Here is a 1,153,433-nt window from a genome sequence, read left to right on the forward strand (position 1 = left end):
CTTCATCAGAAGCATAATGATGTCCCCACAGATCGTCTTTCACTATCGGGAACAGATGGAAGTCAGACGGTGCTAAATCTGGACTGTATGGAGGGTCCCATACGGTGGTGAGACTGTCTCTGAAGTTCTGCTTTGGTAGCACCTGAAGTGTATGGTTTGGCATTGTCAAGCTGCAGGAACACATTTCCCTTTTCCTTTCCGATCCTTCTTATCTGCCATCCAGAATCAATTTGTCAACATTTTACTTGTGAAACTCGGTGGTTGCTGTCACAGGACGTCCTACTCTTTGTTTGTGACGCAGGTCAGATGTTCCCGCCTCAGCATCTTTAAATTTACACGCCCAACGACGCACAGTACTCACAACAACACAATCACCATAAACTGCTTTCATTCTCTGATTAATCTTTTTTGGGGCGACACCTTCTGCTGTCAAGAATTCAATGGTTGCACGTTGCTTAAATCGCGCTGACCGACCGTCTGTTACTTTACACTGTAACAACACAACTGTTCGCTGCTAAGGCTTCCCGCCAAATGGAACTATAGAGAAGAGGCTACAGAACAAGCCAGTACCTGCCGCACACCAATGTTGCCAACTGTTGAAGAGTTATGAAGACTTCGACCATAGACATTAATAGACTGGCCTTGCTGTGCAGAAGCTATAGGGCTGGTGTGGCTCCAACATAAACCACGTGACTGTTGGCAAAACGTGGCGGGATTTCAAATCAGCGGTCTGCCATCCTATGTTTGTATCGTATTTTCCCCACATTTCTCAATTGACTGCCAAACGCTTCCAACAAAAATTACTTTTTTATTTGCGAAAAATTATGCCAGAACTACATTTGACCTGGATTTGTTCACAGTACTATTTATAAAATTTAACAAATACATCGAACGCCACTCTGGTGGGCAGCGGGACGAAATTACTATAATCTATCAATTAAAGCAAAATGTCGTTAAAACTGTTTTAAACAGTAAGAGTGGGCTCGTGTCAAAACTTTAAACATTGGATTCGCCGCGTTTTGAGCTCTAGTTACTTACAAAAGAAAATGGGATATGGAAATCATGTCAACTGTAGGTGCCAAAACTGCCAACTTTACGAGCAGGTCCATTTTAGAGTATCAATTTTATGTGCACTTCAAAGGTTCATTTCCCACTATTTTTACAAAAGTTTAAACTATCAGTTTAAAAAAAATGATATTTTAGATGAAAGGTGAGACTTTGAAGTTTCAGAAATTAATTTTGGAGCCTACATTTATTTAATAGTATTAGAAGGTAGAAAAAAATTCTCTTCATGTGTCGACTATAGGCGCTCTTACCTTATTATAATCTCACTTGTATATACAAATCCTTGGTACCTGTGGGCTATTAAGTGCCTCAAAATGAATAATGCATGTACCAAAGTGAATATTGTGCACCGTAGTAAAAGCTGTCAATTATGACTCAAGAAACACCTATAAAATTTCAACTGAAACAGACGTTACAGCTCTCATTTTAACCAGGACAGGGCATAAATTAAAAGTTCCAAGAGGCTATGCAATGATCTTAATTTTTTACAGGTATTTATTCACAGTTGATGTAAACAATCTCAAGGAAAACTCTTTTCAAGGTTAAAACACTGTTGTCAACTTCTGTCTTAAGATAGTCATTCTGTGGGGAAACAAACTGCAAAATAATTCCCAGAATGAACCTTGACAGTACATAATTTTTTAAGAAAACTATCTAAGGGACACTTTCCACTCCTAATATTGCAAAACTGTATTGACCATCTTCCAGATTAAGAGGTATTTTCCAGGGCACAAACAGCTCAGAGCTCATCTGCCAAAACAAAAACGGTCTGCTTGCTTTTGGCAGTCTCTCAGTACAATAAGAATAGGGGCTCTTATTTCAGAAAAATAATGCCTGTAGAGTGATCTGCTTTTGTTCTGACACTGTGTAGGGTCATGAGGAAATTTTTCCTTACCTCTGCATAATAAATCATGTGAGCACAAATTAAATAAAAATCCCCTTTAATTACATATTAATGTTTATCATTGCAGTTTGTGAACAATTTGAATAGCTTACTACAAATGGAGCAGAAGACAATTAGTCAACCTAGAGCTTAAAAACTCACTTTTTTAACAGAAATTTTAGGCTTACCTGAGGAGTAACCTTTAAAGATAGAAAAAGTTGTTCTTACACTGAAAAGTGAGGCCTGTTTTCTGCAGTGTTCATAAACTGCCAATGCCATGCACAATCTCACATTTTCGTTAAGTTTTGTACCAAATTTTGGGAACTGTTGCATATGAATGAAATATACATACCTGTACTTGCTTCACTCAAACAGCATTCTGAATTTTTTATTGCAAGCTCATGTGACAAATCCTTAGTACCTGGTGTCTGTAGTGGATGTATTTTATCAGAGGTGAACACTATCCATTGCAGTAACAACTGAGGTAATATAAATACTTTTGTGCTTGACACTCCAATGATATTTACAAACATGCACTGCCAACACCATGCACAATCTCACATTTTCACTAATATCAGTAGCAAATTTTGAAAGCTGTTGCATATGAATGAAATACAAGTACCTGTACATGCTTCACTCAGAGCGTACTGAATTTTGTGTTACAATCTCATCTGACAAATCCTTACTACCTGGTGGCTATTAGGTATTTATAGCAGACACATTTTACCAAAGTGAACACTATTCATTGCACCAACTACAGTTGACTAGGAATCAAGAAACTGGTTTAAACTTTTATGTGAAACAACTTTTGGGGGTTTCAGTTTCTATAGATAACAAGAAAAGAAATACATGTTGATTCTTTCAAGTGCTTTTCTCATTTTAAATTTATTACACATTTTTCTCAGTTGTTGCAAGTATTCAAAGAAAATTAACATCTCTTGGGAAAAATTAGATATTCAGAAAAAAATTAACTCAATACTTTATTTCACAACATTATTTTATTTTTTACAAATTTTATTTCACAATTTCTTCCTTACAACACAATATTTTCCAACAGATTTATTTCTTAAGCCCATATTCTAAGAGGGCAGACAATGTTTAAGAGATAAAAAGATATAGAAGACACTGACAAGAGAATAAATCTAGTAAAAATATAAAGGCCCAAACAAATTAAAAACACAACATACAGACCTAGATGAAACAAAAAATAAAAAAAAGACAGTACATAAATATATATTCTGTTAAGAGAAAAAGAATATCTAGGTTTACGTAAAACAAATGGATCCAATAGGTCTGAAAACGGAAGTAAAGTCCAAACATATATTGAAAAAGGCTTTGTGGATGCTGTATGGGCACTTAGAAAGGCTACGAACTCCAGATACCTCTGTACTTTGTGTAGACATCAAGGTTCAAATATCACCTTGCCAATTATTAAATCTAATGCAATAGGGATCAGGCATAGAATATTTAATGTCCCTTAAACAACATATTTTTTGTTTATAAACTCCTCACACAACCTTTCTGGAATGTTTCTGTCACAGTATTTCCAAAATGGTGATGTCTAATTTTAAAATACTCAAATAAAATTGATTTAATTAGAGCATTTCTGTGATTTTCTGTGGGCTCAAAGTCCACAATATGTTTGTTGATGGATTGAAAAACACTACAATCAACATCTGCCATAGCACATGAAACAAGAACAAGCATAACATTTTTCTTTTGCTACAGTCCCTTCGCCTGTTGCAACCGGTAAGCTTGCTCTGCTGCTTTGCAAATTTTAATAACGTCGGCAGAAGGCGTAACTAAACCTCCCACATTCTTTCTTATGATTAGCCTAATGTCACTGTCCACTGCCCCACATAAGGAATTTGCACTTTATAGACAATGTACTGACTTAGTCAATTTATGCACAATGAATCCTGCTATGTATGCAACAACATTCCGTACATAATTCGACAGCTGTTGAAATGAGACAGCAGGAATGCTGTATCAGTGATCATGAGAGACTGATGCAACATCTAGGCCTAACTTTTCTGAATTACAATTGATAACTGATGTAAACGGTTTATATTGCGTCACATCCAGTCCAGAAGATACACTGAGAGTGGAACAATCTGCAGTATCCAAAGTAGATCCAAATTCTGACCCTCTTACCTGTTGATGGATAAGCAATGGTTTGTAGGCTGCTTTGAATTGAGCTGCTGTGGGATTGTTGTTATCACCACTAATATCTTCTGACTGAGCTGAAAAATGTCTCTATGTAGTCCTGTAGCAATTTATATGTAACCAAAAAATTTGGTTTTGGTTGAGAGCTGTTTATGAGAGAAACATATAGTTATCTTAGGCTCTGTATACATACAAGAAAGCCAAGGTAACCAGTCTTTCTGTTAGTATACTAAATAGATGGCCCATTAGCCTCAAGTCTCAGATCCTGAATATATTTTTCCACTTCATCAAGAAATGGTAAAATATGGCCAGCTGTCTTCATTGACTGAGGTGATTTATACCATTTGGACAGGAGATTCCTACTATTGAAACAATCAAAAGGGTTGTTCATTGTCCTTATAAATTTAAATGTATGTTCACAGCCTTTAAAGTCAACTAGCTGCAAATCTTTGCAAGGAATTCTAGAGCATTAGCTGCACTACCACTAAATGTTTGCACAGCAATCCTTACATTCATTTTATGACGATACCACTCAACGTGTTTTGTTCTTACTTTTGTAGCAGCCAGAAGTTTCTCCACTTTTTGCAGCTCATGTAATTTTAATACATAATCCCATTTTATTTGATTTATATTTCCATCAAAAATGACACCTTTACCAGCTAATGTATTGAGTATCAACTTCAACATGTCACATAGATCAAGGAATATGCAAACATAATCCTTACATAGTGGGTGATTAAAAAAAAATTTCATTCTGCACGTTGAAAGACAGGCTACCATTGTACTGTTTACGTGAGCACCATCAAAAGTAACAGAAATTACTTCTACTCCAGCATCATATGTAAATTTCAATGCCTCCTTAAGTAGGTTTTCAACAGCACCTAGGCCATTGACTAAAAAGTATCCAACTGGAATTTTCCATGAACCATTAAAAGCAGTCAACATGAATGTTAATGCCTCATTTGCAACAGGCAGATTGCCATTGTCAAGATCTATACCATAATCTATGTAACCAATAAACTTGTTTCACGAAATTCAACATGCTTCCTTATGGCAATCTCATCAAATGATAGGGCACAAAGCAATTTCTTACCTTTGCTAATGAGTTCCCGACTCTTTATTCTAAGCGCTACTGCTGCTTATTTACTGAAACCATAATCCCCATTAACAACACTGTACCACTTTCTTAATGTTCGTGGATGTGGCAGTGATGTTTTAAAATTTTTCCTTGCATAGCCATATGCCTTGCTACTATAAAAATTTAGTGTTATAGCAGAGGTCTGAAGAGCTGCTGGATACATATTTGCTTCTTTACCTTTACTGACACGTTGGAGCAACTCTGAAGTACCAGGTGGCAGCATCTGATAGCAAAAAGCCACAACCATTGAAAGGGTACAGTACCTCCCGACACTGAAAATAGGTACAAAATACTTCATTATTTTTGTCAGAACAACACATTTTTTTGTAAAATAACTCAATTTCAATTAATACAGCGAAGCCCGATACCAGTGTGGGAAAGAATGAAAATTTATTTATTTAATTGATCACATGTGCACTCCCACAAAGTAAATCCCTACATCCAGTTTGGTGAGATCTGCGAAATGAATGAATGTATGGTCGTCTGCTAACCGCATATAGTGAATGTGAATATATGATCATCTTTGAGTCGATCTTTGGCCACCTTTGGTGAGACCAAAGAGATGAAATTTACCTGAGCTTTGAGCGCCTGAAATGTGGCTGACCAATACGATAGCAAGGTGCTTCCCCCACCTCAACAGAGATGGGAGATGACCTGGAGAATGGCCATGTTTCAGGACTCTGCCGCTGGATCTTGTGCTGTTAAGACCAGTTTTAGTTGTGCTCCGTAATGACGAAAGAGTGGAGACATGGTATGCATGTGGAATATTTAAGAGTAGTTTGAAATAATAATTTCTCTATTTCAGGAACTTTTTGGTGGGGAGAATTAAATGCCAGGCAGGTAATATTAATGGGATTGTAGTATTCTTCAGAAGTGACCAACGGTCACAATGAAACCACGTGTAGCAATAAGTAGAAATACTTCCGTGTGCTTAAGTTAAGCTGAATTACTAGCGTGTGTACAATAAGTTGAAATATTTAAGAAATAGCATGTGTACCATAAGTTGAAATATTTAAGAAATGGTGTGTGCAGGACTTGAAATTAGAGACGAGTACTTCCACGTAGTGAGTACTGTGTGAGTCTCAAACTGAGTATGAGACAAAAGATAAAGAGAAGTACTCGTCCATGGTATCAGTTGAGGACTCGCGTGTGTGATGAGTACGTTCTTAATATTACTTTGCGTGATATGATTCCGTGTGACGCTAGATTCAAACTCTGAGAGAAAAGCAAGGTGAGTCAGTCGTCTATCCCGCAACGCCACTTGGCTTGCACTGCACAGGAAGACGTGCAAATATCTCCAGAGTTCATAGTAGGAAAGTAGAATTACGAAGTGGGGCAGTGTCGTGTGAAACTGGGGTAAATATTACTTGAAGTGGGAAAGCTGAAAGTGATAGTGTTGTGACTATTTAGTGTAGTATTTCATGTTGCAGTGTGATGTATGTCATGTAATTTGGGTATGTTTGGTTTGCATGGGAGAGTAGCAAGGTGGTTTCAAAAGATTAGTGGGTTATGCTTGTTCCTTCTGTATCGATCGATCTGGAGGAAAGTTTCGTGATGATACTGTGAGAGTCGAAGTGTGAGATATAATAAAATATCCACCATCCTATCCAGAAAGTGCACTGTAACGTTAAATAATTACGAGACCATTAATATAGAGATTCACCAATGTAAAGCCATGCCCACTGGGCGGAATTTCTCATGTGTTATTGTTGTAGGTTATAGAATTTGTGTGTTTAGGTTAGAGAATTTATCGGAATAAATAAGATAGTGAAAAGAAAAAGATTGGTGGACTTTTCCTTCGAATTGTATGTTGTCATAATGTCCCGAATTTATAATGTGTGCGCCATTCATATTCAGTGCGGTGGCCACGTGTTGACAAAAGCCGTTAAATAAAATAAGAAAGAAAATGTGGTATTGCCAGTGCGTAGTGAACAGTCAGAGTTCTGTAAATCACTGATAGTCAGATGCGTGTTTCCGTTGCGTATTATTCATACAGGAGGATAATTTGTAACTTAATTGTGAGTACGAGAGTTCATGTTACTCGCTAAATTAAGAATGAATCCACTCGCTTGGTAGACCACTCATCTTGCAAACACTCGGAATGGGCTGAATTGTTCAGTGGACCACTGCAAGGTGATCCTTCGAGCGGCGGGCTTTGTTCACAATCGGGGGCTTTTCCCGACGACGCGGGCGAGCCGGGACTAGGTCAGGTATGCAGTGAAAGTGCAGCTACCCTTAGCGAAGCTACGGTTTCTCAGGCGAACGAGGTGAGCCCACCGAAAGTAGCGAATGACAGTGTGCTACTGCAGTTTTTACAGAGGATGGATAGAGATAATAAGGAAAGATTGGAAGCGATAGATAAAGAAAATAAGGAAAGATTGGAAGCGATAGATAAAGAAAATAAGGAAAGATTGGAAGCGATGGATAGAGATAATAAGGAGAGAGATAGGGAGTTTAAGGAAATATTGGACACGATGGATAGAGATAATAAGGAAAGATTGGAAGTGATGGATAGAGATAATAAGGAGAGAGATAGGGAGACTAAGGAAAGATTGGATGCAAATAAGGAAAGATTGGAGGCAATGGATAAGGGAAATAAAGAGGCAAAGAGGAAGCTACACACAGTTATCGATAAGCGTCTGCCCGCAGTTAATAATCGGTTAGATGAGGGGGAGAAGAATCTGGGTGCGTTGAAGCAAGTGTGTGGCCCTGTGAAAGAAAAGCCAATAATTTGGAGGTACGAATAATTGCAATAGAGAGTGATATTACAGAACGTAGGGACGTGTTGCCGGACGAGCGAATCAAAGAGGTAGTGGTCAGAATGAATACGATTAGTGCAGATGTAGAATAGCTCATTATAAGAGGTGAGACAGGCTCTGACAGTACGCAGCGAGAGGTTTATGCCAACCAGGGGGAGATACAATCACTATTACAACTTAAAAAGGCGCAATTAGAAATAAGTAGGAAACACAGGGAAGAACTAGCACAGTTGCAATTAGCGTGCAGTAGCGAAGGTGACACACCACCAGGTAGATTGCAGAGGGAGAGTGAGATAATTTCAAAAAACGAAAATAGGCAGAAAGCGGAAGACGAACTCAGAGAGTTAGAAGAACGGTTGTGTCGGATAAAACAGGTGGCAAACCCAACTGGGTATAGTCCAAGGTCGGAAAACATAAATGCGGAAGAAGAATGTAGGAGGCACTTCGTGTCGGTACAAACATACACTTGTTTTCCGGATCCTGATAATTACCAACATCCATGCCTGTGGCTGTCTCAGTTTCAAGATTCATTACCTTCATCGTGGGGACTGCTCCTCAAAATGAAGTTTGTGTGTAACCATTTGAGGTACGAGGCTAGAGCGAAAATGCAGGAAGTTATTAAAGACTGTAGTAACTATTTAAATGAATTCTGGTCGAAAAGTAAGCAGGACCAGGTTACGCAAAGCATATTGATGATGCTAAATTGTAACGAAGGTGGTATAAGAGATCCAGTGGCGTGCTATCAGGAAATGCTCAGACGAAACAGGTATTTGGATGTGACATACGAACCTGGGGAGCACATTAGGATCTGTATAGCGAAGTTGCCAGTGAAATTGCGCAGAGAAATAGCGATAGCAGGCAGAGGCTTAGACGATTCTGCGTCATTTCAGCACTTGTTACAAGAATTGGGTAATGAGAGCAATATCGTGAACGGAGACACGACTCATAGGTCAGACAGAGTCGAGGATAGGAACGGCAGAAACTATGAGAATGACAGGAGAGCATGGAATCCTGGCATTTCATTCTTGTCATAATGGATTGAAGGATAGGAGAAACTAATCCAACATATCAGCCCTTAGCATCTTGCCTTAAAAAAACATGCAGCTGGCACTGAAAATTGTCTATGTAGCAGACATACTCTACTAATATGTAAGAATGCAAATACCATAGTTCTGATCAGAGAATAAAACACCAGTAATGGCATCTGTTAGGCTGGTCTCTCAGAGCAAAATTTGCAAAGTTTTATTTGGAACACTAAAGTAAAAGGAATGTTTCCTCGAAAAAACCAGTTGCTAAAAATGTTAGGTTAATGCCAATGAGTCCAGTTTAATTAGTGTGATTTGACTATTGCATGTACTTAACACGTAATGTAAAAAAGTCAACATTGTGGTCAGTATGGAATAGGGTACGTTAATACTGCTGTTACAGGTAACATCTGTAATGTGATCGAAGTTTTTTTTAAATTAGATGCCATCTGATGTCATTGTCGTGGTGACAGTTATAATGAGGTGCTGTGTATGGTTGTTCGGAATCTGGTGTTAGTGAAAGAGGCCACTAGCACCAAAGTTTCTAACACTTGGGCTGTCCCATTTCTCCCAGCTTGTATATTCTCTGCACACATTTAATTTTCATGTAAGCTTAGATTCCTAACTAGCAATTTCTTTACTGTGTATAGTGGAACATTCAGAGTGAGGCGGATTGTCCAGGAATATGCTGTACTGATTGAGACGATCAAGGGAAAACAATCTCGTGGGCTTCATCACATTTCTAATACCAAATTATGGAAAATTTAAGGAGAGATTGAAAGTAGGCAATTTATGGTAGATAGTCAGTGTATTTATTTGTGGGGTGTAATGTTGTGCAGGGGCAAATCGAACATAAGAATTTTCAGGCGGGATGTCAGGAAGTATGACGGAATAGACTGGTCGAATGAGTCATGAACAGGGGTTGACAGTGTGGTGTATGTACGTATTTTTTTGTCATACGAATAAGGATCAAGCAGAAACGACGTGATGATTAATGAGTGGATAAAGATGGTAGATAGAGAAGCGACGTGATAAATAGTAGTGGACAAAGGTGATATTTAAGGAGAGAAGCGACGAGAAGCAGTGTGATTAATAAAGAGAGATTCGACGTGATGAAACAGTGGTAAATAAAGGTGAGTAGAATTAATAGTGTGGAGATGTCTTAGATGTACGTTACAGAGAGGCCTGTGTATGCTGCAATAGAGATTGATGCCAATGGCGAAGGAAGACCAGGAAATGATGGAGTAATGGACGGACGGAGAGCCGAAATACGAATGAAGAGATGAGGACAACTGCACAATGTGAAAGGACATAAAGGGAGTATGAGATCCAGATGGTGAACGTTGTGGAATACTGACGTAGGATGTAATATAAGTGTAAAATCTAATTCTTACCGTAAGATTTGCATTTTGGGAAAAATAATTTTTTGTTGTTGTTGAAGCCTGGTACCAGTATAACTAATCAAAACGGTACGAAGAATGTGTACGGTTAATTTGCAGGATGAATAATTTGTGTATTTTTTGTTCTTAGATGAAATGTCGCAATTCTAAGTTGATATTTAACAGGATGAATAATCGGTGAAGTGAATGCAGAGGTAAGCCGATGGAGAGAGGTGCCAGAGTGAAAGGACGAATTCGGAGACTGGAAAGCTATCTCAGAAACAGCTTCATGTGTTATGTGGTTGAGTATAAGGGAGCAAAGGTATGGTATGTTGTCGTGAGTGTGGTGGTGTTATGAGTATAAGGGGGCAAAGGTATGGTATGTTGTCGTGAGTGTGGTGGTGTTAAGGTTAGCTGACTTCTAGCCCTATTCTGTTAGTGTATTAATGGATTGAATGAGAAGGAAAATGTGATGTCTGGTGAGTGAGAGTCGTAGAATTTAGTGTGATCAATGCGCACACTCCTGTAAAGGGGATGCCACCGATCCATAACTAAAACACTATTGTGTTATTGTTTGATTTGGATGAACCTCGATGGCAGGTCAGGATCTGACATGTGGATGGTACATACGTGTCCTAGAAATGTTGTTATATATAATAAAATGTAAAATATAAAAAAGAGATACTAATTTCAGTCTGTCACAAGCACAAAGGTGCATTGTATGTTGTAGATTTAGAGTCACCAGTTTCTAAAATGTTTATTGTGTTAGGATGTTAAAGTAGTTTACTATTTAATAACATGTGGTAGATAATTGTGAGCTGTGTAGATTATTTCTTATTTTTTGTTAGAACACTATAAAGGGGTATTAATTTCAGTCTGTCACAACCACAAAGGTTCACTGTATATTGTAGTTTTAGAATAAACAGTTTCTAATATATTTTCACTGTGATAGGATGTTAGAGTAGTCTACTATTTGATATTGTAATTATGAGCAGTATAGATTGCTTATTATTCCTTTTGTTTTTTTTTACACTTTCATGTTTTGTATGAGGGACGACAGGTACAATCAATAGCACAAGTGTGGCCTGTAAATAGAAAAGAGAGAAATGTTGATGTTGTATGTGTAGAAAACTAGGGTGTATAATTTTATGTTTTTAGAACAAAGATTCTTTTATTACCAATGTATCTAATAGATCATACATGTAATCAATGAGTATTTTAATAATGTAAGAATATCCTTTTGTCTGTAATGTTGCGAGATGCACGGAAGGGTCTGACTGATTGGGTGTCGTAACGCCCATACCGCTAGCGGGCCGAGCTGACGTCGCCATGGCGACGGGCGACAGAGCCGCGGCACTCCCCACTCCACTGCCGGTCGGGGTACACTCCATGCGCCCACTACAGCAGGTCAACGGCCTGGGGCGATTCGCACGTACCACTGACCATTCATAAGTTCCGCCACCCTTACGACTGGGGAAAGTATCCCGCTGAGGCAACAGCGGGTGGTTTCTTCTGCTCAACGGCATGCGCAGCGGCGCCACGGCAGAATGGACGGCGCGCGGCAGAACCCGGCGGGCATTTGTTACCAGCAACTATTAACTAGCACTGGACTGTGGAGCCGTGAAACAAGATGACTGCTCGTATGTCTCCATAAGGTGGAAAGTGAAGTACTGGTGTTTCCACGTTGTGAGTGGTGGAAAAGATTTTTGTCTTTAGCAGACAGGACGATCGATTTGTTTTGTCTTGACCACTGAACGGTGGGATCCATAAACTTTTGGCAGTGACTTGTTAAGTGTGCTTTGTGAACTGCATGTGGGACGCTTGGTATTCTTGAAGAGGACAGTTGTCGTTTGGTGACTAATTATTGTATGAACGCAATAAACTAGAGTGGGACATTTGACATTTGCGTCTGTAGTAGGAGACATTTCTTGAATTGGTGCAGGAATAAGTGCTGTTTGTTGGAACTTACGACTTTTAATTACACCATGAACTGAAAGGACAGAACCGTGGGTAACAGTACCAGTAGGGCCATTTTTGGACGACCAGATACGTGTGGATGGTACTCTGAGAGTGACTATGACATTTGTGTTTAATGTGAGATACAGTTTACTGTTCAGTGCATGTTCAAAATGCCGATTTGAGTGACTTAAAGACTCTCGTCTGGGTAACCGTGGGAGAGCTTTGACACCGAGACAGTGTTTCTAGGGAACCTGTCAGCAACTTTTTAGACCCCCAAGAAAATCACAGAATGAAATGATTCCGTGTGACTCGCAAGGCAGGGAATAATGTATTTGTAATTGTGTAAATGTTTTTTTTATATGTTTCATTCCTGATGGGACAGCAAGTGTAATTGTATTTCATTAACATTTGTGTTTAGAATAGTTAGTGTTTGTTTTTTGTTTGTTCTGGGTTATCAAGTTCACGTAGCATGTTTATTAGAAATGCTTTAATTATTAGCCAGTGGCGTAATACTAACGTAGCGGCTCTTGTAGCATTGATCAGTAAGGTTGTCACAGGGGACAAGGGTTTGCATTGCACAACAAATATCGGAATTAACTGTGCATTTTGATGTCGTGGACAGTAATGATCTTATTGGTGTTGACTGAAGCCACTTATTTGCATTATCACAGTGGTGATATTTCACATTAAAGTGTAACGAAGGCTAGTCGAAATGCAAGTTCTTGTCGTCCAAATGTGTAACAACAGAGAAATGAGCAGTAGAGTAAGATACGAGAGCTACTGGTGGATTCAAGCACTTATTGCTAGCTATTTATTGCGTGTATTGATATGGAGCCTGACTTCTACGTGTAACTAGTGTACGCAATTTTTTTTTCTTTTAGTTGATTTTGTTTTGTATTTAGACATTGCCGTGTAAAGATTATTACAACGCAATTTATGAATGTCACATTACTTGTTCTGTGTTTGGACGGTGAGCTATTTAAAATTTCACGAATACAATTAGTATTTTCTTTTATTTGTTATAGAATTAGTGAAGTTTGGATTACACATAAAAATAACAGAGATCCCGGTAACTAAGCAATTTTTTATCTCACCATTATTTTTTATTTGTATGATGTAATGTTTTATTTGTCATGTGGATTGTTGTAAATTTGTATGTGCACGTTACTCCGCATTGTGGAGAGTACAATAATGCAACAACTGTGTCAATAATTTGGTAAAGTAACAACATATGGTCGTCAATTTGAGGTCACCAGGGGCTAAGGTCTCCTCCTGGTTATTTTGATGACTTGCTAAGTTTGTTCTAATACAGCTTTCTCAAAAAAATGTTCGGAACTACCCTCGCATTGCAAGGATAGTACTGTGCCACTTTTTTCTGCATCGGTAGCCAGTGGTGAAAGGGTACAGTACCGCCCGACATTGAAGATAGGTACAAAATACTTCATTATTTTTGTCAGAACAACACATTTCTTTGTAAAATAACTCAATTTCAATTAATACAGTGAAGCCGGATACCAGTGTGGGAAAGAATGACAATTTATTTATTTAATTGATCACATGTGCACTCCCACAAAGTAAATCCCTACATCCAGTTTGGTGAGATCTGTGAAATGAATGAACGTATGGTCGTCTGCTAACCGCAGATAGCGAATGTGAATATATGATCATCTTTGAGTCGATCCTTTGGCCACCTTTGGTGAGACCAAAGAGATGAAATTTACCTGAGCTTTGAGCGCCTGAAATGTGGCTGACCAATACAATAGCAAGGTGCTTCCCCCACCTCGACAGAGATGGGAGATGACCTGGAGAACGGCCATGTTTCAGCACTCTGCCGCTGGATCTTGTGCTGTTAAGACCTGTTTTAGTTGTGCTCCGTAATGACGAAAGAGTGGAGACATGGTATGCATGTGGAATATTTAAGAGTAGTTTGAAATAATAATTTCTCTATTTCAGGAACTTTTTGGTGGGGAGAATTAAATGCCAGGCAGGTAATATTAATGGGATTGTAGTATTCTTCAGAAGTGACCAACGGTCACAATGAAACCACGTGTAGCAATAAGTAGAAATACTTCCGTGTGCTTAAGTTAAGCTGAATTACTAGCGTGTGTACAATAAGTTGAAATATTTAAGAAATAGCATGTGTACCATAAGTTGAAATATTTAAGAAATGGTGTGTGCAGGACTTGAAATTAGAGACGAGTACTTCCACGTAGTGAGTACTGTGTGAGTCTCAAACTGAGTATGAGACAAAAGATAAAGAGAAGTACTCGTCCATGGTATCAGTTGAGGACTCGCGTGTGTGATGAGTACGTTCTTAATATTACTTTGCGTGATATGATTCCGTGTGACGCTAGATTCAAACTCTGAGAGAGAAGCAAGGTGAGTCAGCCGTCTATCCAGCAACGCCACTTGGCTTGCACTGCACAGGAAGACGTGCAAATATCTCCAGAGTTCATAGTAGGAAAGTATAATTACGAAGTGGGGCAGTGTCGTGTGAAACTGGGGTAAATATTAATTGAAGTGGGAAAGCTGAAAGTGATAGTGTTGTGACTATTTAGTGTAGTATTTCATGTTGCAGTGTGATGTATGTCATGTAATTTGGGTATGTTTGGTTTGCATGGGAGAGTAGCAAGGTGGTTTCAAAAGATTAGTGGGTTATGCTTGTTCCTTCTGTATCGATCGATCTGGAGGAAAGTTTCGTGATGATATTGTGAGAGTCGAAGTGTGAGATATAATAAAATATCCACCATCCTATCCAGAAAGTGCACTGTAGCGTTAAATAATTACGAGACCATTAATATAGAGATTCACCAATGTAAAGCCATGCCCACTGGGCGGAATTTCTCATGTGTTATTGTTGTAGGTTATAGAATTTGTGTGTTTAGGTTAGAGAATTCATCGGAATAAATAAGATAGTGAAAAGAAAAAGATTGGTGGACTTTTCCTTCGAATTGTATGTTGTCATAATGTCCCGAATTTATAATGTGTGCGCCATTCATATTCAGTGCGGTGGCCACGTGTTGACAAAAGCCGTTAAATAAAATAAGAAAGAAAATGTGGTATTGCCAGTGCGTAGTGAACAGTCAGAGTTCTGTAAATCACTGATAGTCAGATGCGTGTTTCCGTTGCGTATTATTCATACAGGAGGATAATTTGTAACTTAATTGTGAGTACGAGAGTTCATGTTACTCGATAAATTAAGAATGAATCCACTCGCTTGGCAGACCACTCATCTTGCAGGCCTGAATGCATGAGCAAGGCATGTGGGTGCCTCTCACCATTTAAGCACAAATATTCCAACCTGCATTCAGTCATACGTTTTAAAAATGACAGGCATTCTAAATAAATTTGCCTTTAGTAAATTAGCCAGGGATTCATTTGTAACACGATTATTTTCGAGATTACTTATCAAAGATTTCAAAGACAAGACTTTCTTCTTCATCCCACGACATGACCACTGCAAGTTCTTTAACTTTCTGGGTTTGATGCTAATCTGCCGTCTTGCCACATCTACCACTTTTTCTGCAATGCGAGGAGTACACAAATCGCTCTAAGAAAAGTCCCCACTATACCTGAAACTTCTGTTTTTCGCCGGCCGGAGTGGCCTTGCGGTTCTAGGCGCTACAGTCTGGAACCGCGTGATCGCAACGGTCGCAGGTTCGAATCCTGCCTCGGGCATGGATGTGTGTGATGTCCTTAGGTTAGTTAGGTTTAAGTAGTTCTCAGTTCTAGGGGGCTGATGACCTCAGAAGTTAAGTCCCATAGTGCTCAGAGTCATCTGAACCATTTTTTTGTTTTTCGGGGTGTTCGTTTCCATATCGCATAACGTCACTGTAAACAAAACAAAAATGCGTGTTTTGAGGTATAATTTGTGGGCGAAGCCTGTCCGAAATGGCACTTAACGTTACGTGCTACAGTTCTATTCTAATACAATATTTTAATAACTCGCAGTTATCACACACATCCTAACAACATTCAGACTTACAGGCATTGGAAGCACAGAATTCAGAAGACGAGGCATCATCTAACGAACACCTTCTAGTGTGTGATTTACGGAGCTTACGCCTCTTCGATTTCATATGCTCCGGAAAATCAAAAGTGTCGGGATAGCATCACCACTTAGCCAATTCCCTCCAGTCTTAGCCCTATACAAACATCAGGTTTAAAAATGACAGACACCGTAAATATAAATTATAAATATACATTGTAAATAATAACTAACCTATCAAAACACTTCTCCCCGAAGTGCTTCGAGCAAAGGCGCGTATGTGCAGATGGCTTAAAAGCTTTTCCGTTTCAGGGCCTGTATTCAAAGGTGCCTTCGGTTTTCATCCTTAGGGAACCTATGAGTAGGAACGAGAAACAGTTATACTTGCTTCTGTAACCGAATTATCACAGATACTTTCCAAAATGTATTATGAGTCTGACTTTACAGGCATCACTTTCAACACTTTAATTAACGTGATACTCTATTTCAAGTGTAAAAAACATATAAAAGTCACTTCAGCAGATTTCAATAAACGCATCTGCACTATCATAGAAACACTTACACGTGAAATGCAATGCCATTTCCCCCGACAAAACGCTGAGTACAGCCATAAGCACAACACGAAACAACCATGTTTTGCCAACATTCACGTGACATTTGACCAGAGATGTTGGAGCCACGAAAATGATGTCAGGGCCAGTCTATTATATTTATAGTCAAAGTACGAAGGGCCGCGCGGGATTAGCAGAGCGATCTGAGGCGCTGCAGTCATGGACTGTGCGGCTGGTCCCGGCGTAGGTTCGAGTCCTCCCTCGGGCGTGGTTGTGTGTGGTTGTCCTTAGGATAATTTAGGTTAAGTAGAGTGTAAGCTTAGGGACTAATAACCTTAGCAGTTAAGTCCTATAAGTTTTCACACACACTTCTGAGTTACGAAGGTGGAGGCATTACTATTCAGTCAACGCTCGTAGATAGCTCGCCAGGCCACATAGCTCGTGCGCAAGTATTTCCCGCGTACCCTTACGTCTAGCGGCAGTGCTGCACGGCAGGAAGGTTGAGTACTATCTATCTATCTATCGCTTGCACCTTTGTCCCGCATTTTCCGAGGGGTTGGCGTGGTTAAATCAGATTTGGCATGTTAATTTGAAGGGGTGGCCGGATGCCCATCTTGCCGCCACCCCGTACTCCCTGGGACGGAATCAGAGTACTCCATCTGTCTGCGTCTAGTGGAAAGCATGGAAAAGTGCGGATGTGTTTCAAATGTCTGTGAGTCGTGTAACGGAGGCGGGACGTGGGGACCAGCCCTGTATTCACCTAGAGGAATGTGGAAACCGCCTAAAAACCACATCCAGGCTGGCCGGCACACCGGCCCTCGTCGTTAATCCGGCGGGCGGATTCGATCCGTGGCCGGCACACTTGGCCGAGTCCAGGAAGCAGCGCATTAGCGCCCTCGGCTAACCTGGCGGGTCAGGAAGGTTGAGCACCGTCTGGCATAATTATTACTGCAGCTCACGCCGCGGAACTGGCAGCCACGGCCAGCGCGTGAGCGAAATACGTCGGAAAACAATACAACACAGCACATTTAGACTTATCACACGACAATCCATCAGCATCGAAAAGAATAAACTGGATAAATTTAAAGGTACTTTGCAGTGACGTTAAATGTACCACTTCATAACAGATGTTTATATTGAACATCAGTGGCAGTGTAGTTACGTGTGTGTATTCCGAGATACATTTTCACTGCGTGTTTGCAACCTGCGGTAACCTGTCAACAGCTCCGGTGCAGTGTAGTAACAGTGTTTCTGCTTGGGGCTGGTAGCGGACGGTGTCTGCCCAACCCGCCCTGCCCCGAAATCATGGAGCAGCCTACAATGACACTTCGGTCGACACAGCAGCCATGTAACTACCTGACATAGCAAACTGTTACAAATCGGTAACTTCAAGAACAGCTTCGAGCCAAAGGCCCTGCAGAGCACCATTTGTGGTATCCAGGATATGTGTTTATGATCTCTAGGTGAAGTTTAGACAAGGTTTTCACACCTGCAATATATTTGGATCACGAACTGTGCATATAGATGGTTATGATTTTATTTTTATTTTCTTTCCTTCTCTCTTTCTTTGGGCCTTCATTCCGCTTCAACGTTGGGTCGGTATTGTTATTACGGATTTGTCAGTGTTAGTTGCAGAGGGTGGCCGGATGCCCTTCCTGCCACCACCCCAAACTCTCTGGTTCAAATGGCTCTGAGCACTATGGGACTTATAAGGTCATCAGTCCCCTAGAACGTAGAACTACTGAAACCTAACTAACCTAAGGACATCACAAACATCCATGCCCGAGGTAGGATTCGAACCTGCGACTGTAGCGGTCACGCGGTTCCAGACTGTAGAGCCTTTAACCGCTTGGCCACCCCGGCCGGCCAAACTCTCTGGGACGTAATTAGTGTACCCTAGCTGTCTGCGCCTAATGTAAGCCATGAGATAGTTTGAACGTGTTCACATGTCTGTGAGTGTAACTGAGGCAGAACCACATCCAGGCTGGCCGTCATACCGGCCCTCGTTAATCTGCCAGGTGGATACGATCTGGGGCTGACGCGCCTCCCCCAGTCTTGGAAGCAGAGCATTAGCGCTCTCGGCTACACTGGTCGGTCTATGATTTTCTTTTTATGGTCAGTATATAATAAAGGCATCCCCCCCCCCCCCAGGATAACAGTTGCACCTTCCACACCGACAGCAAAGCTTTTTCTGCTAGTTTGCAAGGGTGCATGAACTCCATGATGCCACAGTTTTGAGCACCCTCTGGTGGCAGTATTGTGAAAGAGAGGTCCTTCCACATCCAGAAATACACACACACAAACATACACACACACAAACACACACACACACACACATACACACACAAGTGGTACCGAGAAAATGGGGGGAAGCGGCGGGATTGTGAATTCTTCTTCCAACAAAATAACACCGGCATCTTCCGAAAATGAGCTATTCCATATCCTTCCACAGCACAGACTGAGCATTTCCACCAATTTCCAAAGGGAGCGATTGAAAATGGGGATAGGGAGTAGTATTATGAATGAGGCCGGTCGACTACAATTCACGTCTCAGCCAGAATTCCACACTATTACATAAATAGCCCTGCAGGTCGGAAGTGGCAGCTGGCCTTTGTCAGGCAGGGTGAGAGGGGAAACATATTACGTCACAGTTTGTGGTCCTGGTATTGACGTCAATGTGAACAGGCCAGTCAGCCCCGCATGTCAAGGCAGGTACTTGTGACAAGAAAGAAACATGAGAGCGGGTGGACGGTGGAAAGTCGGAGCAGGGGCTAATATTGTGAATTTTTCTTCCTATAGGATACAAACTGTCTGACACTTCACTCCTTTTCTCTTTTGTCAGAAGTCAGCAGAAACACACTTTGAGTACATTAACGTCTATAGAATAAATGATTGGGGTAGGGAGTGTACCCTTATTTCTATGACAGAGCACAATGGCATTTAAGCAGTAAACAAATTAGTTTTAATCCTGAAATTTTTATAAAAGAAATACACGAATTTAAGAGTTTGCAACGTCACAATGTTAGGACGGTTGTCAAGATAATGCATCTCGTCCTGAGTAATCGAAATAACTCGAAACACAACAATATCAAATTTTACCCAGAAGTTTCTTTACAAAATTATTAATGAAATTGGCCAATATTACGATAAATCATCCAATTCTGGTTCTAAGTTTGGTACTATTTACGGTGACAATCAAGTCTACAGAGAATGTTTAGTTTTTGTGACAAGCTGAGCAAACGATTACCAAAGGTTGCTCGAGTTCACAGTGGTTGCAAGGTGGTGAACCAACAAGTTACACCACTGTTCGCGGTATTTACCTTAGCTGCAATGAGCTTTTGTCTGTATGGCTGCTCTCGTCCTCTGAAATTCCTATAAAACCTAATCAAAACCTTTGCCAATTTTATCAGCAGAATCCCTCCTATGTTTCTCGTTAGGCGAGAAAACATGCCCTCATCCCTAGTCTTGAAATATGGCGATATGTACGCGCATGGCTCGAACAGTGTGCATGTAGAATGCCATCTCAGTTCTCACAAGAACAATTAACTGAGTGGCGACTTCGTTTCACCACAGCTGGAGCTCAACGATGTTAGAGCTAATATCTAGCTGGATGTCAGCCACAGTGAACGCAGTGTTCATACAGATTTTCTCCTCTGCATCGTACAGAGCGTTATGCGTCCCGTTCTGCACTTGCTGTCAGTTCAGAGGAGAGTATCCCGAAATTTTCGGTCTTGTCTTTCTTGTAGCAAAACTGTCCTCATCTGAGTCCTCTTGTGCTCCACGTCATGGCTTTTTCCAACCAATAGGTTCATTCCTCTTTTTTGTGGAATCTCCCTCCGCCAATCGCAAAGGCCTAACCATCAAACTGCATCGAAATCTCAGCACTTTACTCCTTCCCAGTTCGTCTCCGCCAATCGGACATTTTGTGCCCACTCCATATGACTAAAAGTTACATGTCTACATCATGTGCGTATCACACGCTGTTCACATGATCAACTGCATCACTGGTTTGTTCGTATCCATCTGGAAATTTCGAAACGCATTTTTCTAAGGCTACTTTCTGTGACACTCTGGTGGTCAGCTAGTTGACTTCCTTGCATGAGTCACCTGGGCCGTTCGTTGACTTTCGCCGTGGGACGCCCCTTAGAGCTTTCCATTGTACTGCCCCTGGCGCGCCTTTCTATCCTGCTCTCGCCTGCTTCTAAACGAAACGCTTCCTCTAGCTGTTTTTTTTTTTCCTTTTGCTCATTGACACGCAGTATACAGGATCGGTGGGTTAATACCGTCGATTGAGTGTCATCCCTTTACTTTGCATACCGTACATTTGTATAGGCAAAACTGCTCTTTTTCGCCGAAGTAAGTCTGGTATCTTATTCACCTTTCTGTTACAATGTACAAAAACTGTCATGTAAGGTGCGAAATTGACCTTCATTCACCTTACATATCCTCCTCCTTATGTGTTCAATTTTGTGCTGGGTCAATCAATGGTTGAGAAACTGATTGAAGTCAGTGCAAAACTATTTGTAGTTGCTGACTGTAGCAATTGACATAATTACTGACCAACCTCTTCTTTTAATATTTTGCATAAATAAACAGTCGTTTGGTCTAGCCTCCTTATCGTTCTTTTACATTGTAATTGATCACATGTTTACAGATTTAAGCATTAAAGTAATATTCTTCCAAAATTTGAGATGTTCATTCTAATTTTCTGATTTAATACGATTATTTAAGATATTTTATGGTCTTTTTTTCTTTGTGGTTGTCTACGTTTTAATTTTTAATTTAAATTCAAACAAATCAGAACTTTTCTACAAATTTGTATCATTCTTAAATTTATTTTTTCAGACTGATCTGTTTTTGACAATACGACTTATTTTGAATGATGATGGATGTGTACTGAAGATAAGAAAACCTTCATTTAACATTATCCTCTCCTTTTTCAATATGTTTCGCGTTTTCTTAACCTTTAACATCAATTACAATATAAGAAAGTTTCATTTCTTACAATAATTTTTTTTATCTATGTTAAACTTAACCGCATCATTCTCATGACTTTAGCGGCATAAACCTATTCATAAACATATTTATTGTTGTTGTTGTTGTGGTCTCCAGTCCTGAGACTGGTTTGATGCAGCTCTCCATGCTACTCTATCCTGTGCAAGCTTCTTCATCTCCCAGTACCTACTGCAACCTACATCCTTCTGAATCTGCTTAGTGTATTCATCTCTTGGTCTCCCTCTACGATTTTTACCCTCCACGCTGCCCTCCAATGCTAAATTTGTGATCCCTTGATGCCTCAAAACATGTCCTACCAACCGATCCCTTCTTCTAGTCAAGTTGTGCCACAAACTTCTCTTCTCCCCAATCCTATTCAATACCTCCTCATTAGTTGCGTGATCTACCCACCCTATCTTCAGCATTCTTCTGTAGCACCACATTTCGAAAGCTTCTATTCTCTTCTTGTCCAAACTGGTTATCGTCCATGTTTCACTTCCATACATGGCTACACTCCATACAAATACTTTCAGAAACGACTTCCTGACACTTAAATCTATACTAGATGTTAACAAATTTCTCTTCTTCAGAAACAATTTCCTTGCCATTGCCAGTCTACATTTTATATCCTCTCTACTTCGACCATCATCAGTTATTTTACTCCCTAAATAGCAAAACTCCTTTACCACTTTAAGTGTCTCATTTCCTAATCTAATCCCCTCAGCATCACCCGATTTAATTTGACTACATTCCATTATCCTCGTTTTGCTTTTGTTGATGTTCATCTTATATCCCCATTTCAAGACACTGTCCATTCCGTTCAACTGCTCTTCCAAGTCCTTTGCTGTCTCTGACAGAATTACAATGTCATCGGCGAACCTCAAAGTTTTTACTTCTTCTCCATGAATTTTAATACCTACTCCGAATTTTTCTTTTGTTTCCTTTACTGCTTGCTCAATATACAGATTGAATAACATTGGGGAGAGGCTACAACCCTGTCTCACTCCTTTCCCAACCACTGCTTCCCTTTCATGCCCCTCGACTCTTATAACTGCCATCTGGTTTCTGTATAAATTGTAAATAGCCTTTCGTTCCTTGTATTTTACCCCTGCCACCTTCAGAATTTGAAAGAGAGTATTTATAACACCCAAAAATCTTAAATTTATACGTTATAACTTTACAAAAAAATTTAAATTTAACTTTTAGAAATATATTAAATTTCTAATCCTACTAATAACTTTGCAAATATTAAATTGACGTGATGGAATAGCTAAACCCATTCATATTTATATGCCCTATATTCTTAACAAACACATCACATATTAAAATCTTAATCTCACAAGAAAATGTTAACATTTGGTTTTCTTAACTTAGACATGTGGCAAAATATGAAATAGAAGGTAATATTATTGATATGTCTTGCTGTCTTCTCACTTGTGTTTCGTTCTCCTCTGGACCAGGAATTTGGATTGAAGAACTGCTTAACCTCATTATCGTTTAATCCGTTCTTATGGTGTCTCCTTTCAAACTGTTGTGTATTCTTTATTGTATCAAGTTGTTCATCCAGATAGATTGGACAGCCTTCCATCGTTTTCTTGCTTAGTCCCATGAGTGCTCAGGGACTGCTTCGCAGTGGTTGAATTCCGTGTAGTATGATAACAGTTTCAGCTATTCTGAACACTGAGTTACAAAAAATGGCTCTGAGCACTATGGGACTTAACTTCTAAGGTCATCAGTCCCATAGAACTTAGAACTACTTAAACCTAACTAACCTAAGGACATCACACACATCCATGCCCGAGGCAGGATTCGAACCTGCGACCGTAGTGACTGTAACGCCTAGAACCGCTCGGCCACCCCAGCCGGCAACATTGAGTTACTGAAATATGTCTCTTCTTCAAGTGAATTTAAACACCAGCTTGTCCTTGATGCAATATGTCCGCCTGGACATCCATCATCTCTCCTTATTCTGCTCTAAACAGTTCACGATAGAAGTGCCAAGTATCTAACACTTTCGCAAAATCGTTGTTATAACGCTTATATGTGGCTTTCATGTGAATAAAGCTCATGTCATGGTACATGTTGGTCGTATCCAGGATGCGTTGTAGATCTCCAAACTTTTCTGCAGAGGTGTTATCCTCTTGGACCATTGCTTCCACCAAGGCCTCTTCTTTCGTCATCTCGTAAGTTGACGTACCAGACACTCACACTCAGTGTCCATTCCTCTCACGCCTAACCGCTCTCCTGATGTCTGCTGTCGATCTGGCCACAATGATGCTGCATCATGTTTGATGAATTCATATCTAATACAATATTTGTCCCAATTTTTTGTTTATCTTACCTTTCTTACATCCTCACCTATTCTCTAATTTACATGATGTCATTATCTATTTTATTATAACCCTTATCCCCTTAAATTACGCTAAAAGCTTTACAAACATTAAATTCTTAATAAATTTTACAAAAAGTTATTATTTAAGCAATACAGAATCTTTTTCTTGTCACCGTTTTTATTAGTCATCTCTTAACCCCATTCTATGTAATGTTTCTTGGTATAAAGGCCCTGGCTTCCTCATCTTTATCAAGATGGATAGTAAGAGTGAAATTGATGGTGATGAAGGTTAGTGAGCTCCTTTCTCCCTCTTCTTTTTCTTTCTAACTATAGGTGAATCATATTATCATGAAAACTTCGCACCTTGACTCCGACTCCAGCGTCTTTTTCTCTGCAATATCTTCTTTTCGGCATTAGCTGTAATAGAACTTCGAAATACAATGTATCTCTCCTCTTTGCTTTTCCTTTTCAAAAACTTTCTCTGTTATTCTATTGCATTGTTTTAGAGTTTATTTTTTTCTCCTTTTTCTAGATAGTAAACTTTTATATTCCTTTCTTCCCCCATCATACTCTTCCTTATTGAAATCCTTTCTGGGTTAAACTTACCTCCCTCTATCTACTTCCTTGCATGAAATAATATGTTTCTTGCTTAGGTTAATAAGTCAATTCTCTCTCTTAATTCTTACCTCCTAACGCCCTCTTATATTTATTTCCCTCATATCTCTATTTTCATATCACCTTTTGGTACCTTCCACAAATCATATATGCTTCTTATATTCCCCCAAAATATCTTCTTTACTATATGTTCACTGTCCTCGACAGAACAAATTAGAAATGACTATCTCCTTACCTAATTCTTTACTTCCTTCCTACTTCTTTACTTCCTTTCGTCCACTAAAATCAACTTCCTCCTACTTTACACTACGTCTTTAAGAGATAATCTACTACTATTCCGTCAAACTATCCACATGCAGACCTCTATCTTCCTCCTCGTTTTCTACTCTTTCCCCAGAATACGTTTCGTTTGCAGAAGAGTTACTTTTGTTCTTACTTTACTGTTTTTCCTTCACAATTATTCGCTTACCTTATGACGAAATTTGCTTTATTTATTCAAATGAGATACGTAAAAGTTAAAAAGTCTTATCTGTGTGCATTTTGTTACCTTTCCTACTCTTTGATTTCTGGATATTTAATACAAACAAATTTTCTTGTGGAGTTACCCTTTTACTTTGCTTTTACCCTTTATACAATTTCAAATGATTCACATGGTGCAAACCCAATGACTTTTCTGTTTTTAGATTAGTCAATTCAACTGCAATATCATTGACTACTTTACTCGCTTCCATGGGGCCTTTGTATACTGAAAAGAACTTGCTTCAACGCCATAACCTCCCTGTTGCTTAGTGCTAGTTTTACTTGATGTTGATGTTTTACTTTGGGTACTGGTGGGACTTTACTTCTAACTTTGGTATCACTATTGGTGTTGTCAATGGAGCATTATCCTATTAACATACCATTTCTCTCTCAGTTTCGTACAAATGAAGTATATCTTTCACAAGTTGGTCATCATCAGTTTTTGCGCTGCTGTGTATATTAACTGTTAACAACTCCTGTTCCTCATCATCGGTCGATTCCCAGTCAATAGTCTCCCAGCATGCTGGTGTTTGTATCCGATCACCCCCTAAATCTACTTCAGAATCTTGCTGGTCAAAACTAAGTCTATTTACATGTTTAATTATAAAATTAAATTCATTTGGCGACTGAATCACTTGTGACTGGTCTTCGTACCGTTTGGTGGCCTCAACTCGACTTCCTGCAGCGGTTCATTTCGTGTGTTTTGTCCTGCTGAAGTCTGATTTTCCCAAACTTTCTGCGTTCTAGGCATCCCAGTTCTACCTGAATAATTTGGGTGTTGTTGTGGAAAAACCTCTAAACCTTCCTGCTTCGTTTGCACAGTGATTATACCTCGGATCATAGTTACCACTGTAGTTTCTGGGACCAAATCCATTATTGTAATTCCATGGTTCACCAAAACCATAGTTATTGTTTGACCTCTGTGAGTTTCCAAAACCATAGATATTGTTATTATCCCATGGGCGATTACTATTCTTTCCAAAACGATTACCTTTTCCCACGTTATTATTGTCACTGTAACCATTATTAAAGCCCATTCAGTTGCTACTATTCCCCCTACCATTGTTTCCTCTCACTGCGTGTTGTTTCTTCGTGTCATCTTCACTGAAGATCAGTTCAAGTTCTCTAAACCTCTCTTTAAATGCGTGTATATTATCTCCTGCCCTACCAACCAACGATTGCTGATAACGCAACGGTAGCTTCATTGTGCACATACGTATCAGTTCCCCATCACTGTATGGATTATCTAAACACTGATTCTTTTTTTCATTTTTTTCGAAAAATCTAACTGGTTTCTTCTCTCTTGAATTTTCGAATGACTCTTACTGTAACAATTCTTATTTTATTCTATTTTGTGCTTCCGTGGGCCAGTAGTTGTTCATACGATTGACAGTTTGCAGCAACCCTTTGCATGGTTTCTGCTATTGCGCCGTCCATGTGCCCGCAAATGAAGTCAAGTTTATGGCTAACTGGCCAATGCTCTGGTAAACCAATCTGGAATTGATGTATAAAAGTGCGGGGGTGTAAGCCGTTCTCGCTTTCTTTGTAATGTTGGAATTTTCTGAGTCTCAAAAAGTGATCATCGTCAAATTTTTCTATTCCACCATAAAGCGTTGTTTTTTTCGCAACATTTTCTGTTCCCTTCAATTGTGTCATGTTTCTCTTCATTTTTTATACCACATTAGGGTCGTGAGATGACATTTTTGAGTTCCACGTAGCCTCGCATCTACGCAGTGGTGTGCAATTATCTAAACCGTACCGTTCCTCGTGTATCGGATTGAAAGATCCGTTTACTTTTCCCGTTACTGGATCAGGAACTTGAGAATTTGTTAAATGTGTAGTCGTAACTTGCTCAGTTCTCACAACCTCGCATACGTTCGGAGGGTCGGTTGGCGCTCTGATGGAATGCGCGCAGTTACCGTTTCTCGCACCATTGTCTGCTGTGAACGCACATTACCTGCTTCGCTCACCTGTGTTAACTGTTGTCTTCCCGTTCGAATCTGTTTCGTATCGGAAATTACTGACGCAACCTCTGGTGGATATATAAGTGGAATCTCATGACTTTTCTGATTTTCCGCTACTGCCACGGATGCTTGCATAACTGATTTGTTTACCTCTGGATTTCTCTCTACCACTATGTCGGATGATACTACCGATTCCGTCGCCTCACTACTACTTTACTACTTTCTGTGCGGTTCTCGATACACTGTCTCAGTTCTGTACGAAGCTGTTCATACTGTTGCTGATTTTTTCGAGACGATATTTTCAATGCGTGTATCGAATCATTTTAATGCGGCTCGCGTGACACGTTTTCTGAAACTGAGCCCTTCCACGACCCGTTGCGCCTTACCAGACGTCTTACGTGCTAACTTATCAACTCTTTGGTTAACATTAGACACTGTACCCTGCACCTGGTCAACGTCAGAACGCATCTCTTTCTGTTCAGACATTAGCAATTGAATAAGCTCGCTCGAGTCTCTCACCTCTCTCCGGATTTCAGTAAACTGTTCATTAACTTCCGTTCGCAACTTTTGCTGCGCTTCGCGGACTTTTTCGAACCCAGCGTAGGTTTCAAATCTGAGACCATTTAAGGCCGCATTTGTCTCTGTTTTTAGATTTCCTAACGTAGATTTCCTTCCGTATTTTAGTCTGCTAACCCTGAATTTGTTTCTGTTTTTAAATTCGTCTATTAACCTTGCATTTGTTGTTTCCCTCGTTTGCTTTACGACAATAGTGGGTTGCTTCAACACACTATCAGATTCTACGCCATCGTCACCTGCGCCATTTGCTGTAAAATTTGTCTTTCGCCTCTTTCCCGTGACGTCTGACCGACTTCCGCAAATAGTGCGGACGCACTTACACACTTACACACATTCTGTTGGCAACTGTCCCGTTTGTTTCAGAATTACTACATTTAGATCCGTCATTTGTTCGTTTTTGTGCATTCTCAGACTGTGATACCGATCGCGAAACTGCCACCACTCACTCTGCACTATCACTTCGTTCGGTTCCGTGACTCACACTCGATACTTTTGGTTGAACATCAATCTCTATCCTGTCAAATTCTTCACTTTTCCCTATATGCGATATCCTCCGTCCTTCCGCCATCTCCGATTGTCTAACTAACCTCCGTCATTCTCGAATTGCGAGAGACTGAGCTCTCGTCATCATCAAGTTACATGATCTTACACATCTCCAAAATATCACAGAAAGTTTCTTAGCCTAAGCATACATCATTAGCAACGCCGTTAACTGTTTGTGAATATTCAAACCAACTCAACAACGCCACGAATAACTTCGAGCGTGCCAGCAGGGTCAAGCATCAGCTACTTTTACACAAAAACAAGCTTTATCTTACTTGTTAATACAATTTTTTTATTTTGTGGATCACACATTTACTGTATTCTGAGCACTATGCATAAACATACATTGAGTAACCCTGTCACAAAAACAAAAAGCAAGAATTTTTTTGCTTCAATACTAAACTTTAATTTCTCTTCTAACTTCACTAATTGCCATCCTGGCAGATCAGTTGCCATCCTGGCAGGGTCACCATTCTCTGACACTTCACTCCTTTTCTCTTTCGTCAGAAGTCAGCAGAAACACTCTTTGAGTGCATTAACATCTATAGAATAAATGACTGGTGTAAGGGGTGGACCCTTATTCTATGAAAGAGCATAACGGCGTTTAAGCTGTAAACAAATTGGTTTTAATAATGAAATTTTTATCAAAGAAATACACGAATTTAAACAGTTTGCAACATCGCAATGTTAGGACAGTTGTCAAGATAACGCATCTCGTCCTGAGTAATCGAAATAACTCTAAACATAACAATAACAAATTTTACACAGAAGTTTCTTTACAAAATTATTCTTACTACTACCTCATGAAGTTGGCCAATATTTCGATAAATCATCCAATTCTGGTTCTAAGTTTGGTACCATTTAGGATGACAATCAAGTCTACAGAGTTTTTGTGACAAGATGAGCAAAAGATTATCTAAAGTTACTCGAGTTCACAGTGGTCGCAAGCTGGTGAACCAACAACCACATCACTGTTCGCGGTGTTTACCTTAGCTACAATCCGCTGTTGTCTGCATGGCTGCTCTCGTCCTCTGAAATTCCTATAAGACCTAATCAAAACCTTTGCTGAATTTTATCAGCAGAAACTCTCCAATGATTCTCGTTAGGCGAGCAAACATGCCCTCATCCCTAGTCTTGAAATATGGCGATATGCACGCGCATGGCTCGAACAGTGTGCATGTTAGAATGCCCTCTCAGTTCTCACAAGAACAATTAACTAAGTGGCTGCTTCGTTTCACCACAGTTGGAGCTCAACGACGCTACAGCTAATATCTGGATGTCAGCCACATTGAACGCAGTGTTCACACAAATTTCACCTCTGTGTCGTACAGAGCATTATGCGCCCCACCCTGCACTTGGCGCTAGTTCATAGAAGAGTGTACCGAAATTTTCGGTCTTCTCTTTCTTGTAGCAAAACTGTCCCCCACCTGAGTCCTTTCGTGCTTCACATCATGGTTTTTTCCGACCAATAGGAGCATTCCTCTTATTTTGTGGAAACTCCCTCTGCCAATCGCAAAGGCCTAACCATCAAACTGCATCGAAATCTCAGCACTTTACTCCTTCCCAGTTCGTTTCCGCCAATCGGACATTTTGTGCCCGCTCCAGAAGCCTAAAAGTTACATGCCTACGTCATGAGCGTACCACACGCTGCTCACATGATCAACTGCGTCACTAGTTTGTTCGTATCCATTTGGACATTTCGAAACGCAGTTTTCTAAGGCTACTTTCTGTCCCACTCTGGTGGCCAGCTAGTTTCCTTCCTGCATGAGTCACCTGGCCCGTTCGTTGACTTTCGCCGTGGGACGCCCCTTAGAGCTTTCCATTGTACTGCCCCTAGCGCGCCTTTCTCCCCTGCTCTCGCCTACTTCCAAACGAAAGGCTTCCTCTAGCTGTTTGTTTCACCTTTTGCTCATTGACACGCAGTATATAGGGTCGGTGGGTTAATACCGTCAATTGAGTGTCATCCCTTTGCATTGCACACTGTACATTTTTATAGGCAAATCTGCTCTTTTTCGCTGAAGTATGTCAGGTGTCATATTCACCTTCCTGTTACGATGTACAAAAACTCTCATGTAAGGTGCGAAATTGTCCTTCATTTATTCTGCCGTCTTACAACTACCCTTCCCCAGAAATTATGAAATAAAGAAAATGCCAACCTATGTTCTTCCACGTTGTCATATCAGTACAACTGAGCTTTTCCCATCAATTACCAGGTGGGGGAAGCGAGCTGAGGGGGGTGGGGATGGGTGGGAGGAATCCATGATGTCCCAGTTTCGAGAGCCTTGTGATGACAGTATTGTGAACTAGGTCTGTCAGTCTACGTTCTTGGAAGAGGAAATATCATTGGAACCGTGAGTGCTTGCCTGCAGGAAGAACCATTATTAGTTCAACGTATTAGTACGATCGCGTGCTGTCCACCACACACTGTAGAATCTACACTGACGTGCCAAAGAAACTGGTTATAGGTATGTGTATTCAAATATGCATATATGAAAATAGGCAGAATATGGCGCTGCGGTCAGCAACGCCTAAATAAGTCGAGTGTCTGGCACAGTTTTTAGATCGGTTACTATCACTACACTGGAAGGTTATCGAGATTTAAACGAGTTTGAACATATTGTTATAGTGAGCGCACGAGCGATGGGACACAGCATCTCCAGGGTAGCGATTAAGTGGGTATTTTTCCATGCCACTATTTCACAAGCATACTGTGAATATCAGGAAACCAGTAAAACATCAAATCTCCAATGTCGCTGTGGCTGGAAGAAGATCCTGCGCCGGCCGCGGTGGTCTAGCGGTTCTGGCGCTGCAGTCCGGAACCGCGGGACTGCTACGGTCGCAGGTTCGAATCCTGCCTCGGGCATGGGTGTGTGTGATGTCCTTAGGTTAGTTAGGTTTAAGTAGTTCTAAGTTCTAGGGGACTTATGACCTAAGATGTTGAGTCCCATAGTGCTCAGAGCCATTTGAACCATTTTGAAGATCCTGCAAGAACGGGACCAATGACGACTGAAGAGAATCGTTCAACGTGACAGATGTACAACCCTTCCGCAAATTGCTGCAGATTTCAGTGCTGGGCCATCAAGAAGCGTCAGCGTGCAAACCATTCAATGAAACGTCATCGGTATGGGCTTTTGGAGTTGAAGGCCCACTTGTGTACCCTTGGTGACAGCACGAAACAAGCTTTACACTTTGCTTGTACCCATCAACACTGAAATTGGACTGTTGATGACTGGAAACATGTTGCCTCGTTGGACGAGTCTCGTTTCAAATTATATCAAAAAAATGGTTCAAATGGCTCTGAGCACTATGGGACTCAACATCTTAGGTCATAAGTTCCCTAGAACTTAGAACTACTTAAACTTAACTAACCTAAGGACATCACACACACCCATGCCCGAGGCAGGATTCGAACCTGCGACCGTAGCAGTCCCGCGGTTCCGGACCAAATTATATCGATCGGATGGACAGGTAGAGGTATGAAGACAACCTCATGACCCATGGACCCTGCATGTCATCAGGAGACTGTCCAAGCTTGTAGAGGCTCTGTAATGGTGTGGAGCGCGTGCAGTTGTATTGATATGGGACCCCTGATACGTCTACATACGACTCTGACAGGTGACACGTACATAAGCATCCTGTCTGGTCACAAGCATCCATTCATGTCCATTGTGCATTCCGACGGACTAGGGCAATCCCAGCAGGAATATGCGACACCTCACACGTGGAGAATTGCTGGAGAGTGGCTCCAGGAACACTCTTCTCAGTTTAAACACTTTCGCTGGCCACCAAACTCCCCATTATTGAGCATATCTGGGATGTCTTGCAATGTGCTGTTCAGAAGAGATCTGCACCCCGTCGTATTCTTACGGATTTATGGACAGCCCTGCAGGATTCAAGGTGTCATTTCCCTCCAGCAGTAATTCAGACATTAGTCGAGTCCAAGCCACGTCGTGTTGTGACATTTCTGCTTGCTCACAGGGGCCGTACACGTTATTTGGCTGGTGTACCAGTTTCTTCGGCTCTTCGGTGTAAGAGTAATATTACCTACCTGCCGGATAAGTGGCTCAAATGGTTGGTTCAAATGGCTCTAAGCACTATGGGACTTAACATCTGAGGTCAGCAGTCCCCTAGACTTATAACTACTGAAACCTAACTAACCTAAGGACATCACACACATCCATGCCCGAGTTTGTATTCGAACCTGCGACTATAGCAGCACCGCGGTTCCGCACTGAAGCACCTAGAACCGCTCGGCCACAACGTCTGGCGATAAGTGGCAGTTGCCTCTTGCGCCACCAGAGCCCTGGCGGTTGCTGCATGCAGCGAGTATCTTTGCAATAACCGGTCAGTGGTCCCGAGATAGTGCAGTAATGGTGTTTCTGCTCAGAGCAGTCAGCGGTCGTAGCGTTCAGTGCAGTGCAGTGGCCGTGTTTTCTAGCACTGTGCATATGCTTGGAGCTGTTAGTCGACGGTGCAGGTATCATTATACTCCATTTGCAGTGCTTGTTAGGTAGCATTCTTTGATCTTCATTAGTGACATTTTATATCTTTACAGACGCGGCTTTTTGCGATATATTATTCCCGCAATCTGTAGTAGTGTAATTAGGGCAGGGCATGATTGCAATCTGTAGCTGTGTAATTATGCGCAGTGGATGTTTTATGTACCTGTGCTGCCGTTTTTGGCGATATATGTGGTTTATCATAAATTTTTTTGTGTAATTAGAGCAGGACAGCTCCCCAACAGTTTTGAAACACTTTCCGTTGAGATAACAACACTTGTGATACTGTGTACTGAATTATATGATTGATTATGTGTAATTAGGGCATAGATGAGTGTTTCCCGCCAAAAATTTGAATTTAGTGCGGTATTACGAACTAGGTCACACATCTAGGCTGCAGACTAACTACCAATTCTATTTCCAACCTAAATTTTTAATTTACCAGCAATTTTAGCCCTGGAAATGATGAAGTAAGGAAATTTTTCCACCAGGGTAACACCCAAAATAAAGAAAATAAACTACACTTTTTGCTTCCACATCAACAGCTCAGGACATACTTAGTGAACTTTTCCATCAATTTACAAGTATCGGAGGGGAGTAGAGGTGGGGAATAGTAGGGGAAGTGAGGGAGGAAAATGCAATCGAACATCCAGTGATGTCTTTAGTGAGACACTGCCACATCTACACCAGGGACAGCAGTGGGGTGAGGCTGAGGATTTCTTAGAGGTGGAGTGGATTAATTTAATTAACTAATTAATTAATTAATTATTTTGATATCAAAAGTTTGATGTTATCAGTGTGACATTACCACATCTACACTGGGGGCAGGGGGGCCAGGGGGTGGTATGGGGGCAGGGTCTGCCTTCTTGAATAAATTAGGCAACAATGCAGACTGCACCTGCTTCCGCTTTACTTCACTATTGGTGTTATTCTCTTAACCTAAGTGCAGAGTAGTGTTATCATTAAAGCATTGTCATTCTCTACAGCTAAACTCATTGTCACACTGCAGTGGTGGTTTCTGCTGAGATTCAGATGAAAGATGTTGGGTTATATATCTGTTTCGAAAGGTGAATAAGGCAAAAGGAGGAGATGTACTCCACGCCAACATAACAATCTGATTGAATAGCCTGGGAAGACAAGAATCTTTAGGGACTGTGAGTGAAAGTAGTACTGCAGTTTGGAAAATCCCTAATTCGATCCAGCTCTTGAATATTCTCGGATTCTCGGACAGACCTTTTCTTTTAAATTTTACTGGTATTCCTCGACTACAGCTATTGTTGAGGAATGATGGTAGACGTATTGAGCATTTCCTGTAAAGAACATCATCTTTGTTTTGTCTTACTTTGTTATGATAATTATTGATATTCTGATCAGATGAAGCGCCATCTGTCGGACATCTTTTGAACGCTTGTATTTTTCTGGTTCTAATAAAACCCCATGTCATTCCAAGCACGCGTGTCAATTTTTACCTCTCTATCTACATTATTCCGTGGTTTTCAGACGAATGTTCCTCTAAAGCAACTGGTCAGAAACCTTTGAAGACCTTCGATGATTTGCTTGGATAGAGAGGAAACCTGATGACTCATCAACGGAACTAATATCATCAACAGACTCTGGAGGCTGCCAAGCACTTTCTTCTTCATTTTCATCATCTTGAACGATAGCCGCTAACCAGCTTAGCTCACAAAGACACACTGAGGTTAAAGAGAACCGAGAAGAGTGGCGTCGATTTGTGAGCTGAATTTCGGTACCTCAGTTGACAGAGCACTGGTCCGCGAAATGCAAAGGTCCCGAGTTCGCGTCTCGGTTAGAAACACGGTTTTAATGTACCAGGAAGTTTCGTATCAGCACACTCTCTGCTGCAGACTGAAATCTGGAACTCTTCCAGTGCCTCACATATAAGCAAAACCACAGAAAACAAACTCATTGACGTATACAAAGAAGAATTAAAGACGAAATTTTATCCAGAATTAGAGAAGCAAATTTTTTTTCCAGTATGCTTGGCAAAACCTCCGACATTTCTCACTTTAAATAGCTCAGTTTATCTGCCTGTTACCTTCACGAAAGAAATTGAAGGGAGGATTTTATTAAATTTTGTGATACTTATGAGAATAATCGTCTATAAAATGCAAATGAAGAGTTACAGTCTAACTGGATTCGCTCTTGGCGAAATAGTTAAAGATCTTCCCAAGTAATTTAATGTTAATAAGAAAATTTTTATTGAGAGTTATCACTGACAGCTTTTCAGTTATGGTTTCTGAATTAAAGGGTACCATTCGGGAGCTCACAAACATCCATCAATGCCAAATACTGCACTTGTAGAAATCTTTTACTGAACAACTGTCTCGAAAATTCTTCCGAGGTCACTATTTGTCCGAACGCATCAGCAGCAATGAAGAAGATAGTAGCATTTGATAATGCCTCTGCGAAGAGACATAATGTCTTTAAAAAAGCGCTTGGCGGACTTGCAATGCAGGAAATCCGCAAGACGCGTTGAGTGGAGAGGCCTGTCGGTCGTCTGTAGTTTCAAGGTGACGATTTGCTAAAATACGCAATGCCCCCTACAAGATTTAACGGTGGCGCGACGGTGCAATCCCTTTCGAAACCCAATGTCTTCGGCAGGATTTACGAAGTCGTCAGTTTATTCTCGCAGCTGTCTGCTTGGTCAATTTGCGAGTATTACGTAAGTTGTGAAATATACTCATGTTTTTAACTTTTCTTTCTCTCACCTATTAGAGCTCAAATTATTATCTTTGTTATTTTCTTAAGTTCTTCACGTTTGTTTTCTGATTCATTTGCAGGGATAACTGTAACGCTCAGCAGATTCCTTCGTCAGTTACTGTACATTTAAAGAGAGCAATCGATAAGCGAAGGCTACCAAGATGTGGGTTCAGTTTACCGTCAGTTTGTTCTTTGAAGCTCAAGAAGTCGCTGAGCGCTTGGATGTGGATATGAAAGCACCACGTATTGTTTCTTGACAGGTCCTCCGAAGAATTCTTTCGAAGACCCTTGTACATCCCGTTGTTAGAGAACATCATATCGGATCAGAAGGAGAGACACTACCCAGGTGTGATGAATCTGTATCATGTACATGATACAGTGAAGAAGACACTGTAATTGTGAAAGAACCAAAGGAGATGTGGAAGTACCTTCTGGGTACTTCTGTTTCATTTGTAGTACAAGAGCTGAAATTATGGGTGGCTAGGTGAAAGCGCTACGTGGAGACTGGTTTTAAAATTCCGCGATATCTTCTTGATATAATCGAGATGTATGACAGATTAATTGTATCCTTTCATTTGCATGATTATAAAAGTGTCAGCCACTCCACCAGTTAGTGTAGCAACATCTGAAAGTAGTTCTCGACCCTTTGTCGTCCGAAGACTTGGCTTACAATAGCTGCGGGCGACGAATGACTCTCTGATCTAGCTTTATTGTATATTCACTGTAATATTGATTTTAGATTGATTTAGTTGTTACTAGATCTGCAAAAGTAAAGAAGAGGCTTGTTGGGTTCGTCCTGTGAGTTTTTTAATGCAGTAAACATTACAGTTAACATTACAGTCCTATGCAGTAGTTATTACTAGATCTGCAAAAGTTAAAAAGAGGCTTCTTGGGTTCGTCTTGTGAGTTCTTTTTAATGCAGTAAACATTACAGTTAACATTACAGTCCTACGCAGCTATGACAAGCCATACAGTATTTATACAGGGAAGTGGGAGGGGTGGGGGAACGGAGCATAGGTAATTTACAATAAAAGTATGAAAGTAACCTACACACTAAAATGGCGTTACTTTCATTCCCTCACACCCCTCTTTTGCTTCAAAAGAGATGTCAGTGGTAAAACATTTTAAAAATCATTCTAGATCACGAACAGTTTGATGTAATAGCAACGAAAAATAAATGCCAAATTCCGATCTTATTCTATGTCGTCGTTCAACTTTCTGAATGCTAATAATAAATATTCTTTAAAAAGAATATGCAAACAATAAAAGATATAAGAGTGTGTAACCCATATTACAAGAAGTGTGATATTAACAGGTTGTTAGTTCTCTGTCACATAAACCAAGGCACATCACAACCACATCTACTGATCATACATGTAATTTAAATAAATATTGCTCCTCCATGTTTCTAAGCTGCATCCATTCTCGCTATCACATTTATTTCGAGTGACTGAAAGTTTGAAAACAAATAATTTTGTTCTTGATCCTTTTGTTAATTATTAATTTCATTGACAATGTTTACTCAGATCTATGATTTGAATATACGAAAATGAGGCTTAGGCATAGGTCCTTACAGATCAGCTTTTTTTTAATCACTGTACATTTGTGTTCTAGCTTGATCAATTGATTCGGTGTTAGCTAAAATGGTTTCCACATAGAAACTATCAAAATATGAGAATGTTTTCTTATGTTTCAAATTTTACCTTAAAATTTCGTTATTTTTGTTGTCATGATGCAGTTAAAATAATGTACCTCATTGACTATTTATTTCATTCAATTAATTAGCTTGTTAGTTAAGATAAGGAACCAGTCGTTTTGCATTCACATCACAAATTACTTTCTAAATATAACTACACATGGAACATAAACAAGACTTTTAATATTTCATTTTCATTAATTTTTTGGAATATGTGAATGAGAAATAGTAATTTCTCTTTACCTTGTCTTACATGTTATATCAGTAGAACTACTTCTATGAAATGGAAAGAACTGTCAAGGTAAACCTCTTCTGTTTTGTTTTCAAATTTTACTTTGCTGCCGGTCAGACATTTTATATCACTGGATAAGTTACAAAAAATTTTTGTAGTGATATTGTCCACCACTTTTTGTGCTAAAAACAAACTTAATATGGAGTAATGACTGTCATTTTTCCTTCTGGTATTGTAAATATGCTTATCGTTCTTCCTTTTGAACTGCAATCTGATTATTTACAACAAATTTCATGAGGGTATAAATATACAGTGAAGTAGTAGTCAGAATGCCCTAGTCCTCAACAGATGCCTATAAGATGATTATGTGCGAGCACCATATATTATTTTTACAGCACATTTTTGAGCTTTGAAAACATTCTTTCTTAAAGATGAGTTAGCTGAGAACATTTTTCCATAATATATTAGTCACTGAAGCTATGCAAAATACATGGCCTTACTGGTTTGTGTCTCCCCAAGATTTGTAATGACTCCAAGTAATGACTCCAAGTGCAAATGTGGTTGAATTTGTGTTACATTCTGTAATGAAGTCAGACTAATGTCCTGTTTGTATCATTATGAGGCATAAATGAATCTGGGCGAAGGGTATCTGTCTAAAAACAGTTGAAATATAATAAAATAAGAATGCAAATACGTGACTTTTACCAGCCATTGCAGCAGCTGTCTTTCACCAATCACGAGTTAGATATTGTTCTTAGATGTGAGTAATTGCGCGTACCTGCGTTTTACATCTGTTTTAGCGTAATTTTAAGAATCATAAACAAAATCCGCTTCCCACAAATTTTGTTGTACAGGCGAATTCGAAGGCGCAATGAATTTGTCTTGTCAACACAACGTCTTTGTGGTACTTACTTTTAATGTTGCTTGTCTGTAATCACAATTCTGCAGTTCACACGTGGCAATTAACAGGAGGTCCTGGAGCTGCAATTGGCTCAACTTCCCTAGGCTTTGGGTGAATGCACCTGTTGTACCTATCACTGCTCCATAGATTTTCATCCTATTCAAAACCTTGTCCAGATTAACAACAGCCATATATTAAAGAGCACCACTAAAGTCAAAGCACAGAATGAGTACAGACTTTCATAATTGAATATACTTGTAATGAAGGTCATACATTCTCTTGAATGCCTTTTTCCTGTCTCTAACAACACCTTGTGTAACAGAGGTGAAAGAATAAAACATGCTCTGTTGGCCAAGAAATAGTACCTTGCTTTTGACTTAAAAAGTGTTCCAGTTTCATCTGTGGGCCTCTGTCTAATATCAGTTAAAATTTTCTCAAATTATACCATTGTATGAGAAACGAGAGAAAACTGACTATTCCAATATTATCTGCATTTTCAAAAATTTCCTAATACTATGTTTCCATAAGATTACAAAGCTTTTTGAGCTCCAACAGCATTATAATATCTTCTAAATACGTTTTTCACAAAAACAGGTCAACCATAAATGCACTGTATGAATTTTAAAAATGTGCTCAGGTCTAATCGATCATAAAAAGCCTGTTCTCAGTATATTACTTAACCAATCCAAATCTTTTAATATTGTCAACCATAAGCTGCTCCTTGCAAAATTTGAGAAATTTGGAATTAGGGGTACAACCCACAGTTGGTTCAGTAGTTATGTAAGTGAAAAGATACAATATATAGGAATCAGATACACTAAATGTATCTTGAGATGTCTCACAGGGGTCTGTTCTTAGCCCAGTCCTTTTCACTTTGTTTATCAATGACCTCCTAGAAAACACCCCTAATGCTAATTCTTTTTTGTATGCTTATGACACAAACATTTTAATTTCCAATGGAGAAGAAGCGCTTCAAGAAACAGTCAATGAAACTACCAGACACATAAAACCTTGGTTTGAGGCAAACAGACTGCTAATAAACACTTAGAAAACTGTAAGCGTGAACTTACACACAAGGCAGAACATTACCAGCTTCAGTGCAGACATACATATTAGGAAATATGGAACTTTCAGTGTGTAGGACACCAAATTCCTTGGACTAACTGGCAGTGGTATACTAAACTGGAAATTGCATGGCTGGCTGGTGTGGCCAAGCAGTTTTAGGCGCTTCAGTCTGGAACCACGAGACCGCTATGGTTGCAGGTTCGAATCTTGCCTTGGGCATGGATGTGTGTGATATCATTAGGTTAGTTAGGTTTAAGTAGTTCTAAGTTCTAGGGGACTGATGACCTCAGATGTTAAGTCCCATAGTGCTCAGAGCCATTTTCTTGAAACTGCATGCAGAGACAATTATAAAGAAGCTCAGCAAAATGTGCTACCTACAATAACAGATGCAGCCAACACTGACAGTTTGAAGCTCATGAACCAAACCAAATAGGAGTTTTGGTCTAATTTTCTGGTGAAATAATTCTGAATCCAATATCATTTTCACATTATAAAAGCAAGCAAGTGATCAGAATAATGGCATCAGAAAACAGTAGTGAACACTGTAAACCACTGCTTAAAGCATTAAAAATCCTGACAATGCCATGCCCTCATACAATGGAATTGGTTTGTTTTGTAACTTACTATTTAGGAAATCCACACATAAATACAGACTGCCACACACATAACACTAGAAACAAATCTCAGTTAATAATTATAACACACAGATGGGTTTCAATAAAAATTTACAACCATCTCCCATCAGAGGTCAAGAATATCAATAATCTGAACGACATGAGAATAAAACTGAAACATATTTTTTTAAATACGGTTTTTACTCCATTACTGTATTTCTACACAAAATTCTAGTTTCTTCTTCTTATATACAACGTAACTCTCTTTAAATTGTTATGAATTTGTAATACAGAAGTGAGTTTGTCCTTTGTAATGTATTTTTAATATATGCTTTTAAATTCCCATATTATTTGTTCTGTCCATGATCTTCACTTTGTATGTAAACCCAAACGCTTTAATACAGAAGTGTGACAACTTCACTGTTTTGCTTTAGTAACGAATTTTTAAATGTATATGCTACTTTTGCATTTCTATTTTATTTGCTTATATATTTCCTTCCCTTAATAATGCGAACTTAGAAATATTAGGCAATTCAGAATTTTTCACAAGATATCCACCTATATATTTTTCTGTTTCTTGGCATTACATACATATCATATGGACATTTGTATCATTATAATATCACTGTCATAATCATTTTAAGTATGTATCATCTCATCTTCATTTTTGACTTGTTCTATGTCATCATGTGCTTCTCTGCACACAAAGTATGATCTACAAGATAAATAAAATTACAAGTTACAAATCACATGAACTCTTTCAGAGTGCCTTGATCAGGTACAGCTAAATATTCATTAAGGTAATTGATATATTATCAAGAGAAATAGTGGTAGTATAACTGATAGAAGCTTTTTAAACATTATTATTATTTGTATTATATATATTTGACTGCAACTTTTTTCTTCAACTTTTAGAACTAACAGGAAATCTGTAGTGACTTACAACATAATTATGTAAGCTCACTAGTTCTTAGATGTACTATACAGGGGTACATTCTGTGTTTGAGGGAAACTAAAGTACTATAATTTAGTGACCACATAAGAAACAGAAGGAGGGATCGGTTGGTAGGACATGTTCTGAGGCATCAAGGGATCACCAATTTAGTATTGGAGGGCAGCGTGGAGGGTAAAAATGGTAGAGGGAGACAAATAGATGAATACAGTAAGCAGATTCACAGGGATGTAGGCCACAGTATGTACTGAGAGATGAAGAAGCTTGCACAGGATAGGGTAGATGGAGAGCTGCATCAAACCAGTCTCAGGACTGAAGACCTCAACAACAACAAAAGAAACAGCTAATATCACTTTACTCATTCCAAGAACGTTTATATCATTCAGTGAATAAAAATTTAATTCTAAAAATCAGTCTCCTAGCTGATTATTCCATTGTGTGGAATTTCATATTATCAGTAGGCCTGCATAATACATTATTTTAATGTCAAATAACAAGAGTAGTGCTCTGGTAATGGTATGTCATTGTACTGATGTTCTTGTTTTGTAAATAAAACCGGTTTTTCCTGCTGCCACTTAATTTATTTTTCCCAGGCAGGTTTCTTCTTTTCCTTGTTCTAAGGCGCCATCAGTGGGACGATTTGCTGTGATCTGTATTTCCTCTCATCTGGTTTGGAGGTCACACTACCACTTTAGTTAGGATACATAAGCACAATTTTGAATTCCGACCTTTTTCACACTGATTACCATGTTTCTCCTTCTTTTTTGTTGTGTACTATTGTTCGTTTAACGTTATTAAAAGCAGTGCCCGAAGAAATAGTTATAACGAATGCCAAAACAATTATTTCTGTACTTTCTGTGGAGGATGGCCACGCAAACAAACTTGTACTGATGTTCTGTTGTTTCTGTAAGCCACTTCTGCTAAATGGCTGGACAGTTCATTTAGAAATGCTATCTCAGTTTTGTTCATCTGAGAATGTACACCTTACATAGCAACAAGCAGTCTGTAAGCTTTTAATTTCTATCTATCAATATGTATCTCCTATTACTAATATTTTTCAACTTTAACTTCTTCTCTGTGAATAGCAGAGGCAGTTAAGAGCGACTTTTCTCAGTATGTTGTTCTATATTACTTATGCTGCTATAAGAAGAGAGATGCATACCAATGATCAAGAAATCATCAAGAACTATACTCTCTCAAACTGGCAATGGTCTGAGGAGTATATTTTTTATACATAAATGTTATGCACAAATGAGTGAGTTTTGTTGTGAGAATTAACAAAAAACTGTAGATCAGGAAACCCCTTTAATTATTAAGATCTGCAAATGCAGAAAGGAAATTTATTTGCAATACTTCCACATAAAAATTTAAGGAAAGTAAATTATGAACATATACTAAGAAGTTTATAAAGGAAAAAAACTACTGGCAGCTGAGAGGTGCTTTGGAATGGTTTTTTTTATCCCTGGGAAAGCATTAGCACAAGTTGTGAAGAAATGGAGACAATGTACACACAACATGTCTTCATTGTGATCTCCACTGCTAAGTATGATTGATGAAGCTCGTTATCCAAGTCTGCTCTCTGCAATTTTGTTCTTCTCTGTGTAACTGCTAAGACCTACACCAACATGAACACCTCTATTGAAATCAAGCCTTGGTCTCTCTCAACAATTATAATTTGGACTAACTTCCCCTTGTTACCAGACAAGTTATTCCATGTAACTTCTAGACATGTCTTATCGATATATATTACAGTGAAATTCATGCTAGAAGAAACCAAAAATAATTTTATATTTAACTTTAATTATTTACAAGAATTAGAAAATGTAATGTAAGTGACATTCTTTCCAAATTCAAACAAAACAACAAATTGTTAAACTATTATCTGAGAAAATAAAGATCAATGTACAGTTTCAAGTACAGAAATTGTTGCATACAATAAAATGCTCATAAAAATGAACACAGAAGAAACAAATGATGAAAACATACCTTATAAAAATACTGCTGACACATATTTTTATTTATTCTGGTCTGCATAAAAGAAACATACGCATTCAATTCTTAGGAATATATAAAACTAACATTTGAAACAAATAACTACAAAAGTTTAAATACACATTTCTCTGTTATGGGGCAATACTTTTCATCAAATCACTACCAGTATAAGAGGGAAATGTTCTGTTTGAATAATGTTATTACATTGATAACCATTATTGTTGAAATTGTTTTTAACATAATTTTTTGCAATTAATGAAAATAGATTATGGTTTATTTTCCTGGTGATGATGCTGTCATTAGTGATGGAGCATAGGCTGCATTTGGACATAGCTGAGGTAGGGAATGGGTCATGTTCATTTAGAAGAAATATTCGCCTTAAAGGATTCATGTGTAGTTCATTAACATAACATAACATAAATCTGTGTAGCTAAATGAGAATTTTAATCCACTCTTCACAAATGTCAATGCTGTGTCTCAACAACTGCAACACCCTGCTTGGTTACAATGGAGGAGACGTGTTTTTTTTCATGTGGTACATATTTTTTTGATAAAAAATCTGAAAGAGGTAACAGATTCGAAAAACATGATGAGCATAAACTGAACAATAACATATTTTCACATTAATTTACTCGTCTTAGGAAGAAAGAAAAAAGTAATAAGGAACATAGGGGTAAAAATTTGGAAACCAGAATTAGATAAAGTTATAAAGAGAAAAAACAATATGTTTAAATATCTGAATCAAACAATAGAGAAGAATCATCAAATTTACGAAGAAGAGAGTAATGCAGCAAATTGAGAAGTGAAACAAGCTCATCAAATATCTTGTGACGAGTTTATAAGCAAATGACAGGTTACAAGACAATGAAAATGCTCAGCCAAACAGAAAAAAAAGTTACTCAAACAAATAACATCCAACAAGCAAAATGGATAGAACATTCTGAGAACTTGGTGTATGAAGAAATATGCACCACAGAGACTAAAGAGGATAAAACTGAAATAAAATGTGAAGACAATTTACATGTGGATGAATTAAGAGAAGTTGTCAATTCTACAAAGAATAGAAAAGTTACTAGTACGCCGAATTGATAAGATATGGATGCATGCGAGTGTGAAAGAGATTACTACATTTATATGCTGGAGAAATTAAGTTATTCCAGAAGCACTTACATGGACAAAGATGATATGACTGTTCAAAAAGGGAGATCATTACAACTGCGAGAACTTTAGAGGAACCGGGTTACTGGACCTGCATACAAAGTTTATGGAAGAATAGTGAACAAGAAGTTGAAGATTATAGCTAAGAATTCATTGGGCGAAGAACAAATGGGATTTCAGAGGGCAGCTCGACAACAGATTCAGCATTTACAACTGAACAAATAATCGAAGAACACGTGGAGTATGGCAGGGAAACCAGCTTAGCATTTATTGATTTATTAAGGCATACGATTATGTTGGCAGGAAGAAACTGTGGGCAATTATGACGAAAAGAATATATCCACAACAACTATAACGTTTTGAAAATCTGCACAAACACACAGTTGTAATTTCAGATATAAATGGTACAGACTATAGCTGCAAACGAAAGTGTTAGATAAAGGTGCAGCATTTCACCCACACATTTTAATACACATTTTAAGATTTATTTTGTTGGTGAATTTGGGAATTGCGTTTTATGTGCAAACGATGCCACACTGCTAGTTGAGAATGAAGATGATCTAGAAAGGCGAATAAAATTATTAGTAATAATGGTGAAGAAAACCATTTGACTATTTCAGAAAAGAAACAAAATCAATGACGTTCAAAGGAAAACATTCTTTAGAGAGAAAAACAGAACAAAACAACACATTGAATATTAGCTATTTAGGATATGGCGTAACATATGATTATGAGGAAGACATAGAAAAGAAATTAGCAAAGCTTGGGAATATATGTGGAGCAATAAACAGATATCTAGAAAATGAAGCGAGGAAAGCAACAAGGCTGAAATTATCTCAGGGTTATAAGTAAACGTGAAGAAAGTCACATACAAGCAGCAGAGATGTGGTTTCTAAGAAAAGTAAAATGGTGCACAAGAACTGACAGATTTAGAAATTCAGAAATTAAGGAAAAACTGAACATATTCAACATTTCTAATAAAATGCAAAAAAATAAGAGAAACTCGAATGAAGGCCCCGAAAGGATGAGTTGAGAAAGATTACCTCTCCAGATCAGAAGATTTAAGCAATTTTGGAGAAGAAATCAAGGAAGACGGAAGAACGATGGCTACTGTAATAGGCGAACCAATAAAGGGCCTAATGCTTGAAATGAAGGTGATGATGATGAAATTAATCGCGAAAATTAATCCTACCTTAATCATATCAGATGTTGCAAGGAAAATCATCAACAGTAACATGCAAGTTGCCATGCACTAGATACCTGCATGATAATGAAGCTCATATATACATTTGTTTGACCTGTAATATGCGTGCAGAACATTGTTAATCTAAGTACAGCATTCACATCACTTTTTCTGAAAACTTCTGTAAGTAGAAATAGTCTCCTCGATTTTTGTATATTTTCAAAAAAACGTCAATGATGAAGGAAAGATGGTGCTCTGATATCCCCTTTGGATGTTTAAGGAAACGAAGAGCCTCCGTTTTTTTACTTGTATTTCATGAACAAACCTTATTTCTGAATACAATGTGCCGATTTCCGATTGAAGGCATCCAAACCAAATTCTCACTCATTACTCAGCCATTATTTATGGAATGAAAAGTAATATTTCAGAAGAAATGAACATGTTCAGAATACGGAATACGAAATGGATACCTTCATGTGTAGTTGACGAACATGCTATTTGTTGATTTCGCTGATATGAACACCATCTAGGACCCATTAAATGCACTCATCCGATATAAATACATTTCCCGCTTGCGAACCTTTGTGTTCGTTCAATTAAGTTGACACTTACTGTAGAACTGTTTATAATTAGTTTGTATTAAATATATTAAGTGGTCTATGAACTAATTCTGTGCATGCCACCACGTCATATTTTACTAATTACTGATAAACCAGACATAATGTCACTTATAAACAGACAGCGATATCTCAGACAATCCGTGGTACTGAATAAAGACAAAGTGTAACGTGACTCTGGGCGGTACAGCGGATTACATTCAGCAGCTGAGGCTTCAGGTGCTTTGGTGGAAACATAGGAACTCTAAGGAAATATTTTCTACATTTATATGGGTGAAACGAGGTTTTTTGTGGCAGACATCATGCGAGGTGGCCATGGCCTTTATGACCGAAGCATAGACTCCGTGTCAAGGATGAGGTGAAGCACGGCGCCTGCACCTTGCCATGCAGGTCTGGCAGGCTCTTGTTTTCTGAGCGATATCTCTGACCGACGATGCGATTCACGTCAGTGAGCAGCGACACCAGGTCCTTGGATCTGCCGTGGGCTTCAAGTTGAGAACACAGTGTCTCAACGTACCACGAGCCCTTTGTTGGATTGCGGAAGGAGTATAGACCTGCAACATCATAGAAAGCTCCCAGGAATGGCAGAAGCACAGTTCGTCCAAGTCAGGCTCTGTCCATGGAAGAAATAGTTACTCCAAAAAATATAAGAAAGGTGGTTCCAAGACAAGTTGTGAAAAATGCACAGTCATGCAGGGTAAATAGCAAAGCTCTGAAAGAATAGTCTGAATAATTCCAAACATGGAGTACATGTAAAACTATGAATTAATAGTAGTTTACTACTACAGCGCAGAGTTCCTTGCAAATGAGTGTTGCATTCGTGCTCACATCCTTTGTCCATCCCGAGAGTAAATTCATATTTCGAAGATTTCGTAGATATAACTGCTTGAATTTAGACATTTACACTAAGGTGACAAAAGCCATGGGACAGCGATATGCACAGGCACAGATGGCGGTAGCATCGCGTACACAAGGTATTGTATTGTATTGTATATTAACTGGGGACCTAGAAACGACAGAGAGGCTCCGTCCCCGTCGCAGCCGCAGTGGTCCACAACCCCACGACGGCTACCACAGTCCACTTCACCCCTCCGTCGCCCCACAACGAACCCAGGGGTATTGTGCGGTTCGGCCCCCGGTGGACCCCCCAGGGAACGTCTCACACCAGACGAGTGTAACCCCTATGTTTGCGTGGTAGAGTAATGGTGGTGTACGCGTACGTGGAGGACTTGTTTGCGTAGCAATCGCCGACATAGTGTAACCGAGGCGGAATAAGGTGAACCAGCCTGCATTGGCCGGTTCACCGGACCTCAACACAAATCCGCCAGGCGGATTCGTGCCGGTGACCAGGCGCTCTTTCCTGCGCGGAAAGCCGTGCGTTAGACTGCACGGCCAACCGGGCAGGTCACACAAGGTATTCACTGATCAGTCCGAGCATTATGACCACCGATCTACGATCGATATAAACCGGTCCGGGTGATATCAGCATCACCTGACGAGGAATGAGTGCTACTCAGACACAAGCTCGATGGGTGTAGTATCAGTGAACGTGCTGTCTATGTGTAGAATGGGGAAGGCGCGCGATCTATCTGAGCCTCACCGAGCCTCGGCAAGAGGATTTCGAAAACTACACGACTTGTCGGGTGTTCGAGAAGTGTCTTTAACACGTGGCGAAACCAAGGTGAAACTACGACCAGACGTCCTGGGGTTGGGCAGCCACTCCTCATTACAGATGTCGGACGTCTTTGGCTGTGCACACTGGTAAAACAGGACAGGCGGCGAACTGTGGGGGAACTAAGACCAGACTTTAATGCTGGGCAGAGTACAATCGTACTGAAGACGCAATGCACCGACGCTCCTAACGATGGGCCTCCACAGCCGACGACCTATGCGTGTCCCTGTATTATCACAACGATATCAGGAACTACTATTGGAATGGGCACTTGAGCATCGGCACTGGAGGTTGGCGTAGTGGCAGAGGGTCGCACGTTATGATGAATCGCGACACCTTCTTCATAGTGCCGATGAGAGGACGCGAATCCAGCGCCTTCCACGGGAACAGCTCCTTGACATCTGTACTGCGGGACAGAAAGAAGCTGGCGGGGGCTCCCTTATGCTCTAGGGAACATTCACGTGGGCATCCTTGGTCCAGAGGAGCTCGTGCAAGGCACTTTGCCGGCCAAGGTGTATCGGCACTGATTGCAAACCTCGTACACCCCTTCACGACGAACATCTTCCCCAATGGCAGTGGCATTTTTCAACAAGATAATGCGCCATGTCACAAGGCCAGGAGTGTGATGGGATGGTTCGAGGAACACAGTGGCAAGTTCCAGTTATTGTGCTGCCCCTCACCCCCCTCCCACTCGCAAGATCTAAGTCTGATCGAATACACTTGGAGTTTGATTGAACATGGCGTCAGAGCTCATTGCCCCCTTTCCAGAAATTTACGAGATTAAGGTGACTTGTGATCAGTTGTCATGCCAGCTCCCTCCAGTGACCTACCAAGACCTCATTCCTCCCGTGCCATGACGTGTCGCCGCCGGCCGTGGTGGCCGAGCGGTTCTAGGCGCTACAGTCTGGAACCGCGCGACTGCTACGGTCGCAGGTTCGAATCCTGCCTCGGGCATGGATGTGTGTGATGTCCTTAGGTTAGTTAGGTTTAAGTAGTTCTAAGTTCTAGGGGACTGATGACCTGAGATGTTAAGTCCCATAGTGCTCAGAGCCATTTGAACCATTTTGACGTGTCGCCACTGTTACCTGTGCCAAAGGTGGGCATATGGGCTATTAGGTAGGTGGTCACAATGTTCTGGCTGGTCAGTGTGAAATGGCAGTGGACTGGCGGAGCTGTCATTTGTACTCAGATGAGTCATATAGGAAGGTTCAAATGGCTCCAAGCACTGTGGGACTTAACATCTGAGGTCATCAGTCTCCTAGACTTAGAACTACTTAAAACTAACTAACCTAAGGACATCACACACATCCATCCCCAAGGCAGGATTCGAACCTGCGACCGTAGCAGCTGCGCAGTTCCGGACTGAAGCACCTAGAACCGCTCGGCCACAGCGGCCGGCTATAGAAAGGTATCCGACGTGATTATGGCCGCACGATGGAAATTTACAGACTTTGAACGCGGAATGGTAGGTGGAGCTAGACGCATGAGACATTCCGTTTCGGAAAGCGTTAAGGAAATCAATATTGCGTGATCCACAGCGTCAAGAGTGTGCGGAGAGTACCACATTTGAGGCACTGTCTCTCACCATGGACAACGCAGTGTTCGATGGCCTTCGCTTAATGACCGTGAGCAGCGGCGTTTGCGTGCAGTTATCAGTGCTAACAGACAAGGAACCTGCGTGAAATAACCGCAGAAATCTCTATAGGTACTACGATGAACGTATCCGTTAGGACAGTGCCGCGAAATGTGACGTTAATGAGCTATGGAAGCAGACGACCGACGCGACTGCCTTTGCTAACAGTACGACAGCGCCTCCGGCGCATCTCCTGGACTCGTGACCGTATCGGTTGAACCCTAGAGAACTGGAAACCGTGGTCTGGTCAGGTAAGTCAAGATTTCAGGTGGTAACAGTTGATGCTTGCGTTCGAGTGTGGTGTGGACACCACAAAGCCGTGGATCCATGTTGTCAACGAGGCACTGTGCAAACTGGTGATGCTCCGATATTGTGTGGACTGTGTTTACATGGAATGGACTTGGTGATCTGGTCAAACTGAACCGACCATTGACTGCAAATGGTTATGCTCGGCTACTTGGAGACCATTTGCAGCTACTCATGGACTTCATGTTTCCAAATATCGGTGGAATTTTAATTGGTGACAATGCACCAGGTCTCCAGGCCACAGCTGTTCGTGATTGGTTTGAAGCACATTCTGGACAACCTGAGAGAATGATTTGGCCACCCAGATTCCCGATTTGAATCCCATCGAACATTTATGGGATATAATCGAGTGATCAGTTCACGCAGAAAGACCTGCAGCGGCAACACTTTCGCACTTATGGACGGTTATGTAGGGAGTATGGCTGAGTGTTTCTGCAGGAGGCCTCCAACGACATGTCAAATCGCTGCACTACGCCATGCAAAAGGAGGTCCAACATGATGTTAGGGGATACCCCTTGACTTTTGTCATCTCATTTTGTAATGCATACCATATATGGGGGAAAGAAATACAGTAGAAGAAGAATGGGTAGCTTTGAGCAATGAAATAGTGAAGGCAGCAGAGGATCGAGTAGGTAAAAAGACGACGGCTAGTAGAAATCCTTGGGTAACAGAAGAGATACTGAATTTAATTGATGAAAGGAGAAAATACAAAAATGCACTAAGTGAAGCAGGCAAAAAGGAATACAAACGTCTCAAAAATGAGATCGACAGGAAGTGCAAAATGGATAAGCAGGGATGGCTAGAGGACAAATGTAAGGGTGTAGAGGCTTATCTCACGAGTGGTAAGATAGATACTGCCTACAGGAAAATTAATGAGACCTTTGGAGAAAAGAAAACCACTTGCATCAATATCAAGAGCTCAGATGGAAACCCAGTTCTAAGCAAAGAAGGGAAAGCAGAAAGGTGGAAGAAGTATATAGAGGGTCTATACAGGGACGATGTTCTTGAGGACAATATTATGGAAATGGAAGAGGATGTAGATGAAGATGAAATGGGAGATACGATACTGCGTGAAGAGTTTGACAGAGCACTGAAACACCTGAGTCGAAACAAGGCCCTGGGAGTAGACAACATTCCACTAGAACTACTGACAGCCTTGGGAGAGCCAGTCCTGACAAAACGCTACCATCTGGTGAGCAAGATGTATGAGACAGGCGAAATACCCTCAGGCTTCAAGAAGAATATACTAATTCCAATCCCAAAGAAAGCAGGTGTTGACAGATGTGAAAATTACCGAACTATCAGTTTAATAAGTCACAGCTGCAAAATACTAATTCGAATTCTTTACAGACGATTGGAAAAACTGGTAGAAGCCGACCTCGGTGAAGATCAGCTTGGATTCCGTAGAAATGTTGGAACACGTGAGGCAATACTGACCCTACGACTTACCTTCGAAGAAAGATTAAGGAAAGGCAAACCTACGCTTCTAGCATTTGTAAACATAGAGAAAGCTTTTGACAATGTTGACTGGAATACTCTCTTTCAAATTTTGAAGGTGGCAGGGGTAAAATACAGGGAGCGAAATGCTATTTACAATTTGTACAGAAACCACATGGCAGTTATAAGAGTCGAGGGACATGAAAGGGAAGCAGTGGTTGGGAACGGAGTGAGGCAGGGTTGTAGCCTCTCCCCGATGTTATTCAATCTGTATATTGAGCAAGCAGTAAAGGAAACAATAGACAAATTCGGAGAAGGTATTAAAATCCATTGAGAAGAAATAAAAACTTTGAGGTTCGCCGATGACATTGTAATTCTGTCAGAGACAGCAAAGGACTTGGAAGAGCAATTGAACTGAATGGACTGTGTCTTGAAATGAGGGTATAAGATGAACATCAACAAAAGCAAAACGAGGATAATGGAATGTAGCCGAATTAAGTCGGGTGATGCTGAAGGAATTAGATTAGGAAATGAGACACTTAAAGTAGTAAAGGACTTTTGCTATTTGGGGAGCAAAATAACTAATGATGGTCGAAGTAGAGAGGATATAAAATGTAGACTGGCAATGGCAAGGAAAGCGTTTCTGAAGAAGAGAAATTTGTTAACATCGAGTATAGATTTAACTGTCAGGAAGTCGTTTCTGAAAGTATTTGTATGGAGTGTAGCCATGTATGGAAGTGAAACATGGACGATAAATAGTTTAGACAAGAAGAGAATAGAAGCTTTCGAAATGTGGTGCTACAGAAGAATGCTGAAGATTAGATGGGTAGATCGCATAACTAATGAGGAGGTATTGAATGGAATTGGGGAGAAGAGGTGTTTGTGGCACAACTTGACTAGAAGAAGGGATCGGTTGGTAGGACATGTTCTAAGGCATCAAGGGATCACCAATTTTGTACTGGAGGGCAGCGTGGAGGGTAAAAATCGTAGAGGGAGACCAAGAGATGAATACGCTAAGCAGATTCAGAAGGACGTATGCTGCAGTAGGTACTGGGAAATGAAGAAGCTTGCACAGGATAGAGTAGCATGGCTAGCAGGCATCAAACCAGTCTCTGGACTGAAGACCACAACAACAAAAACCATATATTGGATATATTAACTTTTTTTCATAGGAATTCTGCTAATAGTGGAGAACGTGAGAAACTTGGCGAATGTTGTTAGTCTGTAAACTATATTGCAAGCTCAGTCATCCTAGCTAGTCACAGTAGCTGTCGGCAGAAGTTAATATTTCTTGTGCCAATAAATTTAAATAAAAAGGGTCCTTTTGTTACCAAGCGATGCTGTCCCCTATACAATGAAGGCAGGGAAAGCAATTACAATATTTTATCCTAACCCAAGCACTTCACATGTTTAGCCTATGCGCTGCATCATGCAACTGAACGAGTACACCTAAAATATGACAATGTGAATACGCTGATATCCTCCACAAACAAGGTAAATAGTCATACAAAATACAAGGGTTTGATGATTCTGACAGCATTAATTAAATCATATCCCGACTATTTTTATATTGGACATATTCTTGAAAGCAACTTTCCGTGCAGCCGCATTTAGAGACATCCTGCCAGACTTAGCTTTGTGGTCATAGCTTATTTTAACCAGGTGGGGTGTCTGGATAAACGCTGCCATCTTTTCCTTTGCTAATTTTCATGAAGCCAAGTCGGTAACAGACCATAAATGCCCGCAAATTTATTGAAATTAACACCTGTTTACTTCACTCGATTCAAAAGCCTCATAATTGCGTTTTCTTTTTTTCATTTTTAGATTGTGGAAATGAAATTCAAAGTAACAGATTTGAAGCAAAACCTGATGTACATTAAATCAACTAGGAAGCCACATGTAACTGGTGGAAGCTCCGACAGTTATTGGAAAGGGTGAAAAACATTTTCAATCATCCTATAGAGCAATTGGTTCTGTACCTTTTAAGATAAATAAAATCATCAGTTAAAATCCTTATTTTAAGTTTACGAAGTTATTAGAATTTATTTTGTGGTAAAAATGTAAAATACTTTCAACGTGGTCTGACTTTGTGCGAAATTTCTTCGCTTTCACGCTTGTGACATAGAAAGATAATTTTTTATGTACAAAAAGTTCTGTCTGATAAGTTTAAGTAAGGAAAATTTGAAAAAATTGTTTGTTTTGTACTATTTTAGAAGGAAACAGAAATATATACGGAACTGAATATTACTACAGCACATTTTCTTAGTCTTTTTTTTTTTTTTTTGTTTTGTTTTGCTGCCTCATTGTGCATGTTGCAATGATATGATACTTCATGAATGCATGCGTGTTTTGCGGTTTGATAGTGCATGAAAATCCACGCTATAATTATTTCGTTTGCAGAAAGGTGGTAGCGCTATATGTATTGGTTCAGAAATGCCTTCCCTTTTGCGACTGGAGAGTCGCAATGCCTCACACACCCAATGCCCGCTAAACGGGTAGAAACTTGGAAACAAATGCAATGATGCTGTGGCGATGTCAAGGAGCTCAATGTAAGCATCTGAATGAGTGCTAATAGGATAGAAATGATTTTATCGGAAGTAATTTGTCATGGCATAACATGTAGGACAGTATATTGAATGGTACTGTGAAATCAATTTGTTGATAGGTGCCATACACTTTGATGAGTGTATGGAGCACAAGAGATTGTCACAACACATGAAGAGCATGACAGTGGTCGCAAGGCTTAAAGACTGAATTTCGCAGTGACGATTCTATTTTTGAGAACTACAGAGCACCTGGACCAGCCTGCGTGGAGTGTTTGACACCATCTGTTATGGTTTGGGTTGGTTACACTTAAGTCATTGAACCGACTTTCATTGTCCAGAAACCACAACAGCTCTTAATGTAAGAGTACGTCCTCGACATTGAAGATTTGTTTAGTGGTAATATACAGTATTTGTGCACGTGACTCGACTCAGCGCGCAATGGCGAGAGTGTGCTGTCATGGTGAGCACAATTGGCCAGTCTGCATTTTTGAGCTATGTAGTGAACAGACGACAAAGGTGACAAAAAAGAAACTGTATCTGTCGGCCGCAAAAAGCTCTGATGTTGACGCCATAGCCTATTAGAAGACAAATTGCAAAACATTGAAGGTAAAATGCATTACGAGAAAAAAATTTCATGTAAAGTAAAAAAATAAAGATAATGTGAGACAATGAAGTAGGAGACTGGTTGAAGCAGAAAAGAGGAGGTGACAGCGTTAAGAATAACTGATAAAAGGGTGACAGGTGTGTGCAGAGCTGCAAAGCTTTTAGCAAACATTTCATAACTGTTACTGAAAAGGTTGTCAGACTCAATAGAAGCTGCCCTGGAGTATCTCAGACCAGCCATTACAATTTACTTCAGCTACATTTTTAGTACGACTATCACTAAAAGAGTAGAAGCACTGTTCGGCATAAAATCCAAAAAATCTAATAGTTACACTAAAAAGGCAAAAAATTTAATTAAAGAATTTTCTACGGAGTTTAGTAAAATATTACTTTGCATAGCCAGTTATTTATCAATGGAAAATACCCCGATTTGTTGAAATATGTTAAAGTGAAGACATTTATGAGACAGGAGATAAGGAAATACCATAAAATTTCCGTCTAATTTCACTTTTATCATCACACAGGAAAATTTTATGAAAGGAAATATACTGATAACTTCTTAATCATGTGAATACAATTAATATATTGCTAAACTCACAGTTCATATTTTGATAGGGTTCTGAAATAGAGAAGGTTATTGACACATATAGTGAGAATTTACTTGTTCCTTGAACAATAAACTAACGGCTACTGCTACATTTTATGATCCGCCAAAGGCACTTCACTGTGTAAATCGTAACATCATTTAAGTAAAATGTTGTGGTGTAACAGGGAATTTTGCAAAATGGTTCAAATCAAATCTCTCTGACAGGAAATAAATGGCTTCAATAGGAAAGAATTTTGTGATAAGCTACTGGGTTTCATCCAACTGGGAACTGAAAACATGTGGCATTCCACAAGTTTCCATCTTAGGGCCGTTAATCTTCATGTGTATATCAATGACCTTTCATCAATAACATTAATGGATTACATATTTGTTGTACTTGCAGATGATACAAACATTGCAATAAACAGCAAAGCAAGTATAATTTTAAAAAGGTCACTTAATGAAATTTTTATGGGCACCAACAAATGTTTCCTAGCCAATTCTTTGTCACTAATCCTTAAAAAAAATAAATAAACAAATAAAAACGCACACTACGTGCAGTTCAGAATCGGTAAGAGATTTCTGTAGAACAGGCTGACAGTGTTAAATTCTTGGGATTACATCTTGATAATCAACTCGCCTGGTTCACAGAACTGTTGAAGCATCTAAATAAGTCTTTACTCGCAATGCGTATACAGGGTGAGTCACCTAACGTTACTGCTGGATATATTTCGTAAACCACATCAAATACTGACGAACCGATTCCACAGACCGAACGTGAGGAGAGGGGCTAGTGTAATTGGTTAATACAAACCATAAAAAAATGCACGGAAGTATGTTTTTAACACAAACCTACGTTTCTTTAAATGGAACCCCGTTAGTTTTGTTAGCACATCTGAACATATAAACAAATACGTAATCAGTGCCGTTTGTTGCATTGTAAAATGTTAATTACATCCGGAGATATTGTAACCTAAAGTTGACTCTTGAAACCTCCGACGTTCAGTTGCGTGTTGTAACAAACACGGGCCACGGTCGGCGAGCAGAATCTGCAGGGACATGTTTACGATGACGACCGTGTTTACGAGTGTGGCTGTAGTGCACTGTTGTGGTTTGGTCTAGCTGTCGCAGTGTCCGCATGTAGCGCTTGCTGCTATTATTATTCTGCATTCGTCTCCGCACGCAGACCAACTGTAGTACACCGTGTTACCAGACGTCTGTGATAGTGTAGTGTTGTAGGAACTGTGACCATGGTGTACTCGAACTCTAAAAAGGCGGAGATGATACTCATCTATGGCGAGTGTCGACGAAATGCAGCTGAAACCTGCAGTGTGTATGCAGAATGGTACCCGGACAGAGAGCATCCAACGTGCCGCACATTGCAAAACATCTACCGCCAACTGTATGCAACAGGTATGGTCGTAGCACGCAAACGGGTCCGTAACAGGCCCGTCACAGGAGAAGTGGGTGCAGTTGGTGTGTTAGCTGCTGTTGCCATGAACCCACACATGAGTACACGGGACATTGCGAGAGCCGGTGGACTGAGTCAAAGTAGTGTCATGCGCATACTGCATCGTCACCGCTACCACCCGTTTCATGTGTCGCTACATCAACAATTACATGGTGATGACTTTAATCATCGAGTGCAATTCTGTCAATGGGCATTAACAGAGAATGCGTTGCAGTTCTACCTGTTTACCGATGAAGCGGGTTTCACAAACCACGGGGCAGTGAATCTACGGAACATGCATTACTGGTCCGTGGACAATCCTCGCTGGCTCAGATAGGTAGAGCGACAGCGACCGTGGACTGTAAATGTATGGTGCGAAATCATTGGCGACCACCTCATTGGTCCTCACTTCATTGCAGGGGCCCAAACAGCTGCAACATACATCGCGTTTCTACAGAATGATCTGCCAACGTTGCTCGAAAATGTCCCACTGGAAACGCGTCGACGTATGTGGTATCAGCATGATGGTGCACCTGCACATTCCGCAATTAACACTAGGCTGACCCTTGACAGGATGTTCGACGGGTGTTTCATAGGACGTGGAGGACGCATAAATTGGCCAGCCCGTTCTCCTGATCTTACACCTCTGGACTTCTTTCTGTGGGGCACGTTAAAGGAGAATGTGTACCGTGATGTGCCTACAACCCCAGAGGATATGAAACAAAGTATTGTGGCAGCCTGCGGCGACATTACACCAGATGTACTGCGGCGTGTACGACATTCATTACGATAGAGATTGCAATTGTGTGCAGCAAATGATGGCCACCACATTGAACATCTATTGGCCTGACATGTCGGGACACACTCTATTCCACTCCGTAATTGAAAACGGAAACCACGTGTGTACGAGTACCTCACCCCTCATGGTAATTTATATGTGCGTCAGTGAAAAAGACCAATAAAAAGGAAGAGCAGATGGACGTAATGTGCTGTTCCAGTCTCTTCTGTACCTAAGGTCCATCGCCGTTCCCTTTGGATCCCTACGTAATTCGGTGCTCTCCGATACACACGATCGAACAGCGGAGGAGTGGTACTCAACCGTCAACTTTAGGTTACAATATCTCCGGATGTAATTAACATTTTACAATGCAACAGACGGCACTGATTACGTATTTGTTTATATGTTCAGATGTGCTAACAAAACTAACGGGGTTCCATTTAAAAAAACGTAGGTTTGTGTTAAAAAACATACTTCCGTGCATTTTTTATGGTTTGTATTAACCAATTACACTAGCCCCTCTCTTCACGTTCGGTCTGCGGAATCGATTCGTCAGTATTTGATCTGATTTACGAAATATATCCAGCGGTAAAGTTAGGTGACTCACCCTGTATTGTCAGACATAAGAGGTGTGAAAGTAAAAAAAGTGCCATAATTAACTTACTTTCACACCAAAATGTGATGTGGCATCATTTTTTGGAGCAATTCGTCTAGCCAAGCTAAAGTTTTCCAAGTGCAAAAGCGTGTAACAGGAATTATTTTCGGTGTGAACTAAAGAACGTCCGCCAGAAGCCTTGTCGAGGAGCTGAGGGTACTAACAACTGCATCACAAATATATTTACTGCTAACGAAATTTGTCATAAATAATATATCTCTTTTTCAAACCAACAGTTCAGTTCATGGAAAAAAACTGTAAATAAAAATAGTCTGCACAAAGATTTAATGTCACTTGCAGCGTCTGTAAAAAGTGTCTATTTTCAGGAACACACGTTGTCAATAACTTGCCAGCAGTCAGGCAAAGTTTAATTTTTAATAAATTTAGGTTTAAGACCATCCTAAAGGATTTATAGTTGGCTATGTCCTACTCCACTAACGAATTTATTAGTATTACCGACTGATGCACAACTGTTATTAATAAAATCAAATTCATTGTGTCAAATATGACTGCCTGATATCGTCACTGCAGGAATGAGATGAATGTAAATAAATGTTTTAAGCTGATTTTCTGTTCGATAATACGTGGCTACAGTAACCTAAGCCTTATATCGTTAGAGTGTTGTACGATACAGATTTCGTCAGAAGTTTGTAATTATCTGAGAAACAAAAATATATGTATTTAAGATTTTTTCACTTTCTGATATGGTGTTTATCCTTGAGGATCTCCTCATTAAGAATCTATGGAACAAAAAGTACATATAATATAATCTAATTTCTTGTGTGACATGAGATGCAACAAGCGATCTCGACTTCTTCATGTTGAGGAAGGACAGTAGGACAACAAGTGCCACTTTCGGGATGTATTATTGAAAACTGCTGCAAAAGGGACTTGATTTAATAGGATCTCGTCGGGATGGGTGCTGCAAGATTTGTAGATTGGTTTCAGGTACTTTACATTTCTTTTTTCAAAGAATGTGAAGGCGAGAGAGCTCCCATAGGAGATAACTTATCATGAAACTTGAATATTGACGTTATCAGATATCGCAAAAAAACACAGAATCTGTTTTTCTGCCACCTAATTCAACGCACTTGCCCCAGCCATTAAACGGAACGTTGGAGAAGTGGTCTGGGAGAATGGAAGTTGGGAGCAGGTTTTGTGAAAACATCAACAGACACGCAATGCATCCCTATCACTTTGTTAAGTTAGTGACAAACTCCATGGAAGATGTAGATCCGATGGAAACGTCCGATCCGATTTCGCAATACAGCGCTCTAGTCGTTTGATGCAAATCAGGCTTTAAGTGTTCTTGTGAAGGTAACACCCACAGCCAGCCCGGATCTAGGAGGGGGGGGGGGGGGCAAATTAAATATGAAATATGTGTGAAATCTTATGGGACTTAACTGCTAAGGTCATCAGTCGCTAAGCTTACACACTATTTAACGTAAATTATCCTAAGGACAAACACACACACCCATGCCCGAGGGAGGAAGCGAACCTCCGCCGGGACAAGCCGCACGGGGGAGGGGGGGGGGCAAACCGGGGTATCTGCCCCAGGCGTCAATTGCAGGAGATACCAAATTCCAAATTCATATTCTTGAAAAAGAAAAAAAAAACTTATTTCACAAAGCGCCTATCATCCAGGAGATGTTGGTCTGTCGATTATTCGTATGATTTTGAAATGCATCACTGTTGGCTTTTGAACATTTTTGAACACTTTCTAAGTTGATCTCTGAACGAATAATAAGTCGACTTTAGAATCTGTACATAATGTGCGTGATATCTCTGCCAGGGAAATCCCCGTCTCATCTAGAAACAAAAAATTTTCTCGTAGAGAAAAGGGGTTAGGGCTATACGAGCTGAGCCGAATAAACCCGAACGGATGAATGCCAATCGCTGTTTGTTTATGTGGTTGATTGGGTGTGTGAATGATCAGCGTTGTTATAATTATTAGCGAAATCCATATACTCCGACTACCAGAGTGGAAATAAATGACTTACAGGAATAACAGGTAACAAAGATTACATATTAATCTTCTCGGTGTATCCAAGAAAATGAAATTTTGACAGAAAATTTTTGCCATATGCCTACAGAACTAAGGGCCAGTTCTACAGCCACCAGTTAGAAGCCTCTAAGTTTCATTCTCGGAATTGCGCGCAAAACGCGTTGTAGGAACACGTAATAATGCCTAACCGTAGAATAAACGAGGCAAACGAAACTGGTGATTCCGGCCGGGTTAGTGAAGTTAACCGGAGAACAGAATTTCACAATGGTAGGAATAGTTACAGAATTTGTGATGACAAGATTTGTTAGAACGAGGAAGGAGAAGAAACGGTGACATCATACAGATTATATGGAAGAATATGACGATTCCAAATTTATATAAAAATTTCGTACTACCACTTTTCAGTCTCTTGCTTGAGAATCTGGAGCGTATGAATGTATTTCCAAACATGAAAGTGTTAGCTTATAGTAGGCATAATAGGCATTTGATATTGGTACTTCGTGAATTACATTCTGCCGTGTTATTTATGTAAATTAGTTAGATAAAAATGACCATTTGTGCCAAAATAGTCTCCCCTATTTGGAGTGTGTTACAATTGCTGCAATATTAAAAAGGCGCGTTCCGTTTTACCTATAGAGAGTGGCAAAATAGACGTAATCAAATCTAGAAACCACACATTTGGGTACGTTTCATATTAACAGCTTTTTCAGTATAAGACAACGACATTTTGATTTTTCATGTAGCAAAACGATTAACGAACTCTGATGGCGTAATAGATTTGTCCCGCAGAAAGTAAAGCACGCCGTGTAAAGCTGTAGCAAGATTATAGAGAAAAAAATGCTGGAACCTAATGACTGAAGAAATGAGTACTGTCTTGCTAAAAATGAAAATATCGCGTGACTAGGGCCTCCCGTCAGGTAGACCGTTCGTCAGGTGCAAGTCTTTCGGTTTGACGCCACTTCGCCGACTTGCGCTTCGATGGGGATGAAATAATGATGATTAGTACAACGCAACACCTAGTCCCTGAGCGGTGAAAATCTCCGACCCAGCCGGGAATCGAACCCGGGCCCTTAGAATTAACATTCTGACGCGCTGACCACTTTTTTTATTTTAATCTCATTTTGTTCGTTTTCGTTCATTGCATCTGCTCGTGACGGACGTCGTAAGACACCCGTTTCAGTTCGTCGTTGATCCATTAACTCAGTTTCTTTTTTTTTTATTATTATTATTACAGAGGACAGCTAACCCTCTGACCGAACATGCTGAGTTACCGTGCCGGCGCACATATCCATCCCAGCCAGGAATCGAACCTGGGCCTGCTGCATGGGAGGCAAGCACGAGCACGTTACCATGCAGCCAAGCAGGCGGACACTACTCAGCTAGCAGGGGCAGACACTGTCTTGCTTGTCTCTTGCCTTTACTGGTTTTAAGTTTCCTATATTTAATTTTATGTCACACAAAAGAGAAAATTATTAGGTAATAGGCAATAAAGCGTGCAAATTTACTGAATAGTTCTTATTGTCCCAATTACAAATAATCCCACTCAGTATTAACTGGTTTTTTTGTAAGGGGGGCGAGGGTAGGATGTCAAACCAGGCGACAGGAGAAATACCACAGGACATTTCAGTTTCCACTATCCTGACTATAGGTTTGATGGCTACCATTACAAAATACACTCGTTTGAATTCCTCAGAGCGAAATACAATGACATGCGATAGAAGAATGCTGTGTAAAGAGGTGTGGCACTGTACTGTGGCGCATTTAAGACCTTCCTGGAAATATATATTTTACATATCATACACTTCAGAAAGATGTGCTAGAAAATGCATATATTTTTGAAAAATCTATTTTTTAAAATTTTTGACGTCCTATCTCAAATGCTCGGCGGGGTGCGACACTATAAAGCACTTTCCCAGGTTCGGTTGCCCACAATAACGAACAAAATAAAACAGTAATTTAACACAGTTTAACTAAATTTCCCTATGATACGCGTTCTGGAAACGGGCGCTCACAATCAGTTAGCCTCATACAAAGAAAAAAAGAGTGGATTTCCACCGTCTGATGAAGATTCTGACACTAGAACAACATCAGGAGATTCAATGTACGCATTGGATGGTTAAGATTACCTGGATCTTAATAATACTCGCTACTCTAAGGTCTCAAGAGCCCTAAGCTTTGTTCTTACGCAACAGTATATCATATTTCACCTGATTCATGTCTCTGGGAATATGCAAGCCTTCCCTGAAGAATGTCTAGTACCACTAATACTCTAAACTGACCGTTCACCTGTCATATTTTCCATTTATTATTTAGAACGGGGTTAGTTTGCCATATACTGACGGTGGTCATTCGCTGCTGATGTTTTGTAGACTCGTATACCCGTCGGGAAGGGAGACAATCCCCGTGGAAACAGTCCAATCCTTCTTGAATGCATGCCATAAAGTTTATACATGGTCACCGCGGCACAATACCTAGTGCCAAAGGTCACAGGTAATGAACGGATCTGTAATCGTAACAACGTGTGTGTTTCCATGTGCTGCCAAAGAGATTGCGACCCTCAAACTTCATTTGGCCATGTTCTTCCGGAGTTGAAATTTTTAAGGACACTAGTGTACTACTTACAGTCATGCATATCTCAAGTAATGAGTTCGTGAATACTCCTCCTCCTTAGGGTAGTAGCCCGCTATCTATCTTTACTTCGCAAGTCACCTTATGGTGTGTCGCACATAGTACTGTGCGCACCACTTGTGATATACACTCAAGAGCCAAGGAAACCGGTACACCTGCCTAATATCGTGCAGGACCCCCGGGAGCACGCAGAAGCGTCCCAACACCACGTGGCACGGTCTCGACTCTTCTCTGAAGTAGTGCTGGCGGGAACTCACACCACGAATCCTGCACATCTGTCCATAAATTCGTAAGAGTACGAGGTGTTGGAGATCTCTTCTGCTTAACAATGTTCATGTCTGGGGCGTTTGGGGCCCATCGGAAGTGTTTAAACTCCGAAGAGCGTTTCTGGAGCCACTCTTTAGCAATTTTGGACGTGTACGATGTCGCATTGTCCTGTTGGAATTGCCAAATTCCGTAGGAATTCACAATGGACATGAATGGATGCAGGTGATCAGACAGGATGCTTACGTACGTGTCACCTGTCAGAGTCGTTTCTAGACGTGTCAGGGATCCCATATCACTCCAACTGCACATGTCCCACACCATTACAGAGCCGCCACAACCTTGAACAGTCCCCTGCTTACATGCAGGGTCCATGGATTCATGAGGCTGTCTCCCTACCCGTACATGTCCATCCGCTAGATACAATTTGTAACGAGACTCTCCCGACCAGCCAACATGTTTCTAGTTATCAACAGTCCAATGTCGGTGTTGGCGGGCCCAGGCGAGGCGGAAAATTTTGAGTCGTGCAGTCATCAAGGGTACGCGTGTGGATCTTCGGCTTCGAAAGCCCATATCGATGATCTTTCGTTGAGTGGTTCGCACGCTGACGTTTGCTGATGGCTCAGCATTGAAATCAGTAGCAGTTTTCGGAAGGCTTGCACTTCTGTCACGTTGAACGGTTCTCTTGAGCCGTCGTTGGTTCCGTTCTTGAAGGATCTTCCTCCGCCCGCAGCGATGTCGGAGATTTGATGTTTTACCTGATTCCTGATATTCACGGTACACTCGTGAAATGGTCGTACAGGAAAATCCCCACTTCATCGCTACCTCTGAGATGCTGTGTCCCATTACTCATACGGCGACTATAACAGCACGTTCAAATTCAGTTAAATCTTGATAAAGTGCCTATATAAGACAACAAGTGTCTGGCGCAGGTGTTAGATCGGATACTGCTGCTAAAGTGGCAGGTTACCAAAATTTAAGTGACTTTGTACGTGGTGTTACAGTCGGTGCACGAGCGATGGGACACAACACCTCCGAGGTAGCGATGAGTGGCGATTTTCCCGTACGACCATTTCACGAGGGTAGCGTGAGTATCAGGAATCCCATAAAATATCAAATCTCTGATATAGCTGAGGCCGGGAAAAGATCCTTGCAAGAAATGGATCTAAGACGACTGAAGAGAATCGTTCAACGTGACAGAAGTGCAACCCTTCCGCAAATTGCTGCAAATTTCAGTGCTGAGCCATCAAAAAGTGTCAGCGCGCGAACCAATCAACTAAGCATCATCGATATGGACTTTCAGAGCCGTGGCCCACTCGTGTATCCTTGATGACTGCACGACACAAAGTTTTAAGCCTCGCCTGGGCCCGTAAACACCGACATTGGACTGTTGGTAACTCGAAACATGTTGGCTGGTCGGACGAGTGTCGTTTCAAATTGTATCGAGCGGATGGACGTGTACGGGTAGGGAGACAACCTCATGAATCCATAGACCATGTATGTCAGCAGGGACTATTCAAGGATGTGGAGGCTCTGTAATGGTGTGGGACGTGTGCAGTTGGAGTTGTAAGGAACCCCTGATACATCTAGATACGACTCTGACAGGTGACATGTGCGTAAGCATCCTGTCTGATCACCTGCATCCATTCGTGTCCATTGTGCATTCCGACGGACTTCGGCAATTTCAGCAGGACAATACGACACCCCACAGGTCCAAAATTGTTACATAGTGGCTCCAGAAACACTCTTAGGAGTTTAAACACTTCCACTAGCCACCAAACTCCCCAGACATGAACATTATTGAGCATATCTAAGATGCCTTGCAACGTGCTGTTCAGAAGAGCTCTACACCTCTCGTACTCTTACGGATTTATGGACAACGCTGCAGGGTTCATGGTGTCCATAACCTCCAGCACTACTTCAGACATTAGTCGAGTCTATGCCACGTCGTGTTGCGTCACTTCTGCTTGCTCGCAGGGCCCCTACACTGTATTAGGCAGGTGTTCCAGTTTCTTTGGCTCTTCAGTGTACAGCGAGAACCTGTTGTCATTTATCATGAGCGCACCTGCGCAAGAATACTGGCTTATTTATTTATGGACAAACCTTGATTTATAATTATTGTAAATTATCTGAGGTTTGCAGAAAGTTTATAAGACTTCTGTATTTAAATACTGTTATAATATATTAGTTTAGTGTGGGAAAGTGGTTAAGTGAGTCAAATTATGTCTGTAGAGCTTGAAAACGATGTGTTCTTGCTGGGGGTGGCCTTCAGCCAATGAGAGTTGGACTGTGGTGGAATACTGCAGGAGTCAAGTGGAAACTGGGACTTCCCGAGTGAGGAGCTCAAGGAAGCTGGAAGAAGTTAGAGCTGCTTGTGGAAACGTGCGTGATTCTGACGTATAGGTGGTAGATTCTTGGCGGTGAACAGTCGCTATGAGACTATAACTTTCGGAGACCCTTTTACTGGAGTGCTGGAAGAAGAAGACTGATATAGTGATGTGCGTGATTCAGTGATGGATGATTCTAGACGAACTGCCGCTACAATACCCAACTTTTCAAGTGACTCTAACTAACGAAAGATCTAAGCGTGCTACGCTTATATCACGGAACTGTTGACAGGTAGAGTGTGGGTTATTATTCTCGGTATGGCTCATGTTAATTTGTGAATCATCCTGTTAAATTCTGAACTGTTTTGAGCTGATGAATACTTTATATGCTGTGATCCCTCCAGTTCTGGCGGCAGCCAGGCGAAACTCGTTCAAGGTCACCCGCCTTTCGTAGCCATTCCAAGGTGAGACCACGACGTTTGGAACGCAGATTTACTGCAGACTTCATGCACTCGTAGTACTCCATGAGGACAACAAAATGTGTAAGCAGTCGCGCGTACTTCTCAAGCGTTATTGAGAAAATCGCAAGATGATTTCGGTCGTCAAATATATACCTGGGCGTGGACATTTTTACCACGAAGCGGCAGCAGCCGAGGATGCCGGCACGGTAGCTCAGCATGTTCGGTCAGAGAGCTGTTTTGTCTCTGTAATAAAAAAAAATAAAAAATAAAAAAGCTGAATGGAAGGATCAACAAACAAACTTTAACGGATGTCATGCGACGTCTGCAACGACCAAACCCAACGATCAACAACGAGAGAGAGAGAGACAGAGACAGAGACAGAGAGAGAAAGTGGATAGTGATCAAGACGCGTAATCGGTGGATCGAGTCCCGTTCGTCAGTTTTTCTTATTTTCAACACAATCATTTTCTTTACTATTTATATTAAAATTTATATAATGGGAAAAATATGTGTAATCGGATGAACTCTTATTAAATTTATAATGTTATTTGGCAGTCTACAAATTTTTACTATCGCAAATAATATAATATTCATAACTATCGACTAGTAAACGACCAATCGCATAAAGTGATACTGAAAATGTGTGCTTTTCCGTGTCTTCAAAACTGTTAGTCTTTAATCGAAAGAGAACGAGAAAGTTCTTCTCGTGAAGACACTATTAAAATACACTCGATACTGCATGACCAATTATCAGCGCCGGTATTTAAGAAAGTACTGCGTTATGCATGGTTTGCTTCCAAATTATCAGCTGAAAGAGAGGTTTTTGAAAATGTTAACGAGGCTTGTTTTTCCACAGAAAAACTCAAAAGACCTTGCGTATGCGGAAACATAGCATTTATTCAATGCAGTTGGTGCCGTTTAACTTTGTTTCCCATGTTTTTACGAAAAATACCATCCTGCAACTTGTACTCGTAATGTCGAAACCGACGATTAGTTGTACATCTTTCGAAAGCCGTCTGTGCCTGTCAAAACTTGCAGGTAACAAGTAGTTTCTGGCTCCATCTAGGTATAAGGGATTCCTCAAATCACGGACGAGCATACATTTTCAGTATCGCTTTATGCGGTTGGTCGTTTGCTAGTCGATAGTTATGAATATTATATTATTTGTAATAATAAAAATTTGTAGACTGCCAAATAACATCGTAAATTTAATAAAAGTTCATCCGATTACACGTATTTTCCCATTATATCAATTGTAATATAAATAGTAAAGCAAATGACTGTGTTGAAAATTAAAAAGAAAACTGACAAACAGGACTCGATTCAGCGACTACGGGGCTTGAACGCTAACCACTTTTTTTCTTTTTTTTTTTCGTTTTGTTCGTTGTTCACCGTTGTGTTTGGTCGTTGCGGACGCCACATGACATCCGTTCAAATTCGTTTGGTGATCCTTCCATTCAGTTTTTTTTTATTACAGAGACCAAACAGCTCTCTGGCCGAACACGCTGAGCTACAGTGCCGATATCCCCGGCTGCTGCCGCTTCGTGGTAAAAATGTCCATGTACAGGAACATATTTGACGACCGAAATCATCTTGCGATTTTCTCAATAACGCGTGAGAAGTACGCGCTACTGCTTACACACTTTGTTGTCCTCATGGAGTACTACGAGTGTACGAAGTTTGCAGTAAATCCGCGTTCCAAACGTCGTGGCCTCCCCTTGTTAGTTTTCACGAGTCCTTGATGACGGTTTAGTTTGGGGATATTTCTACCATTCTCGTAACGCTCTCGACGTAACTTTACTGCATTTGATTAGAGTATTATCTGTCTGTATTTTAACAGAATATCGTAGGACCATTTCTCGTTTATTCGAGATGTCCTTTCTTGAATAAACCTTATTCAGCATAATCCTCTGTCGCCTACATCAATTACAAACGTTATAATAGAAATCTTGTTGTTAGATTATTCGGTTTAAATTTTACTTTGTATTCTGTGTATTTTATTAACTCGCAATTCTATCCAATGCATAGACTATTTGACTTTAAGATCACAGCTAGAGTTTATTTTTTGCAACGAATTACCTGAGGGGCATGAAAGGAGACGTGCTCGGTTTGACCCTATGACTACATCTAGATATTATTTTTTTAACAGAGCCGTGCATAGCCCAAGTAAACAAGTACGAGTAATCGGAGGTAAAGAAGCAACTGGTTTGCACGTATGGGATGCTGTTTAGGAAGAGAAACTACTCAGCAGTAGCCGCTAGGTACAGTCGCAATTGACATATTAGTGTGTGTGTGTGTGTGGAAAACAGAGTGGACTGGAAAACCAGAAGACTTGTAAATTCATTATATCTTAATCAAAAAGTTTCAATTAAAGTGAGAGGAGAAAGTACAAACTGGATCGGACTAGGAAAAGGAGTAAGACAAGAATGCTGTCTATCACCTACTCTTTTCAACCTCTACTTGGAAAATATGATTGACCAATGCTCATTAGATGACAAAGGCGTAGAAATTGGAGGAAGAAGAGTACGGTGTTTGAGGTTTGCTGATGACACAGTCCTTCTAGCCACAGAGGAAAAAGAATTACAGGATTTGGTGGACACCATTGAAACTAACGGAAAAAATATGGAATGAAAATTAACACAAATAAAACAAAAATATTGGCACTAGGAGGAAATAAGGAAATAAAAATTATTCTGAATGGAGAAATACTAGAACAGGTGCAAAATTTTAAGTATCTTGGAAGCAGGATAAACGCCGACTGGAGGTGCACCACAGAAATTAAAACAAGGATAGCAATGGCAAAAGAGGCGTTTTATAAGAAAAGGAGAATTTTATGCAGCGGTCTGGACAGAGAACTCAGGAAGAGACTCATAAAATGTCTTGTGTGGAGTGTTCTTCGATATGGCGCTGAAACATGGACTATGAGGAAGAAAGACAGAGAAAGGCTGGAGGCTTTTGACATCTGGACATGGCGGAGGATGGAAAGAATAAGTTGGACGGACAGAGTAAAAAATGTGAGAAGAGTGGGAGAGAAAAGACAGTTACTAGATGTAATAAAGAGAAGAAAAAGAAACTGGATTGGGCATATATTAAGAAAGAATGACGGACTGATCAAAACAGTTTTAGAAGGTTATGTAGAAGGGAAAAGGAAGCGAGGAAGGAAGAGATTCCAGATACTGGATGACATGATGGACAGTACAACATACAGCAGCCTTAAGAAGAAAGCAATGGATCGCACAAAATAGAGGGGCAAAGGACCTGCTAATATAGCAGATAACTGATGATAATGTGTGTGTGTGGGTGTCACGTTTATATAAATTTGTTATATAATTAATGGGTATATGCAAAAAACTTTGATAAATTTTCTAAATTTTTTGTTAGCAGTTACAGTGCACAAACATTTTTGCCCGCAGCGTCTCTCAGAATAAGGAAAGAATTTGAAACGTAGGCAACCTTTAAGTCGAACATATGGAAATTGTCGAGGCCGTACCTTCGAATGTCGAGTATGAAACGATGATGTCGGCGTAAGAAGGCACTGGGTAAGTGAGCTCCTCGGCGCGGCCATTGTCGGGCGCGTCTGCAGTGAGGTCGCTCACCGTCACGCCGGCATCGGTACCTGTTCCCTTACACGCCTGCAACACAAAGAGAGCGCTCCAGCCGGGATTCATAACAGAAACACATGAGGGTGGTAGTGAAGTTTCAGCCAGGTCGGTGGGTTACTGGAGCCCCTTGCATCATGATCCACTGCAACAGAGAATTGTTTTCCAATTTTGTGTGGCTGTAAGAAGTAAGCTCAGTGGAACACGTATTTATCACTGCCTGCAAACACTACAGTAGTGGCTGTGTAACGTTGTATACAGGGTATTACAAAAAGGTACGGCCAAACTTTCAGGAAACGTTCCTCACACACAAATAAAGAAAAGATGTTATGTGGACATGTGTCCGGAAACGCTTATTTCCATGTTAGAGCTCATTTTAGTTTCGTCAGTATGTACTGTACTTCCTCGATTCAGCGCCAGTTGGCCCAGTTGAAGGAAGGTAATGTTGACTTCGGTGCTTGTGTTGACATGCGACTCATTGCTTTACAGTGCGAGCATCAAGCACATCAGTACGTAGCATCAACAGGTTAGTGTTCATCACGAACGTGGTTTTGCAGTCAGTGCACTGTTCACAAATGCGGAGTTGGCAGATGTCCATTTCATGTATGGATTAGCACGGGGCAATAGCCGTGACTCGGTACGTTTGTATCGAGACAGATTTCCAGAACGAAGGTGTCCCGACAGGAAGACGCTCGAAGCAATTGATCGGCGTCTTAGGGAGCACGGAACATTCCAGCCTATGACTCGCGACTGGGGAAGACCTAGAACGACGAGGACACCTGCAATGGACGAGGCAATTCTTCGTGCAGTTGACGATAACTGTAATGTCAGCGTCAGAGAAGTTGCTGCTGTACCAGGTAACGTTGACCACGTCAGTGTATGGAGAGTGCTACGGGGGAACCAGTTGTTTCCGTACCATGTACAGCGTGTGCAGGCACTATCAGCAGCCGATTGGCCTCCACGGGTACACTTCTGCGAATGGTTCATCCAACAATGTGTCAATCCTCTGTTGCTGTGTGTTTTCATTCCATGATTAATGTGATTTGAAGAGAACTAATAAAATGAGCTCTAACATGGAAAGTAAGCGTTTCCGGACACATGTCCACATAACATATTCTCTTTCGTTGTGTGTGAGGAATGTTTCCTGAAAGTTTGGCCGTACCTTTTTGTAACACCCTGTATACTGCAGAATGGGTACCGCGAGACATGATCCTGCACCGCTGACACAAGTGACACAATGTCTGTTAAAGAAGAGGTGTGGCTGTGCCAATCGCTCTTTGTCAACCGAGAACAGTAAAATGCGTTTACGCCGGCCGGTGTGGCCGAGCGGTTCTAGGCGCTTCAGTCTGGAACCGCGCGACCGCTACGGTCGCAGGTTCGAATCATGCCTCGGGCATGGATGTGTGTGATGTCCTTAGGTTAGTTAGGTTTAAGTAGTTCTAAGTTCTAGGGGACTGATGACCACAGATATTGAGTCCCATAGTGCTCAGAGCCATTTGAACCAAATTGTGTTTACGTGGTCACTATGGTATAGAGGTAGTGTCTTTCACTCGTGATCAGAATTTCCTGGTGCCGGGTTGAGTCCTAGTAATTATCGGTATTGGTGCAAGAAGTCACCCTCGTTATTTCTACAGTGTGGTCAAAATGGACGGAGCAGCTGAGAGAGATTCAGACAACTTTTGACCTTGGAGGGGGTAATTGTCCCTAAAAGGTGCAATAATCAGCAATTACCGACGGCATGAGAATGTAGAAGGCAACACAAATCACTGCACGTATCTACAACACTTACGGCCTGCGAGTGAAAAGTTGCATGATAATCTCTCCATTATCTAACCGTTCCCTATTAGTTAAGCAATCGGATCTGTGGGAAGGAAGTGCAAAGTGAGAGATGTCTATAAGAAAAAGACTGAATAACAAAACAGAGTTTGTCGCAAGATGGCGTCAGTCGTCGAGCAGCTGTACGAGCAACAGCAAGGAGCCACAGAGATGTCGCGTTATAACATGAGGAGGAGGCGTTCACGCCACACAGTTTATAAAGCTGTAGACAACATTGATATTAATGTCAATAGTGTTAATGGGCAGGTGTTTTTGCACGGCCCTGCTGTTTTTTGTGGTTGTTGTTGTTGTTGTGGTCTTCAGTCCTGAGACTGGTTTGATGCAGCTCTCCATGCTACTCTATCCTGTGCAAGCTTCTTCATCTCCCAGTACCTACTGCAACCTACATCCTTCTGAATCTGCTTAGTGTATTTATCTCTTGGTCTCCCCCTACGATTTTTACCCTCCACGCTGCCCTCCAATACTAAATTGGTGATCCCTTGATGCCTCAGAACATGTCCTACCAACCGATCCCTTCTTCTGGTCAAGTTGTGCCACAAACTCCTCTTCTCCCCAATCCTATTCAGTACCTCCTCATTAGTTATGTGATCTACCCATCTAATCTTCAGCATTCTTCTGTAGCACCACATTTCGAAAGCTTCAATTCTCTTCTTGTCCAAACTATTTACCGTCCATGTTTCACTTCCATATATGGCTACACTCCATACAAATACTTTCAGAAATGACTTCCTGACACTTAAATCTATACTCGATGTTAACAAATTTCTCTTGTTCAGAAACGCTTTCCTTGCCATTGCCAGTCTACATTTTATATCCTCTCTACTTCGACCATCATCAGTTATTTTGCTCCCCAAACAGCAAAACTGCTTTACTACTTTAAGTGTCTCATTTCCTAATCTAATACCCTCAGCATCACCCGACTTACTTCGACTACATTCCATTATCCTCGTTTTGCTTTTGTTGATGTTCATCTTATATCCTCCCTTCAAGACACCATCCATTCCGTTCAACTGCTCTTCCAAGTCCTTTGCTGTCTCTGACAGAATTACAATGTCATCGGCGAACCTCAAAATTTTTATTTCTTCTCCATGGATTTTAATACCTACTCCGAATTTTTCTTTTGTTTCCTTTACTGATTGCTCAATATACAGATTGAATAACATCGGGGAGAGGCTACAACCCTGTCTTACTCCCTTCCCAACCACTGCTTCCCTTTCATGTCCCTCGACTCTTATAACTGCCATATGGTTTCTGTACAAATTGTAAATCTGCATGTGGCAGGGAAGAAATAAAATTTGAAAATGGAAATACAATAGTTCCGTCCATATATAGTGCAGGACCATGAAATGAAATGGAATGAAGATGATGATTTATGATCAGACGAATATAAGATAATATCAACAGTAGCAGCAAATAGTGTTGCGTGAGTAGGCTTTATAACGAATAAGGAAGTAGGCCATAGAATAGGTTACTGTTAACATTTCGGGGATAATATTATTTTCATCAGAATCAGCAGCAAACCAACAACAACATTTCAGGTAAGTCACAAGATGAAGATGAAAAGGCAGAGATGATGTGTTATGATATTGAAAGAGTATTCAGTAAGTAAAGGGATATGAAAATCACTATTGTGGGTTATTTGAACGCTGTAGCAAATGGTTCAAATGGCTCTGAGCATTATGGGACCTAACTTCTGAGGTCATCAGTCCCCTAGAACGTAGAACTACTTAAACCTAACTAACCTAAGGGCATCACACACATCCATGCCCGAGGCAGGATTCGAACCTGTGACCGTAGCGGTCGCGCGGTTCCAGGCTAGAACCGCTTGGCCACTCCGGCCGGCGAACGCAGTAGCAGGTACGGGGGGCGAGGGGGTGTTGGTGGGGTGGGGGGGGGGGCGGGTACAGACGTACAGGACAACAGGCTACCGGTAGTCGGAATGACGGAAGAAAGAGACTAAGTCAGTTCAGCTATAAATTTCAACAAGTAACTGTGAATATGCGGTTAAAAAATGACAAGAGGAGGATGTATACTTGCAAATAGCCTGGACACATGGGGAGATTCCAAATACGTTACGCCATGGTAAGGCAGAGATTCCGAAGTTAGATGTTGGATTGTAAGGCGCTCTCTGGAGTAGATATAGACTCATATCACAATTTAGTAATGATGAAAAATAGGCTGTAGGTTAACACACGCGTCCGGAAGAATCGATGTGGAAAGAACTGGAATGACGAAGTGCTTTTGAAGTTCTCTAACGATGGAAAATCCGACAATAATGAATACTACAATACGTAGTTCAGTTGAAGAGGGTGGTCATCTCTAAAGGCGATAATAACTGAAGTTGACCAGACAAATATAGGTACGAGGAAGTTATTTGCGAACAAACCTCGCGTAAGGGAGGAAAAATTCCATTTAACCGTCGAAACAAAGAGGTACAAAACTGTTCAAGAAAGAACAGGAACACAACAATGTAAGTCACTTATGAATGAAATAAATAAGTACAGGGAAGTCAAGGCAAAAACGACTACAGAAAAACTTTGAAAAAAATCGAGAAAGATATAGTCGCCCGAAGGACCGTTTCAGCACATGAAAAACTGAAACTAACCACCAAGGAAATTAAAATCTAAAGCATTATTATTAAGGGGGGTAGGACGTCAAACGGGACGACTTGGAGCAGGAGAGACACCACAGGAATTTTTAACTTCCACTGTCTATACTTTTAAAAATAAATTCATAGAACTTTGTCAGAATGACCAGAAAGGATTCAGGATTTACACTTATAGTGGTGGAAGTTCAAAAATATAAGAAAATAATTTATTTTTTTACATTTGTATTTCACCTTTTTTCACTTACCATTGGCTGCATTTGTTGCTATAGGTACACTTTTCTTCATAAGTAAGGGAGATTATTCGATTAATTTTGCACAGCATACAAACCATACTTACAGGTGTATGAAGCTCTAGACTTTTCCAAATATATTAAAAACTGTGGTAAAAATTGAGATAATTAACGGTAATATTTGAGTTTTTTCTAAACATAAAGTTTAAAATGTAACAGTACATTCATTTTTTCATAAATTAAATAATGTCTAGAGTTTCATACACCTGTAAGTATGGTTTGAATGCTGTGCAAAATTCATGGAGGAATCTCTCTTACTTATGAAGAAACTTGTACCTATAGCAACAAACGCAGCCAATAGAAGTGAAAAAATGATGAACATTCACATGTAAAAAAAATTATTTTGTTATTTTTTTTGAACTTCCACTGCTATAATTTTAAATCCGGAATCCTTCCTGGGCATGCTACCAAAGTTTTATGAATTTATTCGAAAAAGTATAGACAGTGGAAATTAAAATGTCCTGTGGTGTCTGTCCTGCTCCAAGACGGCCCGTTTGACGTCCTACCCCCCTTAAGAGTGCAAGAGGAATTCCACTCTGATGAAACTCAGAGTTTCTTAATTTAAGAACCTCGCGGTACCCCATTCTTGATTGTTTCTCAGTTTGAGAAATCACCAGTTTTTTTACATATTATGTGAACTGCTTATTTCAACTTTCTGCACTCTTCCAGTTACGTATGATTTAAACCATTTGAACGCTGTCCCATTCATACCACAATACTTGAGCTTATCTAGAAGAATTTCATGATTTGCTCAATCAAAAGCCTTTGAGAGATCACAAAAAAACCCAACGGGTGACATCCTGTTACTCAGATCATTTAATATTTCATTAGTGAAAGTATATATAGCATTTTCCGTTGAAAAACCTTTCTGGAAACCAAACTGACATTTTGTTAAAATTTTGTTTTTACAATGGTGTGAAGCTACTGTACAGTACATTACTTTTTCAAGAATTTTGGATGAGGCAGTCAGAAGAGAGATTGGGTGGTAGTTGTTGACATCAGACATATCCCCTTTTTTATGCAGTGGTTTAACAATGGCATACTTCAGTCTATCTGGGTAATACCCTGCTTCAGGGAGCTATTACATATGTTCTAAGAATCACACTTATCTCTTGGGAACAAGCTTTTATTATCCTGCTGGATATGCCATCAATTCCATGTGAGCTTTTTTTCTGGAGAGAGTTTATTATCTTCCTAATTTCGGAAGGAGAGGTGGGTGGAATTACCAGTTGTATCAAATTGTGTGGGTAAGGCCTCTTCCATTAACTGCCTTGCTTCTTCTAATGAACATTTAGATCCTATTTTCTCTACAACATTTCAAAAATGGTTACTCAAAATGTTTTCGGCTTCCGGCTTGTTTTTTGTCAAGTTTCCATTCGATTTGATGGTAATGCCGTCATCCTCTATGCACTATGTGCACTAGTTCCTGGAACATGTACTTGTTGTAGTACTCGCGCTTCCACATTAGGAGCCTCGTGATGACTGGGTGTTGTGTGCTGTCCTTAGGTTAGTTAGGTTTAAGTAGTTCTAAGTTCTAGAGGACTGATGACCATAGTTGTTAAGTCCCATAGTGCTCAGAGCCATTTGAACCATTTTTGAACCACATTAGGAGTAAACGTGGTGCGAGGACTCCCATGATTCACTTTTGTTGGAGCTAAGGAGCCAGAGTCTGCTAGTTACTGGAAAAGACAGCCGAATAATAGTGCAGATACTGCACTGTTTTCTGGTATTTTTCAGCATACACGACACGGACTTGACGGTTAGTTCCATTTGCCAGACCATAAGATAGTGTTTGCAATTTTCCGTGTGTAATATTAGGTTTCCACTATGCTGGTATGTAAAAAGATAAAACTACAATGGAATTCATTTCACAAGCTTATCAAACACCAAATAGTTCCAATAGAATTAATGTAGGCACTGCATGTACCCATAACCGTTAATACAGTTCACACTAACAACACTAACAGAAGTTTACTGCATACTAAATCCATGAACAATACCAGAGGAGTGTGTCCTCGTTTATATACTGTGGTGTGTAGGATGTTCGTAATATCAAAGAGCCTGCAGTAAAAGTGATGCGTTTCACGATAGGGAAGGTGGACAAGTGCTCATAGCTCTTAAGGCACGCATTTTAGAATCTATGTTTACAGGGCACTTTTATTTTGTTTTGGTTCACGCTACGTTTCTTAACACCCTGTTTTAGATCTCTGGTGCGACTTTCACAAAGAAGTTTCATTAAATATGAATATTATTTTTTTTTAAATTAAATTGATCGATTTCAATTTGAAATTGTTTTTAAACCAGTATTGCATAAATTTATTGCAACATAAACAATGAAATTATTTCTCTGTAAATTAATAAAATGAAAATTTGAATAAAATAAAGCAAAAACTGAGAATGGGTTTGATAAGAAATCAGGAGCAAGAAATGTGTAAGTAATATACTTAAGTTGCGAATATCAGCAAAAGCACCAAAAAATAAAGCAAGATGGTTTAAGATCTTGTAGTAAATCTAAAGAAACATAGAGCACAGAGGAATTTGGAAGAGAAATAGAAATAGTACAGTCTGCTTAAAAGAAATGCATAAATGCAGAAGCTTAAAAGCATTATGATCAGCAGTGGCAATAAAGGGAGATGGCTTAAGACTTTCAGTCAATTTAAGGAAAACGAGAGTCTTAAGGAATTTGGTAGAAAGTCAGGGAAAGTAAGATATGCCTATGAAAAGTGGATAAATCTAGATGTTCTAGAACAAAACCGACTTGGACTACAGTAAAATAATTTTAAAGCACGTTGTAAATGTGAAGAGAGAAAGAGTGTAAAGAAATTTACAAGAAAAATTAGCAAACCCAATATCTGTTTGTAAAGAATGTGTAGTTATTGATTTAAAATAAATATTTAAGTAGGCCTGTAAATATAATTACTTAAATTTGAACCGTATGTATTCAGTACTGTGGAACATTCTACTGTCACATATTATGCATTAATCGTAACTTTCATTAATAATCACGTCTGTCCACAGAGGTGTCATTGCTGCTGTACTACGTGTTTAGTGCTTTTGTAATAAAGTTTGTGTACGGCAAAAAAATATCGTGTGTTTCGCCGCTGGCGCACTAAAGATCCACAGGAAATGCACTTTTTTTTTTTTGAGAGAGATACGAATATGTTAAAATAAAATGACAGTATGCAGAACATTCCATTATGGTATCATCTAGATTGCACTGTGAGTTGAATGGAACAATTCTGTACATTGGCTGCTCTGTTCCGTAGTGGCTCTGTGGGTAAATGCAGCACTACAAAACTCAAGGTCTGGGGTTCAGTCATCAGTCACAGTGAACTTTTATCTTTCCGTTAATTATCGTTTGTCTACTCTCTCAAGTGATAGATAACAGCTTTACACTTCTTTGTGTGTATAAACTGTTCATGTTGATGTAAATTTGACAATTGTAAGAAATAGTCACGCTTAGGAATAATGTAAGAAATAGGTGTAAAAGCCAGTGTGCTATTGTTTGAAACGAAAGTGGCTCTGGGGAGTGGAAAAGGTGGTAAGGGCGAATTGGCGCGCTACCTAGAGCAAGAGCAGGAAAAATTTGCACAAAATGCCTAGGATGAAGACTGCAAACGGCGTACTGCATAGCTGCGTGTTGTTGGGCTACTGTATATAAAATTGAACGACGCCAAGAAGAGAAATTTAGCCCATACAACAAAGTAGTTGTAGGCCATACTGTGGGTAGTGCAGCCGTCATAACTGTTCGCCATACCCAAGCCTACAACAAACAAGTTAATATTTATTTGTATTTTACGCTTGCACAGCGTAAACCATTAATTTAAACTGTGATTTTAATAATAATTCTTGATTAATCCGAGTGTCCTCTTTTACAGACTTATGAAGTACCAAGTTAATATAAGAAGGCACCATTTCAGTTGTTTTGTGTAAATAATGAGAAAGTTTTCTTAACTAGTGCAAAGTGTTATAGTAAAAGTTTGCTTACGTAAATTTCAGTCAGAGTGAAGCAAAATTCCTAGAATCTGTTAAATGACTATACAGAGTTAGTTCAAAGAGTAACAGCTGAGCGGAGTGGCCGCGTGGTTTGAGGCGCCATGGCACGGATTCCACGGCCCCTCCCGCCGGAGGTTCGAGTCCTCCCTTGGGCATAGGTGTGTGTGTTGTTGTTAGCATAAGATAGTTTAAGTTAGTTTAAGTAGTGTAAGTCTAGGAACCGATGACCTCATCAGTTTGGTCCCTTAGGAATTCACATACATTTGAACATTTTTTCAAAGAGTAACAGCTTTTGAAAGTAAATTCTAGTAAGAAAGAGTTTTTTAAATAAAATGTTCAGTATAAAAGGTGTGTGCTTTAGTATCTAAGTATTTCTGTATTTAAGTATATTGATTAGGAAAAATGCTTTTCTTAAGGTCCTCCGTGGCCAAACTTTTTTAGCTTTCTTGAAGTTATCTACTGGGCGTTTTCTCTTTTAAAAACGTAATTTATAAGGGTGTAGTCCAACATTGTTTAAGTGTAGTAATATTTATTTGAAAAACCAAATATAACAGTAGCAAGAAAGTAGGCAAAATTCATAGTTCCGCTTTTCCAATAATTCATTGTTTCACTTCCTGGATAGGCTGTCGACCATTAGCACATGTTTTAAACCACTAAATGAAGTTGGAACTGAGTTGTCCTAGCTTCAATATAATATTATTCATATTGCGTTTCTATCTAAACGCTGCGTAAGATCTTAGGAAAAGAAGTGAATAGTCTCATTTACTTTTCCATTAGCCACAACACACGGTCTAATCCTGTAAAACGGGTAACTCTATTGATTAGCTTGTCCTATAAAGACAAAGTGTACTTTATATGGAAACTAAACTAAATTTTAGTAGGAGGGTTATACGTGGCAACATAGAGACAGGTTTTCTGTTATTTAGTTAAAAGTGTACTAAATTACAATAGTAATGGTAGGATTATAAAAGGAGATAAGAACGTGTAACCTCCAGTCCCCCCTGCAGGCACACTATTTGTAAGTCGGATTTTGAAACTTTCTTATGTAATGAATCTGTTGTAACATCAAGTATAGACGTTAGTGATCTGCCAAAATAGTAGTAATCTCTGTTCTGGTAACGAAAGAATCCAGATGTGCCTGGCATGCGTAATTAGAGTCCATGTCGCACTTCCTTTTTAGGTCGCTGCATTAGGAGAATTACATAACCTTCTGATGCCTTATTCTTATGACTGTAAGAGGAAGAACTGGCAAAGTTACATATCTCTTATTTACAATAATAAATCAACAATAATTAGTGAGTGTATTACAGACCAACATTCTGTTATTGTTTCCGCCTCCTACACAAATATTGCAATGCGTAATATATTTGCATGTCTATTTGACATTGCAACTAACGGAGACGTTCATCGCACAGTGTCTTTCGACGTCTTTTCGAACCTGCATCTTCGCGATTTCTTTCCTAAGATTCATTTTTTAACATGGTATACAACTAAACCGTCCTACCTTAATACCATAAGTCGTCAGATACATGAGCAAATAATTAGAATTTATTTGCAATACACGAAACACTGTGTATCAGATCCGGACTCCGATGTAGATTCTTTAGTTCCATCACCAATACTTTTATTGATTGAGCCATACAAGCTCCATCCGTGACAAACCTTCTCGAGTTCAGTTATGCCAGTACCCATCTCCTGCAATCAAAACTTCACAGTACCCGTCATGCATAGCCTGCTGGACAAATACTCCTTGATATTGTGGAGGAATGTATTAGCCACAGCCTGTTACTGACAGGCAGCTTCATTCATGAAACGACAGGCGGGTTGTGGTTATACCATTTCTCTACAATAACCTCTCTTCCAGAAGAGATACTCCAGCAGAACTAGACAGAGACCATCTGCGAAGTTTGGAAACTGAGGCAGAACTCAGGCACTGAACGCAGGTTATTGAGATCCGTGACTGGACAGCTTAGTCGGTAAGAGCACTATCCACGAGAGACAAGAGTATAGCCTCCTGAGACCTGATGTCCATTATAAGGGACATAAGAGTTTCTCCCTCCCACTATCACAGATTCTGCATTTCCCATCGTAATACCTGTCGTCCACTTGAATGGACAGCATAGTACAGCGACCCGGTGTGAGAGACGGTCCCTGCGATCACTTGGCGCCAACTAGCAGCTTTATATATATATATATATATATATATATATATATATATATATATATATATATATATATATACACATACATATATATATATATATACAGGGTGTTTCAAAAATGACCGGTATATTTGAAACGGCAATACAAACTAAACGAGCAGCGATAGAAATACACCGTTTGTTGCAATATGCTTGGGACAACAGTACATTTTCAGGCAGACAAACTTTCGAAATTACAGTAGTTACAATTTTCAACAACAGATGGCGCTGCGGTCTGGGAAACTCTATAGTACGATATTTTCCACATATCCACCATGCGTAGCAATAATATGGCGTAGTCTCTGAATGAAATTACACGAAACCTTTGACAACGTGTCTGGCGGAATGGCTTCACATGCAGATGAGATGTACTGCTTCAGCTGTTCAATTGTTTCTGAATTCTGGCGGTACACCTGGTCTTTCAAGTGTCCCCACAGAAAGAAGTCACAGGGGTTCATGTCTGGCGAATAGGGAGGCCAATCCACGCCGCCTCCTGTATGTTTCGGATAGCCCAAAGCAATCACACGATCATCGAAATATTCATTCAGGAAATTAAAGACGTCGGCCGTGCGATGTGGCCGGGCACCATCTTGCATAAACCACGAGGTGTTCGCAGTGTCGTCTAAGGCAGTTTGTACCGCCACAAATTCACGAAGAATGTCCAGATAGCGTGATGCAGTAATCGTTTCGGATCTGAAAAATGGGCCAATGATTCCCTTGGAAGAAATGGCGGCCCAGACCAGTACTTTTTGAGGATGCAGGGACGATGGGACTGCAACATGGGGCTTTTCGGTTCCCCATATGCGCCAGTTCTGTGTTATTGACGAAGCCGTCCAGGTAAAAATAAGCTTCGTCAGTAAACCAAATGCTGCCCACATGCATATCGCCGTCATCAATCCTGTGCACTATATCGTTAGCGAATGTCTCTCGTGCAGCAATGGTAGCGGCGCTGAGGGGTTGCCGCGTTTGAATTTTGTATGGATAGAGGTGTAAACTCTGGCGCATGAGACGATACGTGGACGTTGGCGTCATTTGGACCGCAGCTGCAACACGGCGAACGGAAACCCAAGGCCGCTGTTGGATCACCTGCTGCACTAGCTGCGCGTTGCCCTCTGTGGTTGCCGTATGCGGTCGCCCTACCTTTCAAGCACGTTCATCCGTCACGTTCCCAGTCCGTTGAAATTTTTCAAACAGATCCTTTATTGTATCGCTTTTCGGTCCTTTGGTTACATTAAACCTCCGTTGAAAACTTCGTCTTGTTGCAACAACACTGTGTTCTAGGCGGTGGAATTCCAACACCAGAAAAATCCTCTGTTCTAAGGAATAAACCATGTTGTCCACAGCACACTTGCACGTTGTGAACAGCACACGCTTACAGCAGAAAGACGACGTACAGAATGGCGCACCCACAGACTGCGTTGTCGTCTATATCTTTCACATCACTTGCAGCGCCATCTGTTGTTGAAAATTGTAACTACTGTAATTTCGAAAGTTTGTCCGCCTGAAAATTTACTGTTGTCCCAAGCTTATTGCAACAAACGGTGTATTTCTATCGCTGCTCGTTTAGTTTTTATTGCCGTTTCAAATATACCGGTCATTTTTGAAACACCCTGTATATTTTACCATTAGAGAGCGACAGTTATATGTACAGACTTGAAGAGTCTGTATCTTCTTCTCAGCACCATTTGGTGTTTGGGACATCAACGTTGCTCCCACCCGGATATCCGACTATGGGGCTATTACTCCGGAAAATTTAACATTAATGTCACACAACATAACTCGAAGGTGAGAAGCATAATCGCCACGCTTGCTTCAGAACGGATTGGCGATATAATTTCCAGGCCGCCCCTGACATGGGGTACAGACGCCTTTGGTAGGCCGCTCCACTAGAGTAAAGACGCCACCACGCTGCTAGTTTTGGTCCACCCTGGGTATTTCATTTCCCCGGTGCCACCCATATCTGGGAGGCTTTCCCCTATCCGCCACCTGGGGAAGCGCCCGATGGGGGACTAGCAACCCCACACGGTGGCCACGTCGCAAGAAGAAAAGACAACAGATGGACGAAGCTAGTACTGGAGTGGAGTCCGAGGGAGCACCGGAGGCCTAGAGGAAGACCACCAGACAGATGGGACAAAGACATCAAGAAGATCGCTGGTAACACCTGGCAGAGAACTGCCCAAGACCGTTCCACTTGGAGAAGACTGCTGAAAGCCTACCTGAATCCACGACTCGAAGAGGCCACATCATTTAATGATTGAATTGGCTGATGATGATGATGATGATGATGATGATATTTTACCATGGCTGGTGTGTGCTTCTTCATTATTGTGGGTTCTTCTAAGCTTACTTAATGAAAAATATACCTATTGTAGACGTCATGTATCGTTTATATAGCTTCACTGTGAAGTAAGTTTCAGTAGTCCTGCACGCTTCTTTAATTACAGTTTCAAAAAAGTAATATCCACTGTAATGGGCACTGGGACTTTGTGCCACATTTTCGAGCTCTCGTTACTAGACATCAGTGGTGGGTATCTTCGCTAATTTCCAATACATTTCCTGTTGTGATTGTTGCCAAATGACATTATCTGATACATTATTATTATTTCACCATAGTAGGTAGTATCTTCCGTCCATGAATCATAGACCTTGCCATTGGTGGGGAGGCTTGCGAGCCTCAGCGATACAGATAGCCGTACCGTAGGTGCAAACAGAACGGAGGGGTATTTGTTGAGAGGCCAGACAAACGTGTGGTTCCTGACGGAGGGGGGGGGGGGGGGGGCAGCAGCCTTTCAGTAGTTGCAGAGCCAACGGTCTGGATGATTGACTGATCTGGTGTTGTAACATCAACCAAACCAGCATTGCTGTGCTGGTACTGCGAACGGCAGAAAGCAAGCAGAAGCTACAGCCGAAATCTTTACCGTTCGCATCCATCTCTACTGTATGGTTAAATGATGATGGCATTCTCTTGGGTAAAGTATTCTGTTGGTAAAATAGTCCCCCATTCGAATATTCGGAAGGTGACAACTAAGGAGGATGTCGTTGTCAGGGGAAACTAAACTGGCGTTCTACAGACCGCACCGTGGAATGTTAGATCCCTTAATTTGGCATGGAGGTAGAAAATATGGATAAGGTTAAAAAGGTTCAAATGGCTCTAAGCACTATGGGACATAACATGTCAGGTCATCAGTCCCCTAGACCTAGAACTACTTAAACCTAAGTAACCTAAGGACATCACACACATCCATGCCCGAGGCAGGATTCGAATCTGCGACAGTAGAAGCAGCGCAGTTCCAGACTGAAGCGCCTAGAACGGCTCGGTCACAGCGCCCGGCTTTTGGAAAGGGAAATAGATAAGTTAGGTGTAGTGCGAGTTGGTGGAGTTCGCTGGCAGGTGGAACAGGACCTCTGGTCGGCAGAGTAAAACGTTATAAATTCGAAATCAGATAGCTTGTAATGCATGAGTAACTTTAATAATGAATAAAAAATAAGAACGCTGAAAAGCTACTATGAACAGCATAGTGAACGCTTTATTGTAGCCAAGGTAGACACGAGGCCACATCCACCACAGCAGTATAAGTTTATATGCCAAATTGCCATGCAGGTGATGAAGAGATTGAAGAAATGTATGATGAGATAAAAGAAATTGATCAGATAGTTAAAGAAGACGAAAATTTAGTGGTTTTGGGTGACTGGAATTCGATAGTAGGTAAAGGAAGAGAATGGAAAATAGTAGGCTAATAAGGACTCAGGGAAAGGAATGGAGGAAAAAGCCGCATGGTAGAATTTTTCACAGAGCATAATTTATCATAGTTAACCCTTGGTTTAAGAACATGAGAGAAGGTTGTATCCGTGGAAGAGACCTGCAGACATCGGAAGGTTTCTGGTGGTAAGACAGAGATTTCGGAACCATATTTTAAATTATATGTCATTCCCAGGAACATATTTACACTCTGATCACAATTTACTATATTGGTTATGGACAGTAGATTAACACTGAAGAAACTGCAAAAAGTTATGAATTAAAGGAGATGGGACCTGGATAACCTCAAAGAACCAAGTGTTGTAGAGGTCTAAGAGGGAGTATTAAGGAACGATTGACAAGAAAAGGGTAAAGGAATACAGTAGAAGAAGACTGGGTAGCTTTGAGAGATGGAATAGTGAATCCAGCAGAGGATCAAGTAGGTAAGAAGACGATGGCTGGTAGATATCCCTCGGTAACACAAGAGATACTGAATTTAACTGATGAAACAAGAAAATATAAAAATACACTAAATGAAACAAGCGAACCGGATATAAACGTCTAAAATATCCGATTGACAGAAAGTGCAAAATGGCTAAGCAGGTATGGCTAGAGGATTATAAGGATTGAGAAGCGTATATTACTAGGGCAACATAAATGTTGCCTACAGGAAAATTAAAGAGAGCTTTAGAGAAAAGACAACTACCTGTATGAATATCAAGAGCTCAGACAAAAAACCAGTCGTAAGTAAAGAAGGGAAAACCGGAAGGTGAAAGGAGTATATAGAGAGTCTGTACAAGGGAGATGAAATTGCAGGCAATATTATAGAAACAGAAGAGGAAATAAATGAAGATGAGATGGAAGTCATGGTACTGGGAGAAGAATTTTACAGAGCACTGAAAGACCTAAGTCGAAACAAGGTCCCGGCAGTAGACAACATTCCACTAGAACTACTGATAGCCTTGGGGGAACCAGCCACGACAGTACCCTTCCATCTTGTCTGCAAGATGTATGAGACAGGAGAAATACCCTTAGACCTCCAGAAGAATATAATAATTCCAATTCCGAATAAAGCAGATGCAGACAAGTTCAAAATGTTTCAAATGGCTCTAAGATCTGTGGGACTTTAAATCTGAGGTCATCAGTCCCCTAGACCTAGAACTACTTAAACCTAACTAACCTAAGGACATCACATACATACATGCCCGAGGCAGGATTCGAACCTGCGACCGCAGCAGCAGGGCTGTCCCAGACTGAAGCGCCTAGAACCACTCGGCCACAGCGGCCGGCAGATAAGTCTGAACACTACCGAAATATCAGTTTAATAAGTCATGGTAGCAAAATAATAACACGAACTCTTTACAGAAGAATGGGAAAGATAGTAAAAATCGACTTTGTGGAAGATCAGTTTGGATTCCGGAGAAATATAGGAACACATGAGGCAATATTAACCTCACAGCTTCTCTTAGAAGGTAGGTTAAGGAAAGGCAAATCTACCTTTATAGCGTTTGTAGACTTAGATAAAGCCTTTGACAGCATTGACTGTAACATTCTCTTTGAAATTTTGAAGGCAGCAGGGGTAAAATACACAGAGCAAAGGGCTGTTTACAGTTTGTACAGAAATCAGATGTCGGTTATAAGAGTCAGAGCCATGAAAGGGAAGCAGTGGTTGAGAGGGGAGAGAGACATGGATGTAGCCTGTCCCCGATGTTACTCAATCTGTATATTGAGCAAGCAGTAAAGGAAACCGTAGAAAAGTTTTTAGTAGGAATTACTGTCCAGAGAGAAGACATAAAAACATCGAAGTTTGCCGATGACATTGTAATTCTGTCAGAGGTAGCAAAGGACTTGGAAAAGCAGTTGAACAGAATGGACAGAGTCTTGAAAGGAGGACATAAGATGAACACCAACAAAACAAATCCAAGGATAATGGAATTTAGTCGAATTAAATCAGGTGGTGCTGAGGAAATTAGATTAGGAAACGAGAAACTTAAAGTACTAGATGACATTTGCTGTATGAGTAGCAAAATAACAAATGCTGGTTGAAGTAGAAATGATATAAAATGTAGATTGGCAATGGCAATAAAAGCGTTCCTGAAGAAGAGAAAATTGTTAACGTCGAGTATAGATTAAGGTGTCAGGAGGTCTTTTCTGAAAGTATTTGTATGGTATGTAACCATGTATGCAAGTGAAGCGTGGACGATAAATAGTTTAGACAACAAGAGAATAGAAGCTTTTAAAAAGTGGTACTGCAGAAGAAGGATGAAGATTAGGTGGGCAGATCACGTAACTAATGAGCAGGTACTGAACAGAACTGGGGAGAAAATAAGTTTATGGCCTAACCTGACTAAAAGAAAGGATCGGTTGGTAGCATACATTCTGAGCATCAAGGATGATCAATTTACTGTAGGGAAGCGCGGGCGGTAAAAATCGTAGAAGGAGAGCAAGAGATGAATATGCTAAGCAGATTCAGAAGGATGTAAGTTGCAGTAGTTATTCGGAGATGAAGAGGCTTGCACAGGTGAGAGCTGCATCAAACCAGTCTTCGGACTGAAGGTTACTACAACAGCAGGTAGTACGTCAATACATCCATTTTCTGAAACAACAATAAAGTTAAAAATACCCAAAGTGGTCCACCTGACAGCAGACTATATTATTGAGTATCAAGGACGTGGACCTGTTTACCAGAGCGTGAGCGAAGAGAAACTAATTTCTATTGTAAAACTGTATGACTAAAAGCCAGTCATTACTGCAACAGCGAAGTTTGGGAAGCAGCCTACTGATAAATGTAAAAGATGGTCAAGGAAAGATGGGTGATACATTCAGGTACCGTGTGCAGCAGTAATCGGCTGCTACTGTAAAAGTTTTGGTAGTATAGACCTAATTGATCGGAGAATGAGTTTCTAGAGGCTCTACACCAGAACTAGAAAGTGGAGTGTAAGAACCATTTTTCATTTCATAGATCTGAGAACTGGAAATCACTGGATTCAGTACATGAATAACCGAATGAAGAATGATGAGCCAAAGAAAAATATCCTGCAGTATCTTGATTTCAAACCCAGAACTGCAGAGCATTTGTTTAGTTGCTAAGAGGAACAACATTCTGAAGAAGAAGAAGATGGTTGGTTGGTTGGTTTGGGGAAGGAGACCAGACAGCGTGGTCATCGGTCTCATCGGATTAGGGAAGGACTGGGAAGGAAGTCGGCCGTGCCCTTTCAGAGGAACCATCCCGGCATTTGCCTGAAGTGGTTTAGGGAAATCACGGAAAACCTAAATCAGGATGGCCGGACGCGGGATTGAACCGTCGTCCTCCCGTATAGAAGAAGATGATTGAACTCCAAAATGTGACGACTATCGACCTCGCGATCGCTCACCTACTATAGTTCGTTTGGCTAAGATGACTGAGTGGAGAAATATGAGTAGCATGAGGTATAAGAACATTGGCTACAAGATGAAACCCAAAATAAAGTGCCAACTTTGTTAAGTTTCTCTCTGTCCAACGTCACAAAACAATTGTTTCTCTGAGTATCATCCGAATGCCTTTATTTTCAGATTTATTATCTGTGTACGATACATGCGATTTATGTCAAATACGACTGTCTTTTTCTTCATATTTTTCACTTTCTTTTCCTTCTTAGTTATATATCACAAAGACCCCATGTCCACTGTAGCGAACACTCCGAAAAATCATGAATTCTTTTTAAAATCTAAAATTTTATATGAATTGCCTTTCACCATCTTCTGTAGGGGCAGGGGAAAGAAGGGTAAAGAGGCCAGTCTGGGAAAAGTGGCCACTGCTTATCTGATGTCTTCAGCAATACTGCTTCCTATCGAGAACTGGCCAGACTAGGTGTAATCGACACCATTAGTGTCGTTGGCGAAGGAAGCCTGTTCCGTCAACTTTCCGTGAAAGCGTTTAGATTTTTCGATCGCTTGGTGTAAGGCAAGTCACTCATATTACTTTAGATGCTTCACTTTTATGTAGAACTATAGGATATTGCGGAGACATGGCTTAGCCACAGCCTGGGGGATGTTTCCAGAATGAGATTTTCACTCTGCAGCGGAGTGTGCGCTGATATGAAACTTCCTGGCAGATTAAAACTGTGTGCCCGACCGAGACTCGAACTCGGGACCTTTGCCTTTCGCGGGCAAGTGCTCTTCCAACTGAGCTACCGAAGCACGACTTTCTTTCAGGAGTGCTAGTTCTGCAGGTTCGCAGGAGAGCTTCTGTAAAGTTTCGAAGGTAGGAGACGAGGTACTGGCAGAAGTAAAGCTGTGAGTACCGGGCGTGAGTCGTGCTTCGGTAGCTCGCGTGAGTCGTGCTTCGGTAGCTCAGTTGGTAGAGCACTTGCCCGCGAAAGGCAAAGGTCCCGAGTTCGAGTCTCGGTCCGGCACACAGTTTTAATCTGCCAGGAAGTTTCATATCAGCGCACACTCCGCTGCAGAGTGAAAATCTCATACTGGAAAAGTCGCTCTCGTTTCCTTCGGTTGTACTGTCCCGCGCGTGAATCACTGATACAGTCATGGTGTCCGATTGCGTAAGATGGCCACGCTATACGTCGGCAAAAGTGGTCCGACGGATAGCCGCTGTTCCCGACAGTTCGTTTTCAGTCTGTTTACCCCAATGAGAATTAGCTAATTCCATATTTATGCACAGTATAACAATTAAAACTAAAACATTACAAATCATTTTATACACAAAACTAATATCCGTTACTCTGTTCTTCTGGAAGGGTTTGCAAGAGCTTCAGGTCGCCAAGAAAATACATTCGGGAAACATAGCAACAAAGATAAGATCTTGTTGCGATGCAAACGGCAACTGAAGCAGTGAAGAATGAGAACCTGGCTTTTTCAGCAGCAGCAGAACAATTCAATTTTCCGCATAATACGCTAAAAAAAATTCTAGGGAGAAAATGAGATGCAGTTGGTACTAAAAAGGTCATGGGTATCTTAAGGGGAGTGTTCAGTGAAAAAGAGCAAGAAATCCTTGATTACATTTTTGAAGTGGAAAAGCGATTTTATGGAATTGCAGTGAATGACCTTAGGCGATTAGCATTCCAGTTGGCAGAGAGTAACAAATTACACACGGTTCCAACAAAGAGTTTGAAATGGCTGGCAAAGATTGGGTGTTATGCTTTATATAACGGCATCCTAACATCAGTCTTAGGAAGCCAGAATCTCTCTCTATAGCTAGAGCACAAGTTTTTAACAATGTTATTTGATATCCTTAAAACATTGCAAGATAAACAGTTTCATCCTGCTCAACGTATTTATATCGTAGATGAAAGCGGTCTTCTGACAGTTCAGTCCAAGAAAAGCAAAGAGTTTGCACTCAAAGATGGAAAACAAGTCGGAGTCGCTACTTCAGTTGAGAGAGGTTTGCTGTCGACGTTTGTAATGTACACGTCTGCACGAGGAAAGTTCATTCCCGCTTTTGTAATCTTTCTTAGACGAAGAATGAAGGTTAAAATTAAAAATGGTGCTCCTCCAGGAACTGCATCTGCGTGCCACACTAACAGGTGGACGAAGAGCGAACGTTTTTTTGATTCGTTTGAGCATTTCCTTAAAAGATGCAAAACCAACCGTTCAAGATCCGGGTCTACTAATCTTAGATGGTCACTCCATCCATACTAAGAACATAGGTTTCATTGATAAGGCCAGAGAAAATCACAAAACTGTTGTATACTTGCCCCACACTATAACCCTTCAGGCACACTTGGAGGAAGCAAGCAAGAAATTGATAAGCATCCAGGGATATTGGGGAGAGGAGGGTGGTTGGGAACTGGCAGCTGGTAGGAGGATTGGAAGAAAGAGAATGCGATCTGAGAGTTTTATCATCAACACCAAAAACAGGTCTCTACCACTGCTGGAGTTAGTGGAGAAGAGCCTCAGGTAGAATGAGGAGCAGAAAATGTGCAGCACATTTCAACTGAGGCCAAGAAGCTTAGGAGTGTACAAAGTGTTAGGAAGAAGAAAGTGCTGCTGCTAGGTAGTAGCCATGGGCGAGGTGAAGGACCTCAGTTACAGGAAAATTTAGGGGCAGCGCATCAGGCCACCAGTATCTTCAAGCCAAATGCAGGGCTAAGTCATGTGATAGAGGACCTGTGGTCTTTATGTAAGGACTTTACAAAATAGGACCATGTAGTGATAGTGAGTGGGATGGGAAACAGCTTGGACAGGGGTGGGGCATGTGATGTAGGCGGTGACCTGGACAGGATAGCTTCCCTGACTCATGGCACTAAGGTACACTTTGTTGAGCTGTTCCGGGGTCATGATCGGCCACACTTTGACGGAGCTGTGAGGCGAATGAATGTGGGGTTAGGGATCGCTCTGAGGGCAGCCACCTTTGCTCTTGTTTCTCTGGTGCCTGTTGTGACTATCAACATATGGGGTTTCACTAGGTATGGCCTAGACCTAAACAGGACTGGGAAGGGAAGATTGGTACAGCTGATTCATGAAAGTGTAGGGGGATAGATCACGAGACACACATGGTCAAATACCTGTTGTTCAAATGATTCAAATGGCTCTGAGCACTATGAGACTTAACGTCTGAGGTCATCAGTCCCCTGGAACTTACAACTACTTAAACCTAACTAACCTAAGGACATCACACACATCCATGCGCGAGGCAGGATTCGAACCTGCGACCGTAGCGGTCGCGCGGTTCCAGATTGTAGCGCCTAGAACCGCTCGGCCACTCCGGCCGGCCAAATACCTGTTGTCATGGGTAGGAAAATAAGTCTTTTTTAGGATAAATCCAGACAACAGGTTCCCCTACCTAAAGATTATCTCCAGTACTTTAAAAAATACTGAAACAATCACTCAGAAGACAGATTTTAACACTCCAAATATTACTCATACCAGACGTCACAAAGAAAAACGAACAATTGGAAAGAGTAACATGAGGCATTTCACAGACTTAACAATCCTCCACTAAAACATGCAATCAATAAAAAATAAAATACAACTATTAGAAGTTGAGCTCCAGTCTTTGAACTGCACAGTAGTTTGTGTTACTGGCACTAGTGTTGACACTGAAATCCAACATGTAGTGTTATCATCTTATGATAGGGCAAACTCTTACTGCAGAACTGCTTCAAGGGGTGGAGCATCATGCATTTATATCAAAAGAGGATCACAGTTAAAATCAAGACACGACCTCAGTACAGCATGTGAAGAGAAACACCTTGAAATATCAGTTATTGAATTAACAGGGCTTGATATCACAAAGAAATTAATCATTTTAAGTGTGTACTGATCTCCCAGTGGTAGTGTGGACACTTTTTTCAATAAAGTAACAGAAGTTCTAGATAAAGTCTCAAGTACAAAGGTCAACATAATTCTGTGTGGGGACATTAACATCAATACTAACATCATAAAAGAATCCAGCAGCACCCTCATAAATATCCTTCAAAGTTTTGGTGTGTCCCTATCTGTCAATAGTGCAACAAGGGTTACTACAATGACTGCAGCAGTAATTGACCATGTGGCCACAAAAATGAACAGGGAAAAATGTGATGTAGCTGTAATAGATCTCGGACTATCAGGCCATCTCTGTCAAATAGCAACAGTAAAAGCAGGCATCAAATCATTCCCTAAACTACAAGCCTACAAAGGACATTTATCACAAATCAAAATAAAAGATTTTTCAAATGAACTTGCAAAACAAAGCTGGGATGAAGTGTATAAGGAAACCAATGTGAATATGAAATTCTCTAAATTCTCCTCATTATTTAAATTGAACTTTGAAAATTCATTTCCAGAAGTATGCATGTCTGTTTCAACATTTCACAAAAACAGATGGATAACAGCATGTATTAAGAAGTCCTCCCAAACACTTCAGTAACTCAGTTCCATCAAAAAGAGTCACAATGATCCAGAATACTTAAATTTCTATCACAGACACAAAAAGATCTATAGGCAGATGCTGATTGTTGCAAAAAAGGAATTTAATGACAAAATAATATATAATGCAGAGAATAAAAGCAAAGCAGTATGGGATATTACAAAAAAGGAAACTGAGAGAGGCAAAGAAACACAGAATAACATACTGCAAAGGGAGAGGGATAAGGTAATAGATGATCCACAACACTTAGCAAACTATGTAAATGAGCATCTTTAAAGTATTTCAGAGACGTTACAGCAAAAATTCCCCACAACAAATATAACATCTGCAAATAATGTTGCACTAAATACAATGATGTTACTTCCAACCACAGACGATGAAGTTAATCAAACTGTTCAAAGAATAAAAAATAAAAAGTCAGTAGGTTTAGATGAAGTACCAATATGTGTACTGAAACAATGCATAGAGATTATACAGGGCTTCTTAACAAATATAATAAATGTAACCTTCACATCAGGGACATTTCCAGAGCAGTTAAAACAGGCAAGAGTCGTACGTACCTTTGCTTAAGAAAGCTAATGCAGAAGACATAGAAAATTACTGGCCCGTTTCCCTGCTGCAACAATTCTCAAAAATAATAGAATCCATTATGAAAGACAGATTAATGAATTACCTGAATAAATACAACCTTTTGAGCGATTCACAGTTTGGTTTCCAAAGTGGCAAAAATATGGCGTAGCTGATGCTCTTGACAAAGAGCATATTTTTTGAACTTTCTAAGGCCTTTGATACAGTTGATCACAAGATTATATTAAATAAATTATAAGCATTAGGAATAAGAGGGCTACTTAATGACTAGTTTCGACCATACCTAGCAGATAGAGTACAAAGAGTAGAGACAACACAAACTTCAAATAGACCTAAACATTTAGTAAAACACTTAGCAGAACCAAAATGCATTAATATAGGGGTTCCACAAGGTAGTGTATTAGGACCAATGCATAGAGATTATACAGGGCTTCTTAACAAATATAATAAATGTAACCTTCACATCAGGGACATTTCCAGAGCAGTTAAAACAGGCAAGAGTCATACGTACCTTTGCTTAAGAAAGCTAATGCAGAAGACATAGAAAATTACTGGCCCATTTCCCTGCTGCAACCATTCTCAAAAATAATAGAATCCATACTTTAATACAAAAATAATAGAATCCATACTTTTAAATGACTTTCCGAATAGTGTTACTCGTAGTGGAAAAATTCTCTTTGCGGATGACGGAAATGTTAAAGTCTCTGAGAAAACAAGAGAACTCCTTGCAGAGAAAACAAAGGAAACTCTCAAGCAAGTTTATGATTGGTCAATAAACAATAAAGTGACATTGAACACAAAGAAAACTAATGCCATGAATTTCAGCTTGAAGAGGAAAAATGAAAATGTTAAGTAATTAAATGTAAATGGGACCTCTATAGACTGTGTAACAAATGTAAAATTTCTAGGAACGAATATTGAGTCTCAGTTGAGGAGGTGTGAACACACAAAGGTACTTGCAAACAGAATGCCATCAGCATGTTATGCCCTTAGAATCCTATCATCAGTGTGTAACATGCAGTGTCTTTTAGTTACATACTGTTCACATGTACACTTAATTCTTAGCTATGGCATTCGTTTTTGCGGAATAAACGCACAAAATATGAACACAATTTTCAAAATCCAGGAAAGAGCCAGAAGAATAATAACCAAAAATAGTAGTCGTGCTCATTGTTAGGATCTCTCCAAAACACTGGGGATTTTAACTGCTCTGTGTGAATACATTTACCAATCAGTTGTACACATCAAAAATAACATTGGCAATTACTGCAAAGCAGCTCTGTCCTTGACCATGGAACAAGAGCTAGACTCAATTTACATTTACCAAGAAAAAATAAACATAAAACTCAAAACAGCATTTTTTTACCAAGGAATAAAACTGTACAATAAATTATCAAACGAGATGAAAGAAATAGCAAAAATACACTTATTTTAAAAGACAGCTAAAAAGTATCTGTTATGCGATACATTTTATACATTGAAGGATTACTTAGGTAAAACAGAGTAAGGGTTTGGTAAAAATTGTTATACAAATAAATAATAATAATGATTATAAAACATCCAACATTCCACATAACACCTTCACACTGTTTTTTTCCTTCTTTTTTCTTTTTCTAGAAAAACTTAGCCACAAGCTAAGCATTGCACAATACTAACACCTCTTCCTCTTTCTGAGCTAAACATCTCACTTATTATAGAGGGATGCTGACCAGTTTTTCAGGATACCAAATGGGAAGCTGTGGTACAGGAAATGACCCAGTGTGTGTGTGTGTGTGTGTGTGTGTGTGTGTGTGTGTGTGTGTGTAGTGAGTGATGTGTTACGAAACAATGAGTGTATAGTGTGTGCAGTAACTGACACTGAGATATGAGTGAACAGTGTGGCAGTACATTATTTAACAAGTTATTTGTAAAAAAAAAGAACATTGTATACCAGGAGTAAATCTAATGATTGTCACTAACCAGAAATCTGTAAATGTATGTGTATACGAATTACCTTACTTTAAATTGGTCTAAACTTGTAAATACTTTTCCATGTCTTATATCCTTGTAAAAAGATATCTACAGATGGATAAAGCTACTACTACTACTACTACTATTAGTCACAAACTCCAGCTTTTTGATGTGGCACTCATGTCTTCTTTTAAAACATCTACACACAAGCTAGTGAAATTTTGTTTCGCAATAATCCACGACGAATTATTAGGCAGTTTCAGTTAAGTGCATGCTTGGGTGAAGCGTTTCTTTGTACAGCCGTCTTAGTGTCAGCAATCAATGGCTTTAGAAAGTGTGCAATTTTTCCTCTAGACCCTAATGTGTTTACCGATGAAGACTATGCTGCAGCTGAGATTACTGATATTCCTTTGGAAAGGAACAGTAACATTGTGCCTTGTTCAAATATTTGTTCTTCTCATTGCGAAACTGCTGAGTCTTCTGCACGTACAGGTCCCCCTGGACGCTTACTGCTGTGTCTTCTTCAGGTAGGTCTACTGGCTTATTTCCAGATTCAACTTGTGACCTGTCCTCAAGTGCAGGCTGTCGTCAGATTATAACTGATAAGACTTCTCCAAGAGAAGGTTCCCCTTAGCGTGAGATCACTGAAGAACGTACCTCTTAGTATCCAACAGGTGGGTTCCACATTAGCCCAAAGGATGTAAAACACTGCCCAAGAAACAAAGTATGAATCAAAGACAAATTAGGAGTAAAGAAAGAAAACCTACCATAATCACTTCAATCTCTTGTAAAAATGTGTTTGTTGAAAGTAAAAGAGAGAAACAAATAGAGCTTTTAATGAAAAAAAAAGGAATTCCGAAGAAAAACAACAGATAAGGCCAATATTCAACAATGTAATGCAACACAGAAACAAGGTAAGAAGATAAAAGTGGGAGCAAACACTAAGAGAGTTTCTGCTAAAAAGAAGCTTTCTGAAGAAGAAATGGAAGAAGAAAATTCCACTGGTGAGGACAGTGACACAAACTGCTTTTACTGCAAGGAAGCGTTTTCTAGATCTAAAGAAAATGAAGAATACATAAGATGTCAGAGGTGTAAACGCTGGGCTCATGAAGTGTGCACCGGATATGATAGGACGACAACTAGATGTGTGAATTTTGTACATGACTTAATATTGTTTCTGAATGGATAAATTGAGAAAGAGTTAGACTGAAAAAGTAACCCATAGTTAGTTGTTGATTTCTTTATTTACACCGTTAGGAATAATTAATACATTTCATTTGTTGTCCTTTTTGAATCAACAATGTATTGAAACAAGTTTCCTTCTCATTTGCTTTATTGTTCTCCCAATAATAATCAGTGGTGAAATAAAAACTATTAGCCAAACCATTTTTTTCACGAAGCAGTCTATTTGGGAATGGTGGCAAAGGACTGGCCATTTTACACCATCAGGTAAGGAAAAGTGGCCACTTTACAGGGTGATTCACGAAGATATGCAAATATTTTAATATGTTATTCTGCAAGAGAAACTAAAGAAAAAACTTTATATAAACATAGATACGTAAATGTTTATTTATGGAGATACGGCTAATAAAAGTTTTTACCTATAAATTAGCAACTTCGGTAATATGAAGCCATCGCAAAACTGTACGACATTAAAGTAAAGCACGATTTCCATTGATTTCTACATCTACACCTACGATTACTCTGCAATTCACATTTAAGTGCTTGGCAGAGGGTTCATGGAACCACAATCATACTACCTCCCTACCATTCCACTCCCGAACAGCACGCGGGAAAAACCAATACCAAAACCTTTCTGTTCGAGCTCTGATTTCTCTTATTTTATTTTGATGATCATTCCTACCTATGTAGGTTGGGCTCAACAAAATATTTTCGCATTCGGAAGAGAAAGTTGGTGACTGAAATTTCGTAAATAGATCTCGCCGCGACGAAAAAGTCTTTGCTTTAAATACTTCCATCCCAACTCGCGTATCATATCTGCCACACTCTCTCCCCTATTACGTGTTAATACAAAACGAGCTGCCCTTTTTTTGCACCCTTTCGATGTCCTCCGTCAATCCCACCTGGTAAGGATCCCACACCGCGCAGCAATATTCTAACAGAGGACGAACGAGTGTAGTGTAAGCTATCTCTTTAGTGGACTTGTTGCATCTTCTAAGTGTCCTGCCAATGAAACGCAACCTTTGGTTCGCCTTCCCCACAATATTATCTATGTGGTCTTTCCAACTCAAATTGTTCGGAATTTTAACACCCAGGTACTTACTTGAATTGATAGCCTTGAGAATTGCACTATTTATCGAGTAATCGAATTCCAACGGATTTCTTTTGGAATTCATGTGGATCACCTCACACTTTTCGTTATTTTGCGTCAACTGTCACCTGCCACACCATACACCAATCTTTTCTAAATCGCTTTGCAACTGATACTGGTCTTCGGATGACCTTACTAGACGGTAAATTACAGCATCATCTGCGAACAACCTAAGAGAACTGCTCAGATTGCCACCCAGGGGAAGTTTTACTCGATGATTTACCGTCTATTACTACGAACTGCGACCTTCCTGACAGGAAATCATGAATCCAGTCGCACAACAGAGACGATACCCCATAGGCCCGCAGCTTGATTAGAAATCCCTTGTGAGGAACGGTGTCAAAAGCTTTCCGGAAATCTAGAAATACGGAATCAACTTGAGATACCCTGTCGATAGCGGCCATTACTTCGTGCGAATAAAGAGCTAGATGCGTTGCACAAGAACGATGTACTCTGAAACCATGCTGATTACGTATCAATTGATCATTCCCTTCGAGTTGATTCATAATGTTTGAATACAGTATATGCTCCAAAACCCTACTGCAAACCGACGTCAATGATGTAGGCCTGTAGTTCGATGGATAACTCCTACTACCCTTCTTAAACACTGGTGCGACCTGCGCAATTTTCCAATCTGTAGGCACAGATCTATTGGTGGGCGAGCGGTTGTATATGATTGCTAAGTAGGGAGCTATTGTATCAGCGTAATCTGAAAGGAACCTAATCGGTATACAATCTGGACCTGAAGACTTGCCCGTATCAAGCGATTTGAGTTGCTTCGCAACCCCTAAGGTATCTACTTCTAAGAAACTCATGCTAGCATCTGTTCGTGTTTTAAATTCTGGAATATTCCATTCCTCTTCCCTGGTGAAGGAACTTCGGAAAACTGCGTTTGTTGTTATTGATCTGGTTAATCTAATAAGACATGTCCCACATGTGTATCTGCATCAGTTTTCCAGAACATCCAGAGAAGCAAAGATTATTATACAAGTAAATTTGTTTACTCTCCATTGAGAATGTGGAAACGTTTATGTCATTGTTGGCAACCGTTAGTGAGTTTCAGTCGTTTCCTAACTTTCAATCGAGTTTGTTTTCTGTATTTTTCAGCGAAAGAACATAATAACAACAGTGTACTTAAGTTCAAATGGTTCAAATGGCTCTGAGCACTATGGGACTCAACATCTTAGGTCAGAAGTCCCCTAGAACTTAGAACTACTTAAACCTAACTAACCTAAGGACATGACACACACCCATGCCCGAGGCAGGATTCGAACCTGCGACCGTAGCAGTCCCGCGGTTCCGGACTGCAGCGCCAGAACCGCTAGACCACCGCGGCCGGGTGTACTTAAGTGAAACCACATAATAACTGTTGTAGTTTGTAGGTTATTTATGAAATAGGGATGCCTTTCAAATTTACGACAGAGGAATACGCCGATATGAATTTTTATTCATGGCAAATGTGATAGTAATGCTATGGCTGCAGTTAACGAATATCGCGTACGTTATCCAACTCGCAGGATTCCGAAGGCACGAACCATTAGTGAATTATTTCGAATGTTATGCCAGATAGGGTATCTACCTAGCGTTCATAATTAGTAGGAGCGATCGATACGTGAGGCCGATGATGAGAATATTATGGATGCTGTTCAACGTAGCCCGTGTACTAGTACACGACGCGTCTGTCAACGATTAAGCATTTCACAATCCAAGGTATGGCGCACACTGGAGTACAATAATCTGTATCCTTACCATAAATAAAAAGTGCATCATTTACATCCGGGAGATCCTGCCCTTCGCTTGGAGTAGTGCAACTGGTAAAATACTGATCGACAGTTACAGAAATACATTTTATTCACTGATGAGGCACAGTTTACTCGAGATGGTATAAACGATTTACATAACGAGCACGTATGGTCTGAAGCAAACCCACATGCAACAGTGCAACGCAATTTCCAGCAGCGATTTAGCATAAATGTGTGGTGTGATACAATCAACACACAATTTATTGGATCATTCATTTTCCCAGCACGTCTAACTGGCGAGACGTACTTAACAATTCCTTCTAGAAAAAATTCTCCGCTTGCTCGAATATGATCCACTTGCTACGCGATTGCAAAAGTATTTTCAATATGGCGGCGCGCCTCCACATTTCACCAACGCCGTTACAAGACATTTAAATGAACATTTTCCCCAGAAATGAACGATCAGTACACGTGAGGCATCACGTGCTTGCATTATGAATGCAGTAGGCGAAATTAAGAACAATCATACGAAGCTGAAACAAGCAACAAGTGCAGCTAAATTCATTGGACTCGGTAGAGGAATTTTTGAACATTTATTGTGAATTTATTGTGAAATTGTATGTACATTGTACAACTTCCTTAACACTGAGCTTTGTTTTCTTCGGTTTAACATGAATTCACGTCCGCTATGGTATTAATAAAAGGAGATTATCTGACACATTCATACAGCTTCAGTTAACGTTATTACCATTATTTTTTCAAAATTTAACTCTCTAAAACTTCTGCTGAAAACTTAATTTTGGAAAACTACTGCAGATACGCGTCTGGCACACGTTTTATTAGATTCACCAGAACAACAACAACAAAATAAATGGAAATCGTGCTTTACATTAACATCATACAGTTTTGCGAAGACTTCATATCAGCGAAGTCGCTAAATTTCAGGCAAAATCTTTTATTAGCCGTAACTCCGTAAGTAAACCTTTGCGGACCTATGTTTATATGAACCTTTTTGTATATATTAAGCATGCGCACATCTTCGTGAATCATCGTGTATAAGCATTCAGGAAAACGTTTATATGTCACATAAAATATACTTTTACCTTAGCTATAAATATTTGGTATCATACCTGAAGTTTTTACATTACGGGCCATTAAGTTTGCTACACCAAGAAGAAATGCAGATGATAAACGGGTATTCATTGAACTAGAACTGACATGTGATTACATTTTCACGCAATTTTGGTGCATAGATCCTGAGAAATCAGTACCCAGAACAACCACCTCTGGCAGTAATAACGGCCTCGACAAGCCTGGTCATTGAGTCAAAGAGCTTGGATGGCGTGTACAGGTACAGCTGCCCATGCAGCTTCAACACGATACCGCAGTTCATCAAGAGTAGTGACTGGCGTATTGTGACGAGCCAGTTGCTCGGCCACAACCGACCAGACGTTGTCAATTGGTCAGAGATCTGGAGAATGTGCTAGCCAGGGCAGCAGTCGAACATTTTCTGTATCCAGAAAGGCCCGTACAGGACCTGCACCATGCGGTCGTGCTTTATCCCGCTGAAACGTAGTTTTTTCGCAGGGATCGAATGAAGGGTAGAGCCACGGGTCGTAACATATCTCAAATGTAACGTCCACTGTTCAAAGTGCCGTCAATGCGAACAAGAGGTGACCGAGAAGAGTAGCCAATGGCACCCCATACCATCATGCCGGGTGATACGCCAGTACGACGATGACGAATACACGCTCCCAATGTGCGTTCACCGCGATGTCGCCAAACACGGATGCGACCATCATGATGCTGTAAACAGAACCTGGATTCATCCGAAAAAATTACTTTTTGCCATTCGTGCACCCAGGTTCGTCGTTGAGTGCACCATCGCAGGCGCTCCTTTCTGTGATGCAGTGTGAAGTGTAACCACAGCCATGGTCTCCAAGCTGATAGTCCATGCTGCTGCAAACGTCGTAGTACTGTTCCTGCAGATGGCTGTTGTCTTGCGAATGTCCCCATCTGTTGACTCAGGGATCGAGACGTGGCTGCCCGATCCGTTACAGCCATGCGGATAAGATGCCTGTCATCTCGACTGCTAGTTGGGATCCAGCACGGCGTTCCGTATTACCCTCCTGAACCCACCGATTCCATATTCTGCTAACAGTCATTGGATCTCGACCAACGCAAGCAGCAATGTCGCGATACGATAAACCGCAATCGCGATAGTCTACAACCAGACCTTTATCAAAGTCGGAAACGTGATGGTACGCATTTCTCCTCCTTACACGAGGCATCCCAACAACGTTTCACCAGGAAACGCCGGTCAACTACACTGTTTGTGTATGAGAAATCGGTTGGAAACTTTCCTCATGTCAGCACGTTGTAGGTGTCGCCACCGGCGCCAGCCTTGTGTGAATGCTCTGAAAAGCTAATCATTTGCATATCACAGAATCTTCTTCCTGTCGGTTAAATTTCGCGTCTGTAGCACGTCATCTTCGTCGTGTAGCAATTTTAATGGCCAGTAGTGTAGATTCGAGTAGTGTATGCCACAAGGTTCTATTAAGAGCCATGACTTCATGAAAATGCGATTTCACTTAGAGTGGCTAATTTACCCCATCTTCCCCTACATAAAATCTGTGACACATAAATTGATTGCAAGTTCATTACAACTGTCCCTACATTGCAGACTGCAAGAACAGTTGTGTTATATCTCAATTTGTGGAACAAGCTGTTATGATTCAAAGTGATATCATAGCGCTGACCAAAAGCTTACTGAAAACAGAAATAGGAAAAAAAAAATCGGCGGAATCCGTTTCGACCCGTTGGGGCTGCGTACCTGTATGAAGAAGAGCTTGGGTTTGCCGGCGAGAGTGGGGCACAGCCTGGCTGTGAACGGTTCCCACAGCTCGCTGACGTTGTACTCGCGGTCCCTGGCGTCCAGCTGGCCGTTCCTCTCACCGTGCGTGAGCACCGCCACTGCGACGCAGTCACGGTTGCTGTGGTTCTGATCGGCCACTGAAAACATAGGTTACAATACTGTCTTAGGATTTAAAGGTTGGCTACAGCGCGCAAACACAAGCTCTGGAATCTAAGATATTGTTGTCGCTCTTCGCAGCGCACGGATTAATTTAGTGGCAGTTTGGAAGCCAGTGTAGGAGCCCGCCTGCTGTGGTGCGCACGTGTGTCAGGCGAGGGGTCGTCGCCGAGCTGCTGTACTGCCGTGTCCGCCAGCAGCGACACAGGATTTGGTATTGAGTCGATATTTTTTATAATTTGCAGCGTGCTTATTAATTTAAACAAAAGGGTTTGTGCATGTGCGTAGCAGCAGACGGTAATTTTGATAATGATAGGAGTTGAATTCTTAAGGGAAACCATTGTTGGGCGAATAGATTAAGTATTGATTTTTGTCATTGATTTCTTTTGTAATTGTCAGGGAATTGTTTCACTATGTATTTAAATGAGAAGTATTTTAGTCTGTCTCAAGAGTTTGATTAATTTCTAATATTGCTTTAATGCCACTGGAGGCAGATCTACATACGAAGCGATTGTTCAAAGAGCTTCTAGCGTTTTGTTAATTAAATGAGAAAGAATCGCTTTCAGAATATAGTTTTTGAAAAAAGGAATTACTTGTTTGGGTTGTCATTTATCGAGTTTAGATTTGACCAAACACTTTCTCTTGAATTATATGTAGTTGTAGTAAGCAGTAGCAGCCGCAGCAACAGCAGGAGCCGCCATACAGACCATGCATGGCACTCAGCATAATAGGTTTTTTATGTTTTTGTTAAATAATGGAATGCAGCAGATCAAGCAGTGGCAGCAGAAAGACCAAGTAAGTTATTTGTTGCGCACAGGACTAATTAAAAAAAATAAAGCTCAGGCGAACTCTGTAATAATAAAGTTAACAAGAGTACAAGCACGAGATTTTCAGTAGAAAACACAAGATAAGAAGATAGAGCTTATTTATTTTTGTACCATGATACACTGATGAGCCAAAGAAACTGGTACACCTGACCAATATCGTGTAGGGCCCCCGCGAGCACGCAGAAGTGCCGCAGCACGACTTGGCGTGGACTCGACGAATATCTGAAGTAGCGCTGGAGGGAACTGACACCATGAATCCTGCAGGGCTGGCCATAAATCCGTAAGAGTACGAGAGGAGTGAGCTCTTCTGAACAGCACGTTGCAAGGCAACCCAAATATGCTCAATAATGTTCATGTCTGGGGAGCCTCGTGGCCAGCGGAAGTGTTTAAAATCAGAAGACTGATCCCGGAGCCACTCTGTAGCAGTTCCGGACGTGTGGGGTGTCACATTGTCCTACTGGAATTGGCCAAGTCCATCGAAATGCACAATGGACATGAATGTATGCAGGTGACCAGACAGGCGGCTGACGTACTTGTAACCTGTCAGAGTCGTATCTAGAAATATCAGGGGTCCCATATCACTCTAAGCGCACACGCCCCACACCGCTACAGAGCCTCCACAAGCTTGAACAGTCCCCTGCTGACAGGCATGGTCCATGGATTCTTGATGTTGTCTCCATACCCGTACACGTCCATCCGCTCGATACAATTTGAAACGAGACTCGTCCGACCAGGCAACATGTTTCCAGTCATCAACAATCCAGTGTCGGTGTTGACGGGCCCAGGCGAGGCCTAAAGCTTTGTGTCGTGCAGTCACCAAGGATACACGAGTGGGCCTTTGGCTCCAAAAGCCCATATCGATGATGTTTCGTTGAATGGTTCGCACAGTGACACTTGCAGACGGCCCAGCATTGCAATCTGCAACAATTTGCAGAAGGGTTGGACTTCTCTGTCACGTTGAACGATTCTCTTCAATCGTCGTTGGTCCCGTTCTTGCACGATCTTCTTCCGGCCGCAGCGAAATCGGAGATTTCACGTTTTACTGGATTCCTGATATTCACGGTACACTCGTGAAATGGTCGTACGGTAAAATCCTCACTTCATCGCATACCTCGGAGTTGCTGTGTCCAGTCGCTCGTGCGCCTACTATAACACCACGTTCAAACTCACTTAAACCTTGATAACCTGTCATTGTAGCAGCAGTAACCGATCTAACAACTGCGCGACAGGTGTTGTCTTATATAGCCGTTGCCGAACGCAGCGCCGTATTCTGCCTGTTTACGTATATCCGTATTTGAATGCGCATGCCTATACAACTGTTTTTGGCGTTTCAGTGTATTTCCGAAAAATAGAATGTTAAGGAATCATCTGAAAAATCAAATTACTAATTTATTCATATAAAACACATTTAATCAAATTGTCTACTTCGCGGTCGAAAATAGAAATTCAGATTTAACGAGTCATACGCCACTTGGTACATGCATAGACAATGAAAAGCGAACTTCGAAATAACATTGAATAATTGAGCTACAAAGCCTGGTTAGAATGTGCCTGAACACGTTTCGAAATCTTGGTTGTCGTGACGCCTGTTCGGTAATGTAGTCCGAGGTCTATGTCAAGTTGGAAAGTGACAATGTGTAAGATGGTGCAGCCGTGAAAGTCGAAGACCGTGGAAACACATTAATTTTTGGCATAGGTCCAGGTCTGCATTCGCTTCTCACACAGCGCAGGCAACTAAAAATGATTCAAATGTCTCTGAGCACTATGGGACTCAACTTCTGAGGTCATAAGTCCCCTAGAACTTAGAACTACTTAAACCTAACTAACCTAAGGACATCACACACATCCATGCCCGAGGCAGATACGAACCTGCGACCGTAGCGGTCGCGCGGTTCCGGACTGTAGCACCTAGAACCGCTCGGTCACCCAGGCCGGCGCAGGCAACTAAGAGAGACTACTGAAAATATATCCAGAACGATTAAATATATCGGAGTTATAGTAGATAAGTGGCGAATTTTCCGACTTACGCAAGTAATTTCAAACTTTTATGCGTGCCGAATTATGACCCCACCTATTTTAACAACGGAATATCACGTTTCTCTCCTAAGGTTCGTCAGGCGTATCTTTTCTGGTGTTTTCGGCAGATATTTTCAATTTCATTTCTGCACTGTCTAGTGGGAGCCAGCCCAAATAATTACTGCTAGACACGTCTTTCAGGCGACGCCCGGTGTCAATTCAAAGCGTCGGTTCGTTTCCGAGTACTGGTAACTTGGCGGGCCTGTTCCCCGGATTTGACCCCTGTAGACTTTTTTCTGTGGGCAAAGTTGAAAGACGCTATGTCTGATGACATGGAACGACGTATAGCTACAGCCTGCTCGGACATCTCCGCTGAAATGCTAGCACGTGTGCAGCAGTCGTTCCATACCAGACTGAAGGCGTATATTGCTGCTGCCGGTGGTCATTTTGAACACAACCTGTGGTGTCCAGTTGTCTTGTTTTTGATCAGAGTCCACATAACCAGTACATGCACTTGTGGTGTTCTTTAGTGTGCGCTGCCACAGGTATTGTACAAGTGTCGCTGTGAGAACTTTTCAAAATGCGATATCTCGGTACTGCAACAAACACCGCTGACGTTCTAATTTACCCTACTTTTAGTCTGTTAACGTCAACAGGCATCGTTCCATTAAAAAATGTGTACGTTTGCACAAAAAATATACTTTATAAGTATTATTACAATCTGTTGATTGGCTACCAATTCGAGCCCCTGAATACCAACCCACTCTGTGGAAACCGCACATCAATGGCACTTTCCATTTCCGCAATATTAGAGTTGCAAGTTTTAGGTGATTCACGCTGTATATACAGGGTGTTCACAACTCATATTACACGCATCTAGAAGTTGTCGAGAGGCTTAGTAGATCAAGTTTTACATTGGAACCCCGTGTTAAGAAACGTCATCCATCGAAGCTACATAAATTATAAAGATTAAAATGCAGTATGCAACGTCCCCAGTTAAAAATTTTCTTTTGGCTAAATGAGCGTCTGACATTAAAAACATATGCTGATATACTATATGTGAAATTAGGACTCATACTTGAAATCCATAAAAAGCGCAAATACTATACAATACAGCCCTTAGCCTGGTTAGGTAACATACAACCTTTTATCAAAGCCAGATTAAAAAAAAATACTTCTATCCTAAGAGATCAGTTAACAGTGAACGTGATCATAATACAATTAATAAATTAGTGACCCTTAATTAAAAATAGAAAATCTATAATCGATATAACATTAGAGTGCCGTATCAATAGCGAATATGTCGGGGCTTCTCTGCATGACTTCCTTGTTTTCCTGTGGCTGAGCTAGCGGAGGACGGCCCAGTGTCCTCGTCGCCGGCGGCCGGCACACGCCAATCCCCTGGGGTGCTCCACGCTATTCAAACTAGTAGGTCTCTGAATATATCAAAGTAAGCATTCAGGTTAAACTCGTTCTGTTCATTCAGCAGTAATCCCGGTTGTTGTTTTCTGTGCACATAAAACTCCGTTTCTTCGGGCAGGTTCGTTAACTGTACCTTCGACGCCCTATCCAACACTTTCATGTTACTGTCTATATCAGGGACGACCAAGAACGCGGCAAAATCGAAATAAACCTTTCGCACACGTATGTCGATCCAAACACTGATATAACTTTTGCAGCTTCATTGTGGAGACGGGGAAACTCTTCCCGAGGAAAACCATCGAAAATTCCTGGACAGTTTCTACGTAAAAAAAAATTGTCCTTTGAACGGGAATTACTCTGCAGATCGATCAATTCAATTTGCAAATGCACTGGAGTACTTTCAACTGAAACGGCAAAGGGTCTAGAAAATAGTTCAAAAACAGATGTCAGACTGGCAGTGTCCCGGAAACGTTTAGAAAATTGTGCCTGTAGTTCCTCCAACACAATAATTTTGTACAAGCATTTACGTCCCCCACATACAACCCAGCTCAATAGAACATAGTAATTCCTTTTCCCACAGATATTGATAATCAGTGAACAATTAAACGTACTAAATTACGCATACATGTAGTCAAATAAGCAAATACTTTTACCTACATACACACCTCTCTCACCGAGGATAGGGCCTAACACTGAATGATTTTAAATAAAGGACAGCCACAACACAAGGAAACTAGAAGAGCCTGGTGGCGTTGTGGCGACTTTCCAAACTACCCCCATCTACATGATTACTCTGCACTTCACATTTAAGTGCTTGGCAGAGGGTTCATCGAACCACAATCATACTATCTCTCTACCATTCCACTCCCGAACAGCGCGCGGCAAAAAACGAACACCTAAACCTTTCTGTTCGAGCTCTGATTTCTCTTATTTTATTTTAATGATCATTCCTACCTATTTAGGTTGGGCTCAACAAAATATTTTCGCATTCGGAAGAGAAAGTTGGCGTCTGCAATTTCGTAAATAGATCTCGCCGCGACGAAAAACGTCTTTGCTTTAATGACTTCCATCCCAACTCGCGTATCATATCTGCCACACTCTCTCCCCTATTACGTGATAATACAAAACCAGCTGCCCTTTTTGCACCCTTTCGATATCCTCCGTCAATCCCAAGTGGTAAGGATCCCACACCGCGCAGCAATATTGTAACAGAGGACGAACGAGTGTAGTGTAAGCTGTTTCTTTAGTGGACTTGTTGCATCTTCTAAGTGTCCTGCCAATGAAACGCAACCTTTGGCTCGCCTTCCTCACAATATTATCTATGTGGTCTTTCCAACTGAAATTTTTCGTAATTTTAACACCCAGGTACTTAGTTTAATTGACAGCCTTGAGAATTGTACTATTTATCTAGTAATCGAATTCCAACGGATTTCTTTTGGAACTCATGTGGATCACCTCACACTTTTCGTTATTTTGCGTCAACTGCCACCTGCCACACCATACACCAATCTTTTCTAAATCGCTTTGCAACTGATACTAGTCTTCGGATGACCTTACTAGACGGTAAATTACAGCATCATCTGCGAACAACCTAAGAGAACTGCTCAGATTGTCACCCAGGTCATTTATATAGATCAGGAACAGCAGAGGTCCCAGGACGCTTCCCTGGGGAACGCCTGATATCACTTCAGTTTTACTCGATGATTTTCCGTCTATTACTACGAACTGTGACCTTCCTGACAGGAAATCACGACTCCAGTCGTACAACTGAGACGATACCACATAGGCCCGCAGCTTGATTAGAAGTTGCTTTTGAGGAACGGTGTCAAAAGCTTTCCGGAAATCTAGAAATACGTAATCAACTTGAGATCCCCTGTCGATAGCGGCCTTTACTTCGTGCGAATAAAGAGCTAGCTGCGTTGCACAAGAACGATGTACTCTGAAACCATGCTGATTACGTATCGATAGATGGTTCCCTTCGAGGTGATTCATAATGTTTGAATACAGTATATGCACCAAAACCCTACTGCAAACCGACGTCAATGATATAGGTCTGTAGTTCGATGGATTACTCCCACTACCCTTCTTAAACACTGGTGCGACCTGCGCAATTTTCCAATCTGTAGGTACAGATCTATCGGTGAGCGAGCGGTTGTATATGATTGCTAAGTAGGGAGCTATTGTATCAGCGTAATCTGAAAGGAACCTAATCGGTATACAATCTGGACCTGAAGACTTGCCCGTATCAAGCGATTTGAGTTGCTTCGCAACCCCTAAGGTATCTACTTCTAAGAAACTCGTGCTAGCAGCTGTTCGTGTTTCAAATTCTGGAATATTCCATTCGTCTTCCCTGGTGTACTTTACATACGCCCAGAATTTCTTCGGATTTTCTGCCAAATTTCGAGACAATGTTTCGCTGTGAAACCTATTAAAGGCATCTCGCATTGAAGTCCGTGCCAAATTTCGCGCGTCTGTAAATTTTAGCCAATCTTCGGGATTTCGCGTTCTTCTGAACTTTGCATGCTTTTTCCGTTGCCTCTGCAACAGCGTTCGGACCTGTTTTGAGTACCATGGGGGATCAGTTCCATCTCTTACCAATTTATGAGGTATGAATCTCTCAATTGCTGTTGGTACTATATCTTTGAATTTGAGCCACATCTCGTCTACATTTGCATAGTCAGTTCGGAAGGAATGGAGATTGTCTCTTAGGAAGGCTTCTAGTGACACTTTATCCGCTTTTTTAAATAAAATTATTTTGCATTTGTTTCTGGTGGATTTGGAAGAAACGGTATTGAGCCTAGCTACAACGACCTTGTGATCACTAATCCCTGTATCAGTCTTGATGCTCTCTATTAGCTCTGGGTTGTTTGTGCCTAAGAGGTCAAGTGTGTTTTTGCAACCATTTACAATTCGCGTGGGTTCGTGGACTAACTGCTCGAAATAATTTTCGGAGAAAGCATTTAGGACAATCTCGGAAGATGTTTTCTGCCTACCACCGGTTTTGAACAAGTATTTTTGCCAACATATCGAGGGAAGGTTGAAGTCCCCACCAACTATAACCGTATGCGTGGAGTATTTATTTGTTACGAGACTCAAATTTTCTCTGAACTGTTCAGCAACTATATCATCGGAGTCTGGGGGTCGGTAGAAGGAGCCAATTATTAACTTAGTTCGGCTGTTAAGTATAACCTCCACCCATACCAATTCGCACAGAGTATCTACTTCGACTTCACTACAAGATAAATCACTACTTACAGACACAAATACTCCACCACCAATTCTGCCTAATCTATCTTTCCTGAACACCGTCTGAGACGTCGTAAAAATTTCTGCATAACTTATTTCAGGCTTTAGCCAGCTTTCTGTAGCTATAACGATTGAAAGGTGGCTACACTGAGTCACATCGCCAGCGATTGCGCCAAAGAGCTTTATTCCGCCGCCTCCACTGGCAGTGCTTGTTCAGAAGTTGTGGTGGTTAGTGCTTTGCTGAGAGGATGTTGATAGCTGTATTATTTGAGGCCATGTCGTATGCAGTTGTTTTGATGGGCTAGACAGCAGATGTTGTTCGAATGGAGATGTTGTAATGATCATGTATTAGACTGTAATTCGGGTTTCTATGTGCAATTATAGTATTTCAGTTTTTTCTAATTAATTCAGTGTAAATGGTATTTAAAATATCTTGTCTTATTGAGGAAGAACCGTGCCAGATGTGTACGTTGAATCACACTTCCACACACAGAACAGTTACACTTGTGCTTTGTTGTTTCGTAGTTTTTATTTCGTAGCTTTTATAGTTGCTGGGGACTTAATTAATTAATTGTGTTAACGGAAATTTCCTTTCATTCTTTGGTGTTATTCTATGCAGTCAGATTGCGGAGTAATACTAGTCAGGGCCAACCGGTTACGAGACTGCGTAACCGGACAGACAGCTACTATAATTAAATATATTTGCATTTTATTTAATTAAGCCCCCATGCACGTGGCATCCGCTGCTTCGGATCGTCCTTTGGAATTCTTTTGATAGTAAAATAGCAGACAGTAGTATTGTTGAAGTAATTTGTAGTTTAGTAATTGTAGTCAATATTGCATGTGTAGATTTGGTAATTGAACAGTTGTAGTTGTCTTGTCTTTCTTCTAAAGGTATTTTTGCAGAATTTAATTTTTGATGTCTTGTATACAGGTTTGACAATTTTGTGCAATTGTGAAGGTTTTAATTGTTCGTTAGGCGTGTTTGTCGGGAAGCATTTCGTGTGAATGGTATTGTTGGTGATAAAGTGTTATATTGTGTGTAATTTTCGTATAGTGACGAGTTTTGTATGTTTTGTAAATGATTACGCGATCGATGGAAAAGGCAAAAATGATGGATAGTGAGAATGACGAAATTGTTAACATGGCGAACTCGCCAACACAGGAGAACAGTATGACGAATAATGAGGTAGAAAATAATTTAATAAGCAGGGAAAATAGTCCGGAACCAGTTCAAAACTTTTCACAATCAAAAAATTTTCAGAATACGAGATTAACGACAGAAGATCCTGGAATAGTATCGAACACAGATAGCTTTACAGCTATGACGAAGGAAGCTGGTTTTGCGGGAAATGTTAGGGGCGAAAAGAATTTCGAACCAGTTAATATGGAGCAGTTGATGAGTGCAATATTAAATTTGGGATCACGGATGGGAACAATGGAAGCACGGCTAGACTCACTGGGATCACAGTTAGGATCTGAATTAAAAACAATGGAAACACGGTTAGACTCACGAATAGGGACATGTTTCAAAAATATGAAAGATGAATTAAAGAAAGAAATTAGAGAAGAAGTACAACCGATTATGAATGCTCACAATAATAGATTAATTTCAATAGAAATTAGACAAAAGGAACATGATAGACAACAGGAAGAAAGAGATCGCGTGCTAGTACAAAAATTTCACAGATAGCAGACGGCTTTGAAGAAAATAATTTATTTCATTTACGAGATGCAAGAAGGGAGCGCCAGGCGCGCGAACTTGACAATAATCGACATTCGGACTGGGACAGACGCGGTAGGTCTTTGTCGCCACGAGGCGAAAACTTTGACTATAAACACTTTTTAACTGTTCGGAAATTTAAAATCTTTCGCAATTCTAAGAATGACATACATCCATGTTCATGGTTAGATCAATTTATGTAGCCACTTCTACCAAATTGGCCACTAAGTCACAAACTGGAATTTATGTGCGGCTATTTATGTCCTCAGGGGATTCACTACACTAAGTGAATATGTGCCGTAGCGTGCACAGGGCCCCGAGCTGTAGTGGTGCTATTTCCCTTTTAGTTTTCTGCACCGCTGCCTACTCTTTTACTATTCTTTGTATCTATCAAAACAATTCTTCTACTATCAATCTATCTAGAGAGTCGGTAAAGAATAACCGGATATGACTATTTTACCCAAAAGTGATTTCGGAAATTACCGTTTGGACTTACTGTATCTTCAGCAGCATTCATTCGTAGTTTAAACAAAATTTTACCTGTTTATCTTCGTGACAATATTACTTCATATATTGAGGATATTCTTATTGCTAAACGTTCTTGGAGTGAGCATAACAAAATTTTGGATTCATTATTACGTATTTTTGCAAGAGTTGGCATTACAGTGAACTTGCAAAAATCTGAATTTGGTCGTTCTCAGGTGAAATTTCTTGGTCATATTATTTCTACAGAAGGTATTCTTCCTGATCCAGAGAAACTAGACGCTATTCGTAATTATGCTGTTCCTACTACAAAACGTGATGTCCGTAGTTTCCTTGGTGTCTGTAATTTTCTTAGACACTTTGTTAGATTGGACGATTTGGCCACATCTCGTTTATGTGAACTATCTGGAAAGAATTCTAATTGGTGTTGGGATGAGGAAGCTCAATCAGAATTTGAACAACTTCGTGATGCTTTCTTTCACATCCGGATTTATCTAAAGATTTTTGTTTGGCGACGGACTCATCATACAAAGGCCTAGGTGCACATTTATTTCAAGAGATAGAAGAAAACGGCGTTGTAGTACGGAAAACTATTGCATTCGGAAGTCGTGTTCTCTCTAAATCAGAAAAGAATTATTCGATTACGGAACTTGAAGCTTGGCTGTTGTATGGGCTTTCACAAAATTTCGCATATTTTTGTATGGCAGACATACTAAGGTTTACACCGATCATCGAGCTCTGGAATTTCTTATGTCAACAAAATTAACTCATGGAATATTGTCACGATGGGCGCTGTATCTACAGGAATTTGACTTTAGTATTGTTTACATACAGGGTTCTTCAAATATTATTGCTGATGCTTTATCACGTGCACCTATGGGTTTGAAACAAAGTGCTGAAGACGACTGCAAAGAAAACAATTATTGTTTGATGTATATTCAAGGTGTTGCGTTTGAAAATTTTGTTTCGTCTTCGCTCCAGGACATCGCTATGGAGCAAAATAAGGATCCAATCTGGAAGGACATTAAGGAGAAGTGGAGGAGAAAGGAAAGCGTAGCGATTAGACAGTATTATTTAGTTCGCAATGATATTCTTTTTAAACGAAAATCGGTCGACAACTCTGTTTGGTTAGTTTGTATTCCTGATGAGTGGGTTAATAAATTGATTTGGTATACACATTTCAGTTATGCACACTTTGGTCCCAGAAAATGCTTTCATAAATTACGATAAAATTGCGACTTCAGTAATATGGAAAAACATATTCGATCTGTTCTTGCCAAATGCAAATTATGTCAAAAGGCTAAACCGCCAACTATTTCTGACAGAGCATCCTTGTTTCCTATCATTCCAGCGAAATTAAAGGAGACGGCTGCAGTCGATTTGTTCGGTCCAGTGGTTCGTTCTACTAATGGTTTTGCGTACATTTTGGTAGCAGTGGAATTGACATCAAAATATGTGTGTTTTACACCTTTACGCAAAGCAACAGCTCGTTCAGTATCTAACGCTTTCATCAAACATTTTCTGAAAGAAGTTGGTCATGTTGATAAGGTTATATTAGATAATGGATCACAGTTCCGCTCTAAAATTTGGCTTCGTACTCTATTGCGTCGTAAGATTAAACCAATTTTAGTTTCACTTTTTCACCCTCAATCTAACGCTTCAGAGAGATGGATGAAGGAAATCAATAAATTGTGTCGACTTTATTGTCATCAGAAGCACAGAACTTGGGATCAGTATCTTCATATTTTTCAAAACATTCTGAATGAACTCCCTAATGATTCAACTTCTTTACCGCCTATATTGATATTAAAAAATAAAGCACCGACAAATCGCATTTCTGAAATCGTTCCTTTTCCGCCTTCGCGGAAACTGCGGCATTCTGAAGTTGTCAACCTGGCTCTACAAAATATTGCATCTGCGGCTGCTAGAAGAGAGAAATCAGCTAAACGTCACGGTCGTTTAAAAACCTTGTCAGTTGGTCAAAAGGTGTTAATTAAGTCTCACCGTTTGTCTCACAAAGGAAAAGGCTTGTGTCACAAATTTTTTCTGCTTTATAACGGTCCATAAAGGGTTCGCAAAATCTTTCATGATAACACTGTCGAAGTAGAAACTCTTAAATCTCGGCGCTCTAAGGGAATACATCATATATCTAACGTTAAAATTTTTGTGGAATGACAGACTTTTGAGAAACTAACAGTTATACGTAAACATGCAGAGAATACAAGGATACCGCGCCATGTTCTGGCGGCGGCACATACTCAAAGCAACAGTCAAGTCTGCGCGGCGCACAAGGCAGTCGTTGACCGCAAACAATTACTTCCTACGTCACGCGTACCTACAGCTGATCGAGCGCTCAGTGCGAATGCACTGACAGCCGTAAACAAATACACAGTCTAATTTCTCTGATTAAATTCAGTATAAAGCTATAGTGACTTGATAAATTATGTTATTAACGTTCAGTATTTTTCAGGATACGGTTGTATAAAATATTTAAGAACTTCAGGTAAATTCTGTGTGTGTCCGACGTTAAGAGGACTTGCTATCGAGAAAATTTCAGGAAGAATGCAATTTCGAAGAAGAAAGTAATAAACTAAAAAGGTAACTATTAATTGAGTTTATTTTTCAGGTAACATATTTCCACTTGGTACGTACTTTAAACGTAATTTGCTGCTCGCGATTACATGATTTATACTTTGTTTTAACTGATATTGACAATGATTGATTAATGAACAGGGTTGTTACTTATGTATATTATGCATCGCTTGGCTGCACTGCTTTTTCACTGATGTCATATTTTTTTATTATGTGCCTGCTGTGCTTATTTATTTAAATTATAATTGTCACCTGATTAATTGTGCTGACTGTGGTTATGTATGTAAGTTATACCTTGTGATTTATCTGCTTGCGCCTTCATCTTTACTTATTAAGATTACATATGAACATTTATTTGCTTATGCTGATATGATGCTAATGACCTGTTTATTATGTAAGATACATATTTGCTGCTTTGCGTATGGATTGCATATTTATACATTTCTGTTTGTTGGCATAACTACTCTTTAATTTGGTATATAGAAATGCTGATATGCGGTGTACGAACATGGAGTTTAGGTCACACTATGGTATTAATTATAAATTGTTCGCTTGGCAGAGCCTCGTGGTAGGAATTGTGCTGCATCCACTTGTTGACATTATGTTCTCTACTGGTATATTGTCTCGCTATCGCATGTTTTGCTTACGCTCAGTGCTTTATATTTTAAGATAAGAAAATGAACTGCTATAATTCTACGAACGACATTGGTACAAGAAACTTCATTGAAGTCACATGAGTTGGAGGTTTTATGGAAGCTTTATAAAGTTACGCTAATAGGAAGGAAGCGAATGACATGACATACAAACAGTAGGTTTAGACCATTGACAGTAATTACACTGCATTCTTCGTGAGCAATTGTGTCAAGTGACACTTGACACAAGAAATACTCCACATGTTTGCTTCTGTTTTGCCATGATTCTTGAAGTGGTGTACACACTGTGAAATATTAAGATCATTCACATTCCGTACTCGTACTTACTTACTGAAAGTTATTCAAACTAAAGGCTGTTAGAGGTCATGTATGCATTTCTTTTATTTAATGATGGACAAGGTAACCAAGATGTATTTTATGATTCATAATGAGTAGAAGATTTGGGTCAGATGGATTACACAGAGGTTGTGTGTGGACATTGTGTCTTTGGATTGTATGGGATGATGAAGTTTGCACTAGGATTTTATCTGTACTTGTTCGAGGAGACTGACTAGAGGAAAGAGTTGTTATGGAAGTGAAATGATATTGGTGATAAGGTTTATATGTATCGACGTATTGAAGAGGTATTATTGAAGTATTAAGATTATGTGATGCTGATGGTTATTGGAGTTTTGGTGGATAAGAGGTAAGGTAAATGATATTGATGATAAGGTTTATATGTATTGACGTAAGAGGTATTATTTATTGAGATTATGTGATGCTGATGGTTATTGGAGTTTTGGTGGATAAGAGGTAAAGTAAGTGAGAAACATAGTTTTTTTTTTTTTGGTTGGTTTATATGGAACAAGGAGGATGAAGATGGCAGACTAGAACACTCAAGTGGAAGGAAGATTGTCTACACACACTTTGTTAAATCACTAAGCAGTATATACTTTTTTTTTTTTGGAGAGAGGAAGCATTTGCATACTTTGGCACACTGACAGTTGTTCAGAAACCGTACATTTTGATTTGCCTTGGCAAACATTGGTCTTGACATGATGAATATGACGTTGACTAACTATTATTGACTCTTATACACTGTTGCCACTACTACTTGATACACATGTTGAACATCAAATTTTGACAGAATTGCATTTACACAGTTAACACTATTCAATTACACAGTAGAACTTAATGTGTGGATGAAAGATGAGTGAGTGGGTTTTGTTTGTTTTCCTTTCCTAATCCCAAATAATTGGTACCGACCTATCTCCTAAATATTATTTTACTTGTTTGTTGTGGCTTGCACTGACACCCAAAAATATTATAGGTTTACTGTTATTTGTGTATTGTAATAGTTAATATGACAATTATCTGATATCATTTGTGTGTTTGATATAATTTGTATGTTTAGTGTAAGAGCATTGAGAATAATTTTGTAAAAGCAATTGTGTGTGCATTCAAACTGTTGTTCCTGCTTGCACCTGTTCAACCTTGATGGGTGCCACTTACAATGTTTAATTTATGCTGATGAACTCTGATGAACTGTCTGATTAGTGATAGAGAATATTATGGACTGTTACTTGCACTTGTTCAACATTGTTGGGTGCCACTGTTGGAACTGCTCAACCAGTGATGAGATGTCACTTATTGCTGTCTGCACCTTTCAACATTACTGGGTGTCACTAATGGAACTGCTTCTACTGAAATGATGTTACTTGTTGCTGTCTGCACCTGCTCAACATTGCTGGGTGCCACTGTTGGAAATGCTCAACCAGTGATGAGATGTCACTTGTTGCTGTCTGCACCTGTCAACATTACTGGGTGTCACTAATGGAACTGCTTCTACTGAAATAATGTCACTTGTTGGTGTCTGCACCTGCTCAACATTGCTGGGTGCCATTGATGGAACTGCTTCTACTGAAATGATGTCACTTGTTGGTGTCTGCACCTGTTCAACATTGCTGGGTGCCACTGATGGAACTGCTTCTACTGAAATGATGTCACTTGTTGGTGTCTGCACCTGCTCAACATTGCTGGGTGCCACTGATGGAACTGTCTCTACTGACATAATGTCACTTGTTGGTGTCTGCACCTGCTCAACATTGCTGGGTGCCACTGATGGAACTGCTTCTACTGAAATGATGTCACTTGTTGGTGTCTGCACCTGTTCAACATTTCTGGGTGCCACTGATGGAACTGCTTCTACTGAAATGATGTCACTTGTTGGTGTCTGCACCTGCTCAACATTGCTGGGTGCCACTGATGGAACTGTTTCTACTGAAATGGTGTCACTTGTTGCTGTCTGCACCTCTTCAACATTGCTGGTTGCCACTGATGGAACTGCTTCTACTGAAATGATGTTACTTGTTGGTGTCTGCACCTGTTCAACATTGCTGGGTGCCACTGATGGAACTGCTTCTACTGAAATAATGTCACTTGTTTGTGTCTGCACCCGTCAACATTACTGGATGTCACTAATGGAACTGCTTCTACTGAGATAATGTCACTTGTTGGTGTCTGCACCTGCTCGCCATTTTTGGATGCCACTGTTGGAGCTGTTTAAATACTGCTGATGAAATATTATGAGACTCTTATTTGCACCTGTTGTCCATTGCTGGGTGCTACTGCTGGAACTGTCAACTACTCTAAGGAGTGCTACTTGTTTATTGAACTATTGAAAGGATTTTATGTGGATATTTGTATAAACTGATTTTTTGTGTATTTACTGTTTATGAAATGTTATGAGTCTCTTACGTACACCTATTCGTCATTGCTGGTGCCATTGATTGAATGATACTTGTGTAAGCTATTATGTAAAATCACATGTATTCCTTACTGTATTTTATATATTAGGTTATTGAAGGGTCAGTGCAAAGCCAAATTTTATCTAGTTATGTGATATATACTTATTAATATTATCTTTTATTTTTGTCTGTATTTTTTTGAACGAATTTGGTGGTATTTTCACCACCAATGCTGGCAAAAATACCATCAAATTCTAGCCCGTGGAGGAGGGGCATATGAAAGGTGGGTACACTGAGTCACAGCGCCAGAGATTGCGCCAAAGAGTTTTATTCCGCCGCCTCCACTGGCAGTGCTTGTTCAGAAGTTGTGGTGGTTAGTGCTTTGCTTAGAGGATGTTGATAGCTGTATTATTTGAGGCCATGTCGTGTGCAGTTGTTTTGATGGGCTAGACAGCAGATGTTGTTCGAATGGAGATGTTGTAATGATCAGAGTGTATTTTTAGTCAATATATATGAAGGTAAAAACCATTTTTTTATTTTATTTAAATTTCCTAACTAACAATGCCTCTTGGTCACAGGTTCAGTCAACAAAGCATCTGGCTTGTGTTCATGTATTAGACTGTAATTCGGGTTTCTATGTGCAATTATAGAATTTCAGTTTTTTTCTAATTAATTCAGTGTAAATGGTATTTAAAATATCTTGTCTTATTGAGGAAGAACCGTGCCAGATGTGTACGTTGAATCACACTTCCACACACAGAACAGTTACACTTGTGCTTTTTTGTTTCGTAGTTTTTGTTTCGTAGCTTTTATAGTTGCTGGGGACTTAATTAATTAATTGTGTTAACGGAAATTTCCTTTCATTCTTTGTTGTTATTCTATGCAGTCAGATTGCGGAGTAAAACTAGTCAGGGCCAACCGGTTACGAGACAGCGTAACCGAACAGACAGCTATTAAATCAAAAAATTAAAATTATTTGCATTATATTTAATTAAGCCCCCATGCTCGATTTCAGCTTCTGTGCTTTCTATTAGCGCTTGAAGCTCAGGGACTTTCCCAGCACAACTACAACAATTTACAACTACAATTCCGACTGTTCCTTAATCCAAGCACGTCCTGTATATGCCATGCACCCTTTAAGACTGCAGCTCACCCCGTACTTTCCCGAGGCCTTCTAACCTAAAAAACCGCCCAGTCCACGCCACACAGCCTCCGCCACCCGTGTAGCCGCCAGCTGAGTGTAGTGAACTCCTGACCTATTCAGCGGAACCCGAAACCGCACCACACTATGGCGCAAGTCAAGGAATCTGCAGCCAACACGGTCGCAATACCGTCTGATCCTCTGATTCGGACCCTCCACCCGGCTCTGCACCAAAGGTCCACAGTCGGTTCTGTCAACGATGTTGAGGATAGTGAGCTCTGCCTTCATCTCGTAAGCAAGACCGGCAGCCTTCACCAAATCAGATAGCCGCTGGAATCCAGAGAGAATTTCCTCAGATCCAAAGCGACACATGTCATTAGTGCCGACATGTGCCACCACCTGCAGCTGGCTGCAACCTGTGCTCTTCATGGCATCCGGAAGGACCCTTGCCACATCAGGGATGACTCCACCCAGAATGCACACGGAGTGCACACTGGATTTCTTCCCCTCCTTAGCCGCCATATCCCTAAGGGGCCCCATTATGTGCCTAACATTGGAGCTCCCAACTATCAATAAGCCCACCCTTTGCAATTGCCCGCACCTTGAAGGCTGAGAATCATCCTCTGAAACAGGACAGGCAGCTGCATCTGGCTCAGCCAGAGACAGTACCTGAAACCTGTTTGTCAGACGCACTGGGGAGGCTTTCTGATCAGCCTCCGGGGACGTCTTTCGCTGCCTGCCACACCTGGGCAGCAACCGGGGTAACCACAGCGGCAGACCGATCTGGGGACAGACGGGACGAGGTTGACATCCCCGTGATACCAAAGTCCGGCTCCCCAAAGTGGTGCCCATTGGCCACAGCCTCAAGCTGCGCGACCGAAGTCAGCGCCGCCTGCAGCTGTGAGCAAAGGGATGCCAACTCAGCCCTCATCCGAACACAGCAATCACAGTCCCTGTCCGTTCTAATCGATGTTGAACAAAAGTTACTGAAACAAGAGTCCATGCCTAGATAACGCAAGGAAAACACGCAAAGAATGTATGAACTAACCTGTACAAATGCCTAATGGCTGCGCTACAATCTGCCAGAATTTGCGATTACAGTAACTAAAACTCGAAATTACACCTCCTATACGAAACTCACACGCAATTTAAGTAAGAATCTACGAAGTGAACACAGAAAAGAAGCTATATGCGCATCTTTCTGCACTGTCGATGTGCACTAACTGGGAGCTCAGGCCCCCCCGAAAGTGATTGACGGCCTCTACATTTAAACTCATATGTCGCAATGACCCAATAGTTGATAACTCTGCCTTCCATCCCTAGTGATTGTTCATTTTGCACATAAGTACGGGATCACCGTTTTCCGTGCTAGCAACCCCAGAAGTTGCGGTCCATCAACCAAAATTTGTTCCCCAAGTCATACAAGCATTGTCACGCAATCATTATGTGGTACCCAACGCACGGCCGGTATGGATAGTACACCATGGATCTACTGTAATATTAACCATCACAACTGATATCGCAAAAAATTTTACAGCAAGTCCAACACTGGCCAATCATGTGACAGCATGTTTTCCTAATTTCAGTATCATAGCTAAACCATACCTCGTCTACTTTGCAAGTATCATTGCGAGCATTGATAGGTGACTGCTCAGTACATCCATTCACACTTAATTCTCGAACACATAAAAACGATCCAAGTATACCAGACCATGCTATACATATTTCTGAGACCTCACGCATAGTACTCGATCAATCTCTGCTTATGGCGGTCACAGAGCAATCTTGCCCCCCTACTTTAAGAGATCATCCTCACCTCGGCATTGACCAGCCTACCCCGCAATATCGCTACCCAATTAATCCTCAACCGAGCAGACAAATATAGCTATTCTTCACCTCTCTTGACTGAATAGAGCTTCCTAGTCCTAACCCCTCCAAGTGAACCACATTTCTCGAGATGTAACCAAGTATTGGAGCTTAACCCACCATATCGAGCTATAGCAACAGATCTCAAACTGCCTTAATTTAATAGCATACAGTTAAGAAGAACAAGAACGGAGTGATATTTATACGCAACGTAGTTGGGCACATTAATTGTAGAGTAGGACAAGTTGCTGAATATCGATTTTTTTTCCAGCATTCTATTTGGATGCTTTAGTCATGTGATATAGTCTGCATTCTAGTCGTATGCAGCTGCAGTACTTTACACATGATACGTTGGATGATTTAGGTAAAAATGTGTGCCATATGTCTCGATTACAGGTAATCGATTGTCACTTCGTTGGTACAAAGTCGACCGCTATATCTTGTCTAGTTTTAATCCTTCTTCTTTTCTATTAAAGTTATTTCCGCTACAGCTGATTACAGTTCCTTTTGTGTTATGTTAGGTGGGTATTAATGGAGTGAATCAATACTTAGTATGTGTTGGATAGCTTTCGTGATAGTATGGAAATTTGAGACTGAATATGGAGGTGTGTTTGTGCTGGACCGTTATTCTCTCCCATGTAAATTGTTCGGTTGACTGCTGCTGCACATTTCGCGCCTGTATTTAGTTGACAGAAAATCGATTGTGGTGTCTGCATCTAGCATGTGGAAGAGACGTTTACTGGATCTCTAGACATGAGAAACACCTTAGTTGACCTTGTAAATTGTAGGGATGATTTGGGATCTGCTACATCACCGGCACCGGTATGCGCAAGTGAAATATCAGTTTTCTCTATTTTTCTCGAGTTTTCGCGTAAGTTTCTAGTTAGCCAGCTGTTTACAGCACACCCCACCTAGTTTCGTGTTTTTTAGAGAAATAATTTCCAGTTTGTGTCTTCGGAATTATGTTGTGCGTGCGATTGGTACAATACTGCTGTGTGCTTGATATCGAGAGGTACCGCGAAAACAGTATAATATTATGGCAACCCATGCGAAAATACATGTGTTCTTGTAATCCCCGGGACTGATATGGGTGTAGAAAAGCGAGCAAGCAAGCAGGTCTCGATTAGAAGCAGTAACTTGTTTGTGCCGAGGGGAAAGGAGTCTGAATTTGTAGAACAGTTCTGAGAGTGACTCCAGTCCGCTGAGTGCGCTCTGGTCGCCTGTCGGGGGTCAATGACAGCCGCCCTTGCATGGAAATATCCAGTGCTGCGAGGAGTATATATGGTGCTGTCTGTCTTCGTGGTATATGCACAAATTATGTAAAAGAGATGATTTTGTATGGTGCAGGATAGGAAATGTATGTTTACTACATCGATACAGTATGTGGTGATATATTGCTAGGTTGGAGATCTGTTTTGCACTCTAATATTCAAGCTCCTGCCCTCAGTGGGAGAGCAGTGTAATTGAGTAGGAGTCTTCCTGTATTTTACGATATGTAGGGCACGTTGCAGGGTTTAATTGTCGATGCAATATGGTGATCTGAACAAAATACAATCATAATGCTCTATTCATTCACAAGACATCCATTGTGCCGGGGCATAGGAGCATCTACAAACTGATTCGAAAAAGATGGAGACAAGGTATGTACAGAAAGTTCAGAGGAAGCAAGTGTTCAAAGACGAGATGAAGCTGACCATCCATCTCCGGCGAGGATGCCGTCACTCATCCGCCACTGTGGCATTAGGACATCTCCAGACCTGTAGCTGTAGGATACCGAAAATTCCGTCCATTTTTTTCTCTTCTGTTTGACAGTGCTTCGAATTCTGTTTGTGTAACTGTTCTGATTTCCCCCGTCTGTGCTTAGAGAGTGCTCTCTTTCCAAACAAAAAGAATGCTTTTATGATTAACGGTGTTTTCGCGAGCGTGCACAGGCTTTTAGCGGTGAGAACGTTTGCTTATGTTGAAAGCAGGAAGGGTAACACGTTATTCTGTGCTATTTTCGTAAACAGGTTCTGTTGGGGCAAGAATTTCCGTGCATACAAGCCGAGACATAATGGAAACTCTTACAAAAGTGCACGTTAAGTATTTCTGGAACATTATGCAATCTGCGAGAGTTCGCTAGTGATACTGAGATTCGTTCCAGAACCACAGCCGTCAAGAGAGATTACCTGTACATCGATCAGTGTCAGATTGTAGCAGCAATCGTAATATTCAACTGTAGTTACACTGGTAAATATTATCATGGCTTCCAATATTCTCGTGAGTCTTGTATTTATTTGACGATCTGTAGACACTTTTGCTGTGTTTAATTACCAGTACAATCCAGCGATCTGTGCAAAATAATTTTACTGCTGAAAGTGTCGTCTTCAGAAAACAATGGCGAAAGGATCGCTAGGAACAATGCACTCTGTGCCACTCTGGAAAGCATTGAAACATCTCTCTCGGTGCTGGACCATACCACAGCTATGCGTCATCACATATGAGACCAGCGTGAGCACGCCTTGGAGTTCTGTATAACCAACCAATAGGATGCTGCGAATTAAGAAAAACTGCCCCATACATGTGAAGAATACCGATTTAATTAATTTGCATAAATTGTTTATGTCAATGCAGTGTTAGTGGTACAGTAGTTAATGGTGGGAGTGCGTGAGTGGGTAACATGGGGCAGAATAGCAGGTTATATGCAGAACACAACGTTAATTTGCATAATTTTTATGCAAAACGCAGTACAATAGTTTAAGGGGGTGGGTGAAAAAGAAGAATGCCCCAGAAATGGCGTTGAAAAACATGTGATGTTCGAAAAGTGTACTAGAAAATGGTGAGAGGACATAACTGATTACTTAATTTGGTATCAAAGGCGGCACAATAGTTTAAGGAAATGGGGGTGTCATGGAAAACCAGTTAATGGAACAATAGGTTAAGTGCCGACAAAGGCCCAAACATTAAGTTAAGACACACAGAGTACAGTACTGAACCTTAGGTTATGCAGCATGTTTGACCCATGTAATTGCTTTTTGAAAGACCTACATGTCTGAAAAAGCAGAGAATGATGAGCAAGATAAATCCAATCCACCAAAAACTGAATGTTTTATAAATAAACAATTTAGCCTTGAATTTCCTGTTATGAGATCCTTCCCGTCCACCAATTTCCATATATCTCACAAAATGCCTTGAATCCTCTAAATTGTTTAAATAAACAATATTCCACACAATGTCTAAATTGTTTAAACAATATTCCATACACTACAACCGATTGCCCTCCAAATGATCGATCAACTGAGTCTTTTTTCCGCCAATTCCTAGGAAGAGGTGGCGGTTGGATGACTTAGGTTAGTGGAGGTGCCCTTTATTCCCACCACTTTCTAAGATTAGTAGAGGTTGCATTGTCGTAATGGAATTTGAACTTCCCACCAGGGGGATATGGCAGGGGGCGTGGCACTTTCCCACCAGAGAGGTTAACTAATTGATCAATTTAGTTAAATAGTCAATGAAATTGATATGAGTGAGAAGGGGACCTATTCCAAGAACTCAGACCTGAAAGTGTACCTGTAGCAGCGAGGGGGGAGGGAATTGGAGGAGGGGCTGGTGGTGGGGGAACAATAGGTTAAGTGCCTGTCAATGAGAAGGAAATGGGGGTGACATGGAAAAGCACTTAACAGAACAATAGGTTAAGTACTTGTCAATCAAAGGTGAACATTAGGTTTGCTCCTGAATGCATACCTGCCCCTGATGTAGGCCACCCATTAAGATGGTTCAGAATCTTTCTTGCCCCTCTACTCACCCCATGACACATAGTACTTTTCTCCAAGTTCCGAAAGCTTCTCACTACATGGTAGAAGTAGATAAATACGGGATGCAGGTATGCCTGTCTCGAAACTGCACATGAATTTATTGGGATATTTGTGTCCTATCAATTATGAAAGGGTTAACTTCTTCCTCAAAAGATGTGAAGAAGGTTTCATTCCAGGGGTGAGACACTCCATGAATTTTTTAGTGTAACTATAAATTGCAAATTTTGAGTCTGTCTTATTCAGTTTCCAAAAGGGCTTCTCCACTGATCATGCCTCAAAGCATGTCACTTACCATGTGTCAAAACAAGCCTAATGACAAAATTTCACCTACCAGACCCTGGTTTTGTCTATCACTATGCGGCATTCAACTGTGAAAATCACAACATTGTTTTGAAGAGGCTTTAAATTTATTACTTACAAGGTAGGAAGAGTCAGTGTTCCAGCAGCGGTTTAATTGATAGTATTCAGTAAGTTTTCATGCTGAGTTTTTTTCTGAATGGGGAAAAAATTTCCTACTGGTGCTCCGCAAGATCGAATAGTGGGAGTGTTCCTATTCTTTCTGTATACAAAAGTCCTCTCTTCCTCCATAAGCAGAAACATAACGCTTTGCTAATGATGCAAACATGATAATAAACGACATTATAGGTGTAACAATAAATAGAATATTCAAAATATTTATGTATTAGATTTTGGTAAATGATATGTTTATCAATCCTGCAGTTGTTTCCAAATTGTGACTGGCTGTTCATAACAAACTTCATAACAGAGCTATTCCGCTATGTTGCTGTTCTTTATAAAGTGACTACGTAAGGCTTGCAGATGGACACCAGATATTACTCTTACGCCATTAATGTTGGAAGAATGTAAAATAGTTTTCTAAAGCTTTCATGGCCAAAATAAGCAATTAGACGTAAAGCAAATGCTACTGAACTTAACTGTTTGAAAAAGTAAGCAGTATGTAATTTCCAATTAAAATTTTGATCAGTATTCATACCCAGGAATTTTTAACATTCAGCTTTAGATATTTTGTTTCATCCGTGTTCTATCATTAGCGGTGACAATATTCCCTGTGTGATTTTAGATTATCCCGGCGTCGGGAAATCTTGAATGTTTCTCGGGTATTCAGCAGGTGGTGTCGTTCAAAAGGCGTGATACTTCTGGCGTTCCTGGAGACTGACTGACGGATGCCGACTCTGTATAGTGTTTATTCCTCTTCTGCACCCTCCATCTCGGTGCCATAGCGCAGTACGCGGAAGGTGGTGGGGGAAGCTCGGCGCAGGGTGGTGGGGGAAGCGCGACGCCCATCGACATAATAAGAACTGCAGTCCTTCCGCGGTCGTGGCCACATGCATATTTCAGTCCCTGTGGAGAAAACTCGTCTTCTTCTTCTTCTTCTTCTTCTTCTTTTTCTTTTTCTTCAGATGTCCTGACCGGAGCGGATTCCGTTGTAGACTGCAGATATAATTTGATGATACTCAAGGCTGCATCCCGGGCCTTCCTAAACTGAAAGCCGCTGTCCTTACTTGTTATCTCGTCAAGTAGTCGGATCTCCACTGTATCAATCCCAGAAGGTGTTCGATTGCTGCAACACGTTTGTGCCATCATAGTTCATGTCACGCCAGTTGGAGATGCAGTACTCTGCCAAGACGCACTTTGTCGGCTGTACGTTGTCTGTGTGAAGTTTACGTTCGGTGCGTCTCTCCTGTAACGTCCGAATGGTCTGGTCCACATAATACATTTCCCCACACTGGCAAGGCATGGGGTAAATTACACTACTGGCCATTAAAACTGCTACACCACGAAGATGAAGTGCTACAGACGCGAAATTTGATCGACAGGAAGAAGATGCTGTGATATGCAAATGATTAGGTTTTCAGTGCATTCACACAAGGCTGGCGCCGGTGGCGACACCTACAACATGCTGACATGGGGAACGTTTCCAACCGATTTCTCATACACAAACAGCAATTGACAGGCGTTGCCTGGTGAAACGTTGTTGGGATGCATCGTGTAAGGAGGAGAAATGCGTACCATCACGCTTCAGACTTTGAAAAAGGTCGGATTGTAGCCTATCGCGATTGCAGTTTATCGTATCGCGACATTGCTGCTCCCGTTGGTCGAGATCCAATGACTGTTAGCAGAATATGGATTCGGTGGGTTCAGGAGGGTAATACGGAACGCCGTGCTGGATCCCAACGGCTTCGTATCACTATCAGTCGAGATGACAGACATCTCCTCCGCATGGCTGTAACGGATCGTGCAGCCACGTCTCGATCCCTGAGTCAACAGATGGGGACATTGGCAAGACAACAACCATCTGCACGAACAGTTCGACGAAGTTTGCAGCAGCATGGACTATCAGCTCGGAGACCATGGCTGCGGTTACCCTGGACGCTGCATCACAGATGGGAGCGCCTGCGATAGTGTACTAAACGACGAACCTGGGAGCACGAATGGCAAAACGTCATTTTTTCGGATGAATCCAGGTTCTGTTTACAGCATCATGATGGTCGCATCCGTGTTTGGCGACATCACGGTGAACGTACTTTGGAAGCGTGTATTCGTCATCGCCATACTGGTGTATCACCCGGCGTGATGGTATGGGGTGCCATTGGTTACACGTCTCTGTCACCTCTTGTTCGCACTGACCGCATTTTGAACAGTGGACATTACATTTCAGATGTGTTACGACCTATGGCTCTACCCTTCATTCGATCCCTGGGAAACCCTACATTTCAGCAGGACAGTTCCCGACCGAATGTTGCAGGTCCTGTACGGGCCTTTCTGGATACAGAAAATGTTCGACTGCTGCCCTGGCCAGCACATTCTCCAGATCTCTCACCAATTGAAAAGGTCTGGTCAATGGTGGTCGAGCAACTGGCTCGTCACAATACGCCAGTCACTACTCTTGATGAACTGTGATATCGTGTTGAAGTTGCAAGGGCAGCTGTACCTGTACACGCCATCCAAGCTCTGTTTGACTCAATGCCCAGGCGTATCAAGGCCGTTATTACGGCCAGAGGTGGTTGTTGTGGGTACTCATTTCTCAGGATCTATGCACCCAAGTTGCATGAAAATGTAATCACATGTCAGTTCTAGTATAATATATTTGTCGAATGAATACCCGTTTACAATCTGCATTTCTTCATGGTGTAGCAATTTTAACTGCCAGTAGTGTACGTTTTTCCGGAGTCCTAAGTCGTCTTGGCTGATCCTAATGAGATTTTCGTCTTGCATGGAGGGCGAAATACGCACTTGACATTGTATTTTCGGAGCATTCTGCCGATCTTTGCCGATGTGTTCCGGACGTACAGTAAAATCGGTGTCGCAGCCGATCTGTTTTCGTCCTCGGCAGGCTGCGATCTCGGCTTCTTCGGTCTCAGTGCACGTTTTATGTGGAGGTTATTGTAACGTTCGTGCGGAACACGGCCTGTAAGTGCTGCATTTCATCTGCTAAGCTGCCATGGTCCGAGAATTCGCGTGCTCTGTGCACCGGTGTGCTCGGGCCATCTTCTCGCTGGGAAGGAACATGACCGCTGGAGGCATGCAGGTACCAACCCGCATGTGTCAGTTTGCGATACATACTGTGTCCTAGTGATCCATGTGGTCTTCGCTTGATGAGCACTTCCAGAAATGGGAGCAGGTGGATTTTTCTACCTCCATCGTGAACTTGGTATTCTGGTGGCAGCGATTTCATGTGCTGCAGGAAGCCTTGTAGGCAATGCCGTCCATTGCGAATTCATCGTCTACATGTCGAAAAAATCAAATGGGTTTGGAGACTGCCGACTGCAGGGCTTCTTCTTCAAAAGCCTCCGTGAAAATATTGTCCACTATTGGTGACAGTGGGCAGCCCATCGCTACTGCATCATATAGTGGTAGTGGTTCCCACTGAACAGGAAGTACGATGACGTAAGCACGAATTCGAACTCTTTCGTTAGCAATGGTCCGAACATTTCTCCTGTGAGGCTTAACGACTCTCTTAGGGCTACCCTAGTAAAGAGGGATACCACGTCAGAGCTTAAGATGAACTCGTCGTAGCCCAGTCGGATGTTCTGCACCTGCTGGACGAAGTACGCCGAATTTCTTATGTGCTGCAGACATTCGCCCGCAAACGGACTGAGCATTAACGGCAGGTGTTTTGCTAATTCATATGTTGGTGCTCCATTGTTGGTCTCGGGGTGTTGTTTTGGGGGAAGAGACCAAACAGCGAGTTCATCGGTCTCATCGGATTAGGGAAGGACGGGGAAGGAAGTCGGTCGTGCCCTTTCAGAGGAACCATCCCGGCATTTGCCTGGAGCGATTTAGGGAAATCACAGAAAACCTAAATCAGGATGGCAGGGCGGAGATGCATTCGTTCCATGTTGACTTTAGGTAGTTAGTAAAGTCTGGAAGGGGTAGCTGCTCGTGGACGAAGATTCTTCCTCCTATTCTTATCTGGAAAGGTGTGCTGGAGAAGCTCAATGGTCTTCCTTTTCACTCGGTTGGTAGGCTCGTCCTCAGTTCTCCTATAGGCGTCGCCTTCCAATGGGTCGTCAGTTTTTCCTTATATAAGTTACGTGGTAGCAGGACTGTTCAATTTCCCTTTGTTGCTGGGAGGATGAGGGATGACATTCTCGACATCTTCACGGTGCCGTTTCAGTGCTTTTCTCTCTCCCTTTGAGATGTTTGGCTTCGGGAGGGGGGGGGGGTTCGCTCTGGTAATTTCACAGCATGTTTTCCGTCCTATTTCCTCTGAAGCATCACGTGGAAGTGCAAGAGAGGTCAGTTCCACTGCGTTATTGAATTGCGCTGTTGGTATTGTTGTCGGTATCGGTGCGAAATTTAGTCCCTTTCCAAGTACAGATAATTTAGCATCGTCAGTTATTTTCTCTATACAGTTTATGACAGTTCTCTGAGGTTCTCCTTTCGGTGGTTTGCCTACAAGCCATTCGTATTTAGCAGTTTCCTGGTGGCTGATTGCCATGACCTGTTGGCTTGAGACCAGCTAACTGCATCCATCCACTCACAAAACCAAACAGCACTCAATAGTTTCGGTGCTGCAAGAAAAAAAGGAAATCCTACGAAAGTGGTTATTTTGTGAAGCACTTCCAAGAAACTGATCGCTTGTTCATTTGATTCCACTAGACATGTCACAACCATTACCTTAGAAATCAGAGAATAGAGAAACAGTTGAATGCTCATGATGTACAATAATTTGTTTGTCACAAGTATCAACTATATCAGGAAAACCTACCGAAAACGTCGCATCATTCTTCATCATGACAAAAAATGGTTCAAATGGCTCTGAGCACTATGGGACTCAACTGCTGAGGTCATTAGTCCCCTAGAACTTAGAACTAGTTAAACCTAACTAACCTAAGGACATCACAAACATCCATGCCCGAGGCAGGATTCGAACCTGCGACCGTAGCGGTCTTGCGGTTCCAGACTGCAGCGCCTTTAACCGCACGGCCACTTCGGCCGGCTTCATCATGACAGTTCCAGCTGTCAGGCAATATACAGTTAATTATTTCACGTCAAAAGACATAAAATTAATCACAAACTATTATTTCTAATATAAATTTCGCGATACACAAAGAGAAAGGAGGTCAAATTTCATTTTTGGTTGTACAGGTAGTTAAAGAACTCAACGAACTTCAGGGTGGAAAGTTTACAGAATGCCCACTCTTACGGACAGATACCTTCAGAGAAATTTCAGTCACAATCGCGAGCAGGAAAAGGAGTGATAAAAACGTTGACGGACCGAACTGAAAGGATATGTGAACCACAGTACTTGGAGCTCGATCATTTAAAAATTGCCTTCAAAAGAAACGGCTACCCAGACAAAGAGATAAGCAGGACACTACGCCATAAAAGTTCTGGTGCTTTTAATGTAAACGAAACAACTAATGCGGAAGTTTACTTCCCATTCGTAAAAACAGTTACAGATCGCTTCAGCAGCGTGTCCAGAAGGCACGATATTGACGCAGTGTTTAAACCAATATGAAAAGCGCGCGTATATTTTTGAACATTACAGGGGACCTACGCTCGGCGCTTGCTACAGTGTAAGTATAAAAAGCCCTTTGCACATACGGTTAAGGGTATATAGGAGATGAACAACTGTCGTCTTTGCAACATGGATAAAATGGTATTAGCAGATTATGCAGAGAAACTAGGGAACACCAAAATTTGTTTCTCTGGCTCAAATGGCTCTGAGCACTATGCGACTTAACTGCTGAGGTCATCAGTCGCCTAGAACTTAGAACGAATTAAACCTAACTAACCTAAAGACATCACACACATCCATGCCCGAGGCAGGATTCGAACCTGCGACCGTAGCGGTCGCTCGGCTCCAGACTGCAGCGCCTAGAACCGCACGGCCACTCCGGCCGGCTTTGTTTCTCTGACACTATGTTTTCATCAAGATCCAACCATTACTACGCTAGGATGTATAGAAAGGACATTGAAATTCAGAAGCAAGAAACTACTTTAACAGAAATGAAGCAGGACTGTAGATAAGTTGTTTGCCCTAATGAAGAAAAAAAAAAAAAAAGCTAACAGCGCCAAATATTTCTCACCACAAATTTTTCAATGTTTGACAACTGTCTGATGACGTCACTGATCCACCATTGTGTGGATTCTCATCACCATTTCAATACTTTGAGTACATTTGTTTATGAGTTACCATTCTTAGAACAGAAAATACTTTTCCGTTATTTGTTCTCACGCATGCAAAAGGTTATTAATTTTAGTGGTGAATATTTTGGGAAACAGTAAAACGATTTGTACTAAGGAAGCGTTTTTTGCTGGTTTCGTAAACACGTAAAAGACTGCCCTCGTACTTAGCCATTTCTATGTTGAATTAAATGTGCTTGCAAACAGTAGAAACAATTTTAAATCGAACTGCAGTTATTTCTCCTCTCCCCTTGACTATTACTTACCCCGTCTCAGCTCATTCCTTATTTGGTAGTGGCATAGATCGTCGAAACAGAGTACTCCGAAGCCAAGACTTCTGAACATATCACGAAGAGCGTCTCTGTCGACTTTTGTGCCAAGCCTATCTTTTGGTCGGTAGTTCCCATCTGCATACTGACGAACGTCAAATACCTCGTGGCTGAAGATGAGGGCTACACCGCGCTCCCGGTTGCCCATGAAGTACTCCTCAGCTTCGCGGGAGACACCAGGGTTTGGCAGAACGTTAGAGGAAGTTGGTATCGACTCCGCCTGTGTCCGCCTGAAACCAAACAACTATTACTTGGTGCTTATCGCAACATACGGTAGCTCTGAACTCGTACCACCTTGCAGCATATTATAGCAGTCTGCAAATTATCCATTCATCTGCGAATCTAATGAATCAAACAAACTGGTATGGGATTAAAGCGGACTGTGAGGCAACGCAGAGTTGAACAGTTTGTAGTTCGCGCTAGTCTAGCAGTTCGTAGTTCATCCAAGGCATTAATTATTGAGAAAACAGTTGGCTGTAACTGAGAGACAAGCTGAAAGGGTGGAAGTTGGCATCTGACAGTAGCTACCTTATTCTCGTCACTACCGCTAATGAAGCACCACTCATGTAGCTTGACAAAGGGCCTTGTCGTCATTTAAAGTTTACGCAGCTGCTGCTAGCGCAACAAATTGTCTGTCTCATACTCAGACAGCGCAAAAATACGGAACCCACGATATTGTCTAATATGACGAATGTGGGCTGTGTCAGTGAAGAGAAGACGGAGATCAAAAGCAAGACTCCCTTCTGAAGGGTTAAAATATTCAGCTGGAAGAGTAAATAATTCAGACAACGAAAGGACGCGTTGACAGTTGAACAGACAGAGTAAACACATGGTTAAGACAAATATTGTAAAATATGTAAATGAGAAGTCTTCGCAATTGTATGTACTTAATTTAAGTGACGGTTAATCTAGAACTTAAGGATAGATTAAAAAGCATTCACAGATACAGGGTGTTTCAAAAATGACCGGTATATTTGAAACGGCAATAAAAACTAAACGAGCAGCGATAGAAATACACCGTTTGTTGCGATATGCTTGGGACAACAGTACATTTTCAGGCGGACAAACTTTCGAAATTACAGTAGTTACAATTTTCAACAACAGATGGCGCTGCAAGTGTTGTGAAAGATATAGAAGACAACGCAGTCTGTGGGTGCGCCATTCTGTACGTCGTCTTTCTGCTGTAAGCGTGTGCTGTTCACAACGTTGCAAGTGTGCTGTGGACAACATGGTTTATTCCTTAGAACAGAGGATTTTTCTGGTGTTGGAATTCAACCGCCTAGAACACAGTGTTGTTGCAACAAGAGGTTTAATGTAACCAAAGGATCGAAAAGCGATACAATAAAGGATCTGTTTGAAAAATTTCAACGGACTGGGAACGTGACGGATGAACGTGCTGGAAAGGTAGGGCGACCGCGTACGGCAACCACAGAGGGCAACGCGCAGCTTGTGCAGCAGGTGATCCAACAGCGGCCTCGGGTTTCCGTTCGCCGTGTTGCAGCTGCGGTCCAAATGACGCCAACGTCCACGTATCGTCTCATGCGCCAGAGTTTACACCTCTATCCATACAAAATTCAAACGCGGCAACCCCACAGCGCCGCTACCATTGCTGCACGAGAGACATTCGCTAACGATATAGTGCACAGGATTGATGACGGCGATATGCATGTGGGCAGCATTTGGTTTACTGACGAAGCTTATTTTTACCTGGACGGCTTCGTCAATAAACAGAACTGGCGCATATGGGGAACCGAAAAGCCCCATGTTGCAGTCCCATCGTCCCTGCATCCTCAAAAAGTACTGGTCTGGGCCGCCATGTCTTCCAAAGGAATCATTGGCCCATTTTTCAGATCCGAAACGATTACTGCATCACGCTATCTGGACATTCTTCGTGAATTTGTGGCGGTACAAACTGCCTTAGACGACACTGCGAACACCTCGTGGTTTATGCAAGATGGTGCCCGGCCACATCGCACGGCCGACGTCTTTAATTTCCTGAATGAATATTTCGATGATCGTGTGATTGCTTTGGGCTATCCGAAACATACAGGAGGCGGCGTGGATTGGCCTCCCTATTCGCCAGACATGAACCCCTGTGACTTCTTTCTGTGGGGACACTTGAAAGACCAGGTGTACCGCCAGAATCCAGAAACAATTGAACAGCTGAAGCAGTACATCTCATCTGCATGTGAAGCCATTCCGCCAGACACGTTGACAAAGGTTTCGGGTAATTTCATTCAGAGACTACGCCATATTATTGCTACGCATGGTGGATATGTGGAAAATATCGTACTATAGAGTTTCCCAGACCGCAGCGCCATCTGTTGTTGAAAGTTGTAACTACTGTAATTTCGAAAGTTTGTCTGCCTGAAAATGTACTGTTCTCCCAAGCATATTGCAACAGACGGTGTATTTCTATCGCTGCTCGTTTAGTTTTTATTGCCGTTTCAAATATACCGGTCATTTTTGAAACACCCTGTATGAGAAGGACTGCCAACCAATGGGAAAGCTTTATCTCGGCCAGGGTGCAAGGCCTGCGAGATACGCACAACACAGGTGAAATCGCGACGCAACTTGGCAACTCGGGTAGGGGTAGCGCGGTAGGAGACTTTCGCTGAGAGTAGAGCATCCAGTGTCTCAGTATTATTTAATCAAGGCAAATTTATTCACTATGCTGTATTTGTAGAAAGCTGGGAAATCCCGTTTAGATCCAGCAGCTGGTATTGTATATTTAGCCGTTACAAGTCGCGCTGGCTGGGATGCACCACGTGGAGGCTAGTGTACTTTGCATCGAGGCGGTGAATAACATCGTATCCACTTTAAAATTTCCAGTATTGAAATTATAAACCTCTATAAGCCTCCAGTCCAAGCTTGAAATGACAACACAGTGCGGGATATCCAACACCCTGCAGTCATCATGGGAGACAACTATCGCAGCACTGAATGGGGATACAACTATACCAAACAAGGTGGCGAAGAAGTATCCAGATGGGCAGAGACACAGAATACTTTTCTAATATATGACCCCAAATACAGGAGCACATTTCACTCTGCTAGATGGGGTAGAGACTACTGCCCAGATGTACAAAATGCACCTTTACTATGCAACAAGAATTTCCCTCGCAGCCAACATAGGCTTGTTCGGCTCAACGTGGGGACACAAATTCCTGCCATCAGATCGATTCCTAAACCCCGATGGAATTTTGGTAAATCTAACTGGGAGAACTATACTTCTGAGCTAGAGTTTAACATTCAATAGATTCCTCCAAAAGCAGAAAATTTGTGGGTGATTTGTGGGCCTGCTTATATTCATCGCCGGAAATTACGTCCCCAGGGGCTATCGGAAAATATACATTTCTGGATGGAGCCGGGAATGCACTGACCTCTATAACGAATACCTGAAGAATGCCGACCCTGATGTCGCTGACGAGCTTTCGCAATGTTTGGACTCAGCTCGCCAAGAGAAATAGCACATATTATTGAATGAAATGAGTTCCGAACATTCCATTAGAAAGGCGTGGCACTTACTGTCAAGACTGGGTGCGACTTCAATGAAAACGTTACACAATACTGACTATATAAGACCCAATGATGTTACCAACAGAATTTCGAAACTTACGAGTAGAACGCCAGAGACAGAGAAGAGAAAACCAGAGAAATCATAGCAGAACTGAACTGCGTCAAAGGAAGAACACGTGACCCTGACACCTCAAAGAATTTTGAGACATCCGAGATCTCCAAGGCCATTAAGTACAGAAAAACAGGGAGAGTTGCAGACATCGACGGCGTATACCCAGAATTTCTTAAGCGTAGCGGCCCCACTGCTCAACGATGGATGACAGAATTCTTCAACGACATATTACAGACTGGAAGACTACCAGCCCCTTTTAAGAAAACCGGGAAAGACAGGAAAACATCCTGAACTCTATACACGATGATGATGTTTGGTTTGTGAGGCGCTAAATTGAAGACTACAGACCCATAGTTCCCCTGAGCGTCTGCTATAAATTGCTCGAGAGGCTCATTCTCAACAGAATAAAACCCACTGTTGAGGGGAAGATACCAGTTGAACAGGCTGGCTTTAGATATAAGAGGAGCTGCAGCGACCAGGTACTAGCAGCAACCACACATATCGAAAGGGGCTTTGAAGAAAAGAAAAAATCCACAGCTCTATTTATTGATCTATCGTCTGGGTATGACACAGTATGGAGACAATGAATGCTACTGAAATTCCTATGCATCGTATCTCGTAAAAAACTGGCCACACTACTTAACAACATGCTGGCAAATAGACACATCGAAGTACACCTCAATGGCAAGAAAAGCCGCAATTACCAACTGAACGACGGCCTTTCCCAGGGATCAGTTCTTTCTCCTGTGCTCTTCAATGTGTACGTATCTGAGCTACCAAACTCCAACTCAAAAGTTCATTTACGCCGACCACATATGTATATTAGCCAGTCTGTCGACTTCGAGACATCAGGAATTACTCTTGAAAACGACCTGAAAAAGATGGATACATATTTTCAAGTTGTTGTTGCTGTGGTCTTCAGTCCAGTGAGTGGTTTGATGCAGCTCTCCATGCTACTCTATCCTGTGCAAGCTTCTTCATCTCCCAGTACCTACTGCAGCCTACATCCTTCTGCATCTGCTTAGTGTACTCATCTCTTGGTCTGCCTCTACGATTTTTATCCTCCACCCTGCCCTCCAGTACTAAATTGGTGAACCCTTGATGCCTCAGAACATGTCCTACCAACCGATCCCTTCTTCTTGTCAAGTTGTGTCACAAACTCCTCTTCTCCCCAATTCTATTCAATACCTCCTCATTAGTTATGTGATCTACCCATCTAATCTTCAGCATTCTTCTGTAGCACCACATTTCGAAAGCTTCTATTCTCTTCTTGTCTAAACTATGCTTTACTGTATGGAATTAATACATCATCTATTATTTTATTCTATATGAATTGATATTGTATACATTCGTCGTTATCGGTATTTTATCATATAATCAATATTATACATATATATATTATTATACATATATACATACATATATCATATATCTCATATATATATCATCTATCTCAAAATGCGCCAGATGTAATCTGATGCTGTATTACTGATGTAATCTGACGCTGCATTCAAAGCCATAGGAAGTAAAAAAATAAAAGAATGCAACTCTGAGAAAATTGGACCACAATGTATCAGACACCGTTCTCACCTAAAACGTGTGTGCGTAATATGACTACGCAGCGTACGATTAGCTTTTTGGGGAACTTATTAGGTCTAACTTTATAGCAGTGTTTGTTACTGATTATGGATTTGTCACGACAAGTTGCCATAGAATGCTATGTCAAGGTCCTGATATAATGACAGAGGTCTCATCTTCAAGGTTAAATGGATTAATGCGCCCAGTTAAGCTACCTACACTTGAAAATTGTCAACAACAGCTTCACTTTTCGTTATAATTGATTGTCTTTGTTCAATTTAAGTAATAGACAGTGAAGTAAGTTGTCTGTTTAGTTTTTGTTCAGTTATATACAGGGGATGTATCCTAATCAATGGCTTAATCGCATACAGTTGCAAGTACACTGTACCAGAAGCAAAAAAAAAAAAAAAAAAAAAAAAAAAGTCTCGATAACAAGGGCTCTCAATCGCATACCTTAAGAGCGTCCTCATAGTCCTCATAGCTCTTAAGGTAAGCAATTTAGAGCCTATGCTTACCTGACGTCTCTTTCATTATTCAGCTCCACACTGCCACCTCTGAAAATATGGAAAGCCGAGAGTTTGCAGCAGAAGAGATTTGGTTCATAGTGTCGAAGATGAAGAAGTGTTCATAGCTCTTAAGGTACGCGTTTTAGAGTCCATTTTTGCTCATACTTTTTTACTTCTAGTATTGTGACTTTCAACTGTACGCGTTGACGCCCTTAATTATGATGCACTCTGTATAATCAGTTTTGTTAAGACGAAAGGTTTTGTGGATCAGGAAAATATTATTATTTTCCTGATCCACAAATTAACTTATTATTAAGTTCATTGCATAACTTTACGCTTTTCTTGTTACTGAAATGGTTCTTTTATTATTCATTTTTGTTGACACGTTGCTTCCTAAATATGGCAACTTCACTAACCGAATTCCCATCTTGCGATACTAATGAATTAACATGAGAGAAATTTGCAGGGAATGGCAATTGAATCTCAATGTAGACAAGTTTACTGTGCTGCGAATACATAGAAAGACAGATCCCTTATCATTTAGCTACAGTACAGCAGGTCAGCAAATGGAAGCAGTTAATTCCATAAATTATCTGGGAGTACGCATTAGGAGTGATTTAAAATGGAATGATCATATAAAGTTGATCGTCGGTAAATCGGATTCCAGACTGAGATTCATTGGAAGAGTCCTAAGGAAATGCAATCCGAAAACAAAGGAAGTAGGTTACAGTACGCTTGTTCGCCCACTGCTTGAATACTGCTCACCAGTGTGGGATCCGTACCAGATAGGGTTGATAGAAGAGATAGAGAAGATCCAACGGAGAGCAGCGCGCTTCATTACAGGATCATTTGGTAATCGCGAAAGCATTTTGGAAATGACAGATAAACTCCAGTGGAAGACTCTACAGGAGAGACGCTCAGTAGTAGCTCAGTACGGGCTTTTGTTGAAGTTTCGAGAACATACCTTCACCGAGGAGTCAAGCAGAAAATTGCTCCCTCCTACGTATATCTCGCGAAAAGACCATGAGGATAAAATCAGAGAGATTAGAGCTCACACAGAGGCATATCGACAATCCTTCTTTCCATGAACAATACGAGACTGGAACAGAAGGGAGAACCGATGGAGGTACTCAAGGTACCCTCCGCCACACACTGTCAGGTGGCTTGCGGAGTATGGATGTAGATGTAGATGTAGATGTAGATGTAGAAATGTCCAATGTGTAGCTCTAGGTTAAGCTACAACGGTACTAGACAATGTAGCTACTGTTTAAAGTGTGTCTCATTTCTTGAACATGTTAATAATATACAAAATAATAAAAACAATTCGACGTTCAATCTGCTACCCCACTAATGAATGCAGTACAGTCCTCAAGAAACGAGACACATTTTTAACTGTAAGTACTTTTGCGTTTCACTTTCAAACTTTTATGTCAAGTGTTTTAGATCCAAATCAATAAGTGTAAACCAACACCAGGTAACATTTCAAAACACCCACTGAATATGCCTTTTTAATTAAGGCGAAACACATTTCGGTGATTAAGAACATTCTTTAGAAGCATTAAAAAGGCGCTTTTATTGACACATGTTATTTAGCTTCTACGGAAAGTAGTCACTTGTTTCCTGTATACAGTGGTATCAACGACGATCAGCTACACAGAACCTCCGACATTTACCACCAAAAGATTTATATAGACAGTATCATTCATAAGTACTTCTATGGTTTCAGAAGATAAATGTGTCAAAACTGCCAGACCTACAGAAAATAACACATATCACAGGATAGAGCATCTCGAAAGTTTTGATTCTTCATCAACACCATGCCATAGATGCAGATGGAGAGAAGCAGGCGCGTCACAATATGCAGACATTCCCCTAATCCACTCCGTATTGTCGAACTGAATTACAGAAGTCAACACCCGCAGGCAGGCAAACCAGTGAACAGATTTCCAAAGTGGACTGCTGTTTTACCAGCCTCATGCAAATCGCAAGCACATACTGTTCCGGTGTAACGGCAACCGCCGACACGAAGATCAAGAACGTAACCTCAGAGAAGGCTATGAGACGACATCAGCCAATAGAAGGCTGCTAGGAGCTCACCACGACAGGAGCGGCCCCTATCCGAAGAGAATATAAGCGCCGTTCCTGCCAGGCTCGGCCGGACAGTGGAAGGCGCGCACTAGCGGAGGCACCAGCAGACCTGAACTAGAAACCGCGCACCAGAATGGCCATGATTACTGACCCATATGAACTTGTGTGAGTTACTCGCATAGACATTGTATACCATGAAGAACATTGATTATATGCATGTCGCCAATTGCTTGCGACCCAAAGTTAAGTATTGTCAATCTACACTACTGGCCATTAGAATTGCTACACCAAAAAGAAACGCAGATGATAAACGGGTATACATTGGACAAATATATTATACTACAACTGACATGTGATTACATTTTCACACAATTTGGTTGCATAGATCCTAAGAAATCAGTACCCAGAACAAACACCTCTGGCCGTAATAACGGCCTTGATACGCCTGGGCATTGAGTTAAACAGAGCTTGGATGGCGTGTACAGGTCCAGCTGCCCATGCAGCTTCAACACGATACCACAGTTTATCAACAGTATTGACTGGCGCATTGTGACGAGCCAGTTGCTCGGCCACCATTGACTAGACGTTTTCAATTGGTGAGAGATCTGGAGAATGTCCTGGCCAGGGCAGCAGTAGAACATTTTCTGTATCCAGAAAGGCCCGTACAGGACCTGCAACATGCGGTCGGGCATTATTCTGCTGAAATGTAGGGCTTCGCAGGGATCGAATGAAGGGTAGAACCACGGGGCGTTACACATCTGAAATGTAACGTCCACTGTCCAAAGTGCCGTCAATGGGAACAAGAGGTGACCGAGACGTGTAACCAATGACATCCCATACCATCATGCCGGGTGATACACTAGTATGACGATGACGAAAACCCAATGTACGTTCACCACGATGTCGCCAAACGCGGATGAGATCATCATGATGCTGTAAACAGAATCTGGATTCATCCGAAAAAATGACGTTTTGCCATTCGTGCTCCCAGGTTCATTGTTGAGTACACCATCGCAGGCGCTCCTGTCTGTGATGCAGCGTCAAGGGTAACCGCAACCATGGTCTCCGAGCTGATAGTCCGTGCTCCTGCAAACGTCGTCGAACTGTTGGTGCAAATGGTTGTTGTCTTGCAAACGTCCCCGTGTGTTGACTCAGGGATCGAGACGTGGCTGCACGAACCGTTACAGCCATGCCTGTCATCTCGACTGCTAGTGATACGAGGCCGTTGGGATCCAGCACGGCGTTCCGTATTACCCTCCTGAACCCACCGATTCCATATTCTGCTAACAGTCATTGGATCTCGACCAACGCGAACAGCAATGTCGCGATACGATAAACCGCAATCGAGATAGGCTACAATCCAACCTTTATGAAAGTCGGAAACGTGATGGTACGCATTTCTCCTCCTTGCACGATGCATCCCAACAACGTTTCACCAGGCAACGCCGGTCAACTGCTGTTTGTGTATGAGAAATCGGTTGGAAACTTTCCTCATGTCAGCACATTGTAGGTGTCGCCACCGGCGCCAACCTTTTGCGAATGCTCTGAAAAGCTACTCATTTGCATTTCACAGCATCTTCTTCCTGTAGGTTAAATTTCTCGTCTGTAACACGTCATCTTCGTGGTGTAGAAATTTTAATGGCAAGTAGTGTACTTCATCGTAATAATAACCATTTTTATGATTTGCTTGTATGTTGTCTACCTATCCGAGAACAGCTTCCTAGCCACCGTATAAGACACGTTTGGGCAGGATCGCATACACACTGATGCCTGCTGCATCAAAAAAAGGCACCTGTAATGCAACTGAAAAGCTAGGAGTGTGCTCTAGTGAGCAGCAATGGCCCTGTAACCCTCACTTGGGTACGCCTGAAGTTACTTACACATCTGAAGATTTGCATTTTTAGAACAACGTGATTGTTTCAAAGTACTAAGGAGTCCTGAATCCACTTACAAACCTGATGCGATATTCCATAAATTAGTATTTTTTCAATAAGCAACAGCGCAGAATTTTACCAAATGCCTTCCCACAGTCAACGAACACACCTTCAATTAGGACACTGTGTAAAATTTCCTTTTGGATCTTATGGACGAGGAGAACTTAGTTTCACTCGATCACTGCTCATATATGGTGCTATTAACAGTGGGGATTTACGGCCTTCATAGGCCAAATGTTCCATTACTAAAATCAGCGGTATAGTCCTGTAACACATCTGTCCGACTGCTCTTCTTGAAAACAGGAATGGGCTTCATCTATTCGCAATGGATCGCTTCGTTACTCCAGTGAGGTTCAATACAATGCTGTTAGAAGGAGAATGGATCGTGGTACTAATGTGTTTCTGGGCGGTTGGTTCATAAATTCGTAGTCTGATAAGTGTTTTCTTGGTTATTTCAGTGATTTCCTCGCTTACCTGTACTCACCGACAGTGTTGGGTGCTTTAGTTCAAGCTTCTATGTAATAACAGTAACGTAAGCCAAACATATGTACCTCAAAATAGTCATCAACCGTCATGAAAGACTCTGCCCTCGTGCACCCTCAAATATACGTCGTCAACAGTACACCTCAAGAGAGGTCTATTACATTTCTCTCTAGCTGACTAGAAGCTGCGCTGGACGTTTGTGACAAATTTTGAACTAGCTGCACAGGTTAGTGCATGATCTCGTCTAGATACACTTCGAACTTCCTAGAAGTTACGTGAGGCTACTGCACGTAAATGGATACGGAACGTTGCTCGTTTTTGGTACCATACCTTGCAACCACTATATACTGACGACAAGTCATCTTAATTTAAACACCTAAACTAAGAACTGTTTATTGTAATCTTACTAAGTATTTTACGTAAATGACCTCCCGTCTTATCTTGAGAAAGTGTTGTAATCCATTTGAATGAGAAATGAAGCTAGGTGGATGGAAGGTAGAGTTAAGTTCGTTGTTGGATCTCTTAAGACAGGTAAAGATCTAGACGCTGACTTAATGAAAAATGGGAGCGTATTAGAAATCAAACAGTAGCAGTACGAACTCATATGGCTGGAAATGTAACTGTTGGAGAAATTTGTGCGTGACATTTATCTAGCAGTGCATGTCTAACGGCTATTAATGGTCACGATGCTGATTATTGTAATTACGTGTAGTACAAGTGTGCTAACATTTTACCATCAGGCACACGTGTGTTCCAAGGACACATCTAACACCACTACCTCATCTCTTACACACAGGTGACGTCCCAAGTCTCCCTCCTCCCTTATCTCGTGTAACTACTCAAGTACCCTGGCGTCGTCTTCTGTTCTGCCGTCAGTTACACCTTTTACTCAGAGAGTCCCACCCCGAGAGTCCCACCATCTTCCACTCACCAGTTTATCTCCTAGCATAACCAATGGTTTCTCTAGATCACCCCTGCAATATACTCTGGCAACAATTATAGCAACAAGTAACCCTTGCACTTTGCCCCCGAGGCCCTCATCTACCAATTTTCCTTACGAAACACTAAAATTCCTAAGGATAACACTCGATCAAAATCTGATATTGAATCCCCATCTACCAAACATCCACATCACAATCTACTAAACGTACTAAACACACAAGACCGTTGCCTGGCAGATCCTCAGTTATGCAAATGTAGGCCGTCTTCCTAGCCCCAAATACTACCACTTCCGCTGATACTACGAATTACATGGGCTCTGCTTACTTTCAACCTACACCTACTTTGTCCCACCTTGTACCAACTCATACCTCCTCACACACATAGAACACCATGGAACATCATGCATCTGTTGTAAACTAGAGTCTAAACACGGCTTTGTGTACGCCATACTTGAGAAGTCTATCCTGCTACCACAACTAAGTATCCAATCCCTCGGCTTCCTACTTAACTGATGTGCAATCTATCTCCTAATTCCTACACCGGTACTATAAAAACTATCAGATCCCTCACCCCCACCTACACACATCCGCCCACATATACCCAATTTACAGCACGTGGTACATCATATTTCATACAGCATTCCCCCACCTACACACATCCACCCACACATACCCAATTTACAGCACATGGTACATCATATTCCATACAGCATTCCCTTCAGCACGTTTTCCAACCAAATTCTTCGCTTGCAGTGAACTAAAAATGACTGCATCACCAGCATAGTCACTAACACTAAAGTCATTCATCATCATCGTATTATGATTTCATAGTTGTTTTATTTTACTAAAACTTATTTTTATGAACCAAATATCGGGGACTGATATATTTCACGTCTCTTATTAACTTGCTGTGGACCTGAACTGGAATGAAGACTTTTGACAAGAATTTTTGCTATGCTTCTAACAACTGAACTGTTTTCATCACTTTTTGCATTACCTCAGTCCATGTTTCGTCACTATTTCATAAATTCAAGGTGTAAGGTCGACATAACAAGAAATAACGGTTAATGAAACCTTCACTGTTTCTTGAAATAGTCACGTAGAGAAAAGCTTGGGGCGGGGCCAAGTAGAAAATGCATTTTGAGAATTATTGTTCTATGTACTGAGATGGGTATTACAGTTTTCCTTAGCTAGTTTGTTACATCAACTTTTAATTTTTATTTAGTTCCTGATTTTGGTAGTTGTAACAGAAAATTAAATCGCGTTCCATACTTATATTCGTTACCATAATCAGCATGTTATATGCTATATAACATCGTCCAACCACCATCTAACACATCACTGTCACGTCCTTTACGTGCCTTCTCTAACCCACCAAAGAATTTGCTTGGTCATCTGCCACCTATTCACTCTACTACATGTCCCGTCCATGTTCAGTTCATTTACTCTGCAGCCATTATTGCGTCTTCCACTCCAGTTTGTTCCTTGATCAATTCACAAGTTTTCTGCCGCACCTGGCACTTCCTAACATAGAAACTGCCCGCTGAGCAACCCTCAGTTTTATCGAACATTTGTAATGAAAAGTCCGCAGCTCATTGTCGTAAGACAGTAACAGCATAAACTCTCTCCTTTCCAAGCGTAACAGAAGCGTAGCTTTGAAAACATTGTTTAGTTTACCGAAAGCACTCACGTCATTCTTGCTCTTCTGGTAGTTTCTTTGGCGTCTGTTTAGTTTCTTACCTCAGCTGCCCTAAAGACAGTCCACTGAGTCTCATTTTAGTTTCAGTACAATTGATTTTCAGGCACACTTACAAAATTGTTGTCTTACGTCTTTCCGTTTCAGCCAAGAGGGCGTAAGAAGCATATGCCTAATACACGCACGAAGAAGATAAAGCTCTTTCGTCTGTTGTTTAAGTACATCTTCATTAGCTGCAAACTTCAAGATCAATTTTTTTCTTCACGCTGGGTACCACAACCACAGAGAATTTGTTGAAGGCTAAACCGGTGATTCCACGGACACTGTTAATATTTTTGTCAAAATTAAACCTTATTGACGATTCGCTGCAGATCTATTTCGGATTTTAATGAAAAATGGGAGCGTATTAGAGATCAAACAGTAGCAGTACGAATTCATATAGCTGGAAATGTAACTGTTGGCGAAATTTGTGCGTGACATTTATCCAGCAGTGTATGTCTAACGGCTATTAATGGTCACGATGCTGATTATTGTAATGACGTGTAATACAAGTGAGCTAGCATTTTACCACCGGGCACAGGTGTGTTCCAAGGACACATCTAACACCACTACCTCATCTCTTACACACAGTTGACGTCCCAAGTCTTCCTCCTCCCTTATCTCGTGTAACTACTCCAGTACCCTGGCGTCGTCTTCTGTTCTGCCGTCAGTTACACCTTTTACTCAGAGAGTCCCACCCCGAGAGTCCCACCATCTTACACTCACCAGTTTATCTCCTAGCGTAACCTATGGTTTCTCTAGATAACCCCTTCAACATACTCTGGCAACACTTATAGCAACAAGTAACCCTTGCACTTTGCCCCCGAGGCCTTCATCTACCATTTTTCCTTACAAAACACTAACATACCTAAGGATAACACTCGAACAAATGGCTTCAAAGCAACGTATAGTGCCGTATTTGAGGCCCCAAGACGCTAACAGACTATTGATCGCGATTGCTTCTTGTTGTTAATTTCTGTCGTGTGCACTCAACGGATGTTTTAAAAAATAAGTGTTACAGTGATTTCATGAATACGAACAGCACAGTGTCAGGAAGGTATTTTTAGACGTTTTTCTGGTCTTAAAGGCATATTTGGTCTAGTTAGACGATTGATTTAGCGTCGTAAATGTAAACAACAAGAGAAGTATGTAATATAACAAGGTTGTTCGTAATCCACTATTGTCCTCGATATGGACTAACCCCTGTTCTCTTCCCGAAGACGTTGTGAACATATTTTACGATGTTTGGTCTGTTTAAAATCTTTCCTTCTCATTGCATTGGAGTGGAGAGCTTTTGGAGTTGGACTGATAGGAAATCTAAAGTCGAACGACTGAAATACGACCACTACGTAAAAGTGATCACCACAACTAAAATTCGTGTATGTGAAAGAAAATATCGTTTGAACGAGTCAATAACGAATGAAATGTAATTCCTTTGCTTTTATGGCTATAATCAGAATCATCAGGTTGGTTGTCTTGATCAAAACACATCCACTAGAAGCAAATGTTTACGAAAAATGACATGGCGGATGTCGCTTTCAAGTCATGACAGTTCCCCTTATTATGCCTTCACGGTTTTTTTTATTCTTCAGATTGGTCAGAGAATGTAACGATTAATTCCGCTTACGTAGTAACGCAGGTGTATCACTTTGTGTGTGCGGACACTTACCTAATGACCAAGGGGGTGAAACTCATATAGGGACTTCCTGTAAGATCTTGGTTCGATGCCAGGCCACTTGGAGCGCTGGAAAGTTATCAATCCTTTCTCATGTCATTTTCTTATTGAGTGAATTAACGTCTTCCATATTAATTTTGTTTCGTTGTGAGCAGAAGATGGTTTCATAACATGGTGTTTCTAATTGCGACTCTTTGTTCGTGTTGCACTCTTTGAATTGCATCATAAACATACTGTTCGCATTCTGCTTGATTTTTGCTCGCATCCATAATAAAACGTGTGGTAAGTGATTCATTATTTGTTTAAGTTTCCTGGAAAATGGAAGGTTTCTTTACATAGTGTTCTGTGGACTCACGTACATTTGTTCCTACTTACGAATCAGTGTGTGATCTGCTCGATTTGACTGTGTTGTACTTTATTTTCGCTTACATCCGATTTTCGTACGTTTTCGTATTTAAAGGAAAAATTTTGACGGAACTGGTATTCAACTTTATTACATCTTGACACGGAGTGAGTACATAATACTGCTTTGAATGGAGTTGCTTCCTGCCACGATGTCACTTACAAAATTTTACTTGACTGTGAACCACAACTACGAGAAGTTAACCTTAATTTTTGATTCTGGTTTCTCGAATCTCTTACTTTTCATGGTCACAAAAAAGTTTCGTGGCACGCACTTTACCAAGAGACTATGGGGACCACCCTCAAAGTACAAATGAAAACCTTTACCGTCTCGTATCTCACAGTATTCGCTAACTACAGAGACCATTCCACCGTACTGGTGCTATCTTTGACTCGATGTGGCACACGCAGTGTTCTCTATACTACCTGCATGTCGAACTGCCTGAGCGCACCGGTCAACGATGCTCGTAATTCGTTTCTTGCCTAACTACAACATGGCTGCCTCGAAATATCATCAGAACATAAAATGAAAATGCTTCTTGATTATGTTCCGACATCAGCCTACTACATCGCACGTTGATATGAAGTTGATAGTCTACCATAAGTAAACAATTCTGTATCACATACAGATCGTTAGAAATTTTTTTGCCTAACTGTAACGTGGCATACTGTGCACATGACAAGAAACTGTGTTCACTCCGAAGTGGCATGCTCCGAGAGAAGAATGCTACGTTTAGGTAGTATGAAGATCACTGGGCAGGTAATGATGCATCAGTGGTATAAGCTTTCAGGAGATACTGTGATAACTAAGACAATACTTCTATAAAAATGATAGCAAAAGTACGCTGTCATGGATTATAGAGTCAAAAGAAGGTTTTTGATCATTCCTATAATCACTTTTAGCATCCAAAATCAAATTCACATTCTGGATGTATTACGGTAATGGAATTTCTTTTGCCGGCCGCTGTGGCCCAGCGGTTCTAGGCGCTTCAGTCTGGAACCGCGCGACTGCTACGGTCGCAGGCTCGAATCCTGCCTCGAGCATGGATGTGTGTGATGTCCTTAGGTTAGTTAGGTTTAAGCAGTTCTAAGTTCTAAGGGACTGATGGCCTCAGATGTTAAGACCCATAGTGCTCAGAGCCATTTGAACCATTTTTTGAATTTCTATTAGTTGGATTTCTGTAATCTTAACGTGTATAAAAGCCACTGATAATTTGAAACGTCTTTTAGCCCACAGCGACCTTTTTGCTTATATTCTTTGTATTTTCTTATGACTTCTCTCAGCCTGTTTTTCAATGCCTTGTAACTATGATCAATGTAAGAGTTTACGGTACTAGCACTTCCGGAAACAAAAATTGTGCGCCTTTAGTATGTTGCCCTGTGCATGCTTACACCGTGGTTGGAACCTCCATTGCATTTGCTATTTTCATCTCAGTATAGATTTATTCGAAGTTCACACAGGTTGATACTTGTTCATTCTTTCAGTATATAAGTTAGTCCACGAGAGGGGGCATTTCTCCTTACGCGAGGCATCACAACTACGTTTCACCAGGCAACGCCGGTCAACTGCTGCTTGTGTATGAGAAATCGGTTGGAAACTTTCCTCATGTCAGCACGTTGTAGGTGTTGCCACCGGCGCCAACCTCGCGTGAATGCTCTGTAAAGCTAATCATTTGGATATCACAGCATCTTCTTCCTGTCGGTTAAATTTCACATCTATAGCACGTCATCTTCGTGGTGCAGCAATTTTAATGGTCAGTAGTATAGTTCTAAGTTCTAGGGGACTCATGACCTCAGAAGTTTAGTACCATAGTGCTCAGAGCCACGTCAGGGCTGTAACAGGAATTGTTAATATACAAAAGTCATGGGACGCAACAAGCAGTAAAGGTGGTGTCCATTTTTCAATAAGTTGATTTGCTGGTTATCAGTGAGAAGTATTAGCATAAAAACACTAAAGCTTCATTCGTCAGTCAGAGATTAACCGTGATTAAAAGTACCAATGCCTCACTTTGCCTGTCTTTTATGTACTTCATATATAAAGTCTTTGCTCATGCATGTGACGTACATACAATGAAGCGCCAAAGAAACTGGTGTAGCCATACGTATTAAAATACAGAGATATTTAAACAGGCAGAATAGGGCGCTGCGGTCGGCAAAGCCTATATAAGACAACATGTGTCTGGCGCATTTGTTAGTTCGGTTACTGCTGCTACTATGGTAGGTTATCAAGATTTAAGTAATTTTGAACGTGATGTTATAGCCGGCGCACGAGCGATGGGATCCAGCATCTCCAAGGCAGCGGTGAAGTGGGGATTTTCCCATACCACTATTTCACGAGGGTACCGTGAATATCAAGAATCCAGTAAAACATGAAATCTCTGACATCGATGCGGCCGGAAAGAAGATCCTGCAAGAAAGGGACCAAAGACGACTGAAGAGAATAGTTTAATGTGACAGAAGTCCAACCATTCCCAAAAGTGCTGCAGATTTCAATGCTGAGACATCAACAAGTGTCAGCGTGCGAATTATTCAATGAAACATCATCGATATTGGCTTTCGGAGCCAAGGCCCACTCGTGTACCCTTGATGACTGCACACCACAAAGCTTTAGGCCTCGCCTGGGCCCGGCAACAGCAATATTGGATTGTTGATGACTGGAAACATGTTGCCTGCTCGGACGAGTCCCGTTTCAAATAGTATCGAGCGGATGGACGTGTACGGGTATCGAGATAACCTCATGAATCCATAGACCCTGCATGTCAGCAGGGAACTGTTCAAGCTGTGGTGGACGCTCTAATAATGGTGTGGGGCGTCTGCAGTTGGAGTAATATGGGACCCCAGACACGACTCTGACAGGTGACACATAGGTAAGCATCCTGTCTGATCACCTGCATCCATTCAAGCCCATTGTGCATTCCGACGGACTCGGGCAATTCCAGGACAATCCCCACAGGTCCAGAATTGCTACAGAGTCGCTCCAGGAACACTTTTCTGAGTTTACACACTTTCGCTGGCCACGAAACTCCCCAGACACGAATATTATTGAGCATGTCTGGGATACCTTGCAACGTGCTGTTCAGAAGAGACTCCACTCCTTCATGTTCTTACGGATTTCTGAACAGCGCTGCAGGATTAGCGGTGTCAGTTCCCTCCAGCACTACTTCAGACGCTAAGTCGAGTCCATGCGACGTCGTGTTGCGGCAGTTCCGTTTGGTCACGGGGACCCTACACGATATTAGGCAGGTGTACCAGTTTCTTTGGCTCTTCATTGTCTCTGAGATGCAAGTATCACTTGACAGTAGCTTAACATCCGAATAAAATACACTCTGGAAATGGAAAAAAGAACACATTGATACCGGTGTGTCAGACCCACCATACTTGCTCCGGACACTGCGAGAGGGCTGTACAAGCAATGATCACACGCACGGCACAGCGGACACACCAGGAACCGCGGTGTTGGCCGTCGAATGGCGCTAGCTGCGCAGCATTTGTGCACCGCCGCCGTCAGTGTCAGCCAGTTTGCCGTGGCATACGGAGCTCCATCGCAGTCTTTAACACGGGTAGCATGCCGCGACAGCGTGGACGTGAACCGTATGTGCAGCTGACGGACTTTGAGCGAGGGCGTATAGTGGGCATGCGGGAGGCCGGGTGGACGTACCGCCGAATTGCTCAACACGTGGGGCGTGAGGTCTCCACAGTACATCGATGTTGTCGCCAGTGGTCGGCGGAAGGTGCACGTGCCCGTCGACCTGGGACCGGACCGCAGCGACACACGGATGCACGCCAAGACCGTAGGATCCTACGCAGTGCCGTAGGGGACTGCACCGCCACTTCCCAGCAAATTAGGGACACTGTTGCTCCTGGGGTATCGGCGAGGACCATTCGCAACCGTCTCCATGAAGCTGGGCTACGGTCCCGCACACCGTTAGGCCGTCTTCCGCTCACGCCCCAACATCGTGCAGCCCGCCTTCAGTGGTGTCGCGACAGGCGTGAATGGAGGGACGAATGGAGACGTGTCGTCTTCAGCGATGAGAGTCGCTTCTGCCTTGGTGCCAATGATGGTCGTATGCGTGTTTGGCGCCGTGCAGGTGAGCGCCACAATCAGGACTGCATACGACCGAGGCACACAGGGCCAACACCCGGCATCATGGTGTGGGGAGCGATCTCCTACACTGGCCATACACCACTGGTGATCGTCGAGGGGACACTGAATAGTGCACGGTACATCCAAACCGTCATCGAACCCATCGTTCTACCATTCCTAGACCGGCAAGGGAACTTGCTGTTCCAACAGGACAATACACGTCCGCATGTATCCCGTGCCACCCAACGTGCTCTAGAAGGTGTAAGTCAACTACCCTGGCCAGCAAGATCTCCGGATCTGTCCCCCATTGAGCATGTTTGGGACTGGATGAAGCGTCGTCTCACGCGGTCTGCACGTCCAGCACGAACGCTGGTCCAACTGAGGCGCCAGGTGGAAATGGCATGGCAAGCCGTTCCACAGGACTACATCCAGCATCTCTACGATCGTCTCCATGGGAGAATAGCAGCCTGCATTGCTGCGAAAGGTGGATATACACTGTACTAGTGCCGACATTGTGCATGCTCTGTTGCCTGTGTCTATGTGCCTGTGGTTCTGTCAGTGTGATCATGTGATGTATCTGACCCCAGGAATGTGTCAATAAAGTTTCCCCTTCCTGAGACAATGAATTCACGGTGTTCTTATTTCAATTTCCAGGAGTGTATATAGCGAATGTCAATAAATTTTAATTTTGAGAAAAAGTTTGCAGCCCAGATGGATTTAATCTGGAACAATTTCGAATGAGTAAATTTTTTGTAGCCGTTGTATTCTGTAACATTAAGTATTCATTGGTAAAAAGATAATGAGAGTTGATTAACGATGATTTCATCAATCGTGTGGACAGCTGTTGAAGCAACTATGCAGGATGATCCATTGATAATAACCGGGACAAATATCTCACGAAATAAGCATCAAACGAAAAAACTACAAAGAGCGAAACTCGTCTAGCTTGAAGGGGGAAACCAGATGCCGCTATTGATGGTCCGCTAGATGGCGCTGCCATAGGTCAAACGGTTATCAACAACGTTTTTTTTTTAAATGGGAACCCCCATTTTTTATTACATATTCGTGTAGTACGTAAAGAAATATGAATGTTTTAGTGGGACCACTTTTTTCGCTTTGTGATAGATGGCACTGTAATAGTCACAAACGTATAGGTACGTGGTATCAAGTAACATTCCGCCAGTGTGGACGGTATTTGCTTCGTGATACATTACCTGCGTTAAAATGGACCGTTTACCAATTGCGTAAAAGGTAGATATCGTGTTGATGTATGGCTATTGTGATCAAAATGCCCAACGGGCGTGTGTTATATGTGCTGCTCGGTATCCAAGTGTCCGGACTGTTCGCCGGATAGTTACGTTATTTAAGGAAACAGGAAGTGTTCAGCCACATGTGAAACGTCAACCACGACCTGCAACAAATGATGATGCCCAAGTAGGTGTTTTAGCTGCTGTCACGGCTAATCCGCACATCAGTAGCAGACAAATTCCGCGAGAATCGGGAATCTCAAAAACGTCGGTGTTGAGAATGCTACAGCAACATCGATTGCACCCGTACCATATTTCTATGCACCAGGAATTGCATCGCGAAGACTTTGATCGTCGTGTACAGTTCTGTCACTGGGTACAAGAGAAATTACGGGACGGTGACAGATGTTTTGCACGCGTTCTATTTAGCGGCGAAGCGTCAGTCACCAACAGCGGTAACGTAAACCGGCGTAATATGCGCTGTTGGGCAACGGAAAATCCATGATGGCCGCGACAAGTGGAACATCAGCGACCTAGGCTGGTTAATGTCTGGTGCGGCATTATGGGAGGAAGGGTAATTGGCCCCATTTTGTCGATGACAATCTAAATGGTGCAATGTATGCCGATTTCCTATGTAATGTTCTACCGATGTTACTACAAGATGTTTCACTGCATGACAAAATGTCGATGTACTTCCAACATAATGGATGTCAGGCACATAGCTCGCGTGCGGTTGAAGCGGTATTGAATAGCATATTTCATGACAGGTGTATTGGTCGTCGAAGCACCATACCATTGCCCGGATTTCTTTCTGTGGGGAAAGTCAAAGGATATTTGCCATCGTGATCCACCGACAAGGCCTGACAACATGCGTCACCGCACTGTCAATGCATGTGCGAACATTACGGAAGGCGAACTAGTCGCTGTTGAGAGGAATGTCGTTACATGTACAGCCAAATGCATTGAAGTTGACGGACATCATTTTGAGCATTTGTTGCATTAATGTGGTATTTACAGGTAATCACGCTGCAACAGCATACGTTCTCAGAAATGATAAATTCACAAAGGTGCATGTATCACATTGGAACAACCGAAATAAAATGTTCAAACGTACTTACGTTTGGTATTTTAATTTAAAAAACCTACCTGTTACCAGCTGTAGGTCTAAAATTGTGAGCGATATGTTTGTGCCGGCCGAAGTGGCCGCGCGGTTCTGGCGCTGCAGTCTGGAACCGCGAGACCGCTACGGTCGCAGGTTCGAATCCTGCCTCGGGCATGGATGTGTGTGATGTCCTTAGGTTAGTTAGGTTTAACTAGTTCTAAGTTCTAGGGGACTAATGACCTCAGCAGTTGAGTCCCATAGTGCTCTGAGCCATTTTTTGATATGTTTGTGACTATTACAACGCCATCTACCACAAAGCGAAAAATGTGGTCCAACTAAAACATTCATATTTCTTTACGTACTACACGAATATTTAATAAAAAAATGGGGGTTCCTATCTAAAAAAACGCAGTTGATATCCGTTATCTGGTTTCCCCCTTCAAGCTAGACAAGTTTCGTTCTTTGTAGTTTTTTTCGTTTGACGCTTGTTTCGTGAGATATTTGGCCCGGTCACGATCAATTGACCACCCTGTATATGTTAACAGTAGTTTGACAACACTTTTTGCTTTCTTATGAAATTCCTTATTAACGACGGGTCGGAACCTGAATTCTGCTGCAATTCCCGTAATTTTATCCCTAAGGAAGAAGAGTTAGCACTGTCATAAAAAGTGACAAATTAGATTAGTATAAGGCTGTGACCTAGGTGAATTAGAGTTGTTGAGAATAACAAAACCGTATTAAAAAACTTAGCAATGATTTGTAATTCATAAATGAATATCAGAACACGTAACGCTGGTATGTTTTCATCACACCTCAGTGCTTGTTTACCTACCTACCGCTGGCGTTTCCACCGGGTTTGGCGTCCACAGCGTCGTCAGCGATGTTTTGGTTGGGCTGGCGGGCGATGTCTACTTCGTCCATGACTCCTCGACCGTTAGAACCGTAGCGATCCATACTTCTCCTAACAGAACCTTCTTTCTTCTTTAATGGCAGTTATATTCTGCAAGAAATGAAAGAAATACAGAAAAACGAGTCCGCGGTTTTACATCTATTCGAGGAACAACGTCCTACAAGGATCCTGTAAAGTGAATGCCTGAGGGTACTTTTCGTTTTACCGTCTGACTGGGTTCCCTCTTACTCGAGTCATAGATGGAACATGGAATGAATGTTAAATGCCTCTTTGTGTGTTGTTAATCATGTCATATCTTCAGCCGGCCGAAGTGGCCGAGAGGTTCTAGGCGCTGCAGTCTGGAACCGCGTGACTGCTACGGTCGCAGGTTCGAATCCTGCCTCGGGCATGGATGTGTGTGATGTCCTTAGGTTAGTTAGCTTTAAGTAGTTCTAAGTTCTAGGGGACTGATGACCTCAGAAGTTAAGTCCCATAGTGCTCAGAGCCATTTGAAGCATTTGAATCTTATCTTCACAGTTACTGTGGTAACTTTATGTAAGAAAACGCTGGACATTCATGGATTCTGTGTTGACCACGGTTTACACTATTTTTTGGGTTAGATTATAGCAATATATAAGTTGTGTTTCATTGTCCGACGACTGAGCTCTTTATATTAAATGTACTTCTTCAGCGAGGCAAACTTTCTCAGTTTGTTTGACTGATGTTACGTTTTTGGAATTTTAGCCCTGATGACTAACCCAGGTTAAACACAATATTTCGGCGACTGAGCTAGTCATTCTCTTCAAGATGTAGGGCCTGCTTTGCAATCTTAAGCACAATATAGACCTGGTGAACATCACATTCCTTGTAAATATGGTACGACTTTCGTCGTATAGCGCGCGGAGAGAACGAACACCTGTATCTTTCCGTGCGAGCTCTGATTTTCCTTATTTTATTATGATGATGTAGGTCGGTGTCAACAAAATATTTTCGCATTCGGAGGAGAAAGTTGGTGATAGGAATTTTGTGAAAGATCACGTCGCAACGAAAAACGCCTTTCTTTTAATGATGTCCAGCCCGAATCCTGTATCATTTCTGTGACACTCTCTCCCATATTTATCGATAATACAAAACGTGCTACCCTTCTTTGAACTTTCTCGATATACTCCGTCAATACTACCTGGTAAGGGTCCCACACGCCGCAACAGTATTCTAAAAGAGGACGGACAAGGGTAGTGTAGGCAGTCTCTTTAGTAGATCTGTTACGTTTTGTAAGTGTCCTGCTAATAAAACGCAGTCCTTGGTTAGCCTTCCCCACAATATTTTCCATGTGTTCCTTCCAATTTAAGTTGTTCCTAGTTGTAATTCCTAGTTATTTAATAGAATTTACAGCCTTTAGATTTGACTCATTTATCGTGAAACTGCAGTTTAACGGATTCCTTTTAGCACTCATGTGGGTAACCTCAGACTTTTTTCACCATACAGTTATCTTTTCTGAATCGTTTTGCAATTTTTGTTTCGATCTTCTGATGACTTTACTAGCCGATATACGACAGCGCCATCTGGAAACAACCTAAAAGGGCTGCTCAGATTGTGTCTTAAATCGTTTACATATTATAGATAACGAACAGCAAAGATCCTGTAACATTACCTTGGGGAACGCGAGAAATCACGTCTGTTTTACTCGACGACTTTCCGTCAGTTACTACGAACTGTGACATCTCTGACAGGAAATCATGAATCCAGTCACGTATCTGAGACAATATTCCAAAAGCACACAATTTTACTACAAGCCACTTGTGTGGTACAGTATCAAAACCTTCTGGATATCTAAAATACAGAATCAGTTTCAAATCCCTTGTCAATAGCACTCAACATCTGAGTAAAGAACTAGCTGTGTTTAACACCCAACGATGTTTTCTAAAATTCTGTTGACTGTGTGTCAATAGACAATTCTCTTCGTGGGAATTCCTAATGTTCGAACACAATATATGTTCCAAAATCCTGCTGCTTATGGACGTTTTGATATGGACCTGTCATTTAGTGGATTACTCTTACTACCTTTCTTGAATATTAGTGTGACCTGTGCAACTTTCCGGTCTTTGGGTACGGATCTTGCGTCGAGCGAACGGTTATATATGGAGCTATGGAGCTATTGTATTAGCATACTCCGAAATGGACCTAACTGGCATATAGCCTGGACCGAAAGATTTGCTTTTATTAAGTGATTTGAGATTCTTCACTACTCCGAGGATATCTACTTGTACATTACTCATGTTGGCAGTCTTTGGTGAAGGAATTTCCAAAGGCTGTGTTTAGTAATTCTGTTGTGACAGCACTGTCGTTTAAAGTATTTCCACTGCTACCGCGCAGAGAGGGCATTCATTGTGTCTTGCCGCTAACATACTTCACAAACATACGACCAGAATATCTTTGGGTTCTGCCAGGTCTTGGAACAAAGTATCGTTATGGAAACTATTATAAGCGTCTCGCATTGTAGTCTGCGCTAAATTTCGAGCTTGTGTAAAAGATCGCCAATCTTAGAGATTATGCGTCCGTTTAAATTTGGCATGTTTTTCTTTGTTGTTTCTGCAAGAGTGTTCTGATCAGTTTTGTGTGCCAAGGAGTCGTTTGTTAATATATTTGGTATAAATCTCTCAGTTGCCCTGCCGATACTGTTTCTTTGAATTCAAGCCACATCTGGTCTACACTTACTTTGTTAATTTGGAAAGAGTGGGATTGTCTCTCAGAATGGCATGAAGTGAATTTTTATCTGCTTTTTTGAAGAGGTATATTTTTCGCTTATTTTTCGAGGATTTGGGGATTCCAATATTCAATCTCGCTACGACAACCCTGTGTTCACTAATCCCTGAATCGGTTTTGATGCTCGTTATTAACACAGGATTATTTATTTCTAAGAGGTCAAGTGTGTTTTCACAACCGTTTACTCTTCACGTGGGCTTATGAACTAACTGCTCGAAATAATTTTCAGAGAATGCGTTTAGCACAATTTCGGATTATGTTTTACGCGTACGTCCGGATTTAAACAGATATTTTCGCCAACCTGTCGACGGGAAATTAAAGTCACCGCCCACTATAACTATATGAGTCAAGTACGTGTTTGAAATTTAATTCAAGTTTTCTTTGAACCTTTCAGCTACTGTATCATCCGAGTTGGGAGGTCGGTAAAAGGATCCAATTATTATTTTAATCCGGTCGCCAAGAATGACATCTGCCCACACAAACTCACAAGAACTTTATACTTCAATTTTGCGATAAGATAAACTTCTTCTAACAGTAAGAAACAGGCCACCGCCAACTGAGTTTAGCCTATCCTTTCGGAACACTGTCAGATATTTTGCGAAAATTTCGACTGAACTTATTTCCGGCTTCAGCCAGCTTTCAGTGCCTATAACGATTTGAGCATCAGTGCTTTCTATTAGCGCTTGGAGCTCTGGTATTTTCCCAACACAGCTACGATAATTTACAACTTTTATTCCGATGGTTTCTGTACCTACGTTCTTCCTGTGTTCGGCCTACACCCTTTGCGACTGAAGCCCCTTTCGTGTTTTCCACGAGACCCTCTAACCCAAAAAACCGCCCATTCCACGCCACACAGCCCCTGCTACCCGCGCAGCCGCCTCCTGCGTGTAGTGGACTCCTGACCGCCCTATGGCCTAAGTCGTGGAATCTGCAGCCTACACGGCCGCAGAGCCATATGAGCCTCTGATTCAGACCCTCCACTCGGCTCAGTACCAGAAGTCCACAATCAGTTCTGTCGACTATGCTGCACATGGTGAGCTATGCTTTCATCTTGCAAGCTAGACTGGCAGCCTTTACCACTTCTGTTAGCCGCTCGACCCCGGAGAGAATCTCTTCCAATTCAAAATGATACAGATCATTGGTACTGACGTGAGCCGCCACTCGCACTTGGCTGCAGCCTGCGCTCTTCATGGCTAGATGGACCTTCAGTGTTTTGTGGTTGCAGACTTAATTTCAGCATCGACTTGAATGACACATTTTCACATGGTAATGGCTGGTTAACAGTTGTCATTGTACGAGGTGGTACAGGAGTTCCAAGTGTATCTGGATTGGAAAGCTTCGTGGACAGAGACATCATTGCCTACAAAACCTACCATGTTACGGAGAATGCAAATAAAGACTTTGGCAAATCAACATATATGTCTCCCTCACCCTTTGTCCTGTATACTCGTAATAGACGTAAGATTAATGTAAACGAAAGTGTATTCATTTGGTGTAAAGGAAAAGGAGTTTGTGAATACGTTAAATTTGTTGGAGATTGTACACTGTATTTTCATAAATAAAGTGATCTGTAGCGTAGCCCTGAATACGAGGTTAGGTTGGGTGTTTTTTTTTGGCAGGGGGGGTCAGGGGGGGGCGCAGCCCCCCTGCAGCGCATGGAGTTAGGCGCATGTAGCGCGCGCGCAAGATGGCGGCGTCGCGCGGTGGCAGCGAGCACGGCCCTTAAAATTACTAGGGCCGTGCCGCCGAGTTCGCCATGTAGTTATAACATGGAGATAACACAGGCCGTCCCCAGCACTGGCGCTGAGTCTGTAGCGGAGCCGATTTGTTACAGAACGAAGCGGCGGGAACGTTATATAAGCGAGCGATAAGAGGCCACCGCCTTAGTCGCGCTGCTGCTGTCGCACAGGCAACTGCATTGAACGCTGCCAACATGCGCTGTAGAAGGCTGCGACGTTGTGCGAGGCAGACTATATATAAAACAATAGAAGATGTAGAAATGTCAACATCGGCAGCTGACAAGAAGAAGAACACAATCAAATCAGTTGCTGCACACGCCTTGCTAGATGGACCTTCAGTGTTTTGTGGTTGCAGACTTAATTTCAGCATCGACTTGAATGACACATTTTCACATGGTAATGGCTGGTTAACAGTTGTCATTGTACGAGGTGGTACAGGAGTTCCAAGTGTATCTGGATTGGAAAGCTTCGTGGACAGAGACATCATTGCCTACAAAACCTACCATGTTACGGAGAATGCAAATAAAGACTTTGGCAAATCAACATATATGTCTCCCTCACCCTTTGTCCTGTATACTCGTAATAGACGTAAGATTAATGTAAACGAAAGTGTATTCATTTGGTGTAAAGGAAAAGGAGTTTGTGAATACGTTAAATTTGTTGGAGATTGTACACTGTATTTTCATAAATAAAGTGATCTGTAGCGTAGCCCTGAATACGAGGTTAGGTTGGGTGTTTTTTTTTTGGCAGGGGGGGTCAGGGGGGGGCGCAGCCCCCCTGCAGCGCATGGAGTTAGGCGCATGTAGTGCGCGCGCAAGATGGCGGCGTCGCGCGGTGGCAGCGAGCACGGCCCTTAAAATTACTAGGGCCGTGCCGCCGAGTTCGCCATGTAGTTATAACATGGAGATAACACAGGCCGTCCCCAGCACTGGCGCTGAGTCTGTAGCGAAGCCGATTTGTTACAGAACGAAGCGGCGGGAACGTTATATAAGCGAGCGATAAGAGGCCACCGCCTTAGTCGCACTGCTGCTGTCGCACAGGCAACTGCATTGAACGCTGCCAACATGCGCTGTAGAAGGCTGCGACGTTGTGCGAGGCAGACTATATATAAAACAATAGAAGATGTAGAAATGTCAACATCGGCAGCTGACAAGAAGAAGAACACAATCAAATCAGTTGCTGCACACGCCTTGCTAGATGGACCTTCAGTGTTTTGTGGTTGCAGACTTAATTTCAGCATCGACTTGAATGACACATTTTCACATGGTAATGGCTGGTTAACAGTTGCCATTGTACGAGGTGGTACAGGAGTTCCAAGTGTATCTGGATTGGAAAGCTTCGTGGACAGAGACATCATTGCCTACAAAACCTACCATGTTATGGAGAATGCAAATAAAGACTTTGGCAAATCAACATATATGTCTCCCTCACCCTTTGTCCTGTATACTCGTAATAGACGTAAGATTAATGTAAACGAAAGTGTATTCATTTGGTGTAAAGGAAAAGGAGTTTGTGAATACGTTAAATTTGTTGGAGATTGTACACTGTATTTTCATAAATAAAGTGATCTGTAGCGTAGCCCTGAATACGAGGTTAGGTTGGGTGTTTTTTTTTTTGGCAGGGGGGGTCAGGGGGGGGGCGCAGCCCCCCTGCAGCGCATGGAGTTAGGCGCATGTAGCGCGCGCGCAAGATGGCGGCGTCGCGCGGTGGCAGCGAGCACGGCCCTTAAAATTACTAGGGCCGTGCCGCCGAGTTCGCCATGTAGTTATAACATGGAGATAACACAGGCCGTCCCCAGCACTGGCGCTGAGTCTGTAGCGGAGCCGATTTGTTACAGAACGAAGCGGCGGGAACGTTATATAAGCGAGCGATAAGAGGCCACCGCCTTAGTCGCGCTGCTGCTGTCGCACAGGCAACTGCATTGAACGCTGCCAACATGCGCTGTAGAAGGCTGCGACGTTGTGCGAGGCAGACTATATATAAAACAATAGAAGATGTAGAAATGTCAACATCGGCAGCTGACAAGAAGAAGAACACAATCAAATCAGTTGCTGCACACGCCTTGCTAGATGGACCTTCAGTGTTTTGTGGTTGCAGACTTAATTTCAGCATCGACTTGAATGACACATTTTCACATGGTAATGGCTGGTTAACAGTTGTCATTGTACGAGGTGGTACAGGAGTTCCAAGTGTATCTGGATTGGAAAGCTTCGTGGACAGAGACATCATTGCCTACAAAACCTACCATGTTACGGAGAATGCAAATAAAGACTTTGGCAAATCAACATATATGTCTCCCTCACCCTTTGTCTTGTATACTCGTAATAGACGTAAGATTAATGTAAACGAAAGTGTATTCATTTACAAAAAATTTGTGTATCTGGGAGACATATGACCGGAAAGACGTTTTTCCACAGACTAGGTGTGCTAGAATACAGATGATCTCTGCAGCACACAGGGTGTCTGACTGAGGATTCAGAATGCTACGAATCTCAGTAGATTTACAAATATGATAACTTGTCTGTGTGAAAACACGACTATATGTTGGCCCTAAATCGATTTTTTAAATCTTGATCTACAACATAATTTGATATCTGTAGCTCAACAACACGTATTGTCTAATTACAAATTCATCTATGAAGCAAAAGAAATGATGTAGAAATTATTTCATTTTATTTTAAAGATTTCGCTATCTGCCAAGACTATTAATTCACAAGGGAGTCTGTCAAAAAATTTTATAGGTGCTTACGTTCCTGCTTTCTGTGCACCAGTAAAGCTAATACCCAAAACTCCAGATGTCAGATACTTAGATCGGTACCAAACATTTTACGCCGGTAGAGTACCACCCAAAACTCCGATTTAGTTCGTACTATATGCTGTCGTCCAGCAGGATGGACGTAAACGTAAATTAAAAGTAACACCAGATTTACGGAGTACAGAAAAGCATGACTGTGAGTAAATCATGCGTACGAATGCTGTGGGGAAGTTGGTAGAGCGGTGGATCAGCGTGCAAGGGGTGCTGGGTTCAAACCCCAATGACGATTTTTCTTACTGTATTATACGTGAAGGTGTTATATACGAAAAAATGTTTATGACATTATATAAAAGGGCTGTTTGGAGTTTACAGCAATGACCTCTCCGCAGTCTGCTATCGGTTTGTTTCTTTGAAAGTAGTTGTAGTTTCACAGAATATACAACCAGAAGAGAAAAATAATGAAACGGTCGCATTACACATGCACACGTAATAATAACAATAATAATAATAATTAATAAAACTAATAGTAGTAATAAAAACAAAATAATAAGATCGTTAATAAGTACATAACGTTCAGCTAAGGAAGCGAAAGCAGCCAAAAAAACTTTGCTACAAGCTCTGAAAAGTCCTTTTACATGTCAGGTAAATGTTATTCCATATAGAAGTTGTCAACAGTTTAAAAAAATCGGTCAACAGGGGGTTTGAATGCGAGACCTTCGATTCGATGTCTGCAAGCTCTATCAACTAACCCAGGCGAGTTTTTCTCATCTGTTACTGACAGATACGGTTTTCTCGCGCTCCGTAATTGTGGTCTTACTTTTAGTCACCGTTTCTGCATGTTCTAGTTGACGACAGTACATATCACGAACTAAATCGGTGGTTTGATTGATACTCTATCGACGTCCAACGTTTGGTACCGAGCTGAGTGTCTGATATCTGGAGCTTTGGGTGTAAGTTTGGCTATTTTTGTTCCTAGTGCAATATTTCTGAATGCAAATATTATTTTCAGTTTGTAGCTAATTCCTCAAAAGAAACTTCATAAGAAACTAAATATATTGTGAGACAGTTGCTGGTAGGCCCCTTTTTGAAACAGTTGCGTACATGAATTTCGAGGATGGGGACCAGACATTATCATTCTTAAACTACGTTTCTGTGCACTTAATACTCTGTGTCCGTGTGTAATTGCCTCAGAAAATTATTCCGTATGGCATCAAGATCATCAAAATCAGCAATTACACGAATAGCCAATGTTTATGAAGTCATTCGTTTGAGAAGATGAATGACACATGATTTCTGATTAAAATTATGATCAACATGCATGTCTAGGAATTTTGAACCATCAGTTTTATATATTTTCCATCCCCCTGTGCATTATTGTTATTGATGACGACGTACCTTGCTTCTATAAAAAAGAAATTATTGTACGGACTTATTGGCTGGGAGAACGCATCTAGGGTACGAACACTTCGACTGAAATGTGCAGGAGCTCCATCGTGCATGAACCACATGTTGTGTCGTACTTGTAAAGGCACATGTTCTACCAGCACAGGTAGAGTATCCCGTATGAAATCATGATAACGTGCTCCATTGAGCGTAGGTGGAAGAACATGGGGCCCAATCAAGACATCACCAACAAAGCCTGCCCAAACGTTCACAGAAAATCTGTGTTGATGACGTGACTGCACAATTGCGTGCGGATTCTCGTCAGCCCACACATGTTGATTGTGAAAATTTACAATTTGATCACGTTGGAATGAAGCCTCATCCGTAAAGAGAACATTTGCACTGAAATGACACATTGTTGGATGAACCATTCGCAGAAGTGTACCCGTGGAGGCCAATCAGCTGCTGATAGTGCCTGCACACGCTGTACATGGTACGGAAACAACTGGTTCTCCCGTAGCACTCTCCATACAGTGACGTGGCCAACGTTACCTTGTACAGCAGCAACTTCTCTGACGCTGACATTAGGGTTATCGTCAATTGCACGAAGAATTGCCTCGTCCATTGCAGGTGTCCTCGTCGATCTAGGTCTTCCCCAGTCGCGAGTCATAGGCTGGAATGTTCCGTGCTCCCTAAGACGCCGATCAATTGCTTCGAACGTCTTCCTGTCGGGACACCTTCGTTCTGGAAGTCTGACTCAATACAAACGTACCGCGCCACGGCTATTGCCCCGTGCTAATCCATACATCAAATGGGCATCTGCCAACTCCGCATTTGTAAACATTGCACTGACTGCAAAACCACGTTCGTGATGAACACTAACCTGTTGATGCTACGTACTGATGTGCTTGATGCTAGTACTGTAGAGCAATGAGTCGCATGTCAACACAAGCACCGAAGTCAACATTACCTTCCTTCAATTGGGCCGCCGGCCGAAGTGGCCGTGCGGTTAAAGGCGCTGCAGTCTGGAACCGCAGGACCGCTACGGTCGCAGGTTCGAATCCTGCCTCGGGCATGGATGTTTGTGATGTCCTTAGATTAGTTAGGTTTAACTAGTTCTAAGTTCTAGGGGACTAATGACCTCAGCAGTTGAGTCCCATAGTGCTCAGAGCCATTTGAACCATCAATTGGGCCAACTGGCGGTGAATCGAGGAAGTACAGTACATACTGACGAAACTAAAATGAGCTTTAACATGGAAATTAAGCGTTTCCGGACACATGTCCACATAACATCTTTTCTTTATTTGTGTGTGAGAAATGTTTCCTGAAAGTTTGGCCGTACCTTTTTCTAACACCCTGTATACAGCAGTTAGATCAGCTGTCCCTTAATGGAACCCTGTGGAACACCAGTAGTAAATTGTCCATATCAGAAGAAGATTCATCATGAGAGCTTTATGAGCTATGTAACATGACTCTTAGCTTGCTTTCAGTTAAATATGAAGTGAACGACTTACTCATTGTACCTTGAAAGCGATAAGCTTTAAATTTCTCCAGCAGAATGTAGTTTGCACAGTCAGACGCCTTAGACAGCTCATGAAAATTCTCAGTAGAAGATATATTGTCATTCAGATATGTTAAATACAACAGACTATGTAATTCATTCTTAAACACATTAGCCATAAGACATTTAATGCACCCTGACAAGTGCTTGAATACAGATTTACCAATGATCCGACACATTTCTGTGATAATAAAAAGGTAGTTTTTGGTCCCGTACTAAATTCATGGATTGCACAGCTTCTGGAGACAAGAGAAATATTGCTGACTAAAAAGAGCATTAATAAATATATGTATTCTGAAAGAGTTTCCATAATTCTAAGCTATTGGAAGAGATGTGTGCAGGACGATATAATTCTTATACTCTGACTGTACGCTCTGAAAATATTGTCCCTGTAAGTTATGTGCCCTCATACCCAATTCTGTAACACATTAGTAACTGGCAATATGTAGAAGAAACTAGTTTGCTAGACTGCAAAGCAGCTATAGAAGAACTAATGCTTACTGCAAATGTAGTTGAACTAAAAAAAATTCTTAATTCTGAAATGATTATGTTCCAGTTAAGTTATAAAAACTTAACGGCATGTATTACTTTTATCTCATTTATTGAGAAGATTATTTTTATAGCAAAAAGATTTTTACAGGAAATACTGTGTTGGGTGTACAGAGTATCATCCAAATTTTATGTCAATCCGCTAGCCTTGGAGCATTTGTGACACATTCAAATATTCAGTCAGCTATTTCTTCGTACATCAGAAACAACCGAGGAATCAATATAGAAGCCTGTGACTGGTAGCTTTAAATTCTGAATTCCCTCTTTCTATGAGATCAATGTGATACTAATACAGTACAGATAAGTGAGGTTTTGCTTTTGACAACTTTCAGAATAGTACCAATGGTAATCCGTTACTGCTGATTTGTCCTTTTTTTTAAACTGGCTTGACGACAGCTTATTTCATTTCGTTTGAGAAAATACTGCGGCGCGGCACGTTACTTTTTACCGCCCTGCCAGTGTCCAGCAATATTCATTTGTCTAGCTAAAAGCTGTAGTAGAAAATACTAGACCACTACTGTCGATTTCAGGTCGCAACATACATAGAATTGTCCGGTAAACGGGATGTGGCTATCTACTGAAATGAAAGTTCTAACTTGGCAATGTAAATTTTCAGGTGTGTTTTTACGATAAAGATCACAGTTAATACTGCCAAGTCCGTACTAAGTGGCAACACAATGTAAAGTTCACACGCACACCACAATCACACACGAAACCAGGTTACGGTATTTAAACCAGTTACCGAAGTTAATAGAGTTCACCGGTTGGTTTAGTTATGAAAATGCTCGCTCAAATGTTGTGTACTCTGCTCTACACGTCATACCTGTTCCAGTCTTAGATCGCACAACACGCCACGCGGTTTTAACTAACAGTCAAAAGCAATAATTTTGATATTCCGTCCGAAATTCCACACGACTTCCACTATGCCGTTCACTTAAATACGCTTTGTACTACTTCGTGAACTCGTAATTAGCATTTTTCCGCGATTTTACAGTACTTTTGTTGGAGCTGCTTTCAATGAGATATTACTCGTTCGAACCCTCAGCCCCAACCCCCCTAGATCACACCAAAGGCTTTGTTCCCAGCATAGATTAGCGTGATCCTGCAGTTTTCCGATTGGCTGATATCACAAACAGCAAATCAGGTTGCAGTACTATCCCGCGCTAACCCGCGCTTTACTTCAATGACCAATCATAGTAAACATTTCTTTCTATGGAAATTCCTAAATAAATAAATTTAGAAAAGTATCAAATATAAAATTACTCCTTCTGAAATTACCGATTAATTTGTGCCCTACTCACGATTTATTAGTACCATAAACTGACTGCACATTTAATTATAGTAAATCCCCTGTATAGTTTAACTGGTACTTCGTGAATAAACAAAACAACTTTCATTTACTTCTGTTCTTCTTCACTCATACAACACTCACACTGCTAATTACTACACATATAAAACAATTATAATTATGCAAATACATTAAATATTAATCAAACATAACTTTACAACATTGTTTTGACTACGACTGCTAGCACTGTCCGTCAACTGCTGACCTCTGCCACCTACTAGTACAACCACGTGCAGCTCTGTAACTCAGGTCCATGTCAGCTGGTGACATCTGTCCATGACTCATGCCTATAACGATATCGTCCTAACAAGTGACAGGAGCGATGCGAAGGCGCTACGCCTCAGTACCACTGTGTAAAGAATCCTTATATAAAAAACTTGATATATTACAAAATTCAGCTGAACTTTTGTATTGTAACCACTTATTTATAAGCGTGCTGGCAGTCTTAAAAACATCTTTCGAAAATATAGGATCTATATTACCAAACGACTAACTTAATGCACAGTGAATTGCAGGTTACATATCCAGGAGAAACGAAACTTGGTTTTCAATATTTCACATTGTTATTGACCGAATTTAAAATTTAAAATGGTGTCATAATTTACTCATTAAGGACTATAATGTGATGTTGAAGGTTTAACACATTAAGTTAAGTGTTGCAGCTGGAAACCGTATATATGTGTTCGCCCAGTGTAAGTCATGGCGTGTAAATTACCCAGACGACATTCATCTAGTATTTGAGAATGAGAGGACTTACAATTTTCCAATACGTTTTGCACATAACTCCAAAACTTTACGAGTATATTTCTCGCTGACACACCTCACTCGCTGTTAATACTGTACATCTGCAGCATCGGGCAAGAGATTTCAATTTTTTCCTTCTTTACTACTAACTCCATTCGCAACATATTTTGTAGGTAGTATCTACACATACCACTGCATGTTCCTGCAAAATTATATCGTTGCACGACTCATAGTTCGGGAGACGTGATGTTTTACACATGGGAACTCGATTCTTTAAAGAATCGGAGGTGGCGGTTTACTGGTGTAGTTAGATTTCATCAAACCTCTTTCGTAATGCTCTTACTAGAAGCTGTAGCCTATCCGTTAAAAGTATTCAGGCAGGTAGCAGAAATGTCCGGTGACTTTTATCTGGTGAGGCTGCAGGACAGCTTAACACTCAGAAGTAAGTTGCAGATACCTCACAGCTAGGGTGCAGGCATTGTCATGCTGGAAAATAGAATGTTAAGTGGTCTAAGTAAGAGGCAATGCCTGTGACTCTGATAGATTCCTGATGTAACGGCTGGTACTTCAGTCGTCTACATGTCTACATCTACGTCTGTACTCCACAAGACACATCACAGTTTGTGGCGGAGGGTATTTTGTGTACCAGTGCCAATTCCCGACTTTTTCCACTTCAAGTCGCGAATGGCTCGCTGGTAAGTTTCTGTCGGCTCGAATCTCTTTAAGTTTATTTTAACGGCCTTTTCGCGAGATATACGTAAAAGAAAGCAGTATATTGACTGTCTCTTCTAGAAACATACACTCTTCGAAGTTAAATAGCAGGCCATATAGTGATGCAGAACGCCTCTCCTGCAGCGTCTGTTACTGGAGTTACCTGAGTATCCCAATGGCGCTTTCCTGTTTAGTAAAATATCCTGTAATGAAAAGTGTTGCTCTCTTTTGCGTCTTCTCTATGTCCACTATCAATCCTGTATGATGCGGATCCCAGACTGACGAGTAATAGTCAAGTATTATACGAACGAATGTTTCGTAAAGCTACTCCCTTTGCTGATGGAAGACATTTCCTGAGTGTTCTTCCAATGTATCCCAGACTGGCATCTGCCTTACCTGCGACTAATTTTATTGTGGTCGTTTAACTTCAGATCGCTCCTAGATATTTTATGGAAGTAATTGTTTCCAGTGATTATTATGCCGTCATGTTATCATACAGTAAAAGGTCTTTCTTTCTACTTGCTTTTCCATTTCAGTGTAGCAGTGTGCCTGAAGAGTAGTTAACACCATTCATTTGCGCATGTGCTCTCTTCAGGTGTCTGCACTTCGCGTTTTGGTGTTGAGTGTCTTCGAATTGTATTTTATTTCAGACAAATAAGCAGTGAATCTTGAAGTAGTGCGTTTTGTATCAGAATATCACATTCAAACATCAACATCGATTAATTATGTTGATGTACTAGCTGCGTAAACCTAGAGTGTAATCTAATTTCATCGTTTATCCGGAGCTAGTGCTTGTGATCATCGAGAGACAAAACGAGTGCTCATAAGCAGATATTATAGAAAGTAGTATTTACTGCTTTCTGGTACACAACAGTCTAATCAAAAACGTGACAGAATTGGTAGACTAATTTGTAAATAAGTGGGATAATAGGTTGGCAGCAACATTTTGAGTCTACCTAACATTTCACATTCATGGACGTCATACTATCGTGTTTGCGTCAAATCTGAATACCTTGAGGGCAGAAAATTACGCTTCTGCAAGTGATGTCACATAGTTATCAGTTACTGTGGAAATACCACATACTAACCATTTGAAAAAGTGCTTCCGTTTGCCTCGATGATAACGTGCTGGGTGAGTTTGATCATGGGCGAAATTCATTCTTGATTCAACTGCAAGGGAGTGAAAATAAGTACCACTACACTGAGATTTACATAAGATAATAACCTTGCTCCTGAAGCACCGTATTACGACTCTGTGGCTTTGTTGTATAGCAAAGCCACAACATAGTTATGACAGAAATATCTAGACAGCAGCGTAGCCAAATCTCGCTCACTTGGATAGAATAGTCGTATAGGATGACGCGTGAAAAAAAAAATAAAAAATAAAAAATACAGAGGTAGCGAATTTTGCAGCGCCTTAGGTCAAATACTGTTGGCACAATCTTAACAATAGTATCATCAGCCAACAGCAGTTCTATTTTAGGAAGACTAGGTGTCAGTGTTTGTCTCAGGTTTTTCCCACTTCCAGGTCTTCACAGCATTCTTCTTCAGACGCAACTGAATCTTTTCCCACAGACCTGCAATAACACTACCTACTAAAATTTGCGAATCTTGTAACAATGACACGACTATGGGAGAGGTGTAACGGAACTTGTAACGGAAATATACATAATTTGTTAAATAAAGGCAGATCACGTCTGACGGATCTAGGAACGATGATCTGAGGGTGGCTTTTCTTCAGTCTCCTTAGAAAATTTTATTTGGGTAACTCTAATCATGTTAGCAGACGCGTGGTTACAAGTGAAATAACAGTTTATGATTTACCTAAACCTGGCGCGTGCAACAATAAATTTGTCGGCTAAGCGGCTTACTATTGAGCCACGGACAGGAGCCATTGTTCGTGGGAAAATCCGTAGATGCCGTTATAAAGAATGATTTTCTCTTAAGGGCCGATTATTTGTCATTTTTGGAAGATATAGTTAACCTCAGGGGCGGTGGCAAGGTGGGGGGGGGGGGGGTTGCTATGGGGGCTATAGCCCCCCCCCCCCCCAATGGAGTATCTTATTACACTGGAAAAAATGACTTCATAAATCAGCGAATATATTACTTCGACAGATTCAATCTTTTTTTTTTTATAATGATGTAGCAGTATAGGTTGCAATGTATTTCAAACATATTTTAGCAAAAGAATAAGAGCGGCATGTAGCTTACTATTTAAACCAATAACTATCATTTAACTTAAAATGGGCGTCGTATTATTTATTAATGTACACTGGATGTAAATTATGGTAAGAGTACCACTTACAATAATCAGGAAAGCTAAATATGCCGGATATGCCTACCAACACTTAAATTGCTGATCCACGACAAAAACATCGAAATCGCCGGACATCTGAGTCAAATCTTATTATTTTCTCGGGCACACGCATTCTGTAGACACGTTTTTACCCTGAACTCCTAAACGGTTACCGGAAACTACTTTAAGCAACACCAAATTCTACCAATTTGTCGGTGGAGGGCCCCAACTCTCCTTTTGTTAAGCGATATTCATATTCCCCAAACCTGGGGTGACCAAACGTCCCGGAAAACCGGGATTGTTCCGATTTTCATCCCTGTGTTCCGGCGTCCCGAAAATTTGTTTCGGGACGCTCAAAAGTCCCGGAATTCAGTTTGTAAATACATTTCGTGAAACTTTCTCAAATTTTTGGGATTTCGCTATATTAAAGGAAATACGAGAAATCAATATATTTTAGCTTATTTGTCTAAAACCTCCATTGTCCCATACTAGTAATCACAGTGTCAGTATTGATACACTCAGGCAATAATTTACTTTGAGCGGTACTTTGGCCAACAAGTAGTAAGTTGTATTATTGTAACAGAGCTATGAAACCGTCCGATTGTCGCGCCACTTACTCACACACTCATTATCAGAGCAGCGTAGTAGTTGATGTTTTGTCAGACAAACTCCAATAGTTTTTTCTCATATTAGTGGTATTATTGCTGCAGTACTGTGAAACGCAATGCCGAAACGTGCCTGCAAGTTCAGCGACTGTTATTCCAAGGATTGGAATTTCATTAAGAAAGGTCGTTTTGATTACGAAGCAGAGTGTTCTGTATGTAACTGTTTTATTAGTATAAGTCATGGTGGACGTTCCGACATAGTTGATCACATCAGGTCAAGTGAAGAGACGAAAGTTCGAGCAGCCGAGTTTTTTTTAAAAGCTGTGTCTGTCTTCAGCATTACTCTGATTTGGTAATAATTGCAAGTTATTTATTTGCAATCCCAGCCCATAATGCCAATGTGGAAAGAATATTTTCGTTCATGAATATCCATTGGACTGATGAAAGAAACGGAATGGAGGTGGACTCTCTTGAAACAATCCTGCAGATCCTGTACAACTACAAAATGGATTGTACCGAGTTTTATCACTGTGTCTCAAAGAACAAAGACCCGATGGAGAAGGCTCGAGGCAGTGAAAAATACCCTTTTCCCAAGGACAGTCAATTCCATCTACAAGTGCTCACTAATATTAAAGCTCATGTTAATATTAATTGATTAAAAGTTGAATGGCTGTAAAATTTTGTAAAATCCTCATACATTTCTTTATTACTCTATACGCTTATTAAATGTCATTAATTATACAGATAATATACATTATATCAGTCTTTTGTATCCTCTTATTAGTTATAATAGTCGGGTTAACAAAATGTACCAACAAAACATTAATATTTCAAATTAAGAAACCTGGGTACATGTGGAATGAGGTGTTCATTGGCACCCGGGTGAATGTGTCCCGGTTTTCACCGAAAATAATTTGGTCACCCTACCCGAAACCCCTCTCCCTCCAGCCATTAGCCCCCCCCCCCCCCTTGACCGTCTTCTAGAACAGCCCCTGGTTAACCTTAACTGCATTCCGAAATGGAATTTATTTGTACTGTGAGGTTATTTGTACTGTTCCGCGAACAGATAAAAACGAGGAAAAGTAGTCTGATAAGATAACCCTCACGTTGCAGTAGTCTCCCGAAGTATCCGTTGCAAGCAGTTTCAAATTACGGATAACAGAAACACGCCGACTTTTTTCCTTTATGAACACACACACTACACCTTTGTACACGCCCTACACAACGTACATACGCAATACACATTCACATAATTTTTATTTTAGTCTGGGACAATGGACAACATTATCCCGGAAATAAATTGAAATAGTTCCAAATCCCCGATATCGATCTAGGTTCTGGAAGGTTTTCAGCCGTTGTCAGGTGAATGACAGACTGGTAAGCTCGTCGCATTTATTCCGTATTGGGAACCTTTCTGTTCATTCGTCAGGTAATTGGTTTAAAATAACCGTGACTTTGTAATGGATCGGATCTTAAAAAGCCCGCTCTACTCTTGCTTGGGCCGGCCGCGGTGGTCTAGCGGTTCTAGGCGCTCAGTCCGGAGCCGCGCGACCGCTACGGTCGCAGGTTCGAATCCTGCCTCGGGCATGGATGTGTGTGATGTCCTTAGGTTAGTTAGGTTTAAGTAGTTCTAAGTTCTAGGGGACTAATGACCACAGATGTTGAGTCCCATAGTGCTCAGAGCCATTTGAACCATTTTGAACCTACTCTTGCTTGGATTGAAAATGAAAAGTGAAAAAAAAACAATCATCAAGAAAAATTCGACACCGCTTCGCTGTGTATCATTCGGTTGTATCTAAACAGCGTTGTGTCTGTGTGTGAACGAGCTTTTCATTGAGCAGAACAATCATATAAAGCTGAAAAAGCCATTCAGGCTTAAAAAGAATGGCGTTTAGAGTAATGAGTGAAATAACTTGCTGGAAATCTAGGTGAGGCGCGTGATATATGATTTCGAACCGAGAAAACGTACTAGAGAAAGAAACCTGATCGTTTCCGTAATAATGAAAAGAAATATTTAGGTACATTCCAAGTATTTGTGAATCCAGAGGAAGACACTGAAAATGCTGAGAGGAGTAATAGTTTCATCGTCGTGATCCAAGTGCACACAAAATACCGAGAAAGAGTTCCATGGATTAGACATTGGTTTAAAAAAGATGTTAAGTGCTGATCAAAGCTACGCAGTAGTTGAACATATGCAGCATAAGAAAGATAAATTTGTTTCATTGCTCTCTTTGCATATTGACTTTAGAGCGAAATTTTTATCGCATATTAGCTGTGAACCGTTCATTACAAAATAAAACTTACTACAGCGTTACAAGCGGCGTCTCTATCTGCAGCTGCATTAACTTACTCATACGTTTTTCTCCTTTGCTATGACGAAAGTGTTCTAACTGGAATTAAATGAAATTCTACACAGACCCCGTTTAACAGAGTGACATATTTCTCATTCATAACCTCAAAACAAGGCTAGGATGCAAAAATTCATCGTTGAACGAAAAGGCTCTCTTCGCTGTACTGGACTAGAAGAGAGTGTTCTTCCTTGGAACCCTTTTTACACTTCCGCCTGTAGTGGAAAGAGAGTAACAGAAAACTAGGGTTTTTCCAAATGTGAAAAACTGTTCCAAATAGAACGAGTCAGTATGCCTAGGAAGAAATATTTTATTCAAATATAAGATGGGTACGATTAAGAAAATCTAGTAAATACTGTATTTTATTGTCTACTAATTAAGTTCCTATTCCACCACACAATAATTAGGAAATGAAAATAAATTAAAAAGAAGTGTTATTAAAAACCAATTGCAACTTAAAAATATTTTGAAATAGTAGCTATTGACAACTAACGCAGATTTCCATTTTCGAGAAACGGAAAATTGTTGAGAGATTAGAGAAACTCAGTTGATTTACAAATATCACTTGTTCCATGGTATGAAGATCTTCCGTTTCACGGTATAGCATAGTCCCTGGCTTACGAAGTATGACTTTACCGCGCACACGTTACATAATTGGTTTTTAAAATATGTTGAATGTTACTCGCCATAAAACGGTGTTACTGTGGAATTAACAGCATCCTCAAAACGGCTTTTAATGCATTATACGACAGTAAAATATGCTGAACTCGTTATATTTCCAAAAGCTGCACGAAACGCAGCTTCACGTCTCAGAACAACAGAAAACAATAGAAAATACCAGGAACTACTAGCGCAGGCTCCTTCATGTGATTCTAAACTCGGTCTCAAGATTGAAAGACTGCCCGGGAAATATGTGCTGTGATGCACTATCCCCCAGGTACAACACTCCTATCAAATTCACACAATTGTGTACAAATTCCTTCACAGAGGGAACAAAATAATTCGTTTCCCACTGGACCAAATGCATTGAAGCTATATTAAAATATTATACGAGTACATAAAAAGGTTAGTATGGTTTTTTTTTTCGTCATACGCAACAGTTTAGGCCGTATCCTAGAAAGACCAGCTGTTCAACACTTTACTATTCCTCTCGAAGTACCCGTATGACGATATCGTTTTTGATTAATTTTATGACAGCTATTGCATCTTTAAGACTTTGATTCCCTGTATATTTTGCAGAGCGACCTGCACAATTTGCTAGTGACTGTAGCAGTTCCACAAAATAAAGAGCAGACGCTTACAAACGCTTGCAAACGAGTCTCACACGGGCAGCTGTACTCGCCTGCACAGTCAGAGACGTCTTCGTCTCCTTCACTGGCTTCCTCAACACTGCAGACAAGAAAGTCTGGCTGTTTGATGTACAGATCTGACGAACGTCAGCGACCGCACGATACGCTGATAACAGAACTCGCCAATCAGGACCTTGAAACCTTAGGGGTCACGATCTCTGCTTTGCCGGTTTGGGCGAGCACTGCAGAACATAACATTATTTATTTTTCAGTCAGTCTTTTTTTACCATTTACTTCTTGCTCAAAGAAGACCTCGTTCCAGCTTCAGCTCTTCCTCGTTCTTGGTTAAAGAGCTGTGTACCTCAATCGGTAAAAACAGAACTCTTACACTATCCCTTTGTTCTTCATCTGCCTGCCTGACTGTTAAGGCCGCTCTTTCTCAGAAAGGATAGAGGTATCAAGCTGAAATTTATTTTAAATACTAAGGTGCACGGTCCCTTGAGCGTGTAACAAAGTTAAGCTTCTAAGTCAATGCAATCAAATGATATGGCTATTTACTAGTATGTCACATATTTTGATGCTCACAAACGCACTCTTCAAAACCTATAGGGTACCGTCTGTTAAAAGAGAATCATAAAATTCGGCAAGAAGCTAGGGTTCATATTAAAAATAAAGGAAAATTCCGAAAATACTTCAATTTTTATCTAAAATGCGTAAAAACATTATTTTTCCATTTTTTTGTCCGGCTGTCTGTCTCTCCGGCTGTTAACACCCCTTTTCCTCAGGAACAGACATAAGTTGAAATTTACGTCAAATAATAAGGGCTACGGTCCCTGGCGTAAAAACCTTATGCTTCCAAGTCAATGCAATCAAAGGAAACGTCCTTTCATGTCATTATTTTCATACTAGCAAGCTCACCCATAAAAACGTATAGGGCACTTTCCGTTGACCAAGAATCTTGAAATTTGGCAAGAAGCAAGGTTTCACAACAGAAGTAAAGGAAAAATTCTTAAAATTGTTAATTTGTAAACATACTACATAAAATCAATCTTTTGCCATTTTTTGTCTGCATGCCTGTCTGTCAATTTATTAAGACCTTTTTTCTCTGGCTGGATGCAGTTATCAAGCTGAAATCTATGTCAAATACTAAATTCTTTACACCAATCACAAATCCTGTCCAAGTCATCTTGTATCCTCCTACAGTCACTCAATGACGACACCTTCCCGTACACCACAGCATCATCAGCAACAGCCGCACATTGCTATCCACTCTATCCAAAAGATCCTTTATGTAGATAGAAAACAACAGCGGACCTTCCCGTAACTACAGCATCATCAGCAAACAGCCGCACATTGCTATCCACCCTATCCAAAAGATCATTTATGTAGACAGAAAACAACAGCGGACCTACCACATTTCCCTGGGGCACTCCAGATGGTACCCTCACCTCCGATGAACACTCACCATCGAGGACAACGTACTGGGTTCTATTACTTAAGAAGTCTTCGAGCCACTCACATATTTGGGAACCAATCCCATATGCTTGTACCTTAGTTAGGAGTCTGCAGTGGGGCACCGAGTCAAACGCTTTCCGGAAGTCAAGGAATATGGCATCCGTCTGATACCCTTCAACCATGGTTCACAAGATATCATGTGAGAAAAGGGCGAGTTGCGTTTCGCAGGAGCGATGCTTTCTAAAGGCGTGCTGATGGATGTACAGCAACTTCTCTGTCTCAAGGAAATTCATTATATTCGAACTGAGAATATGTTCGAGAATCCTGCAACAAACCGATGTTAAAGATATTGGCCTGTAATTTTGAGGATCCGTCCTTATACCCTTCTTATATACAGGCGTCAGCCGCGTTTTTTTCCTGTCGCCCGGGACTTTACGTTGGGCAAGAGATTCGCGATAAATGCAAGCTAAGTAAGGAGCCAATGCAGTAGAGCACTCTCTGTAAAACCGAATTGGAATCCCATCAGGACCTGGCGATTTATTTATTTTCAACCAATTCAGCTGCTTCATAACCCCAGGGATGTCTATCACTATGTCCTCCATACGGGAATCTGTGCGAGACTCAAACGGCGGTATGTTTGTACGATCCTCGTGCATGAAAGATTTCTCAAATGCTAAATTTAAAATTTCAGCTTTCGTTTTGCTGTCTTCCGTTGCCAGGCCAGACTTATCAGTGAGTGACTGGATGGAAGCCTTCGACCCGCTTACCGATTTTACGTAAGACCAGACTTTCCTTGGGTTTTCAGCAAGATCTTTTTCTAAGGTATGACGGTGGTAGTGGTTGTATGCTTCGCACATCGCTCTTTTTACAGCAGCACGAATCTCTACTAACTTTTGCCTGTCCTCATTCTCCCGATCTTTCTTGTACCGCGAGTGCAACTGTCTTTGCTTCCTGAGCATTCTCTGAATTGCGCTGTTAAGCCACAGTGGGTCTTTTCCATCCGTAACCCACTTTTTCGGCACATACTTCTCCAATGCGTGATTTACAATCTGTTTAAAATTTGCCCATAATTCTTCCACGTCCATCGTACCGGAAGTAAATGAAGTCGATTCATTTACTAAGTGGGATGCTAACAACTGCTTATCTGCTCTTTCTAGTTAGGATACTCTCCTAGCCTTCTTGACCGATTTTTTAACTTTCGTAACCATAGTCGTAACGACAACATCATAATCACCAATCCCTGTCTCAACACTGACACCGTCGATGAGGTCTGGTTTGTTCGTGGCTACCAGATGTTAAGTATTACCATTACGCGTTGGCTGTCGATTTAGCTGCTCAAGACAGTTTTCGGATAATGTGTTCAAAAGTAATTCACACGACGGCTTGTCTGTACCACCTGTAATGAATACATAGACATCCCAGTCTATAATAGGTAGTATGAAGTCGCCTCCGACCAATATAGCATGAAACGGGTACTTCTACAATACAGAGTGCAGACTCCCTTTGAATGATTCTAGAACTGTCACAGTGGAACCTGGTGGCCGGTAATAACACCCAACAGTTAATTTTATTTCTCCTAGACCTGTTAAACGTGTCCAGATAACTTCGCAATCACACTCTACTTCGACCTCAGTAGACACAATATTTGTATATGTTGGCAGATTTTTTTGTAGTTCTAATTTTATTGCCATCTTTTATCTCTGTGTGGCTGTGATTTTCAGTCCAAATAATGGACTGCTGTAGCTTTCCACGTTAGACTATTCTGTGAAGGTCCCATCATCTCTGCATAGCTACTGCAATTTGCATTCCCTTAACCTGTTCACTGTAGCCAAACTTCGATCCCACTCCACAAATTTTCAACACCCGTCCTCCCGACACACACACACACACACACACACACACACACACACACACACACACACACACACACTTCACTCCATTAGCTAACCGACGACTTGTAGATGCCTCGGGATATGTCCTATAAACTGGTCCCTTCTTTCACTCATGATTTCCTTCATTACCTATCCGATCTGTGCACTTAGCCTTCAGTTTTCTTCTGCGACAACACATTTGAAAGGCTTCTGTTGTCTTTTTGTCTGAACTGTTTATAATTTCACGTTTCACTTCCGTATAAGGCTACACTCCAGACGGCTTCCTTGCCCTTTAAACTATACTGCGACGGACTCACACTCATTTATTTTACGATGATTCCTAGTCCTCACTACAAATGGAATATTAGACGTGTAATAGGACCGACCCACGTCCCAGTTGTACACCTCGCATACTTGAATCGTGCGATAAGCAATAATATCTCTGTTATTGAAAGCCTCCAGTCCTGCAACATTCTTCACTTTATCTCCTGGATACCGCACAATAGCAGCAGTCACCATCCATCACCATGTTGATTTGCATCTGTATTCTTCACTGTAAAGAACACATCCGACAAACACGGATGACCCTTGAGGAACAACTGTTCAAGATCACTACTATATTGTCAATAACCCTATAGACAGTCAGGCGTGAACGCCTATATCTCCTCCCGTAGCGTGGCACCTGGGTTCGGCGTCCCGTACTGTTGCACATGCAACTGCACGACGACTGACGCCGTCGTTCCAGATGGACCACTCACATAGCTGCCGCTTGTCTCTAAGCGCACCTTCCGCTGCTCGCGTCCTATCACTTCCGGTATTCGGTATTTTTTGACCCTACCCTGCCTAGGAAAACTAGGACACGGCGTGGCAGCCAACATAGGCAGCTGCGGGACTCACAGAAGTGCCTCACACAGATAGCATTCCGGGGTGACCGAGAAGAATCGCTTCTCGGCTTTGGGCAGGATCAACGTGTAGTTTTTGTAGTGACCTTGAGTAGTTATGTTGGAGCGTATGTTGTTCTTCAAGTGCCTTCGGTGTTTGTCGAATGGAGAATACCGATGCAAATCAACATGGTTATGGATGGATGACAGCAGCTATTGTGCGGTATCCAGTAGATAAAGTGAAGGACGTTACAAGACCGGAGGCTTTCAATAGCAGAGGTATTATTATTGCTTATCACACTATTCAATCTATATATTGAGCAAGCCGTAAAGGAAACAAAAAAAATTTGGAGTAGGAATTAAAATATACGGCGAAGAAATAAAAACTTCGAGGTTCGCCAATGACATTATAATTCTGTCCAAGACAGCAAAGGACCTGGAAGAGTAGCTGAACGGAATGGAAAGTGTCTTGAAAGGGGGATATAAGATCAACATAAACAAAAACAAAACGAGAATAATGGAATGTAGTCGAATTAAATCGGGTGATGATGCGGGAATTAGATTAGGAAATGAGACACTTAAAGTAGTAAATGAGTATTGCTATTTTGGGAGCAAAATAACTGATGATGGTCGAAGTAGAGAGAATATAAAACGTAGACTGGCAATGGCAAGGAAAGCGTTTCTGAAGAAGAGAAATTTAACATCTAGTATAGATTTGAGTGTCAGGAAGTCGTTTCTGAAAGTATTTGTATGGAGTGTAGCCATGCATGGAAGCGATACATGGACGATAAATAGTTTGGACAAGAAGAGAATAGAAGCTTTCGAAATGTGGTGCTACAGAAGAATGCTGAAGACTGGATGGGTGGATCACATAACTAATTAGAAGGTACTGAATAGGACTGGGGAGGAGTTTGCGGCACAACTTGACTAGAAGAAGGGATCGGTTGATAGGACATGTTCTGAGGCATCAGGGGATCATCAATTTAGTACTGGAGGGCAGCGTGGAGGGTAAAAATCGTAGAGGGAGACCAAGAGATGAATACACTAAGCAGATTCAGAAGGATGTAGGCTGCAGTAGGTACTGGGAGATTTAAGAAGCTTGCACAGGATAGAGTAGCATGGAGATCTGCATCAAACTAGTCTCAGGACTGAAGACCACAACAAGAACAATTTTCTCCAAGAAAAATCTGTGTCTACAGGGGAAACTTTTATACAATCTTAGCGGGGGGGAGAAAGGGGGAGGGTGTCCAGTTAAATAGAAGCTGACGTCGGAAGTGATCAAATTTTGTTGAAATACTTTCAGATAGAAAAAAAAAGTCGCGGTGCGAATGTCGCTTTATTTTCTAATAACCGCGTTTGTTAGCAATACTTAGTGGGGAAAACTGGCCCATGCACTCCGACGTATGTAGTAGTTCTATTCCATGAATAAAGATTATCTGTGGTGTCTGAAATCAAAATAAGACCAGGCTTATGATTTTACCCCCAGTTAACTTAAGTAAAGAAAGAGTAATAAAAGCATAAAGAAAAAAGAAAATTCTTGCTTTAAAGAAAAACAAAAAATCAATATAAGAAAACTACTTTGTACTGAAGAAAAAAAGTACAGTTTTATTCTTCATCATTTTACATTTAGATATTACGTAGATAAGCTATATTTCAGGCAGTCAATTTAATTTTGATAAAATATTCTTACAAGGAAAAAAAAACATTCCAAAGATATTAGAGGGTTATTAAAAATGTTAAGAGTGCGTCAGTAATTTGATATTGAGAGTTTCAATTTTCCTTACACTGGCCACATGAACCGCAACCGGTCCTTGGCCTCACTCAGTCTAGCCTTGCACACCTTCCTGTCAACTGCATCTTCATCTCCCAGACCCATATCTGCATGTCTCCCTTGTTATTATCCATTCATCTCGCTCTCAGACGTCCTAGTGGTCTCCTTCCTTCGGCTTCTCCATCCACTTCTGCCTTTATTAACGTGTTGTCCCCTCTCCTCCTCAAATGTCCGTACCACCTGAGACTTTTAGTTCTCACACTCACTACGATGTCATGTAGTGTGCATAACTGAGTTCTCCATTTTTCCTTATTCTCTACTGTTCATTTTCTTTCACTGGTCCGTATATTTTTCTCAGTACTTTATTTTCAAAAGTGACAAGTTTTATCTCCGTTTTTTCTCTCTCTTTTTTCAGGGACTATGTCTTGCTTGCGAAGCACACTATTGGTTACATGATGACCTGATATTATATTGTTATTTTTGCCTGTATGAATACTAACTTAGATCTAGTTCCTGTGCTGTCTCCTTTATAACTGTTGTTATCTTGTTCCGTTTTGTATTGATATCTTCACCTCCTTTCCTATTGCTTTCGTTCTCTAATTCTGTGAATCTATTTCTAAGCATAATCTTAAACTTTTTTCACCTCCTCTTCTTTTAGCCTATTCACATCTACTCTTTTTGTTTTTTTCCACTGTTTCTCGTACATGATTGTTTTGGTAACGATTGTTTCATCTTTATTAGCACAAGAGAATAATCTGATCCCACCTCAGCCCCTCTCATTGTACTGACATCTGTTACTACGTACCTTCTTATGTTATTTCTCTACCAACATGAGGTCTGTTTAGTGCCTAGGTAGCCCATACAGTGAAGTCCATGTTGCTTCACGTATGTCTTTATGAGGAAATAATGTACTGACTATTTACATGTTTCTAGCTGTGGCGAAGTTGATGAACCTTATACCATTAACATTGAGTCAGTGTGCAAAATAAACATATCTATATGTGGTTTCCGTTGGTGTAATTGTCTTATTTCGGCAATTAAGTTCCATAGCTCAATTTTGATGTCGTAATGAGCTAATCTGGAGCACATCTTGTTTAAGTGTCATAGAATTCGTCTTTTATGTCTTCCTCCTTGTCCTCAGTTGGGGCATGGACACTTACTAATCAGAGGTTTCTACACTCCTGGAAATAGAAATAAGAACACCGTGAATTCATTGTCCCAGGAAGGGGAAACTTTATTGACACATTCCTGGGGTCAGATACATCACATGATCACACTGACAGAACCACAGGCACATAGACACAGGCAACAGAGCATGCACAATGTCGGCACTAGTACAGTGTATATCCACCTTTCGCAGCAATGCAGGCTGCTATTCTCCCATGGAGACGATCGTAGAGATGCTGGATGTAGTCCTGTGGAACGGCTTGCCATGCCATTTCCACCTTGCGCCTCAGTTGGACCAGCGTTCGTGCTGGACGTGCAGACCGCGTGAGACGACGCTTCATCCAGTCCCAAACATGCTCAATGGGGGACAGATCCGGAGATCTTGCTGGCCAGGGTAGTTGACTTACACCTTCTAGAGCACGTTGGGTGGCACGGGATACATGCGGACGTGCATTGTCCTGTTGGAACAGCAAGTTCCCTTGCCGGTCTAGGAATGGTAGAACGATGGGTTCGATGACGGTTTGGATGTACCGTGCACTATTCAGTGTCCCCTCGACGATCACCAGTGGTGTACGGCCAGTGTAGGAGATCGCTCCCCACACCATGATGCCGGGTGTTGGCCCTGTGTGCCTCGGTCGTATGCAGTCCTGATTGTGGCGCTCACCTGCACGGCGCCAAACACGCATACGACCATCATTGGCACCAAGGCAGAAGCGACTCTCATCGCTGAAGACGACACGTCTCCATTCGTCCCTCCATTCACGCCTGTCGCGACACCACTGGAGGCGGGCTGCACGATGTTGGGGCGTGAGCGGAAGACGGCCTAACGGTGTGCGGGACCGTAGCCCAGCTTCATGGAGACGGTTGCGAATGGTCCTCGCCGATACCCCAGGAGCAACAGTGTTCCTAATTTGCTGGGAAGTGGCGGTGCGGTCCCCTACGGCACTGCGTACGATCCTACGGTCTTGGCGTGCATCCGTGCGTCGCTGCGGTCCGGTCCCAGGTCGACGGGCACGTGCACCTTCCGCCGACCACTGGCGACAACATCGATGTACTGTGGAGACCTCACGCCCCACGTGTTGAGCAATTCGGCGGTACGTCCACCCGGCCTCCCGCATGCCCACTATACGCCCTCGCTCAAAGTCCGTCAACTGCACATACGGTTCACGTCCACGCTGTCGCGGCATGCTACCAGTGTTAAAGACTGCGATGGAGCTCCGTATGCCACGGCAAACCGGCTGACACTGACGGCGGCGGTGCACAAATGCTGCGCAGCTAGCGCCATTCGACGGCCAACACCGCGGTTCCTGGTGTGTCCGCTGTGCCGTGCGTGTGATCATTGCTTGTACAGCCCTCTCGCAGTGTCCGGAGCAAGTATGGTGGGTCTGACACACCGGTGTCAATGTGTTCTTTTTTCCATTTCCAGGAGTGTATATTTACCTTTGATTCTGATATGGCATATGTATGCCTTACTCAGGCCATCTTGCACTCCGTTAGTTCAACATCAAGTATCTTTTGCTGGCCTTCAGCTTACAGTGTTCTTACATTCCACGTTTGTATTCGTAATTCTGTCTTCGTAAGCCTGGTTCGTTTTCCGTAACTTCCATTCCAATGCAAGAAAGGGTGTGAATGTATAGAAACCCTCCAGTTTTTTACGATGTTGAACGGTTAGTCCAATGATTAACTCTCCCACTTTATCCGGGATTGAGACTGGCTGGAAGGCTGTCTTGCTCCCAGGCGTGGTTGGTTGCTTGAGAGCTTTAAGGCAAAATCGCTGAGACTATTTAGTTTATGCCAAAGTCATGAGTGCTTGATAAGTAAAAGAAACTGAAAAGGAATGTTCATAACCGAAAGCAACAGAAAGAAAAATCATAAATAAAGGAATAATTTAATAAGCTAACAAATTATTAACGGTTATATCGCTGAAGCTAGTCTTTGTTGGCTTCATTTGCTAAATAACTTTGAATACGATTAACACAGGCAGCGAAATAAAATTGTACTTGGATAAAAATATCCTGAAATATGTAGTAATGTAATTTATTTGGCTGCCGAAGACATTGCGTATCAGGATGCGATGAGAGTACAATTGTGTTTTCCTTTATGCAGTCAGCGATATCATCGTTCTCTGTGTATTGAAGGCAGCTTTATACTAAACTGATACAATTTAAAAAGGTGCTTGAAGTAATACCAAAGAGAGTATCGTTTTTTGCGTTAAATTTTGCAGTTAGGTGAGCCATAACTAGACAAGAAGGAAACTTACGAGAACAAACAAACTTTGATTTAGTAATAAAATCAGTGAATCATATGTTATGGTAATATTAGCAGTCTTATCACCGAGGAACGCTTACTGAATACTGCACTAGGTAACTACACATTGTTACCTATTTATAAAAGAAGGCACTCGTATTCACTAGATTATAATAACTTAAGTTTGAAGTCATTTATTGAGTACGAGTAGCTGTAGAGAATGATTCCCTTCGTTAAGTTTCTAAGCATAGCTTCTAACACAGAATAGAGTATACAGAAATGAAAGCCGAGTAAACATGAAGCGATAGCTGTTTACTACTATTACTTGAAATGGACATCCTTGCGAAACGGAACTAATCCAAACTTACCCGAAAGGAAACGCTAATGGAACAAGGTGTGATAAATGTTAAGTTGCAAACTTATCAGATGGTAAATGGAAATGTCGTGTGGCTAGGGCCTCCCGTCGGGTAGACCGTTCGCCTGGTGCAGGTCTTTCGATTTGACGCCACTTCGGCGACCTGCGCGTCGATGGGGATGAAATGATGATGATTAGGACAACACAACACCCAGTCCCTGAGCGGAGAAAATCTCCGACCCAGCCGGGAATCGAACCCGGGCCCTTAGGATTGGCAGTCTGTCACGCTGAACACTCAGCTACCGGGGCGTACATCAGATGGTGCAAATGGCTCTGAGCACTATAGGACTTAACATCCGAGGTCATCAGTCCCCTAGAACTTAGAACTACTTAAACCTATCTAATCTAAGGACATCAGACACACCTACCCCCGAGGCGGGATTCGAACCTGCGACCGTAGCGGTTGTGCGTTTCCAGAATGAAGCGCCTAGAACCGCTCGGCCACACAGGCCGGCAAAAACTTATCAGATAAGCTTTTAAATTAATTACTGTTCAAATGTGCAAGCTGTAAACTGCCTCTGCTTTCAGATTCAGATGACAGTGAAACTACTTTGGTTTGTAAATATTGGTTCTTTACTTGCAGCGTTTTTATTTTACTCATCAATTTTTTTTCTTTTCTGGAACCGAACTAATACATCAGCTCCGCTTCCAAGAGAAACAGCTGTTGTGGAACACCCTACAGGAGTTTCAAGGTATGCTTCAGTGCTAGAATTTTCATTCATTCTTTTAAGTGGAAAGTAGAATAAAGAAATTACTTTAAATGAAGCTAGTAAGTTGATTAAAATCTTATTGTTGTTGTGGTCTTCAGTTCTGAGACTGGTTTGATGCAGCTTTCCATGCTACTCTATCCTGTGCAAGCTTCTTCATCTCCCAGTACTTACTGCAACCTACATCCTTCTGAATCTGCTTAGTGCATTCATCTCTTGGTCTCCCTCTGCGATTTTTACCCTCCACGCTGCCCTCAAATACTACGTAAATTGGTGATCCTTTGATGCCTCAGAACATGTCCTACCAACCGATCCCTTCTACTAGTCAACTTGACCCACAAACTTCTCTTCTCCCCAATCGTATTCAATACCTTCTCATTAGTTATATGATCTACCCATCTAATCTTCAGCATTATTTTGTAGCACCACATTTCGAAAGCTTCTATTCTCTTCTTGTCCAAACTATTTATCGTCCATGTTTCATTTCCATACATGGCTACATTTCATACAAATACTTTCAGAAACGACTTCCTGACACTTAAATCTATACTCGATGTTAACAAATTTCTCTTCTTCAGAAACGCTTTCCTTGCCATTGCCAGTCTACATTTTATATCCTCTCTACTTCAACCATCATCAGTTATTTTGCTCCCTAAATAGCAAAACTCCTTTACTACCTTAAGTGTCTCATTTCCTAATCTAATTCCCTCAGCATCACCCGACTTAATTTGACTACATTCCATTATCCTCGTTTTGCTTTTGTTGATGTTCATTTTATATCCGCCTTTCAAGACACTGTCCATTCCATTTAACTGCTCTTCCAGAATGTTTGCTGTCTCTGACAGAATTACAATGTCATCGGCGAACCTCAAAGTTTTTATTTCTTCCCCATGGATATTAATACCTACTCCGAATTTTTCTTTTGTTTCCTTTACTGCTTGCTCAATATGCAGATTGAATAACATCGGGGAGAGACTACAACCCTATCTCACTCCCTTCCCAACCACTGCATCTCTTTCACGCCCCTCGACTCTTATAACTGCCATCTGCTTTCTGTACAAATTGTAAATAGCCTTTCGCTCCCTATATTTTACTCCTGCCACCTTTAGAATTTGAAAGAGAGTATTCCAGTCAACATTGTCAAAAGCTCTCTCTACGTGTACAACAGCTAGAAACGTAGGTTTGCCTTTCCTTAATCTATTTTCTAAGATAAGTCGTAGGGTCAGTATTGCCTCACGTCTTCAAACATTTCTACGCAATCCAAACCGATATCGCCGAGGTTGGCTTCTACCAGTTTTTCCATTTGTCTGAAAAGAATTCGCGTTAGTATTTTGCAGCTATGACTTATTAAACTGATAGTTCGGTAATTTTCACATCTGTCAACACCTGCTTTCTTTGGGATTAGAATTATTATGTTCTTCTTCAAGTCTGAGGGTATTTCGCTTGTCTCATACCTCTTGCTCACCAGATGGTAGAGTTTTGTCAGGACTGGCTCTCCCAAGGCCGTCAGTAGTTCTAATGGAATGTTGTCTACTCCCTTGGCCTTGTTTCGACTGAAGTCTGTCAAACTCTTCACGCAGTATCATATATCCCATTTCATCTTCATCTACATCCTCTTCCATTTCCATAATATTGTCCTCAAGTACATCGCCCTTGTATAGACCCTCTGTATATTCCTTCCACCTTTCTGCTTTCCCTTCTTTGCTTAGAACTGGGTTTCCATCTGAGCTCTTGATATTCATTCAAGTGGTTCTCTTTTCTCCAAAGGTCTCTTTAATTTTCTTGTAGGCAGTATCTATCTTATCCCTAGAGAGATAAGCCTCTACATCCTTACATTTGTCCTCTAACCATCCCTACTTAGCCATTTTGCACTTAATTGTAATGTAATTTACACAAATGTTTTAAATTAGGCGCATATCTATAAGTTCACTCTAACATATTACTAATATGAATCACATTTGTTTAGTAAATGACGTTTGATGAGTGTCGTACAGAAACTTTTGTCCAACTTTGCCCTATATGTGTTTAGCATTTCCAGTATATAAATGTTGGTGTAGAATGTCTTTCCCTTTATCATCTTCTTCCAGCAATAAGTACTACAATAAATCACGATCACCAGGTTCAGAAAAGTGCATTTATTTCCACAAACTGTTCACGACTGTTTTTACGTTACGTATGACCCCAGAAAGTGTAAAACATCAGCTGTAAAGTAATGAAAGTATCCAATTTTACATACGAAATTCTCGTGTACAGCTTACAACTGCCTCCTGATAAATTATCTGCAATTACAAAGTTTTGTTTGCCTTTCCTTTTCGTGCCTTTTCTGAAAGTATTAATAAATACGATATATTAAATATTATTTCTGTTTATCTGGCTTACGAGTTGTGTTACCACAAATGGCTCACCCCTCGCCCGAGCCACGCCACAAATGCTGCTTTCCTTTAAACGCCTGGCCATCTTGCGTTCCGACATCTGTCCCTTTTATTTTTGGCCCAGCCCTTCATATACCATAAATGTCGACGAAATGAGAGACGACGAGAAAGCGCGGTCCCCTTGTAAGTTGCAGTCTATTGGTGCTTCGCGCGCACAGGCAGCTCGCTCAAAGGAAATACTCTGACTTCTGTTTTCTCTACACTGAGTGAGCCTGGCCTTCCTGCACACCTCAAATACAATTAAGAATCGTTAGCTACATTACGTATACAGCAAGGTGCACTTACCATGAACCAAATGTAAAGCAGCCAGCGACCACATCTTTAACTGCAGACCTTTCAACTTTTGTGTTACAGTGTACTTGGAGATTGTCACAGTAACTATCACGATAACGAAAAAATAGACGCTTCATCATCAAGTTGTGATATGAGACTGTAAGACATGAAAGAAAGACATTTTATGTGCCAATTATTTTCCTCAGGATAGAATGAGATATACACTACTGGCCATTAAAATTGCTACACCACGAAGATGACGTGTTACAGACGCGAAATTTAACCGACAGGAAGAAGATGCTGTGATATGCAAATGATTAGCTTTTCAGAGCATTCACACAAGGTTGGAGCCGGTGGCGATACCTACAACGTGCCAACATGAGGAAAGTTTCCAACCGGTTTCTCATACACAAACAGCAGTTGACCGGCATTGCCGGCGTTGATGGCTCGTGTAAGGAGGAGAAATGCGAACCATCACGTTTCCGACTTTGAAAATGGTCGGATTGTAGCCTATTGTGGATGCGGTTTATCGTATCGCGACATTGCTGCTCGCGTTGGTCTAGATCCAATGACTGTTAGCAGAATATGGAATCGGTGGGTTCAGGAGGGTAATATGAAACGCCGTGCTGGATCCCAATGGCCTCGTATCACAGGCATCTCATCCGCATGGCTGTAACAGATCGTGCAGCCACGTCTCGATCCCCGAGTCAACAGATGGGGATGTTTGCAAGACAACACCCATCTGCACGAACAGTTCGACGTCGTTTGCTGCAGCATGGACTATCAGCTCGGAGACCATGGTTGCGGTAACCCTTGACGCTGCATCACAGACAGGAGCGCCTGCGATGGTGTACCCAACGACGAACCTGGGTGCACGAATGGCAAAAGTCATTTTTTCGGATGAATCCAGGTTATGTTTACAACATCATGATGGTCGCATCCGCGCTTGGCGACATCGCGGTGAACGCACATTGGAAGCGTGTATTCGTCATCGCCTTACTGGCGTATCACTCTGCGTGATGGTATAGGGTGCCATTGTTTACACGTCTCGGTGACCTCTTGTTCGCATTGACGGCACTTTGAACAGTGGACGTTACATTTCAGATGTGTTTAGACCCGTGGCTCTACCTTTCATTCGATCCCTGCGAAACACTACATTTCAGCAGCATAATGCACGACCGCATATTCGACTGCTGCCCTGGCCAGCACATTCTGCAGATCTCTTACCAACTGAAAACGTCTGGTCAATGGTGGCCGAGCAACTGGCTCGTCACAATACGCCAGTCACTACTCTTGATGAACTGTGGTACCGTGTTGAAGCTGCATGGGCAGCTGTACCTGTACATGCCATCCAAGCTCTGTTTGACTCAATGCCCAGGCGTATCAAGGCCGTTATTACGGCCAGAGGTGATTGTTCTGGGTACTATTTCTCAGGATCTATACACCCAAATTGCGTGAAAATGTAATCACATGTCAGTTCTAGTATAATATATTTGTCGAATGAATACTCGTTTATCATCTGCATTTTTTCTTGGTGTAGCAATTTTAATGGCCAGTAGTGTATTATACACAGAAATGAAGAAGACGCAAGTCGTTTTTAATTTATTATAGGAAAAGCAGAAACTCTACTGAAAAACTAACCACAGGAATTGATGCAGCTTTGCTTCATTTACATTCAGTTTAATGAGTTTTTATTGCTTGTAGCAAGAAAATCGGAAAGCTCATTTTTCTCATGTAGGCTACCGCTATCACTCACTTGTTGGGAATCGCTTTTTACTTTCCTGTGCTGTCTTTTCTCTTACTGCTCCCCATTATGTTGAATCCTGCCTAGTCGTCGAATATGCGGGGTCTAGGAAACCTGCTTTCCTGGATCGCTAGACACACAGTTCAATCAAATCGTATTAATAGGAATACCCGTTTATCATCTGAATTTCTTCTTGGTGTAGCAATTTTAATGGCCAGTAGTGTATTATACACAGAAATGAAGAAGACGCAAGTCGTTTTTAATTCATTATAGGAAAAAGAGAAACTGTACTGAAAAACTAATCACAGGAATTGCAGCTTTGCTTCATTTACATACAGTTTAATGAGTTTTTATTTCTTACAGCAAGAAAATCGGAAAGCTCCTTTTTCTCGTGTAGGCTACCGCTATCAGCCACTTGTTGGGAATCGCTTTTTACTTTCCTGTGCGGTCTTTTCTCTTACTACTGTCCATTATGTTGAATCCTGCCTAGTCGTCGAATATGAGGTGTCTAGGAAACCTGTTTTCTCGGATCGCTAGACACACAATTCAATCGAATCGAATTAATGGGTTTTATTACGAAAAGTGATTGACAATACTTAACTTTGCATTAAACAGATGCGTCACAAGCGAAAGGCGACAGGCAAAATAAATTGTCTCTTCAGTATATGCAATTCTTGGGTCGCTGGTCTTGAAGCGCCTAATGTTGATGCTGCACTAGAGAGGCCGCGATCAGCCGGGCGGGGCGCTTATGTCCTCTTCGCATAGAGGCCGTTGCTGTCGCGTTGTCGTCCTGGAGAGGGCTCCGTCAACGTGCTGTTGGTTGACGTCGTCTTCACAGCCCCCTGTGCTCTGACGCTCCCGACTGGCATGTCGGCGCTTGACTTTACGCCGTAACACATTATGTGTTTCTAACTTTTACAGTGCACGAAACAACTGTTTACTTGAAGGCTAACCCAGCAGGTAACATGCACAATAAATAAAATAAGCAAAACGTATCAGCTGTTTACTCGGTTTCAATACGACAGACATTGCCCAGATGCACTAAATTTTGGCGCGTGGGTTTCAGTTGAGTTTTCATACTGTACCGTCTCTATTCTGTGCTTTTTGTTTTAGACTGAAGTAAAGACATCGCTCGGTGGGCGAAGTTGGTTGTTTGTGAAATAAGTGTATTTATGACACTCTAAAAATATAGTATAAAGGAGTGCATACTTAGAATGTAAACTACACGCTTATAAGATAATATAAACTAGTTTCATTTTGCACGAGCCATGTTTAAAACTAGCCGACACACCCGAAACTGGTTTGTTCTGAACAGTTTAAACAATAATCGGATAGTGATACCTAAACAAAGTAGACACGTTCATCAGTCTAGTGTCAACCAATGCTATGTATTTGTGCTGGGATGTGGGGTCCCAGTGCAGTCGAGCAGAGCCAATGATCTGCGAAACGTCGGAAACAGAGTAGTTAGTCAACCCCTAGTGAGCCTTCATTGTTGAATTACTTACGCATTTATCGGCACCTAGAAGGTATCCGACGACTTCCTTATATTAAAAGTATAACTATTGACTAATCCCACCTGTCATTTCACAGTATGTTCACCATTTGAAGTAGAAAGGAAGGCATCTTATGGTTTTCATGACACATAATTTTATATTTATGTGACTTCACAACAATCAACCAAAATCGCTTAACTCATGTAGAGAAAGTTTATATGATTAGCTCGTTTCTCTTAATGAAGATCACTAAAGATTTTAACTTTAATTTTCACATTCATCTATTCATATTACTTAATGGTACAAAAAATTATTCTCTGAGGGGCAAAAAACAAAAAAAAGAGCAAGGCACTGAATATCCTGTGATTATCTTGATTAAGATTATCTGATGTTTCTCTCTTCAGAAATACTGTTCACTCTTGTTCACATCAGTATCTAAATGGACTATTATGGCTGAGAAGCCAAGCAGCAATACTTTGTCTTGACAATTCTGACACCAGTTCCTATCTATTACTATTTATTATGTCATAAGTTTTTTCTGTGAACATCAGTTAAGAATTACCTTTAGTTGCATGTATTATGTATAACATACCCCAGCAATAAGTATTGAAATGGGTTTACATAACCGAAATATGACATCGAAAATATTATTGTTGGAATGTATCAGTTGGCTCTAACAATATATAAATTTGTAAATTTAAAAGTTTTGTATAAATAAATACATTATATGCTGATATTCTAACAAAAACCTATTGAACAACACAGAAGATGTGCACTTATCTATACAAATTAAGAGAAAAGTGTGGCTGAATGCTTAAATATAAGAGCAAGAGGGAAGAGGCTGCCATGTGTGTCCTTAATGAAGACAAAAGAATTATTGGAATCTAAATTTTCCATGACAACGGATGGAATTAGAAATTTAATAGTTTTTCATAAAAGCGAAGATGAAAATATTAGCTATCCTGCAAGGTTTAATAGCCAAAACTGTGTCTAAAACAACGGAATGTACTCATCGAAAAAATCACACAATTTTAAAAAGCTTTTGCATTTAAAACAAAAATTCCTTACCGGTATGAAAGCACAATGTTATACAGCTTTTTTTCCAAAGTTAAAAAATAATCATAGCAACAGAGGCGTAGGCAAATATAATGAACAAAGCTGTAGAGAAATGAGTAAACTATATTATTTATTTACTGTACAACCCATCAGAAAAAAATATGCACTAATTCTTTTCTTAAGAGACCACAAACTTTGGTGTCAAATCCATACACACGCAATCAAAATTTAGATTTTTATAATGTAAAAATATCAGCGAATTAACTCAAGTTCACTAAAATAATTTTTTATTAACATTACTGTAAAAATCTAGTGTTTTCATTTGTTTGTTGAACATCTACCAAGACCCAGCACAGTGCCTTGTTGAGATAGATCGAAAATATTAATTATTTCACACAATCTAAGTACACGTTCTTAGTACAAATTAATAAATTAGTAACAAAATTCGCAAATATGGGTAATATAAATTGATAACTAATATAATCCTGTATTAGAGGATTTGCTAAGATTTAGCACATTAAAACATGCAGTGGATTTATGTCATATATTATGAAGGAAATCGGTGATGCTAAAGAAGAAACCACAGAATAACATAGTAATTCTCATATGCAAAACATGTCTATGGGAAAAGTGATAGATGTTCATCAGACCTCTACTAAAGGTGCAGTCCTTTTTACTCAAGGCAGAAAATCCAAATCATTGCTACTGAATGCTTTCCCCAATTAGTATATTAGCCCCAATGCCCGATTCTGCGGTGTTTTCCAAGAAACTTCAATGATGAGCAACGGATATTAGCATATATGACACTGCCGTATTGTTTTGATGTATGCAGCAAGAAAATATTGGCATATAATTACCATCAGCTGAGAAAGTATTTAAAGTAACATATCGATGTTTCATTTGTCATGCATCTTGTTTGGGAATTAAAAACGGTGGATTTCAATTAAAGTAAGACATGTGAATATATTTATTTCTGATAAACCTGGTTTCATCTATCACAAACTGGAAAAACAATGCTCCAAGCTCAATACAGACATGTAAAGTATAGAATTCGTCTTAATAAATGGCAGCTCTCATTTGGAAAACTAAAACTTCTGCGTGTGGATTTCATTGATAATAGCACCACCTAGGAGGAAACACAGACCCCCACATAATGCCCACTATATGTGTGAACACATTTGTTAATTTTTAACTTTTTTACGTTATTCACAAAAAGGAGAGTCTAAGCATTTGAGATGTATTGTTATAAAAGGATGCTGAAAAACTTGCTGAGTGATGGGATAATGAATGACGAGGTTGTCAGTAGGTCAGTAGGATAGCAGAGGAAAAGAATGTGTGGAAAACACTAACAGCAATAAGGAATATGACGTGAAATTTGTTGAGATATCGGAAAATAGCTTGTAAGGTACTGGATGGAACTGCAGACATAAAAAATTGTAAATAGGAAGATATACATTAAATAATAGAGCACAACGGAGGTACATGCTACTCTGAGATAAAGAGATTTACTTAGGAGAGGAAATCGATATGGGAAACATAAAATTAGTCAGAAGCGAGATGATGCAAAACTAAAGCAGAGTTAAACATCTCACAAAGTACGTTCCTCTATAAATAGTCATCCTACAGATATCTTTAAATAATAAATAAGTATCTTGTAAATCATTTTAGTCTATATTGTTATACTGTATCATACACATGGTTCGTAAAAAATTGAGTTACATAAGAAACTTAAAAAATTAAATAAACTGAATTAAGTAAAAAACTGAAAAATTAGATAAATTGTAGTGTCTTAAGTTCCACAGAAGGAGCTAAATTCAATCAGAAATAGCAAGTAATCTATCAAACAGTGTGAGATATTTGACGATGATTTTGCGGAGACTGTCCTCCGTGATATGACAGACTCCATCTGTTGCGGCGAGTCGAGGGCAGTGACGGCTAGGATGGCCACCCTACCGGAAGCGGAGGCGCCGCGTCAGAGACGACGTGAAGGATGGAGCCTGCACCATGCCCTGCAGGCGTGGCTCCGACTTGTTCTTGACACGGAACTCCTGACCCACTACGCGATTCACTTCAGTGAGCAACGACATGAGGTCCATGGTTTTGCCGTGCTCTTTCAGATGGGAGCATAGTGTCTGTACGTACCATGAGCCGTTTTTTGTGTTGAGGTAGGAGTACAAACCTGCAACATCATAAAAATACCTTTTTGTGAAACCACATACTTCTGTTCTAAGTGAAACATTTACCCAAAAAGCTCTAGAAAAGGGTAAGACGAGTCGAAAACATACATTAACTAGTGAACCCGGCATTGCTGCGCAACTGCTGAATATGTTTTGGAATTGCATATACAGGATGTCCGAAAAGACTTTCACTGATTACATAAATTGATAACTCAGGCTAGACGTAAGATACAAATATGAAACTTGTGTTGAATTGTTTACAACTATCAAAGTTTTTTTCTGTTTTAGGTTCGCAGTACGTAAGTAGTGGATGAGGTGCAGTGCTCAAGAAGCCATGTTAACCAATCAGGAGAAGGCACAGAGTGTCCTGTGGTACCATGAGACAAGATCACCAACCACAGTGCAGAGACACTCCCACAAACATTTGGAAGGAATCCACCTGATGTCAAGAGTATTAAAGCCTGGTATGAGAAGTTCAAGAACACAGGATCGGTTGCTCACCTTCCGAGGTCTGGTCGACCAAGAACCTCAGCAGACAGGGTGGAAGCTGTAAGGCAGTCTTTTCTGCGAAGTCCGAAGAAATCGGTGCGCAGGGCCTCACGTGAATTACAGATACCAAAAAACTCTCACCATGACATTTTACACAAACGTTTATTGGTTTGTTGGGTTTGTGGGAACAGACCAAACTGCGAGGTCATCTGTCTCGTCGGATCAGGGAAGGACGGGGAAGGAAGTCGGCCGTGCCCTTTCAGATGAACCATCCCGGCATTTACCTGGAGCGATTTAGGGAAATCACGGAAAACCTAAATCAGGATGGCCGGACGCGGGATTGAACCGTCGTCCTCCCGAATGCGAGTCCAGTGTGCTAACCACTGCGCCACCTCGCTCGGTCACAAACGTTTATTGTTTCGTGCATACAAAGTGCAAATCGTTCAGACCTTGTTGCCCAATGACAGTACACGTCGATATGACTTTGCGGTCGAAATGCTATCACGTATTGAGGACGATGATGGTTATCTCAGAAGAATTGCCTTTTCCGACGTAGCGACCTTTTTTGTCAGTGGAGTAGTGAATCGCCATAATGTGCGCATTTGGGGTTCACAACCTCCTGGCGAGGTCATGGAGTGCACGAGAGGCAGTCCAAAGGTGAATGTTTGGTGTGCGCTATCGCATGATTGAATTATCGGACCATTCTTCTTCGCTGAGGCTACCATCACATTTGCAGTGTATCTAGACATGTTGCAACTGTATGCTGTTCCTCAGCTGCTTCACTATCACCCCGATGTCTTGTTTCAGCAAGACGGTGCACCGCCTAATTGGGGTTTGAACGTCCGTGCCTATCTCGATATGACCTTTCCTGGGCGATGGATTGGTCGTGATGGGCCAACGGTTTGGCCTCCACGCTCTCCTGACATAACCCCATTAGACTTCTTTTTATGGGGTTATGTCAAGGACGAGGTCTACAGAACACATGTACCAGATCTTGAAACCCTGCGCGCAACGGATAACCACAGTCGTTGAATCGATCCCTCCAGTGATGTTGGCTAATGTGTGGACGGAAATTGAATATCTCCTAGATGTGCTACGTGCTACCAAGAGTGCTCATGTGGAAGTTTACTGATGTGTGAAAAAAAATTTGATAGTTTGTAAACAATTAGACACCAGTTTCACATTTGTATCTTACTTCTAGCCTGAGTTTTCAATTTATGCAATCAGGGAAACACAGCCTAAAATTTACAGCCTAAAATTTCAGCCTAAAATTTCTTGCGCCCCTTCTCTCTGCTCATTTTGTCACCCTTACCTCACTCTCCGTATACCTCACCCCCCTTCCCTTCCCCGTCTTCCTGTGAGTAATCTCCTCCCCCCTCCCTCTGTATCCAACTCCTCTTCCCTCTTTCCAGTGCCCACTTTAGTCTGAATATTCAGTAGAGTATCGTGTAAAAATTTGAAGTAAATCGGTCAAGAACTTTTCGAGATTTGTGGTAACTACGCTTGCCCCTTATGTATTATATACATACGTATAAATTAAATGTTTTACAAAAATATGTAGCCTATGTCCGTCCGAACGTTCATAAGAGCGTCGTGTAAAATTTTTTAGTAGATCGGTCTAGAACTCCTAGAGATTTGCGATACCAATTTTTCCTCTACATAAAAAAATGGTTCAGATGGCTCCAAGCACTATGGGACTTAACATCTGAGGTCATCAGTCCCATAGACTTAGAACTACTTAAACCTAACTAACCTAAGGACATCACACACATTCATGCAAAAGGCAGGATTCGAACCTGCGACCGTAGCTGCAATGCGGTTCCGAACTGCAGCGCCTAGAACTGCGCGCCCACCGCGGCCGTCTTTCCCCTACATATATCACACACACACACACACACACACACACACACACACACACACACACACACACATATATATATATATATATATATATATATATATATATATATATATATATATATAAAATAAAAACACATAAACTATCAGTTTCATAACTCACGGCTGCAAAATACTAACACGAATCATTTACAGAGGAATGGAAAAACTCCTGGAAGCCGACCTCGGGCAAGATCAGTTTGGATTCCGGAGAAATGCAGAAACAAAAATGGTTCAAATGGCTCTGAGCACTATGGGACTTAACATCTATGGTCATCAGCCCCCTAGAACTACTTAAACCTAACTAACCTAAGGACAGCACACAACACCCATCCATCAAGAGGCAGAGAAAATCCCTGACCCCGCCGGGAATCGAACCCGGGAACCCGGACGTGGGGAGCGAGAACGCTACCGCACGACCACGAGATGCGGGCAAATGCAGAAACACACAAGACACTTTTTGACCCTAAGACTTCTCACACAAGATAGGTCAAGGAAAGGCAAACCTACGTTTATAGCATTTGCAAACTTACAGAAACCTTTTGATAATGTTGACTGGAATGCTCTCTCAAATTTAAAAGGTGACAGGTGTAAAATACAGAGAGCAAAAGGCTATTTACAATTTGTACAGAAACAGATGGCAGTTATAAGAGTCGAGGGACATGAAACGGAAGCAGTGGTTGAGAAGGGAGTGAGAGAGGATTGTAGCCTACCCCTGCTATAATTCAATCTGAATATCGAGTAAGCAGTTAAGGAAATGAAAGAAAAATTTCATTAGGAATTAAAGTCCACGGAGAAGAAATAAAATCTTTGAGATTTGCCGATGACAATGCAATTTTGGCAGAGACAGTAAAGGACGTGGAAGAGAGGTTGAACGGAAAGGACACTGTCTTGAAAGGAGGATATAAGATGAACATCAACAAAAGGAAAACGAGGATAATGGAATGTAGTCAAATTAAATCGGGTGATGCTGAGGGAATTAGATTAGGAAATGAGACATTTAAAGTAGTCACTGAGGGAATAGAGTCTTTCGAAATGTGGTGCTGCAGAATAATGCTGAAGATTAGATGGATAGATCTCGTAACTAACGAGGAGGTAATAGAATTGGGGAGAAAAGGAATTTGTGGCACAACTTGATTAGAAGAAGGGATCGATTGGTAGGACATCAAAGGATCACCAAGTTAGCACTGGAGGGCAGCGTGGAGGGTAAGCATCGTAGAGGAAGACCAAGAGACGAATACACTAAGCAGATTCAGAAGTAGTTAGAGATGAAGAAGTTTGCACAGGATAGAGTAGCATGGAGAGCTGCATGAAACCAATCTCTGGACTGCAGACCACAACGACAACATTTTAATGAGAAGTCGCAAAGTGGCTGTGAGGCTTTTGTGTACACACGAGTATAATGTACAGAGTGGTTATGATTAAACTTACGCTACTATGCTGTCTGGGTACCCAGCTGTGCGCCACAGGATTTGCGTTATTGGTAGTGTTAGTATCATGTCTTGCCGTTAGGAGCCGGTACTGGCGCTGCGCCGTAGGATTGAAGCAAAAGCATCAGTGTGCATTACATAGGTGTGGACAAGGTCAGAATGGCTTTACTCGGAAAGCTGTTTTATCAAAACAATAGCAACAGTGCTGCTGCTCTTCGCCACTATCGACGCATTTAAGAAATACGGAGAGGTCCTCTTTCCGCACCAGAGTTGAAGAACATGATTCGCTGATCCATTTAACTGGCGATTTGGGAATTGCTCCTGGGTGAGGCCGACAGCCGACTGCACCACAGATGGTTGAAGAAGTTACTATTGCCTTGGCGGAGAATGCCAGAGGCGATGCGCGAACTTCAAAAAGAGCACGAGTTGTGTCACGACACGTGAACATTCCACGCTCCCCCGATCGAAAAGAGCTGAGAACAACTGTGAAATTTTATCCAATTGAACTCTGCATTACTCACCAATGCGTGCCCAACAACTTGTGCCATCTGACGCAGGCACTGACGAGGGAACCTCCCCATGACACCCCTCTCAGATTTAGTTATAAGTTGGCACAGTGGATAGGCCTTGAAAAACTGAACGCAGATCAATAGAGAAAACAGGAAGAAGTTGTGTGGAACTATGAAAAAAATAAGCAAAATATACAAACTGAGTAGTCCATGTGCAAGATAGGCAACATCAGGGCAGTGTGACGTAAGGAGTGCCGTGGTCCCGTGGTTAGCATGAGTAGCTGCGGTACGAGAGATTCTTGGTTCAAGTCTTCCCTCTAGTCTAAATTTTACTTTCTTTATTTTCGCTAAGTTATGAACTGTCGTTCGTTCATTGACGTCTCTGTTCACTGTAATAAGTTTAGTGTCTGTGTTTTGCGACCGCACCGCAAAACCGTGCGATTAGTAGACGAAAGGACGTGCCTCTCCAATGGGAACCGAAAACATTTGATCGCAAGGTCATAGGTCAACCGATTCCTCCACAGGAAAACACGTCTGATATATTCTATACGACACTGGTGACGGCATGTGCGTCATATGACAGGAATATGTTGTCGACCCACCTAACTTGTACACTTGGCGAATGGGTAAAAAGATTCTTCTACCTTGCCCGACTTAGGTTTTCTCGTGGATGTGATAATCACTCCCAAAAAACTGATGAAAACATAAGAGTTTTTCACATAAACTGCAACAAATGAATGCAACAGTTTCACAGTCGAACAGTTTTCTCTGTGCTCTGTCAAAACATGTTTTTAACGTTTTCAAATTTTTCCGTGTGTAGACCGTCAAATCCTGCATATGTCCAAGCAAATCTGAACGTGACCTGGAATTTTCGAGAGCGAAGTTGATTATGTGTGAGTGCTTGAACTTTGATAATTGTCTGAAAATAAAAAAAATAAACTTTTAACTCGAGGAAAGACTTGAACCAAGGACTTCTCAGTCTGCAGTTGCTCACGCTAACCACCGGACCACGGTGGTCCTAAACTCATATTATCCTTGATGTTGCTTATGTTGCGCATGGACTACTCAGTTTGTATATTTTGCTTATTTTTTTCGTAGTTCCACACAACTTCTTCCTATTTTCTCGATTGATGTGTGTTCAGTTTTTCAAGGCCTATCCACTGTGCGAACTTATAACTAAATCTGAGGGGGGTGCGATGGGGAGGTTCCCTTGTGAGTATAATTTTCTCTTACGTTTCTTGCAGGGGTTGATGACGTATGGCCTGGAACATTTTGTGGAGTGATGAAGCACGCTTCAAGGTCATTGGGCAATGAACACTCACAATTGTCGCATTTATGGATTGTCAAGGCCAGCTAACGTTCCTGAGGGCCCCGCGCATAGTGAGCGCGTCATTGTGTGGTGTTACTTCACGCCATAGTTTATGATTGGTCCATTTTCCTTTGAGGAACTCGGAACCTAAGGACCAAGGTTATGCAGCGTCATCGGCACCGTTACTGTGATTTGTTTCGCCAACATGTAATCCCTGCTCTACATGAGGCCGCTGCTTTGGACACAGCCGTTTTGACGCACGATGGAGGATGGTCTCGCATTGCTCGTGAGGTCACTCGGTTACTCGTGTAACACATTTGGAGAAAATGAATCATTGGCAGATCCTTCCGAACCGCGTGGCCACCAAGGGCACAAGATTTAAGCCGCTGTGACTGCTGTCTGTGGAATTACCTGAAGGATAGGGTTTAGCCGGCCGCGGTAGTCTCGCGGTTCTAGGCGCACAGTCCGGAACCGCGTGACAGCTACGGTCGCAGGTTCGAATCCTGCCTCGGGCATGGATGTGTGTGATGTCCTTAGGTTAGTTAGGTTTAAGTAGTTCTAAGTTCTAGGGGACTGATGACCGCAGATGTTAAGTCCCATAGTGCTCAGAGCCATTTGAACCATTTGAAGGATAGGGTTCATCAGCTGGACACTAGCACACGTTCGAGGTTAAAGATAAGCATAGCAAGGGAGGTAGACAGCATCCCACCTGAGCAATAGAGCAATCTTTAGTGCGGTTGTAGGCTGTCGTGGACGCAGATGGTCGTCACCATGAACAACGTTTGTAACATGGAACGTAAACATGTCACGTGTTACCGTCTCATGTTATTTCTCTTCCAGATGTCGTTATACAAGTTTCTACGAAGTTTCACTGTCCTACGATCATTCATTTGTCATGGGGGCCCTCTCAAGTGGGGTGTTAATTATAACCATCGTGAATGTAATTGTCTTTATGATTGAATGGTAGCTATTTTGTAAACAGTCAACTTGAATAAGCAGGCATCAGGTCGTATAAGACCTAAAAAGGACAGAAAGGTCTTTTCTAGTAGTCGTTTGTTTGCAGTCTTTTATAGTGATTGGCTGTTGAGTTGGATTGTGTAGTCAGAGAGCCGCGAGGATCGAGTTAGCGTTCGTTGGACACGGAATATTTCTTGTGACCGTGAGTTGAACACTACAAAATATCTTGGGACAGAATAATCTCGTGAGAGAAAGTTCTGAAAATTTAAATTGTGACGGGACTTAGAAATATTTGTATGGCTTTCAGTAACATTTTGGTGCGACTGCGCAAATTTTAACACTGATCAGTGGAAGGCAGCTTATAACTATAATAGTTCGTTGCATGTGTTATTTATTGTAGCGTCACTAACTTGATAGTTGTTTTATGGCGATACTGATTGAGGTGAACACATTTTAGATTCCCTAGCAACTGTTGGTGATATTTTCGGCCTGCCGCACTTACTGATTTCCTGCCGATTTTTGTCAATGCGCTGTTGTGTGGACTTCCTTCGCGCATGCTAGTGTGTTTCTATGCTCTTCTCATACCACATGTACTACGTTTTGCGCTGCTTAGTGATTTATTGTTCAACTGAATTACCTCATTTAAGACAACCTTCTGCATTTGTGTGCGCATTTACTGAATAAATATTCTTTGAAAATGAACACTAAACTATTTGTTATATGCTTCATTATTATCCTCTTGGATGCGTGCGAGTCAGCTGACTAATTTTTAGTGATTTCGCTTACTCTTTTTACTACAATGGAGTGGTTTATCGAGTGTTTATTTGTTAAAGATTTGGGCTTGAAGCGAGCCATATTAACACAGTTTTAAGTCGTGCATTTACCCACTTCAGTCTGTTGGTAGAGTCGTAACTGAATCGCTTGTCCGATGATGAAGGAATCTTCGTAGCTTCTGTCTCCTTTTAATCGTCAGTCAGTAACACCATTTTTTCTCCTCTATGTACGATACTTCTTTTTAACACTTTCCTCTTTCTCTTCTTCTCGCCGTCAATCAGTAACGCAACTTTCTTCTCCACTACCTACAGTATTTATTTTTTCAGCTCGTCCTCTTTCTCTTCCATAATATGTCCTTATTATTGTATGTGCCGTCAATAAACACAAATTCTTTTTTTCTGCACTATTTATGTCATAGTAATTTACAAATGTTGGATACTATATTAGATGTAATTAATAACATGCTTGTCATAAGAAATATAACTTTTAAAAAAATGTAGCTTGCGTAGTTAGATGTAAGAGAGGGCTACTGCTCCTGATCATGACAAATCAACACAGTGTCCTTTGCCAGCCACTGTTGAGAACAGTGGGTGAAGTCGGCTGCAAATTGTAGCTCATGTCGGTGGGAACGACGGCTGCCACCTGGGTTCAGGCGCCATACTCTGTTGCTACAAGCACCTGGATGCTTTGGTGAAGACAGCTAGCTTCTCTCGCGGGCTGGAAGCAAAACTAGCTAGCGTTTTGCAACAAATTTCCCAGAAAAGATCACGGTCCTTCGGTCTGGAGGCGAAAGGAAGCATTAAAACAGAGAATCAAACGATTCTGTGACGATCTTGGATACGGATTTTTCGGTCTCCAGTATCGGGTGAAGAACTGTAGGCCCCTGTTATATATACAGGATGGTCCATTGATAGTGACCGTGTCAAATATCTCACGAAATAAGCATCAAACGAAAAAACTAAAAAGAACAAAAGTCGTCTAGCTCGAAGGGGTTAAACAGATGGCGCTATGGTTGGCCGGCGAGATGGCGCTGCAGGGGTCGAACGGATATCAACTGCGTTTTTTAAAATAGGAACCCCCATTTTTATTACATATTCGTGTAGTACGTAGAGAAATATGAATGTTTTTGTTGGACCACTTTTTTCGCTTTGTGATAGATGGCGCTGTAATACAATCATATGGCTCACAATTTTAGACGAACCGTTGGTAACAGGTAGTTTTTTTAAATTAAAATACAGAACGTAGGTACGTTTGAACATTTTATTTCGGTTGTTCCAGCTCGAAGGGGTTAAACAGATGGCGCTATGGTTGGCCCGCGAGATGGCGCTGCAGGGGTCGAACGGATATCAACTGCGTTTTTTTAAATAGGAACCCCCATTTTTATTACATATTCGTGTAGTACGTAGAGAAATATGAATGTTTTTGTTGGACCACTTTCTTCGCTTTGTGATAGATGCCGCTGTAATACAATCATATGGCTCACAATTTTAGACGAACCGTTGGTAACAGGTAGGTTTTTTAAATTAAAATACAGAACGTAGGCACGTTTGAACATTTTATTTCGGTTGTTCCAATGTGATACATGTACCTTTGTGAACTTATCATTTCTGAGAACGCATGCTGTTACAGCGTGATTACCTGTAAATACCACATTAATGCAATAAATGCTCAAAATGATGTCCGTCAACCTCAATGCATATGGCAATACGTGTAACGACATTCCTCTCAACAGCGAGTAGTTCGCATTCCGTAATATAGAAAGAAATCCGAGGGCGTCAGATCCGGTAAACGTGCGGGCCATGGTATGGTGCTTCGACGACCAATCCACCTGTCATGAAATATGCTATTCAATACCGCTTCAACCACACGCGAGCTGTGTGTCGGACATCCATCATGTTGGAAGTACATCGCTATTCTGCCATGCATTGAAACATCTTGTAGTAACATCGGTAGAACATTACGTAGGAAATCTGCATACATTGCACCATTTAGATTGCCATCGATAAAATGGGGGCCAATTATCCTTCCTACCATAATGCCGCACCATACATTAAACCGTCAAGGTCGCCGATATTCCACTCGTCGCAGCCATAGTGGATTTTCCGTTGCTCAGTAGTGCATATTATGCCTGTTTACGTTACCGCTATTGGTGAATGACGCTTCGTCGCTAAATAGAACGCGTGCAAAAAATCTGTAATCGTCCCGTAATTTCTCTTGTGCCCCCAGTGGCAGAACTGTACACGACGTTCAAAGTCGTCGCTATGCAATTCCTGGTGCACAGAAATATGGTACGGGTGCAATCGATGTTGATGTAGTATTCTCAACACCGACGTTTTTGAGATTCCCGATTCTCGCGCAATTTGTCTGCTACTGATGTGCGGATTAGTCGCGACAGCAGCTAAAACACCTACTTGGGCATCATTTGTTGCAGGTCGTGGTTGAAGTTTCACATGTGGCTGAACACTTCCTGTTTCCTTAAATAACGTAACTATCCGGCGAACGGTCCGGACACTTGGATGATGTCGTCCAGGATACCGAGCAGTATACATAGCACACGCCCGTTGGGGATTTTGATCACAATAGCCATACATCAACATGATATCGACCTTTTCCGCAACTGATAAGCGGTCTATTTTAACGCGGGTAATGTATCACGAAGCAAATACCGTCCGCACTGACGTGTTACGTGATACCATGTACTTATACGTTTGTGACTATTACAGCGCCATCTATGATAAAGTGAAAGAAATGGTAGAACTAAAACATTCGTATTTCTTTACGTACTACACGAATATGTAATAAAATGGGTTTTTTATTTAAAAAAAACGAAGTTGATAATTGTTTGACCTATGGCAGCGTCATCTAGCGGGCCAACCATAACGTCATCAGGTTTCTCCGTTCAAGGTATGAAAGTTTCGTCGTGAGATATTTGGCCCGGTGACGATCAATGGACCACCATATATATATATATATATATATATATATATATATATATATATATATATATATAGCTATTACAAATGATTGAAGCGATTTCGTAAATTCACTGTAACTCCATTCATTGACATATGGTCACGACACACTACAGATACGTAGAAAAACTCATAAAGTTTTGTTCGGCTGAAGCCGCACTTCAGGTTCCTGTCGCCAGAGCGCTCGAGAGCGCTGTGAGACAAAATGGAGACAGGAGCCGAGAAAGCGTATGTCGTGCTTGAAATGCACTCACATCAGTCAGTCATAACAGTGCAGCGACACTTCAGGACGAAGTTCAACAAAGATCCGCCAACTGCTAACGCCACTCGGCGATGGTATGCGCAGTTTAAAGCGTCTGGATGCCTCTGTAAGGGGAAATCAACGGGTCGGCCTGCAGGGAGCGAAGAAACGGTTGAACGCGTGCGGGCAAGTTTCACGTGTAGCCCGCGGAAGTCGACGAATAAAGCAAGCAGGGAGCTAAACGTACCACAGCCGACGGTTTGGAAAATCTTACGGAAAAGGCTAAAGCAGAAGCCTTACCGTTTACAATTGCTAGAAGCCCTGACACCCGATGACAAAGTCAAACGCTTTGAATTTTCGGCGCGGTTGCAACAGCTCATGGAAGAGGATGCGTTCAGTGCGAAACTTGTTTTCAGTGATGAAGCAACATTTTTTCTTAATGGTGAAGTGAACAGACACAATGTGCCAATATGGGCGGTAGAGAATCCTCACGCATTCGTGCAGCAAATTCGCAATTCACCAAAAGTTAACGTGTTTTGTGCAATCTCACGGTTTAAAGTTTACGACCCCTTTTTCTTCTGCGTAAAAAACGTTACAGGACACGTGTATCTGGACATGCTGGAAAATTGGCTCATGCCACAACTGGAGACCGACAGCGCCGACTTCATCTTTCAACAGCATGGTGCTCCACCGCACTTCCATCATGACGTTCGGCATTTCTTAAACAGGAGATTGGAAAACCGATGGATCGGTCGTGGTGGAGATTATGATCAGCAATTTATGTCATGGCCTCCATGCTCTCCCGACTTAACCCCATGCGATTTCTTTCTGTGGCGTTATGTGAAAGATTCAGTGTTTAAACCTCCTCTACCAAGAAACGTGCCAGAACTGCGAGCTCGCATCAACGATGCTTTCGAACTCATTGATGGGGACATGCTGTGCCGAGTGCTTGATTATCGGCTTGATGTCTGCCGAATCACTAAAGGGGCACATACCGAACATTTGTGAATGCCTAAAAAAACTTTTTGAGTTTTTGTATGTGTGTTCAAAGCATTGTGAAAATATCTCAAATAATAAAGTTATTGTAGAGCTGTGAAATCGCTTCAATCATTTGTAATAACCATATAGCTGAAAACAGTACAACAGAATCTAGTGAAGTTTGTACAGATTCCAAACACTAAATAAATTACAGGAAAATAAGTGTGAAAAATTAATGAATATGATCATCGGATGTTTTTATAGGACCTTCCCCCCCCCCCACCCCCATCCCTCCCTCCCTCTTGCTGAGCAGTAGTAACGTTGGAACTTTTGAGGCAAAACTTGAAGAACGTTCAGCGTAGAATTTCCCTGTCAGTTTATAGTATTAGGGGGAGATTTCAACTTTACAGCTACAGACTTGGAGAATCAAGTGAGTAGGTCAGTATTACAGCATGCTTTATCCTTAAAGTACATTGAAAACATACAGAGGATCAACTCACAAATATTGCATCTTAGATCTCCTGCTCATGAACGGACACGAACTTTCGGATTCAGCGTAGAAGAGGGAGTCAGTGGTCTTAAGGCCGTTATAGCATTAATGACTAAGGGTATAATTAGGAATCTAAAGAAAGGTAAGAAGTGATTTCCACTTAGTAAGTGCAACAACAAACAGATTCAGATTAACTTATCAGTCAGCACGAAACATTCATCACTGAGATTGTTAATATTTACTGCAACTAGAAAAAACGAGCGGGTATCATACAATTCGCCTTAGACAGGTACATGAGCATAGTCGTGAGATATGAGGAAGATCCGCACCCCCTTCAGATTTAGTTATAAGTTGGAACAGTGGATAGGCCTTGAGAAACTGAACACAGATCAGTCGAGAAAACAGGAAGAAGTTGTGTGGAACTATGAAAAAATAAACAATATATACAAACTGCTTCCCTTTCATGTCCCTCGACTCTTATAACTGCCATCTGGTTTCTGCTCAAATTGTAAATAGCCTTTCGCTCCCTGTATTTTCCCCCGGCCACCTTTAGAATTTGAATGAAAGTATTCCAGTCAACATTGTCAAAGGCTTTCTCTAAATCTACAAATGCTAGAAACGTAGGTTTGCCATTGCTTAATCTTTCTTCTAAGATAGGGCATAAGGTCAGTATTGCCTCACCTGTTCCAACATTTCTACGGAATCCAAACTGATCTTCCCCGAGGTCGACTTCTACTACTTTTTCCATTCATCTGTAAAGAATTCGCGTTAGTATTTTGCAGCTGTGACTTATTAAACTGATAGTTCGGTAATTTTCACATATGTCAACACCTGCTTTCTTTGGGATTGGAATTATTATATTCTTCTTGGAGTCTGAGGGTATTTCACCTGTCTCATACATCTTGCTCACCAGATGATAGAGTTTTGTCAAGACTGGCTCTCCCAAGGCCGTCAGTAGTTCTAATGGTATGTTGTCTACTTAGGAGGCCTTGTTTCGACTCAGGTCTTTCAGTGCTCTGTCAAACTCTTCACGCAGTATCGTATCTCCCATTTCATCTTCATCTACATCCTCTTCAATTTCCATAATATTGTCCTCAAGTACATCGTACTTGTATAGACCCTCTATATACTCCTTCCACCTTTCTGCTTTCCCTTCTTTGCTTAGAACTGGGTTTCCATCTGAACTATTGATATTCATACAAGTGGTTCTCTTTTCTCCAAAGGTCTCTTTAATTTTCCTGTAGTCAGTATCTATCTTACCCCTAGTGAGATAGGCCTCTACATCCTTACATTTGTCCTCTAGCCATCCCTGCTTAGCAGTTTTGCACTTCCTGTCGATCTTATTTTTGAGACGTTTGTAATCCTTTTTGCCTGCTTCATTTACTGCATTTTTATATTTTCTCCTTTCATCAATTAAATTCAATATTTCTTCTGTTACCCAAGGATTTCTATTAGCCCTCGTCTTTTTACCTACTTGATCCTCTGCTGCATTCACTACTTCATCCCTCAAAGCTACCCATTCTTCTTCTACTGTATTTCTTTCCCCCATTCCTGTCAATTGTTCCCTTATGCAATCCCTGAAACTCTGTACAACCTCCGGTTCTTTCAGTTTATCCAGGTCCCATCTCCTTAAATTCCCACCTTTTTGCAGTTTCTTCAGTTTTAATCTACAGTTAATAACCAATAGATTGTCGTCAGGGTCCACATCTGCCCCTGGAAATGTCTTACAATTTAAAACCTGGTTCCTAAATCTCTGTCTTACCATTATATAATCTATCTGATACCTTTTAGTATCTCCAGGGTTCTTCCATGTATACAACCTTCTTTCATGATTCCTGAACCAAGTGTTAGCTATGATTGATTTATGCTCTGTGAATAATTCTGCCAGAGGGCTTCCTCTTTCATTTCTTACCCCCAATCGGTATTCACCTACTATATTTCTTTCTCTCCCTTTTCCTACTCTCGAATTCCAGTCACCTATGACTATTAAATTTTCTTCTCCCTTCACTACCTGAATAATTTCTTTTATCTCATCATACATTTCATTAATTTCTTCATCATCTGCAGAGCTAGTTGACGTATAAACTAGTACTACTGTAGTAGGCGTGGGCTTCGTGTCTATCTTGGCCACAATAATGCGTTCATTATGCTGTTTGTAGTAGGTTACCCGTACTCCTATTTTTTTATTCATTATTAAACCTAGTCCTGCATTACCCCTATTTGATTTTGTATTTATAACCCTGTATTCACCTGACCAAAAGTCTTGTTCCTCCTGCCACCGAACTTCACTAATTCCCACTATATCTAACTTTAACCTATCCATTTCCCTTTTTAAATTTTCTAATCTACCTGTCCGATTAAGGGATCTGACATTCCACGCTCAGATCCGTAGAACGCCAGTTTTCTTTTTCATGATAACGACGTCCGCCTGAGTAGTCCCCGCCCGGAAATCCGAATGGGGGACTATTTTACTTCCGGAATATTTTACCGAAGATGACGCCATCATCATTTAACCATACAGTAAAGCTGCATGCCCTCGGGAAAAATTACGGCTGTAGTTTCCCCTTGCTTTCAGCCGTTCGCAGTACCAGCACAGCAAGGCTGTTTTGGTTAGTGTTACAAGGCCAGATCAGTCAATCATCCAGACTGTTTCCCCGGCAACTACTAAAAAGGCTGCTTCCCCTCTTCAGGAACCACACGTTTGTCTGGCCTCTCAACAGATACCCCTCCGTTGTGGTTGCACCTACGGTACGGCCATCTGTATCGCTGAGGCACGCAAGCCTCCCCACCAACGGCAAGGTCCATGCTTCAGGGGTGGGGGGGGGGGGGGGGATGTATATATATCATACAATATCATGCAGAATATTTGATAATTTTTGTAACGTGGTTTATGTTCAAGATGTCTAAAAAGATGTTCCATTTTTACCTCATCTTCTTAAGGGCAAACTTTTGTTTTCTTTTTACTTTCTTTCTAAAGCAGCCTATGATCTTTCACAGGTTTCAAGTTATCTCCGTATCACATGTCGTCGATATCGATTAAGCTGTTTAGTCGTGAAAACATAACCGACCGAGCTACTTTCCAATTTAATAATGCAAGTATGGAAGCATGAATTAACCGCACTGAGGATTGTATGGGCATTGTGTTCAAGCTGTTACCCGTGGAAGTGCTTGATTACCAATAAGATGAAATGATATATGCGCATGGATTTATTGGATGGGAGACACCACTCAGGATGTTCAGCCACTTAGTGCAATGTTTTGTACTTGATGCCATTTTGGTGACTTGCACGTCGATGATGATACAGCGATGACGAGGACAGCGCACGCAACCAGTCCTGGGCAGTGAAAATCCGACTCATTCAGGAGTCGAACTCAGGACCCCGTGATGGATGGCCAGCGACACTATCCACAAGACTATGAGCTGTCATGCCAGCAGTTTTGTTACTATGAGTGATGGTGACGGAGCGGAAATAAAATGTCGACTTTCTAAAATTATTAAATAGTGTAATACTGCCGAATAGTAATTTGAAGTTCGGTGTAGCACAAATCTTATAATATTTGTACATGTAATAATGTTAGCTTGTCTTACATAACCACTTGTTATGTAAAGCTGTGCTCGCATATTACAGTTAAAAGCAACCTCTCTAAATGTTTCTCACTTTGTACATGTAAAGGCATGGCATCTCTCTGTTTGCCGTACAGCATTGAAAAGGCGCCATTATTGTGAGCTTTCAAGGATCTCAGAAGCTGTAAAAGATATGTTAAGGCTCAGCAGCTAAAATGCGACACGCTTGTGACTAATTTTATTAGGGAAGTATGAATTAAACACTTTGAGGATTGTATAAGAATGCCTTCATCACGTTGAATCGTATTATGTAGGACACATCAAACAATAAAGGCATTTTCATAAACATGATACAGTTCAAAGTCAAAGAGCAAATTGCTTTTTTAAAGGGAAATTATTGTTCCGTATTTCCAGTTATATTCTTAAAATCAATAAATACATCGTACTGGACTTTTCTACGCAGCAGCCTGTGTTCTTCCTCAGCATTCAAGTTACCTCCATACCAAAATTCAGAAAAATCGGTTCAGGGGTTTAGTCCCGGAAGCTTAACAGGAAGAGATACATTTCCATTTATAATGTTAGTATGGATGTAAAGATTTCGAGTAGAAAACACACATGGCACTGCCCTCATAGCTTAATTGTTCTGTAATATTAAAAAGGTTCATATGGTTCGCATATTAGCAGTACTAGTGCCGAAACGAACGACTGTTTTTCACAACCGATCATCAACCCTTCTTCCGATCAGTCGTTTCTTTTTTTCAGCCGAATGAAACAAAAAAAAAACTAAACTAGTCTCTGCGACGATGTCAGCATATGTCTGGGTTTGAGTGGTTCTACTCTTTGTGAGACAACTGAATGACAAAAGTCGGTGACGGTTGCATGAGTTATATGAACGTTTTACACAGTCTGTGTTTGAGTGATCTCATTTACATACCTTTTCAGCCTTGTAGGTTATACGTCAACCATGATTAGGGTTTCCAACTTTTTAGGGTCAAATACCGTATCTAATTTGAAGGAGAGGTGAATAATAACCTTTTTACTAAAAATGAAGTATTTTCAAAATGTATGTATTTATTTACTGAAATATTCCGATTGTTTTGTACTTATGGCTCCAAGTATGGACTTTCGGATGGTTTTATTTAAATTTATTGAAGCTCTGTCACTGTCTCCCCACTGGTTTGTACCCTTCACTGATATCATATTTGTCTTTCGGTAAATGCTGAGGTTACGATAACAGAAATAATATAAGATACAATATTTTCACTTGTTTGGTGACTTAATGGCTTCTTTTTAATCGTATACTGTCATTAGTCGGAAGTATTTTCTTTTTTCAAGAAATATTTGTCATCATTCATTAATTTTCTTTGAATTTCTTTAATTAATATAATTTTAAAATATGAATTATCCGTCTGAATACTGTACATCGCATGGAATTTATCTTGAGGATCACTTTGATCCAGTTATATTATTTCTTCCATTCTCACGCTACTGAGAGTTTCGGAATTTTGATCCAGACACAAACGTCGATTCATAAACATGAATGGTACGCTGACCTAAAAGCTATTTATTGGCACTCAATAAGAACGAAACACTGGAACGACAGTAATAGTGACAACAGATGATAACAGAGTGCAGTCAACAATAACACTAGTCAACACTCATTTTCTTGCCAAGGATATTTGAGTGACTTTAGGATGGGTTAGTGGTGCTGAGGGCGAATATAGCAACCATTTATGCAGTTTGGCTCTAGTTTTTGAGATAATGCATGATTTATTCAAAAAATTAGAAAAAATTGCTAATACTGAACTCGAGCGCTACAAACTACAATGAAAAAAGAAAATAATCTTTATAAATAGCTTCTATGAAAACCTGATAGGCATTTGTCCACGTATAAAACATAATTGAAAAGTTTATCTATATCATTTTCCGTCCATGACGAACCGCTTCCTGCACGCTTTCCTTTTATAGGTCTCTTCAGAACAGTCACGTTGCAGATTCCAGCAATAATCTGCCATCATATGCCTGTCCCATCTTCCTTTATATCTTTCCTCTATTCCTTTCATATCTTGATGGAACCGCTCTCCTTGTTCCTCACTGAAATCACCTAGATTACGAGGAAATCGATACAAGTGGCTGTGAAGGAAGTGCAATTTTATGCTCATGTTAGCTCCTAAGTTTTGAAAGTTAGTGAGCATGTTTTTGACCAGTTCCTCGTAATTGGGAGCTTTATGATTGCCCAAAAAACATTTTACAACAGCGACAAAACTGTTCCAGGCCGATGCTTCAGTGAAAGTCATGACACTTGTAAAATTGGTATCGTTGATGAGCCTGCGAATTTGAGGACCATCAAATATTCCTGCCTTAAGTTTTTCACTACTGAGTCCAGGGAACGTATTGCAGATGTATGTGAAGCAATTACCATTTCTGTCTAAAGCTTTGGTGAATTGCTTCATTAGTCCTAACTTAATATGTAATGGTGGAAGAACAATCCTGTCCCTACTAACCAGAGGTTCATTAATGTTGTTTGCTTCACCAACAGCCATATGTTCCCTTGGAGGCCATGTTTTCTGCTTCCAATGTTCGTGCTTTGCCCTACTATCCCACATGCAGATAAAACATGGGTGCTTTGTGTATCCACTTTGTTGTCCAAGCAAGAAGTTCACCATTTTCAAATCAACACAAATCAACCACTGGTGCTGCATATACTGAATTTTCTGCAGAACCATCTTGATGTTAGCATATGCTTCACAAAGTTTTGTTGAGTGGGCAATTGGAATAGATGCGTAACGATTGCCATTGTGTAGGAGAACACATTTTAAACTTCTAATGGAACTGTCTATGAAGAGACGCCAGTCCTCTGGTCTATATTCCGGCAGCACCAATTCAAGTAAAAGTCCAGGTATATTGCTGCAATACACTATAACCTCTTCTTGGTTGAAGTATGGAAGAAGGTTTTCTTCCCTCGTCCGGTAAGCTGTTATTTTAACACTTGGATGAAGACAGTTCTTTTCCTTAAGCCTGGATGCTAAGAGTTCTGATGCTTGCTTTGAAAGATTGAGTTCTCGTATCAAGTCACTGAGCTCCTTCTGGTCGAACTGCTGGGGTTGTGTCTCACGTCCTTCGTATTCCGAACCACTACTTGTACATTCCTCGCCGTGCACATCGTCATCTGATGATGTTAGCGTGGGTAATGTTGTGAAGGTTGGTACAGGAACATCGTTGCTGGGCACCACAGGTCTTCTTGCTGACTCCAAATCGGGATATTCCCACTTTCGTTTTTTGAACCTATTAAAACCTTTCACATTAACAATGCAAAAATAGCAATCATCTGTATGGTTCTTCTGCTCTCGCCATACCATAGGCACTCCGAAGTTTAAGCTTTTCCTTTTTCGTTTTGTCCACTGCCGTAAGCACTCCACACAGCATTTACAAACTTTATGGGGTGCCCACGCCTTGTCTTGATCTCCAAGTTTAATTCCGAAATATGCCAGATACGCTTCCTTCACAAAATGAGTGATATTCTTCCTGTTCTTTTGAAGAACGTATTCACCACAAATGTAGCAGAACTCATCTGGATGGTTCACGCAAAGACGGCGTGAAGAACTCATGTTTTCCTAAAACAAAATTGCACAAATACTACATATTATGCAGAACTTTCTTGTATTTGCATGTCAATCACATCCAACAAACATCATTAATTGTGTTGTGTGAAATGAATACTCACCTCTTATTTGCTACGTCACGATGAAAAGGTTCTATCTCCTTGAAGCTGCACTGCACATGTGTGTGACTTTCGACCATCGCCATTTTTCTTGTTTACACTGAACGCTACCTATCGGCTGTTGCGGGGATTACCTCGGCCAACAAATGAATGTCGAGTACCGCCGTATTCAAATCTGCACAACCCTCAATATCTTCAACACACGCACCGCACAACAGGACTGAACACATGCTGACAGTGTGATGTTTGCATGATGTAATCCTCAACCACACAGATGCACTCCCTGAGCACAATTGTTTAATAAAGATAGTACAATATCACTAATTAAAAAACAGGTAGCAAATACATTACACCACATATGGACCCTGCAGTCGATATTATCCACATGAAACTCTCATTTCCACAAATAACCTATATCTCAAAAACCAGAGCCAATTTGGAAAAAGTACAAATATACTCGGAATGAGTATCATAACAATATCCCATTTTCGTTCAAACTTCCCTGGCAACGAAAAAAAAATTTTATTTTGTAGAGCTGTGTAATGATTTAAGAGTGCCAAAACGATCAAATGTTTCTGTTCTGGCTATCAGATGACTGCGTCAACTATTTTCATTTGACTGCTCCCACAGACTGGTTATACAAAAAAAAAAAAAAAAGAAATTGCGCGAGTAATTCAACTGATATACACAGCTACAAACAAATGAGTCAGTTGTTTTCCAACAAGCATCTGAATCGATTGTTTTCCTTTGGTTGTCTCATCACGAAGCACTGCAGGGTGAGCTGCACTTTTCTCGATTTTTACCATGTTTCTATTGGGATTTGGTCTGTCCCTAGGGCCTTCCAATTTTTCATTTTCTTCATCGCGTTTTCGACTTCTCCCCTACTTGTGCTTTGGGTCATTCCTTCATTTATATCTCCATTCTCGTACTTCTCTCGTACATTTTCTTCATTCAATAGCCATTCAAAGTACTCCCACCACCTATTCAGGATTTTCTCAAAGTCGTGTAATACTACACCTGATTCATCCTTTATCTGCCTGATTGATGTTATGTCTTTGGTCGCCTTAGGTCTTGCTTTAGCAGTGTGTAGGAGTTTCCTGCCGTTCTGTCTTCTTCCCAGCTCTTCATATGCCTCTTCCATTGCCTCAGCCTCTGCTTCTGCCACTGCTCTTTTTTCCATCTTTTTTGTAGTCTTGTAGGCTTCCCTATCCTCCTGCCTTCCTATTAAGTCCCATTGGTTTTTTGCATCTTTCTTCACTTTTATTGCTTTCTGAACTTCCTCATTCCACCACCATGCCTCCTTATCTTCTGGTGGTCCCTTTCCTGTTGTTAAACCCAGCACCTCTTTTCCAGCTTTTGTAATTACATTGCTATTGTAGCTCCAACACTCCTGTACATCCTCTGGTAATTTCACTTTTCTTAATACTGTTTCCCTGAATTTTTCTCGCAACACCCCTTCTTTCAGTTTTCACCACTTTATTCTTTGTTCTACTCGCTTGATACATTTACGTCTTTTCTCCACTACCATTTCATAATCGGCCACTACGAGTTTGTGTTGCGCTGCCACACATTCACTGTATATGACCTTGGTATTCTTTATTTCCTTTACGTGTTTCCTTCTGTACAAGTTGTCTAACGCTCCTGTACGTTATAAGTTGTTCTCTTCTACGATTAAGTAGGTACTGGCGATCATTACGTCAAAAGATACTGCGTATTCTGCAATCTTGCGCCCTGCTGCATTTCTTTCTCCATAACTCCATCCACCACGATTTCTGTCTTCCCCACTCCTCCTCTCACCAACATGTCCATTTAAATCTCCCCCAACTATCACCCTTTCACTGTCTGGTATTTCCATTATTACTCCATCTACGAGTTTTCACAATTCGTCCTTCACTTCCTCCTCTTACATTGGACCTGTCATATGTGCTGGTGCTTAGTTCAAACCTCTCTGGAGCAACGAAACCGCTGCGTCGTCCATGATTCTATCAGTGACATTAAACTCGGTGCGTCGACATAGTGCATTTCCTTCATACGGTCGGGCTTCGAAGCGAGTATACTTCGACATTTGGAGAACATTAGCTTGTTGCTTAGGCCAGTCAGCTAGCGCCCAGGAAGCGCTATCTTCCCACTCCCAGGATACAGCTGAGGTCTTTAGGTCCAGTGATAGACTTGGCAGACATGCCGAACCGTGCAAGAGCTTTGTGTTGAACACCATCGTCATACAGGCCTGAGGCAACCCAATAAATCGGCAGTAGCGGGGTATTGCCTGAACACGGGGCATCGCGTGTCTTACGAGGAGACTGCAGTTGTATCCACTGTGTCGTCTTTTTGGAACGTAAGAAGGCCATGCGTGTCTGTACGGCGGACAATCTTATCAACAGGGATACAGATTTTCAGTTAAGAGCCGCCTCGCATCCAGTAATGGCTGCCATTAAATTGATCCGTAGTGAGGAGGTCCTCCAGGATGTAGAACATGTCAGAAAAACAATAATCCATGACAAATATTTACAACTGAAACAAATAAGCTAATGTACCTTCCTCAGGTCACAAGTGGAATGATCGTCATATTTTTTTTAATTTATATGGTAATAAACATGTAATAGAACTACTATAATACACTACTGGCCATTAAAATTGCTACACCACGAAGATGACGTGCTACAGTCGCGAAATTTAACCGACAGGAAGAAGACGCCGTGATACGCAAATGATTAGCTTTTCAGAGCATTCACACAAGGTTGGTGCCGGTGGCGACACCTACAACGTGCTGACATGAGGAAAGTTTCCAACCGATTTCTCATACACAAACAACAGTTGACCGGCGTTGCCTGGTGAAACGTTGTTGTGATGCCTCGTGCAAGGAGGAGAAATGCGTACCACCACGTTTCCGACTTTGATAAAGCTCAGATTGTAGCCTATCGCGATTGCGGTTTATCGTATCGCGACATTGCCGCTCGCATTGGTCGAGATCCAATGACTGTTAGCAGAATATGGACTCGGTGGGTTCAGTAGGGTAATACGGAATGCCGTGCTGGATCCCAACGGCCTCGTATCACTAGCAGTCGAGATGACAGGCATCTTTTCCGCATGACTGTAATGGATCGTGCAGCCACGTCTCGATTCCTGAGTCAACGCATGGGGACGTTTGCAAGACAACAACCATCTGCATGAACAGTTCGACGACGTTTGCAGCAGCATGGACTATCTGATCGGAGACCATGGCTGCGGTTACCGTTGACACTGCATCACAGACAAGAGCGCCTGCGATGGTGAACTCAACGACGAACCTGGGTGCACGAATGGCAAAACGTCATTTTTCGGATGACTCCACGTTCTGTTTACAGCATCATGATGGTCGCATCCGTGTTTGGCGACATCGCGCTGAACGCACATTGGAAGCGTGTATTCGTCATCGCCATACTGGCGTATTACCCGGCGTGATGGTATGGGGTGCCATTGGTTACACGTCTCGGTCACCTCTTGTTCGCATTGACCGCATTTTGAACAGTCGACGGTACATTTCAAATGTGTTACGACCCGTGGCTCTACCTTTCATTCGATCCCTGCGAAACTCTACATTTCAGCAGGATAATGCACGACCGCATGTTGTAGGTCATGTACGGGCCTTTCTGGTTACAGAACATGTTAGACTGCTGCCTTGGCCAGCACATTCTCCAGATCTCTCACCAATTGAAAACGTCTGGTCAATGATGGCCGAGCAACTGGCTCGTCACAATACGCCAGTCACTACTTTTTTGAACTGTGGTATCGTGTTGAAGCTGCATGGGCAGCTGTACCTGTACACGCCATCTAAGCTCTGTTTGACTCAATGCCCAGCTCGTATCAAGGCCGTTATTACGGCCAGAGGTGGTTGTTCTGGTTACTGATTTCTCAGGATCTATGCAGCCAAATAGCGTGAAAATGTAATCACATGTCAGTTCTAGTATAATGTATTTGTCCAATGCATACCCGTTTGTCATCTGCATTTCTTGTTGGTGTAGCAATTTTAATGGTCAGTAGTGTACTTATTTACAATGAACACATTACTGCACTTATATATATATATATATATATATATATATATATATATATATATATATATATATATATATATATATATATATATACAAACAATTGAGTTGGTTCTACTGAGAAATTCATCAATGGAGTAGAAGGAGTTGTTAAGTTTTTTATGGCTGCTGTAAAGTTATTTAAAATGTGTGTTCCTGAATAATGCACACCTTTTTGTACAAGAGTAAGTGACTTTAAATCCTAGTGAAGATTATTCTTATTTCTAGTATTGATTCTATGAATTGAGCTGTTGGTTTGAAAAAGTGATATATTTTTAATGACCAATTTCATTAAGGAATAAATATTTTGGGTAGCAGTAGTTAGTATCCCTAGTTCCCTAAACAGGCTTCTGCAGGAAGAAATTTCGACGCCTCCGTGCGATTATCATCAGTCACGTCTTGCAGCAGAAAGAACAGAAACCATCACCACCTGAAGATGTCGAACACTTGTATCGATGACGTGTTGTGGGATTTACACAATAAGATGCGGTGGCAAATCCGGTAAGTGTATTTGCAGCAGACGCGTCGAGAAAGCCTGAAAAGTAACACGACTATCGTTCGGCCAATCCTGGTAACAACTTTGCCATCAGTGTCCGAATACTAGTGCTATTTTCGGATTTCATCCATGATACAGCTCAGAATCAGCCAGTAGTCATTAATCTTGAAATCAAGGAAATGAAAATTTTTAAGGTTGTACCTTCGAATGTTGAGTAGGAGACGAGGATATCGGCATAAGAAGGCACTGGATAGCTGAATCCAACAGGCGAACTGTCCGCAACATCTCGTAGAGTGCTGCTGACGTTGACGCCCTGGTCGAGGCCATCTCCTTTGCACGCCTGCAACAGAAAGGTGGTATCTCATTCAAGATTTGTTGCATAAACAGATAATGATCAATTTTTGCATTAGAACTGCAGAACAGCGAGGTAAATGGTGCCTTTATGGGTACCTGGAATAGCTTTTCATTAACCACAGCAAACGCAAGCCACGCATGTGATGCTTGAGATACTTAATTCTTAGCAGGTTTCATTCATTGCCACCTCTCACTATAATTTGGAACCAGTCATTCAAATACAGTATATTGGAGACCACGTAGAATCCCGATTACGCACTGCTGTCCAACAACTACTTTATGCTTCAGTGAGAAGTTAATGCAGAAAATGACGCGATAAATGGGAGAAAGAAGTTGCCTTTTTTGATATTTTATCTCCAGAATATGATACTAATCGTAACGCAAAAGTTCCAACGCTTAGATGTTTGAAACCATCATTAACATGTGGCTTTTAGTTCAAGTTTTTATTGACATTAACACTTCAGAATTTGGAATATTTAGTGTCAATTGTTGATTTACCGCCATGCATTATTTCTAAAGCTGTGGTTAGACCTTATTTAGTTCACAGTTGCGAGTGCTGTGTTTTATCTAAGTTTAATCAAACCTCATTTGCGGAGAAATAGCCATTAATTTTTAAGGAAGTTTTATATAAACATTTTAGTGTTGAAATTATGCCATTTAGTCCTATTATCATACGAGTATCTTCACCAAAGAAAATTACTTCTATTTCTTGAATATGGGGAACACTTCATTTACATCCGACAAGAACGAGAGTGTACCTGATGTCGATTCCCACAGTACACCTGCTATGATGGGTCCCCATTCTGAAGAATCTGTTTCTTTATTTAAGCTCCCAGTGTTCCCTAATGACCCAATATGCATATTTTTGGTATGCCTGCATGAAAAGCAGTGGAGTATGTCATTCTACTCCCCGGAATGTGCCGACAATTCCAGCACCGACGGGCACAGGAAGGAGTGAACACAAAACGCGGGGAATCGGCGCAGGGGGTGTGTCAAAGCATTCAGCGTTTTTAACATGATGTTTTTCTCGACAGTGAGCATATTCCTTATAAACCGCAGATGCTCGCAGATTTTGAGACAGAGCCCAAACATGAGAAATTTCCACCCCGCACAGGGAGGTGTGGCTATCTGTCATTGGGCTGCGTTGAAAATTTTGGCCACCAATGGTAATGCCGAAAGGAAGAATATTTCGAAGATTGAGTTGAGCTGAGAGATGAGGGAGAAGCGATATGGGGAGTCGTGGAGACACTGCGGTAGCGAGAGAACGTGGGCGCTCTTCCACCGATCGCCAACATCCGCCTTGTGACACCGTGATAGCGTAGCTTCAGCCACGAGACTGACAACTGTCAGGCAACTCGGAGATCGTACCTGGGCCCCGCCGCAAAGTAGCAACTGCTGATGAGTGCCAGACATTTGCCACGCCGGACATTTGCCACGCCGGACATTTGCCACACCGGACGTTTGCCACGCCGGACGTTTGCCACGCCGGACGTTTGCCACACCGGACGTTTGCCACGCCGGAGTTTTGCCACGCCGGACGTTGCCACGCCGGACTTTTGCCACGCCGGACTTTTGCCACGCCGGACTTTTGCCACGCCGGACTTTTGCCACGCCGGACTTTTGCCACGCCGGACTTTTGCCACGCCGGACATTTGCCACGCCGGACATTTGCCACGCCGGACTTTTGCCACGCCGGACTTTTGCCACGCCAGACATTTGCCACGCCGGACATTTGCCACGCCGGACATTTGCCACGCCGGACATTTGCCACACTTGCCCCTTCTCCCAGTAGCTTGAGAAGCGATCCCTCAGGTAAGGGACGCCCATCCTCGTACATCTTCTGTCCGCTTTCAAACTGCCGTCTCCACCTCTTACTCGATACAACCAGTATGTAAGGGACCTTCTTCTTTGATATCTTCTGGCGAAATACAGAGCTTCTTTACCGAAATCGAAATATTTATAACTTCTGGGAAACGAAAGCAATAACCACGATTATGTCAGTATGTAATTAGTTCTGCCAAGTATAGATATAGATCCCTCTGTCTGTACGGTAGCTTCCTTTCACGCTTACTGATTGCGATAGAAACAGTCCATCGCCATGGGAACAAGAAAGGAACGATGTAAAGAGAATGCGAATGTACGCTAATCTTTTCTTTTTGATCACTGCATTTGTGGCTACTTTAATTACTACAATTGCATGCCCAGAAGATAATAAGGAACGAAGAAATGGGTATGTGTTTTGTGTTGGCAGAAGAGCCAACAATGTGTTACTAGTGGAGGCCGAAATGCACGCGTTTTAGCTCACGCAGGCTGGCGTGAAGAGGGAAGAACTATACTGACGTGAGGTCTGGAACATGACAAGGAATGAGAATTCAGAAAGCGGACGTAATTAGTTTGATACTTAACTTTAATCCATTAATGATGAACGTCGCTCTTGTCGGTACATGATTCACAATATTATCTGTTCAGAATACATTGTTGATGTAATTATAGTAACTGAATATGGCGCCTTGCTAGGTCGTAGCAAATGACGTAGCTGAAGGCTATACTAAACTGTCGTCTCTGCAAATGAGAGCGTATGTAGACAGTGAACCATCGCTAGCAAAGTCGGCTGTACAACTGGGACGAGTGCTAGGGAGTCTCTCTAGACTAGACCTGCCGTGTGGCGGCGCTCGGTCTGCAATCACTGATAGTGACGACACGCGGGTCCGACGTATACTAACGGACCGCGGCCGATTTAAAGGCTACCACCTAGCAAGTGTGGTGTCTGGCGGTGACACCACAATGTGAATGTTTGGAAAGAAGAATGACATACTCCATATTAATTTACTCTCTAAAATCCGATATCCCTTGCGGCGAAACATTAGTTAATAAAGTGTAGCGGGACAATGTTCAAAACATGACTGAAAATACTTTCACATTTATAATTGATGTGTCATCTAAAGTCGACGTACAATTTTAAAATGTTAGAAATAAGGAAATGAAGAAATACAGAATGCTACGCTTGTAACATACGTTGTTCTTCTACATTGCTTAGCTCTGGTATTTACAGGGTCACAGAGAAAGCATTCTAGGTTTTGGAGGGAAAAGCCGTAATTGTGATGATCTGCACTACAACAGAAACAAGAAGCACAACTTAAGGAAAAATAATGTAATGTGTGTTTCAGTTCACAAGTGACATCGAAGCAGATGGTTCCTGTGACTTAGTATGGGCAGAGGTTATATTCAACAACCGGAATAAATCAATAATTGGTTCCTTTTACCGACCCCCTGTCTCAGATGAAACAGTTGCTGAACAGTTCAAAGAAAACCTGAGTCTCATCACAAATAGGTACCCTACTCATACAATTATAGTTGGCAGTGACTTCAATCTATCTTCCATACGTTGGCAAAAATACATTTTCAGACCCTATTGTAGCTAGAAAACAACTTCCATAATTGTTTTACATGCTTTTTTAAATTGTTTTGAAGAATTAATTCACGAGGCCATTCGAATTGTTAATGGTTACGAAAACACACTTGAACTCTTAGCCACAAATAATACTGAGCATCACGACGGATACAGGGGTTAGTGAACACACAAAGAAATTCACCAAAACTAAATGCGAAATACATTTGTTTTTATAAGCAGCTAAAAATTCGGATGACGTCTTTCTAAGAGACAGTCTCCAATCCTTCCAAACTATGACCATATGTGGCTTAAGCTCAAAGAAATAGTATCAACAGCACTGGAGAGATTCATACCAAATAAATTAATAAGACACGGAACTGATCCCCCAAGATACACAAAACACAACAGAAAGCTGCTGCAGGAGCACCGAAAAATGCACGTATAATTTAGATGAACGTAAAATCTCCCAGATTGGCGAAGTTTTACTGAGGCTCGAAATTTGGTGCAGATTTCAATGCGAGATGCATTTATTAGTTTCCTCAAAGAAACTCTCTATAGAAATGTTACGAAAAATCCAAAGAGACCCTGGACCTATGTTAAGTAAACCGGCGGAAAGGCTCAGTAAGTACCTTTACAGAGCGACAGCGATGTTGATGTTAATGGGTGAGGAGAAGGAGGGGGAGACAAGGGACGTAGCCCTTCGGAGCAGGTAAAATCGTGGCAGATGTCCGGCGTGGAAAATGTCCCCACACCACTGCTGATGAGGGCAGCCAACCCGTACAGCACAACTCAGAGGCGATGCGCCGAACCGACGCAGCGCCTGCCTCCGACAGCAGTACAAAAAATGGTTCAGATGACTCTGAGCACTATGGGACTTGAAATGATAATTAAATGAACACCCTAGCTGCAAGCAGGCGTTGATACACTTCGTTGGGGACATGTTGAAAATGTGTGCCCCGACCGGGACTCGAACCCGGGATCTCCTGCTTACATGGCAGACGCCCTATCCATCTGAGCCACCGCGGGCACAGAGGATAGTGTGTCTGCAGGGACTTATCCCTTGCACGCTCCCCGTGAGATCCACATTCCCAACATGTCCACAACACTACATTCGTAGTGCGCCTATTAGATGTTTGCCCATCATACTCATTACTCGTGGCAGATTAATCTACCAAGTCCCGTACGAGTTCGGGCATAGCGTGTGCGTTCGCACACAAGAAGGTCAAAGGCCGGGAACCCATATTTATTTTAACTATATATGACCATGCAGCTTTGCTAGAATTGAAATGATAATTAAATGAACACCCTAGCTGCAAGCAGGCGTTGATACACTTCGTTGGGGACATGTTGAAAATGTGTGCCCCGACCGGGACTCGAACCCGGGATCTCCTGCTTACATGGCAGACGCCCTATCCATCTGAGCCACCGCGGGCACAGAGGATAGTGTGTCTGCAGGGACTTATCCCTTGCACGCTCCCCGTGAGATCCACATTCCCAACATGTCCACAACACTACATTCGTAGTGCGCCTATTAGATGTTTGCCCATCATACTCATTACTCGTGGCAGATTAATCTACCAAGTCCCGTACGAGTTCGGGCATAGCGTGTGCGTTCGCACACAAGAAGGTCAAAGGCCGGGAACCCATATTTATTTTAACTATATATGACCATGCAGCTTTGCTAGAATTGAAATGATAATTAAATGAACACCCTAGCTGCAAGCAGGCGTTGATACACTTCGTTGGGGACATGTTGAAAATGTGTGCCCCGACCGGGACTCGAACCCGGGATCTCCTGCTTACATGGCAGACGCCCTATCCATCTGAGCCACCGCGGGCACAGAGGATAGTGTGTCTGCAGGGACTTATCCCTTGCACGCTCCCCGTGAGATCCACATTCCCAACATGTCCACAACACTACATTCGTAGTGCGCCTATTAGATGTTTGCCCATCATACTCATTACTCGTGGCAGATTAATCTACCAAGTCCCGTACGAGTTCGGGCATAGCGTGTGCGTTCGCACACAAGAAGGTCAAAGGCCGGGAACCCATATTTATTTTAACTATATATGACCATGCAGCTTTGCTAGAATTGAAATGATAATTAAATGAACACCCTAGCTGCAAGCAGGCGTTGATACACTTCGTTGGGGACATGTTGAAAATGTGTGCCCCGACCGGGACTCGAACCCGGGATCTCCTGCTTACATGGCAGACGCCCTATCCATCTGAGCCACCGCGGGCACAGAGGATAGTGTGTCTGCAGGGACTTATCCCTTGCACGCTCCCCGTGAGATCCACATTCCCAACATGTCCACAACACTACATTCGTAGTGCGCCTATTAGATGTTTGCCCATCATACTCATTACTCGTGGCAGATTAATCTACCAAGTCCCGTACGAGTTCGGGCATAGCGTGTGCGTTCGCACACAAGAAGGTCAAAGGCCGGGAACCCATATTTATTTTAACTATATATGACCATGCAGCTTTGCTAGAATTGAAATGATAATTAAATGAACACCCTAGCTGCAAGCAGGCGTTGATACACTTCGTTGGGGACATGTTGAAAATGTGTGCCCCGACCGGGACTCGAACCCGGGATCTCCTGCTTACATGGCAGACGCCCTATCCATCTGAGCCACCGCGGGCACAGAGGATAGTGTGTCTGCAGGGACTTATCCCTTGCACGCTCCCCGTGAGATTAATCTGCCACGAGTAATGAGTATGATGGGCAAACATCTAATAGGCGCACTACGAATGTAGTGTTGTGGACATGTTGGGAATGTGGATCTCACGGGGAGCGTGCAAGGGATAAGTCCCTGCAGACACACTATCCTCTGTGCCCGCGGTGGCTCAGATGGATAGGGCGTCTGCCATGTAAGCAGGAGATCCCGGGTTCGAGTCCCGGTCGGGGCACACATTTTCAACATGTCCCCAACGAAGTGTATCAACGCCTGCTTGCAGCTAGGGTGTTCATTTAATTATCATTTCAATTCTAGCAAAGCTGCATGGTCATATATAGTTAAAATAAATATGGGTTCCCGGCCTTTGACCTTCTTGTGTGCGAACGCACACGCTATGCCCGAACTCGTACGGGACTTGGTAGATTAATCTGCCACGAGTAATGAGTATGATGGGCAAACATCTAATAGGCGCACTACGAATGTAGTGTTGTGGACATGTTGGGAATGTGGATCTCACGGGGAGCGTGCAAGGGATAAGTCCCTGCAGACACACTATCCTCTGTGCCCGCGGTGGCTCAGATGGATAGGGCGTCTGCCATGTAAGCAGGAGATCCCGGGTTCGAGTCCCGGTCGGGGCACACATTTTCAACATGTCCCCAACGAAGTGTATCAACGCCTGCTTGCAGCTAGGGTGTTCATTTAATTATCATTTCAATTCTAGCAAAGCTGCATGGTCATATATAGTTAAAATAAATATGGGTTCCCGGCCTTTGACCTTCTTGTGTGCGAACGCACACGCTATGCCCGAACTCGTACGGGACTTGGTAGATTAATCTGCCACGAGTAATGAGTATGATGGGCAAACATCTAATAGGCGCACTACGAATGTAGTGTTGTGGACATGTTGGGAATGTGGATCTCACGGGGAGCGTGCAAGGGATAAGTCCCTGCAGACACACTATCCTCTGTGCCCGCGGTGGCTCAGATGGATAGGGCGTCTGCCATGTAAGCAGGAGATCCCGGGTTCGAGTCCCGGTCGGGGCACACATTTTCAACATGTCCCCAACGAAGTGTATCAACGCCTGCTTGCAGCTAGGGTGTTCATTTAATTATCATTTCAATTCTAGCAAAGCTGCATGGTCATATATAGTTAAAATAAATATGGGTTCCCGGCCTTTGACCTTCTTGTGTGCGAACGCACACGCTATGCCCGAACTCGTACGGGACTTGGTAGATTAATCTGCCACGAGTAATGAGTATGATGGGCAAACATCTAATAGGCGCACTACGAATGTAGTGTTGTGGACATGTTGGGAATGTGGATCTCACGGGGAGCGTGCAAGGGATAAGTCCCTGCAGACACACTATCCTCTGTGCCCGCGGTGGCTCAGATGGATAGGGCGTCTGCCATGTAAGCAGGAGATCCCGGGTTCGAGTCCCGGTCGGGGCACACATTTTCAACATGTCCCCAACGAAGTGTATCAACGCCTGCTTGCAGCTAGGGTGTTCATTTAATTATCATTTCAATTCTAGCAAAGCTGCATGGTCATATATAGTTAAAATAAATATGGGTTCCCGGCCTTTGACCTTCTTGTGTGCGAACGCACACGCTATGCCCGAACTCGTACGGGACTTGGTAGATTAATCTGCCACGAGTAATGAGTATGATGGGCAAACATCTAATAGGCGCACTACGAATGTAGTGTTGTGGACATGTTGGGAATGTGGATCTCACGGGGAGCGTGCAAGGGATAAGTCCCTGCAGACACACTATCCTCTGTGCCCGCGGTGGCTCAGATGGATAGGGCGTCTGCCATGTAAGCAGGAGATCCCGGGTTCGAGTCCCGGTCGGGGCACACATTTTCAACATGTCCCCAACGAAGTGTATCAACGCCTGCTTGCAGCTAGGGTGTTCATTTAATTATCATTTCAATTCTAGCAAAGCTGCATGGTCATATATAGTTAAAATAAATATGGGTTCCCGGCCTTTGACCTTCTTGTGTGCGAACGCACACGCTATGCCCGAACTCGTACGGGACTTGGTAGATTAATCTGCCACGAGTAATGAGTATGATGGGCAAACATCTAATAGGCGCACTACGAATGTAGTGTTGTGGACATGTTGGGAATGTGGATCTCACGGGGAGCGTGCAAGGGATAAGTCCCTGCAGACACACTATCCTCTGTGCCCGCGGTGGCTCAGATGGATAGGGCGTCTGCCATGTAAGCAGGAGATCCCGGGTTCGAGTCCCGGTCGGGGCACACATTTTCAACATGTCCCCAACGAAGTGTATCAACGCCTGCTTGCAGCTAGGGTGTTCATTTAATTATCATTTCAATTCTAGCAAAGCTGCATGGTCATATATAGTTAAAATAAATATGGGTTCCCGGCCTTTGACCTTCTTGTGTGCGAACGCACACGCTATGCCCGAACTCGTACGGGACTTGGTAGATTAATCTGCCACGAGTAATGAGTATGATGGGCAAACATCTAATAGGCGCACTACGAATGTAGTGTTGTGGACATGTTGGGAATGTGGATCTCACGGGGAGCGTGCAAGGGATAAGTCCCTGCAGACACACTATCCTCTGTGCCCGCGGTGGCTCAGATGGATAGGGCGTCTGCCATGTAAGCAGGAGATCCCGGGTTCGAGTCCCGGTCGGGGCACACATTTTCAACATGTCCCCAACGAAGTGTATCAACGCCTGCTTGCAGCTAGGGTGTTCATTTAATTATCATTTCAATTCTAGCAAAGCTGCATGGTCATATATAGTTAAAATAAATATGGGTTCCCGGCCTTTGACCTTCTTGTGTGCGAACGCACACGCTATGCCCGAACTCGTACGGGACTTGGTAGATTAATCTGCCACGAGTAATGAGTATGATGGGCAAACATCTAATAGGCGCACTACGAATGTAGTGTTGTGGACATGTTGGGAATGTGGATCTCACGGGGAGCGTGCAAGGGATAAGTCCCTGCAGACACACTATCCTCTGTGCCCGCGGTGGCTCAGATGGATAGGGCGTCTGCCATGTAAGCAGGAGATCCCGGGTTCGAGTCCCGGTCGGGGCACACATTTTCAACATGTCCCCAACGAAGTGTATCAACGCCTGCTTGCAGCTAGGGTGTTCATTTAATTATCATTTCAATTCTAGCAAAGCTGCATGGTCATATATAGTTAAAATAACTATGGGACTTAACTGCTGAGGTCATCAGTCCCCTAGAACTTAGAACTACTTAAACCTATCTAACCTAAGGACATCACACACATCCATGCCCGAGGCAGGATTCGTACCTGCGACCGTAGCGGTAGCGCGGTTCAAGACTGTAGCGCCTAGAACCGCTCGGCCACTCCGGCCGGCGACAGCAGTACACAACGAACGATGACGAATAATGGTGACACGATTCGTCCCCCCTTCCTTCCCCCTAATAACTGAGTCGTGTCTACGCCCAGTCAAATCAGCCCTGAGGTTCATAATTTTGTTTTGGTCTGTGTAAGCAGCTCGAAAAAGAACACATTTCCTTCACGTTTTCTTCATACAGTATAACATCGTTAGCGCGAACTCGCATAAGACGAACTCACGGTTAACGCGAAAAAAATATTGGTCCCACCAGGAATACATTAGTTCCTATGGTATGTTTTATCGGTTAACACGAATTTCGGTTAAGGCGGATTACGAACTCTGTTTCAGTTCCTACCGTAATTAAATTTCACTGTAACACAAACTTCCGACCTTAGAGTATTCTAAAGCGTAATTTTTTTCCGAAATGAATGTACGAAACGTAGCTACAAAGGTAATTATACTTATTGTTGGCTCGTTTTTAACGTATTGTAGGCCGGTAGACGCGATTATCACCTCAACAATCAGCGCATGCTGTACATTGTAAGACATTCAATAATGTGTGCAGAAGCATTTAGGAGCGTACTCAGTGCCAGATTTGATAGGTGTTCTGTTAGTCGTAGCCGTATCGATTTGGAATACTGAATAAAATCTACAGTTACAACCGATACCATAGCACGCGAAAATGGCAAAGAGGAAACAGACAGCTCTAAATGTACACTTAAAGCTTAAGATTCTAGATGAAGCTGATCGTGGTACCAAGAAAACAGCAATTGCAGAGCAGTTTGGAATACCTAAATCTACTTTATCTACGATTATTAAAAAAAATGTCAAATGTGTGTGAAATCTTATGGGACTTAACTGCTAAGGTCATCAACCCTATGCTTACACACTATTTGACCTAAATTATCCTAAGGACAAACACACACGCCCATGCCCGAGGGAGGACTCGAACCTCCGCCGGGACCAACCGCCCAGTCCATGACTGTAGCGCCCTGGACCGCTCGGCTAATCCCGCGCGGCGATTATTAAGAATCGAGAAAAAATTATTAATGCTGCGGCATCAGGTTCTGCAAACAAATCCAAACGACTTCGTACCGCCAAGTATGAAGACATCGAGACGTTACTGCTACAATGGTTCAGTCGTATGCGTGCATCTAACATACCTTTAACGGGCCCTGTTGTAACGTCTAGTAAGAAACAAAAACAACATATTATGTAGTAATTAGAAAATTAGGTGTATCATATTGTGTCATTGTATAAAATTATGTATTTTTTTTTATTATTTATTTTTGAGAACGTCTGCGTCGGCGAGTAATAAAACCGACACAGAAGATAAATGTTAAACAGAGATTAAAAAAGGAACTAGTATATAATACGTGATGAATATGAATGTCTTTGTCTTCTTAATTTGGAAGTTGTGCGAGTAAGATCGCCTGTGTTGTCGTAGAGAACGCTAATGTAGCATTCTTTTGTCGAGACTAAGCAATGTACGCCATTACGTGTGAATTCACAAAGGTCTGTAATCACTGAGATATTTAAATGTTTTAATAGAGTTGTTTAAATGAAAACTTGTATTATTAATTGTTAAAGCTTGCTTGCCTATTATCCCATCCTGTTGAGACATTTTTCAGTTATATAAATATTATCTGTGGTGCTGAGCTGCGTGGAGAACGAAGAGCCGCTGCCGCGGCGTATTTAAACGACTTACAATATAGTCGAGCATACCGCAAGGAAGCGGTAAAATAATAGTAAAATAATATTATTTCTTTTAGCTCCCAGACTGGCAGTGCAGATCAGCAGATTTTATGATGTGTTGCAGGTTGACGCGGGCTGCTGATAGGATATAGTACCAAGTACAAATAAGTTAATGTACCTTCAGAATCTGATAGGAATCTTGCTGTGCTCCGTTCTGGTCTGGCAAACTTTATAGTGACAACGTATTTTTTTTTAATGAGAGTCTCATGTTCTTGGGCTAGGCGTGGTATGAAATAGTATTTTACCGAGAAATGAAATCCACTGCAAACTTGTGTTTTTGAACGATCATACGAACTGTAACATCAGTGTTCATAACAAAGTAATTTCAATTTTCAATAACTATGAAGTAGGGAAGATATATTGATTCTTAGCATGAGTTACAGTTACAGAAAAAACGTTCCTTTAATTATAGGCCAGATACAGAACAATAAGACTTCTATATATATATATTTTATTTTGCTAAAAGGTAATGATGATAAAGAAATTCAAAGCACAGCAACGCAAAAAGTATTTCACGTAACTCTTTTCATATATGCGTTGGTACGCTAATAATAATAATAATAAAAATAAATAAACAAAAGAGCAACAATTTACAATTCACGAGTACGTGAAACTGTCGCCCAAAAACGCGGGGCCCGAATTTGCAGTGGCCACAAACATAAAATTTTATGTATTTTTCTTTCAGTGTCTATTGTTATGTATGTATATATATATATATGTATTTAGTGATAAATGTATGTATGTATATCATGATCAATGCCATGTATTAATGAATGTGCAAACACTCTTTCATGACAAAACGTACTACTGCAAGCGAGTCTGAGAAGACGATCCTGATAGTACTGAGAAACTGTAACGACTACGTAATCCGGGGGCAGCCGAACCCCGAGATCAGATAAACTAAAGGTAAGACTACAGTGTAGTTGTCCTGTTTGTAGAAGTGGAGCTCCAGTGAAGTGATCTCATTTCGCTAGTGGTGTGCATATTGTGCGTAGTTTGATGTTAGTGTTTGTGACAGGACAAAGTTGATGGTAGATAGTAATTTTTAGTGTGCAGTGTAGGGTAGCTAAATTAACGTATTTTGTGTGCAAGGGGCAAAACTGTCAGATTTTGTGTTTTAGTAAGCAATTTAGGAATATGGTTAAGTTGCGTAGTCAGCGTCCGAGCAATATGGATACTGAGGAACAACAATTAGTTAGTGCAGGAAATGTAGAACCGGGTACCTTAAGCAGTACAAGTACTCTCTTTGAGGATATAACATGTGAGAATGTGGGGGCAGGGGCACAGGAAGTGGTGCCACCGCCCACTAGTGCTCAAGGAGATGTAGATAAAGAAATTGTACCACCACCAGAAAAGTAGGAACCAGAGAGTGGTAATCTGCCTGGTGGGTATTCACTTCAGGCTATCTTAGAGCGTGTGTTAGATTACCAGGCAAAATTTGCGCAACAACAAGCTGAAAGGGACGAGAAAATTGAGATTTTTCTCGCACAGCAAGCTGAGCGAGATCGCCAACAAGCCGAGCGAGATCGCCAGCAGGCTGAGAGGGATCGCCAGCAAGTTGAGCGAGATCGCCAGTTAGCAGAAAATTTACTTGCCCAGCAAGCTGAGCGAGATCGCCAATTAACAGAAAATTTACTTGCCCAGCAAGCTGAGCGGGACCAGCAACTTGTGCAATCTTTAGAAATTATGAAAAAGGACATTGCCTGTATGAAACAAGAGTTATGAGTCGATACCTAAGGCCGTGCAGGAGTTGACGGAACAGGTCAACAACCTGCAAGTAGCAAACACTAACATGGTAGATGAAATAGGTGTATTAGCCAACCGAGTAGAAAAGCTGGAAATAGATTCCACACAGCTTGTAGAGCAGAAGTGGAACGAACAAGCAACTAAAATCGAAACCGAATTCAACTCATGGCTAGAAGTGAAGGAGAGTGAGATTGACAAAAATATTAATTCTAAAGTACAAGTAGCCATAGCAAATAGAGATTCCGAATCGTTCAGTACCGCAGTAAATAGTCAGGTACAGAACGACGTGCAAACCATCAAACAAATACTCAGTGAGGATATTCCGCAGTGGCAAGTGAATATGAACAAAAGGATATCCGACCTGGAGAAGGGTTTAGCACAAAGCAGAAAGCATTTGGACCAGGAACCTATGTCGCCAACAGCCCATGGTTTTGGCAACGCACAAATTTATACGCGATACAACAATGGGGAATCTGTAGTCGATAATGCGAAGAGCTGTAGCTTCGGTTCGGAGCACACAGCATATGTCCCAGGAGCAAACCCATGTAGTTCAAAAATATTAGTTGAAGAAAGTTTAATCAAAAATAGGCAATTTCAAACATTTACTACTGAACGGAAATCAGTACACCCAGTAGTATTCATAAAAAGCTTTAAAAATATCTTGCCCAGTGTGTGGAACGAAACACAGAAAATTCAATACGTAATGTCATACATTCAAGGTGACGCAGCGTTGTGGGCTACAGAAGTAGCAGACAGCTGCCGGACATACGAACAGTTCGAAAGGGCATTTCTGTCGAAATATTGGTCGCCTTGTATACAAGAGCGGCTAAGAAAAGAAGTATATAATCCCGAACCGTACTCACCCCGTCTTGGGAATTTGAGGCGGTATTTTGAAAAGTATATAAACAAAACGCGCTACTGGGACGAGCCTATATCACCAAGAGACATAATAAGACTACTAAAATCACATTTACCCATTCATATCAAAGAGAAATTAATACATGTACCAGAAAGCGACATGGAAAACTTCCTGTCTGTTCTAGATTCAATAGACTTGATCCAGGAAGACGCAAAATCAGCGTGCGATCACTCGCGGAATAATGGGTCAGGATGTAAACACGACAGAAATAGTAGTGCACAAAACCACAACCATGGAAATGGTGGGGGTGGTAACAAGCGGCAAGAACATTCGCAAAATGGTAGTAATGGTAGAGGCCAGAACGGGTATGGACAACCAACTTATAACAAAAAGCGTCGATTTGACGACCGGTACGAATCCGGAATGTCAGGGACCAACCGCTGGAAAAATGCGCGAGGTCAGTGGCAGAGCAATTATAGTGATAGTAATCGAAATTGGCAGCAGAATCAGCGAAGAAGCCCAGAGCGACAGGGGAATGACCGGTATGACAACAATAGACCACCACCGCAAAACGCGCCTATTGCGCAGCCGTGGCGGCCTACAAATCAGAGTGTACATATAGTGGAGGTCGCGGACAATAGCCGTCCAAGTACCTCACAAGTAAACAATCCAACAAACTAGAATCGGCCTCGATATGCTCTCCATCGATGGCCGAGGGATGGAGTGAGAGCAACACGAGTCATAATAATATACCTGGGATACGTATGCTGCGATACAACGACGGTGTCAGTATGGATAAAGATCTACTGAACGAACCGCACGAATGTAAGAAGGATAATAACGAAAATGTGCAAGCTATTATCGAAGCGAAAATCAATGATGTTGCAGTGAATATAATCATCGACACAGGTGCCTCAGTAAGTGTAATGAGTATGGAGTTATTTAAAGCACTGGGAAAAGGACATAGCATTCCGACTTTCCCGGTTAATAATTGTAAGGTGTCTGGAGCCATTAGTGCACAGAGCCAATTAGTTAAGTACCAGGTGCAGGTGGAGATTTGTAAGGAGGGCGAAGCCATAGTGAGCTCGTTCCTCGTTGTTAAAGGATTAAAGGTGGCCTGCATTCTGGGAGTAGATTTTCTCCGTGAGAGGGACGCATTGATCGACCTCTCCTTGGGGAAATTAAGCATAGTTAATAGGGGTAGGAGGATTGAGTTATCTATGATGAAATCGAAGGAGGTACTTGTGCCGTGTTGTAATCGAATCAATATCAAAGGTAGGAACCCTTGGGTACTACACCTCGATGATTTTTCACATGCAGCAGACCTCTATTACCCGAATTTAGAGGATCGAAATTATGAAACAAATGTTGAGGCATTTCAAACCAAAGTGCAGGAATCTGAAGGTTTAAGCGATACACAAAAGCAACAGTTGACGCAGCTGCTATCGGAATATACTATGGTATTTACCGACCGACCAGGAATAGTAAAAGGGTACCACTATCACATAGAGGTGATGCCCCACAAAACATACTGTCGCGCAACTTACTCCATCCCTTGGTCGAGGAGAGAAGTAGTGGCCAAAGAAAAAAAGAGGTACGATCGAGGTGTAACTAACGAACAGAAATATAATGTAGGAGACCTAGTACTTATTCGTAACCACCCTAAATCTTCAGCCACCTTAAAACAGAATAGTAAGTGGCAATTGCTATATTCAGGGCCCTTTGAGGTAATAAGCGTGCCCCACGAATGTAGCTATTTGTTAGCACATCCCCATACGGGGAAGATCAAAGGATTGTATCCACGTAAAGATGTGAAGTTATTTATTCAGTGACATATCACATATAAAGAGTAATAGTTGTAAGAAGATTTTAATTATGTTTTAGAGTATAAGTATGTTAGTATTAAGGAAGAAATTTGTGTGTAATGAAACTTGGAGGAAGTGGAATCAGAAAGTGAACAATAGCTTACACAGGAAAGATTTTGTTTACAGACAATTAGAGCCATTAAAATATTATATGCTCATTAAGCAACGAACAATCTTCTTGTTGATAAAGTGAGGATTAATTTCTTGAACCATTTTACAAAGGATTAATTTCTTGAACCATTTTCTATGTGTAGTATGTAAGTGCAATTAACGATGCAATCTTATATAGTAAGGTAACTGTTGTAATTGTATTAGAATAAGGAACCCTGAGAGAGAGAGTCTCTACTAGCCAAACATTGACTTTGTAATATGCAACAATTATGTGATGTGATGTTTGCTGCCAGTAGTGATTTGAGAACGACACTGGAGCCGAAGCTAATTAAAAACAAGCCCGTTCCGTGGAAACTCCGCTTTGTATGTAGCAATGCTTCAATTGAAGCCTGTGTACTTGGTACACGCCCTTGAATATTCATTACGCGATACGCGAATTAAGTCAACCAATGCGGAACCTACACTGTAGTCATGTAGGAAAAATCATTAAAAATAATGCTAGTGCTAAATGAAGTATTTATTGAGCAATATGCCCAAGTCAAGCTGTCATGCACATGGTAAAATCTGTTTGCTAGATGGGTGATAACCAGGCAAGCTACACTGAAAGGAGGAAAGGAAAACTATGTAAAAAAAAAAAAAATCACACACCTTTAAAAAATTTACAAAAGGGCCATATACGCCTAGTAACAATATGAAAACTGTGTTGTGATAAGGTAAAAACAAATAGACGCCATGTAGATGAGAGTGATTATGCAAAGAACAGTTAAAAGGTATTAAAAAATAAACTGTGTGCATAAACAATTGAGGAAAGGACGGAATATTGTGTGTAGTAGGGACAGAAAATGACTGTTGTATCTGCACCAATATATACGTCGATAAGTCTAGTGTTGAGTGATAGACTGTCCTAGTGCAGTGCTCAACGAACAATAGACAGTGTATAAAAACAGTAGTTATTGATCCGTTCGGAGTCGATTCAAACAAACATCGCTCGACGGAGACATTTAGTATGTGTGTAACGAAACATTTTCGCGTGTTGAAAGACGCTCTGGCAGTGTATCAACCGTGGGAGTGAGTGAAAATGTGTAGTACAATGTGCGTGTGACGAACCCTGAATACCAGTGTCACAATGCCACAAGAAACCTGTTATCACGCCAAAACATCCTGTGCATACCAGTGAAGCGAAGGCTTACTGAACAATAAACGCTTTTAACAAGTTGCATCTTCTTCCACAGCTAGTAATCTGTGTCCTTAAAGACAGTACACCGTTGTGGAATGTTTGTTCCATGCGCTACGACGGGGAGCCATGCGGAGAAGCAGAGACGAGTGCCGTGCCGCCAGCCAGCCGGTCGCGGTAAACCACTGCAACTCGCCGACATCGGCGAATGGTTCGCCGCGGTTCGCGACTGCTTGGGCGCCACGTCAGCACGACGTCGCTGTTACTGAGAGCCGGTCGTCGAACCCAGCGGCCGTCGGCACGCGGCGTCCCAGACGACGCTACTCAACAATTGCTTCGCGCCGCCAGCTCCGTACAACATTGTTGTCATTCAAATGAACTATCAACTATGTGTTTAATGTACTAATGAATAGGGTTTATTGGACACGAAATGACGTGACAAACATTTGTCTTTTTTCTTGAGTTACTCAATACAGACTCAAAATATTCATTGGTTCAGTGATGTATAGATATAATATGTTTTCGTCATGTTAATGAAGTATACCCGCACGAATGCTAGAACATTTTAAAACAATTGTCGTGAGTAAGTGCAGAGACGATTCATTATACTACTGTAAAAATGTGTAATAAGTGACTTTCATTACAATCCAGAACACAAATATGAAAAAGGGGTAGAAAGTATATTGGTAACTAAGAGACTAAAAGTTTAACATGCTCTCACAAATAGCCTTTGTTATATGTGAACATTGGATAGAGTCTGAACTTTTTGTGATCAAACTGGGTATTAAAACAAACCAGGCGAGATGACCATGGCTCCGGCGCAGTTTTCCCAGGTTTTCTGATCGCACGTAGCCCGAATGGGGGAGCCAAATAAATGTAATGACCCTGGGACTAGGTTTACGGTCACCTCGCAAAGTGTAAGAACAGTATAAAAAGTGTAATTAAACCTACAGTGTAAAAGAACTAAGAAGTGTAAAGTGAATGTTCCAACCAAGGTAACAGACCATAACCAAACAGACGTTAGTGGCAGCATATTGCCGAACATTTTCAACGTTAGTCAATTGCTGCCAGGGGGCATTGTAACGTCTAGTAAGAAACAAAAACAACATATTATGTAGTAATTAGAAAATTAGGTGTATCATATTGTGTCATTGTATAAAATTATGTATTTTTTTTTATTATTTATTTTTGAGAACGTCTGCGTCGGCGAGTAATAAAACCGACACAGAAGATAAATGTTAAACAGGGATTAAAAAAGGAACTAGTATATAATACGTGATGAATATGAATGTCTTTGTCTTCTTAATTTGGAAGTTGTGCGAGTAAGATCGCCTGTGTTGTCGTAGAGAACGCTAATGTAGCATTCTTTTGTCGAGACTAAGCAATGTACGCCATTACGTGTGAATTCACAAAGGTCTGTAATCACTGAGATATTTAAATGTTTTAATAGAGTTGTTTAAATGAAAACTTGTATTATTAATTGTTAAAGCTTGCTTGCCTATTATCCCATCCTGTTGAGACATTTTTCAGTTATATAAATATTATCTGTGGTGCTGAGCTGCGTGGAGAACGAAGAGCCGCTGCCGCGGCGTATTTAAACGACTTACAATATAGTCGAGCATACCGCAAGGAAGCGGTAAAATAATAGTAAAATAATATTATTTCTTTTAGCTCCCAGACTGGCAGTGCAGATCAGCAGATTTTATGATGTGTTGCAGGTTGACGCGGGCTGCTGATAGGATATAGTACCAAGTACAAATAAGTTAATGTACCTTCAGAATCTGATAGGAATCTTGCTGTGCTCCGTTCTGGTCTGGCAAACTTTATAGTGACAACGTATTTTTTTTTAATGAGAGTCTCATGTTCTTGGGCTAGGCGTGGTATGAAATAGTATTTTACCGAGAAATAAAATCCACTGCAAACTTGTGTTTTTGAACGATCATACGAACTGTAACATCAGTGTTCATAACAAAGTAATTTCAATTTTCAATAACTATGAAGTAGGGAAGATATATTGATTCTTAGCATGAGTTACAGTTACAGAAAAAACGTTCCTTTAATTATAGGCCAGATACAGAACAATAAGACTTCAATATATATATATATATATATATATATATATATATATATATATATATATATATATTATTTTGCTAAAAGGTAATGATGATAAAGAAATTCAAAGCACAGCAACGCAAAAAGTATTTCACGTAACTCTTTTCATATATGTGTTGGTACGCTAATAATAATAATAATAAAAATAAATGAACAAAAGAGCAACAATTTACAATTCATGAGTTACGTGAAACTGTGATTAAGTCAAAAGCAAATGATATTGCTAAAGATATGGGCATCGAAGACTTCCGTTGTTCTGCTGGTTGGTTGTATCGGTTCCAAAAGATAAATTCAATTTCATCTTTACAAATTTGTGGTGAAGCAAATAAAGTTGATGAAGAAAGTGCGAACAGCTGGTTGTACGAATTCAACCGAGTGAGAGAAAAGTATGCCTCGTGTGATGCGTTTAACATGGATGAAACTGGATTTTTCTACAATCTTTTTCCAAATCACACCCTGGGGATAAAAGATGATAAGTGTCACGGTGGAGCACGAAACAAACAACGTGTGACTGTTGTACTGTGCCGGCCGCGGTGGTCTAGCGGTTCTAGGCGCTCAGTCCGGAACCGCGCGACTGCTACGGTCGCAGGTTCGAATCCTGCCTCGGGCATGGATGTGTGTGATGTCCTTAGGTTAGTTAGGTTTAAGTAGTTCTAAGTTCTAGGGGACTGATGACCACAGATGTTAAGTCTCATAGTGCTCAGAGCCATTTGAACCACTGTTGTACTGTGCTGTAATGCTGACTGCAGTGAGAAGTTTCGTCCCTGGGTTATCGGTAAATCCGAGAAAGCACGTTGTTTTAAAAACATAAATATGGACATTTACCTTGCATCAATTCTCACCACAAGAAAGCTTGGATCGATGGCACATCATTTCGCAAGTGGATTCTTTGTTTCAACAGTTGAGTGGTTGGTCAAAATAGACATGTTCTTCTTACATTGGTCAGATGTACTGCCCATAACGTTCATGATCTGAACCTATCCAACATAAAGTTTCAGTTTTTTCCACCCAACGCCACAAGCCCCCTTCAGCCTTTGGGCCAAGACATAACCTCTCTCATAAAGAGAGCTTATCGTAAGCGACTTGTAAAAGCTGCAATTCGTGCTGCTGAAAACAATAGTGCAACCCAAAGTTGGAATCTTCTTGACGCGATAAAAGCCGTCGCAGCAGCCTGGAACTCAGTATCGCCACACCATATAGGGAAGTGCTTTAACAGAGCTTGGAGACACAGCAACACTGAAGATGTCCACAGGTTAGAAGATGCCACTTCACCTGATGGATGGACAGTCCTGCAGGACGTTGCGAACCCTGGGATTAGTTTCGAAGAATTCATTAGTGTAGATGACGATGTTGTCGTATGTGCTTCTGTGGAATGGGATGTGCCAAAAGCTGTGAACGAGGTGCAAGAAGGGCCATCAGAAGTAAGTGAAGAGGAAGAGAATACAGATACAATCCCACCTAGCCGTCAGGAGATGTTTACAGCCTTGGACTGTTTAGAACGGTTTCTCTTCAACATCCGATGTCACTGCTGGGTTTACGGACGCTATAATTACAATTGGTTGTGAAATTACAAAATATTATCGTTCCCAAGAACGTCCGCGAACCATGACCGAATTTTTTCCAAGAAAGTAACGTACATAATTTGTGAGTACTTGTAATTTTACAATCACTTTATAGTGTTATAAGTCTACAATAACGTGATTGATAGTGTAGTGTATTACACATTAGTCTACTGCTGTACACGTATACTTATTAGAATCTGTGTTTTTCACTTAACAAGACTTTTTTTAACACGAACTCCTGATTTTTTGGTCCCTTCTGATTCGTGTTAACGAAGTTTTACTGTATAAGCAATCTTTACCATTCATACGTGAACCCCTTAATTACGTACCATTTGTGTTTGATTTCACTTCATTATTGACTTCAACTAATTCTTGGCTCCTAATATGGGGCAATCTGATCTGATCGTCATTTCATGTCCGACAGCAGACAGAAGAATTCTCAGTTCACTATAATAAATTTATGCCTTTTTCCTATTATATGATGAAACACTGAGGACGTCAGTAGTGATAAAATATTTACTTACCATGGCTAATTAACATCACATTTACCTTGTAGTGCAGCACATCTGGAACGTGCTGCGGCATAAACTTTCTCTCTCTCAGTTATCGACAGTTGCTTTAGATGACGCACCTGTGATACTAGAAATAGTGCAGCTAATGCACTGAGTTTATTTGCATTTTTTCGCTTGAGAGGTTTCGAGCGCTTGCTTTTAGTAGAGCTGCTTCCCTCAAATGTTTGACAATACCGAGACACACCGTCTTCTTTAAACACAATCTCTTATCCGGCTATGGGCGTTTAAATCATTTAGCCAAAATATAAATTTCATTTATAAAAGGTTCATTTTAAACGTACGGGAGTGTTTACCTTACTGTCCGCCACATTTTCACCGCAGCGTTCCTGTAGCTGGTACACCCATGGTACAAGCAACTGCAACGTCAAATCACTGTCAACTTCCATAACCCCCTTGAAATACCCGAGAAAAGAATCAGCAACGATCAATGTCATGAGGATGCAGAAGGCAATGGAAACCACTGCATTCAAGACACATGACGTGTATCCACAGGACATGTGGCCTGTAAATGATGATTTCTCGATTGGCAAAAGATTCCGGAACAGTCCTCCATTTCGATCTCGGGGCGTGGGATGTCAGAATCCTGAATGTGGTAGGGAAGCTGGAAAATCTGTAAAGGGAAATGCAAATGCTCAATCTAGATATAATAGGGGTCGGTGAAGTGAAATGGAAAGAAGACAAGAATTTCTGGTCGGATGAGTATAGGGTAATAACAGCAGCAGAAAATGGTATAACGGGAGTAGATTCGTTATAGATAGGTCAAAGAGTGAGTTACTGTGAACAGTTCAGTGATGGGGGTTGTTCTTATCAGAATCGACAGCAGACCAACATCGACAACGACAGTTCAGATATACATGCCGACGTCGCAAGCTGAAGATGAAGAGATAGAGAAAGTATACGAGGATATTTAAAGGGTAACACAGTACAAGGGAGATGAAAAGCTAATAGTCATGGGGGACTGGAATGCAGTTGTAGGGAAAAGAGTAGAAGAAGAGGTTACCGTGAAATATGGGTTTTGGACGAAGAATGAGAGAGGAGAAAGACTAATTGAGTTTTGTAATCAATTTCAGCTAGTAACAGCGAATGCTCTGTTCAAGACTCACAAGAGGAGGAGGTATACTTGGAAAAGACCTAGTGATAGAGGAAGATTTCAGTTTTTACATCACGGTCAGACAAAGATTCCGAAATCAGATGCTAGATTGTAACGCGTACCCAACAGCAGATTACGATGTAGTAGTGATGAAGAGTAGGCTAAAGTTTAACAGATTATTCAGGAAGAATCAATACCCACAGAAGTGGGATAAACTAATGCTAAGGGATGAGACACGCTTGAGGTTCCCTAAGGCTATGGATACAGCAATAAGCAATATCTCAGTAGGCAGTATAGTTAAAGAAGAAACGACATCTCCAAATAGGGCAATCACAAAAATGGGAAAGAAAAACTTAGGTACAAAGAAGGTAACTGTGAAGAAACGATGGGTAACAAAAATACTTGAGTTGATCAATTAAAGTATAAAAATGTTCAGGGAAATTCAGGAATACAGACATACAAGTTGTTGAGGAATGAAATAAATAGGAAGTGCAGGGAAGCTAAGACGAAATGGCAGAATCAAAAATGTGAAGAAATCGAAAAAGAAATGATTGTCGGAAGAACTGACTCAACATACAGGAAAGTCAAAACAACTTTCGGTGAAATTAAAAGCAAGGGTGCTAACATTTAGAATGCAACGGGAATTCCACTGTTAAATGCAGAGGAGACAGCGGAATGGTGGAAAGAGTACATAGAAGATCTCTATGAGGGGGACGATTTGTCTGATGTGATAGAAGAAGAAACAGGAGTCGATTTAGAAGAGATAGGGGATCCAGTATTAGAATCAGAATTTAAGAGAGCTTTGGAGGACTTAAGATCAAATAAGGCAGAAGGGATAGATAACATTTCACCAGAATTTCTAAAATCATTGGTAGAAGTGACAACATAACGACTATTCGTGTTGGTGTGTGCAACGTATGAATCTGAAAATATACCTTTTTGACTTAAGAACGAAGTGCTCTGATGAAAAAGGGTATAAGACAGGGACGTAGTCTTTCGCCCCCACTCTTCAGTCTGTACATAGAATAAGCAATGATGGAAACAAAAGAAAGATTCAGGAGTGAAACCAAATTCAAGGTGAAAGGATATCAGTGATACGATTCGCTGATGATATTGCTATCCTGAGTAAAAGTGGAGAAGAATTACATGATATTCTGAATGGAATGAACAGTCTAATGAGTACACAATATGGATTGAGAGTAAATCGAAGAAAGATTAAAGTGATGAGAAGTAGCAAAATGAGAACAGCGAGAGACTTCAGAATTAATGGTGACGAAGTAGGTGAAGTTAAGGAATTCTGCCTCCTAGGCAGGAAATGACGGACGGAGCAAGTAGGACATCAAAAACAGGATAGCCCTGGCAAAAAGGGCATTCTGGCCAAGAGAAGTCTATTAGTATCGGACATAAGCCTTAATTTGAGGTAGAAATTTCTGAGAATGTACGTCTGGACCATAGCATTGTATGGCAGTAAAACACTGACTGTCGGAAGACCGGAACGGAAGAGAATCGAAGCATTTGAGATGTGGTGCTACAGGCGAATGTCGAAAATCAGGTGGACTGATAAGGTAAGGAATGAGGAGGTTCTGCATAGAACCGGAGAGGAAAACAATATGTGCGAAACACTGACAAGGAGAAGGGACAGGATGATAGGACATCTGTTAAAAGGCATCAGGGAATGACTTCCATGGTGCACGAGGGAGCTGTAGAGGGCAAAAACTGTAGAGGAAGACAGAGATTGGAATACATCCAGCAAATAATTGAGGACGTAGATTGCAAGTGTTTCCCTGAGATGAAGAGGTTGGTAAAGGAGAGGAATTCGTGGCGGGCCGCATCAAATTAATCAGAAGACTGACGATCCCCTTCCCCCCACCTCCCAAAAAAAAAAAAAAAAAAGAAAAAGGCATGGGAACCAGTACTGGCGGAATTAAGGCACTGTCAGGCACATACGAACGAATCCAAGTCTACACAGACCACAGACGGGACTGTCCGGACACTTAAACTGGACACCTACACCCTGCCATCACGCGCGCTGGGCCGCGATTTGCAGCTGTGGATTTCCAACGTCGCGTATGCAAAGACCGTGGCCCGTTTCTCCGGCGGGGGCATTGGATGTCACCGTGCTCTATGATTCATCTACAATGACGCTTTTCTAGCGAGCCAGCGCATATATTGACGAGTCACCGCAGCGGCGCCTCTATGTTGTTGTTGTTGTGGTCTTCAGTCCTGAGACTGGTTTGATCCGGCTCTCCATGCTACTCTATCCTGTGCAAGCTGCTTCTTCTCCCAGTACCTACTGCAACCTACATCCTTCTGAATCTACTTGGTGTATTCATCTCTTGGTCTCCCTCTACGATTTTTAGCCTCCACGCTGCCCTCCAATGCTAAATTTGTGATCCCTCGATGCCTCAAAACATGTCCTACCAACCGATCCCTACTTCTAGTCAAGTTGTGCCACAAACTTCTCTTCTCCCCAATCCAATTCAACAACTCCTCATTAGTTAAGTGATCTACCCATCTAATCTTCAGCATTATTCTGTAGCACCACATTTCGAAAGCTTCTATTCTCTTCTTGTCTAAACTCTTTATCGTCCATGTTTCATTTCCATACATGGCTACACTCCATACAAATACTTTCAGAAACGACTTCCTGACACTTAAATCTATACTCAATGTTAACAAATTTCTCTTCTTCAGAAACGCTTTCCTTCCCATTGCCAGTCTACATTTCATACCCTCTCTACTTTGACCATCATCAGTTATTTTGCTCCCCAAATAGCAAAACTCTTTTACTACTTTAAGTGTCTCATTTCCTAATCTAATTCCCTCAGCGTCACCCAACTTAATTCGACTACATTCCATTATCCTCGTTTTGCTTTTGTTGATGTTCGTCTTATATCCTCCCTTCAAGACACTATCCATTCCGTTCAACTGCTCTTCCAAGTCCTTTGCTGTCTCTGACGTAATTACAATGTCATCGGCGAACCTCAAAGTTTTTATTTCTTCTCCGTGGATTTTAATACCTACTCCGAACTTTTCTTTTGTTTCCTTCACTGCTTGCTCAATATACAGATTGAACAACATCGGGGAGAGGCTACAACCCTGTCTCAGTCCCTTCCCAACCACTGCTTCCCTTTCATGCCCCTCAACTCTTATAACTGCCATTTGGTTTCTATACAAATTGTAAATAGCCTTTCGCTCCCTATATTTTACCCCTGCCACCTTCAGAATTTGAAAGAGAGTATTCCAGTCAGCATTGTCAAAAGCTTTCTGTAAGTCTACAAATGTAAGCATCTGTCACAACATTTTTATCCGACGCGACAGCCGTGAACCAATGAAGAAGTTACATCGGGAAAATATCAGACAGCAGATCTACCATGTTTTCTACGTTTCTGTTTAGTTTAATCTTACTAGCCAGCATTAACGTGGAATCCTTGGTCTTATTGCTGCACTATTTACAGAGATCCTTTCTCTCTTCACATCCACATACGCAGAACAAATGAACACATGAAGACAGACATAAACACACACACACACAAATCTCAGATGCAACTCAACCACTCAAGTATATACACTTTCATTGAAGCACACAACTGAGTCGTGGTAAAATTTGCTGTTTTGAAGAGCGCGCCGCAGCGCGTAGAGTAAAGCAGTCGCCTTCCGTTTCTGACGGTGGCACTGCTGTGGCAATCGCAGCTTCGGTGTCTCCCTCTGGTGTGAAAGGGGAAAGGTAGCCTGTTGACGTGCATTTACGGGGCGCTATGAGCTCGCTAGGCGGCGAGTCTGGTCAGTTGGTCAGCCGGGTCAGTGTGGGGCAGTCAGTGTCTGTCTGTCGTCCGGAGTGCTAGTACGTGTTAGGCCGCCAGGCTGCTCGAGTTTGTCCAGGCAATGGTCATTGGCGGTTGGATCGATCGGTTGGTCGGTCGCGCACTGGGACACAAGATGACTTGTCCGTCTTGAGCGTCGGCGCATGTGAGGTCGCCACGTCAGTCCAGGGGGCCGCGCCGTATAGCGAGGGGTAGTGGCTTCGCGGCCGACACGACAGCAACAAGAGTCAACCCACGACATCGGTCTGGCCGACGCGAGCTGCGACGCCGTGAGACGGGAGATCGGCGCGCCTTCCTGCGTCCGTTGAAGCGGCTGGTAGCGGACGGTTCGAGAGAGCGTTTTGGGGGTGCTGCGCCAGGTCTTCGCCAGACATCGCAGTTTATTATAAGTAGAGTGATTCGTGATATGCTGTTTCATTTACTTGTTTTCTTTGTCAGCCTCTCGTCCCCAGCTTGCTCGTCTTTCTCCCGTCCGCATTTGTTAGGCAGTTAGTGTCTGTCTGTCGGTCTGCCATACGTTAATAGCTGCCTCTGTTATGTTTGTCGGATTCGGTGTTAACAAATTTATTGCTTGATGTGTAACGGCCGAATTCCTGAAATATGTTTTTATCTTGCCTATTATCTTGAGAGGCGGTATATGTGTAATGTAGAGCATATTTGTATATTTTATGTAAGACTGCATTTCATGGGTTTTTATTTAAATGGCCATTTTAGTATATAAAATTGCCGCCCTTCCACCGTAAGAGGTTTTTTTTTAAAAAAAATCAAGTTGCACCTTCGGTGGCAAGTTAATTTTTTTTAATGTTAGTGTTTTGCACCATTTCCATCGCTCCTACGGGGTGCATAGTTTATGTGCTTGAGTGAGTTGTTAAAATTTTTAGTTTAAAGTAATCTGGTGTGTTGAAGATTTGCACCAGTGTAGTCTTTCAGAGGTTGTTGTGAGCGGTCGTGACTACGGCCGTGTCAAAAGGCAGCGGCAAGGTTCTCAGCCCGAACGCTCATACTGTCAATATTTGTTCCTTCTGCCTCTGAATAAAATTGTAACTTGATATTTTGAGTCTGCTTTCTGATTATAATTTTAAATCTGTTTCAACAAAAAAAGGGGGGGGGGCTTTTAGGAATAAAATTTCCATTTGTTGAAAGAAATTTAATTTGTTTTCATCAGTTACCCACTGACAACTACTTCCACGCTCACATAGTGTGATTATATGTGTTAATGTTCCTGATGAATCGATAGCAAATAAAGTAAATGCTTAACAAAAGGTTTTGAAAGTAAATTCACGGTTCAATAACCATAACCACTTACAGTCGTAAGTCTAGACACCTACTGCTCCGGCACAGGTTTGTTTCCTTATAAATCAACGACCAGTAGTATACAATGAGGTGACAAAAGTCGTGGGATAGCAATATGCACATATACAGATGGTGGCAGTGGGGTGCGGCACGCTACTTTTTACCACCCTGCCAGCGTCCAGCAATGTTGATTTGTCTAGCTGAAAGCTGTAGAAGAAAATACTAGACCACTACTGTCTATTGCAGGTCGCAACATACATAGAATTGTCAGGTAAACGGAATGTGGCTAGGTACTGAAATAAAAGTTTTAACTTGGCAATGTAAATTTTCAGGTGTATTTTTTTTACGATAAAGATCACAGTTAATACTGCCAAGTCCATACTAAGTGACAACACAATGTAAAGTTCACACACACACCACAATCACACACGTGGCCAGTTTACGGTATTTACACCCGTTACCGAAGTTAATAGAGTTCACCGGATCGTTTAGTTATGAAAATGCTCGCTCAAATGTTGTGCACTCTGCTCTAAACGTAATACCTGTTCCAGTCTTAGATCGCACAACACGCCACGTGGTTTTAACTAACAGTCAAAAGCAACCGTTCACTTAAATACACTTTGTACTACTTCGTGAACTCGTAATTAGCATTTTTCCGCGATTTTACAGTACTTTCGTTGGAGCTGCTTTCAATGACATGCTACTAGTTCGAACCCTCAGCCCCGAACCCCCTAGATCACACCAAAGGCTTTGTTCCCAGCATAGAGTAGCGTGAGCCTGCATTTTTATGATTGGCTGATATCACAAACAGCAAGTCAGGTTGCAGTATTATCCCGCGCTAACCCGCGCTTTACTTCAATGACAAATCATAGTAAAACATTTCTTTCTATGGCAATTGCCAAACAAAATAAATTTAGAAAAGTATCAAATATAAAATTACTGCTTCTTAAATTACCGATTAATTTGTGTTCTACTCTCGATTTATTAGTACCATAAACCGACTGCACATTTAATTATTGTAAATCCCCTGTATAGTTTAACTGGTGCTTCGTGATTAAACAAAACAATTTTCATTTACTTCTGTTCTTCTTCACTCATACAACACTCAAACTGCTAATTACTACACATATAAAACAATTATAATTATGCAAATACATTGAATATTAATCAAACATAACTGTACAACATTGTTTTGACTACGACTACTAGCACTGTCCGTCAACTGCTGACCTCTGCCGCCTACTAGTGCAACTACGTGCATCTCTGTAACCCACAAGGGAACCTCCCCATCGCACCCCCTCAGATTTAGTTATAAGTTGGCACAGTGGATAGGCCTTGATAAACTGAACACAGATCAATTGAGAAAACAGGAAGAAGTTGTGTGGAACTGTGAAAAAATAAGCAAAATATACAAACTGAGTAGTCCATGGACCACATAGGCAACATCATGACAGTGTGAGCTCAGGAGCGGCGTGATCCAGTGGTAGCGTAAGCAGCTGCAGAACGAGAGGTCCTTGGTTCAAGTCTTCCCTCGAGTGAAAATTTTACTTTCTTTATTTTTGCATAGTTATTATCTGTCCGTTCGTTCACTGACGTCTCTGTTCACTGTAATAAGTTTAGTGTCTTTGTTTTGCGACCGCATCGCAAAACCGTGCGATTAGTAGACGAAAGGACGTACCTCTCCAATGGGAACCGAAAACATTTGATCGCAAGGTCATAGGTCAACCGATTCCTCCACAGGAAAACATGTCTGATATATTCTATACGACACTGGCGACGGCATGTGCGTCACATGACAGGAATATGTTGTCGACCCACCTAACTTGTACACTTGGCGAATGGGTAAAAAGGTTCTTCTACCTTGCCCGATTTAGGTTTTCTTGTGGATGTGATAATCACTCCCAAAAAAGTGATGAAAACATAAGAGTTTGTCACATAAACTGAAAATAAAAAATTAAAATTTTCACTCGATGGAAGATTTGAACCAAGGACCTTTCATACAATGTAAACTTTCACGGCCGGTGTTGACTTCCCTTAAAACTTCCGGGCTGATAGGCCGTGGTCTAAGTATAAAACTGTCTCCTAACGTTTCGTCTCCGACTGCGGGAGACATCATCGGAGGTAAAGCGGCGAACTGCGAAGAGGACTCGAGGAGGCGCTGACCTACTAGGAAAATAAAAGAATTCTTAAGGTCGGCAAAAGATGCACGGCACCCTTTGGCTACACCGGGGGTATATAAAATTCCTTGTAGTTGTGGACAGGTTTACATCGGTACCACAAAGAGAAGTGTGAACACCCGTCTTGTCGAACATAAGAGGAATTGCCGCCTAGGTCACACGGATAAAGCGGCCGTAGCGGAACATGTTTACCAGGAAGGTGATCATGAAATAAAATTCAGCGAGACGAGCGTCATATCAAAAACCTCGCATTATTATGCACGCTTGTATAGAGAGGCTATAGAGATTGATAAACATCGTAATAATTTTAACAGGAAAGACGAAGGTGTTAAACTGGATAAAATTTGGATGTCAGCGTTGCACCGCAAGCGTGACGATCGATTACTTTCAATCGAGAATGTTGGCATTACCAGAGACAATCTCATAGCCGACGCCACGTGATCGACAGTGGCGCCCTCTGTACTGCCTATATAATCAGCGCCTCCTCGAGTCCTCTTCGCAGTTCGCCGCTTTACCTCCGATGATGTCTCCCGCAGTCGGAGACGAAACGTTAGGAGACAGTTTTATACTTCGACCAAGGCCTATCAGCCGGGAAGTTTTAAGTGAAGTCAAGGACCTTTCGTTCCGCAGCTGCTCACGTTACCACGAGACCATAGCGCTCCTGCGTTCCTAATGTCCTTGATATTGCATATCTTCCCATGAACTACTCAGTTTGTATAATTTGCTTATTTTTTCACAGTTCCACACAACTTCTTCCTGTTTTCTCAATTGATCTGTGTTCAGTTTTTCGAGGCCTATCCACTGTGCCAACTTATAACTAAATCTGAGGGGGGTGCGTGGGGAGGTTCCCTTGTCAGGTCCATGTCAGCGGGTGACATCTGTCGATGACTCATGCCTATAATGATAATATCCTACCAAGTGACAGGAGCGATGCGAAGGGGCTACGCCTCAGCAGTAACGCGTACACATGGTGTAAAAGGGAAGTGCACCAGCAGAGCTGCCACTTGTACTGAGGTGATTGATGTGGAAAGATCTCCGACGTGGTTATGACCGTACGACGAGAATTGACAGACTATGAACGCGGAATGGTGGTTAGAGCTGGAAGCCATTCAGTTTCGGAAACAGGGAATTCAATATTCCGAGCTCCACAGTGTCAAGAGTGTGACGAGAATACCAAATTTCAGGCACTGCCTGTCACTACGGACAATGCAGCGACAGAGAGCAACGACGTTTGCTTAGAGTCGTCAGTGCTAACCTTCGACCATAGACACTAGTAGACTGGCCTTGCTGTGCAGAAGCTATAGGGCTGGTGTGGCTCCAACATAAACCACGTGACTGTTGGCAAAACGTGGCGGGATTTCAAATCAGCGGTGTGCCATCCTATGTTTGTATCGGATTTTACCCACATTTCTCAATTGACTGCCAAACGCTTCCAACAAAAATTACTTTTTTATTTGCGAAAAATTATGTCAGAACTACATTTGACCTGGATTTGTTCACAGTACCATTTATAAAATCTAACAAATACATCGAACGCCCCTCTGGTGGGCAGCGGGACGAAATTACTATAAAGTATCAATTAAAGTAAAATGTCGTTAAAATTCTTTTAAACAGTAAGAGTGGGCTCGTGTCAAAACTTTGAATATTGGATTCGCCGCGTTTTGAGCTCTATTCACTAATAAAAGAAAATGAGATGTGGGAATTATGTCAACTATAGGTACCAAAATTGTCGACTTTAGGAGCAGGTCCATTTTAGAGTATCAATTTTAGGTGCACTTCAAAGGTTCAGTTCTTACTATTTTTACAAAAGTTTAAACTATCAGTTTTTAAAAAAATGATATTTTAGATGAAAGGTGAGACTTTGAAGTTTCAGAAAATAGTTTTGGAGCGTACATTTATTTAATAGGATTAGAAGGTAGAAAAACAATTCTCTTCATGTGTCGACTATAGGTGCTCTTACCTTATTATAATCTCACTTGTATATACAAAAAGGCGCTTATGTGCAGATGGCTTAAAGTTTTTCCGTTTCAGGGCCTGTATCCAAAGCTGCCTTCGGTTTTCATCCTTAGTGAACCTATGAGTAGGAGCGAGAAACAATTACACTTACTTCTGTAACCGAATTATCACAGATACTTTCCAAAATGTAATATGAGTCTGACTTTACAAGCATCACTTTCAACACTTTAATTTACGTGATACTCCGTTTCAAGTGTAAAAAACATATAAAAGTCACTTCAGCAGATTTCAATAAACGCATCTGCGCTATCATAGAAACACACGTGAAATGTAACGCCATTTCCGCCGACAAAACGCAGAGTACAGCCATAACCGCAACACGAAACAACCATGTTTTGCCAACATTCACGTGACTTTAGCCCAGAGATGTTGGAGCCACGAAAATGACGTCAGGGCCAGTCTATTATATTTATCGTCGAAGGTGCTAACAGACAAGTAACAACGCGTGAAGTAGCCGCAGAAATCAATGTGGGAAGTGCAACCGACGTATCCGTTTGGATAGCGCGGCAAAATTTGGCGTTAATGTGCTACGGCAGCAGACGACCGACGCGAGTGCCTTTGCTAACAACACGACATCGCCTGCATTGCCTGTCCTGGGTTCGTAACCATATCGGTTCGACCCTAGACGACTGGGAAACCGTGGGCTGGTTAGATGAGTTCAGATTTCAGCTGATGGTAGCGTTCGGGTGTGGCACAGGTCCCACGAAGTCGTGGACCCCGTTTGTCAACAAGGCACTGTGCAAACTGGTGATAGTTCCATAATGGCGTGGACTGTGTTTACGTGGATTGGACTGGATTGGTTCAAATGGCTCTGAGCGCTATGGGACTTAACTTCGGAGGTCATCAGTCCCCTAGAACTTAGAACTACTTAAACCTAACTAACCTAAGGACAGGACACACATCCATGCCCGAGGCAGGATTCGAACCTGCGACCGTAGCGGTCGCGCGGTTCCAGACTGTAGCGCCTAGAACCGTTCGGCCGGCGATTGGACTAGGTCCTCTGGTCCAACTAAACCAATCGTTGACCAGAAATGGTTATGTTCGTCTACTAGGAGGTGAATTGCAGCTATTCATTGACTTCATATTCCTAAGCAATGATGTCATGTCACCGGACCACAGTTGTTCGCGATTGGTTTGAAGAAGATACTGGACAATTCGAGCGAATAATTTGGCCACTCGGTTCACCGGACATGAATCTCATAGAACAACTATAGGACGTAATCGAGAGATCAGTTTGTGCACAACATACTGCACTAGCACAATTATGGACGACTATACAGGCAACATCGCTCTGTATTTCTGCCATCGACTTGCAGAGTCCACGCCACGCCGAGTTGCTGCACTAAGCCGGGCAAATCGAGGTCCGACACGATATTAGGAGGAACCCCATGACTTCTGTTACCTCAGTGTACAGCATAGGGATGGCGGTTAGCGCTGAAACAACTTGTTTTCTTTATTCTCTTTTTTTACCTTTTGCCCCGCCATTTTTACTTGACTGTTAAAACCGTTCAAAATAAAACGTTTCTAAAAGAACCGATTTTCGGTTTTTTATTCCCGTTCTTCCTGTAATAAGCGGAGAAATCGGCAAACACTGAAAAACTTGTCTCTCTGTTTCAAGATACATAGACGTAAAATATTCAATTAAATATACAAAGAAAACTTAGCCCACCCACCCTTTCCTACTTGTGTCGAAAAGTCGTAAGTGGCTGCAAACTACAAAGAAACATCGCTATTTTCCTCTTGATTCCAATTTTTTCAAACTCTGCTGCCGGCCGGGGTTGCCGAGCGGTTCTAGGCGCTACAGTCTGCCCGGCTGATTATTGTCGAGGTCCGGTGTGCCGGTCAGCCTGTGGATGGTTTTTAAGGCGGTTTTCCATCTGCCTCGGCGAATGCGGGCTGGTTCCCCTTGTTCCGCCTCAGTTACACTATGTCGGTAATTGCTGCACAAACACTGTCTCCACATATGCGTACACCATGCAAACATTTGAGGATACGCTGGAGTCCAAACAGCGCAATAAGCCTAGGTTCGGTGTGGTGCGGCAGTGGGGTGGGTGGACTGTTGTGACCTGTTGTGGAGTTGTGAAGCTCTGGGGGATACGGTGGGACGAAGGCTCTCTGTCGTTTCTAGGTGCCCGGTTTAATACATACTACACAACCATTCTTCTGCCCATATCTTAATTGAATAGCAGGAAAGGAACTTAAATACAAGGTCCAATGGGAAGTACCCACTCTCACGCGCTTCACACTGGTTTGCAGAGTTAGGTGTAGATGCAGAGTCTATTAAGCGTGGTCAAAGTGGGAGCAAGGAATATAAAGCAGTGGATATAACCTTTCAATTGAATATACATTACCTGAAAAAATATGCAAAGCAGCCAGTCAGACCGCGCGACCGCTACGGTCGCAGGTTCGAATCCTGCTTCGGGCATGGATGTGTGTGATATCCTTAGGTTCGTTAGGTTTAAGTAGTTCTAAGTTCTAGAGGACTGATGACCTCAGACATTAAGTCCCATAGTGCCCAGAGCCATTTGAACCATTTTTTAACTCTGCTAAAAATGATATCGTAATCGGGAAACATACCACTATTTGGGCATTACGAATAATCAGAGCTGACGGGTGAAAAGTGACTATTTTTCCTGTTAATTTGTCCGTTTTCAAGAGCTACAGGCAGATAAGCCCATATTATGTAGGCACAAGCAACAGATCAGCTACTTAGTATTTTTGTTGTCTTACTATGAATGAATTGCTGTTAGGTTTTCAGTTTATTCCTGTTAACATAATTTCTTTCCTCTTTTACTATTTCGCAGAAGTGGCACACAAATCTTTAAAGTTTTGAAGCAAATGAAGTGTTGTACTTCTTAAAACGTGTTGTACTCCTTAAAAATATAGGGATGGTGCAATTCTGCAAAACAACGGGTGTTCAACAACGACAGCGACGGGGCAAGTATTGCGCACTGCATGTACATGCATACCGTAATCCACGCCCCATGGTAACAATGACATCCATGTCCCAACAATGCTTTCCCAATTGTTATCCCATGTGTCTGTGCTAGTTTCTGTCGGCACTGTCATTAAAACAGCGCTGATCGCTTTTCCCATTTCCTACAATAACGCAATATTTCAAACGACTGCAAATTTAAGCAGTAAAATGTTTATAGAAAAATAAAAATTTTAGTACTGATTTGCTGGCGCTAGTTGATATTTCGGTCGTTATACCCCATACCAATTACCGAAAAATACCAGTTAATCAGAACTAAAATACCGGTATTTTTGAAGGTTTCGTCCATTAATTTAATACCTACACGAAATACACTACTGGCCATTAAAATTGCTACACCTCGAAGATGACGTGCTACAGACGCGAAATTTAACCGACAGGAATAAGATGCTGTGATATGCAAATGATTAGCTTTTCAGAGAATTCACACAATAGTTGGCGCCGGTGGCGACATATACTACGTGCTGACATGAGGAAAGTTCCCAACCGATTTCTTATACACAAACAGCAGTTGACCGGCGTTGCCTGGTGAAACGTTGATGTGATGCCTCGTGTAAAGAGGAGAAATGCTTACAACCATCTGCACGAACAGTTCGACTACGTTTGCAGTAGCATGGACTATCAGCTCGGAGACCACGGCTGCGGTTACCCTTGACGCTGCATCACATCAGGTGCGCCTGTGACGGTGTACTCAACAACGAATCTGGGTGCACGAATGGCAAAACGTCATTTTTTCGGATGAATCCAGGTTATGTATACAGCATCATGATGGTCGCATCCGTGTTTGGCGACATCGCGGTGAACGCACATTGGAAGCGTGTATTCGTCATCACCATACTGGCGTATCACCCAGCGTGATGGTATGGGGTGCCATTGGTTACATGTCTCGGTCACCTCTTGTTCGCATTGACGGCACTTTGAACAGTGGGCGTTACATTTCAGACGTGTTACGACCCGTGGGTCTACCCTTCATTCGATCCCTGTGAAACCCTACATTTCAGCAGGATAATGCACGACCGCATGTTGCAGGTCCTGTACGGGCCTTTCTGGATACAGCAAATGTTCGACTGCTGCCCTGGCCAGCACATTCTCCAGATCTCTCACCAACTGAAAACGTCTGGTCAGTGTTGGCCGAGCAATTGGCTCGTCACAGTACGCCAGTCACTACTCTTTATGAACTGTGGTATCGTGTTGAAGCTGCATTGACAGCTGTACCTGTACACGCCATCCAAGCTCTGTTTGACTCAATGACCAGGCGTATCAAGGCCGTTATTACGGCCAGAGGGGGTTGTTCTGGGTACTGATTTCTCAGGATGTGTGCACCCAAATTGCGTGAAAATGTAATCACATGTTAGTTCTAGTATAATATATTTGTCCAATGAATACCCGTTTATCATCTGCATTTCTTCGTGTTGTAGCAATTTTAATGGCCAGTAGTGTAGTAACAACATGCACAAACAAATGCTTGGTTGGCACTAAACGAATATATTTCACAGATTAGAAGTATGAAAATATCATCACGCTGTGGCCAAGATACCTGTATAAAGAAGAGTTTCGGCTTCCCGGCGAGAGTGGGGCACTGCCTGGCTGTGAACGGCTCCCACAGCTCGCTGACGTAGTAGTCCCGGTCTCTGGCGTGCAGCTTTCCGTCCCTCTCACCGTGAGTGAGCACCGCCACTGCGACGCAGTCGTAGTTTCTGTGGTCCTGGTGAGCCACTGCAGTCACAGAATAAATACCCGAACTGCTCAGAACCACTCACTGTAATTATTTTCATTATTTATTTACTTTTTCTCAAGAAGGTGCTCAAATAATCGATGTGAAATTGCTAAACTATATGGCGAAAGTGAATTACGAATTACTTCACATCCAAGACGTTTAAGAAAGTGTGTATCAACGAACTTAACACAGACTCATAGTTGAGAAATGTAGTGCGGACTAGGTACAGGAACAAACAAATCGAGTCAAAAGCGAACTCTGTAATAAACCTTATATGCCTCAACTACTATGTTCAATGAATTTATGAAGATGTTTAGCTTTTCGTTTATTTTACGTTGAGCACATAATTAGAAACGAATGTTGTGCTGTTCAACTGGACAGCAACTCAGAGAGGGAATTAATTAACTTTGTTTATAGTCAAGTTGCCTGCACTTAATCTAATAAAGGTGACAATCCCATCTACTTGACACCAGCTAGGTGGTTGGTCCTCTTGAACACCCAAGTAGCCAAGTAACAAGTCTCTGTGAGTCTTCAACACTCGTTGCGTTGCGTTCATCATTATTCATCCAGCTCTCTCTCTCTCTCTCTCTCTCTCTCTCTCTCTCTCTCTCTCTCTCTCTCACACACACACACACACACATGTGTACACACACCCCATTATCTTATCTTAATGCCAATTCAGATTGTTTGGAAGACTTTCTCGGGACTCAGATAGTGTTGTATCATTCCAGGAATGTGTGGATGTAAAGTAATACACAAAGGTTGTCCACAAATGATTGAATGTGAGCTTATCTTTTGTGATACTGAGGTGGGCCCATTGCCGGAGACCACACAGTAAGACGTTGCTGCTCTGGGAGGGATAGTATGCCGTAATGACGTACCTAACGTAGAAAGCCTCTTCGGATTTGCTGCTGGATCCTAAAATCAACTCGATTCAATATATCGGCGATCCAACTGTTCGCCATCTTCAGGAGAAGCTGCTTCTGACGATGAGTCCTGCTGAGAACTGATGCCAGGCTGAATTTTTTTTTCTTTATTGTGTTTCGATTCCCCCCAAAGGGGGCCGGCTGGCAGTAGCTTAGTACCCCGCTCTTCAGCCTATAGAATTTGTTTTAAAAAGATGAAGATAATAAATAATAAAAGCAGGCGATAAAATCGGCGACTTAAATGGTAAAATGGCGGAAAAATGTGGAACTTAAAACATAAAACAAAGGGTTGATGATGCTAATAAAATACACTTGAATCAAACACGTAAAATAATATACAGACAATTAAAAAAACACAGCGACAGTCTGATTTCTGTTCGCAAGAGATATAAAATTCACACCCAGCGACAGCATGATTTCCGTCTGCAACACTTTGGGAAGACGCACAACATTGAACATTCACTTGAACACTGCACTAAAAAGTTGGCACAAATATGACATACCACAGCCGAGGGCAGACAGGCGGAACCTGGGCAGATGATGGGAAAGAAAAGGGGGGAAGGAGAGGAAAACCGAAGTGGGGGGAGGGAGGAAAGGAGCCGATGGAGGATGAGGACTCATAAGAGGGGGGAGGAGGACGGGCAGATGCGACAGGGAGTGGAGAAAGGCAGAGGAGGGGAATACAACAGGACTCGGGGGATGGGGGGGGGAGAAGGGAGGCAGAGAGAGGTTAGGCGAGGAGAAAACAGGATGGATGGAAGGGGGGAAGAGGGAGTCTGGGGAAAGGACAGAGGAAAGGAAGGGGGGGGGGGTGAGGATCAGAGTTGACAGGAGGGATAAATGGAGGGAGAGAGGGCATGATCCAGGAGGGGGAGTTGACGGAAGCCACCTTGGGAAAGGAGATGAAGGGTGTAGAGATGGAGGGTTGGGGGGACATAACAGTGAAGGCGCGGCAGAGGTTGGGGGTTGGAGAGGAGAGGAGCAACCAGAGGATGAGGGGGATCAAGGCGGCGGGAGGTGTAGAGTATGCGGATATGTTCGAGGAATAGGAGCAGATGGGGGAAAGGAATGAGGTCGTAGAGGGGACGGGGATGCCAGGCTGCAAATCGACGTCCTTATATAGGCGTCCGTACGGTACATGGCGCATGCCCCGCCCTTCATAATTCATGACAGGTGCGTGGAACATCGCCGTCATACGAGGCTACAACAGCCGGAAAAATCGGCGGTAGCAGAACATTGCTTAAAGGTGGGACACGTTATGAAACTGTGGTACTTGCCAATGTCTATAAAGAAGCAAATGAAATTAGGTTGGCGGATAATTTAATTAATAGAGACAAGGCGTTTCCTCTTAGCAGGACATGGAAACCTGTACTATCCTGCATCCAAACAGAACTTTCTTCGGTGCAGTCAGTCTGAGTGCTCGAAAATCGTCTCTGAGTGCGATATATCATTGTCTCCGGTGTTCTACTAAGGGCGACACCATCTGCCCAATCTTGGAGAGCAGCAACTGTGATGGGCTGCACATGAACCGTGTACGGTACAGAGGTATATATAGGACGTCGATTTGCTGCCTGGCTACGCCCTTCGTGTCAACTACATCCGTCTGATGGCCTCCTTCCTCTCCCGTCGCCCCTCCTATGTTACCATCCATAATGCCAATTCCCACACCTTCTACACCTTTGCAGGTGTGCCCCAGAGCTCTGTCCTCTCCCCTCTCCTCTACCTCTTGTACACGGCAGCTATGCCCCCCCCCCCCTCCTTCAGTACACCTCTTGCAGTATGCCGATGACACCACATTCCTTGCCCTCGCTCCTACCCTACAACGGTCCCAACGCCTTCTCCAGACTCACCTTCACCTTTTTGTAGCATGGTGTAACCAGTGGCTCCTGAAAATCAATACTTCCAAGACCCAGGCAATCATCGTGCTCCCTGCCGCCGTTGGATAAGCAGCTGCAGCAGCAAGTCGTATACTCCTAGCTCACTCATTTCTTACATAGTTTAATTCTTAATTTCTTTGAGTGTTTTTGGTACTTGCATTGTTTGATACATAAATTTCGGGCGTATTATAGTATTTGAGAGTTGTAGCATCGCGTTTTAGTACCTGAATAGTGTAAATTCGCGTAGTCGTTTGTCTTTATTTTGAACGGCCAGTGTCGGTTGGTCACAGTCAGTGTGCTCCCTGCCGCCGTTGGATAAGCAGCTGCAGCAGCAAGTCGTATACTCCTAGCTCACTCATTTCTTACATAGTTTAATTCTTAATTTCTTTGAGTGTTTTTGGTACTTGCATTGTTTGATACATAAATTTCGGGCGTATTATAGTATTTGCGAGTTGTAGCATCGCGTTTTAGTACCTGAATAGTATAAAATCGCGTAGTCTCCTTCCGCTGCCGAGCAGTGTGTCAGCAGTGCGTTAGTAGCAGCATTACTGCATTTACTAGGCAATCTTGTATTTTAATAACCGTTTAAATTTTGTCGATTTGTTTGCGCTCTCTGTAGATTAGTTCAGACGTTCTTTGCAAAACAGTTTTTAGCATGGATAGGGACTGCAACTGCTGTGTTCGGATGCAGGCTGAGTTGGCATCCCTTCGCTCCCAGCTTCAGGCAGTGTTGGCTTCGGTCACACAGCTTGAGGCTGTTGCCAATGGGCATCACTGTGGGGGTCCGGATGGGGGTTTGTCGGGGACGGCCAGCTCGTCCCACGCATCCCCCGATCGGACTAAGACTGTGGTTGCCCGGGATACTGCCCGCATTGAGGCTGATCCCTCACCTGTGGTAGAGTGGGAGGTAGTCTCAAGGTGTGGCAGGGGGCGAAAGACATTCCGGAGGGCTGAACGGAAGGCCTCTCCAGTTTGTCTGACGAACCGGTTTCAGGTTCTGTCTCAGGCTGATACTGATCTTCGGCCTGACATGGCTGCTTGTCCTGTTCCAGAGGTTGCCCCTCAGTCTGCAAGATCCGGGCGGTCGCAGAGGGTGGGCTTACTGGTAGTTGGGAGCTCCAACGTCAGGCGCGTAATGGGGCCCCTTAGAGAAATGGCAGCAAGAGAGGGGAAGAAAACCAATGTGCACTCCGTGTGCATACCGGGGGGAGTCATTCCAGATGTGGAAAGGGTCCTTCCGGATGCCATGAAGGGTACAGGGTGCACCCATCTGCAGGTGGTCGCTCATGTCGGCACCAATGATGTGTGTCGCTATGGATCGGAGGAAATCCTCTCTGGCTTCCGACGGCTATCTGATTTGGTGAAGACTGCCAGTCTCGCTAGCGGGATGAAAGCAGAGCTCACCATCTGCAGCATCGTCGACAGGACTGACTGCGGACCTTTGGTACAGAGCCGAGTGGAGGGTGTGAATCAGAGGCTGAGACGGTTCTGCGACAGTGTGGGCTGCAGATTCCTCGACTTGCGCCATAGGGTGGTGGGGTTTCGGGTTCCGCTGGATAGGTCAGGAGTCCACTACACGCAGCAAGCGGCTACACGGGTAGCAGGGGTTGTGTGGCGTGGACTGGGCGGTTTTTTAGGTTAGATGGCCTCGGGCAAGTACAGAAAGGGCAACAGCCTCAAAGGGTGCGGAGCAAAGTCAGGACATGCGGGGACCAAGCAGCAATCGGTATTGTAATTGTAAACTGTCGAAGCTGCGTTGGTAAAGTACCGGAACTTCAAGCGCTGATAGAAAGCACCGAAGCTGAAATCGTTATAGGTACAGAGAGCTGGCTTAAGCCAGAGATAAATTCTGCCGAAATTTTTACAGAGGTACAGACGGTGTTTAGGAAGGATAGATTGCATGCAACCGGTGGTGGAGTGTTTGTCGCTGTTAGTAGTAGTTTATCCTGTAGTGAAGTAGAAGTGGATAGTTCCTGTGAATTATTATGGGTGGAGGTTACACTCAACAACCGAGCTGGGTTAATAATTGGCTCCTTTTACCGACCTCCCGACTCAGCAGCGTTAGTGGCAGAACAACTGAGAGAAAATTTGGAATACATTTCGCATAAATTTCCTCAGCATGTTATAGTCTTAGGTGGAGATTTCAATTTACCAGATATAGACTGGGACACTCAGATGTTTAGGACGGGTGGCAGGGACAGAGCATCGAGTGACATTATACTGAGTGCACTATCCGAAAATTACCTCGAGCAATTAAACAGAGAACCGACTCGTGGAGATAACATCTTGGACCTACTGATAACAAACAGACCCGAACTTCTCGACTCTGTAAGTGCAGAACAGGGAATCAGTGATCATAAGGCCGTTGTAGCATCCCTGTATATGGAAGTTAATAGGAATATAAAAAAAGGGAGGAAGGTTTATCTGTTTAGCAAGAGTAATAGAACGCAGATTTCAGACCACCTAACAGATCAAAACGAAAATTTCTGTTCCGACACTGATAATGTTGAGTGTTTATGGAAAAAGTTCAAGGCAATCGTAAAATGCGGTTTAGACAGGTACGTGCCGAGTAAAACTGTGAGGGACGGGAAAAACCCACCGTGGTACAACAACAAAGTTAGGAAACTACTGCGAAAGCAAAGAGAGCTTCACTCCAAGTTTAAACGCAGCCAAAACCTCTCAGACAAACAGAAGCTAAGCGATGTCAAAGTTAGCGTAAGGAGGGCTATGCGAGAAGCGTTCAGTGAATTCGAAAGTAAAATTCTATGTACAGACTTGACAGAAAATCCTAGGAAGTTCTGGTCTTACGTTAAATCAGTAAGTGGCTCGAAACAGCATATCCAGACACTCCGGGATGATGATGGCATTGAAACAGAGGATGACACGCGTAAAGCTGAAATACTAAACACCTTTTTCCAAAGCTGTTTCACAGAGGAAGACCGCACTGCAGTCCCTTCTCTAAATCCTCGCACAAACGAAAAAATGGCTGACATCGAAATAAGTGTCCAAGGAATAGAAAAGCAACTGGAATCACTCAACAGAGGAAAGTCCACTGGACCTGACGGGATACCAATTCGACTCTACACAGAGTACGCGAAAGAACTTGCCCCCCTTCTAACAGCCGTGTACCGCAAGTCTCTAGAGGAACGGAGGGTTCCAAATGATTGGAAAAGAGCACAGGTAGTCCCAGTCTTCAAGAAGGGTCGTCGAGCAGATGCGCGAAACTATAGACCTATATCTCTGACGTCGATCTGTTGTAGAATTTTAGAACATGTTTTTTGCTCGAGTATCATGTCGTTTTTGGAAACCCAGAATCTACTATGTAGGAATCAACATGGATTCCGGAAACAGCGATCGTGTGAGACCCAACTCGCGTTATTTGTTCATGAGACCCAGAAAATATTAGATACAGGCTCCCAGGTAGATGCTATTTTTCTTGACTTCCGGAAGGCGTTCGATACAGTTCCGCACTGTCGCCTGATAAACAAAGTAAGAGCCTACGGAATATCAGACCAGCTGTGTGGCTGGATTGAAGATTTTTTAGCAAACAGAACACAGCATGTTGTTATCAATGGAGAGACGTCTACAGACGTTAAGGTAACCTCTGGCGTGCCACAGGGAAGTGTTATGGGACCATTGCTTTTCACAATATATATAAATGACCTAGTAGATAGTGTCGGAAGTTCCATGCGGCTTTTCGCGGATGATGCTGTAGTATACAGAGAAGTTGCAGCATTAGAAAATTGTAGCGAAATGCAGGAAGATCTGCAGCGGATAGGCACTTGGTGCAGGGAGTGGCAACTGTCCCTTAACATAGACAAATGTAATGTATTGCGAATACATAGAAAGAAGGATCCTTTATTGTATGATTATATGATAGCGGAACAAACACTGGTAGCAGTTACTTCTGTAAAATATCTGGGAGTATGCGTGCGGAACGATTTGAAGTGGAATGATCATATAAAATTAATTGTTGGTAAGGCGGGTACCAGGTTGAGATTCATTGGGAGAGTGCTTAGAAAATGTAGTCCAGCAACAAAGGAGGTGGCTTACAAAACACTCGTTCGACCTATACTTGAGTATTGCTCATCAGTGTGGGATCCGTACCAGATCGGGTTGACGGAGGAGATAGAGAAGATCCAAAGAAGAGCGGCGCGTTTCGTCACAGGGTTATTTGGTACCCGTGATAGCGTTACGGAGATGTTTAATAAACTCAAGTGGCAGACTCTGCAAGAGAGGTGCTCTGCATCGCGGTGTAGCTTGCTCGCCAGGTTTCGAGAGGGTGCGTTTCTGGATGAGGTATCGAGTATATTGCTTCCCCCTACTTATACCTCCCGAGGAGATCACGAATGTAAAATTAGAGAGATTAGAGCGCGCACGGAGGCTTTCAGACAGTCGTTCTTCCCGCGAACCATACGCGACTGGAACAGGAAAGGGAGGTAATGACAGTGGCACGTAAAGTGCCCTCCGCCACACACCGTTGGGTGGCTTGCGGAGTATGAATGTAGATGTAGATGTAGATCGTAGGTCGTACCACTCGCTCCGTCTGGCTCCTGGATTTCTCCCTTACCAGCTGCGTCCGTCCTGTCCACCTCTCCCCCACCCTCACCTACCTTGGCCTCACCATTGACCGTTACCTCACCTGGATGCCTCATCTCCTCTCCATCCAATCCAAAGCCCACAACCGCCTCTGACTCCTAAAACTCCTCTCTGGCGGGACATGGGGGTTGGACCCCTCTACCATCCTCCACACCTACAAATCCTTAATCCGTTCCATCCTCTGTTTTGCCAGTCCCGCCTGGATATCCGCCACCCCCACCCCCCCAAATTCTATAAGTCCCTCCAGATCCTTGAGCATCATGCAATACGCATCGCCTTCCGTATATGACTCCCATCCCCCACACGGATCCTCTATGACCTCATTTCTTTCCCCCATCTGCTCCTATTCCTCGAACATATCTGCATACTCTACACATCCCGCCGCCTTGATCCCCCTCACCCCCTGGTTGCTCCTCTCCTCTCCCATTCCCGTCCCCTGCCACGCCTTCACTGTTGTGTCCCCCCTACCCTCCATCTCTACACCCCTCATCTCCTTTCCCAAAGTGGCTTGCATCAACTCCCCCTCCCGAATGATGCCCTCCCTCCCTCTATTTTCCCTCCTATCAACTCTCATCCTCACACGCCCTACTTTCCTCTGTCCTTTCCCTGGGCTCCCTCTTCCCCCCCTTCCATCCTGTTTACTCCCCACCTAACCTCTCCCTACCTCCCCCCCCCCCCGAGTCCTTTTGTATTTCCCTCCCCACTTCCTGTCGCGTCTGCCCAGTACCACCCCCCACCCCCCCTCTTATGGGTCCTCATCCTCCATCGGCTCCATTCCTCCATACCCCCCTTCGTTTTTCCTCTCCTTCCCCCCTTTTATTTTCCCATCATCTGTCCAGTTTCCCCCCCCCCCCCTGCCCTCGGCTGTGGTATATCGTATTTGCCAACTTTTTAGTGCAGTGTTCAAGTGAATGCTCAGTGTTGCTCGTCTTTCCAAAGTGTTGTGAACAGAAATCATGCTGTCGCTGGGTGTGAATTTTATGCCTTTTGCGAACAGAAACCAGACTGTCGCCGTGTTTTTCAATTGTCTGTCTACTATTTCACCAGTCTGCTTCATATGTATTTTATTAGCGTCATCATCCCTTTGTTCTATGTTTTAAGTTCCACGATTTTTCCGCCATGTTACCATTTAAGTCTCCGGTTTTGTCGCCTGTTTTTATTATTTATCATCTTCATCTTTTTAAAACAAATTCTGTAGGCTGAAGAGCGGCATACTAAGCTGCTGCCAGCCCGCCCCCTTCGGGGGGAATCGAAACTCAATAAAGAAAAGAAAAAAAAAAAAAACGCTGCCTGGCATCAGTTCTCAGCGGGATTCATCAGCAGAAGCAGCGTTCTCCTGAAGATGGCGAACAGTTGGATCACCGAAATATTAAATAGAGTTGATTTTCGCCAACCTGAAGAACTTTTCAAGATGTATATGAAGATAGTATCTGTTCCCGAATGAGCAGATACCATTGATGACCGTGCAGCTTCTCTACAATGAAATGATAATTAAATCGACATCCTAGCAGCAAACAGGCGTTGATAAACATCATTGGGGACATGTTGAAAATGTGTTCCCCGACCGGGACTGGAACCCGGGATCTCCTGTTTACATGGCAGACACTCTATCCATCTGAGCCACTTTCTTGTGCGAACGCACACGCTATGCCGCAACTCGTACGGGACTTGGTAGATAAATCTGGCACGAGTAATGAGTGTGATGGGCAAACATCTATTAGGCGCACTACGAATGTAGGCGCACTTCCTCTGTACCTTCTGTGGCTCAGAAGGATAGAGCGCCTAGCGCCTGCTATGAAAGGAGGAGATTCTGGGTTCGAGTCCCGGTCGGGGCACACATTTTTAACATGTCCCCAATGATGTATATCAACGCCTGTTTGCAGCTATGGTGTCCATTTAATTATCATTTCAGGTTTTCAAGACTTATACGCCGGGAAAGCCTACGATGTCACACGTACCTACTCTAGTTTGGTCGATGACAGCAACTGCATGGGGACCACAAAAGAGTAAAGTAGTTTGTGGAAATAAAGTTGTAAAGTGTTACATGGCCACAAAACTGGCATTTCACTTAGATCAGCTTAACTTAAGTTAAGCGGATATTTACAGCGTAATCTACATATGAATATCCGAGAATAGCCCACATTTAGACAAACTGAAAATATATAGTTCAGGATTCACCAGAAGAAAAACGTCAGGTTAGTAGACTTGAAAACATAACGTTATATTTGTGTTCAGTTTTCTTACAAATATTGGACCAAAACATTATGATCTTCCACCTACTGATGCAAAACTGAATTGCAAAAGTTCACTTCTTCGGCAGCGAACAATGACTGCAGGCTAACAGACTGAAACTCGTGAAAGGTGCCATGGCAGTGGGAAGAGTTGTGGGCAGAGCGTTGGTAAGGGCGGGGATACGAGTGGTACCGTCGTCAACCGGCCGTCTGAAACCCCCACAAATGGAACTGATGTGACTGCTGATGGTGCTGTTGCGCCAAGCGTGTTAGTTTCCGGCGATAATGAAACTGTTGTTGAGTGAATTAGTTGTTACTATTGTTGTAAAGCAACTGCCCAGTGTAATGTTTTATAGGAATATGGATATGAATATGAATTATTGACTCAGTCGCAGATAAAGCAACTGACAGGCTTCATTCCATCGGTAGCATACTGGGTGAATGCAATGAGTCTGCAAAGGAACTTGCTGCAAAATGGATCAGTGTCTGGATGACCTGGGATACCATGACCCAATAGGTTTCTTTTTTGCTGTAGTCTAATATTGATTTAATATTTTTTTTCATTAAATGAAACAATAAGTTCACTGTTACCAGTCACCGTTTTATTTATTTCCACGACGCGTTTCGAAGGTTTAAACCTCCATCATCGGGTGGATTTACATTAGTAAGTATTACATTTGTGTGTGTGTTGTGTTACGATTTTTGGAGGAACTTGTGGCACTGCCTAGTAGAGAAACGAGACACTATTTCAGAATATGGTTTAGGATAACTTTTGACGAAAAATTAAACTGATATCTAATGGTAAATATTAAATAAGTAAACTACAGTACCTTCAGTGATCACAGGTTCCTTTTGCTGTCGTAACACATCACATGTATACTGCCACATTTGTAAACAAATATGGCGTCTGGAATCAGCTGGGTGCAAAGTTCGTATAACAGAAGTGAAGACATACTCGCAAAGTGCAAAGAATATACATCATAACAATATTATTACAGAATAATTGCTTTAAGCATTTGGCGGTGTTTGTTTTGAGGGGTCAAATATATGTGTGTGTACTTCAGGTCGTATATAAATCCAATTCTGACAAGTTAGAACAGCAAACATTCGTACTCGTTTATACAATCAGGTGAAATGTTAAAATGGCTTAAACTTCATTCTTATTGATAACAATTAGGTGAAATGTTACAGACTATAATTACAATGATAATATTGGCTACAACAGTAAAATCATACATACATTACATTCTTTGATTGGGGTTAATAGACAGATGTGAAGTGAGGGGCTAGAGGCAGAAGGAGAGGTAGAGAGAGAAAAAGTGTGTGTGTGTGTGTGTGTGTGTGTGTGTGTGTGAGTGAAAGGGAGAGGGAGAGGGGGGGAGAGGGAGAGAGAGAGAGAGAGAGAGAGAGACAGAGAGAGAGGAAAAAGTGATTATTGAGAGGAAACATTTACATGGCAAGGAGTCTTAAGATTGCATGTTGCATATAGTAGCTGCCTAAAGGTTGGAGTAATACATTGGTTAATGCTATGAAATATGCAGATAGATATACATTTGTGCCAGTAGTTGATGTACATACAGTTTTAAGCTGACAAGGGGTACAAGCTGTTGGTGTGATGAATTATCTGTGAATGAGGTCAATCTCGTGTACTCTTGGCAGCTGTCAATATTTATGGTAAATATTAGGTGTGTGTGTGTGTGTGTGTGTGTGTGTGTGTGTGTGTAAGTGTGTGTGTGTGCATTTTATGAGTGTAGGCAGTCGCTGAAAATGGAGATGATACTATTGTAAATATTGTCATTTTTGTCATTTAAGATAGATTCTGGTTGTTTCATTTGATGTTTGTATATTTGGAGTGTTTCAAGGATGTCTAGTTTTCTGCCTTTTGGTTGGATGTGTAGGATGCTAATACTTGTGTTGTTAACATGGTGTTTTGTTTCATGCAAGTGTGTAGCTATTGCTGATGTGTGATATTTTTTGTTTTTTAGTGCTGCCATGTGTTCCTTGAACCTAATGTCAAATGATCTGCCTGTCTGGCCTATGTAGAAGCAGTCACAGTCCAAACATTCAATTTTGTACACACCTGTGTGATGAAGTGGGTTTCGTGTGCCGATGTTGTGGGGTAACTTCTGTCCAATCTTGTTGTCCGTTGTAAAGGATATGCTTATGCCTTTCCGTTTGAAGACATTGGCAATCTGGTATGAAATGTTACCCAGAAAGGGGATTGTATCCTTTCTGCCTTTCTGCCCTCCAATACTAAATTTGTGACCCCTTGATGCCTCAGAACATGTCCTACCAACCGGCCCCTTCTTCTTGTCAAGTTGTGCCACAAACTCCTCTTCTCCCCAATTCTATTCAATACCTCCTCATTAGTTATGTGATCTACCCATCTTATCTTCAGCATTATTTTGTAGCACCACATTTCTAAAGCTTCTATTCTCTTCTTGTCCAAACTATTTATCGTCCATGTTTCACTTCCATACATGGCTACACTCCATACAAACACTTTCAGAAAAGACTTCCTGACACTTAAATCTACACTTGATGTTAACAAATTTCTCTTCTTCGGAAACGCTTTCCTTGCCATTGCCAGTCTACATTTTATATCCTCTCTACTTCGACCATCATCAGTTATTTTGCTCCCCAAATAGCAAAATTCCTTTACTACTTTAAGTGTCTCATTTCCTAATCTAATTCCCTCAGCATCACCCGACTTAATTCGACTACATTCCATTATCCTCGTTTTGCTTTTGTTGATTTTCATTTTATACCCTCCTTTCAAGACACTATCCGTTCCATTCAACTGCTCTTCCAAGTCCTTTGCTGTCTCTGACAGAATTACAATGTCATCGGCGAACCTCAAAGTTTTTATTTCTTCTCCATGGATTTTAATACCGACTCCGAATTTTTCTTTTGTTTCCTTCACTGCTTGCTCAATATACAGATTGAATAACATCGGGGAGAGACTACAACCCTGTCTCAATCCCTTCCCCACCACTGCTTTCCTTTCATGCCCCTCGACTCTTTTAACTGCCATCTGGTTTCTGTACAAATTGTAAATAGCCTTTAGCTCCCTGTATTTTACCCCTGCCACCTTCAGAATTTGAAAGCGCGTATTCCAGTCAACATTGTCAAAAGCTTTCTCCAAGTCTACAAATGCTAGAAACGTAGGTTTTTTTCTTTTCTTAATCTAGCTTCTAAGATAAGTCGTAGGATCAGTATTGCCTCACGTGTTCCAACATTTCAACGGAATCCAAACTGATCTTCCCCAAGGGCGGCTTCTACTAGTTTTTCCATTCGTCTGTAAAGAATCCACATTAGTATTTTGCAGCTGTGGCTTATTAAACTGACAGTTCGGTAATTTTCACACCTGTCAACACCTGCTTTCTTTTGGATTGGAATTATTATATTCTTCTTGAAGTCTGAGGGTATTTCGCCTGTCTCATACATCTTGCTCACCAGATGGTAGAGTTTCGTCAGGACTGGCTCTCCCAAGGCTGTCAGTAGTTCTAATGGAATGTTGTCTACTCCCGAGGCCTTGTTTCGACTCAGGTCTTTCAGTGCTCTGTCAAACTCTTCACGCAGTATCTTATCTCCCATTTCATCTTCATCTACATCCTCTTCCATTTCCAGAATATTGTCCTCAAGTACATCGCCCTTGTATAGACCCTCTATATACTCCTTCCACGTTTCTGCTTTCCCTTCTTTGCTTAAAACTGGGTTTCCATCTGAGCTTTTGATATTCATACAAGTGGTTCTCTTTTCTCCGAAGGTCTCTTTAATTTTCCTGTAGGCTGTATCTATCTTACCCCTAGTGAGATAAGCCTCTACATACTTACATTTGTCCTCTAGCCATGCCTGCTTAGCCATTTTGCACTTCCGCTTTAATATTATACAAGATATATTTCTTTAGCTCGAATATTATAAATAAATGTAAATGTCGTGTGACTAGGGCCTCCCGTCGAGGAGACCTTGCGCCGGGTGCAAGTCTTTCGATTTGACGCCACTTCGGCGATTTGCGCGTCGATAGGGATGAAACGATGATAATTAGTACAACACAACACCCATTCCCTGAGAGGAGAAAATCTCCGACCCAGCGGGGAATCGAACCCAGGCCGTTAGGATTGACAATCTGTCGCGCTGGCCACTCAGCTACCGGGGACTGACAGTTAAACTATTATAAAAAGTCAAGACGGTCACACTCAATCACTTTCACAAGCTATGTTTCCACACAGATTAAAATAAGCCAGAGTTGGACATCACCTTCGGTAATGTATTAGGACATATGTTAATATCTCCCGACCACATTTATTGTCACCTTTCTCCTTAAAAGTTTTAGAAAAGATAATGTATTTAAGAAGTGCTGATCAAATCTGAAAATATAAGATTCATTTCGGATAATTTCTATATTAGTGTTATTGTACAGTACCTTCTTTCAAGGATCTGCTTAAAAAACTAGACGTACTGACAACATCGTCAGTACACATTTGCCGTTATTGTTAGGAAACAGTCACAATTCTGAAAACAGTATTAACATTAATAAATATAACATTAGAATCAAAAGTAGCCTTCAATGACTACAGTTCATCGTTATTGTTGAACAAAAACTTGCAATGCTTGTAGCTTTAAAAACATTTAATCCTGTAGTCAGTGTATGGAAGGTGTCGGCAGATAATGAAAACATTGTTAAAAACCAATTGGTATCATTACTTCTTCACTATTCTTACCACGTTATAAATGAACTTTTCGACAGAAAACATTTGTATGAGGTTGAACTACATTTCTTAAATTTTATCGTAGAATTTTATCGTATTCAGGTTATGGGGATATCGACCCCTATGCAACACCCGAACGTCTCTGGCCAGGGAGAGCAGAGGATCTTTGGAGAGAAGTAGGAGGAAGACAGTGCATTCTCGACCAGCGTTCAGTGTAGACCTATTGTATAGTTTCCCATCCGAAACAAGTGTGCTACGTAAACCGTGTCGCATATCCTTGCGACCTGTTCCTACGACATCACGGTCCACGCGTCCTACTCTGGTAATCCCGCACCTGTCGTGAGACGCACCTTAAATTCGCCTCTCCACGTTAACCAGGTTCGGTGTGTAACGTCGCGACAGTGTTGTCATTACAACACGCGTCATCCATCTCGCCGACCCGGATTTTGGTGCCCAAAGGACTACAGGGCACAATGTGTAAATACGTTGGTGGAAACCGAGTAGATCTACAGCACGCACCTCGTACCTACGGACAACGCCGACCTAACCACATCTCAATAGTGGCGGCCAACAACGAATCTGCTCTTGGACTTTGAGTACAATTCTACCACAGACAGTTTTCTTAACCAGCAAAGATTGCAACAGAACTGTAAGTACACTTTCGCGTCTTCCACGCCACGAAACCGATACAAGCAATCATTTAACTTGTCGCCACAACCAATGGGGCGTCACAAACAATCGACAGCCATGTTGCCTTTTGCGCCTCAGAGGTACAACTCGCACCTCCAACTACCCCCTCACCCAGATTAATGGCTCGCGATGGTGCGCTGCAGACCGGCCGATGTGGCCGAGCGGTTCTAGGCGCTTCAATCCGGAACCACGCGGCTGCTACGGTCGCAGGTTCGAATCCTGCCTCGGGCATGGATGTGTGTGATGTCCTTAGCTTAGATAGGTTTAAGTAGTTCTAAGTCTAGGGGACTGATGACCCCAGATGTTTAAGTCCCATAGTGCTTAGAGCCATTTGAACCTTCTTTTTTTTGTGCGCTGCATTTTCGAAGCAACCGGCATTTTAGACGATGATTCAATGTATGTCACCCAACTCTGTCACTGGCAGGACAAGTTGAACTAATCAGTGACATTATCCTGTCGCCATCACACAGCCGGCCGGTGTGGCCGAGCGGTTCTAGGCGCTTCAGTCTGGAACCGCGCGACCGCTACGGTCGCAGGCTCGAATCCTGCCTCGGGCATGGATGTGTGTGATATCCTTAGGTTAGTTAGGTTTAAGTAGTTCTAAGTTCTAGGGGACTGATGACCTCAGATGTTAAGTCCAATAGTGCTCAGAGCCATTCGAACCATTTGCCACCACACGTAAACAAGTACAACACAGCTAAGAGCGCGCTCTTGCACAGACTTGCGCGGAATTAGCCGAGCGGTCTAGGGCGCTGCACGCTCTGAGCACTATGGGACTTAACATCTATGGTCATCAGTCCCCTAGAACTACTTAAACCTAACTAACCTAAGGACAGCACACAACACCCAGTCATCACGAGGCAGAGAAAATAGGGCGCTGCAGTCATGGACTGTGCGGCTGGTCCCGGCGGAGGTTCGAGTCCTCCCTCGGGCATGGGTGTGTGTGTTGGCCTTAGGATAATTTAGGTTACGTAGTGTGAAAGCTTAGGGACTGATGACCTTAGCAGTTAAGTCCCATGAGATTTCACACACATTTGAACATTTTTGAACACAGACTTCCTTGAACCCTGGATCAAAAGCTACAGCAGGCTATCTACGAACAGCAACTCCACGACAACATGCCCTCACAACTTTGGCGTTGCCTCCGCACAACTATTGATAGTACTTTCATGACAGATACAACTTTATAGACCGTATGGATTCTCAAATTAGCGGCCGACTTGCAACTAAAGTGCGCGTCATTTATGACGGCGGTCGAGTTTAGGTTCGTTCTGCGCATCTGACGTCACAAAACACAGTCAGCCAATGAACAGAGAACGACGTTGCCAGAGCTCGACTGCAGTGCAGATCACGGACGAGTGTCTTCAGTTTTAGAAACGTTCAGCCATAAATAATGTAATTGAACAAAAGCAATGTCTTGATAGCAGACTTTCTTTTATAGGAAGTTTGGAAAAAGCATTCTTTATACCAATTGCTTCATATTCTATTAATTAATTAAACCAAACAAGCAATAAGCCTCCTAATTCAGGCAATAGCAAGGAAAGGTGTTTGTATCATTCTCACTAACCGCTTTTTCGCAATAAAGAACAGCAGTAATTATTCATTTCCTGTTGTACTTCGACGAAACGTGAGTAATTCATAATCATACCAACAGTGTTTGTGGTATTTTGCGTGATATTTTAAGGTCCTCCGGGAGTTAAATTGACTGACGAGCTGCGTTAGCGTAATGGTTAAAGTGTATAGCTACTAAGCGAAAGGTTCTGAGTTCAACCCTTGATCGGTTCTTAATGTTTTCTTTATTTAAAAACAATATCGAAGTGTCTTACTTCATGAATTTTATTCGTTTGAATGTAATTTTTTGAAATTTCTAGTGGCAACTAAAATCGACCATACGGAAAGTGTACGCTATGGACGTACTCTGCAAACTCTTCAAAATTTCGTGCAATGGTTTACTACATCTAATGCTGCACAATAACTGCGTTGAACATGGAAACAAAATTAAGTCATTTATGGGGGGAAGGTACCAGTCAAGAAGATGTGTAAATATCAAATTTTTGGGCCAAATATTTTTTGTGAAATCGAATGATAAAGTGTGTCAAAGCAGTCGAAACACCATGTATCTGCACAGGCGAGCAGTGCAATGATGACAAAATCGCGCACATCGCGGAATGCGGGGAGCACGTCTCTGTAGCAGCGAAAGGGTTAATGCGGCCGTGGTGGCTTTACTTCATAAACTGCGCGCTCCCCCCTAAACGTAAGTTTGCGAACTATAGTATGGCGCTGCTGCTCTTGGCGCGTACAACTGGCAACGCAGCAATCTCCCGCATCTGGGCGGGCATGCGCGAACCGCCAAGATAAAAGAATTGAACTATAGCGATTGTTTGTACACGAGTCCGAGCCTGTAGGAAAACGACTCCTGGTAGCGGATCGCATATTCTCGGTGATAACGCCACCTGCAGATAGTAAACAGACTAACGGACGCCACCCGTTGCTACGCTGCGCCAATGAACAACGTCTCCCGCGCCGGCTACGAGGTGCATTCAAGTTCTAAGGCCTCCGATTTTTTTTCTAATTAACTACTCACCCGAAATCGATGAAACTGGCGTTACTTCTCGACGTAATCGCCCTGCAGACGTACACATTTTTCACAATGCTGACGCCATGATTCCATGGCAGCGGCGAAGGCTTCTTTAGGAGTCTGTTTTGACCACTGGAAAATCGCTGAGGCAATAGCAGCACGGCTGGTGAATGTGCGGCCACGGAGAGTGTCTTTCATTGTTGGAAAAAGCCAAAAGTCACTAGGAGCCAGGTCAGGTGAGTAAGGAGCATGAGGAATCACTTAAAAGTTATCACGAAGAAACTGTTGCATAACGTTAGCTCGATGTGCGGGTGCGTTGTCTTGGTGAAACAGCACACGCGCAGTGCAGGAAGGAATTTGTTCTTCAAAACATTTTCGTAGGATGCACCTGTTACCGTAGTGCCCTTTGAAACGTAATGGGTAAGGATTACGCCCTCGCTGTCCCAGAACGTGGACACCATCATTTTTTCAGCACTTGCGGTTACCCGAAATTTTTTTGGTGGCAGTGAATCTGTGTGCTTCCATTGAGCTGACTGGCGCTTTGTTTCTGGATTGAAAAATGGCATCCACGTCTCATCCATTGTCCCAACTGACGAAAAGAAAGTTCCATTCCTGCTGTCATTGCGCGGCAACATTGCTTGGCAACGTGCCACACGGGCAGCCGTGTGGTCGTCGGTCAGCATTCGTGGCACCCACCTGGATGATACTTTGTGCATTTTCAGGTGGTCATGCACGATTGTGTGCACAGAACCCACAGAAATGCCAACTCTGGAGGCGATCTGTTCAACTCATTCGGCGATCCCCCAAAACAATTCTCTCCACTTTCTCGATCGTGTCGTCAGACCGGCTTGTGCAAGCCCGAGGTTGTTTCGGTTTTTTGTCACACGATGTTCTGCCTTCATTCAACTGTCGCACCCACCAACGCACTTTCGACACATCCATAACTCCATCACCACATGTCTCCTTCAACTGTCGATGAATTTCAATTGGTTTCACACCACGCAAATTCAGAAAACGAATGATTGCACGCTGTTCAAGTAAGGAAAACGTCGCCATTTTAAGTATTTAAAACAGTTCTCATTCTCGCCACTGGCGGTAAAATTCCATCTGCCATACGGTGCTGCCATCTCTGGGACATATTGACAATGAACGCGGCCTAATTTTAAAACAATGTGCATGTTTCTATCTCTTTCCAGTCCGGAGAAAAAAAATCTGACGCCTTAGAACTTGAATGCACCTTGTACTACGACGCAACAGGAGGGTGACGTCACGCCACCTCGACAGCCGGTGCCACGCCATAACACGACCAATTTGTCTGCACCATCTGGCAGCGACGTAACAGCCGGCCCACGGCCGTCGGTCTGATGGTTTCACAAGTATTTCGGACGCGCCACTAGTAAATGTCCCGCTCCCTGTGAGCACCCAGACGACGTCAACAGACCATAGTAGGGGTTTTGACCTGCCACAATGGGCAAAGTCGCCCATCCCATCGACGTATAGCGCAAACTCACGTTACAATGACGACGCCCCCGCAAGGACGCCTCTTGATGCCTGATCCCAACACACAACAGAGCTTTTTAGTGGGACATAGGGTCTGACGTCAGCTCCTTGTCGCAGAGCAGCACGCCAACCTTCGAACTAACACTGGCACTCCTACTTCATTCGTTGAACAACTAGGAGGTACCAGCCTAAGGCACCACTACTCGCATTGTTCACCTGGCTATGAACCTTCAGTGCACCTGGACCTTTCATGTAGTACAAACGGCACTAATGCACCGTCCTACGGGCGATCTTATCGAGGGAATTTTTGCCCTACTTACTCGTTCCCATTCGTCTGAACATCTCTCTATCAACGACTCCTTCTCCGAAACCCTTCGCGAGTGCGTCGTACTGATGACGATATTTTCGTTAGTCACCAATGATACGTCGACTGCAACGCCCAATCACAGGTACTACGCATCGGAAACACAGATCTCCAGCGTCGCATTAAGGAGACAGGGGCAGCACTCGCGTCGGCACATGAGCACTCACGCATCGTAAGCTCTCAACAGCCAGCAGGAGCGCACAGCGTGCCACTTTCGACCACGCCCCCTCTTCTCAGTCACTTCCTGCACACAACAGTCATCTCGTCGCAGCGCCTGCAGACGTCAGCCGGCAACAATAACAACAACGCACAGTGTTTGTACACAGTGAAATAGACCACCTCCCATGCATCGGCACGCATATGAGAAGAGCGAGATGGAACTACGCAACAAATTGTGACTACTGATGTTCCTCCCATAGACCCTACTGTTTGTACCTTGAAGACATACAGACTCCTAAAGATGAAATTCGTAAATTTTTGGAAGCGGGTATTATCCATCCCTCAGACAGACCATGGACTCCCCACATTAAGCCCGGGCCCAAGAAAGGTGGTTCAAATGGTTCTGAGCACTATGGGACTTAACATCTGAGGTCATCAGTCCCATAGAACTTAGAACTACTTAAACCTAACCAACCTAAGGACATCACACACATCCATGCCCGAGGCAGGATTCGAACCTTCGACCGTAGCGGTCGCGCGGTTCCAGACTGAAACGCCTAGAACCGCTCGACCAAAACGGCCGGCCAGGAAAGATGGTTCACTCAGACTTTGTGTTGACTATAGGGCACTCAACTCCAGAACCGTAGGCGATAATTACCCTGTACCCAAATCCAGAACTGTATGTGACAACTCGCTGGCTCTATGGTATTCAGCGTAATCGATCGTAAGAGGGCATCTTTACAAATCCAGAACTGTATGTGACAACTCGCTGGCTCTATGGTATTCAGCGTAATCGATCGTAAGAGGGCATCTTTACAAATTCAATGCATTCTGACACTATCCAGAAATCGGTGATCGTCACCCCATCTAAACTGTACAAATATGTCTTCCTGCCATACGGCCTCATAGGACCGTAGCAACCTTTTATTTATGGACTACTACTATTTCTGCACTGCTATACCTGTCCTGATGATATACTCCATGTCCCCAACACTCACTACGAACATTCCAGCCACCTAGAAAATGTTCTAGCCCACTAAAACATGGTGGTATTGAGCTGTGGTGGCTCGCTCTGAGTCAATTTCCACATAAAGGATAATCTTTGGTCGGCTGTCAGTTGAGGAAGGTAGGTAGTGCTCAGCCAAAGCAAGGTTAGCTGGGTCATGGAGAGAAAGGTGGTCGGGAGTCAGTGCAGTGGAGTCAATTCCGCACAGGGCAGATTGGGAAGGCACATGCTTTACCGTGCAGAGTGGCGATTGCAACTGTTTTCCTGTGGAGCTGATAGTGGACTGGAATGGTCGCGATCTTCATCTTGCTACCGTGGATTTGTCATACGTTGCCATGCCTGCTAGTGTCTTAGTTTCTTCTCATCTTTCCAGATGCTTGTTTTTGGGCAGACTTGAGTGTGTAGATTTCTGCTACACTACTGGCCATTAAAACTGCTACACCACGAAGATGATGTGCTACACACGAGAAGTTTAGCCGACAGCAAGAAGATTCTGTGATATGCAAATGATTAGCTTTTCAGAGCATTCACACAAGGTCGGCGCCGGTGGCGACACCTACAACGAGCTGACATGAGGAAAGTTTCCAACCGATTTCTCATACACAAACAGCAGTTGACAAGCGTTACCTGGTGAAACGTTGTTGTGATGCCTCGTGTAAGGAGGAGAAATGCGTACCATCACGTTTCCGAATTTGATAAAGGTCGGATTGTAGGCTACCGCGATTGCGGTATATCGTATCGCGACATTGCTGCTCGCGTTGGTCGAGATCCAATAACTGTTAGCATAATATGGAATTGGTGGGTTCAGGAGGGTAATACGGAACGCTGTGCCGGATCCCAACGGCCTCCTATTACTAGCAGTCGAGATGACAGGTATCTAATCCGCATGGCTGTAGCGGATCGTGCAGCCACGTCTCGATCCCTGAGTCAACAGACGGGGACGTTCGCAAGACAACAACCATTTACACGAACAGTTCGACGACGTTTGCAGCAGAATGGACTATCAACTCGGAGACCATGGCTGCGGTTACCCTTGACGCTGCATCATAGACAGGAGCGCCTGCGATGGTGTACTCAACGACGAACCTGGGTGCACGAATGGCAAAACGTCATTTTTCGGATGAATCCAGGTTCTGTTTACAGCATCATGATGGTCGCATTCGTGTTTGGCGTCATCGCGGTGAACGCACATTGGAAGCGTGTATTCGTCATCGCCATACTGGCGTATCACCCGGCGTGATGGTATGGGGTGCCACTGATTACACGTCTTGGTCTCCTCTTGTTCACATTGACGGCATTTTGAACAGTGGACTTTACATTTCAGATGTGTTACGAACCCTGGCTCTACCCTTCAATCCATCCCTGAAAAATCCTACATTTCAGCAGGATAATGAACGACCGGATGTTGCAGGTCCTGTACGGGATTTCTGGATACAGAAAATGTTCGACTGCTGCCCTGGCCGGGACATTCTCCAGATCTCTCACCAATTGACAACGTCTGCTCAATGGTGGCCGAGCAACTGGATCGTCAGAATACGCCAGTCACTATTCCTGATGAACTGTGGTATCGTGTTGAAGCTGCATTGGCAGCTGTTCCTGTACACGCCATACAAGCTTTGTTTGACCCAATGCCCAGGCGTATCAAGGCCGTTATTACAGCCAGAGGTGGTTGTTCTGGGTACTGATTTCTCAGGATCTATGCACCCGAATTGCGTGAAAATGTAATCACATGTCAGTTCTAGTATAATATATTTGTCCAATGAATACCTGTTTATCATCTGCATTTCTTTTTGGTGTAGCAATTTTAGTGTCCAGTAGTGTACTTGGAAACCGCAGGAAATCTACGAACACTTCCTCCCCCCCGCCCCCCCCCCCCCCAAGAGAGTCTAGGCTGGAGGACTGTTTCGAATGTGGTGATGGGGAACATTTTTTAAGTGAGTTTCTTATAAAGCGTGGGCCAGAGGCAAGCAGCTGATGCCATCAGAAACATGCAATATGGTGTACCCGGCACCGCTGAGACAATGTGCTCTTTTTAGTGTGGTAACAGGTCAGTTTCTCCTCTGTGTTAGTGCTGAACTTAGCCAGGAACGCATTTGATTTGGGTAGCACCATCTCCCTGCTGAATTACAGTTGGTATCTCCAGTTTAGAGAATTGTGTAAGACGCCACTTTTGCGCGCCTCATCTCAGAGATGCAAAGCTGTCAATGGACAGATGTGCCTCTGGTAGATGAACTGCGCAGGAAGCTTAGAATTTCCGACTTCTCGTGGCCTACTAATGTATATTAAGAACTCATGTGTCAACGTTCTTTTGGGTTGTGACTTCATACAGCGCACTGACCTGGTTCTTGATTATACTAATAGACCAACCTTTTCTAAATGCCCAGCATTATTTTCCTGTCAACGTTTCCCAGGGGGGGAAAGTGTTCAGCTCAGCACTCGGGTTTCGTGGTTAGTCGCCTGGGACCAGTTGACGCTGGTCAGCTTTTGGAGATTCTTGGTCATTTCCCTGACATGCTTACTAATAAATTGAGAAATCCGCCTAACGGATGAGATCCCATTGCTGTAAGCTCTGTATAGGCTTCGGCCTCCAAAGATGAAGAATTTACATGAATGGGTGAATGTCATGACCTGTGATGTAGTGATTAGACCCCCCCCCCCATATTTCTGGTGCATAAAGGGCAAGGAGGGCTGGATTACCAAATGGTCGTGGACTATAGGGTATTAAAAGATTGTTCCACTGCCCATTCCTCTTCCTGACCTCTAAATTGTTTTATGTGCCTTGGAGGCGTTTTTTTCTTTACCATGCTTGACCTCGAACGAGTTTATTGCCATATTCCGTTGACTGAGGACACTGAACACTTTATTGTCTTTTGCACAGACTGGAATCTGCATGAGTTCAACTGGGTTGTTTTCAGGCTGTCGCTCGGAGCTGCTGTTTTGTCGCACATCTGGGATAATGTGTTGGGTGACCTGAAGTTTAAGTCAGTCTATAATTGCTTGGATGATGTTGTTGTCTATAGTGCCACATTTTCCAGACACCTTCAGTATTTGGAAGAAGTCCTGCTTCATCTTAGACGAGCTGGGATCACTGTTAAACCATCTAAAATCATATTGGTTTGGTGGCAATTAGGATAGACCAAGAGGTGATTCGGGGCTTACGAAAATTTCTTCCCGATAAGAATAAAAAAATGTGGCCAGGTTCATTGGCATGGCTAATTTTCTTTGTAAATTCGTTCCCAACTTCACAAAATTCGATTTTCTTCTTAATAACTTCAATAAAAAGGGTAATATTTTTTACTGTGATGGAAGTCTTTAGGCCTCCTTTGAAGCCATTAAGACAGCTCTCAACAATCCTCCTGTACTGGAGATTTCCAATTTTGAGTTCCCATTCATTGTTCAAACCGATGTCTCTAATTCTGGGCTTGGGCCATTCTCTTGCAAGAGCATCAAGGTGAGTGCTATTCGGTCACTTGTGCATCGGGGGGACTATCCCCTGTGGAGCTTAAATACTCAATGTGTGAGTGAGAATCTCTAGAAGTTCTTTTCTCTTTGGAAAAGTTCATGTTTTTTCTAGAGTACAAGGAGTTTGTAATGGAGACCGGCAGCCTCATCCTGGGCTACGTCTTAGCACGCTCCAGGAAGGTAGTCAGGATTCCGCGATGGGCAGTACATATCTGCACATTCCGTTTCAAGGTTAGGCATGTTAGAGGTCCAGATAACCTGACTGTTGACGCCTTGAGTCATGTTTGAAGAAAACCATCATAAGCGGGAAGGCCACAAAGCCCAGCAGGTTGCTTGGAAGTGTAGGGTGCTGAGTGAGGTACCATAATTCTTTGGAGATCTCAAAAAAAAAAAAAAAAAAAAAAAAAAAAAAAAAAAAAAACTCGTTTAGGGCTTCTTAAATCTGTCCATCAAACATAGGTTACTTAGTGGGGAGTTTGTGACAGTGTACTCCTTAAATAGTCATTGTTTGTCATAGGAATTTGAGGCGACGAATCCTTTAAAATTTGTTTACCTAAGGAGCTGCTACCTCTGATACCCCATTATTTTCATTATTACTTGCTGGGTGGGCACTTTGATCATTTTAAAACTACTGCCAAAATAAAAGAACATGTGACATGGCCTTCCCAACATAGGGATATTCAGCATTTACTGTGAGAATGTGAGCTGTGTAAGACAGTTAAGCCCAACTCCAACCCACGTAAGGGTTTTTGCAGTCAACCCAGGAGGGCCATGCAATGTATAAAAATTTTTATTGCATATGTGAGTCCCCTTTCTCTTAGTCGAGGTGGGAATCGTTACATTCTTGTTGCAGCTGGCGCCTTTTCTCAGTTTACCTGACAGTTGAGGGGTGATGGCAACCTTGTCTATATACCATTTGTCTAAAATGGGAGGTCATGGCAGCCTTATCTACAGGGTAAAAAATATTTAAACCGGCAAACTCTGGGAGGTTGTAGGGGACACCAAAACAAATATATCATTTTTTCCTATGAGGGTTATTTAAACAGGTAGAGGCCGTATTACGCTCTTCAGTTGTTAAAGGCCGTATTACGATCTTCAGTTGTTAGAGGCCGTATTACGCTCTTCAGTTGTAGGCAACTGCTGTCCACCAGTGTAGTAGTGCATTGTCTCTGTTTACTAATGGAGCGATACAAAAAAATGGTTCAAATGGCTCTGAGCACTATGGGACTTAACATCTGTGGTCATCAGTCCCCTAGAACTTAGAAGTACTTAAACCTAACTAACCTAAGTACATCACACACATCCATGCCCGAGGCAGGATTCGAACCTGCGACCGTAGCAGTCGCGCGGTTCCGGACTGTGCGCCTAGAACCGCTAGACCACCGCGGCCGGCAGGAGCGATAAACCTGGAGTGAGTACACTGATATGGTTGGTGCTTACTACGTAGCACACCACAATGGACGAGCTGCACAGCGGGTTTATCAACAACAATATCCTAATCGCCGTATCCCGCATCATACGACCTTTGCTGCTGTGTACCAATGTCTGCGTGAGACCGGGTCATTTAGCAAATTACCTGGACAGGGACGCTGTCGCACGGTAAGAACGCTGCAATTTGAGGAAGCTGTCTTGCAGCATGTGGAGCGAGATCCTTCAATCAGCACTCGTGCAATTGCACTTAACATGGGAGACGAATCAGACGAATGTAAGAACAGTCCTTCGAGAGCATTTGTTACGTCCATTCCACTTACAGCGTGTCGATAACCTGGAACCAGTTGATTATCCACCCAGAGCACAGTTTTTGCAGTGGTACCTGGAACATTATGAAATGTATCCTACATTTCCATCCTCTGTGTTGTTTACAGGTGAAGGAACTTTCGGGCGTGCTGGAGTCTTCAACATGCACAATTCGCACGTTTGAAGCGAGAATAACCCACATGCCACAGTTACTAGCGCTCATCAAGTGCGGTTCTTCGTTAATGTGTGGGTCAGTGTTGTTGGGGACTGTTTAAATGGGCCGTATCTGCTACCTAGGCCATTAAATGGCAGGCACTATTACAATTTTCACGCTAGAGCATTGCTAGGCCCGCTCCCTACAAGACAACGTATGACGGGGCGCCGGCTCATTTCAGTCGTCGTGTGCGTCGATTCCTGGACCAACGGTTCCCAGAAATGTGGAATGGCAGAGGTGGTCCTGTACCATGGCCTGCTCGATCCCCAGATATGTCCCCTCTGGAATTTTTTGTGTGGGAAGAGATGCGCAACCTTGTTTACGCAACTCCTGTTGCATCAGAAGAGGATCTAGTTGCCCGGATTGTAGCAGCAGCAGAAACGATTCAGGATACTCCTGGGGTTTTTGCCCGTGTCAGACAAAACATGATCCGACGGTGTAACCTTTGTTTACGTGTCAATGGAGGAATTTTCTAAAATCTACTGTAATTGAAATTAGGTTGTGTTAATTTGTTGTCTCTTGGTCATAAAAAAATGGAAAAGTGTTTGTGGTTTAATTAATTTGCCGCCAGAGAAATCTTCCTCTACCAGTTTAAATACTCCTGAAAGGAAACAATGACATTAGGGAAAAATATTTGTTTTGATGTCCCCTACAACCTCCCAGAGTTTATCGGTTTAAATACTTTTCACTCTGTATATACCATTTGCCCAAAATATTTTCCACCTCTGGTCAGCGAAGTCATTTATGAGAAATAATGCTACCACATGTACTTCTAGAGAGTTTAAAAGATTTTGTTTTGTAAACACCATTGGGCACCTCACCACTGCACCTTATTACACTCAGCCTTCCTTTGTGGAAAGGGTAAACCAGAACCTGAAGTAAGCGCTGATAAAATTCCATGCTAGGTCCAAGAAAAAGTGGGACGTAGTGTTTCCTTGATTAAATTTCGCTTTCAGTTCCGGCCAGCATGAGGCTATCAAGGCAATTCCTGCCTTCGTAATGTTCACCTACTCCCTCAGTTCCCAGTTGGCCATTAATTAGAGATGGGGCCCCTCCACGCCCGCACCAACGTGGTGACCAAACCAAAAGTTCTACTGTCACCTCCGTAAAACATGTTAGTTATCTAGTAAGTGGATCACAGGATGCTGGGCTGTGATGTTGTCCGTGCGTCTGGGTAAGACTACGCATTAACACGGTCCATCAGGTGATAGATAGTGGACGAAACGCGAGTGAGGGTAGCGATTTGAAGAGCAGAGGGAAAAAAGTGCCATGGCTCGTGCCGTGGGAAAAAAACCTCTGCGACAGTGGGATGGGTAGTAAGAGCAGTAGTGGCTTACTAGCTGCGATAGCTCATGCAAGGTTGGATTTGTTAGTATGGGTATCATGCATCATTACCGTGACAAGCGATGGCGATGTGTCCCAGTGGCTGCAGCTGCTACATTCCTGGAACAATCAAGAACGTTATACAGTAGTGGGAGATCGGCCATAGATCGTCTCACTGTGTGGGGGATGTGTGGAGCTTGTTTGCATGCAGTGTACGGTACGGCTTCCCTGTGTGGTGCCAGTTATTCGGCAGTATATTTCAGCTGGATATCCAGTAATGGCGTCTGATTAACAGGGGCTCGCCTGTGCCGTTATGTTTGCGTATGCTTGGCCATAGATGTTATGCCCTTACAAGTATGTCTTTTGGTCTTTTATGTTTCCATCTATGGTTGCGGTCGTAGTTCCCCAGATTCAGAATAAACGGGTTCTGCGAATGTCTGGAGTTTCTGTATAGTCTTGTGGTGAGTTTGTGGATTACCTCCGTGAGAGTCTCAAGTCGGTATTCCCGGTGAAGGTCCGCGATGCGTGGGTATCGTGGAGCATTGCTTATGATTTTGAGTACTTTGTTTTGTATGAGCTGCAGACGGCGCAGGCGTGTAGGCGCAGCGTATCCCCAGACAGGAGCTGCGTACGTCATCAGGGGTCGGATAAGTGTCATGTACATGGACCTCGACACCCTTCTGTTCAGTGTGCTACGCCTGTTGAGCATAGGATAGAGCTGTTTGAGCCTCGCGCTAGCTCGGTTGGTCATGTGTTGTATGTGGTCCCCCCAGAGTAATTTCCGGTCCAGCCAGACACCGAGGTATTTGACTTTCTCGCGGAAACGTATTGGACGTGCATGTAGGGTTGTTGGTCTGCAGTAGCGGTGTTTGCGCAGTTGCTTCGGTCTTCTAGTGAACAGAACGGCTTCGCACTTGTCGACGTTTACTCTAACACGCCATTTCTCCAACCAAGGCTCGGCCACTCTGAGTGCAGTCTGTAGGCGTGACGTAATGTTTGATGGTTTCCAATCTTGCGCAAGGATGGCTGTGTCATCCGCGTAGATTGCCATCATTGTGTTGTGTGTGGTTGGGAGATCGTTTATGTAGAGGTTAAACAGTAGGGGCCCTAGGATGCTTCCCTGGGGTACTCCCGCGTGTATACCGTGTCGTGTTGATTTTTTTCCCTGCACGTCAGTGTTGAAACTCCTGTCTGTGAGGTATGAGTGTATTAGACGCAGCAGCCCGTCGGGGAATCCCGCGTCGCTGAGTTTGCGGATGAGGCCGTTGTGCCATAGACGGTCGAAAGCCTTTTCGATGTCCAGGAACACTGCCCCTGTAGCTTTGTTTATGTTGAAGCCATGTGTTATATGTTCAACGACCCGTAGGAGTTGTTGTGTTGTGGACTGGTGATTCCTGAAGCCGAATTCTCCGGTCTCAGGATGTCATTTGTTATGCAGTGCCTAGTGATGCGTTTGAGAATCACCTTCTCAACAATCTTACTGAGCGAGCTCAGAAGCCCAACTTATGGTCGGTAAATGAGCTCGTTCCTGAGAAGAAAACGCCCTTCCTTTTTCCGAGAGGGGATGTTGTGTTTTTGGTGGGGGTAGTGTAGCCGTGGTGGCTCACTCCAAGTCGATTTCCGCGTTAAGGATAATCTTTGGTCAAGTATCGAACGAGGAAGCTAGGTGGCGCTCAGCTGAAGCAAGGTGAGCTAGGTCACGGAGAGATACGTGGCTGGCAGTTCGTCGAATCCAGTTAGGTCGACACAAGGCAGATTGGGAATGCGCGTGTATGGTAACTACACCTGTGTTTTGCTGTAGGGGTGGCAGTGGATTGGATTGGTAGCAGTTTTAATCTTGATGCCGTGGATTTGTCGCACACTGCCTTACCGCGCGTGTCTTAATTTCTCTAAAGCTTTCTGGATGGTTGTATTTGGGCATATTTGAAGCAGATTTCTGTTATTTGGAAACTGTAGTTTTATACGTGGGTATTTTCTCACTCCGCGCTTTGTCATCGTTTCTGCTTGCCTGGTGACTTGCCGGTTGTGTGGGAAAGTATTATTGTGGAGGGTCTTAACCCCGACATATTTATAATTATATTGCTTCTTAAGCAGCTTGTTTGACTGCTTAAAGGACTTTTGCTTTACGCAAGCAACAGCTCCGTGTCACATTGAATGTCAATTCCGTGCACTAGCTTGCCTAATGTTCCATTTTAGTGTGTTTTAGGGTTGCCGCCGGCCGCGGTGGTCTCGCGGTTCTAGGCGCGCAGTCCGGAACCATGGGACTGCTACGGTCGCAGGTTCGAATCCTGCCTCGGGCATGGATGTGTGTGATGTCCTTAGGTTAGTTAGGTTTAAGTAGTTCTAAGTTCTAGGGGACTGATAACCACAGCAGTTGAGTCCCATAGTGCTCAGAGCCATTTGAACCATTTTTTTAGTGTTGCCTACCGAGCTCCGGTAAGACTAACAAGGGGAGGCCGCCAATTGTGAAATTCGGATTCGATTCATACTGCGCATAATAAAAGCTCATGGCCAGAGGTGTAATGTGACAAAGCACCAAGATGCACTTCTCAGCCGTTGTCGAGAAAATCGACAGTTAAAAGAAACCGTTGCGGTGAAATACTCTCTACGATTAGCAATTTTCTACAGCGTCGTGGTGCAGCGGTAAGCGCTGGGGTTCGTAATCCGAAGGTCGCCGGATCGAATCTCGCGCCATTCAAACTTTTTTTATTTAGTATTTGTTTTTTGTAATTCAAATGTGTGTATATATATATATATATATAAAATTCAAATGTGTGTACACACACACACACACACACACACACACACACACACACACACACACACACACACACACACATATATATATATATATATATATATATATATATATATATATATATATATATGTGTGTGTGTGTGTGTGTGTGTGTGTATACACATTTGAATTTTATATATATATATATATATATATATATATATATATATATATATATATATATATATAATTCCGGGCAATCAGTTGCAACAATTATGCATATAATAAGTTGTTGAAAGTCGTTTGTCGTGGAAAAACTGGCGACTTCGAACATCATTATGTTTTCCGCAAACAAAGTTGTATTTCACAAATATTATTAATTGTCTTCATAATGTTAACCACGTATAGTTAACGGAGGACGTAGAAACGATATTCCGAAAAGAATACGTATAGCGTAAGTCAAACGTTCGAATTAGAATAGAGACCCCACGAACACAAACTTGCTGTGGCAGGTATGAAATATAAAGTCCGTTACTCGCTCGTTACACTTGAAGGACAGATGTTGAATGGGCCGAAACGAGCCGCCGCATAACAGCGTAGTTGCGTGCTAACTTCGAAAGAAGGTAGAAGCGATCCCTAGCGCAACTTATAACATCGTCGAAAATCAGTGCGGACGGGAGAGCTTTGGTACACCCTGTTAAACAAACGGAAAAATGGAGGCGGTACGATTGGAGAGCGATCCGCCTTCACCAACATGCATAAGCAATTCATTAATGAATTACAAAAAAATAACAATAAAAGAAAATTGCATGACGCGAGATTCGATACGGCGACCTTCGGATTACGAACTCCAGCGCTTACCGCTGCGCCACGACGCTGTAGAAAATCATTAATCGTAGAGAGTATTTCACCGCAACGGTTTCTTTTAACTGTCGATTTTCTCGACAACGGCTGAGAAGTGCATCTTGGTGCTTTGCCACATTACACCTCTGGCCATGAGCTTTTATTATGCGCAGTATGAATCGAATCTGAATTTCACAATTGGCGGCCTCCCCTTGTAAGTGTGTACTGCGTCATTGTGTGGTTGCGCCAGTTGATGTCCTGGACGTGTTATTTTGCCTGTCTGTGCGGTGGCGGGAGCGGAGCAAACTACAAGTTAGAGGCACATCTGTTACTTCTTCAAGTACTTAAATTTTAATGAATTTCAGTTTGCAATATATGCCCCCTCAGGGCTCTGAGCTGTTTGTAGTTTGAAGATTTTACGAAGTTGCTTTTAATTCCTAATTGCTAGGAAACGTGCTTATTTGAAATTGCCGTTTATGCTTTTCTGTGCTCTTCAGGCGAGAAATGTCCAAGAGATGTTGTTGTTGTTCTGTGTATGTTAGTCGATACGTGCCACTAAAGTCCCTAAATTGAAGACGAACTTGTACTTAGGCCTATTTGTTTGCCATCCTTGTTAGGCCCGTCATAAGGATTATGCACGAAATGATGTTTCAGCGTCACACTAGATAGACAGTAGCTGTGAAATCTGTATCTTCGCTTCCTGCTTCTTGTTTGGGCACTTGTTCGTAGTCAGAATTTGGCACATCGGCTACTGAATACGTCAGGTGAGCACGTGATATTTCTGCTTCAACTAATAAGCCCGTATGTACTCCAGGTGCGCTAGCCATACTTGTTACTCGAAGGACTTGGTTAAGTCTTAACGGCCACCTGTTTGGGACGGCTGGACGTTGCAGCCGGTTGAGCAAGCACGATTGCCTTCCAGTGTGAGTGGTCGGTTACAGCAGCACCTTGATGTCTGAACGGGCAATCCACACATCAGAAGCGTCAGCCGTTTTTGTGACGGTGGCAAGGGTCCCACTTTCTGTAATTAAATCCTGATGCTTCCAAATTCGCCGCCTTTACAGAGAAGTTAAGTTTCATTAAACTGAAAACTGGGCTAATTGTATGATCCGTGTGTTCACGTTAATCAGCCTTGGACTTTGAAAGCCTGGCGGAGATTAGCATTGGTGGCAAACATTATTTTTATGTTCTTTTACTCTGTATATCGGGTAATCTCATGTAACAAATATTGTATTCTGTTATACCTCACAGAAGAAGAAAGCACAAGTGATCTCACTCACGAGTTTAGAGCAGTAATTTTCTTTTGTTAACGACTGAAAAAAATTTCAAATTCTTGACTTAATTCCAATTAGTGTAACGAATTCATGCTTCTGGCTTTAGTTTGAAGGAGAGCGGTATTTCTTCAGAATGTTTAGATGCTTTTAGCGCTTTCTTTATTACCAAGTGGGGCCCAGATAGGACCCTTTTAAAATTATTTTAATTATTTAATCTGTCTAATTTATTTCTGCAATTTGTTTGTTAGTGTACAAAGTTCTACATGTATTTTTATAAAACGATGAATGTTGTTGAGACACATCCCCTGGGGTCCAGTTGTTCCATTTTGGTCCTTTCCTGAAGTTCCTGTGGCTATGAATTTCCCGTTTCCACAAATGAACCAACGTCACAAGTTCGACAAACGAAAGTGGCGTTCTTAGGCCATACGCTCAATGCATAATGCATCAAATGGACAGTGGAATGCATGGAGATGGTAAAAACTTCCCACTTTGAGAAAATTTCCATGACCTGTGTTGATTCCTTCGATTCCTTAACTTATTTATAATCAATATGTAAGGTATTAAAGCGACAGTGCAATGCATGGAGATGGCAAAAAAATTTCCACTTCCAGAATTTTTCCATGGCTTGCGTCAATTCCTTAGACCTTAACTTCTACCAGTGACACTTCCCTCATACAGGCACGTTACAGTGGCCTCTCATGAAAGAATAAGCAGGCAAAGATAAACACGGCAAAAAGAACGTCGCATGATCTGTGCAGAAGACAGAAGCATTCCATCGAGCTTTGTAATAACTGCCTAGCACATTACTTTGACAGACCCCAACCACAAAGTACAGCTCACACTCACAACTGACGCAAGTGACACTGCGGTGGAGGCTGTGCTTCATCAGGTGGTAGATGGGATGCCTCAACTGCTTTGACTTTTCTCGAGGAAACTATCCCCCTCAGAGTCAACATGGTCAGCTTTCGACTATGAGATTCTCATGGTATATGCACTGTCACGTACTTCTGCAATGATATAGAAAGCCATAAAGTGACCATGTTCTCAGATTACAAACATCTGCTGGTCGCTATCAGAAACCCATCTCAGGATGCCAGTGCATGACGTCTCAGCCATTCAGATCTTATGGCACCGTTTAACACCAACATACGTCACGTCCATTGTGCTGTCAGTATGTTTCAGGACTACCATTCAAGAATCTATGCAGTTTCTCTCCAGTACAACTATGAGCACATGGCAGCCAAACAAACCAATGACCCATGCATCGATAACCCGTACAACGACCATGATACAAACATCGGTCTCTTCCCATGTCTCACCCAACTCTGCTCTGTGACATTCCACAAAACAGACCACGACCGCTAGTTCCACAATGTGCCACGAAATATCCGAGTGGTTTTACAAACTGAGTCACCCTGGCATCAATACAATACTGTGTCTAGTGACAGACTGGTTCATGGGTGAATATTAAATGATACTGTCACCTTGGGCGCAAAGCTGTCTCATATACCAACACAGTAAGACAGGCAGTCACGTACAGCCTCAACTCATATGCTTACCCACCTTGAAGACTCATTTACAGCAAGTCCATGTTGACATCATTGCACCCCAACTGGAATTTAAAGAATTTTCATATCTCCTATCTGTGATAGACAGGTCATCACAGTGAGTAGAAGCCATACCCACAGCCGAAACAACCACACTTGCATCTGCCGAGATATGTTTCACCCACTTGGGCACTCCCAAAACTGGTTACTGGTTACCATCAATCAGGGCCGTCAATTGAACTGGTCCTCTTCAACGCCCTCTGTTAATAACCTACACGTGGACTATTGCATATCACCTGAACAGTAATGGTAAGGTGATACAGGAATAAGAAGGCAGTTTTGACGTGCCACAACATTTCCTGGACTGAGATGCTCCCGTGGATCTTGCTTAGCATCCACTCAGCGTACAAGGACTACCTACGGGCGTCTCTAGCAGAGACGATCTACAATGAGCCACTTGTCCTGGTTGCAGACTTGCCTACACTAGTGCATTATGTTCAGAAACACATTTGGAATACACACATTTCGCCCCTCAACTCATTCGACCCTAAAAGTGTTTCTACGCAAGACCCTCGCCCCTTGCGACTGTGTCATGTTGCGAGACGACGCAGTGCGATCAGCTCTGCAGCCCCCTTACTCAGATCCACACAGGATGCTCAATGTGGTCCACAGGCAGCACGGAAAACCTATGACCATCTCACTCAGCCCAGGACGACTCCACTCCAACACACCCGAACACTGACATGCCGGACACTGAGGACGACGACCAGCACAGAACGCCTACGTCACTTCCACACTCGTATTTGATGCGAGTTGGGCGGAAATTCGACGAGCTTCTGCCGTCAGCTTCTCCATCCATCCAACTGAGTGAGTCACGATATGGCCATGTCAGAGACCCACCGCAATATATGGCACAGTACCATATGTACTCGTACAACAACAGCATATCACACACTACCACGAGCAATGGTCTGGTCGTGCCTACACAGCACTAGCCACGAAACGACCAGTCATGCTCATCTTTCTCGCCGATATCCACTGACCATTACGTCCCACAGTACTCCACACTCCTCGCGGGAGCTCTGTTCGATATTGATTCCCAAACGTCTCTGTCTGGAGAAAGAGGAGGATCTTTGGAGAGAGGGAGAAGAAACACAGTGCGTTCTCGACCAGCATTCGATGTTGATCAGTTGTATAGTTACTCTTCCCATTTGACGTCTGTTTGGCTCAAATGGCTCTGAGCACTATGGGACTTAACTGCTGAGGTCATCAGTCCCCTAGAACTTAGAACTACTTAAACCTAACTAACCTAAGGACACAAAATTGTTGAGGCTTTCGTGGCCACTTGTTGACAAACTGCCTATTGGCTTCTGTCTCGGGTTCTTCGGCCGACGTTCATCTAATGATTTTTCTGACGTTTCGCCAGCACGAGTGGCTGGCATTGTCAAAGCTTCACCCTCCATTGCCGGTGGTGAACTGGAGCCGAGCTCGCGGGCGCAGGCTATATGTACCTGGCGCGCCAACGTCCGAGGGCTTCTCCGCGGTCATTTCCGGTGCGGTTCTCCTCTTGCTACCTGCGACGGTCGTTCGCTGCAGTACGGGAAGCCAGGATCCGTTGACCTTAAGGCTTTCCTCTTTCTTGTTCAAACTGTTCGCGTGTTTTTGTATTTCTACAGCTTCTCTGAACAAGCGCGTGTGATAGTGCTTCTCTACAGCCAGAACTTCCGTGTAGAAACAGATAAAATGAAATACAAAAAACATATTCAGGCGACAATTCGTAAGTTTAAATAAAGAAAATCAACAGTGTAGCACTGGAGTTTGCTTAATTTTTCAGCTCTTCCAGGAGCTCCTCGACAGAATAGAAGGAGTGAGCCATGAGGAAACTCTTCAGTTTAGACTTAAAAGCGTTTGGGCTACTGCTAAGATTTTTGAGTTCTTGTGGTAGCTTACTGAAAATGGATGCAGCAGAATAGTGCACTCCTTTCTGCACAAGAGTCGAGGAAGTGCATTCCACATACAGATTTGATTTTTGCCTAGTATTAACTGAGTGAAAGCTGCTAACTCTTGGGAATAAGCTAATATTGCTAACAACAAACGACATTAAAGAAAATATATACTGTGAGCGCAATGTCAAAATTCCCAGACTATTGAATAGGGGACGACAAGAGATTCTCGAACTTACACCACATATAGCTCGAACAGCCCGTTTTTGAGCCAAAAATACCCTTTTTGAATCAGAAGAATTACCCCAAAAAATAATACCATATGACATAAGCATATGAAAACATGCGAAGTAGACTACTTTTCGTGTTGAACTGTCACTTATTTCAGATACTGTTCTAATGGTAAATAAAGCAGCATTTAGTTTCTGAACAAGATCCTGAACATGGGCTTTCCACAACAGCTTACTATCTATCCGAACGCCGAGGAACTTGAACTGTTCCGTCTCGCTTATAATATGCCCATTCTGTCTGATCAAAATATCAGTTCTTGTTGAATTGTGAGTTAGAAACTGTAAAAACTGAGTCTTACTGTGATTTAGCAACAAATTATTTTCCACAAGCCACGAACTTATTTCATGAACTACATTATTTGATAATGTTTCAATATTACACACAAGATCCTTCACTACCAAGCTGGTGTCATCAGCAAACAGAAATATTTTTGAATCACCTGTAATACTAGAAGGCATATCATTTATATAAATAAGAAACAGGAGTGGCCCCAGCACCGACCCTTGGGGAACACCCCACTTAACAATGCCCCTTTGGGACTGAACATCACTACCGCTCTCAATATTGCGGAAAATTATCTTCTGCTCAAATGGCTCTGAGCACTATGCGACTCAACTGCTGAGGTCATCAGTCGCCTAGAACTTAGAACTAATTAAACCTAACTAACCTAAGGACATCACACACATCCATGCCCGAGGCAGGATTCGAACCTGCGACCGTAGCGGTCACGCGGTTCCAGACTGAAGCGCCTTTAACCGCACGGCCACACCGGCCGGCTATCTTCTGCTTTCTGTTCTTAAAGTAAGAGGCGAACCAATTGTAAGCTACTCCCCTTATTCCATAATGGTCCAACTTCTGCAGTAATATCTTACGGTCAACACAATCAAAAGCCTTCGTCAAAAAAAAAAAAAAAAAAAAAAAACAACCTAGCGTTCCCAACCTTTTATTTAATCCGTCCAAAACCTCACAGAGAAAAGAGAATATAGCATTTTCAGTTGTTAAACCATTTCTAAAACCAAACTGTACATTTGACAGCAAATTATGTGAATTTAAGTGCTCCAGTAACCTTGTATATACAACCCTCTCGATAACTTTAACAAACACCGATGGCATAGAAATAGGTATATAATTGTCAACATTATCCCTGCCTCCCTTTTTATAAAGTGGCTTCACTATCGAGTACTGTAATCGGTCAGGAAACCGACCACTCCTAAAGGAAAAGTTACAGATATGGCTAAGTACTGGGCTAACTTACATAGAACAATACTTCAGTATTCTGCTAGATACCCCGTCATATCCGCGAGAGTTCTTGGTCTTTAGTGATTTAATTATTAACTCAATCTCCCTCTTGTCAGTATCATGGAGGAGCATTTCAGGTAACAGTCTCGGAACACTTTTCTCTACGAGCGCTATATGATTCCCTGTTGAGACTTGGTATAACAGCTGCGGATTCTGCGTGGTGTCTGTTCTCTCACGTATGTCCGAAAGGACATACGCCATACATTCATATAATACGGCCAAATGGCTCAAGTAATTCGTTGTGTACATATTGAGTATTCAGAAGTCACAGTAGAGGAATCATCTGCTGACTTCAATCTGTTGTATGCGAAATCAGCTAATGAAATTACACAACACGTTTGTGACAAGTTGCAAGGAGATGGTCTATAAGTGGAGTACTGCTATGGAGAAGGATATTATAATACTGTGACCGTAGCTGGACACATTAGTGGTGTTCAGGGATGTATTTAGGATGTAAATCTCTAAGCAGTGTTTGTTTCATGTTCAGTCACTCACTCAATCTTGCTGGAGTACATGCAGCTACTGTTGGCGCAAAATAGGGGAGATTTTTTGGCTCATTTTTCTCAAGCTGTACACGTAGTTATGATTTTCCTAAACACCACGTTCCAGTTACTGTGAAACGATTCTGTGGCACAAAATGGAGTTAAAAGTATGAATCTCTACATGTGCACGCTGATCGATCACGAAAGCAGGTGAGAGAAAAATGGAGACACGCAGTATGTCTGATATTTCAACAGAAAGAAGAATCGGAAGACGAAAGAAAATGTCTGGTGAGAAAAGTATCAACTCTAGCTTAAATTTAGTTCAGGAATCTCGTTGGTAATAGCTTGAGACGGTAGATAAACTAACACCAGAATTTTAAAAAATACGTTACAAATGAATATACTTCACGAGCTATTTAATTTCGTTCAAATTCAAATACTATTCGATGCAGAAAAAGATTAATTCATTGTTCAAAACATTCATGATTTGTGTGACAAACATTCCGAATTGAATGCTTCAACTATGATTGCTGAAGTACATTGTATTAGACGCCACATTCCTTTATTTTAAGACATTCATCTTGAAGAGAATATTTTTGCATGAATATCTTTAGAATTATTAAGCTGGATAATTAAGTGGAAGATGCTAAAGAGTTAAAAAACATTTTTGGAGCACTAAAAATTTTTTTAGCAATCACTGTTTCATATGCTACTTGTGAAGAAGTTTTTCCAAATTAAGATAGACTATGATCAAAGAATAGTTGAGTAACCTTGCAATTTTATCAACTGAAAGAAAGATAAATGTAATTTTCAACCATGTAATAGAACAACTTGCAAAAACAATATCCAGAAGATTTAAAATAAATGCCTTAAGAACAAAAATTGGCAGGAAGTACGCAAAATCTATTGTATCTTCATCTAGTGACAGATAACCACTCAATGCGTACTGTTTATTTTTTTCTGTTTCCCTATTTTGGTAGAACTTTATTGGTACCTATAAACTATTGCAATTTCGAAGTACACATTTATGAATTTAGAGAAGTAATTTGATTTTATGATTTCAGTTATAGGTTTAGAAAATAAATAGCTTTTAAAACTTGGATTTTTAATATCTTATGGGGGGGGGGGTGAAGTATTTTAAATTACCCCCCTGCACTTAAACACAATGGTACGCCATTGAGGAGAGAGCAAGATTCTACATTTCTCATTCTGATGTCGTTAATTCGGTAGGTGTGAGAAACTATCTTCCCTTAAGAACAAAAATTGGCAGGAAGTACGCAAAACCTATTGTATCTCCATCTAGTGACAGATATCATCTCAATGTTTTTAAGGTAGTTCACTTCATCACCTAAATGCTACGCATATTTCATTATATGTGCAATGAATATAATTTTATATCATTAATATCAATGTGAAAGCCACCATTTTAATATTGTTGTTGTTGTGGTCTTCAGTCCAGAGACTGGTATGATGCAGCTCTCCATGCTACCCTATTGTGTGCAAGCTTCTTCATCTCGAACTACCTACTGCAACCTACATCCTTCTGAATCTGCTTAGTGTATTCATCTCTTGGTCGTCTTCCCTCCAATACTAAACTGGTGATCTCTTGATGCCTCAGAACATGTCCTACCAACCGATTCCTTCTTCTAGTCAAGTTGTGCCACAAATTCCTCTTCCCCCCAATTCTATTCAGTACCTTCTCATTAGTTACGTCATCAATCCATCTAATCTTCAGCATTCGTCTGTAGTACCACATTTCGAAAGCCTCTGTCCTTTTCTTGTCTGAACTGTTTATCGTCCATGTTTCACTTCCATGCATGTCTACACTCCATACAAATACTTTCAGAAAGGTCTTCCTGACACTTCAATCTGTACTTGATGTTAACAAATTTCATTTCTTCAGAAAAGCTTTCTTGTCATTGCCAGTCTACATTTTACATCCCCATCGTCAGTTATTTGCTCCCCAAATAGCAATACTCATTTAATACTTTAAGCATCTCATTTCCTAATCTAATTCCCTCAGCATCACCTGATTTAATTCGACTACATTCCATTATCCTCGATTTGCTTTTTTTTATGTACGTCTTATATCCTCCTTTCAAGACACTGTCCATTGCGTTCAACTGCTCTTCCAGGTACTATGCGGCCTCTAATAGAATTACAATGTCATCGGCAAACCACAAAGTTTTTATTTCTTCTCCATGGATTTTAATTCCTGCTCCAAATTTTTCTTTTGTTTCCTTTACTGCTTGCTCAATACACAGATTGAATAGCATCGCGGATAGGCTACAACCCTGTCTCACTACCTTCCCAATCACTGCTTCCCTTTCATGCACCTCGACTCTTATAACTGCCATCTGGTTTCTGGACAAATTGTAAATAGCCTTTCGCTCGCTGTATTTGACACCTACCACCTTCAGAATTTGAAAGAGAATAGTCCAGTCAACACTGTTAAAAGCTTTCTCTAGGTCTACAAATGCTGGAAACGTAGGTTCGCCTTTCCTTAATCTATCTTCTAAGATACGTCGTAGGGTCAGTATTGCCTCACGTGTTCCAATATTTCTACAGAATCCAAACTGATCTTCCACGAGGTACGCTTCTACCAGTTTTTCCATTCGTCTGTAAAGAATTCGCGTTATTATTTTGCAGCTGTGACTTATTAAACTGATAGTTCAGTAATTTTCACACCTGTCAACTCCTGTTTTCTTTGGGATTAGAATCAAATGGTTCAAATGGCTCTGAGCACTATGGGACTCAACTGCTGTGGTCATAAGTCCCCTAGAACTTAGAACTACTTAAACCTAACTAACCTAAGGACAGCACACAACACCCAGCCATCACGAGGCAGAGAAAATCCCTGACCCCGCCGGTAATCGAACCCGGGAACCCGGGCGTGGGAAGCGAGAACGCTACCGCACGACCACGAGATGCGGGCAGATTAGAATCATTATATTCTTCTTGAAGTCTGGGGGTATTTCGCCTGTCTCATACATCTTGCTCAACAGATGGTGGAGTTTTGTCATGGCTGGCTCACCTAAGGTTAACAGTGCTCCTAATGGAATGTTGTCTACCATTGGGCGGTTCGAGGCGCTACAGTCTGGAACCACGCGACCGCTACGGTCGCTGGTTCTAATCCTGCCACGGGCATGGGTGGGTGTGATGTCCTTAGGTTTGTTAGGTTTAATTAGTTCTAAGTTCTAGGGGACTGATGACCTCAGAAATTTTATTCGTGTACCAATAATGTTAGCTTACCCTTAAACAGTAAAACGTAGAACAGAAAAATCAAAAAATGGAATGATTACGTTGGATTACTTGCATTGAGAGTCAGTGTGGAATAGTTCAGCTTCCTGGAGCAAGCCTTTCTGTTCGATGAATTAACGGAGACTTGCACGTCGATGAAGATAAGACGTAATTATTAGCATTACCATACAGTGTTTTTCAGTATTATGTCACCCGTTACACTGTTTTATCTTACGATATTCTGTATGTTATATTACATGTGTTTCTGGAGGAGGGTGGGCTGGAGGGGGGCGCAAATGAAGTGTAGTGTCGAACCCCGGGCCCCGAGGAGGGGCGCCAGTGAGTGTTGTCACCGGTCGCTGATTGGGGTGGTTGGGGGGGGGGGGGGGGGGCACGGTGCGCCAATAAAATGTCGTGCCACCAGCGCCAGTTACGTTCGCTAGCCACTGTCTGGTACAGTGTGTATTACGTGTAGGGTTCAAATGGTTCAAATGGCTCTGAGCACTATGGGACTCAACTGCTGAGGTCATTAGTCCCCTAGAACTTAGAACTAGTTAAACCTAACTAACCTAAGGACATCACAAACATCCATGCCCGATGCAGGATTCGAACCTGCGACCGTAGCGGTCTTGCGGTTCCAGACTGCAGCGCCTTTAACCGCACGGCCACTTCGGCCGGCTTACGTGTAGGGCTTTGTGTCTTAGGTCCAATGGTATTTTAAGAAATCAATAACTGTTACGAGCGATGTTTTGTGGAAATGAGAAGAAACTGTTAAAATGAAAGCAGTCTTTGATCCGCATTTGTTGATTTGTTAATCTTCGTCCATTAGAGACCTTTCGTGAATCGGGTAGAACATGATCCTACCATCAATGAAAGTTTGTGATTTCTTTCCCTATGCAGACCGCGCATTAGGAGGAGGATAAGAATCTTATCTACCGAGTAGGTAATAGACAAACTTCCACCGTGTAATCATCGACATTCGCTTGCAGTTGCTCTCCCTTTGTCTGAACTGTTTGATGCCCATGTTTCTTCTCTAGAACATGTTACACTCCCAATAAAATACCTTCTGCGAACCCTTGCAAGCATTTAAATTTGTATTCAGTGTAAAGAAATTTTCAGAAATGCTTTCCTTGCTATTATCAGTCTAAATATTATATTCTATGTCTTTCGGCATCAACACTTACTTTGCTGCTCAAATAGTTAAACTCATCTACCACTTTGAGTGTCATATTTACTTATCTGGTTCCTTCGTCAACGTATGATGTAATTCGGTAAATTCCACTACCTCCTAATGTGAAACTCCCTGGCACATTAAAACTGTGTGCCGTACCGAGACTCGAACTCGGGACCTTTGCCTTTCGCGGGCAAGTGTTCTACTTACACTTGCCCGCGAAAGGCAAAGGTCCCGAGTTCGAGTCTCGGTCCGGCACAAAGTTTTAATCTGCCAGGAAGTTTCATATCAGCGCACACTTCGCTGCAGAGTGAAAATCTCATTCTGGAACCTTCTAATGTCCTTTCAAGGTACTATCCATTCCGTTCATCTGAACTTCCAAGTCGCTTATCGTCTCTCTGAACTTCAATTCCCATTCCACAGTTCTCCTTTGTGTTCTTTACTGCCTGTTCGTTGTACAGATTGAATAACATGGGGTATAAGCTACAATCTTAGCCTCTTCTTTCTCAGAAACTGTTCACCGTTCATGCACTTCGACTCTTACAATTGCAGTCTGAGTTCAAATGGCTCTGAGCACTATGCGACTTAACTTCTGAGGTCATCAGTCGCCTAGAACTTAGAACTAGTTAAACCTAACTAACCTAAGGACATCACACACATCCATGCCCGAGGCAGGATTCGAACCTGCGACCGTAGCGGTCGCTCGGTTCCAGACTGTAGCGCCCAGAACCGCACGGCCACTACGGCCGGCCGCAGTCTGAGTTCTGTAGATGTTGTAGACAGCCTTATGCTCCCTGTAATTTATCCCTTCAGAAATTCAAATCCCTTCAGAAATTCAAAGAGTGTAGTCCAGTAACCATTGTCAAAAGGATCCTCTAAATCTAAAAATTCTGTAAACGTTTACTTTCTTCAACACGTCTTCTAAGATAAGTGGTAGGGTCTGTACTGTCTCGTGCTTTCCTACATTTATCCGGAATCAAAACTGATCTTCTTTGATACTGGATTCTATTTCTTCCTCCTTCTGTAAATAATTCGTGTCATTATATTGCCACCACAATTAATATACTGATGTTTTCGTAATATTCACACCTGCCACCAGTTGCCTTCTTTGGAATTGGATTTATTACATTTCTCATGAAGTCTGAGCGTATTTCACCTTTGTCAAATATCTTGCATGAAAGTTGAAAGAGTTTTGACATGGTTAGCTGGCCCAGAGGATCTCAGTAATTCTGAGGGAATGTCGTTTACTCCAAGAGCCTTCTTTCGAACCTAGGTCTTTCAATGCTGTGTCAAATTCTTCTCCTAGTATCATAGCTCCCATCTCATCTTCCCTACTTCCTCTTTCTGTTCTACAATATTGCCTTCAGGTTCGTTGCCTTGTATATTCCTTCCACATTTCAGCCTTCTTTGTTTAATATTGCCTCACCTAGTTGTTCATGCTTCTACAGCGTTCATTTCTCCTGTAACCATTCCTTTTTTACCATTAAGCACCTAACAATCTCACATTTACTTTTGCGTGTTTCTTTGCTCTAGTTTTATATTTTTTTTCCTGTCATAGGTCAAATTCAATATCTCGAGTGTTACCTACGGACTTCTATGGCCCCCTGTGTTTTGGGTTACTTGATCCTCCGCTGCCTCCAGTATTCCATCTCTGACAGCTACGTATTTGTCTTCTATTGCATTCCTTTCCACGTTTCAGTCAATCGTTGTCTAGCGCTCCATTTGAAACGCTCAACAAAATCAGGTTTCTTTTTTCAGTTTATACATGTCCCGCCTCTTTAATTTTGGAACGTCCTGCAGTTTCTCTAGTTTTAATCTTCAGTTCATAGCTAATATATTATGGTCGTAGTACACATATTCACCTGGATATGTTTTGCAGTTTAAAATCCAGTTTTAAAATATTTATTTACTGTTATGTAAATAAATTTTCATTGTTTCCAAGTCTCTTCCATGTATACAACTTCCTTTCATGATTCTTAAACGAAGTGTTGGCAGCGACTATAAAGTGCTTTATGCGGAAGTCTGACAAGTGGCTTTCCCCTTGTCTCATTTTCCCCAGTCCTTCTTCTCCTATTATTGGATCATTTCTTCCTTCCCCTTGGCTAGTATGTTGTCAAAAATCAATTTTTTTGTGAACCTACTGACAAATTCCTCATCATATCCAGTTTTCGCATCTATGACCAGTGAGCACAGCTAACGAGAACGTAATGATGAATTACCCAAGTCTCTCGGAAACTGCTACAAGAAATATGCTGATCCTTGTATGCAGATTTTTGTTACATTACAGCGATCAAACGTTTCAAGGCAATTAACGAACTAACGCGACAGCCACACTATAGTACCATACGCTAGGTGATGCCGAGCATAGATTTAGATTAGAAGGAGATTCGTTGTTCTGTGGGGCAAAGAGACATTTACTTACCCCCTCTGAGTTCGTTATTTATTTGGTAATAACACAGATCGTCGAAACAGCGGACATCGAAGCCAAGGTATTCGAAAGTGTGGCGGAGTGCGTTTCTGTCGATCTGTGTACCCTTCCTATCCGGAAGTTGGTGTAGCTCGTCGTCGTATGCTCTAGGGTCGAAGTTCTCATGGCTGAAGATCATGGCCACACCGCGTTTCTGTCTGCACATGGAATACTCCTCACCGTCGCGGGACACACCAGGGTTTGGCAGAATGTTGGCGGAAGATGTCGGTGTCGGTGTAGGTGTAGGTTTCGGCATCGACTGAGTTTTTCTGAAAACAAAACGAGCATTAAATGGTGCTTATCTCTACATATAGTAGCTTTCAGAGTGCACCAACATCCTGGACTCCCTTCAGCCACACAATTCACATCTGAATCAAGTGAACGCGACCATCTGTACCAGCCAAGAAGTTCTGAGGCTATACAGGGTTGAACAAAGTGCTGTACATCCGTGGGCTACCATTTCACAGTTGAGGCAGGGCTAATCTGTCACTGGGAAGATGAGTGTCTCGATGTGGGCGACATGTTATTGTTAATGAAGTATTCTATTTGAACCCGGCATATTGCTAAAATCGTCCCATTTGTGGAGCCTAAAGGATTCGTGGAAGTTGGCGCAATCTAAATAAGGTTTTCGTTTTTACCGATTGAGGTACAGATTCCTAAAGCCAGACAAGTGGGAGTAGAGCTCTCACGCTGAGAGTTCCGTACAAACTTTATTATGTATATAGATAATAATTATTATAATTTCTTGTGGCTCAATGGTGTGATGCAAGTCTTTCTATTGGAGGCCACTTCAGTGACTTGCGTGTCCCTAACGTTCCCCAGTTATCCAACTGTGGAAAAAGGACCTACAGTTTAACGTGTAATCTGAACCACATGCTGTTTCTTGCGACTGCTCACATCGTTGAGAGGTGAGGGATGGGTTAAAACAATGACTGAAACGTCCGTGGTCCGACCGAGATTCGATTCAGCTACCATTCAGTTTCCAGACACGCACCTTAAAGCTAGACCACACGGACTGTCGTATATGCAGGTTGATTCAGCCACCCCCACCAGCGTCGTTTTATGCAACCCCACATGACAGAACAATGTTGTTGACCAGTTCGCTTTGAGATGTGAAGCACATTGTCAAATGTCACAGAATAATTGGTGAAGTATACGAAGATATCTTAGACCAAGTGTACAAATATTGTTTATGAAACTACTTTTGAACGTTAACAATATTAATCTTTTCATTGCCATATATACCAGAAATGTGTTACTTCCATACCTTCCATTCAGACCTCGTCTTAGTTTCGTTGTTTTCGGTGGTGAGAGACACAATGTAAGAGAACAGTTCTGTACCATTTAAGTAAGATTAAGTATTATAAACAGAATAACCTTACCATTCTTTCTGAATGTGGTATACACCGCATAAACAACTTTTCGGAATCATTTACGGAACATTAAGTATTATAAACGTAATAAATTGACAGATACATCCAAAACCTGAATGACTATACCGCTAATTACACAAAGGAAGACGGGAGACACTTGCATAGGTATGGCAGACTTAAACTGTATCTTGGTCCAAGAATATCTTGTAACTCTGACCAATCCTCGTATTTTTTTATAGTTCAAATGGCTCTGAGTACTATGGGACTTAACATCTGAGATCATCAGTCCCATAGAACTTAGAATTACTAAAACCTAACTAACCTAAGGACATCACACACATCCATGCCCGAGGCAGGATTCGAACCTGTCACCTATCTGGATACCGTTCGTGATACAAACCTAGTGTGTATTGTGTAATACGATATTGTTAGGGGCAACAGACTCACCCTAGATAAGTTATTCATTTATAGGTTTTTATGAGTGCGTTTACGAGTATCAAAATATGTTGCTAAATGTGTCGTGTCTGTTCTACCAGACAAGTCCGACAGAACAGCCATCACATGTATAATAGTAAATATGTATCTCTATGGTAATGATAACTTCAGTGGTGTTGCACACTACGTCCGAACACCTGCGCGGAAATCAGGTAAAGCTGTGCGCAGTGAAGATAATGGATGGTGGACGCTACATGTGCAGTGTGTGACAAGTTGGGACTTTGGCTTGCATGGGAAGCATTTGAGGATAGCTGAAGTGGTTAAGGTGCTCACTAGCGTAAAGCAAGAAATTTTGGTTAGACTTCTGGTCCGGCATAAAGTTTAGCTTTTTGCCACTGAATTTAATTCAGTGCCCAATTGCGGCTGAGATCCGTATTTATGTTGAATCAGTCAAAATACGTGACATATATGACTGTCTTTTCATTGCATTAACTTAGAAGCCTGTCATAAATTTTAAACCGATACCGTTACCCGTTCACGATGAAGAGGGAACTTAACAGACGGACGAACAAACAAGTGGGCAACATATGGAAGAAAACCTTTTATGTGTGATATAATTACAAATTAACAATTTGCGGATTTTTTCTTTACTTGAACTGTGAAACTTCGCTTCTTATCATATTACACGATATTTGTCAATAGGAAGTACCCTACAGATTCTGATAAGTGAGTTTGCGAGTATCGAAATATGTGCCATAAATGGGTGTATCTTTTGATCGCATTGACTTAGAAGCTTAAATGTTACACACAGCCAAGGGAACTTAGAGCTCAGTTCTAGAGTAAAAGGTGTCTTAACAGTATGACAGACAGAAAAACAAGCAGACAAACTGACAAAAAAGTGATCCTACAAGGGTTCCGTTTTTTAAGATTGAGGTCAGAATCCTGAGAATGTTGAGATAAAAAGTAACTCTCCGATCATGCTCACAGAACCACATGAACGTAGCGACCACCGTATCAACTTTTACTAAATGGCGCCATTCGGATGGGATTTGGTGGATCATGAAGTTATGACACTGTTCTTACAGGAGTTGTCAGTTTCCCAAACATTGGAGCTGTTACTTCTATTTAAAGTAGTTCTTCATTTGGTCTTGCGAGGCTAAGTGCATCAACTTTCAATCTTCCCAGTTAGGAAAGATCCTTATACTACTGTTAAATGAACCCAGATACACTGCATAACAGAAAGAGACGATGACCACTTTTTTCCCTTACTCTACACCTTCAGATGCAGACATACTTATTCTATGCGCCAGATTCAATCGAGTGCCACTTACTTGATGAGAAGAGGTCTGATCTTAAGCGCTGGTCCAAATATCAGCTCTTGATGAGGTGAGAAGGGTACAATAGTTCGCTTTGTTGCAGAGTCTACACTGACGAGCAAAAACGTTATGGCTACTGTCCACAACGACAATAAATGCTACATGTTGGTGTTGCGGGCACGTCACATGGCAAGGTAATCATACAGGGCGAAAATTAACAAAGCCGACAAACTGTAGGGACGGATTCCGGACTGCAAATGAAGGAAGAAAGGCCCTATGAACGTGTGTCCGGAAACGCATCTTTGCTGCAGTAAATGGCGCTGAAGAATGAAAGTTTCTCAGAGTACATACCGTGTGTTCCTCGTGTGTTGACTGACGCAGCCACCTGTAAGATGCAAAATGGTCTAGTATCCATGTCGGGAACAAGCCGAGAGTGTGTTTGTTGACGGCCAAGCGTTTAGAAACAGTCGAGAGGCAGCACGGCTGTACCAAATTAAGTACCCACACAGACACCAGCCACATCACATAACATTTCAAGCCTTTTCTGGGCGTTTGTGTGCTCGCGGGTCCTTTAAGACCGACGAACGTGCAGGAGGCGGCGGACTGAGCGTACACGAAATTTGGAGAAGCGGGTTCGACAGGATACAGAGGAGGCGAATCCTAGTATAAGTTCCAGAAAGTGGCTCGGCAACATGGTGTAAACCAAAGTACGATTATGTGTATCCTGCATGGCAGCCTCTACTATCTCTATCAAAGTATTATCGACAGCGGATTTCCCTCAACGGGAAGGATTTTGTTGATGGTTTTTGACCCAGACCATCACAATTATGGGATTTCTGTCATCAGTCTTCTTTACCGACAAAGCAATCTTTATCAGAACTGACATCATCAATTTGCATAATCATCATCTGTGGGCTTCAGCCAATCCTCAGGGAATGCCAATCTGTTCAGCATCAAAATGTGGGTAGGGATTCTTGGCGTCCACATTCCTGAACCAGTTATTCTACAACGCCTCGACGGAAGAACATACTTGGACTTCATGCCGAATACTCTTCCAGGGCTGCATGAGAATGTGCCTTTGGCAGTCCGACGAGTTATGTGATTTCTGCATGATGGAGCATCACCCCATTTCCGCTTTAGAATTTGCCGACATCTCAAGAACATCTTCCCTAAATGTTGGATAGTACACGGAGGCCCTGTACCATGACCTGCTAGATCACCGGGCTTAAACACCCTGGATTTTTACCTCTTGGTATCTGAAAACGTCGTGTATGCTGAAACAGTTTCTGATGTGCAGACCTTTCAACAGCGTGTACAAGACGCCTGTGATGCTATTCGGAGATAGGTCTGAACCTGCGAGACTGCGGCAATCCATGATGCGACGTGTGAACGAGTGCATGGCATCCCATAGAGGCCACTATGGACCTCTGTTGTGACGTGTGGTCGATGCAGCTTTATACTGTATTCCTTGACGATTCGTTGTTGTTGCATGCACACTGTCCATTTCTGCACACATGTTTATAGGACTTTTTCCTCCATTTCCAGTGAGGAATCCGTCCTGCATTTTGTCGGTTTTCACCCTGTTCACCCTGTGTAAGCGGAGCAGGGAAGAGTGGGGGATCATTTTAGGGCAGAAATAAATAAAAATAATAATAAGTCACAGCTGCAAAATACTAACGCTAATTATTTACAGACGAATGGAAAAACTGGTAGAAACCGACCTCGGGGAAGATCAGTTTAGATTCCGTAGAAATGTTGGAACACGTGAGGCGATACTGACTTCACGACTTATCTTAGAAGAAAGATTAAGGAAAGGTAAACCTACGTTTCTAGCATTTATAGACTTAGAGAAAGCTTTTGACAATATTGGCTGGAATACTCTCTTTCAAATTCTAAAGGTGGCAGGGATAAAATACAGGGAGCGAAATGCTATTTACAATTTGTACAGAAAAGAGATGGCAGTTATGAGTCGAGGGACATGAAAGGGAAGCAGTGGTTGGGAAGTGAGTGAGACAGGGTAGTAGCCTATCCCCGATGTTATTCAATCTGTATATTGAGCAAGCAGTAAAGGAAACAAGACAAAAATTTGGAGTAGGTATTAAAATCCAGGGAGGAGAAATAAAAACTTTGAGGTTCGCCGATGACATTGTAATTCTGTCAGAAACAGCAAAGGACTTGGAAGAGCAGTTGAACGGAATGGACAGAGTCTTGAAAGGAGGATATAAGATGAACATCAACAAAAGCAAAACAAGGATAATGGAATGTAGTCGAATTAAGTCGGGTGATGCTGAGGGAATTAGATCAGGAAATGAGACACTTAAAGTAGTAAAGGAGTTTTGCTACTTGGGGAGCAAAATAACTGATGATGGTCGAAGTAGAGAGGATATAAAATGTAGACTGGCAATGGCAAGGAAAGCGTTTCTGCAGAAGAGGAATTTGTTAACATCGAGTATAGATTTAAGTGTCAGGAAGTCGTTTCTGAAAGTATTTGTATGGAGTGTAGCCATGTATCGAAGTGAAACATGGAGAATAAGTAGTTTGGACAAGAAGAGAATAGAAGCTTTCGAAATGTGGAGCTACAGAAGAATGTTGAAGATTAGGTGGGTAGATCACGTAACTAATGAGGAGGTATTTAACACTATTGGGGAGAAGAGAAGTTTGTGGCACAACTTGATTAGAAGAAGGGATCGGTTGGTAGGACATGTCCTGAGGCATCAAGGGATCACAAATTTAGCATTGAAGGGCAGCGTGGATGGTAAAAATCGTAGAGGGAGACCAAGAGATGAATACACTAAGCAGATTCAGAAGGATGTAGGTTGCAGTAGGTACTGGGAGATGAAGGAGCTTGCACAGGATAGATTAGCATGGAGAGCTGCATCAAACCAGTGTCAGGACTGAAGACCACAACAACAACAACAAGGCGAGAAAATTGAGAAAACCACTCAAATATGCAGTTCCTAGAAGGAGCAAATTCTTGTGACCCGGCGTCTGCGAGTGAGAATTTCGGAAATGGCGGAGCTGGTCGACTGTTCGCGGATGTTGTCGTGAGAGTCTATGGAAATTACGACGGTGAAACCAGGAGTAGACAAGACCTCGTCACAGAACTTCGATGTCGGGAAGAAGCCCTCTCTGTAAAGTAAGATGTGGCGATCCGTGGTAGGTCTGACGACAGGGAAGATTGCCGCAACAGGGTCCATTGTTTCGGAGCACACAGGTCAGAGCATGTTAGTGAACATAAAGCTCGGTAGCCGACGAGCTGTACGTGTTCCCAAGTTGACGCAATGACATCGTCTGTTACTATAACACTGGGTATAAGATCATGAAGATTAGGCCGCAAATTACTGGAAACATGACGCCTGGTCGACTAAATCACATTTCTTGTTACACCAATCGTGTCCGGACAGGCTGTCGCCTCAGCGAACGGCTGCTCGAAACACGCACCGCGCCACGAAAACAGAATGGTGGTGGTACCATTACGCCAGCGGTTCCCAACCCTGAGTGGCACTGAAACGTGAACACTGATAGAGAGTCGAAGACATAGAATTATCGGAACTTCAGGAGCTGCATTCGTCAGTCAGCATCAGCGAGTACAGAATGAAATAAGAGTTGAAATGCCCTGTCGCTATTCTATATAGTGTTTTTCCAAGTTTTGAAAACTACGGATATTGTGTGCTGCCATGCGTCTAGAAACGTACATCCCTACAGACTGCGCTATGGGGCTGGCCCACAGTCTCAGCTACGGCTGGCTGCTCATGACGTGACCATATGACATGAAACAGCCCGATCGTAATTTGTCGCTTTGTTGTTTCTTGGACACAGTTGTTCACAAGAACGATCGGCATGTATTTGCTCGTTTAATATCCATACGTAACACGAAGGAAGGAAGGAAGATTGGTATTTGACGCCCGGTCCATACCTGAGGTTATCAGAGACAGGGCTCTGCTCGGATTTGTTACTGCTAGAGGTAAAGGAAGAGGCCATGACCCTTTTAACGGACCATTGCGTCATTTGCTTGAATTGATTTGGCTAACCCCACAAAACCGATACCTGCTTGGCCAAGAACGAGAATAGAACCCAGGTCTCTGAGATGCGAGTTGAGGGCATTAACCACTGCTGTCGTTGTTGTGGTCTTCAATCCAGATACTGGTTTGATGCAGCTCTTCATGCTACTCTATCCTGTGCAAGCTTCTTCATCTCCCAGTACCTACTGCAACCTACATCCTTCTGAATCTGCTTAGTGTATTCATCACTTGGTCTCCCTCTACGATTTTTACCCTCCACGCTGCCCTCCAATACTAAATTGGAGATCCCTTGATGCCTCAGAATATGTCCTACCAACCGGTCCCTTCTTCTTGTCAAGTTGTGCCACAAACTCCTCTTCTCCCCAATTCTGTTCAATACCTCCTCATTAGTTATGTGATCTACCCATCTAATTTTCAGCATTCTTCTCTAGCACCACATTTCGAAAGCTTCTATTCTCTTCTTGTCCAAATTATTTATCGTCCATGTTTCACTTCCATACATGGCTACACTCTATACAAATACATTCAGAAATGACTTCCTGACACTTAAATCTATACTCAGTGTTAACAAATTTCTCTTCTTCAGAAACGCTTTCCTTGCCATTGCCAGTCTATATTTTATATCCTCTCTACTTCGACCATCATCAGTTATTTTGCACCTAAATAGCAAAACTCCTTTACTACTTTAAGTGTCTCATTTCCTAATTTAATTCCCTCAGCATCACCCGACTTAATTAGACTACATTCCATTATCCTCGTTTTGCTTTTGTTGATGTTCATCTTATATCCTCCTTTCAAGACACTTTCCATTCCGTTCAACTGCTCTTCCAAGTCCTTTGCTGTCTCTGACAGTATTACAATGTCGTCGGCGAACCTCGAAGATTTTATTTCTTCTCCATGGATTTTAATACCTACGCCGAACTTTTCTTTTGTTTCCATCACTGCTTGCTCAATATACAGATTGAATAACATCGGGGATAGGCTACAACCCTGTCTCACTCCCTTCCCAACCACTGCTTCCCTTTCATGTCCCTCGCCTCTTATAACTGCCATCTGGTTTCTGTACAAATTGTAAATAACCTGTCGCTCCCTGTATTTTACCCCTGCCATCTTCAGAATTTGGAAGAGAGTATTCCAGTCAACATTGTCAAATGCTTTCTCTAAGTCTACAAATCCTAGAAACGTAGGTTCGCCTTTCCTTTATCTTTCTTCTAGGATAAGTCGTAGGGTCAATATTGCCTCGCGTGTTCCAACATTTCTATGGAATCCAAACTGATCTTCCCCGAGGTCGGCTTCTACCAGTTTTACCATTCGTCTGTAAAGAATTCGCCTTACTATTTTGCAGCTGTGACTTATTAAACTGATAGTTCGGTAATTTTCACATCTGTCAACACCTGCTTTCTTTGGGATTGGAATTATTATATTCTTCTTGAAGTCTGAGGGAATTTCGCCTATCTCATACATCTTACTCACCAGATGTTAGAGTTTTGTCAGGACTGGCTCTGCCCCTGGAAATGTCTTACAATTTAAAATCTGGTTCCTAAATCTCTGTCTTACCATTATATAATCTATCTGAAACCTTCTAGTATCTCCAGGGATCTTCTATGTATACAACCACTACACCACCATAAAAACTGATTGACTCAGTTGGCATATTTGGCGGATATTTTCGGTGCCCTCAACGCCTTTAACTTAACTCTACAGTGTAAGAATGTTCATAAGTCCTTTTTTATGTAAGACAGAGTAAAAGCAATGACAATTAACATGCGACTTTGGGTTCAAATATTGAAACAGGATTCCTTCGACGTATTTCCCGGCTTATATGATTTCTGGAAACCAAGGAAGTCGAAGTCGGTAGAATAACAGCTACATCCATAAAAGATCATCTCAAATCTTTGACCTCCATCCTCAGCAATTTAAATTTACTTATTTTCCTAAATTCTATGCAAATACTGTAATAGGCCTAATTGTAAACAGTAATGTTCTTCAAACATTAACGTTATTCAAAACAGTTTTCAAACATTATGGTTTTTAAAATTAATATTTATCTTATATGGTGATTATGCATTTTATTTTTCATTCTCATTAATGAGAAATCTACTAACTATACTTACCAGTGCAATAGCTAAGCCTTTTCATAATTGTTTTAGGAACTAATTCCCTGAAGTTAAGGGAGAAATTCAATGGCTCAGAAATTCCTTTAAAGAAGACTGCTTAAAAAAGTTGAAAATGTTATCAAGTGAAGAAGATTCGCTAACTAAACTATCACGTGACCAGACTATAAAATTGGTTTTCGAAACAAAACCACTGGTCTCGTTCTGTTCAGCAAGAATATGCAGAAATTGCCAAAATTGCAGTAAGAGTTTCGACAACCTATGTCAAAAAATAATACCAAAATCTCATTGAGTTCTTTTTAAGACTGACCACTCAATTTTATGTTTTCAAATACTTGTGTCAGCTAAGCGAATACAATAAAAACCTTTCCTTTACAAAAATTTAAAATATTTTTCAATCCTTCTTGTACTGTACAGTTTACTAATTAGGGCTACTGATTTGGTCTTCCTTGGGATCTGTTGTAGTAATTGAAGGAAAGTTGACAGCTGTTCACGTAGAACATTATTGCGAACTACGGGCATCCCTTCTTGCTTGATCTTTTCAGTGACGGCAGTGGCATGTTCCAGCAGGATAATTGTTCATGTCACACGGCGAGAATCGTGCATTTGTTTGAGCAGAGTGGCACTGAACTCACGTTGATGTCTTGGGCAGTAAATTTGCCTGGGACGATACAGGGCACCAGCCACGCACCCATAAATCACGTGCCAGTTATTTACAGGAACTGCGTGACCTATGCGTAAACACCTCATGCCACATACCTTTGCAATCCTACCAGGGATTTGTTGGATCCATTCCATGCAGAACTGCTGTTGCACTGCGTTCCAAAAGTGGATCAACAGGCCTTTAAGCAGGCAGGCACACAGTTTTGGCTCCTCTGTGTAGACCTACACACATATGGGAACGGCGGGTATTGTGGGCCATTTAATGAAAAATTACATTACAAAATATATTTGAGCTTAACTTAGTTACGAGCGAAAAAATCATATTTTCAACTTCTTTCCTCTAAGTAATAAAAATATATTTAGGATTATATGAAGGGAACAATACACAAAATGTAATTAGAATTAACCTTGCATTTTGGGCATTTTAAAAATTGGTGGGTAGTATGGGCCACACCAATATGATTATGTTTATAAATTAAAAAATTGCTTTCAATGAAAGTTTTGTTGTTTAATACTATGCACAGTGTATTACATATTATAGCTCATTTACCCTAAGAATTATTTAGCTTACAGAGATCACAAAATTAAAAAAGTAAGTCCTCAACGTCCACACAGAGCTCATGTGCCCAGCCTTCATACTTGTTGCACTGAATCCAGTTTTCCTAATAGCTTTCTCCACACACAATATACGAGGGTGAGTAAAATGAAAACCGTAAATATTTTTTAAATATTATTTATTGGTACAAAGCTGTATCGCTTTTCTGCATAATCTCCCCCACGCTCAATGCAAGTCCTCCAGCGCTTACAAAGTGCATAAATTCCTTTAGAAAAAAATTCTTTTGGTAGTCTACGCAACCACTCACGCACCGCATGGCGTACCTCTTCATCAGAACGGAACTTCTTTCCTGCCATTGTGTCTCTGACTGGTCCAAACATACGGAAATCACTTGGGGCAAGGTATGGTGAGTATGGTGCATGAGGAAGACACTCAAAATGCAGGTCTGTGATTGTTGCAACTGTTGTACGGCCAGTGTGGGGCCTTGCATTGTCATGTTGCAAAAGGACATCTGCTGACAGCAAACCACGTCGCCTTGATTTGACTGCAGGCCGCAGATGATTTTTTAGGAGATCTGTGTATGATGCACTGGTGACAGTGGTCCCTCTAGGGATGTAAGGCTCCAAAATGACGCCTTTTTCGTCCCAAAAGAGAGTCGGCATAACCTTCCCTGCTGATGGTTCTGTTCGAAACTTCTTTAGTTTTGGTGATGAGGAATGGCGTCATTCCTTGCTCGCTCTCTTCCTTTCCGGTTGGTGGAAGTGAACCCAGGTTTCGTCCCCAGTAACGATTCTTGCAAGGAAGCCATCACCTTCTCGTTCAAAGGGACGAAGAGGTTCTTCACGAGCATCAACACGCTACCGTGCACTTTGTGCAACTGGAGCACATAATGCACAGTGTGGTGTGCTGACCCATGACTAATCTGTAAACAAGCTGCAATGTCATTCAGTGTCACTCAACAGTTTTCCTTCACTATGGCTTCAACTGCTGCAATGTTCTGTGGAGTCACAACTCGTTGTGCCTGACCTGCACGAGGAGCATCTTCCACAAAAGTCACGCCATTTACGAACTTCCTACTCCATTCGCAGACTTGCTGCTGTGACAGACATGAATAACCGTACTGAACCTTCATTCGTCGATGAATTTCAATAGGTTTCTCACCTTCACTACGCAAAAACCGAATAACAGAACACTGTTCTTCCCTGGTGCAAGTCGCAAGTGGGGCGGCCATCTTTATACTGATACTGCGACGGTATGTGTGCATCTGCACTGTGCTGCCACCTGCAGGCCATTCTGCACGCTTTTTGTAGCACGCTTACCAGCTTACAGGATAACGGCGCGAAATTTCTATTTGTTATTACAAATTTATTGTTTTCATTTGACTCACCCTCGTATTTTACATCTACAACGTCTTGAGAAGTGGTTGGTGTAGGACTGTCATTACGAAAAATGTTGATTTGTTTATTTTTCTTTTTCTTATTGATCATCGTTTGTTCTTGTTTTGAAAATTTCATTTGTCTTTTTTCTGTCGTGCTTTTTCCTGTTGCTCTTCTGAATCTTTCTTATCTGCCAGCATATTTTTTGTTGGAGTTGATGTCAATAGAAGTGGTGGTCTCTCCAGAAGTGATTGTAGATTCTGCCTGGGAAGCAAGCTGAGGGGGTGGGGGGGGGGGGAGGCTATCAGAGCTGCTGAGCTGCTGGTGAAGTCGATGTGGGTGTCCTATATATAGTAACAACAGCCCCATCAGACTTCATGTCGGGAGAGGTTCCTGTACAATGTTGGTAGTATAACTGCCCATAAAGTCCAAGTCAGTACATATGTCTGGGTTTGTCGGGTAAATGCCAGTGCATCTAAATACATTGTCAGCAATATATAGTCGACACACTTGCTTGTAGGCATCATCTACAAATTTTGTAACATCAAATTCATTAATTATTGACCCGGAATTATCCCTCATCCGCAAACTGCAAGCAGTGTTGTAGCAGTTTTTGAAAGGTTTCATGAACGTCCTATCCAGAGGCTGCAACTTATGAGAAGTGTGTGGGGGTAAACTTAACATACGACATGGTTTTCCCGAGCATGCATGATGACCTCTAAGTCCTAGTAACTGGTATACCCATCTACAATCATCAAGACTGGATCTCCTACTGAGGGGTTTGTGAAGGAAACAAAGTGTTAAAGTCACTTTAAAAAGCCTCAGCTGTCATCCAACCACTGTACGTTGCAAAACTAATGCTTTTGGTTGGAGCACCAATCATGAGGCGGTCATTCATTCGTTTTCTTCGGAAAATAAAAAGCGGAGAAATAAATTGCCCAGTTGCACTCATGCAAAATAGAAGTGTAACATTACGTCCCCTCTCTCCAGAAGCAATTTTCCACACTTTACTTTTTCCGTTCACTGTAATGACCTTGTCATTTTCATGCACACACGATACGCCAGTCTCGTCCTCATTAAAAATTCGTGATGGACGAAAGGAATGCTTTTTAAAGAGAATTTCAAACCGGCTGAAGAACATTTCGACCTGTGGCTTATTAAACCCTACACACCACGTCAGACTAGTTGATTGTGGTTTTCTGTAGGTCAGATTTGGGTGCTTCTTCATAAAACTGGCATAAAAATTCTTTCCAGTAATTTTTGTCCTTTTGTTGAATCTGACTCAAATTGAATTTTTCTGCCAGGTCATAGGCCAGTTTCAAAACCTCTGCTTTGGACAGGGCATTAGTCTCGAATCTAAATCCATCAAATGAGCTACTAATAGCTTTTCACAACTTTCATCAAAGGTTGCCTTAAAAGACCCCATTTGTGGTTTCATATCAGTTGGCTCATTATTTACTGTAGCTTTTAACTTTGTTTTCAGAGAGCTTCTAGGCACATGGTATCGGTCAGACGCGGCTCTTTCGAAAAGTTTGTTCGCCAGTACACTTGCAACAGAATTTTTCAATTCATTCTCTGACCATTCTCCCCGACCTTTACCTTCTTGTTTTCTTAAATGTTGGCATAGTATCCTAAAAAAAAGAAAAAAGAAAAAAAGGCAATTATTTCCTTGGCCCATAACACCCGAATGTCCCATGGACTATACTACCCGATTCACACTGATATGAAAACATGGTAGGAAACGAAACATTGTTAGAGCAAACGAAATGCAATTGTCACTGTCTTATGTTAATAGAGTAAACTAAATAAAAGCTCCCATTTCACAAGTATATTCTGTCCACCTCGATGGCTGAGTGGTCGGCGCGGCAGAACACCGTGCAAGGGGATCTGGGTTCGATTCCCGGCTGAGTTAGGGATTTAGTCTTCTCAGAGACTGGGTGTTGTGTTGTGGTCATCGCGGCAGAGTACCATGAAAGGGGACCTGGATTCGATTCCCGGCTGGGTTAGGGATTTTCTTTGCTCAGAGACTGGGTGTTCTGTTGTCTTCATCCTCATATCATCTCCATCGACACGCAAGTCGTTGAAGTGGTTCAACTACAAAGACTTGCACCAGGCGACAGGTTTACCCGACGGGAGGCCCTAGCCACACGACATTTCATTTTTTTTTCATATTTTCTTACATGTAATGATTCAGAGTGATGTTAAAAATCATTCGGCGCAACAACTTGTAGGAGCACAAACAATTCATAGACGATACGACACTGGGAATCAAACACACTCTCTGCACATGGCGTAATGGCACTGGCGGCAAAGATAACACTGTGTACCGTGGTGCTACGTAGTAGTGATTAGCTGAAATACCAACTGACCCATACTACCCATCGTTCCCCTACTGCATAAGCCATTATGGGTGTATTACAGAGACCGAGTACCTCAATCACTTTGTATATTGCTGTTCTGATCGTCAGTTTAACGGAAGAATGCCTCTATACTCGCTGGGACTTCACATTAACAAAATTATTCTGAGAAGTGTTAGAGGAAGTTTCCAGATTCCGAACCTAGGGAGCCGTAATGAAACGTATCTGATTCACCTTAGATTTGCTTATTACTCTCTGTAATGTTCGTCTCTACTTCAAATAAAGTTCGAAAACGAATGTAAGGGACCAGCAGAATAAGTTTGAAAATAATCCTCCTGATAGTCCATTACAGTAAGAGCAAAGAAAAATGCGAAGAAGAGAAGCACAAGTTGACAATAAAACCAAATGGTTCAAATGGCTCTGAGCACTATGGGACTCAACTGCTGAGGTCATTAGTCCCCTAGAACTTAGAACTAGTTAAACCTAACTAACCTAAGGACATCACAAACATCCATGCCCGAGGCAGGATTCGAACCTGCGACCGTAGCGGTCTTGCGGTTCCTGACTGCAGCGCCTTTAACCGCACGGCCACTTCGGCCGGCCAATAAAGCCAATAAATTACTTGATTATGTTATGTGTTTATGTCAACTGAGGACAATAATTAGATGGAGAACAGAAAAAATAGAAATAGTTGTATAGGTATTTACTACCTGGTAACCAGTTCCAGTTTATGCCGCTAGGTTGCAGCAGATTAGCGACGTTGCAGTCGCTTTGCACAGGAAATTCAAAACATCGAAGATGGCGGCCAGCAGGAAATTCACAAAAATTGACGGGAAATTAATTGTCCTGCGTATAGAATGCCGGAGTGCTTAAAACAATTAACGGGAAATTTTTAAAAAATCGAAAATGGTTGATGATGAATTTTTTTAAAAAAAGGTCAAGGATGGCGTTGATGAGAAATTTAAAAATCTCAACCCTGCTTTATGCCCCAACTCCCTCCCTTCTCTTCTATTAACCAATCACAGCAAGGTATTAAAAGAAGGCATCCAATCAAGATAAAATAAATTTTAAGAAAATGAAATAGCCCAGTTGTGTTTCACACCACTCTCCTCCCTACCTCTCCTTATCTCCACCCAATCATAGCACAGTATAAAAAATGAAACAATCGACGAAATAAATCCAGCGTGGCGGAAAAAGTCCAAGATGGTAGTCTGATTCGGAAGAAGGTCTTTTGGCCGAAATAACTTGTTTGACAGTCTTTTTGTTGTGCCTATATGCTACTCTAGATCTTTGCTACATGGCAAGTAGCAGTCTAACATTTTCATAACATCGTCGTATATGAAACACAATGAATAACAATATCATAAATTATTCATGAGTTAATCTGTTTTGGCAACATACAAGAGCAGATTATGAATGTTTTAATAAATTGTGGTCATAATGGCGAAGTGCAGAGACTGTGAAATAATGGTTCAAATGGCTCTGAGCACTGTGGGACTTAACATCTATGGTCATCAGTCCCCTAGAACTCAGAACTACTTAAACCTAACTAACCCAAGGACAGCACACAACACTCAGTCATCACGAGGCAGAGAAAATCCCTGACCCCGCCGGGAATCGAACCCGGGAACCCGGGCGTGGGAAGCGAGAACGCTACCGCACGACCACGAGCTGCGGACTGTGAAATAATAAACTGTTACCAGTCACATTCATATTTATTTTATGTTTAACTTAACATAGCGTTACAAATGTTCTGCTAGTCCTCAGGAGTGTAACCGTAAAACATATAAGACTTTAAAAGATAAACTAACGTAACTCATCTAAATTAACACATAAATACTAATGCTACAATTTTGTGCACCATTCTGTGAGGGAGGCGGTGTAGTGGCGGCTAGGACTCGATATCTGCTGCTGTTATTTTGTTATGGAGCTCAGCAAGATGTCTCTTATTGCCTACTGAGTTGGACCATACAGCCTGTGCAGGTTGCATGAATATAGCTTACAAAAGTACCTACAACCAATACAACAAAAATTATATCGGCCGGACTGGCAGAAATTTCAGCACTCGATCTGAAGAACAGACAGACTGATACCGACTGGAAAAACGTAGAAATGAACATTAACGACGGATATTAAAGATACAGGTCGCCCTTTCAAAATCGAAGACAAAGCCATAAAAAATTCAAGAGCAGATATTGTGGACAAAGTGGTAATAAACAAAAAAATTATGTTCATAATAAGATAACTGAGCTTAAAAACTCGAAACAATTTAGTAATTTTAAACAATTCTAATGAAACAGATTCTAGACGCACCAATGAGAAAGAAATGATTACGTTACTGTTATATCACGATTAACAAAGTGAATGAAGGGATAGTCGATAACCAGCAATACGCAGCAAGACCACCATATTGTTATATGTGTTTAATGATTATACCCATACAAAAATGTGCTGTACAATGGAATTTATCGAAGCCAGTGTCACTGCTACAAGGTGATGTTATACAACAGTGCCGCCAGTGTACCAAAAGGAAATACAGTGCAAAAAAAATTATTGAGCGCCGAAGCTGTGACAGATTGACTGAGATATGACGGTAATCCCAAAAGTAAGGTCTCCTATTTTTTATAAGTACGGAACTCTGTTTGTGTGGCAGTTGATCATACTGTTATGAAGAGTGCTTCACGCGCTGTGTGTAAATACGCGCACGCCGCGCTGAGGCTCTCAGTCTTGGCTTGGGAGCCGTTGAGAATGGAGCTCCCGTTGGATGTTACCGCCAAGTGCGAGTTGCTCGCAGTTATTCGGTTTTTGAACGCAAAGGGGAACTGCGCCGATTGAAATCCATCGCCAATTGACGGAAGTGTATGGTGAGTCGTGCATGGATGTCAAAAACGTTCGTAAGTGGTGTAGAGAGTTTGCAGCTGGTCGGACCGAAATTCTCGACGAACAAAAGAGCAGGAGACCGTCAATTTCTTAGGAGACAGTGTTGAAGGTTGAGCAAAGCGTGCGTGAAGAACGGCGGATCACCCTGGACGATCTGTGCACGTTGGTTCCTGAGATTTCCCGAGGCACCGCTCACAGAATTTTAACGGAAACATTGAACTACCGGAAGGTGTGCGCAAGATGCGTGCCACGCATGCTGACTCAGGACCACATGCGGCAACGAGTTGAGGCTTCCAGCACCGCATTGCAGCCGAACAGAACAACTTTCTGTACTCAATTGTCACGGGTGACGAAACCTGGGCATACCACCTTACACCTGAGACCAAGCAACATTCACGCCAGTGGTGGCATCCTTCTTCGCAGAATGGCGGCGAGCTGGTATGACATGGGCATACAAAAACTGCCACAGAGTCTAGAAAAATGCATCGACAGAAATGGTGGTTATGCCGAAAAATAGTTAACCGTTCTAGAAATAAATCCGTCTATGTACTGTACATACAAAAAAATTGGAGATTTTACTTTTGGGATTTAAGATTGAGTAAGAAGCACGAAAAAAAAACAATGTACTTGTTATTCAATCTTAAATAAGGATTTATTCTACCAAGAAATAACGGAACATTACGTAAATGAGATTAAGTGACATTTTGAAAGTGTACCACACCAATAAGCAGCTGACGCTAAAATATCTGCGCCGGCCTGTGTGGCCGTGCGGTTCTAGGCGCTTCAGTCTGGAACCGCGTGACCGCTACGGTCGTAGGTTCGAATCCTGCCTCGGGCATGGATGTGTGTGATGTCCTTAGGTTAGTTAGGTTTATGTAGTTCTAAGTTCTAGGGGACTGATGACCACAGATGTTGAGTCCCATAGTGTTCAGAGCCATTTTTAAACTGTCTGCATGCATCCCTCGCAGGGTGTGTTGTTCAACTCAACAAGCAATGTAAGACATCTAACTGAACTCCACGACAATGTAATAACACCAACAGATGTCACTGGATGTCGACTTCTACCTCCCCCTCCCACCCTCCTCCCCCATCTACCCCCGCGCCGTTCATCATTCACCGTATCTCACAATAGCCACACCAGCAAGATAGTGTACAAAAATTGTGGCTTTATTATTTCTGTGTAAATTTAGGTTATTTAATATAGTACGTTAAAACCTGTGTATCTGTTTGCGAAGATGTATATAACTTGCTCGAAATGTTCAGTAAAACATAAAATAAATGTAAATGTGATTAGCAGCAGTTCATCACACAAATAATTATAAGTGTTTTGGACAACGTTCCTGGTGAATTAAAGGTGCCGTATTATGACACAACAAGAAGAACTTTTTAAAAATTGAAATTACGAGGTCGTGTTGTTGTTGTGGTCTTCAGTCCTGAGACTGGTTTGATGCAGCTCTCCATGCTACTCTATCCTGTGCAAGCTTCTTCATCTCCCAGTACTTACTGCAACCTACATCCTTCTGAAACTGCTTAGTGTATTCATCTATTGGTCTCTCTCTACGATTTTTACCCTCCACGCTGCCCTCCAATGCTAAATTTGTGATCCCTTGATGCCTCAGAACATACCCTACCAACCAGTCCCTTCTTCTTGTCAAGTTGTGCCACAAACTCCTCTCCTCGTTAGTTATGCGATCTACCCATCTAATCTTCAGCATTCTTCTGTAGCACCACAATTCGAAAGCTTCTATTCTCTTCTTGTCCAAACTATTTAACGTCCACGTTTCACTTCCATACATAGCCACACTCCATACAAATACTTTCAGAAACGACTTCCTGACGTTTAAATCTATACTCGATGTTAACAAATTCCTCTTCTTCAGAAACGCTTTGCTTGCCATTGCCAGTCTACATTTTATATCCTCTCTACTTCGACCATCATCAGTTATTTTGCTCCCCAAATAGCAAAACTCCTTTACTACATTAAGTGTCTCATTTCCTAATCTAATTCCCTTACCATCACCCGACTTAATTCGACTACATTCCATTATCCTCGTTTTGCTTTTGTTGATGTTCATCTTATAGCCTCCTTTCAAGACACTGTCCATTCCATTCAACTGCTCTTCCAAGTCCTTTGCTGTCTCTGACAGAATTACAATGTCATCGGCGAACCTCAAAGTTTTTATTTCTTCTCTATGGATTTTAATACCTACTCCGAACTTTTCTTTTGTTTCCTTTACTGCTTGCTCAATATACAGATTGAATAACATCGGGGAGAGGCTACAACCCTGTCTCACTCCCTTCCCCCCCCCCCCCCCATTGCTTCCCTTTCATGCCCCTCGACTCTTATAACTGCCATCTGGTTTCTGTACAAATTGTAAATAGCATTTCGCACCCTGTATTTTATCCCTGCCACCTTTAGAATTTGAAAGAGAGTATTCTAGTCAACATTGTCAAAAGCTTTGTATAAGTCTACAAATGCTAGAAACGTAGGTTTGCCTTTCCTTAATCTTTCTTCTAAGATAAGGCGTAAGGTCAGTATTGCCTCACGTGTTCTAACATTTCTACGGAATCCAAACTGATCTTCCCCGAGGTCGGCTTCTACCAGTTTTTCCATTCGTCTGTAAATAATTAGCGTTAGTATTTTGCAGCTGTGACTTATTAAACTGATAGTTCGGTGATTTTCACATCTGTCAACACCTGCCTTCTTTGGGACTGGAATTATTATATTCTTCTTGAAGTCTGAGGGTATTTCGCCTGTCTCATACATCTTGCTCACTATATGGTAGAGACTGGATCTCCCAAGGCCGTCAGTAGTTCTAATGGAATGTTGTCTACTCCCGGGGCCTTGTTTCGACTCAGGTCTTTCAGTGCTCTGTCAAGCTCTTCACGCAGTATCATATCTCCCATTTCATCTTCATCTATATCCTCTTCCATTTCCATAATATTGTCCTCAAGTACGTTGCCCTTGTATAGACCCTCTATATACTACTTCCACCTTTCTGCTTTCCGTTCTTTGCTTAGAACTGGGTTTCCATCTGAGCTCTTGATATTCATACGAGGTCGTACTGAAATGTAATTCCTCCGTTTCTTTTATGCTGTTCTCAATGTCGGCTGAGCTATTACTTGTCATGTATATTCCTCGCCGGCAACCGAAGAGACTCATGAGAATGGGGTTGATGAACTCACTTAAGAAAATCGTCAGATAACACGGACACAGCATTCAGGTAGCTTAAGTGTTCCGTATCACGAGGGCTTGTACAGGTCGTCATTGTTGAACTGCAGTTCGGTGGGCGCTTCGAATGCTCGCTCGTAACGTGAAAGAGAGGAGATTGGACATCTACCGACAATTTCTGTTACATGTTGAGCATGAGGGTGATGGATTCTTTATCAACACTGCGACAGATCATGAACGCTGGGATCACCATTCTACTCCGAAAACCAGAGAGTATGAGTGAATGGAGTTCCACCAAAAAGGATCACCGACGCCATGAAGATTCAGAACCATACCATCAAGTCATATTCACAGTTTTCGGGGATGTTCGAGCTGTGGTGCATCTTCACTGTCATCGATCATCCTCCATACAACCCGACTTGGCCCCATCCGATTTTCAACTGTTTCCAAAACTTAACGAACAACTTCGAGGACTTCACTTAGATGGCGATAGTGCAAGCAGAGGCGAGGTTGTGGCTCCGTCAACGAAGTCAAGCATTCTGCAGTGACGGTATCATCAAACTGGTCCCTCACAGGGAGAAATGTGTTCGTTGGTTGGTTGATTTGTGAGAGAGGACCAAACAGCGATATCATCTGTCCCATCGGATTACTGAAGGATGGGGAAGGAAGTCGGCCGTGCCCTTTCAAAGGAACCATCCCGGATTTTGCCTGAAGCGATTTAGAGAAACCGCGGACAACCTAAATCAGGATGGCCGGACGCAGGTTTGAACCGTCGTCCTCCCAAATGCGAGTCCAGTGTGCTAACCACTGCGCCACCTCGCTCGGTAAATGTATTCCGCATCAGGGTGACAATGCTGAGAAACAAATATGTAGATATGAAGAATAAAGATGAAGAATGTTAAAAAAATGTTTTGTTTATAAAGCTTTAAGAGTTTTCACATAAAAAGGCGGAGGAATTACTTTTCAGCACGCGTTCATAGTTTTCCTACACAACAGTTGCTAATTCATAGAAAAATTTCTATTTTCATGATATTTGTGTGTGTGTGTGTGTGTGTGTGTGTGTGTGTGTGTGCGTTTAGAACCATTAATATGACTTCATAATCTTGGTACCTACCCAGGGACGAAGACTCCTGCAGGCATGGCGTCCACGACGTCGGAAGGCCCATCGCCTATCGATTTGCGAGCGGTCTCCACTTGGTCGGAAGATTCATTGTGATCCTCACTTTTCTTGCGCTGGCCTTGTTTCTTGTCAGCAGAGGGTTTTGATTTGAACCTGGTGAAAAACAGTGGAATGAATCCTGCAGAATTATATCTACTACAACAATACAGCTCTGCAAAACACAGTAAACTAAATGGGAAAAAGATACTTATTGTTGTTCTGTTTGATAAGGCTCTCTCGTGTTTTTGATAAGGCTCTCTCCTGTTTCGATGATTGATAGAAAGTTGGCTAAATGACTGTAAAATGTCTCTGCTTTTGCCATTATTGCTGTTGACACCGACAGTTTCTGCCAGATATGTGTCTGCAGATCAAAAATGATTAAATGGCTCTAAGCACTATGGGAATTAACATCTGAGGTCATCAGTCCCCTAGACTTAGAACTACTTAAACCTAACTAACCTAAGGACATCACACACATCCATGCCCGAGGCAGGATTCGAACCTGCGACCGTAGCAGCAGCGCGGTGTCTGTAGGAATCTGATGCATATTCGAGGATTCGTGATATGGGAGAAACAAGGGTGCATCAGGGGTGCGATGGGAGAGGGATAGTGGCAAAAGAGCCGAAGTCAGCTAAAGCATAGCAGCGTCAGCAGCACTCCGTCTTCAGGCCAAAAGTGGCACATCGGGACCATCCGACCGCCGTGTCCTCCTCAGCTGAGGATGCAGCTGGGGGGAGGGGGGGGGGCGTCTTGTCAGCACACCGCTCTCCCAGTCGTTATGATGGTTTTCTGTGACCGGAGCCGCTACTATTCCGTCGAGTAGATCCTCAGTTGGCATCACGAGGCTGAGTGCACCCCGAATAATGGGAACAGTATATGTCAGCCCATATGGTCACCCATCCAAGTGCCGCCCACGCTCGACAGCGCTTTACTTCGGTGATCTGACGGGAACCGGTGTATCCACTGCGGAAAGGCCGTTGCCAGATAAGACATAGGGCACCAACAAAAGATCACGATCTAGTTGGAGTTTAGGAGGCGAGCTCGCATGACTTAACGTTGGTGTCTAATAGCACAGTCGACGCAGAACTTCCATAGATGTCGATGTAAGTGGGGACATTAAACAGCGAGGGCGAAGTGCGATGCACCGCAGGCACTTGTCGCCGTTAACAGTGGCAAAACTGGGCGAGCAGCAGAGCGCGACTCAAAGGAGCGAGCAAAGTGACGTCGTCGTGTGTTGACCATTCAATGCTCGCGGCCGGGCCAGCAACCGCGGCCGACTCGCCAGCCGGGGGGTTTGCCGTGCGGGCTGCCCCTTCAGCCGCTCAACGCACGGAGGAAACGGCGTATGAGACACCCGACTACCAGACGTATCCTGGTTAGGATTCATCCAACGAAGGCAGCATAGGGGTAGAACAACATATCTGCGACTCCAAGAGGAGTACTGTATAAAATCGCTAAGGGGATCTAAGGCTTCCATTCTGTTCCTTGTTGACCAGTCTGAGGTGGCAGTTGAATGTAGCAAAACGAAAGCCGGAATTTTAAGTTCTGCTTTCAGGAAATCGTTCACGCAGGAGAATCGTACATACATGCTGTCATTTGACTATCGGACAGTATGGAGTAGAGAAACAACTGAAAGATTTGAAAGCAAATAAGGGACCAGTTTCAGATGGAATCCCAGTTCTGGTTTAGAAAGAGTCCTCTACGCCATTGGCCCTTTATCTAACTGGGATTTATCGTAAATCTCTCGCCCAGCAAACACGTCCCAAGTGACTGTTATAAAGCGCAGTTGACTCCTATATATAAGAGGGGTAGGAGAACGGACCCACAAAATAACAGATCAATATCCCTAACTTCGGTTCTGCAGAATCCTTGAACATATTCTCAGTTCGAACATAATAAATTTTCTTGAGCCTGAGAAGCTTATGTCCACGAATCACCATGGTTTTAGAAATCATTTCTCGCGCTACATCTACATCTGCATCTACATCTACATCTACATCTACATCCATACTCCGCAAGCCACCTGACGGTGTGTGGCGGAGGGTACCTTGAGTACCTCTATCGGTTCTCCCTTCTATTCCAGTCTCGTATTGTTCGTGGAAAGAAGGATTGTCGGTATGCCTCTGTGTGGGCTCTAATCTCTCTGATTTTATCCTCATGGTCTCTTCGCGAGATATACGTAGGAGGGAGCAATATACTGCTTGACTCCTCGGTGAAGGTATGTTCTCGAAACATCAACAAAAGCCCGTACCGAGCTACTGAGCGTCGCTCCTGCAGAGTCTTCCACTGGAGTTTATCTATCATCTCCGTAACGCTTCCGCGATTACTAAATGATCCTGTAACGAAGCGCGCTGCTCTCCGTTGGATCTTCTCTATCTCTTCTATCCACCCTATCTGGTACGGATCCCACACTGCTGAGCAGTATTCAAGCAGTGGGCGAACAAGTGTACTGTAACCTACTTCCTTTGTTTTCGGATTGCATTTCCTTAGGATTCTTCCAATGAATCTCAGTCTGGCATCTGCTTTACCGACGATCAACTTTATATGATCATTCCATTTTAAATCACTCCTAATGCGTACTCCCAGATAATTTATGGAATTAACTGCTTCCAGTTGCTGACCTGGTATATTGTAGTTAAATGATAAGGGATCTATCTTTCTATGTATTCGCAGCACATTACACTTGTCTACATTGAGATTCAATTGCCATTCCCTGCCCCATGCGTCAATTCGCTGCGGATCCTCCTGCACTTCAGTGCAATTTTCCGTTGTTAAAAACTCTAAATATACCATAGCATCATCCGCAAAAAGCCTCAGTGAACTTCCGATGTCATCCACAAGGTCATTTATGTATATGCCCTTTTCTCACATGATATGCTGAGAACTATGGATGAAGGGCAACAGGCAGATTACATATTTCTAGATTTCCGAAAAGCATTTGACACGACGAACCAATGCAGGCTGTTAACGAAGGTACGAGCATATGGAATACGTTCACAGATACGTGAGGTGCTTGAAGACTTCTTCAGTAATATAATACATTGTGTTCTCCTCGGCGGAAAGTGTTCATCAGAGACAAGGGTAACGTCAGGAATGCCCCAGTGAAGTGAGATAGGTCAGCTGTTGTTCTCCATATACATAGATGATTCAGCGGATAGGGTCGGCAGCAATCTGCGGTTGTTTGCTGATGATGATGTGGTGTACGGTAAGGTGTCGCAGTTGAGTGACTGTAGAAAGATACAATTTCTAGTTGGTGTGATGAGCGGCAGCTAGCCCTGAATGTGAAAAATGTAAGTTAATGCGGATGAATAGGAAATACAAACCGTAATGTCGGGATACAGCATTAGTAGTCTACTGCTTGACACAACCACGTCGTTGAAATGAGCGGGTGTAACGTTGCAAAGCGATATGAAACGGAACAAGCATGTTAGAATTGTGGTAGGGAAGGCGAACGTTCGACTTCTGTTTTTTGGGAAAATTTTACAAAGTGTGGTTCCTCTGCCAAGAAGACCGCATACTGGACGCCGGTGCGACCTATTCTTGAATACTGCTCAAACGTTTGGGATCCGCACCAACTCGGATTGAAGGTGGACATCGAAGCAATTCAGAGGTGGGCTGCTAGATTTGTTACCGGTAAGTTCGAAGAACACACAAATGTTACGGAGAAGCTTTGGGAACTCAAATGGGGTTCTCTGGAGAGGAACACTACTGGGAAAATTTAGGGAACCGCATTTGAAGCCGAATGCCGAACGATCTACTGACACCAACATACATTGCGCGTAAGGACCATGAAAATAAGGTATGAGAAATTCTAATACGCAGGCATATAGACAGTCGACTTTCCCTCGCTCGGTTTGAGAGTGGAACAGGAAAGGCTAGTAATGTTCCAGGGTACACTCTGCCATGCACCATACGGTGGCTGACGGAGTACCTATGTAGATGCAGATGTAGAAACGTTCGAAGTATCCGCCATACGTAGGTGAAGTGATGTAGCATTGATGAAACCGGCAGGGATGAAGCAAAATAGAATGACAAAAGCGAGGCTAGCACCTGTAGCACTACACTACACACAAATAATTCTTTCAACACCCTATGGGGCTAAGAAGCAACTGAAGAAGACGCCAGTGCTGAACAACAGCAGCAGTAACAACAACGGCACATGATACCGCCTGTAGTGACGCAATACTCACACAACTACAAGAATCTGAACTTATAGTCAGACAAGAAGTGCGCCGGATATTACACCGCCAAGCAAGCTGGCGGTGATAAGTCGAAGCTTATGCTTATCAACACCGACGATTATACCAAACTTACCGTTATGGTGGAAGCTGAACAGATTCCATCTACGTGTTCCCCACAGTGAAACCCAAGTGGGTTAAGGTTGTCCTCACAGGCATCCACATGACTCGAAGTCACGCCGACGTGAAAGAAAAAACACTTCGTCTTCAGGCCACAAGTGGCCCATCGAGACCATCCGGTGAGGATGCGGATAGGAGGGGCGTGTGGTCAGCACACCGCTCTCCCGGTCGTTATGATGGTTTTTTTTGACCGGAGACGCTACTATTCGGTCGAGTAGCTCCTCAATTGGCATCACGAGGCTGAGAGCACCCCAAAAAATGGCAACAGCGCATGGCGGCTGGTAAGGTTTTACATCCTTGTTGCCTCCGCTGAAAAATTGTGTTCTAACAGAGACCCAGTACAATGTTACAACTGCCATAAACTTTATCATGTGGCATATCATTGTACACATATCCTTAATATCGGCACCGGTATGCAGCAGAATTATTGAGCCTATTCAGAGTTCATATGTAACAAATTTCCTTGAGACAGGAGAGATTTTGTCCACAAATCAACATGGATTTAAAAAGCTTGGCTCATGTGACAGTTTGCTCTCCTCTCGCATGGTATCCTGCGAGCAACGGATGATGGGTAAATGGGGTACTCCATATTCGTATATGTATTTCCAGAAAGCGTTTCACGCGGTGTCCCACTGGAAACTGTTAATGAAGGGCCGAGCATATGGAATAAGTTCCCAGATATGTGAATGTCTCGAAAACTACTTAAGTAATAGAATTCTACGCTGTCCTTGACGTTGTTGTTGTGGTTGTCTTCAGTCCTGAGACTGGTTTGATGCAGCTCTCCATGCTACCCTATCCTGTGCAAGCTTCTTCATCTCCCAGTACATACTGCAGCCTACATCCTTCTGAATCTGCTTAGTGTATTCATCTCTTGGTCTCCCTCTACGATTTTTACCCTCCACGCTGCCCTCCAAAGCTAAATTTGTGATTCCTTGATGCTTCAGGACACGTCCTACCAACCGATCCCTTCTTCTTGTCAAGTTGTGCCACAAGCTCCTCTTCTCCCCAATTCTATTCAATACCTCCTCATTAGTTATGTGATTTACCCATCTCATCTTCAGCATTCTTCTATAGCACCACATTTCTAAAGCTTCTATTCTCTTCTTGTCCGAACTATTTATCGTCCATGTTTCACTTCCATACATGGCTACACTCCATACAAATACTTTCAGAAATGACTTCCTGACACTTAAATCTATACTCGATGTTAACAAATTTCTCTTCTTCAGAAACGCTTTGCTTGCCATTGCCAGTCTACATTTTATATCCTCTCTACTTCGACCATCATCAGTTATTTTGCTCCCCAAATAGCAAAACTCCTTTACTACTTTAAGTGTCACATTTCCTAATCTAATTCCCTCAGCATCACCCGACTTAATTCGACTACATTCCACTATCCTCGTTTTGCTTTTGTTGATGATCATCTTATATCCTCCTTTCAAGACTCTGTCCATTCCGTTCAACTGCTCTTCCAAGTCCTTTGCTGTCTCTGACGGAATTACAATGTCATCGGCGAACCTCAAAGTTTTTATTTCTTCTCCATGGAGAATTTTTCTTTTGTTTCCTTTACTGCTTGTTCAATATACAGATTGAATAACATCGGGGACAGGCTACAACCCTGTCTCACTCCCTTCCCAACCGCTGCTTCCCTTTCATTATAACTGCCATCTGCTTTCTGTACAAATTGTAAATATCATTTCGCTCTCTGTATTTTACCCCTGCCACCTTTAGAATTTGAAAGAGAGTATTCCAGTCAACATTGTCAAAAGCTTTCTCTAAGTCTACAAATGCTAGAAATGTAGGTTTGCCTTTCCTTAATGTATTTTCTAAGGTAAGGCGTAGTGTCAGTATTGCCTCACGTGTTCCAACATTTCTGCGGAATCCAAAATGATCTTCGCCGAGGTCTGCTTCTACCACTTCTTCCATTCGCCTGTAAAGAATATGCGTTAGTATTTTGCAGCTGTGACTTATTAAACTGATAGTTCGGTAATTTTCACATCTGTCAACACCTGGTTTCTTTGGGATTTGAATTATTATATTCTTCCTGAAGTCTGAGGGTATTTCGCCTGTCTCATACATCTTGCTCACTAGATGGTAGAGTTTTGCCAGGACTGGCTCTCCCAAGGCCGTCAGTAGTTCTAATGGAATGTTGTCTACTCCAAGGGCCTTGTTTCGACTCCGGTCTTTCAGTGCTCTGTCAAACTCTTCACGCAGTATCGTATCTCCCATTTCATCTTCATCTACATCCTCTTCCATTTCCATAATATTGTCCTCAAGTACATCACCCTTGTATAGACCCTCTATATACTCCTTCCACCTTTCTGCTTTCCCTTAGAGACAAGTGAATCGTGAGCAGTGTCTCAGGGAAGTATGATAAGCCTGATCTTCTTCTCTGTGTACGTAAATGGTATGGTGTCTAGGATGAGCACCAATCTGCGACTATTTGTTGATGACACTGTAGTACACGGGAAAATGTGGTCGTTGAATGACTGTGGAATATTGGAGGACAGGAAGAATTTCTGTTTCCTGTGATGAAAGCAGCTTGCTCTAAATATAGAAAAATACGGATGAGTACGTAAAACAGTTTCCCAGGATATCATTTTTAGGAATAATACCGTTCCTGATATGCATCAATGACTTTCCAAGTAAGTTCAGTCTGGGGAAAAAGTTTCTCTATGCTGATGAGAGCAATATTATTGTCACTGAGATAACAAGATAGCTCGTTACTAAGAAAGGGAATGAAACCCTCAGGGAAATTTACAATTGATCGATATGCAATAAATGGACATTGAACGTACAGAAAACAAATGCAATGGATTTGAGTTCCAAGAAGGAAAATCACACTGTTACATTAAATGCAGATGGTACCTCTAACAAATGCAAAATTTCTAGGAATGGATATTGATTCTCAGTTGAAGTAGTATGCAAAGGGAAGAGAATCAGCAGGTCCTTAGATTCCTGTGGCCTGTGTGTAACAGCTAGTGTCTCTTAGTTTCATACTATTCATATGAACACTCATTTCTTAGCTATGGTATTCTTTTCTGTGGAATAAATGCAAAAAAGGACTATTCAAAGTAGTGGGGATTTAACAGCACCGTGTGAATACATTTACCAGTCAGTTTCAGCCATCAAAAATAACATTGATAGTTACTGCACAAACAACTCTGTCCATGTCTATGGAACAAGATCTAGTCTGAACTTATATTTACCAAGAAAGTATAAACATGACACTCAAAATAGAATTTTCTACCAAGTTATAAAACTGCTCAATAAATCAGCAAAGGAGATTAAAGATATTGCTAAAACAAATTTGTTTCAAAGGCACTTAAAAAGTACCTGTCCAGCAATAAGTTCTATACATTGAAGGGTAGCTTAGACAACAGTGAGTAGTGGTTTGGTAAGAAAAGAAAACAAAGAAATAATAATAATGATAATAAAACATATAACATTTCACATAACAATTTTTTTCCTTTTCTGAAGAAACTTAGTTTCAGAGCTATGCTGTTGTAATGTAACACCTTATTTTCTTTCTGATCTCAGCATCTAATTCGTCGTGTTGGGATGCTGACTCAGTTTTTCAGGCTATTAAAAGTTGTGTTGCACAAAATGGTCCTGATGCCAGCTGAAAGAGTGTGTTGTGTTGTGAAAAAATGTGTCTATAGTGTGTGTAGTGTGTGCAGTGACTGGGAGTGAGATATGAATGAGAATTGTAGTATTATCCTCTTTCATAATGAAATAGCTTTGTTGTAAAACAGTATTGTACACTACGGACAAACCACATGAGGTAGTACTGGCTTGAACAGAGTGGCCTTGTATTCGGGAGGCTTAATTCAGCCATTATGATATAGGTTTTCCGTGGTTCCCCTAAATTACTACAGGCAACTGCCGGGATGTTTCTAAATAGAAGGCCACGGTCGACTACCTATCCCATCTTTGACATACTAGAGTAAGAAATGTAAGTCTGTAAATATCTGTATATGCGAATTACTTTATTTTTGTTGAAACGTCCCCTTAGAAAAATTATAAATGACTGTGCTTAAACTGACACACAATATTTTTTTAGCGCAACGCAATCTGACTTTTAATAATCCCTACAAAAGAATGGCCCTGACTAACAATAACCTATACCTTTCATGAATCACTTACCTCACAAAAATCTTCATTACTCGAACTACTGCAATACAGTGAGCGCCAATACTGCCAGCTAAATAAAAGATTGTAACTACTGAAGTCACTAACTAACTACTGATAGCATAGTTAGCAAATGAAAGATTTTGATAAAGAACAAATAATGCATTTATCTTAATAGTGTTCAAAAGTCATATATATATATATATATATATATATATATATATATATATATATATATATATATTATATCAGTTCATGACATCCAGTCTTACAAATTTACTGTCTCTGATGGACATACGTCCAGATCATCCGCTCTCAAAACTCCGCCATCTCTCTCCCCACATCCACCACTGCTGGCAGGTCACCTCCAACTGCGCAACGCTACGCGCTGTTAACAGCCAACTGCCCAACGCTACAATGGCGAGTATTACAACAATGCCAACCAGCCACAGACTGCACGCAGCACAGCCAGTGATTTTCATACAGAGCGCTACGTGGCGTTACCAATATAAAAACCTAAACAGCCTACTTACATTGTTGTTCTTAAATTGTAATATCAAGGCATGTCCAATGTCTTTGTAAAAGAGATCTACGAATGCATAAAACTCGTACACAAGTTCCATTTTGGCCTACAGAACAATTTTCTTTTCAAACTAACCAGCGCTCGACACTCGTGGACGACGCATACAGTATGAAAGCAGCGTTGTCCCCCTTTTACACAAGCATCACAGCAGTGAAAAACATTATTTCCTACTTCTCCAATGTGAAGCATTTCTTTCGTTGGGCATGAAATCACGAACTTCCGCATAAGACAGCAATCTGTTTCATGTTCAAAGCAGATAAATCATAAGATATATATAATGTAATTTCTTCTAAACTAGTAACCAGATTTTCAAGACTGAAACCCCTTTTAATTAGTCTCTTTTAGAACCAAGTTCCTAGCAGCGGATATTACTACAGTTCCAATTGAAAAAGGAACGAAGTTGATACCTTTATCTCTGTAGTTAATATAGTTATTAAAAGAGAATATACGTCGTTTAGTAAGAACTTTCTCACAATGAATCTCGGTGAAGACAGCACTACAGCATTTTAAACAGTCTCGAACGTGTAAACAGCTTTGCTGAATCACGCTTATAGATGCATTCGCAAAAGTGCGTTGCATCACTATTTACGACAACGTTAAACCACAAAAATTCAGTTTAAATATATTAGATAGACCATCTCACACTCAACAATTTTACAAATCACATACGAGTAACACGGGTTCTCAACTAACAAGTAGGCACGTTGCTTTGTAAAAATTTTAAATAACCTGCTAAGTAATTATAAGTATAATTAACTGGGCAGTGTCACAGTTCAAATTAATCGGCCAGACAAATAGCACTGACGAATTGCAAAATAACCTAATCTATCTACAATAGTTGCATGTTAGGCTTAAAATATTCTTTCGTTGTACTTCAGAAAAATCCTTATTTTTGGAAGATGGCAAAGCGTACTGTACAGTTAGTTGTACTGTAGAAGATGAACAACCATATCAACAACAGTATGTGCTATGTATATATTATTGTTAAAAACAACTGACTACCACCATCAACTTCTTCACTTCATGGAGTAAACCTGTTACAAAAACCTTCTTGGCCTCAAGACCTCCGACACTTCATTGTGCAGTGGGCTTGTAATTCATGGCGATTCTAAATTGGTACACCAGTTAACGTCATCTGCATATATATAAATCAGTTGCCGCACTTATGAAAGATTGTCAACTGAGAACGGTTTGACCGATCTGTTTTATTCTTTTTTTGTGTTTGTTATTATCAGGACCATGTGTGTATTAAATAAAATTTTTGACAATCACCAAAACGTCGTAAATAGAAATCAGTTTGGAAAGATCACATCACCTGAGAACGGCTCAAGCCGTTTGGTTGACTTTCTTTTTTGTGCGTCGCTGTAGACGGTTAATGGTATTTTTTCTATGGAAAAGAATATTTAAAAAATGCGTTCCATTTAACTGTTTTGCTGTCACATATCCCCATAACAAAAGAAATCAGTTTGACAGCTATGTATCTATATAAATAGAAATGTAAATGTTCGCTTGTTCAAAATCGTGTATCTCCAAAAGTTTTTGACTGACTGCTTTGACATTTTGACACAACATTGCACACTAATACAGTCGTGTTTTATGTACCTATTTTCTGTAACAACGTTTCCTATTGGTAAATTTATAAAAAAATATATGTTTCATATGTTTAAAAAATAGGTACTTTAAAACACAGTCCTAATCCAATGCAACTTTGTGTCAAAATTTCAAAGAAATATTTCAAAAACTTTTAGAGATTTGCGACAAAGAACATCTACATTTTCTCTACAAATACAAACATAGATAAGTTGTTGACAGTGAGTTGCAACCAATCACAAATTACAGCAACCAGCCAAAAATTGATTTTAAGTTACTTTATTCAAAAAGTACCGTTAGCGGTTTCGAATTTTTCACAGTTCATCGTCAGTTTTTTCATGCTTTCATTAAAACAAATTACACGTGGGTTTCCAGTGAATTGCCCTAGGATAAACAGTAACTCACAATCACAAACGTACAACCAAAATGGATGCGCAACAGGTAACATTCCAACACAAATCTATAGGGCAACCGTTTTTGCTACACTTTTGTAATTGTGAATTATTGCTTATCTTAATGCAACTCACTGGAAACCAATATATAATTTGTTTTGATGAAAGCGTGAAAAAACCGTCCAATGATGAATTGTGGAAAATTCGAAACTGGTAAGGGTACTTTTTGAATAAGATAATCTAAAACCAATTTGTGGCTGATTGTTGTACACCATCAACAATTTATTTCATTTAACGGCCACAGCTTCTAACCGAGACTTTATTTGAAAAAACTGAGTAAACATAGAATCCCGTTTCTTCAAAATCTCATATCTCTGAAAGTTCTTCTTCAACTGCTTTCAAATTTTGACACAACTTCACATTCGAATATCCAAGTGTTTTTATGTATCTACTGGAAAGCCATCTTGTATATAAATAATAAAAGCGGATTGTTATAAAAATGTAAATGTTGGTTTATTCAAACTCGTTAATCTCTTTAGTTTTTAGGTACCTAATTCTTTAACATATGAATATTTTCATATATATGATATGTAAATATATATGTAATATACAAAGAGAAAATATAGTTACGGAAAATCTCAAGGTATACCTTTCCAATTTACTTAAAATTTCTACACATTACAGTAATAAACGTATGAACACATTTAAGTTATATACTTTTCAATATATATACACATATGTGGAGAGTAGGAAGGTTGTAGTTACGACTTATTGGTTTGTGATTGGAATACTGTTGCAGAAACTGAATTTGCAATAACAATAAACAAAGCTCAAGAGCAGAGAGAAGGGGGAAGGGAAATGGAAATGTACAAAGAAAATGGGAAGGGGTAGATAGAGAGGGGGGCAGAAGGAGATGGAGGGAGAGAGGGAGAGGAGAAGATGCACAGAGAGATGGGAGGAGGAGATAGACAGAGAGAGGGGAAAGGAGGAGGAGACAAAGAAAGGGGGAGGGGGAGGTGGACAGAGACAGTTGATAGACAGAGATGAGGACACATATCCAATTCCCATACCTATTAGAAACATTTGCTTTCTCTTTTCTTACTTTTCTGTTTATGAAGACTGAGCCACTACAAAGTGTGGTGGGGTACAGCTAGTACTTTATAATTTTTATTCCCAAACTTAAAATCTGCTGATCTTGTCTTACTTCTGTTTTTCGTATTTTGTCCGTCAATGTGCAGCCTTTTTTAGGCTGACCTGTGAAATTTCATTTCACCTGCAGTAATTTTTCTTCTGCCTTTCTGTAGGAGTACCCACGTCTCACTTCCCTATTATACTAGTGGAACCACCATTGTTTCATGAAACTTCAATTCAGTTTCTGTTTGGGTTTTATATTTCCTAGTTCTATAAATTGTTCCACATATATAGTTAAATTTACGAACTGTGTTTCCATGTCGTAATCTGCTTTTGGGGATATTTCACTTCGAAGACAGTTAAAGGTAGAGTATCTGCTGCAATATTTTATCATTTATCTCAATTTTGGATCTTATCATGTTTTTCTCTAGAAATGCCATTACTGTTGATTCATGTGGAGATATTATCAGTCCACATTCTTCCACTACATTTCTTAGTATGTGAAGCCCCCTTTGTAAATTATCTTCTGTTTTTTGCACAATGACAACATCGTCTGCATGTGGAATACCACTTAAATTATACAGCGGCGAGACTGTTAGATCACACTTGAATTTTTTTTCATCTTATTATGACTTGCGCATATAAATATTAACAAGTGTTGGTAAGAGACAGCAACCTCTTCTAACCCCTTTATTTCTTTCAACTGCTGGTGTTAGCTGCTTACCCCTGTCTATAAACAAAGGGAAATTTAATCTGTATATAAATACCTCAATTCAAAATTTATTTGCAATCTTGTGTTACATTTACTTCGTGTTCGACGGAAGAAAAGGGTGTTCATATCTGCAAGAGTACTTCGACCAACATCCATTGGAACGTGGTTTCTGTGATCAAACCTTGGTCGCCCTTTACAATTTTTACCACCCACACTTCCGTCCATCATTAAATTCGTACTAACTGATGTAGACAACTGGAACATCTCCTAACAAACTAAAGGAGTGCAACTGTCGTTCGTACAAACAGGCGGGAGAACACGAACCATACCAAAACTATTCATCTTTCATTTCCACAGACACTACTATTTATACGAACTACTGTTTATATTATCTAATGTAGACAACTGAAAAATCTCCTAACAAACTGAAGGAGTGCAACTGTCGTCCGTACAAACAGGCGGGAGAACACGAACCAGACCAAAAAATATTCATCTTTCATTTCCACAGACACGACCATTTATACAAACTACTATTTATACTATCTAATGTAGATAACCGGAACATCTCCTAACAAACTGAAGGAGTGCAACTGTCGTTCGTACAAACAGACGGGAGAACACGAACCAGACCAAAACTATTCATCTTTCATTTCCACAGACACTGCTATTTATACGAAATCCATATGGGTGTTTTGCAACTGTTATCTTATCTGACTTCCTGCTACTATGGGTTGATGTTGTACGAAACGTGTTTGACATTGAATTCAACAATTCTTTTTACTTTGGCATGGCATTCTTTTATTCTGGACAAGTACTTGTGACACAATTCTGTACTTCTCTATTCTTTTCATTGGTCTAAGGTCGAATGCAGTCTTTGGATCCCTCATGTTATCGACGGCTTCAAACAGAAAGCTCATTGTTTATCTTAAGCTGAATTTTTACGTTTGAAATTGAAACACTTTCGCCTATGACATTAATTTTCTTAGAATTACCCATCTCGTTGCATACCATTCAGTTTTCTTTATTCACTATGCAGGTGATTTAAGTTTTCGATTTTGGTTTCTTCTTTTTAATTTATATATAACATTAAAATCTGTTAAAAATCGGAACCACCTTCGTATTAAGTTTCGTAGGGAATAGCTTAAGTGAATGAATTCCATCAAACATACGAAAACACTGTTCGCCTGAACTTTTGGTATCTTTAAAAAAACGTATTGAGTCAGTTGAGGTATTTCACTCTAAGAGAGGGTCAAAGTACCTGTATCCTGATAACTATTTTCCCCTAAAATACATCATTTTTAATATTCATTAATTAAAACAACTATAAATATAAATAAATAACTTTTCAAATATTTTCCAATTTCAGAATCGTATTCCTCTAATCGGAAGCAATAACTTCATACAAATAATAAAAACCATTTTATTGTGGAATATTTTTAGTGCCTGTTTTTTTCTTAGTACCTTTATCGTCATTTCAAACCAGCTTAGTGAACATTACATAAAATGTGATTTGGATGCGATCAGAACAGAAAATCTGTGATCATATCCCAGTTTTACTTTGATGTAATGAGTAAGGTATAAAATTGTCCTTTAGCTCAAATAAAATTTTTATAAATAATAATTTGTCATGATTATGATATCTAGCTTGGTTGACGACACAATAATGAGTACACAAGCTAACTTTTCAAAAGAAGGTGCCTCAGATAAATGTGGCAGTCGTTGGGCTGACAAGGAGACCACCCCCCCTGCGGGTCCGGGGTAAGAATAGGCCCGAGGTATTCCTGCCTGTCGTAAGAGGCGACTAAAAGGAGTCCCTCCCCCTCAAGGGGGTAGTTAGCGCCTGCGTCCGGAGACGGACGGTTCCACGACCTCTATTTGCGGTCATTTTGCTTTTTCACTTCTCGTTTCTTCCTTTCTTTGGTTGGTTCCTTTCTTTGCTCTTCTCCACCTCACTGTCTTCCTTACTCTTTCCCCTGCATAATCTCCTTGCCTTCTCATTGCCTTCTTCTCCTTGCCTTCTCATTGCCTTCTTCTCCTTGCCTTCTCATTGCCTTCTTCTCCTTGCCTTCTCCTTGCCTTCTCATTGCCTTCTTCTCCTTGCCTTCTCATTGCCTTCTTCTCCTTGCCTTCTCATTGCCTTCTTCTCCTTGCCTTCTCCTTGCCTTCTCTGGTCTCCGCCTCGGCGTTTGAGACACTGTCCTCTCTCTCTCTCTCTCTCTCTCTCTCTCTCTCTCTCTATCTCCTTTTTCCTCTTCTTCCTTCCTCCCTGTGCGCGCCTGAAGGCCGACCCACGCGTTCGCACGCGTAGCCGGTGACGGGGTAACGCGTAATTCCCCGCCCTGGGTAGACATGTAAGGCACGCGCGTACCCCCTGGTAAAGGCCAGGCCCGGGGAGGGGTGATTGCCTGAGCTGATACCTTCTGACCATGCCGATTGATCCCTCCGTCTGTTTCTCGGGAGGTGTGACCTGAGGTGTAAACATTCACCTAAGGCGGGAGTGCCCTCTGAGAGGGTCCCCACAAGGAAGGAGCGCGCCATCGGAGACGCTGGCAATCATGGGGGATTTCTCCGCAATGGATTTCACTCCATCTCTCTCGACTTCTGCCCAAAAATGGAAACGTGACCAGCTACCAGTGACAAAAGTACTACCGCCTGCCCCACAGTTCCTCGTCGTTTCTCGATCTGAGGACGGAAAAGATTTTTCCTCTGTCAACCCTTTCGTTATCCAGAAGGGCGTCGATGCCATAGCCGGATCTGTCAAATCCTGTACCAGGTTGCGTAACGGTACCTTATTACTCGAAACTGAGAGCGCCTTTCAGGCACAAAAACTGCTTCGGGCCACACTCCTGTACACATTCCCTGTCCGGGTGGAGGCTCACCGAACTTTGAATTCGTCTCGTGGTGTGGTCTACACTAGATCCCTCGACGGTTTGACTGACGAGGAGATTCAATCTTTCCTCGCTGAGCAGGGCGTGACGGCTGTCCATAGGGTCATGAAAAAGGTCAACAATGACCTTGTACCGACCCGGACACTTTTTTTGACCTTCGATAGTGTTCAGCTGCCATCGCGCATCAAAGCGGGCTACGAGGTTATTTCTGTTCGCCCCTATGTCCCGACACCTACGCGCTGCTACCAGTGTCAGCGTTTCAATCACACTCGCCAATCTTGTTCCAATGCGGCTAAATGTGTCACTTGTGGCAGGGATGCCCATGAGGGTGACTGTCCACCTCCGTCTCCTCGTTGTGTGAACTGTCAGGGTGACCATGCTGCATCCTCCCGTGACTGTCCTGTCTATAAGGAAGAACGCTGTATCCAAGAAATTCGGGTCAAAGAGAAAGTGTCCACCTCGGCTGCTCGCAAGCTATTGGCTAGTAGGAAGCCCACGCTGCTCCCAGCGGGGAAATACAGCACTGTCCTCGCCTCTCCTCGGACTACCAGGGAGGTGGCAACCCAGACCTGCGATCTGACCTTCAGCACCACGGTCGTCCGTTCGGCCAGTGCTAAGATCGCGCGGTCGACGTCTCCTCTTCGTCCCATCACCCCACAGACACCAGCCCCTTCATCAGCTTCTGCTAAGACGAAGACCCAGAAGTCAGATGCACGGGCCTTCAAGAAGGAACCGTCCCGTGCAGACTTCCTACGTACCTCGACCTCCCAGCCTTCGTCCGGTACTTCCACCAAACGACCATCCAAGAAGGCTAATAGGAAGCACAGTTCTCCTTCTCCGCCACGGCGCATTTCTTCTCCTGCGCCACCCAGCGGTTGCCGCCCCAGGCCGTCATCCCTTTCGCCTGGCCGCACCGCTGGTAGCCGAACATCTGGCCGTTCACCGGCGGAGGAAGCTCCCCCTCCCGGCCATCTTCCCAAGATGGCCGATGAACCTATAGACCCAATGGACGATGACTGTCCGTCTACTGATAGCGGCGGCAGTGCTCGCTCGAAGCCAGGCCCTCAGCGGCCTTCGAGGTGACCCCTTCTTTCATCTTCCTTTTTTCTTACGATGGCACTTATTCACTGGAATATTCGCAGCATTCGCTCCAACCGAGAGGACTTGCAGTTGCTGCTCCGCTTGCACCGTCCGCTCGTCGTAGCCCTCCAGGAAACGAAGCTACGCCCATGCGATCAAATTGCCTTGGCACACTACACCTCTGTGCGTTTTGACCTACCCCCTGTGGTAGGTATCCCAGCTCATGGAGGGGTTATGTTGCTGGTCCGGGATGATATTTACTACGATCCCATCACGTTGCACACCGGCCTGCAGGCAGTTGCCATCCGCATTACTCTCCCCACTTTTACATTTTCCATTTGTACCGTTTACACTCCATCGTCGTCTGCCGTTACCAGGGCAGACATGAAGCAACTTATTGCTCAGCTATCTGCACCATTTTTATTAACTGGAGACTTCAATGCCCACCATCCCCTTTGGGGCTCTCCAGCATCCTGCCCGAGGGGCTCCCTGTTAGCAGACCTTTTCAACCAGCTCAATCTCGTCTGCCTCAATACTGGCGCCCCTACTTTTCTTTCGGATACATCTCACACCTATTCCCATTTAGATCTCTCTATATGTACTCCCCAACTTGCACGCCGGTTCGAGTGGTATGCTCTTTCTGATACATATTCGAGCGACCACTTCCCGTGTGTTATCCATCTCCTGCAGCATACCCCCTCTCCGTGCTCATCTAGTTGGAACATCTCCAAAGCAGACTGGGGGCTCTTCTCTTCAAGGGCGACCTTTCAGGATCAAACATTCCCAAGCTGCGATAGTCAGGTCGCACACCTCACGGAAGTCATTCTCTCTGCTGCTGAATATTCCATCCCTCACCCTACTTCTTCTCCACGTCGCGTACCGGTCCCCTGGTGGACCGCAGCATGTAGAGACGCTCTACGTGCTCGTCGACGTGCTTTACGCGCCTTTAAACGCCACCCTACAGTGGCGAATTGTGTCAATTATAAACGATTACGTGCACAGTGTCGTCGTATTATTAAAGAAAGCAAGAAAGCCAGCTGGGCTGCTTTCACAAGCACCTTCAACAGTTTTACTCCTTCTTCTGTTGTCTGGGGTAGCCTGCGCCGGCTATCTGGCACTAAGGTCCACTCACCAGTTTCTGGCTTGACGGTCGCGAATGACGTCCTTGTGGCCCCTGAGGCTGTCTCCAATGCCTTCGGCCGCTTTTTCGCAGAGGTTTCGAGCTCCGCTCATTACCACCCTGCCTTCCTCCCCCGCAAACAGGCAGAGGAGGCTAGGCCACCTAACTTCCGCTCCTCGAATCGTGAAAGTTATAATGCCCCATTCACCATGCGGGAACTCGAAACCGCACTTGGCCGATCACGGTCCTCCGCTCCAGGGCCTGATTCTATTCATATTCAGATGCTGAAGAACCTTTCTCCTGCGGGTAAAGGTTTTCTTCTTCGTACTTACAATCGCATCTGGATTGAGGGACATGTTCCCGCATGCTGGCGCGAGTCTATTGTTGTCCCGATTCCTAAGCCGGGGAAGGACAAGCACTTGCCCTCCAGTTATCGACCCATCTCGCTTACCAGCTGTGTCTGTAAAGTGATGGAGCGAATGGTTAACTCTCGATTGGTTTGGCTGCTCGAGTCTCGACGCCTACTTACCAATGTACAATGTGGATTTCGTAGGCGCCGGTCTGCTGTTGACCATCTGGTTACCTTGTCGACCTTCATTATGAATAACTTCTTGCGGAAGCGCCCGACCGCGGCTGTGTTCTTTGATTTGGAGAAGGCTTACGACACCTGTTGGAGGGCGGGCATTCTCCGCACCATGCATACATGGGGTCTTCGCGGTCGCCTCCCTCTTTTTATTCGTTCCTTTTTAATGGATCGACAGTTCAGGGTACGTGTGGGTTCTGTCCTGTCAGACACCTTTCGCCAGGAGAATGGGGTGCCACAGGGCTCAGTTTTGAGCGTCGCTCTCTTCGCCATAGCGATCAATCCAATAATGGATTGCCTCCCAGCTGATGTATCAGGCTCCCTTTTCGTGGACGATTTTACCATCTATTGCAGCGCGCAGCGTACGTGTTTCCTGGAGCGCTGTCTTCAGCGTTCTCTTGACCGTCTTTACTCGTGGAGCGTCGCCAATGGCTTCCGTTTTTCTGCCGAGAAGACGGTCTGTATTAACTTCTGGCGCTACAAAGAATTTCTCCCACCGTCTTTACGACTTGGTCCCGTTGCTCTCCCATTCGTGGAGACAACAAAATTTTTAGGTCTTATATTTGACAGGAAACTTAGTTGGTCTCCACATGTGTCTTATTTGGCTGCCCGTTGTACCCGTTCTCTCAATGTCCTCCGTGTTCTCAGTGGTATGTCGTGGGGAGCGGATCGAACCGTCCTCCTTCGCCTATATCGGTCGATCGTCCGCTCCAAGCTGGATTATGGGAGCTTCGTATACTCCTCTGCACGGCCATCCATCTTACGCCGCCTCAACTCCATACAACATCGGGGTTTACGACTTGCGATCGGAGCGTTTTATACTAGTCCCGTCGAGAGTCTTCATGCTGACGCTGGTGAGTTGCCACTCACCTACCGGCGCGATATACTGCTTTGTCGGTATGCCTGTCGGCTACTGGCAATGCCTGACCACCCATCTTATCGTTCCTTTTTTGATGACTCTCTCGACAGTCAATACGGGTTGTATGTCTCCGCCCTGCTACCCCCTGGAGTTCGCTTTCGTCGCCTCCTTCAACACCTTCATTTTTCACTCCCTGCCACCTTTCGAGTGGGCGAGAGCCACACGCCACCTTGGCTCCAGGCTCAGGTTCGCGTCCACCTTGACCTCTGCTCGCTCCCGAAGGAGGTTACCCCCGATTCAGTCTACCACTCCCGTTTTGTCGAACTTCGTTCGAAGTTCATTAATACGACCTTCATTTATACAGAGTGCTCTAAGACCAATGACGGGGTCGGGTGTTCTTTTATTGTCGGGGCACAAAGTTTCCAATATCGGCTCCATGGCCATTGTTCGGTCTTCACAGCTGAGCTCTTTGCCCTCTACCAGGCTGTCCTTTACATCTGCCGCCACCGACATTCTGCATATGTCATCTGCTCCGATTCCCTGAGCGCTATCCAGAGCCTCGGTGATCCGTACCCGGTTCACCCTTTCGTGCACCGGATCCAACGCTCTCTTCAGCAGCTGGTGGACGTCGGTTCTCCGGTTAGCTTTATGTGGATTCCTGGCCATGTCGGTATCCCTGGGAACGAAGCTGCAGATGCCGCGGCCAAGGCTGCGGTCCTCCAACCTCGGACAGCTTCTTGTGGTGTCCCTTCGTCAGATTGTAGCAGGGTAATTTGTCGGCGCATTGTCTCGCTGTGGCATGCCGATTGGGCTGCACTTTCAGACAACAAGCTTCGGGCCTTGAAAGCTCTACCCGTGGCTTGGACGTCCTCCTCACGCCCTTCTCGGCGGGAGGAGGTAGTTTTGGCCCGGTTGCGAATTGGCCACTGCCGGTTCAGCCATCGCCATCTGCTGACGGCTGCGCCGGCGCCGTTCTGCCCATGTGGGCAATTGCTGACGGTCCGCCACATTTTAACGTCGTGTCCGAATTTTAACACCCTACGTCTCGATATTGGCCTGCCATGTACTGTAGAAGCCATTTTAGCGGATGACCCACGAGCAGCTGCTCGCGTTCTTCATTTTATCAATTTGACAACCCTCTCAAAGGACATTTGATTATGCTGTTTTCTTTTTTAATCCTATGCCTGTGAGTATGTCTTTCATCGTGTTCTCCGTTTTGTTGCTGTTTTAAACTTGTGACTCGCGGTGCATTCCTAAAGTAGTCTGGGCGCTAATGACCGTTGACGTTGTGCGCCCTAAAACCACAAAAAAAAAAAAAAAAAAAACAAAAAAAAGGAGACCACCCAGAAATACGATTTTTGTAATTTTTTATATTTATGTTCAGAACTCAAATATCATTCTGCCAAAGCAAGTCGCTAAATCTCTAAAAAATTCTCGAGAAAATCGACTTTGAAGTCTTCTGAGGACCGGTAATTAACTAAAATTAAGGCAATTTTTTACCACACATATCGGATACAAAACTCCAGTTTTCACTGCAAATACAAATTCTTTACTATCGATATTTTATAAAAGATCGATAATAAATGAAGAGCACAAGGCAAAAATGATGACAGTCAATTTTTTCCCATTTTCAGGTTATGACAGGAATTTGTAGCTCAAATACGGCTGAATTTGTAGGGGGATGTACACAGCAAGAATACTGGTACTTACTAAGTTGCCATTTTATTTTTGTTGTGCACGGTAAAACCGATGAATGTCATATGTGTTCTCGACACATATGATGAGTCATTTCATAAGGTTGGCAAAACCTGCTTGATCAGGAGTTCGACATGTTGTCCTCATTCTTTTTTTTAACTTGTGTTTGTGATTAGAAAGTTGCCAAAGGTTATACCTTGTTTTCTTGGTAGTAGTTTCTGTGAAAATGAATGAATTAAATGAGTCAGGTGTGGATGAAGATTGTGAAAACGTCAGTAAACCTAGCACAAAGAAGAGAAAATCCAATGGAAGGGTAAGAGATGTGATGAAAAAACTTAAAGTGTGTACTTACGTAACTGGGCCCGATTGCAGATGTAAAAGACTACAGTGTTTTGATAGAGTTTGAGAAGGTGAAAGAAAAAGATTAATTTCTCATTTTAATAGTTTAGAATCTAATGACGCTCAGTCCAGATACTTGGCTGGGCTTATCAATGTTTATGACGTAAAAAATTGCAGACCAAGAAAGCCTGAAAATGAATCACGTTTTAATGATAAGAGCTACACCTACAAAGTAAGAATAAAGGATGGTGATAATTTTATTGACATCCCTGTGTGTTATAAAGCATTTTTGTCTATTTTTGGTGTAACTGGGAGAAGGGTTCAAACTATTCAAACGAGTCTGAAAGAAACAGGTGAACCCTCAACATACAAGAGAGGAAAGTATGACCACAAACACTGTAGGACCTCAGAAGAAGCTAAGCAAAGTGTCATTGATCACATTGCATTGGTTAAGGGCCATACAAGCCATTATAGTTTTGATAAAACTAAAAAAAACATACTTGCCAGACACTTGAAAAAAATGTACACGTTGTACAAGACAGGTAGGCCTAGTGGTAAGAGTGGCCAGATATTCGTATCTAACTTTAACATAGCTTTCGGATATCCCAGAAGCGACACCCGCAGTGCATGTGACAGGTACCAAGCAGAAATGAAAGCTGGAACAGACTAATGATGACAAGGAAAAAGCAAATATTTTAAGCAGCATTAAGACAAAACAATGTATGAATCAACTACACTTGAGGAAAGCTAACATGTTTAATGACACAAAGAGAAAATGTAGGAAAATTCCAAGGAAAAGGGAGGATACTGAGGCACTTACCATTGATTTTCAAACAAAAATTTAAGCTTACCTAATTTGACCACAAATGACGTTTACTACTGCCGTCAATTTTCATTGTATTTGTTCAATGTCCACAGCCTGTCTCGGGAAATGCAACTTTTTTTGCTTACCCAGAAACAGAAGGAGGTAAAGGTTTAGACGAAGTAGTATCGATGTTGCACTATTATATCTTCACCATGTTACAGTCCAATGTCAAAAACTTGTACATATTTTGCGATTATTGTAGCGGACAGAACAAGAACTACACCATGATTCGCTTCTGTCGTTATATGGTACGAATCCTAAAAAATCTAGACTGCATAACAGTCATATTCCCTATTCGTGGCCACTCTTACCTAGAATGCGATAGAGATATGGCCCTGATAAACGGCAAATTTCCTGCAGAGATACCAGAACATTGGGTGAATGAAATAAAGAATCCAAAGTAAAGCCTTCGCCTTTCACTGTGATTGAAGCTGACGAAAACCTATTTATAAAATGGACTGCTTTTTTGGAAAAGCACTATCACAAGAAATGCATATTTGCTACATGACCAATTCGTGAAATAAAATTTTCAAAAGACCATTGTAGGTTAGTTGAACACAGATCATCTTACACTGGGTACTTTCGTATGTCACCGATCCTAACACAACACCAACTTACTAAGCTCTCAAGAGAGACAGAAGACCCTGGTGATAATACGTCCTTCTCTTTACCACCAATTCTGCGTGAAGGTAAGAGAATATGACTCAACAATTTACCTTTGCTTTCACATATCAATAATCTATAGACCTATAATGAGTTATAGAATAATACCTCATAACAATAGTGTAACCTTGAAAGTAATGAAAACTCGTCAGTACAGGAAATATTTTTGCCGTTATAGCAACAGATATTTAGTTAGGTTATTAATTAAATTCATAATACGCTATGTAAGTAGGTATATTACTATTTTATGACAAAAACCACCAGCAGGTTCCCTTGTTTTAGCCCAAAAGTTTGCTTATTTCCAGATCTGATTAAACTAAAACCTGGAAAGTACCAAGACCTGCAGCACCTAAAGCAGTTTTGCAGTCCATCTGCTCAAAAGTACTTTGAAGAACTTCCTCATTGACAAAACATAAGTTGTAAGTAACAGTATTAAAATAAAATCTGTATGGGCCTAATGTGTTAAAATCTATAATATTATAAATCTTATAAAATAAACAGTAAACAGAATCTGTTTACAGGTTACAAGATCCACTGAACAAGCACAGAAAGATAGTGGACATTCATAGTTTTTACCATGTTTTTATGACTACCATCACTTTTACCATGTTTATTGTGTACCTATTTAAGTTTTCAATTAATAAAGTACCTTAAAATTGAAAATGTGTTTATTGCATTACATTTATTACCTAAACAAATAGGTATAGAACAATAAAAATGTAGTTGTAATAGTTATACGGTGAACGTTTATGATATACGAGAGACTAGTGCAGAAAATTCGTCGTCCTGAAAAGTTACAAAAAAGTGACTATCATCATTTTTGCCTTGTGCTCTTCAAATTTGCAGTTTTTTTTTTAAATTTAAACGATCGGTAATAATAATCTTTTATAAAATATTGATAATTAAGAATTTATATTTATAACGTACGTGAAATTTAAGTCGAAAAAAGAAGACATGTATTTTTCATAAATAAAGATGTTCAGACATATGCATATTTACGAGTTTTATATATAAATGTCCAGTTATTCGAACTGAAACAAGAACAAAAAAGAAAAACGACAACAAGATTCGAACCACTACTGTGTGAACTACGCCAACCGCCGTGAAAATTGCTTTAACACTGACAAATTAAATTGCATCGATAATCTTGAAAGTCGATTTTCTGCGAATTTTTAGGAGTTATATTGATCAACATTTGGTCTCTGAACTTCAAGTACCAAAAATAAAAAAATAACAAAAGTCTGACTGCTGGGTGGTTCTGTTGTGAAGGCAACATGGGCGCTCGATATATATGCCAAGCACCTCTTCAAATGTTGTGTGATTCAGTTATATGTTTTTATTTGTGCATCATGCATGATAACAAGGTAAACTGAAATCTCGCAAAGGTTTTCTTGGAAATTCAATTCAAAAAATCACCTCAGATGTCAAATGGTGCTGTGGCCCTGTAACTCTGGGTAAAACCTCAGTAAAGTGGTGCACCTCCAAGCGAGTTGCGGATCTGATATGTGCAATGCACAAAAGAAATAAAGGATCACTTTCTTGAAACCCCGTAACTGTCTCTCATTGCGACGAAAAAGTACGAAATTTGGCTCAGCGGTGCCTACAGCCTTCCTATGTAATTTGGCATTAGCGTGGCATCCTGTATGGTCTCCCATGGGGATGGCATTGCTGCAGACAGAAAAGTGTTGACACATGCAAATAAAAGATCAGAGCTCAGAAGTTCATGTGACCTGTAAGATGGGTTAATGAAGCCGCACTGACAACAAATTACACCACAATTCTGCCTGATGCCACAATGGAGGTATCAGATGAGGGAAGGTCATTACCCCCTCACCCCATCTTTTGATGCCTCTGTCATGGAAGTTAGAACCGCGGCGGCTAGCGTGGAAACTATGCAGCTTTCTTATGGGTAGCTGAGGGAAATATTTCTAAGACACCGCTGCTCGCAATCGACATGAGAAAGCTTCAGGAGGTGGCGTAAAGTGCATCAGCGGAACCACCCCTTCCCTAGGGACGTTTATTTTCAAACCTTTCGCACTCAGAAACGAAATGTTGCAGTGCACTGCACGGCAAGACGACGTCCTTGACAAATTTTGCCACTGCTGATACCTCCCGGACGATTCAAGCCGTTTCTAAGAACATCAAGGTGCTGCAACCTCACTGAACGTGTTATCAATCCTTCGGACTGTAGTTTAATTGAAACTTTTGCTTTGGTATACACGGTGGAACTACTAGGGACCTTTCAAAACCATTCGACGAAATTTCAACATGATCCAAAGCGGAAAAGGTTGCTTATGCTTTTTGATCTTTCCTTTCTGCCCCCTCCGCCTTTCCCTGCCCCCTCCGCCTTTCCCTGCCCCCCTCCTCCCCCCACTCCCTGCGAGGTGTGCTCAGGGGGGGGGGGGGGACATGATATTAACATTCACGTGGCTGCAACGCCGTATGATACCTCTAAGGTCTCCTAGTGTGGTAACAACATTGTTGTTGCCATCCGAGTACTTTTGTCGGGCACTTTAAACATTTCCCTGTATAGTTATATTCGACTCGTTCACCGATCCCTACTCAATGGCCGGACAAGAAACCAGCTCCACAGTAGCGCCTGCTAGCTGTGTGTGAAATCAAAAAGATGTCTAAAGGGTTGCCTACCTCTCCAGAGTATAGATAGATAGATGGATGTCTCTGTATTGAGATACTTTCAGTGCCCAACAAAAGTGCGTAGGTGGCACTGATGGTGTTGCCGAATTGTGGGCTCTTAGAGGGAGCCTTTGTCGTTTTAGTCACGTGTGTTTCAGCGTCGCATCCACCCATACACACGCCACGGGAGGGTGCGAAAAGGGAGAGATGAAAAATCATGGACACTCTTTCCTTCTTCGGATCACGTTCGAATGGTTTTGGACGGTCCTTAATGGATCCATCCTGTAAACTAAAGCAAAACATGCAGTCACGCTACACTAAAAATGGTTGAATTCATGTTCATTGGGGTTGCAACCCCACGATGTCCTTAGAAAAGTGTTGAATCGTCCAGGGGGTGTCAACAGTAGCAAAATTTGTCAATAGCGTCATCCTGCTGTACATTGCACTCCTAAATGTCGTGAAAATTAACGCCAACAGGTAAGGAGTGGTTTCAGTGACGGTCTTTATGTCATCTCCTGAGGCCTTTTGGTGTCGCTTCTGAGTGTCTGTGTGTTCTAAATGTTTTCATCAGCCACCTATAAGAAACCTACGTGATTTCCACGCTAGGCGCCGCGGTTCTGACCTCCATTACTGAGGCATCAAAAGAAGGGCTGAAATGTGGGTAAGAGGGTGTGTAATGGCCTTCCCTCCGTGTGGCATGTCCGCAATGGCGTTAGGTAAAATTGTAGTGAAGTTTAGTAGGCACCTCTGAGCCAAATTTCAAACTCTGGGCTTCCAGAAAAGTGATCCTCAAATTGTATTGCGTAGTGTACTGATTAGAGCTTGGTTTGGTGCCGAAAATAAGTATAGGTGGACCTCACAGGTAGGGCACTATTCATAGTGGCACATGTTTGGTATCTGATGATTAGACTATATTGTCTTGAAAGCGACTGTACATCAGCTGTGGGTTACAATAAATCGTTTGACACAGCTATATGGAGATACTGACTTTCTTACAGATAGATGTCTGCGGCTCTCTAAAAAGAGAAATAGGGAAGAATGTTGTTCCTGTAGGATAAATACCTAGGAACACATGATGTTCGATTGTTATAATCACATGAAGGAACCAACGCTAGAGACCGCCATAAGCAGTTTCCTCCATGTTCTACTGTTTTCGTTGTTTGGATACAAAAGGTTGTGTTTTGTGCGGTGTTTGTAAATACTCGTACTACGAGTTCTACATATCTAAGTGCTGTAAAATCCATTGAAGTTAAATAGAGGATAGAGTTAATTCTTCAGTTACAGAGTTTAATGGTGCATAAAATGCTGTATATTTTATAAATTAGTTACATAACATGTGGACGATCAAGTCACGTTTCGTCCGTCGTGCACCGTCTTGCACCGTGAAACAGAAACCCTCTTTACCATGGAACACGTGATATTTGCTAATGAAATGAGATTCTTTAATATGTTAACAATTTTCTCGGTCTCAAAAATGGAAATATATGTCAGTTGTCAATAGCTTCTATTTCAAAATGTTGTTAACTTGTGTTTCTTTTTTATATAATACGCCTCCTTAATTTGATTTCGGTTACTCATTATTGGTATGTAGCAGAGTAATGATGTAACACATAGCCCACTAAATATGGTATTAATAAAATTTTCTCGATTGCAACACTTTTAAATTTGAACAGAATGTTTTGTTCCCAGATGCATACCATAGTGTATCTGTGCACACTTACTAACATTTGGAGAAACCTTTCTTTTCCGGAGTAATTTATGTAATTTTTCTTATTTGAAAAACCTTACTTTTCCGGAGAAATTTTTGCAGTTTCAGAAAAAGTCCGCAGCACAAATATAGTGAATGCTACCATTTCAAAATGAAATAAGAAAATCCATTAAACTTCCATTACAGGGTTCATTAGAGGTGAGTGTCTGAATAAGTATTCCAAGGTACAACACCCCACCCCTACTAATTACTTTGGAATGCTAATGTCTGTGCTACATTAAATAAAGACGGAACCTGTCTGCTAAAAATAACACAATTATTTGTTTAAAGTTTTTCTGCGATCTCATTTGGAAATTGCGCAGCCGTAAGCATGCTTCACCACTGACGCAAGAATCCAAGACAAGCAACACACAATGCTCTGCTTTAAACTCACGTCTATCGGTAAAGTCGTCTCCAAAGCTATAAACAGCGAATCTGGAACCTACATTCGAGTGCAAAATGGCGCATAAAAGAAATCTTTGTCTTAATAATCAATTATTTGATATTTGGGACAAAATTACGGTAGAGTGCTGTCTGATTTTGGAATTTGTAGGTACGATGTGATTGGTAATGCTTTCCTCGAAGAGATACGAAGGAGGAAAAGCGGTCTGATAAGATAATTGTAAACACTCCAATACAAACTCTCTTGCATTGTCTGAATCGTCCAAGTTCCCGATAAGTATAAAAGTCAAAAGCACTTTAGAATTTATCGGCAGCTCGGTAACAAAACGTGGTTTCACTGTGAGTAAACAATCATTGCTTAGGAGAAGCCGATCACTTCACGTTTATCAAAACAGTCATTCACTCTCAAACCTCAAACAAAGAGCAGTGAGAATTATGAGACGAATTACCCGGATGGCGTCTGAGGGAGACATGCGGTACACGATTTCAAAACAAAATAAGGGACCAGAGAATAAAGTCAGATTATGCGCTTGGTAATAAAAGGAAATATTTAGGATATTGCACTAGCATTTGTGAAATTTTTAAATGTTGGGAAAGATAAGAAGTTTATAGTCATGAGGCGTGTGCTCCTAATTTAAGGAGGAACATGTTTAGAACATTGCTTTCAAAACGAACCATGGTGATTTTACATATTAAGCACCTTTTTCTTGCTGCAGCTACATCTATTCCCTGCAAACCACTATAAAGCCCTTTGCAAATGGTATTTCCAGTTGCACGAGCTATTAAGGCTTTCGTGTAATAGTTTGCGTCTATCTTCAAGCGTCAGATTTTCTAGCCTCTCCGTGACGCTCTCTGGCGTCTCAAACAAATCTGTGAAATTTCATGCTGCCCTTCTCTGTAAGCGTTAATTATTCCACGTTAGTTCTATTTCGTTAGGTTCCCACACATCTGAGTCATATTTTAGGCTTGGCCCATTTTCCTAGTATTCTACCGTCTGCTTTGTGATTTTTCGATTTCGCATACCTATAAATTGTTACACCCACGTATTTGTAAAAGTTGACTGATAACAAATGAGACTTATGCCTATTTTTCTCATTGGGTATTACGTTGTTTTCTTTTGTTTCAGTAATGTTTAATTTTACGTGGTTAGGCTTTTATACTAAAAAGGTCTTCATTTTTCTGGAATGATAAATGCTTTCTTTTTTACACACCTTAGTTACAGATTTGAAGCAGATCATACCTCACTTTTTACATAAGGAAACTAACGCAACTTATAGTTACCTTTTGTATGTCTTGACTATTGCTGTTTTTTCTCTGAAGTGGTCACACGTTAATAGGCTCACACTCACTTCGCCTGAGGAACTAAGAAACATGCTCGCGTCTAAATGTTAGTTTTTCTTGTTTATCAGACTTTTTGTGTATACCGTGTTATGTGATACTTTACACTAGCAATCTGTCAATAATTTGAGATGTATAACATTAAAACTGTTGAAAATTTTCCCTGGAAGAATTGTTGTTTGCTTGTCGTCTGTCATCTTGTAAGGTTCTGTATATAATATGGAGCTGAATTAGCTCCCATTTCAGTCAAAATCCCGTAAACAGAAAAGTGTGCACACTGATTGGAAGAAAGCACACATCTGCAAGAAAAGTAGCAGAAGTGATCCACAAAACTACCGTCCAATCCCTTTAACGTCCGTCTGTTGTACGATCCTTCGCGCATACATAATGAGGTATGTCGAACAAAACAACCTTTGCCCAGCCAGTCAGCACCGATCACGAAAACACCAGTCACATGTATCTCGAGCTGTACTTTTCTCACATGATACCCTGGAAACCACGGACCAGATAAATCATGTGTGGGCAGTTTTTCTTGAATTTCGAAAGCCAGTTTGCTCATTGCCATTGCAACATTTATTAGCGAAACAAGCGCTATATGGGAGATAAAATAAGATTTCTGACTATACTAATGATTTCTTGGAAGGAAGGAAGCGGAATGTGATTTTGAATGGAGAAAGATCGACCGATACTTCGTATTCATTTTGTGTATTAATGAGCTGGCAGGCAAAAGTGATAGTAACTTCAGACTTCTTGCACATGACGCAGTTAGCTTATGTATAGTGACGTGCGAGCACTGTTCGAAAACAGCTGCTTAATTATCCAATAAGTTTTCAAAGAAGTACTAACACTGGCAATTTAATTTAAACGTTCAGAAATGTGAAATTTCACAGAAAAATAATATCCTATGCGTACAACATCAGTCACTATTGCAATCAGTCTTCTCACACGAATATCTGGAAAAACAGTTTTTATGGACATGAAGTGGAATGATACATAGGCTCCACTGTACGTACGTGACATACTTCAAGCGCTATCTACATTGTTAGACAAATGCGTCTGTTATCTCTGTGTCTGCTAAAATGTAGATTTATTCTCCTTCTTTGACTTGCGGATAGCTGTAAGATTATTACTTATATCTACAGTGAGTTGTTTCTTTTTATTTTTTATTTTTTGTGTTTTTCTTGAAAAATTGATGTACGAAAGGCGTATTGATAAGGAGAAGTTCGACGTAAAGTGTAAAGCTACCTTTTCACTTACTGCACATGTTGCAGCAAATTACCTACAGACAGGGACACTATAGGTTTCTGTAACGTGCAAATCAGATTATGTTTGCACTGTGCCATATACTGTCCTACTTCCCCTTGTACCACTCATAACTGCAATTTGGGAAAACCTGCTACTACTTTGCTTCCGTACGAGTAATTATATAAAGAGGACTTGCACAACCTCAGCTTCCTTCTATAATCGGATACCTTAATTTTTTAATAATATTTTAGCAGGAAAAAAATGTTTACCATTTTACTTTCTTCATCGTTCCAGCGACACGACTTCCTCGGTGAAGCAAACGAGTATCCCTCTTTCTTCGTCACGCTTTCAGGCTTCCAAGATACCTGGAATCAGTTTAGAGAAAAAATATTAGACTTGATGTACAGTGGCTAGCTCATTAATTGCAATGAATTTGAGAAGAAGCTATATCATTGACACAGTGAGTGATAAAGATAACCTTTTTTGGCAGAAAAACGGTTTTTGTGGAACCTACTACTTTTAATCTGATGATGTGGTATAGCGCGTAAGACGCTAGGTTCACCTTCCTGGATGGGGTATAAAGAGTGAAGGGAAGTGTCATTTTCCGGCCGATCGTCTTCTCTCATTGATCTTCAGGTTTCTGTTTTTGTATCCTACAATATTTCGACACTTTTCGTAGTTGTCTTCCTGGGGTGTGAGAAGCATAGTCTACAGTTACTCGAACCCTAATCAAACTGTGGTCTGGGCAGCAAGAATTCACCAGAGTTCTGCCCCACAAATCCTTGGAATATACATTGACGAGAAGCGTCACGTAGGCTGTAGATGGTTCCTTCAGTATGCCCTCTTGTCGATATACTGCCTTTCTAAAGGGAAATATTGGGAAAAACATGTGATAATGAAGAGACTCCCATTATCGATATGGCTAGTGGACTTTTTCACGTGTACAGAAGTTTGAATATCACCGAGCCAAGAGTTTAGAGAGTCACCCCTGTCAAATACCAACAGATGCCTATAACAAAATGGAACTACCGGTGGAAGCCGACCTAGAGGACAATCAATTTAGGTTCCAGAGAAATGTAGCAACACACAAGGTAATGTTGACCGTTTGAATTTCCTTCGGAGACAGATAGAAGAATGATAAGCCTACAGCTATAGCCTTTGTAGAATGAGTAAAAGTTTTGGTAATGTTGACTGAAATACCTTCTCTCAAGTTCTGAAATTATCGGAGATAACACACAGAAGGGAAGATTATCTACAACTTGTACATAAACCAGAATGCAGTTATGACAGCTTAAGCACATGAAAAGGGAGTAGCTGAGATTAGAGGCAGGGTTGTAGCCTATCCCATGTGCTATTCGAACACAGAACAGGCAGGAAAAGAATCCATCTGTTCATGGCAGAAACACTGTAGTCACTGAGAAAAATAAGAGAACTGCTTGCAAAACAAGAAAATTCAAAACTGTTCAACATGCAATAGATTTGCACTGAACATAAAGATAACAAAAGTCTTGAATTTCAGTTAGAAGAAGAAAAGTGATATTTGTGCAATTAAGTGGTATGAAAACAAGATACACTTGCAAACGGAATCTCATAAACGTGTTATGCCCTTACAGTCTTGTCATCAGTCTATAACAGCCAGTGCCTTTTAGTTTCATACTGTTCACAAATATATTAAGCTATTAGGTATGTAATTCCAATCTAGAGGAAGAATGCATACAACATGAGCAACGTTTCCAAACTGCAGAAAAGAGCAATAAGAATGATAATGAAAAATAATAATCAGACTCTTTGTAAAGACCTGTTTAAGATATTGGGGATTTTAATCACATTTTTTAAACACTTTAACGATCGCCCGGATAGCCGAGCGCAAGTCACTTCCGGGATACGGGTTAAGACGAGGGCTGGTGCGATGGCCAGCTTGGATGTAGTTTCCAGCAGGTTTCCAGCATCCAACTAGGTAATAATGGGCTGTTACCCATTTTGGCTGCGGCTCTTGAGGAAATTATTCAGACATCCCATTGAAAGTGTCTCCATCGGAGTTGAAACTGTCATTAGGGGAAAAAATGCAACACTTGGTACTATAGTGCATTAATAGCTGCCCGATTACTTCCGATCAAATAGTGTATTTCTGTTAGCTTTCATTACTGATATTCAACAAGAACAGAGAGGAAATTCCTTAACACTGTGTTAACAAGACTGATATTCCTTAAATTCCACATACCCATTATATACACATATACATTATACACCGAAGCGCCAAAGAAACTGCGTATCCAAATACAGAGATATGCAAACAGGCAGAATACGGCGCTGCGGTCAGCAACGCCTATATAAGATGACAAGTGTCCGGCGCAATTGTTGGATCGGTTACTGCTGCGTCAGTTGCAGGTTATCAAGTTTTAATTGAGTTTGAACGAATTGTTACTGTCGACGCACGAGCGATGGGACACAACATCTCCCAGGTAGCAATGAAGTGGGGATTTTCCCATACGACTATTCCACGAGAGTACCGTGGATATCAGGAAAACGGGAAAACATCAAAACTCCGACATCGCTGCGGCCGGAAAAAGGTCCTGCAAGAGGAGGATCAAACAAGACTGAAGATAATCGTCCAACGTGACAGAAGTGCAGCCCTTCCGCAAATTGCTGCAGATTTCAATGCTGGGCCATCAACAAGTGTCAGCGTGCGAAGCATTCAACGACTCATCATCGATATTAGCTATCAATGCCGAAGCCCCACTTATGTACTCTTGATGACTTCACGACACAAAGCTTTACGCCTCGCCTGGGCCCGTCGACACCGACATTGGACTGTTGATGACGGGAAACACATTGCCTGGTCGGACGAGTCTCATTTCAAATTGTATCGAGCGGATGGATGTGTACGGGTATGGAGACAACCTCTTGAATCCACGGACTCTGCATGTCGGCAGGGGACTGTTCAAGCTGGTAACGGCTCTGTAATGGTGTGGGACGTGTGCAGTTGGAGTGTTATGGAACCGCTGATACGTCTAGATACAACCTTAACAGGTGACACGTGCGTAAGCATCCTGTCTGATCACCTGCATCCATTCATGTGCATTGTGCATTCCGACGGACTTGGGCAATTCCAACAGGACAATGCGACACCCCATACATCCAAAATTGCCGCAGCGTGGCTCCAGGAACACTCTTCTGAGTTAAAACACTTCCGCTGGCACCAAACTCCACAGACATGAACATTATTGGGCAAATCTGGGATGCCTTGCAATGTGCTGTTCGGAAGAGATTTTCACCGCCTCGTACTCTTACGCATTTATGGACAGCCCTGCAGGATTCATGGTGTCAGTTCCCTCCAGCACTACTTCATCGAGTCTATGCCACGTCGTATTGTGGCACTTCCGCATGTTCTCGGGGTCCCTAGACGATATTAAGCAGGTGTACCAGTTTCTTAGGCTCTTCCGTGTATATACATATAAAGAATTTGTAACTGGCCTATGTCTGCGCATAGGAGATACTTAAGAAAACTTAATATGAGATGTATTTATAACAGCAATAGATTCAGGTGGACCAAGTTGCGGACAAAAGCTAGTGCATAATATTGTTCTTGTAGTGTACCAATTGTAGTGTTGACTAACTCTTATTGGTTAGATGTAAGAGAGGTCTGGAAGGCTTTAACCTTTGCAGGTGAAATAAATGGATAAAGAAGTAATTAAAACAAATCAAATGAAAAAGACCAGTTCTAGATTTTCCAACCTTTCAATTGCTTTGGAGGCAGCCTGGTGCAGTTGACTCACTGATCCAGGCAATCCTGGACGATATGTGGCATCTTTTGCTCTGTCTCCCTGGGGTCGCGGTTTTAAGCGTCCCTCGCCATCCCCAGCTGCTATGAATAGCAGATGCTCTGCCTGCTCCACATGGGATGATTGGAGCTAACAAGATTGATAGTAGGGTTTTCGCCTTTGTAAAAGCTTAGCTGATATGGTGATGGCCACTGAGATTTCCAGGGAGCTACGGATCATTGCGATTCTCCACTCGTGGTTGACGAGATTTCAGTCGGATTATAGAACCTTGTTGTACATCGTAACCGAGAAAGAGTTTGTATTCCTATCAGCTGTGGAGTTATGTTGCTTAGAAGCGGGAGCATAAGAGATACAATGCGCAAAGCTGAACATCCAATAGGTGGGTGAAGAGACTTTTAAGCCTTCCGGCTGAAGAGCACTCATCTGATGAATAAACCGGGGCCAATGTTGTCGTTCTCACGGGTCTGCGTAAACACCAACAATGGTTCAGTTTCCCTTTGGAAAAAATTATTGAGGTTTTTCATTTTTGCAGCTGTTTTCCGAAGATGATATCGGTTGGCTAGTGATCTATCCAGAGTGACCTCCGGTTACTTAGGACTGCTGTTGCTTCGTAAAATATTATTCCTGAATATTCTTTCAAACACTAGTTTTCATCCTCGGTGATTTTTATTTTATCGACATCAGTTATTAGTTTGAGACGTATATCTGTGCGCGAGGTTACGTCTACTCCTGCGGGAGGCATTCTCAGAGATTATAGAGCCATCGTTAGTTAATTTTCGAACTTGAACAAGTTCCGAAATTGTTCACGATAACAGGCCAAGAATGAAACGAATTTTTACTTGTCCTCTACAAAACTGATATGCTAGAAAAAGACAACAAAGCAACATAGGGACAAGTTTCGAGAGTGAAGCAAAATTACGTATGAAACCATGAGAACAGCAGAAGCACGTGAACAACACGTGGGGAATGAGTGAGATGGGGGACGCGAGAACGAAGAATAGAAGAGAAACTACTTGGCACATGCTTGACATAAACAACAGGAGAAGTGACTGAGAATCACGACGTAGTTACAGATACCAACTCGACTATAGAGACGATACACACTGGAGAAATAAAGGGAGGAGACGCTGGAACAACCGAAATGACGGATGAGGACAAAATTATGAGGACAAACAGGAGCGTAGTTGCATGAATATAGTGTGACACTACACAGTCAGGTGTAGTCCCGAATCGCTGCCCGAAGTACGGAAGGGTGCAAAACAAATACAGTTCAAATATTACGATATAACAATAGGGAACAAATCGAAGAGGAATTGAGAACAGAACACGCAAGTGCATAACCCAAGAGGCTAAGCAATGAGCTATTAATTTCAATGTCAACGGAATAAAGGTCATGGTTGCTAGGAATAAAGATACTCATTTAAATATTATTTTTGTAGATTTATTCGGAAAACTAAGCAAATAGAAGGAAGTATTGACTGTGCAAATGAGTACCGTAAAATTAATCGGAACTGTTGAACAGAGGACGAAACCAGTTAATTTACAGGCTGGAATACAATAAGATTTAAATATTAAGAGAGTGGACCATTCCCTTTTTATGGTTGGAGATTTGTTAGTCGCCTAGATTTTCAGAACTGATGGCAATGATCAGTTCTCGGTAAGAAAGTTAATGATGTATATTAAAGACGTTCTTAAGATTTATAAATACTAGTTCTGATAAGACTGATAATTTTCTACCAACTAGGGGAAATTCTGTAAAGCGGCCTGTTCTGAGGTATGATTGGTTCTGAAAACGAATTCATTTAAATTTCGATCCGTATCCAACACTCAGAACGTTTCGCAGAAGCACAAGAAGATGGTTATCATACAGTGATAAAACACTTTTAACTGAAAAGTCTAGACTTACGAAACATACAAAACGAGCTGATGGGAACCACCATCAATAGATCAGTACCTAGATCATTTATCAAGATACGGGACACAAATGAACATAATCACTTTCGTTATGGACACCGTGTAACGTAACAACGCTATTTATCCCACCCAAGCGGATTACAAAACTCATCTTATATTTTTGAGTGCTATTTAGAATTTTGGTCTTGTGGTATGTTGTCAATGACTATAAATACACTACTGGCCATTGAAATTGCTACACCAAGAAGAAATGCAGATGATAAACGGGTATTCATTGGACAAATATACTATACAAGAACTGACATGTGATTACATTTTCACGCAATTTGGGTGCATAGATCCTGAGAAATCCGTACCCAGAACAACCATCTCTGGCCATAATAATGGCCTTGATACGCCTGGGCATTGAGTCAAACAGAGCTTGGATGGCGTGTACCGGTACATCTGCCCATGCAGCTTCAACACGATACCACAGTTCACCAAGAATAGCGACTGGCGTATTGTGACGAGCCAGTTGCTCGGCCACCATTGTTCAGAGGTTTTCAATTGGTGAGAGATCTCGAGAATGTGCTGGCCAGGGCAGCAGTCGAACGTTTTCTGTATCCAGAAAGGCAACATGCGATCGTGTATTATCCTGCTGAAATGTAGGGTTTCGCAGGGATCGAATGAAGGGTAGAGCCACGGGTCGTAACACATCTGAAATGTAACGTCCACTGTTCAAAGTGCCGTCAATGCGAACAAGAGGTGACCGAGACGTGTAACCAATGGAACCCTATATCATGACGCCGGGTTATACGCCAGTATGGCGATGACGAATACACGCTTCCAATGTGCGTTCACCACGATGTCGTCAAACACGGATGCGACCATTATGATGCTGTAAACAGAACTTGGATTCATCCGAAAAAATGACGTTTTGCCATTCGTGCACCCAGGTTCGTCGTTGAGTACACCATCGCAGGCGCTCCTCTCTGTGATGCAGCGTCAAGGGTAGCCGCACCCATGGTCTCCGAGCTGATAGTTCATGCTGCCGCAAACGTTGCCGAACTGTTCGTGCAGATGGTTGTTGTCTTGCAAAGATCCCCATCTGTTGACTCAGGGATCGAGACGTGGTTGCACCATCCGTCACAGCCATGCGGATAAGATGCCTGTCATCTCGACTGCTAGTGATACGAGGCCGTTGGGATCCAGTACGGCGTTCCGTATTACCCTCCTGAAGCCACCGATTCCATATTCTGCTAGAAGTCATTGTATCTCGACCAACGCGAGCAGCAATGTCGCGATACGATAAACCACAATCGCGATTGGCTACAATCCGACCTTTATCAAAGTCGGAAACGTGATGGTACGCATTTCTCCTCCTTACACGAGGCATCACAACAATGTTTCACCAGGCAACGCCGGTCAACTGCTGTTTGTATATGAGAAATCGGTTGGAAACTTTCCTCATGTCAGCTCGTTGTAGGTGTCACCACTGGCGCGAACCTTGTGTGAATGCTCTGAAAAGCTAATAATTTGCATATCACAGCATCTTCTTCCTGTCGGATAAATTTCGCGTCTGTAGCACGTCATCTTCGTGGTGTAGCAATTTTAATGGCCAGTAGTGTAACATTTTTGCATTATGATATTTTATTGGAATTTCTTTCATTTTTGTTAACGTTTGTGTGTAGATTAATAATCTGTGTGGAAGATATTTTAAAAGACGTAACTTTATTATCTCACGCTAGATAATATATTACTTTGTAGGTATGTGAACTTTAACTTTTACCGCGAGTTAAGAGACTCCATGTAAGCAGGTGCGCTGCGGTTGATGAGCGCACAAGCACATGTGTAAACAGTATAGAACAGGCAGTGAACATGTGTAGACACAGCCAGTATGTATTGGTGTGCGAACCAGACCAGTGTAGAACAAAGGAATACTTCTCGTATACATATACGGGCTTCTTCCTAAATAAATGTCGTGTGACTAGGGTCTCCCGTCGGTTAGACCGTTTGCCGGGTGCGAGTCTCGGTTTGACGCTACTTCGGCGACTTCCGCGTCGATGGGGATGGAATTATGATGATTAGGACAACTCAACACCCAACACCGAGCCAGCCGGTAATCGAACCCAGGCCCGTAGGATTGACATTCTGTCGCGCTGACCACTCAACTACCGGGGGCGGACGGCTTCTTCCTTAAAAGCTGTGATACCCTAAGAGACGAATATTACGAACGGTACCAGCAAGAGCTTTCAGAGGTGGAAGCAAACTACGAGGCCAATTAGAGTGAATTCGTATTAGCCGATGTTTACTGGACACTCGTCACAGAAGCCAACAGCTTTATAGAAGTAGTGTCCAAAGAGATTGGACGTCTGTGACTTTCGTCCAAAGAGCAACTGCGAGGTCAATACAAACATATCAATTTTAAGGGGAATTCTGTAACGATGAAATGGTTATCCTTGCGTTTTATTGAATAATTCCAGTCTCAACATTCTCTAAGACGTGATTTGACTAGTCTTAATTGAATATCATGAGTCTAAGTCGGCTTATGAAGAAACTGATACCATGATAGTAATGGAATCGTATGACTCCTGACCGAAAAGATACGACAAAGGTCATTTCAAAATCATCTTTGGACAAGCAGAAGCTTGATTTGAAGAATTTCTGGCGTCGTTACACTTTTGTAGACGAATCGTAGCTCCAACATTACATCCCAAGTACAAAGCTATAGTCATATTAGTAGATCTGTGAAAGTGAAAACACAATCAGGAAAGTGAAATCTGTTTTGTCGGAAGGAAAAATGATCTCCATCATTTCTGGGATTCAGAGTAACCTCATGATTGAGTATTTCATATCACAAAAAATATTAAATCGATATCCATACCAATACTATAAATGCGAAAGTAACTCTGTCTGTTACGCTTTCACGACTAAAACGCTGAGCCGATTTTGGAAAAATGGAGATAGCTTGAACGCTCAAGAAGCACATAGGCTGCTTTAGAAAGCGTATAGCACAACATTTTTACTGATTTGAAGAATATAACGCGAAATATGGAACAATAATTACTTTTTGAAAAAGCTATTTGCTCTTTGACTTTTGAACTTTATAATAATTGTGGAAAGGCTTTTATTGTTTGATATGCTATACATAATACCATTCAACGTAATGAATACAATGTTTACACAATCATCTACGTGTTTAATCCATACTTCCATACTAATATCAGTCACAAACCCGTCACATTTTAGCCGTTAAGCGTCATGCAACTGTTATAACTTCTTTGTTACGTTCAAATTGGCGTGAACAGCTCGGGGTCATGCGGTTAGTGTTTCCGTTTCAAGACCATCGTTCCCGTATTCAGTTCTCGAGCGGTACGGTTTTCTTCTGCTCGCGTCCGGGTGAGTGCGTTATCCTCGTAATCATTTTATCATCATCGACGTGCAAGTCACCGGAGTGGAGTCAAATAAAAAGACTTGCACTAAGCTCCCGAATATCCCAACCGTAGCCTCCCGCCCAATAAAGTCAAATGCACATTTCATTTCTTTTTACTGATACGCGAGCGTAGTTGTGGGTAACAGCTAGAAAACAACGCTTACACAATGCTCAACGTATTTAATACATACTACCACTGTAACACCCGTACTATTAATTGCAAAAGTTACTCAATCTGTTACGTTTTCACGACTCTACTGCTGATCCGATTCCGATGGTGTTTGGGACGGAGATAGCTTGGACACTCGGGAAGACCATAGGCTGCGTTAGAAAGTTGTATCTTTTCGATTATTTTTTGACATTTTTAAATATGGTATACGTGAGTGGTATGCAGACGACGTTGACGAGATGCCAACGACTCTTGGTGTCTACGTTTTTAATACACACTTCCATGCTAATATCAGTCACAAACCCGTCACATTTTAGCCGTTAAGCGTCATGCAAATATTATAACTTCTTTGTTGCGTTAAAATTTGCGTGGACAGCTCGGGGTCATGCGGTTAGTGTTAGATCATTTGTTCGCGTGTTCAAATCCCGCGCGGTACGGTTTTCTTCTGCTCGCGTCTGGGTAAAAGTGCAAATACAGTGTTACCGTGTGCATGGTTTATGATATTGAGTTACAACACCCCCGTGACATAGCTGGAGAGTTTTGGTGGACATAACAACAAAATCGGACGGTAAGCCCGAGAACCATATTTAAAACCATTATTATAAGCCTCGCAAACGTATGATTCAGTGCTTAATTCTAAGAGAGCTCAAGCTGCGATAGTTACTCGAATCCAACAAACCTCTGAGCAGTCTCATGTCTGCCGGAACTTGGATGAAGAGCGTCAAACGGCTAAAAAATATGTTCAAATGTGTTTGAATTCCTAAGGGACCAAACTGCTGAGGTCATCGGTTCCGAGGCTTACACACTATTTAAACTAACTTATGCTAAGAATAACACACGCACCCATGCCCGAGGAAGGACTCGAAGCTCTGGCGGGAGGGACCGCACAATCCGTGTCATGGTGCCTCAAACCGCGTGACCACTCTGCGCGGCGATTATTAGTCAGACCTGTCTTATATTATGGCAGCTTAGACATTCACCGTTCGGTGGCAAAAGCTTGTAATCTGGACTACGAAATAGTTCCACAGCGGCTATATGTCCCAGAGTTAGCTAAATGTACTTATTTTTCATTCGTAACAGCAAACGATGGCTAGGATAGGGTAAATATTCGTTGAATGTTAAGCTTGCCTTTGCTGTAAATGCTTATTGTACCGAGTTAGAAACCAATTTCTTTCCTGAGGGGATAACAGAAATTGTTTCTCGCTGGACCTAACTCATTGAAGCTATTGCAAATTATGATGAGATGGCAAAAAATGTCATTAACTATACCAAACGTAATAATTTGCTTACGTAACACTGATTCCTAAAGTATTTAACATTGATCCATCAGTGTCTCGTATTAAACTATGGTTTTAGCTCATATTCCAAAAAGGGGCGGATCTCTAAAATACAAATTCTCCATATATTTTTATATGGTGCTACGGTTTCCACATTTAAGCAGAAGAGACTTGCCAAACAAAACTATAACCGTAATTTAAGAATGACTACAAACGACTCTCCAACCTGCAACTATACCCACCAGTAGTACCCGCGTCGTCCCTAGCTCCGTCACTACTCACTAAACGTTGCCGCTAAGAGCATCTTGGCTCCTGATAAATAAATCTCATTAACGTCACCGATAGCGACATACTGATAGCGGAGATACCCGTCAGAAAATTAGAGATTCAAGTGCCACAACCTCTTATTTTCTTGGTTGTAATCTGCCATGAAACATTTAGCTTTATCTCACTTCTTTTTATTTATTTCCTTGTTGGTAAACGAGGGTCACATTCCAACTTATTAGGACATTAAAGCATGTACTTTTTAGTTAACATTGGACAATTTAATACTTGCAGCATACATGTCCCCATGTGTTATTGGGAAATTTTGGTAAATCATTTTTGCTGCCTTATTATCTGTGTGTTAGCCATAAAAATAGATTATTGATTTGTGGTGATTTTAATGCAAATTTCTGAAACGAACCTGACGAGAAAACTGATCGAGAAATACCATTAACCACTTACAATCATGTATCAGTCAGACATTTCCCTATTGGAGTAGCTCAAACTAGTAGAATACTATTGGGTAATGTATTCACAAATAGAGCAGGAGTTAAGCAAATACATGCCTTTCTGCGGTAAATTGGTTTTCATACCATGATCCGCAATTACTCACATTGTATAATTCTGCTACATGCAGAAATATCAAGAAAGACAGCGAGCACGATTAATGAACAAACATGAAAGATTTCATGGAAAGGTTAAAAATTATTAATTGGAGTGAATCTTACTATTAACCTAATGCAGTCTCTAAATTAAACGTATTGCTCAATAACTCTAGCAGTTGCTGAGAACAGTTTAAAAATATTTTAAAAAATCAGTGCCAGAAAATCTTCAAAGAACTTTCGATCACAACAAGTATTCGAATACCTTCAGAATTAAAAAGCGAAATCTACTACGAGCTAGAAGAAGCAAGGATCTTAACTACTTATAAACAGTACTGTAACATTACAAGCAAAGTTATAAAACTCCCAGGAGTAGGCACATGCTGTCACAGATTAATAGACAATAAAATAAAATCAGTATTGTGTGTTATTAAAGCGGTCACGAGCTGAAAACCCACAGAAATTAACACTCTTCCTATTAAAAGCCATCGGAGCATCATAAGAGACTGTTCATGTCAAGCGGATGTTTTTAATAATTACCGGTTACAGTTGGTGACAAAATTGCTTCAGTCAGCTCAGAATAGAAAGCAAAAGAGTGTAGTGAAGAAGCACAGACGAAAATTTGCCACACATTCTCATTTGAAGCAAGTAAAAACATCACTACACTTAAAAGTAAAAGCGCGCACGAAGTAGTTAATGAGATCTCCAATACGACACTAAAAAGTTGAGGCCCAGTAAGTAAACTGGAAACCGTATAGCGGACCTAATAAATTTAGGTTCACTTAAGTTTCAGCTTTGAGAGCATAGAAACCAGTAAGCCAGCATATTTTGGGTAATTCAATTCACTACTCTCTTACATGCTAAACAGCGTTGTACACAACAACCATTATGTAATTCTTTTATTGGCAAGCGCTACCTCAGTATACATTTGAAAGCAGGATACCGCTATATGCAGTAATTTATGTATGAGTCATTGAGACAGAAGTAAACCAGGATTCTCAGTTCATTTGAGCAATGCGCGATTTATTTCCAATCATGAACGGGACAGTGTGGTTTGGCTTCCCTATCCAGCATGCCAAGATCTCTCGAAGGTCTACCTCAAGCTTAGACCCTGCGAGCATTGTCACTATACGGTAGCGTGAATTGTGAGCCACATTAGTGTACACTACAGCCACGTCATTCGAACCACTTTCTTGAAACACAAAATATTAAATATCAGCAGCGTAGTACACCACCTGCTCAAAAGTAACCGGATGACTGTTATCTGTCCACGCTTAGCGGTTATGATTGCTCGAACTCTGTGTCTAATTGTCTGCAGTATTTTCTTCCTCAAGACCTGAAACCAGAGAAGACAGTGATATTGGACGCTGATGACTGCAGCAAAGTCAACATCCAAATTAATTCCAAAGGTGCTACATTGGATTCAGATCGGCCAGACTATTCCAGCAGTGTTGCTGCCCAAACGCCGTTGCCTCGCAGTTACTGCTTTATGACGGGGTGCATTGTCATGCTGATACAATTATCGTCTCTGAAGCGTTCCTCTACTGCACGCAGTACACCACGCTGTAAAATGTGCTCATATCATTCTGCATTTAGCTCTCGCTTAGGGGTATAACTCCTTGTACCCCTAAGGGGTACAAGGAGTACAACCGTGGAAACCAGCCCCATATCATAACACCATCTCCTCTGCACTCCACTGTTGGCATTACACATGATGGCAGATCAATAAACTCCAGACATTCGCCAAACCCCCCCCCCCAATTGGATTGCCACAGGGCATCCAGTGATTCAGTAGTCCAAATCACTCGTTTCCGTCATCCATGGCGTCGCGATATGTATGTGTATATCGTGAATCTGAGGAAAGTGGAACTAATTTGTTGTTGTCTACCATTCAAGTATTCTTTCACATCCTCAAAACATTCATGTGTTCTTCAGTCTGCTCTTACTCCTTTTTTTTAATTTTTTCTATACTCTCTTTCACATTCTGAAGATGGCAAGGGTAAAATACAGGGAGCAAAAGGCTATTTACAATTTCTACAGAAGCCAGATGGCAGTTATAAGAGTTGAGGGACATGAAAGGGAAGCAGTGGTTGGGAAGGGAGTGAGACAAGGTTGTAGCCTATCCCCGATGTCACTCAATCTGTATATTGAGCAAGTAGTAAAGGAAACAAAAGAAAAAATCGGAGTAGGAATTAAAATCCATGGAGAAGAAATAAAAACTTTGAGGTTTGCCGATGACATTGTAATTCTGTCAGAGACAGCAAAGGACCTGGAAGAGCAGCTGAACGGAATGGACAGTGTCTTGAAAGGGGGATATAAGATGAACATCAACAAAAGCAAAACCATGATAATGGAATGTAGTCGAATTAAATTGGGTGATGCTGAGGGTATAATATTAGGAAATGAGACGCTTAAAGTAATAAATGAGTTTTGGTATTTGGGGAGCAAAATAACTGATGATGGTCGAAGTAGAGAAGATATAAAATGTAGACTGGCAATGGCAAGGAAAGCTTTTCTGAAGTATAGATTTAAGTGTCAGGAAGTCGTTTCTGAAAGTATTTGTATGGAGTGTAGCCATGTATGGAAGTGAAACCTGGACGATAAGTAGTTCAGACAAAAAGAGAATAGAAGTTTTCGAAATGTGGTGCTACAGAAGAATGCTGAAGATTAGATGGGTAGATCACATAACTAATGAGGAGGTATTGACTAGAATTGGGGAGAAGAGAAATTTGTGGCACAACGTGACTAGAAGAAGGGATCGGTTCGTAGGACATATTCTGAGACATCAAGGGATCACCAATTTAGTATTGGAGGGCAGCGCGGAGGGTAAAAGTCGTAGAGGGGGACCAAGAGATGAATACACTAAGCAGATTCAGAAGGAAGTAGGTTGCAGTAGGTACTGGGAGATGAAGAAGCCTGCACAGGATAGAGTAGCATGGAGAGCTTCATCAAACCAGTCTCTGGACTGAAGACCACAACAAACAGCAACAATATTTGTTTACCAAAACACTTTTATCCGTTGTTTCCGAATCGTTGCAGAGCTTTCTCTTTACTGTAATCGAAGCTACGAATCATTTCTTTTTATAAAAGTATGGAAATTTAATTAGTTAATAGGTTCTCATTTTGAAAATATGCATAAAAATGCCAAATTTTGCTTCGTTATTAGCTCTGATATTTTCATACTTGTTATTTCCACATCATCTTTTGTCAGTATAACACCTAAGAAGGACATTTCATAAATAACGCACACTAATTTTTTTACTTACTCGTTTATTTTTTTCAGCATCTCTTTACAGTCCTTCTGTATAGTCTCTCTGCTTCTCTATGACTGAACCCCAACGTCTCGCAAGCTTATTATTCCATTCCAGGAGACCACTTCTGTTCATCTGTCGAATGGCTCGGGTAACGGTGGCAGAAAGCTCTTCCAGAGAAAGACAACGACGTCCACCCACTGTGTTTTTTCAACTTCGGGAACAAGTCGAAGTCTGGTAGACTGACGTCCGGGCTGTAGGGAGGATGCAGCAGCATTTTTCATCCGTATTCGCGCAGTTTTTGGGCACAACGTTGGTGATATGTAGGCGACCGTTGTCGTGAAGAATAGGTGGCTCAGCCTCGAGAAGCTGAGGTCGGCTTTTGTGCATTTTTCTCCGCAGGTTTTGCAAGAAGTTTCGATGATACACTGCTATGACAGTTGTTTCATATTGGACTCTATCTGTCATGATCATACCTTGCTGATCATAAGCAAAAGCCATCATTTGCTTGAGCTTTGATTGTGCACGTATAAATTTTTTTGGACGTGGAGCAACTGAAGCTCTCAGCTCACTGGACTATGATTTCAACTCCGGTTCGAAATCTCTAATCCACGTTTCATCAATAGCGACAATTCGACACAAGACTCCTTGACCTTCACTGTCGAATCGTTGTTTGAGATCGGTTGCATTGCCCAGGCGTTTCTGCTTCTCTTCAGCAGTCACACAGTGTGGGACCCATCGTGCAGAAATTTTCTTTTCTTCAGATCAGATATCAGAATACGAAGTACTGATGTTGGAGGAATTTCCGTGGCTTCAGAGGGTTCCTCACAAATTGCACTGCGATCTTCTTCAAGAGCCTCTACCACGAGGTTCACACGTTGTTGATCTGTTGACGTTTTTTGCTTTCCCGATATTGGATTATTGTCTATGCTCATACGAGCACCACGAAAAAAACTAACCCGACGCGAAGCTGTACTACAGTCCAGTCTAAACCGACCACAAACTTTACTTAACACACGGGTTTTTATCGTGTAAAGTTTCGATCTTGATGCAGTACCTCTGCTCTTGAGCAGTCACAGTACCCGAAAAGAGTACATGAAAGGAGCCTTCCCGAAGATTGCGACTGACAAAAGCAACCGGGCGTACCCTGGGCATCAAGAAATGACGATTGATCCTTTCACACCACAAACATCCATATACAAGCCCTTTTTACGGCCACAGCGGAGCATTATCTCAATCAGTATAGAAGAAATAACATTAGCCAAAGAAGAACTGCTACAAAAACTTTGCAGACAGCGCCAGTGTCATGTACTGTGTATGCAGGAAACACGTTGAGGCTGCGACATATGTAGATCGAAGATAAACGGAATGTGCCTCTCCATCGAAAGAGCAAATCATAAATACGAAAGCGCTATCTTCGTTAATCCAGACAAAAAAATGGTTCAAATGGCTCTGAGCACTATGGGACTCAACTGCTGAGGTCATTAGTCCCCTAGAACTTAGAACTACTTAAACCTAACTAACCTAAGGACATCACAAACATCCATGCCCGAGGCAGGATTCGAACCTGCGACCGTAGCGGTCTTGCGGTTCCAGACTGCAGCGCCTTTAACCGCACGGCCACTTCGGCCGGCTAATCCAGACATCCAAATTCTATCCACAGTACTCACAGAGGAAAGTAACATCGAAATCCTTACTATAAAAACAGCTAATTACACCATTTCGTCTCTCAACAAACCACCCGGTGAAGGATTCACAGTTAATAAAACAACAAATTACCAAATAAGCACGCGCAGACTGTGACTGGCGATTTCAACAGCCGTAGTGACATTTGGGTCTGTGCTAATGAAGATGAAAATGGAGCAGCAGACTAGAGAGAGCAGAAATGAATCACCTTATCCTAATCCACGACGCAAAACTGTGTGCATCAGATGGGGGGGAGGGGGGGGGGTGTACAATCCCGACCTCATATTCACCGCCAACAGCGTTAGCCAACAGTGTATAAAGTATGTCTCTTCTCAGATATAAAATTCACAACATAGACCAATAACCTGCCAAATACGTATTTGCTACTGCTAGACCTCAAAATGGCTCTGAGCACCATGGGACTTAACATCTGAGGTCATCAGTCCCCTGGAACTTAGAACTACTTAAACCTAACTAACATAAGGACGTCACACACATCCATGCCCGAGGCAGGATTCGAACCTGCGACCGTAGCGGTCGCGCGGTTCCAGACTGAAGGGCCTGGAACCGCTCGGCCAACCCGGCCGCGCTAGACCTCAAAAAATCACATTTCGGAGGAAGTTTAACTTTAGAAATTCTGATTGGTCGAGATTTGCAGATGTACTGGATGCCGAAATGTCTTCTATAGAACCAACACCAGAACGGTACAACACTTTCACCACGGCCGTAAACAGATGTTCCAAAATATCTGTCCCTCCTGGCTGTCGAACATCTAACATCCCTGGGCTCAAATGAGATCAGGCAGCCTTATCTGCAGAACATAGCAACTTATTAAGCGAAAACCCTTTTAGTGAAACAACTATACAAACAGGCAAACTCGTTTCCTCTATAAGAGAGTCAAAAAGGGGAAATGGATTAAAACAACAGAAATACTGGATCTGAAAAGAGACAGTCATAACGCTTGGAGACTTCTGTGACGGCCGGCCGAAGTGGCCGTGCGGTTCTAGGCGCTGCAGTCTGGAACCGTGAGGCCGCTACGGTTGCAGGTTCGAATCCTGCCTCGGGCATGGATCTGTGTGATGTCCTTAGGTTAGTTAGGTTTAACTAGTTCTAAGTTCTAGGGGACTAATGACCTCAGAAGTTGAGTCCCATAGTGCTCAGAGCCATTTTTGAACTTCTGTGACGCCGGTGCAATCATCCTACGAAGACCGCTACATACCAAAATATAACCGCCAACCAAATGGCACACCAGCTACTGATAAATGGGAAGACCAGCCATAAAAGCAAACAACCAAAACTACGAAGTATAGAGGAAGAGGAGAATAATACTTTTCACTCCCATTGGCGACGGATGAATTACAGAAGGCGAGTAAAACTGGTAAGTCAGCTAGCTTGGACGACGTACGAACTGAGTAGATTAAGCACTTTGGATTGGCGACGAAGGAGTGGATTCTCCAACTCTTCAATAAATGTATTGACAGATGTCAAACTCCAAAGATATGGTGGAAGAGTCGAGTAATTGCTATACTGAACCTGGTAAGGAAGGCAACATTCCAAAGAATTTTATACCTATTGCACTACTGTATCAGCTTTACAGACGGCTAGAGAGAATGATTTTAAATCGTCTTCTTTCACATGTTACTGATCCCTTGCAAGCCGGATCCCACCCTGGTAAAAGCTGCACAGGACGGTTTCTCAGTCTACACAGTTTATAGACGATAGTTTTGAAGCCGTTAGGGTGACATGAGTGCTATTCGTGGACGTGACAGCAGCGTACGACACCGCCAACTACCAGTTACTATTAAACAAGGTCTACAACCTAACCAAGGATCTCAGCAGAACGGAAGATTCTTCGTCGACCAAGGACAGCGTAGGCGATGGGGACTACAGAAAAATGGCCTTCCCCAGCAAAGTGTGTTAGCTCCAGTTCTGTTCAGTATGTATACTAACGACCAACCCATAGTCCCCAACTGCAGGAATTTCTTGTATGCTGATGATCTCGCTCTGGCAACACAAAGCACAAACTTTGATCCAATAGAAATCACCCTAAAGAGTGCTCTTAAAGATTTGTCAAAATACTACAGAATAAACCAGCTTAAAATAAACCCATCAAAGAAACAAATGTCTGCTTTCCATCTGAGAAATAGGGAAACCACCCGCAAGTTGAAGATAGAATGGTCAGGGGTTAAATTGGAACAGCTTGGCACTCCAAAAGACCTAGGAATAACACTTGAGAGATCTCTAACTTTCAGGTAACACTGCATGAATTTCAGTTCTAGAGTCTCCACCAGGAACAGCCCACTGAGAAAACTGGCCGGATCACAGTGGGGCAGTCAAGCTGAAACCATCCCAACTTCTGCAATGACATTATGCCACTCCACTGCAGAGTATGTCTGTCGTGTTTGGTGTAAGTCAACACATGCCAAATAGGGTATATTGCCCCAAACGACACATGATGATTATAACAGGCTGCTTGAAGTCAGCTCCAGTCGAATGGCCCTACCACCTTGCAGGAATTACACCACCTCCTGTTCGAAGAGATACAGCAGCAAACAGGGAAAGAACGAAACTGGAGTAGGGAAAACGGACCCATGCATGGGCAACAACGCTACCCACAGCGAGTTTCCTCAGAACATCGAAGAAACTAACAACCACCGATGAAGAAGCCAGGCTTCAGCTATGGAGGGCTGCGACATACCACCCTCCTGGTTTGAAAAGATTTTCAGATTATTTACCCCCTGATCATGATGAGAATAGGCCAGTCTGGAAGTTCCTGAATAGGCTGAGGTCAAGAGTGAGCGGATCACGGGTTAATACGAAAAAATGGGAGCCAGCCGTTGTGGCCGAGCGGTTCTAGGCGCTTCAGTCCGGAACCGCGCGACTACTACGGTCGCAGGTTCGAATCCTTCCTCGGGCATGGATGTGTGTGATATCCTTAGGTTAGTTAGGTTTAACTAGGGGACTGATGACCTCAGATGTTAAGTCCCATAGTGCTCAGAGCCATTTGAACCATATAGAAAAATGGGGATACATTGAAGAAAAGAAAACCCAATGTGACTACGGCGAAAAACAGACTGTTCAACATATGCCTCAGTATAAACTGTGTCCAGCCACCTACATGGAAGATGACTATAGACTGGGTTTAATAATAATACTAATAATTATATTAAGCGTATCCGGGACCCCTGCAGGGTCAATTTCTACCTCTCGCCAATTGCAGTACACAGAGAAAAAAACAAAAACACGTGCTTCTTCCTCAAACTCCCATCTACATCTGGCATAATTTTCATTGTTGCTGCATCAAACAGTCCACAGCAATACCAGCTTGCGCATTATTTATGAAATGTCCCTCGTATTACTTCTCTTTTGTTATTCTTTTTATCGGCTCTTATCTGCACGGTATTAAGTTCACTGCTAAATATTGGCTTAAACGTAAACGTTCGGGCAATTACTGTCTTACTTCTCAAAAATTTGTCTTACAGTTTCGGTTTTTTCTCCTCTTCTGACAAGTGCGACAATATGACATTGTCCACAAACAGACTGCAACGAGACTTCGATGGACAGGACACGTTACCTGCCAAACTGAATGCATCCGAGTCACAAGTGTCATGAAAAAGCCCAAGGGAACACGAACACTTTGCAGATCCAAGAACAGAAGAGTGAAAGAAGACCTATGACATGCTACTGCAGAAGAAAACTTGGTTTAAAAAGGCTATAGAGCGCAGTTAAGTGACGCACAACGCGAAGGCGACACATGATTGCCAGAGTCAATAAACGCCGAGATGTGAAATCTTTTGGCATGTATTTGACATTTGTCATGATTTTTCCCCTCAGAACAAGATCTTAGATCAGCTCTGCAGCTGATTTATGTGAAGGAATTATTTGATATCCCAAAACCATCTGCAATTACTCGCCAGTTTAATTCCATTCAATTTACTTGCTTAAAAATTACAGAATTACATTAGTGTAGAGGAATTAGTGTTGAAATCAATGTGCCTTTTACTTAAAACATATTGAAGAACGATCGCAGCTCGTGTTTCTTGATAAGGATAAGGTAATGCCGCATGAAGTGTTGGGCTTAAGCATAGAATCCGTCTGAAAAGCTGAACCAGCTTAACATCCCGAGCATCCACCAATGATTCGAAAGATTTTGCGTATTGCCAGTGAATTAATATGGATGGACAAGCTGGTATTACAGTTCATTTGTACAGCACTTAATTCTATGGGTTGGACAAATTAACTCGACCATCCACTCAGTGTGGTGAAGGGTACCATTTATTTTCCATAGCATTGTCTTCACCTTCGTTCCCTTTGTAATACTTCTCCCTTCTCCAAAGGTCACTTTAAGTCCCCTACAGGCAGAATCTACACTACTGACCATTAAAATTGGTACACCACGAAGATGACGTGCTACAGACGCGAAATTTAACCGACAGGAAGAAGATGCTGTGATATGCAAATGATTAGCTTTTCAAAGCATTCACACAAGGTTGGCGCTGACATGAGGAAAGTTTCCAAACGATTTCTCATACACAAACAGCAGTTGACCGGCGTTGTCTGGTGAAACGTTGATGTGATGCCTCGTGTAAGGAGGAGAAATGCGTACCATCACGTTTCCGACAATGATAAAGGTCGGATTGTAGCCTATCGCGATTGCGGTTTATCGTATAGCGACATTGCTGCTCGCGTTGGTCGCGATCCGATGGCTGTTAGTAGAATATGGAATCGGTGGGTTCAGGAGGGCAATACGGAACGCCGTTCTGGATCCGAACGGCCTCGTATCACTAGCAGTCGAGATGACAGGCATCTTATCCGCATGGCTGTAACGGATCTTGCAGCCACGTTTCGATCCCTGAGTCAACAGATGGGGACGTTTGCAAGACAACAACCATCTGCATGAACAGTTCGACGACGTTTGCGGCAGCTTTGACTATCAACTCGGAGACTATGGCTGCGGGCACGCTTGACGCTGCATCACAGAGAGGAGCGCCTGCGATGGTGTACTCGACGACGAACCTGGGTGCACGAATGGCAAAACGTCATTTTTTCGGATGAATCCAGCTTCTGTTTACAGCATCATGATGGTCGCATCCGTGTTTGGAGACATCGCAGTGAATGCACATTGGAAGCGTGCATTCGTCATCGCCATACTGGCGTATCACCCGGCGTGATGGTATGAGGTGCCATTGGTTACAAGTCTCGGTCACCTCTTGTTCGCATTGACGGCCTTTGAACAGTGGACGTTACATTTCAGAAGTGTTACGACCCGTGGCTCTAACCTTCATTCGATCCCTGCGAAACGCTACATTTCAGCAGGATAATGCACGACCGCATGTTGTAGGTCCTGTACGGGCCTTTCTGGACACAGAAAATGTTCGACTGCTGCCCTGGCCAGCACATTCTCCAGATCTCTCACCAATTCAAAACGTTTGGTCAATGGTGGCCGAGCAACTGGCCCATCACAATACGCCAGTCACTACTCTTGATGAACTGTAATATCGTGTTGAAGCTGCATGGGCAGGTGTACCTGTACACGCGATCCAAGCTCTGTTTGACTCAATGCCCCGGCGTATCAAGGCCGTTATTACGGTCAGAGGTGGTGGTTCTTGGTACTGATTTCTCAAGATTTATGCACCCAAATTGCGTGAAAATGTGATCACATGTCAGTTCTAGTATAATATATCTGTCCAGTGAATACCCGTTTATCATCTGCATTTCTTCTTGGTGAAGCAATTTTAATGGCCAGTAGTGTATCTTCCCCATTTTGAATGTACACAGGTGTGCAGAACCTAGGGACGAAAGCAGCTTTCGCATGATGTCTCACTACCAAGCAACAAGGAGTACAGTGACACAATAAAGTTGATCAGTACGTCCTATGCATCCCAATATCGGAACACGTGGACCACCAAACCGACCTTGTTCGACAATGACTGGCGCACCCTCATATGAGGCGAGGTGGAGATAGGTAATGCACCCACGAATATTGTCGATCATGATCGTTTTGGTGGTCCAGGTCTTGTTTTGTTGGGAGGCATAATTTTTGATAACGATACACTCACTGGTCAACGCTATTGTCACTTCAGTGGGATTATTGTCTTTGAACAAAACTGTAATTTCTGTGTGTCTCGTTGCGTATTTCTTTCTGTTACTTTCCGTATTCCGATGCAGCAATTGTGTCTAAGTGTGGACCAAGTTTCATCGATCTATGTAACTCGGCAGTGACAAATCACGCAAAAACTGCTTTCGTCCTGAAGGTTCGCACACCAGTGTACCTCAGCGGCTCGTCAGTTGAGGTCAGTCGAGCTGTAAGATCGTTAACTGACGATGTTGCTGTTTGCAAGGAAGTATCGCCGTTGGAAGTAACGTCGTTGAACGATCGAAAGGAAATGCAGAATCGTTTGGACCAAACTTCTGCTTGGTGTAATCATTGCTAGATATTTCCAGAATGAGATTTTCACTCTGCAGCGGAGTGTGCGCTGATATGAAACTTCCTGGCAGATTAAAACTGTGTGCCCGACCGAGACTCGAACTCGGGACCTTTGCCTTTCGCGGGCAAGTGCTCTACCAAGTTTGGAAGGTAGGAGACGAGGTACTGGCAGAAGTAAAGCTGTGAGTACCGGGCATGAGTCGTGCTTCTGTAGCTCAGTTGGTAGAGCACTTGCCCGCGAAAGGTAAAGGTCCCGAGTTCGAGTCTCGGTCGGGCACACAGTTTTAATCTGCCAGGAAGTTTCATTGCTAGATATCTTTAAATCACAAAATAATGGTCAAAACTAAGAGACGGAAGATAGTGGTTAGTAGCTAACATCTGCAACACGTGTCATGAAAAAAAAAAAAGTTAATAGGAAGAAGTGATACGAAATGTGATGAACACGTAAAATCAGAGTTAATGGAGGAAAATAGCGAGACATGACTTTGCTAAAACGATCCTGGGAAGGTGCGGTGCACCTGTAAAGCAAATCGAATACAGAATCATACTGGAAACAATTCTAGAGCACTGTTCCAATGTTTGCAGTCTTTATCAAATAGTCCTGATTACAGAAATCGAGCGAAATCAGAGACGCACTGATAGCATCATAAAATATCGGTATAGTCCATGAGAAAGTGTAGAGGAAATCCTCGGAGTACGTACGACAACTGTAACCTTTCCAGTAAAGGCGATATCGTTCTCAGAAACACTTCTCCGCAAACTTAAAATCTAGATAACTTGTATTTCGCAGTCGCCATCGAATAAATGCGCGTGGAATGCGATACGAAAAGATTAGATTGCATACAGAGGCATGTAACCAATATATTTTCCTTCCCCTGCATGCCGGAGAAGATAAGGAAGCAGTTCGCTAATAAAGGTACGAAGTTCAAAAAAATGGTTCAAATGGCTCAGAACACTATGGGACTTAACTTCTGAGGCCATCAGCGGTCACACGGTTCCAGACTGAAGCGCCTAGAAACGCAAGGCCACACCGGCCGGCCTGGGAGATAAGATACTGCGTGAAGAGTTTGACAGAGCACTGAAAGACCTGAGTCGCCGGGAGTAGACAACATTCCATTACAACTACTGACGGCCTTGGGAGAGCCAGTCATAATAAAACTCTACCATCTGGTGAGCAAGATGTATGAGACAGGCGAAATACCCTCAGACTGCAAGAAGAATATGATAATTCCAATCCCAAAGAAAGCAGGTGTTGACAGATGTGAAAATTACCGAACTATCAGTTTAATAAGTCACAGCTGCAAAATACTAACGCGAATTCTTTACAGACGAATGGAAAAACTGATAGAAGCCGACCTCGGGGAAGATCAGTTTGGATTCCGTATAAATGTTGGAACACGTGAGGCAATACTTACCTTACGACTTATCTTAGAAGGGAGATTAAGAAAAGGCAAACCTACGTTTCTAGCATTTGTAGACTTAGAGAAAGCTTTTAACAATATTAAGTGGAATACTCTCTTTCAAATTCTGAAGGTGGCAGGGGTAAAATACAGGGAGCGAAAGGCTATTTACAATTTGTACGGAAACCAGATGGCAGTTATAAGAGTCGAGGGACATGAAAGGGAAGCAGTGGTTGGGAAGGGAGTAAGACAGGGTTGTAGCCTCTCCCCGATGTTATTCAATCTGTATATTGAGCAAGCAGTAAAGGAAACAAAAGAAAAATTCGGGGTAGGTATTAAAATTCATGGAGAAGAAATAAAAACTTTGAGGTTCGCCGATGACAGTGTAATTCTGTCAGAGACAGCAAAGGACTTGGAAGAGCAGTTGAACGGATTGGACAGTGTCTTGAAAGGAGGATATAAGATGAACATCAACAAAAGCAAAACTAGGATAATGGAATGTAGTCAAATTAAATCGGGTGATGCTGAGGGAATTAGACTAGGAAATGAGACACTTAAAGTAGTAAAGGAGTTTTGCTATTTAGGGAGTAAAATAACTGATGATGGTCGAAGTAGAGAGGATATAAAATGTAGACTGGCTATGGCAAGGAAATCGTTTCTGAGGAAGAGAAATTTGTTAACATCGAGTATAGATTTAAGTGTCAGGAAGTCGTTTCTGAAAGTATTTGTATGGAGTGTAGCCATGTATGGAAGTGAAACATGGACGATAAATAGTTTGGACAAGAAGAGAATAGAAGCTTTCGAATTGTGGTGCTACACAAGAATGCTGAAGATTAGATGGGTAGATCACATAACTAATGAGGAGGTATTGAATAGAATTGGGGAGAAGAGGAGTTTGTGGCACAACTTGACAAGAAGAAGGGACCGGTTGGTAGGACATGTTTTGAGGTATCAAGGGATCACAAATTTAGCATTGGAGGGCAGCGTGGAGGGTAAAAATCGTAGAGGGAGGCCAAGAGATGAATACATTAAGCAGATTCAGAAGGATGTAGGTTGCAGTAAGTACTGGGAGATGAAGAAGCTTGCACAGGATAGAGTAGCATGGAGAGCTGCATCAAACCAGTCTCAGGACTGAAGACCACAACAACAACAACAACAACATTACGTACTGTGACCTTTCTGACAGGAAATCACGAATCCAGACATACAACTGAGAAGATAGTCCATAGGCACGCAGTTTAATTAGAAGTCGCTTGTGAGGAAAGGTGTGAAAAGCCTTCTGGAAATTTAAAAAAAAAGGAATCAATTTGACGTCCCCTGGCGATAGCAGTCATTAATTAATGAGAATAAAGAGGTAGTTGTGTTTCACACGAACGATGTTTTCTGAATCCTTGTTGGCTATTTGTCAGTAAATTGTATTCTTCGAGGTGACTCGTAGTGATCGAGCACAGTGTGTGTCCCACAATCCTACTGTAAATCGACGTTAGTGATATGGGTCTGTAATTCAGCGGATTACTTCTGTTTTCTTTCTTGGGTATTGGTGTGACCTGTGCAACATTCCAGTCTCTGGGTTGCTACGAGGGTGAGTCAAACGGAAACCTTAAATATTTTTTTAAAATATTATTTATCGTGCAGAAGTGGTACAAAGCGGTACCACTTTTCAACATAATCTCCCCCACTCTCAATGCAACTCATCCAACACTTACAAAGTGCATAAATTCCTTTAGAGATAAATTCTTTTGGTAATCCGCGCAACCAGTCATGCACCGAATGGCGTACCTCTTCATCAGAACGGAACTTCTTTCCTCCCATTGTGTCTCTGAGTGGTCCAAACATATGGAAATCACTTGGGGCAAGGTCTGGTGAGTATGGTGCATGAGGAAGACACTCAAGATGCAGGTCTGTGATTGTTGCAACTGTTGTACGGGCAGTGTTGGGCCTTACGTTGTCATGTTGCAAAAGGACATCTGCTGACAGCAATCCACGTTGCTTTGATTTGATTGCAGGCCGCAGATGATTTTTTAGGGGATCGGTGTATGATGTACTGCTGACAGTGGTCCCTAAAGGCATGTAATGCTCCAAAATGACGTCTTTTTCGTCCCAAAAGATAGATTAACCTTCCCTGCTGATGGTTCTGTTCGAAACTTCTTTGGTTTTGGTGATGAGGAATGGCGCCATTCCTTGCTCGCTCTCTTCGTTTCCGGTTGGTGGCAGTGAACCCAGGTTTCGTCCCCAGTAACGATTCTTGCAAGGAAGCCATCACTTTCTCGTTCAAAGCGCAGAAGAAGTTCTTCACAAGCATCAACACGTCGTTCTCTCATTTTAGTAGTCAGCTGCCGTGGCTCCCATCTTGCAGACACTTTGTGAAACTGGAGCACGTCATGCACAATGTGGTGTGCTGACCCATGACTAATCTGTAAACATGCTGCAATGTCATTCAGTGTCACTCGGTGCTTTTCCTTCACTATGGCTTCAACTGCTGCAATGTTCTGTGGAGTCACAACTCGTTGTGCCCAACCTGCACGAGGAGCATCTTCCACTGAAGTCACACCATTTACGAAATTCCGACTCCATTCGTAGACTTGCTGCTGTGACAAACATGTATCACCGCACTGAACCTTCATTCGACGATGAATTTCAATAGGTTTCACACCTTCACTACGCAAAAACCGAATAACAGAACGCTGTTCGTCTCTGGTGCAAGTCGCAAGTGGGGTGGCCATCTTTATACTGATACTGCGACGGTATGTGTGCATCTGAACTGTGCTGCCACCTACAGGCCATTCTGCATGCTGTTTGTAGCACGCTTACCACCTTACAGGATAAAGGCGTGAAATTTCGATTTGTTATTACAAATTTAAGGTTTTCATTTGACTCACCCTCGTATAATGGATCGTTGCTTTGGGTAGGCATGGGCGAGTGGATCTCCGTTGGAGGTGGGTGAAGTTTCAGATGATGTAGGCAGCCAGTCTGTTGCCAAAACTATTAACCGTTACCTTCCCAAGTCATTTTTTGTCACACACTGTCCGAGGTGCTGTGTGACATACCGCTGTATTTAAATAGCCATCAAAATTGCATTCAGCAATTTCATTTAGATCGATCAGTTTTTATGTAAAAGGTTACATTAACACCACAAATAAAATATATTCAAATAAATTTTAAAGTTTATTTTTGCGAAAAAACGCATTCGAACAGAAAACTGCACAAAATGAACACAATATTACATGATTATGCTAATGCCATGGACGCTCAAATACCCTCTATTCTAAATTTTACTTTTCGCTGCATTTCTATTGTTTATTGTACATGTAATAATAAAAGCATGAAAAACTCCCATAAAACAACCAAAAAATGAAAATTACACTAGTAATTTTCACATTTTGATTTTTCTTCTCAGAGGTGTTCTTTAAACTAGCTGGAAATTTTTGCAGAGTGTTCAAGTTAGATTGGCTTCTTGAAACAATGGCAAATGCAAGGCTTTTTCTCTTCTTTTTTCGGTCACAGGTGCAGCAAGTTTCGCGTTTTTGCAGTCTTTCTCTAGCAACTTCTGCTCTTGGTTCTGCTACACCCAAAAATATGGTGCGGATGATGGAAGTTCACGGACTATGTGATAGTTGTCGACTCGCTTTTTATCTGTGGTGCCACCAAAGATTGTGCAAGCCTCTTCAAAAAATTAAAGCGGCTCACTGGGGTATCGTTTTGGTAGGAACTGGTGAAGGACAAACACATTCCTCCCACTCATGTCCAACATGCGGAAAAATAATTCTATTGTCCAGCGTTGCAACAGGCTTCGTCGACCAGCTATGTTTGTTTCGACCAAATATATTTCTGACAGGAGTTTTCGATAGAGATTGAGTCTGTACACTTCCGTATTCATCACTATGATCAATTGTTTCATCCAAGGATTTCACAGGTGACCAAACAAATTCGTATTCACTTTTGAATTGTTCGTATTCCTAATTACCTTCGTTTTCAATTTAGTTGGCACTATCTGAAACATCACTTCCTAAGCTGTCCTCAAACCATTTTAGAACAGTATTCTCAAAGGCAGGGTCCGTAACACGAACAGTAGACGAATACCTGGCTGCTGAGTCCGTGACACAAAGTGCCAGGTGCGGTCTCAGGGACCGCTACCATGAAAGAAGAAGTAACAGTACAGGTCCACGTCGCATTCAAGTGGCTACTGACAAAGGGAGCCACGGCAGCTTCATCAAAGATCAACTAGACAGCGCTGTAATCTCCCATCCTGTCCCTAAGCATTAAAAACAGAGTAACAATCTTCGACCATAGACACTAGTAGACTGGCCTTGCTGTGCAGAAGCTATAGGGCTGGTGTGGCTCCAACATAAACCACGTGACTGTTGGCAAAACGTGGCGGGATTTCAAATCAGCGGTGTGCTATCCTATGTTTGTATCGTATTTTACCCACATTTCTCAATTGACTGCCAAACGCTTCCAACAAAAATTACTTTTTTATTTGCGAAAAATTATGTCAGAACTGCATTTGACCTGGATTTGTTCACAGTACCATTTATAAAATCTAACAAATACATCGAACGCCCCTCTGGTGGGCAGCGGGACGAAATTACTATTGTTGAGTGGTACTTAAGATAGGTAAATAAATTAGTGAAAGCAATGTGAAGTAGAAATTAGAAAATAAATGAAGAACTTAGTTTAGTTTAGAAGAATTACACACTGGGAAACAGCGGACAAAGCAGCAGTGGCAACGGCCGGCGCTTGCAAGTCAGCATAGCACGTTCAGGAGAAGCCATCGCCCTCCCCACATATGCGGAAGCTGTCGATTCATCCGTCAGGGCATCGCCCGACCGGCTCACGTGTTTCTCAATTGTCACATGTGTTCAAAGGCCCTCGCCTACATTCCAAGAGCCAATGACCGACGTTAAGAAGATTCTTCGAGAAGCTTTTCAACGTGACAGAAGAAGCAATGACAGTGAAGTCGTTCACCTCCAGTGAACTGAAGTGAATAAATACGCGAGACGCAGTGGGCCCGACAAGGGTAGCAATAGTTTTCAGTTCAGTTTGGGTGCTGAAGACCGTCATGCAAGAAGAGACTACATCATACACAGGTGCACCAAGTCCGCCGCTGTAATGGAATAGCAAGCAGCAGCCTCGGCGCCAGAAGACAGAAGTTAAAAGGTATTTGAAGTCTGATTTTTACGTACCCGGGTGACTCGTGAGGACGGGAAGGAGACGGCCTCACATCAGCAGTCACCTGTGAGCTGGGATGGAGATCTGACAGCCGAAGACTGCCAAGCGGGAGTCCGTGGTTCGAGTCCGGTACACTGGCCTTCCCCCGCCGCACCGCTCCGCTGGCCGACGCACAACATTGACACACGCGGCCGCTTAGAGAAGACGCCACATCCAAGGTATCACCATCCGATTCACGACTTCGTTCTCAATAATTAAACGGGCCACAGCACGATGCGCGTCTCCAGTCAACTTGGCGAGACGGCGACACGAGATACACACCGCCACGCGTTATCAGACGCCGCCGCTGCCGCAGCAGAAGGCCTCGCAAACGACACAGCTGCCGCTCTCCGAGCCAGAACATCCAGTAAGGAAACAGTTGTACAAAACTTTCAATAAAAGTTATCTTATGTAAAAATTCTGTTTCATTCTACCTCATACCCGAGCCAAGGAAGAACCCACCCTGCCCACATGTTGTTAAGAGAGAAACATTAATTTAATTAGTATTTACACCCTGACATAATGCTTTAAAATCAAATGCCCTTTGCAGTAATGCTCATCGTGACAATTGACTAGCATCAAAAGAGAACACCCAGTTACATTTAGTGTCAGAAGTCTTACAGTATAAACTATCAATTAAAGTAAAATATCGTTAAAATTCTTTTCAACAGTAAGAGTGGGCTCGTGTCAAAACTTTAAATATTGGATTAGCCGCGTTTTGAGCTCTAGTCACTTATAAAAGAAAATCGGATATGGGAATTATGTCAACTGTAGGTGCCAAAATTGTCGACTTTAGGAGCAGGTCCATTTTAGAGTATTAATTTTAGGTGCACTTCAAAGGTTCAGTTCCTACTATTTTTACAAAAGTTTAATCTATCAGTTTTAAAAAAAAGATATTTTAGATGAAAGGTGAGACTTTGAAGTTTCAGAAAATAATTTTGGAGCCCACATTTATTTACTAGTATTAGAAGGTAGAAAAAAATTCTCTTTGTGTTTCGACTATAGGTGCTCTTACCTTATTACGAGGGCTATCCACAAAGTACATTACGTTTTGGAATTAAAAATAAATAAAGCATTGGAATTTTTTTTATTATATGCAGATGAAAGCCACACTTAAATAATACTTTTCTACATAGTTGCCATTTAAATTAAGGCACTTACCGTAGCGATGGACGAGCTTGGAAATTCCTTCGTCGTAAAATTCGGCCGCCTGCGCCTTCAACCACGTGGCGACTGTCTTTTGAGACAGAAAAGGTGTGATTTTTGTGGATTTCCTGGAAAGAGGCACTACAATAAACTCTCAAAGGTATTGCCAAACTCTGCAAAACCTCAGAATAGCAATACAAAACAAACGCAGGGGAAAGTTGGGCTCAAAGACCTTGCTGATTCACGACAACGCACGGGCCCACAAGGCAAATGCCACTCGTGAAGTTCTCGAATCTTTTAAGTGGGAGTTGTTTCCTCATCCACCGTACAGTCCCGACCTGGCACCGAGCGACTTCCACTTATTCCCAGCAATTAAGAAGTGGTTGGCTATGCAGCGTTTTGATGACGACGCACAGCTTCAAGAAGAGGTAACCACGTGGTTGAAGGCGCAGGCGGCCGAATTTTACGACGAAGGAATTTCCAAGCTCGTCCATCGCTACGATAAGTGCCTTAATTTAAATGGCAACTATGTAGAAAAGTAGTATTTAAGTGTGGCTTTCATCTGTATATAATAAAAAAAATTCCAATACTTTATTTATTTTTAATTCCTATACGTAATGTACTTTGTGGATAGCCCTCGTATAATCTCACTTGTGCTTATGTGCAGATAGCTTAAAGTTTTTTCCGTTTCAGGGCCTGTATCCAAAGCTGGCTTCGGTTTTCATCCTTGAGGAACCTATGAGTAGGAACGAGAAACAGTTATACTTACTTCTGTAACCGAATTATCACAGATACTTTCCAAAACGTAATATGAGTCTGACTTTACAAGCATCACTTTCAACACTTTAATTTGCGTGATACTCTATTTCAAGTGTAAAAAACATATAAAACTCACTTCAGCAGATTTCAATAAACGCATCTGCACTATCATAGAAACACACGTGAAATGTAATGCCATTTCCCCCGACAAAACACTGAGTACAGCCATAAGCGCAACACGAAACAACCATGCTTTGCCAACATTCACGTGACTTTATCCCAGAGATGTTGGAGCCACGAAAATGACGTCAGGGCCAGTCTATTATATTTATGGTCGAAGGTAACAATAGACGCTAGTGATCTGTGAGACCGCACCTGGGACTCTAAGGGTTAACTTAGATCAGTGAATCTGCAGCAGGCAGACATCAGACGGAAGGCAGTGACGAGCCAGGTGGTAGCCAGGGCTAGGCAGCCGAGGCTAGCAGGACTAACCGGGTGGTGAACACGGAACAGCTGCTGAAGAGCGGCGGCGGGCAGCGGCCGTTGCTGGGCTTGCAGAACTCGCGGCTCTGCCTGGACCCTGGAGGCGACAACAAGTGCTGGCGGTCCTAGCTCAGCCAGTCAGACGGCTGTCGCTCTTGGCACAGCCTGGAGACGGAAAACGAAGTTGCGTCATAAGTACGGCGACTATTGACACGGGTTGGACCCCATGGTAGGACCAAGCGGTGACGATGGCGATAGGCCGTACTTGGGGGTTTAAATGCAGCGGCCCAGCATTTAATTTGCGGTAAATCTGTCCATCTGTGGAAACTTCTGGAGCGGATGCCGATGACCGGGATGCGACTGTTAAGACGGGAGTCAGTCAAACTGACGAAGCTTACAAAAGGCAGTTCCACCCTCAGGTCGTTGCCATCCGAGTGCGGCAGTACGGAAGTGGCGACGTCTGCTGACCTGTAGTATCAGCGGGTGCGTTTGTAACCTAGCAAATTATTCCGTGTGTAACGCCGGAAATGCATATCCTCCTATTTCCATCTATTGTACTATAATTTTTTTCCTTATTTTGTTACCTGAAGATATGACATTTCTGTGTCTTTATATATTGTAATTGTTTTACTATTTGTATATATATATTTATGCATTTATGTCGATGTATAATTGGTTTCTTCTGTAAATATTATTTGTATTTTTACGCTGAGTCTGGCTGGAGTAGGGCGGTGGAGCAGGTGTGTTGAGTGACGCTCCCGCGAGTTGCCGCGCTTTCGGGGTTTGGCAGCATGTAATTGCGCTCGACTTGCTATGATAGTTTCTGGCACGCTGTCGCGGACGGGAAACATTAACTGGTGCACATCAAGAGCCCGTTTCGCCTGGTGACCGTGTCGAGAAGAAGGCGCGCCAATATCCAGCTTCTGCAACAGCGACGGCCGACAATGAGTGACTGTCGCCACCTCCTTGATCGACGACTTCAAACCTTCAATCAACCAACAAGGAGACTTAAAGCACGTAAAGTTTTAGAACTGTATGGCAGACCTCAGCTTTTCAAAATTGTTCCATTTGCCTGGCAAAATTACAACAACTTAGCATGAACCTTTGTTGCTCATTGTCCCAATTGCATTACCAAGCAGGGTCCCTTCCTTTTCCGAAATGTACCCGAGTGTCGTTGAAATTCAAACGCCAGCATTAAAGCAATATCATTCCATTTCACTGCTTTAATTTCAAAGTTCAGTTAAAGTATTCATAGCTGGCTGCAATATTTAGATTACACAAGCATAAATTAAGAGTGCGAGTCTTGTTACCATATTTTAGCTTACCTGTGACTGCAGCTCAGCTTGATACGTACTAAATTTTACTATTGTTAATTGTTCAGAATCATTTAATTCAAGTTCAAAGTTAAATCTCTTATTTTTAAATTGCGTAGATTCAAGTAGCTTTTGAAATGATTGTTGAAGTAGCCCAAGACTAACCTTATTTTATTGAATTTCGTAGTGCTTCAGAAACAAAGTTCACTATTAATTTCAGTCACTAAATTAACTTTCAATTTTCCGGTTTTATTAATTATTTTGCTAAATTAAGTCGGAGTGTAGCGAAATTTATTACTTCTGACAAACATTCAGTTTTCACACAACACCTGCCAACATTCAGTTGCCACGCTTTTAGTGCTAAATATATGTGCATTAATCTTTCATTTTCAGTTAGTATAGTAGTTGTCCGTGGGACTGGCGACCGTAACTTTCTCCAAATCTGAAATATCTAACTAACGCCAATTAATTGTTAACGTAACGACCGCACATTTACTTTATTTATTATCTTTACCCCTTTTCCAAATTAATTTCCACCAATTTCATTTGCATTTTTCCTTTCATTTAGATGTAACCCTTTCCTCCCTCTTTACCGACAGATTAACTTCGGTGACGATTGCTTTTCCCAAATTTCAGATGAGTATCGGGTAATATCAACACCAGCAGAAAATGGTATAGCAGGTTTAGGATTCGTTATGAATAGGAAGGTAGGGCAGAGAGTGTGTTACTGTGAACAGTTCAGTGACCGGGTTGTTCTAATCAGAATCGACAGCAGACCAACACCGACAACGATAGTTCAGGTATACATGCCGACGTCGCAAGCTGAAGATGAACAGATAGAGAAAGTGTATGAGGATATTGAAAGGGTAATGCAGTATGTAAAGGGGGACGAAAATCTAATAGTCATGGGCGACTGGAATGCAGTTGTAGGAGAAGGAGTAGAAGAAAAGGTTACAGGAGAATATGGGCTTGGGACAAGGAATGAAAGAGGAGAAAGACTAATTGAGTTCTGTAAAAAGTTTCAGCTAGTAATAGCGAATACCCTGTTCAAGAATCACAAGAGGAGGAGGTATACTTGGAAAAGGCCGGGAGATACGGGAAGATTACAATTAGACAGAGATTCCGAAATCAGATACTGGATTGTAAGGCGTACGCAGGAGCAGATATAGACTCAGATCACAATATAGTAGTTTTGAAGAGTAGGCTGAAGTTCAAGACATTAGTCAGGAAGAATCAATACGCAAAGAAGTGGGATACGGAGGTACTAAGGAATGACGAGATACGTTTGAAGTTCTCTAACGCTATAGATACAGCAATAAGGAATAGCGCAGTAGGCAGTACAGTTGAAGAGGAATGGACATCTCTAAAAAGGGCCGTCAAAGAAGTTGGGAAGGAAAACATAGGTACAAAGAAGGTAGCTGCGAAGAAACCATGGGTAACAAAAGAAATACTTCAGTTGATTGATGAAAGGAGGAAGCACAAACATGTTCCGGGAAAATCAGGAATACAGAAATACAAGTCGCTGAGGAATGAAATAAATAGGAAGTGCAGGGAAGCTAAGACGAAATGGCTGCAGGAAAAATGGGAAGACATCGAAAAAGATATGATTGTCGGAAGGACAGACTCAGCATACAGGAAAGTCAAAACAACCTAAGGTGATATTAAAAGCAACGGTGATAACATTAAGAGTGCAACGGGAATTCCAAGGTTAAATGCAGAGGAGAGAGCAGATAGGTGGAAAGAATACATTGAAAGCCTCTATGAGGGTGAAGATTTGTCTGATGTGATAGAAGAAGAAACAGGAGTCGATTTAGAAGAGATAGGGGATCCAGTATTAGAATCGGAATTTAAAAGAGATTTGGAGGACTTACGGTCAAATAAGGCAGAAGGGATAGATAACATTCCATCAGAATTTCTAAAATCATTGGGGGAAGTGGCAACAAAACGACTATTCACGTTGGTGTGTAGAATATATGAGCCTGGCGATATACCATCTGACTTTCGGAAAAGCATCATCCACACAATTCCGAAGACGGCAAGAGCTGACAAGTGCGAGAATTATCGCACAATCAGCTTAACAGCTCATGCATCGAAGCTGCTTACAAGAATAATATACAGAAGAATGGAAAAGAAAATTGAGAATGCGCTAGGTGACGATCAGTTTGGCTTTAGGAAAAGTAAAGGGACGAGAGAGGCAATTCTGACGTTACGGCTAATAATGGAAGCAAGGCTAAAGAAAAATCAGGACACTTTCATAGGATTTGTCGACCTGGAAAAAGCGTTCGACAATATAAAATGGTGCAAGCTGTTCGAGATTCTGAAAAAAGTAGGGGTAAGCTATAGGGAGAGACGGGTCATATACAATATGTACAACAACCAAGAGGGAATAATAAGAGTGGACGATCAAGAACGAAGTGCTCGTATTAAGAAGGGTGTAAGACAAGGCTGTAGCCTTTCGCCCCTACTCTTCAATCTGTACATCGAGGAAGCAATGGTGGAAATAAATGAAAGGTTCAGGAGTGGAATTAAAATACAAGGTGAAAGGATATCAATGATACGATTCGCTGATGACATTGCTATCCTGAGTGAAAGTGAAGAAGAATTAAATGATCTGCTGAACGGAATGAACAGTCTAATGAGAACACAGTATGGTTTGGGAGTAAATCGGAGAAAGACGAAGGTAATGAGAAGTAGTAGAAATGAGAACAGCGAGAAACTTAACTTCAGGATTGATGGCCACGAAGTCAATGAAGTTAAGGAATTCTGCTACCTAGGTAGTAAAATAACCAATGACGGACGGAGCAAGGAGGACATCAAAAGCAGACTCGCTATGGCAAAAAAGGCATTTCTGGCCAAGAGAAGTCTACTAATATCAAATACCGGCCTTAATTTGAGGAAGAAATTTCAGAGGATGTACGTCTGGAGTACAGCATTGTATGGTAGTGAAACATGGACTGTGGGAAAACCGGAACAGAAGAGAATCGAAGCATTTGAGATGTGGTGCTATAGACGAATGTTGAAAATTAGGTGGACTGATAAGGTAAGGAATGAGGAGGTTCTACGCAGAATCGGAGAGGAAAGGAATATGTGGAAAACACTGATAAGGAGAAGGGACAGGATGATAGGACATCTGCTAAGACATGAGGGAATGACTTCCATGGTATTAGAGGGAGCTGTAGAGGGCAGAAACTGTAGAGGAAGACAGAGATTGGAATACGTCAAGCAAATAGTTGAGGACGTAGGTTGCAAGTGCTACTCTGAGATGAAGAGGTTAGCACAGGAAAGGAATTCGTGGCGGGCCGCATGAAACCAGTCAGTAGACTGATGACAAAAAAAAAAAAAAAAAAAAAAAAAAGACACGCGGTTTAATTTTTCACTGTTATTAAGATTGATAAGTGAGGGGGAGGTTACTCGTGCTAGGCGCAGTGAGATATGGAAACTTGGGCGCCTCCGATCCATTAGCTGCCGCCTGTGACAGTGTCTAAGCCTGACAGTAGAACGCTACGAATATTTACACTGCCTATGAATCTAAATAAACTACACTAGTTATTCTCCCACTTCGTTCAAACATTGCACATGGTTTTTTGTCACTGCTAAAATGATGTCGTCAAAATTTCGTTACTTATCATAGTTTCGAAAACAGAAAAATTTACCTAAAAACCACAAAAACCTTTATGGTATGTCAAAACTGATCTAGTAACGGCAACTGATTAACTTTCAGCATCATATGGAGCTATTATGAAAAGTTCAGCTCATAAAAAATCAATTAAATTTATTTGACGTAATATTGAAACGTTTTAAATTAATATTCAGTTATATTTTGTTATGTGAGTGCGTGGGAGTGCTTGAGAGAGTGAATGACGAACATATCAAAATTCGAAATATGGAGATCTGTATGAAGTCAAAACGGTGCGAAAATTCCTGGGAAGAGCCACGAGTCATATGACATATGTCTGAGTGAGCACGCTTTTGGAAAAGGTAGCGAGAAAAGCAGTCAGGAAGGGAATAAGTGACTCCTTTAATTTTGGAATTATTTCCCATTTTATTTGGTTTATAATTAAATGTATTTGAAGTTTTGCTTACAAAATTACTTTCTTAATTGTGATTGTGTAAGAGAGCCGCGAAAATCATCTAGAAAGACTATTCTGATTGGTCAGCCAGATAACAGACAATCAGAACTGGGAGCTTTCGGCGCGCAGTGGGGGGTTCGATTTGTACGAAGACGCTGCCCAGGAGAGTCGCTTCCGAACCATTATGCCGAACGTATCGCGTTAGATTGCTCTTCTCAAATACAACGTAAAACGAAGAATTAGAGACGTAAATTCGGTTCGGTTATCGCTAACAGAAAGCAGCTTAAGTGGGAAGCATTTTAGTGAACGTTTAGTAATTTTTTGTGCTTCTGTGTGAAAGATACTAAACTCCGCCCGAACAGGCTATGAAGGCCCAACGGTACCCACCAGCCGCCGTGTCATCCTTAGCCCACAGGTGTCACTGGATGCGGATATGGAGGGGCATGTGGTCAGCACACCGCTCTCCCGGCCGAATGTCAGTTTAAGAGACCGGAGCCGCTCCTTCTCAATCAAGTAGTTCCTCTGTTTGCCTCACCGGGCTGATTGCACCCCGCTTGCCAACAGCGCTCGGCAGACCGCATGGTCACCCATCCAAGTGCTAGGCCAGATCGATAGCGCTTAATTTCTGTGAGCTAATGGGAACCGGTGTTACCACTGCGGCAAGGCCGTTGGCATCTGTGAAAGATGACTACGTGTTAAATATTCTGGTCGAACTTTGAAGATCCGCGTGGCATGTTTTGCAATCGTGGCATAATAGTATAGCGAGCACTTCTGTAAATGCAGACAACTGAATCAACCGAATGTTTACCTCGCGTAAAGTTGTGAATCAGTGACTGTTTAGAAAATGAATTATTTCAGGTCGAACGGGCAAAATTCTGCCTGCTTTCGTGTGACTATATGTAGCACATCTTCATAACTATAAACCTGCAGAGATAATGTTAGTGCAGACGTAATTTCATGAGTCTTAGTGGCAATAAATAGTCAACAGAACTTCAGACATCTTGCTACTAGAAGATAGAACACGAACGCTCGATATTTATCATAAACGTTTGGAAACTGATTTTTAACTAGAGTTGTACGGCCTCTATCGGCAAGGTATTTGGTGGTGATTTCCTTAAGGCTGCTTTGCACCAACTAGATAGCACCTGCTAAAACAGAGTGAAGGAACAACGAGCAGACAAAAAGCTTATCGAGGTAGTTGATTGAACTGTGTGAATGTGATATACTATGTGATCTAAAGTATCCGGTCACCTGGCTGAAAATGACTTACAAGTCCGTGGCGCGCTCCATCAGTAATGTTGGAATTCAATATGGCGTTGGCCCACCCTTACCACTGATGACAGCTTCCACTCTCGCAGGCATACTTTCAATAAGATGCTGGATGGTTTCTTCGGGAATGGCAGCCCATTCTTCACGGAGTGTTGCACTGAGGAAGGGTATCGATGTCGGTCGGTGAGGCCTAGCACGAAGTCGACGTTCCAAAACATCCCAAAGGTGTTCTATAGAATTCAGGTCAGGATTCTGTGCGGGCCAGTCCATTACAGGGATGTTATTGTCGCGTAACCACTCTGCCACAGGCCGTGCATTACGAACAAGTGCTCGATCGTGTTGAAAGAGGCAGTCGCCATCCTCGAATTGCTCTTCAACAGTGGGAAGCAAGAAGGTGCTTAAGACATCAATGTATTCCTGTGCTGCTATAGTGCCATGCAAAACAAGGAGTGCAAGCCCCCTCCATGAAAAACACAACCACACCATAACACCACCGCCTCCAAATTTTACTATTGGCACTACACCCGCTGGCAGATGACATTCACCGGGCATTCGCCATACCTACACCCTGCTATCGGATCGTAACATTCTGTACCGTGATCCATCACTCCAGACAACGTTTTTCCACTTCTCAATCGTCCAATGTTTACGCTCCTTACACCAAGCGAGGCGTCGTGTGGCTTTTACGGACGTGACGTGTGGCTTATGAGCAGCCGCTCGACCATGAAATCCAAGTTTTCTCACTTCCCGCCTAAGTGTCATAGTAGTTGCAGTGGATCCTAATGCAGTTTGGAATTCCTGTTGATGGTCTGGATAGATGTCTGCTTATTACACATTACGATCCTCTTCAACTGTCGGTGGTCTCTGTCAGTCAACAGACGAGGTCAACTTGTACGCTTTTCTGCTGTACGTGTCCCTTCACGTTTCCACTACCCTATTACATCGGAAACGATGGACCTAGGGATGTTAGGGAATGTGGAACTCTCGCGTAGAGAGGTATGACACAAGTGACACCCAGTCACCTGCCCACGTCCGAAGTCCGTGAGTTCCGCGGAACGCTCCATCCTGCTCTCTCACGATATCTAATGACTATTGAGGTCGCTGATATGGAGTACGTGGCAGTAGGTGGCAGCACAATGCACTTAATATGAAAAACGCATTTTTTGGGGGGTGTCCGGATACTTTTGACCACATAGTGTAGCAATACGAAGAGACTCGAACCACGTCCCGCCGCACGTTGTTTGCCAGACGGACTCTGATTGCGGCCTGGTGATTCAGGGTGTCTCAAAAGAAAGTTTGTATTTAATGTGTCAAAAAAAAAAATAGAGGTTGAAGACTATCGACACAATCTTTGGTTATTATTGAAATGTGTCTTTCAGGAACTTACTTCTTAAAAATAAAATCATTTAAATGCAATCCAGCACACCTACGGCACTCATTTAAACATGAACAAAACTTTCCACGGAGGCTCGGCGTGTAGACACTGGGATGGCTGCCATTTCGCGACGGATATTTTCTTTAAATTGCTCCAGAGAAGTCTAATTATTGACATACACTGTAGATTTGGCATATCCCCATAAGAAAACATCAATGGAGTTCAAATCTTCACTGCGTTGGGGCCAGTTTACGTCACCCCTCCTTGAGATCAATTTGCCTGGAAAAATTTCAAGAACTCGCAGCAACTGGACGTGTGTGCTGTGGCTCTGTTCTGCTGAAACCACTTTCTTTGGTTCCAACAAGAAAATTTTTGCATTTAAGGAGCCAAAATGTCAGGTAACAACGTCACGCAACGTTCATAATTCAGTGAAACCGCACGACCGCTCTGTCCTCGAAAAAGCGGGACCAATTATTCCTCGAGCCGACTTCGCAGCCCATACACTAACTTCAGACGAATGCAATAGTTTCTCATGCTACTGTTCAGGATCCGTTGCACTCCAGTAGCGTTAATTTTGCTTATTAACGTGACCGTAAGGTGAAAATGAGCCTCGTCAGAAAACAAGATGTTGTTAAACGAAGGGTACACAGTCACGAACCGCAACCTATGTCTAGCATACTGAGGCCTTAATTCTTGCACCAATTGGATTTTGTAAGCGTGAAGTTGAAGGTCTTTTTGCAGAGTTCGGTGCAGTGATGATCTATCCACAGCGCTCTCCTCCGATTTGTTGCATATGCAGAGGAAGCTCTTCAAATATAAACTTTCCTTTGAGACACCCCGTATGTGTAGGCTGCTTTCCATGCTGCTAGAGTTTTAGATCGCTGCAAAAGTCATATTTGCGGAGGAGAGTGTAGGACGAAGTACGGTAAAGAGAATGTGATAAAGTAAAGCTATTTTGGAAGATTTATCATTACAATGAAGAGGGTTGTTGCAGACAGTAATGTAAATATGTTAGTAGTTAGCGACAAACTACAAACAGACATGTCACTTAGCCGGCCGCGGTGGCCGAGCGGTTCTAGGCGCTTCAGTCTGGAACCGCGCGGCTGCTATGGTCGCAGGTTCGAATCCTGCCTCGGGCATGGATGTGTGTAATGTCCTCAGGTTAGTTACGTTTAAGTAGTTGTAAGTTCTAGGGGACTGATGACCTCCGATGTTAAGTCCCATAGTGCTCAGAGCCATCTTGTACATGTCACTTACGTGGAAATTTATTATTCAAAGGTTGTTGAATGTACCCAGGAAGAAGAGAAGTCGATTGGAAGGAAGAAGAAGGAGCAATGATGAAGATTTGCAAGAGGGAAGTGAAGACCAGCGGAGATAGAGAATCGCTCCTCAGCAAATTTTTGTTCGACATTTTTATTTGCATCTACTGCAAGATTATCAAACTGTTCAGTTAGTGACACTACTTCTTCCTCTACAGCCTATGTCCGGCTTGTATATTTTCTAATTGCATGGACAAGCACTGTACCAATTCTGGTAAACCTTTGCCCGTCCTTTTCATTTCTGTATATCCATCCTTCATTTCTTTCGCTTCAGTGATCAATTTCCTATCATGTTCTATCTCACGTTCTGCTTGTAAGCGACTGCGTTCTTTGTCACGTTCTTCTAACTTAGAAGCTCAGCGAAAGGATCTGATATAGGCTAACAGAGAGGCCTGTTCTGCGACGATCCCTTTCCCTTTCTACAGCTTGTCTTATCGGTGTCTCAGCACCTGTGTCTTCCATCGTATTACTTTCTATAAAAGACGGTGCACCCAGTTCAGTAATTATCCCAGTTTCATAGCGAGTATCGGCTTTAGTATGTCCTGTTAGGTTATCTACTTCAGTGTCTGTTTCTGGTGTAGACGAGCCGTTCTTTCTGTTTCCTAGGTCTAACCATGATTCGTCACACGAAATGCAGCACAATAAATCTCTACACGAGAAGTAACAACACACAAGTAAATGATTCAGTGCTGAAATATTACAAGCAACACCAGGTGGCGCACGCAAGTTGTCGTCTGTAGTTTCATATTTCCCGCACACGTTAGTGCAAGCAGGGTTGCCTCGTCACTGCTGTCCAAAGGGGGGTGCACGTACAAGCGAACCTTAACCGAGCTGTGCTGCCATCTGCCTGCGTTTTCCTCCTGGTTCCGCTCTGACAAGGTCGCGTGGCTATCTGTTCTTCGAGTCAGGCCGCACATTCAGACAGGTAACAGCTGTAATGTACTCCGGCGAAGACTACAGCAATATGATACTGATCCATGGGGAGATGCACCTCGGTTGCAGCTGAGGCCCGAAGGCCGTATTCACATCTTCCAACGCGACGTCTACCTTTCGCGCATACTTTTAGACGTACAGAGATACGTTTAAGAACCACCCGCCAGGGTAGCCGAGAGCGCTAACGCGCTGCTTCCTGGACTCGGGCAGGCGCGCCGCCCGGCGGATTAACGACGACGGCCGGTATGCCGGCCAGCCTGGATGTGGTTTTTAGGCGGTTTTCCACATCCTACTTGGTGAATACTGGGCTGGTCCCCATGTCAAACCTCAGTTACACGACTCGCAGACATTTGAAACACATCCACACTATTTCACGATTTACACTAGATGCAGACAGCTGGGGTACACTACTTCCATCCCAGGGAGTATGGGGTGGCGGCAGAAAGGGCATCTGGCCACCCCTTAAAATTAACCATGCCAATTCCGTGCTTAACACTGCTGACCCTGTGCACAATGCGGGGAAAAGGCGGTAGCAAAAGAAGAAGAAGAAAGATACATTTAAGAACCCGAGGGAGATTTCCATGTACAATGTGTTGTGGAAATACCAATCCGCGACGCACCCGATGTTGCCCAGAACATTACTGAGTATTTTGGAGCACATCCCATGCCCTATAAGCATAGCTTAAATGGAAATAGCGCTTAGGTAGAATGTAGTATAAACAAATGTGTTATCGTACTATTGCATTTAGGTTCCAGTATTATTTGTACCTATAATAATAATAATAATAAAATAATAACAAGTAATAGTAATGCTATTATGGTCATTATTATTAAAATATGAAAATCACTTGATCTCACCAAGTAATACCTATTTCTTGTCTTAATTAGGATAAAGAAGAGCTGCCGTGAACCTCGGGGATATCGAGGTCTTCGGTACGAAGGATTCTGGAGGAACGAAAATAGCATCCATTTCAGCTGCATCTACACCAACAGCTATATGGAAACGATTTCCAAAATCGGGTATCGTTCTGCAGATGTCTCGTGTATAAAACAGCCTTAAATCTGGATTTCACCAGGCAGAGTTTATGGAGAGATGAACGCTGTTTCGCCAATGAACACCACTGTCAATAGACACAATCATCATTACTGGGCTGCTGCAAATCCTCACTGGTTATGACCACATCACATACAAGCGCACTGGGATCTTAAAATATGGTGTGGCATTCTAGGAGGTCACATCAATAGACGAGTTTATTTGGCTCCCAGACTGACCGTCGGCTGCATTTGCAATTCCTACTGAGTGAGCTGAATCTGGGACATCTCCTAGAAAATATCCCACTTCACTCAGCTGTGTGGCACTGGTTTCAGCACGATGGCGCACCACCCCATTATTGTACAGATCTCTCAAAAATGTGTACCCGGAATGGTGGAGAGGTCGTTCTGGTTGCATTCGATGGCCAGCAAGGTCGCCCGCAGAAATGTTAGGAGATGCCCATGCTAATACCGAGAGACTTGCATCTATGCTTCCAACAAGCCGGACATGCATTTGAATATTTGTATTATGATTAATGCAATTACAAAAAGCTGTTAGTTTATAATATACGAGGGTAATCCAAAAAGTAAAGTCTCCTATTTTTTTATAAGTACAGAACTCTGTTTGTGCGGCAGTTGGTCACACTGTTCTGAAGAGTGCTTCACGCGCTGTGTGTAAACATAAGCACGCCGCGCTGAGGCGCTCAGTCTTGGCTTGGGAGCCGTTGAGAATGGAGTTCCCGTTGGGTGTTACCGCCAAGTGCGAATTGCGCACAGTTATTCGGTTTTTGAACACAAAGGGGCACTGCGCCGATTGAAATCCATCGCCAATTGACGGAAGTGTATGGTGAGTCGTGCATGGATGTCAAAAATGTTCGTAAGTGGTGTAGAGAGTTTGCAGCTGGTCGGACCGAAATTCGCGAGCGGGAGACCGTCAATATCTTAGGAGTCAGTGTTGAAGGTTGAGCAAAGCATGCGTGAAGATCGGCGGATCACCCTGGATGATGTCTGACAGGTACTGTGAGATTCTGAAAAAATTCAAACGGGTAATTCAGAACCGGAGAAGAGGAATGTTGAGCAAGAGCGTACACAATCTCCATGACAACGCTGGCCCCCACATCGCTCGGCAAACCGTTGCTCTCCTGCAACAGTTACAGTGGAACATAATCACCCACCCACCCTATACTCCTGACTTAGTACCCAGTGACTATCACCTGTTCCCTAAGTTAAAAGAACATCTGTCCGGAAAGCGATTTAGCTCCGACGACGAGGTGAAAGAAGCGTGGCGGCGAGCTGGTATGACATGGGCATACAAAAACTGCCACAGCGTCTACAAAAAGGCATCGACAGAAATGGTGATTATGCCGAAAAATAGATGTCAACTGATGTAAACCATTATAGAAATAAACAGGTCTATGTACTTATAAAAAATAGACCTTACTTTTGGGATTACCCCCGCAGATTTAAAGGAACATCATTTACGATATTGATTAAATTCATTGTTTTTTACTGCAATCAAAGATACTGCCAATTGTGAAGCACAAATTGGTGAATTATGTGTTGTTAATAAATTAGCTGTCATATGTTGCTACACCTTCAAACAGATAATTAATATGCCTTGGTCCTTGCGCGTATTGTTTTGGATTGGGACAATCATTCTTCTACACAGACAAATTTCTCGCACCCATGAAGCGAATCCGGTACCTCTCCTGCAGCAAATAAATTTTCTAGTGATAAGCTATAGGGCCAGTTATATCCGTCAAGTGTTCGTTTTCAAGCGCTAGTCTTACGTTTAGCAAGGTCTCCTCTCTGTTGGTGTGGAGTCCCCTTTACTGTTCTGCTTAGGCAAACCTTTCTTCGTCTATGGTATCCGGGATTAACTAACATCAATGGAGACCCGCGTGCGTGGGCTATCTGATAAATTTCTGGCCCCACAAGTGAAACACGCTAATTTAATGGTGCCTCGAGGTTGAAAATTATTTTTGTTTTTATAATTAAATGCTTTTATGGTTTTCTCTGAATAAATCCAAATGTTGTTTGGAAATTAGCTGGTAAAATATTGCATGGTTACTGAGTCCAACACTTTCGTTAGCGATGTAGATCAAAGGGCAATGCTGTTACAAGCAATGGCCAAGAAAAAAACAATCTCATGACGATAAGCATCCGTATCTACGTCTTCGCACCAGAAAATACACTCCTGGAAATGGAAAAAAGAACACATTGACACCGGTGTGTCAGACCCACCATACTTGCTCCGGACACTGCGAGAGGGCTGTACAAGCAATGATCACACGCACGGCACAGCGGACACACCAGGAACCGCGGTGTTGGCCGTCGAATGGCGCTAGCTGCGCAGTATTTGTGCACCGCCGCCGTCCGTGTCAGCCAGTTTGCCGTGGCATACGGAGCTCCATCGCAGTCTATAACACTGGTAGCATGCCGCGACAGCGTGGACGTGAACCGTATGTGCAGTTGACGGACTTTGAGCGAGGGCGTATAGTGGGCATGCGGGAGGCCGGGTGGACGTACCGCCGAATTGCTCAACACGTGGGGCGTGAGGTCTCCACAGTACATCGATGTTGTCGCCAGTGGTCGGCGGAAGGTGCACGTGCCCGTCGACCTGGGACCGGACCGCAGCGACGCACGGATGCACGCCAAGACCGTAGGATCCTACGCAGTGCCGTAGGGGACCGCACCGCCACTTCCCAGCAAATTAGGAACACTGTTGCTCCTGGGGTATCGGCGAGGACCATTCGCAACCGTCTCCATGAAGCTGGGCTACGGTCCCGCACACCGTTAGGCCGTCTTCTGCTCACGCCCCAACATCGTGCAGCCCGCCTCCAGTGGTGTCGCGACAGGCGTGAATGGAGGGACGAATGGAGACGTGTCGTCTTCAGCGATGAGAGTCGCTTCTGCCTTGGTGCCAATGATGGTCGTATGCGTGTTTGGCGCCGTGCAGGTGAGCGCCACAATCAGGACTGCATACAACCGAGGCACATAGGGCCAACACCCGGCATCATGGTGTGGGGAGCGATCTCCTACACTGGCCGTACACCACTGGTGATCGTCGAGGGGACACTGAATAGTGCACGGTACATCCAAACCGTCATCGAACCCATCGTTCTACCATTCCTAGACCGGCAAGGGAACTTGCTGTTCCAACAGGAATGCACGTCCGCATGTATCCCGTGCCACCCAACGTGCTCTAGAAGGTGTAAGTCACCTACCCTGGCCAGCAAGATCTCCGGATCTGTCCCCCATTGAGCATGTTTGGGACTGGATGAAGCGTCGTCTCACGCGGTCTGCACGTCCAGCACGAACGCTGGTCCAACTGAGGCGCCAGGTGGAAATGGCATGGCAAGCCGTTCCACAGGACTACATCCAGCATCTCTACGATCGTCTCCATGGGAGAATAGCAGCCTGCATTGCTGCGAAAGGTGGATATACACTGTACTAGTGCCGACATTGTGCATGCTCTGTTGCCTGTGTCTATGTGCCTGTGGTTCTGTCAGTGTGATCATGTGATGTATCTGACCCCAGGAATGTGTTAATAAAGTTTCCCCTTCCTGGGACAATGAATTCAAGGTGTTCTTATTTCAATTTCCAGGAGTGTATACTGTCCGTCAGTAAATTACTATCGTTGTAAATACAATAAAGTGCCAAAACTGTTACACCTGCCTAATATCGTGTAGGGCCTCCGCGAGGACGCAGAAGTGGCGCAACGCGATGCGTGGACTCACATAATGTCTGAAGTAGTGCTGGAGAGAACTGACACCGTGAATACTGCAGGGCTGTCCATTTATCCATAAGAGTACGACGGGGTGGAGAGCTCTTCAGAACAGGACTTTGCAAGGCACCCCAGACATAATCAATATGCCCGCATCTCGTGGTCGTGCGGTAGCGTTCTCGCTTCCCACGCCCGGGTTCCCGGGTTCGATTCCCGGCGGGGTCAGGGATTTTCTCTGCCTCGTGATGGCTGGGTGTTGTGTGCTGTCCTTAGGTTAGTTAGGTTTAAGTAGTTCTAAGTTCTAGGGGACTTATGACCACAGCAGTTGAGTCCCATAGTGCTCCGAGCCATTTGAACCATTTGAACATAATCAATAATGTTCATGCCTGGGGAGTTTGGTGGCCAGCGATGGTGTTTAAGCTCAGAAGAGTGTTCCTGGAGCCACTCTGTAGCAATTATGGACGTGTAGGATGTCATATTTTCCTGCTGGAATTGTCCAGGTCCGTCAAAATGCACAATGGACATGAATGGATGCAGGTGATCAGACAGGATGCTTACGTACGTGTCACCCATCAGAGTCGTATCAGGACATATCAGGGGTCACATATCACTCCAACTGCAGACTCCCCACACCATTACAGAGTCTCCACCAGCTTGAACAGTCCCCGCTGACATGCAGTGTCTATGGATTTATGAGGTTGCCTCCATACTCGTACACGTCCATCCACTCGATACAATTTGAAACGAGACTTGTCCGACCAGGTAACATGTTCCCAGTCATCAACAATCCAATGTCAGTGTTGACGGTGCCAGGGGAGGCGTCACGAGTGGGCCTTCAGCTCCGAAAGCCCTTATCGACGATATTTGTTTGAATGGTTCGCACGCTGACACTTGTTGATGGCCCAGCATTGAAATCTGCAGCAATTTGCGGAAGAGTTGGACTTCTGTTATGTTGAACAATTCTCTTCAGTCGTCGTTGGTCCCATTCTTGCAGGATCTTTTACCGGTCGCAGCGATGTCGGAAATTTGACGTTCTACAAGATTCCGGATATTCACAGTACATTTGTGAAACGGTTATACGGGAAAATCCCCACTTCATCACTACCTCGGAGATGCTGTGTCCCATCGCTCGTGGGCCGACTACAATACCACTTTCAAACTCACTTAAATCTTGATAACCTGCCATTGTAGCAGCAGTAACCGATCTAATAACTGCGCCAGACACTTGCTGTCTTATAGGCGTTGCCGACAGCAGTGCCGTATTCTGCCAGTTTACATATATTTGAATACGAGTTCCTATACCAGTTTCTTTGGCTCTTCAGTGTAGAAGGCATCGCTCGTGTGGAACTCAGCTTGCCCTTTTCTCACTTGATATACTGGGAAGTGTGGATGAAGGGCAACAGGTAGATTCCATATTTTTAGATTTCTGAAAAGCATTTGACAACAGTGTCCCACTGGAGACTGTTAAAGAAGGTACGAACATATGGAATAGGTTCCCGAATATGTGAGTGACTTTAAAACTCCGTAAGTAGCAGAACCCAGTACATTGCCCTCGATGGCTAGTGTTCACCAGAGACAATATGCCCCAGGGGAGTGTGTTAGGAGCGCTGTTATTGTCCACACACATATATGATATGGCAGACAGAATTCGCACCAATCTGTTGTTGTTTGCTGATGGTACTGTGGTGTTCAGAAAGGTATCGAAGTTGAGTGATTATAGGAGGAAAAATTTCTAGTTGGTGTGATGAGTGGCAGCTAGCTCCAAATGTAGAAAAAGTGTACGTCAATGCGGATGATTAGGAAACTCAAACCCTTAGTTTTCAGATACAGCATTAGCATTAGTAATGTCCTGCTTGACTCAAACATGTCGTTTAAATATCACAGCATAGCGTTGCAAAATGATATGAAATGGAACAAACGTGTGAGGCTTGTGCTAGGAAATGCGAGTAGTCGACTTCAGTCTACTGGGAGAATTTTGGGAAAGTGTGGTTCATCTGTAAAAGAGACCGCATGTAGGACGCTAGTGGGATCTATTCTTGAGTACGCTCGAGTGTTTGGTATCTGCACCAGGTCAGAGTAAAAGAAGACATCGAAGCATTTCAGAGGTGGGCTGCTGGATTTGTTGCCAGTAGGTGCGAGCAACATGTAGATATTACAGAGATGCTTCAGGAACTGAAATGGGAAGGCGATATCCTTTCGAGGAACAATATTGAGAAAATTTAGGAAACTGGCATTTAAACTTGATGCAGAACGATTGAACTGCCAACAATACATAAGGATCATGAAGATAAGATATGACAAATTAGGGCTCATATGGAAGCATATAGACAGTCGTTTTTCCCTCGCTTTATTTTCGAATGGAACAGGAAAGCCAACGACTGTTAGTGGTACAGGGAACCCTCTAGCCTCCGCGGTATGGTGGCTTGCGGAGCGTGTATGTAGATGTAGATGTAGAAATGAATGAGTGTAACATGACAACAGGCAATAAGGAGTTTGCAACGAATGTAAGATAGGAGAAAGAGAACAGCATCTGGTATGTACGCCAGAGAGGAAGAGGGATTTTATGTCAAACACTTCCTTTCTGTATGTAAATTCAAGATGTACAAGGACAATGGAAATTCGCTTCATCCAAAGGCATGGATATCTCAGTTTAATATGCCATTGCCACCATCGCCGCCACTACTCCTTGTGTGTACATCTACAAGGTGGCATGACGGTAAAGAGCCAGCGCTCTTCCCGTCAGATCACCGAAGTCAAGCGCTGTCGGTGAGGGCTAGCACTTGGATGGGTGATCATCCGGTCTGCCAAGCGCTGTTGGCAAGCGGGATGCACCCAGCCCTTGTGAGGCAAACTGAGGAGCTACTTGATTGAGAAGTAGCGGCTCCGGTCTCGGAAACTGACCGGTGGTGTGCTGACCACATGCCCCTCCATATCCACACCCTGTGACGCCTGTGGGACGACACGGCGGCCAGTCGGTACCTTTGGGCCTTCATGGACTGTACGGGAGGAGGTGGCGGTAAAAATGAGTTCACACTAACCTGCACGTCTTACAGGGAGTTTAGAGAGGCGTTTCTTGTTCTTTATTGGTGAAGAGAAAGAGATAGCAATATGCAGAGATTTGGAAGCGTCAGGACAGACGAGCAGTTTTGTTACACATTACTGCGAAAGCACCTGTGTCTAGATGAGCTCTTTAGCGCTAGGGAAATCATCAGATTCTGCTACACATACTAGCCAGTTAGATAGCTACAAGTATTCGCGGGTAAATGCGGCGATTATCTGGGAGCGTTTAAGAATGTGTTGTGTGATTTAGAATTTACATTTGACAAGAGTCTAGCACACAAGAATAGGAGATAACAAGAGAATAATAATTATCACAATAACTTTTGTGGACCACCGTGATGGGATAACAACAGAAGGTACAAAAGGAATAGACTGCCAGGAGGGGTGTTCCATTTAATCCTTAACCATCTAACAGAGGAGCAGGGAATTCCTACCAGCCAAACAATCAGTAACTGTTTGTAACAAAATCGCAAGAGGCAGACCGGAATAGGTATCAGGTGAAAATTGTGTAGACCATACCACCAAATCCAAGGGATAACAGTCATGTGGGACAAAAATGGTTCAAATGGCTCTGAGCACTATGGGACTTAACATCTGAGGTCATCAGTCCCCTAGAAGTTAGAACCACTTAAACCTAACTAACCTAAGGACATCACACACATCCATGCCCGAGGCAGAACTCGAACCTGCGACCGTAGCGGTCGCGCGATTCCAGACTGAAGCGTCTAGAACCGCTCGGTCACACCAGCCGGCTCATGTAGGACATCAGACACAGGAATGACTGGCGACAGATGCGGGAACATCTGTAAGAACACGCACAGAAGGAACTGGACTGAGCTATGCTGACGTACTAGGACTTAGATGAAGTCGTTGAGGTGCGTAATGAAAATAGTAGTGATGTAGAAGACAAGCAAATTGGTGAATATGAAGAGAGTCATTTCTGCATGCCAGTTTACATAGCAGAGTGGGCAGTGAGCCGTTAGCAAAGTTACATGGAAGGTCATGGTGCGAAGGATAAGAACGGCAGTGATTGGGAGTCCTCCCCAAGCGAAGAAACTAAGGAAGTGGAAGCACCAATCTTACATCATTGCAGGCATTTGTACGAAGCTGAATAATGAAAAGTCTAGAATATAGGAGACAAGGAAAGAGATAGAAATCAAATTGATATAGAAGTGGCTGGTAACTATTTTGTGTATGTGGGTAGGAATGTTAGGAATAAGGTGATACCAATTTTAACGAGTGCTTAGTTGTGGGATACCAGTATATTTTTGTTTTTTTTTTACATCGAACTTCGTAATAAGATAAAAATTATATGTACAGACTTCTTTATAACAGTGTCAAGCCGGCCGCAGTGGCCGAGCGGTTCTAGGCGCTTCAGTCCGGAACCGCGCAACTGCTATGGTCGCAGGTTCGAATCCTGCCTGGGGTATGGATGTTTGTGATGTCCTTAGGCTAGTTAGGTTTAAGTAGTTCTAAGTTCTAGGGGACTGATGACCTCAGATGTTAAGTCCCATAGTGCTCAGAGCCATTTGAACCATTTTTGAACCATTTGAACAGTGTCAAGTAACGATTAATTTTGTTTTTCTGTAAAAATCCTTTGTCATGTCATAGCGTTAGTTATGTGGGAGGTTATGACTGGTTTTCTCTCCAAAAACAGCTGATCTCGATTTTAAGAACGGTGATGAGAATGAAGGAAGTGGTAGTGGATTTGTTGCAATGTAAGGGCGCGAACGCGGACCGTAAAAGGGACATACACATATGTATTACGGAGATTCCACAATGGAAGCGCGAGTCCGAAGGATAACTGAGAAGTCATAGTGTGTTAAGAAAACTGGCACCTCTTAAAGAGAATAGTATACGACGTGGGAAAGTTTCTGCTGCTCAAGGTATCATGAGTTCTGCACAGTCCAAGTTTTATTCGTTGGTCGTAGATGGTAGGAAACATGGAATAATTTAGTGTAGAGCATTTGACATCCACACCATGGAGCGTCTGAATGAAGGTGATTAAGGAGGGGCTATGAACCTATTTAGGGTATAAGCATGGTATACCTGCACTGATACAGAGTGCTTGGTGTCTATGCCATGGAAGCATTTGGACGGCGGGTTTTTGAGGAAGGCAAATGTGTATTTTTGTCAAGGCCAAGGGCGAGAGGACTATAAAATTGGGTAATGATGTTTGTATTTAGGGTGTTCACCGCGGGATACCTACATCCATACTAGCAGGAAGTTGGGGACATTCAGTTCACATTTTTGTTTAAGGAGCACGGAAGGTGCAGGAAGGTGGGGATCTGAAGGTTCAACCTGAAACGGCGATTGCGTGAAGTGAACACCTGAGAGTTGGACGCCCACCAGTCGACAACCACAGTTCAAAGACACGGAACGTTAATTTAGCTAAGGTGCCACTTTCTTAATACATGTTTCGTTTATACAGTGTTATGCTGAAGGCGTTCGATACAGTTCCCCACAGTCGTTTAATGAACAAAGTAAGAGCATATGGACTATCAGACCATTTGTGTGATTGGATTGAAGAGTTCCTAGATAACAGAACGTAGCATGTCATTCTCAATGGAGAGAAGTCTTCCGAAGTAAGGGTGATTTCAGGTGTGCCGCAGGGGAGTGTCATAGGACCGTTGCTATTCACAATATACATAAATGACCTTGTGGATGACATCGGAAGTTCACTGAGGTTTTTTGCAGATGATGCTGTGGTGTATCGAGAGGTTGTAACAACGGAAAATTGTACTAAAATGCAGGAGGATCTGCAACGAATTGACGCATGGTGCAGGGAATGGCAATTGAATCTCAATGTAGACAAGTGTAATGTGCTGCGAATACATAGAAAGATAGATCCCTTATCATTTAGCTACAATATAGCAGGTGAGCAACTGGAAGCAGTTAATTCCATAAATTATCTGGGAGTACGCATTAGGAGTGATTTAAAATGGAATGATCATATAAAGTTAATCGTCGGTAAAGCAGATGCTAGACTGAGATTCATTGGAAGAATCCTAAGGAAATGCAATCCGAAAACAAAGGAAGTAGGTTACAGTAAGCTTGTTCTCCCACTGCTTGAATACTGCTCAGCAGTGTGGGATCCGCACCAGATAGGGTTGATAGAAGAGATAGAGGAGATCCAACGGAGAGCAGCGCGCTTCGTTACAGGATCATTTAGTAATCGCGAAAGCGTTACGGCGATGATAGATAAACTCCAGTGGAAGACTCTGCAGGAGAGACGCTCAGTAGCTCGGTACGGGCTTTTGTTAAAGTTTCGAGAACATACCTTCACCGAAGAGTCAAGCAGTATATTGCTCCCTCCTACGTATATCTCGCGAAGAGACCATAAAGATAAAATCAGAGAGATTAGAGCCCACACAGAAGCATACCGACAATCCTTCTTTCCACGAACAATACGAGACTGGAACAGAAGGGAGAGCCGATAGAGGTACTCAGGGTACCCTCCGCCACACACCGTCTGGTGGCTTGCGGAGTATGGATGTAGATGTAGATGTAGATGACGCCAGTATGAGTGAAGGAGGACTAATTCAAAGAGATTAAGGACACGACAAGGAGGATACATCAAGAAGGACACCGTTAGAAGGGATTCAAACTCATTCTAACGAATCACGAAACTCAATCACGCAAGTGCATGGACAAGTTATGAAGATTTATATCAATCTGAGGCTAAGTAAATATTTTGGTAGACACATTTGATAACAATGACTACACGTTAAATATGTACGTTTTCTTTTGTTTTTGTTTTTGGAATGGTCGTCCACAGATTCGAACGATGTAAAGGTGCAGGGTAAGGCCAGAAACGTGAATGTTTCATAGGACTGTGATAACTGGCTGAAAGTTTGTATGACTGATGAGAAATCGATGATTCATAAGATGAGAGGAGAAAACAAAGAAAGACACAGTAAATAGTGTGCACGGCACAGTGGAGGTTTACTGTTCTTGTACTTGACTAGATTTACGATAATTAGTATTACATCCAGGGCTGTAGTATTATTTTTCCCGAGGGCATGCAGCTTTACTGTATGGTTAAATGATGATGGCGTCCTCTTGGGTAAAATATTCCGGAGGTAAAATAGTCCCCCATTCGGATCTCCGAGCGGGGACTACTCAGGAGGACGTCGTTATCAGGAGAAAGAAAACTGGCGTTCTACGGATCGGAGCGTGGAATGTCAGATCTCTTAATCGGGCAGGTAGGTTAGAAAATTAAAAAAGGGACATGGATAGGTTAACGTTAGATATAGTGGGAATTAGTGAAGTCTGGTGGCAGGAGGAACAAGACTTCTGGTCAGGTGAATACAGGGTTATAAATACAAATCAAATAGGGGTAATGCTGGAGTAGGTTTAATAATGAATAATAAAACAGGAGTGCGGGTAAGCTACTACAAACAGCACAGTGAACGCATAATTGTGGCCAACATAGACACGAAGCCCACGCCTATCACAGTAGAACAAGTTTATATGTCAACTAGCCGTGCAGATGACGAAGAGATTGATGAAAAGTATGATGAGATAAAAGAAATTATTCAGATAGTGAAGGGAGAAGAAAACTTAATAGTTATGGGTGACAGGAATTCGACAGTAGGAAAAGGAAGAGAAGGAAACGTATTAGGTGAATATGGAATGGGGGTAAGAAATGAAAGAGGAGCCCGTCTCCTAGAATTTTGCACAGAGCATAACATAATCATAGTTAACACTTGGTTCAAGAGTCATGAAAGAAGGTTGGAGATACTGGAGATAATGGAAGGTTTCAGATAGATTATATAATAGTAAGACAGAGATTTAGGAACCAGGTTTTACTCTAAGACATTTCCTGGGGCAGATGTGGATTCTGACCACAATCTCTTGGTATGAACTGTAGATTAAAACTGAAGGAACTGCAAAAAGGTGGGAATTTAAGGAGATGGGACCTGGATAAACTGACAAAACCAGAGGTTGTAGAGAGTTTCAGGGAGAGCATAAGGGAACGATTGACAGGTATGGGGAAAGAAACACAATAGAGGAAGAATGGGTAGCTTCGAGGAATGAAGTAGTGAAGGCAGCAGAGGATCAAGTAGGTAAAAAGACGAGTGCCATTAGAAATCCTTGGGTTACAGGAAGAGAACCACTTGTATGAATATCAAGAGCTCTGATGGAAACCCATTTCTAAGCAAAGAAGGGAAAGCAGAAAAGTGGAAGGAGTATATAGAGGGTCTATACAATGGCGATGTAGTTGAGGAGAATATTATGGAAATGGAAGAGGATATAGATGAAGATGAAATGGGAGATATGATACTGCCTGAGGAGTTTGACAGAGCACTGAAAGACCTAAGTCAAACAGGGCCTTGAGAGAGCCAGGTCTAACAAAACTCTACCATCTAGTGAGCAAGATGTATGAGACAGGCGAAATACCCTCAGACTTCAAAAAGAATATAATAATTCCAATACCTAAGAATGCAGGTGTTGACAGATGTGAAAATTATCGAACTATCAGTTTAGTAAGTCAGGCTGCAAAATACTAACGCGAATTCTTTACAGACGAATGGAAAGCCGACCTTGTAGAAGATCAGTTTGGATTCCGTAGAAATGTTGGAACACGTAAGGCAATACTGACCCTACGACTTATCTCAGAAGATAGATTAAGGAAAGGCAAACCCACATTTCTAAGATTTGTAGACTTAGAGAAATCTTTTGACAATGTTGGCTGGAATACTCTCTTTCAAACGCCACAGATGGCACTGTAATCGGAGGAATAGAAATGGGTACACAATCGTAATACACGACATGCTACTCAACAGCCCTTGAATATCTAATGACACGTTGGACCCCACCTTCATGATGCGAGGGCAGGACAGACCAGCATTTCAAAAGTTCTAATTGGATACCCCATTTGCAACGTTGTATTCCTCTGACATATTGAACAAGGGTATATTGACGCACCACTGTGGCAATTGCTCAGACGTAGTACCGCCAATTTCAATACACTTAGTGATCCGCTTTTCAAATAACCGTACACGGGACAGAAGCATATCTGTAGGAATATCAGCACGGGCGTTTCCAGATGTGGCCAACGATGTCTTTACGTCCTGTTGGCACTTCCTTGTAGACCATATATTTTAAATACCCCACAGAAAAAAAATCTGTCAACGTCAAATCCGGAGACCTAGCGGGCCAGTTAATAGGGCCACCTCTGCTGATCCACCGACCACAGTAAACACGGTCTAATACCTCCAGTGCTTCAGTTGCATAATGCGCTGGGCAGCCATCACGCTGAGACCACATACTTTGTCACACGTCCAAGGCAACATCTTGCAGTAGTGCTTATCAGAAAAAGAGTACTCCTGTTCCAAAAACGTTCGTTATTTGAGTCGATTCAACGTACCGTCGATAAAGTATGGACCAATGAGTTTGTTCCCCATGGTACCACACTATACGTTAACCGACCAAGTAGGGATTGTCTACACTGCAGTAATGCATGTTACAACAGCTGGCGCTACCTTTGTTTGTGAATGTAGACTCATTAGAAAATAGTACCTCGGCAAAGAACGTGGGGGTCGTTTGCATTTGTTGACGTGCCCACTCACAAAACACTACTCGATTATGGAACTCGGTTCTTGATCAAGTGACACGTGGAATGGATGATACTTACGTCGATGCACTATTGTGGCAATGCCACCTACAGACATTGCATGGGGGCTTAATTAAAATATAATGAAAATAATTTTTAAATTTTTAGTAGCTGTTTGTCCGATTACGAGGCTCGTAAACGGTTGGCCCTGACTGTTATTATTACGCAATCTGACTGCTTAGAACAATAACAAAGAATGAAATGGAAATTTTCATTAACACAATTAATTAATTAAGTCCCCAGCAACTATAAAAACCTACGAAACCAAGCACAAGTGTAACTGTTCTGTGTGTGGAAGTATGACTCAACGTACGCATCTGGCACGGTTCTTCTTCAACAACACAAGAAATTTTAAATATCATTTATACTGAATTAATTAAAGAAAATAAAAATACCATAATTACTCAAGAGAACCACAATTACACTCTAATCCAAGAACACAAGCCAGATGCTTTGTTGACTGAACCTGTAATGACGCATTATTTAAAACATGGAAATAATGAAAAATAAATCAAGTTTCGTTACCTTCATATATTGACCAAAATCACTCTAATCATTACAATATATCTCCACACCGACTCGCTATTACCACATCTCAACAAGAACTTTTCAGTATCACATCTCAGCAAGCACTCCCTACTAGCACATCTCAACACGAACTGACTACTACGAGTCCTCGACAAGCACTGCCCACTACGACATCTCAATAATCACTGCCCACTACGACATCTCAATAATCACTGCCAGTGGAGGCGGCGGAACAATGCTCTCTAGCGATCTCTGGCGCTGTAGCTCAGTGTAGCCACCTTTCATATGCCCTTCCTCCACGGCTAGAATTTGATGGTATTTTTGCCAGCATTGGTGGTGAAAATACCACCAAATTCGTCAAAAAAATACAGACAAAAATAAAAGATAATATTAATACGTAAATATCATATAACTAGATAAAATTTTGGCTTTGCACTGACCTTTCAATAACCTAATATATAAAATACAGTAAGCAATACAAATTCTTTCATACATGTGACTTTACATAACAGTTTACACAAGTATTATGTGGTTAAACAGTTCAATCAATAGCGTCAGCAATGACGAATATGTGCAGGTAAGAGTCTCATAACTTTTCACAAACAGTAATACACAAAGAATCAGTTTATACAAATATTCACATAAACGCTTTCCATAGCCCAAGAAACAAGTAGTTGACAGTTCCAGCAGTAGCACCCAGCAATGGTCAACAGGTGCAAAAACCAACAAATGACATTTTTTCAGTAGAAACAGTCCATCAGTGGCACCCAGTAATGTTGAATAGGTGCAGACACCAACAAGTAACACCATTTCAGTGTAAGCAGTTCCATTAGTGGCACCAGCAATGTTGAGCAGGTGCACACAGCAACAGGTGACATCTTTTCAATAGAAGCAATCCATCAGTGGCACCCAGCAATGTTAAACAGGTGCAGACACCAACAGGTGACATCTTTTCAGTAGAAACAGTCCATCAGTGGCACCCAGCAATGTTGAGCAGGTGCAGACATCAATAAGTAACACCATTTCAGTAGAAGCAGTCCATCAGTGGCACCCAGTAATGTTGAATAGGTGCAGACACCAACAAGTAACACCATTTCAGTATAAGCAGTTCCATTAGTGGCACCAGCAATGTTGAGCAGGTGCACACAGCAACAGGTGACATCTTTTCAGTAGAAGCAGTCCATCAGTGGCACCCAGTAATGTTGAATAGGTGCAGACACCAACAAGTAACACCATTTCAGTATAAGCAGTTCCATTAGTGGCACCAGCAATGTTGAGCAGGTGCACACAGCAACAGGTGACATCTTTTCAGTAGAAGCAGTCCATCAGTGGCACCCAGTAATGTTGAATAGGTGCAGACACCAACAAGTAACACCATTTCAGTATAAGCAGTTCCATTAGTGGCACCCAGCAATGTTGAGCAGGTGCACACAGCAACAGGTGACATCTTTTCGGTAGAAGCAGTCCATCATTGGCACCCAGCAATGTTGAGCAGGTACACACAGCAACAAGTCACATTTCTCAGCAGAAGCAGTTCCATTAAATTCACTTTCACTGGTCACACTGTTCATCAGAGTTTATAAGCAGAAATTAAACATGTCCTAGTGGCACCAATCATGTAGAAAAGGTACAAGTAACAGTCCATAATTTTTACAATCACTGATCACACAGTTCATCAGCAGAAATTAAACATGACTAAATGTCACACATCATGTTGAAAAGTGCAGCACCATCACTAATCAGACAGTTCAGGCATGAACAATAGTTTGAATACACATACAATGCTTTTACACTAAACATACAAATCATAACAAACACACAAATGATATCAGATAATTTTCCTATTAACTATTACAATACACAAATACCAGTAAACCTATAACATTTATGGGTGTCAGTGCAAGCCACTACCAACAAATAAAATAATATTTAGGAGATAGGTGGGTAGGATTAGGAAAGGAAAACACACAAAACACACTCACTCATCTTTCATCCACATTAAGTACTACTGTGTAATTGAATAGTGTTAACTGTGTAAATGTAGCTCTGTCCAAGATTTGATGTTCATCATGTGTACCAAGTAGTAGTGGCAGCAATGTATAACAGTCAATAATAGTTAAGTCAACGTCATAGTCATCATGTCAAGACCAATGTTTGCCAAGCCAGATCAAAATGTACGGTTGCTGAACAACTGTCAGTGTACCAAGATATGCAAATGCTTCCTCTCTCAAAAAAAAGTATATACTGCTTAGTGATTTGACAAAGTGTGTGTGTAGACAATCTTCCTTCTACTTGAGTGTTCTAGTCTGCCATCTTCATCCTCCTTGTTCCATATGGACCAACAAAAAAAATATGCTCCTCGCTTACTTTACCTCTTATCCATCAAAACTCCAATAATCATCTGCATAATCTCAATACTTCACTAATACCTCTTCAATACGTCGATACATATAAACCTTATCATCAATATCATTTACCTTACCTCTTGTCCACGAAAACTCCAATAATCATCACTTAATCTTAATACTTCAATAATACCTCTTCACTACGTCGATATATATAAACCTCAGCACCAATATCATTTCACTTCCATAACAACTCTTTCCTCTAGTCAGTCTCCTCGAACAAGTACAGACAAAATCCTAGTGCAACTTCAATTCATCATCCCATACAATCCGAAGACACAGTGTCTACACACAACCTCTGTGTAATCTATCTGACCCAAATTTTCTACTCATTATAAATTATAAGATACATTTTGGTTCCTTGTCCATCATTAAATAAAAGAAATGCATACATGACCTCTAACAGCCTTTAGTTTGAATAACTTTCAGTAATTAAGTACGATTACGGAGTGTGAATGATCATAATATTTCACAGTGTGTACACCACTTCAAAAATTATGGCAAACAGAAGCAAACATATGGAGTATTTCTTGTGTCAAGTGTCACTTCCTATTTCAATTGCTCACGAAGAATGCAGTGTAATAACTGTTAATGGTCTAACCTAGCGTTGGTATGTCATGTCGTTAGCTTCCTTCCTATTAGCATAAATTTATACAGCTTCCATAAAACCTCCAGCTCATGTGACTTCTATGCAGTTTCTTGTACCAATGTCGTTCGTCGAATTACTGCAGTTCATTTTCTTATCTTAAAAATATCAGGCACTGAGCGTAAGCAAAACATGCAATAGCGAGTAAATATACCAGTAGCGAACAGAATGTCAACAAGTGGATGCAGCACAATTCCTATAACGAGGCTCTGCCAAGCGAACAATCTACAATTAATACCATAGTGTAACCTAATCTCCATGTTTGTACACTGTACATCAGCATTGCTATATTCTAAATTGAAGAGTAGTTATGACAACAAAACAGAAACGTGTAAATATGCAATCCATACGCACAGCAGCAAACATATGTCTTACACAATAAACAGGTCATTAGCATCACATCAGCATAAGCAAATAAATGTTCATATGTAATCTTTATAAGTAAACATGAAGGCGCAAGCAGATAAATCACAAAGTATAACTTACATACCTAACCACATCAGCACAATTAATCAGGTGACAATTATAATTTAAATAAATAAGCACAACAGGCACATAATAAAAAAATATGACATCAGTGAAAAAGCAGTGCAGCCAAGCGATGCATAATATATACAAATAACAACCCTGTTCATTAATAAAACATTGACAAAAATCAGCAAATGTACGCAAGCACGTCGCTTCACAAGTAAATTCATAGAACATGAAATTAGCAAAAAGTATGAATCACGTAATCGCGAGCAGCAAATTACGTCTAAAGTACGTACCTAAGTGGAAATATGTTACCTGAAAAATAAACTCAATTAATAGTTACCCTTTTTAGTTTATTACTTTTTTTTTTTTTTGAAATTACATTCTTCCTGAAATTTTCTCCATAGTAAGTCGTCTTAACGTCGGACATGCACAGAATTTACCTGAAGGTCTTAAATATTTTACACAACCGTATCCTGAAAAATACTGAACGTTAATAACATAATTTTTGAAGTCGCCATAGCTTTATACAGAATTTAGTCGGAGAAATTAAACTGTGTATTTGTTTACGGCTGTCAGTGCATTCGCACTGAGCGCTCGATCAGCTGTAGGCGCGTGACGTAGGAAGTGATTGTTTGCGGTCAACGACTGACTTGTGCGGCGCGCAGACTGACTGTTGCTTTGAGTATCTGCCGCCGCCGGAACACGGCGCGGTATCCTTGCATTCTCCACATGTTTACGTATAACTGTTGGTTTCTCAAAAGTATGTCATTCCACAAAAATTCTTACGTTCGATATGTGATGTATTCCCTTGGAGCGTCGAGGTTTAAGAGTTTCTACTTCGACAGTGTTATCATGAATGATTTTGCGAACCCTATATGGACCGTTATAAAGCAGAAAAAATTTGCGACACAAGCCTTTTCCTTTATGAGACAAACGATGAGACTTAACACCTTTTGACCAACTGACAAAATTTTTAAACGACCAGGACGTTTAGCTGATTTCTCTCTTCTAGCAGCCGCAGATGCAATATTTCGTAGAGCCAGATTCACAACTTCAGAATGCCGCAGTTTCCGTGAAGGCGGAAAAGGAACGATTTCAGAAATGCGATTTGTTGGTACTTTATTTTTTAATATCAATAGAGGCGGTAAAGAAGTTGAGTCATTAGGAAGTTCATTCATAATGTTTTGAAAAATATGAAGATACTGATCCCAAGTTCTGTGATTCTGATGACAATAAAGACGACACAATTTATTGATTTCCTTCATCCATCTCTCTGAAGCATTAGATTGAGGGTGAAAAAGTGAAATAAAAATTGGTTTAATCTTACGACGCCGTAGAGTACGAAGCCAAATTTTAGAACGAAACTGTGATCCATTATCTGATATAACCTTATCAACATGACCAACTTCTTTAAGAAAATGTTTGATGAAAGCATTAGATACTGAACGAGCTGTTGCCTTGCGTAAAGGTGTAAAACACACATATTTTGATGTCAATTCCACTGCTACGAAAACGTACGCAAAACCATTAGTAGAACGAACCACTGGACCGAACAAATCGACTGCAGCCATGTCCTTTAATTTCGCTGAAATGATAGGAAACAACGGTGCTCTGTGAGAAACAGTTGGCGGCTTAGCCTGTTGACATAATTTGCATTTGGCAAGAACAGATCGAATACGTTTTTCCATATTACTGAAGTAGCAATTTTCTCGCAATTTATGAAAGCATTTTCTGGGACCAAAGTGCGCATAACTGAAATGTGTAAACGAGGTGTGGCCAAATCATCCAATCTAACAAAGCGTCTAAGAAAATTACAGACACCAAGGAAACTACGAACATCACTTTTTGTGGAAGGAACAGCATAATTACGAATAGCGTCTAGTTTTTCTGGATCAGGAAGAATACCTTCTGTAGAAATAATGTGACCGAGAAATTTCACCTGTGAACGACCAAATTCAGATTTTTCCAAGTTCACTGTAATGCCAACTCTTGCACAAATACGTAATAATGAATCCAAAATTTTGTTGTGCTCACTCCAAGAACGTTTAACAATACGAATATCGTCAACATATGAAGTAATATTGTCACGAAGATAATCAGGTAAAATTTCGTTTAAACTACGAATGAATGCTGCAGAAAATATAGTAAGTCCAAACGGTAATTTCCAAAGTCACTTTTGGGTAAAACAGTCAAATCTGGTTATTGTTTACCTACTGTCTAGATAGATGGATAGTAGAAGAATTGTTTTTTTATAGATGCAAAGAATAGTGAAAGAGTAGGCAGCGGTGCAGAAAACTAAAAGGGAAATAGCACCACTACAGCTCGGAACCCTGTGATCGCTACGGCACATATTCACTTAGTATAGTGAATCCCCTGAGGACATTAATAGCTGCACATAAATTTCAGTTTGTGACTTAGAGGCAAATTTGGCGGAAGTGCGTACATAAATTGATCTAACCATGCACATGGATGTATGTCATTCTTAGAATTGCGAAAGATCTTAAATTTCTGAACTGTCAAAAAGTGTTTATAGTCAAAGTTTTCGCCTCGTGGCGACAAAGACCTACCGCGTCTGTCCCAGTCCCAGTGTTGATTATTGTCAAATTCGCGCGTCTGGCGCTCTCTTGTTGCATCCCGTAAATGAAACAAATTACCTTCTTCAAACCCCCCTGGTATCTGTGATTCTAAATTTCTTTTGCTGTCTTTTCCTACGATTTCGCCTTCAATTTGTTTGACTTGCATTCGTAATGCCTCAAATTCCTTTTTAACGCGTTCATTAAATTTTCCCTGATTTTCAACATGTTTATTTATGTTCTGGTACTCTTCGGTTTCTGAAAATGGTAATGGAGCTGTATCATCCGAATCTCTGTCCCCATGTAAACTAAGATTTGTCAATTTATCTGAAATTTCCTCAACTCTTTCCGATAAATCACCTATTTGTTCTTTCTGTCTATTTTCGTCTTCCGTAAGTGTCGCGACTCGGGTTTCAGTATTAACACATTTGGTAGTTAACTGTTCATATTGTTGTGTTAGATTATTTATTCTGTCATTTGGTACGGATTCCTCGATTCTCTCAAATATTTCTTCCTTATCGTGTGCACGTTGTAAATTTAACTCTGAAAATTTCTGTACTATCACGCGATCTCTCTCCTCCTGTTCTCTATCCTGTTCCCTTTGTCTAATCTCTACTGCAATTAATCTATTATTGTGAGCATTCAAAATCGGTTGTACTTCTTCTCTGATTTCTTTCTTTAATTCATCTTTCATATTTTTGAAACACGTGCCTATTTGTGAATCTAACCGTGTTTCCATTGTTTCCATCTCTGTTTTAATTTCAGATCGTAACTGTGATCCCACTGTTTTTAATTCAGATCCTAACTGTGATCCCAGTGAGTCTAACCGTGTTTCCATTGTTCCCCTATCTGTTTTTAATTCAGATCGTAACTGTGATCCCACTGAGTCTAACCGTGATTCCATTGTTCCCATCCGTGTTTCCATTGTTCCCATCTGTGTTTTTAATTCAGATCCAAACCGTGTTTCCATTTTTAATATAGCACTCATCAACTGCCCCATAGTAACTGATTCGAAACTCCTTTCGCCCCTAACATTTCCCGCAAAACCAGTTTCCTTCGTCATAGCTGTAAAGCTATCTGTGTTCGATACTATTTCAGAATCTTCTATCGTTAATCTCGTATTCTGTGAATTTTCTGATTGAGAAAAATTTTGAAATGGTTCCGGACTATTTTCCCGACTTATTACATTGTTTTCCACTTCATTATTCATCACACTGTTTTCCTCTGTTGGCGAGTTCGCCATGTTAACAATTTCGTCTTTCTCACTATTCATCATTTTTGTCTTTTTCATTGATCGCGTAATCATTTACAAAACATACAAAACTCGTCACTGTACGGAAATTACACACAATTGCACATCAAATTACACACAATTACACATCAACAATACCATTCACTCGAAATGTTTCCCTCAAACACGATTAACGAACAATTGAAATAATTGCACTAAATCGTCAAACGCGTATACAAGACAACAAATCAATTTCAGAGAAAAAAATACCATTATAAGAATGACAATTACCAAATCTACACATGCAAAACAGACTCTAATTACTAAACTACAAATTACTACAACAATGCTACTGTCTACTATTTTTACAATCAGAAGATTCCAAGGGACGATCCGAAGCAGTGGTCGCCACGTGCATGGGGGCTTAATTAAAATATAATGAAAATAATTTTTAAATTTTTAGTAGCTGTTTGTCCGATTACGAGGCTCGTAAACGGTTGGCCCTGACTGTTATTATTACGCAATCTGACTGCTTAGAACAATAACAAAGAATGAAATGGAAATTTTCATTAACACAATTAATTAATTAAGTCCCCAGCAACTATAAAAACCTACGAAACCAAGCACAAGTGTAACTGTTCTGTGTGTGGAAGTATGACTCAACGTACGCATCTGGCACGGTTCTTCTTCAACAACACAAGAAATTTTAAATATCATTTATACTGAATTAATTAAAGAAAATAAAAATACCATAATTACTCAAGAGAACCACAATTACACTCTAATCCAAGAACACAAGCCAGATGCTTTGTTGACTGAACCTGTAATGACGCATTATTTAAAACATGGAAATAATGAAAAATAAATCAAGTTTCGTTACCTTCATATATTGACCAAAATCACTCTAATCATTACAATATATCTCCACACCGACTCGCTATTACCACATCTCAACAAGATCTTTTCAGTATCACATCTCAGCAAGCACTCCCTACTAGCACATCTCAACACGAACTGACTACTACGAGTCCTCGACAAGCACTGCCCACTACGACATCTCAATAATCACTGCCCACTACGACATCTCAATAATCACTGCCAGTGGAGGCGGCGGAACAATGCTCTCTAGCGATCTCTGGCGCTGTAGCTCAGTGTAGCCACCTTTCAACATACCGGAATCGCAGTGTAACTGCCGGACGCTGATCTGTGGGGTGTGGTGCACTACCGCTAATACAGTTATTTCATTAGCTTCTCCTGTGAAACGTTTACTTCGTTTCTGATTATTAGATCACGGGAAACTTCCCTATCAGAGCCCTAAAGTCCCGGCAGATTTCAGTGTGAGGTGCACTCGTTTGATGGTCTGGCCAAACCAATCTGACTCACAGGCACGACGATGCATGCTGGAATTGTCAAACACCAGACGACTGACACAGGACTAATGGTTCACTCTCATGACACACGATATGTCCGAGATGATATTCAGTTCCACTGTCAATACAGTTGGAACCTGCCACTGGCTCTTAGTTCCCCACAAGTTGAAGACCACAAGTCTCACTCACTAGTGAATGACCTGACGTTCTCCACCAGGGGAAGACCAGAAGATGAAGAAAGGCAAATAATCACAATCACTTTCCACCAAACTTCGGTATGGGAGCCAAATTAGCAAAAACAACCGCCTCCACATTGTACAACTCAATCGAACTGTCCTCTACTCATTGAATCTCCCCTATTGACTGTTCTGTTGGCCTGGTAGCCAATCCAGACACAGCACCGGGGTTCCCACGCTGGGGGAGCAAGCCTTTGTTTCGTATGTCCTGAGAGGAGCCAACCAGGGACAAAAATCTCTCTTGTCTGAAGAAGAAGGTTTTTGATTAGGAAGGCGTCGTTCTCACAGTAAGCATGGCCATGTTTCAGAAAAAAAAGTCTGCCTAGATGGGACCTCAGTTCCTTATTTATCAAGAGATCTATTATTTCCAGGCCAACCGTTTGCAGTTTCTGAAAAAAGGCTGTCAAGCTTCGAAACTGTCGTGCCCATGAAATATATGTTTTCTCCGCTGGCTAAAAGAACCTGGCGACGTCCTGGCATCACGGGAATGACAGTCTTACCTCCACTAAACACATGCTCCAGCCACTCTGTCTGTACCATCCCAGCTTCTAACATGAGAATGCTTGGAGTTTTATGACCGTCCCACCATTTGCACTAAAGCTCAGATTGCAGCTGTTTCTCTTAAATAGATTCCTCCTACCACTTTCTGCCAACTGGCCGCCTTCGTGTGGTCTGTCGCCATCCCAGGTAAAATGTTTTGTGAACTGGCGCCCTCCTACTCCGGCCCTAAGTAAGAAGGCGTAAGTGCCACGGCCCAAAATCCGTCTGCTTCCCACAATCACTCGCACAGCCAGGTCCCTAGAAACAGTACTTATGGGCCACAATCCATCCTTATTCCTGTTCTCCGTCGCCTCCACTATGGCCCCTCAGGTACAAGTTCTCCACAGACTATACATGCAGTTATATGAACATCCTGCAAACAGTTTCCTCACGCAGAAAGTCATAAACCACATACCGAATGTAGTACTGGGGAACACCGAGATCATGATCTAAAATATGAATATGAATCTGACAGCCAGTGTTGTTTAAGTGAGAGAGTCGCATGCCACCTCTCAGTCTCATTAGGGCAACAAGTTAATAATATATGGTGATCGCCAAATTATCACTTTCTACTGCGAGTGCGAAGTCGTCCACGTATGTGTTCCTGCATATATAAGAGGTGTCATGGTGGGAAATAATGTCTTACACCTGTTGGCATGTTCTCTCACAAGGAGAAGGCCTCAGACACGGCCAACCGATTCGGCTCAAGTTTGGCAGGTCACTTGTGTATTACCTAAAACAAAAGACTCTAAGATATTTTGGGTCAACACCCCCGCAATTTTGATAAAATCACCTCTAAAGGTTATGACGAGCAATCGACTCAAAATTGGAGGGATCGATAGATAATTGTACATAGATGACGAGCAATCGACTCAAAATTGGAGGGATCGATAGATAATTGTAAATAGAGAATTTTTCATCATCAGGTATGGGGTCCGCAAAAGCAAAATTTTCCAGAAATCAAGGAAAGAAACTTTTACAACTGCCGCTTCTCTACTCACATGGTAAACGCCTTTCGCCGACAGCGCCGATAGCGGAAGGCCAAGGTAATTGGCTGGAAATCGGAAAACCCGGGTTCTAATCTCGAAGAAACGTAGCGGATGTTATTCTTTTCGTTTGTATTTTTCCATATATCAATTGATAGGGATAGGAGGGTTAATAAGGTAAGTATATCAATAAAGAATGATAGTGATACTGACCTTATTAACCCTCCTATCCCTATCGACTGAGATATCGAAAAATACAAACGAAAAGAAGAACATACGCGAGGTTTCTTCGAGATTCGAACCCGGGTTCTCAGAGTCCCAGCCAATTACCTTGGCCGTTGCGCTATCTGTGCTGTCGGCGAAAAGCGTTTACCATCTGGGTACAGAAGCGGCAGTTGTAAAAGTTTCTTACCTCGATTTCTGAAAAAGTATGCATTTTCGGACCCTATATCTGATGATGAAAAATGCTCTATTTACAAGTATCTATCGATCCCGCCAATTTGGAGTCGATTGCTCGTCGTAACCTTTAAGGGTGATTTTCTCACCCAAAATATCCTAGATTCCTTCGTTTTAGGTTATACACAAGCGACCTGACAAATTTGAGCTGAATCGGTTGGCCGTGTCTGAGGCCTCCCCCTTGTCAGAGCTGCAGAGGGTAGAAATGGGCTGCAAGTCAGGCCGAAATGGAGTCTCGTGAAGTGGTAGTATATTATTTCGTTCGTCATTTGAAAATCTCCCGTTTTGTTCTAGTTAGTTCTGAACCAAAAGAATCTGGTCAAGTCTTTGCTTTATTCATCCACGACCAGTTGAAGAAACGCCTGTAAACTTTTTCACAGACTATAGCAGTAAAATGTAGTCTGAATCATAGTAAAATCTCTACGATTTCAGCTAGAGATTCAGTCCTACCTCTAGTACCTCATTCAGAGAAGGGTAACAGCAGTCATGGTCTCCGAGCTGATAGTCCATGCTGCTGCAAACGTCGTCGAACCGTTAGAGACTCTCCTCTATTTAGTCTCCCCATTTTTATCTTTCGTCACTGTATGATGATGGAGGTAAAACAACGACTTCCCTGAGAGCTGAGTAGGAACTTCCTCTACTTTCCGCATCATAATGTAGTCTAGCATGAGTCTTAGTACTTTTGCTTAAAGTTTTCTTGACGTCGAAATCTGCAGTCAGTCTGTTACTTGGAAGAGTTTTATCCTGTCTTTTGGGAACTGGGACCACGGCTCGTTGGTCCTTCATACAGAAAGAAGCTCTGAATTCCTCAAGAAGCATCATTCTTTTTGCTCACGTATCTATCTTGATTGGTAGTAATCCCTCTAGTCTGTAAGTCCCAATAGCGTTTGAAGTCGTTACCTGAGGCAGAGGAGATGAGTCAGAATCAGAATGAACAAAATTTATCACAGTTGCGTACACAATGACTCCTGACTTGTTCCCACTAAGTATCCTGGAAAATATGGAAGGAACTAACACAAAGGATTCAGAAATGCATATTGCTGAACCGCCTTTCACTATTTTCCAATCCTCCTATGAGGATCTCCAGGGAATATCTTCCATTGAGTTGGTTTCAGGATCTGCTAGCACAATCTTTTGGGCATACGATAAACTCTTTACATATTGTGGAGTAGGTGGATGGTGTGAATTCATATGAAGACTTTCAAAAGCAATGGGTGGCATCGAAGAATGTTTCCTAAACCCCTTCATACACTACTGGCCATTAAAATTGCTACACCAAGAAGAAATGCAGATGATAAACGGGTATTCACTGGACAAATATATTATACCAGAACTGACATGTGATTACATTTTCACGCTATTTGGGTGCATAGATCCTGAGTAATCAGTACCCAGAACAACCACCTCTGGCCGTAATAACGGCCTTGATACGCCTGGGCATTGAGTCAAAAAGAGCTTGGATGGCGTGTCAGGTACAGCTGCCCATGCAGCTTCAACACGATACCACAGTTCATCAAGAGTAGTGACTGGCGTATTGTGATGAGCCAGTTGCTTGGCCACCATTGACAGACGTTTTCAAATCGTGAGAGATTTGAAGAATGTGCTGGCCAGGGCAGCAGTCGAACATTTTCTGTATCCAGAAAGGCCCGTACAGGACCAGAAACATGCGGTCGTGCATTATCCTGCTGAAATGTAGGGTTCCGCAGGGATCGAATGAAGGGTAGAGCCATTGGTCGTACCACTTCTAAAATGTAACGTCCACCCTTCAAAGTGCCGTCAATGCGGACAAGAGGTGACAAAGACGTGTAACCCTGGCACCCCATACCATCACGTCGGGTGATACGCTAGTATGGCGATGACGAATACACGCTTCCAATGTGCGTTCACCGCGATGTCGCCAAACACGGATGCGACCATCATGACGCTGTAAATAGAACCTGGATTCATCCGAAAAAATGACGTTTTGCCATTCTTGCACTCAGGTTCGTCGTTGAGTACACCATCGCAGGCACTCCTGTCTGTGACGCAGCGTCAAGGGTAACAGCAGTCATGGTCTCCGAGCTGATAGTCCATGCTGCTGCAAACGTCGTCGAACCGTTCGTGCAGATGGTTGTTGTCTTGCAAACGTCCCCATCTGTTGACTCAGGGATCGAGATGTGGCTGCACGATCCGTTACAGCCATGCGGATAAGATGCCTGTCATCTTGACTGCTAGTGATACGGGGCCGTTGGGATCCAGCACGGCTTCCGTATTACCCTCCTGAAGCCAGCGATTCCATATTCTGCTTAACAGTCATTGGTTCTCGACCAACGTGAGCAGTAATGTTGCGATACGATAAACCGCAATCGCGATAGGCTACAAACCGACCATTATCAAAGTTGGAAATGTACACGAGGCGTCACAACAACGTTTCACCAGGCAATGCCAGTCAACTGCTGTTTGTGTATGAGAAATCAGTTGGTAACTTTTCTCATGCCAGCACGTTGTAGGTGTCGCCACTGGCGCCAACCTTGTGTGAAGGCTCTGTAAAGCTAATCATTTGCATATCACAGCATCTTCTTCCTGTCGGTTAAATTTCGCGTCCCTATCACGTCATATTCGTGGTGTAGCAATGTTAATGGCCAGTAGTGTATTAAACTGAACAAGTCTGCAGTGGCGTGAGGGTGTAGCCTTTAATTTAAATGTACAAATAGTTAATTCTCGTCGGTCTATAGTCTGGAGTTTCAAATCGTCAGTCAGCGATTTCTGTGTGAAGCTTTATTGACTTCCCGCATCCAGCACATGTCGAAGTGTCCTACTCAATCCTGTAGGCCCTGAGAAACATACTTGCGCCATCTGGAAGTACGTGAACCTGTGGGGAGTAACAGTACTTTTCCCACCGAAATAATTTTGCCTGAGCCGCATGAGTATTAGTACCCCTTCCTTCATCACAAATTAATTTACGATCAGTTGTCTGGACATCGCACATCGAGCATTTTGCTTCTTCCTATAATCTGAAACTATATGCCTACGTTTAAGACAAAGAAAACATTTGTTTGCCAGCTTCAGTTTATCTATTTGATCACTGACACATGTGTTGTTGATACAGTCCTGCGCCCACTTACTGCGAGATTCACAAAAGACGCATAATGGTTCTTGCACTCTGGTGCCTTCTTGGATTGGTCTTTTAGATTTTGCGTGCACCAACGTGCGGCAATGCGTTTCACAGCGCCAATATACTCTTCCCATTTTCAAACGTCGGGCTTGTATTCGTCATCGTCTAACAGGTCATGGATCCCCTCACCTAGTTTGGTGAGCCCAATAAAACGTCTTTCTTTTCTTTATTGTGATTTCATTCCCCTGCCCCATATGGGCAGGGGAGTGCTGTCAGCGGCACAATCCGCCTCTCTTCAGCCGTGTGACATGACAGCTAATACAAGAAGAAAATGTTGCATATAAGACGATAAAAGAGAGTGACATAAAACTGAGTAATGGGAGAAAATGGAGGTAAAAATAGACTGACTTGGAGACGTTCATAGGGGAAAGTTGAAAAAGTCAACAGGAAGTTAAAAAAAAAAAAGTTGGCGATTCTTAAAACACAGAGAAGACACTGAATGGACATGCACAGGTTAAAAGTCGCCCACAGTATTAAAAACACTCCAGAACACACACACGACGAAGAATAAGTCTTGTAGTCTCTCTTTATAGTACGGTACTTAAATCCGCGAGTTCCGCAGTGTCTGACAACCTTACAACTTTAGCGACGAAGCGCATAAAGTTAGCTCTTTCTCTCATAAGTTTCCTCTTTAGGCCATGTAATTGTGCTTCCCAACTGTTATCTGCATCTCCAATCCCTCACGTTATTTCAAAGATTATTGCAGTGACGGCTCGTGATCAGCCGTTTCTCAATAGGCAATGCCTGAAGATCGCTAGCCTGAGTAGTACAATGAACAACCATCTGATGGCAGCACTATTTATATGCGCTTCGCAGTAGCATTTTTGAATAGCGCTTATTACCGTTTCGAGCGAAACAACGTTTATTCTGAAACAGCTACGGCAGCACGCAAACGATATGCCGTATCAAACTTACATTCTGAGCATCAAAGTACTTTACTACTGCCGTAGAGCCTGCATAATACTCTGAAACTATTACGATGTTGTTGTTGTATTTTTCTGCGTTGCAGGATAGATGCGTGCCTTTCTTTGTCATCCAGCTCATCTTTGTGGTTCTGTCCTTCCCTTTCGGCTAGCTCTGTCTCAGGTTTCGGCACCAAAAAATGTTCTGTCGTGGAAATATAGTAATGACGGACACAATAAACTTTATTTCTCGTCACGGTACTACATATCAACAAAAATCAGTAAGTCAGAGATGTTTCTCCAAAGAATAAACAGATAGTTTCTCACTCGTGACAAGTATCTAGTTCCACAAAAACATGATAGGAACATTTTCCATCTAGTAATCTCCATGATGTAAGCAACTTGATAAAAAACACTACTGACGAATTGATTTTTACGAATTTCGATGCTAAAAGCTAAAAGCCGTATAAAACTTTATTTTGCAATGTGAGAGGAACGAATTAATATGGAATTCCGTGATGTCAGTCTGTATAAACCGGCAAGGTTTTGATTGTCCTGTGAATATGAACGTCCTATCTCTAGTCGTTCGAGGTGATCTGTTTCTTCTGAACATGAGTGTATATCGATTATCTTCGCAATCGTGAGAGAATCAAACTGGGACAATACTCACAGATTTTCCTTTGTAAAGGACCATTTGAAATTAGAGTTCACCATTCCTGATTTGGAACTGTTATACTCAATTTCAGCTCTGTGTCATTCAAGGGAGTCTGTTCACTAACTTTGATGCCCCTGATTGCCTTTGCAAATTTCCAGAATTTCTTCGGGTTTTGTGGAGGATCTTTCGATAAGATTTTGCTACGACAGTCATTGAAGGCTTCACACACTGCTCTCTTCACGGTCAGTGTATTTCATTTAGAATTTCTCTACCTATAGTCCCATGCTGATTTCCGCCTATTAAAAGTTTCGTTTCAGAGCAAGACTCTCTACATGCTGCTGTCAAGAATTAAAAGTTACGGTACTGCCTCTTGATCTTGTTAACTGAATATATAAAACTTTCTACTTCTTTTAGTTGCCCTTTATACTCTGGTAATATGTCTGCTTAATTTGTCTTATGGTCACAGATACCAGTTACAGTCTGGACATCATCACTGAGGTACCGGTAGGGTCTATTTTTCCAGTAAATCAAATGTACTTTCATTATGAATGAGCTTCCGAAGTATCTGTTCTAGGAAGTGACTTGTCACGCTCAACACTTGCAAAACTGTAATCATCCCAGTTGATTGTTGGATGATTAAAGTGTCTTCTGATGAGGAAAGAATGTTGAATAACGTATGTATTAGTGAATTAGAGTTTCCTCTAAAGTTTTTAGTTACATCCATGAGTAAGTACGGTGGTCGATAGAAAGACAATTATATGTTTACGCCTAACTTTGATACTGAGTCTTGGCCGAACATACTCGCAAGCCGCTTCTATCTAATTTGAATTTCTTATCTACCGTGAGACATACACTGTTTTCCATTGGATTATCCTGTCGATATACACTAAGGTTTACCCCAAAAACTTCAGTACTATAAATTTCAGGTTGCTAACTTTCGGTGCCTAGTATTGTGTGAGCTCCATACTTTTGCGAAGGACTTCATGCTCTGGTATTTTCTTGTGAATGCTTCGGCAGTTTACACTAGGTTTTTTATTTAAAAAAAAATTAACCCTTTTGTGCGACCCACACTCAGTCAGCTATCTGGATAGTAGTCTTCAGTGATTAGAGCACATATGAGCCATATAGGGGAACCGTGCAGTTCTCAATCCTATAGTACAAGTCCTGGAACTTGTTGCCAAGCTTGTCACAAAATCTTCAAAGTCACTGTTTCAAGTAGTCCACTCTATTCTTAAACATGAGACTACGATCAGTCGAGTGAGACTGCTGAAGATTGTGAGCTTCGCTGAAATTCCGTGAGCAAGGAAGGTTTTCTCAAAATTGTCTGCTAGGCTCTGGAATGATCCAAGTATTACGTCAGCCCCACACGACAGGCATCATTAATTGTCCCAACATGCACCACAATCTGCATTTGATTCCACCCTGTTCCCTCGGTGGCTGCAGGGAATAGCTTGCACTATCTGATCCATCTCTTCCATTACTCTTATTTCTCTGGGGGATACCATTATTCGCCGTACAATTGACGATTAATAGACCCTTATTCTGTTTGCCTCCTGTGGCGAAATAAATAAAAAAATTAAATTTATTGATTTTTTGAAAAGAGGAAAAAATTATGGATATGGAACTGTAACATTAGAATTTTTGAAAGGCTTTTTTTACGGACTGTACTGACCGGCTTGAATGCGGGCAAATTCAGTGCTGCGTGAAATTTGCCTGTAATATAATTTACCATTCCGATTAATTACATTTTTTAATTCTATGTCATTGTTGATTTATTCAGAGTTCTCACCTTAGACGTAGAATTCGTCCTTCTGCCACAATATGAATTCATTAGTCGCCATCCATGTTCTTCTCTTTGTTGACCGTATGTATCTTCCTGAGTCGGCATCGGTTCACTTCACGAAGACGGTGGAAACCAAGGAATACAATGCTACGTCGCTTTAAATAATTCTCGTAAAACTTAGATACATCTCACTATTTTTTATTCACAACACAATAAGACTTGCTCTGCTCGTCGCACAAACCATAAATACTAACAAGATGGCTGCCTTTCCGCACACACCAAAAATTACGTCCATCCTCTACAAGGTAACATCTAAAGTGTCTCTTAACTCCTTCTTGGAGTATGAAACAAAAGAGAATCCAATATGAACATTACAGAGATTATATTCTACATCCTTCTCAATTTAATCTTTGGCGCAGCCTTTAAGGTATCGTATGTCTCTGCGTCGGAATGTGTCATTACACTCCTATTCAAGGGCAAGCAGCAGATTTGTCAACAAGTGAAGTGTGTCTCAATAGTTCAATTTCTGTGGAATATAGCGCCTCAAACTTGTTGGTTAGGAGGATGGTTGTTTAATGATACAATGAAGGCTTTCACGACCAGATGGCCGGCCGAGGTGGCCGAGCGGTTCTAGGCGCTACAGTCTGGAACCGCGCGACCGCTACAGTCGCAGGTTCGAATCCTGCCTCGGGCATGGATGTGTGTGATGTCTTTAGGTTAGTTAGGTTTAAGTAGTTCTAAGTTCTAGGGGACTGGTGACCTCAGAAGTTAAGTCCCATAGTTCTCAGAGCCATTTGAACCACGACCAGATTTTTCAGCTGCCGAGAATTCTTCCGGGTTGTATGGTCGTAGTCCATGGAACTCTTCTACCCTGACGTTTCGTCCAAAGCTACGTTGGACATCTTCGGAGAAGCTCCAGGTTGTGCTGAGTCGGCAACAAAGTATAAAATCTGTCTGGTATACATCAGACACACTTATTGTTACTGAACAGAAGCAAATTACGCCTCTAGCTGTTTTCAGTCTGTGTTGCACTGTACGTAACGTCAATAGTTTCTTCCCAGTCTTCGTAAATATTCAAATATAACATATATCAGCTTGTGTATAGTCGCCGGCTGAATGCTGTATCATACATGGTGCTTGGTGTTCAGAACAGAAAACATCTTCATTCACCAAGTCTTTATTGATTCACTGCAATAGCTTTTTTCAGCAGTTTTATGAACACAATTCTTGCAGATTCACGTGCTTACGAACGGATTTGACGTTATTATCAGTACGCCTGTGAAGTTTTGATTCAGTTTGTTAGTACCTCCTTCTGTGTACGAGGTCTGTTCAAAAAATTCCGGAACCTTCGTAATTTCGCGCCAATGATGTGCTCGAGCAAAATGCGGTTGGCATCCCTGCACATGCCTGTGTTTAATGTGTAACTGCCGGAAGTTTCATTGTTGTATATCTGTTAGTTATTGTTCTGTGCTGTAATGAGTAGAACGTTATGTCGCACAGTTTGCGAATTTCGACATGGCAGAGTTCGAGGAGTAACGCTTCTGCACTAAATTTTGAATGAAACCCAAGAAAACCTTTACAGAGACTCGCCAAATAATGCAGGAAGCCTACGGTGACGAGTGCTTAAGTCGTACTGGGTTTTACGAACGGTTCACATGGTTTAAAAATGGGCGGATGGAAGTGAAAGACGACCCTCGTTTAGGACGCCCTTCGAAATTTACCGACGACGCTGATGTCAGGAATATCGACGAAATTGTGCATCCCAATCGAAGACTGACTGTCCGAGCGATTGCAGAGAAGTGTATAATTTCATTTGGATCGCTTCATGAAATTGTGTGAAAAGGAAATGGGCTGAAATGGGGCGAGACAATTCACGGCTCTTGCATCACGATAACGTACCTGCTCATTCGTCGCTGATGGTGCGTGACTATTGCATACAAAACGAAATCACTGTGCTGCCTAACCCTCCGTACTCTCCAGACCTGGCCCCTGCGGACATTTCTGTATTTCAAAAGTTAAAAACTCCGTTGAAAGGTCGAAGATTTGCAACGATACACGAGATAAAAGGAAACTCGCAAACGGCGCTTCGCGCCATCCAGCAAGAGACGTACCAAGGCTGCTTCCGGAAGTGGAAACGGCGTTGGGAGCGATGTGGAGGAGAGTATTTCGGAGTAGATCATGCACAATAAGTAAAGGAAATGCACGGAAAAAATTTGTGGGCGAACTTCCGAATTCTTTTGGACAGACCTCTACATCACGTACCGTAGTGCTGTTATCCGTGTATATTCACCAATACGATTCTGCAAACAATACTATTGTTCGCTCAATATTCTGAAACACTGTATTACGGTTATCCCGTGCGTGTGTTTCTCACTCATTTTACAATATAAGAGGAAAAACCCTCTCTAAATCAATTTTGTCGCATGTTAAATATGGCATGTTAAGCGTTGGAACTCTGACCACAAAATTCAGAGAAATTTTGTAGTTAAAACGGGGAATCAAATCAGTATGTCTTAAGTGGTAAAAAGATATCTAACTGCGAGAAGTTGCGGATGCGGAAATTATTTGTACAGATAGAATAAGCGACGCTGCTTAACACGAGTTATTTCTTGGAACGGTAGAACAGATTAGCGCAGCATACTATGCTTCCACATACAACACAAATGCGCGATATTTGAGATTACATCCCGTATCGATCATATTTCAACGTACAGTGCAACACTTCCGAGAACTCGGATTACTCAACATCGCGCAAATGCCACCTGCGCGGCGACGGAACACAGCTGACGACTGTGACCGAGGTCACATAGGCTGACGTGAACTGCGCATGCTCTTTCCCAGCGTGCCTTGCTCGCGAAACAGCAGACTACGCCTGGACAGCAGCGATATCTGGTGAGTATACGGAGCAACTGTAACTTCAAAGCGTTTCGTGCATTTAATACGTGCAATACGCATGCGAAAGGATGTGTGTTTTCAGTGAATGCAAGCGAATGTGTGCATAGAGGCTGCAGCAGAATCGTAATAAGCCAAATTAAATACTGTGTTCTTCTTAAGCAGCTTAATTCTTGTCAATTGCGAGTGAGTGGTTTTAAGAGGAACAATAGATAACGGGGCCAGTGATGTACAAAGTAGGTTAATTTGGCACTTTTGCCACTATAAGCGATTTTATAGTCAGGATTTTATTTAAAAAAGTACACAACAAGAGATTCATGTGTCATGCGTATCACAACAAGGAATTTTGCTCAACTTTTAACGTTAATGTGGTATGGAGCGGTCACTGCCCATAGATTTTTGACTGTTGAAATGACTATGAACTATTTCGCGTTGGTGACGCAATAGATCGAATTAGACAACATTGATTCTAGTTTGTAACGTATAAAATATTTGTTTAATGTGGACAACAACAAAACTTGGATCTACGAAAGTACCGGTAACTCTCTTGCGTAATACATTGGTTTGACGTCTCGAGGTAGCGTCCAAGCTCATAACAGCGTCAGGAGTTAATTTTTGATTTCACATATGCAGTTCATATTCGGCGAGTATGTACTTATGATGATGGTGTTGATCGAAAGGGAAATTTATATGTTGTTCTCAATTTTTTAAATCACGTTTTACATGTTTAATGAAGTCATAGTCTTACACTGGAATGAATTAAATAAGTTTTAAAAGACGAAGCTAACATTATATGTGTAGCCTAAACACGCAGCTGTCGAAGCAGCACAGAGTAACAATATTGATTTGAAATACAGACGTACAATGTCCACGGAAAAATGAGTACAATGTTACCAAGGGCGCCCCAACGATAGTTTGTACGGGGCCTAGACATTGGGGTATGAGTGTTTTTAATATATTGGAAGACGAATGGCGACTTGTAAGTAGTCGTAAAAAACGTTCCATTTCCGACCCTGTTTAAAACCTACTTAATACCGACTTATAAGTCATTTTCTTGGAAGAAAAACGCCCGATTAGAAAATATTTTTCTATGAGTTTGAACATGGCTACGCTTCAGCAGATGTGCAAGCAAGAGCTTTAGTGGATTGGAAATAACAGCTAACCAGTTCAAAATATAGGTTTATGGTTTCGACAGTTTAGAACTGTATTTTTCAGAAGATACAGTACACAGAATCACATATTATATATATTCAGTTGGAGTCGTTGATTCTGTCTAGTGTGCGTGTCATCCAGAGTCAATGGCTCCCATTGTATATAGATGATTCTACATAAAGTACAGTCTGAAGAAGACAGTTTTAAAAATGTCGAAACCAAGTTCAAGGATTAATAAACCTGTATTTTGCAACTGGTTGGCCATTCTTTGCAATCCACTGACGCAATACTTTTTTCCTTTTCCTGAGAGCTGAGGGGTCTTGCAGTCTTGTGTGGAGGTATGAGCAGACTGCTACTAGCACGGTACACTCCCTGCGCTGCAACGCTGCACGTAAATGCAGCGTTACTCACGAGGAATCATTTACGTCCTAACTTTTGGTTTACTAACGTTATTCTGTCTGGATGATTTCATACTACCAAATTTTTATTGTGATGGGACAACCTACTGGTTTTAACAACAGACTGGCCATTCTGTAGTTGTTTCTTGAGTGGAATGAAAGTGAAACTAGTCTTTTCCGTCAAGTTAGTTTTGTGAATGTTTTTCAGTCACACTAACGGTTTGAGTGGTTTCATTCACATGCTTTTTCGGTTATAAATGATACGTGACAAGGACTGCCAGCTTTGTTAGAGACAAATAAAGTATTAACAGAATCTTCCGTCGGTTCTTAGTAGAACAACATTATAATAAATGAAACGCACCAGTCTGCCTTTGTTCTACAATATTATTTTTATTGTTAACCGGTTTTCGGCTTACTAGGCCATCTTCAGACATTTTCTGAGTATTATCACCAAAGAAGTTAAATGTTAGCAAACAACGTTGGAAGAGAAGTAAACACATCTAGAATAACATATAGTAAGTAACATCTTAGCAATGAAAAAGTAAAAACTGAACAGTACATAAATAACAGTGGAGTAGACAGGAAAACCTTTAGCACAAAATAGGAATAGCATGCTTACATAACAGTTTCTATTAATAAACAAAACTAATAAAATAAAATAGACAAGGCTGCATCTGGAGGTATGAAACATGGAGAGTGACGCACAACCAATTAAAGAGACAGTTATCAATGCAACTACAGAATACATAAGGAACTTAAGCAATATAAATAAGATAAACAGAAATAAATGGAGGAAATAGGAAAATGGAGGTGTTTGAGGGAATCTACATATTGAGAGTGTGGTGGTACTGCATTTTAACATTAACATTGTAATCAAAGCAGTGGTTGTGTAACAGCTTTCATTAAATAAATGAGCGAAGTAAAATATGAACAGAATTTGTTGAGCTAAATACAAGGGGTGTTAAACATGGACAGTAATACAAGTACCAGATAAAAGAAAGCCTTAACTATTGAAACTACAGTATATGTGGAATACAAAGACAACTTCAACAAAACAAAACAACTTAATAAATACAGGAAAATGGGAATATGTTGGAAGAGAGACTGTGGGAAGTAATGGACAACAAAGATGATTATATGAAGTTTAGGAGAGGGGAAGTGTTGAGCTGCGTCTGGTCATTTAGGATGAGATCTGCACTTCATTTATTACAAATAAAGTATCTCATTTCAAGGAGAGGTGGATGAAACGTATATTTCTAAAAGTAGTAGTTTGCTGGGGAAAGCATCATTTTACTTGTTTCACATTAAGGAACTGTCAGTAGATCATTACTGGACACTGTTCGAGCTGTGAACGCCAACAGAAGTCCCGAGAGCCACTTTATATGAGCGGAAGGCTACAACTTATAAATTAATTAACTCGCCCCAGTCATCCGCGTCCTTCTCCGGTAACTTGCATGCTTGCTGCGCAGAACGTACGTAGGTAGCGCAGCAAGACTTCCATCGACCAGGTGAGCAGTCGAATGCAAGAGGTAGCGAGCCACCTGTTCCTGTAGGTCGTATCACACTTGTCGGCCGCTGGGTAGCCACTTTTAACATTAAAAACAGCTGCCGTGTAAACGACGCGCTAGCTGGTGCTGAGAATACCTGGCAGGCTGTACCGTCAGCAGCACTCAGGATAATCGCACATGTTCAAGTAGGTATTCCTAGTTTGACACAGAACTGACCAGGCCACGGTTTTCCAGTCGCCTAGGCCGCTAGGGTCAAATTGTCACGATCCCAGGAGAGGCGCTGCAGGCGATGTCGTGCTGTTAGCAAAGGCACCCGCTTCGTTCGTCTGCTACCACAGCCTATTAACCCCAAATTTCGCCACACTGCCCTAACGGATACATTCGTCATACGCCCCACATTGATTTCTGTGGTTATTTCACACAGTGTTGCTTGTCTGTTGCACTGAAAATTTTACTCAAAATCTGCTGCTCATGATCGTTAAGTGGAGGCTGTCAGCTATTGCGTTGTCCGTGGTGAGAGGTAATGCCTGACATATGGTATTCTCGGCAGGTTCTTGACACGGTGGATCTCGGAATATTGAATTCCCTAACGATTCATGAAACAGAATGCCCCATGCGTCCAGCTCCAACTACCATTCCGCGTTCGAAGTCTGTTAATTCCCGTCGTGCATAATCACATCGGAAACCTTTCCACATGAATTCCTAGGGTCCAAATGACAGCTCCACCAATGCCCTGCCCCTTTATACCTTGTGTACGCGTCACTTCCGCCATTTGTATATTATGTTCACATCGCTATCCCGTGACTTTTGTCACCTCAGTGTATTATCATTTGAAAGATACTTAAGAACCAAAGACGTATGTACACTCCTGGAAATGGAAAACAGAACACATTGACGCCGGTGTGTCAGACCCACCATACTTGCTCCGGACACTGCGAGAGGGCTGTACAAGCAATGATCACACGCACGGCACAGCGGACACACCAGGAACCGCGGTGTTGGCCGTCGAATGGCGCTAGCTGCGCAGCATTTGTGCACCGCCGCCGTCAGTGTCAGCCAGTTTGCCGTGGCATACGGAGCTCCATCGCAGTCTTTAACACTGGTAGCATGCCGCGACAGCGTGGACGTGAACCGTATGTGCAGTTAACGGACTTTGAGCGAGGGCGTATAGTGGGCATGCGGGAGGCCGGGTGGACGTACCGCCGAATTGCTCAACACGTGGGGCGTGAGGTCTCCACAGTACATCGATGTTGTCGCCAGTGGTCGGCGGAAGGTGCACGTGCCCGTCGACCTGGGACCGGACCGCAGCGACGCACGGATGCACGCCAAGACCGTAGGATCCTACGCAGTGCCGTAGGGGACCGCACCGCCACTTCCCAGCAAATTAGGGACACTGTTGCTCCTGGGGTATCGGCGAGGACCATTCGCAACCGTCTCCATGAAGCTGGGATACGGTCCCGCACACCGTTAGGCCGTCTTCCGCTCACGCCCCAACATCGTGCAGCCCGCCTCCAGTGGTGTCGCGACAGGCGTGAATGGAGGGACGAATGGAGACGTGTCGTCTTCAGCGGTGAGAGTCGCTTCTGCCTTGGTGCCAATGATGGTCGTATGCGTGTTTGGCGCCGTGCAGGTGAGCGCCACAATCAGGACTGCATACGACCGAGGCACACAGGGCCAACACCCGGCATCATGGTGTGGGGAGCGATCTCCTACACTGGCCGTACACCACTGGTGATCGTCGAGGGGACACTGAATAGTGCATGGTACATCCAAACCGTCACCGAACCCATCGTTCTACCATTCCTAGACCGGCAAGGGAACTTGCTGTTCCAACAGGACAATGCACGTCCGCATGTATCCCGTGCCACCCAACGTGCTCTAGAAGGTGTAAGTCAACTACCCTGGCCAGCAAGATCTCCGGATCTGTCCCCCATTGAGCATGTTTGGGACTGGATGAAGCGTCGTCTCACGCGGTCTGCACGTCCAGCACGAACGCTGGTCCAACTGAGGCGCCAGGTGGAAATGGCATGGCAAGCCGTTCCACAGGACTACATCCAGCATCTCTACGATCGTCTCCATGGGAGAATAGCAGCCTGCATTGCTGCGAAAGGTGGATATACACTGTACTAGTGCCGACATTGTGCATGCTCTGTTGCCTGTGTCTATGTGCCTGTGGTTCTGTCAGTGTGATCATGTGATGTATCTGACCCCAGGAATGTGTCAATAAAGTTTCCCCTTCCTGGGACAATGAATTCACGGTGTTCTTATTTCAATTTCCAGGAGTGTATTAATGTACAATGTTGTAACTGACAAAAATCTCAAATGCAAAATAGCATTTAAGAATAAACGTTAAATATTTAATTTACAAATTGAATTAATTGATGAGACTAAGGAGTATTCTGATACAGTATGGGATCGCAACGGAACTGTAAGTTATGGTGCTTGTTACCCGGTAATGAATGGTATCCATGGGATGTTCTAGGATGAGAAGACACATATTTATTGGCTTTTTTGCGTCCTTTTTTTCATTTCGGAAATGATTTGTAGCACTCCCAGCTGCAGTTTCACTACTTCGTCGTCGTCACAACCGTCTCAGGACGGAATTATCCGACTGAAGAACGACGTATACCGATCTGGCTTTTGCGTCAAGCTACTAATTGGTTCGAGTTCAACTGGATCTGGTATCCGTGCTTTCGTTTCAAGTAATATTGATTTGTTAAATGTTTCAACGTACACCATTATAAAAAACAACAATAATTTCACGGAAAAGAAAACAGAAGTAATATCCGGCGTTCCCCAAGGAGGTGTTATAGGCCCTCTATTGTTCCTGATCTATATTAACGACATAGGAGACAATCTGGGTAGCCGTCTTAGATTGTTTTCAGATGATGCTGTGCATGGTGCGAAAAGTGGCAATTGACCCTGAAAAAGGAAAAATGTGAATTTATTCACATGAGTATTAAAAGAAATCAACTAAATTTCGATTAGGCGATAAGTCACACAAATCTGAAGGCTGTAAATTCACCTAAATACTTCGGGATTACAATTACAACTAACCTAAATTGGAACGATCATATAGATAATATTGTGAGTAGAGCAAACCAAAGACTGCGATTTATTGGCAGAACACTTAGAACGTGCAACAGGTCTACTAAAGGGACTCCTTACATCACGCTTGTCCGCCCTATTCTGGAGTATTGGTGTGCGATGTGGGATCCGCATCAGGTGGGACTGACGGATGACATCGAAAAAGTACAAAGAAAGGCAGCTGGTTTTGTATTATCGCGAAATAGGGGAGATAGTGGCACAGGCATGATACGTGAATTGGAGTGGCAATCATTAAAACAAAGGCGTTTTTCGTTGCGACGGGATCTTCTCATGAAATTCCAATCACCGGTTTTCTCCTCCGATTGCGAAAACATTCTGTTGCCACCCACCTACATAGGGAGAAATGATCATCACGATAAAATAAGAGAAATCAGGGGTCGCACAGAAAAATTTAAGTGCTCTTTTTTCCCGCGTGCCGTTCGAGAGTGGAACGGTAGACAGACAGCTTGAAGGTGGTTCATTGAACCCTCTGCCAGGCACTTTATTGTGAATGGCAGAGTAATCACATAGATAGATGTAGATGAAAATCTTTGGAGAATACAACAATAAACACCAAATACCTCCAGATGTGAAAGCCAGTAATGCCCCGTAGCCGCTGTTCCGGTGGCTAGCTTGGTTAGCCGTCAACGTCAGCCTGCTGTAGCAGTGGGGACCACTTTTAGCCGGCGCTGGGCACGTATAAAATCTCTCATACGAGGTAACTACCGACAACCGTGTGCCGGCGCCGTTTACACGGCAGCCGGGCAGCGGACGACGATATCCGCCATGTCCCCGCTGCTCCTGCTGCCACAGGCTGCAGCGCAGGCGACATGGCACGTAACACTTCGCTCACCATAAATGGGCCCGGGAGCAACACAGACCAAAAAGATATCACAGAATATTCTCAGTGATAGTAATTGACATTCGTAATAACAGAAGGGATTAGGAATAACGATAATACCATTAATTTAGCGCATTCTTTAGAAATGGAAGGGATAATGAAAGAGAAGACTGGCATGACAATAACAATGGCTGTTAAGATAATAACAGAATATGTAGTAATTCAAAGAAGACTTCGCTTTGTTGAAAGTTTCTGCTGTTCTGTTCGGAAGGCAGCGCAAGAGTTGAAATGAATCAGTGGCAGATACAGAAAAACCTCAAGGAGGGGGCACTAAAGACGTCTTAAGCTACCTTTACTTTTACTGTAATAAAAAAATAATCAAGTCACTTGCAAAGTTAAAGCAACCAATTATACACATATACAACACAGTGCCATCTTATGATATAAAAAAGTTACAATTGTACAAGGGTCACTCCAAAAGAAATGCACACTATTCTTTTTTAACTCCATATTTTATTCTACATGTCTGAAAGTTTTACAGTGTGTAGATACATCCTTTAGGAACAATATTTTCATTTCTCCATATTATTTCCATCCCTCTCAACTGTCTTACGCCATCTTGGAACCAGCACCTGTATACCCGCATGGTGAAATTCTGGACCAACCTGTTGGAGCCACTGTTTGGCAGCGTGCAGAAGGGAGTCATCATCTTCAAACCTTGTTCCACGAAGAGAGTCTTTCAACTTCCCAAAGAGATGATAGTCACATGGAGCCAGATCAGGAGTGTAAGGCGGGTGTTTCAGTGTTGTCCATCCGAGTTTTGTGATCGCTTCCATGATTTTTTGACTGACATGTGGCCGTGCATTGTCGTGCAACAGCAAAACATCCTGCTTTTGCCGATGTGGTCGAACACAACTCAGTCGAGCTTGAGGTTTCTTCAGTGTCGTCACATATTCATTAGAATTTATGGTGGTTCCACTTGCCATGATGTCCACAAGAAAGAGTTCTTCGGAATCGAAAAACACCGTAGCCATAACTTTTCCAGTTGGAGGTGTGGTTTTGAATTTTTTTTCTTGGGCGAATTTGCATGATGCCACTCCATTGATTGCCTCTTCGTCTCTGGTGAAAAATGATGGAGCCATGTGTCATCACCTGTCACAATTCTTCCAAGAAATTCATGTCCACCATTCTCGTACTGTTCCAAAAGTTCGCTGCGTACCGTTTTTCTTGTTTCTTTGTGAGCCACTGTCAACATCCTGGGAACCCACCTGGCACAAACCTTTTTTAACGCCAGCACTTTCAGTATTCTGCAAACACTTCCTTCCCCTATCCCAACGTAGCGTGACAATTCGTTCACTGTGATGCGCCTGTCAGCAGTCACCAATTCGTTAACTCTCTGCACAATTTCTGGAGTGTGTGTAGTACGAGGCCTGCCGCTGCGAGGACAATCCTCAATATTGCCGTGCCCGCTTTCATCATGTAACCTGCTTGCCCACCGACTAACTGTACTGCGATCGACAGCAGCATCTCCATACACCTTTTTCAACCTCTTGTGAATGTTTCCCACTGGCTCGTTTTCACAGCACAGGAATTCTATGACAGCACGTTGCTTCTGACGAACGTCAAGTGTAGCAGCCACCTTGAAGACATGCTGTGAAGGCGCCCGGGAACAGGTTGAACTAAATTTGAAAACAAGCGGGAAGGATGTATATACACACTGTAAAACTTTCACACATGCAGAATGAAAACTGTATTTCTACAAAAATAGTGTGCATTTCTTTTGGAGTGAGCCTCATAGATCTATTCCTTAAATGATGATTTCTATGCGCCTATTCTTCCTGGCAAATTGGTTAACTACATCGTCAATAGGACACTCAATGTCAGGGAGAGTGTTCAACAGAGCTACGCCATTGAGGCGATCCTCCTTCATTGTCGACTTCGAACATGTGCTAGCTATGCATGTGCCATACAGAAAAGCATAAAATACGATGACGCTGACTCGCGTCATAAGGAAAGTACATCTACTCGATAATTCGATTCAGTCGCATCGACTGTCGAAAGAAACGAACGAATAGCATGCGGGCTGACTGGCGGGATCTCCAAGACGAGGGGGGGGGGGGACGCCCCGCGCGCCTTCCATTTGTATCCGCCACTGATATAAATAAGAGGGAATGCAAATATTAAGAAAACGATACAGCGAACACAGGGTATGATAGTCTCTTTGCTTATCGGCACGTATTTATACACTCCTGGAAATGGAAAAAAGAACACATTGACACCGGTGTGTCAGACGCACCATACTTGCTCCGGACACTGCGAGAGGGCTGTACAAGCAATGATCACACGCACGGCACAGCGGACACACCAGGAACCGCGGTGTTGGCCGTCGAATGGCGCTAGCTGCGCAGCATTTGTGCACCGCCGCCGTCAGTGTCAGCCAGTTTGCCGTGGCATACGGAGCTCCATCGCAGTCTTTAACACTGGTAGCATGCCGCGACAGCGTGGACGTGAACCGTATGTGCAGTTGACGGACTTTGAGCGAGGGCGTATAGTGGGCATGCGGGAGGCCGGGTGGACGTACCGCCGAATTGCTCAACACGTGGGGCGTGAGGTCTCCACAGTACATCGATGTTGTCGCCAGTGGTCGGCGGAAGGTGCACGTGCCCGTCGACCTGGGACCGGACCGCAGCGACGCACGGATGCACGCCAAGACCGTAGGATCCTACGCAGTGCCGTAGGGGACCGCACCGCCACTTCCCAGCAAATTAGGGACACTGTTGCTCCTGGGGTATCGGCGAGGACCATTCGCAACCGTCTCCATTAAGCTGGGCTACGGTCCCGCACACCGTTAGGCCGTCTTCCGCTCACGCCCCAACATCGTGCAGCCCGCCTCCAGTGGTGTCGCGACAGGCGTGAATGGAGGGACGAATGGAGACGTGTCGTCTTCAGCGATGAGAGTCGCTTCTGCCTTGGTGTCAATGATGGTCGTATGCGTGTTTGGCGCCGTGCAGGTGAGCGCCACAATCAGGACTGCATACGACCGAGGCACACAGGGCCAACACCCGGCATCATGGTGTGGGGAGCGATCTCCTACACTGGCCGTACACCACTGGTGATCGTCGAGGGGACACTGAATAGTGCACGGTACATCCAAACCGTCATCGAACCCATCGTTCTACCATTCCTAGACCGGCAAGGGAACTTGCTATTCCAACAGGGCACGTCCGCATGTATCCCGTGCCACCCAACGTGCTCTAGAAGGTGTAAGTCAACTACCCTGGCCAGCAAGATCTCCGGATCTGTCCCCCATTGAGCATGTTTGGGACTGGATGAAGCGTCGTCTCACGCGGTCTGCACGTCCAGCACGAACGCTGGTCCAGCTGAGGCGCCAGGTGGAAATGGCATGGCAAGCCGTTCCACAGGACTACATCCAGCATCTCTACGATCGTCTCCATGGGAGAATAGCAGCCTGCAGTGCTGCGAAAGGTGGATATACACTGTACTAGTGCCGACATTGTGCATGCTCTGTTGCCTGTGTCTATGTGCCTGTGGTTCTGTCAGTGTGATCATGTGATGTATCTGACCCCAGGAATGTGTCAATAAAGTTTCCCCTTCCTGGGACAATGAATTCACGGTGTTCTTATTTCAATTTCCAGGAGTGTATATAGGCGGGAGTGATATTCTCAAAATAGTGCACCCATGAGTGTATTGCACACAATCGTTCATCCACAGGCCCAGCCGACATAAGCTTTCATACGAAAGTCCTTGGATCAGCATAATCAAGTATAGGCAGTATTAGTATTTCTACATGTTTCTTTTTAAGCTTAGGAGAAAATACTTCTTTTTATATTTCTCTAGTGAATGGAGTGACGATGTCACCTTCTTAGAGACTGAAGATGTTTGTTCAATCCATTCTAAGTGATGATTCAGAATTATCCGCAATTTTTTTTTGCAGAAGAAGAAAAAGTTATTTCTGTACCATTTAGGATTAAGGTCTCTCAACTGAGAGATTAAAAGCTTTTGTGAACATATAAGATTACTTGCATTTTAGATGGGTTAATGTCCAAACCTATCTTCTGCACCAACTCTGATAAGGCAAGTAAGTTAGCATTTACATGGTGGATGAATGTGCACAGGTTTGTTGGTCGCACATGGGTATGTATAACTGAAAACCGTCAGTGTGTAAGTGATATCTGCAGTGCGAAAGAATAGTTAATACATCACTAACATATGATGAGAAAAGTAATAGACCCAATTTTGATCCTTGTGGGACGCTTGATACTACATTCTGCTATTGTGACCTTTTCGTTTCGATGGTTACACGCCATTGGCGGGGTGTAAGTTATAAATGGCACCTTTATACAGCACTAGAAGAAACATTTTGACTTCTGAGTTTAGGAAGTTGAATGTCAAAATGGACAGTGTCTAAAGCTTTGTTGAAATGTAAAAAGCACGTAATAGTAGCCTCTTGTTTGTCCACAGCCTGTTTCAATTCTTCAGTTACTTTTATAAGAGCTCCGACTTTTCCGGAAACCTGACTGTAATTGACCTAAAGGGTTATTTGAGGTTAAGTAATTAGTTAGCTGATCGTGAACTATATAATGTAAAGCCGTTGATAATTGTGGTAGAATGCAATTCGGCCTGTACCCACAGGGTCTTTTGTAGATTACTTTTTGGATAATGGTTTTATGGTTCCCTAATTCCGGGCTGTTGGGTAGATGCTGGAGGTAAGAGAATGGTCAAAAGTTCCGTTATTTTGGGTAGTAGTGGATGGAGTAGCTAACTGATCGTTTGCGCTGTAATATTATCGTATCCTGGAGCCCCGTATTAAAGGTTACCGGATGCATAAAAACGTTTCGTTTCCACCAACCACCGATTCTTTAAGGGAATCGACGGTTTTCGCCCTTGTGAGTTGATCAAGTAAAGATATCGATGAGGCGCAATACTGACTTAGATCCAAGTTCATCTGTAGATTTAGGTATGCCTACTCTTTGCCCTCGTAGATTTTTCCGAAAGGCAGCTGATCATACTTGAGTTTTGTATTTCTAAAAGACTAACTAACTCGGGTGCGTAGTGGTTTGTAGGTGCAAAGATTATCAGCGGTTGGGTGCTATTTATACACTGCTCTACAAAACTTAAGGACGAGATAGATAAGGTAATATAACATACTAAATACTCGGCGCAAATGACTGAAAGTGCGGGAGCATCTTGCCAAAGGTCTTCCAGTCGCGCACAGGAAGTTGGACGTCACGTGACCAGAGGTCAGCATGGTTATAGCGCTGTAATTCAGCGGGTTACTCCTATTTTATTTCTTGGACAACTTTGCAGTCATAGGATTCGGATCTATCTACGAGGGAGCTGTTGTATATGATTGTTAAGTATGGACCTATTGTATCAGAACACTCTGAAAGGAACCTGACTTGTATAAATCTAGACCAGAAGCCTTGCCTTTCTGAAATGTTTTCAACTGCCTAGCTACATGCAGAGTATCCACTTCTAAGTTACACGTGTTGGCAGCTGTTCTTGATTCGAATTCTGGAAGATTTATTCGTCTTATTTTGTAAAGGGATTTCGGAAAATCATGTTTAGTAACTACTTTAGTGACACTGTCAACAGTAACGTCGCCACTGTTATTACACAATGAAGATATTGGTTGTGTCTTGTCACTAGTGTAATTTCCATACGATCAGAATCTCTTTGGGGTTTCTGCCAGACTTCGACACAGAATTTCGGTGGGTAAACTATTAAAAGCATCTGGCATTGAATTAGGCGCTACATTTCGAGTTTCTGTTAAACGTCCCTAATCTAGGAGATTTTGCGTGTTTTAAAATTTGCCATACTTTTTTCTTTGCTTCTCACTTGTTATGTGTATCATCTATATCTACATCTACATCTACATCTACATGGATGCTCTGCAAATCACATTTAAGTGCCTGGCAGAGGGTACATCGAACCACCTTCACAATTCTCTATTATTCCAAACTCGTATAGCGCGCGGAAAGAATGAACACCTTTATCCTTCCGTACGAGCTCTGATTTCCCTTATTTTATCTTGGTGATCGTTCCTCCCTATGTATGTCGGTGTCAACAAATTATTTTCGCATACGGAGGAGAAAGTTGTTGATTGGAATTTCGTGAGAAGATTCCGTCGCAACGAAAAACGCCTTTCTTTTAATGATGTCCCGCGCAAATCCTGTATCATTTCTGCAACACTCTCTACCATATTTCGCGATAATACAAAACGTGCTGCCTTTCTTTGAACTTTTTCGATGTACTCCGTCAGTCATATGTGGTAAGGATCCCACACCGCACAGCAGTCAGTAGTGTAGGCAGTCTCCTTAGTAGGTCTGTTAAATTTTCTAAGTGTACTACCAATAAAACGCAGTCTTTGGTTAGCCTTCCCCACAACATTTTCTATGTGTTCCTTCCAGTTTAAGTAGTTTGTTATTGTAATACCAAGGTATTTAGATGAAATACGGCTTTTAGATTAGACTGATTTATCGTGTAACCGAAGTTTAATGAGTTCCTGTTAGCACTCATGTGGATGACCTCACACTTTTCCTTATTTAGGGTCAACTGCCACTTTTCGCACCATTCAGATATCATTTCGAAATCGTTTTGCAGTTTGCTTTGGTCTTCTGATTACTTTTAATAGACGATAAACGACAGCGTCATCTGCAAACAACCTAAGACGGCTGCTCAGATTGTCTCCAAAATCATTTATATACACTAGTGGCCATTAAAATTGCTGCACCAAGAAGAAATGCAGATGATAAACGGGTATTCATTGGACAAACACATTATACTAGAACTGACGTGTGGTTACATTTTCACGCAATTTGGGTGCATAGATCCTGAGAAATCAGTAGCAAGAACAACTACCTCTGGCCGTAATAAAGGCCTTCATACGCCTGGGCATTGAGTCAAACAGAGTTTGGAAGGTGTGTACAGGTACAGCTGCCCATGCAGCTTCAACACGATACCACAGTTCATCAAGAGTAGTGACTGGTGTATTGTGACGAGCCAGTTGCTCGGCCACCATTGACCAGACGTTTTCAGTTGGTGAGAGATCTGGAGAATCTGCTGGCCAAGGCAGCAGTCGAACATTTTCTGTATCCAGAAAGGCCCGTACAGTACCTGCAACATGCGGTCGTGCATTATCCTGTTGAAATGTAGGGTTTCGCAGGGATCGAATGAAGGGTAGAGCCACGGGTCGTAAAACATCTGAAATGTAACGTCCACTGTTCAAAGTGACGTCAATGCCAACAAGAGGTGACCAATGGCACCCCATACCATCACGCCGAGTGATACGCCAGCATGGCGCTGTCGAATACACGCTTCCAATGTGTGTTCACCACGATGTCGCCAAACACGGATGCGACCATCATGATGCTGTAAACAGAACCTGGATTCATCCGAAAAAATGACGTTTTGCCATTCGTGCACCCAGGATCGTCGTTGAGTACACCATCCCAGGCGCTCCTATCTGTGATGCAGCGTCAAGGGTAACCGCAGCCATCGTCTCCGAGCTGATAGTCGATGCTGCTGCAAACGTCGTCTACTGTTTGTGCAGGTGGTTGTTGTCTTGCAGAGGTCCCCATTTGTTGACTCAGGGATCGATACGTGGCTGCTCGATCCGTTACAGCCATGCGGATAAGATGCCTTGTCATCTCGACTGCTAGTGATACGAGGCCGTTGGGATCCAGCACGGCGTTCCGTATTACCCTCCTGAACCCACCGATTCCATATTCTGCTAACAGTCATTGGATCTCGACCAACGCGAGCAGCAATGTCGCGATAAGATAAACCGCAATCGCGATAGGCTACAATCCGATCTTTATCAAAGTCGGAAACGTGATGGTACGCATTTCTCCTCCTTACACGATGCATCACAACAACGTTTCACCAGGCAACGCCGGTCAACTGCTGTTTGTGTATGAGAAATCGGTTGGAAACTTTCCTCATGTCAGCACGTTGTAGGTGTCGCCACCTGCACCAACCTTGTGTCAATGCTCTGAAAAGCTAATCATTTGCATATCACAGCATCTTTTTCCTGTCGGTTAAATTTCGCGTCTGTAGTACGTCATCTAGTGGTGTAGCAATTTTAATGGCCAGTAGTGTAGATAAGGAACAGAAAAGGGTCTATATCACTACCTTGGGTAACGCCAGAAATCACATCTGTTTTACCCGACGACTTTCCGTCAGTTTCTACGAACTGTGACCTCTCTGACAGAAAATCACAAATCGAGTCACATAACTGAGACGATATTCCATAAGCACGCAGTTCCACTACGAGCCACTTGTGTGATACATGCTACGGTCGCAGGTTCGAATCCTGCCTCGGGCATGGATGTGTGTGATGTCCTTAGGTTAGTTAGGTTTAAGTAGTTCTAAGTTCTAGGGGACTTATGACCACAGCAGTTGAGTCCCATAGTGCTCAGAGCCATTTGAACCATTTTTCTGTGTGATACAGTGTCAAAAGCCTTCATGGAGGATCAGCACCATCTCTTATTAATTCACTAGCTGGGGTACCCGTCTTCATTCAGGGAGCTGATATGAGATTGTGTGGTAGTCGAAATAAAAGGAAAAACTTTAAGGTATAAGGGGTAAAAAACTTTTGTTGAAAACATGTTCTAACTATGTACAATACTTGTTTATAAACATCATTTTTCATTTCGTTATCCGTGGCATATATGCACAAATTTGTCGAATGTACTACTCAAGATCAAACTACCAACAGTTTATCGTGAGAGAAGCAGGAGTCACTGAGGTCGATGCGGCAATATTTTAAAGTTTGTCTTTGCGCTTTGTTAATTGTAAAACTGTAGGCTAATTTAATTGGAGATTGCAGTCTTCTAAGGTGGAATAACAGTTTAGTAGAGATCAGTGGTGTTCTGGCGATAAATAGTGTGTGTTCTTGGTACTTTCTAGACATAAGTTCGGCTTCCACGATGTTATTCGGTAACTGTTTGACAATCATCCTTGTTCCCTTACATAGTTTTGGTGAATTGAGATTTCTGAGTAGTATGAGCGGAGATCCAATTTTAAGTCTAGGGTACTCCTGGTACTTGCAAACAGTTTTGAAATTTTGTTGGTAAATTCACACTTTATTCAACGTTTACCATAGTGTTGATCGATTTGTATATTCTCTCGTCGTTGGGAATTTTCTTTTTAATATTAAAGTTAATATCGTCGACAATATTATTTTTAGTTATAAGAATTGCCCTTCCAAATAGCCAATCCGGATTGATGTAGTTATGAACAATGTTTGGATAAGTCTGATCTATGAGTTCGTTTCGAGCAGTGACTGTGTTACAGAAATCACTCTTGGGTTGTATGATGTGGAATATACGCCTTCACCTATTTGTGAAAGTTGTTGATGAAAATGTTGTAAGGTGTCAGGCAAATCCAAAGCCTTCCATGAAAACCCTTACATGATAGCAAATCCGGCAGTATGTCACATAGCTCCGAATAAATCCTGACATTAAATTAACCAAAGTAATACGATCAACGAGTGAGCAAATGGAATACCACAGACTAACACAAGAACGCCTAAATGCATGTCATACCTTCCCACCGTGAAACAGACGCAGTTCCGAGGGAAGAAACGAGAACAGAAGCCGAGAGCAGAACCGTGTTAAGCTAGAAGGCCCTACCATAAGGGACGGCCGACCGCCAAGACCACCCCCCAGCCCATGTTAAAAGATAGAGCCCTCCAGAAGAACAGTATAGATCTTACGATAACACTAAAAGGGCCACACCAGCTGCAAGTTTTAGCGTGAGACTTCTTCGCGTCTCTGTTACGTTGCAAACGTTAAAAACATTGCCCCACCATGAAAAGTATAACGTTTCTCATTGGATAGACAGAATTTTTGTAGGTGGAGCTTAAGGTTAACATTCAGACCCTGATTGGTCAGTTGAAAACACAACCAGATAGCTTTTCTTAAACCAACTTCGGTAAATTGTAGTAAGGAGAAGTTAGAAAGAGTTGCTTCCGAGATGGAGAGTTGTGTGGAGCTGCGCCGCCCGCCGCCCCCTAACACTGACTAACCAACGACAAGGTAATGAACGCACGCGATGCCGCATAAGAGCGCATAACGCTTCACTCAGAACTGCAGAAGTCTCATCTGTTGCATCCCCTTTTTGCGTAATACTAGTGTCGATCGTCAATTAAAGCTCATGGTATTCACATTGGCTACTTGAAGTTAAAATCTGAAATGCGATGATTTTTCTGTTATATAATTATTGAGAAGCCACATCAGCCACTGTAATTTCCGACAAGTTAAACAAGTAATTAAAGATAATTGAGTGTCACTGTAGACCATTTTGATAGTTTTCTCTTTTATGAAACTTAACTTAAACCTAGATTATAGATGTGATATGGCATAGATCATTCTTCGATCCATTGTAGAACTTGGAAACCCATTCAGGGAATATTCGTTCACATTGTTGTTGGACGCTGTTGGTTTTTATCATTCTGTATTAAAATATTTCCTTTTATCAATAGTGCAATTTATAAACAATGTTTTGTGAGTAGAATAAAAATCCAATGGTAAACTTAACTGCTTTTTCGACGTTATTTTACCAGCTAACTAAAAAATAGGAAAGCCTTGAACCCCTTCCACTAAATTTAGTTAGTATTAAGATTCTTTTACAGGGAGTGCAGTGGAGCTGACGCTGAAATCATTAAGTATTTGATTATATCATCGCTAGTCTCACTGAACTCTACATGTCATGTGTGGTCTGGCGTCTCCTTACCAGCAACAGGTCCCAGGTTCAAACTAGTCAATTCCCTAAAAACATGCTCAGAGTGTCGTTGCGCGAAAGTGGTAGGGAGACACGACTTAGACCAACAGAAACCACGCAGAATGTTAGAATGTGCTGTTCAACTGTCATATTTTTTTGCTAGTAACAGTATTTGTATGTTTGGCCAGAGATGTGATTTTTTAGAGTATGCACTGATCTCTGGTGGCCATTGATTTAGGGATTACTGGAAGTGTTTGTCGAAAATCTCCTCAGAGTATGAATAGAGCTCTTCCCATCACTTAAGAGTTTCTCCGCAAGTTTTGTAATGTTATGTCCATGTCTTCGAGTGATTTTTTATGTGCCATTGTGCGTTTGTACCAGAAGATAATTTTAGCTTGCCTTAGAAGTTCACCCCGTCTATATGATCTTCAGATTCTACATACTGGGAATTGTTCATCGGATGTATTCAACGCTAGTTGTAGGGCGAAATGGGCAATTCGTCTTCCTTCCATAAGTGTTGCCGGATGATGCCAGTGCTGATGTTGTTTAGCACGTATTTCCGCCAACAAAACACTTGTTAGAAACGTTTTCCCGGTGCCGCCTAATGCGTCCAAGTAAATAATTCGGCCAGTGTTGCTGTCTATTCAGTCCATGATAACGTTCTAAATTTCCTTTTCATTGTCGCTAAGAAGTGGTCTGTTGTGAGCAATTTTTTGAAATAGTTCGTTGATGTCCTGGCTTTTTCCTTTGTAATTGCGAAGTTTAGCACACTGATAGTATCTTTTCGTGGTGCTTGCATCCCAAGTTGTACTAAAGCTTGATTGTTTATTGCTAAACATTTATCTTCTGGACGAATGAGTGTTTCACTGAAGTTGTCGTTGAATTCGATTGTTAGTTCAGGATGAGCGTGTCGGATTTGGTACTCTCTTTGAAGAAGTCCCATAGATGTTTTGGACTCGATGGGTTACATGCTGTTAGAATTATGGCGAACAAGTCTCCCAGATGTTCAGCTGAGGGTGTGAGTGAGGCTTCTTGTAGTGTTAATTCCCAGTGGTTGTCGTTTACTTGTAGTCCTAAGCGCTGACATGCTTCTCTGTACGTCTGGCGTAGCTAACCGTCAACAGTCTTGAGATTCGTGGAACGTGTGGGTCTGTGTATTTCGTGTAGCAGCTTGTGAAGATAGCAACATTCGACGCTGTTCAGTTGTACGATGTATAGTCGGCTTAGTGCGCCAGTTTTCATGATTCCTGGGTGATCTTCTGATGGAATTACTTGTTTTCGTAATATTTTTCTGTCTGTATCTTTTATGAATTAAGCTCCCTATCCTTTCTCCAAATGTACTGCTAGATGCTGCACAGCTGGTTCGCATTCGTGTATGGGTAAACTGAAAATCTACCTCGCTGCTTCATTAAAGTTGATGTATCTTTCGGTTTGGTACTTGAGGATCTCGTCGGGTATTGTTCCCTGTCTGCACCTATGTGAAATACACCCGTGCCACTGCCTTGTTCATATACTTACAGGCATATTTGATAGGTTTAACTGAACTGCAGTATTCTACTTTTATGTGTGCTTGGAACATTTTGGAAAGTAGTGTGTTATGCGGTGCTACACACTGATTACATTTTCCAGTTCGTTGCTGCCTTGTAATCGTATTTTTTCCGTGAATCCACTGTTTTTCGGTGATCGTCTTCTGTATTTGGGGTAGCCATCAACTCCGGTTTGTATGTTGTCCAAGTATGGTTCTGGGTATTTATCTGTACATTTTCCATCACTCATACATGGCGAATTGGGGTTTAATGGCCCACATGGTCTGTGAATCATGTTTTTCACTACTATATCGTACAGCTCCGGATCTTTTTGTCGATTGGAAAGTTCATCTTGAATAGTTTTGTCAATATCTATGGAATGTACTCTCGGGTAGTCATATGAGATTGTGTGAGTGAGGCCACCGCCAGTTTTGCCATTCGATTGTGTAAACCCAGCATCTAATGATTCGGAAGATGTGGTATTTTGTGATGACTTCAGTAAATCTCATTTGTTTTTGTCAGAAAACTCGGGCTATTATGTCGTGTCGATGCATGGGTCTTGTCCGTATCTTATGTAGGAGCAACTTCTGACACCGAATGTAACAGCAACACCAAATGTAACGGGAAGAGGTAGAAGACACCATATGAAGACTCATCCGAGCTTTCCAAGTGATTTATTGTTTCCAAAAACAGTGCCGCATTCCCCTCGGTCTCTGTCACCAGGTCCCGCAATGCTGAGGACACCACATTGCTCACTGTGAAACTGCTTGGCGTGGAATGGCTGCCTCAGCGACCCGTGCACGCACTGCTGTGTGTCAGCCTTGTACGGCCGCGAAGTCAGGATGTGCCAACAGTTGACTCAGCGGCCTTTCCCTGCTGCCTCAGCGCCACTCGCTGGGAGCCGCAGATGGCTCGCTGCACGCTTCTTCGCTGTCATGCTTCAGATCGCAGGCAACAACAAGCGCTTGCAAACTGACATTCGAATCTGCGGCCCTCGCCTCGGGATGCCTCAGGCGTGTGTTGGGAGCCATTAAGTCTGCCCACCATAGCGAGCTGCGGCGTGGCCCGCCACTGGCGGGCTGCGGACCCTGCGTTGGCCTCAGAGGGTCGAACCAGCAACCCGCCGTGGACTGGAAGTCTGGAGCCCCATCTGCTGCTGCGTGTAGCCTGTGGTGTGACACGCCCCGCCATCCAGGAGAGCTGTCACATTTGAATGCTGTTTTTTTAAACGTTCCACTGCGTGTCGTGTACTCATAACATTTATGTTTGCCAGTGAGCCCCTTCTGCGTGTTACATGCACCATGCAAGCTGCTGCGTGTGCTTTTTCCGGCAGTTCTATGCCCCTGTGGCCTCTATTTTATTTCGCAACTGCTGGTGAGCATAACTCAGTGTAAACAGGCCTGCGCTGGCTGTAACTTGCGTGCTCAGAAATATTTCACCAAAACTGACTTTTTCTGTCCCAAACAGTAGTGCTGCTACACTTAGTTGTTCTTTGATTTCTGGCCATGACGAGTTGCATGTGAATGTTGTGAGGTTAGGTGGTCCATATTTTCTTATGTACATCGTGGCATCTTGAGTGTATTGGTAATGTGTATTGGACTTCCTATGTATGGTGAGGGTAATATTACCATTGTTCCAATGTCATTGATGTTTCCATCATATATGATTGCGTCTCAAAGGTGGATGTATTATTTGTGGGTAGTTTCTTCTGATTCAGTCTTATGTAAAGCATCCATTCCACTTTTATTTCTGCATACGTATCTACCAGGATTTGTTGGAATAGATGGCGACTGTTAAGAATGTGATTATATGTTTCATTGCCTCTGATCATTAAGCAGCGAACTCCTTCAAAGTGACCTTTCTGTTTGTTTCTACGCATGTTTCAGGTTGCATTTGTTTCACATTAAAATGATATCCGTCTTCTCCGTGCAGAGATATTAATAGATATTGGAGGGCATCATATGAACGGTGTTTCTCTGCAATGCATTGTAGTCCTCTTCTTCTTCTTCTTCTTGTACAATTATATCACGGCTTGTGTTATCATTGTCCTCAATTGCGATGGCGACTTCGTCTATCTGACGTGCATTAAATTGACGTTCATGTTTTCCATGTGGTCTTTTGTCGGCTCGAATTATAACTTTATAGTCACCAGAAATCATTTGGCCTAGTACTGTTTTGAATATATGAATCAGTTGATTGTATTCGTGTAAGATCCTCTGTATACCTCAGGCTACTCCCGTTTTCAATCTGCCGATATTTGTGCATCATTAATCAATTTCTTTTTCTTCATTTCCGATTAAATATACCTGCAGAAATGTATAGTCTTCGTTGGGTAATGGTAGTAATGATTCCATGTTGTGATAGATTCGTCCCTGGACGGAAAAAAAAACATAATCGATTTCATCTCTGTTAGTGTTGATCAGAGTGACATGGAAAGAAGTCGTTTGGAAGCAGGTGTTATACGCTTTTATATTTTGAAGAAAGTGTTTTGATTCTGGCGTTTCCCATCATGTAATAGAAAAATTCCTGAGGAGGTGCTTCCAGTGGTGGTAATCGAATTTTTCAGTTAGTGTAACAGAACCCGGTCTATCTCAACCGAATTTTTTGGCGTTGCAAAATTATCAGATGTTAATTTTTCTATTACGACGTGTTTGTGTTTGTTGTATTCTTTCGTCGGGTCATTGTGGAATGCTTCATTTGTTAACCTGTATTTTTTACTTGTCCGCGTCCTCGCTTCTTGTAGGGTATTTCGTGGCTGGCTTCAGTTTGCAATCTTTTATTACAAGACCGTGACACAGTCCTAGATTCTTCAATCCGTTCGTTTTCTTGTTCTTCGGTTTCTCTGCTTCTCAAGGTGCTCATTCTCGTTCGTTGGGAACTTAAACGTGCTTCGCGCTCTTCGTCTGTTTCGTTTCGTTTGTTCGCTGTTCTTTTTGTTTACGCTGTTTCGCTTCAGAACTGGCAAGACTTCCTCCTCTTTTTACGTTTAGGCATTGTCTAAAATATAAATTAAATCATCTTTTTCTAGCAAATACACTAAATACACTTTACACACTTTATTTTCGATTTACATTCAGTCAATGTACCACTCTGACTACCCACACTTCACAGTTTGTTTTTATTCACTCACTGCAGTACTCTTTCGGTTCCTCCCTTCGTCAATGATAAGAAACTGACGTTCGAACCCATGACTGTTCCAGCTTTATATTCCCCCTACCAATAGTTAGCCCCATCAGTGGCAAATTCTGGAACATACCAAAAAGGCTTCGAATGGACCACAATGTTCCAGAACATTGCACAACATTCGAGAGTGTTCTGGAATGTTCCACTATGATCTGTGATGTTCCGGGATGTTCCCGAAGATGCTGGAATCTTCCAGAATGTCCCGACTATTCCCGATTATTTCAGAACATCGCGGGCCATTGTGGAACATTCCGGAAGATTCTGGTATGTTGTGGAATGTTGTCGAAGACTCTAGAATGTTCTCGAATACCCTAGAAAGTTATGTCATGTTCTAGAAATTTCTAGAGGACGAAACTTCCCAGCCCTTATATCTTCAAGAGCACCCCCTTCAGATAAAAACGAGAACCTTCTTCATGGATGGAGATAGAGGGCTATGACACCATGTAACTCCCTTGATCGTCCTGGGACTCGTTTCTGTGTTTTAGCGGTATGCACATTGTACACATACTTTTATAATATACATTGATTTCGTGTATTCCTCTTAAATGCAGTCGATTCTGTTTGTTTGAATTTAAACCACATCTGGTCTGCGTTTACATAATCAGATTGGAAGGAGTGGGGACTGTCTCTTAGGGAGGCGTCAGATGATCTCCTTTTTTAAATACAGGGTTATTCTAAATGATGGACCCATTTTCGAAACTTGGTATTTATTCAAGTACAAATCCAAAATGAATAAGCTTTATACCAACGAAAAGAGGAAGTTTCAAAATTTCTTTTCGTAATATTTGATATCAATTTAATAATTTGTAATAATTTGTCATTAATTAGTTTTTAATAATTATTGAATAATAATGAATGTGATAAACGTTAAATGTGGCCACCGTTGGCAACACGGCAAACATTGACGCGGTAGCCAAACTCGTCCGACACACGCGAAAGCATATCTGCTGTTACTGAGTGCACGACAGCAGTGATCCGGTTCTGCAGATCGTTCAGAGTGGTTAGTAGAGGCGGGATGTAAACAGCTTCCTTCACATAACCCCATAAGAATTAGTTGCAGGGTGTGAGATCAGGAGATCTCCGTGGCCAGGTCCTCAAGTCCCCTGTGACCGATCGAGCACTGAGGAATGGAGTCATTCAAAAAGCCGTGTACATCACGGTGCCAATGGGGTGGAGCTCCATCCTCTTGGAAATTAAGTCCTGGGAATCTTCCATAACTTAAGGGAACAGACATTCTTCCAACATTTCCAGGTATATAATTCCTGTTACAGTACTTTCCACAAAGAAAAATGGTTCATAAACCTTTGTACAGCAATACGGTCTTCAGTGAGTGTCTTTCATATTGCAATGGTGAATGTGGATTTTCCAAACCCCGTATGTGAACATTGTGTCTGTTGACTTTTCCACTAAGGTGGAAAAAATTACACGCTGTAGAAATGCATCATCCTCCATCTTTGCTAGCACATAATCACAAAATGCGAGACGCTTCTCTTTTTGTCATTGGGGTTGAGAGCCTGCACAAGTTGTAATCGGTAGGGCTTGTACAGCAAACGTCGTCTCAGGACATTCAATACAGTTGGTTGGAGTGTTCCAAGTTCTCGACTGGCTCTATTGGTAGACTTACTGGGACTGTGCACAAAACTTTCTCGAATCCATTGGACATCTTACTCTGACACACGCAGTCGGCCTGTGCTTTTTCCTCTGCACACACTCCCAGTCTGTTTAAATTGCTCAAACCAACGGCTAACGCTTTGAATACCGAATTTGGTACGAAACGCCCGCTGCACTGCAATCTGCGACTCACTTTTCGCGACCTCAAGAACGTAGAAAATCTTGTGCTCCACAGTCGCCATCTCACTCACAACTGAAAGTGAAACGGAACGACAGCCCTATTGCCGCGCCAACTCCACTGGCCACTTCTAAGAACATCAGCGCCCGCCCACTGCTGCCCACCAAAATTTTGAAACTCACTCTTTTTATTGGTACAAAGTTTATTCATTTTGGATTTGTACTTGAATACTTCCGGCATTTTGAAAATTGATCCATCATTTAGAATAACCCTGTATATTCCTAGTCGTAATTTAAAGCCAGTTCTTGTAACTTTGTTAACAAATTTTCTCGGTATGTTTTACGACCGTCTTCTAGAGACTTTCAGTTCAGTTCCTTCGGTATCTCTGTAACACTCTCCCACGGATTGAACACACCTGAGAACATTCGTGTTGCCCTTCTCTGTATACGTTCAATATACCCTGTTAGGCCTATTTGGTATGGGTGGTACAACACTTGAACAGTATTCTAGGATAGGTCACACGAGTGATTTGTAAGCAGTTTCCTTTGTAGACTGATAGCACTTCCCCAGTAAAGTGGTGTAAAATAAATAATTATTTTTAAATAGAACCACAACTCAAATGGAATACCGTTTATAGCAAAAGGTTGAAGTACAGTTGTTCCCATCAGCCACAGCAGCGATTGTCAGTGTAGTCTGCGCGAACCCAAGTACTTTCCCCGTGTTCTACTACTAAGAGCTACAAGACAACGCAATTTTTCATGGTAGTGAGAAGTTTGCTACGTGATTTTTCTAAAAGAGACACTAATTTTTTTTTACATATTGTTCGTAACAAATATAAAAGTTTTCATTTGACTTGTTCGTATCAAAATCTAATGCCCTGTTTTAGGTCCATTTCCGTATTTACTTACACGTCATCAGCTCCAGCTGTTATTTGCAAACACTATTACTCGCCTGAGAATTTGTTTCCATACACCCTGACAAAATTTTTTATGATACTGGATTTATTCACATCTAAGGAGAACTTGTAACCTCCCCCTCGCTTATCGACCTTAATGACAGTGAAAAATTAAACCGTGTGTACCTAATGGAAATTTGGGAAAAGCAATCGTCACCGAAGTTAATCTGTTGGTAAAGAGGGAGGAAAGGGTTACATCTAAATGAAAGGAAAAATGCAAATGAAACTGGTGGAAATTAATTTTGAAAAGGGGTAAAGTTAATAAAGAAAGTAAATGTGCGGTCGTCACGTTAACAATTAATTGGCGCTAATTATATACTTGAGATTTGGGGGAAATTACGGTCGCCAGTCCTAAGGACAATTACTATAGTAACTGAAAAAGAAAGGTTATTACACATATAATTAGCACTAGAAGCGTGGCAACTGAAGGTTGACACGTGTAGTGTGAAAACTGAAAGTTTGTCAGAAGTAATAAATTTCTCTACACTCTGACTTAATTTAGCAAAAGAATTAATAAAACCGGAAAATCGAAAGTTAATTTAGTGACTAAAGTTAATAGTGAGCTTTCTTTCTGAAGCACATCGAAATTCAGTAAGATACGGTTAGTCTTGGACTACCTCAACAATCATTTCAAAAGCTACTTGAATCTACGCAATTTAGAAATAAGAGATTTAACTTTGAACTTGAATTAAATGATTCTGAACAATTAACAATAGTAAAATTTAGTACGTACCAAGCTGATCTGCAGTCACAGGTAAGCTAAAATACGGTAACAAAACTCACACTCTTAATTTATGCTTGTGTAATCTAAATATTGTATCCAGCTATGAATACCTTAACTGAACTTTGAAATTAAAGCAGTGAAATCGAATGATTCTGGCGTTTGAATTTCAACAACACTCGGGTTCATTCCGGAAAAGGAAGGGACCCTGCTTGATAATGCAATTGGGACAATGAGCAACAAAGGTTCATGCTATGTCGCTGTAATTTTGTGATTTGAACAGTTTGAAAAGCTGAGGTCTGCCATACAGTTCTAAAACTTTACGTGCTTCCAGTCTTCCTTGTTGGGTGATTGAAGGTTTGAAGCCGTCGATCGAGGAGGTGGCGACAATCACTCATTGTCGGCCATCGCTGTTGCAGAAGCTGGATGTTGGCGCGCCTTCTTCTCGACACGGTCACCAGGCGAAACGGGCTCTTGATGTGCGCCAGCTAATGCTTCCCGTCCGCGGCACCGTGTCAGAAACTATCATAGCAAGTCGAGCGCAATTACATGCTGCCCAACCCCGAAAGCGCGGCAACTCGCGGGAGCGTCACACAACACACCTGCTCCACTGCACTACCCCAGCCAGACTCTCTCTGCTCTGCCCGCGCTCCACGCGGTAGAGTTAACACTACCAAAGATCCTAAACACTTGGGTTCTCCACACGACCTATCGATGTATTCGTTCGATAGCATAGTTTTCCCTAGGCCAGACCCAGCGTATAAATACAAATAATATTCACAAAACAAACCAATTATAAATCGACATAAATGCACAAATATATACAAATAGTAAAACAATTACAATATACAAAGACACAGAAATGTTATATCTTCAGGTAACAAAATAAGGAAAAAAATTGCAGTGCAATAGATGGAAATAGGAGGATATGCATTTCCGGCGTTACAAACTGTCATTCAGTAAGACAACTGGAAGTACAGTATGGCATTCTCCATTTCCAGTCATTCAAAGACGATACCTTCCAGTGGATAATAACATAGTTAGCGAACATTCTATGCTAGATGGGAATACGAACGTGTCTTTCACCAGGTCAGACTATGGAAACTGTCTTCTGTTTCACATACAGCCCTTATTAAACTAAGCTTGCTCTGTCAGAAAATGTAACGTCCTTCTTTGTAAGGCGAGTGTCAAAATTTCTGTTTTCCCAAATTTCTCAGGAGTATTTCACAATTTTAACATACCACTTATAATGTGGTCTTTAGGGTCTCTGAATCGTACTGGTACCCTTTAACATCTTTTCATAGTTTATGTGATATTTATTTATCTCAACTTTTGACTTTTAAGTAAGAAATTAAGGATTGACTTTTACTTCAACAAACACAAATAATTTCCTAGCTTTATCGCTTTCTGACTTGAGTGACCATCTTCGCTACAGACACATTTTGGTCGCCAATTTTTTTTCTTCTTTGATGTCGCTCTTTGAAAGGTTGCGTTTGTTTGTAGCGAGGAGAGGCAAAAGAGGTGGTCGACACATTTTATCTCTTGGCGTTGTTCAGGTGTCTCGGAATTCTAACTCTGACATCTCTGTACATACACTCCATCTTTGTATTTGTTGCTGAGAAAACTGACTCATTCAGAAGAATCTCGACCTTTCATTCAGTGAACTCTAGACGGAAAAACAATTTGCATGTTGATAACACTTCCTTCAACATTGTGAGGAAAGGTGTGCACTCTTCAGCAAGTTTCATTTTCAGTATCCTTGCAACAGAACTGAAAAAAATGATTGTATACCCCATTTCTTCAAATCTAAATTGGAATACTTCATAGTGACATGTTCCTGTTTTGTACAAGAACTCTTCGCAGTAGTTGAGAACTTACTTTTCTCTGTAATGTATTATTTATTCGCATACTCTCTCAACTTTTTTTCTTGACTTATTAATTCTTTAGTTTATTTTTTTTTAATACAATTTCTAGTCAGCATTCAGTAAAAAATCTACTGATACGTTTCATGACCTAGTAACTTTGGCCTCCATGGGCTCACGGAACCTGATAAATAAATAATAAAAAAAGACGCCCTGTGTTATTTCACAATACTGTTTGTTTTTACTATCGGTAATACATATACAGTTTCCCCACTCAATACAAGATAACTCAGAATTATCTTCAGCTATTGTCATATGATCTCCGTATTTCATGCTATCGGTTTAGAAAGTTTGTAATCAATCTACGACTGGTAGGTCTATGTCCCAATCAGACGGGCTGTGGAAACACTTATGATTTTTAATTGTGCGTGAAAGCTTGCAGTCAAATTCACTTTTGACTGCACTAGATCCAATACTTCTGCCTGGTATTAAAAGCAGTCCATCTCCTCAGTAATCTAATCTGTCAGTCATATAATTTCCACATGTTGTCGAAATTCTCCCTGCTTTCTACCTTTGGTTTCAGTGTCAGCTCCGAGTACTATTATGTGAAGGTGACTGTTTTCATTTGGCGAATGATAAGTCTGTGACTTTGGCGCGAACACTTCGGCTGTGAGCTATTATTATTTTAATATTTTTGCTGTCCGTTATTGCTGTACTGTCTTATAGAATTATTACTTTCTCACAGATATGTATTAATTTGATAAACTCGAAATTATACGTTCCCAAATAAAAAATAATTGAAAGAGTATATGCATTCCACGTATAATGGGCCAGCCAACGTACATTTACATTGTATAGTGCAGACTTGGTCTACCCAGAGCACAACTAAAAGTTTCTGTCCTGTAACCCATGTAAGGAATTCGTCACCCAACTTTGTCACCAATGAAGCGTCTTCAGCCCTTCGAGCCGAATCCGGACCAGATGGTCCCAGTCATCTCTTGGCTGTAGATCTCACGAGTAAAACTGTCTGATTTGACCATTACCACTAACTCTCAGAAGGTGCCAGAATTGTCCCACGCAGCAGATGATGGTGGTCATTGGTACCAATACGAGCAACAATCCACCACTAAGTGCATCCCACACTCTCAGTTGCCCCCGGTATGACATCTTCCGTCTAACGAACGATATCTACCAGGATACATAGCTTGTGTGTTGGATACCTTGCCCCATTTTGATGCTGTTTGCCTCCGAGCTGTCATCAAATTTCTCGTACTGGAATTTCCTACTCCAAACAATCCTTTCTTTCCATTTTATGGCTGTCCGGATCTTGATAACGGAGAATCAGCAGAAGGTAATGTCTCAGAACTATTCCTTCGTTTACTTTCCATGTAAAACTCATTCTCAAGTTCATATCTTAGAACAACCTGCCAAACAACATCCCCGAATACTGGCTTGTTTAAACAATAATTCCGCTGTTCACAGCAATGCTGCTCGTATTGTACGATATGAAGCTGGAAACGATTTTGTAGCGCAGTCGAAGAAAAACAGTTTTTGCCAAACGAAAGTCATCAACAAAATGTATAGCTACCCTTGATTATGTACCATAGCAACGTTGCGATATTGTTCTTGTCTTAAAGTGGAGTTCCACCTGGATTTTCTTGTACCAAAATGACTGAAAGCCCAATGGTTCCTGAACGTTAGTTGTAATCAGTGTCACTATAATCATCATCATTTATCGGGCTATTTGTATATAAATGTACACACCTCCCCCTTTCGCTGAGTGATGCAACGTACATGCTACCTTCGCGCTACGGTATGTCCTCTGTCAGAGACGTGAATGGCACAGTGAGAGTGAAGTGTCGTGTGCATGAGCAACACGAGTGGCGAAGACCTAACGGCAAATATCGGCCGTATCTTTGTTAATGCAGTCAGTGGGCCAGTATTGGCAGTTCATGCTAAATATATTACACCTCTCTTGTGTGTGAACGAAAGTTTAGTGTAAAATATTCAACAATGACTTCTTATCGTTAGTTGGAAAGTGAATCAAAATTTTACTTGTGTAGGTAAATACGCAGAACTCTCGATAGCTGGTGTTCCGAAACTGTTATATCACATGCAGATACAGGAAACACGCAACAGGAAGCTGGATAATTATTACATTATTTAAGAATAAAGACACCGTTGTTATGACGAAATTTTAAGTGAGATTGTGAAGATCTGTGACCATGCGAGGTGCGACAATAAAGTAATCAGGCTGATTCTCTTCCACCCTAGGATGAGAACCCCACAGCCTGCTTCCGCAGGCAGTGTGTGACCTTGGTCTTTCCTCACCATAATCGCAAGTGGCGCGCGCTTAACAATGCTTCAATCAGGAGTACCAACTTGAAGAGCTGGAATTATTACGCTTCTCTTTATGAGGCACTAGCAACGTTAAACAACAAGTTGTGGACAGAAGTTATTTTCTTTCATTTAACAAAAGTATGGTTCAAATGGCTCTGAGCACTATGGGACTCAACTGCTGAGGTCATTAGTCCCCTAGAACTTAGAACTAGTTAAACCTAACTAACCTAAGGACATCACAAACATCCATGCCCGAGGCAGGATTCGAACCTGCGACCGTAGCGGCCTTGCGGTTCCAGACTGCAGCGCCTTTAACCGCACGGCCACTTCGGCCGGCTAACAAAAGTATTGTTCTGGATGCAGATACAAGGGAATGGAGGATCGGATACAACCAAGAGTTTGAGGAACTATACCAGCAGCCCAACATAGCAGGAACTGTCAAAGCCAAACGAATGCAGTGGGCCGGCCATGTGGCCCGGATGGAGGATCACAGATGGCCTCGAAAGCTCCTGGATTTCACACTTACAGGAAAGAGACCGCCAGGGAGACCCAAGAAGCGTTGGAGGGATGGACTCCATGAAGATTTAAACCAAGTGTCAATAGATGTGAACGGATGGCGGATAGCAGCAATGGACAGAATACAGTGGAGGAGGAAACTTGTAGATGCGTGCGGTCCACTGGGCCTGAGCGTGCCGTAGTAGTAGCAGTAGTAGTAGTATTTGATTGTGTGGTGGTGGTTGTTGGGATGTGTAAGGGGGACTAAACAGCGAAGGTCATCAGTCCCCCAATTTGATTGTGTGACCCATGGGTTCTTGTGAATGTATTGAAACATTGTGAGACTAGAGGACGCTCAACAATGGTTCACTTCATCTCTGGAATGTAGAACGCAGAATGTTATATTATAATTTCAGCGAATAGGGAAGATTTTTATGTGAGGGGCGTCATGTAAAGTGGGGAGTGCCACAGGGTTCTGTTGTGAGACTGCTGCTTTTTTCATATAAATATATCAATGATCTGCTATTAAATATGACAGATGACTAAAAAAAATTTCTTTTAGCAAATGCTGTAAATGTTATTGTGAAATATGTGGAATGTAACATAAATTATGTAGCTAGCAAGATAGTCACCAACATCAGCATGTGACTTTTAGGCAACGAATTAATGCCTAACTGCATACAGTTTGTGACACAGAACTCTTGTAGAGGCAAAAATTTACTGTCTCACATGGTCAGTCAGTCAGGTCGACCATTTTAAATTCTTAGGACTCAGTATAAAAGCAAGGCTTACAATATCGTGGGCGGAAACTGAGAAAAAATAAGATGCACCACAAAGAAATTATGTGAATGGGACGGAATCGCTAGATGTGACGTACCTCTACAGACAAACAAATGATTACAGTTTCAGAAAAAAATGGATGATTTATTCAAGAGAAAGAGATTTACAAACTGAACGAGTCAATAACACATTGGTCCACCTCTGAGCCCTATGCATGCAGTTATTCGGCTAGGCATTGATTGATAGAGTTGTTGGGTATCCTCCTGGGGATTATAGTACCAAATCCTGTCCAACTGGCACGTTAGCTCGTCAAAAACCCGAGCTAGTTGTATAGCCCTGCGTGATAACAATGGAGATACTATCGAAGACAGTGCTGCCAAAGCAGATTTACTAAACACAGCCTTCCGAAATGCCTTCACAAAAGAAGACGAAGTAAATATTCCAGAATTCGAATCGAGAACAGCTGCCAACATGAGTAACGTAGAAGTAAATATCCTCGGAGTAGTGAAGCAACTCAAATCACTTAATAAAAGCAAGACTTCTGGTACAGACTGTATACCAATTAGGTTCCTTTCGGAGTATGCTGATGCATTAGCTCAATACTTAACAATCATATACAACCGTTCGCTCGACGAAATATCCGTACTCAAAGACTGGACAGTTGCACAGGTCACACCAATATTCAAGAAAGGTAGTAGGAGTAATCCACTAAATTACAGGCCCATAACGTTAACGTCGATATGCAGCAGGATTTTAGAACATATATTGTGTTCGAACATTATGAATTACTTCGAAGGAAACGGTCTATTGACACACAGTCAACAGGGGTTTAGAAAACATCGTTCCTGTGAAACACAACTACCTCTTTATTCACATGAAGTTGTGAGTGCTATTGGCAAGGGATTTCAGATCGATTCCGTATTCCTGGATTTCCAGAAGGCTTTTGACACTGTACCACACAAGCGGCTCGTAGTAAAATTGCGTGCTTATGGAATATCGTCTCAGTTAAATGACTGGATTTGCGATTTCCTGCCAGAGAGGTCACAGTTCGTAGTAATTGACGGAAAGTCATAGAGTAAAACAGAAGTGATTTCAGGCGTTCCCCAAGATAGTGTTATAGGCCCTTTGCTGTTCCTTATCTATATAAACTATTTGGGAGACAATCTGAGCAGCCGTCTTGGGTTGTTTGGAGATGACGCTGTCGTTTATCGACTAATAAAGTCATCAGAAGTGACCCTAAATAACGAAAAATGTGAGGTCATCCACATGAGTGCTAAAAGGAACTCGTTAAACTTCGGTTACACGATAAATCAGTCTTATCTAAAAGCCGTAAATTCAACTAAATATCTAGGTATTACAATTACGAACAACTGAAATTGGAAAGAACACATACAAAATTTTGTGGGGAAAGCTAACCAAAGGCTGCGTTTTATTGGCAGGACACTTAGAAAATCTAACAGACCTACTAGGGAGACTGCCTACACTACTCTTGTCCGTCCTCTTTTAGAATACTGCTGCGCGGTGTGGGATCCTTACTAGGTAGGACTGACGGAGTACATCGAAAAAGTTCAAAGAAAGGCAGCACGTTTTGTATTATCGCTAAATATGGGAGAGAGCGTCACAGAAATGATACAGGATCTGGGCTGGCAATCATTAAAAGAAAGGCGATTTTCGTTGCGACGGAATCTTCTCACGAAATTCCAATCACCGACTTTCTCCTGCGAATGCGACAATATTTTGTTGAAACCGACCTACATAAGGGAAATCAGAGCTCGTACGGAAAGATATAGGTGTTCATTCTTTCCGAGCGCTATACAAGATTGAAATAATAGAGAATTGTGAAGGTGGTTCGGTGAACCCTCTGCCAGCCACTTAATGTGATTTGCAGAGTATCCATGTAGATGTAGATGTAGATAATGCTCCAAACGTTCTCAGTTGGGGAGAGATCTGGTGACCCAGCTAATCAAGGAAATGTTTGGCAAGCACGCATACAATCGGTAGAAACTCTCGCCATGTGTGGTAGGAGGGGGGGGGGATTAACTTGCTAAAATGAAAGCCAAAGCTAAGGATGGCTTGCCATGAAGGGCAACGTAATGGGGCATAGAATATCATCGACGTACTCTTTGCTGTAACGGTGCCACGGATGACATCCAAAGGGGTCCTGGTGTGAAAATAAATGGCACCCCGGACTGTCACTTCTGGTAGTGGGCGACAGACAGCTTGGTATTCCACTGCTGTCCGGAGCGCCTCCAGACACGTCTTCGCTGGTTGTTAGGGCTCATTTTGAAGTGGGACTCATCACTGAAGACAATCCTACTCTAACAAATGAGATTCCAGGCCGAAGACGTGTCTGGAGACGGTGGTGGGATACCAACCTGACTATCGCCCATCAGACGACCCGTCAATCAGGAGTGATGGTCTGGGGTGCAATCTCTTTTCATAGCAGGACCCCTCTGATTTTCATCCGCAGCAACTACATCAGAGCGGTATGTTGACAGTATTCTATACACCGTTTTGTTGTCCTTCATGGCATGCCATCCTGGGTTTCGATTTCAGCACAAGGTAATACCAGCCCACACAGGGCTTGCCAAACCCTAACTTGCCAACAAGGTCGTCGGATCTCTCCCCATCTGAGAACGTTTGGAGCATTATGGGCAGGACCTTGCGACCAGCTCGAGATTTTGATAATCTAACCCGCCAGTTGGACAGAATTTGTCACTACCTCTCTCTGCAGGATATCGAGCAACTTTATCAATCAATGCCAAGCACAAGGGTCAGAAGTAGACCAATGCATTATTGACTTGCTCAGCTTGTGCAGCTCTTTCTCTTGGATAAGTCATCCAATTTCTCTGAAATTGTAATAATTTGTTTGTCTGTATATGCACATCACATCCACCGATTTCCGTCCTATTCGGATAATTCCTTCTCAGTGCGCCTTTTTTATTTTTTATTTATTTATTTATTTTAATGATGCATAAGAGAGGTCTCCGCCGTCTGTGACACTGAAACACGAAATCATGTTTACTTTGCTTGCTTCCACTCTCTTATCTCGTGCGCTGTTATATTTTGGGGCCACTCTGTGCACTCGCCTAGAATGACCTCAGCCCAGAAAAGGGCTGTTAGACTGATCTGCAGTGTCAGTCCGCGAACTTCGTATAGGCCTTTGATTAGGAGTCTCGTACTTCTAAAAGTCTGCCATTGCTGTGCGTATATTTCATCATAGCCTTTGTCGTTGACAGTACTGATTCGTTCGGAAGAAATTGACTGCAGCATTAATTCAGTGACCAGTAGACAGAAAGACGATATGCACTTAGATACCAATTCGTCAAGTATTGCACAGAAAGACGTATATGTTCAGCAGGCTTCGTTTTCTGTAGGCTCCCAGCAGAACTGACAAAAAATTGAGTGCTAAGCCCCAACTATTCAAATCCAAGACGAAAACTTTCTTTGTGACACGCTCCTTTTATTCTGTACAGGAACTTGTCGCTGTAGCTGAGTACTTTTCTCTGTATTGTGATATGTATTCGTAAATCCCTTCGCAACTGTTTTCGTATTTTATTAATCCTTTAATTCCTTCGTTTTTATAAATTTTCTAATGATCATTGCAATTGTGCGATTAAGGCAGTTTCCGGTGACATCGTAAGTGTTGTAATCAAACAGTAATGGATTTTTCCACCTATTTAAGCGCAATACGCTGCCCAGAATTGAGAGCATATCTGAGCCAGTATGGGGCATCTTGTCTTTTGAGCCTGTGACCGGTCTTTTTACGAAGTCCAAACAAGAGTGGAGAGTGGGTGTACTGGTGATTGGACCTCCAACATTAAGTCGATGATCAAGCCCCTCAGAGAAATAGCAGACAGATTGTGAATGAAAATCAGTGAGTACTCAGGGGTTGTGGAGGGGCTCTGCCGGCAGATATTGGGTGCAGTGGCTACAACCGGCTGCAAATTCTAGCTCATATCTGCATGAATGACTTCTGCCACCTGGGTTCTGAGGCCACTCTCGGTTCCTTTAGACGACTGATTGAATTGGGGAAGAGAACTAGTCTCTCACGCAGTATAGAAACATAGTTTGCGAATGGCAGAATCGAACTGTAATGGGACATAGTGATAGATACTTTATGCACTGTTCAATATTGCCCAAGATAGCTTTTCGCTATACTACCCGATCGGCATTACATAGAACATGTATGTAATGAAATATCTTTTGCTTCATAATTTATGATCAGATGCTAATCCATATATTGTGTACACAATGTAGTATAAGTAATTAAACTCACGTTCAGAAAAAAACAGAACACCTAGAACGACTAGGGACAGGACGTTCATATTCACAGGACATGTACACTATTATGTTCTGCAGAAATGATTAGCATATCAGTCACCTCGGTTCAGCATGTGTCCTGCTGCCCAGTAGGCTCATGATCCGCCATAGGCTCTGATAACTTGTTCTGTGCGTGATGGCATCAAAGTGATAAGGCACGAACGGCGTCCTTGATAAAGCCATCCGTGCTGTATTTACCTGGTTCCAAAGTTCAGCTGTGGTGGTTGGCATCAGTCACAGTACACCACCCTCGTATCACCATATCCCACACATTTTTGATTGGCGACAAGTTGGTGATCTGGAGGGCCAGGGCAAAAGGCAGACATCCTGTGACATCAAGAAGTGTTCGTGCAGCAACATGCGGTCTTGCATTGTCTTGTTGAAAAGCGGCATCTCGGGTGTTCTGCAGAAAGGTTATGGCTACGTATCGCAGGATGTCATTCATGTAAGTCACACTGGTCACAGTGACCTGGTCACGCACCAACTGTGATTTTTGTTTGTACCCAATAGCCCCCCCCCCCCCCCCCCCCACACACACACACACCATAAGGCCTTCATTGGGCGCTGTAAGTCTTCTGCAAATGCAGGCACTATGATGCCGCTCCCCCTGTCTAAGGTGAAAGAAAATGCGGCCATTATTTTCAAACAGACAGAACCTGGTTCGTCCGGAAAAACTATCACATGCTATTCCTGTCCTAAGTGACGTCGTTGCATATACAGAGTATTACAAAAAGGTACGGCCAAACTTTCCATGTTAGAGCTCATTTTATTACTTCTCTTCAAATCACATTAATCATGGAATGGAAACACACAGCAACAGAACGTACCAGCGTGACTTCAAACACTTTGCTACAGGAAGTGTTCAAAATGTCCTCCGTTTGCGAGGATACATGCATCCACCCTCCGTCGCATGGGATCCCTGATGCGCTGATGCAGCCCTGGAGAATGGCGTATTGTATCACAGCCGTCCACAATACGAGCACGAAGAGTCTCTACATTTGGTACCGGGGTTGCGTAGACAAGAGCTTTCAAATGCCCCCATAAATGAAAGTCAAGAGGGTTGAGGTCACGAGAGCGTGGAGGCCATGGAATTGGTCCGCCTCTACCAATCCATCGGTCACCGAATCTGTTGTTGAGAAGCGTACGAACACTTCGACTGAAATGTGCAGGAGCTCCATCGTGCATGAACCACATGTTGTGTCGTACTTGTAAAGGCACATGTTCTAGCAGCACAGGTAGAGTATCCCGTATGAAATCATGATAACGTGCTCCATTGAGCGTAGGTGGAAGAACATGGAGCCCAATCGAGACATCACCAACAATGCCTGCCCAAACGTTCACAGAAAATCTGCGTTGATGACGTGATTGCACAATTGCGTGCAGATTCTCGTCAGCCCACACATGTTGATTGTGAAAATGTACAATTTGATCACGTTGGAATGAAGCCTCATCCGTAAAGAGAACATTTGCACTGAAATGAGGATTGACACATTGTTGGATGAACCATTCGCAGAAGTGTACCCGTGGAGGCCAATCAGCTGCTGATAGTGCCTGCACACGCTGTACATGGTACGGAAACAACTGGTTCTCCAGTAGCACTCTCCATACAGTGACGTGGTCAACGTTACCTTGTACAGTAGCAAATTTTCTGACGCTGACATTAGGGTTATCGTCAACTGCACGAAGAATTGCCTCGTCCATTGCAGGTGTCCTCGTCATTGTAGGTCTTCCCCAGTCGCGAGTCATAGGCTGGAATGTTCCGTGCTTCCTAAGACGCCGATCAATTGCTTCGAACGTCTTCCTGTCGGGACATCTTCGTTCTGGAAATCTGTCTCACTACAAACGTACCGCGCCACGGTTATTGCCCCGTGGTAATCCATACATCAAATGGGCATCTGCCAACTCCGCATTTGTAAACATTGCACTGACTGCAAAACCACGTTCGTGATGAACACTAACCTGTTGATGCTACGTACTGATGTGCTTGATGCTAGTACTGTAGAGCAATGAGTCGCATGTCAACACAAGCACCGAAGTCAACATTACCTTCCTTCAATTGGGCCAACTGGCGGTGAATCGAGGAAGTACAGTACAAACTGACGACACTAAAATGAGCTCTAACATGGAAATTAAGCGTTTTCGGACACATGTCCACATAACATCTTTTCTTTATTTGTGTGTGAGGAATGTTTCCTGAAAGTTTGGCCCTACGTGTTTGTAACACCCTGTAGTATTGCCATCTGTCATGTTTCTGCATCTGCACGTTCGTCAGAGGCAGGCAGAGAAGTGGACGATGCGCACGTAACCTATGCCATAATAAATGGCGTAGAACGTCACATTAATGATATTCATGTGTCAGAGAGAAAAGCTAGAATCATGTTATTTGCTGATGATACTAGTTTAATAGTTAGTGATATGAAGCAGTCATTGCACAGTACTGTGGATCATGTCATACAAGATATACAAAAATGGTGTAGTGCAAACAAGCTAACACTGAATGCAAAAAAAAAAAAAAAAAAAAAAAATTACGTGCAATATGGAAAAATAAGCGAACATTACGACCTAAATCCCACCATGGAGGGTAAACAACTTGAAAGAGTACAGTGTGCAAAATTCCTGGGTATGCACATTGGTGAGAAAAGAAACTGGAAGGACCATGTGGTAAGCTTAGCACTAAAACTAAATTCAGCATATTTTGTACGTAGAACAATTTCAAGAGTTTGTAGTAATGACTGTACCAGATCAGTATATTTTGGCTATTTTCAGTTCATTGCATCCTATAGGATAGTATTCTGGGGTAAAACAAATTGTCGTCTAAATGAGAGTTTCAAATTACAAAAGCGCGCTATTCGGATAATGACCCAGAGCCCACCTCAAATACATTGTAGGCCCCTTTTTAAAGCATTGAAAATTTTAACAATTCCATCATTATACATTCTGAAATGTCTGTTAGTGATCAAATGAAATCAGGAAAAAATGAAAACCAGTACAGACTACCTTAATTACGATACACAGCAATGTAAAGATCTCTGTAACAAGGACCTGAAGTCAGAAACATGTATGTAATCAAGGCATCAAACTTTTTGATGCACTACCAAAACCCATCAAAGAGCTGGAAAATAGTGATAAATTTGAGACTGTTATAAAGAATCACATGCTTGACAAATGTTATTACAGTGTAAGTGAATTTCTATGCTCAACTGTATTAGAATATAAAGAACCCCATGGTTGACAAATGTTATTACAGCATAAGTGAATATCTCTGCGCAACTGTACAAGAATATGTGTTTAAATTAATGTGACAAATGAAATTACACGAATCAATATGTCTGTCAAGCACATAAGAAGATTAAGAACCACATGCTTAACAAATGTCACTACAGTATAAGTGAATAGCTCTGCTCAACTGTATAAGAATATACGATATCATAAATGTGACAAATGAAATCACAACATCAAGAAATAGGTCTGCGAAGCACATAAGAAATTATGTTATAAAAACACTTATTAGTTGTATATTGTATTAAACATAAGAAAGATTCGTATGAATTCAGCATAGAAAATTTTTTTGTAAAGCTATTATATAGTTACTGAAATGTATCCTGACAAATCCTATGTCACAAATGTGATCACTGGAATGATAATAAATAAATAAATAAATAAGTAAATAAAAGTGCCGCAACACGACGTGACATGGACTCTACGAATGTCTGAAGTATAATAAATAAATAAATAAAAGTGCCACAACACGATGTGACATGGACTCTACGAATATCTGAAGTAGTACTGAAGAGAACTGACACCACGAATCGTGCACGGCTGTCCATAAGTCCGTAAGAGTATGAGGGGAGCCGGCCGAAGTGGCCGTGCGGTTAAAGGCGCTGCAGTCTGGAACCGCAAGACCGCTACGGTCGCAGGTTCGAATCCTGCCTCGGGCATGGATGTTTGTGATGTCCTTAGGTTAGTTCGGTTTAACTAGTTCTAAGTTCTAGGGGACTAATGACCTATGCAGTTGAGTCCCATAGTGCTCAGAGCCATTTGAACCATTAGTATGAGGGGATGGAGATCTCTTCTCAACAGCACGTTGCAGATATGCTCAGTAATGTTCATGTCTGTGGAGTATGGTAGCCAGCGGAAGTGTTTAAACTCAGAAGAGAGTTCCTGGAGATGTTCCGTAACAATTCTGGACGTGTGGGGAGTCACATTGTCCTGCTGGAATTGCCCAAGTCCGTTGGAACGCATAATGGACATGGATGGAGGTAGCTGATCAGACAGGATGCTTACGTACATGTCACCAGTCAGAGTCGTATCTAGATGTATCAGAGGTCTCATATCAATCCACGCCCGACACCATTACAGAGCCTCCTCCAGCTTGACCAGTCCCCTGCTGACATGCCGTGGATTCATGAGGTTGTCTCGATACCCGTACACGACCATCTGCCCAATACAATTTTGAACGAGACTCGTCTGACCTGGAAATATGTTTCCAGTCATCAACAGTCCAATGTCGGTGTTGACAGGCCGAAATGAGTCGTAAAGCTTTGTGTCATGCAGTCATGAAGGGTACACGAGTGGGCTTTCGGCTCCGAGAGCCCAATCGATGATGTCTCGTTTAATGGTTCACAAACTGACACTTGTTGATGGCCCAGCATTGAAATCTGCAGAAATTTACTGAAGGGTTGCTTTTCTGTCACGTTGAACGATTGTCTTCAGTCGCTGTTGGCCCCATTCTTGTATGATCTTTTTCTGGCCGCAGCGATGTCAGAGATTTGATGTGTTACCGGATTTCTGATATTCACAGTACACTCGTGAAATGGTTGTATGGGAAACTCCCCACTTCATCGCTACCTCAGTGATGTTGTGTCTCATCGCTCATGCGCCGACTATAACACCACGCTGAAACTCACTTAAATCTTGATAACCTCCCATTATAGCAGCAGTAACCAACCTAACAACTGCCCCAGACACTTGTCTTATATAGGCGTTGCCGACTGCAGAGCTGTATTCTACCTGTTTACATTTCTCTGTATGTAAATACGCATGCCTTTACCAGTTTTTTAGCGCTTCATTGTAGCTTGGATTGTGATGTTTTTATTTATAAAGTTAAACTGTCAAAATTATTGAATTTTTATTGTATATCTCAGCGTCATTCACTCAAGTGTTATCGTACCGGTTTTGTCACTTTATTGTGTAACATATTCAGATCATCTGTTGTTGAGTTGATGGTGGGCCAAAACTGGTAAAGTTATCACTTGTGTGACCAGAGACTCAAATATACAATAAAAAAGTTTCACAAAACGGCCACTACGGTTCGCTAAGGTGTTCCTAGTCAGTCAATAACTATGAACTGAAACACTCACCATATATTTGTAAGCGATTTCAAAAGTGCTTGAAAGGAGTGTCAGGTAGGCATTGTCGTTGTATACGAATAATGATTGTTGGTGCCACGGAACGCAGCAGGAGGGGAATACGGTAGTTCCAATCGTCAACAAGAAGATACGAGTATATAGGCGACATTTGGTGAGTCGAATGCTGTGATTATGCGGTCGCGCGGCTTTTCGTAACGCCAATAGTCTCGCGGGGTGTTGCTAACACCCCAAATAAAAGTGGCTATAATGACATTGTTGTGCAGCATATCACTGATATGAATATCTTTACTTCACAAATGCCTATTTAGAATGTTATCTCCCAGTAAATTATCGTTTTATTTAATATTACTTTAGCATTAAATTGGATTATTTGAAACATATGCAATAATTCTCATTTTATTACAATATTTTGTTCAATTATTTATTTCTGTTATTCTTCATACTGTATTATTGGTTTAAGACATTATACATATAATTAAACATTTGTTCAGTCAACTCATACAAACATTTTATGAAATCAAGTCACTATCACTATCTGCAAGGGGTGCGTTATCGTAACACCTTTAACACACATTTCTCATGTGCTTCATACACGTAACTTTCAGACATCGAGCACATTGAGATTTAACTTTTATGTCTTTACTCCGAGGACAAACTGTGCAACGCCTGGGCTTAAGTATTCTTTGTTCAGAAGGTGGTGCATTGTTGATGTCTTCAGTTTCCGCCATTTTTACGGCTTTCTGTCTAACTTGTTTAGGCAGGGAGTGAATGGCTGCTCTCTTGCACACTATGGGATTTACTAATGACCTTCCGACATCACGTGAAAACATTCTTCGAGATATCCTCTCATTGTTATTATTTGCATATATGATGAAGGCGTTAATGCAAGCAGTGTCAATCATTCGGAAAAATAGGGCAAGTGGCCAGAGCCTAGTTTTTCATGACGTTGAATAAGTAGTGCACATTTCATATGTTGTGTCCACACCTGTTTTGGTGTTATTGTGCATTGTTATAAGTTCTGGTTTATTTTCCTCCGCACTATTGGTGTCAATGGTACCGTCATGATGCAAAGATGAAAGGAGAATAACGTTTTTGCCCTTCTTTGGCAAACTATGGTGATATCCTTTCTTAATCCAAAAATGCTGCTTCTAAGTTCACGACCTCTCGTGCGAACAAAGTCTGGAGGCAGCTCCCTCGTATTCTTTCTAAGAGTTCCTACTACTGCAAGTTTCTTTTTCAGGAGCTCTTCAGCCAGTGGTATGGAACAAAACCAGTTGTCTAGTGTCACATTGCGTCCTGTACCTTCGATAGGCTGTACAAGTCTGTTTACTATCTCCTTAGGCAAGTTTGACAGTGCAAAGGGGCCCTCTGGCCATTTCCCAACATAGATTTCCATCCCCAAAGTATACAATGTTCTTGCGTCACATAAGGTGAAAATTTTCAAACCATACTTCGCAGACCTGCTTGGTATATACTGTAGGAAACTGCATTTGCGTCTAAAATGCAACCAGTTGTTCATCCATTGTCGTATATTCAAACACAGTATAATTACTGACACAGTTTGACACGAATAATTCAAATACTTCTCTGAACGCAGCTGTGATCTGTCTCGAATATCATCGAATCTCAATCAATGCAATAAGACACGAAAGCGCTGTCAACTCATTGTTGCATGAAATACTGCAATTCCAAAACCATTTGTGTCCCATAAGTCTTTCAGGTTTTGGTGTCCTGCTTGTAATGCCCAGCCAATATCAACAGACCCAGAAGAGATTCGATTTCATCCTCATTTATTGGTTTGGCATCAAGGTCTCTTGTGAAATTTGATGCAATGTGTTGGATGTAAATATCTGTGCACGATGTAATCGTTCTAATTATTATGTCATTTATAAATATCGAAAAACAGTCCACAGCAGTTTTCGCAGATTTTGGGGAGATGAATAATGAGGTCTACACTTCTAGTTCTTACGTTACGAATAGGACAACTTTTCTTCCATTTTGTAACCATATCCTTTCCAATAAAAAAAAAAATCATGCTTGCTTTCATTATCTGCTGCACTTACTTGCGGTTCCAGTTCCAGATTGTCTTCATCTTCCTTTTCCGTGTCACTGTGATGAGAGAGAACTTCACAACTGTCTGTTTTATCCTCTTCCTCTTCACCTCTTTCAAAATTTTCGTCTAGTACCTTTTCCAGAAGCTTCTGCACTCTTTCTTGTTCTATTTCGTAACGATCCATAGCTGTTTTAACTGTAACAAGCGACAAAATACAAGCAGCTGCTACGGAACACAACTGTACGCTTTCTCGCAACATAAAGAGTCGCGCGGGGTGCCTACAACACCCCAAGGCACATTGTTGCGTATTTTCGTGGAACTTGCGTTTCCATTGTAGATTCTATTGTCATTCAAAGCTTTCATATTACATCCTAGAAAGGTACGAAAGAATAAGACGTTATACTCCTATACAGTATGTAATGATTCACCGATAAGGATGATTGGAGTGTTCTGAACACCCCGCGCGACCGCTTAAGGTAACGATGTCGAAGCCAATACTAAATAACATCAAGGATGTCTGAATAGGCGGTGACTTACTCATAATAATGGGATTAGGGTTGTCGACTGCAACTCTTTCATGACTTCTGCATTGTAAATGTAAATGTAAGTGTGATTTATTAGTCTCATTACATACATTGTACAGATCATATGAACTGTTGTACAGGAGACACGTCAAGTTTAGCAAAAATATAATGTATAATGATTTACAGAAATTCTTTTTACACTATTTTCAGAATAATGCCAATAAATACTACACTACAATATTTACTGTAAAATAACAGTTTACCAATTTCCTTTGTTGTATACAGACGACACTGCAATATTAGCTATGGATTTTTATTGTTCAAAGTGTCAGACTGTCTTCCATGAATTCTTCAGTGGTGTAGTAACATTTCTCCATTAAAATATTTTGGAGTAAACTTTTCAGCGAACCAAGGTACATTGTTAATATGTTTCTTGCTTTTAATTTGTTTTATATTTTTAGCCTCATGTACAGTGGTGTCTGAGCATAAAGCTTTAAGTGATGTGAGGGAAATTTGAAGATTTCATTGTGACGATTACCATAGCTAAGCTTAAAACGGAACTTTTCGAGATTAAGTTGATTATTATATACAAAAATCAAAATTTCAAAAATGAAGTAATTGTTAGTATTTTTAATTTCTTGAACAATTGTTGACATGACTCATTTTTGTGGGGAGCACACATGTTTATAATGATTTTCGTCTGAAGAATTAGTAGCCTTGTACTGCTTCTAGAGTTAACCCAGAAAATTATCCCATACCGAATAACAGATTCAAAATAACTGTGGTAGACTGTCTTTCTTGTGTCCATACTAGCATTAGTAACACGTAGGCAGTAGAAGCAATTGCAGATGCGGTAGAGCCCAACTTTTTTGTGAAAGTGAACCACTCGATTGGAATCAATCTTCCTGTATAATACAGTTGATATTCATTTGAAACTACGTCTTTGATCGTGTCACTTTGTACTTGTCGATTAAAATCATGTCTTCGTTACTCAGTAACGGTGTAGCTATTGTCATTAGCAATCCAGCTGTGCAGCTTGTTTGAAATGTTTTGCATGAAGCTGTTGGCCTCTACTTGCACAATAATGACGATCTACACACATCAAAAAAAGTTTTCCATCAGCTCGGTTCCGGAACCTGTACAGAAAACTGGAATAGAGATCAACATAAACATCATTTCCGACCTTTTAATTGCTCATGAAAACCACTCATTGCATGTTGTACCACCACACAGCGTGGTTGTTTACGTCTTTGGGCGGGTATAGTGAAATCTCTGAACAGTCAAAGAGACTGTGTCTATGATACAATATCCACAGTCAACGTCTGTCTTCAGGAGTCCTGGGTACCGGAGTGATGTAAAACTCTTTATGATGTGTGTACGAGAGGTGTTTGAGAAGTCCGTGCAAAAATAAAAACCACTTACGTGTTTGAGGTGAACCTTTTTAATTTTTCGACATAGTCTCCTTTTAGACTTATACACTTTGTCAAATGCTGTTCTAATTTGTTTATCCCTTCCGAATAATAGGAATTGTCTAAGTCTGCAAAACAGCTATTAGTTGCTGCAATCACCTCCTCATTTGAATAAAATCTTTGCCCTGCCAGCCATTTCTTCAAATAGGGGAACAAATAGTAGTCCGAGGGAGCCAAGTCTGGAGAATACGGGGGATGTGAAACGAGTTGGAATCCTATTTACATTAATTTTGCAACCAAAACTGCTGAGGTGTGTGCTGGTGCATTGTCGTGATGGAGAAGGACGTTTTCGCGATCCAATCACTGGCGTTTTTCTTGCAGCTCGGTTTTCAAACAGTCCAATAACGATGAATAATATGCACCTGTAATAGTTTTACCTTTTTCCAGAAAGTCGATGAGGATTATCCCTTGCAGATCCCAAAAGACAGTCGCCATAACCTTTCCGGCTGAAGGACTGGTTTTCGCCTTGTTTGGTGCAGATTCTCCCTAGGTAATCCATTGTTTAGACTGTTGTTTGGTCTCAGGAGTATAGTAATGTATTCATGTTTCATTCACAGTGACGAAACGACGCTTAAAGTCCTGCGGATTCTTCCTTAACAGCTGCAAACCATCCTTGCAACACTTCACAAAATTCCGTTTTTGGTCAAGCGTGAATCGCGGAACCCATCTTGCGGAATCTCACACACATTAACTCTTCTGTCATCCATCACCATATCATGGATTTTATCAGTGATTTCTGGAGTCATAACCTCCACAGGGGGTCCAGAACGTTCAGTATAACTTGTGCCCATATGGCCACTCCGAAAATTTTGAAACCACTTATAAACTGTTCTAATCGAAGGTGCATGGCACCATAATGTTTATCAAGCTTCTCTTTAGGCTCCTGAGGCGTTTTGTCTTTTATAAAGTAATGTTTAATCACCACACGAAATTTTCTTCGTCCATTTTTTGACAATCACTCGACTTCCTTGATTCACACGAATGCCAAACGCAAAGATGTAGACCAATATGGCTGAAACTTGATGTGCATTCTTTCCAAAGATGCTACTAACTAAACATGACCTCGATACGCGCCGGTGGTTCCATCTCTCGGACTTTGCACGGACTTTCCAAACGCCCCTCATATTTATTTATTTATTTTTATTCATTCACAGAGGATGTTCCATAAATCCTATCATGAAGGACAACCTTCAGGGTTGTGGAACGAGCCATGTTACATGTGAGTAGGCACAAGCAGCCATAGCTGGCTGCTTCTGTAGGCTACAATATGATAACGACAAAGACTGGAGCTAATCTACTCACCCTGCTATTTCTGTACTGCTACATCTACATCCATAAGCCTACGCTGGGAATCACTGTGATGTACATAACAGTGAGTACTTTGTATTGTGGTTTGTGTTTAAAAGATGTATCATTATGTACCAGTAACCATTTTATCACTTGTAGATTAACTTGAGTGGCAATGGAAAGAATTAAGCAGTCAGCATCTTAAATATACATCAGATTAATTACACATGTCTGCAATATAAAAATTGTTTCAAATTTCTTAAGTGATTTTTATAGTGTTTTCAGTGCTGATGTAGAGGAAAATAGTGAAAAAATTCCATCACGTACAGTTATTTCACAAACTGCTTGTCTATTTTCAGCTTTTTTTCGATATTTCAGCACTCTAGTGAGTTTGAAGTTTGGTTTTTGAGATCTCCTTAAATGTTATTTAGCCATTTTTATACCAGATATAAGTAAAATAAGGAGTAATTAGGAGAAACCAGCAGTATTTTCATGCCAGTGCCTGTCTGTCGCACTGCCCCTTCCCCCGCCATCACCAAGCAGTGAGATTCTGCTATTGTCCTTCAGTTCACAGTACCTTTTCACTCTGTGCAGTTCACGTGTTTTTGTTGCGGTTGCTTTAAAGTAGTGACAGTTTTCTTGTGTTGTGGAGTTGTTTTACGGACAATGGACAATGGCTACCAGAGGATGTATAAACTCGCCAGATTGCTTCTGGTTTTAAGCAAACTCTGCTATTCAGACCACAAATGGACACTATGTGGTGATTTAAAAGTGTTTTCAATGCTGCTTGGCCAACAAAATGGCTATACGAAATACCCTTGCTTTCTCTGTGAACGGGACAGTAGATACAGAAAGTAACATTACATAAAAAAAAGCTTGGCCCTTGAGAAAAACCTTACAGGTAGGGGTTAAAAATGTTGAGAGGAAAGCCTTGTAGATCGTAAAAAAGTTTTACTTCCACAAGTTCACAATAAGGTGGGGCTGATGAAACAATTTGTTAAGACTTTGCCAAAAGAAGGGGAGTGTTTCAGATATCCTTGTGGACAGTTTCCTGGTTTATCTGAGGCAAAGCTAAAGGAAGGAATCTTTGTCAGACTAGACATTAGAAAACTAATGACGGATCCCAACTTTGTGGACAAAATGGAGATAAAAGAAAAAGCAGCATGGACATCTCTTAAATGAGCTGTTACCGGTTTCCTAGGAAACAAAAGAGATTCGAACTGCAAGACAATTGTCGCAGACATGCTTGACAACTTTAAGAAGCTGGGCTGTAACATGAGCATTAAAGTTCATTTTTTCCACTCACATCTTGACTACTTCTGTGCAAACCTTGTGAAGAGCAGGGCGAAAGATTCCATCAAGACATCAAAGGAATGGAAAGAAGATATCAAGGCAGATGGAACATCAACATAATAGCGGACTACTGCTGGATGATAAAAAGAGATGATCCTCAACGAGTCCACAGCCAGAAAAGCAATAAAAGAAGCTTCGACAGAAAGCGAAAGCATTATTATAAGGACTTATGAGCTTACAGAGAAATGGAAGTGTACTGCAAATGCAGTTTAGAACATGATTTATAAATAAAATAAAATTTTATAACGTTGGAAAAAAATGTGATAAACTGCTGAAATTTTGTTATTATACCCAAAAAATACTCCCTTTTTTTGTGAGAAAACCTGACGTCATAGAAAAAAATGGATTGCATTTTTGAAATCAGCGCTGAAAAGTGCATAAAAGTCAGTTATCAAATTTCAAACAAGTTTCAAAAATATTTTTTTGCAGACCTGTGTTATTACAACAGGATTTTTTGAGGTTAGATAGACAAATACTGGTATATTTTGCTTAGTGCTAGTGTGCACATGTGATTTTTTTTCACAATGACAAAAAGTTTCTATCAGTGCCATGTCACCTCTTAATAGTTATGTACGCTTATGAAGGATGACAGTAACTCCATTTTTTTTGTTGTGGATATCATTTGTCAACATGGATTTTGAAGAGACTGTGATAATTATTTGCAAACCCATGAGATGTAAAAGAAAATATCATAAAAATGAATAGTAGGAGTGACAGGCTAATATGTGGAAAGATTTCCACAATGTTTCGTAACTTTGATAATAACCAAAGAAATTTTTTCAGTGTTTTCAAATGAGTGTTGGAAGTTTTGGTAAACAACTTCACATTTTACCTGCATTAACATACAAAAACAGGAGCAGCACTGCTGCAAGAAAGGAGCAGCTACACAGTGAGCTAATTATGAGCTGCATCCTCAGCATCACTTTTTGTGTCGAACTTCTTGGACACTGAGGTGGCTAGTAATAAACCAGTTAATTAGAATGTTCTGAATAAGTAATACTTTATTAATTGCAACAAAACTTATCTCTGCTCACCAGACTCGGCTATAGCTATGAAATGGCACATGTGGATTTGTGGTTCAGAACACACGAAGTGAACCACAACTACTGAGTGCCAAATTTTTACTAGCTCAGAATGGTTGTACTGTGGCTTTACTACAGTCACTAGGAAACACACAAGTTTGTAGACACTTGTTGACACAGTTATGATAGCGTTGCTACATAGGCAGATGGAAGTCTCTTCTCTCGCTGACAACTGACACTGGCTGTGTCACAGTGAATAGGCAGCACAACAATGTTACTCTGAAAGGAACTTCCTGGAAGTGGGCAGGATCTGACCCCAAACAGAACTGTTCTCCTGGCCTCTGGTGATGCTGTTTCAGGGTAGAGGTATGGCAGTGGTGCCTCAAAACTAAAGGAGGCACGGCTTCTTCCCAACATCTCATTAATGCCTCTCGATACCACTTTGCTGGGCAGTACCTATGTAGTCGTCAATATTCTTGCGCCACTGTCAATACTCAACAACACTGCATCTCCAATTTGATTTAGTACCTCTTTATTAGTTATTTAATAAACCCATTTAATCTTCAGCATCGTTACATAGCAACACATTTCAAAAGTTTGTATTCTCTTCTTGTCCTATCTGTTTGTTGTCCATGTTTCACATCCACACATGACTACACTCTGTACAAATACTTTCAGATAAAACTTCCTAACACTTAGATATGTATTCAGAGTTAACATATTTCTCTTTTTCAGAAATGTTTTTCTTGTCATTGCCTGTAATAATTTTGTATACTCTCTACATCAGTCATCATCAGTTATTTTATTGCTCAAACGGTAAAACTCATCTCCTGCTTTAAATTTCTTAATCTGATTCCCTCAGTATCACCTGATTTAATTTGACTACATTAAATTATCCTTGTTTTGCTTTTGTTGATATTCATCTTATGCCCATCTTTTAAGACAATGTCCGTTCTGCTCAACTGCTCTTCCAAGTCCTTTTCTGTATCTGACACAGTTACATTGTAACTGCTAAACCTCAAAGTTTTTATTTCTTATCCCTGAACTTTACTTCCTTCTCCACATTTTTCTTTGGTTTCCTTTACTGCTTGCTCAATGTACAAATTGAATAACATCAGGGATAGGCTACAAGCTTGTCTCACTTCCTTTTCAATCACAGCTTCATTTCCGTGCACTTCGACTCTTATAAGTACCATCTGGTTTCAGCACAAGCTGTAAATAGCCTTTCACTCACTGTATTTTACTTCTGCTGCCTCCAGAATTTCAAAGAGAGTATTCCAGGCTATGATGTGGAAAGCTTTCTCTAAGTCTAAATCTTAGGTTTGCCTTTCCTTAAACTATCTTCTAAGATAGGTTGTAATGTCTGTATTGCCTCATGTTTGCCAACATTTCTACAGAATCCAAACTGATCTTCCCTGAGGTTGGATTCTATCAGTTTTTCCATTCTTTTGTAAAGAACTGGTGTTAGTATTGTGCACCTATGAATTATTAAACTGATAGTTCAATAATATTCACACCTGCCAGCACCTGCTTTGCTTGGAATTGTGATTACTACATTCTTCTTGAAGTTTGAGGGTATTTCAACTGTCTCAAATATCATGCACACTAGATGGCTGGCTTTCCCAAGGATGTCAATAGGTCTGACAGAGTGTTTTGGGGCCTTGTTTCCACTTAGGTGTTTCAGTGCTTTGTCAAATTCTTCTCGCACTATCATGTCTCCCATCTCCTCTTTGTGTATGTCCTCTTCCATTTCTATAATACTGCCTGCAATTCATTTCCCTTGTATATACCCTCTGTATACTCATTCCACCTTTAAGCTTTCCCTTCTTTGCTTAGGACTGGTTTTCCATCTGAGCTTTTAATATTCGTATACGTACTACTCTTTTCCCCAAATTTTGCTTTAATTGTCCTTTAGGCAGTATCTATTTTTCTGCTAGTGATATATGCTTCTACATCCTTACATTTGTCCTCTAGCCATTCCTGATTAGCCATTTTGCACTTCCTATAAATGTCATTTTTTAGATATTTGTGTTCCCTTTTCCTGCTTCATTTGGTGCATTTTTATATTTTCTCCTTTCATCAGTTAAATTCAATGTACATGTGTGTGTGTGTGTGTGTGTGTGTGTGTGTGTGTGTGTTGCCTGCTCTTTTAGACATGTCTGAAAGGACAGACACAATTCTTTATCTAGCAGCCATTATGAATTAAGACACAAAGGACTTAGAGACATTGGCTGCAAGCAGACATTGACTGAAATCAGTGGGAGGAAAGTCGAAAACTTGTGCCAGGGCAGGCTTCAAACCCAAGTTTCCTGCTTACTGGCAGGTTACTGAACCATGTGGACACAGTGGTCATTGTAGCTATGTGGGCTACCCTAGCACAACTCCTGCCGGATCCAAATTCTCAATTTATTCACACACTGTTAATTATATATATAACTGAGATGAGATGGTCAATGATCTCTTCAGTGCAGATGTGCATCATTCTTGAACTCCTTCAGGAATTGGTGAAATGCTGCAGGTAATGAAGATAATGGACAAGGGGAACTATGTTAGTGCTGTGTGAATAAGTTGACAATTTATGTCAGACAGGAGTCACGCAAGAGCTACCTACACCACGAAAATCAATCGGAAACGATTCGACCACGTCATTGGTTTCCGAATCAATGAACATGCAAGCAAGTTCGGAGGAATCGAATGCCCTGTCCTCAGCAACAGGCAAATGGGACAATGCATCGGCGTTTCCGTGCTTAGCAGTGGACCGATACAAGGTATCATAGCAGTACTGTGAGAGGAAAATAGTTCAGCAAATGAGTTTCTGCACTGTTCGTGGAAGAACAGGCTTATTCGGATGAAAAAGCGATATCAAAGGTTTGTGGTCTGTGATTATGGTAAAGTGACGACCATACAAGAAGTCATGAAACTTTGTAACACCAAATACGAGAGCCAGTGCTTCTTTCTCGATCTGTGAACAATTTCTTTGCACAGATGAGAGCAATTTGGACGCAAAGGGAATAGGGCGATTGTGCGAGCCATCTTTGTCCACAAGCACAGCACCGATCCCGAAATCCGATGCATCCACCATCAACAAAAGGGGCTTCTAGGGGTCGAATGGTGTAAGGCAAGTATTGGAAAACAACGCCGATTTCAACCGGTGAAAGGTGCCTTCGCATTCCGTCGTCCAGATGAACGGAGCACCTTTACGGCGTAAGTGATGAAATGGAGCTGAAGTGGAAGAGGCATGCGGCACATATCTGTGATAATAGTTGATTTTTCCCAGCACACTCTGTAGCTGCTTCAAATTCTGCAGCGAAGGCAAGTCTTGTATGGCACGGAGGTGCGTGTGACTGGGATGTATGCCTTGGGCATTGAGTACATGGCCCAGGTATGGCAAGTCACGAGCAAAAAACACACATTTGTCCTTCCGTAAGCGAAGACCATTTTGTCGCAAGACCTGAAATAATGTTTGAGATTGGCAAATGTTCTTCTTCCATCTTTCCGGAGATCACAATATCGTCCTGGTAGTTTGCTGCAGTAGGGACCGACGCACAAACAGTTTGTAGATATTGCTGAAACAGTGCAGGGGCGTATACACACCCGAATGGCAGTCATTTGAATTGATACAAACCAAGATGCGTGTTAACCACCAAAATGCGCTGGGATTCTTCGTCCACCGGTATTTGCAGGTACGCTTCTGCTAGGTCCAACTTCGAAAAATTTGTGCCTGGGCACAGTTTGTCAAAAAGATCTTCCTGGCGGGGTAAAAGAAAAGTTGCAATCACGAGTTGTGGATTCACTGTTGCCTTGAAGTCTCAATTTTCCCGAAGGTTTCGGCAAAATCACGAAGGGTGATGCCCAGAGAGAAGCCTGCACACGCTCAATTACACCTTATGATTCCCAATCGTGTAATGTTTTTGCAACCTCGTCACGCAATGCATGGGGAACATTGCGCACTCTGAAAAATTTTGGTTGTGCGTTTACTTTCAGTTCCAAATGTGCTTTATAATTCTTAGCGCAACCGAGGTCCGGTGCAAAAATTATTCACATAGACGAGGAAAACATTGTCTGAAGGCACAGTCTGGTTCACTGATAGGACCTGATTTACTATAAACAAGTTAAACAACTGAAATGAATCGAAACCAAACAAGTTCACTGCAGAAGAAGAACAAAGGACGTAAAATGACACAAGTTTTGCTTGTCCTTTGTATGTTGCAAGAAGGCTGCACTGTCCTAACACAGGGATCTCTTGACCTGAATAGCTAGTTAACGTAACATTTGTGGCATGCAACGGAGGTGTGCCCAGCTGTTTGTAAGTGTCTTGATTGATCAGTGAAACTGCAGCTCCGGTATCGAGCTGGAATGGTATCACTTTGCCGTTAATGTCCAAGTCTACAAAAAGTTTATTGTCCTGCTGACGACAAGAGCGACTATCTCGTGCAACATGAACTGACACTGGTACAAAATCACTTGTGATGTGATGGGAGTTCCGGTGATGTCGACGCACACTATTTGTGGGACAAACACAGTCACTGTTAGAGAGAGTGGCACTGGGTGGAGTGGAATGAATGACATGAATTTCCATGGGCGAAGTTTCGTGAGCCTGAATATCCTGGGTTTGATTCCGATTCTGGCCGTGAAGCAAAGGGCCTGGAATGGTTTTGAGTTTCCGATCTTTGCTTTTTCTGGCAAACCCTCTGAACATGTCCTTTTTTATTACAGTGAAAGCAAATAGGTCGGCGTGACGGGCAATTCTCACGAGAATGTTTAGTAGCGCACCGCGGGCATGATTTGAAGACTGCATTTGCTTGCCGGCGCGGCACACGTGGCTGAGAGCCTAGCGGCAGCGGCACGGCTGGGTGCGAGGGCTGTTTACTGCTCCGTGCAGCTTGCCCGGCGGGCCGGTTAACCTGACACACAGCTGGCGAAGTTTCAAATGATTCCTGAGCAAACTCAAGCGTGTCCTGCTGATCCAATATGTCCATTATTTGTTGAAGGGAGGGATTGACTAGGTTCAAAATCTGTTCCCTTATATTAACGTCAGAAACGTTCTGTGCAATTGCATCACGTACCATAGTATCTGAATATGGGAGTCCACATTGACACTCAAAAGCACAATCCCTAGTAAGGCCATGCAAGTTTGCAACCCACTCCCGATTAGTCTGACCTGCCGTACGTTTTGTACAAAAGTAGGTATACTGTTTTGCAACTACATTGACTGATTGAAATATGCATCTAATGCAGACAAAATTTCTTCGTAGGACAGAGTTACTACATCTCATCGGGGAAATAATTTGACTATCAGACGGTAGGTTTGCACACCGAATTGAATTGTGTAGGCGGCGAGATGGAATCCAAATCAGTGTGACCACTCAGTCCAGCTTTCCAGTGCAGCATCAAAAGGTCTGAAGGTTGGTGCAACTGCATGTTGTGGCTGCGTTAGTGCTGGAGCAGCGGCTGCCGCATCATTTTCCATTGCACGTTGACCCCAGACGAGTTGTCCAAGGGCATCCAGTAATGCCTGCATCTGCTGATTCTGTAAGTGATAAAATTTGGACAGTACATCTGGAGATTGTGGCGAAGCCACTACACAACGAAATCAGGGCAGTCTCAATGACATATGTCAGTATAGTTAAGAACACCATTGTTACTGCTCATCGCCAATTTTGTGTTAGCTGAAGAGCCAACACCGTGTTACGAGTGGAGGCTGAAATGCGTTTTAGCTCAAGCAGGCTAGTGTGAGGAGGGAAGAAATATACTGACGTGATGTCTGGAACATGACAAGGAATGAGAATTCAGAAAGCAGACGTAATTAGTTTGATAGTTAACTTTAATCCATTAATGATGAACGTCGCTCTTGATGGTACATGGTTCACAATATTATCTGTTCAGAATACATTCTTGAAGTAATTATAGTAACTGAATATGGTGCCTTGCTAGGTCGTAGCAAATGATGTAGCTGAAGTCTATGCTAAACTGTCGTCTCTGCAATTGAGAGCATCTGTAGACAGTGAACCATCGCTAGCAAAGTCAGCTGTACAACTGGGGTGAGTGCTAGGGAGTCTCTCTAGACTAAACTTGCCGCATGGCGGTGCTCAGTCAGCAATAACTGATAGTGGCAACACATGGGTCCGGCGTATACTAACAGACCGCGGCCGATTTAAAGGCTACCACCTAGCAAGTGTGGTGTCTGGCAGTGACACCACATTACACTTCCAAATTTTTATGAAGTTCTCATTTCCTTTCAATGAGGAGTTTTCCTTTGCACATCGAATGTGAAATTTTGTATCTCACTTTGCACACAGTATCACTTTTATGTTTCCCATATTTTTTGCAGATGCAATCACATTTGTTTCCACAGGTCTATATTAGGCCTATCAATATCTAATACCACATCACTGTTTCTTTTATTTTCACATTTACTGTTTTGTTGTTTGAGTTCATCACATTTATAATTTAAAGCTTGTAACACTTCTAAAAGTGTGGCAATAATTTTGACTTTGCAGTCCTTCTTCTTTATCATTTTGCCAGGATCTTATTCATAACATCTTACACAATAGCATATTTTTTGTCTTTGCTTCTCATCTGCACATGTGAAATGATATACAGTATTACAATTTATGCTCATCATGCCTTTTACTGCATGCATAATGCAGCAGCATAATTCTGATGTCAGCTCTCAAGATTTAAACAACAATGTACTTGCTCCATTTGGGATTTCATTTATGCAATTTTCTGTCTGTCCAATTCCTCCCTCAGAAACTTTTTTGACAATAAAGCATGCCATACACATATCATCATGACATAAATCAATTTTTTTTACACATTACGCATTCTTTATTATTTGTGATGCATTTATTACAGAACTAACATACTCGCAATTTACACTCAGCATCATCTTGCCTTGTAAGTGCTTCTAATTCCCAAATGTCATGTCACCATCACTAGCAAACAAAAACGCTTTCATGCAATTCTCTAAGCATGATATGTTTACCATTTGTCACAGAAACAACTAACAAGCATTTCTGTCAGAAATGTTACTGCTTTGTGAAAAATAGCCCCATATGTAGCAAGATCACAGTGGCAGGGCCTAAAAATTAAGATGATAACATACACAGATTTTAGAATACTTTCAATCTAATTGAAGGGATTGAAATACTGGAAAATCAGTACTTTCCAAACATTCTGCCTTATGACAAATTGGAAACAGCATTTTAATTGTATATAAATGTCACTGTAATTTTGGAGTGTATATGTTATTTTTTACTATTTTTCAGTGTGAGCTTCATGCATATGGCAGCTGTTTTTTTATAAATTTCACTGTTTTTGCTTAGGAAGCTGCCTCTGCAAAAAAGAGAAAATGGATTGGCAGGCGCAATGTGACAGAGACCTGGCATCAGCAGTCTATCATGGAAATGTTGATGTGAGTAACAAGATATTTTTGTGGTTTGGATGAGATGCCTTTATTTGTATATACATTAAGAGAGGTACTGTGGCTGTTCTCCTTTCAAAGCCGTACTTTGGATGTAACACATGCGTGGTGGCATACTGGAACTTGTTAAGAACATATTTGGTGTGTTGTATATTGTAACCACATTATAACTTATGTTTTATAAAAAATGTTCCAAAAAACTAGCATGCTCAGGCTCTCTCATAAACGTACAATTTATTGATATTAAATGTTAGATAATGAGTTATTGGCATTTAAAGGTTTCATGAGATGTATGCCACAGGACAAAGTTACAAGCTTAACCCCCTCGATAGTGGGTGAGGAAGTTGAATTGCAAGTGCAGCAAATAAGGTTTGTGCCCTGCCACCTGCAAAAATTTTATTATTCACCTTCATGTTTTCTGAGAGCTTTTAGGACTTGTCATTGTCAATAATTTACAAATTAAGCATGAAACATGGAAATGTGAGTGAATATTCAAAACACGTTGATTATCTGATAAGAAAAAACTACCACTCGTTACCAGAACAAGAAACATGAAAAAATACAGGCACTTGGGAGAAAACATTAAAAGGTGACTTAGTTGCACTGTCAGCTGCCTATAAAAGAAAATTTACAAGCTAGTGTTTTGAAAGACTTGTTTTCCAACCAAGAACATCCTCAGATTGACAAATGCAGATGTAATATTTTCCGGTACTCGTGCACATGTATTTCTGCAGGTGTTTTTTCTAGTTGTTTCAGTTACTTTCAAGAGCAAAGGAAGAAGTTTACTTTCCTGGCAGCAAAATTGTAATTTTTTGGACAAATTAGGACATAATTCACACAACCAGCACATTCATTTGCCATTGGGGCAGTTTCCGCAGAAGTACTTTTTGTAATACATACCACTACATAAATAACTACTATGTAGTTGACAAGTCCTGACTTTCAAAGAAAGAAAATATAGCAGTAGTTGCAATTTTTCACACAAATTAGAACACCTTTCACACGACCAGCACACTTATTCATATTACATATCACTATGTAAATATTGAGTATGAAGGCAGGTTGCCCCTTTGAAAGGAAGAAAAGACAGAAATAGTTTCCAAATTTGCAATAAATGAACTAGCTGGACTTATAAAGAGCTTCTGCTTTAATTCATCTGCTACACTGGCTGCTGCAGTCATGATGACACCCCAACAACAGAGGCATTTATTGATGCCTTCAGGAGAGCCAAAGTATATCTTTGAAAGGAGCACAGCCACAGTACCACTTGTGACATATATACAAATAAAGGCACATGTTTTGATGTCACATAAATAGCTATTGTGCTTGTTTGCTACATTAGAATTATGAAATCACAAACAATAAGCAGTCATGCTTAGATAAATGATGCTTACCATTTCAGTAATTGAAATAGCATTGTTTCTAACCTAATTGTATGCTGGCAGAACTCCCCCCCCCCCCCCCTCTTTCCTGGACTCCCCCCCCCCTCCCACACACACACACATACACACACACACATCCAGTAAATGAAAATGCATACTACATCCTTGGCAAAACTGTCACATAGCAGTTTGTCTACAGTAATTCATTCACACAGTGTTCCATAAACACTATCATGAAGGAGCCTTTTGAGATGTGGATGAGTCAGTTTACTTCCATAGAGAATACTAACAACAAATTAAAATGTATGTTATTAATTATGTAAATGCAAGTACTACTCAGTTCTTTGTAAACGTGTCAGGCAACCCATGTTGATACACCAACAAAATAGGCAAGCTCATTCATGGTGTGGTCATGTGCATTTTATCATGTCCACAAGTGGACCCATCATCCTGCACTGCACATCTGCACATACACACTACTTCACTGCCATCATGTCTGCAGTTGAAGGCTATATGAGACCATATAAATTACTCCAAAGTGACCACTGTGCTCTTTTGAGGGGGTGACTAATGTGTTGTCCATTGATATTATCTTGTTACAGCATTCTGCATATATTGCAGATGGTTAAAATCAAGTGCATCTTCTGGGAATGTTTCCCTGCTGCCTTATCACCTACTTTCTGTTGGGGCTTTTACAACTTTACTTTGAGGGTGTCTCTGTGTCAACATACAGATATGTACACTATTGCTGCTTGCTAAACAATTATTCTTTAATTTTTCATTTCCCTGGCCACAAGCACCCACAGAATTTATATATACCCAGACTTTTATTCAGCCACTTAATATTCACAAACTGAAGGTTTTAGGTTATTTACTTCTTCTACATTGATAAATTCGTTAACTATTCCTTCAGATGAACAAATTCTGTACAAATAGACATGTTTGCAATCATTACATCATCCAAAAGCAACAATTTTACACTGTTAATGGCACTGTTTTTGCTGTTCGTTGTTCCAGTCACATTTATAGTGCAGCACTGGCCACATTTCCAGTCATGAAAAACTGATTGCTTCCCTTCATAGGGGGATCATTTTTAGTGCAGTGAAAATGAAATCTGGCAATACATTTTATACATTAAATGCAGTTTCACCTCTTTTTGCATAATTAATATAATTTTCATTAGCCACAGTGAAAACACCAATGTGTTTGATATGTTTTTCAGGGTGTTGGTTTTCTTACAGCAGTGATACACACCTGTTCACTGAAGTGTATTTACATTTCAAAGTTTTATATAATAACTTTACTATGACATGAATTTTGCTGCTGGTATGTCCAGTTTTGGGTCCAAACCTAAAAAAGCATTTCCTTCAAAACTAGTTTTTTTGGTTGGAACTGGGATTTACACAGTTTTAAATATTCACAGTTTTATGCTTCATACACACAATGTCTTTAACAGTCCACAATACTGCAGATGATACTCCCCAAACTAATGTGAAATTCATGTAACTCTTAGCATCTTGTGGCAAATCTGGCTGAAGTACTCAGTGAAGTATGTAAAGGCAGAGCCTACACTGTCACTTAAGAGGAAGTGATGTTACATATGGGTGCGATTTTAATATCTTAGTTGTACCATGATGTCTGCACTCGTTGTTTGGCTTCTTTATACCATTTTTGTACAAGCACTGTGAACCACATAACCACAGCATTTTGCTGCATGTATCTTACTGCTGTCACAAATAATGTAATAGGTATAACCTTCTGAAGGACACTAAGTGCCCAAAACGCTATGACATATGAGTGTGATTGATGAATTGACTCTGATTTATTCTTTCAGCATGGAATTTAGATTAAATTAGATTACTTATGTAGTTTATTCATTGCATACAAAGTCGGGAGATCCTTACTGGTGTGGAAGATAGTAGAAACAATGAGTATACAGATACATATTTTACACAAAATTTAATCCGTTTACATTTAGTGCTTATTTTATGTATCTTTAATGTAGTAATCAAGAATGTATAACATAGATCTTTAAGGGTGTGGAGCATGGTAAAAATAATAAGCATACGGATGCCTATTTTACACAAAAGTTAATTTGTTTACATTTAATGTTCATTTTATGTATCCTTAGTGATTTAGCCAAGAATGCAGAACATATAAAGAAATTAACCTTCCATTTTATTTCCAGGGAAATACAATAGCTGTTATAGACATATAAAGACACCTACAGACATTAAGTAAAAATACTGATGGCAGAAACAATTGAAACACTAAAAAATAATTAATGTAGAGTTAAGAAATTTCAGGGCTACATTTGTCTAGGTAACATATTCTTCAATGACTGCTTCACAGCATCTGCCATCTGGATCCTTCCTACCAACACCAACTTTTCTGAATTTCACATGTGGGAACTCTCCCTGCAATATATCCTGCATTCCTATAACCGTCCTGGCCACATCCTTCATAAGTCATTGTCCTTTAGCCACCTGTCCCCTTCCCTGTTCCCATTTAAGCACCACAGGCTACACAGCCATCTATTCCACCAATACACCTACAGTCTTTCTGCTTCTCTCCTTTTCCACACTCCCCCCCCCCTCCCCCTCCCCCTCCCCCAATTGCTTTAATGAATAAAAATGTGTGTGTTTTCTTTTCTAAAGAATGCTTTGGCCAATAGCCAAAGTGTAAGTATCTTTTCATTTTGCCTGTCTGCATCTTAACGTGTCATCTTTACGGTGAGTATCAATCTATCTTTTTCGTATATTGTTGATATTCCGACTTGGATTTTCTATTGTTTAAATTGGAAGCATCTAGAAGAGAATGACATACTGTGTTTTGTGTGCTGGCCTCATAAACACAAGGTTGGATGGCAGTCAAGCCATTAATGCCTTCCAGTATTTCAAGGACAACCTGTGAATTGATTCAGCAAGAAACCCAAGAAGATTTTATTGAATTAACAAACTGAAAGCAATCTTCATGTGCACAAGCCACATTGAATTCATTTGCCACCAGTTGCAGTGATTATTTTAGCACTGTGGCTGAAAAATTGAACCTTCTGCTAAACACTCAAAGATAGATACTATAGATATACTGAAAAAATACAAGAAAACAGAACAGTTGGCCAGTAATTATGTTTTGCCACCAGAAACATTTAACAATAAAAAAGTCTGTCTTTTGGATCTGCAAGGTTAGGAAGGAGAAGTAGACCACTCAAACCTTCTACTGCTCCTTAGTCCTTCCTCTTAATGTTTGTTCCCAGTGGCCTCGCCGGCCATGGTGGTCGAGCAGTTCTAGGCGCTTCAGTCCGGAACGGCGCTGCTGCTACGGTCGCAGGTTCGAATCCTGCCTCGGGCATGGATGTGTGTGATGTTCTTAGGTTAGTTAGGTTTAAGCAGTTCTAAGTCTAGGGGGCTGATGACCTCAGATGTTAAGTCCCGTAGTGCTTAGAACTATTTGAACCATTCAAACCCAGTGGCCTCACAACAGGTGGATCCATGACTACCTTAGGACTGACTGACATGCACCTCCTTCTCAATCTTCCCAAACCTATCCCTGCAATCTATTTGAGGGAGAAAGTAATAGTTCAAGTTGATTTCTATTGAATATAACAACTAGCACTAATTGAATTTTGCTTTCTGAAGATAAGTGGTGGCAAGTTATATTAACATTCTCATGACCTCACAACATGGTTTCAGAAAGGGTAAATCTACAGAATCAGCAATTGTCAGTCCAACAGAATACATTTTACAGTCCTTAGATGAGAAAAAGGTTGTCTCTGCAATGTTTCTGGATCTTTCAAAGGCATTTGACACCATTGACCATGAAATGCTGATACAAAAATTGAGCAACTATGGCATTCGGGGGCAACCAGGTGAATGGATAAAATCATACTTGTGCAACCGCAAGTAGTATGTATAATTAGGAAACTCGTACCAATCAGAAACCAAATCCATCAAATATGGAGTGCCGCAGGGTTCGGTAATGGGGCCATTGTTATTTAATGTATTTGTTAATGATATAGGTGTTGAGGAGGAAGAAAAGAAAATATTGTATGCTGATGACATGACAATACTAAATAGTGACCAAAATATGGAACAGCTTGAGAGAAGAGCATACATATCTGCAAATGTCACAGTTCAATGGCTGTTGGAAAATGAACTGGTTATAAATCTAAAAAAGACTATGTATGCAGTGTTTAAAAACAAGGAAAAGGCTGTAGACATGGATTTAGAGGTTGATGGAACAAGGCTGGAAGAAGTAGAATCTACTAGATTCTTAGGTATTCTTGTGGATAATGAACTGAAATGGAAAAAACATATTAACAATGTCTGTAAGAAACTGAGCTCTGTCATATTCTTAATGATGCAGCTATCACAATATTCAGACAAGAACCTTCTGTGTACAGTGTATCATGGACTTTTCGAACCATACTTACAGTATGGAGTGACGGTGTGGGGAAACTCAAACAAACAAGAGACAAAACGAGTGTTCACATTACAAAAAAAAGCAATTAGGACCATTTTAAGAAGAAAGACCTCTGAAACATGCAGAAACTGTTTCAAGAATTTAGGTATCTTAACTTTTTCATCATTGTATATATACAAAACAATAGTGTACATCACAAAAGGTAGTGAGGACTGGATTACAAATGCTAGTGTACACACCCACAATACAAGAAAGAAGAATGAAGTACGGAGCATACCCCACCGACTGGCAATGCTAGAAAAAGGACCCCAGTACTCTGGTATCAGACTACTAAGAAGTCTGCCCAAAACCCTGCAAGATAGTGTACTTCACAATGACTTTACAAAGAAACTTAAAGAGTATCTCATTGGAAAAGAGTTTTACAGTGTTGCAGAATACTTATGCCATTAAATTTGTATATATTGTTACTCGTTATCGGTGATGTAAAAATGTAAGCTAAAGGTGTAGAAAAGTAAGTGATAAAGAATTTTAATACTTTGAAATGTCCTATATTACACGTACATTTACTGTACACAATGTAATCTTACAGGATCAAATAAAAATTCAGTTCAATTCAATTCAATTCAATTCAATCTTGCGGTATTTTTACAGTTTTTCTAGTGGGTTCTCCTTTTCATACAGTTTTGATTAAGTTCCTGAAAGCTGACCATTTGAAAATGATTCAGAAAATCATGTCCATAGGGACTAGTCATTCTCTTGACTATGGTAGAGCATTAACCCCTTAACATAAAGCCCTTAATCATCTTGTTTTTATTCTTTGACAGAAACTTAAAATCTCAAGTATACTCGGAAAACTTAAGACTATACTTTCGAAAAAAATAAAAGCCTGCCTGTATCCATTTCAGCACTGGTAGTTAAGTGTTCAGCCACCAGAGAGCACCTGATACTACATTTGTTGCATGGCTGTTGAGTTTTGGCGTAGGTGGTTGCCACTAGGTATTATCTTTCCTGTGTGCAACTTTGGGTACTCAACAACAAAATGTAAATTTTCAGCCTATCAAATGTATTTTTGTTTAGGCAGTGCTTTCAAAATAGATAACTGTAATGATCCTGAGTTTGACATTGAATTTAGCGGTCCAGAAAGTGAAAGTGACTGTGATGTTACTTTGTTAGAGACTGAAAGTGTCAACAGTTCACCAGTTGAGTAACAATAACACACACTGTGCTTCAGCCAGTTCCTCCAAGATTTATGTCCACAGAAAACCATTGTGAAATGCATGGTTAGTCGGGATATTTTAGTCAAAGTCCAGTGTACGAGTATACTCAGAATTTTATTATTTGTGAACTTCAAAATTTTGTAACTCATTGTTTTGAGATTTAAATGCTATCTTGATTAATATTCACAGGAAACCGTTGTAAAATACATAGTAAGAAATCATAGCTACACAGAAACTAAAATATGACTTCAAGTTTCAGGATATTTTAATCGAAATCCAGTGCACAAGTATACTCGTGATTTTATTATTTGTGATCTTCAAAATTTTATGTCATTATTTTGAGCTTTAAAAGCTATCTATATATGTCTTTATGTAATGTCATTCATTACAGAATGTTTTCATTTATAAAAATGTATTATTTTTGTATCATAATTTGAAAAGAAAAGAAAAAAACATCGTTATGTTAAAAGGTTAATAACTTATGTTGGGATGTGAGCCTCTCCATAATCAGCCAATGGCTTGAGCATATTTTCCTTGGTGATCTAAATTACCTGTACTGAAACCAGTTTATAGAAATAGAGATAATAAAATCACCTCTAATTACAGACCAAGTTCAGACATTCCATCAGTTAAAAATGTTAGAATCTGTTTAGTTTACTGTCTCATTTTTCTCAGCATGACTTGCTACTTTCCTCTCTATTTTTATCTGTTAAGAGCTTTCTACAGAGAAAGCAATGCATGATCTCACAAATGAATTAGTGGAAGAATTAAACAACAGGAACTGTTATGTTTGCGTATTTGCAGTCACTTTGCCAAGGCCTTTGAGTATGTCAGCCATAAAATTCTACTTTGAGGCTAAAAATTTATGCCATTAGTGGCATCTGTCTTTCATGTATGGAAATTTGTGCTCATAACAAAAATGAAAAGTCAGAATGGCATCTATATTGCATGTTTAAAATTAAACACATAACGGGTGAACGTAAGATGAGGAAAAACATAAGGCCCAATACTGGGTCTGCTCTTTTTACTAACTTACTACTTGGCTTACAAAACACTCATTCGACCTATACTTGAGTATTGCTCATCAGTGTGGGTTCCATATCAGATCGGGTTGACGGAGGAGATAGAGAAGATCCAAAGAAGAGTGGCGCGTTTTGTCACAGGGTTATTTGGTAACCGTGATAGCATTACGGAGATGTTTAGCAAACTCAAGTGGCAGACTCTGCAAGGGACGCGCTGTGCATCGCGGTGTAGCTTGCTCGCCAGGTTTCGAGAGGGTGCGTTTCTGGATGAGGTATCGAATAGATTGCTTCCCCTTACTTATACCACCTGAGGAGATCACAAATGTAAAATTAGAGAGATTCGAGCGCGCACAGAGGCTTTCAGACAGTCGTTCTTCCCACGAACCATACACGACTGTAACAGAAAAGGGAGGTAATGACAGTGGCACGTAAAGTGCCCTCCGCCACACACCGTTGGGTGGCTTGCGGAGTATAAATGTAAATGTAAAAGAATCTTTCAGCTACTTAAAAGGGATATTGTGACTGAGTGGCACACAACATAAGAACTTCCTTAAGGAACAGAATTCTTTCACTCTATGTTATCTTACAGAATTATCCTCTGAGGGAATGCAGCCAAAGTAGAGAAAATATTCTATTAGCAAAAGAGAGCAGTAATAATACTACCCTCCCACAGTAGGGTCAAGTCCTCCCTCATGCATGGGTGTGTGTGTGTGTTGTTCTTAGCATAAGTTAGTGTAAGTAGTGTGTAACTCGAGGGACCAATGACCTCAGCAGTTTGGTCCTTTAAGAATTCACACACATTTGAACATTTTTATAATAATACTATTTAAATCAGATGGCAGTATATCTTGCAGGTGCCTTTTCAAAGATTATGTGGTTTTTACGAGAACAGTAATGCTCTCATTTAGGTGTGTTTTCTGCTTAAGGGTGTTTTTTGCTAATATTAAAAATTAGTCCAGATGAAATGTGATTTACATAGTCTTTATAAAAGACAGAACGTTTTCTATATAGACTTTGATTCATTAGCTCAAGTTTAGAGTAGGATTCTATATTTTGGTAAAGATACCTTCAGGAACTTCCAGAAAATCAGAATCCTTTAAATTCAAAATAAAATTTAAAACTTTACAAATTGGCAACTTCTGCTTCAAAATACATGGACAGAACATGTGAGAATTTTGGCAAAGAAGCTATCCTCAGCATGTTATAGCCTGTGAATCTTTGCACCTGTGTACAGCATTTCATGCCTCAAAGTTGCCTACTTTGGATATATGTATTCAATCCTCAGTTATGGGCAAATGTTTTGGAGAATAAGTGCTGGGAATATACAAACTTTTTTCAAGCTACAGAAAACAGCTGTACGATTAGTAACAAATAGCTGTAACAGGGCACACTGTAAAGGTTTATTCAAAAAGCTAGAAATTTGACAGTTCCGTGTGAATAAATCTATCAAAACATCATGTACATAAGAAAAATCTTAATCTGTACACCACAAATAGCATGTGGCTCCTCTGGCGTAGTGTGCCATATCTTTGACTGTATAATCTTTGGACAATTTTTGTTCTATGTTCTCTCTCCATGTGCAACATGTGTTCAACCATGTTTTGTTCTTCTTGCTTCATGACTAATAAATGCATTTATGATATTTAAAATGTGTTATTACCAACCTACAACACGTGATAACCACAGTGGTGACGCCAACATCATCATCGTATGTTTGTGTGTTAGTTTCTGCTTCTCTTCATCATTAAAAAAAATGACTTTGTGTGCCAGCCCACATTGTCTTCGGAACAATGGATCTACCAGTTTTTTTTGGCACTAGTGCTATGCTTCCTATTAACTGTGCTTGTGACCACGATTGTTCAAGTGTACCTAATATGCATTTGGTTAAAAGTGAACAACTATCTACGCCCGGCAATGCCGGTGGACACTTAACCTTAACTGGCTCACCATCAAGTGCGACTATGCACCAATGGCCACTACATGGACAGTGCATGCCACCTTGTGACATCGTGGCCGATAACCCTGTGAAGGATGTTTTGGTTTACCCCTCAGCTATGCAGATGCCTTTGATTTGGTTTGATATGCTGACAACGTTCAAGAACTGTGATTCAAACATTCCTATGCATGGGTTTGCACATTCTTATATGCCTAGTGTCACAATACCCCTCCAGCACGCCATCTCAGCAATGCCAGTCGCCTCAACCGTGCCATTTTCCACAGCCAGCACTCCATTTTTACACCACAATCACCTTCTGCCCCCTTTCATAATTGCACCAGCCATTCCACCTGTGCCAGTTACTGGGTCAACCTCCCTGTGTCTGCGTCGCGACCGCCTTCCACCCGTGGTTGCAGCGGCACTGGCTGTTCATCATCAGGCCTGCAGTTGGGACACACTGTGTCACCTTTTGCACCTGTTCACTCCTGTGCAACTGACCCCCCACGCAGACCTCAGGCGATGCACCATCCACCGCTGCTACACTTCAGGTGTCAGAGGTGTCCTGCTCTGCTCGCTCAAATCTTTGTCTGCTGGTGCTGCCTCAACATGTGTTACCCGGCAGGTTTCGTAAGCTGCCTGCTTTGCAAAAAGATAAAGAGTAGGTTCGCATAACTGGATTACCTACTGGATATCCATGGTATTTCGGACGATGATGCACATTTTGTCTGCCTGGTGGGTCACGACCGTGCTCATCGAGACCTCATCAATGACCTTCTCCTCTCACTCCCCGCCTCACACAAATATTCGACGGTGAAAGCACTGCTTATCAAGCACCTTTCTTGCACCCTGGCAGAGGCTATCCACCACATTATTCACAACAAGCACCTCAATGAGCACACACCTTCGTAGCTTTGGTGGCACCTATGTGTTTTAAATGATGCTCATGTATTACCTGATGCCATACTTTGGACATTGTCGATGGTCAAAATGCCTTTGGATCTACAGATTCATCTGATGTCTCATGTTGCTGACCCACTCAAGGTTCATTTACGCATGGCTGATTGAGCTTACACTATCATTCATCACCTACACTAACTGTCACGCACAACATCTCCATCACCATCAGTTGGCATGCCTGCACCTTCAGTTCCACGCCTGGCCTGCAGAGGCCAGTGTGTTCGCCTCAGCTCCTCAGCTGCCTGCCAGGAACTGCCACCTAGTGGCTTACACGAGGTACTGCCTGCAGCCTCCAGACGGCAGCCAACCTTGCCCGAACAACAGCCCAAGCGGCCACCAGAATTGACGCAACCAGCTGCGGCGCACTTCCACTCCACACCACTTCATCTCCAAGCCTACCTGCTATGCTGGTACCAAGCTGCACACAGGGACACCTCATGCAACTGTCGCACGCCTTGCACCTACCCAAAGAATTCCAGCAGGCACGTTTAGGTGCTGCCTTTTCTCACCGTGCTCCTGGCACGTTTAGGTGTTGCCTTTTCTCACCGTGCTCCTTCACGGTGCCTACCGTCCGACACCACACCACTCGCTCCAGTGGCACGACACCTCTATGCTACTGGCTTGTCATCGGGCACCCTCTTTCTCGTTGACACTGGTGATGACTTCAGCATTATCCTGGCCAAACACCCCGGCAACGTGCTTTCCCCTGCCGACCTCGCTTTTATTGCTGCAAATCACTCTCCTATTATGGTCCTTGGCTCCAGCAAGATGTCACTTTGCCTCTCACCAGTCCACACCTTCCCTTGGACTCTCCATGTCACTGATGTGGATGAACCTGTGATTGGGTTGGACTTCCTACACCATTATGAACTTTCACCTGACCTGCAGGCCGCTGCACTCCGCCACGCATCTGATTCTACTGTTCCGTGCTCAAATGAGTTCAGCATGACTTTATTCTCCACTTCCTTGGCAATGCTTTCCACTTGTGCATCTCTGCTTGAGCGCATTACTACACTGCTCTCTGACTGTTGGATGCATGATCACAAATTGACAAACTCTGCACCCAGCATGATGCGTTACGCACCTGCATTGCCTCTGCTGAATTGTCACACACATGGCGTACGACACATCGCCTATCTGCAGAACTGCAATGAGGTGACCCAACACACATATCTACTGTGTCTTCTCACAACATTGCTCCTGTGTCGAGCATTCCACTGACTGCTGCCATTTCCACATCGTTGTAGGTGAATCTGGAAGACACGCCTATTCATGCTACTTGGGATTCATCGCATTGCATGTCTTTTGTGACATGCCTTCCTTCATCGACTACAGCTGACACCCCGACCACACCGCCCCAACCCAGCGAGGTCAATGAACCCTCTTTGCATCTGGACCTCCTTTTGCCTCCTCACTGGTCTCCCATCATGGGTATTGGCCATCAGTAATGGCATTTGTCATAGGACTCACCCTACAGACGGTCCACCTGTACGTTATAAGGCTAGGTGCCTTAATGCTTCCAAACTTCTGCATCCAAAAGAAATCATTCAGGATTTGTTGGCTTCAGGTATGATCTGCCCCTTTGATAGTAGCTGGTCTGCACCTACCCACCTTGTTCCTAAAAAGGACAGCTCATTACACATGTGAGGGGACTGCGGGTTCCTTAATGGTCTCACAATTATTAACAACTATACCATTCCTCATATTCAGGGTTTCACGCAATTACTACATGGTTCTAAGTTCTTCTCTGTCTTAGATTGTTCGAAGGGGTACCATCAAACCCCTATGCACCTGCCTGATATTCTGAAGATGGCCATCATCACACCTTTTGACCTATTTGAGTACTGTTACATGCCTTATGGATTGAAAAATGTTGCACAGACATGGCAGCGGTTTATTAATTCGACTTGGCTACCCCTGCCATTTGCTTACGCTTACATAGATGACATACTGATCTTTGCCCTCTCTGCTGAGGAGCATCAAGTCCACATCAATGCAGTCCATTCGGCCCTAGCTGCCAATGGCATGGTGATCAACCATAATAAATTTCAACTCTGTTCCACATAAGCTACGTTCCTAGACCATACTGTCTCTGCTGACGACCTCTGACTGACGGATTCTCCTATCAAATCATCTACACTTGACCTCACACTTCCTGAAGATTATGCTCAACTCCATTGTTTTCTGGGTAAGGCAAAATTTTCACTGCCACCATATACCTCAGGCTGCCTCTATCCAATTGGCCCTCACTGACGCCCTCTCTGGTAGAAACACCACGGGGAAACACAAGTTGGACTGGGCCAAACCCAATGCTCAACACATTTGGTAATCTTCAAACTGCCCTCGCCAAAGTCATCACACTCACCCACCCTTACCCTGAGGTCCGTGTTTTGACCAGGACTGATGCCAGGGACTCAGACGTTGGTGCTGTTTTACAACATCATACCGCCGACTCCACCCAACTGCTGTTCTTCTTTTCCAAGAAACTGACTAAGAGCTAGTGTAAGTGTGTAAGTGGTTGACTTTCGACCGTGAGCTTCTCGCAGTGTATGAGGTGACTAAACACTTCCATTCCATAGTGACCTCGAGGGGCAACCTTCATGATCTACTCAGATCACAAGCCTCTCATGGACGCTATTTGTAACCTGGCTAAGGACCTTCCACCAAGACGTTTCCGCCACATGGACTGTATCTGTCAGCACTCTTCCGACGCTTGATATATTCATGGCATGGAGAATGTTGTGACAGACTACCTATTTCACATCTGTGTGCTAACCACTCCGTTGAACTAGGATGAGCTTGCCCAACTTCAGACCGAAGACATCGATATACAGTGATTAGGGTCGGACAATGAGTCATCTCTCGCTGTTCAACCTCATGTCCTGCAAGGGTTGAAAACCCCAGTCCTTTGTGACCTCTACGGGCACTCATCACGCCTTGGTATCCTCCACTCTTTGGCCTGGGGACTTTGATGCTTTGCACAACTTGGCCCAAACTGGAATGTGGGTCACGACAAGGCTGGTTACTGAACACTTCATCTGGCCCAGCATGAAGCATGACTGTCGCATTTGGACCCGTGTTTGCATCCCATGCCAGCGTAGCAAGCTCGACAGGCATGCTCAACCTCCATTAGGCAAGTTCAATGTTCCAAGAGGTTGCCTTCGGCACGTCCACTTCCGAGGAGTACAGATACGTATTATCAATCGTCGACCGCATAACCCGCTGGGTTGAGGCAGTCCCTCTCATCGACATTACAGCCGAGACCATCACTCACTCTTTCGTATCCATGTGGATCGCGAGGTTCGGCTGTCCTCTTTCCCTCATGACTGATCAGAGATGACAGTTCAAATCCGTGCTCTTTGCTTGACTGTGTGAGTGAGCTCTGTGGTGTCGCTAAATTCCACACCATGGCATACCACTCACAGGCGAATGGCCTTGGTCGAATGGTGGCACAAAACCCTCAAGGCCGTGCTTATGTGCCATGGTGGTTTATGGTCCAAGGCCCTGCCTTGGGTCTTGCTTGCCATCTGCTTGGCCCATAAAGAGGACTTGAATGCTTTGCAGGCTGAGACTCTGTACAGAGAACTCTTCCTCCTCCCAGCAGAGTTCATGGAGGATGCACCGTCAGCTGATACTACAGATCTTTCAGCCCTTGTTGAACAGGTTCATGCACATGTTGCTCTCCTGTGCACCCTCCTGCCATGCCCACGTTCCACGCCACCAGTGCTCGTCCACAAGGACCTTGCATCATGTGCATTTGTGATGCTGCGTGATAACTCCTTGTGGCCTTGAAACCAACTTATTCGAGCCCTCACCACATATTGTGTTGCGACATGAATACATTCATAATTCATCTAAATGGACAACCACAGACAGTGTCCGTTAACTACTTGAAATCGGTGTGGTCCCTCTCTGACCTGCATTCTGAGGCCTCCAAACTGCCTGACGTCACTGCCGCTCCACCTCCCGACATCACACCCCTGACATCAAGCGACGTTCCGCCACCTATGCAGCAGTTGGCCACACAGGACTGTTGGAGTGTGGTTTCTGACATGCCTACTTCTCATGCTGGCAGCTGTCTTCAACCACCGTGCTGGCATGATGATTATGAGTTCAAGTGAGGAGGCTTCCCTCTGCTGTGCTCTGCACTGACAGTTTTGTTCTATATTCTCTCTTGGTGCACAACTTGTGTTCGGGCATGTTTTGTTCTTCTTGCTTCGTGACTAATAAAAGCATTTATGATATTTAAAGTGTGTTATTACTGACTACACAGCTCTACAAAATAAAATTTTTTTTCGTTGCCAGAGAAGTTTGAACGAAAATGGGATATTGTTATGATACTCATTCCGAGTATATTTGTACTTTTTCCAAATTGGCTCTGGTTTTTGAGATATAGGTTATTTGTGGAAATGAGAGTTTCATGTGGATAATATCGACTGCAGGGTCCATATATGGTGTAATGTATTTGCTACCTGTTTTTTAATTAGTGATATTGTACTATCTTTATTAAACAATTGTGCTCAGGGAGTGCATCTGTGTGGTTGAGGATTACATCATGCAAACATCACACTGTCAGCATGTGTTAAGTCCTGTTGTGCGGTGCGTGTGTTGAAGATATTGAGGGTTGTGCAGATTTGAATTCGGCGGTACTCGACATTCATTTGTTGGCCGAGGTAATCCCCGCAACAGCCGATAGGTAGCGTTCAGTGTAAACAAGAAAAATGGCGATGGTCGAAAGTCACACACATGTGCAGTGCAGCTTCAAGGAGATAGAACCTTTTCATCGTGACGTAGCAAATAAGAGGTGAGTATTCATTTCACACAAAACAATTAATGATGTTTGTTGGATGTGATTGACATGCAAATACAAGAAAGTTCTGCATAATATGTAGTATTTGTGCAATTTTGTTTTAGGAAAACATTAGTTCTTCACGCCGTCTTTGCGTGAACCATCCAGATGAGTTCTGCTACATTTGTGGTGAATACGTTCTTCAAAAGAACAGGAAGAATATCACTCATTTTGTGAAGGAAGCGTATCTGGCATATTTCGGAATTAAACTTGGAGATCAAGACAAGGCGTGGGCACCCCATAAAGTTTGTAAATGCTGTGTGGAGTGCTTACGACAGTGGACAAAACGAAAAAGGAAAAGCTTAAACTTCGGAGTGCCTATGGTATGGCGAGAGCAGAAGAACCATACAGATGATTGCTATTTTTGCATTGTTAATGTGAAAGGTTTTAATAGGTTCAAAAAACGAAAGTGGGAATATCCCGATTTGGAGTCAGCAAGAAGACTGGTGGTGCACAGCAACGATGTTCCTGTACCAACCTTCACAACATTACCCACGCTAACATCATCAGATGACGATGTGCATGGCGAGGAATGTACAAGTAGTGGTTCGGAATACGAAGGACGTGAGACACAACCCCAGCAGTTCGACCAGAAGGAGCTCAGTGACTTGATACGAGAACTCAATCTTTCAAAGCAAGCATCAGAACTCTTAGCATCCAGGCTTAAGGAAAAGAACTGTCTTCATCCAAGTGTTAAAATAACAGCTTACCGGACGAGAGAAGAAAACCTTCTTCCATACTTCAACCAAGAAGAGGTTATAGTGTATTGCAGCAATATACCTGGACTTTTACTTGAATTGGGGCTGCCGGAATATAGACCAGAGGACTGGCATCTCTTCATAGACAGTTCCACTAGAAGTTTAAAATGTGTTCTCCTACACAATGGCAATCGTTACGCATCTATTCCAATTGCCCACTCAACAAAACTTTGTGAAGCATATGCTAACATCAAGATGGTTCTGCAGAAAATTCAGTATATGCAGCACCAGTGGTTGATTTGTGTTGATTTGAAAATGGTGAACTTCTTGCTTGGACAACAAAGTGGATACACAAAGCACCCATGTTTTATCTGCATGTGGGACAGTAGGGCAAAGCACGAACATTGGAAGCAGAAAACATGGCCTCCAAGGAAACATATGGCTGTTGGTGAAGCAAACATCATTAATGAACCTCTGGTTAGTAGGGACAAGATTGTTCTTCCACCATTACATATTAAGTTAGGACTAATGAAGCAATTCACCAAAACTTTAGACAGAAATGTTAATTGCTTCACATACATCTGCAATACGTTCCCTGGACTCAGTAGTGAAAAACTTAAGGCAGGAATATTTGATGGTCCTCAAATTCGCAGGCTCATCAACGATACCAATTTTACAAGTGTCATGACTGTTACTGAAGCATCGGCCTGGAACAGTTTTGTCGCTGTTGTAAAATGTTTTTTGGGCAATCATAAAGCTCCCAATTACGAGGAACTGGTCAAAAACATGCTCACTAACTTTCAAAACTTAGGAGCTAACATGAACATAAAATTGCACTTCCTTCACAGCCACTTGGATCGATTTCCTCGTAATCTAGGTGATTTCAGTGAGGAACAAGGAGAGCGGTTCCATCAAGATATGAAAGGAATAGAGGAAAGATATAAAGGAAGATGGGACAGGCATATGATGGCAGATTATTGCTGGAATCTGCAACATGACTGTTCTGAAGAGACCTATAAAAGGAAAGCGTGCAGGAAGCGGTTCGTCATGGACGGAAAATGATATACTTATAGAGAAACTTTTCAATTATGTTTTATACGTGGACAAATGCCTATCAGGTTTTCATAGAAGCTATTTATAAAGATTATTTTCTTTTTTCATTGTAGTTTGTAGCGCTCGAGTTCAGTATTAGCAATTTTTTCTAATTTTTTGAATAAATCATGCATTATCTAAAAAACTAGAGCCAAACTGCATAAATGGTTGCTATATTCGTCCTCAGCACCACTAACCCATCCTAAAGCCACTCAAATATCCTTGGCAAGAAAATGAGTGTTGACCAGTGCTATTATATGTGATAACCACAAGCACAATACACGATCATGGAACCAAATCCACACAGTATTTACATCCAAACAGAAGAAATAAATCAGAAAATAAAAATATTCTATTATACTGTGGTATAATATTGTACAACAGACGGCTACAAGAAATAAAAGATGCAAATGGTCCACACACCTTTAGCCAAAGCCTTAAAAAGTATTTACTAAATAATAGCTACTACACTGCAATTGAATATTTAAAATAATTGCAGATTGTAACTTAATGTTCACAAACATTGCGCTATGCAACAATTTTGTGATATGATTAGAAAAGTAGAACTAACTAAAATACTATAAGAGGAATGTTTATATTAATAATAAATATTGTACAAACATTTGACAACATCCATACAATGTACATTGTTCTATGGATGAAAAATAAGTAAATAAATCAATGCTTATCTAGATTCAAGTCTTTAAGTTTCCTAGTAATTGCATGACTAGTAGCAGTGCTATAGTAAACAGACATCTATTCTAATAGCGCATATATAACTGTTGCTCTGTCTTAAGTATATGAGCAGCCATGTGGATATTAAATAGCAGCAGGAAATAAGCAGTGATATTGATTGCAACTGAAGGAGCTACAGCTTTTTCAGAGCAGTATCCTTCCATTTAATGTTACTATATAAAATTTAGTATTGATGAGAACAAATAATTTATAGAAGTTTAACACCAATTAAATATTTATGCACATACCAACAGTTGTTTTACCTTCTATGTATATGCCTAACTTTGTCTATGTCTTTGAACAATTTGAAGGTTCATATTTTGTGTATTACTTTAGAACTATAACCACCTATTTAAATGTTTGCAACTTGACTTGTGTTTCAGGCCATATTTACAAACTAAACTCAGTTAATTCCCCCATTCTTGAACCTTGCTCAATTAGTTGACTTCCAGTTGACAATAAAATTTCAATGAGGAAATTGAGAATAATATTCATTGTTTCTTATTATTATCACCATGAAGCTTAAATCAGCTCTGCTTGGTGCATGAGTTCTTACAGAAGAGAACTAACTGAAAAATCATCACATTAAAATTACTTTCAGTTAAAGTCATCATAACATCTTCTTTTGCCTATTCTTTCAAAGTTTGCATCTGGCCACCTGTCAGCAAGGTGGCACCTGCAGCCCACACTGGTTGTCCAAACTGGGCATGTGAGAACCACCAGATACAGACCACTGCCCCTTGATTTAAGGAAACTGTGGAACTCACAGCATAATGGAATCAACATTAATAATAATAAATCATTGGAATTTAGGATTTCATATCTCATTCAGTAAAAGTGGAACCCTAATAAGATTATGATTGAAGCAGATGAAATGAATTAAAATTTGTGCTGTAGCCAGGACTCGAACCCGGGTCTTTTTTGCTTGCTAGGCAGAAATGCTAACCATTACACCACCGCAGTATGATGGTCAACATTGCTGCATGAACTACCTAAGCTGAGTGCATTTCTACCTAGCAAGCAAGAAGACCTGGTTGCAGCACAAATTTTAATTCATTTTGTCTGCTTTGGTTATTGTCATAGATAATAAAAAGGGACTTAAATATCTCAGGGGAACACTTAATTATAAGACCTAATAAGATTGCTTTGTTGTCTGTCTGTTAAGACCCATTTTCTCTAGGAACAAGTAGAGGTATCAAGTTCAAATTTATTTTAAGTTCTAAGGTCTGTGATCCCTTGGTGATGCCAAACATTTAAGTTTCTAAGTCAGTGTAGTCAAAAGATATGGCCATTTATGCAATGTATTTTGGTACTTGCACATCCACTCATTAGAACCTATATATGAATGATCTATATACATAATTAAGTTGGAATCCTCAGAATGTGAGTCCTACTTGCACTTGTCCATTTGCATATGTATATTGTAGAAAAGTTCTTCTAGAATGCAGATACTTTTAGATTAAAGGAGACCACTCACCAAAAAGAGTCGATAGGCAAGAACAAAAGAAAGAAACCTTGAAGGTTTTTTTTGGAGTTACCCTTCTAGAAACTAGAATGAAACACACACGCGCACACACACACACACACACACACACACACACACACACACACACACACACACACGCACCTGTCACCCTAAATGATGCTAAGGGTTCATATCCTTACAAAGTCCACCTTCATGTAGGATCTGTGGAACAAATTCATGATTAATCATTTGTCAATTGCAGTCTTGTTTCATGAACCACCAGGAATGTATATTATTTGTGTATTATATTACTAACTTCTAAGTAGAAAGGACTTAGTTACTTAGATGTTTTGTGCTTCCTTTGTAGTTTAATTTTTTAAATACCTTACATTTGGAGTATTTAAGAGGCAAAATTCTCATGTTTTAGTAACTTTGTACTGTAGATGTATGCCATCTGTATCACCTCTATCATTTGATAAAATTATTTAATTGAAAAGATAAAAAATCTACTCGCCTAGCAGCTGCAGAACACACACATAAAAGACTGTTCTGATTGGCAAGCTTTTAGAGCCAGTGGCACCTTCTTCAGGCAGAAGGGTTGAACGGGAAGAAGAAGAGTGAAGGAAAAGAACTGGAGAGGTCTAGGAAAAGGGGTAGATTTTGGAAAAGTCACACAGAACCTCAGGTCAGGTGAGACTTACTCTACGGGATGAGAAGGCAAGACTGATTGTTGGGAATTGCATTTGATGAGATTTGAAAACCTGAGAGCTTAAAGGTGGAAGACAGGCTAATATGCAACATGGAGATTACTACTAAAACATCACACACAGGTTAATAAGAGTGAGAAGCTGAATGCATTATACGTAACAGAGGTGGTCGGGGGTGTTGAAAAATAGACGGGAAAGACAATGAAAGGTGTAGAAAACTAAAATGAAGTGAAGCAAAAAGTAGCTACAGTGAAGAGAAGCTGAGACAGAAGAAATTAACATAAACTAAGGGCAGGTGGGTGGCAAAATCCAAGCACATGTTGTAGTGCAAGTTCCCACTTGTGGAGTTCTGAGAAACTGGTGTCTGGGGAAGAATCCAGATGGCGCACGTGGTGAAACAGGTGCCGAGGTCACGAGTGTCATGTTGCTCTGCAACACGATATTGCAAGTTGCCAGTATATACCTTCTGCCTATGCCTATGCATCCTAATTGATAATTTGGTGGTAGTCATGCCAATGTAGAAGGCTGAACAGTGTTTGTATAATAGCTGGTATATGACGTGTCGTTTCACTTGTGGCTCTTCCTTTGATACTATATGTTTTGCCAGTTATAGGGCTATTATAGGTGGTGGTTGTAAGGTGCAAAGGCCAAGTCTTGCAGCGGGGACAGTCACAGTGGTAGGAGCCATAGGGTAGAGAGATGGGTGCAGAAGGAGCATAGGGTCTGACAGGAATATTGTGGAGATTGGGAGGCCAGTGGAAATCTATTCTAGGTGTGATGGGCAAAATTTCAGACAGAATTGATCTCATTTCAGAGCATTATTTTTGGAAGTCACAGCCCTGTTGATGTAGTTGATTAACATATTCCAGATCAGGATCATACTGAGTCATCAATGGTGTGCTCTGAAGCTGTTGTGTGGAGGGATCAGCAGTACCAGGATTGGATGTCATGGCCTGGGAAACCTGCTTTTTAACTAGGCTGGTGGGGTAATTACATGCAGTGAAGGCTGAGGTGAGAATGGTGGTGTATTGCTGTAAAGAGTCTGCATTTCAACAAATTTATTTGCCTCAGATGGCAAGGCTGTATGGGAGGGAAAGTTTGGCATGGAAAGGATGGCAACAGTCAAAATGTAAGTACTTTTGTTTGTTGGTAGGTTTAATGTGGACAGAAGTGTGTAGGTGACCTTTGGTGAGGATGAGATCAACATCATGGAAAGTGGCATGGGATGTGGAATAGGACTGTGTGAAATTTAATTGGGAAAAAGATATTCAGAGATTCCAGGAATTTTAGCAGGTCAGCCTCACCATGAGTCCATATTGTAAAGATGTGATCAGTGTGTCTAAACCAGGGGCTGAAGACTTATGGATCCCAGGAAAGTCCCTTCCAAGTGACCCATTAAACGTTTGGCATAGGTAGGAGCCATCCTGATTCCCAATGCCATACCCCTGATCAGTTTATATGTCTGCCCCTCAAAGGTGAAGTGGCTGTTGGTAAGTACAAAATTGATTAAGTTGAGTAGGAAGGATTTCATAGGTTTGGAATCAGGTGGACACTGACTGACATGTACATGGGGGGATGCTGGTATAGAGGGAGGTGGCATCAGTGGTGATAAGAGCGAGGTGTGTGGTGTGAGTGGGACAGGCATGGATTTCAGATGATCTAGGAAATGGTTGGTACCTTTGATGTAGGATGAGATTTTTTATAGTACGTGTTGCAGGTGTTGATCAATTAAGGCAGATATACATTCGGTGGGTGCCTTGAAGCCAGCAACTATAGGATGGGCTGGATGATTGGGTTTGTGGATCTTAGGAAGAAGGTAAAAGATGGGCATGCTTGGTTTGGGTGGGGTGAGAAGTTCAATGGATTGAGGTGTTAGTCCTTGTGAGGAGCTTGAGGTTTTAAGGACAGACAGCATTTCGGTTTGAATCACAGGGATGGAATCTTGAGAAAGGGTTGTGAGGCAATGCTGGATGTAAGGAATTCTTGGAAGGTTTGTATGGGATGATTTTGAGGCAGTGATGGTGGATCAAGTTCGGACCAAGGTCTGAACTGTTCAAGGCTGGTTCAATTTCTGGTTTGCTGTTGGAAAGGTTTCGGGGCTGGCAACTCACATAAATCTCCATTACATATAGCTCTCTAAAACTCAGTATCATCCTCCGTTCACTTAGATACCACTTTGGCATCTATTTCTCCTTAATAATTTCAATAAATACACAAAAATGCTTCTACACTTCATAACTTCTCTACCCATAACTACTCTATTATATAAAACATCCCTACACTTCTTATTATTCATATAAACAAGTAGCTCTCCATCTATATGCAATTTTCATGTTTTACCTATTTGTCACAACCATCAGCTGCTATCTTTTTTACTTTCATTACTGCTCCTCTGCCCTTTCATGACTCATGAAACAAATTTACAAATTTATATAATTCTCTACTGATACTAATAAGCTTTCCTCAAAATTTGGGTAGATGTTTCCTTCAGATCTGGCATTTACCTCTATTCTTTCTGGCACTACTGTTCTTATAGTCTGATTTTGAACAATTACACAAATTATGGACTCTTTGCTATCTCAATTACAAACTTAACATTGACTTCATGATAGTATGATGAAGGTACTACATGTTTTGCTAAACTGTTCACAAATGAAATCTTTGGACAACCATTGCTTAGTCTACTTAATAATTTCCACAATTTTCTTAAATCTGAGGATAGGAAAGTTGGGAAAGTAGTGAAAGCTAAAACAGGAAGTAAAATCTCACCTGGCTGGGATAGTACCAGTTGCCACCTGCTATACCACCAAAAGAGTTGCTGATTCCCTATGACTATTCTGAATCTACTTCATCAGCTGTCACCATTATCTTAATGTGGATAGTACCTTTTTACATTTTCTTCATGTTGCACTCCTTACATTAGTTTCATTCCTATTTCTGCAACCTATTGTCTGTTCTCTGCTATCCCTCATGAATCAGTTGATAGTCTTGATAATGCATCAGGTATTACATTGGTTTTACTGGGTGTGTATAGCACTTCAAAGTCATAGTCTTGTAACACCAGTGCCCACTTTGTTAATCAACTCTGTCTCAGTTTTCTGGTGGTTAAAAATGCCAGGGCTTTGTGGCCAGTAACTACCTTCACATGTCCTCCTGCCAAATAGTAACTGCATTGTTTGAAGCCCCATAGAATTGCTAGTGTTTCCCATTCAGTAATAGAATATTTCCTTTCTCATGCATTTAAACCTCTGCTACCAATGGCTAGGGTTTTCATCACTTTGGTTTCCCTATCTTTCTCCACTTGATACAGCTGCATGCCAAATCCATAATCTGATCTATCTGCACCTAAACAGAAGCCTTTAGTAAAATCAAGATGGTACAGTATCACCATACTACACAAGGTTTCCTTAATCTTTTCAAATGCCTCTTGGCATTCTTTGCCCCAGTTCCAGGTCATCTTTGTCTTTGTTGGCTTCCTCAAGGTTGAGGCACTGAGTACAGGATCCTTGATGAATTTTCTATAGAATTCACAGACACCAAAAAACGCCCTGCATTGCCTCTTACTATTTGGCGTAGGAAATTGCCTAATAGCCCCCAACTTACTCAGATCTGGGTAAATACCTTCATCTTAAATTATGTGACCTAGGAATTTTATTAGTGATTTATCAGATTCTGTTTATCCAGATTTGCCAGCACCCCTGTCTTCTCAAATGCTTCTAGGATTACATCTAGTTTCTGCAAATGTTCATCCCATGACTTGCTTGCAGTTGGTATATCATCCATGACAGTGAATTTCTTAAGCATTCTTCACCTATAATCCAGTGCTCTGAGAAACTCAAAGATGGACACAGTAAGGCCAAATGGCAGAACCTTGAAATGGTAACTCTTGCTGGCATATGTAAAGGCAGTCTACCGGCAAGATTCTGGGGCAAGAGGTATTTGCCAATATCCAACAGTGAAGTCAGTACTACAGAATATTTTTGCTCACTGAAATTTTTAAACCAATTCTTCTATTATCTCTGCTCTGTCCCACACTAATTCAAAGGTTCTGTTCACCATGCATGCATCCAACACCATCCTTACTGTACCAACCTTTTTATCCACTACAAAAGGGGGACTGTTATACTGACTTTTGGATCTTTTTATAAACCTAAGGTCCATCATCCTCTGTACTTCTTCTTCAACTGCTTCCTTTTTTCCTGGGGAGTAGAATATTGTTTAATATTGAATGGCTCATGGTCCTTAATCTTCAGTCCTCTCATGACGTCTGGCTTCTGAGGGAAAACATTACAATGCTTTTGTAATGCTGTAGCTAATTTCCTCCAAACCTCTTCATCCAAGTATGCCATCCCTTCCACTTTCTTGCCTATCGTATCTTTCCTATGTAGATCTTTTTGCACCAACCCCTCATAGATATCAGCACACCTTCTTCCTCCAGCTCTTTATCTTGTTCTACTGTGGACTCCCTTTCAGAACATAAGCTCACCCACTTAAATCCTTCCCCTTCTTCTGCTTCATCTTCTCCCATAAAAGCTAACTTCATCTTTTCTTTTCTTCTCCATTTTACTTCATCAGTGCCCTCATCAAAACTTAGGAGTGCTTCCACTTCATTCAACCAGTCTATACCCAAAACAACTGACATGTTCATATTGTGCACTACTAAAATGGTTGCCTCATATTCTTCTCTCTCTACTTTAAAGGTAACCAACACTTGCTCTTTAATGGGTTTGCAATTGGCACCTACAATATTCACAACTCTCACACCATTCCTGGAAAACTTAATAAACTGATATTTGCATTCAGTATTTGTTCATATTGCTTGTGGGTTAGAGGACATGCTTCACTTTCTTTGTCTACTAGGGCATCAATATTCATTTTGATTTCACCCATAGGCAATATGGTTTCTTTGGACATTTGCTCATTTTGCTCCATTAGATCTTCTAGTAGGTTTCATTCCCAACCAGGCTGCATCTAGAGTTCTGTTTAGTTTCCTGTACTCCAAACATCTTCAATTTTTACCTCATGATCTATTTGTCTGTCTTCTCTCCTCCCATAATTTCTTGAATCATTCTGTCTCTAGTGATCATTGTCAAATTGACAGCCATTACCATGGTTCCTGTATCCATGACCACTGCCCCTTCCCTGAAACTTACTGGGATGTTAAATTGATTTCATTGGCTTTATCTGTTTGTTTGGTTGTTTTTCTTTAATTGAATGGATTGTAACTGCTCCAATACGTCCATCAATGTATCTCCATTCTTAATCAGGCTCCCTGACAGGTTTTCTTGTATACTTTGGCTCAACTGCTCCTTATTGCAGATATCATTATGTCATCATTTAATGGTTGCTCCAACATCTTGTTCAGCTCCCATAAATGCTCAGCAAATTCCCTCAAGGTACGCCCCTATGTATGAAGAGATATGCGATGTAGTAAATCTTCAACACTGCCCACTGATTTCTCTTGGGACAGTACTTCTTCAGGAATTCTCCCACAAATTTGTCATAATTACTAACTTCTTCTTTCTTCTCAACCCCTCAAGTGAAAGCTTCATCCTTAATTTCACCTATCTGCAAACTGAATTTAATCTTCATCTCTAAAATGTACTGGGAAAACCCTTCTTAATCCTTGGGTGCAATGTCCCCTCTGATTTATACTTCAACCCTTAGTTAGTTTGATTATGCCTGTTATCACTGTTTACCTGTGTAATAGTACCTTCTATCACCATCTTCTTACTGATCTCTTCAGTTTTACCCTCCAGATGGTGAATGTCGTCCTGCAACTGCTTAATATCATCTTCAACTTTATAATTGCCTTCTTGCCTTTACACTTCTACCCCCTTTTTAAATTTATTGCCAGGTCCTTTTTGTCTGTTTTCTAGCTCATCAATGACCATATGACATTGTTGTAGCATCTGTTTTACTTCTCTGATCTTTTGATCATGATGCGTCTGTACTTCTTGGATCTTCCCCTGTAATTCAATTTTAACTCCCTTAATACCTTGCTCCACCTTTCCTGCTGTGTCTTCTCTCATCTTGCTCATATTTTTGTTGAGTTGATCTATGTCAGGTGCATTTTGCTATCTCTTTCTCCTAAGCCCCTTTTCGCTTTTTCATTAAATTCCTGTAACCCTCTCCTCAGGTCTCCCTGTTCTCACAATTTCTGCTCTATGTTATCTTTGGTTTCTTTGTTTTCCTGTGCCCCCTTCTCTGCACTTTCTCCTAACATCTTCTCCATGATGTCTTTCTTTTCTCATGGCCTCTTATCTTCTTTCTCATGACCCCTCTCTTCTCTTTCTTCTGATGTCCTTGTGTTTTCTTGTAATATCCTTGTGTTTTCTTGAGAAATCTGGATCATAAATCTCTTCAATATTGATTGTAAATGTTCCTCATTCAGATCTGGCTTAAGTCATGCTGGTTTCATTGGTGTTTTAGGGAATCATATAAACATACCATCATTTGACCATGGAACAGACTCCCATAAGTATGACATAGTAATAAGCATTCCCAGCACAGAGAAACAACTGAAAGAGTTGAAAACAAATCAGTCACGAGGTCCAGGTAGGATCCCATTTCAATTTTTCAGAGAATGCTCAACAGCATTGGCCACTTACTTAGCTTGCATTTATCAGAATCTCTCACCCAGCACAAAGTTCCAAGCCACTGGAATAAAGTGCAGGTGACTCCCGTATATAAGAAGGGCAAACAAACAGGATTACAAAATACAGACCAATATCTCTAACATTGGTTTTCTGCAGAATCCTTGATTGCATTCTCAGTTTGAATATAAAAAAAATTTTCTTGAGGCCGAGAATCTTATGTCAATCAATTGGCATGGATTTAGAAAACATTGCTTGTGTGAAACTGAGCTTGCCCTTTTCTCACCTGATATAGTGTGAACTATGGTGACAGACGGATTCCATATTTCTGTATTTCTGATAATTGTTTGACACAGTGCCCGATGGTAGGTTGTTAAGTAAGGTATGAGCACATGGAATTGGTTCACAGATCACAGATCTGTCAGTGGCTTGAAGACCCCTTAAGCAACAGGACCCAGTATGTTGTCCTCAATGGTGAGTGTTCATCAGAGACAAGGGTTATCATCAGGAGTGCTCCAGCGAAGTGCCATCTGTGGTTGTTTGCTAATCCTTGAATCATCTCCTCCTCCCAGCACTCAATGCATTTTCCTGGGTAATACATCCCCAGCCTCTTTCTCTGGGTCAGAAGTTATTGTAATTAATTACAATCCACTGACAGTTACCATTAATGAACCTTTGGTAACCCAAACTCTTCCTAATTAGCAATAAGTTAAATATTAATTAACTGCTTCACTCCAATTAACTCAAATTGACAAAAAATTGTCATCATTAAATACAGTAAGAAATACAAGCCTACCAAAATAAAACACTGACTTCATCTATCAAAATGCAGCATAAAACTTGAGATAAGATACTCAGCATAACTTAATAAAACATATGAACCTGTAACTTTACACTTATTGCTATAGCACATCTGAACTGCAGCTGCTAGCTATTCATCTATTGCTGTAAATGTGCATTTACCAGCGTACTATAATTCAGAGCAAAATTTTGAAAAATATTGAAAATGATGTTCAAAGTTTTCTGTGTTAAAGCAGAGTGTAATATGAAGTCACTTATACGATCTGAAGATAGCATAATTTATTTTACTATTGTGTCAGCAGATCATCTTCACTCACCTACTGATGGTAGCACAAGTTGCAATATTTGACCTTTAATGTGGTTACGTGTCTTTGTTTACAACTCATCTGGTGTGCTGCTAGCTGGCTGCTGTAGGGCCTTGTGCAACACCCGATGCTGTGTGTGTTGGTCAGCACACTGCTCACAGCTGGATGGTTGGGTGTCGAGTGGAGTTGTGGTGGTTGTTGTTCACCGAGCTGTGGCCAGGTGGTGCCACTGTGTGTGTTTGAGGTTTAACCAGTAGATGTCAAGATCAGTGCCACCATTGCTCTCAACTTGCTCCATGAGGTCACTTTAGTCAACATTCAGCGTGGTTCTTTTATACTGTCCAACTTCCTTGCATGTTTTGCTGAAGTGGTGTGTGGATTCACCTTACCACTCACTACTCTTTGATGTGGCTGCTCCATCTCTGTTCTTGGCATGCCTGCATGCCATCACTCAACAGCTGCTTCTTGTTGGAACTCATGTACAGATCATAGTTGATGGGCCCGCATAAAATCATCTAATTTAACCATTTAAAAAGCAGTTTCAGACATAAAATCACAAGAATACACTTCTCTAAAAGATTCATGATTAAATTTTTGGCTTGTGTTATGGCAGTAATGTTCACACATAACTTCCTTTAGCACTTGAATTTCACAGCATTTCATGCAGATTTTTGCATTTACACTTTAAGACACTGATCTTTGACACTGTTTCTACTGCTTGATTTTGAGAAAATAATGTATAATTGCACTCTACTGTCAAAATTACATTGTTCCTTTCTGCAATTTTTGATTGTGCAAATTATGTTCATTACTCTTACACTAGGGCGAGGATGAACCTGCCTCTATGGCAAAGGTCGCTAATGCAGGCTTGTGTGATGGTGCTCAACCCTGGGGTAAGCCGCTTCAAATCCTGGTGATAAGGGGTGCAGAGGGGGTGGCATAAGGTTCCTGATTACCATACTTTGTGTCAACATACTGGTTTAAATACCAAATCTTGCTACAGTGCCTCCTGAAGTGGGGGCATGTGACATTGTTGATGCTGATTCATCTATCAGATGGGGACAGTAAGCTTGGCAGCCACCTTGGTGCTATTTGCAAGGAGTAGACTATGTACTGGCACCAGGTTTCACCCTCTCCCAATTGATGATAGGCCAAATCAATTGTCAAGTACTGCTGAAGTGTCAAGAGTGTTTGAGTTTGGAAACCATTGAGTCTGTGCAAAACCATGAGATACACATTGTGCCATACTGGCAGAATGAGTCCCCACCACTGTGGGTTGACCATCAGCGAAACATTACTGATTTGTGACAAATGATATTTCTGACAAGTGTTTTACGAGTTTACAGTGTGCCATATTTTCACTTTCATGTCAATCATGCTGGTCACCCATTGGATTGCAATGAGGATTGTGTGCTTCAACCCATGTTACAGCATGTAACACAGTACCAAGAATTCTGATATGTGATGAGATTAAGCATAATTAGAAGTGTGAGACAAAAGTAGTGTCTGCCTCAAAAGGGTGTTTAATCAGAATATATCAGTCAAACAGTGTAAAACATCTTGGCATTAGTTATTGCAAAAGCTCTTTTATCATTTGTTGAACATTTTTGAGCAGCCACACACTGGTTAGGAATGACTCCCAAAGCAGCTAAATCCAATTAGCTTTTTACTTATTAGGCCAAGGTGACATCAAAATTAAACTTAGGCTGCTGGTTTGGTTTGTAACAAATGACATCATACCAACTGAGAGTCTTTCATCATGGCATACTGCAAAAGGACAATTATAATCTTTTGTGAAAAACAGACTACAGGATACAGTATTTCGTCTATACTCCAAATTCCTTGATAGTTGACATCTGTCACTTGCCACTACAGCGTTGCTACATCAGCTGCCAGCTACTGCTTAGTTATAGGTGACACACAAGCGCAGTGGACCACTTTGCAAATGCTTTTAATGTGTAAGGTGAAGCAGTGTTGGAAGTGGCTGCCGCAATGTGTTAGGAATATGAAATGCCCTGATGACAGCTGCTTTTAAATGTCCAGTGACTGAAATGCATCAGACGAAACATTTTATTGCCCTGAATTTAAACTCATGTCTTCCAAGAAAATAGTGCTCAACAACCTGAGGCAGAACTAAAATCCTGATTGCTTTGTTCATGGTGATTAAAGCTAACGTCTACAAGCAAACAAAATGGAAAAAATTCAGTTTCAGTGCTAAAAGCAAATTGTAATTTCTTGCTATCAATCACACCATGTTGTGCGAAGCTTATCTAATGTAAGTGGGTTTCTGTGATTGTAACTGTATATGTGACTCTGAATCACATCTTGCGTGGAAGTATCCAGTAGTGTTTGATTAGTGTTGTGTGGGAAACAAGGGTATTTCATTAGTATTATTGTGTGTGTGTGTGTGTGTGTGTGTGTGTGTGTGTGTGACTCAGGATCCAAACATGTCAAGAAAGAATGTTGAACAAGGAATTGAAAGTTAACTGACCAATTGTCTTGGCAGTTCGGCAGCAGCAAAAAATTTGACCATGGTGTTGAGCACTCTGATTGGAGGAAACCATCTCCAACAGATGAAGTATCAACTCTCAAGTAATTGTAATCAGACTATAGTTGCTGAGTTTCATCTTATTGACATCTGAAATGCCAACTGCAAGCTCTGGGTAAACCGTAATAATTTGGCACAGTAATGTTTAATCTTGGCTACTGTACCTAGGTTTGTTTTCGGATTGAACAATAATCAATACTAAATTGTGAAAGGTTTGATTTTTGGTGAGTAATGTACTGCAGAACATGATACTTCATTTAATTGCCGTATTTCATCTTGGCCCTTTTGTTTGTTTATTTACAACATGCTCCATTACACAGTGTGATGATGATGATGATGATGATGATGATGATGATTGGGTAAGGTATCGTGCACCCCTCAGAGCTTTGTAACATTGTACCCAAAGTTGATTGAGGTCCTTTAGTTTGAAGCCATTCGGAGGGTCTCATCTAGAAGTTCCTTTTATTCTGTAATGGGCTTGGCTGCAGACTTCTGGACCTGTTTTATGAGGTGGAGAATTGTAGGACTCCCCTTGATAGGTTAAGGGTACACTACACAGAGGAAGCACCTACTTGGGATGGTCTCATCTGTGGAAAATTGTGGGACTACCCTTGATAGGTTTGGGGTACACGACACAGAGGAAGCACCTACTCAGGCAGCAGAGTTCTTGTGGACTGCACTAGGAGTTTTTTGGACTAGGTGATAGTTTGAAGTTCTTTGATGAAGACTTGCCATTCGATGTGCAGATAGTGAAATCAGATTGTGTATGAAGTAAAGACACTTTGAATGTCAAAATTTCAACAGTAAATTGCTGAAGTATTTCTAACAAAGCTGTCACACATGAATTAATTCGGAATAGAAAGCTGGATGAAACCTGAAGCAAGTAGCTCAGAAATATTTGCTGAGGTATGGAACATACATTGAAAAGGCAGGTTAGATGACATAGAAGGAGGAATGTTTATTGAAAATTTTGTCTGTAGAGGTTGAAACTGAGCCTGCAAAGTTATCTGTATGTGAATAATAAGCCTGGCACAACTCATGTAAATCATCAGATGTTTTTAATGGCCACCTGTTTCTGCTGAAACAGTTGTTAAATTATTCAAAGAAAGTCTATGCTCAGTAATGTGGGAATACCCTGATCATGCAGTATTAGTTGAAGGAGACTGTGCCCAACTGGGTATAGACTGGGATGTCTATGGATTTACTGCAGGTGGTATAGACGGAAAGTGTTGTGAAGTAGTTCTGAACACATTTTCCGAAAACTGTCATGAGCATCTTGTTCAACAACCCATACAGAGTGGAAATATTTTAGACCTTGCAGCTACAAATAAACCTGTTGTTATCAACATAGTCAGTATAGAGAAAGGTATTAGTCATCATGATGTCATCATAGTGACAATGGTTGCTGAAGTTAATAAATCCATCAAGTAGGCTAGGAGAGGTTTTAGGCTGAAAATGGCAGTCAAGCAGTTGTTAGTATCCTACTCAGACAATGTATGCACATAATTTAGTTCCAGTATGTTGGAAGCAAAGGATTTATGGTCAGGTATACTGATTGTAAATCACACTCTGGAAAGTGTGTGCAGCGTAAATGGATTAACATTGGAAAAGACCCACTGTGGTTTAATAACCAATTTCAGAAAATTCTGAGGAAGCAGAGAGTGTTGCACTTTTGGTTCAAAAAAGAACATGGAAGTGTTGACAGGCAAAAATTAGTAGAACTTTATGCATCTATAAAAAGATCAATGTCTGAAGCATACATCTACTTCCACAATCATAGCTTAGCAAAAGATCTTACTGAGAATCCAAGAAAATTCTGCCCTACTTAAAAACACTAAGCAGACTGAAGGCAATCAACCAGTCTGGTATGGCAATAGAAGGCAGCTGATGTTTAAATTTCATGTAAAAAAAGAAAAAGAAAAGAAATCATTCATCCAGGAGGATAGTAGGCTACAGGCTCACCACCATTTGATTCGCACAGACTCCCATATGAGAGACATAGAAATAGGCATCTCTGGAATTAAGAAGCAATGAAAGAGTTGAAAACAAGTAAATCATGAGGTGTGAATGGAGTCTCAGTTTGTTTTTACAGAAAGTATTCTTCAATATTGCATCTATCATGAATCTCATGACCAGCACAATGTCTCAAGTGAATGGAAAAAACTCCTGCTGATGTGAACAGAACAGACCCTCAAAAATACAGACCAATATTCTTAACTTCAGTTTTCTGCAGAATTCTTGAGGACATTGTGAGTTCAGGTATAATAAACTACCTTGATATAGGAAAACTTCTGTCCATAAATCAGCATGGATTTAGAAAACATTGATCATTTGAAACTGTCCTTGCCATATACTCACACGATAGCCTGTGAACCATGGAGGGAGGGTAGCAGGCAGATTCCATATTCCTAGTGAAGTATTCTTCACTCAGAATACTTCCAAAAGATCACAAGTAGATATAATTAATCTTTGTTTATTCGAACAAGTAAACTTCAAACACTAACAGTCTGCTGTTTCTGACGCAGTAAAACAAAAGAAAATAAATGTTTTCCAGAAATTCTTCTTAGTAAGGAGTGGAGGAAAAGTTTGTCACAAGTAGTTGTTCTTCAACGAAATGGAGATAGATTCTTGATAGCATAGATTATATTATCTTGACCATTGAAAAGTCTCTCTTCAAAACAAAGTACATAATCAGAGTTCTATCTCATAAGCAGCATGACTTTTCCATAGCACAGAACACTAAGGCTAAGAGCACTGATCACTGGAGTACAGCTGTGATGTCCAAATGGTGAGGAAACATCAGTTGCTGGCTGTAATTGACAGAACTGGTTCTAGTTGGCTCCATGTGGATGAAAATACTCACATGGTGGAAGGTTAGAATTTTGCTATTGGCTACTGAAATAGAATGAGTATGAAAGGTCAGTAGTAGAGAAGGTGAATGGTGGATTACAGTTTATTGGGATGATTCTAGGAAAGTATAACTCACCCATAAGGAAGACTGTATAGAACACTAGAGTGACCCATTCCTGAGTACCACTTGAGTGTTTGGGATTCCCGTTTGGTTGTATTAAAGAAAGACTACAAAGCAGTTCAGAAACTGCTGCTAGATTTGTTAGTGATAGGTTCAGTCCACATGCAAGTATTATGTAGAAGCTTTGTGAACTCAAATGGGAATCGTTGGAGGGGAGACATGTTTCTTTTCACAGTATACTATTGAGAAAGATTGTAGAACTGGCATTTGCTGCTAACTGCAGAATGATTCTGTTGCCACCAACATACATTTTGTGTAAGGACCATGAAGACAAGATAAGAGAAATTAGGGCTCCTACAGAGGTGTATGGATGGTCATTTCTCCCTCACTCCATTGCAAGTGGAACAGAAATGAGAATGACTAGTAGTGGTGCAAGGCACCCTCCACCATGCACAATGTACTGCTTGCAGAGATGCAAATCAGTTATTGAAATACCCTTCAATAAATCCATTTAATTTACAAAAAAAAAAAAAAAAAAAAATCGGTTTTATGTAATTCTATCTATGTAAACTCAGTTCTGTTGTATATTTTTTCAAAGAAATTTCTGACTAACATTTACATACAGTTCATGTAATGGATTTTTTACTTGCTTTATTTTTTATGCACAGGCACTGAAAGAACTCATATCAAAAGGTGGCAATCCAAATGCAAAGGGCTATAATAATGAGCCACTGCTGTTACATGCAGCTGGCTGTAATAAAGTGGAAGTTGTCAGATATCTTCTGAATGATCTCCATATTCCAATTGAAATCCGTGACAAACATGGACATACGGCTCTTTTGACTGCAGCATCACACGGAGCCTTGGAAGTGAGTTGCATCAATAATGTTGTACATCATAGTCTGTTAAAGCTCTCTGTTTCTTACTTTAATATTTTCAGCAGCCACATTTTGTTGGTCACCAGAACTGTATATACAAGATAATTTAAATTTTGTGGGCAAAAATATTGCTAACTAAAATAAATCACTATTTTTTAAATTTGCTGTATTGAACATGTAGTTATAAGAGTGTTAACAGTAATGTTTTATTTATCCAGTACCAGTTTTCACTACCATGTTAAATATGTCATTTTAATATAAAGATCCTAGTTTATTGATGAATTGAGCCTTGCATGAGACCAAGTAAATGTCTCATATTTCATTTATTTGGTCCATTTGATTCATTAAATAGTGTATTGAATATAAGAGAAGTCAAATTTGAGAAAGAAGAAGGCAGAGAGAGAGAGGGGGGGGGGGGGGGAGGGAGGGAGAGGGAGAGAGAGAAAAGGGGAGAGAGGGGGAGAGAGAGAGAGAGAACACAATCTGAATTTAACCATAATTACATATTCCATTTACAAGGCTGCCATTTATAATTTAATTTCTTTTTTTTTACTGAGTAAAAACACTGTTTTATTGATGAATTGAGCCTTGCATGAGACCAAGTAAATGTCTCATATTTCATTTATTTGGTTCATTTGATTCATTAAATAGTGTATTGAATATAAGAGAAGTCAAATTTGAGAAAGAAGAAGGCAGAGAGAGAGAGAGAGAGAGAGAGAGAGAGAGAGAGAGAGAGGGAGGGAGAGGGAGAGAGATAAAAGGGGAGAGAGAGAGTGTGTGTGTGTGTGAGAGAGAGAACACAATCTGAATTTAACCATAATTACATATTCAATTTACAAGGCTGCTATTTATAATTTAATTTCTTTTTTTTACTGAGTAAAAACACTGTTCCACCAGAAATGACTTAAGGTTAAATTTAAACATACTCTTATGTTCAGCTCACTAGATAAGCTGTTGAATAATTCAACTGTTATATGTGAAACACTTTCCTGATACAAAACTGTTTGACACTGAGACACTTGGATATTACTGATGTTTCTTGTGTTGTGGCTATGGATATACTTATTTTGTTTTATATGTTCATTACTGTTTAAAAGATATTCATTGCCAAACAGAAGACACTCATAAATATAAAGGCTTAGCAGGCTCATTATTTTCAGCTGTATGAAATGTGGTCTACATGTTTCCAGTTTCTTGCAGGTTGCAGATAGCACTGACTGCTTTTTTCTGCACCCTGAAGATTTTTATGCTTGGTGGCTGAGTTTTCCCAGAAGATTAGCACATACCAGAGTAATGAATGGAAGTATGCCTAATATGCCTGAATGACTGTTGACCTGCTTGCACTTTGGCTTAACACATGACGAGCACAGCAAGCCTTTGAAATCTTTTTTCCAAGTTCTTTTACATGACAGTTGCATTATAAATTGTCTTGTACCCAAATCCCTAGACCTTCAGCTTCAGCAGCTGCTTTCAGCAATGTGTTGTCAAAGTACAATATTGTATCAAGTTCTTGTACAAGTGGAGAAGAGTGGAAATTCATAAAGACAGTTTTTTCATTATTTATTATTATCTAATTTTTTTATACCAACTAGTAACTAGGGACATCAAAGTATTTATTGCTACTTTCATAGAAATATTGTCAGCAGCTGTTATTAACATCATCAGCAAATAAAATTTGTTTTTTCACTTTAATAAAGTTATTTAAATCATTAATATAAAAGAGGTACAGTAGAGGTCCTGTGACAGAGCCTTGTGGGACTCGATACTATATTGATATTTATTGGGTAGATGTGTTTTCTTTCATGCCCTAAAATGACCACTAGCTGCCTGTCTTATAGGCAAGGTCTTATCCACTGATTTGGGATCCCTCTGACTCCTTTTTGAGCTAATTTGTGAATAAGAAAGTCATGGTCAATTATTTCAAGTGCTTTTAAGAGATCAAGGAAAATACCAGTAGAATGTTCTTTATCATCCAATGCATTACAAAGAGCCTTCAATTACTCATACTTCTCTTCTTTTTAATTGGAAAAGCTATATGAAAATAATGCAGACACACATTATGGGTACTGTTCAATATACCACTTATTTCAATTTTACTGAAGACATCCTCCCACATTTCTGATGACAGTATAAAATTAAACACACTAATGTGATCATCACTGAACTCTCTCTCTTCAATTATTTTAGTTTTTGGTTTCCATTTACTCCTAGTGTTTAGTTCAATAGACAGGAGCTGTGCTTCACAATCACTGTAACCCATACTTAAAACATTGGTGCTGTAGTTAAGCTCACATAGTCTTATAAAAATTTATTCAACAGCAGTTTTACTTTTGGCAGTAATTCTAGTTCGAAAATTTACTGTTTGAGTTAAACCAAAACTACTGACTATTTAACAACTCGTTTCTACAATTTGAATCTTGTAAAGAGTCTGCATTTAAATCTCCACAGACAACTGCTTCCTTTCTCTCTTAGATCAGATTAGATTAGATTCCATTTTCATTTCATAGACCCTAAAATGAGATGATTCTCATTGGTGTGGAACATGTCAGAAAGTAAACATAAAAAGCATAAAACATTTTATATAATACTCACTACCCAGATCATTTACCAGGATATTCTCAAGATAAGTGAATACATTCCAGTAAACTGGAATTGCTGATATTTACAGAATTAAAACACTGTCAGAGTGAAACATAGTTATGCACTTTCAATAAATTTATCATACACAACATAGCTAATCTTGACTGTTGTGACCAAGTGCTGTCAGAGCTGAAATCTAACAGATATTTTTACTTAAGCTGGTCTAACAGTCCCTGTTAAGACATTCATCTATAAAGTAGAAGGAGTTGCTTATCAAAAAGACTTTCAAACTCTGTTTTACACTGTGCTTTACCTGAAACCAAGTTTTTAATGGTTGCTGGCAATTCATTTAAAACGTATGTTCCTGAATACTTTTCTGCCAAGGTAAGTGATTTTAGGTTTTTATGTAGATTGTTCTTATTCCTAGTATTGATGCTATGTATTGAGCTATTGGGTGGAAATAGAGATATGTTACTTGCAACAAATTTCATTAAGGAATAAATATAATAAGAAGCAGCGATCGGAATACAAAGTTCCTTGAACATGTTTCTACATGATCTTGAATTTACAACACCTGGCATATGGTCTACCGACAGGAGGCCCTAGTCACACAACATTTACATCTACCACAAGTGATTCTTATTATGCACCTTTAAATGCCAAAACATTTCTCTCGTTTTGATGATTTACTGCAGAATACGATCCATGTTTAAAATCTTGAGATCCTGTATGACATAATAGAATGAAAGTAAGCAAAGTATGCAAATCTTTTTATATTTATGTCTTGTACATCTGACATCACTCGCACTGCAAATACAGACATGTTTAGGCAGTTCAGCAATTCTGTCATATGCCCTTCCCAACTGAATTTATTATAGAGTTGTAATCATAGAAATTTTAACACTTTTAAGCTCTTCGATCTGCTTGTCTTCATATGTTGTACACATGCTGGAAGGAAATCTTGTATAGGTTCTGAACTGCACACAGGGATCTTTTCAAAGTTTAATGAGACCAAATTAGCTTTAAACCATTTATTAATACCAGTGAAAATTCGATTAGCAGCCATTTCTAAATCTGTACTTGACTTGCTACTTATTGTTATGTTTGTATCATCTGCATACAAAACAAACTTAGCATCTATCAATGTAACAAACATGAGGTCAGTAATGTACACAAGAAAAAGCAACAGACGCAAGATGGAACCTTGAAGAACACTACTTGTAATTAATGCCATTCAGATGAAGACTGACTGCCCACTCCACATGTATTTTGAACAACACCCTTTGTTTCCTGTTAGTTAGGTAAGACTCAAACCATTTTGAAGCACTGCTGGTGAAACCATAATGATTTAATTTACTTAAGAGAATGCTGTGATTTATACAGTCAAAAGCTATCGACAGGCACAGAAAATGCCAGTAGCCTCTAATTTGTTATTAAAAGAATTGGGTATATTTTGCACAGTACGTGTAAATAGCTTTCTCTATATCAGAAACCAAACTGTGACTTGGACAATATATTATTTACAGTCAGATGCTTAAGGAGACGCTTGAACACAACATTCTCAAATATTTTTGAAAAAGCCGGCAAAAGTGAAATTTGTCAATAGTTTGATAGTATCTCTTTATCTCCCTTCTTGTAAAGAGGCTCTCACATTTTACATTATTCAGCAACCTTTCGAAATTTTTAATGAGAATTTTCAGTTCCAGAATCTATAGTGTGTTACAACTAAGATATTATCTGTCAGATCAACTGTGTGTAGTTCAAAGTCTTTGCATCATGCCACGTTTTGACACTTTTGTGTTGCTGTAAATTTTAAATTATTGTTTACTGTTCCAGCACATACATATTCTACAATATTAACTAGCAAGTTTGTTCCCAGGAATCACAATTGACACAATCTGGTCTTTGTCGAACCAGTGTTCAATTACACATTTAAGATCCACTAATTCAAACTGCAGTAAAAATATTATGAAAAGGAAAGTTGCTACTCATCATATAGCGGAGATGCTGAGTCGCAGATAGTCACAACAAGAAGATTGTCTCAATCAAAGCTTTCAGCCATTAAGGCCTTTGTCAACAATAGACGACAGACACAAACACACACACACACACACACACACACACACACACACACACACACACACACACAATCACTCACACGACTGCAGTCTCAGGCAAGTGTGGTTTCAGGTGCCTGAGACTGCAGTTGTTAGTGTGTCTGTCGTCTACTGTTGACAAAGGCCTTAATGGCTGAAAGCTTTTTTTGTGACAGTCTTTTTGTTATGCTGATCTGCGACTCAGCATCTCCACTATATTGTGAGTAGCAACTTCCCTTTTCATAATATTATTACATTCCATCCTGGATTTTCCATTGTTCAAACTTTAGTAACATATTTTCCAGAGATTGGACATTACGGTGTAGTGGTTCTGACACATTGGAATACTTATTTGCAAATATAATTTTATCATTATTTCTATTTTTTTATGATGGAACACTTTCACTAAAAAGGTCTTCTTACATTTTTTGACTGCCAAATCACCAGACCCAGATAGCACAGTAAGCCGGTTCCAAACTTGTTTCCAGATGTAAAGTTCAAGTATATAAGCTTGATCAAAGCTGGAATATTCAGGCCTGTTAGTTGGATTCAAGCTTGAAACAAACATCAAAGTTGGCAGAGTTCAAGCTATATTTCAAGCTTGACTTATCAAGTTTGGCTCCAGCTGTATCTACACATGTGGAACACAGCCTGGTATTTACTGCTTGTTTTAAGCTATATAATTATTAATCTGAATTTATTGAACCTGATTAATTAAATAAATATCAGAATGGAAATGGTGTGAAAAAAATTATCAAGACATGTATGTTTAAATTTTTTTTATTTTCAAAGTGTTTAAAATTGTTTTATTTTAAAATTTAATTATTCTGAAGCCCCTCCGGCCCCAGCACACAGACCAGAGCAGGATCAAATATTGCTGACTTCTGCCGGTATAATGCTCCTGTAACAGATAAAAGAAAATGTTAGCCATACCTAAACATAAAAAATGTAAAAAGTTGAAACTGATCAACCTAAATATAATTTATGCCCCAGATTAGCAAAATAACTTCAAACTCACTGATGTAGTAAGAATCATTAACTAGTATAAACGTCACTGAGTAAGCAGCTGCTTCTGGTGGCTTCATTCCAAAGAGTTTTAAAGTAATTTGAAATAACTTTTTGTTTGAAATTTTTAAAGTAAAGATGACATTTGGGTAATTTTGTGATGACTTCATGAAGAAGCCACACATCACTATTTCTAACAGTTTCAGGGCCATTTAATCTGAATTATAAAGAAACAATTACTTGAAATCATATACACCTCATACTGTAAGCTTATAAGGAATCTACTGTTTAGAAAAATGTAGACATTTATTCTATCCACAATTATTTCTTGGTGAGTAAAACTGAATCAAAATGAAATAAAAGATGAAATCGAAATGAACTTAAGAAATTACCAGTTCAGTAGAACTGAAACGTAAAAGAACAAAAAAAGGCGAGATTTTAAAAAGATAAAATAACATTAAATTTTAATTTATTGGTGCCATGTACTAGAGAGCTTGTTTAAAATGACCTCTTTTTGCTGAACAACTTGTAATATGTATTCTTAGCTGGTAATCCAGTTCATTTTCATCCAGGCTCAATTTTTCTACGTAAAAGAATATGATATTTCTTTATGTTATGTAATAATATTTAACATTTGTAATATTAATGTACCACTAGAGAAAAATGCACCAACATACCTGTAATACACTATACAGGGTGAGTCACCTAACATTACCGCTGGATATATTTCGTAAACCACATCAAATACTGACGAACCGATTCCACAGACCGAACGTGAGGAGAGGGGCTAGTGTAATTGTTTAATACAAACCATAGAAAAATGCACGGATGTATGTTTTTTAATACAAACCTACGTTTTTTTAAATGGAACTACGTTAGTTTTGTTAGCACATCTGAACATATAAACAAATACGTAATCAGTGCCGTTTGTTGCATTGTAAAATGTTAATTACATCCGGAGATATTGTAACCTAAAGTTGACGCTTGAAACCTCAGACGTTCAGTTGCGTGTTGTAACAAACACGGGCCACGGTCGGCGAGCAGCATCTGCAGGGACATGTTTACGATGTCGACCGTGTTTACGAGTGTGGCTGTAGTGCACTGTTGTGGTTTGGTCTAGCTGTCACAGTGTCTGCATGTAGCGCTTGCTGCTATTGTTATTCTGCATTCGTCTCCGCACGCAGACCAACTGTAGTACACCGTGTTACCAGATGTCTGTGATAGTGTAGTGTTGTAGGAACTGTGACCATGGTGTATTCGAACTCTGAAAAGGCGGAGATGATACTCATCTATGGCGAGTGTCGACGAAATGCAGCTGAAGCCTGCAGGGTGTATGCAGAACGGTACCCGGACAGAGAGCACATAGCAAAACATCTACCGCCAACTGTATGCAACAGGTATGGTCGTAGCACGCAAACGGGTCCGTAACAGGCCCATCACAGGAGAAGCGGGTGCAGCTGGTGTGTTAGCTGCTGTTGCCATGAACCCTCACATGAGTACACGGGACATTGCGAGAGCCGGTGGACTGAGTCAAAGTAGTGTCATGCGCATACTGCATCGTCACCGCTTTCACCCGTTTCATGTGTCACTACATCAGCAATTACATGGTGATGACTTTAATCATCGAGTGCAATTCTGTCAATGGGCATTAACAGAGAATGCGTTGCAGTTCTACCTGTTTACCGATGAAGCGGGTTTCACAAACCACGGGGCAGTGAATCTATGGAACATGCATTACTGGTCCATGGACAATCCTCGCTAGCTCAGACAGGTAGAGCGACAGCGACCGTGGACTGTAAATCTATGGTGCGGAATCATTGGCGACCACCTCATTGGTCCTCACTTCATTGCAGGGCCCTAAACAGCTGCAACATACATCGCGTTTCTACAGAATGATCTGCCAACATTGCTCGAAAATGTCCCACTGGAAACGCGTCGACGTATGTGGTATCAGCATGATGGTGCACCTGCACATTCCGCAATTAACACTAGGCTGAGCCCTGACAGGATGTTCGACGGGCGTTTCATAGGACGTGGAGGACGCATAACTTGGCCAGCCCGTCCTCCTGATCTTACACCTCTGGACTTCTTTCTGTGGGGTACATTAAAGGAGAATGTGTACCGTGATGTGCCTACAACCCCAGAGGATATGAAACAACGTATTGTAGCAGCGTGTGGCGACATTACACCACATGTACTGCGGCGTGTACGACATTCATTACGCCAGAGATTGCAATTGTGTGCGGCAAATGATGGCCACAACATTGAACATCTATTGGCCTGACATGTCGGGACACACTCTATTCCACTCCGTAATTGAAAACGGAAACCACGTGTGTACGTGTACCTCACCCCTCATGGTAATGTACATGTGCATCAGTGAAAATGACCAATAAAAAGGTGTTAGCATGTGGTTGTAATGTGCTGTTCCAGTCTCTTCTGTACCTAAGGTCCATCACCGTTCCCTTTGGATCCCTACATAATTCGGTGCTCTCCGATACACACGATCGAACAGCAGAGGAGTGGTAATCAAGCGTCAACTTTAGGTTACAATATCTCCGGATGTAATTAACATTTTACAATGCAACAAACGGCACTGATTACTTATTTGTTTATATGTTCAGATGTGCTAACAAAACTAACGGGGATCCATTTAGAAAAACGTAGGTTTGTGTTAAAAAACATACTTCCGTGCATTTTTCTATGGTTTGTATTAACCAATTACACTAGCCCCTCTCCTCACATTCAGTCTGTGGAATCGATTCGTCAGTATTTGATGTGGTTTACGAAATATATCCAGCGGTAATGTTAGGTGACTCGCCCTGTATATCCTCTTCAGACCCGGTGTAGCAGTAAGGCAGGAGACGCCACACACTTACCGAACTATTTTCCAGTATAAAACAAACTTCACAACAGTCAACAATCATTAACGTGCGTCACAAAGGTAAAATGGCCATAAACCTAGCAGAGTCAGTGCAAGGCTTATAAACGCTTGTGGCGCTTCCTGTGGACGTCTATGGAAGCTATGCTGCGTGCGCATCTGCTGTACAGCCTTCCAGGGAAATTACAGTTTATTTCAAGCTTGGGAAAATTATTTTAATTCAAGCTAAATTTTTGCAGCTTGATGTAAACTGTGTAACAGGTTGATTTTTCAATCTTGAATTTTCAACTGAACCTAAACTCAATATCCACCTTGAAATAAGCTGTGTAACAGGTTGATTTTTCAATCTTGAATTTTCAACTGAACCTAAACTCAATATCCACCTTGAAATAAGCTTGAGTGCTAGCTGGGGAAGATTTGGTAGAAGATGATACAGCATTTTTTTTTTTTTTTTTTTTTTTTTGCTTCTAATGCATTTGACATGTAACAGTTGCATACTTTTTCTGTTATTAATTGGCCATTCAAGGAAAGGCCATGTCAGGTATGGAACCTTCAACCAACACCACTAATATCCAGAACATTAATGTTTGAAAACTATTTGAATATAGTCAAGGGCTGTTCATTTACAGTTCTACTCTCTCTGTTCACACATGACCATGGCATTAATTTGGAATGATGTGGAATGTTTAAATATATAACATTTGTGTGTCCTAGACAGTGCAAGCACTCCATTAGTTCTTGGCAAGCTACTGATGTTTCATTCCAGTACACATCATTTGAGCCACCAAACAGTATAATGAAATCCTTCAATGACAACGTACTGATTTCCTCTTAGGGATGCACCAAACTAGACAAAATATGTTGCCCTCACAGTTTCTGCTGCTTCATTAACATGAGAAGTGATCTAACACCCCTTGACTGTTGGCAAGAATCATGAGCTTTCTCAGGTGACTACAGTCTGAATCATGTTGGTGGATACTTTCAGGTGCAGGAAGAGCACCATGTGAAATTTCAATGTCATCACACTGAGGTTTACAAGTAGCAATGTTTCCAAGAAGTGTTTCTGCAACACACATTATTTGTGTATGCTCACTACAATCTACAGAGCTATTGTCATGACTAAGCACTTCAAACTGTTTGTTAGTGGAATATTGTGGGTCTGTTTAATATTTCAGTACACATATTACACTTCCATATTTTTGTGAAGATCTCATTTCCCTTTTCGGGGTGCACTCAGCCTCATAATGCCAATTGAGGAGCTACTCGACCGAATAGTAGCGGCTCCGGTAACAGAAAACCATCATAATGACTGGGTGAGCAGTGTGCTGACCATACGCCCCTCCTGTCTGCATCCTTAGTTGAGGATGACACGGCAGTCAGATGGTCCCGATGGGCCACTTGTGGCCTGAAGACGGAGTGCTTTCATTTCCTTTCAATGAGGAGTTTGCCTTTGCACATTGAAAGTGAAATTTTGCCTCACACTTTGCACACACAGTACCACTTTTAGCGATTTTCCTGCATTTTCACCAGATCACTGCTTCTTTTCTTTTCACATTTACTGTTTTGTTGTTTGAATTTGTTGCATTTATAATTTCAAGCATGTAACTCTTCTAAAAGTGTTACATGAATTTCAACTTTGCAGTCCTTCTTCTTTAATGTTTTGCCAAGACCATTTTCATTACATCTTTCAGAACACAATAGTTTTTGTCTTGACTTTACACTTTAACATGTACACAGTATTTCAATTTATGTACATTACTCACATTACACCATGCATCTTGTGGTTGCAAAGTTCTGATGTCAGCTCTTGCAACTTATACAGTGATGTACTTGTCCCATGTGTTATTTCATTTTCACAATTTTCACAGGTTATTCCTTACATTCTTTATTTAAATGTTTGTATTTCTTGTTAAATGCAATTAGAAAGATACTGATCCTTTATCAAGGAGAGATCTGCAACTTTATGTTTCCTTTTTTGTAGGTTGAATATAGTTTGCACATATTCTGCATCTGATCCACAAAAATTCTTCCATAGTCAGCTATTGAATGTACATATCAAAAAGTGTTGAACATTGCACTATAATGATAGAATGACAGTGAAGTGACATGCTAAGGAAATTTTCTGCAGTAAAGCCAGAGTATAGAGCAGTGTTCATTCCATTCTGACAGTCAACATTCATCCCCAAAAAGTTTGTGTTTGTGACATATTGTATGAAACTATTATCTAAATTCATTTTAAAACATTGTTTATCCTCTTTTCAGTGAAATATATGGTGTTGACTGGTACTTAAGCATGTGCTGACTAAATGTAAATGGGCTCTAGTCTTTTTTTTGTTTTCTCCCACACAAGTGTTGCTGTTTTGTCAGTGACTATAAGATTTATATAATCATAAAAGAAAATGTTTTGCCTGTGTCTAATGTTCTATTGAGAGTTACTGATTTATTAATGTACATCAGTAACTTTCTGTACATTAATATAACAGCAACTCTCTGGATAAAGTGAGAAAACTCTTTCTTTGCTGATTGGCTCTAAGGTGCCAAATTTTGAAATTGATTGATTTTGGACTTGATAAATGTTTTGCTAAAAATCATATTTTATCATTTGTATTTCTTTATATTACATTAACTTTAAGTGGGATCAGATTAAAACTTTTAATGTTACATCATGGAATCACTGTAACAAATATGTGTGGAAAGACCTTGCACATGATTGTAGTTTGGGGGATTTTCTTGGGGGTGAGGGGTGCTTGGTGTTCAGATCCTGTTTGAGCTAGGAACATGGAGTAAAAAGTTTATGGTTTAGCCTGGACCAGCAGCAATTTGTATAGCTATTTGAACATCTGTCCTACTGTAGCTATGTTACAGTACAGTAAGCTAGGTTTGAACAATGAATTGCCCCCAACACCCAGGTAAACTGTGCATATCAGTTAACTCCTTTTGCAAAAGATTTTAATTGGGCTGAAGTTAATGCTCAGCTAATGGCACCATTGTGTGTGCACCATTTGGGTTTTACATGCTAAAACAATCACCCATTTTCAGATTTTATGTGCAAAAACAGTCACACTTAAATAACTCCAGACTAAAGAAAGACTGATGGTTCAGCTTTAGTCCACTGGTTTCTCTGACCTTGGTCTAAGATAACTTTTAACTGTTTGAAGAAAATCTTATTTTGTTTCAATTTTCTGGGAGATTTATGGAGCACACCATGCATATACTGTAATCATGTATGTATAAGGTCAGACTTTGCATGAAGGTAGACAAATGGATAAACTCAAAATGAAATTATTTTATCCATAATATTTATCCATTGTCAGATGTAGAGATGATGTTTTGAAACATATTCTTGTCACTTAGGTGCTGCAGTTCCTGATCTCAGCTGGTGCCAATATTCTGGCTACAAATGCCTTGGAGGAGACAGCACTGCATCTCTCTGCGCGCACTGAGTCAGTGGAGACCTTCAAGTTCCTCCAGCAGTCAGGAATTCCCATGGATGCTGTGGATATTCGAGGCAGAACTTTTCTCCATCATGCAGCTGAATTTTCATATCCAAAGATGGTGGAATGCATCTTACAAGGGGGCTGGCTGCCTGTTGACTGCCTAGACAAGAATGGACAAACACCACTGATGTTGACAGCAGACTACCCACGGAATGAGGTACATTGCTATTGTTATCCATCTGCAGTAAATCACTGTGTATATACATTTCACTAATAGTGATGTGTGTGTTATGTTTACTTTGTAATACATTTTATTTTACTCTCATAATGCCATGTTTGATATTTCTAGGGTTTCTCCCACTTTGTCGTTCAAATAATTGAATCTAGAAATGCATAGGTGTACTTTCATTGTGAGTTTTTGCTGATTGATGAGATCTGTCTATTGTAACTAATCGAATAATAATTCATGCTCTTATTTCTGCTAAGATTTACTCTAGAGTAAAATGTATTGAATCTTTTCATCTTTTTTCCTTTCAGTCCAGAGAAAGTACTCTCTTGTAGACTTCTATTTCATGCATGTCTTTCTGCTAATAATATTAATAATAATATGAATATAATAGAGGGAAACATTCCACATGTGAAAAATATATCTAAAAACAAAGATGATCCAACTTACCAAACGAAAGCATTGGTATGTTGATAGAGACACTAACAAACACAAACGCACACACAAAATTCAAGCTTTCGCAACCCACAGAGAGGGAAAGACGAAAGGATATGGGTTTTAAGGGAGAGAGTAAGGAGTCATTCCAATCCCGGGAGCAGAAAGACTTACCTTAGGGGAAAAAAGGGCCAGGTATACACTCGCAAACACACACATATCCATCCGTACATATACAGACACAAGCAGACATATGTAAAGGCAAATAATAATAATAATAATAATAAAATTTTCAGTTATTTATTTATTTGATAGTAAATCATTAATTAAGTAAACTTACTTTCTTAACACATATGTAGAAGTGATTGTGTCAGAATGAAAATTCACTCAAGAAAACTAACACATTACAAGACTAAACTGCCGGCCAGTACCTGCCTTCAAGAGGCAAAAAATGTAATAGATTTGAAAACTAGGTTAATATTGTCACTTCTGTAATTGTTTTTAGCAGTGCTACATATTTTGCTTCCACATTATAGTCATTCATTTTGAGGTGATCAGCAACATGTAACTGTTTGCCAGAGGAAACTATTCAGCTTAAGTCACTTAAGGCATACCATCTTTTTTCTTTCATAAGCAGTTTGAGATATCAAAATGATGTTTTCAGCAAATGATAATAACCTAAGGGGCAGGTACTTTTGTTGTGTGATAAAGAATGTTAACTCTTGTATTCATTGAGATATTGAAGCATGTATGATTTTTTAAATAGAATGACATACTTTTTTTAATGACATCCTTGAATATACACTTGTTAATTTTAACCTTGAAACTCTTCACAAAAGAATCCAAGAAATATTCCAAAATTGAAAGGCAAAGAAACTCACACCAGGTCAAGTCATTGTATCAAGCCTTTGAGCTATTTACTTATCTGCACTGCAAAACTAGCAGAACCTGTGTTGACTTTTGGCAGGTCATTTCATCTTCAACTTTCCTTGCACACAGACAGTACACCAATAAGGAGAAGTTAGATATGTTGTTTTTATATGACAAATGTCAAATAAATGCTGGAAAAACTGGATGGCAGTAGGAGGATGTGCATCCTGATCATTGCTGTCCATCATCTCTGCACAAACAAAAATCAAAGTGCACTCAGTGGAAAATTATGTACATGTTAACTACCTAAACATTTTACATGAATATCATTTATCTGATTGTGAGGAAGAGGTGGAACAACTGTTACACTACAGATCCCCCACTCACAATGATCAAAGATGTCATGTAAAATAACTTACTTAACTAATTATAATCCCTCTATAACCTTCAACTTTTGATTAATTATTATCATTACCAAAATTAATGTCTCATGACATTGAATTCAGTTTCATTTCTCTACACAACATAATGTGTACCATCATACATGTTAAGACAGTCATTTTTAATTAATTATCACCTGGTTTACCAAGGGTAAGTATCATAGTTTCCTTTTCCATTTTTGAATAATTGTTTATCATACTAAGTTTGATTTACAAAAAAAAGTATCACATCCCTTTAATAGGAGGCTTGAAAGAAAAGTAATGCCTCCACTTTCATTAATTGGGTTTGGATGGGAAAATTTTAATAAATCAAATGCAGAAATAATCCTTAGAATATGATCTATAATTAGCAATATTCACTTTTCCACATAATCACCAGCCAATTTGATACATTTTTGCCAACGATAAACCAGTTTTCTGAAGCCGTCACGGAAATAGTCAACACTGTTTCCGCAACCACAATCTCATAGTTCTCTCAGTTTCTTCATCAGAAGTATAATGATGTCCCTGCAGATTGTCTTTCATTATCAAGACAGACTGAAGTCAGATAGTGCTAAATCTGGACTGTATGGAGGGTGCTGTACAATGGTGAAATTCAGTCTCTGAAGTCCTTCTGTGGTCGCACGTGAAGTGTGTGGTTTGGCATTGTCATGCTGCAGAAAAATATTTCCCCTTTCCTTTTGGATGCCACATGATGCCACCATTCTATGCCAACTCATTCTTGGACTATCTGGAGCAATTCTTCCCAATCAGCCAGACTCCCAAATCCCTCTCATGGTTCAGATTCATTGAAGACATCTTCATGGACTGGACCAACGGTGAGGATACCCTATCCAATTTCCCCCATAACCTCAACATCTTCTTCCCCATTTGTTCACCTGATCCTTCTCAGACCAGTATGGCACCTTCCTCAATGCTGATCTGCATCTTGAGTATGGCTCCATCAGTACCTCTCTTTGCATCAAGCCTACCAACTACAAGCAGTACATCCACTTCTACAGCAGCCACCCATTCCACACCAAGAAGTACCTACCATAGAGCCTATCCACCCATGGTTGTCACATCTGCAGTGATGAGTAGTCTCTCTCCAAATACATCAAGGCTCTCATTAGCCTCCCCCCCAGAAACAGATTGTGTGTGTCATATTTCCCCAGTCATCTATCACCACCCACACATTCACTGCACAGCCACAAAGAAGCATCCCTTATGGCTCAGTACCACCTACCACTGATGCAACTAAATCTTTCTATGCTAGAGTTTTGAATACCTTTGGTTGTGGTATGAAATGATGAATTGAGAAATATCCTCACCACCATCCTCACCACAGTAGTATTCTGTCATCCAACCTAAACTCTGTCCAAACAGGTCTTTGAAGACCTAATGGCACTGACAGACCATCTTGTCATCCGCAGCCTACAGGCTTCACTAGATCAAGATATGGAAGAGTGCGAGGACAGCACACCACTCTTGCAGCTGTTGTCAGTTTTCGTGACCAGAGCTGCTATTTCTCAATCAGGTAACACCTCCATTTGGCTCACAAGGGATGAGTGGACCTCGCTTGCCAACTGTGCTCAGCAGACCACACGTTCACCCATTCAAGTACAGTGCTTAACTTTGGTGGCAGGAACCAGTGTACCACTGTGGCAAGGCCATTGGCGTCTGTCATCCACCCAACCTACACATCTTCTGTTCCATCAAATGCAGTCACCTTATAATTCTCACCCTCCAACCAAGAAGCAGAGTTACATTGGTAAGGGAAATTATTTGAGAACGTAGATATGTGGACTCAATTGTCCACTGCCAGGATAACAGGCACACAATTACTAATTCACAACTCTGTAAATATAGTTATTATGGCCCATTAAATTTTATTCACACTAGGGCATCAGATTTTTAATGAAATAATAGCTGCAGGCTCAGAAAAAATTTGTTACAATTAGTAGCTACCTGGATGAGATGCATAAAATGGTTGATAATTGTCCATCAGCAAGCCATTAGTCTGAAGAGCATTACAAGTACTTACAGAAACTGGTAGCTTTGATTGGTCAACTGTGAAAATGGTAATTATTACTTTTAAAATAACACACGTAACCATTTCCAATTAATGTAATTATTATTAACTAAGCATTAAAAAATGCTTACACAAGCAGTGACCAAGGCAGAAGAGAGTGAAAATAGCTGCAAAAGAAGAAGAAAGGAATGTCTCACATCAAGTGATGAACAACTTGCAAATATTCAGAGATAAAATTTTGTTTATATCACAGTTACTGATGAATGAAAGGTCATTTACTTACGGATTCCTAATACCATTCATAATAATAATAATAAAAAAAAACACTCATGTTCAGAAAAAAACAGTACATTTTGAATGATGAGAGACAGGATGTTGATATTCACAAGATGTGTACATTAGTATGTTCTGCAGAAATGATTAGAATTTCAGTCACCTTGGTTCAGCATATGCCCTGTTGCCAATAGGCACATGAACCACCATGGGCCCTGATGATTTGTTCCATGCATGATGGCACTGGCTAGTATAAGGTGTGAATGGTTTTCTGTGGTGTAGTCATTCATGCTCCATTCACCTTGATCCAAATCTCATCTGTGATGGTTGGCATTGAGTCACAGCACTGCACCTGTCATTTCACCATATCTCACACATTTTTGATTGGTGACAAGTCTGTGATCTGGCATGCCAGAGCAAAAGGCTGACATCCTGTGAAACCAAGAACGTGTGTGTTCATATAGCTACATGTGGTGGTGCATTGTCTTCCTGAGAAATGGTGTCTGGGGTGTTGTGCATAAAGAGAGTGGCTGCAGGTCACAGGATGCCATTCATGTAGGTCACACAGTCCACAGTTCCCTGGACATCCACCAACTGTGATTTGAGGTTGTATCCAATAGCACCCCACATTGTAAGGCCTTCAGTTGGTGCTGTATGCCTTGTGCAAATGCAGTCACTGTGATAACATCCCCCTAGCTGCAGTAAACCAAAATCCAGCCATCATTTTCAAAGAAATGGAACCTGGATTCATACAAAAACACTATCTGTTGCCATTCCTGTTCACAGTGACATCATTCCATACACCAATGCCATCTAGCATGTTTCTGCACATTTGTCAAAGGTAGGCAGAGAAGTGGATAGTTTACACGTAACACATGCCATAATAAACAGTGATGGACTGTCACCCGTGATAGCATACAATGTGGTTCATTGTTGTGCCAAAGTTAAGGAGGATGCAGATCTGTCATACAATGCCATTCGGATGAGGTGTCGCTCTTCTCTGGGGGAGGTCTGGGTAGTGCGACGTACCCATCTCATCGTGTTCTACAGCCTTCCTTGAACAACTCTACACACATCCATTGTACTGCCAAAAGACTTCATCCCACATGATCAGCATTTCCCCAGATGGATGCATCACATTCTCTCATGCCAATAATGCACCCTCTTTCAAACTCTCTGATATGATAGTACAGTTCACACATGCATCTGCGAAGCATCCTGCATGTCTGCTCATGTCACATTGATCCTGTACCTTTAGTTTATTGTGACAACAAGAGCTGTAGGCACATTTTATAGTAGGTGGTGTTGCAGCACGATATTGATGTTGAACTTGAACCAACGGGTCGACATGGTTCAAATGCCAATCATTTCTGCAGAATGTACTAATGTACGTGTTCTGTTAATATGAACATCCTATCTCTAGTCATTCACGGTGTATATAGGTTGATGCATTATTTCAACCTGTGAAAGCAGTCATGCAATTTACCAACTTATCTGTCACTAATGTGTTGCCTTCTATATGAGCATAACCATTAACAAGCTATCTGTCTGCTGCCAAAATGTGGCCAGGAGACAACTGGACCTCCCACTTGTCAAATAAGCTGCCCAACACAATGTGCTGGAACAGTTTGTCAAGGTTGCTTCACCCCCAGTGCCATCTGGATTCTTCCCCCTAAAACCAGCTTTTCTGAACTGCACATGTGGGAACACTTCCTACAACAAACCCTTTTTTCCTGCAGTTCCCGCAGCCTCAACCTTTACTAGTCTTTGTCCTCCACCTGGACATCCCCTTCCATGCTCTCACTCCGTCCCTACACATGCCTTCTAAAATGCTATAGCATCTGCATAGTCCTTTCCCCTTCTCTACTTGTCTCCTCTCACCTCCCCTCCCCCCTTTACACACACACACACACACACACACACACACACATTACCCCTCCAGCACAGCAACTCAATGCTTCAACTAGCAACCCATTTTTTCCCCTACCATGTCTCTACACACTCCCACATGCTGCACATGCATCTTCCCCCCACCCCTAACCTACTATCCTTCCCTCTTCCCAATCCACACCACTTCCACACCCTCATCAACCGCTGCAGCAGACATCATTACTCCCTTCAGAGATGGTTGCTGTCACTCTTAATGCCTGGAGAAGAGAGTGATGTTGTGTGTGTGTGTGTGTGTGTGTGTGTGTGTGTGTGTGTGTGTGTGTCAGTGAGTGAGAGAGAGAGAGAGAGAGCTATGGATGTTTGAATCTGTCTGTGTTTTATTTCATAATAGCTGATGAAGGACTTAGTCTGGTAGCTTATAATAGTTACTGGTCTGTTTCCCATTTGTCTGTCTCCCACTCAGTGCCTCCTCTATGTGATGAGTAGAAATATGTTCTTTTTATATTATTGATAATTGTTAATATTATTTATTTAAAACAGACTACAAAAGATTTACAATGCTTAGTTTATCAGAGATACACTCAGTGCAACATAGTACCAACCACATTTAGTTTTAGCAGTCCTTAGATTCCATTGCACTTGCATAACAATGATATAAAATTCACAATATAGGAGTATGACAATTCACTTTGTATTTTTCTTTCCTCCAAAGAAAAATATAAAACTGGGTATTGAATTACACATGGATTTAATCTTCTGCACTTCAGTTTTTTCAAGCAGCATCTCAAGTTGGACCCTCTCCCATGACTTGGTTAGCAAATTAGCTCACCGGTTGGAGGTATTAAAGTGCTCTAATACAAGGTCCCCATCCAAAAATGTTTCCCTGACGTAGAATTGACAGACTTCTATATCCTTCGATTTTGAATGATATGTTGGGTTTTTAAGACAGCTTAATTGTAGTTGCATTGTCAACATAGAGTGTATGAAGACTGACTTGTTTCTAAATTCCAATCAGTTGATACAACAACATTTTTGGCCAGATGAACTCTTTTGCTCTTTGACTTGCTGATACTATTTCTGCTTCCATAGAGCATGTTGTCACTGTCACCTGATACAGCTTTATGGCTAAGAGTTGCAATGACGTCTGTCATTAAATGTCTTCTGTCCTTATCAAAAGCATGATTGGCATGAACAAACCTTTAAACCTTCTTTTTTCTTGTAAGTAATTCCATAATCCATCGTATTCTTCAAGGGGTCAGCCTTGTTGCTATGGATTTGGCAATGTTAGTGTCAGAGGGTGGCCAGATGCCCTTCCTGTCACCACCTCATAACCTCCGCCCCGGGATGGAATTAGTGTACCCCAGCTGTTGAAATAACGTGAACATTTTTAAAATGTCTGCAAGTTGTGTAACTGAAGTGGGACATGGGGACCAGCCCAGTATTCACCTAGTGGGACGTGAAAACCACATCCAGGCTGGCCGGCACACCAGCTCTCGTCATTAAACCACCAGGTGGATTTGATCCAGGACTGCCGCGCCTACCCGAGTCTAGGAAGCAGCATGTTAATGCCCTCAGCTAACCTGACAGGTCTAAGCTTTCATCATTAAATCTATGAACTATTTGTCCCAAAAATGTGGTGCTGTTTGAGACCATACAGACAAAATTCAGTAAACATACACATCCAGTATCTTCTTCAATATCTTCAGGTTGTTCCATGATTACATCTTCTTCAAGTGTATCATTTAGAAAAGCTCTTTTGATATCAAACTGCTTGAACATAAAGTTCTCTGGTGCAGCCAATGCCAACAGGGTTCAAATAGTATTATAAATTGCAACACAGTGAATATTTCTTCAGATTCAGTTCCCTGCTTCTGTATGAGTCCTTTGGCCGTAAGTCTACCCTTGAAGTGAACTTTCCCATTTGCTGCAGTTTCCTTGTGTAAGATTCATCAATTCTGCAAACTCTGTGCACCACTTGGATGCTCAACTAATACCCAAGTGTTATTCTCTTCAGGGGCTTCACTTCTTATGAATGTCCTCCAGCCACTGATTTTCAGTGCTAGACCACAAAATATCTGTATCCGAGTTGGATCCTTGTCCCTGATGAGTTCCAGACATGTACATACAATTTCCACTGGTCAACCATTCTGGTTTCTTCTTTTTGGGTTTCATTTTTCATTCCTTACTTAAATCTTGACTACCTCCAGAACTTGGTGTCATATAACTATCATCTTCCTCTTCACTTATCCTTTTGTCCCCTTGTCATGGCTGACATTTTCTTCTCCATTTTCCCTTCAGAAGTCTGATTAGATTTACTCTGTCAAACAGTTTCACCATGAGCAGATTCAAATTCAGTAATGCTGGTGTGCAGATTGCATTCAACTTCAGCCTTAATTTTACATTGTGATTTAGTACAACTTTCCTCTGATACAGAATCCAGACTCCATACCCAACCAGTAGTCAAACATTGAACACAAATTCTTGTTCACATGCTCATAACATGCTGTTCCAAAGATTCTTTGGTGACTCAGGTTGATCACAGTTTTCAATAGAGGCTTTCCCAATGTGATTCAATAGGTATATAAGAGTATTGCATGCTTCTACCCACAGTTCTCTTGGCAATTTTCTAGGGTTCAAACTATAATGAGCACACTGCACAACAGTGCATTTTTCTCCTTCTGCAATACATTTTTTGTTGTGGTGTGTAGGATGAAGTAATGCAATGATCTATGCCTCTGTTTACCAACTATTCCAATACTTTCTTGTTATCCGTCTTCTTTCCTCTTTCACACATAAATTGTTTGATACCATTACTGTCATAGCCTCATTTAAGAACTGTTGCAGAATGGTCTTGTCTTCACTCTTCTGCTTCAGAAAGAAAATGTTTCAAAACTTGCTGAAATCATCTTTAAATCATACACAGTAGCGAGCTTTCATGAGAGACTCTGTAGACATAGATCCACTTATGTAGGCATGGATTTGTATACCAGTAACCATTAGTTGAGTCATTCAATTCCTGAAAGGTAACCAATGAATTTTTCCCAGTGCATATCCATTGCATAATTCTTCCTTGCACCTATTCACATGATATTTATCTGCTTAAAATGCTTTTCATGTTGTTGAGAACTAATTCTCTCATGATAAACTTGTATCATGACTGATAATGTCACCAAATTCACTTGAACTGGTTGTGCTTGTTTAGTGACACATATGTCTAGAAGACAAAGACCACTGCTGACTTTACTAGTTATCATTATTTCCAGTCACTTTGTCTTCAGTTTTGTTATCAAGTCGCATGGAAATATTTTCTTGTGCAGCCACTTTTTTGGAGAACAAGTGAGCACTTGCTTCAGGAACATAAAGCACATCTTTCAATTTGATATTTTTTCTGGCATTTGAATTTCACAGTTCCCTGTCCATGAGTCAACATGCTTTTACAGCTTTTCCCAAATTAAACCTTATCAGGAACAATGAATTTTGTACATCATACAAAATATTGTTTATTCTCAGTGATATGCTTTGTGACACCACTGCCACAGTGCCAAATGCTGACTTCTACACAGTTATTGGCTGAGTTACTAAAAACATGACAAAAATGCAACGTTCTTTTCAGACTAATTGATGTGAATGGTATTAACAGTCTGTTGCCCAATGGCCTACATGCCCACATTTATGACTAGGGAATTTTCATTTTGAATTTTCAAGATTTGCAAGATGTGGACACATAGGACGTTGCTGGATGAACAAATAGACCAAAAAATCAATGTTTCAAGAACTCATGGAGGAGACAAGGTTGTCCAGTACTGGCTTCCAGTGATTACTGCAGTTCTTTGGTCATATAGTTCAACAATGGAGGATAACGTGGAGAAGATGATCATGCAAGGCAATGTGGAAGGGAAAAGGTTGCAGGGAAGACCACTGAGATGATGGATAGACCATAAAAAGGAGAAGACACACAAACATGAGGCCAGCTGCTCTAAGATACAGAATATCAAGAAAAATTGAGTCACACTGGTAAGAGGATTGTGTGACAGGTCACCAACTTTATATGAATTAGCTGAATTTTCTTCTTAGAGACACTGCATGCAACAATTGTAGTTCATTCAAATGTATTTTGGTTACATAATCCAGTTGTGCCCAATTTTTCAATCAAATGGTTCACACTTTGATTTTTGGTTTGAATAATGACCCATTGGTCTTTAAACTTGTCATATTCTTCATCTAGTCTGTGTAAAATTCAACCATTTCAAATTAATTTTAGTGTGGATAAAATTCAAAAATTTAGAATTCTTTTGGACAAAACATTTTTCTCATGCTTCTGCAATTCATTGTTCAAATCCATGAAAAGCTTCTGCAAGATCAGAATGTGTGTGCTGATGCCCCTCTGTCATCATTTTGAATTTATTCATCATGTTTGATCATCGTGCATTGCTGCATTCAAATTGTGCATGTAACTTACCTCAAATTTCTCTTTTGTGGGTGCATGTCAACATGAGCTCAGCAACAGATTTTCCTAGTGCACTTGCTGCTAAAATTGCCACTTTTGACTTGCTTTTCAAACCATTGCTGATGTGCCACTGTTACTTCTGTGATTGCACCTTCCACCAATTCAGAACACTTGTACATACCATTAAGAATGTCTTGAAGTGCACACACTTGCAACAGCATCCACACATGCCATTTCCATTTTGCCCAGTCTTCAAGTGTTTGAGTTTATCCACCTGTACTTTGTAGTCACCAACACTGGCTGTCATTTTCATCAAACTCAAAAACAATGGACAATTAAATGTTATTTTACAAAAATTTATTCACGAGCAAAGGTAAATACTTTGCAGCTGTTCACATGAGGCTTGAGCCCATAACCTGCTATGATTATTTATTAGAAACAGAGTACAAAAGATCTACAAAGATTATTTCCTGAGAGTCACACTCATGACAACACAATACCACAGTTTAACACATACAGTCATAACACTCACTGCTGTAAAAGTTGTTACCTTTAGAGATGGAGCAACTCCAGCACCTGTAGCAGTGAGAAAGCCAGCCTTAAGATTAATGTTTGTTTTTAATTATTATTATACTTAGTTAACAAAATAGTTATTATATTTTTTCATTCCAAGCATTAGTAAATGACCAAGAAACATGAATGGTCACAAAATAAATGTAAAAACAGCAAAATCTCACTGATTTAGTGACATAAGCAACAACTTATACACTATGTGATCAAAAGTACCTGGACATCCCCAAAAACATTTGTTTTTCATATTAGGTCCATTGCGCTGCCACCTACTGCCACATACTCCATATCAGGGACTTCAGTAGTCATTAGACACTGTGAGAGAGCACAATGGGGCACTCTGCAAAACTCATGGATTTTGAACGTGGCCGGGTGATTGGGTGTCACTTGTCTCCTATATCTGTGGGTGAGATTTCCACACTCCCAAACGTCCACAGTTTCTGATGTGATAGTCAAGTGGAAACATGAAGGGACATGTACAGCACAAAAGCCTATAGGCTGACCTTGTCTGTTGACTGACAAACATCTATCCCAACCACCACACAGGAATTGATGAAATAAAACAGTAAATGATGAAATAAAACACACAGACATTCATACATCCATAACTCTCTCTCTCTCTCTCTCTCTCTCTCTCTTTCTCTTTCCCACACTCACACACTCACACACACACACACACACACACACACACACACACAAACACACCACCACCACCACCACCACTCTCTTCTCCAGGCATTAAGAGTGACAGCAACCATCTCTGAAGGAAGTAATGATGTCTGCTGCAGCGGTTGGTGAGGGTGTGGAAGTGGTCTGGATTGGGAAGAGGGAAGGATAGTAGGTTAGGAGTGGGGGGAAGATGCATGTGCAGCATGTGGGAGACAAGTAGAGAAGGGGAAAGGACTATGCAGATGTTCTAGCATGTTAGAAGGCATGTGTAGGGATGGAGTGAGAGCATGGAAGGGGATGTCCAGGTGGAGGACAAGGACTAGTAATGGTTGAGGCTGAGGGAACTGCAGGAACAAAGGGTTTGTTGTAGGAAGTGTTCCCACATGTGCAGTTCAGAAAAGCTGGTTTTAGGGGGAAGAATCCAGATGGCACAGGGTGTGAAGCAACCTTGACAAACTGCTCCAGCACATTGTGTTGGGCAGCATATTTGACAAGTGGGAGGTCCAGTTGTCTCCTGGCCACTTTTTGGCAGTGTCCCTTCGTGCAGACAGACATCTTGTTAGTGGTTATGCTCATATAGAAGGCAACACATTAGTCACAGCTAAGTTGGTAAATCGCATGACTACTTTCACAGGTTGAAATAATGCATCAACCTATATACACCTTGAATGACTAGACATAGGATGTTTATATTAACAGAACACGTACATCAGTACGTTTTGCAGAAATGATTGGCATTTGAACTGTGTCGACTCATTGGTTCAAGGTCAACATCAATATTGTGCTGCAACACCACCTACTATAAAATGTGCCTACAGCTCTTGTTGTCACAATAAACTAAAGGTACAGGATCAATGTGACATGAGCAGACATGCAGGATGCTTCGCAGATGCATGTGTGAACTGTACTATCATATTAGTGAGTTTGAAAGAGGGTGCATTATTGGCATGAGAGAATGTGATGCATCCATCTGGGGAAATGCTGATCGTGTGGGATGAAGTCTTTTGGCAGTACAATGGAAGCGTGCAGAGTGGTTCAAGGAAAGCTGTAGAACACGATGAGATGGGTACGTCGCACTACCCAGACCTCCCCCAGAGAAGAGCGACACCTCATCCGAATGGCATTGTATGACAGATCTGTATCCTTCTTAACTTTGGCACAACAGTGTACCACGTTGTATGCTATCAGGGGTGACAGTCCATCACTGTTTATTATGGCATGTGTTACGTGTAAACTATCCACTTCTCTGCCTACCTTTGACAAATGTGCAGAAACATGCTAGATGGCATTGGTGTATGGAATGATGTCCCTGTGGACAGGAATGGCAACAGATAGTGCTTTTGTATGAATCCAGGTTCTATTTCTTTGAAAATGATGGCTGTATTTTGGTTTACTGCAGCTAGGGGGATGTTATCACAGTGACTGCATTTGCACAAGGCATACAGCACCAACTGAAGGCCTTACAATGTGGGGTGCTATTGGATACAACCTCAAATCACAGTTGGTGGATGTCCAGGGAACTGTGGACTGTGTGACCTACATGAATGGCATCCTGTGACCTGCAGCCACTCTCTTTATGCACAACACCCCAGACACCATTTCTCAGGAAGACAATGCACCACCACATGTAGCTATATGAACACACACGTTCTTGGTTTCACAGGATGTCAGCCTTTTGCTCTGGCATGCCAGATCACAGACTTGTCACCAATCAAAAATGTGTGAGATATGGTGAAATGACAGGTGCAGTGCTGTGACTCAATGCCAACCATCACAGATGAGATTTGGATCAAGGTGAATGGAGCATGAATGACTACACCACAGGAAACCATTCACACCTTATACTAGCCAGTGCCATCATGCATGGAACAAATCATCAGGGCCCATGGTGGTTCATGTGCCTATTGGCAACAGGGCATATGCTGAACCAAGGTGACTGAAATTCTAATCATTTCTGCAGAACATACTAATGTACACATCTTGTGAATATGAACATCCTGTCTCTCGTCATTCAAAATGTACTGTTTTTTTCTGAACATGAGTGTTTTTTTTATTATGAATGGTATTAGGAATCCATAAGTAAATGACCTTTTATACATCAGTAACTGTGATAAAAATAAACAAAATGTTATCTCTGAATATTAGTAAGTTGTTTGTCGCTTGATGTGAAACATTCTTTTCTTCTTCTTTTGCAGCTAGTTTTTCTCTCTTCTGCCTTGTGCATTGCTTATGTAAGCATTTTTAATGCTTAGTTAATAATAATTACATTAATTGGAAATGGTTACGTGTGTTATTTTAAAAGTAATAATTACCATTTTCACAGTTGACCAAGCAAAGCTACCAGTTTCTGTAAGTACTTGTAATGCTCTCCAGACTAATGGCTTGCTGATGGACAATTATCAACCATTTTATGCATCTCATCCAGGTAGCTACTAATTGTAACAAATTTTTTCTGAGCCTGCAGCTATTATTTCATTAAAAATCTGATGCCCAAGTGTGAATAAAATTTAATGGGCCATAATAACTATATTTACAGAGTTGTGAATTAGTAATTGTGTGCCTGTTATCCTGGCAGTGGACAATTGAGTCCACATATCTACGTTCTCAAATAATTTCCCTTACCAATGTAACTCTTCTTCTTGGTTGGGGGGTGAGAATTATAAGGTGACCCTACCTTTGATGGAAAAAGAAATGTGTAGGTTGGGTGGATGACAGAAGCCAATGGCCTTGTCACAGTGGTTCACCAGTTCCTGCCACCAAAGTTAAGCACTTTACTTGGATGGGTGAATTTGTGGTCTGCTGAGCACTGTTGGCAAGTGAGGTCCACTCATCTCTTGTGAGCCAAATGAAGGAGTTACTTGATTGAGAAGTAGCAGCTATGGTCACGAAAACTGACAACAGCTGCAAGAGTGGTGTGCTGACCTCACACCCTTCTGTATCTGGATCCAGTGATGCCTGTAGGCTGAGGATGACAAGGTGGTCTGTCAGTGCCATTAGGTCTTCAAGACCTGTTTGGACAGAGTTTAGGTTGGATGACAGAATACTACTGTGGTGAGGATGGTGGTGAGGATATTTCTCAATTCGTCATTTCATAGCACAACCAAAGGTATTCAAAACTCTAACATAGAAAGTGATTTAGTTGCATCAGTGCTAAGTGGTACTGAGCCACAAGGGGTGTTTCTTTGTGGCTGTGCAGTGACTGTGTGGGTGGTGATAGATGACTGGGGAAACATGACACAGACAATCTGTTTCTGGAGGGGAGGCTTATGAGAACCTTGATGTATTTGGAGAGTGACTACTCATCACTGCAGATGTGACAACCATGGGTGGACAGGCTGTAGGGTAGCTACTTGTTGGTGTGGAATGGGTGGCTGCTGTAGAAGTGGAGGTATTGCCTGTAGTTGGTAGGTTTGATGCAAAGAGAGGTACTGATGCAGCCACTCTCAAGATGCAGATCAGCAGTGAGGAAGGTGCCATACTGGGCTGAGTTGGATCTGGTGAAGAAAATGGGGAAGAAGATGCTGAGGTTATGGGGGAAAGTGGATAGGGTACCCTCACCATTGGTCCAGTCCATGAAGATGTCCTCAATGAATCTGAACCATGAGAGGGATTTGGGAGTCTGGCAGATGGGGAAAAATTGCTCTAGATAGTCCATGAATGAGTTGATATTGGATGGTGCCATGTGTGTGCCCCCCCAGTAAGGCCATGGGCATTGAGGATGCTAGTGTAGAAGAAGCTGACATCAACAGTGACAAGCAGGGTGTCAGGTGGTAAAGGAACATGAACTCTGAATAATTGGTAGATGAAACAGTTAGTGTCTTTTATATTGGAGGGTACATTATGGGTAAGAGGCTGCAGGTGTTGGTCCACAAGGACAAAGAGTCTCTTTGTGGGGTGCAGCAATCAGTCACAATGGGTCGTACCGGACTGTTGGGTTTATGTACTTGTGGAAGCAAGTAGAAGGGAGAAGGGAGTGATGGGGGTTGAGGAAGGAAACTGACTCATGGGAGAAGTTCTGTGACAAACCTGTTGATTTGTGGAAGGACTGGAGATCTTGCTAGATTTCTAAAATTGGCCTCCTGTGGCAGGGCTTGTAAATGGACATGTCTGACAGCTGGTTGAGTCCCTCCTCCAGGTAATCCTGCAGTTAATAACCATAGTGTTGGAACATTTGTTGGCAGATAGGATTTTAAGGTCTAGATCAGGTTTCTGGTCGTAGATTGTGGTTCTTTCTGTGGATGTGAACTTTGTTCCAACATTGAGGTGTTTGGGAAGTGATGGAGAGTTAAGTTTGAGATTAAGAGATTCTGAATATCAAATAGAGGATATTTTGAGGGCATTGGGGATGGATCATGGTTAAATGGAGGAATAAACTGAGGAAGGTAATGTTCAGCATTGGGTTTGATAAAGTCAGCTAGGCACAGTTGAATGGGTTGATAGGTGGTGAAAAGTGTTTCCTCTGTAGGGTCTGCTAGAAGGAGAGAAGATCTTAAACAAATCCAACATAATGGAATTTGAGAATTTAGCAAATGGTAAGCCCTTTGGAAAGGACTCATATATCTGTGGAATTGAGGCTGTTAGAGGACATTTCATAACTCCATTGTGTTTCTGTTTGGCACCCAGTCTGTAGTGTCACAGGAGAGAGTTTCCAAGGGTGTGATAAATGTAGTAGGCCTGCATGGGAGGGTTTGGTGGCTATGAGGGGATGCAGGGGAGATTTAAAGAAAGCTCATATATTCATGATTGATAGAGGTAGTCCAAGGCAGGATCATAGATTGGATTGCTTTTTGGGGTGGGATTGTGCATGCCACTGTATTTGCTGGAGGGCAAGGATTTCAGTATGGAGTCAGGATGCAGGAATTTTGGATTATGGAGCAAAAGGATTTTACAGATAGAGCACAGATAGTGCAAGGAAGTTTGGACCTGATTTATGTGGTTCTGCAGGCCTAGGCTGGTGAAGGATATGGACTGACACAATTTGAAAAGAAAAACTTCATTGTGGAAGGACAGGTTGCAACCAGTGATGATGGTCAGGAAGGGGTATCAAGGGACTGCTACTGTTGGTTGGGGGGGTGCATGATGGGGCAGTTCCATGAGCTAGGCAACAATGCTGGAACCCTATGTGGCACTGGGTTCCAGCTAGGGATAGGAAAACTTTTCTATATCATTGTAGATAGATGGAGCAAGGATCCATAGTGGAGGATAAAAATGCTTGTAAGCTTGTCATAAAGACAGAAGAATTTTATAAAAAAAAGTACAAATGAGATGAAACAGATGAGGTGTGTTGAAAAAATGTGAAACCCCGTCACATGGTCCAGATTCACAGATGATAATTTCATGATCTGGACGGAGGATAAGGACATCTTATCCACACTCCTCCAGAAACCCAACCCCCTCTCCCCCATTTGCTTCATGTGGTCATCCATAGCCAATCAACAACCTTCCTCACTGTCAACCTATATTTCAAGGATGGCTACATTAGTACCCTTGTCTACATCAAATCTACCTACTCACAATACCTACACTTCAAGAGAAGCCACCCATTCCACTCCAAGAAGTTCCTTCTATACAGCCTAGCTCCCTGTGGTCATCACACTTGCAGTGACAAGCTCTCCCTCTCCAGATACACCAAGTGTCTCTCTATGGCCTTCACAGATTGAAATAATCCTCCCTCCCCTCCAGCAACAGATCTCCTGTGTCATGTTTCCCCAGTCACCTACCATCCCCCCACATAACCACTGTATGGCCACAAAGGAACACCTCCCTCTTGAATCAGTACCATCTGCCAGGGTTTCAAGTATTATGTCTCATCACATCCTGAAACTAGAAATTTACTCCTCACTACCCTCTCCATTTTATTCCATTTTTCACCCAACCTACACAATATCTTTGTCTGTTTGTGTTCCATCTCTGCTCCCTATCCCTTGCCCCATGGATCATATCACTGCAATAGACATAAATGCAAGATTTGTCTCATACATTCTCCCACTACCACCCAATCCAGTCACGTAACAGGCATCTCCTACCCCACCAAAGGCAGGGCCATCTGTGAAAGCAGTCATGTTGTCTACCAACTTAGCTGCAGTCATTGGGATACACTGTATGTGGGCATGACTACTAATAAGGTGTTTCTCCACCTGAGGGGCCACTAACAAATGATGGCCAAGAGGCAGCTGGACCTCCCAGTTGCTGAGTATTCCACCCAACATGACAGGCATGACTTTAACAACCAATTCACAACCTGGGATGTAAGGAATCTTCCCATTAACACCAGCTATACTGAATTACGCAGGTGGAACTCTGCCAGCAACATATCCTTTGCTAAACATTTTCAATATGTTGCATCTTGCAGCTCTCAAATATTGGAGAAAAGACATTTTCAAATGTATAACAGAAAAGCTGCTATTTATTAACTGGCTGACTAGTTTCAGGCTTTGTCCATTTTCACAAGCCATGCACATCACATCATGCTGGATAATGAAGATCTGAGATACATTTAAGTGTAGTGACACAAGTAGAAATGTCCACACCAAACATAGCCGAAATACAATATATGTGGCATGGATAATGGGCAATGTCTGAAACTAGTCAGCCAGTAAATAACAGCTTTGCTTATAAACATTCAAAAATGTAAAAATGGTTTTTCTTCAATATCCTTTATTCTCATAATCCCCCTGGCCTCAGCCTTCACTAGTCCTTGTCTCCACCTTGCTATCCATTTCCTTGCTGCCATTCCATCCCTACATATGCCTTCTAACCTACCACTGTAACTGTATAATACTTTCCCCATCTTTACTTCTCTCCTCTTCCTTTGTCTTTTCTCCACCCACTCCATTTCCTCCTGCACAGCCTCCCAGTGCTGCGCCCTGCATCTTCCCCTACCATTAAATTGCTACAGCACCAACCACCCCCCTCCCCCTCTCACCCATCACCTCATTTGAATCCCTACCACACACATCAGCAAAAATTGCTGCTTGTCTAAGATGCAGAGCTGGAAGTGTCATGAAAAGCGGTGAAGCTCACATAATACTAGTACAAAAAGCTGGTTGAAATCTAAAATTGATATCAGTGAGATTTTTGGCAAAAATCTGAGTGTATATTGTAAGGATAGGTAAATGGGAAATGGAGGTGGTGTATTTGTCGCAGTAGAAAAGAAACTCAAATCAATTGAGATAACAATTGAAGCTGCATATGAGATAGTTTTGACAAGACTCAGTATCAGGGGTGGGCATTAAATGATAACTGAATCCTTATATTGCCCACCAGACTCATCTCCTGGTGTAACCAAACTTCAGAGAAAACCTCACTTCACTTGTACGTAAGTTCCCCAATCATATTGTAAAGATCAGTGGAGGCTTTCATCATCCAAAAATTAATTGGGAAAGTTACAGTTTTGTTAGTGGTGGGCATGATAAGACAGCCTGTGAAACATTAGTAAATGTCTTGTCTGGAAACTACCTAGAACAGATAGTTAGAAATCCCACTCATGATGACAATATCTTTGATCTATTGGCAACAAATAGACCTGACCTCTTTCAGGATGTCCACATTGAAATTGGTATCAGTGATCATAATGTGGCTGTGGCAACAATGATTAACAAAGTACAAATGAAAACTAAAACAAGCAGAAAGATATATACATTTAGTAAACTAGTTCAAAAATCAGTAGTGTCATATTTTAATGAGGAACTTGAAACTTTCAGCACAGGGCAGGAGTATGTAGAGCAACTATGGTTCGAGTTTAGAAGAATAGTTGATAATGCACTGTGCAGACATGTACCCAGTAGAACAGTTTGTAATAGGAGGGAACCTCCATGTTATACATTCACTGTAGAGAAACTTCTAAGTAAACAGAGATTACTACATAATACGTGTAAAACAAAGCATAGAGCTATAGATAGAGAGATGCTGAATGAAATGCATTTGGCCTTTGATGACTACTGTTGCGGAATATTGTGAAATGATATTTCACAAAACCCAAAGAAATTCTGGTCGTATGTACATGCTGCTAGTGGCACCAAAGTTAGTTCCAGTCCCTAGCAAATGAGAGAGGGACTGATATTCAGGGGAGAAAAGCAAAAGTTCAAATGCTTAGCTCCATTTTCAAATGTTCCTTTACAAAGCAAAACCCAGCAGTATTAGTGTCAGTGGTGTTGAGAAACAGTGGAAATCATTAAAATTTTAGAAATCTCCAGGTCCTGATGGAATCTCTATCAGATTCTATACTGAATTTGTTGTTAGCCCTCTTCCTACTATAATCTAGTGTAGATCCCTCACACAAAAAGCTGTGAACATGTCTTGGAAAAAAGCATAGGTCACACCCATATACAGGAAGAACCCCAGGTCAGAGGAGACTTATCGGATGGTAAGTTTAGAAGAATCACCTAGAACCCCAGGTCAGGGGAGACTTACTGGATGATAGGTCTCCCATGACCCTGGGGTTTAGGGTGATTTTGCTAAACTGTACCCCTTTTCCTAAACCTCTCAAGTCCTTTTCCTTCACTCCTGTTCCTCCCCCTCAACTCTTCTGCCAGAAGAAGGAGTCACTGGCTCTGAAAGCTTGTAAAAGTTAAATCCCACCACCACTTGGTGAGTAGATTTTTTATCTGTCCATTTAAATTATCTTTTCATATTGTTGTTATTCTGTTCCTCATTTTTCAGTGATTAATGTTAGTAAATAATTATCATCAGAGAAAGGTTGCATTTGATACTGGGTGTAAATGCCACTAAAGTATAAATGCACTGGGAAGTGAGAGTAAGAATTCTGAAGAGGACCCTGCAAGGATTGAATTGCTGTTGTCCATATTTCAAGTTATTCTTATTGCTTACTTGTTATTAAGAAATACTGTTTTTACTAAAATGACTACAGAATATATTTTTTGATAAGTTACAATTATTTTCTTTCAGAGAGATCCTGTCATACATAGCAGCTGGTTCAGTTGTGAAGATTATGTCAACCAGGTAAGAGTGAAAACAGTTATGTTAATTTTAATTACATTATTAGAGGAACTGTAGACCTTATGCTACTCTTTCTTACTCTTTTTGACAAGTGGAACCCCTTTAATGTCTACTTTTATTTTTGAACTCCTAATTTGTTCCCATAGTACATTTTTAATGCAACATTCTGTAAACAAATTATTTGCCACAAAAAAGGCAATTGTTTCAAATAACAATTGTTTGCTTCAGAAAGTAATTTCAGAATTAATCCAAACTTTCTTAAAATAACTTTAATTAAAAATGACTTAATCAAATAAGACTTTTAAATTTAAGTTATAGTGAGATGAATGGTACTGAATCTTATTTTCACAAATATACTTATTATTAGGCTTCATGCATGAAAGTTGAATTCTCAGTTGTTCAGTGTCAAATACAGGGTGTATGTAAAGTCCGGGAACACTTTCAATTATTTATTGCACAAGAACTGAACATTTTACAGATATCATACGTATGTCATTTTGAAGAGAAAACCTGTAAGTTTTTTTCATGTATACCGCCACAGCGTAGTTTGGTAATTTGCCGATAGTCAGCGCTAGTCACAAACATGGCGAGTTCAGGTGCAGAGCAAGCCTTCTAAAAAACAAGGGTGCTACAGCTGATAATGGATGTTTAGAACCAAGTACAACAAGAAGCTACCAACAAGGAATGCCATTTACCACTGGCACAACAAATTCATTACAATGGGTTGCTTGTGCCTGGCAAAGAGAAGCGGACATCCCAATGTAATTGAAGTGAATGTGGAGCATGTACGAGAGACATTCATATGGAGTCCAAAGAAAGTGTGCATCCTGTGAACACAAAATGGCTCCAATGACAGTGTGGGAAGTCCTGTGATAGAAGCTGTCTGTGAAACCATTCAAATTGGAACCAGTGCAGAAGCTCAATGATGAAGACAAAGACAAGTGTTTCGAGTTTTGTTTGCAGTTGCAACAATTGAATGAGGATGGGGATGGCATTGTTGATCGCTTAATTTTTAGCGATGAAGCCACTTTCCACACTAATGGGAAAGTGAACAGGCATAATTGTCGAATCTTGGGTACAAAGCATCCACACGAATGCATTGAAATTGAGCTTGATTCCCCAAAGGTAAATTTTTTTGTGCCTTGTCATGTCAAAAACTGAGTGCGCCATTCTTTTTCACTGAGAGCACTGTCACTGGATATTCCTACTTGAACTTGCAATGGCTGATGCCTCAAATGCTATTGGACTCTCTGTTCATCTTTCAGAAGGATGGGGCTCCATCCCAGTTTCATTGTGAAGTTTTTGGGTACCTGAACACAGAGATGCTGCATTGATGGATTGACCGTGCTATGGAAGGTGACAGCTGTTTCATGAAATGGCATCCCCGATCACCAGATCTCACTCCGTGTGACTTTTTTCTGTGTGGACACATTAAAGATCTGGTGTATGTATCGCCTCTACTGTGTGTTGTAGCAGAGCTCTGAGCGAGAATATGGGAAGTGACTGCCACAGTCAACGATGCCATGCTGGGACAGTGTAGCAGTTCTACCTGATTTATTTCCTCATTTGTTGTCCTCCATGTTGACATACTGCGTTGCTACACTGGCTGAAACATGGGGTTCATAATTTGGACACTGGCTACTGTAAATAATGTAGCCGACAGGTACGCATATGTGTTTCACCATAGTTTACTTTCACCTTGCACAACCCCCCCCCCCCCCCCCCCAATAACACACAGTTATATATGTATGGCCAGTGCACTATTGCTTAAACTTTCCATAAGCCTCATTAATAGTTTGCAGGTGAACCTCCACATACTGCTACAATAGTTTACTGTTGAACATCTACGAGCAGTAATAACATAACCACATAGTTCACAGTCCTTCAAATAAACTGAACAGTCACTGTCATTGCTTTAACACTTGGCCTGTTGGTGTAACACTTATTTCACTGTTAAGTCGATGCATTGTTGTTGTTCTCGTCTGAAACCCGGTCATGGACTGACTGTCTCATGACCAAAAATATATCCTCGCATTAATAGATGCTGAAACTACACATTGTTCAAAGTTTAATTTACAGAAATTACAATTAAAAGTTAACTCATTAAATTAACTGAATACATAAAAAATTGCATCTTTTTAACAGTTTTTTTGACTACAAAAGTTTGGCCGAATTATTTGTTTAAATCATGAAATTAACAAATATCATTACACAAACAATACCTTTGACAAAACTGTTAATTGTTTTGGAATTAATTATGGGCTGGCTTTGCTAACATGGTTTCGAATAGAACCAAACAAATACTTTAAGATTACTACCATTTCGCCTTCCAGATGTTTACAATTATTACAGAATTTACATTTGTTCATATGTCAGCAATAGAATTTAACTTACGAAACAATTACCTATTTTGCCCTATAATGAAAGATATTAACCAGTAACAGTCAAAATAAATTAGAAAATCAATTACATACATAAAACTAAGGACAAAATTGGGTTTGGTGTTATATTCTTTAAAATTAAGAGCCAATCTTTCTCTTTTATGAAAATACAGCTTATACCCATGTATGTTAATGATAATTAAGTCCAAATGAAAAAAAAATTAATTTTAAGGAGGCAAATGACAAAACAAGATGGGAATCAAAATTATCCCAGCTTGCTTCATCACAACGTATGCCAAGAATTCGATTACCATATTGACGTCTGCCAGGTTGCTCGTGGTTCGCATATCAAATGTTCATAAAAAAAACTTTCAGAGTTTCTCTTCAAAATACAATATGTATGGCATCTGTACAATGTTTAGTTCTTCTGCAATAAATAATTGAAAGTGTTCCCAGACTTTATGTATACCCTGCATATTGTAATTATTTCTTGTTGACATGTAAGCTCAGAACTGTATTTCACATAAATACACTCCCGGAAATTGAAATAAGAACACCGTGAATTCATTGTCCCAGGAAGGGGAAACTTTATTGACACATTCCTGGGGTCAGATACATCACATGATCACACTGACAGAACCACAGGCACATAGACACAGGCAACAGAGCATGCACAATGTCGGCACTAGTACAGTGTATATCCACCTTTCGCAGCAATGCAGGCTGCTATTCTCCCATGGAGACGATCGTAGAGATGCTGGATGTAGTCCTGTGGAACGGCTTGCCATGCCATTTCCACCTGGCGCCTCAGTTGGACCAGCGTTCGTGCTGGACGTGTAGACCGCGTGAGACGACGCTTCATCCAGTCCCAAACATGCTCAATGGGGGACAGATCCAGAGATCTTGCTGGCCAGGGTAGTTGACTTACACCTTCTAGAGCACGTTGGGTGGCACGGGATACATGCGGACGTGCATTGTCCTGTTGGAACAGCAAGTTCCCTTGCCGGTCTAGGAATGGTAGAACGATGGGTTCGATGACGGTTTGGATGTACCGTGCACTATTCAGTGTCCCCTCGACGATCACCAGTGGTGTACGGCCAGTGTAGGAGATCGCTCCCCACACCATGATGCCGGGTGTTGGCCCTGTGTGCCTCGGTCATATGCAGTCCTGATTGTGGCGCTCACCTGCACGGCACCAAACACACATACGACCATCATTGGCACCAAGGCAGAAGCGACTGTCATCGCTGAAGATGACACGTCTCCAGTCGTCTCTCCATTCACGCCTGTCGCGACACCACTGGAGGCGGGCTGCACGATGTTGGGGCGTGAGTGGAAGACGGCCTAACGGTGTGCGGGACCGTAGCCCAGCTTCATGGAGACGGTTGCGAATGGTGCTCGCCGATACCCCAGGAGCAACAGTGTCCCTAATTTGCTGGGAAGTGGCGGTGCGGTCCCCTACGGCACTGTGTAGGATCCTACGGTCTTGGCGTGCATCCGTGCATCGCTGCGGTCCGGTCCCAGGTCGACGGGCACGTGCACCTTCCGCCGACCACTGGCGACAACATCGATGTACTGTGGAGACCTCACGCCCCACGTGTTGAGCAATTCGGCGGTACGTCCACCCGGCCTCCCACATGCCCACTATACGCCCTCGCTCAAAGTCCGTCAACTGCACATACGGTTCAGGTCCACGCTGTCGCGGCATGCTACCAGTGTTAAAGACTGTGATGGAGCTCCGTATGCCACGGCAAACTGGCTGCCACTGACGGCGGCGGTGCACAAATGCTGCACAGCTAGCGCCATTCGACGTCCAACACCGCGGTTCCTGGTGTGTCCGCTGTGCCGTGCGTGTGATCATTGCTTGTACAGCCCTCTCGCAGTGTCCGGAGCAAGTATGGTGGGTCTGACACACCGGTGTCAATGTGTTCTTTTTTCCATTTCCAGGAGTGTATATAGCTTCAAATAGCAGAAATACCATCACAACCTTTTGTAGGCTTACCATACATCCAGAATTAGCCTGGACAGTCCTGGTGTTGTAGTGCTGTTCAGGGTACTGTCCAGGGTGGCAGAAATGTCCAGGGTTTGAAAATTTTATGACTGGTTAGGATTATCTTAAAATTTTAGGCCAATGCATTCAGCATAGCATTCTGTAATGTTCTCTTATGGCTGTGTCTCTGTCAGCTGACCTTGGACCAAGTACTAACATCGACGGTGAGGCACGGCTACCAGTTCCGCTACAAATTTTCACTTACTATTAGTCATTTGGCACACAATGGTGGCAATGTGTACATGGTGTTTTGATGTGTAAAGTAACTCATCTACACATCTTTGATCAATTTCTCTCTATTCGTTTCTTGGTTCATTGTTTAGCAGTGGGCAAAAGAATGTGGTTCAATGTTAACCTGCAATAGGAATACATTTTTATTAGTCTATCCAATGACACTAACAATGAAAATGTTTATTGCACACTGTGTACTGGAGAATTTTCTGTGGGAAGGCTGATATTAAAGAGTAGGTGAAAACAAACATAGGAGTGCTATTATTGCTACTACTTCACCAAACATAAGATATAATTTTCAAGTCATAGATGGGAATTATCATCTGGAGTGTGTTGCTAAAGAGGCTGCATTTTCATATCCACACTATTAGACATTCACTTGGTTTTGAAACATCAGACTGCACATCTAAACTTATGGAAAAGTTATATGACCCAAATTTTTCATCTGCTAGAACCAAAACCAAGACTGTTATTGTTAACATTATTTCACCATTTATATTTGATAATGTGTGATGTTCTTTGGAAAAAAATTAATTATCTCACAGTTACAGTGGGTAGCTGAAAAGAAGTGAAGTCAGACTTGTTGTGTGTGTTCTAAGATTTTCAGTATGGAGGAGGGAATTCAAGTTAAACTTCTAAAGTTTGATGAAGTGTCAAGTGGAACAGTTCAAATTTCGATTCAGTAGCTTTTGGACCACATAAAAAAATACAAACTTGAAGAAAAGTTGGTTTGTTATACTGATAATAACAGTCTAAGTAGTTTTGGTGGTGTGAAGAGGAAGGGGGATGAAAATGTGTTGAGAAAAGTTTAAAGTGTAGATAGATTTATTTTAGAAAGTGGTTGTTCAGCCTACATTGTTCATGAACCATTTCTGAAAAGAGTCATATCTAATGAAAAAACAAGTCAATAAATAAAGTTTAATGTTTCAGTAAACTAGCAAGACTTTTGAGTAATTTAAAAAAAATGTCTTGGGTTGGACATTTTAAAAAATGATAGTTTATCCCGGGTTGGACACACCAAAACATGCTAAGCCTAACTTTTGTTAAACTGCACCAGAATTCCACTCATGGTACTTAAGTTTTTCATCCAATGGTAGAGTAGGTGCCAGTTCAGTGATGTTGAAGTGCCCGAAGGTTGTGCATTGATAATAAATGGAGTTTTAAATCAACAATTCATTTTGATATTTAATCTGCTTTTCAGTTGAAAAATAGTAATTAAAAGCTTCATTGAGATTTTTTTTGGAGCTGAATAATTTCAACAGATTTCCCTAATAATGGAAATTCTGTGATGGAGCGACAACAATATGAATTAGAACAATTTTGCTACTCACCACATAAAACAGGCTTTGAATAGCAGACAGGCACGTTTAAAAGTAGATTTTAGGATATTATTAAGCTATCAGACTGACATTTGCCAGAATTAGACACACACACACACACACACACACACACACACACACACACACAAATATACATGGCCACTGCCACCCCAAGCATAGATGCTGGCAGTAATAATTGCTCTCTCTCTCTCCCTCTCTCTGTGTGTGTGTGACATCTATCCTACTTCATACTATTGACAGAAATCTCTCCTACTTCGACCACAATCTCTCCTAAAAAGCCTTTTATTGTTGGGAACCATCACTGATTGGAGCATGTACCAAAATGTCTCTTACGTAATTTGAAGCAGTCTGCTTCTGTTACATAACTGACCATTCATTTTGAAACTGTCTTTGAGAAAGAAATCACACAGCTTGTCCCTCAGCTCAGGGACGTGGTGTAATATCTTTCCTCAAGATAACAATCAGAAGTCAGTATGTAAAAGAAGAGATGTATGTACACTTCCCACATCCTTACTTATTATTTTGAGTAAATTATTATTTAGTGGCCTAGATTTTATGAAATTGATGGTTTTGTGATCTGTCAAAAGCATTCTTATGACTATGTCAACTTTTAATGTTACAAAGCATAATGTGGCTCAAATTTCTGATGATAGAAAACAGAGTTATATTATTGGATATGGGTGCACTGTGAGACAGACAACTGTGATTATTTGAAGGGCATGCTACACTCAAGCCTTATGTAGTCATTCCCTCATTGTTGAATTTCTCCTCTGCAAAGTTACAATATTGTCACTGATAAATACAGCCTTATTTACATTTGGTGTTGCATTCATACAGAGTGTCCAAATTAGTAAGTGAAAGTGAGAGTTGATTGTTATTCTATTTTTTAATTTCATGGACATGTACATTTTTTTATTTTAAGTTACTTAGCTTAATATTATGAAAGAAGGGCTTGTGCGTTTTGTGAAACCCTTCAGTGCTTTCCACAGTGCCCCAGGGTTCCATAGAACACAATTTAATAAATGGTGTGGTGATTATTAAGTCTAAGTTGGCTAGCTGACTTGTATTGAAGATACACCAATCAGAATGAAGAAGTACTTCGTTTTAGGAATTGTACATTTTTGAAACTAGTGAATGCTGTTTTTGGTACATTCTGCCTCTCCCAACCACAGCTCTGTGTGAACTATCATCGTCTTCTTCTTCTTCTTTTTGTGTGTGTGTGTGTGTGTGTGTGTGTGTGTCACACACACACACAGAACAGGTGTAAGGAAATATAATCAGTATTGTAGGATATTGCACAGTAATGTCTGTGATACACATGATCTGCTATTTGCTATTTGTGTTAGACTGTCACTGTTTAAGTGTTAGCTTTGTGAAAGTAGTTTTGTATGTCATCATTTGTGGCTATTTTGTTTCAAACAAGATCAGCATTGACTCACTAGTCTTCAAGCCAGGAACAACTAGAGTGTACATCACAGACACACTAATTTAAAATTTAGAATTACTGCTTAATCACAAACTTTGAGAATTTAATATTAAAAAGGAAAAACACTTCCTAGTTTTCTGTGAAGCACCAACAGAAAATTCAGTAAATGTTCCTTTTGGAATATATTAAAATTGCTTCATCTCGGTAAGGGGAAGGAAAGAGAAAGTCATTTTACAGTAGAAACCATGTCCACAGAATTAATACAAAGCAACAATGGGTTATTTTCTTACATTCTAGGACAAAAGTGTGTACACATCCTCTTTCATGTATTTGAAATGTAATGAGTAGTGTGTAGAAACTCATTTTATTTGTTGCCATCTTAACTTCAGTAAGGCTACACTTGAGTTCACTGCAGGTAGAATTTATTTCCACTCTTTCTGAAGCATGATGAATAATTGTAATCAGGTTTTAGGAGAAATTTTCCATGCAAATGATGCTCGAGTGTGTCCAGACAGATTCTTTGATGAGTTTCCAGTTCAGGCTTTGAGCAGCTTGTTTGCACAAGTCACCCTGGTTTTCTTTGAATCAAAATAAAATTGAATCAAAATAAAGTTTCTTGGACAATAGGGTTATTGTGCTGACAGAGAAAATATCTAATTTCCAAATGGTTGCCTCAGAAATTGAAGTCTGCTATTATCCAAAATCTTTTTATAAACACCCGCCTTTATTTTTTCCCTTGACTAAAAGTAGTGGTCTGATTCCAAAATATGGAATTAAATCCCACACCACTGGAACACATTTATTGAATTTCATATATGTCATTTTACACTACAGTTAATAAGATTTCCTAGTCATTTACTACGTCCACATAATTCTTCTGAGGGCCACATCATGTGCCTTGACTTATCAATGAATACAACATCTTTAGTTTCTCAGCACACAAATTACCACTCTAATAATGATAAATATTACTTAAAAATTAATTGTAGGAATAGGTACTTAATTTTAATTTGCTTACTATTTCTCAGACACTATGTGTTACTGCCTCCACCCAATGAACCATGGGCCTTGTCATCAGTGGGATGACTTGCATGCCTCAGCAACACAGATTGCCATACCATAGGTACAATCACAATGGAGAGGTATCTATTGAGAGACTAAATAAATGTATGGTCCCTGAAGAGGAGCAGCAGCCTTTTCAGTATTTGCCAGGATGATAGTCTGGATGATTGACTGATTTGGCCTTGTGACATCAACCAAAATGGCCTTGCCGTGCTGGTAATGTGAACAGCTGAAAGCAAGGTGAAACTACAGCTGTAATTTTTCCCAAGAGCATATATACTCCATTCACCAAAACAAGAAACTTACTGTAAACACGGCAAGGCGCATGACCACAGCGCAGCTGTCGAGGGGTGTACAAGGCAGGGGCGTCAGAAATTAAAAAATGAAAGTCAGGTTTTTTTTATAATTTGGCACCTGAACATGATAAAGTGATCCAAGAACTACCTTCTGACACCTTTTTTTACATTACATAAAAATTTATTGTCACCGAAAAAGAGAAATATCTAAGCTTTCAGGAAAAGTTGTTTTTTCACGTTACTCTATATTTATCACGCCATATCTCCTAAACTGTGTGTCACACAGTAAAATAATTTTATAATTGCCTTCAGTACTATATGTTGATGACGTCTGCAAATTTCTGCCCAATAGAGTCAGCAATAGTGAAGTAATAAATTAAAATCTCACATCTGATGCAGAACTTTTACCAAATCGTCATCCAAAATATAGTCAGTGACAAACTTTTCCCCTTTAAATTTTTTTTGTGGGGTGTAAGCAAGAAAAGTTTCAGAAAGGTTAGAATTTAATTTTGTAGTTTGTTTGAATGTGATGGGTGCAACTGTTTGTCCTTTATGAGTGATGCATTGTGCGGTTCACAGGCGTGGCACTCAGTTAGTGTGGCCGTTGTACAGTGGCGATTTTAGGATATCTTAAGTTCATCTGTAAAGATGCTCGAAAGACTAGTTGTTGATTATTGGAGTAAGTATATGTGTTTGCAGTCATGCTGAGCATTCAATGTTTATGTGCGCATCCAATAGCATCGCATGGTTTCTTATTTTATATATTCACTTATTTCATTAGCATCACATACGGCTGTCCTCATTATGTCATCCACGCATTCAGCAAGCGAGGTCGATGTGTCAGTTCTGAGTCCACCAAAGAAGCGAGCAAAGAAGAAATCATTAAGTTCTTCTGAGAAGCACATGGTGCTTAATGTGCGTAAAACGGAACTGGTACACCCAGAGCAGTTGATGAGTGACATTGTTTCGAAAACAGCTGCAGCTACATGTGTTGGACGTTCTTCAGTGTATCATGTGATAAGTGAGTACAAGGCCAAACACTGTTTGAAGTCCCCCAAGAAAGGAAAATTACGACAGAAACTTTCTGAAAGTGTTGATGACTTCGATAGAAATGCAATACGAAGGAAAGCACATGATTTTTTTTTCTTTTTTTTTTTTTTTTTAATGAATTGCCAACTATTGACAAAGTGCTTACAGTCATGAACGTAGATGCAGAGATGGGCAATTTTTGGAGAATTACATTTTATAAGTTATTGAGAGAAATGAATTTCAAATATGTCTGGCATGGGCGCAATAGCATGCTAATAGACAGGGATGACAAAATTTTATGGAAGCGGCATTATCTTCGAACCATTAAACTGTTGAGAGATGAAGGCAGACCCATTTACTATTTGGACAAGACGTGGGTGAATGCAGGAAATACCCGAAGTTACGTCTGGGTAGATGACACTATAAATTCCTCAAAACAAGCGTTTCTGTCCAGATTATCCACCAGAAGCAAGGGCCCATCAGGTAAAGGGAAATGTCTGATTATTGCACACATTGGCAGCAAAGCAGGGTTCAAAAGTGGTTCAAATGGCTCTGAGCACTATGGGACTTAACATCTGAGGTCATCAGTCCCCTAGAGCTTAGAACTACTTAAACCTAATGAACCTAATGACACACAAATCCACACCTGAGGCAGGATTTGAACTTGCGACCGTAGCGGTCACGCGGTTCCAGACTAAAGTGCCTACAACCACACGGCCACACCAGCTGGCAAAGCAGGGTTCACTGAAGGATGTTTGTGGACTTTCAAATCCAAGAAAATTGGAGATTATCATGAGGAGATGTGCGCCGAAACCTTCGAGAAGTGGTTTCAAGATGTTCTTCCTCGGCTTCAGGAAAACGCAGTTATTGTTCTTGATAATGCGCCATACCATCCTCGGAGAAAAGAAAAAGTTCCCTATGCAAATTCCAATAAGCACAAAATATCAGAGTGGCTAAAATCTAAAAACATTGATTTCGAAGACGGTATGTTGAAAAAAGAATTTTTAGATATAGTTAAAAATCAGAGAACGGCGCACAACAAATACACAATAGATGAAATGGCGAAGAGTGCAGGGAAATCTGTTCTCAGAATTCCTCTGTATCGCTATGAATTAAAAGCCATCAAGTTAGTGTGGGCCAGAATCAAAGGCTATGTTACAGCGAAAAACAAAACATACAAAATGCCGGAAGTTAAAGTACTGCTAGAAGAAGCAGTAAGAACAGTGACTGCAGAGGATTGGAACAAGCGCATCCTCCATGTCATAGAAAAAGTGGAAACTCAAATGTGGAAATTAGACTGCATTATAGAGGAGAGAGAGGAGTGGTTTGTTATAAAACTCAATGAAAACAGTTCAAGTTCAACAGAGTGAACCTTGATTCGTCCTTTATCATTATTATTACTGGTATTGTTATTAAAATTAACAATTAATTGTGTTTGAATGGAGCGTTTTGTTAGCAACCTGAATGAAAATAAATCTGCTTCAACAGAATGAACTCAGTTTAACATTATTTTAACATTATTGTTAAATTTATTTTGTACATTGTTGACCAGGTTTCTCACAGTCCACTGTGACAGCTCGGCAGCCAGCCGAATGCCACCAGCTGCAAAGCGTGCACCAAGGATTTTCCACACCCCTATGTATCACGTGAACACTGAATACTTTCTCTGGAAACGAGTGTAGTTGCTCATGTGACACTGTTTATGTTTCGTCCCGGCTCTTGGTGAATAGACTTCAACTCTACTGTATGGTTAAATGATAACATTGTCCTCTCTGGTAAAATATTCCACAGGTAAAATACTCACCCATTTGAGTATCTGGATTGGGACTACTCAAGATGATATCATCATCAGCAGCAGAAACAAACCTGGCATTCTATAGGTTGTCGCATGGAATGTTAGATCCATTAATTGGGCAGGTAGGTTAGAAAATTTAAAAAGAGAAGTTGATAGGTTACTGGTAGATAAAGTGGAAATTAGTGAAGTTCAGTGCAGGTCAAACACAAAGGTGAAGACAGTGTTATAAATACAAAGTCAAGTATGGGTAATGTGGGAGTTGGTTTAATAACGAATAAGAAAATAGGAATACAGGTAACTACTATGAACAGGACAGTGAATGCATTATCATAGCCAAGGTAGACATGAAGCCCACAACTACCAAAGTAAGACAACTTCATATGCCAGCAGCCTCTGCGGATGATGAAGAGATTGAAGAAATGTGTGATGTGATAGAAGAAATTATTGAGATAGTTAAGGGAGACAAAAACTGAATTGTGATGGAAATTGATAGTAGGAAAAGGAATAAAAGGAAAAATATTAGGTGAATATGGATGGCAGCTGTGAATGGTAAAGGAATGAAAGAGTGTGACATTTGCGTGCTTTATTCCTTCTTCAATAGTCCTCTGGGTTGATATTCTGCATTATTATACTGGCTTAAAAATGGGGGGTGGAAGTTCAGCACTGACTACTGTAAATGATGTAGCCAACAGTTGCATAGTTGCACTTCACAGTTCTTTACTTTCACTGTTCACAACCCTCCCCCCCCCTCCCCCACAAATATTACACAGTTATATGGCCATTTCACTATTTGTAAATGTTGATAAGCATCATTAATAGGTTGCAGGCAGACATCACCATATTGCTACAATAGTTTGCTTTGGAACATCTATGAACAGTTAAAGCCTAACCACACAGTTCACAGTTCTTACAGAATAATAAGGTACATGTGACACTATTTCTCGAATAACTTGAATTGTCATTACTTGATCCAACACACGACCGATTTGTGTTACACTAATTCCACTGTTAAGTTGATGCATTGTTGTTACATACTTTCTGTCTGAAAATTGGCTGTGGACTGACTGTCTTGCGACCAAAAATCTGTCCTTTATATATCCTCACAATAACAGGCACAGAAACTATACATTATTCGATGTTTAAGTTACAGAAATTATAATTAAAACTTAACTTATTCAATTAACTGAATACATCAAAAAACTCCTTTTTTAATAGTTTTTTCTACCACAAAGGTTAGGCCAAATTATTTGTTTAAATAATGAAGTTAACAGATATAGTTATACAAACAATACTTTTGACAAACCTGGTAATTATTTTGGAATTAAGGGCTGGCTTTGCTAATATGTTTTTTAATAAAGCCAAATAAATACTTTAAGAGTCCTAATAGTTCTTTTTCCAAATGTTTGTAATTATTACTGAATTCCTATTTGTTTATAAGCCAACAATAGAATCTAAGTCATGAAACAATTACTGATTTCATCCTATGACAAAGGTATTAAGTAGAAATAGTGAAAATAAATTAGACCTGGTACTGTATTCCTTAAGACTGAAAGCCAATCTTTCTCTTTTATGGAAATGCAGATTATACTCATGCATGTTAATGGTAATTAGGCAAAAAATAAAATAAAATGAACTTAAGGAGGCAGATGGCAAAACAAGAGAGAAAGTAAAGAGATCGCAGCTTGCTTCCTTACAAGAGCATAATTCAATTATTGCTAACACATGGTTTAAGAATCATGAAAGAAGATCATATACATGGAAGAGACTGGGAGACACTGGAAGGTTGAAGATTGATTATATAACACTAATAAATATATTTTGGAACCAGATTTTAAACTGGCATTTGAAACAAAATGAAAAATGTTTTGAACTGAAAACAACGAACAAATATGATCTGCTAGATAAAAATGAAGATACAGTCAACCAGGGAAATAAGAAAAATGATTTCACATCTCCAAGAAGTACCTCGAAGAAGTCAAAAAATACTAAACATTCAAGAAATCTTTCGCCAAGTGTGAGAAAAATAAGAAAGGTGATGTTTAGATATTTCCAACTAGCCACAGAAAAGTTTTAGCAGGTATTATGGCCACTATGCAAACTAAACTGAAAGTAACTCTGTGAGAAAGCAAGCTGTGATATTTTTACTTCCCCTCTTGGTTTGCCATCTGCTTCTTTAAATTAATTTTCACACTTTTAACTAATTACCATTAACATATGTGAGTATAATCTGCATTTTCATATAAGAAAAAGGTTGGCCCTCAGTTTTAAACAATTTAACACCTGATCTAATTTTGTGCTTAGTTTTACATATTTAATTGATTTTCTAATTTATTTTGACTATTCCTAGTTAGTATATATTGTTATATATTATGAAATTCATGACACTGCAGCAGTGAATGAGAGCTTAACAGAAAGAGCAGTATTTTAGTGAGGTGCAAGTTATATAATGCTGCATCGTGAGATCTACAGGTTACCTGAAAACTTATATTTGTGTTCTGAGGAATGATGAGATTGAGGTGGTAATACTGGAATGAATAATTTTGCTGATTAACTGGTAACTGTGCTGCTAGAGTGATGTGAATATTCTGACAGGTCATCTATTTGGTACCATTTTGTGATTTTGTGAGGATTTAATTTTCTGGTTGAATGAGAGTAGTGCTCAGAGTTGAGTAGAGAAACACGGAAATGATTTGGTACAACTTCCATCCCCGTAATCTTGATTTGAATAGTAATTAAGTTATGTGATAGTGACTATTTTTTTCATAACATAACAGTTAGTACTTCCCCCCATGAACCATAGACCTTGCCCTTGGTGGGGAGGCTTGCGTGCCTCAGCGATACAGATAGCCATACCTTAGGTGCAACCACAAAGGAGGGAAATCTGTTGAGAGGCCAGACAAACGTATGGTTCCTGAAGAGGGGCAGCAGCCTTTTCAGTAGCTGCAGGGGCAACAGTCTGATGATTGACTGATCTGGCCTTGTAACACTAACCAAAACGGCCTTGCTGAGCTGGTACTGCGAACGGCTGAAAGCGAGGGGAAACTATGGCCATAATTTTTCCTGAGGGTATGCAGCTTTACTGTATGGATAAATGATGGAGGCGTCCTCTTGGGTAAAATATTCCGGAGGTAAAATAGTCCCCCATTCGGATCTTTGGGCGGGGACTACTCAGGACGACATCGTTATCAGGAGAAAGAAAACTGGCTTTCTACAGATCAGAGCGTGGAATGTCAGATCCCTTAATCAGGCAGGTAGGTTAGAAAATTTAAAAAAGGAAATGGATAGGTTAAAGTTGGATATAGTGTGAATTAGTGAAGTTCGGTGGCAGGAGGAACAAGACTTTTGGTCAGGTGAATACAGGGTTATAAATATAAAATCAAATAGGGGTAATGCAGGAGTAGGTTTAATAATGAATAAAAAAATAGGAGTGTGGGTAAGCTACAACAAACAGCATAGCACATGCATTATCATGGCCAAGATAGACATGAAGCCCATGCCTACTACAGTAGTAGTACAAGTTTATATGCCAACTAGCTCTGCAGATGACGAAGAAATAGAAGAAATGTATGATGAAATAAAAGAAATTATTCAGGTAGTGAAGGGAGACGAAAATTTAATAGTCATGGGTGACTGGAATTTGGTAGTAGGAAAAGGGAGAGAAGGAAACATAGTAGGTGAATATGGATTGGGGGTAAGAAATGAAAGAGGAAGCCGTCTGGTAGAATTTTGCACAGAGCATAACTTAATCATAGCTAACACTTGATTCAAGAATCGTAGAAGAAGGTTATTTACATTGAAGAATCCCGGAGATACTAGAAGATATCAGATAGATTATATAATAGTAAGACAGAGATTTAGGGACCAGGTTTTAAATTGTAAGACATTTCCAGGGGCAGATGTGGACTACGACCACAATCTACTGGATATGAACTGTAGATTAAAACTGAAGAAACGGCAAAAAGATGGGAATTTAAGGAATGGGTCCTGGATAAACTGACTAAACCAGAGGTTGTACAGAGTTTCAGGGAGAGCATAAGGGAACAACTGTCATGAATGCGGGAAAGAAATACAGTAAAAGAAGAATGAGTAGCTCTGAGGGATGAAGTAGTGAAAGCAGCAGCGGATCAAGTAGGTAAAAAGGCAAGGGCTAGTAGAAATTCATGAGTAACAGAAGAAATATTGAATTTAATTGATGAAAGGAGAAAATATAGAAATGCAGTAGATGAAGCAGGCAAAAGGAATACAAACGTCTCAAAAATGAGATCGACAGGAAGTGCAAAATGGCTAAGCAGGGATGGCTAGAGGACAAATGTAAGGATGTAGTGGCTTGTCTCACTAGGGGTAAGATAGATACTGCCTACAGGAAAATTAAAGAGACCTTTGGAGAGAAGAGAACCACTTGTATGAATATCAAGAGCTCAGATGGCAACCCAGTTCTAAGCAAAGAAGGGAAGGCAGAAAGGTGGAAGGAGTATATAGAGGGTTTATACAAGGGCGATGTACTTGAGGACAATATTATGGAAATGGAAGAGGATGTAGATGAAGATGAAATGGGAGATAAGATACTGCATGAAGAGTTTGACAGAGCACTGAAAGACCTGAGTCGAAACAAGGCCCCGGGAGTAGACAACATTCCATTAGAACTACTGATGGCCTTGGGAGAGCCAGTCATAACAAAACTCTACCATCTGGTGAGCAAGATATATGAGACAGGCAAAATACCCACAGACTTCAAGAAGAATATAATAATTCCAATCCCAAAGAAAGCAGGTGTTGACAGATGTGAAAATTACCGCACTACCAGTTTAATAAGTCACAGCTGCAAAATACTAACGTGAATTCTTTACAGACGAATGGAAAAACTTGTAGTAGTTGACCTTGGGGAAGATCAGTTTGGATTCCGTAGAAATATTGGAACACGTGAGGCAATACTGACCCTACGACTTATCGTAGAAAATAAGTTAAGGAAAGGCAAACCTATGTTTCTAGCATTTGTATTCTTAGAGAAAGCTTTTGGCAATGTTGACTGGAATACTCTCTTTCAAATTCTGAAGGTGGCAGGGGTGAAATACCGAGAGCGAAAGGCTGTTTACAATTTGTACAGAAACAAGATGGCAGTTATAAGAGTCGAGGGACATGATAGGGAAGCAGTGGTTGGGAAGGGAGTGAGACAGGGTTGTAGCCTCTCCCCAATGTTATTCAATCTGTATATTGAGCTAGCAGTAAAGGAAACAAAAGAAAAATTCGTAATAGGTATTAAAATCCATGGAGAAGAAATAAAAACTTTAAGGTTCGCCGATGACATTGTAATTCTGTCAGAGACAACAAAGGACTTGGAAGAGCAGCTGAATGGAATGGACAGTGTCTTGAAAAGAGGATATTAGATGAACATCAACAAAAGCAAAACAAGGATAATGGACTGTATTCGAATTAAGTCGGGTGATGCTGAGGAAATTAGATTATGAAATGAGACAGTTAAAGTAGTAAAGGAGGTTTGCTATTTGGGGAGCAAAATAACTAATGATGCTCAAAGTAGAGAGGATATAAAATGTAGACTGTCATTGGCAAGGAAAGCGTTTCTGAAGAAGAGAAATTTTTTAACATCGAGTATAGACTTAAGAGTCAGGAATTCGTTTCTGAAAGTATTTGTACAGAGTGTGGCCATGTATGGAAGTGCAACATGGACAATAAATAGTTTGGACAAGAAGAGAATAGAAGCTTTTGAAATGTGGTGCTACAGAAGAATGCTGAAGATTAGATGGGTAGATCACGTAACTAATGAGGAAGTACTGAATAGGATTGGGGAGAGGAGGAGTTTGTGGCACAACTTGACTAGAAGAAGGGATTGGTTGGTAGGACATGTTCTGAGGCATCAAGGGATTACCAATTTAGTATTGGAGGGCAGTGCAGAGGGTAAAAATCGTAGAGGGAGACCAAGAGATGAATACACTAAGCAGATTCCAAAGGATGTAGGCTGCAGTAGGTCCTGGGAGATGAAGAAGCTTGCACAGGATAGAGTAGCATGGAGAGCTGCATCAAACCAGTCTCAGGACTGAAGACCACAACAGCAACGATTAGTAAATCTATGCTACTGCACATCTTGAGTTTTTACTATTTTGCAAATGGAAAAGAAACCCAAATCTTTCAAATTTAACCAGTTTCAGATAGTTATGACTTAAAGGTAATGTTTTGTGGTGTAATGTATACTGGATTTCAAATTTTTTAATCATCACCTTTCATACTACAGTCAATGTCAGTGCTAATTATTAGAATGTTATAAGAACTATGAAATGTATTTATTTTGATGTAATGACTATCATGTGACATTAGTGTTAAACATATTTGTTGTTAGACTTAAGTTAGAAGTAAAAGTAAGCGTACTAAAGTAGGATGTTTTGTCTGATTTTTTCGTGTGCTGTGGTGGAGGAGTACCACCTCCAAGATAGCAGTGCATTTCCTTACTAACTGCCACTTGGACCTGTTGATGGCATGGATAACTTGTGAGAAAGTGTGTAAAAGCTCATTAAAAGTGTGAAAGTGCTTGTGAAAAATAATAAACATTGAGCAAGTGAAATTTTCTGTCTGTTGCAACCCATGAGGATGTATTGTTTGAAGCAAGACAGGACTTGTATCAAATTGTTTGTATCTTTAAATGTAATCTTCGCTTACCCAGAACGGACATCACAAATGATGAAGATGCCTAATTTTTTGTTAGAAGTATAACTTGTGGATATTTTGTGCAAATGTACAATACACTGTATGTAAATATTTTAACTGGGAGTTTTCATATGACCAGTTCATATAAGTAGAAATTTGAAAAAAAAAAAAAAAATATGTACTGTAGTTTTTGATAAGATTGCTTATGTAATATTTTTTGTTTGTAGATTTTTAACCCACTGTCTGGGGTCACTTGTGGTCATTGAACTGCCCAGTTAGCTATTTGCAATATCTATCTGGTCAATCCAATGCGAGGGTGATGTGACAAAACAAGCTGGGTTATCTTTACTTCCCCTCTTGCTCTGCCATCTGCCTCCTTAAATTCACTTTTGCACTTTTAACTAATTATCATTAACATACGTGAATATAATCTGCATTTTCATATAAGAGAAAGGTTGGCCCTTAGTTTTAAAGAATTTAACACCTGATCTAACTTTGCACTTAGTTTTAGGTATGTAATTGGTTTTCTAATTTATTTAGACTATTCCTAATTAGTATCTATAGTTATAGGGTGAAATCAGAAATTGTTTTGTAACTTAAATTCTATTGTTGACTTGTCAACAAATATAAATCCTGTAATAATTGTAAACATTTGGAAGATGAAATGCTAGTAATCTTAAAGTATCTATTTGGCTCTATTCGAAAACATGTTAGCAAAGCCAGCCCTTAATTAATTCCAAAGTAACTAACGGTTTTGTCAAAAGTATTGTTTGCATAACTATATATGATAATTTCTTGATTTAAACAAATAATTCGTCCTAATTCTTGCAGTAGAAGAAACTGTTAAAAAGAACTACTGTTTCAATGTACTCAGCTAATTTAATGAACTAAGTTTTAATTGTAATTCCTGTGAATTTAAACAGTGTGTAGTTTTGGCACCTATTATTGTGAGGATATATAAGTGCCCGATTTTTGGTCCTGAGGCATTCAGTCCATGGCCGAGTTTCAAAAGAGGAACCTGTGTTGTTTAGAATGACAACAATGCATCAACTTAACAGTGAAATAAGTGTTACACCAATAGGCTGTGTGTTAAACCAATGACAGTGTCTGTTCCAAGCATACCTGATTATTCCGAAAGAAGTGTGAATTATGTGCTTATGTTTTTATTGCTCGTTGATGTTCCACACGAAACTATTGTAGCAGTATGTGAATGTTTGCCTGCTAACTATTAATGAGGCTTATGATAAGTGAGAAAATAGGGCACTGGGCACATATAACATGTAATATTGGGATGGTTGTGAACAGTGAAAGTAAAAGACCGTGAAACACAACTGTGCTTCTGTCGGCTACATCATTTACAGTAGACAGTAGTTGCACTTCCACCCCCTTAATTTTTCAGCCAGTACATTGACACCGAGAACAATCAACGAAGAGATAAAGCAGGGAACATCATCACAACTTGTTTTACCCATCTTGGTACACCTCTACATGAAGTTCTAGAACTCTGAGAGACAACAGTAACAAAAGGTTCCAAATGTGTTATTATTGGGGGAGGAAATGATGTACACAAGAAAGAAAGTGTAAATGCAAGTGGGGCTCTAAGAGAATCTTTATAGTGGTATAGGTCTATGTATCTGTTCTTGTGTGCTGCTAATTTTTTTTCAAAATTTCTTTGCACAGAATTTGTTTACCAAGGTTGTTTCTGTCCAGGCCATGCTGTGTGCAAAAGCCTAAGCTCAGCAACGTTTGCCTTAAGAATAACTTCAGACACTAGGGAAATGAGCACAATGAAAACTGCATATTTTGGCAATTTTCATCAACTTATGGATTATGGTATAATATTTTGGGGAAATCAACCAATAGCAAGAAAAGTGTTCCATGCACAGAAGCGAGCAATAAGAATTATGTGTGGAGTACATCCTAGGCACTCATGCAGGGATCTGTTTAGAGCTCTACAAATCCTTACAACACCTGCCCATTATATTTTTTCCCTGATGTGCTTTGTTTAAAAAAATAGCAGCTTATTCAAAGTCAACAGCTCATACCACAGTTATAACATCCGAAGGAAAGCTCCATTATGAGCTAAAAACGAAAAGCATGGTCCAAAAGTGGGTTTTATACAGTGGCACCAACATTTTAATGCCCTCCCACCGCACATTAAAGAACTGGTTGGAAACATGCCAAAGTTTAAAGAAAATCTGAAGCAGTTCCTTTTAGATGAATCTTGTTACAGTATTGATGAATTTCTTAGCAAAAATGCATAGAATCTCTTGTTTGTGCTTAAAGCTTACTGTGTGACCTCTACAATTAATTAATCATATTCTGTAAGTACAGTGTAACTTAATACAATACCCAAATTTATTCATGTCTGTATATGACGCCTGTATAACTTAAGAACAATACCCAAATTTATGTATGACTGTATATTCTTTCAGATGTCCTGTATCTTAACTAATATGTAAGGTTATGTGCTAACTTCACAGTTTCTTTAATTTAATAATAAGATCAATGTATCTGTACACAAAACAATAATGTGTAAAAAACCTTGACTCGTTCTATATCCAGGGATATGTTCCCATATGTTTCTATGGAACACGAAATAAATAAATAAATAAATGTGAAATATTCTCTCAATGAGCTTGTTGCTTCAAAAAATGTACCATTAGAGAAAATGCTACATATATTCCAAAATTTTCTGTTTGTGTTGATGATTTCTCTGTTGACACATGAAGCAACTATCAGGTCATGCCTGTGTGGAATGCTTACGACATATACAACAGAATGTACAAGTTTTCCTAAAGACTCTCTTTAGCACTGGTTGCATTTACACTTTCATTCTTATATACGTCATTTCTTCACCCAGTAGTAACACATTTGGAACCTTTTGTTACTGTTGTTTCACAGTCTTTTAGAACTTCATGAAGGGGTGTGCCAGGATGGGTAAAACAAGTTACTTTTAGTTTAGTTTGCATAGTGGCCATAATACCTGCTAAACCTTTTCTATAGCTACTTGAAAATATGTCTGCTTGTGAGATGTCTGCTTGTGTGTGTATATGTGTGGATGGATATGTGTGTGTGTGTGCGAGTGTATACCTGTCCTTTTTTCCCCCTAAGGTAAGTCTTTCCGCTCCCGGGATTGGAATGACTCCTTACCCTCTCCCTTAATTCCCACATCCTTTCGTCTTTCCCTCTCCTTCCCTCTTTCCTGATGAGGCAACAGTTTGTTGCGAAAGCTTGAATTTTGTGTGTATGTTTGTGTTTGTTTGTGTGTCTATCGACGTGCCAGCGCTTTCATTTGGTAAGTCACATCATCTTTGTTTTTAGATATTTTTTCCCCACGTGGAATGTTTCCCTCTATTATATTAACTATCACTTTATATAGACGAATGTCTTTAGTACACAAGATGGTAGCCCATACTCAGCAATGTCTTCAGAAAGCCCAACTGTTCATGGTCAAATTTGGGGCACATAAATAAGATTTGGTTGACATCAGCTTCCGACTCAGGATCACACTCACATGCTAGTGAACTGTAAACGTTGATCCGATGTAGATGTTGTGGGAAAGAGGCATGATTGGTGCAGAGTCTTATGATGGTAGAAATCATGGATCGGTCCAGATGTGTCCTCATGATCCACAGCTTGTGTCTGTGTATGTGCGGATGGATATGTGTGTGTGCGAGTGTATACCTGTCCTTTTTTCCCCCTAAGGTAAGTCTTTCCGCTTCCAGGATTGGAATGACTCCTTACCCTCTGCCTTAAAACCCACATCCTTTCGTCTTTCCCTCTTTCCTGATGAAGCAACCGTTTGTTGTGAAAGCTTGAATTTTGTGTGTATGTTTGTGTTTGTTTGTGTGTCTATCGACCTGCCAGCACTTTCGTTTGGTAAGTCACATCATCTTTGTTTTTAGATATATTTTTCCCACGTGGAATGTTTCCCTCTATTACATTCATATCATTAATTTGAACCCAACAATTACGTTTGTTATTGTCACTGTTGCATTTTGAAATCTTTTCTGTCATCTTACTTTCTCTTTCTGTTTGTGCAAGTAGTTTCACTTTGTATTCACTTTCTCCTTTTTACCATAATCCACCATATAAAAAATTCTTTGCCTTTACATATGTCTGCTTGTATCTGTATATGTGCGGATGGATATGTGTGTGTGCACGAGTGTATACCTGTCCTTTTTTCCCCCTAAGGTAAGTCTTTCCACTCCCGGAATTGGAATGACTCCTTACCCTCTCCCTTAAAACCCACATCCTTTCGCCGTTCCCCTCCTTCCCTCTTTCTTGATGAAGCTACTGTTGGTTGCGAAAGCTTGAATTTTGTGTGTGTGTTTGTGTGTCTATCAACATACCAACACTTTAGTCTTTTCTGAAGGTACTTGTGTCTGGAGTATAGCTATGTATGGAAATGAAACACTGGCTATAAACAGTTTAGTCAAGAAGAGAATTGAAGCTTTTGAAATGTGTTGCTACAGAAGTATGCTGAAGATTATATAGTTACGTCATGTAACTAATGACATGATACTAAATAGAATTGTGGATACAAGACATTTATGTGCAAATTGACTAAAAGAAGGAATTGGTTAGTAGGATACATCCTAAGATATCAAAGGATCACCAATTTAGTATTGGAGTTGAGTGGTGGGTAAAAATCATAGAGGGAGACAAAGAGCTGAATACGGTAAACAGATTCAGAAGTATGTAGGTTGCAATTGTTATTCAGAGATGAAGAGACTTGCACATGATAGAACGGCATGGAGTACTGCACCAAATCAGTCTTTGGACTGAAGACAAAATAACAGCGACAACAATAACATGTATTACCACATCTTTATTTTCATATGGCTCTCAACACTTACTGATAAATATAGATTATAAAAATATATATCTACTTACTCTCACTTGTCTTTACTCATTCTAAATATAACAGTATCCTCATTTTGACCTGTCCAATATCAATTGTATTGTTGGTGCTTTGTGATGAAACTGGAGCAATAAAAAATCAGTCACTCAGAAATGCTTATGGTCAACAACACTATCATGGAAATTGACTACTACTGCTTCTTGATGCACCATTCTGTCACTATAACCAATTAATACTGTTGAGGTCAATGTTCAGGTTGATTACACCAAACAACACCTATTTAGCAGTAGTTCATTTATTCACCTAAACACGTGCAAGGCTCACAATGAACTGAACATGGCGGAACCGCTCAAAGACAATGCTCAGATTCCAAAGACGATGCTCAGAGTTCAAAGACGAATGCATATCGATGCTGGTGTTGACCTCATCGGTGCCACATAGCCCCCCCCCCCCCCCCCACACACACACCCCTTCCCCCACTCCCCACCCCCACAGTACGGAGTACTCTTGACAGGCCAGGAGCCGGACCATGGTCAGCTTGACAGTGTTGTCACGGAGCTGTGTGGGTAGATGTCATGAAGGAAGGTTCGGCCAACAAACCTGGAAGTCATTGAAGCGAGCCGAACATCGTACTGGGCATGCTGGTCGTGCGGTGACAGGTAGGCCAGCGGTTTGCGGGTGGAACGGAGCCATGACGAAGATGTCTCCGGTGGGCGTGGCAAACACATGAAGCATGTCCAGGTCAACGTTGGGTGGGAGGGGACCACATTTTACCAGGTGGCAGGGAATGGTGGAGGTTTTGTCATGAACACTGGGTGAAGAGAAACACACAACAAACAGTGTATAATCGTGCATTATTATTGAGATGTCATGGATTATGTCCAGGGGGACAGACACAAACACCTCGAGCGAGGGCACATTCAAGATGTGGGGGGCGTGAGAAACCTCAACAGAGCGAGGCACGTGACGGTGGAGAGGTTGAAGGGATCGGCGAAGGGCCCAGCAGTGAGGGCGTGATCATAGGTAAGCTCGACGTGGTCATTCGATGGGTTGCGTGAGACAGGAGTAGAGGGCGAGCTCAGAGAAGAGCTCGATGATTGGAGCTGGAAGTCACTCGATCGAGTGTGTAAGTCCAACGTGGAGGGAGTGGTTGGAGCGTCGTGAGCCACGACAGTGAGTCGCGTGGTCGTGGCCTAAAGGTGGGTAGAAGAAGGCTCAACATTAGCAGGCTCAAGTCTGTTGAGAGAAGCTGTAACAGCTGAATTTTTCATCTGGATGTCATAGGTGTTGACTGAGCGCCGGAGAACTCTGTACGGGCCGGTATATGGAGGTTGGAGGGGAGCACAGACAGTGTCATCTCAGAGCATGACATACAATTCTCCAGAGGTTTTGGGACGTGAACCTTAGGGCAGGAATGGCTGGCGGGTGGAGGGATATGGAGGTTGATGAAGTGGCGTCTGACATGGTCCACGAAGGAAGGTAAGTCAGACTGAGGGAGAGAAGTGGAAGGGCTCACTAGTTCGCCAGGGAGAACAATGTTCTGGCCTTATATGAACTCGGCTATTGTGCCTTTGAGGTCTTCCTTATAGATCTCACGAATGCCAAGAAGCACAGGGGGAAGAGCCTCCATCCATAGAGAGTCGTGGCATCGAAGAGCCACCTTGAAAGTGCAGTGCCAGTACTCGACTAGTCCATTACTTTGCGGGTGATATGCTGTGGTATGGATGTGCCAGATGGCGCAAATATTACAAATATCATTGAACAGGGCCGACTCAAATTGTCTGCCTTGGTCAGTCGTGATGATAGCTGGACATCCAAAACGCGATACCCATGACTCGACGAAAGCTCGAGCAACAGTTTCTGCCGTAATATTGGGGAGGGGGACAGCCTTGACCAAGCGAGTTGTTCGGTCGATAGACGAGAGAACATAATGAAAGCTGTAAGAGGGGAAGAGAGGGCCGACAATGTCAATATGAATATGCTGGAATGCCCAGGAGGGATCTAAAAGGGACCGAAAGGGGGTGAAGTGTGCTTGTGTACTTCCCAGTCCATTGTTGGCAGTCCTTGTTGACATTTCTCCACACAAAGCACTCCGCTTCAAGGCAGGCAGTTGCACGAACTCCGGGGTTGGCTAAATTATGCAATGTGTTGAAGACAGCTCGATGGAGCATGGTTGGGATGAAGGGGCGTAATGTGCCCATACTGTCGTTGCACCAGATCTCACCAGAAATGCCAGGGAAGGTGGTGCAGATGAAGTGCAGTGAAGAAGTAGAATCTGAAATCAGGTTTCGTGTTACCTCATCGGTGGGTTGGAGGTTAAGCAGTTCAGAGAGGTCTAACAGCGAATGGATGGCATCGATATGTGAAAAGAAATCAGCATCTATATTGTCAGCACCCTTTATGTGTCTGACATGGGTGGTGAACTGAGATATGAAGTCCATGTATCTGAAGCGGTGAGGAGGCGGGTCAGCTGGCAGGTTTGTAATGGCCACAGACAGGGGTTTGTGGTCCATTAACACATAGAAAGGACGTCCTTCAACATCAGTCTTAAAATGCTTGATCGCTTCATAGACCGCGAGCAACTCCTTGTCAAACGCGGAATATTTCCGTTGTGCATTGGTGAGCTTGCGCGAGAAGAACTTCAGAGGCAAAGTTGGCTGTCGATTGTCTGGCTAAGGACAGCGCCGATGACAGTATCACTCGCATCTGTGGTGATGAAAAGCTGCGCAATGGGATGAGGATGTGTGATGGTGCAGGCCTCGGCAAGAAGATTTTAGAGGGCAGTGAAAGAGTCAGTCATAGCAGGGGTCCATGGAGCGGGCCAAGATCCAGAAGTGATGGTGCCTTCCAAGGCATCTGTCAGTTGAGCCTGAATCTCCACAGCCTGAGGTAGATGTCGACGATAATAATTAACCGTTCCCAGAAAGCGCCAGAGCCCTTTGAGTGATGAAGGCCTGGGTAGTTTTAGTATTGTTTGTACTTTCTCAGGGGGTGGTGAATGCTGTCGGCAGAGACCCAAAAACCAAGAAAAGTGACAGCGGATTGATGTAGCTGCAATTTGTCCTGGTTGGTCACGATGCCTGCTGCCGCGAGAGTGTTCATAACAGTTCACACATGTCGGATGTTGTCCTTTACAGAGGAGCTGAACACAAGAATTTTATCAATATAAGCAAAGCAGAATTTTAGTTCGAATAGCACTTCATTGATGAAGCGTTGCCAGGTCTGGGTTGCGTTTTTCAGACCGAAGGGCATGAATCAAAACTGAAATAACCCGATTAGGGTGGTGATTGCTGTCTTCTCGATGTCTTCAGATGCCATGGGGATCTGGTGGTAGGCCCGTTTGCAATCAGTGACAGGGAACGTGATCACACCTGCGAGGGAACTAGTGAAGTCGGCAATGTTGGGTATGGGGTAGGTGTCCATAATTGTTCATGCGTTTAGTCGACGGTAGTCTCCGCACATGTGCCAGGACCCGTCTTTCTTGCATGTCATATGTATGGGTGTAGACCAGCTACTGGCAGAGGGTTCAATGACGCCAGAGCTTAGTAGTTCAGAAATCTGCTTTTTAAGGTCGGAGAGGCGCTCGGGACAAAGTCGACGTGGTTTACTGGAGATCGGGGGCCTGGTATGAGGCAAAGCTTGTGAACCGTGCCGTTGGTGACAACAGAAATGTTGCCATCGAATCTGGATGCGGTTTGTTTACAATGTGTAGCAGGCGGGGCGGGCGAGGCGTGGTCGTGGTGTTCGGAGCCACTCGGCGGATCCAACGGGAGCCGAGGTGGTGAAATGTCTCAGAAGTCAACACGACAAGATGGCCGCTGGCCCAAAGCAGTGGCACCATGGTCAGGTGAGCTCGGTAGAGCTCATGAGCCGTTAGTAATCCATTGTCCGAGGGCGCGGCTGTGTCAGCACAGTCGCGGGCGAAACGCTTGCCATGAGTGCACTGTTTTTGTTGTCAGTGGCGCTTGCACGGTAGCATGCAGGAGCCAAAGTTGCATAGTTTGAGGTGCTGTCCACGAGGGGCGGGGTAGGAGCCGTCAGTTCGGGAACACATGACGCTCGTCACGCATGCGCACTTGTGTCCGGCCGTGTGTCAAATGCTGCCGTGTTAGGAGGGCATGGCCCTGCAGAACTGTCAGTACACATTATGGCAGTCTTGATAGCACAGTTGCGAGGGGTAGTGGGAGGTAAACACAGGGACGCTCGATTGCTGGGCTTGCAAGCAGATTCGGCGCACTTACTGACCTTCTTTGTCCTTGCTGTAGAGTCTGTAATTCCTTCACTGCATCAGAGAGCTGGAGCCGTGTTTCGTGGAGCCGGAGGGGGGGCTCGAAGTTTTCCTTGTGTAGGTGAGCAACGTGTTCAAGCTTGACGAGGCACTTGTGTGTGGTTTCTTGTAATGTCGTCGACAGAAACGAGCATGTACAGATGAGATGAGCCCGGACCGATGTGGCATGGAGGGGGGGTTGCTCGATGGAGCACAGGGGAAGTGAGTCTTGGAAGGATGATGAAACATGGTGTTTTGCACTAGGTCCAGTGAAAGTTTGTGGTGTCGCAAGAAGTTATGTCTAGTATAGGTTTGTAAATTTCACACACTAAAAAAGTCCACTCGAGTTTGCAGATTGCGGAGAGTGAGACGATGTGGGAAGTTGAACCCGAGCATTGTAGTTTAGTTGAATTCATGGCTTGCAGTGAAGTATGATGACGGCAGATGTTCGACGATGCTAAGGACGTATGCATCAGCGAGACATCAGTGCCTGTGTCCACTTGGAAAAGGTATCCCGAAGAAATGTCTTTAATGTACAGTCGTCCACAATTATCCAGTCATTCCCAGACAGAATGTAGCACTGTGGGGTGCCTGTCATGTTGTGCGCAGGAAGCGGCACCCGGACCTACCTGCATTGGCGTTTGGGAAGCAGCAGGGTGGTCTGCAGTTCCGTGCCGCCTCACCAAACCGTGTGTGGAAGTAACAGTACGGGAAGTGTGGTTGCATTTCCTGTGGAAAGTTCGTTGCCAGTGGTGGTGGCCAAGGTTCGGTCGCCGCAGCAGGTTCAGTTGCAGGAGGGGACGTGACTGTGGGCAGAGCTGGTGATGTCCCAGTTGCTTGTTTACTGCTTCCCGTAGCGAGCGGAACGGTCGGCACAGTACAGCCCCGCCGTGTCCCACCGCAGGGCAGTGAGCCGGAACCTGAGACTTGTCAGGTAGGCAGTGGCCGGCGAAATAGAGCAGTGATGCATCATGTAGCTTGTCAGCAATTGTCATTCTTTGCTCAACAGGTTCAGGAGACCTTTGAGCCAGAGCAAAGCGGATGTAAGGAGATAGTTTATCTGATGAGATGGTGAGGAGAGCTATGTCAGAGAATAGATCGGCGCTGGCCAGAGCATGTAGCAGTCTCCAGAGCTAGGAAGGTTTGTCGTTGCCTAGTTGCTCGATGTGGAGCACTTGCCATATTGCTGCCTCAGTTGAGCATGCAAGCCGATGTAGAACTGTGTTTTTGGCTAGAGTGTACCGGGTAGATGAGTCCGGGGTGTCGACCAGGTCAGCAACCAAGTCCTCCTGGTCGTGCAAGTGGGTGATGAGGCACAGAAACCTGGTTGACTCATTGAGTTTGTAATGGTCGAACACTTTGTCCACAATTTTGAACCAGGTTGTTGCTCTGTCAGGATTAAACGGCGGCAGTGTCAGTAAGCATTGTAGAATGTTTGGAAGAACAGGTTGAGTTGAGTTCGTTGGGGCACTGCCTGAATTGAGCTGCTATTGCTGTAGTATTCCAGGAGAGTGTGCCTCCAGGGGATGTGGCAACGATGGCTGTTCGGGTGGAAGCGTGAAGGTGACAAGTTTTGGTTAAGCGCAATCCGTCACGACACGGTAGGCCTATGTGGATGAGACACCATAATGTGTCGATTTCGGTTGTGGAAGCTCAACACGTTGCGGGTGTGTTCGGATTGATGCATCACAGAAGACCGACATGGATGAAGCACCTAGATGTGCAAAGAATGGTAGCAGAAGCTCAACTGGAGCTGGTGCAGGGGCGACAGGTGAGAAAAAGTTCAAAGTTTGAGAATGCATGTTAGTCCGCGGAAAGCTCGACGTATGATCAGAGCTGGGGCCACCTGTGTTGCAGGAAGGCTGCGGAGGTGTGGGCTGTCCAGAAGCACAGTGTGGGAAATGATGTTGAACGTGGGACAAAATGTGTGAATGTTCACTGTTCATAGTCACTCCACTCAAAATGGTGTGCAGATAAGGTGAATGTCATGGCACAAAACACTGAGGTGTTGCAGTGGGACAGAGGTGGAGGTCAGGCACAGGTAACCAGTTATGGTTCCTGTTCCAGGCTGAGGTATCGAAGTAGGAAGGCATGTGCTGATGCTGAACCGAGGCAGGCACAGGTGTGGTCGGATGCTGAGGAGGTAGACCTGTGAACGAAGCAGTTCCAGCCATGTGGCGGGTATCCGCATGGTACTGCACGGATTGCGGGGTGGCAAATCGTTGTCCTGGCAGCAGTAGGTTGTCCGACGAAGCATTTGCAGAAATCGGCATTGGTCCTGCACTGCATGGAGATCTGTGAGAGGTAACTGCACAGTCGATGAGGGAGGGCACATGTGGCAGGAACAAAGGCATTTGATAGCCAGAGTCATGCGCACTCCTAACCACACTTATTGTTGTAGGCTCAAAAACGTCTGGCGAAATCGGTGGAATCAACGAGTGAGAGGCATCGTGTTGCAGTCCTGGCAGGTGTACATCGCCCGCAACTCGATGCATGTCGATCACAAAATCTGGCATTAGGCGCTGGGCCGAAGTCATTGTTCAAATGCTGTGTCAATGTAATACATGTGAAAATAATAGACACGGAGTTTGCGGACACAGTAAAACAACGAAAATGGAAGACGTTACAACTCAGGGTCACCAGTGAGGCGAATGTTCGGCTTGGTTACATCAAACAACACCCATTTAGCAGCATTTCATTTATTCACCTAAAAAACTGCAAGGCTCACAAAGAGCTGAACATGGCGGAACCGCCCAAAGACAATGCTCAGAGTCCAAAGACGATGCTCAGAGTTCAAAGACGAACGCATATCAATGCTGGTGTTGACCTCATCAGTGCCACACTGTATTACAGATGTTTCCAGTCTACAGTAACATCAGTAACAGCTGATGAGACCGCCTGTAACTACTGAAAAATTTCTTTGATAGAATTCCAGTATTTGTGAATTTATTCATGAATTCATTTACACATTGTGTTCCATAAATTAAATAGTGGAGGAGGAGTTTCAATAATATGAAACAATACAGCATTGTTGTTTATGCAGTTTTCTTGTAAATTTTCTTTTCCTTTCCCATAGTTGATGGAGATGATGTATTACAGTAATTTTGTCATTGGAGTCAGACAAGCCATTTAGTACAGCACCTGTATCTATTCCATGAAAGTTAGTTGTGTTTCAGAAATAAATGAGCAATCTCTGTTGTCCTCTTATTCTTGTTGGGAACTGTGGGGAACAAACAAAGCCGTATACCAGCAACTCAAGGTGTCACTGATCAGCATTAATCAGGATGAAACAAATACTGAAATATACACAATTTGCAATAATGCTCTAGTTAATTTTTTAGTCTTATTAGTACTCTCTCGGATTTCACAAGGGGGTTCAAAACCCTTGCTATTGGCTGCTTTACATTGTCAAAACCTCTATGTTGTGTGTCTGTTACTGAAGCACAGTACTGAAAGAATTTGGTACCCATTTAGTTTCTTGGCCTGTGACTTCAGAAACATTCTGACTTAGACCACATCATTTGTGTTGTGATTGTACAAGGAGTGATGCATCTATAACACTCATACACGATTTGCTACAGACTGTGCCCCAGTGCTCCAGTCTGTTGAGCATCGCCATTGCCCTTGTTAGTTGGGTAGTTGAGCGTTGGGGTTAGGGTCCAGCTTGTAACTACTACTGCTGAGTCCCCCCCCCCCCCTTCCCCCCAATCCCAGAGGTAACATTATTGAGTCCATGCACTTGGCTTAAAAATACTATGTTCCCAAGACTATCTCTAAGCTGGAGGATCTTCTTGGTCCTTTTTAACCTTATAACTATTTTTAACCTTAACTTGCACTTTTTTCCTCATTTACAATCACAATATGCTGCAAAATAAAGGAATTATCTTTAAAATTGTCACACTATTCAGTCAGCAGCAGTGAAGCTTGTTTATTTTGCTTACTTTCATCCACTGATTTCATGTGGAGTACTATTTTGAAGCAACAAGCTTTTAGACAGAAAGGCTATTTTTGGGACAGGATAGAATCATCCTAGCTGTATACTATGCAATTTCTTAAAGCTTATATAGGCCTATGCATCTCAAAAGTACAGTTACTCTTCATGTCACCCCAACAAAACATTATGATTAGATATAGAAATATTACCAGAAAGCTATAAAAATAAAATGTCAATCTCTGTAGGGTCTTCTCTTCCTAAAGAAAAATATGACATTATCTGACTATGCTAAGGTCAGCTATCTTGCAATGAGATGGGTATCACTATTAGAACTTGGATTGTATCTATTCACTTACAACATTTATGGGAGGCAACGTGAACAGATTTGAAAGGAATAACAATACCTGTACATTGAACACATACAGTGAACAAATGATCTTTATTTTGTGAATATGTCACTAGCCACCATCCAGAAAAGTGTACAGCACTTTTCAACATTCACTATATGTTTATAAAAGATTCGTGATGAAGCATTTATCTGTATTGGATGGAAATCAGTCAGTATTAGCAACATGTACAGACAAACAAATGATTACTGTTTCCTGAAAATTGGATGATTTATTCAAGAGAATGAGCTTCACAAATTGAACAAGTCAATAACATGTTGGCCCACCTCTGGCCCGTATGCAAGCAGTTATTGGGGATAATATTGATTGACTGAATTTAGGATGTCCTTCTAAGGATATCATGCCAGATTCTGTCCGTTTGGTGTGTTATATCATCAAAATTCCAAGCTGTTTGGAGGGTCCTGCCCATAATGCTCCAAATGTTCTCAATTGGAGATATGTCCAGCGTCCTTGCTAGCCAAGATAGGGTTTGACAAGCACAAAGACAACCAATAGAAACTCTTGCCATGTTTGGGCGGGTGTTAACTTTAAGGAATGTAAGCCTAGGGTGGGTTGCCATGAAGGGAATGGAACCGACTGTAGAACACCATTGATGAGTCAGGCAGCAACAGTTGGCCAAGACAGACGCAACTGTATACCAGTTAGGTTACTTTCACAGTATGCTGATGAAATAGTTCCATACTTAACAATCATATACAACCGTTCATTCACTGCAAGATCCATACCCAAAGACTGGAAAGTTACACAGGTCACATCAATATTCAAGAAAGGTAGTAGGAGTAATCCTCTAAATTACAGGCCCACATCATTAATGTCGACATTCAGTAGGATTTTGGAACATATATTGGGTTTGAACATTATGAATTACCTTGAAGTAATGCAATGTTGACACACAGTCAACATGGATTTAGAAAACATTGTTCTTGTGAAATACAACTAGCTCTTTACTCACATGAGGTGTTGAGTGTTGTTGACAAGGGATTTCTGATTGATTCTATATTTCTTTATTTCCGGAAGGCGTTTGACACTGTACCACACAAGCAGCTTGCAGTGAAATTGCATTCTTATGGAATATAGTCTCAGTTATGTGACTGGATTCGTGATTTCCTGTGAGAGAGATCACAGTTTGTAGTAATTGATGAAAAGTCATAGAGTGAAACACGAGTGATTTCTGACATTCCCCAAGGTAGTGTTATAGGCCCATTGCTGTTCTTTATTTATATAAATGGTTTGGGAGACAATCTGAGCAGCTGTCTTAGGTTGTTTGCAGATGATGCTGTCGTTTATTGACTAATAAGCACATGAGAAGAGCAAAACAAATTTCAAAACCATTTAGAAAAGATATCTGTAATGTGCAAAAATTGGCAATTGACCATAAATAATGAAAAGTGTAAGGTCATCCACATGAGTGCTGAAAGGAATCCATTAAACTTTGGCTACATGATAAATCAAGCAAATCTAAAGGGTGTTAATTCAACTAAATACCTATGAATTACAATTATGAACAACTTAAATTGGAAGGAGCACATAGAAAATGTTGTAGGGAAGGCTTGCCAAAGACTGTATTTTATTGGCAGGACACTTAGAAAAGATAACAGATCTACTAAGGAGACTGCCTACACTATCTACATCTACATCTACATTTATACTCCGCAAGCCACCCAACGGTGTGTGGCGGAGGGCACTTTACGTGCCACTGTCATTACCTCCCTTTCCTGTTCCAGTCGTGTATGGTTCGCGGGAAGAACGACTGTCTGAAAGCCTCCGTGCACGCTCTAATCTCTCTAATTTTACATTCGTGATCTCCTCGGGAGGTATAAGTAGGGGGAAGCAATATATTCGATACCTCATCCAGAAACGCACCCTCTCGAAACCTGGCGAGCAAGCTACACCGCGATGCAGAGCGCCTCTTTTGCAGAGTCTGCCACTTGAGTGTATTAAACATCTCCGTAACGCTATCACGGTTACCAAATAACCCTGTGACGAAACGCACTGCTCTTCTTTGGATCTTCTCTATCTCCTCCGTCAACCCGATCTGGTACGGATCCCACACTGATGAGCAATACTCAAGTATAGGTCGAACGAGTGTTTATTAAGCCACCTCCTTTGTTGATGGACTACATTTTCTAAGCACTCTCCCAATGAATCTCAACCTGGTACCCGCCTTACCAACAATTAATTTTATATGATCATTCCACTTCAAATCGTTCCGCACGCATACTCCCAGATATTTTACAGAAGTAACTGCTACCAGTGTTTGTTCCGCTATCATATAATCATACAATAAAGGATCCTTCTTTCTATGTATTCGCAATACATTACATTTGTCTATGTTGAGGGACAGTTACCACTCCCTGCACCAAGTGCCTATCCGCTGCAGATCTTCCTGCATTTCGCATTAGAAGGGGGGCAAGTTCTTTCGCGTACTCTGTGTAGAGTCGAATTGGTATCCCATCAGGTCCAGTGGACTTTCCTCTGTTGAGTGATTCCAGTTGCTTTTCTATTCCTTGGACACTTATTTCAATGTCAGCCATTTTTTCGTTTGTGCGAGGATTTAGAGAAGGAACTGCAGTGCGGTCTTCCTCTGTGAAAGAGCTTTGGAAAAAGGTGTTTAGTATTTCAGCTTTACGTGTGTCATCCTCTTTTTCAATGCCATCATCATCCCGGAGTGTCTGGATATGCTGTTTCCAGCCACTTACTGATTTAACGTAAGACCAGAACTTCCTAGGATTTTCTGTCAAGTCGGTACATAGAATTTTACTTTCGAATTCACTGAACGCTTCACGCATAGCCCTCCTTACGCTAACTTTGACATCGTTTAGCTTCTGTTTGTCTGAGAGGTTTTGGCTGCGTTTAAACTTGGAGTGAAGCTCTCTTTGCTTTCGCAGTAGTTTCCTAACTTTGTTGTTGTACCACGGTGGGTTTTTCCCGTCCCTCACAGTTTTACTCGGCACGTACCTGTCTAAAACGCATTTTACGATTGCCTTGAACTTTTTCCATAAACACTCAACATTGTCAGTGTCAGAACAGAAATTTTCGTTTTGATCTGTTAGGTAGTCTGAAATCTGCCTTCTATTACTCTTGCTAAACAGATAAACCTTCCTCCCTTTTTTTTATATTCCTATTAACTTCCATATTCAGGGATGCTGAAACGGCCTTATGATCACTGATTCCCTGTTCTGCACATACAGAGTCGAAAAGTTCGGGTCTGTTTGTTATCAGTAGGTCCAAGATGTTATCTCCACGAGTCGGTTCTCTGTTTAATTGCTCGAGGTAATTTTCGGGTAGTGCACTCAGTATAATGTCACTCGATGCTCTGTCCCTACCACCCGTCCTAAACATCTGAGTGTCCCAGTCTATATCTGGTAAATTGAAATCTCCACCTAAGACTGCTGAGAAAATTTATGTGAAATGTATTCCATCCTCATTTAGAATACTGCTTGAAGGTGTGGGTTCCTTATGAGATATGATTGTTGGAGTACATCGAAAAAGTTCAAAGAAAGGCAGCACATTTTGTATTATTGTGAAACAGGGGAGAGAGTGTCACTGAAATGATACAGGATTTGGGATGGACATAATTAAAACAAAGGCATTCTTCGTTGTGGCGGAATCTTCTTTCGAAATCCCAATCACCAACTTTGTCCTCCGAATGTGACAATATTTTGTTGACACAGACCTACATAGGGAGAAACGGTCACCATGATATAATAAGGGAAATTAGAGCTAGTACGCTAGTGTTTGTTCTGTCCGTGCACTATACGAGATTGGTACAATAGAGAATTGTGAAGGTGGTTTGATGAACCCCCTGTCAGGCACTTAAATTTGATTTGCAGAGTATCCATATTGATACAGATGTGGATGTTCCACTGTGGTGTAAGGGTGTCACAGATGATAACGAGAGGGGTTCTGTTGTGAAATGAAATGGCATCTCAGGCTGTCACTCATGGATATCACGCTGTATGGTGAATGACTGTCAGGGTGGTATCTTACCGTTGTCTAAGGTGTCTCCAGACATGTGTTTTCTGGTCATCAGGGCTCAATTCAAAGCAGGACTCATCAGTGATAATATTGTTATTAATGACAAGAAACTGTTAATTGCAGCAACAGAACTAGGTAAATACAGTTTTGTCAGAAACTACCCTTATGATGGAATTACATATGTTAATTTTCATTGTTTAACATTTTTACTATTTTGCAAGTGTTTAAATATGCTCCATAATATTTACACTTAAAATTATTGATACTGTATTTTAGAACAACATTAACATAAATTTTCTGGTCACTGAATTGTGCATGTCCTTCCCTTAATAAAATAACATCTAACTGAGCTAAAAATTCGAGTGTTGTAGTTGGAAATCCTAGTAGAATTTTGCGGTGAACAAAGCTCCTGACTCTGATGGGATCTCTGTCAGTTTCTGCGCTGAATTTTTTGATGAGTTAACACCTCTTCTAACTATAATCTATTATAGCTCCCTCAAACAAAAACTGTGCCCAGTTCTTGGAAGAAGGCACAGGTCACCCCCGTCTACAAGAAAGATGAAAGAAGTGATCCACAGAACTACCATCCATATCCTTGACATCAGTTTTGTTGTAGAATCATAGTACATATTCTGGGCTCAAACATAGTGAGGTATTTTGAACAGAATGACCTCCTCAGTGCCAGCCATCATGGATTTAGAAGACATCAATCATGTGAAATGCAACTCTCACTTTTCTGCATGACATACTAAAAGCTTTGGATCAAGACAACCAGGAAGATGCAATGTTTCTTGATTTTCAAAACACATTAGGCTCAGTGCCACACCTACATTTATTGTCAAAAGTACAATCACATGTGGTATCATGTGAAATTTGTGACTGGATTGAGGACTATTTGGTGGGGAGGAACAACATGTTATCTCTGATGGAGAGTCATTGTCGATGTAGAAGTAACTTCAGGTGTCCCTTTGGAAGTGTGTTGGGACCTTTGTTATTCATATTGCATATTAATGATCTTGCAGACAATATTAATAGTAAAATCAAGCTTTTTGCAGATGATACAGTTATCTATAATGAAGTACCATCTGAAAGCAGCTGCATAAATATTCAGTCAGATCTTGATGAGATTTCAAAGTAGAGCAGAGATTGGCAGCTTGATCTAAATGTTGAGAAATGTAAAATTTTGCGCTTCTCCAAATTAAAAAAAAAAACCTAGCGTTCTATGATTATAAAATGAATGAGTCACTGTTGGAATTGGCCAACTCGTACAAATAACTGGGTGTAACACTTTGTATTGATATGAAATGGAAAGATCACATACGTTCCATCATGGGTAAAGCAGGTGGCAGACTTCAGTTTATTGATAGAATACTGGGGAAGTGCAATCAGTCTACAAAGGAGATTGCTTACAAATCACTTGTGAGACCAGTTCTAGAATATTGCTCAAGTGTGTGGGACCCATACCAGATAGTACTAACAGGGGATGCTGAATGTTTATAGAGAGGAGCATCACAAATGGTCACAGGTTTGTTTAATCCATAGGAGAGTATCACAGAGATACTGAAGGGACTAAAGGGGCAGACTCTTGAAGATACACATAAACTATCCTGAGAAGGTCAATTAATAAAGTTTCAAGAACCAGTTTTAAATGAATACTCTAGAAATATACTTCAAATGGTTCAAATGGCTCTGAGCACTATGCGACTTAACTTCTGAGGTCATCAGTCACCTAGAACTTAAAACTAATTAAACCTAACTAACCTAAGGACATCACACACATCCATGCCCGGGGCAGGATTCGAACCTGCGACCGTAGCGGTCATGCGGTTCTAGACTGAAGCGCCTTTAACCGCACGGCCACACCGGCCGGCAAATATACTTCAACCACCTATGTATTGCTCACATAGGGATCATGAGGATTAGAATAGTTACTGCATGCACAGAGATATTCAATCTATCTTTCTGCATTCCATATGCAAATGGAACAGGAAGAAACCCTAATAACTGGTACAGTGGTATGTACTCTCTGCCATGAATCTCATGGTTGTTTGCAGAGTATAGATGTAGATATAGATATCAAGGGCCTTTGATAGATCTAAAAATCTGCCTGTGTCACATTTTTATTTGTCTAGTGCAATAAACCCTAGTTTTTTAAAATGTTCTATGTTTGACATTGACTTTAAATGTATATTATGAGTTGCTACCAGGGATGTTTGAGATTCTTGTAAGTAGTGCTATATGTGGTTGTTTATTTTGTTTGTTTTTAATGCAGTGTGAATTAAATTAAATCAATATATCTACTTTTTGCAGGTTATAAAGCTTCTTCTTAGTGCTGGAGCTGATCTTTCAAGAAAGGATGTGCTTGGAAGGACTGCACTTCACAGAACACTTGGCAATAGAGAAAATTTTGAATTCTTATGGAAAAAATGTAAAGATTTCACACATTCTGTTGATAAGAAAGGACAGACACCAATACATAGAGCACTCTCAGCTTTCCGCTTTCATTGGGACATGCATCACATAATGCGACTCTTGCTGGAAGCTGGTGCAGATGCCAAATCACGTGATTCAGAAGGAAGAACAGCTTTGTACATTGCATTAGAGAAGCAATGTTCTTATGTAAGTGTTTTGTTTTTCTTAGTATGTCCACTATTCCTCAAGTGTCACATTTCAAAACAAGTGTTTGTGTGATTGATTGATTTTTATTTTATCCCATGTGACCATATATGTTCAGAGAGACGGGACAACTTAAATTAATTAGGCTATATATTACAATAAAATTCCAAATTGGTAAAATTGATAGTTGTTTTTTATTCATTTGTCTCTAGATTTGTATTCAAGTCTGTAAGTTACTTAAAAACTTTGTACCTCAGGTGACTACAGTGCAGATATATGAAAACATATGGTACATTTATCTGTAGTTTTGTATTCAGGCCTTAACATCATTTTCATACATTATTTCACAAAGGTAACTATAATATACACTCCTGGAAATTGAAATAAGAACACCGTGAATTCATTGTCCCAGGAAGGGGAAACTTTATTGACACATTCCTGGGGTCAGATACATCACATGATCACACTGACAGAACCACAGGCACATAGACACAGGCAACAGAGCATGCACAATGTCGGCACTAGTACAGTGTATATCCACCTTTCGCAGCAATGCAGGCTGCTATTCTCCCATGGAGACGATCGTAGAGATGCTGGATGTAGCCCTGTGGAACGGCTTGCCATGCCATTTCCACCTGGCGCCTCAGTTGGACCAGCGTTCGTGCTGGACGTGCAGACCGCGTGAGACGACGCTTCATCCAGTCCCAAACATGCTCAATGGGGGACAGATCCGGAGATCTTGCTGGCCAGGTTAGTTGACTTACACCTTCTAGAGCACGTTGGGTGGCACGGGATACATGCGGACGTGCATTGTCCTGTTGGAACAGCAAGTTCCCTTGCCGGTCTAGGACTGGTAGAACGATGGGTTCGATGACGGTTTGGATGTACCGTGCACTATTCAGTGTCCCCTCGACGATCACCAGTGGTGTACGGCCAGTGTAGGAGATCGCTCCCCACACCATGATGCCGGGTGTTGGCCCTGTGTGCTTTGGTCGTATGCAGTCCTGATTGTGGCGCTCACCTGCACGGCGCCAAACATGCATACGACCATCACTGGCACCAAGGCAGAAGCGACTCTCATCGCTGAAGACGACACGTCTCCATTCGTCCCCCCATTCACACCTGTCGCGACACCACTGGAGGCGGGCTGCACGATGTTGGGGCGTGAGCGGAAGACGGCCTAACGGTGTGTGGGACCGTAGCCCAGCTTCATGGAGACGGTTGCGAATGGTCCTCGCCGATACCCCAGGAGCAACAGTGTCCCTAATTTGCTGGGAAGTGGCGGTGCGGTCCCCTACGGCACTGCGTAGACTCCTACGGTCTTGGCGTGCATCCGTGCGTCACTGCGGTCCGGTCCCAGGTCGACGGGCACGTGCACCTTCCGCCGACCACTGGCGACAACATCGATGTACTGTGGAGACCTCACACCCCACGTGTTGAGCAATTCGGCGGTACGTCCACCCGGCCTCCCGCATGCCCACTATACGCCCTCGCTCAAAGTCCGTCAACTGCACATACGGTTCACGTCCACGCTGTCGCGGCATGCTACCAGTGTTAAAGGCTGCGATGGAGCTCCGTATGCCACGGCAAACTGGCTGACACTGACGGCGGCGGTGCACAAATGCTGCGCAGCTAGCGCCATTCGACGGCCAACACCGCGGTTCCTGGTGTGTCCGCTGTGCCGTGCGTGTGATCATTGCTTGTACAGCCCTCTCGCAGTGTCCGGAGCAAGTATGGTGGGTCTGACACACCGGTGTCAATGTGTTCTTTTTTCCATTTCCAGGAGTGTATGTTATTGTTGTTGTTTTGCTGTTGTGGTCTTCAGTCCAGAGACTGGTTTGATGCAGCTCTCCATGCTTCTATATCCTGTACAAGCTTCTTCATCTATGAGTAAGTACTGCAACCTACATCCTTCTGAATCTGCTTAGGGTATTCAACTCTTGGTCTCCCTCACACCTCCATTTAGTACTAAACTGGTAATTGAACCGATCCCTTCTTCTAGTCAACTCATTCCACAAATTCCTCTTCTCCCAAATTCTATTCAATACCTTCTCATTAGTTATGTGATCTACCCATGTAATCATCAGTAGTCTTCTGTAGCACCACATTCTGAAAGCTTCTATTCTCTTCTTGTCTAAACTGTTTATCATCCATGTTTCACTTCCATACATGTGTACGCTCCATTCAAATACTTTCAGAAAAGACTTCCTGGTAGTTAAATCTGTATTCATTGTTAACAAATTTCTCTTCTTCAGAAATGCCTTCTTGCCATTGCCAGTCTACATTTTATATCCTCTTTACTTTGACCATCATGAGTTATTTTGTTTCCCAAATAGCAAAACTCACCTACTACTTTAAGTGTCTCATTTCCTAAACTAATTTTCTCAGCATCATGAGATTTAATTCGACTACATTCCATTATCCTTGTTTTGCTTTTGTTGATGCTCATCTTATACCTTTCTTTCAAGACACTTTCCATTCCATTCAACTGCTCTTCCAGGTCCTTTGCTGTCTCTGACAGCATTACAGTGTCATCAGCCTACCTTGTAGTTTTTATTCCTTCTCCATGGATTTTAATTCTTACTCCAAATTTTTCTTTTGTTTCCTTTACTTCTTGCTCAATATACAGATTGAATAACATCGGGGACAGGCTACAACCCTGTCTCACTCCCTTCTGAACCACTGCTTACTTTTTCATGCCCTTCAACTCTTGTAACTGCCATCTGGTTTCTGTACAAATTGTAAATAGCCTATTGTTCCCTGTATTTGACCCCTTCCACCTTCAGAATTTGAAAGAGAGTATTCCATTCAACATTGTTAAAATCTTTCTCTTTGTATACAAGTGCTAGAAATGTAGGTTTGTCTTTTGTTAATCTATCTTCTAAGATAAGTTGTAGGGTCAGTATTGCCTCATGTGTTCCATTATTTCTACAGAATCCAAACTATTTTGCAACTGTGACTTATTAAGCTGAGAGTTTGATAATTTTCACACATGTCAGCACCTGCTTTTTTGGAATTGCAGTTATTATATTGTTCTTGAAGTCTGAGGGTATTTTGCCTGTCTCATACATCTTGCGCACCAGATGGTAGAGTTTTGTCATGGCTGACTCTCGCAAGGGTATCAGTGGTTCTAACGGAATGTTGTTAGAGACAGCAAAGGACTAGGAAGAGCAGTTGAATGGAATGGACAGTGTCTTGAAAGGAGGGTATAAGATGAACATCAACAAAAGCAAAACGAGGATAATGGAATGTTGTCGAATTAAATCGGGTGATGCTGAGGGAATTAGATTAGGAAATGAGCCACTTAAAGTAGTAAAGGAGCTTTGCTATTTGGGGAACAAAATAACTGATGATGGTCGAAGTAGAGAGGATATAAAATGTAGACTGGCAATGGTAAGGAAAGCATTTCTGAAGAAGAGAAATTTGTTAACATTGAGTGTAGATTTAAGTGTCAGGAAGTTGTTTCTGAAAGTATTTGTATGGAGTGTAGCCTTGTATGGAAGTGAAACATGGACAATAAATAGTTTAGACAAGAAGAGAATAGAAGCTTTCGAAATGTGGTGCTACAGAAGAATGCTGAAGATTAGATGGGTAGATCACATAAATAATGATGAGGTATTGAATAGAATTGGGGAGAAGAGGAGTTTGTGGCACAACTTGACTAGAAGAAGGCATCGGTTGGTAGGACATGTTCTGAGGCATCAAGGGATCACCAATTTGGTACTGGAGGGCAGCATGGAGGGTAAAAATCGAAGAGGGAGACCAAGAGATGAATACACTAAGCAGATTCCGAAGTATGTAGGCTGCAGTAGGTACTGGGAGATGAAGAAGCTTGCACAGGATAGAGTAGCATTGAGAGCTGCATCAAACCAGTCTCAGGACTGAAGACCACAACAACAACAACAGCAATGGAATATAGTCTACTCCCGGGCCCTTGTTTCTACTTAGGTCTTTCAGTGCTCTGTCAAATTCTTCACACAATATTGTATCTCCCATTTCATCTTCATCTTCTTCTCCATCCTCTTCTATTTCTAGAATATTGCCCTCAAGTACATTGCCCTTGCATAGACCCTCTATATACTCCTTCCATCTTTCTGGTTCCCTTCTTTGCTTAGGACTGATTTTCCATCTGAGCTCCTGATATTCGTACTGGTGGTTTTCTTTTCTCCATAGGCCTCATTAATTTTCCTATCAGCAGTATCTATCTTACTCCTAGTGATATGTGCCTCTACACTGTTACATTTGTCCTCTAGCCATTCCTGCTTAGCCATTTTGCACTTCCTGTCAATCTCATTTTTGTGGAGTTTGTATTCCTTTTCACCTGCTTCAGTTACTACATTTTTATGTATAGTCATTTCATGAATTAAATTCAGTATATCTTCTGTTACCCAAGGATTTATACTCGCCCTTGTCTCTTTACCTACTTGATTTCTGTGCTGCCTTCATTATTTCATCTCTCAAAGCTACTTCTTCTATTGTATTTCTTCCCTCTGTTCTTGTCAATTCGTCCCTAATGCTCTCTCTGAAACTCTCTACAACCTCTGGTTCTTTCAGTTTATCCAGGTCCTATCTCCTTAAATTCCAACCTTTTTGCAGTATCTTCAGATCTAATCTACTGTTCATAACCAATAAATTGTGGTTGGAGTTCACATCTACACCTGGAAATGTCTTACAATTTGAAAGCTGGTTCCTAAATTTCTATCTTACCATCATATAATCTATCTTAAACCTTCCAGTGTCTCCATGCCTTTTCCACATATGTAACCTTCTTTCATGATTCTTAAATCAAGTGTTAGATATGCTTATGTTATGCTCTGTGTGATATTCTACCAGGCAGCTTACTCTTTCATTCCTTACCCCTAGTCAATATTCACCTACTACTTTCCCTTCTCTTCCTTATCATACTATTGAATTCCAGTCTCCCATGACTATTAACTTTTTGTCTCCCTTCACTACTTGTATAATTTCTTTTACCACACCATAAATTTTTTCAATCTCTTCATTATCTGTGCAGCTAGTTGGCATGTAAACTTGTACTACTGTGATAGGCATGGGCTCCATATCTATCTTGGCAACAATAATGTGTTCACTATGCTGTTTATAGTAGCTTATCTGTGGTACTATTTTTTTATTCATTATTAAACCAACTCCTGCATTGCCCCTATTTGATTTTGTATTTATAACCCTGTATTCATCTGACCAGAAGTCTTGTTCCTCCTTCCACCGAACTTCATTAATTCTCACTATATTTAGCTTCAGCCTATCCATTTCCGTTTTTAAATTTTCTAACCTACCTGCCCAATTAAGGGATCTGATGTTCCAGGTTATGATCTGTAGAATGCCAGTTTTGCTTCTCCTGATAATGATGTCGTCCCCACCCTGAGATCCAAATGGGAGACTATTTTACTTCCAGAATATTTTACCCAAGAGGGTGCCATCATCAGTTAACTATACAGTAAAGCTGCATGCCCTTGCAAAAAATTATGGCTGTAGTTTTCCCTTGCTTTCAGCCCTCATTCACAGTACCACCACAGCAGAGCTCTTTTGGTTAGTGTTACAAGGCCAGATCAGTCAATCATCCAGACTGTTGACACTGCAACTACGGTACTGAAAAGGCTGTGCCCCTCTTCATGAACCACATGTTTGTTTGGCCTCTCAACAGATACCCCTCCCTTGTGGCAGCAGCTACAGTACAGCTATCTGTATTGCTGAGGCACGCAAATCTCCCACCACCATCCGCTGAGAAATAATTATTAAGAAAAAATTCAATGTGTTGCACTGCTTCCCAGTTGATTAACATTGAAGTTAGACAGACAGGTTCATGGTTGAGAGTGGCACAAAAAGAGGATGAGGAAATGTGAGAGGGAAGAAGGTGATAAGATGAGGGGTGGAAAGTGTTGGGTAGAAGGCTTGGGGGCAGCATGTTACTGTAGTTTGAGGCTGGGATAATTTTGGGAGTGGAGAATGTATTTTAAGGATAACTACCATCTGCACAGTTCAGAAAAGCTGGTGGTGGATAGGAATTTCCAGAAGACCTGGGTTTTGAAGCAGCCATTATATTGCACAGCACGTTGTGCTACAGGGTGCTGTATCTTGCTTTTGGCCACAGTTTGCAGGTGGTCGTTCATCATGGTGGACAGATGGTTGATAGTCATACCAATATAAATAGCTGTGCAATGGTTGCAGCAGTTCTGGTACAAAACATGACTGCTTTCGCAGGTGGTCAGGCCTTTGATGCAGTTAGAGAAGCCTGTGACAGGACCAGAATATGAGATGCTGGGTGGGGGATTTGACAGGTCTTGCGCCTAGGTCTTCCATAGAGATATGATTACCGTGCAAGGGTTTGGGTTTGGGAGTGGCTTAAGGATGGACCAGGATGTTGTGGAGGCTGGGTGGGTGTTGGAACGCAACTTTAGGAGGGGTGGAAAGGCTCCTGATTGGGATGTCCCTCATTTTAGGCCATGATGAAAGATAATCAGAGCCCTGATGAAGGACATGGTTCAGTTGTTTCAGTCCAGGGTGGTACTGGGTGATGAATGGAGCACACTTGTGTACATGCCTCTTGGTAGTGATAGGAGGATTGGGGGCATGTGGCGGAATGGAACAAGAAATGTTTTTGTGAACTAGTTCTGAGGGGTAGGCCTTGGTGATAACGGGAAGGGAAGTGCTTGTCACTGCAGATACACCATTCCCAGGTAGCATGGCTGCATGGGAGTGACTTTTTGATGTGGAAGGAGTGGCAGCTGTCGTAATGTAGGTACTATTGGTGGGTGGTGGGTTTAACATGGACAGAGGTGTGGATGGAGCGATCAGAAAAATGGTTCAAATGGCTCTAAGCACTATGGGACTTAACATCTGAGGTCATCAGTCCCCTAGACTTAGAACTACTTAAACCTAAGTAACCTATGGACATCACACACATCCATGTCCGAGGCAGTATTCGAACCTGCAAGCATAGCAGTAGCGTAGTTCCGGACTTAAGCGCCTACAACTGCTCAGCCACAGCAGCTGGTGAACCATCAGAGAAGAGGAGATCAACATCTAGGGAGATGGCATGCTTGGTTGGGGCACACCAGATGAGGTGGATGGGAGAGAAGGTGTTGAGGTTGTGAAGGAAAGAGGATAGAGTTTCTTGGTCTGGAGTCCAGATCTGAATATATCAACAATGAACCTAAACCAAGCCAAAGGTTTTGGGGTCTGGGAGGCTAGGAAGGTTACATCTAGATGGCCCATAAACAAGTTGGTATAGGACAGTGCCATGCACATGCCCATGGCTGTGCTGTGGATTTGTTTGTACACTTTCCCTTCAAAGGAAAAGCAGTTATGTGTTAGGATAAAGTGAGTTAGGAAAATGACTTCCAAGCCCTTCCGTATCAGTGATCTTGTCCATGCACAACGCATTGCTATGTGATCACTTGGACATCCTACCCAAGATCCTTCCCACTCCTCCTAAAGTGGTGTTCCATCATCCACCAAGCCTTCCCCCCACCCTAATCCATCCCTATGCCTCTCCCAATCCCAATCCCTTGCCACAGTGATCATAGCCTTGTGGAGGACCTAGGTGCAAGACCTGTCCAACTGGCCCACCCAGCACTTCATATTCCAGTTCTGCCACAGACTTATCTTACGCCATTTAAGGCTGGGACACCTGTGAAAGCAGTCATGTTGCTTACCAGCTCATTTGCAACCATTGCACAGCTTGTATATTGGTATGGCTACCAACCAGCTGTCCACCAGGATGAACAGCCACCGCGAAACTGTGGTCAAAAACAAATTCGATCATCTTGTGACACAACATGCTGCAGAACATAACATGCTTGATTTCAATGGGTACTTCACAACCCAGGCCATCTGGATTTACCCCTCCACCACTAGCTGTTGTGAACTGCACAGGTGGCAGTTATCTTTACAATACATTCTCCACTTACAAAATTATCCCAGTCTCAACCTATGGTAACCTACTACCACCACACCCTCCACCCAACAGTATGCTCCCTCTCATCCTATTCCCTCCTACCCTCTTATATTTCCTCATACTCTTTGTATACCACCCTCTGCTAATGTACCTGTCTCTCCTTTCCCTTCCCTGCTCCCCTCCTTTTCCATTCCTCTCCTTTTCCACACCTCTCCTTTTCCACCCTCCTCCTCTCTTCTTCATTTCCAGTCTCCTCCTTTTCCCATCTCCTTTTCTGCTCTCCTCCTTTTCCTCTCCTCTCCTTTTCCACTTTCTTCCTTTTTTTCTCACTTTTTTTTCACCACACCCCACCCCCTGAAGCAGCATCTGGCAGTCTTTAGTCCCTGCAAGCCTGCCAGACAGTGCTCTTCTCCCCCCCCCCCCTCCCCCCCACACCCATATCCTGCTATTCCTCCCCCTTCCCTGCCCCACTTCAGATAGCTATTCACTTGACACATGCATTCTGGTCAGAGCTGCCAGTGTCTGTGGTTGAGTGTGCAAGAAGTGTGCTTGCTCCTGTGAATGTATGTATGTTTCCTTTTGTGGTGAAGACTTTGGCCAGTAGTTGCATGTGTATCAGTCTTTTGCTGTGCCTGTCAGCAATGCAATACTTCATCTTTGCGAAGAACAGCAGTCTATGCTATTCCATATATTTTGTTTCCACGTAGATATGAATTTATAATTGCTTTATGATCAAGTTTTTTACTTTCAGTTCATCATTTCACATCTATTGCCATTGAAACAAAAATTGCATGTTATTCCCAAAATTGATTTTGCAATTTGTTTATCCTAGAATTGGTAGATGAATGATATTCAATACAGCAGCAGGTTTCAGTATAAATTTTAGCTTGAAAATTGATTTTGTAAGTAAAGATAAATTTAATATTTTTTTAAATTAGTTGCTAACACATTGGATGGAATTTTATACAGAAAATCATGTTGATCTACAGTTTAAAGCATATAAATGGAATTTCCATTTGGGGTAGGACATTTTTCAGTTCCTTATGTAATAGTACAATTTTTAATTTTAAGTGTAATATTGTTTAAGAATTAACAATGCATGGAACACATCTCAGTTGTTTTGTGACATAAATAAGCCTGTGGTAGAGGCTACCGTAACTAGTATTTGGCAGTCTTCTTCCAGACTTTGTATTGCTCATTATCAGTTGCAACCATGTTTGCTTTATTCAAGATGTTAGTACCAGTCTGCATGAAAGTTGGTACAAAGTTATTTTTATATTACTGGAGCAGTTAAAAGAATAAAATACAGTTTTACATGGCAATATTCATCTTGTTATTACATATCTAAGATCACATGATGTGGTTCAGAATCAATGAGTCAAAATGTGCAGATTAAGATTGTACACAACAACCAAGGTATAGAAGAAGTTGACTCAGGCAAATTCTTAGGATTAAATGTAGATAAAAATTGGAGCCAGCAGGCACACATTGAATACCTGACAAACAAACTGAGCAGCTTTGCATTTGCAATGCAAATATTGTCAACTTCAACTGACATGGACACATGAAAAGTAGCATATACAAGCTACTTCGAATCCATTATTAGGTATGCTATTGCTTTTTGGGGTATATCTACAAAAATAGTGCGGATACTACAAAAACAGAAAAAAATCATACAAAATATGTGCACTGCAAATCACAAAGAACCATGTCGACCATTATTTAGAAAACTTAAAATATTAACTCTGCCATCCTTATACATATACATTATTATGTTTTTGTTCACCAGACATGAATTATTTGAGGGAAACCATTTTGTCCATTCACATGATACCAGAAGCAAAGAAAATTTTATGCTCCCCACCCACCGCCTCAGACTGTATGCCCAGGGACCTCAATACATGGGAATGAAAATTTGTAATAAATTAAAAGGGAACAAGTTGATGCAGATGAATTTAGGTTCACTTAAAAGAAAGCTATATGAGGTACTGACACTGAAGTGTTATTACTCAGTGAATAACCAAATGGATTGCAAATGTATGTCATGAGATGAATAAAACACAATACACAATTCACAAAATTCACAACTTAATTACAAATTGATCACCCAGGCAGAGCTAAGGTACAGTTCCCTAAAGAAAGTATTCACTCAAATATTGATTTAGATGTACATCACCATTCAGTGCTTATGGCTATCAATGAGGTACATTGGAAATGTTTTCCAATAAAATCATCTGTAATATTTTTAAATTTGACACAAATTTAAATGATTTTTCCTATAGCAATGAATGGTAATATCACAAAGTGAAAAAATCTCGGTATTCTAGAAAAACAATAATTTCATAATGAGAGTTTCATTCTGCAGCACAGTGTGCACTGATATGAAACTTCCTGGTAGATTAAAACTGTGTGCCAGACTGAGACTCGAAATCGGGACCTTAGCCTTTCATAGGCAAGTACTCTACCGCCCACGAAAGGCAAAGGTCCCATGTTCAAGTCTCGGTCCGGCACACAGTTTTAATCTCCCAGGAAGTTACAATAACTTCACATTAATAACTCTTCAGAAAATACAAGCCCAAGTTTGCCAATGAAAACAGTACAATAGTCACAAAATATTTCTTTGAGACAGGTCATATCTTGCTGCAGCAACTACCATAACCATCTGAAGTTGCGAAACAGTTCATTCAAAGATATGTTGTAAGAATTATGTATTATTATTCAGTGGCAAACCCACAAAGTCTTGCTTGTAATAGATCTGCCAGAAAGCATGAAAGACAATAACTCTCATATTCAGTCATCATCATCATGCTACTCAGATGTCCAGCACCTTCAGTATGATTACATATCATAGGTAATTAAGTTATAAATTACATTTTTTTTTTAAGTTGACTAAAAAATAGGAAATTTGAGAGCAAGGCTTGTGAGCTCTTTATGCTTTTTAAGTTTGTGGGACCATGATGTGGTTCCAAAGTTTGCCAGATTAGTACATTTTATAAAGTCATCTATTGTGAGCAGAATTTCAAGAAAATCTGGTGCTTGTATTGTTATAGAGAAGATCTGCTTCATCCAACAGAAATTGTACTTTGTTTCTTTATAACTGTTACTTGTGTAACTAGATTGATGGTCCCACTTGGCCAAAAGCTTCTTGTGTCCATGGTGTAACTACAATTATACAGACTGCAAAGTTTGGTAGTCTTGTGGCTACATCTCAATAAGGGACAGTTACCTCATGTTCTGTTATTCATTTGACAAATAAAGAGTTAAATGAAGCTACATGCTATGCGGATAGTATTTTTGCACAGAGCATAATTTAGTCATTGCTGCAACTTAGTTTAAGAATCATGAAAGAAGAATGTATATGTGGAAGAGACATAGGGACAATGGAAGGTTTCAGATTGATTATATAATAGCTAGACAGAGATTTTGGAACCAGATTTTAAACTGTAAGACATTTCATTGGGCAGATATGGGACTCTGACCATAATGTGTTGGGTATAAACTGCAGACCGAAACTGAAGAAATTACAAAAAGGTAGGAAATAATAAAAGATGACATTGACTCCCATGATACACAAAATAGGTCAGGACACTGTTTCAGAAGCAACAAAAAAGCAAGCCAAATTTAAAATTTTCTGCAAAATTGGTAATATTTTACTGAAGCTCAGAACTTAGCAAGCCTTTCAGTTCAGAATGCCTTTAAATAGCCTACATACTGAAATTCTGTCTTGACATCTGGCAGAAAATTCAGGGAGATTATGGTCATATGCAAAGTACACCAGTGGCAAGACACAGTCAATACCTCCACTGCTTGATACAGTGGTAATGTTAATGATGACATGCACAGCTACTGAACATAGGTTTTTGAAATTCCTTCATCAAAGAAGATGAAGTAAATATTCTATAATTTGAATCAAGAACAGATGTCAACATGAGTAATTTAAAATTAGATATGCTTAGTGTAGCAGAGCAGCTTAAAACACTTAACAAAGGCAAGTCTTCCACTCAAGATTTATATGCCAACTAGGTTTCTTTCAGAGTAAGCTGATACAATAACTCCATATTTAGCCATCACACACAACCATTCATTTGACAAAAGATCTGTATCAACAGACAAGAAAGTTGCAGATATCACACCAATACTCAAGAAAGGAAATGGGAATAATCTGATGAATTGCTAAACTGTATCACTGATGTTTTTGCAGAGTGATTTTGGAGGATGTACTGTGTTTGAACATTATGAATTACCTCAAAGATAATGGTCTATTGACACATAGTCAGCACAGATTCAGAAAATACCCTTCTTGTGTAATGCAACTAGCCCTTTATTTGCACAAAGTAGTGAGTACTGTCGATGGGGGATGCAAACACTTATAAGGGAAGCAAACTTGAGAACAGTGTTATAGAAAGAGAAGAGGAAGTAGATGAAGGCGAGGTAGGAAATATGATGTGTGAAGAATTTGACAGAGCACTGAAAGACCTAAGCAGAGACAAGACCTCTGGAATAGCTGACATTCCCTCAGAATTACTGAGACCCTTGGGAGAGCCCTCCATGACAAAATTACTCCACTTGGTGTGCAAGATATATGAGACAGGTGGAATACCTTAAGGCTTCAGGAATAATGTATTAATTGCAATTTAACCCTTAACCCAAAACACTGGCCTCTCAGATCAAGTGGAGTAGCACTGGAACAAATTGTAGGCTCCTTGACTAGTGAAGAAATTGCTTTGTTGTAAGAAGAGCCTGGTGTGATCTGTACCACACATAATTCCCCACTACAAATACAGTATTTTTATGGCACAAATAACTGCAAGTGGGAAAGTTGTGAGACTGTCAGAAAAACATCATAGCACAACATTTTGAAAGGAGGAATGGCTGAACTAACAGGTAAAAGTAGAAATGTGGGACACATGCCTACTACATCTCAAATATGTGAGAGTTTATTTGATGACAACATGTTAGATCAAATAGTTTTACATACAAATGTGGAACTGAGTATAATAATAGTACAGTTGCAGACAGCTGTTAATCGGTCCATTTATGGAGATACTGACAAAAATGAAATCAAAGCTTTCATAGGCATTCTGATGAAGACAATAGTATTCAAATCATCTCATGAAGATTTGTTATTTCTTGTGATTCTTGAGTTTCTCCCGGTGTATTTGATAATCAAAATATCCACAGATCTACTGCCGGTCTACAGTGTCCAACGGGCACGATATTTCGGTGATCATACATGTCGCCATCATCAGGTGAAATGACGGACTGAGCTCCTGTGAATGTGCCGTCACGGAGATCTGTACGCTATGGCTGCTCAGAGGGAACTGGGTTCAGTCGCGGTGGCGGCCGATTTAAATACCCTCCGCCCACGGCACGCTCCCTCCGCTGCCCGCACCCTGCACCACGGTCGCGTGGTGGAACAGATTGCGACGGCGTCTGAGATGAAGTCGGAGTGATGGCTCTGTCCGCTGTGGCACGACTATATGTTTGCTCAATTTACTCTTGATTAATCCAATCGCTGGTTCCCAAGCCTTGCTAAGATTATAGCCACAGTCACGGTTTATGACGTTGTCATTGGTGTGAATTTTGATGGCCTCTCTAACAACACTGTCCCAGTATCTCGACATCTGTACCAGAACACTCTTGTGTTCATACTCCATAGCATGATTTTCCGACAAACAATGTTCAGTGACTGCCAACTTGCTCAGATACATCAGTCGAGTGTGCCTCTGGTGTACATGGCATCGATCCTCGATGGTACGCATCGTCTGATCAATATACGACTTGCCACATTGACATGGAATCTGGTACATGCCGGTCTTCCTCAAACCGAGGTCATCTTTGGCGCTCCCCACCAGAGCACGAGTTTTATTCGGAGGACAAAACACAGTTCTGACCCAGTGTTTCTTCAAAATGTGGGCGATTTTTCCCGAGAGTGCACCTGTATATGGAATAAACGCAGTGCCTACCTCCTCCCTCGTGATTTCATCCATCTCCACAGGTTGTGCTGTAGTGGTTGGGTGGAGAGCACATTGGATCTGCCACTCTGAGTAGCCATTTTTTTGAAATACAGTTCTCACATGTTCCAATTCCTGGGGTAGACTCTCTGCGTCAGAGATAGTACGCGCCCTATGTACTAGAGTTTTAAGTACCCCATTCCTCTGTGAAGGGTGGTGGCAGCTGTCTGCTTGCAAATACAGATCAGTGTTCGTTGTCTTCCGCTACACCCTATGACCTAGGGTGCCGTCAGCCCTTCTCTTGACCAAGACGTCAAGGAAAGGTAATTTACCCTCCATTTCAGTCTCCATAGTGAATTTGATGTTGGGGTGTATGGAGTTCAGATGTGTAAGGAAGTCAAGGAGTTTATCCATACCATGTGGCCAGATGATGCACGTGTCATCCACGTAACAGAAAAAGCAAGTAGGTTTCCATTCGAATGACGACAGGGCTTCCTCCTCGAAGTTCTCCATGTACAAATTCGCTACCATCAGTGAGAATGGGCTACCCATGGCGACTCCCTCCGTTTGTTTGTAGTATTCTCCATTAAAAAGAAAATACGTGGAAGTCAAGACATGCCTAAAAAGTTCAGTGGTCTTCTCGTCAAACTTCTGACCAATCAATTATAGTGACTCTCGCAGGGGTACCCTCGTAAACAAGGAAACGACGTCAAAACTCACCATGATATCTGACTCATCCAACCTGAAGCTATCAAGGCATTTAACAAAATCCACGGAATTACGGATGTGATGAGGGCATTTACCCACATAAGGACTTAATATTCCCGTCAGGTATTTGGCCCACAAATATGTAGGTGCCCTGATGTTGCTGACAATGGGGCATAATGGTACCCCCTCTTTGTGAACCTTCGGGAGTCCAAATAGTCTAGGCGGTACCGGACCTTGGGGTAACAATTTCTTAGTGTCACCCTCCGGTAAATCTGCATCCTTGAGAAGCAACCTTGTCTTGTTCTCCACCTTCTTTGTAGGGTCAACGCTGATCTTCTGGTAGGAATCATCATTTAGCAGGCTCAGCACCTTATCAGTGTAGTCCTTATGGGAGACAACAACTGTAGCATTGCCTTTGTCAGCCGGTAAGACAACAATTTCAGAGCACTTCCTCAGATCACGAATGGCCGCCCTCTCTTTACTGGTGATATTTGACTTCATCGGATTGGATTTCGTCCACGCACGACAAGTTTCATGACGTATTTCCTCAGCTGATTCAGGCGGAAGCTGAGGTGCAACCTGTTCAACAGCACTAACAATTTCTGCGACCGGAGTGAACTTGGGGGTGGGAGTGAAGTTGAGACCTTTCTGCAAAACCGAGACCGCATCATCACTCAACACCACGCCACTCAAATTGATGACAGTCTTGCACAGAACCTGCAGTGATGGTTTGTCAAGGAGACGTGAGAACTTAGCTGTTTGACGTCCCGTTGCCTTCTTATGGGCCGAATCAGTTGCAACCCAGGTGACACCATCAATCCAATCCCAGGAAAAAGAAGTGAAATTACTAGCCAGTTGCAAATGTAGTTTGAGTAATTCCTGTGAGATAAACTCAAGACTCCGGCGGGTTAATTGCACTCTCTCTTGTACCAATGCGAGGCTGGCTCATTTCTTGATTCTCTTAGCTGCTGCAGAATCGATGTGATGCATAACCTTAGCAAAATTTGGAACAACATTCTCCGAATGACATCTCTTTAGAAAGGCAAGAGTACTTAGCAAACGACATCTATGGTGGCGCAACTTTTCAAATTTCTTCATGCCGCAGTACATCTCCTCCCCGTAAAGGTATATGATGTGATTCTTGAGTTTCTCCCGGCATATTTGATAGTCAAAATACCCATTTGTACATGGAGAACTTCGAGGAGGAAGCCCTGTCATCATCTGAATGGAAACCTACTTGCTTTGGAGAAGCTGTCCAATTAAGGCATGAAGAAAATGTGCCTAGCAGATAGAGCCTGGCAGTGATAATCTCTTCAATGCTTGCATACACACTAGGTAAGTGCATAATGGATGTGGCCTGACAGAAGAAGATAAACAGCTTGTCAAAATTACTCAGACTGTTACATGTTTGTACAAGCCAACAGAAACATTACTGCTGACAACTGATGTACATCTATAGAAGTAATTGGTGAAAAAAGAAAGAGGGGACTGACCTGTGTGAGAGCAGTCAAAAAGAACAAGTAAGAAAGTTCCCCAAAACGTTTGGCTGATAAAAGTAGACCAGTTGGATCAGCATGTTATGGCTTCTCTGATAACACAAGCCTTGTTTCATTTGTTCCTAAGAGAAAAAGACAATGATTCTTCATGTTCTTCAATGCATCATTCAATTGAAACTGAAGCCATAAAAAATAAGCTGGAAATTATTTTCTACTAAAATTCCATGAAATCTGGTGTAGATTTGCTCAACATGAAATGTGCCAACTATTCATCACAGGTGTACTTGATATTGGCTGAACATAGTCTTTTACACACAATAAACATCAGGTGTATGAATAGCTTTTTCTTTATTTGAGCTACAGAGGAAAGCCATGCTGACTCATCTCAAATTCACCAAGAGTCTCACAATGGAACTGCTAAAGTGGAGATGAGTGCAAATTCAATATTTATAAGAGATATCATGGAAGTGATCCATAAAGCTCTGAGAGGCAATCAGGAATAAACTGAAAACAAACCAGGTGATAGAATGTAAAAGAGGAAGGCCTGTATGAAGGGCCAAGAAATGGAAAACAGCAGGTAGTAAATGCATCAAATGTGATCAGCCATTTACCTGGAATGTAGTAGAAAGCCGTGTGTTGACTGTGCAAAAGTGCTGTGGTTTTTATTGTTCCCCTGTTTATTACCTTTGTTTACATTTTCTGCAATCTTTCAGTTATATTCATGAATATCATGACTGATGTAACAATATTTAGAATCATTTCAAAACTAACACTAAATTACTGCACATATTCATGATATTTCATGTTCATTTTAAATAGTGTAAACAGGCAGAATAGTCTTAAGTTTACTTACAGTATAAATTAGCTACATGATATAAACACTATGAGGACTAAGAGACGAGGTGCTGACAAGGGTGACTACTACAGAACTACAAGTTTAATAAGTCATGATTGCAAAATATTGATGTAAATTACTTATAGAAAAATGGAAGCACTGATAGAAGCTGACCTTAGAGAAAATCAGTTTATGTTCTGGACATGCAAGAGCTTACTGACCCTATGACTTGTCCTAGAAGACAGGTTGAAGAAAGGCAAATGTTGTTTCTAGCATTTGTAGATTAAGAATAAGCTTTTGATAATGTGTACTGGAATACACTCTTTGAAATTTTATGGTAACAGGGATAAAATACAGGAACCAAAAGTTTATTTGCAACTCATATAGAATTTAGATTGCAGTTAATAAGTTTCAAATGACATGAAAGGTATATCTGAGAAGGGAGTCAGACAGGGTTGTAGCCTATCCCTAATGTTATTCAAACTGTACATTGAGCAAGCAGTAAAGGAAACAAAGGAGAAATTTCAAAAGGGAATTAAAGTTCATGGAGAAGAAATAAAAACTTTAAAGTTTGCTGATGATGCTGTAATTCTGTCTGAGATGGTAAAAGAATGGAGTGGACAGTGTCTTAGAAGAGATCATAAGATGAAAATCAACAGAATTAATCGAGTCTATTTCAGTTACTTGAGGTGATGCTGAGGAATATAAATTAGGAAATAAAAAATTAAAAATAATAGTTCTGTTTTGCTATTTGGGCAGTGAAATAACTGATGATGGGCAAAGTAGAGAGGATATAAACTATGAACTGACAACAGCAAGAAAAATAATTCTGAAAAAAATGAGGAATTTGTTAACATCCAGTATAAATTTAAGTGTTACACTGCCTTTTCTGAAGTTATTTGTCTTGAGTATAGCCTTGTACAGAAGTGGAATGTGGACAATAACAGTTCTGACAAGAGGAGATTAGAAGCTTTTGGAATGTGGTGTTATAAAAGAATGCTGAAGATTAAATAGGTGGGTAAATAACAAATGAGTAAGTACTAATTCAAACTGTGAAAAAAAGGAAATTTACGACAAAATTTGACTAAAGGAAGGGAGCTGTTGATAGGACACATCCTGAGGCAACAAGGAATTGTCAATTTGGTAATGGCAGGAAGTGAAGGCAGTAAAAATTGTAGAGGGAGATCAAGGCTGGAATAGAGTATGCAGGTTGAGCTAGATGTACCGTAAGCTACAGTAATTATACAGACATGAAGAGGCTCAGACAGGACAGACTATCATGGAGAATTGCATCAAATGAGTCATAAGACTGAAGACCTCAACAACAACAACAACAACAAAAGTGTTAAACTTTACATGCTCTCTAAGAAGTGTGCATATATCAGATGCAATCAGTACCATGGAAGAAACTGTGATGTCCCTTTCTAGTGTTTCAGGAGGTCTAATAAAGCAAGTAACTTGTCAGATTATTATTACCAAGTCTGGCCTACAAAAAAGTTATATCTTTGGTATAGAGATTGTGGCACTGAACATGTCATTAGAATGCTGACGTGGTTGTTATCCATGTCAATAAAGGTAATGCTACCTGTTAATATTCCATGAAGTCTACAGTTCCAAAGTGTACAGTCTGTTGGATGTTTCCACATTTCGTACCAACTCATTAGTTCATGGAACTACTTACCTCCTGAATACACCCACCTTACGTAAATAAGTTTTGAGCAGATTAAAATCACAGGGTATGGTTCCACCAAGATTATGTGGGCTTGCTAAAGTCTACAAGAAGAATGTGCCTCTGAAACCTATGCTGGGTTTCTTACATATTATGTGGCTAAGAATTTGGCCTCACCCTTGACACATCTTGTTGGAAGTGTCCCTGCCAAATCTGAAATTCTGCAGATTTTATCAGAAATCTGCAGACTCTGATGCTCAGCATCTCAAATTTGCAAGTTAATTTTGATGCTACATCATTATTTTTCAAAGATCCACTTGTAGAGGCCTTATCATTGATTGCACAACATTTTAATAAACAGCTTATAAACTTGTTTCAGAGTGTGCTCTCCTCACCAGATATTTTACTTAATAACAAATTTTATGAGGAAACTGACACAATTGAGATGGGAAGTTCCTTATTTCTGAAGTGGCCAAATGTTTCATGGAGAGTTTGAGGAGATGGCGTTGAACTGTGTAAGTCTTAAACCCGTCATCTTTTGGAGGAATGTGGGTCATGAGATCATGTAATTGCCCTCAAGTTCTTTGACCACTTAAATTCTATTCATGATGAAGTGCAAACACTGTCATATTTACTTAACTTTGAGGGTGCAGTTGATCACGGATGGTGGATGTACATCAGTTATTCCAAAATCAGTTTGCTGTTTAATAGAATTTGTTGTTTGTTGTTCTTTACTGCAGCACCTCAAAAGCTTTTTCTTTGTAGCCAGACTAACTATGAAATAAACAACTTGACACATTTTATTGAAATTATCCAATATATTCTTCAATTAAGTGGGTACAAACTAGGACAAGTGTGACCTAAAAAAACTTTTACAAAACTGACTCACAATATCTGAAGCAAGACTGAGTCATATATACATATGAGTTATTTTTAATTTTGTTCTTTGTCTGTAGTAGCAGTCTTTATTTCTTGTATTATAGGCATGCATATCAGAGCACTTTGTTGCTTTGTTTTGATGTGTCACAAAAAATATAATTAATTTGTAAAGATACAGTGAGTAGACTGTGAGGTATTTATGATGAACAAAGATTTCCCTGCATGAATCTCTATACCCTAATCCATTGATAATTCTGATTGCTCTTTTCTGTAGGGTTAATATTCTGTTCATATGTATGTCGGCAGCACAACCCCATATCTCTATCCCGTAATTAATCTGTGCAAAAATTGTTCCATAATAAATTGTTTTTAATGTCTGATGTGGGACTACTTTTGATAACTGGCTGATTAGATGTAATGAACTACTGATTTTATTGCATAAAAATTTGATATGGTTTACCCATCTTAGATTTTCATCTAGGTGAATACCTTGAAATCTGCAGCCTTCTGTGTCCACTACTTCAATTCCACCTATGTTACTGATAGAGGTTAGGTGTGAGTTTGTAAGTTTAAATGGCAATAACTGAGATTTACTGATATTAACTTTCAAACCTTGGTCTTGGAAATAAGTAGTTATTTGACCTAGTCCCTCAGTTGCTACCAACGTTAACTCATCATTTTGTTTACCAAGAAATAACAGTGAGGTATCATCTGCATAGGTTACCAATTGAGAGTTGAAAGGTTGCTCTATATCATTTATGTACACTAGGAAAAGGAAAGGGCCCGAAATTGAGCCCTGGGGTACACCTTGTGTGACTGTCTCATATTTGAACTGGAAATTAATGATCTGATTATTGATTTTGTAAGTCAGCTTTGTACACTGCTTGCAGTTAAATAAATATGTAGCCAGCAATTGCATGGATGCAGGATTTACATTGTATGACTCAAGTTTACTTAAAAGTAACTCATGGTTTACCAGTCAAAGGCTTTAGTAAGGTCTAGAAATATGCCAGTTGTTTGCATTCCTTGATCAAGGGCACCATACGTTTTGTGAAGAAATTCTGTAATTGCTGTGATAGTACTATGATCTTTTCGGAATCCATGTTGTGTCTCTGTTAGGAACTTATTTTTCGAGAAATAGTCACTAAGTTGTGTCAGCAGCACAACTTCAAATACTTTGCTGAAGATAGGTATTAATGATATGGGCCTGAAATTTGGAACCTCTTCCTTGGATCCTTTTTTATGCACTGGTTTAACTGTGCTCCATTTCAATATGTTTGGAAATGTATGTTCTCTAATACTGCAGTTTACCAGGTGGGTGATTATTTTAACTAATTCCTTATTACATTTTTTAATCACGATACTACTGAAACCATCCCATCCAGATGAGAAATTATTCTTTAGGTTATTTATTATCCTGCCTATTTCTTTCACTTACTTGTTTGAATTCAAAAGGTGGCTCTTCAAAGGGGCAGAGCTTTACCTCACTACTCACAATTGTGTTATTAACTGGACTAACAGCTGCAGATATAAAGTATTTATTGAAAACATTGCAGACTTTATTAGGATCTTTAATTGTGTTTCCTTCATGTCTTATATTTACAATTTCAGTTTCTGACTTCGGTGTGGCTTTGCGAAATTGATTTACAATTCTCCATGAGGTCTTGGCTATATTGTCTTCTTAGATTTGAAAGCTCTTTCTTAAATATTTTCTTGGCTTCATTGTACTTGGCCTTAAAAACCTGCAGGTTTGTTGACTTGTGTAACACATCCAGGTCCTGGATGTTTTGCCTGAGTTTTATCATATTTGCTGGCAGTATCAGTCTGTTGGTTTTTCACTTTGGTTATGGGTGAACACTCTTCATATTTTCTTAACAGGGCAGCATCTGTCAAAATGTCTTAGCATAGTATCATAGAATTTGGCCCCTTTGTTTTCAGATCCTTCAGTCTGGTAAACCAGATCCCAGTCCTCTATAGCTAATTTATTTCTTAGTGCAAGGATGTTACCCTCTTTTAGGATTCTTTTATTTTCGATAACTTTTGTCATTTTTGGGATGCTTGTGTTTACATACGCTACAAGAAGCTGGCATTTGTGGTCAGAGTAGTGAAAATCCATATTCCAGCACCTAACACTGTCTTTGTTTACATAATATAACGTAATCAATTCTGCTAGATGTGGACTTTGTTACCCTGGTATCACTATTATATATGGGTTAAGAGTATCTATTAACTTCATATTACACAAACTGGAAGATTTTGCCTCAATATTCAGATCACCAAGTATAGTTAGGTCACTGGGACCACAACGTCCCACTACTCTACTAAATATGTCTATGAAGCTAACTACATCAGCCTTTGGTGGATGATAAATCCCAATAACTTTATGTTTTCTCATAACCTCTCTACACTCTTTGGTGTGGACTTCAATGCCTGTCACTTCAATCAAGCCTTCTTTGTTGTACTGGTCTAAATAGTTTATTTTCTTGTACTCAAGATTCTCACTAATGTAAACTGCCACACCACCATCCTTATGTTGCTGTCTACAATAACTATTTGCTCTCATGGTAAGTATAATAAGCTACTTGAGTATTGAGTATTCCAGTATTGAGTGTTCATTTATTGAGTATTCCAGAATTGTCAGCTATAGTGTATAGTGTGTGTGCTCCCACTCTAATACAAAAGGGAGCCTGTTTTTTCCCCTGTCATCAGTATTCTGACTGGTTTCACACAGCCCACCACAAATTCCTCTCCTGAGTCGACCTCTTCAGCACAGAGTAGCACTTGTAACCTACATCCTCAATTATTTGCTGGATGTATTCCAGGCTCTGTCTTCCTCTACGGTTTTTACCCTCAGCAACTTCCTCTGATACCATGGAAGTTATTCTCTGATGTCTTAACAGATGTCCTACCATCTTGTCCCTTCTTCTTGTCAGTGTTTTCCATATATTCCTTTCCTCTTTGGTTCTGTGCAGAACCCTCTCATTCCTTACTTTTCAACATTTGTCTGTAGCACCACATCTCAAATGCTTCGATTCTCTTCTGTTCTGGTTTCCCCACAGTCCTTGTTTCGCTCTTTACAATGCTGTTCTCCATATGAACATTCTCAAAAATGTCTTCCTCAAATTAAGGCCTATGTTTGATACTAGTAGACTTCTCTTGCCCAGGAGTGCCCATTTTCACCATTTTAGTCTGCTTTTGATGTCCTCCTTGCTCCATCCGTAATTGGGTATCTTGCTTCTAGGTAGCAGAATTCCTTAACTTCATCTACTTCATAATCACCAGTCTTGATGTTAATTTTCTCACTGTTCTCATTTCTGCTGCTTCTAATTACTTTTGTCTTTCTTTGATTTACTCTCAATCTCTATTCTGTGCTCATTATACTCTTCATTCCATTCAGCAGATGATGTAATTATTCTTCACTTTCACTGAGGATAGCAATCCCATCAGTGAACTGTATCATTGATATCCTTCCACCTCGAATTTTAATTCCTCTCTTGAACCTATCTTTTATTTGCGTCATTGGTTTTTCGATGTAGAGATTGAACAGTAGGGGCAATAGACTTTATCCCTGTTGTACACTCTTTTTAATCTGAGCACTTCATTCTTGGTCTTGCACTCTTATTATTCCCTCTTGGCTCTTTTATATGTTGTTTATTACCCATCTCTCCCTATAGCTTACCACTATTTTCCTCAGAATTTTGAACATCTTGCACCATTTGACATTATCGAATATTTTTTCCAGGGTAACAAATCCTATGAATGTTTCTGGACTTTTTTTAGTCTTGCTTCCATCATCAACCATGGCATCAGAATTGCCTCTGTGGTGCATTTGCCTTTCCTAAAACCAAACTGTTTGTGATCTAACACATCCTCAATTTTCTTTTCCATTCTTTTGTGTATCATTGTTGTCAGCAACTTAGATGCATGAGCTGTTAAGCTGTGTGTGATAATTCTTGCATTTGTCAGCTCTGCAGCCTTTGGAATGGTACTGATGATATTGTACCAAATGTCTGATGGCATATTGCCAGCTTCAAACATTCTACACACCAAAGTGAATAGTCTTTTGTTGCCACTTCCCCCAATGATTTTAGAAATTCTGATGGAATGGTATCTATCCCTTCTGCCCTATTTGATCTTAAGTTCTCCAAAGCACTCTTAAATTCTGATTCTAATAATGGATCCTCTGCTTCTTCTAAATCAATTCCTGTTTCTTCTTCTATCAGATCAGACAAATATTCCACTTTATAGAGGTATTCAATGTCCTCTTTCAACCTATCCACTCTCTCCTCTGCATTTAACAGTGGATTTCCTGTTGCACTCTTAGCGTTACCATCCATGCTTTTGATTCCAACAAAAGTTGTTTTTACTTTTTTATATACTGAGTCAGTCCTTCCAACAGTCATTTCATTTTTGACTTCTTCACATTTTTCATGCAGCCATTTTGCCTTAGCTTCCCTGCGCTTTCTGTTTATTTCATCACTAAGTGACCAGTATCCATGAATTTCCCTGAACATTTTTGTACTTCTGTTTTTCATCCATCAGCTGAAGAATTTCTTCTGTTATCCATGGTTTCTTTGCAGCTAACTTCTTTGTATCTATTTTTTCTTTCCAATTTCTGTGACTGCTCATTTTAGAGATGTCCATTCCTCTTCAACTGAACTGCCTTCTGATCTCTTCCTTACCTTAATATCTGTAGCCTCCAAGAACATCCTGCATATTTCTTTATTCTTTAGTACTTGCATATCCCATTTCCTTGCACACAGATTCTTCCTTACTTGTTTCTTAAACTTCAGTCTATTCTTTATCCCTACTTACTTGTGACCTGAGTTTATATCTACTCCTGTGCACACTTTACAACCCACTATATAATTTTGGAAACTCAGCCTGACCATGATTTAATCTAACTGAAATCTTCCTGAATCTCCTGACCTTTTCCAGGTATACCTCCTTCTGTTTTGATTCTTGAATGAGTATTTGCAATTACTATCTGAACTCAATTAGTCATTCTCCTCTTTCATTCATAGTAGCAGGCCCATATTCTCCCGTAGCCCTTTGTTCTACTCCTTCCTTTACAACCACATTCCAATCCCGCATGATAATTCAATTTTCATCTCCATTTATGTACTGAACTACCTGTTCAGTATCTTCATATACTTCCTCTATCTCCTCATCTTCGACATGTGACATCAGCGTGTATATGTGAACTATTGTCAATTTTGCTTTGCTGTCGATTTAGATGAGAACAAGCCTATCACTGAACTTTTCACAGTAACTCATTCTCTGCCCTACCTTCCTATTCATGATGAATCCTACCCAATTTATACCATGTCCTGCTGCTGGTGATATTACCCTATACTCATATGGCCAGAAATCCTTGTCATCTTTCCATTTCACTTCACTGAACCTAACTACATCTAGAGTGAGCATTAGCATTTTCCTTTTCAGATGTTCTAGATTCCTCTCCATGTTCAGACTTCTGACATTCCATGCTCCAAGTCATAGAATGTTATACTTTCATTGGTTATTTAATCTTTTTCTCATGGTATGATCCCCCTTGGCAGTCCCCTCCCATAGACCCAAATGGGGGACTAGACCAGATCTTTTGCCAGTGGAGAGATCATCATGGCACTCCCCCCCCCAAGTGCAAGAGTGCAAGACAGTGCCCTGAAACTCTGTCTGCTCCTTTGCCCTCTCTGACAAGGCTGTAGGCTAAATGAAATGAGGTTATTTGCTGTTGCCAGAATTCTTCGGCCACCATTAGTGATAATTTTTATTCAAATTTTAAGTGGTGCTGGGGTTCAAACCCAGGACCAAGGGCATACTAGATCATGGACACAAATTTTCACATTAATTCCCTTAATTTTACTAAGCATTTTTATGAGGATTGTTGTATTTTCATTAAAATTGCCTTTCTGTTTCACTGTTCATTTCTGTAGTATGGGCATTTTAAAATACTCTCACATCCTCCTCACTATGACAGCAGGGAACTGAAACTTTGAGATAAATTTGTGTTGTGTTTCTGCAACTTTTTGTCTCTCACATTGCTACAAAGTAACTCTAGGATTAGGGTTTTCTTCTCAAGGCTTGAAAATACCTGGAGGCACCAGTCTAATGCTGATAACTAATAACACACACACACCAGGGTTCTCCCATAAGGAGCTGCTGTCCTGTAAGCATAAATTGAGCTTCTAGACATCTGTGAAGATGTTGTCTCTCCTAAATAAAGATGACAAAACATACACAAATTCATTGTCATAATTTTACTAACCTTTGAGCTCAATTAGAAGCACCACTAAGGGGAACTATGTTATACAAATATCATAAACAACTAATTGATATAGTTATTTGAACACAATTGATTGAACATTGAAAGCCCTTTACATTTTGTATATTATTTTAGATTTGTATATTATTTAGATTTTGTATGTTATTTAGTTATCCGTCTTCCAATTGACCTTATCTCAGGAACTTGGGACCATTACTCAAATCTATTGTTGTATTAGTATGGTTCATCAACAACAACACATGGAAAAATATCCAGCATAACATTTTCTGAAATGTAATACCTCCATTAGATTCCATAACTAAGAATGAATAATGCAATGCAACACATGATATACTTGTACAGTATATTACTTGCTTTAACTCAGTCTGCACAAAAACTGTTTAAGATTATCTGAAAGTTTCTATGCACTCGTGCGTACAATGGTAACACACATGCAATCTACGAATATTTCCTTTCTTGTTAAAATTGTATGTGTTATTCAGTTCTTTGCAATTTGTTCCAGGAAGTGCAGGCATTAATAAAATCAGGAGCTGAAACATCATGCCTGGAGAAAGACAGTCTCACTAAGATTCTCCACATTGTAGTCAGGAATGATGACTATGAGGTAATTGTAAGTTAAATAAAGTTATCCCCAATCTGAAGGTTGGTTTTAACACCACATGGCTTATCTAGGCGTGGTCTTATTGGTGATGGTATGTTCTTGCCTTCATTCAAATCTTGGACTGACTTGTCTGACCAAATAAGGCCGAACATGCCATTAAATGTGACCTTTGAATTAATGCTTAAATTGCCATTTTTCACACTAACAAATCATTACCACACATGCTGGAAACAATTAGTGACAGAAGTAATTCCATGAACAACTGTGTATCAAGTCCTTGGCCTTTCACTTTGTAGTCAGGCGCCTACCTACTGAACCACCAAGCCAAAGGATTTCTCAGTAATCGTTGACACAATTTTTTTACGCCCTGTTTGTCATATGACACATAAATTATCTTTTTATCATCCTGGCAGCATGTTAAGATTTTTTGAAAATCTGCTCTCCAACTGATCCTATATGTTTTTTTAAAGAATTGGTGTACCGCCCAAGGGAGGTATGCATGTTTATATTGTAATTTCTCACATCGAGATCACTTAGTAATTACAAAGTTCACTTTGCTAGCTCTGCCAATGGACTACCATCTTCAGATCTTATGAATCAGTTAACAATGTTATCATTGTTGACTTTAAATGTTTATGTTGACATTTGAGTGAAACCTCCCAGCAGTGCAGTTGCTTATATCTGTATGCAATTTAAGCAATGCCTTTTGTTGTCTCAAATTCCTATTCTAAGAATTGCTTTGGAGATGTGCTTTATTAATCTAAGTAAAGCATAATGTGCCTATTTCTTTGAATTTCTACAATAGTGTATGTTCCTTTCAAAGAATGAAATTGAATACCATAATTTTGCATCTTGTGATGCCAGAAAGGGTTTACACATGTTGTTTGATTTATTTGATTCATATTGTATGTGATCAGTTGCCCAGCATGTTCTAGTGTGGAATTTCTGTAGCTGTAAATCTGAACTGTTTTACAAGGCTGCAATGGATTTCTGTGGTACTGCAACTGAAAACTGAACCATATGAAAATTTACAGGAAGAAACTTATTACATACATCAGAAGGGCTATACACAATATGTATTGATGATATACAAAAAACCAATGGCTTTGTCGGCAGTTGCTATAACAACACAAATAGATGCATTTAATTCAGGGCTATGAGAAGCTGGATGTACCTTCTGTGATATTGCAGGAAGACTTGCCATGAATGTAGTCACTATATGTGACTGTGTGACTCCTGGCATTGGTGGTCATGAGAATGTACAGTTGCAAGTACACCAGGCTCTGTGCTGCCATATGTCAGTACCTAGAGGGCAACTTTTGTATTCAGTGTGGGGATGTGGCACATTATAATGGAACTGCAGAGCAATTTGAGCAGAGGTTGTGACCACAGTGACACAATAAACTGTTACAAACTGGTTACTTCAAGGGCAGCTCCAAGGCAGATGCCCTGTAGTGTGCATTCCATTGAACCCAAACCACTGCCATTTGTGACTTCAGTGGTGTCAAGTGAGAGCTCATTGGAGGGCATCATTGAGATCTGTTGTGTTTTCTGACGAAAACTGTTTCTTCCTCAGAGCCAGTGATTATTGTATGTTGGTTAGAAGAAGACCAGTTGAGGGCCAGCAACCAACTTGTCTGCATGCTAGACACATTGGACTGACACCTGGAGTTATGATCTGTGGTGTGATTCTGTATGACAGCAGGAGCACTGTTGTGGTTACCCCATGCACCCTGACTGCAAAACTGTACATCAGTCTGATGATTCGATCTGCTATGCTGCCATATATGAACAGCATTCCAGGAGGTATTTTCCAACAGGATAATGCTCACTCACATACCACTGTTGTAACCCAACGTGGTCTACAGAGTTTTGGTATTTTGCCTTGGCTTGCTCAATCACCAGATCTGTGTCCAATTGAGCACATATTGGACATCATGGGACGTCAATTCCAGCATCATCCACAAACAGCGTTACCCGTCCCTGTATTGTCTGACCAAGTGCAACAGGCATAGAACTTCATCCCACAAACGTACGTCTGGTACCACAGACAGACATCTGGCATGTGTACACCACAGTCCATACACAGTTGTTTGATTGCATTCAACATTCTGGCAGTTAAATCAGTTATTAATGATCCAGCATTTCACTTTTGCAATAGCTTATGTCATGCTTACATCAGCCGGTGATCTTGCGATGTTAATCACTTCAATATGTTACCTAAACAAATGTATTCCCAAAATTTAATTACTCTGGATTAATTGTTTTTGATGTTGTGATTTTTTTCCCATCAGTGCTTGTCACAAACAGTTGTTGTTGTTGTGGTGTTCAGTCCAGAGATTGGTTCGCTGCAGCTCTCCATGATGCTCTATCCTGTGCAAGCTTCTTCACCTCCCAGTACCTACTGCAACCTACATCCTTCTTAATCTGTTTAGTGCATTCATCTCTTGGTCTTCCTCTACAATTTTTACCCTCCACACTGCCCTCCAGTACTAAATTGGTGATCCCTTGATGCCTCCGAACATGTACTACCAACTGATCCCTTCTTAGTCTAGCTATACCACAAATTTCTCTTCTCCCCAATTCTATTCAATACCTCCTCATTAGTTATGTGATCTACCCATCTAATCTTCAGCATTCTTCTGTATCACCACATTCGAAAGCTTCTATTCTCTTCTTGTCTAAACTATTTATCATCCACATTTCACTTCCATTCAAGGTTACACTCCATACAAATACTTTCAGAAACAACTTCCTGACACTTAAATAATACTCGAGGTTAACAAACTTCTCTTCTTCAGAAACGCTTTCCTTGCCATTGCCAGTCTACATTTTATATCCTCTCTACTTCGACCATCATCAGTTATTTTACTCCCTAAATAGCAAAACTCCTTTACTACTTTAAGTGTCTCATTTCCTAATCTAATTCCCTCAGCATCACCTGACTTAATTCGACTACATTCCATTATAGTCGTTTTGCTTTTGTTGATGTTCATCTTACATCCTCCTTTCAAGACACTGTCCATTATGTTCAACTGCTCTTCCAAGTCCTTTGCTGTCTGTGACAGAATTACAATGTCATCAGCAAACCTCAAAGTTTTATTTCTTCTCCGTGGATTTTAATTCCCACTCCAAATTTTTCTTTTATTTCCTTTACTGCTTGCTCAATATACAGATTGAATAACATTGGGGATAGGCTACAACCCTGTCTCAATCCCTTCCCAACCACTGCTTCCCTTTCATGCCCCTCAACTCTTATAACTGCTGTCTGGTTTTTGTACAAATTGTAAATAGCCTTTTGCTCCCTGTATTTTACCCCTGCCTCCTTATGAATTTGAAAGAATTTCACAAACAGTATCAATCCTATTACACATCCCTAGGGCATGGCAGATACTTCTCAGTGTCTCCAGATGACTCTCCAACAAATACAACATGCTAAATTCTGCCTGTCAGAAAATTTTTATTCATTTGCAAACCTCATCAGATATATTATGGAAATATTGTAGAACTTCCTGGGAGTCTAGAAGCACCTAATCACTCTGGCTACCCCTTTCATTGATAGTGACGTCGTCATGTGTGGAGATTGTAGGACAAGATAATTACATTGATGCCTAATCTCATTTTTCTGTATTGTACTCATAATTGAAAGTTATTTACTGATGTTCAGCAATGCATTACACCTTGTCTAACAAATTCCTTTGTGATAATACAGAAAAGTATGGAATGTTTGCCACTTAAGTTTGACAAAGAATTCTCTGTAGGATTAAATAAAAAGTTAATATATTAATAATGAATTTTGTTTATGATTTACGTCATTTTCTAGCAAACAAATAGAATGATTGCTGAAGGTGCAGATGTAAATGGCAGACAGAGTTTTAACAGAGACTCGCCATCAACAGAAAAAGGCCACACTATAAGATGTTTGGTAAGTTCATCTTCTGAGTATTGTATAACCAGTCTATTTGATAACATTAGAATGTAGTACTTTAGTACTGTGTTTATCTTTTCTTGCAGGGGTGCTATGAAGCAGGCGGACCTGTATATTATGAATTGTCGGGGGAATCTCCTTTGTTTGAGGCACTTAGGTCTCCAAAGGTAAGCAAATTTGTAATAGGCAGTATAAAAAATTAAATATAGGAAGACAATAAATGTGTAATGAACACATCTAATAGGAAGCAGCAAGAATCCATAAAGCTAAATAATTGCTATAGTTTTTATGTAAGTACCTGAAGACAATAACTGGACTGACAGGAAAAGAAATCAAGATCAAAGGGGAAATGGCTTGGAATGAATTTGTTAAACTACACTGCGTGATATAAAAAAAGTGAAGCATCCAGAAGGGAAGGAGAAAATGAAATGTAACATCGTGGGTTGAGAGGATGTGTGATGCCACTTCACTGATTACAATATTGAGTGTAATTTACAAAGAGCTTGGCAGTATGAGCCCACTTACAGGTGTGATGCTGCACCTCCTCTGGTCTAGGTGCATTTAGTTGGTAAGGGTGTGATAATGCTGTTGTATCCTCCCCTGAGGCAAGCTGGTCTACAACTGTTGTAACTGGTCTTTGATATCCTAACTGTTGACACTAGAAAGGAGTTGACATCCAAGATCCAAGGTAGTCCCACCAATGTTCTAGTCGGGACAGATCTGTGGAGCTTACTGGCCAAGGGACTACCTCAGCACCATGGAGATAGTTCATAGAGACATGTGCCATGTGTGGGTAATATGGTCCTGTTGAAAACTGTCACCACGATACTGGTGCATGAGAGGTAACACTTAAGGATGGAGGATGTCCATGACTTACTATTGTGGCAACAGAGTTCTATCAGTCACTACCAGTTCTGACATGAAGTCATCTTGATGTCTCCCCATACCATGATGTTAGGAACAACACTACTGTGCCTCTTCAAAACATTAAAGGAATGAGATCTCTGCTCAGGTTGCTGCCATACTCACAGGTTATGCCCATTCAGTATATTACAGAACTGTAATTCATTGCTGAACACAGTACAAGACACTGAGTGAGGTGGTGCAGTGGTTAGCATACTGGACTCTCACTCAGGAGGATGACAGTTCAAACCCGTGTCCAGCCATTTTGAATTAGGTTTTCCATGATTTCCCTGAAATCACTTCAGGCAAATGCCAGGATGGTTCCTTTGAAAGGGCATGTCTAACTTCCTTCCTCATCCTTCCCTAATCCAATGGGACCAATGATCCCGCTGTTTGGTCCCTTCCCCCAAATCAACCAACCAACCAACTAACAATGCAACACCATTCATCAGCAGTCCATGCTTCCTGGTCACAGCACCACCCAGATACAGTGATTTGTGTTTTGGTATTAACAGCAGACTACACTGGCTGCTGCTAGTGTCCAACCAGTGGTATGAGTTGACAAGTAATCTTCCTGGTAGTTCAGTACTTGTTATCAGGTTTAGACACAAAGGTGTTGCAAAGCAATGTTTGGTGCAAAATATGATGATTCTCCTTTGTAGTGGTCAAATATAGTTATCCAGAAACTTGAAAACAAATACGCCTACCATCACATTTCCAAATGGCCCAAAACTAGGCTACTGTCACATCCAAATGCCTCCAAATATGGATGTTGCATGATCTGATTAGCAGGCCAAATGGAGGCCCCCAATGAGCTCCCTTTAAAAATCTATGGGGTGCTGATTATGCTATCTCACATAAGCATGCAGCATCTCCATGTACTTCACAGAGGTCACTCAACATCTGATGTTGTTCATGCCCCTTAAATACCCTACCAGGCCTAGTAAAAACACTAAACATGACCAACTCTAATACACTCTCGTGGCTGATTTACTTGTCATGGGTCATTCCAGCTGTAATCATTTAGAGACTCACTGATGTTATGTATGTCTACAAACTTACATCGATATTCAGCTATGTATTTAGGGTGCTTCATGTTTTTGTTGGCATTGTAAATAGAGCTTTCAAAGTGTAACCTCTGATGTTTCAAAAAAGGAAATTTTTTTATCAGTGTGTGTTATCACTGTTGACTTACGGCAGTAAGGGGTTGACATTTCATGTGTAAACCATTCAAAAACTAGTAACTGCACAGTGAACAATATAGAGGTCCATGCTAGAAATTTGATACTAGCTGAGACAGGAAAACTAACAAATAGATCAGGGAACAAACATGAGTGGGAGGGTGCTTATGACTGTAATGAAAATAAAATAGAGATGAGAGTGATATGTGACCAGGGGAATCCAGGGGAATGGATACTAGATGGACCAATGGTGTTGTTTGTTAGATTCCAAGAAATAAGACAATAAGTTGACGTGTGGGAGCCCCATGAATTTATATTGTTGAAGATTGTAAGTCTTATAATAGTCTATAGAAGGCCTTCAACTAACAGTGGATGTCTACTGGCTGGTGATTAGTAATGGTGATTGACTCAGATGAGTAAGATGAGTGCCAACCAATAGCTGACAGGTTCTTCACATTTACAGTTTGGAATTCCAATGGGTATTTGTTTACAGATTAGTGTCATTGTTGTCTTCAGTCCAAAGATTGGTGTGATGTTGCTGTCATTGATTAGATTAGCTTTACTTTCATTCCAATTTATCCATAGTGTGGAGGTCCTTCAGGATGTAGAACATATCAGAAAAACAATAATACATGACAAATATTTACAACTCAGACAGATAAGCTAATTAAAGTACCTTCCACAGGTCCCAAGTGGAATGATCTTCATTTTTTTTAATTTTTTTTTATTTTTTAACATTATATGAAAGAATCATTTTACAACACTCATTTACTAAGATTGCATTAATGCACTGAATTTAAAATTAAAAAATGTGTTTTTATTTACAAGGTAATAAATATATAATAGAACTATTACAATACTTATTTACAATGAACACATTACTGCATTGAAATGGTGAAGAAGTTAGAGTTTAACAATGTTAGATAAGGAAACTTGCTAAAACACAGAAGCACACACAAAAATTTCAAGCTTTTGCAACCCAAGGTTGTTTCATCAGGAAATAGGGCAGGAGAGGGAAAGACAAAAGGATGTGGGTTTTAAGGGAGAGGGTAAGGAGTCATTCCAATCCTGGGAGCGGAAAGACTTACCTTAGGGGGAAAAAAGGACAGGTATACACACACACACACACACACACACACACACACACACACACACACACTTATATCCATCCGCACATATACATACGCAAGCAGACATATGTAAATACAAAGAGGTTGGGCAGAGATCTCAGACGAGGCGGAAGTATAGAGGCAAAGATGTTGTTGATTGACAGGTGAGGTATGAGGGGCGGCAACTTGAAATTAGCGGAGTTTGAGGCCTGGTGGGTAACGGGAAGAGAGAATATATTGAAGGGCAAGTTCGCATCTCTGGAGTTCTGATAGGTTGGCGTCACTGGGAAGTATCCAGATAACCCGGACAGTGTCACACTGTGCCAAGATGTGCTGGCCGTGCACCAAGGCATGTTTAGCCACAGGGTGATCCTCATTCCCAGCAAACACTGTCTGCCTGTGTCCATTCATGTGAATGGACAGTTTGTTGCTGGTCATTCCCACATAGAAGGCTTCACAGTGTAGGCATGTCAGTTGGTAAATCACGTGGGTGCTTTCACACGTGGCTCTGCCTTTGATTGTGTACACCTTCCGGGTTACAGGACTGGAGTAGGTGGTGGTGGGAGGGTGCATGGGACAGGTTTTACACCGGGGGCGGTTACAAGGGTAGGAGCCAGAGGGTAGGGAAGGTGGTTTGGGGATTTCATAGGGATGAACCAAGAGGTTACGAAGGTTAGGTGGATGCTGGAAAGACACTCTAGGTGGAGTGAGGAGGATTTCATGAAGGATGGATCTCATTTCAGGGCAGGATTTGAGGAAGTCGTATCCCTGCTGGAGAGCCACATTCAAAGTCTGATCCAGTCCTGGAAAGTATCCTGTCACAAGAGGGGCACTTTTGGGGTTTTTCTGTGGGAGGTTGTGGGTGTGAGGGAATGAGGAAGTGGCTCTGGTTATTTGCTTCTGTACCAGGTCGGGAGGGTAGTTGTGGAATGCAAAAGCTGTTTTCGGGTTATTGGTGTAATGGTTCAGGGATTCAGGACTGGAGCAGATTCGTTTGCCACGAAGACCTAAGCTGTAGGGAAGTGTAACCTCCAATGTTTCAAAAAAGGAAGAACCCCAAAAGTGCCCCACTTGTGTCAGGACTTATGATAAACATAATAGTTTCTTAAGAATAAGTCAGTTAAATGATAAACGTGAGAATATGATTCCACAAAATTGGCCTATATGTAAACAAAAACAACAGTACAAAGTTTATGAAACAACCACTAAAACTTTATGCTACTTTCCAGAAATGTGAGTTAAATAATGAAGAGGTGTGCTACAGTTAAATTGCTGGAGAAAGCAAAAAACAATTAAATGAAATTCTATAGATTTGCTGCAGCAAAATGCAAACAGAAAATACGGCTATAACTCAACTGTATGATCTTTTCACATTTTCTGCTACACTCCTGGAAATGGAAAAAAGAACACATTGACACCGGTGTGTCAGACCCACCATACTTGCTCCGGACACTGCGAGAGGGCTGTACAAGCAATGATCACACGCACGGCACAGCGGACACACCAGGAACCGCGGTGTTGGCCGTCGAATGGCGCTAGCTGCGCAGCATTTGTGCACCGCCGCCGTCAGTGTCAGCCAGTTTGCCGTGGCATACGGAGCTCCATCGCAGTCTTTAACACTGGTAGCATGCCGCGACAGCGTGGACGTGAACCGTATGTGCAGTTGACGGACTTTGAGCGAGGGCGTATAGTGGGCATGCGGGAGGCCGGGTGGACGTACCGCCGAATTGCTCAACACGTGGGGCGTGAGGTCTCCACAGTACATCGATGTTGTCGCCAGTGGTCGGCGGAAGGTGCACGTGCCCGTCGACCTGGGACCGGACCGCAGCGACGCACGGATGCACGCCAAGACCGTAGGATCCTACGCAGTGCCGTAGGGGACCGCACCACCACTTCCCAGCAAATTAGGGACACTGTTGCTCCTGGGGTATCGGCGAGGACCATTCGCAACCGTCTCCATGAAGCTGGGCTACGGTCCCGCACACCGTTAGGCCGTCTTCCGCTCACGCCCCAACATCGTGCAGCCCGCCTCCAGTGGTGTCGCGACAGGCGTGAATGGAGGGACGAATGGAGACGTGTCGTCTTCAGCGATGAGAGTCGCTTCTGCCTTGGTGCCAATGATGGTCGTATGCGTGTTTGGCGCCGTGCAGGTGAGTGCCACAATCAGGACTGCATACGACCGAGGCACACAGGGCCAACACCTGGCATCATGGTGTGGGGAGCGATCTCCTACACTGGCCGTACATCACTGGTGATCGTCGAGGGGACACTGAATAGTGCACGGTACATCCAAACCGTCATCGAACCCATCGTTCTACCATTCCTAGACCGGCAAGGGAACTTGCTGTTCCAACAGGACAATGCACGTCCGCATGTATCCCGTGCCACCCAACGTGCTCTAGAAGGTGTAAGTCAACTACCCTGGCCAGCAAGATCTCCGGATCTGTCCCCCATTGAGCATGTTTGGGACTGGATGAAGCGTCGTCTCACGCGGTCTGCACGTCCAGCACGAACGCTGGTCCAACTGAGGCGCCAGGTGGAAATGGCATGGCAAGCCGTTCCACAGGACTACATCCAGCATCTCTACGATCGTCTCCATGGGAGAATAGCAGCCTGCATTGCTGCGAAAGGTGGATATACACTGTACTAGTGCCGACATTGTGCATGCTCTGTTGCCTGTGTCTATGTGCCTGTGGTTCTGTCAGTGTGATCATGTGATGTATCTGACCCCAGGAATGTGTCAATAAAGTTTCCCCTTCCTGGGACAATGAATTCACGGTGTTCTTATTTCAATTTCCAGGAGTGTATATTACTTAAAGAAAATTGAAGCCCTTAATGGTACACTTAAAAAGCACACTAATGCATCTGTTTACCATGTAATCAGTAGTAAACTAAATGTTATTAAAATCTAAAATGACCTATCTTTACGAGAACACCAAAACTTGCGCTAGTCGCCTGGCTGCAGGGCTGCCAGCTCCTCTTGCTAGTCCATCCAGTGCAAATGTCTTCATCTCTGCATTGCAACCTACATCCATATGAAATATGAACTGGCTTGCTGCCCCCCCCCCCCCCTTTCCAGCTGAAACTTCTTAGTCAACTTGTGCCATAAATTTATTTTTTTCCCTGATACCAGTAAGTACCTTTCCATTAATTATCAAATCTAACCATACAATATTCTGTATTCTACTGTAGCACAAAATTTCAAAAATTTCCATTTTCATCTTGTCTATAGTGCTTGTTGCACACATTTCCCATGTGTTGAAAGCTACAATCCAAACAAATTCTTTCATAAAAAAATTGGTAGCACTTAAATTTATATTTCGTATTAGCATATTTCTCTTTTGCAGGAAACCTTTTCTTGTTATTGCCAGCTGACATTTTAACTCATCTCTCCTTCAGTATTGTCAGTTATCTTGCTACTGAAATAGGAACACTCATCTACCACTCTCAGTGTCTCATTTTCAAATCCAATTCCCACATGACCACTTGATTTGATTTGACTATATTCCATTACCTATGCTAATATTCATCTAATTACCTCTCTTCAAGACATTGTAAGTTCCTTTTAACTGATCCTTCAAGTCTTTTCTGTATGTGATAGAATAACAGTGTCACTGTAAAACCTCACAGTTTGTTACTTTTTTATTCCCAGCACCTTATGTCTGGTTCCAAATCACTTCTTGGTTTCCTTCACTGATTTGTCAGTATACGTTTTGAATATTATCAGGGATATTATTCAGTCTGTACACATAGGAAGCAGTTACTTTGGTAGCAGAGTACTGGTGGAGTACAGATGGGGGTTTTAAAGGATAGGCAATAGTTTTGAGTTTTTGTGATGAACATTTACCAGTCAAAGTGCAGAGAGTGAAGTCAGACATTTTCTCTACTGTCAAAATTTTAACATTAAGTTTCTGAAGCATTTGTAGCAAAATTTGTGAATTTAATGTCATCCAAGGAAGTTGTTGTTGTTCTCAAATTTGTCTCAGAACCAGAAGAACTCCCTTCCCAGTGTGCTAAAGATCTCACAAAGCTCTTAAGAGACAGCACTATCCCCCCTGCCATATCCCCATACACCTCCAGTCGTCCCACCACCCCTTAGAACCAGCTGCGAAGTAGCGTCCCAGTTGTCACCCAATATCACCCTGGACTGGGACAACTGAGCCTGTCTGTCAGAGCTTTGATTATCTATCACAATATCCTGAAATGTGGGACATCTTACTGAAGATCCTTCCCACCCATCCATATCCTCGTGGAAGACCCAAGTGCAAGACCTACCCAATCCACCCATCCGGCACTTCCTTTTCCAGTCCTGTCACAGGCTCATCCTTCCAAATCAGAGTCCAAGCCACCTGTGAAATCAGCCATATCATTTACCTGCTCTGCTTCAGTCATTGTGACAGCCTTTTGTATTGGCATGACTACCAACCAGGTGACCACTGGGATGAATGGCCAAGAATAAAGTGGACCACACTGTGGCACAACATGCAGCTGAACATAATATATTTTATTTCAATGGGTACTTCACAACCTGGGCTGTTTGGATCTTCTCCTCCAACATGAGTTTTCTGCACTGTGCAGATGGGAGCTATCCTTACAACACATTCTCTGCTTCCAAAATTACCCCAGCCTTAGCCTACAATAACCTGCTGTTCTCACACCCTCCACCCAATGATTTGCACCCTCTTTACCATATCAGCTCCTCCCAGTTCACATGCCCTCACCCTCACTGTGTGCCACTCTCTGCCAGTGCACCCATCAAATGTCCCATTCTCTGCTTCTGCCTTTTTCCACTCCCCTGTCCCACTCCCCTCCCAACTCTCATTCTCCTCAGCCTCCCATCATTGCACTTGGCAGCCTTGTCCATTCATCATCTAGTCTGTGCACATTCTGCAAGACAGCACTCTTCTCTCTCCCAACCATACCTACTTCCCCTCCCACGTCCATGCCCCATTCTGGATTGCTGCTTTCGCTAAAAGTGACAGTTGCATTGTGGCAGGGGTTGCTAGAGATAGCGGTCAGGTGTGGGTGAGGTGTGCTTGCATGTATGAATTTGTGTGTGTTTTCTTTTATTTCTTGAAGAAGACACTGGCCAAAAGCTCAATGTGTGACTATTTAGACATCCAGTTCTTGTAGCTGACTGCACAATGATTCTACTGCTGCCAATGTATAAATTGTACAAGGGCCATGAAGACAATATAAGAGAAATTAGGGCTTGTGGAGAGGGATACAGACAGTTGTTTTTCCTTTATTCCATTTGCAAATAGAACAGAAAAGGAAATGACTAGTAATGGTACAAGAAGCCATGCACCATATAGTTGTTTGCAGAGTTTATATGCAAATGTAGATGTAGATTTTATCCCTGCTAGCTCCAGAATTTCAAAGAAAACATTCCAGGCAGATTTTTAATAAGCTATCCCTAAATATATAAATGCTAGAAACATAGGTTTGTCTCTTCGGTCTGTCTTGCAAGATAACTCATGGAGTCAATATTGTCTGATGTGTTCTCTAGAATCCTAACTGACCTTGCTCACTGCATATCTTATCTGTCTTGCATTCCAGGTGGAATACTTATGTCACAATATATACTCCCTAGGATCTCAGTAATTCTGAGGGACTGTCATCTACCCCACAATTCTTGTTTCAACTTAGGTCTTACTGTTTTCTGTGAAATTCTTGCATTATCACATTTTGCATTTCATCTGTCTCTACTTCTCCTTCCTTTTCAGAATATTGTTTTTAAGATAATTTGATTTGTGTAGCACATCTGTATTTTCCATCCAACTTTCATCCTTCCCATCTTTGCTTAGTTTCATTCAATATGAGCTCTTGATATTCATGCATTGCTTCTCTTTCCTCCAAAGATCTTTTTTTTATGTGGCAGCTACTTTCACCACAGTTATGCATGTTTTTACAGCTTTGCATTTATCCTGTAGAGATTTCTCATTAGCCGTTTTGCCCATTTTGTCGTCTCATTTTCCGATGTTTGTATTTACTTTTGCCTGATTCATTTGCTGTATTTTTAGGCCTTCTTCTTTTATCAATATAATACTTTTGTGTTATCCAAGGATTTCTACTATGACAGCCTCCTGAGTTGTCTCTGCCTGGAGTACCAAATGTGAAAATATGCCCAAAATGTTGTTATAATTAGTAAAGCATATAGTAGAGCTGCCTGTCCTCACGAAATATAATGGCTGTAGTTTCTTGTTGCTTTCAGCTATTCACAGCAGCAGCATAGCAAGGTCATGTTTGCTAATGTTATAAGGCTAGATCAACTAGTCACACATAGTGTTGACCTTGAAGCTACTGACTATTTCACTACCCCTATTCAGATGTGAAATGTTAGTCTGGCCTCTCTTCTACAGAAACCTCATTGACGTGGTTGCACCTATGGTACAGCTATCTGTGTCTCTGCTGCAAGCAAGCCACACTGCTGCTGCAAGGTCTCTGGTTCATGGGGACAGATGGGCAAGCTATTGTCTGTCTGTAAAGATTTGGGAAAAGTATCAGTATATTCGGGTAACTCTTGCTTTCCAATGCAGATGCACTACTTAGGGTGGCTAAGGCTCTATGGTAGGTATTACTTGTAGTTAGTGTGTTCGATATGGAAAGATTTTTTATAAGTCTATCAAACAGATATTAATCAGTATTTAGTAAGTTGAATCAGTATTTAGTAAGTTGGTCCACTGAGCTGAGAATGGCCAGGTGAAAAAGATTTGAAAATAGCTATTGAGGTTCTGGAAGAAAGAGAAGTGAGTATCCTTGCCACAAGTATGAATCATAGAGAGAGGATCAAGATACATGTACGAGGCAAGTTTTTTAAATTGTTGAGTGGGTAGAATAGGACCCTCTACATGACCCATAAACAAGGAAATGACATACATGTTTCCATGGCAGCTACATATTTTTGTGTGTGTATACATTCACCTTGCAGCAGAAATGCCGCATAAATAAAATCTGTGAAGTGAGATGAGAACAATACAGTTTTAATAGATGAACCACTACAACTTAATTAAGAAATATAAGTGAGATCTGTCATGTATCTACTTTGTTCCAACAAATAGACATTATTTTTCTGTATTAGCAGGATTTGTGCAGTTTTTTCATTGTTGTGTGGGTAAACATGACTAAAGTGTAGTTGTACATTGTTAGCCACATCAAATGTTTAGTCTGTTGTCACCTGTGTAAAAGACTACTTGTATGTTGTTGGTATTGGCTATTATTTATGTTGCGTTAAATGGATCAGAAACATAATTACATTTTGCTACAAGAACGGAATAAAGTGCATCGAAGAGATATGAGTGAACAATGTGCCATTACATTGTTTAATAAGTTATTTGTAAAAAAAGTATTGTATACCAGGAGTAAATCTAATGATTGTCTCTAACTAGAAGTCTGTAAATATATGTGTATATGAATTAGCTTATTTTAAATTGATCTAAATTTGTTAATATATCTAAAAACAAAGATGATGTGACTTACCAAATGAAAGTGCTGGCAGGTCGACAGACACACAAACACACACACAAAATTCAAGCTTTCGCAACAAACTGTTGCCTCATCAGGAAAGAGGGAAGGAGAGGGAAAGACGAAAGGATGTGGGTTTTAAGGGAGAGGGTAAGGAGTCATTCCAATCCCGGGAGCGGAAAGACTTACCTTAGGGGGAAAAAAGGATGGGTATACACTCGCACACACACACACACATATCCATCCACACATATACAGACACAAGCAGACATATTTAGAGACAAAGAGTTTGTCTCTAAATATGTCTGCTTGTGTCTGTATATGTGTGGATGGATATGTGTGTGTGTGCGAGTGTATACCTGTCCTTTTTTCCCCCTAAGGTAAGTCTTTCCGCTCCCGGGATTGGAATGACTCCTTACCCTCTCCCTTAAAACCCACATCCTTTCGTCTTTCCCTCTCCTTCCCTCTTTCCTGATGAGGCAACAGTTTGTTGCGAAAGCTTGAATTTTGTGTGTATGTTTGTGTTTGTTTGTGTGTCTGTCGACCTGCCAGCACTTTCATTTGGTAAGTCACATCATCTTTGTTTTTAGATATATTTTTCCTACATGGAATGTTTCCCTCTATTATAACCATATCATAAATTTGTTAATACTTTGACATGTCCTATATCCTTGTAAAAATAGATCTACTGATGTAAAAAAATGTAAAGATTACCTTTGGTAAGTTTGCTATGATTAAATCTGGTTTTGTGAATGGTATTAGTGTTTTAAGGAATACAGAAAAGACATTTAACAGTGCCTTTGGCTCATCATTGCACCATCAACAGGTTAAATTCTGGAAAAATTGAAAGAAACAATTATGAACAGTCAGAAAATCGCAGTCAGTGTTATCACTGATGGTGTTTAAATATCAATTGGCTCATTCCAAAAAATATTTGTGGATGTTTTGGGTATTTGTTCTAAAATTGTTGAATTTTGAGCAAAACAGTGGAGTTTGCAAGTTGTTTGGCAATAGCTACATGAAGTAAACAATGATGCAGAACTAATGTGAAATGTGTCATAACAGCCGATGGAACATAGGTTTATGGATATGTCATTGAAACTAAGGAGCAATCACCCCAATGGAAGCATTTTGGATCACCAAGACTAAAAAAATTTGGACAAGTGTGATCAAATTTAAAGGTTATGCTCACTGTGTTCTTCAGTTTTAACTGTATAGTTAACCATGAAATCTATTAAGTAGGTGGAACAAAGGATCAATGTGGAGTAACACTTACAAATTACACTGTTTGTGAAAGAAAGGGGGAGGGGGGAGTGACACCTGGCAACTCTGTGTAACAATAAGCAACAAATTGAAAATCTCTGTAAATTATAAAGGAATCCAACAGTATACACTGTTGAATTGGATAGATAAAAAATCTACTCACCAAGTGAAAAGAAAGTTATAATTAGGCAAGCTTTTGGAGCCTGTGGCTCCATCTTCAGGTGGAAGGGTTGAAGAGGAAGGAAGAGGGGTGAAGGAAAAAGACTGGGGAGGTCTAGGAAAAGCGGTAGATTTTGGGAAAGTCACACAAAACTGTGAGTCAGGGGAGACTTACCAGATGGGATGAGGAGGGAAGAGTGATTTTTGGGGACTGGCAGTCCACACTTTTTACTTATATACACTTTACCTTACAAAATCCTTGCAGTGAGAAATAGTGATGATGTACAAAACTTGGCTGAAAAGTACACTCTAGAATAACAAATCCATGAAGTTCATCCTCACAAAGGTGGTGGTCGACTCATGCTGAGTCGACTGCCGCTACACAACATATATCTTATTTCACAATCACATTTGATGCTTATGTCAAGGAGCCTTGGTTATCTGTTCTAAGTGACAAAGTTACTGTTGTAAAAAAATGTTGTCTCATAAACAAAAATAAACACAAGCAAAGGAAAATTCATATAAAAGTATTTAATAAGTTTAGTTCACCCATCTCAGATTCCACTCACCTCATAAGGAAGAACAATTGCATGTTATAATTAATAAAAATCTGCCACACAAGTTACCTGTGTATTGTTTTGCAAATTTTTTCTCCACCCGTTATACATTTGTGGACCATGGCTGTGTAACAGCCACAGAAGATCAACAAAATGCAATTTAGTTGATTTTTCACTGTTAAATATGAAAATCTTAAAAATAATTATGACTTTCTCAAGTTGCAAAAATATATATAGAAACATGCTCCTTTAATGATGTATTTGAATATTTAGCTTTTAAGATCTTCAATAATTTTTGTTAATATAAAAAGACAAGTATTAGATGGGAAAAATAAAAAGTGATTAATGCAAGTGTTGGAAAGAAGAATAAATCACTCAAAATTGTGGCTACAGAGAGAGATAAGTTTTCTTTTCCCTACATCCTTATTGTTGTACTATTTTCTTATTGTGCTGTATCTTTCCCATTTGTCTTATAGAAGAAATGTTTGACACTGCTTTTTTGCTTTTCTGTCTCCAAAACTTTTGATCGCATGAGCAGTGTTTGCTTAGATAGTAAGTAAAGGGAATTACCTGTTATCTTTCACAGGCTTTATATGATTGTAATTAACAAATTAATTTAAAGAAAAAAGTGCTACTTTAAAAGAGACAGTTTTCAACTACTGTCTATGCGCCATTGCAGAATTCAGGTCTTGTAAATACACCTGCTCATAGTTATTATTGGATGCAGTAATCTGTGCACTACAGGAATACATATTTACTCAGCCATGTACATAGTGCATCAGTGTAACAGGAAGAATCTGTGGATCCAGCACAGAAATCAGTATACAAAATGACTACTGATGAATTATTTGAATTCACTTTTGTGTTAGCTGTTTTCATTACTGTTACTCATTTTTGTTTGTTAGCTGAACTTTCAAGTTGGTAATAAGTTTTGTTATATTATGATTTTATGAATATTCTCACTCTACATGACTGTGTTTGCTATTTTCAGATCTTCAAATTGTTGATTGATTCTGGGGCAGATGTGAATCTCAAAGATGACCATGGTTGTACAGCACTTCATAGAGCTGTTGGTGATATGCGATGTGAGGTATGATTTGTCTTACTGCATCAAAATGAAAATACTACACATATTGTTGTCATTGTTTTTCCTTCTAATAGTCTGCTGAAACTGATGTCTACATGTACCTTTTAATTAATCATCAGAGACTGTAGTATGTAAATATTGAATATGCCATAACTAAAGTAAAGAATATCCAAAAATAACATTATAAACAGAGCAATATAGTGTACTGGTTTCATTTCATCATTAGATACACTGTTTTTGCTACAATTCATGCTTTTTGTTTTTATAAAATTTAAAGTATTAGTGTCCTTTTAGATTTGTTTGAGTGACTGGTTTCTACAATCCCCAGTTCTAGAATTTATGTTATTGCAATCTGGTATTTTGTCCATCTGTATTTGTCTTATTCACCTTTACCCTTCCTTACAATGTAACTTGTTTCAAGGTATTGGAGAGATCATCAGAGGAATGAACTAAAGGATATCATCTTCCACAGCTCCTATTATCCAGCTAACCTTAAGGATTTGTGGGGTGGGCTCAGCTATATATTAACAGACAGTTTAAGTTAACTGTTATGTTACTTAAAGATTGTGATTATTATTTTAGTGAAATTGTCTGTAAGCTAGAATTGATAAGCAAATGCACCTTGATAATTATTCATGAAAATAAATATGCTTTTAGCTATCACTTTGCTTTTCAACATCCTAGGTCAAATATAATGCTCACTTTTTGTAATGAAAGCCATCCTCTTCTAGACATAGTACAGGCCAGGGCCTAATTACACACATTATCCTCAAATGCCTGGCAAATTTGTCATTACATTGCCTGCTTCAGGTCTCCTTCCTTGTTGTTGTTGTTGTGGTCTTCAGTCCTCAGACTGGTTTGATGCAGCTCTCCATGCTAATCTATCCTGTGCAAGCTTCTTCATCTCCCAGTACCTACTGCAGCCTACATCCTTCTGAATCTCCTTAGTGTATTCATCTCTTGGTCTCCCTCTACGATTTTTACCCTCCACGCTGCCCTCCAATACTAAATTGGTGATCCCTCGATGTCTCAGAACATGTCCTACCAACCAATCCCTTCTTCTATTCAAGTTGTGCCACAAGCTCCTCTTCTCCCCAGTTCTATTCAATACCTCCTCATTAGTTATGTGATCTACCCATCTAAACTTCAGCATTCTTCTGTAGCACCACATTTTGAAAGCTTCTATTCTCTTCTTGTCGAAACTATTTATCATCCACGTTTCACTTCCATACATGGCTACACTCCATACAAATACTTTCAGAAACGACTTCCTGACATTTAAATCTATACTCGATGTTAACAAATTTCTCTTCTTCAGAAACGCTTTCCTTGCCATTGCCAGTCTTCATTTTATATCCTCTCTACTTCGACCATCATCAGTTATTTTGCTCCCCAAATAGCAAAACTCCTTTACTACTTTAAGTGTCTCATTTCCTAATCTAATTCCCTCAGCATCACCCGACTTAATTCAACTACATTCCATTATCCTCGTTTTGCTTTTGTTGATGTTCATCTTATATCCTCCTTTCAAGACACTGTCCATTCCATTCAACTGCTCTTCCAATTCCTTTGCTGTCTCTGATAGAATTACAATGTCATTGGCAAACTTCAAAGTTTTTACTCTTCTCCATGGATTTTAATACCTACTCCAAACTTTTCTTTTGTTTTCTTTATTGCTTGCTCAATATACAGATTGAATAACATTGGGGATAGGCTACAACCCTGTCTCACTCCCTTCCCAACCACTGCTTCCCTTTCATATGCCTTGACTCTTATAACTGCCATCTGGTTTCTGTACAAATTGTAAATAGCCTTTCCCTCCCTGTATTTTACCCCTGCCACCTTCAGAATGTGAAAGAGAGTATTCCAGTCAACATTGTCAAAGGCTTTCTCTAAGTCTACAAATGCTAGAAACATAGGTTTGCCTTTCCTTAATCTTTCTTCTAAGATAAGTTGTAGGGTCAGTATTGTCTCACGTGTTCCAATATTTCTACGGAATCCAAACTGATCTTCCCCGAGGTCGGCTTCTACCAGTTTTTCCATTCGTCTGTAAAGAATTTGCGTTAGTATTTTGCAGCTGTGATTTATTAAACTGATAGTTCGGTAATTTTCACATGTGTCGACCCCTGCTTTCTTTTGGATGGGAATTATTATATTCTTCTTTAAGTCTGAGGGTATTTCGCCTGTCTCATACATCTTGCTCACCAGATGGTAGAGTTTTGTCAGGACTGGCTCTCCCAAGGCTGTCAGTAGTTCTAATGGAATGTTGTCTACTCCGGGGGCCTTGTTTTGAATCAGGTCTTTCAGTGCTCTGTCAAATTCTTCATGCAGTATCATATCTCCCATTTCATCTTCATCTACATCCTCCTCCATTTCCATAATATTATCCTCAAGTACATCGCCCTTGTATAGACCCTCTATATACTCCTTCCACCTTTCTGCTTTCCCTTCTTTGCTTAGAACTGGGTTTCCATCAAAGGTCTTGATATTCATGCAAGTGGTTCTCCTTTCTCCAAAGGTCTCTTTAATTTTCCTGTAGGCAGTATCTATTTTACCCCTAGTGAGATAAGCCTCTACATCCTTACATTTGTCCTCTAGCCATCCCTAATTAGCCATTTTGCACTTCCTGTCAATATCATTTTTGAGACGTTTGTATTCCTTTTTGCCTGCTAGATTTATTGCATTTTTATTTTTCTCCTTTCATAAATTAAATTCAATATTTCTTCTGTTACCCAAGGGTTTTTACTAGCCCTCGTCTTTTTACCTATTTGATCCTCTGCTGCTTTCCTTATTTCATCCCTCAAAGCTATCCATTCTTCTTATACTGTATTTCTTACGCCCATTCCTGTCACTTGTTCCCTTATGCTCTCCCTGAAACTCTGTGCAACCTCTGGTTCTTTCATTTTACCCAGGTCCCATCTCCTTAAATTCCCACCTTTTTGCAATTTCTTCAGTTTTAATCTACAGTTCATAACCAATAGATTGTGATCAGAGTCCACATCTGCCCCTGGAAATGTCTTACAATTTAAAACCTGGTTCCTAAATCTCTGTCTTACCATTATATAATCTATCTGATATCTTCTAGTATCTTCAGGATTCTTCCATGTATACAACCTTCTTTCATGATTCTTGAACCAAGTGTTAGCTATGATTAAGTTATGCTCTGCGCAAAATTCTACCATGCGGCTTCCTCTTTCATTTCTTAGCCCCAATCCATATTCACCTACTATGTTTCCTTCTCTCCCTTTTCCTACTCTCGAATTCCAGTCACCCATGACTATTAAATTTTCGTCTCCCTTCACTACCTGAATAATTTCTTTTATCTCATCATACATTTCATCAATTTTTTCATCATCTGCAGAGCTAGTTGGCATACAAACTTGTACTACTGTGGTAGGCGTGGGCTTCGTGTCTATCTTGGCCACAGTAATGCATTCACTATGCTGTTTGTAGTAGCTTCCCCGTACTCCTATTTTTTATTCATTATTAAACCTACTCCTGCATTACCCCTATTTGATTTTGTGTTTATAACCTGACCAAAAATCTTGTTCCTCATGCCACCGAACTTCACTAATTCCAGCTATATCTAACTTTAACCTATCCATTTCTCTTTTTAAATTTTCTAACCTACCTGCCCGATTAATAGATCTGCTGACATTCCACGCTCCGATCCGTAGAACGCCAGTTTTCTTTCTCCTGATAAAGACGTCCTCCTGAGTAGTCCCCGCCCGGAGATCCGAATGGGTGACTATTTTACCTCCGGAATATTTTACCCAAGAGGATGCCATCATCATTTAATCATACAGTAAAGCTGCATGTCCTCGGGAAAAATTACGGCTGTAGTTTCCCCATGCTTTCAGCCGTTCGCAGTACTAGAACAACAAGGCCATTTTGGTTAGTGTTACAAGGCCAGATCAGTCAGTCATCCAGACTGTTGCCCCTGCAACGACTGAAAAGGCCGCTACCCCTTTTCAGGAACCACACATTTGTCTGGCCTCTCAACAGATACCCCTCCGTTGTGGTTGCACCTACGGTACGGCTATCTGTATCATTGAGGCACGCAAGCCTCCCCACCAATGGCAAGGTCCATGGTTAATGGGGGGGGTCTCCACCTTACTAGAAGAAAAGTTATTAAATAATCACTGCTGATAGTAAAGCACCTGCAAGACAGTAACATATATTTTAAATTTGTTGCATAATGGTTGTGGACTGGAGGGCTTCAGTCATGCTGTTTTCTCCCCTCTGCAGACAATGCTATAATCCTGATAACTGGACTGATTTGACATAGGTTTAACACTTCTACAAATAAAACTCACCACACACTTTAACTTATTGTCTATTGGACATCAGCTCAGTACATTACATTACATATTACAGACCTCGATAAGCCGTATATGTAATAACACTTTGGTTGACAACCACAGTGGGAGACTGTGAGACAATGAGAGAGAGAAAGAGAGAGACTGTGTGAGGGAGAGAATTTTTACATATATAAATTGGCAGAAGACATCAGATAAACATATCAGTACAATGATATTCCTTATTTTTCACTACATCATTATTGTCTTTATTTTTTAAACTATTATTTTTGTAATTGTTTTCATAAAACACTGTCTTTATGCATTTCAAATTCATCCACATACTGAGTGACTTTGTGCAAGAGTTCTGGGATGAACTGTGTCTAATTGTGATTTGGTGAATGGTTCTGCTTATCTAGCTTGCACATAGGTGAATTGCCATTATCGTGCATTGCCATTCTGCTTTATGTGTTCTTGTATTAGATAAATAGAATCTAACAAGGACATGAAATATTCGATGTCATGTTCCTGTATGTTAACAAGTTTATCTTTGATGTTGTTTGGTAACCATGCTTTGAGTACCCAATCACATTGCAATGTGAGCTAGGTTCATCGCAGTAGTGTGTCTTATTTATATATCTCTCAAAATATTTACTCAGTGTACCCTGTTTGTGGTTATAAATCTCTGGGCTGGAAACTTGTTTTCACAACCATTCTTGAATACAAGGAAACATAAAAATGCTTTCTCTAAATTGTTCCTGTGTGTTCCAAATCTCTGCAGTTGCATTGCCTATAATGCTGCTTTGCCTTGGATAAGAGAGATGATAAATTCGGTTTTCTGTCTCTCTGTCCACACATGGCAGTATGTTCTTAAATCCTTTTATCAATACCATAACATGAATTGATCTCTTTTCATCTCTATAGGGTTGAAATTGCCCATGTTTAATAAGACTTTCCTCTAGTACTATGTTCAATAATGTAGGAACTGTCCCTATAATAGACATCTGTTGTCTGATAATCAGGCTACGGCTACCTGTATTACAAATGCTGACTGATCATACCTGCCATACATGTTTCCTCTGTGCACATTACTTTTTATTTCTTACCTGTTGCTATCTATTTCTTTCTCTTTTTCATGTACTCACTCAGTATTGTGATTATTCTAGGGTGGTATGCTAGATTTTACTTTATTCACTGAGCAGCTTGGCTCACGTGTAGTACACTCTGTGTTAATATCATTGTTATATGAGAGCTCATTACTTATTCGTTGTATAGCATATTTTAACTCAGTTTCTACATGATTTGCAATTTCTCTATCTTTAACTTCTAACCACTGGCTGAACTCTCCTTTAGCTTTCTTTGTCTGTTCAGCCACATTCTGTTCTACATTTTTCTTCATTTTGAATTCTAGGTCCTCTAAATGCTCTGTTATGTTCTGTACATCTTCTTCCACTCCATAATGCTCTATTTGCAAAGTTTGCAACTGGTTTGCTGAACATATCAAGTAATTCAGATAAAAAACAACTGATGCTCTGATTCAGTGGTTCATAAATTGTTCACATGGTGCTCCAGTGGATGTGACTGTGACCATGGTGGTAATATGAGTGGTTGTACACAAGTTCAGCAGCTAGGGATCACTCCTCACTGCACTGCCCTCTTTGTCAGTTATCTCTGCCAGACAAATTCTCCTACTCTCTTCAAACATTTTTGAAGAACTGATCTTCAGTGGAGTGCTGTCTTATTTTTCAAAGCATAACTGGCTGATTGTCTGAGAGTGTTATTTTTGCAAATAATTACTTACAAATAGATCTTATTGTTTAGTGGAGCTGAACAACAAAACTGTTTCTTGGTATATTTCATGCATTGCACAGATTATTTTAGTTAAGTCAAGCATTTGTACCTGGGAAAGTAAAACATTATGACATTAATAGCATGCGTTTTGCATTTATAGCCTTGGCTTCATAACAGAAAGCAGAGTGTCACATTGTGCCACATGCAGCATGTCGAAGCATAAAAGTTACAAGTCCCACAATATGTGGTGTTGCATCTGCTCCTCTTCTTAATCCTTGTAATTGATTTCCCAATGACTTCAAAAGTATCTTCAAAAGCTTTAATGTTTGCTGATGATGCAAGCATATGTGTCAGAGGTACAGATAATGGCATACCTGACACAGTTCAGATGATAACTGAACTGGTGTATGTCTGGTTTACACAAATAAGTTTTCTTAATCTGAGAAAGACTCATAGTACACAATGTGACACACATAAAATAAACCTGCTGATACTAGAAATAAGATGAACTGCTGAACACTAAATGGAAAACCAAGTGTAAAATTCCTTCAGGTCTAACTAAATAACAATCTCAAATGGAGTCAATAAATTGTGCAGATTAACTGAACAAGAAGAGAAAGAGCAAGTGCTCAAAAGCTAGTATGAATAGTTTCCTGTAGCAAGTTTCTATGCCCCACACTCTCATTATTTTGACCAGGGCGCTGAAATTTTACATATGTTCACTCTCTGATAACTTACTGATTGACGTTCTAAGTGATTGCAGCTGAAGTAATGGAAGTATTCATTCTGCAGTAGTGAACTGTAAGAATGCTGTATAAAATAGATATCTCTGGATCTTGCAGAGTCCTCTACAAAGGAGCTGGAATCCCTAAATCCACTTCCCACTACATTTGCAACATGATAGTATTGAAACTTCCTGACAGATTAAAACTGTGTGCTGGACCAAGACTCAAACTCAGGACCTTTGCCTTTTGCGGGCAAGTGCTCTATCAACTGAACTACCCAAGCACGACTCACGACCTCTCCTCACAGTTTCAGTTCTGCCAGTACCTCATCTCCTACCTTCCAAACTACACAGAAGCTCTTCTGTGAACCCAGCAGAACTAGCACTCCTGTGAAGTTTGGATGGTAGGAGACAAGGTACTGGCAGAAATGAATCAATGAGGACGGGCCTCGAATCGTGCTTGGGTAGCTCAGTTGGTAGAGCACTTGCCCATGAAAAGTAAAGGTCCAGAGTTTGAGTCTAGGTCCGGCACACAGTTTTAATCTGTCAGGAAGTTTCATATCAGTGCACACTCCACTGCAGAGTGAAAATATCATTCTGGAAACATCCCCCAGGCTGTGGCTAATCCTGTCTCCACAATATCCTTTATTCCTGGAGTGCTAGTTCTGCTAGGTTCACTGAAGAGCTTCTGTGAAGTTTGGAAGGTAGGAGATGAGGTACTCGCAGAATTGAAGCTGTGAGGACGGGTCATGAGTTATCCTTGGGTAGTTCATTTGGTAGAGCAGAGCACTTGCCCATGAAAGGCAAAGGTCCCGAGTTAGAATATCTTTACTGTAAAGTAGTTACTGGATCATTTAAGTTGACACTTGTGATTGCTAATTTTTATGGTTCAAGATCAAGATTGCAAAATGAATCAATATGGAAAATAAAAATATATTATCAGAACAGTAGTGTGAAAATTAACCCAAATCTGGCAAAAATTTTTATGAAATTGACAATTGATATACAACAATTCCTAGGAGGCAAGCTCCATTAGTGATCAGCATGGCTGAATTCCATGCAGCGGGCTGAATTTGATTCCCAGTCAGGTCAGAGATTTTCTCTGCTCAAAAACTGGGTGTTGTGTTGTCCTTATCATCATTTCGTCATTATTGACATGCAAGTTACCAAAGTGGCATCAAGTAAAAAAGACGTGCACCAGGTTGTTGTACTCCTTGAAAGAGCACTCATGGCCAAACCATACCATATGCACATTTTTAAAATTAAAATCAGTTTCATTTGAATAATGGTTTCCACAAATGCAATCAAACTGAGAAAATAATTTTCATGTAGAACTTGCTTCCTTGTGTAAGGTCTATACAGAGTTCTATACGCTGGTGAAAAGATCTTCAGCAATCTTTCAAGTGAAGTTATAACAATTGCCAACAAGATAGTGATTTTTCTTTTCCGTCAATGACCCACATGTTTCCATGCCTACTTTAGAGCAACTATTGCAAGGTCTCATAGAACAGCAAACGCTTCTCACAAATGCGATTCGTGATTTCGGCGCGGCATCAAATGCGGGGCGTCTCTTGTCGTTGTCTCTACCTCATTTTCCTCCTTACGACGAGATGGCGGAAGACTGGTCTGATTACGAAAAATGTCTTCGACAGCACTTCTTGACATTTCATGTCGCGGATGAACAAACATGTAAGTCTCTGTTCCTTTCATGGACTTCACCTCAAATGTATCGGTTGTTGTCGCAGTTGGCTCCTTTGAAAGATCCTGTGTCTTTGTCCTTTGCTGAAATGTGCTCACTTCTGTCCATCTATTTTCAAAAGCAAACGCATGTGGTAGCCTCTGATGTTGCCTTTTATCGTTGTCAAAAACAACCGAATCAATCCTATTGCACTTGGGCTGATGAACTTCACGACCTCAGTAGAAAGTGTAAATTTGTTACTGAAGTTCACAAAGAATCCTACGCCGATTCCATGTTATGGAATGCTATTATCCAATCGGCGCCCGACAAAGAAGTTAGGCAACATGCCCTTCAGTTGGCAAATCCGACTCTAGATGAAGTCCTATCCATCGCTCAGTCTTTTGAAATTTCTTGCGCTGCTGGAGCACAAATAGAGGCATGGGGTGATGTCAGGAAAATACAACCTCTGTGCGATGTTGACGAAGTGTGTGGCGTGTCCCAGCTGGATGGTGTGGCTGCAGTATGCTCCCAAGCACAGCGTCGGCCTAACCGTAAACAAACCTTTAAGAAACTGCAGCAAAATCACCGGCAACTTCCTTCATGTCCGCGGTGTTTTACGAAACATTCACGAGAAGATTGTCCACAACATTGGGCCATGTGTCACAAATGCAAAAAAAGGGTCATGTGTCATCCATTTGCAAATCTGACCACATACATGATGTTCATGAACATGACGCTGATTCTGATTCTATATTGTCTGTCAATTGTACTTCTTCCCTTTCAGGGAAGTTATTCCTCACTGTCCAAATACTTGGTTGAGATGTTCGCATGCAGGTGGATACTGGTTCTGCTGCCACTATCATCAATTCTCAGACGTATCTTCAGTTGGGTTCTCCAATCCTGTCACCTGTCACTAGGCAATTACGGACTTACAATAAAAAGAAGATATCTCTCTTGGGACAATTTGATGCTGAGGTATCTTACAAATCTGTCATTCGCACTGTTCCCATATTTGTGGTCGACCATAGTAAGGTGGAGAATCTTTTTGGTTTCGAAGCCTTTGGCGTTTTTGGATTCTCCATAGATGACTCTGTCAATATCGTCTCTGATACTATCCTTATGCTCAATTGGATTCCTTGTCGATGACATTTTTATCCCTTTTTTCTCCTGGGCTAGGCTGTGCAAATGACTTTGAAGCTCATATCATGCTGAAACCCACTGCTCGGCCTGAGTTTTTTTGGGCTTGGCCCATTCCTGTGGCCCTTCGTGATCAGGTCAAATGGGAGCTGGATCGTCTCACTGCATCAGGGGTCTTGCTTCCTGTCACTTCCAGTGAGTCGTCCTCTCCTGTCGTTGTCATTGCTAAGCCAAATGGTGATATTCATCTCTGTGGCGATTTCAAAGCCACTGTAAATGCTCAATGCCTTATCGACACTTACCATATGCCTCAACATGAAGAATTGTTCACTAAACTTGCTAGAGGCCAGTATTTTTCTAAACTTGACCTGTCAGAAGCTTATCATCAACTTCCTCTCGACGCTGCTTCCCGGCAGTTTCTGGTCCTTAACATGTGTTTTGGCCTCTATCAATACCAATGATTGCCATTCGGGGTTGCCAGTGCCCCTGCTCTCTTTCAGCGATTCTTGGAACAATTATTGCTCACTGTCCCTGGGTGTATAAATTACCAGGATGACATTGTTGTCACTGGCTCCACCACTGACGAACATCTTCAAAATCTCCGCACACTTTTTCATGTCTTACAGACTGCTGGTCTTAAGTGTAATCTTCAGAAATCAAAATTTTTTCAGGCATCTATCACATACTTGGGGTTTCAACTCTCTCGGGATGGTATTTGTCCGCTTCATTAAACTGTCGCTGCGATTGATGCCCTTCCTCACCCTACATCTGTTAAGGAACTGCAGGCCTTCATGGGGAAAATAGCACACTATCACAAGTTTTTACCATCTGCTGCTTTGGTGGCTCAGCCGTTGCATCGCCTGTTGCATAAAAACGTGCCTTTTCACTGGTCTGCGTCTTGCGATGCGGCTTTCCAGAAACTGAAGACTGTGCTGAAACAGGCCCCGTGCCTGGCTACTTATCGACCTGGCCAAGATCTTGTTCTTGCCATGGACGCCTTTCAATACAGGGTCAGTGCAGTCCTTGCGCACCATTTTTCTGATGGTTCTGAACAACTCATTGCTTATGCCTCCAAAACGCTCATGGATGCCCAACAAAAGTATTCTCAAATTGAAAAAGAAGCTTTGTCCATTATTTGTGCTCTTCATAAGTTTGGTGTTTTTCTTTATGGATCCAAATTTCATCTTGTTACGGTTCACAAACCACTTGTTTCCTTGTTTCATCCATCAACGTCGCTTGCCAACAAGGCTGCACACCGCCTACAGCGTTGGGCTCTTTACTTGTCTCATGTCAATTATGAGATTCATTTCTGGCCGACGGCTCAACATGTGAATGCTGATGCATTGTCTCGCCTTCCCGTGCGTCCTGATCTGGCATTCAATAGGGACAAACATTTGTGTTTCCACCCAGATGTTGCCAAGCAGCAGGTTGTGGACGGGTTCCCCATCACCAGGGACCGGCTGGCGGCTGCTACAGGTTCTGACCCTACCCTCTCCCAGGTTTTACGCTGTATTCAGAAGGGTTGGCCAGATCGTCCGTCTGCTAAGACTTGTGGTCCATTGTGGAACTCCTACGCTTTGCGTTACCGCCTCACGGCTAGGGATGGTGTTATCCTCCTTCCCACCAAAAATGCTTCGCTGCGTGTTGTGGTACCTGCATCTTTGCATGCTTCGGTCTTGGGCCTCCTTCACCAAGGGCACTGGGGTGTCTCTCGCACAAAATCTCTGGTGCGCCGTCATGTGTACTGGCCCGGCATCGACTCTGAAATCACACACATGGACGCTGCCTGCGGCCCTTGTGCGTCACAGGCCGCCACCCTGAAGTCATCTTTGTCACCGTGGCCTTTGCCTGAGAAGCCCTGGGAGCGTATTCATGCTGACTTTGTGGGACCTTTTTTAGGTACTTATTGGCTTCTTGTTATTGACGCCTACTCTGACTTTCCTTCCATTGTCCGTTGCACGTCACCTACCACCGCGGCAACCACCAATGCTCTAGCTTGCATTTTCTCTTTGGAGGCCTTCCCTCTACTCTTGTGACTGGTAATGGTCCACAATTTGCCTCTTCCGATTTTGCGGATTTTTGTGCCTGTCACGGCGTCATGCATGTCACAGCCCCTCTGTTCCATCCACAATCAAACGGTAATGGTCCACACATTTAAGGCTCAGATGAGGAAACTCCTGACTTCTTCTGCTGCTGATGATGCGCTTCTCCAATTTATGGCTTCTTACCGTTTCACCCCCATGGGCGACCACAGCCCGGCTGAGCTCTTACATGACCGACAGCCCCACATGCTACTTCATCTTCTGTGGCCTTCCACCTCATGGCTGCGGGTGCCTTCGCTTTGCTGGTTCAACACCAACGACCTTGTATGGGTACGGGGATGTGGCAGGTGGCCAAAATGGAGTCCTGGCTGCATCTTATGACACCGTGGCCAATGCCTGTATGAAATCCAGACGGACACGGGTTTTGCAGTGCGTCATTCAGACCACCTTCAGCCTCGTGTGCCGACAACGCCTGTTCCGGATGCCACTACACCACCATCGGCTCTACCTGACACTCGGGATACTGGAATCTCTCATTACACACAACGCAGTCCTCTCACCATCATATTGGTGCCAGCACAAGAAGTAACGCCACCAGGAGATGTGCCCATGCAGGAACCAGATGATCATCATCTGTCGGAGCAACTCTACTCACCTCCTTCTCCTACAGACGCAGACACATCGCCCATGTCTCCTGTTATAACAACTGGACTTGCTGCAATGGGCAGATTGGTGCACAGGGCCCCAGCAGATTCGAACCCCATGTCTCCTGTCATCTCGACCCGTTATCATTGGGGACACTTCCGGGAAGCCTCCTCCTCGAGACTTTACAGCCAGTCAAACAACACCTATGGGCGTTAGCAATCTACAGGCCACCTCCATCAAGACCTGTGAAAAAAACTTCAAAGGGGGGAAAAGTGTTGTGACTCGCCGATCTTTCAAAGTGCCGCCGCGCAGTTACTCGTGTCCTCTACATGCAGCGCTGTCTGCCCGCCATGCAGCAGCAGTGCCACCTAAGTGGCCAGCCAGCCAGCAGGCACTAGACTCGGACTCAGTTATGATTTGACTGTTAAAGTGTACACACGTCTGACTCTGTTTACTTGATCTGTGGCTTTCATGTATTGCATCTTCCTTGAAATATATTTGTTCAACTTGAAGTTATAACACTAGTAAGACACTTCTACAGTTGAGTCAACTTAAGGAAATCCCTGACACCTGGCTGCACTCTTGACAGCTTTCAACTGCGAAGTACAAATGGCTGTAGGTGAAAACAAAAGCCATCTTTAGAGGTATGAATTGGCATTTCTATAGAAACGTTTACAATATCGTATTGTAGACATGTGAAGCAGTTGTGCCCAGCATACAGAGACTGGCTGGGATATTGCACTACAAACACAGTTCATTTTTGGTTTTGGCTTCTACTAGAAAATTTGAAAAATGAATACCTGGGCAATGCCAAGTTTGTCAGCTAGTAAAGTAATAAATTGAGACACTCCATAAATTCAAAGCAAAACTAAAAATATATGGTTTAGTTATTCCTTCTAAAAATTATCTAATTGTCTGGATTCATGGATTGATTGTTCCTGTTGGTTACATGATAAATGATAATTATTACTGTAAATGAGCCACTTTTCTTACAGTAAAAAACCATATAGAAGTAAGACACCTCCCAGATTTTAGTACTATTAAGTTCTTCATCAGGGAAGTAACTATTCATTCTGAAATCTGGAAAATTCTCTTTTCTACTTATATGTCTATTGGTAGTACTACATATTTTGCTTCCTGAAGGTAAATAGTAGACAGAAATCCTGTCTAATAAGTTATTAATTTTCTCAGTTGAATTTTCGTTTGATACCAATAGAAACTAAGATGGTCATAGTACTTAAGCAGTAGAATATAAATAAGTAGGCACCAACTGTTTGCAGTTTTTCTGGTAGTTTTACTGCATTGTATGTATTTTGAATAAGATAATTAGTTCATAGAAGTTTATCAGCAATTACTGATGATGTTCTTAGCAACTGCTTCATTTTGAATATTGTTATCTACATTCATTTTAAGTTACTGAAGGTCTTCAAGATAGCATCTTTGGAAAATGATGAAATTATTGTTACTGTCTCATAGTTTGTGGCAGCTACCAGTATTTATCTCAAATACACTAACTTATTACTTATAAAAATTGTACGTATTGTCAATTGCACCATTGGGTAGAACATTACTTCAGCCTCTACTCACATCCCATCAACATTAGTCCAAATGCAATGGATGAAATTCCTCGGATGACACCTTATAATGACTTGGATGCCACGCCTACTATGGAGGAGCTTCAAAGAGCAATTGTACAGCTCAAATGTGGGAAGTGCCCTGGCAAAGACAACATCTCCATAAAAATTGTAAAACTTGTGCCAGTTTTTTCACTGCTTTTCAACCTCTTACTAAAATGTTGGCCTGAGGGTACTGTGCTGTAAGACATGCGCGATGCCAATATTAATACTTTATTCAAAAGTAAAGGTGATCACAGCGATTGCAACTATCACCATGGAATCTCATTTCTGAGGATACCTGGAAAAACATTTGCCCGTGTGTTGTTGGGCAGACTTTAGAAGCTTGCCAAGTGCATATACCCTGATGAACAATGTGGGTTTCATCCCCAATGATCTACAGTTAATATGATCTTCACACTCCAGCAAATTCAGGAAAAGTGCCACGAGCAGGAAAAAGCCCCTCTGTTCATTGCCTTTATCGAACTAAACAAGGCTTTCGACACAGTTAGCAGAGAAGGAATGTATGCAGTAATTTTGAAGATAGGGTGTTCTCCAAAGGTCTTAAAGATGATCAAGGCTTTTCACAGAGGTATGGAAGTTGCTGTGGTCTTTGACTTCTCAAAGTCACTTTTGGTGAAACTAACCTGGGCATTCATCTGTATACCAGACAATGCTACATTTGTAGCACATACTCAAGATGATCTGCATGAACTTGTGGATAAATTCTCTATTGCATGCAAGCTCTTCTCCATGTCTATAAATGTAAAGAAGACGGTTGTCATGGCAATGGGATACACTGATCTACCTGTCATGAAACTGCACGGCTCCTTGCTGAAGGTAGTCAATAAATTCTGTTATCTGGGTTCAATAATGACACAAGCTCTCTCCCCGGATGACGAGATAAATGCAAGAATAGGAAAGGCTGTCATCGCTTTCGGAAAGTTCTGCACACAAGCATGGGACAACAAACATCTTACATTGTCAACAAAAGTACTTGTGTACCATCATGTGTGCTGAGTTTTTTCCTGTATGGAACTGAGACTTGGATGTCGAATGCCAAATAGGAACAAAAGCACAACACCTTTTGCCTGCAGTGCTTATGGAGCATCTTGGGAATATCATGGAAGGATCATGTTGCAAATGATATGGCTCTGAAAACTGCAAAACAACAGAGTATCACTGCCATGCTCAAGCAACGTTGCCTGCGGTAGTTAAGACATCTGCATCGTATGGACCACTCCCGTCTGCTGCTCTGGTGCACATTACTCAGTGAAAAAGCAGGAGCAAAGATACTTCATGGAAGACCTTCACTATGCTTTAGGGATTGCGTCAAGCATGATATGTGTGCATTTAATATTGACAGTGACAAGTGGGAGCAACTCGCTGATGATCGCAGGAAATGGAAAAAACTGACTGCACGTGGAAGCAAGATGCATGACCAAGTGTGGCTAAATGACTTAGCTGCAAAACAATCATGCAGACATGAGCTTATGACTAATGCTCTGCTGGAGCAACTCATATTTGCCTCGCTTGTGGATGCCAAGTCGGCTGTCGGACTTCAGGGCCACCAGCGAAAATGTCTCCAGGACGCCACTTGAATGTTTCAACAGGAAGCACCATTATGCATATAATGTCCACAAATCCCAATAATCAAGTAATTTTTAAGAAGTGCTTGTAAGATGCCCCCTATTTATTGTGCTGTGGCAGTAAAAAAATTGTGAAAAACTTTTAAATCAAATTTTGTGCAGTAACATATTAGAATATCAAAACGCTGATGTGGACTTCGAAATTACAAACATTTTTGTCAAAGGGGAATAGAAAATTCTGTTTATATGTCAAACATTTATGTTACACTTTCCTCATCAAGAATGTTCAGCCCAACATTCACCAAACCTGAATTTTTATAAAATTTAGAAATAATTAGCACAACAAAAAGAATCTTGCTGTTAGTTATTTTGGAAACTACAAATCCTAACTATTCCCTCCCTATACTTTTATGAAATTATCATTTTCTTACACAGCAAACAAAAATTATTTCAGGAGCCACACAAACAACATGAAAAAGAAATATAATTTTATGTTTCCCACAGACAAATTGAAATTGTACATACAGAATCCACAAGATCTGAAGGTGAAAGTACATTATAAATTAAGAGGCAAAACATACTTCATATGAAGCGAGATATTCTCAAAAGTAGACTGCAGCAGATTCTGCAGAAGAAATGCCACTGTTAGGTAGAAGAATACATGGGAGATGAAAAAATGGAACTATAATTATTAGGATTCTGTTCTTTCCATTAGTTTATAATTGTTCAAGTTCTACTACAAAATTTTTGATGTTTCTCCTTTACCTGAATCAGGTGATGTAAATTATGTGCATTGTGAGGCTAATAAATCGCAATTGGGAAGCTGAAGATGGTTTTATGACCAGAAGAATCTACTTGTTCATCTATATTTGAATTTATAAGCTTTAAATATTGTGTAGCGAACATAATGCAGTTTGCACGAATGGTCATATTATTTATCTGTGTTTATTTATGTTTCAGGTGCTGGAAATGCTGCTGGATGCTGGTGCTGATCCAAATATTGTAGATGATTGTGGAGTATCATCACTCCACACACTATCAGATAGACGTGCAGATGTCAGGGTACTGTAAATACATAATAGAAAAAATGTGATAAATTGATTAATTACATCAGATATGAGAATGGAATCTGTTAAATCTCTACACTTAAAACACATTTGAACAACAATGAAATAAATGTCTACCTGGAAATACTATCAGATGCAGACATAAATAAAAAGTGCCATAATTGCTGGCATTCATAACTAGATATTCCATTACATGGTAGAGAAAGGAAACACTCGGAAGCAATCAAACTATTCTTCTGTTACACAGAAAGTCTTACACATCCTTCCATGAAAGAAATAATATCAAAAGATGATATGAGGATATGAAGCATCAATTATTGACTATAACTAATGTGTCTGTTGCTTTCATTTCATTGCTGATTTTCCCATAATCTATCCTGTCTGTATTTCTCTTGGCTGTGATTTGACAGTGATTACCATTTGTAATCAATAAGTGTTCTTATAACATCAAAACTATTCCTAGTTTTGGACAGATGAAGTCATCTTTGGCTATGAAAGATAACAGTTGTGTAGGCTGTTATTTACATCTGTGTGCAATGACATGACAATCAGAAACATGTCCTCTTTTTAGTTGATGGAATTATTGTTTCTGAGATACCTTTCTTTGAAGACAAAGCCAAACAATGCAAAATCCAGGTTGAAATAACAACAATATTATGAAACGGATAGTTTGCTACTCCCCAAAACACACACACACACACACACACACACACACACACACACACTGGCTTCGAGAGCCAGAGACAGTGGTCATGTGTGTGTGTGCTATGTTTGCATGAATGTGTGTGTGTGTATGTTTCAGGAGAAGACCTAGCCCAAAGGCTTTTTTAGTAGTCTTTCTTTGTAAATATTTTAACAAAAATAAACAATTATTGACAATATAATGTAAATGAATGGATAAAAAGGTTTAGCTTGTACCAGTTTTGGAGCCAGTGGCTCCTTCTTCTGGCAGAAGAGTGTAAGGGGAAGGAAGTGAGGTGAAAGAAAAGGACTGCAGAGGTTTAGGGGAAGGATTAGAGTTCAGAAAAGTTATCCAGAACCCTGGGTCAGGGGAGACTTACTGGACAGGATGAAAAGGGAAGACTGATTGTTGGAGACTGCACCAGTCAAGATTTGAAAACCTGAGAGCTTAAAAGTGGAAGTCAGGGTAATAAGCAACACAAAGATTACTACTAAAACACCATGAAAAAGTCAGTAATAGTAGAAGCTAAGTGCATTCCCACAGAGGTGGGAAGGGATGGTGAAAAGTAGACAGGTCAGAGAAAGTAAGATTCAGAAAACTAAAATGGAGTGAAGAAATGAGTACTGTGAAGAAGTGCTGAGATAGAAGGAATTAACATTAATTAAGGCCAGGTCAGTGGCGAGAGCCAAGGACATGTTGTACTTCCATTCCCCACCAGCATAGTTGTGACAAACTGGTGCCTGGGGGAAGAATCCAGATGGTGAGTGTGGTGGCACCAAGGTCATGACTCATGGTGTACATCATGCTCATTCATCCTGACTGATAATTGGGTGGTAGTCATGCCTATGTAAAATGCTGAACAGTGGTTTCATAACAGCTGGTATATGATATGTCATTTCACAGGTGGCTCTCCCTTTGATAGGATATGTTTTGTTAGTTACAGGGCTGGAATAGGTGGTGGTAGGAGTGTTCATAGGGCAAATCTTGCAGGGGGGGGGTCCCACAGGAGTAGGAACCATAATGTGGGGAGATGGGTGCAGAAAAAGCATAGGGTCTGACAAGGATATTGCGGGGATTGGGAGGGTGATAAAAAGCTATTCTAGGTATTATAGGCAAAATCTCAGACAGAATAAATCTCATTTCAGGGCGGAGTTTAGAAAGTCATGGCCTTGTCAAAGTAGCTGATTAATACATTCTAGACCAGGATTTTTTTTTTTTTTTTTTTGGGATTAGCAGTACCAGGATTGGATGTGGTGGCCCAAAACATCTGCTTTTGTACTAGGCTATTGGGATGATTAGGTCCTGTGAAGGCTGAGATTAGAGTGGTGGTGTATTGCTGTAAAGGGTCTGCATCTGAATAAATATGTTTGTCTCAAATGCCAAGGCTGTATGGGAGGGAATGTTTGACCTGGAAAGGATGACAACTGTCAGAATAGAAGTACTGTTGTTTGTTATTAAGATTAATGTGCACAGAACTGTGTAGCTGACCTTTGGTGTAGATGAGATCAACATCACCTTCAGTGAAGATGAGGTCAAAATCAAGGAAAGTGGCATGGGATCAAGAAGAGGACCATGTGAAATTTAATTGGAAGAAGGTATTTAGAGATTCCAGGAATTTTGAAAAGTCAGCCTCTGCTTGAGTCCACATGCAAAGATGTCATCAATGTATCTAAACCAAACCAGGGGATGAAGGCTTATGGACCCAGGAAAGCCCCCTTCAAGCAACGCATGAAAGGGTTGGCATAGGAAGGAGCCATCCTGGTTTCCATGGCCATACCTCTGATCTGTTTGTATGTCTGCCCCTAAAAGGTGAAGTAATTGTTGGTAAATATAAAGTTGATTAAGGAGAGCAGGAAGGATCTCTTAGGTTTGAATCAGGTGGGCGTCTACTGTGGAAATGTTCAGCAACTGAAGACCGTGTATGTGGGGGATGCTGGTACAGAGGGAGGTGGCATCAATGCTGACAAGCAAGGTGTGTGATGGTAATGGGGTGGGCACGGCTTTCAGATGATCTATGAAATGGTTGGTATCTTTGATATAGGAGGGCAGTCTTTGTTCTGTGGGTTGCAGAGCGTGTTATAGAACATGACAGTTATGACATTGACGCCTGTTTCACCGCACACACCATCTGGATTTTTCCCCCAGACACCAGTTTCTCACAACTCCCAGGTGGGAGATGGTGGTACATGTCCTCAGTTCTCACCACCCATCTGGTACTAATTTATGTTAATTCTTTTGGTCTCACCATTTCTCCACAATAACTACTCCTTCCTACACTCCATTTTAGTTTTCTGCATCTTTCATTTTCTGACCTGGTCTATTTTTCACATCCCCCTCCCCCCTCTGTAACATACAATGCACTTAGCTTTTCACTTTTAGTAACTCGTGCATGATGGTTTAGTAGTAATCTCTGTCTCGCATGTTACCCTGTCATCCAGCTTTAAGCTCTCAGGTTTTCAAATCTCAACAGAACAGGGGGACAGATATAATTAAGTTTTGTAGAAGTTTTCTGCTGCTTCTGTAAATGAGTCTTATAACCTGTAAGACAGAGCATCTTACTATACCCTTAAGTGTTCATTATTCAACATGCTTTCTTCCAAGGCTAAAATATTGAAAATTTTCCAATTCTCTTCTAGATTCATCCAATCTTTTTTCCTTTTCTTTTTTTATGTTTTTTCTGCACTTTCTGTTTGAATCACCCACATGTTTTCATATTTTTTTCTGTTCTGGAGCTGCTGCCTCTTTTCTCTCATATTTTAATATGTTATGGTTACCTGACATGATCATTCACTGCTGGAGGCAATCTATAATTTTGTATTGTAGTCTTCTTTTGAAAACCGATTTATTTGTTGAGATCATTGTGTTAACATAATTACTGGATTACTAGCATCAGCAGTATGTAATGCCATCCTCAGATACATAAAACCTGGCTGTGGTAGTTACATCATACAATGCTTACACCACTATGTCAAATGTAGACTATACAATATACATAAAAAAGTCAAGGTATTAATGCGTACTGTGTTATTGGACCAAAAATTAAATAATAAAACTCTGGTAGCTACAGTATATATTCATAACTCCCTCACAAAAGTAGACATGCAGCTTTATGACCTAACCAGGGAATGTAGAGCCTCCACTTACTGCTTTAAAATGTTATTAATACTTAACATACTTGCATGAAATTTATTGTAAGGAATGTAACTGCCTGTAACATGTGAAGACAGAAAATTATAGAAGGTACTATAACACAACCCCTGTTTGAATACTAATGCAAACTTACTTTATTTTCAATTTCTCTTTTCTTATTCTTTGACAAAGATCTATTGCAGGACATTACAAAATTTGCAGAAAGGCTCTTACAAGCTGGAGCCAGTGTGAATGTGGCAGATCATAATGGCAGAACACCATTACATTACGCAACAAAAAGAGGAGATTCAAAGGTATAAAATTGCTTTATACTAACCTGTGCAACATTATAATAAGTTATGGGATTCTGGATATGGATCATAATATATGTAATAAACAGTTCCCAAGTTTTCTATATACATATATATTTTACCATAAAGACTTATACACATGAACACTGCATGAAGTACAAAGGCAGACTGAATTAAACATGGCGGCTCATCAGAGCAGTTAATATTCCAAAGATTGTAATTTGTGTGGTCGATGTGACCTATTGACACCACAAAGTAATATTTTTTAGTAAGAAGCACAAACCTAGAAAGTATAGTGTTTATATAACCCAAAAATTTGTCTAGAAATTGTCTGGATAAATTTTGTCTGGGACATAAAGAATGGCTGCGAAAAACGTGACACTCATTAGCAATTGTTTGCACGGAGTTGTCATTTCATTGAAGCAAAAGGAAAGATTGGATATGAACAGAATAAGCAAACCATACTTTGTAAAGCTCATTCTTCTGACCTAATACTAATCATCTTTTACTTTTCACTACTTTACAATAGCATCAAGTTTTACTTTCCCAAGTATTGCAAGACATGCTAATCAATGCATTTGTGTGTGTGTGTGTGTGTGTGTGTGTGTGTGTTTGTTTGTAGTTATTTCTTATTTGTATTTACTAAGATTTCTAGTCAAGCTGTCTGAAGAAGGGCCATTTTTGCATACCATTGTGTAACATGTGTATCTTAGTCAGGAGTCAAATGATTCAGAGGTTGTATGGTGACTATTATGTACTTGTTCTGTTAGTGTAAGCCTATGTACACTGTCTGGAGGCAAAAGAGCCTTACATAGTGTGAAGCCAAATACCTTTAGAGTTATGTTGAGTAGGATATTGTAATTTCAGAAACATTTATCATGAACTGAAGAGATGGAATGGAATAATCCTAAAATTGTGTAATAATGCAAGGGGAGTATCTGCCTCAATACTTTGTCCTCTGCTTTGAGACTTGCCTTTTCTGTCACCAAAAATTTATCTTAGCAAATGGCCTTATACAGGAATATAAAAAGATATTGGAGTTCAAAGAACCATGAATCCACTTAGATATTGGAAATACCAATAATAATCAGCTGTGAAGCAGAAGACAACCAACTAAAATGGAACAGGTAACAAGAAAGCTTTCATCTCAGCACTGCTTGGCATTGATAATGGCCTGCACCATTTTAGAAAAATATCACCCAATATCCTTTGGGATTCAACTTCTCATGCAAGATATGTTGCATGCAGAATAGAATCAGAGTCCTCCATGTCAAAGGTGGTGCTCAGAAAAGTAGCAAGCTAGCATCACCTCAGTATGACTGGAGAAAGTCATAACATCAGACATATTACAGAAGAGTACTCCATCAGATATTATATTGGTAACTCAGGTGGCATCCTGGTTGCATCTCCTAAGGCTATACATTATGGTAGTTAATTAGGTATTATTTTGAAGTTGCCAATTCATAATCTTAATGCTGTACTTTTTGTTACAGATCTGAGTATGTTACATTGAAGGATTAGAAAATCATTTGTGTTTTTCTTATTTTTCTCTTTTCTCAGATTTGTTTTCTTGTCATTGTACTGTATACATCACAAGTTTATTCACTAGATGTAGATGAAAATACACACACTAAGTAAAATGTTTAGTAACTGGTGCACATTTTGTAGTAGACTTCATCACATTATGACTTACTACTGGCCATTCATAAATGACTAATTGCATACTTCTTCTTTCAGCATGTGAAAATTTTACTCAATGCTGGAGCCAATGTTAATGCCATGGATGTGAATGGTGCAACTCCACTCCTCATAACTGATAAACGTCACTTTACACAGGTACTGCATTGTCTTTATTGGTCTGTGCTAGTAAACACTGCATATAAATTGCTGTTGTTAAGAGGTGCTGTGAAAATTGTCTAGTTAATGAATTGGGAAGTAACTGTCAAAGGTTTCCCCTTACAACATTGTGACATTAACTTAATAATTATTTTCTTTTCAGTCCTCTGTACACAAATAAATCTTCTCATAATTTTTCTCTCTCTCTCTGAGCAAATTTCTCTTAGAAGAGAAAGTTATATGTTCTATACAGATTTAGTGTTTCTAATTAATCTAATTTTGACCAGTTTTTTATTCTTAAGGCAGAACTGGGAAAAACAGTGTGGACATGAAGATGACAATGTGAACTGCAATAAATCACACATTTTTTAGATTATTAAACAGTTAAGTTTGAAAACATTTACACTTTATTTCATTGCTATTTCAGGACCAAGAACCTTCTGGGAGGTCAACAAAAGCTACTCCTCAACATGAATTATTTTGTATGGATAGCTATGAAGAATGTTTTGTAAGATTTTATGCTCCATGATCACAGGCATGTCCAGCATTTGGGCTATTACCTGTACATTGCATGTTTGCACACCACCATTCCACCCCTTCTGCAGTGCTGTAGCCACATATTCAACAGATGTAAGATCAACTGCTTTCCTCCCACTGCCAAACTGCACTTCAAAAGAATCTGTCTTTTCATATTTTGTAATTGTTTTGTCCACACCCATAGGAGACATTGGACAAATGTCTTTTTCCATACCTTCAAGTGTCTGGAACTTCTCAGGACTACTGGTGCACATTCACCATTCTTGTAAAAGAGCTTTACCAGCATAACATGATCATTAGTGGAGACAGTCATGTTGGGCATCTTGGATGCAAACTCAGCAACAACTATGTGCTGTCTGTCTGTTCGTGTGCACATTCTGATGCTTACAGTGCCGTCTATTGGCCAAATTTTTGATAATTTTTTTCCCATGATGTTTCTCCCTGCATCAATAAAATTCTGTTCAAATTTGACGTTATTCTGAGCAGTGTATCTCTTTGCACAACGTTTTGAAACTGGAATTTTATTTATGCAACCCTGTATATAATGAAGTTTAAAAATTAAATATCTTGATAATGCCTTAAGCGATTTTTACAAGCAAAATATCTATGGATTGGTATCTGTGAGTCCTATTTAACTGTCATAGTAGATTTTTTTTTTATAAATATCTATTTTGAATTACAGGTGGGAATGTACATCCATGCCTAGAAACCTAAATTTTCACAAGTATAAGATATAAAATATTGAAAGTAATGGCTGCATAGCTATGTAAACTTAGTTGGGGATGAGTAAATGTACTTATTTTTAACTGTTTATATTTATTGGTAACACAACAATGGTAAGTAGCATTTACATGAACAACATCATTATTTATGAACAAACTGTCTAAATCAGAGGGAAACTTAGAACAGCACTAGAAAACTAAGCAAATTTATGTGAAAGTTCATATATAATATATGTTATACCCTTATGTTTATAGTTTTAAAGTGTATATTGAAAATCAGAAATGTGTGTGCTTGACTCATGTAAATGCAAGGGTTTAAATATTGGTGCCCATTTTGGCATGGGGCTTACTCTTTGGTAGTCAGTCGGGGTTGAGAGTTGGAACAGAAAGTATGTATGTGCAGTAGTAGGTTGCCACATAAGCGAAGCAGAATATTTCTAAGTATTTGTTCGTGGATTTGTGGTATTTGTGTGTATTGATAGAAAACACTCTGAAATATTTTCAACTTTGTGACTTAGCAGATTTCCTGTCAAGTGAACTGGTTACATTGTGGTGTTGTGATATTCATGCATGTTGGGTTAGGGGATCTAGCCTGAAGTTTAAAAACTTTTCTGCAGTTGATTTAGAGAGTGTTCTGCAGTCAGAATTTAGTTAGTTAGCAACTGTGGAACTTAAGTTAAGACTTGTGCTAAAGGAACTTATTTAGTTTCTGTTGTTTTTTGGACGTTTATATGAACATAATATACTGTTACAGTTTCATTTAATCCCTCCCTCAGACAGTCATTATTAACTGTGATAAGTGTTACTTTATTTGAAATAAACTCAGTTTTGTTGAAATTTGAAATTCTGTGAGTAGTGAACATTATTTTCACCACATATTCTTGCCTTCATTTATTTGACCTTGTTACTGAATTCTTTTAGGGCAAATGTGACAGATGAGTTGGTTGGTCACTAGACTGTAGCTAACACTTAAAAAATCCAAACACACATTTAGAAGGTCCTATAAACAGTGACTTCTCAATTTACAATTTATTATTCATCCAGTTGCACATAGAGGCTCATGAACTATTTGCAACAAAATTTAGCTTGTGCATTCATTAATTATTTATCTGTCCACTCACATGTTTTGGTCTCATCAGGGATAACAACACTTATCAATGAATATTCATTTTTGTGTACATAGACACATAGTTGCAGGGTGTTTCCTGACAGCTGACCTTCTTTTGGTGCAGCTGGGCCATAAATTTCTTTTGTATGGTTCAGTTCAGAATGTTTCATTAGTTGTCTGATCTATCTACCTGACTTTCAGCATTCTTCTGCAGTATCAAATTTCAAAAGCTTCAACACTATGTAAAGGATACATTGTTAACCTTTATGTAGCGGAGCATGAGTAGCACTCCATCCTTTTTATAATATTGTCATTATTTTATCCTGGATTTTCCATTCTTTGATTTCAAAATCTTCTATACGCTTCTTGTTTTTACTGTGTACAATCAATATTTCATTTACATATAAGACTACATTCCAGTGAAACCCTTCCAGAAAAGTCTTCTTGATACTTTAAGTTTATATTAGATGTTATAGTATTTGTAAGAGTGCATGTTCTTACTTTTGTTATCATCAGTTATTTCACTCCCAAAATAGTAAAACTCAACTACAACTTTCAATGGTCTGTTTCCTAATCTAATTCCCTCCACATTATTTGCCACAATTCAGCTACATTTCATTACCTTTGATTTACTCTGCTAATTTTCATCTTGTGACCTATTTTCAGTACACTATATATACTATTTAACTGAAGTTTCATGTTCCTTGCTGTCTCTGACAGAAACAAAATGTCACTGGTGAAGCTTAAATTTTTTTTTTTGCTCTCCCTGAACTTTAATTCCTTTTCTAAATTTCTGATTTGTTTCTTTTACTGCTTGTCTAATACGTGGTTTGAGTAACACTTCTTCTCAGTTAACTGCCTGTCTTTCATGCCTTTCAGCTCTTATAACTTTTGTCTGCCTTCTGTATAATTTGTAACTTTCATTTCATTGTATTTTATTTTTCCTTCCTTCAGAATTTCAATCAGTGTTTCCCAACAGTGTTGGATTATGGACCTAAATTCTGGAGAAGCCAGGAAATATATTGGTAAATCCCTTTTTCTTCCCTTTGAATGTACACATACCTAGCATTCAAAATGACCACTACTACTACTAATACTACTACTACTATTATAACTTCTAAGGTGATGATGATGATGACAATGACTACCACTACAACTACTACTGGTAATAATAATAATAATAATAATAATAATAACAGCAACACTTGTATTAGAAACATACTGGTAAAGTGGGTGTTTCTGCAGTGTTACTTGAAAACAAGTTAACTCAATGATCTTGCTTCTTCCCAAATCTTTTGATGGTATCGTCATGCTATGTGTCTTGGGTTTCAAGTATTCGCATTCCTGGTTTTTCAGTTGTGGTACAAGCAAAAAACTTCCTGTCAGCTAAATTACTTGTTTCAGGAATGGTGGCAATTACACTAAATAATTTGAAAGCTTCTGTGAGAATTTGGTCTGTTTCATTTTCAATCATTTTTGATGACCTCTCCCAAACTGATGGAGTGAAATGTTTCTTTATACTGAGAAGAAAATACATTCTCCAGTTCTACATGCAAATGTGAGTGACTGAAGGATGCTCCATACTTTTGAAATAATGATCTGCACTGTCTACAGACTACAGAGAAATGCCAACCATAACTGGAAAACTGAATTAACATAATTTAAGGAATAGCAGTTTATCATAATGTGAAAGTCTTGTTTCCAGTTGCATTACAATATTATCCAAAACCTTGAAGTACATGCTTTGTATTTTGACATCAATGGATTGCCAAGGTATTCATCCATCATTTCAGCTCTATTCATGGAAACTTTAGCTTGCAAATTAGTAGAGAGTTTTGAGGAATTTAAAAAATTGACCAATTTATCTTCATTTCCTAAGTTTCTCATGTAAGCTATGCATTCTGAAACAGTATTTTTGCAAAACTGTGCAGCGCTGGTCTTTTTTCTGAAGAATGTTGAAAAGCAGTTCAGTGTTTAAAAATATGCTTTGGAAAACAGAGAGAAGAAAAATGAAATCACTCTATGAGGCTATTTTTGAAACCAAATGCTTCTCTTGCAGTCATTGCTCTAGAAACTGGACTGTCAATGATTTTATTTAAAACCTCAATTAGCCCTGGATGGTTTTTGTGAATGGCAGAAATTGTTCTGATGTTACAGTTCCACCTTGTTTCACTGTTCGAAGGAGTGTGTTTACCAACAATAATGTCAAGAATTGCAGTTCTTTTGGAAGACTAGAGGAAGAAAGCAGGAATACCATGAAAGGTGGAGAAAAAATCCTTAACAGTGTTACACAAGAACAACTCTGTTGCAAAACTAAATTCAAACAATGTGTAAAAATGTGAGTAAAAAGAGGTTTTGGGGAGGGGGGCAAATCTTAGCTCTGTCACCATAAAGTAAGTATGAACATAGGTTTGGGCTACCAGTTTGTTCTTCATATCACAATTCTGAAACTCGTCACTCAGCACAGTGAATAAAGCAGCAGCAGTTCTAGCTTGGGTAACATCATGAAAACCAAAAAATGTTCTTGAATGTCACCAATGGAGTCCACTAGTCTCTGAACGATAATGCATTGTGACTTGTCTGAAATTTCTATTGCTTCATGCACAGTGCAGACATAAAATGATATTCTGTCCAAACCTGAATGTATATATCCACAAATCTATTTATTTATACATTCAATCAGTTCCTTTTGTATAGATTTTGAAAATCACTGGATATCACACATTTGCTTCCAGTGTGCTATCAAATCTTTGTTTCTGTATAGCACTGAAATTTCTGGTATTCAGGCAATCCTCTTTCTCTCTGAAAGCTAGCTCTTGCTTCCACAAATGACTGTGAAGTCAATTAGAATTTTCATGATGTCTCTGTTAGCTTTCACTTTACTGTTGTGCCTGATTTTTATCAGTTTGTGATGTTCATTAAGCAGCTCTGATATACTAAACACTTGTTTGGATAGTTCTATATGGGAAATAAAACTTCTTAGATGATCTTTAGAAAAAGCATGCCGTGCTAAACCTCTAGACAGAGTTTTCAGATTGTCAAATGGGCAGCACATAACAACTTGTGCTACTCATACCATGAACTCTGTAATAAAAATGTTTTAAACTTATCTTTCTGAATGTAATGCTGGAGTTGGATGTCTTTTCTTCAATATTTAATGTAACCCAGTTTCACATTTCCTTGGAAATGAAAGCTCCTGAAAGGAAGTAATGAGTTCTTCACTTGAATGTGTTACATCAGGACTTGTACAAGGCTGGGCTTCATCCATGTTCACTACACATAGCACAATGAATTTAAGAGAAACCCAGTGAGGCAGAATCACAGCTACTAGCCTCCCACATGGTAGAAGTGCACAGTGACACAGCTACAACAACCTGTACCCCCTCTTCCACTCCTAGTAGTGAAGTCATGGTTACCATGGTGACTGAGTACTAACTGGTGGCCTGGAATGTGCCTAGCCTCGATGCCACATGCTTCAGCCTTCATCTGCCTTGGTTTAAGCTTTCGAACTTTCACTTGCTGTCTAGTACAGCAGTTTGGAATCAATAATACAAGCTAACGTCTTTCATGCTTGCTGACAAAAGCACGTTAAGGTTTATTTTGAAAACCATTTTTTCTGCTACTACTTCAACACAGAAAAGTGAGATGGCCTGGCCTCTGATCAGCTGCCACTGCTTTGTCACTTTCCTCTGAACACAAGTATCTTCCCATACATGTGTATTGCCTGCTCCTGGCTTAATAAAGTTCGTTGCCAAAATGTGATTATCGTCGGTCACATCTTGCAGCAGAGACAAAAGCATCTACCACCATCTGAAGATGTCAAACAGTTGCACTGTTGAAATATTGTGGAAGTTGCACTACATGATCTGGTGGAAAACTGAAGACGTGTCTTTTCAACAGATCTGTCTGTGTCCAAATACCAGAGTTATTTATGTATTTGACCCATGATACAGTTCTAAATCAACCAGCAATCAGTTAATAAATAATCTTTAAATAAATCAAATGAGATTTTTGAGGTTTTACCTAAAAATGTTGAGTAGGAGGTGAGGATATCTGCATAAGAAGGCACTGGATAGCCAATATCTACCTATATGCTGTCTGTGGCATCTCGTTCAATGTTGGTGATGTTTACACCATGGTCAAGACCTTCTCCTTTATGCACTTGCAACAGGAAGTCATTGCATAAGCAGACAATGATAATGTTTAGTATTAGGTCTATAGAACAGCAAGGTAACTGTTGCCTTTGTGGGTACCTGTAATAGCATTTCATTAACCACAGAAAATGTGAACCAAGCATGTGAAACTTTAGCTAATTAGTTATGCATCTAACAATGTTTTCACAGTGTCTTAGTGCAGTAACATCTTCACGGGTTTTGTGCAGTGTATGACCAAAGTGTGAGTGCAAAGTTTTTGGGAACTCTGTCCTCTCTTTCATAGCAATACATGTATTAGGACAATCATCTGTTAATCTATTGTGGAGCAGACATTGTGAGATTTAAATGCTTGCTACCAATATAAGGAGATGGACTGTGATAAACTGGCACTTCGTCAGAAGATCAAAAGAGAGAATAGCCTCTCTGCAACATTGTGCTCACACTGAAATCTTATTGGTAAGAAACATGTGAAAATATTAATGAGAACTTTTATTTTTATTTTAATATTCTACCTCCCTCCTTCCTTTCTCTCAACTCCCTTTCCCTCCTTCCTCATTGTCTCCCACCTCCCCATCCCTGCCCCTTTCCTCCCACACTTTCCCCCTCCCTCCTCCTGCCTCCCTGCCCATGCCACCCAACTCCCCCTCACTCTCACACACACTCAGTTCTACCTCCCTCCTTCCACCTCCATCCCTTCTGTGGTCTCTCTCTCTCTCTCTCTCTCTCTCTCTCTGTCTCTCTCTCTCTCTCTCTCTCTCTCTCTCTCTCCATTCAAATGCCTGCATAGCTGAAACTATGTTCTTATTTCCAGATAATCAAGTTATTAGTTGATGCTGGAGCAAATGTGAATTTGAAAGATGTCCATGGTTGTTCACCACTTCAAAAAGCAGTTGATAATAGAAACTTTGAGGTATTATTTCTCATACTGTATCATACAAATAATGTCAAATTGTGCTACACATAATTTTACAGCCTTATTTTTTCTAATAATAGATTATTGTACCAAGATGTTTAATTAGCTTTTTATTACACCATTAGGTATGAAAATATTCTGCTATAATACATGCTTTTTGTATTTCTGATTATACAGTCAGTAACGTAATTGCTTTTCTTATAGGGTATTTCTAGTACTTGATTTCTGTCATCTCTCTGCTGTGGACCTTGGTTATGATTGTTCCCTATGTCTATATATATGTCTTTGCTCTGTCTTACTTCAGAAAAATAAAACCAGTTCTGGAGTCTTACAGAAATCAGTAGGAGACTGAATTAAAATTTGTCATTCAGTCTTCCATTCATACATTTTCTTCCTTAAGTCTTATATTTTAGGAAGGCTTCAGGATTCGTTGGATGAACTAAGCTACACCTTAAGAGATAGCTGCAGTTATCATAATCTGTTTACATAAGCTGTACTAAATAATAACTCCACAATAAGACGCTGTGGCCATTCATTCATTCACTCATTCATTGTGTTTCATAGATCCCCTACAAAAGGAGAAACTTCACAGATGTGGAATGAGTAATTATACATTAAAATGTGACAAAAGTATCATAAAAATGTAATCTGTATCACATATTATTAGTTATCTACAACTGTAGTAATAAGATAATTGTTAATATGGAATACAGCTTATCTACCACTATACTGATTACCTCCCACCATGAACCATGGACCTTGCTTTCAGGGGGGTGGCTTGTGTGACTCAGCAATACAGATTCCTGTACTGTTGGTGCAAATACAATGAAGGGGTATTTTTTGAGAGGCCAGACAAACATGCAGTTCTTGAAGAGGGGCAACAGCCTTTACAGCAGCTGCAAGGGCAACAGCCTGGATGACTGGCTGAACTGACCTTGTAACATCAACCAAAATGGCCTTACTGTGCTGGTACTGTGAATGGCTGAAAGCGAGGGGAAACTATGGCCATAAATTTTCCTGAGGGCATGCAGCTGTATGTATGGTTAGGGCATACAGCCGTACTGTATGATAGGGCATGCAGCTCTACTGTATGGTTAAATGATAATGGCATTCTCTTGGGTAAAATATTCCAAAGTTAAAATAGTCCCCCATTTGGATCCCCAGGTGGATGTCGCCATCAGGAGAAACAAAACTGGATTTCTATGGAGTGGAGCATGGAATGTTAGATCCCTTAATCATACAGGTAAGTTAGAAAATTTCAAAATGGAAATGGATAAGTTACAGTTAGATACAGTGGGAATTATTGAAGTTCAGTGGCAGGTGGAACAGGGCTTCTGGTCAGGTGAATCAGGTGAATGCAGTTATGGGAACAGGATAGGTAATCGGGATATAGAAAACTTAACTGCCATATATGTCGTAACTCATATATATATCTAAAAACAAAGATGATGTGACTTACCGAACGAAAGTGCTGGCAGGTCAATAGACACACAAACAAACACAAACACACACACAAAATTCAAGCTTTCGCAACAAACTGTTGCCTCATCAGGAAAGAGGGAAGGAGAGGGAAAGACGAAAGGATGTGGGTTTTAAGGGAGAGGGTAAGGAGTCATTCCATTCCCGGGAGCGGAAAGACTTACCTTAGGGGGAAAAAAGGACGGGTATACACTAGCACACACACACATATCCATCCACACAAGGCTTGTGTTGCCGTGGTAGGACCGAATTCTTGCCGAAAACAAATTCGGATATAGTCCCCTATAGGTCAGGTTTATAGCTCAAGCGTAGACCAAGTAGCACCCATGGGAGAGCTTCCGACTAGAGACGGTCATGGAATCGAAGGGCCATCTTGAGGGTTCGGTGCCATCTCTCCACCAACCCATTGCTTTGTGGGTGTATTTTTTTAATACTCTAGATATTGCAGAGGATGCTGAAAAGGGAGGATTCGAACTGTCGACCCTGATTGGTAGTGATAGTGGTCAGGCACCTGAAACGAGCAATCCACGAGCCAATGAAAGCCGTGGCTACTGTGTTGGCAGTAATGTTAGGGAGAGCGGCAGCCTTGATCCAGTGAGACAAACGGTCTATAGTTGATAAGATATATCTTTGGCCCTCTGAAGGAAGAAGAGGCCCGATCAGATCAATATGTACATGACAGAATCGTCCTGCAGGAATGTCGAACTTGCCCATAGACGGGGAGGTGTGTGGCAGCTGATCTTGTTGTGCTGGCAAGCGACGCAGCTGCATGCCCAGGTTTGACAGTCCCATTTGACATTTTTCCAAACAAAACATTCTGACACGAGATGTGTGGTGGCTTGAATGCCCGGGTGGGCTAGGTTATACAGGGTGTCGAAAACCTGTCGGCACAGCCTGGGTGGGAGCAACGGACGTAGTGTGCCGGTTAAAGAATCACACTGCACCTCATCGGAAACACCAGGAAATTTAGTCTTTGTGAAAACAAGTGATGTTTGTGGGACTCATAGGAGAGCCTGAGAATCTTCATGAGAAGCTTGGAGGGAGGCCAGATAGGAAAGACCAATGATGCGGGAAACAGCACTGATCCGTGATGCAGTGATGTTATCTGCACCCTTGATGTAACGGACGTCCGTTGTGAATTGAGAAACCACGTCAAAGTGGCGGTAATGTCAAGGGGTGGGTCCTCAGGTGGGTTGCAGAATGCTTCTGCCAGTGGTTTGTGATTGGTGAGGACAAAAAACGAACGTCCCTCGATGTCAGGGTGGAAATGTTTGATTGCCTCGTAAACAGCAAGGCACTCTCTGTTGAATGCAGAATATTGTCTATTAGTCGTAGATAGTTTCTTGGACAAGAAATGAAGGGGAGAAACCATGTCGCCCTTTCATTGTTGCAAATCTTCCCCCACCGTGATGTCGCTGGCATCCGTAGTGATGAATAACTCGGCCAAGGGGTCAGGGTGGGAGATTGTCACAGCGTGAGCTAAAGAAATCTTCAGAGCCTTGAAGGCCTCTAGCACTGGAGCAGTCCAAGAGACAGGTTTGATACTGGAAGTTTGTTTGCCTGATAGCGCGTCCGTCAGAGGTGCCTGAACAGTGGCAGCGGAAGATAGATGGCAATGATAGTCATTGATAGTGCCGAGGAAATGTATTGCTCTTTGGAAGTAGCTGGGGGTGGCAGAGATGTGACTCAGTGGAGATGGTGTAACCTAGGAAGGAGACTGACACCTGGTGCAACTGAAACTTGTCTTTGTTGACCTCAACACCATTGGAGTTCAAGGTCTGGAGGACCGTAGACAGATGATTTTCATGTTCCTCCTCTGAGCTGCTAAAAATGAGAACATCATCCGGATAAGCAAAGCAAAATGCAAACTGTTGCAAGATAGAGTCAATGAAACGTTGCCACATTTGCGTCGCGTTCTTTAGGCTGAACGGCAGTGTGATAATAGCCATCTTAGGAATATCATCCGGCGCCACAGGGATCTGGTGGTAGGCATGTTTACAGTCAATAACACTGAAAATTGTGGTGCCCGATAACATATGAGAGAAGTCATTGATGTTCAGCACTGGGTAATTGTCCATGATGGTATGGGCATTTAAGCATCTGTAATCGCTGCACATTTGAAAAGATCCATCATGTTTGGGGACGAGGTGGATTGGTGAAGACCAGTTGCTGACTGAAGGTTGCGGAACACCTGCCGCCAAAAGTTCATTAATCTGCTGACAGGCCACGTGCAACTTGATAGGGTTGAGGCGTCGGACCTTATGTCTAATAGGAGGGCCACTGTGTCATTCCATCAGTGATGGAAGAAACTGAGATCTGCACATGAGACTGGTTAACGTCCTGGCGCCGAGTCTTCAGACAAGTAGGGCGTGACAAGGCATAGCCATTAATGCAAGTCGGGAAAGGTAGCATGAAAGTCACATGTCTTTTATGGGAGCGCAGTGTGTGCTTGTGTGGAGGAGGTGGGTGCATGTGTAGCGCTGAGCGAAGGGGAACGGGTGGTGACTGTCTGCTGTTAACCTTGCACTGGACTACCAGCTCACGCTAGAGCAGCACTGGCGTTGCACGTGGGAACACAATGGCTCGTGGGTCATGTGGCCAGAGAGTGAGAGAGGGGGAATGTTTATTGACACGCGCAGTAGCTGTCCAAGAGGTGGGCCAGGTCACTATATGCGAGTGACTGTCATTAGCAGCACTGTTTGAAACACATGGCACATGTCACTGGATGAGGCAAGCACGGCGGGGGTTGGGGGCTTGGAACGTCACATACAAGTAAAGTTTGTGGACTAAACTGGTGGGAGTTTGAGCTAGGCTCAGCTGAGCGATCTTATTGAGGTGGTGGTGCTGTGGACTGCAGTTGCAGAAGCAAGGTACGAGCCGTGACGAGCTCACTGTAAGTGGATGTAATGCTTTGTTTCAGCTTATCATTGACCCGATGGAGTTGCATCACTGAGTCGTATTCTGACAGCAGGTCTATAACGCAGGTAACAATGTTACCCACGATGGTGGAGCACTTGCGTATGATGTCGTATGTTGTGGTGGAAACAGAACATTGGACATAGTTGCGGGTGAACAGTATGTGAGTGTTCATAGGATGGTGGAGCACTGAACCCTGTATGACATTCGGAGATAGTTCATAATGAGACAAAAAATCCATACCAAGGATTAGTTCATTGATGTCGGCAATGTAGAACGTCCACAGAAAACATAGAGAAGGTAGAAAGGGTCCCTGTAACTTTTACTGAACCTGAGGTAGGTAACATCAATGCATTGACAGCTTGTAGAAGTGACTTCATCTGTGAAGAAGTGGGTGGAGTCATCAAAGTAGGTATGATTGACACATCAGCACCAGTGTTGACCAGAAAAGCTAGACCTGACGCAATGCCAGTCACATAGAGATGACCACTTGGCCGGACAGAAGAGTGAACGGAGTGTAGTGTAAGAAGACGCCTGTTAGGCTCCCTGCAGGACTTGGCGTCTCTTAGTTCCTGCGGTCGGCGTTTGGGTGTTGGCATGGCAACCTGCACTTCTTGGCGTCATCGCCGAACACTTTGTGGTACCAGCAGAGAGGGTGAGCTGGGTGAGGAGGACTTTGAGACTGTGACAGTGAGGGTGGCTTGTCCTCGTTGATTTGTTCCGGTAAATAGACTGGTACATAAGGTGTGTGGGCAATCCTGGAATGCTTGGACAGTGGAGAGAGTGAACCGACACTACCAGGAGAAGTAGACAAGCCCTGCCTCTGCCAGCCAAATGTCGGTATGCAGGGGCGGGTGTGCCGACAAACAATGTGGAATGAACTAGCTGATGTTGCCGCAGCAGCGAATATAACTGATCAGTGATGTGTAGGGGGCAGCTGATGGACTTGAATGAGTGTGGTAACAGATGGAACTGTACATCGGTAGGTAGTTTGGAAGACCACACAGCCCATAGCATGGCGTCAGGCATGGTATGCTCGTTCACGAGTTATCGAAGGTGGTGCCAGAGTCGTGAGCGGGTGCGTTCTCCCTGGTGCTCCTTGTACAGAATCTTGATTATTAACTCTTGTGATGAGCAGGCAAGTCGTTCCTTTACAATCTTCTTTTCAAACTCGTATTTTGGTGCAGGCAACGGTGAAAGGAACAGGTCACAAATCAAATCCGAGTGGTTGTGAAGGTGTGTGACAAGGCAGAGAAACTTTGAGTTGTTGTTAGACACATGATGTAACTCGACTAGCTGCTCGTCGATGAGCATGAACCACAATGCTGGATTGTCCTCATATAAGGGTGGTAGCTTTGACAGGCGGTCAGGAGGGGGTGATGATGGTGGCTTCGGTGTCTCCTGGGGTAGAAGGTGAACTGAGGTTAAGTCAGAGGCCGGCGCGGTAGGCCCAGATTTAAACCGGGCAAGCGAATCCTTAGTAGCAGCAGCTGGCATAGTTACTGTGTGTCACGAAAACATGGCACGACAGTCATGAACGGTACCGTGGAAATGGGTGGATGGACGGCACGAGAGGGGCCCAGAAACTGGACCGTGAGTGACGAGTGCTGGATGGAAATTACCTGCTTCCGGAACAGGGCGAGAGACCAGCGTGGCAGACACAGGCAGTGCTATGGGAGCGGCAGGTGGTTGAGTGACTGGAAACGGATACCCACGCAAGTGGGGAAGGGGTGGGGGGGAAGGGGGTTTGAGAACGCCACTCGCATGGAAACTATCTGATGCATAACATGCCTGTAGTGCATGTGACAGGCCACTGAGGCGAGGTAAGGATTCCATGTTACGTGAAACACTCAGTTGTGCATGTAAATAGACACAACTGGAGCACCACATGCATGGAATAGATCCGGTGCGGTTTGTAGTAATGGCAACGTTGCACACGGCCCTACAGTAGCTGATGTAGTATGCCGGTGGGTGGCTAAACATGTGTTCAATGGAGATCACTTTGTTCTTGAAACACTTGATTTGAAGTGACACAATTCAAAATATTGTTCAGTTCACATTTTAACTGTCGATTGGTCATAATCCGGTGATGTGAATCCTGAGTCCATTATTCGCTCTAACAGCATAGTTGTCAACCGTTGAAAATTAATGAGGTTAGCATACGTTGGTTGAGAATGCAAATCACTGTGCGTAAATGATGAATACGCCATTGGCGAAGAAACGACAAAACTTGGTGAGTGGAGCTGTGCTTCCACACCTTCAAACAAGACATTGTTTGGCGTAGTCATTGCATAGTGCATATAACCTGCTGCATAAACACCAGCACGGAAGATGCGAAACACAAACAAACTGTGGGGGCTCGTATGTATTTACACTTGACACTGCGTCCATACAGAATGAAGTATAACAAAGAACTGACTACAGTAAAGTTAAGTTGGAGGCTCGACAGAGCACTTAAAGTTCTCAGATATTAAGTTTCATGGTTGATATGAACTATCGATGCCACACTGTGCTATAAATACAAAATCAAATAGAAGTAATATATGAGTAGGCCTAATAATGAATAAGAAAATAGGAATGCAGGAAGCTACTATGAACAGCATAGTAAACACATTATTGTAGCCAAGATAGACATGAAGCCCACACCCACCACAGTAGTACAAGTTTATATGCCAACTAGCTCTGTAGATAAAGAAGAGATTGAAGAAATGTATGATGAGACAAAAGAAATTATTCAGATAGGTAAAGGAGGTGAAAATTTAATAGCAATGGGTGACTGGAATTCAACAGTAGGAAAAGGAAGAGAAGGAAAAATTATATGTGAATATGAATTGGGGGAAATGAAGGAAAGAGAAAGCCACCTGGTAGAATTTTACACAGAGCACTATTTAATTATCACTAACACCTTGTTTAAGAATCATGGAGGAAAGTTGTACATGTGGTAGAGATCTGGAGACACTGGAAGGTTTCAGATTGATTATATAATATAAGAACTAGGGTTTAAATTGTAAGACATTTCCAGGGATGGATGTGGAGTCTGGCCACAGTTTTTTGGTTATGAACTGTAGATTAAAAATGGAGAAACTGCAAAAATGTAGGAAATTGAGGAGATGGGACCTGGATAAGTTGAAAGAATCAGACATTGAAAGTTTCAGAGGAATCATTGGGCAATGACTGACTACAACAGTGGAAAGGAATACAGTAGAAGACAAATGGATAGCTTTGAGAGATGAAATAGTGAAGGCAACTGAGAATCAAATAGGTAAAACAACAAGGCCAAGTAGGAATCCTTGCATGACACAGGAGATATTGAAGTTAATTGATTAAAGGAGCAAATATAAAAATGAAGTAAATGAGGCAGGCAAAAAGGAATACAAATGTCAAAAAAATGAGATTGACAGGAAGTGCAAAATGACTAAGCAGGCATGTAGGCAATACTATAGAAACAGAAGAGGATGTAGATGAAGATGAGGTTGGAGACATGATACTGCAAGAAGAATTTGAGAGAGCACTGAAAGATCTAAGTTGAAGCAAGGTCTCAGGAGTAGAAAATGTTCCATCAGAACTACTGATAGGCTTGGGTAAACCAACCATGACAAAATTCATCTGTTTGGTGTGCAAGATGTATGAGGCAGGCAAAATACCTTCAGACTTCAAGAAGAACACAACATTTCCAATTCTAAAGAAAGCAGGTGCTGATAGGTGTGAATATTACAGAACTGTCAGTTTAATAAGTCATGGTTGCAAAACACTATCATGAATTCTGTATAGAAGAATGGAAGAACTGCCAGAAGCCAACCTCATGGAAGATCAGTTTGGATTCTGAAGAAATGTAGTTAGCATGCAAGGCAATACTGACCCTATGATTTCTCTTATGAGATGGTTTAAGGGAAAGCAAACGTACATTTATAGTGTTTATAGACTTGGAGAAAGATTGTGACAATGTTGACTGGTCGACTTTCTTGGAATTCTGAAGGGAGCAGGGCTAGATACAGGGAGCAAAATGCAATTTACAACTTGTACAGAAAAAAAAAATTGCCATTATAAGGGTGGAGGGGCATGCAAAAGAAGTGGTGGTTGAGACAGGTTTGTAGCCTATCCATGATGAAAAGAAACCAAAGAAAAATTTGGAGGAGGAATTAAAGTCCAGGGAGAAGAAGAAAAAACTTAGAGGTTTGTCAATGACATTGTAATTCTCTCGGAGAGAGCAAAGGACTTGGAAGAACAGTTGAAAGGAATGGACAGTGTCATGAAAGGAGGATATCAGATGAACATCAACAAAAGCAAAACAAGGAGAATGGAATGTTGTTCAATTAAATCAGGTAATGCTGAGGTATAATTAGATAAGGAAACGAGACACTCAAAGTAGTAGATGAGTTTTGCTATTTGGCCAGCAAAACAACTAATGATAGCCAAAGTAGAGAGGATACAAAATATAGATTGGCAACAGCAAGAAAAGTGTTTCTGAAGAAGAGAAATTTGTTAATATTGAATATAGACTTAGCTGTTAGAAAGTCTTTTCTGAAGTTATCTGTATGGAGTGTAGCAATGTATGAAAGTGAAACATGAATGATAAACAGTTTAGACAAGAAAAGAATTGAAGATTTTGCAATGTGGGGCTACAGAAGAATGCTGAAGATTAAATGGGTAGATCGCGTAACTAATGAGGAGGCACTGAATAAAACAAGGGAGAAATGATATTTTCCAAGACATCAAGGGATTACCAATTTAGTACTGGAGGTAAATGTGTGTAAAAATTGTAGATGGAGGCCAAGAGATGAATACGGTAAGCTGATTCAAAAGGATGTAGGTTGCAGTAGTTACTCCGAGGTGAAGAACCTTGCACAGGATAGAATAGCATGGAGGGCTACATCAAGAAAGAAAGAAAAATGGTCAGAAGTGTACAAAATGAATGACATAAATGAAAAATTCAACACTTTCATTGATACATTATCCCATTTCTTTGAAATTTCATTCCCACTAAAAACATTAACCATACGGGGGAACTCTAGAACAAACAGCTGGATCACAAAGGGAGTAAGGGTTTCATGCCAGAAGAAAAGACTATTTCATGAAATATGCAACTCAAAAAATTCCTCACCTGAAGTATGCACATACTATAAAAAAATACTCCAAAATATTAAGAAAAGTAGTAAAGGCAGCAAAAATAATACATAATGATGAATACATTTATAATTCAGCTAATAAATCAAAGGCTATGTGGAGTGTTATAAAAAAGGAATGTGGAGAATAAAGACAATCTTGAAAAAGTATAGCACTATCACATAAAAATAAATATGTAACAAACGCCTTAGAAGTAGCCAACACATTTAACAACTTTTTCATGGATGTTGCTGATAATATGTTACAATCACCCAGGCAAATGAATATAAAATAAGTGCATGTAGAGGATCAATGTACATCAGTTGTCTTTCAGAAGATGAAGTAGCTGAAGCAATAAAAGGACTAAAAAATTCCAACTCTGCAGGCACTGATGGTATACCTGCAACAATATTAAAGAAGATGCATTAAATCTAATTGAAATACCCTCACACTTATGTGACTGCTCACTTCAGGCAGGCACTTTCCCTGATGTACTGGAAACATCAAAAGTTATTCCTGTATATAAAAAAGGTGAAAGATAATGTAAATAACTTCAGAGCCATCACAAATTCCTCCTGCATCTCTAAAGTATTAGAAAAAGTTATGTATGGCAAACTTATGAAATTTATAAATAAAAATAGCATCCTATGTAATGAATAAATGGACTCAGAAATCAGAGGTCAACAACAACTGCTATTTGCTAGTGCATCAATTCCATCCTAAATCTGATGGACAAAGAACAGGAATCGATAGGAGTATTGATTGACTTGTCAAAAGCTTTTGACATGGTGGATCTTAAACTTCTTTTATCAAAGTTTGAAAAATATGGTGTTTGAGGTCTGTTCAACAAATGTATGAGTTCCTTCATAATCGTAAGCAGACAGTGTGCAACAAGCACACAAATATTGAACTAAAAACTGTATCTGAACACTTCTCTGACTACAAACAAACTAAATGTGGTGAACTCCAAGGCTCAGCAACGGGGCCCCTTCTGTTCCTTCTGTACATAAATGATCTAAACTTAAATGTTGATGCACATATTTGCAAATGGCACCACAATTCTACTAAAAGGAGACAGTAATGAACAGTTACAGCAGACAGTAAACGTGCTCACGAACAACTTAGCAGCTGGGCACAGAATAATTAGCTTGTAAGCAACAGTAATATAACCATTGCACTAAAATTGCACAATGCTCCTAACAAGGACATGTTTGTCCCATCAGTCTCTATCAATGAAGAACCAGTTGGTAACTGAAACCAAATTCTTAGGACTTTTGCTGCAGAGCAACATCAGATGAAATAAGCATATTGAATATCTCAATACAGAACTAAGCAAAACATATTACCTTCTTTGATCTTTAAAATCATGCTGTAATGAGAAAACAGTAATGATTGCATATCATACCTACTTTTATTCTTGTCTTAGATATGGGGTCACCTTCTGGGGAGACTCTAAAACAGCTTATAGCACTTTTAAACTACAAAAAAGGGCCATTAGAATCTTGTTTGGGTACAAGCCTAGAAACTCTTGTAAACCTCTGTTTAAGAAATCTGGTATTCCTCCATTACCATGTCTATACATTATGGAAACCCTATTATTCTTTAAAATAAATGTATTAGGTAAGGCCTGCCAAAAAAAAAAAAAAAACTGTTATATACATGATCACTTTACTAGACAAAACAGTAACTTACATATAACTCAGATCAGCACAGCTCTGTGCCAAAAAGGTACTTTTCACATGGGAGTTCAGCTTTATAACAAACTTCCTGAAAACATAAAAGCTATTACTGAGGTCAATACCTTTGGAAAATCTCTAAAGTCATATTTACACCATCACTGCTTTTACTCCATTGAAGAATATTTAAATTTATGAAGTGTGTTGTATAAATACTTATGTATAAAGTGTATTATTGTAACCTTAAACATGTATGACTTTCAATTGTATATTTATAACTTGACTTGTCCAATGTGTTATGCATAAGCTGCTTTGTAGACAACAAGACCAATAAATACAAATACAAATAAAAGCAGTCTTTGGACTGAAGGCAACAACAACAACAATAACAACAACAACATATCCTGATTAATGCTATTCACATTTATGCCATCTAAATTCAGTGTAACACATTAGTAAAAAAAGCTGCTACTTATGAAAAAGATGATGCCTCCTCAGTTGTATTATAGAGCTATTGCTTATCTACTGTTAATATCATAATGTTTATGTGATTACAGTAATATTTTTCAAACAAAATATCTTTCTACACCGTTAGATGCTGAATGTTATTTCTGCTGCATTATCACTTGTCATACAGCTTTGCAACAAACACCGCTACTTGGCATGTAGCTAACAGAACATTTCAACGACTGTCTCTCAATATTCAGATAATCAGCAGAAAGGTTTACTAATGAGGTATGGTTTTAGGTTTATTTTGAATTGGTAGGGATTCCCATTTTCTTGTTTAACGTTGGATGGGTGCTGGTTGAATAAGTCCATTCAGAACCCTGTAGAAGTAGGCAAAGTATACATGAAAATTATTTCTAAGACTTGTACTATGACTGTGTATATCACAGTTCAGTTGAAAATGGTTTTTATTATCAGCAACAAAAACCATTAAGCAATAAATATATTGGGAAGTCAGTGTAAGAATTCTAAGATCCTTAAAAAGGCTTGTACAAGATTCAAAGTTAGCTGCTTTACACAATATTATTACTACACACTTCCGCTGAACAAACTCTTCATTTACTCTATGTGCACTCCCTCAGATGATAATTGTGAGACAACAGGGACTGAAAATATTTAAAATTATTCCATGCTCTTGTCTTCAGGTTAACAGAATGGCAGATGCTTTATGGGCATAACATGCTGAAATGAACTTCTTCACTAGTTTACTCTGTTTTGACTCAATTTTAACTTGTTATCTGACTCAACCCCAAGGAATTTTACACACACTGTGCTTCTTTCAGTACATGACTTTTAATGTCTACTTCTGGTGCTAAAAAGCCATCATTGTTTATCTGTAATTATATATCAAAATCTACTCACCAAGAGGTGGCAGGAGAACACACATATTTTTTAAAAAAGTATTACAGTTTGATGCAAGGTTTCAGAGCCAGTGCCTTCTTCTTCTGGCAGAAGGTTTGAAAGGGACAGAAGAGGGGTGAACTGTTTGCTGTGTCCCAGTTGTAGGCCTGTTTAGCTGTCACAAGAGCTGTGTTTGCTAGGGTTGAATCTGGACCCTTGGCTGGTGTGCAAGTGTCATCAACAAACATTACCATTTTTGAATTGCTCTTTAAAGTCACTGGAAGATTGTTTATTTAGGTTAGAAACAAGAGTGGACTCAGACCATTCATTGATTGACATCTCTGTCACTGAGTGTCAGTAATGAGGCTTGTGGCTAACAATCGTATGACAATGAATAAGATATGAGTAATATTTAAAGCACTGAACTTCCATTTAGGCGGAGGAGGAATCAAATTCACATTCGGTCACCCAAATTTAGATTTGTGATGGGTTCCCTAAGTTGTACATGGTAAATGCCAGTACAGTTTCTTTGAAAAGAACAATCCCAATTTCCTTTTCTGTTCTTGTCTAATCCAAGCTTTTGTTCCATCTTTAGTAGCTTCATCATCAGTGGTATTTTAACGATAAATTTCCTTCCATCCTGACAGTCCTCTGGTCTATGTTGTCAGCCTTCCTACACCAGAGGCATAATTTTTCCTTCATATAGCTTTCAGCTGTTCTTGTAAGATGGAGAAGTCTTTGTCACTACAGGAAGTAGAACCTTTGTTATTGATGTGACAACTTTAGAAATAGAGCCTCTAACCATATGTTTAGTAAAATCAAAATGAAATGTTATCTGAAGGCATGGTCCAGCACTTGGACCACTGCAGTAACCCTTCACTCTGGGTAAGCACTGACACCAGTAATGGCCAAATTAAATGGCTACCTTCCTGAGCAACTTGATTGTTTATCAAGAGGCAGATGGTAGTAGGCATCAGAAAGGTCAATTCCTGTAAGTCAGTTAGCCATGACTAATACAAATGAGCTCATAATTTCTGCTTTTAATTAACCACTGAGTGAACTGCCACCACACAAGTGGCACAAAGTGTAACGGACATCTAGCAGCGAGTGAAATGTGCCATGCAAATCGTGAAATCATAGTACTCGAATCACTACAGAAAAAACTGAAAGCCACAAGAGAACATGCTCTGTTGTTGGAAAACATTATTAAAAGCCTATCTGACCCATCACATAAGGAACTCGGTGAACTTCAGGAGTACAGTGAACCAAAGAAATGTGCAAAACCTAACTTTCTTTTCAGTGAGTTAAAAGTTCCGTTAAGAAATTCATTTCAACATCTCATTACATATTGTGAACTTAAAAATGTGGATATAAGCAACTCACACCAAGACTACGAATCGGAATCGGCGGGCAGAATATTTACAAAACGTAATAAGTCAGTAAAACGTAACTGTCTCGATGTTGCAAACAAAGTGACTCCTAAAAACTTTGGTGGGCCTACAGTTTTGCTTGCTGACAGCCACGGAAGAGGAATTGCAGGAATTCTTCATTTCCAGCAGGAAATATTACAAGTGTTGTGAAACCTGGAGCAGGCCTAAAAGAAGTTTTGAAAGACTATAAAAACAATAATTACATGACACAAAGTGAATGCATTGTAATATTGGGCGGCACAAATGATGTGTATAAGAATGAACTAATAGTAGTAAACAGAGTGCTAAGAGATGCACTGTGTACAACAGAGGATCAAAAAGTTATTGTTGTAGGCATACCACACAGACATGACCTTACTGAATCTTCTTGTGTGAACAGAGAAATCCAAAAAGCAAACAGGGTGTATAAAAAGATCTGCAAGACCACTTCAAATTCTTTTTTCCTCAGTATTGACGATCTTGAAAGACAGCACTTCACAACACATGGAATGCATTTAAATAAAAGGGGCCAATCATTGCTCAGTCAAAAGATCAAAATATTAGTGAATAGTGTTTCTCCCAGATGTAAGAAAAGTGATCCTATTCCACTACCACTGGTAAAGGACATCTGCAAAGTATCTTCCCTACCATATACTCCAGTTGCAGCAGTAACACAACATCAGATATCACTGAGTACAAAAGAATGTGTTGGGAGAGAAGAAGCTGTAACTACAGTTACAACAGGTGATCCAGCTGTCCATTCTACAGCAACATTTGAACTACCTACAGTGGAAACCCAGCCACTTAGATCATGTCATGAACAGGAAGAAGAGAAGAGACCTCCAAGAGTAGAAGCAGTATCAAGTGTAGCGGGCAAACGGAAAACTGTACCTCCATTACGTCTAAATGATTTTTTAGTAGAAGGTAGCAAGGGAAAGAAGCCCATAAGATAAATAGTGCCAGAGATTTAATAGCCTCTCGGCAAAATAGTGCATCTGTAAAGAAAGACAGGTTTGATTTTATATTCTGTTATCTTAACTTTGAAGGAGTAAGGGATAAAGAATTTATTGTCAATGACTTTGTATTTGAAAATAAGTTTGATATCTTTTGTTTAAGTGAACACTGGGCTAGTGAGAGTGAACTTACATTTATTAAATTTGACAATTATAATCTAGCCAGTAGCTACTGCAGAAAATTGCATTTAAGAGGTGGTGTGGCAATCTATGTTAACAAGTCATTTAGCGGCACAGTCAATAGATTAGATCTAGAATTTCTGTATGATGAACAAAACTTTGAAGCTGCTGGTATAGTAATAGACAGTTTTAAGTTAGTTGTAATTTCCCTGTACATGTCACCTAAGGGTATAACCAATGTATTTTTAGAAAAAACTGGACCTGCTGTTACATGTACTTACAGATACTAGATGATATTGTGATAGGTGGAGATGTGAATACTGATTTCGATGTTACAACACAAAAACGTACTGTCACTGAACTCCAAAACCTACTAAGACAGTGCAACTTACATTCAGTCAATAACAAGCCTACAAGAGGACATGCATGTCTTGACAAAATTTTTGTAAATTTTAAAACAACAGATGAATCATGTTGTGTGACAGTATTTCCATATTCTGATCATGATTAAGTATCTTTAAATTATACAAGTAGGTTCCCTCTTGATAAGAGTAATGTAAATAATCCTGTCCCAGACGTTGTGGTCACTAGACCAGTCACAGATGTGAAAATTGACAGGTTTTGTATGTCCCTTTCTAACAGAGATCGGTTTGGCCTGTGTTATGATGACACACATTATACTCTAAGCAATTATCTGCCATCAAAGGTACTATTTTATAGGTTTCTTAAAGCATTTTTGGGACACTTTAATGACTGCATTCCAATAAAGAAATACAAAGTAACTAACAGAGTCCTAAAACCAAAAGTTCCAAATAGACAAAATACATGTTATACGAAACAGCTGTCTACTATGAAAACTCAAGTTATGTTGTTGTACAATATTTATAGAAATCGGAAAACCAAGCTGTTAGGATAATGACAGGCTCACCATACAAGGCTCATTGTAAACCTTTGTTTACTCAACAAAAAATCATGACAGTAATAAACCTATATATTTATTATGTTTCAATCTACACAAAAAGAACTTACCTAAAGTAAAATGCAGGGCAGATATACATTGTTACAGCACTGGGACAAACAGCTGTATCTATATGCCCTACCACAGACTGTCAAAATCAGTTAACAGTTATGAACTTATGGGCCACAAATTATTTAACAAACTTCCACAAGCTATACAAAATTTACCAGAGCAACAATAAAAACAAACACTTTATGACTGGTTGGTTTTAAAGCCATTCTACAATATAAAGGATTTCATGACCTGTAGATTAGATTAGATTTACTTTCATTCCAATTGATCCGTAGTGAGGAGGTCCTCCAGGATGTGGAACATGTCAGAAAAACAACAATACATGACAAATATTTACAACTAAAACAAATAAGCTAATGTACCATTCCACAGGTCCCAAGTGGAATATAGTCATTTTTTAATGAACACTAAGAGTCATTTTACAAATACTAATGCACAGAATTTAAAATAAAAAAGTTTTTTGTTTATTTATAAGGTAATAAACATGTAATACAACTACTGTAATACTTATTTACAATGAACACATTACTGCACTGAAATGGTGCAGAAGTTAGATTATACTTACACACACACACACACACACACACACACACACACACACACACACAAATTTTCAATGAACACATTACTGCACTGAAATTGTGCAGAAGTTATGTTGTACTTATATACAAATCAGTTGGTTTTACTAAGAAATTCATCAATGGAGTAGAAGGAGTTGGTCACCAATAAATTCTTTAGGCTTCTCTTAAACTGAATTTCATTGGTTGTTAAGCTTTTTATGGCTGCTGGTGATATTAAACTGTACCATTAATAACAATTCTGTTCTTATATAGCATGTACTGTATTGTATTATGTGTATGACTTTGTCAATTGCTGTAATGGCTTGTTGTTGTGGTCTTCAGTCCTGAGATTGGTTTAATGCAGCTCTCCATGCTACTCTATCCTGTGCAAGCTTCTTCATCTCCCAGTACCTACTGCAGCCTATATACTTCTGAATCTGCTTAGTGTATTCATCTCTGGGAGTCCCTCTATGATTTTTACCCTCCACGCTGTCCTCCAGTACCAAATTGGTGATCCCTTGATGCCTCAGAACATGTCCCTTCTTCTAGTCAAGTTGTGCCACAAACTTCTTTTCTCCCCAATTCTTTTCAATACCTCCTCATCAGTTATGCGATCTACCCATCTAATCTTCAGCATTCTTCTGTAGCACCACATTTCAAAAGCTTCTATTCTCTTCTTGTCTAAACTATTTATCGTCCATGTTTCACTTCCATACATGGCTACACTCCATACAAATACTTTCAGAAACAATACTCGATGTTAACAGATTTCCTTGCCATTGCCTGTCTACATTTTATATCTTCTCTACTTCGACCATCATCAGTTATTTTGCTCCCCAAATAGCAAAACTCCTTTACTACTTTAAGTACCTCATTTCCTAATCTAATTCCCTCAGCATCACCCGACTTAATTCGACTACATTCCATTATCCTCGTTTTGCTTTTGTTGATGTTCATCTTATATCCTCCTTTCAAGACACTGTCCATTCCGTTCAACGGCTCTTCCAAGTCCTTTGCTGTCTCTGACAGAATTACAATGTCATCGGCAAACCTTGAAGTTTTTATTTCTTCTCCATGGATTTTAATACCTACTCCGAACTTTTCTTTTGTTTCCTTTACTGCTTGCTCAATATACAGATTGAATAGCATTGGGGAGAGGCTACATTAACATTATCATAATAGGCAGAGAGCATATCTTACATTTCCTCAAATGCCAAAAATTGTCACCTAGAAATTAACTTGACATAAAACACCCAGTATAAATTGGAAATTATGAGAATTGTGCTTCCTGAGAAGTTATCTTGAATACTTGGAATTAATGCTGATGTCTTTATAAATAAATATAGTACTAGTTTTCCAATGTTTCAATAATTAAAGAAAAACTGGGGCAGTTGCTCTTGTTGCTTTTCACCAACCATACAGACTTTCTTGTTTCTCATCATCCCTGTAGATATGGAGCTTGAGACCATAGTAAACTCCAGTGCACACAATGGCCCCTGTAACAAGGACCAGAAGTACATGAAGTGAACAAGTATGAACACCACTGAAGCACAGACAGAATATCTGCAGTGCACTCCTTAAGTAATAACCAGTAAATGTAAACAGACACAAGACTGTTCATCAGAAGTGGCTGTTATACAGGTGAGGCCTTGTGCCTTTATCCATGACTCAGCACATCAGCCATTGCAGAAGCATTGCAAGCCAATGGTAAAGATCACTGAATAGGCTACATGGATTCATTACTGAATATGGCAATTCATATTGCTATGAATAAATCTAACAAGATTTATCACCATCAAACAGCTTTCTCAAACTCTCTAATGACAAGAGAACACCACAGCACATCTGCTCCCAAAGACCTATTCCAAAAAACTTCTTGACCTTCTACTTAAGACTGCTCTCTTCAAAAATACCCACTCCCCAGATTGCTGCTGTCTGCTCCTATTTGTCTGTGTTACTCCATCTCTTCCAGTGGCTTCTTATGCCATGATTGCAAAATCACATACTTATGTGTACATTTAATACTGAAGATCGTATGATTCGAATGAAGTACCTCAGTGCACTGAAAATTTTGGTGCCACACACTATGTGTGTTTGGGTGAGGAATAAACAGAATTTTAATAAAAGTTAATCTAAGTAATCACATTTCATTTAAAATCTAAAGTATATTGCTTGAGGTTATTGTATGGTTACTGTCAACTATCTAATGAAATATTACAATTTGTATTTAATGTCACAAGGTCATCATTTGTGATTGATTTCAGAGCTTTGGACTACAGCCTGAATTAATTGCGAAAATGCTGTTTACACTAATTATTGATGTATCTAATTGCTAATCATTTCAACAATACTCTGGACTATCCCTCCAAAAAGTTCTAAGACTGATTTACTGATTTTATTTGTGGTATATAAGTGGCAAGTAACTACAGTGGCTATTTGAACTAACAACTGTAAACAATAAATGTGCATTTGACCAGGCAGTTGTGAGCAGGCAGTGTTAAGTAGTAGATGTGCAGCTGTAGAGTGTCAACAGTGTTGTATACAAATTGCAATGGAGCAACATCTCTAAATCAAGTGTTCAATGAATGGTTTGGAGAAGAGAAAATGTCTACAAAGTTGTGCCATGTGCATTGACTCCCAAACAAAAGCTACAATATGTGTATACCTGTCACAGTGCAGAAATTCATGAGTGGTCAACTCTCAGACAAGATAACTGACATTCAAGCTAATGTGACTTGCTAATCAGACATCATCCCAAAGAAGGATTTTTATGACAGTTTCACATGGCTGTATGAATGTCCTGTACATTGTACTCAAATGAGAGGAGATTATAGATTGCACATTTTAACTTGACACCTCTCAGTGGAAGTTAGCTGAGTTAGTGCCACTTCATAATGTTTACTCTCTTTGCTAGCATTAACTGTCTAAAAGTATAGGGTGCCATACCAATAAGTAGTCATTGGGAATCTAGTGTCGAGTCGTGTGGCATTGTGCATAGTGATTGTTAATATTATTTACATCAACGAGAAAAGAAGCTGTAGCTGGTCCTTTTAGCAGCTCGCCATCCTCTTTTGTTTCACTTCTACACTGTATTAATCAATTACATGTTTGTTTCTGTCATAAGCTATGAACTGGCTACTCTAGCAGAAGGAGGTGTGGCTTGTCACTGCAGCCAGTGTGCTATGGGCTAAGTGCAAGCTTTTGTTTCTTGCACCCCCTACTGAGGGTTCGAGTTAAAGTGTGCAGCCAGTATGTAGAACATAAGAAGCAATAAAACCATTACCTTAACTTTTCTCTATTTTTTATTACTCCAGTTTCTAAACTTTTTGGCCTGATGGGATATGTTAAGTCATTTTATCTTAATGTTGTGTAACTACTTTTATTTGTAGTAGTCTAGCAAGCATGTGTGTGCAGTATGATAGCGTGATGTCATATATTCTGAGATTGAGTGGTGTCAGGATATCTTGCATCTATGCAGTATGTGTTTACATGTCTAACATTGTGTAATAAATGCTGTCCAATGACATTTCAACCATGTTGTTGTAGTTGGTGTTCACTCACAGTGGAATAAAGTCCAATTCATGCACCACTCTTCAATGAAAAGTGACCCAGCAATCATGGTGTGCTTGGTACAATGTAGTCTTGTATGCAACTTGTGGATAACATTTTTGGTTATCATGTGGATAACATTTTTGATTTTTGGTTATCATGTGGATAACATTTTTTATTATCATCCGATTTACTGCAGGTGTCCTTATCATGTTTCATTACACAATATACATACTAATGTTAAAAATAACACAAATTTCAATTAAATTGGTTGCAGAGTTCAGAGTATTTAGATTACAGATAACATCTTGGTCTTGTTGCACTCATCCCAATGATATGGTGAAATCAGTGTGCTAGTTTTATTTGTATTTTAAGCAGTGCATCCCATAATTCATATCTTTTGCATATAGGTGTAATTTTGTAACTCTTGACCAGCACCATTTGCTGTGGAATTGGTTCATATTAGTGTTCATTTCTGGGAGTATCTAATCTGTTAACCATTGCTCTCCAATTCCAAATGCACCTTCCCAATCCAACAGCTATTGTCCTAGATAGGATGTATCCCATTCATGCTGACTGGCAATTGCTTAATCAGGAAAAGCTATCAGAGTCTTGTCAGCACTGACACTTCATTGTAATGTCATAATACAAGTCACACATTTCTTCCTTGGCAATTTTATAATGATGTCTTGACACCTGGTCTCCAGTTTACCAAGGTGCACACTCATTCGCATACATCAGCACACCATACCTTGTTGCAGTCATTAGCATTATTCAAATTTCCTGATCTGGCAACCAGTATTGTATGTACTCATTTGAGTAGTAAAATGTCACTGAAGTTTATACCCTTACAGTACATATATCTTTGATTTTTTTTCATGTCCCTAAGGTTCTCCTTCATGATGACAACATGTGAGTAAATGGATGTGATTCTATTATTTACTTGTGTCTCTTCATATTTTAGGCCTCGGAAGTGCTACTGGATGCTGGTGCTGATCCAAATATTGTAGATGAATGTGGAGTATCACTGCTCAACATTGTGTCAAGTAGACCTGTGAATACCAAGGTATTGTAATTACATAACAGAAAAAAAATGTTTGTTAATTGTTTAATTATATCAGATATGTGATATGGAATTTATTAAATCCCTACATATGACACACATTTCAAGAACACTAAAATAAAATCATTACTTTGAAGTGTTAGCAATAGAGACACAAATTTTAAAAAATGCCATAAATGCTGGCACGCATTGCATAACTAGGAATTCCACTACCTGGCACAGAGAGGAAACTCTCACTGTCAGTTGAACTATTCTCCTGTTAATCAGGAGGTCGTACATATCTCTCAGTGAAAGAAAGCATATAAAAATATGATGTAACAAGATGAAGCATGAATTACTGTCCACAGCTAACTTTTCTATTGAATGTTTATAAGGTTGTTGAATCAGAGGTAATATAATTACATGAAAGTAAAAGTATTAACTATTCATTTCATTTCATTATGCACATGAAATGTAAACACAACACAAACCCACATGCAGTTATAAAGAATATATAACACAAATTCAAATAACTAATAAAATAGAATTAGAATAAAATGCTAGTTACAGCACACATTAATAAAAATGGTATAAATGCTGGCATTCATAACTAGAAATTCCTCTACATGGGAAAGAGAGAAAATGCTCAGTGGAAGTGGCACTAGCCTTCTATTAAGTGGGAAAGTTATGTCATACAAATATTTGATGAAAGGAATCAAACAATGGAAAATCCAGGATGGAACGTAACAGTACTATGAAAAGGAAAGTTGCTACTCATCGTATAGTGGAGATGCTAAGTCGCAGATAGGCACAACAAAAAGACTGTCACAAATAAGGTTTTGGCCAACAAAACCTTTGTTGAAAATAGACAACACGCACGTGCACACACACACACACAAAAACACACACACACACACACACACACACACACACTGCCAGAGAGACTGCAGTCACGTGTGTCTGTGTGTGTGTGTGTTTGTATGTGTGTGTGTGTGTGTGTGTGTGTGTGTGTGTCTGTCAGTCATCTATTTTTGGCAAAGTACTTGTTGGCTGAAACATTATTTGTGACAACCTTCTACCTACTTCCTAAAATTCACAAACCCAATCATCCCGGCCACCCCATTATAGCTGGTTACCAAGCCCCCACAGAACGTATTCTGCCTACGTAGATCAACACCTTCAACCCATTACGTGCAGTCTCCCATCCATCATCAAAGACACCAACCACTTTCTCAAATGCCTGGAATCCTTACCCAATCTGTTACTCCTGGAAACCATCCTTGTAAACATTGATGCCACTTCCTTATACACAAATATCCTGCACGTCCAGGGCCTCACTGCAGTGGAGCACTTCCTTTCATGCTGATCTCCTGCCACCCTACCTAAAACCTCTTCCCTCATTACCTTAGCCAGCTTCATCCTAACTCACAATTTCTTCACTTTCGAAGGCCAGACATTCAATTAAAGAGAACAGCCATGGGTACCAGGATGGCCCCCTCATAGCCAACCTATTTATGGGTTGCTTAGAGGAAGCCTTCTTGGTCACCCAAGCCTGCCAACCCAAAGTTTGATACAGATTTATTGATGACATCTTCATGATCTGGACTCACAATGAAGAAGAACTCCAGAACTTCCTCTCCAACCTCAACTCCTTTGGTTCCATCAGATTAACCTGGTCCTACTCCAAATCCCATGCCACTTTCTTCGATGTTGACCTCCATCTGTCCAATGGCCAGCTTCACAGATCCGTCCACATCAAACCTACCAACAAGCAACAATACCCCCATTATGACAGCTGCCACCCATTCCATATCAAATGGTCCCTTCCCTACAGCCTAGGTCTTCGTGGCAAACGAATCTGCTCCAGTCCTGAATCCCTGAACCTTTACACCAACAACCTGAAAACAGCTTTCGTATCCCGCAACTACCCTGCCGACCTGGTACAGAAGCAAATAACCAGAGCCACTTCCCCATCCCCCCACCCCAGAATCTGCCACAGAAGAACCCCAAAAGTGCCCCACTTGTGACAGGATACTTTCTGGGACTGGGTCAGACTCTGAATGTGGCTCTCCAGCAGGGATATGACTTCCTCAAATCCTGCCCTGAAATGAGATCCATCCTTCATGAAATCCTCCCCACTCCACCAAGAGTGTCTTTCCACAGTCCACCTAACCTTCATAACCTCTTGGTTCATCCCTATTAAATCCTTAAATCACCTTCCCTACCCTCTGGCTGCTACCCTTGTAACTGCCCCCAGTGTAAAACCTGTCCCATGCACCCTCCCACCACCACCTACTCCAGTCCTGTAACCCGGAAAGTGTACACAATCAAAGGCAGAGCCACGTGTGAAAGCACCCATGTGATTTACCAACTGACCTGCCTACACTGTGAAGCTTTCTATGTGGGAATGACCAGCAACAAGCTGTCCATTCGCATGAACAGACACAGGCAGACAGTGTTTGTTGGTAATGAGGATCGACCTGTGGCTAAACATGCCTTGGTGCACGGCCAGCACATCTTGGCTCAATGTTACACCGTCCGGGTTATCTGGATACTTCCCACTGACACCAACCTATCAGAACTCTGGAGATGGGAACTTGCCCTTCAATATATCCTCTCTTCCCATTACCCACCAGGCCTCAACCTCCGCTAATTTCAAGTTGCCACCACTCATACCTCACCTGTCATTCAGTAACATCTTTGCCTCTGTACTTCCGCCTCAACTGACATCTCTGCCCAAACTCTTTGCCTTTACATATGTCTGCTTGTGTCTGTATATGTGCAGATGGATATGTGTTTGTTTGTGTGTGTGTGTGTGTGTGTGTGTGTGTGTGTGTGTGTGTGTGTGTGCGTGCGAATGTATACCTGTCCCTTTTTCCCCCTAAGGTAAGTCTTTCCGCTCCCGGAATTGGAATGACTCCTTACCCTCTCCCTTAAAACCCACATCCTTTCGTCTTTCCCTCTCCTTTCCTCTTTCCTGATGAAGCAACCGTGGATTGTGAAAGCTTGAAATTTGTGTGTGTGCTTGTGTGTTTTTTGTCTCTATCAACGTACCAATGCTTTCATTTGGTAAGTTACAGACAGAGATATAGAATGAGTACAATTTCATTAAAAAAATTGGGTGATTTGTTCAAGAGAATGAGCTTCAAAAATTAAGCAATTTAATAATGTGTTGGTCCACCTCTGACCCTTATGCAAGCAATTATTTAGCTTGACATTGATTGATAAAGGTGTGGGATGTTCTCCTGAGGAATACTGTGCCAAATGCTGTCCAACTGATGTGTTGCATTGCTCTACCATGGCCAGTATGATCCCCAGATCTCTCCCCAATTGAGAGAGGGCCCTCCATCAAGCTCAGGATTTTGTCAATGTAACATGCCAGTTGGACAGGATTTGGCACAGTATCCCTCAGGAGGTCATCCAACAACTCTATCAATCAATGTCAAACAAAATGACTGCTTGTGTAAATGGCAGAGGTGGACCAATGTGTTATTAATTTGCTCAATTTGTGAAGCTCTTGCTCTTCAATAAATAAAACGGTACTTCTGAAACTGTGATCATTTATTTGTCTGTATACGAGGGGGACCCAAAAGAAACTGGACTCCGAGGGCGCTGCCACTCATAGACATAGTGCAGGTTCTCATGCTAGATGGTGCTAGTTGAGACCTTCATGAGACAGCTGTGCAGACAGCGTCAGTGTAGAGCTGAACATGCAAGTGTGGTTTTGTGTTCCTCAGACTGTTGGCGGATTACCTCTGCGAAGTCGTAATGGCAACTTTAAAAGAACAAAGAGTGTGCGTGAAGTTTTGTTTCCTGCTTAAAAAAACTGCAATGGAGACACACCAAATGCTTCTGAAAGCTTTCCAGGAGGACACTATGAGCCGCAAACAGGTTTCTGAGTGGTTTGGGTGCTTTAAACGTGGTGAGATGTGTGTTGAAGACCAAGCTAGTTCTGGACGCCCTTCAACATCACGAAATCAGGAGAACATTGAAATGGTCCACCAAAAGATCAACAAGGATTGTAGCCAAATGATCGACCAAATTTCAGCAGAGACAGGAATCAGTTGGAGCTCGTGCCAGCAGATTTTGAGTGAGGATTAGCACATGAGACGTGTTGCTGCTAAATTTGTTCCGCACCTTCTCATACAGAAGCAAAAAACCAGCCGCATGAATGTGTCTAAGGAATTGAAAACAGAGATTGCACATGATCCAAACTTCTTGAACAAAGTCATTACAGGGGATGAGAGTTGGTATTATGGGTATGACCCAGAAACCAAGCAAGCATCAAGCCAGTGGAGTACTCCCAACTCTCCCAGTCCAAAAAAAAGCGAGGCAAGTGAGGTCAAATGTGAAGACAATGATCATTGTCTTTTTTGATGTTCGTGAAATTGTGCATCGGGAATTTGTACCCCCTAGCCAGACTGTTAACCAGCACTTTTACTTGGATGTTTTAAGGCGTCTGTGAGAGGATGTGAGGAGGAAACGCCCGGAACTTTGGCGATCGGGTGACTGGTTTCTGCATCACGACAACGCTCCAGCACACATGGCCTTATGAGTGACCCACTGTTTGGCATCTCAGAGGTGGTCTGTCATTCCCCACACTCCATATTCACCGGACCTAACCCCGTGCAACTTTTTCCTGTTTCCACAAATGAAAAAAATGCTAAAAGGGGTGTTATGACGATGTGGAGGCGGTAAAAACAGCTTCGCAAAAGGCACTGGACAATATCAAACTTGAAGGGTTCCAAACATGCTTACAACATTGGGAAAAGAGACTTGACAAGTGCATCACATGTAATGGAGAGTTTTTTGAAGGTGACAGAAGTAATTTTGTAAAAACGTTCATCAATAAATTTTTTATGACAACAATCCAGTTTCTTTTGGGTCCCCCCTTGTATGTACATTACATCTATCAATTTTCATCCCATTTGAATAATTCCTTCATGGTGCATATCTTTTTTTCTTTTTTCCTCTTCTTCTACTTCTTCTTCTTTTCTCTTTTTCAGTGTTTATTGCTGTTATTTGATTGCTGGTTTTCCCAGACTCTAGACTAAACTGTTGTGTTTCTCCTGAGTAACATAACTATGTGTCTTCCCTTGAACCACTTATTATTCTTACAGCGTCAAAATTTTTCTGTTTTTGAGCAGGCAAAGGTAACATTGTGTATAAATCTAACAGTAATATAGTCTTTGGTTTATAACTGTGTACAATGATACATGAAACTTAGCCATTGTTCCCCCTTTTACTTAATTGAAGTCTTGGTACTGAGACACTTCTCTTTGAAGATATTTGTCTAGCTATATAATTTCTTTGCTTTTCTATGTCATACAATGCCTGTATGTTCTCTACCAGTGTTAAATGTTTTGTAGCTCTTGCTTCAGTACTGCTACAACTACAAGCAATAAAGCTTGTTCGACAATTTTCTTGCTTGTATAGCTTTTCACTTTTTAGATTTACTAGCTTTATTTTCATAACTTTCCTTTTTACTGTGCACATTTTCAGATACATTTTTTGACACCAATATATTTAATGTATAACTGATGTTTTTGTGGATGTGTTCTGCTACCTTGTAAATGAGCCTGTAGATAGTAAAAATGTGCCTCATCCTATAACATCAGATGTTTGTTATTCAGAATATTGCACTGGCTTCTTCTTGGACTAAGTCTGCAGTACTTTTCTTTAAATTAGTGTTGGTGCATAGTGTAACATTTCTTAATTCATCAAAATCAATATTTTAAATTTCTTTACAATACAGCATTCAAATCTCTGTACACTGTGTGGCCAATGTTTTTGTAAAAGTATTATGAAAAGATAATCTGCTACTGACCATATGGCGGAGATGATGAGTCGCAGATAGGCACACCAAAAAGACTATCACAAATAAAGTTTTCAGCCTGTATGGCCTTTGTCAAAAATAGGCAACACCTATGAATGCATGCACATGCACACACACACACACACACACACACACACAACACTGCAGTGTGGCTACAGTTCCCTGAGACAATGCAATGTGACTACACCGCAGTGTGGCTACAGTTCCCTGAGACAACAGGGTGTGTGTGTGTCTGTTGTCTATTTCTGATGAAGGCTTTATGGGCCGAAAGCTTTATTTGTGACAGTCTTTTTCTTTTACCTATCTGCGACTCAGCATCTCCGCTATATGGTGAGTAGAAACTTTCCTTTTCATAATATTGTTACATTCCATCCTGGACTTTCCAATATTTTTGTAATCTATCTAAAAGTATGTATAAAGCTGACCATATGAATGTATGTCCATGATTTCCTCCCAAAACACTTGTTCAATTTCAACCAAATTTGGCACACAAACAGCAAACACCACAAGAAAACCACTGTGCAGTTTATAACCTACTAGTCCCAATAGCAGCAGAGATATTGGCAACAATCTACTGTTTTGCTCCTGCTTTGTGAGTGGGCAGAAGGGGTTGCTCAGGGATAGGGGAACTGGACATTGAGAGTTGTGCAGGAGTACATAGACAATGGAGGAGCGGATGGACAGAGAGGCATGGGTGTAAGAGATGGGCACACATGTGGTAAGGATACGGAGAGAGGGACAAGAATGTGATAGACAGATAAGGATATTGATGACAGGATGAATGGGATGGATAGGGAGAATGATGGCAGGAGGAGAGGTGGAGACAGAGAGGAGGTGATGGACAAAGGGAGGGGGAGGTAGGTATGTACAGAGTGATGGAGGAGGAGGAGATGGGCAGAGATGCTGGGGAAGAAGGAGGTAGAAAGAGAGAGGGAGGAGGATAAGATGGACAGAGAGAGAGGGAGGAGGAAGTGGACTGATAGAGGTAGGAGGGTGAGGTGGACAGAGAGACAAAGGAGGTGGACAAAGAGAGGGCATAGGAAGAGACTGGCAGAAGGAGAGAGAGGGGAGGGATGCGATGGACAAAGTGAGGGGCAGGATGAGGTGGATAGAGAGAGGGGTAGGAAAAAATAGAGAGGTGGGAGGAGGATATATGCACAGTATGCCCTCAGTGTTTGTTTCCCTTTCAGTAATGCAATAGGAATGAATGTTACAGCTTAGTGACAACACAGTGGATAAATGCACAGCATGTGCTCAGTTTTTTCTACCTCTTTGTAATTATAATAAACAAAAGTTTTACTTTTCTTACATTCTATTACCAGTGTATGCATATCATGCTCAGATTCTTTGAATATAATTTTTTGCACATTTTCTTTCATGAAGGTACAATGAACTTTACCACTTATACTGACAATGTGTCTAAATAAATAGATCGCCAGTGTCAATTGTAGGTGGTATAATACTTTTCGCTCTGCATCCAACATACATTGAGTGCAAAAACTTGTTGTTCATCCAGTCACAATAACTATTTAACAGTGATATTTCTAACATTCACCATTAATCAAATACTTGTAATTTGATAAATCCTTTCTTTACATTTCTTAGTTGTAAAAAGGGCACAATCACTTGCTGACAAGATATCTTCTGACAGCGAGATATTTGAGATAGGAAGAATATGAAACTTTATAATTTCATAACATTTTTTTTTCAATATACAGTCATTATCAGCTTTTCCATATAAAAGAGAAACAAGTGGTGGAAAATTGCTTAATTAACCAACAGGTATGTAAACATAACATTGGTACCATGCTAGTACCCACTTCAGCCACAAAGCAGAGATATAATACACTCTAATTGTATTCGGAAGGATGACAGTTCAAACCTGTGTCCAGCCATCCTGATTTAGGTTTTCCGTGATTTCCCTGAATCACTTCATGCAAATGCTGGGATGGTTCCTTTGTAATCCAATGGGGCTAATGACCTCACTGTTTGGTCCCCTCCCCCAAATCAACCAACCAACCAACCCATTAGAGATATTTTATTCCCTCATGAGTGAGAACCCTCCATACATTTTCAGACCAATGTCATGCAATATCTATGAGTATTATGATACAACTTATTTATTATTCCAATAAAAATAAGATTTGTCATCTGCCCTAAGAGACACTATGCATGGAACACTGTATATCTCATATAAATATCAGTTACAAATGTTTCAAGTTATACAAAAGCTATTATTTTCTGGGTTCACTGTGACCCCAGTGAAGCAGCATTAACCTCTACCTATTTGCACCAAGACTTCATAATACAGTGGCAGCAGCCCCATTTATAAATTGCACCATGCAGTTGCCAGTTCTCCAATACTTAATAAGACAAAAACTGAAGCATGGTTCCTCTATAAGTTAACCTATCAGTAAAATGCATTACCCATCCTTTATCTAACAATCTTGTCATCATGGCTAGAACACTAGGGGTTAAGTAACCCCACAAACTAGAGTACTACTTAATTGACTAGAAACTGCAAACTGATATAATTACATGTGCTTTTCTCCTGTAGTTTACCCAGAAGTTCCTATAATTCATATTATTACCATTATTTAAACAGTAGAAATACTGTTTCCTTATGCTAACAATTCTCATTTTGCTGTGTAACAACAGTTCTTTTGGTATCTTCTAGATAGGGCAACAATAAAATTCACTGTGCCTGCTGATTCTTTGACTGTTACTGCAACACTGCCTTAGAATTGAACACAAAAAGTGTTTTAGGCATGGCAAATGTTAAACTTTTAAATTAGCTTTGACTGCATGGAAATAATTGTGCCCCATGGTTTTGATGTAATCCAGGACGGAAGGAAGGTAAGCACTGGCCATAATTTTGTATGTATATTATTGCAGTTCTATATTTCAGCTGACAGTGCAGCTATCACAGTATCTTATAGGTTTCATGAAGCCTTTTTATTGCCTGCACTTGGCATTGGTGTTGGCATTACCAGGGAGGTCTTATGCAATACCATATGCATCAATCAGTTGGAGGGAAGCAAGAAAAGTGTATTGGCATGTTTACCTAACATAGATCTCAAGTTGCAGTAGCACATGTCAAATAGATTCTGTGTTCTTCTTAAAAAAACTTAATAAAAATCTTCAGAAATGTTGCAGTAATCCTACAAAGAGCAAACCATGGGGAAAACACAAGTTTTTGAGTGGCATAAACGATTTCAGGAGGGTGAAAATGACCTTGCAAATGCTCCACAACCTGGAAGGTCCCCAACTTCAAAGACTGAAACCAATGTGAACACAACTGATTTCATGTTGCAGGAAGGCTGTTGTTTATCTTTAACAAGGATTGCAGAGATTATGAATACTTCCTACAGATCAGCTGAAGACATTATACAAAATGTTCTAGGGTATAGAAAAGTTGCAGCAAAGTGGGTGCCCCGTATGATCAGTGATAAACAGAAAGCTCACCATTTGAAGGTGTGTCAACAACAGAAGGGACGGTTTCAGCAAGAAGCATATTTTTTGGACAAAGTCATCACATGTGACAAATCCTGGTTTCATCATCATGACCCAGAGACAAAACAGGACAGTGCCCAATGAAAACATCCTTTGAGCCAAGACCCAAAAAGGCCAAAGTTCAACCAGTTGCAGGAAAGGTCATATGTCTTGTCTTCTTTGATAAGCAAGGCATTGTGTTTGATCATGTGGTGGATGAACGATGTACTGTTACTGTGAACTACTATTGTGACATATTGAAGTGGCCATTAAGGCGGAAAGTTGCAACAGAAAGACCAGATCTTGCTCAAATAAGATTGATCCTTCATCAGGATAATACACCAGCTCATCTTGCCATCAATACTCAAGAAAGAATCACTGAATTAGTCATTGAAGTGATGCCACATCCACCTTATTTACCAGGGTGGGCACCATGTAACTTCCATCTATTTCCCACAATGAAAAAAGAGCTTCAGGGTCATTGTTTTCAGAGTGTTCCAGAGTTGAACAATCAAATTTAAGGTATACTCAACAGACTATCAGAAACGGGCTTCAGGAAGTGTTTTGAACATTGTACTAAATGCTGGCATTGTTGTACTATGTCTGAGGGAGATAACTTTGGAGGTCTGTAATGGAATATGAATAAAGGTGAGCAGTATTTTCCAGTAAATAAGTAATTCCAGTTAATTTTTAACACCTCATCTGCAATAAAGTACAGATTGCATTATGACTGATGCTGACCACCTTTCTGTTCTAAACCTTTAGATGAAACAGAAGTAATCATAAGAAGGACCCACATGATGTGACATCAGAATGAGAAAGTGGCACTTAAATCAGTTTCTATGCAGATGCTGGAAAGGAAGGAGGAGAAGGCAAATTCTGGAAATTTGGCACTAAAGAGAAATATTGCAAATCTAAATACTTATAACCCATCGCACCCCACACCTGAGGACCCCATCTTTGAGTAACTATTACCATCAAGGTACAGAGGATTGGTGTTCATCGTCCTACGGTATGGTTGACTTGGGTCCTGCTTCCAAGAGCCCCTAAAAGGATGATTCCAATCCATGTGACTAAAAAATTCATGAATCTGTGATAACTTCAGATATTCCTCCTTCACAGTGGTCCACCCAAAACTAATTATTGGCCTTTTTATTGCCTATCACAAATTAAATAAACCGTCTGCATATATTTAAATATACTCAAATGACTACAATCAGGAACTCAGTTTCCCCAGGCAACCCAATCTTCCCCTTGATCAGTAACAAAAGGTATAAAATCACTTTTTTGAACATAAAGCAATGGCTAGTATGCGACCTGCAAAAGTTAGAAAATAAACAGTGGGGAGGAGGAAGGCTGGGAACTGGCAGCTGGTAGGAGGACAGGAAGAAAGGGAACGTGATCTGACAGTTTTAACATCAACACCAAAAACAGGTATCTACCATTGCCAGAGTTAAGTGAGAAGAGCCTCAGGTAGAACGTGGAGCAGGAAATGTGCAGCACACTTCAACTGAAGCCAAGAAGCCTAGGAATGTACAAAGTCGTAGGAAGAAGAAAGTGCTGTTGCTAGGTAATAGCCATGGGCGAGGTGTAGACCCTTAGTTACAGGAAAGTTTAGGGGCAGCATACCAGGCCACCAATATCTTCAAGCCAGATGCAGGGCTAAGTCATGTGATAGAGGATCTAGGGTCTTTATGTAAGGACTTTACAAAAGAGGACCATGTAGTGATAGTGGGTGGGGTGGAAAACAGTTTGGACAGGGATGGGGCATATGACATAGGTGGTGACCTGGACAAGAGAGCTTTCCTGAGTCATGGCACAAATGTAAACTTTGTTGAGCTGTTCCAGCATCATGATCGACCAAACCTTGATGGAGCTGTGAGGTGAATCGATGTGGGGTTATGGATGGCTCTGAGGACAGCCAACTTTGCTCATGTTTCTCTGGTGCCCATCGGGACTATCAATTGATGGGGTTTCACTAGGCATGGCCTACACCTAAACAGGACTGGGAAGGGAAGATTGGTACAGCTGATTCATGAAAGTATAGGGGGTGGATCTCGGGCCACACATGGTCAAATACCTGTTGTCATAGGTAGGAAAAGTGGGTCTTTCTTAGGATAAATCCAGACAACAGGTTCCCCTGCCTAAAGAGTATCTCCAGCAGTTTAAAAAATACTCCTACAATCCCTCACAAGACAGAGTTTTAGCCGGCCAGAGTGGCCAAGTGGTTCTAGATGCTACAGTCTGGAAACGCGTGACTACTATGGTCGCAGGTTTGAATCCTGCCTCGGGCATTGATGTATGTGATGTCCTTAGGTTAGTTAGGTTTAAGTAGTTCTAAGTTCTAGGGTGCTGATGACCTCAGAAGTTAAGTCCCATAGTGCTCAGAGCCATTTGAACCATATATTCCAAATTTTTAGGTGTGTCCATTGATGAGAGATTAAATTGGAAGAAACACATTGATGATCTGCTGAAACGTTTGAGTTCAGCTACTTATGCAATAAGGGTCATTGCAAATTTTGGTGATAAACATCTTAGTAAATTAGCTTACTATGCCTATTTTCACTCATTGCTTTCATATGGCATCCTATTTTGGGGTAATTCATCACTGAGGAATAAAGTATTTATTGCACAAAAGCGTGTAATCAGAATAATAGCTGGAGTCCACCCAAGATCATCCTGCAGACATTTATTTAAGGATCTAGGGATATTCACAGTAGCTTCTCAGTATATATACTCTCTCATGAAATTTGTTATTAACAACCAAACCCAATTCAAAAGTAATAGCAGTGTTCATAACTACAATACTAGGAGAAAGGATGATCTTCACTATTCAAGATTAAATCTAACTTTGGCACAGAAAGGGGTGAATTATACTGGCACTCAAGTCTTTGGTCACTTACCAAATAGTATCAAAAGTCTGACATATAACCAACAAGTATTTAAGAAGAAATTAAAAGAATTTCTGAATGGCAACTCCTTCTACTCCATAGAGGAATTTTTAGATATAAATTAAGAAAAAAAATATTAAAAAAATAAAAATAAAAATAAAAAAAATAAAGAAAAACAAAAAAACACAAAAAAATAAAGTTGTTATATTAACTTAAGTATGTTGTTAAATTAACCTAATTATGTCATGTATTGAAAAATTCGACTCGTTCCACATCATTACGAAATATCGTATTCATGATCCATGGAACTTGTATTAATCTAATCTAATCTAATCTAATCTAATCTTTCGAACAGATTTTAACACTTCAAATATCACATATACCAGATGTCACAAAGAAAAACAAACCATTGGAAAGAGTAACATGGGGTATTTCACAGACTTAACAATCCTCCATCAAAACATGCAATCAATAAAAAATAAAATACAACTATTAAAAGTTGAGCTCCTATCTTTGAACTGCACAGGAGTTTGTATTACTGAGCACTGGTGTAGAGACACACAAATCCAACATGTAGTATTGTCATTGTATGAAAAGGCAAACTCTTATTGCAGAACTACTTCAAGGGGTAGATGATCATGCATTTATATCAGAAAAGGAACACAGTTCAAATCAAGACATGACCTCAGTACAGTAAATGAAGTCAAACAATTTGAAATATCAGCTATTGAATTAATAGGGCTTGATATCTCCAAGAAATTAGTCATTTTGTGTGTGTATAGATCTCCCAGTGGCAGTGTGGACACTTTTTCCAATAAATTAACAGAATTTCTAGATAATGTCACAAATACAAAGGTCAATATAATTCTGTGTGGGGGCATTAACATCAACACTAATATCATAAATGAGTCCAGCAGCACTTTCATAAACATCCTTCAAAGTTTTGACATGTCCCTATTGGTCAATAGTGCAACAAGGGTTACCACAATGACTGCATCAGTAATTGACCATGTGGACACAAATATGGACAGGGAAAAATGTGATATAGCTGTAAAAGATCTTGGACTATCAGATGACCTCTGTCAAATAACAACAATAAAATCAGGCATTGAATCATTCCCTGAACTACAAGCCGACAAACTACATCTATCAGAAATCAGAATAAAAGATTTTTCAAAAGAGCTAGAAAAACAAGCTGGACTCTGACCACAATCTATTGGTTATGAACTCTAGATTAAAACTGAAGAAACTGCAAAAAGGTGGGAATTTAAGGAGATGGGACCTGGATAAACTGACTAAACCAGAGGTTGTACAGAGTTTCAGGGAGTATGGAGTATTGCTGAGACTACAGGACTGTTCGCTATACAGCCTTATGGTACTCTTGTTCCAAGCATGCCATTTGTTTTGACTACGAGAAGGAAGAAGAAGTTAAACGCTGATGAGTACCTCTTGTCCTCTTGTTATGGGCTAAAGTCAGCAATGGCAACTGTAAAATAAAGGGAACAAGTGACAGGAATGGGGGAAAGAAATACAGTAGAAGAAGAATGGGTAGCTCTGAGGGATGAAGTAGTGAAGGCAGCAGAGGATCAAGTAGGTAAAAAAATGAGTGCTAGTAGAAATCCTTGGGTAACAGAAAAAGTATTGAATTTAATTGATGAAAGGAGAAAATATAAAAATGTAGTACATGAAGCAGGCAAAAAGGAATACAAACGTCTCAAAAATGAGATCGACAGGAAGTGCAAAATGGCTGAGCAGGGATGGCTAGAGGACAAACGTAAGGATGTAGAGGCTTATCTCACTAGGGGTAAGATAGATACTATCTACAGGAAAATTAAAGAGACCTTTGGAGAAAAGAGAACCACTTGTATGAATATCAAGAGCTCAGATGGAAACCCAGTTCTAAGCAAAGAAGGGAAAGCAGAAAGGTGGAAGGAGTATATAGAGGGTCTATACAAGGGCGACATACTTGGGGACAATATTATGGAAATGGAAGAGGATGTAGATGAAGATGAAATGGGAGATACAATACTGCATGAAGAGTTTGACAGAGCACTGAAAGACCTGAGTCGAAACAAGGCCCCGGGAGTAGACAACATTCCATTAGAACTACTGACGGCCTTGGGAGAGCCAGTCCTGACAAAACTCTACCATCTGGTGAGCAAGACGTATGAGACAGGCGAAATACCCTCAGACTTCAAGAAGAATATAATAATTCCAATCCCAAAGAAAGCAGGTGTTGACAGATGTGAAAATTACCAAACTATCAGTTTAATAAGTCACAGCTGCAAAATAATAACATGAATTCTTTACAGACGAATGGAAAAAGTGGTAGAAGCCGACCTCGGGGAAGATTAGTTTGGATCCGTAGAAATATTGGAACACGTGAGACAATACTGACCTTATGACTTATCTTAAAAGAAAGATTAAGAAAAGGCAAACCTATGTTTCTAGCATTTGTAGACTTAGAGAAAGCTTTTGACAATGTTGACTGGAATACTCTCTTTCAAATTCTAAAGGTGGCAGGGGTAAAATTCAGGGAGCGAAAGTCTATTTACAATTTGTACAGAAACCAGATGGCAGTTATAAGAGTCAAGGGACATGAAAGGGAAGCAGTGGTTTGGAAGGGAGTGAGACAGGGTTGTAGCCTCTCCCTGATGTTATTCAATCTGTATATTGAACAAGCAGTAAAAGAAACAAAAGAAAAATTCAGAGTTGGTATTAAAATTCATGGAGAAGAAATAAAAACTTTGAGGTTCGCTGATGACATTGTAATTATGTCAGAGACAGCAAAAGACTTGGAAGAGCAGTTGAATGGAATGGACAGTGTCTTGAAAGGAGGATATAAGATGAACATCAACAAAAGCAAAACTAGGATAATGGAATGTAGTTGAATTAAGTCGGGTGATGCTGAGGGAATTAGATTAGGAAATGAGACACTTAAAGTAGTAAAGGAGTTTTGCTATTTGGGGAGCAAAATAACTGATGATGGTCGAAGTAGAGAGGATATAAAATGTAGACTGGCAATGGCAAGGAAAGCGTTTCTGAAGAAGAGAAATTTGTTAACATCGAGTATAGATTTAAATGTCAGGAGTTCGTTTGTGAAAGTACTTGTATGGAGTGTAGCCATGTATGGAAGTGAAATGTGGACGATAAATAGTTTAGTCAAGAAGAGAATAGAAGCTTTTGAAATGTGGTGCTACAGAAGAATGCTGAAGATTAGATGGGTAGATCACATAACTAATGAAGAGGTATTGAATAGGACTGGGGAGAAGAGAAGTTTGTGGCACAACTTGACTAGAAGAAGGGATCGGTTGGTAGGATATGTTCTGAGGCATCAAGGGATCACCAATTTAGTATTGGAGGGCAGCATGGAGGGTAAAAATCGTACAGGGAGACCAAGAGATGAATACAACAAGCAGATTCAGAAGGATGTAGGTTGCAGTAGGTACTGGGAGATGAAGAAGCTTGCACAGGATAGAGTAGCATGGAGAGCTGCATCAAACCAATCTCAGGACTGAAGACCACAACAACAACAACTTTCCCCAAACCGTTGGCACGAACCTCTCACACTTATTTGGCTTTTCCTTTCTGAAACAGCCTCTTCTTTTATTTCAATCTGCAGTCCTATCCATAACGAATCATCACCATAAAGTATCAGTAAACCTAGCTGTCCATTATTAATTGATAAATTTACTCTGATTTAGAAAATTCAGCCTGGCTGTTCTCCATAAAGTTCAGGTGAGTCCCCCTGTGTCAGCATAGCATTAAAATTCTGTCCTTGCCAAATTTTGATTCTTCAGTTCCATCTCTAAAATTTTTTATACACTGTCAGAGTTAATTAATGTGTACTCCTGTCTTTTGAATATGAATTTCAATCATTTATCCATTATTCATTCAATGTCATTTCCATTTTCCCATGCCTGTCCTAAAACTACAAGCCACACACTTTCAAACTACAGGGTAACAATTATTGAACTATATGAAACAAACATAAATTAGTTAAAAACTATGGTGTGCACACACTTTATTCAACATGGATATATCACCACACATATTCGGATTTAGATTATGACATCTTCTATATGCCTGACCTCATTGGTGATGATGTGGCACAGACAAATAGGAAAATTCTGCATGACCTGCTGATGTTTTGGAACATCAATTATGTCGATGATCTCCTGAATTGCTTTTTTCCACTCAGCAATGGTGTGGAGGCTATTTCTGTACACCTTGTCTTTAATACAGCCACACAAAAAGGTGTTGCGTGTGTTCAGATGTGGAAAATATGTTGGGCAATCGAGGGTCATGCCAGTGGCCTATAGGTACCCCAGAGCTAGAATGTGGTCCCCAAAGTGCTTCTCCATGACATCGAACACTCTCCTGCTTTGATAGGGCTGAGCTCCATTGTGCTTGAACCACTACTTGTTGAAATCAGAGTCACTTTGGATAATGGGGACAAAATCATCTTCCATAAACTTCATGTACTGTTCGGTAGTCACTGTGCCATCAAGGAATATCACATTGATTATTCTATGACTGCACATTGCACTCCACACAGTCACCTGTTCAGTGTGAAGAGACTTCTCAATCATGAAATGCAGAGTCTCAGTCCCCCAAAAGCACCAATTTTGCTTATTGACAAACCAATCATAATGAAAGTGAACTTAGTAACTAAACCAGACCATACATGTGCATACTAATTCTCATCATGCCCCTTAGCCAACCATGCAGTTTGAACACTCTAATGCAAACAATTCCGAAGTTATGATGATTTTATTTTACATAGTTCAATATTACCCCTTCTGTTCCTCATGCTGCATGTAGATGCCCACTTTCAGGGGTCATAAGCATTTTCATTTGTTAGGTTAGTACTGGGTTTAATCCTCTAGATGGGTCTTCAGCTACTTTCATAATGACAGACTTGGGAATATATATAACCTTTTATTATTTGTTAGAGCCTTTGATGAGGAAGAGTATTCATGGAAGTTGAACCCACTATGTTATCTTATTCATTGCCTTTTAAATACAGTGTTTCATTGAAAAGGATAGAGTACTTTTCAAAATTTGTGCCCCTAGTTCTTTTATCAATGTCATAAGCACATCTGATGTTTCAGAATTTTAAATATGGCTGAAGCAGCAACTGACAATGCGTGTGGCACAATTGTTTTATGCACCTCCACTGCAGGATGTGATTTTAGTGTATTTTTGCTTCTGATGAAGGTATATTTAGATACTCTGAAACAATGGTCAAGGATTTCAATAAATCATTATCCTGCAAATTTTTGGCTGTTATCATTTACTGTGGACATCTGATGTTGTCGTCATGGTACTAAACCAGATGAAAGGTAGGAAAGTGGTAGAGGGCAGGTATCACTCTGTTTCTCAAAACTTATTTTCCTCCACATTGCTTGTTGTTTCTGCAAAAGCTGGACAGTTCTCCAAGTTTCCCAAAATAAGTGATCTGTGGTTTGAAAAGCTCTAGCACTCATAAGACTAAATATTTGTATTTATTTTAACTGTACTGAAAGATGCATCTTCTGAATTTAAGTTAAAAACTATACTTCAGAAATGTTGTAAAAGAGGTAAATAAAACATTAAATAACTATATCAGAACTGCCAATTACAAGGTGAAATCTGTATCGAAAATAATAAAACAGAAAACAGACAGTGTGTAACAATAATGGAATTTCCAGGATGGAGAAATACATAAAATGAGAGATGGTCAGCCACTCACCTATAAGTAGACCAATACATGGAACACAGAAACATATAACAAGAAACAGTATTGACACCAGCTTTCGAGCATTTGCTCTTTTTCTAGCAAAAGTACACAGATTATCTCTCACACACACACTCAACTGCACAGACATCCAAATGTGTATGCCTATGGCCACTGAAAGACAATGAGGGGGGACGACCCTCAGTGGAGGATGCGGATAAGAGGGGTGTGGGGTCAGCACACTGCTCTCCCGGCCGTTATGATTGTATTCTTGACTGAAGCCGCAACTATTTGGTCGAATAGCTCCTGAGTTGGCATCACGAGGCTGAGTGCACGACGAAAAACGGCAACAGCACGTGGCACCGTGCTTAACTTCGATGATCTCACGGGAACCAGTGTATCCACTGCAGCAAGACCGTTGCCACAAGACAATGATAGTTCATAAAAATTGGAACTTGCAGTTGGATCCTAATGGAGAAATAAAACTAATCAAGAAGGAATTATTGACATTTTAATACATATTTACACATATGAACATTTAGTTAGTAGAATGCAATAATCAAATAATATCATGCCATATGTTACTAGAAACTTCAAACATCGAAACCAGCTTCTCTCTTTATTCTTCCAGTAATGTTCAAGAAATATTTTACAGGGTTACAAATTTTAACTCAAAATATTCTGCTAAAAATTAACAGTGTAAAATAATACATTATTAAGAGGAGTGATTACTTTATTGATCAGACACTTTCCATTTGTATGAAAGTTCTTTTACAACAGGAACTTCCCCAGAGGAATGGAACCAATTATATACTTATTGCAATACTTTTTGCATTCCAAAACACACAAGAAAATACTTTCTCTAATAGGTTGTCAGAGTTCTCAGTTAAATATAAATTCCTGTCCACAGCACAACATGGTTTCAAAATAAGTTTCTCAGCTGACACTGCCATTTGTTAAATTGTTAAGTTGGACAATGGGGTAAGTACTACTGGGACATGCCTACCCTATCCAAGGCTTTTGATGTAATTTATCAAAACATGTAAATGAATGAACTTCTCAGAGCAGGTGTCTTTAGCATAACCAACAACTGGCTGATTTCTATCCAAATCAGTGGAAACAGATGATTCAGTTGCAATTTTGTGAAAACACTAATTAAAATAGGCACTATTCTGGCTACTAATTCATTAATAATGATGTACTATAGGATCTGTACTGGAACGTGCAATGAAGCATGTTTAACCCAACCATTTAACATGCTACAGACACTCTTCATTTTCTTGTTCCCACAAATATAAAAACATGACTGCACCAAAAGGGTACAAGAATTTATCAACATTTGGTAAAGGGTTTTATATTCTTATTATTGCATACATACTGCATCCAACCCAAAACATTGTGGTGTCATTGATTCAGAAGGTATCAGGATTTGAAGAAATCACAATATCATTACCAAATAAAAATACTTCCATCAAAATTGAAACATAAGAACCAACAACTTAGCTAACTTTGTAGACCAATTGTTCATGATTCTGAGAAATCAATAGTTTAATGGCCTGTAATACAAAACTTATTGATTAATTAAGATGTAATCTCAAATTCCCACCACAGGGTGACACTGTAAATAGCCAGTATTTGTGGAGGAATTTCAGTGGAGTTACAGTTGGAGTCAGTTGGGAGCTTGGACTATGTTGAAAAGTGAAGTGTACTGCATGGAAATACTATTAGAATTCTCAAGATAACTATGTTAAAATAGTAATATCAATGGTGGATGAAGAAAATTATGTGTTGATGTTTGTATCATGCACTGATTTGTAAATAAGCTGTGAACCATTATTATCAGTGGCATATGTGTTTCAAGAATATGTTGGTGATTAGCATTTGGCATTATCAAGGGTTATATATTTTGTGGGAATAAATTGCCCAGAAATAACAAATGCTGTGTGTAAGTGTTTATTAATTAACATGCCCACCACTTCATATTTTATTGCACTTCCACTATTGAAAATTATAGACTAAAAGTTCACAGGCAATCAGTGGAAAGATGAGCTTGACATAGAAAGAAAAATGCACTATAAATGAAAATATTTCAAGCCCACCTCATCAGTATTCTATGTTAATGCCTTGATATGAAATGAGTATAGCCAGTTTCCTATTCAGTTCGCATGTATCACAAATATCTTAACTAGTTTTGAGATATACAAACCTCTTGAAAAGTGTATAACAGAAACTTTGAGCAATGTATATAATTGGTCTCATGTATAACAAACTAATAGTGAATGAAAAAATGGTATTATTAAACACTCAAGAAGAAGGAATGCACAGAACATAAACTTGCCTTGCTGATAAACTGCCTAAAATGTTAGGCATTTTGTTGTAAAGTGACATAAACTGTAAAAGAACTGCATACTTTTAGGGGATAATTTGTAAAGGATGAATGCTTTACTAAAATGAAGAAATTATGAGGGTACTGGTAATTTGAAAAGTTCTTGGATGAAATAGAAAGGGAAAACTTACCTCAGTGAAAACTTTTTATTTTTCAATGTAGTCATACTGTACACCAATGCATTTGGTGTAGCAATGTTCCAGTGTCTTGATCTCATCTTGAAAATTAGGTTCCTACAGGACTAATATGTGTCAACTTTAGCTGTCAGTTTTCCATTTGAAGAGCTCCTCATCCACTGAGGTAAAAGTTTTGAGATCGGGGAAGAGATGAAAGTCTCATGGAGTCAAATCAGGCAAATAAGGTGGATGTGGCAACAATTTGTATCTTAGTTCATGTATTTTTGCCATGACAGTGACACTTGCGTGCATGGGTGCACATTGCCTTGATGACAGATGACTTTCATCAAGACCTCATGAAGTACTTAAAGAGATGTCTGCACCACAGATCTCTACCCAGAGCACTGATAGGTTATGTGTTCTCATAAAGGACGACCTATTATTAAGTGGAAAACTCATTACTCTATTGCTGACGTCTGCTGGTGAGTCTGCAAACTTCTCAAACTATATATAAATTCATTTAAAACAGCTAGGGTGGAAACTTCACAATTTTGAGATGTCTCTATTGATGAGAATTTAAAATGTAAAAATACGCTGTTGAACTTCCGAAACACTTCTGTTCAGCAACAGTTGCACTACAAGTCATTGCAAATATTAACGAGGGATAAATGAATAAATTACAATGTTAAAAAAGGAAAACAGTTCCTAATGCTCTGCAAAAAATAGGAAGTTTTTCCCTTTTTAATGTTATTATCATGTTCTGCTAAGCACCAACAGAAAATTTGGTCAATGAAATAAATTACATACTTGTGCTACGTTCATTCAATAATGGCCTTTGGGACTCATCGTTAAGAAATAAAGTTTTCTTTGCTCGAAAAGGTGCTTTAAGAATAATATGTGTTACTCACTCCTGATCGCCTCGTAGACATCTGTTTAAGGACTATTGCTTCACAGTATATGATGTTTGTTGTAAATAACATATTACAGGAACAATTATGTATACAGTTGCAACACCAGGAGAAATGGTTGATGTTACTCAGTATCAAGGTTAACTTTAGCCAAGAAAGGGATGCACATTGGTGCCACCAAAATGTTTATCACCTACCCCATGATATATGATACCTGGCAGATAGCAAAGTTAAATTTGAGAAACACGAATGAAGTTTCCCTCAGTGATTCCTATTCCAAGGAAGAATTTTTATTTGCATAATACGTAAAAGGTGATATATGTGATATACTGATTTACGTCAGGAAGGAAAAAGACCTTGTAAATGGCTGACATGTAGCCATATTTACAAATGAATGTGTAATAAAACCATAAAATGATTCATCCACATCATTGCAATTAATCATAAAAAAGATTCATGGAACATGAAGCTTATTATACGAAAGTGATGAAAGAGGGCCAATACTTCTTCATTTTTGTTGGTTGCATATGTCCTTGTCAGATGCATTATACTACTCTGTTAACTAAGGAAGATGAGCTGGGTGCTGAATGACACTGTTTGGATTTTCATTGACCTGATACGCTCTTCATTGCGGCTGATGTTCTTGTTCAATGTAAAATGCTACCACCAAGCCTTATAATCAAATAACGATCTGTAGGCAGAACACATATGGACAGCCCCTTTACAAATCTGGCATGTCTTTTCAGAGGACACGTAGATTAAGAGACTCCACTTTTATTGTGCTTGAAATGTGATGAAATACTTCATTTACTCCCATGAAATTTATTTTACTGGAGTTAATGGCTTGGCAAAATGTGAAAAAGTCTGCAGCTGACAGAATGCCTTGGATGGTACTATAATCAAATTAATTCATTTATTGTAGTTGTAGTGTCCCACAATTCTTTTCACATTCTTTTTCCACATGACTCTGACAATGAATAACACAGGACTGGTCTGTTGCAGGATGTTCCAAAGTTCGCTGAAAGGCTTCTACAAGCTGGAGCCAATGTGAATCTTAAAGATCATAATGGCATAACACCACTTCATTGTGCAGCAAAGACAGGAAACTGTAAGGTATGAGATTAGTAGCTTTTTGTCTGCCCCCTTGGCTGAATGGTCAGCATGTCTGACTGTCACAGAGCAGGTTTGGGATCAACACCTAGTTGGGTCAGAGATTTTCTCCTTTCACAGTCTCTGTGTTGTGTTATCCTCATCATCATTTCATTATGTTTGATGTACAAGTCACCCTATCTAGCATCAACTGGAAAGGGATTCAATTCAGTGGCCAAACTTCCACAGGTGCACTCTCCCGGCCACCGAGGCCGTAAGATCATATCATTTCATTTCATTTCAACAGTTTATTAACTTGTGATATATTACACTCAGTCATAGACTTAATGCAGAAGCAGATTCCTGTAAAGTACACAGCTTGCCATTAAAACAGCAACACCATGATGATGGGATGCAACAAATGTTAAATAGGTATTAAGTGTACTACATACTCGAGCAGGCACGTAACTAGTGCCTGAGAGGACAGGTGCATTCTTCAGTTGGCCATGCAGGTTTTTAAAGACAGGTCATGTCCCTAGAGTCAGGAAGTGGGCTTGGTTGCAGCAAGACAAGTATCTTCACCAACAGTTTGATGACATCTGGAGCACTGCAGACTAACAGCATGGCAGCCATTGTTGCAGCTTCAGCTCATGTGGTGGCAGAGAGAGGCATATCAGCAATGGTGTGCCTAGTGACAACACTGGAAGTCTGGTTTGGTGTGCAGCACCACAATGGTCATACCCATGTGTGGAGGTTCAGAGGAGAACAAACTTTACCAGACTGCATTTGTCATCACCATTTGGCCCGGAAACTAAGGTGATGGCATGGGTGCCATTGGATACACAACAAAATTTCCTCTCATTCTCATAGCTAGTAATTTGAACATCTGCCTTTACATTTCTGATGTGTTGTGGCTGTGGCTGTGCCCTCTCTTCAAGGTTGCCAAAACATTATTTTTTAACAAGATAATGCAACACTACATGTTGCCCATGCTGTCCTGGTCTACCTCAATACAGGGTATGTTCAGCTATTGCATTGTACAACCTGATCTCCAGATGTTTCATCCACTGCAAATGTCTAGTCATGGTTTGCTGAGAGACTGGCATTAGACCACTTGCTAGCCATTGTGAACAATGAACTCCGGCATAGAGTTGAAGTAGCATGAAATGACTTAACTCTATCTGCCAGCCAAGCTCATTTTGACTTGGTCCTCAAACAGGTTAGAGCCACTTGTGCTGTCATAGGTGGTAACTCTATAGGATAGAGGTTTTCAGAAATGACCATGAAGAATTGCCTTTTGTGATGGCTCAGTTTTCATTTTACAGTGACTGGTTTCAGGTCACCTACAAACTTGTCATCAGATCATACTCAGTTTTTAGTGATTGTTTGTGGCATTGTGTAGATCATTGTGTAGCTATGGCAAGACAGAAAAAATGAAACCAGTCAACAGTGAATGTGTAGCTTGCACCAGGAATTACTTAAATTTAATTGCATTCTTAGTTTTAATCCTGGTGCACAAATCAATTTTGAAAATATGGTTTATGTTTTCCAGTTATGTTGATTACACAATCTTTAAGTTGACCTTAGGTCCACATCCATAACTGAGTGGTCAGCATGGCGGAATGCCATACGAAGTGTCCAGTTTGATTCCCAGCCAGGCTAAAGATTTTTTCCATTTGGGAACTGGGTGTTGTGTTGTCTTCACCATCCTTTTGTCCTCATCGACACACAACAATCAAGTTGCTGAAGTGTTGTCAGCTTGCACCAGGTGACCTGTCTATCCAACTGGAGGCCCTAGAGACACACATACCAATACCCCCCCCACCCCCCCCCCCACCCCTCACACACACACACAAATACACACAAGTTGACCTTCTGATATAAATAATTCCAGATACCTCGCCACACCAGTGCTTGCACCTTACATTTTTTCCTGTCTTACAACAGCCGCACAAAAACCCTCATAATATTACATCCACTAAAAACTATGAACTGTCTGATGAATTGCTAGGTAACAAAAGTCGTTGTCGTAAGATAAAAATTGAAGCATCCCAAAAATCAACTGGATGTCATTCTCAATGGAGAGAAGTCTTCCAAAGTAAGAGGGATTTCAGGTGTGCCACAGGGGAGTGTCTTAGGACAGTTGCTATTCACAATATACATAAATGACCTTGTGAATGACATCGGAAGTTCACTGAGGCTTTTTGCAGATGATGCTGTGGTATATCGAGAGGTTGTAACATTGGAAAATTGTACTGAAATGTAGGAGGATCTGCAGCGAATTGACGGATGGTGCAGGGAATGGCAATTGAATCTCAATGTAGACAAGTGTAATGTGCTGCAAATACATAGAAAGATAGATCCCTTATCATTTAGCTACAATATAGCAGGTCAGCAACTGGAAGTAGTTACTTCCATAAATTATCTGGGAGTACGCATTAGGAGTAATTTAAAATGGAATGATTTTATAAAGTTGATCGTTGGTAAAGCAGATGCCAGACTGAGACTCATTGGAAGAATCCTAAGGAAATGCAATCCGAAAACAAAGGAAGTAGGTTCCAGTATGCTTGTTCGCCCACTGCTTGAATACTGCTCAGCTGTGTGGGATCCGTACCAGATAGGGTTGATAGAAGAGATAGAGAAGATCGAACAGAGAGCAGCGCACTTCGTTACAGGATCATTTAGTAATTGCGAAAGCATTACGGAGATGATAGATAAACTCCAGTGGAAGCCTCTGCAGGAGAGACACTCAGTAGCTCGGTATGGGCTTTTGTTGAAGTTTCGAGAACATACCTTCACCGAAGGGTCAAGCAATATGTTGCTCCCTCCTACGTATATCTCGCAAGAAGACCAAGACCATGAGGATAAAATCAGAGAGATTAGAGCCGACACAGAGGCATACCGACAATCCTTCTTTCCACGAACAATACGAGACTGGAATAGAAGGGAGAACCGATAGAGGTATTCAAGGTACCCTCCGCCACACACCGTCAAGTGGCTTGCGGAGTATGGATGTAGATGTAGATTTCTTGAAATCTTCCCATCACAGTTTCCACACCCATAATGAATTAAATGTTTGCACCTGAGTATTAAATTTTGCATGCTGTATACCTCCAAATCAACTACACATTTAATAATATTTTCTTCATACTATATTATGTATGCACAAAAAGTAAAATTTCAATATTGACTAATGTTCCTGCTGTTGAAAATTTGATGGCCTGCAGTATAGTATCACAAAGATTGTCTGGCAAAACAGTGTCTGAGATAAGCAGCTTTAGCATTAATATCCCGACACTCATTATCAGTTCATTGCCTGGAATTATGTGCCACAGTGAAATAGGTCCACCGGCCACGGTGGCCGAGCAGTTCTAGGCGCTTCAGTCCGGAACCGCGCGACTCCTACGGTCGCAGGTTTGAATCCTGCTTTGAGCATGGATGTGTGTGATGTCCTTAGGTTAGTTAGGTTTAATTAGTTCTAAGTTATAGGGGACTGATGACCTCAGACGTTAAGTCCCATAGTGCTCAGAGCCATTTTTTTTAAAATAGGTACAACATCCACCATAGTGTGTCTGTACTTCTCAGAAAACATGGGACTAATTGTAAAAAGAGTACAGAAGTATTTATACTTATTCCAGTTCTTCTTGCAACATGAAAAATACTGGTGTAGTTATTTTCAAATAGTGCAGATTGACTGTCAGCCAGCAATGTATCTGATGAGTGATGCTCAGCTGCATTGAGAACTGTAACATGTCTAGTTTTCTACACTCTTTCCATCTCACTTTATTGACCTATTCATTTAGCCCCTGATTCATGGAGTGCTCCTGATGCATGGTGTGGACAACTCTCGTATTCAACAAAACATGCCTGTTCTGAATTTTCATCAGACTGATGGTAACAGAATTGTGTATTACAGGCTGATATTGATGACCGATGGGGACACTTCTGACTAAATGCTTCTTAACTGTCACCTTTCATTACTATAAGAAAACATTATTTTATTTTCAAAGCCCATTGCGAGACTTGAAAAATAGAAGTCAGTCACGTAAATTACAAGCTGTTGTTTATTGCCTTCCATTTGTATTCTGTGAACTATGTGATTGCACATACATATGCTTATTTGTATTTATTAAAGTTTGTGGTCGTAAACCTAAATTTTGTTGTAAACTTTGTAGTATTAATACTTACTACTTGCAATTTAGAAACAACTCATAATATAATTCTCTTGTTTCAGCTCATAAAAATTCTACTCAGTGCTGGAGCTGATGTTAATTCAATGGATGTGAATGGTGCAACTCCATTACTCATGACATCTAAACACTGCTTTACGCAGGTACTATGTTATCTTTATCAGTCTATGTTACTAGACACTGTCCATATTTACTGTATTTAGGAGACTATGTAAGCAAAATAGTCACTAGCAACTTTGAACTAAATTAGGGAATGGATAGATTGCTACACTCACCATAAAGATGACCCCTTGAGTTAGAGTCACAGCAAAAAGACTGCTATACATTATAGCCTTTGGCCAAAGCTTTCTTCAGCAAAGAAAACACACACATTCACCAAAGTAAGCACACCTCATGCACACATGACTGATACCAACTGGTCGGAGCTATCATTGGTAGCATGTGTGCATTAAGTGTGCTTGCTTGTGTGAATGTGTGTTTTCTCTGCTGAAAAAGACTTTGGCCAAAAGCTATAATGTGTAACAGTGTTTTTTTTGTGCCTGTCCGCAAGTCAGTGGGTCATCTTTGTTGTGATTAGCAGTCTATTCTTTACCTATATTCCAACCTGGAGTTTCCATTGTTTAATTTCACGTTGGAACTATGTTTTATTCAGTCCTATTCACACACAAATATAGGAGGTGCAGGTAAGTAAAAAAATGAGCATCTGGTACAATGGGTCTATGGAATGGTTCCATTCAAAAGTAATCATCACTTGTGTTAAGACACTCATCCCACTGAGAGATGAGACATTCAATTCCTGTTTCATAGAATGTGGTCAGCCACTGATGGGTCCATAACTGCATGCAGTCTTGCGGTTCCTCATCTGACTGAAACTGGTGTCCACGCCAAAGATGTGAAAATCACAAAGTGAAATATCTCAGCTGATACACAGTTACACAAGCAGACACACCTCATGCACATATGACTGCTATCTTCAGTCACTCTGGCCAGACTGCAACTGTAGCATTGAGTGAAAGCAGCAGTCTGGAGTAGTGCAAGTAAGGGGAAGGGGTAGAAAGGTACTGGGTGAGGGGAGGGGGAGGGGCAGAAAGGAGTGCTGTCTGATGGAGCATGCAGGGACTAGAAAGTGACAAACAAGACTACCAGGCACATTGTTGGGAAGCTGGCTAGAGGCGGGAGTAAAGAATTATGTATTTGTGCATGTTTTTTGCAAGTCTGTAAGTATTTTAATACTTCTTTTTCTGTTCTCCATATCCACTCACAACCACCTTATGCCTTCATTTGCCCATTTCCTATGTCATTTACTGTTTCCCCAACCCCATCCCTGCCACAGCAGAACCCTGCCCCATCTTTCTGCACTAGTTCAGAAAAGTATCCCTCCCTATGGCTAAAACGTAGTCCTACACCCTGTTCTTTAAATGGTGCCTAAAGTGTGAACCAACCCCCCCCCCCCTTCCCCACCAATGATCTTCACAAACGGGCACTATCCCCCAGACCTAGTCCGCAAACAAATTTCCCATGCCATACTTCAAATAAGTATTTTGTCTCTGTTACTGATAGCATGAGGTTGCCAGGTTCAGTAAATAATGCAATGGAATATCTGAGACCAGTGCACACAAGCAACCTCAGTAAAATTGAATTGACACTTACTTCACCCAAAGAAATAGAATCCATCATAAAGTCCTTGAAATCAAAGCATTCTAGTGGTTATGATAACATATCAACAAAGTTAATAAAAGAGTGTTCATGTGAGCTTAGTCATATCTTAAGTTATTTGTGTAATCAATCACTTATCATAGGAACATTCCCAGACTGGCTTAAATATGTTGAAGTTATACCTCTCCACAAGAAAGGGAACAAAAAAATGCCATAAAATTACCAACTGATCTCACTTTTGCCAAAGTTTTCAAAAATCTTTGAAAAGGTTATAATCAAGCATCTTCTTAAGCACCTTAGTGAGAATAACATATTGTCAAAGTCACAGTTTGGGTTTCTTAAGGGTTCTGATATTGTGAAAACTATTTACACTTACAGTGAAATCAGAGGCAACTGGCGTGTTCAGTGACTGTCAAAGGCTTTTGACTGTGTGAATCACAGCATCTTTTAAGTAAATTAAAATAATATGGCATCACTGGTAGTGCTGCAAAATGGTTTCAGTCATATCTTACTAATGGAAAACAAAGTGTGTCATTACATAACACTTCAGCAGTAGGCAGTCAGACATAATCTGACTGGGAAAAAAATTACATGTGGTGTACCCCAAGGTTCCATACTAGATCCACTACTTTTTCTTGTGTATATTAATGACCTGTCATCTGTTACATTACCAGATGCCAAGTTTGTCTTATTTGCAGATGATACAAACATTGCAATAAATATTAAATCAAATATAAATTTAGAAAGGGCAGCAATTCACTGTCATTAAACTCTGAAAAGACCCACAATATGCAGTTCAGAACTTCCAAGAGATTGTATTGTATTGTATTGTATTGTATTTCCTTCTAGTGTGTGTATAAAATATGATGACACGAGAATAGGAGAAGTTGAGAGTGTAAAATTCTTGGAATTGCATCTTGATAATAAATTGAGTTGGGAGCAATGTACTAATGAACTGCTATAGCACCTAAACAAGTCTGTGTTTGAAATGAGAATGATGTCAGACATAGGAGATGTAAATATAAAAAACTGGCATATTTTGCTTATTTTCTCTCCATTATGTCATCTGGTATCATATTTTGGGGTAACTCCACAAACCGAGAAAAAATTTTTAGAGTACACAAGCATATAATAAGAGTAATGTGCAGTGTAAATCCAAGAACATCATGTCGAAAACTATTCAAAGAATTGGGCATACTAGCCACAGCTTCTCAGTATATATATTACTTAATGAAGTTTGTTGTAAATAACACATCTCTTTTTCCAACTAACTGCTTAGTACACAGTATCAATACTAGGAATAAGAACAATATACATAAAGATTTAAAATCACTTACTCTTGCCCAGAAAGGAGTCCAGTATTCAGCAATGCATATTTTCAATACGTTACCAGCAACCATGAAGAGTTTAGTTTCAGACAAGGCACAATTTAAACATAGTTTAAAAGAATTTTTGGTGGCCAACTCCTATGCCATCCGTGAATTTCTCAACAAGTGCAGTAGACCATTGTAATGAAAATATATTATACTTTAAGTTTTGACAATACTTGGTTGTAACAGCCAAGTAACTACCTACTGTGTGAATGATGGATGTATGGAAATCAAATGTAAGTCTTAAGTCTGTAAACAGTGGAAGTTTAATTTTAAACCTTGCACATAATTTGACTGTTCTTAACTGAGGATCATTGAAATGAATAATTTACTTTAATTTTTGACAATACTTGGTTGTAATAGCCAAGTAACTAGCTACTGTGTGAATTATGGATTTAATGAAAGCAGATGTAAGTATTAAACCTCTAAATACATGTACACAATTTTACTGTTTATTGACTGAGGATCATTAAAATTAATGATACTCAAGTTTTCATAATTACATTTTTGTAATGTGTTTATCTGACATGTTCCACACCCTGGAGGATCCCCTCTTTTGTGGGTCTATGGAATGAATAATTAATCTAATGTAATCACTACACACACCCAGTTCTCCAATTATCCCCAATAATCAGCTACAAAGGAGTGCCCTTTCATCACCAAATACTATCCGAGACTGGAAAAAGTGAACCACATCCTTTGTCAGGGCTTTGATTATCTATCATCATGTCCTGAAATGAAGGACATCCTTCCCAAAATCCTTCCACCCCTCCTAAAGTGATGTTCCATTGCCCACTCAACTTACACAACATCCTGGTCCATCCCTTACAGAAGTCCCAATCCCAACCACTTGCCACAGGGATCATATCCCTATGGAAGACCAAGGTGCAAGACCTGCACAATCCATGCACACAGCACTTCCTATTCCAGTTCTGTCACATAACATGCTTGATTTTAATGATTGCTTCATAACCCAGGCCATTTGATCCTCTCATCCACCACCATCTTTTCAGAATTGCATAAATGAGAGTTATCCTTACAACATATTGTTTCTCCTGAGATTATACTCACTTCAACCTATTATAACATACTGACCCCATACCCTCCACCCAACAGTTTCCGCCACCTCTATCCTATCACCTCTTCCCAGTTCACACCACCATTCTTTGCTGCTGTCTCTCAGTGCAGCAACAAGTCAACAAGTCTTTTCCTCTCTTCTGATTCTCTCCTTTTCCTCTCAAGATCCCCCTCCACCAGACAGTACTCTTCTCTCCACCTGCCTGTACCCTGCTATCCCTCCCTCTTCCCTGCACCACTACAGATTACTCATATTATGCAGTACAACAGTTGCAATCTGAGCAGAGTGGCCAGAGATAACAGTCATGTGTGCATGAGGTACACCTGCTTGTGTAAATGTGTGTGTCTCTTCCTTTCTTTTCTCTTCCTTTCTTTTCTGAAGATGGCTCTGGCCAAAAACTCAGTGAGTAACAGTCTCTTCATTGTGCCTATCAGCAGCTCAACATGTCATCTTTATAGTGAGTAGCAATCTGTCCCTTTCATAATATTGTTGATGTACTCACTTAGCTATTATGTTTGTGGATACTAAATTTGTTCAACAAGCAGAACTTAATAACAGAATTGTGGACTGTGATAGCTTGTTAAAGGATTTATTTGAAAGCTAGCATGTTTCTTCCTTTTTGTGTGCATGTTGGCAACTCAATGTTTCTATTGCTCAGTGAGTGGTATACTTTACAGCAAACATTTAGTATGGTTCACTGACATGAAATTACATGCAATAAGAAATAAAATTATTTTCAAATAATACAATATTTTCAATGTGAACGTGCTGCTAAGTTGAATTTATCTTCTTTTGTGATACTTAGATGTGTCTTTCAATCAAATCTTTCTTTATAACTTTACATACTTCTCCCATCCATTCTGATTTAGCCCATAATCATCATTACTCCAGTGTTGTGCTAAACAATAGCTCATAAAGAATGTACAAAGCTAATGTTAATACATAACTTGCAGTGTCAATTAATCTCCTTCTTTAGAAATGTGAGTTACATCCTCACATGTTATTTATTTTATTCATCACATATTTCAAGTATATAAATTCGTCATCTTTGTGTGAACAAATATCTTCCTGTCATGTCATGTCAGTTGTTCACCAAAAGAAGAGAGATGAAACTTTCCAAAATGAAAGAAAGAAGAAAGAGGTATAAATTAAAGGGATGTAAGAAAGAACTCACTGTAAGCTGCTTGTTGAACTTATACTATAATTTGAAATAAGATCATGATCTGAACTATATATGAAATGTGGCTTATTAGAATCATTGCATACCGTGTGCAGGTCATTAGATGTGCTGTACAGAAGACATGTCAAGTTTGAAATGAATATAATGATTTACAAAAGATCTTTTTACATTGTTTTTAGAAAGTTATGAAATATATACCGGTATTAACAATTATGCAAGTGCATCTAATAAAAATACATATAACACTACAATATTTGTTATATATTTACAGTTTATAGATTAGTAGTCTATAGCTTGCTATTGTTCAAACTGTGCAACTGTCTTCCATTAATTCTTCAATAATATAGTAACATTTTTCTACTAAAATGTTATGAAGTAATATTTTCAAAGAAGCAATGTCCATGTTTAATGTTTTCCTACCTTGTAGTCTGTTATATATTGCAGCCTCATATAAACTTTTGTCTCAGCATAAAGTTTAAAGTAATGTGAGGGAAGTTTGAAGTTCTCCTTGTGGTGATTACCATACCTGTGGTTAAAGCAGTTGTAAGCATGCCTCTGATGTGATTGGACATATTTTTGTATTTTGGGTGAACAATGTAATTTCGGTTTTAAAATGTGAAAATTCAAAAGACAGTTTGATATAATGAGATGTGACAACAAATTAACATAAGAACAAAAATTCTGCAACAACATTATTGAATATTATTTAGATCAATTTAACCATGAGAACCTAAAATGTGAGAATTTCAGCTTCAAGAATCAGACCCCTAGACATGAAGAACTGGAGCCAACTGTGCAAGAAAAGATAAGTAACAAGTTTATTGTAAATTTTACTTCTCTTGAATCTTCAGAAGAGACTTTACCATACTGGAGAGTAGCAACAACAAAGAAGGGGGGGGGGGGGGAGAAGATTACACTTGCTAGATATCAAGTCTGTTTCATTAGCAGCTGACACAAACATTTCGAAGATGGCGGCGCGTGTAAACGTACTAATAAACCGATCCGCGGAAAATTACGAGTTTTTAAATCCTGTGTGTGTAAAATGCAGTAAGAAGGTGAAATATGGTGTTAAATTATGTTCGTGGTCACAGAAATGGATCCATCGTCAATGTTTAAATGTCTTAGAGGAAAAAAACATGACCTGTGACTGTGGAAATGTGCACTGTAACTATCGTTATATCGTGTGTTTACAAACGGAATGCGAAGAAGAATGCACGACTTCTTCATTAAAATATGATCTTGTGTTAGCTAAACTATATGTAGAGAAGCTTGAATCAGTGATAGATAGTGTACAGAAGCTGGAAGAAGTGATAGACCATTCAAAGGGTAGTGAAACGGTTGTAAACGAACAAAACGGTAACTTTATTAGGCCTAAAAAGTTTTGTCGTGTTAATCGTAACGAAAACAACTTTCGTCTCCCACAAGCAAATAAGTTTGAATTTTTAACGTGTGATGAATATGAAATATGTGAAAAGAGCCAAAGAAAGGAAGTACTTTCATCCAATGCAGCGACCACAAATCATTGTGTGAAAAAGAAAGAGGAAATAAACAACTCAGTTAGGCCTACATTTTGTAGCTCCAAAACAATTACAAAAATCGAAATATATTCAGACAGCCAAGGGCGAAACATAGCTACTGACTTCCGTAATAAAAGCAATGTGAACTTAACTTCCATGGTGAAACCAGGTGCGAAATTCTGCACAGCAACTGCAATAAGCCACGAAAAAATTCACACATTAAGCAACAAAGATTTTGCCGTTTTCCTGGCAGGAACAAACGACGTCGCAAGAAACGAAAAACAAGATCTGTTGCTTTCACTAAAAAGGCGACTGTATGAACTAAGATGTACTAACGTCATTGTATTTTCAGTACCACATCGTCATGATCTAGCGGAATGGTCCTGCGTTAACAAAGAAGTGGAAAGTGCAAATAGTGAGATGAAACAGATATGCAAACGATTCGAAAATGTGACTTTCATTGATATAAGCAAACTAGGAAGGAGATTCCATACTAGACATGGTTTCCACTTAAATAGATTAGGAAAAAATTTCGTAATTGCAAAAATAATAGAAATAGTAAATGCCAACACGAAACTAAGTTGTGACACTTCAAACGTAATTCCCCTCAAGGACAAGACCCACAGACTACTTGGTGAATCTGAAAATGAAGCATCACCACTACAAGAGAAGTGTGATGTTCTGACATTGCAAGAAAACACACCGAGTGCTAGTAGTTCACAAGGAAGCATATCAAAAACAACAGAACCAACACCTGAAGTATCAGAAACAGACACACCACCATCATCACCAACAGCAACAACAACAACAGAAACGACAGCATCAATGACACCGGGAGCTACACCAGCAGCAGCAGCAAGCAACTTACCATATCCCAGTGAACGACCTACAAGGCGCAGAAAACCTGTCCTTCTGGAGGATTTTTGGTACCTCGCCAGGGCAAGGAATGGAGTATGACACCACAAAATACCTTATTTAAGTCAGTAAAGCAGAGAAATCTACAACAAGGTATTTACAACTTTAAAATAATCCACCAGAATGTACAGGGCTTGAGCAAGAAATATGAACAATTAGACGTGTTTGTAAATGAAACTATGCCTGATGTGCTTGGTATTAGTGAACACTGGCTATCGGATGCCAAATTAGAACTTTTTAAACCTCTAAACATGGTACTAGCTAATAAGTTTTGCAGATCTACTATCAGAGGTGGGGGTGTATCAATGTATGTTAAGAGCACATTTGATTTTAATTCTGTAAATGTAAGTAAATATTCATTAGAAGGGACAATTGAATTATGTGCAGCATGTATAAAGATACCAAATGACAAAATTTATGTTATATGTTTATATAGACCACCAGGTGGAGACTTCGAAGTTTTCTTAACAATGTTTTGTGACATGATAGAGAATGTTTTTATATCACACCTGAACAAGTTAGTAATTATAGGAGATTTCAACATAAATGTATTAGCAGATAAGTTACACACTAGACTATTCAAGAATACTCTGCTTGAATATAATGTAAGATACCTGATAAACACTGCAACCAGGGAGACTGAGACATGCCAGTCTGCAATAGATAACATAATCACTGGTATTCATCTTTACGATCTTACATCTTCTGTTATTATAAGTGCTTTGTCAGACCACCATGCAGTAGAACTAAGTGTGCACATAAAAAAGGTTCCTACACACAGTTGCTATAGATATATTAGGGTGAATACAGACCAAAATATAACTCAGCTGAATAATATGCTAAGGAATGTGGATTGGAACAGTGTTCTAACGACACTTCATAGTTATGGCAAATTCTCAAGTGAACTATTCTACATTCTTAACCAAGCCTGCCCATTAATAAAAAAGAGAATTCAGTCACATGCTGTAACCCGAAACTGGATATCAAGTTCAGTCACTGAGGCTAGAGAAAAACTAAGATGGTATGAGTATGCTATGTTAAATGACTTGAGCAATAAAAAATTAAAAGAAGAATTCAAAAAGTATCAGAAATACTATGTAGACCTCCTAATTTCAGAAAAACAGAAACATTTTGAAAGTGTCATTCAGAACTCAAATAATATCTCCAAAACATCATGGTCATTAGTAAATAGAGAAATAGGTAAATCTGGGAACCATACAACTGAAAATCACTTGCTGATAAACGGCACAATAGAAACTGATCAGAATAAGATAGCAGATCAATTTAACAATTACTTTGCTTCTGTTGGCTCCAGCATAAACAATCAGCTTAAAAATCATAAATACAAATTCAGAGGAACACCAGTGTCAGGATGTATATTTTTGATGCCAACAAGTAAAGAAGAAATAATTAAAATAGTGAGTAGCTTAAAGAATTCCCATGCAGCAGGGTATGATGGTCTTAGTCTGGACACTCTTAAGAAATGTATACATAAAATTGCATCACCTTTATCAACAGTTATCAATTCTCATATGGAAGATGGTCTATTTCCAGATGAGTTGAAAATTGCCCGAGTTGTGCCTATTTTCAAAAAAGGAAACAGGAATTTAGTAGAAAACTTTCGACCCATTTCTGTTCTTCCAATAATATCCAAAATCTTTGAGAAAGTAATATACATAAGAATCTGGAACTTCCTGGTATGCAAAAAAGTGATTTCTAAGGGGCAGTATGGGTTTGTCAAGGGGTCATCCACCATTACAGCAGCATCAAACTTAATCGAAGGTGTCACTCAAGCAATAGATAATAAAGAACATGTATGTGGCATCTTTCTAGACTTACAAAAAGCATTTGACTGTGTTGATACGACCATATTGCTGGACAAACTGTGGAACTATGGCATTCGAGGCACAGCCCATAATCTGATGAGGTCGTACTTGACAAATAGGAAGCAGTTTGTGTCTTTTAGCACTACAGAGGGAACATACAAATCAAACACCACTGACATAAATTTTGGTATCCCACAGGGGTCAATATTAGGACCACTTCTTTTTATTATCTATGTAAATGATATTCAGTCCATAACAAACCATGCAACAGCTATCTTATATGCAGATGATACCACGTTAATATGCAGCAATCCAAGCTATTCACAACTCGAAGTGGAATCCAATACTGCAGCAGGCTTAATTCTGCAGTATTTTAATGAAAACAAACTAAAATTAAACACAAATAAATCTGTCTATATTGAATTTGATCTTGGGAGGCAAAAAACTCATGAAAACCAAATCTTAATGGGTGACGAATACATTAAAAAACAATACTCGACCAAATTTCTTGGCCTGACACTAGATGCAGAGTTAAACTGGTCTGATCATGTGAATGATATTTGTAAAAAGCTATGTACTACCATATATGTCCTAAGAAAACTGACACCTTTTTGCAACATCACCACTCTGAGGCAAATATATTTTGCACTATTTGAATCCCATCTAAGTTATGGGATAGAGGTATGGGGATCCAGCAGTAAAGGTAATATGAAAAGTGTACTTACCTTACAAAAGAAGGCACTTAGAATTATGGGAAAGAAATGTGCCAGGGAGTCCTGCAGAAATTTGTTTAAAGAATTTAAAATACTAACTGTTCATAACCTGTATGTGCTGAAGATAATCATTATGGCAGTAAACAGTAACAAAACACTCAATAAAGAAATACACGATCACAACACTAGAGGTAGAGAGAGACCCCACATCATCTCTCATAGAACAACACTTTATGAGAAAAGCCCTCACTATGCAGGCATAAAACTACTGAATTGCTTCCATCCTAATATCTCCAAATTGCCCATTACAAAACTAAAAATGAAATTAAAATTATGGCTCCTAAACAATCCTGTATACTCAATAGATGAGTTCCTAGATTTAGTACACTTGTATGATGGAAGACCATCTATCTAAAAATATATGTAATCTCAGGTCTTACACTGTGTCACAAACTGTAAATATTTGAATGTGAGATATGAATACTGTTACAAACTGTAGACTCCTTAATCTAAGTATGGCAATAACAACTTTTTTTTCTGTATAGTCCAAATATGTAACTCTGTTCTCTCAACTAAATTTAGAAAAAGTTGTGTAGATAAAAGTGCCAGCCAATAATATGTAACCCTAGTAAGTAAGGCTCTGACTTATCCAGAAGACTGGAACAAAAAAAAGTTTTTTTGTAATCAGTTGATGTTGGATCAAAATAAAAATAAATAAAAAAAAAAAAATAAAGCAATACTTTTCAAGTTTACATTGGTTATTATGTACAAAAATCAAAATTTCAAGAATGTGCAATGAAGGAATGGTTAGTATTTTTAATTTCTTTGATAATGGGTGACATGACTCATTTTATGGGCAACAAACATGTTTCTAATGATTTTCTTCAGAATAATTAATAACCTTGTGCTCTTTGTAGAATTTCCCCAGAATATTATCTCATGCCGAATAACTGACTCAGAGTAACTATGATAGACAGTCTTTTTGTGTTGATATTAGTGGCACCAGATAAAGTAAACATCACAAAGCTAGGGAATTTAATTTATTTTACAATAAGTCTGTATGTGTCTTTCCGTTAAGACTTTTGTCAAGAATTTCACTTGGCTTCCTTCTGTCATCAGTTGAGTATTATAAAGCAATTTTTACAGGGCCCATTTCTGTCTCTGGTTCAGAGACAAACTGCATTATCTGGATCTTGGTGACATTCAGTTTTAGTCCATCTTTATGGAACCAGGATTTCGTACAAAGTGTGCAATTTTTTCAATTGTGTCCTTTTCTATCAGTACTGAGGTGCCATTTGTGAACAAGATCGAATGAGCATTGATATTCAATGGTAAATCATTGACATACAACAAGAACAGTATGGACCCAGTACTGAACCCTGTGGGACCCCTTGGGAAACTGTTTTCCATTCAGAGTACTAGATGACTGAATCTGATGTTGAAACAACACTTTGTTTCATTTCTATCACATGCCCTAAGAGTTGAGCTACTGTAATGCAGTATCCTTCGTATTGGAGCTCTTAAGTTTGTACAGTAGTGATGAGTGGTTCACTGAATCAAAGACTTTTGTTAGTTACGATAATATTCCTGAAACCTTTTTGTCCTGGTCCAGTGAGGTGCTTAGGTTTTCTGTGAATTCTCTGATGGCGTTTATTGTGCTTTTTCCTCTTTGGAAACCAAACTGATTTTTAGATATAATGTCATTTTTTATAAGAAAATTTTCAAGTTGTTTTGTGGTGAAGTTTTGGATGTGTATCATTGCTTAACACAAAAAAAACAATGTTCAGTACACCACATCTTATTATGGATATCCTCCACCAAAAAAAATATACGTATCTTGTGTAATCCGGGGTGCTGCTTCCAGACGCTGCTGTAGGTTCATCTTGATGTTACTGCATCACCACATGGGAATAATGTAATGGTTTAAATAAGTTTCAGAAATTCCTGTTCGCAAAGAATTTTATTTTGCATGCTAGATGTTTGGTGGCGAACGTACAAAATCTGACTACATGCTGTTAATATAAAATTTGCTCCAAGACGGACTTACGTATGACTGACACAAGACTGACTTATGGCAGTGTACAAATTGCCTCTATTTATATGATTCTAAACAATTACTGTTATTGTTACATACTGAATTTTGCATACATAACAATTAAAGTTTTTACATACATCTTCCCAAATTACATAGAAAATTACATGGGATAATAGTGAATAATTTCATAAAAAGACAGGAAAGAATCTGTTTCTATTAGGACTATAAATTACATGTTTTATCATTGCAACAATATATATTACTATACTAACTAAAAGGAGAATTATCCTATTATTTACAGGCAAACAGTCGATTAATTTTATTGAATGAAAGGCCTAGATTCAATTAATTAAATTTTTTACGAGTAAAGTTTTACATTTCCATATAGTCGTAAGTACAGTAAATACAGTATTAAGTAAACTAACACCAACTAGAACATGAGCATGTTTGATTCTGACTGAAAATCATCATGTCATATATTAGGAGAATGAACAATTTAAAATATCTATCCCTCAATAACTTGAAATATCAGAACGTTCATTGTTAATTACTCCATAATTACAATAGCAATTTTATTCCTACCATGTGCCTGTATTTTGTATTGTGTGTAAATTATGATGGTACATTAGTTTTTAATCCAATAGGTTTCCTTCATTCTATATACTGGTGAGGCCCAATGTAAACAATGTCAAAATAATACGAGGGCCGTTCAGAAAGTAACCTCCAGTTGATTTAAAAAAATACACCAAGTTAAATAAAAATATTTTAATATATACATCTTACAACTACATCTTTGCACTATTTTTCTACATAGTCTCCATAGCGATTGAGGCACTTATCATATCTCTTCACAAGCTTTGAAATTCCTTCTGCATAAAAATCACCCGCTTGTGCCTGGAGTCAGCCTGTGACCGCATCTTTGAGCTCTTCGTCGTCATCAAACCGCTGTGACCCGAGCCATTTCTTCAAATGCATGAAGAGGTGATAATCACTTGACGCCAGGTCTGGGCTGTAAGGTGGATGGTTGATAACGTCCCACTTGAAGGACTCAAGAAGGGCCGTTGTTCTGCGAGCAGAGTGAGGACGGGCGTTATCGTGCAAAAAAACGATACCGGAAGTCAGCATACCACGGCGTTTGTTCTGTATAGCCCGTCGTAACTTTTTTATTGTTTCACAGTACACGTCTTGATTAATGGTCGTACCACGTTCCATGAATTCAACCAACAACACCCCTTTGGCATCCCAAAACACCGTTGCCATCAGTTTTCTGGCAGAAAAATCTTGCGAGGCTTTTCTTGGTTTGGTAGGCGAATTTGAATGTGCCCACATCTTTGATTGTTCTTTTGTCTCAGGGTTCATGTACTTAATCCAGGTTTCGTCACCGGTCATGATTCTGTTTAACAATGGTTCTCCTTCGTCCTCATAACGTGACAGAAAGTGTAATGCAGAGGCCATTCTTTGAGTTTTGTGGTGGTCGGTAAGAATTTTGGGCACCCATCGTGCACAGAACTTACGGTAACCCAATCTTGCTGTCACTATCTCGTACAAGAGAGTCTTAGAAATCTGTGGAAAACCAGTAGACAACTCCGACATTGAGAAACGTCGATTTTCACGAACTTTTGCATCAACTGTCTGAACGAGTTCGTCAGTCACCAATGATGGTCTACCACTCCTCTCTTCATCATGAACATTTTCTCGTCCACTTTTAAATAAATGTACCCATTCATGGACAACTCCTTCACTCATAACTCTTGGTCCGTACACGGCACAAAGCTCACGATGAATAGCTGCTGCAGAATATCCTTTGGCTGTAAAAAACCGTATGACAGCACGCACTTCACATTTGGCGGGGTTTTCTATTGCAGCACACATTTCAAACTGCCACAAAAACTAAACTAGCGCAGGTACGACGTTCACTCGAGCACGGCTTGATGCCGACTGACCTGTTGAGTGCGTTGAACGCACAGATGGCGTTGCTACTCCCCCCCACAACCCGCACTGTGACCAATCGGACGTTACTTTCTGAACCGCTCTCGTAGTTCAAATTAGTGTAAATTACTAAGTTACAGCATGGAGAATCTTCAGTGTATTTGAATCCATATAACCAGAAACATGATTCCTTCATTCTACACTCCTGGAAATGGAAAAAAGAACACATTGACACCGGTGTGTCAGACCCACCATACTTGCTCCGGACACTGCGAGAGGGCTGTACAAGCAATGATCACATGCACGGCACAGCGGACACACCAGGAACCGCGGTGTTGGCCGTCGAATGGCACTAGCTGCGCAGCATTTGTGCATCGCCGCCGTCAGTGTCAGCCAGTTTGCCGTGGCATACGGAGCTCCATCGCAGTCTTTAACACTGGTAGCATGCCGCGACAGCGTGGACGTGAACCGTATGTGCAGTTGACGGACTTTGAGCGAGGGTGTATAGTGGGCATGCGGGAGGCCGGGTGGACGTACCACCGAATTGCTCAACACGTGGGGCGTGAGGTCTCCACAGTACATCGATGTTGTCGCCAGTGGTCGGCGGAAGGTGCACGTGCCCGTCGACCTGGGACCAGACCGCAGCAATGCACAGATGCACGCCAAGACTGTAGGATCCTACGCAGTGCCGTAGGGGACTGCACCGCCACTTCCCAGCAAATTACGGACACTGTTGCTCCTGGGGTATCGGCGAGGACCATTCGAAACCGTCTCCATGAAGCTGGGCTACGGTCCCGCACACCGTTAGGCTGTCTTCCGCTCACGCCCCAACATCGTGCAGCCCGCCTCCAGTGGTGTCGCGACAGCCGTGAATGGAGGGACGAATGGAGACGTGTCGTCTTCAGCGATGAGCGTCGCTTCTGCCTTGGTGCCAATGATGGTCGTATGCATGTTTGGCGCCGTGCAGGTGAGCGCCACAATCAGGACTGCATACGACCGAGGCACACAGGGCCAACACCTGGCATCATGGTGTGGGGAGCGATCTCCTACACTGGCCGTACACCACTGGTGATCGTCGAGGGGACACTGAATAGTGCACGGTACATCCAAACCGTCATCGAACCCATCGTTCTACCATTCCTAGACCGGCAAGGGAACTTGCTGTTCAAACAGGACAATGCACGTCCGCATGTATCCCGTGCCACCCAACGTGCTCTAGAAGGTGTAAGTCAACTACCCTGGCCAGCAAGATCTCCGGATCTGTCCCCCATTGAGCATGTTTGGGACTGGATTAAGCGTCGTCTCATGCGGTCTGCACGTCCAGCACGAACGCTGGTCCAACTGAGGCGCCAGGTGGAAATGGCATGGCAAGCCGTTCCACAGGACTACATCCAGCATCTCTACGATCGTCTCCATGGGAGAATAGCAGCCTGCATTGCTGCGAAAGGTGGATATACACTGTACTGGTGCCGACATTGTGCATGCTCTGTTGCCTGTGTCTATGTGCCTGTGGTTCTGTCTGTGTGATCATGTGATGTATCTGACCCCAGGAATGTGTCAATAAAGTTTCCCCTTCCTGGGACAATGAATTCACAGTGTTCTTATTTCAATTTCCAGGAGTGTATATATTGGTGAGACACAATGTAGACAATGTCAAAGCAACAGTTTAAATACGTGTAAATTACTAATATTACATATATCCCTCTTCGGGAGTGTGGAGATGAGACTGAAATAGGGTACAGGATCACAAAAAGAGTTGTGGTATTACACAACAGAACTTTCTTAAAGTTAGTCTTGTGGTGGTTAGCATAAATTACAAAATTTGGGTTTCTATTTACTTTAAGCTTATTATGTAATTGCTTTTTTCTGGCACTAGAAACTATTATTCCTGGTGTAATCCAATTCACTTTATTCTTTACTTTTTTTGATAAGATTTTGCGAGGAATGTTTCATTGAAGACATATTAAAAAAAAAATCTAAAAATTTAACAGAGGTTGTGTAGTATGAAACACCATGTTCTACAGGCTAGTTTATGACACTTAATGTATCACAAAACAAAATCTAAATATTCTCTATTTATTTATTTATTTTATTTTATTTATTATTTATTTGTCCTGTAGATCAAATCAGTACAATGGCTTGTGCAACTGATATGAGATTAGTCAATACAAATATACAGTTTACAGGACTCTAAAACAGTAAACAAGAACACAGAAGAATGATTATTTTACATTACCTACAAATTATGTTACTTAAAGTTACAACTTTACAGAGAATTGTTACATGATGTGACAAAATTGACTTAACAACATTCAACTTTGATACATTATCATGCACTAAGACAATTTTGATTCCAAATATTGCTGGATGGTATAAAAGCAGTCTTTTATTAAAAGAGATTTCACTGTCTGTTTGAATTTATTTATTTCTCTACTAAAATTCCTTGTCATATAGTATTCAGATTTCAGTTACTCTGATTTTTGGCACTCTATATACAAAGCAGAATGATCAGATATTCTTAGATCTAGACAAAAATTCCTTGTATCGGCAGATTGGTAATTTGTAAAAATATTATCTGCAGGTTACTGATTGGAATGTTTCTCTAATGCACACAGGAGGGATTAAACCCAGATTTCTGGATTAAATCATGAAATTTTACTGTGTCACTGCATTCAACTGATGTAATTAAACTAAAGTCTACCAGTTAAAGAAAATCAATAAATGAAAATGTATTAATTTTAAAAACTTCCGTTTGTTGTAGGCTGCACAATTACTGCTTGATGCTGGAGCTAATTTAACAGCAAGTGATAAAGATGGTCAGCAAATCATACATAAGGCTTCCCAATTTGGGGACACTACAGCCATTGATTATCTTGTGGAAAAGTGGCCATCAACATGGGGCTGTGACAGCCATGGAAATACTGTTCTACACTTTGCTGCTAGAAGTCGTAGAAATAGACTGATCAGCATAGAGCATATCCTAAAGATGAATCTGGTGTCTGTAGATGAGAGGAATGTGGAAGGACACACAGCACTAGCAATGCTTGTGGAGCGCGGTAGTAAATCGCACTCTACACATGGTGAAGTAGAGATATTGTTGACAGAAGGAGCAAGTCCCACTACAAAGGACAACAATGGGAAAATGCCTCTGCACACCGCAGCTAGTGTTGGCGATGTGAAGGTAGAGTCAGTACTATTAGTTTTTGATATAAGCATAATTTTATGAAATTAAAATTAATTTGTTGAACAACAACTGTTATGTAAATAAGGATAGGTACTGTAGGGAAACTGAGAGCAGTTTAGGAAAGGTAGATAAAATTTCTAAGCAGTCACTGAAAATTGACTTCAAACAGATAACAAACACGCACCTACACATAGAGTCTGAATCACATTATACTGTGTAGCTTGCTCCACAACTGGTCAGTGTGATATCAACTCATACACCTCCAACTTTCTGAATTTTGCATATTTGAACAATATTTGTGACATATTCTTCATTCCTGGAAATCTACTAGCCACAATCTGTACTATTTCTAGCTATTCATGTATCTCCTCTCCTACTCCTGTCGTCACTTTATTGATCTACCTTCATGCCACCCTCAGTCCTCATGATTTGTTTTTATTTATCTGCCTCAGTGAAATTATCTCTTCCTTATATTTTCATCTCACACTGGATCCTATAGTTTTCCCTGCAATTTTATCCTAATCCTTTTCCCAGCAGCTCTCTGGGCTGGCGTCTTGCCCCTCTGGGCTGGCCTCTTGCCCCTCTGTAATGGCACCATCAACTTGCTTTGTGTGTATGTACATGTTAATATCAACCCCAGATAGCACAGTAAGCCGGTTTCAAACTTGTTTCCAGCTGTAAAGTTCAAGTATATAAGCTTGATCAAAGCTGGAATATTCAGGCCTGTTAGCTGGATTCAAGCTTGAAACAAACATCAAAGTTGGCAGAGTTCAAGCTATATTTCAAGCTTGACTTATCAAGCTTGGCTCCAGCTGTATCTACACACGTGGAATACAGCCTGGTATTTACAGCTTGTTTTAAGCTATATAAATATTAATCTGAATTTATTGAACCTAATTAATTATATAAATATCAGAATGGAAATGGTGTGAAAAAATTATGAAGAAGTTTTAATTTATTTGTGCCACGTATTAGAGAGTTAGTTTAAAATGACCTCTTTTTGCTCAACAACTTGTAATATGTATTCTTAGCTGGTAATCCATTTCACTTTTATCCAGGCTCAATTTTTCTACGTAAAAGAATATGGTATTCCTTTACGTTACGTAATATTTAACATTTGTAACATTAACGTACCGAACTGTTTTCTAGTATAAAACAAACGTGTCAACAAACCACAACCATTAACGCGCGTCACAAAGGTAAAATGGCCGTAAACGTAACTTTACGTTACGTAATATTTAACATTTGTAACATTAACGTACCGAACTGTTTTCTAGTATGAAACAAACTTGTCAACAAACCACAACCATTAACGCGCGTCACAAAGGTAAAATGGCCGTAAACATAGCAAGGCTCAGAAAAGTAAATAAAATAAGATAAAACAGAACTGGAGACAGCCACACTCAATCCAAACTCCACGCCGTCATGACGTCACACACAACACCCTTACGTCACGGCTTATAAACGCTTGTGGCGCTTCCCGTGGACGTCTATGGAAGTTATGCTGCACGCGCATCTGCTGTACAGCCTTCCAGGGAAATTACAGTTTATTTCAAGCTTGGGAAAATTATTTTAATTCAAGCTACATTTTTACAGCTTGATGTAAACTGTGTAACAGGTTGATTTTTCAATCTTGAATTTTTATTTTTAGTATGCTGCAGTCACAAAATCTAATTACTTTCCAAAATTCAGTACCATAGTTTTATAGCCTGATTTATCTTTTTCAAAAAATGCAAATTTTCACTAAAATTTCTTGCTAGATTGTTAATTATTTCAATTAGAAATTTTCACTTCCCAAAGAATTTCTAGTAAATTTTGGGAAACCCCTTTCACTATGAACTGTGCTCCCACAAAGTAGTACCAATGATTTCCCCATTTCTTATTTGTACTGTCATTTAAACAAAATTATGTTACTGTCATTTTGTTTATGTTCCTTTTTATTTTTCCTGATTTTCATGTTAATATATGAAATGTAATAGTTCTGTATTTCAACAAATTGTAATTTTCCATATTATGTGCATCTATAAATATGTGTGGTGCACAAAACGTAAGTCAGTCAGAAGCCAGGAGTCATTACATAAACAATGTGCCTCATTATGTAATTTTCAGTTCAGTTCATGCTATGTAGTCCAAAAATAAACATAATGTAACTGACAGTCTGTGTTTGACTGCCAAAATGTTACCACATATGTGAGAATCACTGTATGTGATCTGAGGTTTTCCCAGCGCACAGAAATCTTGAAAATTTCTCGGGTATTCAGCCGGGTAGCGCCGTCCAAAAGGCGCGATATTTCAGCAAGGCGACTTCTTGCCATCTTCAGGCGATCTTGGTGCCTGATTGATCTCTGATGGATGCCAACTTTATATAATCTCCATCCCTCTCCCGCAGCCTCTGTCTGGGAGCTTCTGAGCGGTCCACGGCTACGCAGTGCTGCAGGAGTGATTCGCTGACTCTCATGCTGGGCGGACAGGGCTGTGCAATCTGCTGTTATAAGCTATTCTTTGCATGGCAAAAATGTGTAACTTCACAAAATATTTGCAGTGCCTCTTAGCCGCTAAACTTTTGGCAGTGTATTTCTTTCATTGTCTTCTTCCTGTGTAAAAGATTTCAAGGTAGGTTTCGGCATGTCTTATTGGCATGAGAGGCATGAACGACCTCCACTTCCTTAAAATGGAAAACAAATTATCCAGACTATATTCATGCAGTGTTTGATAACAAGAGTCCTTAGTGACTTCCAATGCACTTTAAATATAATTTTAAACATTATCTAAACTTTTTTTTTTTTTTTTTGCTTACAAGCATAACATGGAATATATGTAGCATATTAACTCATTGGTAAATAGATCAGAAGTTTGAAGCTGTTTTATACCAGGAAGTTTCATTCTTAAAAGAATTTGGGGAGTACTGATTACTTACTATCTTGGAAAAAGCACTATAGGATTAAGAACCATTTACATTCCATAGGTGCAGGAATGAAAAGGAATATCTTGGACAATTTCAACTAAATTTGTTAGTTATGTGGCTTATTATTTTTATAGAAACACTGTGGGAGGGAAACCCTGCACTACCACTAGGGGTCAGGGTGTGGATGAGAAGGGGTGACATAAAAATGTCCAAAAACAAGCTTTTGGTATTTATATCCTGTATTGATTTGACTTGCAATACCTTAAAAAGTATGAGTGCAACTTGTCTCTCATTTGTGCTCTTCATTGTGTCAGTGAGCACTGCATTGAGCTAAGAATTTTGTCAATGTATTTCAGGACATAAGATCAAGCCATATTGCCAAATACTACAGATAAATTTAGCATTCTCTCTGGTATCATATGGTGTAAAACAGAAGAGAATCTGACAATCAAGTGTGACTTACCGAACAAAAGCGCTGGCAGGTCGATAGACACACAAAAAAACACAAACACACACACAAAATTCAAGCTTTCACAACAAACTGTTGCCTCATCAGGAAAGAGGGAAGGAGAGGGAAAGACGAAAGGATGTGGGTTTTAAGGGAGAGGGTAAGGAGTCATTCCAATCCCGGGAGCGGAAAGACTTACCTTAGGGGGAAAAAAGGACAGGTATACACTCACACACACACACACACACACACATATCCATCCACACATATACAGACACAAGTATATGTGTGGATGGATATGTGTGTGTGTGCTCTCCAGCAGGTGGCCTCTGACAGACAGCCCACACAGTTTCCATCATTGGAATATTCAGTTTTACGGACCAGTGGCTTGTTGCCAGAATGTGTAACCAAGTATTACATACAAGGTTATAACAGTACTCCATCCAGATATTTCTGTTATACTACCATTTGTTACATGGTACATTAAATTGTAAATGTAAATATCTAAATATTTGTTGTTATTGTGGTCTTCACTCTGAAGACTGATTTATTTCTGTCCCTAACCACATTGACTATTCCATGGTGCCCCTGTCTGTGCATCATCCATTCTTTCAGTCAAGTTTTCCATAACATTATTACTTCCCCAATTTGCTTCAGTACCTCTTCAGTAGTTATCACATCTACCCATCTAATCTCCAGCAATTCTTCTGCAGCAACACATTTTTGTCTGGATTGCTAATCACGTACATTTCACTTTGATATAAAGTTTTCCAGATAAATGCTTTCAGAAAATACTTCATGAACTTAGACTGACACTTACATTAGAATGTTAAAATATTTATCTTTTTCTTTATTGACATTGCATTTTATATCCTCAATTCTTCTCCCATTGTCAGTTAATTTGGTGCCCAAATAGCAAAGCTTCTCTACTACCTTTTGTGTCTCATTTCCTAATCTATCTCCCTCAGCACCACCTGACATTATTTTACTACATTCCATTACCCTTGTTTTACTTTTGTTATTATCCATCTTATATCCTTTTCCCAAGATGCTTTCCATTCCATTTAATGATCTTCCATGGCCTTTGCCATATGTTATAGAATAACAATGCCATCAGCAAACCTTCTCAAGATTGTCTTTGATTTTCTTCATTGCTTGCTGAATGAACAGCTTCAACAGCCTCGGTAATATGCTACAATCTTGTCTCACTCACTCCTCAACTACTCACTTCCTCTTATTTCCTTTGACTGTTTCAACTGCAGCATGGTTTCTATACTGCTTGTAGATAATCTTCTGTACTCGGTATTTTATTTTGCTAGCTTCAGAATTTCAAATAGTGTACTCCAGTCAACATTGCCAAAAGCTTTTTCCAGGTCTAAAAGTGCTAAATCGAATAACATGTTGTGAATTTGAGGGGAAAAGTAGTAATTGCATGTTTAACTTATCAGTTGATTTAAAATTATTATGAAGGTTTTGATTCTTCAGTTGATGTATTGAGGATAAGAATTAAATGAAAGTAAATCTAAAAGAAGGCCCTTTTAGGTAATGGAGGTCTTGACTGCAGCTGGAGCAGACGTCACATCGAAGGATGTCACTGGTCGAACACCCCTGCACTTGGCAGCTGAGGCACATAATGTGGAAGGTCTGGAACTGTTACTGAAAAAGGCAGCAAGCATTGATGAACAGGACAGCGATGGCCAAACTCCACTGATGCTTGCTGTTGGTAGCAGTAATACAGTCAATTTACTGCTGAGGAAAGGTGCGAGTATTAGTGTGAAAAATCACTCTGGGAAGACAGTGCTGGAAGAAGCAATGGATCACGGCAGTCATGGTGTAAGTTTAAACTACACAATTCTCACCAAAGAAAAAGACTCTTGTATTGCACTGTAAGACTGAAACAACAGCATGGCCACAGTGAACCAGAGTTTGTTCTTCATCTATGTGCAAGTAAACAACACTTGAGAATGTGGACACAAACATAGAAACAATCCAGGCACTGATACAAGCAGTTTCTGACAATAAGTGACAACACAGTATGAGAGTGATCGGCTGCTGCACTGTGCTTATAAAGAGGAAGGCACTGGAAATGGCGCAGGAGTCATTCCAATTCTGGGAGCGGAAAGACTTACCTTAGGGGGAAAAAAGGACAGGTATACACTCACACACACACACACACACATATCCATCCACATATATACAGACACAAGTATATGTGTGGATGGATATGTGTGTGTGTGTGTGTGTGTGCGAGTGTATACCTGTCCTTTTTTCCCCCTAAGGTAAGTCTTTCCGCTCCCGGAATTGGAATGACTCCTTACCCTCTCCCTTAAAACCCACAACCTTTCATCTTTCCCTCTCCTTCCCTCTTTCCTGATGAGGCAACAGTTTGTTGCGAAAGATTGAATTTTGTGTGTGTGTTTGTGTTTGTTTGTGTGTCTATCGACCTGCCAGCGCTTTCGTTCGATAAGTCACATCATCTTTGTTTTTAGATATATTTTTCCCACGTGGAATGTTTCCCTCTATTATATTGACAATCATGTGTGCAATATATACCACATGTGCATTTGTTGAACAACTCCTCCTAAGTCCCTGAATGAAATTCAGCCAGAATTGGTACACCTGTTACTTACTATAAGGAAAGAAATACTGTGAAGGTGAAAACCACCACTCTCCCATTTGGGTGGAAATGGGGTGGTAATGGGGTGATGGACAAACAAGGGGGACGAGGAGGTGGATTGACAGAAAGGGTTGGAGGAGATGGTCAGAGATAAGGTGGATATGGACAGCGCGAGGGGGCAGGAAGAGATGGACAGAGAGAGGTGGAAGAGGAAGTGGATGAGAGAGGGGACAGGAGGAGATGGAAGAGTGGGAGAAGGAGAAGATGGACAGAGAGAGGGGAGGAGGGGATGGGCAGAGAAAGCAGAGAAAGGGAGGGGAAGAGGAGATGAGATGAGCACAGAGACAGAGGGGCTGGGGGCTAAATAGAGAGGAGGGAGGGGGTGGGGGGGGGGGGCTAATCTTCGAAAGGATAAAGTTGTCATTCAGTAAATATGAAGAGATCTGAAACTAGTTGTGGCAGTTTTGTGTACTTAAATTAACGAATCATTATCAAGTCTTTAACAGTAGGAAGATGACCAAAGAAGATGTGTTATGAGACTTCCCCCTATACCAGTGGTGGCAAAATGAAACATAAAAATCAAGTTATATCTGCAAGAATTCCTTTCCTCTGTAATATCTTTTGTCATCATTTTCTATGTTATGCTGGTTAGTTAGGAGATGATTTGTAAATATTGTTGTTACTTGTCAAACTGAGGCTTTCGTTATGTCCTCAAAGCAGTTTATGGGACTATTCCCACTTAATAGTGTGAAGTAATAACATAGGGGTAGCCAAGTGTACTAGTGCATGTAACCTAAAACATTAGCACAGGAAATGTAAAAATGTAGAATATTTTATTAGATGGCACAAATTTAAGCAGCTGGAACTATGCGACAACTCTCCAAAGCAAGCTCAAGCTATCAAGTTCTGTTGGAAGCCACTACATGGAAATTGTGGGGATCTAGTTAAGATGACACAAGTGGACAATATGCTCAGAAGAAGGTCCTACTGGATGAATATCACATAAATTCTGTGAAGTATAAAATACAAAATACACAAATAATTAATGTAGAAGTACATGGAGCATGGTAACAACAACAAAACTGATTACGATTTCTGGGAATTATTAACTTAAAGTTTTGAGCTGAAATATACCAGAAAAGACTGAACACTAGATGCTAACTTTGAGAAAATGGCTATCATTTGTAGTTTTTTTAGTAACAATACATGCAGAATATGAAGTTGTGGCTACAGTTTTGAGACACCCTCATGTGTCTAAAAGAAATTGACTTTTGTGAAAGACAGACAATTAGATGAAGGAGCAAAGGAAAATAATTGTAAATTCATTTAAAGAAATTGTGTGGTACATGGCATTTGTGTCTAAAAAATCTAATTGTGTGGTATTTTAGCTGCAAACAATAAGTTATGTCTGAAAACCACATACTACAGATGGAGAATAATATTAGAGAACAGTGCAATGCAGAATTACCATAAAATCATGAAATAAACTCATCAGAAACAAACAAATTGGAGAATATTATTCTTTCTCAGTTGTTACTGAAAACTGTGTAGGTGACAAAATGGATAAGTTTCTGGGCTTAGTGATGATGAAACATTTAGTTAATAATATTTTCATTTAATTAATTTGGGGAAACCTAAAAATTCAACAAGAACAAGTGTATTTCTGTTGAAACAAAAGTTTGGCATAGCTGATGGTGAAAATAATTTCTGAGGAAAGAAATTTTAAATAAAAAGAAAACAAAGTATTGCTAAGTAACACATTGACAGTGTGAATATCAGCAATCATTGTTAATTCCATTGTTATTGAAAGTCATTTGGCCCAGATCTAAAAATAGAAGGAAAGTAGAGGATGAGAAGTGAAGATGGAGTATATATATGAAGAGAATCCAACAAAAGTATAACAGAAAGACTGAAAGAAATGAAAAGAAAAAAAGCAATACAAGAGGGCTTATTCATAATTATTGGAATGCAGAAATGCATTTCCCAGATACCTTTAGTGACTATGCATGATGGAAACAAGGAGAAGCAACAGCAGATGAAGCAGTGCATTGGATTATGAAGAACTCAAACCAACATGCAGGCCAATCTGACCTTTTTAGAAATAGGATTTTTGAGATACTAGCAAAAATTAAATATTTCTCTGAGAAATTAAATATCAACACCCTGTTTCAGGCAGGAAAATTGAAATAGGCATAGCACTAAGATCCTAAATGAAGGGAGTGTGGAAATTTCGTCTCTACAGGACAAACTTCATAGATCAGTACTTAATGGAATGTGAAGATTACAGGATTAATAAAGGCAAGTGATCCATGGTATAGGGGTATCATTTTTGACTAGTTATCAAAGGTACTCTGTCCCAAGTTCAAACACAGCCACTTCTTAAATTTTGAATAAAAATCATTGATAGTGGCAGCTGAAGCCTTCCAGCATAAGAAGTAAACCTCGTTCCGCCAGTGGCCTTGTCAATGAGGGCAGATGATTGGACAGAGTTTCAGAGCAATCTCTTTCCCATGGGGAGGGAAGCTGCTCCTAAAAGGCAGAAGGATCAGCAATAATCAACAACATGTGGATACAGAAGGCAATCACTGCATTAAAGACACACAATGTGTATCTATATGGCCTGATAATTTAAAAAGTGTCATGATGACCTTTCCTTTGGAGAAAGACTCCATATTAGTCCCCCATTTGGATCTCTGAGAGGGGACTGTCAAGGGGAAGGTAACGGCGGGAAAAAGGTGGAATAACCAATGATGAGATAACATTCTGTGAGCTGGAGCATGGGATATCAGAAGTTTAAATATAGTAGGAAAGCTAGAAAATGCAAAAACTCAATCTAGATATAATGAGGATCGGTGAAGTGAAATGGAAAGAAGGCAAGGGTTTCTGATCAGATGAATGTAGGGTAATATTAATCGAGAATAAAATTGTATGATAGAAGTAGGATTCTTTATGAATAGAAAAGTAGGGCATAGAGTGAGCTACTGTGAACATTTCAATGATAAGGTTGTTCTCATCAGAATAAGCAGAAAACCAGTGCCAACAATTATAGTTCAGTTATACATGCCAACATCACAAGCAGTAGATGAAGATATAGAGAAAGTTTATGAGGATATTGAATAGGTCCCTATGGATGTGGACACTGTGATCAGGACACCAAAATGGAGGCAGACAAATGGACAAAAACCGAAAAAAGCCACCTATACTGTCGCAGTAAGTAAAAACTAAATTTACATCCATATCGACAGATAAGCTATAGTCATGGTGATACATTAAAGTGTGACCCATCTTTCTGCCTTAGAGCCAGCACCCAGCATTATGCAACTACCAGTAATGATGTAACTTCCTGAAACCATCTGAAGATGAACCTGAAAAGGTTCGAAAACCGGTTCATGGAATAAAACATAATTATTCAAAAAAGTTACTGGTTGCAGTTTTGTATAGCTTATTTACATTCAATATACAGTCATGGTTCTAAAATATGTGTAATGGATAAGCATAACATATAAATGTCGTGTGACTTGGGGCCTCCCATCAGGTAGACCGTTTGGTAGGTGCAAGCCTTTCGATTTGACACCACTTCGGTGACATGCGCATCAATGGGGATGAAATGATGATGATTAGGACAATGCAATGCCTAGTCCCCGAGCGGAGAAAATCTCCGACCCTACCGGGAATCGAACCCGGGCCTTTAGGATTGACATTCTGTTGCACTGACTACTCAGCTACTGGGAGCAGACATAGGATGTAAGTGCTACTCTCAGATGCAGAGGTTGGCACAGGAGAGGAATTTTTGGTGGTCTACATCAAACCAGTGAAAAGAGCGAATACTAATATCTAAAAGTAAGATTTGTGAAGAAAATGTACACAAATTAGTCCTGTGCACCTGTAAATGAAAGAAAGAAAAAATATTTGTAGCTTCTGTAGAATATCCTCCAATGACCTCTTCAAAAAAATAATATATTGACAGTTGATTCTCAATACAAATATTGAATAAAGGCTTTTATGATGTCAGCTTTTATTTTGTCTCCGCCAGTTTTCTAAATCATTATTATACTTACGAACTTGCAGTAGTTGAACCAAAACCAACCTGTATGTTGAACAGTTAATTAATGAAACTGCTGTAAGTAAACTCAACAGGGGCTTTTAAAATAAATGCCATTAATTTTTGCACTGAATTCCAAAAAAAGTAATTCAGTAGCATTTTACTTAAATAAATGGTAGGTCTTTAACTTCTATACACATTCCAGAGACTCCTATTATACAGTCCATGTAATATCATTTAGACAAAGTAAAATGTTAGTCTCATGAGAAGATACAATAGCTATGTACTGGCATCAATTAACTGTAAATAAAATGGGTTGCATAATTTAAATGCATTGGTTGATGATATAGGAAGATCATGGTATAGAAATGTTTGTGGAATAAATCCACCTGATACATGAAATCCATAAGTAAATACATCCACAAGGAGGGCGGGTCCACCCCAACAGCAGAGATGCCTCACAAGGCTGGTAACCATAGGAAGAGACTGAGGCAGCAGTGGCGGACCCACAGCCATTGCCATGGCACGAGGACACAGCTGGTCACAGTAGCATGCGACCTGTCCATCACTCATTATTCACCTGTAGTAACACAGTGATCAGGCACATAACAGGGATGGGGACACACACACACACACACACAGTTAGGGACATGTATGTCACCTCTACATCTACATCTACATACATACTCCACAATCCACCATACGGCGCGTGGCGGAGGGTACCTTGTACCACAACTCCCTGTTCCACTCCCAAACAGAACGAGGGAAAAATGACTGCCTATATGCCTCTGTACGAGCCCTAATCTCTCTTATCTCATCTTTGTGATCTTTCCGCGAAATGTAAGTTGGTGGCAGTAAAATTGTACTGCAGTCAGCCTCAAATGCCGGTTCTCCAAATGTCACTTATGTTGTTTGTGTTCTTTAGAAGAACACATTTTCAGATGCCTACCTCAACCTGTCTACTGCTGAAGATAGTAAGTACTTCTCTTTAATTGGACCATGATGAGCATCAATAACAACCTGACATTTGTGGCTGATGCCATGGTGTTCGGCCACCCAAGCCTGGTAGGACTGGCTGGGCTGTTAATGACAATGATAGAACTCTATAGATGCACTGCAATGGCATGCAGTGTTTACGGTGATAATTTATGCATTTTGATGAGCAAAAGCAGCACAGGATCCTGGAGGGTGGCTAACTGTCACAACAACTAAATCTGAAGAGAAGTCCAAGAAGGGAACAAAACCTTACACATGTTTGCATCAGTGACATTAAAAGCAAGGAAGAGTTCCTGAAGCCACATCTTGTACACCTCCCAGTAATTGGCTGCATTTTCATAAGGAGGAAACGGTGGCAGATATACCAACAGTGTGGAAGCCCCACTGTCAGTGTGGCTGACAAGTTTGTAACTGCAACCATAAGAAGCTGCTGATGGTCGAAGAGAGATCAGAGCACTACCTCCATGGACAGAAGAATTGAAGGAACAACCAAATAGACTGGACACATGGAAGAGAACACCATACTTGCCACCAACTGTACCCTACTGAAAGGCACAAACAACAGCATGGCCACAATGAAACAAAGTTTATTCTTCTTCCACATACAAGCAAACAACAATTGAGAACATGTACAACAGACATAGAAACAATCAAGGTACTGATACAAGAAGTTGCTGACAATATGTATGAACACAATATGAGAGTGAATGCCTGCTGCACTACACTTGTGAAGAGGAGGGCTCCAGTAGGCAGCATGACAGATGTCGTGCTGTGTGCACTAATATTGTGGCTCCAGCAGGTGGCCTCTGACAGACAGCCCACACAGTTTCCATCATTGGAATAATCAGTTTTACGGACCAGTGGCTTGTTGCCAGAATGTGTAACCAAGTATTACATACAAGGTTATAACAGTACTCCATCCAGATACTTCTGTTATACTACCAGTTGTTACATGGTACATTAAATTGTAAATGTAAATATCTAAATATTTGTTGTTGTTGTGGTCTTCACTCTGAAGACTGATTTATTTCTGTCCCTAACCACATTGACTATTCCATGGTGCCCCTGTCTGTGCATCATCCATTCTTTCAGTCAAGTTTTCCATAACATTATTACTTCCCCAATTTGCTTCAGTACCTCTTCAGTAGTTATCACATCTACCCATCTAATCTCCAGCAATTCTTCTGCAGCAACACATTTTTGTCTGGATTGCTAATCACGTACATTTCACTTTGATATAAAGTTTTCCAGATAAATGCTTTCAGAAAATACTTCATGAACTTAGACTGACACTTACATTAGAATGTTAAAATATTTATCTTTTTCTTTATTGACATTGCATTTTATATCCTCAATTCTTCTCCCATTGTCAGTTAATTTGGTGCCCAAATAGCAAAGCTTCTCTACTACCTTTTGTGTCTCATTTCCTAATCTATCTCCCTCAGCACCACCTGACATTATTTTACTACATTCCATTACCCTTGTTTTACTTTTGTTATTATCCATCTTATATCCTTTTCCCAAGATGCTTTCCATTCCATTTAATGATCTTCCATGGCCTTTGCCATATGTTATAGAATAACAATGCCATCAGCAAACCTTCTCAAGATTGTCTTTGATTTTCTTCATTGCTTGCTGAATGAACAGCTTCAACAGCCTCGGTAATATGCTACAATCTTGTCTCACTCACTCCTCAACTACTCACTTCCTCTTATTTCCTTTGACTGTTTCAACTGCAGCATGGTTTCTATACTGCTTGTAGATAATCTTCTGTACTCGGTATTTTATTTTGCTAGCTTCAGAATTTCAAATAGTGTACTCCAGTCAACATTGCCAAAAGCTTTTTCCAGGTCTAAAAGTGCTAAATCGAATAACATGTTGTGAATTTGAGGGGAAAAGTAGTAATTGCATGTTTAACTTATCAGTTGATTTAAAATTATTACGAAGGTTTTGATTCTTCAGTTGATGTATTGAGGATAAGAATTAAATGAAAGTAAATATAAAAGAAAGACCCTTTTAGGTAATGGAGGTCCTGACTGCAGCTGGAGCAGACGTCACATCGAAGGATGTCACTGGTCGAACACCCCTGCACTTGGCAGCTGAGGCACACAATGTGGAAGGTCTGGAACTGTTACTGAAAAAGGCAGCAAGCATTGATGAACAGGACAGCGATGGCCAAACTCCACTGAAGCTTGCTGTTGGTAGCAGTAATGCAGTCAACTTACTGCTGAGGAAAGGTGCGAGTATTAGTGTGAAAAATCACTCTGGGAAGACAGTACTGGAAGAAGCAATGGATCACGGCAGTCATGGTGTAAGTTTAAACTACACAATTCTCACCAAAGAAAAAGACTCTTGTATTGTACTGTAAGACTGAAACAACAGCATGGCCACAGTGAACCAGAGTTTGTTCTTCATCTATGTGCAAGTAAACAACACTTGAGAATGTGGACACAAACTTAGAAACAATCCAGGCACTGATACAAGCAGTTTTTGACAATAAGTGACAACACAGTATGAGAGTGATCGGCTGCTGCACTGTGCTTGTAATGAGGAGGGCTCTGGAAATGGCGCAGGAAATGCTGTATGGTGTCCAGAAGTCATGTGGTGGATGGCCAGTGCAGTTTCCAAATTGTAGTATGCCAGTGGCCAGTGGCCCAAGCATTACACACAGGGTTCTAGGAATACTCCATCCAGAAATTTCTGTTATCATACTCACACTTATTGCATGGTATATTATCTTGTAAATGTAAATATCTAAATATTTGTTGTCGTTGTGGTCTTCAGCCTGGAGGCTGGTTTACTTCTCTTCATAACCAAATTGACTATTCCATGATGCCTCACTATGTGTTATCCAACAATCCCTTCTTACGGTCAAGTTTTCCTTAACATTATCACTTCCCAAGTTTGTTTCAATATTTCTTCAGTAGCTATCTGATCTAGCCATCTAATGTTTGGCATTGTCCTGTAGCACCACATTTCAAAAACTTCAGTTCCCTTTTTGTCTGGACTGATAGTCACTTATATTTCACTTTGATATAAAAGTTTCGAGATACACTCCTGGAAATGGAAAAAAGAACACATTGACACCGGTGTGTCAGACCCACCATACTTGCTCCGGACACTGCGAGAGGGCTGTACAAGCAATGATCACACGCACGGCACAGCGGACACACCAGGACCCGCGGTGTTGGCCGTCGAATGGCGCTAGCTGCGCAGCATTTGTGCACCGCCGCCGTCAGTGTCAGCCAGTTTGCCGTGGCATACGGAGCTCCATCGCAGTCTTTAACACTGGTAGCATGCCGCGACAGTGTGGACGTGAACCGTATGTGCAGTTGACGGACTTTGAGCGAGGGCATATAGTGGGCATGCGGGAGGCCGGGTGGACGTACCGCCGAATTGCTCAACACGTGGGGCGTGAGGTCTCCACAGTACATCGATGTTGTCGCCAGTGGTCGGCAGAAGGTGCACGTGCCCGTCAACCTGGGACCGGACCGCAGCGACGCACGGATGCACGCCAAGACTGTAGGATCCTACGCAGTGCCGTAGGGGACCGCACCGCCACTTCCCAGCAAATTAGGGACACTGTTGCTCCTGGGGTATCGGCGAGGACCATTCGCAACCGTCTCCATGAAGCTGGGCTACGGTACCGCACACCGTTAGGCCGTCTTCCGCTCACGCCCCAACATCGTGCAGCCCGCCTCCAGTGGTGTCGCGACAGGCGTGAATGGAGGGACGAATGGAGACGTGTTGTCTTCAGCGATGAGAGTCGCTTCTGCCTTGGTGCCAATGATGGTCGTATGCATGTTTGGTGCCGTGCAGGTGAGCGCCACAATCAGGACTGCATACGACCGAGGCACACAGGGCCAACACCCGGCATCATGGTGTGGGGAGCGATCTCCTACACTGGCCGTACACCACTGGTGATCGTCGAGGGGACACTGAATAGTGCACGGTACATCCAAACCGTCATCGAACCCATCGTTCTACCATTCCTAGACCGGCAAAGGAACTTGCTGTTCCAACAGGACAATGCACGTCCGCATGTATCCCGTGCCACCCAACGTGCTCTAGAAGGTGTAAGTCAACTACCCTGGCCAGCAAGATCTCCGGATCTGTCCCCCATTGAGCATGTTTGGGACTGGATGAAGCGTCCTCTCACGCGGTCTGCACGTCCAGCACGAACGCTGGTCCAACTGAGGCGCCAGGTGGAAATGGCATGGCAAGCCGTTCCACAGGACTACATCCAGAATCTCTACGATCGTCTCCATGGGAGAATAGCAGCCTGCATTGCTGCGAAAGGTGGATATACACTGTACTAGTGCCGACATTGTGCATGCTCTGTTGCCTGTGTCTATGTGCCTGTGGTTCTGTCAGTGTGATCATGTGATGTATCTGACCCCAGGAATGTGTCAATAAAGTTTCCCCTTCCTGGGACAATGTATTCACGGTGTTCTTATTTCAATTTCCAGGAGTGTAAATGCTTTCAGAAATACTTTGAAACACTTAGCCCTGCACTAAGATGGTAAAATAGTTATCTTTGTCTTTAATGATATTTCATTATATAGTCTCTCTTTTTCTGCCATTGTCAGTTATTTTTGTGCCTGAATAACAAAGCTTCTCTGCTAGCTTTAGTGTCTTATTTCCTAATTTATCTTCCTCAATATTACCTAACTTGATTTCACTACACTCCATTACCCTCATTTTACCTTTTTTGACATTCATCTTATACCCTTTTCCCAGAAACACAATCTGTTCCATTCAAAGATCTTCCAAGACCTTTTCCATCTCTGATAGGATTACGAAGTCATTGGAAACCCTTCATATTTTTTTTCTTCTCCTTGAATTTTGATTCCGATTCGAGATTTCTCTTTGATTTCCTTTACTACTTGCCGAATGTACAGTTTTAACAGCATGTGGTATGGGCTATAGCCTTGTCTCACTCACTTCTCAGCTACTGTCTCCCTCTCATGTCCTTTGTCTGTTTCAACTTGTAACGGAACATATTAAAGGCTTTACTTTAATGAAGTATGCGATCCCTTCCAAATTCAACCAGTTTAACGAGTATTTATGATTATAGAAAAGTTATTGTGTATGTTAACAATGATTGCACAACATGTCTCCATAAACAGTCAACCCATTAAATTATACTGAATAACTGACCCACACAAAAGTTTATATCACTTGATCACTGATACAGCAAATGTCATCATGAAAAACACTAAGTTTATCTTAAATAATTAATATGAAGTACGAAAAATAGTGGCCAACATAGGTATTTTGGATCTCCTTAAATAAAAATCACCCAGTGAAACCTATTTGTTCACTAGGAGCGTTTTCACTCAGTATTCACGTAATCAATCCTATTTTAGACGAAAACCAATGTAATTCTTCATAATTCACGTTACTTACTTATTTATGCAAATTAGAGAAGTCAATTGACAAACTTCTAAAAAACAGCCTTTTTGTAACAAAGAATTATTCTGTCAAGTCAACAAATCTGTCTGTCATTTTAATAACATGTTAAATTATGTCACTCGATGCAAATTAATAACTTTTCTGCACAAATTATGATAACAGATGTACATGTGACTCATAAACTATATCTCTTTTTAGTAGTTCTTTGACAATGTTATAAATACAAGCAGCAAGAAGGGTCGAGAGAACAGTCGGAGGCAGTCAGGGGCAGTCGGAATGTCACTTTGGTGAATTGTGTTTCTGTGTTATTGTTTGGCAAAACAAGGCAAAGAACATGTAAAGGAAGTACTACTTTGTGTTGTGTTATGGTCTTTGGTGGACAGTGGAATTAATATGGCCACTAAAGTAATAAATATTTGATGTTTACATACGTGTTGGTTTCGCTCGTTCTTTATCATCAAAAGCACATGAAAAACACGGGACCTCATGTTTTTTAACCCTAGACAACCAGATTTAGAGCCAGCATCAGCATTGAGACACAGCAGCGATCCAGCAAGCAGCAGCGATTACTACAATACAATACATTGTAATGGCGCCAACCTAACATCAAGTGCTAACAAGCTCCGTAAATTGGAGTGAAATAGTGCGTTTACAGCAATTAGCAAGATATCAACGACGACCAGGTGGACCATTACAAAAGTGGGGGCTCGTCCGGGATCTTTAAGTGCATCGATGATATAATAGTGCAGCGATAAATTTCGTAAGTGCTTGGCACTCCAAAAAATTTTTATTTGTGCATTGTGGCAACAGTGAAAATATGTCAAAAATAAATAAATAAATAAAGTGTGTTTGTGCGACTACGAAAAACTATCATCACACCGCTCGGAAGATTAACGTCTGGATTATGTCAATGGATTTCATCAATGAAGACTTCAGCTTCAATAAAACCGAATATAAGTGAAGAAAGCCAACAAGAACACCGACCACGACATCATAGCATAGACATAAAGCAAGGTATTTTGTTGTTGTTGTCATTTAAAATAATTAATTGTTAACATGTCTCTACCTGAGAAGGATGAGATCGTAGGAAATGTAAAAATTGAACCAGGGGGTGGTGAACAATTAAACTTAACAGAGTGGCTAGCAGGGTTTGCAAGTCAAATAAGCTCGCAACTTAAACAATCAAGTGAAGAAGTACGTTTGGATTGTAAACAATCAAGTAAAGAAAACACAGATAGACTGGATAAGTTAAGTTTGGATTTTGATCTATTAAGTACTCATCTCAATGAGAAGTGTGAGGAAATTAAAACTACCCTCAGTAGGGACACTAGAGAACAGTTGATACACTTCAGAAAAGAATTTCAAGTTAAAGTTGAAAGTTTAAATGAAAACATACAAGCTAACACAGACAGCATTGCTGTCATCTACAACAGAGTAGATGCTGAAGCTAAAAGATTAGATCAAAGAATAGACAAAACATCAGAAGACCTTAAACAAGAATACAACCTGTACACCACTAATGTAGATACAAAAGTAGAAAATATGCACACTAAATATTCACAACTGGAAGATGCATTGATGTCCAAACAAACGATTTACAATCAAAATACAATGTATGGGCACATCCAAATGAAATGCTTTCCTGGTGAAAATCTGCACCCTATTGACTTTATTCACCAATGTAAGGATATGTTTGTTGTAGGAATGTCAGATAACCTAAAAATTAAGTTAGTAAAACGGTTTCTAGAAGGGGAGGCCCTATCCTGGGCAAATGAGAATAATGATTCTTGGAATACTTTTGAAGAGTTTGAAGCTAAATTTATTTGCAAATTTTGGTCACAATCCATACAAGCCAGATTAAAGTCAGAATTTCTAAATGGACCAGTGTATAGAGGGAAAGTAGGGGGAATGCAAAAATTTTGCAGAGATCAACTGAAAAAACTTGCTCATTTAAATAACTCTTTTGATATTATGACACAAATTGATGTTTTAAAAAGAAGATTACCAGAGAGACTGCAGTGGGAATTGGTCCATGGCCCAGACGATTCAATGGAAGAGTTCCTGAAATTTGTAGATAGATTAGATAGGGCCTTGGAAAGAGAAAGTAACCAAAGTTTTGGCTCTGGCAACAACCAGTATGGGGGGTGGAACAGGAATGTAAATAGAGATTATTATGGGAGGAGAGACTTTGAAAATTCTGGAAATAATGCTCCAAATAGGGGAGATAGGAGATATGAAAATGATTTCAGAAACAATACACAGGAGGGAGGATGGAGGAGAGATAACAGGAATGATAGAAATAGGTATTGGGGAAGAGAACAAGAGAGAAGGGGGTTTCTTGAAACTAGTGAACAAAATGGTAACTACAAGCAGACAGACCGAGGGAACCAGCCGGGAAACGGTGGACAGTCCCACTAGATGTCCGTAGTTTTGGGGATAGACAATATTATGACAGGACAACACATAACCGAAACTGGAAAAGGAGAGGATACAATGTAAAGAGTAATTACCATGAAAATACTGAAGTTGTTAGAATGAATAAATTAGAATTTAATAAAAGGTTTTGGGATACTATGAGTAAAAGTGATACAGTTAATAAAAACTGTGTTCAAGCACAGGTAGTTAGTGAAAGTGCAGAAGTTGAAGGTATTGCAGAGTTCCATAGTTGGGCTGAAAAAGATACTGGTGTTAATAACAAGTCAGACACACCACAAGTAGAATCTATTTTGGGGGGTTTATTTGATAAGAAGGGGGATGACGAAGTGTTTAATGGAGCCAAAGACTCAATTGCTGAGATTCAGATACATAGGGGGGAAACTGCAGATGGGGTTGTTGTGCAGAAGGAGGAAGAAGTAATAGAGGGACATTTAAATAATGATCCTAAATCAAGTGATTTTATTGATGAGAGTGTGGAGGAAGAAATAAAAGTATTTGTAGAATTGAAAAGTGATGATGTGGTAAAGGTAAGTGATGTGACAAACATGGGTAATAATGAGGTTAATTTAAGTGAAATGCAGACTAGGGAATGTGTATCTGAGGACAAGCTATTGCCTATTGGGAACTATGAAATGCTAATCTATGAGAATGGTACTAATAATAATATTAAAGAAAATATTAAGGGATGGAATGTAAATGTGTGTTTTCAAGAAAAAGGGGAAAAGTTTTTAGAAGTTTTGTGGAACAACTATGGAAACTGTATAAACAAAGATGCCTTTTGGAAAGAATTAGCAAAGGTAAGTGCAACCTTGTATCCTATATGGTGGATAAGAATCCGTAGTGGACTTTATAAAAAATGGGGTGAAAACAATAATTTGTTGAGTGGCAACACAGTGTTAAGAGGAACAGATAAAAACAAAGGTTTATATTTAAATGTCAATGCTTTGCAAACAGAGAGGGATGTGGCTAAATGTAGGAAAGAGACATTAGACTTAGGAACTAAAGAAATTGAAAATGATCTATTGTTTGAAAATACTGAAATAGACAAAGATGTTGAGCTAGGTTATCCATATGTTAAAGTAAACATTGACATTTGTCCATTTGAAATAAAAGAAAGCCCACATCCTAATGCGTGTAGACTTATCTTTCCCAGATCAAGAAGGTTATTTGGATTAAGAAACATCACTGAATTGAAATCATATAAACATGATTAAGCACATTTCCCTGTTTGAATACAGTTACTTACCCATTTTCCATAAAGCATGTGATCAGCAAAGATTTTTACTGGATGTGTCAAGTAGCAACTACCACTCATACTACAGACCCTGGAAAAGTTCCAGATTTCTGAGAGAATGTTTTTATATTTTTATTGTCACCATTGAATATTAAATTTGGAGACATCTTCTTTACTTGCAAGGGGCAAGTTTAACCATGCACCCAAAGAGGTGACAAACATTTATTACTTTCTTTTTGTATTGTTGAATATGGGACATGATTGCACCAAATAAAAGACAATGTAAAAATTGTGGTGCAAGACCCATCATTGTGTTACTATTGTTTTCTTAGACATAAGATTAGTGTACAATTTTCTACAGCTAATCAGATGTTCACCAAGTTTGATGTTTGTGTTATGTTGTGACCAAATTAAGTGTGCAATTTTGGTATTAATATGTTCTTGTACTATCTTGACTATGTGTCTCAATGGGAGACAAGTTTTTTAAATATTTCCTTTTTTTAAATGCATGTTATATTCATACATGTGACTTCTCTAGTGTTTGTGTTTATATATCATGTCCATACTTATAATTATGTTCTTTGTTTTCATTTCCTTTATGTGGCTCAAAACGAGCAGACAGTTGCATTGTTTTTCCTATGGACATCTGACCTGTCCATCTATGTAATATATTTATGTTCCTTCTATTATCTTGATTATTCTGTGACTCAATGAGAACTGACTTTGAAATAATTTACATATATTTTTTACATATCTTAAAATCACATGTGATATATTTGTGTCTGTTTTTGATGATTTTCCATGTGGCTCACTGGGAGCAAAGATTAACATTTTTTTTTACTTTCATGTATTACTAAATATTTTTATTATGCTGTCATACTGATTGACATAACACAAAGTGCATTTGAAACAACACAACTAAAATATTCGCAGGAAAAAGTCATTTTTGAAACGTTGTAACGGTCCTTGTATACATACACATTATGCATAGTAATTGACACATTTTTCCTAGTCGGCTAATATCATTAACATTCTGTAAATGATATTACCCGAGGGGGGTATTGTAACGGAACATATTAAAGGCTTTACTTTAATGAAGTATGCGATCCCTTCCAAATTCAACCAGTTTAACGAGTATTTATGATTATAGAAAAGTTATTGTGTATGTTAACAATGATTGCACAACATGTCTCCATAAACAGTCAACCCATTAAATTATACTGAATAACTGACCCACACAAAAGTTTATATCACTTGATCACTGATACAGCAAATGTCATCATGAAAAACACTAAGTTTATCTTAAATAATTAATATGAAGTACGAAAAATAGTGGCCAACATAGGTATTTTGGATCTCCTTAAATAAAAATCACCCAGTGAAACCTATTTGTTCACTAGGAGCGTTTTCACTCAGTATTCATGTAATCAATCCTATTTTAGACGAAAACCAATGTAATTCTTCATAATTCACGTTACTTACTTATTTATGCAAATTAGAGAAGTCAATTGACAAACTTCTAAAAAACAGCCTTTTTGTAACAAAGAATTATTCTGTCAAGTCAACAAATCTGTCTGTCATTTTAATAACATGTTAAATTATGTCACTCGATGCAAATTAATAACTTTTCTGCACAAATTATGATAACAGATGTACATGTGACTCATAAACTATATCTCTTTTTAGTAGTTCTTTGACAATGTTATAAATACAAGCAGCAAGAAGGGTCGAGAGAACAGTCGGAGGCAGTCAGGGGCAGTCGGAATGTCACTTTGGTGAATTGTGTTTCTGTGTTATTGTTTGGCAAAACAAGGCAAAGAACATGTAAAGGAAGTACTACTTTGTGTTGTGTTATGGTCTTTGGTGGACAGTGGAATTAATATGGCCACTAAAGTAATAAATATTTGATGTTTACATACGTGTTGGTTTCGCTCGTTCTTTATCATCAAAAGCACATGAAAAACACGGGACCTCATGTTTTTTAACCCTAGACAACCAGATTTAGAGCCAGCATCAGCATTGAGACACAGCAGCGATCCAGCAAGCAGCAGCGATTACTACAATACAATACATTGTAATGGCGCCAACCTAACATCAAGTGCTAACAAGCTCCGTAAATTGGAGTGAAATAGTGCGTTTACAGCAATTAGCAAGATATCAACGACGACCAGGTGGACCATTACAAACTACAGTCTGGTTTCTGTACAACTTGTAGATAATCTTCTGCATCTTGCATTTTATTTTGCTAGCTTCAGAATTTCAAAAAATGTATTCCAGTTAACATCATCAAAAGTTTTCACTGTGTCTACAAGTGCTAATTCTAATAACATGTTGTGAACTTGAGGGAAAGAGGAATGTTCACATGTTTAACTTATCAGTTGACTTTAAATTATTATGAAAGTTGTGGTACTTCAGTTGATGTATTCAGGGTAAGAATTAAATGAAAGTCATTTTCAGGTAGTGGAGGCCTTGGTTGCGGCTGGAGCAGATGTCACATTGAAGGATGTCACTGGTCGAACACCCCTGCACTGGGCAGCCAAGGCACACAGTGTGGAAGGTCTGGAGCTGTTACTGAAAAAGGCAGCAAGCATTGATGAACAGGACAGCGATGGCCAAACTCCACTGATGCTTGCTGTTGGTAGCAGTAATGCAGTCAATTTACTGCTGAGGAAAGGCGCGAGTATAAATGTGAAAAATCACTCTGGGAAGACAGTGCTGGAAGAAGCAATGGATCATGGCAGTCATGGTGTAAGTTTAAACTACACAATTCTCACCAAAGAAAGACTCTTGTATTGTATTGTAAGACACAAACAACAGCATGGCCCCAGTGAAACAGAGTTCATTCTTTATCCAGATACACAAACACAGAAACAATCCAGATACTGATACAAGCAGATGCTGACAACAAGTATGAACATCATATGAGAGTGAGTGCCTGCTGTTTAGTGATTGTAAAGATGAGGGCTCTGGTAGACAGCATGGCAGATGCAGAGATGCGTGGACAAGTCATGTGGCCCACAGCAGGCAGCCTCTGGTGGCTGCCGCACACAGATGCTGTTTGCAGAATATACGAAGTTTAGCACACTGGTGGCCTGATGCTGCAGTGCATATCCAAGTTTTACACACAGGGTTATAGTAATAGGTCTTGATCCATTTCTAATTAAGTCATATTTGCATTTCTTCTGATGTGACTGTAATAATGAACACAAACCAGAATTCTAACGTGGGGGACAGGTGACCGATAGTGCATTTTTTTATCACATTTAAGGTATGATTTTAACTGATATTGAATTAAGTACATTCTAAACTAAGTATGATATGAAATTAATGATGCAGTGTGTTTTATGAAACTATGTAAATTAATTAAGATGCCAAGATATTACACAGACACTGTTTCATTTAGTATATGAATATCAATGTCTACTTACAGTGGCAGTGGGTATTGGGTGTTTCCTTGGAACTTCGTAATGTCGATATATGTGAAATAAAGGCTTACAGTGTTTGCTGTGAACTAATTGTATGCGTTTTCAGTTATCATTTGTGCTGTATCTGGTAACGTTCAGATGGATCCTTGATTAATGTGCTTAACTCATCAGCAAATGTTACAATTTTTTGAGCATGCTTTAAAGTCATTCAAAGGGCAAGGATAGGAGCAATCTCAGTACCTGTATTTTGGGACCCCCACATGTTGCACTTTCCCTTCCTGAGATTAGTGGCAAAATCAGACAATTTAATCTGCGCTACTGTTTTTAACAAAGGGTACAATAAAGTAAATTGTGAGAATGAGGTACCATTATGGAATGAGTAAAGTTAACAACTCACCATATACTGAGGCATTAAGTGGTCAGTAGGCACATAAACAAGACTGAAAATGTTGCTAAGCTTTTGGTTTATGTCCTTCTTCAAAGCTAACTAATCCAGAATATTCATACACACACATAACTGTGCATGGCTAAATTGTCACAACCGACTACATTGTATCAGCACTGCAATGAAGGTTAGTATTGGGTGGAGGTTCTAAGGGAGAGAGGAGGTTGGGAAGGGGAAACAGTATTGAAGGAAGGGTGCTGGAAGCATTGGCAGCAAGTGCAAAGGGTTTGGGAAGTTTGATCAGTGTGCACACTCTGGCAAAGGCAGGGGCAGATGTGTATGCTGCTCAGTGATATGAAGGAGCATTGTGGGAAAGAAAAATAGAAAAAGGGAGGAGGGAGACTTGAAAAGGATTGACGGAGTGTAGAGTGAGTGGTGTGGGGGCATGGGGACAGGGACAGAGTATGTATGAGGCAGGTTCTAGTGGAGATTGAGGCCAGGAGTATTACAAGGTCAAAGAATGTGTTGTAAGAACAACTTCCATTTATTTAGTTCAGCTGGTAATTGGGGGTAGGGGAGGGAGGGGGGTTGGGAAGAGGGAAAGAGGGAGGTGAAGGGGAATCCTGATGGCACAGGTTGTGAAGCAACTGCTGAACTCTAGCATGTTGCACTCAGCAGGGTATTTACCACCAAGTGGTCAGCTTTGCTCTTGACCACAGTTTGGTGGAGGAGACTTTTTCAGGTGGACATTGTTACTTAAAAGGCCATTCCAAAATTAGAGCAGAGCTGGTATGTGATATGACTGCTTTTACAGGTGGCCCAACCTCTGATAGGGTAGGATAATTCTGTGACTGGACTGAAGTGGAATATGGGTGCTTGGGATGGGGCTTGCACCTGGATTTTCCATGCACATACTTTGTATAACACCCCTTCTCTCCAGTCAGGCTTTAGTGCTGGTGCAGTGTAGTTGACCAAGATAATGTAATCATACAGGTGTATATGCATGTATATATTTCCTTCCTTATACTACTGAGTAATGAATCTGGTTGCTGGAGGTGCTGTATAGAAGACACTCCTGCACCTTTTCTGCACACCTCATACAATCATTTTGTCACCATACACTTCAGTCATCAAAAGTTGGAAGCTTTCAGCCAAACTTCCCACATATGTCATCCATCTGAATCCGACAAACTACGTAATTAAACAATGGTGTCTCACACATATAAATTCAATATAATATGAGGCCCTTGGTTGAAAATGATATGATTTCTGCACTGGTTGATAGCACATTGCAATATAGCTTTTGCAACCTACAGTGGACAATAACTTCATATTAAAAATTTATTATGGCTATGAAACAATATGTCAAGAAAAAGTTTGAAAATACTGTACTAAACAGCAGTCACAGATTGATTCTTGAGTCTTTCCATACTAATGTATTCTCATGTACACTGTAGCAGAACACACTATAACTGTTCTACAAAGCTACTTCAGTTTTGATTATGACTACACTAAAACATTTATTAGCTCTGTGAGATAGTTTTAACCTTGTTACATGGCAGAAAATATGTAATTCTACTCCCCACAGCTGTAATAACATCATCAAAGGTGATCACATAGATACTGTATGCCTGGCAGCTGTTTTTCCTCATTCTGATAAATTTTTGTGGGAAGAGAGGCAATGGAAAGATGATATGGAAAGGATTAGGGAGAAGAAACTGTTTGAAGCTGAGTAATCCCATTGTTACAGATGTAAAATTTGTACAACTGAAAGTGAAGTGTTAATATGAAAATAAAAACCCAAAAGTTATAATTTTTATAGGTAGATCTTAATCTGAGCAAAATACAAAGCTTAATGAAGTAAGATGTGTTCATTTGTCATTAAAAAAAGTGCAAGGGACAGCATTTATGAAAATATATCAGACATTAAACAGATATACCATTATTAATATAAAATAAAACAATTACACGTTATTGATGTAACATTTTATTGTTAAAGGCATAACACATCCATTTAACTGAAAACAGAAGTATTGAGATGCTGATAGGCACATATAAAAGAAGGGAAACTTCTAGCTTTCAGATTTATCTTTTTATAAGTTATAGTACAGTAAGCTATAGTACAGTAACCCCCCCATGAACCATGGACCTTGCCGTTGGTGGGGAGGCTTGCGTGCCTCAACGATACAGATAGCCGTACCGTAGGTGCAACCACAATGGAGGGGTATCTGTTGAGAGGCCAGACAAACGTGTGGTTCCTGAAGAGGGGCAGCAGCCTTTTCAGTAGTTGCAAGGGCAACAGTCTGGATGATCGACTGATTTGGCATTGTAACACTAACCAAAACGGCCTTGCTGTGCTCGTACTGTGAACGGCTGAAAGCAAAGGGAAACTACGGCCATAATTTTTCACGAGGGCATGCAGCTTTACTGTAAGGTTAAATGATGATGGCGTCCTCTTGGGTAAAATATTCCGGAGGTAAAATAGTCACCCATTCGGATCTCCGGGCGGGGACTACTCAAGAGGATGTCATTATCAGGAAAAAGAAAACCGGCGCTCTACGGATCGGAGCATGGAATGTCAGATCCCTTAATCGGGCAGGTAGATTAGAAAACTTAAAAAGGGAAATGGATAGGTTAAAGTTAGATATAGTGGGAATTAGTGATGTTCGGTAGTAGGAGGAACAAGACTTCTGGTCAGGTGACTACAGGGTTATAAACACAAAATCAAATAGGGGTAATGCAGGAGTAGGTTTAATAATGAATAGGAAAATAGGAATGCGGGTAAGCTACTACAAACAGCATAGTGAACACATTATTGCGACAAAGATAGACAGGAAGCCCACGCCTACTACAGTAGTACAAGTTTATATGCCAACTAGCTCTGCAGATGATGAAGAAATTGAAGAAATGTATGATGAAATAAAAGAAATTATTCAGATAGTGAAGGGTGACGAAAATTTAATAGTCATGGGTGACTGGAATTCGGTAGTAGGAAAAGGGAGAGAAGGAAATGTAGTAGGTGAATATTGATTGGGGCTAAGAAATGAAAGAGGAAGCCAGCTGGTAGAATTTTGCACAGAGCATAAGTTAATCATAGCTAACACTTGGTTCCAGAATCATAAAAGAAGGTTGTATACATGGAAGAATCCTGGAGATACTAAAAGGTATCAGGTAGACTATATAATGGTAAGACAGAGATTTAGGAACCAGGTTTTAAATTGTAAGAGATTTCCAGGAGCAGATGTGGACTCTGACCACAATCTATTGGTTATGATCTGTAGATTAAAACTGAAGAAACTGCAAAAAGGTGGGAATTTAAGGAGATGGGACCTGGATAAACTGACTAAACCAGAGGTTGTACAGAGTTTCAGGGAGAGCATAAGGGAACAATTGACAGGAATGGGGGAAAGAAATACAGTAGAAGAAGAATGGGTAGCTTTGAGAGATGAAGTAGTGAAGGCAGCAGAGGATCAAGTAGGTGAAAAGGCGAGGACTAGTAGAAATCCCTGGGTGACAGAAGATGTATTGAATTTAATTGATGAAGGGAGAAAATATAAAAATGCAGTAAATGAAGAAAGCAAAAAGAAATACAAACGTCTCAAAAATGAGATCGACAGGAAGTACAATATTGCTAAGCAGGGATGGCTAGAGGACAAATGTAAGGATGTAGAAGCGAGTACTACAGAAAAATTAGAGAGACCTTTGGAGATAAGAGAACCACTTGCATGAACATCAAGAGCTCAGATGGAAACCCAGTTCTAAGCAAAGAAGGGAAAGCAGAAAGGTGGAAGGAGTATATAGAGGGTCTATACAAGGGTGATGTACTTGAGGACAATATTATGGATGAAATGGGAGATATGATACTGCATGAAGAGTTTGACAGAGCACTGAAAGACCTGAGTCAAAACAAGGCCCCCGGAGTAGACAACATTCCATTAGAACTATTGATGGCCTTGGGAGAGCCAGTCCTGACAAAAGACAAAACTCTACCATCTGGTGAACAAGATGTATGAAACAGGCGAAATACCCTCCGACATCAAGAAGAATACAATAATTCCAATCCCAAAGAAAGCAGGTGTTGACAGATGTGAAAATTACCAAACTATCAGTTTAATAAGTCACAGCTGCAAAATACTAATGCGAATTCTTTACAGACGAATGGAAAAACTAGTAGAAGCCGACCTCGGGGAAGATCAGTTTGGATTCCGTAGAAATGTTGGAACATGTGAGGCAATACTGACCCTACGACTTATCTTAGAAGCTAGACTAAGGAAGGGCAAACCTATGTTTCTAGCATTTGTAGACTTAGAGAAAGCTTTTGACAATGTTGGCTGGAATACTCTCTTTCAAATTCTGAAGGTGGCAGGGGTAAAATTCAGGGAGCGAAAGGCTATTTACAATTTGTACAGAAACCAGATGGCAGTTATAAGAGTCAAGGGACATGAAAGGGAAGCAGTGGTTGGGAAGGGAGTGAGACAGGGTTGTAGTCTCTCCCCGATATTATTCAATCTGTATATCGAGCAAGCAGTGAAGGAAACAAAAGAAAAATTCGGAGTAGATATTAAAATCCATGGAGAAGAAATAAAAACTTTGAGTTCGCTGATGACATTGTAATTATGTCAGAGACAGCAAAGGACTTGAAAGAGTAGTTGAACAGATTGGACATTGTCTTGAAAGGAAGTTATAATATGAAAATCAACAAAAGCAAAATGAGGATAATGGAATGTAGTCGAATTAAGTCGCGTGATGCTGAGGGAATTAGATTAGGAAATGAGACACTTAAAGTAGTAAAGGAGTTTTGCTATTTGGGCAGCAAAATAACTGATGATGGTCAAAGTAGAGAGGATATAAAATGTAGACTGGCAATGGCAAGGAAAGCGATTCTGAAGAAGAGAAATTTGTTAACATCGAGTATAGATTTAAGTGTCAGGAAGTCATTTGTGAAAGTATTTGTATGGAGTGTAGCCATGTATGGAAGTGAAACATGGACGATAAATAATTCGGACAAGAAGAGAATAGAAGCTTTTGAAATGTGGTGCCACAGAAGAATGCTGAAGATTAGATGGGTAGATCACATAACTAATGAGGAAGTATTGAATAGGATTGGGGAGAAGAGAAGTGTGTGGCACAACTTGACTAGAAGAAGGGATCAATTGGTAGGACATGTTCTGAGGCATCAAGGGATCACCAATTTTGTATTGGAGGGTAAAAATCGTAGAGGGAGACCAAGAGATGAATACACTAAGCAGATTCAGAAGGATGTAGGTTGCGGTAGGTACTGGGAGATGAAGAAGCTTGCATGGGATAGAGTAGCATGGAGAGCTGCATCAAACCAGTCTCAGGACTGAAGACCACAACAACAACAACAGTACAGTAAAACACTAAACCACAAACACACACACACACACACACACACACACACACACACAAATGCCTATGCCCCTACCTAGTGCTGGCTAGATTGATGTTATATAGTGGCACATGGGCTGCTTGTCATGGGAGTAGTGTTGGGTAGGGTGTGTTGAGGTAGATGGAGGCAGGGATAAGGTCTACAGATGGTTGGCTAGTGGCTTACAGGTAGACCAGTTTGCTTGCTAGGAATGGAGGCAGGGGAGGACAGTGGGAGGTGACTCACACTAATGGTGATGTGGTGACATGAATTGGGATGACAGGATGGAGTAGGGGAAAATTGTTGGGTGCAAGATGTGGGGGCAGTGGGTTACCTGAGATTAAGGCCAGGATGATTATGGAGTGGAGGATGTGTTGGAAGGATGACACCAATCTGTGTAGTTCAGAGAATCTGGTGGTGGAGAGTAGGATCCAGATGACTCAGCTTGTGAAGCAGCCCTGAAACTGAGCGTGGGGGCTTCTTGGCAACAGTTAGTCAGTGGCCTTTCATCCTGGTGGACAGCTCCTTGGCAGTCATACCAAAATAAAAGGCTGTGCAGTGTTTGTGGCAGACATTGTATAAGATATGCTGCTTTCATAGGTGACCTGGCCTCTGATGGGCTAGGATAAGTCTGTGACTGGATTGGAGTGGGAGGTGCTGGGTGGGTGGATTGGGCAAGGGATATGATTCCTGTGGCAAGGGGTTGGAAGAGGGAGTGGTATAGGGATGCATAAAGATGCTTTATAGGTTGTGTGCATCACAGAACACAACTTTAGGGGGGGGGGGCAGAGGGGGGGAGGGGAAGGATCTTGAGTACTATGACCCTCATTTCAGGGCAGGATGAGAGATAATCAAAGCCCTGATGAAGGATAGGTTCAGTTCGTCCAGTACAGTGTGATACTGGGTGATGAGGGGGACACTTCTTTGTAGCTTAATCTTAGGGGGTGGTGTGAGGACTAGGTGTGTGTGAGGATGTGGCAAGCAAATCTGTTTGGGGGGGTTGCCTGATTTTGAATTCTTTTGTGAGTTCTTCAGAATATTGGGCATTGGAGTTCGTGTAACTGCTGATACATCATCCCTGGGTAGTGAGACTGTGTGGGAGGGATTTTTTGGTGTGGAAGTGATGGCAGCTATCAAAATACAGGTACTGTTGATGGTTGATGTGTTTAATATGGATGGAGGTGTCGATGGATCCATAAATGAGATGGAGGTCAACATCCAGGAAAGGTGGTGCATTGGGTGGAGGATGATCAGTGGAAGTGGAATGGAGAAAATGTGCCAAGATTGTGGAGAAATCTGGACAGGGTCTCTTGGCCCTGAGTCCAGATCATGAAGATATCATTAATGAACCTGAAGCAGATAGGGATTGGGAGTTTTGGGAGGCCATGAGGTTTTCCTATTGATAGCCTATAAACAGATTAACATAGGAGGGTGCCTTGCAGGTGCCTGTGGCTGAGATGTGAATTATGTTTGTAAACCTTCCCTTCAAAGGAAAAGCACAGTATAGCCAACCATGCATGACTTATCTGTAGTGATGAGAACACCCTTGCCCAATTTGCTGAAGGCCTCACAAAGACCTTCATAGACAGGCAATACCCTCCAAACCCAGTCCACAAACAGATGTCCCATCGTGTAATCCTACACACTCTCAATCCTCCCACTACCCCCAAGACCTACCCAATCCCCCCACGCATTACATTCTCCTCCAGTCCTCTTACAGGTTTAGCCTATCCCATCAGAGGCAGGGCCACCTGGGAAATCAGCCATGTCATGTGTCAGTTCTGCTGCAAACACTGCACAGTCTTTTATTCTGGTATGGCTAACGTCCAGCTGCCACCAGGATGAATGGTCACTGCAAAACTGTTGTCAAGAACAGAGTTGACCACTTACTGCCATGACATGAAGCTGTGCACAACATGACCAATTTCAATGGCTGATTCACAGCCCAAGCCATTTGGATCCTTCCCTCCACAACCAGCTTCTCTGAACTACACAGATGGGAGTCTTAAACACATCCTCCATTCCTGTAACTTTCCTTGCCTCAGTCTTAGGTCACCCACTGTCCCTGCTTCCTTCACCCAACAGATTCCCCATCTTCTCTCCTGTCACACCCTCCAAACTCACAACCCCACATCGCCCTCAGCATGTGCTGCTTCCCATTGGCTGCTGCAACTATACCTGCTACCCCTCACTTCCACATTTGTAGCCAACAAACCAGTCTCCCTGTGGGATGCTAGCAACTCACCCCCAGTCCCTCTCCCTGCCTCCCTTCTCACTCTACCTGCCCCATCCCACATTAACCCCCCCCCCCCCTCCCACTACTAGCCCACCTGCCACTAAATAGCATCAGTTTAAGTGGCACAATGTAGAAGCATAAATGTGTGTGTGTGTGTGTGTGTGTGTGTGTGTGTGTGTGTGTGTGTGTGCGCGCGTGTGTGTGCATGTGTGCGCTCATGCTTCTGTACTACAGCTCATCAAAATATAATACCCAAAGCTATCAAGTTTTCCTCGTTTTATATCAAACCAGAGAAGGAAAGTTACTATTCACCATATAGTGGAGATGCTGAGTCACGATAGGCACACTAAAAAGATTCACACACTCATAGCTTTTGGCCATTAAGCCTTTGTCAGCAGTAGACACACATACATACATACACACACACACACACACACACACACACACACACACACACACGCAAATGCAACTTGCACACACTTCTGCAGTCTCAGAGAGCTGAAACTACACTGCGAGCAGCAGCACCAGTGCATGATGGGAGTGGTGACTGGGTGTGGGTAAGGAGGCGGCTGGGGTGGGGAGGGGGAGGGATAGTACGGTGGGAGTGGCGGACAGTGAAGTGTTGCAGTTTAGACGGAGGGCAGGAGAGAATGTGTGGAGGGGGGAGGGGGTAAGTAGCAAAAAGGAGAGAAATAAAAATAAAAATAAATTAAAAGACTTGGTGTGGCGGTGAAATGATGGCTGTGTAGTGCTGGAATGGTAACAAGGAGGGGGCTGGATGGGTGAGGACAGTGACTAACGAAGGTTGAGGCCAGGAGGGTTACGGGAATGTAGGATGTACTGGAGGGAAAGTTCCCACCTGCGCAATTCAGAGAAGCTGGTATTAATGGGAAGGATCCATATGGCACAGGCTGTGAAACAGTCGTTGAGGTGAGGGGTATCATGTTTGGCAGCGTTTTCAGCAACAGGTTGGTCCACTTGTTTTTTGGCCACAGTTTGTTGGTGGCCATTTATGCGGACAGACAGCTTGTGGGTTGTTATGCGTACATAGAATGCAGCACAGTGGTTGCAGCTTAGCTTGTAAATCACATGACTGGTTTCACAGGTAGCCCTGCCTTTGATGGGATAGGTGATATTAGTGACCGGACTGGAGTAGGTTGTGGTAGGAGGATGTATGGGACAGGTCTAGCATCTAGGTCTATTACAGGGGTATGAGCCATGCAGTAAGGGATTGGGAGCAGGGGTTGTGTAATGATGGATGAGTATATTGTGTAGGTTCGGTGAACGGCAGAATACCACGGTAGGAGGGGTGGGAAGGATAGTGGGTAGGACATTTCTATTTCAGGGCATGATGAGAGGTAATTGAAACCCTGACGGAGAATGTAATTCACTTGCTCTAGTCCTGGATGGTACTGAGTTATGAGAGGAATGCTCCTCTGTGGCCGGACTGTGGAACTTTGGGAGGTGGTGGGAGACTGGAAAGATAAGGCATGAGAGATTTGTTTTTGTACAAGGATGGGAGGATAATTATGGTCAGTGAAGATTTCAGTGAGACCCCTCAGTATATTTAGAGAAGGACTGCTCATTACTGCAGATGCGATGACCGTGAGTGGCTAGGCTGTACAGAAGGGACTTCTTGGTATGGAATGGGTGGCAGCTGTCGAAATGGAGGTATTGCTGGTGGTTAGTAGGTTTGATATGGACGGAGGTACTGATGTAGTCATCTCTGAGGTGGAGGTCAACATCTAGGAAGGTGGCTTGTTGGGTTGAGTAGGACCAGGTGAAGCAAATGGGGGAGAAAGTGTTGAGGTTCTGGAGGAATGTGAATAAGGTGTCCTTACCTTCAGTCCATATAGCAAAGATGTCATCAATGAATCTGAACCAGCCAGCCGAGATGGCCGAGCGGTTCTAGGTGCTACAGTCTGGAACCGCACGACGACTAAGGTCGCAGGTTCGAATCCTGCCTCGGGCATGGATGTGTGTGAAGCCCTTAGGTTAGTTAGATTTAAGTAGTTCTAATTTCTAGGGGACTGATGACCTCAGATGTTAAGTCCCATAGTGCTCAGAGCCATTTGAACTAGTTTGAATCTGAACCAGATGAGGGGTTTAGGATTCTGGGTTTTTAGGAAGGATTCTCCTAGATGGCCCATGAATAGGTTAGCATAGGATGGTGCCATGTGGGTGCCCATAGCCTTACCATGGATTTGTTTGTAGGTAATGCCTTCAAAGGAGAAGTAATTGTGGGTGAGGATAGAGTTGGTCATGGAGAGTAGGAAGGAGGTTGTTGGTTTGGAATCTATAGGGCATCTGGAAAGGTGGTGTTCGATAGCAGTAAGGCCATGGGCATTAGGAATGTTAGTGTACAGGGAGGTGGAATCTATAGTGATGAGCAGGGCCCCGTGTGGTAAAGGGATAGGGACTGTGGAGAGTCGGTCAAGGAAATGGTTGGTATCTCTTATATAGGAGGATAGGTTCCGGGTAATAGGTGGAAGGTGTTAGTCTATGAGAGCAGAGATTCTCTTAGTGGGGGCACAGTAACTGGCCACAATGGGGCATCCTGGGTGGTTGGGTTTTTGGACTTTAGAAAGCATGTAGAAGGTGGGAGTGCAGGGAGTGGTAGGGGTAAGTAGAGAGATGGACCCTGAGGAGAGGTTCTGAGATGGGCCTAAGGATTTGAGTAGTGACTGGATATCATGCTGAATTGCTGGAATGTGGTCACTGTGGCATGGTTTGTAGGTGGAAGTATATGACAGCTGACGGAGTCCTTCTGCCACGTAATCGTTGCAGTTCAAAACAACAGTGGTGGAGCCTTTGTCTGCAGGTAGAATTATAAGAATTTCTGCGGATGTAAGGTTAGTATGCATGTTGAGGGATTTGGAGAATTATGTTGAGGCAAGGTTCGAGGATAATAAATTCTGGAAAGTTAACAGGGAGTGGCTTGGAGGCAGTGGAGGTGGATCACTGTAGGATGGAGCAGTGAACTGACTTAGGCAATGTTCAATATTGGTCTCTGGTTGAGTCTGATTGGTCAGGTTGATGGCAAAAAAGTGTTTCCACTGTAGGGACCAGGAGAAGAAGAAAAGGTCTTTAACTAGTCCTGCATGGTTGAATTTGGGAGTGGGGCAAAAGGTGAGGCCTTTGGAAAGGACTGACATTTCTGTGGGATAAAGGCTTCTGGAGGAAAGGTTCATGACTGTGTTGTGGGTCTGATTAGGTTTTGGGTTCTGTGTGGTGGTGGGAGGGAGATTTGGAGGGTGGGGTAAGTGTAGTAGGTCTGCGAGACAGGGTTTGTTAGCTATGAGGGGGCGTGGGGGAGGTTTGGAGGTTGTTGTAGAAGTGGTGGACAGTGGTACTCCGAGACAGGAGTAGGAAGTGAGCAGGATCGAGAGCTTTTTGAGGTGGCGTTGTGCATGTTGCTCAAGTTCCTGTAGGGCAAGTGTTTCAATGTGTGTTATGGGTTCCAGGAATTTGGGATTACATAGCAGGAGAATTTTGCGGATGGAGAGAAGGTACTGCAAGAGGGATTGGGCTCGGTTGATATAGTTTTGCAGGACTATGTTGGTGAGGGCTAAGGATTGGCAGAATATGAACAGGAGGTCATTGTGGAAGGAGGGGTGGCAACCAGAGATGGGTAATTTGATGATAAGGCCATTAGGGGGCATTTCATGAGCCAAGCAATAATGCAGGAACAGTATGTGGAACTGGGATCTGGCCAGGGATAAGGAAACATTTCTATATTGATGCAGATGGAAGGAGGAAGGTCCCATGGTGGTGCAAAAATGCAAAAAATTACGTAAGAAAGTAGAATTACGTCTGAAAAATTATGTAAAAATACACCGAAATATGTGTGAAAATTAGGAAAAGGGTGAAATGGATGTCTTTGAAGGGATAGGTGATGTTAGTGACCAGACTGGAGTAGGTTGTGGTAGGAGGATGTGTGGGACCGGTCTTGCATCTAGGTCTATTACATCATATACATCATATTATATAAAATACTGAAAGATAACAATGCTAACATAAATTTTCTTAATTATGGCTTCATTTGTAAATGAAAAATGTAGTGAACATATGTTGGACAAGCATGACCTATTAGTAAACAAATGGAATAATAAATTTTGTGAGGTTTAATGTATTACGCAAAATCACTTATTAGATGCCATTGGAATTACAGAACTTTCAGAACAGGACTGTAAAACAAAAGGGTTGTTTTATTTCATCAGGATCTTGTGATGTACACACCACTTGGGACAAGTCAACTTCATTAGTATCTTTGTTTTATTCCCTATCCTTAAGAAATTTAAAGAAACACTTTCTCTTTTTATCCACATTCTTTACAACCAGTTTGCCCAACAGATTTATGCAAATGTTCTCATTCAGATTCTAGTTCAACAATAACTCACTGAGCAAAAAATGGAAAAGTTTTCATAATTACAACCGGTTACCTAAGAAGTTAGGAGTGGTTCTTTGTGAACACTCTGGTCTTAATAGGGTTAAATGGAAGTGTGTGCCAATTATCTCAGACAACAAACCTGTTTTAACTGTATGCTTCCTAATTATGTGGACACTGTGCACTTGATGAGTGCTTGAAAGCAATCTGAAATCACTCCAACACTGCAAAAACTAGTCAGCATAGATCTTTACCACCTCTGTTGAAACTGCTATTATATGATTTTTATCACTTATGGATTTTGCACATTTGTACTAAAGGTGATCAGTCAGTAATGAGAGAGTGTTTAGCTTTCACTCACTGCCACACAATGTGCATCAGCATTTATCCAATGCCATCAACATCTCTTTTCCCATGGGAAAAACAAAAGAAATTTGAATTTAACACAAGATCACAAACATGTTTGCTGAGAGTTGCATTGGGCAATGTGTTCCGCTGTTTGAAATGTTGAATAGCTCCATCAGAGAATATTTCCATCAATTTAAGATTAGGGAATTTAGCTTTTCAGTTCTGAAGTATTTTATCAATAAAAGCATGAACAGGTAGCTTAGCATGTTGTAGATAATCAGATATACTGATACGTAAAACTGGATCAGTAACTATGTAAGCCACTGATGTGTAAATAATGATTTGTTAATTACTCCAGTGTCCACTCTGCACATCTTCATAATAAGCAAAAGTGAAGTTTGGACTGAAACTAATCTGCAGAACACAAATGCTGTCCAAACCATTTTCAGCGTTTTTCATTTTGAGGAAGGAATGTTGCTTATTTTTGATAAAACAGTGAGTAAGAAACTTTGGTAAATTGTTCTACAACATTTTGAAACCATCATCTATGGAACCATACAGTGTCAGTCAGTTGCAACAGGCACGTAAGCAAAGGTCAGTGAGGGTACTTGTTGCCCACAGTATACTTTGCTGTATAGAAGTTGTTCATGTGTTTTTGGATCATATTGTATGAATAATTGTGGTTAACAGTGAGGTGTGTGGTTTGAGAACAGGTGTGTTACCCTGAAATCAGTAATCACTGCAGCAGAATTTGATCAATGCAACTGAGACAGACAAATAAAAAAAAAATTGTCCAATTTGCTCATCCTGCAACAACATTAACTATCTTCCTGTTTTGTCATCATTCCACCACTACCAGCTGATGAATTCATCTGAGCAGAGAGGCAAGAGTTACTTCTTTAAATTTACATAGTTTGTGAATGAGGTAGGTATATTTTTGAAAAAGTTTTGGAATTTCATGTTCCATCTGACAAAAATCTAGTATTATGTCTGTAACAGCATATCTGGCCACTGTGATACATTTTAAAATGTTTTTTCACTGAAATTTTATCTGTCATAGCTAAATAAAAAAACATAATCATTTTTGTTTCATTAAATATAAAATTAAGAATATGAGGCAAACTCTTACATTTAATTTGTTACAGATGTAATAATAAATTAATTCCCAGTTTTGTTTTGTTCATTTATTTATCTAATGTAAAATGTATTTCCAAGTATTATTTTTTGGAGATGCCTAAATAATTTATCTGAAACAATGAGAGACATTTTGCAACAAAGAATAAAAATATAACCTATACACAAATATGATCTGAAGTATTGTACAATTTCAGAAATCAAATGTTGTGACTTTCAAATTCATGTACCGGAGAACAAAATCTATTGCATTTCAAAATTTTGAGTTTTGGTTTCACTTTTCTTGGATTTACCCACATTTGACAAAGAGTAAGAACAAGAAACAAAGCAGTTAATGTAACATTATTTTTCTACTGTCCTGTTCTGCAGAAGTAAGTGTATTCAAAGATCAGGTATTCAAAGAGTCATTTGAAGCAATGACAACAATTAAATTTTCTCATATTCCATCCTTCAGAAAGGCAATTCCTTGTGAATTTTCAGTGTGGCATATACTAATTAACCATCTTCCACAGCAATATTGTCAATGACTTCCTCAAGTAAATTCTTTGATTCTTTAATTCTTAATGTGCAATTTCTGTATGTGATATTTCCTTTCACTAGCACCCACATATTTTCTGATGGCTTGAATTGATAGTTGTAAGAGGGGTGTTACACAACCTCATGGCCCATATTTCCGGCTTAGCAGACGAGTTCAAACATAATGTAAATATTAGCTTTACACTTTTGATGAAGCCACATTAGGATGAAGCTGCATAAAGGCAATAAGACCATATATACTTTGCAGTTGGTACCTGCCCTTAAAATCCTGATGCGCTTCCTATGTGATTTTGATTGGACAACACCTCATCAAGATAATAATGTGGTGACAATGATTTTATTTCCTGGTGTACATTTTTCTTGGTTAAGTTTCCCTAGTTGCTACAACATTGTAGAGTTCTTCCTTTGTGGGACACTCACTCTGATCATAAAATTCCAGTGCAATATGATGACCAACATCATTTTTTAAATTTCCCAAATAAATTGCAGACCTCCTGCAACTAATGTCTTTCTTTGGTGGTCAAAACTTTGTTTCCATTCCCTGTGCTTCCTTACATATTCTCCGTAGATTTCATCGTAATACACCACATCTGGAAAGTTGCACGGGTCATGCCAATATTCAAGAAAGGTAGTAGGATTCCTGTCAGAGAGGTCACAGTTTGTAGTAATTGATGGAAAGTCAATGAGTAAAACAGAAGTGATTTCTGTAGTTCCCCAAGGTAGTGTTATAGGCCCTTAGGTGTTCCTTATATATATATAAATGATTTGGGAGACGATGTGAGTAACAGTCTGTCGTTTATTGACTAGTAAAGTAATCATAAGATCAAAACAAATTGCAAAATGATTTAGAAAAGATATTTGTATTGTGCAAAAATTGCAATTGACCTCAAACAATGAAAAGTGTTAGGACACCCACATGAGTGCTAAAAGGAATCCGTTAAACTTCGCTTACACAATAATTCAGTCAAATCTAAAAGCTGTAAATTCAACTAAATACCTAGGAATTACAATTATGAACAAATTAAATTGGAAGGAACACATATAAGATTTTGTGGGAAGTCTAACAAAAGACTGCATTTTATTAGCAGGACACTTAGAAAATGTAACCAATCTAATAAGGGGATTGCCTACACTACACTTGTCAGTCCCCTTCCAGAATACTGCTGTGTGGTGTGGGATCCTTACCAGATAGGATTGATGGAGTACATCAAAAAATTTCAAAGAAGGACAACATATTTTGTATTATCACAAAATAGGGGAGAGAGTGTCACTGAAATGATACAGGATTTGTGATAGACATCATTAAAACAAAGGTGTTTTTCATTGCGGAGCAATCTTCTCATAAAATTCCAATCACCAACTTTCTCCTCTGAATGCAAAAATATTTTTTTAATGCCAAGCTATATATGGAGAAATGATCACCATGATAAAATAAGGGAAATCTGAACTGATACAGAAAGATATGGGTGGTCATTCTTTCTGCCCACTATACAAGATTGGAATATTAGGGAATTGTGAAGGTGGTTCAATGAACTCTTTGCCAGACAAAAAAAAAAATGTTCAAATGTGTGTGAAATCTTATGGGACTTAACTGATATGGTCATCAGTCCCTAAGCTTACACACTACTTAACCTAAATCATCCTAAGGACAAACACACACCCATGCCCGCGGGAGGACTCGAACCTCCGCCGGGACCAGCCGCACAGTCCATGACTGCAGCGCCCAAGACCGCTCGGCTAATCCCGCGCGGCCTTTGCCAGACACATAAATATGATTTACAGAGTATCCACGTAAATGTAGATGTTTTTCTGTTGCAGTCAGTATTCTTGATAATATTTCATCTCTTCTGGGATTGCCTTTAAGGTTGCAAAGAAAGTCATACATTTGTGTATGAATTCATTTGTTTGGCTATTTGCATCTTGTGACTGAGTCATGTTACTTGCAAACAAGAACAGCAAAAGTGCCCAATGAAAATCACTGCTCTCTTTGTAAACCTACAACATTTCCATACAGTGAACACTAAGTGAATGGTCAGTAGTAATGATGTTACTAAGCTATGCCAGCAGCAATGTGAATAAAGCTCAATCTTGACACATAAATACTGTCAATGGTAGTCCTTGCTTCTTATAATGCTATCTGGATTGCAGCTGTGACAGAAATTACACTGTGACAGCAGTGTGTGCTTAAGAGTCACAAACCAAGCAGGACTAGGTCAAAGGTTTCACATTGGTAGTCTTAAATGAAGGAAAGACACAGACACATCACCACTGGAATGACCTCCTCATTACCATCCTGCATGGATTCCAAAAACATCGATCATTTGAAACCCAACTCGCTCTTTTCTCACAACATATTGAAAGCTTTGGATCAAGGCAGCCGGGTAGATGCAGTATTTCTTGATTCCTGAAAAGCATTTGACTCATTACCACACCTATGCTTATTGTCAAAAGTATCATCATATGGGTATGAAGTGAAATTTGAGTTTGTACTGAGGACTTTTTCATAGGGAGGACACAGCATGTTATCTTGGATGGAGAGCCATCATCAGTTGTAGAAGTAACTTCAGGTGAGCCCCAGGGAAATGTGTTGGGATCCTTGCTGCTCATGTTATATATTAATGATCTTCCAGGTGATGCAGCTATATATAATGAAACAGTATCTGAAAGAAGCTGCATTAATATTCAGTCAGATCTTCATAAGATTTCACAGTTGTGCAAAGATTGGCAGCTTGCTATAAATGTTCAGAAATTAATAACTGTGCACTTCAGAAAACGAAAAAAATGTAGTATCTATGACTATAATATCAATGAGTTACTGTTTTAATCAGCCAACTCATACAAATACCCCTGGGTGTAGCACTTTCTAGGGATATGAAATGGAATGATCACAATGGCTCTGTCATGGGTAAAGCAAGTAGAAGACATCATTTATTGGTATAATACTGAGAAAGTGCACTCAGTCTGCAAAGAAGAGTGCTTACAAATCACTCATGTAACCAGTTTTAGAATACTGCTCAAGTCTGTGGGACCTATAACAATTAGTGCTAACGGGGGATATTGAACACATACAGAGAAGGGGAGCATGAATGATCACAGGTTTGTTTGACCCATGGGAGATCGTTACAAAGGTACTGAAGGAACTAAACTGGAATACTGTTACAAAGGTACTGAAGAAAATAAACTGGAAGACTCTTAAAGATAGATGTAAACTATCCTGAGAAAGTCTAAAACTCCCCCTGCAGGAATGAAGGTTAGTATAGGCCCAAGGTATTCCTGCCTGTCATAAGAGGCAACTAAAAGGAGTCTCAGCCTTTTCAGCCTCAAGTCCTATGGTCCCATTTTAGGATTTGACCTCCACATTTTCAAAATTTTTCAGATGTATGTGCCATTTGGGGAAGGATGCCATATGTTGTGTATCATGGACCCATTGTGCACTGAAACCATCTATTATTGTATGTAATTGAACTGTAATTACACCTGTAATCCAGCCTTTTGGGCAAGGACATCTAACATTGTGCATCCTTTGTATCCATTGTGTACTGTCATATCCTGCACTCACAATAATAGAGGATCAGTTCATACCTGATATCCAGCACAGTAGCCAGTCCCTTATGGGTGGGGGGGTCACAATGTACCCTTTTGATCGTTGCCCCCTGACAACACAGGTATCGCACTGCTGAGGTATAAACTGCCTCCTTGGTCTCTTCATGCCTTCCCAGATTTTAGAAAGCATTACTCTCCAGTGGACTTGTGGTGGTTTTTCCCACACCTGGCTGAGTTATGACAACTCACAAGCATATACACCTGCTTTTTGCACTGCCTTTCAGGAAGCCTTGATTCAAGCATTGTGGACCCCCAACCCTTTGTGGCTATTGGGGGGTGTTACAAAAATCATTCTGACTGTAGCAGGACGTCAGGTGGAGTATGTCTATGTGTCCTTACTTCTGTCTATAGTGAGCCTGTGCCCCTTTAAATAATTTTAGAAGCTGTGGCTGTTGTGGTGAGAAAAACACAGGAAATTACCATCTTCAACATCTACCTTCCTCCAGATGGTGAAGTGCCATATCATGTACTGGCTGCACTAATTTCCCAGCTCCCCCCCCCCCCCTTTCTACTTCTGGGTGATTTTAATGCCCATAACCCCTTGTGGAATGGAACCAAGATTACTGGCTAAGGTAAAGATCTCAAGAATCTACTAATTCAACATGATCTTTGCCTTGTAAACACAGGTGTCCCCACTCATTTCAGTGTGATGCATGGCAGGTACTCGGCCATTGATCTCAGTCCTGGTCTTCTACCATCTATGATGACCTGTGTGGTAGTGACCACTTTCCACTTTTCCTGTCCCTTTCCCTGTGTCACTCATCTGGATGCTTTCACCTCTGCTACCATTGGATCTCCATTGTTTGGTAACTTTGAAGCAGTGATCAAGGATGTTACTACAACCATTGTTTCTGCAGCTGAATCCACAGTCCTTGTTCTTCAGGTTGTCCCTAGTGGAAGACAGTGCATTGGTGGTTGCCAGAAATTGCTGTGGCCATTAGGGATTGTAGGTAGGCCCTACAATGTCATAAGCAGCACACATCAAAACCTCTGCTTCCCATGTCTGCAGTAAGCTCAGACACCTTTACAGAAATCAGATCCCTGCACGTATACCTGGGATTTCCACACACTGAGCTGTATATACCAACCCAAATGCAACCGGAGAGTGTTTTGCCAAACATTATGCTCAAACCACTGCCTCTGAGAATTGCCACTGTGTCTTTCATCCCCTAAAACAGTGGATGGAACGACAACACCTATCTTTTGCTACATGCCACCCTGAGCCATATAATGCTTCATTCAGTGAGTGTTAATTTCTCAGTGCTCTTGTCAATTGTCCTGAAATATTCCTTGGGCCAGTGTTGGTGGATTAGCAGCACCACGTCCTTCCCGTCTTCAACCACATCTGGAGCGATGATGAATTCCCACCACAGTGGTGAGAAAGTATTATCATTCCATTGCTAAAACCTGGTAAGAAACCGCTAGATATGGATAGTTATCGTTGTATTAACCTCACTGATTTTCTGTGCAAGCTGCTTGAGCGCATGGTGAGCCAGCAGTTGTGTTGGCTCCTTTAGTCTCAGGGCATCTGGCTCTGTCCCAGGGCAGTTTTTGCCAAGGTCACTCCACCACTAACAACTTGGTGTACCTAGAGCCTGCCATGTGAATGTCCTTCTCCTGCCATCATCACCTTATTATCAGCTTTTTTGGCCTGACTAAAGCATATGACACTAGTTGACGACACCACATCCTCGCTACTTTGCATGAGTGGGGTCTCTGGGGCCTGCTCCCAATTTTTATACAGAACTTTTTGCCGTTCCACACCTTTAGAGTCAGGTCAGTGTGTCACCCCATATCCACAAGAATGGGGTCTCACAGGGCTCTGCACTGAGTGTCTCACCCCTTTTAGGGCCATTAATGGTCTTATAGCAGCACTGGGCTCCTCTGTATCATCCTTCTTATACGATGATGATTTTTGTATTTCCTTTTGCACATCTACTATTGGTGTGGCTGAACATCAACTGCAGGGAGCCATATGAAAGGCTCAGTCATGAACCTTCACCTTTCATTTTTTAGCCGCCAGGACGTATGTCATGCACTTCTGTTGTCATCATACTGTCCACCCACATCCAGAACTTTACCCCAATAACCAACTATTTAACATAGTGGGGACTTATCACTTTTTAGGGCAGGTTTTTGATGCCTGCATAACTTGGCTCCCCATCTTCATCAGCTTAAGTAAAAGTGCTGGCCACAACTTAATGTTCTTGAATTCCTGAGCCATATTGAAAGGGGTGCAGATCACCCTACACTGTTGCAGCTATACAAAGCCCTTGTACAGTCATGTCTTGACTATGGGAGCTTGGTGTGTCATTCAGCATCCCCCTCAGCATTGCGGATGCTGGACCCTGTACACCACTCTGGAGTTCGACTTGTGATTGGAGCTTTCTGGATGAGCCCAGTGTACAGCCTACTCCTGGAAGCTGGGATTCCTCCATTGCAGATCAGGTGGCAACAACAGCTTGCAAATTGTACTGCATACATTTGCAGCTTGTCTCAAAGTCCAAATTACCATCTCCTTTTCCCTAACTTAGTGATACTTCTACTGCAATGGCGGCCCACATTGGGGATTATAATTGCAGTCTGTGTTTGGTCCCTTCTCACTTAACTACCACCTTTCCTGTGGGTCCACTCATGTACACCTCCATGGCCCATGCCATGGTCACAGCTACATCTGGATCTGTCACAAGGCCCAAAAGACTGTTCCTCCTGAGTCCTTCCACCGCCAATGTTTCTCTAATCTCAGGGAGTTCCAGGGCTCAGAAATAGTCTACACCAATGACTCGATGGCCGATGGTCACGGTGGCTTCACTTATGCTCATGCTGGACGTACTGAATAGCACTCCTTGTCAGACAGCTGCAGTGTTTTCACTGCAGGGTTGGTAGCCATCTCTCACACTCTTGTGCTCATCCACTCCTGCACAGGTGAGTCCTTCCTCAACTATAGTGATTCCTTAAGCAGCCTACAAGTTCTGGACCAGTACTTCCTTCACCATCCTTTGGTAATGACTATCCAGGAGTCTCTTTATGCCCTCAAAAACTGTGGATGTTCAGTGGCCTTCATCTGGACCCCAGGGCATATCGGAATCTTGGGAAATGACCTTGGTGACAGGCTGGTCAAACAGGCTATGAGTAAACTGACTCAAGAGACCAGCACGCTGGAGGATCCGATCGGTCTTATGCCAAAAGTTTTCAGAATCTGGAATATCAAATGGTATGCCCTAAGTATGCCAAATAGATTACGTGCTATATATGAGACAAAGAATGTGTGGATGTCATCGATGTGATCTACTCACAGGGACTACGCTGTCCTTTGCCTGCTCTGCAACGGCCATACTTGGCTGACTCCAAGTCACCTCCTCCATCTTGAGGACCCACTCCAGTGTCACTGTAGCTCTGGATTGACACCAGCCCATATCTTGTAGAACTATCCCAATCTATCTGCCCTCTGGCAATCTTTTAACCTTCCTGATGCACTACCTATGGTGTTAGGTGACAATGGCTGGTCTTTTTTTAAGTTTTATTTTTTTTTTTGGGGGGGGGGGGTGGGGGGTTATCACTCAGTCTAAGGGTGGGCATGTGGCCTTCTCTCCCAGACATTCTCCCTTCCTCCATTTTAACTCTTCCTCACTCCCTCTGGTGCTGTCTGCTCGACATTGTGTTCATTTTTTCACCATCTGTGTTTCTCTTGTCTTGTGTTTTTAGGCTGGAGATTCTGATGTGTTGCAGAGTGGTTGGCTCATCCTTTTTTATTCTTTCGATCAGCCAGCCCAGGCCATCTGCTGTATTGCTTAAACACCTTCTACAGCTTTTTTCTTTTTCGTTAATGTTTTCACTTTTGGCTTGCTTCTTTTGTTTTCCCCTTCAGTGTGGTTACGGTTCATTTTATGCATTTTCTTCCTGCTATTGATTTCAGGTGACAGGATTCTTTTGGGGTATGGTTTTAATTCAAGTACTTTGTGACCAAGGAAAAAGGGACTCATAACCATGCAGTTTAGTCTCTTTAATTCACAAGCCATCCAACCAACAAACAAAAGTCTATTAACAAAGTTTGAAGAATGGCTTTAAATGATGACTCTAGAAATATACTACAATCCCCTACATATTGCTCAGATAGGTATCATGAGGATAAGATTAGAATAATTAGTGCACACAGCATGGCATTCAAACACTCATTCTTCCCACACTCCATTCATGAATGGAATGGGATGAAACCCTAGTAACTGGTACAATGGGGGACACACCTCATGGTGGCTTTGAGAGTATAGATGTAGATGTAGGTTTGCTGCTTCCTGTTAAGAAGGCATCATGCAAAATCTTAGCAATGTTTTCAGTCTTCTATATGTGCTTATCAACCTCTCAATGCCTCAACTATATGTTGAGTTGTTACCTTTACTGCTTCCACTATATACACATAAGCCAGAACATTATGACCACTGCCCACCGCAAAAGTGAATGCTGCCTGTTGGCACTTGCAGATATGTAATACAGTAAATGACATAAAGAGAGCAAGACAAAGTGGGAATCATTATAGTGATGACATGGGCCACAAATAGGGAAATCCAAGGACATCAGTGACTTTGATGAAGGGCAGATCTTTATGGCCTGGTGCCTTGGAATGAACATCCCAGAAATGGTGAAGCTGCTGGCTGTTTGGGTGCTACTGTTGTGAGCATCTATGGAAAGTGTTTGAAGACTAGTGAAGCTGTCAGTAGGTGACAAACTGCAGGACATCAATGCCCCATCACAGACCATGGAAGTCAGAGGCTTCCTCACTCTATAAATCTGGTGACGGCATAAATGTTTCAGAGCACACAGTTTAGCACACATTGCAAACTCTTTGGAGACAGGTGACTTGCAAGAATATGTAATTGATGTATCTCCAGTAGTAATATATACTAATAAAGGATGTAGCTTATGATTTAGTTTTCATATTTACTTTAGTTCTTTGATAGATTATAAAGTTTAAAATAATGATAATAGAAAGTGTAATTATTCTCCCAAGAAAAAGGTGTGAGGTGAGTTATTGAGCAATTTCTTCCTCATGAGATTCCAAAATATTTTGCTCACTCAGCAAATGTGATGAATTAGTAGCAAAATGACAGAAAACTGCAAAATCTCATGAGTACATGCATGAAATTATGTCAGTGTGATCAGATTGACTCAAACATTTGTGACAGCAGCTGCTACATTTGCTGGTGTTGACAACAGAAGGCAGCACCAGTAAAGGGGCAGTTATCAACATCCATACATTGCTGTCATACAAAATGATCTGTACATTGTTGTCATACAAAATGAGTTCAGTTTTTGAGTGATGGGTGGCTCCTACAGAAATGAAATTGTGGCCTGATCTATACTTGTGCACAATCTTTTTAACACAAACTTGTGACCCAAGCTATACTTGGGCTTGGTCTCCAAAGCATTAAACATGGGACTCCACAGTGGGCAACCCCTGTATGTTTCCAAATACAACTCCTGTACATACACTGTCATCAACATTGGACCTGGGTCAGTGTAAATGTGCACCTGGTAAGATAAATTGCATTCTTTGTTACACTGTGTTGATGGTCATGCCTGGATATACCATAATTCAATAACATGGCTGCTTGGAATGTGCACTGCACCATGAATGCAAGCCAATGGGGGTAGAATTGGGGTGTGGGGCAAATTTGCTACAGCTTGCATGGTACAGCTGGTAGTAACCAAGGACACTATAGCAACTGTGGACAACATGAACATTATTGTGGACCTCCTGCTTCCCTTTGTGCTAGATGCCTTCCCCTATGATGGTGGCTTTTCCAGCAGTATAACTGCCCATGTCACAAGGTCAGTTGCAGTGACTTGAGGAACATAATAGTTAACTCACATTGATATTTTGGCCACAAAATTGAAACTATATAAACATGAAGCTTATTTTACTTGTTACTTTTCTGGCTTGAACTTGTAGTAGCATAAAACAGAAAATTGGTGGAATAATTAATGAGGTACTCTTTTTAATTTCCATCTAGACCAGCCTGTGAGATATTGTTATTACGGTGTTCCCATTTATAGCTAGGTTTGACTATTAATTGCTGCTACACTACACATTTATAAGTTTTTATGACATCCTTATTCAACACACTCCTTAACTGTGCAGTCTTAGGAGCTTGAAGCTTGCAGTATTGTCGTATCTGTTTCATGAGTGTATTCCAGGTGGTGCTCTAGAAAAACAAATCAGTTGGTTTCTCAGAAAATAAAGCATCTTGAGCATTTTATCCCTACCAATAAAGTATAAATGTACTTTGTAGTATTAAAGACTATGTAAACATTTGAAAACAGAGTCAATATTACATTCCATGTGAATGTGTCACATCATATGTGGGACTGTTCATCACAAAAATTAAGGAGAGAGGAATATCAGCATTGCATTTGACTGATACAGGAAGGAAAACCAATTGTTACTGAATGCTTTATAGAGTATAATCCTGCATTGTGATTCAGCTGTATGAGAACTATGGTTAAGGCTTTGAGTTTCTGAGACCACATCAATTAAATAAACATTAATAAATTTGGTCCCAAGTACTAATGTTAGCAAGACTTGCATTCCTAAGTTCCATTTATTAACATGTCACTTGCCATCCAATCTGCAGAGCTAGAAATTTTGGTTGCTTAATTTATGTTTAACTAATAGCACAAGTAGTGCCAATGACTAATATTATTTTTGTTGCTGCACTTAAGCCACCATGGTATCTAGTACTCCAGAAATAGCCAGTATGCAGGCATACACACAACAATTTTTTTACACATGACCTGAGTTTTTTCTTTGGCCCCAATAGATATAATGCAGATATCTATAGAATGCAAAATTTCTATCTAACAGTGATTAACTGATTCACTCATTTATTTATACATTATGTTCCATACATCCCATTGTTAAAGAGGACCTTCAGGGATGTGGAACAAATTGCTAGATACATAAAAGGCAGAAACATCTATTGCAGTTGACTGTACATCTTCAAAGCATACTAACAACCAATTGTAACTAGTGCTAAACTACTCTCATTATTAATTACAGGAATTCTAACTTTTATGGCCAAGTGCACCAATCTCGATTAACAGTTAACCACGGCTAAGTCGATATATAATCCTGTTCAGCGCCGTATTCTGGTGCACCAACGTCGATCTAAGTTAAACAAGGGAATCAACCACGGTTATATTTAACCGGGGCTCTTTCCTGGTTTTCTTGACATAACCACGGTTTTAGAAGCATACGCTATTAAGATGGTGGCACGTTTTGATGTTATGGGTGGCATTGAGGAAGATTTGTTATACCTTGACCATTCAACTCGTGACCGAAATCATGTTGGAGTGATTGTGGAAAGGGGAAACCCTTTTGAAGATTATGGTGACAGGAAGTTTGAAGAGAGATTTCGTCTGTTAAAAGAAACAGTGTGGTGGTTATTAAACCAAATTAATGATAGGTTAGAATTTCCTACTGATTGGAATAACCCTGTTTCTCCAATAAACAGACTTTTGATTACTTTAAAGGCATATGCAACAGGTGCATTCAACATTCTTATTGGGGACAACAGTAATGTACATCGTACAACAGCACAACAAATCATCAGTGATGTATCAGACATCATAGCATCACTGTCTCCTCGCTTTATAAAATTTCCTACAAGAGAAGAAGTGCGCTCTGTGATGTATGGTTTTAGTCAATTGGACCGATTTCCTGGCGTTCTTGGTACCTTGGATTGTACCCATATAAGAATTCAGTCTCCTGGAGGGCATAATGCTGAACTTTTACGCAATAGGAAATCATATTTTTCCTGTAACTGTCAAACCATAAGTGATCACAATTTGTTAATAAGAGATATAGTCGCTCTATGACCGGGCTCTGTGCACGACAGTACCACATTTCTCAACTGCGCTCACAGAGCTCAATTAGAAAACAGAGAAATACTGCAAGGTCACTTATTGGGAGATAGTGGTTATGCATTTAGATCCTACTTGTTAACTCCACTTTTAAATCCACAAAATGAAGCAGAGCATCAACATAACAGGTCTCATATTAAAACTAGAAACACTGTTGAGAGAAAATATGGTATGTGGAAGAAAAGATTTCCCATCTTATCTGTAAGAATAAGATGTAATCCACAGGAAGCAATGTCAATAATTGTGGGTACGGCTGTCTTGCATAATATTGCAAGGAGTACAAGCAGTGAAGAACCACCAGAAGATCCTGAAATTTCTCGACTTTTAAATCAGTTACGTGATGAGAGAGGCCCAAACATTGAAGACAACGAACCAGTGCTACCTGGACAGCAGATGTATCGTGATGATACATTACCTGGAAGAGCAGTTCGCCGTGCTATAATTAATGAACATTTACGATAATCTAACATAAATTCAGACATGGTTCATAATGAAAAATTATGTTTATAGTTATGGGATTTTGCCGTATTTTCAATTTTTCAGATTATTTCAGCATGTAATATATTTTGTTTCTGCTGTCTAGCGAACATAAAATTACTCACTGAACTGGGTGTGTGATGCGAAATTTGAGGTTTTGGCGTGCCAGGGACAGGATGTGCTGCCTACAGACAATTACCCAGCTGCTGCTTTTGTGAGATATTTTTTTTAGTTTGGAACTGTTGATAATTCATTATTAAAGATATATTTCTTGCATCACATTGGTTGTGAAAGCAATGCAGTACTCTGTTATTTATATACATGTTCAGTTTCTGGGTATGTACTTAAATTTGAAAACAAATGACCCCATTACATTTAGAGAGTGTGAGAGTAAAAGCGAGTGGAATAAAATATAATGGATATTTCTGTATTATGTTCACTGTAGATCCTAAACATCTCTTAAATTTTCTACTGTAACAACAAATATGTGAATGTCCAACAGTTTTGCAATGTTAAAAGAGCACATTCTTCATTATTAGAACCTTTCAGTTTAGAGATTATTTTACTGCACTTCTGCTCAGTATTAATGCAGTCTTATCACCTAGATTAGCTTAAACTTGTGAATATGCAGTAAACACATAGGCAGAAAATAAATAATCATTTGTGTAATAACATAAAATGTCAGCTTGCGACTGTTTATTTGTTCAATTGTTTCCATATTAATCATATTGTAAACAAACAATATGATTTTCTTCAAACATAAGTGTGTGTGGCTATAAGGTTGTGCAAAGAATTGAATTACATTTTATTTCTAGTCAGTCATGCGTGTAGCAGCACTTTACACAATATTATGCACAACTGTATGGTATTAAAAAAAATACATGACGCTGAAGACAAATTTGTGTTTAGAAATTGCCACCAAAAACAAGTTCTCATTGCTACAAAAGGCAATGGAATTTTGTCAGCAATGTCTAATACTTTGGGGATCAGTGCAAGAGCAATAATTAGTTAAGGAGTGTGCTACTTCTGAAGATATGAAAGCAGAACCGTAATGCTGTGGGTTGATGGTACGAAGTGTCATACTTTAAGTTATTACTGAGGGAAACTCCCTCCCTCACTCTGTCACTGATATTGATGCAGTTTTTTCACATATTTAATGCTCACCTGTACAGAAGGGAATTCCTTGTCATTGCATAGTGCCACAGATAAATGCCTCACTACAAATACAGTTGTGGCAGATGTTATGGGTTGCCATCATAAACATTAGCAGGTGCAGAGTATTGCTAAGAAAGCCACACATGCTATGATTACTAAAGCAGAAAACAGTGACCCATCGTAGGAATGCATTTCTGAAAATATCTTGCTACAAATTTTGTTGTGATAAAAGTTATGGGCTGATATTATAAACATTAACAGGTGCAGAGTATTGCTAGAAAAGCCACACACTGCTAATCTCACTACTGTCCATATTAGCAATGTATTATTCAATAATGCCCCTCTACAAATACTGTTATGATAAATGTTACAGGTTTCCACCACACACATTACCAAGTGGTGTGGCTAGAAAAGCCACATATGCTATGCTTGCTTTTGCAGAAAAGAGAACCCACCACAGCAATGTATTTCTCAAAATGCCTCACTTCAAATTGTATTGTCATAAAAGATATAGGTTCCCATTATAAACATTACCAGGTGCAGAGTATTGCACGGAAAATGGCACACACAAAATTATGATTTGGAGCACTTTCCCTCATAATTTAATATGTTAGGATATTTCTGGTATAAATAATGCAACACATGATAACATTGGGCCTCATGTATATAACTGTTACAGCACATATGTTCATTCCAAAGTTAGAGTAACAGGGATGCTTTATTACTATTATTTTGTTTCATTAACAGTCTACCTCATTGTTAAGTCATTTAAGTAGAAATTGGCACCTGACGTTAGGGTTGCAGGCCTGCAACTGACATGTAGCTTACTTGTGTAAAATGCAGTGTTGCTAATCTGTTTTTATATATGAAGTAATCCTAATTTTAAGTAATTGGATGAAACTTAGTCCAGACCAACTAAGCTGTAAGCAGATATTAGACAGACACCAACTAGGATAGTAGCAGTACCACTAACAGGAAAAACACAGAGAAACAATTTGAACTGTGAGACAACTTTAATACATTATATAGAATACAACACAGCACAAAAAATTACAAAATTTCACTGTCACAGGAAAAAAACGTCACGTGTCACTGGCATTTTTCTTCTTCCAGTATTTTAGTTTTTCTTTCAGGGCCAGAATCTTTAAATTTTTAATCCTCAGCTCCTTTTGGTGCTCTGCCTTCATCATGTGTAATTGGGCCTCCAGTAGTTCCACACTCTTCTTTCACACATTTTTGATTACTGTTCCCGAACCTGATGGCCTTGGTTTTGCAGGCATCCTGCGACAATGCCATGTATTTTTCGACTTGCCAATGTTTTCATTGGGTTGATCAGGAGACTGTGAAACAGATTGCAGCTGGGTGACATCCACCAGAACATTGTTTGGTGTCTCTTTACTTTGTATTACGACAGGCGTGTGGGAAGCGCTAGGTTGTGTGCACTCTGCTAACTCGACAACTGAAGCAGGTGGCGTGTTCTCACTGCAGTGCACTCCATGTTGACAACATCCATAATCATGCTAAACTGTGCATCGGAATCGTATGCACTTGTTAACAGTTTCATTGAGGAACCAACAATTTCTAATAGTTTAGCCCAATCATGGATCTTGGTTTTTTGGGTACCCTCCCCACCCCTCCCCCCTCCCCTCCCCTCCCCCACCTGTTTTATACACTTCCACCTTTTCTTCTGCAAGGTCTTTTCAAAGTCTTCTTTTCATGTTTTCATAACAGGTTTTCACCCTGTCACAAGATCTTTTTGTCACACCTGAAATTAAATAAATGTTGTAGTTTGTAGTACCGTAAATTAATTCTTATATTATTTACAATTATTTACATTCATAAGTCCATTTTGCTTTCTGAGGCTCTTAACTTATAACTGCAATAAAAATCTAAGATCTGTATATGGCTTTTGTTTACATATCAGTTCTATAAAAAGAAAGTGATATAGGCATATATGAAGAATACGGCACAGGGCTAAGTGAGAAACTTATGTTCACAATTTTCAACATAAAAGCTTCCATTAGTCACATAATATTTAGTTAACAGTAGCAAGGCATTGGATTTTAAATTTAAAACTAACAAAACAATTCCAACCATAAATGTACATAGTCCTATCACGTATTTCAGTGGTACGCCAATAACAGTTTCAAATTTCAAACTAAAAGCCAGTGTGTGCCATATCCTACGCTTATGACGAACCTAGAAAAGTTATTCATTTATGAGTAAACTTACCAGGAGTAGAATTAAATTGCGCCTCCACATGGGACCACATAGCCTGCTTTTCTTTTAAGCTGCAGCCATCGGTTTTCTTATTTTCAAGAACGGATGCATTTGCACCCACCAGTTCAAGAAGTACATCCATCTCGTACTTTGAGAAATTCAGTGTTCTTCTTTTATTCTCCATTATTCTCCAAAAAAGAAACCAACAGATCAGAAATAGGTACCGAGGTACGTACACACACTTCTGCTTGTCGATGGAAAAAACAGCAAAGATAGAATGTGGTACCAGCGATTATCTGTGCAATTTCATGTTTACTAACATCTTTGCATCACCAGGATATGTTCCATTGCAATGTAGAGAGTTTACCGCGGTCAAATGCACAGTTGGCTGACGACAGTTTGCTGACCAGCGATTAACGTTGGTGCACTGCAGAAACATTTTAAATGCAATTTACTTTTAACCATGATCACGGGACCTTGGTTATCATGCTTTTTGACCAGGGTTGGTGCACTCAGCCATTAATGTACTGTAAAAGATAAAGATGTCATCAACATAAAGGTAGTGATTTACTAGACATAGTGCTTTTAGAGCTGATATTTCATTGCTTTTCTCCAAATTCTGAACTGATCTGTGCAGCCAGCTATAATTAGATTTTCAGTTCAACATGGACATGAAACCAAGATGCAACACAGTAATGTTTACATTAACAGGCACTACCTTGGGTAAAAGAAGGTATAAGTCCTGATAAGAATCAAAAGGATTGATGAGGGATTGAACCCAAGAACTCTGCATGTGTAGTCTACTACTTAAGTACTGCACCATAGAAACACTTTAATGCATTATAGATCATAATATTATATAGCAAATGATGGAAAGCCCAGGTCGAAATCTCAATAGTTATGAAAAGGATAAGTTGCTACTCACCACAAAAATGACATATTGAGCAATAGACAGGCTGAATGAAAAAACTGTTGCATACTGAGCTTTTGGGCAAAGTCTTCTTCAGAAAAGAAATGAAAACCCACACACATTCAGAAAAGTAGGCACACATCATATAGACACATGGAGGTATAAGGAGCACAGACACATCCCTCTTAAGGTTCCTCACTATTGGTGTTTCTTCAGGATTTACATCCAATGGTGTGGTGGGATTAGCAGGATGAGAAGCTGGCAGTGGCTTCATCTTGAGTTCTGCGTGTAGCAGTTAAATTAACTGTACATTTTGATGTTCGCTGCCTTTGTGTTGGTGGTCGTCTCTTCTTCTGTTCCTACAGAAAACAAAGATTGAAAACAAATAGTAACTGTTCAATTACACCTTACAGCCTACTTATAATTATTTGCATTCCATAATGCATTTACAATATTTGTAGATTCTGATTGGACTTGTTACTATTTATTTGCACTACAATGACAGTACAGAAACACCTGTGGATGTGAGGGGGTAAGAAACCTGCCTTTATGAAAAGCCTGCAAACACCCTCAGTGCAGTAAGAAAGTGCCAATTTGGTGGTTTTGGATCCACTGTATGTTTTGAAATAGTAGCAATATACACTTGAACATATGATATATTAGACAAACTATCTTACACAATTAAGCACTTCTTTCCAATATGATAATTTGTCGCTGCCCACAACAAGAGTAAATGCAATGCTGTTACTGGGGCATTTAAGTTGTGTTCTTTCACTACAGACACCAATGCTTACAGGTGTGAAACTATTATCAAAGAATACTGATTCAACTTGTTGAATTTTCCCAAATGGATGGTTAAGCAATTAATGACCGAAAGAAGTTAAATTAAATATGACAAAGCGGAAGAGCAGATTATGACAATTATAACTTGATGTAATGCCTGAAGTCTTATTACACAGAAATAAAATTACACAAAACACACAAACTCTCATGAAAAAAATAGAAATTTACACTCGAAAATGTGATAAAACTATGAAAATATTGTTACATGGATTAACTCCACTGTAATCCGCACATGTTATTGGTTATAGATAAAAACACAACTGAAATTAGAGGCCTAATTAAAACATTCATACTTTCTGGCATTGTACATTTATTTCCTAGTTTTACAGGAATTCAGAATCAATATGCTGATTTCACGTAGACTACCTTTTGTAAGTGAGGTGGAAAGGCAGGAAAAATTGATGGTACAGCATTTTCCCTGATCCGAACACTTGAAACTGAAGTTCGGTCAATATCTTCTTCTGGAAAATGCTGGGAACATATTTTGCTCCATTTGTTAGGTATCCAGTCTTTCCTTCTTACCATATGAACCCACAGAGCTCTACGAGCTTCATTGATCGGAAATCTGAAATAAAATAAGAAGAAAACAGTTTCACCAAACGTAAATAAGGCCGCACATCTCACGAATATAAATGACAATATTTTACGAATGGGACCACTTACGCGTGGAACGTGATTCCTTTTAACTTGGCAGCACTATTCCAACAGTTAGTACACCCGTAAACAACGCAGCTCTACACAGTAGCACAATCCGAAACGAGTCTTCTGACCAAACTGCAATGGCGGAGCTCGGTTTCTGTCGGCTTCAAGCTTGTGACGTCATGGCATCTCCCCTCCTTATACCTCCATGTATAGACATGACCACTACCAGCCACTCTGGCCAGACAGCCAGAGATAGCAGTCATGTGTGCTTCAAAGGTGCCTGCTTGTGTGCATGTGTGTGTTTTCCCTTCTTGAAGAAGTTATTGACCAAAAGCTCAGTGTGTGACAGTCTTTTCATTGTGCCTGTCTGCAACGTGATATATCAGCTTTACAGTAAGTAGCAATCTATCTTTCTCATAATATCAAGGATATAATTTGAATTTTAAATGTGCAGTTCTCATAAGGAATTCATAAATAGCTGCATCAATTAAAAATTAATTCTTAATTTATTTTAATTTACATTAAATAAACAACAAAGAAGTGACATTGTGAATATGACTATAAGGATATATGGATTCCTATAAAGTTTTTACTAACCAAACATTGAGGTAAGACTTTTGTAAAACTTTTCCATACCATGACTCTACTTTTCCCCCTTCTATGTTTTCATTCCAGGCAGTCAAATTACTGTGGACTGCAGTAAGCAACTTAAAGGACATTCCACAGGAATATTGCGTCAAAGCAGTTCATGTAGCTGTAAAAGCAGGAGATGAAGAGGTAACCTAAATTTTTATTCAAAATGAACATAGACAGTAATATCTTTACTATTTCTGCTGGAATCATTCCTTACCCAACTTGATACCTACTTAGTGTCTGGTGCACCAAATGAATGCTCAAATTTGTTCTTGTATTGTGATCATGTATACCATTATTTATTGTTAAGAGATGCTTTTTTTAACGAATGAAATTGGTTTCACTATGTAAACACAGGGTACTGGTACTGATAAAATTTTCAGGTATTTTGAAAATTGAATTTGATGATGATCTAGGATGTTCTTGCTTCATTATCTTTAATAGCCTTTTCTGCATTACTTTATAAAGATTTTTTGTGTACTGACCTCCAGAAGGGCATGTACTATGTTAAAACGGAATGAACTAGACCAAAGTACAATGTTTTAATGTACCTATGTTGCATGAGAATTCTAAATGAATAACAGAGGCTGTTCAGCTTATTCAGTACTTTATTCCTGTGTACGTCTGACTCCAAAGTGTTATCTATCCATATTCCCAAAAATTTTGTTGCTTCTACTTGAAAAATTTCATGAACTTCAATTACTATTCATGCCATTTGCGTAGGGTGATTTTTTGATGGATAGAAAAGCATGTAGGCTGTTTTATTTGCATTCATCAACAGTTTATTTCTGTGAAGCCTGGCCTGCAGCCTGCTCATTGTATCTGATATTTGGTTACTCATTTGTTGCACTGCTGTGCTGTGAACAATAGATTTGTATCATCATCAAATAGTACAGGAGAAGTTTCAGGGGGATTCAGGGGAGGTCATTAATAAAAAGCAGAAAGAGACAGGGACCCAGAACAGAGCCTTGTGGCACACGACAAGTAATCAGAGCCTTTTTAAAGCAAGTTCTTCCTATGGTAATGCTACATACTTCAACTGCTTGCATCCTTGATGTAACAATATTGTACTATGTTACACTTAAATGATGTAAATGGTATATTATTTAATGTAAATTTCTAACCTGACATATAAGTGGTTATTGTGGTGAAGAGCCATTTAAAACATTAGAACTCGCATGCTTAGAAGTCCACAAGCTGAAACCATTTTCAAATTTCCAGATGAAATGGCAGAATTAAGCAGGACTAACTTGTAAGTTCACCAGCTTGGTTTTTGTAACCTCTTTTCCATCACCTTTTCAGTAGTATATCAGTCCATTGCCTTGAATATGAAAATCTAAGTAAGCCCTTGATGTTGTTAGCTCAATAACTCACCATTTTTACTTCACTTCTGTATGCATTTATTAGCCACAAAGTGCTATTGTTGGGGCAATGACTAGGTTTTCAGCTTTATAAGATTAACAGTGCAAAAACTAGATCAGTACTCACTAACAATCAAGAGTCCAGTGGCAGAATTCTTTGAATAAATTATAAATTCATTGAAGCACAAATTAATAAATCACTTTTCAAGAATCAATGGTAATCACTAATCAAAATAATTGAGTGTTGCCCAGTATGAAGTTCATATTTACCCTAACATCAGAGTTTGCGTACTTTCTTGTAGTAATCCATCAGGTAAAAGTATAGTGCAATAGATCACTTAGTTCAGTCCTTAATTAAAGTCACCACTCTCAACAATTGTTTGTTCTAATGACAGTGCCAGCTCATACCTCTTACCAACTATAACACAATTCTATCAAAATATGAAAATTTTAGACATCAACATTACTGAGTTTTTGCAGACACTGATACATGTATTTTCATGATCAAACTGTGCATATCTATTGCATGAACCAAGACTGGGAGGTGATTCAACGTAGGTGTTACAAGTGCTTGACTGGGCCTGGGCACAGACTGCCAAGCTTCAGTAATATCTGACTATTTAAAGACTGACATAAGAACAAATTGTTATTTCAGAAACTGTACAATTATTTGAAAAATAGCTAGGTTAGATTTTGATATTCAGTATGAACTATAAGTATCACTAAAGATCTGGTTTGTGAAAAATTTGGTGGTCTAGATATTTAGTAAAAGTTTACAGAAACATTTTATTCATGCATGTTATGAGTACTTGACTCACAAGTACCAATGCGATAATGAAAATTAGTGTAAATTATTCAAAAATCTTAATTAATGATTTAATCATATTATACATAAAATTCAGGTCTACAAAAGCATAATGGCAAAAGTCAGAATTTAACGCAAAATCTTCAATGGAAAACAGCTACTCCTGAAATTGAATGTCAACAATTCCATAAATTAACAAGTTTGTTTGCATGGATATCCTCAGCAACAAGCACAGAAATACTTGTTTTATAAATGAAACTGCCTTTCCTTGCTGCAACTTATGTGTGTGTGTGTGCGAGTGTATACCTGTCCCTTTTTCCCCCTAAGGTAAGTCTTTCCACTCCCGGGATTGGAATGACCCCTCACCCTCTCCCTTAAAACCCACATCCTTTTGTCTTTCCCTCTCCTTCCCTCTTTCCTGATGAAGCAACCATGGGTTACGAAAGCTTGAATTTTGTGTGTGTGTGTTTGTGTTTGTTAGTGTCTCTATCAACATACCAACGCTTTCGTTTGGTAAGTTACATCATCTTTATATAATGGGGGAAGAGATCTGTCCAACCTCTTTGCATTTGTATATGTCTGTCTGTGTCTGTATGTGTGCAGATGGATATGTGTGTGTGTGTGTGTGTGTGTGTGTGTGAGTGTATACCTGTCCTTTTTTCCCCCTAAGGTAAGTCTTTCTGCTCCCGGGACTGGAATGACTCCTTACCCTCTCCCTTAAAACCCACATCCTTTCGTCTTTCCCTCTCCTTCCCTCTTTCCTGATGAAGCAACCTGGGGTTGCAAAAGCTTGAAATTTGTGTGTGTGTTTTTTATTGTGGCTATCTACCAGCACTTTCCCGTTTGCGTTTGGTAAGTTACAGAATGTGTATGAGTGAGAGAGAGAGCGCTGAGGAGAGGGAGGTGTCAATGGTTTGAATTGTAGAGTGTTGAATATGCATGTAATAGCTGTTAGAGAGAGGTTGAAAGCTTTGGCGATCCACTGATTCGAGTTTTGGTTTAAATGTTCTGGGGAGGACTTCATGGGCAAGTGAGTGACTGAAAAGGTGTTGTGTGATATTATTATTATTATCCTCTTTTGGAATGGTATTCTATTATTTTCTCTATTAGTGTAAACAATGAACTGTTTGGCATGTGTACTTGATCATTCAGTAGGGTTTTCCTTTCTGTTTCGGTTGTCTACATGCCGTAATTTTTCTTTATTTTGACATCTTTTTCTCTAGTGGTTGGTTTGTGGTTATGTTCTCTTAGGTGTTCTGTGAATGTGGAGTGGTTTGTTCCATACTTCCAGGCTCTCATATGTTCTTTGTATCTACCATCAAGTGTTCTACTTTTTACCATCACAAGTGTTACACTGTAGTTGATATACACTTGCTTTCTGCTATGAGTGTCTGTTTTTTGTCAGGGTTTGGGAGTGTTTTTGTATAGAGTTGTCTGTTGTGTATGCTATGTTTATTCCCTGTCCTTTGAAAATGTTTTGTGTGTGTGTGTGTGTGTGTGTGTGTGTGTGTGTGTGTGTGTGTGTGTGTGTGTGTGCGCTTGTGCTTGTGCTTGTGCTTGTGCTTATATGTCATTGTGTAGCATCTACTGTTTTCTTTCATATTTTTCTGATTATTCTGTGTAGTTGTTGTGGTGTGGGGTGTTTGTGTTTGGTTCTGTTATGTTGTGGTGTGGTCTGTGATTTGGTGCTTTCTACTTTAATTTTACTTTTAATTTTGTTGTTTAGCTTTCTGATTATTTTACTATTGTAACCATTTTTATGCTATCTGCATTATTATTTCAAGTTATTTTTGGTAGTTTTCTTTGGTGAGTGGTACTTCCTTGAGTCCATGGAACATGTGTTGATGTTCTGCTTCCTTTTGTGAGTGTGGATGATTCTTTTATTTATTTATTTTCGACTTCCATGGATCCTTGATGCGAATGTGTTGCTAGGATGTAGAATGTGTCAGGTTATTAAAGTAATAGCCACATGTAGATGACCATGAGGTAACCAATTTAACATATATACGCAGATACATGAAAAAGGACATCCACATGTCAAATAATTACACACAAAAATACAGATAACAACACAGATAATAGTACAGCAATGACATAGATGGTTGAATAAATAATAGTGCAGTAATGACATAGATGATTACATAAACAAATTTAAAGTAATTCATCTAAAAAATATTCTGACAACAAGCGATATGTTAATCTACATAATCAGTTCTATTAGAAATGCATGAAATTAAACAAAAATTCAAGAAGTATTACACATTATCAAAGAATTCCTGTAAAGAATAGAAAGAATTATCCAAAAGATGAAATTTTAGCTCTGTTTTGAATTTAGTAAGATCCCCAATGACTGATTTGATATGGACAGGAAGTTTATTGAACACTTTTATACTTGAATAATGAACTCCTTTCTGTACCATGCTGAGATTTTTTTAAATCATTGTGAAGATCATGCTTTCTTCTTGTATTGTGATCATGGTACTCACTATTCATTTTGTAAATTGCTCAGTTTTTGTTCATGAAGCACATTAGTGACAAGATTGTATTGACAAGGCATGGTGAGGATCCCCAGCTGTTTGAATAAATTTCTGCAAGAAGATCTAAGATGCACTCCACTCATAATCCTGATAAATCTCTTCTGTGCAACATAGACTTTATTTGCTTGTGGTTGATTTCCCCAGAATATGATGCCATATGTCATAAGTGAATGGAAATAACCAACATATGCAGTTTTTATTGTTTCCATGTCACAAACAGATGCAATTGAGTGAATGGCAAATGGTGCTGAATTCAGTCTTTTACATAGGTCAGTGATGTGGACAGACCAGTTTAGTTTGTCATCAATATGTAAACCCAGAAATTTGGAAGATACAACTTTCACTATTTCTTTGTCTCCACATTTTTTATTTCAACATTTTCCAATTTTTTGTTTACTGTTTGAAACTGAATGAAATGAGTCTTATTAACATTGAGGGACAGACCATTTGCAGAACTTCTTGGAATATAGTGATTGCAGTGTTCTCTAGACTGCAGTTGGGTACCTTGTCAATGGTAATGGTTGTGTCTTCTGCAAATAGAGTGAAGTGTGCTTCTTGGGTAACACACCATGGGAGATCATTTACAAAGATTAAGAAAAGTAAGGGACCAAGCACCGAGCCCTGTGGCACTCCAGATTTTAATGTACCCCAGTCAGAGCTGGCAGGCGCCTTTGCACAAATGTTTAATGCTACCTTCTGATTTCTGTCATGTAGATACGACTCAAGCCAATTCCCTCCTTTATCTTTTAAGCCATAATGGTCAGCCTTTCTTAGTAGAATCTTGTGATCTACACAGTCAATTGCTTTTGACAGATCACAAAAGATTCCAGCTGTTGTCATTTTCTTGATTATGGATTCAAGAAGTTGGTTGACAAATGAGAAAATGGCTTGTTCAGTTGAAACACCCTTTTGGAATCCAAACTGATTTTTATTAAGGATGTTTTATTTATTAAGGTGAGCCATGGTTCTATTGTACATAAGTTTTTCAAGGATTTTTGAAAGACTTGTTAACAATGAAATTGGGCAGTGCTTGATCACCCTTTTTGAAGAGTGCTTTAACAATTGCAAATTTTAGTCTATTAGGGACAATTCCTTTGATTTAGAGAGTCATTAAATATGTTACACAAAACTTAAAGAATATATTTGTGGCAATGTTTCAGTACTTCAATAGATATATTGTCCACACCAGTGGAATTTTTGTTTTTCATTTGGCATATCACCTTCTAAATCTCATCTGCTGTGATGTAGGGTACATACATCAGACTAATGCACTGCTCTTTGTAGAAGGTTCATGGCTTCATCCATAGACCCTTTACATCCACTTTGATCTGCTGCTGTCAGAAAATGATTGTTGATGATTTTGGCAACTATTTCCTCTTCATCTACCATTCTTCCATTGTGACACACTTGGGTACTGTCTGTATCCTCTGAAACTTTTCCTGTCTCCATTTTTACCACCTTCCAGATTGTTTTTATTATATTATTTGATCTGTCAGTTTTGGATTTGATAAACATACTCTTGGATTTTTTAATAACATTCTTTAGGATGTTACAGTAGAATCTGTAGTGTTCCCTATCCTGAGGTTTATCAGAATTACTGAGTGAAACATAAAGCATTCTCTTTTTTCTACATGAAGTTTTTATTCCATTAGTGAGCCACTGTCTCCTACAATCATTCCAGTTTGTGCTTTTTGAAATTTTCTTAGGAAATACAGCTTCAAAAACGGTAACAAATTCATTTAGGAAAAGGTTGAATTTGTCATTTACATTTTTAGCCTGATATACTGCCTCCCAATCTAACTGTTCCAAATGCCTAGTGAAAGTTTCCAGATTCTCACTGTTAATTAACCTATATGTGCTACTGATAGAACTGTTCTTGTTAGCAGGGCTTACATCGTGTATTTCCAACAGCTGCCCATCATGGTCAGAGAGACCATTTAAAATTTTTGTTACAAATATATTTTCGATTCTATTATTATCCACAAAAATATTGTCAATCAGATTTGTACAGTCCTTTGTTACCCTAGTGGGAAAGTCAACAACTGCCCTCAGATTGAAAGAATTCATTACATTCTCAAACTCTGTTCTATCATTGTTACAGGTAAGAAAATGTACATTAAAGTCACCAAGCGTTATTATTTCTCTGGTTTTTGAATACAATTAAGTTAAAAGTGATTATACTTGCTTGAGGAATACACTGACCTTACCTGAGGGAGCTCTGTAGACAGCAACAACATAAATAGGCAGTGTATTGACAAGACTTCAATGCAACAAGCCTCAAAATGTTGGTTAACACAATATTTTTTTTACGTCTGTAGATTTGTACCCTGTATTATTTGTAACATACATTATCACTCCTCCTTTGTCCATTTTACTACTAATATAAAAAGTTGCTAAGGTGTACTTGTCTAGTTGCAGCATTTCAATCTTGATGTTTAGTAAAACATAAAATATGGACACTGTTTATTGCATCACTATCATAAATGCAAACAGACAACTGGTTCAGTTTGTTCCTTAGATCCATTATATTATGATGAAATAAGCAAAGTTTGTCATTTACTAAACTCTTTGATTCAATGGCACGTCTTTGTTGTGAATTGCAATTAGAGATTATAGCAGGTCTACCTGAAGGTATCTGCCTTATTTTAGTCTTGGAACTGAGGCCGGGTACGAAAAGTCCTGCACAGTTGTATGTTTCCTGGTTCTTGTGCTTTTTCTGTTTTCTTCTGTTACTGATGGTGAAGGTGCTGAAAAGTCTTTCACAGTTGAAGACTGAGGAGGGGCAATACTGATGAAAGGTCCTGAGCCACTGATGAAATATCAACAGCAGATGGAACTTTTGAATCTGCTGCTGATGTACACAGAGGTCCCATACAAGGAATTGTTTGGTTCATTTTCTCTCTGCTTTCAACAATTCTGTTTACCATTTTACATATAAAGTTCTTTCCTTCATAATTCAATGCATCCCGTGCCTGGTATGCTGGCATCTGTCTAATTTGCCTATATGAAGGATGCTACATTTTGCAAACAAGGAAGACATTTGTTTTATTTTCATGTTAGTTTTTTGTATTTCTTTGTTGACACACGAGTGATACATCAAGTCATATCTGTGTGGTAATGTTGAGACAATAGTATTACATTGCTCATTTTGTTCTAAGAATTTCTTTATCTCTGTTAGGCAGTTATCTGCTTCATTTTTTGCGGCATTGTTTGAACCCGCAATACAGTATATAGTAATTTATCATCCAGATTGATGCCAATAACATTTTTTGTTGTTGCTCCAGGCTTAACAATACTTGTTGAGTAGCATTACCTGTGTTCTTTGAAAAGTTTTGTCATGTTTTTGCCATGGCTGTCAGTTAAAAATAATACACTAGGATTGCAGACTGATAATGTGTGTTGCTGTGGGTTTGCTGTAAAATTCAAACATGTGCTCTTGTTGTTTTGTTTTCTGATTGTTATTTCCAGAAAGTTAATTTAATTATTATGTTCTCTTTCAATTGTGAATTTTATATTTATATGTATCTTGTCGATGTTATTATGTAGTTTTTCAATTTTTGTTTGAGTTTCATCTATTAAGCAAAGGATGTCATCCATATCCCTGGACCAATATAATATATTGTATTCTTTTGCTTCTATTTTTGTGAAAATGATGTGCTCAGTGTGGTTTACAAAAATATTTACTAAGGGTCCTGAAACTGAGGACCCAATTGGTAAACTTGTTAATAAACTTGTTAGTAAAATTCTTTATCGAATTGGAAGAATTTTGTTCTGTTATGAGTGTTATTAATGTGTGTATTTCCTTAATCTGTTCCTCAGGAAGTTGACTATACATTTTCAGGTTCTTATCTATGATTTATATTGTTTCTGGTACTGGTATGTTGGAATACATTCTTTCTGTATCAAGTGAGAGGAGTGAGGAGTGTTGCTGTGTCTGGGATTTTTATACCTTTTCTTTGTTGTATTAGCTGTGTTGTGTTTTTAATGGTTCTGTCTTCTTGTACTTTGAAATTTTCAGACAGTAGTTTTAACATGTATCCTGCAAGCTTGTAACTGGGGGATTTTCTGAAGTCCAGTATTGGCCTAACAGGAAGATTTGGCTTGTGGATCTTTAGTTGGCTTCGGAAGACAGGTGCAGTAGGATTAATGTGTGTCGGCTTTCTTTTCTATGTGTTATACAGTATGATGTCTATACTTTACAAAGTTTTTTGCACTTTTGTGCAGAATCTGTTTGTTGGGTCTGATTTTAATTGTGTAATATTATTTTGTGAGATGAATTCTCGCATTTTTTCAATGTATTGTTCTTTCTCCATAAATACTACTGCGTTCCCCTTGTCTGCTTTTTGAAATGATGACATTTTCATTTTGAAGTTTTCTCCTAAGTATCCTGAGTGTTGCAGAGTCTGTGTTTTTCGTGTTTTTGTGTTGTTGTGTTTTCATACTGGTTTCTTTTTTTGTTGGAGAGGGGGGTATTGGACGTTTGAATATGAATTATAATAGCCGTTAGAGAGTGGTTGAAAGCTTTGGTGACCAGCTGATTTGACTTTTGATTTAAATGTTCTCGGGAAGGGTTCATGGGCAAGTGAGTGAAAATGTGTTGTGTGATATTATTATTATTATTATAATAATAATTATTATTATTATTATGCTCTTTTGGAGTGGTATTCTATTATTTTATCTATTAGTGTACATAATGAATTGTTTGGCATGTATACTTGATCATTCAGTAGGGTTTTGCTTTCGACATCTACATCTACATGACTTCTCTGCAATTCACATTTAAGTGCTTGGCAAAGGGTTCATCGCACCACAATCATACTATCTCTCTACCATTCCACTCCCAAACAGCGCGTGGGAAAAACAAACACCTAAACCTTTCTGTTCGAGCTCTGATTTCTCTTATTTTATTTTGATGATCATTCCTACCTATGTAGGTTGGGCTCAACAAAATATTTTCGCATTCGGAAGAGAAAGTTGGTGACTGAAATTTCGTAATTAGATCTCGCCGCGACGAAAAATGTGTTTGCTTTAATGACTTCCATCCCAACTCGCGTATCATATCTGCCACACTCTCTCCCCTATTACGTGATTATACAAAACGAGCTGCCGTTTTTTGCACCCTTTTGATGTCCTTCGTCAATCCCACCTGGTAAGGATCCCACAGTGCGCAGCAATATTCTAACAGGGGACGAACGAGTGTAGTGTAAGCTGTCTCTTTAGTGGACTTGTTGCATCTTCTAAGTGTCCTGCCAATGAAACGCAACCTTTGGCTCGCCTTCCCCACAATATTATCTATGTGGTCTTTCCAACTGAAGTTGTTCATAATTTTAACACCCAGGTACTTAGTTGAATTGACAGCCTTGAGAATTGTACTATTTATTGAGTAATCGAATTCCAACGGATTTCTATTGGAACTCATGTGGATCACCTCACACTTTTCGTTATTTAGCGTCAACTGCCACCTGCCACACCATACAGCAATCTTTTCTAAATCGCTTTGCAACTGATACTGGTCTTCGGATGACCTTACTAGACGGTAAATTACAGAATCATCTGCGAACAACCTAAGAGAACTGCTCAGATTGTCACCCAGGTCATTTATATAGATCAGGATCTGCTTTGGTTTTCTATATGTTGTAATTTTCTTGTGGGGTTAGGAGCTGTTTTTTATTGTTGACTCTAATTATTTTCACATCTTCTTTCCTAGAAGTTTGTTTGTGGTTATGTTTTCTTAGGCGTTTTGCAAATGTGATGTGGTTTGTTTCATACTTCCAGTCTCTCATGTGCTCTTTGTATATGACATGAAATGTTCCACCTGTTTGTCCTATGTGTTTATCATCACAACTGTTACACTATAGTTTATATATACCTGCTTTCTGGTATATATCTCTGTTTTTTGTCAGTTTTGGAATGTATTTTTGTATAATATTGTCTATTGTGTATGCTATGTTTATTTCATGTCTTTTGAAAATGTTGGTGATTTTGTGTGTGTGTGTGTGTGTGTGTGTGTGTGTGTGTGTGTGTGTGTGTGTGTGTGTCATTGTGCAGCATCTACTGTTTTCCTTCATATTTTTCTGATTATACTGTGTAGTTGTTATGGTACGGATGTGTTTGTATTTGGTTCTATTCTGTTGTTGTCTGTGGTTTGGTGCTTTCATCTTTTAATTTTGTCGTTTAGCTTTGTGACTATGTACATACATACATACATACATTAATCCTTGTTCCATAGATCATGAACACGATATTTTGTGATGATGTGGAGCATGTCACTTTAACATAAGTTTCCTTTACACAAAATAATTAACTATATTTTTCTTGTTATTTTATTTCTTTTATTTTAATTTTTATTTCTTTTTACAGTTACTACTTCATATCTAAGAATTCAACTATTAAGTAGAAGGAGTCGTCATTCAGAAATTCTTTTAATTTGCTATTAAATGTTGTTTGGCCATGTGTCAGACTTTTAATACTATTTGGGAAATAATGAAAGATTTTTGTGGCAGCATAAGTCACCTCTTTCTGACCCAAAGTGACATTTAATCCAGAATAGTGAAGATCGTCCTTTCTTCTAGTGTTGTAGCCATGTGCTTCACTGTTGAATTTCATAAGTGAACATATGTATTGCAAAGGTATTGTGAATATCCTTAGTTACTTAAATAAATGAAACTTCCTGGCAGATTAAAACCGTGTGCTGGACTGAGACTCAAACTCGGGATCTTTGCCTTTCGCGGGCAAGTGCTCTACCAACTGAGCGACCCGAGCATGACTCAGGCCCCATCTTCACAGCTTTACTTCTGCCAGTACCTCATCACCTACCTTCCAAACTTAACAGATACTCTCCTGCGAACCTTGCAGAACTAGCACTCCTGAAAGAAAGGATATTGTGAAGACATGGCTTAGCCACAGCCTAGAGGATGTTTCCAGAATGAGATTTTCACTCTGCAGCGGAGTGTGTGCTGATATGAAACTTCCTGGCAGATTAAAACTGTGTGCCGGACCGAGACTCAAACTCGCTGACCTTTGCCTTTAGCAGGCAAGTGCTCTACCATTTGAACTACCTGAGCACGATTCACACCCTGTCTTCACAGCTTTACTTCTGCCAGTACCTCACCTCCTACCTTCCAGACTTAACAGATGCTCTCCTGCGAACCTTGCAGAACTAGCACTCATGAAAGAAAGTATATTGCGGGGACATGGCTTAGCCACAGCCTATGGGATGTTTCCAGAATGAGATTTTCACTCTGCAGCAGAGTGTGCACTGATATGAAACTTCCTGGCAGATTAAAACTGTGTGCCAGACTGAGACTCAAATTCGGGACCTATGCCTCTCAGCCATTTCTTTGTGAATTGATTCTTCCCAACTAATGTCTTAAACTTCAGCCTACTCTTCATCACTACTATATTGTGATCTGAGTCTGTATCTGCTCCTGGGTATGCCTTACAATCCAGTATCTTATTTTGGAATCTCTGTCTGACAAAGATGTAATCTAACTGAAATCTTCCCATATCACCCAGTCTTTTCCAAGTGCTCTTGTGATTCTTAAACAGAGTATTTGCTATTACTAGCTGAAACTTGTTACAGAACTCAATTAGTCTTTCTCCTCTCTCATTCCTTGTCCCAAGTTCATATTCTCCTGTAACCTTTTCTTCTACTCCATCCCCTACAATTGCATTCCAGTCCTCCATGACTATTAGATCAACACACTATATTACCCTTTTGATATCCTCATACACTTTCTCTATCTCTTCATCTTCAACTTGCAGCATCGGCATGTATACCTGAACTATTGTTGTTGGTGTTGGTTTGCTGTTGATTCTGATGAGAACAACCCTGTCACTGAACTGTTCACAGTAACACACTCTCTGCCCTACCTTCCTATTCATAATGAATCCTACTCCCATTATACCATTTTCTGCTGCTGTTGATATTGCCTTATACTCTTATAATCATCTGACCAGTAATCCTTGTCTTCTTTCCACTTCACTTCACTGACCCTTACTATATCTAGATCGAGCCTTTGCAAAACCCTTTTCATATTTTCTAGTTTCCCTACCACATTCAATCTTCTGACATTCCGCACGCTGACTTGTAGAACATTACCCTTTCATTGATTATTCAAACTTTTTCTCTGAATTATGGACTATTCCAGAATCTTTTGCCAATGAAGAGATCACCATGATACTTCTGCAATTACAGGCCACATGTCCTGCAGATACATGTTATGTGTCTTTAATGCATTAGTTTCCTCTGTCCACTCCTCTGCCCTCTTTGACAAGGCTGTTGGCAGAATGAGGGTGACTTCTTATGTCAGAAGTCTTTGGCTATCAATGCTGATTATTAATCAAAATTTAAGCAGCAGCAGGATTCGAACCTGGGACCACAATATTCTGATGCAATATACTAACAATATTCTAATGGAATGTACCAACATTATTTTTCACTGTGCTTTTATGTAGATCTTGTGACATACTAACATTATTTTTCACTGTACTGTTATGAGAATGTTGTGATATCTTAACTTCTTTAGTACCTGCCTGTCCGAACTTCTCATTAAGCTTAATTTCAATCAATGTTGGCTGATTGGACACTGATCTTGGCCTAAAAAAGTACTCCCATGAGTATGCCTGACGAAGTAGCTGCCAGAAGCAGCTGATCTAGCTCCCTATTGACCCTCCTGACAGAGATGTGCAATTGGGGCTGATCATACTGCATGAAAGCAGGAACCAAGCCAACATTTGTATGGTTTGTTGCAGATGCTATTTCTAACCAGGTTACACTCAATATTGTAGTCCTGATCCCTATCAACACTGTTTCTACTATTGTAACCATTTTTTATGCTGTCCACATTATTACGTCAAGTTCTTTTTGGTAGTTTTCTTTGGTGAATGGCAGTTTGTTGTCTATGGAGCATGTGTTAAAGTGTTGCTTTCTTTTGTGAGTGTGGGTGGTTCAAGGATTGGGAAATGATAATGTCTGTTTCTGTGGGTTTACAGTAAATTTCAAACATAAGCTTATTGATTTGTTGTTTGATGTTTATATCCAGAAACTTAATTTAGTTATTCTGTTCTCTTTCAATTGTGAATTTTATATTTTTATGTACCTTGTTGATGTCATTATCATAAAAAATCATACAGACACCCTTCAGCTCTCTCTCTGTCTCTCTCTCTCTCTCTCTCTCTCTCTCTCTTTCACACACACACACACAGATATTAGTTTTCAAAAGATACTTCATTAGCTTGGCAACATGTGGGTAAAAAACCAAACAGGAGGAAACACATAATGAAGTCACAATATTTACATTATTAAAAGCACAGTGTTCAAACAACTAGCTAGAACTAATGGTGAAATAATAATAGTGCACCACGAAGAAGGAGAAACATGGTGAACAGTGTGAAAGAAAAAGTTCAGAGTACAAAACTGTGCTTATTTTTCGGAAAGAAATGTGCAATGTAACCTCCACACCAGCTGAGAGGAAACACAGATGCCAACAAACTGTAAGTAATTACTTATTTAGATAAAAAAAACCGTGATGTAAAGTGTTTGATAATCTAAAACTAACAAAACTGCATTGTTCTACATCCCACTGGAGATGCGTTAGAGTATTAGAAAGGTGAAAAGCATCTTGGGAATATAAATTAAGTTGCAGCAAGAGAAGGTGGTTTTATTTACAAAAGAAATATCCCATAAATTACTCAGTTTCACAGATATTGAAACACATTATTTGAAAGTTGAATCTCCAGTCTTGATTGGTAAAGGTGTTACTATGCTCAGATATAGAGGGTGGTCCATTGATAGTGACCAGGCCAAATATCTCACGAAATAAGCATAAGCTGAAAAAACTACAAAGAACGAAACTAATCTAGCTTGAGGGAGGAAGCAGATGGTGCTATGGTTGGCCCACTAGATGGCACTGCCATAGGTCAAATGAATATCAACAGCATTTTTTAAAATAGGAACCCCCATTTTTATTACATATTTGTGTAGTAAGTAAAGAAATATGAATGGTTTAGTTGGACCACATTTTTTGCTTTGTGATAGACAGTGCTGTAATAGTCACAAACATATAAGTACGTGGTATAACATAACATTCTGCCAGTGCTGATGGTATTTGATTCATGATACATTACCTGTGTTAAAATGAACTGTTTACCAATTGAGGAAAAGGTTGATATTGTGTTGATGTATGGCTATTGTGATCAAAATGCCCAATGGGCAAGTGCTATGTATGCTGCTCGGTATCCTGGATGACATCATCTAACTGTCTGGACCATTCGCCAGATAGTTACGTTATTTAAGGAAACAGGAAGTGTTCAGCCACATGTGAAACATCATCCATGATCTGCAACCAATGATGACGCGCAAGTAGGTGTTTTACCTGCTGCCGCGGCTAATCCGCACATCAGTAGTAGACAAATTGCACGAGAATTGGGAATCTCAAAAACATCGGTGTTGAGAATGCTACTGATGCTAACAATTTTGCCACGGGGGTAGTTTTATCATAGGGAATCAATGGAGAAGAGCATCTAATTTCATTCATTTCCTCTCTTCTGCACCCGTACCATATTTGTCTGCACCAGGAATTGCATGGCAATGACTTGGAACATTGTGTACAGTTCTGCCACTGGGCACAAGAGAAATTATGGGACAATGAAAGATTTTTTGCACATGTTCTATTTAGTGACGAAGCGTCATTCACCAACAGCAGTAATGTAAACCAGCATAATATGCACTTTTGGGCAACAGAAAACCCACAATGGCTGTGACAAGTGGAACATCTGCGACCTTAGTGGGTTAATGTATGGTGTGGCATTATGGGAGGAAGGGCAATTGGCCCCCATTTTATGGATGGCAATCTAAATGGTGCAATGTCTGCTGATTTCCTACGTACTGTTCTACCGATGTTACTACAAGATGTTTCAGTGCATGACAGAATGGCGATGTACTTCCAACATGATGGATGTTCAGCACATAGCTCATGTGCGGTTGAAATGGTATTGAATAGCATATTTCATGACAGGTGGATTGGTCATTAAAGCACCATATAATGGCCCACACGTTCACCGGATCTGACATCTCCGGATTTCTTTCTGTGGGGAAAGTTGAAGGATATTTGCTATCATGATCCACCGACAACGTCTGACAACATGCGTCAGCGCTTTGTCAATGCATGTGCGAACATTACGGAAGATCATTTATTGCATTAATGTGGTATTTACAGGTAATCACGCTGTAACAGCATGCATTCTCAGAAATGATAAGTTCACGAAGGTACATGTATCACATTGGAACAACTGGAATAACACCTTCAAACGTACCTGTGTTCTGTATTTTAATTTAAAAAACCTACCTGTTACCAACTGTTCATCTAAAATTGTGAGCCATATGTTTGTGACTATTACAGCGCCATCTATCACAAAGCAAAATAAGTGGTTCAACTAAAACACCGTCAGGTGGCTTGCGGAGTATGGATGTAGATGTAGATGTAGATTTCTTTATGTACTACACGAATATGTAATAAAAATGGGGGTTCCTATTTAAAAAAAGCGCATTTGATATCCATTTGACCTATCGCAGCGCCATCTAGTGGGCCAACCATAGCGCCATCTGGTTTCCCCCTTCAAGCTAGACAAGTTTTGTTCTTTGTAGTTTTTTCATTTGACACTTATTTTGTGAGATATTTGGCCCAGTCACGATCAATGGACCACCCTGTATATATTATCTAACATGGTTTTTCTTATTACATAATGTAGTGGAATTTTCGCTTTGGTATAACTTTTAGTCAAACTAAGCACAGTGTTAACATATGCACATCAAAAATATTATCTTGAGTAATGAATCTATGTGGGAGACAGTTTAATTGATGTTTGAACATCTTCCACATGTATACAACTTGTATACAGTACATTGAAAGTGTACAGTATTTGAGGGAGAAAAAAGAATTAGTTATTTCCAGGTTACCACTTGTTGAAGTCATAACAGCTATAGTAATTCCATGCCAGATCACTACCATATTGGGATATAGAGGTAGATATTGCTAAACAGATAACTGTGTCATAAAATATACAGCCATTAGTTATAAATATTTTAAAATGCATTGCAAATCAGTTATCAAATTTTCACCTAAGCATAATTTACATTTACAGACATGTATCTGGAACTGGGAATTCACAAATTCATGTATGTCCTGAAATTACTCTTCTACCTCAATTAGATAATATTTCAAAATAAGTTTAAAGGTGTCACTAGCTACTATTATACTTGTTCGCAGCTCAAAAAGAATGACTGAATCCTGAGGTTTCATTGGTCATTGTTCACATGGAAAGGAACAAACTTCACTGTAATTCATCTCATTGTCAGTTCATTGACTAGAATTCATTGATATGTACCATATGACAGCCCAAGTCTGTTACAAACACTGTTAATTGTCATGAGTGTAGTAGATACCATGTCAAAGTGCTGCTTGTGCCCACACACTGACTCATTTGATGGCATCCTGGCTTATCGGCATCAAACATCACATCCCGGCATTGGCGGGTCACCCGCTTCCAGTGTCTGCCTCGGGGTCAATCTTCTGGTTCATCATCTGGTTCAGTAGCTGACTTGCTCCAATATGGTTTTACATGGTGGAGGGCAGCGTGGAGGGTAAAAATCGTAGAGCGAGACCAAGAGATGAATACACCAAGCAGATTCAGAAGGATGTAGGTTGCAGTAGGTACTGGGAGATGAAGAAGCTTGCACAGGATAGAGTAGCATGGAGAGCTGCATCAAACTAGTCTCAGGACTGAAGACCACAACAACAACATGGTTAACATGCACTATGATGCAGTGAAATGGCAATTGGACTATTAATCCAACTGGAAAGATGGTTTAAAGGACTTTATGTGGTTCTTTCTAATGCAATTTAAACTTTCAGTCTTGACCATTTTTCAGTACTGGATTGCACAAATAAACTGAGTCTCACTGCAGAATTTAGGTATAACAGCTCCCCAGTCATGATGAGTGGCTTGCTGGAGAAATGACTGATGATTTTGACCCTTTACATGTTTCCATACTTCATGCAGTTTACTGGCTAAGTCCCTGACATGTTCATCGCTGCTGCCTCTTTCTGATATTATGAAGTCAAATGGCAAGGTCATTTGCCTGTCATAGACGATTTCATGAGGGCTGAGTTGCATGCTGGTGTGGAACTTCATGTTGTAAGCACTGCGTAAGTATGGTATATAGGTCCCCCATAAAACATGCTTTCTGCCAATGGAGTGATTTATCATCTTGATGAGAGTTTGATGAACTCTTTCCATGCTGCTGTTTCCCTTTGGGTGCACTGGCATTGTCAGTCTTCAATAAGCTGCAAACTTGCTGAAGTAAGCCAGAAGTAAAATTGGAACCTTGGTTACTAATTGTAGAACAATGTGAACTATATTTAAGAATTCAGTCTTTAACCAACACAAACACCACAATGTCAGGACTTTGGTCTGGGTCATTAATATAAATCTTGAGAAATGATCCAAAATAATCAAGGTATAATGATTTCCAACTTTTGTTTTTGATCACAGAGCTACAGTACCAAGATCTACATGCTCAGAAGATGTGCTTCTTTCTGGGAGTTCTTGCAGAGGTGCTTTGGTTTTGCCCATACCATTCTTCTTATGCATGATTTACAACATGAAACATAACTGTAAACATCAGCTTACCAGTTCAATCACCAATAGATTTGTGCTATTTATAGTTTCAGTTACTTTTTTGCAGCTGTGTCTACCCAATAGTATACCATGACATTCTTTTAATGTTTGTTCTTATAGGACTTCAGGTATGATGATGTGGTTCCCTTCAGCGGTGCTCTTGTACAGTATCCCATCAAGAACTTCAAACTTAGGGTCTCGTTTCCATGATTGACACTGCATGTCAGCCTCTTGCATATTTATTGATTCATCTCCCCTGCCAATTATGAAATATATTATGACTGTCCTCCCCAATGCATCAGCATTGCTGTGTAGTTTGCCAGATTGGTGAATTACCTTAAATTGGTACTCACTTAAATGTAAAGCCCAACTGGTTGATGTACTGCTGGGGTCCTTCAGATTGAGCTGCTACTTCAGTGTAATGTGATCAGTTACTGCAGTGAATTCTTAGCCAACTAAGAAACACTGGTTGTAGTTTATGCCATAGACAAGTGCATGTAATCCCTTTTCACTTGTTGAGTAGTCACATTTTACACTTTTCAGAAGAGAGGAAATGAATGAAATTAGATGCTCTTCTCCATTGATTCCCTATGATAAAACTACCCCCGTGGCAAAATTGTTAGCGTCAGTAGCTAAGATTTAGGGTTTTGAGAGATCTGGATAAGACAATGCAGGAGTCATTATCAAAGCTGTTTTCAGTATTTCCACTGCTTGTAAACATTCAGAATTGCAAGTAAAAGTTGCTCCTAAAGTAGTTGAGTCATTGGTCATGTTATGTCAGCATACCCCTGAGGATTTCAACAGCAGAAATATACAGTGCCTAGGAATCCCTGCAGTTCTGTCGCATTCTTTGTTTCTGTATAGTTCTTCACAGCTTCTACCATTTCAAGTTAGGCTGGACCCCATCTGTGGTTATTCTGTGTCCTAAATATTCTACTTCAGGTACAGCAAAATGACATTTTGATATGGACAGGGAAACATTTGCTCTGCACAGTCTCTCAGATATGGCTTGTAGTCTGTAAGTATGTTGTTGCACGTCTTTGCTGAAAATGATAATATTATCATGGCTAAAGCAGACAATGAGTGGGTGTTAATTTTGTGAGTATGGTATCTGTCAGTCACTGGAATGCTGCTGGTGCATTCTGAGGACCAAAAGGAAGATGGTCATACTTGTACAACTGTAGGACAATAAATAATGTTTTATCCCTGTAGTTTGGGTGTACAGTCATCTGATTGTGCCAATGGTTAAGTCACAAGAAAAGAAGATTTTGCATGAACTAAGACAATCTAAGGAGTGTATAAAGTTTGGCAATGGACAGATATCTGGTAACATAATACCTTTCAGATTCCTGCAATCAACACAAAACCTGTGCTTCTGCTTTCGTGTAAGTGACTTCTTCCTTACAAGTACTACAGTTGATGCCCAAGCTGGACCTGACAGTTCTCTAGGTTTAATGAAATCCACTACCAGCTGTTCTTTAATCATCTCTTTGACTAAGGCGTGTTTACTTTATGGAATTCTGTATGGACATTGAGCAATGGGTACTGCTCCTCCTGTATGAGGTGCTACCCAGAACACCTGAGAATTTCATTGCATTGGTCAAACCATTAGATATCTTGAGATACATGTCTTAGCTACTGTGACACACAGTCACATCATCTTTGGCGCATGCAGTTGTGAGCTGTGTTCGCGCATGTCAGAACATGTTTCAGTGCTTGTGCAAATTGTGAAATGGATTATGTGAAGGGGCAACGGATTTGCCTCAAATTCTAAGTTGAAGAAAACTGCAGCTGAGAAACACTACGTGCTGACTGAGGCATTTGATGAGAGTGCACTGAGTCAGGCAAGACCATTTGAGTGGTTTCAGTGTTTAAAGGAAGGCTGAGAATCTGTGGAAGATGACAAACATTCTGATCAACCACCAGCATCTATTTTCATCAACCGATTCATATTCTTGTATAACTTGTCATTAAGGAAAAAAGTGTTTGTTGCACAGACATGTGTGATAAGGATAATAGGTTACGTACACTCTAGGTCCTCTTATAGACAGCTGCTTAAGTGGTTGGGCATGCCAACAACAGCTTTAAAGCACCTTTACTCCTTTATGAAATCTGTTGTTAACGACCCATCACAGTTTGAAAACATAGTAACATTAATAAATATAATACTGTAGGAGAACGGTTTGCGCTATCCATCACTCAGTTAGTGTAACACAGAAAGAATTTTCATGCTAAGGAGTTTACATTTCCTTGTATGACTTTCTCTTTCTCTTTACCCAGTTTTTAAAATCTTGTCTGTTTTCACAACTTTCCCAATCAATTTCTTTTTCTTTTCTGGTCACTTTTTGTATCATTTAGACCACTTTTCTGGCGAGAAATTCTCACCCACTCATTAACTCTTGTTAACCACTTTTATTCTCACAATTTTCGTACGAATTTTTCTAATTTTTTCTGGATTTTCCCCTTGCTTTTCTTCCATCACATTTTGTCTTTTATCTACCTTATCTCTTTTGCCACTCCCATCATTTCTAACACTCCAAACTATCCTCTCTTGCCATGATGAATCTCGTCACATCTGTTCTTTTCAAAAACGTACTTTTGCACTAAGGTCCCACATTCCGTTTCTTGAAACCTGATTGTCCCTTGGCGTTACTCCAAAAGGCCTAACAGTGAAGGTCACTGTTTCTGATTGTAACTCTACTCTACACCAGACTCTTTTACCGTTACAAATACAGCAATTTCTTGATTTACCTGGCTAACCTGTGATCCAAATGCCTCATCAGCCAGTTTCCACTCCACCAGACATGTCTCCTTCTACAAAATCATGCAGTTACCTGCTCATCATGTTGTCTTCGATAGTATTATCCACAAAGCCAACTTCAAACTGTAACATGCCAGACTTCACCTCAATAAACTATCCCACCTTCTCCTAAACTATCTGAACATTGGTGTTTCCCTTCCTGTCCCTCTGCAGCTCCCTAAACAGCCACACCATCAACCACCACTCCTACGAACTGAGCTTGGCCAGCCTCCTTCACAGCCAACAGCCTTCACCACTGCCACCCAGACCAATAATAACTCATAATAGCTAGAACCAGTCACAACAGTACAGTGTCCTGAACCGCTCATCTAAAGCACTCTCCCCTCCTGAATTATCCAAGGGTATCAATTTTAGCCCCAATCCTGCATTTGATCATGCTGCTTTCATGAAGGACCTACTTTCCTACACATGTAATGTCAACTGGAAATATCACTTTGTAACCAAATCCCAAAACCTTTCCAATTGCAAACCTGACATTGAACCCTGCCTTGAACAGATCCAACCATGATCCCAACTTGATCCACCACCACTACCTTCAAAGAATTCCTCACATCCAGTGTTGCTTCACAACCCTTCCTCGGTTTCCTACAACATGTTGTAACTGGTCCTCTGCAGAACTACAAGGCTCTACATTCCCTAAAAGCAGATGACTCCATCATTATCCACCCAACAGACAAAGAATCTACCACTGTGGTACTTGACCGAAAGGAGTATGTTTGTGATGGTCTATGCCAGCTGTATGACACCTCTACATACAGCATCTGCCATTAAGATCCCATCCCTGTGATTCAAAGTGACCTTCAGTCCCTCCTTAAAACCTCAGGCCTCTCACAAGGACTAACACGTTATAATGCAACAGCCTACCCCAGGATCATTATAAACTGTCCGATACCATGCATATATGCATCCATGTATTTATCATATGATTAAGTGCTTCCTGGGGTCTTTTATCTACATCTACATCTACATCCATACTCCAAAAGCCACCCAACGGTGTGTGGCGGAGGGTACTTTGAGTACCTCTATCGGTTCTCCCCTCTATTCCAGTCTCGTATTGTTCGTGGAAAGAAAGATTCTCATTATGCCTCTGCGTGGACTCTAATCTCTCTGATTTTATCCTCATGGTCTCTTTGCGAGATATACATAGGAGGGAGCAATATACTGCTTGACTCCTCGGTGAAGGTATGTTCTCGAAACTTCAACAAAAGCCCATACCGAGCTATTGAGCATCTCTCTTGCAGAGTCTTCCACTGGAGTTTATCTATCATCTCTGTAATGCTTTCATGATTACTAAATGATCCTGTAATGAAGCGCACTGCTCTCTGTTGGATCTTCTCTATCTCCTCTATCAACCCTATCTGGTACGGATCCCACACTGGTGAGCAGTATTCAAGCAGTGGGCGAACACGTGTACTGTAACCTACTTCCTTTGTTTTCAGATGGCATTCCCTTAGGATTCTTCCAAAGAAACTCAGTCTGGCATCTGCTTTACTGACAATTAATTTTATATGGTCATTCCATTTTAAATACTCCTAATGCCTACTCTCAGATAATTTATGGAATTAACTGCTTCCAGTTGCTGATCTGCTATATTGTAGCTAAATGATAAAGGATCTTTCTTTCTATGTATTTGCAGCACATTACACTTGTCTACATTGAGGTTCAATTGCCATTCCCTGCACTAAGCGTCAATTTGTTGCAGATCCTCCTGTATTTCAATACAATTTTCCATTGTTACAACCTCACGATATACTACAGCATCATCCGCAAAAAGCCTCAGTGAACTTCCGATGTTATGCACAAGGTCATTTACATACATTTTGAATAGCAACGGTCCTACGACACTCCCCTGCAGCACACCTGAAATCACTCTTACTTTGGAAGACTTCTCTCCATTGAGAACGACATGCTAAGTAGTAATGTTTTAAAGATCATTACAACATCAATCCATAGAACTTCTCACCCCATCCAAACCGTGCACCCTCACATTTTACCTTCTTCCTAAGATCCTTCCTACTCACCTTAATCACTTTACACTTACAACTACTTCGCCTTTGAGGGGCAGACATACAAACAGATCAGGGTACACTATGGGAACCACGATGGCTCCTTCCTATACCAACCTTTCCCTGGGATCCATAAGTCTTCAGCCCCTGGTTTGGTTTAGATACATTGATGACAGCTTTATCATATAGACTCATGGTGAGGCTGACCTGTTACAATTCCTGGACTTTCTGAATACCTTCCTCCAACTAAATTTCACATGGTCCTATTCTGAATCCCATGCACTTTCCTTGATGTCTGTTTCATCCTCACAGAAGGCTACACACTTCTGCCCATGTTAAACCTACTAACAACACTTTGACTCCTGCCATCCTTTCCATGTAAAAAGTTTTCTCCCATACAGCCTTGGCATTCAAGGCAAATGTATTTGCTCAGATGCAGACTCTTTACAGGAATACACCACCATTCTCACCTCAGATTTCACTGGACATAATTACCCCACCAACCTAGTTCAAAGGCAGATTTCCCGGGCCATAACATCCAATCGTGTTACTGCTGATCCCTCCAAAAACAACTTTGGAGCACAACACTGGTCACTCAGTATTATCCTGGTCTGGATTGTATTAATCAGCTACTTTGTCAAGGCCATGACTTCCTATAATCCTGTGCTGAAATGAGATCCATTCTGTCTGAAATTTTGCCCCCTACACCTGCAATAACTTTTCGTTGCTCTTCCAATCTCCTTAATATTATTGTCAGACCCTATGCTCCTTCTGCACCCATCTCCCTACCCTATGGCTCCTATCCCTGTGACCGTCCCTGCTTCAAGACTTGCCCTATGCACCCTTCTACCAACATCTATACCAGCCCTGTAACTGACAAAACATACACTATCAAAGAGAGAACCACCTGTGAAATGACGCATCGTATACCAATTGTTATGTAAACCTGTTCAGCCTCTTACATCAGCATGATTACCACCAGATTATCAGTTAGGATGAATCAGCATAGGCAGAGGATATATACTGGCAACACATGCTATCATGTTGCAGACCATGCTCTACAGCATAACAATCGTGACCTCAGTGCCCGTTTCATCTCATACACCATCTGGATTCTTGCCCCAGATGCCAGTTTCTCAGAACTCCACAGGTCAGAACTACTGCTACATGTCTTTGGTTTTCACCAACCACCTGGCCTTAATTTATATTGATTTCTTTCGTCTCAACATTTCTTCACAGTAACTACTCCTGTCTTCACTCTGTTTTCGTTTACTACATCTTTAATTTTCTTACTTCCCTATTTTTCACTGCCCCCCCTCCCACCTCCGTTATATACAATGCACTTAGCTATTCACTCTTACTAACTCGTACATGATGTTTAAGCAGTAATCTTTGTCTTGAATATTGCCCTGTCTTTCATCTTTAAGATATTAGATTTTCAAATCTCATCCAGTGCAGTCCCCATCCTGTCCAGTAAGTCTCCCTTGACCCATAGTTTTCAGTGACTTTTGTGAAATCTATCTCTTTTCCTAGACCTCTACATCCCTGTTCAGTCATTCCCCTTCTTCCTGGAAAAGGAACCACTGGCTCTGAAAGGTTGCCTGATTATAACCTTCTTTTATATGTGTGTTCTGCTGCCGCTTGGTGAATAGATTTTTTTATCTGTCCAATTACATTATATTGACAGGAAGGAGAGAGATTCAGTCATAAAAATCGTTGATCTGCTATGAACTTCTCGAAAGAATTTAATTTATAATAAAATTAATTTCTGTGTGTGTGTGTGTGTGTGTGTGTGTGTGTGTGTGTGTGTGTGTGTGTGTGTTTGTGTGTGAACTAAGGATATTAAATACAAAACATTTCATGCATGTTACCATATTTTTCACTGAGACAATGTGCTATAATAGTAAAGCTGTCTCTCTTCATGTCACATTGAGAGGTCCCAATTATTATCTAGTGGAAATGCAAATAATTAACTAGCACTTATTTATTTAGCTGTAATTTAAAAAAAATTCCTACTTTTAGTCAATTATTTCTTTATTTATGTTATAAATTTTGAATGTTTTAAAGCATATCTCTTAATATCTTACTATTTTTAAACAATTATTTGTAATATTTTACATAGAGCCTGCATTCAGCTTTTATTAAACCTGTAATAATCTTGTTCATATGCCTGTTTTAGCTTTCATTTTTTATCAAAGAATCACTAATTCTGAAAATAGAAATCTTAAATAGTTTACTTATATTCTATTTTCAGATGTTGGACCATTTGATTTCTTTGGGCGTATCCTTGTCAGACTGCTGGTGGGATCCTGAGCATGAGACAACATTGCTGCACTGTGCAGCACAGTCAAGTGTGGAAATGCTGAAGAAACTAATAGACAATGGTCACACTGAAAGTGCACATGACCACAAGGAATGCTCCCCATTACACATTGCAGTTCAATCATTAAATTTCATGGGCACAAAATATTTGCTTGAAGATGCAAATGTTCCAGTGAATGAGACGAATGCTGATGGTAGAACAGCCTTGATGTTGGCAGTCAGTGATTCTTGGTATTATCCTGATGTATTTGACATGCTTGAGATTCTGGTGAATGCAGGGGCAGATATTAATGCTAAAGACAAGGATGGGAAGACTGCCTACCAGTTGGCATATTATGCTTGGGCTGACATGACTCATGATGTACTAGATTATATGCAATTTCGACTCTGATTGTATAGGGGAAGTGGAAAAGTTCTGCATGCCTTTGAAGGACTGAAGCAGTTCTTTACCTTCAGTATGCTTACCTGTACATGGTGTTTCTGTATTTGTAATTAAATTTAAGTGCCACCCGAATAAATAACCAAACATTATGTCTAACATTCTCATTCTGATGTTCATGTTTATGAATTAATGCAATTCTTCTGAATAATCAAAAAAGACATAGACATGAATTCTTAATGTACATTAATTTAACAAACAGGTTGTATGTAGTGAGCAAGATTATGCCCTAGGTACTGCAATCATTATTTGAGGTAAATTTTATCCCATGATGTTTGAAATTCCTATCCCATTTCTTTCTGTACCCGGTATTCATGATTTTTCAGTAAATTAACATAAAAGGTAAAATTAAACTAAAGAAACTAGAAAATGCATAAATTTTCACAAATTTACCCTAATGGAGATGGGTAAATTTTGTGAAATTAGCAAAACTGTGCTTGTGAGAAGCATAAGAAACTGGGCCACATGAATTCCATAAATTTGAACATGATGTTTACATTGCTGATTTCACAGTTGGGTAATACAGCTATACCAGTTGCAACTGATGTCATGAAATTTCCATTCAGTGAATAATTTGGAATAATATATCATACAGCTGCAGATCATAAAATCAAATGTAAGTTTCATAAGTTGAGATGGAGCATAAGATGATAGAAATGGCCTCAATTCCTTATGGTGGTGACATTCTCCCTATGTGGCAATCATGAAAAGCTGCAAGCTTCAAGGAAGACATACAAAAACTATGATATAAGGATATGGACAGTGACATATGGAGGTTTGGGATAAGCAGGAAGTGTGTATGGATAGCCAAAGTGGTTCAGGTGATCACTCACAATAAGCAGGGAATCCAGGTTTGTGTCCTGATCCAGCATACATGTTCATATGTCGCAGTGAGATGATACATACATCCTCATTGCAGCTGAGTTCATGTAATTCGTGTTCGGCAGGTAATTTGGAGTAGTAGATCTTCATGTTGTGCAACTGCTATCACCCATAAGGAACTTACACCGATGCATTCCTTTCTGGACAACAAGTCTGAAGTGGGACAGCAAACCATACTGCAGATAACATGGTAAGACATTCTTCTGCATCTCTCTAGCACTCAATGAGGCACTAACACACTGATTGATTGCAGAGTGATGAAACTGACGTAAGAGTAGAGTTCACTCCTGACACATGATCATCTTATGAAGTGATCATGATGACCCTATGCTCTGGGACAGATTTGATGCAAAGGTTGAGCAGTGTTCGCATGATTCATCAAAATGTCTGGCAAGGTAGTCTGAAATGGGTGGACTTTTGGAGGCCCCATGGCAGTGAGCAAATTTCTATGATAACGCTACACTAGATTGAATGTACTCTTTGTATCATAGATCCATAGTCAGGAGGTCTTGAAGAATGTAGAACATGTCAAGAAAACAAGAATACACATAAATATTTTCAAAGAAAAGAGATTGCTAATGTACCTTCCACAGGTCTCAAGTGACACAATACTCATGGCTGTAGACTAAGTCAAAAAATTTTCATTTAAAAAAGTAGTAAGCTTCTCAAAGCACATTCAAATGTACAATATACCAATGTGCAAACGATTATTCTTAAGCTATTTTACCCCTGCATCAACAAAGAGAAAGCCAGTTTACAGCACTTATTTTCAATGAACACATCATTGCACTGAAGAAGTACAAAAATCAAATTGTACATAACACTCACATTATTTGGTACATACAGATATCAGTCCACTGTAAATAGCTCATCAGCAGTGTAGAGAGAGTTTGCCATCAATAAATCTTTTAAGTTCTCCTTTAACTGAACTTTATTAGTACTGTAGTTAAACTTCTTTTGGATGCTGGGAAATTATTGAAAATGTGTGTTCGTGATTAATGGACACAATTTTGTACCAAAGAACTTGCTTTAAATGAACTTCCTGGCAGACTGAAATTATGTGTTGGACCAAGACTTGAACTTGGGAACTTTGCCTTTCGTGGGCAAGTGGTCTACTGACTGAGCTACCTAATCATGATTCACTACCCACCCTCACAGCTTTATGTCCACAAGTACCTCATCTCGTACCTTCCACACTTCACAGAAATTCTCCTGTGGAACTAGCAGTACTAGCACTGGTAGAAGAAAGGCACAGCCTGGGGATGTTACCAGAATAAAATTTTTGCTCTGCAGCAAAATGTGTACTGATGTGAAACTTCCTGCCAGATTAAAACTGATTGCCACACCATGAACTTAAACTTCGGGCCTTTGCCTTTCATAGGCAAGTGCACTATCAACTATGTTACCTGCACATGACTCACGACTCACCCTGACAACTTTCCTTGCACCAGTACCTCATCTTTCACCTTCGAAGCTTTACAGAAGTTCTGCTTCGAAACTATTAGGACTAGCACTCCTGGAAGAAAGGGTATTGAAGAGACATGGCTTAGGCACAGCCTGATGGATGTTTCCAGAATGAAATTTTCGGTCTGCAGTGGAGTGTGTGCTGATATGAAACTTACTGGCAGATTAAAACTGTGTGCCTGACTGAGACTCAAATGTGGGGAAGCAGAGGATGAACAGCAAAGAACCCAGATTTTGAGTCTTGGTCCAGCACACAGTTTAAATCTGCCAGGAATCATTTACCAGCTCTGCTGAAACCATTGCACAGCATTTTATATTTGTATGACTACCAACAAGCTGTCCTCCGGCATGAACGGTCAGTGCCAAACTGTGGCCAAGAACAAAGTAGGCCATGCTATGGTACAACATGCAGCTGAGCATATCATGCCTAATTTTAATGGCTGCTTTAATACTTGAACCATATGAATCCTTTCCTCCACCACTAGCTTTTCTGAATTGTACAGATGGGAGCTATCCTTGTTTTTCAGAAAACACGAAAAGATCGTAACTTCGCGAAGTCGCGCTTAGGCTTAAATTTTGTAAACGTGTTTGTTTATTGTTTCACGGTAATTTAACTAGTTTCTCGGTAACAAATAAGTAAACTACCGTAAATAGCGTGTAACTTCATTGTTTTAATACAGATTTCAGAAAAACAGCGTAACTTTATATCAGAAACTTGCCTATATACATTTGTTTATAGGCCTAATTCTCGTAACGTTTTTGGAGAATCAAAGTTAAAGCACCTCGTTTAATTGTCCTTTTTTTTCATTCAATCGAGTGAAATATATAATAAATAGCGTATACCTTCATTGTTTTAATACAGATCTCAGAAAAACAGCGGAATTTTAAATCAGAAACTTGCTTATATACATTTGTGAATAGGCTTAATTCTTGTAACGTCTTTTTTGATTTTCGGTAATTTAATTGATTTATTCTAGCTAAAGTATTATTTTTGCCATGAGTGAGAAGTGCCTGACTTGCCGTAGAATTGTTAGTTCCGGGGTTTGGTGTGATGGATGTAATAGTTTTTTTCACTGGGGGGATTGCAGTGGCGTGGGTGTTGGGAAAGTGGATCAGGCTCATCAGTGGTTATGTAGGATTTGCAGCAGAGATAGGAAGATAGTGGAACAGGAGGGGAAAATTGCTGCCCTTCAGGCTGAGCTAGATCAGGCTAGGGAAGATCTGGATAGGTTAAGGAGGGAGAAGGGCAAAGAGAGGTGGGAAGTGGCAACAGGTAGCAGAAGGAACAGGCCTAGAACTAAGTCTGACAGTTTTGTGGTGAATGTCAAAAATAAGTTTGACCTGTTGCTTCAGTTAGAAACTGATGAGCCTCAAGCAGAGGTAGGTGTAGACAGGACACAACAAACTTTCAATAGGAAATTGAAAAAGAATATAGGAAAGTCATCGAAAAGGAAGAAAGTTTTGTTGTTAGGCAGTTCTCATGCCAGAGGTGTAGGCCAACTTCTGCAGGAGGAATTAGGACCAGAATACCAGGTCACAAATTTTTTCAAACCAAGTGCTAGTCTGGATCAGGTGACAGAGGATTTAGGTTCACTCTGTAAAGGATTTACCAGGGAAGACACCGTGGTTATTGTGGGAGGGCCAGGGAACAGCATCGACAGAGATCCTGGGTACAGTATAGAGTGTGACCTGGTAAAGATTGCGTCGGCATCGAGACACACCAATGTTGAATTTGTATCTGTCCTGAGACGCCATCACCGGCCTCATTTGAACTCTTCTGTTGGGAGAGTTAATTTGGAGTTGGAACGGCTGCTTGCGTCAGGTGCGGGGGCTCATATTGGTGTGGTTCCTGTTGATTATCTCAGTAGGTGGGACTATACCAGGCACGGCCTACATCTCAACAGGAAAGGGAAGGGGAAACTGGCTGGGGTAATAGCAGGAAATTTAAGGGGGGGAGGCACTGCCATGAATGGTAAAATACCAGTGGTTACAGGTGTTGGAGCAGCGCCTTTTTTAGGATAGGTAAGACAGAAAGATGTCAAGTTCTACGAGAGGTCAGGATTGAAACAAATCTTCAGTTTAGGAAAGAAATTAAACAGCACAATTCTAGCACATTGGATCACCAATCACAGCTATCAATTATAAATTTTCACCAATCACCAGAAATTTTATCTCCACCAAGTTGTATCTCAGTCCTAGGTAATTGCATTGATGAATTAAAGTCACCCAACCCAGTTGACATAATCTGCCTCTCTGAACACCATGTGACCTCTGGTATAGGAACTAGGCCTAAGCACAATGAGAAACTCAGACAGGAGAGTACTGCAAATGTTAGAATAAGGAAAGGTTCTCATAAAAGTATAATTAATAATAATGTAAGTACATTTCATCAAAATATTGGGAGTTTAAAGAATAAAGTAGATGAGCTTCTGGTTTGTTTAGAAAATTTAGAAGCTGAGAATGAAATAGATATACTATGCCTGTCTGAGCATCACATTGTTACTGATATGGATAAGGTAAATGTAAGTGGATATAAGCTCTCTGCACATGTAATGAGAGAAAATATGGAGAAAGGAGGAGTTGCCATATATGTCAAAAATTATCATTGTGCAAAAAGTATAGAAACAAAAAAGTTTTGTGTAGAGAAACATATAGAAGCATGTGCCTGTGAGCTTAAATTAAATAAAGGCACATTTATAATTGTAACTGTATATAGGTCCCCATCAGGAAATTTTCATCTATTTCTGAAAAATTTGGACTCCTTGTTGTGCTTTCTGTCAGACAGGGGGAAGCAAATTATTATTTGTGGGGACTTCAATGTAGATTCTCTGAAAGAGGGTAATAGGAAAAATGACCTTGAAGTATTACTCGGTTCTTTCAATTTGACACCCGTTATTGATTTTCCTACTCGGGTGGTAAAGGATAGCAGCTCACTGATAGATAACTTCTTTATAGACCAAGATAAGTTTAACCGGATAAATGCTCAGCCTGTTGAGAATGGTCTTTCTGATCATGGTGCACAGCTAGTAACAATATATGACATAGCTCCATTCAGCAATACTAAACAGTCCTCCAAAGTAGTACGTTCAGTCAACGATTTAACAATTGCAAATTTCAGGGAAAGCCTACAGCAGTTAGACTGGGATGAGGTGTACTGTGAACCTGATGCCAATTTAAAATATAATTTATTTCATGACATTTTTGTAAATGCATTTGAAAATTGCTTGCCCAAGAAAATAGTTAAATATACTCGTAAGAAACCTTGTAACAAACCATGGCTTACTAAGGGTATAAAAATATCTTGTAACCGGAAAAGGGAAATGTATCTGACAGCAAGAAAGAGTAGTGACCCAGAAACTATCAAAAATTATAAAAACTACTGTGTTATATTAAGAAAAGTTATTAAAAAATCCAGGAGTATGTGTATCATGTCTGAAATCAGCAACTCTGATAATAAAATTAAAGCAATTTGGAATATTATTAAAAGAGAAACAGGTCAACCAAGAGCAGAGGAAGACAGTATTACCATCAAATTGAATGAAAACTTTACGAACAAAAAGTCAGAAGTTGAAAATATTTTTAATAATCATTTTCTAAATGTTGTGGATATAATAGGATCCAGGTGTTCAATAGAAGATGCTAGGCTGTTAATGGAAGAGGCCATACCTATGCAATTTGATACAATTGAAATCTCACCCACTTCTCCCTCTGAAATTAGGAAAATAATAAACTTGCTTAAAAGCAAAAACTCACATGGAATTGATGGCATTTCCAGCAAAATACTAAAAGCTTGTTCTCAACAGATAGGTAAGATTCTCAGCCACCTGTGTAATAGCTCTCTGGAACTGGGCATTTTCCCTGATAGACTGAAATATGCTATTGTTATACCTTTGCATAAAAAGGGGGATAGATCTGATGTCAACAATTACCGTCCAATCTCCCTTCTAACAGCTTTATCCAAAATTTTTGAGAAAGTAATGTATTCAAGAGTAGCTTCACATATCTGTAAAAATGAAGTACTAACAAAATGTCAATTTGGTTTCCAGAAAGGTTTTTCAACAGAAAATGCCATATATGCTTTCACCAGTCAAATTTTGAATGATCTGAATAACCGAACACCACCCACTGGGATTTTTTGTGATCTCTCAAAGGCTTTTGATTGTGTAAATCATGAAATTCTGCTAGACAAGCTCAAGTATTGTGGCATGAGTGGGACAGTGCACAAATGGTTTAATTCGTACCTAACTGGAAGAGTGCAGAAAGTAGAAATAAGTAGTTCTCGTAACATGCAAAGATCAGCACATTCCTCAAACTGGGGAACTATCAAGAATGGGGTTCCACAAGGGTCAGTCTTGGGTCCTTTGTTGTTCTTATTATATATTAATGACTTGCCATTCTATATTCATGAAGAGGCAAAGTTAGTTCTCTTTGCTGATGATACAAGTATAGTAATCACACCTGACAAACAAGAATTAACTGATGAAATTGTCAATACTGTCTTTCAGAAAATTACTAAGTGGTTCCTTGTAAACGGACTCTCACTGAATTTTGATAAGACATAGTACATACAGTTCCGTACAGTGAATGGTATGACGCCATTAATAAATATAGACCTTAATCAGAAGCATATAGTTAAGGTAGAATATTGCAAATTTTTAGGTGTGTCCATTGATGAGAGATTAAATTGGAAGAAACACATTGATGATCTGCTGAAACGTTTGAGTTCAGCTACTTATGCAATAAGGGTCATTGCAAATTTTGGTGATATACATCTTAGTAAATTAGCTTACTACGCCTATTTTCACTCATTGCTTTCATATGGCATCATATTTTGGGGTAATTCATCACTGAGGAATAAAGTATTTATTGCACAAAAGCGTGTAATCAGAATAATAGCTGGAATCCACCCAAGATCATCCTGCAGACATTTATTTAAGGATCTAGGGATATTCACAGTAGCTTCTCAGTATATATACTCTCTTATGAAATTTGTTATTAACAACCAAACCCAATTCAAAAGTAATAGCAGTGTGCATAACTACAATACTAGGAGAAAGGATGATCTTCACTATTCAAGATTAAATCTAACTTTGGCACAGAAAGGGGTGAATTATACTGGCACTATAGTCTTTGGTCACTTACCAAATAGTATCAAAAGTCTGACAGATAACCAACAAGTATTTAAGAAGAAATTAAAAGAATTTCTGAATGACAACTCCTTCTACTCCATGGAGGAATTTTTAGATATAAATTAAGAAAGAAAAAAAAATAAAAAAAATAAAAAATAAAGAAAAACAAAAAACACAATAAAATAAAGTTGTTATATTAACTTAAGTATGTTGTTAAATTAACCTAATTATGTCATGTATTGGAAAATTCGACTCGTTCCACATCATTACGAAATATCGTATTCATGATCCATGGAACTAGTATTAATCTAATCTAATCTAATCTAATACGTTCTCTACACCCTTAACCTTCCCGGCCTCAACCTATGGTAACATAGTGTCCCCACACCCTCCACCCAACAGTTCCCACCTCTTTCCTATCATCTCCATCCATTTTTGTCTCCCAGCCTCTTTGTTTGCTGCCCTCTGCCAGTGCACCCACCAATCTTTCCCCACTTCTTTCCTTTTTGCTTCTTTTTTTCCTTCTGATGCTGTGCCTATTGGAATCATTGTCTCTGCACAGTCAACCACAAAGTATTCCTCTGTCTTTCCATCTGTACACGTCTAGCCCTTCCCCTTCCCTGCTCCCTCCAGATTGGTAATGTTACTGATGAAAGGTCATTGATATACACAAGAAAAATAATGGCCCTAAAATGGAACCTTGTGGGACCCCACATGTAATTACTTCCCAGTTGGATGATGCCTGATAGATAATATATGTCTGTTTCCTAATAACACCCTTTGTTTCCTGACAGAGATATAAGATTTGAACCACTTTCCAGCATTTCCTGTTACACCATAATATTGTAATTTATTTAAAAGGATATTGTGATTTACACAGTCAAATGCCTTTGACAGATCACAAAATATACCAGTTGCCTGCAATTTTTTGTGTGATGAATTAATATATCATATGATGCACTGAGTATTTGACATCAACATAGATACTACGTTAAGGCAAATACTGTCAGCTCTAGTGTGAACAGGCGAAGCATGCATCATATTCTAGTGCAGTATACCATGATTCATACACCATAGCGTAGATGTCATAAACAAAGTATAACCTCACAGACTAGAAATCCACCCTTCCCTACAGGAGAAATAACCAGATCACCAGTAAATAGTCTCGATCACAACAACAGCTAGAGCTGGCAGTATCCACTGTAAGTTAGTATCTATGTGGATGTCAAACTTCCAGTGCATCATATGATAAATCTGGAATTCCATGGTGTAGTTTATGTAAGAGTGGCAATTACTGATTATCCAGTATATTTCTGTAACATGTTAAATATTGATATGTGCATGCATGTGCCACCAGCTCTGCCATCAGCTGCTTGATCACTCAGTTTTTCCTGTGATGCCCTTGGACCATGACTGCACTTTCTACTTGATCATCCATGGTCCTGGGCACACAGTTAGCGCAGCGGGTATTTTTTGTTGTCTTTTTTTATGTATTTCACAAGCCAACATGGCATCCATTCTTATGAGGGGAAAGTGTACCCATTGTGTTGGTGGCAGTTATGGATGTGAATTAGAAATTCTGCAGGAATATGTCATCACTGGATTCACATTGTGTTTTATTGTACCCTCAATGGCGGCAGTGGTGGAAAGTGGGTTTGTGAGTTCCGTAAATAAATGCCCGGTAAACGAAGAAAAGTGTTCGTCTTGCAATAATTTCGGTTTGTATTGTGATCAGCTATGTGTGGCGTGCTATATTGTCGCAAAAGTAGTAGAAAGAAGCACTTTTAGAGCAGAAAAATGTGATAGTAAAATTGCGTGTGCGACTAGCTCGTCAATTCATGAAGTTCCGCCCATCTCGAAGGTATGTCATTGTCAGAAGCGTGCTGTAAAAGGTATAATATGCGTGAATTGCAGAACTGTGTACCATTTTAAATGTGTAAACATCAATCCCAATCTAAAGACATGGCTTTGTTCGCAATGTATCAATGCAAATCTTGCTCTCATTATACGCAAAAGAGACAGTAAAGACGACGTAATTGCAGTGCTTTTAAGTGAAATGTGCGCTTTACATAACAGATGTGAGGAACTAGAGAAGAAAAACAGCCAATATAAGAAACACGTATACAATGATGAGATTCTAAAAACAAGATCTCCAGACTACTTTAGTTGTACTGGCTGTGAGAACTTACATTCAGATGCAAACACCGCAGCTGTAGAAAAATCTGAAGTGAACAATTTAGTACAAGAAAAGTGTAAGAAGTCGCAGATGTTTGGTAAAAGTGAAGAAATAGTTATTTACTCTGACAGTCATGGACGAAATCTCTCAGAAATATTTCGTTATGAACTCAATGTGAAACCATGTGGCTTTGTTAAACCTGGGGCACCCATGAAGGAAGTTATCAAAAGTATCGACCAGAAATATTTAGAAAACAACAGAAGTATTGTGTTGATTGGGGGGAGCCAATGATGTTTATAGAAATGAACTAGCATCTGCTATCGGTAACCTGAAGCAAGTTTTACATTCTACAAGAGAGAGCATTGTAATTGTAACTGGAATACCTCACACACACGATCTGATGACTACTTCCTGCGTAAATTTCGAAATTAAAAAGGCAAACAGGCAGTTCCACAACATCTGCAAAATGTACCCAAATGTACATTTTCTTAGTGTGGACTTTCTTCAAAGGTGCAACTACGCAAAACATGGACTGCGTCTGAACAGAAGTGGCAAAAGGTTACTCAGTGAAAAAATTGTATGTACACTAGAAAGACTCAGTTTGCAAGATAACAGTCTTCACAATACAGCAATCCCAATGATGTATCCAAAAACAGTCGAGCAGCTATCAGTATCAGTTGATTACCACTTCAAAAACAATGGTACTGTAAATAGAACTCCTGCTAACATGCCAATAGAGAGAACAGTGACAGAAGCAGTAGGTCTACCTGAAAAGGTGAAGTCAACAAAAGCTACATTAACAGGAGCATCAGTCCCAGTGATGACAGTCACCCAGGCAGCCAACAGTATCAAAAGCAACCACAAATGAGAAGACAACGACAACAGATAGAATGGTGTCTCGTGGAAGAAATGTCCTGCCACCTTACCGTTTCAATGATTTTTTATGTGCAGGCCTGAAGAAAAGAAAGCCAATACCCTAAACGGTGTCAAATGTTTACTACCGCATGACTTTAGGCCGACTCCTCTGGAATCTCAGTCACGAAATAACAGCACTGACAAAATAAAGAAGGTAGGGTTATCAATTTTTCATCAAAATGTGAGAAGCCTCCCTAACAAAATAGACCAATTGCTTATCAACATTAATGAGAAAGACTGTATAAATAATGCCCAGATATTGTGCTTCACTGAGCACCATGTTACTAGCAATTGCATCATGCCCTTTTTACCAAGTTACAACTTAGTAACCCAATACTGTAGAGTAAATAAAGGAATGGGGGGGATGGCAATATATGTTAAGGAAATTTTTGAGCCAGCTGTGGTGGTCTCCCGGTTCTAGGCGCGCAGCCCGGAACCGCGCGACTGCTACGGTCGCAGGTTCGAATCCTGCCTCGGGCATGGATGTGTGTGATGTCCTTAGGTTAGTTAGGTTTAATTAGTTCTAAGTTCTAGGGGACTGATGACCTATGATGTTAAGTCCCATAGTGCTCAGAGCCATTTGAACCATTTTTGAAAATTTTGACTACAAAGTAATTGACATTACAAAATACTGTGTGGACCAACATTTTGAAGCATGTGCTACTGAAATAAAAACTAATCTCAATTCATTAATAGTCCTGGCTGTTTACAGGGCATCATCAGGAAATATAAAAATGTTTTTTAGTCTCATGGACCAGCTATCGTCAGTTTTATTTTCAAAAACAAAGGATATTGTAGCCTTAGGTGATTTTAATGTAGACTGTCTGACTGATAATAACAATAGAAGTAACTTGGTTCAAATGGCTCTGAGCACTATGGAACTTAACTTCTGAGGTCATCAGTCCCCTAGAACTTAGAACTACTTAAACCTAAGGACGTCACAAACCTCCATGCCCGAGGCAGGATTCGAACCTGCGACCGTAGCAGTCGTGCGGTTCCAGACTGAAGCACCTAGAGCCGCTCGGCTACCGGGCCGGCCTAGAAGTAACTTCCAGAATGTGATGTCCACTTATAATCTGAATTCAGTAATCAATTTTCCCACTAGAATCACACCAGATTCCCAAACTATGATAGACAATGTATTTTTAAATCTAAGTAGATACCAGAACATTAATGTAAACCAGGTTATAAATGGTCTCACAGACCATGATGGTCAATTAATCACTCTTTACAGTGTTAAACCTCTTGTTAAACTATCTCCCCAGTGGAAACGTATAAGAATAATGAACAAAGAGGCAAAAGAATCCTTCGACTGTAAGTTGCAGCTAATGGACTGGTCCTTTATTTACAACATTGATAATGCTAATGACAAATTTAACTATTTTATAAATGATTTTTGTGCCCTTTTCGAAGAATCCTTTCCAAAGAAATGGGTCAAAAATATTAATCCAAATTCCGTAAGTAAGTCTTGGATCACAGAAGGTATTAAACAGTCATGCAGAACTAAGAGAGAAATTTATGCTTAAGTCAGTACAACTAATGATACACAAAAATGGAATAATTATAGATTGTACTGCAAAATTTTAAAGAGAGTAATACAGAAGTCAAAAGCCCTTTTCTATAAGGAGAAAATAGATAAATCTAATAATAAAATGAAAACAATATGGAACATTATAAAAAGTGAGACAAAGACTAAAACAAGCTACACAGATGACCTAAAAATCATGCATGGGGGTAACTTAATAGAAAATCAAAAAAGTGTGGCTGAAATTTTTAACAAACATTTCCTTTCAGTAACCCAACAAATAGGCTGTAGGCCCTCTGTTGAGGAAGCTATGACTTTATGTCAGGATGCATACTCCAACATAATATCATTAATCCTATCACTGTAGAGGAAATTCAAACAGTCATCTGGTCTTTAAAGTGTAAGAACTCTGCAGGAGTAGATAATGTATCCAATAATTTATTGAAATTTTCATGTAATTGGATTAGTGATATTCTGTGCCATATTTTTGATGCTTCATTTCAACAAGGCATTTTTCCTGAAAGACTCAAGTATGCCATTGTGAAGCCCCTACACAAGAAGTGTGATAGAGCTGAGCTCACTAACTACTGCCCTATTTCACTGTTAACAGCCTTCTCTGAAATTCTAGAAAAATTAATGCACAATAAAATTATTGAACACCTCATAATGAACAGACTTATCAACAAGAGCCAGTTTTGCTTTCAAAGGGGGTTGTTCAACTGAGGATGTGGTGTATGCACTTACAAATGAAGTACTTGAATGTCTAAATCAAAAAAATGATAGGAATTGGTGTTTTCTGCGACTTATCAAAGGCATTTGATTATGTAGATCACCACATTCTCATGCAGAAAGCCAAACTACTTGGAATAAGGGGTGTCGCAGGTAACTGGCTGCAATCTTATCTTCAGGAAAGAAAACAGAAAGTAATTTTAAACAGCTCAGATGAGTCAAGGGATACCTCTGCCCAGTCTGAATGGACTTCTATTAGTTGTGGTGTGCCTCAGGGCTCAATTTTGGGGCCACTGTTGTTTTTGATGTTTATAAATGATTTGCCATTTTGTGCAAGCCTGCCTTGCAAATTTACTCTTTTTGCTGACGATACCACCATCTTCATGAGTGGAAAATCAGATGTTAATTTCGTGGAGTCAGTTAACAACATACTCTCTGAAGTGATTAACTGGTTCTGTGTTAGTGGTCTCTCTCTAAACTCAAGTAAGACAAATTTTATCTAGTTCCATACAAAAACAAAAAAAGCGAGAGAAATAAATGTAACATGTGGAAATCAACCAATAGACAGAATGGATGTGTCTAAATTTCTTGGAGTATATATTGATAGCTAAATGAACTGGTCCTTCCATACACAACAGACCCTAAAAAAATTGAGCTTGGCTATGTATGCAATCAGAATGATGTCTTCCATTGGAGATTTAACCTCTATGAAGTCCGCATACTATGGGTATTTTCACTCCATTATGTGTTACGGAATTATCTTCTGGGGAAATTTAGTTTTGGCAAAGAAAATTTTTGTGGCCCAGAAAAGGCGATTAGAATTATGTGCAGAGTACCCCCTAGGACATCATGCCGTAACCTTTTCAAAAAGCTGCAAATAATGACCACTGTATCCCAGAACATATATTCGCTGATGTGTTTTGTAATTAAGAACCCTGCACAATTTCCATCAAATAAGAACTATCACAAATATAATACAAGAGGGAAAGAAAACCCTTACTGTGAACTTAAGAACCTGACAGTTGTTCAGAGAGGTGTCAAATGGTCAGGAACAAAAATTTTTAACCATCTCCCTGACCAGATAATATGTTTAAGAGAAAATGAATCTATTTTTAAAGCAAAACTAAAGGAATATTTGTTAAATATGTCTGTTTATACATTAGAAGAGTTTTATGATGCAAAAAAGGGAACTAGCATTTAGATGTCAACAAAGAAATGTGCTTGCAATTTTTCTCCAAATTAAAACATGAAATTTTGTATTAACACTCAAAGAAATCTGCTGTTATATGTACAATATCTGTTTTTCCTCTAAACTTTGTATTAGTAACTATATGCAGTTATGTAGAACATTTTTTATATATTTAATGAAGATTGTTTTGTATCTTTTTGTGTTTGTTGTTTTGTATGGTTGACTCATTCCACATCTCATGTGACGTGCTCACAATACGAGATCTACGGAACAAGAAATAAATAAATAAATAAATAAACACTTAGCTACTTGTATCACTGATATGCTGGTTTGTACAGTGTGATAAATTCACTTTGTAGTGCCTGTATCTTTGGTTCATTGTATCCAATGATGACAGCAAGATTCTGTCAAAACCAGTCATTGTGAAATAAAAATACCAAGTGTACTTTGCTGCAGAAGATTTTCCTATTTATAAGTGATCTAAGCTGCTTTGCTACACTTAGGATATCTACATCCAAGTTCCTCATGTTGGCAGTTGCTCCTGATTCAAATTCTCTAATATTTGCTTCATCTTATTCATTGAAGAAATTTTGGAAAACCATGTTTAGTGACTCTGCTTTTGTGGCACTGTCATTAGTAATATTACTACTGCTATTGCACAATGAAGCTATTGATTGCATCTTGCAGCTGACATGCTTTACATAGGATCAGTATCTCTTTGGGTTTTCTGCTAGATATTAAGGAAGTGTTTCACTGTGGAAACCATTAAAAACATCTTGCTTTGAGGTTCACACTAAATGTTGAGCCTCTGTAATACCTCACAAATATTGGGGATTTTGCATACTTTTAAATTTGGCATACGTTTTTCATTGCTTCTGCAATACTGTTCTGACCTGTTTTGTGTACCATGGGGATAAGTACCACCTCTTATTAATTTATTTGGTATATATATTTCAATTGCTGTTGATATATTTCTTTGAATTTAAATCTCATATGGTCTACAGTTAAGTAGTAAGATTTGAAGGAGTGGAGCCTTTCTCTTAGTAAGACATTTTTTAGATATATTTTGCATTATTTTTGGTGGATTTGTATGTTACGGTATTCGGTTTTCTACAATGACCCTATGGTTGCTAATCTCTGTATCCATCATGATGCTCCTTATTTGACTAGGATTATTTGTTGCTGAGAGGTCAAGTATGTTTTCACAATCGTTTAACCTCTCCTGAACTAATTGTTCAAAATAGTTTTCAGAGAGAGCATTGAGTATGGATTTGGACGTTTTGTGCCTACCACTGACTTTAAACATGTATTTTTGCCAACATATCAAGGGCAGATTGAAGTCACCACTAACTGTTATATATGTTGTATGAATGGGGTAGTTATTTGAAATGAGAGACAAATTTTCTTTGAACTTTTCAGCAAATGTATCATCTGCATCAGGAGGTCAGTAAAAGGAACCAATGGTTAATTTATTCCAGTTGTCAGGTATTACCTCTACCCATACTAACTCACAGGAACTATCTACATCAATTTTATTACAAGTTAAATTGCTTCTGACAGAAATAACACTTACCACAGACTGTATTTGATCCATCCTTTCTGAACACAGTTAGTTTCCTCATGGATCACCACTTCTATTCTGTTGAGGAGTTCCTTGAAAAATTAAGCTGATTCTTATGCTATATGGTTGATTGCATTTACTTAAACTTAGGCTTGACTTTTTTTGGGTTCTTAAACATTTTATTTTATCTGTTATTACTTTTATGTTCTAATTTCATGTACTGACACATTCCATGACCTTGGAGATTTGCTCCTCATATATATATAATAGAAGGAAACATTCCACGTGGGAAAAAATATATCTAAAAACAAAGATGATGTGACTAACCAAACGAAAGCGCTGGCAGGTCAATAGACACACAAACAAACACAAACATACACACAAAATTCTGGCTTTCGCAACAAACGGTTGCCTCATCAGGAAAGAGGGAAGGAGAGGGAAAGACGAAAGGATTTGAGTTTTAAGGGAGAGGGTAAGGAGTCATTCCAATCCCGGGAGCGGAAAGACTTATCTTAGGGGGAAAAAAGGACAGGTATACACTCGCACACACACACATATCCATCCACACATATACAGACCCAAGCAGACATTAATAGAGGGAAACATTCCACGTGGGAAAAATATATCAAAAAACAAAGATGATGTGACTTACCAAACGAAAGCGCTGGCACGTCGATAGACACACAAACATACACACAAAATTCAAGCTTTCGCAACAAACTGTTGCCTCATCAGGAAAGAGGGAAGGAGAGGGAAAGACGAAAGGATGTGGGTTTTAAGGGAGAGGGTATATATATATATATATATATATTATTCTGATTACACGCTTTTGTGCAATAAATACTTTATTCCTCAGTGATGAATTACCCCAAAATATGATGCCATATGAAAGCAATGAGTGAAAATAGGCGTAGTAAGCTAATTTACTAAGATGTATATCACCAAAATTTGCAATGACCCTTATTGCATAAGTAGCTGAACTCAAACGTTTCAGCAGATCATCAATGTGTTTCTTCCAATTTAATCTCTCATCAATGGACACACCTAAAAATTTGCAATATTCTACCTTAACTATATGCTTCTGATTAAGGTCTATATTTATTAATGGCGTCATACCATTCACTGTACGGAACTGTATGTACTATGTCTTATCAAAATTCAGTGAGAGTCCGTTTACAAGGAACCACTTAGTAATTTTCTGAAAGACAGTATTGACAATTTCATCAGTTAATTCTTGTTTGTCAGGTGTGATTACTATACTTGTATCATCAGCAAAGAGAACTAACTTTGCCTCTTCATGAATATAGAATGGCAAGTCATTAATATATAATAAGAACAACAAAGGACCCAAGACTGACCCTTGTGGAACCCCATTCTTGATAGTTCCCCAGTTTGAGGAATGTGCTGATCTTTGCATGTTACGAGAACTACTTATTTCTACTTTCTGCACTCTTCCAGTTAGGTACGAATTAAACCATTTGTGCACTGTCCCACTCATGCCACAATACTTGAGCTTGTCTAGCAGAATTTCATGATTTACACAATCAAAAGCCTTTGAGAGATCACAAAAAATCCCAGTGGGTGGTGTTCGGTTATTCAGATCATTCAAAATTTGACTGGTGAAAGCATATATGGCATTTTCTGTTGAAAAACCTTTCTGGAAACCAAATTGACATTTTGTTAGTACTTCATTTTTACAGATATGTGAAGCTACTCTTGAATACATTACTTTCTCAAAAATTTTGGATAAAGCTGTTAGAAGGGAGATTGGACGGTAATTGTTGACATCAGATCTATCCCCCTTTTTATGCAAAGGTATAACAATAGCATATTTCAGTCTATCAGGGAAAATGCCCAGTTCCAGAGAGCTATTACACAGGTGGCTGAGAATCTTACCTATCTGTTGAGAACAAGCTTTTAGTATTTTGCTGGAAATGCCATCAATTCCATGTGAGTTTTTGCTTTTAAGCAAGTTTATTATTTTCCTAATTTCAGAGGGAGAAGTGGGTGAGATTTCAATTGTATCAAATTGCATAGGTATGGCCTCTTCCATTAACAGCCTAGCATCTTCTATTGAACACCTGGATCCTATTATATCCACAACATTTAGAAAATGATTATTAAAAATATTTTCAACTTCTGACTTTTTGTTCGTAAAGTTTTCATTCAATTTGATGGTAATACTGTCTTCCTCTGCTCTTGGTTGACCTGTTTCTCTTTTAATAATATTCCAAATTGCTTTAATTTTATTATCAGAGTTGCTGATTTCAGACATGATACACATACTCCTGGATTTTTTAATAACTTTTCTTAATATAACACAGTAGTTTTTATAATTTTTGATAGTTTCTGGGTCACTACTCTTTCTTGCTGTCAGATACATTTCCCTTTTCCGGTTACAAGATATTTTTATACCCTTAGTAAGCCATGGTTTGTTACAAGGTTTCTTACGAGTATATTTAACTATTTTCTTGGGCAAGCAATTTTCAAATGCATTTACAAAAATGTCATGAAATAAATTATATTTTAAATTGGCATCAGGTTCACAGTACACCTCATCCCAGTCTAACTGCTGTAGGCTTTCCCTGAAATTTGCAATTGTTAAATCGTTGACTGAACGTACTACTTTGGAGGACTGTTTAGTATTGCTGAATGGAGCTATGTCATATATTGTTACTAGCTGTGCACCATGATCAGAAAGACCATTCTCAACAGGCTGAGCATTTATCCGGTTAAACTTATCTTGGTCTATAAAGAAGTTATCTATCAGTGAGCTGCTATTAACAAAATAGAGGGAAACATTCCACGTGGGAAAAATATATCTAAAAACAAAGATGATGTGACTTACCAAACGAAAGCACTGGCAGGTTGATAGACACACAAACAAACACAAACATACACACAAAATTCAAGCTTTCGCAATGGTTACTTCATCAGGAAAGAGGGAAGGAGAGGGAAAGGCGAAAGGATGTGGGTTTTAAGGGAGAGGGTAAGGTGTCATTCCAATCCCAGGAGCGGAAAGACTTACCTTAGGGGGAAAAAAGGAGAGGTATACACTCACACACACACATATCCATCTGCACATACACAGACACAAGCAGAAATTTGTAAAGGCTTACGTAGGCAGAGATATGTTCTGTGGCAGCTTGGTAACCAGCTACAATGGGGTGGCCGGGATGTTTGGGTTTGTGAATTTTAGGAAGTAGGTAGAAGGTAGGGGTTCGGGGTGTCAGTGGGGTCAGGAGGTTGATGGAGTCAGGTGAAAGCTTTTGTAGGGGGCCTAAGGTTCTGCGGATTCCTTGAAGCTCCACCTGGACATCAGGAATGGGATTACCTTGGCAAACTTTGTATGTAGTGTTGTCTGAAAGCTGACGCAGTCCCTCAGCCACATACTCCTGACAATCAAGTACCACGGTTGTGGAACCCTTGTCAGCCGGGAGAATGATGATGGATCAGTAAGCCTTCAGATCACGGATAGCCTGGACTTCAGCTGTGGTGATGTTGGGAATAGGGTTAAGGTTTTTCAAGAAAGATTAAAAGGCAAGGCTGGAAGTGAGAAATTCCTGGAAGGTTTGGAGAGGCTGATTTTGAGGAAGAGGAGGTGGGTCCCGCTGTGATGGAGGATGGAACTGTTCCAGGCAGGGTTCAATTTGGATAGTGTCTTGGGGAGTTAGATCATTATGAGTAGGATTAGGGTTATTTTTCTGTAGCAAGATTAGAGAGAAAAGAATGCTAGGAGCTAAAGATTGAAGAAATGTGTACCGTATTGCTTGTCTCTTGTCTTTACTGGTTTTATGTATCCTATATTTAATTTTATGTCACCCAAAACAGAAAGTTATTAGCTAACAGGCAATAAAGAGTGCAAATTTTCTGAAGAGTTCTTGTTCTCCCTATTACAAATAATCCCATCCAGTATTAATTGCAAGTTTTTTCTTTAAGAGGAGAAGGATGTCAAACTGGGTGACTGGAAGCAGGGGAGGCACCACAGGACATTTTAATTTCCACTGTCCTGAGTATAGTTTGTTGGCACCCAGTATGAAATATACACGTTTCAATTCCACAGAGTTAAATACAGTGACGTGCAATAGAAGAATGCTGTGTGAAGAGGGGTGGCACTGCACTCTGGCACTCTTAAGACCAAATAACATGTCTTAAATTTACTTTAACACATATGTTTTATGTATCAGATTCTTCAGAAAGATGTGCGCTACAAAAGAACATATTTTTGAAAATTCTATTTTTTAAATTTTTGACGTCGTATCTCAAATGCTCCAGGAAGGAGGGTGAGGGGGGGGGGAGGAGGGGGGATGCCACTTTCTTAGTATTGCCTCGGTTCGGAAATATTGGAGATCTGGGGCTGATGCGCACAGCAATCTGAGTTATAGTGAGGAAGAGTGTAGTGTCCATGTGACCTGTGTTTACATTTAGTGAATTTTCTGTTTCCTCTTCGTTTACTGCTCTCATGTCAAATGAAAATAAAATGGACTTCTATTGCCAGGAGCTATCAAGTGAATTAAAATACATTCACATAATTACGGAAGGCTATTATACGTTATTAGTTTCAGATTTGATTTTATTTCCACTTTTCTGACAGCCATGCATTAATCGCCTTGTAGAACAATAAGGTTATTTTTGTCAGTTTGTGAAAGAAATTTGGTTTTTATTAATCTTTTACACTGAGGCAGTCAATGCATTTCAAAAAAAGTGTTTAGTTCCACACTATCAGCTAATTTCAACTGCTCACTGCATTTCAAGTTCACATTTTCATCTTATAGCATGTATGGCATTATGCCATAATAAAGAATCAAAATGAGTTAATACTGTTCTAGTACGCCAAGAAAATTTACATCCTGAAACCCACACTGAAAAGCTTAATATCAGGTTTCATTTTCTAAAGTGCCAGGAAATTTTACACTCACGTATAAAAACATAACCATTCAAAGGATTGATAAGTTTTACGGTTCCGAGGAAAATTATACTGCCACTTAATAACATGGAAAAGGTGTGTTTTCATCTGGGAGGAAGTGTATTTTTAACTGGGAAATCCAGGAATTTTTTTTCCTTGTCCACATATACACCCTGTCACTGCGAAACTGTTGTATGTTATTCATATTCTTGCAAGCTTTAGATCTTGTAAGCATTTAACTGACTTTAAGTATGGTATCCACACTAATAAAGTTTACTGAACTGTTTGTACCACTTTGCACTAAAACAACAGAGTTCTGTTTTACACTCATGTGGTAGAGAATTTGCACTGCATCAGTGAGCAGATGCAGAGGCAGGTCAGCACCGGTGAACAGCAACTGGTGCTGGTGGCTTTGGTTGTTGGTTTCCACATCTGTGTCCCCGCAATGTGTGTTTGATAGCTCTACACTCCCCACACTGGATATTCTTAATCAAAGTGTTCTAGGCATATTTCTTCTTAGAGCAACACACTGGAATCTTCTTCTCTATTTCTCAATTCAAAATTTTGCTCCTTTAAATACTTGAGAGTGTTCTGTTGTCTCAGAATAAATTATTTTGGTTTAGTTGCTATGGGAACATACAATAGCTTCTTTCCTCGTTTTTTGGTCTTAGAATTCCTATTTTTTTTTTCCAGTCCTTTCTCACTGATCACCATGTTCTAACATCTTGTGAAGACCTTTTTAATAGGCCTTCTCTTCTAAAACTGTGCTCTTTCAGCAAAACCTTTGGTGTATTTGGACATCATGCGCAATAGCAAATTCGCACTTTCAATATACATATGTGACATTCTGTATGAGTCACTTGCTCCATTCAATGTCAGAAACAAATTTAATTATGTTTATATAAGAGCTGGCTTAATAACCATGACTATTTCACATGAATCATAAAATAGGTCTTGCCTCTACCAAGACTGGATTAAGAGTTTTTTTTTTTCAAGACTAACTTCTCAGCTGTTCTTTTTTAATAACAATAAAGTCACTGACACTATTATCATAGTGTTAAATAAATACTCCATGGTCCTCTCGTACACACTTTCATTAAAACTTCCATGGTTCGCCCGACGGGTACTTGTTGGTGCCGTTCAACTGCCGTGTCTACATTCTTCCTGCAACTGAATTTAAACCTGCACACACAGACATGTGGTGTGCAGTAGGTAGGATTCTATCATCCCACACTCACATCTAAAATATTGTACATTTGAGACAGTAAAAGGCCAAGTGTTTCTAGAATTTACATAGATATTCTCGAAACACTACAATAAAAAGTTAGCCACATACTACATTCAACTGATGCTCTATAACATGATTGCTTGAGTGCAGTAACCTAATGTTGAAGTGACCTAAGTTTACATTTGGCAGATATCTAATTAACCTTCTTAAATCACTGTTCTTGAAGTCTAATAATCAAACCAACCCGCAAACTATGTGCACAGTAAGTATACACTAGTTCAACAAAAGTCATGGGTACCTCCTAATTTTGTGTCAGACATCCTTCTGTGCAGTATAGTGCAGCAGTTTGAAATTGCATGGACTCAACTTGTTTTTGGAAGTCCCCTGCAAAAATAATAAGCCATGCTGCCTGTGTAGACATCCATAATTACGAAAGTGTTGCTGGTGCAGGATTTTGTACACTAAGTGATCTCTGGATTATAGCCCATAAATATTCGATGAGATTCATGTTGGGAAATCTTGATGGTGAAATCATTTGCTTGAATCATCCAGAATATTCTTCAAAATAATTGTGAACAACTGTGGCCTAGTGACATGGTGCATCGTCATCCTTAAAAATTCCATTATTGTTAGGGAACATGAAGTCCATGAATGGCTGCAAATATTCTTCAAGTTTCTGAACATAACCATTTACAGTCAATGATCAACTCAGTTGGACCAGAGGACTCGGTCCATCCTATGCAAACATGTTCCACACCTTTTTGGAGCCACCAGCTTGTGCAATGCCTTGTTCACACCTTGGGTTCAGGGTTTTTGTGGGGTCTGCACCACACTTGATACCTACCATTAGCTCTTACCAACTGAAATTGGGACTCATCTGACCACATCATCGTTACTGAGTCATCTAAGGTCAAACTGATATGGTCACGAGCCCAGGAGAGGCACTCCAGGCGATGTCGTTTTGTTAACAAAGACACTTGCATCGGTCATCTGATGCCATAACGCATTAACACCAAATTTCTCCACACAGTCCTAATGGATACATTCATTGAACATCCCACATTTATATCAGGTTTTTTTTTCTCCCCCCCCCCCTCCCACACACACACACACACACACACACACACACACACACACACACGGTGTTGCTTGTCTGTCAGCACTGACAAATCTACGCAAATTCTCCTGCTCTCTGTCATTAAGTGGTTGGCTGTGTCCATAGTAAAAGGTAAGGCCTCAAATTTGGTATTCTTGGCACACTGTTGATACTTTGAATCTCAGGAAATTGAATTCCCTAACAATTTCTGAAATGGAATGTCCCATGCACCTAGCTCCAATTGCTATTCTGCATTCAAAGTCTGTTAATTTCCATCAGGCTGACATAATCATGTTGGAAACATTTTCAGACAAATCACCTCAGTACAAATAACAGCTCCACCAGTGCACTACCTTTTATATCTCATGTACGTAATACTGCCACTACCTGCATATGTGGATATCACTATCCCACAACTTTTGTCACCTCAGTGTAATTTTGGAAATAACGTAGTCCACAGTCTGATCCTATTGTCATCACAAGTATTACTGAACAGTTTATGAAACTAATTACAAGTTCACAGTCAATCGCTGATAAACACTTACTGAATTACAAAAAGATCCCCCAGATGCAAAATTTAGATGAAACTCTGCACATTTTATATGTAATAATTTGTGCTAATTCATCTGTAATACATTTTTATACACAGATAATGCTTTTTTCATAACTTGCTGTAGACTGTCTGAAATAGCTTCCAGCAACCACTCCATTATAAGATCACAATGATTAGCAATACATTTGAGGAGGATTACCGGGTTGTTTGCACCAATAATCACACCCATTTAGCAATAGTTCATTTATTAACCTTAATACATACAAGGATCACAAAGAACTGAACTGAACATGGCAGAACAGCCAAAGATAAGCTTAGATTCCAAAGATGAATGCATATCGATGTTGGTGTCAATTTCATCGGGTCCACATAGCCCCCTCCCACAGTACCACAGTATGGAGTACTCTTGAGAGGCCGGGGGGGGGGGGGGGGGAGGGTGTGACTATGGCGTCAGCAGGGGTGGTCCACGGAAGCCAGACCATGGTCAGCTTGAGAGCATTGTTGGGGAGCTGTGTGCGTAGATGTCGTGAAGGAAGGTTCGGCCACCGAACCTGGAGGCCGTTGAAGCGACCGGGCATCATACTGGTCGTGCAGCGACAGGTAGGCCAGCGGTTTGTGGGGTGGAACGGAGTGATGACGATGATGTCTCCCGTGGGTGTGGTGAACACACGAAGCATGTCCAGGTCGACGTTGGGCAGGAGGGGAACACATTTCACCAGGTGGCAGGGAATGGCGGAGGTTGTGTCATGAGCACTGGATGAAGAGAAACACACGACAAACAGTGTATAATCGTGCAGTATGATTGAGATGTTGTGGCTTATGTCTGGGGGAACAGGCACAAACACCTTGAGTGAGGGCACGTTCAAGACGGGGTGGCATGAGAAACCTCGACAGGGCGAGGCAGGCGACTGTGGAGAGGTTGAAGGGACCAGCGAAGGGCCCGGTGGCGAGGGCATGATCGTATGTAAGCTTAACGTGGCGAGCATGTGGTCACTTGACAGAGTGTGTGAGACTGGAGTAGAGGGCGAGGTCGGAGGAGAGCTCGACGATGGGAGCTGGAAGTCACTCGACGGAGTGTATAAGTCCAACGTGGAGGGAGTGGTCGGAGTGTCGTGAGCCATGTCAGTGAGTGGCGTGGCCGTGGCCTGAAGGGGGCTATAAGTAGGCTCAACAGGGCAGGCTCGAACAGGGCAGGCTTAAGTCTGTTGAGAGAGACTGTAACAGCTGAATCTTTCATCTGGATGTCATAGGTGTTGCTTGAGCGCTGGAGAACTCAGTACGGGCAGGTATATGGAGGTTGGAGGGGAGCACGGACAGTGTCATCTCGGAGCATGACATACTTGCAATTGTCCAGAGATTTCGGGACGTGAACCTTAGGGCAGGAATGGCTGGCGGGTGGAGGGATATGGAGGTTGATGAAGTGGCATCTGACACGGTCCATAAAGGAAGGTAAGTCAGACTGAGGGAGAGAAGCGGAAGGGCTCACAAGTTCACCAGGGAGAACAATGTTCTTGCCGTATACAAACTCGGCTATTGTGCCTTTGAGGTCTTCCTTATAAATCGCACGAATGCCAAGTAGCACAAGGGGAAGGGCCTCCATCCATAGAGAGTCGTCGCATCGGAGAGCCACCTTGAAGGTGCAGTGCCAGCGCCCGACTAGCCCGTTACTTTGCGGTTGATGTGCTGTGGTACGGATGTGCAGGATGCCACAAATGTTACAAATCCTGTTGAACAGGGCTCACTCAAATTGTCTTCCCTGGTCAGTCGTGATGATAGCTGGACATCCGAAATGCAATACCCATGACTCGACGAAAGCTCGAGCAACGGTTTCTGCCGTAATATTGGGGAGAGGGACAGCCTCGACCCAGCAAATTGTTCGGTCGATAGACGAGAGAACATAACGAAAGCTGTTAGAGGGGGAGAGAGGGCTGACAATGTCAATATGAATGTGCTGGAAACGCCCAGAAGGGATCGAAAAGACGTCAAGGGGGTTGAAGTGTGCTTGTGTACTTTGCAGCGTTGGCATGCGACGCAGGAGTGTGCCCATTGCTGGCAGTCCTTGTTGACATTTCTCCACACAAAGTGCTCCGCTACGAGGTGGGTGGATGCATGAACACTGGGGTGGGCTAAATTATGCAATGCGTTGAAGAAAACTCGACGGAACGTGGTTGGGATGAGGGGGCGTAGCGTGCCCGTACTGTCTTCACACCAGATCTCACCAGAAATGCCAGGGAAGGTGGTGCGGACGAAGTGTAGTGAAGAAGTAGAGTTTGAATTCAGGTTTTGTGTTTCCTCGTCGGTGGGTTGGAGGTTAGGCAGTTCAGAGAGGTCTAACAACTAATGGATGGCGTCGAATCGTGAAATGAAATCAGCAACTATATTGTCAGCACCCTTTATGTGTCTGACATCGGTGGTTAACTGAGATATGAAGTCCATGTATCTGAAGCAGCGAGGAGGCGGGTCAGCGGGCGGGTTTGTAATGGCCACACCCAGGGGTTTGTGGTCCATTAAAACATAGAAAGGGCGTCCTTCAATGTCAGTCTTAAAATTCTTAATCGCTCCGTAGACTGCAAGCAACTCCCTGTCAAAAGCAGAATATTTCCGTTGTACATTGGTGAGCTTGTGTGAGAAGAACTGCAGAGGTGAAGTTTGGCCGTCGATTGTCTGGCTAAGGACATCGCCAATGGCAGTATAGCTCGTGTCTGTGGTGATGAAAAGCTGCACATTGGGATGAGGATGTGCGATGGTGCAGGCGTCGGCAAGAAGATTTTTGAGGGCAGTGAAAGAGTCAGTTATAGAAGGGGTCCATGGCATGGGCCGAGATCCAGACGTGTTGGTGGCTGCCAAGGCATCCATCAGTGGAGCCTGAATCCCCGCAGCCCGAGGTAGATGTCGGCGATAATAATTAACTGTCCCCAGAAAGTGCCGGAGCTATTTGAATGACGAAGGTCTGGATAGGTTTAGTATTGTTTGTACTTTCTCAGGAGGTGGTGAAATGCCATCGGCAGAGACCCAAAAAACCAAGAAAAGTGACAGCAGTTGATGTAACTGCAACTTGTCCTAGTTGGTCTCAATGCCTGCTGCTGCGAGAGTTTTCATAACAGTTTGCACATGTCGAATGTTTTCCTTGACGGAGGAGCTGAACACAAGAATGTCATCAAGATATGCAAAGCAGAATTTTAGGTCGAATAGTACTTTGTTGATGAAGCGTTGCCAGGTCTGGGTTGCGTTTTTCAGACCGAAGGGCATGAATCGAAACTGAAATAACCCGATTGGGGTGGTGATTGCTGTCTTTTCGATGTCTTCAGGTGCCATGGGGATCTGGTGGTAGGCCTGTTTGCAATCAATGACCAAGATCGTGTTCGCACCTGCGAGGGAACGGTAAAGTCGACAATGTTGGGTATGGGGTAGGTGTCCATAATTGTCTGTGCGTTCAGTCGATGGTAGTCCCTGCACATGTGCCAGGACCCGTCTTTCTTGGGTGTCATATGTATGGGCATGGACCAGCTACTGGCAGAAAGTTCGATGACACCGGAGCTTAGTAGTTCAGAAATCTGATTTTTAAGGTCGGAGAGGCGCTCAGGACAAAGTCGACGTGGTTTACTGGAGATCAGGGGACCTGGCGTGAGGTGAAGCTTGTGAACCGTGCCATTGGTGACGACGGAAATGCTGCTGGCGGCACGGCAGGCAGTTTGTTTACAATGTGTGGCAGGCGGGGCAGGCGAGGCATGGTCGTGGTGTTCGGAGCCACTCGGCGGATCCGGCTGGAGCCGAGGTACAAAAGTGTCCCAGGAGTCAACACGACAAGATGGCCGCCAGCCTGAAGCAGTGGCACCGTGGTCGGGTGAGCTCGGTAGAGCTTGTGAACCATTAGTGAGTCCATTGTCCGAGGGCGCGGCCTGTAGCAGCACGGTCGTGGACGAAACACTTGGCGCGAGTGCACTGTTTGTGTTGTCAGTGGCGGTTACCCGGCGGCGCGTAGTAGCCAAAGTTGCATAGTTTGAGGTGCTGTCTGCGAGGGGCGGGGTAGGAGCCGTCAGTTCAGGAACATGTGACGCTCATTGCGCGTGTGCATTTGTGTCCGGCCGAGTGTCAAACGCTGCTGTAAATGCACGGAGGTTCGATTGCTGGGACTGCAAGCAGATTTGTCACACTCACTGACCTTGCTTTGTCCTTTCTGTAGTGTCTGTAATTCCTTTGCTGCATTGGAGGGCTGTAGCCTTGTTTTCGTGGCGCCGGAGGGAGAGCTGGAAGTTTTCCTTGCGTTGGCGAGCGATGTGTTCAAGCTCGACAAGGCACTTGTGCTTGGTTTCTTGTAACGTCGTCGACAGATACGAGCATGTATGGATGGGATGAGCCCGGACCGATTTGTCACAGGCGGGGAGGGGGAGGGGGGGGGGGGAGGGGTTGATCGACGAAGCACAGGGAAGTGAGTCTTGGATGTATGATGAAACGTGGTGTTTCACACTAGGTCCGGTGAAACTTTGTCATGTCACAAGAAGCCAATGCCTAGTAAAGGCTTGTCAATTTCGCACACTACAAAAGTCCACTCGAGTTTGTTGCAGCTTGCGGAGTGTGAGACGATGTGGGAAGTTTAACCCGAGAATTGTAGTTTAGTTGAATTCACGGCTTGCAGTGAAATATGATGAGGGCAGATGTTTGACGACGCTAAGGACGTAGGCAGCAGTGAAACAGCGGCGCCTGTGTCCACTAGGAAAAGGAATCCAGACGAAATGTCTTTAATGTAAAGTCATCCGCAATTATCTGGTCGTTCCCAGAAAGAATGGAGCACTGTGGGGTGCCTGTCATGTTGTGTGCAGGAGGCGGCACCCGGACCTACCTGCAATTGGCGTTTGGGAAGTAGCAGGGTGATCTGCAGGTCCGTGCCACCTCACCAAACCATCTGTGGAAGTAACGGTACAGGTAGTGCAGTTGCATTTACTGCGGAAAGTTCGTTGCCGCTGGTGGTGGTCAAGGTTTGGTGGCCGCAGTAGGTTCAGTTGCAGGAGGGGGCGTGACCAACACGTCCCAGTTGCTTGTTTACTGCTTCCCGGAGCAAGCGGAACGGTCGGCACAGTACGGCCCCGCCGCGTCCGGCCACAGGGCGATGAGCCTGAACCTGAGACTTGTCAGGTAGGCAGTGGCTGGCGAAATAGAGCAGTGATGCATCGTGTAGCTTGTCAGCGATTGTCATTCTTTGCTCGACAAGTTCAGGAGACCTTTGAGCAAGAGCAAAGCGGATGTGAAGAGATAGTTTGTCTGACCAGATGGCGAGGAGAGCTGTGTCAGAGAATAGATCGACGCTGACCAGTGCACGTAGCCGTCTCCAGAGCTGGGAAGGTTTGTTGTCGCATAGTTGCTCAACGTGGAGCACTTGCCGTATTGCTGCCTCAGTTGAGCGTGCAAGCCTATGTAGAACTGTGTTTTTGGCTAGAGTGTACCGGGCAGATGAGTGTGGGGCATCGACCAGGTCAGCAATCAAGTCCTCCTGGTCGTGCAGGTGGGTGATGAGGCACAGAAACCTGGTTAACTCGTCGAGTTTGTAATGGTCAAACACTTTGTCCACAATATTGAACCAGGTTGTTGCTTTGTCAGGATGAAATGGTGGCAGCATTGGTAACCATTGTAGAATGTTCGTTGAGGCACTGCCTGGATCGAGCTGTTGCTGCTGTAGTTCAAATGGTTCAAACGGCTCTGAGATCTATGGGACTCAACTTCTGAGGTCATTAATCCCCTAGAACTTAGAACTAATTAAACCTAACTAACCTAAGGACATACCCGAGGCAGGATTCGAACCTGTGACCGTAGCGAGAACTAATTAAACCTAACTAACCTAAGGACATACCCGAGGCAGGATTCGAACCTGTGACCGTAGCGGTCTTGCGGTTCCAGACTGCAGTGCCTACAACCGCACGGCCACTTCGGCCGGCATTGCTGTAGTATTCCAGGAGAGTGTGCCTCCAGGGGATGTGGCAACGGTGGCTGTGCAGGTGGCAGTGTGAAGGTGACACATTGTGGTTGAGGGCGATTCGTCACGATGCCGAAGGCCGATGGGGGTGAGACACCGTAATGTGTCGATTGCGATTGCGGAAGCTCAACACCTTGCGGTTGTGTTAGGATTGACGTGTTGCGGAAGACCGTTGCAGATGAGGCACTGAGATGTGCCGAGAAGGGTAGCGGACGCTCGACTGGATCTGGCGCAGTGCGACAGGTGAGAAAAAGTTCAAAGTTTGAGAATGTGTGTTAGTTCGCAGAAAGCTCGACGTATGATCAGAGCTGGGGCCACCTGTGTTGCAGGGAGGCTGCAGAGGTGTGGGATGTCCAGAAGCACAGTGTGGGAAATGATGTTGAACGTGGGACGGAATGTGTGAATGTTCACTGTTCATAGTCACTCCACTCAAAACGGTGTGTGGATAAGGTTAATGTCGTGGCACAAAACACTGAGGTGTAGCAGTGGGCTGGAGGTGGAGGTCAGGCACAGATAACAAGTTATTGTTCCTGTTGCAGGTATCAATGTAGGATGGCAATTGCTGATGCTGAACGGAGGCAGGTGCGGGTGTGTTCGGATGCTGAGGAGGTAGACCTGTGAACAAAGCAGTTCCGGCTACATGGCAGGTATCCATGTGGTACTGCACGGATTGTGGCATGGCAAATCGTTGTCCTGGTGGTAGTAGGTTGTCAGACGAAGCGTTTGCAGAAATCGGTATTGGTCCCGGACTGCACGGAGATCCGTAAGAGGTAACTGCACAGTCGATGATGGAGGGCACATGTGGCAGGAACAAAGGCGTTTTATAGCCAGAGTCATGTGCACTCCTAACCTCACTTATTGCTGCAGGCTTGAAAATGTCCGGCGAAATCAGCGGAATCATCAATTGAGAGGCATCGTGTTGCAGTCCTGGCAACATGATGCATGTTGATCATAAAATCTGGCGTTAGACGCTGGGCTGAAGTCATTGTTTGAATGTTGTGTCAATGTAATACACACAAAAATAACTGACGCGGAGGTTGCGGACACAGTAAAACAGCGAAAACGCAAGACGTTACAACTCGGGGTCACCAGTGAGGAGGATTACTGGGTTGGTTGCACCAATAATCACACCCATTTAGCAATAGTGCATTTATTAACCTTAACACATACAAGGATCACAAAGAACTGAAATGAACATTTTGGAACAGGCTAAGATAAGCTTAGAGTCCAAAGATGAATGTATATCAATGTTGGTGTTGATTTCATCGCCGCCACACATTCAACTAAAACCAATCAAAACATCAAATTTGTGTATGCTCTTGTGAGATCAGGCTGATGTTTTACAAAGGTATCCTTGAAAGACTCAGGAAAAGGGTGAATCGAATCAGACCAGACATTGTGGACAACTGGATACTGCATCATGGCAATGCCCCAAGTCACACTGCCACTTCCATCAGGGAATTTTTGATCTCAAAAGGAATTCCTGTTGTTCCACAGTCCCTCTATTCACCTGACCTGAGTTCTTGTGACTTTTTTCTTTTCCCAAATTTCAAAAAGTCTTAAAAGAACAGAATCTTTGGGACTGCAGAGAACATTTAAAAGAATGTGACTGATATGTTGTGATGAAGCAAGCTGGGATAATTTTAATTCCCCTGTTGTGTTGCCATCTGCCTCTTTAAATTGGTTTTTTCGTTTTTTACAATTTACCATTAACATATGTGAATATAATCTGTATTTTCATAAAAGCTAAAGGGTGGACCTCAGTTCTAAAGGATTTAACAACAGTAAATTGTTTTGGAACTTAAATTATATTGTTGACGTAAACAAATATGAATTCTGTACTAATTGTAAACATTTGGAAGACAAAAGGCTACTAATCTTAAAGTATCTATTTGGCTCTATTTGAAAACATGTTAGCAAAGCCAGCCCTTAATTAGTTCCAAAGTAATTAACAGTTTTGTCAAAAGTGTTGTTTGCAAAAGATATTTGTTAATTTAATAGCTTAAACAAATAATTTGGCCTAAACCTTGTAGTATAAGAAACTGTTACAAAGACAGAAATTTTTGATGTATTCAGTTAATTTAATGACTTAAGTTTTAATTGTAATTTCTGTAAATTTAACTTCGAACAATGTGTAATTTTAGCACCTATTATTGTGATGATATGTAAGGGCCTGATTTTAGGTCATGAGTCAGTCAGTCCAAGGCCGAGTTTCAGATGAGTAACCTGTGCTGGTTAGAACAATAACAATGCTTCAAATTAACTGTGAAATAAGTGTTAAACAATTAGGCTGTGCGTAAAAAAAGTGACAGTGCCTGCACCATACGTACCTGATTATTCTTAAAGAACTGTGAACTTTGTGGTTAGGTGTTACTGCTCATAGATGTTCAACAAGAAACTATTGAAGTGGTTTGTGGAGTTTTGCCTGCTAACCAATAATGAGGCTTATCAAAAGTTAAACAATAGTGCACTGGCCATATGATTGTGTATTATTAGGAGGTTGTGAACAGAGAAATTAAAGTACCGTAAAACATAACTGTGCATATGTCGGTTACATCATTCAAAGTAGTCAGTGTCAGAATCCACACAACCCATTTTTCAGCCAGTGTAGCAATGCAGTATGTCAAGACTGAGGACAGCAATCAACAAAGGAAGAATTAAAAGCAGGAGGAACCGCCACAATGTGAAAGGCCCTACCAGTTGAAGCCTTTCAGATCTGCTACCAAGATTGGGAACAAAGACTTCACTGGTGCATAACTGCAGAGCAGAATTAACACTTTAAGGTCTGGGACTTAGTACGACATTCTAGCACACAAGACTGGGGTTTTTTGTCGTTTTTCAAAAAATTGTAATGCAGGAATGGTTAGAGATAAATCATTACAGTTTTTTTCCATTTTTACCAGTGTAACTTAAACTTTACAATGAATTAACACATTATAGTTACCAACTTCACTTAAATTTACACTGTTATCACAAGCTGATAGCTGCAACAAGGAAAATGAAAAAGTGTTGTAGTATGATTTATTGTTGGTTGAAAGAATATGGCACTGGATTATGTTTTATAAAACAAAATGAAAGGTATTTATTTTAAAAAATTACAGTGCACAACTAAATTACATTACATTTTGTATAAATCATTTCTATATGTAATTGGCTTTCATGTGGAATAGTTCAAAGCATTCTGGCATGCACATCACAACATCACACATTGCACAATAATAAGTTGTATCTTTCCTCTTCCACTTTCCAGTTTCTATCTTAGCTCTGTCACCACACACTTTGCATGATCTGCATGGCCTTGCTTTGTTGTCAGTTGGAGGAATTTTTCTTCCAAAATGATGCCCAGTTAGTCTGTCGCCTACAGTCGAAGGTTTCACTCCCACTTGTTCCTCCCTTGCCATCATGGCCAGTTTTTCTCCAATCACAGACATGAATTTATGCAGAGAACATGGTTGTCTGTGTGACATTTTATACATTATGTAACTTTTTACTATTCCCTGAATGAAAAGATGGAAGAAAGCTTCTTCCACCATTTCATACTTTTCTTTTTGAAGGGATAGTAAGCAACAAGTTGATCACTTCGATCAACACCTGTCTTGTTTATATTATAATCAAGGGCTGCATCAGGCTTGAATTTTTTTATATGGCCCCCTTTAGCCCTGACAGTTACGTCAGATACTGTTGCCTCATGTTTTGAAGACAACACTGCCACATCCCTGGTGTCCTTCCACTTACAAGCCATCATATGTGGTCTGTGTCTGAATGTCATTTCACCTTTTTCAGTACAGCTTTTTTCAAACTCTTAGGCATTTCTTTTCTGTTTAGCATAACAGTGCCAACACCTAAAGTGTCTTTGCTCCATACGAAGTCAATAACTTTAGGGCTAGTATAAAACCGGTCCGTGTAAACAGTGTGACCTTTAGATAAGTAGGGTGAAAGTAGACGTTCAAACAATGGAATAATTATGAAGTCATCACCTTTGCCTGTGTTAACCTCCATATTTAGAACATAACCAGTGTTTGAGTCACACACAGAGAACAGTTTGATGCCATACTTCTCTGGTTTGTTCTTCATATAGACTCTAAAATGTATCCTGCCTCTAAAGGCACACATTACTTCGTCTATGGTCAAATTCTCACTTGGCACTAGTGAGTCTCTGAAGCTCTGCACAAGATAATCAAAATATGGCCTGATTTTGTGTAAAGGATCATAATTTGGCTGTCCACGTTGTATGTATGTATCATTATTATTTATATGCAGCATTGCCAAAATTGACTTGAAACAATCTTGGGACATCAGTCTAGCTGCAAATATGGAGTGAAGAATGGGAGCTGTGGACCAGTAATCTGCTATGGATGACTTCTTTACCAGGCACATGTGAATTACTATAGAAAAAAAATTATAAACCTGTGCTGAAGTAACAGGTTTCCAATGCGACCACAAACTGTGTTCCTTGATTTGATTGGTATGCCTCATGTTTGCAATGGTGTTTGCAGCATACCTGTTTGTTTCTTGTTTCACACATTTCGCCATATTCCTGTTGAAATTGTTTTCAAAAAAGTCAAATTCAGTTGATGTGGCATCAAGTGCAGCTGTAATTCTCAGAACTTCTCCACAAACAGTGCTCCTTACAGGAGGTGCAGACACAGGAATGTCATCCCATCCCAAGTCTGCATCGCTGTCTGCCCTGGGTCTCCTTACTTGATGTACTCGACGTGTAGGTTGAGGTTTCGGTTGATGAACTAAAATGACAATATGAAAGTAGATTTGTAAATTTAGGGTGTCATAATTTTGCTCTAAATCAACAGTATTCTTATTGGTAATGAGAACGATAAGGTTGAGAATAGTTACCATTTTCAACTTCATGATCAGGAGCAGCTTGCTCTACATGCTGGGGTGTCTCCACACCATCAGTTTGATCTTCAGTTTCTGTAAATTAGTCATATGTAGGATTTGCTAACATGTATTGTATTATTTACCTAAAAACCTAAACAAGTTATTGCATAACACTGGCCAAAATTGTTTACTTTTATTATAGCCTACTGATTATTTATAAGCACAGAGAGGGAGAGAGAGCAATCGCCATTCCGAAATTCATGATCTATTGGATGCGTTTCCTGCTGAGATGTCAAGTCAATATCATTCTGAAGCTCTTCTTCTTTAAATAAATAAGTCATGTGTACAAATGGATAAACTTGTATTATCATTATAAGTCTAAAATATATTACTTGAAATATACATAGCAAACGTGTATGAGTAGCCTACTGTTTCTTACATGTTTCAACGTATCACAGTCTAAATTCCGGTAAGTATGTTATGATTACATGCAGTATCTCTATCATCTTCAGAATCATCACTAAGTTCTCTTTCAGAACTCGAATCATTGAACAGAACATACAAAATTTCTTCATCTGTAAGTCTTCATCTACACCGTGACATCTTGCCGCCACTGTTAATGCATGGATGTGACAGAATCTATAGAAACGAAAATTTCTCCAGTTGGTGCTGCTATCCAGCAGATTTTTTGCATAACTAAACCATCAAGCCGCGTAACAGAACACACGAACTGTGAGTATAGCCCTTACTTTGTTTTCTATGCATTTTTATACATCACTGTGGTCATAGCTCATCGCTCGTCGGCAACACTCACTACAGGGACTGTGGGCACAGCCTGCAGCTAGACCACAAAGTGTTAATTTGAAGGGGACAGTACTATCATTTGAAGAAAAATAATGTAAACTTCGGTAGATAAAAAAATTGGTCTCATTATGTTTCTTGTCTTGTATGGACAATGGTAACAAAATCTGAAATTACTTATGTTTGTAATTAGCACAACTTTTAGGTAAACTAATTACACCAATGGCTTCTCATTAACTAAATGAATGTGATAGATAATAAAGTCAAGTTGGCTAAGCCTTGAGCTAATAAACAAGATTTTATGTACCTTGCACATGTCATAAAAATGACACTACTGAAGGTATTTGAAAAAAAAAAATGGAGGGAAGAAAAACATAACAGCTGAAAAGAACCACCTGTCTTTTTTACAATGTCTCTTGGGTCCCCATATCTGCTCCCCTACAGTGTGACTGAAACTAGCACCACCTGGAGCTGAGGATCATCATCTCAGCTTGCATCTAAACATGGAAATCACAGTCACTATCCATACTAAAGATGGAAGAAGTATACTCAAGACAGTTATTAAAACATGGAACTGTGACTGATAAATACACAAACTCACATGAAATCCAGCAGTTTAAACTAAAGTGTGCAGAGGAAATTCAAAATAATTCACCTCTTCTGAGAAGTTGTCTTTACCCACACCCGAAATAGTATACTTTGACATGCTGCTGCATTGATGGAAGCTGCCACTCAACTGTAAGTGGCTCTTCAAAGAAAAACAAATGCCTCTTGTGATGCAGGAGCAGTACTATACACTACACAATTAATAAAAACATAATTTTTCCTGATAGATACACAAACATACCTGAAATTCAGGAGTTTAAACTAAAAAGCACAGAGGAAATTCAAAATAAGTTGCTTCTTATGAAAAAGTGTATTAACTCACAAATAAAAGTGTGCTTCAATGTGCTGCTGCAATGATGAAAGCTACCACTTAGCTATACTGCAAGAGAAATAAACTTCATATCTGGAAATGTTATTGATCTAAGGTAAGTAAGCACCTTAAGATGGAAGCTTTTAGGACACCACATGTAATTAGTTCCCATTTGAATGATGACTGATTGCTTAATAAAGGACTTTTTTAAATTGATACCCTTTGTTATCTGTCAGAGTGATATGATTTGAACCATTTTGCTGGTGTTACACCGAAACATCTTAATGTACTTAAAAGGATAAATATGTCTGCTTGTGTCTGTATATGTGTGGATGGATATGTGTGGGTGTGCGAGTGTATACCTGTCCTTTTTCCCCCCTAAGGTAAGTCTTGGAATGACTCCTTACCCTCTCCCTTAAAACCCACATCCCTTCGTCTTTCCCTCTCCTTCCCCTCTTTCCTGATGAGGCAACAGTTTGTTGCGAAAGCTTGAATTTTGTGTGTGTGTTTGTGTTTGCTTGTGTGTCTATCGACCTACCAGCGCTTTCGTTCGGTAAGTCACATCATCTTTGTTTTTAGATATATTTTTCCCACGTGGAATGTTTCCCTCTATTATATTAAAAGGATATTGTGATTCATACAGTCAAATGCATTTGACAGACCACAGAATATACCAGTAGGCTATTAGATTAGATTAGTTTTAGCCTTCATTCCATAGACCCAATGTATGAGATGATTCTCATGGGTGTGGACCATGATTTAAGCATCACCTCTTCTGAACAATGTAGATGGGTGTTATCCTTGCAACACATCTTTTGCTCCCACAATCCTCCTGGCCTCAATCTCTGATAATCCACTGCCCCCAACCTTTTGTCCAACAGTTTCCCTTCCCCTGCCCATCCCTCCCAGTCCAAACTTTCACATCATCTTCACTGTGTTCCACATAAACGCACTGGCTCCAGTGCCTGTGTGTAGCATCTCCCCCACTTCCTGTTATGCAAACATGTTACCATCTTGTGAGCCACAGCTACTCACTCCCAAACCCTTCTCATACTTCTCACCTCTTTCTCTTCCTACCCACCATACCTGACACAACTCCCACCACAGCTGAGCTGCAATCCCAGCATTGTTTGTCCAGTCCGCATGATGTAGGTGTGTGGGAGTGAGCATGTGCATGGGGAGGTGGGGGATGGGGAGGTTGCATATATATTTGTACACTAGCTTGTTAAAGGATTTCTTCTGAAAGCTAGCAAAGTGCTCCTTCCTTTATTGTGTGCCAAATCAATGCTTTTGGTTTCCCTTACTCCTAAATCATTTTCATTCTGCCAGAATTTTTCTTGCTATTTATTTGTAATCATATAATTAAGAATCTGAAAGTGTATTAATTTGTCTAAAATTTTCAGGAATGCCAGCAAAAGGGACATTGGACCCAATCTGATGACATTTCTTTATCTTCTTTCTTATACAGAGACTTAACTTCAACATATTTCTGTCAAAAAATGAATTGTTACACCAATAAATTAAAATGTTACCAAACCTAGAACAACACTCTCATGTTAACTTTGTTGATGTTTTATCATAACCACTAGAATTTTAGGTTTTTAAAGATTTTATTTTCTACATTACTTTTTTCATATTGCTAAAGTTGTTCATTATGGGTGGTCTTAGACATTCCGTGGTAGCTTGGTGGACCTGAAAACCCTGTCTATACAGTAACAGTTATGAAATGTTTGTTAAAAAGTTTCCCAACGCAGTGTACATCTGTTATAAATGATCATTTCCTCTCCGTTACACCTGCTCCTACTCATCTCTGTTTTTTGAGTCTCCTCATTGACAGTATCCCATATTGTGCCATTGATTCTTATTCAGGTAAAAGAACTTTGAAAACACAGGGCCAGGGGCACTTGAGTAATGGTGTCAGAATATAGGAAGCATTATATGATAGCAAATGATGTTGCAGTGCCCTATGTCTAGTAATATCCCATAAAGGCTTACAATTTATAATCAGTCAGAAGTTTTACAATACATATTTTGCCTAGCGTTCTTGATCTGAGACACTATAATAACTCAAATTAATTTTCGATAATATTAATGTAATATGAAAATGGGAAATCTGATATTACAAATTGTGACAAAGTAACACAATTTGGTCAGAAACCCATAAATAAACAATATTTTTACAAAACTAGACATTTACAAACTCTAGTGAAGCCCTTATGTGGCATTGTTGGCTGGCAATCCCCTTCCAGGGAGTTCATCAACCTGATAAAAGTCTTTTTATTTGACACCACTTCAGTGGATTTGCATGTCAAAAGCCAATATTATAAGCTCAAGTTATCAAAAAGTTTTGTGATTCCTTAACAACTGACAATTTTGATAAGCAAATAATTTGATAACTCAATCACCCATCACAAAACCTTAACTATATCACTAACATTTTAAGCTTTATTTTTTCAGCATATGTTAGTAATGTCCAAAATATCCTTTGCAAAATATAATATGTAACTCTCAATGAAGTTATTTAAATCTATTTTTTTTAAAAAAAACAAGTTATTCACAATTACTTTCTACTGTATTTGGGGATGTCACTCAGAGAATGTACAAAAAATGTAATCTGAAAATTTCTCTTACATTTTTTATGTGGCCGATGGTTTAATCATTAATTGATGTCAAAGTGTTTCATTTATAGGAATGACCTTCTGAGTGGTTAGAAAAGGCAACTGCACATGAATGTTAGAAGAGGCTTTTAGAAAGCTCACATACAATTAAAAGTATGACCCATTTGCTCAGTGTTATTTGCCAATAAGGGCTGCCAACTGAGCCTGAAGGATATTTGTGCTTTTTGTAACAAATGTGCTTTGTTCAGTGAGAGCTGCTCCATGATATCTTTATCATGTGATCATTTTAAGCATGAATAATTGAGTTTTCCATTCTTTCTATTTGTCATCAGTTCACTAAAGAACAGTAGCAGTACATGTTTAAAAATTAGTGTGTGAAAAATAATATATAACTTTTCATTTACTATCGGCATTTTTCCATCATTTGGTTTTATTGCAAATTTCATTGAGCACATGATATCACAGCCAAAAGGACTCCTTATTTACAGTGTTAAGTATTGTATGTAATTGTGTGACTGTTTCCATCAAATTCTTAGCTGCAAAGACCATATATTGTTAAACACATCAACATCATTGCAAACATTTTTTATCTGACAAGCATAAAGCTGGTTAACTGTGTATAAAAAAAGCAGCAGATCAGGCCAGTTTATGACAACACCAAGTTACCTTCGTATCCAGTGTGTTGCAACATAAAATTTGACTAAGTATATAATGACATGGACTTGAAACTTCTGGGCAGAATAAAACTTTGTTCTGGACTGAAATTCAAACTTGGAACCTTGACTTTTGTGACCAATGTTCTTACAGACTGAGCTATCCAGACATGACTCATGGCCTACCATCATAACTTAGCTTCTGCCAGTGCCTCTCTCCAATAAAGGAACTGCTGAGAAGTTACTTAGCTACATACTGGGGGGAGTCTGGAAACTACATGGAACTTATAAGTCCAACAGCTTCTCCCATTTCTTATTTAGGAGCAATAAACTTTAGAACTTCCTAAGGATAGCTTAGTGGAACTGCTAGAAGGGTTAAGTGACATACAGTGAGATGTAACAGAATTAAGGATCAGAAAACCAAAGTCCAGATAGAATTAGAATCAAAACGTACAATATGATGCACAGAGGAGTATAATTATTTTTAAAAAAGCCTTATAAAAATATAAGGAATACCAGACTGAATAAAAAGACTTATTTTAAAAATATAGAGGTTATTCCACAAAAATCATTCAAGTCCCCACACTAAGATGCTGATTGAAGAATGAGTTTTCGTAAGGAAATATTACATTTGATAGCAGAGAAAAACAACATATTTGTCTTTAACAAGTTCTTTCATAAGAAGCCTACCAGAAAACTGATTTGTCAAATACCAAATATCAGTGGGACATACAACTGACAATATTTCTTCAAACAATAAAGAAATCATACAGACTATGTTGTTATTGTTGTGGTCTTCAGCCCTGAGACTGGTTTGATGCAGCTCTCCATGCTACTCTATCCTGTGCAAGCTTCTTCATCTCCCAGTACCTACTGCAACCTACATACTTCTGAATCTGTTTAGTGTATTCATCTCTTGGTCTCCCTCTACGATTTTTACCCTCCACGCTGCCCTCCAATACTAAATTGGTGATCCCTTGATGCCTCAGAACATGTCCCACCAACCGATCCATTCTTCTAGTCAAGTTGCGTCACAAACTCCTCTTCTCCCCAATTCTATTCAATACCTCCTCATCAGTAATGTGATCAACCCATCTAATCTTCAGCATTCTTCTGTAGCACCACATTTTGAAAGCTTCTATTCTCTTCTTGTCTAGGCTATTTATCGTCCACGTTTCACTTCCATACATGGCTACACTCCATACAAATACTTTCAGAAACGACTTCCTGACCCTTATATCAATACTCAATGTTAACAAATTTCTCTTCTTAAGAAACGCTTTCCTTGCCATTGCCAGTCTACATTTTATATTCTCTCTGCTTTGACCATCATCAGTTATTTTGCTCCCCAAATAGCAAAACTCCTTTACTAGTTTAAGTGTCTCATTTCCTAATCTAATTCCCTCAGCATCACCCGACTTAATTCGACTACATTCCATTATCCTCGTTTTGCTTTTGTTCATGTTCATCTTATACCCTCCTTTCAAGACACTGTCCATTCCGTTCAACTGCTCTTCCAAGTCCTTTGCTGTCTCTGACAGAGTTACAATGTCATCGGCGAACCTCAAAGTTTTTATTTCTTCTCCATGGATTTCAATACCCACTGCAAACTTTTCTTTTGTTTCCTTTATTGCTTGCTCAATATATGGATTGAATAATATCGGGGATAGGCTACAACCCTGCCTCACTCCCTTCCAAACCACTGCTTCCCTTTCATACCCCTCAACTCTTATAACTGCCATCTGCTTTCTGTACAAATTGTAAATAGCCTTTCGCTCTCTGTATTTTACCCCTGCCACCTTTAGAATTTGAAAGAGAGTATTCCAATCAACATTGTCAAAAGCTTTCTCTAAGTCTACAAATGCTAGAAACGTAAGTTTGCCTTTCCTTAAACTTTCTTCTAAGGTAAGTCGTAGGGTCAGTATTGCCTCACGTGTTCCAACATTTCTACGGAATCCAAACTGATCTTCCCCGAGGTCGGCTTCTACCAGTTTTTCCATTCGTCTGTAAAGAATTCGCGTTAGTATTTTGCAGCTGTGACTTATTAAACTGATAGTTCGGTAATTTTCACATCTGTCAACACCTGCTTTCTTTGGGGTTGGGATTATTATATTCTTCTTGAAGTCTGAGGATATTTCGCCTGTCTCATACATCTTGCTCACCAGGTGGTAGACTTTTGTCAGGACTGGATCTCCCAAGGTTGTCAGTAGTACTAATGTAATGTTGTCTACTCCGGGGGCCTTGTTCCAACTCAGATCTTTCAGTGCTCTCTCAGACTCTTCACGCAATATCATATCTCCCATTTCATCTTCATCTACATCCTCTTCCATTTCTATAATATTGTCCTCAAGTACATCGCCCTTGTATAGGCCCTCTATATACTCCTTCCACCTTTCTGCTTTCCGTTCTGTGCTTAGGACTGGGTTTCCATCAAAGCTCTTGATATTCATGCAAGTGGTTCTCCTATCTCCAAAGGTCTCTTTAATTTTCCTGTAGGCAGTATCTATCTGACTCCTAGTGAGATAAGCCTCTACATCCTTACATTTGTACTCTAGCCATCTCTGCTTAGCTATTTTGCACTTCCTGTCAATATTATTTTTGAGACGTTTGTATTCCTTTTTGCCTGCTTCATTTACTGCATTTTTATATTTTCTCATTACATCAATTAAATTCAATATTTCTTCTGTTAGCCAAGGGTTTCTACTAGCCCTCGTCTTTTTACCTATTTGATACTCTGCTGCCTTCACTATTTCATCCCTCAAAGCTACCCATTCTTCTTCTACTGTATTTCTTTCCCCCATTCCTGTCAATTGTTCCCTAATGCTCTCCCTGAAACTCTGTAAAACCTCTGGTTTAGTCAGCTTATCCAGGTCCCATCTCTTTAAATTCCCACCTTTTTGCAATTTCTTCAGTTTTAATCTACAGTTCATAACCAATAGATTGTGGTCAGAGTCCACATCTGCCCCTGGAAATGTCGTACAATTTAAAACCTGGTTCCTAAATGTCTGTCTTACCATTATATAAACTATCTGATACCTTTTAGTATCTCCAGGGTTCTTCCATGTATACAACCTTTTTTGATGATTCTGAAACCAAGTGTTAGCTATTATTAAGTTATGTTCTGCGCAAAATTCTACCAGGCGGCTTGCTCTTTCATTTCTTAGCCCCAATCCATATTCACCCACTATGTTCATACTCTACCTTTTCCTACTGACGAATTCCAGTCACCCATGACTATTAAATTTTCGTCTCCCTTCACCACTTGAATAATTTCTTTTATCTCATCATACATTTCATCAATTTCTTCGTCATCTGCAGGGCTAGTTGGCATATAAACTTGTACTACTGTAGTAGGTGTGGGCTTCATGTCTATCTTGGCCACAATAATGCGTTCACTATGCTGTTTGTAGTAGCTTACCTGTACACCTATTTTTTTATTCATTATTAAATCTACTCCTGCATTACCCCTATTTGATTTTGTATTTATAACCCTGTATTCACCTGACCAAAAGTCTTGTTCCTCGTGCCACTGAACTTCACTAATTCCCACTATATCTAACTTCAACCTATCCATTTCCCTTATTAAATTTTCTAACCTACGTGCCCGATTAAGGGATCTGACATTCCACACTCCGATCCGTAGAACACCAGTTTTCGTTCTCCTGATAACAACGTCCTCTTGAGTAGTCCCCGCCCGGAGATCCGAATGGGAGACTATTTTACCTCCGGAATATTTTACCCAAGAGGACGCCATCATCATTTAATCATACAGTAAAGCTGCATGCCCTCGGGAAAAATTACGGCTGTAGTTTCCCCTTGCTTTCAGCCGTTCGCAGTACCAGCACAGCTAGGCCGTTTTGGTTAATGTTACAAGGCCAGATCAGTCAATTATCCAGACTGTTGCCCCTGCAACTACTGAAAAGGCTGCTGCCCCTCTTCAGGAGCCACATGTTTGTCTGGCCTCTCAACAGATACCCCTCCGTTGTGGTTGCACCTACGGTACGGCTATCTGTTTCGTTGAGGCACGCAAGCCTCCCCACCAACGGCAAGGTCCATGGTTCATGGGGGTATACAGACTATATCTTTCCTAAATCACTTTTAATTTCAAATGATATTAAACTAATAAGTTGCAGAGTAAAAGTAGAGCTGCAGAGTAAAAGCGAATACAGTGCTAGAAAAGAACTCACCAGACAGGACATCAAAAATACATTTTAAGGGGGTTTATTAGGAGGTAAATTGGATTAAATTAAGCGACAAAGCATCATCTAAGCAAATAAAGATTATTTAGACACAAACAAATGGTACAATAATTCAGTGAGAGTAGTTAGGAACACTATAGATGTTGCAATTACAAAAAAAATAAAAAATAAATAAAAAATAAAAACTGTATATATAGAAAATCTTGAAATGTACAAAAGAGCTATTTAAGAAAAAGCAAGAATTTTGAGCAAACAATAATAGAAAAATGATAGAACATTCCGAAGTCGATAAACTATTTGACAATGTCTATGAGATGACTTGAGCTGGCATAGCAATAATTTGATTCGGTAAATGAATGAAAGCAACAAAAATATAAAGAGCAAATAAAAATATATTAAGTAGACATCATAGTTCATGAACTAAGATGACATAGTAGCTAACAAAAACCACAACATTCAGCAAAAATTCAAAGATTTCTTTAAATGTTTGCATAGTTGGAGAAATGAAACAATTCAGATAATTAAAGATGATGACAATGATGTTTGAAAGGTAATTTCGGATGAAGTATATAATGTCATTTGAGTTATGAAGAAAGAGAATGTGCTGGAACATAATGGTGTATCAACAGAAATAATTAAAGGTGGAGCCGAAGTACCCGAAAGAAACTTGCAAAATTATTTGCTGAATGTGTGCAGAAGAAGACAGTTATACATGAGCGGTACAATGGTGTCATTGTTATACTCAACAACAATGGACACAGCAAAGATGATAATTTATACCAGGGAATGGTCCAATAAGACATGTTGAAACCTACCCTGAAATTTTTTACACAGGAAGAAGACAATGAAAGAAATGCACTGCCAAAATTTTAGCCGCTAAGAGGCACTGTAAGTATTTTGTGAAAAATGTTGAAGTTACACATCTATTGACAAAAATGAGTGGGTTAGATACTAATATGACAAAAATGGGTACGTTATTAAGTGATGAGATGGAATCTAAAATAAGTAAAATGCGTTCTGATATTGATAGAAAAATGAGTGGGTTAGATTCAAAAATGAGTAATATGGGTGTTTTGGAATAGAATCTAAACTGGATAAAAAAATTCAGATCTAAGAGAATTTTCGAAGTACGACATGGCAGTGCTTAAAAATAATGTAAAAATTGAAATCAATCAGGTTAAACAGGAATGTACACAATCTATTGTTAAAGTAAAAAGCGAATTAACAACACAGATTGAACAAGTTACTGATGACCACCAACAGTTTAAAGTGCATGTTAAATCAGAGATAGTCAAGGCTCGTGAACATATCCAAGGGGTGGAAAACTATGGTGAAATAAATCACGCAGCATTAGAATGTAAATCGAAAGAAAGTAAAGATAAGTGTGAAAAACTTAGGGCACATGTAATAAATAAAGTCACTGGCTTGGAAACCCATCTTAAACAATTCAGTAACAGTGTGAATGAGCAACTGTGTGAGCATGACTGTTGAATAACAAAAGTAGAACAGTGTGTTACTAACAGTAGTGGTAGCATTATTTCTAGTGGAATAATAGAATCAACTGAGATTGCTTATGTCACACAAAGTCAGTTTCTCAAGTTTGATCCAAATAAAAGTGTACATCCACGTGGATTTTGGAATGACTTTGAGGATATCTTGCCTAAAGTGTGGAGTGATAAGCAGAAGATCGGGTTTATTACTTCTAACTTAATGGGGGAGGCACAAATCTGGGGCAACTTGGCCTCAGATAAATATAATGTTACAGGAATTTAAGCAAGTTTCTTTCAAGAGTACTGGGGAAAGCGTAAACAAATGGATGTGCTAAATCAGTTTTGGTCTGGGGAAAAATACGAGCCCAAGAAAGAAGGGATAAAAAGATTCGTACAGAGGTGGGTAACTACTCTATCCTATCTTAGTACTAAGGTAGAAACTGAACAAATAGTTATAGGGGTAGAAAGTAAGCTACCTTGGTATTGGAAGAATAAGATTATATCTGCACCTATAGATAATGTAGATAAATTGGTGCACTATTTTGAACGTGTAGAATCTGTACTAAAAGAGGAGGACAGCGTGAGGAGAGAGTATCGACATCCTGTTAGGCAGACTGCAAATCGAGCCGAGGTAAACATAAACAGAATGAGTGGACAGAGAGGAAGCGGATACTGAGGTCGATCACAAGGGAGAGGCCGGACATAATACGATAAACGGGTCAGTGACCGAGGTCAGTATGGGGACTGTAGACAGCTGCCAGGAGATGACACAACCAGCTGGCGGAGGACATCAGTTAGCAGTGACACATCAACAGGAAAACTGCTAAGAGTCTACGAGAAGGCTGGCGCTCATAGACAACAACATTACCAGTTGAACCCGCTGGCGAAACCATTTGTAAGAACGGCACCAGTACAACCACCTAGTATTAATGTAGTCACTAAGAAAGATGGGGAGAATAACTGGGAGCAGCAAGAGGCAAGAGAATCAACCAATGTAGAGTTAAGGGAGCACAGTAGTAGTAACACTTGTAATAAGAACACATTTGTAGAGGAGATAAGTACTAATAATAAGGTTTTGAATCAGGAGGTGGAGGTAAATCTGCACGGCGAAACAGAGGAGGAACTGTCTGACAGTTGTGGAATCAATAATGGAGCAGGGGTCGAAGGGGTGCTTGACAAGTTATTTGAAGTAATTGAGAGTAGTGAAGAGGAGGAGGAAAAGGAAGAAGAGGAGGAAATATATAACGCTGACGACACCTTGTATAGGGTCGCAGAAACAGAGGTAAATACAGAAAAGGATACACCAGAAAGATGTTTCAATTTAGCGATAGTGGACAGACTGGTAGATTCTGTCACTAGTAGTAATAATATTAAGCACGAGGAAGACCCAGTAAACATGAATAGGATATCCACACAGAACATAGGTTTTGACAGATTTTTGCATGATTTACTAGATGAGGTAGAACCTGCAAATGAAAGAGAGTATGTAGGACAGCCTGTAGTAGAGGTAAGCATTTTGGATGAAAATGTAAAGTGTTTGATTGATACAGGATCAGAGATGTGTGCTGTGTCCCAAAATTTACTTAATGAAATCCCAGCGAATAAGCAAGTGGTAAGGATGCCACAGTAAGTGGCCTAAATATAATGTAGCAACGGGAAAAATCAAAAAAGTGGTGAAGCAAGAAATATTTCTACCCATAGTGGTAAAGGGGGTAGCAATTTAAGCAGAATTTCTTAGTAATTAGTGGACTAAGTGTTGATATGCTGGTGATTGCAGATTTTCTTAGTAAACATGAAGGATGGTTAAATTTCGGGATCAATGACGTAATGATAAGAATTAATGGTAACCTTATCACTATACCATTCGTAGGTAAGAGACCAAGTGAGGATGAAGTACTAAGTGACTGGCCAATCCATATTTGCAGGACAACAAAACTAATGTTGTTGTTGTTGTTGTGGTCTTCAGTCCTGAGACTGGTTTGATGCAGCTCTCCATGCTACTCTATCCTGTGCAAGCTTCTTCATCTCCCAGTACCTACTGCAACCTACATCCTTCTGAATCTGCTTAGTGTATTCATCTCTTGGTCTCCCTCTACGATGTTTACCCTCCACACTGCCCTCCAATGCTACATTTGTGATCCCTTGATGCCTCAAAACATGTCCTACCAACTGATCCCTTCTTCTAGTCAAGTTGTGCCACAAACTTCTCTTCTCCCCAATCCTATTCAATACCTCCTCATTAGTTATGTGATCTACCCACCTTATCTTCAGCATTCTTCTGTAGCACCACATTTCGAAAGCTTCTATTCTCTTCTTGTCCAAACTGGTTATCGTCCATGTTTCACTTCCATACATGGCTACACTCCATACAAATACTTTCAGAAACGACTTCCTGACACTTAAATCTATACTCGATGTTAACAAATTTCTCTTCTTCAGAAACGATTTCCTTGCCATTGCTACATTTTGTATCCTCTCTACTTCGACCATCATCAGTTATTTTACTCCCTAAATAGCAAAACTCCTTTACTACTTTAAGTGTCTCATTTCCTAATCTAACTCCCTCAGCATCACCCGATTTAATTTGACTACATTCCATTATCCTCGTTTTGCTTTTGTTGATGTTCATCTTATATCCTCCTTTCAAGACACTGTCCATTCCGTTCAACTGCTCTTCCAAGTCCTTTGCTGTCTCTGACAGAATTACAATGTCATCGGCAAACCTCAAAGTTTTTACTTCTTCTCCATGAATTTTAATACCTACTCCGAATTTTTCTTTTCTTTCCTTTACTGCTTGCTCAATATACAGATTGAATAACATCGGGGAGAGGCTACAACCCTGTCTCACTCCTTTCCCAACCACTGCTTCCCTTTCATGCCCCTTGACTCTTATAACTGCCATCTGGTTTCTGTACAAATTGTAAATAGCCTTTCGCTCCCTGTATTTTTCCCCTGCCACCTTTAGAATTTGAAAGAGAGTATTCCAGTTAACATTGTCAAAAGCTTTCTCTAAGTCTACAAATGCTAGAAACGTAGGTTTGCCTTTTCTTAATCTTTCTTCTAAGATAAGTCGTAAGGTTAGTATTGCCTCACGTGTTCCAACATTTCTACGGAATCCAAACTGATCTTCCCCGAGGTCGGCTTCTACCAGTTTTTCCATTCGTCTGTAAAGAATTCGCGTTAGTATTTTGCAGCCGAGACTTATTAAACTGATAGATCGGTAATTTTCACATCTGTCAACACCTGCTTTCTTTGGGATTGGAATTATTATATTCTTCTTGAAGTCTGAGGGTATTTCGCCTGTCTCATACATCTTGCTCACCAGATGGTAGAGTTTTGTTATGACTGGCTCTCCCAGGCCGTCAGTAGTTCTAATGGAATGTTGTCTACTCCCGGGGCCTTGTTTCGACTCAGGTCTTTCAGTGCTCTGTCAAACTCTTCACGCAGTATCGTATCTCCCATTTCATCTTCATCTACATCCTCTTCCATTTCCATAATATTGTCCTCAAGTACATCGCCCTTGTATAGACCCTCTATATACTCCTTCCACCTTTCTGCTTTCCCTTCTTTGCTTAGAACTGGGATTCCATCTGAGCTCTTGATATTCATGCAAGTGGTTCTCTTTTCCCCAAAGGTCTCTTTAATTTTCCTGTAGGCTGTATCTATCTTACCCCTAGTGAGATAAGCCTCCACATCCTTACATTTGTCCTCTATCCATCGCTGCTTAGCCATTTTGCACTTCCTGTCGATCTCATTTTTGAGACGTTTGTATTCCTTTTTGCCTGCTTCATTTACTGCATTTTTATGTTTCCTCCTTTCATTAATTAAATTCAATATTTCTTCTGTTACCCAAGGATTTCTACTAGCTCTCGTCTTTTTACCTACTTGATCCTCTGCTGCCTTTACTACTTCATCCCTCAGAGCTACCCATTCTTCTTCTACTGTATTTCTTTCCCCCATTCCTGTCAATTGTTCCCTTATGCTCTTCCTGAAACTCTCTACAACCTCTGGTTTTTTCAGTTTATCCAGGTCCTATCTCCTTAAATTCCCACATTTTTGCAGTTTCTTCAGTTTCAATCTGCAGTTCATAACCAGTAGATTGTGGTCAGAATCCACATCTGCCCCTGGAAATGTCTTGCAATTTAAAACCTGGTTCCTAAATCTCTGTCTTTGCCATTATATAATCTATCTGATACCTTTTAGTATCTTCAGGATTCTTCCAGGTATACAACCTTCTTTTATGATTCTTGAACCAAGTGTTAGCTATGATTAAGTTATGCTCTGTACAAAATTCTACAAGGCGGCTTCCTCTTTCATTTCTTCCCTCCAATCCATATTCACCTACTATGTTTCCTTCTCTCCCTTTTCCTACTGACGAATTCCAGTCACCCATGACTATTAAATTTTCGTCTCCCTTCACTACCTGAATAATTTCTTTTATCTCATCATACATTTCATCAATTTCTTCATCATCTGCAGAGCTAGTTGGCATATAAACTTGTACTACTGTAGTAGGTGTGGGCTTCGTGTCTATCTTGGCCACAATAATGCGTTCACTATGCTGTATGTAGTAGCTAACCCGCACTCCTATTTTTCTTATTCATTATTAAACCTACTCCTGCATTACCCCTATTTGATTTTGTATTTATAACCCTGTAATCACCTGACCAAAAGTCTTGTTCCTCCTGCCACCGAACTTCACTAATTCCCACTATATCTAACTTCAACCTATCCATTTGCCTTTTTAAATTTTCTAACCTACCTGCCCGATTAAGGGATCTGACATTCCACGCTCCGATCCGTAGAACGCCAGTTTTCGTTCTCCTGATAACAACGTCCTCTTGAGTAGTCCCCGCCCGGAGATCCGAATGGGGGACTATTTTACCTCTGGAATATTTTACCCAAGAGGACGCCATCATCATTTAATCATACAGTAAAGCTGCATGCCCTCGGGAAAAATTACGGCTGTAGTTTCCCCTTGCTTTCAGCCGTTCGCAGTACCAGCACAGCTAGGCCGTTTTGGTTAATGTTACAAGGCCAGATCAGTCAATCATCCAGACTGTTGCCCCTGCAACTACTGAAAAGGCTGCTGCCCCTCTTAAGGAACCACATGTTTGTCTGGCCTCACAACAGATACCCCTCCGTTGTGGTTGCACCTACGGTACGGCCATCTGTATCGCTGAGGCACGCAAGCCTCCCCACCAACGGCAAGGTCCATGGTTCATGGAAGGCTATAATGAGTATGGTGGAAGCGAAGAAGTGGGTCCGTCTGAGCTGGATAGTGTCAGAGCTGTAAATAATTTAACCGAATTTGAGACACTGAAAATGATTAAATCAAACAGAGAGCGGCTGATTCCTGTAGTAAAGACGATCACATTATGTGGGCGAGAAAACATACCGTTAAGAGGCCATTTAGATTATGGGTGTGTGAGCGATGAAATGAGTCAAGGAAAATTTCGAGCAATTTTAAAATTTGATATTGACTCAGGGGATTCGTCTCTCCAAAAACATTTAGAGACAGCGCCAAAAAGTGCCCCATATAAGAGCAAAACTACTCAGAATCAGCTGAGTGATTGTTGCCATTCTGTCATTATGAAAAGGTACTCGACAAAGTGAAAAAGCAAAACACTATGATGTCCTTGGCGACGAAACAACGGATGCCAGTGGTACAGAACAGCTCAGTGTATGTATCAAGTATCTGAATTCACAAAAAGCACAATACACGAAGACTTCATATGCTTTTTGTCTGCAACTGACATGACTGGTGCTGCATTAAGCGATCAAATCGTTCAACAATTAAATTTAGTAAGCCTACAAGTTAATAATTTGGAGGTGCCAACATGTCTGGGAAGTTCAGTGGCGTACAATCCCGAATAAAACGAGTGGCTTCAACCGCTAGCAACTTGTATGCATTGCGCAGTACATAAACCAAACCTAGTTTTCGTGAGGGCCTGTAGCTTGCCTAGTATTCGCAATATGGTGGGAGTTGTAAGTCGTGTTACCAGTTTTGTGCGTGGGTCAGCAAAAAGTTTGGAATTTATCAAGCGAGCTATCCTTGAAAAATACCCAGAGTCGAAAAAAGTTACGCTGGCTTGAAAGGCATGATGCACTCCTTCAATTGAAAAAGCTCTTTGACTCTACCATAGAGTTCCTTGAAGAAATGGACAGAAGTTCTCTGTCATCGGGAAGTGCAAGTCTTCTGGCTTCTATTCAACGATATGGCTTTGTCTTAACTTTGACGGTAACCGCCGCTGTATTTGAAATTACTGTGTCGCTTTCGTGGCAACTTCAGGCTGTTGCATTAGATCTAAACCTTTGCTGTGAGATGATAGAACGTGTAATAAGAACACTGGAACGATACATAGAAACGAAATATGAAGACATTTTACAAGAGGTGTGTCATATTGTTCGAGGTCTGTCTAAAAAGTATCCGACCTTTGGCCAGAAAAAATATTTCGAAGACCTAATGGGGTAGGGGTCCTAATCGCCTTCAAAGTAGGCCCTTTGTGCTTGCACACACTTAGCCCACCGATCCTTCCACTGCTGGAAACATCTCTGTAAGTCTTCTATTGGAATGGTGTTCGGCCCTATCGTCTCGTGTTCAGCATTACCTCTTCTCTATTCTCAAAACAGGATCCTTTCAGTGGCGTCTTCAATTTTGGAAACAACCAGAAGTCGGAAGGGGCCATGTCTGGAGAGTAGGAAGCTTGACAAACGGCTGCAGTTCCGTGTTTGGCCAAGAAATTTTGGATCAAGTGGGATGAACGTGCGAGGGCGTTGTCTTAATGCAGTTTCAGTTTTTCGCCGTCCACATGTCTGGTCTTTTGCGCCGAACTGCGTCACAGAGTCAGCCGAGAACATCTTGACAGTACTCCTTTGCCACTGTTCGTCCTTCTGGTGCGTATTTGTGATGCACAATTCCACGGACATCAAAGAAGACAGTCAGAATCACCTTGATTTTGCTTCACACCTGCCGCACATTCTGCAGCCTTGGAGACTCGGGATGCTTCCATTGCAACGACTGTCTTTTATCTTCTGGGTCGTACCCGTACACCCATGACTCATCTCCAGTTATCACGGTGATCAGAAACCCAGGATCAGTGTTGGTGGTGTGCAGAACGTCGTGTGCAAAGTCAAAACAGGGGTCTTTTTGTTCCGCGACAACAACTGGGTCACAAATTTCGCAGCCACTCGGTGCATGTTGAAGTCATTACGCAAAATTGCATGTGCAGAATATTTACTCAATCCAACCTCTTGGGCAATCTCCTGCACGGTCAAACGACGATCTGCCATTAGCATATTTTGCACCCTCTCAACAACAGCTGCATTCCGAGCAATTTGGGGCCTGCCAGAGCACTGGTCACTCTGTGCTGATGTGCAGCCATTCTTGGATCGGTTGAACCACTCCTTAATTTGTGTTACACCCATCGCATCTTCTCCAAACACCTGCTGAATCTTAAGAATTGTTTCACTTTGAGAATCACCAAGCTTTTGACAAAATTTGATGCAGTATCTTTGCTCAACACGTTCAGTCATCTTGAGAGAATCGGTAATCCGACGAACACGTTGTGTAGCATCTCACTCAGCGACCGACAGGCACCGACTGGGGCACTGGAAGGCGGGGACAAAATTCACACATGTGCATAGGGGTCTCTTCCTTTGCTGTGTACAGTGGCGCCGCGCTATCGTCTCTATTTTGCGCGGGAAAATCAAAGGTCGGATACTTTTTTAGACAGACCTCTTAGAACTTTCTGTGCAGGCACCCAGAATCGCCAAACGTTCTGCTCATTGCTCAAATATAGAAGCACTTGATGCTAGGGAATACTACAGGTAAAATAAACCTTTAATGGATACACACGTTTTTTGTCTGATGCAGCACTTCTTTCTTTTTCGTTCTTTCGAATTCGAGAATGTCACGTCGTGTCTTGTATCAGATTGAATGCATTCCTTCCTTTCATCGATTTTGTATTATGACAGTTGAGGAGTCGCATAAACAATCAGAGCAGATTGTTAAACGGCGATCTTGTCGAACAAGTTTACCAATTTTTTCAATGTTTGCATCAGTTTTTGCTGACAATGGTCTGCCAGTGCGAGTGTCATCACTGGTGTCTTCGCGGCCATCTTTAAATCGTTTAAACCACTCAAACACTTGTGTTCGCGATAAACAATCATCGCCGTACACTTGTTGTAACATTACAAAAGTTTCACTTGCAGATTTTCCTAGTTTGAAACAAAATTTGATGTTAACACGCTGTTCTTTCTGTACACTCAACATTTTCCGACGCACAGACAAAACGTCAACTACTTAAAATAGACGCCACGGGCAGACTGAGTGCAGGAGGCAGATGAAACTCGAGCAGTAGGCGGAGCGAGAGTCACGTGACAGGCCACGCGACTTTCAGCCTTATTGCATTCGTTTTATTGTTTCGCCAGTACTAGTCCGATTTTTTTCTAGCCACACCTCGTATGACGGATGACAGGTTGAATGGTTTGGCTGCCATGTACAGGGTGGTCCATCTGAAGTTTCGGATGAGATTATCTCGAAAACTATACATTGGGTAAAAATAGTGGGTAAGACAAGTTCGTAAGCTCAAAGGGGGACATCAAATGATACTACACGTGACCTCCAGCCCCCTTGGGTGAGGCAGGAGGCAACTTTTAAATCTTAAATGGAAACCTTCATTTTTATTGCAGATTCGGATTCTCCATAAAAAAGTAATCAAATTTGGTCTGAAACATTTTTTAAACCATTGACAGGAGGCACTGAAATCGAGAAAAAAGTAAAATTGAGGAAGAACTCTGATTTATTTAGAATTATCCGAGAAAGACGCATCAAATCGATAAAAAATATGCACCAATTCTTTCATTAAACCAAATTAAGATATTTTTGTACAAAATGTACTGTATCCTACTTTTAGAGCTACCCAGGAGCAACGACATGGACGCAGTAGAATGATGTTCCCGCGGGGTGCTTCATTAGTGTGAGTTCCCTTGCCTCTCACATGTTGGGGTGCTTCATAGTGTGAGTCCCCTTGCCTCTCACAGTTTGGGGTGCTTAATTAATGAAATTAGCAACGAAGAAATTGTTCAAAATTATCCCCATTTGCTTCAATGCATAAAGTCAATCGTCTGTGAAAGTTGTCCCCAGTTTTGAGCAGCACATCCCGTGGTATGGATGCACACACTCTTCGAATGTGTTGCTTCATATCGTTTCGTGTCTTTCATAAACAATATTTTTTAAATAACCCTACAAGAAAAAATCAGGAGATGTTAGGTCTGGTGAACATGGAGGCCACTGAATTGGTCCGCCACGTCCTATCCACCAACCAGGGTACCGTAAATTTAACACGTTCCGCACATTTTTAGCATAATGTGGAGCTGCTCCGTCCTGTTGGAACCACATTTATTGCCTAGTTTCTAAATCAACATCTTCCATTAGCTCCAACAAATTATCGCGGAGAAGTTGTAAATAAGGTTTCCCAGTAACACTTCGGTCAAAAAAACATGGTCCTATCTAGCAACCGTTTAAAATTCCACACCAGACCATTAACGACCATTTGTGTTGACTGTCAATGGGCCTGTGCGAGTGTGGATTGACAGGGGACCAATACTGACAATCATGAAGATTTAATTTGTCATTTTTTTAATGTGGCTTCATTGGTGAAAATAACTATCTAAAAAAATCATTGTCACCTCTTATCATTTCCAAGGTCCATTGGCAGAAATGCAAGCGTATTTGCATATCTTTCGGCGTCAATGCCTCTGTCAGTGTGAAATGATACGCATGATGTTTATGTGCCTTCAAAATCCTCAAAACAGTTAATTTCGGTCTTCCAGTTTTTATCTGAATCGCACGACTACTCATTTCGGGATCCAATTGAACACAGGCGAGAACGATAAGGGTAGGAGCGTCATTTTCATTGCATTCGCGATGACGAGGTGGACGGTGCACGTATCCATTTCGAGCTCGTCGAGTGCAATTTCGAATAATGTTTTCACTCGGATGTCGTCTGTTTGGGAAACGATCCACATACAATTGCCCAGCTGTAACGTAATTGTTATGGCATTCACCTAAAATTAACATCATATCAACAATCTCTGGAGGAGGATAGTGAGCCATATTTTGCTAAAGAATAATTTACTTTCGTCAGTTGATGTTTACGGTTCACAATCTGAAAGTGAAGTGACGTTTCATCACATTGCACCGACCTTTATACTGAGCCACAGTTCGCAGTTTGGCCACGGTAGCATCACAGTCAGGTGAGTAATGCAATTGTGAAGAGTTGCCTAACGAGATTTTAGTACCATTCCGCCTCCCTCCATCAAAAACTGTGGCGAGTGGGATACATTTTGAAAAAAAAAAAAGCTTAATTTGGCGTAATGAAAGAAGTGGTGCACATATCGATTTGATGCATCATTCTCGGATCATTCTAAATAAATCGGAGTTCTTTCCCAATTTAAATTTTTCTCGATTTCAGTGCCATCTGTCAATGGTTTAAAAAAATGTTTCAAACAAAGCTTGATTACTTTCTTATGGAACATCCGCATCTGCAACAAAAAATGGGGGTTTCCATTTAAGATTTAAAAGTTGCCCCCCCTCACCCCACCCAAGGCGGCGGGGGCTGGAGGTGACATGTAATATCATTTGATGTCCCCTTTGAGCTTACGAACTTGTCTTACCCATTATTTTTACCCGACGTATAGTTTTCGAGATAATTCCATCCGAAACTTCAGATGGACTACCCTGTATATTCACTGAGATACATCTGACAGCCTATAACCTGTCGAAGTCGTTAAAGAATTTGCAAAGCGTTATCCAAGGAGACTCGCTACGCGTTAAATGAGCAAAATAAAATTATGTGTGCTTTTTAGTGTGTTAATGTTTACATTGAGAAAGTCTACGCTCAGTTGGGTAAAGCCCCTCCCAAAACTAAATCCTGGTTCCGGCACTGTTGCTGTCTTTAAGAAGCTGGAAATCTCCCTGGCTACTGTCACGTGTTTGGAATCTGCTGCGAATGGGTGTGTTAAGCGGCCGACCAAAATACACTCCTGGAAATGGAAAAAAGAACACATTGACACCGGTGTGTCAGACCCACCATACTTGCTCCGGACACTGCGAGAGGGCTGTACAAGCAATGATCACACGCACGGCACAGCGGACACACCAGGAACCGCGGTGTTGGCCGTCGAATGGCGCTAGCTGCGCAGCGTTTGTGCACCGCCGCCGGACACTGCGAGAGGGCTGTACAAGCAATGATCACACGCACGGCACAGCGGACACACCAGGAACCGCGGTGTTGGCCGTCGAATGGCGCTAGCTGCGCAGCGTTTGTGCACCGCCGCCGTCAGTGTCAGCCAGTTTGCCGTGGCATACGGAGCTCCATCGCAGTCTTTAACACTGGTAGCATGCCGCGACAGCGTGGACGTGAACCGTATGTGCAGTTGACGGACTTTGAGCGAGGGCGTATAGTGGGCATGCGGGAGGCCGGGTGGACGTACCGCCGAATTGCTCAACACGTGGGGCGTGAGGTCTCCACAGTACATCGATGTTGTCGCCAGTGGTCGGCGGAAGGTGCACGTGCCCGTCGACCTGGGACCGGACCGCAGCGACGCACGGATGCACGCCAAGACCGTAGGATCCTACGCAGTGCCGTAGGGGACCGCACCGCCACTTCCCAGCAAATTAGGGACACTGTTGCTCCTGGGGTATCGGCGAGGACAATTCGCAACCGTCTCCATGAAGCTGGGCTACGGTCCCGCACACCGTTAGGCCGTCTTCCGCTCACGCCCCAACATCGTGCAGCCCGCCTCCAGTGGTGTCGCGACAGGCGTGAATGGAGGGACGAATGGAGACGTGTCGTCTTCAGCGATGAGAGTCGCTTCTGCCTTGGTGCCAATGATGGTCGTACGCGTGTTTGGCGCCGTGCAGGTGAGCGCCACAATCAGGACTGCATACGACCGAGGCACACAGGGCCAACACCCGGCATCATGGTGTGGGGAGCGATCTCCTACACTGGCCGTACACCACTGGTGATCGTCGAGGGGACACTGAATAGTGCACGGTACATCCAAACCGTCATCGAACCCATCGTTCTACCATTCCTAGACCGGCAAGGGAACTTGCTGTTCCAACAGGACAATGCACGTCCGCATGTATCCCGTGCCACCCAACGTGCTCTAGAAGGTGTAAGTCAACTACCCTGGCCAGCAAGATCTCCGGATCTGTCCCCCATTGAGCATGTTTGGGACTGGATGAAGCGTCGTCTCACGCGGTCTGCACGTCCAGCACGAACGCTGGTCCAACTGAGGCGCCAGGTGGAAATGGCATGGCAAGCCGTTCCACAGGACTACATCCAGCATCTCTACGATCGTCTCCATGGGAGAATAGCAGCCTGCATTGCTGCGAAAGGTGGATATACACTGTACTAGTGCCGACATTGTGCATGCTCTGTTGCCTGTGTCTATGTGCCTGTGGTTCTGTCAGTGTGATCATGTGATGTATCTGACCCCAGGAATGTGTCAATAAAGTTTCCCCTTCCTGGGACAATGAATTCACGGTGTTCTTATTTCAATTTCCAGGAGTGTACATGTACGAAAGGCACCAAAGGAATTTCAAGTACTACTTTCACTTGTAAAAACTGTTTACTTTACAAGAAGTACAGGATCTTTCACCACTCGTCCATCTGACTGAGTGGCGTGTCAATAGTAGGTCTAGAGGCCCTGTAATGGGGAGACAGACTTCAGTTATAACTCAGGGTATTACGCCAATCGCTCTAATCAACAAGTTTGAGGTTCTATATTCCACTGATATTGTAACTGAGCCAGTGAGACACAGTTCACCTGATGGGAAAGCTGCTGTGTACCTTTTCAAGAAGAGGCCATAAAAGTAGGTGTCTATTAATCACCAAAATCTATGGCAAATAATGGTATCCCTTAGAGAAACGGCAGCAAGGGATGAGATGGATCAGATAGTTCACTAAATGTGTATGCCTGCAAGTCTTTTGAGTAGGCTGTCCTAAGAGCAGTAAGAGAATAGGGTGGAACCAAACGCAGATTATGGTGTGTGAAGGAACAAACGATGGCTGTCGTCTGAAGCCGAGATCATGCTTGGGTCGTTCCAGCGACTAGCAGATAATTTTGAGGAAACTTTCCTTGCTCACTTAATTTTATCGGAGCTCACGACCTTCAGCATTATCACCAGAACTGAGCGTGGTACCCTGCTTAAGAATCGAGTCGAATGCTTGAACCAGTGACTTGGAAAGCTCTGTAACAAGCTAGCCATGGAAATGGAAATGAGCGTTTGGCGTCATTGGCCGGGAGGCCGCTTGCGGGGCAGGTCCGGCCGCCTTATTACATTCGACGCCACAATGGGCGACCTGCGCGGCGGATGGGGATGAAATGATGATGAAGGCAACACGTCACCCAGTCCCTGAGCGGAGAAAATCTCCGACCCAGCCGGGAATCGAAGCCGGGCCCGTAGGACGGCAATCCGTCACGCTGACCATTCAGCTATCGGGGCGGACAAGCTAGCCATCAACAGCTTGGACTTGAGCCATATGGCTGAGAATTGTAGGTCAAAGACTTCTACCCAGGTAGCTTACTCTATGTGGAACAGAAGGTTTTTGTTTTTTGACTAAGCGACACTTTATCCAGTCCAGATAACGATAGCTCCAGGAGACCCCGAAGAAAAACCCGCCACCCCCTCCCCCATCCCCATCCCCCTCAACAGGCGTAAATATAAAAATACTAGTGGTCAGGCCGGCCGCGGTGGCCGAGCGGTTCTAGGCGCTTCAGTCTGGACCCACGCAGCTGCTACGGTCGCAGGTTCGAATCCTGCCTCGGGCATGGATGTGTGTGATGTCCTTAGGTTAGTTAGGTTTAAGTAGTTCTTAGTCTAGGGGACTGATGACCTCAGATGTTGAGTCCCACAGTCCTTAGAGCCATTTGAACCATTTTTTTGAACTAGTGGTCAACTGCCGAAGTATTCACAACAAAATACCAGAACATGAAGTGCTCATGAAAGGTATAAGCGAATATCGAAAGGACAGTCCAACGGGGAACGTAGATAGTATATGTCTCCCAGCAGACAAGAAACTCATATTCGATGGAATGACGCGGCATGCGGGATTGCTTGGACAAGACAATATCAAAGGTGGAAGTAAACGTATAATTGGGTCTATCTGTCGACCACCATACTCACTCATGCACGTAACTGGAAACTTTAGAGAAAACCTTAATTCACTAGTACATATGTTTATCAATCATACTTTCATCATCGGATGAGACTTTAAGCAGTCAACAGTCAACTGGGATAATTATATTTTTTCGTGTGGTGAGGGTGACAAGTCATCCTATGAAACGTTACTAAATACTTTCTCTGAAAATTTCCATAGAACAGATAGTCCGGGAGTTCATTCATAATGTAAATATAGTGGATTTATTGGCAACAAATAGACACGATCTCTTTTATAACGTCTAGGTTGTAGCTGGTATTAGTGACCACAAAGCAAATTAAGCAAACATGACTGGTAAAGTACAAAGGGCAACTAAAAGAAGTAGCAAGATTTATATGATCAGTAAACAGTACAAAGAGGCAGCAGTGTCACATCTCAGTGAGGAACTTTTAACTCTGGGCAGGAGCACGTAGAGAGTATGTCGCTGCAGTTTTGAAGCATAGCTGATCAAGTACTGAATACATAAGCGCCTAGTAGAGCAGTTCAGTGATGGAAAGGAAACTACATGGAATACAATCTCTGCAAAGAATCGTCTAAAGAAGCAGCGTCTACCGCTTTACATATGTAAATCACAGCATGCGAATACATATATAAAACTTCTAAATAAAATACATTTGACTGTGAAGAGGGAAATGCGTGAATCCCTCAGTTACTATCGTAGCAAAATCTTGTGGAAAGACCCCTCGCAAAAACCATAGAAATTCTGGTCCTATGTAAATGCAATTAAGGACACCAAAGCTAGTTTCCAGTCTCTCCTTGGTGACATAAGAGCTGAAATTGAGGGTAATAAACAAAAATCAGAAATGGCGAACTCTAATTTCAAATGATCCTTTGCAAAGGAAATTCCAAGACTATTTCTTCATTTAATTTCAGCACTGTTGCAAAGATGAGTGATACAGATATTAGAGTCTGCGGCGCTGAGAAATAGATGAAATCGCTAAACTTAGACAAAGTTCCAGGGCCCGAAGGAATCCCTATCAGCGTATGCAGAATATTTTTAACTGAGTTAGCTCCTCTTTCAACTGTAATATATCGAAGATCATTGGAAGAAAATACCGTGAACAATAGTTTGAATAATGCACAAGTCACACATGTCTGCAAGAAGGATAGCAGAAGTGAAGTTTCACTGAAATTCATCCTTCACTGAAATAAAGAATTGAAAAAACTCTCAAAAACAAAAACTCCTATAGAGTTGAAATTTCAAACAGAACTCTGAAGAATTGTGTTTGATATAATGCATCAGTAGCAAAGGGACGTTTGTCAAACAGGTTAAGATATGCCACTGTTAAACCTCTTCATAAGAAAGGTGAAAGGAAGAATTTGATAATTATCGTCCTGTTCCCAAACCGACATCTTTTTCTAAATTATTCGAAGTATTAATGTATTCGAGAATAGTCCCACATTCAAATAGAAATTATTTATTTAATACAATTAAGATTCCATAAGGATTTCTCGACTAAGAATGGTATTTATACATTAACTCACCAAATATTACAATTATAAAACATCTCTAGTTGTGATTTTTGTGTTCTTCCCAAGACATTTTGTTTAGTATTCTCTTAGAAAAAACCTTGACGAAACTGACGAATTTACAATCAACTGGTTTTGAATCATAGTTAAAAAAAAGAGAACAGAATGACAAAAAATGTGCTGAATAATTCAGACAACGGTGGAAGGAGAAAAAGTCTTAACGATTGGGAAGAAATCTTGAAGGGAGTCCATAGGGTTTAATTTTGGATCCACTGCGACTCCCTATATATGTGAATGATCTTCCACTTACCATTCATCAAGCAGAACTGATGCATTTTGCAGACAGTGCTACTGTTATTACAAGAAAGAGAAATCAATAGAAGACATAGTTAGAAACGTTTCCAAATAATTGTTTAGATGTTCTCGCCATTATTTTTGAGAAAAAAACTCTATATTCAGTTCTGTGAAACAGATAGCCATATCTGATAGAACGCTAAAATATTAGCAGATGCAATTCTTCGTAAGTAATCTATCACAATTTGAGAACCTACAACATTAGAAGATATAATCTTTATTACTCTTTATCAAAGCTGTCAGTGGCTCAGAAGGAGTTCAAATTGCAACAAAATAACTTTTTGATAATTTTTCCAGTAATAAGGAAGAAAAGCAAGTTTTAAATCTAACATAAAATAATTTCCACACCATAGACGAATTTTCGTTTAGTCATAGAAACAGAACCTAATTTTAAGTGTAGTTGGACGAATAAGACTAAGAAACAATATGTTGATTACTGTTAAAAGTAATGAGGTATGCATAGTCTGAAATCCCTCGTTCCACATATTTCGATAAAAAAAATCGTGCAAATGAGCTAAGGAGCATACGACTTACTAAATACTTGACAAAACTAGTACTTGACGTATATATGCTGTAGAATCTTATACTGTATTCTGAACTCAGACGTAATGAAGTGTACCCACCATGTCAAATGGTATTGATTTTGAAAACATCGCGCATGTGAACCGGAGTTGCCACTTTTCTCGCTTGAGATCCTGAAAGCCATAGCTCAAGGAAGTGTGGTAAAAGCATCATTTCTCAACATTCGAAAAGTATTTGATTCAGTACCGCACCTACACCTATTAACTGCAAGAATGATCGTGTGGTATTTCAGGCGAAATTGGTGACTGTTATTAGTTGGGAAGACACAGCACGCAGTCTTGGGCGGAGTGTCATCGACAGATGTAAAAGTAATTTCGAAATGTACTACTCCAGGCAAATGTGCTGGGACTCTTGCTGTTCGTGGTGTATATTAATGAACTAGCTGACAATACTGACAGACTTTTCGCAGATTGTTCAGTCATCTGTAAGAAAGTATGGATTTAAGAAACTTCAACATCGCAGCGCGTCAGCAATCGTTGGTTAATATATTAAAAAACTAGAAACCCGCCTCGATTGCGAAAAAAGCACCTAGTGTTAACCTAGGTTTCGGTGTAGATAACTACACCTTCTTCAGAACAATAAAACCCACAGGTGCCTAAGAAGACCTTTGTCAATGATTAAAAGAACACCATAGCTATACATTTATAAACGAAAAAAAGGATAACACAAACAGTACATATGTACAAAGTCTAAACCACTAGGTACTTAACTTAATGGTGTAACCTCCACCTCACACAGGCCTATGTTCGATGGGCCATGACCTGCCATAAACTGCAGCTACAAATGGTCGCTCACTTACACGCCCGACCCACTACCTATGCACATGCGCAAGACAAAGGAAGTTACTTGAATGCGCATTTGTAGCTGCAGTTTATGGCGGGTCATGGCCCATCGAACATAGGCCGGTGTGGGGTGAAGGTTACACCATTAAGTTAAGTAGTGGTTTAGACTTTGTACATATGTACTGTTTGTGTTTTCCTTTTTTTCGTTTATAAATGTATAGCTATGGTGTTCTTTTAATCATTGACAAAGGTCTTCTTAGGCACTTGTGGGTTTTATTGTTCTGAAGAAGGTGTAGTTGTATACGCCGAAACCTAGGTTAACACTAGGTGCTTTTTTCGCAATCGAGGCGGGTTTCTAGTTTTTTAATATATTTAAAGCATTGATTGGTTGTAATTAAACTTTTGCTTCGTGAGAGCCCCCCCCTCCCCCCCCCCCCCCCCCCCCCCCGAAAAACGAGTGATGTAGACCAATGAAACTTTGCACTGCTTGAAGATAGTCTATTACGTCCAGCATTCTCGTCCATGGCCGACAGCGATTTCTTCTATTCTGTGGCGTAATTGGCCGTCTGCCTGTCCCAGGAGCAGTTCCCAAATCGCCAGTTAATTCGTACTTCCGAATCACGTTCTTCAACCCCGGTGTGGAACAAACACCATGCTTCATTCCTTTAACGCATCGGTACTCGCGAAGAGCAGTAGCAACATTGCTGTCGTTTTGATAAGAGAGCCTTAACAGTAAAGAACTGATCACCTTGTCCAAAACCGTGTTGACTGACTCCAACTGTGGAGCACACCGATGCTTGCGCTTCAACCCAAAGTCGCGTCCAAGTGCCGGTCAATACACTAACACTAGAAACAAAACACAGACTGAAGAGCATTCTCACAAAGTTGTACCCATACGGTAAATAGTTTTCCGTCTACACTGTGTTAAGTAGCGAAAGTTGAATTATAACCACACAGTACAGTCTGAAAAAAACTGCACAGATATTCAGTCAGATTTTAACAAGGCGTCAAAGTGGTGCAAAGACTGGCAACTTGCTGTAAATGTACAGAAACGTGGAATTACGCATTTCACAAGAGAAAAAAATACATCGTATCATATGATGACAAAATCAACAGGTTACAATTGGACTAAGTCAGGTCATGAAAATACGTAGGAGTAACAGTTTGCTAGGATACGAAATAGAAAGTACACAATCTCAGTCGTAGGCAAGTTAGGTGGCAGACTTCGATCCATTGTGAGGGTACTAGGAAAATGCATTTAGTCTAAAAAGGAGTTTAAGTAGAAAAAAACTGTATCAAATAGGACTAACACCAAGGAGGTGCCGCAGAAGACACAGTATCAAAAGTACACACATAAAAAAAGTTTTGCATCATCTCGGTTCCGAGAGTTCCGGATCCTGTACACAAAATTGGAATAGAGATCAACATAAACAACATTTCCGCTCTTTTTATTGGTAACGAAAACCACACATTGCATGTTGTACCACCATACAGCGAGACCTTCGGAGGTGGTGGTCCAGCTTGCTGTACACACCGGTATCTCTAAAACCCAGTAGCACGTCCTCTTGTATTGATGCATGCCTGTATTCGTCGTGTTACACTATCCACAAGTTCATCAAGGATATAATGGTCCAGATTGTCCCACTCCTCAACGGCGATTCGGCGAAGATGTCTTAGAGTGGTTGGTGGGTCATCTCGTCCATAAACAGCCCTTTTTAATGTATCTCAGGCATTTTCGGTAGTCCATGTCTGGAGAACACGCTGGCCTTTCTAGTCGAGCGATGTCGTTATCCTGGAGGAAGTTATTCACAAGATGTGCATGACGGCGGCGCGCATTGTCGTCCATGAAGACGAATGCCTCGCCAATATGCTGCAGATATGCTGAGGAGGATGACATTCACGCATCGTACAGCCATTACGGCGCCTTCCATGACCACCAGCGGCGTACGTCGGCCAGACATAATGCCACGCCACGGCACCAGGGAACCTCCACCTTGCTGCACTCGCTGGACAGTGTGTCTAAGGCGTTCAGCCTGACCGGCTTGCCTCCAAACACGTCTCCGACGACTGTCCGGATGAAGGCATATGCTACACTCATCAGTGAAGAGAACGTGATGCCAGTCCTGAGCGGTCAATTCGGCTTGTTATTGGGCCCATCGACCTCACCATGGATGTCGTGAGTGAGTTTGCGCGTCGTGCAGCCTACCGCGCACAGTTTGAGTCGTAATAGGATGTCCCATGGCTGCACGAAAAGCATTATTCAACATCGTGGCGTTGTTGTCAGCGTTCCTCCGAGCCATAATCCGTAGGTAGCAATCATCCACTGCAGTAGTAGCCCTTGGGCGGCCTGAGTGAGGCATGTCACCGACAGCTCCTGACTCTCACTGTATCTCCTCCATTTACGAGCAACATTGCTTTTGTTCACTCCGAGACGCCTGGACACTTCCCTTGTTGAGAGCCCTTCCTTGCAAAAAGTAACAACGCGGACGCAATCAAACTGCGGTATTGGCCGTCTAGGAATGGTTGAACTACAGACAACACGAGCCGTGTACCCCTGGCCGCCCCCGGTAGCTGAGTGGTCAGCGCGACAGAATGTCAATCCTAAGGGCCCGGGTTCGATTTTCTCCGCTTAGGGACTGGGTGTTGTGCTGTCCTAATCATCATAATTTCGTCCCCATCGATGCGCAAGTCGCCGAAGTGGCGTCAAATCGAAACACTTGCACCTGGCGAAAGATCTACCGGACAGGAGGCCCTAATCACACGACATTTTCATTGTTTACCTCCTTCCTGGTGGGATGACTGGAACTAATCGGCTGTCGGACGCCCTCTGTCTAATAGGCGTTGCTCATGCATGGTTGTTTACATCTTTGGGCGGGTTTAGTGACATCTCTGAACAGTCAAAGGGCCTGTGTATGTGATACAATATCCACAGTCAACGTCTATCTTCAGGAGTTCTGGGAACCGGGACGATGCAAAGCTTTTTTCATGTTTGTTCTAACAGGAGATATTGAACATACACAAAGGACAGTATGATTACTCACAACTGTGTCCGAGCCATGGGAGAGGATCACAGAGATTCTGGCAAAAACTGAACTGGCAGGCGCTTGAAGACAGACGCAAACTATCCCGACCAGCCTGCTTACAAAATTTCCAGAGCTATCTTTAAGTGAGGAATCTTTGAATGTACAACGAACGACCTCCTATACGTCGCTCGGACCGACATCGTGGATAAAATATTAGTCTAATTACAGTGGGTATACATGTGCTGGAAAACTCATTCTTACCATGTGCGACTGAATCGGAAATAAGTCCAGAAAAGCAGTACAACGTGAAGTTCACTCGGCTATGTATTTCACAGTGGCTTGTGTAGTTTAGATGCAGATGCAGAACGAACAGAGCCGGCACCAGGATGCGGATACGTTAATCAAAAGGCTCAATTATGTCTTCTTGCATTCTCTCTCTCTGTACTGACTTGCAGACCAGACCGTTAGCCCACTTTGCACACTTTCACTCAGTTCTCTCTTATGGCAGCTGACCTTAAAAACCAACTGGGATACAAATAACAAAAACTTACTTATTGTGCATGTACACTACAGAGTAAATTACGGTTGAAGGTGGTTTGAGGATATGCAGAGCACTCACCTCTGAGGGTACGTCGGTTCATTTTACGTACATGTGACTGCAGGCTTTCTCGGTGCATTCCAAAGATAAAACCTTCTCGGATGATCAGCCGACTGGTGGCGGCGTTTTGTCGCAACATTTCTATAAGTTTCGTACACATCATCCATACAGCCGCTGGACCACTCACCTCTTCGGAGCACGGGCCAATCACGCGCTTCCGGAAGAGGGTACCGCCCCTGTGGTGTGGAACAAGGCGTCTGCGACTCCACGCTCTCCACCGCGTCTGCGCTGCTACTAGGCCTGTTGATAAAATATCGATATACCGATATTTTTTCGAAAAAACATCGATGTACATCATCGATATTTCTTCTGACTATATATCGAGATCAAAATGGCAATATCGAGTGCCGACATTTTTGTTTTATATTATATTTGTTCACAATTTGAAGCCGTTCTTTTGAAACTGTAGTATATAACTGCCCACGTCGTGTTGTGCCGACTCCACTGTAGCTTGAATGGAGTTTTAAGTTTGTTTTATATACCCGACTTCTAATTTCACCACCCAAGTCTCCAGGGTTGAGCAGTTATTTCCCGATGACGACACGCAATACAATTTGTTAAAGCGGAGTTCGCCGTTATTAATTATGTTTCTAGATTTAATTTTATTACTCGTACAGAGACTCCTTTAACAGCGCGTCGTCAAAATAAGTATGAAATGCTAATGTCTTTGCAATACATAATGTCGACTATTGAGTTAAAGTTCGTACCTATTTTGCCATTTTAGAGAAGAGAAACCTTAAGCGCTTCTGCTTCTATAGTCTCAGTATCAAATATTCACCAATTTCAATTTACTTCCTATCTCAGTTCAGTATTTAACACAAATTATACATCAGTGTCATTTCAGAGATATTACGTCGGTTCCACACTAACGGAATAACACGTAATTGTCATTTAACATCACTTTTATTAATAATCCTTTTTCTTATGGCGTAAATGTTAATGAATGATCACTATCTAGGAGGAAAGAGGGATTGATCCTAATCATGAGACAATAGCTTTTAATGAGCCTGCAATCGCTAATGAAATAAAAAGTCACTTTCAAGGATGATATGCGAACGACTTTCGTTACGTCCGTTTTCTGTCAAAACTAATCCTGTCGCCCACAATTCAAATTAACGCTGACGTTAACCCCTTCTATCGGAACATCGAATCGTAAATATTATGTGACAGTTTATTCTAGTCCCCGAATTAATTCCTTTCAGATACGCGCACGACCGAACAGCAAAACGCAACACAAACGACTTGTTTCAACAACCGAACAATGCAATGACGTTACATTACGACAATGTCCGCCCAATGAACATCTCTTTGACTTGATCTTCTCTATTCTGCTTAATTAAATCATTCCTAATTACAGTTTAATCAGCTATTTAACGAAAACATCTAACAAAAAATAAAATACATTTGTCCCGACGTAAAAGATCCGTTATAAGTAGAACATATTTTTTCTTTCACTTTGTAAAGGACTCTTACCACTTGTTGAGATTTCAGCACGTTCAATCTTTCTCTTTGAATGTGTGAAACAAGTATAGGTGGCGCAAAAGATGAAGTCCGATGTACTGGAGGTGTTAGGTGCGAGTGGAATAACAAGTTTTCCAATGTGAAGAAATAGCACATGACTTGCGTAAAAAAAGAACTTTTAACGAAACTAGTGTGCTATTTCTTCACATCAGCATTCTTCAAAACAGTTGCTGAAAATGATGAACAAAAACTCGAATGACAAGATCGGTCTTTTCGTGGGAGGAGAGATGTGAGGGGAAACGCTGACGTAATCAGCGCTCGGCGTTACCGACAGAAACTGCAACGTTTAGCTTCCCTGCGCAATTTTAATACTACAGCTGACAGGTTGCTGACGTTGAAAAAAAAAATAGGGAAGTCGACATGAAGTGTTATGGATAATTCGGATAAATAACGAAACCCAACGGCAGGCCCTTCTGACACTTTTCATTGTGCCACGTACATGCAGTTACCATTGTTAGCAAAGTGGTTATCGCCAAGCGTGAACGTGCACCGTTTTCCTTTCAGTTCTTGCTCTAATGGGGTAAGCAGCCTGGCAGCTTCTGATATATAGAATATCTAATAACAAATCAATACTTAAATATACAGCTCCAAATCTGGCAGTATGTTTACAATGTGCAGCAGATATTTTTATAGTCCGGTAGGTCCATTTTTTCCCTTAGATGTATCGATATATCGTGGCCTTTTACGATATGTCGAGAGTCGTTAATGATATTATTTTAAATATCAATACATTGAGTACCCGATATTTTTAAAAATATCAACAGCCCTGGCTGCTATTGGGTAGCCTCGCTTTGTTTGTGGCCTGTGCTGCTATCTGCAACTGTCGCTGCCACTCCACTGCCTCTGTGAGCTGTCCAGAGATTCCTCCAAAATCTTCTCCATCAGTAACATGAACAAGAAAACATTGTTTACAGTATTCATCTCTACAATAAAGTATTTTAGATAGTTTCCCCCCAGTTTCATAGGTTCATAGGAAACAGATCTCATTCTTCGAAAACCTCATCTGCACGCTACGAAGCCTCAAATGAAAATGTCCCAGCAATGCAAAACAGACTGATTAACAAGTCAACGACAGATAACACTAAGCGCAGAGTCAAGGATCTTATGCACTTCTCATGCATTGCGCTCGTTCATCCTTGTCCCATTACAGTGAAGGTGAACTGTTGACAATAGCAGAAAATATATGAGAACCTTACATTATCTCCTGCCCCCACCCCCCAGAAAACATTTCATATTGATTGTCTTATCTGTGAGAAGACAAGAAGAGTGAAATTTCAAAAATATTATAAAGATCTGTGTACAATAAGTTACAATAATAAATAATATTACAAGCGTTAGGATTTAGCTAACAAAAGACACAACAGAATGGTCTGATTTGAATTTAGCGTATGAAGATTTTCTTTGCACAGGGAGTAAGCACACAGAGTATTTGCTGAGTTCAAAAGTTGTAGGTAAATGTTGTATCACACAAAGTCAGCAAAGTTTTGCTTTGTCTCATATCATTAATCTTGATACAATTATGTGAATACATTCGAAGGTATAATATTGCATCACTTAGCACCAACAAGGGTACAATTAGTGTCTCTTATCATTAATCTTGTGGCTAAGAAAAGGAATGAAACCAGCACAATATTGACATAGTTCTTGAAGTACGGCCACCGATGAGATCCTGACCCTGTAGTACTGAATCCATAAGTGACTAACTCTGATAAATATGAAGAATGGCAACTCCATTTATTTTGTGATTTACGTTTCAAATAGGTTAAGAAATGACCTTATTCCTAGCAAGTATTTAAAATAATACAAGAGCATTGCATGAAAATATAAAATGAAGCTTACATACAAAACATGAATATTAGTAGATTACAATAGTCACTGTGTTCAGGATACATCTATATACAGAAAGAATTTTACAACATTCTGTGCCAGATACAATGTAAAGTTAACAAGAGGAGCAATTGACAGACATCATTATCTTCTAATGGTAACAAATGGCCTTGAAAATGTAGAAGAAAATCTTGTGTGCTCACAGTAGTAGATCTTACGCTACAGAAAATATTTAGTTACTTGAACTAACAACAAACATGTAAACATAGGAAATGTGATAATAAAAATACATACATAACAAACACACACAGACATGCCTCTAATAGTAATTGCTTATCCTAAGTGAACTTATAAAATTATAAGCATCGTGATAGACATATATGCACAAAAATAGTTCAACAGAAAAGCAGTGTAGCAAAATTCATTATCATACAAACATGACACATATTTCAACAGAAAGACAGAGTAGCAAAGTCAAGGATCATATTCACTATTCATACAGTGCATGCATTCATCTTTGTTCCTGTACAGTGAAGAGGAATTATTTTTCAACAGCAGAAATCATACGAGAACCTTAGAGTGTTATCTATATCAGTACCTTGCCTCCTTATTGTGTACATCATTTTGACACTGTGATGCACATGAAAAGAAACATTAATGCAAAAACTCACTTATTTACTACAATTACAAAGTACTTAATTGCAAGACAAAACGAAAAGATACATCTGCAAAAAACAAGAACAACATTATTTCATAACGATTCATTTCATTTTATTCTAGCATGAAATAGGACTATCCTTTTAACTGGTAATACAGAAAGTATATATATACTAAGCAGTAATATATACAGCTTAAGGTCAACATGGCAGAACACAGCTTTTACTCATTAAATGAATTTCCGCAGATACGAAACAATTATTTTTTATTTTACATAATGAACTATATTTATTATTCTCTGAATTTTAGATATAGATTAGTTTGATTGTAAAAGTTATTTGCATTGTCATTCTCTCGACCTAAGAATAGTATTTGCACCCAACAGATTTTACCCTCTGCAGTTCCCTCTAATACCATGGAGGTTATTCCCTCATGCCTTAACACATGTCCTATCATCTTTCCCCCTCTTCTAGTCAGTGTTTCTGTATGTTACTTCCTTCGCGATTCTGCAGTGAACGTCCTCATTCTTTTTAAGTCCATCTGATTTTCCACATTATTTTCTATCACCACATCTCAGACACTTCGATTCTCTTGTGTTCTGGTTTCCCATGCATCACTACCATACAATGCTGTGCTCCAAACATACATTCTCAGAAATTTCTGTCTCGAAGTAAGTGCAATTTTTGATACCAGTAGACGTCTCTTGGCCAGGAACGCCCTCTTTGCCTGTGCTAGGCTAATTTTTATGTTCTCCTTGCTTCGTTCGTCGTGAGTAATTTTGCTTCCAACACTGCAGAATTCCTTAAAGTCTGGTACTTCATGATCTCCAAATTTGATGTTAAGTTTCTCGCTATTCTCTTGTCTACCTTTGCCTTTTCTCGCATTACTTTCTATCAGTACTCTGTACTCAATACACTATTCATTCCATCCAACAGACCCCGTAATTCTTCATCACACTCACTGAGGATAGCAATATCATAAGCGAATCTTATCACTGATATCCTTTCACCCTGAATTTTAATCCCACTCTCGTCAATGTACAGGTTGAATAGTAGTGTCGAAAGACTGCATCCCTGTTTTACACTCTTTTTAATGCGAGCACTTCATTCTTAGTCTTCCAGTTTTATTGTTCCCGCTTGACTCTTGTACTTATTATTTACTACCCTCTTTCCCTATAACGTATTCCTATTTTTCTCAGAATTTCGATGTTGCACCATTTTATATTCTCGAACGGTTTTTCTAGGACGACGAATGCTATGAGCGAGTCTGGAAGTCTAATGGCACGCCTCCAGTGTCATAGAGTCTACAGATCAACTTAAATAGTCGTCTTCTTGCCACTTCCTCCGATGATTTTAGAAATTCTGATGAATGTTTTCTATGCCTGTTGTGTCATTTGATCTCAAGTCTTCCAGACCTCTTTTAAGTTCTGCCTAATACTGGATCCCCTATGTTGATCCTCTGTAGACTACAGCTTTTCGTAATGGTCTTCAGTGCACTCTTTCCATCCACGTGTTCACTCTTCCGCATTTAACAGTGGAACTCCCATTGTTCATCTAATAGTAGAACCTTTGCTTTTACTTTCATCGAAGTTGTTTTGACTTTTCTGTAGGCTGAATCAGTCCTCCTGATGATCATATTTTTTCGATTTCTTCACATCTTTCGCCTTGTCTGTCTTGTATTTGCTGTTTATTTCATTCCTAACGAATTTATATTACTATATTCCCCTGTTTTCCTGAACATTTTTGTACTAACTTCTTTCGTCGATCAACTGATTTTATCTGTTACGCAAAGTTTCTTACAGTTACCTTCCTTGTACCTATGTTCATATGTCCAACATCACTGATTGCCCTTTTTAGAGATGCCCACTCCTCTTCAGCATAGCTACCTACTCTGGTTTCCTTATCGCAATGTCCACATCTTAAGGGCAGTTGTAGGGTAGAATTGCGAAAAAAATCATTTTTTTATTTCGGAATTTATTAAATGGCTTCTTTAAGAATAACAATGCAAAGTTTCATAGTCTAATTCTGGTTAGAAATATGTTTTTAAAATATTTGTTTTTGCGTCTGCTCCTGCGATACCCCATATTTCTATGCTTTGCTCCACGCCTTCCCTACGCCAGAAACTTTTTTTCGTTCACGCAATCGAAACAAACTACAGACGAAGGCTGTGAGAAAGATTATCTTTGGTTGTTCCTTTGTTTACAAAGCGCTTTTTAATAGTATGTGCTATAAACTTATTTCAGTTTTTAGTTTTGCATATATCAATCTGTTATGCTCGAAATGTGTCGTAAGAGTGGACGCATATTCAAAACAGTGAGGAAATAACGCATTTCACATGTAAATGGCACAGGAAATTTAAATAAGAGTCTTATACATGTTACTCCTCAGTGTGAAGAACAATTTTCTACAAAGTCACTGAGTTCATCTAAGAATAAAATTGGTGAAGGAATTGGTGATGCCATGTGCAGTGCCAAAGACGAGTTTTTCAGTGGATTTAGATCAATTGACTTAGAAACACTTGCCTATGTGATTAATTTTTCATGTGCATGTCGTAATTGTGGGTCAAACGGCCATTGTATGATGGCACTCTCCGCAATTGCTGTAAGATAGTTGCATGTGACGTCTGCATGTGGTAATTGTGGGTCAAAGGCCTTAGATAGTATGATGACAGTGTCTTCAGTTGTTGTGAAGATAGCTGCATGTGATGCCTGCCTAGTGTTCAGTAGACCGAGCGAGGTGGCGCAGTGGTTAGCACACTGGACTCGCATCTGGGAGGACGACGGTGTGGCCATCCTGATTTAGGTTTTCCATGATTACCCTAAATCGCTTTAGGCAAATGCTGGGATGGTTCCTTAGAAAGGGCACGGCCGATTTCCTTCCCCATCCTTACCTAATCCGAGCTTGTGCTCCGTCTCTAATGACCTCGTTGTCGACGGGACGTTAAACAGTAATCTTCTCCTCCTAGTGTTCAGTAGTGCAAATGTAGGAAGGATTAAGTGCTTGCAGAGACTAGACTTCCATACAGGTGCATTTACACTGAAGATAGAAGCATCGATGAAGCATGACTGGACAAAGGTCAGGCACCAGAAGAAAAAATGCAAAAGTTGGCTAGGCAAAGTAGGCAGGGGAAGAGACCACATCAGGAAGACGACGAAGAAAATAAAGATTATGGATATGGACAGCATTAGTCACTAGATGCATAGCAATACTGTCAAGAATTGAAATAAAAACTTTGAATGCAAACTGCTGTAAACTGATTTTTTTGAGCTATAATGTACCTTTTTCTCAGGGACTATAAAAGCTGAGATCCTGAAATTTGGCATAGTTCTTAAGAATTACTCACTGAATAATCCTATGGAGCACTTTTCCATTACTTTTTCTCAGACAAAAGTTCTCCTTTAAAATTTGAGAAAAGTAGAGCAATCCTGGATAACACAAAACTGAAAAATTAATTTCAAACCAACTACGTCCTTACACAAAAATCTGTTCCACAAGTTCTATTAACCTTTTATGCAGAGCTAAACTATGAAATTCCAGTTTTATTGCTTGGTTAGTTTACAATAAAAGGTACCTTATAGAAAAAATGGTAATTAAAAATTCAAATCCTATGTCGAAGCACTTTTTCAAACAAAAATTGCACAGAATATCTAGTATTACGTTGTCCATAACAGTCTCAAGTTTTATTACTTTAGCTGTAATACTTTTGGAGATCTATATGTTTAAGTACAAGAATGGATTTTGCCATACTCTGTTCTCAACGGACTTCAATATATTTCATTATCTCACTTATATTGAGTCTTTCGGACGATTCTGTTAAACTTCAGTCCACTTTCCATCATTGCTAAGTTGTGTGAGTCTCTGTCTGCACTTGGGTACGCCTGACAATCCAATATCTGATTTCGGAATCTTTGTCTGACAATGGTTTAATCAAGCTGGAATCTTCTTGTGTCTCCTGGTCTTTTCCAAGTTTTCTTACTCCTTTGTGACCCGTGAACAAAGTATTCGCTATTACCAACTGAAATTTATTGCAGAATTCGATTTGCCTTTCTCCTCTCTCGTTCTTACTGCCAACCGTTATTTTCTCGCAACATTTTCTTCTACTTCTTCCGCTGAAATCAGTTTCCAATCCCCCATTAGTATTAGGTTTTCATCTCCTTCTACGTACTGAATTACCTGTTCAGTATCATCATGTAGTTCTATATTTCTTAAACTTCTGCCTGCGACGTTGGCATGTATACATGAACAATTGCTGTCGGCATGGTATTTGCTGTCGAATCTGATGAGGACAACCTTATCACTGAACGGTTCACTCTCTGCATTACCTTCCTATTTGTAACGATACCTACCAGCAATATACCATTTTTTGCTACTATCGATAGTACTCCATATTGGTCTGACCAGAAATCTTTATCTTCTTTCCATTTTACTTCACTGACCCTCACTATATCTAGATTGAGCCTTTGCATTTCTCTTTTCAGATTTTCTAGCTTTCCTATTACGTTCAAACTTCCTTTATTCCACTCTCCAGTTCGTAGAATGTTATGCCACTGTTGAGTAACGCACTCATTCTCACGGTCAGCTCCCTACTGGCAGTCCGCTACAAGAGATCTAAAGTGAGAACTAATCCAGAATATTTTGCCAATGGAGAGATGATCATGACACTTATTTTCAGTTACATGTCACATGTCCTGTTGATGCACGTCAGTATGTGCGTTTAATGCAGTGGTTTCCGCTGCCTTCTGCTTCCTCATACTATTTATCATTGCTGATTCTACCGTATTTTCGGGGCAGTGTCCCACCTCAGTGGCAAGAGGGTGTCCTGAGCCTCTGTCTGCTCATCCGCCCTCTTTGAGAAGACTATTGGCAGAACGAGGGTGAATTCTCATGCCAGAAGTCTTCGGCCACCATTGCTAATGATTTTTATTTAATATTTAAGCAGTGGCTGGATTCGACATGGGACCCAAGATGTTTTGTTTAGTAGTCAAAGACGCTACCCTTAGAGCACATGTCTTTTGTCAAATATCATTGTTATTCAAGATATAAAATATATAATAAAAGAAGGTGGTACATTCAAAAGTTAAAAACTGCAGTGGGTGGGAAATTTAAAAATTAAAAATATCAGGAACCTTAAATATAAAGTTGTTTTATTCATAGCTGTCATTTTTCAGTAACTGTAGTATATACCTAAGGATAAAATTTAGTCATCCGTTGCACAGATATTTATATTGTGCTCTAACAGCTTTGATAAATTAATTAGTCATCTTCAGAAACCTACAAAATTAGTGATATTATAAATCCTTAGAGCTTGGCTATACATTTATACATTTTGTATGTGATTATTGTATTGCATTATACTTTTATGGAGGAACAACACTGAGTACGTTTCTGTAGTACATTTCTTATACAAATGTATAGCCTAGGTCTAATGATTTATAATATTTCCAATATAGTAGGCTTTGGAAGATGACAAATTAATTTGCTGACATGTATAAAATGAAATAAAAATATCTGTGGAACTGACAACTCAATTTTACTCTGAAATTAGATATAAAAGATGGTGATGGATTATAATTTAAAAAATTATAGACAGTGGAGGATGGGAAAATTAAAAAATAAAAATGGTCATACATTTAGATATTAAAGATGATGGTCAGTGGTAAATTTACAAAAGTTAATATTGATAATGAATGTAAAAAATTAAAGGTAGGGAAATATTTTTTCAACTAATCACAATGCAATATTTTTTCATTATATTTAATTTGTTTAATGATACTACAGTTGCTTCTTTTGGCACCACACACACATACAAATTTTGTTATTTTTGCATCTTGTTCAAAAGTATCAAACATTTATAAACTCAACTACGTAAAATCATCAGAAAATTCCATCTTCGTTTTTGTTACACATTACAGAGGGAACGGGAAAGGAAAAAATCTCAAACAAAAAATACTCTAGATATAAAATTATTACATTCTAAAGAAAATTAGGTGCACACATGGCATGAAAGACTAATGCATTAACACAGGAATGAAAATTCATTCAGCAAGAATTTTATAGTGAACACAGGAATGAAAATTCATTCAGCAAGAATTTTATAGTGAACCTTTGCTTGGAAGTCAGCAAGAAATTGTTGGAACAAGCAAAATACCCAGGCAATAGTTCAGTTTTGCTGCTATCTGATAGTCTTGTGACACTTGAAAATCATAACAGATGTGGGAAATAATTAAGTTGAGGATCTGTTGTGCCTTACACAATTTAACGAAATTTGCACTTAGTACTGAGCACACATAAGTACTTTGAAATGGTGCAAATTGTAGATTTAAAGTAATTTTTCGTTTAATATGGTACTAAAGAAATTCAGAGCATTCCAGTACTTCTGGGTACCCTGTAAAGTAATTTGAAATACTGAAATTGACAACCCTTTCTTTATTTTCTTGCACAAATAATAACTAAGAAGGAAATATAGTGCATTCAGATTCTTTTTAATACCCTGTGAAGTAGTTTCATTTACTGGAGTTTATACACTTTACATAATTTTTTGGGTGAATATGGTGCAACAAGAGAGCATTCAGGTAGTTTCAAGCATCCTGTAAAGTACTTTGAAATACTGCAATTTACACCAATCTCATAATTTTTTGATCAACGTGGAATAAAAAAGAAATTCACAGCATTAGATTCCTTTTAAGTTCTCTGTAAATTACTTCGAAATGCTGCAAGTTATACACTTCACATACTTTTTTGGACCAATGCAACGCAAGAAAGAAGTAAAGAGTGTTTGGATACTTTTGAGCACCCTATGAAGTACTTCAAAATGTATCAATTTACACCCTTTACATGATTTTCTGCATAAATGTGGTGCAAAACATTTATTCATAGCGTTTGGATACTTCTGAATACCTCTAAAGTACTTTAAAATGCTGCAAGTTACATCCATTACCTAACTTTTAATTTGAATAGAGCTTAAAAAATAAAATATTAGGTTGTGCAGATACTTTTGAGCACCCTGTGAAGTACTTTAAATACTGCATGTTTAATTTCTTGTGTAAATTTGCGGTTTATAATGTTGTAAAATAGTTATTCAAAATGTTTGATTACCTGTGAGTACCCTGTGAACTACTTTGAAATAATGCAAACTACATCCCTCACTTAATTTTGTGGTTGAATATGGAGCAAACAATAAAAAAAATCAGAGTGACCGGAAACTTTTGAGCACCCTGTAAAATATTTTCAAACACTGCAAGCGACACCCATTACATGTGTTTTGGATAGTCTTGTGAACATAGCACAAAAATATTCAGTGTGTTTAGTACTGTAAGTTACACCATTTACATAAGTTTTAATATAAATACTTTTGAATATGGCGAAAAAAATTCCGAGCATTCAGATACTTTCGAGAGAGAGAGAGAATTGAAATATGCTGCTGCTGCTGCTGCTGCTGATGATGATGATGAAGGGAACAAAATTTTGAGTCGGTCCTTGTTCGATACTTTTGAACATTATGCAAAATTACGGAGAAGAAATAAAAACTTTGAGGTTCGCCGATGACATTGTAATTCTGTCAGAGACAGCAAAGGACTTGGAAGAGCAGTTGAACGGAATGGACAGTGTCTTGAAAGGAGAATATAAGATGAACATCAACAAAAGCAAAACGAGGCTAATGGAATATAGTCAATCGAGTGATGCTGAGGGAGTTAGATTAGGAAATGAGACACTTAAAGTAGTAAAGGAGTTTTGCTATTTAGGGAGTAAAATAACTGATGATGGTCGAAGTAGAGAGGATATAAAATGTAGACTGGCAATGGCAAGGAAAGCGTTTCTGAAGAAGAGAAATTTGTTAACATCGAGTATAGATTTAAGTGTCAGGAAGTCGTTTCTGAAAGTATTTGTATGGAGTGTAGCCATGTATGGAAGTGAAACATGGACGATAAATAGTTTGGACAAGAAGAGAATAGAAGCTTTCGAAATGTGGTGCTACAGAAGAATGCTGAAGATTAGATGGGTAGATCACATAACTAATGAGGAGGTATTGAATAGAATTGGGGAGAAGAGGAGTTTGTGGCACAACTTGACAAAAAGAAGGGACCGATTGGTAGGACATAGATTAGATGGGTATGTCACATAACTAATGAGGAGGTATTGAATAGAATTGGGGAGAAGAGGAGTTTGTGGCACAACTTGACAAAAAGAAGGGACCGGTTGGTAGGACATGTTTTGAGGCATCAAGGGATCGCAAATTTAGCATTGGAGGGCAGCGTGGAGGGTAAACATCGTAGAGGGAGACCAAGAGATGAATACACTAAGCAGATTCAGAAGGATGTAGGTTGCAGTAAGTACTGGGAGATGAAGAAGCTTGCACAGGATAGAGTAGCATGGAGAGCTGCATGAAACCAGTCTCAGGACTGCAGACCACCACAACAACAACAACTAGGAATTCATGGGTGTGGGTGTTGAGTAGCAGCAGTTTACACAATGAAGGCATGAAAGCTTGTAAATACTTAAGTATTGGCAACATTTCTTTTGAACATGGCACCTGAAGAAGCAGCTGTAATATATTTAAATATAGTGCAAAAAAGAAAAATACTGCTCTGCCATTGGTTGAGAAAATCCTGCCATCTTTAATTTTTTAAAGTTACAGTCCAAATGTTTTAAATTTACCGCCTACTGTCAGATTTAATATCTAAATTTACCATCATCTTTGATTTTTTATATCTTCTACCCCATGCCGTCTTTAGTTTTTTACATTTCCCACATGCCGCCATTTTTAGTTTTTAAAATTTTGCCCTCCTCCCCATCGCCGCATTTATATTTAAATTTACCGATATATTTTAGTATCAAATTTTCCACCTATCGTCATCTTCATTTTTTAAATTACCACCACCTTTAATATTTAAAATCCCTCAGAATCCACCATAATGATGGCGTCGACATATGAGCATGGCTTGTGACCTCACAATGATGACATCATACACAAGGTGTCTTGGCTCTTGATGTCATGAGTAGGTAACTGATATCGGTCACATGTCGTCACATATGTAAAGAAAGTGGACTGGGTAGTTGGTAGCACAAATGATAAACGACAATAAATAAATAATCAGAAACTCTTTAAGTCTCGCTGGTCGACTCAATTAATTTCGTTCTCACTGCATTTTCTGTGTGTGTGTGTGTGTGTGTGCGCGCGCGCGCGCGCGCGCGCGCGCCTGTCTGTTGCCTGCTTTCCGGATGTCATCACATAAAATCATCTGGCGCCATTCCATGAATTTAAATAATTGAAAGTAAGTTAAAAGTATATAACAAAACAGCCATTCAGTGAGCATATCAACCACCAAACAAAATTCACTCCAGCATCTGGTCCAAACAGAATTTTTTCTGAAAGAATTCTGAGGTTTTCTTTTCTTGGGCGTTTTAGTCATGTGGAATTGTCTAAATGATAACATATTCGCCATTTGACTAATTTTTTATTTGATGATGAACACTAAAGCAAGTTCGAGTGAATAGACATTTTCAGCTGTTTCTGCTATCTATATCCACAGATTAGCCCTTAGGTTATGACCAGTGCCCACAGTGAGACTGATTGCCGCCTATTGGCGTTGCAGGCACATGACTCAGGGGGAAGGTGTATAAGCAGAGCAGATGCTAATGAGGGTTCATTCCAGCAACGTACGTGGATATCCCCTGACATAAACGACACTGACAAAGGACAGATTGCCGTGGTCCGGTGCACAGAAAAGAAAATTATGGTAGTGACGAAGATGGCTGGCTGTTTGCGTGCTACTGTTCTGAGCAGCTATGAAAAGTGGTTTATGAATAGTGAAACAATTAGTAGGCAACAAGGTATTGGATGTTGTCAACGCCTCATCACAGAAGAGGCTTGCCTATGCTGTGAAGCAGGACAGCTTGGATCTGTTGCAGATCTGACAACAGAGTACAACGGTGTTGCAGGCACAAGTGTTTTGGGACACACAGTCCAGTGCACATTGTTGAACCTTGTGCTCGGCAGCAGACGACCCCTACTTGTCCCCATGTCGACCCAACGACATCGTCAGTTCCGTCTGCAATGGGCACAGGACTGGCCTATTGCCTGGTCGGATGAATCATCTTACTTGTTACACCAGCTGAATGGTTATGTTCAGATGGCCGGCCGGGGTGGCCGAGCGGTTCTAGGCACTACAGTCTGGAACCGCACGACCGCTACAGTCGCAGGTTCGAATCCTGCCTCGGGCATGAATGTGTGTGATGTCCTTAGGCTAGTTAGGTTTAAGTAGTTCTGAGTTCTAGGGGACTGATGACCTCAGAAGTTAAGTCCCAGAGTGCTTAGAGCCATCTGAACCATTTGATTCAGATACGCTGTCATCCAAATGAACGACTGCTGGAAACATGCATCCCACCAAGGATGCAGGCAGATAGTGGGCTGTGTTGTGCTATGGGAGCCATGCATCTGGGCTTCTATGGAACTTCTGGCAGGAATCGAAAGCCTCATGACAGATGTGGACTATAAGGGCCACCTACGTACCATCATGCTTGATGTCTTCCTTGGCGGCTATTGCACGCATAGGGTGTACGGAAGTCTCGTTAGAAATTTGTAGGACTTGTAGAGGGGAGTGAGTACATAATATTTTGAATAGGAACCCATGTCTACCTCTCTGAAGCCTCATTCAGGTGTCTGTGAGTGTTGGAGCAGCACGGTTGAGTACACTTTTCACGCCACATTCGAGAACATCTGGACCGACGATTTGCACACAGATGGATAGGCCGAGGTGATCCAATCGCAAGGCCTCCACGATCACTGGATTCGACTCCACTGGACTTTTTCCTCTGTGATCGAAAGCAGATTTTGGTTTATGAGATTCCTGCAGACAGAGAATAAGATCTGGTGGCACGAGTTCTGGACGCTACATGTCAGACTGCAGAGACACCAGGTGTTATTGAGTGTATGTACCACAACATCATTCGTAGGTACAGTGTGTGCACCGCAATTGATGGTCCCCACATCGAACCTTATTTGAAGTGGATCAGAATGCTAACCCTCCTTTGAAAAGGACTGAAACGGTTTAACTGAGATCAACAGTGGTTGTGAAAACTGATTAAGTTTCCTTTTTGTGTCTTTGGTTATTAATGAATAGAATTGTAAAACAAGAGATGTACTGGGTCACACCTAATAAATTACTTATAAAACTGATCACGTTACCAACATGTTTTCAGATGATTGCAGCACGGAGACGGTAGTTTCCGGACACGGGTTCCTGTTCATAATATGTACTTACTACTCTCTACAAGGCCATGAAGTCTGTAACGGGAATTTCCGAAAACCCTGTACATTGTGATTGTCTTCAGCTGCTCTATGAGTAAATACAGATTCATCGACTGCTCTTCTACCTTCTGTTTAATGTATAATATTTAGATTATGATATGTAGATTCCATTTTGTTTTCATCTTTTTGCAATTAATATTCAAACTAACTGGGACATTCCTGCTCTTGCAGCCATGATAAGTGTGTTTGTGTATGCAATATGTTCACACTTACTGTTACAGGTTTACACACTGTCTTCAATCTCAAACTATAATTGTAACACACATTACCTCACTGTTTACACGATACGAAAACAACCTGGTGAACTGTTGAATGTGTTCTGGGTAGGTGTTCTGAATCTTGTTTTGATCGTAGGCTTTTACAGATGTGTGTGTGTGTGTGTGTGTGTGTGTGTGTGTGTGTGTGTGTGTGTGAGTGAGTAAGAATGCCTGATAGTAAGTGCGTGTGTAAAGAGAGAGAGGGAGAGAGAGAGGAAGAGAGAGAGAGAGAGAGAGAGAGAGAGAGAGAGAGAGAGAGAGAGAGAGAGAGAGAGAGATGGATAGAGAAATAATCAGGGGAAAGTTATATTTGTGTGTGTGTCTGTATTTATGGGCTGGGTCATCTGACAGTTCTTTGAGGGTAAAGGCTAAAAAATAAGAAAAATTGTGTTTGTTCAAGCCGGATTCTCTCTGATGGTGGTGGCAAGTTCCTATGGGACCAAACTGCTGTGGTCATCGCTCTCTAGGCTTACACGCTACTTAATCTAACCTACACTAACTTACGTTAGGCCGGCCGGAGTGGCCGTGCGGTTCTAGGCGCTACAGTCTGGAGCCGAGCGACCGCTCCGGTCGTAGGTTCGAATCCTGCCTCGGGCATGGAAGTGTGTGATGTCCTTAGGTTAGTTAGGTTTAACTAGTTCTAAGTTCTAGGCGACTGATGACCTCAGAAGTTAAGTCGCATAGTGCTCAGAGCCATTTGAACCTTACGCTAAGAGCAACATACACACCCATCCCAGATGGAAGACTCGAACCTCCGACGGAGAAATCCGCGCAAACCGTGGCAAGGCACCTTAGACCGCAGGGCTAACACACAGCTATCTCCCTGAAAAAAAAAAATAAATAAATAAAAAATTAAAAAAATTAGTTACATCAACGAGATAATAACTACAGATACGATTCTTTTCTCACAGTTAAGCATCTAACTCACCAACAGTTTAAAAACAAGAGCTACTGAGCTGTTTTGCACAGTTCACATTTTAGCATAGATAGAATTCCAGTCTTCCCCAAGAACCATGGGCCTTGCCGCTGGTGGGGAGGCTTGCGTGCCTCATCGATACAGACAGCCGTACCGTAAGTGCAACCACAACGGAGGGCTATCTGTTGAGAGCCAAAACAAAGATGTGGTGCCTGGAGAGGGGCAGCAGCCTTTTCCGTAGCTGGAGGGGCAACAGTCTGGATGATTGACTGATCTGGCATTGTAACATTAACCAAAACGGCCTTGCTGTGATGGTACTGTGAACTGCTGAAAGCAAGGGGAAACTACAGCCGTAATTTTTCCCGAGGGCATGCAGCTTCACTGTATGGTTAAATGATGATGGCGTCCTCTTGGGTAAAATATTCCGGACGTAAAATAGTCCCCCATTCGGATCTCCGGACAGGGACTACTCAGGAGGACGTCGTTATTAGGAGAAACAAAACTGGCGTTTTACGGATCGGAGCGTGGAATGTCCGATCGCTTAATCGGGTGGGTAGATTAGAAAATTTAAAAATGTAAAATGGATAGGTTAATCTTAGATATAGGGGGAATTAGTGAAGTTCGGTGGCGGGAGGGACAAGAGTTCTAGTCAGGTAATACAGGGTTACAAGTTCAAAATCAAATAGGGGTAATGCAGGAGTAGGTTTAGTAATACAAATTAGATAAAAACTACAGATAAAAAGTCTGTTAAATGCGAATCTTTTCTCACAATTAAGCACCTAACTCACCAACAGTTTAAAAACAACAGCTACTGAGTTGTTTTGCACAGTTCACACTTCAGCATAGATAGAATTCTAGTACTAAAAAGCATAGATAGAATTCCAGTCTCCCCCAAGAACCACGGACCTTGCCGCTTGTGGGGAGGATTGCATGCCTCAGCGATACAGACAGCCGTACCGTAGGTGGTGGTGGTGGTGGTGGTTAGTGTTTAACGTCCCGTCGACAACGAGGTCATGGAGCGCATGCTCGGGTTAGGGAAGGATTGGGAAGGAAATCGGCCGTGGCCTTTCAAAGGAACCATCCCGGCATTTGCCTGAAACGATTTAGGGAAATCACGGAAAAACCTAAATCAGGATGGCTGGAGACGGGATTGAACCGTCGTCCTCCCGAATGCGAGTCCAGTGTGCTAACCACTGCGCCACCTCGCTCGGTGCCGTACCGTAGGTGCGACCGCAACGGAGGGCTATCTGTTGAGAGGCAAAACAAACATGTGGTTCCTGGAGAGGGGCAGCAGCCTTTTCAGTAGTTGCAGGGGCAACAGTCTGGATGATCGACTGATCTGGCCTTGTAACATTAACCAAAACGGCCTTGCTGGTACTGCGAAGGGCTGAAAGCAACGGGAAACTACGCGGCTAATTTTTCACGAGGGCATGCAGCTTTACTCTATGGTTAAATGATGAAGGCTTTCTCTTGGGTAAAATATTCCGGGGGAAAAACAGTCCCCCATTCGAATCTCCGGACAGGGACTACTCAGGAGGACGTCGTTATCGGGAGAAACGAAACTGGCGTTTTACGGATCGGAGCGTGGGATGTCCAGGTGGGTAGGTTAGAAAATTTAAAAATGTAAAATGGATAGGTTAAACTTAGATATAGTGGGAATTAGTGAAGTTCGGTGGCAGGAGGGACAAGAGTTCTAGGTTTAGTAACGAATAAAAAAATAGGAGCGTGGGGAAGCTACTACGAACAGCATAGTGAACGCATTACTGTAGCCAAGATAGACACGAAGCCTACACCTACTATAACATTACAGGGTCGTATAACATTACAGGTCGGGATTGATCTATGAGGTCTTGAATATCTTATTTGTATCTGTCAGTTGGTATGGAGAAATTGAGATTTGGGGGATTTCTTTATATAGTTTTGAGTGATTAAGTCCGGACGCTATGCAAAGCTGTCATTTAGTTATGTGCGATTTGCGATCTGTTACATGTTACTTTCCGATAATGAATCATATTTCTTTCTGATTACCGTTATAATATGATGACGATAAATGTTTGAGATCATTTGGATTAATATTTTAATAACTATGTAGATGACGTGACGTCATTCGTTTACTCTTAGAAAAAGGTGTTAATTGTGCGTTTATGGACGGTCAGTGTCGAGATCAGTGATTACAATTTCAGAAATAATCGACTGGACGAAGTTCAATTGCCCACATTCGTGTAGGGCGAATTATGACCTTGAAATTGGTTGCAGATGTATGCATGTCAATTTCGTGACAGGCTGGTAAGCGTCGAGAGTGTGTCGCGGTATCAAGACTGCTTTCGCGCCGCCGTTGGTTTGCTTTAAACTCGCGAAAATACAATTTACGCGAATTCTTAATTATCGCGAAAGGGTAGAATATTTGATGAGCCATTGTGGAGGACGAAAGTTTGGATAGAAGGATCATTTTCAGATTCCAATATAAATCCTGTTGATCGAAGTAGCCTAGCAACCCAAAAGCTCATACGTGGTTATCAGCAGAAACAGTGTACTATTTTTCATGTACACTTTTACACTATACATCAAGGTGTGGATGATTTGTGGACACGAATTAAACATTTGAAAACATTTGATTAAATAAAGTCGAGTTTTGGGCCTGATTAAGAGTAGCTGGTTCTTAAAGTCTCAAAGGTTAAGTGAAGACTAATATCACACTTAAATAACACAGCCTCGAAACCCACTATCTTAATACTATATTAAGCTAGATATTCCGGAATCAGGTGATACTGTGGCCGTGTAATTGTGTGTTGTCGACAACAAAAAAGGTAAACACAAACATAAACATTTCTGATGCTCTGATATCGACAAGGGAAAGAAGAGACGACAACGACGACATACACGTATACATATACAAACGGTATACGTGGCACCTTACAATACAACAACACAACGGACGTAACAGTATACTACCACATTAGTACAAGTTGATACGTTAACTACCTCCACAGACGACGAAGAGATTGAAGAAATGTATGATGAAAAAAAAAAGAAATTATTCAGATAGTGAAGGGAGACGTTTCAGGTAGTGAAGGGAGACGAAAATTTAATAGTCATGGGGGACTGAAATTCGATAGTAGGAAAAGAAAGTGAAGGAAAAGTTGTAGGTGAATATGGAATGGGGTAAGGTATGAAAGAGGAAGCCGACTGGTAGAATTTTGCACAGAGCATAGCTTAATCATAGTTAACGCTTGGTTTAAGAATCATGAAAGAAGGTTGTATACGTGGAAGAGGTCTGGAGACACTGGAAGGTTTTAGACAGATTATGAAATGGTAAGACAGAGATTTAGAAACAAGGTTTTAAATTGTAAGACATTTACAGCGGCAGATGTGGACTCTGACCACAATCTATTGTTTATGAACTGTAGATTAAAACTAAAGAACCTGCGAAAAGGTGGGAATTTAAGAAGATGGGATCTGGATAAACTGAAAGAACCAGAGGCTGTAGAGAGTTTCAGAGAGAGAATAGGGAAGGACTGACAAGAACGGGGGAAAGAAATACAGTAGAAGAAGAATGGGTAGCTTTGAGAGATGGAATAGTAACAGCAGCAGAGGATCAAGTAGGTAAAAAGGTGAGGGCTAGTAGAAATCTTCGGGTAACAGTGGAGATACTGAAGTTAATTGATGAAAGGAAAAAATATAAAGACGCAGTAAATGAAGTATACAAAAAGGAATACAAACATCTCAAAAATCAGATCGACAGGAAGTGCAAAATGACTAAAGAGGAAAGGCTGGAGGACAAATGTAAGGATGTAGAGGCATATATCAGCAGGGGTAAGATAGATACTGCCTACAGGAAAATTAAAGAGACCTTTGGAGAAAAGAAAACCACTTGCATGAAGATCAAGAGCTCAGATGGAAACCCAGTTCTAAGCAAAGAAGGGAAAGCAGAAAGGTGGAAGGAGTATATAGAGGGTCTATACAGGGGCGATGTTCTTGAGGACAATATTATGGAAATGGAAGAGGAGGTAGACGAAGATGAAATGGGAGATATGATACTGCGTGAAGAGTTTGACAGAGCACTGAAAGACCTAAGTCAAAACAAGGCCCCAGTAGTAGACAACATTCCATTAGAACTACTGACAGCCTTGGGGGAGCCAGTCCTGACAAAACTCTACCATCTGGTGAGCAAGATGTATGAGACGGGCGAAATACACTCAGACTTCAAGAAGAATATAATAATTCCAATCTCAAAGAAAGCAGGTGTTGACAGGTGTGAAAATTACCTAACTATCAGTTTAATAAGTCACAGCTGCAAAATACTAATGCGAATTCTTTACAGACGAGTGGAAAAACTAGTAGAAGCCGACATCGGGGAAGATCAGTTTGGATTCCGTAGAAATATTGAAACACGTGAGACATTACTGACCCTACGACTTATCTTAGAAGATAGATTAAGGGAAGGTAAACCTACGTTTCTAGCATTTGTAGACTTGGAGAAATCTTTTGACAATGTTGACTGGAACACTCTCTTCCAAATTCTGATGGTGGGAGGGGTCAAATACAGGGAGCGAAAGGCTATTTACAATTTGTACAGAAACCAGATGGCAGTTACAAGAGTCGTGGGGCATGAAAGGGAAGCAGTAGTTAGAAAGGGAGTGAGACAGGGTTGTAGCCTCTCCCCGATGTTATTCAATCTGTATACTGAGCAAGCAGTAAATGAAACAAAATAAAAATTCGGAGTAGGTATTAAAATCCATGGACAATGAGGTTCGCTGATGACATTTTAATTCTGTCAGAGACATCAAAGGACATGGAACAGCAGTTGAACGGAATGGACAGTGTCTTGGAAGGAGGATATAAGATGAACTTCAACAAAAGCAAAACGAGAATAATGGAATGTAGTCGAATTAAATCAGGTGATGCTGAGAAAATTAGATTAGGAAACCTGACACTTAAAGTAGTAAAGGAGTTTTGCTATCTGGGGAGCAAAATAATTGGTGATGGTCGAAACAGAGAGGATATAAAATGTAGACTGGCATTGACAAGAAAAGCGTTTCTGAAGAAGAGAAATGTGTTAACATCGAGCGTAGATTTAGGTTCAGAAAGTCTTTTCTGAAAGTATTTGTTTGGAGTGTAGCCATGTATAGAAGTGAAACGTGGACGATAACTAGTTTAGATAAGAATAGAATAGAAGCTTTCGAAATGTAGTGCAACAGAAGTATGTTGAAGATTAGATGGGTAGATCAGTAAATAATGAGGGGGTACTGAATGGAATTGGGGAAAAGAGGAATTTGTGGCACAGCTTGACTAGAAGAAGGGATCGGTTGGTAGGACATGTTCTGAGGCGTCAAGGGATCACCAGTTTAGAGTTGGAGGGCAGCGTGGAGGGTAAAAATCGTAGAGGGAGACCAAGAGATGAATACACTAAGCAGATTCAGAAGGATGTAGGCTGCAGTAGGTACTGGGAGATGAAGGAGCTTGCTCGGGATAGGGTAGCATGGAGAGCTGCATCAAACCAGTCTCAGGACTGAAGACCACAACAACAACAACACAACAGAATTCCAGTGTCAGTATAACATTTCTTATTGGAGTGCTGTTACATTTACATACTGCAGCCAGTTTCTTTGTCTACTTAAAGCAACGGAAAATATTTATAAATCGTAAACCAAGTCGAACGGGGAATTTTTATGAATTTAGAAACATATTTGTTCCATTTCGTTATGTTGGCTGAGATTTGAGACGCAGCTCCGCAGAAGGGCGTGCTGAAAACGCTGCGTCTCTTGCTCTTCCAAAATCCACTGCAGTTCCACAAAGCGCGGCGACTCTGCTGAAAGGATCAACCGGCGCCTTTCTGTTGTCACTCGCAATACTTGCCAGAGAATGTGCACGTCGCGCCCCAGTTCGCCGCTGTTTTTTCCCCGACGCGCTGTGGGGGGAGTGCTAAATTTTCTTTCAATTTGGGCTCTATTTGTCGGATGCAGTCGATCGACGCCCCGGGGCGCAGTATGCAATCGTGGCCGGGCCGACGTTGTGACGAGTGTCGGCCCTGTCGGGAACCGGTCGGGTGATGGGGGAGGAGGGTGGGGGTGGAGACTGTGACGTTACAGGCGGGAAGGGGGAGGGGGAGATCGACGTGACGCGTCACAGCCGCTGGCGACGCGCGCGAATTGGATTCCGCGTCGCGGACGACAGCAGGAGCTCCCGAGCATGTCATTTGCTCGCACAAGCGCCTTCGACGTAGCTGACGCGCACGACGCCAGCCTCGAAGAGAAACGCTGCGTCTTCCTCCGTCAAGTAAAGCACTGACAGCTCTTTGTTTCTGTGTTCTCTGCTTTGCACCCAATCATTTGCCCTGATATGATGTAGGAATTAATTACGATACGTAGTTACGAAAATGTAGCCTGTTGTTGCGGTCTTCGATCCAAAGACTGATATTTATAGGCCTAATCGCTGACGTCAGTCTGTTGTAGACCTGTGAAACACGTTCTTCTCTCACGCTTTACGACGTTTCTGGAGAACTAAAATTTTCTCTATAAAACCAACATGGATTCCGTAAGCAGAGATTTTGGGGAACTCGACTCGCTCTGTCCGACCACGCAATATAGACTGCTGTAGAAAAAGGCGCCGAGTTTGATACTGTGTTCGTTGGCTTCCAGAAGACATTCGCTAAAGGCCCGCACTGTTCTTTAATATGAGGTTACCGGATCACATTGGTCGCTTGATTCAGTACTTTCGGAGAGACAGAACGCAATACACCATTCTTAAAGGGATAAAATGGACGGCGTAGAGGTAACTTCCGGACTACGTCAAGGAAGTTTTATAGGGCCTTCACTGTTTCTGCTGTACAGGGTGGAGCATTTAAAACTGTTTATGGAAGTATGTGGAAAGCTACAATTCGGATTAAAGAATGTTGTAATAAAAGCTGCTCGTCTCGAAGGTGGACTTCCAAGACAACAAACCCGGCCCTCCTGCCTCACCCTACGGGGCAGGAGAGGGTCGGGTTAGAAATATTAAATAGAATTATTGAGGATTCAATGGTGATGATGATGATGATGATGATATTTGGCTTGTTGGGGGCTCAACTGCGCGGTCATCAGCGCCCGTACAAAGTTCCAATTACTACACAGTCCAATTTTTACACAATTCAAATTAGCCACGGTCACGGAGGATGATGATGATGATTAAATGATGAGGACAACACAAAAACCCAGTACCCGGGCAGAGAAAAATTTTGAACCCGGCCGGGAATCGAACCCGGGACCCCACGATCCACAGGCAGCAATGCTAGCCACTTTTTTTTTTTTTTTTTTTTTTGCATTTTGTTCTTTATGGTTCGTTGTGTTTGGTCGGTTCGGACGTCACATGACATCCGTTCAAGTTCGTTTGTTGATACTTTCACTCAGTTTTTTTATTACAGAGGCCAACCAGCTCTGTGACCGAACACCCTGAGCTACCGTGCCGGCTCCGCTACTCCACGAACAGCGGACTTGAGGAGTCGGATACACCGGTAAAAATACGTAACTTCTGTGTTTAACATTTGCTCGTTGCGTGCTAGTTGGCGGTATAATCGACAAAAATCAAAATGGCTTAAACCGCTGAAAAATTGATAATACGAGGGTTGGAACTTTAATAGTGGCAACTATTTATTTACAGCTCGTACAAAATACTGTAGATACGTGTTTCAAAGTTTTACTGACCTTCAAAGTAGTCACCAGCATTGTGTATAATCCGTTGCCAGCGATGTGGAAGTCGCAGGATACTCTTAGCAGTGCCAGTTATGTTGGCAGTTCGAGCGGCGCGGTCTGTGGCCCGACGAATTTGTAGCAGTTCTGAAGCAAATGTCGTGAAGTGTTTCCTTCAATTTAGAAATCGAGTTGAACTCACGAGGGCTTAAGTCAGGGGAGTTCTGTAGGTGGTATAGCACTTAGCAGCCCCATCAGTCAAACAAATCGGTAACAGCTTGCACTGTACGTGCTTGAGCATTGTCCTGCAGAATTTTGGCCAGTTTCTGCAGAGTGTCAGTACTCCTGTCTCTAAGCTGGTCGTAGGTTGTGTTCCAAAAATGAACAGCATAGAGACAGGAGTGATGACACTTTCTGCAGGACCTGACCTTCATTTTGCAGAACAATGCTCAAGCACGTACAGTGCAAGCTGTTACCGATTTGTTTGACTGATGGGGCTGCTAAGTGCTATACCACCTACGGAACTCCCCTGACTTAAGCCCTCCTGAGTTCAAATCGATTTCTAAACTGAAGGAAACACTTCACGACATTCGCTTCAGAACTGCTACAAATTCGTTGGGCAATAGACCGCGCCGCTCGAACTGTCAATGCAACTGGCACTGCTTAGAGTATCGTACGGCTTCCACATAGCTGGCAACGGGTTATACACAATGCTGGTGACTACTTTGAAGGTCAGTAAAACTTTGAAACACGTATCTATTTTGTACGAGCTGTAAATAAATTGTTGCCACTATTAAAGTTCCAACCCTCGTGTTTCAAGAAAAACACATCAGATTAGGATTACATGATGTTAGAAAGGCAGTTATTGTATAATCTTTAATGAGAAACCGGTTTATATAACAAAAAATACATTACTTCTCCGCAAATAGCACGAGGTTCAGGAATTTTGCAAAGAATTGTGCTGCACATACTGCAGACTGAGATTCATTGGAAGAATCCTAAGGAAATGCAATCCGAAAACACAGGAAGTAGGTTACAGCACGCTTGTTCGCCCACTGCTTGAATACTGCTCAGCAGTGTGGGATCTGTACCAGGTAGGATTGACAGATGAGATAGAGAAGATCCAACGGAGAGCAGCGCGCATCGTTACAGGATCATTTAGTAATCGCGAAAGCGTTACGGAGATGATAAACTCCAGTGGAAGACTCTGCAGGAGAGACGCTCTGTAGCTCGGTACGGGCTTTTGGTGAAGTTTCGGGAACATACCTTCACCGAAGAGTCAAGCAGTATATTGCTCCCTCCGACGTATATCTCGCGAAGAGACCATGAGGATAAAATCAGAGATATTAGAGCCCACACAGAAGCATACCGACAATCCTTCTTTCCACGAACAATACGAGATTGGAATAGAAGGGAGAACCGATAGAGGTACTCAGGGTACCCTCCGCCACACACCGTCAGGTGGCTTGCGGGGTATGGATGTAGATGTAGAACACAGATTCCACCCACATCACTCATTGCTGCGTCAACAGCTACATGGCGACGACTTTCAAAACCGCTTGAACTTTTCGCATCAACAACTAGTAACCTATGATGATTTTATTTCGCATGCCCTTTTCTCTGATAAATCAAATTTTACGATTTGTGGTCACTCAATCTTCTGGCTCTGAGCACTATGCGACTTAACTTCTGAGGTCATCAGTCGCCTAGAACTTAGAACTAATTTAACCTAACCTACGGACATCCTGAGGCAGGATTCGAACTTGCGACTGTAGCAGTCGCGCGGTTCCGGACTGAGCGCCTAGGACCGCTAGACCACTGCGGCCGGCGGTCACTGAATCGGCATAAAATGCCTTACTGGTCAATGGAGAACCTCCATTGGTTAATGCAAGTCGAGCATCATCTATGGAAGAAATTACACCAACTACGCGGACAAAGTAATGTTTAATTGTCTGAAAAATCAAGTTTTTTGTTATAAAAATCGGTTTATCATTCAAGAATTTAGAATAACTGCATTTCCAACCTCCTGGGATCCTAATATGACGTGTATTTTTTGATACATTATCATTTTCAACATTTTAAACGCATTCTGGTCTTTTGGGTGACATCACCTATCATGCAACGAAAAAAATGTTACATAAAAAAAGTTACGTGTTTTTTACTCGCAGAATCCGAACCCACAACAAAAGATAGGGGCTCCTATTTAAGATTTCAAAGTTGATCCCTCCCCTCCTCCTTCGGGGTGGGACAGGGGTGCCGATTTTGGTGTCCTCGGGCGTCCCTCTTCAAGATGAATAACTTTTATTACAAATCTGTTTTAATCCGATTTGTAGCTCTCCACATATTTCCAAAAGCTGTTTCAAATGCATCACACTGTGTACAAAGGATGTAGTTGATAACGTCGGAAGCTATGCGAAACTGTTTGATGACGATGCTGTTCCGTTCTTTGTCTATAGGACTATTGCAATGCAATTAGACGTTAGATAAATTCAGAGTGTCCTGCAGAGGGTCAGTGAGTAGTGCAGGGACAGGAAGCTCACCCTGGACATAAATTGTGTAACGTATGACGGGTAAATAAGTGAAGAGACCCCCCCCCCCTCCCCATGAACAATGGACCTTGCCACCGGTGGGGTGGCTAGCGTGTCTCAGCGATACAGATAGCAAATCCAACACAACGGAGGGGTATCTGTAGAGAAGCAAGACAAACATGTGGTTCCTGAAGAGGGGCAGCAGCCTTTACAATAGTTGCAGGGGCAACAGTCTGGACAACTGACTGACCTGGCCTTGTAACATCGCTCAAAATGGCCTTGCTGGATGGTACTGCGAACGGCTGAAAGCAAGGGGAAACTACTACAGCTGTAACTTTTCCAGAGAGCACGCTGGTCTTTGTATGGTTAAATGATGATGACGTCTCTTAAGTAAACTATTCTGGAGGTAAAATAGTGCCCCACGCTGACCTTCGGGTGGGGACTACTCAGGAGGATATCGTGATTAGCAAAAACAAAACTGGTTTTCTAAGTATCGGAGCGTGGATTATTAAATCCCTTAATCGTGCAAGTAGGTTAGAAAATTTAGAAAGGGAAATGGATAGGTTGAAGATAGGTATAGTGGGAATTAGTGGAGTTCTGTCGCATCAGGAACAAGATTTCTGGTCAACTGCATTCAGGGTTAATGCAGGAGTAGGTTTAATAATGAATAACAAAATAGGATAGCGGGTAAGCTACTATGAACAGTATAGTGAATGCATTATTTTAACCAAGATAGACACGAAGCATATCCACCACAGCAGTACAAATTTATAAGCCAACCAGCTCTGCAGATGCTGAAGAGACTGAAGAAATGTTTGAAGGGATAAACGAAATTTTTCAGACAGTTAAGGGAGACGAAACTTTAATTGTGATGGTGGGACTGGAATTCGATAGTAGGAAAAGAAAGACCAATAGAAGTTATAGGTGAATGTGAATGGGGGGAAAGGGATGAAAGACGATGTCACCTGGCAGAATTTTGACCAGAGCATAATTTAATCATCGCTAAGAAAAGGTTTAAAGATCATGAAAGAATATTCTACACGTGGCAAAGATCTGGAGACGGCCCAAGATTACAGATTGATTATAAAATGGTAAGACAGAGATTTCGGATCCAGATTTTAAATTGTCAGACATTTCCAGGGGCTTGACTCTGACCACAATTTGTTGCTTATGAACTTAAGATTAAAACTAAAGAAATTGAAAAAAAGTATGAAGTTGAGACCTTGACAAGTTGAAAGAACTAGAGATTGTTTAAAGTTTCAGAGAGAGCATTGGGCAACGATTGACTAGAACATGGGAAAAGGATACAGTAGAAGACGAACAGGTAGCTTTAAGAGATGAAATAGTGAATACAGAAGAGGAACAAATAGGTAAACAAACAAAGGCTGGTACAAATACTTGGATAAAGTAGGAGATATTGAATTTAACTGATGAAAGGAGAAAATATAAAAATTCAGCTAATGAAGCAGGTGAAAGAGAGTACAAACGTCTAAAAATGAGATTGACAGAAGTGTAAAATGGCTAGGCAGGAATGGCTAAAGGACAAATGTCTAGAGGAAAATTAAAGAGGTCTTTGGAGGAAAGAGAAGCTGCCGTATGAATATCAAGAGCTCAGATGGAAAACCAGTCCTACCGAATCAAACGCCTTTCGGAAGTCCAGGAACACAGAATCCACTCGGTTACCTCCGTCGCCGGAGTACCATGTGTGAAAATCCAAATTGGCCATCGCATGGTCGATACTTCCTAATGCATATTGGCTTATAATGGATAAGTTTATTTTGGTCCAGGTAGGTGATTATCGTTGTATTTTGAATATGTTCTAGTATTTTCCTGCAGATCGACTTGAACGATATACGGTGGTAGTTCTGTGGATCCGTTCTATTTTCCCTTTTGTAGATGAGTGTGACTTGAGCTCTTTTTCCAATCATTAGAACAATTCCTTGCTCAAGGAACTCGCAGTAAATTATGGTTACGAGGGGGCTAATTCAATCCAAAATTCTGGGTAGAAACTGACAGGGATCCTATCGTACCGTGGAGCTTTGTTGTACTTTAGAGGTTTGAGCTGTTTTTCAACATCACTAGGACTGATTACTCTGTCACTCAACTTCGTTTCAGTACAGTTACTGAATGACGGAAAACTTTCTCGATCTCCATTTCTGGAGGAACACTTGAACATGGAATTTAACCTTTGGCTTCAGTTTTCCTATTATGTACGTCGGTTTCTGCTCGACAACGAGTAAATGACCACTTACTTTTTTTGCCACTGACTGTCTTAACGACCGGTCAAAATTTCTCAGGTTTTCGGGAGAGATCCTATGATAATGTTTTGCTTTGGTAGTTATTGAATGCTTAACGCATTGATTTTCTGACTGCCACCTGTGTTTCGATCAGCATTTGACTATCTTCGGGTTGTACTTTGCCTTGTACCTATTGCGGAGAATACGCTGTTTCTTAGCCGGCCGCGGTGGCCGAACGGTTCTAGGCGCTTCAGTCCCGAACCGCGCTGCTGCTACGGTCGCAGGCTCGAATCCTGCCTCGGGCATGGATGTGTGTGATGTCCTTAGGTTAGTTAGGTTTAAGTAGTTCTAAGTTCTAGGGTACTGATGACCTCAGATGTTGAGTCCCATTGTGCTCAGACCCATTCGATCCATTCTGAACGCTGTTTCTTAAGAAGTTTCCTAATTTTGTTTGTATACCATGGGGGACTCTACCATCTTGTTCCCTGGCATGAAATGTTTGGAATACATTCTTTCATGGCTAATACTTCTGTCCTTGTATCGTGTACCAATTTGCTTTTAAAGCGCCTTATTTTTCGTGAAACAATGAAAACGTACCCCGAGTTTTATTGCTAAAGTAAACGCTTTTATTTGTTTATGCTAAAGGACTATCACAGCGATTCACTCATGAACTCACAGTGAACACGCGATTAAATACCGGTACTGTCTCGCAGAATAAATCTAAAGCATTATGTGTAACGAAATGCTCGAGCAAACATACTATACACCATTCGATGCGCAATTTAACGCTCTACGTATTTGGAAATCTTGACGTTTTCGATTAAACGTTTAATTTCTGAAGAATTTGAGAAAAACCAGAAAAGTTCTGATGATTTCTTTTAGAGGCCTAGATGAGTGATTAAAGCAGTTCCAAGAACTCCACTAATATTTGGATGGCAGAACTCAAATGTTCTTGTCTTACTAACTGTTGCCTGCCATTTAGTGAGTGTGGTGATTTGTACTGTCGCTAACTTCGTGTACCAGCCGGCCATTGCCAAACCCAGCGAGCTAGCATTGTAACACGGTGACTTATTCATATTTCGTACTAGCTGATTGGTCAGCGCGACAGAATGCCAATCCTAAGGGGCCTGGGTTCGATACCCGGCTGGGTCGGAGATTTTATCCGCTCAGAGACTGGGTGTTGTGTTGCCATCATCATCATTTCATCCCCATCGACGCGCAAGTGGCCGAAGTGGCGTCAAATAGAAAGACTTGCACCCGGCGAACGGTCTTCCCGACGGGAGGCCCTAGTCACACGACATTTACATTTTACTATTAATAAATACCATATTTGAACATAAACGTTCCTATTCTGTGCTTTCACATAGCCTTATAATTTTAGTCTGTCATTTCTATCATGCAACTGGGCGGGGTGGCGAAGTGCCTAACGAACTAGACTCGCATTTGGGAGATCTGGGTTCATACACAAGCTTGCCCTCGAGATTTGGATTTTCCGTGGTTTTTCACTTCACTCTAGGCGACAGGCAGGATAGTTCCTTTAAAAGGCCACAGCCACAACTTTCCCCCTAATAATAAAATATCCGAGTGAGGCTCCATGTCAAATGACCTATGCTGTCAAGGAGACGCCGGTCGAAGTGGCCGAGCGGTTCTAGGCGCTACAGTCTGGAGCCGCGCGACCGCTACGGTCGCAGGTTCGAATCCTGCCGCGGGCATGGATGTGTGTGATGTCCTTAGGTTAGTTAGGTTTAAGTAGTTCTAGGTTCTAGGGGACTGATGACCTCAGAAATTAAGTCCCATAGTGCTAAGAGCCATTTGAGCCGTTTTTTGGTGTGCATCCACCTCCTGAGGCCTATACCAAGATGTAGAAGGCATCGGCTGGTGCGCCGTGGGTGGATCCAGCTCCATCAGTACGACGAGAGAATGGGGTCTTCCCGCCGTGTCTTGATGACACCCTCTATCGGCTGCTGTAGCAGCGCTGTCCTCAGGACCCGTGAATCTGGGGAAGAAATACAGAAGGATCACTGTGCACGTGACAGTGGCGAATTAAATTGCGATGTCGGCGCTGCAATCCGTCTGGGCCTGAAATGAGATACATGCATGCGCCAAGTCGACGAAGGATCTCGCCTCGCGTCCACCGTCTGCTGCCACGAAATACCCTGAAAAATACAATATTATGCGGCGCGAAGCGGTACTTGCGGCTTTCCTTCGGACCCAGATGCTGAAGAGGGTGGAGCAGAGTTCGATGGCGGCGGCCGTGAAGCAGTCCACGCTCTTGCCTCTCCCCCACCCTCACCCTCCCGTTTTCGTGCTCCATATACAGTTCGTGTTTTTTTTTTTTTGGGGGGGGGGGGGAGGCAGTGTTAGGGCATAAAGTCAGTGCCGGCACTCCAGTCGGGAACGACAGAGAAGAGAAGGCTGTGACAAAAGGCCAGCCAATCGTACGGCGATGGCCCATTTCGTGAATGCGAACGTTAGGAGGCTAGAAACAGTTGCAGTAATTGATCGCTGGTGTGTGCCATCTGCTGATTGAAGGTTCTGACAAAAAGTTCCGCTTCGCCGTTTGACAGTGGATGGAACGGTGCACTTGTTAGATGCTGCATGCCGTTGCGTTCACAGAATGTTTCAAATTCATTTGACATGAAATGAGGGCCGTTGTCCGACACTGTGACTTTAGGCAAATCTTCGAGGCAAAAAATTGTGGACAGCCCCTGAACTGTGCTACGTGACGTTGTCAAGATCATTGGCACAGCAAAAGGAAACTTGCTATAAGAGTCTACTACAATCAACAAACGAATGTTCCTAAAAGGACCCGCAAAGTCTATGTGCAGATGTTGCCATGGTGATTGCAACTTAGGCCAGGCAGCGAATTTTTGTGTGCGGAGGGGACTGATTTTCCGCACACTCATGACACTGTGATGTCATCTGTTCTATTTCGGAGTCCATACCCCGCCAAGTACAGTGTCGACGCGCTAACTGTTCTTATTATTTTCGTTTATTTCATTATTCAATATCTGGAGATATTAATTTTTATTCAAGATTTTCTTTTGATGATAAGGGTTATCCCACAGTGTCCTTGGTTAAATAACTGAGACACTTCTCTTAGCAAAGCTTTGGGGATCAGCACACGTGACTGTCCACTGCCATTTTGAACAAGAATCACACCTTGCTGTATAGCGAGACTTTGCCGACGTGCAAAGTATCAGCGCACTACAGAGCGAGGCCAAGATGTGTGAATGTATTTTAGCAAAATGTTCAAATCTGAATCAGCTTCCGCGGATTGTGCAATTTTACTGTAGTTCAGGGGAAAGGATTGAAGCAATCCAGAACCCTGATCATTGGTGTGACAACAAGATGCAGCAGAAGCGTCCAATTCAAGCATAAGCAAAAACAAAAAAACCAAACCCCACACATTACACCTTATGTTTATTATTCTTCTTCAGCTTATAATGTTCTTCTGCAAAATAGAACACGTACTCTTCTAAGTTCGACGTTTCGTTTCTTAGCACGTAAAACACAAGCTGCCCCGTAAGTCCCGAATAACTGTTATTCTTTGCGGGTTGGTAACATTTCCAGTCGGGTGGTAAAGCTTCAGTTGTTGGTATATGAAGTTGCGTGGTTCTGTTGATAAGAGCTTATCTCTTCTTAGTCCAGCTCCAAATTCTGATTTTATTTTCGCGTAAGATCATGTGCGCTACAGTTTCTACAAGCTGAAATTTGTCGCAATACGGAGATAGTATCAATTTGATTTTGAATAATCGTTTCGCTGTGGGTATGGCTTCGTTTACAACGTCATACCATACGGCACTGACTCTAGTCGGTAAAGTTTTATTGTTCATATTTTTCGAAATATTCATCCAGTTTCTCGCAGGATGTTTTATCTGTATTGGGTTGTGAGAATGATTGCTCGTAACGAACTCGTAGACTAACTTCTCATGGTTGGGATTCACAGTCATATAATATTTCTTAAAAGACAACGGCGACTATGATGCGTTTTCAGAAACTCATAGACGGTTCTAGTGTTGGTGTATACTAGAGGAAGTTTTGTATAGTTCCAGTCTACATAGTACTTTCGGACGTAACCTAGTGTGGGAGCTATAAGTGCTACACTGATTGTAGCGTTGTTGTCCCCTTTAAAAGCACAAGTTAGAAACAGTGCGTCACATCCAGAGTTAACATTTTTAATTCCTTCCCCCCGTTATGTCTCTGTGGAGTCGGCGTGTGGAAGGACACTTTGAAAATATTTTTTTCACGCATACCAACACTCTGCAGGTAGTATTCTTCGCGCGATGGCGTGCAGTATTGTTAGGTCGGCTGCGACCCTATATATTTTGCTAAGTATACATGTATTTATAAACTGGTCTTTCTGTAAACGGACTAAGGATCGCACGTTATGTTCCTTTAGCAAGCCCCTGATGATAAGTTTCCGCTCCCAGTTGTTCGTAGCCATGACTGGGATCTGTCCTTAAACATAATCCGAGTGTCTTCAGTTACGCGTAACCAATGCACACCTATTACACTATTGTAAGAACAAGTGCATTATTTTGCGCCAGAGGATCGTAAATATCGGTGTACCACACGTAGCACTTCGTCGACCTCACTATTCGATCTTGCAATAACGCTTATGTCGACAGCATAACTGTGACAAATTGTCTTAATATTGAAAGCCTGTAGTCCTCTCAGTTTCTAATGCAGTTTCTAAAGTAAAGATTCCACCGCGATAGCATACAATGTCCCTATGCTTACATAAGATATCCAGCATTGAACTTCCTTTCCTAGCACTCGTTTGGTAAAGGCCGGTGACATTTGTCAGGAGTGGCTTCATTCTCCTATTTAGAATACGAGTGATTATTCTAAAGTCAGCGACTCAAAGATAGTGGTTTTAAATCATTAATCCTCTAGCTGCTCGGTTTTTTGGGAATGAGTGTAATCATTACCTCCGCGAATAAAGGAGACAACGTCTTGTTGGTTAATAACTCATACATCAGTCCGAGTTCATTCCCTATTATGTCCCACATACATACATAAAATTCGATCGGGAGCTCATTGCGACCAGCGGGCCTGTTCCTCGGAGCATCTTTAATTAAGGTTTTTATTTCGCCCTGAGTTCTATTTTCCATTAGACTGGCATTGTACTCCTCACGTATCCCCGTCGTAGCATGTGCTAAAAGTTCTTCACCGTCCAATCCATCTATTTCCCTTCCAGCGTAGAGATCCCATTAATACTTGGCGACATATTGTTTCATGGCGGTCTGAGTATTTTGTTTCCGTCCTTCATCGTCCCCAAACACGGTTATTACCCTCTTGTTCTCTCTGCGTGTCCACCTTATTACGTGGAATAACGACGTTCACTCCTGCGTAAGATCGTCCTTGCCTCGGGCTCCCGTACGCACCACGTCCAGACGCTGCCGGGCAAGGGTGGGCATTTTCGGTTTAAGGCGTTTCAGATTGATTATGTTAGCTCCAATGTGCTTGGGTCTTTGCACACTGTATAATGCATTTACGAATTAAAGGTTTTGCATGTTCGGTCCAACAAATTATTAACCGCAGGCACTTAGTTTGAGAGCATAAGCATTTGAGTCAAGTTTCCCTAAGCTGTTGCTTAAGTTCAGTTTCCTGCAATAATGAGACATTAAGTTGTCATACCCCATGGTCACGAAAAGTTTTTTATCGGATGTAACTGAATGAAACATGGTATGCACAATGGTCGGAGAAGTTTATAGGGCATATCTCACAATCATCGATATTTGGCATGAATTATCTACACTCCTGGAAATGGAAAACAGAACACATTGACACCGGTGTGTCAGACGCACCATACTTGCTCCGGACACTGCAAGAGGGCTGTACAAGCAATGATCACACGCACGGCACAGCGGACACACCAGGAACCGCGGTGTTGGCCGTCGAATGGCGCTAGCTGCGCAGCATTTGTGCACCGCCGCCGTCAGTGTCAGCCAGTTTGCCGTGGCATACGGAGCTCCATCGCAGTCTTTAACGCTGGTAGCATGCCGCGACAGCGTGGACGTGAACCGTATGTGCAGTTGACGGACTTTGAGCGAGGGCGTATAGTGGGCATGCGGGAGGCCGGGTGGACGTACCGCCGAATTGCTCAACACGTGGGGCGTGAGGTCTCCACAGTACATCGATGTTGTCGCCAGTGGTCGGCGGAAGGTGCGCGTGCCCGTCGACCTGGGACCGGACCGCAGCGACGCACGGATGCACGCCAAGACCGTAGGATCCTACGCAGTGCCGTAGGGGACCGCACCGCCACTTCCCAGCAAACTAGGGACACTGTTGCTCCTGGGGTATCGGCGAGGACCATTCGCAACCGTCTCCATGAAGCTGGGCTACGGTCCCGCACACCGTTAGGCCGTCTTCCGCTCACGCCCCAACATCGTGCAGCCCGCCTCCAGTGGTGTCGCGACAGGCGTGAATGGAGGGACGAATGGAGACGTGTCGTCTTCAGCGATGAGAGTCGCTTCTGCCTTGGTGCCAATGATGGTCGTATGCGTGTTTGGCGCCGTGCAGGTGAGCGCCACAATCAGGACTGCATACGACCGAGGCACACAGGGCCAACACCCGGCATCATGGTGTGGGGAGCGATCTCCTACACTGGCCGTACACCACTGATGATCGTCGAGGGGACACTGAATAGTGCACGGTACATCCAAACCGTCATCGAACCCATCGTTCTACCATTCCTAGACCGGCAAGGGAACTTGCTGTTCCAACAGGACAATGCACGTCCGCATGTATCCCGTGCCACCCAACGTGCTCTAGAAGGTGTAAGTCAACTACCCTGGCCAGCAGGATCTCCGGATCTGTCCCCCATTGAGCATGTTTGGGACTGGATGAAGCGTCGTCTCACGCGCTCTGCACGTCCAGCACGAACGCTGGTCCAACTGAGGCGCCAGGTGGAAATGGCATGGCAAGCCGTTCCACAGGACTACATCCAGCATCTCTACAATCGTCTCCATGGGAGAATAGCAGCCTGCATTGCTGCGAAAGGTGGATATACACTGTACTAGTGCCGACATTGTGCATGCTCTGTTGCCTGTGTCTATGTGCCTGTGGTTCTGTCAGTGTGATCATGTGATGTATCTGACCCCAGGAATGTGTCAATAAAGTTTCCGCTTCCTGGGACAATGAATTCACGGTGTTCTTATTTCAATTTCCAGGAGTGTAGGAACGTAGAGTCTATCTACACTCATGCTCATAAATTAAGGATAATTGCAGAATGTCTTGCCACACAGCGTGGCACTACACAAAACTGGCGGTAATAGCATAGGCACATAGGAAGCACACGGTATTGGTGATAAGTTGAGAAAACCGTCCCAAAACACATGTGCTACAATACGCCACTGTTTCCTGCGTATGTACCCCGACATCAATATGGGATATGAGCACCATGCACACGTACACAGGCCGCACAACGGGTTGGCATACTCTGGGTCAGGAGGTCGAGCAGCTGCTGGGGTATAGCCACCCATTCTTGCACCAGGGCCTGTCGGAGCTCCTGAAATGTCCTACGGGTTTGAAGACATGCAGCGATAAGTCGACCGAGAGCATCCGAGACGTGCTCGATGGGGTTAGGTCTTGAGAACAGGCAGGCCACACCATTCGCCTAATATCTTCTGTTTCGAGGTACTCTTCCACGATAGCAGCTCGGTGGGGCCGTGCGTTATCATCCATCAGGAGGAAGGTGGGGCCCAATGGACCCCTGAAAAGCCGGAAATACTGGTGCAAAATGACGTCCCGATACACCTGACCTGTTGCAGTTCCTCTGTCAAAGACGTGCAGGGGTGTACGTGCACCAATCATAAACCCACCCCACACCATCAAACCACGACCTCCATACAGGTCCCTTTCAAGGGCATTAAGGGGTTGGCATCTGGTTCCCGGTTCACGCCAGATGAAAACTCGGCGAGAATCACTGTTCAGACTATACCTGGACTCGTCCGTCAACATAACCTGGGACCACTGTTCTAATCACCATGTACTGTGTTCTTCACACAAGGCTTTAGGGGCTCTCCTGTGACCAGGAGTCAGTGGAATGCACCTTGCATGTCTCTGGGCGAATAAACTATGTCTCTTCTGTCGTCTGGAGACAACTGTTCCAGTGGCTGCAGTAAGGTCCCGAGCAAGGCTACCTGCAGTACTCCGTGGCCGCTTGCGGGCACTGATGGTGTGATATGAGTCTTCTTGTGGTGTTGTACACTGTGGACGTCCCGTACTGTAGAGCCTGGACACGTTTCCAGTCTGCTGGAATCGTTGCTGTAATCTTGAGATCACACTTTGTGGCACAAGGAGGGCCCGTGCTACGACCTGCTGTGTTTGACCAGCCCCCAGTCGCCCTAGTATTCTACGACTCATAACGTCATAAATATGTATTCTTTGAGCCATCTTCAACGCACAGTCACCATTAGCATCTCTGAAAATGTCTGCACACTTACTCGCTGCACCGTACTCTGACCATCACACCTCTCCGTATGTGGACTGCTGCCAGCGCCACCGTGCGACGACCGCAGGTCAAATGCACCGCGTGGTCATACACCGAGGTGATTTAAACCCGCAAACCGCCCACCAGAGCGTTGTTTCACCATGTATCAGCATTATCCTTAATTTATGAGCATGAGAGTAGCTTGTTTGCCGACGTACTGCTGACATTAGTATAGTCTGTCAGGTGGGGAATGGTTAGTTGGTTGATTTGGGGAAGGGAAACAAACAGGGAATATAGGTCCCATCGGATTAGGGAAAGATGTGGAAGGTAGTCGGCCGTGCTCTTTCAGGGGAATCATCCCGACATTTGCCTGAAGACGTTTAGGGAAATCACGGAAAACCTAAATGGGGATGGCCGGGTGCGGGTTCAAACCGTGGTCCTCCCGAATGCGTGTCCGGTGTGATAACCAATGCGCCACCTCACTCGGTGAGTTGCGGATTCAAATAAGTCCAGGCGTCTTGTAGTTCTAATTCATTCATCAATGTTTGCAACTCTTGACACGAGTTAAAATTAGGCGTCTGGTCTTCATGGGGCAACACGCAGTTAAAATCTCCGGTAAGTATGGCGGCGGCCCTAGTATTCGTTAGCGGAGGAGGAGGAGGAGGAGGAGGAGGGGATCAGTTTTTAACGAGTATTCGTTAGCAGTTCAACATTCTAATAAAGTTACTTCCATGTCATCTTTTGTTAGTCTCAGACGGTGGATATATTGTACTTTACATAAAAGGAGGTCATGAAGTTGGACTTTTATACCCTCATCCTTATGTAAAATAACTTGAGCTCTACATGCGATACCCTCTTTGAATAAAACTGCTGTTCCTCCTTTATTTCCGATGTTGATGATGACATCGTAATCTGTTATGCCGCTACTTTAATTGTCACAACCTCATGTAACATGGCAACACCTGTATCAGCGGCATAAAGATAATCTTTCAAACAGGTAGAAACAGAAGTACAACTTCAAACAGCCAAGATCGCTATTGTACAGCATTTATTGTGATGACAGTACACTGCAGAGAATCTGATGATGGCAACGTAGTTTGCTGAAACCGGTGATCACAATAAATGCTGTACAATAGCGATCTTGGCTGTTTGAAGTTTTACCTGATAATGTCAAGCATGTAAAATCTTTCAAAGACTGTCACTTTACCGAAGAACCTATCCGGGAGGAGACATTTACTGTAGCCAGCTTCTAAGCTTGTTAGTCTGCTATTGTTCAGCACCATCCAAACAAAATGTGCTATGATAGGGAATAGACGAAAAGATGCTAACACGGTTGTGTTCATGTGATTATCTAAATCCACATTGACGTCCCCATGGTGAATAGGAGCCAATATCCTCACTACATCAGTCACCGCCTCTACTTTCTTCCGTTTCTCTTCCTGACATTGTATTCTAAGGGGACCGTTTAGTTCGAGTAGACGACTTTTTTTGAGTTGTACGTACTTGATACTGGATAATCGGACCGATCGTTTAATGTTGGGTTGTTTTGGTTTGTGTCCTCGTCAACTAGCATGCCGCTGCGTACTGGTAACACTGGAACATCATCTGGATTGTAGCCTGGTGGTACTTCGGGATGTTTAACAACCATTATAGTTTATATGCCTGCGGCTAGCAGGCCAGAGCGGGTTAGGTTGTGGGCCAAATGAGGTTGCTGTCAGCTGCACCCGACATACAAACTTTATTTGTCCTCACACAATATTACACAAGAATGCAAAACATTCGAAGTTGTAATGGATCTCCTTTGATTAACTTTAGATCGGCTGAAGGCCACACTCAAAATCCAAGACGCAAGGCCTAAGTAAGAAATTAACATAGAAGGTTCTTCTGGAGGTGTCACACAAAAATATTTTCTAAATCTTCAATCTAAACAGGATGACGGCCTTAGCACTTTAATTTTAGTGGAAATCGGCTGGAGGCGGCATATAAAGCAATAAGAAGTGTTTCAATCCAAGGGCAGAGGGTCTTATCTTAAAACAATTGAAGCAAATTCGGCTGAAGGCCCCATACAAAAACATCACAACCGTATGACTTAATGGCAAGATAAGAACATTAATTTAAGAGATATTAAAACTCGGCTGAAGGCCACACATCAGCCAAATAACTAAAACTCAAAGAAGGAATTTACTATGCAACAGACATGGAGCGGCGCCCACAAGTTCCAAGGGTCGCCCTGGAATTGTGCGAGGTTTGGACCCTTTGTCGACAATTTGCGAAACTTCCATATCGTTTTTCAGTTTTAAAGTGTTCTGCGAATGTTGGATTGTAAGAATTCCCCCCATACTTGTTGAACAAGTGCTCGCTAAAACGGGTTTTAAAGGCCCTCCCTTTTTGTCCTTTATAAAAGCTGGGGAACACATTGCACAGAATTTTATATATCCCAAATTTGATGCGTTTGTCGGTTGTGTGTCTCTCGTTATGCGTAAACAGCAACTTAGTGACATTGTTAGTGGAAAACGGCACATTGAGGTCATATTTTATTAACAGCTGGGCAAACCGATACGACATACCCGCTAGGAAAGAAATTGTGATATTTTTTTACCAGTGACACTATCTTTACTTAATAAAGAAGGATTGGTGTGCTTACTAGTTTTAACCTTTTATAGTTTTTTCCAGTATTTTACATGGTTTTATAAGGTTTAATGCACATTTGCGCTTCAAGTGTCGCAGCATTTATTGCAGTTTTAAGTACACTAGTGCTCCTACTTTGTATGTAGGCGAGTTCAATACCCTTCATGTCATCAGTTTGGTGGGTGTTTTTTCTCACACTTCAGATGTGAAATTTGACAGTTCAGTGTTTGTTACTCATCGCACGTATCATATGTTTTTAGAGATGTCACTGTTTTATTGAATAATTAGCAAAGGTAAGTTGTGGATCTTATGCTTAACTGTTTTACATCTGTTTTAATAAACCTGTTCAATCTTTGTACATTTGTTTTTAACATACTTGCTTTACATACATATTTCTTATTGCCAATTCTTTGTAGTGCACTACTATACGATTCTCATTTTTACGTTGGCTTATCAAAGATTTGAGCGTATTTCACTTCTGAAGACGACATTTTAAACTGTCCAACCCGGTAAACTGAACTAAATAAAGGTTTCCCTTGTGCAGCTGACGTCTGACTTTTTATCTTCGTTGCAGCTGCTGAACTACATATGTGAACAAAATCTTGTACAATTTTATTGATACTCATTAATAATTTATATATATATATATATATATATATATATATATATATATATATATATATTAATGGTTTAACTGAAACACCCAGTTACGACGTCGAAATATCGTGCCGAGAAGACGCGCGCGACCGGCAGTACACCCGATTCTACGAGCTGTCATCGGCAGTTACGTTCATGCGCCCTGCGAGTTGTCTGATATACAAACAAAACTCCATTCATGTGAAACCAGTGCATCAGGCTTTTTAGCTTTTCATTGTCCACAATGCAAATCATCTTATGTTTTCATTTGAGTTGTTTACTAATGATACCAGAATTCCGTTAAACTAATGATACGAGATTTCCGTTAGAAGATATTTTTTTTAAAAAAAGAAAAAGAAACAAAAAGTACATTTATATGAAAACGCAGTTGTTGAGCACACAGATACGACTTTCGTGTAATCAGCTTAACATTTAATCCCCCAGAATCGCATGTAATGGGAGTCCAGTAAATTATTAATGGTCTGCAGGATTTACAGATCGATGGATGGGAGCTGAAACGAGGTCTTGCATTGTCATCTGATGTCCACGTGCGTAGTAAGGGTACGTTGAATATTATGTTCTTCTGTTCTGATAAGTCCCTGTAGGGGTGCATAATTAATAACACACTTGCATTTCTTGAACTAGTTTTTGAACGTTGATGAAGCTGATTATTTCAGAGATATTAAGGGCAACAATAATACATAACGCTGATAATTGCATTCAGGGAGTTTCCGAAAATTACTCAACTTTTTTCATTCTTGCAACCGAACGCAAACTCTGTAATTCTGTTTGTGACGAATATCAACACGAATTTACAGTAAATTCTGTAATACATTCTGATACGAGAACTATTTTTTAAGATTTATCATGTTCACAACTAAGAACAAATTTTAATATCTTGGCACAGAAACTTTCTAACAAAGCGCAAGTACGCGCAAATTACCACCAGAGGCCTTTCACATTTTAAAATGTATGAAGTAAATACACCTTTAGTTACTCCTGAAAACTGCAGGAGTTTCTGAATGGTGGGTCATTGTGACGGATATGCTGAAAATTCTTAACTCGCGGACACACAAAGAAAGATACAATAATCACTGGAAAACATGCTTAGTCCAAGAATCCTGTTTCACGCCATAAATTACGAATATTCCTCAAAGCTTTGCGTATCTATTCCACATAGGCAACCTTCAGCTCGCACAGAGAGATACAAGCTGTCATTCTAACCACGCTCCATCCATGATCGGAAAGAAACAGTAAAACATGGAAAATAAAATATACCCTCTGCCATGCACGTCGCAGTGATTCGCAAAACATGAATGTAGAGGGCGATACAAATGCTTGTTGAGCACTCTTGATTTTGAAGCAGCATACGTTTCTCGCGAAAACAAAAATGTAGCCTATTCATTTGTTTTGACATTTCGTCGACTTATAATATTTTCATGCAATAGTATTTAAAAATCCTGGAGATGGTGGAGGACCCGAAGCTAAGTATTCTGAGTTAGAATTGGAACTTTTGAGGCGAAACGAAATCTTGAACGAATTACGTATTTGAGACACTTATTAGTAAATTGATTCATAAGCAACAACTGCTGCTGCGTGGACACTGATGACGCTCCCTCAAAAAATAGTGCATCTAAATTTATACACGATAGTCTGCAAGCCATTGTACTGTGCATTCGTACCAACATTAATGAAGTCTGTTCCTTTCAATTCGCTTAATGAGCGAAAGAAAAATGACTGCCTAGATGCCTCCACACGTGCGCTTATCTCTCTTACCATTGACAACCCCGTCCCAGGATTGTTCAACGAAGCGAACTCACACATATGCAACAGTTTCTAAAGTCTAATTAATTTACAAACGAGTTACTGCGTTAAATAGTTGACGTTGAGCACATAAAACTTTTATATGAAGATGACATGCTCGACAGAACAGATACCATCTTCATATGGATAAGGCTTACCGGCCAATAATCTTCTTCAGTACGGATGCTACGAATACATAGAAAGAAAGATCCTTTATCATTTAACTACAATATAGCAGGTCAGCAAGTGGAAGCAGTTAATTCCATAAATTATCTGGGAGTAGGCATTAGGAGTGATTTAAAATGGAATGATCATATAAAGTTGATCGTCGGTAAAGCAGATGCCAGACTGAGATTCATTGGAAGAATCATAAGGAAATGCAATCCGAAAACAAAGGAAGTAGGTTACAGTACACTTGATCGCCCACTGCTTGAATATTGCTCACCAGTGTGGGATCCGTACCAGATAGGGTTGATAGAAGAGATAGAGAAGATCCAACGGAGAGCAGCGTGCTTCGTCACAGGATCATTTAGTAATCGCGAAAGCGTTACGGAGATGATAGATAAACTCCAGTGGAAGACTCTGCAGGAGAGACGCTCAGTAGCTCGGTACATATATCTCGCGAAGAGACCATGAGGATAAAATCAGAGAGATTAGAGCCCAGACAGAGACATACCGAAAATCTTTCTTTGCACGAACAATACGAGACTGGAATAGAAGGGAGAACCAATAGAGGTACTCAAGGTATCCTCCACCACACACCGTCAGGTGGCTTGCGGAGTATGGATGTAGATGTAGATGTAGATGTAGACATTGCCCGAACTCTTACAGGAATCGGTAGATAGACTGCCACGAATATAGCCGGCAGGGCACAACAAAGATAGTGTGTGGACAGAAAGCTGGGAATGTGGGTCTTGCGGGGAGTGTGCCAGTGATAATTCGCTGCAGTCGCACTATCCTCTGTGTCCTCGGTGGCTCAGACGGATAGAGCGTCTGCCATGTAAGCAGGAGATCCTGGCTTCGAGTCCCGGTCAGGGTACACATTTTCAACTATCCCCGTTGATATTTATCAACGCCCGCAGGAAGCTAAAGGTCTGGATTTCACTGTAATTTTACAAAACTTTTATGTTTGAAGATGCAAAACGCAAGTTTTTTACGCATCCAATATTTATTGCATCATATCTCTTTAATAATATGTCGTACAATGATAGAATCTTGCAGGTACATTCACTGATTTATGTGGATAATGTCTGCAAAATGTGTTGCGAATAGAGTTAGTAGTAAAGAAGTGATGAATTAAATTGTCATCACTGATACTGAAGTCTTACTCTATGAACAATAAAAAAATGTAGTAAGCGATTCACTTTTTTCCTTTCATTATTTTATGGAAGAGGGAAGGATGGGGGGGGGGGCAGTCAGCGAGAAAAATTTTCGAGAAGGTTTGGAATATGTGTAAAGTTTATTGTAAATCGCTAATTGCTCTCATAGTACTGGGAGATGAAGAAGCTTGCACAGGATAGGGTAGCTTGGAGAGCTGCATCAAACCAGTCTCAGGACTGAAGACCACAACAACAACAACAACAACTCGAATACTGGATGAATACGATCTGGGTAATTTGGTAATAATAAAATTACTGTGTCAAACCTTTAGAGTCAGATTACACCTCTTAATGAGAAGATTTGTGCGCATTTTAAATTTTTAAATTGTGTTAATAATTAAATGAAGTCCTGAAAATAAAATTTATGCTGCCACTGGGAGCTGTTAGATAGGCAACCTACAACTGAGACGGAGTGACCGATACAGCCGTTGAGTAACCGGTTCATGCACGACACTGCACTGTACCAATGTGTTCGAGAAAACAGCTCGCGAAAATGTTTTTTCAGAGAGTCATATCTCGGGATCTATTGATCACAGAGGTAAGCGGTCAAGTGTTTTGTATAGCCCTTGGCCTAGAGACAATTTCTATTCCTATCGGAAGAACAGGCGTACTGTAGCTATCCCACATTTACAGGGTCAAAATTTACACACTTCCTCCAACCCATGCAAACTGAGGAAATCGGTTGATTCTTTTGCATTAAGTATTGTGTAGGGTGACCTTAGGCGGCTTATAAAAGCAATATTTGTTCATGGGCGGTTCCTGAGGAAACCCCGAAAAACCATGATTTTTGGATACTGAAGCACCAATGTTAGCGACGGTCACTATTATAATTTCTATTCGTGGCATATCGTCGGCATTTTTATTACGTGTTCTTAAGATGGTATTCTCGAGGAAATTCGATACCTTGTACGATATTATTATCCGTTACCGCGATCCAGAGGTTCAAAGTTAACGCGCTTATGCACGTCAAATATGCACTTAATTTTCTGTCTGATGCGTAAATGCAGTTTTCATTGACGCGGTGAACGCATAGCAAGGGTTCTGGGATCGTCGAGACGGTTCTGAGGTCATCAAACTGTTTTTAGTCGCCGTTATTTCACCAGCAATACTTTATGACGTGCAGTCTCTGTACTCTTACAATGGACACTTCCACCCATATAGGCTGTCATCACTTGTAAATTATCCGATGCTCCCATCTGGTGGCCTAAGCACCTTACTAAAAATTATTTTGCTACACGAAATTCTTTTTACTTGCAAATCAAGGAACGCATTTTTTGGTATACTCTAGGTGTAACTTAAAAATGTTGTGCATTGTTATGTGAAGCAGTGTAAAGTCAACTAGCGTTGGGCAGAAGACGGTTTTGTATTAACCGTATATTAGGCGTACTTATTTATTGTTTATACGTGTCAAAGTATATAAATGTGTCGAAGAATGGAAATGAACTGTGAAACTGTATTGAGCTATAAAATTCGTTCTATGTGAGCAGCATATTCTGCTGTAGAAGGGAAAAGAAGGAAACAAGCGGAAAAATGCTCCTGCCAGAGCAGAAAAAAGGCGAATATGTTCCTCTTTTAAAGACTCTGACAGAAAAGTGGCAATCAATTGCCTCGATCCTCATTCCGTCTTTCTCACCAAAAATTTTGGCATGCAAACGTATTTGCACTTTTTCGTGCTGAAAGAGAATAGGAAAGAGACAGTGGCGGTGGAAGAGAGAGGAGAAAAGGCCTGAGGAGACAGTGATGGGGTGTGACAGAAACTGCTAGTGAAAGAGAAAGAGAGGTAGCTGAAGAAAATAGCAGTGGGAGCAAAGACAGTAAAAACGAAGAATAGAGATGAGTGGAGAGCCTACGTTGGCTTGGGGGGGGGGGGGGGGAGGGGGCCCAGATAGGCAAACACATACGTGTGGGGGCGGGACGTATTTTGGACTGAAATTTTAAACAAGTGGGCAGAGGGCAATACCAAGTTGGACCCCCCAGAACTTTTGAACTACAGAGGTATAGTGGAGGCAGTGGCACTGGAAAAGAAAGGAGACAGCTTAAGTAAGAGAGAAGACAGGGGCATTGGGATATGCTGTAAATCGATGGGAGAGAAAGGAGACAGTGGGAGAGAGGGACATATATAGAAAGTGGCAGTGAGAGGGAGATTCTGGGTATGAAGGCTTATGTATCAGGAGAGACTGAGTAAAAGGATTTAGAATGTTGTGTGTTAAAAGAACGCGAATATGTTCGCATGCCAACATTTTTGGTGAGGAAGACAATGAGATCTGCGGCAGCTGATTCCCAAATTTACTGTCAGTCTTTTAAACAGGAATGTATTCGCCTTTTTTGTGTTCCGACAGTAGCATTTTTCGGCTGTATAGCTATAATATTCATGATCCGTATGCGAGACACGCAATGGTGGCAGTAGAATGGTTGTACAACCTTCTTCGAATACGGGGTCTGCAATTGTAGCCAACGGGGTTAAGCAAGAATTACGTCTTGTATGCAGTGTCCGTTACATATACTCGGCGAATCACCTAAAACTTGCACCGCAAATACTGCGGAAATGGAAAGTGCTGTTGATGTGCCGTTTTCACAGAATGAATTGATAGTCAGGGGTTCGTATTGCTATCCAATAACACGTCGTTGCTTATCATCGGATGCAGTTGGTATATCCTTGTAGACAGCATCTTTCAGCTTTGCCCACGGAAGAGAGTCTACAGGCGTTAAATCCCCGGTACAGGCCGGCCAAGGTAGAGATCCTTTGCGTCCAATCCAACGATTTGGAAATAATTCGTGAAGACATGGTTAATATTTCGTGCACTATGGGCTGGATAGCCATCATGTTCCTAGTCTGCAGAGGAACGTCTTTCAGCATCCGTGGGAGATAATGTGGTAGAAGGTTGCGATACTTGTGCACGGTCAGTGTTCTATGAAACACGGGCCTATAAGCTGATGGTTCACTATCCTACACCACGCATTTACACCCACTGTATGCTGACGTTCCACCTGACAAAACAACAGGGATTGTGAAAAGACCAATAATGTATGTTTCGGCGGCTTACCAGGCCATGACTGGTTTCATCACTAAACAAGATACATAGAACAACCAGAGTCTATCACTTGACCCTTGTCCTGCAGGGTCAGCCATCGTTAATCGGATTTGGCATGTTAAAGTTTAAGGGATGGCCGGATGCCCTTCCTTCCACCACCTCGTACCCCTCCCCTCCCCCCCCCCCCCAGACGGAATTAGTGCACCCCAACTGTCTGCATCGAGTGTAATCCATGGAATAGTGCGAATGTGTTCTCAGATGTCTGCGAGCCGTGTAACTGAGGCGGAACATGGGGACCAGCCCGGTATTCACCTAGCGGGATGTGGATAACCGCCTAAAAACCGCATCCAGGCTGGCCGGCACATCGGCCCTCGTCGTTAATCCGCTGGGCGGATTCGATCCGGGGCCGGCGCGCCTACCCAAGTCCAGGAAGCAGCGCATTAGTGCTCTCGGCTACCCTGGCGGGTAATACATCCGGAGTATCCTGTCTTAATGCCCACGTACAGAAGTTAACAAGATTCTCATATTCGTTTCCCTGCAGTCTATTGTGGAAAGAGATGTGAAACGGATTAAACCTGTGTCGATGGAGAATGCGTAGGACATTTCACCCACTCATGCCAGTTCCTGGTGCGATTGCGCGGTAGTTCACGAGCGCATGATCTGCTACATCAACAAGAGCATTAATTTCCGCCTCTTCTGTCGTCTCTTGTTTCCTTTGAAACTTCCCCTTTGAACAATTTTACATAAAACTTCCCCTTTGAACAATTATACACGACTGTGCTTAAACTGACACACAATATTTATAGCGCAACGCAATCTGACTCTCAAAACACAATATTTTGTTAGCGCAACGCAATCTGACTTTCAAAATTCTCTACAAGAGAATGGCCCTGACTAACATTAACCTGTACCTTTCACAAATCACTAAATCACTTACCTCACAATAATCTTCGTTTCTCCCACTACTGCAATACAGCAAGCGCCACTACTGCCAGCTAAATAAAAGATTCAAACTATGGAAGGCACTAACTACTGATAGGGATAGTTAGCAAATGAAAGATATTAATAGAGAACAAACAATGTATTTACCTTGATATCATGACAAATTACAAAACTCCGCCATCTCTCTCCCCACATCCACCACTGCTGGCGGCTCACCTCCAACTGCGCAACGTTACGCGCTGTTCACAGCCAGCTGCCTAACACTACAATGGTTGAGTATTACAACAATGCAAAGCAGCCACAGACTGCACACGGCACAGCCGGTGATTTTCATACTGAGGTGGCGTTACCAATAAAAAAACCTAAACAGCCTACTTACATAGCCCCCATGCTCCCCACAAAAAATTTTACAAATTTTGTTGGGCACTGGCCAATACATATTTGTTAAAATTTTTCATAATCGTAATTACAATAACAAAGAAATCAAATGCACACACTTATTGATACAATGTTGGTCAAAAGCTAAAATTTTCTCACAGTCCATAAAGACAGTCCTGATCATTCATCACATTGCAGTGTTTTTCTCAAAGTCTGAGCAGTAAAAGAAAATGCACACGGAAGTAGTGGATTTCCATGCAGTCTTGAAGAAGTATCGTTGTCCTTCCAACGGAAAGACAGTGCTGACTCTTGACATGCAGGCAGGTAATGGGCCACAACAGAGCAAACCCACAGCGGAGTCAATCGAAGTTTTGAAGAGTATTGGTGGGTAGGTCATCACAGAGCAGACCCACTGTAGTCCTGGTAGAAATGACGGTACTGGTGGGCCACCAGAGGTGCAGACCCACTGTAGTCCTTGTAGAGATGGCTAGCAGCCATCTGTTATGACTGTGCAGGTACACAATCACCATTGAAGAGTCTTGCGGATAATATAGCAAGTCCATAACCACCACTTGTGCACTCACAAAGTTTTTGGAATTGTCCTTAGAACCAGCAATGCTGTTATCCAGTCCCTTGCTGAATTATTAACACACGTGCAAACACTAACAGTCCCTACTTGTCACATATTGTCCATATATTATGACCAACAAAAACGTGTGCAGTGAAATGTAACTTACAAGTTACTTAATTTGATGACCTGGTGTCAATTACAATTTTATAACATAAGAATACAATAACAACGGTATAAAATACATCATTAAAAACATAATAATACAGATAACATTTGTAGGAATAGGGGCTTTACAAAAGAATAGAAATAAACAAATACATCAGTGTTACAAAAATAATGACATAAGTACATACATAAAGATCAGAATAACTTTTGGAATATCAACTTCCACATGAGCATTAAAACAAAACAGAACAAATACTGTTTAAACATGTTTACAAAGTAAATAACATGGTATTAGAAAAATTCTACAACAATGGTCTTATCAGATAAACAACTAAAGACAGGAAGTACACAAATACACAAGGGAACACAAACACATAGTGGGATAACACAAGGAAAGGACAGGGTTTCTTTTACTGCAGTATCTTGCGAACAAAACTTTTTTTGTTCTTGGAGATCTCCCTTCGTTCCTCATTATTTCCAAAAGTCCTATCTGTACCTCTTTTCTGTATTCCAACCATAATTCTTTCAAAATAAATATGGCTCATTGTACAATACTCATTTTGGCCCTATCTGTTTCTTGCGGCTTCTCAATGCATTTCTTCCAATTCATCATAGTTAGTTTCTTATATAGTCTACCCCCTCTTAAGCTAACTTAAATCTACTGAGCTCAGATATATATACCAAGGGACGAGGCAATGCAGCATCACATAAAACAATAAACATCAATGACAAATATTTCAAACTGGCAAAGCAAGCTACAGTAAATCTAAATTACCAAGCAATTCAACATTACAACTAATATGAGGCAATGCGCAGCAAACAATAAAATAATCATTAGTAAAACTGGCTTAACAGCGTAATACAAAATCAAATTCAGTAACATTATGCCTGGCAAACAGCAGAAGCAAAGGCAATAAATTATATCTAAACATGACAACGCTCAAGCAGAAAAATATTGCAGTAAAGACAACAATGCAGATAAGGGAAATGTATAATCACATCTTAATGTCTATGTAATTAAAGTGGTGCACCACAAAAACTAATTCTACAAAAAAATTACTAAGTACTAGAAAAGAAAATTATGTATGCAGTTCCTGTGATTAGTCCCTTCTTATTGTTCTTTCCTTTCCAAGTGCTCCTTTTTTTTTTTTAAGAATGTGGATTACAAAATTATTATTTAATAGATCTGTAGACAGAAAATATTTAAATTAGTACATCTATAAAATTTTATTTTAACCAGTGCTGCAGTGCAGCTAGAAACTAGATATTAAATGAAATAAGCAACTATGTACAAAGCAAAGCATAAAAATATCATTCAGTCGTCATGAGGTATTTCATAAGTTAGTAGAAAAATCTCTCAACTAGAGAGACAGTAGTCATAATCAGGTGTATAGACATAAAAATATTTCTCGTCATTTCATTAGGCATCCAGTGTAATCATATGTTTTCAAGTTCGACCGTGTCGTTTTTACGATGCTTTCTACAAAGGAATGTCAGAAGCGAGGTTAATAGCTTCCCCCTTTTTTTTTCTCTACCTGTGCCGCTGGAAGGCTAATGGCTTTTTTTTTTTTTCGGGCGGCTGTCGCCCAGGTGGGTGCCCGCGACGCATTACGTGCAGGTGGTCACTGAACTTTCTTACCGAAATATTTACGACAGCAGTTTCCACTACAATGGCAGTCTTAAATATTTCACAGGTCAAGAATTAGCGTTGCAAATCTGTAAAAACAAAATCCTATGAATATAACAGTGTCCAAAAAATTTTCGTCGGCATTGTGATACATTCACGCATTTGCACACATTTCATAATTCTAAAAGTACGATTCTCGGTTTCCAACATACGTCTCCACAAGGCAGAGTTCCTAACCGTTACTCATTACTCCTTACCTTATTATACATATATATATTCGTCGACGCTTCTTTAATATTTCATTACATGAAATACGTAGCATAATCAAATTCCTCATATAGCATCAGCTTCTTGACCATAAACATACCTCAGCAGCACAAAACACATCGTCGTCGTCAAAATAATATCATAACACCTCAGTCAAATCTCAAAAACGTCGTAGCTTTCTGCAATAATTTCAAAACCTAAAAAAATTCTCTGCTCATGTCAGTAGTGTCATTTACCTCAAACGTACTTTAAAAATCATGCTCCCTTACCAAATACATCATTCAAAGCTCTCATAGTATCACAATGGTTCTGAAAAAATATGAAGAGTTCACAAGGTACATACAAAATACAATTTCGTAAGAGTGAAGTTATCCAACTGTGTAATTACGTAAACATCTGTCACTGATGTAGTAAAAAAAAATGTTTATCTCTCAGTTACATGATCAGATAGCTGTGTAATTTATGTGTTGGAGAAATATGGTACCGATGTGTAAAGTTGTATAAGCAAATACCATATTAGCTAGGGTTCCTTGTGGTTGCCACACACATGGTACACAAAGTAAGCGTGTACCCCCCTGAGGATAAATGTAATTATACCCTCAGGTGTTACAGATTATTGCAATGGAATGAAATGTATCACGGAAAAACTTCGTATCATTGTACTTCAAATATCTTTAAAAATAAATGTTTTAAGTACCAAATTAATCACTCAAATGCGTGTCCTGTAACGCTAAATGTGCGTCTTGCTGTAAGATAATTCTGTGGAAGTGTCGTAATTATCGTCCTCCGAAAGCTAAGTTCTGCAGAAGTCAATGTACTTACCTCATGATAAACAAAAGTGAAATGCTTTGCGCATAGATATCATAGTTATTACGCTTATTGTTGTGATGAAGAAAGTACTGTGCTGTAACGTATTGTTGTGCTACGGAAAAGGCTGCCTCATTGTTGCTATACCACAAAAGTTACTACTAAAACATGTTTTACTTTCCAGAAGAATTCAGAAAAACTGTGCAGATATAAAACAGATACACCGCAAAAGCAACAAGGTGAATTGTGTCACACATTAGTAGCGTCGTGATATAGTCGTGTAGCTGTCAAATAAACTAACCACTGTGTCATCTAGTATCTCTCAGAAAGCACTTTAAATCCAGAATGTATTTTCAAATAAACCAAAATGTTGCATTAAAATCTCAAGTTAAAAAAAAGCACATTATCTCTCAATAAACGGTTTAACGTGAGAAAGGTGGTGTAAACCTTTGCTCTTCCTAGCACGCAGAGTTTGAACAATGCAATTATCATGCGGTATACATCGTTAAAGAATACTGGAATTTTTCTCAAGGTTAGCGTCTATGTTATTTTTCTCGTAGCCAGCCGGCGCAGGTGTCTGCCTGCGGTGCGGGTCAGTGTCTGTTTCTTTGTTGGAGCGCGTCGTTATTGGGATTCGGAGACCTAACTTCTACAAATTCACCTCCTCGAGAGGGCCCTGCTCTGTTTGAATCCCGCCAGTTCTGATGCAATTCAGGTCTGTCATTACGAATATATCGTCTGTCGTCATGCCAGTAGTTTACATAGTTTCTTTCTTGTCGGTCATGTGGTGGAGTATTTCTTCCTGAATCGTAACTGTACGCCGAACTGTTGCGTCTGAAGTTATTCTGCCTCCCTTGATAATAATTGTTTTGGTTCCCATATTGTCTGTTTCTCTGGTTATCTCTGTCATATTCGTTACTACGGAAATGCGATCTTTCTCTGTAACTATTGTTACTCTGCCAACGGTTGTTATACGGGTGGTGTCTGTTTCGGTCACGATTTGTGTTGTGAGAATAGCCTTGTCGCGTCCAGTTATTATTTCTTTCATCGCGGAATTGCGACGGATGTGATCTGTAATTGTTGTGCTCGTGCGTTCCGCGATTGTCAGTGTCAATTTCCAGTTCTTGTAAGAGTCCTTGAAATGCTTCAATGTCGTCTTTGCAACGTCCTGCCAAAATAATGTGTCGCAAATGTTCAGGCAGTTTGATTAAGCAAATGCGGATGAGTTCTGAGGGGCTGTATGGGTTTGACAGGTACTGATTCTTGTGCAACATGTCTTCAAAATATTTCACAAGACTGGAGAATTCAGATTGTTCGAAATGTTTCATCATTATGATGCCATGTTTTACTCGGTCTTGTGTGGCTTGAGACCAATATGCTGAGAGGAAGGCATGGTAAAATTCTCCTTCACTATGACAATCGTGAATGACCGAACGCATTCTTACAGCTGGTTCATTCTCTAAATAGCCACACATAAATTCTAATCTGTGTTCTAATGACCAGTTAGGGGGAAAACAATGAGAGAATTGATGGAGCCATGCTTGTGGATGAATGTCGTTGCCCGAATTCTTAAATGTTTTGAATTTGCGTGTAGTAATGAACAGCTTATAGTCAAAGTCATCATGTCGGCGAGTCGCATATCGGTCATTGTTACGTCGTGTCGGCGGTTCCACCTCAAAATTCGGTGTGCCTTGCCAATTTCTTTTATAATTTCCGAAGTGTCCTGTGTTATTATTTTGTGGTTGTTCCGTATTTCTATGTCCCTCTTCCCGTATTGGGGCGCGAGTGTCCTCTGAAATACGTAATTCTTGTATTACCTGTGTCAGCTGATCTTGTACTTCGCGGATTTCTCTTTTGTACTGTGTATTGATTTGATTTTGATTTTGTTTGAATTTTCTAATTTCTTCATACTCTTCTGCGTCATTAAAGACTACCGGTTTTGTGTCGTTCAGATTATCATCTACCTTCGTAGATAAGTTAGTGAACTGATCCGAAAGTTCGGCTACTTTCTCCGATAGTGAACACATTTCCTCAGTGTGTTTTTCTGAACCAAGTTTCAGAGTGTCTATTTGTGTTGAAATCGAATCTACTGTGTCCTTTAAGTTTTCTTGAGTTTTTGCAAGTTGCGTAACCGAATCGGTAGATGCAACTGAGTCAATTTTAGCCGACAAGGTCTCATGATTTTCATGAACAATGGTTTGCAGTTCTTTTATGGCTGCTTCGTGATTCTGTAATGCATTTTCATGCCGCGAAAAAATAGGTTGAAAATGCTCACAAATTTGTGTTTTTACATCATTACAGACTTTTTGACATTTCGATTCAATATTATGTAACTCGGTAGTTAAATCTTCACGTGTTTGTTCAAGCTTATTTTCCACTGAGTCTAACTTTTGAAGCTTTTGTTCCATTGCGTCTAACTGTTGCTGTGTTTGACTCTGATTTTGTTCAAGCGTTGTGTCTAACTTTTGAAGATTTTGTTCCATTGTGTCTAATTTTTCAAGCTTTTGTCCCATTTGTTGCATTAATTGTAATAACAATGCACTGGTGTCTGAAACACGTTCCTCAGTGCTTTTCGGCAGTGAAGTTGCACCGGCAACATTCACATTTTGACAAGCAGAAAATGTGTCTTGACTTATTTGAGAAAACGGTGAGGACCCAAATCCTGAATCCACAGCATTTGCGAGATTGTTTCCTGTCATTTCGGGTTCCAGAGCCGAGCTATTGCCGACCGATCGATCGATAATGCTTCCCTGTTCTCTAATTGTTTCGCTGTCTACACCATTGTTTGCCGCCCGCTCCATTTCCGTATGCACAATTACCAAATTATTACTTTGAACATCAGTTAATTCATTACTCGGTGGCGCTAACACACTGCTTTCGTCTTCGCTGTCATTTCTCAATTTACTTTGGAGCCTAGTATTACGTTTTTCACACGCCATTATTGTCACAGTATTTCACACGACAACACAGAAAAGCACAATTTGAAGATCAAAAATAAGAGAACACATTAACATAACACTGAAAATAATATCTAGTTAATTGCAGCTGCGAAATACTTGGTGCAAATCTACATGCATGCCACACCTGTTTTACTGTACAACAATGAAAAACTACAACTACAATGGAAATTCTCTCTACAATTACGCGCTAGCAATAAACAAAATCTACACTAATTACACAAACTACAAGAAAAAATCAGAAGATTCCAGTGAGGTATCCTCGGCTAAGGGTCGACATATGAAACTTCCCCTTTGAACAATTTTACATAAAACTTCCCCTTTGAACAATTATACACGACTGTGCTTAAACTGACACACAATATTTATAGCGCAACGCAATCTGACTCTCAAAACACAATATTTTGTTAGCGCAACGCAATCTGACTTTCAAAATTCTCTACAAGAGAATGGCCCTGACTAACATTAACCTGTACCTTTCACAAATCACTAAATCACTTACCTCACAATAATCTTCGTTTCTCCCACTACTGCAATACAGCAAGCGCCACTACTGCCAGCTAAATAAAAGATTCAAACTATGGAAGGCACTAACTACTGATAGGGATAGTTAGCAAATGAAAGATATTAATAGAGAACAAACAATGTATTTACCTTGATATCATGACAAATTACAAAACTCCGCCATCTCTCTCCCCACATCCACCACTGCTGGCGGCTCACCTCCAACTGCGCAACGTTACGCGCTGTTCACAGCCAGCTGCCTAACACTACAATGGTTGAGTATTACAACAATGCAAAGCAGCCACAGACTGCACACGGCACAGCCGGTGATTTTCATACTGAGGTGGCGTTACCAATAAAAAAACCTAAACAGCCTACTTACACCTTCTGTAATATCTTGACAACGTTGTAAAGGTATTACACAACCGCTTTCACGTAACTTGTTGAAAAGGTTGGACAATAATTACGAAGATGGTTGACGTCTATTGGTATATCTTGCCACATACACCGTACAAGAACGAACTGCATTCTTCCTACACTCTCCATACACCATGAACATGTCGGCTTTTCCTATTTTATATTGGTAAATATCGTCGTTCACTCACGACGTACTGATTGGACTGTCTCACAGTGACTAGCAAGTCGCAGTGTACTCAAGAAAGACACAAGCACACGACAGGCAAACATAATGACATTGAGTCTAGCAACTACGCAGGTAACGCACAAGCAAGCGTCGGGGAGGAAACTTTTCAAAATACGGTATCTCGTAAACGACTCGCACTAGAATCCCGCAAGAAAGACCACTGGCATTCTTATTTGCCCTACTTCTGGTATGTCAATGCCAATAGACATTCTTCTATTTAAAAATGTGTACGTTTTACACAAAAGTACACTTCCTAATTAATATTACAATCTGTTTATTGGGTAACAATACGAGCCCTTGACTACCAATCCATTCTTTGAAAACCACACATCAGATGCACTACACATTTCGGCAATATCTATGTAACAAGTTTTATGTGATTCGCCCTGTACAGAAATAGCAGCGGTGCTATCACACTTCTGTGTGGCGCTCCTGACGAGACCCTTGTTTCCGATCAACATCCAAATGGTTCAAATGGCTCTCAGCACTATGGGACTTGACATCTCAGGTCATTAGTCCCCTAGACTTAGAACTATTTAAACCTAACTAACCTAAAGACATCACACACAGTCATGCCCGAGGCAGGATTCGAACCTGCGGTGCAGTCATGGACTGTGCGGCTGGTCCCAGCAGAGGTTAGAGTCCTCCCTCGGGCATGGGCGTGTGTCTTTGTCCTTAGGATAATTTTGGTTAAGTAGTGTATAAGCTTAGGGACTGATGACCTCAGCAGTTAAGTCCCATAAGATTTCACACACATTTGAACACTTGAACATTTCGAACCTGCGATCGTAGCAGCAGCGTTGTTCCGGACTGAAGCGCTAGAACCGCTCGGCCACAACGGCCGGCGATAAACACTCGCCGTCGAGGACAAAGTACTGGGTTCTATCATCCAAGAAGTATTCAAGGCACTCACACATCTGGGAATCTACTCCGTAGGCTTACATCCTTCGTAGCAGTTGTCACTGTGGCACTTTGTCAAAGCTTTATGGAAATCTGCCTGTTGCTCTTCATCCAAGGTTCACAGGATATCATGCGAGAAACAGGCAAGCTGAGTTTCCCACGAGTTATGCTTTGTAAAACAGTGCTAATTTGTGGACAGAAGCTTTTGCGTCTCAAGTACATTTATCATATTCGAACTGGGCATTGCTCAACATTTTTTTCGGTTAATCGATGTTCAGGATATTGGTCTGTGATTTTGCGGGTCCATTCCTTTACCCTTCTCATATACAGGCGTCACCTGCGCTATTTTCAGTCGCTTGGAACTTTGCGCTGAGCGAGACATTCGTGATAAATGCTGTACTGTACCCGAATGGGTGACAAATCGGCTTTTAAGCAGCTGGCCATCAGTGCAGTAATAAAACAACGCCCCACTCATGATGGCACAGACATGTTAAAAAAAATACTTTATGGATCCCGTTCGTATCATTGTTGCTCTATTTGTGGTAAATTAAGAGCACTATCGAAGGGTTTCGCCCGCAGTTTGTCTGTTTAGCTATGTGTCGTCATCAAAAAGCAGTGTGTTGCGCAGTGGGAAGAGAATCCAACTTGCACTGTGCTATTTATTTGGGGAGGCGAACGGCGATAAATGTGGTTAGGCCTGGTCGCTAGGGTGGGCTGCGTGCGCTGCTGCCGTCCCGCTGCATCGGTGCGTTACGTGTGGGCGTGGCCGATGCAGCCGCATTGTCGGCGCTGCTTTGTCCCGTCCACAATGGAGGCCGCGCGTACTGCGCACACGGTCGGATACCCTCCACCTCTACGCCGGCTGTGTTCTCCGGGCCACTGTCAAGGCGCACCTGTCCGCGAGGATCTAGCTGCCGCGTCCACTGCCTCCCAGCTGCAGTGCGACCGCTTCAGCAGAGAGGACGATTCAGTCATTTACGCATCCTGTCCCGTAAATACCACCATGAGGAAGAGGCATAGGATGGTGGAATGAGGCAGGTTGTACAACAGGAAGAAACAATTTCTGTAAAGATTACTAACAATATGTGTGTGTTTGGATCACCCCAGTTCCCAGAACTTGTAACCTCCCCCTCACTTACGACCTTAATGACAGTGAAAAATTAAACCTCGTGTTGTTGTTGTTGTGGTCTTCAGTCCTGAGACTGGTCTGATGCAGCTCTCCATGCTACTCTATCCTGTGCAAGCTTCTTCATCTCCCAGTACCTACTGCAACCTACATCCTTCTGAATCTGCTTAGTGTATTCATCTCTTGGTCTCCCTCTACGATTTTTACCCTCTACGCTGCCCTCCAATACTAAATTGGTGATCCCTTGATGCCTCAGAACATGTCCTACCAACCGATCCCTTCTTCTGGTCAAGTTGTGCCACAAAATTCTCTTCTCCCCAATCCTATTCAATACTTCCTCATTAGTTATGTGATCTACCCATCTAATCTTCAGCATTCTCCTGTAGCACCAAATTTCAAAAGCTTCTATTCTCTTCTTGTCCAAACTATTTATCGTCCATGTTTCACTTCCATACATGGCTACACTCCATACAAATACTTTCAGAAATGACTTCCTGACACTTAAAATCTATACTCGATGTAAACAAATTTCTCTTCTTCAGAAACGCTTTCCTTGCCATTGCCAGTCTACATTTTATATCCTCTCTACTTCGACCATCATCACTTATTTTGCTCCCCAAATTGCAAAACTCCTTTACTACTTTATGTGTCTCATTTCCTAATCTAATTCCCTCAGCATCGCCCGACTTAATTCGACTACATTCCATTATCCTCGTTTTGCTTTTGTTGATGTTCATCTTATATCCTCATTTCAAGACACTGTCCATTCCATTCAACTGCTCTTCCAAGTCCTTTGCTGTCTGTAACAGAATTACAATGTCATCGGCGAACCTCAAAGTTTTTATTTCTTCTAAACCTCGTGTACCTAATGGAAATTTGGGAAAAGCAATCGTCACCGAAGTTAATTTGTCGGTAAAGAGGGAGCAAAGGGTTACATCTAAATGAAAGGAAAAATGCAAATGAAATTGGTGGAAATTAATTTTGAGAAAAGGGTAAAATTAATAAAGAAAGTAAATGTGCGCTCGTTACGTTAACAATTAATTGGCGTTAATTAGATATTTGAGATTTGGGGAAAATTACGGTCGCCAGTCCTATGGACAACTACTATAATAACTGAAAATGAATGATTAATGCACATATAATTAGCACTAAAAGCGTGGCAACTGAAGGTTGACATGTGTTGTGTGAAAACTGAATGTTTGTCAGAAGTAATAAATTTCGCTACACTCTGACTTAATTTAGCAAAAGAATTAATAAAACAGGAAAATTGAAAGTTAATTTAGTGACTCAAATTAATAGTGAACTTTGTTTCTGAAGCACTATGAAATTCAATAAAATAAGGTTAGTCTTGGGCTACCTCAACAATCATTTCAAAAGCTACTTGAACCTACGCAATTTAGAAATAAGAGATTTAACTTTGAACTTGAATTAAATAATTCTGAACAATTAACAATAGTAAAATTTAGTACGTACAAAGCTGAGCTGCAGTCATAGGTAAGCTAAAATATGGTAACAAAACTCGCACTCTTAATTTGTGCTTGTGTAATCTAAATATTGTAGCCAGCTATGAGTACCTTAACTGAACTTTGAAATTAAAGCAGTGAAATCGAATGATATTACTTTAATGCTGGCGTTTGAATTTCAACGACACTCAGGTTCATTCCGGAAAAGGAAGGGACCCTGCTTGGTAATGCAATTGGGACAATGAGCAACAAACGTTCATGCTAAGATGCTTCAATTTTGTGAGGCAAATGGGACAATTTTAAAAGCTGAGGTCTGCCATACAGTTCTAAAACTTTACGTGCTTCCAATCTTCCTTGCTGACTGATTGAAGGTTTGAAGTCGTTGGTCGAGCAGGTGGCGACAGTCACTCATTGTCGGCCATGCTGTTGCAGAAGCTGGATGTTGGCGCGCCTTCTTCTCGACACGGTCACCAGGCGAAACGGACTCTTGATGTGCGCCAGCTAATGCTTCCCGTCCGCGACACCGTGTCAGAAACTATCATAGCAAGTCGAGCACAATTACATGCTGCCAAACCCAAGAAGCGCGGCAACTCGCGGGAGCGTCACTCAACACACCTGCTCCACCGCCCTACTCCAGCCAGACTTAGCTCTGCCCGCGCTCCACGCGGCAAAGTTAACACTACCAAAGATCCTAAACACTTTGGTTCTCCACACGACCTATCGATGTAATCGTTCGATAGCATAGTTTTCCCTAGGCCAGACCCAGCGTAAAACTACAAATAATATTTACAAAACAAACCAATTATACATCGACATAAAAGTAAAACAATTACAATATATAAAGACACAGTAATGTCATATCTTCGGGTAACAAAATAAGGAAAAACTTTGTAGGACAATAGATGGAAATGGGAGGATACGCATTTCCGGCGTTACAAACTGACGACAGACGTTGACTGTGAATTGTGAATATTGCATCCCAGACACAGTCCCTTTGACTGTCAGAGACGTCACTAAACCAGCCCAAAGATGTAAACAACCATGCTTGAGCAGCGCCTATTAGATGGAGCGGGTCCGACAGCCGATCAGTTCCAGCCATTCCACCAGGAAGGAGGTACAAGACTCGTATTGTCTGTAGTTCAACCATGCCTAGACGGTGAATACCGCGGTTCGATCACGTCCGCATTGTTACTTTGTGGCAGGAAGGGCTCTCAACAAGGAAAGTGCCCAGGCGTCTCTGAGTGTACCAAAGCGATGTTGTTCGGACATGGAGGGGATACAGAGAGAGACAGGAACTGTCTATGACATGCCTCGCTCAGGCCTCCCAAAGGCTGCTACTGCAGTGGATGACCGCTACCTACGGATTATGCTCGGAGGAACCCTGACAGCAACTCCACCATGTTGAATAATGCTTTTCGTGCTGCCACAGGACGTCGTGTTACGACTCAGACTGTGCGCAATAGGCCGCATGATGTGAAACTTCACTCGCGACGTCCATGGCGTGGTCCATATTTGCAACCACGACACCATGCAGCGCGGTACAGATGGGCCCAACAACATGCCGAATGGGCCGCTCAGGACACCGATGAGTGTTGCATATGCCTTCAACTAGACAATCGTCGGAGACGTGTTTGGAGGAAACCTGGTCAGATGCACGCCTTAGACACACTGACCAGCGAGTGCAGCAACGTGGAGGTTCCCTGCTGTTTTGAGGTGGCATTATGTGGGGCCGACGTACGCCGCTGGTATTCATGGAAGGCGCCGTAACCACTGTACGATACGTGAATGCCATACTCCGACCGATAGTGCAACCATATCGGCAGCATATTGGTGAGGCATTCGTCTTCATGGACGACAATTCGCTCCCCCATAGTGCACTTCTTGCTCATGACTTCCTACAAGATAACGACATCGCTTGACTAGAGTGGCTAGCATGTTCTCCAGACATGAACCCTATCGAATATGCCTTTGATAGGTTGAGGCATCTACGTCGAATCGCCATTGAGGAGTGGGACAATCTGGACCAACAATGTCTTGATGAACTTGTGGACAGTATGCCACGACGAATACTGGCGGCATCGGTGCAAGAGGACGTGCTTCTGGTTATTAGAGATACCGGTGTGTACAGCAGTCTGGACCACCACCACTGAAGGTCTCGCTGTATGGTGGTACAACATGCAATGTGTGGTTTTCATGAGCAGTAAAAAGGTCGGAAATGATGTTTACGTTGATCTCCATTCCAATTTTCTGTACAGGTTCCGGACCTCTCGGAACCGAGTTGGTGCAAAACTTTCTCTCTCTCTCTCTCTCTGTGTGTGTGTTTAACGGGTTTAAGTGCCGATTTTTTTATTGTCATGCCTTAATATTTACACACATCAGTGTGTTGGTTTTTTTTGCATCAAACAATCGTCCACAAACACGCCATAAAATGTTTTACCTGTTTGTTTCTGCACGGTCGTGACTGTACCTGTAAGTGGATTTCGCTGTCAATATAGTCCTACTGTTTTGCGTCCACAAATTCACACACCGATACCTGACCTGCAGCCCTGGGGAAACTAAATATTAATGGCTTGCTCTTGCCCCATGTACTTGGAGCTACTAACGAACCTAAAAACTTACTACTCCTAACATCTATAATTATTAGTCTGCAAATTATATGTATAATTTGTGACGGGTATAAACGCAGACATTTCTATTCGTGACAGAACGGGGTACCTAACAGCATTACATCAGTGTCATGAAGGAAGGTAGAATACCAACAGAATGGAAAGAAAGTGATAAGCGTACATAAAAAAGAGATAAGCAAGTATTATATACATTACACAATACAATTGTCTCCCATTACGACACTCTGTATGGAATTTGGCACAAGGGTGCGGTGCCCTCCGCCCTGCGGCGTCAGCTGTCGGGCTCGGCGTTGCTTCAAACATCGACGTGTCAACACTCGCGAAAAAAGGACCGGAGCTCAGAAGTCGAAATGAGGCGTAAGGCGGGTTAATGATGTTACGTTAGCACCGAATTTCACTAAAATTCTGCCCATCGCCACAGTGGACGTATCACGCGATGCGAAGGCCCTCTAATCCACATCTCATCCCTCGGTGTAGCACTTCTGCAATGGAGATCACAACCGCGACGCACAGCATTTAAATCACGCGGTTTTCCTGTTGGTGGCCGAGGAAAAAATTTCACACACACCGACGCTCAGAACCGGCACGAAATTTCCTTTTGTGGTGGCATAAGGGGCGTCAATGGAACCATCCCTTCCCTTGGGGCGTTGAATCCCACACTTTTCGCGTGATGAGCAACAGGACGACTTACAACTTTTGATACTTCTGGCGGCCTTCCAACGATTCAACCCTTCTCTAAGGACATCGTGGTCCAACAACCCCACCGAACATAATCGACCCCTTCCGAGTGCAGTGCGACCACACACCACTTTATTGCATCATTACAGAGGGAAGTTGTAGGCAGCTTTGAGCCAAATTTCAAACTTATGCGTCACAATCGGAGACAATTATGGGGTACCGAAAAAATCATCTTCTGTGTTATGCAGTGTAATTATAGGAGAATTACGTTGCTGAATATTACCTTAAAATGTTAACGTGAGGTATTAGAGATAGAATACAGAATGATTTTTAAATAGCAGGAAAACAGCAAGGATTCATAATTCAGGAGCGCAGTAAATGATATTTTCGCTTCAATACAGGTTGTGGATAAACCCATAGAGCCTACTAACCCAGGCCATCTTTGCTTCATTGATTTGTGAAAGCCTTTGATAAGATTAGAAAAGGAAACCGTATAATTCAAACCTTAATCGACAAGAGCAGGCCAATGAGTTTAGTGAAAAATCATAGAAAATATACTGGTAACAAAACGAGAATTAAAACACAGGAAGAATTCACTGATGAGATTCTGTCAGATAAAAGAATTAGACAAAAAGACTCATTGAATCCACTCCTCTTCAAAAAACTCATTGAATCAACTCCTGCTCAACTTATTAATGAACCACATCATTGATGTCATAAGAAAGAAAACACGATATAAAATACGAAATAAAGTGGTAAATGTTAAATGTTATATCGAGTATAGCAAACAATGGGGATAATTTACAAAGGTTACTTCACCAATGGAATTATCTAGGGACTGTTATGATCAGCTACGAAGACTTAAACCATGGAAGTGAAAAATCGAGTGACAAAGACAATAAGGGTAGCGCTGAGCCGTGTTGTGGCTCGCATTGGTGCTGTTTGTAGGTTTCCATCCTCTGCTGGAGGCCAGACTGTATCGTTTAGTTGACATGGTTGCGGTTGTTTGTCTTCTTCTCGTGTTGACTGGCGCCACATGGTTTTGCAAGCGTTGCCTGTCCGCTAGTGGTAGCAGCTGAGGTTATCGATGTGTAGTAACTGTGGCCCTATCTTTGGGGCGACGCCGTGGTTCTTCCGGGGCGTGTCAGTGCGCAGTTCGATTGAGGACTCAGGAGGAGCCAGGTCCGTGCAATGCGAGAGAAACGCCGGGACCGCTGGCGGCGCGCATGTACTGCCGGATCGAAGGCCTGTGGTCACGAGGGTGCACGACCTCGTCGTAAACCGGATCCAGCAAGCTTTAAGATGAGTGCATTTCAATCCAAGTAGAGAAACCTCCATCATTGTGATATCTCGCGATTCTCCAGTGACTTGGGTTCGTGTTGTTACTCGTAGTGTCGCCGAGGCGAGGAGCAGCGGGTGGGGTGCTTGGGGAAGGTGGATCTGATTAGCTTTCCTCGACTTCTTATTGCTATTTACTGCGTTCAGTTTGTTACTATTTGTTAAGTTCAACCAATGGTATTTTTCCTGCCTCGTTGCCGCTATCGCCCCAGTTACTTGCCCTGGCGGTTAGTGTATGTAACGGCAGTGTACGTTTCCTCGCCTTGCCGCTGCTGTCCAGTGAGGCGTGTAGTTTTGACAGCTTTCTTGTGATAGGTTGGTTGGCGATTCTTCTACTCTGGTGGTAGTGATTCTTTTCTCGTTCCTGGTGCTCTAAGTACAGTATTCTGCAGATGGAGTCCAGACCACCGGTTCCGGCTTTGGTGTATTTTTACATCTTGCATTTGGTTTATTGGACGTCAGGTAGCCTCAGCAAGATTATCATTAGTCATTCGTTAGACTGCCACTAGTCTGAGTTATCATCGTGTGAAGTGAATGCAACTCTTGGCTGCCTAGCTCATCGCTCGCGGAAATGTTTTTTGCCAGACCTACTCAGAGGTCGATTCCTGGTGCACCGTCTGTGACTGGCCCTTGTGTTTTATTATTGTATTTGTTGTAACTCTTCAGGCTTTCTCGGCGATCTAATGACATCTTGGGTTGTCGGGTGTTCTGCCGGATATCAGCGTCGTACTTGCACGATATTTCGGTCACGTAGCTCGTAACCTTCATCAGGTGAGACCTGAGACTGCTCCTCGAGTGGACCTGGTCCAGTATTTATGCCTATGGCCTTCCCCCTCCACCAACGGCTGCAGGCGCTTCCTCTGTGGTCCGCGCCCATTCCCTGCGACCTGCTGGAGCATTGCTGCTCCGTTTTCCGTCCGCTGCGGTTCTAGGTGTCCCTCTGCGGTCCGCGCCCACCCGCTCCTGGGGGTTTCATCTACGGTCTGGGGTACCAAGCGTTCCCCCTGCGGTCCGCGCCCGCCCACCACGACCTGTTGGAGCGTTGCCGCTCCATTTTTCGTCCACTGCGGCTCTGGGTGTTCCCTCTACGGTCCGCGCCCACCAGTCCCACTTCTGGGTGTTCCATCTTCGGTCTGGTGCTCATGACAGTCCGTCAGGGGCTCGTTTTCCATCTCCATGTCTCTGGTTCTTCTGTTTGTGCAGTGTTGCAGCTGGCCCCGTTGCTCCTTTAACAATTCCAGAGCCGGATCCCAGGCTCTGCTTAGCTGGTACCCTGTGTCACGGTTCATAAGATCGTCAGCCATTTTAATTTCTATCGATTCTCTTATAACACTGTCCCAAAATCTGGGTGTTTGTGCTAGAATCCTGGTATCCTCATACTTCATGGCATGATCTAGTTCTAGACAGTGTTCAGCAATGGCTGACTTAGTCACCTGTCTTAATCTAGTGTGCCTCTGATGTTCTTTGCACCTGATCTCCACAGTTCTTGTCGTCTGGCCAATGTAGGACCTGCCACATTGACAAGGTATATTGTAAATCCCTGGTTTTCGTAACCCCAGGTCGTCTTTGACACTCCCCAGCAGTCCCCCAATCTTGTTGGATGGACAGAAAACACACTTGATATTGTGTTTACGGAGGATCCTACTGATTCTGGCAGAAATAGAGCCAGCATAGGGCAAATATGCCACCTTCTTTGTTTCATCTTGGTCTTCTTCAGGAACCTGTGGTATGGTGGCTGGTTGGAGTGCCCTCTCAATTTGTCTGTCCGTGTATCCATTCTTGAAGGAAACTGTTTTGAGACGTTCTATCTCTATAGGTAGATTCTCTTCGTCTGACAGGGCATGTGCTCTGTGGACCAAAGTCTTCAGAACCCCATTCTTCTGTGCAGGGTGGTGACAGCTGCTGGCCTGCAGATATAAATCAGTGTGTGTTGGTTTTCGGTACACACTATGGCCAATTGATCCATCTGCTTTCCTCTGGACTAGTACATCCAGAAATGGCAGCTGGCCATTCTTCTCCAGTTCCATGGTGAACTTGATATTAGGGTGGCATGAGTTAAGATGTTCAAGAAACTCATTGAGCCTGTCCATCCCATGTGGCCAGATCACTAAGGTGTCATCCACATACCTAAAGAAGCATGTGGGTTTAAATGTGGCTGTCTCCAATGCCCTCTCCTCAAAACTCTCCATAAACATGTTGGCAACCACAGGGGACAGTGGGCTGCCCATAGCTACACCTTCAGTTTGCTCGTAATATTGGTTTCTGTACAGGAAATACGTGGATGTCAGTGTATGACTGAACAGGTCCAACAGAGCACCGTCAAATTTCTCTGCAATCAGTTCTAGTGAGTCCTTCAGTGGGACCCTGGTGAACAGCGATACCACTTCAAAACTGACCATGATGTCCGAATCTGTGATGTGCAGTTGCTTGAGGCGTTGCAGGAAATCTTCTGAGTTGCGGATGTGGTGAATACATTTGCCCACATATGGAGACAGGAGACCTTTCAAGTACTTGGCTGTTGTGTACGTAGGTGCCCCAATATTACTGACAATTGGACGTAGGGGCACGCCCTCCTTGTGTATTTTAGGCAGACCATACAGTCTAGGTGGCACTGGCGCTTTTTCCCGTAGTTGTCTGATGATCTTATCAGGCATCCCTGTTTCCTTCAAGAGAGCACTAGTCTTTTTGGCCACCTTGTCCGTGGGGTCACACTCCAGAATTCTGTATGCAGGGTCCTTCAGAAGTTGGTGTACTTTCTCATCATAATCCACCCACTGCAAGATGACAGTGGAGTTCCCTTTGTCTGCTGGCAGTACCACAATGCTGTTGTCTTCCCGGAGTTTCTTGAGTGCAAGCCTCTCCTCGGTTGTGATGTTCGATTTCGGCGGCCTGGCCTTGGTGAGGGCCCTGCAGGTCTCTCGGCGGACTTCCTCTGCCACATTAGGTGGAAGTGTGGCTGCAACTTGCTCTACTGCACTGACGATACCTGAAATGGGTACATTTATAGGGGTCGTAGCAAAGTTGAGACCCTTGCTGAGTACCTTTAAGGTTGTATCATCAAACCGTATGCCACTCAGATTCGTCACAGTGCATGTCTCTTCCATCTGCTGTGCTTTCTTACTCATACGGTCAAACTTTGCAGATTGGCAAGATGAGGCATTCCTTCTAGCACACTCAGCTAAAGACCAGGAGGCACGGTCTACCCAATCCCAATCATCTCTTGTTAAGGAGGCTGCCATGTACAGATGAATGTGTAACAGCTCCCTGGCCACAACATCTAACCTGTGGCGCATATCTCGAATCCTCTCTCTCACCAGTGCCATGCTAGCTCTGCGTTTTATCTTGTTCGCCGCTCTGGAGTTGATGTGATGTTTAATTCTGGCAAATACTGGTACCACTTCTCCATCTCGACACCTCAGCAAAAAACTGAGAGAACTCAGCATCTTCCCTTTCTTCTGCCGAAGCTTGTCCAGCTTCTTGATATTCTGATACATCTCCTCCCCGTAGGGACTTTTGATGTAACTCAAGCAACTGCACATCACAGATTCGGACATCATGGTCAGTTTTAATGTGGTATCGCTGTTCACCAGGGTCCCACTGAAGGACTCACTAGAACTGATTGCAGAGAAATTTGACGGTGCTCTGTTGGACCTGTTCAGTCATACACTGACATCCACGTATTTCCTGTACAGAAACCAATATTACGAGCAAACTGAAGGTGTAGCTATGGGCAGCCCACTGTCCCCTGTGGTTGCCAACATGTTTATGGAGAGTTTTGAGGAGAGGGCATTGGAGACAGCCACATTTAAACCCACATGCTTCTTTAGGTATGTGGATGACACCTTCGTGATCTGGCCACATGGGATGGACAGGCTCAATGAGTTTCTTGAACATCTTAACTCATGCCACCCTAATATCAAGTTCACCATGGACCTGGAGAAGAATGGCCAGCTGCCATTTCTGGATGTACTAGTCCAGAGGAAAGCAGATGGATCAATTGGCCATAGTGTGTACCGAAAACCAACACACACTGATTTATATCTGCAGGCCAGCAGCTGTCACCACCCTGCACAGAAGAATGGGGTTCTGAAGACTTTGGTCCACAGAGCACATGCCCTGTCAGACGAAGAGAATCTACCTATAGAGATAGAACGTCTCAAAACAGTTTCCTTCAAGAATGGATACACGGACAGACAAATTGAGAGGGCACTCCAACCAGCCACCATACCACAGGTTCCTGAAGAAGACCAAGATGAAACAAAGAAGGTGGCATATTTGCCCTATGCTGGCTCTATTTCTCCCAGAATCAGTAGGATCCTCCGTAAACACAATATCAAGTGTGTTTTCTGTCCATCCAACAAGATTGGGGGACTGCTGGGGAGTGTCAAAGACGACCTGGGGTTACGAAAACCAGGGATTTACAATATACCTTGTCAATGTGGCAGGTCCTACATTGGCCAGACGACAAGAACTGTGGAGATCAGGTGCAAAGAACATCAGAGGCACACTAGATTAAGACAGGTGACTAAGTCAGCCATTGCTGAACACTGTCTAGAACTAGATCATGCCATGAAGTATGAGGATACCAGGATTCTAGCACAAACACCCAGATTTTGGGACAGTGTTATAAGAGAATCGATAGAAATTAAAATGGCTGACGATCTTATGAACCGTGTCACAGGGTACCAGCTAAGCAGAGCCTGGGATCCGGCTCTGGAATTGTTAAAGGAGCAACGGGGCCAGCTGCAACACTGCACAAACAGAAGAACCAGAGACATGGAGATGGAAAACGAGCCCCTGACGGACTGTCATGAGCACCAGACCGAAGATGGAACACCCAGAAGTGGGACTGGTGGGCGCGGACCGCAGAGGGAACACCCAGAGCCGCAGTGGACGAAAAATGGAGCGGCAACGCTCCAACAGGTCGTGGTGGGCGGGCGCGGACCGCAGGGGGAACGCTTGGTACCCCAGACCGTAGATGAAACCCCCAGGAGCGGGGTTGGTGGGCGCGGACCGCAGAGGGAACACCTAGAACCGCAGCGGACGGAAAACGGAGCAGCAACGCTCCAGCAGGTCGCAGGGAATGGGCGCGGACCACAGAGGAAGCGCCTGCAGCCGTTGGTGGAGGGGGAAGGCCATAGGCATAAATACTGGACCAGGTCCACTCGAGGAGCACCTGATGAAGGTTACGAGCTACGTGACCGAAATATCGTGCAAGTACGACGCTGATATCCGGCAGAACACCCGACAACCCAAGATGTCATTGTATCTGTTGTTTTATTGTATGTTTCTAAATTTTTTTATATAATTGCCATTCTTGGCGTTACAGCAGGTTTAAATTATTGTGCTACCAAGTTTACCATCATTTTGTTTCACCCGTTTGGTGATCAGTCGCCTGTCTTTTTAAATTAACCTTTGCTATTGCATTGCTGTTTTACAGTGTGTTTGTTAATTTTTTTATAATTGCCGTTCTTGGCGATAAAGCTGTTCAGCTGTGACTGTGGTTACTTGCCTTAAAATTCTAGTTGAGATCACATTGGCTTGTTTTTAAAGCATTATTTGCTCTGTCTGTATTTTATGCTCATTTGGTAAATTGTAATGTTCTGAAAGCACTATTAATTACACAGTTGTTTATTCTTTCATTAATAACGTGTGATATCTTTATTTATTGCTGAGTCTGGAATTACCGTTTAAAAATAAATGTGTGTAATTGCAAAAGGAAAGCAATAGTAACTGATTACGGCCCCATCCACAATCATAACCGAATTCTGCTTTCCTTGACTAGCAGGTTACAAGCACGATGCCTGCAAAATACGAGGTTCGACAATAAAGTCATGAGACTGATTTTCTTTGCAAGATGTGGCAACCCTACAGGCTTGCGTAGGCACAATATCTTTGACCATGGTCTACAAGCTGCTTCTAGTACTAGCGGCACATCAATGCAACTGCTCAGTCGTGAGTTCTGGTGTAATAAGTAAACATGTGTATGTTTGTCTTGTCACGGAAATGGAAGCGCATGAAGTTGCGCAACGCTATGCCATTTCTTTTTGCGTTAAATTGAGTGTTATCACTGGTGATGAAAGTTGGTTTTTTCGGTACGATCCAGAGACAAAACGCCACAGTTCGCAATGGTGCTCAAGGGGATCACCCAGACCAAAAAAAGCTCGCACGTCAAAGTCAAATGTGAAATGCATGCTTCTGCACTTCTTTGATTCCAAGGCTATTTGTCATAAAGAGTGGGTGCCTCCTGGACGAACAGTTAACCAATATTACTACAAAGAAATTTTAGACTTCGTAAAAAACTTCTTCGTGTACGTGCCAACACTGCTGATAATTGGATTCTGAATCACGATAATGCGCCATCCCATACCGCTCTGTCAGTACAGCGATTTTTAACCTCAAAACAAATTTCAGTACTACCACAGCCACTTTATTCACCCGGTATCGCTCCGTGCGACTTTTTTCTATTTCCAAGAGTCAAAACGGTGGTCAAGGGACACGATTTTCAAACAACACAAGATGTCCAAAAAGCTGTGACGAGGGTCTTGGAGGATATTACAGAAGATGAGTTCCAGAAATGTTACCATCAATGGCAGAAGCGCTGGAAAAAGTGTGTGCAATCAGAAGGGAACTACTTTGAAGGAGACAACACTAAACTTGACTAAAACGTTAAGCAACATTTTTTTGACATCAGTCTCATTACTTTATTGTCGCACCTCGTACTATATGGAGAAAAAATTTATGACAACTCAGGGGAAAATAAAAATATATAGAAAATAGAGTGTCCTGTTGTGAGATATGCAGCAGAACGAAAAAGACAGAAGAAAAATTAATGGCAGTGGAAATGAAGGTACTAAGATAGATCCAAGAAATATCTACATCTACATCTACATATACATTCATACTCCGCAAGCCACCTGGCGGTGTGTGGCGGAGGGTACCCTGAGTACCTCTATCGGTTCTCCCTTCTTTTCCAGTCTCGTATTGTTCGTGGAAAGAAGGATTGTCGGTATGCCTCTGTGTGGGCTCTAATCTCTCTGATTTTATCCTCATGGTCTCTTCGCGAGATATACGTAGGAGGGAACAATATACTGCTTGACTCCTCGGTGATGGTATGTTCTCGAAACTTCACCAAAAGCCCGTACCGAGCTACAGAGCGTCTCTCCTACAGAGTCTTCCACTGGAGTTTATCTATCATCTCCGTAACGCTTTCGCGATTACTAAATGATCCTGTAACGAAGCTCGCTGCTCTCCGTTGGATCTTCTCTATCTCTTCTATCAACCCTATCTGGTACGTATCCCACACTGGTGAGCAATATTCAAGCAGTGGGCGAACAAGTGTACTGTAACCTACTTCCTTTGTTTTCGGATTGCATTTCCTTATGATTCTTCCAATGAATCTCAGTCTGGCATCTGCTTTACCGACTATCAACTTTATATGATCATTCCATTTTAAATCACTCCTAATGCGTACTCCCAGATAATTTATGGAATTAACTGCTTCCAGTTGCTGACCTGCTATATTGTAGCTAGATGATAAAGGATCTTTCTTTCTGTGTATTCGTAGCACATTACACTTGTCTATATTGAGATTCAATTGCCATTTCCTGCACCATGCGTCAATTCGCTGCAGATCCTCCTGCACTTCAGTACAATTTTCCATTGTTACAACCTCTCGATATACCACAGCATCATCCGCAAAAAGCCTCAGTAACTTCCGATGTCATCCACAAGGTCACTTATGTATATTGTGAATAGCAACGGTCCTACGACACTCCCCTGCAACACACCTGAAATCACTCTTACTTCGGAAGACTTCTCTCCATTGAGAATCACCTGAAACAGAAAAACAAATGAACTAATAAGAACAGAGGGGAATGCAACGTCTAAATAAGTGGGTGAAGCTGAGGAAAAGAAATTGCAAACATCGTTGGGAAAGGATTGATCCGACAAAAATAGTTAAAACTGGTAAACATTTGCGACCGCAAGGGAAAGAAGCATCAGAATGATGACCCAGGAGGTGGGACAGCAGGTGGTATAATACATTCACGAAATGTGGCCAACAAACGAGGAAAACTCGAGTCAACAGCAGAAGAAAAAATTATGAGTAGTGCCAATGTGCGCACTCTGGTATTCGTAGGAATTATTGCCCTACAAAGCGAACTGAAGACCTGGCAGGCTGACAGCACCACCATATTTGTGCTCGAGAAGCATGTAGGGGAGGTATATTCCACTACTCTTACAAATGGAACACCGTCACATGCTACATAACTACACGCGCCGCTGAATTAATTACCCGTTTAAAGCTAGAGCAGTATATCTCAACTTAGCTACTCACAACGCTTCACCTACAGTATCAACAGAACTACTTTCTATGTAGCCTTCCTCAGCTGTCTGTCAGTTCCTCGTCTGCGGTTTCATTCTCCACTGTTAATGATGACTCTGACTTCAAATTCATGCTTAGCTGATATTATAATACTCTCTCTGCTTGCTGCTCAAAGCATTGTTCCTTTAGTAGTCTTCACAGACTTTTTTAATGCATCACACTGTTTTCCTGCGGTCATCTAAAGTCACAGCAACAAAAATATCAGCCAATATTTTTCCAGCTCTGAGAGATGCTTGGTGTACTACTACTACACATGTTATTCTTTCCAAGATTACAAATCGGCGGTGTAGGACAGACGACATGATAGGGCAAGAATCCATTTTCTTCCAAAATATTTTCGGTGTAATAGAGATGGGAATGAATACCAGAAGTTCGGATTTTCTGAGACCTAGCCCATAGTGTAGGCTGCTTTACTACTGTCAACCTGGACTGTATTTCACTGTGTAGTCACCTAGAGCCAGGTGGTTTGTTCTCTTACATATTGTGGTATAAAACGTCAACTATCACTGTACTTCTAGTAGCTATTCCTCAATTAAAAAGAGTTTCTATGTACTGCACACCATTTTTGATAACAAATCGTGAATGATTGTTCGAAGCTTTCGTATCTGAGTCACATATGATACGTCAAGTCGGAACGATACCCAAATGGCCGGCCAGGGTGGCCGTGCGGTTCTAGGCGCTACAGTCTGGAACCGCGTGACCGCTGCGGTCGCAGGTTCGAATCCTGCCTCGGTCATGGATGTTTGTGATGTCCTTAGGTTGGTTAGGTTTAAATAGTTCTATGGGACTGATGACCTCAGAAGTTAAGTTCCATAGTGATCAGAGCCTTTTTTTTTAATACCCAAATCACGACCTGCAAACATAAAAATTAAAAAAGACCAGCATTCTTCTTTGACAATAATAATCGCACCCTGTAATTTTGCCAACATTTATTCATATTGTAGCGTGTACGAAACCATGTTTTCCTTAAATAAACCACTGGACGCCTTAATTTTTTCGTAAAAATCTGATATTTTTACTTTCCCTTGCCATCTCTGGTACTGAAATCATGCCTTTCTTTTTCTCGGTGTCAATAAATGTCTGCCGACGAAGCAATTTGCAGCTTTCATGCTTTTACTAACAGGACTGTAATTAGTCAAGTGACGAAGATAGTTCGCGGAATGGCTGTGTCTACTGTTTGTATTGTCGAGTAATTCTTCCATATTATTTTCGGTAGTTGGCGCCCCATACCATGCAGATGTTTTAAGTCATATCGTACCACCGTCAGGTGGTACAAAAGTCCTTATTATTGGAACCAGCTTTGATTGCTACAGCTTCAAGAACAAAAAGTCTCTTCGATTACGGTATCTGTTTGTATACATAAATGACATTCCAGATTACTCTGCATAACGTCAGAAACATGAAAAGGGCAACGTACTTCAATATACAGAATTTTAACGCAAGATCCAGTATGTTAGTAGTATAATATTGCCTTGTGTCCAACCGCTGGAGACTTGGAAACTGTTGGAACAGTGCTCTTTGAGACTTTCCCAGGGTAATAACTACTTCAGTGGTTTACGAGCGTAGCACCGGATAATGAAGTGAGAGCTGCACAATATTTCAGCGCATCAGCTGATCGTCACCTTCAGGTGCTTACTGGCATGTTGCCGCAGTGGCTCACCAATACATGAGCTGACTCGCTAGAAAAGCGCAGCAGCCAAGGGGTGGGGATATGAAGTCGTCGTAGATAAATAGAAGAGGACGAAGACATCCAGTGTCCCCTGCCGGAGAAACGGGCCGCGGTCTTCGCATGCGTGACGCGGGAAAAGAGCGGCACAAATCGTGGCCCAGCGCGCATGCAGGCTGTCTGCTATAGAAGATTTCGAGCAAAAAGCACTTCAGTCGGCGGTTTTGAAACCTGAATGTTGGAAATATGTGGGCGACACCTTTGTAGTACTTCTTGATGCAATAATTTACCAACAGCCGTATGTATTGTAGAGCTTTATTTTATGAACTTCTTAGGTGCTACCAGTTTCGGCATTACATTAATGTCATCTTCAGGCCCCACACTTCATAGTCGTAAAATCGCTATACACGGAAGGAGCCATATAACTGGATCCGTGAATTAAATCGTTATGCAACAGCTCTTGATGACCAGGCGACACAGTCGCTGTTGTATAACGATTTGATTCACAGATCCAGTTATATGGCTCCTTCCGTGTATAGCGATTTTACGACTATGGGGCCTGAAGATTGCATCAATGTAATGCCGAAACTGGTACCACCTAAGAAGTTCATAAATAAATCTCTACTATACATACAGCTGTTGGTAAATTATTGCATCAAGAAATACATCCTTAATGGATCAACAAAGACCTTTGTAGTACTGTCACAAAGTATAGAAGAGCTTTCCGTAACTCTGGAACCCTTTAACTCCCTGCATCCGAACATTTGCTTCGCTTTACAAGTGGAGAAAAACGCAGAGCGCCTGTTCTTGCATGTCTTGGTCTGCAGAAAAGAAGACGGGTCACTGGGCCACAGTTTTTCCCGTAAACCAACTCACATTGACCTATACCTACGAGCTACGTGCTGCCATTACTCATCTAAATGCAGTGGTGTATTACGGACTCTAGTTCATAGGATCAGAATTAGCCTGTATCCAGGGAGCTTACCAGCAGAGCTTAACCATCTTCACTCTGGGTTTGTACAAAACGGTGAAAGTATCTAACCAAAATTGTATCCTCTTTTTTTTTGAAAGTATTATTGATAAGATTGTTCTAAATTAATTATTCAGCAAAGCTGCATCTGACTGCGTCTGTGAACTTGTCTCTTGCACTCCTCCATTTTGTCAGAAATGCAACATGTATTTGACTCAGCACTCAAGTTTAAGAGAATAATGCTGTTTGTGCAATGGCATTAAAATGGTACTGGAAAATTAACTTTTGGCCCTGATGTATACTTGGTTCTTTCATTGGTGCGTAACTTTAGTTTACTACTCATTTTCATATTCAATACAAGCAAAGGATGTGGATTATGATTCAGGCTGTTAGATTTAAACACAATGTTGATCTGTTAAAATTTTAAGTCATAGACAAAACCTACTATTTCCAACATTTTTGTAGCACGAATCCCTCTTACAAAAAAATTTTACCAAACGCTTACTCTGTCAAACCTTGGACATGCAAATCCTAACTCTGAACATTATCTAAAAAAACCAATTTGACATCATTATATATCTTGTCTCATTTACATGCCAAACTTTGGTCAGGGGCATGGACCTACCTTAGCGCTGTCACCACACATGTGCTTCCTCCGCGCACCTAACTGCGACTCCTCCCTTAAAGCTGTCTGCACACGTCTGCTTCCTCCGGGCACCTACCTGCGACTCCCCGGTTTTTTACTCCGCACGCCCAGCTCTCTTAACCATCAAAGATCCTCCTACTCAAAGATACTCGTTCCACCTTGCGGTTGGCAACTACCGACTATTTTCTGGAGCTACCCTGATCAGACCTTAGCACATACCTTTCAACAGGTACTCTGAGAAACAGCTTCGAAATGCATTCCAACATACACGCAATAAAATTCAATAACTGCCAGAAAATAAAAAAACGAGAACTCAACGAGGATGATTTTTTAACCCTATGTTGATGGCATATGGCATGTCTTTACGATTGGCTGGTTGTCCAAGAAACATCAAATAAAATGTCCTCTGCAGTCCAGAGCAGGTGTCAACGATGGTGGGTCCTGTAAAAAAAAAATCTTGTTCTAAGGAGACCGGGGATGTATACAATCCTGTTCCAATGTGGGAAATCATACATTGGCAAGACCTGTCGCACTGTGAAAGATAGATATGCTCAACATAGACGTCACAGCATACTGGATCAGCTAGAAAAGTCTGCTTTACGAAGGACATAACAAGTCTGCTTGATAAAGGACATAACATGACCTATGGAGAGACAAAGATCCTTCCATCCGCCTCCAAGTATTGGGATTCCATCATTAAAGAAGCAGTCGGAATACGTGTAAATAATATTATGATAAAGACATGGGATTTCAACGTAACAAGGCATGGAAGCCAGCACTGGCGGTACTACGGTCGCAGAGAAACGCATCCGACGAGTCAACGCAGACGGGGAATCGGAGTCGGGACGCTTAAACTCGGTGTCAACACCCTGCCCGCGCGAATGCTGGGCCATGGTTTGCGGCTGCGCCTTCCCCTACATCGCCCTGAATCCACTTGCTGTATTCATCTCTTGAAGTCCATATACCATTTTTGTCCCACACACTTCCCTCCAACACTAAACTGGTGATTATTTGGTGTCTGACAAAGTGTCCTATCAACCGGTTCCACAAATTATTTGTCTACCCAATTGTATTCAGTACCAACTCATTAGTTACGTGATCTAGCAATCTAATATTAACATTCTTCTATAACACCAAATTTCGAAACTTTCTATTCACTTTTTGTCTGTTCATCATCCAGTTTCACTCCTACGTGTGGCCACACTCCATACAAATACTTTCAGAGAAGACTCCCTAACAGTTAAATCTATATTCAACGTTAACAAATTTCTCTTCTTCAGAAATGCTTCACTTGCCATTGTCTGTCTACATTTTATAACCTCTCTACTTTGGCCATCACCAGTTCGTTTGCTGCCCAAATACACTCCTGGAAATTGAAATAAGAACACCGTGAATTCATTGTACCAGGAAGGGGAAACTTTATTGACACATTCCTGGGATCAGATACATCACATGATCACACTGACAGAACCACAGGCACATAGACACAGGCAACAGAGCATGCACAATGTCGGCACTAGTACAGTGTATATCCACCTTTCGCAGCAATGCAGGCTGCTAGTCTCCCATGGAGACGATCGTAGAGATGCTGGATGTAGTCCTGTGGAACGGCTTGCCATGCCATTTCCACCTGGCGCCTCAGTTGGACCAGCGTTCGTGCTGGACGTGCAGACCGCGTGAGACGACGCTTCATCCAGTCCCAAACATGCTCAATGGGGGACAGATCCGGAGATCTTGCTGCCCAGGGTAGTTGACTTACACCTTCTAGAGCACGTTAGGTGGCACAGGATACATGTGAACGTGCATTGTCCTGTTGGAACAGCAAGTTCCCTTGCCGGTCTAGGAATGGTAGAACGATGGGTTCGATGACGGTTTGGATGTACCGTGCACTATTCAGTGTCCTCTCGACGATCACCAGTGGTGTACGGCCAGTGTAGGAGATCGCTCCCCACACCATGATGCCGGGTGTTGGCCCTGTGTGCCTCGGTCGTATGCAGTCCTGATTGTGGCGCTCACCTGCACGGCGCCAAACACGCATACGACCATCATTGGCACCAAGGCAGAAGCGACTCTCATCGCCTGTCGTGACACCACTGGAGGCGGGCTGCACGATGTTGGGGCGTGAGCGGAAGACGGCCTAACGGCGTGCGGGACCGTAGCCCAGCTTCATGGAGACGGTTGCGAATGGTCCTCGCCGATACCCCAGGAGCAACAGTGTCCCTAATTTGCTGGGAAGTGGCGGTGCGGTCCCCTACGGCACTGCGTAGGATCCTACGGTCTTGGCGTGCATCCGTGCGTCGCTGCGGTCCGGTCCCAGGTCGACGGGCACGTGCACCTTCCGCCGACCACTGGCGACAACATCGATGTACTGTGGAGACCTCACGCCCCACGTGTTGAGCAATTCGGCGGTACGTCCACCCGGCCTCCCGCATGCCCACTATACGCCCTCGCTCAAAGTCCGTCAACGGCACATACGGTTCACGTCCACGCTGTCGCGGCATGCTACCAGTGTTAAAGACTGCGATGGAGCTCCGTATGCCACGGCAAAGTGGCTGACACTGACGGCGGCGGTGCACAAATGCTGCGAAGCTAGCGCCATTCGACGGCCAACACCGCGGTTCCTGGTGTGTCCGCTGTGCCGTGCGTGTGATCATTGCTTGTACAGCCCTCTCGCAGTGTCCGGAGCAAGTATGGTGGGTCTGACACACCGGTGTTAATGTGTTCTTTTTTCCATTTCCAGGAGTGTAGTAAAACACGTCTACTACTTTGTCTGGTTTCCTAATCCAATTTCCTTAGCATCCCCTGATTTAATTCTACATTCAATTATCCTTGTTTTACTTTTGTTGATGTTTATCTTATATCCTTTCAAGACAATATCTATTCCATTCAAACGCTCTTGCAAGTCCTTTGCTCTCTCTGACGGAATTACAATGTCAACATCCTAACCCATAGATTTTATTTATTTTCTATGAACTTCATACTCAAAATTTTTCTATGGTTTCCTGTACTGCTTGTTCAGTGTACTGACTGAATAACATCAGGGGTAGGTTACAAACCTGTCTCACTCCCTTCTCAATCACTGCTTCCCTTTCATGCCCCATGTCTCTTACGACTGCCGTCTCGCGTCTGTACAAGTTGTAAATAGCTTTTCGCTTCCTGTATTTTACCCTGTTGCCTTCAGAATTTCAAAGAGAGTATTCCAGTTAACACTGTCAAAAGCGTTCTCTAAGTCTACAATGCTGTAAACGTAGTTTTGCCTTTACTTAACCTAGCGTCAAGATTAACCGTAGGGTCAATATTGCCTCGCCTGCTCCTACATTTCTCCGGAATCCAAACAGATCTACCACGAGGTCGGCACCTACGAGTTTTTCCATTGTCCTGTAAAGAATTCATGTTAATATTTTGCAACTATGACTTATTAAACTGCTAGGTCCGTAATACAAGGATAATGGAATGTAGTAGAATTAAGTCGGGTGATGCTGAGGGAATTAGATTAGGAAATGAGACACTTAAAGTAGTAAAGGAGTTTTGCTATTTGGGGAGCATAATAACTAATGATGGTCGAGGTAGAGAGGATATAAAATGTAGACTGGCAATGGCAAGGAAAGCGTTCCTGAAGAAGAGAAATTTGTTAACATCGAGTATAGATTTAAGTGTCAGGAAGTATTTCCTGAAAGTATTTGTATGGAGTGTAGCCATGTATGGAAGTGAAACATGGACGATAAATAGTTTGGACAAGAAGAGAATAGAAGCTTTCGAAATGTGGTGCTACAGAAGAATGCTGAAGATAAGATGGGTAGATCACATAACTAATGAGGAAGTACTGAATAGGATTGGGGAGAAGAGAAGTTTGTGGCACAACTTGACCAGAAGAAGGGATCGGTTGGTAGGACATGTCTGAGGCATCAAGGAATCACCAATTTAGTATTGGAGGGCAGCGTGGAGGGTAAAAATCGTAGAGGGAGACCAAGAGATGAATACACTAAGCAGATTCAGAAGGATGTAGGTTGTAGTAGGTACTGGGAGATGAAGAAGCTTGCACAGGATAGAGTAGCATGGAGACCTGCATCAAACCAGTCTTAGGACTGAAGATCACAACAACAGGTCGGTAATTTCACACCTGTCAGCAATTGCTGTCATTGGAATAGGAATTATTACATTCTTCTTAAATTCTGAGGACATTTCGCCTATCTCACACGGTTTCCACACTAGATGGAAGATTTTTTTTCATGGCTGGCTCTCCCAATACTATCAGCAATTCTGATGGAATTCGAATTATATTTTTCAGAACTCTGAAAATTCTTCTCGCAGTATCATATCTCCCATCTCTACTTCATTTACGTCCACTTGCCTTTCTACAATACTGCCTTCAAGTTTATCTTCCTTGTAGAGACCCTTTATAGTCTCCTTCAACCTTTCAGCTTTCCTTTCTTTGCTTAGGACAGGTTTTCCACCTGAGCTCTTGATACCCATACAGCTGCTTCTCTTTACTCCAAAGACCTCTTTAATTTTCCTGTAGTTAAATACGCTTCTAAATCCTTATGTTTGTCCTCTAGCCATTCCGGCTCAGGAATTTTGCATTTCCTACCAATCTCGTTTATTAAACGTTTGTATTCCCTGGGGTCTGGGAGATGACCTGGGGGAGTCGCTGCTACAACCTTGCGACTCTGGCTAAAAATGGGGGTGATATGCGAATACAAGAACTCAACAACAGAATTCTCTTAGCCTCTCTCACCTCAATTCTCCACAATCCTACCTACACGTGGTGCCCCCGTTAAGGCGAGCAACCCAGAGGAAGGTTGGGTAGCCAACGCCAGTGGGAAACTGGGTCAGCGAGCCCACAGGATGTGGAGGACAGTGGAAGACAACGGGAAACCACCACTGGAATTACTTCCCTAGAAGTTCATGGGATGGACCTCTTCGTACAATATTCCGGAGTAAAGCTTCCCCTCAGTCGAATCTCTGGGAGGGGAATACAACGAGGGCTCCAGAGATTAGGGCAAATGGAAAAGGAAGAAAGGAGAAGAAGAAAGAAGACTTATTGAGGATTGGGACTTGTTTTAACCCTCCTCCAGGAAGGGAAATTAGAAAACACCAAACATGAAATGACAAGAAACAATTTGGATGTACTCAGAATGTGTGAGGTGAGATGGGGTGGTTGTGGAGAACTAGAAAGTGACGACTTCCGATTGTACTATTCAAGTGAAGATAAAAATGGAATTTATGGAGTTGGAATTTTGATAGGTAAAAGACTGAAGGCCACGCTTATCAAGGTTGAATATGTTAGTGAAAGAATATTGACTATGAGACTGAAAGGGAAAAAGAAAGACTTAGTTATCATCCAGGTCTATATGCCAACAAGTAATCATTCAGATGAAGAGGTTGAACAATGTTATGAGATGACAGAAAACTTAGCAGGGAGAGAGAAAAGAAATGCATGTATTGTTATAATGGGTGATTGAGATGTGGTAGTTGGTGAAGGACCACAAGGGAAAGCTCTGGGAAAATTTGGACTGGGAGAAAGAAATGAGAGTGGGCAAAGATTGTTGGGATACTGCAATGAAAATTTCATAGTAGTTGGAAATACTCTATTTGATAACCACAAAAGACAACTGTATTCTTGGATATCTAGATTTGACAACAAGAGATACCAAACTGATTACATAATGATACAAATAGATACCAAGATTGCCTAAAGAGTGTCAAAAGCTATCCAGGGGCAGATATTTATTCAGATCATATATTAGTAGTAGCTGAGGTTCTAGTTAAATTGAAAAGAACCTGGAAAGGACAGAAGAGAGAGAGTACATTAACTTTAGGAAACTTAAAACAAAGGCAATTGTGAAAAATTAGAGAATGCATATTGTCAAATCATGATGCAAGGAGAGGAAAAAAGTAAAGAAAGAATGGGTAACACCAGATATGATAATCAAGATGGATGATCGCAGGAAATGGAAAACTGTAAACACAGAAGAAGGGAAGCGCAACTACAGGAGATTAAATAATGAATTAAGAAGGGAGACAGAAAAAGCAAAGGAAAAATGGCTGACAGAAAATGTGACGAGATAGAGAAATTAGAGAAAGAAGGAAAATATGATTTGATGTACAAAGAAGCAATGGATTTGACATTCAGGGAAAAGATAAACAACAGTGGACTAAATAAAGTAGAGGCAGCAAACGGTAAAATTGTGAGTGAACTCCAAGAAATAATGAGAAGATGGGAAGAATATATAGAATGGTTATGCGCTGCAGACAGCTGACCAAGTAAAGAAGACCTTGGGACAGAAGAAGAAGATAAAGTTGCGGATGATGACAAAGTAAATGCAATACTAACTAGTGAGATTGAAGAATCTATGAAGGAGATGAAAAATGGAAAGGCAGTTGGAATTGCTGAGATTCCTGCAGAACTGTTAAAGTCATTGGAGAAAGATGGGAAAAGAGAGTTGATTGAATTGTGTAAACAAATATACATGACACAAAAATGAGCAAAGGACTTTACAAAATGTATCTTAATATCTATAGAAAAGAAAAAGAACAGCAAAAAGTGTGAGGAACATAGAACAGTGAACCTGATACCGCATGCAGACAAAGTCTTGCTGAGTATGCTCAACAGAAGGCTATATGGAAAGCTGAATTGCGTAATAGGAGATGAAAAATTTTGTTTCCGAAGAGGAGTGGGAACTAGAGATGCCATTGGGCCACTGAGAGTGATAGGGGAGAGGTACATGGATAAGAAGAGGAAGGTCTATGTTCTGTTCATTGATCTTGAAAAGGCTTTTGACTGTGTCAGATGGGACCAACTGATGGCAATCCTAAGGGAACATGGAGTTGACTGGTGGGATAGACGGCTCATTAGAAATTTATATATGAACCAGAGAGCAAGAGTAAGAATAGGAAGTGTAATGAGTGAAGAAATAGAACTGGGAAGAGGGGTGAGACAAAGTTGTTGTTTATCACCAACATTGGTCTATATATCTGGAGAAAATTATTAGTGTAAGTTATGATGGAAGAAGAGGAGCTTTTACAGGGGTCAGAGAGTGGAGCGTACAAGATTTGCAGACGACATGGTTGTGATGGCAGAGAGTGCAACAGAAATGGAGCAAATTTTAGATGATCTAAACACAAAATTAGAATGATATGGAATGAAGATTAACAAGAAGTAAACACAAAATTAGAAGAATATGGAATGAAGATTAACAAGAAGTAAACGAAAAGCATGGTAATTGGAGGAAAGGGGAGAGAATGCTGTATGAAAACAGGGGGAGAGGAAATAGAGCAAGTGAATAACTTCAATTTCTTGGGAAGTGTAATAATGGATGATATGTATTGCTCAACAGAAATCAGGAAAAGAACTGCAATGGCAAAAGTAGAATTCAAGAGGAAACATAAATTACTTTGTGGACCACTAAACAAAGATCTGAGGAAAAGGCTTGCCAAATGTTAGATCTGGAACGTTGCTCTATATGTTGCAGAGACCTGAACATTGAGGAAGGAAAATGAAAGAAGATTGGAGGCACTAGAGATGTGGATATGGAGAAGAATGGAAAAAGTGAAATGGGAACACCGAGTAAGGAATGAAGAAATACTAAGAAGAGTTGGAGACGAAAGAAACATGCTGAAAGTTATCAGAAAGGGGAAAAAAAACTGGATTGGACATTGTTTGAGGAGGGACTGTTTATTGAAGGAAGGAATAGAAGGAATGGTGGAGGAAAAAAGGGGAAGAAGAAAACGAAGATATCAAATGCTGGACAATATAAAAGGAGACAAATATTCAGAAATGAAAAGACTGGCTTTGGACAGACAGAAGTGGAAGAGGCTTAACCCATGACGAGACCTGCCATAAGGCAGAATACCATACTACTACTAATTCCCTTTTGCCTGCATCATTGGCTGCATTTGTTTTATTTTCTCATTTCAGCAATTAAATCCAATATCTCTCCTGTTATCCAAGGATTTGTACTAGGCCTTGTCTTTTTAGCAACTTCATCCTCTGCTGCCGTCACTATTCCATCTCGTAAAGCTACCCATTGATCTTCTATTGTATTTCATTCCCCTGTTTTAATCAACCGTTGCCTACAGCTCCCTCTGAAACTCTCAGCAACCTCTGGTTCTTTCAACTTAGCCAGGTCCATCTCCTTAATTTCCTACATTTTTCTAATTTCTTCAATTTTAATTTACAGTTCATAATCAATAAATTGTTGTCAGAGTCCACATCTGGCCCTGGAAATGTCTAAGGGCTAAAAGGGAATATTAGATGTGTACAAAAAACGACGCCATGAGTGGAGTGAGCATCATGGAAATATTGAAAATGTCTATGCAGCAGATGGTTGGAGAAAGACGTCAACTATACCGCGAAAGCCTACTTCTATAGTTTCAAGCAAGAGTAGTATGTGAGAATTCTGTAGTCCCCTACCTACTGCTTCCGTACGGCCGTGAAGACTAGATTGGACTAACTACAGTACACACAGAGGCATTTTAGTGCTCATTCTACCTGCGCTCCATAAACGATTAGAACGGAAAGAATCCCCCTAATATCTACATCTACGTGATTACTCTGCTATGCACAATAAAGTGCCTGGCAGAGGGTTCAGTGAATCACCTTCAACTGTCTCTCTATTGTTCCACTCTCGAATGGCGCGCGGGAAAAACGAGCACTTAAATTGTTATTTGCGAGCCCTGATTTCTCTCCTTCTGCGGGTCCGGGGGTTAGAATAGGCCCGAGGTATTCCTGCCCGTCGTAAGAGGCGACTAAAAGGAGTCTCAACGCCCTTCGGCCCTTATGTGATGGTCGCCTGTAGGGTTTGACCCCCATTTTTTTAAAAGTTTCCCGAAGAGCGAGCCAATTGGGGAACGGCGCCTTACATGGTGCATAGTGTCCATCATGCGCTGAGACCTATCGCATCCTTCGTCGACGTGGATCTGCACTCATTCTTGGGCGAGTTCACCCTCCTGGGTGCGATTTCCTCCATTCTCTGCGCAGTTTACTTTCTGCGCTGTCGACGATTATGGACTTAGCTCGTTTGCGCCTGATATCCAGGACGGTAGCCAGTCCGTTGTGGTGGGGCCACCACGTACCCTGTTGGTTGTAGCCCTCTGACCACCCAGGGATCGCTCTGCTGATGCTTGCGCCGTTAACTCCAAGTCAAGGAGTAGATGCCCGTCGCGATGGGGCATCGGGACTCCGGGAATGGACATTCTGCCAGGTGGCCCTTGCTGCGGCTGGGTGGCGCCTGTGGGGAGGGCCCCTGGTCAGAATGTGTTTCATGAGGGTGGATGACGTGCCATGAAGCGTAGTACGTCATCTGTTGCTGGTGGTCAAACACCAGCAGTCTCTAAGCGGTCAAGCTAAGAAAGCTAAGAAATACGACACCAAATTGTCCCCCACTGGCCACACCATGGGAGGAATGCCAGGCTAAGGGTGGCAGCGAAGATTATTCATCCCAGTACATCGTATGTACGAGATTTGATGGGGAATCTTTCTTATCAATGAAACCTCAGTTTTTTGTGGAGCATTTAGAGGACACGTTTGGGGAGGTGGCGTCGTAGAACAGGGTGGAGGTGGTCAGGTACCAAGGCAAGTCTCAAGCATCTCAGTATTGTTATCTCGTGACTACAGCATGGAGGAATGTCAGTCAAGTTTTGTGCCTGTCGTGAGCGCGAACGTCAGACGCATTTCACCGTTATCGGGGATATTTTTGAGATTTTGTAGTATCGGAGTAGCGTCCTCCAAACTATTATCACGTTGCACAACCAACGTTGCAGACATGGGTTCGTTGCTGAAGACGATAATGTACGAGTACACCTGATGAACACCTCCCTCCAGGAGGCAAGAATCAAACAATTGGAATGAACTGTGGTGTATTCTGGCCATGAATCCCATTGAGCAGGCTTGAGACTAGACGAAACGTACGTTGTGTCGTCCTTTCTAACACACCGGATGACCTCAGGACAGCCGCCTTCGAAAAGTGGGACAGATCTGAGCAACGAAGTATCGACCACCTTACCGGCACCTTGTCAAACAGGACCCAAGCGTGCTACGATGATGTAGGAAACGAATTTCCGGTATGAGTCCACAATCATCATAAATATTTTATGAATAAAAAAGTCTAGATTGCTAAATAAAATGTCTTTATTTGCTAAGGTGTATCGCTATTTGCCACTATGATGATACAGGGTGTTTCAAAAATGACCGGTATATTTGAAACGGCAATAAAACCTAAACGAGCAGCGATAGAAATACACCGTTTGTTGCAATATGCTTGGAACAACAGTACATTTTCAGGCGGACAAACTTTCGAAATTACAGTAGTTACAATTTTCAACAACAGATGGCGCTGCAAGTGATGTGAAAGATATAGAAGACAACGCAGTCTGTTGGTGCGCCATTCTGTACGTCGTCTTTCTGCTGTAAGCGTGTGCTGTTCACAACGTGCAAGTGTGCTGTAGACAACATGGTTTATTCCTTAGAACAGAGGATTTTTCTGGTGTTGGAATTCCACCGCCTAGAACACAGTGTTGTTGCAACAAGACGAAGTTTTCAACGGAGGTTTAATGTAACCAAAGGACCGAAAAGCGATACAATAAAGGATCTGTTTGAAAAATTTCAACGGACTGGGAACGTGACGGATGAACGTGCTGGAAAGGTAGGGCGACCGCGTACGGCAACCACAGAGGGCAACACGCAGCTAGTGCAGCAGGTGATCCAACAGCGGCCTCTAGTTTCCGTTCGCCGTGTTGCAGCTGCGGTCCAAATGACGCCAACGTCCACGTATCGTCTCATGCGCCAGAGTTTACACCTCTATCCATACAAAATTCAAACGCGGCAACCCCTCAGCGCCGCTACCATTGCTGCACGAGAGACATTCGCTAACGATATAGTGCACAGGATTGATGACGGCGATATGCATGTGGGCAGCATTTGGTTTACTGACGAAGCTTATTTTTACCTGGACGGCTTCGTCAATAAACAGAACTGGCGCATATGGGGAACCGAAAAGCCCCATGTTGCAGTCCCATCGTCCCTGCATCCTCAAAAAGTACTGGTCTGGGCCGCCATTTCTTCCAAAGGAATCATTGGCCCATTTTTCAGATCCGAAACGATTACTGCATCACGCTATCTGGACATTCTTCGTGAATTTGTGGCGGTACAAACTGCCTTAGACGACACTGCGAACACCTCGTGGTTTATGCAAGATGGTGCCCGGCCACATCGCACGGCCGACGTCTTTAATTTCCTGAATAAATATTTCGATGATCGTGTGATTGCTTTGGGCTATCCGAAACATACAGGAGGCGGCGTGGATTGGCCTCCCTATTCGCCAGACATGAACCCCTGTGACTTCTTTCTGTGGGGACACTTGGAAGACCAGGTGTACCGCCAGAATCCAGAAACAATTGAACAGCTGAAGCAGTACATCTCATCTGCATGTGAAGCCATTCCGCCAGACACGTTGTCAAAGGTTTCGGGTAATTTCATTCAGAGACTACGCCATATTATTGCTACGCATGGTGGATATGTGGAAAATATCGTACTATAGAGTTTCCCAGACCGCAGCGCCATCTGTTGTTGAAAATTGTAACTACTGTAATTTCGAAAGTTTGTCTGCCTGAAAATGTACTGTTGTCCCAAGCATATTGCAACAAACGGTGTAATTCTATCGCTGCTCGTTTAGTTTTTATTGCTGTTTCAAATATACCGGTCATTTTTGAAACACCCTGTATATATAGTAGAGATGAGAGGAAATAAAGTGTGACTGCGTATCATTGTAACTTGAAGTATTTCTATCTTTTTATAATTATAAATGGAAAGGGGAAAATAGAATAATAATATAATAAAAACAAAATTTCAGGGGAACGTCCCCTGCACAACCGCAACCTGTTAGCTGGAACTTACATCTTTGTATACCTTTTAAACCAGTTGTTAGTTGACATCCCAATTAGGTATAAATTTTAACACTGACAATGAACTTTGTTTCGCAAGTTCGAAGGTTACTGGTGAGTGAACTCTTTAAAAGTATATTAAAACTTTTTAAAATGTTTGAGCTCGATGTTGTTCAACAAACATCTGTCTGTCTTCATTTTGCATTCATCTTGAGTGCAGGTATGCGACGATGGAAGATGCCGAAGAGTCCTTACAAATAAAGATATATTTTTAGCCACCTGGACGGTTTTATTCATAAAAATGCTACAATGAACCTGCAACTCCTACCACTCATTCTTTAAATACTGAAACTCCCATGTATGAAACAACTTCAAATGCATGATTGCTTTAAAAACGAGTTAATATGTTGAGATAATTTTTCATAAATCTCAATGTCTAAGACGTCCTGTCTCCTGAACTATGTGTCTACAACGATATAATTTTGCTTGAACTGTTTGTGACATATGTGGATACCTTCGGCAAAATGTGTTGCAAATAGAGTTAATAGTGAAGAGGTAATAAATTAAAACTTCATGGCGGATGCTGAACAGCTGAAGTGTAGTAAGCAATAAACATTTTTCTTTCATCATTTTGTGGAGGATTTCAGAGAGAAAACGCTTCACACAGGTCTGAAATTATATTTAAAGTTTGCTGGAAGTGCTCAGATTCACAAATACTGGATGAATATAGTCTGGGTAATCTGTGTCCCTTGGGTATGACGATCCAAGCCAAATACGCAGTTGCTAAATTTAATGCCTGACTGAATGTTAAACCTTTAACGTAAGATTATGCCTGTTAGTGAATAGACTATGACGGCAATTTGAGCTTTTGAATTCGGTCAATAAGTATGAGAAATACTGAAAATCGATGTTTTGTTGCCCCTTGACAGATAAGCAACCTACGGCAGATGCCGGGTGACTGTTTTAGGCATATGGTAAAATGGATGTGTTGTGGCAACGGGGTATAAATGTTAACTCAAGATACTGATACCTCACAGTCAGACGGGCAAATACGTGCACTTTCGAACAGACTGCCTTTATTTTCGTTATTGTTCTGTTTTTATTTCACAACAAAGTTATTGTGTTTGTTTCATAAAGGGTTTTCTTTCATTTACTACTACACTTAATAGCAGCAGCGCGGTTCAGGACTGAAGCGCCTAGAACCACTCGGCCACAACGACCGGCAAACGAGTTGCAAAACACTTTTTCGAACATTTTATGTTAGTGCTACTACTTAAATTCAAAGGTCCCCATAAAATAGTGTAGTGCAATGCGGCGTCACTCAAAGCAAACAAGATTAACACCTGAAGAAATACTCACATTTCCAGATAATTCTGTAGTTAGAGAACATAGAGATTTGGTTAGTCAGTTACTTAGCTCGTTATGTCTTCGAAGGGTCTCGTGAACAAGATTTTATCGACATTATGTATACATGATGTGCTTTAACATTAGTAAGCATATTAATTTTTCGTCCTATTCACATAACTGCACTTAAAAACCAGGTGCTTATTTTTTTCAGGCTACCTTTTTAAAAAATAAAAACTTGTCTATGAAATCGATGTATCTCTCCAAAGAAACGATTTTAGGTTAGCTTTACAACTTGCCTCGCTACCTTCCAGCCTTTTTATGGTAGCGAGCAAATGATCAAACTCTTTTGTCCTCGCATATTGGACTCCTTTCTGAGCTTCTGACAGTTTTAATAATGGGCAAGAAAGGAGATTTTTTTCTCCTACTGTTGTAGGTATCGATATAACTGTTCTTTTCATACTGACTAATTTCATTAGCGAATATACAGAGTGTGAATGATATGAGTGCAGATATACTGATATAGTACCCACACCAGTGTGTTGTTTTTCTTTTCTCAGTGTCTAACAGTCTTTCCGCGAACACGTCACTAATTCACTACCTGATGTTTTCTTCATGGTTGTAATTACACCACTAAGTGGACTACACCTGTCAATATAGACTAACCGTTTTGCATCGACACTTCCTACAGCTGAACTGCTGCTCAGGGAAAAAGTGCGTTAACGGCTTGCTGTTTGCCACACGTTCTTGGAGCTACTAACCAACCTAAAAACATATTGTTCCTAACAGCTATAATTATTACTCTGCGAATGAAGTAAATACTGCTATAATGTTGTTCAGTTCACTGTCCTCAACCACCAGTGCAAATATCTGCACTTCTGCTTCTAACATCCTGTATCTAATTTGAAAGTGCAGTTAAAATGATCAATTATTTTTGGATGTAGTTACAAGATGACTGTAAGTTAACACCATATTTGATTATCATTGTTCCGTTTTGAGCAATCGATATTTTCTACTAAGTGATGATTTACCACAGAAAATTATTTCCACTGAGTGGCAATATTCAAGATATATTAGGTCGTTGATTCATTTGTTTCCAATACTATCAATTGTTTGAAAAAACGGTAATGGTTGTAGTCGAATCAATTCAGACGATGATGAGGGAATTAGGTTAGGAAATGAGACACTTAAAGTAACAGATGAGCATTTGAATTCAGATACAATGAACACATGAGAGCCTGCAAGTATGGGACAAATCACTTCACATTTGCAGAACACCTAAGAGAACATGACCACAAACCAACCACTATAGAAGCTGACATGAAAATAATTAGATTCAACCATAAAAAACACCTCATAACCCCACAAGAAAATTACCACATACAGAAGAGCAAAACAGAAAGGAAAACCCTGTTGAATGATCAAGTACACATGCCAAGCAATTCATTAATTACACTAATAGATAAAATTAAAGAATAACGCTCCCAAAGAGGATTAATATAATAATAATACCACCCAACATCCTTACAGTCACTTATCCATGAACCCCTCCACAGAACGTTGAAACGAAAAGTCAAATCAGCTGTCACCAAAGCTTTCAACCACTTGCTAACAGCTTGTACATTCATATTCAACACCATACAATTCAAACCACCAACCTCCCCCCCCCCCCCCCCCCAAAAAAAATGAAACAAAAAAACTTTTCAGCTCTCTCTCTCTCTATCTATCTCTCTCTCCTCTCTCTCTCTCTCTCTCTCTCTCTCTCTCACACACACATACACACACACACACACACACACACACATACACACACACAAACGGTATAAACATCATGAATATAAGTTATTCTTGTATATATTCTTCGTTAAGTTGGCAACAAGTAGGTAAACATGCCTAAGTGGAGCAAACACTTAATAGAGTTGCAATATTCACGTTGTTAAAAGCAGTGTACGACGAAATTGTTATATCGAGTGGCAAAAGAACAATAGTACACCACAAAAAAGAAGGAGCAACGTGGTGAATAGTGTGAAGAAGGTCAGAACGCGAAGTTGTGCTTGTATTTCAGTAATAAACTGGTAGTGTAACCTCAAGACCAGATGAGAGGAAACGCAGATCACCAAATCGTGAGTAATTACCTTTTTACGTAAAAAAATCGCGACGTGAACTATTTAATAATCTAAAAATAACAAAACTGTACCGTTATAGATCCCATTGATGATGCCTTAAAACAAGAAAAAGGCGAAACGCATCTGGGGTAAATAAATTAAATGGCAGCAGAAAAGGCGGTTTTATTTACAAAACAAGTAACAGATGAATTTTGTAGTTTGGGCAGCGAAGTATCTTATGGTGGTCGAAATAGAGATGACATAAAACGCAGAATGTCAATGATAAGAAAGGAGTTTTTGAAACAGAGAAATTTGCTAACATTTAACTTAGTTTTAGGAAGCCAGGCTTGAAGGCATTTGTCTGGAGTGTAACCTTGTACAGAAGTGAAGAGTGGACAATAGAAGCTCAGATAAGAAGGGAATATAAAACTTTGGAATGTGGTGATAGAAGAACGCTGAAGATTATACGGGGAGATTGTGCAGCTGATGAGGAGCTACTGAATGGAATTGGGGAGAAAACAAATCTGAGGGATAATTTGACTAAAATAATGAATCTGTTGATATGACACATATTGAGACATCGAGGAACCGCCAATCTAGTGTCTTATTATCTGCGTTATTAATTTCTGTCATTATGTTCACCTTTCTGGACATTTAATGACCTTATTTAAAATATTATACTATTTTTATAGGAAGCAAGTAAGGTTGGATCTTAATTTGATAGGGCTTTTATAAAAATTTCCCTTTCCCTCTTACGTGATATTTTAATCCCTTTACTTATCCATGGTTTGTTGTTTTTTAAATGGGCTTTCTGGACAATTGTTCAGGAAAGCTACTTTCAAAAACTGACACAAATTTACCACGGAATATATTGAATTTAACTTTAGCATCTCTTTCCATAGATAACTCTTGTCATACCACCTGTTTTAATTTATTCTTAAAGTATTGTGTCCTTTTACTACTCATAAACCTCAATGCTTTGTATGAATGCCACGGAACTCTATGGAATTACGGTGTTTCTATCCAAGCATTGTGTAGCATTATCTGATAGTCCATGAAAAATTGGATACGCATTGTTTCAACCTGAACAGCCTTACTGCAAACGAATTGGAAAATTTACTACTCAAACTAGGTTGAAACATCCAAGCAGTGATTCTATTTCATATTTGCTGTGAGAATCTTCTAAAAAAATCTACATTGAAATCTCCAAAAACGACAAGCTGTTTCTTCTTGTCTTAATGCTTCTATATTCCATATAAAGAGCTGAAACGTATCCTAGGGGGATCTGTAGATAATTAGAGTTACAAGAGAATTATTCTACAGTAATGACTCACAAGCACACGTTTATACGTAGGTTATGACCCACACAAAACCTATTTGTTTCAATGTATTTGACTCCTGTCCAAATTTTTCATATTTTTCAGTTTCTCTTTCTTCTGTGTTATTCCATACGAAAATAATGCTAGTCTATAGCCCTTGATATTTAATTTTCCTTTCGCCATAGTTCAGAGAGGCAGAAAACAAACGTTACTTCAGAATTTTCCACAGCACCTAGGCATACGAGAAGCTCATCTTCCTTGTTTAATAGCCCCCAATTATTATTTTACTTTTCTGGAAACCGTTGCATACATTATGTCCGTGTTATGTTTCAATTTCGTTCAAGACTGTGTATCTATAACATAATTAACCTAAAAAATGTATGCTTCTGACTAGTAATCACGGGGATTTTATGTTATGTCCTTCTGGACCCATTTATACTTCCTGCAAACATCCTGAGCTAATCTGTCCTTTCCGCTCATATTCAGCTGCAGGTCATAATTTGAGTAACGCCCTCTCCTAATTGCAGCAACAGGTAGAGCACAGATACAAGACTCTGGCTAAGGCTTAGCCGTTAGTAAATCCTATTCATTTTTCAACAAAGAATAACGGGAGCAAGCGTGTTGCAAAGAAAATGGCAAGTATTCGTCTAAGGATCGAAAAACTCGATTTAACTTTGACTCCTAATCACCTAAATGTTGAATATCTAAAAAAGAGGTAACAGAAGTAACAGATAGCATAGATCAATACATTCAATTATTGGATGGCTTTAATGGCCATCAGTCACTGCGAGATTTCGGAAATGGAAACGATATGGCAAAATAATAGCTGAGATACATATTAGATTCGGAAACCTCGTACTCCTATATGATGATTGTGCATCGTGTAATGCGAAGAAGCAATGACTTCCCAGTGAAAATAGACAAGTGCATAGCATAGTCTGCAACATCTGTTGCAATAATGGGAGAAATGGATACATTTTGTTGAGTCCACGTGCCTGTGAAAATTACAATAAACACACGACCCTGCTCGGCGTGGAAATGAAATGGAATATAAACAATGTTAATTGGAATCAATACGAAACACTTTTGGGAGCAAACTGGAACAAATAACTGAAAGGAGAGTTGTCAAAGGAGATTATAAAACTTCGTGTCACAGGTAAATAGGGTAACGGAGGCTTCGTTATCCATGTTGAAAATAAGCGGAAAGATAATTACACAGTTGTTAGGGTGAAGAAGTTATCCACTTCAAATGGAAAGAGGGAATTTTGTATTATATAGCATTAGGCAAAAGTCTTCGAGGAGCATTTGATATGAATGGATAGTGTCTTGAAAATACGTTATAAGATGAGTAACGTAAAAATGGCTCTGAGCACTATGGGACTCAACATCTGAGGTCATCAGTCCCCTAGAACTTAGAAATACTTAAACCTAACTAACCTAAGGACATCACACACATCCATGCCCGAGGCAGGATTCGAACCTGCGACCGTAGCAGTCACGCGGTTCTGGACTGAAGTGCCTAGAATCGCACGACCACCGCGGCCGGCTGAGTAACGTAAAACAAAGGTAATGTATTGTTGTCGAATTAAATGATGCTGACAAAACTGGATTAGATTGGTTGGTTCGTTGGTTTGGGGAAGGAGACCAGACAGCGTGGTCATCGGTCTCATCGGATTAGGGAAGGATGGGGAAGGAAGTTGGCCGTGCCCTTTCAGAGGAACCATCCCGGCATTTGCCTGGAGTGATTTAGGGAAATCACGGAAAACCTAAATCAGGATGGCCGGACGCGGGATTGAACCGTCGTCCTCCCGAATGCGAGTCCAGTGCCTAACCACGGCGCCACCTCGCTCGGTAAACTGGATTAGAAAATGAGACACTAAAAGTGATAGACGACTTTTCTTTGGGGAGAAAAATTACCGGCGATGGCAAAAGTAAGGAAGATATAAAATGCAGATTGGCAGTAGCAAAGAAAGCGTTCCTGCAAAAAGAAAATATGAATTTAAATGTTAGGATGTGGCTCATAAGAATATTTGCCTGAAGTGTAACACGGTCGATAAAAAGAACGTACAAGAATAGAAGCTTTGGAAACATGTTGTTACAGATGACTTTTGAAGATAATATATGTAGATTGGATAGCCAATGAAGAGGTACTGAATCTAGGCTGTTGAAAAGGGCCTTCAAGCCACAATTTGACTTACAGGAAAGGTGAGACGATCGCAAATATCATGGAACCCGATGACACGATCAGTTTTGTAATGGAGGGAAGTGTGAGAGTGAAGAATTTTGCAGGGATATCACGGTTCCACTACAGGAAGCAGGTTGAAATCTGATGTGGGTTGCAGTAATTATGCAACGACGAAGTCGCTTTTACAGGATAGGCTGGCGTGATAAGCTGTATCAAATCAGTCTTCCGACTGAAGATCACAACAACATTGTAGACTGAGATGGAAAGAAATTTTGCACGTATAAAAATTAATTTTAAAACTTTGTACTGTTCCGTCAATCAGACTACCACGGGCATGATATCTATGTCAAATGCTTAATCACATCCGCTGCTTACACTGAACATTGTGAAAACCTGTAACTTCATACTTTCGTTACGTTAGACATGAACTTCCACAATTAAGTTGTATCATTTTACAATATTAAAAAGCGAAGAATATCGAAATCAACTGTAAGAAGACTGTATGGGTATTGAGGATAGTCGAGACTTGACACACCCAACCACAAACACATTTAAAAAGATTTGTTTGTGAATAAGGACATTACTTGTAAAGTAAATGTCCGAAGATGCATCTGTCATGAAGAATATCATGAAACGTTGGTTTGTCAAAGCAGATTGTTTAACATATGTGTTGTTTACACATGAACAGTTTATGCTTCCTCCCAGAAATGTGTAAGAACCAAAGTGAAACAAAACATCGTTGACCAGAACAGTTTACAGGAGCAGACGACATGCTACTGACGGTTCCGACAGAGTATTAAAACAACTGCGTCACCTCAAGAAGGGCATAATTGCACATAACCTGACATGGCAATGAAATATAGCTTCTTAAAAGTATGTGGTCCTTGTGGCGTTCGCTCTCATCAATCAGCCACAGGGTTCAACAAACCCCTTTTCCTCGGATAAAACAACATTGTTATTGACTGTTTGGATGCTGCTGTACACGCCACTCTACCATTACAACGCTCTTTATCTCTGTATACCAGCAGCAACCCATACGCATTTGAACCCGCTTATTGTATTCGAGATTCCAGCCCTGGAATCCCTCTGAAGTTTTTATCCCGTCTTCCACCCCAAAAATAAACTCCTCCCGAACAGGCCATGAAGGCCGAAGTGTACCGACCGGCCACCGTGTCATCTTCAGCCCATAGGCGTCACTGGATGCGGACATGGAGGGGCATGTGGTCAGCACACCGTTCTTCCGGCCGTATGTCAGTTTCCGAGACCGGAGCCGCTACTTCTCAGTCAAGGAGCTCCTCAGGTTGCCTCACAAGGGCTGAGTGCACCTCGCTTGCCAACAGTGCTCGGCAGACCGAATGGTCACCCATCGAAGTGCTAGCGTAGCCCGACAGCGCTTAACTTCGGTGACCTGACGGGAACCGATGTTACCACTGCGGCAAGGCCTTTGGCGCCTTCCACCCCTACTTCCCTTAATTAACAAATTAACGCTTTCTTGATGCCTAGGATGTGTCCTGTCAGCATATTTCTTCTTTTAGTCAAATTGTCCTGCAAATTTACCGCAATTTGGTTCGTACTTTTTCATCTGTTACTCGATCTACTCATATAATCTTGAGCCCTCTACTGCAGCACTACATTTCAAAAGCTTCTATCCTCCTATTGTCTGAACAGTTTATCGTCCACGTTTTACTTCCGTACAGTTTTGCACTCCAGACAAATACTTTCAGGAAAATCTTCTTAACACTTAAATTTATATTCGACGTCAAAAAATTTCCCCTTTTTTTTCGAAAACCTCTTCTTGCTAGTGCGCCTGCATTTTGTAGCCTCTCTACTTCAGCCATCATCAGTTATTTTAGAGCCCATGTAACAAAAATCATCTATTACCTTTAGTGCCTCGTCTGTCTCCCTGATCCGGAATCGATTTCCGGCACTGCCAGGGATTTTCCGTTGGCAGAAGAATTGGAACAGAGTGCATTCCCTCTCGTGGGACTAAATGAGAAGCTGCTCGACATTAGTAACTACAGGCCTCGAAAACCGACAACGGCCAGGAGAGCGCTGTGCTGTCTCCACGCCCCTCTGCACCGCATCGAATGATGTCATTGGCAGAGGATGACACGGTGGACGGTGGGTACAGATGGATCTGTCAGGGCCTGTTGTTAGAGTTTACTTTTAGTGCCTCATTTCATGATCTAATTCGCACAGCACTGGCTGATTTAAATCGACTACATATCTTTACCCTTGCTTAACAATTGTCGATGTCCATCTTATAACTTCTTTGAACACTACCTATTCCCATCATTTTTTCCGTCTTTCCCTTAGTTGCTTTAAATTCCTGAAGGCATGTACCGTCTATGGGACTAACTGAAAGCAGTTTGTTTATTGCCATACGCGTTTCGCTTCTTTTATTTGGGAAGCATCATCAGTAGACTGGCAATGGCAAGGAAAGCGTTTCTGAAGAAGAGAAATTTGTTAACATCGAATATAGATTTCAGTCTCAGGAAGTCGTTTCTGAAAGTATTTGTACGGAGTGTAGTGTACATACTCCAGCTGGCAAATTTCTGGCGTCCTTTCACCCACATTTTTCACGTCGGATGTATCACTTGCACTTTCCATTATGTGATCAACATATTTGTGTTTTCGGAGTGTACTGTTGCCAACTGTTGTTGTGTGTTTATCTGTCTTTTGTTTGTGTTGTGTTGTGATTTGATAGTTTTCATTTGTGTGTGTGTGTGTGTGTGTGTGTGTGTGTGTGAGAGAGAGAGAGAGAGAGAGAGAGAGAGAGAGAGAGAGAGAGAGAGAGAGCGCGCATCCTGGTTACATTTCGGTTTGTTATTGTTTTGATCACTAACATATCAGACAACACACACACACGGAGTATGGAAGTGAAACATGGACGGTAAATAGTTTGGACAAGAAGAGAATAGAAGCTTTCGAAATACGGTGCAATAAAAGAATGCTGAAGATTGGATGGGTAGATCACATAATTAATGAGGAGGTAATGAATAGAATTGGGGGAAGAGGAGTCTGTGGCACAACTTGACTAGAAGAAGGGATGGGTTGGTAGGACGTGTTCTGAGGCATCAAGGGATCACCAATTTATTATTGGAGGGCAGCGTGGAGGGTAAAAATCGTAGAGGGAGACCAAGAGATGAATACACTAAGCAGATTCAGAAGGATGTAGGCTGCAGTGCGTACTGGGAGATGAAGGAGCTTGCACAGGATAGCGTAGCATGGAGAGCTGCATCAGACCAGTCTCGGGACTGAAGACCACAACATCAGTGGCCTGTAATACATGTTACCTTTTGTACATACAATAAATGTATTATGTGGCAGACATAATATACCGCTATATTACATTTTGTCATGCTTTTCTCTCTTTTTTTTTTTTTTTTTTTTTTTTTTTTTTGTTGGTTAGGATCAAATTTTGTAGCACAAATTTCATAATGTGAACTTATCGTTCGGCGTTAACTCATGCGTGTGATCCTGGAGATGTATTCATTAGTTCTTATACTCCAGCTGGCAAATTTCTGGCGACCTTTCACCCACATTTTTCACGTCGCATGTATCACTTGCACTTTCCATTACGTGATCAACATATTTATGTTTTCGGAGTGTACTGTTGCCAACTGTTGTTGTGTGTTTATCTGTCTTTTGTTTGTGTTGTGTTGTGATTTGATAGTTTTCATTTGTGTGTGTGTGTGTGTGTGAGAGAGAGAGAGAGAGAGAGCGCATCCTGGTTACATTTCGGTTTGTTACTGTTCTGATCACTAACATATCAGACAACACACACACACACACACACACACACACACACACAGCAAATGAAAGCTATCAAATCAAAACACAAACAAAAGACACATAGATACACAACAACAGTCGGCAACCCTTCACATCGAAAACGCAAACACAAGTTGATCACAAATTGGAAAGTGCAAGTGATATATGCGATTTGAAAAATGTGGGTGACAGAACGCCAGAAATGGGCCAGCTAGAGTATAGAAACTAACGAATACATGTCCATGACCACACGCATGAGTTAACAGCGCAGCAAATAGTAAATGACACACATTACGGAATTGTACTACAAAAGTTGATTTTAACATGAAATCAAGAGAAAAACAAGACAAAAGTAATATAGCAGCATATTATATGTACAACATAATACATTTATTGTATGTATAAATGGAAACGTGCACTACACGCCACTGGTGATGTTTCCCAAACAAAAGAAGTTAAAAGTGTAAAGCAGTAAACAAACTGCCTTCAATTAGTTGCATAGACGGTACATACCTCCACAGACTACCTATTCCATTCAACTGCTTTTCCGAGTCCTTTGTCGTCTCTGACAAAAAAAACATTATCGGGGTGTTTTCCGAAAGGGAATAAAAGGAGATTATTGTGATGAGGCGTTACTTACGGCTGTTGACAAAATACACTGCTTGGTTCAAGTAACTTTTTGTCAGTTACAGTGGCATGGCGGTTAGTGTTTAGAATTCGGAACGAGTCCCGTTGATTACATCACGAAACGTTCACAGACAATCTAGCCAGGACGTGCAACAGAAGCGCCCGGCAGAGCGGCTCGCGAGGCGGGAGAAAATGAAATAGTGAAAAGAAGACGGAGTGGCGTTCCAGCACTGGGGCTCCAGAGAGGCAAGGAAACAGAACTTAATAAAAGTTAATCCGGCTTTTGGGGCAATCGATGGCTGCCTCAAACAGGCCAGCAGCTCGTCCTATTGAGGGAACTCCCGTACTTGCGTTCCACAAGTTTAACTTCGTAATTGGTATCCGCAGGAAGAGGTAGGAGCGGGATTTAATTTCGCCAGCCAGCGACTCCCCGCGGCAAGGCAACCTTCCGCCCCCCACAGTCTGAAGGCAAACAAGCGACGAATCTTTCGCACACTGGAGGCGCGCCTGATGAAATTCGTACAAGGAGGGCTGACGCGAGTCTTTTACGTGAAGAGAGCAACTTTGCGCTCGCGGGAGGTATATTAGTTACAACGAAATATCTGCTGTAGGAAAGAAAACTAAATACTGGATACTCTCGTATCTCCACCAAATCTTAACACAGGCCGTGCGGAGTGGCTGCGCGGTTTGAGGCTCCATGTGAAGGATTGCGCGGCCCTCCCGCCCGAGGTTCGAGTCTTCCCTCGGGCATGTGGGTGTGTGCGGCTCTTAGCAGAAGTTAAGTCTGGTCCCTTTAATCCCACAAACCAACCAACCCTTAGCAGAAGTTAGCTTAAGTTGTGTGTAAGTCTAGGGACCGATGATCTCAGCAGTTTGGCCCCTTAGGAATTCACGCCCACTTGAACATTTTATTAATACAGGTGCACAACACCCAAAGAAAACAAACGTGGGAAGGTATAAGTAATGAAATATAGATACTAAGATGACCATGCATCTCGTTAGAATGAAATTACAATGAAATGAACACCCTTAGCTGCATACAGGCTGCCTCGGGCATGGATGTGCGTGATGTCCTTAGGTTAGTTAGGTTTAATTAGTTCTAAGTTCTAGGCGACTGATGACCTCAGAAGTTAAGTCGCATAGTGCTCAGAGCAATTTGAACCATTTTTTTGCTTACAGGCATTGGCATACGTCAACGGGGACAGATGAAAATGTGTGCCCCGACCGGGACTCGAACCCTGCAGTCGCGCTATCCTCTGTGTCCTCGGTGGCTCAGATGGATAGAGCGTCTCCATGTAAGCAGGAAATCCCGGGTTCGAGTCCCGGTCGGGGCACGCATTTTTATCTGTCCCCGTTGACGCATGCCAACGCCTGTAAGCAGGTAAGGGTGTTCATCTCATTGTAATATCATTCTAACGAGCTACATGGTCACCGTTGGTATCTGTTCTATCGGACATGTCCGAAAGAACAGATAACATCTTAGTGTATATATAGTTAAAGGATCACCGGCCACTTGACCATCTTCTTCTTCTGTGCGAATGCACAAACAGTGCCCGAACTCTTACGGGAATCGGCAACGCGCCGCGAGTAATGAGTATAATGGGCGGGGGCACTACGAATGTAGTGCGGGACAATACGTTGAGAATGTGAGTTTCGAGGGAGGCGTGCCAGAGATACATCCCTGCAGGGACGCTATCCTCTTTGTCCTCGGTGGCTCAGATGGATAGAACGTCTGCCATGTAAGCAGGAGATCCCGGGTTCGAGTCCCGGTCGGGGCACACATTTTCATCTGTCCGCGTTGACGTATGCCAACGCCTGTAAGCAGCTAGGGGTGTTCATTTCATTGTAATTTCATGAAATATAGAGTTTAGCTGCTAGTGTCATGTCTCTTTTAGTTTGTGGGATTCAATAATACATGTTCTCATTGCTGGGAAGCCCAGAAACTCCGACGAAACAAATTCAAAGGATCAGAAAGAGCTGTTAATGAAATTTTCATGAGCCTTTCTAAACAGTAAAACATCTATTTTCAGTCAAAACCATAAACAACCTTTGAAGTTATGACCGGCTAAGGAGTTTATACCATCTTCAGATGGACTTCCCTATTACGGATAATGATCCGTGTGGAGACGCAACTGTTGATCAGTGAAGAAGACTACTCCACAGCGATTAAGAGACACAACAGCACCGGGTATCTGACGATCACTTAAACGTCGAAGCAGGTAACAGCTGAGGAAGACGGAAAATTTCACTATATTATTCCGTTTACAGCCTTTACAGAATTTCTTATTACGCCACGTACATTTAGATGTGATAGAAGACATTAGGCAGAATCCGTACTAATATTATAAATCCGAAAGTAACGCTGTCTGTTACGTTTTCATGACTAAACCACTGAACCGATATCCATGAAATCTGATGGCTTGAGCCCTGAGGAAGAAAATATAGGCTACTTTTATGTAGTACAAGATATTTATTGATTTGAAGAATATCACGCGGATTAAGGAAAAATATTTACTCCTTGAAAAAGCTACTTACTCTTTCACTTTTGAACTTGATCATATTTGTGAAAATGCTTTTATTGGTTGACATGTTATGTGTAGTATGAGTCAACGTAATCAATACAAGGCCTATTCAGTTCTCAACGTGTTTATCCGTACTTCTATACTAACACCAATATTATTGAATACGAAAGTAACTCTGTCACGTTTTGACGATTCTAACGCCGAACAGATTCCATTGAAATTTGGTGTTCGGTTGTTTGGGGAAGGAGATCAGACAGCGAGGTCATCGATCTCATCGGATTAGGGAAGGACGAGGAAGGAAGTCGGCCGTGCCTTTTTAAAGGAACAATCCCGGTATTTTCCTGGAGCGATTTAGGGACATCACGGATGGCTGGAGGGGGGATTGAACCGTCGTTCTTCCGAATGCGAGTCCAGAGTGCTAGCCACTGCTCCACCCCGCTCGGGCATTGAAATTTGGTATGAAGATACACTCCTGGAAATGGAAAAAAGAACACATTGACACCGTTGTGTCAGACCCACCATACTTGCTCCGGACACTGCGAGAGGGCTGTACAAGCAATGATCACACGCACGGCACAGCGGACACACCAGGAACCGCGGTGTTGGCCGTCGAATGGCGCTAGCTGCGCAGCATTTGTGCACCGCCGCCGTCAGTGTCAGCCACTTTGCCGTGGCATACGGAGCTCCATCGCAGTCTTTAACACTGGTAGCATGCCGCGACAGCGTGGACGTGAACCGTATGTGCAGTTGACGGACTTTGAGCGAGGGCGTATAGTGGGCATGCGGGAGGCCGGGTGGACGTACCGCCGAATTGCTCAACACGTGGGGCGTGAGGTCTCCACAGTACATCGATGTTGTCGCCAGTGGTCGGCGGAAGGTGCACGTGCCCGTCGACCTGGGACCGGACTGCAGCGACGCACGGATGCACGCCAAGACCGTAGGATCCTACGCAGTGCCGTAGGGGACCGCACCGCCACTTCCCAGCAAATTAGGGACACTGTTGCTCCTGGGGTATCGGCGAGGACCATTCGCAACCGTCTCCATGAAGCTGGGCTACGGTCCCGCACACCGTTAGGCCGTCTTCTGCTCACGCCCCAACATCGTGCAGCCCGCCTCCAGTGGTGTCGCGACAGGCGTGAATGGAGGGACGAATGGAGACGTGTCGTCTTCAGCGATGAGAGTCGCTTCTGCCTTGGTGCCAATGATGGTCGTATGCGTGTTTGGCGCCGTGCAGGTGAGCGCCACAATCAGGACTGCATACGACCGAGGCACACAGGGCCAACACCCGGCATCATGGTGTGGGGAGCGATCTCCTACACTGGCCGTACACCACTGGTGATCGTCGAGGGGACACTGAATAGTGCACGGTACATCCAAACCGTCATCGAACCCATCCTTCTACCATTCCTAGACCAGCAAGGGAACTTGCTGTTCCAACAGGACAATGCACGTCCGCATGTATCCCGTGCCACCCAACGTGCTCTAGAAGGTGTAAGTCAACTACCCTGGCCAGCAAGATCTCCGGATCTGTCCCCCATTGAGCATGTTTGGGACTGGATGAAGCGTCGTCTCACGCGGTCTGCACGTCCAGCACGAACGCTGGTCCAACTGAGGCGCCAGGTGGAAATGGCATGGCAAGCCGTTCCACAGGACTACATCCAGCATCTCTACGATCGTCTCCATGGGAGAATAGCAGCCTGCATTGCTGCGAAAGGTGGATATACACTGTACTAGTGCCGACATTGTGCATGCTCTGTTGCCTGTGTCTATGTGCCTGTGGTTCTGTCAGTGTGATCATGTGATGTATCTGACCCCAGGAATGTGTCAATAAAGTTTCCCCTTCCTGGGACAATGAATTCACGGTGTTCTTATTTCAATTTCCAGGAGTGTAGCTTGAACACTGAGGTAGATAATAGGCTACTTTAAAAAGTTGTATCTTTTTGAGTGTTACTAATATATTTAAATATGGTATACGCGAGTGTGATGCAGACGGCGCTGGCACGGTTATCGGTGAATCTAATGAGAATAGATTATTCTGTTAAAGTGCAAATCCAACGTTATGGTGCACACAGCTAATGATCTTGAATTGCTACACAATTTTTTCTTTCTTTGTTGGATTTCAATTCCCCCCCCCCCCCCCACCGGATGGGGGGGGGAGGGCTGGCAGCAGCGTAATATGCTGCTCTACAGCCTACAAAAAAGTTAAAAAACATAATGAGAATAGAAACAAACAAAAAAAAACGGAATAAAACGGTGACATTGTAAAAAACTGTAAAATGGCGATAAGTTGTAGAATTTAAAATATAATAACACTGCGGTGACGATGCGGATGAAGACACACAAGAAGTAGACAGGCGTGACTGAAAAACACGGCGACAGTCTGGTTTCTGTTCGCCCGAGATAAAAAACACAACTAGCGACAGTATAGTGGCTGTTCGCAACACTGACAGGGAACGTGCAACACTGAACACTCACTTATAACAGCACTATACAGGTGACACGGTGGCAGACGGGAGGGGGGGGGGAGGACCCGGACCTTTGAAGGGGAAAAGGAGGGAGGAGAGGAAAAGAAAAAGGGGGAGCCGATGGACGGAGGGAACATAGAAAAAAGGGGGGGGGGTTGCTACATAATCTGCCTTACCTGGAGATACAACAACAAAATACCACGGTAAGTACGAGAACAGTATTTGAAACTATTACGACAAGCCTTGCAAATAAGTCCGATTTAGCATATAGTTGTACGAGGGCTCGAACTGCGAAAGCTTCTCGAATCCACCGAACCTCGGGGCAGTGTCGAGTCCTCCAAAACTTAAATGTAGAACGTCAGGCGGTCTTAAGAACTGTATAGACAGTAGAAGACTCACAAATCTGTTGCATTTTACACGCTGGGCCTCACGTGACTATCACTACATCCGAGACGCAAGGAGACTCACGACAGTTTTGTTTAAAGGCTGTACTACAAACAGAGAGACGTCATACATTTACATATGGAACGTGGGAGGCTTTTGGTGAGGGTGCGTTTGATTAAGATCTATTAAGTGACTACGTACACTACTGGCCATTAAAATTGCTACTCCAAGAAGAAATGCAAATGATAAACGGGTATTCATTGGACAAATATATTATACTAGAACTGACCTGTGATTACATTTTCACGCAATTTCGGTGCATAGATCCTGAGAAATCAGTACCCAGAACAACCACCTCTAGCCGTAATAACGGCCTTGATACGCCTGGGCATTGAGTCAAACAGAGCTTGGATGGCGTGTACAGGTACAGCTGCCCATGCAGCTTCAACACGATACCACATTTCATCAAGAGTAGTGACTGGCGTATTGTGACGAGCCAGTTGCTCGGCCACCATTGACCAGACGTTTTCAATTGGTGAGAGATCTGGAGAATGTGCTGGCCAAGGCAGCAGTCGAACATTTTTTGTATCCAGAAAGGCCCGTACAGGACCTGCAACATGCGGTCGTGCATTATCCTGCTGAAATATAAGGTTTCGCAGGGATCGAATGAAGGGTAGAGGCACGGTTCGTAACACATCTGAAATGTAACGTCAACTGTTAAAAGTGCCGTCAATGCGAACAAGAGGTCACCGAGACGTGTGACCAATGGCACCCCATACCATCACGCCTGGTGATACGCCAGTATGGCGATGACGAATACACGCTTCCAATGTGCGTTCACCGCGATGTCGCCAAACACGGATGCGACCAGCATGATGGTGTAAACAGAACCTGGATTCATCCGAAAAAACGACGTTTTGCCATTCGTGCACCCAGGTTCGTCGTTGAGTACACCACCGCAGGTGCTCCTGTCTGTGATGCAGCGTCAAGGGTAACCGCAGCCATGGTCTCCGAGCTGATAGTCCATGCTGCTGCAAACGTCGTCGAACTGTTCGTGCAGATGGTTGTTGTCTTGAAAACTTCCCCATCTGTTGACTTAGGAATAGAGACGTGGCTGCACGATCCGTTACAGCCATGCGGATAAGATGCCTATCATCTTGACTGCTAGTGATACGAGGCCGTTGGGATCCAGAACGGCGTTCCGTATTACCCTCCTGAACCCACCGATTCCATATTCTACTGACAGTCATTGGATCTCGACCAACGCGAGCAGCAATGTTGCGATACAATAAACTGTAATCGCGATGGGCTACAATCCGATTGTTACCAAAGTCGGAAACGTGATGGTACGCATTTCTCCTCCTTACACGAGGCATCACAACAACGTTTCACCACTCAACGCCGGTCAACTGCTGTTTGTGTATGAGAAATCGGTTGGAAACTTTCCTCATGTCAGCACGTTGTAGGTGTCGCCACCGGCGCCAACCTTGTGTGAATGCTCTGAAAAGCTAATCATTTTCATATCATAGCATCTTCTTCCTGTCGGTTAAATTTCGCGTCTGTAGCACGTCATCTTCGTGGTGTAGCAATTTTAATGGCCAGTAGTGTAAATAACAGATTATTCGTCTTTGGGAATGGAAGAAAAATGTATGCACGATAACTCTTTGAAGTGGAAGGAACAAAAGGTTGATGTTGTGTTCCTCTGGTGGCAAAATTTCACATCCAGTACTAGGTGGACGAGAGGAACCCTTAAAATCTCTAGTTCTGTTTAATGTAACGAAACGAGGAATCTTTTAAATACAAGGAGAGTATATAATGCGTGCTTTCAGATTCAACATACAGAAAAATAATAGACACACATTAATTATGCATCCACATACTGGCACTACATACATTTTTGATACATAGGTCTATATGTCTCCACACCACTATATGCACAGGCGTTTACAAATTACTAGCTCGCTTAAACACTATCGCTTATCGTAAACAAAGCTACTGGAGACGAGCGCAGCCGCATGTAACAGCCAGTTCATTATTAAATTTTCCATTTGTTTCACATACTCGGTCCGCAAGAATAGCCACTATGGCTATCATGAAGTGCTGTAGTAGTTAAAAAAATTAATGACGAAAGCAACTTTCACGTGATGTGTAACTGCCGAGTAACACAACTAGCTGAATCTTCAATACATGAATTGCGACAATATACTGCTGGAAGGTAACTGGAAAAGATGCACAGTGTTACATACAGAAATGACTTTAGTCGAAGACCATGATTTCGCTGAAGTCATCGTGATTAGCCGATCCCCTGGATATTACAAAAGGCGGGGCATGATTCTTACCACGATGTGTCATCACCACGGACGGGAGTGGACGCTCTCCAAAGTGCGCCCATGCTGGCCACAAGGTCGTAAAAGAGTTCTTTGGCAAGGCGTTCCGGTCCACCAGCAGTGCGGCTGACAAGTGAGGGATGATCGTTGCTGCGTGTGAACTTCCAGAAATGCATCTCCATAACACATCCCACGCGTGCTCCATGGGATTTAAGTCGGGGAACGGGCAGGCCAGTCAATTCGCCGAAAATCCCCTCGTTCCAAGAGCGACAGCATAATGCAGGAAGGTAACTGAAAGAGACACGCAGTGCTACAAACAGAAACTGGCTGTTCGATGCGGTCGTGCATTGTCATCCATAAAAATAAAGTCGGGGCTGAATGCACCCCTGAAAAAAGGCACATGGGGAAGGAGTACAGACTGCTAACAATGTGAGTGTACGGTGTTCAAAGATTTGGAGGTCAGTACACCCATCCAACATTATGCCTCTTCACAACGTACCGCCTGGACCACCAAAACGATCGTCTTCGACAACGTTCCTGGGTTTCCATCGCTCGCCTTACGAGGGTACGTAATGCACACAGGAGCATCGTCGAACATGATCATTTTGGTGGTGCACGTGTTATGGTGTGGGGAGCCATAATGTTGGCTGGGCATGCTGACCTGGAAATCTTTGAACTCGCTGACTGATAGTAACAATAATAAACGTAAATGTTTCAATATTTTTATCATTGTTCAATTAATATATTACGATTTGTCTGGCGCTATTTCCATTTCAATCCCTCAATTAATCAATTCATTACATTCTGAAACCCAGCGTAGAGCCATTTGCATATCAGTCCCTCAGTCAATTTATTTTACTACATTTCTGGCACCCAGCGAAGGGAAATTTCATTAGCAACTCAATTTCTGAATCAGTTCACTTGTAGCACAGTTTGATAGCATACTCCGTTCGTTGTTAGTGTGAGGACTTTGAAATTATTAGCCACGACTTAGGAAAAATTAGCCCAAATAGCTCTATAGAAAATACTAACCTGCTTATATGGATTGTCACGTACGCGGATGGTGTGTCTGAGTATGCTCAGTGTGGGGCCGGCCGCGGTGGTCTAGTGGTTCTAGGCGCGCAGTTCGGAACCACGCGACTGCTACGGTCGCAGGTTCGAATCCTGCCTCGGGCATGGATGTGTGTGATGTCTTTAGGTTAGTTAGGTTTAAGTAGTTCTAAGTTCTAGGGGACTGATGACCACAGAAGTTAAGTCCCATAGTGCTCAGGGCCATTTGAACCATTTGCTCAGTGTGTTGTGAGTGAACTGTATGCTGGCGCAGGCAGGCTATTTACTGTCTGTGCCATTCACCCCTCGTATTTTGTAGTTTACCTTCACACTTAAGTTTAGAATTTGTCGCTTGTCGCTTTGTTAGTAACTTGTTTTACGTCCACATTGCTCTGCTCCTGCTACCAGCGGCAACATCAGCATCGCTAAGCACTTTTGTTTCGTGTTCACGGTTTCCTTTCAACTAAGGTCTGGAAACAGACATGGAAGCCGATAGGCCCTCGAAAAATGTTCTAGAGTGAGTGAGGAAGCACTTGTCATGTGAGCAATCACCACGGAATAGTTTCTTTTGTGTATTCATCAAACTTATGACTGCTCTGATGCGGCCCGCCACAAATTCACAAATTCCTCTCCTGCCATGGAAGAGTCACAGAGTAGCGCCATGGAAGTACACACATCAAAAAACGTTTTGCATCACCCCAGTTCCCAGAACTCCTGAAGATAGACGTTGACTGAGGATATTGTATCACAGACACTGTCCCTCTGTCTTTTCAGGGATGTCACTAAGCCCGCCCAAAGATGTAAACAACAATGCATGAGCAGCGCCTATTAGACGGATGGGGTCCGACAGCCGATACGTTCCAGTAATTCCACCAGGAAGTAGTTACACGGCCCCTGTTGTCCGTAGTTCAACCATGACTAGACGGTCAATACCGCGGTTCGATCACGTCCGCATTGTTACTTTGTACCTGAAAGGGCTTTCAACAAGAGAAATGTCCAGGTGTCTCGGAGTGAACCAAAGCGATGTTGTTTAGACATGGAGGAGTTACAGACGGACAATAACTGTCGACATGCCGCGCTCAGGCCTCCCAAGGGCTACTACTGCAGTGGATGACCGCTGCCTACGGATTATGGCTCGGAGGAACCCTGACAGCAACGCCACCATTTTGAATAATGCTTTTCGTCCAGCCGCAGGATGTCGTGTTAAGGCTCAAACTGTACGCAGTAGGCTGCATGATGGGCAACTTCACTCCCGACGTCCATGGTAAAGATGGGCCCAACAACATGCCGAATGGACCGCTCAGGATTGGCATCACGTTCTCTTCACCGATAAGTGTTGCATCTGCCTTCAATCAGACAATCGTCGGAGACATGTTTGGAGGCAACCCGGTCAGACTGAACGCCTTAGACACACTGTCCGGCCAGTGCAGCAAGGTGGAGGTTCCCTGATGTTTTGGGATGGCATTATGCGACGTAACGGGTGTACCATGCGTGAATGCCATCCTCCGACCGATAGTGCAACCATATCGAGAGCATAATGGCGAGGCATTTCTCTTCATGGACGACAATTCGTGCCCCCATCGTGCACATCTTGTGAATGACTTCCTTCAGGATAACGACATCGCTCGACTAGAGTTGGTATCATGTTCTCCAGACATGAACCCTATCGAACATGCCTGGGATGGATTGAAAAGGGCTGTTTATGGACGACGTGACCCACCAACCCACTCTGAGGGATCTACGTCGAATCGCCGTTGAGGAGTGGGACAATCTGGACCACCGTGCCTTGATGAACGTGTGGATAGTACGCCACGACGAATAGAGGCATGCATCAATGCAAGAGGACGTGCTACTGGGTATTAGAAGTACCGGTGTGTACAGCAATCTGGACCACAACATCTAAGGTCTCGCTGTACTGTGGTACGATATGCAGTGTGTGGTTTTCATGAGCAATAAAAACGGCAGAAATGACGTTGATGTTGATCTTTATTGCAATTTTCTGTACAGGTTCCGGAACTATCGGAACCGAGGTGATGCAAAACTTTTTTTGATGTGTGTAGTATCACCGAAATTATTCCATGGTGCCTCAACACCATGTTTTCCATATGCTCCATCCTTCGCCGATTCTGTGGAGAACCTTCTCATTCCTCATTTTATCCGTCCACTTAATTTTCAAAATTCTTCTGTAGAACCACATCTCAAATGCTTCAGGTCTCTTCTTTTCTGGTTTTCCCACAGTCCATGTTTCATTACGATACAGTGCTGTGTTATATCCTAGCCAGTAATGCCAACCGAGCCCGCTGCCAAAAGGTTGGCAGCATCAAAGTCCGGACGCCGTCCGCATAAGCAGTGCCAGCGATACAGGAAATCGCCGCAAGTCTGCGCGCGCCACCGCTGGCTTCTGGCTTCTTAAGCGCTGGAGTCGCGAGCGCTAGGACAGTTCTGGATTCGCCGCTCAGTTGTATACTCGCCACCGAATGGTGTGCCTGCTAATCAGTTGTGTGTTCATCGCAGCAGAGCTGTTGTTTGTCGTCAGCCGACGCTGACCTAGCCGCTCCGACTCGAACTAGACAGATTTCTGTAGACCATGTTCACCACTGTGTTCTGTATCGTCGTTAATAAAGATAAGTACCGACTTTCATTTAATCCGAGTGTTTGGGTTTTTCATCTTTCTGTTCACTGTTCCAGCGGACCGGTCGGCCCGCTATTAAAAGTGTGGCGGTGACTTCGTAGGCCGTTTCTACAGCGAAGTGTTGTCGCTACGAAGGCCGTCACAAAACTGGCGACGAGGACTTCCGAACTCGTGTGCAGGGCTGGTTCAACTTGTTTCTTGAGATACAATTTTGGGGGCTGGTTTAATTTGTGTTCACTATGTCTGCCGACTTACAACAGTTGATCTTGTTACAGAGTCAGCAAATACAAAGTCTGGTGGAAGCAATCGCCAAACAAACGGCTAATCCACCACCACACAAGGAACAAGCACAGGCAGCACCGCCTTTTCGTGCTTTTGAGGCATCACAAGAAGAATGGCAAGGATATTTCGCGCAGTTGCAGGCGCACATGTCAGTCTACAAAATCACAGGTAATGAGCGGCAGCTTTATTTAATTTCCACTGCAGGCGTGGAAGTCTATAGACTACTTTGTAAGTTGTTCCCGGAATCCAAGCCAGAAGCTTTAGACTATGACGTTGTTGTTAACAAGCTTGCTGAGTATTTCGAGTCGCGAGTTCATGTGGCAGCGGCCAGATTCAAGTTCTTCAGATTAAAGAAACTGCCACATCAATCTAATAAACAGTGGTTAACAGATTTACGGGGCCTCACCCGTCAGTGCCGATTTAATTGTGTGTGTGGAGCTTCCTACAGTGATGTCATGTTACGCGACGCTATTACTCAAAACATTGCAGACTCTCGTATTCGTGCTGCTATCTTAAAGTTGCCTGACCCGGCATTAGAGACTGTGATGAACATTATTGAAGCCCAAGATACTTTTGACTATGCTGAGTGTGAGTTAGATCAGCCATGTATTTCTCAAATTGCCTGTGCTAAGCAAGTAATGTCACGCCCGCGGCCCCACCGGCAGAGTCAGACTGTAAACACTAGCCGGCCGCGTCATGTTAAACACATTCGTCAGCCGCGTGTGCAAAATGATAGAGTTAACTCTTGCCCTAAGTGTGTTCTTGCTCATCCTCGTGAACGTTGCCCGTTAAGAAACGCGGTTTGTCACTTTTGTCAAAGGAAAGGACACATCCAGACTGTTTGTTTGCGTAAACGCAAGAACAATTCTAGTGCTGCCCAGCCCATGGATATTCATGTTCTTCAAAGCCAGCCCGCCCAGAAGGTCGCGTTTAAAGACTCTTCCACGGTTCGTGTGGGTAATAAACTTGTTCGCAATAAGCCACCCACCCAGCCCTCTGCTATGCGACCCAAGCGTAATTCAAACGCTGTAAAAGGTACTGTACAGACTGCAAGTGAAGCGGGAGTTGTTGTTCCACCCGCCCAACCCACGAGTTGTCGTACGTAGCGAACACGCGCTAAACGCGCTGATTTTGTGTCTTCCGCCTCCGCTGCACCGATCCAGAGACAGTGTAATAAACTATTTGTGAAGCTACGCATCCAGGATAAGACCTTCAATTTTCAATTAGACACTGGTGCGTCTGTGACTCTCATCAATAGTGCTACGTATGCGGCTATCGGCCGCCCTAAACTTTCAGCGGCAAAACATTCTTTGGCTACTTATAGTGGAGAACAAATTCCTATGTTAGGTGTATGTAGCGTGCCAGCCACATTCCGTGGCAATACAAAAACAGTTTCATTCACTGTGATCCGCGCTACAGACAGTGTCAACATTTTCGGATTGGACTGTTTTGACTTGTTTGGCCTGTCTATCCAAGACAATGTGTTGCAACTTAATTCTGTTGTTGTTCCTCAAGACAGCATAACCGATTTGTGTAAACGATACAGTGACATATTTAAAGACGAACTCGGTTGTGCTGCGAACTTTGCCGCTCATATTACGTTAAAAGATAATGCTCAGCCTCGATTTTTTCGTGCTCGTCCAGTGCCTCACGCCCTCCGGGCACCTGTAGAAGATGAACTTCGTCGTTGGCAAAACGACGGTGTTATTCAACCCGTTTCAGCGAGCCACTGGGCTTCTCCCTTAGTTATTATAAAGAAACCGTCTGGCAAGTTACGTTTGTGTGCTGATTTTAAGTCGACAGTTAATCCTCAGACTGTCATTGATTCTTTTCCTTTACCTAGACCGGACGAGCTGATGGATAAGTTAGGGGAAGCTCGTTTCTTTTCCAAAATTGATCTCCGTGAAGCATATTTGCAATTGCCCCTCGCCGGCCGAAGTGGCCGCGCGGTTCTGGCGCTGCAGTCTGGAACCGCGAGACCGCTACGGTCGCAGGTTCGAGTCCTGCCTCGGGCATGGATGTGTGTGATGTCCTTAGGTTAGTTAGGTTTAACTAGTTCTAAGTTCTAGGGGACTAATGACCTCAGCAGTTGAGTCCCATAGTGCTCAGAGCCATTTGAACCATTTGAACCAATTGCCCCTCGACGAGCAATCACAACAGTATTTTGTCATAAACACGTCGTTGGGGTTGTTCCGTTTTCTGCGTTTGCCTTTTGGTTGTGCGTCAGCTCCAGCTGTTTTTCAGCGTTTTTTGTCCCAACTTTTGGCTAATGTGCCATCGTGTTGCAACTATTTAGACGATATTGTTGTGTCCGGTCGGACGCCTGCTGAACATTTCCGTAATTTGGAGTGTTTGTGTACAGTGTTGTCTCAGGCAGGCCTACGTTGCAACATCGATAAATGTTCATTTTTCCTTACGGAGTTGGAGTATCTGGGACATGTTATTAATGCTCAAGGCATTCATCCCTCCCAGTCACATTTAGCAGCTATTCGTGATTTGCCCGCCCCTCGCAATCTGCATGAATTGCAAGCAGTTCTTGGCAAATTGACATATTATATTAGGTTTATACCTAATGCATCACAGATTGCTGCACCGTTGCATCGTCTCCGCCGTAAGAATGTTCCGTTTGTGTGGTCAGCTGATTGCCAATCAGCCTTTCAGCAGCTAAAAGAGGCTTTATTGAATGATCGTTGTCTGGTCCATTACGACCCTAACAAGCCTCTGGTGTTAGCTTGTGATGCTTCTTCTTTCGGTCTCGGTGCTGTGTTGTCTCACCGAGTCGGTAACACCGAACGTCCTATTGCGTTCGCATCTAAATTGCTAAACAAAGCTCAGTGTAATTATAGCCAATTGGACAAGGAAGCGTTGGCTATTGTGTTCGGTGTCACAAAATTCCATCACTACCTCTATGGTAGACCATTCTATTTAGTAACAGATCACAAGCCCCTGACGTCGCTGTTTCATCCGTCTAAACCAGTTCCTCAGCGGACAGCTCAGAGACTACTACGTTGGGCTCTCTTGTTATCACAATACCAGTATGAGATACTGTATCGCCCTACAGCTCAGCATGCAAACGCTGACGCGCTTTCTCGATTGCCGATTGCTGCGGATGAGGTCTTCGATTCCTCTGACGACTCTTGCCATCAGATTGACGCCGATGAGCATCAATCCCTCCGGGATTTTCCGATTGATTATCGTCAGGTGGCACGTGAGACAGCTACGGATCCTCTTCTGAGTTTACTATTACGTTTTGTTCAACGTGGTTGGCCGTCCAAGGCAAAGGACATATCGGATCCTGTGGTTCGTCGCTATTATCCGCAACGTCATCTGTTGTCTGTTTCGCACGGAGTTTTGCTGTTACGCACCGAGAATGACCAGCTTCGTGTAGTGGTTCCCCAAGTGCACCAATCCAAGGTCCTCGACTTGTTGCATCAAGGTCATTGGGGAGTGGTCCGCACCAAGCAGCTTGCCCGCCGTCATTGTACATGGATCGGCATTGATAAGCAGATTACGCAGATGTCTACAGATTGTTTGACGTGTGCCGAACACCAAGCTGCTCCGCCTCAACGCTATTTTGAGTGGGCACGCCCTGCCGGTCCCTGGCAGCGAGTACATATTGATTTCGCTGGTCCATATTGGAATTCTCGTTGGCTCATCGTGATAGATGCATTTAGTAATTTTCCGTTTGTTGCGCCCATGCAGTCTACAACGTCTGCACAAACTATACAGGCGTTGACTTCAATTTTTTGTATTGAGGGTCTTCCAGAAGTTTTAGTGTCTGACAATGGTCCACAATTTACCTCTGCTGAATTTGACAGTTTTTGTTCTGCCAATGGCATTCGCCATGTTCTTACTCCGCCGTTCCACCCTCAATAGAATGGTGCAGCGGAACGTTTTGTACGCACATTCAAGGATCATATGGACCGCCTTCGTGCTACGCACTCTCGTCAGCAGGCCCTCATCACGTTCCTGTCGTCGTACCGGACCACGCCACGCGACGGCCCTTCGCCTGCGGAGCTTCTCCACGGCCGTCGTCATCGCACCCTACTACGGTTGTTGTACCCCCCGGATCGACCCGCCGCTTCTGAGCATCGCACGCGTTTTCAGCGCAACGACGCCGTTTTTTTTTCAGAGTTTATCACGGTCGCCGTCGTTGGGAACGTGGTACCGTGATAAGTGTCCAGGGTCGCGGTTTTTATACTGTTCAAGGTGCTACTGGGGTGCACAGGAGGCATCAGAACCAATTGCGCCGCGCTGGCCGCCCGGATTCTGCCGCTCGTTCTTTGTCCACAGATTTGGTCCGCGGCGGGTTCCAGCCGCGCCTTCCGACTTCGCTGCCGCCCCCAGGGCAGCAGCAGCAGCCGTCGCCGCTACCACGCCGACAGCCCGTCCCGTTGATGCCTCCCGCGCAGCTTCATGCGGGAGCGCCCCGGGTGGTCGCTCCGGCGCCTGCGGTCCCTCTTCAGTCGCCACCGCCTTCGGAGCTGATGGACGTCGACCCCTCAGCCGGGCCGCCTTCCCAAGCGGTGGCTGTGCAGCCTGTCCTGCAGCCGCTTTCCTTGGGCACCCCCATGGAGTCTGACACCGCAGCGCCGTGTCCGGCGCCCACTCGGCAGCCGTCGACGCAGCGTCAGGAGACGCTGCCTCTCTTCGTGGGTCCCGACGCCCCGTCGCGTCCAGTACCAGAAGCTGCGCCCGTGGTCACAGGCGTGCACCCTGACCTCGGTTTTCAGTCGGTGTTTCCCGAGGCCCCGCGCAGCCAATGCTGGGGTGCGGACCGGGGACTGCCACCGACAACAGTCTCCGCCCCGGTCTCTTCTGCTACGTCTGCGGCCAGACCCCTCCCCCGCCGTCGACGCTCGCCACGTCATTATTCAACGACGGTGCGGCGATTTGGGGGGGAGGAGTGTTATATCCTAGCCAGTAATGCCAACCGAGCCCGCTGCCAAAAGGTTGGCAGCATCAAAGTCCGGACGCCGTCCGCATAAGCAGCGCCAGCGATACAGGAAATCGCCGCAAGTCTGCGCGCGCCACCGCTGGCTTCTGGCTTCTTAAGCGCTGGAGTCGCGAGCGCTAGGACAGTTCTGGATTCGCCGCTCAGTTGTATACTCGCCACCGAATGGTGTGCCTGCTAATCAGTTGTGTGTTCATCGCAGCAGAGTTGTTGTTTGTCGTCAGCCGACGCTGACCTAGCCGCTCCGACTCGAACTAGACAGATTTCTGTAGACCATGTTCACCACTGTGTTCTGTATCGTCGTTAATAAAGATAAGTACCTACTTTCATTTAATCCGAGTGTTTGGGTTTTTCATCTTTCTGTTCACTGTTCCAGCGGACCGGTCGGCCCGCTATTAAAAGTGTGGCGGTGACTTCGTAGGCCGTTTCTACAGCGAAGTGTTGTCGCTACGAAGGCCGTCACAAAATGCTGGGCTCCAATGTACATTTTTAGAAATTTCTTCCTCAAATTAAGCTATATGTTTGTTTATTTGACTTCTCTCAGCCAGAAATGCACGTTTTGCCTGTGCTGATCTGCTTTTTATATTCTCCTTTTATAGTGCGTCACGGAGACTTTCTTAATTTCGTATAGTTTGTGATCCCCAGTTTTGCTGCTAAGTTTCTCGCTATTCTCATTTTGGCTACTTCTCATTATTTTCGTCGTTTTTCGATTTACTCTTAAGTCCATGTTGTGTACTAGTTAAATGATCTGGTAATTGTTTACTTTCACTGAGGGTAGCAATGTCATCAGCGAATCGTATCAGTGACATCCTGTCACTCTGAATTTCAATCCCATTATTGAAACTTTCTTTTATTTCAGTCATTGGTTCTGGTATATAGATTGAATAATAGGGGCAACAGACTACATCCTTCTCTTGCAGCTTTTTCAGTTCGAGTACATCTTTCGTCTACCATTCTTATTGCAGGCTCTTGGTTCTTGCACATGTTGTATATTGCCCGTCTTTCCCTCTAGCTTACTCCCATTTTTCTCAGAATTTCGAAAGTCTTGCACCATTTTACATTGTCGAACGCTTTTCTCAGGCGACAATTCCTATGAATGTGTCTTGATTTTTCTTCAGCCATGCATCTATTATCAAGCGGAACGTGAACATTGCCTCTCTGGTGCCTTTACCTTTCCTAAAGCGGAACTGATCGCATGTCACAGATCTTCAATTTTCTTTTCCATTCTTATGTATATTACTATTTTCGGCAGCTTCAATGCATGAACTGTTAAGCTAATTGTGCGATAGTTTTCGCAATTATCTGCCCTTGCTATCTCCGGAATTGTGTGGAAGATAGTTTTACGAAAGTCTAATGCCACGTCTCCAGTCTCATAGACTCTACACGCCAAGTTGAATAGTCGTTTGTTTACCACTTCTTCTAATGATTTTAGAAATTCCAGTGGAATGTCACCTACCCCTTGAAGCATCCCCATCTCTCTTGTGGTTCCCTTTCTACATACTCTACGTCGACGTCTGCTCGTAGATACGTATCGTCGGTAGGTTTTCCGGCTTTTCTTCCCGACTTGACAGCGATGACACTCCGATGAGGTGCGGGCCTTGTGTTTTGCTATTACCGCGAGTCTTGTAAATATCGCTTTTGTTTAGTAATTTTCCCGGCTAAAACTCTCCCCTTTTATGATTAAGGCAGCCTGCGCCACCTTTAGGAGGGAGTGGGGACGTCATAGTCAAAAGTTCATATTAAGCAGCCCGTGAAACACGTAAACGTTCACTTCAGTTAGCGTGTTAGTTAATGCCTACGCTTTCCGCTAGATGGCGCTGACTTACTACTGAATAGCTTTCGTTCCGTGAAACCTTCACTGATTAGTACTAGGTAAATTAAATAAGTACAACACTCTTGTATTTCACTTTCACTCTGTATTCAAGGATTAAGATGGTGATGTATGATGGTCTATTTAAAAGGTTCCTAGCCTGGAGGAATCTAAATAGTCCGCAAATGCCGATATGCACGCGCTCTACGTCCAGATTCGCAACTAACGGCACACGACACTTTCAAAAGCCCACACGTTAATATCTGAATACCGGTACCTCTGAATTCACTCGTATGAGCAGATAATTTGAGTTTCTGTCGTCTATATGTCCGTAAAGTTACAATCTAGCACTAAAGTCCTAAAATCCCCTTAATACTCCGTTGCTACCAACAGTCAGAGATCGTACACTACATCACTCTTAATCTCCGTAATATTCTAACAGTTTATCGTGAATCTTAACACGATAAAGTCCAACCTAATTATTGTCTCGCTGACTGACACGGGTTCCCCGCCCTTTAACGAAACAATCAAGGAAAAAAGGCGGCAATAATGACGATCAGGCCTTTTAATAGGTTTTTCATCACAAGAGTTTAACATCACTGCCTTCCCCACGACGGAGCTTCCGTGACTTTGCTGTACTTAGACATTAAACTACTTGCTGATATACTATAATTTTGATCTGCAATTACCGAACTCTGATTCTACACTATTTTCCCCTCTAAAATTCTATTCTTAATTTTAAATTATTCTTTCTATAGCTTTTATCACTGTAAACTGAAGCGAGGTGTTACACCCTTCTGCCTTATTTCACCTCTAGTCTTTCGGAGCTCTTTTAAATTCCAGCTCTAATACGAGTTCTTGATCCCCTATGTCATCATCCCTGTCTACTCCAGTTGCTACTCCTCATCAGACAAGTCCTCCCCCTCATAGAGGACTTCGGTGTACTCTATCGACGTATACGCTCTCTCTTCTGCATTTAATAATGGAATTCCCATTGCATTCATAATGTTACGACTCTCGCTTTTAATTTAACCGAAGGTTGTTTTGTTTTTTCTATATGCTGAATCAGTCCTCCCGACGATCATTTCTTTTTCCATTTCTTCGCATCTTTCTTCCAGCCATTTCGCCTTGGCTACTTTTGCTATTTATTTCATTCCCAATGGATTTATACTACTGTATTCCTGTCTTTCCTTGAACATTTTTGTTCCTCCTTCTTTCGTCGATAAACTAAAGTATTCCAGTACCCAAAGTTTCTCCGCAATTACCTTTCTTGTATCTTTGTTCGCCTGTGTAACATCTCTGATTTCCCTTTTTAGAGATTTCTACTTTTCTTCAACTAAGCACATTCTACATCTTTAGCGAACTTCAAACTTGTCTTGTCATTCCTCATTACTTAATTATCTCACTTCCTTTCACATTGATGCTATCGTATAATTCTCTTAAACTTCAGTCTACCCTTCGTCATTAATAAATTGTGAGCTGAATGTTTCTGTACCAGGGTACCCCTTACAATCCAATATCCGATTTCTGAATCTTTGTGTGCCTGTGATGTAATTGAGTTGGAACCTTCGCCTGCTTGCCGGTTTCTTCCAAGCATACTTCACCCTCTTGTGATTCCTGAAAGAGTATTCCCATGTTTTGCAGAAATCTGTCTTTCTCTTCTCTCATTCCTACTGCCAAGTCCATATTCTCTCTTGACATTTTATTCTGTTCCTTCCCCTACAACCACATTATAATCCCCCATGACTATTAGGTTTTCATCTCCCTTTACATATTGAATCATGTGTTCAGTATCCTCATATACGTAGAGCATCTCTTCATCGACTGCTTGCGATGTTCACATGTATCCCTGAACTACTGTTGTTGGCGTGGGTCGCTGAGAAAACTGAAAAGTTCACATCTCTCTCTGCCCTACCATCTAATTCATAACGCATTCTTCTTGCGTTATACCATTTTAGGCTGCTGCTGATATTGCCCTGCGTTCGTCCGACCAGAAATCCTTAACATCTTTCGGTTTCACTTCACCGACCCACACTTCATGTAGCTTGAGCCTTTGCATTTCCCTTTTTGGATTTTCTACTATGTTCTGATTTTCAGATTTCCTGCTACTTTCAAACGCCCGACATTCCAAGCTCCGACTCACAGTATTCTTTCCCGCTGTTGGTTAACCCATCTTTTTCTCACGGTCACCTCCCCATCGGCACTCCACACCACGAGATCGGAATGGGGGACTAATCCGGAATCTTTTTCCAGCGGAGAGCTCATCATGACGCCTTTCTTTTAGTTACAGCGCGCCTGTTGTGTGGATGCACGTAATGTCTTCCAAGCCAAGATAAAACCTGAGAAAGCAGCAACCGTGTAACAACCGGTTCAGATGAGAGAGGAGAACCAGTCCCAATTTACGAGGCTATAAGCCGAGCTAAAATTCTGCATTTAAAAGATTGTCAAATCGCAAAAGTTAAGAATGACTTTAGGCGGGAAGGGGGGGGGGGGAGGACGGGCTTAGACTGAGAAGATACGGGTGGAGGGCGCCGATGGTCTGGGTGATGCGAAAAATGCTTGTTATGAGAGACCTGCCAGCGTGAAAACCAAAATAACTGCGAAAATAACGGAGATCGCCATGCATGTGGATAATTGTCCATGCATGCACAGCAGGAGACCAGTCGGTAAGTAGACAACAAGAAAGTAAGTGTCTGCTCTCAAACTGGAGGTGTCTGCAATGCGACAAACTGTCCTTACGTTAGTGTGTTTCTATGCTATCGTAAAGGGTGTCTAGGTTCGGTCGAACGCACAGCTTCCAACTGCAAGGCATACCTAAAGAATTTAGGCATCTACCTTGGTGTGAATGGTGTGGCAGAGTACTATGTACCGCTCGTAGCGCCGCAGACGCTCGATCAGGAGGAAGGTGCCTGGTTCGATGTAATGATTCGTGAGAGCATGTAAAGAAACTGGTTCTCTAACTCTGAAAAAAAAAAACCTTTTAAATAATAAAACATGACCTATACAAGGAATCTGACTACCCATGTTAGTCATGGACGAAAAAAAAAATAATTTGGCTTAGTGTTTGTCAGAACGTGGAGAATCTTATGTGGGGCCAATAAGACGCCAATTTCAATTTAAATATGGTATGCTAATTTTTACGCAATAAAAAAATAAATTAGGTAATTCAGTACAATTATTCTATAGATGCGATAAATCACTTTAACGGGGCCCAAATGAACAATAAAAGTCAATATAATTCCAGTAAACCAGCAAAAGTAAATAAAAAAAAATATTGTAGGGGCCTACATAGACATCGCGAATCTGCTAGATGCCCACAAAATACGTACTTTCGTTTTGAAGCTGACAGCCAATGAGAAAATAGGTGCAAAAATAGTATTGGTCGGTTTTCAAGCAGTAATGGCGGACAGCATCAGCTGGTAATATACGTAATTTCATGGTAGCTAATTTTACTGCGCAAAAAATAAAATATGTACTCCCTCCAAAAGAAGTTACACACAAACATTAAAATAAAATTACGATGAGCAGAAAAATGTCTGAGAAGAATTTTGAAAGAAAATTATTAATTGAACTTTAATTTGGCGGGTTTTCAACACTGTCAACACGACGAAATAATGAAAAGAATATTTATTGGAACTGAACAAAATTGAACTTTGATATTGTGACAGTATTTTTAAAATAGATAATTTAACTGCAATTGTCTTTAATTCTGAAATGAGGGAGAGCGTAATAATTTTCTTTTAATATCTTAACTGTTGCTGCAGGCAGTGCGATGACGTCAGCGGTGGTAAGCCCGGATGATGTGTGAAGTTAATCCTGGTTCGTGGTGTGAAGATAATGATGGGTCCTCCTGTTTCATTAATATTCCAGTTGCGGCGGTGTAGTCGAATCAGCTGGCAGCACTGGCGCGATGATAATAGTTCCAGTGTGTGCTTTGTCGTTACGCGCGCGACGTTTTATTATTAAACGTTTATTAATCACGCGGTGCGGCTAGGTCGGAATTACGCAATGTCTTTAGTATTTACGATATATAGCCGGTTAATGCCAATACCTCGCACAGTTCTTTCACCGTGTTGCCACAGGGAAACAGTCACATGTGTTTATCACCATAACAGTCCGTTAAACATCAGTTCAGTTTATGTCGTCGTTTTTAAGACAGTTTGGATGATATAATAAACGTTTCTTGATCAAATCACAGCACTGTTCTTTTGCTTAACATTTTGGTTTGTTCCACTATCACGCAATTCTAACAGTTAGTGTCTCCACGCGACGATGGTGTCTGGTTCACGGATAATCGTCACAAGTTCACACAGTATGTAAAATCGGCACCGCAAACACTCGATATACTTTTCAGGTTTAGCTGTTCACTTAGTAATGCACGATCTCCTATAAACACAGCGGACGCACTGTAATTAATTGTTCCTGAGCGTATCACCGTCTTTCACGCATAACTTTGCAACGTTTCCCCACCCGCGAACCGGCCACGCTACTACAACAACTCGCACGCTTTCTGTCGATAGTCGTTCGCTCTCTCTCAAGATTACATCTAACTTTGGCACAGAAAGGGCTGAATTATACTGGCACTAAAGTCTTTGGTCACTTACCAAATAGCCGGCCGCGGTGGTCTAGCGGTTCTGGCGCTGCAGTCCGGAACCGCGGGACTGCTACGGTCGCAGGTTCGAATCCTGCCTCGGGCATGGGTGTGTGTGATGTCCTTAGGTTAGTTAGGTTTAAGTAGTTCTAAGTTCTAGGGGACTTATGACCTAAGGTGTTGAGTCCCATAGAGCTCAGAGCCATTTGAACCATTTTGAACTTACCAAATAGTATCAAAAGTCTGACAGATAACCAACAAGTATTTAAGAAGAAATTAAAAGAATTTCTGAATGACAACTCCTTCTACTCCATAGAGGAATTTTTAGATATAAATTAAGAAAAAAAACAAAAAAATATAAAAAAATAAAAACAAAAAATAAATAAAAAACACAAAAAATAAAAAAGTTGTTATATTAACTTAAGTATGTTGTTAAATTAACTTAATTATGTAATGTATTGGAAAATTTGACTCGTTCCACATCATTACGAAATATCGTATTCATGATCCATGGAACTAGTATTAATCTAATCTAATCTAATCTCTGACACAGTACTTCTCCTAGTCTAACCAAAAATTTACAAAGCATATAAAACCAGAACATTTATATTCGTACAATATAAAATATAAAACAGTAGCAAAATGAATGAAAAAACAATGTGACGTAGTAAGAAATAAAGAATAGTTGAAATAAATGATACATACGTACTATGACAAGGTAATGTACAAACGGAAAAAAATATTATCGGCTTTCGGGGAAAGCTGTGTCTTTACAAGCAGTGCGAGCCCGATCTTCTGCACAAACTTTCAGTGCGCCTTACTGGAAACTGACCGTACAGGCAACTGCGAAAATAAGCATATACTGGGGTCAGTATGTGCCACAGTTAGGCCAGTCTACAGCATTGTAAGCTGCTCATTTTGTTGGTCTTGCGATATATTTGAATGACAAGTGAGGAATGATATAGTGTGAAGGACACACACTTCCTGCTCACGTGTACTCGTTGGGGCACTATCGAGGCGATAGTTTCTAGACATTTTAAGGTCACTGGACAGCTTCAAAGAGGAAGCAGAACATAAGGTGGCGCACGTCAGCAACATAGAAGATGGAAACTCTGGTGCCGCGAGCATTCATGCAGGTTTATGACAACCCGAGTTGGAACGCAGCATGGTGTTCTTCCTCCAGTTCCCCCCGGAAGGAATTCACAGTCCTGCGCCGTATCCGCGTCAGTCATACTAGGTTAACCCATAGTTTTCTTTTGTGTAAGGAACCACCCACACATTGTAGTTGTGGGCCATACAGACAGTAGCAGAATGCCGTTTCCTTTTGGCCCCCCATGCTAAGTGTCGACTTCCGGACTCATTGCCTCTAATATCGGCAGATAAGCCACGGATGGTGGAACTGTTTCTCAGTTTTCTCCATGAAATTGATTGTTATTCTCAGTTGCAGGGGCAGGGTATCTGGGGTTGGTGCGTCTCCCACTGTATGCTATGTCCGGGGGATCCATGACCTACCTCCTTGACCAAGCTACTCTTTCATCCCTTCTTTGTTCTGTTTTAATAACTTTTAGATTTGGTTTGCCTCCTATCTGCTTCGTCCAACTTTCTATTCTGGGTGTCACACTTTTTTGGGTAGTGGGCGCTATTAGGTGTAATAAGTCAGGGATGAGACATCTGTGGCTGGGACGTTTCTTATCTCATACAGAGCCCCGGGAACGCCCATATGCTGACTTTGCTGTCTTCTTCACCTTGCTTTTCTTGTTGACGGTACAAAAGAAGTCCATTACGTTATTAGCGTTCTCTGTTTTACTGTTATGAATTTACCGACTACATTAAAAAACGTTCTCGGTTGACGTCTCTAATTCTGGATGCACCACTCTTGGATCGAGGGCCGATGACCTCGTTGTCTGGTACCCCCCCCCTCCCCGCCTCCCCCACTCAATCAACCAACCAACCGAACTGGCACAGTATCACTGGAAGAAGGGAGGCAAGGAATAGGCGAGACTGGGACACCTTCTCAATTGCGTAATGAGAGATGGCTATAAGGTGAGATGTGTCCGTCTCTGCTGGCCCCATCTAATGCAGAGGTGCGCAAGATCATAGAAATATTTGATCACAGGCAATGAGCTCATCCAGGGTACGCCTCATTAGAAAGGGAACAGTACATGCAGAATGTGCGGTACTGGCGATCGGAAGCTCAAATCGGCATTGATCAGAATTGTGATGTCCCAGAGGTGCCCGATCAGGCAGATAATCGACGGCCCCTAATCGAGATAACCGCAGAAGGAACAAAGACCAAGGCATACCTAGGCTCAGATTCGGAAGTGTAGGCACTTTCGAAGTCTTTATACTTGGAAATGGCGGAGAGTGGCAGTAAATTAGGGGAGATGCCGTTAAAGGCTCTCACTGATACCGGCATTTGGGGCGAGGAAGACGCCGGTAGAAGAACAGGTATTTATTTATTCAAGCTCATCAGATTATGGCCCTCAGGTCATCTCTAGCATCATACTGGGGTTTCACACATACAGTACTTTTGTTCCACTTCATAGTAAGTTAAGCAGACAGTCATCAATCGGAAGACAGTTTTCAAAACCACACTGCTTTACTAGGCTTGGTCCTCCTGTTTGGAGTGGTATGCCATTGTCTTCCTCCGACCTTCGAACTAACTTACCCAGCTGGTTATAGGGGGAGCTGCAGTTTAACGAAGATTCCGAACCATGGTGCAAAACGGCATTTTTTCACATCAGCAAACATCTCCAGAGGTGATAGTAGCTTTTAATAACAGAAAAGGATAGGATACAAATATATTAGGTGGGAGATGATACAGAACCAGGATGGTGAAGCTGTAGAGAAAATAACTACGGAAGGGGGGCAGAGGCCGGCTAAAGAAATGGAAACAGGAAAATCACCATGGCCTGCAAATGTACCAACAGAGTTAATGAGGTATGTACGAACATATAAGCAAGCTATTTAATGAATGTGATTGGTATGTGGTGGAAATTCCAGAAGAATGGAACTTAGCGCATCTAAGCCTCATACATAAAAAGAAGGGAGCAAGAAAGTGTGTAGTAATTATCGTGGCGTGTTACAAGTTCCATTAACAGACTGTATTTTAAGATCAAGGACATAACTGAAGTGGAGGAACAAAGTGGCTTTCCCAAGAGGCAGATCATGTGAGGATAATATCTTTATCCTTAGACAGATCATGGAGAAAAGATTAGAAGTGAATGTAAGTAGTTATTTGGTCTTCATAGATCTTGGGAACTCGTACGACGCAGTGCCGCTAAAGGTACTGCACTGGGTTGTGGTCAGGGGAACTGCCAAAAATTTTTGTAAGAAATATCACAGACCTGTAAAAGTCGGCAGAATGTATGTCAAGTGGATAAGGAAATTCCTAGAGAGGCCCTCAGAATAACTGAAGGGCTGAAACAAGGGTGCTGTCTGTATCCTACATTCATTAAAATTTATGTGCAGAAGGACATGGATCTCTGGTGTAAAAAGTGCATGGGCGTGGGGATTGAAGGAGGGAGCCAGTGTATATAGAACTTACATCTGTCTCCGCTGAGCCCGCCGCAGTGGCCGTGCGGTTCTAGGTGCTGCTGTCCGGAACCGCGGGGCTGCTACGGTCGCAGGTTCGAGTCCTGCCTCGGGCATGGATGTGTGTGATGTCCTTAGGTTAGTTAGGTTTAAGTAGTTCTAAGTTCTAGGGGACTGATGACCTAAGATGTTAAGTCCCATAGTGCTCAGAGCCATTTGAACCATTTGTCTCTGCTGATGTTCAGGTCGCCGCAGCAAACGGTGACGTGGATATGTCTCACACGTTTAAAAAGTTGTTGGAAGAATATAAAAAGTGCAGTCTGAAAATTAATTTGAGAAGATGGAGTATCTATGTTCTGGAGAGGAGGGAAGAAACTTGGACCTTGGCGGATCAAATTAAAGTGTTTGAAGATTTTAAGTATTTGGGAAGTATCCTATCACGAGACGGAAGATACGACAAACACATCCAACAATTAAAAAAAAATTCTCTCCAAAAATTAAATCCTTTTCTTTGGCCCTCAAAAATGAGTTTAAAAGTTAAAATGTGACTATGCAAATTTATTGTGGTGGAATAAAAATTTATGGGAGTGGATGTTGGGAACCAACAGAAATGGACCACTCGGGCATGCAGAATTTCTCTACTTTACCGCGTAAGAAATATTATAATAAGAGGAAGAACGCAGACCCATCACAGCATCGCGGATTAAGCAGAAGGAAGAGGGCTATGGTGGAAGAAGAAGGATGGCCAAAGAAAGCACCTTCAAGACAACTTTTTGTACGAAAAAGAATAGGAAGACAACAAGAAGGGTGGTTACGGAGTATCCAATAAGCTATGGAAAGAAGACGAACAGAAGCAGATAAGCAATAATGGCGAGGTCGACGGGTTCGGCGACAGAAATGTAAGACGCTGCGACAGCTGTAGGACTTATAACACTGCAACTGTATTTACGTAGCTTATGCAATCAAATACCAAATTTGGTGTATTACGTACTATGCCCAAACAGAACAAATCAGTCCAATCACGGAAAAGCCACGTATAACACTTGTGTTTGCTACTACTACCTTCAAGTTGGAGGCAGGTCGTGAAATAAAAACTATTTTGTTAAAGTAATTATGGTATAAAGCAACAGGGCAGTGTTACCCTCTGAGAGGAATTTTATTATGTTGACCGTGTTGTATCTAAAGGAGGTGGCTTATCGGAAGTGACAGTCAGAATTACGTAAATATTCAGACAGTAGCAAATAATGTTTTACCTAGCTACACTGTTTAGAGAACAAGGAAAACGGTCGCCAGCCTAATTAGGCAAGAGAATAATTAACATTATTGTTTAAGAAAACAGGTATTAGTAACTTTAACGGACAAACACAACCTATACTTTACCACAAGTGAGTGCAATGAACTCTGACACCTGCGTATGTTCTCGGTTAAGATTGGAAGCTGACAGAGCAGAACAAACTATTTGCGTAAATATAACAGATAACGAAACACACTATTACTTTCAGTGCTGATTCAAACTGAATGGTCTTTATAACGTTACTAGCGGACCCAACAGACGTTGTCCTGTATGATATTCCAAGCGATTAGGATATTAAACAAAGTATGAAATGAAAGACAAATAATATAATAATTTCATTATTCTTTATTTTGAAATAACATCAATTTTTCTAAAAACAATTCGTTATAATCAATAATGTTTATTATTGAACAATATTTTTAGTCAATTCCTGAGGAGTATAAATGAATAAACTTGACGGTTTTCCAACGCGAGAACACGCCACATATACGTGGCCATGTGAAAAGACCGGATTTTCGAGATCCAACGCACAAATCGACATTGTTTGATGGCCGGCTGGAGTGACCGTGCGGTTCTAGGCGCTACAGTCTGGAACCGAGCGACCGCTACGGTCGCACGTTCGAATCCTGTTATGGATGTGTGTGGTGTCCTTAGGTTAGTTAGGTTTAATTAGTTCTAAGTTCAGGGCGACTGATGACCTCAGAAGTTAAATCGCATAGTGCTCAGAGCCATTTGAGCCATTGTTTGACTTTGCATAAAAATAAAATATTAGTTAATGACATGTGTAGATTGTACCTGTTGCTGGATTTCTTTGTTTGATATTTAAATGATAACCATCTCCTCCTTCCCAAAATATCAATGGATATTGCAAAGCATCGTAAGAGCGATGACTGTCTTCAATCGTATGCGCTGTGTTATCTCTGCCTTGGATTCGTATATCTCGACGTTCAAATGCGTCGCCAACCATAACAACTGCAACTTCATTAATGGTCGGTGCATTATATCGGCCCGCGTGCTGCCCAGATGGTACTTTGTCTGCTTTGATGACGATCGTATAGTTGTCGTTATGCAGTCTGTTTGAAATTGTATTGAAAACTGGACCAACTGGTTGTGATTCTGTAAAAATGGTTCTAAAATACCCAAAATTTCTCTTTCCTCCATCTGCTCGATATGGTTGTACTGGCAGCGTGCGTTTATTTGCTGCTCCTCATTACCCATGAAGTAGATTTTCAGACGTTTTGAGTCGGTAACAGGCATCAGTATTAAAGTACCAGTTTGATGATACACTTGGCCCTGAATCTTAAACGTTGATTGAAAATTGCGACCATCCTCATTCTGAACGATTTTTGTTGCTCCAAATGATGTCATTTGAAAGCACTAATTGAATTTTACGCAAAAACAATTGCGATTGAGATATAGCTGCAGCCAATAGTGTTTTCAATGGTTCTGGCGGCGAATTCAATGGTGACAATACAACTGTTCCAGACGTGCAGCAGAAACCGGCCGATTCACATTTATATTTGAGTGCATGACAGTGTTGACATTGTTTGTTCATAGCACCGATTACAATTTGTGAATGTGACGAATAGTCGATGTCCGACTCATATTCAAATGCAAGGCGAAGAAGTGATGCACGTGTCAATGCGCGATACACTTGCAAACGCTGTTGTTCACGTGTTCTGAATGTGTCGGTGACTCGTTGACGGACATTAGCTCGAAGGCGTTCGTTGCGTTGCTCTTCACTTTCATTAGCACATCTGATTGCAGCCTGGTTTCTTAAATTTTCATTGTCCGTTAGTTGATCTTCTGCAGATCTATTTAACCGACGGTTCTGGACTAATTGTGAAATCCGAGTCCGTCGACCAATATTTCCTCCTCGTTGACGAAGATGTGGCATTGTTTTATATACGTAACTTATATGTGAATATAATACACTTAGTATTCACTGAAATGCGACACCTGAAATATCAAAAGACACCGTACAAAAATATCAAAATATCAAAATAACAGAACACATTATAATACACTCAAATTAAAATGTCGAAAAATAAACGAAATCCTGTGCACGCAACTCATATCTGAATATAATACGCTCAATATTGAACACAAAAATACAACGCCACGTACCGTGTTGAGTTAAGGATGTAAATTTTCCAGGCCCCCCACTTGAATGCATACACAAAAATTCATTCAAGTCAATCCAGCCGTTTAGTTGCAGTATAGATAAATAACCTAAATACCGGCTTCAGCGCCATCTGCCGGGCTGATTTGTGAATCTAAACCATCCAGTGCGCCACCCAAATACATACAAAAAAAATTCATTCAAATCGGTCCAGCCGTTTAGGAGGATTCAGTGACATACACAAGTACAGTAGAATCATATATATAAGGATTATTACTATTCACTGCAGAATCATTAACTGGACACAGGTTCAGTATTATTATTCAAAAATTTTCCTAGCTGACATAAAATTATAAATGCAGTTCACTGCATTTTTATGAACTGGTCACAGGTTAAATATGTCTCAAATAAATACTATTCTACTTAGAATGAAAGTTAAATGGAATTCACTAAAAGGTTACTTCTCACTGTCTTTTGAATAAAGAAATTATGGTTTTCATAAGTAGTGGTCTTCCCGTTACTTGTTACCTAGCATTAGCACAATAGACAAACTGTGGATCCTGTTATACTATTAATATGCACTTCCAATACACAAGAGAGACAAACACTCATCAATCATGAACATATAATTTTCTACTATTGCAGTTTTCCACTTTTACTACAGTGAAACACAATGTTGACAAAATTGCAAGAAACTGGCTCACCTTTTAAAATTTACTACAGGCAGCAATGTGATCATTTACTAAGCAAAACTTCATAAGCCTCAGTTTTATGAACTTTTTATCTTTAAAAGAAACAGAAAATTGTCTTTATTACCACAGTCTTCTACTTTCAAGTAAATGATTAAATAGGTGACTTTGAAACTCCACAAAACTTTAAATTAGACTGTTTCCATCACTGAGAGGCTTTCATTTTTTCCACAAACTAGGACACTTGGTAATCATAGTTCAAATGGAGTGGAACCTGAGAGGTGTTGTGATAGGGAAAAAATCAAGGTAGATACATACATTCAGTTATAAGTTACCTTATATTTGTGCACACTAAAACATCCAATAAGCTGATCCTTCACTGTACATTATTATAGTATTCCGTTACAGTGATTGCGCAATGTGGTGGCGACTGCATGTTGGTAGGTGGATTTGCAGGCAGAATTGCTGGACTCTGTCCCTTCTTGGTGGCGATGATGGATACCAATTCCAGAATCGTTCCAGCTATTTATCCATCCATCCGAGGCATGGGAAAGTGGCAGAAAAAGCCTGTCTCGGAATCAGCACAATATACAACTTTTACATTGGCAGTGCACAGTTTGGTAGCTCGTCCCCGACTGACTCTTGTTCCACCTTTTCTACCTAGGCCAACCACAATTTGCGCGCGCTACACAGTTCCGTTCCCGAGGGGAACCACACTACATCTTACACACAGAATAACTAAGAATCCTAAGTGAGGTTCAGCAGTTTACATAACAGTAACCAAATACATTAAATAAAACAGAAGATTTGCACATATTGACATTTCTACCAAAAATTATTCACACAAAATTACAATTATATACAGTAAGTTTTGTTCTCTTCAAATGGGACAAAGAGTTTAAATGACAGATAAACTACTTTGCATAGAATCAAACCATGACATCAAAGTTTTTACAAAGAAAGGAGTAAACAATTTTGTGTTATCGATTCAATCAAACACATTTACAGAAGCACAATGATGTAACATTAAATGACACAAAAGCAAAATAACTCAGTAAAGTATTAGAGATATGGTGTTACAGACTCCATATTTTGTGTGTACTTTATCAAAGTGCAATATATTTACAGTGATTGTATTATATATTGTATACATTATTATTTATGATTTATTGGCTGGAGTGTCTTTAAATATAGTGGGCTAGCATGAGACTTTTAATTAGCTTATACTGCGATAACACTCGTACGAACATCGGCTGCCCCAAAGTACGTACAATATAATATTATTAAACATAACGCGCAACCCACCGCCTTCTAATGATAAGGTTGCTTGAGCGTTGCTATTTAGAAAAGAAAATATGCGTATTCTTACGCAAACTGTAACTATTAATATGGGTCTCAGGGGCTACTTGTTATTTATGTACCAAATTTCACAAAGATTAACTGAGATATACCGGAGCTTATTGAATGGCATGATTTTCAATATTTCTTGTTCATTATTTGCAAGGAAAAACTGGAGAGAATCTCATCTGCCGTAAGTGGCCAAAATGAAACATACTGAACTCATTCAGTGCTGTGAATTTTAGTAAATGAAATCTATCACCACTCTCTTTAACTTTGAAATTAATGAAAGATCAAAACTGAGAAGTCTCTCACGTTTTCATTTCATATTATAACATGAATTATTGATTATAAAAGATCGTCAGCGTAATGGCCGACCAAATGCTGTAGGGAAAGAAGAGCTTCCCGCAACTCGAACATCTGAAAAAACTTGGTTAATGATAATTAATGGTTACCACCATGAGAGGTAACAATTAAGTCAATAATACACACTTTCTAATAACAATTTCTATTATATTTTGCTAAAATGCAGAAAAAACTTACATTAATTATCAGACAGCGCTACAATGGCGGCCTACCGCTAGACGAAACAGAAACAGGAGAGAAAGTTCAATCAAAGCATTGTCTCTGATCTTCATGGCCTATGTTGCACAGAGATTATACAGAAAACAGTTCTTTGTTAATTACATCTATATGTGTGAGTTTTGATAATAATAATTTACATTCTTTAATAGTTGTTATACACCGCGCAGACGTACTTAGTCTTTAGATAATTTATGGTTCACACGTCTCATAACAAAAACTTCCTTTCCCTTTTTCTATATGACCATTTACGTAACGTACCGTCACAACTTTCTTGCCTGATACCATGCATTACTCTCATGCTAACAATTAAATATGCGTTTCATTGTTTATAGTGTGAATGTGGATGATGATTACCGTAGAAGAGAAGGTGGCTGTTGTGACGTGGAGGCTACAGAGGTCGTCAAACGACGACATTCAGATGAGATTTCACTGAAAATTCCATCACGATGGTCCCACTGATAAAACAATTCGCACGTTGGTAAACAAGTTCACGCGCACTGAATCGCTGGCGAGGGAGCCCGGACAAGGGCATTCGTCAACCTCCGATGGATGAATTGAAGCATCAGTACATCCGTTGAAAGGAGTATAAAATCGAAGCAGCGTCTGCCAACGGAATTGAACATAATGCGTTTGATGGTACACGAGGTGTTGCTGTTTATCTTAAAAAAAGACGCTGTACCACCTGCAGGTTCTCCACCATCTGAATGCGTGTTGACGACGTGCAAGACCCTCCCAAGGTTAATGTTTGGATGGCCATCACGCGTGACACGGTTTACGGAACGTTTCTCTTTGCTGAAGAAACCATAAATGGAGCAGTGTAACTAGACATGCTCACAAATTTTCTGTTGCCACAGCTAATCCAGAATGGGTATCGGGATACTGTTTACTTTCAGCAAGATGGGGCACCATGTCGTTATGCCTTAGATGTTCGCACGTTCCTAAGTTCACAGTTTCCTGCGAGATGGGTTGGACGCGCAGGGCCCTTGCCGTGGACAGTAAGTTCTCCTGACCTCACGCCGGTGCACTTTTTTTGCGTGGGGATTTATCGAAGGACGTCTGTTCACCCGACGCATTACCACATTGCAGTAACTCAGGAACCTCATTACACAAGTTGCTGCTGCCATAACACCAGTAATGCTTCAGAATGTGTTTCAGAATGTGCTGAAAAATGGGAAGTGTGTTATGATATTGATAGTGAACATGGTGAAAGTAATCATTAACAAACCGACACCATAGCAGACATTGCAAGTACCATCACTATTTCTACAAAATGGATACTTAATTTGTGGACACCCTGTAGTAAAGAACTAATAAAGCTAACACCGTCAGTACTACTACTACTACTACTACTACCACCACTGGGGTGTAAAGGGGTAAAGTGCCCATGCATGCACAAATGGAGACGTTAATGTTGCTACAGTAGCTGTATCTTTAACGATCGTTTGAAGCTGGAGATAATATTCAGTTCTTCTTCTTTTTCTTTTGCCTTTATCCCGTATCTACACAGGTACGATTATCGTCAGATTTGACATTGTTAAAGTTAGAGGGAGGCTGGATGCCCTTTCTGTCACCATCCTCCATATACCCCACAACTGAATTAGTGTACCCCAACTGTCTGTGTGTAGTATTATTTATGTGAAAGTGTGCGAACGTTTTATAAACGCCTGAGAATTGTGTAACTGAGGCGGGACCTGGGTACCAGATCAGTGTTCACCTAGCCTGATGTGGGGAAAACTGCCTAAAAACCACCTTCAGGCTGGGCGGCGCACCGGCGCTCGTCATTAATCCGCGGGGCCCATACGTGTACCCGTATCCCCGAAGTGGTGCGATAACAGTTGGGTGGCAGTTTTATTCAGTTCAGTGATATAATGAGGAAGGCCATGCCAGAGTCGGGTTGCGGCAACTGGGAAGGATTTGGAGAAAGCGGCTTACAAGAGAGTGATGGCGGGGGACGGAAAGGATTTTATTCTGATGGGAATGGGTGTTTCTGCTTTGTTGTTAGAACAAGAGCGTTAAGGTGGTGGATGGATACGAGGGACAGTGTACGTTGATAAGACTTTTGAGGTGACAGAGTGTACGGAAAGCTCTGCGTTTGTCTGCACGTAGCTCAGATAGCTGTGCACAAGATGATGAAATATGATCATAGAGTCGAACGTCATAGATATATCGAATGTAGGCGTCCATCACCATTTCTTCGCCACGTCAACTTTCCTGAGAAAGTCCTTGCAGTATCACATCACTATAATCAACAACTGGAGGTGTAAAATTTTGTGCAAGTTTCCATGCAGGTCAATAGGGAAGATATTTTTATGTTTTTGTATGGCATGGAGAGATGCTGACGCCTTCTTGCACATTGTAACTATGTGTTTGTTCCAGTTCAGCTTTTCGTGTACTATTACTCCTAGAACCTTGTTGAGGGAGAGCAGCTGATATTTGTCTCATTTAAAATTAAATATGGTGGTGATTTCCTGTATTTCGTGCTGATAACTAACCAGTATCGCTTGGGTTTTGGTTAGACTGAGTTTTTCTGAGCTGTCTCTCGAATTAGTAATTGGCGACGATTTACTGAGGAGAAGAGGCATGATCCTGAAAACTGTGACTAATTTATTTAGAGATACAAGGAGTATAAAGGTCAAGATTGCATGTAATTGGTAATGAGTGCGGAGAGCAAAAAAACATTCATAGATGGGCTACGCGAGCTACAAGGTATTAGATGGAACAGGCGTTCCGGGAGAAGTTTACCGTCCGCGGGGCGTGCTCACTGTTCCACGTATGTAGTCGAAGAAGGACAATCTGAAATAAGTGTTACGACTGGTCGTAGGTTAGAGGGCCTCGCACATGAGCTTGTAGCGTTTAGAGGATCAGAAGCAATTATGAGTCCTCGGCTGTTGACAACGCACCCTGCCCATGCAAATGCTGCAAGTCACACACCGAGAAGAACTCACCAGTACGCGAAGTAAGGCATAAATCGTACTACGAGCTGAAGAAATCAAAAACGATAAGCGCTCCAAGTCATTATGAAGGTTGAAGGTGAAGTCGCTAAGGCAGCAGAGATGCTCATGTGGAGTGGAGAAGGGGACAGAGATAGCAACGTGACAGAGACAATGTGTAGCACATGCCCGCTAATGTATTCACTGAAATGAATGAAATGATCATATGGCATTGTTGGCCATGCAGGGAAGTTCGGCCGCCGTATTGCAAGTCTTTTTTTTTTAGTTGACGCCACTTGCGAATCAATGATGATGAAGAACACACAACAACCACTCATCACGAGGCAGACAAAATCCGTAACCCAGCCGAGAATCGAACCCGGGACCCCGTGCGCGGGAAGTGAGAACGCTACCGCAAGACCACGAGCTGCGGACAACGTATTCATTGAAACAGGTCTAGCGCCCAACATCGAAGGTAGCAGGCAGCGAACCTCCTATCACCGAATATTCGGTAGTGTAGCTGGCTTGAACCCTTAGCAAGGTATGAGATTACAGACCATAATCTCTAAACTATTAATATGAGCTGAGGCGTGAACTCATGTCACGGAATGTGAGTTAAGAAAGTTAAATGTTTCTCACAAGAGCGACGATAATTTAACGCTTTGTAATAGCGCAACTTAGTACAACAGAACAGCGCTACATGGAGGCAACCCACATTGAATAATAGCGCTTCGCAGGCAAGCACCCTGCACCCTGCCCAGTTCAGCACCACAATTTTCAACGTCTCAGTTTCAAATAAAGTAAGAGCCTTGTGAACATACACGGCCATTGGTTCATTAAATGAAATACATTTTCTAGTTTACGACGGCTTCCTTGTGACAGAGTCTCTGCCTTCCGGGGTTTCTCCATCTGTCACAGCTCAAACGAATGACGCTCTGCCCCTGTCGGCTGCGAAGGGATGTTATCTTTACTGCGGATGTTGAACTACGGAGCTTACTGGCGTTCAGCATTTGGCGTTACTAGGGGTGAAGGAGAGTTACTTGTTTCTGTTAAAAATCTACGCCTGACGTGAGATGTGAGCCTACACGTTTTACACATCAATACAAGATTAATCCCCCAGACCACAGCACCTCCTGCCAAGCACAAAATTATGAATTGCAGAGTATTCATTTAGATGTAGATGCAGATGTCAAGGGACGGGTAACAGGAAGGAGGGCGGGATCTGGGAATGGACAGAAGTGCAGGAGTGCAAAATATAAGCGTGAAATGCTTGCAAAGTATTGCTTACTTAGGTGTGTGCCACAGTTAGTTTTATCTTAGGACCGAGAGATAAGGAAGGACTGTTTTCAGTACGAAGAATGAGTTATAGGAAAGAGGAGATCAAAGAATACGGTTTCATAGATGTTGAGAGGGATGTTGGATAGTAAAGACAGCAGCAATTAAAAGAGAAAATGTAGCTCAATGGAAACCGCTACATTTGTTTATAAAGTTTTGGGGGAATGGAATAGAAGGGCACTAGCGGCGATAGTGTCAGAGAGAGAGAGAGAGAGTATGAGAGAGAATAAAAGAGGTATTAACAACGAGTAAGCATAAATGTTCAAATTTGTGTGAAATCTTATGGGACTTAATTGCTGAGGTCATGAGCCCCTAAACTTACACACTACTTAACCTAAATTATCCTAAGGACAAACATACACACTCATGCCCGAGGGAGGACTCGAACCTCCGCCGGGACCAGCCTCGCCGGCCGCGGTGGTCTCGCGGTTCTAGGCGCGCAGTCCGGAACCGTGCGACCGCTACGGTCGCAGGTTCGAATCCTGCCTCGGGCATGGATGTGTGTGATGTCCTTAGGTTAGTTAGGTTTAAGTAGTTCTAAGTTCTAGGGGACTTATGACCACAGCAGTTGAGTCCCATAGTGCTCAGAGCCATTTGAACCATTTTTGGGACCAGCCTCACAGTCCATGACTGCAGCGCCCTAGACCGCTCGGCTAATCCCGCGCGGCGAGTAAACATAATATGAAATCGTTTGCGTATTGTGTGGAGATCGGAGGGCGTATTCATGGATGGAGGGGAAGAGAGAGATGTATTTGAAATAACAAAACCTACTGTGACAGAGTCCAATACGCTGATTAGTTTGTAAGTATCTAGACAGGGTATAAATGAAATCAAAATAGAATATTATTCAAAACCCACTTGAATTAAAAAGGCAACTCAAAGGAAAACTAACCCATATTGTATCTTTTCTGTTGCCACGCAATCTTCCACTAGCTCCCAATGAGGAAAAATGACGAAACAGAAGACATAACAAAACATTTTAAGGACTCTAATATATTATCCAGAATCCTTCATTATTTTGTACTTCTATCATGCGTCTTGGCGTAGAATGTATAAGCCGCCGGACGTACCAGCCTGAAGAAGCAACTTCCTCCCAGGCTTCCAGGACGCAGCCCCAACGAGCGTCCGCAGTAGTTGGTGGTTTCGTAGCCAGTTCTCTGTTAATGTTCTGGCTACTTCAGCCCATATGTTTTCCATTGGGTTCGTATCAGCCGGCCGTGGCGGCCAGTCCATGACGTTGACGCCAATCGTGGAGAGCCGCTGCTGAACAAATGCAGACTTGTGAATGGGAGAATGTTCCTGTTGCAATGTGACGTCCTCTTCTGCATACAGCATTCGCACTGACGGAATCATCACATTTTCCCATATGTGGGCATACTGCACGCTGTCCAGAGTTCCTTCTATCCTGTGAAGAATTCCCGACCTCTCGCAGAAATCCAACCCCAGCAGGTAACAGATAGCCGGCCACTTCTTCTCGTCATGGTTACACATTCGCGTCGATGGCGAGTCCCTTGCGGCCTGTAAACGATTCGTGGACCGTCGTTACTGGTGGAAAACACCATCTCATCAGTGAAAATGACGTTGTCCCACTAACCCTCATATGCAGCTCCGAAAATGCTAGCCGGTATAAAACGTTGTCTTCGCTGAGCTATTGTTTCACGGCGGATCGTCGGTGCATGCAGTCCAGCGTCCCGCAGCCTTCGGCGAATCGTGTCACTGGAGCCGGGGAAGTTGGTCTCCCGCCGCAACTGCTTCGCGTTCAGAAAGGGATTTTCTCTGCTCCTAGACACTAGGTCCCTGTCTTCCTGCTGTGAACTCACTGTCTTCCTGCCTGAGCCAGGAGCCCTGTTGGTGGTGCCTCTTTCAAGGTAGATCCTCCACCATCTCGTTGCAGTGGTATGTGATACGCCATACCGTCTGCCAGCTTCTCTGATGGAACATCCTCCTTCTTCAATGAGAGCGACGACTGTATCTCGAATAGACCTCTCCCAGTGAGCCATTACGGGAGACAGCCTGATGTGTATTTCTGCTTGCCGCCTTTATACTGATGTCAGGAGAGGAGGTAAACATATTTACGTCAAACGTAGCGGCAGAGGCAGAGGCATGCGGCGCAGCCGTGCTGGCTCGTCCCGGGCTGTTGGCCCACCAACGCCACCGCCAGCTCGCTCACTTGCGTCTCGCCTCGGCCAGCCTGGCTGGCCCATAGCTTGCGAGCCGCGGCTAGTACAGACCCGGGCCGCAAGGCCAAGATCACCCCTTGAAGGATCAAAAGTTACACCTAACCTACACAAGTCTGTAGTATAAACTAACGCAGCTACAGATATTATGCTATAACATGGTGCAGGCACACCTACAATTGACGATTCATTCGAATATTTGACGAACAATACGTTCAAAAATACATTCATTTTAAACATAGCTACCACAAAATATTTCACCTACCTAGCAATAGCATGACGCAGGAAACTATTCTTTCTTGTAAGCGCTCTGCATTAGATGTACCCTTAAGAAAACGAGTATTCAACCATGGCAACTAAGTGGAATGTAAAAGTAAACAGGTTTGGCGCCAGTTTCTTCAAATAATAGTATATACGTAGTATATAATACACGTTGTGTGCACGTATAACATGTACTCAGTGTCTCTGAAACAATACTTGCTGCATGACGGAAATTACTTTCTGCTGGGGCTCTTCATTTACATCTCAATGATGCACCACTACTAGAGAACATTGCTCCTTACGGCAGTCAATCCACTTGTAACTTAACACCATGATATCGCTGATATTAGACAGCACGTTATTAGGGATGAGAAAGGCCTTAAGGTTTGCAACTAAACATGCTACTTCTAGATAATACTGAATAAGAATTTGATTATTAACGTGTCTTCATAACCATGTGTGGCCCGCCGGTGTGGCCGAGCGGTTCTAGGCGCTTCAGTCTGGAACCGCGCGACCGCTACGGTCGCAGGTTCGAATCCTGCCTCGGGCATGGATGTGTGTGATGTCCTTAGGTTAGTTAAGTTTAAGTAGTTCTAAGTTCTAGGGGACTGATGACCTCAGCTGTTAAGTCCCATAGTGCTCAGGGCCATTTTTTGAACCATGTGTGCGGCGTTCGACTCTCAGTCAGCATAGACGTTTTCGTCGCCTTATTTCTAGTTAAACGTGCGCACATCTTGCTAATGGTGGACCAACAATGGACATTTTTCGTCTGTTCCTGGTTAGACAACAACGGCGGTAGGCGCCGGGTTTGAATCCCGGTCAGGCAATACAACTTCAGTCGTCATTTAAGGTTCCAACCTCACTACTGGCGACAAGCTCTGATATCTACATTCTGATTTTACGTACTTATTCAACAATCCGATTAGGTGCTGGGTTCGCATCCTTGTCACCGGCATTACATGATGACATTTTGTTCTTTGACAATGCAACGATATACAACGTCTTTCGAGGTTAATTACCAAGAAGGTAATTGTCATATTAGGGTTCCTGGTTTCGTACAAACATTATCGTCATTTGCGTTCAAATTGAGAACTGATAACTGATACTGGCGCAAACGTCAATATTTGACGTCTCTTTCTGCCGTGTAATCGAGTACCGATAAGGCACAAAGCTTTGCTTGGTTAACAATGGCCTTACCTTCAGGGATTGCATCCGGATCCAGAACGAAGACGCTGGTCATGTCATTTAAAGTACAGCTTTGTGCACAAGTAACTGTTGATGAGTAATGCGAACAATGATATTACTTTGTGATTCTCTGTTAATGTTGGGATTTCCGTAGAGTGCTTGCCGCCGTCAATCACGTTTTCTTTTAACTGCTTAGTATTACATAAAGTTGATGCGAAACCACTCCCCATTGAACGTTGAACGATGTTCAGCAAGTGTTGGGTAAACCTTTTAGACAGCAATGAACTTGTTTCCAATTGCGATACAACTGTACAAATCCATATACTGTCTCAAATATTCAAATGTGCCTAAGGATTACTGAACGATTTATGTGACAAAATTGGTTGTCCCACAACATTTGAAATGTCTTTTATTCTAATTAAGTTTAGTTTACAAACGTTAAGGACAGTCTGATCTCTTCTGTACTATCGTGGTGTTACTTACATCTGAACAGACTGTCATCAATACCGGTGTTCTCTAGTAGTATCTAGCGGTACCCATTGTGTATCTTACAATGACTGTACTGTGGAGGGTTGGGACGATGTGCAACACAGATATGCTATGTTGGTTGCATACATTCCGGTGCAGCCTACACGTTGGAATTCAGGCGTGGCCCACTTTTTTTGCTGTCAAGTGTACATCACATTCACCGATTTCCGTCGCATTTGGATAATTTCTTTGAGGTGCGTCGCTTTTTGTCTTAGAATGGACATACTGGATATTTGTTTTAACTTGAGCCGGCAGCTGTGGCCGAGCGGTTCTAGCGCTTCAGTCCGGAACCGCGTTGCTGCTACGGTCACAGGTTCAAATCCTGCCTCGGGGATGGACGTGTATGATGTCCTTAGGTTAGTTAAGCCTAGGGGACTGATGACCTCAGATGTTAAGTCGCATAGTGCTTAGAGCCATTTGAACCATTTTTTTTAACTTGAGACAACTAAATATCTCGAAACCGACGCACCATACGAAAAAAGTTCTAGATGAAAATTTAATATTAGTAAACCTAGTAACCATCCCTCCTGCCTGGGCGGGGTCAACGTTATATTTTCAAATGGGGAACTCCCATTTTTATTGGAAATTCGGATTCTACGTCAAAAAATACGTATGGTTTACCCAAATTATCGATAAATATCAAGTGTACCTTTGTTGGAAAATAAGAATAAACGCATCGGTTTGTACATTTCATTTACGATTTTAATGCAAAGCGTTACTTGAGTGGAAAAAATATGATTGCGCAGTAAAAATAACATGTCTAGACATTGACATTTCTGGCAAATAATCTGATTGTACGGTAACAGTTTTTTGTTTCATATGGGACTGAATGTGGCGGGTCCGCAGACCAACGGAACGCTCGATTTCGGTGACCGCCCTCGAACCTAGCCATCAGGGTTACTGATCTCGGTGTGTGTTTCCATCCAACCATCGTAATTCTCGTAGTGGACACTAAGCGGCTACCATGTAATACAAAGCACAGCCACAGTCATAAAGTAAAATGTCCATGAAACGACAATGATAGCCGCTCGTGCTATGGATACTTACCTAAATCAAGCACCTCCTTGGTGAGAAGCATGGGGACTAACCGAAATCAAACATTACAGTGGTGAGAGACAAGATTGAAATCAAACATTACAGTGGTGAGAGACAAGATTCTCACCAATATCAAGCATCCCGTTGGCAACAGAAAACAATGACAGCCACGTCGTTCTTCCTGGATTACGCTAAACATAGTTTCTAGCCAGACAGTAAAACGGCTAACCATACTGTACTGTTCAGTCAAATTTGCAACACTAAAGTAAATTTCGAACAGAAATGTCAACCGTTAGAACGCAAAGGTTTACGTTTACATCGTAAATGAAATGGAGACCAAATGTGTCGGTTCTTAACTGCGAACACAGGCACACTTCAGATTTGCCGATTTCAGCGCCATCTAAAAGGAATAGAGAACATCAGTTTAGTAAACCGTATGTACTTTCTTCTGGCATAGAATCGATACATGCAACAAAAGTGGGGTGTTCCTATTTGAAAATACACTGCCGGAAGAAAATTAGTACACATGCAAACACGACACCGATGTCTGCCCCCTGATAGCTGAGTGGTCAGCGCGACGGAATGTCATACCTAACGGCACGGGTTCGATTCCCGGCTGGGTCGGAGATTTTCTCCGCTCAGGGACTGGGTGTTGTGTTGTCCTTAACTTCATCATTTCATCCCCATCGACACGCAAGTCGCCGAAGTGGGGTCAACTGGAAAGACTTGCACCAGGCGAACGGTCTACCCGCCGGGATGCCCTAGCCACAAGGCATTTCCACGACACCGATTTTGATCGTATGACGGCAAATGCCACCTGGGGGATAATATATGTACTGATCTTGTGTGGCGGTTTTGCGTATCATCAACATGGACAAATGCAATGAATATGGATGATACGTTACTCTATGGTATTCTGCGGTTTGAATTCACTCTATTATTTAGCAGTTGCATTGATTCGATTTTGTAAATGATACTGACAATATTATACACATGTATAATGCATTATTCATACTACAATTTCTCCCGGATAATTATTTTGTTCAAATTGCACAAGAATTCCACCTGACGTAGTGTAATAATGTTCACTGTAAGTTGTGTTCATACCACTAAAATTACAGATCCTACATGAGAGCTTTGATAATTTTTGTCATCGATGGATTTAGTTATTCTTAGCAAATTGATCATGAAAAGGAACCACAGGATACCACCCGCACACAACACTGACGTATGCTACCAGAAATATTTTTCTTCGTCATTCGTGCATAGTTTAATTTTGGCCTCATACATCAGCAATGAAATCTTGTTCAACAATAAATACCATCAGCACTGTTCTTAGAAAATGCAGCCTGATTCGATTAGTTTTTTCTTTTATAAATAGAGTTCAGTACCACCGGTGCACATTTATTTCTTACACATCGGAATATTGTTTGCAGTTTCAAGTAATTTAAATTAGCCGCTGAGATAAAAGTTAAGATGGCGGCCAACAAAATATAGAGGATTTCTTTTTTAATTAAGATTTTTCTTTGCTCAATAAATAATTAAGCATTTAAATTGATGCCACCAAAAAATTATTAATACTGTTTTGAAATTAGTTTAACACAAACGCTTGATATTTCGACCAGAAGTACAGACGAAGTTGCTATATAATCGCAACTAACAATGGCTGCGCTTCTTGCAGCTATAATAAAACAATTAATACAAAATTATAATTAAAAGAGGAAGTGATTTTTCAATAATTAATCATAACTAGTTTTAACGCATTTGGCTCTATTTGTTTTTTACCAGGAAATGAACATAAAAGTACAATAATTTTACGATAAATGTTTTTCATTCAACAGACCTCAAATCGATTCGCGTCTTGCGTCGGCGACGTACATCAGAAGAAGACGACAAAACGGTACAAAACAAAAGAAAAGAATGACATAGATTAACAAAGAATGTAAGACAAATATTGTCTCTGTTTTACATAACTGTCATCTTTTTAAGAAATAATTACATAATTCAATGAATATATACGAGGCCTGTTCAGAAAGTAAGCTCCGATTGATTGCCAAATTGAAACCACAGTGAACATCAGAAATGTTTTACTTGTAACAATTAGCTACACCTTTCAGCTACTTCTCTACGTAGTCGCCGTTCTGACTTAGACTTTTGTCATAGCGTTGTACCAACTTTTCAATAGCCTCATCATAGAAGGCAGCCGCCAGTGCTTTCCGCCAATTCTCCACGCTGGCCTACACCTCGTTGTCTGTGTCAAAATGTTGTCTTCAAAGACAGCGGTTCATGTGACCAGAGATGAAACTCAGGGGGAGACAATTGCGGACTGTATTGTGGGTAATCTAACATTTCCATTTGAAAACGATGCAGGAGCATCTTCATTGCCCCTGCAGAATGCGGCTGAGAATTGTCTTGAAGACGAAACAGCACGACAGTTATGTAATGTTAGCTGCATAGCTTCAGGCGACATTTCTCACCAGGCCCTCGTACTTGGCGGCAGACACTATTTTCTAGACATCTTTACGCACTCACTGCGAGCTCAGAAATGAGAAGAGCGACGTGATGCTAACTGGGATTATACTAGAGACACTACCCAACACATCTGTGCAAAGCTTTATCGGATTTTCATAGTCGTTTCCATTTCGCGACCGATCGGAGCTTACTTTCTGAACGCCCCTCGTATATATATATATATATATATATATATATATATATATATATATATATATATATATATATATATATATATATATATCGTGGATGTTATACTTGGTTTCAACATCGTCCCCCAACAGATAGCTACCAGAACGCAATCTGTGTCTGCTCTTTAATGTGGAATGCTCACAGCCAGGGAGTTCAGTGTGGCGCAAACGTGAGAAGCAAGCAGATAACTATGCCACGGAGAGGCACTCGTGCTTCCTACATTCATCTCAGCGAGTTTGAAAGTGATCAAATTGTGGCCTTCCGAGTGCCAGGATGGTCCTTTCGAAGAACTGTCACACAAGTTGGACGTGCTGCGTCAGTTGTGTGACGATTCTGGTCTCCGTGGTCACGTGAACATTCTTACACTCGTAGATGAGGTTTTGGATGTCCACGCAGCAGAAACGCCCCCACGATCGTCGAAATGTAGGGGCAGCAGTGGAAGATCGTGTAGCTACCACAGTATAGATACGAGGTCTTGTGAGAGGACCACTTGGAAGAGGGAATGGCGCGCTGTGGTCTTCAGAGATGAAAGCAGATTCTGCCAGCACGCACGTGATGGCCGTTTGCGGATACGATGTAGACCTGGTGAGCGCTGTCTGGTAGAGGGCATTCGCCCAAGACACACCAGACACACCCCAGGCCTTACGATCTGGGATCCAATAAGCTACACCTTTCGTTCACCTTTGGTGTTTCTGGAGGGGATGCTAACCAGCACTTAGTACGTGTAGAATGTTGTTAGACTTGCTCTTGTGCCGTTCTTGCAACAGAAAGGTGATGTGTGTTGTAATCCCTGACACAGTACTCGTTAAAGCCTGTGCTATGGTAAGTGAGCGGGATTCACCTTATGAGAAAGGGTTTTCGTATAGATATCGACCGCGTGAACCTGAATGGTGGCAAATCAGACTTACATCCACTCTGTAGTAACAATGATCCGTCAAGTATGTTCGAAATGCAATTACACGTCAGGATGGATCAAAAGCAACCCAGAAGGTGCTAGCAACGTGACAATAATACCGTCGCCAGCCTAATTAGGCATTAACTGAGTTTCTTCCCTCTACAAGTTGGTGTATATTCATGCAAAACAACAAGTTGTAACACTACATAATATAGTAAAATTTTAGAACCAGAAAATCTGTTTAACTGATAGTTTCACGATCTGTACTGATATGGAAAACCGTGTATACATAACACTACACTATAATGTATACTACGAAACTTTATACTGTCTATTAATCTGATTAAAATCGGGCATAGGTTACCCTAGAAATTGCACTTTCGTGCCACACACAAAATGTCAATTTTGATAAAGATAAAACACTGATAAATTTTGACTTCTATATTGACTTTAACTTTTGCTGGTCAAACCAATTTAGAACACTTCAGAATTCAAATGAATGAGAGGGGACCCTGAAACTGTTATGATCGCTGTATTTCAAAAAATTATTACTAAATTAATTATGTGTTCAAGATTTCCAGTATATAAGTTACTACACTTTTCATCTTATTTACTGCTCATTTAAATACCTTTAAAGCTGTCGCGAAATAATAAACTTCATTACTATATCAATACTAAAGTTATCTTTCAACTTCCTTACACCTTCGTTATTCATTTACTGGTTCATTAGCAAAACATTTCTTTAAACACCATTCTAATATAGCTAGTTCCGTAAATAATTATTATTAACACAATTTTTAATTTTCATTTCGGGACACTCGGATTGCACAACGTTTGGAAAGGACCCTGTCTACGTTAGTTGTTAGGATAATTAAATGATGGAAAAGTTCTGGTAAACTTTAGGTTATTATTGCACAGTTCACTCTCTGATCCATACAATACGGTACTAAAAGTTTCAACCTGCTTGTATCGATGCGGCGGTTGGCGGGCGGCGAGATGGCGAGGCACAGGGCACACATACAACCACAGCTATGGCTCCTGACGTATCGGCACTTTAATTCTTCTTAGCGTCACAATACTTTTCCATTTAGTGCCTATGGAATTTTGCCATGCTGTGTGGGCGTTGGAACGGCATACCCGAGGCTCAGTGAAGCTATGTCTTCCAGGAGAGCCTCCTCGCTCCAGAAGGTGTTGCTAAAACCAGTGCCAAACTCCAACTACTACTACTGAGTCCGTTGTGCCGTGCCGTGCCCGCATGCATTTTCCCGCGCTCGCCTGCCATCCACCTTTTACCGCTCCCTGACAGACCGGGTATTCACCCGAGGTTTTGCATTCTACATATCCTAACACAGTGCCTACGTATGGACCAGACGCACAGTTACAATTTTAAACATCTTACAACAGTTTCAACATTTGTTACATTTCGATTCTTTAACAATATTACTTGACATTTGACATAAACATTAATATTCACACTGAAACTTGTTTACAGTTTTCTTAACACAATGGCATAAAACAGAAAACAAATTGAAATCAGAACATCAATTACACAAGTTTATCGGAAAATCAGAAGAAAGGAATTACTTCTATGTACAATAGTACAGAGTCGTTGTTGTTACATGTTGTTCCAGCAGGAAAATTCTCACCCACCACTCCCGTGAAACTCAGCCTGCTCTGCAAGACGTGCAACAACTTCCCTGGCCAGCAATATCTCTGGACTTGTCTCCAGTCGAATACAGGTGCGTTGTAGTGGGACGAGAAGCGACTCGTGCGACTTATCAACCAACAGCGCTTATAGATCTACGTGAACAGGTAGAGTAGACGTGGCATAACGTGTCTCTGGACTGTGTTCTCCATCTGTGAGATCGACTGCATGCCAGATTCTGCGCCTGCTTTGCCGCCCGTGGAAGCTACAAAATGTACTAATACGGGTGTTTTAGTATAGGTCGATACCCGGTGCCTCAGAAAGGCTTGTGTTATTGATCTGTAAATGTACTCCACGAGCACTGTTGCAACAATAAATCAGCAAATTGGAAACCTCTGAAAGGGTGTACTAATTTTTGTCCGACAGGATACAAAGTTGACCCTGCCCACGCAGAAGAGGTGGTTAGCAGGCGGTCAGTTGTAGCACAGACGTCCTCTTTACTAACATTAATGTTCACCTACACTTCTTGGTACACTGCATCGTTTTCGAGATATTTAGTTGCCTCAAGCACCTTTTACGTAAATGAATATTTGCTTGTTCATCTTCTACGCATTCTAGTTCACCCAACTATGAGAAAACTCCTGTGAGTTGTTGTGCGCACGCCCATGAAGGTTTCTATGGGTGAATGAGAAGAAACAGGGCTGACATAGGCGCTTATCTCAGAAACTTCTGGAGAAATTTCAATCAAATTTTGTATACAGGGTGTTACAAAAAGGTACGACCAAACTTTCAGGAAACATTCCTCACACACAAAGAAAGAAAATATGTTATGTGGACATGTGTCCGGAAACGCTTACTTTCCATGTTAGAGCTCATTTTATTACTTCTCTTCAAATCACATTAAACATGGAATGGAAACACACAGCAACAGAACGTACCAGCGTGACTTCAGACACTTTGTTACAGGAAATGTTCAAAATGTCCCCCGTTAGCGGGGATACATGTATCCACCTTCCGTCGCATGGAATCCCTGATGCCCTGATGCAGCCCTGGAGAATGGCGTATTGTATCACAGCCGTCCACAATACGAGCACGAAGAGTCTCTACATTTGGTACCGGGGTTGCGTAGACAAGAGCTTTCAAATGCCTCCATAAATGAAAGTCAAGAGGGTTGAGGTCAGGAGAGCGTGGAGGCCAAGGAATTTGTCCGCCTCTACCAATCCATCGGTCACCGAATCTGTTGTTGAGAAGCGTACGAACACTTCGACAGAAATGTGCAGAAGCTCCATCGTGCATGAACCACATGTTGTGTCGTACTTGTAAAGGCACATGTTCTAGCAGCACAGGTAGAGTATCCCGTACGAAATCATGATAACGTGCTCCATTGAGCGTAGGTGGAATAACGTGGGGCCCAATCAAGACATCGCCAACAATGCCTGCTCAAACGTTCACAGAAAATCTGTGTTGTTGACGTGATTGCACAATTGCGTGCGGATTCTCGTCAGCCCACAAATGTTGATCGTGAAAATTTACAATTTGATCACGTTGGAATGAAGCCTCATCCGTAAAGAGAATATTTGCACTGAAATGAGGATTGACACATTGTTGGATGAACCATTCGCAGAAGTGTACCCGTGGAGGCCAATCAGCTGCTGATAGTGCCTGCACACGCTGTACATGGTACGGAAACAACTGGTTCTCCCGTAGCACTCTCCATACAGTGACGTGGGCAACGTTACTTTGTACAGCAGCCACTTCTCTGACGCTGACATTAGGGTTATCGTCAACTGCACGAAGAATTGCCTCGTCCTTTGCAGGTGTCCTCGTCGTTCTAGGTCTTCCCCGGTCGCGAGTCATAGGCTGGAATGTTCCGTGCTCCCTAAGAAGCCGATCAATTGCTTCGGACGTCTTCCTATCGGGACACGTTCGTTCTGGAAATCTGTCTCGATACAAACGTACCGCGCCACGGCTATTGCCCCGTGCTAATCCATACATCAAATGCATCAACTCCGCATTTGTAAACATTGCACTGACTGAAAAACCACGTTCGTGATGAACACTAACCTGTTGATGCTACGTACTGATGTGCTTGATGCTAGTACTGTAGAGCAATGCGTCGCATGTCAAATGAGCTCTAACATGGAAATTAAGCGTTTCCGGACACATGTCCACATAACATCGTTTCTTTATATGTGTGTGAGGAATGTTTCCTGAAAGTTTGGCGGTACCTTTTTGTAACACCCTGTATACATGCCTCATTGTTTCTATAATAATTTGTATGAAAATATTATGGGGATAATATACCCCAACCAGTATTAGGAAGATGGTGGGTGTGAGACGATCAGAAATGAAAACATATTCGATAACGACCGATATTATAATCAAATCCTTAGTTTTCGGATTTGCCACACTTACTGGTGACAGTAACGGTGACGTGTTACCCCTTGTGATTGGGGCAGGGTGCGAAAAAGTGACATACTAACGTATCTCTGCAGCGTCTGAAGGCATTTTTCCAAACATTGGAACATCTCACTTGCAATCTGGAAAAATTTACTGTGACAATAAGATACCAGCAGTACCCCAATATCTAAGGGTTTTCGATGAAAATTTGTGACATAAAAGCATAACTCAAGGAAGTGCGGCCTTGAGGTGCACTGCCACGGTTCGCGCGGCTCTCGCCCCCCCTTCCCACTCCGCCCCCCCCCCCCCCCAATATAGGTTCGAGTCCTCCCTCGAGCGTGGGTGTGAGTGTCGTCCTTAGCGTAAGTAAGTTTAATTTTGATTAAGTAGTGTGTAAGCCCAGGGATCAATGACCTGAGCAGTTTGGTCCCATAGGAACTTTTACCACCAGCACCTCTAGGGTTGAGGGTGAGGATGAGATGGGGTGACACACGGACACGTCCGAAAACAGCCTGTTTGTATTTTTTTCCTGTAAACAGTTAGAATACCTTAAAAGTGTGGAGTGTCATCTGTCTCTTATTTCCGTTGTTCAGCGTATCAACCACATCGTGAGAATGAGCATTGCAGCGAGCCTTTAATTTTGTCAGTGCGCTAAAGATCATGCCACGAGGCTCAATACCACAGATACACTCAACGTCGTCCCTAGAGTCGCATGGTGTGAAACAACAGAGAATCCTCCAGTTTGTCAGCGGTAGTCTCTTTTTTTTCTCTATACGACAATCGGTTACTGGCTGAATTAGAAATGTCCTCAGAACACAGACGAAGCTTCAGGGCGAAAGTCGCTAGAGATACTGATGAAATATGTGTACAAACATGTTTAAAATGTTTGTGAAATATATATGAAACAACCATGAAATTTGTGTACACTGTTGAAGCAGTGGGTAAGATAATAGCCTTTCACTCGGTGCTTCACCATTGCATATATTATGTCCCATGTATTTCATATACGTATATTTCTCATTCATTTTACATATTTTACGGATATCTGTACACATACTTCATACGCATGTATAGAGAATTTCGTCTTCAAGCTACCTCTGAATTATGAGGAAACTTGTGACTCAGACAGTAAGGGTGTCCGACCTAACTTCACCGCCTCATACAGTTCCGAAATGAAACAAAATGTAAAAAAATGCATTTGGCCAGGGATACACCTATGTCAGGGGCGCACACAATGGGCAGGAATGCAGAATTCCTACAAGTAAACAACCATGACTTTCAGCACAAAGTTTCGTTTCTTAAAATCACGCACTTATGTTCCTTGCTCCCAAACTGAAAACTAGAGGTGCAATTAGTAATGGCAGATTTAGTTTCACTACTCTAAACTTTGTAACTTCTGGTATACTTAGACATTGATGATGAAAACTGTGCTACGGTCCCTGCCGTAATGCTGTATTGCCGTAATGCGGATTGCCTACACTGTCCTGAAGCCAGCTGCAGGCAACTATTGATCTGAGCATTACGGCAGAAATTGTGGCGCCGTTGCCATCCTTTAAAGTCTATGTATTTCAGAAGGTATAGAATTTAGAATAATGGAAAGAAGTCTGTCGGCGCTAACTGTGCTCTAGTTTTCATTTCCGTCGTAAAAACGAATATCAGACATTTAAAAAGAAGTAACTTTGAGTTGAAAGTGATGTTTGTTTACATTGATGAATTACTCATTCCACTGCGTCACTGATATAAGTGCATCCCTGGCCAATTAAATTTCGGAAATCTGCCCAAGTATTTCAGTCCAGCGAATTCGATAAATTTTTATATGCTAATTTTTTGTACAAAGCGGGCGTGCCTAACGCGGAAACGGATGCAAATTTTAAGAATTAATTAATAATTCATTTTATAATTCGGAAAATACACTGAAGTGCCGAAGACACTGGTATAGGTATGCGTATTAAAATAAAGCGATATGTAAACAGACAGAATACGGCGCTGCACTCAGTAACGCCTGTACAAAGTGTCTGGCGGTTACTGCTGCTACAATGGCAGGTTATCAATATACGAAGTGAGTTTGGACGTGTTGTATAATTGGCGCCCGAGCGATGGGACACAGCAACTCCGAGGAAGCGATGAAGTTGGGATTTTCCCGTACGACCATTTCACGAGTGTACCGTGAATATGGGGAATCCGGTAAAACATCAACTTTCCGACATCACTGCGGACGGAAAAAAATACTGCAAGAACGGGACCAACGACAACTAAAGAGAATCGTTCAACGAAACAGAAGTGCAATCCTTCCGCAAATTGTGCAGATTTCAATGCTGGGCTATCAACAAGTGTCAGCCTACGTACCAGTCTATGAAACATGATCGATATGGGCTTTCGGAGCCGAAGGTCCGCTCGTGTACCCTTGATGACTGCACAACACAAAGCTTTACGCCTCGCTTGGGCCCATCAATCCTGACATCGGACTGTTGATGACTGGAAACATATTACTTTGTCAGACTAGTCTCGTTACAATTGTATCGAGCGGATGGAAGTGCACAGGTGTGGAGACAACCTCATGAATCCATGGACCCAGCATGTCAGCAGGAGAGTATTCAAGTTGACGGAGACTCTGTAATGGTTTGGGGCGTGTACAGTTGGTGTGGTATGGGACACCTCATACTTGTAGATACAACTCTGAAAGGTTACACGTACCTAAGTATTCTGTCTGATTACCTACATCCATTCGTGTCCATTGTGCATTTCGACGGACTTCTGCAATTCCAGCAGTATAATAGAACACCCCACATGTCCAGAATTACTACAGAGTGGCTCCAGGACCGCGCTACTTAGTTTAAACACTTCCACTGACCACCAAACTTCCCAGACATTAACATTATTGAATATATTTGGAATGCGTTGCAAAGTGATGTTCAGAATAGATCTCTACCCCCTCGTTCTCTTACGGATTTACCCTGCGGGATTCATCGTGTGAATTCCCTCCAGCACTACTTGAAGCATTAGTCGAGTCCATGCCACGTCCTGCTGATGCAGTTCTGTGTGCTCGCGGGGGCCCTACAGGATACTAGGCAGGTGTACCAGTTTCTTTCGCTCTTGAGTGTAATTTACACATTAACTCTGTGTTACAGTATTCATTAGTTATTCACGAATCTACAAGGATGCTAATTTTTGCAAAAACGTTGTTCAGCCCTTACGATGCAGTTAAGCGGTGCAAAACCAAGAAAAGACGTTTGTACAGAGCGGTGCTGCCCAGTGGACAACAAACCGCACCGCACTGTGCAACAACGAACAAGTTACGCAGTGTCTGTACATCAAAGGAAATGATTCGTTCATGAATGCTCTGTTTGTCAGCGTATTGCGTTTTTCCTTATTACTGACGCACGTGGGATCACAATGAAATGTTGTTTGGCATCTACGAACACTCTACTTCATTCTGTGCAGTGAAACAGCTTGATGTTGTTCGACTAAATAATGGTCTTACCTGGCAAGGTGAAGTATTTTAAAGAAATGCACTGTCTACAGTACTTGCTGCCAGTCTCAGTTGACTAGTATCACTTTAAGTGATAATATGATGTCAAACACAAATTATGTGTCGTTAACACTAAACGATAAGTTTAAAATATTCGTGACGAATGAGAAAGATAAGCCCCCTGAGCGCTAATAAAGTTGCATTTCAAATGCGGTTAAACACAAATTTAATATACTTTAAGAGAAAGAGACAAGGATAAGATACAGGATTAATGGTTGAAAGAGAGCGGCAAATGAAATAATTAGGCGAAAAGACGGGAAATGAAGGAATTAGCGAGGTAGTGTGGAATTGGTTCGTAAGTGTGCGAGCAAATGACTTAGTCTGGACCCACGTTGCAAAGCGAGGCTCTGAAAGTTGCTAAAAGGCTTGGAAACGCCGAGTTTAGGCATCCACAGGATAGCTGGACAATTTCAGAGCTAGGCACATCATTTGGAATGAAAATATGGGTGAGGAGGCTAAGGATATGCGGGTAAGTAAAGCAACAGAATGGAAGACAATACTGTAAAACTTAATTGCGAATTATAACACAAAAGACGTGTTCAGTGTCTATGAAATGGAACTGTTTTATCGCGCACAGCCTTCAAAATCTCTAGCAATTCGAGGCGAAAAGTGCACCGAAGGAAAAATGCCCAAAGAGTCTCACAGTATTGTACAGTATTGTCTTCCATTCTGTTGCTACACTTATCTGTACATCCTTAGCCTCCGCAGACATATTTTCATTCCAGACGATGTTGTGCCTATCTTTGAACTTGTCCAGACATCCCGGGGATGCCTTAAACTCCGCATTTCCAAGCTCTTTAACGACTTTCAGAGCCTCACTGTGCAACGTGGGTCCTGACCAAGGTTTTTGTCCGCACACTTACGAACCATTTCCAATCTATATCGTTAATTTCTTCATTTCCCGTCTTCATCGCCTGTTTATTTCATTTGCCCGTTCCCTTTTATCCATTCATCCCATATCTTATCCTTGTTTCTTAAAGTATATTAAATCTGTGTTTAACCACATTTGAAATGCAACTTTATTTCGCACACAGGGAGTTTGTCTTTCACGTTCGCCTCGATTACATTAATTTCATCGTTAAGTGTTAACGACACATAAACTTTGTTTGACGTCATTTCATCACTTAAAGTGCAACGAGCCAACTGAAACTGGCAGCAAATAATGTAGACAGTGCATTTCTTTGAAATGCTTGACCTTGCGTGTAAAACCATTATTTAACCCTCAGTTGGTAACATCCGTCTCTTAGGCGGATATAAAGCTATGCTTCGGTTTTGAGTTGAACTTGCTACTGTGTGGACGTCATTGTTTCATTTCCCCGCTAGTATTGTTCTACTTGCTCACAAATGTCAGTCACATCGTATCAAAGGCGGATATTACTGTAGAGGTAAGATTTTTACTCTGTCTGACAGACGAATGTTACTCTAAGCGAATGAGTTTCTTTGTGTTATACTTATTACTTTTCAAATATCTCATTACTTGTAGATGGCTACTAGTGGATGGATACCTTGTGTATCAAAAAGAAGCAAAAGAATGGTGCTTAAGGCTTTAGAGCAGTTTGAAGAAAGCGATGATGATTATCATTCAGACGAATCTTCCTGAAGAAGATCACCTATCAGATTCAGACCGTGACAGTGATTCTAAAATAGATGTGAATGATATTCTCTGCATATCCGAGAATGGACAAGGTGGTGTTGACTCTTTCAGTATAGGGAAAATGATGACACCGAAACTGAAAATTTATCATGGCAAGATGAACTGTTTCAGTTGGAGTTCCAGAGCTCCCAATTGCGGTACTAAGACACCATACAAAAATGTAATGAAAATTAGATTGTCATTGTGGTTAGGCCCTGCCAATCAGTTAGTAACGATCCAGACCCAGAAGTAATATGGCTTTTAATTTTTAAAACTGAGATATTGGACGAGATAGTAGTTTATACCTACTCAAAACCACGAGTTATGAGGAATAAATTACAAAATCCTTCGTCTTACAGTTATAAAGATACAGACAAAATTGAAATAGAGGCAGTGATTGGTGTGAAGGTTCTATGTTCCAGTTTCAAGTCTGGACGTGAAAACGTGGCATAAAAAAAATGGCTCTGAGCACTATGGGACTTAACTTCTAAGGTCATCAGTCCCCTAGAACTCAGAACTACTTAAACCTAACCTAAGGACAACACATAAATCCATGCCCGAGGCAGGATTCGAACCTGCGACCGTAGCGGTCGCGCGGTACCAGACTGTAGCGCCTAGAATCGCTCGGCCACTGCAGCCGGCAAAACTTGGGATCAAGTTTCGCAAATGACTGTACTGGATGTCCCATTTTTAGTGTAACCATATCTCTAAAACGATGAGATGTTTTACTGGTGGCTCTAAGGTTTGACGATGCATCTATTCGCAAATAAAGGAAAAGAGATGATCCTGCATCAGCTGTGTCCAATATTATCAACATCTTTATTTCTAATTGTAAGAAGGTATATTCAATTGGGGCTGATGCATGTGTTGATGAGAGTCTAATCCCATTTAAAGACAGATGCCGATTCAAAATATTTATGCCCAAGAAACCTGCTAAATATGTCATAAAGGTCATGTACCTAACAGATTCTCATTCTTCATATCTGTAAAATGCTTACTTTTATGTGGGGAAAGATAGTAATGGAGCAACACTATCTGAGGAAGAGAAAAAGTTCCAAAAGCCAACACAGTCTGTGATTCGTCTTTCCAAAAGTATATACCGGACAAACAGGTATATCACACCAGACAATTGGTTTTCCTTCACTGAATTGTGTAAGGAGCTGCTGAGAAACAGGCTGACATATGTTGGAACTCTAAAATCCAACAAAAGTGAAGTTCCAAAAGCGCTTCTTCCCAACCCAAAGAAAGAAGTGGGATCCAGTGTTTATGGTTTTACTAAGAATCTTACACTAATGTCTTTTGTTCCAAAAAAATCTAAGGAAGTTTTAGCGCTTTCTTCACTGCACAACACTGCGTATAGTGATGAAAGTAGCATCAAACCAGAAATCATCAGTTTCTATAATGCCACAAAATCTGGCGTAGACGCACTAGGCCGGCCGAAGTGGCCGCGCCGTTCTGGCGCTGCAGTCTGGAACCGCGAGACCGCTACGGTCGCAGGTTCGAATCCTGCCTCGGGCATGGATGTGTGTGATGTCCTTAGGTTAGTTAGGTTTAACTAGTTCTAAGTTCTAGGGGACTAATGACCTCAGCAGTTGAGTCCCATAGTGCTCAGAGCCATTTGAACCATTTTTAGACGCAGTAGACATGAAGTGCAGCAACTACTCAGCTACCTGGAGAACAAGGAGATGGCCACTGGCAGTATTTTACTTTCTAATATCTGTGAGCTGCTCAAATGCCTATGCTATGTATCTTCATAAAGGTACGATGTCAAGATTTGAGTTCATGAAGAGCATAGGAACGTACTTAATCAGACGTCATATGCAGAGAAGGCTCCAGCTTCCAAACTTACCAGATGAGCTCAGGAAAATTACTTCAGGTATTCTGGGTAAAAAGCAAAGAGATAGGAATCCAACACAAAGGAAAACAAGCGACAAGCCAGAAAAGAGAAAAAACTGTCGTTACTATCCCTACACATTGAACAGAATGACGGTTACAAGTGTGAGAAACGTGATAAACCCAATTGCTTACTGTGCTCCATGAAAATATGTAAAACGTGTGTAGAAAGTTTGTAATTTGTTCCATTTCTTTGCATATATATCAAGGTATTTGAGAAAACACATGTCAAGTTTAGAAACTATTTCATTTAAAACAGTCATATTAAATTTTATTAATTTGGCAAAGGAATGATATACTTAATAAACCATTTCATGTAAAAACTAGTACTTAATTCTATAATTTTTTCGTACTGTATTGTAAAATGTGATTGAAAAATTATGAAAATATTAGTATTAATTTTTCATCAAGTCTTTAAATTGTGATTTATTTTCGATATTCACTACAGTGGAAATTCTTTGAAAAATTTGGTAATCTAAGTCTTCCAGACGGATGTTACCATACAAGCAAATTTTTCACATGTTGCCAACTAAGGGTTAAAGGAACAGCATCAACCTCTTTCACTGAGCAAACTGCAGCAGAATGTTCGAAGGTGCCAAACAATGTTGCATTGTGCTCCCTCGTGCGTCAGTAATAAGGAAAAACGCAAAACGCCAACAAACAGTTCACTCACGAACGAACCATTTCCTTTGATGTACCGTAAACTGTTCGTTGTTGCACAGTGCGGCGCGGATTGATGTCCACACGGCAGCGCCGCGCTGTAAAAACGTGTTCTCTTGGTTTTGCGCCACTTAATTGCACTCTAAAGACTGTACCACCTTTGTGTTAAAAGTAGCATCCTTGTAGATTCGACAATAACTCAAGTATACTGTAATACACAAGCGCTGTATAAGCTCCTTCAAGCATTATACAATGAATTATTAATTTATCTCCTAAAATTTGCTCTTTTCCACATCAGGCACGTTCCGCTTTATACAAAAAATTAACAAATAAAAATTTACCGAATGCTCCGGACTGAAATACTTGTACGGTTTGGGCAGATTTACGAAGTATACCCTTCCACATTGATCAAGTTGTATCTGCATTTGAAATCAAATCTGCACTTAATAATACCCAAACGGATCTGGTAATGACTTTTGAAAAGCAACATCTAAGTGTAATTTATCCTACTACTTCGATTTTGCTGTAGCTGGCCCTAAAAATTTTTCATGGCTTATCGGTGGCAGCAGAAACTTGGTCCTGCTCGAAGTGATGTGCATAAAATGTGCAGTGTAGCAGCAAGGAAGCTAAATGTGAATGAAGAAGCCTTTCGCAGTGCAGTGCAAGGACGGTCAACTGTTCTGTATTTCGCTCTGTGCAATGCGGCGACGCACAAAATCAGAAAATACGAAAATTCTTTCGTGAGGAGATAGTGGGAAAATCCGTATTTGCCGCATGATTGAAAGTAATTGACCTTCAGATAGCTGTACTGCAAAAATGGAAATCATTGACTATCGCAATCATCCCTATAAATTTATTTTCTGTAACAGATTTTACTCTGCCAAATGAATAATTACTAAAAATGGTAAAGGGATGATAAAATCTAGAACCTCTTACCCCAAGCCGTATAAATAGATGACTTTACTTAAGTACATCTGAACAATGAAATTAACTAACCCAAACCAATACACAGGGTGAAAAGCATTTAAACCGAAAAACTCTGGGAGGTTGTAGGGGACATCAAAACAAATATTTTTCCCTAATGTCATTTTTTCCTATGAGGATTATTTAAACCGGTGGAGGCCGTATTACGCTCGTCAGTTGTTAGAGGCCTATTACGATCTTCAGTTGTTAGAGGGCGTATTACGCTCTTCAGTTGTAGGCAACTGCTGTCCACAAGTGTAGCAGTGCATTGTCTCTGTTTACTAATGGAGTGATACACCTGGAGTGAGTACACTGATATGGTTGGTGCGTACTACGTAGCGCACCACAACGGACGAGCTGCACAGCGGGTTTATCAACAATATCCTAATCGCCGTATCCCGCATCATACGACCTTTGCTGCTGTGTACCAACGTCTGCGTGAGACCGGGTCATTTAGCAGATTACCTTGACAGGGACGCCGTCGCATCGTAAGAACGCTGCAATTTGAGGAAGCTGTCTTGCAGCATGTGGAGCGGGATCCTTCAATCAGTGCGGTTCTGCGTTAATGTGTGGGTCGGTATTGTTGGGGACTGATTAATTGGGCCGTATCTGCTACCTAGGCCATTAAATGGCAGGCACTATTACAATTTTCTCGCCAGGGCATTGCCAGAATTGCTGGAAGACATCCCGCTCCCTACAAGACAACGCATGTGGTTCCAACATGACGTGGCGCCGGCACATTTCGGTCGTCGTGTGCGTATATTCCTGGACCGACGGTTCCCAGAAACGTGGATTGGCAGAGTTGGTCCTGTACCATGGCCTGCTCGATCCCCAGACATGTCCCCTCTGGACTTTTTTGTGTGGGCTAGATGCGCAATCCTGTTCACGCAACTCCTGTTGAATAGGAAGAGGATCTGGTTGCCTGGATAGTAGCAGCAGCAGGAACAAGTCAGGATACTTGGGGTTTTTGCCCGTGTCAGACAGAACATGATCCGACGGTGTAATCTTTGTTTACGTGTCAATGGAGGCATTTTTGAAAATCTAATGTAACTGAAATTTGGTTGTGTTATTGTGTTGTCTCTTGGTCATAAAAAAATGGAAAAGTGCTTGTTGGTTTAATTAATTTGCGACCAGAGAAATCTTCTTATACCGGTTTAAATACTCCTCATAGGAAAAAAATGACATAAGGCAAAAATATTTGTTTTGATGCCCCTACAACCTCCCAGAGTTTGTTGGTTTAAATACTTTCCACTCTGTAGAAAAATTCCACTAGAACTTTCTGTAATTCATGCACATCATAATTATGTGCAAGCATCAGTATAGCAACAATTGTACCTGCTACTCAGCATTTCTGAAATGAATCTTTTCCAAATGACATTTCAAAATTAATCCTTTTTTTGTGTTACCGTTTGACAGCTGGAGCGGCACTAGCGCCCCAAGCGGTCAGAAATTACAGTCACAAGCGTCGTAAGGATATTTGTTTTTCATTATTTTCTACTTAATTAACGGAGTAGTTGCTTTCCATGCGTTAGTAAGTTACCAAGAGATATGAATTACCGTGAAATACATGTGCAAGCAGGGGAATCGTACTGATTCAATGGTATAAGATGCAACTCATTCATGAAAAAATACTTTCGAAAATGCCTGCGTTTGTAGCTTATTCCGCTTAAAGCAAGAGAATATAACACATTTCATGCATGAGTGGCATACATTTCTGTAGTTGTCGGTTATTATCATACCCAATTTCGTTGACACTACAAAAATTTTAACAGAGTCCAATGATTCCCTCTTTCATACACTTCATACGACTTTGCAATACACGAAAATTTTTGCAAATATAATTACTTTTGCTTAAAAAGCGAATATGTTGAAGATTCTTGCCATTTGTGGCTCAGATTTAGCAAAAATAGTGGAATTGTTTTCTCCTGTGTTTGGTACAGTTCTGTAGCTTTTGACCATTTATTATCACGTCTCTGTGGATGTTCCTTAAGCTACGTTTCCGGTAGCTTATTTTATACGTTAAATAATATAGGTAATGCATTTCATGTAGGTTCTCTCCGTTCCGAATTCTCTGATTTGGGTGAAAGAGTAGCCAACAACACCCTGTCTTGTTGGACAGATATATGATGCCGCTCTGTAAGGGGTACGGTTATCTGGTGTTTATTAGAAATTTTTTGTTATTAAAGGAAAATGTCTGTGCGTTACAAGAGAATCGTAAATAAACCGTCCTGTAATACATAGTTTTGTTTCTCCCAGGGTCCTTAAGAAACTAAATAATCACAAATGTGGCGTAACGTTTTAGTTACTGTCTATTTTTATGGCGCTTCAATCACTCTACGTTACAAATTAGTATGAACGTTAGTATTCGCTCTCATCCGATATCGTATTCAGAACTGTGGCTTTCTGGCCCCTTGTGGCACTGCTATCGCTGGGGGTAAGAAAAACGAGACGCAGTGTCGCTACTGTTATACTGTGGTCGCATAGCCAATACCCGTCTCATTCACTAGCTTCTCTCATAATGATTACAGCAATGATAATGCTACTGCCTCTCAAAGATCACATTGCTTATATTCAGAACCTCTGTGGCGTAACATATCGACTTTGGGAAACTACAGTTTGAAAAATCTTTAGTGCATATATACACTGAAGAGCCAAAGGAACTGGTCCACCTGCCTAATATCGTATAGGACCCCCGCGAGCAGGCAGAAGTGCATCAGCAGGACGTGGCATGGACTCGACTAATGTCTGAAGTAGTGCTGGAGCGAATTCACACCATGAATCCTGCAGGGCTGTCCAGAAATCCGTAAGAGTACGAAGGGGTGGAGATCTCTTTTGAACAGCTCGTTACAAGACATCCCAGGTATGCTCAATAATGTTAATGTCTGGGGAGTTTGGTGGCCAGCAGAAGTGTTTAAACTCAGAAGAGAGTTCCTAGAACAACTCTGTAACAATTCTGGCCGTGTAGAGTGTCGCATTGTACTGCTGGAATTGCCCAGGTCCGTCGGATTGCACAATGGACATGAATAGATGAAGGTGATGAGAGGCACACACCCCACACCATTACAGAGCCTCTACGAGCTTGAACAGACCCCAGCTGACATGCAGGGTCCATGGATTCATGAGGTTGTCTACATACCTGTACGTGCCCCTATTTGAAACGAGACTCGTAAGACAAGGCAACATCTTTCCAATCATCAACAGTCCAATGTCGGTGTTGATGGGCCCAGGCGAGGCGTATCAACGGTACACGAGCCCATATCGATGATGTTTCGTTGAATGGTTCGCACTCTGACACTTTTTGATGGCGCAGCATTCATATCTGCAGCAATTTACGGAAGGGTTGCATTTCTGTCACGTCGAACGATTTTCTTCAGTCATCGTTATTCCCGTTCTTCCAGGATTTTTTCCGTCCGCAGCGATGTCGGAGATTTGATGTTATATCGGATTCCTGATATTCACGGTACACTCATGAAATGGTCGTACAAGAAAATCCCCGCTTCATCGCTACCTCACAGATACTGTGTCCCGTCGCTGTTGCGCCGACGACACAACGTTCAAACTCACTCAAATCTTCGTAAGTCGCCATTTTAGCAGCAGTAACCGACCTAACAACTGCGCGAGTTGTCTTACATAGGCGTTGCCGACCGCAGCGCCATATTCTGCCTATTTACATATCTCCGTATTTGAATACGCGTGCCTATACCAGTTTCTTTGGCGCTTCAGTGTATAAATTATTACACATCCAGTGAAAATATACAGCTTACATCACTTTTCTTGAGTATAAAAAATAAGGTAGTATAGTTTTTCGTAAGGTAGAATAGTTTTTCGTAATTTAGCTAAACAATGTTAACAATTAACATTGGTGTTGTCACCAAATATAAGTGAAGAAGCAAGTACACAAAGCTGTTGAACGTAGTGAGTAAAATTGTACACGATAGTTTAACACTGGGTTGAAATGCATCACGCCCTCTATCAATACGTGCTTCAGACGCAGATGAAGAGCCACTCTGAGGAAGATCTTTGACACTGCCTCTGTTTTTAGTTTTTGAACCACCACACTATGCTTGTTTTTGCCGGCAGTGTCTTTCCATTTTGGCGTCGACAATTCTGCAGTAGCGTTGTCACAGATTTCGATTCTGCACAACAGATGACCCACAGCACCTACTCCTAGCCTTTCACCTTTGTGATGCACTCCAGGTAAAAATCTGCAACAAGGGACAAAGGAAAACAAGTTTTAGGGCTGTGGTTCTTCAATTTCTCCAGGCGTATTTCATGATGAAAAAAATGTCGGATGAACAGCCTGGTGTGAGTGTACAAAGGACACAATATTTCGGCAATCGACCTTGTTACCATCACCAGGTGTGCTGATGTACTGCAAAGGCTTGCTTTGTGTCACTCGAAGTTGCAGCTTCGTTAGGTTTAAGGGTTAGCAGGTCTAGCTGCTTTTCCTGCTTCTTCCTCTGGTTGATTTTCATTTCATCGCTTCTTGGTGTATTTCTCCTGGTTTGACGCTCTTCCTTTTCCTTCCTCTTGCTGCCTGAGCAACATTGCTACTCTCGTAGGAAGTCCAGCCATCTCGTTGTCTTTCGCAAGTGAATCTGGTTTCCCAGATTCCTGATGAGAGGATTTGCAAATCTCCTCGTGTCGGCATAGAAGAGTCTCGCCGACTGCTTGAAACGGTCCTTCAGCATCGGCACACCCGTTAGCCGATACAGTTCGGCCATGCTGAAGTCACGCGGAAGATGTGGTGCCCGTCCCAGGCACCTGTTCTGGATTTTCTGGAGACTGCTGATATGAGTCTCGGCGGCATTCCCCCACACCACGGCGGTGTAGTCCAGCACGGGCCTGATAAGTGCCAGGTACAGTGTCTTTCAGCAGTGTGGAGAGTGTGTGGTCGTGGGATTCAGGAAGGGGTAGAGGAGGCGCCGTACCTTGCCGGCCCGAGTGGCCGAGCGGTTAAAGGCGCTACAGTCTGGAACCGCACGACCGCTACGGTCGCAGGTTCGAATCCTGCCTCGGGCATGGATGTGTGTGATGTCCTTAGGTTAGTTAGGTTTAAGTAGTTCTAAGTTCTAGGGGACTTATGACCACAGCAGTTGAGTCCCGTAGTGCTCAGAGCCATTCGAACCATTTTTTTTTTTTTTTTTTTTTTTTTTTTGAGGCGCCGTACCCCTAATTCGGTGATGTGCTTCTTCCACTTAAGGTGCTGATCCAGTGTGACAGCCAGGTAGCGGCCGGTGTTCGACCATGGGATGGGGCCTCCCATGATGTGGATTGGTGGCAGAGCTTCAGGTATAAGTTTCCTCGTGAAGATCACAGCCTGCCTCTTTGCTGCATTGAAATGGAGCCGCCACTTGGTGGCCAAAGCTCCTAGCTCGTTGCAGGCTATTTGTAGTCTTCCTCGCATCAGATGTGGGTTGATGCTCTTGGTTTACAGGGCTGTATCATCGGCATACAGCCCTGTCTGCACCCGTTGCGGTCGCGGTATGTCCGCCGTGAATAGGGTATACAAGAGGGGCCCCAATACTGAGCCCTGTGGGACTCCGGCGGCTATTTCTCGTGCTGTTGAGGTCCCATCTTCTATCTTCAAATGCAAGGTACGTCCCACCAGATAGCAGTGGATCAGGCGGGCGTGTGACACCGGAACTCCCTGTACTAGTAACTTGTAGACTAGTCCGTCGTGCCATACGCTGTCGAAGGCGCGGGAACGTCTAGAAGTACTGCCCCAAGGTACTCCCTCTTCTCCAGCGCCCCCATCTCCCGCTCCACTACTCGCAGCAGTTTGTGTGTTGTCCCGTTCCCCCTCCTGAAGCCGAACTGCTCGTCGGGAAGCAGGCCTTCTTCTCCGACGTGATGGTGCAGTCTCCTGACATAGATTCGCTCACATACCTTTGAGACTGTAGGTAGCAGGCTGAGGGGCCGGTAATTTTGCGCCAGCCTGTTGTCTTTGCCGGCCTTAGGGATCGCCACGACTTCCACATGTTTCCAGGCGGAGGGGTAGTGGCCAGTCCTAAGAATGGCGTTGAACATCTTCGTGAGTAGTTTCACAGCCTCTGGGGGGAATTCCTACAGGATTGCGCCGCCGACGTGCACCCGCTTTGCGCGGGTCGAGGTGCAGTAGCTGCCGTTGAACCTGTTCTTCCGTTGTGGGTTCGATAAAGTCCTCAGGGTCTTCTGCCGCGAGGTATACACGGAGCCTATCTTCCACTATTCGGATATGGTCGTTATCTACTTCTTCTTCAACTAGCGTGAAGTTGGCCGCGAAGATATCGACCAGTACCCCGGCTCTGGCGCCAGGCTCGGCCACTGCATGCTGTCTGACGTGTAGTGGCGGGACTCGTTGCCTTCTGCCAAGGAACTGCTTGGTTGCTTGCCAAGCAGTGCCGTCTGCGATGTTCAGCATAGCTTTTCTCCCAGCCCAGTCCATGTGTTCCGCGACCGCGTACTGTATGGTGAGGCGCATTCGGTTGATCCGGTTTCTCGTCGCCGCTTGGCGGGTGACGTACCACTCTCGGACCGGCTGGTTCTTCTCCCGGATCATCTGCAGGATGTCCGGTGGTAGCTGGCGGGAGAACTCGTGCAGCTTCTGACGTCTGTACCGCGTTGCAGCATCAGCCGCGCTGATCGCGAGATGCGTGAACGCTGCAAGTGTGGCGTCCACATCATCAACATCAGGATCCCGCACCGTGGCGAGCGTCTCTCACAGGTGCTCCCGGAAGTGTTTCCAGTCGGTGTGGAAGTAGGTCTTGCGTCCTACAGGTGGTGCGGCCCCGTCTGTGCTCAGATCGAAGATCAGTGGCAGGTGATCTGAGGAAAAGGCCACATGTGTCGTTGCGACTGCGTCGTGGGTCACCCCTTTGATGATCGCGATGTCTAGGACATCCAGGCAGCCTCAGCACTACTGTGTCATTATCTTCGGCCACCTTAAGAAGCTTCCTACCGCTGGTTGTGATGACCCTGGAGTTCCACTCGTGGTGCTTCGCGTTGAATTCGCCATCGATAAAGATTTTCCCGTGCATTGACAACAGCGTCTCGAAGTCCTGTTGTAGGAGTTCTCTAGGCTTCCGGTACACTTGACCCACTGAAGTGCTGACTGCGACGCCTGTTGTTACTAGTCGCGTCAGCTCCGGTAGCTGGATATGGTGGTGTCGCAGCGTTCTTCTTACGTAGAGTGCAGTTTTTCCGCATGCTGTTGGTGTATCGTCACGATAGCACCTATAGTTAGGTGCCCTCAGCGTTTAGGCCGAGCTTGGTCATGTCTCATACACGTGGCACACATCCATGTCCTCGTCGCGTATAAACTGCCTAAATTCGCCCTGCTGTTGCCTTATGCTGTTTCCGTTCCACTCGCAGACGGTGAGACCTGTGATGTAATTAGGCATCATGGGTGTTGTTGGCTTCTCTTGTGGTGTTGCATTGGTTGACCGTAGTCAGTGCAGACACAATCATCTGCGGTAGTTGGAGTAGCAGCTGTTTGAACTCCCACAGCATGTCTCGTAGTTCTGCGGCCTCGGAGGTGGTGTGGCGGGCGTAGGTGGTGGGGGGTCCCGCTGTGATGGCCTCCCTCCTCCGCGCCGTCTCTGCCCGGCGTCTCGTGCTCCTCTCGTGGCGGTCGGGGAACGCCTACCGCTGCGCGGCTAGACCGCTCCCCCTGCCGCGCCTGCTCGGCGTGTTGCTGTGCTGCTCTTGCAGAGTTTCTCATGCGGTCACTGCCGCGGTCGCTACTGATGCTGCAGATGCTGAACTCTCCTCGCTGGTGCCTGCCGCCCTTTTGCAGCTGCTTTTTTGAAGGCTTTGCAGCCACGGAAGCTGGCGACGTGCTCTTCATTGCAGTTGCAGCACGTGTGTCTTCTCGATTGGAAACAGACATTCCCGGCTCAGGTGCTCCCCAGCACACTTTTGGCAGCGTGGGGACGTTTTGCAGTATTTTGCCAGGTGGTCAATTCCCTGGCAGTTGACGCATTGAAGTGGGCCTCTTCGCCTCCTCAGTTTTCCAACTGTGACCCCGCTGACACTTCCCACTCTCGTTTCTTGAAAGATGCTCCTATGCTCCGGTGAGTCATCCACTCAGAGGGCCATAGACACGGGTTCCCAGGTAGATGCCGTGTTTCTTGACTTCCGCAAGACGTTCGATACAGTTCCCCACAGCCGTTTAATGAACAAAGTAAGAGCATATGGACTGTCAGACCAATTGTGTCATTGGATTGAAGAGTTCCTAGATAACAAAACGCAGCATGTCATTCTCAATGGAGAGAAGTCTTCTGAAGTAAGAGTGATTTCAGGTGTGCTGCAGGGGAGTGTCGTAGGACCGTTGATATTCACAATATACATAAATGACCTTTTGGATAACATCGGAAGTTCACTGATGCTTTTTGCGGACGATGCTGTGGTATATCGAGAGGTTGTAACAATGGAAACTTGTACTGAAATGCAGGAGGATCTGCAGCGAATTGACGCATGGTGCAGGGAATGGCAATTGAATCTCAATGTAGACAAGTGTAATGTGCTGCGAATACATAGAAAGAAAGATCCCTTATCATTTAGCTACAAAATAGCAGGTCAGCAACTGGAAGCAGTTAATTCCATAAATTATCTGAGAGTACGCATTAGGAGTGATTTAAAACGGAATGATCATATAAAGTTGATCGTCGGTAAAGCAGATGCCAGACTGATATTCATTGGAAGAATCCTAAAGAAATGCAATCCGAAAACAAAGGAAGTAGGTTACAGTACACTTGTTCGCCCAGTGCTTGAATATTGCTCACCAGCGTGGGATCCGTACCAGATAGGGTTGATAGAAGAGATAGAGAAGATCCAACGGAGAGCAGCGCGCTTCGTTACAGGATCATTTAGTAATCGCGAAAGCATTACGGAGATGATAGATAAACTCCAGTGGAAGGCTCTGCAGGAGAGACGGTCAGTAGCTCGGTACGGGCTTTTGTTGAAGTTTCGGGAACATACCTTCAAGGAGGAGTCAAGCAGTATATTGCTCCCTCCTACGTATATCTCGCGAAGAGTCCTTGAGGATAAAGTCAGAGAGATTAGAGCCCACATAGAGGTATACCGACAATCTTTCTTTCCATGAACAATACGAGACTGGAACAGAAGGGAGAACCCATAGAGGTACTCAAGGTACCCTCCACCACACACCTTCAGGTGGCTTGCGGAGCATGGATGTAGATGTAGATGTAGATGTATGACCTGGAAGAGCGGTGTTTCTGCGTTGTCTTTCGGCGACTTCATCCGGGATACTGTCCTTATGGTGTACCCCTTGGTCTCAAGAAGCTCCTTGAGGTACTGGGGGTCCATACTGAAGTGCAGGCGGCGGAAGACTACTTTGAGCGTTTTTGTAGCTTCCGACGAGTACGTGAACCAGTTTAGACCACGGCTGTCAGTGAGGTCAGTAACGCTTTTGTAGTCTTCCGCGGTTCGCGTCACGATTCTGTACATATCGTGACTTGCTGTCTTCGTATTAAAGTTGTTCTCGACCACCACGAGGATCGCCTGTTCTACTTCTTTAAAGGAGTCCGGCCATTTCACCATGATGGGTGGTGGCGCCCCCCCCCCCCCCTTCCTTCTCTGCTGCTGGTCTGCTGTTTCCTCCCCCTTCCCTTCGAGCTCAGCAAACCGGTTTTTAACGACCATGCCTCCAGCAGAGGCCATCTGTACAGCTCTTCTAATCTTCTTGCGTTTGGGTATTTGAAACCCATCCGCGTCAGTGGTCGTCTTAGGGGCTTAGCAGAGTTTCGACGACGCTTTTCTTCGTGTTTGCAGCGTCGGTGCGGTGGTGGGAGCGGCGGTAGTCGCACGTTTCTGGTAGCTTCCCAGATTCGTTTCCGCCGGGCGCTTCCTAGTGCGACTTTCCTCCACCTCCATATCGTCCGTGTCTTCAGCCTCCTCTCCGTCGTTCTCTAGCATGAACTGGGCCGTCCGTTGAACGGTGCCCGCGAAGACGTCTTTCATCTGCTTTCCTGACGCGACTTCAGGCCAGGAGACTGGGTCCTCACTGGGCGATTGTACCCTTGCGGGTGTCTTAATCTTGGTGGTGGCGTTCGTTGGTCCGCCCACGTCGAGTGCGCGCGTTGCTGCGTAGGAGGGCATGCCTCCTGCGATAGTAATGGTGCGCTTCTGTTTCTTCTTGTTTCCTTTCTAGGAATGGGTTGCCGCAGGTTGCGGACAGTGTGTGGCCGCCGGTAATGTATTATCCCCCGGCCGGCGACTCCCTCCGCAAATAGCTTCCTCAGCCGAGGTCGAAGTCGCACAACAGCTACCCGATCCATCAGCGTTGTCTCGTACTTTTCCGTGTTCGTCATCCGCCGTCTTCCTGGAGTGAAACTTCGTAGGTAGCGGACAGGCCGTATCATCCAGTATAACTGGGCGGCGACTTCCCCCACTACTGACGGCCTATGCCGAGACATTGGTCGTATAACCCCGTCTCATCTCCCTTCCTTCCTTCCTCCCTCTGGATCTTTACTGGCCAGTCCGTCGTAAGCAGAAGGTCGGATGGGGCCGCCGACTAGCAAGCTTCGCCGGGCGGCGATCCGCCACTTTGCGCTCGTCTTCTAGTCCCAGAAAATCAGCCAGCTCCACATCCGGGTCACACAGTCGGTCCATTTCGGTTGGGGAGCCGGATGGGGCCGTCGGCGGAGCAAGCTCTGCCGATCGGCGATCCGCCACGCCCTTCACTTCAGTGTCCTGTTCAGCACGGTGCGCCATCTCTGAGCTCCTCTCCGGACGGTCTCCTTACTGCCAAGGGACAGCAGGCGTGAGGTATGTATCAGATTCCCCCTCCCCATTCCTCGGGCGCTCCCTCCGCCGTCCTCGCCACGGGCGCTCTCTGGTCGTCCGCGCCGCGGTTCGACGCCCGGCTTGTGGTCCAGCGTCTAGGAGTTCCCTCGTAGGTCTGTGTCCAGGAACGTTTGCCGGCGGCGTTTCCGAGGTTCCTCCCCCTGCCCTCGAAGTCAGTGCATTCTGGGATATTTGTATCTTCTCCTTAATCCGGGTAATGGCTGGTTCGCAAGCTTGACTATAGCCGCTGTCACGATTCTGTTCAGATTTCCTACTCCGACCTCTATAGCTTCTTTCATGATGCAGTCTCAATATTCCAAAGTCTGTATTAGGACATTGGTCTTGTTATAGTCCATACCGTGAAGTTCTGCAGGCAATGCTCGTCGATTTCAGACTTATTAGGCTGTTGTAATCTCGTGTGCCTTTGGTTTTCAAGGCATCGGTCTTCAATGGTGCGAATTGTCTGACCTACACATTCCTTACCACATTGGCACGGTATATTGTAAATCCCTGATTTACGTAAACCGAGGCCGTCCTTAACACTGCCAAGAAGTGCTCTGGTTTTAGTTGGAGGGCAAAAGACGGTTGTTACTTTATATTTGTCTAAAACGCTTCCAAACAGAATGAATGCAATGGCCGTGCCCTCCTCAGGTTCTTCATTAGTTTACGACGATTGTGTTGCGAGTGTCGAACATGGAGCATCACAGATTAGCCCCAGAGAGAGCGCCCGCGGCGTGGGCGGCGGAGGTAGCGAACGAGGGAGGGCGAGGGGGAACCTGATATACAGGGTGAGTCACCTAACATTACCGCTGGATATATTTCGTAAACCACATCAAATACTGACGAATCGATTCCACAGACCGAACGTGAGGAGAGGGGCTAGTGTAATTGGTTACTACAAACCATAAAAAAATGCACGGAAGTATGTTTTTTAACACAAACCTATGTTTTTTTAAATGGAACCCCGTTAGTTTTGTTAGCACATCTGAACATACAAACAAATACGTAATCAGTGCCGTTTGTTGCATTGTAAAATGTTAATTACATCCGGAGATATTGTAACCTAAAGTTGACGCTTGAGTACCACTCCTCCGCTGTTCGATCGTGTGTATCGGAGAGCACCGAATTACGTAGGGATCCAAAGGGAATGGTGATGGTCCTTAGGTACAGAAGAGACTGGAACAGCACATTACGTCCACATGCTAACACCTTTTTATTGGTCTTTTTCACTGACGCACATGTACATTACCATGAGGGGTGAGGTACACGTACACACGTGGTTTCCGTTTTCAATTACGGAGTGGAATAGAGTGTGTCCCGACATGTCAGGCCAATAGATGTCCAATGTGGTGGCCATCATTTGCTGCACACAACTGCTATCTCTGGCGTAATGAATGTCGTACACGCCACAGTACATCTGGTGTAATGTCGCCGTAGCCTGCCACAATACGTTGTTTCATATCCTCTGTGGTTGTAGGCACATCACGGTACACATTCTCCTTTAACGTACCCCACAGAAAGAAGTCCAGAGGTGTAAGGTCAGGAGAACGGGCTGGCCAATTTATGCGTCCTCCACGTCCTAAGAAACGCCCGTCCAACATCCTGTCAAGGGTCAGCCTAGTGTTAATTGCGGAATGTGCAGGTGCACCATCATGCTGATACCACATACGTCGACGCGTTTCCAGTGGGACATTTTCGAGCAACGTTGGCAGATCATTCTGTAGAATCGCGATGTATGTTGCAGCTGTTTGGGCCCCTGCAATTAAGTGAGGACAGTGTTTCAAGCGTCAACTTTAAGTTACAATATCTCCGGATGTAATTAACATTTTACAATGCAACAAACGGCACTGATTACGTATTTGTTTATATGTTCAGATGTCCTAACAAAACTAACGGGGTTCCATTTAAAAAAACGTAGATTTGTGTTAAAAAACATACTTCCGTGCATTTTTGTATGGTTTGTATTAAACAATTACACTAGCCCCTCTCCTCACGTTCGGTCTGTGGAATCGGTTCGTCAGTATTTGATGTGGTTTACGAAATATATCCAGCGGTAACGTTAGGTGACTCACCCTGTATACCTCACGCCCGCCGTCCCATGGCAGTACATCAGAACACTTGATGATGGCAACAAGGTCGATTGCCGAAATATTCTGTCCTTTGTACACACACACCAGGCTATTCACCCGAGATTTACTTCGTCAGTTTTAGATCTGATAAACTTTCTACAGAAAACCATCATTTTCTGTCTCTAATTGTTTCAAGTTAACATTTTTTGAGTTATATCGAGACTTTGTGAACACCATGCATTAGGGGAGAGTTTTGTTCCCCGGAACATTTTTCAGACATCTGTGTCTAGCCACCCCTGTAACAGAAGTTGAATATTTATGTATTTACACGTCTAGATCAGTAGGAGCAAACTGAGGAGAAAAACTTCAAGGTCATGCAACGTGTCAGTACATGAAATTACAACATAAAAATAGTAATAGGTAAAATTAAATATTTATGAACCCAAAAAAGTCAAGCCATAAATTTAAGTGACCTTCGCCACCACCTCCAAGGTGACGAACAGGGATGGAAGAAGGCGACGCCCCAGCATGGCGCCTGACGCAGACGGTTGGCGCCAACCAAGAAGGATGGTGCGACTTCGCCATTGTTACACCGGCAGAGGTCCAAAACTCCTTCCAGCAGCTCCCAACCGAAGGAGCAGAACCACCGGCGAGAGAATCCCGCCTCCCTCCCCCCACAGTAGTGATGTTCAAAGACGACCCTACGAACCTCGACGCCCTCCTATCAGGTGTAGTAAAGGAGGAGCTCAAGAGCAAGTGGACAGGACAAAACCTCTACAAGGTCTCTCTACGTTCAGCTGAGGACGTACCCATAGTAGCCCAAACACTCACAGACAAGGAGTTCAACTAGTACACATCTCTCTCACCAGACGCCAAAATCCTAAAGGTAGTGTCAGGAAACACCCCTTCACTTTCCCCCCATCAAGGCTAAAATCAGAACTCGAAAGCCAAGGAGTTCTAGTCCGATCCGTGACTAGAATGAAGGACCGAAAGACAGGTCAGGACAACCAGACAACCAGATCGCGAGGAAAATGTTTCAAATGACCCGCATCTGATCAATGGATATATCAACAGAACCGCTCCAGACGAAGCGTGGCCCGGTGTAATGCTTCAGATGCCTCGAGCTGCACCACGTAGCTCGCGACTGCAAAATGCCGTCACGATGCTTCAAATGCGCCGGTGATCACGATATAGGAAATGCGACGCCCCCAAAGAAACGACAGCCGTCTGTTTTCACCGCAAAGGCTCCCACCCGCAGTAGAAAGGCAGCGAGCAAGACAACAAAAAATGGTTCAAATGGCTCTGAGCACTATGGGACTTAACTGCTGAGGTCATCAGTTGGTTCAAATGGCTCTGAGCACTATGGGACCCAACAGCTATGGTCATCAGTCCCCTAGAACTTAGAACTACTTAAACCTAACTAACCTAAGGACATCACACGCATCCATACCCGAGGCAGGATTCGAACCTGCGACCGTAGCGGTCAGCAAGACAACACCCACAAACTTCCGCCGCACCTCGGTGCAACCACACCACTGCCCCGGTAAGGCCCCGATCTTTCGCCCAAAGGCGGCAAAACTCCAATAGTACTGCCCCCCGCCCCCCAAGTACCAGAACCAGAGACTTCCCCCCACTCGGCTCCCCAGTCCTCCCCCGCAACGCCACAAACAAGCCCTCCAACACTGAAATCCCACCCCAACACCAGCCCCCGCACAACTGTGCAACGGAAATCAACGCCAAGGAAATAGCCAAAATCATGACCTTTCTCCTCGAGACAATGACCAACATGCAGCAAGTGGTCAAGTGCTTGGCCTCATTAATGGCCAGCAATGCTCAGAACTTCCCCCAACATGGCTGAACACCAGAGAGTGCTAACTGTAGCCGCGTGGAACACCAGAAGCATCTTTCCACAGTCAGGCGAGTTCAGACAATTCCTAATAGACGAGTTAATAGATGTATGCCTCGTCGAAGAGACGTTTCTAAAGCCGGGAATGCAAGTTAAGAGTCCCAAACAACACGTGCTACAGGGTGGATCGTGAAATAAATGGAGGTGTCACAGCAATCTACGTGCGCTCCTCCTTTCGTCACTATAACATCCCAGTGCCGCCCCTAACAGGGATTGAAGCCACAGCAACAGCAATAGAGGCAACAACAGGGAACATCATCTTCGTGTCCGCCTACAGAAGACCGAACGGAGCACTAATACCCGCAGACATCGACGCATTACTGTCTCTGGGTGATAGAACCTCCCTGGCTGGGGACTTTAATGCGAAGCATACGCAGTGAAATTCCAGGCTCACAAACAACAACGGCCGCCGCTTCCTGAACGCCATCGAGCGCAAGAACACCCTAGTGATAGGCCCGTATGAGCCCTTCCACTACCCAGAGAGAGGCCAGCCAGATGTGTTAGACCTCGGAATAATCAAAAGCACCCCACAACACATCACAGCAAGCGCTAGGACGACCTTGTCCTCTGACCACGTTCCGGTTGTCTTCCAGGTCATGGCCAACGTCATAACCAAAACAAAGAAGCAAATATATACAAAAAGAACAAACTGGAAAAACTATAGGGAGAACTTTACTGGGGCAATGTTAGCAGCACCCCGCGTAGAAGTTGCCGGCGCAAACGAGGCACTGGAGTACCTCACCACCAGCGCCATACACGCAGCAGCCGCGTCTACGCCGCCAACAAACGCGGAACGAGGCCACACACCCAGACCCCTCCCACCAGGCATCCTAGCAGCCATCACGGCCAAAAACAGGACCGTCCGTGAATGGCAACTAAAAAGGCAGTCGGCTACCAAACGACTCCTGAACAGGCAAAGGAAGAAAATCGAGACAGCTGTAGAGGCATACCGAAACAAACAGAGGGCTGACCGAGCCGCCACCCTCACTGTAGATGCAGGAAATGTGTGGCGCACGACAAAGTGACTCTCAAAGAAGTACCAGGGCATACCCCCCCCCCCCCCCCCCCCCCCCCTCAGAGAAGGAGTCGATGACATCATAGAACCAAATATGGAAGCAAAAGCGCTGGCAGATGCGTTTCAAGCGAACTTCAAACCAGTACAGGACCCAAAAGACCCTGAACACTGCACCATGGCGAACACTGTACTTCCACTCTTCCAACAGAGAGTCAGAAGACGACATTTTTTAAACCCATCACAACAGAAGAGGTCGAAAAACACCTGCACTTCCTGTACACCAGCAAGGCAGGCGGTCCCGTCCTACTGACGAATAAGATGCTAAGAGAGTTGCCCGCAGAGGCAGAACCATACCTGGCGGAGACGTTCAACAAGATTCTTGTCACCAGAACCTTTCCGCAAGCATGGACGCGTGCAGAGATCGTCGCACTGCCCAAACCGGTAAAAGACGCTCGGATCCCCTCAAACTACAGGCCCATAACCCTTCTGCACAGCCAGTAGAGAAATCTGAATAATTCAGCGCAGTGATGTTGGACGTAACCCGCACATTCGACTCCGTGTGCCCAGAGGTGCTGCTGTTCATGTTACTGATGCTAGGCGTCCCTGTGTAACACGTGAGACTCCTCAAGACGTACCTGGAGGGGAGAACCTTTCATGAAAGAACCACTGAAGGCACGTCTACAAGAACAAACATATGCGCAGGGGTGCCATCTGTACTCGGACCAAACCTGTCCCTTCTATACACATCAGACATGCCCAAGGCCCCCAAGTATAGATAGCGCTATACTGCCGCAGAAGAAGCGCTGCCCTCCTGCAGAGACACCTACAGTCTGCTGTCCATGACCTAGAGAAGTGGGCAACCAAATGGAAACTAGCCTTCAACGCCAGCAAGACGCAAGTGCTTGCAGTATGTAGAAGACGCTTCTCCCAAGCATTGGCGCAGATCACTGTCCGAGGCGAGCCAGTTCCTTGGAGTGGCACTGCAAGATACCTCGGGGTGACTATAGACCGACGCCTTACCTTAGGTCTCTACATCGAAGCAGTAAGATCTGGCGCCCTAGGGCAGATGAGGGCATTATGTCTACTCCTGAACCTGACCACAACGCTGCCCCCAGAGGTCGGCCGCAACTCGACTACGTTGCCATTGTGTGCGGCTATGCCGCCCACACCCACGTCCACAGGCTCCAGACAGTGCAGAACAGGGCCCTGCGCCTTGCTCTGCACCTTGCACGAGAGTTCCCGACTGCACCACTCCACCTGCTGGCTGGCGTCCCGTACCTGAGAGACCACTTCACCCACACGGCGGACGCCTTCTACGAGAGAGTCGAAGGTCCGAAAACACGAAAATTCGGGCCCTTGCGACCCGCGTCCACCGGATGATCACCACAAGATGGCCGGACCTACTTCGCAGCGACGGAGAATAGCACTCTTCAAGTGCTCATCCACCTTGAATTGAGCACTCCTCAAGTGATTTCCACCCTTAGCTTTTAGAACTTCTCAAATAAATTCCACCCCTGGGTCAAACATCCTCCAAGAAACTCCACCCGTAACAATCTTCAAGTAAAACTCAATCCTTAGTTTTAGCCTTCCGCAAGTAAAACTCCACCCTTAGCTTTAGCATTCTTCATGTAGAACTCCACCCTTAGTTCTAACACTCTTCAAGTGAATTCCACCCTTAGGTTAGCACCCTTCAGGTGAACACCCCTCCGTGTCAGTGCATTGGGCACAGTTCAATAAAAAGGCAAAGTTGTCGTGTTGTCACAGCAAAATTATCGTCTTCCCCCCACCTCACAACCTTACCCTATCACCTCCTAGCACTACAAGACATCAGGGTTTCATTAAAACAAACCAAGGGGAAGGGTCAAACCCCGGGAGGGTAATGTAAGGAAAATTGTCGTGTCCCCTAGATCTCAACATTAACTAAAAGACTAAACCAGCAATCAATGAACAAATGAACATAGTGTAAGGGTAGGGTACTGGGAATCGGGAGGGGATGGGTGGGAATGTGCGCATGAGAGAGTGAATGTATGAATCTCTGTGTGTATGAAAAGAAAATAAAAAAACAGTAGTTTAACACCAAGCGTCACCTGTCGCTCAGAAGTAAAAACATCCATAAACAGTGAAGTTCACTGCAATCTATTGTATGTAAAAGGTATTAAAAATTTACAAGCATACCAAGAAGAAGAACCAGGAAGAGAAGAGAGAAGACTACAAGAAAGAAGACAATTGGAGGCACAGCCCGAAGGCTTACACCCCATCTACAGTCTGGGGCACCAGCCCCAGAGATAATGCTGCTGCGCGTCCCTTGGCAGTACATCAGCACACCTGCTGATGGCAACAAGGTCTATTGCCGAAATATTGTGTTCTTCGTACACCCACACCAGGCTGTTCACCCGAGATTTATTTCGTCAGTCTTACAGCTGATAAACGTTTTACAGCAAACCATGATTTTCTGTCTGTAATTGTTTCAAGTTAAGATTTTTGAGTAATATCGGGACTTTGTGAACACCAGGCAGTAGGGGAGAGTTTTGTTCTCCGGAACATTTTTCAGACATTTGTGTCTAGTCAGACCTGTAGCTGAAGTTTAATATTTATTTATTTACAAGTATAGTCCGGTAGGAGTAAACTGAGGAGCAAACCTCCAAGGTCATGCAACGTATCAGTATATGAAATTACAACATAAAAATAATAATAGATAAAATTAAACATTTATGAAACCAAAAAGTCAAGCCATAAATTTAAGTAAACTCAATCAACAATATTACATAGGAATCAGCTTAATTTTTCAAGGAACTCCTCAGCAGAACAGAAGGAGTGACCCATGAGGAAACTCTTCAGCTTCGATTTGAGAGCGCGCGGATTACTGCTAAGATTTTTCAATTCGAGTGGTAGCTTATTGATAATGGATGCAGCAGTATACTGCACACCTTTCTGTAAAAGAGTTAAGGATTGGATTCCTGCCTAGTATTAACAGAGTGAAAGCTGCTTATTCTTGGGAATAAGCTGATATTGTTAACAAGAAACGACAGTAGAGAATATTCATATTGAGAGGCCAACGTCAATATACCCAGACTAGTGAACACGGGTCGGAAGAGGTTCGCAAACTTACACCACTTATTGACCGAACTGCCAGTTTATGAGCCAAAAATATCCTTTGATAATGGGAAGAGTTACCCCAAAATATAATACCAGACGACATAAGCAAATAAAAATAAGCAAAGTGGACTAAATTTCGTGTTGGAAAATCACTTACTTCATATACGTTCGAATATTAAAAATGGCAGCATTAAGTCTTCGAACATGATCCTGAACGTGGGCTTTCCACTACAGTTTACTATCTATCTGAACACCTAGAAATTTGAACTGCTCAGTTTCACTAATCATATCCCAATTCTGTGAAATTAAAACGTCGGGTTTCGTTGAATTGTGTGTTAGAAACTGTAAAAACTGAGTCTCACTGTGAAACTTCCTGGCAGATTAAAACTGTGTGCCCGACCGAGACTCGAACTCGGGACCTTTGCCTTTCGCGGGCAAGCGCTCTACCATCTGTGGTAGAGCGCTTTCCCGCGAAAGGCAAAGGTCCCGAGTTCGACTCTCGGTCGGGCACACAGTTTTAATCTGCCAGGAAGTTTCATATCAGCGCACACTCCGCTGCAGAGTGAAAATCTCATTCTGGAAACCTCCCCCAGGCTGTGGCTAAGCCATGTCTCCGCAATATCCTTTCTTTCAGGAGTGCTAGTTTTGCAAGGTTCGCAGGAGAGCTTCTGTAAAGTTTGGAAGGTAGGAGACGAGATACTGGCATAAGTACAGCTGTGAGTACCGGGCGTGAGTCGTGCTTCGGTAGCTCAGATGGTAGAGCGCTTGCCCGCGAAAGGCAAAGGTCCCGAGTTCGAGTCTCGGTCGGGCACACAGTTTTAATCTGCCAGGAAGTTTCATATCAGCGCACACTCCGCTGCAGAGTGAAAATCTCATTCTGAGCCTCACTGTGTTTTAGCGTTAATTTATTTTCTACAAGCCTTGAACTTTGGTCACAAACTGCACTATTTGAAACCGAGCCAATGTTGCACACGGCATCCTTTATTACCAAACTAGTGTCATCAGCAAACAGAAGTATTTTAGAATTACCTGTAATAATTGAGGGCATATCATTTATATAAATACGGAACAGGAGTGGCCTCACTATTGATCCCTGGGCACCCCCCATTTGCCTGTGCCCCACGTCACAGCCATCTCAACACTATTAATAATGACCAATTACAGCCTGTTGTTAAAGTAAGAGGAGAACTAATTGTGAGCTATTCCCCTTTTTCCATAATGGTCCAACATCTGGAACAATATTTAATCTCCGTACATCCATATGTAAATTAGATGATGGTGGGACATCAGCTGGTATAATTTTTATTAAAAATGAATCACCACCAGCTGTACTTAAGATTTCATATTTATTTGGCTACTAGTTTCGACGTTGCGTCAACGCCATCTTCACGCCCGTACACTTTGATGATATCAATTGTGTGTGGCTGAGTATTAGAAGTCCGCGGTGAGACCAATAAGTGCTCCACATGGATGGCGGGCAGTAACTAGTAGCCAAATAAATATGAAATCTTAAGTACAGCTGGAGGAGTTTCGTTTTTAATAAAAATTTTAATGGAAAGGAACAATATTTTGGGATCAACACAATCAAACGCCTTAGTTAAATCAAAAAAGATGCCTAGCATTCGAAACCTTTTGTTTAATCCATCCATTACCTCACAGAGAAAAGAGAATATAGCATTTTCAGTTGTTAAACAACTTCTAAAGCCGAACTGTACATTTGTTAGCAATTGTGTGTTATAAAATGATCAATTATCCTTGCATACATAACCCTTTCAATAACTTTAGCAAACACTGATACCATATAAATAGGTCTAAAATGGTGTACATTATCACTTTCTCCCTTTTTTAAAAGCGGCTTTACTGACGAGTACTTTAATCGTTCAGGAAATTGACCATTCTTAAAGGAAACATTACAAATGTGGCTAACTAGAGGGCTAACATTTGCAGCACAGTACTTTAATATTCTGCTAGGCACTCCATCATATCCATTAAAGTCCTTAGTCTTCAGTGATTTAAATATTGACTCAATCTCCACCTTGTCAGTATCACAGAGGAGTACTTCAGACACCAAGCTCGGAAACGCATTTTCCAAGCGAGTTATATGATTCCCTGTAGAAATTAATTTTTCATTTAGTTCACCAGCAATGCTTATCAGTAACAGAAATATTTTTTTATGAACTGCCTTTAAATCGTCGACCTTGTGCTTTTAGCCAGACACTTCCTTCACAACAGAGCATGTGGTTTTAATTTTGTCCTGTGAATTAGCTGTTCTATTTGCGCACCACATACTCTTTGCCTTCCTAATAACATTTTTAAGAACCTTACAATACTGTTTGTAGTGGGCTAATGTAGATTGATTGTGACAACTTCTAACATTTTCATATAATTTCCCGCTTTGTTCTGTATGATAGCTTTATCCCACTAATCAGCCACCCAGGCTGCGTTTTACTGCCAGTACCCCGTTTAGAACGTTGTAATGGAAAGCAACGCTCAAAGAGCATGAGAAATGTTTTAAGGAAAGCATTATATTTGTCCTCTACGTTATCAGCACTATAAACATCCTACCACTATCGTTCTTTAACGCGGTGTGAAAAACTGTCCATTGCCGCTGGATTAGCTTTCCTACATAGTTTGTGATTATATTTGACATTTGTTTGAGACAAAATCCTTTTAGTGTTAAAATTTGAGCATCATGGTCTGGAAGGTTATACTCTTTTTACTAACAGAATGCCCATCTAGTAATGAAGAATGAATAAAAATATTGTCTATGGTTTGTGCTACTGTTCCTCTGAACCCTGTTAGGAAAAAACACAGTGGGCATCAGATCATATGAGTTTAAGAGCTCTGCCAACATCCTCTTTCCTGCGCAATCACATACAAAATTAATCTTAATGTCACCATATTAACTAATTTTTGGCGCTTCCTAAAAAGTGAACCAAGAACTCTCCGTAGCTTGAGCAGAAATGCCCTGAAGTCTGATTTAGGAGACCTATAAACAACAACAATTAGAAGTTAAGTTTCACTAAATTCAACTGCCCGTGCTCAACATTCAAATATCAGCTCCGTGTAGTACTGTGATAAATTTTCGGACACAAATGGAACACTTTTTTTTTTACGTACATGGCCACTTCCCCATTCCACAAGGAACTTCTTGAAAAACAATCAGCTCATCTGTATCCTCGTAAATGAGGTCCCTGGATTGACAAATTCTTTTAGTGGTTCTCCGATGTACAAATAATTTCAGAGTCAACATCTGTAAGCAGTTCACTAACTTTATCTCTAATACCTCTTATATTTTAATGAAACATGAAGTGAGCCATTCTCTCTGCCATCTGTGCCATCTCCAGCCCCTTGTTAACACGCCCAACAGCAGCATTAAGATGAGGCCGAACATGACGTTGAAACAGTTGCACGAAGTGCACACTAGTGCCATCAGCTTGAGTAGCTGTCTTCACCATGTCACCACCTACATAATTTTCCCCGTCCCTATCAAGACCATTCCCTGCTCCACCCGCAATCACTATCTGATCCTCTTTTGTAAAATTGCTACATAACTGCCCTTTGTTGTCTGTCACCTGAGCCACCCCCTGCACTACGCTTCAAAATGCTGGTGACATGGAACTCAGTCCCCAACACTTCTCGCAACTGTACCTGTACCTTGCGAACTGCCTAGCAACAGAACCTTCTTCTTTCTGTTAGACTTTGCATCTGACTTAGGCTTCTTAACTGCTGAGGACTGCTGCATATTTCCTACACCATTAGCTACAAGAGCCTCCTCTCCACCCAACTCTGACAGTTGGTCAAATCTATTGCATATATGCAAAGCACAACTGTCTGAATACCTCCTCCTCCTCCAAGATGCCTTTTTGCCAGCTGGCATTTCCCATTCGCCAGCACAATTTTTTAATTCCATTTTTAAATGTTAGTTCTCACTTTATTAGTGCTGCTGTCTTCATCTGAACTTGCAAAAATTACTCCGGAAAAATGGAGGTTTTCGAAATGTGAAAAACCGTTACAAGGTCCAACATGGTCAGACACCTAGGAACAAATATTCTCCTCAAATTTAAAAGTTCTATAACCGATAAAAATGTTCCCATACTGTATTTAATAGTCTATTTTTTTTATAAAGTTATATACGCTGGCCGTGAAATACATATAAACCTTACCTCGTGACTATGTAAACGTAAGTCTTGTATTTAAAAACATAATAAAACCGTTTGTTCGGAGACTTTTGCTAAAGAGACCAAACAGGTTTGAACTCGGTGTATCTTTTGCTGTCAAAATAAATGATAAGACATTTCATCTATTCTTGCAATTCTGTGGCGCCTTTTTTGTCTGGTTGTTTCAGAGTAAGCACACATGTCTCTATGCACCATATCTACGGGTAAAACATATTTTCTGGAAGTGTTTTAGAGGAATTTAGCTATAGTACCAGACCCGATAAATTCCCATGATAATAACCGTAACTCTGTACACATTTGTGTCTTTCTTTCCGGAGGCCGTAAAGAAAGGATTGGTGACGAATTCTTCGAGTGCAGACGACCGAACACACTACGTGCTCTCTTGTTGCCTACTCAGAATCGCTAAGCAGAACCACCCAGAGATAGAGTGGCAGATCATTTCTTTTCATTCCTTGGTATGCATTTTCCTTAAGAGTTGTGTTAGGTGGATCAGTCAGTTATTTTCAAACAATGATGTCGGCCATCCCTTCAGTGGTTTGACACTAATAGGCGGTAATCTGATAATTACGTGAATACGCACTTTACATCTTCCAACAATAACCATTAATTTCATTACTTTTGAAAACAGTACTGGAGGTATCAGCGATCCAATTACAACATTTGAAAATAATTATGACAGTCTAGATCACAAGGCACATTTATTCAAAGTTGATCGGTCTCGATTACCACCTGATCATCTTCAGACCTACAGCCATTTTGATGTACAATGGCTCTGTACGGGAACTGCTGAAGGACGGTAGTCAACTGCTACTCTGCTACACACCAATAATCAGTAGGCTTAAGTGAAACAAAAAACCGGACATTTTGAAACAGAAGCTACTTGCAACTAACGCAAATTTCCATTTTAGAAACGTGAAAAATTATTAAGACGTTGAAGAAAGCCATTTCATTTGCAAATATCACAAGTTCCACGGCAGAAGACGTCCAGTTTCGAGGTACAACATGGTGCATGACTTACGAAGTATTGATTATCGTGCGCATATTATGTAACTAGTTTTAAAACTATACGGAATTTTACTCACTGTGAAACACTGTAACTGAAGAATTAACAATATTCTCCAAATAACTTTACTCCATTACTTAAATCTGTAGAACTCGTAAGACTTGCAGTCGCTGTACAAAACCCAACCTCAACAACAAAAACAGTAGGCGGACTCTAGCGCTTGTTACTTTGTGTGACTCTATAATCAGTCACTAGACAAGGTGCATTATGGTCCAGGTGCATCACTCCCATCTTCCACATTTCATGGATTAGGCACTTGCGCTTTTTCCGTTTGCACGTTTCACTGCCACGTCATTCTAAGTCTTCCTAAGTCCCTTCTTCCTCTTGGCTGGTACAGCATGACCGGACGAGGAATTCTCTCAGCACTCATTCCCTGTGGTGCTGTTTCTATAATGTTTCATTTTGTTCGATCTTTTCGCCGGCCGAAGTGGCCGTGCGGTTCTAGGCGCTGCAGTCTGGAACCGCGAGACCGCTACGGTCGCAGGTTCGAATCCTGCCTCGGGCATGGATGTGTGTGATGTCCTCAGGTTGGTTAGGTTTAACTAGTTCTAAGTTCTGGGGGACTAATGACCTCAGAAGTTGAGTCCCATAGTGCTCAGAGCCATTTGAACAATTTTGTTCAATCTTTTCTTTAATATTATAAATATATTGTTCATTCCTAATATTTTCATTTCTTATATAGTCCTCACTGGTATCATCTCTGTTTCCAGAGAAATATTGCTTGTGCTGTTTATAGTCTGCTTTCACGGCATTCTTTAGGGATCCTAGACTCACTTCAAAAAAGCAGTAGAGGTGTAGCCATGATTTTATAAAAAAATTTAATTTTGTTTCCTTCCGTATTTTGTTTTCGAATGTTTCGATTATGATTCTGCATGTTGAATAATATTTGTCAATTTTATCTCCTTTGTTCTTGTGCATGTCATAGCTTATCTCACATCCTAAGAAATTAATGTTGGAGACCTACTTAAGTGGTGTATTATCTATTATTATTATTATTTTTTTTTTGAGCGTGTGATGTATTTCCATTGATGAATCATGATTTTAGTTTTCTTTGTTGATATTCGAAGACTATATTCACTTTTTCCTAATTGATGTAATCTGTAGACTGCTTTCTGTAGCTCAAGTTCAATTCCTTCCAAAATACTAACATCATCTGTGTACATGAGAATATGGACATATTTATTTCTATTAATCTCTATACCCGGGACACAGTACAGAGCTGCATCGCATCCACACTACAACATACGTACAAAGTGGCCTCCGCGGAATGCAATGCACGCGCCCACACGTCGCATCATGCATTGCTGAACCGCACGTTCCGGCGTCTCTCTGATTAGCTTCACAGGCGTAGTGAATACGTTGTTGGAGGGTGTCCACATCAGGTACGGGTTCAGCATACACAACAGTTTTCAGAATCCCCAGGCGGTAAAAATCCAGGGGGTTTAAGTCCAGTGGTTTAGCGGGCCATGCTACAGGGCCTCCGCGTCCTACTCAGAGTCCGGGGAAGATGCTGAAGTGTTGGCGAATTGTCGATGAGGGACTAGGGTGGTGCTCCGTCATGCAGAAACCACATATGGCTCTGAGCACTATGGGACTCAACTGCTGTGGTCATAAGTCCCCTAGAACTTAGAACTACTTAAACCTAACTAACCTAAGGACAGCACACAACACCCAGCCATCACGAGGCAGAGAAAATCCCTGACCCCGCCGTGAATCGAACCCGGGAACCCGGGCGTGGGAAGCGAGAACGCTACCGCACGACCACGAGATGCGGGCAGAAACCACATAACCTATCACATTGCCAAAGGCCCATTCTCAAGCAACACAGGCAGAGTATTTCACGGGAAGTCCAGGTATGTTCCTCCGTCACGGCGTTGTGGAATAACAACCGGTCCAAGTATGCAGTCGCCAAGAATCCATGCCCACACTCGGACGTCGAACCGATGCTGATGAGACGCCTCAACCATTCACCGAGGATTGTCTGTGACCACAGATGACGATTATGCAGATTGATGGTGCCTTTTCTGGTAAAGGTTCCTTCTTCGGTAAAGAGGACTGATGACAGAAATCCCATAATTTTGGTGGTCTGATGCAAAAAATCATCGACAAACCCTTTCCCGTAGAGGGAAATCAAATGCTGACAATCCTTTCACACGTTGCGGGTGATAGGGATAGTATCGGTTTTTATGTAGGATACACGAATCGTACTTTGGCTTACAGCATGTTGGTGGGCCACTTGCCTGGAGCTTGTACTATTGTTCCTCTCAATATCCTATACAAACATGTCCTCCAAATCTGGTGCACACACAGTCCGCCACCTCCCTGCACGTTCGTCTGTCTGAAAGGAACCATGATCATACAAACGCCCAACAAGGGCTTGAAGTGTTGTGTGATGTCGTTGGTGTCTGTGAGGGTACTTGTTTTGATACAGCCGTGCTGCCTCTCGCACCCGCTCGCCCGTACACAAATAGCATCTCGGCTTGTTTCCGACATGAATACTGGACTGTTCTGCTGCTTACATCATGCTGCGTCATCGCACAGCCTGCAACCCACAAGGAACACCTTCATTCGTCAGCGCCATCTACCGTGGCAACGATGCAGTTCCGGACACACGTCTATAGGACTTCTTTTCCTCCATTTCCAGTCAGAAATCCGTCCATGCAGTTTGTCGGTTTTATTAATTTTGGTGACTGGGTGTTGTGTCATGTCCTTAGATTAGTTAGGTTTAAGTAGTTCTAAGTTCTAGGGGACTGATGACCATAGCTGTTAAGTCCCATAGTGCTCAGAGCCTTAATTTTGGTACTGTATACATTAAATAAGGTTAGTGACATTTTTATCATTACACCCAATGTTGATTATTATTTTCGTATCCACGTACGAGCGTTTTACGGCCTCAATCAGATGTATTCGATGTCTACCTGTAATAATTATGACGCATAGTTTCTTTCAGTTCAAACAGTCAAAAGCTTTTTCAAAGCCAGTAAATGCTACACGTGCTTCTAAACTGAGTTCTAGTCGTTTCCCTCAAATTCTTTTTATGGTAACTATATTATCACTGACTAACAGTCTTTCCAGAATCCAAATTTTTCTTCTGATAGGAGAGTCTGTGTTATGATTCTTAAGCGGTTATCGATTAATTTTCCAAATATTTTCTAGGCTGAGTTTAGGAGGCTAATTTCTCTATAATTTTTACAGTTTTTTTTTTTTTTTGAATTTCACTTCTGATATTTTCCAAGACTCTTTGATTTTACACCAGTGCCATCATCTATTAAATAAATGCAATAATTTAAAATCACAAAAGTTCCTTATTAATATCATCTGGTCCATAAGCTTTACTGTCTTCCATACTTTTTAAAACTACTTGCAATTCTTCTACTGCCATTGAATCCTCTGTACTCTTATGGGACGTGATCCTCTCCTCCCCCTTCAATTCTGGCTCTTCTATTTGCCACACTATTTTATAAAATCCTTTCCACTGATTTCGCTAGTTATATTTAGTTCTGCAGTGCCTTCCACCGTTCTGTTTAAGTATTTCATTAGTTCACAGGCAATAGTTTGCCTCCCATTTATATCTCGTCCTGCTTTAATTATAAAACGACCCCATGACTCTTGGTACACTAGCCTAGCTATTTGTTTAGCATGGTTCCGTGTTTTGCTTATACTACTCTTCAGTTTCTGGTATTCTATTCTGCAGGAGTTTTTTGTGGGCTATGTATTTTTCTTCAATTGGCTTTGCAATATTTTCTTTCCAAAACTTTAATCATTTCTTTTTCCTTAACTTCATTTTTGCTTAGTGCGTCATATTCCGCTTTTTCTATGCATTCTTTAATATTTTACCGATCTTTCTCTATATCCTGAACTGCTGGAATGTCTATGATGATAAAATCTTCTCGGGTTGACAGCCGAGTCAATATGTTGTTTCCCAGGAAAGTTTCAGCAAGCTTCTTACTTGCCATCTTCAGGTGAAATGCCGGGTGCATGTCTCGTCCGTATCTTTATACCGCTGGATCACGGGCTTCTTTGCATCCTCGGCGCCGGCCGGGCCAATCAGGTGCGAGTGGAATCGGCGCGGCGGTGAGTGGTGGGGGTGGGGTTGAGGGGTGGGGGGAGCCACCTGCGTCGGGTACTGGCGTCTCGTCTCGGTGCTGCCTGTTTATTCCATCTGCCGCCACCGACCTGCCTCCATCGGTGCACTCTCGTCTCATTCTCGATAATGTTGTGTTCCACGCGCTGCTGAGTTGGAGGCCACTATCCCGATTGACCAGGTTATCACTGACCCAGTTCTTCACTGCCTCTTTAATAACAGTCCCAGAAACCTTGCGCTCTACACAGTCTCTTGGTTTCTTCCAATTGAAACGTATGTTCTTCACTGAGGCTGTGCTGCGCTACCGTGGACTTTTCTTTTTGTCCTAGGCGGACGCTTCTCAGATATTCAGAGAGATGCATTGTGTTATGCAACGCTGTGTCTGTCAGATATATTGTTTCCCACATGCACAGGAAATACTGTAGACACCCGGCGTTCTTAGACCCGAAGTTGTCCTTCACTGAGCCCAAGCATATTTCTGATTTTTGCTAGAGGATGGAAGATGGTTTTTATCTTGTTCTTCTCCTGCCAATCTTGGCTGTGGGCAGTCCTACGTACGGGAGGGACGCCAGACCTTTGTTGTTGTCTTCTTCCTTACCCCCACCCCTCAACCCCACCCCCACCACTAGCCGCCGCGCCGATTCCACTCGCACCTGATTGGCCCGGCCGGCGCCAAGGATGCAGAGAAGCCCGTGGTCCAGCGGCTATAAAGATCCGGACGAGACATGAACCCGACACTTCGCCTGAAGATGGAAAGTAAGAAACTTGCTGAAACGTTGCTGGAAAACAACACATTGACTCAGGTGTCAACCCGAGAAGATTTTATCATCGTGATTCGCCGAGAAAGCTTGCATTCTCATGTAGTGCTGGAGTGTCTAGCAGGTACCCATTGTTGTTGTTGTGGTCTTCAGTCCTGAGACTGGTTTGATGCAGCTCTCCATGCTACTCTATCCTGTGCAAGCTGCTTCATCTCCCAGTACCTACTGCAGTCTACATCCTTCTCAATCTGCTTAGTGTATTGATCTCTTGGTCTCTGCCCTCCAGTACTAAATTGGTGATCCCTTGATGCCTCAGAACATGTCCTACCAACCGATCCCTTCTTCTAGTCAAGTTGTGCCACAAACACCTCTTCTCCCCAGTTCCATTCAATACCTCCTCATTAGTTATGTGATCTACCCATCTAATTTTCAGCATTCTTCTGTAGCACCACAATTCGAAAGCTTCTATTCTGTTCTTGTCAAAACTATTTATCGTCCATGTTTCACTTCCATACATGGCTACACTCCATACAAATACTTTCAGAAACGACTTCCTGACACTTAAATCAATACTGGATGTTAACAAATTTCTCTTCTTCAGAAACGCTTTCCTTGCCATTGCCAGTCTACATTTCATATCCTCTCTACTTTGACCATCGATTTACTTTTGTTGATGTTCATCCTATACCCTCCTTAAAGACACTGTCCGGCCCTGTAACACTAACCAACACGGCCTTTCTGTTTTGGTACTGCGAACGGCTGAAAGCAAGGGGAAACTACAGCCGTAATTTTTACCGAGGGCATGCAGCTTTACTGTATGATTAAATGATGATGGCGTCCTCTTGGGTAAAATATTCCGGAGGTAAAATAGTCCCCCATTAGGATCTCTGGGCGGGGACTACTCAAAAGGACATCGTTGTCAGAAGAAAGAAAACTGGAGCTCTACGGATCGGAGCGTGGAATTTCAGATCCCTTAATCGGGCAGGTAGGTTAGAAAACTTAAAAAGGAGGTACTCATAATAATGATCTTGGGCCGAAGTTGTGTTGGTTAGTGTGTACAGCCATTAGAAGCAAATACGATCGGTGGATGTGAGCTCTACTAGTTATTAAACAACTCGACTGCCGAAAGTTAATTGAATTGTGGTAACATTTCACTAGCAGAGAGCGTTCAAAGTGAGGTCTCGTGTTCCCCTTTGATAGGGCGAGATTTGTTTGATATGTGAAGAGAGGTTCTGGGCGGAGGTTCATTTCCCGTACAACCATTTGCTGGCGACTGGCGCAACATAACTGGCTGTTATTTTGTTTGCCTCCTCTCTACGTTTCCCCGTGGACGAAAGGGCGTGGCCCGTCTCTTCGTTACTGGAAAGGCGCCGTTAATGGGAGCCGGCAGAGGACTTGGCCCGGACACGACGACGTCACGGGCCGTCGAAGGCAGCTAACGAGCTACCGGAGGATTGTGCTCTTTGACTGCCGGAGCGAGGAAGGCAGACGACCAATAGGAAACACCCACCGAAACAGCTGCCGCCGCAAGCCCGACAGAGCCATTACTGCGCAAGGGCTGCAGAGACACTACAACGGCGAAACGAAGTTATTTCATACGAGCGGTCGTCGTAAAGTTTTAATTAACATCCCTAAAAAATCCAGCTGTGACCGTGACGTTTGGTGACGGTGTTAATCCTTCTCTGTGTGTTCACCCATCAATGCGATACGTTTTTTCCAACGGTGGACAAGTTGGACGAGACCTTGCGAAACGCCGGTGGCTGTGGCAGTAAGGGGATCTACCGAACAGTTACTTCTGTACCGGAGTTTTCTCCCTGATACACACCCACCCTTAAGAAACTCTATTTTAATCTGTACGCAGTGGATCCCCACAACGCTAGTTAATTAAATTTTGACCTATAGTGGATCTTAAGTTGGCACTTCGACATGACTCAAAGTATATCACGTGAAATATCCCACAAATGGAATTAGAATTGCGTGTGAAAAACGGTGTTCCGTCATAAACCCAAGTTACAGCTTCGCCTGCCAGACGACAGCCCAAAAGATGTCAGCTGAATTGCTGGAGCACCAGCCTTACCACCCGAACTGACAACAAGAGTCAGCTGAATTTCACCATGTCACTGGCGCGAGGTGTTGGCCGAGACTGGCGAGAAGACACAGCACTGTAAATATGAGTGAAATAAATATTAGCTTGCTAATCATGTTTTGTTAGCGCTGAAAGACGGTCTACAGGTTCTGTAACACCATCCCGAAAATGTAGAGGTGTACAGATGTTTTCGTAGGGCACGTGTCAGTAGGTACAAAGTCAGGAACTTTACTAACTCTACACATGTGCTTTGGGCATAAGCCTGCACTCCTATGCTGTCATGAACACTTAGAATGCCAGAAAAACAATGCAAACAGTTCTGTTGGGTTGCAGCGTAAGTTCGTAGTGTTTTTTCCGTAAGTTTGAGAAACACAACAGATACAAAAACAGAATTTAGTCATCAATAATATATTCTGCTGCAAAAGTCTGCCAACGCTGAGGTAACTTTTCGATTCAGCGACTATAAAAACTGCGTGATTTTGAGGCGAACAACTCGTCAAGCTATATCTGGTGCGCATTTTCAGGCTTCAAGATTGGATGAATGAGGTAGGTGCGGAATGACTTGCCATCCACCTCTTGTATAGTGTTTTCTGTCAGTCAAGCTTTATTGTAGAGTAGTATCACTTCACACGGTCTTTCTGGTCGTTATTCTTGAATTTCGTCTGCAATACTTCTCCGTTGACAATAAATGTCAGCAGTGATGGTTACACCTCAGGAAAGTAATTCCACCGAATGCATAACGTTATCTTTTGTGGATGTGCACAGGTCTTTGCACGGGGAGTAGCAGCTTTAATTGGGCTCAACCATTCCTTTCTTTTCCGTACGTTAGCTTAAGGACACCATTTCTCATCACTAGTAACGATACAAGATAGGAGTGGTCAGTGTTTTTGACGAGGCAACTGATGACGAGCAAGCAGAGATGCATATGTGGCGAAAAGCTGATTTTTGCAATTAGTAAATTAGAGCTTAGAAGCGTCCCCACTGCTCTCAAATATCGTACTATGGTGGAGTTATCACCGTCACATCTGCCAGTTCTCGAGTGCGTTGACGTGAATAATTGTGAATTAGTGCGTTTAAGCGACATTCATCAAACCCTGAATGTCTTCCCGAACGTGGAGCGTCATTAATGTCAAAACTATCCTCCTTAAAACGGGAAAACCTATTTATTGCGGCGCTCTATCCAGTGGCACTATCCCCTTACACGGTGCAAGTGTATCTGGCTGCCTCGGCTGCTATTAACCAACTGTTCATCTCAAACAGAAGAATATATCGGAAATGTTCCGATTTGCCCACTTGGGTCTCCACTAATTATCTCCGAATAATGAAACGACAATACGTAAATTCAAATAGCAACAGTGAACTACAAATAAAAAATGACAATCTATAGATAGATCCATAGCAACCGAATTACCAATATGTAAAACCAAAACTTTTGCACCAACCTAATACAATCAAACGTGACTAGCGGCTTAGAAAACTTTTTTTAACTTATACTCAAACAGGTGATATGATACTGCGTGAAGAGTTTGACAGAGCACTGAAAGACCTAAGTCGAAACAAGGCACCGGGAATAGACAATATTACATTAGAACTACTGACAGCCATGGGAGAGCCAGGCATCACAAAACTCGACCGTCTATGAGGCAGGTGAAATACCCTCAGACTTTAAGACGAATATAATAATTCAAATCCCAAAGAAATCAGGTGTTCACAGATGTGAAAATTACCGAACTAAAACACTAACACGAATTCTTTACAGACGAATGGAAAAACTGGTATAAGCCGATCTCGGGGAATATCAGTTTGGATTCCGTAGAAATGATGGAACACGTGAGGCAATAGTGACCCTACGACTTATCTTAGAAATTAGAGTAAGGAAAGGCAAACCTACGTTTCTAGCATTTGTGGACTTAGAGAAAGCTTTTGACAACGTTGACTGGAATACTCTCTTTCAAATTCTGAAGGTGGCATGGGTAAAATACAGGGAGCGAAAGGCTATTTACAATTTGTACAGAAACCAGATGGCAGTTATAAGAGCCGAGGGGCACGAAAGTGAAGCAGTGGTTGGGATGGTAGTGAGACAGGGTTGTAGCCTATCCCCGATGTTATTCAATCTGTATACTGAGCAAACTGTCAAGGAAACAAAAGAAAAATTCGGAGTCGGTATTAAAATCCACGGAGAAGAAATAAAAACTTTGAGGTTTGCCGATGACATTGTAATTCTGTCAGAGACAACAAAGGACCTGGAAGAGCAGCTGAACGGAATGGATAGTGTCTTGAAAGGAGGATATAAGATGAACATCAACAAAAGCAAAACGAGGATAATGGAATGTAGTCGAATGAAGTCGGGTAATGCTGAGGGAATTAGATTAGGAAATGAGACACTTAAAGTGGTAAAGGAGTTTTGCTATTTGGGGAGCAAAATAACTGATGATGGTCGAAGTAGAGAGGATATAAAATGTAGACTGGCAATGGCAAGGAAAGCGTTTCTGAAGAGGAGAAATTTGTTAACATCGAGTATAGATTTAAGTGTCAGGAAGTCTTTCCTGAAAGTATTTGTATGGAGTGTAGCCATGTATGGAAGTGAAACATGGACGATAAATAGTTTGGACAAGAAGAGAATAGAAGCTTTCGAAATGTGGTGCTACAGAAGAATGCTGAAGATTAGATGGGTAGATCACATAACTAATGAGGAGGTATTGAATAGAATTGGAGAGAAATTTGTAGCACAATTTGACTAGAAGAAGTGATCGGTTGTTAGGACATATTCTCAGACATCAAGGGATCACCAATTTTGTATTGGAGGGCAGCGTGGAGAGTAAAAATCGTAAAGGGAGACCAAGAGAGGTATACACTAAACAGATTCAGGAGGATGTAGGTACTGGGAGATGAAGAAGCTTGCACAGGATAGAGTAGCATGGAGAGCTGCGTCAAACCAGTCTCTGGACTGAAGACCACAACAGCAACAACAAATGTTAGGACTTTTTCCTGATTCCACCTTGAGCAGTAAAGAATTAGTTAAATCGATATCTTTGTTAGGTCGCATAAACTTCAAATTATCGATTGTTGACTTACACGAAACGGTGCCCAAAGAGTGCCTTGTCAAATCGATCATTACAAGCCAGTGCAGTTGCTCGGTGTCCACATTTCATTGCTAACGAAACCTGAAACTTACGGTCTCCTCGCCACTTTTAGAGGTACCCCGCCATCTTCTGCCCAAGTGCAACGTCAGACGGCAGGAGGCCCCGAGAGTAGTGTAGCGTAGTGTAGTGTAGTGTATTGTGCGTCCCGGGGGAGTCGGCTGGCTCGGCGCAGCCAGCCGCAAATTGGAGCGTATTTACTCGCCGGGGGGAATTAAAGCGGCGAACGCCGTCCCTCCGCTAAGTGGCGACATTGTTCTCGGCGAGGCGGCGGCCGGCGTCGCGATTATGTGTCGCGCGCTTCATTGTGCTGCTGCCTCCTCTCGCAGCTGCTGCGGACGGACACTTGATGACGCAACGCCGTTACGGCTTTCACAATACTGCGCGTCCGTACGATGTGTTTACACTTTCGCTCACAGCTCAAATACGTCATCACGATCAGCAACAACGATGACAACAACCACAGGCCATCTACTCCTACACAAACGCGTCCTGCACACTCCCTAATACGTTACAGTCATTAGCAACACGCATCCTTGCTGTTCCTTAACGTTTTGTAGCGTCATCTACTTACCTGCTCGCCCCCGGTAGCTGAGTGGCCGCCGGCACGGTAGCTCAGCGTGTTCGGTCAGAGGATTAGCTCCCTCTGTAATAAAAAAACTGAGTTGGTCGACCAACAATGAACTTAAAACGGATGTCTTACGACGTCCACCCCGAGCAGATGAAAAAAAAAAAGTCAGTCCAAAGGGCCCGGGTTCGATTCCCGGCTGGGTCGGAGATTTTCTCCGCTCAGGAACTGGGTGTTGTGTTGTCATCATCATCATCATCATCATTTCATTCCCAGCGACGCGCAAGTCGCCGAAGTGGCGTCAAATCGAAAGACTTGCACCAGGCGAACGGTCTACCCGACGGGAGGTCCTCGTCACACGATCTATGTCTACTTACCTTCTATAGGGTCGTCGACTCCGTCTTTTCTTATATCCCGGAAACCACCAAGGGAAGTTCTTGGCCTGTCTATCATTAATCCACATGGCTATATGTCTCACAGACTTACATTTCATTCTCATTACAATCATTATAACGTTTTCTACTCCAATCTATCTGTGATCAATTTGTTTGTTTTCCATTATTTCGTATAGTCTGATTGAAATAACTTGATATTTACACTTCAGGAGTTAGTATCGCTTTCTTCCAGCCAGAGCGCTCGACGCAACGCGAAAACCGTTCGCCGTTGCGGAACTACCACAACTGGTCAAAGGGTTCAAATGGCTCTGAGCACTATGGGACTTAAATTCTGAGGTCATCAGTCCCCTAGACTTAGAACTACTTAAACCTAACTAACCTAAGGACATGACGCACATCCATGCCCAAGGCAGGATTCGAACCTGCGACCGTAGCGGTCGCGCGGTTCCAGACTGTAGCGCCTAGAACCGCTCGGCCACAGTGGCCGGCACTTCCAGTTCCTTTTCTGACATTCTTTCTTGGAGAGTTTGGATCTCGATTCATGAGTTTGGCTCTTTTATGTCGTATTTCATCACACATGATAACCACACCAAAAACAACACACACACACAACAATGGTAATGAAATACACAGTTTCACACACAGCACTAACCAAACAGTACTGGATACTTCCGCACAAGGCACGATTCTGCGTTACGTATACAGTTAACATAATCTCAGGGATCGGCGTACATTAGATAAGCTTGGCACTACACTGCGTGAAACCGAATTACGACTGGATCACCACAGTCATAAATATAACTACTTAACCCAGTGGTGTAGCGTAGCGCGACAGTCAGCGTATAAACCTGACGAGTAGTTTCCACTCCCGTTACATGTTGCGAAATTTTATTTGTAAATGTAATCAGGAGAGTGTGATTATTATTTTTACTCAATTAATTGCTTTAAATGTGATTGTTTTGTTTCTAATTGCTTGTCACGTCATTTTCATCATCATATTGACTTTTGTATCCGCTCTTGCTTTTCTTCCTATCGTTCTTTTTTCGTCTGGACTCTGCAAGCAACAGCCTACGAGGACTGTTCATAGGCTCGTAATGCGACAGCTCGTGTAACCAGTTTCAGAATAATTGCAAGTGAGCGATGATAGCGAAAATTACAGTTTGCTTTTAGCTCTGAAACTGAATTTTTAATGTCTTGTCTTGTCACGGTTCGCGCGGCTCCACCCATCGGAGGTTCGAGTGCTCCCTCGGCCATGGGTGTGAGTGTTGTCCTTAGCGTAAGTTAGTTTAAGTTAGATTAAGTAGCGCGTAAGCCTATGGACTGATGACCTCAGCAGTCTGGTCCCGTAGTCCTTATCACAAATTTCCAATTTTTTAATGTCTTGACTTTAGTCGTAGAGGCTAGCTTCAATCGCCATGAAAAAATGATCGCGATTTTAGTTCTGCCGCAGATCGTTGACCGCCGTTTACTCGGATACAATGAACATCACACAAGGTTTTGGCTAGGTTAAAACATGAATTTAAATTCAGGGCTACATAAAGCTTTGCCTGCCGCAGTTACGTAATTGGTCACTTAAAGTAATCTGTCAATTGAGCATCTCGCATTTACGACACACCTCGCGAGGGCCGCTTCCAATATTGCACTGCGGTGCACATTAATAGCATTTGTGAAGTGACCCGCCGTGTATGTGTGTCACCTATGACAAAGCAGTGGCCGGGTGCCGATGTGGAAGTACTGTAGCGGCAAGTGACAGACGTCAGCTATCAAGTAATTCTAATCGGACTGTAGTAACGCCAGTATAAAGTGCACTTACGGTGTCACTGGCCCTTCCATTGCTTGCTGCAATTGACAGTTACCGTTCATCGCAGCCAGTCAGGTGACAGTATACGGTAGCCAATGAGAATCGCTCATGAAGTTTGTCGTCTTGGTTGTCACAAATATACTATCTGATCAAAAGTATCGGACGCCTATTAGTGAACGTTAATGTAGTGTGTCCACCCTAGTCCTTACGACCGGTTGAAGTGTGCTGGGGACAGTTTCAATGAAATACGTGAGTGTGTATGAAGGAATGGTAGCCCATTCTTCCCTAGTCGACGATAGCGATGTTGGAAGCTGGGGTCTGCAACGATGTCGACGTTCCACCATATTGCAAAGGTTATCACGGTATAAGTGTATACGTATGTGTGTGTGACCACTTTATCATGGGATAATTGCATATTTTCATTTTTATAATTATATATTTTTATGATTTTGGTTGTGGTGGCTTTACATATTGTGGGCTAGCATGAGACTTTTAATTAACTTATACCGCGATAACACTTGTACGGACATCGGTTGCCCCTAAGTACGTACAAAATAATATTTTTTAAACACAACCCGCGACTCACCCCCTTCTAATAAATAGTTTGCGTGAGCGCTGCTATTTAGAAAAGAAAATTTGCGTAGTCTTACGCAAACTGTAATTATTAATATGGGTGTCAGGGGCTACTGGTTATTTATGTACCAAAGTACACAAAGATTATCTGAGATATTGCGGAATGTAATGATTTTCAATATTTCTTGTTCATTAATTGCAAGGCAAAACTGGAGAGAATCTCATCTGCTGTTAGGCAGCCAAAATGAAACATACTGAACTCATTCAGTGCTGTGAATTTTGGTAATTGAAATCTATCAATGTCTTTAACTTTGAAATTATTGAAAGATCAAAACTGAGAAGTCTCTCGCATTTGGATTTAATAACATGAATCGCCAGCGTAATGGCCGACTAAATCCTGCTAGGGGAATTGAGCTCCCTGTACTACGAAGTTCTGTAAAAACTTTGTTAATTATAATTAATGGTTGCGATCATGAGAGGTGACAACTAAGTCAATAATAGACACTTTCTAATAACAATTTGTATTGTATTTTTCCAAAAATACAGATAAAACCTACGTTAGTTATCAGGCAGCACTAAAATGGCGACCTACCGCTAGACGAAAAAAACAGGAGAGGTTTCCATAAAGCAATAGTCTCTGGTCATGCTCATTTTCATACACAGATAAAAAATGTTCCTTTACTTTTATATCACATCGCTGTTTGTGATTATTGGTGGTATTATTTAACTTTTTTAATCTTTCTTATACATGCGCACACACATATAGTCCTAAAATAATTTATAATTCCCAAGTCGCACAGTGAAAACTTCCTTTCCCTTTCTCCAAATGTCCATTTATGTGACGTATCGTCACAAGGTGTTCCACCGAATTCACGTCGGGATTCTGGGCAGGCCAGACATAAGATTAATAATTGTTGACATTTCCGAAATGATACTACCGACATACCACAGAACTGTTCCTGTACTGCATACAGTACACAATGCTGTGAGATGTGATCATATGCTTCCTCATTTAGCGTTTTCTAAAGTGCGATAAGGGTACCACACCCTGACCACGAAAAACATCCCCAAATTGTAACACCACCTTCTCCGTACTTAACTGTTGGCGCTAAACAAGATGACGGGTACCGTTCTACAGATATTTGCCAAAGCTGTACCGATCCATCGGACTGCCACAGGGTATATGATTCATCACTCCAAATCAGTCATTTCCAGACAACCGCTGTCCAGTGTTACCGATCTTTACAACACCTCATGAGGAGCTGCTTGGCCACTGTACCCTATCCTTTTTAACTCCCTGCCAAGGTCGTTGCGCTAGCCGGACTGCAGGTAGCACTTTAGAACTCACGAGAGACTCCTTCCACTGATTTCACGAATTTTTTACAACTTCACTACGACCATTTCGACGGTACCTGTCCGTCGATACATGTGATGTGAATGGTCTTGGTATAGCTGTTGTTCCTTCGCTTTACTGCTTCACAATCACATCACCAACCTTGGGCGGCTTTAGAAGGACTGAAACGTCCCTGATGGATTTGTTACATAGATGACATCCAGTGACTAGTCCATATTCGGAGTAACAGAGCTGTCCTGTTACCGAAACTTACTGGAAGATTAAAACTGTGTGCCGGACCGAGACTCGAACTCGACACCTTTGGCTTTCGAGGGCAAGTGCTCTAGCAAACAGTTTTGATCTGCCATTAAGTTTCATATCAGCGCACACTCCGCTGCACAGTGAAAATCTCATTTTCCAAACATCCCCCAGGATGTGGCTAAGCCACGTTTTCGTAATATTCTTTCTTCCAGGAGTGCTAGTTCTGCCAAGGTTCACAGGAGAGCTTGTGTGAAGTTTGGAAGGTAGGAGACGAAGTACTGGCAGAAGTAAATCTGTGAGGACGAGCCGTGACTCATGCTTGGATAGTTCAGTGGTAAAGCACTTGCTCACGTAAGGTAAAGGTCACGAGTTCGAGTCTCGTTCCGGTACACAGTTGTAATCTGCCAGGAAGTTTCACATCAGCGCACATTCCGATGCAGAGTGAAAATCTCATTCTCTCCTGTTATTGCGTCCCTAGTGACAGGATGATATTCTCCACCTCCTTTTTCAGTGGCGGGTCCACCGCTCGTGTCTTCTAGTAGTGAATTCCTAATTATGTAGTGTCAGGTTACTTTTGATCTGCTAGTGTATTTTCCTGTTTTATTCGAACATTTCACAACGTCCGTGGTTGTAGTTAAGATGGGATCTAATACCACAGCTTAGATTGCTGCGAGCGAAACTTTTACCATGCCATGCGTTGGGTACGCGGCTGCGTGCCTCTGCTGTAGCTTTTAGATCTGATGATGGCTTCAAAGCCGAAACTGGTAATCAGTTTTAATAAAGCAGTATGTCACCAAGCCGTTTTCTGTGTGTTTCAAATGGTTCAAATGGCTGTGAGCACTATGGGACTTAACAGCTGAGGTCATCGGTCCCCTAGAACTTAGAACTACTTAAACCTAACTAACCTAAGGACATCACACACATCTATGCCCGAGGCAGGATTCGAACCTGCGACCGTAGCGGTCGCGCGGTTCCAGACTAAAGCGCCTAGAACCGCTCGGCCACCACGGCCGGCTTCTGTGCGTTTCACTATAATATGCTTCTATGGGTTGTAGAAGGGACTTAGTAGATAAGGCACTGATAAGACAACCATGTCCGGAATGTACTGTTTGGCTGCAAAATAAGCTTGAAGATCGGCTCATTTTCAAATGCCCCGCCTCACCATAGGCACACAGCGGAGACAATAAGTTCTGACTCGTCTGCGCTACAGGACCCCATGGCATTGGGAATGTTTAGAGCACTCGTCCTAGGGTTGTCTTCAACGTGACGAAGGACATCGTCTTCAGAGTCTAGAGCGCTGCGTGTTTGTGGAGCATCACAACCAACCCTCCTAGTAGGGAATGTACCAGTTTCTCGCAGCAGTTGCTATCATCGGATGGAAATAGTATATTATAAGTACGACACTGTCCGCCCCTGGTAGCTGAGTGGCCAGCGCGACGGAATGTCATACGTAACGGCCCGGGTTCGATTCCCGGCTGGGTCGGAGATTTTCTCCGCTCAGGGACTGGGTGGTGTGTTGTCCTAATCATCATCATTTCATCCCCATCGACGCGCAAGTCGCCCAAGTGGCGTCAACTCGAAAGACTTGCATCAGGCGAACGGTCTGCCCGACGGGAGTCCTTAGCCACACGGCATTTCCATTTGGTACGACACTGATGATGGCGCCTTCCTCACAGTTTCTGTGCGTACCTCGAAGAGGGAGGTTCGAAATATATATATATATATATATATATATATATATATATATATATATATATATATATATATGTATATATATAAGAAGCCGGCCGGAGTGTCCGAGCGGTTCTAGTCGCTTCAGTCTGGAGCCGCGCGACCGCCACGGTCGCAGGTTCGAATCCTGCCTCAGGCATGGATGTGTGTGATGTCCTTAGGTTAGTTAGGTTTAAGTAGTTCTAAGTTCTAGGTGACTGATGACCTCAGATGTTAAGTCCCATAGTGCTCAGAGCCATATATCTATGAGGTACATTTTCGGGCGTGGGTACCTTATCAAAATTTTATCTACTAAATCGTCTCTGAAACCTCCCGTCCCCCTATTTTTTGGAGGCTTCAGTCTTTTGACCGGCCCGATGTGGCCTTCCACGAATTCTGCTCTTTCACCAACCTCTTACTCTCAGTGTAGCGTTTCCACTGTCGGTCCTCAGTTATAAGTTGGGTATATTCCAATCTCTGTCTTCCCCTGCAATATTTAACTTCTATAGATCCATCTAGTACCATGGAAGTTATTCCCTCATGTATTAACACATTTGCTATAATCCTGTCCTTTCTTGAAACTTCCTGGCAGATTAAAACTCTGTGCCCGACCGAGACTCGAACTCGGGACCTTTGCCTTTCGCGTGCAAGTGCTCTACCAACTGAGCTACCGAAGCACGACTCACGCCCGGTCCTCACAGCCTTACTTCTGCCAGTATCTCGTCTCCTACCTTCCAAACTTTACAGAAGCTCTTCTGCGAATCTTGCAGAACTAGCACTCCTGAAAGAAAGGCTGTGGCTGTGGCTGTGGCTGTGGCTAAGCCGTGTCTCCGCAATATCCTTTCTTTCAGGAGTGCTAGTTCTGCAAGATTCGCAGAAGAGCTTCTGTAAAGTTTGGAAGGTAGGAGACGAGTTACTGGCAGAAGTAAGGCTATGAGGACCGGGCGTGAGTCGTGCTTCGGTAGCTCAGTTGATAGAGCACTTGCCCGCGAAAGGCAAAGGTACCGAGTTCGAGTCTCGGTCGGGGACACAGTTTTAATCTGCCAGGAAGTTTCATATCAGCGCACTCTCCGCTGCAGAGTGAAAATCTCATTCTGGAAACATCCCCCAGGCTGTGGCTAAGCCGTGTCTCCGCAATATCCTTTCTTTCAGGAGTGCTAGTTCTGCAAGATTCGCAGGAGAGCTTCTGTAAAGTTTGGAAGGTAGGAGACGAGGTACTGGCAGAAGTAAAGCTGTGAGTACCGGGCGTGAGTCGTGCTTCGGTAGCTCAGTTGGTAGAGCACTTGCCCGCGAATGGCAAAGGTCCCGAGTTCGAGTCTCGGTCGGGCACACAGTTTTAATCTGCCAGGAAGTTTCATATCAGCGCACACTCCGCTGCAGAGTGAAAATCTCATTCTGTCCCTTCTTCTTGTCAGTGTTTCCCATTCTTTCGTTTCTTCGCCGATTCTGCGTAGACTCTCCGACTTCCTTATTAGTCAAACTAATTTTCAGCATCCTTCTATAGCAACACATCTCAGGGCAATCAGTTCTCTTCTTTTCGGATTTTCCACATGATTCGTTACCATGCAATGCTGTGTTTCAAATGCGCATTGTCAGAAATTTCTTCCTCAGATTAAGGTAGATATTTGCTACTAGTACACTTCTCTTGGCCAGGAATGCCCTGTTTTCCTTTGCTAATCTACTTTCTATACCCTCCTTGCTCCGGGCGTAATGTGTTGTTTTGATTCCAAGATGTCAGAATTCCTTAAGTTAGTCTGCTTCTTGACCCCCAATTTTAATGTTCAGTCCATCGCTAATCTCTCTTCTGTTTCTCCTCAGAAGTTGCATCTTGCTTCGGTTTACTCTCAGTCCATATTCTGTGCTCATTAGATTGTTGATTCCATTCAATATGGCTGCAGCTCTTCTTCGGTTTCAATGATGATAGCAATGTCATCAGCGAATCTTATAATTACGTCATTTCCCACTCGTGTACCTTTCTTTTATTCCAGCACCTAGAAGTCCGTAGTAGGAACTTTGAGGCACTCTGGATAATCTAACCCGACACAAAAGATCACAGGTCTCCACCGAAGGCCTAAATGCCTCATACCGACCCTAGTAATTCCCTGCTACTACGGACATATCTGTACTCTCGAAACCATCCTATGCTGTGTGGCTCAGAGTCCTTCTAGTGCCATTATCAATTCTCACCTCCACTGTTGCGTTCTAGATGGTGAGTGTGAAGAACATACGCTCTCAGCATTTCAAAAGTAAATACTGAGATAGCCTTTTTATGTATGGGTCGACAATGGCTGGAAATTTCTTAAGGGGAGTAATTTTTCTGCGTAGTTTGTTCCTTTATTTTCAGATAAACATTTCAGACACACAACCGCGGGCGTATTGGCCACTGTCTGGTCATTGTATCTTCCTAAACGCCATTCCATAAAAGTTGCTCGTAGTTGACATGGATCCCCGTGAAGAAATCGACGTGGGAATTTGTCGGTGAGGAGCCATTTTTTCAACACAATTAGGTTAGAAAAATCTAACTAGTTATGTAAATTTGTAGTAATTACATGTAATGACAACTTACCATATATCAGAAAGTTTCGAAATCAAACAAAACTTTTTTAGGACTGCATTACACTAATGCTGACTTGTATTTTATTCACCAACCTGTTTCAGTCCAAGACTATGCTCACGATACTATGCGAAAGACAACAGAAATGAAATAAAACGTGTAATTTGATTAACATTACTTGATAGTTGTCATTTCAAGCGCTATGACTGATTTCCTCCAATGAGAGTTCTCAGTGTCGTGCCTGAACAGTTCGCCATTGCGAAACTGCTATAACAGTGGGTCATTTCACTTCCAGATCCCTTTCTCGCATTATTTCTTTGTGTGTTTTTGGATCCTAAGTCATGAATCTGGCACTTTTATTAAGAATTTCATCATACATGATAATCACACCAAAAAGAACACACAACCATGCGAAAGAAATATACGCCTATCATACACAACACTAAACAAACACTACTGGATACTTCCACACGAGACGCGATTCAGCACCACAGTTATCAAAATCACACAGATCAGCTTACATTAAATGAGCTTCGTACGACACTGCGTGAAGCCGAATTTTTGGAGGGTGCAATTCATTATTGCGAATGTGTCACTACAGTCACAAACATACAATCTTAACACAGCCCTGTGCCGTAGCGCAGAGTGAACCTAACGTGTTGAAGGGCGTCGGTTCGAATCTCAGAAAGCACCTCACGACTTTTTTGTTTTTGTATCTAATCAAAGAGTTTGATTACTGTTTTTATTCAATACATTGACGGAAATGTAATTTTTTATATCTAATTCCTTGCCGCATCATTTCCATCATCTTATCGACTTCTTTATTTGCTCTTATTTTTCTTCCTATGTCAAACACTGTGCCAAACTGTCAAACACCATGTAGTACAAAGATGTCTAAACATGGATAATACATCAAGAAATCAGAGATTATGAAGTCCTCTGGTAAAACACACGAACGTAAAATACTTTAGAAAATAGTGTAATGAATCATACATAAATATATGATAAACTAAAAGTGAAAACAGATTTTCTATTTCATTTTTTATATAAAATAAACACTGCGACAGCGAGACAATGCGAAACCCTGGATTCTATGATTAACTCAGGGAATTTAGTGCGGCAGTGTTATGCAGTCACTGTACACACTCACAGATTCAAATGGCCGGTATGCCTGCACTTGCTATTACGCCCGCCCTCTCCCTAGGCATGTTGGGACCGTATCTGTAATCCAGATACCGGTTGTGTGTCGGGTTTGTGAGATAGTGCTAATGCTTACAAATAGATTCCTTCAGTGCTTCACGCGGTATAAAACTACCGATAAAGCATAAAGCTGGTAGTCTGTGCAGCAACAGTGTCAGAAGGTAGAATGTCTCGTAGCGTCATCAAGGAATACATCTACATACATACTCCACAACCCTGTGATCATTTCGTTTCCTATTCCACTCGCAAATCGGAAATCGAGCGAGGGAAAAGAAACTCTCTCTATGCTTCCGTACGAGTCCTAATCTCTCTTACGCGAAATGCACGCTGACGTCAGCAGAATCGTTCTGGAGTCAGCCTGAAATGTCGGTTCTCTAAGTTTTCTAACTAGTGCTCCTCTAAAAGAGCGTCGCTTTCCATCCAGTGACTCCCATCTGAGTTCTAGAAGTATCTCTGTCGTACTCGCGAGTTATTCGAACCTACCGTTAGCAAATACCAACCCGCATCTGAACTACTTCGATGTCTTCCTCTAATCCGCCCTTGTGTGCATCCAGACACTCGAATAGTACTCAACAATAGGTCGCACTATTGTTCTATGTGCGATCTCCTCTACAGATGGACCACACTTTCCCAAAATTCTCCCAACCGCCCAAAACCGACCATTCGCCTTCCTTACTAAAATCCTTATGTGCGCAACACTGCGCCTAGACATATATTCGACGTGACTCTGTGAAGCAGCACATTACTAACGCTGTACTGAAAAATTATGGGTTTGTTTTTCCTACTCATTCGCATTAACATACATTTTTCTACATTTAGGGCTAGCTGCCAGTCACCACATCAACTACGAATTTTATCTAAGCCATCTTGTATCCTCTTACAACCAGTCAAAGACGACACTTTCCCGTACATGACTGCATCATGAGCAAACAGACGCTTACCCCGTACGCCAGGTCATTTATGTGCATAGAAAATAACAGCGATTCTTGGGGGCACTGCCGACAACACCCTTGTCTCTGATGAACACTCGCTGCCGAGCACAGCATACTGGATTCTGTTACCTAAGAAGTCTACGAACCACTTATGCACTGAAGAGACAAAGAAACTGGTACACCTGGCTAATATCGTGTAGCACTACCGCGAGCACGCCGAAGTGCCGTATGGACTCGACTAATGTCTGAAGTAGTACTTGAGGCAATTGACACCATGAATCCTACAGGGCTGCCCATAAATCCGTAAGAGTGCGAGGGGTTGGAGATCTCCTCTGAAGAGCACGTTCCAAGGCATCCCATATATCAGGGGCGGGCAGGAATCCTGCACATGTGCGGTGCACTTGCACGCGTGCAGTTAACAGGTGTTCCGCGTGCACACAGGGGCAAGCTGGCCACCCGCTTATCTCCCATCCCCACCATACCTTCTGTCCGCTCCTTCCTCTGTAATGCGTTTTGTTTCCTAGCTTGCTTTATTGAGTGAATCAATAAGGTTAGTAGGAGTGGTTGAAAGAAATCATGGTTTGAAAGAGTACCTATTACCTACGATACGTTTTATTTAATTATCACAGGTGGAGTTTACAATACGTTTAATATCTGGAACAAAATTTCTACATACAGACAAACACAAACAGTTACGTAAATTATCATCACTGATGTTTGCTCTTAACCGAGACTTATTAATTCAGCAAATGGTTTTCCAGCTCTCGCTATATTAAGCGCAGTCTTACAACTTGCACATACCGCTGGGCTATTATTGTTGTCGTCCTGAAAACTTGAAAACAGTGCTCCATAAAATGTTAGATCAGTTAGATGAGCGACATGACGAGAGAAAGTCGCAGATCTCTCGTGACAATAGCAACTACGACAAATTCAAATGGCTCTGAGCACTATGGGACTTAACTGCTGTGGTCATCAGTCCCCTAGAACTTAGAACTACTTAAACCTAACTTACCTAAGGACATCACACACATCCATACCCGAGGCAGGATTCGAACCTGCGACCATAGCGGTCGCGCGGTTCCAGACTGTAGTGCCTAGAACCGCTCGGCCACTCCGGCCGGCCAACTACGACAGATTCATCTGGTATCGTCAGATCGGTCTTCTTAAGCTCAGTCAATTCCCCATCCGCTCAGAATCCGACAATAAATTGTACTCGTCCTTGTGAAATTTATTATAATGAACTTCAATACTAAACTTCCGTTGACCAGCGAGAATACTACCACATATTAAACATTTCGAATTTTCACGTTTTTGCACAAAGAAAAAATGATTCTCCCATTACTTTTTAAAAGATAGCAAATCTCCACTTCTCCGTTTCTTGAAATACAACGTTCACTACATAGTGCTCGCTTCGCATCAACGTCCGCAGCTTAGCCTGGCACTACACTGCCGCAACCTGCCGGCTGTCGCCACAGCCCCGGTCGACGCCTGCACGCGAGCAGCACACGTGCAGCGCTGTGCGCTCATGACCCGCGTGCAACGTTTGCCCGCCCCTGCCATATATGCTCTATAATGTTAATGTCTGGGGAGTTTGGTGGTCAGCGGAAGTATTAAATTCAGAAGAGTGTTCCTGGAGCCACTCTCTAACATTTCTGGACGTGTGGGGGGTCACATTGACCTGCTGCAATTGCCCAAGTCCGGCCAAATGCACAATGGACATGAATGGATGTAGGTGATGACAGAATGATTAAGTACGTGTCACCTGTCAGAGTCGTATATAGACGTATCAGGGCGACCATATCACTCCAAATGTGCACGCCCCACACCATTACTGAGCCTCCACCAGCTTCAACAGTCCCTTGCTCACATGCAGGCTCCATGGATTCATGAGGTTGTCTCCATACCCGTACACGTCCACCCGCTCGATACAATTTGAAACGAGACTCGTCCGATCAGGCAACATGTTTCCACACATCAGCTGTCCAATGTCGGTGTTTATGGCCCGAGACGAGGCGTGAAACTTTGTATCGTGCAGTCATTAAGGGTACACGAGTGGATCTTCGGCTTCGAAAACCCATATCGATGACCTTTCGTTGAATGGTTCGCTCGCTGACGCTTGCTGATAGCTCAGCACTGAAATCTGCAGCAGTTTTCGGAAGGGTTGCACTTCTGTCACGTTGAACGGTTCTCTTGAGTCGTCGTTGGTCCCGTCCTTGAAGGATCTTCTTCCGGCCGCAGCGATGTCTGAGATTTGATGTTTTACCTGATTCCTGACATTCACAGTACACTCGTGAAATGGTCGTACAGGTAAATCCCCACTTCATCGCTACCTCTGAGATGCTGTGTCCCATCACTCGTACGGCGACTATAACACCACGTTCAAATTCAATTAAATCTTGATAAAGTGCCATTGTAGCAGCAGTAACCGATCTAACAACTGCGCCAGACTGTTGTTGTCTTATATAGACGTTGCCGTCCGCAATGCCGTATTCTGCCTGTTTACATATCTCTATATTTGAATATGCATGCCTATACCAGGTTCTTTGGCTCAGGATATAACTAGAAACCTATTCGGCAATATGGCACGGTGTCAAATGCTTTACTGAAATCTAGAATTATGGAATCCACCTCTGGCGCTTCATCCTTAGTTCGCAGGACAAAATGTGAGACAAGGGCAAGCTGAGTTCCGCACAAGCGATGCTTTCTAAAACCGTTCCGACTTTTGGACAGAAAATTTTCCCTCTCAAGATAATAACTATATTCAAACTGAGAATACTTTCAAGGATTCTGCAGCAAACCGATGTTAGGGATACTGGTCTGTAATTTTGCAGGTCCCTTCTCTTACCCTTCTTATAGTCAGGAGTCAGCTGCGCTTTTCTCCTGTCACTTGAGACTTTGCGTTGGGCGAGATATTCGCGATAAATGCAAGCCAAGTTAGGGGCCAATGCCGTAGAGTACTCTTGGTAAAACCGAATTAGGATTCCATCAGGACCTGGTGGCTTACTTTCCTTCAACTCTTTCAATCGTTTTTCTACATGAGGGATGTTTTATATATTTCTGTAAACGAACAGATCTCGTACTTGATGCGGTAACTGCTTATTTAATGACGTACAGATGTTTCGTAGTACCACCCGAAGCCACGTACGTCCTTAGCCAATGGCGCTAACGACACCTGTGCTGTGGCGCGCGACTCGGAGGTAGCAAATTTTCGCCGCCAGTGTTTGGCCAGCAAGGGGAGCAGACACTGTGGTCTGAATTTCTTGATCATATGACTTTGAAACGACGTCCAGGATTGAATTCAAAAACCGTCCGCCGTGTCCCATCGAGTAAGGGCATGTGATACTGTCTACATCTACATCTACATCTACATCTATACTCCGCAAGTCACCTGACGGTATGTGGCGGAGGGTACCTTGTGTCCCTCTTTCGGTTCTCCCTTCTATTCCAGTCTCGTATTGTTCGTGGAAAGAAAGATTGTCGGTATGCCTCTTTGTGGGCTCTGATCTCTCTGATTTTATCCTCGTGGCCTCTTCGCTAGATATAAGTAGGAGGGAGCAATATACTGCTTGACTCTTCGGTGAAGGTATGTTCTCGAAACTTCAACAAAAGCCCGTACCGAGCTACTGAGCGTCTCTCTTGCAGAGTCTTCCATTGGAGATTAGCTATCATCACCATAACGTTTTCGCGATTACTAAATGATCCTGTAACGAAGCGCGCTGCTCTCCGTTGGATCTTCTCTATCTCTTCTATCAACCCTATCTGGTACGGATCCCATACTGGTGAGCAGTATTCAAGCAGTGGGCGAACAAGTGTACTGTAACCTACTTCCTTTGTTTTCGGATTGCATTTCCTTAGGATTCTTCTAATGAATCTCAGTCTGGCATCTGCTTTACCGACGATCAACTTTATATGATCATTCCGTTTTAAATCACTCCTAATGCGTACTCCCAGATAGTTTATGGAATTAACTGCTTCCATTTGCTGACCTGCTATATTGTAGCTAGATGATAAAGGATCTTTCTTTCTGTGTATTCGTAGCACATTACACTTGTCTACATTGAGATTCAATTGCCATTCCCTGCTCCATGCGTCAATTCGTTGCAGATCCTCCTGCATTTCAGTACAATTTTCCATTGTTATAACTCTCGATATACCACAGCATCATCCACAAAAAGCCTCAGTGAACTTCCGATGTTATCCACAAGGTCATTTATATATATTGTGAATAGCAACGGTCGTGCGACAAATCCACTGCGGCACTCCTGAAATCACTCTTACTTCAGAAGACTTCTCTCCATTGAGAATGACATGCTGCGTTTTGTTCTCTAGGAACTCTTCAATCCAATCACACAATTGGTCTGAGAGTCTAAATGCTCTTACTTTGTTCAGTAAACGACTGTGGGGAACTGTATCAAACGCCTTGCGGAAGTCAAGAAACACGGCATCTGGGAACCCGTGTCTATGGCCCTCTGAGTCTCGCGGGTGAATAGCGCGAGCTGGGTTTCACACGATCGTCATTTTCGAAACCCATGCTGATTCCTACAGAGTAGATTTCTAGTCTCCAGAAAAGTCATTATACTCGAACATAATACGGGTTGCAAAATTCTACAACTGATCGACGTTAGAGATATAGGTCTTGAAAACGGGGATGACCTGTCCCCGTTGCCAATCTTTTGGGACGCTACGCTCTTCTCGAGCTGATGTGTCCTTCATGTGTGACGTTAAGCCGTGTGGCCCCCTTAGTGTCATTAAAAACGAGTAGGCTACGTTCCGGCACAAAACCTGAACCTCTCCCTACTCTTGACCACCATTTTCTTCTTCTTCTTGTTCCTTTGTCCCGCATCGCCGCTGGATCGGCATCGTTACTAACGGATGTGGCATGGTTTGCTTAAGGGATGGCCGGATACCCTTCCTCTCGCCACTCCTGGCTCTCATCATGATCCAACACAGAAAGATCCATTACAATCACCTATACTCAACGTATACTCTTAATCTACATCTACGTACAACCTCCGAAAGCCACTGTACGGTGCATGGCGGAGGGTACCTTGTCCATTATTAGTCATTTCCTTTCCTGTTCCTCTCGTAAACAGAGCGAGGGAAAAACGTCTATATACCTCCAGATGAGCCCAAATTTTTCGTGTCTTATCTTCGTGCTCCATGCTCGAAATTTATGTTAGCGGCAGTAAAATCGTTCTGCAGTCAGGTTCAAGTGCCGTTCCTCTAAATGTTCTTAATAGCGTTCTTTGAAAATATCGTCGTCTTCCCTCCAGGGATTCCCATTCGAGTTCCCGAAGCATCCCCATAGCACTCAAGCGTCCTTTGGACCAACTGGCAACGAATCTCTGTTGTTGTTGTTGTTGTGGTCTTCAGTCCTGAGACTGGTTTGATGCAGCTCTCCATGCTACTCTATCCTGTGCAAGCTTCTTCATCTCCCAGTACTTACTGCAACCTACACCCTTCTGAATCTGCTTAGTGTATTCATCTCTTGGTCTCCCTCTACGATTTTTACCCTCCACGCTGCCCTCCAATGCTAAATTTGTGATTCCTTGATGCCTCAAAACATGTCCTACCAACCGATCCCTTCTTCTAGTCAAGTTGTGCCACAAACTTCTCCCCAATCCTATTCAATACCTCCTCATTAGTTACGTGATCTACCCACCTTATCTTCAGCATTCTTCTGTAGCACCACATTTCGAAAGCTTCTATTCTCTTCTTTTCCAAACTGGTTATCGTCCATGTTTCACATCCATACATGGCTACACTCCATACAAATACTTTCGGAAACGACTTCCTGACACTTAAATCTATACTCGATGTTAACAAATTTCTCTTCTTCAGAAACGATTTCCTTGCCATTGCCAGTCTACATTTTATATCCTCTCTACTTCGACCATCATCAGTTATTTTGCTCCCCAAATAGCAATTCTCCTTTACTACTTTAAGTGTCTCATTTCCTAATCTAATCCAGGCATTTAAATGTGATTTGCCGAGTATCCATGTAGATGTAGATGTAGAATCCAAAAGTCCACCTCTGAACTGCTTCGACGTCTTCCTTTAATCCGATCTGCTATGGGTCCAATACAATCAGTCGCTCTAACACCCTGTATGCGGTCTCCTTTACGGACGAACAACATTTCCCCAAAACTCTCCTTATAAAACGAATCCGTCCATTCGCCTTCCCTACCGCAATCCTTACAAGCTCGTTCCATTTCATATCGCTTTGCAGCGTTACACCCAGATGTTTAAAGGACGTGACTGTGTCGAGCAGGGCACTACTAATGCTGTATCCAAAGATTACGGGTTTGCTTTTCCTACTCATTTACACAAACTTGTATTTTTCTACATTTAGAGCTAGCCGCCATTCATCACATCAACTAGAAATTTTGCTAATCATCTTGTGTCCTCCTGCAGTAACTCAACTTCGACGCCTTCTCGTACATCACAGCCGGCCGGAGTGGCCGTGCGGTTCTAGGCGCTACAGTCTGGAGCCGAGCGACCGCTTCGGTAGCAGGTTCGAATCCTGCCTCGGGCACGGATGTGTGTGATGTCCTTAGGTTAGTTAGGTTTAATTAGTTCTAAGTGCTAGGCGACTGATGACCTCAGAAGTTAAGTCGCATAGTGCTCAGAGCCATTTTTTTCGTACATCAGAGCGTCATCAGCAAACCATGCGATGTTGCTGACAAAACTGTGCGCCAGACCATTTATGTACACTCATGCTCATAAATTAAGGATAATGCTGATACATGGTGAAACAACGCTCTGGTGGGTGGTTTACGGGCTTAAACCATCTCGGGGTGCATTTGACCTGCGGTCGTCGCACGGTGGCGATGGCAGCAGTCCACATGCACATAGGTGTGTTGGTGCATGTCAGAGAACGGTGCAGCGAGTAAGTGTGCAGACGTTCTCCAGACGTCCTATTGGTGACTGTGTGTTGAAAATAGCTCAAAGAACACATATCGATGACGTTATGACTGGAGGCTGGTCAAACACAGCAGGTCGTAGCAAGGGCCCTCCGTGTACCACAATGTGTGATCTCAAGATTCCAACAGACAGGAAACGTGTCCAGGCACTATAGTACGGGACGTCCACAGTGTACAACACCACAAAAAGATCGATATCTCACCATCAGTGCCCGCAGACGGCCACGGAGTACTGCAGGTAGCCTTGATCGGGACCTTACCGCAGCCTCTGGAACAGTTGACTCCAGACACACAGTCTACGGACGACTGAACAGACATGATTTATTCGCCCAGAGACCTGCAAGGTGCATTCCACTGACCCCTGGTCACAGGAGAGCCCGTAAAGCCTGGTGTCAAGAACACAGTACATGGTCATTGGAACAGTGGTCGCAGGTTATGTTCACGGACGAGTCCAGGTATAGTCTGATCAATAAGTCTCGCTGGGTTTTAGTCTGGCGTGAAACAGGATTCAGATACCAACCCCTTAATGTCCTTGAAAGGGACATGTATGGAGGTCGTGGTCTGATGGTGTGGGGTGGGATTATGATTGGTGCGTGTACACCCCTGCATGTCTTTGTCAGAGGAATTGTAACAAGTCAAGTGTATCGGGACGTCTATTTGCACCAGTATGTCCTCCTTTTCAGGGGTCCATTGGGTCCCACCTTCCTCCTGATGGATGATAACGCACGGCCCCACCGAGCTGTCTTCGTGGAGGAGTACCTTGAAACAGAAGATATCAGGCGAATGGAGTGGCCTCTCTGTTCTCCTGACCTAAACCCCATCGAGCACGTCTGGCATGCTCTCGGTCGACGTATCGCTGCACGTCTTCAAACACCTTCGACACTTCAGGAGCTCCGACAGACACTGGTGCTGCTCGACCAACTGACCCAGAGTATGCCAACCCGTGGTGCGGCCTGTGTACGTGTGCATGGTGATCAAATCCCATATTGATGTCGGGGTACATGAGCAATAAACAGTGGCGTTTTGTAGCACATATGTTTCGGGTCGGTATTCTCAACTTATCACCAATACCGTGGACTTGCCTATGCCTATGCTATCAGCGCCAGTTTTGTGTAGTGCCACGTTGTGTGGCACCACATTCTGCAGTTATCCTTAATTTATGAGCACGAGTGTACATAGAAAATAATAGGAGTACTATCAGACTTCCTTGGGGCATTCCTGACGATAGTCTCTGACGAACAATCGTCGTCGATGAAAACATACTGGGTTCTATTACTTAAGAAGTTTTCAAGTCGCTCACGTATCTGGGAAACTACTCCACATGCTCATACCTACGTTAAGAGTCTGCAGTGGCGCACCGTGTCGAGTGCTTTCGGGAAATCGAAGACACAATCCTCTTACACCGCCATGGTATACGGAGGAAGAACCCTTTCCGAGTAGGCGGCTGAACCTACCCCTAGGGGCCTCCCAGCTAACAATGCCGTACGAGTCTCTTTCTCCCCAGAGCAAAAGAATGAAGAGGGGTTCTGTCGATCTCTGCCGGTTAGACCAGCCGTCATTAGAAGCACTTCATGGAAGTGGAGAAACAACTACCATACTGCACTCGATAGTGTGTATCACACAGTCACAGACGCTGCAAGAAGCACAATCACAAGAGCAGCAAGAAGTTTTGATACTGCATTCACGTTGTTAGGGAATCTAGCTGCAAGTTAAAGCAAATAAACATTTCCAGAAGATTTTTTATATGTTTATGACCCGAGAGTGAGACGGCAATTACGTATCAGTATTCTGTGTAGAGGAGTAATTTTGTGTCAAGTTAATTTTAAAGCAACGCCTTTCAAATTATTGATGACCACTAAGATGAAAATTTTCGTTAACACTGTCGTCTCGAATTTATGTCATCCTCCTCAACCCGATCGTTTAATTTCGGAGTATTTAATTTATTTCGTACTACGCAAGTGATAGCCAGTTGGTCGACCAATATTCTGCCTAGCAGATGGCATCAATGTAGGGAAACATCTACGATGACTTAATCAACAAAGGGGAATGCTGTAATGTTTTCACCAGAAGTTATGATCTGCTATTTATTTCAAACTAAATATTTAGTAGAATATTTTGTAGGAATTGCGATTGTCTGTATTAACATCAGTTGCAGCAGACAGAACGTTGAATAGCGTACCTTCTCGATTTTTACCAAAGTATTTCGTACCAGTAACAGTATTATTTACGCAATACGTTGGCCTAATTATTGTGCAGCTCACAACTTTGAATTTAAACCGTGAGCCAGTGAAATAACGCCCGCCATATCCATTGTTCGCTCCACGAGTATCCGAAGCTCGCTTTAAAAAACTATCGGGAAACAAAATAAACAAACGAGCGAAAGTAGATGGATGCGCTCAGGCCATCACTAACGCCCTCGCCGGGGCTCAGTCGGTGCTTTTATAAACAGAGAACAAAGTTTCACGGGCCAGCGTTCTGCGTCTGGCGCTGTTCCAGCTCCCGTATATTTTTTGTTTTCAAGTATCTCCGCTGTACATTCCGTTGTAACAACCGTGAAAATGCACTGAAAAGAGCACTCTGGTACGTAACTAAGTGTGTATTGAAATAAAACATCTCGTCCGCGCGGAGCTAGTTTTTGACGTTTAACTGACCGTGCTGTTTACGACAGGCGAGCTCTGTTAATGAGTGGTGCTTACCCTCGATGTGGCCTGCCCCAGTCCTGTTAGCGGCAGTAATTCTCTTCGGCAGGAGTTAGCAGATAACGGGAGAAGAATACGTAGGAATTGGGGTCGTAATGCGAACGTGGCCTAAACCACATTAAGTTTTAACTGTCGACACAAAAGAATAATGTCCAGACAGTGCAACTTGATGACGGTGTTAGTCTTTCACTATTGACACACACAGAGGTTACGGTTACTACAAGCCACACTACAAGTTGGGAAACGGGGCCAGATTTCTAGTAGTTTACTGTCGAGTTGAGATTTTCACAAATGTTTTATTCGTATCTTACAGAAACTAGCAATACGGCAATAAACAGCCTTTTAAACACGCCGCTAACGGCAATCAAGTAATTTATAGCAATACAACAATTAAAAAAATTTTTTTTTAAAGAAACACAGAACCCAGCAGTACGGCAATAAACAACCTTTTAAAACACGCCTCTAACGGCAATCAAGTAATTTATAGCAATACAACAGTTTAAATTTTAAAAAAAACACACACAGAAGCCAGCAGTACGGCAATAAACTAGCTTTTAAAAAACGCCGCTATCGCCAATCAAAGTAATTTATAGCAATACAACAATTTTAAAAAATATTTCAAGAACATTAGTAAACAGGCTACTAAAGTAAATACAGAACTTTGTTAATAATGTACGGTGAGGTAGTGAAGCTACGAATACCGCCACTAAAAAGAATTAAACAGGTCCCAGCAAACACACGATTAATGGCAATAAAAGAAATTTACAAACTTGGAGGAATTAAAAAAAATTTAAACAAAGTGTCCTGGAATATCATTAGAACATAACAGATATGACGGACCCGTGTAAGGCGGCCACAAATCACCGACTCAGGGATGCTCAGGCTAGACAGAATACTGACCATTTTAAATACGCCCGTAAACACAATTGCCACTCTCAGGCTGGTCATAGCACCAACTTTTAGCCAGCGAAAACTTGTTATAAGATGGCTTAACTTGCTGACAGAATTAGAGCTAACCTTGTGCAAGGAAACATTACACCACACAGTCCTGAATGAGCGACCACATGATCAACCAACAAGAAGCATGAATTTACCCGTAACCCACGACAGAATAGCGAAACAGTTAAACTGCCAAAACTACACCTCCCATCGGACAGTAACGAGAGGAGGAGGAAAGATCACTGTCTTCAATTACACCGGTGCCAGGTACAGTAAACCCAGTCGCCGGAGGCCACAAGGCAGAAGCGACGCTGGTTACACCAAATCATTACTTAATGATTAAACCTTCCACTAACTTAACTTGCAATTATATTCGAACAGGCAGTACACGACCTCCGATGGCAAGGATCCACACATCCCACCGCGTGCGCGTCACCATCGTACCAACACGCCACGGTCACGCGACAACACCTTCTGTCACCGGAGTTCACCTCTTCTATGCAACGTTGACGGTTAGTGACCGCTCCTTCATGTTAGGTGTCTCCTTTTAAACTCCAGTGTTGAAACAAAGGCTTTAAAGAAGCTTATTAACGTCCCACAAAGGCGAAATGAACAGCAACTACTCGTGGGGCGATTCTGTATACAACCAACACGCGGGGAGCTCTTCGTCAACTCGACCCGCTCGTTACACACAACCGACATACATCACGTGGTGACTCGGTACAACAGACCACGACTGCTTCGCGCTGGAGAGCCACACTGCCCTCCCGTGTCCGCCACACTCTCCGAGCGCACCAACCCCCTACTTCCGCGCCACCACACGAGGTTAAAACCGGTCAAAGATCTCACTTCCTCCATAGCAGTTTCCCGGAAGCAAAAACTCAGATATCGATAGCAGAGCGAAAAGACAACCAAGCAGCCACTGGAAAACCAATGCAATCCAAACACAAGGTGTAGTACGAGTCGATACACAAAAAATGGTTCAAATGGCTCTGAGCACTATGGGACTCAACTGCTGAGGTTATTAGTCCCCTAGAACTTAGAACTAGTTAAACCTAACTAACCTAAGGACGTCACAAACATCCATGCCCGAGGCAGGATTTGAACCTGCGACCGTAGCGGTCTTGCGGTTCCAGACTGCAGCGCCTTTAACCGCACGGCCACTTCGGCCGGCAGTCGATACACAGCTCAACGTCCCCGTCTTAAACTGGAAGCATAGCTTCCCAGACCCTACAAGAGAAATGTTCACCTCATCTTAACCGGACTCAGATGAACTCGATACTGCCGGCCGGAGTGACCGAGTGGTTCTAGGCGCTTCAGTCTGGAACTGCGCGACCGCTACGGTCGCAGGTTCGAATCCTGCCTCGGGCATGGATGCGTGTGATGTCCTTAGGTTAGTTAGGTTTAAGTAGTTCTAAGTTCTAGGGGACTGATGACCTTAGAATTTAAGTCCCATAGTGCTCAGAGCCAACTCGATACTGCTTTCCCTCTTGGTTGTCCCAAACTAAGAGATTCACTGGACCCAATCGTCTCTCAATGGTACACGGCTCAATAAAACGAGGAGTCAATTTTCCCGGCCTGTCGACTCATGCGTCTCTCCCCGGGTAATTACGAATATAAACTTGATCACCAGGCTTGCCCTGAAACTGACGCCGACCCCGGTTATAACGAATGGCTTGTCTGTTATGAGCAGCGAGAATATTACGCCTTGCCCTACCCCAGTTTCCTTTAATAAGCTGGGTAGTAATAACTGCCGGAATTAGGTCTTGAATCTCCCACAAATTAGTAAGGTGAGGATTAACAGGAAAAGTAAACACCAGAGAAGCAGGGGTTGTCTTGATGGATTCATGACATGTGGTGTTAAAGGCGAAACTAATCTACCGGAGATTAGAATCCCACTTCCTAGGAGAATCGTGATGGTAAATAATAAGAGCGGATTTCAAATTGCGGTTCACCCTTTCCGCAAAAGATCCCTCAGGATAATATGGAGTTGTGGTAGTATGCTTTATCCCGTTCTTGAAGGTAAACGTTCTAAACTGAGCCGAACGAAAAGTGGGAGTGTTATCGCTAACCAATTGTTTAGGCAGTCCGAATACACTGAAGATGTTGAGTAAATGAGCAATGGTAGTGACAGGATTTACATTTCGACTCGGTATAAACCAACTAAACCTAGAAAAGGCATCGATCACTACCAGAATATATTGATTATCCTGCTTAGTCCGGGGTAACGGACCACATAATCGATGTACAATTTGTCCATAGGGTAAGCCTCACGTTCCGAACTGAGCAACTCTTGCCCCAATGCATTACTAGGCTTGGCAATACAACATTCCCGACACTGTGCTACCATCTGTCTTATATCTCGCTCCATATGAGGCCAAGTGAGAAATTCCTTCACTTTCTGTAATGTCTTATAGGTGCCTAAATGTTCGCCGAGAAGGGATTGATGAAAATACTGAAACACTGGTCGTACTAAGGTTGCCGGTAAACAAATTCTAAGTTTCCGACCGTCTCCCCCTTTTTTACACGGAACCCCTTTGTTAACAACATAGGGGCCTACCTCCTCGCATGCTTTGAGCCTTCTCCTAATGTCACCGAGGTTAGGGTCCTGTTCCTCTTGCGTACGTAGATCGACGAAAAGCTGGGGAATCTCTCCTAACACCATACAACTAAAATCCTCTTCTCTGCTCTCCTGATTGTGATCAATGCTGGGTGAACTATCAAACATCCGACTTAGCACGTCGGCAACGACGTTGTAAGTTCCCCTGATATGTTTAACAGTAAATTGAAAGGCGGAAATTCACACAGCCCACCTAGCGATTCTCCCAATTTTACGTGGGCGAGCTAAAACCCAACTCAGGGCCTGATTATCAGTTTCAAGATCAAAAGGTCGATGATGCAAATAGAATCGATACTTTTCTAGAGCAAAGAGGACCGCCAACGCCTCACACTCATACACTGAATACTTGAGTTCGGCATTCGTTAACCGGCGCGACGCATATGCTAGCGGCTGCCTCTGCCCGTCCGCTTCTAAAAATAGGAACACCCAATACCGGAGGATTGGCAATCGCTTCTTTGATCTGGTTGAAGGCCGCCTGCTGTGCGGTTCCCCATTCAAACTCCCTGCCGACAAAGTTCATTAAGGGGTGCCGCCAATTGAGCTAAGCGAGGGACAAAGAGCCGAAAATAATTAGCCATGCCAATAAATTTGGCAATTCCGCTTTTATCTGTAGGGGGCGGTAGTGTTCTTAAGGCCTTTGTACGGTCCTGGTCAATACGTATACTTCGACCCGATACCAGGTGTCCCAAAAACGAGACCTGCGGACGAGCGAAGGTGACTTTTTCGGGTTTGACTGTCAAACTGGCACTCTGAAGCATAATGAATACCTGCCGGATATGCTCAAGATGTTCTTCAAATGACTTACTATAGATGACCAAGTCGTCTAAATAGTGATACACGCAAACCAACTTCAAATCACCTAAGACATTGTCCAACAATCGTGTCAATACAGTTGCCCCGGTAGCGAGACCAAAGGGAACCCTATTAAATTCGAACAGTTTCCAATCTGTGCAAAAGGCAGTAACATGCTTACAGTCCTCCGTTAGAGGAATTTGGTAATGCGCCTGATTAAGATCAAGGACCGTGAACCGATTTGCACCTGCAGAATCAAGTGAACGAATTATGAAGGTCGGGAAGAGGAACCGACTCCAACACCACCTTGTTATTCAGGCGACGATAATCAACAACAACTCTGAAGTCCCGCCCTTGATCCTTGGGCACGAGGATCACCGGAGACGCGTAGGACGAAGTCGAGGGTCTAATGACCCCCTCTTAGAGCATTTTAGATATTTTAGAACTCAAAACCTAGGCCTTAGGTGGTGACAAACGATAGGGAGACTGACTAACAGTAATCGGGTCACTAGGGCGAATCTTATACTGAAGAACTTTGGTAACTCCTAGTCGATCACAGAGAAGCTGGGGAAAATCAGCTAACAACCTACCAAGACGAGAAGCCTGCTCCACCGAGAGATGCCCCAGATCAAACTTGCCTGCTTCGACAGCCAAGGCCTTAGGACCTGCACATTGTACCCGCTCCATACATTCACAAAAGCCAAACTTCAGTTCAGGCTTAAACTTAAAGAAAAAGGTATGTACAATTTCTTTTTGTTTTGCAGAAGACTGCAGAGAATTTTTTAAGTAAAATGTTAAAAAAGAATTGATTGTCTGACACTTATTCACGTGCTAGTTCCCTTATACCTGGTGACTGTGCGCAGACGGCTCGCCGCAGCGTACTCTAGCTATAGCAACTGGTTCTGTCAGTGAGTTCAGCTACTTATGCAATAAGGGTCATTGCAAATTTTTGTGATAAACATCTTAGTAAATTAGCTTACTACGCCTATTTTCACTCATTGCTGGCATATGGCATCATATTTTGCGGTAATTCATCACTGAGGAATAAAGTATTTATTGCACAAAAGCGTGTAATCAGAATAATAGCTGGAGTCCACCCAAGATCATCCCGCAGACATTTATTTAAGGATCTAGGGATATTCACAGTAGCTTCTCAGTGTATATACTCTCTTATGAAATTTGTTATTAACAACCAAACCCAATTGAAAAGTAGTAGCAGTGTGCATAACTACAATACTAGGAGAAAGGATGATCTTCACTATTCAAGATTAAATCTAACTTTGGCACAGAAAGGGGTGAGTTATACTGCCACTAAAGTCTTTGGTCACTTACCAAATAGTATCAAAAGTCTGACAGATAACCAACAAGCATTTAAGAAGAAATTAAAAGAATTTCTGAATGACAACTCCTTCTATTCCATAGAGGAATTTTTAGATATAAATTAAGAAAAAAAAGAAAAAAACCAAACAAAAAATTTAAAAAAACAAAAAAAATAAAAAACTTTGTTATATCAACTTAATTATGTTTTTAAATTAACTTAATTATGTCATATATTGGAAAATTTGACTCGTTCCAAATCATTACGAAATATCGTATTCATGATCCATGGAACTAGTATTAATCTAATCTAACCTAATCTAATTTAAGTGCACACGTAACTCCGTCCCCACCGTGGAAGGCCATCAACATCGCTCCTACTTACAGGGTATTCGAATTAATTAGGAGGCTGAGGAAAGTGCACAGGGGATGCAACTTTATTTGAAACAGATGAATGTCAAACAGCAGAATACATTCTCCTAGAATTTACGAACGTAAAGACGACAACCATCACTGACCAGACATATAGAGATAGTAATCAGTGAATGCAAGATCAACATACATAATTATCAAAACAACCACAACAACCTTTGGAGTTCAAAATCGGGAGAGCGTTGAAGTCGCGTTAGGATACTAACTTCAGAGAGAGCTGAACCTGTGATGTACCAATCTAGGTGTTGAAAAGGGTGTGGTTGCGATGACGACTTAACACGTGGCGCAGTGTCTCTTCTCATTGCAGTAGCGCAACGTCGCCAGGAATACTAGGAAAACTACTGCATTCTACGCTTACTTACAACAGTCTACGGTAGTTCATAGTTCAAAATCGGTGCACCGTAATGTAGTCCTGTGGCACTGCTACCAACAGACAAGTTTCCATCTGGAGTTGTAAGACTACCGCTCCTATTTGCAGGGTATTCGAATTAATTAGGAGGCTGAGAAAAGTAATTGTAACAGATTAATGTCGAACAGTAGAATACATTCTCCTAGAATTTACAAATGTAAAGAAGACAGCAGTTCTCACTGGCCAGAAATGCGTGGTTTGAGGCGCCACATCACGGGCTGCGCGGCCCCTCCCGCCGGAGGTTCGAGTCCTCCCTCGGACATGGGTGTGTGTGTTGTTCTTAGCATAAGTTAGTTTAAGTAGTGTGTAGGTCTAGGGACCGATGACCACAGCAGTTTGGTCCCTTAGGAATTCACACACATTTGAACATTTTTGAATGCATTAGAGCTGGTGATCGACTACATTGCCTAAGCAAACGGTACATTAACATCTGGGATCTTCAAAAAGCGTTGTGAAGATTTACAGTAAGGATATCTATGTTACATACACCAGTGGGAAGGGTTTATGTCCAGGAACGTAATTGAATTGTGTTACAGTTTTGTTTCCGTAGAAGCGTATCCTATCCGCCAAAGAACTAGAGCGCTCGATCTAATAATAATTAAAACTAGTAGTAATACGAACTGTTCCGAAGTTTTGATTTTATCACTAATACACCTCGTAAATGTTAAGACCAGGAAGAGAGACGATACCAGAAATGTTGGGAACGTGTCCAATCAAAAAGGGAGAGCACTTATTAAGAATTCAGCTTAATTTTTTATTAAGGTTTGGTTAAGGCTAAATGTATAATTTATATGTAAACGAAAATTCTCATCGGGCATAAGCCTGCTAGTAACAACGGTTCTTATTGAACATTCTGCAATATAGTAACAGCAAATGTTTTTGTTTTAAGCTCATTTCTTACAGTATAATTTCAACTTGTTTTTTTAACTAGATAAATCGGTTTAGCACGTTTTTAATTATGAAAAGGTTTTTATGTTTTTCAAGGTTGCTAGTTTAATGTGACTACATTTGTGTATACACCTTGAGGTGGGCTTCAGTAGATCCTCATGCAGTCTACATGGCCAAATGTTAGTGCACTTTGTAAAGTATCGCATTAAATTCATTAAAAGTTTTTACTACCAACAGTGATTTGGTGGAACATGGGGTAGCTGTTCAGAAATGTTGTTTTTATATTGGATTGGTGAGTGATTAGATTAGACTGAGTTTCTGTACCATAGATCCAAAAAATGAGATGATTCTCGTGGGTGTGGAACATGTCAGAAAGTATAACATAAAAAGCAAAATATTTGAATATAATGCTTACTAGCCTGATCATTTGGCAGGAGATTGTCAAAATAGCTGAAACTGGAACAGCTAACATTTACAGAATTAATACGCTGTCAGGATGAAACACTGTTACGCACTATTAATAAATTTATCATACACATAATACCTAATCTTGACAGTTGTGACCAAGTGCTGTCAAAACTGAAATCCAAAAGACATTTTTACTTAAGCTGGCCTAACGGTCTCTATTAAGATATTCATCTACAGAGTAGAAGGAGTTGCCTGTTAAAAAGACTTTCAAATACTGTTTAAACCGTGCTTTCCCGAAACCAAGTTTTTAATGGTTGCTGGCAATTTATTGAAAATGTGTGTTCCTTAACACAGACCCCGTTTTGGACCAATATAAGTGATTTTAAGTCTTTATGTAGATTGTTCTTATTCCTAGTATTGGTACTATGTATTGAGCTATTGGTTGGAAATAGAGATATATAGAGATATATTACTTGTAACAAATTTCATCAAGGAATAAGTATACTGAGAAGCAGTGGTTAGAACACAAAGTTCCTTGGACAGGTTTCCAGATGATGCGCTTGAATTTACACCACAAATGATTCTTATTACACGCTTTTGCACACTACGAACTTTTTCTAGGTTTGATGAGTTACCCCAGGATATGATCCCATATGACATAATAGAATGAAAGTAAGCAAAGTATGAAAGTTTCTTTTATATTTATATCTCCTACATCTGACATCATTCTCACTGCAAATACAGACTTGTTTATGAGCTTAAGCAATTTTGTAGCATGCCCTTCCCAACTGAATTTTTTATTGAGTTGTAATTCCAGTAATTTAACGCTGTCAACCTCTTCGATCTGCATGTCTTCCTATGTTATGCGCATGCTGGGAGGAAATCTCTTACAGGTTCTGAACTTCATATAGTGGTTCTTTAAAAAGTTTAATGACAGTTAATTAGCTTTGAGCCATTTGTTAATGTCAGTGAATATTTGATTAGCAGCTATTTCTAAATCTGTACTTAACTTGCTACTTATTGCAATGTTTGTATCATCTGCAAACAAAACGAACTTAGCATCCGCCAATGTAACAGACGAGAGGTCATTAATGTACACAAGAAAAAACAATGGACCCAAGATGGAACCTTGAGGAACGCCACATGTAATTAATTCCCAATTAGACTGCTTACTGCATAGGTATTTCACATCGAAACCCTGTGTTTCCTGTTAGTTAGATAAGACTCCAACCTTTTTTGCAACAATTCCAGTGACACCCTAATTTACTTAAGCAGGGTAGGACATCAAACGGGCCGTCTTGGAGCAGGAGAGACACCACAGGACATTTTAATTCCCACTGTGTATACTTTTACGAATAAATTCATAAAACTTTGTCAGCATGACCACGAAAGATTCAGGATTCACACTCATAGCATTGGAAGTTCAAAAACATTAAAAAAGAATTTTTTTTACATGTGAACTTACATCATTTTTTTTTCACTTACTATTGGCTGCGTTTGTTAATACAGGTACACGTGTCTTCATAAGTAAGAGAGATTCTTCGATGAATTTTGCACAGTATACAAACCATATTTACAGGTGTAAGAAACTCTAGAAATTATTTAATTTATGAAAAAATGAATGTGCTGTTACATTTTAAACTTTGTGTTTAGAAAAAAACTCAAATTTGATAGTTAATTATCTCAATTATTACCACAGGTTTCAATAGATTTGGAAAATTGTAGAGTTTCGTACACCTGTAAGTATGGTGCAAAATTCGTCGAAGAATCTCCCTTACTTATGAAGAAAAGTGTACCTATAGCAACAAATGCAGCCAATGGTAAGTGAAAAAATGTCAACTTTTAAATGTAAAAAAAATTATTTTCTTATATTTTTGCACTTCCACTGCTATGAGTGTAAATCCTGAATTCTTTCTGGCCATTCTGACGAAGTTTTATGAATTTACTCGTAAAAGTTAGGCAGTGGAAATTAAAATGTCCTCTGGTACCTCTCCTGCTCCAAATCATCCCGTTTGATGTCCTACCACCCTTAAGAAAATGGCGTGGTTCACACAGTCAAAGGCCTTTGACAGGTCACAGAAAATGCCAGTAGCCTCTAATTTATTATCCAATAAATTAAGTACATTACACTGTAAGTGTAAATAGCTTTCTCTATGTATGAACCCTTATGAAATCCAAACTGTGACTTGGACAATATATTATTTGTACTCAGAGATTTAAGGAGACGCTTGAACACAACTTTTTCAACTTTTTTTGAGGAAGTACCAAATAAAGTTTTTAAAAGTGTTCCTTGAGAATCAGTAATCATCCAGTACGTTCCATTTCCCAAAATCCACGTCTCTTCCCAACTCATACTGTCGTTTGTTACTGACAAGGTTGTGTTATCCCTCAAGGAGAAACATCTACAGCCTGTGTCGGTCCTCGGCAGCGGCGGAATAGTGGCCTATTGAGACCTAGGCTTATCGTTCACGTTTTTCTGGCCCCAACGATTACCATTCAAATATGGAATCTATGGATTGAGACAGACCCTAGAAAAAGCCACGCAGGATCTCAACGGCCCCACGTCACTAGCGTGCGAGACGGAAGACATATTGTGTCGGTTGTACAATATTGTAGATCCACGCCACGTAACTTAATCCGGGTAATTGAGTTTTTTGCAGTAAGACAAGTGTCAATACGGGTAGTACGACGACGTCCGGAGCACCACGAACTGTCAACACGAGGACGATTGTTGCAGTTTACGACGACACAGCAGCAGAGAGAGGTGAGCTGACAGTGGTGATAATGGCATGTGTAACGACGGCACTGGATACAGGAATGCCACCATGTTGTATTCTCGGATGAATCTCCATTTTATTTACAGCATAATGATGAATGTATCAGTGTGTGGACTTCCCAAGAAGAACCAACGTTGCCTGATTCCTTGCACCATCGTTCTGTTTGTCCAGTACTTGGCTCAGTGGTGTGGGATGCAGCTGAGTAAGCAACACGAGCACCTTTTGTTTGCGTACTGGTAATCTGGACGGCACCTTCTACATTTCCGACACATTAAGGCTGGTGACCATACCTTTCTTGGACTTCTCCGTAACGTTGTCTTTTTAACGATATGACGCAACACCAAACGATGTCTCACTGTTACCCTGATCAGAATGATCCCCACGCATGATCACAGGTTGCCAAGCGACTGGAACGCAATCACTCGTTGGCTTCTACAACTGACGAATTCTGTAATAACCTTGAAGTGACATGGTGTGCCATTAACCATGTACGGAAGTGGACAAAACAGGGAAACACCAAAAGCACAACATCTTATTATGCCTAATATGGTGTAAGGAAACCTTTGATATTCAAAACAGTTCCCATTCTTCTCAGAATGGATAAGCGTAGGTCCTGTATGGTTTTCAAGGGAAACTGATGCCATTCTTCCTACAGAACAGTGGCAAGTTCAGGTAACGATGGTGGAGGTGGATAGGGATCGTGAACCCTTCTCTCGAAAGTAGACCACAAAGGCTCAGTAACACTGAGATTGACGACTGTGGTAGGCAGGAGAAATGGGACAATTCGCGCTCGTGTTCACAAACCGGTCCTAGACGATTCGAGCGCTCTGACCAGAGGCCCTGTCATCTTGGAATACGAGATCACCACTGAGGAGCAAATATGGTGCTATGGAAAGGATCTGAGCGTCCAAAATGCTCACGTCATTCTGGGCAATAATACCACCCTGCACTGCAATCACGGTGCTCATGGAATACTATGACATGGCTGCTCAAATCGTCACCGAAACCCCACCATGTTCCATTCTTGGCAACAAGCAGAGAGCTTGGGACGGTGTACACCAGAAGTAAACTGGGCCAGAAGTTGGAAACAGTGTGACAAAACGACATCCTTCCATTGCTCTATAGTGCAGATCTTATAACATCAGCACCACTTTTTCCTGTTACAGGCATTTGCATCACTGATGAATTTTAGAAATTTCAGCGCGTCCTGCAATTTCCTAATGTAGCTCCCTTCGTGTTATTTTGGTGCTGACAGGTTTTGCAAGTGTGACATTCAACTCGGAAGCGACTTTTGCAGCCGTCGGACTCTTTATTTTTGCCATAATCCTCTCCAGTGACCGTGTGTCATGAACACTCAGCACACATTAGCTGTACTTGATACTCTTGACAAAGATAAGTGTGTCACAGGCATATTTTTGGATCTTTCTGAGGCTTTTGATACAATCGACCACAAGATTCTATTAAATAAATTAGAAGCATTAGGAATAAGAGGGTTAGCTAATGACTGGTTTCGATCATACCTAGCAGATAGGGTACAAAGAGTAGAGATAACACATACTTCAAACAGATCTAAACATTTAGTAAAACACTTATCAGAACCAAAACACATTAATATAGGGTTCCGCAAGGTAGCATATTAGGACCAATAATATACCTGATATACATCAATGACTTTCACCAGTGTTACTCATTGTGAAAAAATTCTCCTCGCTGATGACAACAACATCATAGTCACTGAGAAAACAAGAGAACCCCTTGCAGAGGAAGCAAATGAAACCCTCAAGGAAGTTTACGATTGGTCAATAAGCAATAAAGTGACACTGAACATAAAGGAAGCTAATGCCATGAATTTCAGTTTGAAGAGCGAAAATGAGAATGTTAAATTAAATGTAGATGGCACCCCTATAGACTGTGTTACAAATGCAAAATTTCTAGGAATGTATATTGATTTTCAGTTGAAGTGGTGTGAACAAGCAAAGGCTCTTGCAAACAGAATGTCATCAGCATGTTATGCCTTTAGAATCCTATCATCAGTGTGTAACATGCAGTGTCTTTTTGTTACATACTGTTCATATGTACACTCAATTCTTAGCTCTTTTTTGGGGAACAAATGTACAAAATATGAAAACAAGTTTCAAACTCCAGAAAAGAGCCATAATAATAATAACAAAAATTAGTAGTCGAGCTCATTGTAAAGATCTGTTCAAAATACCGGTCATTTTAACTGCTTTGTGTTAATACATTTACCAGTCACTTGCACACATAAAAAAACATTGGTAATTACTCCACAAACAGTTCTGGCCATGACCATGGAACAAGAGCTAGACTCAACTTACAATTACCAAGAAAAAATAAACATAAAACGCAAAACAGCATATTCTACCAAGGAATAAAACAGTATAATAAACTGCCAAAAGAGATCAAAGAAATTGCAAAAATACTCGTATTTAAAAGGGCAGCTAAAAAGTACCTGTTATGCAATACATTTTACACATTAAAGGATTACTTAGATAAAAGAGAGTAGGGGTTTGGTAAAAAAAAGTTATACAAATAAATAATAATAATAATGATTATAAAACATCCAACATTCCACATAACACCTTCACTCTATGTTTTTTTTCTTCTTCTTTTTCCTTGCCGGCCGGTGTGGCCGAGCGGTTCTAGACGCTTCAGTCCAAAACCGTGCTGTTGCTACAGTCGCAGTTGGAGGAAATGTACCTCTATTTTAGGTGCCGCTCGTAATAAAAGGTTCTGAGGCGCAGCAACCCTAAATATCCTGGCTCGGGTATAGATGTGTGTGGTGTCCTTATGTTAGGTAGGTTTAAGTAGTTCTACGTCTAGGGTCTGATGACCTCAGATGTTAAGTCCCATAGTGCTTAGAGCCACTTGAACCATTTTGTGCCATTTCTCCTTTTATAGAAAAACTTACCCAAGCTGTGCATAGCACAATACTAACACCTCTTCCTCATTCTGAGCTCAACATCTCACTCATTATATAGGGATTTTCATGATAGCAAATGGGAAGTTGCGGTACAGAAAACGGGCCAGAGATATCCAATGAGTGTGTGTGTGTGTGTGTGTGTGTGTGTGTGTGTGTGTGTGCGTGTGTGTGTGTGTGTGTGTGTGTGTGTGTGTGTGTGTACTAATTGAAGGGTTATGAAACAACGTGTGTATAGTGTGTGCACTGACTGATAGAGATATATGAGTGAACAATGTGGAATTACATTATTTAATAAGTTATTTGTAAAATAAGTATTATATACCAGGAGTAAATCTAATGATTGTGTCCAACTAGAGGTATGCGAATGTACGTGTATACGAATTAACTTATTTTAAATTGGTCTAAACTTGTAAATACTTTGACATGTCCTATATCCTTATAAAGGGAGATCTACGGATGAATAAAGCTACTACTACTATTACTACACTTTCGTCCGCATTGTGACTTAGAGCACGATGTTTTTTCGATTTCCCAGCACGTGGTATAAATCTTCGATATGGTACCTCTTTAAATACCAAACACTCCTGTTAAGTTTGTTCAAATGGTTCAATTGGCTCTGAGCACTATGGGACTTAACATCTGAGGTCATCAGTCCCCTAGAACTTAGAACTACTTAAACCTAACTAACCTAAGGATATCACACACATCCATGCCCGAGGCAGGATTCGAACCTGCGACCGTAGCAGTCGCGCGGTTCCGAACTGAAGCGCCTAGAACCGCTCGGCCACAGGGCCGGCTGTTACGTTTGTCTCGGAAGCATACACCATTTGAGAACCAACAATTTTTCCACAATTTGCTCCAATGTAAGACACGCAAGACTACGCAGAACACTGCTCCTGTTATGACCAGCCGAAACTACAATCGTCCGACCATTACTGTGCGTTTTTGCTCTGGGAGACGCATCATTGGATCTATGACATATGAAATATTGGTTCAGTTTATTACATGAATAATAAAAATATTTACTTAACTTGATACAGTCCTTTGCCACAGGGGTGAGGTGAAAGTTTTCAACTGTCACTGACTGAAAGATCACTTGATGCACGAATTTACAAACTTTACACTTAGAGAACAACACTCAATATTTACAGAAGTACAATTTCGTCCGAGACTTGAACAACACTGATCCTACTCGATGACGTCGACTGCTTCAGCTGGAGTGGCGAACTGGGACAGAACGCTTCTATGCTCGGATCTATACCGACTTCCGTGGGATGGGACCGTGGTACTGAGAGGGGGCGTGGTATTCAGGAGCCCCCCCCCCCCCCCCCCAATTCTTCACCGCAGCGAGACGTCGCTCCTTCTGTGGTATTGATGTTCGTTGTGGTGTGGTACCGCGATATCTGGTCGCTACCACAGTTCGGATGACTACTGATACTGCAATGTATTGAGGACACTGCGCAGTTGTCGTTTGTGGCTAAATACACCGAGGCACCAAAGAATTTGGTATAGACATGGGTAATTAAATACGGAGATATGTAAAAAGGCAGAATACGGCACTGCGGTCGGCAACGCCTATATAAACAGAAAGTGTCTGGCGCTGTTGTTAGATCGGTTACTGGTGTTACAATGGCAGGTTATCAAGGTCTAAGTGAGTTTGAAGGTGGTGTTATAGTTGGCGCACGGGCGATGGGCCACAGCATCTCCAAGGCAGTGATGAAGTGGGGATTTTCCCGTACGCACACTTCACGAGCGTACCGTGAATATCATGAATCCAGTAAAACATCAAATCTACGACATCGTTGCAGCCGTAAAAAGATATTGCAAGAACGGGGCCAACGACGACTCAAGAGAATATTTAAATGTGAGAGAAGCGCAAATTGCTGCAGATTTCAACGCTGGGTCATTAGCGAGTGTCAGCGTGCGAACCATTCAACGAAACGTCATCGATATGGGCTTCCGGAGCCGAAGGCCCACTCATCTACCCTTGATGACTGCTCGACACAAAGCTTTACGCCTCACCTGGGCCCGTCAGCACCGACATTGGGCTGTTTATGACTGAAAACATGTTGCCTGGTGGGACGAGTCTCGTTTCAAATTGTATCGAATGGATCGGACGTGTACGGGTATGGAGACAACCTCATCAATCCACGGACCCTGCATGTCTGCAAGGAACTGCTCAAACGGGTGGAGGCTCTGTAATGGTGCGCGCCGTGTGCAACTGGAGTGATGTGGAACCCCTGGTATGTCTAGATACGACTGTGTCAGGTGACACACACGTCAGCATCCTGTCTGATCACCTGCATCCTTTCCATTGTGCATTCCGACGGAATTGGGAAATTCCAGCAAGACAACGCGACACTCCATACGTGTTGAATTGCTACAGAGTGGCTCCAGGAACACTTTTCTGAGTTTAAACACTTCCTCTGACCACCTAACTCCTCAGTCATGAACATTACTGAGTATTTCTGGGATGCCTTGCGTCGTGCTGTTCAGAAGAAGTCTCCACCCCCTCGTGCTCTTATGGATTTCTGGACAGCCTTGCGGAATTCATGGTGTCAGTTTTCACCAGCACTACTTCAGACATTAGTCGAGTTCTAGCCACGTCGTGTTGTGGCACTTCTGCACGCTCGCGGGGGCCCTACAGGATATTAGGCAGGTGTACCAGTTTCTTTGGCTCTTCAGTGCATAACAGCGCCACCTGTAGATTTGAATAACGTCTGCATTTATGTTCAATTATGCAGTTCTCGTGGTGTTCCCATGTTTCCGTACACTCCCTGTATATCGTCCAAATTGAGTTTAAGTTGATGCCAAAGATAGGTTGGAGTCGTTGATTTCACCACAGGTGCCAGCACGGTGTAATAAATTCCGCAGCCTGTTCGCTCTCTAAACAGTTGAAAATTTAATCATGCAGTCTTCTAACAGCAATTTTCGAGTATAATGACTTATCTGGAGATTAGAAATCTACTCTGTAGGAATCAGCATGGGTTTTGAAAATGACGGTCGTGTGAAACCCAGCTCGCGCTATTCGTTCACGAGACTCAAGAGGGCCATAGACACGGGTTCCCAGGTAGATGCCGTGTTTCTTGACTTCCGCAAGGCGTTCGATACAGATCCTCACAGTCGTTTAATGAACAAAGTAAGAGCATATGGACTGTCAGACCAATTGTGTGATTGGATTGAAGAGTTCCTATATAACAGAACGCAGCATGTCATTCTCAATGGAGAGAAATCTTCCGAAGTAAGAGTGATTTCAGGAGTGCCGCAGTGGATTTGTCGTACGACCGTTGCTATTCACAATATATATAAATGACCTTGTGGATAACATCGGAAGTTCACTGAGGCTTTTTGTGGATGATGCTGTAGTATATCGAGAGGTTGTAACAATGGAAAATTGTATTGAAATGCAGGAGGATCTGCAGCGAATTGACGCATGGTGCAGGGAATGGCAATTGAATCTCAATGTAGACAAGTGTAATGTGCTGCGAATACATAGAAAGATAGATCCCTTATCATTTAGCTACAAAATAGCAGGTCAGCAACTGGAAGCAGTTAATTCCATAAATTATCTGGGAGTACGCATTAGGAGTGATTTAAAATGGAATGATTATATAAAGTTAATCGTCGGTAAAGCAGATGCTAGACTGAGATTCATTGGAAGAATCCTAAGGAAATGCAATCCGAAAACAAAGGAACTAGGTTACAGTACGCTTGTTTGCCCACTGCTTGAATACTGCTCAGCAGTGTGGGATCCGTACCAGATGGGGTTGATAGAAGAGATAGAGAAGATCCAACGGAGAGCAGCGCGCTTCGTTACAGGATCATTTAGTAATCGCGAAAGCGTTACGGAGATGATAGATAAACTCCAGTGGAAGACTCTGCAGGAGAGACGCTCAGTAGCTCGGTACGGGCTTTTGTTGAAGTTTCGAGAACATAACTTCACCGAAGAGTCAAGCAGTATACTGCTCCCTCCTACGTATATCTCGCGAAGAGACCATTAGGATAAAATCAGAGAGATTAGAGCCCACACTGAAGCATACCGACAATCCTTCTTTCCACGAACAATACGAGAGTGGAATGGAAGGGAGAACCGATAGAGGTACTCAAGGTACCCTCCGCCACACACTGTCAGGTGGCTTGCGGAGTATGGACGTAGATGTAGATGTAGTTATAGTGACCAGCAGCGTAAGAGTATGGAGTCGCAGAAGCGTTTTCGTAACCTTTTCTGTACTGGAGCCAGATGGGCAGTGAGGAACTCCGAAGAGCTGTCGCCGTAGAATGCACTGTGACAGGGATGTCAACGGCACTCCGGGAGCGGCGCCGCACTCGCTCCAGCCCACTGCTTTGCTCTCAGGGAGACAATGAGCGCCTTGAGGCTTGTCCCGGAGTCGCCCTCCCCGGACGCTACTGCGTCAGCGCCTCACGCCGGCCCGCGACTGCTGACGGGGGCGGGATTAATGGTAATGCACGGCTGGGAGCGGCGGGTAAAGCCCCGCTCCGCGGACACATTACTCGCTGTCACCGGAGCCCGTTCCCAGAAACGGGAGTGAAAAACCGCTGCCGGCAACGGCGGGACGTCAGCCACCGAAAGGGGACTTACTTTTTTACGGGAGGGTTTAGCGTCTCGACAGCGGTACAGGCCTACTTATATGTAACCTTGACAGGTTAGCCAAGGGCCTCAAACTTTTACCAAGAAATACATTATATCAGTGGCTCTCTAAGGTACGTCGTTCTATGTGGTGTACATGAAGAGCTCTTGCGATATCCGCTACTTTGCTGGAAAATATAAAATGCTGAAATAACCGAAACAGAAGTTGTATTTACGTATCTTCGTAGGCTTCCGCGACCGGTGGCAAGATGATTAAAATTCTTCTGGGTGTCGTACTGCGTCATTGTGAAAATGCTTTAATTATTAACTCTAAAGCCAATGTTTCGACCCTATCACAACGGCCACACTTAGGGCAAAGACTGGTTTTGGTGGAGGAAATGTACCTCTGTTTTAGGTGCCGCTCGTAATTAATGGTTCTGAGGCGCAGCCACCCTAAATATATATCAAAATAAATTTCTCAATAACATATTACAGAATTACCAGAACGCGTTTCGGTTATTCCACATACTGACCTAAATAACGCTGGTCAACACTTTTGGAACTGTTGTGTGATATCAAGGCATGTTTTTCGAACAGGTAGTAGCTAGCCCTAGGCTGGGTGTTGAGATTCCGCTTAGCTCTATGTAGCAGAGGTTTGGAGGCGTGGCTTCCTCGGAATACAGCTCTTTGGGCGTCCCGAAATCTCTGTGTTCCAGCCCAAGGGTGTCTTACCAACATCCACACAGTATGCACGCTACATTGTTTACATCAAAAGGCAATTAAGAGAGTTGCTGAAATGCCGCTGTCGGATCCCTGTCACTGTATATATTATTATGCTTTGATGCTTCATTAATCGACCTTTAGTATTATTATTGTAATAGCGTTTCGGGCAGTGTTTTCGTTTCTGCCATTGGCTATTCTCTCCAGCTTTGGAATAAGTTCGCAGATTTCTTGCACGAGTGCACTACAATACGGTAAAATAAGCAACACCATGTAGCGAGATTTGCACGAATGATTAGTGGAAGAAGAGCGCCAAGTATGTCCCGTGCGTGAAGTATGTACCATTACTAAAGTGTCCTTGCCTGCTGACTGCGGGCAACGTGAATTATTACCAAGTATTATGCATAAGTTTAAGGATTTTTACTTTCTTGCGAATAACAGAGCCATCCGCGAGTTCGGAAACAACACAATATGAATTCAGTGTGCAATTTTTCGGGTAAAGTTTGGGAACACGCGGTTAGGATGAAAGTGAAGGAACGTGGTGCCCCCAGGCCGATTTAAACATGAACCAAGAACGAAAACAGTGTAAATCCAAGCAACGATATACGAGCAATTTTAGCAGAGCAATGTACTGTGCAGCTGAGTGGCTGTGTGCGCTATATCACTTAAAATGCATATTTTTCTAATACGCAACCATAAATACGACAAATACGGTGTGTAAATTAGCATGGCGGTTGCTGGGATTGCTCCTGTCAGCCAATCACAGTGCAACTTCAGTGACCTCATGGAAATATCACTGTTTCGTCAAGCGAACTCATAAACGCCGCAGTTTGAGCGCAGAGGACATTAAAAGTCTGAAGTTTGGAAATGAAAATACCAAAACATTAAGCATGCAGTGAAGTTAACATACACCGCATTAGAATCTCTCCAAAATGCATCTTTTAGTACGATTTTTTGTACTAAAACGTCGGGGAATGTAACCTTGTGCGATAAATAAACTACCAATAGACTTTATCTTGAAGTTAGCTTTTGAAGTTATTTAATAACTGATTATGAAACGAAAAGTAGATTCAGTATGCAAACGTTTGGCTACAGTCTCATAATGCCGCCCTCTCCCTTTTGAAATCTTCGTTATGGTGACCGTCTGTGGCATAGCCCGAGGACTAGGTTAGCTCTGGTCGATAAATGTCGGAGCCTTCCCCAGTATGGAAACCATGAGCCCTGCCTGCTATATTTTTTGCAGACAATCGGTATCAATACATCATATACGTGAAACTTTATTGTTCCTAGAATATAATAAGCTAGTCATGACGAAAAGCAGAGGGTAAGAAAAAAGTTGTTTGTGGGCTAGTCGGCTTGTCAGTGATTGGGGACAGTCTGCAAATCAGCGCTTGGTTTCTGGCGGACACGTTTTATTCCTGACGTCCGCGAAAATGCTCTGACAAGCCCTCTGTAACTGTTTGTTTACGCTGTCGCGTCCCTGCCCGCTGAGACTTCTGCCTCCTGCCCCGCAACCTCTTGCGGACTTTGAACAGGGTCACCCGGCAGCCAGGACGCCGGAAGTTTGTAGCCATCCTCTCTGTTGGTGTTGTGAGGCTGCTTAACAATTTCAACACCTCTCGAATTTTGCGTTGGCACGTGCACGACTCTATAGCCAGCACAGGGGTTTCCTGCAACAAGGGAAGCTGTCCACAAACAAGGCGGAGTTCCCCTATCTAAATGTCCGTTAGAAGAAGCAAGGCAGTTAATGGAAGAGGCCTTACCCAGACAATTTGATACAGTTAAAATTCCACCCACCTCTCCTTCTGAAATTAGGAAGATAATAAACTCTCTCAAGAATAAAAGCTCACATGGAATTGATGGCATTTCCAGAAGGATAATACAAGCTTGTTCCCAAGAGATAAGTGGGATTCTTAGCCACATATGTAATAGCTCTCTGAAGTAGGGTATTTTCCCAGATAGACTGAAGTATGCCATTGTTAAACCACTGCATAAAAACAGGGATACGTCTGATGTCAACAGCTACCGCCCAATCTCTCTTCTGACTGCATAAAAAAAGGGATACGTCTGATGTCAACAACTACCGCCCAATCTCTCTTCTGACTGCCTTATCCAAAATTCTTGAAAAAGTAATGCATTATACAGTAGCTTCACACATTCGTAAAAATAAAGTTTTAACAAAATGTCAGTTTGGTTTTCAGAAAGGTTTTTCAACGGAAAATGCTATATATACTTTCACTAATGAAATATTAAATACTCTGAGTAACCGGAAGTCACCTGTTGGGATTTTTTGTGATCTCTCAAAGGCTTTTGATTGTGTAAATGATGGTATACTTCTAGATAAGCTCAAGTACTGTGGTATGAATGAGACAGCGGTCAAATGGTTTAAATCATACCTAACTGGAAGAGTGCGGAAGGTTGAAATAAGCAGTGCACATAAAAAAACTGGTGATTTCTCAAAATGGGGAACAATCAAGAATGGCTTGCCATTCTATATTCACGAAGATGCAAAGCTGGTACTTTTTGCCGATGATACAAGTGTAGCTATCACACCCAACAGACAAGAATTAACTGATGAAATTGTAAACGATGATTTTCAGAAAATCATTAAGTGGTTCTCTGAAAATGGGCTCTCATTAAACTTTGACAAAACACAGTGTCTACAGTTCCACACAGTAAATGGAATCACACCATTAATAAATATAGACTTCGATCAGAAATCGGTAGCTAAGGGAGAATATTCAAAATTTCTAGGTGTATGCACTGATGAGGGGTTGAACTGGAAAAAACACACTGAAGATCTGCTGAAACGTTTGAGTTCAGCTACTTATGCTATTAGTGTCATTGCAAGTTTTGGCGATATACATCTCAGTAAATTAGCTTACCATGCCTATTTTCATTCTCTGCTTTCGTATGGCATCATATTCTGGGGTAACTCATCATTGTGTAAGAGAGTGTTCATTGCACAAAAGCGTGTAATCACAATAATTGCTGGAGCTCATCCAATATCATCCTGCAGACACTTATTTAAAGAGCTATGGATCTTCATTGTAGCCTCACAATATATATATATTCACTTATGAAATTTGTTATTAACGATCCGAACAAATTCAAAGTAATGGCAGTGTACATGGCTACAACACTAGGAGAAAGGATGATCTTCACTACTCAAGATTAAATCTAACTTTAGCTCAGAAGGGGTAAGTTATGCTGCCACAGAAGTCTTTGGTCACTTACCTAATAGCTTCAAAAGTCTGACAGATAGCCATATAGCATTTAAAAGGAAATTAAAACAATTTCTGAATGGCAACTCCTTCTACTCATTAGATGAATTTTTGATATAGTAAGTGGATAATTACCCCACCCCCCCACTCCAAAAAAGAAATTAAAAATATTAAGTGTCATGTAATATTTTGTGTAATGTATTATCTTGTATAGACACCTTTTATTAACCTGACACTTTCCACATCATTACGAAGTGTCGTATTCATGATCTGTGGAACAAGTACTAATCTAATCTAATCTATTCTAATCTAATCTAATCCTATTGCTTATACGCCGGGAAGAAAACACGCCTACCAGAAACCAAGCGCTGATTCGTAGAATATCGCCATTCACTGACAAGCCGACTAGCTCACTAATAGTTTCTTTCCTGCCCTCTCTCTTTCATCATGATGAGCCTGTTATATACTAGGGCCAATAAAGTTGCAGAAATATGACCTATTGACACCAATCGTATGCAACAGATAAGGGCACTTTTCTTCCACCAAAACCAGTCTTACCCTCTGGAAGATCGTTGTAACCGGTTGAACCGTTGATTTTACAGTTTATAGTATTTTAGATAATGAAACGTGACAATACCAGTACATGTATGTCCAAACTCATAACATAAAATCGCGCAGGAGGAAAGCGACTATGATAAACCATATATGTAGTCTGTAGAAAGCTGAGTAGGTCTCATTAACTGAATACCAAATGACTTTATTGATCCAAAATGACGTGTTTCGGCGTATGACATCCTCAGATAATCCTGGCACTGAAGGTAATCAGTGGATCAATAAAACTATTTTGTATTCAGTTAATTAGCTGTTACGGTACCTTGCGATCCACTCATCTTTCTACAGGCTACGTATACAATAGTTGTATGGTTTTCTGTCTCACCCACACAGCAGAATAAGGTGCGTATCAGGTACATGTATATATGAGATAGTAAAGTTATTGAGAACTTCTCCAAAAACTATCGTGAGGGTCTGTCTAGCGTCTTCATCTATTTCTGATCGAAGCTGAGAGACGGCACCCTGTTCCAACCTTTTGGTCTCAGAGTAGCACTTGCAATCTACGTCCTCAATTATTTGCTGGATATATTCCAACCTTTGTCGTCCTGTACAGTTTTTACCCTCTACAGCTCCCTCTACATAGAAGCTATTCCATGATGTCTTAACATATGTCCTATCATCCTGTCCCTTCTTCTTGTAAATTTTTTCCGTGTATTCGTTTCCTCTTCGGTTCTGCACAGAACGTCCTCATTCTTTACCTTGTCGGGCCACATTATTTTTAACATTCCTCTGTAGCACCACATCTCAAATGCTTCGATTGCCTTCTTTTCCGGTTTTCTCATAGTCTCCGAAATTTCTACCTCAAATTAGGTTCTTTGTTTGATACTAGTAGACTTTTCTTGGCCAGGAATGCCCTTTTTTCCAGTGCTAGTCTGCTTTTGATAGCCTCCTTGCTCCGTCCGTCACTGGTTATTTTACTGCTTATGCAGCGAAATTCCTTAACTTCATCTACTTATTGACCATCAATCTGCTACCGGTATTTCTCATTACTTTCGTCTTTCTACGATTCGCTCTGTCACATTATGTACTTGTTAGACTGTTCATTCCATCCGCTGTTACAAGAGGTAAATTTATCTCTTTTCGACACAATACAACTGTAGAAAGAAAGCAAGATGATGGTTCAAATGGCTCTGAGCACTATGGGACTTAACGTCTGAGGTCATCAGTCCCCTAGAACTTAGGACTACTTAAACCTAACTAACCTAAGGACATCACACACATCTATGCCTGAGGCAGGATTCGAACCTGCGACCGTAGCGGTCACACGGTTCCAGACTGAAGCGCCTAGAACCGCTCGGCCACACCGGCCAGCGAAAGCACAAAGATACTAACCCCTTCATATAATGTGAAGTATATAGTATGAAATATCTTAAAAGTCGTACATAATATCACTAAAGTTACAAATCTATTGCAAAGTTACAAATCTAATGCATATATAGTATGAAATATCTGAAAAGTCTTGCATAATATCACTAAAGTTACAAATCTAACGCATACATTTAGATGAAAATCACAAACTGTGAATGTCCTACAGCATCAGTTGATTCCCTGAACAAGCTTCCGGCTTGTAAGGCCATCAGCAGACAATAACTGACTGTTTAGTTTAACAGCTGTCAAAAATGTTCGTAATTTGAAATTCTTGTCATAACATACGGACATAAAAAATAGTTTTGCATCACCTCGGTTCCGAGATTTCCGGAACCTGTACAGAAAATTGGAATAGAGATCAACATAAATATCATTTCAGCCCTTTTTATAGTTCATGAAAACCACACATGGCATGTTGTACCACGATACAGCGACACCTTCAGAGGTGGTGGTCAAGACTGCTGTACACACCGGCACCTCTAATACCCAGCAGCACGTCATCTTGTATTGATGCATGCCTGTATTCGTCGTGGCATACTATCCACAAGTTCATCAAGGCACTTTTGGTCCAGATTGTCACACTCCTCAATGGCGATTCGGCGTAGATCCCTCGGAGTGGTTGGTGGGTCACGTCGTCCATAAACAGCCCTTTTCAATCTATCCCAGGCATGTTCCACAGGATTCATATCTGGAGAACATGCTGGCCTCTCTAGCCGAGCGGTGTCGTTATCCCGAAGGAAGTGCACGATGTGCACGATGGAGGCATGAATTGTCGTACATGAAGACATATGCCTCGCTAATATGCTGCCGATATGGTTGCGGTATCGGACGGAGGAGGGCATTCATGTAACGAACAGTAGTTACGGCGCCTTCCCTGACCATCAGCGCCGTACGTCGACCTCACATGACGCCACCCCAAAACAGCAGGGAACCTCCACCTTGCTGCACTCCCTGAGCAGTGTGTCTGAGGCGTTCAGCTTGATCGGGTTGCCTGCAAACACGTCATCGACGATTGTCTAGTTGAAGGCATATGCGACACCCATCGGTGAAGAGAACATGATGCCACTCCTGAGTGGTCCATTCGGCATGTTGTTGGGCCCATCTGCACCGTGCTGCATGGTGTCATGGGTGCAAAGATGGACCTCGCCATTGACGTCGGGAGTGAAGTTGCGCATCATTCAGCCTATTTCATGCAGTTTGAGCTGTAACACGACGTCCTGTGGTTTCACGAAAAGCATTATTCAACATGGTTGTGTTGCTGTCACGGTTTCTCCGAGCCATAATCCGTAGGTAGCGGTCATCCAGTGCAGTAGTAGCCCTTGGGCGCCCTGTGCGAGGCGTCATCGACAGTTCCTGCCTCTCTGTATCTCCTCCATGTCCGAACAACGTGGCTTTGGTTCATTGCGTGACGCCTGGACTCTTCCCTTATTGAGAGCACTTCCTGGCACAAAGTAACAATGCGGACGCGATCGAACCGCGGTATTGACCGTCTAGGGATGGTTGAACTACAGGCAACACGAGCCGTGTGCCTCCTTCCTGGTGGAATGAGTGGAGCTGGTCGGCTGTTCATATGGTTCAAATGGCTCTGAGCACTATGGGACACCTGAGGTGATCAGTCCCCTAGAACTTAGAACTACTTAAACCTAACTAACCTAAGGACATCACACACATCCATGCCAGAGGCAGGATCGAACCTGTGACCGTAGCGGTCGCACGGTTCCAGACAGAAGCGCCTAGAACCGCTCGGCCACTGCGGCCGGCTGCTCGGCTGTCCGACCCCCTCCGTGTAATAGGCGCTGCTCATGCCTGGTTGCTTACATCTTTGGGCTAGTTTAGTGACATCTCTAAGCAGTCAAAGGGACTGTGATTGTGATACAATATCCACAGTCAACGTCTATCTTCAGTAGTTCTAGGAACCAGGATGAGGCAAAACTGTTTTTGATGTGGGTATTAACGTTCCTACCAGTTCTCTTTCCTTAAAAAAATGAAAAAATATAGCAACATAGCTAAAGTAGTAGTTACAAATGAGGTATGTCAAAAAAATTACACTACCACAAATACTTCTAGGTACTTGATGGCAAATACTCATGGGTGTCAACAGCCGTGTCGGAGTTCATACTCCGGTTTCCGTCACCGAAGTTAAGCAGTGTCGGGCGTGGTTGGCACTTGCATGGGCGAAAGTCTGGGTCACCTTGTGTTGTTGACCTACAGGGGAGTATTCAGCCCAGGAACAACAACTGAGAAGCCGCTTGATCTAGTAGTAGTGGCTGCAGGTTACGAAAAATAACAATGGCCGGGAAAGCGGCGTGCCAACCCTCTCCATATCGTCATCCAATGACGCCAGTCATACGAGAGTCACACGACGGCCGGTCGGTACCGTTGGACGTTTCAAGGCTTGTTAAGACAATATTTAGAGTTCAGTATACTGCGATTTGGATGAATTAAATGTCTACTGTCAAGTGACTTCTGTTCCACCAGACTGTTTCAACAGAAGTTTTATTTTGGAAGTTTCCTCAGTATCTTTGTTATATTTACTACTGTGACGGTCCGCCCGCATATTGGATAGGTTGTTTCGGATACACTGCAGAAGTTTCGCTGGGAAGCCCTTCCTAATCCTGCACACAGTCCCAATCTCTCCGTATTTTTTGTAACCCTCAAGAAAGATTTTCGTCACCGTAGGTTTCCTTTGGACTAAGAGCTGAACGCTTCGGTACAATCACGGTTCTGCAGGTAGCTGCAAATATTTTTCGACGAAGGCATTAACCGTATTGTCTCAGTGTAGGGTGAATGTACACTTATGGAGAAAAATTGCAACGCCAAGAAAGAATTTTTGCTACATAAACAGAAGTTTGTAGGCGTGTTTCTACAACTAAAAGATGACCTCCATTCGCATTTCGCTTCCAGTCTCATAATGGTGACTCTTGTAGCAACACTGTAAAAATTCAAATCTGGTTTGTTTTAAGTACACGCTGTGACGGCCATGATTGTTACCTCTGATTGAGCCGTGGTAAAAATTTGCTGTTTTGAAGAGCGCGCCGTACTGCATAGTGTAAAGCAGTCGCCTTCCGTTTCTGGCGGTGGCGCCGCTGTCGCAATCGCATCTTTAGTGTCTACCTCTGGTGGGAAAGGGGAAAAGCTGCCTGTCACGTGCATTTAAGGGGCGTTATGAGCTCGACAGGGGTCAGTCTCGGCGACTCTGGTCAGTTGGTCATCCAGCTCAGTGTGCAGCAGTTAGCGTTTGTCCGTCGTTTGGAGTTCTAGTATGTCTGTCGTCTGGATCAAACTTTAAAGCCAGCACGAGGGAGGGGGGGGGGGGGGGAGGGGGGCGAGTCTGGGCAGTTGGTCAGTCAGTGTCTGTCTGTCGTCCGGAGAGCTAGTATGTGTTAGGCCGCCAGTCTGCTCGAGTTTGCTAAGGCAATGGTCATTGGCGGTTGGATTGATCGGTTGGTCGGCCGTGCACTGGGACACAAGACGACTTGTCCGTCTTGAGCGTCGGCGCATGTGAGGTCGCCACGTCAGTCCAGGGGGCCGCGCCGTATAGCAAGGGGTAGTGGCTTCGCGGCCGACACGAGAGCAACAGGAGTCAACCCACGACTTCGGTCTGGCCGGTGCGAGCTGCGACGCCGTGAGACGGGAGATCGGCGCGCCTTCCTGCGTCCGTTGAAGCGGCTGGCAGCGGACGGTTCGGGAGAGCGTTTTGGGGGTGCTGCGCCAGGTCTTCGCCAGACATCGCAGTTTATTAGAAGTTAAGTGACTGCTGATATGTTATTTCATTTACTTGTTAAATTCTACTTGTTTTCTTGGGCAGTCTCTCGTCCCCAGCTTGCTCGTCTGTCTCTCGTCCGCATTTGTTAGGCAGTTAGTGTCTGTCTGTCGGTCTGCCGTACGTTAATAGCTGCCTCTGTCATGTTTGTCGGAATCGGTGTTAACGAAATTATCGCTCAAGGTGTAAAGGCCGAATTCGTGAAATATGTTTTTATCTTGCCTATCATCTTGCGAGGTGGTATATGTGTAAGGTAGAGCATGTTGGTACATTTTATGTAAAACTGCATTTCATGGATTTTATTTAAATGGTCACTTTAGTATATAAAGTTGCCACCCTTCCACCGCAAGAGTTCTTTTAAAAACTTTCGGTGGCAAATAATTTTAATGTGAGTGTTTTGTACCATTTCCATCCCTACTACAGGGTGCATAGTTTATGTGTTTGTCTGAGTTGTTAAAATTTTCGGTTTAAAGTAATCTGGTGTGCACCAGTATAGTCTTTCAGAGGCTGTTGTGAGCGGTCGTGACTGCGGCCGTGTTAATAGGGAGCGGCAAGTTTCTCAGCCCGAAAGCTCATACTATAAAATAAAGGGGGGGGGGGGCTTTTAGGAATAAAATATCCATTTATTGACCGAGCTCTGGACGGCGACGTGAACTGCCGACAGAAAAGACCACGGTGTTCGGCGTATGGCACTGGCGCTTCGTACCGCATTTGAAGCAACAATTTGAGCATCAGTTGGCACCACAGCGACACAGGTAACTGTTACAAATCGGTTACTCCAAGGACAGCTCCGACCCAGGCACCCTGTAGCGTGCATTCCACTGAGCCCAAACCACTGCCAGTTGCGTCTTCAGTCCTGTCAAGCGACAGCTCATTGGAGGGCAGGATGGAGGTCTGTTGTGTTTTCTGATGAAAGCTGGTTCTGTCTATACCCATGTGTTGGTTAGAGGGAAGCCAACTGAAAACCTGCAACCAACCCGTCTGCGTGCTAGATACACTGGATCTACACCTGAAGGTATGGTCTGGGGTGCGATTTCGTATGTCAGCAGGAGCTCTCTCGTGGTTACCCCACGCATACTGAATGCGCTGGTAATTAGACGTGTTGTGCTGCCATTCGTGAACACCATTTCAGATGGTGTTTTCCAACAGGATAACGCTCGTCACATGCCGCTGTTGTAACCCAACATGCTCTACAGACTATCAACACGCTACCTTGGCGTGCTCGATCACCAGATCCGTCTGCCTTCGAGCACATATGGGACATCATCGGACATCATGTCCAGCGTCATCCATCCAGAAATAGCATTAACCGTCCCTCTATTGACTGACCAAGTGCAACAGGCGTGGAACTCCATCTCGCAAACTGACATCCGATACCTCTACAACACAATTCACGTACGTTTACATGGTTGCATTCAACATTCAACATTCTGGTGGTTACACCGGTTTTTAATGTACCAGCATTTTACATTTACAACGGCTTATCTCGTGCTTACCTGAACGTGTGATTTCGCAATGTTAATCATTTGAAAATGTTACTTTGACAAATGTATTTCCTAAATATCATGTTTCTACATTAATTATTTTTTGCTGTTGCAATTTTTTTCCATCAGTGTATGAAGATTTCGGTGATTACTTTTGAAACAATAAACAGTTTAATTACTTTTTCCCACCTGTCTCGTTTTGATTTAACTGCCCCTTATACTCCCAACTGCGGCCTTAACATTGACATAAGTAGCTAATGTCAGTAGTTAGAGTATTTGATGCTGACACACTTTTGGTAAATGGACACATACCGACTCTCGCTGAAAAGTGGTTTATGGACTTGGGAGGATAAAATGTGCTCGAGTCGTATTTAAAGGCTTTCGCCCTGAGAAAATCGCTCAAATAACCGGACTATCACTACGTTTCGTGATCAACTTGAGTCATTGTAGCAATTTCTGAAAGGACCACTCTGGGACGTCAGGCGGACAGTCTCCGACGTCGTTTTAACGCAAACTCCGGATTCCGCCAGGCTTTTATCAAACAAATGCTTTATTTTAAGTAAATTGCCATCTCAGTCATAATTTATACCTGATTAATGTCACTTTGTATCACAAAACACTCCACTATGTGTGGATCGTGATTTTAGTGTTACTACCTTTCGGTTGCTCTTGAAATACACTAAAATTAATGTTTAAATTTTACACTCAATAAAGACTTGTCATAAACTTTCTCTTACTTGAATCTTCTTAGTTAGAGAATGTAACTTTGATATCGTTATCCCATGAGGGTTGGCATTCCGCCATCCTGTCCCATAGCGAACTCATCGTCAATGGGACGTGAAAACCAAATTTTCCTACTTTTCTTTTCTACAGATCTTTCCCGAGATTGTGTCCGTATCCTCTTGCTTCTAGATATATACGGCATTCGTTGCTACTGCTTTTTTTGCATCGTCTATTTCATCTGTTTATGAAAAAACACGTTATTTGGTAAATGTTTGGGTTGTGATATCATTGTTTGACTCTCCTTCTCTGACAAATCTCCAGCACTATTAACCGTGGTGGTTAACACATTTCTTTAAGAAGTATGTTGAAGTTTCGAGGTGATAAGATGCGCAGGGGTATTTTACGCACGCTATGGCTTAGGATCCGTTTGCTCTTCTGTTATTTCACACTTTGAGCACAAAGAGAATCACGGGCAATTTATTTCAATTTTCGGTTGGCTTCCTCCTGTTTATGAAGTCGCAAAATTCCCCTTATATTATTTTTCTTGCCCAGAAAGTTATCTGCACATTTCTGCCATCGTCCGTGGGTTCCGATTTTTTTTTAAAATATTAATTGAAAGTTGGTTCATTAATGCGATCGTTGACTTGTCATAAGTTTTTTAGCTATCGTTGTCATACAGCGAAAGTCTGACTTGAAGATAAAAGTGCAGAAACACTCATAATGTAATTTTTAATAACAGCGGAATGTGAATGTAATTTCCACAGAACCTAATGATGTTCTTATGGTCTTCAGTAACAAGACTAGTTTGAAGCCAATCTTCATGCTAGTCTGTCCTGTGGAAGCCTCTTCATCTCTGCATCACTACCGCAACCTACATCGATCTCTAGCTGCTTTCTGGTTTAAACCTTGGTCTCACTCTACAGTTTCAATACCGTACACTTTCTTTATTCACCAACTTGATAAATTTCTTGATGAATCAGGAAGTGACACATCAACCAATCCCTTCTTTCAGCAAGTTGTGCCACAAATTTATTTTTTCCCCAGTTGCATTTAGTACCTCTTCATTTTTTATTTGATCTACCCATCTAATCTTCTGCATTCTTCAACAGCATCACCTTCCAAGAGCATTTATTCTCATTCTGTCTAAACTGTTTACCGTCTGTGTTTCGCTTCCATCGTGCATATTTTGCTTTCACACACGGCGACAGCTCAGACAAATACCTACAGAAAAGATTTCCTAACACGCACAAGTTTACTCCTCTTCCTTACTCCTCTTTCTTACTATTGCCAATTAGTATTTCATAGCTTTTCTACCTCGGTCATAATCAGGTTCTTTGCTGTCCAAATAGCAAATCTCATCTACTACTTTTAGTGCCTCATCATCAAATCTAATTCCCACACCACTGCCTGATTTAATTCGACTGCACTCCATTACCCTCGTTTTGATTTTAATATGTTTTCAAGACACTATCCATTCCCATCAAGTGTTGTCTCAAATCCTTTGCTATCCAAGATGGCTGCCGAGTGAAATACACAGGTATATTTCCACCTCAAAAAGTACTTATTTAAGAATAAATAGTGTTAAATTTAAATTTTATTTTTTGTTTACTTGGTGTAATGTCTGTTCTTGTAACACAAGTAAATATTTAGCGTTCCTATTGTGTTTTTTCTTAAAAACAACTCATCTTATTTGATATCCCGACAGTGGCGAAGTAGTCCGAAATTTTGCATGAGATAAAAGTTGAAAATTCTGTTTAAGTTTCCTCAGTAGTAGAAATTTCGTTAAAAAGGGCAGTCACTAGTGCCCGTTCTTGTCATAACAGTGTAATTAAACGCTTCTGAATAGTATTTCTCAACACATTTAGTATTGTTTACAAGTTAGACACATACGATCTAGACCAAAATTTTCCATGTTATAAGCGTTTAAAACATCTATCCAAACAATCTTGTTAACGTGAATTTTCCGAGAAGAAATTGACTTCTAATTCATTCGTCGATCATTATTTCTCTAAATCAGTACAAAACCAGCGACAACAGGGCAAAACATGTTTAATGTGGTTTTATTTACGTGAACTTCATACATTCCTTAAAGTTGTATTAATTCTTCTTTCGAAACTGACCATGAGTGGGAAATGTGGGACATGTTATAGGATAGTGAGGAGGAGGATTTCTTGTCATTCTTGTAAGAAATTTTCCAATGGGGAAGTGGTGGTGGGGGAGGAGTGCAGAAGGAGACAACGTTGGGAAAACACAAAAACTTGTCTCCTGGAACTACATAGTGTGTAGCAAGGACATCTGGACTGAGGAACAGAAAAGGAAAATCTGTACGCTTCAGATACAGTTGGAGGAAACAAGCAATGAACTGATCAGAGTCAAAGGAGGTAGAGGGAAGGAGGGTGACTAGGAATTGGCAGGTATCTACCACTGCCAGAGATAAGTGGAGAGGAGTTTCAAGCAGGACTAGGAGTAGGAAATGTGCAACACACTTCAACCAATATCAGTAAGCCTAAGAATATGGAAAGTGTTAAGAAGAAGAAAGTGCTGTTGATAGCCATGTGCAAAGTGTAGGCCCTAACGTGAAGGAAAGCTTTCGGGTAGCATGCCAGGCCACACCATAATTTTCAAATAAAATACAGGACTAAGGCAAGTGGTAGAGGTATTAGGGTATTTATGTAAGGATTTTTGAAAAGAGGTTGCTGTAGTGACAGAGGGTGAGCTGGGAAACAGTTTGATCAGGGATAGGGCATATGACATAGGTAGTGGCCCGGACAAAATAACTTCCCTGACACACGTCACCATTGTCACGCTGTTCCAGCATCATGACTGGTCACACCTTAACGGAGCTGTGGAGTTAGAGGCGACACTGATGGCAGCCAAGTTAACGTGTGTTGCTCTAGCACCTATCGTGACCATAAATAGACGAAGTCTCACCAGGAATGGCCTACATCTAGAGAAGACTGAGAAGGGAAGACTGGTACAGATAATTAACGAAAGTGTGGTGAGCGGACTCGGACCGCACAGGGTCCTAAACCTTTTTTCATGTGTAGGAGAAGTAGGTCTTCCTTAGGATAAATTCAGACAACAGGTTCCTCTGCCTAAAGATTATCTCCAGCTGTTTAAAAAGTATCGAGACAATCACTCACAAGATACATTCCAACAAACAAAATGACACACATATCACATGTCATAAAGAAAATGAAACCATTGGAAAAAGTAACGTGCTAAATATCACGTGCTTTACAACTGTTCATCAAAATATGCAGTCAATAAAAAATAAAATACAACAATTTTAAGTTGAGCTCCAAGTACACTCTTTGAAGTGCGCAGTAGTTTGTGTCACTGAGCACTGGTGCAGAGACACTTAAATCCAACATGTATAATTATCATTGTATGAAAAGACAGACTGTTACTGTACGTCTACTTCAAAGGGCAAAGGATCGTTTATAACAGAAAAGGAATACCGTTCAAATCGAGGTCTCATCTTAGTACAATAAGTGAAATATCAGCTGTTCAATTAATAGGGTTTGATTCAAAAATTAATAATTTTGTGTTTGTATTGATCTCCCAGTAGCAAGTTGGACACTTTCCAATTAATTAACAGATATTCCAGGCAAATTATTAGTCAATTTCCGTCCTGTCACAATTCAAAAAATAATAGATTCTGTTATGAAGGAAACATTAATGAGTTACTTGGATAAATACAACCTTTTAAGCGAATCACAATTTGGTCTCCAAAGCAACAGAACTGCAGAATCAGAGATAGTGGAATTCACAATAATGGTACTTCATACTCTTGAAAAAGATGAGTGTGTCACTGGCACATTTTTTAGATCTAAGACGTTTGATACTCTTGGCCATAAGATTCTACTAAATAAGCTAGATGAGGGACAGCTAAGGACTATTTCCAGTCATATATAGCAGATAGGCTACAAAGAGGAGAGATAACACATACCTCAAATAAGTCTGAAGTTTTAGTAAAACAAAACATAAAAATTAGAGTTCATCAGGTTAGCAGTTCCGGGCCAATACTGTTCTTGATATACTTCAATTACTTTCCCAGGAGTATTAGTCATGGCACTGAAAATGACAGCAGTATTATTGTCACTGAGAAAACAAGATACCTTGTAGCAGAGAAAGTAAATGAAACTGTCAAGGAAGCTTACAACTGCTCAATAAGCAATAAAGTGACATGAAAATAAAGAACACAGATGCCCTGAATTTCAGTTTTAAGATGGGAAATGACAAAATGATACTGCTAACATTCATTATTTATTTTTTACATGACTTTAAGCTACATGTTAAATATAATACAATTTACGAAAAAAGAATAAGCATAAAAACCAAGACTGCGTGTTCTGCCAAGGAATACACCTGTACAATGAATTACCAAAAGGGATTACAAAAATTTTTAAAACAAATTTACTTAAAAGGCAATTAAAAAGAACCAGTTATCCCAAAAATTCTATTCACTCAAGGATAAAGATAATAAAAGATCTAACATTCCACATAACACTTTCACGCTACATTTGTACCTTCTTTTTCCTTTTCTGGAAAAAGTTACTCACATAGCTATGAAATGTATTATACTAACACATCCTCTTTCTGAACTCAACATCTCACTCATTACAGTTGTACGGTGCCTCAGTTTTTCAGACTAGCGAATGGGAAGTTGCACAAAATTGTGCTGACATGAGGTGATAAAGAGTGTACTGATCTGAAACAACGTGTATAGTGTGTGTACTGTGTGCACTGACTGGTAGTGAAAAATGAACAAACACTATAGCATCAACCTTTTACATTATTAAACAACTTACTTGTAAAACAATATTGTACACCAGGAATAAATCTAAGGAGATAGAATATTTTTAAATATAGTTGCCTTGTATTCGGGAGGATGGATACGACAGTCGTAGCTCCCTCATCCTGATTTAGGTTCTTAGTGGTTTCCCTAAATTATTTCAACCAAATTCCAGGAAATATCCTACTATAAGTCCACAGCGAACTATGTGGCCCTTCCTTGTTGTATTAGACCTGTAAGTATGCAAATGTCTGTGTCAGTTACTATAATTTTGTTGTTCTTAAACTGTAATATTCGTATCAAGACATGTCCATATGTTTGTAAGAGAGATCTATGGATCCATAAAACTACTACTTCTACTACTACTACTCTGATAGAATTGAAGTGTCATTGGCAAACATAGAAATCAGAACAGTGGTAAAAGAATTAACTTCTTCAGCTTTCTAATTGTATAAAGGCGTACAGCGATCCATGGTTTTATAGAGTGCAGCTTCGCTAACTCCATCTCATTCTGTATGATTTCACATCAGCTCGTACTGTTGGAGTTGCTTTAGTGAAGTGAGGGTTCTGTTGGGGAAGCTGGAGCATCTCTGACTTACACAAAGGACGGTGCAACTCGCGCCATTTTTGCGAGTGAAGGTCGTTTTTTTGCGAGCCACTTAATGTGACGTCAGGCGTCCTTCCGCCCCAATGGCACTCAGTTTTGTTTCCGCTGGCAGAAAAGCACGTATGTGTCAGCCGGTAGAGGAGGCGACGGCCGCCTATGCTTTCATCATTTGCATGGAACTGCAACATGCCCTGATGACTGCTCGTGAGGGTCCAGGTGCCATATGTGCGTCTGTAAATCACCTTGGCGCAGGGGTTGGGGTGAGGTGGAGGTCCAAGCCTGCAGCAAGGTGATGCATGAACATTAATTAATTCATTCATTCATTAATCCTTGTTCCATAGATCATGAATACGACATTTGGTAATGATGTGGAACATAAGTTTTCTTTACACAAAATAATTAATTAATTAGTTATTATACTTTTTTATTTTATTTATTTATTTATTTTACACTTACTACTTCATATCTAAGAATTCATCAGTTGAGTAGGAGTTGTCATTCAGAAATTCTTTTAATTTGCTTTTAAATGTTGGTTGATTATCTGTCATACTTTACATACTATTTGGCAAATGACCAAAGATTTTTGTGGCAGCATAATTCATCCCTTTCTGTGCCAAAGTGAGATTTAATCCAGAATAGTGAATATCATCCTTTCTTCTAGTGGTGTAGCTATGCACTTCGCTGTTATTTTTGAACTGGGATGGGTTTTTAATGACAAATTTCATAAGTGAATATATGTATTGCGAAGGTACTGTGAATATCCCAAGTTCCTTAAATAAATGTCTGCAAGGTGATCTTGGGTGGGCTCCAGCTATCGTTCTGAGTACACGCTTTTGTGCAATGAATACTTTGTCTCTTAAAGACGAATTGCCCCAAAATATGATGCCATATGAAAGCAGTGAAGGAAAATATGCATAGTAGGCTAATTTACTGATATGTTTATCACCAAAATTTGCAGTAACCCTAATAGCATAAGTAGCTGAACCTAATCGTCTCAGCAAATCATCGCTGTGTTTCTTCCAATTCAATTTCTCATCAATGCACACACCCAGAAATTTTATTCTACCTTAGCAACAGACATCCGTTCACAGTCTATATTTATCAATGGTGTTATTCCATTTACTGTACAGAATTCTATAAACTGTGTTTTCTCAAAATTTAGTCAGAGTTCATTTGCAGAGAACCACTTAATAATTTTATAAAAGACAATATTTGCAATTTACTCAGCTGATTCTTGCTTCTTGGGTGTGATTACTATATTTTTATCATCAGAAAAATGAACTAACTTTGCATCTTCATGAATATAGAGTGGCGAGTTGTTAATATACTGTATATTAAGAACAATAAGGGACCCAAGAATGAACCCTGTGGCACACTATTCTTGATACCTCCCAAGTTAGAGGACTCTGCTGGTCTTTGTAGACTATCTGTACTGTTGATTTCAACATTCTGCCTTCTTCCAGTTAAATATGAATTAAACCATTTGTACACTGCCCCAATCATACAACAATACTTAAGTCCATCTAGAAGAATTTCATGATTCACACAATCAAAAGCCTTTGAGAGATCACAAAATATCCCAATGGGTGGTGTTCAGTTATTCATTGCATTTAATATTTGATCAGTGAAAGCATATATATCATTTTCTGTTGAAAAGCCTTTCTGAAAACCAAATTGATATTTTGTTAGTATTTCATTTTCACAAATATGTGATGCAACTCTTGAATACAGTACTTTTTCAAGAATTTTGGATAAAGCTGTCAGAAGTGAGATTGGGCGGTAGTTGTTAGCATCAGATCTATCCCCTTTTTTATGCAATGGTTTAACAATAGCATATTTCAGTGTATCTGGAAAAATTCCCTGTTGCAGTGAGCTACTACGTATGTGCCTGGGAATCCTACTTATTTGTTGGGAACAAGCTTTTAGTACTCTGTTGGTAATGCCATCAATTCCATGTGAGCTTTTACTTTTGAGTGAATTTATTACTTTCCTAATTTCAGTAGGAGTGGTGGGTTGAATTTCAATTTTTCCAAATTTCGTAGGTACTGCCTCTTCCATATACTGTCTTGCATTTTCTAATGAATAGCTGGAACCTATTTTCTCTACAACACTTAAAAAATGATCATTAAAAATGTTTTCTACTTCTGACTTCTTGATAACAAACTTTTCATTGTGCATGATAGAAATACAGTCTTCCTGTGCTCTTAGTTGCCCTGTTTCCCTTTTCACAATATTCCAAATTGTTTTAATTTTAGTATCGGATGTGCTAATCTCAGACAAAATGCACATACTTCTGGACTTTTTAATAACTTTTCTTAATACAGTGCAGTGAACTGGATGGGGGCGCGTAGGGGGAAGGATGCTGTTGGTGCAATGGGTTGTACTGCAGACTGGAAGTAGGCTTTCAGCAGGCAAGCAGATTACAGATCAGTATTGGGGTGTCTTAGTGATCTGATGCATATCTGGTGACTAGGTATACACCTTGGCTGCTGATTGCATCTGTCAATGCTGGTGGCAAACACACAGTGTGTTAGGCGTGCGACCAACATATACAAGGGTAGCTGTGCCTGCTCACACAGTTGATGCATGTAATAGTGGAGTTTTTGAAGTGTGTAAACTGTTTCTGTAATTACTCAAGCGTTAAATAAAGCATCCCTGATTGTTTAAATAAGTAAATCCAGCACTTGCATGGTTAAAAAATACATTGAAATTCGTTTAAAAAATGAATCCAGCATCTCTGCAGTGCATTTGTTAAAAAAGTCTCTCTCTCACACATAAGTGTGCTAGTCTGTTCCAGGAACTGCCAAGGTGAAGGGTGGTACTTCCAAACTCTTGGTCCACCATCTTCGATTGTCTGCCATTGACAAATGGACTAGTCGCACCTTGTTGAATCACTGACTTCCCGTCATGGGCAAGTGGGCTACTTCCACTATCTTCTTAATCTTTGTTTGTCAGGGGGAGCTTGTTGAAAAAAATAGTCTGTAATGGAATAAATCCTCCTGGGCATTTCACAGGTGTGCTAGACGTCCCCTCCATATTGTATCCTGTAATAATAAATGATCCTGAACCCTGGTGCCAGGTGTAGGTCTGCGCTAATCAAAGCCCAATGTCTGTGCAAAGGCCTTTGGTGGTGGAGTCAGGGTGGTTATAAATTATCTCCGATGGCTTGTTTGTCCTAGACCATAGGTGACGGATGCAGATATTGTAAACCATACCTTACTGTAATCTTTGAGATGGGTGCAGGAAGTCAAGAATTATTGTTTTGTTCCGGATGACACGAGGTAGGGGGAGTAATACATCGTGCCGCATTCTTTTGTCAATAGGGGGAGAGGGAGATCCAGCGAAAATGCAGTACGTGTGTGCACTCTCCTAGTTTCCCAACGCACCTGTCCCAAATATACATTTTATGTCCGATGCTCCTCGTATTGATGTATCGTCCAGATCTACCCAGTATACAATACAATCCCATTGTTGCAAGTGGGTTCCTATTGTCCTTTACCGATCCTAGACATCCTTTGATCTTCTTGTCCAGTTTCTAAATGACCTTTACACAGTGCTTACGCAATGTACACGACCTACTCGGTCGTTACCCGGGGGATGTGTGGCAGAAATGCAGTACAAGACATTTATTCTTGTGACGTGTCACTTCGATGAGTTTTACGTTGCGTTGTTTCGCGAGCGGTGGAGTACCCAATGCTTTTCAGATGCAGTGCCCGGGCGATTTCAGTGCGTTTTTCCTCAGATTTTTCTCGAGAAAAGGTACGGATGGCCATTTCAGTGTTTCCGATATTATCTTCAGTGAGTGAAGTTCTGGGATGTTAGTAAAATTCTGTTCTTTCGAAGGGCAGTACGTCTGCTCAGTGGTCATACCCTTACGCTGACCACTATGCGTGATATGTGAGCTGAGCAAAATCACCAGCTAACAACCTGGAAAGGTAAGATAACTTTAACACTGACAAGAGCATGATTGTATTGGAGTTTCCGACAAGGGAAATGCGGCCACTGTAATGAAGACCGAGAATTATGAACAGAAAATAGGTGACCCAATCGGCCCGACGACGTACCGAAAGCTAATCGCAATCTGAATCTAAAGATCACGCTGACTACGAAAGGCTTAATTAATTCATCTTCTCTTTTAGCGAACGGACACGGGAACTTGCGCAACACGAAAACCCTACCATCTAACAAGGCCTTATGCAGAAATTTATCCAAGAGTTGGCTATATTCGAAAAGTTTCGTTTTTGATTCAACTGATCAGTTTAATTTGAGAACGTGTCATGCACCAAGTTATAAATTTGACACGGATTACGCGTAGCTTATTGTATCCTAAACGTTTGAAAGTTATTTAGTCAATACTTTTTTGGTGATAGATTATTGCTTTACATCGAGGTGACAGGCATGGGAGAGCATTGTGCACATATTCAGATGACGGTAGTATGAAAGGGTGAAACGTCCCCTTAGAAAAATAAGTGAATTACTGTGCTGGTAAACCCCTTACGTTACTTGATTTTCAAACAGCTGAGCAGAACTGAACGTACTCAGACATTTCGCTCTTTACCTATTCTGATAAACACTAAACTGACACACAATATTTTTAGCGCAACGCAATCTGACTTTCAATAATCCCTACAAAATAATGGCCCTGACTAACATTAACCTATACCTTTCACAAATCACTTACCTCACAAAAATCTTCGTTGCTCGAACTACTGCAATACAGCGAGCGCCACTACTGCCAGCTAAATAAAATTGCGTGAAAATACAATTACATGTATGATTTAGTATAGTATATTTTTTCCAATGAATACCCGTTCATCATCTGCATTTCTTCTTGATGTAGCAATTTTAATAGCCAGAAGTGTAGTTGTGGAAAACGTTCGAAAAAACCATCAGACTGGTCGGTAGAACCAACACTTAACAGCCTGGGGCTCAAACAAAATTATCTCCTTCTCTCTCTCTTTTGGCACGTTATTGTGTACACTGGCAACAAGACTGCAGAACTCGTAACCCTATGACTGGATGTCCTCCAGGGTTGTATCTCATATAGTTTAAGAAGGTCCGGACATCTTTTCGACCTTGATATTTCACTATCATTGAGCACAAAAATTTGTATTTGATTTCTGAATTTAGTCCTGCAGATGAAGTACAGGTGAGCACGTTTACAGAGAATGGCCATGTTCTTCATACTCTACTGCAATTGCTCTACCATGTAAAACTGAATAAAGAGTCAGCAAGCTGTAATGGGTCAAAGGTTATCTTACTGTTGAGCTTGAGCTATGTGCAAAGGGGCTGTTCTCGTGCGAATTTGAGGTGGGTGTCTGGCAAGCAGCCATATCTATAATGTGCTAAGTTTTGGCAATGTCCCTTTCTGTAGCTCGTTAAGGACCGTACAATAAAGCAACATAGAAAAGATCCGAACTCTGCGTCTGCAGTGTTCTGTAGGGAGTCACATCCCCATGGTTGCAAAACAATGCCGAAACCGCAATCACGAAAATCAAATGGCACAATTTCCCTTGGACGACCTGACAAACAAATAATTTGGTATTTACTGCAGCCAATGTGTTACTCCTTGCTTGCGGCTGAATCACAGACAATCATTTCTATACCGGGGCCGCTGAAACATTGGACTTGACGTTTGCGTTTGAAGTTGGCAGCGTAACAGAGTAACAAGTGAAGAACGATAGGCGCTAGGCGTTCAGCGTGGGGCGCCAGCCAATCATAGCGCAGTGAGCACAGCTGTTACTCACGTGCTGTGACGTCAAAGTTCCCGCGTTGTCGGCTTTGTTTAGTGAATGTGTATACAACGTGAATTATATGTTGTTTGCCGTGTGTTTTCGTTGTACTGTGTGCTATATCGTTGTGACTTTTGTTACGTTGTGAGTGTACATACTCGGAAAATGCCACCGAAAAGACTTCGTTCACCTGGTGACAATCCTTTGCGTCGAGGGGTGCCGCTAAACAGCCAGGCACTGGAGTTGCTACGCAGAACTCGTGAGTTTTACGAGCAGGAGAAAAACTACGTAAGCATTCATGGACAGCCATCAATTCCTGCCGACAAAGTGGTGGAACGTACGTCGAAAACTCTAGGAATTAGTGCAAGAACCGTAGTAAGAAAGGGAGTATTACTACAAAACCTGGAAGATACTGAAGTGAGTCGTAATGATTCCGAGCTGTGTGGATCAAATAATAAATTTTTATCAACCCCGGGAAAGAAGAAAAAGCGGCCTAGTCCTATCACAGATTCAGATTCTTTCCAGACTGATGCAATTCGTAGGCATGTTTATGCTTACTACAGCAGAAAAGAGTATCCGACTGTAGCTAAGTTATTAATCTCTTTAAAAGAAAGTGAACTCTTCAGGGGTGGTAAAACATCACTAAAAATTGTGCTAAAAATATGGGTTTACGTTGCAAAACGTTAGACGGACGCAAAGTACTGTTAGAGAGGGCACATATTGTTACCGCTCGTAGCATTTTCTTGCACAAAATTGTGGGCAGAGACATTCATTCCATAATTTGGCTAGACGAAACGTGGGTTAATGCCGGGGAAGCTGTCAGTAAATGTTGGACGGATAACACACCCAGCAGTAGCGGTCATCAGCCGACGGGAAGAGGAGCTAGATTAATTGTGGTCCATGCAGGCTCCTCCAGTGGTTTTGTCCCTGACGCACTTTTAGTTTTTAGATAAAAAAAGACTGGTGATTACCATGAAGATATGGATCACACACGATTTGTTGAGTGGTTCAGGAACCTTTTAAAACAATTTCCTGTCCCTACAACAATTTTGCAATGGACAATGCTCCATATCATTCGGTGATACAGAACAAAGCCCCAACCACAAATGATCGGAAAGAAGTTATGGTGCAGTGGTTACAGGCTCGAAATATTGCAGCGGATATGAGTATGACAGAGGTTCTGTTATATTCTCTTGTTAAAGAAAATAAGCCTACGACACCTACATATGTAGTAGACGAAATTGCCAAGGAGCAGGGTCATACTGTAATAAGGCTGCCAGCATATCACTCCCATTTCAACCCTATTGAGTTAATACGGAGTGATGTAAAAATGTATGTAAGGAACAACAACAAGTCCTTTACAATAACAGAGGTGGAAAAGCTGTTGCGTGAAGCTCTTGTGACTGTGGATGCAGCCTCATGGAGAAAAAAAGTAGAGCACGTCGAGAAGATTATACGAGCAGCACAGACAATAGAAGGCATTATCAGTGGCCGTGAACAGTTGATGATTTGTCTTGCTGATGACGACGATGAAGACGGTTTTGGCGATGAATCGGACAACAGTGACGATGGCGAGCTGGATGGAATTGCGCCATTATCGCTGTAAATTGGTGAGTGAAAAATTACTGATATTGGTTATTTATTGCAATCTCGGTTATTATTAATTTGTAAACTACGTACATTATTGATTTTAAAGTACCAGTCGTCAGATGCTTGTTTTTTGTATTTATTTGCTCCGTTATCGAAAGCGTGCGCATTGTTATGCTTTTACATGCATCATTATACGGTTGTTTACTTCCTGTCATTGTAGTACAACTAAAAACGAGTTTTTATATACACTGTAATTGCTCAATCGCTTGCATTTACGAGACGGGACGAAAAACTGTATCGTCTGCTGTGTATATAGAGGCTGCTGTTGCAACATCGCTATTACAGTATAGCCAACCTAACTAGACAAAAAGCGAACTGTCAAGTGCAATGTTTCGCCGGCGGGGGTATAGAAGTTCGTGAGAATTTTGAAATTAATGAAGAGTATGTCACAGATTCCATAAGGAGCCGCCATTGCGGACGCTTATCGCTTATGACACGTCAGCTGTCTTGGTTACCAAAAACGTACAGTTAAGACCCATTTGAAGCACTACTGGTTCACCGACGTATACACTGACGTAACACTTGGTGTCTCAGCTTTAGCTGTGCCTGCGTAAGACCGACACTTACATAAAGGACTTGGTACAATTTGTTGAGAAACTGAAGAAACTAAAACTTGTATCAAACTACATCTGGGTCAGCTCTAATGTTGTTTGTTTGTTTACCCAAGGGGCACTCAGTGACTCTCTTGAGCATATTGCTTCCATTCTTCGAATGATATCACCAAGCACATTCGTGCATCTCTTACAAGGGAACCTCCCCATCGCACCTCCCTCAGATTTAGTTATAAGTTGGCACAGGGACAGGCCTTGAAAAACTGAACACAGGTCAATCGAGAAAACAGGAAGAAGTTGTGTGGAACTATGAAAAAAATAAGCAAAATATACAAACTGAGTAGTCCATGCGCAAGGTAGGCAACATCAAGGAAAGTGTGAGCTTACGAGCGCCGTGGTCCCGTGGTTAGCGTGAGAAGCTGTGGAGCGAGAGGTCTTTGGTTCAAGTCTTCTCTCGAATGAAAAGTTTAATTTTTTATTTTTAGACAATTATCAAAGTTCAGGCACTCACACATAATCAACTTCGCTCTACAAAATTCCAGGCCATGTTCATATTTGCTTGGACATATGCAGGATTTGACGGTCTACATACAGAAACATTGAAAACGTAAAAAACATATGTTTTGACAGAGCACAGGGAAAACTGTGCGACTGTGAAACTGTTGCATTCATTTGTTGCAGTTTATCTGACAAACTCTTATGTTTTCATCACTTTTTTGGGAGTGATTATCACAACCACAAGAAAACCTAAATCGGGCAAGGTAGAAGAATCTTTTCACCCATTCGCCAAGTGTGCAAGTTATGTGGGTCGACAACATATTCCTGTCATGTGACGCACATGTCGTCACCAGTGTCGTATAGAATATATCAGACGCGTTTTCCTATGGAGGAATCGGTTGACCTATGACCTTGCGATCAAATGTTTTCGGTTCCTATTGAAGAGGCACGTCCTTTCGTCTACTAATCGCACGGTTTTGCGGTGCGGACGCAAAACACAGACACTAAACTTATTACAGTGAACAGAGATGTCAATGAATGAACGGACTGGTCGTAACTTTGCGAAAATAAAGAAAGTAAAATTTTTACTCGAGGGCAGACTCGAACCAGGGACCTCTCGTTCCGCAGCTGCTCACTCTAACCACGGGATCACGGCCCTCCTCAACTCACTTTTTCCTTGATGTTGCCTATCTTGGCCATGGACTACTCAGTTTGTATATTTTGCTTATTTTTTCATAGTTCCACACAACTTCTTCTTGTTTTCTCGATTGATCTGTGTTCAGTTTTTCAAGGCCTATCCACTGTGTCAATTTATAACTAAATCTGAGGGGGGGGGGGGGGGGGCGATGGGGAGGTTCCCTTGTTAGTACGAGCTGTTAATGTGGTGTGGCGGTTTCTATGAACAGCAGGAAGGTTTCACCATGTGGTACACGCTCATAGGTGACACCTTCGTCATTTGGGGCAATGTTGAGGAACAACTCGGTGACTTCCTAAGAGATCTGAAAAGTCTCCATGACAACATAAGATTTACTATGGAGGTAAAAAAGGATCGACAACTGACCTTTATAGATGTACAGTGATATAGATGCACAGTGATAACCTGGGCCACAACGTGTGTCGAAAACTGACTCGCACAGACAAATATCTCAGCGAATTCTCAATTAATCACCAGAGCCGGAAAAAATGAATGATTAATACGCTCATCACACATGCAATACAAATACATGAGCCACAACGCCCTGGATGCGAGTTGCAACATCTGAATTGGATTCTGAGGTGCAATCTACTCCACCCATTCCATGACTTGTCACGAAACCTAACATTAGAGTAAGTGATACATGAGAAGAAGAAAAGTCTGGTACTGCCCATCTGCCATACATCCCTAGTGTGACAGTAAGAACCAGACATTTATTGTGCAATGATGGTTTAAAGGCTATATACAAACCGACCAAGAAGATTAAAGAGTGTCTCAGAACATGAAAAAACCGAAGGAAAGGGAGTGTCAGGAATATACTATACATCGGTACCTTGTAACTTACATGTAGGAAAGTCTATGTTGGAATAAATGGATGATCCGTCAATACCAGGATCACCGAATACAAACGGCATTGCAGGTAGCGGCAGGTGGAGAAATCGGACGTGGCAAAGCACACAGTGTGTGAGATCGACCACATTATAAAATTAAACGATACGGAAATTCATGCTGTGGATAAGAGCTATCACTGCCGCTTGTTCAGAAAAAACATAGAAATCCACAAAAAATATACATAGCGTCAATAAGAAAGACGAAAGTCAACAGAGAACGGGTCCTGGATTCCTGTGCGACAACGAACGACCATTGCAAGTAGCAAGGGGAGATGTCCTGAGACATCGACGCGACAGGTGCATACGAGTATATCCTCCGGGAGTGCAGTCACTCCACTGCGTGACCAACAGTGGAAGGAGGACCATTGACGAAGCCAGCCACTCGTGTTTGCGAATGGTCAGGAATATTATTAAACAAACGTCAGTTGAAGATCCTGAAAACAATACGTCAACAAATGTCCACAAATGACTGAACAATTTCATTGTTCAAAAAATTCAAATTGCTCTGAGCACTATGGGACTAAACATCTGTGGTCATCAGTCCCCTAGAACTTAGAACTACTTAAAGCTAACTAACCTAAGGACATCACACACATCCATGCCCGAGGCAGGATTCGAACCTGCGACCGTAGCAGTCGCGCGTTTCCGGACTGAGGGCCTAGAACCGCTAGACCACCGCGGCCGGCAATTTCATTGTTGTTTAAATTATTTTACAGAGGGCTATAGCAACAAACCATAATTTTTCAAACAGTACAATATTTTTTTCTATCGTTTAGCTGATTTACAAATAAGCTTAAATCAAATTTCTGTCTATTTTAGAAAGAGAGCTGGAAACTTTCAAAGCTTTACAGGTCGGTGCAACATGCTGTACGTAATTGATTGTGTTCAGATGGCTATTGTGAGGGCGGAATGTTATTTTAAGTGAGTTATTCAAACGAGAGCCGATTTTTCTGAATACAAAATTCGAACTACCTTATAAACAACGTGGAAGCATGTCGCTCCATGACATCAGCAACTTTACATCTAGTCCGTAGGTCGATTAGAAGGCGCTCTCAGTTGTGCGTCCAGGGAAATCGGCACTCGTTTGAACAACTCACTCAAATGATCATTCCGCCACCCGAGCAACCTTCTGCACGCAGTTATGTTGCAGCAAGTTTTATGCACCCCTAGAACTTCGATCTTTTCTAGTTCCCTAACTATAACTTATAGAAGTTTCATTTAAGCTAATATGTGCACAGTTGTTTTAAATACATAAACTACAGGCTACGTAAAATAACGTTCTATTTAAAACAACTATAATGCGTTTCTGTGACTCTCTAGAACACAACTAAAAAAACTACGTTCGTAAGTCCTTTAAAAGAGTAAAGTTTCTTCAGTTTAGTTATCTAAACAAATGTTCCTTTCACTTACTATTCTGTGAGGTAAAGAGGTATACATATTATCTGAAACGCCCTGTATATTTCAACTCTTAATGAAGTAACAGCTCACTTTCAACAGCGCTCACCAAACACAGCAATTACACCAACAAATTATAATTTTTTTAAACAGAACAATATTTTTTTCCATCATTTAGCCGGTGTACTTAAGCCAACCGCGACAATAACAATTTAAATCAAAATTTCTATTTTATTTCTTAGGTAAGTAGCAGCTTACTTGCAACAGTGCCAACGAATCACCATGACGAATTCCGCCTGCAGTAGCTGGCAGTCTGTAATTTTATCAGTTTACGATGCGGTCACGCACGTCTCTCTTTGTCACCTTGTAACGCTCTGAATTCTTCTCTGCCTCTCTCTCTTTTAGCGATATCCAGTGACTAGCAGCGAATGTCAATGGATTCCTACCGCAACCCATATCGCTCTCATAAATGTAAGCAAACAACCTCAAAACATAGTTCTTGTATTTGTATTATATTCATAGCCACAGCCTACGTTCGACTTAGTGATGATGGCACAAAAGTGTTAAAATACGCTACGGCAAGAAAAATAAGATATAAAAAAATTTCTAGATCGCACACATACGCGAAGTTGTTGTTAGAGCGTACTAAAACCATAGAATGTTTATTCTGTTTCATCAACACCCTGGCGATTTCACACTGTGTAGTTCGGCGGCATTCGCACGTTTCCGGTTAAGGAGGCAACCGCCGTTCCCAAGAGCCCTTCTAACGGGGAAATTTGCTGCCGTAGTTTGTAATGTGGTTACTCTCTTCTCTGGCCTGACGCACAGGAGTTGATCCCACGGGAGAAAGTGTAGAGACACGGAGAGACGGCCTCATAGTGAGGTACCGACAAAGCGGCAGAAGGACAACGGTGGAGCTGGGACCCCTTTGTGACTGCTCTGTGCCGTACTGTTCCTCAGACATCCTGAGAGACCAGACAGGCTGGTGCGTCTCGCTTTGTCAACTTGTAAGCTTTAAATTCTTTGTCTTTCCTCTTTCTTCTACTGATAGCAGTGCCAAGCCGCTAACATAAATTTGTCATGTAATATTTTCTCCTTCACTGTTATACTTTCACGTTTCAACTACGTTTCTTTTTTCTTTCTTCAGGCAACTTTGCATTTCTTCACTCGCTGTATCTACCTTCGAAACTTAATTTGGGCACTTTTCTTCTGATGATATGTCTTCCTGCCGCTTCTGCATCCATTATTGTTTGCATTACTAAATCTTTTTAAGCTTTCCTGATACAGGTTGGCCGGCAGGACTGGCCGAGCGGTTCTAGGCGCTACAGTCTGGAACCGCGCGACCGCTACGGTCGCAGCTTCGAATCCTGCCTCGGGCATGGCTGTTTGTGATATCCTTAGGTTAGTTAAGTTTAAGTAGTTCTAAGTTTTAGGGGACTGATGACCTCAGAAGTTAAGTCCCATAGTGCTCAGAGCCATTTGAACCATTTTAATACAAGTTATTATTAATTCACTGTTACAAAGAAGTGTGAATATCTCTTTTGTTAAGCAATGATCTTTTACTCTTTGTAAAGGTCCAAAAAATGTCAGTCTTTGTTCCACTCACTTATTCTGTTATTATTTATACAATACTGGCAATTAAAATTACTGCACCAAGAAGAAATGCAGATGTTAAACGGGTATTCATTGGACAAATATATTATATTAGAACTGACATGTGATTACATTTTCACGCAATTTGGCTACATAGACCCTGAGAAATCAGTACCCAGAACAACCACCTCTGGCCGTTATAACGGCCTTCATACGCCTGGGCATTGAGTCGAACAGAGCTTGGATGGCGTGTACAGGTACAGCTGCCCATGCAGGTTCAACACGATACCACAGTTCATCAAGAGTAGTGACTGGCGTATTGGGACGAGCCAGTTGCTCGGCCACCATTGACCAGACGTTTTCAATTGGTGAGAGATCTGGAGAATGTGCTGGCCAGGGCAGCAGTCGAACATTTTCCGTATCCAGAAAGGCCCGTACAGGACCTGCAACATGCGGTCGTGCATTATCCTGCTGAAATGTACGGTTTCGCAGGGATCGAATAAAGGGTAGAGCCACGGGTCGTGACACATCTGAAATGGAACGTCCACTGTTCAAAGTGCCGTTAATGCGAACAGGAGGTGACCGAGACGTGTAACCAATGGCACTCCGTACCATCACGCCGAGTGATACGCCAGTATGGCGATGACGAATACACGCTTCCAATGTGCGTTCACCGCGATTTCGCCAAACACGGATGCGACCATCATGATTCTGTAAACAGAACCGTGATTCATCCGAAAAAATGACGTTGTGCCATTCGTGCACCCAGGTTCGTCGTTGAGTACACCATCGCAGGCGCTCCTGTCTGAGATGCAGCGTCAAGGGTAACCGCAGCCAAGGTCTCCGAGCTGATAGTCAATGCTGCTGCAAACGCCGTCGAACTGTTCGTCCAGATGGTTGTTGTCTTGCAAACGTCTCCACCTGTTGATTCAGGCATCGAGACGTGGCTCCACGATCCGTTACAGCCATGCGGATAAGATGTCTGTCATCTCGACTGCTAGTGATACGAGGCCGTTGGGATCCAGCACGGCGTTCCGTACTACCCACCTGAACCCACCGATTCCATATTCTGCTAACAGTCATTGGATCTCGACCAACGCGAGCAGCAATGTCGCAATACGATATACCGCAATCGCGATAGGCTACAATCCGATCTTTATCAAAGTCGGAAACGTGATGGTACGCATTCCTCTTCCTTACACGAGGCATCACAACAACGTTTCACCAGGCAACGCCGGTCAACTGCTGTTTGTGTATGAGAAATCAGTTGGAAACTTTCCTCATGTCAGCACGTTGTAGGTGTCGCCACCGGCGCCAGCCTTGTGTGAATGCTCTGAAAAGCTAATCATTTGCATATCACAGCATCTTCTTCGCGTCGGTTAAATTTCACTTCTGTAGCACGTCATCTTCGTGGTGTGGCAATTTTAGTGGCCAGTAGTGTATATTCTGATTTATTTCATCATCGCTTCTTAATTTATAAACTTCTGTACTTCCTATCGTATCTAATACAGAGTGTCCCAGAAGGATTGGTAAATATTCAGAGATATGACAGGAATGATAATTCGAAGCCAGCTAATACACAAGAGCTCTAAAATGCATATCTCAAGAGGTATGAGCACTAGTTCAGTAAAGCGTTTAACAACAGCGAAGATGAACAATTGCTCATAGCTCTTTATGTATGCATTTTAGAGCCCATGTTTACTTGACATTTTTGGTTCGTACGGTGGTTCCTATTATATTCCTGAGTACTGACCATTTCTCCTGGGACACCCTGTATTTTCTCCATAGGTCTTGTCCTTGATTTTCTAGTTTATCTACACTGCCCGACGGAAAAAGTGAAACTTGCAGAAGGGGAGAAGGAAACGAACCGAAACTTCACTGGTTGAAAGGGTTTCATTTCACTCCTTTTGCCTTTGTCCCAGTTAACGCTGGGTCGACCTTGATACTATTGATTTGGCGTACTGGTTCACCAACAGACAGGTACTTTATTTCATTTCCTATAGTAATGTGCACGTATGGGTTAAAAGTGCACTGAATTGTGCCAAGATTAAAGCTGTAGGTGACGTAACACGTTACTATATAAACTGGAATAAAGTACCTGTCCTTTCCTTTAGAAAAGGAGAAAATAATAATAATAAATATTACACGACAGCAAAATAGAAACCTATTGGGTCATGGTAAATGACCCATCCCAAGTCATTCAGATACTGATTCACCAACAGACAGGTACTTTATTTCAGTTTCTATAGTAATGTGTCTCTATGGGTTAAAGGTGCACTGAATTGTGCCAAGATTGAAGTTGTAGGTGATGTAACACATTAGTATGGAAACTGAAATAAAGTACCTGTCCTTTCCTTGAGAAAAGGAGAAAAAAATATTAATAAAAATTACATGACAGCAAAAATGAATTCTATTGGGTCATGGTAAATGGCCCATCCCAAGTCATCCAGATACTGATTCACCAACAGACAGGTACTTTATTTCAGTTTCCGTCCGTATGGGTTAAAGGTGCACTGAATTGTGCCAAGATTAAAGTTGTAGGTGATGTAACACGTTACTATAGAAACTGGAATAAAGTACCTGTCCTTTCCTTGAGAAAAGGAGGAAAAAATAATAATAAATATTACACGATAGCAAGAAAGAAACCTATTGGGTATCCCATAGACTCCCCCCCCCCCCCCCGCCCTTGGGTCAGAATTAGCGTACCCCAGCTGTCTGCGTCCAGTGTAATCCATGGAATACTGCAAACATGTTCAGATGTCTGCGAGTCGTGTAACTGAGGGGGGGGGGAATGGGGACCAGCCCGATATTCACCTAGTGGGATGTGGAAAACCACCTAAAAACCACATTCAGGCTGGCCAGCACACTGGCCCTCGTCGGTAATCCGCCGGGCTGATTCGATCCGGGGCTGGCGCGCCTACCCGAGTCGAGGAAGCAGTGCATTAGCGCTGTTGGTTAACCTGGAAGGTTCACGGGTTGAAAGGGTACACGAAGTCATTTCACTGAGCTGACTCATATTCTTTTGAGCACAGATAGGGGACATTTCTGGCTACGGGACTAGTTCACCAGTACACGGACAGTTCATAAACATGCATACCAAGTGTGGACGAGCATTGTTAAGTTGAAAAATTGCACCATGGTACTGTCGCACTGTAGGCAACATATGCGGATGCAATATATACGTGACACATTGTTGTACAATTGGAGTTCCCTCAGTCGCTACCAGTCGTGACCCTAAGTCAGATGCGCTGGATCCCCACACTATGAGCTCAGGAATAGTGTTGCTGTGCCTGTCCGGACCTTTGAAAGAATGGGACCTCTCTTCATGTCACCGCCATACTTGCTGACGATGGTCCTGACGATAATCACTGAACACGATGCGACGTCATGCGACTTCCTTGTCACGGTTCCATTATAAACTAAGCCTCTTGTGTTGTGGCGTTGATGGGAGCTTGCACATGGGCCCTTTAATTCCGTATGTAGGCAGCTGCCAGTCTCTGGCCAATGATGTGGGATGACACATTGTTGCAGGAAGTCAGCTACTTGTTCTCGGATGGCAGGTGCAGATGTGAAGGAGCCATGACGCTCTTCCTGCAGAACGCGACAGTCTTCCCTCGTGGTGGTCAGGCGTGGTCGACCAGAACCTTGACGTTGAGTAAGCTTGCCCTCAGATTCCCATGCACTCTAATATCGGGCCACTGTCACATCTGAGTGCCCCGCAAATATGAATATTGCCCGATTCGACCAGCCAGTTAAATGGAGACCCACCATGAGTCTGCTTTCAAAGACTGCCAGTGATCGCTCAACATTTGACGCCCCTCGTACACCCTACCAGGCCTTGTAACAACACTAAACTAGAACAACACTAATGCACCCTGGAGTCCTTTCTACCTGTCACAGAGAATTAAAGCTCGAAACATTTAAACAAGTATCGATGGTGTGTAAGTGTACGAAGTCATACAGACATTTGATCGATGTTCTTAGGTGGAGTAATTTATAATCTGCTGTTAGGTAACTGTAGAACAAGGGCTATGAAGTTTCAAAAAACGGCTCTGAGCACTATGGGACATCTGAGGTCATCAGTCCCCTAGAACGTAGAACTACTTAAACCTAATTAACCTAAGGACATCACACACATCCATGCCCGAGGCAGGACTCGAACCTGCGACAGAGCGGTCGCTAGGTTCCAGACTGAAGCGCCTAGAACCGCTTGGCCACACCGGCTGGCTATGAAGTTTCACTACCGCACTGTAATATATTGTTTTTCGCATTTCTAGACCTCTGGCTTTTGTTGTATATATGATTTGTTATTCGACATGTTCTTTCCATTTTATTATCATGTCATTTATGGCAGTTCTTCCTAATCCATTTTCTTGAATTAACTGACCTAGACACGGGTCGGTATGTAACGTCCCCCTTCTTAATCGGCCTACTGGATCGCAATATGACTGACCGTGATCGCATATGCCTAATGAAATTTTACTGTGAGTAAGGCTGTCATTACCGAAGGATAATAACACCGGTTAGTCGCAGGAAAGTGTACAACAGACCCTTCTAAAGGAATAATCTCTTCTAAACTTCAACTAAATACTGATGATAATTTTGAAATGGGTGGAATATAGTGCAACTGCTCACGAACCGCACAGGGGGGGGGGGGGGGAGGGGGAAGGTACTATGTAATATTTACTACAAAATTTACTGATAATACAAAGAAAACACTGATTAGCTAAATAGGGGATAATTAAACGGTCGCCAGCCGGCTAGCGCAATGAATCTCCAGACTCCTAAGGAAGTTAATGGCAAAGAAGTTGACGCAAATAATCGCTGGCGTTGTTGTTACGCCAGGAGGTTGTTACGCTGTTCCACAGCACAGCAGTTCACGAGAAAATAAATGAGTCAGAAAAGACTGAGTTTGCAGTTACCTACATTCAAATACTAAATTTTGTAGGTAAAGTTTAATAGAATTATTGTTTAAAAAAATTACTGACTTAAATTAAACTTTGTTATGTAAAAAATGACTTTCGGTATATCAGTGTAACTTAACGTAAAATTTAGAGAAAGAGAAGCAATTTACTTTTGATTATTGAAAGACTGAAGTGAATTTACTTTAAGCAAATGAGCAGAAAATTTTACTTTTAGCAGAACAACAATAAGATATAGCCAGCATAAGTCACTCCCTAAGCTAAATACAGAATAAATGAAATTGCGGACTCTAAATTTGTGCTGTATCTTTAGTTATTAGTTTTGCCAGTGAAATTTTACCGTAATTTAAGTGAATGAAGTTAATATTTAAATCTGCGAATTATTCAAGCCTCTGTTACGCAATACAAGAATGAACAGTTACTGAGGCAGAAAATTTAGACTGAAACTGGTCACTGGCAAACACAAAAAACTGTCAGTAAATAATCAATTTTCATATTCTTACGACACTGGGTGATTCCATGGAAAAGAAAGGGACTTTGCCTGGTAACAATGTCTGAGGACAATGTCAACACAGGTGCCCTACAGGTTTTAACTATTGCAGGTTACTGTCCATGTTAGCCACACTCTGTAAAAGGAATGATGCTGGGTAATGCTTACATAAGTTTATAATTTTTCACTTAACAGTCTTACGATGTTGTAGCCGACTACAATGCTGAGCTGGCGTTATTGCTGCTGCTGCTGTTGTTATTCGATGATAGCCCCGAGTCGTCTCCAGAGCCACGGATATTACGGGACAGGCAATAGCTAGAATTGCAGCTTCTTCAGATTGTCCACTCCTACCGTGCGCTCAGTACTCGCAGGTTAACGAATCAGGCGCGTCTAAACTGGCGCGAGCATAGCTGCGCATCGCGTCGGCGGGAGCGCCCAACAAACACTTCGCACTCTTTCGTAACTCAAGGCGCTCTGCTTCCTCTCTGCGCGCAATGCGATAGAGACTCTCCATGGGCAACGATAAACAACGGCGCAGCCACTGCCATTTTGTCGTTACTATCGATACATTTACATAACGTTCCCCTGGCTATTACCCAGCAATTTACAATATTGTCATTATAATTGCAATCAATTATATACATTCAGAAATAAATACGCTATTACATCGATTACATATTAAATGTACGTCCTGTAATAAAGCTTACAGATTCAGAATCAGAGATATAGTACAGGCTGTCAACAGATATTACGCGGCGACAATTCTGGATGGTGCAGAAGGTATTTTATCCGCATTTTCGGTGTTACAAATGCCCCCAAATGGAGAAGAGAGAATTCGCTTCGTCAGCTAGAACGGGAAAACTTAGTAGAGTAAACCACAATAAAATAAGGACTTGCTCACAAAAATTCCTTCCTTATAATGGATTTTACTTCCTTCCACGTAAATTTACAATAGAATATCGAAATGTTGTAAACTCTGTTTAATAAACATGTTTGATACAAACGTAAAATAACATTTTACTATCTGATGTACAATACATGCGATTTTTTACGGAAATCAGTTTTAATAATATTGTTTCTTCATTTTATTTACCTCGAATATTTCGAAATAATTTACTTGAAATACAGTAAATACTCCGTAATCATGGGATGTAGTACTGCAATGTATCTATCATTGTGCTAAATTAGAAGAGGATGAGGGGATGTTTTTACGCCCAACAGTGACTCCAACAATGACTTGGTCATATCTGCTGCTAATACCGGTCATTGTGGAGCAGCTTCACGAACAAGGCACAGACATGGGACTAAGATCTCCACATCAGTCGTGTGATATACCACGAAGTAACAGGATAAACATGCAATTCGTTGGAAATTATATTCTGTCGAGGTGGAGAATATATTCAGAGGCTCCCGCAGATAAATGGAAAGCTATTGGTCAAGAACTTGGTGAGACCATCATATGCCCTCAAATTAGGAAACGGACCTTGCTAGCATAAATCGGCATCACTCAGGCGCGGGTAACGGGGGAGGTCAATCACCTGAGCGGTCTGTCTTTGAGGACGAGGCTACGACTGGGAATATCGTCGTGGTTAGTTACATGTGGAAAAAAACGAAAGAGGGAATACACAGTGCACTTAGCGCATGTTGAACTCGTAATGCACTGCACGTACCTTCGTTTGATTCGAAAATCGTAACAATTAGCGAAAAAACTGTAGATAAAGGCAGCATAGCCTCCTGATTGGCCATTGTGTATCAAAGAGAAGGACAGTTCGGAATTGGAGGAACGACGACTGATCTGAAAAAAAAAAAAAAAAAAAACATGTTTCAGAGTGAAAACAAATGCGTAAAGTAGGCGATGATTTAACCATTTTGCAACTCGAAGCTGATGACTTTACGGATTTTCTACGTGGTTTCATTGATTACCCACCACATTAACAGTTGCAGTATCTAAAACGCTTATCAATCATTCAGTTTAAGAGCATGTTAGGGTTCCACTATGACGATTCATTTCGTAGTGGTTTATTTATCCACTTCACTGAGTGGAGCGATAGGAAATGTAACGTGTGTGGAGAGTGCTTCTGCTCCACAGTTGCGTACTGAATTGATTAAGCACTTCAGCTGCTAAAAAAAGCACTTTATTTTACACCAGGACCGGTTTAGGCTTTTAGGTTGATAGCATTTTCTGGTGGAGTCTGGAAGTTGTGCTGAGTTGAAGCTAAATGAAATCTAGCTTTTCTTTTTTATTTACCTCTTTAAAAATGAATTTCCCACATCATTGTGCAGAATGATTAAAGAAGGAATAAATATTGTGGTAATAATTATTATTGGAGTGTTTTGGTCTGAGGAGGATTATAAAGACTAACTCAGGTTACATTCTTTTATCGACGTCATAGCGTTATCATTGTTGAACAAGCCTAAAATGATTTGATTTTTTTATTTTTCGTATGACGGAGCAGCGTAGCAATTCCATTATTTTCGTCGAAAATTGGTCAAAATGTGTGCATGTTTTTCCGTTGTTAAATAGTAGCCTAATCTATATGATCCAAACTGATAGTCAGTTTAAAGGACGGTTGATTTGGTAAATTCAGTATTTCAGCCACATACCTCCTGTCCCATAACCTGCATTCCTAGACGGCTAAAGCGGTGACCAGGTCACCCGGTGCACGTTGCCTGTCTAACGCCTTATAGGGGCAACAAAAACCTAGTATTCAGTATTTCATAAAATTATTGACCTAATTTAAAAGAGTTATAATTTTACGTTAAAGGTTTAACTCAATAAGAAACAGCGTAACTAGTGACGCGCAGATTACTCGGATTATGTTCATCCAGTATTAGAGAATGAGGGTGCTTAGCGACTTCTAGCGCACTTCGCACGTAATTTCAAATCTCTTCGAAACTTTTTCTCGCTAACATTCTCGCACAAATAATGAAAGGAAAACGGTTAATCGCTTGTAACATTTTCGCAATTCATGCAGAAGAACTTCAGCAACACACATAACTTTTATTACTACTTTACTACCAAATCTATTCACAAAACATTTCTTACATAGCATCCACACACACCACCGAATCTACCTGCAAATTGCACGATACATACACGGTGACCCAAAAGTTCGTTAACATTTGTAAATTTACTAATTCACGGAATAATGTGGGTAGAGAGGTAAAACTTGACGAACACGCACACACACACCAGAAATTATACTGGGTTTTACTGAAACCAAAAGAAGTGCAAAAACCGGTCAACAGATGGCACTGGACAGCAACAGGTCAGTGACGCCGCATGATTATCGTGTATAAAAGGGGCTGTTGTGAGAGAGGCAGGCATCTCCGGCGGTTATTCAGTTGAATACCGCCCTTCGATTGTGCTATTCTGGTACCAATCGAAGCGATAGGTGTTGCAGGTTCCAGCCAGCCAGCCAGCCCGTCGGCGTGCAGCAGTCCACCCAGCAGCCAGCAGCCAGCAGCCAGCAGCCAGTAGCCAGTAGCCAGCAGCTAGCAGCGGTCCCTGCCAGCAGCGGTCCCTGCCAGCAGCGGTCCCCGCCAGCAGCCAGCAGCCAGCAGCGGTCCCCGCCAGCAGCCAGCAGCGGTCTACGCCAGCAGCCAGCAGCGTCCCCGCCTGCAGCACGCAGCGGTCCTCGCCTGCGCCGGCCCCAGCCAGCAGCCAGCAGCCAGCAGCCACCAGTCAGCATCCAGTGGCCTCCAGCAGTCGCAGCCACCAGCGGTCGCAGCCACTAGCGGTCGCAGCCACCAGCGGTCGCAGCCAGCGGCCAGCAGTGGTCCTAGCTGCCCACACCATCCGCCAGCAGCAGCAGCAGCAGCAGAGGCGTCCCCACCAGCCAGCCAGCCGAATCGCCCCCCCCCCCCCCCCCCAGCGGCAGCAGAGTGCGGCTTAGGCCCCAGTCTCCTTCGTCATTCTCTGTCCCTTTCTCCTCTGTGTCTCTCGTCGCCCTGCCCATCTCCCGTTTGCTCCTTTGTCTAGTACTGTGTTTTTTTCCCCCTTATCATAATGTCAACCCCCACCACCTCTTCTACAGCCACCACCACTGCCATTATATACACCTCCCCCTCCGCTGCTGCCACCACTATCACGTGGTGTGCCGCTTCACTCCCCCCTCAGTCCATCCCCCCACTCCTCACTCTCTCATCACCCTTCCTATTTGTCGCCCCGTCCCCGGCTCCTCCCTCCTGCGCCTCCTCTGATCCCTTCCCTCCACTCCCTCCCTCTCCTCCTTCCGTTTCTGCGGCCCCCGCCAGGGTGGTCGCCCGGCAGGCTACGGCACACGCTCCACTCTCCCCTTCACCTTCATCGTCCTCGTCATCGTCTTCACCATCGCCTTCACCATCGCCCTCACCATCTCCGGCGCTGACTCCAGCCCCGGGACCTGCCACTCCCCGCCACATTCCAGTTGTTCCCATCCCCCACACCTTCTCCGCCGCCGTCAAGCGCCCCAGTGGCACCCCTGCCTCCTCTGCTCCCAAAAAGGCTCCGCCTCGTCCCCCTTCCCCCACCCATGATGCCATGGATGTCTCCCCGCCCGTCCCTGCCCCCTCCTCCTCCTCCTCTACCCCCTCCTCCTACCGCTACCTCCTCTCCCGTCCTGACCCCTCCCTCCTTGAAGCCCGGAACCTCACCCTCTTCCTTCGCCAGAATTGTCCTGGTGCCCCCACCTCCCTCCTCACTCCTCGCCGTGATTCGGTGCACATCTCCTCCCCCAGCCCTACCCTCCACACAGACCTCCTTTCCCGCATCCCTGTCACCTGCTTTGGCCCTCATGCCTCCCTCACCCCTGCTCCTTCCCCACCTCCCTCCCGCCAACCCCAACCCCCGCGTCGCCCGCCGACCCTCACCGCCGTGATCACTTGGCTCAGTCCGGCGATCACAGAGGAGGAGGTGTTGGCGGAGCTTCAGGCCCATCCCCATCTGGAGGTGCGTGCGGTTCGTCGCATCCACAACGCTGCCGGCCCCACCCGCCTTATGCGGGTTTTATCTGAGCACGCCCCCTCCATAGACCGTCTCCTGAAGGAGGGTGCCCTCCTTTTTAACCAACGTTATACAGTTGACCCCTCCCGTTCCCCTCCTCAATCTCTCTGCTGCCAAAGGTGCTTGCGGTATAATGCGCACCCAACATCTGAGTGCCGCGAGGCCCCCACCTGCCTGCACTGTAGGCAAGCCCACTTTTTATGGCAGTCCCCCAATCTCCAGTCCCCCCCTTCCTGTAATACCTGTAACCTCCCTCATCCTACCTACTCCCAGAAGTGTAAGGCCGGACCCCCTCCTACCACTCCCGAACTCACCGTTCCTGTCCACCCTCTGGACGCCCCCACCCCTCCCGGCAACTACCTTCGCCCACCCCCAGCCGCTGAGGACATCATCAGATTCCTCACCATCATCCTTCAGAATGTTCATCCCTCTCAGTGCCCACACACCCTCCAACAGATCTCCCTCGCCTCCCGTTCTGTTTTCCAACTCAAAATGTACGCCACCTACTCCAACAACCAGGCCCATTTCACCTTCTCCCATTTGACACCCTCGTTTAAAACCCTGTCATGGCGCGGCAGCATTGTATCCTTTTCAACAACATCCGCTCCCTTCCCACCAACAAGAGCCTCTTCCTGCACACCCTTGCCACCCACCGCGTGGATGCCTTCCTCCTCAATGAAACCTTCCTGCAACCCCACCACACCGTCCACACTTCGCCCTACCTCCTCCTCCACTCCGATAATCCCCTCCCGATTGCGCGTGGCGGAGTTGCCATTGGGCACCACTGCCAGATCCCCGTTCGGCTCCAACCTCTCCTTCCCGACCCCACCGAACTCCTGATCCTTAGTCTCTTCTTTCCCGGCCTTACCGTTACCTGCGCCACCATCTATGTCCGCCCCAACGCCCCTATTCCCTTCGACTTCCTCTCCCACATCGACCGTACCTTCTCCTCCTACGTGATCGTCGCTGACCTCAACATCCATAGTCGTTCCGCTGCCCAGTTACGGCGGTGGCATCGGTTCCTCTACTCCCTTCAAGGCGACCTCATCCCCATCCCCCAGCACACCCGGCCCGAATCCAGTTCCACTCCTGATGTTATCCTCTCTTCCCCCAACCTCCTTGGCCGCATAACGGTGGATGTCCTGGAGCCTATTGGTAGCGACCATCGCCCTGTCCTCCTCACCGTTTAAGACGGTCGTCGCCCCCGCCCCGACCCTCGTAATGACCCTGCCCCTAAGCACGTCCATGACTATTCCCGTGCCAACTGGAATGCCTATCGGGATACCCTCTCCACCCAGGTCGATAGCCACCCTTTCACCTACCACCACCCCGATGATGTCACCCATGCCGCCTCCTTTCTCCAGCAGACCTTGTCTGAGGCCGTGGAGGCCCACGTCCCTACTGTCGCCATCCACCCCCACCATCCTACTTTACCCCCACAGGCCATCCTTCTCCTCCATGAATCCCGCCGTCTCTACCGTGCCTTCCTCCGCACGCATGACCCGGACACACTACGACGCCACCAGCAACTCCAGCGACACATTCGTAATTTGCTCGTGGCTAAGAAACGCCAGGACTGGCGACAGACATGCACCCGTTTAAATGCTACCCTACCTATCAACTCGTTCAAGTTCTGGTCAGCCTTCCGTTGCTTTACCGGAACTAAACTCTCCCCCTACTATCCTCTTCTCCATGATGATCACCCTTTCCCTTACACCCTTAGTAAGGCCAATCACTTTGCCTCCTACCTCTCTGATGTATTTTCCATCCCCGATGATCCCCAGTTCGATTACTCCCTCGTCCCGGATATCCGTGATCGAACTTACACCTCTGTCCCTCCCCTCGCTCCTGGTTTCCAGTACTTGGACAACATTGCACACACGGAACTCAATGCCCGTATCACTACACAGGATCTCATTGCTACACTCCGCACAAAACGCAACACCGCTCCTGGTCACGATAGTGTCACCTACCATCACCTTCGTGAAGCTCCTGTCTCTTTCCTCTCCACCCTGGCCAGGCTCTACAATGTAGTCCTGTCCACCGGTTACTACCCCAACCTGTGGAAAACCTCCCATATCCTCATGTTCCTTAAACCTGGCAAATCGCCGTCCGCCGTCTCCTCCTACCGTCCCATCAGCCTTACCTCGGTCTTCAGCAAGGTCCTGGAATCTATCCTCACCCGACACATCCACTAGCATCTCCGCCAGCACCGCCTCCTTCCTGTTACCCAGTGTGGCTTTCATTCGTACTTCTCTTCCGACGACCTTCTCCTTCACCTCACCAGCTTAATTCCCGTCGCTCTGCAATCTTCCTCTCCCTGGACCTTGAATGAGCGTATGACCGCGTATGGCATTCCGGTCTCCTCTTCAAGCTCCAAACCTTCGCCCTTGCCATTAACTACGTCTGTCTGATCGGCTCCTTTCTCTCCCACCGTCCTTCCTATGTCACCATCCATAACACAGATTCCTACACCTTTTTCCCCTCCGCCGGTGTGCCCCAAGGCTCCGTCCTCTCCCCCCTTCTGTACCTTTTGTACACGGCGGTCATGCCGCCGCCGTCACCCCCCGTCCACCTTCTCCAGTTTGCCGATGACACCGCCTTCCTTGCCCTTGCCCCCACCCTGCAGCGCTCCCAACACCATCTCCAATCCCATCATGACCGGTTCACCCCTTGGTGCAACCAGTGGTTGCTCAAGGTCAATCCCTCCAAAACCCAGGCGATCATTGTAGGCAAAACCACCCCTTCATTCTGCCTCCTTGATTTCTATCTCATCATGTATGGCCGTCCTATCGCCCTCATTCCCACCCTTAAGTACCTTGGCGTCACCCTCGATCGTCGCCTCTCCTGGACTCCCCACCTCCGGACAATCCAAGCCAAGGAACGCTCCCAACTCAGTCTCCTCAAGCTCCTCTCCGGCCATATGTGGGGTCTGGACCCCTCCACCATCCTCCACACCTATAAATCCCTCATCCGCCCTATCCTTTGTTATGCCCATCCGGCTTGGATCTCCGGCCCCCCTACCTTTTATAAATCCCTCCAAATCCTTGAACGCCATGCTCTCCGCCTCGCCTATTGCATCCGTCTCCCCTCCCCCACACGGATCCTGTATGATCTCATCCCCTTCCCCCACCTCCTCCTTTTCCTTGAAAGGATACAGATCCTGTACACCTCCCATAAACTCGATCCTCCTCACCTGCTAGTCTCCCCGATCCTCTCCAAACCCCTCCCGCTGCCGCGCCAGTATTCCCACGTCCCACCCGGTCTTCATCTCTCAACCCTCCTTACCCTCTCTCAAGGTTGCTTCCACCAGCTCCCCCTCCCTGATGATGTCCTCCTCCCCTCCATCTACCCCTCCTATCAACTTTGACCCTTCCCCACCCCCACTTCCGGTGTCCTTTCCATTAGGCACCCTCCCTCCCTTCTCTTCCCTTCCCTTCTCTTTCCTTTTCCCCCATCCCCTCCCTCCACCACTCTTCCCCCGGTCTTCCCCTCCCCCTTCCTCCCTCCCCCTATCTCCCCTGCCTGTGGCATATCTGCTCTCCCCTCTCGCTCTCCCACTCCCCTTCCTCCTCCTCCTCTCTTGGCAGGTCCCGGACTCGCACACGCACAGTGAACATTCGCACGCTGGAGGTCATCGCCATCAGTGTCTCGTGTGTGTGCCTTCGTTTGTGTTTAGTGTTTGTTCGCCGTCACGCCGCCACTGTTCACGTGTACCATCGCCATCATCCATGTTTTGTGCGCCGTGTCAACTAGTGTTAGTGATGTTTCTCGTCCAGCGTGAACGGCTTCATGTTTTTTTTGTTTTTTAAGTGTCTACCTTTTTTGCCCACCGTTTTATTGTATTCTCTGTGCCAAATATATGTATTACTCATTGTAAAACTCAAGGCTGAAGAGCCTTGTGTAAGGTGATCAAAATCACAATAAAGAAAAAAAAAAAAGAAGAGAGGCAGGGATCTAGAGGGTTGGATCCCCTCCTTCGAAAGCGTTAGATTGCAAAGCCTGGGCTACTCCCAGGCTGGCCTCTCCGTCTTCGAAGATTGTGTCTGTCTGTCCGTCTGTCTGTCCGCCCGCCCGCCGCTTGCTGCTGTAGCTGTTCGTCCGTTCGTCCGCCAGCTTGCTCGCTATCCATCGCCGTCGCCGTCGCCGTAACCGCTGCCGCCGCCGCCGCCACCGACGCCGACGCCGCCGCCGCCTGCTGCCCGTCCGTCTGTCAGTCGCCGTTCGTCTGCAATGAGTACTCCCACCTCCACTGTCATCTACACCTCCCCCTCCCCCTCTCCCACAGTCACTTCCTGGAGTGCCGCCCCTGGCCTCCCTCCTCACACCTCCCCTCCCCTTCCCTCACCTACCCATCCCCCTATCTCCTCCCCTGCTGTATACCCACACCTCTACACCCTTCCTCCAGCCTCCACACCCTCAACAGCTCCCACTACTACCCCCGCCCACACGTACGCTTCTGTTGCCACCTCTGCTGCCGCCCCCCAGGTGGTCGGCTTCCCCTCTCTCACCCACCCCGTCACTTTGTCATCTGCATCTCCCGCACGCATCACGGCATACCGAGCCACCATCGCCACCACTGAACCGGCTGCTTCTCCCGGTGCCTCCACTACACCACAGGGCTCTGCCACCCGCCACCTCCCTCTCCTCCCAGTTCCTCTCCCCTCCTCCCAGCCTCCAGTTTCCAAAAAACCCCAAAAGCGAGTCATTTCCGACCCTGCTCCCGCCACTTCCCACAAAAAGTCAACACCACCTCCCCCTCCCCCTGTCGTCTCCATGGACACCACCCCTCCTCCTGCCACCCATACCTCAGCCCCACCCTCCACACCTTTGTCCTGTCAACTCCTGATCCTAAGTTCCTCAACGCTCGTACCCTCACCATGGAGATATGGAAGTACTTACCTGGTGCTCCCATTTCCCAACTCATTCCCCACAGGGACTCAGTCCTTATCAAGTCCACGTCCCCATCCTTTCACACAGACCTCCTGCGAAAACTCCCACGAGTTATGTTTGGCCCCCACGCCTCTCTGACGCCCTTCCTTTCTGCTTCCACTCCTCGTCAGCCACAGCCTCCCCGTCGCCCCCCCCCCCACCTACACCGCTGTGATCACCAAGCTCAGCCCAGTGATCACAGAGGATGAAGTGTTGGCAGAACTGAACTCCCACCCGGACTTGGAAATCCGCTCTGCCCGCCGTATCCACAATGCCTCTGGTCCTACCTAACTCGTGGGTGTTCTCTGAGTCCGCCCCATACATTGACCTTCTCCTCACCCAGGGTGCCCTGATATACCACCGTCGCCACCCTGTCGAATCCTCCAAATCCCCTCCCCAATCCTACTGTTGCCACCGGTGCCTGATGTACAATGACCACCTGACTCCCAACTGCAGAAACCTCCCCCCCCCCCCCACCTGTCCCCATTGCAAGGCCTCCCACTTTCCTAAGAACTGCCCCAACCTCACTGCTCCTCCTTCCTGTAATACCTGCAATGGCCCCCATTCCACCTACTCCCACAAGTGTAAAGCTATACCCCCTCCAGCCACCCCTGATCTTACAGTCGCAGTTCGTCCCATCGATCCCCCTGTCCATCCCAACAATTCCCTCCGTCCACCCCCCACAGCCCAGGACATCATCCGGTTCCTTACCGTTGTACTCTAAAACATTCACCCTTTTCAGCACCCCCACACCTTCCAACAAATCTCCCTAGCCGCTCGCTCCGGTTTTCACCTGAACACCTTTGCCACCTACTCCCACAACCAAGCTCACTTCACCTTCACCCGCCTCGACAGCCTAGTTTAAGTCTCTTCCATTCCCTCTCTTCCCCCCCTCCTTCATGCCATGGCGCGGCACGAGTATTGCATCCTCTTCCAGAACATTCACTCCTTCCGCTCCAACAGATACCTCCTCATGCACACCCTCTTCCACCACCAGGTCGACACCTTCCTCTTGA

General features: G+C 41.6%; 3 protein-coding genes and 1 non-coding gene across 8 annotated transcripts; 2 read left to right on the top strand and 2 right to left on the bottom strand.

Moving 5' to 3' along the window:
• Nucleotides 1–44,459: 44,459 nt before the first annotated feature.
• Nucleotides 44,460–153,070, bottom strand: LOC126243798 (caspase-1-like). Of its 2 annotated transcripts, XM_049948188.1 has the most exons (5): nt 152,904–153,070; nt 130,603–130,895; nt 100,999–101,177; nt 68,929–69,070; nt 44,460–46,641 (listed from the first exon to the last, which is right to left on the bottom strand). In XM_049948188.1, the coding sequence occupies exons 1-5, from the start codon at nt 153,023–153,025 to the stop codon at nt 46,388–46,390; spliced, it is 990 nt and encodes a 329-aa protein (XP_049804145.1). In that variant the 5' UTR covers nt 153,026–153,070; the 3' UTR covers nt 44,460–46,387. The 2 variants fall into 2 exon arrangements, with proteins under 2 accessions (XP_049804145.1, XP_049804146.1); XM_049948189.1 differs by lacking the exon at nt 130,603–130,895 and having other exon boundaries at nt 152,908–153,070.
• A 37,625-nt stretch (nt 153,071–190,695) lies between these two features.
• Nucleotides 190,696–424,303, bottom strand: LOC126243824 (caspase-1-like). Of its 4 annotated transcripts, none has more exons than XM_049948193.1 (7): nt 424,178–424,303; nt 350,005–350,100; nt 319,336–319,494; nt 297,913–298,226; nt 253,106–253,284; nt 216,839–216,977; nt 190,699–192,742 (listed from the first exon to the last, which is right to left on the bottom strand). In XM_049948193.1, exons 2-7 carry the CDS (start codon nt 350,019–350,021, stop codon nt 192,513–192,515), a joined length of 1,038 nt encoding a protein of 345 aa, XP_049804150.1. In that variant the 5' UTR covers nt 350,022–350,100; nt 424,178–424,303; the 3' UTR covers nt 190,699–192,512. The 4 variants fall into 4 exon arrangements, with proteins under 4 accessions (XP_049804151.1, XP_049804150.1, XP_049804148.1 ...); XM_049948191.1 differs by lacking the exon at nt 424,178–424,303 and adding an exon at nt 360,516–360,572; XM_049948190.1 differs by lacking the exon at nt 424,178–424,303 and adding an exon at nt 360,532–360,588 and having other exon boundaries at nt 190,700–192,742.
• A 2,693-nt stretch (nt 424,304–426,996) lies between these two features.
• LOC126243870 (serine/threonine-protein phosphatase 6 regulatory ankyrin repeat subunit C-like) lies at nt 426,997–810,625 on the top strand. The gene is made up of 22 exons (XM_049948195.1): nt 426,997–427,063; nt 483,175–483,263; nt 517,644–517,844; nt 529,770–530,069; nt 550,591–550,644; nt 588,672–588,980; nt 615,222–615,323; nt 619,144–619,245; nt 619,335–619,415; nt 632,876–632,974; nt 649,449–649,550; nt 653,570–653,680; nt 655,415–655,513; nt 662,846–662,944; nt 684,114–684,215; nt 706,542–706,652; nt 710,863–710,961; nt 727,799–728,218; nt 741,250–741,540; nt 750,772–751,062; nt 784,598–784,699; nt 810,020–810,625. The coding sequence occupies exons 2-22, from the start codon at nt 483,201–483,203 to the stop codon at nt 810,476–810,478; spliced, it is 3,597 nt and encodes a 1,198-aa protein (XP_049804152.1). The 5' UTR covers nt 426,997–427,063; nt 483,175–483,200; the 3' UTR covers nt 810,479–810,625.
• A 227,854-nt stretch (nt 810,626–1,038,479) lies between these two features.
• On the top strand, nt 1,038,480–1,038,563 carry Trnas-gga (transfer RNA serine (anticodon GGA)). The gene is given in 2 exon segments: nt 1,038,480–1,038,519; nt 1,038,529–1,038,563. It is a non-coding gene; the product is annotated as a tRNA-Ser (tRNA).
• The last annotated feature ends 114,870 nt before the right edge of the window (nt 1,038,564–1,153,433 follow it).

The sequence above is a fragment of the Schistocerca nitens genome, chromosome 1, assembly GCF_023898315.1.
Source record: "Schistocerca nitens isolate TAMUIC-IGC-003100 chromosome 1, iqSchNite1.1, whole genome shotgun sequence".
Taxonomy (NCBI): Eukaryota; Metazoa; Arthropoda; class Insecta; order Orthoptera; family Acrididae; genus Schistocerca; species Schistocerca nitens.

Excerpts from the sequence above, each read along its gene's own strand:
- LOC126243798 (XM_049948188.1), bottom strand. The coding sequence starts at position 153,025 with ATGGATCGCTACGGTTCTAACGGTCGAGGAGTCATGGACGAAGTAGAC. Across the intron at positions 130,896-152,903 it reads GGTGGAAACGCCAGCGGTAG|GCGGACACAGGCGGAGTCGA; the intron begins GTAGGTAAACAA and ends GTTTGGTTTCAG. Across the intron at positions 46,642-68,928 it reads TTCATACTCGACATTCGAAG|GTCTATACTCCTTCCGCAAT; the intron begins GTACGGCCTCGA and ends ATGATGTTGCAG.
- LOC126243824 (XM_049948193.1), bottom strand. Across the intron at positions 253,285-297,912 it reads AAATAACGAACTCAGAGGGG|TGGCTCACCAGGACCACAGA; the intron begins GTAAGTAAATGT and ends CTGTGACTGCAG. Across the intron at positions 192,743-216,838 it reads CTCCTACTCAACATTCGAAG|GTTTGTACTCCTACCTCAAC; the intron begins GTACAACCTTAA and ends ATGATGTTGCAG.
- LOC126243870 (XM_049948195.1), top strand. The coding sequence starts at position 483,201 with ATGGATTGGCAGGCGCAATGTGACAGAGACCTGGCATCAGCAGTCTAT. Across the intron at positions 653,681-655,414 it reads CAAAAAGAGGAGATTCAAAG|CATGTGAAAATTTTACTCAA; the intron begins GTATAAAATTGC and ends TTCTTCTTTCAG. Across the intron at positions 684,216-706,541 it reads GTAGACCTGTGAATACCAAG|GATGTTCCAAAGTTCGCTGA; the intron begins GTATTGTAATTA and ends GGTCTGTTGCAG.